Source organism: Phymastichus coffea, unplaced genomic scaffold (genome assembly GCF_024137745.1).
Source record: "Phymastichus coffea isolate CEN01 unplaced genomic scaffold, Cenicafe_Pcof_1.1 PCOF00001, whole genome shotgun sequence".
Taxonomy (NCBI): Eukaryota; Metazoa; Arthropoda; class Insecta; order Hymenoptera; family Eulophidae; genus Phymastichus; species Phymastichus coffea.
This window is the reverse complement of record NW_026706812.1, coordinates 13,170,909-14,324,341: the sequence shown is the minus strand read 5'-3', so window position 1 is coordinate 14,324,341 and position 1,153,433 is coordinate 13,170,909. Positions and strand designations below refer to the sequence as shown.

At 38.1% G+C, this 1,153,433-nt stretch overlaps 5 protein-coding genes across 15 annotated transcripts; 2 read left to right on the top strand and 3 right to left on the bottom strand.

Annotated features, from left to right (window-relative positions):
• Positions 1-48,083: 48,083 nt before the first annotated feature.
• On the bottom strand, positions 48,084-49,645 carry LOC131665879 (piggyBac transposable element-derived protein 4-like). The gene is made up of 2 exons (XM_058938138.1): positions 49,399-49,645; positions 48,084-49,069 (listed from the first exon to the last, which is right to left on the bottom strand). The coding sequence occupies exons 1-2, from the start codon at positions 49,643-49,645 to the stop codon at positions 48,084-48,086; spliced, it is 1,233 nt and encodes a 410-aa protein (XP_058794121.1).
• Positions 49,646-76,176: 26,531 nt separating this feature from the next.
• On the bottom strand, positions 76,177-146,342 carry LOC131671095 (armadillo repeat-containing protein 8-like). Of its 5 annotated transcripts, none has more exons than XM_058947636.1 (9): positions 145,326-146,342; positions 144,599-144,684; positions 144,327-144,385; positions 143,938-144,257; positions 142,150-142,644; positions 141,780-142,071; positions 141,199-141,722; positions 131,642-131,808; positions 76,177-76,339 (listed from the first exon to the last, which is right to left on the bottom strand). In XM_058947636.1, exons 1-9 carry the CDS (start codon positions 145,350-145,352, stop codon positions 76,303-76,305), a joined length of 2,007 nt encoding a protein of 668 aa, XP_058803619.1. In that variant the 5' UTR covers positions 145,353-146,342; the 3' UTR covers positions 76,177-76,302. The 5 variants fall into 5 exon arrangements, with proteins under 5 accessions (XP_058803619.1, XP_058803380.1, XP_058803535.1 ...); XM_058947397.1 differs by having other exon boundaries at positions 143,938-144,385; positions 145,326-145,463; positions 145,631-146,342; XM_058947552.1 differs by having other exon boundaries at positions 143,938-144,385; positions 144,599-144,672; positions 145,326-145,383; positions 145,631-146,342.
• Positions 146,343-316,135: 169,793 nt separating this feature from the next.
• On the top strand, positions 316,136-609,341 carry LOC131669473 (dynactin subunit 2). 2 transcript variants are annotated; one of them, XM_058944483.1, is made up of 9 exons: positions 316,136-316,228; positions 316,437-316,505; positions 316,919-317,058; positions 385,860-385,968; positions 405,572-405,723; positions 405,807-406,053; positions 406,133-406,309; positions 510,184-510,286; positions 609,029-609,341. In XM_058944483.1, the coding sequence occupies exons 1-9, from the start codon at positions 316,193-316,195 to the stop codon at positions 609,205-609,207; spliced, it is 1,212 nt and encodes a 403-aa protein (XP_058800466.1). In that variant the 5' UTR covers positions 316,136-316,192; the 3' UTR covers positions 609,208-609,341. The 2 variants fall into 2 exon arrangements, with proteins under 2 accessions (XP_058800466.1, XP_058800385.1); XM_058944402.1 differs by having other exon boundaries at positions 385,857-385,968.
• Positions 609,322-1,102,345, bottom strand: LOC131669299 (serine/threonine-protein kinase grp). Of its 3 annotated transcripts, XM_058944204.1 has the most exons (8): positions 1,043,716-1,044,053; positions 996,457-996,703; positions 985,147-985,370; positions 844,881-845,201; positions 810,786-810,989; positions 767,038-767,261; positions 766,836-766,967; positions 609,322-609,572 (listed from the first exon to the last, which is right to left on the bottom strand). In XM_058944204.1, the coding sequence occupies exons 3-8, from the start codon at positions 985,325-985,327 to the stop codon at positions 609,387-609,389; spliced, it is 1,248 nt and encodes a 415-aa protein (XP_058800187.1). In that variant the 5' UTR covers positions 985,328-985,370; positions 996,457-996,703; positions 1,043,716-1,044,053; the 3' UTR covers positions 609,322-609,386. The 3 variants fall into 3 exon arrangements, with proteins under 3 accessions (XP_058800187.1, XP_058800263.1, XP_058800107.1); XM_058944280.1 differs by lacking the exons at positions 996,457-996,703; positions 1,043,716-1,044,053 and adding an exon at positions 1,102,229-1,102,345; XM_058944124.1 differs by lacking the exon at positions 996,457-996,703.
• Positions 646,193-651,662, top strand: LOC131669113 (uncharacterized). 4 transcript variants are annotated; one of them, XM_058943881.1, is made up of 6 exons: positions 646,193-646,347; positions 646,632-646,816; positions 646,928-647,638; positions 647,837-649,834; positions 650,143-651,065; positions 651,153-651,662. In XM_058943881.1, exons 2-5 carry the CDS (start codon positions 646,657-646,659, stop codon positions 650,181-650,183), a joined length of 2,910 nt encoding a protein of 969 aa, XP_058799864.1. In that variant the 5' UTR covers positions 646,193-646,347; positions 646,632-646,656; the 3' UTR covers positions 650,184-651,065; positions 651,153-651,662. The 4 variants fall into 4 exon arrangements, with proteins under 4 accessions (XP_058799864.1, XP_058799994.1, XP_058799930.1 ...); XM_058944011.1 differs by having other exon boundaries at positions 649,931-651,065; XM_058943947.1 differs by lacking the exon at positions 651,153-651,662 and having other exon boundaries at positions 650,143-650,223; positions 650,886-650,948.
• Positions 1,102,346-1,153,433: the final 51,088 nt, after the last annotated feature.

Here is a 1,153,433-nt window from a genome sequence, read left to right as displayed (position 1 = left end):
GAACGCACCAAATAATAGAGCAGGTAGTACGTTCCTCTATGCCGATTTAAGTAGATCGGCGAGCACGAAATATCACGCGCCTAGAGTAAGTTCGTGAGTTGAAGACTGGGAGCACGAGGTACGGGCAGCTACTAGAGAGGAAGCGCAAATACCAGCTCCATTAGGTGATGATTCGATTATTAGCGAGAAAAGCGTAATTAGTATAAGGCGACCTAAACAAAAGCAGGCGAGACAGGTAGAAAATATTAGTGGAAGCGACACAAGCTCGAGTTTATCGGACACTGATAGTTGCAACACTAATAAAGTTAAATCGCCGAGGAAAATTAGGCAAGTTAAAGCAGAAAAACAAAGCAAAGAGTGCTCTTCTAAGAATCAAGTATAATATATAAATGGTATAACTGCGGATGGAGTAAGCGCACTTAATGCCTGGTCTCTCCATTTTTCCGGTAAGGATAGTACAAATGCACTAAGTTTTCTATCAGGTTTGAGTGATTGCCAGCGCTATTATGGCATCTCGGATGGAGAAATGCTGATAGCAATAGACACTGCATTCCGCGATAAGACACGTCCGTGGTACGAGGTTAATCGCGGTATGTGGAAAACACTGAAAGACTTTAAAAAGAGTTTTTCTAGCAAATTCTGTCGGCAATTGAATAGAGAACAACTTTACGGTGAATTGCGTCAAAAGACACAGGACGAGAACGAGAAAATTACGGACTATGTCGCGGCTTTTCAGACGATTTGGAGCCGTTTTGATCCGCCGGTTTCGGTGAGACGTTAGTTAGATTATAGAGGGTCTACATTCAAGATATAAGCGATATCTTGAAACCTTCTCGGATCTAAATAGTTTTAAAGAAGCGGGTATGGCGCTCGAAGATCGCATAGCCAGTTAGAAAAGGTGGCAAAAGCCGCCGGCGGCTGATGTAACGCTAATTCCGGAATCCGCGTACGCAGAGACGAAGAAGTCACCCGGTAAGCAAAAATCGGTCGAAACTCTTGACGGTTTACACGATGCGATTGACGAGGTCTTAACAGTCGAACCTCCTAAAAAGAAAGCGCAGCAGAAAACAAAAAACTAGTTAAAAAGGGCAAGAACCAGAACGGTGAAGTTGCCGTGGCTACTGCCGATAGGCAACAGCCACAGGCAATAAACCAGCCTGCGAACGAAGCCGCGCCTGCTCGTCAGAGCGCGCAGGCTTCGTTGGCCCTGGCTGCAGGTGTAGCCCCTAGTCTGGTCCCGCAGCAGCGTAATCAAGGAGGTAGCAACTCAAATAGGCCATTTACGGGGGCTTGTTTCAATTGTAACGCGGTGGGACATAGGAGGGCGTAATGCCCGATAGCTCAGGTTAATCCGCGGATAGTTTATTATAAGTACCGACAACCTGGGCATTATGCTAATAACTGACCAACGCGAAATTCAGAGCCGACATTATATTGCCAGGTTTGTGGGACAATCGGTTACGTGTTTAGAGAATGCCCTACTTGTAACCAAGTAAAGCAGGGAAACCTCAGCGCGGGAGCCGTCGACCGTTCGACGATTCCTGCCTGAAATGGATTGAGCGGGCCATTGAGGTAGAGAGGCACTTCAGGTAGAGGAAATAGTGTTGAGGTAAAAGAAGAAGGCGAAAACAATGCAAAAACTGCCAGTTTTGCGCCTCCTTTTTTAGATGAAGTAATAAGAGAATATCTGAAAGCAAAAACTAAAGTCAAGCGTGCAGTATTTGTAGAATACGAAGATCCGGAAAAATGCAGCAAGGAAACAGTAGAATTTAGAAATACGTTTAAGGGCGAGTTTAGTAGCTCGACAATGAAAGATTTTCGGATGCAGAGTGACGAGAGTACGAGTTTCCCTAGTAAGATCAGTAAAGGATCTGAACAGGTAAATAAATGCGCCTCGTTACAGACTCGGTACGGAAACTTTTCAGAAAAGTCGAGAAGTTAATTCATGCAAAATTCTGTCAGATAGGGATGTGCGAGATGCAAATAGGCTTAATAGATTTTGTGCGATGTGTAGCTCGCCCGAAAAATGCTTAACGAGGCAAAAAGAATTACCATCGTTACGCATAAACGAGAGGGAGTTAGACCCGGTTATTTCGCCCACGGAGGGGCAGGCTTCGGATAAAGCCGTCGCCTTAGGAAATTGTAAGGATTTGGTAATCAGTTATGATAATAAAGCGAGCTCAGGCGCTACGCTCCCGTCGGAGCAGGCAAAGGTCGCGGTCGCGCGAAATAAAGGTGAACTCGCTGATCATGTGCTGAGTTGTCGTTCGGTCGTCGGTTTCGACGTACCTTTCGTTTTGGTGAGGGGAGAGTCTGAGTGTAACTCAGAAAAACCTAATCAAGCGGTAAATGAATCAGATGCAGCGTTAGTCGCGATAGTAGAGAATAGGTTCTTTATTAAGGTCGATATAGGCGGGGAGGTCTATACAGTGCTGCTAGATTCAGGTGCTCAGGTATCAGTTATGGGACCGAATCTTGGCTTACGTTTCAAGGACCGGTTAAAGCCGCCAACGATTTTTGTACAGGGTATCTCAGGCGAGAAGCCGCAAACCTGGGGCGACTTAAAGTTAAGTATTGAAATTGACGGTAGGACGGATTGGCTAATTGTAACGGTAGTGTCTACACTTAAGCATGACTTGATTTTAGGAGCCGACTTTATTACGTGGGATATAAACATTAGTTACGGTAATCACACTTGGCGGGCAGGCGACCAAGGCTATTGGTATTAGTTAGCAGAAAAACGAAATAAATCGGTAGACGTTTTTCCGGAATGCGTAGGTTTAAGCATCTACGAGGAGGCACAACGAGAGACAATTTTGGCGCTCGTTCGCCGGATTGTCCCGGAGCCTGGTGAATCTCCGACAGTTACAAAAGTTATCGAGCACGTCATAGATGTAGGTGATGCGCGCCCGATAAAAACACCGTTGCGCCGAATGTCGCCTCCTATATTAGCATTCACGCAGGAAGAAACCATGCGGCTATGGAAGGCGAAAATAATTAGGCCATCGAATAGTCAGTGGAGTAGCGCGCCAGTAATAGTACTTAAACAAGACGGCGGCTATAGGTTCTGCCTTGATTTTAGGGCGGTAAATAAGGTTACGAAAGTGGACGTGTATCTAATGCCTAGCATTGATGCTATTTTGGACAGATTACGTGGAGCAGTTTACCTGTTAAAAATAGATCTGCGAGCGGCGTTTTGAAAAATTCCGCTTTCAGAGAATAGCAAACAATATACGGCGTTCGCGGTTCCAGGTCTTGGTTTATGGGAGTTTGAGCGAATGCCGTTCGGTTTGGTAAATGCGCCGGCTACTTTCACGTGCCTTATGGACGCACTCTTCGGTCTAGAGTATAAGCCGCACGTTTTCTGGTATCTTGACGATTTGCTGGTAGTTAGCGCAGATTTTAATAGCCACGTGATTTGGCTAGTGAAAGTTTTGAAGCGTTTAGTAAGCGTTGGCTTAGAAATCAACTTAAAGAAGTCCGATTTCTTCTGTACCGAGGTAACTTACTTAGGGTACAGATTAGATAGTGAGGGTCTGCGTTCGGATGATGACAAGGTGAAGCCGATAGTAGATTATCCTGCGCCGAATAACGTAGCTCAATTACGCCGATTCCTAGGTATGGTAGGGTGGTATGCGCGTTTTATCGAACACGAGAGTGAGATAAAGGTCCCGTTGACTAAACTCATCCGAAAGGACCAGCCATGGGAATGGAAGGAAGAACAGCAAGTTGCATTTGAGAGGCTAAAGCGCGCATTAACGGAGGCGCCGGTACTCGCGCGCCCTGATTTTACGCGCCCCTTTTACTTGCACTGCGACGGCTCTTCTTTCGCGGTTGGCGCGTGTTTGGTACAGGTATTCGACGATGGCGAACATCCTATATGTTACGCCAGTCGAATGCTAAAGTCGCACGAACGAAATTATGCGGTTAGTGAAATCGAGTTTCTGGCGGTATTATTCGCGGTTAAAAAGTTTAGGCCGAATATAGAAGGTTCACACTTTGTCATCGTTACTGATCACAGTGCGCTCACTAGGATTCTTGATAAACGTGAGCTCACAGGTCGTTTGGAGATATTGGTATTAGAATATCAGCAGTTAGATTTCGAAATAGTACATAGAAAGGGAGCGCTGCACCACGTGCCGGACGGACTTTCGCGAGAATTTGAGAACGAGCTCGAGGTTTGCACATTTGATAAGATAGAGGATGCTTGGTATCTACAACGCGCAAAAGACGTTCTCCAAAGACCGAAGAAATTCGAAAATTGGAGGGTAGAAAATAACATCCTGTATAGGTTCATGCGCGATCACCTGTTCGACCGGGTAACTAATCGCGAGGAATGCTGGCGCATGGTGGTGCCGCTCGAGTACCGGGAAAGGGTGTTGAGAGACGCTCATTGCGAACCATTCTCCGCATATTTCGGCAGTGAAAAGACTTATGATCGAATTGCTCGTGAGTATTACTGGCCATGAGTGTGGTATGATGTGAGGACGTTCGTAGATGAGTGTTCTCAATGTCAGAAGTACAAGGTAGTCTAGCAGGCGCCTCAAGGCCTAATGGGTAAACGCGTAGTAGAAAGACCATGGGCCGTGGTAGCGACTTACGTGGTAGAGCTGCCCCGTAGCAAAAATAGGTTTAAGCACCTGGTGGTTTTTCAAGACTTATTTACAAAGTGGGTCGAGTTGAAACCGCTACGTTCAGCAGACGGTCCTGCTCTTGTTGCCGCTCTTGAGGAGTTAATCTTGTTTAGGTGGGAAACTCCGGAATATATCATTAGTGATAATGCGAAGGCATATAGGAGCAAAGTGTTTCAAGATAGGTTGCAAGAATACGATATCGAACACGTATTTTTCCCTGCGTATCATCAGCAAAGTGACCCGGTCGAGCATGTAAATCGAACGCTAAAAACGATGATAGCGATGTTTGTAGATGCCGATCACAGGAGCTGGAATAGGTACTTGCATGAACTTCGTCATGCTATCAATACGGCGACTTAGGCATCTACAAAGGTATCGCCGACGTTTCTAAACTTTGGTATGGATCCGCGTCCGGTAAAGAGTTTAAGGCGCGAGATCGAGGTAAAAGCCTCTAATTTTAAGATAGATACGAAGGCGTGGGAAGATAGACTATCACGTTTAAATGCGTTACGCGACTTGGTAGCTAGGCATGTTGATAAAGCTCAGGAAAAGCAAAAGAAACACTACGATAAGGGTAGGCGTCAGGTACTTTTTCAGGTAGGTGATTTGATTTTGCGCAAAGTGCATACGCTTTCGAGCGTAGCGGATGGTAGAAACGCGAAATTCGATCCGAAATCCGACGGACCGTTTGAAATTATTTCAATAATTTCGCCCGAGATCTACGAGTTAGCGACAAACAGTAAGCATCGTACGGCTAGGGTACAAGTCTCGGAAATTAAGCGATATATACCATCGCGTAAGGTAAATAGTTTGCGAAATAGGACAGGTGTAATAACTGAATTGTTTTATTTTTTTTAAGGCACAAGAAGTTCATCGACATCAAGTGATGACGGCTGAAAGTCGGGCCGCATCACTCAAGTCGCCGAGGCCCAAACACCTACAGGCGTTGTTACCATACCGGTGGACTTGACGGGAGCTGCTGAGGCTATGGATGTAGACTGGGCGTCGGAGTCTGCCGTCCTGCTTTCGGGCTTAGGGCAGGCGGCCTCTTTTGACGCCGAGGTTGCCTCCTGTTTTTCATAGTTGGCACAGGCGTCGGTTGGCGGGGGAAAAGACGGACAGGCAAAGGGGTTCCCTTTACCGCCGCCTTTGCCTTCACCCCCGACGTCGTTAGTGAGCGACCAGCGAGGGGTCCGTCTGCTAACGGGAAATCGACGAGCGGGTTCGATAATTCGTCTGGCTGCGCCCACGCGTATATGGGATGAGGCGGTACATCGTAGCGCAGCGTTTCGGCTCATGACGCTTTGCATACGCGAAGCGTCGGAGAAGTTGAGAGTTATCGCCTCGAGGGGGGGAATTGTCTTCCTGCAGGCGGACACGAGTAGCCAAGGCGAGAGATCGCCGGGTTCTCGAGCTGCCGCGGGAGGATATCTCGCGGGTAGGGCGGCAAATCGGAGCCGTACCGCGAGGGTTTCTATAGGAAGGGAGAGCTGGAGTCCCACGATGCGAGGCGCCACCAACGGTATACTGGAGGTGCTGCTGAGCTCGAGTGATTCCGAGGATGAGGCGATGCCGGTTCAGGAGCTGTCTCAAGTGGCTCCACAGCCACACGTCCACCCTACTCTCCCTTTCAAGACGCTCGCGCAACAGAGACTAGACCCCGCGTACCAATTCGTCCGCAGGGGTGGGCCCGCGCAATTTCTCCCACCGGGGTATTCGGTAGACGAGAGGAGGAAGGAGGCTGAGGCTCGTCAAAACGCGGGTAGGAGGAAGTAATCAATGCGTTTCAACCTATCCGTGTGTAATTTTGAGAGGCCATCCTTTAGTCAGGCACCAACACTACCCAGGATGACTGAGGGAGCCGTTGTTGAGGCAACAGGTGCCCTCTAGCCACCGGTTTCGTTGGCTGCTGACAAGGGGAGAGCCTCGGGAATTAGTACGGGTACAATTGCCGAGAAGACGGGAGAGGCAGTCACGAGGATGGAAGTTGTGGTACCACCAACCCCACGAAGAGTGGAGTCGGATATGCCGGAGCGGCCAACCTTTAGGCCGGTATGACCTATCCCAACTCCCCAGGCAGCAAGCTCAGTCTCGTCCTCCGCGTCGCCATGTTAGGTTGACGAAACCGGGTTTCGGCTGGTAAGAGGTAGCTTCCTGCAAAACCTGGCTTCGGTCCCTTGGAATGAGGAACTGTACGTGCCCTCGTTCCGCTGTTTCACTTGCAGAACGGGGTTACATCCCAGGTCGGCCTGCAGGAACCTGCCTCTCTTGCGTCTGGTTTGTAGAAACTGTGGGCGACTAGACATCCGCGTACAAGACTGCCCGCGTTGCCACGATACCTTCATGGCAGACCAGGCGTGCGGACAGTCGGTGGAAGAGGTAAAGGTTCGGGTTCATCCTGGTGAGCCAGTAGAGCTCCTGGTAACGCAGGCAGAGACTCTAAAGCCGGAGCCCCAGGTTTCTAGACCGGTGCCCGAGGTAGCCAGCCCTGAATCCTCCGTCGGAGAGTCCAAGGCGAAAAAGCCCAGGCACCGATATGGCAAGCGCTTTCGCGCAAAGCTCGCGCGTAGATCAAATGCACTTGTTGCAGAGGGAGCCGGGGCTGAAGCTGGTCCGGAGCAGGCACCGGTCCCCGCGAGTGAGCCGAGCGGTCGGAGCGCCGAGGTGATTGGGTCCGAGGCGACTGAGGATGCCGGCCAAAGACTCTCCGGGGCAAGTGCCTTGTTTCCTTCGGCGGAGGAGCTTCGAGCGCTCAGGCTCCGGTATTTGGAGTCGTTAGAGCGGCAGTAAATGGTAAGATTCTTTAGTTTGATTGGATACTGAGTTAGTCGCGATCTTGACGCAGCGGATCAGTCGGTTCGCTACGACGAAAGGTTAGGTATATCAATCTGATTAGACTACTGGGTTCGTTAGACTTTGTCCTTAGTTGATTTAGTTGTTACCAACTTAGATTAATTATAATATAAGCTAATTTTAAGGAAATTATTTTATAGTTTAGCGTCTATCGTTGGTTGTCATTGCCGGTCGACAGAGGAAGAGAGGGAGAGAGGGAGTCAGGCCGTTCGCAAGTGCGAACTTTGGCCTTTGGAAGGGGGTGTGACGAGAGTAGGCCGTGCGCCGACTTCTCGTCTGCGTTTCTCCCTCCTTCTACACTCAGCAAGGCTTGGTGGCCAACGTTGGGCGCATTAAAGTATGCGCCTAACACTCGGCCATTTTGTTTTAGTGCCAAGGATGGGCCAGCGGAGCTGAGCGCAAGAAAAAGTTGAGGAGCGCGGAGAGAGAGAGAGAGAGAGAGAGTGAGTGAGCATTAGGCCTATGCAGGGTAGACAGGCGCATGACGCGTGACCGATAAGCGGCGCGTCGCGTGCCGCCTAACTAATAGGTCAGGAAGAGATGGGAGCGAGCGCCGCTGAGCAGCCGCGAGATGGTCAGCGTGAGAAAAAAATGCGTGCGCAAGTCCAGTCTAATTTGAGCAGAGAGTACAGTTTTGGATAACTTGAAGGAAGGCCAACTCTACCGGCGATCGCTTTGTCTACGACTACAGCCAGCCCCACCTGCAAGGAGAACCAATATCGCCTGCAGATACTGGGCCTATGACAACGACCAATGTCGCCTGCAGATATTTGGCTAGCAACAACAGCCAGCATCGTTAGCAACAATCTGACCAGCAGCGATGACCGGTACTTCCTGCAGCAGCACTTCGCTTGAGATTCTCGACGTTGCGAGGAGTATTAAAAAAAGGTCAAGCCTTTTTTCTTTTTCTCTCTACACTCTCTCTCCGGTAATGCGATGACCGGTGCGCATTGATTAAGATAGCCAGGCATTCACGTGCCGGCTATCTAGAAGTTCGCGCTTAGTTTTAATTTGTATTAGTGTTAGTTGAGACTGGCGAATCGTCGAGGCGCTCACGTGCCGGGCAATTCATCCCGTACAGGTTTCTGCGTAATTTTTAAGTAAGTTTGTGAAAAGGATAAGTGCGTGATTAATTGTTTAGTTAGGAAAGACCGCTATACATTTATTCGCGATGATGCTAAGTCGTTTCTTTGTTTTATTTCTTAGTCATCGATTGGTAATTTTGTATTATCTCGCGCCCGTACATATTTGATTTGAATAATTGTTATTAATAATAGGTTGTAAGTTTCATTTGATTTCTGTCTTTGTGTAATTTATTTTAAGACCTTCCCTCTTTTTTCTCCCTCAATTACCGTGAGCGAAAGTGCCTCATTTATCCCGCAAAAAGAATTGGTGACAGCGAGAGAATTTTGTCACAGACTAATTCGAGGACTTTTTAGAGGATTTTATTGAGGATTTTTCCGCGGACTTTATTGAGGACTTCTCGGTGGATTTTGTTGGTGAATTTTTTTAGAATATTACTAGGACTAATTAGAGGATTAATAAATTATCCAAACGCTGTAGAGTTTTTCTTATAATAAAACAAGAACATAAATTTACTAACTTAATTATGAAATAATTTAAATTTTAACGATATCGCAAGTTATTGTAAAATTTAGTGAGCAGGATCCTGTATCTATTTCTTGCAATTCTCTGTTCCTCTTCGACTACGTCATTCACAAACTCTAGAAAAATATAACATTTTCAGATTTCATTTCAGATTTCATTTAATTGAATACAATAAATTATTATAAGTCGTATCACTGCCTACCAAGAACTCCTTCGAATATCGACGTTGGGATTGGTTCACTATATCCTTTGCCAGTTGACGCTATCTTGATAAAATATTCTCGTTTTATCACGGAATTCTTTAGTTTGCTAATCATACGATGGCTTTTTTTCATAAACTTTTACTTAATTTCTTCAATTTCCACCTTCGAAAGGTAAATTTCTAGGCTTTGCGTTAATCGTATCTGAATATAGTAATAGAAATAATTTTCAGTGTAATAGGACTATAATCGTATGCATAATTTGGTGAGTTTTTGTTTAAGTGTATGCGTATGTGCTTATATATGTATGTTCATATATACGTTGCCAGCCTTTGATTTGCAACTCGCAAACTTTCGTCTTAAAATACGATTCAAACCTTCATTTTCATCACAATATTCTGATCCTTTCATATTCTTTCTTTCTTTCACGTCTTCATTTCTTGTTTTTTCTCCTTTTTTCCCTTTCATTCTACCCTTCCTTCTCTTTTTTCTACACTATCTTCTTCCACGTCTTTTTCCTTTTTTCGTTCTTCCATAGATTCTCTTTTCTTAATTTCATCTCCCATTACTTCTTCTTCCCCTCCATTTCCTTTAATTTCTCCTCCTTCCATGTCTTCTCTTTATTCTTCGATTCCTTCTCCATCTACTTTTTCTACTTTCATCTATTCTTCCAGTTCTTCTCCTTCGCTCTTCTTGTTTATCTTTTCTTTCTTTCCTTTTCTTTCTCCTTCTTTATACCAAAAATCGAATTATTCAATTATATAAATTTAACTACATGTTTACGAACCTTGGTAACTGAATTGTGTAGTCTCATCTGTAAATAACTCGAGACTCTCCAGATATTTCTTATTACCTCTGTAAAAATTATAACGTTAACATTGATTTAATCAAATAATATTAATGTACTGAAGTGGTACTTTCGAAATAACAACTGCATTTTCTTAGGCGTCATTAATACATAAAAATATGTACTCCGCCCCCGAACTAGCAGGTTCAGTTATTAGTGTACAAGAAATAATATTCACTTAGTAACGGGAAAAGTCGCTTTAGAGCGCTTTTTATCGTTTCACCATTGCTTAGCACGGGAAGGCTAGACATTGATACGATTTATATTTTCCTTTCAACTCGTACGAACATTTTTCAAATAGCTTTCAGGACGAATTTTATAATACAAACATTCAAATCGATTTCAAAAATTAATTGCCGAGTATAAGATTTAATAGTAGAGAGGATACACATTTACAAACATTTTACTATAGACAATTGAAACAAACATAATTTCCTAAGGCCGGCATGGACGTTATAAGAAAAGAATATAACTATAATCAGGCAACTCCCTATATCAGTCAGAAGAAGCTTAGTCCTTATCGACTGCAATAATTCAAATAATCTAATAAAGTCAATGATAAATTTAGACAATTTGTTTACAGAAAGAATAAGAAACTATGAATTCGGGCAAGATAGACGTGAATATAATAAGCAAGAAAATATTCAATTTAGCCAGTTTATCATTAAAAATGCATTATAATTCGAATTATAGAGGTAGACAAAATTATAACAGACTTTGGACACGTGGTAGGCCACGTAATTCATACAATCGAAACTTTTCTCATCAAAATTTGTCGAATGAAAACGCTTTTAATCAGATACCCCTAAGCCATAACTATCCGACTCAAACGTACACAAGCCAGCAAGATCCGTCAGTTCAATTAACGCACAGCTATTATCTTCACCAATACCCAGCACTCGTTTTCCGCCTCCATTACATAACAATACAAATCATCACACAGCCAGTAATGTCCAAACACAACAAAATAATTTAAACGCAAAATAGGCGCGTTGAGGTACGGTCGGTCAGCGCGTCAATTTCATAATGATGTTGTTTCTGAAATACATAAGGGAATAAACGATAAGGACCCCTGTGATAGAACGCTGAAAAAAATAATACTACCTTCAACGCACTTATTGTGCAAAGTAAATTAAATATCGGTATGGTCGCTTATCGATACAGGGAGTCAAATCAGCGCTATTTCTGAAAAATTTTATATCACCTCCGTGATCATAGGGATGTCTCCGAGTCTAATTTTAATGATAACTACTTATTCTATTCATCCATCCCAAGATTGCTAAGATCTTGGAATCTATTATCGCATGAGTTGAGATCCCTGCCTTCGATTAGCTTGTTTAAGTCTGAGGCTAAGCGTCAATTATTACAGTATACCGACTAAGGTTTTTTGTTCTTTACTATTTCGATATTAGAGACCGTACTCTCTTGTAATATATTATTGTCTAATTATATAAATTGCTTTACATTGTAATAACAGCATTGAATTCATACTATATATTTGTTATGCACGTACCTGTGCCCTTACTATAATAATTTTTGTATGCAACTAAGTTGTATTCTTTATTTGCATATGAGCCTTGGCTCGTCTGAACTTTAATAAATAAATAAATAAATAAATAAGGAAATTAGTAAAATAGGAAAATGTTTAGAGCTTCCAGTAACAGGCATATAAGTTTCAGTGGCTTTAGGAAAGAAATAAACTACAATAAAAAAGCAAACTCAACTGAAAATCCAATTCATCCATTTATGAATTTATCTTTTTGGTTGTTGCATTCTTAGCAAGTTCAATCATATTAGGAAATAATATTCACACATCGATAGACTTGCTCATCAATTGCTGGCATATGTCAATACACATAAAAATAAAACATTACCAAATTCGTCGATTTTGTTTGAACCGGGCGTATCAGAGAGACTATGCATAATAAAGGAAAAAGATAAAACACGCATATACATAATTATTTGCGATAGAGAAATCATTGAAAATGAAAAAATATTAGAAAAAGAAAGAAGTGAAAAGGATAAATCTTTGCAACTAAATGATATAAATAATGAGGAGCATAATGGTGAAATACTCGTATATTATCATGGAATAAGTAATATTTACGTGATTGAATAAATAAACGAATAAATTATCCAAGGAAATAAAGCAATTGAACTTGATGAATATATAAATGGAATAGACAGGATAATGAATACAAATAAAGTTGGAATAAATGCATGCACGCGGAAAAATGATGAGCGAACCAGCCTTTCTAAACAACTTGATTAAGTCGCGAAAAATCTCTCAAATATTAACGAAAGACAAAAACAGATTTTTTTCACTATGTTAAGACAATTTGAGTATTTGTTTTCCGACAAACCTGGATGCCTAAATAATTACACACAAAGTAAGATTAAAAAATCAAAATCCTACAGTAAAATAAAAGTATCCTGTGTTGTATGTGCTCTGCGTGACAAAGTCGAGGCGTACCTAAACAAAATGATGGAAGCTAAAATTATCGAACCAGCAGTAAGTCCGTATTGCAATCCGCTCCGAATCGTTTGCAAGGATGGCATAGTGCGAATCCGTCTTGACACTTGAAATCTGAACAAATACTTATTGTTAGAAGCTGATCATGAGGCCCAACCTATCATAGATGACAAAATGCAATTTTTTTACAAATGTAAATTTTTCTTGAAGGTAGATATGATAATGGGCTATAGGCAGATTTTGCTTGACGAACAATCACGTCCCATTACAGCGTTCGTTTTCAAAGATAGAATGTACTAGTTCATTCACGTCCTTTTTGGAATTAGTACTGCGGGCAGCGCTTGTTTTCTCCTTTCTACTTGGCGCTACTTAAAGAAGTAAAAATAACACAGGCCGACAGAATTTGACAAAAATATTTTACCAAGAACCCGAGTATAGTTTTCCGAAGGTTTTTTGCGCGCTGAATCCGAATCCGAGGTCAGAATTACTCTGGTGGCTCTGGTTTTCGAGATATCCTAACCTTAAAGTGCAAAAAACGCGATTTTTGCCTATATTTGAGGTTATGTAGCAAAGAAAAGAAATTTTTTTTCAAAAAACTGTATACATCAAATTAAAGTATGAGTTTTCTTCTTTCAAATGCCGTTGAGTATGCTCGGATATCTTTTTTTTTCACGAAGTTACACAAATTTGAAAATTTCAAATTTTATGAATTTAAAAAGCACCACACCATTCAGCCCAAGCTATCTAACAAGTAACCATATTAAAGAGCCACTCACCAATTTAAACCAAACTTGGAAATATGACAAAACACTAAAAAATATTGTGAGCATCGTGCTTCTATTTACAAAATGCTCTCTTACGGGTAGAAACCACCCCTGCCAACCCCTAAACAGGCTCACCCATATAACCCTGGGTAGAGCAAGTTTAATTAACTGCTTTTCGATAAAAAAAACTCATTTTCCAATCACAGGTATGCGTACTAATCTCGACCTAGATAAGCCTCATCCCCAAATACCTGCTGAACCCTTTAAAACCACCCCTACCAACTCCTAAGCAGGCACACCCACATGACCCTGGGTAAAGCAAGATTAATCAACTGCTTTTCGGTAAAAAAAACTCATTCTCGGGGGTTTTGGAAACCCTTCAAGTTACTATTTTTCGAGCGAAATATTGATTTCAAAAAAATATCCTCCACCATTTTGAATTCGCTATCTGGCGTTCGCCATCTTGGATTTGAAAAAACGAAATTTTGGTAGTATATTCGAACTCAGCGACCTCGAAAACCCCCGAGTACTAATTTCCAACCAAAAATATGCTAATTCTATGATTTTCATCCACCATCTTGAATCTGCCATCTTTTTTAGTGTTTTGTCATATTTCCAAGTTTGGTTTAAATTGGTGAGTGGCTCTTTAATATGGTTACTTGTTAGATAGCTTGGGCTGAATGGTGTGGTGCTTTTTAAATTCATAAAATTTGAAATTTTCAAATTTGTGTAACTTCGTGAAAAAAAAAGATATCCGAGCATACTCAACGGCATTTGAAAGAAGAAAACTCATACTTTAATTTGATGTATACAGTTTTTTGAAAAAAAAATTTCTTTTCTTTGCTACATAACCTCAAATATAGGCAAAAATCGCGTTTTTTGCACTTTAAGGTTAGGATATCTCGAAAACCGGAGCCACCAGAGTAATTCTGACCTCGGATTCGGATTCAGCGCGCAAAAAAACCTTCGGAAAACTATACTCGGGTTCTTGGTAAAATTTTTTGTCGGCCTGTGTAATCGATATCTTTGAAATACATCCAGAGTTAAAAAGTTATGTTAATAAAGACCAGAAAGACATTGCTTGCCCCAAGGATATAAATATTCACCGAGAATCAGCCACATACGTTGATGACTGTACGATTGGAACGCAAACTTTCAAACATCAAATATTGGTCCTGTAAGCGATTTTCTCGAAACTAATGGTAAGCGGATTTACTATTAATTTAAAAAAATGTCAATTCTTATTAAGCAAAATCCTTTTTCTCAGTTTCGTTTTATGATTTCACGGGATCAAAGCTAACCCGGATCATATTCAGGTAATAGTAAATTTTTTAGTTCTAAGAAACAAACAACGGCTGCAACGTATTTTTGGCGTATGCAACTACTACAGACGTTTTGCGATAAAATATAACGACTATATTACCCCTTTTCGTGATCTATTGAAGAATGAGCCACTAGGCTGGTTTTGTACAAAAGAGCATATCAACGCATTTAACGTTTTCAAGCAAAACTTTATAAGGCCGTTTGTTTGAGTCATGTCATGCCGAATGTGTAGTTAGAAGTCTTTTTTTAGATTGACGAAAACGGGAATAAATGCATAGTTTCCCTCGCGAGCAGATGTTTGACAGATATAAAAACAAGATATATGACTACAGAGCTGGAACTTTTAGCAATCATTTACAGTATATCAAAATTTAGTATGGATCTGATCGGACAGAACTTTGAAATTGTGACAGATCATAAATCATTGGTATTTTTGAATTCGACGATTTTTCACAATTCTCGTTTGATCAGGTAATCGCTTTGCCTTGAACAATTTACATACACAATTGTATATTCCCAGGGAAAGAACAACACAATAGTTAATTTTTTTAGTAGAAACCCCAACATAAAATTACATGAACACAACAAGGAAACAATTGGGGGTACACTTTGAGGGTAGACTTGATCCTTTAAATGTGTTTTTAGAATATTTTTATCATAATAATATCTATAAAGCAGTAAAAATTAGAAAATTCACTTTTAAATAATTTTAATATCGAAAGTTCTAATTTTCATTAATAGGGGTGGCTTTACCCTCTAAAAATATTTTTTATTAAAAATGCAAGAAAACAAACACTTATTCTTTCTATTTTCTTTATAAATATAAAAATTTGGTTATAATTACACGATTTTTAAAGTATTTACTGCAGAAAATGATGTCAAGTTTTCAATTTATCGTGTATTAAAAATAGAAATTGTGTGACGAGAACAAGCGCAACGCTTACTCTCGTCGAAATTTTTTCCCCATTCCCCCTCTTTCTCGGCATTCTTAAATGCGCCTAATGCATGGTCTTTGTTTCAGCCGACGGAGATTGCCGAGCGAGGCCAAACCGGCCCGAAGCTGTTACGCTGACGACAGTATAGAGGTGTTAGAAAGAGAGAGAGTGTTGGGGGCGTACATGCCCTACACAAGATTGGGCAGGCGCGCGTCACGAACCAATTAGCGCATTGGTCGCGCGCCGCCTAATAAGTAGGTCAAGTGGGGAGAGAAAAAGAACGACGAAGAAGCTGTAGATCGCGGAAAAGAAAAACGAGCGACGAAGACGGTAGTAAGTCAAGCGGCCAGTCAGAAGGTTTTTCAGCCGATCGGAAAATAGACGGTAGTGAGTCGAGCAGTGAGTGAGACGGTAGACGGCCAGTCATAAAAAGTCGAATTGCAGCTGAGGACAAAGGGGCCAACCGAACGCACACACCGCTAAGGGCCGAAGAGAACCGAGAGGACAAAGGACGACTGCCTTGTTCCGGCATCTACTTGGGACGCTACTGGGAGAAGCCAGCAGGAGTTGCCCAGCGACGACCAGCAACATCGTGCGTAAGGCGCAGCCAGGCCTTCTGTTCCAGTATCAAGATCAAGTTTCACAAATTAATTTCTCTCTTTCTTCCTCTCTCTCTTTGACGATAGCACAGAGCGTAATTGTAAATGTTAGGTAGGTAGCAAGGCGCACACACGCCGGCTACCTGCCCTAATTACGGTCGGCGTCATAAATCGCTCAAATAGAAATCGTCCAGGCGACTTTCTCTGTTAGCTAAGTAGCCTAAGTCGGTTTGTCGTCAAGGCGGTCATCTGCCGGGCGACGCGCGTTATGTTTCGTATAGATTTTTAAGCGTGATTAGTTAGTTATCTTGTTCTTTGTTCTCTTTTGTAATAGGTGTTAATAACATCGTTGTGTTTATTAGGTTAAGAGTTTGCAAAACTGATTATAAGAGTTCATTTTACAATGCGGTTTATTATTATGCTGTTATTCATGTACAGTTTTGAAATATAAGTGTAAATTGATTTTGATTTAATTTAATTAGATTTGTTTAAGTGCGAATTTGTGTTTTGTATATAATTCCCTAACCACTTTCATTTCTTTGCTTTCTCTCGCTTCCCGCCTCAATTGCTATGAGCGAGTGCGCTTCACTTGTCCACCTAAAAAAAAAATGGTTAACGAACGAGCTTTCGTTACAATTGCAACCCCCAAAAATCAAACACACCAGAGTTTGTTTTACTTTTTATAAGGATTATTATCCACTTTGTTTTACTAACAAATATTGACTAGAAGAAAAGTTATTTGAAAAAAATGTTTTTGGGGGGTGAACTTTGAGGGTGGATTTCACCCTTAAATGTTTTTCTGCCGATAAAAAAATACCAATTTTTTCTTTTTTAATGTACTACAACATATACAAGAATTATCAAAATCGGTGAGTTCGGGTTGGAATACCTACCTTGTTAGTAAAACTTGATTTGGAATCGTTGGATTAACGTTTGAAATAACGACACGTTTGTTTATTTTAAAGAGATAACGAATAATTAATTTGTGATTTTTTAGTTGAATGAACTTTTTTTCTAGGCTATCAACTATAAATTGACCTGTGAGAAATAAGCAAACGCGCCTATCAGAGATTTTTAAAATAAATTTGATTTCGCTGAACTGATTAACTTTTCAAGACTGTCTATTTAATCATCGACAGAGTGACTTTCAATAGCTTCGATAACGATAGCATGTTCACTTTTCGGTAGGTTAGTAGCTTGAGCGTTGTTGGGATGGAGACGTTGTATTAACTTGATTTCTGCTAAGGTTCTTCGGTGGTAGAGCCTTTGCTAGGCCGTAGGGCAGTTAAAGAAACTGTAAACTTAGCACAAAATATCATAGAAATGCTGCAATATGGCACGTATAATACTGAATACACAATGCCTATACGTTACACTACACTGAACGTAAATGCAACCACGGCGAACTCTCAATCACACGTCTGCTCACTACGATAGTTCATCGAGCAATGGTATCTAGAATTTCGTATCGAATCCATGACAACTACCATGCCAATACTCTTAGTAGGATATTTATTGAAAATTGTTTCTTACCCCTTTTTAAATCACGCTTTTTGTGTGACATTCAAAAGAGAATTTTTTTATTTTGACTTCTACATTATCATCGCGGGCTGGAATGAATGTATGAAATGATTGTGCAGTTTTCATATTCTTACAATCCTTCATCTAAGGGTACATTCAACTGAAATCATATTGCTAAAAAAATAATGTTACATTTTCTACTATATTTTCATTTACGTCGTTTGTCTGTTAGCGACCACTGATATAATACGATGAAAGTCTTTTGTTTGCATAGAATTTATTAGCAGCTAAAGCGGTATAAAAAGGATTTTTTTTGAGTTTTACGTATACTCTATGATAATCCAAGGAATGTTAAAATGTGAATTTTTTCGGACTGTCAAGTAACCCTAGCCAAAAAGTGCTCGTAGAGCAGTTGTAGCGAGCAGACGTGTATCGATGTCTCTGTGTATAGTCGCTTTGTTTACGTTTGTGCGTATAACATAGTGATATGTAAGCATCACGCGTTCATCGCGAGTTGAGGCATATCACAGCTTACTACGATTTGTCGTTAATTTCTCACAGTTTTATAACTGCAAAATCAACCAGTTATGGTTCTCCTAAAACCCAAGTTCAACAAAGTTTTCCAATCTCTCAAGTTTCATCTACCTATTCTCAAGCTACGTACCAGCCTAAAAGTGAACATGCTATTGTCATCGAAGCTGTAGAAGGTTTGACATTAGTTGATTATATCGACAGGCTAGAAAAATTGATCAATGTTAACGAAATCAAGTTCATCTCCGAAATCTCCGGAGGGCGTGTTTGTATCTTTCTCTCAAATCAAACTATCGTACAAGATCTTGAAAATAAAAATATTCAAGTGCTTGACCATCAACTCAATATACGATCACTCATCGAAAGAAACAAACGTGCAGTGATCTCCAATGTTAACCCCGTAATTCCAAATCAAGTCTTGGTCAGTGCTTTGAGTGAACATGAAGTCCATTTAGTTTCTAATATTCATCATATTCGTGCTAGCACCAGTAAACCCGGTCGCTCACACATTCTTTCGTTCCGACGCCAAGTCTACATCAAAGAAGGTGATAAGTCATTACTGCCCGAATCGTTACAAATCAATCACAACAACAAAAGTTATTGGATATTCTTCAGTACCGACTCTACTTGCTGTTTCACGTGTCATAAAGCTGGGTACATTTCTAGGCATTAATAACAACACTCCTTCGACTGTTACGCCTTCGCTCGAAACCATTGATAATAATGAAATAAACAAAACATCGTCACCTCTAATTCAAGAAGCTATTCCAATGAACGCTGTTAATGAAGTACCCGTTTTGGATGGTACACTCACTAACGAAAACTCTTCTTCATCTGATAGCCTCCTACCAACCAACCCTCAACAAAAAAGAGCTTTGTCTACGCCTAGCACCTCTTCAACCCCCAGTTTTTCTCATACCAAAGGAAGAATTACTCGTAACACTAAGTTACCTCAACCAGCCTTGAAACCTCCTCTAAAGAAAAAATCCAAAAAGAATGCTGATGAGCAGTCAGACAATGCTTCTGATACAAACGACTTCGACGATATGGACGATATTCTAGCATCGGTCAAAAGTGAAATCGAGATCAACAGCTCTTCACATGTACTAAACTACAAAAATTTCAAGCAGTTTCTTATAAAAACGTACGGCAAAAGCAACGCCTGTGAAATCGCCCTTGAATTCACAAACGATCTTAGTGGGCTCTTCAATATGATTAGAGAGATGAAAAGTCTCATTTTTGAATCGAAACTAAAGGCTAGATGTACGAGGCTGGTAACAAAATAACAAAACCATGATAAATCCGGATCTGAAGCTGGTACAGAAGGCGATTCACCTGACGGATAGAAATGGGTAACTATAATAAGTATAACAAATCTGAAGTTCTTCCAGCTGAACTAAAAGTTATTTTCTGGAATTGTCGAAATACGTATCAAAACTAGAATTGAAGAATTACCAAAGATACTCAAGAAAGTTAACATCTTATTATGTGTTGAATCCTGGCTTCATCCTGATCCAGATCGCAGTGTGCATTTCTTAGGCTTCAAAACTCTGCAGAAAGATCGTCTCCACAAGCAAGGTGGAGGTATAGTTGCTTTTATTAAAAATAATATAGCCTATGTTGAGATTACGGACTTGCTCTCACTTAATATTGAATTTGAGGTTTTAGCGTTTAAAATTACTAATGTCACTCCGAACATCATATGTCAAGCTCATTACTGAGCCCCAGGTCTTGATCATTCGCAATCTGATTGGAAATCTGTTTTTGATAATATTCAGGAAAATAGTCCCATTTTTATCATGGGCGATTTTAATGCCCACCACACGACTTGGAACTGTCGTGATTTCGACGACAACGGCGAAAGACTCCTCCTAGCCCATAATAGCTCTAATACATATTTGCACAGCCCTGACTCATTGACTGTTTATTGTGAAAGATAAAATTACTACTCTAACCTCGACTTAGTGTTCTCTACTAACAATATTGCTGATAAAATAAATGTATTAGTGAATGATGAAACCTGGGGATCGGATCACTTTCCAATTTTTTTTTGATAATAAATCTTTATATCGAATGTTAATAAATCTTTATATCGAAAAAAAAATTCAATCTCAAATCTACAAGAACTAACTGGCACGATGTTAACCAAAACCTCGTTGATAGTTTTAACATTTTCTTGACTGCTGATTTTGATCGCGCATCGCCTTGTGATAAATACGCTATATTCACTGACACCATTGCCAGTGCTTTTAAGGCAAATTAGTCTCTATCAATGCAGTTGGTGTATTTTTATCTCCAAACTGTGTAAATATTTCAGTAAAAATATGATTATTTCAAGAAATGTGATTATTTCAGTAGAAATGTGTCAAAATAATTCATTTTCAGTTAATTGGAATTATTTTAAATTTATTAATTAAAAATTGAAAATGAAGTTTCAGAATTTTTTAAATAATTGCATCGTACAGATGCAATTATTGTCTTCACAATTCCAATTTCTAAGTTTATAAATTCCGAACTCACGATAAATTTAATCAAAAATAACGATATTTATATTGAGACTTATAATACGAGTACATTATGTTTCAATGATGAAAGCGCAATTACCGAAGAAGATGTAAATCTAGAAGATGACAAGGATGATAAATTTGAGGAGATATTACAAGAGGATGTTAAATTATATGAAAATATTGATATAGAATATAAAAAAGCTGCAGTTGATTTTTCCATCAACAAAAAATGAGTGTAACAGTATTGAATCAGTCAAACATCGATACAAAAAAGTTACCAGTGTAAGACAATTATATAGGTAAGAAGATCAAATTACTAAAAAAGGTGCAGCAGGAGAGAAATTATATTATGTTTCTAATCATGTATTTAAAGAATTTAAAAATGCCTTTCATAAATGCTTACCTGTTCACGAAGTAGATATAAAAAGATAGGCCTTAAAAGATGCAAAGAAAGTGAAGCTATCTTCGAAACAATTTCATGCTTCCCTAAATAGATCCACAATTTCAAGAGAATAATATTTCAAGGAAAATAAATAAATTTATCAGGAAGGCACAAATTTCAGGCAAACAAGAATTATTCCATGAGACATCTACCTTTGTTTATAAGGTTACATCAGTAATTTCTCGTTTAAGTTCAGATCATGTTTACAATACAGAACAATCTCGATTTAATCTTGAATCTCATGCTCGGAGAACTTTATTATATAACAATATTCGCTGTTTCGGGTGGTGGGAAAAGTACTCGGTTCCAATTTCACGGTTTCATTCTCAGCAAGTTCTCAGCCGATGGCGTGCACAGTCGTCAGCTTTTAAATAAAAACAACACCAACATTTCGTCGATACTACGTCGAAAGGCAAAAAAAAACTAAGTTGCATTAATTATTACAAACGCTATTAAATGCATGTGTAATATTCGTAAGATACGACAATGTTTATCGATTAACATCCATGTTAAAGACCATTAAAGGTTATGTTTGAGAATTCACTGTAATTTTTTATTTTTTTAAATTGATTATTGTGCAACAGATGAATGTATTAAATAAATTTGCTATAAAGTTAATGAGCGGTACATTCATTGCAAAATGTTCATTTGTATACTTTTTTGACTGGCTGCTATGACATTTTGGAAATGAATATTTGGATTTTGTCAATCAGTCTGGCTCCATGCTCTGAGTTTGTCTGTTATCAGCTACAAGCTTTTTATTCTACGTTTTTTTCAGGTAGACGTGAACGAAGTGTTTGTTTCGCCAAATTTATATTCTAGAGATTACCAATGAGCAGCTAAAAAAGAGCAGTCGTTCAATAAAATAGATTCGTCATGTTGCATCAATAATAGAGTTTGCTGTATCGCTGTAACTAAAGTAAAGCACATCTCTTGATGTTCAACTTCTGTTCCAACTACTGTTTTGATACAAGTTTTCAAACAATATATGTTTCAGGCATCAGTAATAAACGGAATTCTGTCGTGGCTGATTATTGTACACTCATATGTTCTCTTGTCTTCGATAGGTACTGGCAATGTGATCATTGCGTACATCCATAGGTTCTCTGGTCTTCGATAGATACTGGCAATGTGATCATTAATCAAAAGCTTCATCACAGGGTGACACTGTTAATAATTCCAATAAGTCCAAAAAATCAGTCATTGGTACATAGTCATAAAGTTTAATTTCTGCTATAGGTTTCTGATGATATTGGCTGGCTCAAAAAACAAAAGCGTCCAAGTCTCTTTCTAGCTTACCTCTACCGTTACTTTAAAAGATCAGCAAATTGAACTATTACTGAGATCTATGAGCTAACGTTGCAGTAATTATAAATAAGCGAGCCAAATATTGTCGTTTACTTAAGATGCCGATCACATCAGATGGTCGAAACTGGAAGAGATTCTGTTATCCATAGCGTGAGGCACACTGTCTATGATTTTCTAGCCTGCCGTCACAATTCACACAAGTTCTAGTAATAATTCACCTTAATAAATAATCTTTTTAATGAAGCTGCCAGAAACATCTATCGATACAGATCTATAGTTTAATTTGTAAGCTGTTCTCCATACTAAAAGTTGGTCCGCCCTGAAAATCAACCCCTAAAATCAGTTTTTTTAATATTTCTCAGCATCAAATGAATATTTTTCAGTAAACTCAACGTTAAAAAATTTCTTATAAAAAGGCGCTTTTAAGGACAAAACATTTATACCGAAGGGTTGCAACCCCCTTTTTAATAGGGATAAATACACTATTTTTTGTACTATTTTACGACATGTAATATAGTAAATCAGCTGGAGTGATTTAAAAATGGCACTGATAATGAGAAAATACCAAAGTTAAATTAACGTGTTTCCGGATTAAAAAAAAATGTATTTAAGGGGTGTTTCACCCCCTAGAAACCACCCCCGTCAAACTATCAGCAGGTTAATCCACCTAACCCTGGGAAAAACAAGTTTAGTCGTTTGTTATTTCTTGAAATAATTTAATCCTATGCATGAGCGAGCTACCTCAACTAACCAACCTGCCTCTAACCCACCAAACCCCCATAAACCACCCTTACCGAACCACATGCAGGCTAACCCACCTAATCCTGTGAAAAGCAACTTTAGTCGTTTGTTATTTCTTGAAATAATTGAATTTTACACCATAAGCGAGTTATCCCAGCTGTATAACATACACTACCGTCCATAAAGATTTGCCATCCCCTTGCTGAAATCATCAAAACTTTAGAGTTTTATGGCTCAATTTCTATAAGAGCTAGAAAATCCTGCGGGGTCTCATTTGAAAGGTCTTGGCAAAACCTTTCAAATGTTGTACAACATAATTGATTTTATTTGTTTTTTGTACAATTTGTGACGTCATAAACAAATTGTTTTTCTTTAATTTTTTCACATCAACTTCGACCCCGATTTATTTATATAACGGATTCTACGATGGAAAAACTGTATAAGCCATTCGATAGAGCTTTCAAAAAGCTACAAAATCCATATCCGGAAAACTTTTTAACCTTTATTTTTTATGAGCTATATGGTGTTTTATACAAAAACAAAGATTTTCAAAAAATGGGCTGTATTTTTTTTATTTTCAACTCTAAAGAAAAAACTCTCAGAAGAAAAAATGTAGTATTTTGCAAGAGCTATCAAATGCGCCACTCAGAATTAAAAAAAAAATTTGTTTTTTCACATTTTTTAGAATTGAAATTTTTCTCGAAAAAAAACTGAAATTACATATATTTAATAAAATTAGTAAGTAACTAGTATTTATAAATGAATGGGCTTACAAACAATGATAACAAGATACATTTATTGTATTCGACGTTTGTTACAGAGGAATTTGCATTGTTTTCATTTAATGACTTTCTACAGTATTGTGCTCACCGATAATCACTGTTATAATCACTAAGTGTTTACGTGGTTTGATTTACTTGACTTTCATGAATGTTTACATATAGCAGAGAATACGTATGGAAATTCAGTCTCTTATCAGCTTTAATGAGTGAAATGTCAATGTGTCCAATCTAGTCAGTAAATTATGCATGTATTTTTTGTTCATTAAAAATGACGAAAAAAAGAAACTTAAGCATTGAAGAGCGATCTGAGATAGTAGCCTTGCATAAAGTGAATAAAAGTAATCATGAAATTTCCAAAATTTTGAATATTCCAAGAAGAACAGTTGATTATAACATTAAAAAATTCATAACTCAAGGAAATATCAAAAACAAAAAAATTTCAGGAAGGCCTAGGAACACTACGAGCGCTACTGATAAACACATTTGTAGTACAAGTACACATAATCCAAGATTCACGGCACCCGAACTTCCTGTTGAAACTCAAAAAGCGTATGATATTAAACTTAGTGTTACTACGATAAAGAGACGACTTCATGAAGATGGACTATACGGTCGAATAGCAATTAAAAAGCCGATTAATAAAAAGAAACGATTGGCTTGAGCCAGAAAACATAAAATTTGGACCATTAATGATTGGAAAAAAGTTTTGTGGTCTGATGAGAGCAAATTCGAGGTTTTTGGTAGTAAACGCAGATGTTTTGTGCGGAGAAAAAATAAGCAAAAAGATTTAGAGAAAAATATGTGTGCTTCGGTTAAACATGGTGGCGGCTCAGTAATGGTATGGGGTTGTTTTGGTGGTTCTAAGTCTGAAAAAAGAAGGTTACAAAAAAATTCTTGAAAAAAATGTTGTATCTTCCGGAACAAGAATAATTGGTCGCAAATTTACGTTCCAACAAGATAACGACCCAAAGTATACTTCAAAGTTATGTAAAAGTTATCTTGCTTAATTGGAGAAGAAAAAAAATTAGTTGTGATGGAATGGCCACCGTACTCGCCTGATCTTAACCCTATCGAACTGTTGTGGAATGATCTAGATAGAGCTGTAAGGAAGGTAGGACCTACTTCCCAGAAGGATCTTTGGAATATCTTAGAAAATGAGTGGAAAAAAATAAGTGCAGAAACTTTAGAGAAACTTGCAGCACGAATGCCTCGAATTTGTAAAGTAGTTATAGCAAACAAAGGTGGACATTTCGATGAAAAAAACCTTTAAATAATTAGTATTGTTTCGTTTTTGTTTACAACTGAAATTTATATTCAGATTGTGATAATATATTAATTACAAGTGTTATTAGTATTATAAAAAATGAAATTATTATTGTTATGTTATTATTGAAACATTGTAATAAATAAATTTTGTAGAAAAATTGTAACCAAATTATGTTAATCTATTCTGAGTAAGTAATAAATTATGGTTCAATAAATGTATCTTGTTATCATTGTTTGTAAGCCCATTCATTTATAAATACTAGTTACTTACTAATTTTATTAAATATATGTAACTTTAGTTTTTTTTCGAGAAAAATTTCAATTCTAAAAAACGTGAAAAAACAAATTTTTTTTTTTAATTCTGAGTGGCGCATTTGATAGCTCTTGCAAAATACTACATTTTTTCTTCTGAGAGTTTTTACTTTAGAGTTGAAAATAAAAAAAATACAGCCCATTTTTTGAAAATCTTTGTTTTTGTATAAAACACCATATAGCTCATAAAAAATAAAGGTAAAAAAATTTTCCGGATATGGATTTTGTAGCTTTTTGAAAGCTCTATCGAATGGCTTATACAGTTTTTCCATCGTAGAATCCGTTATATAAATAAATCGGGGTCGAAGTTGATGTGAAAAAATTAAAGAAAAACAATTTGTTTATGACGTCACAAATTGTACAAAAAACAAATAAAATCAATTATGTTGTACAACATTTGAAAGGTTTTGCCAAGACCTTTCAAATGAGACCCCGCAGGATTTTCTAGCTCTTATAGAAATTGAGCCATAAAACTCTAAAGTTTTGATGATTTCAGCAAGGGGATGGCAAATCTTTATGGACGGTAGTGTACCTCTTATCCACCTACCCCTAACTTATCTAACCCCCACCCTTATAAACCACCCTTACTGAAACACAAGCAGGCTGAACCTCCTAACCCTGGGAAACACGAGTTAAGTCGTTTGTTATTTCCTCAAATAATTTAATCCTACGCCTAAGCAAGCTACCTCAACTAACTAACCTGCCTCTAACCCACCAAACCCCCATAAACCATCCTTACCCAATCAAATGTAAGCTAATAGACCTAACTTTGGGAGAATTGAGTTTATCAGTTGCTTTTTCTTAAAATACTTGATTTCTACACCGTACGTGGGGTATCCCATTTTTTTTTTGATAAAATATATTTGTAGCTCAAACATAATTTATGACAAATAAAAATATGTTTAATACATTTTATTTTAATAGTACCAAAATGGCGAGAAATAGCTCTTAAAAATAAACACGAGAATAACACGAGGTCTAATTATCATTTATAGATCTATACATATATATTTATATTCGTATGTAGATATATAAATATATTTACGTAAGAGCCATTGTACGCGATACTACATATATTTTGATTTTTCATAATAATTTTCATCTTTATCTTTTTTTTATTTTTTGGTAAATTAAAATATATCATTCAACGAATTCCTTACAGAAATGATAATCATCGAAAAAGTGTTTGAAACATAATGATCTTTTACACCAACCATATCGTATTATAGCAACATTTTTACATGCTTTTACTTCGCAATGTATATTGCAAGAATCTCCAAAACTAAAATCAACAGGGTTATCTGTTTTAGCTGATATTTCAGTAATATAGCCGCTTTTATACCAAGCGTATTTAAAAATATTTGTATATCTTGGTGAAGAAAGCTGGTATGGACGAGAGACTGCATTTTTATGATGTTATTTCTTAAATGTAGATTCATTTCAGAGTCCATCAAAATTACTTGATCTGATAATCGTCGAATGAAGTTTTTCCAGATACGAAATCCATGAACATCGAGTGGTTGGATGTTCCCTGTCGTTCCTGTGGGAATTTTTTTTATATGAACAATTTTGTTTGTCGGCATCGTTTCCCTTACAGTTTTATCGCAATGTCCACTCCAAGAGTCAAGTAAAAGTACAGTTCTGGGTAACTTTAAGAGTAATAAAAATATGAGATGCAAGGAGACTCACGGTAATCGAGCACCCCGAACATGAGAGGTGCAAGAGGACTCATCGTAATTATTTCAAAAAAAATTTTCCTATCAAACTAGCTATTCTAGGGTTAGATAGATTAGCCTGCTTGTGGTTTGGTAGGAGTGGTTTTTAGAGACTAGGTGGGTTAGAGAGTAGCTGGTTAGGTTGTTTAGATGGCTTCTGGTCTAAAATTCAATTATTTTACGAAAATGAACGAATGAAGTCACTGTTACCAGGGCTAGGTGGGTTAGTCTGCTTGTGGTTTAGTAGAGGTAGTTTTTAAGGTTTAGATGGGTTAAAGCGGTTAAAACGTATGTGGTAAAGTTGGCCAGTTGGCTTGTAATCTGAAATTCAATTATTTTAAGAAAATAAATGAATAAACTCGCTGTTACCAGGGCTGGATGGGATAGCCTGCTTGTGGTTTGATAGGGGTGGTTGTTACCCCTAAAAATGAGTTAGGGACAATATAAAAAAACACATGTCTAATATTTTCTAATATTCTGTCACTCTGCCAGGTTTCATTGAAATTAATGAGTGATAGTTGGGTAGGGATGGGTTGGATTCGGGTTACTTGTGAGTTGAAGCTTCTTCGATAACGTTAGAATCTATTACAGTGATATCTTTATTTTCAAACATCTGATCATGATTTTCATATCTCCTTATTAGTGTAATATTTAAATAATCAACCAGAACATGAATTTTCTCTTTAACTATACGAGAATTTCTGAGATCAATCGAACTTATTATATATTAGTAAGTTTAGCTTATTATGTAATTCATTTAATACTTCTAGTACATAATTACGATGATTATTTATTTTAAACTTCCATTAAATTATCTCTATTAAACTTGTACTGCTTGTAACAGATTATTTCTGTTTTTATATACTTTATGGTCATTTTTACGAACTGTGCTGATATCCCGTGTGAATGAATCTTTATTTACATCATGATACAATCATGCCAATTGTTTTCAAGATCTTCTTCAATAATGCCTAATATATGATATTCATCTGATCTTTGCACACTACATTCAAAGCTCCAATTAGCTTCCACTTTATAACATTTTCTTTTACAAATTAGTTACAAAACTTCTCCTTTTTTAAGATGAGTGGAAAGATATATATATACTGTTTGGAGATGGCTTAAAACAATCTTTACAGCTGTTAAGAATTTAACAAAATGTTTTTAACACAGAATGCTCAAAACTCATAGTTAAACAGTAGCATTGCACAACACTTGAGATCATAAATAACTTTATTATCACAGTTTTTTAAAGTGTAGCTTCTCACAGATCTAATGTTATGTGGTACAGGCAACTGCGAAATGCATAGCCTCATACTGTTAGAGGAATCTAATATTCGCAGTTTTAGGTCAATATCGACAGACTTTAGAGTTTTATATAGATTTCAAATTAATATTATTAGTACTGAAATTTTTCAAATCGTAGTTTTTACAGAGTACCGTATATCTATCGCGGTGACTTCGGACTATCCATTTACTGTGATTCAGCTAGTTGAGCAAGTTAATTGAATGTAAGCCTTACATGTAGCATAATTGTTTTTCTCTTAAAAAAATATTTAAAATTACAGAAATTACAGAAACCTTTGAAAATTTATATTTTGAAAATCTAGTATAATAATTTTTTTTTCAATTGGCCGCTTTATAAACATATGTTGATTTTAAGGCCGATCAAACGCAGAGAATAAGTGTTTTATTTGATCTTATTTGAAATCATACAAAAAATTTATTTATATTACTTATTCAATATGTTTAATTATTAATTATTTAAAGAAATATTTAGAGTGTAATAAAATATATAATTATTCTATGGCTTCTGGGTTGACTTATTATTTCACTAAACTTCTCTTATCGGTTTCTGAGCTTGCTTATTAATCCACTGAACTTCTTTCAAATTCCTTTTGAATAGGCCTCGCGCAAGGCTTCTTATAGGCAGGGCGTGGTTAGGAAGAAATTCTCTTCTTCAGACTCACAGGATGGAGACAATACATTTTTCTCACAACGTAATTTGTTGGCAGGAGTAAATTTTCCGAGAACAAGAGGGCGAATCTCTCCGAACTTGGGAGATGGCGGGGTATCATTTTCGACAGAAAGAGCGATGCTATTGTTTAAAATCATTTTACATCAGATAATGCTTAAACTAATTAAATTTAGTGATACATGTCGATTGGCGGTTGCAATCACGACGCTCTCAGGAAGCTCGATTATAATCCGCTTAGCAAAAACATGGATGATGCACATAGTGTACCATATGGCCAGCCGCGAGGCTGGCCAGGTCACTTTGTGCAAAAATCTTTTGTCAAAGCGGCGGACAGTAATTGTCTTCCTTAGCAGAGAACGGAGACTCCTTAAATAAACAACTCGTTGTTTTAGGAGAGGACGTCGAAACTTCTCTCTTTTGTGTACGGGCATATACAAATGCTGAAGTACAAAATGCGTCACCGATTGCCCTCGACAAGCAACTAATGCTAGTCGACTCGAAGTGAATGCAATGTGTATTTGAACGAAGACTTGCAATCACATGTGCGGATGTGTGTACCTTCACGTGGTGGGGCTGAAAACGCTGTTTCTGTAAAGAAACAGTAGGCAAAACACACAACGCTTGTCCCCAGGGCAATAGGCCAACTGGCCGAACAAAACAAACAACACGGACCATGACAATACGTGGTGAGGTGCGGCCTGTAAACGCCCAAACATTCAACGCGGAGTCTACCACACCCCAAGAGCTCAACTCGAGCCCAGAAAAGCCAAAATCCGGGAGTCACTTGAGGGGAAATCTCTTAGGATTGTGGTACCGCGCGCCCTCTTAGAGGACGGGAGACCGCTCCGGGAGCTAGTTGCAGAGGACCAATGGTCCCGGCAATCCGAATTTAATTCGGGTAGATAATAAATTACACCCTATCGACTGGCAATCGGTAGGTGCCACTACTGTGGGTAAAGAGTCGCGGCCGTGGTCATAGCAGCCACCCAAAGTTCTTTGCCTCGAGCTCCCGGAGTAAGGCCCGACACCAATTGTGCGAGAGAACAGTCCATTGGGCCGAGTAACTCTCGATGACTAGAACGCACTACGGATGCCAAAACCCTTAGGAAAAATATTTCCACAGAAGGGCAGCATCCTTCCTGCTAAGGAATTGTTTAGGCCCTAATAGCTAAAGCAATTTTGCAATTGAAAGCGAAATTAGTGGCTGTCAGCTCCCTTTGAAAGCGAAAACCATGCACTAAATGTCCATCAGATCCAGTGCTGCTAATGGCGAACACAGGCTAAGATGATAGTAAAGGCGGAAACCCGACAACTGCTCACTCAAATGCTAGTTTGGTTGCAATTCGTCTAACACCTGACCCGGACTTGACCAAACGAGGTTTGATTAAAATCAAACCCAGCGTGAAATAAAAACACGCTGGTACACTCGTAATTAGTTTTAAGTTATATTATAATAAGTTTAGTTCTAAACAGTTAACAGTAATTTAAGCAATAGCATAAGCAATAGTACAGTAAATAGAAAATAGTTAAATAGTATTAAGTTGCGTTAAATAGAAATAAGAAAGTTACCTATTAAAGATTAAAAATCAAAATCAAAATGAAAGTTTAATTAAAAATTAAAAACAAGAAAATCTTTAAATCAAATTAAATCAAAATCAAAACCAAAATCAAAATCAAAACAGATTAAAAGCTAGAAAAATAACTAGCTAATCAATCAAATGTAAATAATAGAGCCATGGGAAACCATGGAGAAACCCGAAAAGGTAACAAAGCTCAAGTCAACACGCACAGGCACAAGTACTCACTGCTCGCACTCGAACGCCACTTGCTTTATTGAACGCGCACGTTAACGCCAGGACTAAAATCGAAAGCCACCCTCCAGAATCGCCAGTAGCGATCCCAAAGGAGGAAAAATATAACTAGACATTGCGTTGTACCTTGAAAGTGATATGGTCAACCACTCTAGGTATAACAAGGCGAGGAAACGTAAGCAGGAGACGACCGTTGAGAAACCAGAGCACTGCTCTAACACTCCGGTGTCAACTCAGTTTCCCTCGCAACCAAACAATGACGAAAGCAAAGACGATTGCCCACCAGTTAAAAGGTTTAAATTGAACGCACAACAAAACCCCGAACTGGGCCCGAAATTGAGGATCATACAATTGAACCTTAACAAAAGGCAAGTAGCCAACGATGAGCTGGGAGAAATCATGACAGACAGAAATCTTGACATACAGGTGGCACTGGTGCAAGAACCATATCACTGGTATGGGCAGCATCGCAGCTATTCATGGAACCAAAAAGGGCGAAAAGACTCAAGCTGCGATACTTTACAATCCGCACAAAGTCACCGCTACCAAAATTTCTAATCTGTGTGACTCCCACTGTGTTAGCGCACAAGTGGTCGGAGCCTTTGGCGAAATTTACTTCGTAAGCATCTACTACCAGTTCAGCCACAGCAGGAAGACCTATCTTGACAAACTAGCTGAGACTCTAAAGCAATTGAAAGGCAAAAGAGTCTTAGTTGGAATGGATGCAAATGCCAAGTCAAAGATCTGGTCTAACACACAGGACAAGAATGGAAAAGTCATTGAAGAATTCATAGACCAATTCGGGCTAATAGTGGCCAATAGAAGGGACCAACTTCCAACGTGCCGTAGCACGAGGGGCGAGACGGATATCGATGTAACTTTACACACGTCGAACCTGTCAAACCTCTTGGCTAGCTGGGCGGTGAAAGAATGGACCACCAGTGACCACAGGCCCATAGTGATCGAACTGGATTTTGCCTCACAACCAGCCAGACTCATACGAACCGGAGAAACATTAGAACCAAGGTTTAATGTGAGAAAAGCTGATTGGGAGAAATTCGGGAGACTTTGTAAATTCGATAAAGAGAACCTAGCTAAACTCCCTTTAAGAACCTCTGAAAACATTGAAACATATGTTTCTAAATTCGAAGAGGCTCTAAAAAGGGCAGCAAAGGACTCTATTCCATCAAAAATGAGAAGAAGGCGCTCTCAACCCTGGTGGAATCCTGACTTGCGAAGTAAGAAGCGGGCGATACAAGGACATCGAAAAATCATCGCTCTGAAAGACAAGGAAGGACCGAATAGAAAACAAAGGAAAACCCTCCAGAGATTACTTGGAAAATTAAGACAAATGAATCCTGACTATGCAAGGGCTATTAAAAGAGCCAAAAACAACAGCTGGCGATATTTCTGCACCATTGAAAGCGAAAAGAATGCTTGGGCGTACCCATACAAACGAGCATCCAAAAAAGTCAGAATCTCAAAAGCGATGTGCTCTACTAGAAGAACTAATGCCTAATGACGACCCAAGCTGCGAAAACGTTGTACACATAAAGATTCGCAGAGATATGCGGGAGGTTCCAGTAACCGGCGACGCAACGCCTTTCCTAATAAGGGAAGTTGAAATGGCCCTTAAAGCGAACAAGGCAGGGAAATCACCAGGCAAAGATAAAATAGAGTCAGAAATGCTTGTTAACGCAAAACCATTACACCAGGAACTGACGCGACTTTTCAACGCCTGCTTAGAATGCGGAGTGTTCCTCAGAAGATGGAAAAGTGGAATGCTAATCACGTTGCTCAAAGGGGTTGAAAAACCCGAGAACGAGATTAAATCATATAGACCCGTATGTCTGCTCCCCATAGCTGGGAAGACACTCGAGAGGCTTGTGATTCAGAGAATATCCAACATTCTTAACAGCTCGGACTGGTCTTCGGAGGATCAATTTGGCTTTAAGGCAAACAGATCCACAGAGGATGCCATCAGAAGACTATATGAAATAGTAGAAAAGGCAGAATCTGATCCGTCGACGTTCTACTGGACGTCTCAGGAGCATTCGATGCCTTATGGTGGCCAAGCCTGCTCTCCCAATTGAAAGAAAGAAACTGCCCGAGGAAAATCTACAAACTCCTCTAGAGTTACTTCAGTGATCGAGAAGTAGGCATATATACTCACTTCGAAGAAACACTGAAAACAGTAACGAAGGGATGCCCTCAGGGTTCAGTATTTGGACCGGTAGGCTGGAACGTCATCTTTGACAAACCACTCCGGGCAATCAGGGACGCAGGATACGAGGTACCAGCCTACGCAGACGATGTACTTCCTATCATTAAGGCAAAGACACGCATTGATTTTGAAAGACAAGCCCAAGAAATCATTAATATAATGACGGACTGGTGCAAGTCTGACAAAACGAAATTAGCAGTAGAAAAGTCAGCACTAATATGGCTAAAAGGCCAACTAAGCGAGAATAGGAACCCCACAGTCAAGTACCTAGGAATCACAATCTCGAAGGGCTTCCAATTGGAGGAACATATTAGAAATGTGGTTCAAGACTGTAATAACACCTATTTCGAGCTAAGTAAAGTTGCAAAAGCGAACTGGTGCGTAAAATTCAACTCCATGAAAAAGATATATAATGGCTTCCTACTATTGAAAATTACATATGCCGCTGCGGGCTGGTGGCAAAGGACCAACAGCAAACATCAATCTACGTTAGAAAGATTGCAGCGATCCGTTCTTTGCAAGACACTCAAAGCCTACAAATCGATCTCTCATGAAGCGGCGCATGTGCTAGCAGCCGTCCGACCAATAGCTCTAGAGCTCAACGCGAGAGTTGCAAAGTACTGCGTCAGGAAAGGGAAATCGATTAAAATGCACGGCATCCGAATTAAATCGGAAGAACTTCGATCGGGCAGACTAAAAATCTCGAAAGCCATACAACTCATCAACGATGAAATCGAAAGGGTATGGCAGGAGAGATGGCAGTCAGCCACAAATGGCAGGAGAACGTACTGCTACTTCCCAGTAATCAAGGACAGATTAAAGAAGAGGTGGCTAAATCCCAACCACTACACAGTCCAGATTATGACTGGACATGGCGCTATTAAGTCATACCTCCACAAAAGAGGACTATGCGAAGATCAACTGTGTAGTTGTGGTGAAATAGAAAGCGAAAGTCATATTCTCTTTAACTGCGAAGATATAAGGGAACTAAGGAAGCCATTAATAAAGGCCGTCGAAGAAGAGGGTCATACATGGCCTTGCCCGGAAACGGCCCTAGTATCTAGCAGGAAAATCTACAAAGTCTTTGAAGACTTTGCTAGAAAAGTCATAGAGCTCAGAGAGGGAGCACCTATAACAAAGAGAAAGTGCAGAAAAATAGTCACGAACTATGGTAGAAAGACGCGCCTCTTACAAGGTCCCTAACCAAAAGACAAAATCTCCCACATTAAAATAATTTTTGAATTTTGAACCCAGACAAGCTTACAAAGCTTGAAATTTTTGAACGATAATTTTTGAATATCAACTTCAGAACTAAACTCTGAAGTTTGAACACTTGAACGCAAACTACCCCATTTAACCCAATCGACGGAGTTTTGAACCGAATGCGTAGCATGACCGGCAAGAATACTGAAAACTGCCTGGGGAATTGCCTTGTCGGCTAGACGAGACCCCGCCCTGACATAACAGTCAAAAACCAAATCGAAAGAGCAAATATCAGAATCAGCCAAGTCATAAAACCATTCTTTAGAAAGCGAGATCTGACTTTGGGACAAAACGGGGTAATAACAACCTTTCGAATGACGGATACCCACTAGCGTGAGCGGGGATGACCGAAACGCAATGGGAAGACGTACCTCGGTACGTCGAAGCGATGGACCTGTGAGTCGTGGGAGAAATCCCTTAATACAGGTACGCAGGGTAGGATGTTTTTCGAACGCGAGCCCAGGAGGGGAGGTTTAGTTGGTTGATCGTCTTAGGAATCTTCCTCTGGCTGTCCTGGCTCAGTCTCTCTTCTGACATCCCAATTTGGGTTGGCCTCTGCGGGGTAGTGGTACCAGGTCAAGCAAATCTCATAAGATTTGTATGCTGCGTTCTTCCGACGCAGTAGACGTTGGGGCAACTAGAGTCCCGTCGCGCCCAAACCGAGGGTCAAGCCTTTAGTTCCGATCTCCTTGAGCGTCGAACCATGAAAAGATCGGTACTCCTTTCGAGGAGGTCGCCGCCTTAGATTAAGACAGGTTCCGACTCGCTGAGTGCATCAGGGATGTCGCAGCAAACTTGACTTCCGGATCTCCAATAATGTTTGAAAGCGAAGGAGTGAAAGACAGTGGGCTATACCAACCTATTGGCGCCCAGAGAGAGAGGGGTGGTAATGTTTGATTACGCTGCGCCACCCTCAAAGCGGAAAAGTGTGAACGACACACATACACTAACTGATACATGTCGATTATAAAATACTAAAAACGAATGTACATAGTAAATTAACAATGTCCATTATTTTTTTTGTAACACGTACGTTAGTAATTTAAGCCCGAACAACGTTGCGTCACAAATTATTTAAGGGGAAAGGCTCGGAAGGCGCATTCGCTTCGTCGCGAAAATTTAACGAGGGCTATGTCCTCTGGTAATATAGATAATCGCAATTTAATCAATTACAAGAGAGACAGGTTTAAACAGAATAAACTCATTAATTCAACTATTTTACTCTTTATTGCAACAATAATGTACATTCGGCGTTTGACGTGTGCGTCGGCCGAGTCCGGGCTAAGTTCGTTCCGTGCGAATTAACGCACAGGAAACAGAACGTCACCTTACAACGTGTCTCACGAATTCCGCGAGGGCGATGCGAGTTCACGCATGCAACCGCTCGTCCGCGTCCGGCCTATACGATGCTAGGAGAGAGAGAAATCGAGGCACGCACCGAGAAACAAAAAGGGTACCTGACCTTGGGAGGGAGCGCTGCTGCGGAAGTCTGCGTCCTCTGAGCAAACGATGTCGTCCTCGAAAGGCGGGATTCTGGATGCAGCCGGTCTTCCTTCTTACTGATGGTCGTTTGATGGCAATCAACTACCCGAACACTCACTGATTCTAGTCACAAGGCTTGAATAGCTGGCAATTAGTCGCCGGTCAAAACCCTACTGATTGCCATCTCGCGCCTTCCGCGATTTCGTACGCGCCCCTCCCTATAAGTACTCAAAACGCCCGAGCGCCGCCGGCTACGCACACGTGTGCGACTCATGCCGGTGACACTATTTCTCTCTCTCCTCCTCTGCTCCCTGCTCATGCCTATCCCTCCAACGCCAGGCATCTCCGCCGATCAGGATTCAGACCTGCAACAAAGCCACATCGTGCGTCGATACTCGGTTTTACTCAACCAGGACCGATGTGGCAGCGGCTCAGGGGAAGGCACGCGGAAGAGAGAGAGAGAGGCGAACAGGGCGATCGAATTCTACGATCGATTCGCCCGTCACATTTTCTTCGTTGATTTTAAAGCAATTAAATATTCATTAAGTAATATTGTAAAAATATACTCTTTAGAAAAATGCAAATTTTAATTTTTATCTGTTTTGTCCAAAAATAGTATACAAATAATTGTTTATTACAGAAATATTGGATAAAATTTGCATGTTTCCAAAGGTTTTTAAATTAATTTGTTGGTACTTTATTATTGTTTTAATATAATATTTAAGTTGAAAATTTTTCTGATTTGATAACAAATTTGTTATCATATAAGATTATTATTATATTAGATTTATATAAGAAAAATATTTCTGATATGCGTACTATTTTACATAAATTAATAAACCATTATAACTTAGTTTTTTATAATTTTGTGGGTTGGGTTGGTATTAACCCACAACATTTTTTGAGGATTTTCTTCTTTTTGTGACTAAACTAAGCTTCAAAATGAAAATCGGTAAGAAGATTTAGGGAGCCATAATTATTTGCAATCTTATACGAAAAGTTATATTTCGTGATTCTGACATTTTTGTTTTATTCTTTTCGAATGATAAATTTTAAGACTTTGTTCACTATCATGACTGTCTGATATGACGTTGTTATTATTAGATTTAGTCTTGGTGAAAATAAAAGATAAAACAAACAGATCTTGAATGGTTAAATCGAGAAAACGCTGACTTAAAGACAGGATTGAGAATACTGCCACTGATCACTTAGTTATTTCACTGGAAAAGCCTTTGGGAAATCCACTGGAAAAGCCTCAGGCAAGGCTACTGGAAACTATCTCGCCTTAATAGCAGGCCCTGGTAGCCACAAGCGATTTTCCCGGAAAATCCGCAGAAAAAGTCTCTGGAAAGTCCACTGGAAAGACCTTTGGAAAGATCTCTGGAAATGCCTTTGGAAACTCTCTTAGTTTGGCAGCAGGCACTGATAGTTGTAGTTCTATCCCTAATAGAAAGCTGGAAGGCTTCAGAGAGATCCGAAGCTGGTTGATCCGCTCGAAATAGTGACCTGAATGAGCCGGTGCACTGATCTTTATACCTTTGCTCAGAATGCTTAGAGCGCTCACTCTCATTATGTCACATTTTGGAAGAAGGGACAAAATAATCCATAAGGAGTCGCCCTCTGGTAATTTCTGAAATCAGTTCTAGGTGAATTTGTGACGTCAGAAAAAATTTGATTCCAGTTGCTACTTGTAATCCAAAATATGTGATAGAGCGAACAGCAAACTCCACTCGCGTAGCCACTGATTAACTCCACGAAGAATCTCCAATCGTTTCGATGAAGAAAAATTTATTTCTAATCTGTAATATGGATTTTGAAGGATATGAGTACTACTTTATGGTGTATGGTCCGTTTGTGGAAATAAAATTTAATCACGATGTCACATGACTTTGAATACAGGTAAAAATCTAGCTTAAAGGCTGTAACATACACTTTAGCGAACTTGGCAACACAAACATAGGATTAAGAGAGCAACGACGTAGTTCGCAGATTCATAATACGCTTAGGGAAAAATGTAAATAACAATCGCACGCGATGATAGGATATATAAGAGCGGACGAGCTTGGTGGGGCACTATTACTTTGGCCATCCCAGCGAATTGACGCGACGATCTCTGCTAAACTGCGATTGAACTTCGTCTTTAAACGAGAAGAATCACGTTTAAATAATCATAAAAAATCCTATCCTATTAGGTCAAAGTGAAGGCATTTAGAATATTGTGCTTCGATGTATTACTCTAACCGGTAATACGTACGAGCACAATAATAAAAAAACACATAAATTTCCTTAAATCTAGTTACTTGGAAATTCCCAACGCAAACGACAAGGCTGTTCGTAGGCTTGACGAAAATCCATTTAATTGTCCTGGTCCATTATATTGAATCCGCGAGAACTTCGGGTCTCAAACAACCCTGACTTACCAATAATAAGTCACAAGGCTTTAGCACGTTTACATTAGAATATCTCGAAAGCGTGATGTGATGGCTCAATTCTGAGGATAAATTCAAATTTTACGCATAAAAATGCTTCAGAAATTAGTACCAGTCTTACTAGAATATCCACAATTCCGTTTTTTACTGTTCATGTAGTTCTAACTGCAAAACTTGTTTTGTTCACTCAAAATACGTATGTTATTGTATTCTGTCGGCCTATTTTACTGAATAGCAAGAAACTGTTATGATAGAAGTTCAATCTTGGTTTGCCTCGTTAACCGTAATCAAACCGAATTTTAATGTTTGTTCACCACGTTAACCGCAATGATATGCGGCATATATATATATGCCGTATATATATATATATATATATATATACTAGTGGGGCTTCGCCCCCCTACTCGCTCCGCTCGTCAACCCCCCAAAGAAGAGTTGAGTAAGATTGAGTTACATATTGCAATTTAAAAAATAGGAACTGATAATATTATATTCAATGAATGATATTATTTCCACACCACCATGGAGGTAAATATCATGGCGCGTTTATTTTTATAGTGGTATCCCCCGTAGGCCTAATCCACTGAAAATATTTTTCAATATATAAACTGTTCTATATTGAATACCTCGATTTATAAAACCTTTTTTTAAGTCGATAACTCACTATATTTGCTTATTGCGTATACATAATATGATAATATAATTTTTTTATTTGTCATATAATGTCAATATTTTGACATATTTTCTTTTATCATATAGTATCGATACAGTACTACTTGTGGATTAATTAATTAATTATATTAACATTTCATCATTTGATAATTTCAAATATCAAAAAATATTTCTTCCCATACAACGTTTTGAATACAGTTATCATCATTTGAATTATTTTGAATATGAATTTTTTCACGGTTTCGACATCTACTTAATGCAACATATAATTGACCATGTGAAAACAATGGTTTATCAATATACAATCCTACTGAGTCAAAACTTTGTCCTTGTGCCTTATTAATTGTCATACAAAATGCTAAAACGATAGGGAACTGTTTACGGTATAAAATAAATGGTAACGTAGAATTTTCTCCAGTGTTCAATGTTATTTTTGATATAAAAACTTTCTTCCCCATATTTTCAACTGTTAATATTTGAACTTCAATATTATACTTATATAACTGTATAATTTTTAATCTAGTCCCATTACATAATCCTTCATGTATATTTAAATTTCTAATCAACATTACTGTTGCATTTATTTTCAAATCTAATTTATGTGGTGGGAGACCTTCTCTTACTTTATTTAATGTTTCTATAGGATATTTGAGATATATATTATGATCTGTTTGATCAACCCCTTTATGTGTAGCATAATCAATACTATAATAACTTTCCATTTTACCATTCAAATATTTTAAAATTTTAGTATTCAACTTATTGATATCATCATTATGAGCCGCTAAAATCACTCGGTCATACCAATGAGAAATATTAGAATTTCTATATATTTTTGAACAAACATTATCAGTTTTCATTTGTTTAGGTATTATAAAATTTTTAATTTTTCCTTCCCCAATATCCAATAGAAACTTAGCAAATTTTTCATTACTGCAACGCATATTTTTGTGTAATTTTAATATGGTAAACAAAGGCCATAAAGAAGAATGTTTTATAGTATTAATTATTATGGTGTTTTTGAATGAATATTTCATAACTGGTAAAATTTGTCTGAAATCTCCGCCTAACAAAACTAATTTTCCTCCAAATGGTTCTTCATTATCACATACATCACACAAAGTCTTATTAACGATTTCTAAAGCATTTTTTGGTATCATAGAAGCTTCATCCCAAATTATTAATTCAGCTTCTCGTAATTTTCTTTTATCACTATCATATTTCAAAAATACTGATTTTATGTCAGTTAAATCAAAAGGTAATCGAAACATTCTATGTATATATACTAATAAAAAAAAATGCAACTGCTTAATAAAATCCCAGTCAGTTTACATTCGATTGAACGGTTCGGTCGATCAAGCTGAGCATATCGGGAGGCAAAGCCATTTTTATATAAAACTTTACTTCTTGAAAATTTTTAGATTAAGTTTTAGTTTACTCATCCTTTCTGTATGCATGGCGAGGTTTCAATACGTGAGCTAAAGCTTTCTTTGAACTTCTACTATTGATATGCTATCAATATTAGAAGTAAATACATGGCATTCATTAAAAAAAATACAAACATAAATATATTTTGTTAAAATTCGCATAAAAACATGTAAATGAACAAATGGGGAGGGGGGGAGGGGCCAAAATTGTGGGGCGGGGGGAGGGGTCAGATTCCGAGGCCCCCTTACGACTATATATATATATATATATATATATATATAATAAGGGTAGGGTTATTTATAGCACTAACAGAAATATGTACTGTATATATATGTACTATATATATATATATATATATATATAGTAGCGTTAGATCGCTAAACACCGTGTTGTTAAGTGCCAGTTATGACATAAGTACATTATTAGCATTTTAGCGCAAGTGATATCTAAATCCGTCAGCAGTGTCAAAAGCGAGGTGTAAGAGTGGATCAGAAAAGAAGTCAAAAAATTATATAGCTAGGTTCAACGCCGGTAGTAGGCTCTATAGTCACACCTTCATAGTAATTTAGAACAAGTATTGTTATGATATAAATTCGGATTTCACAGAAAGGTTGCCCCCATTGTCCCAAACAACTGTTGTCTGAACAATTTTTTTGTACAACGCCAACCATCGAAAATTTCAGTGTGGTTCCTTTAAAATGGGACACCCTGTATAACATCGCGAAATGATAATAGTTATACAAAATCATTAACAAACTGCGAAACTTACGCTGGAGTAGTCAGAAATCAAGTAAAAATTTGTAACAATTTAGACAGATTTGCGAGAAGAGTTCCCAATAATAAAGAAAGTGATGAAGAATCAAAGATAGATCTTGAGCCAGATAAAAACTATGTCAAGAACATTAGACAGAGCGGTTACAAAGACAATCGTTCAAATAAAATTGGAGTAAAATTGCGAAAATTCGAAGTTTGTAAATAGCCACACAAAAAATCTGAGATTTGTATTTCTGAAATTGGACTGGAAAAAGCTAGCGAAGTTAAAATTAGTGAACCTGAAATCTGTACATTTGAAATTAGAAATTCGAATGTTGAAAATTGTAAAAAATCAGAAATTAAAAAAAAACCAAAGTACGTACTTTGTAATTTAGCATTAGCCAACAAAGAATGCGGAAGTGCACGCCCAAATTCCGCGAAAGCTAATTCATTATTTATTCAGAACAACATAATAAGTAAAGCTGAGCAAAGCCATAATGAAAGCACTCTCCATAAAAATTTTGTAGATGATAAAATTCACCCTACGATATTCTGAATAACAGAAAATAAATTGAGTATACAGCCATATTATAAATCGAAAAAATTAGAGAAAGTAGTAGCAACGATCGCAAAAATGTAGATTGTTACGATAATGCTGACGAAACTACCCTATTGGAAAGGGTTAATAAAGGTATTAACGTATTAAATAATACGAATTTATATGCAAGTAATAAAGCATATTCCGTGAGCAACTTTTTATCAGTAATTAATTCTGCAACCACCCTGCTTGAAACATTGGACGAAATCAGAGATAAAGAATACATTAAAGAATTATTAGAGGTTGTGGCACAAATAGTCGAAAAATATAAAGCTATAAGCCACCTTCAAAGGACCAATAAACAACGAATGGTTTTACAACTTTTGGTCTCCGTAAAGTTTTTATTGAAGGGGAAGACACGAATGCCTTCTACTGTCAACGAACACGTGCGGATAGCCAAAATAAGTATGAATCAGAATACGGAAGATAGGGTATCAAGAATAATCGGCATGTCACAACTAGATCATTTGAATTTAAATGAAAAGGAACAAATAGTTGATATAATAAATAAATTTAACGACAGATATCACTTACCTGGAGATAAAATAGGATATACTAATCTACTCCAACACGAAATTCCATTAACGTCGAAAGTACCTATTCGCATGAAACTATTCAGACAACCCCCGGAGTTCAGAAAAGAAATTGATGCTCAAGTTTTAAATATGCTCGACCAAGGTATAATTGAAAGGTTTTTTAGTCCTTACTCGTCTCCAATTTTTTGCGTAGACAAGAAAAGGAATGCTGAAGGCGTAATCAAGAAAAGACCAGTAATAGACTTCCGCACAGTAAATACACTGATTCCGGATCACAATTTTTCAGTACTGAATGTAGACTATCAATTAGATGCGTTAGGAAGATCCACAATATACTCGGTCTTTGACCTTTATTCAAGATATCATCAATGCCTAGTTAAAAAGGAGGACAGGCAGGTGACAGCATTTCAATGCGACCAAGGCCTTTTCCAGTTTACAAGGTCGCTTTTCGGATTGAAAACAAGCGCACCGGTCTTTCTATCATTAATTCACCTTCTTCGATGATATTTGCGTAAATAGTAAGACTATCGAGGAACATTGTGAGAGTATTATTGAATTAATGGAACGTCTAAGAAAAGCGAATTTAGTATTAAATCCGGAAAAATACGAGTATTTTAAATCAGAGGTAGTATACCTAGGTTATGTAATCTCGAAAGACGGTTTACTACCTGACATTGCGCAACCTTCAAACATACTGTTAAGAAAAGATCAGCAGTTCATATGGGAAGAACTATTCCAAAAGAAATATTCTATCACGTAGTACAACCTTCTCGATGGTTACTGTCGAGATTTTAGCCGGATCGGAGTTGTCGTCTATTTTTGAGAGCGTGTGAAAGCAAGTGTGTCCGTTGATTTTTGAAAAATGGAAAAAGAGCAATATCGGTCGGTGATTCTATTCTTGTTTTTGGAAGGGAAATCGCGCAGCGAAATCAAAAAGCGCTTGGATACTGTGTACGGTGACTCTTCTCCTTCGATGGCGATCGTCAAAAATTGCTTTAACGAGTTTCAACATGGTCGCACGTCGATTTTTGAAGAGCCACGTCCAGGTGCTCCGAAAACGGCTACCACGGAGGATAACGTGACAAAAATTCACGATCTCGTATTGGCAGATCGACGATTGAAGGTACGCGAGATAGCTAAGATCGTAGGCATCTCAAAAAACCGCGTGGGTCTGAATGACTTTTTTTTTTGTCCTGCATGAAATTTTGGGCATGAGAAAGCTGTCGGCGCGATGGGTGCTGCGTTTGCTCACTCCGGACAACAAGCACAACCGTGAGACAACTTCAGAGCAATGTCTGACGCTGTTTAAGCGCAATCCGAAGGAGTTTCTGCGTCGTTTTGTGACAGTCGACGAAACGTGGATCCACTGGTATACACCAAAGACCAAGGAACAGTCGAAACAGTGGACTTTACCCGGCGAAAGTGCTCCGAAGAAGGTGAAGACTGACCCATCGACCGGAAAGGTGATGGCCACCGTTTTCTGGGATTCACAAGGTGTGATCTACATCGACTACCTGGAGAGGGGCAAAACGGTTACAGAGCTGTACTATGCCGAATTATTGGGCCGATTCGATGTCGAATTGCAGAAAAAACGGCCCCATTTGACGAAGAAAAAAGTGCTCTTCCACCATGACAACAAATTGGTCGAATTAGGCTACGAACTGCTGCCCCATCCACCGTAGTCCCCAGATTTAGCTCCGTGCGAGTTCTTTTTGTTTCCAAACTTGAAAAAGTCACTCGCCGGGCAGAAATTTGAGTTGAATGAGGAGGTAATCGCTGCCACGGAAGCTTACTTTTCAGACCTCGAGGAAACGTATTTTTCAGACGGGTCAAAGAAGTTGGAGCATCGCTGGGCCAAGTGTATCGAACTAAAAGGAGACTATGTTGAAAAATAAAACGCCACTTGTACAAAATTTTCGTTTTTCTTTTGTAGGCTAAGTACTTGTCGGACCACCCTCGTAAATAACATCTTCATACAGGATAATGCATCCAACATAGAAGCAAGTTCGATTATACAGCATGTTATGGATCATTTGAGAGATATTAAACGTGTCAACGATTCTCTGAATCCTCTTGTCAACACTTTGCATGTTGACAAAATTAAGGGGGGAGGAAAAGCTTTATCTTTTCAAAACAGTTACGCATTGAGTAACACAAAAAAAGTTATATAAATTCATAACATTTTAACATGCGTATAAACGATCTATCTTATATTGTGGGCGATGAACCGAACACTTATTACTTTGACAATGGCCTGCATCAACAAATTAAATCAGTAAATTCGAAAACTGACGTTATAAAAAGATGTGTGCAACTGTTAAAACAGAACCCGAACGTAACAGACAAAAATCAGGCCGCTAATTTCCACAACACAATTTCACTCATTAAAGAACTACAACATGAAAGCAAAGAAATTATGTTATTAATGATTGTTTAAATATAACAAATATTTATTAGCTATGCACACTTTACAAGCAGTAATATATGAAATTGCAAAGATATCACTTTTAAAATTCATTGTTAAACCTAATAGTAATAATACAGCAAATATTGCTGACATGGCACAGTTACATTTTATGATGTATATAAAAATACTAATAGTAGAAATAGTACTACCGTTCATAGATGCCGAACAGTTTGTCGTGTACAAAATGATGTCATTTCCAGTTTTTCAACATTCTGAGACAAACAAGTCAATCGCTGCATACATTGAACCGCGGAATGATTACATTGTTGTATCAGAAACTAATAATTCATATTTCTTTATGAGTGAAACGGCCTTTGTAACATGGTAAAATATTATAGAATACGTAGTGTCGAATTAATAGAAAATACTAAAGCATCTTGTGAGTTCAACATGCTAATAAAGCCAAAAATCAAAACTTTATATGAATGTAATGTTAAATTATATCAAGATGAAGATTATTTCCTAATCAAAGCTGCTAGCAGTCATCTCTGGTTATTTTCCACGAGAGAATATGATTTATTAAAAATTAAATGAACTAACAAATTGATATCTATTTCGAAGCTTTCTTCTGGCATAATTGAACTCCCTAGGTCTTGTAATATATGGGCCGACGGAAAAATATATAGAGGAGCGATCGGCAATAAAGTAATAAAAAATCTAATTATTCCGCCTTTTCTACTAACTCTTTTAAATATAGACCAGCGGTTAGACAGTACAACTAAAATTGAGATAAAACCGATCAATACCCTAACAACAAAAGTAGAATCAATAACAATGAACTTGTCAACTTGGAACTTTATTTGTATTAGCATTGCAATTTTATGTTTAATTATAAGTTCTCTAATTATGTTAATTGTATATCGCTATGTCAACAAAAAACAAAATAGAAGAGGCATTACAGTAAGCGAAACATATATACCAATGTCGAAATTAGATACCGGATTTAGATACGATTTTACGGGGCCACCGTTTTACGAGATACCCCGTATACCAACTAAAAAGGTTCATGACTATGAAAATATGTTACCAACTCTATTAGAATCAACCCAGGATGAAGAACTAAAGGAAGACTCGTCAGAACAAATAGGAATTGAAAGCTCAGAATCAATAAATATCAAAGAATAAATAAGTATACCTGTTATTGAGGGAATCAGCCGGCTAGTTGCAGTTTTAGCATTCATATGAAACACTTAGCTTTGCGGGGAAACGTTATCCGTAGTATTAGGCCAAGTGTGTGTAATAAAGCTTTCCTAGTGTGACTAGAGTAGGTCATGGATTGTAAAATGGTAATCATCCAGGAACATAAAAGTAGAAAGAGAGAAGTAGGGAATAAGAAAAAATCACTATTAAAACGAATAGAGTAAGAGGAAATTAGTTAGTCTATAGAAAAGAACAGAGCAAGCAATTAATATAATCCAGTGAAAAATATACGTTCAGTGTGTTTCCATCAAACTCATAAGTGAAAGAGGATTTTGCCACGGTTTTCTCTTTAACGAAGTAGGTGTTATGCACCGAGATCCTCTAGGACTGTTTGAAACTAGTGAAAACTACTGTAGAACACCCGAACCATTCTATATTTATCGCTGGGGAGCTTGCCGCTGGTTGAACAAAACAGCAAGTCAATACGGATACAAAGTGCGGACTTTCCAGCCAACCAACACGTATGAATTAATCGGGGAAATACTATATAATAACTCATCAGAATTTCAAGAAATATGCAAGGAAAGTATAACGAAGATGGGATATTCACTGCTAGGCCCAGTAATACCAGGACTCACAGTAGCACAACAACAAGCCAGAGGCAAACGTTTTACATTAAAAAACAATAATGAGATATTTCAATATCCTGAATATCCTACAGTAACAAAAGATAATTTATTCAGGAGCCAAAATTTGCTTTTTGAAACCGTGAGTGAAAGTACTGATATCTTCATTCAGCATCTGTTTAACCCTTTGAAGCACAGTGTCCATCCTGATGGACACATTGATTTATTGCTTCTTTTGCCATTTTAGAACAACATTATGGATTTCAACAGGGTCTTTTGCATTCTTTCAGTTCATTAATAGTTCAAAAACATAATTTTGCAGTTGAAATCAATATATTGGGTTATTTTTTAATATTTTTAAATGAACAAAGAAGAAAAAAATTGAATTTTTGGGGAGAAATTCATTATTGACGCGAATAATGAGAGTATCCCTTTCAAATTTGTTATACAAAGGTTTTTGGGATCGCTGAATAATAATTTGACATCAGATTTCAAAAATTGTGTATCCAAAATGGCGGATCTAAAATGGCGGGCAAGAAGATTTTCTATATTGATACCAATACTCTAAAATTCATATCTAAAGGGTTTTAGGGGTCGCAGATAACGATTTTGATATCAGATTTCCGAAATAAAGCTTTCAAAATGGCGGATGTGTATATTTTTATATTGGCTTGAATATTCTCAAACTCATATCTAAAGTGCCTCAATCTCAGTGATAATCAATATCATACTAGTTTTCTGAAATTCTGCAGCCAAGATGGCCAAAGGATATGATTGATGCACATGCTTATTTGCATGACTTGAAAGTATAATATCTCAGAATAGTGGATACTTCTTTCACTCATTCTCGGCATTACCCGGAGCTTACAACGAGGACGTGATGAGTTCAAGCTCCATTTACGTTTTTTTTTGTATTTTTCATATTTTATATTTTTTTGTATTTTTTATATTTTATATATTTTTTTTATTTTTTATATTTTATATTATTTCTTATTTTTTATATATTATTTTCTGCATTTTTTATGTTTCATTTTCAGGGTTTTTATTTCCTCTTTTCCTCCATTCTTCCTGTAGGAGGATCCCCTTTGCATTATCAATAAATTTGTACTGTAATATTGTTACTGAGTATTCTTTGAAATTAGACATAAAAACATGTTCTTCATACAACCAGAGCAACAAAACTCATTACTGTCTATATGTGATGTTTTTGAAAACAATTTCTTTCCGGTAAAAGACACAGAGGAACATTACAAGTACTACAAATCCATCTCGTCTTCTGTGGCTTATCTCTTGTAGAACAGTGGTTACATCTTTTTTATGTATCTGAGACTTGTGGCATGTGAGCAGCATTAGAAAGTCTCTTTTCATCAGGTACTTTGATTTTTGCATGGCTTGGAGTATTTGGTGCCGTTCTTTTCCTACCTTTTGGAGTTGGGATCTTATGTACCACCAATTGTTCTACCAATCTCATTCGGAATTTTTTCAATGACAAAAGTGGTTTGATTTTTTTTTCCTTGTACAAAATGAATCCGTTACATATGCAGAGATCGATGAAGTGCCAAAAAATTCTAAACCACCATTTTTTGGACTTACGATCAATCTGGTAAGTAGATATTGCACGATCCGCATAGTCGACATATCCCATGTGTGTGTTATAGTCTGAACACAAGACAGGACTGTTGACAGGAGTTAGAGTACCATCTTTTTGCCTCCGATTCATAACAGTTACTTCGGTAGGGTCGTGAAAATTGGATAAAAAGTATACTGGTTTTTTATCCATCCACTTTATCCATGTGAGTCCTGATGTCGAGGTCTTGTATTCGTACTCTCCAATAACCATTTTTTTATCAGACTTATCACTTTTGGGGAGATTCGCGCGATTAGATCGTACTGTGCCACATGCAAGGATATTATCCTGTTTTAGAGATATTAGAAGCTCTACTCCTGTGAAAAAATTATCAAAATACACCTGGTGATTATGACCAACAAGGTCACGTGTAAGATCACAAACCACACGTGCTCCTAATTGTTTTTCAGGACTATCTGTTTTGCCTGTGTAGATCTGAAATTGACAAACAAATTCCGATTCATCTGCTCGGGTCCAAACTTTGTAACCACGTTTAGTTGGCTTGGCTGGCATATATTGTTTCATGCTACTCCTCCCCTTGAACTTGATCATTGATTCATCAATAGCTTGGTGATGGCTTGATTTCCAGCATTCTCTGAATGTTTCAGAAAGAGTGTCGAGAAGAGGTCTTAGTTTATACAATTTATCGTATCCTGGATCTCCTTTTGCTGGTTCTTTTGAATTATCATTGATATGCAAATGAGACAAAAAAATCCAAAGCGATTCACAGTCATCAGTGAAGAAATATATGAATCATGGAATTGAGGGCTATTAGACCAATAATCCCGATACGAAGGTAACTTCTTGTAACCCATATGGATATTGATCGCTATGAAAATTTTCAACTCATCTTTGGTGATAAGATCTCCTTTTGACTTCTTTTGAGAAATAAACAAATTTGTTTGCTCTACAATAACATCTAATAGAGACTCAGGGAACAAACAAAGAAATATATCCTTTGGAGAAGACGCGGAGTCAGGGATGATGGGTCCGTGACTCCTACTGAAAGGTAAATCAGTCTTTGGAATACTCGTCGATCTCCAAATTTCACTTTTATTTAAATCTGTAGTGGTTGTTTCGTCGTCAATTTCTTCTTCGTGTGCCTCATCTTCGAGAAGATTGTTGATTGAAGGGGCAACATGATCTACTCTGCGATCCAATACCTCATCTTCATCATTAGAATCGCATAACCCATCAACAGACTCTGAATCACTAGGAATTTCATTCACAATTCGCCTTCTTCTCCCCATAGTTACAAAATAAATCTCTTCTAAATTTGTTGATATAAAAAATATGAAAATTGAAGAGTACTACGTAAAAATTGATTCCTAATTGGCGGGAAAAAATGCCCGCAAAACAAGAATATTATGAACACAAATATACAAAACGCCTATTTGCTCTTCAACTAATATAGTGAATCCACTCCGGTCTTTTAGTCAATGAGTGTCAACAAATATATGGATGACTCCAGAAGCAAAGAGCCGATCTTTATTTATTTTTCGTAGGTCGGGGGTTGAGGGCCTTTTGGCGATTTGTATGAGCACCAAACACTTTGTATTGAATGTACTCTCCATGGGTCTGAGGGCCATATATATATATATATATTTTTTTTTTTGTTTGAGAGATTCATTCACCTAATCAGAAAACAAAATACTAGAATATTTGACACAGAATACTAAATTATATTATCAGATTTGTTATCAGCACGACCGAAAACCCTTAGAAATTACGTTTCATGAAAATGAAGTCCCTAAAAATGAAATTTGATATCCGAATTTTTGGATCTATTATTTCGGAAATCTGATATCAGATTCGTTATCAGCGAGCCCTAAAAGCCTTTACATTGAATTTTGAAGTATTCAGGCCAATATAGAAAATAAATGCCTGTCCGCCATTTTGAATTCGCCATTTTGGATACATCATTTAGGAAACCTGATATCAGATTCGTTATCAGTCACCCCTAAAACTCATTAGTTATGAATTTTAAAGTTTTCAAACGAATATAGAAAAAAATCTATGTCCGCCATTCTGAATCCGCCATCTTAGATGCAAAATTCGAACAATCTAATGTCAGATTCATGATCAGCGACCTCAAAAACCCCTATATATAAATTTTCATCTAAATATCCTGGAGAGAAAAATGTATGCTTCAAAGGGTTAAGATAGATTATGGTAGTCTTAATACAGATAACCGCCTTACGTTTGGATATTGTGCAGTGTGTCAAGTACCGTTATTAGGAGTACGTAATTGTCGTTACTATACGGTGTTACATTTAAGCAAACAGTGTAAAGACGTGTTGGTGCAAATTTTGGAGTGCCCCTTTGCAGAACATCGGAAGTCATTAGAAAATGATGATGAAAGTTGCCGGTTCCATCAAGGAGGTAGTGAATTAATTCAGGCGTGGAGTAGGCAAGTAGACCAGTTATATTCAGAAAACAGTAGCTATTGGCTAAATCTTAGTGAATAAATTTTTTTGGGGGCTATTTTTATATGAAAATAGAAATAAATAAATAAATTATTATTAGAGTGAATTTATACTGCAATTTTCCGGCAAGGCTCCTCCAAAAACAGTTGACATATAATATACTAAATTCGACACCTGGTGTTCGAATAAATTAAGTAGTATCTAGCAGTAGGAAAGAAATAAAATTAGAGTTTTATAGCTAGATTAGTGATTAAGCTCTCGGTTCGAAAGGTAGAGTAAAATAAATGGGACTTAGTTGCCAGTAAGAGAGCATCGTGTCAACTAGTTTTGTGTCTGTGCCTCTATAAGTATAACATGTTTGTGAGTAAGGTCTTGCAAAAGTTGGAAGAGGCTTATGGAGAAAATCACGGATTTGTGAACACCGAAGAAGGAGTGATAAGTGATCCCTTAAACTTAAATGTATCGACGAGGAATCATCTTGTGGTTAAACAGTGTAGCAGTGAAAATGGGGTGACCATCCAGAGCGGGTAACCCTACAAATCAAGTCCAAGTCTTACGGTAGATTTATTATGAGAGCTGCGAGGACTACCAAAAAGCATCGGAGGATTGCGCTTGTATGATGGGATACGACCTAATCTTACCAATACTACTGTGGGCAAAAAGTAAGGTGAATTTGTTTGTAAAATGAAAAATCTTTATTTATTCTTCTACATCAATGTCATCCCCTTCGAAGTAATTCCCTCCCGATAAAATACACTTATGCCAACGTTTTTTCCAATCCTCGAAACATGCCAAATAGTCCCTTTCCGGTATAGCCATCAGCGCCTTCTTCGATTCAGCTCTTATCTCCTCAATCGACTCGAAACGCGTTCCCCGGAGTGGTCTCTTGAGTTTTGAGAATAGCCAAAAGTCACACGGAGCCAAATCAGGCGAATACGGTGGTTGCGGAACGATATGCGTCGAATTTTTGGCGAAATGGTCACGAAGAACGAGTGCAGTGTGAGATGGTGCATTATCGTGATGCAAAAACCAAGAGTTGTTGGCCCATAATTCTGGTCTTTTTAGACGAATTGCTTCACGCAAACGACGCATAACGCTCAAATAATATTCCTTATTAACAGTTTGGCCGGGTGGAAGGAATTCATAGTGCATCACACCACGAAAATCGAAGAAAACTGTCATCATGACCTTGATTTTTGAACGACTTTGACGTGCTCTTTTCGGTCTGGCCTCGCCTTTAGCACGATATTCGCTTGATTGGTCGGTTGTTTCAGGGTCGTAAGCATAAATCCAAGTCTAATCTCCCGTAATCATGCATTTGAGCTTGTCCTGATAGTCAGAAAGCATTGTTTCACACACATCAACGCGGCGACTTTTTTGCAAGAAATTGAGCGTTTTCGGTACCAAACGAGATTTGACTTTTCGTAGGCCCAAATGGTCTTTCAAAATTGTTTTCACAGATCCTTCTGATATTCCGATCATATCAGTAAGGTCTCTAACAGTCAACCGACGATTTTCGAGCACTAATTCCTTCACTTTATTGACGTGTTGGTCATCTGTTGACGTCGATGGTCGTCCGGAGCGCTCCAAGTCATCAACACGTTCTCGACCCTCTTTGAAGTCTTTGTACCACTTATAAATATTTTTCTGCGACATGGTAGAATCACCAAAGGCCTTCCGCAACATCCTCAACGTTTCCGCAGCCGAAATTTCATTCCGCAAACAAAATTTGATGGCACTTCTTTGCTCAATTAAATCAGACATTGTAAAAATCGAAACATGCACTCTTGGTCGTTTGGTAAACACAAGCGTAAATATATTACTGATGATGACATTGACATGAAATTTGTCCCAGATGTCATTCGCAGTCCTACCAACTCAAGAAAAAAAGAACTAGCCCGAAATGTTAAGCCCGCGAAGTTTAAATTGAAAATTCACCTTACTTTTTGCCCACAGTAGTAGTACCCGGACCAGATGTAACCAACGAGCAGCTACAAACTATCATGAAAAGGTGGCAGTTAAGGTATGAGAATGATCAATTACAGTATGTAGAGTATGTTCCTCGACCATCTGATGAATGTACCAGAGAACATATGCAAGTATGGATAGACTATTTAGGAGAAGAACATACACCGAATTTGTGCATTTGCCTTATGGAGGTAGAGGTTTTGCGAACCTATTAACCTTTGATAACTGTGTTCAATGCTCTCGGCCTCTACCTGTGTGGCGTTTTTGTAAGCTATGCATTTAAAATACTTAAGCCACGGACCAAAAAATATTTCCCTCATCTGTTGGGAGTGCCGGTAACTCCTCATCAGAATGTCCTTCAACCTGGAGAAAAGTGCCGTATATGTAAACCTGGCACCATAGGAGAAGAAATCTTTTTAAGAAGATTAAATGTAGTGTGGAGTGGTGGTTTCTTGCCTTTTGAAAATTAGAGACTTTATATTAAGTAGTGCTTAGAAGTGTTTCTCTTTCAAACATATATATATGTAAAATTACTTTGTGTTTAGTACGTAGTGTTTATTGTAACTTCGTTATGTGCAAGGTATAAGTACGAGTATAAGTATAATATTTTGATGTACGAAATTTCAAATAGACAGGTGCAATTTGCGAGCGCGCTGCGTCGCTAGTCTTCAGGGGCGGACGTGTTACATCGAGAACGAGTCAGACTATTTTATAGCGGTAAGGCCTAGGAACACTACGAGCGCTACTGATAAACACATTTGTAGTACAAGTACACATAATCCAAGATTCACGGCACCCGAACTTCCTGTTGAAACTCAAAAAGCGTATGATATTAAACTTAGTGTTACTACGATAAAGAGACGACTTCATGAAGATGGACTATACGGTCGAATAGCAATTAAAAAGCCGATTAATAAAAAGAAACGATTGGCTTGAGCCAGAAAACATAAAATTTGGACCATTAATGATTGGAAAAAAGTTTTGTGGTCTGATGAGAGCAAATTCGAGGTTTTTGGTAGTAAACGCAGATGTTTTGTGCGGAGAAAAAATAAGCAAAAAGATTTAGAGAAAAATATGTGTGCTTCGGTTAAACATGGTGGCGGCTCAGTAATGGTATGGGATTGTTTTGGTGGTTCTAAGTCTGAAAAAAGAAGGTTACAAAAAAATTCTTGAAAAAAATGTTGTATCTTCCGGAACAAGAATAATTGGTCGCAAATTTACGTTCCAACAAGATAACGACCCAAAGTATACTTCAAAGTTATGTAAAAGTTATCTTGCTTAATTGGAGAAGAAAAAAAATTAGTTGTGATGGAATGGCCACCGTACTCGCCTGATCTTAACCCTATCGAACTGTTGTGGAATGATCTAGATAGAGCTGTAAGGAAGGTAGGACCTACTTCCCAGAAGGATCTTTGGAATATCTTAGAAAATGAGTGGAAAAAAATAAGTGCAGAAACTTTAGAGAAACTTGCAGCACGAATGCCTCGAATTTGTAAAGTAGTTATAGCAAACAAAGGTGGACATTTCGATGAAAAAAACCTTTAAATAATTAGTATTGTTTCGTTTTTGTTTACAACTGAAATTTATATTCAGATTGTGATAATATATTAATTACAAGTGTTATTAGTATTATAAAAAATGAAATTATTATTGTTATGTTATTATTGAAACATTGTAATAAATAAATTTTGTAGAAAAATTGTAACCAAATTATGTTAATCTATTCTGAGTAAGTAATAAATTATGGTTCAATAAATGTATCTTGTTATCATTGTTTGTAAGCCCATTCATTTATAAATACTAGTTACTTACTAATTTTATTAAATATATGTAACTTTAGTTTTTTTTCGAGAAAAATTTCAATTCTAAAAAACGTGAAAAAACAAATTTTTTTTTTTAATTCTGAGTGGCGCATTTGATAGCTCTTGCAAAATACTACATTTTTTCTTCTGAGAGTTTTTTCTTTAGAGTTGAAAATAAAAAAAATACAGCCCATTTTTTGAAAATCTTTGTTTTTGTATAAAACACCATATAGCTCATAAAAAATAAAGGTAAAAAAATTTTCCGGATATGGATTTTGTAGCTTTTTGAAAGCTCTATCGAATGGCTTATATAGTTTTTCCATCGTAGAATCCGTTATATAAATAAATCGGGGTCGAAGTTGATGTGAAAAAATTAAAAAAAAACAAGGCAAGACCTTTCAAATGAGACCCCGCAGGATTTTTTAGCTCTTATAGAAACTGAGCCATAAAACTCTAAAGTTTTGATGATTTCAGCAAGGGGATGGCAAATCTTTATGGACGGTAGTGTACCTCTTATCCACCTACCCCTAACTTATCTAACCCCCACCCTTATAAACCACCCTTACTGAAACACAAGCAGGCTGAACCTCCTAACCCTGGGAAACACGAGTTAAGTCGTTTGTTATTTCCTCAAATAATTTAATCCTACGCCTAAGCAAGCTACCTCAACTAACTAACCTGCCTCTAACCCACCAAACCCCCATAAACCATCCTTACCCAATCAAATGTAAGCTAATAGACCTAACTTTGGGAGAATTGAGTTTATCAGTTGCTTTTTCTTAAAATACTTGATTTCTACACCGTACGTGGGGTATCCCATTTTTTTTTTGATAAAATATATCTGTAGCTCAAACATAATTTATGACAAATAAAAATATGTTTAATACATTTTATTTTAATAGTACCAAAATGGCGAGAAATATCTCTTAAAAATAAACACGAGAATAACACGAGGTCTAATTATCATTTATAGATCTATACAGATATATTTATTTTCATATGTAGATACATAAATATATTTACGTAAAAGCTATCGTACGCGATACTACATATATTTTGATTTTTCATAATAATTTTCATCTTTTTCTTTTTTTTATTTATTGGTAAATTAAAATGTATCATTCAACGAATTCCTTACAAAAATGATAATCATCGAAAAAGTATTTGAAACATAATGATCTTTTACACCAACTACACCGTATTATAGCAACGTCTTTACATGCTTCTACTTCGCAATGTATATTGCAAGAATCTCCAAAACTAAAATTAACAGGGTTATCTGTTTTAGCTGGTTTTTCAGCAATGTAGCCGCTTTTATACCAAGCGTATTCAAAAATATTTGTATATCTTGGTGAAGAAAGCTGGTTATGGACAAGAGACTGCATTTTTATGATGTTATTTCTTAAATGTAGATTCATTTCGCAGTCCATCAAACTTACTTGATCTGATAAACGTCGAACGAAGTTTTTCCAGATACGAAATCCATAAACATCGAGTCGTTGGATATTCCTCGTCGTTCCTGTGGGAATTTATTTTATATTAACAATTTTGTTTGTCGGCATCGCTTCCCTTACAGCTTTACCGCAATGTCCACTCCAAGAATCGAGTAAAAGTACAGATTGAGGTCCAACATTTGGGTAAAAAACTTCTTTCAACCAAATTTTAAAATGATCTAAAATAAAAAAATTTCAAAATTTTTTTATGTCATTGCATTATAATAAACAAAAATATACTAACTTGTCGTTAATTTTCCAGATTTAGATGCTTCCATATGCACATTTTCTGGTCTAAATAATGAAGATTCCACTATGGGACCGAATTGACCACTTTTTTCTTTATATACTATACTATAAAAAGTGGTGATAAATGTTTCCCTGTTACTGATATAGTTGGCTGAATTGTATAACTGTGCGTTATCGATGAAACCGACTGTACCAGACATTGCACCTGCTTTTCTCCTTCAACTGCTAATGTTCTTCGCGAGTGCATTTCTAATTGGAAACCACTCTGATCTGAATTATAAAAATTTGCAATGCCGATTTCTGGTATACATAATTTAACATCAGCTACAAAAGCATCAGAGTTAGTTTGTAGTTCTTTTTTACTTTCTAATGTTTTTTTGGTGATAAATTTATTCATTTTTCTAGATACTATTCTATGAGCTTTTTTAAATTTTAGTAACCAATTTTGAGAAGCCTTAGATCTTATATCTTCATGGACAACAATTTTTTGAACTTGCAATGCCCATTTCCGTATATCTCGATCATGCACTATCGTACCAGCTGCAATAGCGGCTTTTAAATTATCAAACGTGTATTGGCAAATTTGCGCAATTTTTTCTCGGCAAGTTCCATTTTTATTCGTTGTTTTCGCCCAACGTTTAAGTTGACTTATATATGAAACTTTTTTGAATCTATGTTGTACAGTATCCAGTTTTAAGATTTTGTTTTTATCGCTCCTCCAAAATTCTACGGCTCTTTGTTTATAATCAAATGTGATTTCTTCATCATCATTTTTGCACTGATTTGTTGGTGCAAAATCAGGATCAGGAAAGTGATGTTGAACTTCATTTTCGATTATTATTTTAGCATCAGTATCTTTATAATCTTCATGAAAATCTAACGTCTCTTCAACAATCATATCAATATCATTAAACTCATACACGGCATCTATTAATATTTCTCTCAACTTTTCTGACAATTTAATTTCTTTGAATCTAATCTCGCTATCTGATATTTGTAAACTTTGAAAATATGCTAATAATAAATTGACTACGTTCAAAGGATTGATCTTCATGTTTTAATCTAAAACAAAATCAAGATATAAATACTCTTTTTTGCAGTTGAATAATTTTACAAAAGACAAAAGAAAACCTAGTCTACAGATAGAATTCGATCATGCGTTTTCAACAGTTATATTTCTCATGTATACAAATCAAAATATTTGAATAAAATTATATATGATAAGTGACATAAATACTTACGTAGTAGACAAAAACTTTTCTTCTTGTTATGTACTATATTTTCGTGTTCGGGAAATTTGAATGTAAATATGGAAATAAGTTTATTTATAAATCTAGCACTATAAAAAAACTTTAACTTTTTAAATACTTGACTCCTCTTCAACTACTATAAATAATGAAATATGTATTGGATGTCTTATTATCGTAAGGGGCGTAGATTTGATATAACTTATCTTCTTCGAGCCATTGATAACAAAAAGTAAACTAAACCACAAGTGAAAATTGAAAAAAGTAAACAGTTTATAAGTATAGGAATTGAGACTATAATATCTATTTATAACTATTAATATAATCAATTATTTGTTATAATTTCTTTTCTTATTGACAAATTGTAAATGATTAAAAAAGAAATAATAACTATATTAAACTTCCACTTTTGAAATTAATAATTTTTAACTGTTATTACTTGTTATTTTTCTTTATTAGGAATTAACTTTACGTTTAAAAAATAATAACTATTATTATTACTCTTTTATACACAGCTATATGTAATACAATGCAAATAATATTTTTAAAAAAACTGATACTATAACTGTTATTATTAATTTCGAAAAAACAATATAGTTAATAATTATTTATAATTTATTTTAGTCTCAAATCTTATATTTATAAGCCCTTATTAATTTTTTTTATCTTTTTTTTATTTATAATGAAAAGAAAATAATAATTATTACATAAAATTTGTAATACTTGGGACATATTGTTATGCAACATGAAAGTTATTCAGGAAATACATTTATTTTTCGCTATTTATATAAGGTTAGCTCGCATGTGGTTCGGTAAGGGTGGTATATAAGGGTGGGGGTTAGATAGGTTAGGGGTAGGTGAATAAGAGGTATGTGATTCAGCTGGGATAACTCGCTTATGGTATCAAATTCAATTATTTCAAGAAACAACAAACGACTAAAGTTGCTTTTCCTAGGATTAGGTGGGTTAGCCTGCATGTGGTTCGGTAAGGGTGGTTTATTGGGGTTTGGTGGGTTAGATACAAGTTGGTTAGTTGAGGTAGCTCTCTCATGCATAGAATTAAATTATTTCAAGAAATAACAAACAACTAAACTTGTTTATCCCAGGGTTAGGTAGATTAACCTGCTGATAGTTTGACAGGGGTGGTTTCTAGGGGGTAAAACACCCCTTAAACGTATTTTTTTTTAAATCCGGAAACACGTTAATTTAATTTTGGTATTTTCTCATTATGAGTGCGATTTTTAAATCACTCGAGCTGATTTACTATATTACATGTCGTAAAACAGTACAAAAAATAGTGTATTTACCCCTATTAAAAAGGGGGTTGCAACCCTTCGGTATAAGTGTTATGTCCTTAAAAGCGCCTTTTTATAAGAAATTTTTTAACGTTGAGTTTACTGAAAAATATTCATTTGATGCTGAGAAATATTACAAAAACTGATTTTAGGGGTTGATTTTCAGGGTGGATTTCACCCCTTAAAAGCCCTTATGGGCCGATAAAGAAAAACGTATCTAATTTTTTTTCAAGTACTACAACAGATCCCAAAATCATTTAAATCGGTGAGGTCGGATTGGGATGGTTCCCTTGTTAGTCAGGAGTTAAGCGGAGGTTGGTTAAAGAGAGAGCGCCTTTATTATATGTAGTGTGTTTAGGTAGATAACTTAGTTTCTTACCTTGTTAGGACTGGGTTTTAGAAGAGACTTTACTAAACAGTCTCAGGTGTTTGCACTTGATTAAGATTTATTGTTGAAAGACAAGTTTATAATGCTTAGCAGAGTTTGAGTTTTCTGAGTAGCAGGGTAGCGAAACTTAGAAATAACTAAGTCAGTATAAGTACGAGTATGAGTATTAGCTTGAATATTAGCTACCGCGGATCCTGATCCAATCTTTTTATACCATAGGCTGATGTGTCCCTCCCCTTGTTTTTGCCAAATTAATATACGGTGAGTAATATTCGCGGAAATATTCTGGAGAACGTGCTTAGCCTAATCTATCTCGCAAGATAGATTTACAAATGTTCCCGGGAGGTTTGATACGATAGGAAGTTAAATTACCGATACCCGATTAGTTACCATAACGTAGTTACTATGACGTTAGGTGCTCCAAAGGTACATATTAGTTTTTTAATAAGGTTATGAGCTACAGTAGTAGCTGTTTGGTCTGGCATGGGTGCCGCTATGGCATATTTGGTAAACGTGCACATGCAGGTAAGTAAGTAAGCGTTTGCCGTTTTAGTAGGTTCGAGTGAGCCTACTACGTCTATGCTGACCTTAAAAAAGGGAACCGGTGGAGTATCGGTTATGACCATTTTTTGTATGACATTATGTCTATTTAATTTTCTCTGCAACTGGCATGGTAAGCATTTTTGAATGAATTCTTGCACATCTTCCTATAAATGTACCCAGTAGTATTTATTCTTCATACGTTTGTATGTTCTATTGCAATCGTTATGACCGCCGATCGCTGAACAGTGGGCTTCTTCGATTATTTGCTGATGATACTCGATGAGGGCGAAAACAATATGTCCCTGACATACTATAATCTTGACTTCAGAAGGACCCAGTACATTTTTTATCATTCGTAAAATTTCAAAGAATTCGACAAGTTCAATTTTTTTACTTTAAGCTATACTGACGGTTTTCATTTTATTTTCAGTTAAATTTATTACCAATTGCTCAAGTGCCAGGAATATATAATTTCTAATGTTTTCCGTAGTCTTACTATTTTTATGACAGATTGGGATAATAAAATGCATCTTGTTCCCTATTTTAATTAAAGTGAGAACGGCTAACTGTAATATGTTCATTTGTGGTAGTTTATCATGCTTAAATAAGCTGAGTGCACCTTCATCCAGGGGGGTACCAAAGGTGTCAGTGAAGTATAAGTATTTGTCTCGTCTCATAAATAGTGCATCCCGACAATAGATAATGTTTTCATTAAGTAACGTCACGAGTTCGGTAGGGGAATTGACTGAGTCTTCAAGCATCATGTTTTTTAAAAAGGTCATATCCTGTTTTGGTTGTGTATCCTGTTTATTTTTAGAGTCTTCATCATACGTATTATATTGTGTGCCAATTTTATTGCCTTCGGAGCAGTACGTGTTTTCGGCAACTGTCGGATAATTAGTATGCGTGTCTGGTTCTGTTACTGGCGTGTCTATTTCCTGCGGAGGCGGATTCTTTTTCTGACGCGGTAGGAGGGACTTGACGGCTTCCAGGTATTCCGTACTTAATTGTTGGCTCCTCGCGCGTTGCGTGGTCATGGCGTGTGTATTTCCTGGCCTTTTGGTGTCATCATCTAGTTGAGCTGACAAGACCAGAGTCTGAACCGGATCTTGCCTAGCTGCTTGCAAATGCTTATTGAGCTGTTCGATTTCCTGTATAGGATTTCGAGAGACTGCACCTACATTGACATTCGACGCGCCTTTTTTATATCTGTCTTCGAAATTAAAGTTTTGTAACAATAATCGCTGATGAGTTGCTTATGAATTTGGGTCGCTTATCGAGTATAAATGTATCAATGGTTTATGGTTAGTAATGATGATGAATTTTCGGCCGTACAGATATGGTCTGAATTGTGAAATACTCCATATTATTGCTAATAGTTCGAGTCGAATAGCAGGGTAATTACTTTCAGTAGGTGTGAGGGTACGTGAGATGTACTCGTATGCTACAGCGTGTTCTCGCTCTTCCTCATCAAATTGAGAAAGCGACCCTGCGATTCCGATTTTGGATGCATTAGTGATAAGAAAAAATGGCCTGTCGAAGTCCGGGTGTCTGAGTACCGAAGGTTTACATCATTTATCATGGAGTGTCTCGAAAGCTCTTTGCTGCTCTTCCGCCCAAGCGAACGGCTGGCGTTTCTTTAATAGAATAGTAAGTGGTTTAGCGATTTTAGCAAAATTTTCTATGAATCGTCTATATTATCCTGCCAGACCGAGCCATTGTTTAACATTCTTTGGCGTGCGCAGGACCGGGAATTCTTTTACTGCGCGCACTTTGTCGTTGCACGGGTGTAGTCCGTCTTTCGAGATTATATGTCCGAGATATTCAATTTCCGGACGTAGAATTTTGCATTTCTTCGGATGAAAGACCAGATTAGTTTCACGAAGGCGTTTCATTAATTCGATGATGCTCTCGCAGTGTTCGTCGAATGTATTAGAATATATGCAAATATCATCGAAAAATGCTACTACATTTTTTAAGTCTGATACTAGTATAGTTATTAGTGACAGAAAAACTGGTGCGATAGTTTTCAGTCGAAAGGGCGAGCGACAAAACTGATATAGGCCTGACTAGCATTGGAATGCCGTTTTATGCCTGTGTTCCTTTTTAATGCTTATCTGATGATATGATGAATACATATCGAATGATGAGAATAGCTGCGCACCGGCCATTCGTTCAAAAAAGTCGACAGGTAGAGGGACTGGGAAATTATAATCCGGAATTATTTTATTTAGCGCGCGATAGTTAAATACGATGCGCGGCGGTTGCGGTTCGCCATCTTCCGTATTCTTTTTGAGCACGCAAAAGACTGGTGCGCAGTGTGCGCTAGTTGATTTTTCAATAATCCCTCTTTCTAATAATTCCTGCATTTGTTTTTACTGATCTGCGGGGGGTGCCTAAACTGTCGGAGTCTGATTGGTACTTCGGAGGTAGTATAGATCTCGTGCTCGATAATACTCGTGGCTCCGAGCTTGTCACTCTAACAAAAAATCTGTCGCTGTAATTTTCAACGATTTCTTCAACCTTTGTCCGCTGATCTTGTTTGATATGGTCCAATTTAATCAATTGAAGTAACTGTTTGACTCTTTCGTCACGATTATTAATTTCTGGGTTAACAAGTAGTACTGAGCGATGCGCTCTAGGTACTTTTCCTCGAATAATCGAGCGGGCTGTTAATAATGCATTTAATGCATTACTAACTACATTTGGTTTTTGTAAGTTACTTTGTGATTTAAGAATTGGATCGAGGTATCTATTTATTATTTTGAGCAAGTATACGTGATCGCTATTAATTTCAAGTTCTTTATTATTTAAACAACTAATAATACTGTTAGTTAATTCTTGTATTAGCGGATAATCTGACTCTGATTTTTTAATCATTTCTGATGCTTTGTTTAAAGCGTAGAGTAAATCGAATTTTTTTTGAGTTGTCGGAAAGGTCGTTAACAGACAAGTTGTACAGATTGTCGGACTCTGATTTTTTTGTGTTTCTCGGATTTTGTTTTCAGACAGCTGATGTATATACTCTTTAGGAGTCAGTGTGTCATTCTGTTTTATGGCATCGTGACCATTTTTTTACATGGATTTCGTAAATAGGCGCGTTCGTCCTCCAAGTTTTGACCGCTAGGTCCGTCAGTTTCCCGCTAGGGCCGTCGACCGAATACGGCGAGTTATCGCCAGGCTGTGCCTACCTTTCGTTTGTGAGAGGTATCTTGCTGCGCGCCTGGTTAATTTTTTTTTTGCTACGGGAATAGCTCCAATGTAACAGGATTTATTTTCGGAGAGAATTGGGAAAAACAAGTGGTTAATTTTTAAGAGATTCCTGTCGTAATCAACATGCGCTCTGAACTTTCTTAATGACTCGCTTCCTATTACACCGTCTTCTAATATAGGAAAATTTTCCGGCACTAGGTGAAAATCTAGTACAAAGTTATAAAAGGTTAATGAAACCTTTCCTAGTATCGCGATACTTTCTTGCGAGATCCCTCGTAATTCGTATCTGTTTATAGTATCTATGTGGACTCCGTCTGGTTTGCTCGAAATTTTTAGTAGCGAGACTGCTGCCCCGGTATCTACGATGAAGCTGAGTTTTGTTTTGTTGTATTTATTTCAAGCTATATTGTGGGTTAAGACTGACTGTTAAGATGTAAAAGGATGATTTTTTGTACATGCGAAGTTTGAGACGCTATACTTACAGGGGTTCCCGGGTAGCGCCATATGTCTGGGAACCCTTGTCTTTTTCCGCTTGTTGCAACTTTTGATTTTTAGGTTTTCGTTTTTTGCAATCACTTTTCCAGTGACCCGCTTCCTTACAGTAGATGTAAATCGAGGGATTTGCTTGTTGCGATTTTTCTTGCGAATTTAAATTAGCTGGTACGCTTATTTTCACTTGATTTTGGGCGGCTTATTGTGGCTGTTGGTTAGAGCGGGGACTGGTACTATTGTTAACTGCCGCGCGAGGCTCCGCCCACGGGTGTTGTTTGGGCTGCTGCTGTTGCTGTTGCATAGTTGCCTGAGTTCAATTTTGATTCTGCGGTATTCGATACCAACAGTCTTTAGCTGTGTATTTTAGCTTATTTATTGCAAATTTGGCAGTGCTACTATCCTTCGCTTACATAAATCGAACCAGTTCCACTTTAGGCTGCGATAGCGCTTTTACTGTTTCGGTTATTTCTTCAGGTTCCTATACGTTGAATTCTCATTCAATTTCTATTACTTTAATTGTGGCTAATTCTAAATTTTCAGCTTCCCCTATACACACCTTGATGACCCAATATAAACCGCGGATGAAGAATTTTACTTGATCTTTTTCAAGATGGTTTTTAAATCCGGCATGGTTTCGATTTTCCCTTACCGCTGCTTCAAAAAGTGCGTCAGCCACTGTTTTTACTCTATTTCAAAATGTGACTACATTTTCACCCCGCTTTTGCTTTAAGGTCGTTAATTCGCCTGTTAATTGATTACATGTTTTTGCTGATCCGAATAGCAAGTCTAAAAATTTAATGATTTGTTCTACATTATCAAACGTTTTTCGTTGTACGCCTTTGAATGCCTCACCGTTTAGTTTGATTTTAATTAACTTTGCGATATCATTTTCATTAACTGTTGGGACTATGCTGCGTGCCTCCCAACAACCGTCGATAAATAAGTGTAATGGTATATTGAATCCATCGAATTTTCGTAAAAAATTAACAGTATCTTTTAAGCTAAAATTTTTTATTGGTGATACTACGTTTTGTGTGGAATTTATTAGTTCTGTTCTGAAAGTTCCCGGCGTATAATACGTGTTAAATGGGCTACTTGAAAAATTAATTTATAGCAAAATGTCGTGTTGGAGTGATCAACTTTTTCCGATTTATTATGAGTCATCTTTGGTGATTTGAAAGCGGATGGTATATCAGTTATAGACACGTTTGTAGTGGGCGCGTTGTACGTGTCTGAATTTTCAGTTGCCGTTTCGTAAGCCGTTTGGTTTTCAATGAGTTCAAGTACAAGAATCTCAGTTTTATCTAATTTTAATTTTTCGAAGTATATATCCGTAATAGCGTTAAGGAGAAATGCTGGATTTTAATTTTTGCTAGTCATTTCAATGAGGATGTCGAATATTAGGTCATCTTTGCATAGAAAGTCCAATGGGTTTGTATCAATGTTGTCTTATAAATTATATTTCAATCTTTGTAATTCCTCGACTCGGTAATTTGATTTGTTTCGGCGGGTGGATGTTTTTGATGCAGGAATACAAGACGTTCTGTAAACGAAGGGCCCCTGTTTGCCGCAAAGTTTGATTCTATTTCGCTAATTTTTTTAGTTAGTATTTTGAGTGTAATTAGTTTTCGCTCGTAGGGTGTTTCGACTAATATTATTTTTATTCTGCGATAAGATCCTAATTACCAAGAATGAGGCGCCCCCAATCGTTATGTCTAGACGAGATGGCGTTATGGCTAGACATGATGATGTTTAAAATACTGTCGTGTAGGTAAAGGTTGAATCTTAGTCAAGAGGTAAGCAGAGATTGGTTAAAGGGATAACGCCTTTTCGGTTTGAGCGTGTAGGTAGATAATTAAGTTTCTTACCTTGCGTGGACCAGACTCAAAAAAGATTTTATGAAAGAGTCCCAGGTGTTTGCACTTGATTAAGATTTATTGTTTGAAAAGACAAGTTTATAATGCTTCGCATGCTTACTACTGTCTGCCTTGAGGATCCTGATCTAATCTTTTTATACCATAGGCTGACGTGCCCCTTCTCTTTCTTTTTGCTAAATTAATACGGGGTGCGTAATATTCGCGGAATTGATATGGAGAACGTGCTTAGCGTAATCCATCTCGCTAGATAGATTTACAAATCTTCCCGTGAAGGTCGACAATTGGCATGATAGGAAGTTAAATTACCGATGCATGATCAGTTACCATAACCCGTCACGTGCGTTCTTTTTAGTATCGACGTGGCAGTGCAAACGAACTTCTATTAGGAACCTCGTTAATTCAAAACTACTTATTAGCTTTTATTCCACGTTACAGAAAAATAAGGAAAGGCGTGATCAGAGGAGTACCACTAAATGTCTATTTCTGAAGAGAGAATCAATGAAGCAATCATATCTCCAGCCGATGTAATTGAGGTTAGAAGAAAATCAAAGAGAAACAAGAATTCTACAAGTGAAGAGGATAAATGGCTAAAAAGTGGTACAGTTGTTTTGATTTTCTCAGGTCAAATCATAGTGAAAGAGATCTATTTATTCTTTGTTAAAACCCCTGTCGAACCTTTCGCATAAAGACCAATACAATGTTTTAATTGTTTCAAATTCAAAGACATAGCAAAGTCATGTAAAAGAAAGAAACGCTACATAATGTGCGGTTTTGAGGCACATGATGATGTCGGTGACGGCGAATATCCGAGAATTACATCAGCTTGCGCTAACTGCAACGGTGCGCACAAAAGCATTGATTCTAATTGCCCATTTTATCAAAAATTTTTCAAGATTAATGTGATTATGACACACGATAATATTTCATACTCAAAGGTTACAAATATTATATTTACAGAGAATAGGGCACCCTCCAGATTCAAGGAACATTTCCCTGATATAGAGCAGCAACAAAAATTGAGCTATGCTAACGTGACCAGTCAAGCAAATGAATCTAACAGTAGAATATTTGATGATAATGTTGGAAGCACTTCATTGAAGTCGGATCTTTTAAAATTCGAATTTGAAATTAAATCATCCTCATCTGTAGACGTGCTAAATATTCTCTGCCGTTATTATTCCTTCTACATTTAATTATCCATTAATTAAATTGTTTTCTGAATCTTTCGAACCTGATGTGTATTCGTCTGATACCTGCATTTTGTCATCATAACTGTAGCTTAAATCTGCCGTTTCATCCAAGTCGTCATGGCTGTTGTCTCTTGCAATAATTTCTTTGAAAATGGCACACATTTTTAAAGTATGAAACAGGAACGAAATCAATGAAAATTATGTTCACGATAAGTTTAATATGACAATATACTAATGCAACAATTACAATTGTACGACGTAACAAGAAAAATAAATTACACAGGCCGACTGCTAAAAAACCCAGATACGTGACTAGGTGTACCCGAAGGCTTTTGATGCGCTTAATCCAAATACGGCATCAGAATTCATCCATCACCGTTGGTTCTCGAGATATCCTAACCTAAAAGTACCAAAAATACTGTTTTTTTTTGAAGTTACGTTAAACCTTGAATAAATTTTCTTTCCAAAACCGAATATAAAACTTTAAAGTGTAACTTTTACTCTTTAATATCCTCTTTCCAGACCTCGAAAATCTTTTTTTTTCACTGAAATATCGTTATTTGAAGTTTTGTATTTTAGCGATTGTGAGAATGACTTTAATTGCCAGGAATTCTTACTCAATTTTTTTTTAAGATAAAAAACTGAACTTGAATGCAAGTGATCCATATATATTCCACTGGCAGTAACACTGGACCCTTTATTCAAAACCCGATTTCCTTCACCCACGAGCCTAGTAATTTGCACGGCAATAACCCTGAATTCATATAACCCACTTTCCTCTATCCACAAGCTCTATAACCTGCATGTCTATAACCCCGCACCCCTACAGCCTAATTTTCTTAATCCACAGATCCTCTAACCTGTACGGCAATAACCCTTGACCCTCAATTTTCTCGAAATTACTAAAATACAAAACTTCAAACAACGATATCTCGGTAATAAAAAAGATTTTCCAAATCTAGAAAAAGTATTTAAAATGATAAAAGTTATACTTTAAAGTGTTATTTCCGGTTTTAGAAAAAAAATTTATTCAACGTAACCTCAAAATTAGCGAAAAACAGTATTTTTTGCTTTTTTAGGTTAGGATATCTCGAGAATCAGAGGTGATGGACGAATTATGACGCTAGATTTAGATTCAGCGCATCAAAAGCCTTCGGATATATCTAGTCACGTATCTGGATTTTTCCCAATTTGAAATGTTGTTGGCCTGTGTTATCAGAAACTAAATGACGTACCGTCTAAAACAAAATTTTGTTTTTCATCATTACTAAGCAAAAAATTATGCGAGCGTTATACAGTACACTATCACTTTTACCAGTCACATATTTGCGGCCATAGCCAATACTGATAACATCCGCTGAGCACGTATTTGCGTCCATACTCTATACTGATACATCTGCTAAGCGCCTATTTATGTTCACAGCCTATTATCGTTTTCACCAGACACATATATGCACCCATAGCACTCAAAGGGTTAAATAATACATAGAGCCCCACCATCAGTAGAGCGCTAAAGCACACAGCGTGGACAGTTTTGGGATTGAGTAAACAAATAGTTATACATAGTTGTATTCTTTGTGTGTGTGTGTGTGTGTGTGTGTGTGTGTGTGTGTGTGTGTGTGTGTGTGTGTGTGTGTGTGTGTGTGTGTGTGTGTGTGTGTGTGTGTGTGTGTGTGTGTGTGTGTGCGTGCGCGTGTGTATATACAGATCAGTACACCGGGATTTTATAACTGACTCAAACTGATATTTTTGAATTTTTTTTTAATTTATTGGTTTAAAAATACAAAGTTCATGGATTATTCCACGTACATTTGTAATTGCCTAAAGAGGTAAACAACTTATCTGTACATAGGCTAGATACGTAAAAAAACTTACATACTACGTCCAACAAACTATATTAGAATTATACATGGAATACATATATTTCAATTTTTAATAGTTTTATAATATTCTTCTTTACTAATCAGGTATTATCTCGCTTACTTATATTCAATAGTATTGCACTGCTGTTATAAGCAAACTTACATTATAAATCTATATATCAATTATTATATATAATTAATAGTCGACAAATAAACAAAGAAAAAAAAGAAATAAGGCGGTTCTTCTTCTTTTTATCTTCAAATTAAATTAGTCCCACATGTGTAAGGTTTGGTTGATTTAAACTGAATAGTCAAATAATACCGTAAACATGGTTCAGGAAGATATGACGAGTTATGGGATTCGCTCGTTGTTAAAAAGACGCTTGCTTAACGACAAAGTGTCACATAGTATATTGTCAATTGTTTTTTAAATGTGAGTAGTGATGAAGTCACTGTAAAACGTGAAAACAATAATATTGTAACTAATTGATTTCGAAAAATCACCTATCATCTATCGTCGCAGAAAACAGCAATTCTTTATAATCTAGTCGATAGAGCCATTGAACTTTCATATACCAATATCATAATGACAATTTAAAAATTGTAAAAATAGTATGTAAGTTTTGTTTATGTATTCAGCTTATGTACAGGTAACTTATTTACCTGTTTAAGCAATTAAAAATGTATATGGAACAATCCATAAACTTTGTATTTTTTGAATCAGTAAATTCAAATAAATTATTAATTGATAGTGGTTAGTCACCAAATTTATTGATAAACATATTCAAAGTAAATTGAATATTATTAACAATATGAACAATAATAAATAGTATCATTCAAATCAACAATAACATCAATATAAAAAAAAACAATATTATTATTAGGTATCAAAGATTTTAATTTTAAACTGAAATCTATATTGTGAAGACATAAATACAAAGTTATTGAAAATCCATTAATTAATTCAATGAGTTCATAAAATTGAATAAAGACAATGTTAACAAACTAGACAAGAATGGTGTTGTGTAACGAGCAGGCTCGTTAAGGGGTAGATGAGCGAGATTCGAAATAGCGCACCATGCGCAAAAGACCTGCGCAGCAAGAAAGAGAGAGAGAGATAGCTACGACACGCGGGCTCGAGAGAGTACACGTGAGACCGGCAAGCGGACAAGGCACGCTCGAAGTCCTTTTGTTTTCTCGGTGTGTGGAAAAATTGAATACAGGAGAATCGGTCCTGTGCGGTGACCAACGAAAACGGTGCGAAACGAATATTGTCAGTGCACGGAGAGAACAACTACGAGCGAGGATCAACGGGGGCCGATTCAAGATCACCGTACGACCCGAGGGCCTCGATACGTCGCCCACCACCCATAAGGACAGGTCGACAGAACACTCACCCTCGGCGACTCTGGGCGACGTCGATCGAGTATTTAGGTTCGAAACCCAAGGCGTAGGTGTCTGCAGCAGCATTCGCCCGCGTAAGTTTCTTCCGTTGTAACAATATTGCATGCGAGAGTTCCGGGAAGCGAGCGTATATAAACTGCGTCGGCTGCGTGCCATTCGTAATCTTATTGTCTGTCTCTCTCTCTCTCACGCGTACATATAATTAGGCTGTGCGCTGCGAATCTCTCGGTCAATATGGAATGTGCGCTAACGTGTAAATAAGTAACGAATAAAATCCGCTGTAAATATACTGAGTAAGTCGGCGAATTCATTCGATAGCACCGAATCTTCTCTACGTTCCCTTCTCCCTCGCGACGTTTTCTAAGAACCTACAACCACCGCTCTTTCTTATTGTTCCGTGCTTTCGCGCTCGTTTTCAGGCTGCGCGTCCAGCCAAAAGAGGAAAACGGCGGTGACATAGATATTTTGTTAACGGACGGCGATTTACTTCCGAAGAAATCAACAACCGTTACAGTTGTTTACAAAATAGATTATAGTGATTGTAATGTTTTACATCGGTCAAACAGTGATAACTTTGCGTGAAAGGCTACAAAAACACAAATGAAATATAAAAAATAATACTAAGTGTTTCTTCGCGAAACATGCTTTAATCAATAACAACAATATTAATTTTTGCAATATTTTGCAATAAATTTTAGAAATAAATGACTTATCAAAAATGATGTCCATATGTAAAACTAACAATAGTATGAATAGAAAAAGTTGTTACAAAAATAGGAAAAATACAGTATGTAATACTACAGTTCATAAAGCTGAATCTACCATTCGTTATAACTTGCGGTTATCTCAAAGAAGACACTAATAGGTGAACATATACTCGTATGCGTAAATTGTTGGCTATTTTATACGAAAACTGAACGTTAATTACCTCTCACTAGCCAGCATGCATGATGGCCAGGTTTTTTATTAACTGGCATGTGTTGATCTGTTTTTTCCCCTCTTTGTATATATTTATTATATTTCGTTTCCCTCATTTTTTAAATCATGTAAATACCCATTTTTCTAGCCACTACTTTCATTGTTCGTCTTAATAACGAGAGTTTTTCAATTATGGAAGATATTTCATACTAGTTGTTACTTGTGGACATGTAATGGCTTTGCAATTTACAAACACGATGTTCAGTGTTAGAATCATTGGATTGGACATTGATTATTACCGAACGACCTGTCTTTGGCAGTGCGATATAAATTTATTTAATTTATAAAGTTAGATAAATATTGTCATTATAAGAATTGTTAAAACGATTGCTATTGTTCTTCAAATTTGTTGACTTATTTCATATGTAAGACATTTTTCAGATTTAATAAATCTTTTGAAACTATATATATTCATAATTTTGTGAACAGCTGGAAATAGCAAAATTTGGATTCTGTTATTTTTTCTGTACTTTCACTCTCTTTTTAAATTTATCAAATGCATTAAAATTGAAACCTCCAAGATGCATAAAATATGAGCTATATAATTATTGGTACATTTGATTTTTATTTTATTAAATACATATAAATTAATTTATAATTTCAGTCTACGTTTGATACTCAAGGAAGATGGATGTGTTGTTTGGGCTCTGTTCTCTTGGAAGCTAATCTACTAATCCAATCAACTAAACAGTTTGTAAATCAAGTGAAGTGTTCTTAGCTCAAGCCTCATAATAAAGGGTCTTATTTAAAATAAAAGTCCAAAAATGGCCACACAATCAGGGGATGATACGTCTGTCCCAACAACATACAGCAATGAAAAGTGGAAACGTGCAAATTACAAAAGGCTGTGTACTAGCTCAGGATATCAAACTCCTAGTAAAAAACAAGCGCTAGTAACGGAATACTGGCTAACTCAATCTGTTAATAGATTTGCCGTATTATAACAAGATGACAACGAAACTCAAAGCCATGAACCAAAACAGTAAAATTCAAGGAAGCAAGTCATACAAAACAAAGCACCTCTGTTATTTGTTTATTACGCCCAGAATATACGCCTACTGAAAAATGTTCTAAACACAGTAGCCAAAAACAGTTACACTTTGAAAGTGCTTATAACAATAGTTTATAACAAAGTAGAAATCCAATCGACAACGTCTGAAAAATACCTACCGATCGTAAACGTACTAAAAGAGAAAAACACTGTATTCTATACGTATCAGCGCAAAGAGGATAAAAGTTTCAAAGTCATCTTGCGAAATATTCATCCATCAGTCAACATTGAAAGTTGTGACGGTAAACGTCTTATTAGCGCTAACAGCCCAACCATGTGGCTGCCGGTGAGGGCAGCACCTGCCGGTTAGGGCGAAATATAATGAGGGAATTCGGCACGAGACGAGACGGAACGCGCGCGTATGAAAACGAGCCAGTGGAAGATTAGAACCCGCACACTCAGCTGCTGCTAAGAAAGATCGGAGTTTTTCTTGAGTTTTCTGAGAGTGCTAAGAGGATTAGCTATCGACACCGCCTGAGAGAGTCAACTGATAAGGACCGAGAGGAGCTGTGCCATCGCCTGACGGAGCTGAGTGCGTGCTAGTGTGCGTGAGTGAGCAGTTTCGCCATCGAGGGCGAAACTGAAAACGCGAGATACCTCGCAACAAAGACTGACTTTTCCGCAACTAGGGTGCGAACGTTTTTACTCTCGTGCTACCGTACAACTGCTAATAAGGTAAGCTGGCTAGCTTAATTCCGCGATTACTATAATTGTTATTAACTAATCTCGCGTAATCAATAAGAATCGTGCATGTAATAACTCGGCGAACAAAGAGCGGCGAGCGATCCGACACTGCATGTTATTGTCGCGCGCGCGTCTTGTAAACATAAACACGCGGGCCAAATACAGTCCAGAATTAAGAGGCAATAAATAATCTCGCTCGTGATACTGATCGTAATTCTGATGTAGTTATTTCTCACTGGTAAATAGTTGGTTGACTGACACCCATTCCCTCCTGCTCCGATTTTTAAATTTGAACGTGTAGATAATCCCGTGCGCTCTTCGATGCGATCGCGTGCATAATTAAATAAACGGATAGCTAACCCGTTACAAAATATAAAAAAAGCTATAGAAGAATACGGATATATGATAATAAGTATTCCTAAAATGTTACACCATGTCACAATACTTCCGATCCCAAAAAGAGACATCCCTCAATGTAAAAATTGCTAAGAATTCGGACACACTAAAAACTACTGCTATAAAAGAGCAGTATGTATAAAATATTCACAAAACCAAAAAACTAAGGAAAGTCCAATTTAAGAAAAAATTAAAGAAATAACATATGCAAATTGTAAAAGTAACCATACCGTAAGCTATAAAGGATGTCTATTTCGTAAGAAGTTGCAACAAAAATTATTTCGGAGATTAAGAGTAAAATCAGTCACTCCAAACAACAACCAAGTTCAGCCTAATTTAAATACAAATGTAAACACAGCATAAATACAAGTAAACATATATAGACCAAACACATCATATGCCCAAGCAACGGCTATTCAAAACGAACAGAGTATGACAGAAGAATCAAAACAAACAACCAACCAGAAATAGTTAAACACATAATAGAAGCAAGTACAAACAAACTCGAACATATGATGGAAAAACTAATGCAAAGATGGGACACTATGTTAAATTTGCTAACGGTATTAGTCAACAAAAAAGCATAGTGAATACCGTGAATACATTGTAAATAAGTATTTGTAATGCAAATGAAATAATGCAGAGACTCATAGAATTGAAAGCATTTTGAATTTATAAAAATATTAACATCATGTAATTATCAAAAAATCACTTTACGAATATAAACTACCTACATATTCTAAATTATACTGTTCATAATATAAAACATACACTTAATAAAGCTCATGGAGGAACAGCAATTATAATTCAAACGGAAATTAATCACTTTGTTCACGTACACTCAAGTGAAATTTACCTATAAGCACTCTCTAGAGTCATCATAAATGATAACAACCGCTCTCTAACATCAGCTGTTTATTATTCTCCTAATAAAACAATAACAAAAGAAAACTGGACAGTCTTCTTTAAGATGTTAGGAAATCACTTTATAGCTGGTGGCGACTATCCGTAATCTAAATTTTTGGCAAAGTATCCGTGGTGGGGATCCAGATCATCAACTCCAACTTATAGAGGCAGAGTACTTTATGATATTATACAAAAAAATAACTGTTTTCCAATATCCACTAATGAACCATCATACTAGCCAACTGACAAAAATAAGTTACCGGACTTGATTGACTTTGCAACATGTAAAAGGAAAAACCTTTTATGTAAAAGGTAAAAATAGAAAAAATTTTGAAAAATCTTCATGTTTAGATTTAATATCTAATCAATCGCCAGTATTAATTATTCTACATTCACAAGTACTCAAAAATATAAACAACATCACAATAAATGACTGGAAAAAATACGCTCTCTTCATTGAGGAACGTATAACATACAATATTCCACTACAATCAGTTACTGATATTGAAAACAGTATTAAAAATCTAAATTCATTCCTAACTGAAGCCATTTATAAGCATTCTACTACTGTAAATAGTAAAAAAGTTTAGCAAATCATACCTAAAAATATTACTGAAAAACTAAAAGAAAAGAGATCACTCGGAAAATGATATCAAGTAATAAGATCGACTCAAGATAAAAAGAAATTAAACAAAGCAACTAAAGTTTTAAAGAAAATGTACGAAGAAAAAAACATATAAATGCAAAAAAGCCTAAGAATGCTCAGTCCAACAGAAATAACTGATTACTCGCTATGGAAAGTTACTAAACGTTTTGAGAGACCAACCTCAGTTATACCACCTATCAAGAAAAACTACGGTAATTGACCCAGATCACACGAGAAAAAACAGAAATATTCGCAAATCGTTTCTTCAAGCCTCATCAAAGAATAATCACTGTACTAGATGAAGAAACCCTAATAGAAAACCCTGATAGTTAAGAAGATTCACCAATAAAGACAGTGAATTTAAAGGAAGTATTACAAATAATTAATAATATTAATTACAAGAAAACTCCCGGTTGTGACAAAATTATAGGAAAAATGATCAGAAAGCTACCTCCAATAGCAACAAGATATAAAACAATAATATTAACTCAATGTTTCCACCTTTGCTATTTTCCCTCTCAATGGAAAGTAGCAAAGATTATATTAATAACTAACCTCGGTAAAGAAACTGCACTTCCGTAACCTCATATAGACTAATCAATCTTTTACCGATACTTGCAAAAGTCTACGAAAAATTAATCCTAACCAGAATTAACCTAATTATTGTCAATAAAAAACTTATTCCAGACCACCGGTTTGGTTTTAGGCCACACATCCAAAAAGTGAGGAAAAACGCTATCAAAACTAAGGTGCTACTTCATACACGCTGGAATGTGATAGGGTAGTTGATCAAAATCAAGGCCATATAAGGAGCATGACGTCACAGGCATGGAATATTTATTATTTACAATGCAAAACCAATAATTGCAAGCTTTTCAAATAAACAAAAGCACTTATTTAATCAACTTCAATGAGCTAATCTCGAATTTCAAATCATTATGATCATTTATTACGTACTAGTTAACTTAATTTAATTTAAGTTAACTAGTTGCACTGTTTACATGGAAATAAAGACTCAGCCATTTCCTGAAATCGGTTTTCATTATTCAGTGGTTAACCTTGCTATTATCCTTTCCTAAATTATAGTCTAAGAGCTCAACTCATAAGACCTTTCCTCTTATGAGAAAAAAGCAGCCTTAAACTATCTTCTTTTCTAATTATATTATTACAGTCTAAAAATTTGGCTAAGTATTTGTTACGGCTCTGTATAGCATTTCTCAGATAGATGCAACGATGCTTGGCAGCATTTCAAACGTCGATGTAGCGAACCGTGTAAATTCATACTAGGTTCGCTGTTCGATGATTGACTTCACTTACTATTCTTGAAATACAGACAACTATTATTTTTATCATTTCAAGTATCTAGTATTGTTTGTCAACTTCTTGCTTGCTCTCGGAAACATAATTTGCAAATATATTTTAGAGTTCGAACTTAATAAATTATAACGTAGTAAAGTCGAAATGTTACAGTACTATTGTTTACTCGATCACAACGAAAATTATTTATGTATATATGAGCGTAAAAATGGTGTAAAACTCAGAGCATATTTTAAATCAACATAACATTGAAATATATATAAGGTATTACTAAAAGAGCATGTAATGATAGTATATTTGGAAATCTATAATTAGTTTGGTTTATAAATGTTATATTGTTTATTAAATGAATAATAAAAATGATCACATAAATAAATTTATTTTAAAATTCTTAAATGAGTTTTCTATATTATAAGAAATGTTGAGTTTTCTAAAATCTTAAAAGTTATTATCTACGAAAATCTTATTCTTGCGTCAATTTTAAGCATCAAAAAACTGTGCTAAAGCAGTTTTCACCCTGAAAATAGAATACAAATTATTAAAATCTTTATAAAATACATCCTTATATAATGCATTGATATGATATAGTACGTTTTGTGGAATGAAAATAAATGAGCTAATATATAGTAATGAGCTAATATATAGCTAATATATACTATGTTTTAAAAAAACTCGTATTCTCCTGCTGGAATTAAAAATACTGAATTATATTAAAAATAATACCAATGAAAGTTGTTATGGTCTCTGAGAGACGCATGTTATGTTGATATTTCGTGATCATTTTAAGGCCATTTCAAGGTCAACTTTGTTTTCTTCAAATTGAAATCTTTATTTTTAGCCCCGAATGCGGAAGGAGAGGAAAATTCTACGATCAGGTGAAGTAACATAGTCGACGTTCGATTCCTACGGTTGGGTTCGAAATCTTTATATTTAAATAATTGGGGAAGTTGCAACATGATAATTTTCAAGGGCGATAAAGTAAAAGTAAGATATTCATTGAAATTAAAAGTAAAATTAAATTCATTGAAATTAAAAGTATGATATTCATTGAAATTAAAAGTATGATATTCATTGAAATTAAAAGTATGATATTCATTGATATTCATTGATATTTTTGCGGTTTCCAATTTTTATTATTAGATTTTTTATTACCTTAATTTCTAAATTATGTCGTGAGAAATGGATTAGGATTTATAAATGTGAAGTTTAACCCATTGTAACGGCGGCTCGACATAAAAAGGGACCAGGAAAAAACAGGCCACACACTTAGCTCATAAATTAGGATTATAAATCGCATACAGCTGAGAAAAGAAGATTTTCTTCGTGAACGACAGTTTTCGTCTCGCGCATCTGACAATTTTCGGATGTTTGGAAGTGTACCATAATAATCAGAGTGAGTATACGAGGTCTGTCCGGAAAGTATCGGGTCTACGTTTATATTTTCGCGCCATAGTATTCGAGCGACCTCTACTGGACAGAAAAGTCAACAGTAAAGCCTCACGAATCTATTGATTACTTATTGACACCTGCCGGACGTATAGTTCATGCGCAGCGTGTCTTTGTTTACAGTGCCTTTTTCACGTTCGTCGGATTTTGATATTGTCAAAAATGACTGAAAAACAAGATCAACGAATTTGCATCAAATTTTGCTTTCAACTCAGAAAAACGAGTTCAGAAACTATTGAAATGATGCAAAAGGCCTTCGGAAGCGAGTGTATGAGCAAAACACGAATAAAAGAGTGGTATAAACGGTTCAAGGATGGCCGCACTTCTGTCGATAATGATTCTCGTTCCGTCCGACAAAAACCTTCGATGACAAAAACCGCAGATAATATTGAGCGGGTGCGACTTGCAATCGAACAAGATCGTCGTATGACTGTACGAGAACTAGAAGAAAACCTTGGGATACCAAAAACTATCATTTCAGAAATTTTAATCGAAAATTTAGGAATGAAACGCGTGTGTACGAAATTCATCCCAAAATTACTCACAGCTGAGCAGAAGAACATTCGCTTAGAAATCGCTCTGGACAATCTGGAAATGGTCAATAATGATGATAATGTGCTTAGAAAAGTTATTACAGGTGATGAATCATGGATTTATGGTTATGATCCTGAAACAAAACAATAATATTCACAGTGGAAGCATTCTGAATCGCCAAGAACAAAAAAACCACGTCAAAGTCGGAGCAATGTTAAGTCAATGTTGATTGTTTTTTTCGATTGTGAAGGTGTTGTACATCACGAATATGCACCAACAGGTCAGACAATCAATAAAGAATACTACTTTCAAATTTTGAAACGTTTGCGTGATGCAGCAAGAAGAAAATGGCCGCACTTTTGGTAAAGTGGTGACTGGCTTCCCCATCACGATAATGCGCCAGCGCATTCATTCAATCTTGTGCGGTAGTTTTTGAGCAAACACAATATCGCGTTGCTTCGACAACCTCCATACAGTCCCGACATAGCCCCTTGTGACTTTTGGCTGTTTTCAAAACTAAAAAAACCACTCAAAGGACACCGATTCGATGACAAAACAACGGTTGAAAACGATGCGACAAGTGTACTTAAGGCTATCCCTAATAGTGAGTTCCAGGACTGTTTTGAAAAGTGGAAACATCGATGAGACCGTGTTATTCAATCAAGTGGGGATTACTTTGAAGGATGCCACCCACCAGATGATAAAGAATAACACTAGTACGAAAATATAAAGGTAGGCCCGATACTTTCCGGACAGATCTCGTAATACAACCGCGACATCCATAATAGCCAGATTGCGAACATCTCAGGAAAATGGAGAGCTGCAGCGCACATGTGCATCCTATCCATAATACAATTATTTTATTTTAATTAATTGCTTTTCAATTTTATTAATTTCTTTTAAATTAAAGGAAACATATTTACTTGCAGATCTCTCAAAAATATGCAAGACTTGTCTGTTTCAAGTAGTATTCAAGTAATTAACAAAGACTATTTTGATTAATAGTTTTTGTTTATTGCTCGATTTATATATTAGTTTTATATATAAATATAAATATAGAAATATATAATAATTCATTATATCTTTCCGTATTAATCAAGATTTGTATTGTGAATTTTGTGTGTTTAATCGAGGAATATACTCAACTTTGCGTTAAGAACATTTTAGAATGTCTTGAACGAAAGTTGATGATTATATTCATAATAATAAACTCCGATTTTCCAGTATTTCTTATGGGTTGTTGGTAATTAATTAATGGTTCAAACTATTAAAATCTTTTTGTTTTCAGATAAATATAATCCTTAACTTTTGTTCTGTACTTTAGTTTTATTATAGATTCAATAATATTTTTGTATTAGTAAAATTAGAGTACCACACACACAATTGCATTTAGATAAAATTAATTTAAATAATTAAAGATGAAAATAGTACATATAGGGCCATCTGTGTGAAGAGGGCCCAAAACACTTGAATGAGTACTCCTGCATACTCCGCCCCCGACCAATTAGGGTTCGTATTCCGCTTACGCTTGAGACACTCCCAAAATTTTCCAACCAATTATCAGGAAAATTTGAGTTCTTCCTGCCCAAAAATGACAAGGAATTTAGAGTGGGACTCTCTTGCGAAAAGCATAAAAGGAAGCTCTTGAAGAAAAATAGGCAGTTTTTATCCCAGTTGGTTCCAGTTCGGTATTTTATAAAAAGGACCTTCGTGTGTATGGGAAATAAGTACAAAAAAGTAAGTAAACGAATTTAATAAAAAAAACCAAAACCCTAATTCGGTTCATTTCTTTCCTCATTCTTTTCTTTCTTAGTTTCGCGTACGGTTTTTTTATTTTAGATAGTTACACTCAATTGCCAAGCGTGTGGTCGAGTGCATACTATATAGGCTCCCTGTTACGCTATTTTATTGCCAAGAGTGTGGTAAAATAACGCGAAGCACAACTATATTGCCAAGCGTGTGGTATACGTAGTAAAGCTTCAATTCTCCGTCGCCGAAAAGAGAATTTCCCACGACAGTGGCAACGCACGTCCCGGTTATTGTCCAAAAAGATAGACCAAAAAGTGCGCTGAGAAATATGTCTCGTCAACCGACGTCACACCACCACGTTCCCTAATGCCAAGGATGAGAAGAGAGAAACCAATTGAATGATGATTAGGTCACCATGCAACTTCTCTGGCTATGCTGTTTGCTGGCTCCTCGATCACTTTGTTGCGTCCAAATAACCTCCCCTGACAACCTAAAAGCTCATAAGCCTAGCTAAATATCAGGCGAATTTCTTGGCAAATTGTTGATGCTCTCTTCTCTTCGCATGCAAGCGGGTAAAAAATTAGTTTCCTTCTTATTTTTCTTCTTGATTGATTCTCTTGATCACCAAATGATTACTGCCTTAATCTATTTTTCAGTTTACATGACCCTCCTTTTCTCAGCAGCAGCCGCGACCACCGAAACCAATCGCGTGATCTCTTTCTTTTTCCCGTGCCCTCAATCTCTTCTCTCTCTTTTCTTCTTTCTACTCACTCAGTAATTGCTTCTCACCCTCTGGAACTGCAGCGGTTGAAACATTGAAACAAATAATATTCCGAGGTGAACGCACATGTAAACACACACACGACTTAACTTGGTGGCTGGGTTTCTATCGGGAAACCAATCAAATGAGGTATACCTAGACTCTCTATAATGCCATGTCATATCCCTTGAAAAAATCACTGATATCATAGACCTTGTGATGGTCACATACTCTCCATCCCGGTCGTAATTAAATGAATAGAAGAGATTATACAAACAAATAAAATCATTAATAGTTAGAACCAACACAAAAAACAATAGAAGAAATTCAAAGAAGTATGAATTTTTAAACCTGATGCAGTTATAGCGAAGGTTTATATCGAACGATTTGAGCTTGAGACCGCTGCAAATACCTTCGCAAATAACAGCGCTCATTTGAAAGTCACCCACTATCCCTCCAACTTCAACGCAAACTGAAAAAATGCGGTTGTGACGGGATCTGGATGGAGGATAGAGCATTCCACAATATCGATCGTCGGTTTCAACGAGGCGGCAACTCCAGCAGATGTTCTTGGCACCTCTTCAGCGGGAACAGCCTTCGCTGTATACTCCGCAGCTATCTGCTTTACTTGTTTTTCCGAGCGTGAAGCAGCGAGTGGGTCTCAACGGAAAATAAGTACTCTCTTCTCGTCGCTGTTCATATGCTTACCAGAACTACGCCACTCCGCTCGTGATTAAAAATTCCCCGCCACCAGCTCAGCTAAAGATTCTTCACCTTGCGGAGTTGTGTAAAGCATCGACCTGAGGTCATTGGTGGAATCGGCAGCGTCTTGGACTACACTATCTCCACAGTTTGAGTCTTTCTCGCCATTGGAACCGGCAACTGTTTGAGTCGCATAGGTTCCTTAGCGATGACTAAGCCGAGGTGAATCATCTTCTCCTTTCTAAGAAGACCATGTACCTCGGCTTTACGATGATAATCATACGCACTTTTAGAGCCCGCGAAATTCGTCATGTTGGCTCCGTAACGATGGCTGAACATGAAAACGATTCCTACTCTGCTCCATGATCTAGAAAGAGTCCGTTTCTCCATCTTTTCTCCTTCTAATACTCCAGAAAGCATCTCGGGCAAGTCTTGATAGCCTCGCTAAGATAACCACAGTTGACATAAATGTTCTGATCGAATCATATCGGTTGTGAGCTCATAAAGAGGTGTAATCTTCGATATCAGTTCTGGCAGACTCCAGCACGGTCAAAGCAAACTAGGTCTTAATCGCCTAGCTTCTACGGGTCCTTGCATAAATTGCTCGCGTCGTCTATCCATCGTTTAACCTAAATACGGGTCAACTTGCAGCCGCAACTCATTAGTCTCACGGCTGCTAATTGATTTGAATCGTACACTATCATTAGCAGTGACGATTGGGTCAGTCAGATCAGAAGTTAACTGGATCGTCGAACTGCTCGTACTACTATAGTGACCCAACGCCACGGAGCAAGATTTTCCTGGGCTTGGAGCATCGAAAGATCAAATCTCAGCGGTTATAATGGCGCTACGTTCTTCGGCTGAGTCAATTTAGTCACTATTCTTGTAAAACTATATTTATCCCATAGCTCCTGGCGCCACTTCGGATTGTGCGCACCCGCCTTCATCACTGCAGTGATAAGCGAGATCAATACTGTAGTACCAAAAGCCGATGACGCATCCATGTTCCATTCCTAGGGTTTCTGCGGCGCCGATGACCCAACCAGGAGAATCGCCGCCGAGGTTGGCCTCAACATTTGGTCTAGGCCAAACTCAAATGTGAGCGTTGGTCTAGTAGCACCTAACGGGCTAGTTTCTGGTCAGATAGCAACAACCGCTGCACAATAGCGAAAATTGTACAAAAATCTATCTAACGCACAACTGTCGAAGACCTCAATAATTCTTTTTAATCATTTAACAGTCAGCGTTTTGTCACGTGCGCTAATCTGTTAAATTCAAAATTTAATTTAATAAACTTAAAAAAGAAAAAAGATAACAACGGCCGAAATGACTACTCAGTCAGAAGATGATGAGACTACTCCTAATAAAAACAACGATAACTAGAAAATAGTAAGTATCAACGATAACTAGAAAATAGTAAGTATCAACAAACAAAGGAACAGCCCAGAAAACGAAACCCAGAAAATCAAACTTAAAACAGAAAACAAGCCTAATTATCGGACTATTGGCTGAGTAACACAAGTAATAAGTACGAAATACTACAAGAAAATATAGAAAATGGAGAAAATCTTAGTGAAGAAAAAAGCAATGAATGCAAATAAGTTGAAAAATAAGTATTCACCTCCTATTTTTGTTTACAATAGAGAAAATATTAAGCTGTTAGAAAATCTACTGAATACAATAGCCAAAGAAAATTACGTTTTAATAGGAGCATAACAAAATTAAAATTCAGCCGACAGCTCCGGAAAAGTATTTGTCAATTATTACTGCATTGAAATAAAAAAAACATGCAATTTTATAGTTATCAGCTCAAACAAGAAAAAGATTTCAAAGTTATATGAAGAAGCATTCACCCATCGGTTGATACAGATAAATTAAGAACAGCCATAAAAAAACATGGACATAAAATAACAAGTATTCAGAATATGAGATATCACATCACAAAACTACCATTGCCGCTTTTCTCAGTTGAAATTGAACATGATTATAAAAGCCAGAAAATTTATAAATTAAGCCGACTCTTAATTACGGTAATCAAATTTGAGCCACCGAACGCTAAAAGAGAAATTCCTCAATCTCAAAACTGCCAAGAATATGGCTATACAAAAAACTATTGTTAGAAAAGTGCTGTATATGTGAAATGTACTGAACATCACCAAACTATAGAATGTCCAATTAAACGAAAAATAAAACATTTAAATGTGTATATTGCAAAGGAAATCATATCCCAAATTATAAAGGGTGTCCAGTTCATAAGCAATTACAGCAGAAACTATTTTCTAGACTATGATGAAAAATATGAAATCAAAACAGTATTCAAGTCCATCGAAATCCAAATTAAAATAAAAATTCCGACGTCAATAGAGTTAGACCAAACATAAAATATGCACAGATAATATCAAAATAAAATGATCAGAGTGCGATAGAAATATCACAACAGGCAGTTGTTCAAGCAGAGCTAAGTAAATATACTAATGAAGTAAATACAAATAATAAACTCGAGCATATAATGGAGTAGCTAATGCAAAGAATGGATACAATGCTAAATTTATTAACCGTTTTTGTTAATAAAATGATACAATGAAAGATCTCAAAATTACTATCTGGAATGGAAATGGTCTTATGCAGAGACATCTTGAATTAAGAGCATTTCTAATTCATGAAAATATTGACATCATGCTATTATCATAAACACACTTTACAAGCAAAAACTTTCTATATATTTGAAAGTACACGGTACACCATACAAATCATCCACTCGATAATGCACACAGAACCGCTATAAATCTTATTAAAACAAATATAAATCATTACGTATACACTAGTGAAATATACATACAAGCAACCAGTGTAATTATAAATGATAAACAAAGGCCCGATAACAGTATCAATTGTATTCTGTCCTCCAAACAAAACAATAACAAAGGAAAATTGGTCAGATTTTTATCATTCACTAGGAAATCGCTTTATAGTAGGAGGCAATTATAATGCGAAGCACCCACGGTGGGGATTAAGATCACAAACCGCAAATTCTAGCGGTAAAGTATATGAAACACTACGTAAAAATAACTGTATCCCATTTATACTGACAAATTAGACTCCGACAAAAAAAATGTTACATAAGTTATTGTCATGATTTTTCCCGTAGAATCGAGTATTGAATTCAGTTTTTCATTATGAATTTTTTAGTAATTTGTTTAAATAAATTTTTCTAAACAATTGAAAATGATGAAAGAAAAAACACGTATATTTTATTTTTTAATTATGCAAAGGATGGCGTAGTTACTTTGTTATTATCGGATCCAGATTTTGCATGTGCCTTAATGGATTAATTTCTAAACCCAGTAAAGTAACTAAATTAGTGACGTCATATAGGCTAATTAATTTTCTGTATTATTAAAAATTTTTTGAAAAATAATTTTAACTAGGATTAACCGAGTAATAACAAATAGAAAACTTATCCTAGATCATTAACTTGATTTTAGATGGAACCACTTCACAATAGAACGAGTAAACGGAATAGTATCAGCTGCAAGGATATCTATACAAAAAAAATATATTATAGCTGCATATTCCTTGACGTTGCATAGATTTTTAATAAAGTATTACATAGAGGTATACATAAGGTATACATATACTTTTACATAAATTAAAAAGATTGTAACGGGGGCGGTAATCTAAAAAATGAGAAATTTATCTGAGAACTAACTCCCACGATGCAGAGCTAACCGCTGCTCCGTTAAACACGTATGATAGTACGTGTATTCGCCTTTACGTCAGATGATTATGCTTAATTGTCTTCTATCGAACAGAGTTGAACTCATCTTAAGTCATGTGCCTTGTGACACTCGATGAATCTTAGGTGTGGGCGACTTTACGCCTAATCCGCTTAATCCCCTAGATGTAATCGGATTAAAACCTAAGCCTTTTATAATTACTTAAGCTAATGGGAAAATTAAATGACGTAATTGGCGAATAAATTTGACTGACTTTAATTAATAAAAAATAACTACAGTCTTTGTTGGGCCGAAAGACTAACGCACGCGAATAGGATTTTACAATGAATAATGTTCGGTGAGAGAGAGAGAGAAAGAGAAGATTCGAATTTTAACCGCGAACTAACGCTCGGCGCGAATACAAAAAAAAAATCGCTATTACGATTGACAAAATACTAAATGTATTTTGTCACGCGATAATGAAGGGAGGTGCACCGACCCTGCGGTGCAATGACGGTGATCAGCCATAATTGTTGATGATGATGAATCAACTGCCGCTGCCCCCCCTAATTATCAGCTGCGCTGTCTCGATCTGCCTCAATATAACTTTCATACTGCTTCTGTACTGCTGCTATTAACTGTCACGGAAATGCCGTTGCACTCACACACGTAATTGTCTCAAGGAAAACTTTATATTGGTGAAACAAAGTGCAAAACACAAATCGGCGATAAACTCGCGTGAACAGCTGAGGCGTAACTGCTTATTCAAAAGATTGCGCGCCCCCTCTCTCTCTCTTAATTGTTCGAACTAACGCGCGAGAAGCAGAATCGCGAACGGATCGATTAATTGAATCGACTACCGTTGCAGCCCCTCCAAGTCCTGACTACCCGGGCAAGACGAATACCCGCGATTCGCCGCCATCAGGAACCTGAAAAGTAAAGAAGGAAAGGAACCAAATAAACCCAAACTTTCCTTCTTCAATGGCTAATTTATTTGCCCTCCAGGGCCTACATCATCGCTTGGCTACACCTGGCGCTCGATGTTTCGGGTAGCGCCAGTGTGTAGCCTTCTTCGGGCACCGCTGGGAGTTGGTCACCCCAGGCTCCCCACATATATAGCAGCCCCTCAGCTGTGATCGGGATTGAGCAGCCTCCTGATCTTGTATAGGCTGCTCAGCAGACAGAGGGGGCTGCTAGACGTTGGCTTCTTGGGAGGCGGTGATTGTAACGCCTCCCACTGTGGCGGTCGCACGACCATCTTGCGACCTGATCACGATTGTGGTATCTGGAGCCATACGCCCGTACACATGGACCGTGAGCATTAGTCTAGCGCCAGTAGCTCCCGGGGCTCTCTTCTCCTGAGCCGGCGCCGGCAGCGCTGCGGGGAACTCCTGTCCTTTGTTCACCTGCAGCAGGGCCTCTTCGTAAGCCCTCTGGCGCTGAGCCATTTCTGCCCACTCCCCGAGCAGTTCTTCTGCGCCTTGGCGCTTCATGAAGCTTCATGCTCCTGCACCTGAGACTGGAGATTTTATGCGAACCACCAGGCACTCTCCACCTCGTTGATCCCCAGACGTACGTGTCTGAAGTCGAGGAGGAGAGTAGGCTACTCCGGGATATCGAGGTGGTTGCAGACCCAGTGTGATGCCCCACAGATTTCCCTGGGTCCTGGGCACTGGCTCGCACTGTCCGAAGGGCATTCTCTCGAATTGAAAGTGCCCTAATCCAGGTACTGTAAACGCTGATATCGGACGCGATTCTTCCTTTAGGAGAATTTGATGGTACGCACTGCTCAAGTCCAGAGTAGATATGAACTTTGCATCCCTTATCCGTCTTAGGATGTCGTTCATATATGGTAAAGGGTAGGCATCAGGTTTGGTAATCGCATTTACCTTTTGGTAATTCACGCAAAACCTATATTTTCCATCAGCCTTCTTTACCATTACTATTGGACTTGGCCATCCGCTGGTCACTGGTTCAATTACATCTTTTTCCAGCATATCTTTGACCAGCGCGTACATTTCCTCTCGCACTCTATCAGAGACTAGGTAGTATTTCTGTTTGATGGATCGAGCATTTCCAACATCTATTTCGTGCTCAACCGCCAGGGCACAGCCTAAAGCCTGACCTTCGTCAGGAATCAATCTATTAACGAGGTCTTCTATTTCCTCCAGCTGTGTCTCCGTGGCCTCCCACAGTCCTACCGGTGCGAGAAATGCCGTACCATCAATTCCAGCCACTTCCATTGGTACTTTCACCTGGGCGTCGTTAAGCCATAATTCATCCTCGTCGGAATCCAAAACTACGCGGAACTCTCTTATAAAGTTCGCGCATACGTAGCAGTCATCCGTAAGCAGTGGCGTAATGGCGACTCTGATTTCGTTCGTGATTCCTCCTACTTTGAAGGGGAACATCATGTGACCAATTATAGGGCATGGGCGCCTATCAGCGAGCCTTGCATTGCCCGCTCTGTTCACATTCAATCCGAGTCCCATCTCCGATGCCAATCTCAGCCCTAATCGACCCATGACCGTGGATGAGGCGCCGGTATCATAGAGTGCTCTAATTTTAAAGTCACCTATGTCTACCCGCAACCACCACCTGGTTTCATCCTCAGGGTCATATCCACGAGTCGCATCTTTGCCTCCTTTCGTCGTGCTTTTCAGCGGCTTTTTCCCTTCCGCTGCTGCGACGACGATAGGCTTGCTTCTACTCGTGGATTCCTTTGGCAGAGGAACTTTTTGTGTGGAGAGGCTTTCCCTGGAGTCTTCCCCCTCCTCCACAACTTGTATGTGGCCATCTGGTCCTTCCAGAATGACCACCCCTCTATTCTGCCGAGGGCTGGCATCGGGTTCGATCGCCTTCTGCTCCAATGTACCGCTAGGCCCTGGGCTGTCGTGATGCCCTTCCTGGACCTGTTTGGATCCCGGGGTCGCCGACAACTTGCTGTTTCCCATCAGGGACCCGCAGCGAGAGGTCGAATCTACTGGAGACGCGAAGATGACCTCTTCTCTTCGCTCTCCTTGCCATTTCCCTTGTTGCAATCTGGGCAGAATTTACGACTAAATCCCAGTTTGCCACAAGCGGAACACTGAAGAGGCTTGGTGAAGTCAATCTTCTGCCTCTATCCTTCTCGCCGCTCGCCAGGAGACCTGGGAGAAGGAGAATTTTTCCTTCCCCCACGTCATCGGCTCATACGCTGTTCTGGAGGGCTGTCTTGCTTTTCATTGGCCAATTTGCGTAATATCCGCTCGATGCCCTCCAGACGTTCCTCCATCTTCTTGCAGAAGCAGAAGCTTGCGATACCGCTGCTTGTTTGGTAGGCCTCCTGGCAGGGTTCTCCACGCCCTGTCCGCGCTGCGGATCTCCCTCCTTCTTCGCATGCGCCTTCCCTTCGCTGGCCATTGTAGAGGTTTGGGATTTACTACCAGCCGTTTACCCTAGTTTCTTATGGTTTCGACTTCTTTCAACTTTACCTTAGTTTCTTATGGTGCGAAGTGTCCCATAAGCAGAGCATAAGTCTCTCTTGAAAAAGATGTGATTCTGTCCAATTTTCTCATAGCGTGAAAAGTTCTATGAGTCGAACGTAAATCACAATAGGAAAGAAAAAAATTGCTTAATTAATCACGAGAGAGAAATAACTTACGTAGGTATAAGCCAAGTTTATTCACTCTCGAGCGCTCACTTTGCAAGGCTAAGAGAGAATACCAGCCTGTGCAAAATTCAGCGTATTTATACTGTAACGGTCCTGTCTGATTTGCCTTTTCCTTCATCTTCCACTGCAAAATAGCAACCCGTCATACGCAAGAAAACTAAAGAAAAGCGGTACTTGAGCGAAAGCGCTCTTCTCATATACGCGTAAATGTGTTTGGGCAATTCGGCGAAAACAAGACCATATAAGGAGCGTGACGTCACGAGCGTGGGAAAATTATTGTTTACAATGCAAAATCGACAATTGCAAAGATTTTTTTAACGAACAAAAGCATTTTTCAGTCAATTTTCATGCGCTGATATCGAATCTCAAATTATTATAGTAATTTAATATGTATTTGTTAGTTTAATTTAATTTACAAGTAAATATCGCTAGTTACTTTGCAACAAATAAATATGATGCAAATTCGAATATACAACAGCGATCCTAACACCTTAAGACAGAGAAGTAAGAATTTGACACTTTAATAACTGATTATTGACTGAGTTATCAATAAATATAAAACTTATAATTTATTTAAACAATTAAAATTGCATTGCGAGATAGCGATTCGACTGTACATACCTATAAAATTAATGATAACAATTGTTACCCGTTTGTTGAATTTATAATGGCTAAAAGAGGAATTTACGAATTCGTTATTTAATTATCAATTTAAAAATTGTTATGTAAAAATTTTCTATAAATTTATTGCGAATTCCGTGTTATTTAAATATCTGACTGATATCACTTATAATTTAAAAATGCGATTTATCCTTGAAAAACGAGTATTATAAAAAAATTCGTTATCCTCTACTGGATTTTTTAAGTCACTAATTTTCAATTTCGATCGAGCCATTTTGTGATAAAACCTGTACAAACTTTATACTAATATTAAAAAGAGCGTTGTAGAGGCTACCAAGCGTAGAATGAAGCCGTTTTCGCAAGTATAAATTCGCTCATCGCTGCGGGAAGAGGATTCATAATCCTATCTTGCATAGTAGCGCGAGCATTGAACGAAATATAGACTCAGCTATTTCCTGAGATTAATTTCATTATTCAGTGTATGATAAGGCATTATCACAATAAAACCGCATGCCCACCTAAGCCCATGTAAAATAGATCCTCTTAGGATAAGAGGCGGCCGTCCGATCAGCTGATTCCTCCCCTAGCACACGCGCATCGCATTGAAACGGCCTCGAGACCTCACGGAAAATAATATTCAGGTTCTGCCAATGTGATTCACGTGACACTTACGCCCGTGCACAGCCACCCACGCACTCATGACCCGAACCGGCGACTCCGAAGGAGATAAAACCGACGAAAAAGGTCGCAGCCAACGGCAGCTGATCCGGAACGCCGGCAGCAGACACCACTGAAACACTACACGCACACACACACTGAAAAATCGCACCGGCCCCAACATCTACTGAAGTCGACTCTTACATATACGCGCATTCGACTTGCCTCGCACGCCCCGGGAGGCGGTAGGAACAGAAACAACGCGACGCGATCGCCTGAGCTGAGCAGCGGCCATGTTGCGAAGAATGTGAGCAAGCGTGAGCGGGAAGGAGAGAGCGCGTGAGTGCGAGTAAGACTTTTGGTCAGTAAGTAAGAATTTTGGTCCGCACGTTGGATAGGTTTTCGCACTCCCATATTATACTTATAGATCGCCAGCGAAGCCAGCGTGCGGAGGAAACAGCGAAGCACCCGACTCTTCAGCGACCAGAACCAGCCAATCTGCAGCGCTACCCGCCCTCCTAAAGCGAGGACGGTAGCTGGCGTCCAATTACGAAATCAAAAGCTGCAACGATTGGCTGACTGCGCCGCTGGTAGCAGCTGAGGCCGCGAACAATTCAATAAATTGTTTTTCCCCTGCCCTCTCCCGTCACACGTGGTTAGCCTGCTATTCCTTTCCCTCGCGATAAGATAAGTGCTCAACTCATAAGACTCTCTCTCTTATGAGAAAGAAGTAGCCTTAGATTATCTCCTCTCTAAAATCAATATTGCCTAGAAATTAAACTGGGTATTCGTTGCGACGCTGTCGGGCTTTCCCTCGATAAATGTAACAATACTCAATTGTATTTCAAACGGCTCATAGAAGCGGTGAACACTGTGTTCGCTATTCGTTAATTGTAGAAATATCAAAACTTATAGAGCTTTCATGTATCAACTTCTTGCTTACTCTCGGAAACGTGATTATGATATATCTTAGAGTCCGAACTATTTATTTGATAACGTAGAAATAGTTTCAAACTTTACAATACACAAATTTTCCCACCTATTTTCCCAGGGCAGCCCTTTTCATGCTGTTTACGCAAGTGTGCAAAATCATTTTCTCTTGTTTACAATAGAATAGACAGACATACGAAAATCTAAATCATGTAAAAAATACAGAAATTGATATAGATAATTTAAACATAATTTACACTTATCGCAAAAAGTGGAGTTAAAAGGTATTAACTAATGAAGTTAGTTAATACAATAGCGCAATATTTACAATAAAATAATAAGATAATTTTACATATAAAAATAGTTTAACGCTTATAGAAGTAATTCTCAAGAAGAACTACTTAAATTAGTCAATAACATTTAAATTATAATCAATTTTCGTATTTTTGCAAAATATTTTAATGTAAATATAAAATCGGTGAATTAAGATTAATAAATAAATATCTAAGATGCTAAAGTTATAACGTTTTACAATTTAAGATTTTCTAATTTTAAAGTTAATTTTGCGAATTATAATTCCGAGTAATTAATTTCTTACTAAATTCTGATTGCTTCCTTGTAACGGTGCCGGTTGGTTTTGACCTGCACCGTGCGTCCCTTATCTCTCTGCCATCGGCAAGGGCTCATGGCGGACATCTGGCGCACACGTTTTACGTGCCTGATGCTAGCCTTTATTTTCCAGCATTGCTTTACCGTAGCAAGAAAGAAGAGGAAAGAGAGAGAGGCAGCGGTATTAGTCAACAAGAGCGCGCAGTAATATGCGCTCTTGTAAGAGAGAAAGAGAGAGAGAGAAAAGAGAGAGAGAGAAAAGAATGCGGCTACAGGGCGGGTAGGCGCGTGACACTGGCCGCGCTTGGCGGTGCCGCGTGCCGCCGATTAGGCAAGTGAGTGAGGAGAGCGTGAGAAGCAGTCTCCCACGCACTCGGAAGTATACTCGCGAGGCAGTAAAAAGGTGCTCACAGCAGTGAAAGGTATATAGACCACCCTGCAGCAAACAAAAAAAAAGGCAAGGAAACCAAGACGGCAATAGTAACCTGCCCGGGTCCAGCCTAATACGTCCAGCGAGCCCTTCCAGCCACGGATTTGCCTACGGGACACCGTATCACCATCACCGGCAAGGCGCTGTATCTCAAGGAATCTGCATACATCAGGTCGTTCTCTAATCTCTCTCTCTCTTAAATTTTCATCTAACGGCTACTCGCGGCTTGTGCGCTGTGCCAGGCTCTCACGGGCCAGCACAGCTAGTTTAAGTATATAAAGTGATTTTGATTTATATCGAGTTGGTAGTGAGATGGCAAGGCGCTAACGTGCCGGCCATCTCCTTCAGCGATTAGTAATTACTTGTATAGTAAAATAAGGCGCGCGATAGAGTGATCGAACTGTTAACGCTCAAGGTAGCGTATTGTAATAAATGGATTTGCTGAGATAAAGAGAATAATCTTTGTGTTTACCCTTTCTCTTTATCTTGTTAGGATCGACACGCCGCCTCCCTTACCTTCCCCCTTTTAAAAATTGGTAATAATAGTGGATTTATCGGCATTGAAGGCCGACCCTATTACATCCTAATCTTTTTTATTTGTTCCTTTAGGGCCGTATTTGTTTTAATAAGGTTAGCGCAAAGGTGACTTAAACTAGCTATCTGGTTAATGCTATTTCTATTTTCTGATTAAAGTTCAGCAACACGCACACTCAAACTACGACTGATTTGATAAATTTTTGTAATAGCGGTAGCGTGATTATTCACTCGATCTATTGCGGAATCTTGACTTTCTCTTAATGATAGATTATCTTTTACTACTTTATTAAACGTATCGATTACGTCAAATGAAATACTATTAAATTCAACAAAAGGAAAGATAACAAAAGAGTAAAATCAGTGTTAGGGACAGCTACGAATAAGGCAAGCTTGTTCGGTCTCGCCCGCACGTGGTCGGCGCTTCAATAAAATAGTTTTAAAGTCATAGTTTGTGTGCACTGCGAGAGGCGGCTCAAAATCCCGCAAGCATGGAAAGGGAGAAAACTTAATGTACGCAAAATAAAATATATATAATTATATATACATTTGTAAGTCCGTGAGCGTGTGGGTGTGGCCTTGTATTTGTGGACGTATGCATGTGTGAGTGTGCATGCGCAAGTATGCGTGCCCATATTTGTGCGTCAATAAGTGAACATTTATTGTGTAGATCATGAGCGCACGAAGTATGAGTGTATATATATGTATTATATACGGGTAAAGGAGTTAAGGAATGCTTGTATGCCGGGGATGTCTTCAAGGGGAGTGCGCCAAGCAATGACTCGTCAAGGCGTCACTTCTTTTACCCATAAAACAACTCTCGCTCGCTATTACTCTCTCTCTATTACTCGCTCTCTATTACTCGCTCTCTTAGTTGAATTTGGCAACTCGGAACACTTGTGTTCCTCTAGTTGATTTTGGCAACTCGGGATGAGAGCGAGTTCACAGTTGAATTTTGCAACTCGGAACGCGCGCGTTCCTCTAGTTGAACTTGGTAACTTGGGGGAGTAGAGAGTAATTAAAAATATGAAAAGTTGACAAGCAAGAGTGCGGGCGAAAATCACAAGTGTGAAATTTTGAAAGAGCGAAGAGAGTGAGAATGGGCGGAAGATGTATGCAAAAACAGCGGAACCATGAAAATTTCGTGCATTAAAAAACAAATTAGTACCATGCATATATGTGCATTTGTTAAAAAAAATCGATAACGTAAACGCGCGTCAAGTTGTTTATGACAACGACCGTATTTCCATGGTGACAAACTTATATAAAAGCGAACCGCAGCGCACCTGAGCTCTCTCTCCCTCTTGCAATCGTTACTTAAGCTATGTTGTGTTCCACTTAAGTTACACTTAAAAAAAAAGTTTGTAATTAAAAAAAATTTAATCAATTAAAATTCGTGATTAATTTCACTCATCCCCACCTCTTACAATCAGAAAAATCAAATTTCTAATGGAACGGCAAGTTTTGGATAAAAAAATGAGCAATTATGCGTTATGTTATATTTATAAAAATTTCAGAATTTCCTATCTATTTTTAACTCTTTTAATTATTTTACTTCCTTTATTAATTATTGTAACGGTCTGGAAAATAATCAAATTATTCTCGCGGCCCGTTAAGAGTTTTGTTTTCACTGGTCGGTGCGGGGCTCACCGCCGCCCCGATCAGCTAGCCGCTTCCTGGCATTCCGCCGAATACGGGCAGACACGCGCTGCCCTGAAAAGGGATCGCGAAAGTGCGGCCAAGCACGAGAGCGTGCGTGGGTTTTAATCACGGGCGAGGGAAGGGACAGAGGTGCCTTCCTGGGTACGCCCAACACAATGTCAACGCTTGAACAGGTTAAATCGGGCTTTATTCCTTTAGACAAATTTTATACACAATACTGCATGCCGAGATTTCACTTCGCGTACTAATTTAGAGAGAGAGACGCTCGCTCGCGCAACTAACGCACGCAAAGTTGTCGCTTACAATCAGAGAGAAACTCACCGGGAAGTAGCTGCTGCAGACAGACTACTCTTCGCTAATCGCCCTCGTTATCGCCCTTGCTCGGGCGGGCAAGTTCTGCCCCTGGTAATCGCCCACTCGAGATGACGATCCACAGGTTTCGGCGATCGTCGGGGATGATCTTCAACTTCCTTGCGCACTTTCACTCTTATTTTCCTCTTCTTTCTCTTTTTCTTTCGTTCGCGCGCGCACGTGACGACCACTCGAGCTCGCCGGTCTCAGTCCAAGTGTCCGAAAATCGTCTCTTCTCCCCACTCTACCGCCGTGGCACGCGCCTCATCGAGTTTCGCTCTCTCTCTCTCTCTGCTTCGCTTCGCGCTCGCTTGCCCGCTTGGCCGTGCTCGGCTTCGCGCGCGGGCATCTTTCCGCGAAAATGGCCCCGGCCGTTATAGCCCCCTCCTAGTCGGATGATACCCGAGGTAATCTCCGACGATCATAGCGCGGAATGATTGTGCGAGGGTGAGGACTGGTGAGGTGAGAGGGGTGGAGTGCAATAAATGTGACGGTGACATGAAATGTAAATCTTTTATTTAGTTGCCCCAGTGGGCAACTGTCAGCGACGCCGATGGCTGCAGCCGCGACGGAATTCACCGTGGCGAGCGAGGTTCGGGCAGCGCGATGACTTGGAGACGCCGGGATGTCCGCAGATGTAGCATCCCTCGGCGTCTCGGCGCGATTGGCTCTCTCGGCGACCCTCCGGGTCGACGACGTTGGGGTTGGGAGTCCGGATCGCACTCCTCACGCGGCTCTGCTCTCTTCGCCCCAGGGAATGGGCGCTCTGTTGGCGATGATGCTCTGACCAGCGCCCGTGACGTTGGCTGATATTGATCGTCACCGTGCTTCCCCCCGAGGAGCTGGCGTCCACGTTCACGCGGCCGTGATGGACTGACTCGGGGGTAGCCGCGTCCTCGACGTCCTGGTTGGGCGTTGCCTGGGCTGTGGGCCTAGCAGCCCTGGGCCCTTGGGGGCGCTGGTCTTCGATGCTGGGCGCCCGGCGGAATTCCGGGTAGGGCAATACCGGAGGGGGCGCCGTAAATACGGGCGACTGCCCTTGCTGTATTGCCCGGACTGCCAACTCGAAGCGCTGCCACCGCTCGAGTTTCTCGAGCCACGGGTCAAGGAGGGTTACTGCACCGGGTAGCTCTAGGAACTGCGCCGACTTGGTTAGGACTCGGCGTTGGAAGCTCATGACGAACTTCCAAGCGTTCCCGAGTTCAGTCAGCGCTCGCCCGATGCTTGGCCAGCCCTCTCCACTCGATCGGCTCACCCGCTCGCTCAACGGGGAGGTGGGCCAATCCGCACTCTCGTACGGCCGATCGATGTGCGGGTATACGCGGGCAGGCCTCGGAATGTGTTCCGGGTTGCTGCCCACGTCCCGTGCCCTCCGGCCGCACTCGGAGGGCGCGCCTCTTCGGCTCGGGGCCTCTTCTCGGCCCGTCGCGGCTCCTGGCGCGCCCGTGGATGGCCAGGTCTGCGAGGCCATCTCCTGCTGGTCAGGGTAGGCCTGGGTTGATCGGTCTAGCGGAACGGCCTGACCTGGACTCCGCGGTGCACCGTTAAGCGAGGGGTCTGGTTGGTCGCGTCTCTTTTCTCGCCGGTGGTCTGCGAGGAGGCATCCTGGGCTTTGGGCGTGGGGCGATCCGGACTTGAGGCGGGTCGTCCAGTGGGTACGTCTTTGGGCGCATATCGCCCGTATACCCATGCGTGCACTGACGTCTTCGGCGGCGCACAGTGTACTATTTTGATAAAATGAGGGACAAAATCAGTTATCTTACGATTGATATTAAATTTGAATTAGAAAAAAAAAGGAAATGAAAGATTGAGTAATTTCAAATCAGGGAAAAATAGTCCGGGAGCGAAAAAATGCAAATTTGACCTTCAAATTCAAGGTCAAACTTACGATTTTTTGAAAAAAATGTATATTTTCATCTCGCATTTTTCTGAAAAAAATTTTTTTATCATACAAACTATCCTATTTTGTAGATTTTACAACAAGGAATTCGAATCGCAGGTACTAAAGTGAAAAAACAATTTTAAACTTTCCAAATTTGAACTTAAAAGTTTCTGCCTAATTTTCATGAGTTTTTTTAATAATAACATTTATTTTTATTAAGTATTTGATATTCATTTGACATAGGAATCATGACTGTCGGATTCGTATTCGTTTTCTGCAGTGGATCTGTAAATTATTTTCATTTGCATATTTTATTCTAGTTGAAGTATGATTAATAAGCATTTCTTTACTTTACTTACGGATTTGCAAGAAATTCTGTCACATCGGAGGAATCATTTGTGAATGTAGTTTTCAATCGACGATCTATAAGAATCAGCGATATCTTAGGATCCGAAGCATACAGAGCTCGATTGAATGTATCCTTTATCCGATTTGCTCTACTATCCTGTCGAGCATGACGAATCATGTTTTGTCTATAATACTTATGCCAGGATTCATTGGCATCTTCTGCATAGAATGCTACTGGCAGAGGTAGTTGTCGACAAATATCACAGCCATGCTTCAGAAGCTTATGTAAGGTGGGACTCATACGTGCCCAGGGGTAGAGTTTATAGTATGACTGATAAGTTTTCCAGCAAAATTTTTCCAGTTCATCTAGTTTCAGCTCTTTCTTACACTTAAAAGCTGATATTATTTTAGCAATATCAGTTATCAATTGTAAATCAATTCCCAATGATTCTGCAAAATCCTTGGGACGAGCAAAACATCGCCTTGCAAGGTTGCCAGTATTTGTGGTGCCATGACCCTGTAAAATTTGATCTACTCGCACACCTATTTTATCATAAATTTGCTTTTGTACATTTTTCTTTCGTTCCTCAAATTCCTCTAAAAAAATCCCAAGAGGGTAATAGACGTTTTTATATTCAATAGTTTGAGCATTTTTTAAAATTAAATTTAATATTCTAAGCTTGAGACAAGTGAAATCACTAGAATTTAATAAATGTAGTTTTATGTGCAATTATATTATGTTATCAAGGGCCACAGTCGAGGCCCCTGCAAGTATAACAACCTACTTGCAGGAGCTACCCGTGTCCTTTATACGTACGTTAAAATTCGTTTGTTTTGTTTTTAAATTTGATATATTATAATAGTAAAATATTGTATATTATAAGCAAGCAATTAGTTAAATGCTTGACAGCATTATCATTTGATTTTATTACTTTCATTGAAATTACACCCAATGCTACAAATAAAAAAGAACTTCAATTTAAAAAATATATGGTAACTTCGAGAGTGAAGAAGCATAAGCTATACTTTGCAATAATATTTTTTTTAACAGGTTTAATATACCCCTAAGAAACTCTTATAGGACTATTTTAATTAGTATTCGTTGTTTGTTACAATTTAATTCTTAACGTTCCAGATATCTCCCTTAGCAAAATTTTTTTGTAAAAACGCAAAAATAGATCAAACTTACCTTTATTTGGTTTCCGTACATCCCATGATTTTATTCTAATTCGATAAGAAATGTGCAACATATGTTCAAACGATTTTATCTCGCAATGCAACAGTCCCAATCCATATTTAAGAGATGCTGCTGTTGGAGTGAAGTCGTCTTTTAAATTAGAAAATTTATGTGACGTACGCAAACATATAGGACATCGACTCGAAAAATCATTCTGTACAATAGTATTTAAGCATTTTCCGTCAAATAATGTTTGATAAACATTATACTGAATCCTGACTGATTTGCCATTGCACATTTTGAAACGATATGGAATAAGATTTTTTATTTCTTCATTTAAGCGAACATGTTCATGTAGTGTTGCATCTTTGTCCTCTTTTTCTAGGGCTATTCGTAGAGGTCGACAAAATCGAATACTCTGTGGTGTGGGATTCAGCCAAAAGGGTTCATCTGAATTCATACTTCTTAAATTAATTATGATGAAACTGCTCACGAAAAGCGACTGAAGAGCGTTAGAGCTTTCATTTCCAGAGTTTTTGCATTGTTGTTGAGGATTAACATGTCCCGATGAGCTGTCGAAGCCTAAAGTCACGATTAATTCTAATTTACGTAGATCTTGCTCACTCCAGTCCGAAGCCACACTTTCACACAACCGTTCGGCAGATTTATCTAACATGTTCTGAAGGGATACCATGACTTCTACCTCAGTCTCCACACTATAATTTTGTGGTCTACATTCGACCATTGCATTATGGACAAATTCATAAGCAGGATACAAGGGGCACTTTTTTTCAAAAGCATCACTAACTAAAGCCTTATAACTCTTAACAGAATAATCGTACTCCAAGAAAAATGCTAAAGCTGACTCTTTAGAGTGTCGACGAATTTCCTTCTCCTTATGATTATTAATAAGGCTGTCATCACTATCACTAACATTAGTAAACTTGGATTCACCGATTCTTGCAGCTACAGCTACGTTGATTACGTCCAAATTATACTCTTCAGATTGTAACAACTCTTGAGCTCGCCTACGAATTGTTTTTTTCGAAGCATTTTCTATTGACATGCGTTTTCTGCCCGCATTCAACCTCTTCCCACCTTTTTTACTCGGCCTGCCTCGTTTTTTACCCTTATTTTTACTCTTGGATCGCACCTTCCGTTTCATACTAGTATATCACATACACATAGATTAGTAGAATGAAGAGTTTTATAACAGTGATAATAAATAACTAAAGTATATTTATGGCTTTAAGGACGTTCTCTTAATTTTCACTTTTCTTGTTTTTTTCGTGAAATTTGAAATATATGTTCTTAATTAAGTATTTTATCTATACCGGACCTAACTTATGAGTTATTGTAATATAAAGTTGCTTTTATTTAACACACGATCTTATGGAAGCAGTGGTTCCCAGTAGCATTTTTAAAGAGTTTTTGTCGTTTAAGACACGAGTTTTCTTGATTTTTTTAAAATAAATTAGTATGTTATAATTGACAAAACACTGATTACGACGATTTTTTACTAAATAGGGCAAGCGGCATTAAATTCCAAGATACAGCTGTTAAAAGAAAAACTGACGTGTTATTTATATATCTATATAGTGGTATCGTAAAAGGTTACGAATTTCAAATATCGTATTTATACTTTCTTTTTTATGTTAACATTTTTTCATTATTTTGTCATGTATATGTACATTGTCATGTATACCGACTAAATCAGGCTTTTGACGACAATTGAACACTCTTAATTATATTTTTAATAATATTGTGCAAGTTGAGCACCACTGCAGCGAGAGAACGTCCTTAAACCATGCAATATTGCGCTAAGAAGATAAAATATAATGAAATTAATCACATTAAGTCTATGCATTATAACACGAATCATCTATAAAAGAATACAAATATTTACACAGAATGTGTAATAAATAGATCACATTAATAAATAAATTATTGAATAATAAGTCACAAAAGAATTCTGTAATTACAATGAATATGAACAGTTAAATTATAAAAATAATAAAATAGATCAAACAATATAAACGAATACTTACTTCCTGAAGCTGATGAGCGATAAATGTAAATTATGCAAAGTTCAATCAAAGTAAGAGTAACACAAAAACTACACTAGTATTATTCAAATATGATATGTTCTTCTGCATGAGTTAACAAGTAAGACATACTTATACTGAAAATAGTTCACCTTCAATACACTTTACGTAAACATTCGTTCTATTTCCTTCAAAACAGCGGGACAGCGATGGAAAATATTTCGAATATAAAAGTTTCACATGAATACGGTAAAAAACAAAACGAAAGCTCGTCTGATTCATTGGCCGATGCATGTTTATATATTTAACACGAGAATATTTTTTACATTTAAAAATCAATTAGAAGAAATATAATTACGATTGATTCATTTTATTTATCAAAACACTCATGTAAATAAATTTAGTTATCTACGAGATTGCCTTCAAATTAGTTTGTTATGGAATGAATTACTTATACTACTGATATTTTAAGATTCATGTCAAGAAATATTGAATGATTAATAATGTCATGAACGATGAACATTGAAAAAGTACGTTATCATTTAATAAATTTACAAAAATTAGAAAGGTACTTTTAGGTTCAAATTTGGGAAGTTTAAAATTTTTTTTGTCAGTTTAGCACCTGCGATTCGAATTCCTTGTTGTAAAATCTACAAAATAGCATAGTTGGTATGATAAAAAAATTTTTTTCAGAAAAATGCGAGATGAAAATATACATTTTTTTCAAAAAATCGTAAGTTTGACCTTGAATTTGAAGGTCAAATTTGCATTTTTTCGCTCCCGGACTATTTTTCCCTGATTTGAAATTACTCAATCTTTCATTTCCTTTTTTTTTAATTCAAATTTAATATCAATCGTAAGATAATTGATTTTGTCCCTCATTTTATCAAAATAGTACACTGTGCGGCGGGGCGGGGTGGCTTATGTGTCCGCCGCGGATCGGCCAGCCCTCCGGGGCCTCACAGACCTCTTCCAGGGTGAACCTTGGGTTCGGCCCTCGGTGTGGCGGCGCGATGACGCCCTCTTCCTGCAGCTGTGGCACCCGCAGGATAAGTCGAGCTCGGGCGTCGTCTAGCCGGCGGAGCACGGTGTCCTGTGCGATGCCCTCCCGGATCTGGTTCGCAATCTGGTCAAAGATGCGGGCGAAATCCGCATCCCTCTTCTCTTCGTCCTCCAACTCGAGGGCCTCGAAGCGCATCCGCTCGAAGGTCTTGCGAGCGGCGAAGAGGGTCCTTTTCTCCGACCGCTCGAGGGCCTCGTGTCGGGCGTGGCTGAAGAACCAGGCGGCGACTTCGACGACTGCGTCTTCCATCTGTAATGGGGTGACAATGGATGGTATGAGGTGAATGAATGATCATGGCTGATGGGGGTAATGATTGCGAATGGCGCGGATGTGACCGCTAAGCCCTTCTCGGTCTTCCAGGCTTTCGCTTGTTTGTTTCGACGGCTCGGCTCGGATTCGGTATAGCCCGCGTCGCTGTGCGAAGTACCAGGCGTGCCGTTTTTCTAGGCCGGCCCCGTGGCTTTCTCGCGACAGTGGGCTGTGGGCTTGCCGCTTGGACCTTGCGCGGCCGCCCTGGTCCCCGCTTCGCTGGCGCCGGCGCGGGTGTCGGATCCGCCGACTCGCCCGGTTCTTCGGACTCGCGCTCGCTCGCTTGGTCGCACGCTTCGGGCGGGTCGCCTTTCGCCCTTGTTTCCCTCGGCGGTCGAACCGTGTCTTTCCCATCTTCCGGCTGGGTTTGGTCCTTGCACTCGGCCGAGTCGTAAAACTGGCGGAGGTCTTTGGCGTGGACGAGGGTGTCTAACTCTTCTTGGTGGTTAGCCAGTTTGAACGCGTTGTTGCCACAAACTTTTGTGATGACGTATGGCCCGGTATATTTCGGTGCTAGTTTTGCCGCCACGCCTTGGGCCGCCGAGAAGAGGATCCGATTGCTCTTCCACACCCAGTCTCCGACCTTGAACTTATGCGGTTGATGTTTTTTGTCATAATGGGGCGCCTGGCGCTCTTGTTCGTCCTTCGTGCGTGCTGCGGCTTCATCATACCAGTCACTCAGTAGCCCCAAGTGTTCGGCCCATTCTGCCCTGGCTTGTTCTTCTTCGTTCTCAGCGCTTGCGGAATCCTGTTGGCGGCGCTGAGTGCCGGGCGGAACTGGTTGTCGACCATAATTCAAAAGGGCCGGGCTGACCTTGGTGGTGCTGTGTATGGCCGTGTTCAGGGCGAAGGACAGTTCAACGAGCTTTTCGTCCCAATTTTTATGATGGTCTTCCAGATAGGTGACGATCATTGTCTTGAGAGTTCGGTTGTATCTTTGTCGGGTTGGCATGAGGGCTATACGCGAGGGTTAGCCCGGACTTTATGCCTTGCTTAGCCAAGTAGTCTTCGACGAGTTAGTTTTTAAACTCTGTCCCGTTGTCCGAGAGGAATTGTTCCGGCGCTCCGAATCTCATTACAATTTTGTCGTAAACTCTTTAACGATGGTCTTGGCGTTGGCTCGGCGGATTGGTACGCACTCCACCCAACGCGTGAACAAGTCGACAAAAACTAGGAGATATTCGTGGCCGCGGGGGCTGCGCGGGAACGAACCTGTAATGTCGCCGGCCACTACCTGCCATGGGCGCTCAACCTTGTGTCGCCCCATAAGCCCATAAGCGCGTCGCTGCTCTACTTTGCACTGCTGGCAAATTTGGCAGCCGCGGACGTATTCTTCTACGTCGCGCTTAAGCGCCGGCCAAAAGTAAAGGCGGCGCACGCGGGCGAGTGTTTTGTCTCGCCCCAAGTGCCCTGCTGTCACTGCATCGTGACACTCGGCTAAAACTTTCCCCTTCTGCTCTTGGGGCACTACTAGCTTCCACGCCTCATCGTCCTCAAGCAGTTCGGAGAAAGCTCGATCGGGGCGGTAAGTGTACAAGTTACCGCCCGTGATTTTCCAAATCGGATGGGCACCGGGCTCATTTTTCACCTCTTCGATTTTGGACAGGTACCACTCGTCTTTAGTTTCTTTGGCCCACGTGAGGACACTTATCGTGGACCCATCTTCGTCGTCGTCCTCGAACGCGCGTGACAGTGCGTCGGGGACCGCATGCAGGGCTCCTTTCGGTGCTCGACTTCAAATTGATATCCTTGAAGTCGTAGAGACCACCTCGCTAAACGGTTCGTCGGATTTCTCATGCGTCTTAGCCAGCGCAGAGAGCTGTGGTCCGTTACCTCTTTGAACTTGTAGCCCTCTATGTAGTGTCGGAATTTTTCAATTCCGTACAGCACTGCTAGGCACTCACGCTCCGAGACCGAATAATTGCGTTCTGCTTTCGACAAGGTATGGCTCGCAAATTCAATCACGCGCTCTTTACTGCCAACCGACTGGACCAGGACGACTCCGAGTCCTGAGTCACTGGCGTCCGTGTGTAGCGCGTAGTCTCCCTTGGGGTCTGGTGGCTGTAGGATTGGGGCTGACATCATCAAGTTCTTGATGGTTTCGAACGCCTCTTGCTGTGCGGTTCCCCACACGAATGGTTCGGCCTTTCTGGTCAGCTTGACGAGGGGCTCAGAGATCGTGGCAAAGTCTTCGATGAATCGCCGGTACCACGAGGCCATGCCCATGAAGCGCCTGAGCTTCCGAACATTGCTGGGCCTCGGGTATTCTGCAATCGGCCGGACTTTTTCTGGATCCGGCCTGATTCCGTCGCGATTAACGAGTAGTCCGAGGTATCGGACCTCAGACTTGCAAAACACGCTCTTGTCAGAGCTTACTGTGAGCCTGCCTCTATCAAGCGGTTCAGAACTTTCGCCAAGTGGAGCTTGTGCTCTTCAAATGACGAAGAGACGATGATGATGTCGTCTAGGTACGCGAACGCAAAAGGGTCCACGTCTGGACCGATGACGCCGTCTATCAGGCGTTGGAATGTCGCCCCCGCATATGCGAGGCCGAAGGGCATTCTCACGTATTGAAAATGCCCCAAGCCCGGTACGGTGAAGGCTGTATACGGGCGACATTCCTTTTTCAACGGGATTTGGTGGTAGGCGAGGCTCAAATCCACTGTTGATATATACTTGGCGTTGCGCAGCCGCCTCAGTATATCTTGCATAAAGGGAATTGGGTAAGCATCTGGCTCTGTAATCGCGTTCACCTTGCGGAAGTCGATGCACATCCGGTATTCTCCTTTATTACCTCGCGGTACCATCACGATTGGACTTGACCAACCGCTTTTCGATCTTTCTATCACGCCGGCCTCAAGCAACTTTGCGACCTGCTTGGGCATGTCCTGCTCGATCTTGGGTGAGACCGGGTAATATCTCTGCTTAATCGGTCTGGTGGACGTCAGCTTGATGTCATGCTCGACGTCTCTCGCTGCCCTTAGAAGTTTGCTGGGCGGTGGCAACATACTTTTCACCAAACTTTCTATCTCCGCACGCTGCTCTTCTGTCGTGTCAGCGATACCGATCGAGGCCATTTCGGCGGCTCCCTTTAAGCCAGCCATCTCCATTGGTACCGTCACGTTATCGTCTCGCAGCAAAATGGTATTATCAGTGTGGTCAGTCACTGCCTTGAACTTCTTCATGAAGTTGACCCCCATATAACATTGATCTGCGAGCTCTGGGATGATAGAGACGCGTACATCTTTGTTCACGCCTCCGGTTGTGAAAGACATCTCTAGATGGCCTATCACGGGCACTGATCGGCCGTCCGGCAACTTGCACGACCCAGCCTTGGTTACTTCCAATTTAAGTCCGAGTTCAGCGGCAATCAGCAGACCTAACGCTCCCATCGACGTGCAGGAGGCTCCTGAATCATATAGGGCACGAATTCGGAAAGTCCCGATCTGCACGGTGAGCCACCACCTTGTCTCGTCCTCCGGCGCGTATTCTTTTTCACGGCTTACGGTATGGCGTTCCTTTGCGACCGCGGCAGTCGCCGAAGACTCGCCGCCCAAATCACAAGCTCCATTAGCTACAGTGAGCCCTTCGCTCGCTGCCTACTCCGTCTGGGCTTGCGTAGATGCGCGGGATCCTGAGATCTCCGGGTTCTCTGGTGCCGAGGCCGATACCTTGCCATTGCTGTGGAAAGAATATCCGTCGCGCTCATCTGTGAGGACTCAGTCGGCGCTGCTGGGTCCGCTGACTCTCTTTTCCTGTGTTGTAGCCGAATCTTCGCTACTTGCCTCGGTCCCACAGCCGATGTTACCGTCGTCACCGCTTCCTCACCCTTGTGTCGGCTGGGCGCTCTCTGGCTTCAGCGAGTCGTCGTTGCCCGCCGATTGCGAGTTTATTCTGGTGACCGGCATCGGGGGCATCGGGCGCTCCTTATCGCCCGGGGTTTGCCCTGCCTGTGGGATCTGGGGTTTGGGGAGAGCGGTAGAGACCCCTTCTAACCGCTTCCCGTCCCGTTTCCCGCCGGCTCTGACGGGTTACAATCTGGGCAATACCTAACGCTGAAACCGAGTCTGCCGCACTTGGAGCAGCTCAACGGTTTCGAATAGTCTATGGCCCTTCGCTGACCTCTTGGCCTGGGTGTCGTCTCGCCCTGGGCCTGCGGCTTGGGCGGTGCTCTTGTTGCGGAAGGAATCTGGGCGAGTTTTTCACTGAGCTTATCCATTATGGATTTTTCCAGCTTCTCCAGCCAATGGCTCGGCGCCCCCTTCTGAGCGACCGCCGCGATCTCTGCCTCGGCCGGTTCCTCTTCTTCCTCTGGCTGTTCTGCACTCAGTGCTGACACTTTTGCCTTTTTTCCCCCGCCCCCGGTGGGGTATAAGTCCATTCCGGAAACAGGGCGGCTTTCAGCTCCAGCATCACTCTTTTCTGGCTCGCGTGAATTAGGTCGTTCAAAAAATGTAAATAATCCATATGCAAAATGAATATTTATAAAACATGAGTAAGAATTGGTTTCATTAATAACAGCTGAATAATAACTGTTATTAGTAAATAAACAATTAATAACTTATTTAAACAATATGCTGTATATAAAACGAAAGTATTAATTTTATACTTGATAATGATAGCTTTATGATTTAGGAATCTTAGATAACACAGGCCAACAAAATTTGACAAAGGTTCAGAACCAGAGACCAGACATAATATATTCGAAAGATTTTGATGCACTGAATCCAAATCCGAGCTCAGAATTGCGCCAGCACGTCAGGATTTTGAGATATCCTAACCTAAAAGTGCGAAAAACACGTATTTTGGCTATATTCGGTACTTTATAACATTGCGAATAAATTTTTTCATGCAAAACTCACAACGGCATCTAAAAAGCAATTCTTATCGTACAAAAGCACTAACAATCTTTGGTTATATATCTTTTATTTTGTCTTCTTTTATCGTCAATTGAAATGTACTACTTATCAATTGTTTTATACGGCAACGCAATGAATTTCGACTATTATAACTGAAATCCCTGATCTTGGAGCATTGTAACCTGCGGGGCAATAAACCTTGCCCACTTAACCCTAAATCCCTTAACCCCCGAGCCCTGTGACCTTAGATGCAATAATCCCCGTCCCCTTAACCCCAAATATTTTAACCCAAGAAGGTTATAACAAGCGCGGCAATAAAACCTGCCAACTTAACCCTGACTTTCTTCACCTCGGAATCCTGTAACCTGCGATACAATAGCCCTAGATTCCTTGTGGTGCAAATTACTGGGCTCAGGCATTAAGGGATTTGCGTAACGGCATCGAGGGTTATAACATCACAGGTTTCAGGGCTACAGGGTTAACGGATTTAAGGTTAAGGGGACAGTTAAAGGTTAAGGGGTTGGGGGTTTTTGGGTTAACGGATTTAGGGTTATGGCCACGCAGATTATAGCCTTCTAGAATATCTCGGAATACTGACGTGCTGGCGCAATTCTAAGCTGGGATTTGGATTTAGCGCATCGAAATTCTTCGGGTGCATTATGTATAGTTTTTGGTTCTGAAGTTTGTCGGTCTGTGACAGACAGACAAATATTAGAATTAAAAATTTAAATAGTTTGTTTAAATAAATTTAAATGTACAAATCTGACATCAAACTCGTGACTAATAACCCCCAAAACCATGGAAATGTAGCTTGCAAAAATATTCTATTATACAGGAATTTATTTAAAGAAAATTTTTAAATAAAATACATTTTGCAAATATGATATCAGATTCATAACCAGAGACCTCAAAAATCAGCAAAAGTACGTATAACTTGCAAAAACATTGAGTCTTGCAACATTTGTTTAAATAAATTGTTTAAATAAATCTGAATTCACAAATCTGACATCAAACTCGTAATCAGTGATCCCTAAAACCATGGAAATGAGGTGCAACTTGCAAAAATATTCAATTGTGCAAAAATTTGTTAGAACAAATTGCTTGAATAAAATAAGTTTTGAAAATCTGATATCCGATACGATCAGCGGAATCAAAATCCGTGAAATCTTTCATTTGTTTTTGAAATTCTGTAGATAGATGATGTAGAATATTACGTAACTTGAAATGTATGATTGTATGCTGAAACTGAGATAGGTGAAAGCTGAGATAACTGATTTTGTGACATGCTAATCCTTCCGTATTAGAGATCACGTTTGAGTGGCGGGCTAACGGTTGAATTTCCTGTAAATGCTATTATCTTATTTTCTTCTACTTTATTTATTATCAGAATATTTATCATAAGAACATTTTTTATCCTCTTTGTTATTTATTATAAGAAAAATGAGTTCCAGAAGCCCTTGTGCAAGAAAAATTGATACATTTTGTTATGATTAATGATTCAGAGAAAACTCTATATATGAAATGTTATAAGGTTAAGATCGACAATTTAGATAAGACATGGGTACCATCTTCAATTTGTAATTCTTGCAGACTTGCTATGTTGAAGTGGGATGATAATAGCAGCAATATGACTGTTATTGAACCGACCATCTGGCGTGAGCCCAAGGATCATGAAACTGATTGTTACTTCTGCTTATGTAATACAACGGGTTTCAATAAACAAAATTCAAATAAAATCATCTACCCTGCGGTAGCGAGTGTAACACCAGCCAAAGTACGAAAAGTAAGTAAACCCAGAAAAGAAGTTGGTTCGGCAAAAGTTGAACCGATGGATATTGATACAACTGAAGATGTCTCTTTTGAAGATAGTTCTGATGACGAGAGTCCTAAGCTTTTTGACCAAAGTTCGTTAGATGATTTTATTCGAGACCTCAATCTTCCAAAGGATAAAGCTGAACTCTGTGCTTCAAGACTCCAAGAAAGGAAACTATTATTACCTACAAAAAAGTGTCAATTTACAGAAACCGAGAAGAGGCGTTTATAAAGTACTTTACAATGGAGGATGTGATGATGTACTGTAATAACATCGAAGAATTGGTTAACTTGTATATCCAAGATTTGTACAAGCCAAAAAACTGGCGTCTCTTCATTGATTCTTCCACGCAAAGTCTGATAGCTGTGTTACTACACAACGGAAATGAGTATGCGGCACTTCCTGTAGGTCACTCAACTGCTCATACAATAGAATCATACAATAGTTTTCAATTTCTACTGGAAAAAATAAATTACAAGACTCACAATTGGCTTGTTTGTGGTGACTTTAAGATGATAAATCTTATAGTTGGCTTGCAGTTGGGAAATACCAAATTTCCGTGTTTCCTCTGCCTTTGGGACAGCCGTGCAAGAGATAAGCATTGGGTAACAAAAAATGGCCCACAAGATCAGAATGGAAAATAGGTTCTCATAATGTCGCCTGCGTAGGTCTTGTTGATAGAGAGAGAGTATTACTGCCACCACTTCACATCAAATTAGGTTTAATGAAACAGTTTGTGAAAGCTTTGAATAAAGAAGGTAAATGTTTCAATCATTTGAAAGCCACATGTCCGAAATTGAGTGATGCAAAAATTAAGGAAGGCATTTTCGTTCGGCCTGATATACGAAAACCATGAAAGATGATACATTTATCGAAACCATGACTCTCGTTGAAAAGAATGCTTGGTTGAGCTTCAAAGATGTCACAGAAAAATTTTTAGGCAATAATCGAGACCCGCAGTTTGAAACTATTGTGTCCAACATGTTACAGAATTTCCGAAAAATGGGTTGTCTAATGAGCTTTAAAATACACTTCCTCCATTCTCATTTGGACTATTTCCCAGAAAATCTTGGAGCATATAGTAAGGAGATGGGTGAACGATTTCACCAAGACTTTAAACAAAAGGAACAACACTACCAAGGAAGGCAGGACGAAAAAATGATGGCCGACTACTGCTGGTCATTGAAAAGGGATGATTATAACCCTACTAGTCACAAACGTAAATCTCTTCAACGATCGTTTGAAATGAAGCGCCAACGTTTTCACAAAAAGAAAGCATAACATCACAGAATTGGCGGTTATAGGTTTAAGAATATACATTCTAAAGATTGTCAGCTTCTTAGTGTAACCTCTCTAACTACATTGGAGCTTAGGTTGAAATGCTATGGATTACAGTCTACTTAAATTAATTTGTCCTGTGCTTGACCCTCACTGTTCATTGCATTTAGTTTAACCTGTTGTGAGTTTAGCGCTCGCAGATCATAGCGAACGTAAGTTCACCTGTAGTGGTCTAGAGCTCGAAGGTTACTGCGCATATAGGTTATACTGTCGTGGATTCTAGTTTGCAAGTTATATCGTACTCAATATACCTGTTGCGGATTATAGCGCACTTAAATTAACCTGTAGCAGGTTATAGCGAATTTAGGTTAACTTGCCGTGATTTTGAGCTTGCAGGTTATAGCGCACTTGAGTCAACCAGCCGCGTATTATAACGCACTTAGCTTAACCACTCGCGGGTCATAGAGCAGTTAGGTTAACTTGTCGTGGTTTTAAGCTGAGTGTAGGTTATAGCGCACTTAGGCAATCCTATCATGGTTTTGAGCTTGCAGGTTATAGCGCAATTAAGTTAATCTCTCGCTGGTTCTAGAGTTATAGGATTTTCAGTGCATTTAGGTCACAACCATCTGCCTTAGCCTGCCCTAAATTTATAGCTGCCATTTTAGAGTGCATCTAATAAATTCAGCTAGATTCGCCGTAAATTAGTACAATGGTAGACCTTTATATGCCAGTGTAAGTTTTTCCTACTACTGAAGATTGCAAAAAAAATCAAGATTTTTCATACTCCAGCATAAATCATATGATAAATGGCACATTTCAATTGACGGTATCTCTGCTGGAAAAAGACATAAAAAAATCGGTAATGCATTTAGTAGACCAAGAGTTGCTCTTTCAGATGCCGTTGTCAGTTTTGCATGAAAAAATTTATTCACAATGTTATAAGGTACCGAATATAGCCAAAAAACGTTTCGCACATTTAGGTTAGGATATCTCAAAATCCTGACGTGCTAGCGCAATTCTGAGCTCGGATTTGGATTCAGCGCACCAAAATCCTTTGGGTGTACTATGTCTGGTCTCTGGTTTTGAAACCTTGTTGGCCTGTGTAATTAATCTAATAATTGCATTATAAGATTAGGAAAAATCGTTACAAATATGAAAAATTAATTATAATTCAAATTTTATTTAAATATGCATTTTTAGAAAATACTTCCATATTTAATCAACTATAAAGTTATATAAAAATTTAATAATTATCTATTGTAAATATTGTAATATCACGTTAATTAACTATATTAGTTAATAACTTTTGACGACACTATTTGCGATAATTGTATATTATATGAAATCAACAAATAACAAATTTTGTAAAGTTTACATGTGTTAAAAGCTTAATATTAATGGTTATTAACTTGTAAATTAAGAAAACTCATTTCTGAAAATTCGCGAATGTCTCTCGAATGTTCGATGACATCTCTCCTGCAGAAATAAGCGGGAAAATCTGTGTATAAATAGGCCCACCTTTGCACAGGCTAGCATTCACTTCTAGCCTTGCAAGGTGAGCGCATGAGTCTGAATAAACTTGGCTAATACCTAAGTTCTTTCTCTCATTGTAATTAACTGAGCAAGACTGTTCCTTCCTTATAATTCGAGCCCGACTTATAGAACATCTCGCGCTACTTGGGCCGAATTATATCCTATCCAAGAAAGACTTTAGCTCTGCTTATGGGACAATTCGCACCATAAGAAACTAGGGCATTGTCTGACTTTCCTTGAATCATTGTACTTATTTATATATATTTGATTTATTTATTATTATGAGAATACATTTGATTTATCTATTTATTGTATTGACAAGTAGATTAAAATTATTGGAAACAAATTCTTACTCATTAGCTAGATACGAGAGTTCGAATTATTATTATTTATAAGTGATACGAATATCACACTCTTATTCACACCTCACTCTACTGCCTTCCACGTTCCCCCGTCGATAAATTAATGCGAAGACTAACTGTATGATTTGCCAACAAGTAAAAGTAAAGCAAAAATCCCCTGCTGGACTCATGGGTAAACACATAGTTACCCGTCCCTGGGAAGTGGTCTGCGGCGACACCATGGGGCCTTTGCCTCATTCGCCCCCAAGGCCATGAGCACCTGCTTATCTTTATGGATGTGTTCACTCGTTGGATTGAATGCATTCCAATCCGCAAAGCTAACGGTAAAACCATTAAGAAGGAACCAATCAACGGGGTTTCCTTCGTTTCGGAACGCCTGACCGTTTTCTTTCGGATAATGGTATGCCTTTCAAAAACAAGTTAGTCGATGAGTTCCTGAAGTCACACGGAGTGGTCCATGGAACATGCGCCCCGTATAATCCGTAGTCGAACCCCACAGAGCGAGTAAATCGGACTATTAAAACTATGATTGCCACTTTCATTGAGGATAAGCATACGAAATGGGATGAGCACATAGCTGAATTTGCTTTCGCCTATAACTCAGCTATTCATGAAGCTACTCGCTCAAGCCCAGCTTTCCTCAACTACGGGCGACATCCAGTGCCCCCTTGCACGGTTCGACGCGAAGAGGAGCGTGCGGCGATTCTACAATTGGAAGTTACAGCCCGTGACGAATGGCGCGACCGTATGGAAAAGCTCGACGAAGTACGAGCTAGTGCTCTGGAAAATAACAGAACTGCCCAGACGCGACAGGAAAAGTACTTTAACGATTACCATCGCGAGGTCATCTATAATGTTGGTGACAAAGTCTGGGCGAAAAATCATGTTCTCTCTTCGGCGGCTAAGGCCATTGCCGCCAAACTTTGTCCAAAATTCTGTGGTCCGTTCGTCGTGACTAAACGTTTGGGAATGAATTCCTATCTGCTCTAATCAGAAAGTGGAGTAAATATAGGAAAGGTAGCTGTAAATCACCTTAAAATATGCAACGACAAGGAACGCGCCCTTCACGACGCCCCCTCAGAAATAGTAGACGATACAGAAGGGCAAAATAACTCAGCTATCCACGAGGAAAGCCCGGAGGCAGCGGATCGTTCGGCGACTCAGGACTCTACTACAGTGGCTACGCCTTTTCTTGCAGCTAACCTGACATCCCAGCCAAGCTCAAGTCAAACTCTACCCGCCCTGGAGGCGATAGCTCCTCGTAAGAGAGGCAGGCCCCGTAAGTCCCAAAGCCAACCTCCTGCTTGGCCACTAGTTGTGCTTTCACCTCGCCGACTACGTTTGCGAAATAATCCCACATTGTAGTTATCAATTGGTATACGTTGCCTTGTCACTAACTTTTCTTACCGCTCTAACGCTTCTTATATAATAAGCTATGTTTTTGCTTTTTTTTTCCTTTCTTCCATGAATACATTATGTTATTTCTCGTGCACATGCAATAAACGTCGGTCTTCCTTACAGATCATGTTACCTGCACGACAGATTACCGATCAACAAGAGACCGTTAGGGTAGAGGTTCCCCGTTTCGTGGCAACCCGGCTCTTGGAACTGGCCAACGAAATGGCCACGCGAACAGCTACTCTTCCTTGCGAGCTGATTCCTCAGCTCTCCTCAATTAAAGAGCTGCTCCGGACCTGGGCCGATACGAGCCGGCGGTCACCAGTCCATTCGTGAGGCTCTAGCCCAGCCTTGGCTACCGGCTCTCCCGGCCCCCACTGCCTCGTCCTGTCAAGGAGGAGATATGGCCGATGTCGTCTCCTCCGAGGACCAATGGTTGGCCATTAAACGGAAGATAAAAGATCTCCGAGCAGCTCGCCGTAAGGCCGATCAAGCCAAAGGTCAGGCCTACGCGGAGGCCCTAGTACTGGCAAATCACCCTGACCATCAAATCTGGGCCCTCGTCCCAGAGGATCTGCTTACAAAGATCCAGGACGAAGTGGAGCGCCGCGCATTTCTGGCTGATGCAGCGGCTCGTTGGGATACGGCGAAGAAAATCCAGAAGGAGCGAGCCCTCTTGTTGAAACTCCAGGAGCAAAAGCGACGAAAGGGAGAAGAGATACAACGTTGGTTGGCCCAGTTAAATCTGCTGGAAGCGGAGGTTCAACCGCTCCCCGCGTCTGCAGGGGTACCGCAGGTCCCATCCTTTCCCCCTGCTGAAGCTGAAGACCAGGCGTCGAGAGAAATCCAATTCTCTCTCGAACAGCGCCGGGAGCTGGCTCATAGGGCTCAAGCCGCTCACTACTGTGAAGGTAACCAGAACCTAATCCCTCAGCACCATGAGTTAAAGCACATGTGTGCTACCACATCGTGTGGCAAATGGGATGGTCCTAATGTGCTTTGGCGTCGTTGAGAGGCGTCCGGTACTGCTTCGTTTGCAATCTTACCGGTGTGAGCAGGACGGAAAACTGCCCGAACTTTTTCCAGCATTGGAAATTTAAGCTGGGATTAGCCGACAGGTACGACTACATCGAGGACTACGACCCTAGGGCTTTCAATTGAAGGACCGTTCCGTAATCGGCCCTGCTGTTTTGATTATAATCGCAGTACCTCCGAGTGCTTAATTACTCGCGTGATTGGTTTTATATACTGTGTAGTTTGGTATATTAAGATAGTTTTTACTTTTAAAATTTGTTTCTGATATCAATATGATTTTTATATTTTCATAAATTAAAAATGCTTTAGATTCAACATGTCTCTGTATAAGACCGTTTACGTTTTGAGATAGCGAGTTTTACACTGCTCATTATGCCATTTTGTTTACTAATACAGTTAAAAGATTTAACATAGTATCCATTCTTTGCATCAGCTACTCCATCATGTGTTTATTATTTGTATTTACTTTACAGGTATGTCTACTTATCTGTGCTTGAACAACTATTTATTTTGATACTTCTATCTCACTCTGAATGTTTTGTTTTGATATTACCTGTGCATATTTTGTGTTTGATCTGACTCTATTGACGTTGGAATTTAAATTTAAATTTAGATTTTGATGAACTTGAATACTGTTCTGATTTATTGTTTTTTCTCGTAGTCTAAGAAATAATTTTTGCTGTAATTGCTTACGAACTAGGCATCCTTTAAAATTTGCGGTAAGATTTCCTATATAATTTACACATGTTACGTCTTTTATTTTTGGTTTAATTGGACATTCTTTAGTTTGATGTTATGTGGTACATTTCACATATGGTACACAGCACATTTGTAACAATAGTTTTTTTATGCCCGTATTCTTCGCAGTTTCGATATTGAGGAACTTCTCTTTTAACGTTTGAGTGCTCGAATTTGATTACCGTGTTTAATAGTCGGTTTACTTTATAAATTTCCTGGCTTTTATAATCATGTTCAATTTCAACTGTATAGCGGTAATGGTAGTTTTGTGATACGATGCCCTGTATTATGAATATTTAATATTTTATATCCATATTCGAGTTTCGTTTTTTTTGGTCGCGTAAGCGTAATCAGAGTCTTCGCATCTGAAACCGGGTGCGTCCTTTTTCCGTTCCCAAATTTCATGATTAGTTGACGGAATAGCATTGGCAACGTGATCCTTTGCTTACAAATATTTGAAAATCGAAACGAGGCTTAGGAAAATTCCCTTGGGGTATTATTTATGAACGATCGTTTAAAATTTTGACGTGCGTGTTTGCGAAATATTTTATTTCTTTTTTTATTCTGTTGTAATAGGGGACTGACACTTGGCATTATCCGTACCATTCAGTTATTAAAATTTTCCTTAATTATTTTTACTTTTACTTATACTACTAAACGATAGATATACATTGGTTAATGGAATATATATTTTATTGGTTAATAAATTAATTTATTGATTAATGGAATAATATAAATTAATTATTAAAATAAAAACTTATAAATAAATATATATATATATATATACAGGGTGGCCCATTTTAAGTGATCCACTCAGATATCTAGATTGGAGTGAGTTTTATCGAAAAAAGTTTCAGACAAAAGTTACTCAACTTTGAGGGGGCCATGTTTCTATGACCTTGGATTTGACCTTGGAGGTCATGTTCAAGGTCATTTCAAGGTCAACTTTGTTTTTTTTAAATAGGAACCCCCCATTTTTGACCCCGGATTCGGAAAGAGCGGGAAATTTTACGTCCAAAACGGTATTTTTAAATTTTTTTTCATGGCCTTGAGAAGGTCGATTTAAGGTCAAATGCTTGAAAAACTGCATAAAAGCGTTTTTTTAATTTTTAAGATATCGAAAAATGACCTCTACAAAATTTGTTCAGAACAGAGTGGGCCACCCAATGCACCAAAAACCTTTGACCTTTAACCTCATTTTGAAGGTCATTTCAAGGTCGAAGTGTTTTTTGTAATGAAAATCCCTCTTTTTAACCCCGGATACGCACGTAGCGCGAAATCCGACGTTTGGATAAGGTATTGTGTTGAGTTTCGCGCTATGTGCGAATCCGGGGTCAAAAAGAGGGGTTTCCATTACAAAAAACACTTCGACCTTTATATATAGTATACTGACGCATTACTGAGACTGAAGATGCCGTCGGGAGTGAAGATGGTCGCCTATGCCGGTGACATCGCAGCAGTGATAACAGTACGCACCACGGAGTTGGCATAAATGTTACCGAACCGTACGATGCTACGAATTAACAGATAAATGTCTAGATATGGGCTGAGGCTGGCCCTGGCTAAGAGGCAACTGATCCTTCTAATGGGAAATAGAATTAACACACTATACCTTTATATGCCCGGTAGGAGGACCTGTTTTAGATGTTAATCTAAATAGCAAATGCGAACTAGGACTGCTATTACAACCATCCGAGCATGAACTATACCATTGTGACATAGTTCTGAGAATACGACGAATTACCAGTTGGAATTATATATCAACGGATGGATCGTGGATATACTCAGCAAACCAACAAGATACAGTCCGAATTGCCTGGCCGGATGCCTGAAGAACGATCCAAGAAATAAACTCAAATTGAAACCCTTCACATTCAACCCTCGAAGAAACCGAAACCCTCCGCGACTATATCTAATCCGTTGGCAAAATCTGAAAATTCTTCGGGTTTACAAATCCGGACAGCGGAGTCTGTATGAATTTTTTTAATCAATAAATTATTGATCATTTGTTTCAGTACCCAATATCGCCATGAGTAACATGTCCGACCACTTCACGATAGACCCGACCTGCAACAAGATACGGTACTTAAAGCATAAGGCGCTAAGCGAACTACTGACACTATTAGAGAGTATCGGACCCATAGAGGTGTTTCATTCACTACAAAATCTCACGAACAACAGTACAAGAATTATTTTCTGTAAATTTACTAGAATTAAACATGCAGTCGAAGCAAGAAAAATAAAAAACTGGAACATAAGCGAGATAAGTCGTGCCCGTATTGGAAAACCGAAACCGTTACGAACAAATGATTCCAGGTCTACGAAAAAAACCCAAAAACCCGACTATTTTGTCAACTTCCTGGACAATTGAAGAGAGTTATAGAGAAGTCTCATTTTTCCAACACTTCGTACAGTTCGGACCCTTAGTGTATCATAAAGTGGTACGAGATAACAAGGGAGCCCTTGCTATAGGCTACGTCCAGTATTACAAAGCTGCTGATGCCGCAACAGCCTTAAAAGAATGCGACTCTATTTACGGCGCTAGATATGCTGATATAAGGAAAAGAAGATGAGACCACAGTGATGAAACTAGGCACTACTGGCTTTGCAACAAATGGATAGACGCATCAATCTATGAGGAACACGATACCACTTGCAAATGGCAGCACCAAAATAAACTCAGGGAAGAAAAAAAAATAAAAAAAAAAGCGATACCCCAAATGAGAAGTGAGAAAAATATATAAGGTGAATTCTACCAACAGGACACCTTAACTCGCACGAGCTCAAGAGTATTAAACAGCTATTGAAGAAATATTGAAGAAATTTATATCGGAACAAATAAAAAAACGCTTAAGGGAAGGAATAATCGAAGAATCTAACTCACCTTATAACTCGCAGCTCTGGATTGTTCCTAAAAGCCCGGCAAGTGATGGCACACCAAGGTGGAGGATGGTCATCGACTTTAGAGAACTAAATAAAAAGACTATTGGTGATGCCTATCCTTTATCCAATATTGCTGATATTCTAGATCAGTTGGGAGGTTCGATGTATTTCTCGACGTTTGACTTAATCAGTGGATTTCAACAAATTCCCTTAAGAGTTGAGGACAGGGAGAAGACGGCATTTTCAACTTTTGATGGACATTTTTAATATATCAGAATGCCGGAAGGACTAATGAACGCGCCAGCGACGTTTCAACGAATGATGAATGCATTGCTGCGAGGACTGCTGAATGTAAAAATGTTAGTGTATTTGGATGACGTGATAGGTTACGCTAAGAATTTACACGAACATGAAGTTAAGATAGGGAAGTTGTTTGAGAGACTTACCGACGCAGGATTAGTCTTACAACCGGACAAGGTAAATTTCCTACGTCAAGAAGTAAAATTCTTGGGACACATTGTTAGTGCGCAAGGAGTTCAGCCGGACCCTAAATTGATTGAAGCCGTAAAGAAATTTCCAACGCCCAATGGAGTGAAAAGTGTCAGATCTTTTCTTGGACTCTCCGGATATTACCGTCGATTTATCCAGGAATACTGATAGCCAAGCCTCTCAGTGATTTAACGAAAAAAGACCAAGCATATAACTGGGGACCGCCACAGGAAGAGGCTTTCGAAAAGCTGAAGCGGATGCTTTGTGAGGCTCCTATCCTAGCTTTTCCTGATTTTGAGAAGACCTTTACCTTAACCACAGATGCTTTGGATTACGCAATAGGAGCGGTTTTATCACAAGAAGTGGATGGTCATGAAAGGCCTGTAGCATATCTTTCAAGGTTGTTGAATAAAGCGGAAAGAAACTCTACTAGCACGGAAAAGGAGTGTGTCGCAGTTTTATACGCAATGAATCAGTTTAGACCTTATCTCTTATGCAAGAAATTTACCCTGATTGCTGATCATGAACCTTTAAACTTTATGCATAATCGCAAGGACCCAGGACAAATGCTAATGAGGTGGATGTTTAAATTCACAGACTACCAATATACATTCAAATATAAACCTGGAAAATTAAACTGCAATGCAGACGCACTTTCAAGGAATCCGATTAACTTACAGGAGTATTTGGACGAGAAGGCTTGGAAAGAAAAAGAGCTGAATGAAAATATTCGGAAGATTCGGGTAATGATGTTAAAACGTAAGACCGGAGGAAAAGAAATTGACGACCAAAAGACACTATGGAGGCTTGACCCATATGATGAAATAAATGATTCTGATGAGGTAATGGCGAATAGGATAACGAAGCTAGTGGAAGATTCGCAAAAATTAATGGAAACTCATCTAGAACATGACAGTGGCTCGGACACAGATCGCCCGGATGAAGGTGAAAATCAACGTCTCTCGGATAGGACTAAGGAAGAAAGTCCCGAGAGAATTAAGAAAGCTGAAGAAACCTTAAGGCAGCCACGATATCGAGAGATATCAGTAACCCCGACTATTAAGACAGGAATACCGGGAGCTAGAAGTACTCCTATGGTTAAAGGACCTCGACTCATGGAAAGATTCGAAGGGCTTGAGGGTATACCTGAAGAGTCAGACCCTAGAAACAAGAGCCCTGTGGAGTTACACTTCTCGAAAACACCCGTAGATGATGAATTATTCTTCCCGTTGCCGCCGACAGGACCAATTAACCAATATCGAAGACCGGAAGACTATAAGAACCCGAGTTCAAGCAGTGAAACCGGGAGCGGAAATTCTTCAATAGGACCTGCAAAATATATCTTACAAAATAATGTAAGCACGAGCCAACAATGTCTAACTTATCGACGAGATAACATTGTACATTTTATGTCACGAGACTGTAATAACCAAACTGCTATCTCGAAATTATTAAGTGAAATTGGAGCCATAGACCTACGCAATATGAAATCCTTGAAACCTAAGGTCGGACAAATATTAACGACCAAATATAAAAACCATAATATTTTCTCTGTAGTTATAAAAGACAGATATAATGACTCCATTACTATAGAGGCTATGAAAGTTGGACTTACAAATTTGAAGAAGGTACTGATTAAAAGAAATATAGTAAGTTTCCGGATTGCTAGACGAGGGGACTATACTGATGACCTTGGACCTGGATTACTAACGGAAATATTAATAAGAATTTTTGAAAAGAGTCCTATAAAAGTAATTGTTTGCTATGGGAACATGGTTCTCCCACCGACAAACCAGCGGATGGAAATAATTAAAACACTACATGACAGCCTAGTGGGTGGCCATAAGGGCATTAACCAGACATACCAAAAAAATTCGAGCAAGATATTATTGGCCAGGACTACGAAAGGACATATTAAATTATGTACGGAAATGTCCAAGTTGTCTTGAGAAGAAAATTGATCGCCACAAGACTAAGCAACCGATGCTGATTACGGACACACCAATCGAGGCGTTCGACAAGGTATCAATAGACACCGTAGGAAAACTACGAACCACTCCTGGTGGAAACTCTCACCTGCTGACCATGCAATGCAATCTGACCAAATATTTAATTGTAGTGCCGATAAAGGACCTTAGAGCAACCACTATCGCTGATGCGTTAGCCAGACACTTAATATGCCAATTCGGTGCCCCTAGAGCAATATTGTCGGATCGCGGGACAAGCTTTCTTGCAGAAATTGTAGAATCATTATTACACTTATTCAAAATCCATCATTTAACAACTTCCGGATATAGACCTCAGACCAATGGGTCTCTTGAAAGAAGCCATGCACCATTAATCGATTTCTTACGAATATACTCGGAGCGTTTTGACGATTGGGATCGATTAACCCCCTTCACGGTTTTTACGTATAATACAAGTATACATTATGGAACTGGTTACACCCCCTTTGAACTAGTTTACGGACGAATCGTTCGTTTCCCCATGAAGATACCTAGGAAGGAAAAATTAGGGACCTATAACCAATACCTACGCGATCTAGTCTTACGTTTGACAGAACTAAAGATAGCGGCGGGTGATAATCAAATTCGTGAAAAGGAAAAATCTAACTAAAGACCAGTATGATAAATACGCTAGACCCTTTAAAGGGAAAGTCGGTGATTACGCCTGAATACTAAACGAACCTCGGGTAGGAAAAGCCGATAGTTATTATAAAAAGCCTCTAAAAATCGTTGAAATTTTGAATCATAAGAACGTTTTATTAGAATTACCCAATGGGAAAACGATACGGAAGCATATGGATAAACTTAAACTTCAGGCGTAGCTATATAAGTACAATTACTCACTTATCTTATCTGTTCTATATCCTTCGTCTATACTATTTATTTTGTTCTGTTTTTTCAGGTACTATTTCTTTTAATATATTTCCTTTCATTTAATATGTATCTAATCTTACTTTCCTTTCTCTCCGTATTCGAATTATCTGTTATGGACCCCCAAGCTTATTCTATAGAGAAGTTAAACGACAACCCAGGAATTTACTACGAAAGAATAGATCCAATGAGAATAAAGAGGGTGGATTGGAAAATATACATATCTATCAACTTCAATTTGTTCTTGGCGAAGACCACTGCTATAATTGACCTACAGTCACTACTGCAAAATTGTACTGGGCATCTCAATGAGGAAACTTGCGGTAATATAATCGGCATGGATCACGTTGATCTGAAGACAATCGCTCTTGAACAAATACGAATGAAGATTCAAGGAGCTATTGAAAACATGGGACATATTCAGCCACCCGATGTCCAAGGACCTAAAAATATCAGGCAGAAAAGACTGGTACCTTTTGGAGGCATAGGAAGACTGAGTCATAGTTTATTTGGATTAGTGACCATTGACGAAACTGATAAAGTAGACGCAAACGTCGATCAATTACACCGAAACCTAACCCCCAAAAGCGACACGACAATTCTCTTGCACTACAAACCCAAATCGCAGAATTAACTTAATGACTACTAGCATACTTATGTGACCAACTCACGATCTGTTTCAGAAAAAAAAAGAGAAGAAAACACGACATGAGTGAAATAACCAGTAATACGGTACAGGATCCTAAAAGTATAAAAATTCTTTACCCTGACCACAGATTGGAACGGATCGGACCAGTTCAGGAGTTTTATGCACTGAAAAAAATGGCCAATAGCAGCGTAAAAATTGTGTTATGTAAATTCGATCAAATCAAACATGCTAGAATAGCTAGGAGGACTAAATCATGGACCCCTGACCCTATAACTAAACATTCATCGCGTATAGAAAGGACCAGAGTCTTTAGGAAATCTTCACCAAGACCAACTGATAACACACGCTTATTCTGCAGACTACCGTGGATTATCGAAGAAAATCATAGAGAAGTGGCCTTTTTCGAGCATTTCGTAGAATTCGGACGCTTGCTATATCACAAAGTATTGAAAGATTCGAGAGGATCATTGGCCTTGGGATACGTCCAATACTACGATGCAGCTGACGCTAACAGGGCAGTAGAAAGGTGTGATCCGATATATGGCGCAGAATTCGCACAGGTACGGAAACGACGTTGGAATCGGGATCATAAAACCAAACACCACTGGTTATGTGATGAACAAATAGAGCTTACGATTTACGAAGACCATGATAGGACTTGCATGTGGCAGCATCAGAAAAGGATAAGGGAGAAAAAGGCTAACGAACGTTATCCAAAATCAGAAGTTAGAAGACCACCGTCACACGTTATAGTCGTAAGCACAACTAAAACCACAATTGACCCGGAACCCAAGGTAAATACACAATCGATGGATTCAACCGGGACCAAACAATTAACCACCTTGATTCAGCAGCCCGCGAAAAACGCGAAGTCTATGGACCAAGCTGATACTCCACCTGAAGATGAAATAAGCACAAACATCGACCAAGAGCGAGAATATTTAGAAACTTATGTATAAAAAGGGGCAAAAGGGAGAAAGTTGATTACACTAAAACGTTATGTAAAAATAAATATTTTATAGCTTAAAGGGAATTCTTTCAAACTAAGTATGATCATCTTTGTCACTTTTGTTAATCTTAGTTATATACACGCGCCGACGATTAGATAATACCTTGAATAACTGCATGATTGTAGATACTACCCGTGAAATAATTGTAATACCCCGTCTAACGCTTCTCGTGGTACATTTCGCTTCCGATTTATCTATATTTTATCATTCATCTTTCTAAAGGACCATATTTAAAATTTACAGAAGATCTTTAACATGGACCCACGGATCAGATATAACGTTGAGCCGTCTTAATGAGAACTATGGGCTTACAATGATATACATGGACCCAAACAGGAAAGCGGAAGCAATGTGGCTCGCTTGCCAATATGGACCTCTAGAGAAGATGATCGACGTGGCGATTCCCGAGAAATTCAGGGTAAGCCTAGGATGCACGGTCTTCTACTTTGTGAACCCCATTCATGCCCTGGAGGAAATCGAGCAGTTATTCAACGATCGAAAACCGTTTTCCAAGGAAGTTCTAGGACTGGAAGAGGAATTGCCGACTTATTATCAGCTTGAGAAGGCAATATTTGACGACTACGACCTCTCGAAAACCGCCAATGTACCGGACTCATCTGATGACGAGGCTGGGCAAAACACCGGCCTGAGTAGTGCCGCTCTGGTCCCCCAAATGAAAAACCTTGGTCCTAAACACGATCGCTTAAATAGGATTAACTTCCTACTACCCTATAATTGGACCGAAGTAATGGCAAATAAGGCCTTACTAAAATTTGGCCCTATGGACTACATAAGCTACCTACCAATGCGGAATGGGAAAGGTTCAATGGGGTTCGCCGCATTTATTTATACCTCCGACGCAGAAAGGGTGGTCGCGAATGAGCTTGGCCAGTATTTAAAAGCCAGACTTATTCGCCCCAGGATCGTAAGGTACGGCGAAAACGCGTTGGACCTCTACGAAAAACACGATCTCTGCGGCCACTGGATCACCTCTAATGAACGTAGCAAGCACGTGTTATTCTGCGATATGCAGATCGGAGGTAATTTAAGAAAGCATTACTTCTGCGGCAGGTCCATAGAATTAAGAGAATGGAACCAGCACCTGGAGGGCTGTAGTATTAGGAATTTTGATTATGTTAGTAAAGTAAAACCAGAACAAACATTAATCGACCTTGCTGGACCTACAGAATCAGCGGCAAGGACCAACAACACGGCGCAGGCCATCACGGATGATTTAGCGCGGATAGCGATCTAGGACCGGGTTATTCCCTTATTAAATATATGTACACACCCCCTTCTTTATACGCTATCATCAATTATAATAAGGGACTAGGAATAAAGGACGTATATATTTACTAATTTAGTCACTAACTTATTCCTTACCGACCCATTGCAGACCCTGTGGGTCTTGATACATTGCCGAGGACGGCAACGATTCTAAGGGGGGAGGGATGTTACGTGACGTCTTATTATGTTACAATTATATACTATCGAATAATATTTTGCTCTCGGGATTTCCGTTCGGACATAGTATAGCTAGCAGTATTCGTGTGCGCGACTCGGTGGGAATGAGCGGCAGAGGCTGATTCACGCTGAGTCAGCATGCTGGGACAGCATGCTGCAGTCAGCGTGCTTAGCTAGGTAAGACGAGCCGCTACGAGAAGCGTAAACGCCTAAAGCATATGCGCGAGAGAGAGATGGTATGCAAGGGACAAAGGCTATATAATAAACCGGCGAAAACAACGCGATAGAGAATTAGTCAGTTAGGAGCAAGCGCTCAATTAAGAAGGCCGCATATTTTTCCAACTGAAGTTAAAACCATAATAAGAGTTTGAGAATATAATTGTTTGAGTTGCGATTAAATATTAGAAGTGTTGAGTACAATTGTTTTAATAATTTTGTGTAAACGAAAATCACAGGAATTATCATTGTCTTGCGTGTTGCTACAGTATTGTATAAAAAATATATTGGACCAGTTGATCTGATCAGATTTAAAGAAAAAGTGATTGGCCACATCACGAAGCGAATAATATTTCGGACCAATTTATATTTACAATATTAATACAGAGTGAGTAATACTTTTTATGTAACCAAAAAAAATAATAGACATCGCGAGGCGAAATCTCTATTCTGCTCAACTTATTTATGTTGTGAAAGAGACTAGAATAAATATTATAATTATAAACACCTATAAGTGTATCCATATGCTTCCCCACTATATTAAAGAGAATCGTTATTACATTTTTGCTTTTAATAAATAAGCGAAGAACGTTATAAACGTTCAATTATTTATTTTACAAAAACGATATCGAGTACCGAATTATAATTAACAGAGATTTCATTATTGACGCACGAACGGGCCGGGGTGCCCGAAAGCCTGACCCGAGAGCCTTCGTACGGGACAAACTCGACTCGCGCGAGTTGTCACCTATCATAACGTCTCGTCTTTTATTCTCTTACGCTATGTAAGATTCGATGTATTATAAGCTATTTTTTCGAGAGGTTCAATCATAAGTTTTAAAGTTTCTTTAACGATTTTTTCAGTTTCGTATTTTTTAAACTTTAACGATTGATATTTACGAACTGATCTGACGAAAGACTTCGCTGTATTAGTCGAACTATTCATGTTGACGGTTTATTAGCTATTTGCAAACTATCGATCTTGTTTCAAATGGTTTGTATTTATAATGAACTTATCGAACACCATTTTATATCTGCCAGCATCAATCTTTCGATTTTTTTCTATCACCAGAAAACTATAGTCACCTTTCTAACAAGTTGAACAAATGTCTTTGAAACTTTGGTATAACATATCAGTATTCATATAATCATTATAAACATGCCTTAAATTCATATGATCTTGATGAAAAATTATTAAAAAGTTAAAGTTATCACGAACTAAGTATTTGAATACTTGTGCATACGACTGATACAAGTAAAAGCAATTAACACTTTTATGTCTACTCATGCAGAAAAAGCTTTTACATTATCTTGCTTCTCATATGCAAAATCATCAAACATCATAATTGAATTTTCTCTGACTTTATCTGGCGTTAGAGCATCTTCGTGTTCGGTGAAAAGTAAGTATTGCACTCCTCTGCAAACATATAAATGTTTTCAAATTTCAATCCATTAGAAAGAATTAGGAGGGGTAATAACGCATTTGTCTTCCTATAGTTGGATGAACCGCAACATACAAGACGGATACTATTTGGCAGTAAGTCTCCATGTCGATTGACTTTTTTCCTTTTACTCTCTGTCAGAGTATCGAAATTTATTACTAGGAGCTCCAAAAATTGTTCCCGAATATCCATATCGTGCTAATTTATTATAAAATCTGAAGTACAAAACTATAAAAGCTTATTTATGAAAATTGTAGCTCATTCATTCAAGAACACTTAAACAAAGATAATTATTCACAGGAAGTAAAACAAGAAAAAAGGTAGGGGATTCGTGAACAATCTAATAAATAAGTTGTCTTTTAAAGCTCATATACCTAGATATCAATACTGCAGACCGGGTACGAAGCTACAAAAGCGGTGATCCTGGCAATAATCCTCTGGACCGTACACTTAAACAACACAATATTGCTTATTTACAGAATCAAGATAATCAAGCACGAAACATTGCGACTAAAGTGTTGGCTGAAAAGCTTGGCAAGTTAACTGCTGCGGAAAGAAGATTATAAATTTACCAAGAATTCTTCCAATATCCAAAACTGGAGGATTTTTTCCAGCACTCATACCTGTTTTTGCTAGACTTAGCGCACTCGGATATTTAGTAGGCAGTGCTGCTGGAGTAGCACAGTTTATAAACCAAGCAACTGTAGACAAAAAACAATTGGAAAAACAGACAAGACATAATAAACGAGTTGAAGCTCTAACACTTAGTAAAAGTTTGCGTTGGAAACCTCATCAAAATAGTTTTAGCTTTGTCCTTAATAAAACCGGTAGAATAATGAAGACTAAGAAAAAAATTGTTGGCAAAAAATAAAAGTTATAAGTAGGCAAAAAAAAACTTGAAAGTATGAGTACCATATCATCCTTTAACAGATTATGATATAAAAAGTATGCTAGCGAATTAAAGATTCCGAATTTCTGTGGTGTTTATATGAGAAACTCTTTACCAAAACAAGGACCACTAGAAGAATGTGCTATTGTGAATCTTGATGATAGTTCAGGGCCAGGCACGCACTAAGTTGCAAATCGAAAAAGTGGTAAAAATTTATTTTACTTTAACAGCTTTAGCGACTTAAGATCACTTTTATATCTCATTCAATATTTTAAAATTTATCCAATTAAGTACGATTATAAAAACTAAAAATTATAATACTTATGTATGCGGTCATTTAACTTTAAAATTTGTATGTGGTTTACTCGAACATAGTAATAATTACAACTTGTATAAATAGCTAGTTTGACAAATAAAAATTTCATTTTAATATAATCACTCATCATGGTTAAATCATTAACCCCAACCTTATCTGGTATATCAGCAATATTGGAAAAATATTGCTTTCCACCCATTGAATTAAAAAAAGATAAAACTTATGTTTTTGGTTTAGTAGAATTCCTTACATTCAATTCAATACCAAACATTGATGTTGGTCATAAGTTCAAAGTTGGTTCGCAAGAGATTGAACTACCCACTGGCAGTTATAAAATTTATAATATTGATCAATATTTACAAAAAAAACTGAATCCACTAGGAATATAAATCAACATCAAGCATAACAATAATACTTTGCATAGCGAACTAATATGCAATTAATTTTCAATCATCTAACTCAATTGAACGCTTACTTGGCTTCATACAATGATTGCTAAAAACCAATATAAACCATATATCCGACATGTCTGTAGCCATTCTCAAAGTAAATGATCTACGTGTCGAGTGTAACAGAACATCGGAAGCTTATATAGGGCACATTCCAGACTAAGACGATCAACTTTTCAAGGATAAGTTTCGGATTTTCTTGAAACTTGGTCTACATGTTGTCTATATAGTAGTGTATTTAAGTATGGATTATTAGATCATTATAATAATTATATGAAAAGTTACAAACAATTGAAAAGTTTTGACGAAAAATTTTCAAAAATTTATATCTACGCAACCATTTAAGTTGTCGTAGCCAATTTTTCTTTTAATTACGCATAAAAGGGTGTACTTTGAAGATATTAAGCGAACAATACTTTAATATCAATTTTTCAAAAAGTTATTAACATTTTTTTAAGCAATTGATCATATATCAAAATGTGTTATTTTTATTTAAAAAATTCTTTTTTTATTGAATTCCTTGACATTTTTCCTTTAAGAATCCGTTTGAAAATTCATTGAGCTCACAGGCCCTGCGACGCTCGCTCGGCCGCGCGTCGACGCTGCTACCAAACTTATCGACTTATCGGCGTCGTAGAATCGTCGGATCAGCGTCCACTATTATCGCTCACTGTGTCACATCTAATGATCGCTCGATGAATTTTTTAAACGGCGTCTTAAAGATAAAATGTCAAGGAATTCATTAAAAAAAGAATTTTTTAAATGAAAATAACACTTTTTGATATATGATCAATTGTTTAAAAAAATGTTAATAACTTTTTGAAAAATTGATATTAAAGTATTGTTCGCTTAATATCTTCAAAGTACACCCTTTTATGCGTAATTAAAAGAAAAATTGGCTACGACAACTTAAATGGTTGCGGAGATATAAATTTTTGAAAATTTTTCGTCAAAACTTTTCAATTGTTTGTAACTTTTCATATAATTATTTTAATGATCTAATAATCCATACTTAAATACACTACTATATAGACAACATGTAGACCAAGTTTCAAGAAAATCCATAACTTACCCTTGAAAAGTTGATCGTCATAGTCTGGAATGTGCCATAAATCGCAATAAAGGTCACAGTATTCATGAGTTCTTTCCAGCCGTACTACCTGGTCATGAGATCATTGAAATTCCTAAACAGATCATATATTTGCCTTTAACTGTCAATATAATTAATCATTTACAGTTACGTTTAGTCGATTAAGACGGTGATTAATTAATTTTCAAGGTAAAATATAACAATTCGTCATAATAATTATAACAATTCGTTATACACAACAATTCGTTTACATATAAAAAGAGTTTCATGATGAAAATAGTTTATCATTCTTAAGCAGGTAATGGCTATATAAATGTCCCATCATGAACTCATAAAACCAGTTAAAAGTTTAACACATCACAAGATTCAGTTTCTGAAGAGTCTCAATTTCAATATCATCGGAAAGACCGCTCAAGGAAAAAGAAGAAAATACTTCAAAGTCTAGAAAAATCGAAGTGTCTATTCATTTCTTACTATAACGTGAAAGATGTAGGAAATACTTAGTGTACAAACACCAGTCACTTTTGACGAGTCTGTCACTGATTATAAAATTCATGCATATCAACCATACACCTCGTAAAACTTTAATAATAGTGATGAAATTCGTATTGCAGTTCAATATAAAAATTTATATCATTTAGAATCAAGAAGTTCTCTACATGTAGTTGGAAAACTAATGAGAAATGATGGTATTGTAGTTATTGGTAAGAAGTTCGTAAACAATGCTATTTGTCACCTATTTGAAGATATTCGTTATGAAATTAATTCTGTAGAGATAAATAAATGTAAAACGTTGGATTGACCAGCACTATGAAAGGTTTAGTTTCACTCAATCGAAACCAGAGCAGATTTTTTGAAAATACAGGATAGCTTCATGTAGAAGAAACTCGAAATACATTAGATGTTAATGGTAACTTTGATATATCATTACCACTTTTAATAATCTTAGGATTTGCAGAAGATTATCAAAAGATTATTGTGAATGTAAAACATGAACTTATTTTAACTCAATTGAGAGATAATCAGAATACAATCGTGCAAAATTGTGTGAAGATTGGCGCTGATGATGTGTATGAAACTCTCAAACTAGAAACAACTCGTATTGAATAGTTGATGCCTTATGTTATCATGTTAGATAAGCATAAAATATAGCTTTTTTATTTGATTTAAAAAGATGTTCTAATTCTATAAGTTTTCGATCATGGAAACTTTATCAGTATTCATCACTTCCGCAAATATCTAAACATATTTGGACTGTCAAATCGTCCAATTAATTAGAAAAACTAAGATTTATCATACTCATTTTTCAAGCTAAGCGCAAAACTGACAAGAAGAGAAATGCTAGCAATTTTGATTATTGTAGCATAACTGATGTGAAACTCTTTCTTAACTCCGAGCAATATCCTTATGGCAATTTGAATTTTGACCTCGACAAGAACCAATGCTTTATCTTATATGGCGCGTGTGCGTGTATGTGTGTGTGTATGTGTGTGTGTATACACAATTTCAACTAAGCTACTACAATAGAGATTATATGTATAATCCACTTTTAGACAGAAAATAATTTATTACGAATGCATCATTCATAATGATAAATTATTCAAAACAAAACGACTCACTGAAACAAGCTGCTATCGATGTACGTTTAAAGTTTAAGGCTAAAAATAATATTCCTGATGGTATAGCGGCATACTGTTTAATTTTACATGATCGCATAATTAAGTATAATCCTATAAGTGGATATGTTAAAAAACTTGTATAAATATGATGATATTTATAATGACAATTTGTAATACAGTTTTTTACTGAAAAAAATAAATACAAATGAAAATCCAAGTACTGCTCTTTTTACTTACCTCTACTGCAATTATTATTTAATTCAAAACACCAAGTTCCTTTCAATCATTTCAAAAATAAGTATCGACGTGTTTGGACGCAAACTAAGAGATATTGATAGTAAACGTGGTTTGACTACATTACAACACTTTCTCTTGATAGAAATCCAAAATATACAAAAATCTATAACTAAATTGAAATGTGAGATACAACAGAAAAGAACTCAATATGAAGTTCATTAACGTTTACTGACATTCGTAACCTAAAAAAGAAAGCGACATTTAAAAGCTTGGGTACAGAGCAAAGACGAGACTCATTCTAATTTTTTTCCAGCAAGACCTCTGGATTTATAAGCAAATAGTTTCTAGTCCAAACCATGCTCATTAGAATACATTTGCATTCATCAACGTGGACTAAAATATCAGTGCACAATACGCTCATCTCCTAGAGACCAACGGGAGTTCGAAAAATAAAAAAAAAAGACAAATAGTCTATATGAAAATCAGTTGAAAAAAATTATTTATTTATTCATCTCTAAAATTATTTGTAAAAATTATTTATTCATCTCTAAATTAAAGCCAAAGTTAGAAGATTTTAAAAAACTTTGAAACATGATATGTTCAGAACAATTTATTGTCTATGTCTCTTATGAATGAATAAAAATACATTTTTATCAAATAGTATTTTTTTTTGCTTTTCACCCATTACTCATTACTTGTACGCATGGGGGAATGGAGCATGGGGACGATCGCTAAAGTAGTATGGAGACTCTCATCGGACTGCGACACACGCCGATAAAGAAAACGGCGGTACTACCGGGACCGATAAAAAAGTGTCGGTACATCAGGGTGACTTCTTTATTGACTTCTGGTAAGAAAGAAAGTAGTTGCTCGGATGATAAATGTAGGTCAGGATTCCTATAACTCCTACAACTTATGCTCCTACAAGTAAAAATCAATAAAGAATTTTATCGTGATGTTCTGAAACGATTGCGTGATGCAATAAGAAGAAAACAGCCTCAATTTTGGTCAAGCGGTGACTGGCTCTTTCACGACCACAATGCGCCAGCGATTCATCGAAACTTATACAACAATATTTGATAAAGTACCAAATAGTACGGCTTTGCCAGCCTTCTTACAGTCCTGACACAGCTCCCCGTGACTTTTGGCTATTGCCAAAATTAAAAATGTCATTTAAAGAAAATCGGTTTGACGACGTAGAGACAATTCATACAAATGCAACGAGTACACCAATGGCTATTCCAAAAATTGACTTCCAGGGTTGCTTCAGGAAGTGGAAAAGACACTGAAAGTGCGTTATTCAATCAAATGGGGTCTACTTTGAAGGATGTCATTCGTCCGACGACGAAGATTAACCCAGCCTGAAGATATGAAGGTATTCCGAATACTTTTCGGACACACCTGGTATACACATTGTTATGCTACATGTGATAGAAGATTTTAACATGTGTTACTTAGCTACATCTGTGATTTCAATTCTTTTAAAGTTAAATTCATTTTTTATTGCTATTTAGAAATGTTAGTTTGACTTTTATAGTGGAGTAGTAAAGCATAATTATTTCTATTGGTTAACGAGGGATGAAGGTTAAAACGCGAAGAATACATTTATAACGGAACAAAACTCCGCTTATAAGTATTCACATATATGCATCTGCATGTTATATGTGTAAATAAGCTCAAAATATAACTTTATTATTTCTAGTACGACAACGCCTGCGAAAAGACGTCTGTGCATTCGGTTGTGACAAAACAAAGACTGTAATTTAATATTGAATTGTTACTTACATTTTATGAAAATTATTAATTCAAGTAATTATTTTCATAAAGTGACTTAGTACTGATCATATAAGAACTATAAACCATAGTTCAGCTTTAAATATCAATTTTAGATTGGTAAATTTGATAAAACTAGGGTAAAGGAAAAAATACAACATAGATAACCTGTAACGTTCTTGTTTAAAAAGTGCAAAGAAAAATATTTTCATAAAAAATCATACTTATCAAAAAGCTGCGTATCTTTCGTATGTCGTAGCTGTAGTAAGATTCGATACAATCCTAATTCCTTTAACCGTGATTGACGTTGTGCAGCGCCAGGTTCTTCTCGCCATACCAAATTACAAACACAAAAAATAGCAGCTACTTGCAGTTTGACATTACTGTGCATCTGTAATGATAAATCTATAGAATTTCAATTTTTTAATATACTGATATTTAATATACGAGGTGTGTTCAAAAAGTAAGATGACTTTGTATTTTTAAGAAAAAATATTTATTTATTTATCAATATTTATGTTGTCCCCTTCAAGTAATCCCCCTCAGATACAATACACTTATGCCAACGGTTTTTCCAATCCTCAAAGCACTTCTCATAAGCACTTTTCGGTATAGCCTTCAGCTCTTCCAGCGATGCAGTCTTTATCTCTTCAATCGTTGCAAATCTCCGTCCTTTCATATGTCTCTTTAGTTTTGGGAACAAGAAAAAGTCACATGGGGCCAAATCCGGTGAATATGGTGGCTGACGCATGATTGTGGTGTTGTTTTTGGCCAAAAAATCTCTCACAAGCAAAGATGAGTGAGCAGGGGCATTATCGTGATGCAAAAGCCATGAATTGTTTTTCCGTAATTCTGGGCGTTTTCTTTGTATTGCTTCTCGCAAACGGCGCATAACTTCAAGATAATACTGTTTATTGACCGTACGTCCATATGGTAAGAACTCCTGATGCACCACGCCATGGTAATCGAAGAAAACAGTGAGCAAAACTTTGATATTTGATCGAACTTGGCGTGCTTTTTTCGGTCTTGGCTCATCTGAGCTCTTCCATTGGGACGATTGGACTTTGGTTTCGATATCATAACCATATACCCATGATTCGTCACCAGTTATGACCCTTTTGAGTAAATCTGGGTCGCCGTTGACGTCATTCAACAGTTCTTGAGCGATGCTCATGCGACGGTTCTTTTGGTCAAAATTTAGCAATTTCGGAACAAACTTTGCTGACATACGTCTCATGCCCAAAACGTTAGAAAAAATTTCATGGCATGAGCCAAGCGATATACCAACATCCTCAGCAACTTCTCTGATAATGATTCGACGATTTTTCAGAACAATTTTCTTCACTGCTTGAACGTTTTCATCAGTTGTTGACGTGCTTGGGCGTCCAGAGCGAGGCTCGTCATTGGCATCTTCTCGGCCATCTTGGAAGAGTTTGTACCACTTGTAAACATTTTTTTTACTCAGAACAGTTTCACCGTATGCCACCGTCAACATTTCAAGTGTTTCGGAGCACTTTATTTTATTTTTTACACAAAATTTGATGCAAATCCTTTGATCCATATTTTTCGATAGCAAGAAATCGCCGAGCACGCAAAACACTTATAACCTTTACGCCTCTCACAACCAAACAAACAATGCTATACACTTGAAACTTGGTACAGATGTTCGGAAAGAGTGTAGCAACATAACAAAATAAAAAAATCGATAATCGAAAGTACGTTGCCCGTGAAATTTGAAAAGTCACCTTACTTTTTGAACACACCTCGTATATATACTGTATATACAGTATATATAGTAATATACATATATATATATATATATATATATATATATATATATATATATATATATATATATATAAGGGTAGGGTTATTTATAGCACTAACAGAAATATGTACTGTATATATATGTACTATATATATATAGTAGCGTTAGATCGCTAAACACCGTGTCGTTAAGTGCCAGTTATGACATAAGTACATTATTAGCATTTTAACGCAAGTGACATCTAAATCCGTCAGCAGTATTAAAAGCGAGGGGTAAGAGTGGATCAGAAAAGAAGTCAAAAAATTATATAGCTAGGGTCGACGCTGGTAGTAGGCTCTATAGTCACACCTACATAGTAATTTAGAACAAGTATTGTTATGATATAAATTTAATACGTACAGTGCCCGTCAATTGCTTTTGCCCACCCAAACAAAGATTTCTCAAAACTTTAAAGTTTAATATCTCAGTGAAAAATTGATATACAGAGACCAGCCAGAACGCGTTTGAAAGGTCTTTTGAAAATCTTTTATATAGTATGTATAGCAAATATGATTAGTTCATTCTCTAATTGTTTCTAACGATAATTCGTCGTTGAAAATTCGATTTTTTTTACTCACCTTTAACTCCTACCTGTACCGGAAGCAAAAGCCATAAAAAAATTTGAAGTAGACCATTTTTTAGCTCTTTCCTAAGGCTATACAAGAAGTTTATTAGAAATTTGAATTCTCCAAGTATATTGCGTGCAATTGAGTTTTTACCAAAAAATGATCATTCTTGTCAATCCAAAAAATCTCGATAAATATAAGAGATACAAAAATATTTATTGGAAAGAAAATGTTTATTACTTAGAGTAGAATATATGACAGAGTTTTTTCAAATTTTTTTTCAAATTTTTTTTTGAAAAAAAATTTTTCACTATACTTTTATTTGCTCTAATTAAAAAAAAAATATTACATATATTTTTCACGAAGTAAAACAAAAGTATTCGCATTCTATTTGTTATAAAAATAGTTTGGCTCACTGATATCATTTTGAATTTTAGATATAATGGTGTTACAATTTTTTTAAGAGTTTACAGTTGGCGTTATATTATCGTAAGTATTAGTATTATATTTAAAAATTATTATTTATCAAAATATTGTCAAACAGCGGTTATATTTAGCGGTTGGTGATTGATAAGAATTTACGCTAGTTTTCACTGTATTTTATTCCATAACTGGATATTAGTATGAAATTATTATTTTCAGATATAATTGCTTTGACTATGGCAAAGAAGAAAAATCTATCTGTTGAAAAACGTTCAATGATTGTGGGCCTCCATAAAGCTAGGAAAATCAATCGCCAAATTGCAAGTGACCTGAAAATTCCTAGACTTACTGTAGATTACAATGTTAATAAATTTCTTAAGAACGGCACTATAGCTAATAGATATAGAGGAAACAAACCAAAAGTGACAACTAAACAACATGACAAATATATATCACTAACCAGTTTACGTAATAGGCAATTAACTATAGCTGAAATCAAGTCTGACATTCAAAAAAATTTCAAAGAATTGATAAGCGAATCAACTATCAGAAGAAGACTTCGAGGTCAAGGCCTTTTTGGTCGAATAGCTGTAAAGAAACCTTTACTCAAAGAGGTGAACAGAAAAAAACGTTTGTTTTGGGCTAGAAAGTACAAGAATTGGACTACAACTGATTGAGAAAAAGTTCTATGGAGTGATGAATCGAAATTTGAAATCTTTGGAACCAAGAGAAAAATTTATGTACGTTGAAGAGTGAATGAAAAATTTTCAGAAAATTGTGCCAACAGTTAAATATGGTGGCGGATCGATAATGGTATGGGGATGTTCTGCGGATTCCCGTGTTGGCAACCTTGTAAAGATAGAAAGGATTTTGAAAAAAGAAGGGTATCATAACATCATTCAAAGGCATGTAGTTCCATCAGGAAGTAAAATAATTTGTGCTAATTTTATATTCCAATAAGATAATCCAAAATACACTTCCAACCTTTGTAAGAATTATTTAAAAAATCTTGAAGAAAAGAAATAACTTAAAATAATGGTTTAGCCTCCTCAATCTTCCGATTTAAATCCGATTGAAATGTTATGGGAAGAGTTCGATCGTGCTGTCCGGAAGGTATGCCCTACATCAAAAACAGATTTATAGAATATATTGCATCAAGAATGGAAGAAAGTTTCTGAAGCTATTTTTAAGAAACTAGCAAACAGGATGCCTAGAGTTTGCCATGCAGTAATAAAAAGTAAAGGCAGACACTTTGATGAAAGTAATGTTTGGTTTCTTTTAAAGTTTTATGTTACTTATTATTAATATTTATTTATTATTATATTATGACGATTTATTATATAAGTTTAAATGATTGCTACCTATTCGTATGTCAATTTATGATTTCAGTTGAAAAAAAAAATTGTTTCATGAAATAATGCTTATTTTTTTCTATTGGAAAACTAAGAATAACAGTTGTAAGAGAAATACATTGTTGTATGTGTAATGAATGTGATAATCTATTAATCTTGTTTGAATAATAAATTTATATGAATATTAAATATTTGTACATCAATACAACACCTCCAATACTATATTTATGGAGTAAGTATACATATAACTGAATTTCATATACATTAAAAAAATATGTAATGTGGAAAAAAATTTTTTTTCGAAAAAAAATTTGAAAAAATTCTATCATATTCTACTCTAAATAACAAACATTTTTTTTTCCAATAAATATTTTTGTATCTATCATATTTATCGAGATATTTTGAATTGACAAAGTGGTCCTTTTTTGATAAAAACTCGATTGCACGCAATATACTTGGGGAATTCAAATTTTTAATGAGCTTCTTGTTCGAGGTTTGTCCAGAAAGTATCGGGCCTACGTTTATATCTTCGCGCCATAGTGTTCGAGCGACCTCTACCGGACAGAAACATAAACAGTAAAGCCTCACGAACCTATTGGTTACTTACTGACACCTGCCGGACGTATAGTTCATGCGCAGCGTGTCTTTGTTTACAGTGCCTTTTTTGCGTTCGTCGGATTTTGATATTGTCAAAAATGACTGAAAAACAAGATCAACGAATTTGCATCAAATTTTGCTTTTAACTCGGGAAAACGAGTTCGGAAACTATTAAAATGATGCAAAAGGCCTTCGGAAGCGAGTGTATGAGCAAAACACGAATAAAAGAGTGGTATAAACGGTTCAAGGATGGTCGCACTTCTGTCGATAGTGATTCTCGTTCCGTCCGACAAAAACCTTCGACGACAAAAACCGCAGATAATATTGAGCGGGTGCGACTTGCAATCGAACAAGATCGTCGTATGGCTGTGCGAGAACTAGAAGAAGACCTTGGGATACCAAAAACTATCATTTCAGAAATTTTAATTGAAAATTTAGGAATGAAACGCGTGTGTGCGAAATTCATCCCAAAATTGCTCACAGCAGAGCAGAAGAACATTTGCTTAGAAATCGCTCTGGACAATCTGGAAATGGTCAATAATGATGATAATGTACCTAGAAAAATTATTACAGGTGATGAATCATGGGTTTATGGTTATCATCCTTCAAACAACAATCTTCACAGTGGAAGCATTCTGAATCGCCAAGACCAAAAAAAGCACGTCAAAGTCGGAGCAATGTTAAGTCAATGTTGATTGTTTTTTTCGATTGTGAAGGTGTTGTACATCACGAATATGCACCAACAGGTCAGACAATCAATAAAGAATACTTCAAATTTTGAAACGTTTGCGTGATGCAGTAAGAAGAAAACGGCCGCACTTTTGGGAAAGTGGTGACTGGCTTCTCCATCACGATAATGCGCATTCATCCAATCTTGTGCAGCAGTTTTTGAGCAAACACAATATCGCATTGCCTCGACAACCTCCATACAGTCCCGACATAGCCTCTTGTGACTTTTGGCTGTTTCCAAAACTAAAAAAAACCACTCAAAGGACACCGATTCGATGACAAAACAACGGTTGAAAACATTACGACGAGTATACTTAAGGCTATCCCTAAAAGTGAGTTCCAGGACTGTTTTGAAAAGTGGAAACATCGATGGAACCGTGTTATTCAATCAAGTAGGGATTACTTTGAAGGATGCCAGCCACCAGATGATAAAAAATAACGCTAGCACAAAAATATAAAGGTAGGCCCGATACTTTCCGGACAGACCTCGTATATCCTTGGAAAGAGCTAAAAAATGGTATACTTAAAATTTTTTTACGCCTTTTCCTTCCGGTACAGGCAGGAGTGAAAGGTGAGTAAAAAAATCAAATTTTCAACAATGAATTATCGTTAAAAACATTTAGAGAATGAACTATCATATTTGCTATACATACCATATAAAAAGTCTTGGAAAGAACTTTCAAACGCGTCCTGGCTGGTCTCTGTACATCAATTTTCCATTGAGATATTAAACTTTAAAATTTTGAGAAATCTCTGTTTGAGTAGGCAACAGCAATTGACGGGCACTGTAACAGATGGTAAAATCTCCACAATCTAAATAGCAACAATTTTTATTATTACGCAATAAACAGATAAATATAATAACAATAATAGAATAAATAATAATAGAAAACTCACTAATGCAAAATGTTTCCAACTCATAGTAACATTATTATAAAAATAATAAAATGACACAATACTGCACACAATATCACAAAGGTACGTCGACGATAGGAGTAAGAGAAAAGGTCATCGAAGAGGTCTAGAGTAGGCGAAGAACTAGTCATGGATCTAGTTCCACGTTTCTTCCTACTTGACAAGAGTAATGAGGTATTATCTGAGACGTATGAAACTATAAAAAAACAAGTAACCTAACTGAACTTATGGAATATGCTTTACGATGACTTGTCGAGACAGAAGGCGCCTGAGGGCACATCTCTCGTCGCCTATGTAAACGACGTCGCAGTAATAATCGTCGTATGTTTCTCGGAATTGACACTGTAGACGCTAAACATGATCACGGTGCGAAAAGATAAATAAATGAGACAATATAGACTGAAAATTATGTTTAACAAGATAGATTTCAAGTCCATAAACTCCTAAACCCACAAACCTCGAACTAAAACTTCAAAAAACCCGATTTCTGAACTTAATGTTCCATTCAATTTCAGTTTGAAATTTGTGGGTTTAGGGCTTGTGAGTTTTGAATTTGTTGGTTTAAGATTTGTGGATTTGGAGTTTAAAGGTTTCAGGTTTCAGGTTTGTATATTATAATGTGTATAAGTTTTTTTAAGGTTCATGCTTGTTAGAGTATAGGATAGAATCAAAAATTGATCACGCTCTGCTTTCCACTAAAATTATTGAAAGGTTTTTGGCATGAATTACTACATTATAGTTAAAAGTTAGAAACTTTTTGACGCTACTAGAGAACTAAAAGCTTTAATTACGAAATTTGAAGTTGGCGTGGTGACTATGAAAAATGAAAATAATACTTTGCAATTACTTGTGAATGATTTGTAACTAAAATATACTAACATCACTAGATTTCGAAAAAATCATGTGCTAGGCAACGTTTGGGTTAAATATGATGATTTATCACATGGTTTTTCATTGAATAATCACGTGATGGATCATGTTGAATCGTGCTATTAATCATATAATAAATCATGTAAAGAACCACGTGATAAATTTTATAATTACAATGGATTTGGTCTAAAGAAAGTGTATCGATTGAAAAATCGTTTGATATAGGTCACGTAATGGATCATATAATATTTAAAAATATGGTTTACAACAATTTTTAGTCGACATTGTGACAATGAACCAAATGCGTCCAATCGCCAATTCCCAATCGTCCAGCTAATGTGTTACTATTAGAAGTAAAAACATATAAATAATGCTAATTGTGAATTAATTTGAAATTTATGTTTTCCGTAATTATTTCATAACGAGTATTTTCAGTTAAAAAAAGGTTTCTAATACTAGCGATGTCGAGTACGTACAACATGTATATAAATCACGCTATTTTTCTCGAATTTAATTTGAAAGTATAACAAACTATTAAAATGTTAATAAAAAAACTTTCTTTATAAGTTAGTTTATACCTTTTTACCAAACATTTTTTTAATAAAATGACCACATTTATTTAAATCATATAAAGAATTATTTAATAGAATGAAAGAACTCAATGCGAAAACAACGAAAACTGACCTGAAAAAATTATAGAAAAACTACGAGTGAATGGCGAGGATAGCAAAACTTATTAATATTCCACATAATTAAAATTTTCTTAATAAAAACATTTCAAAAGTTGAATACTCCCAGATCAATATTAGGTAGTTTTAATGTAGTTATCAATTTTTTGTCCAATCCAAATATTATTATAACCCTACATTATAAAGAAATAAATATTATTTCTTATTACAACGATACATGTATCTGAAAGATTAAAAGATAACAAGTACTATGATATAAAAAGGACTGTACCTATAAATATGGGTTATTTTTCAAATATCCAGCAATGTCAACTACTTTAACGTAGACAATATCTTCTCAAAAATGCTAGTCTAAGAGTTGTTCTGAAAGAAATGGGTTATTTTTTTTCAATAACCTAATAATTTTAAGTACTCCATGACTCGTCTAGGTTAAAAATCCACTTTTAACAAATATTTAACATAGACGATTATTCTAGAAAATAATCCATGCTTATTAATACATCTTATATACGCATAATTCTTAAAGAAGAATCCAACATAAATGTAGATCTATGTTACCGACTGATCTTTCTGATGCATGTATCACTGACGTAAAAAACATTATTTGCTCTTTAACTACTCGTTATATTTTCATTGGATAGAATAACTGCGTGTGATTTTTGCGTTCTAAAAATTCTAAGAACATAATTTCAAAAAACATTATAGTATTCTATAATTACATCCCTTCATGATGTAATAACATATTTCGATAGACGTTTACAGTTGTAATTAGTGCATTTTCAAAAAAATTTTCCAATAATTTATGTAACAAAATAAACCCGAAATCACTGTTTAATATTTTTATCATGATAATCTATTGATTTACATCCTTTGTTGTCTACTTTGTTCGAAGAGAGGACCTTTTACATAGAGATCAGTCAGTTTTTATTTTGAGATTAGTATGATTAAATCAATCAATTCAAGTTAAATTCATGCGAACTATACTGATACGCATTTCCAACTTATAAACATCCATTAAAATCTGCATTAATCTTTCATGAGTGTATTCAAAATACACACACATACATACATACATACACACACAAACTATGTACACTAGGCGTGGGTTAATTCGCGACCCGGGAAATTAAAAATTGAAAATAAGCTAGGACATTTGAGCACCACTGTGACCGACCTAGGTTAAGATTACAGATTTTATTTATTAAGATGTAAGGTTATGCTTTAAGCCGAAATGGCTTTGTCTAGAAATTATTGTCTAGAAATGATTACAGTGGTGTTCAAACGACCTAGTTTATTTTCAATTTTTAATTTCCCGGGTCGCCAGATCATTCACGCCTAGTGTACAAGTAACTATCTTTTAATCAATCGGATCATGAGTGAAGGAGATTTACTGTGTCGTTAGATTTTTTTTAGAAGAAGACGATGAGGCTGAAGGATGAAGATCATATTTTCAGACCAAATCTACTATAATCTTATGCTCAACACATAATTCTTCACATGATTTATTGTGTGACATATTTTTAAACTGTTGATATAGATTATTATTATATCATTTATCACAGGGTTATTCATATGATTCATGATATGATTATTAGTAGAAAAAATCATGTGATGCATCATATATTATGGTATGTTATATAATAAATCATGTGATATTTTGAGATGGTTCTACTCGCACCGAATCAGGCGCCGTTCTTGACAGTACTAGCGGAATTATATCACGAGTGCTATAAAGTAATAAACGTAACTTATGTCATTAAATGTTACTTATGTCACCAGTATCGTTATGTATTATTAAAATTTTTTTAATGTCCAATCACACAGCTATTTTACCATGTAATCCATTAATTTTTTAAGAACATCTTCATTAGCCATAATATGATCTCTAGCTCGATCGCCATCTGCTACATTTGCTAAAATGCAAAGAGCTTGTTCTTTAACATCGGCTGGATGTACAGGATCCTCAAGAACTAGAATAACTGCTTGCATTACATGCGCGGCATGGTCAGCCATTATTCTATCTATATGAGTTTTAGTTGACAAAAGATTTCTCAGCAAGCCCAATGTTTTCATCAGTACTGATAATTCTGGATCAGCAAGAAGACGAAATATTTGATCTGTACCAAGGCATGTTAATATTTGAGACTTAACCCGTTGCTCGGCTTGAAAAGCTACATTCATAAGAGCCCAAATTCCATTTAATCGCAGTGCTGGATCTGATCTCTTTGTTAATGAACATAGTAATTCAACTCCTCCTGATTCTAAAATAGGCTCTTTGCTAGGACTGAATTCTAACAAAAGATTACATAATGTACCTGAAGCTACTGTTAATAAGTCATCTTCTCCTTCATTTTTTCCTGAAAGAAATCAGTGATGAGATGACTCAAAAATTTAATTAAGTTGGAATAACCCACCATCAGAACCTTTATCTGCACCATGAAGTAACTGCATTAATGGCCTCCATACAGCATGATCTTGGAATGTCGTCCTAAGTTGTTGGACACTTCGAGATAATGAATGAAGGCATCGTACAGCTGCTAAACGAACTTTTGAACCACCAGGGTCTTGAAGACCAGCTACCACTTGTTCCATTAAATTTTCAGTTTCTATTATTCTTTTACGAATATCTTCATCGTTAGCTCCTAATGAAGCAAATGCTCTGAAAGCTGCTTGTCTCATGTCTTGCAATAAAGCTGCATCTAAAGTCTTTTAATAGTTAACATTTCATTAAAATTATAAGCTATGTATACAAAATAAATTTTTGTTATTAAAAAAATTTATTACCTGAGAATTTGGTTTAAGAAATTCTGCCAATGTAGGAATAAGATGATTGCTAATAGATGCAAGTCTCTGTAAATCAGTATCAACTTCCGTTAAATATGCTAAAGTTTCAGCAGCTGCTACTCTTTCTCTTGCAGGTCTTTCTTTATGACAAAGGCGTATTAAACAAGGCAGGGCTTTGTAAACAACTCTAGAATCTGTAGCTGGCAGGGCTTGAGCTCTATACATGTAAGATATACAACGTGCAGCCTCAAGCTGTATTAGAGAATTTTTATCTCTTCCTGTGAGACGACTTAGTACATCCGGAATATATTTTCCTTTTTGATTGTCTGAAGTTTTAGTAGATATTATCAATGATGCAACTTCTTGATTTTGATAGCACATGTTAGCAAGGCATGCCAATGCTGGTAATTGAACATCAGCAAGTGTACTTTCTAATTGTTTTGCAAGAGTATTGATTGCTCCACTTTTTAGTAAAATATTTTGTTCTTCATTGATCTGGAATTTACAATAGAAAATTAAATATTATTCATTAATGAAAGTTATTGTGATTGAATCGATACTTTAACAGCTTATTTCATTTAAACCTTACTTAAAATTATAAATATTGCACATTAAATTATAATTTATACTCAACAATAAAAAAAGCATTAACTTTTTATTCTGTTTCTAAATGGAAAAAATTGTTTTTTCTATTGATAAGCTAAAGATTTTACACACTCCACAGGAAGTGAAGTGCTATGCCCATAGCATATTGTAACAGTAATTTCAGAAGATGTGGGAGCAAACTGTAATAATCTACTTGAATAATATTATGACTTCCAATTATTAACTTTCAAAATTAAATGACAATATAATGGCAGAAAGTGATGAAAAATATTAGTAAAGGTGAGCAGCAAATTGTTATTGATATTTTGGTTTGTAATTTTTTTAATAGTACTCACGTGCATAAAATAAATTTTTAATGATGTATTCATCAAATTCAGTATTCAAAGAATCCATGACGGATCAACTTTAATGAAAAATGTAATCGTTAAGTATATCAATTTGCAGGGCTAAATTGTCTACTTGGCAGAACACATTAACTTATGACTCATAACAATAATGCAAGAAGTTAATGAAGTTCATGACACAGAAACTTAAAATTCTTACATTAAGAAAAATACTTGAATTTTCCCAGAAGTAAGTTAAAGTCCACGTGATATTGAAAAAAAGGCTCAATTTTATATTTTTTTGCTAATTATTTATGGATAATTGAAATTAATATTCAATTCTTTTGCAACGGAAAAATGCCCTCCTACTGACTAAAGTTTTTTTGATGTATTGTATCCCAGGTAAAAAGAATTGCAAGGTATATACAATGTTTCAAAATTTTTGTTTTTTTTAACAAAAATTATGAATACATATTAATTTTTGTAATGATTTATTTAAATGTTTTCTTGCAACTTATATGGTTATTTTAACAAAGAATTTCAAACATATACAACTAAAATGATGATGTGTCAAAAAATATTCTCAAAGCTAATACTAGTTAACTTTTTCTGATATTAAATGGTTGTCATCATAAAAATGATTACATATCTTTCCCAAACCTAGTTAAAATATATGCAATGTAATAAATATTCGAGATATACAGTTTTACTCCATGCTTACAGTGCTTAGCTTTGCCCTAATTAGATACTTTTATGTGTCATGTTTAGGCTCCATCTTCCTTTTTAATTTACCATTAATTTACCATTACTTTACCATCCCCAGTACTTATTATACAATTCCAAATTTTTGTTCCTTTACCTTACAAGCAGTTGTCAGTATCATGGCAACATAAACTTGACAATTTATTGATATGTTTGACAACTGTAGAAGACATGGAATTAGTTCTTGATCTTGAAATATTAATGAGACTGGTGCTGATGAATGTTGAAAAATTGTTCTTAAACACCTCAAACAAGCTTCAACCAGCAAATGATGTAATTTAATATCTTCAATATTTGATGAAGATTCGATAGATTTTGACATAACTTGTAATAGTGAATTAACTACACCCAAATCAATTAAGGCTAAAACATGTTGATCAGTTCCTTTTGCTAATGATCCTAGAGTAACTGCAGCTTCTAAACGAATGTTATCATTTGTAACATGATCAGAATCACATAAAAGTTGTAAAAGCCTGGGGACAACACCTTGAGCAATGACTGAACCTTTTTGACGATTGCTCCCAATCACAGAATTTTTCAAACATCTGAAAATAAGTACATTAAAAAAATACTTTTCTATCAACGTACTTTAAGAATAAGGTAATAAATATTAGCTTATTTTTATATTTAATAAATTTAAATATAATTAGTAATAATTAGTATTATATTTTAATTGTAAATGGTAGTATTTCTTATAAAGTACTATTAATATTTTTTATTAAATAGAACTTGCAAAATTAGTATTTTTGTTTACTTACATAATTGCATCTAAACATTTCTGATGATCTGTTGCATATAGCTCATCTATATAACTTCGTGAACTTTCAATATCCTGTAGATTAAACTAATATTCATAAACTAAAAATCATTTTGCATAGAATAACATATATGGATGAATGTATAAAAATGCACTAGCATAGTAAAGACAAGTCAAATAACACTTTAGCAACATCTTGAATTTCTTTTATATTTTTACATTATTTCTACAAAGTACAGTTGATTCTTATTTGATAGATCTCTCAGAAATATTTTATGTATAAGATTTCTCAGTCTATGATAACACCATTTTTAATTTTGAACACTATTGAAGTAATGATTAAAAAAATTAAAAAGATCCAAATAGGCTTAAAATATAAATTAAAATATAATTAAAGTTACTAAAATTAATAAATAATGTTAATAAAATCTAAATTAGCAAATGTTTGATAAATAAAAAATTATCTAACACATATGTTTTTAATACTTACAACAACATTAAATTTCAATTTTATTCAAATAAGGTAAAGGTATTTCATTATAAACTTTATTTAGTTAGATCTGAAAAGTTTTGCTACTTTTAGCTACTAATAAATTAGAATAGTGGAATATATATAATAACTTTTAAAGATTTGGAATCTTAATATTTTGATTATAATTTTTTGATTAAGCTTTATTTACAATCACCCATATATTGAATATTTAAATTTTCATTAACTGATTTCTTACCATGAAAGCTTGCATCACAGACACCATGATATATTTAGCTTAGACGTGATAAAATTTACTTGAAAAACGTATAATAATTTATGCAATGGAATAATAGCAACAATTAATTACAAACAGCTTTATGAAGCTCAAGTCAAACTAAATAAATACAATAATATAACAAAATGATTAAGAATGTATACAATTCAATTAAGAAAATGACTTGTCCAATAAATTATTTCCAAAGAATTATAAACAATTCAAGTTTATTATAAGATATTCTTAATTTCTAAAATTTTAACATCCGATTTTTATTATTATCATACCCATTGCAAGACTGGCAATGCCTGTTTTTATTTTTGTACTATTCATTGGCACTGGCTATACCATACAGATAAAATAGTTAGCAAGCACTTATAATAAATATTAATTTGCAGTACATCTAGAAATTACTCCTTAAATGCTCTCTAAGAAAATGAAATTGCTTCCTATATAAAAATTATTTTTGAAAATTTATTAGTAATTATTTATTTTTCAATAAAATAATAATAAATTAAATATTAGACACATGTGAGTAATCAAATTATTCGCCACAGACCATATTATGCTTCTAGTTGCGTCCTAAATTGTTTTTTAAAATAGTAAAGTCAGAGATTAGAAATCTAAATAATTAAAACACATCAGCTTTATTTAGAAAATTGATAAATAAATTATATCATTAGATAGTTCGTCGAAAATAAAGCAACTTTTGTAGCAGTCATTCGTTCGTTAGTTCGTCCACAATTACTCGTTTAAAATAATTAAAATGAGTTTTAGGTGGTAGGCCTAGCAGCCAAGACTCATTCAGGCTATATAATTATAAAAACCGGATCTAGAAAATTTAGTTATAAATCAATCTTTAGTTCATCCTATACATCAATGGCATCTAGTAGAAAATCGTCGGTAGAACGATTATTTAACGATATATAAATGAAAAACCGTTTTATCCCCCTCAACTCTTACGGCACTGCCTGGAGCAGAGCGCGCATGTCCGTTGGATATTACCATGCCCTAGCACCATGAAGACTGTATACAGGAGGCGAGGCAGCGACGTTTTATCAGGGAGTAAGAGAGAAGGAGACCCCACTCATACGGTCGGCCAACAGAAATCTGGGACGTTTTCACCGGCAAAGATCGCCAGGCTCGCTCATCGGAATAGCTGACACTAGCTAGCGTCAGACCCCTCTAGCGAGTGCCATTCGTACTGCGTAGTAGGTTGATTTTATCTACCGTTCCCTGTCAACTGACATGCAACAACGTATATAAAATTATGCTTCAAAACTGTGCTTAATGATGATGACGATATGATTTGAGTTGACATAAATGATAAGTTAGCTATTGTTAAAATCAGCTTGCTCGGCATTTCATATGTATGCGCATGCGCGCGCTTTGTGGGAGCGTGTGTGTGCTGTGTCTTCAAGTTAAGGCCTGCGAGCCGCCGATTCTATATACAAGCAAGGAGCTCATTCCTTCTGCAATCGCTTGGCAGTGCGCAGCAATAAACACTTTTTCCTATTGCAACTCGTGTGTACTTTTAATATCCTCCGCCTATATTACAACAGGTTACGGGCCCCAGCACGCTTCCGCTGCGCGAAGATTGACAAATAATCAAGTAAGTGGAAGTGAGTGATTTAGATGAAAAGTGTAGATGAAAATTGACGAAATCGCGAGTTTTACAGAAGTGTGAGTTTTTTTAAAAAGGTTGCGATTTAGAAGTATGAGTGTTATTAGAGGATTGGTGAAAAATAAACTAGTTAAAGAAAGTAGCATCGCGAGCTCTCTTTTAGAGGCTGTCGTAATAAAATTTTGGAAGTTCGTTTGAAAGCAAGCGTTGCATGTCTCGACCGGCAAAGCAAATGCGCGACGTCATGACGCCGAGCCGAGCACGTGTAAAAGGCATAAAGAACCGAGCAACAGGTCGGCGCGTGTCTGAAATTCCAGAAATAGAAAAATTAAAAGAAAGAATGTGAAACGAAAACAAAAGTATTTGGGATATAATTTCAAATCATCAAATGAAGAGATATAATAAAATAGATGTATTTCGAAAGTAAAAATTGATGTGATTATGAAATTAAATAGAATTAACTAGAAGAATAAATTAGAATGATTGTTCTTAAAAATTAGAAGTATTCGAAGAATAAACTAGACGTATTCTATTGATGAAAAATTAGAAAGTTGTTGAAATTATAAAATGTTATAATGTACTAAATTAAAGTGAAACTAATCATAACATAAAGTTAAATTGTAAAGTCGAGAAATTTCGGGCGATGTTCGAACGTTTTTCTCTCAATAGACTAGCATAAGCTTGGAACACATTCCTGATGCTTTGTATGTGTGCGATCGCCCCCTGCTTAAAGGACTTTGTCGTACGACCCTTTAGTGGGGTGCACGTGTTGAGTATTAGTGTGTGCTAAGAGCAAACGTCGTTTCCAATCCGAACTATCAAACGTTTTGACGGGAAGGAAAAGAAACTGCTATATATCCATGAGAAACTAATTGAAATGTTTGGTATTTATCTAGAGGTCTACTACTCATCGAAATGGGAGACATCTCAAAATATGGTGATGCCGAAAGTGGCACTCCTCCGGGAACGCCACCCACCTTAAGACAGGGTCATGTTTCTCATGGTAAGTATAACAAAATGATAACAATCAAAATAAAATTATATGCATATAAATTACATGAAAAAAAAACTTAATTAGAAGCCATATTAGAAGTAGATGTGCGGATCCGCCACTAGAAGTTCATTGTAGAAGTTATAAACAAAATCCAAACATTAATTAAATTTTCGTTTCATCTAAATGACGCAAACAGCAACAACTCTGTTGAGGAGGCTCTAAGAAGCTCCGGTTCTATTGAGGAAAATGTTGTAGCTCAGGAAGGTGTTGATGACTTCCCAGCACAACCTTTGATGAACCCTGCTCCAGATGTTCAAACAACATCTAGAGGAAGTGTGGACTCTGCCAGAATAGCTGATGCCGTTCTTGACAGAGTCACTTTAGAAGTGATCAACAGACTAAATCAAAGGTTCCCTGGTTTGCTTGAACCAAGCATACCAGCTTCTTTTCTTTTGCCGTCGGACAGAGGAGCAAACAGCATGCTCAGACAGAGACTAGAACAAGTGGAAGAGATGCTGAAATCTAATGAAACAGCGACTGCAACTCTGAAGTCAGCTATGGCAGCAGCAGAAGGGGTGCTTCAAAAGAACTTAGATTTAGAAAATGCTACTATTAGACGTTTAGAGGTAAATCAGTCACAGCCCAACAATTCATTAACTCCGAATAGCTCGACTCCTTTAAATAATATTAATTTACCAACCCGAATACCAAATAATTCTGATATATTAGATGACACAGACATTAATTTTCAAAATGTAGTACAATCAGTTTCAATTAACACTGTGAGAGAATCCGTCACTAAAAATTCTTTTGACGTTAATAAAGAATTATCTGAATCTATAGGCGCGTTAGCACACTCTATTGCGAAAAACAATAATGTAGCGAAAGATAATTTTAAACGTGAATACAAATTGACTAGAAGCATGAACCTAAACATTTGGTTTGACTATTTGAATTCTGAATTAGAAGCCAGAGATCTTTTAGATGTAATAGATCCTTCAATATCTTGTACTAAGCCATATGATACATTGGAAAAGTCTAGAAGAAACAAAATAGTAAGAGACATAATAATTAATCATTTAGAAGAAGATTATCATAAGAAAATTTTAGATGTTAAAGATCCTATTACTATTTTGTCAATAATAAAAGATGCAAAGAAACTTGAGAATAACGTCTCTGAAGTAACAGTAAGATATTCCATGAAAATAGGTAGAAGCGAAAAGGTCGATAAATTTTGTGACAGGTTTAATGCTATAATAAAAAAGTCAGAACTTTGTGGAAGGGAATTACCTCTTACCGAGGTTGAAAAGAGATGTGCATTTTATCAAGCTGTAAAAGACGAATTCCCAGGACTTAGCATTGCATATTCGATCAAAAAGGCTAATCCAGAAAACAGCAACATGACTTTAGATGAAATAAAATCTATCGTGTTGCAGTTAGAAGCAGATGCCCATAGAAGACAACTAGAAGCTAGAGGTCAGGCAAGCGTAGCAGACGCAACTCAAACTGCCTTTGGTCACCGTGGTGGCACTGATGCCTGTTGGCGTTGTAATAAGCATGGGCATGCAAAAGATGACTGCCCACTCATTGCAACGAATGAGTGGTTCTGTTATGTTTGCCGCAGGATAGCTTCTCACAACGGAAGAAACTGTCCTAACAATGGACGAGGCAATTATGGATCTAGAGGGTACGTAAATAATATTTATAGAGGTCAAAAGGTTACAAAAGGGGTCAAAATTTAGAGGGAGTCGGCTACAACGGAGGTTTTAGAGGAAGAGGCAATAATAATTATAATAATAGAGGTAGAAGTAATAATAATCGAGGTAAAAATAATAAAGGAAACAGAGGCGGGAGTATATTTAGAGGTAAAAGTCGATCTTTTAAATCCAACGCTAGACCATATACCCCACACAATCAGCATCAGAATAACGCTAAAACTGCAGCAGCACATGCAGCGGTTCAAGGTAAGAGTAATACTCATACCTCAATTCATAATATAAGTTTCCTGGCTGATTCCGGTGCAACAGAACATATAATAAATAAGGGCTTTATTCTATCCAACTTTAAAGAATGTCCTGGGGCGGTTATTAGAAGTGCGAATAAAAATAGTACTGCTGATATTAAAATAGATGGAAAAGGGGACCTTGTTCTAGAAAAACTTGATAGTCAGGGTAAAATTATTGTACTGCCAAACGTTCTAGCTGCGGAAAATATTAGTGAAAATCTAATGTCGCTTAGAAAGTTTGTTGATGCAGGTTTTAGTATATATTTAGATGATCGAATTTTGAAAGTTTTAGACAAAGAAACAAATCATGTGTATTTATCAGGCGTTTATAATAAACCAAATTGGATTATTTCGCTGAGTATTAAGAGTCCTGTTGATGTTCTAGAGGAAAAATATCATAGTTATAGATGCAACGCGAGAATGATCACTCTTGGTGAAGCCCCTGATGAAACTCCTATTAAATCATCTAACGAGTTAGACGAAAATAACCAAAATAAAAATATAGATGCTGAACTTGAGAGGGAGTGCATTGTGGAAGAAATCAATTTTAGTTCAATACTTAACAATAATCCCTCACTCAAACATTTAAATTATAAATTGGTAGACATAGATAGTTTAGAAGATGCAGATAAAATAGAAGACCTGTTCACGTCATTTGAATTAGAAAAATACCCACTGAAAAATTAAACAAAGGTATGTTATGGCATGCTAGATTAGGTCACCCTTCGTTAGCTTATCTCAAAGAATTACAGAAATTAGATGTAAATTTGAAAGGAATAAAATTCGACGAAAATATAATGAACTATGAGACCTGTATCCTTGCAAAATTGACGAAACTACCATTTAAAGAAACAAGAACCAGAGCTATCAAGCCACTTTATATGATTCATGCAGATACCATTGGTCCAATTAAACCAACTTCATTCCCAGATCAATGTCGATATATAATAGTTTTTGTGGATGACTACACCAAATTTGCATTGGCCTATTCGGTAAAACACAAGTCTGAATCAGGTGATTGTTTAGAGGTTTTCCTGATTAGTGCACGAAATCTACTAGGTAGAAATGAAACGGTCAGTTTTATCCGACCTGATAATGGTACTGAATTCACAGGAGGAAAGTTTTTGGAAGTAATGAAAAGGGAGGGCATAGAACCAAATTTTTCTAGCCCGCACACTCCACCACATAATGGTACCGCAGAAAGATTTAATAGAACCCTTATTGAGAAAACTAGGTCACTAATGATTGATTCCGATTTGCCCAAGAGTATGTGGCCGTTTGCTGTGGATGTATCTATAAACTTATATAATAGAACTCCTAATAAATCAATTGATTTCAAGATTCCTTTGAAGTTAATAAATCCTGAAGGCAAATGCCACATAGATAAAATTAGAAGGTTTGGAAGTATTGCTTATGCTGCGAAACACGTCCTTGAAACAAAATTCTCAGCCAAGGCTATTAAAGGTGTGCTGGTAGGTCAGACATCTAATGGTTATATACTTTGGCACCCCAGCTCGGGCAAATTTGTTCACTCAAAGCTTACATACAAAAATATTGAGAACAAAAGAATTTTTGGAAAAGATAGTGAAAGAAATCAAGATAGTGAACTAGAAGATGGAAAAGAAAAGACAGTGCATTTATATGGAGATAATTTAGAAGTATTAGAAGTCGAAGAAAACAATTTTAAAAACATACAACAGACATCAAACCAAAACATGGGAGTTGATAGTTCAGTCATACCTAAATCTAAAGAGAGTAAGAAGACCCGATCTAAGGAACAAACTATAGATGTAGAGCCCGTTAGAAAGCAACCGAAAAGAAATGTAAAAACTGCCAAAGACTATAAGGCCATGGATAAAGGAATCTCTGATGCTCGAATGATAGTAGATACCAATTTTGCGTTTTTGAGTAAAATAATAGGCATTGGCTTAGAAGATAAAGATGTGTCAGTATTTGCTCTTTTGGCTGTCATAAATCATGATCCCATTAGTTTTAAAGAAGCAATGAGTATGGAAGACAAAGGTAAATGGCTTATAGCAGTTAAAGAAGAGTTGAAATCAATGGAAATAAACAAAGTTTGGAGTCTGGTGGACAGGCCAACAGTCTTGAAGAATGGTAAACGAGCGAATGTTATTGACTCTAGATGGGTATTTAAGAAGAAATTAGATAAATTACATATACTGAACAGAAAAGGTAGGCTCGTTATTAGAGGATTTATGGATAAAAATAATTATGAGCTCAGAGAAACATATGCACCAGTTTCTAGACTGCCGGTTATAAGAGCAGCTCTAGCTATTATAAACAAGATGGATTTAGAAGTCCGCCAGTTAGATGTATAAATAGCTTTCTTAAACGGTACTTTAGATGAAGATGAAGAAATCTATATGGAAATACCAGAGGGTTTAGAAGTAGATGAATTCACCAGAAAGACTAAAGTTTGTAGATTACATAAGGCACTGTATGGTTTAAAAATAAGTCCCAAGAAGTGGAATGAACGTTTCACAGAAGAAGTACTAAAACTGGGTTTGCAAAAAGATATTAATGAGCCCTGCTTGTTTACTTATAGATATCAAGGGATTGTTGTTTTTCTAGTGTTGTATGTGGATGACATTATTGCGGCGAGCAATTGTTCTAAGAAATTAAAAGAAATAATAGATCATTTGAGCGGCGTCTTCCAAATGAAAAACTTGGGCGAACCAAAACAGTTTTTAGGCATGACTGTAAAGAGAGATAGAAGTAGCAAAATATTGACAATCAATCAAACAGAATATGTTTACAAGGTGTTAGAAAGGTTTGGAATGACTGATTGTAATCCACACGAAACACCTATGATTACTCGACAAGCTAGAAGCAAGAAAATCAATCAAGATCAAGATAAGACTAGAAGAAAATTAGATGTTCCATATAGAGAGGTCATTGGATGTATTTCTTACCTGGCAAATGCCTCACGACCGGATATTTCCTTCGCGGTAAATTTCCTCTCGCGTAAGCAATCTAATCCCACCGAAGAAGATTGGTTAGATGTCAAAAGAGTACTTAGGTATTTAAAGGGAACAGCTGAGTTAGGACTTACATTTAGAGGTGATGGTGATACTTTAGAAGCCTACTCTGATTCAAGTTTTAAAGATTGGCCAGATTCCACTTCCACTAGTGGCATGGTCATTTCATTATATAAAGACACTGTTGCATGGAGAAGTCATAAGCAAACTTTGGTGACTTCTTCAACTTGTGGGTCAGAGTATTTGGCGATGAGTGAGGCATGCAAAGATATCGTTTCGTTAGATAAGGCATTAAGAGATATATTAGGCTACACCATGTATCCAGTTACTCTTTACTGTGATAATCAGTCTGCCAGAGATTGTACCCAAAAGGAGGGTACCCATAAACTTAAAGATTTTGATGATACTTTAGAAGAGATTAAGAAACGTCTGGTTGAAAGAAAAAGAATAGGTGTTAAAAGAAAATTGTCCGATACTCATGGAGATTATGTGAAACAGTGTGCTTTAGAAGGTAAAGTCAGTATTAGAGGGGTATCTACTCATGATAATATTGCTGATATATTTACTAGGCCGCTTCCTCTTCAACCCTTTAGAAAATACAGAAATATATTGCTGAACTATCGTGACTGATATATATGTATATAAAAAAATTCCTTTTCAATTTTTCAGAGGCGGCTGTTATTAATAATGCTGATTGAAAGACGTTGATGATCGAGGTAGATGAATTTAGAAGTATTTAATTTAGAAGAAAAAGTTAAGTTAATTATAAGGAAAAGCTAGTTCCTATTTTTATTTTTGTATTTAGATTTTTGTATTTAGAAGTTTTTCGTTTGTATTTAAAAGTTCTTCTTTGTATTTGGAAGTTTTTGTATTTGGACATATGGAATGCAAAGCAAGAGAGGGAGTGTTAAAATCAGCTTGCTCGGCATTTCATATGTATGCGCATGCGCGCGCTTTGTGGGAGCGTGTGTGTGCTGTGTCTTCAAGTTAAGGCCTGCGAGCCGCCGATTCTATATACAAGCAGGGAGCTCATTCCTTCTGCAATCGCTTGGCAGTGCGCAGCAATAAACACTTTTTCCTATTGCAACTCGTGTGTACTTTTAATATCCTCCGCCTATATTACAACAGCTATCAAGAGACTCAAACCCCAAATACTATAACCATAAACTTAATTACAAGTCCCTCTCGGCAACTCAAATATAACTTTTGACATTTATGCAGTGATATGAGCACGTTAGCCGAGAGGCTAAGGTTTCTGCTTTGAATTGTTAGGATTGCCGGTTTGAATCCTAGAGATGAATTTTTTTTTTATCATTATGGAGAATTGTGGAATCATATAAATACGTAAAACTAAATTAAAAATGCAAATAACATATAATTATTGATTCTGTGTTTAAATGATAAAGCACATACAAATGAAATTTTTTGAAGATGATATTTAAAAAAAATTAGCATAGACTTTCACCATTTTTTCCTGTACTTATTCAAAATATAAAATGATAGAAAACGTCCATGAACATTTGAAGAGTTTACTGGGGCATTTTTATCAACAATTCGATATATTTATCCTTAACTGAAATGCGTGCCACAAAAACTAAGCTTTAGCGCTTTTAACATGAATGCTGAAAAGAATAATAACACTATGGTATTATAAGAAAAAATGAAAAATATCGCCGGTTAGAAACATATAACACATTCTTCAAAATATAAGTTCATTGCGCTTGAAATTCAAATAAGTAAAACTAACGTATCAACAGACTGTGCTGTCAGTCCGTTTAATCGATACAAAAAATCACTTTATTTTCTATATTTTTCAAGAGCTACTGAAAATTATTTTCAATAATGCGACGTTTATTTGAGATCTACTTTTTTGTTATACGATATGATGATATTTTTCGTATATGTATAGATAAACGAATGTTGCAGTGATGTTGTATAAGAAAAATACATTTAAAACAATAGAAATGTTATATGAACATGTGTGTGTGTGTGTGTAAAGAGGAACATCTGAAAGCTTGTATGAGCGAAAAACTTTCGCCTATTTAAAATGGTAAAAATTATCATCTAAAATAATGTCGAATGAAAGGGTTGAAAAAGATATTAATGGTAATTTGTCAAATATTCTTTATCATTTTCTATCACTATATATACCTCAAATAACAATCGAGAAAACGTCCGAGGACGAAGTGAAATTTATTTTTAGCTATTGTAGGCTTAAAAAATTATACTATATCATATTATTGTCATTCATTTCATATCATTGAGCTTCCATTAATAATTTATTATTGTATTTATACAATTTTTTTTGTTTGATAGGTACACGATAAACAATCAAGTCAGAATTCTATATTAAATATAAATATACAATAGTATTATATATTTGCGATTTAACAACTTATTTACAATTCATTCGAAATTAAAAAAAGTCATATTCTGAGATATTCGTAGAAAGATATATATCTCACTGTTAACGCATTTTTCCGTGAATTTTCGATCGGCAACGCGAGTTCGTAGACCGCTGTCTTTTGTCTACGAACAACTGACTGTTAGTTTGTAGTTGATTTGTTCGTGCGTGCACGTGTATACATGCTTATTGCAATTTTTTTGGTTGGAATATGTTGTGTAGATATGTAATTTGATCAATTATGTCTCAAAAAGTAAAGTGTCGTGTGAACGGCTGTTCATCGGTGAGAAACAATGCAGCTAAACCAGAAGAAAGAATATCATTTTTTAGAGCTACCAAAGTAAGTAGGAACGTGTTGTCATCTTCGTAACAGAAAATTTTGACGGTCCTCACTATTTCGAGTGATCATATTATCAATATCATAAGTAACTTTATGTGAATGTATTTAGCAAATTTTACATAAATAAATATTCAGCAGATCGGTAAAAAGCATTCTGTATTTCTTTATTAACAGAACGAAACACTTGAGAAATGGCGGGAAGTCATTTTCGATTTAATGAAGCATCACAATGTTTGCGAATTGCATTTTAAAGAAAATAAAATAGAAAAGACCTTCAATCAAAAGTTGAAAGATGGTTCAATATTCACGATGATCAAAGAAAAACCCTCATTGAAATAAGGCTCCCTTCCTATCATATTTCCTAATGTGGTCGAGTTCGACGAAGGCTTGCCTAAATCAAAGGCTACAGGCAGTCTACAAGAATGTATGATATATTTTATATTTAATTTAATAATTGAAATAACAATATATACAATTTTTGGTTGAGATTTCCAAATAAATTACAAGTGATTTTTCTGCGCCGCGAGTGTATCGTCACCACGCCACACTTTGTACCATCAAGCAGAGTTTAATTGTGTTTTTTCCGAAAATTTGGTTGGAATTAGAAACAATCTTTATTTATCCACTTTGTAACATCATTTTTTTTTTTTTGTAATGGAAATGGTAAAATTTTTATTACTTTTAAGATTGATTAATGATTAGTAGTACTTATAATATAAATATTTATTGGCTTACTTTTACATCGTCACAGTTAATAATCAATGTTTTCGAAAATTACAGAGGGAAATCGAAAAATTCATCACTTTTATGTGAATTTGGTTATATTTGAAATGCATTAGAATGTCTTTATTTTTCATGAAGCGCTAAACAAAATAGGCTTAAAGTTAAAAACAAAAGTTATTTGCAGTTTATTGATGAATGTTATAATTCAAATCTATACGAGGATACCACATAAACTAGATTTGTTTAAAATTATTAGAAATTTTGGATTTGAAAAATAATATTTCAATCAATAATATATGGCAATTTCTGATTACATGCTTCTACATATACTGTCTTCGGTTTCACAGATGTTTCAACTAATGCTAGTGCAAAAGCTTTAGAAGCGTCGAATGCAAACAGCTCAACAGATTCGAATGTATCAAATACACATGAGTGTATTGTGAGCGCAAATATTTTAAATAATCATGTTGATTCTGTACAGTGTTCTGTAAATAACATTGAAACAATGGACATGCTTGTTGTTCATAAAAATGTCGACTCAACTACAGATGTACATTCAGCAAATATTACAGACGATAAGGCTATTACAAGCAAGACTATTTCCAATGTTACAGTCGTAAATGTGATGGGAAATGTTAATTGCTCTATTATTAACTGAGATTACGAAAATGAAAAAAGCTTGAGCTTGCATTTCAATAATTTAAATAATTCTGCCGTAAATCTCGATTCTTCTGAAAAAGAACTTGAAGTACTGGACTTGACAATTATTTCTAATAATGATCACTCAATTGAAAGTACGACTAATCAGGAAAAATTTATTAATATATGCAATGAATTCAATAACAACCCTCGCTGTATCGCAATACCTGCTCAATGGATCCCTCAAGTTATTACAAACCAAATTCCATGTATTATGTTTTCTGAGTGGAAAGAGATTTATGTGAGCTATGAAAAGCGTATTGTACTTTTTTCAGACATGAAAGTTCACGTAAGTTTCAATCCCGTAATGAAATTCAATTTTTACGAATAAATGGACATTTCTTAATAAAAATGTTTCCCAAACGTATATTTTTAATGCGTCTAGCGTTACACACATTTAAAGTAGTTAGTTTATTTATTTACAACTTATATGTTACATTTGGTTTACATTTCTTAAATTTCTATTTGTGTCTCGTATCCAGTTTGTGTAGTTGATTATGTATGTGTTTTGTGTGTGTGCGTGTGTATGTGTTGTGTAAATATGTGCCTTTGTAGGTGTGTCTGCAACTCTTGTGTCCCTGTCTTCTGCATCTGCCTGTTCCTCTTTTCTTCTCATTTTTCTTCTGATTAATCTTCTCTTCCTCTTTCTCTCTCCAAGATCTGCCTTTTCCGCTCTTCTGTTTTCTTTTCAGCTTTTCCTTTATTACTTTCTTTTGCCTTTTCACCTTTGCCTTTCCTTTGTTTTTGCTCTCCTTCTTGCTAATCATTTCATCTATCTTTCTTCTTGTTAAGGCTTTGACACCTTTTTCTTGTTTCCTATTGCTCCCTCTGCCTTTCCTTTCCTCAACCTCACTTATTTTTCCTTAGTATCTTATGATTTGCCTTCTAGTTTACCTTTTTCTTTCTCTTCTTCGATTCTTCTTCTTTTCCATTTTGCTCCATCCTCCAATACCTGCTTTCTCTCGCTTGTGTAGTTGCTTTTACTTGTGTCTTGTGTGTGTGTGTGTGCATGTGTATGTTTATGTTTGCGCGTATGTTTGTGTTTTGTGTGTATGTGTGTGTATGTATGTGTGTGTAGATATGTCTGCGAGTCTTGCTTCTCTGTCTTCTGTTTCCGTCTCTCCTCAGGGTCTTGTAGCTTCGTCTTCTTACTTTTCTTTTTCTTTCTTCTCTTCATTTCTTCTTCTTTTCCATTTTATCTCCATCATCCACGCTATTTTTTCTTTGCTTCCTATTATTATTTTTTCCCATTCTTCCCCTTCCTTTCTGCTTTTTTCACATTTTTCTACCATGTGCTTCCAATTTTCTTCCACTTTCATACACATTCTGCATCTCTTATTTTCTTCTTTCTCCCAATACCTGCTTCCTCTCGTTTCATTACCTAACCTAAAACTTTCCCTTATTTGCAGGCCTTTTATTCTTCCCTCTCCTTGAATTTCCTTTAACCTATACCTTTTCATTTCTTCTTTCAGCTCTTTCCACTCGTATATGTATCTTGATTTTTCTAGCTTTTCTTCTAATTCTTTTTCATCTTTTTTCTTCAGCTCATCTCTTATTTCTTCCCAAAACTCTTCCCTCATTTCATCTCCCTCTTCTCTCTCTCTGTATATTTTACTTTTTTCTAGCCTTTCCTATCTCTCCTCCTTCTTACTCTTTCTATCTTTTTCATTTCTTTCCCTTTTCTTTAATTCTCTCCATGCTTCTTTTCTTATTAAGCCATCTCTTTCTTCTCTTATTTTGTTTTCATAGTTCATTGGTCTTTCTAATGCTGTTTCTTTCATTTCTTGTCTTCCTGTTTCCCATCCTATTAAGTAACTTGGCGTGTTTCTATCTAATCCTAATACCCACTTTATGTATTTTAGTTGTAGTCTCTCTATTTCCTCATATCTCTTCCATCCCCAGATTTCTGCTCCATACATAATGACGCTTTTCGCCAGAGCATCGAACAGGTTCATCCTTAGCTCCCAATTTTCTCTAAATAGCTTTTCTCCTAGCCCCCATAGTCTTCCGAGTCCCATATTTATTTTCCTTTCTACCTTCTTTATCTGCTTGTTATTTCCGTTATTTCTGCTTATCACATATCCCAAGTAGTTATACTCTTTAACCATCTCTATCTTCTCACCTTCCCATTCGAATTCTTCTTCCTTTCCCCTTCCTCCTCCTCTCCTGCACTTCATCATCTTTAATTTTCTTAGATTAACTCTAATCCCCTTTCTTCCTCTTTATTTTATCAAAAGCGGCCTTCATGTCTGCAAAGAATACGAACAGTTTTCCTCCTTTTTCCCTTATTTCCTTTCCTATTATTATTTTTAATATAAATATCGCGTCCATTGTTCCTCTTTTCTTCCTAAATCCCATCTGCGTATCACTTAGCGTTTCTTTAGCTTCTAGTTCTCTTTCCAGCTTTTTTCTCAGTATTTCCGCATATATTTTATATCCCGTATCCATCAGCGTTATTCCTCTATAGTTTCCTACTTCTTCTTTCCCCCCTTTCTTATATATTGTTACTATTATTCCCTTCCTCCATTCTTCCGGATATCCTTCTCCGTTCCATATTCCATTTAAGCATTTTGTCATATCTTTTATCAAGCCTTCCGTGCCTTCCACCCACGCTTCATTTGCTATACCATCTTCTCCTGTCGCCTTTTTCTTTTTCATTTTTCTTATTACCTCTTTTACTTCTCTTTCTTTAATTTCTTCACCTTCCTCTCCTTCGCTGTCTTCGGTTTCTTCCCCTTTAATTTCTTCCTGTTCTTTTTCTCCCAATTGTTCCTTGAAGTGCTTTATCCATTCTTCTTTTCCTATATTTTCGTCTAATCCAATTCTTTTCTTCCTATTGCCATTCACTTTATCCCAGAATTTTCTTCTCGTCTTATCTGTTCTTATTTCTTCTGCCACTCTTTTCCCTTCATCTTCTTTTGCTTTTCTTATTTCCTCTCTGTATTCTCTCTTTGCTTCTAGGTATTTGCCTCTGTCTCCTTCCCCTTTTCTTACCTTATTTAACTCTGCCATCACCCTATCCCTTTTTGTCTTACATTCTTTTCTCCACCAGCTTTTATTTGATCCTTTTTTTCTTTATCTTCTTTTTTACAACTGCGTTCTTCACTCTATTTTTTATATCTTTCCATTTATCTGTTCCCTCTATTGCGTCTATCCATCTCTGATACTCCCTTATACCTTCTTCACTCCAGTCGTTTATCATTCTTTCTTCCTCTTCTTTTCTTTCTTCCGTTATTTTGTCTCCCAGTTCCACCTCTATTGGTAAGTGGTCCGACTTTACCCTTTCCTTTATTTAAACCTTTTTTATCGCCTCATCACCTTCCTTGTTACCTACTACATAGTCTATCGTTGACATTCCTGTCGCTCCTATATATGTTATTTCTCCCTCTTCATCTCCTTCTTTTCTCCCATTCGTTATCACTAAGCCCCTTTCTCCTAGCTATTTTATCATTTCTTCTCCCTCTGCGTTTAACACTTTATCCTTGGCCTTTATTTCTTTTAGGTTTTCTTCTGTCTCCCATTCCCTTCCTTCGTTTCCTGTTCTTGCGTTGAAGTCTCCTCCTATAATTATTGTTTTTCCTCTATTCTCCTCTATCTCTTCACTTAGGTATTCATAGTTTTCCTTCTTCTCATGTTGCATATACACCGATGCTATCATGTATTCCCTCCCTCCGATCTTTATTTCTCCTACTATTACCTCACTTGTCCTTTCTTTCTTCCATTCTACCTTATTCATCCCTTTCCTCTCTCTTACCGCCATTATTCCTCCCCTATTTCTCTCCTCCTTCTTCCTTCTCTTCTTGAGTTCCTCCACTCTATGCTGTACCCTTTCAGTTCTTGCCCCTTGCCTCTTTACCCAGGTTTCCGTTAGCCCTATTATGTCGAATTCCCTAACATATTCCCAGTCGTCTTCCTCCATGCTCCTCACCCCTGCCACGTTCCAGAATAGTATTTTTACTGCCTTTCTCCCCCCTCTCTCCCTTCTCTTCTCTCTCTCTCTCTCTCTTTTATCCCTATTGTTTTCAAAACCCTTCCACCCCCTTTCCTACTATTTTTCCCTCTCTCTCGTTCCACCACCATTCTTCTTCCTCTGATTTCACCCCGTTATGCCACATCTTTACCTCTTTACCTTTACTTCTTATTTCTTTCGCTTTCCTTCTTACTTCCTCTCTTATCTTTCTGTGCTTCCACGTCCAGTCCTGATCTATAAATATCTTTTTCTGTGCCAGATTCTTTTTCTTCTTCATAATTCCTTCTTTTTGTTCCTATGACGCGCATCTAATTTGCCACATGTTTTTTCTTCTTTCTCTCCAATCATCTCTCTCCGCTGTTCCTCCTATTCTTCTCAGATTCACTATCTCTCCTTTCATTTCTAGTACCTCCCTTAACCAGACCTCTGCCTCTCCCTTCTTTTCCCATCTTAACTCACCCTCTAAGTCTGTTACTATTATATTGTTTATCCTACTTTCTCTATCCATTTTTTCTCTCATATGCTCTAATTCTTCCTTATTGCCTACTTCTATTCCTCTTTGCTTCTTGTTTCCTCCTTCTATGCTTTCTTTTAGTTTCACGCACTCCTCTTCCAACTGGTCCATCCTCTCGCCCCATTTTTCCTGCAGTTTCTTTTCTCTACGTTCTGCTTATTCCCTTTTTTCTTTCGTCTCTTTCTTTCTTTCTTCTCTCTCTCTCTCTTGTTCTATCCTAACTTTTCCTATTTCCTTCTCCCACCTTTCTTCTCTTATTTTCCCCTCTGCCTCCATTCTTTCCATTTTTCCCAATATTTCTTTAAACATTTCTGCCCATTCTTTCCTTTCCTCCTCCCATACCTCTCTTAATTCCCTTATGTCTGTCGTATCTTTTCCATTATTTCTTCTGCACCACTACTTTTTCCCACTTCTCTTAACGTGTTGTCCAATCCTTCTCCCCCCTCCCCATCCATCTCGCTTCCCTCGCTCTCACTCTTGCATCTCTTTGCCTCTCTCATTTCTCCTCTATTATTCTCCCTCAGCCCCTCCCCGCTCTCTCTCTCCCTCACCACCTTTACTCTTTTCTTCTTTTCCTCCTCTGGGTCTTTCTTATCCAACCTTCCACCTTTATCTCTTAATTTTTCTGTTGTCATAATTCTTTCCATCCTATCCCGTACGCCTTAATTCGACTCTTTATAACTACCCGTGATCCCACCTTTATTCCCTGTCTTACCTTTTCTGTCTCTGCCTTTACTTCTTACCGCCCCTCCTCTCTGCCTGCCTTTCCCGCTTTCTGATTTTCTCTCTTAACCTCAACTTTTATTTTTTTCGTTATTCCTTTCTCTCTGCTTTTTCCTGCTCTTCTCCAGGCCTCTCTCTCTCTTCTCCACTCCTCCTCCACCTCCACGCTCTTTTCACCTCTATTTCTCTCCTCAAACACTTTTCCTCTTTGACTTTATCACCAAAACTCGCGCTCACATCCAAGACACGTCCACACTCCCCTCGAGTGAAATCTAACCCCCACATTTAAAGTATTCATAACAATCTTTTATTGTAGATTTACATTGAAGAAAATCGTGTAAATATTGATGATAAACAAAGAGTTGATAATTGCAAGGACATCGAACAACTTATAAAGTTTGTTAATCATTTGGTGATACCATGTCTCAAAATGGACAGCATAAAAAAGTACCATATTCTTCGTCATATTAACATACAATTATTTTAATTTATAGAATTAAGAACGTTTTATGTAAATGTTATTTCGAAATCAGGTCGGAAAAATGTTATGGATTTATTCTCAAGAAGGTTAGTTCACCAGGTCCGCCAGTAATGCAATGCAAAGAATGCTCCGCTGCTCGGTTGAGGTTGAGAAAGAAAGTAAATGCGAAAGAAATAAAGCTTAAGGAGAAAAGATAAAGGAAACAATTAGTTATGTCTTTGAAAAATGTGAGGTGCAAATATGGGAGACAACAGGAATAAGTAATGTGAAAAGATAATATATATTATATATCGTATCTATAGAAAAGTAAATCTTGTTTCTCGTATTGTTCTTATTTTTATTGACCGTGAAATGTGGTAAAAAAAGAGAGATTTATACGATAATGTTTGGACATAACTGAAATCTTTAAGATTATCAATTATATGATTATCTTCATCATGCTAATTATTTAATCGCAAGTTTAATTTATCATTATAAATATCATGTTAGATTGTTAGGTTGATAAGGAAAATTATGCAAATTAAAAATGAATGTGCCAAGACGTCAGAGGAGGCGGCTATAAAAATTAGCGAGAAGTTTCCGGAAAATCAACGATTAAATATACAAGCATGCGTGGGTGCATCGAAGTAAAATGTAGTAAAAGCATAAGATATTCGACACAGTAGATCTATAAGTATTTGATGTTTCGAATAAAAAGCAAGAAAACTTACCATCACGCGATCACGTCAGATACTTGCCCTACCATCATTAACAATACTTAGTCGATACATGAAGCGAATGAAAGGAGCATACGGTTTGGACCAAAGCACTTTCGACATTTTAAAAACGAAAACTGAAAGCATGAATTTCAATGATGTCCGAGGTTAACAATTATAAATTGTTAAGCTTCTTGTGCGCATGTGCGCGCACGCATACCACGCCACCTTCGCTGAGTTCAACTGCCGCGGAAACTAGCGCGGCATTCCAACAGTGAGCGCCTTTGGTGTTAGAGCTCTCGCAATAATTAGAGGATTACTATTATTATTAGAACATCATTAGAGTATACCTATTGTAATAGAATTTTAAAATAAAATAACTTTGTATTTTCTATTTTAACCTAAAGCTAGTGTTTAATTAATTCACTTCGATCCAAAAATTCCAACAGGTTATCGGCCCTGCAACGCTTCCACTGCGCAACAAATAAAACTTATAGAGGTATGTCAATTGAATTATTAAAGTGTTACAAAATAATGAAAATCATTCGCTTAAGCTACATGAGCTCGCGACAAAGAACAACGAAACATTCTCCTTTGTATAGTAGCTGGAAGCTCTACAAACAAAACAAAGTAGAGAAACAATATTAAAACAGAATTAACACTGCAACGAAAAAGAGAATATAAGTTGCCGGAATCGCGATAGAAATAGAGATAGTAACAGTGAGTCAGCGTTACAGGTCAAATAAAAATAATTAGAGAATAAACAGAAAAGTGCGGTTTTTCTGTCGCGTTCGTTTTAAGAAATAAAGTGATAGAGAAAGTGAATAAAATTATACATCAATTAATTAAGATTAGAAAAATGAAAATTAGATGCATTCCGTGAGTGACACAACATATTTCGCGAATTATAGGTGAATCAAATGTCGATGTCATGTGTGACAGTTGAACAAAGGATTCGACGCCATGACACCCGGCTAAACGTGAGCGAACAAGAAAGCACGCGACAAATATACCATTCCGCGCACGCGCCAAATAGAAAGAGAGAGAGAGAGTGCGCCCGCAACAAAACGTTAGAGAAAGGGAAGGAGAAAATATAGAGAGCGCGCACTACTAAGGTGTGTTCACAACGGTAATTGTGACACAACCTAAGACTTACAATTCTGGAGCGACTTGTCAGACACCAAGTAGTGACCCGGTATGGGACTGCCTGCACGTATGACATACATGCATTACAATTAAAATAAAAGGGATACTAAATAATGAAATATATATAAACTCAATATCTATACTTCTAAACATAACATTAATATATATAATAATAATATAAACATATATGTACATATAATTATAATTATGAATCTAGTTAAATCTTTTAGCAAAACGATATATTTTTTAGAGATACCTAGAGTCTAAACTAAAAATTATATATATATATATATATATATATGTTATAACGGGGGATCGTGCGAGTTGATCCCCGCGGTTATTTATCAAAGGGTTGGCGACGAGACGAATTGGGAACGACACGGTGCGGGCCTCGTCGAGAGCTACTCGAAGTTCTGTCCGGTATCAGCAGCCTCGTCGTCCGTTGATCAGCGTGCTCGTCGCCGGGGTTCAGTGTGTGGAAAGCCCTTTTGGCTTTGTTGAGTCGGCGTGTTATTCGCGAGGGAAACGCGCAGGGAAAGGTAGAGGGCTGGGCGTGTGAGAAATAAGGCGTGAATTAGAGAAAAGCAAAGTTTATATAAGCTGAGGTTTGAGATAACAAAGAAGCAGCGTAAGCGCGAGAGAGAATGCGGTGGCAAAAGCTGGGTGAGAGAGAGAGAATACGGGCTAGCACTTACAGGTAGGTCGCAGGCCCTGGAACCGCTCTCGGAGAAGCTGCGCTCGTCGCTCTAGGTCACGGTAGCCGGAGATCGCGGGATCGCACAAACTCACACAGTCCACGTTGGCACGAAGGTGACCGACGCGAGTGAAAAGCAGGAAGCAGGACGGAGTCGGTTGCGGAAAAGTCGAGTCGTCGCGGAGGGCTAACGGCCTAACGAAGCACGCAGTACGGCTGTCCGGCAGCAATTAATATTCGACGTCGGCGGCGGCTTTCTCTCTCTCTCCACGAATCTCGGCAAAAGTCAAGCACGCGGTGCGTAGCTAGTCTCTCTCTCTCTTTGTATATGTGCGACTCTCTGTCGCGCTTACCGCTATAGGAAGAAATACATAGTAATAAATATATATATATGTGTATGTGGTTATAATAGTTTGTAATGAAGGGAGAGAGAGACATAACGTTGGCTGTGCACACGTTATAATATATATATATATATATATACTTAATAATATCTCCTGATAAAGTCGAGGTTGTTGCGCTAAGTATAGTCAACACCTCTCGCGACTTTGATAGTTGGTTGGATGATTGGTTTGATGTTGCAAACGTGAGCGATCGCCTCTCCCCAGTAATTTGCGTCATGTATGGCCACTAGAAAAGGAGGGATCACGGGAGTAGTATCAGCCGATCAGATAACTAATTGTCGGCTTTCGGACTGTATCTGTTGGATGTACCTGACAGATATAAGGAAGAAACCTATTGATAGCCAGCTTTTTACAAACAATTAGACGAAACATTCGGTCATTTTATTTTAGATGAACAGCGAGGCTAATCGGGAGATGGGGGCGGCAATGAAGGGGGGCCGTGTTGTCGATCAAGAATCAGGGGCGGATGTTACAGGTATATAAAATTTAACAAATACTATATGTTTAGAGTTTTAGAACAGCTATCGAACAATCATGGAGAAATAGAGTGCGGATCCGCGATTAATCAGAGTTTTTCTTTAACAAATCAGAGTTAAGCACCGAATTTTTATATGGAGATATTGTTTCTTAGAACCTTCAACTATGGCCAGCGACACCACTATATCAAGTGTCGCGTCGTCCGTACCCGATACTGCTACGGACGACCGGGGCGCCGAATTCGTCGTGCCTTTAGGCCCCAATCGATACACGGCTTCCAACAATGCGAGGGCAAGAAACCCTCGCATGATAGTGCCCCTCAGGCCTCCCCAGAGAACTGGTGCAGTGAACGCACCACCCAGGGAAGACCTGAACACCGCTTACACCACCCGCCTCGAACACATCATGGAGTCTGCGGAGAAAGTGGCGGAGCTTCAGGCCAAAGCGTGGCCCCAAATAAATGAGGCAATCAGACAAGCCAGGATAATCCTGGATGCTTCTCTCGAACCAAAGCGACTCGAGATAAGAAGACTCGATGTAGGGTCGAACTATAAAAATGCAAACACTAACACTAGCGCGATAACCTCTTCGCCACTTTAAAACGGTGGGAATCATACATTCTCCATCGACAGTATTTTAGACCTTGAAAACAACACAACCTCCAATAACACTAGAGCCCCTGATATAACTGCTAGAGAAAACGAAATTAACCCTGATATTACATATACTGAGGTTAACCAAAATAATCTTACCAGCGACATTAGCAGTCAATTAAATCAAACCTTTGGTGCACTAGCTAAAACAATAGAGAGCACTAATCTACGTCTAAAGCATCCTTCAAAAGGGACTATACCCTCACGTCAAAAGCTAATGTCAATGTATGGTTAGATCGGTTAAACTCAGAACTATCAGCAAAAGAATTATTAGATGTGATAGATTCAAACACTAGACCTAAAAGAATTTTTGATATTGATGAAATTGATAAAAGAAATAGACTGGTTAGAGATATTATAATCAATCATCTAGATGAGAACTATCACAAGATAATTCTCAATATTAATGACCCCAAAGAAATATTAGCAAAGATTAGAGAATACAGAAGAATAGAGGCAAACACAGATGATGCTAAAGTGAGGGAAGAGCTGTACAGCATTAAGATCAATAAGAAAGATAAAGTCTCAGTATTCTTGGATAAATTTGACTCCATTATTAGAGAGTATGAACTCTGTGATACAGCCATTCCTCTCACTGACGCAGAGAAAACGTCTGCCTTTATGAAATCTGTGAAAGACACGTACCCCCGAATTAGAGAAATGGAAATAATCACTAAACAAACAAAAGGCAGAGGAATGAATATAGAAGAGATGAAAAATTTCATTCGACAGCTGGAAGCTGACTTAAGGAGCTCTGGCGTCTCGGAGGGAGCCTCTGCTAATGTCGCAAGAACTGGCGCAGTGGCCGCAGCCGGTACTGGTCCCAGCGGTGGGGGCAAGTGCTTCAGATGTGATCGACACAATGTTGATCACATCTCGGACTCTTTCCCGCTGATCCAGTATAGGTTGTGGTTCTGCTATATTTGCAGAGACTTCGCGCACCACACGGGCAGAACCTGCCCTCGTGGAGATGGATCCCACCGAGGTGGAGGGTACGTTGCCAATAAAAATAATAATAGAGAGCTGAAAGAATCTAAAGAAAAAGGTACATATAGAGGTAACAGAGGAAATTTCAATAGAGGTAATGGTAATAACAAAAGAGGCGAAGGTTATTGCGAAAACAATAAAGATAACAAAAATCGAATCTCTAGAGATCGTAACAATGGTAGAGTAGGTAAACGGGGCGCAAGCAGAACTTATTACCCAAGCGGAGACAAAACGAAACAGAAACTGGCGAACGCTGCAGTCGCACATACTGAAGGTAAGAATAACATTGATAAAGTAAACAATAAGATAACCTTCTTATTAGATTCCGGAGCGACGGAACATATTACAAATAAAGCGTTCATCTTGCGAAATTTTATGAGAAGCTTAGGAACTTATATTAAGAGTGCGAACAAAAATAAATCGGCTAATATCGAGATAGATGGAAAAGGAGATCTGTACTTTAAAAGTTTAAATAAAGAAGGTCATACCATTAGACTATCTAACGTTCTAGCTGCCCCTGATATATCCGAAAACCTAATGTCCTTTAGGAAATTTATCGACGCCGGATTTATTATATACTTAGATGACAAAAACTTAAAAATATTTGATAAAAATGATGGATCTATATTTCTAACCGGGTACTATGAGAAACCAAATTGGCTAATACAATTAGAAGTAAAGAACAGAATCGAGAACCCGGACAAACAAACATACAATAAATATTCTTGTAGAGCACGATTAATAACATTAGAAGATTTTTCGAAAGACTCACAAAATATAGAGATAGAAAACAGTAAAAATATAGACTCAGAGATTGGGAGGGAGATTATTACGAATGAATCTATACCTATACTTAGCCAATACTAAGACTTTGAAAACTACTCACTAGATGACCTTAAAAACGAAAAACCAATGGATGATTTATTTACATCATTCGAACTCGAGAAAAGATACTCAGAGGAGTTAGATGAAGGGATGCTGTGGCATGTAAGATTGGGACACCCATCATATGACTATTTAATAAAGTTACAAAAGACAAATAAGGAACTTAGCAATGTCAAATTCAATGAAAACATTAAAAACTGCGAAGTTTGTATAATGTCCAAAATGAGCAAACACCCATTTAAAGAAGTTAGAACTAGAGCCGATCATTCACTTCAACTAACTCATACTGATATAATAGGTCCCTTCAAAACAATTACTTATCCTGGTAGGAAAAGATACATAATAGTCTTTGTGGATGACTTCTCAAAATTTGCCAAAACATATGCTATTGTCAACAAATACAGGAGGAAGCAGGAGATCGTTTAGAAAACTATTTAAACACAATGAGAAACTTAGTTGGGAAGAATCTTAGAGCTTGCTATGTAAGAGCAGATAACGCCAGAGAATTTACAGAAGGAGAATTTTTAGAAGTTATGAAACGAGAAAATTTAAAGTCAAATTTCTCTAATCCATACACACCACCTCATAATGGTACAGCTGAAAGATTCAACAGAACAATATTAGAAAAACTAAGATCTCTAATGATAGATTCTGGATTACCAAAATCGTTATGGAACTTAGCCCTGGAAGTAGCTGTAGATGTGTATAACAGAACTCCAAATTCGTCCATAGAGTACAAAACTCCTTTAAATATAATATCCCCTAACAAGAAAAGCCATTTAGAAAAGATCAGACGCTTTGGATGCATAGCTTATGCAAAGAAACCATTGTCAGAAACCAAATTATCGGAAAAGGCCATAAAGGGAATCTTAGTAGGACAAACCAGCAATGGATATATACTATGGCACCCTCAATCCGGAAAATTAATTCTGACTAAACACGTAAAATTTAGAGAAAAGCTAACTTACAAAAACATTGATAAAAATGACGAAATAACTAAAGAATATAATAAATATTCGAGTTCTACTTCCGAAGAATACCATAATGATACACTAGAGACAACTATAGATGTATTCGATAAAGATAGTTCTGAAAAACCAGATAAATTAACTGAATCAGAGCCTACAGAAAACAATACAAAGAAAATTAAAATTAGTAAATCAGAAAATAATAAAGAAACAGAGAACCAATCTAGAGTACAACCTAAGCGCGTTAGTAAAATAAAACGAGATTATAAAGCGATGGCTGAAGGAAAGGCTAACTTGGTAGATAATAGTTTCGCGTTCTTGACCTGATGTATCGAAATTGAAGTTTCGGGAGAAAATGAAAAAGGTTTTTGTTTAATAGCTACCCTAAACTCAGACCCAACCAATTATAGAGAAGCTATGGAAACAGAAGATAAAATGAGCTAGACTAAAGCAATAAACGATGAATTAGAGTCCATGCACGAAAACAACGTATGGAGTATAGTAGATAGACCTACGGTAACTCAGAAAGGCAATAAAGCCAACACATAATAGATAGAAGGTGGGTACTCAAAAGAAAAATTGATTCAGATGGAAAAATAACCTTCAAAGCTAGATTAGTAGTTAGAGGATTTAAAGATACTAATGAGTACGAATGTTAAGTCGTAACAATTGTAAGGGCTAGAGCCCCTAAATCTCACGCGGTGGCAGTACTTGACGGTGCTGGCGCGGCAATCGTGGAGAGAACGCTCTCCTCTTCCGGCTTGCCCGGCAGTCGTCGACGACATCGTCTAGCGTGCGGAGCTCCCTCGTGAACCTCTTCTGTTCAACGGAACAGCGTGTATATTCTACACATTATCGTATCGTTATCTCATCATCTATCATACTATCATCGCATCTCTTCATTGTAAGAAGAAAAAACTGTGTGTGAATGTGCGAATGTGCTTCGAATAATTCAGCCGGTTGTATGTTGTACAACACGTGGGTGCATGCGTGCGCGCGGCCATTGTTCTCCCGTGGCGTCAGTTACTCTTTTTTCTATACTCTATCCAATTTCCTTCTCATTAAAAATTCTCTATGTAAGTGTCAATTAATAAAAGGATTTTTGTGCCGTTATAGGCTTTTCCCTTAAAAAAGTGTTTAATTTATTTCATTCTCCTAACCAATCTAGAAAATATCAACAAATTCAAAGCATAAATCGTTCGTATAAAACAACAATAAAAAAATCAAACGAGTGAACTAGACTTTTTGTGTCGCCCACAAAAAGTCACAACCAATCAACGAACTTAGAGAAACTTATGCACCTGTATCTAGACTTTCTATAATCAGAGCTGCATTTGCTATAATCAATAAATTAGATCTTGAAGTCTGTCAGTTGGATGTGAAAACTGCATTCCTAAACGGCGAACTAGAGGAAGAAATATATATAGAAATACCTGATGGAGTAATAGTAAATAAACACGCGAAAGAAAATAAAGTTTGTAAACTACATAAGGCTATATATGGATTGAAGATAAGTCCTAAGAAATGGAATCAGAGGTTCTCGACAGAAGTAGAAAAATTAGGCTTACAAAGAGATATAAATGAACCCTGTTTATTTACATACAGAAAGAATGACATAATGATCTTGCTTATTCTATATGTAGATGATATACTTCTAGCTGGAAATAACTCTGATAAGATTAATGAAATCAAAAGACACTTAAGCTCAGTGTTTAAAATGAAAGAATTAGGAGAACCTAAAGAATATTTAAGTATTCAAATCACTAGAGATAGAAAAGCTAAAGAAATAATGCTGAGCCAAAGCAAATATACAGAAAAGATACTAGAGAAATTTAAAATGGATGAAAGTAAACCACAAAATACACCTATGATAACTAGACAAGTCAAAGTCAGAAATTATAAGAATATAGAGAAAGCGGAAAATCTTGGAAAACCAGAGGTTCCTTATAGAGAAGTTATAGGTAGCTTAATGTATCTTGCTAATGTCACAAGACCAGATATTGCATTTGCTGTAAATTTATTACTCAGAAAACAATCGAACCCCCTATAGAAGATTAGATCGATGTAAAAAGGATCATGAGATATCTTAGAGGAAGCTCTGATCTGGGACTAACATATAGAGGTGTTACTGAAAACTTAGAAATATTTACAGATGCAAGCTTTAGAGACAATGCAGACTCATCCTCGACAAGTGGAATGGTTGCTCGATTATTCGGAGACTCTATTATGTGGAGAAGTCACAAACAAAGTGTAATCAACCTCTCGACCTATCATGCGGAATATTACACAATGAGCGAAGCTTGTCAGGAAATCATTTCATTAGATAAAGCTCTTAGAGACATGTTAGGAATAACTATGTATCCTATAATTATAAGATGCGATAATAAATCCTCAATCAGCTGAACACAAAAGGAAGGAAATCATAAATTAAAGAACTTTGATGATTCTATTGATGAAATTATTATTAACTTAGAGAATAGAGGGAAAACAGGAATTAAAAATAAGTTATCTAAAGTACATGGAGATTATATTAAGCAGTGCGTAACTGAAAGAAAAGTTAAATTGATTTGGGTACCATCTAAAGAAAACTTAGCAGATATATTTACAAAGCCTCTTCCTTTCGATTCTTTTAGAGCTCTTAGAGATAATATATTTAACCATTGAATATGCTCGAGATAATTTTTTTAATTATTTACAGACGCGGAAACCAACGGGTCTAACTAAACTGCTCGTGATTGCGCGCATATGCACACAAGGGAAGGAATGTTAAGCTTCTTGTGCGCATGTGCGCGCACGCATACCACGCCACCTTCGCTGAGTTCAACTGCCGCGGAAACTAGCGCGGCATTCCAACAGTGAGCGCCTTTGGTGTTAGAGCTCTCGCAATAATTAGAGGATTACTATTATTATTAGAACATCATTAGAGTATAACTATTGTAATCGAATTTTAAAATAAAATAACTTTGTATTTTCTATTTTAACCTAAAGCTAGTGTTTAATTAATTCACTTCGATCCAAAAATTCCAACATAAATTCATTATTCTCATAATCACGTAACTCTATGTAAATAGTACGAAAATGTCTTTTGGTATGTCGTTTATCGATAGCTAAATTATCGAGCATTTAGATGATATTTTCCTTCTTTTCACGACGAAATCGTCAATTAGCACTAGTGCAATAAACCACTAACGTTTCTTTCCAATGAAGTATTTAACGTGAAAAATATTGTAACAATATTACAAATTTTTTTTATTAACCAACTAATTAAAGCAATATATTAAATAAAAGAGTCTTTTATTTGAATCGTCAATAAATTACTATCCAAATTTGAAATACACACCTTTTTTATTCTTTGAGACAGAATAACCGAAGTTAGTGTTCGTTTGTTATTAATAACATGAATGTAAACCCGTCAAACATTTTCGAATACCAAATTGCTTTTTATCAATAATTGCGCATGACTAATTCGACTCTCTACATTTATTTTGTAATATAACCTGACATCGTATATAAAATCAAGTAGCGCAACAGAGTTTTGGGGCAACGGGTTTACCGTGTCTGTCTGGTGAAACTTGTTAAGGTGATTTCTTTAATAAGGCAATGGTCTGCTATTTTTACAACTGTTGTCTGTATAAACGAATAAATTTCACGACACTGTTACTAGAATATTTTATACTTGTAATATGGTAGATAATAATTTATTTATTAACTATATTTCGTTTGCAGGAGTTATTCTTGAAGATGAGATGAAGCTTGCAAAATCACTATCGTTTAATAGGCAAAATTTACAATTCGAAGGCTTCACTAATCTTGGCAAGTATACTCCCAAACACCAACAAGAAGTTACAGGTGATCACGCGTTGGTGATGATGTTTCAACCTTTCAAAGGGAAATTGGTACAAGCATTAGGATGTTTCTTAAGCAAAGGTAGCGCAACTGGAACAGTTTTGCATCACATATTACTGGAATGTATAATCTTGGCTGAAAAAGCTGGACTAAAAGTTGATGCACGAATGACGGTGCATCGTGGAATCGAAATATGTGGGAACAGTTTGGTGTAAATGAGGAGAATATAAGTATTCCTCGCGTAGCTGAGACTGATCCTGATTCTATGCGGTGATTATGGTTTTTATCGAATTTTTCAGATTTGATAAAATGTTTGTGCAACTTTTTTTCAAAGCAGGGACGCTACGATAACATTTGGGTAAGACATTTTGTGTATTAATATACGCTTTACTTTTGCTACATTTGAGGCTTATTTCAAAATCTCGTTTGAAAGCTTCGACTGCAGTAGAAGCTTGCCAGATCACCATTTAATTACATGTGACTAATCGAGCTTTTGAGTTATGAATATAATTTATCTTATTAATTTACGGTACAATAAAAGATTCCCATGATTATCACCATGAGCTGTCGTGCAAATATCAATTTATATTTCGTTATTAGGAAAGTTTGCTCATTGAAACTTCGTTTACACCTATTGTCTTCTTAAATATTATTTCATTATAATTTAATTTACTTAGCTCAAATTCGCTCGAATCCTTACGCTATGTTTTATTGAAACTTATAATAAAATATTGTGTCAGAAAATGATTTGTTACTTTTTAAATTTAATGGAGACACCTGATGGGCTAGTAACCTTAAATTATTGGTATTTGTTGCTTGAAGTGGAAAATCCGAAAAGTTACAATATGAAAGTTAATTACAAAATCAAAGAAGAGTATATCAGACCACAGTACTATCAAAAAATGAACGTGGCGATGGCATTTCAAGTAATGTATAACTTCAGTGAATAGTATGCGCTTTGTAACTCTAATTTTTTTAATTGAATTTTGCAATCTTGAGCGGAGAAAATTATTGTTGCTTATATAGTTTTTTGGAGCTGGCAATGCAATGACCGTTTTGAAAGATAATCATCCTGGTTTGAGTGATTGCGATGGGACTATTAAATTCTGTAATAGGGTGAAAAGTGTAATAAAAGCTATGAATTGCCGAACTCCAATCGATAATATGAAAATAGGGAATGCTTTGTATAAGGTAAATTATATTATTATTTGATTGATTATTACGAAATAAATTTATATTACATTGCATTTTTTATTAATATTATAATTTTAGATTGTTGAAGATTTCATTGTTTATCTTGAAAAGTGGGAACAAAAAGCTAAAGATGAGAATATGGAGTTCATGCCTCCAAGTACATGCTATGATATCTTTGAAAGCAACTTTAAAAATATGTAATTTCTTTGTCAACACCTGTGGTTTCAAATACTTGATGACAGCTCGTTTAAATCAAGACAGTGTGGAAGTACGTTAAGTCTAAATATTTTAGATATAATATTCTTCACGAATGTCTAACATTTATTTCGATTGTCTGCATTATTTATATACTGCACTATTTTTAATCCATGCTTGGCTCAGATCGTGTATTATCATTATTACAATTTTACTGAAATAATATTCTTTTACAAATTTTATCTAATGAATCAAATACATCATGTAATTAAAAAAAAGATCTTTGAATGTTTTGATATTGATTAATTGCTAAATCTGTTGCGTTTGCAATATTTTCTAATTCATTTAGATAGTTACTAATTTGTTCAGCGTGCGCAATTTTCTGCTGTAATGAACTATAAAATTTGTATTGACCCATATATCTTTTTATGCCTTTGTTTAGGTATTCAACAAAACACATCATTGCTAATTGTTCTCTTTCTTCCATAGTGTCTGTTACTTCATCTAACTGTAACTAAGCTAAATGGCCTGCAATCTTGTATGATTTTAATAAGTTTATGGCTATTTTGTCCAAATTTATGAGTTGATTCGTTATTTCTTTGAGCCATACATATTAATTTTGTCTTTATACAAATTAAATTTTCTAATACTTCGATTTTTTCTAAATCATTCATGATGACAAATCTAATTTTAATACCAATTTTTTATTTACTCGTCCTTATCTGAACGAGTCCGTTTTTTCCTTGGAGGAATTGATCGAATGCAAGGCTCTTGTAATACGGGATAGAGTTTAGTATCTATTAATCTGTTTTCTACCTGCTGTGTGTTGGGTTTAAAGGTACACTCGATTACTTTCGCTTTTAATGCTGGTGCGTCCGGAGAACTTGGAGCAGATGGAGAATTTGGAGGGCCGTTTCTATAACTCTTGTTGGCCACTGATCTCCGCTCGATATTATTTTGATTCTTATCTCGTTCCCGTTCTTCCGTAGGAGTCCTAGTTAATGGACAAGTAAATTTGTAAGTGAATTCCACACTGCACCTATTATTTTGATAGACCATCCGAAAAGCGAATAGAGTGCGTATCCATGAATGATTGTATCAAGTATAAATTTAGTCACGCGAAGAAGCATAATTACGGAAATAATGCCTGCGCTTACCTAACTAAAACTCATAAATCTTCCCCATAATTTCAACCATGTGGATTCGGCTAATTTTTCTAGCGCTGTTTCATCAAGCATATGATAAAATGATAATTCTGCTCCGGGACGTCCGTTCCATGATACTCTTTTTGCTACTTTATTCAAAATCGCGGCTTGTTCATTTGGTAACATGATTTAGCTTTTTAATTTTTCAATATCTGACAAACTATAAATTCCGCTGTTAGTTATGTCAATGAGTGCTGGATATTTCAATGTTTGTTTTGTCTGAGGCTTTAAAACTCCTGGTCCGTCGCCAAAATAGGTCAGTCGTGGTAACATCTTAAACCATCCACTTCCCACCTTAACCCATTTCTTCCCAATCGACTATGAGACTACCGATTGGTTTATCGTCTTGTAAAATGGGTAGAATCGCTTGAAATCGACATGCAAAATACCATTTCCGAAGCAAAAAGACTTGCTCTTTCCGAATCTGCAAACAGATTTTCAAAATTTTGCGATCCAAAAACAATATGGCGGCTGAAACTTAGTGAAAATTTCATTTTTTATTTTAACTGAATTTCCTTTTTTTCGAGTAAAGTATGTAACGTATATCTAATAAACAATTTTATTTCACTATCAGTATGGTTGTAGAACTTCTCTTATCAATTATTGATATTTTTGAAAATCCAAAATTTAAAATAGCGGACGAAAAATTGAAAAATTCTGAAAAATGAAGGAAAATGAGAAAATATATATTTCTTGTGTTTTTGAGGGTACTAATTTGATATCTGGTGTTGATTTTTGAAAATTCTTGCACCGAAAATAAATATGGCGCATTCAAAATGGCTGCCAAATTGAATTTTTTCGAAAAATCAAAGTTTTTCGCCAAAATACATTCTCTTTACGTTTTTGAGGATGCTGATTTGATATTTTATATTACTTTTTGAATCGAAAATCAATATCGAGCATTCGAAATGGCTGATAAACTTAACTTTTTTTTTACTTGAGTTTTTTTTTACTTGAGTTTTTTTTTATAAAGTACACATTTTTATATACTTTTGAAGCTAATAAATTAATATTTCATTATATATAGTTATAAATCATTTTCAGTGTAAAAATTATGTTGAGTGAATAGTAGTAGTAAATAATTGAGTTACTGATATGTTGAAAAAGTATGATCATAACTGTCAAAACATTTACAACATATGTATTTATCGCATTTCTCGTAAAAGTTGTTAGTACGTTGGTTATCACACTTTTCTCCTGATTTACATGTTTGTTGTGTATATCTTTGAGAAATTTGATGCAAACCATGGTAGGATCTGAAACATTGAACACAATAATATTCTTTACAATCATAACAATAATAAGTAGTTCGATCTTTACATACCTTACATACTTTGCGTGCCTTAGGAATCATGACGAGTGAATGTTGAGATAGTGATTCTTCGCTTTGTTTCAAGTATACTTTTATGACATTCGAGACAAACTCTTTAGCTGATATTTTCTTACTATGCACTAAATTATATAAGACCATACCATTAGTGATTATTGTATAAACCTACAAAACATAGGCCATGTCCACTTTTTACCATGAATAGTTGGTCGAAAATCACTGCAATGTTGATCATGAAGATGAACACCTCCCATAAACATATTATAAATTATAAAAACCAAAGGAAACTCTAGTGGAATTTTTTTTATACTTTTATCAGTTCCTTCCACTTCAGATCGTGGTGTAACACAGCTTGCAGTTGAAATGATAGAAACATTTTTAGAATCCTTTACTGTAACATAGTTAATTCCACTATTTACCTCGTGAGTTACTACATAAGTACCACGCTCAGATTTTTTATCGATGGTATGTTTTTTTTTTAAAGTATCAAGTTCGGAAACTACTTCTTGTTTGTTAGCTTTCTGTTTTGTTTGCTTGCCCGCTTTCAAAGTTGATTTTTTCTTTGTTAGATTATTTATTTTGTTTTTTACATTTTTTGCATTATTTTTTTTTTCGTTGCTTTCGTATATTTTTCTTTTACTTTTTTAGCTGGTTGTTTTTAGCTGTTTGTTTGTTAGTCAGTCTGTTAACAGTTTTAACATTATTTGAAATTAGAGACTTTGTTTTTCTTTTATTTTACTCTTGATTAGAAGCTAATAATTCTTTGAACATATCTTTAGTAAAAACTCGCTCATCTCTTACTGTCCCAGTTGCTCTGAGACCATGTTTTTTCAATCGTACGAGTGAATCAGGTGAACTAAAATAATTGTCAAAACTGACGTGGTATTTCAAAATTTCATCTGCCGACTTTCTCTGAAAAAATTCTTTTAACATTTTTATCACTACTCTAGACCCCAAAGCACATTTTTCTTCGCTACTTGAATCGTGACCACAGTAAACATCAAAATCTAATAAATATCCCTAAATTGTACAAAGCGCCCAAAGCTTTATTCCAAATCGTACAGATTTATTTCTTATAAATTGTTTGAGTATGGTACGACCAAAAAATTTAACCATCATCTCATCGATCGAAAGGGCAGAACAAAAAAAATCAAATTGCTGAATATTTTTTCGAAAAATGTTTATTATTTTTCTGACTCTCCATACTCTATCTGCATCATTTCTATCTTCTTTTTTATTCATTTTAAATTGATTTTTTATATTTTCAAATTTATTACGCGACATGGTTTCAGAAACTGTATCGGAATGGTACAAAGAATCGTTAGACCAATAATCCCTATAACATTTACGACTGTTGATAATAGAAAACATAACTATCCCAATGAATTTATTCAAATCATCAGTATCAATATCTAAATCATCTTCAACACTTGCTTCAATTATATAATCTTTTATTTCATCTGAAAAAAATAACTCAAACAACTCATCGCATGTTTCTTCACGCAAATTATTTTTTATCTCCTCATCCAAAAATATTTCTGATTTTGGTATCGAATCATAAAATTTTTCTCCATCTTTCCATACATACTCATGTGAAGGTTCTAGTTTTTTATTTGAAGAAATGAGGGATTCGTCAACTATTTGATACCCTTCTGTTCCATAACTTTTTCTACGTATCTGGTGTAAATTTCTGTGAACTTATTTTCTTGGCAATCGTGCATGGGAATTGGGTCCCAGAAAGCGTAACCGAGAACGTTATCTACGCATTTATCGTCACTGAATTTACAAACTGTACCCGTTGATAATGTGATTTTATTATTATCTAATGATACTGTTTCCCAGTGTTCTTGCAACGATTTTAACATATCCTTTTACAAAAACGTCTTGAAATTCGCCATATGGGTCATTATAGTAGCCTGCATTACTGCATCGACCCGTGCTACCAGCTGATCCTGCGAAAATTGTAGCGTGTACTACTGAATTAATCACTAGTAAGGATTGAAAGAGGCGGTCCCCTATAGATATTGATCTGTATACGTGCATTCTTTCGCATTCATCTTTTGATGTTTCGCGGAAAAATTTTATTCTTCCTAATCCAACTTCCATATTATGATTATTATAGCCGCATCTCTTAGCGTCCCTATTTATTTCTATTTTGCAATAGCGCACTCGCACCGACGAATATTCATTGAGTTGCAATAGTGATACTTCGATCCGCGTAGAATTGACGATTGGTGGTGGCAATTCGCAGTCTGCAATATCTACCAAAGAAAAAGATGTAATATTTGCGAACTTCTGCGCACAATCATAAGCAATATAGGCTGTCGCCTTGGTGATAAGTTCCAAGAACAGTAGGCAAATCAGAAGACTCATCACCTGTAAACAATAAATTTAAGTTATTCCTTAATAGATCTTAATCAGAACATACAATCAGCGCGATTGTCTATTAAATTTTGCGAAACGATTATTCAGTTGGCCTTATATGTGATATGCGTAAACGGTTTTTATGTACAATTGTGCTGCGGTTTTTGCCGATCTCAATTCGTACATTTCCGTTGGGCCATACTTCCGATACCAGATATGGACCAGAATATTGGTCATCAAATTTTTTTGGTTCTGGGCCACTTAAAAGCCAAACATAATCGTTTACCTTAATTTCTGTCGGATTGATTTTTTTGTCGTAATAATGTTTTGACTTAATTTTGCAAGTGTAATTTTTTCACGAGCAATTTGGTGCAAAGCATTCAAACGGTTAATTAGTTGTGACATATAATCGGCATAAGTAGGCACAAGATCTTCCGGTTCTGATAGAGTTGCTGATGGTACTCTTGCAACTCTTGCAAACATGAGTTCATATGGAGTATAATGTGTAGCCTCATGTCTGCTAGTATTATAATTGAACATTGCCATTTCTACAAATTCATCCCAATCTTCCAACTTATTAGTAAAATCTTTTAAATATTTGTTTAATGAGGAGTGTTGACTTTCTTTTACTCCATTGGATTCAGGATGAAAAGCGCTTGTGCTAAATTGTTTAATACGAAATCTTTTTGCAACTCTTTTCATTAATTTTGATAAAAAAATTTGCCCGCAATCGGTAAGCAAGCCGTTTGGTGCTCCGTATATACAGACCACACGTTTAATAAAAGCATCTGCTATAGTAATAGCCGTTTGATCAGGTATTGAAATACTTATAGCGAAACGTGTAAACATGCACTGAAATGTTAAACAGTAACGATTATTTAGTTTGGTCGTTGGCATCGGTCCCACAATATCCATTGCTGTTTTGAAAAATGGTACTGGCGGAGAATCTGTGACGACCATCTTCTGTTTAGTTTTTTTACGTACTAATTTTTTTGTTTGACAATCAACACATTGTTGTATGAAACTAAGTACGTCTTCTTTAAGATGTTCCTAATTTGATTTATGTCGAATACGATTAAATGTTTTATTAACTCCCGCGTGTCCTCCGACTTCTGAACAATGTGCTTGTTGTATAATCTCCGCTTTCTCATTAGGTAGGGGATGTTTTAGCTGTCCAGTGCATACTATGACCTAGACATCTAGTTTTCCAAGCATATCTTGTATACAGTTAATAATTTTACTGAATAACGCGTTCTCTATGCTTTCACTTTTGGCTAAGCTAAAACTGACTATCTTGTTTTCAACAATGATGTTTCTTAAATACATGAGTAATGCTTATAGCATAATAATTATATCCTCGGTGCTTTCTCGGTGATCGCACCTTAGCGGAATCACTAAATGATATCTTTTTCCAACTTAAATTAGTTTAGGGTATCCTACTTTTAAATTTTCTAATCTTGGTAATTTATTTACTTCTTTTAATAAACGAGCTCCTTTATTGAAAGGTTCTCCTTTATCATTGACAAAATAAAAATAATTATCTTTTCTCATAAACAATTTTTCGCGACATTAAATGAAGTTGCTTTGAGGTAATTTATTTTCAATTTCGTTCTCATTATTTACGATCTTTTCTGTTGCGTCTATCTTAGTTTCGTTTGATTCGTGTTCATTCTCTTCTTTGATAGATTCTAAACTGGTTTTTAATGGCACACCTGTCCCCTTGCTTTGCACGTCTGTTGCTTGGTTCTCGATTTGTTGCGTACACGGTATGTTGCCATTGGTGTTCTCAGAGGTTTCTTACCTCTTGTTTTCCCCGCTTTGTTGTGTTATTACCCCACTGGCACTTTGGTCTCGTCTCTTTTTCTGTTTACTAGGTTTCAGTGCGCTTATAGCTTCTTCGTATTTAGCGCTAGATTTTCGTCCAGTGCGCGATCGTGTGATCATCCCTTCCGGTTCCGGTACTTTATCATCATTTGCTTCTAATCCTTTTACTATATTGATTGGTTCTTGAATTAATTGCTGATCTAATGTATGTAATTCTATTGGGTTACGAGACAAAACATTTGCGTTTATATTGGTAGCTCCGGCTTTATATTTAATTTCATATTGAAAATCTGCCACCTTCAGTCTTCTTCTAGTTACTCGTGAGTTGGTATGTTTGTGGGATCTTACTCCAACTAGAGGTTTATAATCAGTAATGACGGTAAATTTTTTTGCATATAAGTACGGTCGAAATTTAAGAATTCCGAAAACAATTGCTAACATTTCTTTCTCGAAAGTGCTGTAACGTCTTTCTGCGTCAATTAACGCTCGTGATGCATAAGCTACTGGCTTATCAAAGTCGTCCTCATCTTGTTTTTGAGATGAAACGCATCCTACACAGTATCCACTAGCATCTGTTGTTAAAATAAATGGTTTTTCGAAGTTCGGGTGAACCAATATAGGTGGCTCACGCAATTTGCGTTTTAACAGTTCGAAGGCTTTTTGCTGCTCTTCTTCCCATATGAACTGCTGATCTTTTCTTAACAGTATGTTTGAAGGTTGCGCAATGTCAGGTAGTAAACCGTCTTTCGAGATTACATAACCTAGGTATACTACCTCTGATTTAAAATACTCGTATTTTTCCGGATTTAATACTAAATTCGCTTTTCTTAGACGTTCGCGGAACTTGGGCGTGCACTCCCTCATTCTTTGTTGGCTAATGCTAAATTACAAACTGAGTACGTACTGTGGTTTTTTCTAATTTCTGATTTTTTACAATTTTCAACATTCGAATTTCTAATTTCGGATGTACAGATTTCAGGTTCACTAATTTTAACTTCGCTAGCTTTTTCCAGTCCAATTTCAGAATTACAAATCTCAGATTTTTTATGTGGCAATTTACAAATTTCGAATTTTCGCAATTTTACTCCAATTTTATTTGAACGATTGTCTTTGTAATCGCTCTGTCTAATGTTCTTGACATAGTTTTTATCTGGCTCAAGGTCTATCTTTGATTCTTCATTGCTTTCTTTATTAATGGGAACTCTTCACGCAAATATGTCTAAATTATTACGAATTTTTACTTGATTTCTGACTACTCCAGCGTAAGTTTTGCAGTTTGTTATTGATTTTGAATAACTTTTATCATCTTACGATGTTATATATTAATTATAAGCAGTTGTATTGTTTGTGCATAAAGAAAATACTTTATCAGCGATATTTAAAATATTGTTTTTATAATCTATTTTAGCGTTGAATTTACGCAAACATTCACTGTCGATTAGTCCGTCTTCTTCAATATGTAAGTCATCGGGTACCATATGAAATTCGAATTCTAAATTTTTTATTGTAATATTTATTTTTCCTAATGTTACTACACTGTTATGTGTATTAACTCTAAAATATTCAATTTATTCAGATATGCTTCGTTTGGTTTCTTAGACTATTTCAGTAGAGATGGTCCAGCACCAGTATCTAGCATGATAGAAAGACTGATATTTTGATTTTTATCTTCTAAAATGAAATTTGGTGACTTACTATTCAACTTTAACAATACCAGTCTTTTCTTTACTTCTAATTTCTTTGTATTTTTACTCAAGCTCGGCGCTCCGTCTGGCTGGTCGTTTCCCCGGTCGCGCCCTTCACCTGGAAACCATCGGCGTTTCCCTGTTGTTGTTTCTTTTGTTCAGTAAAAATTTTTTTGTTACACAAACATTAAATGTTTGCTAATTCTTTTTTTTCTTCTGCAAGTATTTTTACTGTCTGGTTGAGATCGTTGGGTTCCTGTGTTGCGAAATTGCGTTCAATCTCTACCGCTTTTGCTGTTGCTTCTTCGAGATTTTTTGCCTGCCCCATTCGCGCTTTAATCACCCAGTGTAAGCCGCGGATGAAAAACTTGACTTTATCTTTTCCTAATTAATTTAAGAATCCAACATTATATCTTTTTTCGCGCACTGCTGCGCTTACTAATTCTCGCGCTACCGTTTTAACTCTGTTTGAGAATTTTACTACATTTTCCGAGGCTTTTTGCTTGAGCATAACCAACTTACCTGGTTGAAAGTTTTGTCTGATCCGAAAAGGTGATCTAAATACATTTCAATCTCGCTAATTGTCTCAAAATGTTTTCCACGCATACTTTTTAATGCATCCCGGTATAATCTCATTTTATATAATCTTGCTAGATCCGTTTCATTTCCGGGTGGAATAACATTATAAGCTTCCCAATAACCGTCTAGAAAATCATATAGCAGAATGCAGTATCCATCTTATTTAGGAATGAAATCTACGATATCTTTTAAACCTACATTTCTCAAAGGGCTAATTGTAGAATTTTGTACTGTACGGTACAATTTGTATGTTCTTGTGGAGTTGAATGATAAATCGGTCTTGTGCTGGCAAATGATCTGCATGTTGACTTTGGTGTAAAATATTCGGAATTGCTACTTTTCTCGTTTTGACTTTTTTCAGTAAATTTTGGTATTAAAAATTTAACGTTTTTATGATTTATAACAGGAATTTCGTTTCTTGTTTTATTTATTTCGTCTTCGTTATCATTGTCATTTGTCGAGTTTGTCAAAGCTTGGAAATATTCCCTTGACGCGTCTTCCGTTATTTCCGCGTTTGATTCAATTATTGGTTCAAATTTATTTTCTAATTGTAGTACTTTCTCAGTACGATTCACTGCTTCTAAAATTTCTTTCGGACTTATATTACGTTTTGTTAATTCTTCTACAATGAGTAGTAAAAGTGGATCTTGACATGAATTCCTTATTAATTGTTCATTTATATATTGTTCTAAAATTTTTATTAATTTTTCTAGTTGTTGTTTTTTGCCTTCTATTTCGAAATCAAAATCCTGACGAGCGTGCAGAAATTTTATACATTCTTCTAATGTTGGTTCTCTACTAGTTATAGAATTCGGATCTACTTTTCCTATGCAGTTTCTTAAAACTAATAGTGCTTCCTCATTTCGTTTGCCTCTCAAATCAGCTCCCGTAGCCATATTTGTAAAAAAAATTTATTTTTGCCTAGTCCTGCTTTTCGTTAAAAAAATTATACCCGGAGGGGTCTCCAATTGTTACGTCTCACGTAACGGTCGCGAATTGTCAAGAGTTACTCAAACGCGACTGTCTCTTTTCGGTCAACGCGTAAGCGCTTTACCACGGGTGTGAGACTCAAACGAAAGCAGGCCGGCAACGTATCTAAAGTACCGAGTGAAAAAGTAATAATTTAATAATTTACCTGCAATTTAACTGGTCCAGAAACTCGTACCTCAGAGACCAGAAATGTAACGTAGATAAGAATTAGGTATAACTCTTAAATAAATTATTATAGGAATAGAGTTAAAATATTTATTGATCAAATTACAGAAGGTCCGTAGTCATACAGAGTCGAATACAGAGTGTGTTACAATTGCTTTGCGTCCTCTTTTATAGTACAAAATACATAAAAACTAATCAATAAAAGGTTAAACCCAGAAGGGCTAAGTGCGTTACTGAGAATAACGTCAGCTATTAAATAACTATTACATTAATTACGGGAACTTCTCTTTCATAAAAAAAAATTCAAAATATTACCGCCATAAAATAGTCTGACTCGTCCTTAACGTAACAGGCCGGGTACGCAAGCTTGGGCCACTCTATCAAGTTTTATATAAATACCTTATTCCAGATGTGTTTTCATCATAGGAAATCTTAGCTACGACTCTCAATTCTGCTCTTTCTATATATCCTGAAAATTTTCATTCTATTCTTAATATTAATTATATTATTTAATTAGGATTAAGAGGCCTGCAATGGCTCGGTCGGTAGGGCGACGGATTCGCATCCGGTAGGCCCGGGTTCGATTCCCAGTTCCTGCTGATTGATACAAACACCACTGAAAAAAGTTTCATGTGCTTTGTTCTCAAACACATTGCAAGCCTCCGTCGCTGATTAGCACTGATGAAGCATAAATAGAGCGACGTTAAATAACAAAAAAAAAAAAAAACAAATTAGGATTAAAAAAAACTTAATTATGGCCTGCCGTCACACAGTCAGTTATATTGATTTGATTTAACTGACTACTTGTCGCTTATGAGTACGCCTATGGAATTATAGCGGTCGCGTAAATGTATTTCTAATTTTACCTCTATGTTACACGTAATAAGTCGCATCCTTATTATCGCTAGGTATTTTGCAATATACATTTCATTTCGCAAATTTCCATAATAGTCATAGGTCAATTTTCATTTTCGTAGCGCCCTCATCATCGAATTTTCGTTCGAATTAGTATTTGTATTTAAATTCTAGTTCGTTCGTCCTCATATGGTATATTTCGCTTACTCTTGTTTAGTCTATCTCGCTTGCTCTCGTTCAATCTGTATCGGCGCTTCAAAATGGCCGCCTTCGCTCCCTCGTGTGAACCTTGTGCTTCGCTGCCGGTCTCTGGAACCCCCTCGGTCGTACGTGTCGCGTGTGTACATCCGGATGTTCGCCAGTGGTCAGTAGCAGTATGTGTGGCGCTCAGGGTGCTGTTGATGGTGCGTAGCAGCCTCACACAGCTGATTACCGGCTGCCGCTTCATCTACGATTTCCTGATCATACCAGGTGTGACAGCTTCCCCAGAATATATGTGATTGTGCCCATGTATGTAACATGTCCGTAGATTTCGTTCGCGTGGATTTTCCCGTCGGGTTTTCCGTCTGCTTTCCTCCAGCCGGTAATACGTGGTCAGGAGTGTGTGTGTGTGTGTGTGTGCGCTCTCTTTTTTCGTCTTACGCTCCATTTTTCTCTCATTCGTCTGATCGCGATGTTTTACTTGATAGCATCGTTTTCTCGAGCGTGGGTGGACAAATTTGAAAATAACGTAGGGTTTCTAATAGGGCGTGAGTAGGGTAATTTTATTCAGCTGGTTACAGGGCGGCAAGGGACGGAGATGGCTTTTCTGAGGTGTTGCAAGCAGTGCAACACTCTCAGGCAAAGCCTCATCCTAAATAATGTATAAATGTTTATTTCTCTAATAACTGTACCAGACGATTTTATAAAAAATTTCTGATAAATTTTACAAATTTTATTAGAAGTGTTTCATGAAATCATAAAAAAAATTTAACAAACATTATCAAAAATATATATTCCGATATTTACAAATACGTGTTAAAATATTTCAGAAATATTTCTTGAAATCTTTCAGAATGGTTTTTATCTGAGAGATTCATCTATTTCAGAAATTTTTTATGCTCTGTGGATGACTAGTTGTTATATAATTTCATTTCCAATTTGATTGATACAGAAATTTTTTATTAGTAAAAGTAAACCAAATTAACGCCTATATGATAGCATCTTATCTAGCCTTCATCTAGATCAGACGTATTTGCTTTTCGTCTCACTCGCGAGTGTTTACTACAGTGTATGGCGAATCAATTTAGTAATCCGCAAGTGCGATCATGTCTATAAGTAAATGTGTGTATTGTGACGAGATAGTGCTTTCGCACTGTCTTGACTATACACTCTTTTTAAGACAAAATGACCTCTAATATCAACGTCATCAACTCACAAATAAATGAAAGCATAGTTCAAGCCAAATCTAATGAAACTCGAACTCAATCCAAATTAACCTACGCTAGAATAGCCCAACAAATACAGTTTCCTAAAAAAATCAAGCAATTGTCACAAAAGTTATAGATAATTTAACAATAAAAGACTTACATCCTTGCTATTGGAAAAATTGTAAAACCAATCAACATCTTATTCGTCTCAAGAATTTCTAACGAAAGTATTTGCATATATCTAAGCAGTCAAGAGCTAGTCAAAGAACTCTCGGATGCTAATAGGAAAATAAATATAGACCAATACACACTCACACTGAGACCTCTCCCGAATAGCACAAAACGTTTACAAAACGTTTTTCAAACGTTTTCAAAACGTAAAATATGTCCGCAGAATTTTTATATTTAGGATATATCGTTCGTTTGTCAAACGTTTTGATAACGTTTCGAAAATGTTTCATGGGCAACAATTCATTATCGCGGATACACTTAACAATAAATAAGTAGAATACAGACAAAAATGAAACAACTAAACGGATAACAAACTAGTTATCGCTTAAGTCTATCCGACACTATAAATTGAATGGCCATTCAATTGAAAATCGCTGACTTGCCAGGACGCTCAAATTACCAACTAAGAATAGAGAGGGAAGTGTTTTCAGGTAAGAGGAGAACGGCGCTCCAACAGGAACAAGCCTCGTGACCGATCTCGCCGGAGCATGCACAATGATAAGGGCACAATGCCGCAAAGTCCAGAAACACACCAGTGGAAGTAGCGCCTCCTCTGCTAAGGACGCAGTCCTTACCCCTTTGATCAGACGACGCTATCCCAATTGAACTAAGAAACGGTGCACTCTCATATACACCCACACAATGATCGCACGGAACTGTAATGCGTGTCGTAAGACTCAAAATTCTGCACGAAAGTTATGTTTGAATTTGCTTCTTGAGAACCCGAACAAAAACTGACTACTCGGAAGAAAACTTGGATCTTATTAGTTTAAGTAAGGGAGAGTTTTCTAAAGGCCCCCCCCCCTCCAGCTCCTTGCTCTCTAAATACAGGCCCAATTACGTTGAGCTAGGCATGCTTACCACATGGGTGAGAGGACGCTTGGATATCTGAGTGTCGCATGACCCTTTGTTTTATCTCGCGAGTTGGGTTTCCATGGATATCTGTTGACTGGATTTACAAGAGAGCGTAAACAAGAAAAAATATATACCAATAATGTCCATCATGTGTCCATCTATTGAACACGATTTTTATGATAGCGCGTAGAAAAGAAGGAAAGGTACTAGTAGCGCTGACCTGTTAAACACGTTTTTTTCAACAGAACAACATACCATGGCACCTTTCTCTTTCTCTCTCTGGAGCGCAACCGGCACGAACAATACATAAATGCAACCGAAATTCACCAACATAAAATTCTCAGGTTTCGTCAACTACAGATTAGATAGAGAATACGCAACCGAAGGTGGAATTATATTTTCGATTCGCTCGAAATGAGCCTATCGGAAAATTAAAAATTTTAACGTACCACACGAAACGTTTGAAATTTGCGGATTACAAATTACTATTATCAACCCTATCTTTAGTCTCATCACCTATTATAGAGCCTCAGGAAACGTCTTTACACTTGAACATTGGGAAAGACTTTTCGTCAATTTCAAAAAAGAAAATAATTGCATTCTCGTGGGCGACATCAACTTTCATCATACTCGTATAAGCTGAAATTGTTACAAAACAGATACGAATGAAAAAAACCTTCTTGAATGTATAGAGAAAAACAATATGTTTATTCATAACTCAGATAATTACTCTCATACTGACACTATATCTACTTCAAACATAGACTTAATTCTCTCTAGTAATAATATCACGGATAATATAGATATCCAAGTTAACGATAACATTACCTATATGTCAATGTAAGCGTAGATAGACATATCTATCACAAAAAAGTCATAAAATAATATCTACTCAAACTAACTAGAATAACGTTACGCAAGAATTAGATAGCTAATACGAAAAATTTTCATCAAGCAATTATGACAGCTTAAGCACTAGTCATAAATATGAGTCCTTTGTCAGTCATATAACCGAAATTATCATTAGCATACGCCAAAAACAAACTTGTAGACATCAAGATACACCTAGATCCTATCTCATGGTGGGATAAAGAATGTTCAAAAATCAAAAGGCAAAGAAATATCGCGTTCAAAACGTAGGAAAAATCCAAAAACCTCTCTGACTTTAAATTTTATAGAATATAAAAGGCTAATATCTCTAGCACGAAAAACCTTTAACAGAAAAAAGAGTTTTTTAAAATTCGTGAGCTCTATTGATTATTTAAATGACGGTCGTTATGTATGAAACACCAGTAAGATACTGAAAAATAAATGGATCAAAGTCAATGTTTGACATATCCCAGAAAATTTACAACTCGATAAAAAACTAGAAGTACTTAACAAAATATGTCCACCAAAAAAATACCACCCACTACTAATCACTTGCCGAATTGCCAGCATAACGAATTTCTCAAAAGGTCTTTTATCTTTGTTGAATTTAATCATGCATTAGACTTTCGGAACGCCGACTCTTCACCAGGTTTAGATGAAATAGACAACTTCACGCTAAAAATTACCTTAAAAATATAAGCTGGTTCTGTTAGATATCATTAATGAAATGTATAGTACTAACGATTTTCCAAAAGATTGGATAAAATCTTATGTGTATCGGATTCCGAAAGCCAAGAATAAAGGTTACAGGCCTATTGCTGTTACCTCGTCCCTTTGTAAATTGTTCAAAACGATAATTAAAAACAAATTTCAATGGTGGATAGAAACTCAAAATATACTGCCTAATAGTCAAAGTGGTTTCCGCAAAGGCCAATCGTATCAAGATAATTTACTAAATTTAAATATCAACGTTCAATCAACTTTTCGACAAAATAAAAATATGTACGTAGCTTTTCTTGATGTCAGAGGCACTTTTGATAATATTAATATCAGATTACTACGCAATAAATTTGCAAAAAAAGGATGTTCTCGAATATTAGTAAAATTCATCAATTTCATAACAATAAAAAAAAATATCTACGCAGATGAGCTTAGCAATGTTAAAATACAAAAACATCCAAAAGATTTCCGTAGGGAGGAGTGTTAAATCCACTTTTATATATTATTTATACAGCTGACATCATCAAAAATATCGGATTTCAATTTTACAATTTGCAGATGACATTGCTTTGTGTTCAAGTAATCCAAAGTAGTAACAAAAAGCTATAAATACAGTAAAAAATAACCTCGCCGAAATCCACTTATTATAAGTCTCACAAAATCCAGCGAAACTACCAGATCCTTAGGAATAATATCTGATTATCAGCTCTCATTTTTTCTGTAAATCAATAAATTTAAATCACAGTGTGACAGATACTAATATGATCAGGTATCTACAAGGAGTTTGGTGGGGAGTGGACCTATCTACTCTACTTAACCTTTATAAAAATTATGTGAGATTCATCCTCGAATTTAGTATTATTGTTTACTACCTTACGCGAAAAGACCAACAACAAAAATTAGAGAGTATTCAATACAATGCCATAAATCTAGCACTGTTATGACGTACTCTTCACTTCTATACCTCTCACGAGATAAGATAAACAACAAAAATTAAGTAAGATATGTGATGAACTGAACTCTTCATCAAAAATGTACTTTACACAGACGGAAGTAAAAGCCCTACCTTCTGGTCGACTGGGTTGACGTGTATAAAAAAAAAGAAAAATATTATAATCAAAAGAAGCTTAACAAAAAAAACGTCGATTTTCACTGCAAAATGTATCGCAGGAAGAAACGCTCTAGATCTAGCGCTTAACAATACTAACGTCTGCAATATCATTTTGTGTGATTCGCTGAATGTATTTGAAAGTCTACAAAAACCTCTTAACAATATCTAAGCCTATTAATACTTATATGAAATTAAACGCAAATACCTTTAATTCCAAAAAATAAAAATTGAAACTGACGATATCCAACTCTACTGAATTTCCTCTTACTCAGCAATTACAGGAATAATAATATCGCTGACACACAAGCTAAACTTGCGGCAAACTGCAGGCCCACAGATTTAGATAAACTTACATTTACTGACATAGCGGAATAGTTCAGAAGTTGTATGTTTAATAACATAAATGACGTACTCCTCAACGTAAATCCCGACAAAGGAAAAAATTTATGTTGACGAATTCTATACTGTTTCCACGAAAACATGGTTTTATAATAAAAGCGTAGCCAGAAACTTAGTTGTTACGATCAACAGACTTCATGCGAATCACTATTATCTTAATGCTTCTCTTGCAAGAGTTTCAATCATAAGTGATCCTAGCTGCCCTTATTCTCATAACTCACAAAACATTAATCAAATTTTATGGTATTGTTCCTTGTACATATATCAGAGAATTGAACTAAACAAAAAATAACTATTAGAATTCAAATTACACCCTCCGCTCAATATAAACTTTCTAATAAAAGAACCCATAACAGCATGCTCCTACATTCTTAACTTCCTGAAAAATGCTCTCGGCACATCTAGTACAACACACATCGTAATCATAGATTTTTACCTCAAAGTTCTAAGTCACACATCTATGTATATTATTTATTAATGTATATTTCCTCATCAATGTATTTTTTCTTTATGGTATAGGGAATAAATCGATATTTTACTTGAAAGTTTAATAAAAAAAAAAACGCCTACATGTTTGAAGATAAATTATACAAAATTATTACAAAAAATATCATTCAATTATTAACCTACATTGGCGATGGTGACGATTCCGATAATGGCAAATTATTATTTTTACTATTGTTATTGACTAATGAAAGCCAAAATCTGCCTGCCAGTTTTCACTTAAGTGCAATTGGCTTGACAACGGTGCTATTCCTGTGGTCGTCGAGTCTACCGTACTCGTTGCTATCCAAAATTCACCGTTAATATTGTCAATGATTATCTGTGATAGTGAATCATAACTGCGGAATATTTTGTAAATTATACTTATTAAGAGAGAATACAGTAAGTCACATAATCGATTGAACGAAAAATGGAGAAACTTTTATTTATTTACCTGCTACGATGATCAATCTTCCGTCGTGGACTATATTAAAGTTATCGTCGTTGTTATCATTGTCGCTTCGCATATGTAAAATAAGCTTAACGATGAAACAGAAAGCAACTTGCTTGGCAACGAACTAAGTAAACTAAACACAGTCCCATTGGTAGGAATTTTCTGAAAGTTCTTGGATCTGAAGGAACTGTTATCCAACTGTCCAAAAATCGAGCGATGATTAATTGTTGGCAGTGGGAGCGGTTGTTGCGTCATCGTAGATGGTACGTTGCTATTTCTTATGGAATGTAGGCCTGTGGGTGATTGCTTCTGTAAATGTTGAGTCATCGACGAATTCATTCTGCTGGACTATTCCATTGATTTTTTGGTTGCATATATTTTCATTTTGTAGCTTGAAGGTTGAAGCCAATTCTATTATGCAGCCAAATAAATGTCTGACCCTTGTTACAATACCCGAAATATGTATAATTAAGATACAAATTTTGGAGTTTGTATTTCTTGATAATATCAAGAAAATAATTATTGACCTGAAAGAAACAATTATAAAAAGCAGCAATACTGACCTGCGGTTATTAACTAAAATTACTGAATTAATATCAGAAGTTCTTACTACTTCATTGCAGATAAACTATATCCGGGAAATTGGGATTGCGAATATCTATCTTATGCGCTCTATAGCGAGCGCGATTAGCCTTCGTTATGTCACTCTCTCCCCATGACAAGTCATGAATATATATTATTATATAATACATTTAGCTACTAGCGTAGCTGATAATAGCGGGAGAGGATAGGCAGCCGATCGCGGTAAGTCACGTGAGAAGAAAGGAGAAAGAGACAACTAACAAGTCACGATGCGCGTAAAGGCCACGTACTGCTGATTTTCCGCGGCTCGCATAGGCGTCACCGCGAGAGAGAGGTATAATAGATTTGACTACGCGCTCACACATACACATTTTTGAGTAAGTCGTGTAATCCTTCATGCATGATCATCGCTTTGTTGCGTTTACGCCTTCCGAGCGGCATCAACAAAGAAAAAGCCATTCGTCGCCTCAGCGTAGCTATTCGTCGCCTCCTCTTCTTTCGCAACTTTAAACTGTGCAGTGGCTGGGACTGTGGCTACCTTTGTATGCGTGTGTTGGTGTTAGTGTACAACGAGTGTGAAATTTTGTTGTTGTGTTGTGCGCATCGAGCTCATCTGCAACGCGGGCTGCTGCCGAAGCGTGCCTTTTCCATAACGTATATGCGAAGGCCAGGAAGCTACGGCCAACAACTGTAAGTACCTACGATTTCTTTTTCCTTTCCCGGCTTGCTGCTTTCTCTCTCTCTCTCCCGGGTTGCGACGCTATAGTTTGTGCTTCTGCAAAGCGCCGCTTTATTTTCATTATATGCATTCGCGTGATATTGTACGATTTTCGCATTTTGTAGATATTTCGCATTTTCAGTGCAGGTGAGCTGCATGACGCTCTCTGAGGGCCTAGGAGCTGAAGCGCTCCCACGATGGCATAACTGTACTGCCTAAACATCGCTTCTTAATCCATCAACCTATAATTCTTCTCATTATTTTCTAATGACGACTGCTGCAGCGCGTGTCATATATGCAGCCCCGTTATAGAAATTTGACGCCCAACATTGTTCAAGAGAACAAAACTTGCGTTATTCGGTATACTCAAAAACATATTCGCATTCTAAAGAGAAATTGCGAAAAATAAGGCAAGAACGCATATTACGAAGTGAAATTTGAATGTCAGTCGGTCGCATAGGCGTTAGACGGCAACAATAACGAAATAAATGATTAAATAGCAGATAGAATAATAACAAAGCACCAATCTAAGTATGTAGCTGATCGTGATTAAAGTATACAGCGTAGAACATAAGCTACTTCGTAGCGTTTTGAATCTGCAAACGAAACGAATATTACTTGCAATTGCGATCAAACACATAGCGATCTTATGAGCGAAGAATTTACAAAACTCTGCGTGTAAAAAAGGCGGGCATCCTCGAATATTCAAGCGGAACAAATATTACAATCGAATTAATTCGCGCATTTTCTTAATTCATTTTGTCAAGTAAATTAGTATCTTTTTTTTCCTCTTTGACAAAATAATTTTCTTTTAATTGTTACGAACCGAATTTAATTTAATCGTTTTCTTTTACTTTTATTGATATCTTCCTTTTTTTTATTTATTTTTTTATAACTACCGTTGACAATAATTACAATGGCGAATTTACAGAATTCGAGAAATATTAGCGAATTATCGATTTTTAAGAAAAATGTAGACAAAAGAGTGACAGAGTGGATTAAGAATCTGCCTAGTGATGAGCTCAACGATGTTATGACGCGTTTAGAATTAGTTACGAACGGTTCTATATACGAGATAGCGAATCGATTATACAAGTGCTTAAGCGGCGACTACACAGCACATATCGGAATTCATTTCAACGCAGGATTTGGACGACAAGCGCACAAGATTACGACGCGACCAGTTATGTGTTACGCTTCTACGATCGAACGTATTATCAGCGGATATACGTGACGATCTTCTCACAGCGTTAGATTCACAGTCGATAATCGAAAAGGAAAGCATCATACTTGGCGACAAAGCGACTTTATCGACGAGTTCCCCCAACCACGCGCAATTCGTGAATACGTGCGCAAAGTCGGAAACGCTCGACACGCGAAGCTTTGTCGATTCTAACCAGTCCGTCACCACACAAAACGAAATAATAACAACGAGCCAACTTGAATTTCCGACGTAAAACGTATCAATGAGCGTATGCTTTACAATCACACAAACCGTTTCAAAGTCAAACGCAATTACATCTACGACCACATCGTCACAATCAACAAGCACATTCGCGCGGCCGAGATCATCAATTGCGGAAGCCACGGACAAAATAATACGTTGTATTCTTCCAGACGGTACCGTTCAATACATGCTAGAGCCGACAGCGGTTGAACTTAGAATACCAGTGCATTACGAGAAAAATCTGTTACAAGTTAACGCAGAATTCAAAGGAGCATTAGCTAATATCTCGTGGGTAAACGAACGCTTATCGCGAGAGAACGTAAATCCCAACTGTGTCGTGGACGACCTACATAAACAAATACAAAGAGTCGCATCAAGCGTTCAAACCGAAATCACAGAATGACAGCAAAAGTCAAACGCAAATCAAGGGCATAAGACGGTACAATTTCAGAGTACATACGATTTAATCGATGACGAAGATAACGAATTCGGCTTATCACGCGATAACCAGCATCAACCTAGGAACAATACCTTTTTTCATTCAACAGCATGGCCTTTGCCGTCTATATCTAGTACACAGTCCACGACCACAGCGTACCCGTCACAACCTCCACCTGCAAGCTCGGGCTAGGGGAAAGTGTAGCTATGACAAAGTCGCAAGGGCCCTCGAATTCTCATCCCATAACTAGTTTCTATCCCAGGACAGCTATTTCAACAACGCACACTTCGCCCTCGCAAGCTGCACAATGAGAGATAGGGCCAAGCATGATTTATATCATAGTTGGTGGAACTCGCAAACAAATCACGGAAATTCTGATGTACCGTGCACCAGCTATGCTGCTAAGCACTTAGGCAAGACTGTGAAAGAGTGGAAAATTCAGTTTTCCGGCGATTCTGGCTCTAGCTTAGAGCAGTTCTTAGAGCGAGTCGACGAACACGGGCGCTTAGACCGCGTTGGTGAGGAAGAGCTTCTAGATATTCTACGAGGGTCGTTTGAAAATTCTGTGCAAAGTCAGAGAGATAGCGCTACTAGTGCGTATCAAGGTTATTTTCAGTTAGTGGCATATCTTGGAAGATCACACACCAAGTTTCAGCCAGATCGGCCAATTACTTTGCGTTTTACATTCGTTTCAATCAAAGAAATCGAGTGGTTGTAAAAAAATGGACGAAAAAGAATTTCGTGTATTGATTAAACATTACTTTTTCAAAGGTAAAACGCCTCAGGAGATTAAACAGAAGTTTGATAAACATTATGGTGATTGTGCACCTTCGATTAGAATGGTTTATAAGTGGTTTCAAAATTTTCGGAGTGGCCATATGAGCACAAAAGACGCTGAACGTTCTGGACGCCCTGTCGAGGTTACCACTTCAGAAATCATTGATAAAATCCATAATATGGTGATGACTGACAGAAGAGTGAAGGTGCATGAGATTGCTAGTACTGTAGGCATCTCGAGCGAATGGGTACATAATATTTTGCACCAACATTTGGACATGAAAAAGCTATTCGCTAGATGGGTGCCGCGATTGTTCACAATTGACCAAAAACGAGATCGTGTGAAGTGTTGCAAGAATGGTTTGCAGCTGTTCCAGCAAAATTCGCAAGACTTTAAGCGTCGTTTCATCACTGTAGATGAAACATGGATACATCACTACACTCCTGAGACCAAAGAACAGTCTAAACAATGGATTACCAAGGGCGAATCTGCTCCGAAAAAGGCAAAGAAAGGGAAGGTTATGGCAACTGTCTTTTGGGATTCGCAAGGAATAATCTTCATCGACTATCTGGAAAAGGGTAAAACCATTACAGGCGAATATTATTCATCGTTATTGGATCGTTTGAAAACTGATTTGCTAGAGAAACGTCCACGACTGGCCCACAAAAAAGTCCTCTTCCACCACGACAATACGCCAGCTCACGCATCAGCAGTTGTGGCTGCAAAACTGATGGAGATAGGGTTCCTACTCGTTTCACATCCCCCCTATTCTCCAGACTTGGCTCCGTCGGACTACTATTTGTTCCCTAATATGAAAAAATGGCTGGCGGGGAAAAGATTTTATTCAAACGAGGAGGTGATTGCAGAAACGAATGCCTATTTTACAGACTTGGACAAATCCTATTATTTGGAAGGGATTAACAAACTAGAGCAGCGTTGGATGAAGTGTATAAGCCTAAAAGGAGACTATGTTGAAAAATAAAACAGATTTATTAAAAAAAATCAAGCTGTTTTTATTTTTGCACGGACTTTTCAAACGACCCTCGTATGCTCATTATTCAATGTACCAGCGCTTTTATAGTACCGCATTGCAAGCTCCACGTAGAGAACGTACGAGGAGTTTAAAGAGGACGTGCTAGAAGCGTATAGCAAATAGCGTAAGTTCAAACGTAATCTCTCTGTGGAGGCACTCTTTCGCACCCAAGACCCAGACGAGCCTGTTAAGAATTATTTATTGGCTCTTCACACTATTTTCAGCCGATTCGAAACCCTGTGGTTTTCTCGCAAACAGGTTACATTAGCAATAGACAACATGGTCCCAAGGCTAAGGAAGAAGCTGAACAAGGACCAATTGACGTTCGGTGACTTACCCTAGTTGTAGGGCCTAGGAAGAAGAGGAATTGAAGTTTTATCGATAAATGTTGTGTTTTCAGTGCAGGTGAGCTGCACGACGCTCTCCACGGGCCTAGGAGCTGAACGGCTCCCATAACGGCATAACTGTGATGCGTGGATATGGCTTCTTAATCCGTCAACCTATAATTTTCCTCATTATTTTCTAATGATGGCGGCTGCAGCGCGCGTCACATGCGCAGCCTCGTTATAACTTAAATTCCTTATTTTGCTGGTGCGTACATTTCATCTGCTTTCCGGTGCTAGTTAGGTAATCTAGTATTACATATATGCTATATTACTTGATAGAAGAAGATGAGATGCCTATTTCGAGGAAAGAACTAATATCATAGGTTGCAGTGATGGGGAATAGATTGTTTATTGAGTAGAAAATAATAACGAAAAAAAAAAAAAATTATCGAAGAGAAAAAGCTTGGCTTTTGTCAAACTAATACGGTGAAAAAAATATATTTAAATATTGTAGAAAAGTTATTTTTAACATTTAGAAAACTTTCATGGTTAATTAAAATCCACAGAAATTACTTATTTGTCAAATGAATATTTCAAAATTATGCAAATGTAAAATAAAAATATAGAAACTCCGAAGTCATTATGTATATAATATGGCATTCATCTTGCAGGTCGCTTTCACATGCCTTACTGATACTTACAGTGTTGTATTTGTCAACTTGCTCTTCAACAGCCTAGCATAATAATATATAAATTACGTCATGTGAACGCAAAATATTGGAGCGAATATAAGCGTCTCCGTAAGTCGCATGAATACACAAATAGCTATTATAAATTTATTGTCCGAAAAAGAAAACTTGTCCTCGAGAATATCATTTAATACATGGTAATCGATACGTACAATAAATAATAATGCTTAGCCGGCTGGTCGCCGCCTAGCCGGACAGTTGCTCAGCTGCCCAATCAACTGACTAACTTATACTAAAGAGCGAAGATAAGAGGAAGTGTGTTGCCTCGGCTAGTTATTATTATTGTTTATTACCGAAAAAACGTTACATCGGCAGGTTTTCTTGGGTGTTGTTGAACTAACGATTGACTTATTTCTAACGGTGAAATCAGCTATTCCCGCTAGGGTAACTTACGGCCGTCCGTACGAATTATTTAAAGAGGGGGGGGGGGATTCAGGAAGGGCGAACGTTTCCATGACTAAATGGTCCTCCGAGCAAATGGACTAAATGCACAGAGAATTTGGAATGAGGAGTGGCTAAAGCGATGATTAAAGATGATAGTGATTTCACATAAAAGTCTTCATACGATAATTAACAACAATACAAAATGGCAATCTCGATGCCGATTCTCCTACTCGCTCTACAACAAACTCCCGCACTTGCGAAAGCGAATCAGTGGTAGGGCTGCCACCCGATTCATCTATACTACCCTTACAGCTAACGTGAAACCAACAAAACAAAATTACGCCCGTACAAATTAAATTGACGATCGTGGCCGACGGTATAGCTGGCAGATTTGCCACGCTACCCGCGAGATGTTGATGCCCGGAACATGTGAGAGAAAGAGAGAGAAGAACGTGGCACCGACCTTATCCGCTGGTCTCTGGCTCCGTCACTGTCGTTGATGTCATTACCTCGATCGTTGTTGTCAGTTGCTGACGCTGTTGCCTGCTGTTATCCATTGTCTTTCTTCACCGCTACTCGCATCTTGTTGCTGCGCACTAAGCTACTCGGCAATAGCCGTTCACGTACGCTTCCGTGTCACCTCGCCGGAACCACACATGCACCGATGCCGATAAAGCCAGTTCGAATTGTGACTGGGCACGACCCAGCCAATATTACAAAACTTCGCGCATCGGGCATGTCTCCGAATAACCTCGTCGGTGAGGGCGCGGGAAAAATGTCAAAACTGTCGGAGGAAAAAAGCATGCGTGACGGCTCTTACTGAACTCAGCAAATACTGCCGATATAATCGGAGCGAAGGTGCGCGCGTACCTTACAATTTCGTCTCTCTATCTTTCTTCTGTTTCTCTCTCTCTCGCTCCTCTACCGCCTGCTCTCTTTGACCGCTCGTCTTTGTGTCATACTTCGACAAAAAAGCCAAGAATGAGTGTGTACTTTGCACGCACATAAGCAGCTTAGCACTGTGCGCAGACTTAGCGAGAGCTCGACTGCAGGATGACGTCCATACTGCGATTCTCCGTTATATATTAATAAAGTTTTTAATACATTTTTCATAATTATTGAACTCGACTCATTTGTCGGCACTATAGTCTAGTATCCAATGGACATGCGTGCGCTGCTTCAGCCAGTGCCGTAAAATTTGAGCTACGAGATTTGTTCAAAAAGTATCGTGAAATTTTAATTTCCGTGGGCTACGTAAATTTGATTTTTGTTTTTTTTTGTAGCGTTATGTTGGTACTCATGTCCCTTACTTATGCTGACAAGGTCGGCCATTTTGAATGTTTAGTTAATTTTTGACAGCTGTTTTGCTTAGACGTGTTTTGGCTCGTTTTCGATTTTGGCCTATTCTAAAAAATGGATCAAAGAATCTGTAACAAATTTTGTGCGAATAAAAAAATAAATTACGCGGACGCATTTCAAATGTTGACTGCGGTATCTGGTAAAGCTACCTTGGATCAAAGCAACGTTCATCGCTGGTACAAAATGTTCTCAGAGGGCCGAAAAGATGTGAACGACGAACAACGTGCCGGACGCCCGAGCACGTCAACAACAGACGAAAGTGAAGAAAACAGTATTGGCCAATCGTCGAATGACCGTTAGAGAAGTTTCTGAGGATCTAAACATATGGATTGTCTCATGCCATTCGATTTTAACCAATGATTTGGGCATGAGTCGATTTCGACTTAATTTCGACCGAAAACAGCATCGCGTTAACATTGCTTAAGAAATGTTGGACTCGGTCCTTGACGATCCAAATGCGCTCCACAGAAACTGGTCATAAATCATGGGTTTATGGTTATGATGTGGAAACCAAAGCTCAATCATCCCCATCGAAGCTGTCGCATGAGTTAAGACCGAAAAAAGCGCGCCACGTTTGGTCGAACGTTTTGCTCACAGTTTTCTTCGATTACAGGGTCGTGGTATATCATACGTTCTTGTCACAGGGTGTATGCTCAATAAGGGATATTACCGGCAAGTTATGCGCAATTTGTGCGAAGCTATCCGCCAGAAACATCCGGATTTGTGGAAGAACAAAAACTGACTTTTGCACCATGATAACACCCCTGCTCACACATCGTTACCTGTGCGCGAATATTTGGCCAAAAATAACACAGTAATGGTGCGGCAGCCACCGTATTCCCCAGACCTGACCCCTTGTGACTTTTTCCTGTTTCCGAAACTGAAGAGGCCCATGAAAGGACGACGCTACGCCACGATTAAAGAGATAAAGATGGCATCGACAGAGTAGCTGAACAAGATCATAAAATTGATTTTTTTAAGTGCTTCGAGGATTGGAAAAAACGTTGGCATAAGTGCATTATATCCGACAAGGATTACTTTGAAGGAAATAAAATAGATATTCATGAATAAATAAATAATTTTCGAAAACATACAAAATTCGCGATACTTTTTGAACAGATCTCGTATAAGATAAAACAGTTTTTCATTTATAATGCGTGAAATAACACAGTCCCGCAAAAAAAAATTTAATACGAAAACCAAACCAAGGTACCTATTTATTTTTGAGATTGCTGATTCCAAATCCAGAATCAGCTTAAACCTACAAGGTCATATTCACGGTCGTTTCATGATCAAATTTGCAAAATTCATCAAAACTAACTTGAATCAGTGGGTATGTTGGGTTTTCAGGGTTCTGAGTCTAGATCCGAGATCAGCTATACCTTATTAAGTGACTTGAACGTCATTTCATGGTCAAATATACAGAATTCGTTAAATATAACTTGACATAACGGATCTGTAAGTTTTTTGAATAGCTGATTTCTTATTTGGGGTCAGTTTGACTATATGTCAGTTTTAAGTTCATTTTAGCGTTTCCGACATAAATAGATAAACATAGCTGGACATGTACACACATAAACTATGACAAGGGACGAAGTAATTTTCATACGTTAATATAGACATGTACAGACAAAGTAAAAACACAAAATCCAAAGAGTGAGAACATCCAAAAGAACCTAAATATTACATATTCAAAATATATCATAGTCAGTTGTATTTCAAAAGGATTTTTACCTTTAAGAATTCTAGAAAATACTTACTATAGAAAATCGCTTCAAGTTTATTACTCTTTATAATGATATCGAAAAACTTTGTTGTCAAATGATTTATTAAGTGAATTTCTCTTCTGTTTTTTGGTTTAGGTGACATATCTCTGTTCAAGGATCAGTAGTAATATGGTAATATATTGATATCTCATCTTTCTTGATACCTGCGCTTCATTTCCTTGATATCATGGTGAAATCTCTCTCCTTGTTCATCGCTGTCATAATTTTCAGGAAAAATGTTCATGTGTGAATATAAAAAGCGTAGCTTCATGGAATAAGAGGAAACGCATACAATCTCATTAATAGTTACCTAGAAAATAGAAAACAAAGCATCACAGTTAATAATAATACAAGCCTAAAAACGTTAGACGCAGAGGTATGGTGACGGATCCAATCAAAAAGACTGAATTTTTCAACGAATAAAAACTTTTTCCTTGGCACTAGTTGCTCTTTGCTAAGCATATGAACTAATAGTGCCACGCAGGACACAAATGCACAAACTCGCTCACGCCAGCGCATGCGCACACGATACGTTTCATGTATATGCAAGCTACTTCAAGACTGCCTCCCTTGCATATACATACACACTCTACCAACTCTAATAATTACAATATCTCTAAAATCAATCTTTTTACATACAAATAATACAAATATTTTAATGAAATTCGAATTAAATTGTATATTTTAGTTGTAATCTATTTGATATTTATCCTTTTCTTAAAACACATTGTTTTATATAATCGTTATGTATTTTAGATATTTTTTTTTGATAGCCGTCTTTTCTCTATTCTCTAATTCAATTCGAATACTTTCAATTATTATGAAAATTTTTCAGTTTATGATTCCCTTTTTTCTGCGTGCAGTTTATTGACGATTTGTTGTCACATCTAAGCGTTATAAAGCTTTGCCTAATATATCTCTAATGGCCTTGTCAAGTGATATCATTTCTTGACAAGCCTCGCTGAAGCATAGTATTCTGTACGATATATTGATAAATTGACTATTTTTTGTTTGTGACTTTTCCAAATTACGGTGTCACCAAACAATCTAGCTATCATTCCACTCATTCAAGATGAGTCTGAATGATCTCTAAAACTGAAATCAGAATATTTTTCTAAGTTCTCTAATTTCCCTCTATAAATAAAACCTAAATTATAAGATATACCTCTAAGATATCTAAAGAATTGATTAATATCTACGCAGTCTTCTAATGTAGGATTTTATTGTTTTCTGGCTAAATAATTTACTGAAAATAAAATGGTCGATTTACATTGGCAAAAGTACATAAGATATCCAATTTCTTTTCTATGTGGAAATTCTAACTTCTTTTGGCTTCCTGAATTTTCTAACTTTTTAATGTTACAAAATTTGACTTGTCTAATTACTATAGATGTGTTTTGAGATTTACATTCACACACGTAAAATCTCTCTAATACTCTCTCAATATACACTCCTCGCAAAAATTAAGGGAACAAAAAAATTTGTCAAATTTTTGGCTGATTTTTAACAGGCGGTATTTCAGTGAGAAATGGTCGTACAGGAAATAAAAAAATAAAGCTGTTGAAGCTTGAAGACTCTAGTTTTTAGTTTTTTTGGTTAAAAATTTTTTGGAGCTCCGTATTTCATGGAATCCTTATACAAAGCGCAAAAAAAATTTTATCCAATTTTTTACATTTTGTTTCTTACTCTACGGGCATGGAAAAATTTGTTCGAGCTACGCCAATACATAGGTCTTTTAGCCTGTTTATTCAGCTTCACGTTGCTTTTCGCGGAGCTCAATTACGATCATTTGTCTCCGAGATATCGAACTTTGAATGCAAAAGGATCCTTTTGCATACAAAATTCGATATCTCTGGAACTACTGGTCGCACAGCTAGCGGACACCGAATTTCATCATCTACATAAAATTTCCGATGAAATACAGTCAAACGTTAGTAAATAGAAAAATTTTTTTCCATCTCTAACATTGAATTGAAAAAAGTGAAAAAAAGTGACAGTTTCCCTTTTTTTGGTTACTTGACTGTATCTTCAGTAATATGGGCGGAAAAGGTACGGTTAAAGAGAAATTTTACAGTCTAATGTCCCCCAAAGAACCCTCTAAATTTTTGGAGCGATCGGTTCAGCGGTTTTTCCGGACCAATTGATCAAAATTTAGAAAAAATTAAAGGAACAAGGTTTTTGTTCCTTAACTTGAAGCAAACTTTTTATAAATCAAAAAATTCCATTTTTTTTCGTCTGTTTACACAATTTTGTGTCTGTTTACGATTAATTTTGAAAAAAATTGAAAGAAAACATTTTTTTTCAAAAATCAAAAAAAGATTTTTCAAAAATAAAAAAAAAATTTTTTCCACTAATTATAAAATATTGTTCTCTAGCGATTGATGACCGATTTACCGCCGGCATTAGCGTTATCCAAAGCATACCACGTGGAGGTTTCTCGGTCGGATTTATGCTTCTTTTGTGCTTACGTACGTGTGTGAATGATTTTTGGAAAGAAGAGACCCCGTGGCTCGTCAGCTCCATAGTATTTTACGACTCCAAACTCACTTTCCAAAGTGTATGTGTGTGTGTATGTGTGTGTATTTAGTATCGAGTATTTCCGCCTCTATTCTGAATCACAGCTTGCAATCGCTGCCGCATATTGGAAATGCAATTGCGGATCATCCGCTGAGGAATCGAACGCCAAACTCCTATCAAAGCAATCTCTAATTTAGCTAAATTTCGAAGGTTTAGGTAACTCTGACGCAATCGGCGGCCCAAAATGTCCCAGACATGCTCAATTGGATTGAGATCAGGACTCATTGCAGGATGCCTTAACAACTGAATGTCGTTTCTCTCGAAGAATCGACGAGTGATGTTCGCCGTATGAGGCCTTGCGTTATCCTGCATAAGAATGAATCTTCTCGCGTTTCTCCATATTGGTAACACATGAGGTCTCAGAATCTGGTCGATATAACGTCTGGCATTGAGGTTATATCGAACAATAACCATAGGAGTTCGAGATCCTCGTGAAAATCCCGCCCAAACCATTACTGATCCTCCATTGTAAGCGGCTACTGAACGCATCAAGCGTTGTGCATAATGTTCTCCTGTACGGCGCCAAACTCGAGGTCTTCTGTCGTTACCATACAGATAAAATCGAGATTCATCTGAGAAAAGAACACTGTTCCAGTTTCTCATGGGCCAGTTCACATGGTTACGAGCATACTGCAAACGAGCTCAACGATGTGCAGCGGTCAACATCGGCCTACGAGTAGCATTTCGAGCACGCAGTCCAGCTTCGTGAAGGCGATTCCTTACTGTTGTTCGAGAAATGTTTCGAGGCGGTCTTTGGTGTTGTCGTTGTCGTTGTTGTTGTTGTTGTTGTCGTTGATGTTGTTGTCGTTGATGTTGACGGTTGGGGAAGTTTTGGGCGATGATGTTTGCTGGAGCAAAAGGTTCTTGAAGGGCGTGTCGAATGATTGCTCGATCGTCTCGGCGAGTCGTCTCTCGATGTCGGCCTTGTCCAGGGCGTCGCTCGAATCGATTTGTTTCCAGGTATCGATTGTAGAAACGAGACACTACCGAGGGACTGACACCAAGTCGTTCACTCACCTGCCGATACCTATACCCCTCCTAAACAAGAGTTACTAGCTGAGCGACTTCTGGGGCAGATAAATGCAGCTTCGGAGGCATTATGAAAAAAATTAATGTTTACGAGAATCAAGCAGCCGTCAAAAAGTTCTTTAGAATTTACGAAAAGAAAAGTTTAGTTTTGAAAAAAACTGTCGTGATTTTTTTTCAAGGGTAAATCAGTCATCAATCATGATGGCTAAAGAACCATATTTTATAGTCATTGGAAAAATTGAAAAAAATTTTTTTTTTTGATTTTTGAAACATTTTTTTAGATTTTTGAAAAATTTTTTTTTATTTTTGAAAAAAAATGTTTTTGTTTTCCATTTTTTTCAAAATTAATCGTAAACAGACAAAAAAAATGGAATTTTTTGATTTTTAAAAAGTTTGTTTCAAGTTAAGGAACAAAAACCTTGTTCCTTTAATTTTTTATAAATTTTGATCAATTGGTCCGGAAAAACCGCTGAACCGATTGCTCCAAAAATTTAGGGCGTTCTTTAGGGGACATTAGGCTGTAAAATTTTTCTTTAACCGTACCTTTTCCGCCCATATTACTGAAGATACAGTCAAGTAACCAAAAATAGGGAAACTGTCACTTTTTTTCACTTTTTTCAATTCAATGTTAGAGATGGAAAAAAATTTTTCTATTTACTAACGTTTGACTGTATTTCATCGGAAATTTTATGTAGATGATGAAATTCGGTGTCCGCTAGCTGTGCGACCAGTAGTTCCAGAGATATCGAATTTTGTATGCAAAAGGATCCTTTTGCATTCAAAGTTCGATATCTCGGAGACAAATGATCGTAATTGAGCTCCGCGAAAAGCAACGTGAAGCTGAATAAACAGGCTAAAAGACCTATGTATTGGCGTAGCTCGAACAAATTTTTCCATGCCCGTAGAGTAAGAAACAAAATGTAAAAAAATTGGATAAAATTATTTTTGCGCTTTGTATAAGGATTGCATGAAATACGGAGCTCCAAAAAATTTTTAACCAAAAAAAACTAAAAACTAGAGTCTTCAAGCTTCAACAGCTTTATTTTTTTATTTCCTGTACGACCATTTCTCACTGAAATACCGCCTGTTAAAAATCAGCCAAAAATTTGACAAATTTTTTTGTTCCCTTAATTTTTGCGAGGAGTGTATTTGTTATGCCTAATTTCAATTATTTTGCTTTCTCTATGTCTAGTGATTTGAATATTTAAATACTATCTAGGTTCACATAAGTCTTTCATCTTGAACACTAAACTTAAATGTTTCTTAATTTTATCAATTTTTTATCAGTTATTTCCTGCTAACAATATATCATCTACATTTAAAATAAAAATAATTACAGTGCCCGACTTTCTATTTGTGAATGAACATGGTTCATTTATGTTTTTCTGTAATCCTAGCTTTTCCGCTTCTACTAAGAATCGTTGATTCGTATCTACAACTTCTCTATAGCTTCGAATGTTTATCTTTGTTTTTATATATCAGCTTCTCTCTAAATTTCACATGTTTAAATAAGATCAATTTCGTGGTTTGTGGATACTACGATACGTACCTGTTTAGGATTTGCCCTAATAATATTGTTTTTATGGCTTCACACGACAACTTCGTCTCGTTAATGGGTTTTCTAGCATATGTAATACGTCAAAATCATCTGATTTTCTTTAAATAATCCTTTTTGTTTGATGCAATTAAATTTAGTGGAGTTTGATAATTTATAAATGAGTTTGATATCCTACTGAATACATCCGCGGTTACTTCCAAAGCGAGATTCCACAATTTCCTCGGCAATCCTAAATCTATGATAAGAGATCTAAATTTTCCAGAATTGTTTTATTGAATCTTTTGGCAGTTCCATTGTATGGTGGGGTATATGGTTTTCAAAAGTTAGACACTATTCCTTCCTGTTTCATACCTTCTACGAATTAACCTTTAGTAAATTCTGTAGAGTTATCTACTCTAATGTAAAATACTCTAAGATTCTTTCCAACCAAGTTGCTCATGGTTTTCAAATAACTTTCCAGAATATTCCTTGTTTCAGACTTATTGACTATTGCGTAGCATTTGGCCAGTTTGAAGTAATCGTTGATGAAGACAATAATAAATCTCTTATAACCTGTGACAGTCTGTATTTTAAAGGGACCTATTATGTTAGTTAAGTTAATTGTAAAGGGTGATCGACTCTAATAAACGTTTCTTTATATGGATGCCTACTCATTTTATACAGAATACAAACCTATAAATTCCTAATATTTTCATTAAAATTCAACTTCCTCTCTGAATCATTGTTATCTAAAATACTATAAGGGTTTTGAAAAATATGTCACCGTAATTATTGAAGATTTGAGTGCTGTTAAAGTTATATTTATGCAGAAATAAATGTAGATATTTAAGAACCGATTTTGGAAAAAATACGTATTACGTCATTTCCGAAGCCTGTCATCTCCGAAGCCCTTTTTCTCAAGCTATGATAAATATTTTTTACGGCATTTTATACTTAACTTTAATTCTTATATTACAGTGTAGTGTAACGGTAAACGTCAAATTAGCGCTAATTACCTAACCTGGTAGTTGCCTGCGGGTGCAACACCTACCGGGAGACGAAAAATGTAATGAGGGAATTCGGCACGCGACGAGTCGGAACGCGCGTGATTGAAAACGAATCAGTGGAGAACCAGCTATCGGTGTGGAAGCCAGAAAAGTCGAGGTTCGCGAACCAATTGCCGATACGTGTATCAGAGTCCAGGACAATTGTCACCGAGCTACACGGCGTGCAGACCTAAGCCAGTCGAAAAAGCAGCATTGTTACCTGCGGCATCAAGAGCGTATGTGTGAGGTTTCGCCATCGAAGGCGAAACCACGTGCGCGCGAATTCGCGATCCGCGACAAAAAGAACAAGCAGACTTTCCCGCAGTGCGAATTGTTCCCTTCGTCTTCGTACGTCTGCAAAGTAAAGGTAAGCTGGCCAGCTTAATTTCGCGACCGCGATTGCATGCATGTTAATTAATCTTCCGTATTCGATGCGAAGCGTGCATGTAATAGCTCTACGGACAAAGAGCAGCAAGTGTCCCGACACTGCATGTTGTTGTCGAGCGAGCGCCGATGTAAACATAAACACGCGGGCCGACTCTAATGTAGCATTTAAAAGATAATAAAGAGTTTTCGTACACGATATTAACAAGTACTTTCGACGTGTTTATTCCGTATTGATTCCACTCTTGTAGATCTGTAGATTTGTTGGTTGACTGACACCCGTTCCCTCTTGCTCTCCGACTTTCTTATTTGATATAGGTGATTGCGAGCGTATTTACGCGATCGTTTTAATAAAAATAATTAAACGGTAAGCAACCCCGTTACAGTAGAAAAATATGAGAATGTAAAAAAATATAACAAAAAATACCTTGAAAGCAAATGTTATTTGTTATGTAGTAATGTAAGTAATTAAAATTAATTTTATATGATTTTTAACAAAGGCTTCGGTGATGGCACTTACCGATATTGCATTATTGGGTTTAATAAATAAAATATATCGAGTTTGGAGCACCGGTGTTAGAGCGCGACATGATGTTGTTACGCGGCATAGGGATCGAGGTAAACAAAACGCTTGGCAAATATTGTGCGAAATTTGTAGTCGATGATCACGAATATGACACTGTTATAAAAGTCGTCGTGAACGAGGTTTTAAGGCACGATTTGTTGATTGGCGCCGATTTTCTAGATCGAGTGGAGCTTGTTTCGAGGTGAAACGTAATAACAATTAAGCCTTTGTTAGACGAAAATAGCTGCGACGAGGAACACGTGCCTGAGATTTATCGGATGGAAGCGGTTTATACAAATGATACGAATGCGATTGATGTACAGCAAATACCCGAAGTAAAATATCGAGAAGAAATCGCGAGCATGGTTACAAATTATAAGCCCGCGAAAACGCACGAGATGAATATAAAAATGTCGATTGTACTGGAAGATGATGAACCCGTTTGTCAGCGTGCGCGACGGCTGAGTGCGTTTCAAAGAGACGTGGTAAACGCTCAAGTCGAAGAATGGTTAAAGGACGGTGTTATCCAAGAGTCGCATTCCGATTACGCCAGTCCGATCGTGCTTGTTAAAAAGAAAGACGGATCGAGCAGACTCTGCATAGAATTTAGACTTTTATATAAAAAAATTATAAAAGATAGATACCCTTTACCATTGATCGAGGATCAGCTCGACTTGCTGCAGGGTTGCAGATCTTTACGACGCATGATCTTAAGAACGGATTTTTTCATGTTCCGATAGATGAACCGAGTCGAAAATATACGGCGTTTGTAGTTCCCGGTGGTCTCTATGAATTTTTCAGAGTCCCATTCGGTCTCCGCAGTTCGCTGACAGTTTTTCAAAAATATGAACGCTGTCTTTAAGAAATTAGTACGCGAATAGGTTGTATTATTATACATAGATGACTTAATCGTACCGTCGGAAGATAGTCTAAGAGCGATGGATAAACTGAAACGGGTATTTGAAACGGCTAGTAGAGCTGGTGTACTGTTTAATTGGAAGAAGTATAGCTTCTTACAGCGCAAGGTTGATTTCTTGGGTTTTGTAATTGAAGGTGGAACTGTTTGACCGTCCGAGCGAAAGTCGGAAGCAGTTTGTAAGTTTAGATGGCCAACGAACGTGAAGCAGCTACAGGGATTTTTGGGCCTGACGGGTTATTTTCGTAAATTCATCTCAGCCTATTCGACTATTGCACGATCATTAACCAACTTGCTGAAGGCAAATGTAAAGTTTAAATTCGAAAACGCTGAAATCGATGCGTTTATGCAATGAAAATTTTATTGAGTAGCGAACCTGCATTGAGATTGTATAGAATGGGCGTTGAAACCGATCTGTATACCGATGCGTCTATGTTGGGTTATGGAGCGATACTACTGCAACGTAGTCGCGATGACAGTGCATGGAACCCGGTATATCATGCGAGCGGAAAAACAACGCCAGTAGATAAGCAATGTATGTTCTGGAACACAAAGGAGCCGACAAAGGATGCCGCCAATGTATAAGGATACGTGTATGTTCTGGGACACAAAGGAGCCGCCCGATGAAGGTGTCACAGTAGTGACACTTTTTAATTTATGGTCAGACCCCATGCTGAGTGTCTAAAAGGCATTTGATGTACCTTTGACACCTTCCGCGTGCCAGTGGGCCCCATGCTGAGTGTTTAAAGGGCATTTGATGTTCGTTTGACACCTCGCGCCCGCCGCCAATGTATAAGGGATATGTGTATGTTCTAGGACACGAAGAGGCCGCCCGATGAAGGTGTCGCGGTAGTAATACCTTTTAATTTAAGGTGAGACCCCATGCTGAATGTTTAAAGGGCATTTGATGTTCGTTTGACACCTCCCGCGTGCCAGTGGGCCCCTTCGACAGTGCCCCCCCCACCCATCACCCAACTACCCACCCACCCACCCAAAGAGGTTGTTAAGGTAGGATGCTGTAGAAGTCGGTAGGGTGTTTGGTAAACTATATGATGGTCTCTCTCTCTCTCTCTCTCTCTCTCTCTCTCTCTCTCTATCCCTCTCTCTCGCTCTCCTTCGATAGTAGGACGCTTATGCTGGCTGAGTGTGAACCCTCGGAGAGGGGGTAGCGTCTCTAGCTTACTAGGCGCGTACGCCGTATAGTGTGGATGCTGTTCTCTCTCTCTCTCTCTCTCTCACTCTCCTTAGTAAGCTTATGCTGGCTGAGTGTGGGCCCTCGGAGAGGGGGTAGCGTCTCTAGCTTGCTAGGCGCAGCCACCACCCACCCACCCACCTCCTACCTTTCGTCTGACTACTCCCTCTTCAACCTACAGCGCCGAAACCGCTGCTTTCAGCGCCACCATAGTGCTTAAAAGCCGTGCTCTATTGGAAAAGAGCGCAGTCTTTCGAGACAGCCCGCTTCACTAGCTTTCTTAGCAGTGACAAGCAGTAATAGTAGTAGTAGTAGTAGTAATAGTAGTACTAGTAGTAGTAGTAGTAGTACTAGTAGTAGTAGTAGTAGTAGTACTAGTAGTAGTAGTAGTAGTAGTAGTAGTAGTAGTACTAGTAGTAGTAGTAGTAGTAGTAGTAGTACTAGTAGTAGTAGTTTTTTATTTTTTTTATTTATCCGAAGAGGGGGGAAATGCGCAACCGCACCGTCAGTGGCCATGCGAGACTCACTGGTGTGTGGGGCTGTACCTTACTTGTACGACCCACTAAAACCCTTCCTCTTTTTACCAGTTCTCATCGAACATGAGAACACCACCCTAGACCCGCTTTCGCATTACAAAGGGTGGCCTTTTCTTCGCTGGTATGGCGTTTACTCCTTTCTTTTCCTCTTCTTCCGGAGATCGCTCACGGGGTTACTCATCGGTGTCCCACGCCCGCCTCCAGGCTTGCGTGGTCTCTTCTTTCTTCTTTCTTCTTCGCCTATGGCACGTCGAAAAAATACTGTTCTGCGCCTCAAAAGACGCAGGGGTGGTGCTAGGTCGTCATCTCATGTGTGCCGTGTATTGTCGACCAAGCATTCTCACGTCTTCGTACTGTCATACCTTAATCGTCGACCAGTCCACGTCCTTTCTTCAACCTTAGAACCGTTTCCACGAACTTGGCTACGGCGTTCCAGTTTTTTTCTTTCTTGAGCATCAACTCCACGATATTTTCAGGAGTGAATTGTCCAATCTTATTCTCTAATAGTCGTCGTTCTGCCTGCCACAGATCACACGTGAAGAAAGTGTGTTCTGCACTGTCGACGTCGTGTCCGCAGCCGAGGCAGTTAGGGCTTGCTACCTTTCCCTGCTTGTATAGGTAAGATCGAAAGTACCCGTGTCCAGACATCAGTTGGGTAAGGTAATAGTTTACCTCCCCGTGGCCCCTTTCTATGCACTCTTTAAGTTTTGGTAAGAGGCGTGCGGTCCACCTGCCTTGGTGGTCCCCTTCGTACCTCTGTTGCCACTGGTCGACAGTTGCAGTCCTCTCTTCTGCCGCTATCTTTACTCTGTCCAAGGCTTGGCCAGTTCCTTCTGCGTCGCGTCTTCTTTCGTAAAGCGTCTTCCGCTCCATCGCCAGCAAGTCTACTGGGATAACTCCCGCAATAGCTAATACCGCAGGCTCTGATACCGTGCGGTATGCACTACTAATTCTGAGAGCAGCCCTACGCTGGACTCGAGCTATTTTTATGCGGTAAACTTCCTTTTGCAGTGTCTCTCCCTATATCTCCGATCCATAGAGTAGGATGGAGTCTGTGACTGACATTAGAAGTTTCCTCTTGCTGGCCTTGGAGCCGCCGACGTTTCTCATTAGTCGACTGAGCGATTGTGTAACCGCCGATGCCTTATCCGCTGTTTTTCTGATGTGTTCACCGAAACTCATCTTCGAGTCTAGGGTGAAACCCAGATATTTAATGTGCTCCTTCGTCTTGATATCGAGGCCCTCAACATGCATCTCTTGGATGATATCGAAGGTAGCCTTATGCCTCCTTGTGAGGAAGATGAGCTCGGTCTTTTCAGCCGCAAGATCCAGGCCGTGGTCATCCAGCCATCTCCTGAGTATCCGCATTACACTGGATAATTTCCACTGGATTTCCCCCTTGTTTCTTCCTGTGATGACGATTGCTATATCGTCTGCGTAGCCTATCAAGTAACACCCATCGGGCAGTTTCAGTCTCAGGATATCATCATACGATATGTTCCATAGCTCTGGTCCCAGGATTGACCCTTGTGCGGCTCCAGCGGTTACTTTCTTAACTCTCATACCGTCTCTGGTTTCATATAGGAGCTGTCTGTCGTTGAGATAATCGTCCACCATGCGAAATAGATAGGGGGGGACGTTATATTTATCTCTCAGAGGACTCACCATGTTTTCCCATGCGACCGAGTTGAACGCGTTCTTGATGTCGATAGTTGCAAGCAGTACAACCTTCTTCGAATGTTGGTTATTATGTTGTTCTTTCTAAAACGTTTCTCTTACTACTGCAACTGCGAAATCCAAATTGTCTTTCGGAGAGGCCTCCTCCAGCCAATACAGCTGCCTGAAGTCTAGGTCTGATGAGCTTTTCTAGCACTTTGCCCGCTGTGTCCAGCATGCACAAAGGACGATTGCCCGATGCACTATTTGGGTCACCTTTCCCTTTGCCTATGAGCACTAGTTTCTGCCTTTTCCACCTTTTTGGAAAACACCCTGTTTTCAGGCATGCGTTGTACATGCGCAACAAGGTGTAGGGCGCTATTTCTCTGACCAGCTTCAGAATTTCAGAAGGGATTCCGTCGGGCCCTGGGGCTTTCTGGTTCTTCATGGATCTCACTGCTGTTTCCAGTTCTCTTTCGGTGAAGGAGGGGATCTCGTCAGCCTGGACTTCTACTTGATGGATCTGCCTCTCTTCGTGTTCTGGAAATAGTGTTGCGACTATTTCGTCCATCACTTCGGTGTCGCGTGGTGGTGGTTTTGCGTACTTTCCGAGTTTCTTTAGTACGATTTTGTATCCCAGATCCCACGGATCATTATCCACTTCGGCACAGAGAGCTCTCTAGTGCGATGATTTACTCTTCTTGATGGCTAGGCCGAGTAGCTTTCTTGCTTTTCTCTCGTCCACCTTACGCGCTTCTATCTCATTCCGATCATTTCCTCTTCTTGCTCGTTGAGTTCTTCTTCTCAGGCGCTGGCACTCTCTTCGTAGATCCGCGATCTCATTATTCCACCAGTAGACTGGGGGTCTTCCTTTTTTGTCGTCCTTCCTTGGCATTGACGCCGCGCAAGTACGCTTGAAGAGTTCCATTGTTGCTTCCACGAGGTGTTCCGCATCTTCTGTACTTTCCGCCGGCATTTCCGCTAGTGTTTTTTCTCCTTGCTGTATCACTGATCTGAACTTTACTTCGTTCAGCTTCGCTAGATTCCATCTAGGGGCACGCTGTTGTTTTCTTCTCTGCTGAAATTGGCCAGTGGAGAAGGTGATGTATAGATGATCGCTATTGTTAAATTCATCTAGTACCCCCCCCAGTCATTTATAGATCCTGCTATATCTTCTGATGCAAAGGAGATATCAGGCACAGTCTCTCTTTGGTTGTCTCTTCTGAATGTTGTTGTACCGTCGTTCAGCACCTCCAGTCCGAGTCTGGCTGCCATATCCAAGACCTTTTGTCCTCTCGAGTTGGTCTCCGCCGATCCCCATTCCAGGGCCCTGGAGTTGAAGTCTCCTCCGAGAATAATGCTGCCTTGCATGTTTCGTAGCACGTCCTCCATTCCGTCGAGGTATTCGTCGATACTGTCTGGTTTGCCGGGGGTGATAGGTCTGAAGTAGCAGCTCACGTAGGTGATCGTGCCGCTTCTTATCCAAGGGAATCCGTTCCCATTGCCTCTATCGTCTATAGTCAGGTGGTCTGGCTCTGGAATCCAAACCGCAGCCTTGTGCAGCTTATCCGCGATCCAGTTCGATCCGTCTATTTGTGCAGTGCCGATTTCGCTTATCAGTGCGATGTCCACCTTTTTTTCTTTGACCATTACCTGTAGTAGAGCGAAAGTCGCAAGGCAGCGACGGATGTTTCCTTGTAGTACCCTTGTCATCTTCTTGCTGTCTTAAAGTTAGGCTTCCCCCATGCCTCGCGGTAGGTCTTACATTTTCCTGTTCCCAGACAGTGCTTCGTGTCCTCTTCTGGTACTCCCGCGTCTATGCAGGCAATACATTTTTCTTCCTTTGTGCAAGCTCCTGCCTTATGCCCTATTTCAGCGCATTTGTAGCAGTAATCTGTTCTGTCTGGGCCTTTACACGTGTACGACGTATGCCCGAACCCAAGGCATTTGTAGCACCGTTTTACGGGATTGTACTGCCTGATCCTGCAGCTAAAGGGGCCTACGAGTAAGACTTTCATTTTCATGAAAGTAACCGCATTCCTAGCTGGTAAGTTAACAAAAGCTATCACCTGTTCCCTCTGATTTGGGTTTGAGAGTTTCACTACAGGATCCTCAGCCAACCCCGGGATGGCCTTTTTTACTGCTGTTTGGACCTGCTCTACTGTATTTCCGCTGTTTAAGTCGAAGACCCTGACAGTGGTCGTAGCCGGTACGCTTTCTAATTGGCCGGTGGCTTTAACAGCTGTTGTCAGGGCGTTAGTAGCAGCGGTGGTACTCCCAGTCTTACCTTTAAACTTTATCAGCAAAGCTCCACTCCGTGTTTTGCTGTACTTATCAATCTTTGGTCCCTCCTCAGGTATCGTAACCTCGTTAATACTTTTGAGTATATCCGCGAACGATTTTCCTGGTGCGGGTTTGATGATTACCGCATCTTGTGGGGGTCTCGGCTTTCTCCTTCTGTTCTTCTTCTTTTTCTTCTTTTTCTTTTGCTGGCGTTCTGATACGGGTGTTCCCTGTGCCGCTTGCCTACCTAGGTTAGCGCTATTCCTTTGTGCGCGTTGCAAGAGCTGATGTTGCTTGCGGCGGTCTCTTGGGTTGAGTTCCCAACCGCTATCCTCTGAATCCCCGAATATCGAGGATGCTGACGATGGAGGTTTGTTTCCATCTTGGGACCAAACATCGCATGTCGTAAAGGACGCTGCACTTTCGGTCCCAATTCTGGGCACGTTTGCTTGCAGTTGGAGGCCCTTTGCAGGCCTACTCTTCTTGTCCTGCTGTGAGCTCCCACCCGGTGGGCTAGAAGGCTTCCTCTTTGGTCGTTGTGCTTTGGCCTGTTCTCCGCTTTTCAGAATTTCTTCCGCAGAAGTTTTTGGCCATCTGCTTCTCGCCTTTTGTAGACGTACTGTAGCTCTTGCACGGCTTGCTGCAGCTGAGGTGTGCCTTCTTTGATGGGTTGTGCCATGTTCTTCTGCCTTTCCATTGCTTTTTGGAACCCTTCAAGTATCTCCAGCATCTTTATGAGGCTCGCCTGTATGAGCTGGTCTGACTCTTGTACTGTCTCTTGGTGCCTGGTCAATAGCTCGACGATCCTGTTTTGGGATATTGTATGCGGGGTCCCACCCCCTAGCGTTTGGGATTTTTTATACGGGGTTCCCTCCCCTAGCGTTTGTACAAACTTCGTTGACAGATTTATTGTGGCGCCACCAGAAACCGTTGGGCCACTGCCGTTGCTCACCCGGGCTCTCACCGGATCGGAAGCATCGGACGGATTGGGTACCGCCTGGTTTACCTCGTTATTTAATAAACCTGTCATATTTGCTTTTTTTTTTTTTTTTTTGTCCAATTTCTAGCGACGATTGCTTATTCGTCATCTTCGTGCCGAAGGTGCTTATATCGCAACTAGCCAGAATAACTATTGGCCGTTACCCGGTGCGCTACGCCGGGAGACGTGCTCAGATGTGGTGGGACTTCCTGATCTGAGGTTCTCTTGATCTCTTGAGTCTGAAGTTATGTTTGTGTCTGTGTGTTGTGTTGTGCCTATGTGCGCGTCTGTGTGTTTATGTGTGTGTGTGTGTGTGTGTGAGTGTGTGTGTGTGAGTGTGTGTGTGTATGTGTGTGCGTGTGTAAGTGGTAGTTGGTCCACGGGAGGTATTTTATTTCCCTCCAACCCTCTCCCCGCTGACAAGTCAGTGGTGAGCGGGCTTCCCCCATCGGCCATTAGGGTTCGCTCCACATACGCGGTTACCACATCCGCGCGCGGCTAGTAGTAGTAGTAGTAGTACTAGTAGTAGTAGTAGTAGTACTAGTAGTAGTAGTAGTACTAGTAGTAGTAGTAGTACTAGTAGTAGTAGTAGTAGTAGTACTAGTAGTAGTAGTAGTAGTACTAGTAGTAGTAGTAGTAGTACTAGTAGTAGTAGTAGTAGTACTAGTAGTAGTAGTAGTAGTACTAGTAGTAGTAGTAGTAGTACTAGTAGTAGTAGTAGTAGTACTAGTAGTAGTAGTAGTAGTACTAGTAGTAGTAGTAGTAGTACTAGTAGTAGTAGTAGTAGTAGTACTAGTAGTAGTAGTAGTAGTACTAGTAGTAGTAGTAGTAGTACTAGTAGTAGTAGTAGTAGTACTAGTAGTAGTAGTAGTAGTAGTACTAGTAGTAGTAGTAGTAGTACTAGTAGTAGTAGTAGTAGTACTAGTAGTAGTAGTAGTAGTACTAGTAGTAGTAGTAGTAGTAGTACTAGTAGTAGTAGTAGTAGTACTAGTAGTAGTAGTAGTAGTACTAGTAGTAGTAGTAGTAGTACTAGTAGTAGTAGTAGTAGTACTAGTAGTAGTAGTAGTAGTACTAGTAGTAGTAGTAGTATTACTAGTTATCCTACGTGCATTTTCATTACAATGGCTTCTATTTCTTATTTTGAAAATACAGTACGCGATTTATGGAAAGCCTATTACAACTCAGACGCTAAGAAGGATGATTTTATTAGATAAAAAAATATAATAATTACCGCTTTGCATTCTCTTGAAGAATATATGTTACGGCCTAACTTAAGTAGAGCAATACGACAGAGATGTCAAACATGCGCTACTCATTTAAATTCAATCGAAATTAATTTAAATAATTCCATAAAAGTCGGAGGAAATGTTAATTCATTACGAGTCATTCTAAACCAAATTGAAGCGGACGGAGTTATTTGGCGTGAAATAAATTCAGCATTTGAAAAACGTATCATTACTGCATTCATAGCCAATCAAGAACATACAGATATAAAGTCATTCTTAAAAGCAGCAAATAAACTATTACAACTACAAATACCAAAATATCTTTCAATTCATAATGCTCTAAAAATAAATATAGAAATGTCAGCTTAATTTACCGTAATAAAAGATAATGTAGAGGACATTCAAGTAAAGTATTTCAACACCGAAAATGTTTCTATTTATAGAACGACAGATCTTAAATTATGGTTTACAGAAAATATTGAAGATGTTATACTTAAAAATTTAGAAGAATTTCAAGAAAAAGATTCCGGTTGGACATTAAAAACTATCATCGGTATTACTGTTAATATAAATAAATTTAATCCTTTCAAACCTGGCTCATATATTCAACTACCAAAACAAATAGCAGACAAAAAAGCAATTATCAACGTTCAAAATACAGATAATGAATGTTTTAAATGGGCTGTGCTTGCCTGTCTTCATCCAACTAGATTTCATAGCGAAAGAGTTCAAAGTTATATGCCCTTTACGAATGAATTGAAATTCGATGATATAAACTTTCCTGTTGAGATAAAGAATATTTCTAAATTTGAAAAATTAAATAGTATTTCAATAAATCTATACATACTAAAAAAATACGGTTTTAAATTCGATGTCTCACCATATTATATATCAACTTTGAAACAAGATAAGCATGTAAATCTTTTGTTACTACAAAGCGATTATATTGATGAGAATGAAACAGAAAAATCTAATAGATCAAATAACAATGATAATTTCAAATTAAAATTCCACTATGTATGGATTAAAAACTTATCTGCTCTTGTTAGAAGTCAAGTAACGAAACATACTGCACAAATTTATCTCTGTGAACGCTGTCTCCACTATTTTAATAATAAAGAAAAATTGAATATTCATGAGACAGATTGTTCAAAATTAAATAAATATAGAGTTAATCTACCTAATTTTCCTCTTCTGAAATTTAATCATTATGATCGAAAAAAAATGGTTCCGTTTATTATCTATGCTGATTTAGAGTGCTTATTGAAACCAGTAAATAATGGACGATCCTTCCAAGATCATGAAGCCTTTAGTGTGGGGCTTTATATAAAATATATTTATGATGATTCCAAATCAGTCTGTAAGATGTATAAAAAAAACTGAATGAAGAACAATCACCCGCACAATGGATTATCAAACAATTTCAGATTTTGTTAGATGAAATGAATCAAATATATAAGAATGCAATAGAAATGAATCTTTCATGGCGTAATCAAATGGATTTCAAGATAAGCAAAGTGTGTCATATTTGTAGAAAATATTTTCAACCTGATGAAACAAGAGTTAGAGATCATTGTCATTTGACGGGCCGATTTAGAGGTGCTGCTCACGCATCCTGTAATTTAAATTATAAGAATCCTTATTTTATACCAGTCGTCTTCCATAACCTTACTGGATATGATTCTTATTTTATAATAAAAGAAATAGTTACTAGCTCTGATCTTGAAAGAAATGTGACTGTTTTAGCTGAAAACAAGGAAAGATATATTCTTTCACAAAACACGTGGACGGTAGTACTATAAATTTTCGATTTATTGATTCGTTTCGTTTTATGCCATCATCTCTCGAAAACTGTCTTCATACTTAACCAAACTAAATATCGTAGAGCATGAATTCAAGATAGATAAATATACAAAAACACAAATAGAATTATTGAAGAGAAAAGGCGTTTTTCCATATGAGTATGTTAACAGTTTTGAAAGATTAAAACAGACTCAATTACCACCTATCGAAGATTTTCATAGTCAATTGATAGATAGCAACATCTCTGAAGCTGACTATGAGCATGCTCAAAAAGTGTGGAATGCATTTGACATCATTGATTTAGGACAGTATTCTGATTTATATTTAAAAACTGACGTATTACTCGTGGCCGATATTTTTGACAATTTTCGTAAAATTTGTATGGATGCGTATCAACTCGACCCAGCACACTATAGTACTACTCCTGGATTAACATGGGATGTTATGTTAAAGTGTACAAAAATTGAGCTAGAACTTTTAACCGGTATAGACATGGTTTTATTCATCCAAAAAGGTATTCGAGGAGGTATTAGTCAATGCTGTAATAGATACTCGAAAGCTAATAATCGATATATGGACTCAGAATATAATGAAAAAGAACCTAGCAAGACTTTGATGTACTTTGACGTTAACAATTTATATGGATGGGCGATGACGCAATCATTACCATATAAAAATTTTAAGTGGGTCTCTAACATCGATGAGCCTCATTTTTTCAATGTTTCCGATAATAATGAGGTTGGGTACATTTTAGAAGTTGATCTAGAGTATCCAAAAGAACTACACGATGAACATAAGGACCTTCCACTTTGTTCTGAACATAACACACCACCTGGATCAAGATTAAAACTTTTAACAACACTGTATAATAAAGAACGGTATGTCATTCATTATAGAGCGCTAAAGCAGGCTATTAAATACGGACTCAAAATAAAACAAATACACAGAGCACTTCAGTTTAATCAAAAGCCGTGGCTTAAAACTTATGTAGATTTGAATACAGAAAAAAGAAAACAAGCTAAAAATGAATTTGAAAAGTTATTCTATAAACTCATGATTAATGCAGTATACGGAAAGACTATGGAGGATGAAAGGAAACGAAAAGACGTTAAATTAATTAGTGCATGGAGTGGCAGATATGGAGCAGAAGCACGGATCGCACAACCCAACTTTCATAGTAGTTCAATCTCTGATGAAAATTTAGTGGTAATACAGTTATCATGGACGTCTATTAGTATTAAAAAACCAATATATATTGGACTTTGTGTGCTAGATCTCTCAAAAATATTAGTATATGACTTCCACTATGGCTACATAAAAGAAAGACTACCTCATAAAGCAAAATTACTTTATACTGATACAGATAGCCTCGTATATGAATTTCAAAATGTTGATATATATGAAATAATGAAAGAAGATATCAATAAATTTAATACATCAGATTACTCAGAAAATAATCAGTTTTATGCCGTTAGTTAATAAAAAGGTTCTCGGTATTATGAAAGATGAGTGCAATGGTAATATTATGAGAAAATTCATTGGACTTCGAAGCAAAATGTATAGTATACTAATAGAAAACCATCAAGCAATAAAGAAAGCAAAAGGCGTAAAAACACATGCTGTCATAAAAACAATAGATCATGAAGATTTTCGAAACTGTTTATTGGATTTAGAAATTATTAGGCGTGAGCAATGTAATATACGAAGTGTATTGCACCAAGTAAGAACAGAAAGAGTGCAGAAAGTAACACTAAGTCCATATGATGTTAAACGATGTATATTCGATAAAAATCCTGATACACTTCCATGGGGTCATTACAAAACTATTGAAACGTCCAAGCTTAAAATCAAGAGTGTGGAACAAGGAAGGAAAAGAAAGATCATAGAAATGGAAGAAAATCTTCAAGAAAGTTGTAAGCTTCCTCCAACCTCCGATAGAAGTCGCTCAGAATAGAGTAGTAATAGTGGGGAGGAAGAAGGCTTAGTTAGGAAAAGACTAAGGATAGAATAGTGAGAGAGTGAAGATAACGGTAGATTGGGGGACAACGGCAGACATGGCGACTGAAGTCTGAGGAGTATGGGCAATGGAATCATATGAGAAATTACTCAAGTGGGGATAAGGCGAAAAGAGAGGGAAATTACGGCGGCTCGAGTTCTCAGAGAGGGGACGCATGGTACAAAACGGAGAACACACCTCAGTCCGTCGCAGTTATTCAGCAGTAGGTTGAAGCAACAGCAGTAGTCTCTCTTCCTAGTTCTTCTATTCGACTTCTAGATTTTCTCTTAAAAGTAAGTTTCTTGTATACGAGTAGCTCTCTAACTATATCCTAGTAGTATTAATTATTGATTGATTTTTTTATTGTAGAATGGATTTTTCATCAATTAACAAAATAGCCAAATCGGCATTCTTACCAAAAAAAACAATGTCGTGTTACGTCTCGTGCATCAACTACGAATAGCTAATGAATGAGACGTTCCAATATGTTGACTAGTGGCTGATTGAGGCTCACAAGTAATGAATAATATACGATGTATGAATAAGAATGAATGTATTTATTTATTATGTTGTACTTACAGTTTTTAGAGTACTTTCAGTATCGTAGATCTTGGTATTTGGATAGGTTCAATAATGAATTTGCACGTTCTCACTTTTAATAGATCGCGTATTTATTGAGATCAAATAATGTAGTTTGACAGGTAATAGTTGAATAATTAGCCAAATTGTCGAACAGGCTTGCACGCGACTGTATCGTCGATATGTAGAGTTTATTCGTCAATTGTCGAACTGACGTGTACGGAGTAACGATAATTGCTCCTCACCTTTCGGGTGGTTCATCTTATATACATAAATTTGTGCTCAATAAATCGCTGATGTTTCTTGTGTAGTTGAGTAATTTTCTTTTTGAGTTCATTGTGTGTTGTGTAATGCTGAGTATGGTCTTTGTGTTTTGCTGCCGTATCGTTTTCTGGTGGACGTGTATATAATTTTGATTTTACGAAATTCGGGATTGCACTTTTAAAGAATGTAAATGAGTAAAGATACGTCTTGAGACGTAACACCTCGGGGCATAAGATATTGCAATTAATATGTATTGATTGCAATGGTTGGTTTTCGGTGGAAAAGATTATTTCGTTATGTGCATTTCCGAGTTTCGGAAGTGTTGGAATTTGATTGCGTCGGTGGGATCATTTTTCTGCAAGGTGTACAAATTATTTGGTATATAAAGGCTGCGTCGTTTCAATAGTTTACAAAGTGTTCTCTGCGCTTGTGACGAAAATACAGAATTCAACATGTATGGCTTCTCGAGAAAACGCCAATTGATGGTTTGCGTAAGTATTTTACAATTTGATTTCTTATTCATTGTTATTATTATCATTATATTTCTTTATTCTAGTTTGCGGATTGGCAGTATTCCCGTGCGGTAAAGAAGGCCAGACGGGAGGGCTTGCCTTTACCGGTCGCACCTAAGCCCGGGACCCGAAAATATGTGAGAATAGATGTAAGTGTTTTATAATGTATGTTTGTATATTGGTATATTGATATGTCTAATTTGTTTCCTATTTGTTTGTTAGTTTCAGAAATGGCAGTTAGTGCGTACTCTGAGGCATTGTGATCGAGTGACACAGACAGCTTTCTTCTTGGGGGAGTATGGTCCAGATGAAGATACTTGGAATCTGCGCGAACTATTTTTTTATGACTTATTAGTGTATTGTAATGGTTTTCGTCGAGTATGCGTGGAGGTTTTTAGTCAGTTTTACAATGTAATCATAGGTCCAAGTGTAGATCATCGATACAATTGTAATTGTATATAAGTGTAATTGTATTTGTAAACATAATTGTAATTTGGTAAAAATATATTTTTCTTTTGTTTTTTAGATAAGGAATTTGTTTTTAATTTAGATTCCTAAAGCGAACATCTCGCTTCCCTCCCCGCTTAAAATGTAGCAACATTTGAGGAGTGTCATGTTTGTATTAGTTTAATTCTAGTGAAAACAAATGTTTATGTGTAGTTGAAAGAGCGGTTTGATTGTTGAAGGTAAAAGGTGGTCTGTTTGGTAGAGGAGGTGGTGTTATGCATCTAGGTGTTGAGATAGGTATTGTGGGGATAATCTTGATTTCTTGCAGTTCTATGTGTTTTTCTTTGTCGTTGTCTGTTCTGTTTTTGCTGGGTTTCTCGAGTTTGATGAGGAGGTGTGTAATAGAGCTGAAGATGGCTCCGAGTAGGTGGAGTGACCAGCCGTAGATTGCGTGTAGTGCATATCCTCTAATTATTGTATCTATTATTAATTTCATTGTGTTTATTAAGATCAATGTCATAATTATAACTGAAGAGATTGATCCGCAAGTGATCATTTTGTTTATGATCATATTCCAGGTGCTGACTGCAATGTTTTTTATGGTATTTTCTGAGAAGATGCTCTCACTCGTTGTCACGTCTCCCGTTATTTCTCTTGCTATGTCATTGAGTATTGATGTTCTCTCCATAGGGAACATTATTTGTTGTTGTAGTTCGTCTAGTTCGTCTTGAGAGTATACTCCGCTTGTTGCTAATGAATTTATTGATTTGAAATTCCATCCTATTTTTGTGTTAGGTCTGAGTGTGTTTGGTGCTACGCATGGTTGAGGTTTGGGTGTGAGTCTTACCCATTCTTCTTCGAGTTTGTAGTATGTTGGGACGAGTGCGTTACAGTTTATCTGTTCCCCTTTCTTTTTGAGGATGTGTGTTTTTGGTGTCAGGAACCATGTTTCATTTCCAGAGGTTACTGGGAGTTCGTTGTAGCATTCTTCTAATTTAATTATTTTTACTGTCTTTGGTACACATTTTATTAAGTGTACTGCTTCTCCTGCAACTCTTGCGATGTATCCTGGTTTTTTCATGATGTCGTATGCGAATTCGTCAGGGGAGAGGGTGGCAATGGATAGGGCATTTTGTATTACCTTTCTTTCAACTTCGTATCTTTCTGTTATTAAATTCAAGTATAGTTTGTTCAATTGACTCCTTAAATGTTTTTCTACGTATACAAATTTTGAATTGACATATGTAAATAGATCTAGGTTTATGGTGCTTCTTGTGCTTACTAAATCATTTTCTAGTTGGTATGTGTTTATGTAATTGTCTTTTTCTACGATGAATAGTTTCGGGTGTTCCGTTCTTACAAGTTCTCTGTTGCAGCGTTGTATTTTGTTTCTGGCACTTAGAGCAAATGTTATTTCACTATGATTTAATGCGTAGATTATTTCATGGTCATAGTCACTAGAATATTTCGTTGCTATGCCTTTAAATAGTACATCGAATTCGTTTTTGAAGCATTCTTCTCCTGGTAAAATATCCCAGAAGGTATAGCCTGCTTCCATGTCTATACATGTTTTGTCAGAGAACTTGCAAACGGTCCCTGTGTTTAATCTTAATTTATCGTTATCTAAGTTTACTTTAGCTCTACTTTGTATTAATGTTATTTTGATAAAGCCATGAACAAATACCTTATTCCATGATCCGAAGCTATCAGCGTAGGCTGCTCCATAGCAGGAGTTTCCTTCTGCGCTACCCGCGAAATCGATACTTTTTGAAGTAGTTGCGTTTATTTTTAGATTAACAATTTTATGAATATTGTCATATACGATAGTTCCCGTTTCATGGATAAATTTACATTGTTCATGACTTATTTCGTAAATGTACTCCTGTTCTCCAGTTGGTGTGGGTATTAAGTGCCCGAATATTCCACATGTGGAGACAGTTCTATGTATCTCTATTTTACATTGTAGTACGGAAATTTCGCGGAATTCCGCGGTTTGTATTAATTCTATATATACATTTGATTTATTTACGGGAGTGTTGTGGAAGTCGCATTCTCCCGTGTCTACTAAGGAGTACGTCATGATGTTTGGCGTTGTTGTCCCGCAGTCGTATCCGATGATGGCTGATGTTGTTTTGATAATTGTAATTATTATTAAGAATTGTTGATACATATTGGAGTGGTCCTAGAACATAAATTATTGTTAGATTTTTTTCTTGTGCATAATTAATTTATTTGCATGGACTGTATTTGCTTTTCCACCTTTATTTATGATAACATTATTTTTGTCTGTAACCTTTAAGATTTCAAATGGTCCCAGGTTTTGATTCTTTTCAAGTTTGCCTGATTTAGGTTCTTTTATGAGCCAGACCTGGTCTCCAATTTTGAAATCTGTTGGGTTTATGAAGCGATCGTAATATTTTTTTGATCTTTCTTTAGCTATTATGAGGTTTTCCCGCGCTAAACATGCAATATCCTGCATGTTTTGTATAAGTGTGGATAGATAATTATTAAATGTTGGCAATTGTTCTGAAGTTTTTAACGGTTCACTAGATGGTAATCGTGGCGGATAAGCGAAGACCAGTTCATGTGGAGTAAATCTATGTGCGTTGTGAATGCTTGTATTGTAATGAAATTGGGCTAATTCTAATAAATTGTCCCATTCAATTTTTTTACTAGAAAAATTTTTTAAATATTTACAAAGGGGGTGATGTGCTCTTTCTAGGGAGCCGTTTGATTGTGGTGAAAATGCGGTGGTTTCTATTTTTGCAAATTTAAATCTACGAGCAATGGCTTTTAAAATTTTACTTGTAAAGTTTGCTCATCTGTCGGTGAGGACTACTTTTGGTGAACTGAAAATACATATAAATCTTTTAATTAGGGCATCTGCAATTGTTTCTGCCGTTTGATCACTGAGTGGAACAACTATTATGAATTTTGAGAGGAGGTCTTGGATAGAAAGAATGTATTTGTTTTGATTATTAGTAACGTTTAGAGGTCCTACTATGTCCATTGCGATTTTGTCGAATGTTTTCATGGGAGTATCCGTTATTATCATTGGTTGTCTAGTTTTTATTCTTTTTAGTTTGTTTCTTTGACAAATTTCACAATTTTTAATACGGTTCTCTATATCAGTATTCAGATTTTCCCAATAGTATTTGTTCTTTATTCTGTTCCATGTTCTGTTTCTCCACATTTCCAGCATTTTATGTAGTCGGCAATGTAGGGGCATTGACCTACCTCATGTCTTAATTCTTGACAGTATTGGCAATGGATATTTCTTCGTTTATTCAGTGGGCAAGCGCTTATTGAGTGTCCTTTTTGGCTGCAGTATTTACATATCAAATTGATTTTGTCTAATGAATTTTTACAATTATTAGAAAAGTGATCTGATCCTTTACAATAGACGCATGCTGCAGAATGGCAAAATAGTGCTTCGTGTTGGGGGTCATGGCAAATTTGATATATCATGATTTTTTTTGGTAATTCAGGTCTATAATAATCGTTGTATTCGGCATATGTGTTATTAATTGTTACATTGTCTGTTGTTTTTCTAATATTTATGTCATTTTCAATTTCTATGGCTTTTTTGGACATTTCTTGTAATGTTGTCTCATTGCCCAGTTCGTATTTTATTTCCGTTCGCATTCCTTTTTTAAAACATTTTGCTGCGTCCGCATTTAATTCTTCGTAGAAATTTTTCCTGGCTATTTCATTTGTTTCTTGTATTCTATATATTTCTTTTATTTCTAAGACTAATTGACATAATCTATTTGTGTATTGGATAACTGATTCTGTAGTTCCTTGTGTTATTTTGCGTATCCTAGCACGCAGTTCGTGTATGTCTTCTTGAATTGGGTATAGACTTCGTATTGCTGTAATTAATTCGTCTATTGTTTCTACACAGCTGTTTCCTAAAGCTTCTTCTGCCTCTCCCTTCATTCTCACTTTCAATAATTCTACTACATTATGTTCATCTTGGTCTTCTACTAAATTTTTTACTCGTCGTAATCTTCTGATGTACTTTGCGGGTGGCATATTTTTGCCATCGAAGTCCGGAACATAATTTACCAATTCTTTGAGTGATAATTTGATTGGGTGTGAATTTGCCATGTTTATTGGGTTTGTTGCTGGACTTGTGATACGTTGGTTTTCTTGAATTTGTCTTTGAATTTGCTGAGTGTTTCTTTCACTCTCCTTTTCGTTTATGTATTGTGTTTTGTTTATTTTTCTAATGTCTTTTTTTGAATCTTCGATGTTCTGTTGTTGGTTAATAGGTTCGTCAGAGTTTTTTGGTAATGCGTATTTTGTGTAGACAGATTCTTCGTTTGTGTTTATGCTGAATAATATATCTTTTGGTGTCCCTAATATTAGGCTTTGTTCACCTAAAAATCCTCCAATGTCTGAATATCTATCGTGTTTTTCTGAGTCAAATGTGTCAAACGTCTGGTTTAATAGTGAATATTTGTCTGAATCAGTGTAGTCGGTTTTATTTGTTTGTTTTTCTGTTAAATCAACTAATTGGTCAACTGTTGGTATGATTTTCTTTATTGCTCCTGTGTTTTTCTCTTTTCTTACGATTTCTTCTTGGGTCTTGGTCTTAATAGGCGATCTTTGTAGCTTGTTACTCTTTTTGAAAGCTATCTCATCCAGTCCTTTTTCTAAAAGGTCTTCTAATTTTGGATTCTTGTCGATTTGTGATCGCGTAAGTTTCCTAATTATGGATGATGTGTCCTTCGTTGTGCTGGACTTCTTGCTCATTTATTGCACTTTCGTAATAAACGGAATAAACAAAGGGAATTCGACAAAATCAAAATAGATGAAGTAGGCAAAATATATAAAATAAGATAAATTATTGTTAGCAAAAAATTATGGTAGAAGTATATGGAAACACAATTGCTTATTGAGATGACAAAAATAAAAGGGGAAAAAGAAAAGAAAAAAGGAAATTCTATCTACGTATGGTATTTGACGTACTGGCTGAAAATTATTTCTCGGTCATTTATTTCTGCTGTTGTCTTAGTTTCATAATTTTGCAAGATTGCAATTTTGAAATTCGGTCACTATGAAAGAAAGTGACGTGTGCTGTTTACTTCTGTAATACAACGCCTACTCGTATATCCGCGGTTTTCGAACTCTTTCTTTTATGTTTGATGCGTTAATTCATTAATAAGAACTAAGTTTTAATATGTATAAAAATAATTTCCTTTATCTCAATCGAATGTATTTTTCGTACCGGAACCAATTGTTACGTCTCGTGCATCAACTACGAATAGCTAATGAATGAGACGTTCCAATATGTTGACTAGTGGCTGATTGAGGCTCACAAGTAATGAATAATATACGATGTATGAATAAGAATGAATGTATTTATTTATTATGTTGTACTTACAGTTTTTAGAGTACTTTCAGTATCGTAGATCTTGGTATTTGGATAGGTTCAATAATGAATTTGCACGTTCTCACTTTTAATAGATCGCGTATTTATTGAGATCAAATAATGTAGTTTGACAGGTAATAGTTGAATAATTAGCCAAATTGTCGAACAGGCTTGCACGCGACTGTATCGTCGATATGTAGAGTTTATTCGTCAATTGTCGAACTGACGTGTATGGAGTAACGATAATTGCTCCTCACCTTTCGGGTGGTTCATCTTATATACATAAATTTGTGCTCAATAAATCGCTGATGTTTCTTGTGTAGTTGAGTAATTTTCTTTTTGAGTTCATTGTGTGTTGTGTAATGCTGAGTATGGTCTTTGTGTTTTGCTGCCGTATCGTTTTCTGGTGGACGTGTATATAATTTTGATTTTACGAAATTCGGGATTGCACTTTTAAAGAATGTAAATGAGTAAAGATACGTCTTGAGACGTAACAGTCGCAATTAGAAAATAACTGCACCTATATGATAACGAAATTAAGATGGCTGAATACTCGTTATGGATTCAGTGTTATAATAACCGTAGACTACGAATTTGAAATTTTTCTACCTAAGCGAGTAAGCTTAGCGTTAGAAAAAGATGAAGATATGTTGAAGAAATTATTCGAGACTATGGAAAAAAAGGAGTTGTTGATTTACCATCGAGAAGGCTCGAATTTTGAATTTAAAAATTAATCTAGCATAGTGTGTAAATGTATACATAGTAAATAAATTTATATTTAAAATTTTAATTATGTCTTTAATAATAATTTAATTATTCCTTCAAATCCTTTTTTTTTTTGGAGAGGTTGAAATAATTACTTATGCGTTCTTTCTGCCGAGTTTCGACTTAGTGTAAAGGTCTCACAAGCAATGTTAGTAGTGGAAGCACCTCACAGATGAGAGCGATGGTTGGGCCTCTCATCATTCCCTAACAAAAAAAAATAAGAAAGAGCGAAGGGGGGGGGGGGCGATTTCGGCAGCTCGAAAAGCGAAGTAGTGGGGTTATATTCTAAAATAGCGATAAGATGTTAATAGAAATACCATTCTTTTCGAAGCATTGGTAAGAAGAAGAAGTAGTAGTAGAAGCTTAGCCATGCCAGCTATAAGAGACAATAGGAGATCTCACTCCTCGTCTAAGCATGTATGGTTTGCGAAAAAAGTTAAAATACATCATCTTCCATACGAAGAAAAAGACTCTAGAAAAGGTGTTTGGGAGCAAATAGCACGAGATCACGAACGTTTCCAAAGACGTATTACTAAATTGAATAAAGTTATATCACGAATATTACTCAAGAAACGTATATTGATGATGAATAGAATGCTTGGTCCTATATTAGAAAATCATCACACTATATATATGTTAAATAAAATGGAAATCTAATTTAAAGTAGAGGGTGGCGGTTGTGGCGGCTCGAAATCCAAAGTAGTGGGGAAAGGTTTTAAAAGAGCTGTGAGCCTCGAAGAGCTTCATTCTGCCTGAAGAATCGAGTAGTAGTAGCAGTAGTAGCAGTAGCAGCAGCAGCAGCAGCAGCAGCAGCAGCAGCAGCAGCATCAGTACAAACAGCAGTGGGAGCATTAGTAAAAGTAGTAGTAGAAGTAGTATTAGAAAAAGAATACGTAACATTCTAGATTCTCTTTACCTACAGCAAGATAAATTTTAAAATGTTGAATAACATTGGAATGAAGCTTTTCGATATACTTCCTGAAAAAAGTCATTATGAATTGCATGAAGATGAGAATTATCTAATAACATTCATGAAACAAGATGAATCTCTAATTATTCTTGAACTCGATTGTGGGTTAGAAATTGTTTCATTTTATTACTGAGGAATATTTAGGATTCTCTTAATATATATAGCCAGCTTCACGTAATTCTTCAATGATTGAATGAATTTCATTAATATGACTGGGATTACCAGCGGTTTGTTCGGCGATAAGCAATCTCAATCGATCAACGAGCTCGTTTGGATCATCCCAATATACATAATCAAATAATGTTCCTTTTTTTGCTATTTTATAGTTAGGAAAAAGACCTTTTTCATCAATAGTCAATTTTCGCTTCTTAGCACTACCACTTAAAGATAAATTTGGACCAATATACTTTTTGAATTTATTTACACGCTTATTGCGATATTCTCCATTTGTTTCATATCTCTTACGATGAGCGTTAGTGATTTCAAGAATTTTTATATAATTTTCAATATCCGATGAACTGATTAATTTAGAATTAGCTTCTTTACGAAAGAGAAGTGCCATTAATCCAGGCGTCTTGCTGAATGCTTTATCATTCACAGTCATATTATCGTTTTGGAAAGAAATTGGAGAATTGCCTATAACATATGTATTTTCATGCAAGCGAACGCCAAATGTCTTGTCTAAATTACTTTTCTGTTGCAGTTCATGCAATAGTCGAATATAGTTTCCTGCAATCGAGTCATCCAATAACTGTTTTTGTTGTTTTGTAGTTACATTTGAACTAACCATTGTCTAAATTTATTGCAGTTCTATCAAGTGTTGATTCACTAGTCTTACTAAATTCGTCTTCATCACCATCATCAGTAGCATCAGCAATAGACATAGCGGATTCAAATGTAGAATCAAGCGGATGTAATGTAGAATTTAAGTCATTAACAGTACTATTGAAATATCGAGATTTATAGGGAGTGTCAGCTGTTGTTTTTGACTTGAAAACTTTATCGAACGTAATTTTCTTCTCCTTGTTCGTCTCCTGTTCAGTATTCTCGTTAGTTTTATCAATAGCTACTTCCACATGTTTCTTCAATGGATCAACCATAGGTTTAAAAGTTTCATTCAATGTATTTTCTAAATCAGCTTTGTCACGTTTTATTAGTTGATACTTACGTCTGATGGTAACACTGGCCTCAGATAATTGCTCTAGCATCTTCTTTTCTTTTTCAAAATTAGCCATGTTGACGCTTGTAATTTCTAAAGTTAAATAATCTTCATTTGTTCACTACGCTATATTTATAGCAAAAGAATCGAATCCTTTTCTATACCGTCCATGATTGATTGGTCTATCTCTATCAATAACTATAAATCCATGATTATCGTCTCTCCAACATTTTGAACAAATTGCTTTAAACTTCTCAAAAGTCAGATCTGAGTTAACATGATCGTTGTAAATATGTTTAATATTCACGTCATCTTGTCGAAACAAAACTAGTAAATTCACATTATCGCGAATGAGATGCTTCGGTATGCGAGCGTATGATTGACAGAGATAGAAACTATCAACTTTTTTATGTTTTCCCATACAGAAGAATGCTCTCACGTTGTCCTGCTTTTCAGTGGCTATATCGTCAAAAATCATGATGGAATTTGGATTAGCTTTATCCGGTGAAACAACTGCCTCATGCTCGCTGAATGCATAAAACTGTATAATAATAATAAAAATAATGTTTTAATATAATAATAATAATAATAATATAATATTAATATAATAATGCATAATTTATTAATAATAAATAAATAATATAATAATAATATAATAATAATATAATAATACATAATCAATCGGTTCCAATAAATTTTTTAAAAACTTATACTTTGGTTGATTGAGGGACTTTGAATAAACATAAATGTTTTCAAATCTAAGTCCATTAGGATGTGTGATTAGTGTTAGCAAACAGTTAGTTTTCCCATAGTTACTAGGACCACAGAAAACTGCTCGTATACTGTCAGGCAGTAGTTCACCATGTCTTTTTTCTCGTTTTTCCGTCTGAACCACATATCAAAATTTATGATTTGCAACTTAAGTGGTTGCTCTTTGAAGTCCATATTGTTTTCTAATCACCGATCGAACGATGAATGAGACTACTAACTATAAAAAGACTGTTTATATATTTTTTAGTTTCATTAAGACTTTGTCTTCTGATGAGGTATGATCATTTGTTACAACAGAAAGACTGGTGGTGCTGGCTTAGTGAATAAGATCATTAATAACTTACCATTCGAAGTTCATTTGCCTGGTTATCAGTATTGCGGGTCGGGAACTAAATTGAAAAAACGACTTACTTGTGATGATCCTGGAAAAAATCCGCTAGACGCTGCTGTAAAGATCACGATATTGCTTATTCTCAGAATCGAGAGGACATTGAGGCGAGAAACGAAGCCGACAAAATTCTAGCTAAACAAGCCTGGGATAGAGTGCAAGCGAAAGATAGTAGTTTTGGTGAGAAAGTTGCTGCGATTGCTGTAGCCAACATAATCAAAGTTAAAAGTAAACTTGTTATGGGTGTTAAAATTTTAAAACGAGGAAAGAAACGAGGTAAGGGATTAAAATATCGCCAACAACAACGACAGCGACGAAAGACACATGTATAAAGTAAAAATCTATCAATTGCATTGAAAAAAATTATTAACGCTACCTCAAGATGTGTTGTACCTAGTAATAAATCACTCTTTGTCATTCCTTCGGCTATAAAAGGCGCTAAAGAAGCTGTGAAGAAGGCTGGAGGAAGAAGAAAAATAAATATTCCTCGTGTTCTACCAATTCCTAGTAAAGTGGGTTGAGCTCTTCCTTTTTTAATTCCATTATTTGCCGCTTTGAGCACCACTGGAGGTTTAGCTGGAGGAACTGCTTCAATAGCAAAAGCCGTTAATAGTGCTAAGGCCGCTCAAAATTAATTGAAAGAAGCTCATAGACACAATAAAACTATGGAAGTTATTGCTATTGATAAAGGACTTTATTTGAAACCACATCGTAAAGGTTATGGTCTTCATCTGAAGCCATATTCAAGTAGAAAAGGTTTAAAAAAAAAAGCTCGAAGTAACTTTACCTAATCGAGCACTGACAGATCATGATATAAGAAAATATGCTAAAATACTAAAAATTGCAAATTTTTGAGGTGTTTTTATGCGTGATGCTCTACCGACCGATGGACCTCGATATCAAGAGACAGCTATTGTAAATTTGGATAATAAATGGGGGCCAGGTACTCTTTGGGTAGCATATAAAAAGGAAGGCGATGAGGTTATGTATTTTGGTAATCTACAGCCGCCTATAGATCTATTGCTTTATCTCAAAGTTAATAGAATCATGTATAATTATATTAGATATCAAGATTTTAATACATATAATTGCGGCTATCTTTGTCTCAAATTTCTTTCAAACCAACTATAAAAAAGACAACTAGTATAAAAAATACTCATTCAACAAATGACTATCATTTGATATGAATCTGTCATGGAGAATACACTAATATTGAGTCTCTCGGGAATATCATCCGTTCTCGAATCATATTATTTTCCTCCGATCGAATTGATAGCAAATAAAAAATACGTTCTTGGTCTAGTTAAGCTATTGACATTTAATTCAATACCAAACATTGACGTTGGTTGTAATAAATTTTACATTGAAGGTCAAGAAGCTATCACTTTACCGACTGGTAGCTACGAAATAGACGATATTGAAAGCTTTTTCATAGACGAATTAGCACCTAAAGGTATATCATTTAGCCTAAAACCAAATAATAATACTTTACGTAGTGTTATTCGGTGCAGTCAAAAAATACATTTTGAACCAGAAGATTCTATTGGATCAATTTTAAGCTTCACTAAACGCACGCTCGTTGAAAACGAAACACATAGTTCTGACTTACCCGTCACTATACTCAAAGTCAATGCTTTACGTGTAGAGTGTAATATTACTACAGGCTCTTACATAAACGATCGCAAAGTACATACTATACATGAATTTTTTCCAGCAGTCCCACCTGGATATAAGATTATAGAAGTTTCCTCTCACGTCATTTACCTTCCAGTCACTATGAGGAGCATTGATCATTTTCAAATTCGTATAGTTGATCAAGACGGAAACCTAGTTAACTTTCAAGGAGAAGTCATCACAGTGCGAGTGTATATAAAGACTATATCTTAGTAATGGGTATCATTTACAATATAAAGAGCAGCCGAGGCTATATTAAAAGACAAAAATGTCGAACAGCAATCAGTCAACAGCGAGCTATCAGACCGCTCACACCTCAGAACATTCAATTCCTGAAAAGCTTAAGAATAGAAGTCGTCGAAAATCGTGGAAGAAAATATTGTGCATATTAGTGTGTTGTCTAAAACAACAACAACAATATGGAGGGAATTCTAGACATTCATTCAGCTGTCGCTTTCGATGAGTCTATAGCTCATTATGAAGTTCATGCGCATCAGCCTTATTCATTATCATATTTGAATAATAGCGATGAAATTCATATAGCAATTCAACATCAAGATTTATTTCTGCTTCCATCGCGCAGTATGATTCATATTTGTGATAGGTTAACCAAGCCGGACGGTACTACGCCAGTGGAGAACACTTTATTAGTCAACAACGCCCTCTGTCATTTGTTCGAGGAAATACGATATGAAATAAATGCTATTGAAATTGATAAAGTGAAAAATGTAGGCTTAACAACTCTCATGAAAAATTGGCTTTCACTCAATCCATGTCAGAGCTCTATCGCTGAAAATGCCGGACGGAATGGTGATAACAATGAAGTTTTAATATATAATGCTCTAGGTTTTTTTGATGTTACTATACCTCTTAGTATGTTGATGGGCTTTGCTGAAGATTATCGGAAAATTGTAATCAATGTCAAGCGTGAACTTATTCTCACAAGATCAAGAGATGATTTGAATGCTATTTTGTGTGCTCCAATAGGGAATCCTGCTGCTTCAGAAAAAACAAAAATTACTTTAACTAAGGTTGAATGGTTGATGCCATATATGATGGTTGCAGATAAAGAAAAAATCAAATTACTCAATCAGATCGGACGAGATCGTGCAATTACAATGAGTTATCGTATTTGGGAAATGTATGAGTATCCAAAATTACCACGTACATCAAAACATGTTTGGAGTGTTAAGACTTCCAATCAATTGGAAAAGCCTCGCTTTGTTATTTTAGCTTTTCAAACTAAACGTAAAAGTTCGGTGAGTGTTAATTCTAGTAATTTTGATTATTGTAATATTAGTAATGTGAAGCTATTCCTCATTCACAATGCTATCCGTATGGAAATCTCAATTTGAATATCAATCAAAATTAGTATGCTGTTCTCTACGATGTGTATACTAATTTTCAAAACGCTTATTATGGTAAAGAAAACGAGCCGTTATTCAATAAAAAAGATTTCATTAATAAAGTGCCGCTAATAGTTATAGACTGCTCCAAACAAAATGAAACATTAAAAAGTGCGCCAGTCGATGTTCGTCTAGAATTTGAAACTCGGACTGATTTTCCTGAAGATACTGCAGCCTACTGCTTAATATTACACTATCGTATTGTACAATATAACCCAATTAGTGGTGATGTTAAAAAATTAGTTTGAAATTAACAATACATTATGTAATCAATGTATACAATGCTTTTCAATAAAAAAGAAAATAAATTATATATATTGTTGGTATTTAATAAAAACTACCTATAACCATACTATATAGTGACTATGACGCCCTATACTTTCGATTGGTGAGGTATGGTGACTATGGCGCCCTCTACTTTCGAATAGTGAGGTATAGGCTTAATATAGAACAAACACGTGTCTCTACTCTCATAGCGGTTTTGGGAACTAGTAGAGTTCACTTAACTTCAGCATCTTTTCAAATGAATTTCGTAATAGATTTTCAAGGCTTTCAAAGTTTAAACGAGACTTTTGTTTGTAAAGAACTCGTATATCTACCATTAGATGTAGATACTGTTCCAATTGTGTTTTCTTCGAACCACCATATCATTGGTTTCAACTTCCTTTCAAGTGTCGAAAAGTGGATCATTTCTTAGAAATGTGTCATCATTGTTTATTATGGAGATCCGGTCTTATTCCATATAAAAATTTAGCAGGTGTACTAAACAATCATTTAAATAATTCTAGAAATATTTATGTAAAAGAATTAAAAAAGAAACAATGGTTACAAAAAATTTTACCTGAAAAGTAAGTATTTCTATTTATTTATTTTTTTTGTTAGAAATTAAAACCATTATTAATTAAAAATTTTTTTCCTTTTTTAGAAAAATTTTAGAACTTGAAAGCGAGATGAGATGTCCACCAATCAGCGCATTACCTTACCCATTAGAAACAATATGTACATATCATTACAATAAACCAGCTAACTTTGTATGTGCCGTTACAAATGCACAAAGATTGTTTTTATGGATAAAAGCTAGACTGAAGCAATCTGAAATGGAAGGTATTGATGAAGTTGATAATATTACATATAAAAATTCAACTCAATATTTCAATATAGCGATGTCAACTACTGAAAATAAAGATTATAGACAGACTGTATTATATTCAATGTATAGTTGAATGAACAATAAATTAATAATTAAACGAAAATTCTATAAGTTTTATTAAATAATATTCGAATAAAATCAACTGTGAGGTTGAAAGGTTCCCGAAATCTAATGAAAATACTATAGCGCTTGCTTAGAGAAAGAAAGAGAGAGAAGCATATAGCTTGCCAAGCTATATGCTACCCTCTCTCCAAGGGCCCAAATACCCTACTATTAAAGGAGAGCGAGAGAGAGAGAGAGAGAGAGAGAGAGAGAGAGAGAGAGAGAAAGGTTCTACTTTATAAAATTTCTCTAAATGATTAGTATTTCTAGCTTTTACTTGTCTCGTTATCATAGGTGTATTTTGTGATTTACATCTGTGATTTCATGTTAGACCTCTTTAATATTTTCTTTGTATATTTGTTTTGGCTCAATTTAATTTCTTTCTTATTTCTTGTTAGAAAATAGGTACAATTATATTGTATGTGCGTGAGAGTGACTGCATGAGAGGGACACACATGTATGCATGCTCCCCATCACTATCGAGTTTTGTAGGCATAATGTTAATGCTTAGTGCATAACTTAATGATAGTGTCGCTAACCGGAAGTGAAGTTAGAAGTAGACTTTGAGCAAGAAAACTCTGAACACGAAGGAAAGTTCGAAAATTTAGAATTGGAGAAGAAAGATATATCAATACCGGTGTTTGATAAAGAGGATTATGCAATGTGAAAAACAAGAATCAAAATGTTTATGAAAATGAAGAAGTGTGATTCTGTAATAACAAGAGAAAAACTGGCTACAGATAGAGCTCAGTAGAATGAGCAAGATATAAAAGCGATAAATATAATTTATAGTTCAATTTAAAATAAGCAATTAGAGTTTGTGCATGAAGAAGAGATAGCTCACAGTATATTAAAGAAATTAGACAGTTTGTATCTGAAAGATTCTACTGCGTTGCAAATAGTCTGCAGAAATAAAATTGAAAAAATGAGACTTGAAAAATATAATGATTCCGCAACCTTTTTCAGTGACTTTGAGATAAATATTATTGAATTGAAAAGCGCTGATACAAAAATCAAAGAAAAAGAAAAATGGAATTATATGTTAAATACGTTGCCAAATCAGTATAGCTATATTGATGATTTGATTGATTCATTGAAAACTTAAGATCAAACAGTAGACTATGTAAAGAGTAAAATTCAAATTGCTGAAATGAGAACCAGCGACAGCAGTGAAGGAGCAAGGTCAAATGCATTTGCAGCGAAGAGAGGAGGCTGATTGAAATGCTAGAAAAACGGACACTTTGCAAGGGATTGTCATGGCGGCAGTCAAACCGGACAAAACGGAGCGACGTGGCAAGGTATGTCACGTGATCGCGGCCGAGGCAGAGGCCGAGGAGGAAGAGGAAATTTCAACAGGAGGCGAGGCAATTTCCGCGCACAGCAGCAAGGAGGCAACACCACGCAGACCGGCAGTGAGATGAGCGAAAGATAGTAACGCAAAAGAGATAAATTGGTTATTAGATAGTGGCTGTTCTGACCATATTATTAACAATGAAACGTATTTTGATAGTTCAATTATTCTTGAAAAACTTGTAAATATTTATTTAGGAGATAATCGATCAATATTAGCAACAAAAATTGAAAACGTAGTTAGTTATTTTAATGTTTTTAGAAGAATAAATACAGTAAAATGAGAAATGTTTATTATGCAAAATAGATGAATATGAATTTAATTAGTTTTGGAAAATTGACTGAAAATAATACTATTATCTCAAAAGGAGATACTATAAAAATGATTGATCATGAAAGTAAACTTATAGCTGTGGCATATAAAGAAGAGCGAACATATAAAATATTCAATAAATTGCCAAACAATGAAATGATAGTAAATACTGCCAAAAACAATGATAACATGAGTAAGAAAGAGAAATGGCATAGAATGTTAGGACACGTAAATTTTGGATATTTGAATAAATTAAGTAAGAATCAGTTGTTAACAGGTATACCAAATTATCTTGAATCAGAATACATGAAATGTAAAATTTGTATTGAGAATAAGATGCATAACCTGTGATTTAATTATAATAGAGTTAAAGCCAAAAATGTTTTGGACATAATACATACTGATGTCTGTGGTCCATTTAATACAACTGGATTTAATGGTGGAAAATATTTTGTTTCTTTTTTGATGATTATAGTAAAATATACAAAGTTTATTGTATAAAAACAAGAGATGAGGTACTTGATTATACAGGGTGATTCAAAAACATATGTAAGTATGGATACCGTTGGATTCGTCTTGAAAAGTTATTCAAGACGCTATTATTAATTTTTTTCCCGATAATTAGTTAATTAGATAATTAACTTGAAAGATCGACCAATCAGCGCGAGGCTTTAAAAGCCAGGGCGAGCGCGGAGCGGCAAGGGGGGCTAGCCAGCGCGCGCCGCGGCTATATGGAAGCGGTACTCAACCTTGATGAGCGACATGAGCTCCCAAGCCGATAGATTCATATTCATTTTATAGATCGAGTCCTATCGATTAATCGACAATAATATAAAATTATGAGGACGCACGATTAATTGACAAAATCAATAATCCAATTATAATTATTTCATAGACCATGTAAATAATGTAGCATCACATACGCTTTAATCCATGCGAAAACCAGCGCCCAAAAGCCAGATTTTTAAATGATAAATTCGTCAACGTAATTATTCACACCAAGATTATGGTAATTACAAGACTGCAATCATGTAATTACGTCACTTGTAGAGTGATGTTCTTGGGGTTGGGTTGTGAGTATCAGATTAATTTTTCGACTAGCCTGGAGTTGCGTAAATTTTCCTGAGAAAATTTCTCCCCGAAATATTGGAAAATTTCTATTTTCGTTTTACGGCCGTTAAGATGAGTCTATTAATATAATGTGAAATGAATAAAATAATATTCATTTTAAGCTCCGAATCAAATCATAGTATTTAAATCTAAACAAATATTGTAATTAATATTATAAAAAAAAACTAAATAGTGTTTTAGCAGTCATAGTAGTTTCATAATAAATCAGATGAGTTCACAAATAATTAATCATAAGATTTCTGTATTTTTGCGTCATATAAATTTATTATTGATTCCCTAGTCGTCCTCATAATTTTATATTATTGTCGATCAATCGATAGGACTCGATCTATAAAATGAATATGAGTCTATCGGCTTAGGAACTCATGTCGCTCATCAAGGTTGAGCACCGCTTCCATATAGCCGCAACGCGCGCTGACTAGCCCCCCTAGCCTCTCCGCGCTCGCCCTGGCTTTTAAAGCCGCGCGCTGATTGGTCGATGTTTCAAGTTAATTATCTAATTAACTATTTATCGGGAAAAAAATTACTAATGGCGTCTTGAATAACTTTTCAAGACGAATTCAACGGTATCCATACTTACATATGTTTTTGAATCACCCTATATAATTCAATGTATAAATGAATCATAAAATATAACAGGAAAAAGAGTAAAAGTAATTAGATGAGACAATGATAAAGAGTATATGAACAATAGATTTTTTAAATTTGCAAAAAAAGAGAAATATATATAAATAATTGCCCAGCCTATGTACATGAATTGAATGGTACAGCTGAACGTTTTAATAGAATGATTATGAATATGGTACGGTGCTTTTTAGATGAAGCAAAGTTACATAAAAGATTTTGGGCTGAGATTGTAAGTGTAGAAACTTACTTGAAAAATCGCACATTAGCAAATACAATTGAATGTAAAACTCCGTACGAGATATTTTTTTAGAGAAAAGCCAAATGTTGAAAACATGCGTTCATATGGTAGTAAAGTATTTGTAAGAAAGCTAAAACAAAAGAGATTATTCAAATGGGATAAAAAATCATACATTTTGTTAGGTAATAGCGATATTGGTTATAGAGTATTGATAAATAATAAAGTAATAGTTACAAGAAATGTTGAATTTACAAGGTCTGTCCGGAAAGTATTGGGCCTACGTTTATATCTTTGCGCCATAGTGTTCGAGCGACGTCTACCAGACAGAAACGTCAACAGTAAAGCCTCACGAATCTATTGGTTACTTACTATCACCTGCCGGACGTATAGTTCATGTGCAGCGTGTCTTTGTTTACAGTGCCTTTTTCGTGTTCGTCGGATTTTGATATTGTCAAAAATGACTAAAAAATAAGATCAACGAATTTGCATCAAATTTTGCTTTCAACTCGGAAAAACGAGTTCGGAAACTATTGAAATAATGCAAAAGGCCTTTGGAAACGAGTGTATGAGCAAAACACGAATAAAAGAGTGGTATAAACGGTTCAAGGATGGTCGCACTTGTGTCGATAGTGATTCTCATTCCGGCCGACCTTCGACGACAAAAACCGCAGATAATAATGAGCGGGTGCGACTTGCAATCGAACAAGATCGTCGTATGACTATGCGAGAACTAGAACAAGACCTTGGGATACCAAAAACTATTTAATAATAATAATAATTTCAGAAATTTTAATCGAAAATTTAGGAATGAAACGCGTGTGTGCGAAATTCATCCCAAAATTGCTCACAGCAGAGCAGAAGAACATTCGCTTAGAAATCGCTCTGGACAATCTGGAAATGATCAATAATGATGATAATGTGCTTAGAAAAGTTATTACAGGTGATGAATCATGGGTTTATGGTTATGATCCTGAAACAAAACAACAATCTTCACAGTGGAAGCATTCTGAATCGCCAAGACCAAAAAAAACACGTCAAAGTCGGAGCAACGATAAGTCAATGTTGATTGTTTTTTTTCGATTGTGAAGGTGTTGTACATCACGAATATGCACCAACAGGTCAGACAATCAATAAAGAATACTACGTTCAAATTTTGAAACGTTTGCGTGATGCAGTAAGAAGAAAACGACCGCACTTTTCGTTAAGTGGTGACTGGCTTCTCCATCATGATAATGCGCCAGCGCATTCATCCAATCTTGTGCAGCAGTTTTTGAGCAAACACAATATCGCATTGCTTCGACAACCTCCATACAGTCCCGACATAGCCCCTTGTGACTTTTGGCTTTTTCCAAAACTAAAAAAACCACTCAAAAGACACCGATTCGATGACAAAACAACGGTTGAAAACAATGCGACGAGTGTACTTAAGGCTATCCCTAAAAGTGAGTTCCAGGACTGTTTTGAAAAGTGGAAACATCGATAGAACCGTGTTATTCAATTAAGTGGGGATTACTTTGAAGGATGCCACCCACCAGATGATAAAGAATAACGCTAGCACGAAAATATAAAGGTAGGCCCGATACTTTCCGGACAGACCTCGTATAGAAGAAAATGTTAAATGTCTTGATAATTCTGAAACAGATTCAAATGTAAAAGAAAGATTTGATAATGAGAATGAAACGGATAATGATAATGATAAAAAGGATGATGGTGTATTTGGTAGCAATAATGAAAATGATGAATTAAATGAGACGATAAAAGAAGTCGAAAATGTTAGTTTAAAACCGGAAAGTCTTCGTAGGTCGATACGTGGAAAAAAAAGGTCCGATAAGATTTCCGAGTGTAAATAATGTTCATGCATATTTTTGTAGAGTAGATACACCTCATGCAAAGTTGGAAAAATGCGATGAATAATGAGATTAAAAGTCTGGACGAAAATAAAACGTGGAAACTAATTGAAAAAGTAAAAAATAAAAAGGTATTAGATGTGAAATGGGCTTACAATAAGAAATATGAAAAAATATATAAAGCGAGATTAGTTGTAAGAGGATTCCAACAAACAGAGGTGATTGATGATATATATGCACCTGTAGCTAAAACCCAAGCGCTAAAAATTATGTTTTCTTTTTGTTCTCAATTTGGACTTTTTGTTGAACAAATGGATGTAGTGACAACCTTTTTCAATGGGAAAGTAAGCTCAGAGGTGTATGTTTATCAACCCAAAGGATTTGAAGATGGTACAAACAGAGTATGTAAACTATTAAAAGCGTTATACGGACTGCGAGAAAGTCCAAGAACATGGTATGAATGTTTACATAATTATTTGATAAAGCTAGGATTTACAAGGAATGACATTGATTATTGCCTATATATATATATATATATATATATATATATAGAAAAGGAAATGATATTATATACTAATTAATTTACATAGATGATCTGTTAATTTGTGGTAAATAAAAATTTGATTAATATTATAAAGAAAGCTTTGATGAATAGATTCAAAATGAAAGATTTGGGTGAAATAAAGGAATATTTAGGAATATAAATAAATTATGACTATAAAGAGAATGAAATGAAATGGTGTCAAACTAAATATATTGAGACATTAGCAGAAAAGTATAAAATAAAAAATAGCATGCTATATAGCACACCTATGGAAACGAAATTAAATTTAAAAAAGTCTGAAAATTATATGTCTGATATTATGTATAGAAATTTAATTGGTGCACTGTTGTATATAAGCTCAAATACTAGGCCAGATGTTAGCTATAGTGTACATTATCTGAGCAGATAATAAAACAGCTATGATAAGACACATTGGAAATATGCATTAAGAGTGCTAAAATATTTATATTTAATGAAAGAAATGAGTCTAGGTTATAAAAAAATAAAGAATGTGACATTTTAGAGTGTTATGTGGATGCACATCATGCAGGCGATAGAGTTGACAGAAAATCAACATCAGGTTACGTTATAAAGTTTGTAGCGGGGAACTTCGGAGGGTCTCAGCCGCACATTCGGAGCACTTCCGTCACAAGGCCTGATTGGCCCTTTTTCCCCGACTAATTATAAGGGCGTCAGACCGCCGTTCCTAAAATAGGGCGATCATCGGAGGTAGGGCCTGAATATCGCGGCGTAGCTCTGTTCGTCCACGGTGTGACTACGCAGAGTGGATAGGTTGACGTCGTCACAGCGATTTTCCTGGTACCAGGCCGATGGTGCACAACAATTGTCGATTTATTCGCCCTCTCGCGTCCTTGAAGTGCCGGCAGCTCAGGACATGACTCCTCGTCTCGGATCGGAGATTCGTTCGATTTCGCGCGTAAGTTACCTAATTTCGGAACCAGAAATTGCAAACAAGGACTTCTCGTTATCAACCGTCCACGGCTGAAAATAATATTAGCATGCAGGGAAAGGAGGGTTGACGAGACGTAAAATTAAGAAAATCGGTCACACTTGACTTTCCTTTATTTTAAAATACAAGTACAGTTACGGTCGGAATGGCGGATGGTCAGCGCGACTTGACGCGACTCAATGCGCGGCAGAACAGATCCACACGTTCCGGCGAATAAAATCTGCGACGGTCTGACACTCTTAATCCCTGAATTTATAACTGTAATTTACTATTTCACTATCTAAATTCCTTTTCTTTTTGATCCTATCACTAACGACCATTTGGAAAATGGCGGATGGTCAGTGCGACTCGATCTGAGCACTAAATTCCCGGCGTCGACGGATCCACACGTCGTACCGGTATTATTTGCATGAGAAAAATCACGCATCGCACTTCACAATTAATATTAGTGAGTGGCACTTTGCCTACTTACAGATTTCTGCTGAAGAACTTAACAACGGAACTATGGTAGCGAATTGTAAAATTTGCTTCCTTCCAATCTAGCGATCAGCGGCAAAATGGACGAGAAACAGCTTTTCGCGGTCAAAGATCATCTTTCCTCTCCTCTTCCCGAGAAGAAATCCTATTATTGGCCGATGTGCTAATGCGGATATCGGTAGCGCCCTCCGAATATTTCATCATTGGTCAATATGTAAATTAGAAAAGTACAGCGCCCTCATTTTATCTTTTACTTTCGTCGCTATTTACCCTATCTCACCCTCCACAAAGTCGGCTAGCATTGATTGATAAGAAAGATCTACCCCTACTCTTATTTATTTTTCGATGCAGACGGAAATCAAATTTTATTCTAATTCGCTTATTGGTCATGACGTCACCAGCGAGTTTCGTCAGAGTTTCGAATTTTATCAATCAATTTATCAATTTAATTCTTCAGATTGCTTGTCGCTTATTAATACATTTAAGAGATTATAGGTGCCGCATACAAGTATTTCTAATTTTATATCTTAATATGTTCCATGTATAAGTCGCATCGTTAAATTATTTGTAGTGATAAAATAATTGTAAGTCAAATTTGCATTTGAATCTGTATAATATTTATTTTAGTTCGCTCGCTTCATATGATTTGTCTTGCTCGTTCTCGCTTAATCTGTCTCGCTCGCTCTTGTTTAGTCTGTATCGCTCTTCAAGATGGTCACCTTCGCTACCGCGTGTCAACCTCGTGCTCTGCTGCCGGTCTCCGAAGCGCCTCCTGGAGCGCTCCCCTTTGGCTATACACGTGTGTGTCCGGGTGTTGTGTGTGTGTGTCTCCGGGTGTTGTCAATGATCAGCAGCAGTGTCAGTGTGTGTGGCACTCAGGATGTCGCCGATGGTGCGCAGCAGCCTGACACAGCTGATTACCGGCTGCAGCTTCATCGACGATTTTCTGTTCGCCCCAGGTGTGCCAACATCTCCAGAGTGTTTGTGTCAGTGTTGGGAAGTGTAACGGATCTGCATATACCGCTATCATGCATTTCCGCTGCACTTCCCAGTCAAGTTTTGGTGTTTTTCTTTCCAGCCGGCAACACGTGGTCGAGAGTGTATATGTGCGTGAGCTCTCTTTTTCCTCCTCGTGCTCTCCATTTTTTAGTCATCCGTCGGATCGCGTTTTTCAAATTGTTACGTCGTTTTCTCGAGTTTGGGTAGACGGATATGAAAAAGAATTAGTGTACGAATTAGGGCGCGCATAGGTTATGATTATCCGGCTGGTTACGGGGCAGCAAGGGATGGGGATGGCTTTCCTGAGATGTTGCAAATAATGCAACACTCTCAGGCAAAGCCTTGTAATGTACCGCATTAAAAGTTATTTGGGAATACTGTTGATTGGAAATCGCGGAAACAAAAATGTATAACAAAGGCGTCTATCTATGCGGAATATGTCGTTATCAGAGGCAGTTCGTGAGGTGAAATTTATGCGTGAGATATTGAATGTATTCCCTATTGCAAAAATCCAGCTGGAAATCCAGGATATATTTCCAGCTGGAAATCTAGCGTGGATTTCCAGCTGGATCATATGGATTCCATATGGATTCTACCTGCATGTCCAGGTGGATTTCTAGCTGGAAATCTATCCTGGATTTCTAGCTGGATTTTTTAAATTGAGGTGGATTTCCAGGTGGATTTTTTAAAAATCCAGGTGAATTTCCAGGTGGATTTCCAGTGAATTTTTTATAAACCAGGATGGATTTCCCGTTGGATCACATGGATTCCAAATGGATTTGTGTGTGGATTTATAAGTGAATTTCTAGGTGGATTTCTATGTGATTATCTCTAAAGTCCAAGTAAGTTTCCAGGTGAATTTTTTTAAATTCAGGTAAATTCGTACATATATTTTCTATACATGTACATTTATTTATGTATAATTAATATACCGATAAATAAAAAATAAAATGAATATATGGTATTAAATTTTATTAAAATAATATGATTATTTTATATATTTAGATGCAATATTATTAATACATGAAATGTTATTTTTAATACATGAAATGTTATTTCAATTGCTCCTTTTGTTTCTTGATTTTTTTATGCACGAATTAATGTCCTCAGTTATGTAATTATTTTTCTTGTTTATTATCCTCTTTGTATCACTTTTGTTTTTTTTAAACTTTCTGGCAATAATAACTTAAACATCCTAAAAGTATAATAAATGTATAAATGAGATGTGTAATAAAAAAATTATATATATACTTTCTATAGTAATGTGCTCGAATTTGGTGATTGGTATTCTTCGATGTACACCACCAGGCGTATAGTCAGATTTATCGGTTACACATCTTTTGCTTAATTTTTCTTCATATGAACTATTTTCAGTCATGCATAGCTCGTAATATATATTTCGTAAATTTACTTTCATCTTTTGATTTAAGAAATATCTTCCAGTCTGAATAAAGGATTTTTAAATCCTTGTTCAGCCATAGATATGTGGTCTGTAAAAAAGTATATATTTCATAATTATTTCTAAAATAAAGTAGAATTCTAAAAATTAACATACTGACCATTACACTTTCCTCATTTGTAATAGTTTCTTTGTGTCCAAAATTTGAATGATAGTTCGATAGCTCAGTCGAATTTTCTGACTGAATACTTTCATGATCCGTTACAGATAGCATTTTATCTTTATCTGATTCAGTATTTCTGCCACGACAATCTTTTTTTGCTTGCTTTACAGATTTATGTTTTAAACAATTATACGATAATAATTTAACTTCCTCTGTTTGCAGAGTATCTTTAGGAATTTCAACTGGTTTTGAAGAAATTGACTCCATGTCATGATTTGCATTGTCATCAATTTCTGAATTTTGAATGGATTCCTCATTATGTAAGTGTAACGGTTTTGGTTTCTTCCTAAGCAAAGTCGGAGTGAAATACTCATATTCTAATCTCCCTACAAAAGATTATTTTAGAACATTATTATAAAGTAATTTTAAATAAAATAATTAATGTAATTCCCATATTTAGTTATTTCATTACTTTTATTGAACGACGTCGGTGTGTTGTTTATTGGTAATTCGATATCTGTATTAATATTACCCAGCGTATTGAAATCAGGTGATAATATTGTACTAACATTACTCCTTTGCCAGTTTTTGTTCGGGGTACTTGTGTTACCAATGACAGCAATTTCAGTCTTAAAAGATAAATATACATATGAATTATACATTGTGGTTATACTAAATCTGCTAAATAATTTATGTTAAATTAAGTAATATATGACATTTCCCTGCTATTGAGTTTGTTGTTACAAGTTTACTAATTGTTTTTTTTCTTAAAAAAACAGGAAAGACTGAGAGTGAAGCTTTTATTGATTGTGATTGACTATACGACAAGAGATTATAAGTTTAATATTTATACGATTATTTATTAAAATATTAAAATCTATCAGTGGTAAAAATCAATATTCTTTTGCTTTCAGAAAAAGGCAATACACAGTCTAATTATCATTTACTATGACCTTTAATAAATAAAATTTCTGAAGGAAAACTTTTCAATAAAGTTGTGATTGATGTGTGCACCGTGTTAAAAACGTCCGATTAAAAATTACTAAAACAAAAGCAATCATTTTCAATTGTGATTCTAAATCCTCTGATGTCTATTAAAATCTATTAATATCATACTTCGAAAGCAAGGTAATTGAAAATGATTAAATTCGATAGGAATAATTATCATTAGATTCGATTTAAATCAGAAACTGAAGTTTTTGAATAATACATAAAAAATATTCAATAGCAAACATCACATTTAAATGAATTGTTTTAATGAATATTATTAAGAATATAAATTATATTTTTGTTAAGTACAGGATAGGTTAAGCGATTTATTTAAACGTAAAACTCCGTCGAGTGATAGCGCTTTATTAAAAGAAAAGAGATCGTGAACTCGTTGAGGTGACTCGAGACGCAGGTAGTGTGTGAGCCGCTGTAGCGGCCGGAGAGGACTGAGCCCCGCCGCCGGCTTGCTTGGCGTGGGGCGCTGTAGAGAGGAGAGAGGAGAAAGGCTGGGTAAGAGTCTCGCGCCGAGAAAGAATGCGCCACCTTACTGCTAACAATTTTATATATCTGTAATATTTATAATTATATATATTTACAATATATTTATAGTATATTTATAATAAATTATATTCTCAATTATAAATTGTAAGTTACTCTTGTACCTTAATTATTTTTCGGATTCATTCGGTATATGATGTGTGTAATATGATTTAAAGATAAGTATTGCGTTTAGTATTTCTCATAAATCTACTGCAAAAAATAATTTTTAACTGTTAATGTATTTTTTAACAAGTACGAATATAAGAGAATTATTGATGAATTCATTGTTTTAATATTTAATATCGATACTTAATACTAAATACTTATATTTATGATGAATTCATCAACATTTCTTTCATAAATAATTATTTTTGTTTGAAAAAAAGAATACATTAAACATAAAAAATAATTTTGTTTTGAGTATTTATAATACAAATTAAAAGTGATTAAGATTAGTTGATATCTACACAGCATATGTTACATAATTAATTACGCTATAATTTTTCTTTAGTGGGTCGAGTGAAATTGTTATTAGAATCTATGGGAATTATAACAAATATATTCAAAACATTTTTTTAATAATATAAATACATAGAACCATGTATCAAAACGAATGCTCTACTGTAAACTATAAGTAGTAGTATTTTTTATTGCACGTGTATAGCTTTCACAGCCTTCTACAAAATTTCCTTTTACATTATTTCTTATATTCAAACACTATCTTCGCATAATCGCTTCGCTACAATAAAAATTCACAAGGAACAAAAATTCGCATTAACAATATAAATATTTGCACATGTATATCTTGTCTTTCTCTTATTTGCTCTGTTACGGCGTAACTTACACTCGTGGCGCTTGTTCAACCTTGACGGTGAGTAGTTCTGCACCCGTTAGATGGCGACATGTGGGGCTTCTGGCTATCTCGATGATAAGCGGAGCACATGCATGCAATCGCCAAAAACTGGCAGTCTACTTCCTGCTTGAGATCCGGGTACAACTAAGTTCCGCCTTTCTAGTCTTATCTTAGAATCACGGTATCGCGAGTGAATACAAAGACGCAAATAAACGAATTGCGCACCCTATTTAACAAGTGAGTGTCAAGGTTAAGCCATCGAAGGCATAATAATAAAATCATAAATTTGCCCCCCTGCCGATCGTTAAATAATTACAAAGTTCGTTGTTCCGCCATTTTAAATTGCACCACGTGCATACTAAACCAAAAAATTAATCGAATACTTTAAAAATTTCCAGTGATTTAAATCATCTTAAACCTAAATAAAATTAAACTATTTTACATTCATTATGTGAGATAGTACAAGCTTCTCAATAGCTTATTTATCTTTTTCTTTTTTTGTGCTCATTGCTCGCGTAGCCGCAAAATCTGCTCACTGCAGTACCGACACACTCTCTCCTTTTCACCCGTAGGTTTGCATCCTGCAATACCAACCGTGTTCAAACAATTTTACTTTTCTTTTACTACTTCTTCTTATTAAGTGATAATTACCGTTTGCGTCCGATGGATAAATTGTTATCTTGCGAGCGTCGAAAATAAAAGTGCGTGCGTATGAACTAGCAATCACACTTCTCTTTATTATTATTTCCTACAACTATGTCATTATTCATTTGTGATGTTCGTATCACTTATAAATAAAATAATTCGAACTCTCGTAATCTAGCTAATGAGTAAGAATTTGTTTCCAATGATTTTACTCTAATTGTCAAGATAATAGATAAATAAATCAAATGTAATAAATAAGTTAATCAAATATACATAAGTAAGTGCAATATTTCGAGGAAAGTCAGACAATGCCCTAGTTTCTTATGGTGCGAATTGTCCCATAAGCAGAGCTAAAGTCTTTCTTTGATAGGATATAATTCGGCCCAAGTTTCTTATAGCGCGAGATGTTCTATAAGTCGAGCTCAAATTATAAGGAAAGGATAGTCTTGCTTAGTTAATCACAATGAGAGAAAGAACTTAGGTATTAATCCAAGTTTATTCAGACTCATGCGCTCACCTTGCAAGGCTAGAAGTGAATGCTAGCCTGTGCAAAGGTGGGCCTATTTATACATAGATTTTCCCGCTTATTTTTGCAGGAGAGATTTCATCGAAAATTCGAGAGACATTCGCGAATTTTGAGAAATGAGTTTTATTAATTTACAAGTAAATAACCATTAATATTAAGTTTTTAACACATGTAAACTTTACAGAATTTGTTATTTGTTGATTTTATACAATATACAATTATCGCCAATAGTGTCGTCAAAAGTTATTAATTAATAAAGTTAATTAACGTGATATTACATTATTTACAATAGAAAATTATTAAATTTTCATATAACTTGCAACGGTAGTCGATTCAATTAATCGAACCGTTCGCGATTCTGATTTTCGCGCATTAGTTCTAAGTATTGAGAGAGAGAAAGAGGGCGCGCGATCTTTTGAATTAGCAGTTACATCTCAGCTGTTACGTGTGTAGTACCGCCAAAATAGTTTAGCACAGTGTTTCACCGATTTGCCAATAAATAGTTTATTTGGATTTTGGATACGTGTGCAAGGGTGAGCGAGGAAGCAGCAACAGTAACAGCATCACGGAAGCAGCAGCATAAGCAACAGCTAATATACTGCAGATTTGCGATCGAGGCAGCACAGCTGATTCGGATCTGAGGAGCACCTTTAATTTGATTCAACAATTACGGCTGATCACCGTAATTGCACCGCAGGGTAGGTGCACCTCCCTTAATTATCGCGTGACATAATATATTTGATATTTTGTCCATCGGTGTTAGCGTTAATTTTTTGTATTCGCGCCGAGCGTTAGATCGCGCCAATATTCGTATCTTCTCTCTCTCTCTCTCTTTCTCACCGAAAGTTATTTAATTGTAAATCCTATTCGCGTGCGTCAGCCTTTCGGCCCGACAAAGACTGTAGAGATTTTTATTAATAAAATCTATTAAACTTATTCGCCGATTTCGTCATATGATTTTTCCTAGTAGTTTCAACAATTGAAAAAAGGCTTAGGTTTTAATCCTATTATAGCTAAGGGATTAAGTGGATTAGGAGTAAAGTCGCTTACACTTAAAACTCATCGTGTGTCACAAGGCACGTGACTTAAGGTGAGTTCAACTCTGCTTGATCGAAGACAACTAAGTTAAGTCAGCTGACGTTAAGGCGAATACACGTATTAACATACGTGTTAACGGAGCGGCGGTTTGCTCTGCATCGTGGGAGTTTGCTCTTAAATAAATTTCTCATTTTGCAGATTATTCCCCCCCGTTATAAACTTTATAGTTGACTAATTTTGGAAGTTTTCTCCAAAATTAATTATTTAAATTAATTAATAACATTTGAATTATGACTAATTTTTCATATTTGTAACGGTTTTTTTCTAATCTTAATATGCAATTATTAGATTAATTATATAAGATTTCTAAATTATAAAGTTATCATTATCAAGTATAAACTTAATATTTTCGTTCTATAAATAGCTTATTGTTTAAATAATTTATTAATTGTTTATTTACTAATAACAGTTATTATTTAGCTGTTATTAATGAAACCAATTCTTACTCATGTTCTATGTTTGTTCACTTTGCATATGAATTATTTATATTTTTCTAATATTTCATATGTTAATAAATAAATCAACTTTGCATAGTGATATTCATTATTATTTCATAGTTGAATGAGATTTTTGTTATAATATTATTAATCTACATGCTAAAATCTATATAATCGATACTTTGTTATATTAAAATTATCTATAATTAACATATTTTTCTTAATATCATGAATCATTATATCTATGTCTATTACTTTGTGACGCCACGCTGTTTATTTTGATTCGACTCATATTTGTATACAGTCGCGTAAACAGTGAGGTAGTGCCGCTTAATGTATTGTTTTGAATAAACAGATAGATACGTTAGACTAGTTGCAGTCGTTCAGTGATTTAATAAATAGCTCATAAATAGGACCGTTACACATTATTTATTCTTATTTCTTTTGATTATCTCATTAATTTCATTTATTCAATAAAAAGGGTTTTTGTGCGTACTGAGCTTTTCCCTTTACACAGGCGTTGTTTATTTCTTCCCTTTTCCTTAAATTAATATACATATAAAGAAAGAATATTTTTTTTTATATAAAATTTCTTTCTTTTACTACGCTTAAATTTCACCAGGCATCCCACTTAAGGCATAGTAATTCTCTGACAACAAAACATGCTCTATGCCCTACTCTCTATGCTCTTATTCGGGGTGCTCACTATCCCTCCTCGATTTGGCCAATTTTTCGAAAATGAATATATAATTACAGATTACTCTAATGAGACTCCCTTTTAACATTTCAATCAATTTATTGCTTTTTATCATTTCCTTTCCAGTAATTTCCTGTTCCTCAAGCTTCCTTACCCATTTACCCCCTATAACCTTTTTTGCACTCCTACATTCAAGCATATGTTCCAAACTCTCTTCTATCCTTCCACAGAATCTGCACTCACTTTCTTGAAACCCTTTCGCCCGTTCTTTGCTTATGTTTCCACATCTTATTCTCCACTATTGTTCTTTTATCCATCCCGGAGTCGTCCTGTCCCTCCAATAAGCCTCTTCCCCCACTGTCTCTTTTATTTTTTTATAAAGTCCATTATACGTTGACGCGTCTATTTTGCCCCACAAGCTTTGTAATTTTTGTTCCGCTTTTCTTCCTAACCCACTCTAATTTACCCTTTATTTTTTCTACTTCTTTTTGGTCCCATATCATTTTTAAGGTTTCCCCATCCCCTACCCCTTCCAGTAGTGTTAGCACCCTCTTTCTCCATTTTGTCGGGTTCTTATTTAATATTTTCCTTACTTCCTCTCTTTAACAGATTTTTGGCCATCTCCCTTCTTCCATTTTTTCTATCTCAACTAAATACTCCATTGCCCTCCTAGCTGTGTAACTCCATCGACTCCCTACCTGCTTCCATGGCAACTATATAATTTGGCGTGTTAATATTTAATCCCATGGCCATTTTTATAAACTTTCTTTGCACCTTCTCCAGATTTTTCCATTTCTGCCACCCCCAAAACTCTACCCCATATAAACATCCCGCATTTATTATACTGTCCATCAGATACAGCCTTTTCCTTAAGTTTTCTATTTTTGCCCTTTTTAAAATACCCCACGCCGCATTAATTGCCATACTTGCTTTCTCTGTTATTTTATTTATCTGTGTCGTGTTTACATTTTTTTGAGTAAACCAGTACCCCAAGTATTTAAATTCCCTAACTACCTCCACCTTTCGGCCTTTGTATAAAAAGATTTTCTCTTTACCATTTTTCCTTCACAACAAATCATTATCTTAGTTTTCTCTATATTAACTTCCATTCCTATTCTCTCATTGTAAATTTCCGTTTCTTTTAACATTTCTCTCATTCCTTCCTCGTTATCCGCCACGATTACAATGTCGTCCGCGAACTTTAAGCAATAGAATTTTTTCCCTCCCACTACCGCCCCTCCTATTTCTTTCTTTTCCCAAATTTCATCCATATCATTCATGAACAAACAAAATAAGTTAGGACTTAATGGGCACCCCTGTTTTACTCTCTTATTTGTCTCGAAACTTTCTGTTAATCCCTCACTAGTTATTACTTCATTCCTTGTTGTTTTGTAAATTGTTTTTATCATTTGCAACATTTTCCCCTTTATCCCCTTCTTTTTGAGTTTTTCCAACATTTTATCTCTGTCTATTCTATCGAATGCGTTTTTGAAATCAATGAACCCTAAGTACAATTTCCCTCTTTTCCTTTTTAGTTTATTGCCTATAATCGAGTTCAATACAAAAATGTGCTCCCTCGTCCCTCTTTTTCCTCTAAATCCTGCTTGACTTTCCCTAAATACCTTATTGTTCTCTGCCCAATCACTAACTCTTTTGGCCATTATTTTCGCCATTAGTTTATAGCTCACCTCTAGTAGTGATACCCCCCTACATTTTCTAGCCTCCTCCTCCTCACCGTTTTTAAATATTAGGTAAATTCTTGCTATTTCCCATCCCTCCAAAATCTCGCTCCTGTCCCATAATTCATTAAAAATTTCTATTATTGTTTCTATCCAATTATCCGGTAGTCCCTTTATGAATTCAATGGGGAGTCCGTCCTGACCCGCTGCTTTTCCGTTTTTCATTTGTTTCAAGGCATCCCTAAGTTCTTTCTCGCTTATCCTCTTGTTTAATCTGTCCTCCTCCCCCTCCTCTTCTATTCCCTCTTTACTTTCTCCCTCCTGGTTCGCGCTTCCTCTCTCAATCTCGCTTCCCCTACCGTTCATGTTTCCCTCCTTGTTGGGTATCCTCCTCCCTTCCTCTGTTGCTCCTAGTAAATTCTTAAAATGTTCCGCCCATTCCTCTTTTTTAATTGTTTCCCCTTTCCTGCTTTTCCTCGGCCTTTTTTTTATTTACTATCCTCCAAAATTCCCCCATGTCTCTGCTCGCTGCCATGATTTCGATCTTTTTTTCGTTTTCCTTTCTTATTTTTCTCGCTATCATCTCTTTTAGTTTATTTTTCCCTCTTTTCCATAACTCTCTCTTTTCTACCGTTCTGTCTGCTCTCCATGCATTCAACTCTTCCCATACTTTCTTTTTTTGCATCCTTATTTCCCCATCCTTGTTTCTACTCAATCTCCCTCCCACCCATCCGCTACCTTTCATTTTCAATTTATCAGCTGATACTTTTATATTCATTACCAAATTATTCCATTTCTCCTGCGGTGATTTGCCCCTCATTTCTTCTATCCTCCATTTTTTCCCCATTGCAACCTCATATTCCTCTGCCTTATCTTTCTTCCATATAAGTCTTTCTCTAGCCTAGCCTCTTCCCCTTCCTCCTCCCTTTTTTCATTTTTCCCCAACTCGAAAATTACTGGTAGGTGGTCAGATTCTATCCTTGTTATTATTTCTATCCCCGTCACTATCTTTGTTATCCCAATTCCTCCTTCTATTATCAAATCTAGGACCGATGCGCCCGTATCCCCATTAAAAGTAATTCTCCCCTTTTCGTCTTCTTTGCTACATCCGTTTTTTATTTCCGCGTTACAATATTTCAAACTTTCTATTAATTTTAATCCCTCTCGCGTCGTTTTTTTATCCTCCGAATTCCTCCTACTGTCCCTGTTTATCTGTTCGCTTTCCACCCTTACATTGAAGTCTCCTTCTATAATAAATGTCTTCCCTTCAACTAAGCTTATCTCTATTACCTCTTTCAGTTTGCTGATCATTCTGCTCGTTTTCGCGTTGTTGTAAATCGTTATAATATCAATTTTTTCTTTCCCCATCCAGATATTCCTTACTATTATTCCGTATTCCCATTCTTCTATCTCTGCGTTTTTACCTATCTCTCTCCTAATCCCTATCATAACCCCCCCACTAGCTCTCCCCCTCGTTTTCTCTTTGATTGCTGCCTTCATTTCCCATCTATATTTTTTGTGCAGTTTTTTAATTAAATTTGTTTCTTTATTTTTTTCTACCCATGTCTCCTGTAATAAAATAATGTCAAACTTATTTAAGAAATCTTTTCATTTTAATATATTTTTACTCCCTGCTACATTCCATGATACGCATTTATAACCTGTCCTTCTATGTTCGCCGGTCCCTCTGCTCGTCGTTGTTTCTCTTCTTATCCCTTCTGTTGATGTGTCCTGGATCTCCCAATTATCACTTTCTTCTTCTTCAACTGTTGCTTCTTCACTAGTTCCGAAACCTATCGTAGAAATGTTCCGTGTTTGCCCGCCGTGGTGCCCCTCTCCATTCTCGCTGCTCCTCTTCTTGTCTTCTGCCCTGAAAAAAAAATTCTCTCCTTTGCCTCTACGAGACGTCCTTTTCTCTCGTCCCATAATCTCAATTTTCCGTTAATTTTTATTTTTAAGTAGCCCACTTGCACTTGTTTTTGTTTTTTCCTTTCTTGCTCCAGCCCAATCCATTTTTGCACTTCTATTTCTCTGCATGTTCTATCTTCTTCCAAGCTTATTCCTATTTTTTCAAAAATCTCCTCTTGTTCTATAAACGCCATTTTTTCTCTAAAATTTTCAAATGTCAAAAGTATTCCTCCTCTCATTAGCCGGATCCTTCTTATTCCGAACTGTTTTCTTGTCAATTCCATTATTATTTCTTCTGCTTCTTCCTTCCATCTTCTTCCCTACGTCCTCACTCCTCTGACTTATTACACATTATTCTTCCTATCTCTCCTCTCTCTCATATCGAACTCGTATTCTGAGTTTTTCATCGCATCTGGCTTATTTCTTTCCAGTTCTTTCTCTCCCTCTACGTCGTTCTTGTCCACGCTCGCTTGTTGGTCTTCGTCTGCTCGCTGTACCGCTTCCTTTTCTTGACTTTCGCTGCTTTTGTCTTCTGCTCTTTTGTTTATCTGCTCTCCTTCCTCCCTCCTACACTTGTCACATCTAACCATTTTTTCTATTTCCTTTTCTACTCTCTCTTTTTGTTTTCTCTCTTTTTCTCCTACTTGTTTTATCAATTTTCTATCTAACTTCTCTACTGCTACTCTTATCGCTTCTTTCGTCATTTATACTGTTTGCGCATCGATTCTTCTTTGCTCTTCCATCTCCTCCATTCTAACCTGTAATTTCTCCAATAACTCTCCTATTCTATTTCTCTCTTTTTCTCTTGAGTCCGTGCTCTTATCTGTGTTTATGTCCGTCCCTCGTTCTTCTGTTCTCCTTGCCTCCATTTCTTCCTTATCGGCCTCCCCTTCTTTACCGTTCAGTTCCTGTGCGCCTTTTACATCTTGTTCCTTCCGTATTTTCTCACCTTTATCTTTCTTCGGGTTCTCTTTTTGTTTTTCTTCAATATCCTTCACATTCCTCGTTTCATCTTGATTAATTTCCTTTGTTACCACGTCGTCGACGTCTTTTGTTTCCTCCATCTGCTCAATTATTTTGCTGCGATTTTTCTCAACTTTACCGCACGTCCCCTCATCTGATTTCCTCGGTGGTGTGTGTACTAATTTTACACTTTTTGCGAATCCTATTTCCTTGTTATCTTCTTTCTTTTGCATGAACTTTCTTATATCTTTTTCTCCACCATTTTCCTTCATCTCATTTTCTCCTTTCTTCTGCCCCGTCCCTTCTTTGTCCACTCTTGTTCTCCGCTCTTCGTATCTTCCTTCCTGCTCATTGCCGTCATAACCGCACTTTTGCTGCTCTTCTTACTTTCACTCATTTTCTTCTTACACGCCCTTACCTTTCACTTCTTTATCCCTTCTTCGTAGCCTACCTTTATACTCGATCTGTTAGTCCACTTTTCAATTGATTATTTTCTCTTTTATTTTGATATCACTAACTTTATTGCTGTTCTACACCGCACACGTCTTTCCCGTCTGAGCTCTTGACCGGAAGTCAACTATAAGTATAATAAAATATATTTTGAGATAATTTTTTTAAATTCCATCTCTTTTTCAAGCAAATAATAACCATGATAAGATTTATAAAAAATATTCAAAAATATTGGATAAAAAGTGACTGAAAATTACATTTATAAGTATCTATTCGAAAATATTTAAAGTTGTTACATTAGATGTAGAGTCCCATTAAATATTATTAATGTACTACTGTGGGCAAAAAGTAAGGTGAATTTGTTTGTAAAATGAAAAATCTTTATTTATTCTTCTACATCAATGTCATCCCCTTCGAAGTAATCCCCTCCCGATAAAATACACTTATGCCAACGTTTTTTCCAATCCTCGAAACATGCCAAATAGTCCCTTTCCGGTGTAGCCATCAGCGCCTTCTTCGATTCAGCTCTTATCTCCTCAATCGACTCGAAACGCGTTCCCCGGAGTGGTCTCTTGAGTTTTGGGAATAGCCAGAAGTCACACGGAGCCAAATCAGGCGAATACGGTGGTTGCGGAACGATATGCGTCGAATTTTTGGCGAAATGGTCACGAAGAACGAGTGCAGTGTGAGATGGTGCATTATCGTGATGCAAAAACCAAGAGTTGTTGGCCCATAATTCTGGTCTTTTTAGACGAATTGCTTCACGCAAACGACGCATAACGCTCAAATAATATTCCTTATTAATAGTTTGGCCGGGTGGAAGGAATTCATAGTGCACCACACCACGAAAATCGAAGAAAACTGTTATCATGACCTTGATTTTTGAACGACTTTGACGTGCTCTTTTCGGTCTGGCCTCGCCTTTAGCACGATATTCGCTTGATTGGTCGGTTGTTTCAGGGTCGTAAGCATAAATCCAAGTCTCATCTCCCGTAATCATGCATTTGAGCTTGTCCTGATAGTCAGAAAGCATTGTTTCACACACATCAACGCGGCGACTTTTTTGCAAGAAATTGAGCGTTTTCGGTACCAAACGAGATTTGACTTTTCGTAGGCCCAAATGGTCTTTCAAAATTGTTTTCACAGATCCTTCTGATATTCCGATCATATCAGTAAGGTCTCTAACAGTCAACCGACGATTTTCGAGCACTAATTCCTTCACTTTATTGACGTGTTGGTCATCTGTTGACGTCGATGGTCGTCCGGAGCGCTCCAAGTCATCAACACGTTCTCGACCCTCTTTGAAGTCTTTGTACCACTTATAAACATTTTTCTGCGACATGGTAGAATCACCAAAGGCCTTCCGCAACATCCTCAACGTTTCCGCAGCCGAAATTTCATTCCGCAAACAAAATTTGATGGCACTTCTTTGCTCAATTAAATCAGACATTGTAAAAATCGAAACATGCACTCTTGGTCGTTTGGTAAACACAAGCGTAAATATATTACTGATGATGACATTGACATGAAATTTGTCCCAGATGTCATTCGCAGTCCTACCAACTCAAGAAAAAAAGAACTAGCCCGAAATGTTAAGCCCGCGAAGTTTAAAATGAAAATTCACCTTACTAAAAAGCAAAAGCCCACAGTAGTACATAAAGAAATATTAAATAAAAAGTAATTAAGTTTTTCATTATTGGAAATATTATTAAAAATAATTAAATAGTATTGAAATCAATAGTAAATTTTAATATTGATTGTGATTTCGATTAAAGATAATTAAAACTGATTTAATTTTAATTAACTTGCCAATTGAAACTGAACCATTACATTAAAACTGATTAAAATTCATTAAAGTTTCATAAACTTTAATAATAACCGATGGATCATTTTTACAAGGCAAAGACGTTTCTAGCTATGGTGAATTATATGTAACATATCATAATGTTAGATTACGGATTCTATAAATAGCATTATTTATCAAAATAAAATTCTGGACTATAGTTTGAATGATAAAATAGATAAAAGCTCTAGGACAAAGAGAGAGACAAAAATGAGAACGTACTGTATAATTTTTTAATTAATTTTTTAAAAATTATTACCTTTTTTCTAGATCTTGAATCTTCCTGTGCTACTCCTTCATTATCTTTAAGCTTTTGTTCATAGTTATAAATTTGAAATTGCAATTTCTCATTAATTAGATGGTATATTTCTAATCGAGATTGTAATGTTTCTATCCTGTTTTTGAATTTCGTATTTTCATGTTGTAAAGCTAAATTGTCATTCTCTAATTTTTCAATCTACTTCTTCAAGCGAGTTTCAATTAAGTCTTTATTGTCATCTGAATTTTGAACCTTCAATAGCTCAATACTCTCATGTGAATTATTACTATCAACTTTTCCATCGTTATCCAATGATAAGCTTTGTGATTCAACAATTTATCCATTTTGTCTTTTAATAATTGCTTTTATATATCACTGTCATGTTGCTGTAATATAAAATTATCAAATCATTTTAACTCATAGTTTATTATACTCGTATTATACACTATAAGATACAGTATAAAATAGTGAAACTCACCAATTTGCGCAATTTTATTTCTCTATCTTTCTTTGACAAAGCTGCATGTTAGCTGGCTTTCAATTGAGGAATATCATTATAGTCAACTATATCTTCAGCATTGTAATAATTTTCTACGGTTGAATTGTTCAAAATACTAAAAATTCCTCTTTTTAATTTAAACTGTTCCAACTCATCTTCAGTTTTGATAACTACATAAATAAATTTTGGTAAAATAAATTCACATAATTTAACAGTACATACATGTTTATGTAATATGTAGAAACTTTGATTTAATCTTATATATTAATATACATTTATATCAAGTTGATGAATAAATATCCGTGGCAAAGAAACAATGATTATTCAAATAATAATAAGAACATGCAAATCTGATACATATGATGTATACTACAAGTGAGAGCCATGTATATATATACATATACAATGGACAGTTTTCATTTATATTAGATTTACATTTTATCTCAGCTATTTGAATTCCAACTTCAATTGGTTCCAGATTTTTGTCATCATTCCACATAACTATGTAAATAGAATATTTATCGAATTTCTTCAAACATTCATCTGAGTTCATTTGAAATTCTATAACTTCCTGTAATGGTATCGTAGTTCGTATGTTATCATCTATAAATTTAATTTTACAATAATAACCAGGCTCCATATTGTCATGCAAAATATTGCCATAAATATTCTATGGCAAATATAAATCTGATAAAATAACTAAAAATATCAATCGAAATGTTAGACTGGTGGTATAGAATTCACTGCAAACAACAATTACTACAAAAGGTTAGGTAAGTAATCTAAAAAAGAATAAAAGAGTTAAAGAAAACCAGAGATTTTGGTAAAGACTAGATGGACTACTGAAAAGAGACAAATAAAAAAAAAGATATAGCGACACCGTATGAGAGAGAGGGCGAGTTTAGGTATAATACAGTATAGATGTAGTCCGGAATAGAGATCGAGAGATCGCCAGTGATGAGCATTCGGTCACCCATCCGAAACTTCTTTTTTTCCTATTCGTAACGCATCTAGGACTGTTGTATACTTGTGACTGTTCTATCATCATACCGTGTCCGAATTCCGCGTTTCAAGTTCGTTTTGCTTAAAAGAGAGAAAATAAGAAAATTCTCAATTGTACAATATGTAGCTATTGTTTGATATAAATTGATGTCAGCCTATGGAAGTACTGATTATTTATTTTCAAGTACAATTCGATGTATAGCCTAGTAGTAAGAGCAAAGTCCAAAGAAAGAGGTATTTTAACAAATATAGTTTTTATTCTCATACTATTTTTTAAAGAATTAAGAAAAATGTAGACATGTCATAAATTGTCAAATCCTAATTAGTTTATTCTTATTTGAGCTCTGTAAGACCATAGGTTATATGGTAAATTTAGTAAATTATAATTTTTGTTTGAAACATTATTAAATTCTTTATTATTGCTAGACAATGTCTGAAGCGTAATGCTGAATTAAAATTTCTAGAGCAAATTGAACAGAATATAAAGAGTTGACTTTGTTACTGTTATCATCAGCAGTATGTTTTGACACTTCAGCATTTGGTTCAAAACTGTAATATCTAAATTAAAAAAGAATTAAAAACAATAAATATCAATCTTGTGGCGGAGGATTTCAGGGGCCTTAACCGCGCTACCGAAACTCTTCCGCCACAAGGCCTGGTTGACTCCTTATCCCCGATTATTTAGGGCGCCAGACCGCCGTTTGACTAGGGTGATCGTCGGGGATAGGGCCTAATGGAATCGCGTATTCCGATCTGCTTTTACAGCGACTGCGCAGGGTGGGCAAACGGGCAAGTACTCGCGATCTCCTCTTCTCCAGGCCTCGGTGTCCAACAAGTCGTTTCCTATTTGTCTCCTCGCTTATGATATGCCGACAGCTCAGATGATAACTCTTTATTTCAGGTCGAAAGTCCGTTCGAATTCGCGCGTATGTTACTTATCGTGGAGTCCGAAAATATAACGAATCAGCGTTACCCGATTATAACCGCTCGCGGCTGAAAATCATTAGCATGCAAATGAGGCAGGGTAACAAAAGTAAATTTTATATAAAGAACAATTAATCACTTTTATTGACTTATTTATTAAATCATAAGCAAGTGGTCGGATTGATTAGGATCAATATGACTCTGCATAATTATGAAATAGCAAGGATACGAAATAATCGAAATACTAATATTCTTCCGGTCGGTCTTTGATTGACAAAAATGGTGGAATGGTCAGCGCAAATAATTAAATCACGAATTTTAATTCAGCTACTTCTAATATTCGCAATAAATTACTATACGGGCGAAAGGTCAGAGCGAATATGTAAATCGCGAGTCTTAATTCGTCTACTTTCAATATTCGCAATAGATTGTTAATGTTCGGGCCGGAATGCACGTCGCAAGGTCAGTTTTGCCCAAATTTATTTTGGGCTACTGCATAACAGGAGGTCGTGACGTCACTCGGAGAGAATTTGCACCGGTTTCACCTAAGGGTCAACGATTGTCCATAAACTTGTTTTCTGTTTTGCTTCCTGTTTTTTAATGATTTAATAACACTTTTGTTTTCTTCTTTTGTATTCCTATTTTTGCTACTTGTTCCAACTCGCTTGGTGACGTCAGCAAACAGGCTACTACGTCCTCTGCAGACTTCAAGAGGGCAGCACTTCTCAGCGAGCATGATGGTTTTCGTCAGCGATCGCAGAGGTGGGAGTAATTTTGGTACCCCTTCCATAGACCCATTCACTGGAGTAGGAGACGGCGTCGAGGCGCTCACCGGAGTTGATGCCTGAGAGACGGACGAGCTGACCAACCAGTTCTGTTCCTGATCACCAACGGATCGGTCATCTCTACTTCCGGCTCTCGACACGGCAGTGATAGTGAGTTCTCGGTGTGTCTATCACTGGGGTGTGCAGCGCTCGCCCCCTCTTCTCCCCTGAGATCTGGTCGAACAACCAGCGAACGCTCCAGCATCTGCTTCACAACGATTCCTCCGGCAACTGTCCCTGCTCATCTTCGTGACGGCCCTGGCGCCTGATCACCTGATGTGACAGTGATTTGTCTGGTTGCTCGTGTCAGGCAGCGCTGTCGTCCCCAGGTTGGAAGCCTCTCAATCTGGCGAGGAGATCGGGGTTGGCATTCGCATCTGGGTGATTCTCACGGGAGAACCTTTCTATCATCTCCGTGCGGTCTCGCGAATTCGGGGAAGTGTTTTTCATTTATTTAATTATACTCTCTTCATTTCATAAATTAAAGGTGAATAAATCTGGATATTCTGTACGACGGTGACATCTCTCATATCAGCGATCCTATCACTCCTCGATCAAATCGGCATTTCCTAGCGAGCGTGATTTCTTTAGAAGAAACCGATCGACTAAAAATAACCTCGCGAACAGTTAATTTGGCGGAAGGTCAGCGCGAATATCTTAAATCACAAGTTTTCTTTGTCTGATCCTAACATTCACGTTCGATTCTGGCGGACAGGTCAGCGCGATTAATAGGATCAATGATTTTATTCGTCTAATTCTACATTCACAATAACTACTATATCGGCAAAAGGTCAGCGCGAATAAATTAATCACTGCTTTTAATCCGTATGATCCTAACATTCACGTTCGATTCTACGAAATGGCGGAAAGGTCAGCGCAATTCAATAGGCACCGGCATCGACGGATCTACGCGTCACGACGACCTACTGCACCGAAAAATCTACTCCCGCACTCCGCGATTAATACTAATGAGTGGCACTTTGCCTACTTACAGTTTTCCTTGCTGAGATTCGGTGAACGAAGTGAACGTGAAAAGAAGGTGTCTAACGCAATTAATCCTGCGTGACGAGAATATCTGGCGCAAACACTCCTTCTGGCTAGAAGAACAGCGGCAAAAAGGACGAGAATCGGCTTTTCGCGGTCAAAGATCGCTTTTCTTCTCCTCTTTCCGAGAAGAAATCTTATTATTGGCCGATGTGCTAATGCGAATATCGGTAGCGGTCTCGGAACATTTTATCATTGGTCCGTATGTAAATTAGAAGGATACAGCGCCCTCCTTAACTCTCCTACTTTTGTCGTTATTTACCCTCTCTCACCCCACTAAGATAACTATCATTAATTGATGGGAAAGATCTACCCCTACTCTTGTCTATTTTTCTATCCGGACGGAAATCAAATTTTATTCTAATTCGCTTATTGGTCGTGACGTCACCAGCGAATTTCGTCAGAGGTTCGAATTCTGTCGGTTAATTTATTGATTAAATTTAACGGGGTATTTGTCGCTCGCTATTATAATAGGGAGTGAGTCGGTCGCATGCGAATTTTTATAAATTCGGTATTTCTTTCATGTTCATTTTCTAATTATAATTTTAATTTTAATTCGTTGTGAATACATATATAATGTACGTCGTTGCAATTGTAGCGCCCCCATCTTAGCATTTATATATAATTCTATTCATCATTTCATATAATCTGTCTCGCTCGCTCTGTTTAGTCTATTTCGTTCTCTCTGTCTCGCTCGCTCTGTCTCAGTGTGTCTCGCTCGCTCTCAGTGGATCTCGCTCGCTCATGCTCAGTTCATCTCGGCGCTTCAAAATGGCCGCTCGGTCTTTCGCGTGTACACCTCGTGTTCCCGTAACGGTCATTGGAGCGTTTCCTGGGGCGCTCCCGTGTCGGTTAAGTGTTCCCGGGTGTTTGTGTGTGGTCACCGTTGTGATTATGAGTGGCGCTCAGGATGTCGCCGATGGTGTTCGGCAACCCGACCCAGCTGATTGCCGGCTGCCACTTCATCGGCGATTTTCTGCTCGCCCCAGGGGTGTAAGTGTTCCGTGAGTGTTGGTGTTGGTGCCTGGGAGTGTAACGGATCTTCATGTGTCATCAACATGCATTTCCGCTGCATTACTCAGTGAAGTTTCCCGTTTTTCTTTTGCCGGTCGGCAACACGTGGTCGTGAGTGAGTGTGTGCGTGCGCTCTCTTATTTCGTGGTGCGCTCCTTTTTTTCTCTTTTGAGTGTTCGTCGGATCGCGCTCGTCGCTTATTTCGTCAATATCTCCGGTTGTGGTATTCGGGTATGAAAAGGGTTAATTATTTATTTTAGTGCGCGTTTATTTACATTTTACGCAACTGGTTACGGGGTGGCAAGGGACGAGAATGGCTTTCCTGAGGTGTTGCAAATAATGTAACGCTCAGGAAAGGCCTTGTAATGTACCGCATTACAGAACCCCCCACTAAGCCGGTACACTACCACGTGTACCGCTAGTTTGTTTTGTTCCTTTTTATCTGCCGTCGCGTTCTCAGTTCTCGTCAGTTATACAGAAATCTTACCTGGTGGGGTTTTCCCCCTTTGATTCCGTGATCGGTCCTGGTCAGAGTCCGGTATCTGCTTGGTCTACTTGGCTGCATCCTTCCTTCTCCTTTGGTTCCTTAAGTTCATTTGCTGGGTCGGTAAGGATTGGTCAGAGGAGGTTAGTAATTCAATTAAGACGCAGGTAAGTCAGTTTAAGCCAGGGCTTGGCCCTGGCGTTTATTGTGGTCAACAACAAAAAAAAAGAAAAACAAGAGGAAAGGAAATAAAAAAAATTAAAAAAATTAAAAACAACCAAACAAGAAAAGAAAGAAGAAAAAAAAATATTCATTAAAAATTGAATAGAATTTTGAATTGAATTGAATTGAATTCATTAAAATTATATTCAAATTCAAATTATATCACTATAGTTATACCATTACAAGCAATTTTTTTTCAAATTTCAGTTTTATCAATAAGTAAATAAACTATCTCTAGGAACAAAATTCTGTCTTAATACTGTAATAATTTATGATCTTAAAACATTGCAAAAAAATCTTATTGGACTCTATTCATTTTTATGAAGTATTTTTTATATATTTTAATTGCTGGCAATTGTAAAAAGTTATGTACAATATTTACATGAAAATTTTCAAATATATTTAACTTGTTTACTTGAATGGAATTTAATTGTATTTCATATAACTTTTATCATGTTTAATTAATTGTTTATTGCATTTTTCTACGTATTACATATTTGAAGGAATATATTACATTCTATTCCAATATTAAATATGCTTGATATTGTATGAAAAAATATTATAAGTGGTTTTCTGAATACAATCAACCAATATAGTAAATAAAATTATTTCGTTTACCAAAAAATTCATGATAAGCTATTTATATTTACATTTTATTAAACATAATTGTAATATTCTTTTACATTTCATTAGGTGTCTCAAGTAATTAAGAATTATTATGCATGATCTAAACAAACTATAATTAAATACATATTTATTGATTATAATAAGATATTTTTTATCTCAAAATTTGTGAAATACACAGAAAAATAAAATTTTATGGTTTTACGTGGCCATCAACCACGACTATATCATAATACTTTTGTTGAGCATCTAATGAAGATGTTGAGTTAATGAATGTTTGTTTACTTTGTATACCTCTATCGAAATACAGTAGATCTTTATTTGTACCTAGATAGTTAATGCCCATCCTAATACAGTTTGGGTAGGTACTTTGCACCATGTAGGTTTCCCTGGGGCTGACATTGGTTTTTCACGAGCCTCTCGAAATTATTTTCTTTTGCTATTTTATCTACTTCATCAAAAATTTTTTCAATTGATGTTTTATTTGTTAATTGTAGCTTAAAATCAGGGAGCATGGCTTTTATAAGCTAAATACGTTTGGTATTCTTGTTATGGGGTTCCATATTTAAATCTTTAATAAAATCGTTTGGTAAATTGATTATTGTGATTTTGTCCTCTGCCGTTATTTTTTAACATTTTTGTTATAATTAAATTGAATCAATCTAGTGTGAGATCTTTTGTAATACAAATTCAAATTTTTATTTGTACGGATATATTTTCTAATATCTTATAGTAACTTCGTATGGTTATTCGCATTCTCATGGATAGGAAGCGAATTCCCATAGAAATTATTTAATTGTTGTATAATATCTTTACATTTGATTTTATTGTCGATAATTTGTGGATTTTTATGTGTTTTTTATCCATTTTTTGAGTTTAGTTTTCCTATTATTTAAACTATCAGTAGTCTTTAGTTCATTTGGTAGATTGTTGAAGAACATTACAGCTCTTACATAGCTATTTTTTTATATTATTTTTGCTCTTTTCGACTGCTATAATTTATTAAATCTAATTTTTTTGTCTTTTAATGTACTTCAGGTGTAATTCTTCGTAGTGAAAAAATAGATTCAAATGATAAAGTCTAGTCCAAGTCGACTGGATAATTTTCTACTTTGAATTTGTTTTTATATATTATTCTAAGTAGTATATTTTGTAGATTTTTGATCCCTTTAATTTCACCTCTATACGCTCCTCCCCGAGCAATAATTCCGTAGGACAATGCTATGAAAAAATGCGTAGTAAAGCATCAATATTTCAGCATTCATTATTTTTGATAAATTGTAGAAAATATATGTCAAAAATTTGTTTTCTTTTATATATATTTTGTACGTATATATTTTAATACATACGTACAGATCCCATTTCATATTAATGCCGAAAGTTGCATCATCTTGCTGAAACCATATTCTTCGTCTTATTTCTATATCAAAATCTTCTAACAATTCTGGCAAATTATATCTTAGAATTGTTAATTGTACCTTGCGCAGTAGAACAGATTTTCAATTTGGATTTCACTTCACTTGGTTAGTCTACAACTATGTTTAACCTTTCGAGTTGAAACACTGTAAACACGTCTAGTCTCCCTGAAGACTAAACGCAAACTGATGGAAACATATGATATTTACATTTTATTAATAATAAAAATATTATTTATGATAGAATTAACGTATCGTTTCACTTAAAGAACAATCATCTAGTATCACAAAATATAGAATATGATCTTTTGGAAAGTAGTGATGAGGAAGACAATTTTAATAATTTGTCAATGAATGACATTGAGACCATTGGTAGTAGATTTAAAAAATTAGATGAAATTTTATGCGATGAAGAATATAATGAAGTTCAGGAATTACAGATAAGTGTTAGCAAAATAGAAATTATGTTAGCTATAATGAAATTTTGTAAAAAGTATCATGTACCAACCACAGGAATTGTAGATTTATTGAAAATGCAAAATATGTTCCTTAATAAGGTAGTTTTCCCAGAGAATCGCTATCATCTTGATAAATTATTCAATCCAGAAGGAGGTAAGGAATATCACGCTGTATGTTCGGTATGTAAAGTATATCTGGGAACATTTGGTAAAGAACAACGTACAATGTTTTGTAAAGTGTGCGACGATGACATCGATTTGAAAGATCCCTCTTACAGCGATTATTTCGTTATTTTTAATGTTGCAAGCGAAATTGAAAATCTTGTCGAAGCCAATGCCGACTTTTATATAGATGTCGTTTTTAGACGCAATAATGAGCTTAATGTCGATTTTCGAGATATTTACGATGGTCAAAAATATAAGCAATTTGTAGCATCCTTACCGGCTGATCGTAAAGAGTCTTATCTTAGCGTTACGTTTAACAGTGATGGATCGCCAACATTTAAAAGTTCAAAATATTTAATATGGCCGATTCAACTGAATGTAAATGAAATTCCTCAAAATATTCGTTCTCAGAAAACTATTACTTGTGCATTGTGGTTTGGGCGTGACAAACCAAACATGACATATTTTTGACGTCCCTTTGTCGAATATATTAATGAACTCTCAAAAAATGGAATAAAATTTAAATTGCAAAATGAAATAAGAAATTTACATTTATATGCATTATGCTGTTGCGTGGATACTATTGCGCGAGCACCTATGCAAGGCCATATTTAATGGTTATTATGGGTGTAATTGGTGCTTGCATGCAGGTGTACGTGTTCGCCATGATACTGGATATTCTATGAAGAATCCTATATTGGACGAATATCCTGAAAAAAGAACAGCTAATTCTACATTTCAGTCGATGCAAAGAGCAGTTGAATCTGGTGCTCCTGTTTTCGGTATAAAAAACGCCACACCTTTGTTACTTTTGAAAAATTTTAATATAATTGATAGTTTTATCCCATGCTCAATGCACTGTGTTGATCTGGGTGTAGGCAAACAATTTTGCAACTATTGGTTTACGAGGTGTGTTCAAAAAGTAAGGTGATTTTTCAAATTTCACGGGCAACATATTTTCGATTATCGATTTTTTTGTTTTGTTATCTTGGTACACTCTTCCCGAACATCTGTACCAAGTTTCAAGTGTATAGCATTTTTGTTTGGTTGTGAGAGGCGTAAAGGTTATAAGTGTTTTGCGTGCTTGGCGATTTCTTGCTATCGAAAAATATAGATCAAAGGATTTGCATTAAATTTTGTGTAAAAAATAAAATAAAGTGCTCCGAAACACTTGAAATGTTGACGGAGACATACGGTGAAGCTGTTCTGAGTAAAAAAAATATTTACAAGTGGTACAAACTCTTCCAAGATGGCCGGGAAGATGCCAATGACGAGCCTCGCTCTGGACGCCCAAGCACGTCAACAACTGATGAAAACATTCAAGCAGTGAAGAAAATTGTTCTGGAAAATCGTCGAATCACTATCAGAGAAGTTGCTGAGGATGTTGGTATATCGCTTGGCTCGTGCCATGAAATTTTTTCTAACGTTTTGGGCATGAGACGTGTGTCACCGAAGTTTGTTCCGAAATTGCTAAATTTTAACCAAAAGAACCGTCGCATGAGCATCGCTCAAGAACTGTTGAATGACGTCAACGACGACCCAGATTTACTCAAAAGGGTCATAAGTGGTGACGAATCATGGGTATATGGTTATGATATCGAAACCAAAGTCCAATCGTCCCAATGGAAGAGCCCAGATGAGCCAAGACCGAAAAAATCACGCCAAGTTCGATCAAATGTCAAAGTTTTGCTCACTGTTTTCTTCGATTACCATGACGTGGTGCATCAGGAGTTCTTACCATATGGACGTACGGTCAATAAACAGTATTCACTTGAAGTTATGCGCCGTTTGCGAGAAGCAATACGAAGAAAACGCCCAGAATTGTGGAAAAACAATTCATGGCTTTTGCATCACGATAATGCCCCTGCTCACTCATATTTGCTTGTGAGAGATATTTTGGCCAAAAACAACACCACAATCATGCCTCAGCCACCATATTTACCGGATTTGGCCCCATGTGATTTTTTCTTGTTCCCAAAACTAAAGATACCTATGAAAGGACGGAGATTTGCAACGATTAAAGAGATAAAGACTGCATCGCTGGAAGAGCTCAAGGCTATACCAAAAAGTGCTTATGAGAAGTGCTTTGAGGATTGGAAAAACCGTTGGCATAAGTGTATTGTATCTGAGGGGGATTACTTTGAAGGGGACAACATAAATATTGATAAATAAATAAATATTTTTTCTTAAAAATACAAAGTCACCTTACTTTTTGAACACACCTTGTAATTCATCTAATAAACCTTACTCAGTTCCTAAAAGAAAAGTGAACACCATTAATCAATATTTAAAAAACTTCAAAGTGCTGACGCAGTTGGTACGATTGTCACGTTCTTCAGATGATCGAGCATATTGGAAAGCGGCAGAGTGGTCTAATTGGATTCTTTTTTACAGTATTCCGATATTGAAATTAATATCACAAGAAATTCCAAATTTTGAAGAGTATATGAATCATTGGGCCTTATTAGTAGAAGCATATTATACATTATTGCAAAATGAAATAACTGTAAGAGAATTACGAAGAGCAGATTGTCTTTTAAAAAAATTTGTATTCCAAACTGAACTTCTTTATTCAGATGATGCGATGACATATAATAATGTACATCAATTATTACACTTAACACAGAGTGTTGCTGATTGGGGTCCATTGTACGTGCATAGTGGCTATGTCTTTGAATCAGGCAATTAAACAAGCTATTTACGCTGCTAAAGGTGTCTTAAGCCAAGTATGTCGTCAACTGAGTTTTGAAGAGAGTATCAGGATATTACAAAAACATATAGAAATATGAGAAGATTCACCGTCTTTAGAATATGTTGTAACGGGGTAAAACCGTTTAATTATATTTTATTCGCGCTATTAAATAAAAGGGGCGAATGTAATTATCAATGCTCGAAATGTAGTCCGGAGAACATGTGAAGACAGGCGCCAGTCAACCAATAATTCTTAATAACCTATAATCAATTGAGTGGAAGCTGTAAGGTGTGAGCGAGTCGGAAAAACACTTGTTAGTAATGCGGACTAAACCTTTTATTATTCCTCAAATACTACACAAAGTCGGCCCGCGCGTCTGTTTACATCGACGCTCGCTCATCGACAACGTACAATGTCGGGACGCTCGCTGCGCTTTGTCAATATCGCTATTACATGCACGCTTCGGAAACGATACTTTATTTGTTAACCATGCAACCGCGATCGCGAGATTAAGCTGGCCAGCTTACCTTGTTATTGCAGACGTACGGAGAAAACGACAATTACACACTGCGCGGAATTGTTTTTGTCCGTTTATCGCAGGTCGCGAATGCGCGCACACACGGTCTCGCCCTCGATGGCGAAGCCACACACACTCTCCTTCAGCGACTCGTGCTCCTTCTCTCTGCGGGTGTGTAGCACCACGTCAACTGCAGTTGCTATCCTGGCACTTCTCTGGACCACTGGCACGAGCTTTTGTAGACTTTCGGTATCGGCGGCACGTAAATCGGCGTTAGCGAAACAAAGGCGAGCGAACGTAATGATGGCCAGTGCTTCGGTTCAATCTAGTTCGGTTTCAATCGCGCGCGTTCCGCCTGCTCGCGTGCCGAATTCCTTCGTTACATATTTCGTCCCCCCGGTAGGTGCTGCCCTCAGATGCAGCAATTAAGTTAGATTATCAGCGCTAATTTGACGTTTACCGTCACAATGTTAAATATTTAGATAATGGATTTGTTGAAAAGACTATTAAATTTACATACAGATATTTTAGAAGAATAGTTGTTGATGAAAATCTTTTTGAACAGTTTCAACTCCCATTAGGAAAAATAAGGACTTATGCAAAACTAATTAAAGATGGATGTTTATTTAAGTCATCTGAAAAATTATTATATAGATCAGACAATTCATATGCAGTTTTGAAAAATGGTGACTATGTACAGATTCAGCAATTTCTTGTAAATATTGAAGATGTAAAGGAGTATACCACGTATAAAAAGATCAATGTTAATAATGATAATTTAATAAATGATGAATTACATAACCTCAAAAAAGTTATTGAAGTAAGACAGAATGTTGATGTAACAGAAACTACAAATGTTTATAAATTATGTGTCTATTTAAATATTGATGGCGATGATTATGTTTCCTCTATACCTAATATGTGTTGGAAATAACATACATTTATATTATATTGTGTAGTAAGACAATTGTTAAGGAAACAAGAAATTGTATCCTTTTTATTTTCCGTCTATTCACGTTTCTCATTTAATATTTATTATTATTATGCATTGATTATTTTGTAAGAACTAATGTAAATATTAATTAAGAATTATCTGTATTATTTTTCATTATATTTTTATACAAAATAATAAAAATCATATAAATAATTTTATTTGGCATTTACGAATTGTATCTATTTTTAAATGATGGCATTTTAGTACATACTGGAACAATCAGATTAATGTTATTCCATTGAATTTTGATTATTATGTAAGTGATATTTTACATATTGTAACAGGGGGATAAAACTGCAAAATGAGAAATTTATTTAAGAGCAAACTCCCACGATGCAGAACAAAAAACGCCGCTCCGTTAACACGTATGTTAATACGTGTATTCGCCTTAACGTCAGCTGACTTAACTTAGTTGTCTTCGATCAAGCGGAGTTGAACTCACCTTAAGTCACGTGCCTTGTGACACTCGATAAGTTTTAAGTGTAATCGACTTTACTCCTAATCCACTTAATCCCCTAGCTGTAATCGGATTAAACCTAAGCCTTTTTCAATTGCTTAAACTACTAAGAAAATTATATGACGAAATCGGCGAATAAATTTAACAGATTTTATTAATAAAAAAAATCTCTACAGTCTTTGTCGGGCCGAAAGACTGACGCACGCAAATAGGATTTACAATTAAATTTCGGTGAGAAAGAGAGAGAGAGAAGATTCGAATATTGGCGCGATCTAACGCTCGGCGCGAATACAAAAAAAAAATCAACGCTAACTCTGTTGGACAAAATACCAAATGTATTTTGTCACGCGATAATTAAGGGAGGTGCACCTACCCTGCGGTGCAATTACGGTGATCAGCCGTAATTGTTGAAGCAAATTAAAGGTGCTCCTCAGATCAGAATCAGCTGTGCTGCCTCGATCGCGAGTCTGCTTTAATAGCTGTTTCTGTGATGCTGCTACTGTCGTTGCTTCCTCGCTCAGCCTTTCACACGTATCCAAAATCCAGGTAACTTTTTATTGGCAAATCGGTGAAACAATGTGCTAAACTATTTTGGCGGTACTACACAAGTAACAGCTGAGACGTAACTGCTAATTCAAAAGATCGCGCGCCCCCTCTCTCTCTCAATACTTAGAACTAACGCGCGAAAATCAGAATCGCGAACGGTTCGATTAATTGAATCGACTACCGTTGCAATATTTAGCCGTCAATATCCTTACAATGAATAAAAATGTAATCATAAAAAAGTTACACTACAATTCAACAATGCAACAAGTACTTTTACGTAATATATAATTATTCATTTAATACTTTTCTTGCGCTCTGAAATAAATATATTTTTCTATCCCGTGACTTTTATCTTATGAACTTTAAAAAAAATTGATTAGAAATCGTAAGACTTCGAAGTAGCGAAGATTCTTAGAAGTAACGGAAATTCATCCAGAAATCAATAATTAAATAAAAAAAAATATTTTTGAATTCCAAGTAAAAGCAACATAGAACTCGACTTAGAAATCCAACTGGGTTTAAAAAATCCATGTTGGATTCCACCTAGAAATCCACCTTGGATTCCACCTAGAAATTCACATGGAGTCCATGTGGAAACCATATGATCCACCTGAAAATCCATCTAGAAATCCATATGGGATCCATGTAAAATCAATATGATTCAGTTAGATATCCATCCTGGATTATAAAAAAATATACTGGAAATCCTCCTAAAAGTCACCTAAAAATTCACCTAGATTAAAATAAACCCTCCTAGAGATCCACCTAACAATCCACCTGGATTTAATATAAATCCATCTGGAAATCCACCTAGAAATTCACCTGGATTATAATAAATCCACCAAGAAATCCACCTGGATTTAATATAAATTCACCTGGAAATCCATCCAGAAATCCATATGGAATCCATATGATCCAGCTGGAAATCCAGCTGGATTTTTTCAATAGGGTTTAATATTAAGATATGTGTACCGACTAAAATTTATGAGGATAATAGTGGTGTGATGTTCGTATCACTTTTAAATAATAATAATTCGAACTCTCGTATCTAGTTTATGAGTAAGAATTTGTTTCTAATAATGTTACTATACTTGTCAATAAAATAAATAGATAAATCAAATGTACTCTAATAATAATAAATAAATCAAATATATATAAATAAGTACAATGTTTCAGGGAAAGCCAGACGATGCCCTAGTTTCTTATGGTGCGAATTGTCCCATAAGCAGAGCTAAAGTTTTTCTTGGATAGGATATAATTCGGCCCAAGTTTTTTTAACGCGAGATGTTCTATAAGTCGAGCTCGAATTATAAGGAAGGAACAGTCTTGCTCAGTTAATTACAATGAGTGAAAGAACTTAGGTATTAGCCAAGTTTATTCAGACTCATGCGCTCACCTTGCAAGGCTAGAAGTGAATGCTAGCCTGTGCAAAGGTGGGCCTATTTAAACACAGAGTTTCCCGCTTATTTTTGCAGGAGAGATGTCATCAAACATTCGAGAGACATTCGCGAATTTTGAGAAATGAGTTTTCTTAATTTACAAGTAAATAATCATTAATAGTAAGCTTTTAACACATGTAACCTTTAAAGAATTTGTTATTTGTTGATTTTATACAATATACAATTATCGCAAATAGTGTCGTTAAAAGTTATTAACTAATAAAGTTAATTAACGTGATATTACAATATTTAAAATAGAAAATTATTAAATTTTTATATAACTTGTGACGGTAAACTTCAAATTAGCGCTGATTATTTAGCTTAATTGCTGCCTGTGAGGGCAGCACCTGCCGGGGGGACGAAATAGGTAACGAAGGAATTCGGCACGCGAGCAGACGGAACGCGCGCAATAGAATTTGAACCAGTGAAGCATAGACCATTGTCGTGTCCGCCCGCTTTCGCTACCGCATCTGCCGATTCACGTGCCCTTGATAGCTACGCACATCAAAACAGCAGCAGCCAGTGATCCAGGATTGCAGCCGTCAAGGTGTTATCCATCCGACAGCTCGAGACCAGGACGAGAGAGTGTGTGAGATTTCGCCATCGAGGGCGAAACCAGTGTGTGCGCGCATTCGCGACCCGCGAGCAAAACAATATAAAAACTGTTACGTGTTGTGCGAGTTGTCGCCGTTTTCTCCGATCGTCTGCAAAAATAAGGTAAGCTGGCCAGCTTAATCTCGCGAGCGCGTTTACCCGATTAACAAATAAATTATTAGTTTCGATGCGTGCATGTTAATAGCGTTTCTATTAACAAAGAACAGCGAGCGTACCGGCAAAGCGTGTTGCCGACGAGCGAGCGTTCATGTAAACAAACGCGCGGGCCGACCTTCTGTAGAGTATAAGGAATAATAAAAGATCTAGTTCATTTTACTAACGAGTGTTTTCTTTTGATTCGCTTATATCTCGTAGCTTCCACTCACTCCCGATTGATTATAGGTTATTTACACTTTCCTTAGATTAGACAATTTACTGGTTGACTGACGCCCGTCCTCACATACTCTCCGTTTCGTATACTGAGCATAATTAATTACGCCCGTCCTTTTAGTGTAATTGCGCGAATAATATAATTAAACGGTTTTACCCCGTTACAAACTTTATAGTTGATTAATTTCGGAAATATTTTCTAAAAATAAATATTTAAATTAGTTAATAACATTTGAATTATAACTAATTTTTCATATTTGTAATGGTTTTTTCTAATCTTATAATGCAATTATTAGATTAATTATTTAAGATTCCTAAATCATAAAGCTATCATTATTAAGTATAAAATTAATACTTTCGTTTTATATACAGCTTATTGTTTAAATAAATTATTAATTATTTACTAATAACAGTTATTATTCAGCTGTTATTAATGAAACCAATTCTTACTCATATTCTATACTTATTCATTTTGCATATGGATTATTTACATTTTTCTAATAATTCATATTGTTAGCGTAATAAATAAATCAGCTTTGCATATTGAAATTCTTTATTATTTAATAATTAAATGCAATTTGTGTTATTATATTCTGAATCCACGTACTAAAATCTATATAATAAATGCTTTGTTATATTAAAATTATCTCTAATTAACATATTTTTCTTAATATCAAAAATCATTATATCTATATCTATTACTTTGTGATGTCACGCTATTTATTTTGATTTGACTCTTATATGAATACAATCGAGTAAACAGTGAGATAGTGCCGCTTACTGTATTGATTTGAATAAACGGATAGATGTGTTAGACTGGTTACAGTGATTCAGTGATATAATAAACTAGCTCATAGATAGGACCGTTACAGGTGATGAATATTGCGAATTTCGGAAAATGACAAAGAACTCGAAATACATTGAAATACATTATCACTATAATCATGAGAGTGTTAAGGCGAATTTGATTGAAATATGTAAGATTGATTCAAATGAAAACATTGCGCATATATTTACTAAAGTATTGTGTAAAGAAAAGTTTGAGAAGTTTAGAAACTTATTGAATTTGATGTGGTAATTAAAGGAGAATACAACATAAATGTAAGGAGGCGTGTTAGAAAATAGATACAATTATATTGTATGTGCGTGAAAGTGACTGCATGAGAGGGACACATATGTATGCGTGCTCCCCACCACTATATAATACTTATGGCAAGACGAAGCAGAGACTTCTCTCTCTCTCTCTCTCTCTCTCACGTTTGTACATGCATGTTTGACATATAGATTATAGTTGTTAAATAAACTGAGATAATTTACACATTGAAATCCACAAGGTCTCTATTTATTTCAACAATTCTCTCTCTAGTTATTTGTATCCTCAAATATTCTTAAGGTTCACCTAAATCTTTCATCTTAAGTACAGAATTTAAGTGATATTTGACTTCATTAATTTTCTCTAAATTATTTCCAGTTAATAATACGTCATCTACATATAAAATGAATATGATTACTATACCATTTTTCCTGTAAGTGAATAAACAAGGTTCATTTATATCTTTTTGGAGGCCTAGTTTTTCAACCTATAAGGAAAATCTCTGATTCCATTTCTTAGTGCTGATTTTTAAACTGTATATAACTCTATGTAATTTGCAGATTTTACTTTTTCTGATGTATTCATCTACTTGTACTCCCTCTGGTATTTTATTATATGTATTACTTTTCTTATCTATTTTCACATCTAACTAGGACACTTCGAGGTCTAACTTATTAATTATTGCAATCGCGGTTCTAATGATGGCAAGTCTCTCTAAGTTCATATTCATTAGTATCTTTAAATCCTCTAACCACTAGTCTAGCTTTGTATGTGATTTTCCCATCAGAATCAATTTTTCTTTTTAATACCCATTTACTGTTTATTATATTAGCTCTATTACCCTTTGATGTCATTGTCGGCCTATTTACAATACTCCAAATTCTATTTTCTCTCATGAAATCTAGTTCATTATTTATTGCTACCAGTTTAATTTATCTTCTATTTCTATGGCTTCTCTAAAATTAGTAGGGTCTGAATTTACAGTGGCCATTAAACAGAACTATTTTTCATCGTTACCTAACACTTCGATTTCACTGCACCGAGTTAGAAATGCAAAACTGTTTTCTACTAAATTCGCCTTTCCCTTCGACTTTGCTTAATAATCTCTCTTCACCTTGCTACCTCTCTTAGATTGCACTCTAATCTGACTCTCTATTTCTTTTGCAGTTTCTATTTTTCTCTTATTAACTCTATTTTTCTCTATAGTAATTTCTCCGGGATTTAAGTCAATGGTTGTCTCTAGTATTTCATTCTCATTTTCTTCTGAATTAGAACTTAATTTCTTGTATTCTATAGTTCATTAATTGTTTTTATCTATGTTTTTAAAGGTTAATTTTTCTAAACTTAACGGACTTTGTTGGAATTAATTTGCCAGTTATGGGTGCCATAAAATATATCCGTTACTAGTTTGTCCTATCAGTATTGCCTTTATAGCTTTTTATCTGATAATTTAGTTTCCGATATAGGCTTCATTGCATAAGCTATGCATCCAAAACGTCTAATCTTTTCTAAATGATTTTTCTTATTCGGGCAAATCAAATTTAACAGGATTTTGAAATCTATGGATGAATTAGGGGTTCTATTATAAACGTCTACGGCTACTTTTAATGCAATATTCCATAATGATTTGGGTAATCCTGAGTCTATCATTAATGATCTCAGTTTTTCTAATATGGCTCTATTGAACCGTTCGGCAGTACCATTATGAGAGAGTGTATAGGTATTTGAAAAGTTTAACTCTAGTTTCTCTTGCTTCATAACTTTTAGAAATTTATTTCCAGTAAATTCTCTGGCATTATCGGCTTTAATATAATAAGCTCTAAGATTCCTTCCTACTAAGTTTCTCATGGCTATTAAATAGTTTTCTAAACAGTCTCCTGCTTCTGATTTGTTTACAATGACAGAAGCTTTGGCAAACTTTGAAAATCATCTACAAAGACTATAATATCTTTTCCTGCTTGGATAAGTAGCGTTTTTTAATGGTCCTATTATATCAGTATGAGTCGCTTGATGTGAACGATATGCTCCAGTTTTAACTTCTTTGAAAGATTGTTTACTCATCTTGGACATTATACATACTTCACAGTTTTTAATATTCTCATTGAATTTGATATTATTAAGTTCTTTGTTTAATTTTTGTAGTTTCAATAAATAGTCGTAAGAAAGATAGCCTAATTTTACATGCCATAACATCCCTTCATCTAATTCCTCTGACAAGGGAAGGAGGTGTCCGTCACCGATTTTCTTTAAACTTTGCATACGATTAGAGTATCGAAAAATATTGGACACGTATTTTTTTGTAGCGGCCCATACGGTAATTTAGGTGGTAAAAACAGGGTTGCCAATTATAATTATCTTCATACGCTTGAAGTGCATAAGTTGGCGAGACGCTAAATTCAAATTATCATATCTCGGTGAAAGAAAAAGATATCTGAACGATTCAAAATTCATTTTGAAGGGAAAGACTCATACTTTAAGATATATTAATTAGTTTGACCGAAAAAAATTATCTTATGATCTTACATAACCTCAAATATGTGTAAAAGTCGTGTTCTTTGCACTTGAAAAGATTTATAGTGTTTCTTTTGTAATGTTTTTCGTTCTTTCAAATGGGAAACTCAGTTTTTTGGGTCCAATTCCAAAAATTGGCCCAAATCTGGCTCAACTTGAAAATTTCAAATGGAAACTACTGTTGCTTATGGTAGATTCGAATTATGGGGGAAATTACACGTTCAAACGTGATATCAAATTTTACCGAAAAAATTTGTATTTTGAGTCCCAAAGTGGCAATAAAAAAACATTTTATTATATATTTTATTTATTATAAATATTATTTTTTTATTTTTTTTAATAATTACATTCATATACATATTAACATATATGAAATGCAACTTTCTATTTATCCCGTACATATGTTTGATATTTTTGAGAATTATTTTATATAATTATAGTATATAATTCTTACAATAATGATACTCTGTAAAAAAATGATTGAAGCATAACTTTTTTTTACACCAACTACAAATTATAATTGCAATGTTATCTTCGTAGGTACATACAGGTTCTTCTTTTATGGCAAAGCAAAATTCAACAGGATTATCAAATTTTGGAGGTCTATCAATATAACCACTTTTGAACCATGCATACTTAAAAGTATTATAATACCTCGGAGAAGATCTGATTATGTACGAGGGATTGTATTTTTATGATAAAATTTCTTACGTGTAAATTGATATTGTATTGCATTAAAATAATAAAATCAGATAGCATCTTACAAAATTCTTCCAGAATCGAAAACCATAAACATTCAATGGCTGAATTTTACCTGTAGTGCCAGGCGGTATTGTCATTACCATTAAACTTACTTGTTCCGGTACAACTTCTTGTACGGTATTATTACATTGCCCACTCCAAGAGTCTAAAAGTAAGACCGATGAATTCCCAGTATTTTTTTAAAAATACTTCTTGCATCCACGTCTAAAGCAGTTGCTTAGAAAACTTTCCAGATGTAGAAGCTCGTATTAATACATTTTCTGGTGTAAATAATGTCTGTCTAACTCGAGGCCCAAAGTCTCCACTTGCTTCTTTCAATACTAAAAATAAAGGTGAAAGCAAATTACCCTCTGCTGATATAACAGGTTAAATAGTGTAGCTGTGTGTTAAGGAAGACAGTGATTGTGCTATGCTTTGAATTTCTTTCAGTCCTCTATAATTTAATGTTCTACTACTGTGAATCTCCAAATTAAATCCGCTCAGATCAGAATTATATACATTGCTTGCACCGTATCTTGTAAGCAATTGTTTAATTTCAACTCTAAAAGTTTCACATTGATTTTCAATTTCATCAATATTTTTCAATGAATCTGTTGTAACAAATCTAGTGATTTTTCGAGATTATATATTATGTTTTTTTTAAATTGCCAGATCCACCAATTCGATGCTTTGAACAAAGGCATAGCTATTTCAGCTTTTCTTTGTAAAGCCCATCTTTTCAAATCAATATCATGTACAGTCATCTTCGATATCATAGCATCATTAAAATTATTAAAAACATATTCTGATATCTTGAATAATTTATCATATCTACTGCCTCCTGCTTCAACTTCCTGTTTCCATCGTCATAATTGTCGCTCGCTAGTTACTTGTTTGTATTTGTGCTTTACAGTATTAAATGAATAAGGCTTACCTTTTCCGCTTAACCAAAACTTTACTGCTTGTTCTTTATATTTAAAGTCAATTTTGTCTTGCTCACATGGATTATTTAATTCTTCTAGAAAATCCTCAGATTCTTCGTTTTCCATGTACTCAATAGCTTCTGGATAAATTTCATTTTCATCGCAAAAATACAATGTCGTTTCTTCTTGAACATCAACATCAGAATTTTCTGCATGCTATCTTATTATTTTCTCCAGTATGTTGTGCAATTGCATTTATTCGTCACTGATTAAAAACTTTAGTTCGCCATTATTGCTCCGATCAAATGTCATTGAAAGTAAGGTTGTTACAACTTTTGCATCAACAGGCATTTTTTAAATATATATAGTATCCAATATGTACGAATAGTGAATATTCTGATTTGAAAAGTCACGCAATCAAATTCTGAGCACAGAATTTTCAATGATAGTAAAACTAATTATTTTCAAGTAGTCTTAACAATTTTATGAACAATCTTTTATATAAATTATACATCTAAATGCATTGGCACTTACTGAATATATACAGGTGTTATGTGATACAAGTACAATTTTAAACTGAACTCGACCTTTCATAAAACGTGTTTTTATATTTTTCCTTATGAGCAATATAAAATAATATTATAAAGATAACAAAAACCGAACAACATTGTCAAAAATATCCAGTGGTTAACTATTGCGGCACTGCTTCCGCATATTAGTATCAATATTATTAATCAATTGCGGTTTCCGCATTTGCAGTGGTCAATAAAAGAATAACAACAAAGTGTCTGCAATATTTTTATTACTATTATTGTTATATATATAACACAGGCCAACAAAATTTGACAAAGGTTCAGAACCAGAGACCAGACATAATACATTCGAAGGATTTTGATGCGCTGAATGCAAATCCGAGCTCAGAATTGCGCCAGCACGTCAGGATTTTGAGATATCCTAACCTAAAAGTGCGAAAATCATTTTGGCTATATTCGGTACTTTATAACATTGCGAATAAATTTTTTCATGCAAAATTGACAACGGCATCTGAAAGAGCAACTCTTGGCATACATATTGCACTATCGATTTTTGTTTTTATGTCTTTTGGTAATGGAGATATCGTCGTTTGAAATTTAACACTTATGAATTTGTTTATACTGCGACACTACAGAACGAGTGACCAGACATAGTACACCTGAAGGATTTTAGTGCGCTGAATAGAAATCCGAGCTCAGAATTGCGCTAGTACGTCAGGATTTTGAGATATCCTAATCTAAAAGTGCGAAAATCAAGTTGTTTTGGCTTGTAACTGGTCGCTCGATTAACAGCCTTTTAAATAACTGCAGAATGGTCCAAAAAGCCAACGACAGCTCTCCGTACTCCGAATTGCACTAGCGCAGCGAATTGTAAAATAATTTACAACTAACAACTATTTATTTTAATTTTTTTCATATGCTGTTACGCGATGAGCACCAGCGTTACAAATTTACTAACTACTAATACCTGCTATTCTTCCACCGACTACTCCGAAAAGTCAATATATGAATTCAAGTACAGGAAAATAATCAACGCTGCTAAAGAAGGAAAAACCATCCTATGTACGCCTACATGATGCAAGAAAAATGAGGAGTCATCAAATGCTGGACGTACACGATATGGAACTCCAAGATCTACGACCGAAAATGCACATACCATGCCTCAAATAATTATTTTAATCTTGCGTAAGCGTATCGGATATTTTCTTCATGTTGCCTACATACAGAAAATATTTTGTAATTTTGCCTATGGAAAGCAGCGATAACTTTCCTAATTTAATTAATATGCGCAATAATACTCAAAAATTTCGATAATAAAAATATGTAAAGATCGTCTCGATATTTATCTCGAATTTATATACCGAGAGATACAAATTAACCTCTCGCTATTATTTAATAAAATCCATTTTAATATTCGTCTCAATTTAAATGCTGCTCGATATGCATATTCATATTCTACGCTAGCCACGCCCACTTACGTCTAAGCCTATGCGAAAAGAACGAGATAGCTTAATAGATAGAAAAGGACGGCGTATCACACTCGGCTTGCCTAGTAGATAGAGACAGAATAATATCTTGATCGATGCGATAGGGAAAGATAACGTCATGAGTGAAAATCATCGAAATCAAATTGTATTGCGACTATGAATATTCATGACTAGGAGAAAGTGGAGAGGGAAGAATTAGCAAGAGTTTGCCGATGGCTTTAGTCAAGTACAGACGTATAATTCTGTCTCTTTGAATCATTTTGTAGATCTTTTCCTCGTGACTTTTCAAAGTTCAAGTGCCTGTGCACCATAGCTTGCTCGTGCTCACCGTGCCTAAATTTTGAGATTAATTGTCACATTACTGAATGGAATAGGCATTACTGGCGATAAGAGATTATTTTGAGCGAATACCAGCTTTACATAAAATTAGAGTGAATACCGCACGACTTATCGTTACCCAGACTTTTGCTAATTCCATTTCATTATTCATCTCGGTCCGCATAAATGTGCCGTATACCAGCGAAATAACTGTCTTAATGAATAGTGCGAGGAGGAGTACGTAATAGCGCATTCGCGTTCGAAAACTCGTCGTGCCTATCTTTATATTGCGAAATTCCGTCTATCTTGTTTTAATAGTTTTAAGCTAAGAGCCTATATACTTAGACTAACATTTACGCAAAACGCTATCGTCATTGTATGTTATTTACTCTTCACATTCACACAATTTCTTTGTTTAATAAATCGGCTCAATTAATTTTAAACCTAATTGTATGTTAGATTCTAAACCTCCCGCCTTGTCCTCTATCCATCCGAGCTTGGATTTCGCTCCAGCTTCGATAGAGAACCAGCGGAGTTAGTAAACATAAAACCGATTTCGATCCGACTACTTGCTATCAAGGTAAGCCACGACCAAGCATCGATTAAGCTAAGCCGCGGATAAATATAGCGGATAAACAAATCTGTACACCTATTGATTCGTGAATAATATTTTGTCAGCTTCATAGTTCAAGGGGATTAGCCTGACGAAATGCTAATTTGCTCTCTATAAAATTATTTACCGTGCGGGTTGAAAATTCCTGACGCCCGCCCTTACTACTCAGAGTGGCACTCCTCTGAAGAATTAATCCTGCTTAATTAGTAGTGCCTGGCGCCCAATAATCTAATAAATTAATTATCGCAATTTGTGCTTAACAATCCGCCAAGTAGCATGGTAATCATTTAGTCGGTGAAAGCACCATGTTACAAACTGGCTTCAACAACTTAATTAGTAGTGCCTGGCGCCCAATAATCTAATAAATTAATTATCGCAATTTGTGCTTAACATTCCGCCAAGTAGCATGGTAATCATTTAGTCGGTGAAAGCACCATGTTACAAACTGGCTTCAACAACTTAATTAGTAGTGCCTGGCGCCCAATAATCTAATAAATTAATTATCGCAATTTGTACTTAACATTCCGCCAAGTAGCATGGTAATCATTTAGTCGGTGAAAGCACCATGTTACAAACTGGCGCCCTACGTTGCACCATACATCAGCGAGTAAAAAAAATAAAGCAAAATAAATGAAAAAAAATGTAATAACAAAAAAAAATGTTTGTGAAAGATATGAGCGAATGAAGAGCACTATGCGTGGTAAACCCGGTATTACGATGAATCAGAGCGTTTTAATACCGATTTGGAAGTAGGTATAAGGACGGGGTAAGTAACAAAATAGAAGAGAACTGGGGTAGTTAGGCACTTTATTTTGTAATATATAATGATTAATATTAAGGTTTAAGTTCGACGGTTAAAAATGTGGTTTTGGTATGTGGCCCGGCGTCTTTCGTCTGCTAGGGTGCAGGGATCTTGGGGGCCGCCGCCACCGTGAGTGGCTATGTAGTTCCGGCTGCAATCCGGGCAGGACTGGAGGGAGAAATGAAATCTCCCGTAACGGCGACAGAAGCGGGTGCGGGGATTGGGGCAGTTGGGGTACTGATGGGACAAGTCCCAACAGTTCCAGCAGGAATGTGCTGGGGGTCTACTGCCCGAGAGTCGGCCCCTGGATTGTTCCGGCATGGTTTTCGCCACTGGCTTGGAAGATGCTGGTTGTGGCGTTGCTAGTGGTGGTGAGTGTGGTTGAAGCACCCACTTATCCCCCACCAGGAGATACACCACTGTGCGGCTCGATGATGAGAGAGGATTCGTCATTGTGGCCGCGGGGATTGGTGGCAACTGCTGCGTTAGTTGCCGTGGTGGCACTGTTTGTGTGGATGGCACCGGTGTCGTTACTCGGGGGCTCCATCTATGGCATAGTGTATGGTTTAAGGTCATTAATGTTAACCTCAAGGTGTTTTCTACCCGAGGCATCTGTGACAATATATACGGTTGGTGACAGTATTTTATGTATCCACCAGTCCGCGTCGAACTTAGGTTCCAGTTTTGCGTTAATATTATTTATCGCCGAAGATAGTATGCGTTGTTTGCGCCAAACGCGATCACCTAATTTGTACGAGATCTGTCGTCGTGATTTATTGAAGTATTTAGCTTGTCGTTCTGCGGCATTGTCTAAATTACGTGCGACAGAGTCGTGTAGGTTATTTAATTTGTTTAGACGCAATATCCAATTTTAGATAGGTTTAGGCACTGTAGTTGCTTCGGGGTTGCATATTATGGAATTGTCCGGTAGGCGAAGATCACGACCAAAATTTAGTAGGGCGGGTGAGACGCGGGTAAAACTATGTACGGCTGTGTTGAGTGCTAGACGAAATTGGGGTAGAAAACGGTCCCAGTCTTTTTGAGTGTCCTCTATGAAAGCCGTTATCATAGTTTTTACTACTCTATTAGTTCGCTCTACCAAATTGACTTGGGGATGGTAGATCGGGTTAGTTGTATGTTTTATGCCATAGTTAGCAAGTAGGTTGGAGACCTCTTTATTAATGTATTCTTTTCCGTTATCTGTATGTAAAACCTGAGGGGTACCAAAACGGCATATGATGTTATCTTCTAAGGCTTTAGTAACAGTTTGGGCATTGGCTTTACGTGCGGGTATCAGTTCGACCCATTTCGTGTACCAATCCTGGAATACTAGTAGGTAGCAGTGACCAGCCTTGGATCGCGGCAAGGGACCGACAGTATCGGCTGCCACAACAGTCCACGGCTGTTCTACTATACGATGACCCATTAGACCTACGGGGGATTTCTGTTCGACTTTACAGGCTTTACATGTTAGGCACTGTTTTACGAAACGGACTGTATCCTCATAATACCCGGGCCAATAGTAATTGGAAGTGACGCGACGGAAACTTTTTTCGGCACCTAAGTGACCTGCCGACGGAGCATTATGAGCGTCCTCAAGTGCTCTTCGTCGTAAGTTTTGTGGCAGTACTAATTTCCATGCCTGCAAATCGTCGATAACGTCTGAATAAGTGGGGTCAGGGTTATGTTTAAAGAGTTTGCCGTCTTCGACTTTCCAATTTGGAAATTTGTCGGGACGAGCAATGACCTCAGTGGAGCGTTTAGTATACCATCGGTCGGTGTTATCCGAGAGAGCGGCAAATTCCGAGTCATCGGAGAACATACGTGACAACGCGTCCGGCACGTGATGGAGAGCACCTTTACGGTGTATTATTTCCATATCATGCTGGGCTAGTTCCATGGCCCATCTAGCAAGGCGACCTTTAGGGTCTTTAATGTTTTGCAGCCATTTTAGAGAGCTATGATCTGTGATAACACGAAATCGGGTGCCTTCTACATAGTGGCGAAACTTTCCGACACTCCATAAAATTGCAGGGCACTCTCTTTCGGTCACGGAATAGTAGCCCTGGATCCTTAGGACTCTTATTTAAATTTCACAAGAATTGGTGATCCATTGGTAACGATGTTCGCGGGAGACACCGACCCAATCAGCCTCATGAGCTGGGTAGAATCCCTGAATTCGGCAGAAGTGTCAATAGCGCTTCGCTCAATACACCTGCAACCCACAGGCTCACTTGAAGAGCAACGTTATAGGCTACTGCGCGCTACCCTCTTAGGAACTCCACCTAGATCCCTGGGTCAACCCCAAACTACTATGCCATAAACCACACCCTCTCCACTTTCGTACTCGTCGACACCTCCAAGTCGCCCAAATGTCTCGTCGGTCCCCAGCCACATAGTTTGCAGACACTCGTCAACTATGAGCACCACGAGTGTGATCTTTTCGACGGGTTTTGCACAATCACATGAGACCTTCCCACTAATGGGCCCCTCCAACCCAGCTGCCGACTCGTCCATGAGACAACCAGAGTACACTACAGCATAACTTTTTATGACATAACTACGGATTTTATAAACTTGAAAAAGTTGATTTTACGGAAACAGCCGACGCGGCCCGACGGCAGCCGATGTGCCGTTCACATATGCCCCTCGGCCATTTCAGTTTCACTATCAGTGCCTACTACCTCGTGCCTCACAATATCAATTTAGTAGTGAATTGGCAATTAACAAAAAGAAGATAAAAACAACAATTAAAAACACAAAAAGAAAATCAGAAATGTTCCGGAAAAGAGGCACATCTCGCATGGAAATGCTAGCCAGAGGCCCCTTATCACAAACCATCTCATCGGCTCGATGGAATCAACTAACTGCTTTGTAAATATTTATTACTCTATTATTGCTAATCATAACTTTATTGTTGTGCTAGCTTCGATTTTTTTTTGTCTCTTTCTTGTCAATTTTGATTCACCGCGGTACAACTACGAGGCATCAGTGACAATGGTCGGTCTGCTAAATAGTGCATAGATAATTGCCCAACTTCAAAAAATTTTTCAAGCCGTAAATAAAAAATTACATACTTAAAAATTAGTGCATAATTAAGTAGTCCGTGACTACTTTATACAAAAATTAGAAATTCAAATATAGATCATATTTACTAATTTTCATTGGTGTGACAAGTCCAGCTGTTCCCCCATATAGTTAATACAGGCTGCTTATGACAGCAACAAAAAATTATTAATTTTCTAGTCCCTGCTAATTTATAATTATCTAAAATACCTCAACATATCTATAAAAATTAAGTTCTTATCTCACACCTACCTGCTGTCATAAATTTCATCAAATTAAGCTATTTTAACTAATTACAGCTTTGCTCGACCAAGCTTGTAGTGACTCCCTGTACGTCAAACTTAGCTTATATTATAAAATATCAGGCTATAAAACAAAAAAGTGCCCATAACAACAAATAATAAACTATATAATAATATAAACAATTCCATATATTTACTTATTAATAAATATAGGACCTATTAAATTGTTTTTTTTTTTTCGTTTCAACTCTCTTCAAGCTAAATAACAGCCTAGACTGTGCCTCAATTTAAAATTGATAATAATCTAGTACAGCATTACTTAAATAATACGTTATATAAGCTTCTATTAACAAACAAAATTATTATATATATTTAAATACAAAACTTTTGTCACTCCTAAATAAATTTTAAAAACTTTTTAATAAAACTACTTTTTATCACTAAGGCACACCTGAACAAATATGCTGTATAATTCCCTGTAACAAATAATTTTTTTTTGTTATGTGGATAATTCCCTGAACTATAGCTGTGGCTTAACCTGATACGTAGACAGATATAAGTATGTATAAGTATATATAAACATACATATATGTTTGCGTAAAACTTGGGCCTACACTTGACAGAAGCTGACCTCAGCTTCATTACCCAATTATATTATAATTTTTTAAGAACGGTTGAAAGTGTACAGGTGGTTGCCCTTTTGCACCATACTATTTACTTAACTATTTCAACTTACTTAACCTTTTTTTTGTGTTCTCATACAACTTCTGGTATTACTAGAAGTGATACTAATACTTGCCTTTAATTGTATAATTGTGTATGCAGGGCAGCAAAAACCACAGATGCAACTGGCTGACCATCTGCATTTATAATAATGGGCAGTGCTAAATTTATTAAAGTCATACTCTAATAAATTAATTAAAATTTTTTTACTCTTTCCTTTTTTTTTGCTTTTGCTCGTGAAACCAACAGTCCTTTGGAAAGCCCGTTTTTGTTTTCTCTTATAATACGGTATTAATTACAAGAGATAAGCTGCCTAATCGCGCTCCTAATAGAGACACTTTAATTTATCGGTGGTCAATTTAAGAGGATAAAGCTTCGATACCGATAGCTTTAAACTCCCGTTATATAAACACCGCAATTTTGCTTGATTACCGGTTCTTTATTTACACTATATATTCTGAAATAAAATAGCACGAATTAAATTGAAATATATAACGGGTAAACCACGCGAATAGTAGCCCTGGATCCTTAGGACTCTTATTTAAATTTCACAAGAATTGGTGATCCGTTGGTAACGATGTTCGCGGGAGACCCCGACCCTATCAGCCTCATGAGCTGGATAGAATCCCTAAATTCGGCAGAAGTGTCAATAGCGCTTCGCTCAATACACCTGCAACCCACAGGCTCACTTGAAGAGCAACGTTATAGGCTACTGCGCGCTACCCTCTTAGGAACTCCACCAAGATCCCTGGGTCAACCCCAAACTACTGTGCCACAAACCACACCCTCTCCACTTTCGTACTCGTCGACACCTCCAAGTCGCCCAAATGTCTCGTCGGTCCCCAGCCACATAGTATGCAGACACTCGTCAACTATGAGCACCACGAGTGTGACCTTTTCGACGGGTTTTGCAAAATCACATGGGACCTTCCCACTAATGGGCCCCTCCAACCCAGCTGCCGACTCGTCCATGAGACAACCAGAGTACACTACAGCAGAAATATCGACCTTACGAGGTAACGTCGCGAGAAGTCCTCCTTTTCAAGATGTAGAAAATCACGAGTCTATACTACCAAATTCCTCTCTTCTAGATTCAGTAGCAGCTCCAATACAAGCTCCTACAATAGCAATTACCGCTCCAAATACAGCAGCGTTATCTTCCACGCTCCAGTATAATAACGCGCCCCTTCCCCCCGTACCTAACTATTCTTTTCCACGCAGTAACGAAATCAGGTCGGCAAATGTGTCACATTTACCCCATGATTTCATTCCACACGCATCGGTCAGAGAAACCAATTTATCAGGCAAACACTCTAACAATCCAGGGGATATAGTAAGAAAATGGAATTTAAAATTCGGTGGCTTACGCGATCATAGCGTCGAAGAATTCTTGTGTCGCGTAGAAGAATGCCGCATTGGTACACAATTATCACATTTTAACATTCTTCAAGCTATGCCGGTAATGCTAACGGGCATCGCGTTGCAATGGTTTCGGCTACATCGACCAGAATGGGACACATGGGATGACTTCCAACTAGCCTTTCGACGACGCTTTAGCGGTCCAAACTTTCAGCTACGAGTACGCGATGAAGTACGCCGTCGAACCCAAGCACCCGGTGAACCGAGTGCCGATTTCCTCGTAAGTTTGACACATATTCTGCGTTACGCCGTACCTCCGTATTCTCCGGAAGAACAACTGGACCTGGCATACGCCAACTTACACCCGGACTACAGAAGGCGTATCGATAAACGACACGTGCACTCATTAGATGATTTAGAAATAGCGGGCGAAGAATTCGAACTATCGGCTCTTCTAAATCGGTCCTATCAACCGCCTCCGCCTAAATCCGCGTGCCTTTTCCCAGAACATGCCTACTCAGACACAAGCTCCGGCAAGACAGCACTCGCGGCATCACAGGAAACCTCTCCGGTAAAAGCTTCTGCAGGAATTCCGGGAAAACGCGGGCGTAACAATAAGCCCAAACAAACAGAGGAAACGGCCCCCATCCAGCCTTCCTCTAACACTTTGTCGCCTCCAGACAAAACTGCTGTCCCGTCCACTGGTATAACAGCGAATAACGCTGTTACTCAAGATGGCACCGCAACCTCCCCTGCACCCAAATCAAAACACTGCTATTGGTGCAAAGCAGCTGACGTTACGGTACGCACTTGCAAGAATCAATCTTGCATTGAGCGTCTAAAGAAAAAAAACGAACGACGGGGACTTCCCTCCGGGTCGAAGTCGTCCCCCTCGTCTCAGACCCAATAACCCTGTCCGATATGGCATGCATATGTATCTACTGCGCGTCCCTTGCAGCCAGACCTACGGATAACCGTCTTTACCTCCCAATCGTAATAAATGGCAACTCGTTTGCAGCCCTAATCGATAGTGGATCAATGCATACTTATCTGGGCGAGAAAACATTCGCAACCTTGAGGCTGTCACCAAGGGCGAAATAGCTTTCGACCATACTGTCGCAGATAGATGCCACACAATCCAAGCCCGTCTCTTGCCGTGCCTCACATACGATTGTATATTAGGTATAGACTTTCTACACAAATTCGAATTTCGTATAGACTTCGCTGCCACAACCTGGTCTCTACCAGGTGGCCCAACCGGCGAGTTCTGCCGCCCTACTTCGTATACAGAACTAGGAAATGAACCCATTGCCGCGTTATCTGAAGCCACTCCAATACAACAGGAACAAATTAAACTACTGGTTGAGAAATACATAACACCTCCCAGTGGCCATCCTGCTGTCACTAATCTGGTAGAGCACACCATAGACGTCCAAGGCCATGCACCCATTAAACAACGTTATCACATAGTCTCTAAACCAGTTGAGGAGTGCATGAACTAACAGCTCGACGAACTTATCGATAAAGGTTATGTAGTCAAATCATCCAGTCCTTGGTCAAGTCCCGTAGTAATGGTACGTAAGCCCAACAACAAATGGCGTTTTTGCATCGATTTCCGTAAAATCAACGCCATTACTAAGAAAGATGCCTACCCTCTTACCTTTATGGAAAGCATCCTTCGTAAACTTCAGTCAGCCCGCTATATAAGCACTATTGACCTACGTAACGCATACCATCAGGTGCCTCTTGCTAAAGATAGTCAGGAAATCACAGCCTTTACTGTGCCTGGCCGAGGCTTACACCATTATGTGGTCATGCCGTATGGTCTCACAAACGCGCCAGCTGCTTTCCATCGTCTCATGGATACTCTAATAACCGCAAACTTGGAACCCTACGTTTTTCCATACCTAGATGACCTCATCATAGTCACAACTACCTTCGAGAAACACCTAGAGATCCTAGAAACATAACTAGTCAAAATCTCTGAAGCAAATCTCGAAGTTATTCTGGAAAAATGTGAATTTTGTCGTCCTTCGGTCCGTTATTTGGGCTACCAACTAACTCAAGACGGTCTAACCCCAGATAAGGAAAAAGTAATGCCTATTTTAAACTTTCCTGCACCTCGTAATCTAAAAGAGTTACGCAGAATAATAGGCATGACTTCATGGTACCGTCGTTTCATCGACAACTTTTCAGACAAAATCGAACCGCTACTTAGGCTAACGAAGGGCAAAACCAAATTTACTTGGGGTCCTGACCAAAAAGCGGCCCTCGAACTGATCAAAAAGTTACTGACATCGCCTCCTATACTTGCCTTCCCAAACCTCGATGTTCCCTTTTGCATTCAATGCGATGCCTCTAATACCGGTCTCGGGGCAGTATTAACTCAAACTATTGATGGCACTGAAAAAGTAATTGCCTTCACCTCACGAGCCCTTACTGCCCCAGAACGTAACTATTCCGTAACCGAAAGAGAGTGCCCTGCAATTTTATGGAGTGTCGGAAAGTTTCGCCACTATGTAGAAGGCACCTGATTTCGTGTTATCACGGATCATAGCTCTCTAAAATGGCTGCAAAACATTAAAGACCCTAAAGGTCGCCTTGCTAGATGGGCCATGGAACTAGCCCAGCATGATATGGAAATAATACACCGTAAAGGTGCTCTCCATCACGTGCCGGACGCGTTGTCACGTATGTTCTCCGATGACTCGGAACTTGCCGCTCTCTCGGATAACACCGACCGATGGTATACTAAACGCTCCACTGAGGTCATTGCTCGTCCCGACAAATTTCCAAATTGGAAAGTCGAAGACGGCAAACTCTTTAAACATAACCCTGACCCCACTTATTCAGACGTTATCGACGATTTGCAGGCATGGAAATTAGTACTGCCGCAAAACTTACGACGAAGAGCACTTGAGGACGCTCATAATGCTCCGTCAGCAGGTCACTTAGGTGCCGAAAAAAGTTTCCGTCGCGTCGCTTCCAATTACTATTGGCCCGGGTATTATGAGGATACAGTTCGTTTCCTAAAACAGTGCCTAACATGTAAAGCCTGTAAAGTCGAACAGAAATCCCCCGTAGGTCTAATGGGTCATCGTATAGTAGAACAGCCGTGGACTGTTGTGGCAGCCGATACTGTCGGTCCCTTGCCGCGATCCAAGGCTGGTCACTGCTACCTACTAGTATTCCAGGACTGGTACACGAAATGGGTCGAACTGATACCCGCACGTAAAGCCAATGCCCAAACTGTTACTAAAGCCTTAGAAGATAACATCATATGCCGTTTTGGTACCCTTCAGGTTTTACATACAGATAACGGAAAAGAATACATTAATAAAGAGGTCTCTAACCTACTTGCTAAATATGGCATAAAACATACAACTGACCCGATCTACCATCCCCAAGCCAATTTGGTAGAGCGAACTAATAGAGTAGTATAAACTATGATAACGGCTTTCATAGAGGACACTCAAAAAGACTGGGACCGTTTTCTACCCCAATTTCGTCTAGCACTCAACACAGCTTTACATAGTTCTACCCGCGTCTCATCCGCCCTACTAAATTTTGGTCGTGATCTTCGCCTACCGGACAATTCCATAATATGCAACCCCGAAGCAACTACGGTGCCTAACCCTATCCAAAATTGGATATTGCGTCTAAACAAACTAAATAACCTACACGACTCTGTCGCACGTAATTTAGACAATGCCGCAGAACGACAAGCTAAATACTTCAATAAATCACGACGACAGATCTCGTACAAATTAGGTGATCGCGTTTGGCGCAAACAACGCATACTATCTTCGGCGATAAATAATATTAACGCAAAACTGGAACCTAAGTTCGACGCGGACTGGTGGATACATAAAATACTGTCACCAACCGTATATATTGTCACAGATGCCTCGGGTAGAAAACACCTTGAGGTTAACATTAATGACCTTAAACCATACACTATGCCATAGATGGAGCCCCCGAGTAACGACACCGGTGCCATCCACACAAACAGTGCCACCACGGCAACTAACGCAGCAGTTGCCACCAATCCCCGCGGCCACAATGACGAATCCTCTCTCATCATCGAGCCGCACAGTGGTGTATCTCCTGGTGGGGGATAAGTGGGTGCTTCAACCACACTCACCACCACTAGCAACGCCACAACCAGCATCTTCCAAGCCAGTGGCGAAAACCATGCCGGAACAATCCAGGGGCCGACTCTCGGGCAGTAGACCCCCAGCACATTCCTGCTGGAACTGTTGGGACTTGTCCCATCAGTACCCCAACTGCCCCAATCCCCGCACCCGCTTCTGTCGCCGTTACGGGAGATTTCATTTCTCCCTCCAGTCCTGCCCGGATTGCAGCCGGAACTACATAGCCACTCACGGTGGCGGCGGCCCCCAAGATCCCTGCACCCTAGCAGACGAAAGACGCCGGGCCACATACCAAAACCACATTTTTAACCGTCGAACTTAAACCTTAATATTAATCATTATATATTACAAAATAAAGTGCCTAACTACCCCAGTTCTCTTCTATTTTGTTACTTACCCCGTCCTTATACCTACTTCCAAATCGGTATTAAAACGCTCTGATTCATCGTAATACCGGGTTTACCACGCATAGTGCTCTTCATTCGCTCATATCTTTCACAAACATTTTATTTTGTTATTACATTTTTTTTCATTTATTTTGCTTTATTTTTTTTACTCGCTGATGTATGGTGCAATGCGGTCTGCGGAGGTGCCGTAATTTTCTTCTTGCTGTCTGGTTGACGAGTCTTGCGGTTCCTCACACCCTAAGCCTCGGCTTGGCGGGGGGGAGTGTAACTGGTCGCTCGATTAACAGCCTTTTAAATAACTGCAGAATGGTCCAAAAAGCCAACGACAGCTCTCCGTACTCCGAATTGCACTAGCGCAGCGAATTGTAAAATAATTTACAACTAACAACTATTTATTTTAATTTTTTTCATATGCTGTTACGCGATGAGCACCAGCGTTACAAATTTACTAACTACTAATACCTGCTATTCTTCCACCGACTACTCCGAAAAGTCAATATATGAATTCAAGTACAGGAAAATAATCAACGCTGCTAAAGAAGGAAAAACCATCCTATGTACGCCTACATGATGCAAGAAAAATAAGGAGTCATCAAATGCTGGACGTACACGATATGGAACTCCAAGATCTACGACCGAAAATGCACATACCATGCCTCAAATAATTATTTTAATCTTGCGTAAGCGTATCGGATATTTTCTTCATGTTGCCTACATACAGAAAATATTTTGTAATTTTGCCTATGGAAAGCAGCGATAACTTTCCTAATTTAATTAATATGCGCAATAATACTCAAAAATTTCGATAATAAAAATATGTAAAGATCGTCTCGATATTTATCTCGAATTTATATACCGAGAGATACAAATTAACCTCTCGCTATTATTTAATAAAATCCATTTTAATATTCGTCTCAATTTAAATGCTGCTCGATATGCATATTCATATTCTACGCTAGCCACGCCCACTTACGTCTAAGCCTATGCGAAAAGAACGAGATAGCTTAATAGATAGAAAAGGACGGCGTATCACACTCGGCTTGCCTAGTAGATAGAGACAGAATAATATCTTGATCGATGCGATAGGGAAAGATAACGTCATGAGTGAAAATCATCGAAATCAAATTGTATTGCGACTATGAATATTCATGACTAGGAGAAAGTGGAGAGGGAAGAATTAGCAAGAGTTTGCCGATGGCTTTAGTCAAGTACAGACGTATAATTCTGTCTCTTTGAATCATTTTGTAGATCTTTTCCTCGTGACTTTTCAAAGTTCAAGTGCCTGTGCACCATAGCTTGCTCGTGCTCACCGTGCCTAAATTTTGAGATTCATTGTCACATTACTGAATGGAATAGGCATTACTGGCGATAAGAGATTATTTTGAGCGAATACCAGCTTTACATAAAATTAGAGTGAATACCGCACGACTTATTGTTACCCAGACTTTTGCTAATTCTATTTCATTATTCATCTCGGTCCGCAGAAATGTGCCGTATACCAGCGAAATAACTGGCTTAATGAATAGTGCGAGGAGGAGTACGTAATAGCGCATTCGCGTTCGAAAACTCGTCGTGCCTATCTTTATATTGCGAAATTCCGTCTATCTTGTTTTAATAGTTTTAAGCTAAGAGCCTATATACTTAGACTAACATTTACGCAAAACGCTATCGTCATTGTACGTTATCTACTCTTCACATTTACACAATCTCTTTGTTTAATAAATCGGCTTAATTAATTGTGAATCTAACTGTATGATATATTCTAAACCTCCCGCCTTGTCCTCTATCCATCCGACCTTGGATTTCGCTCCAGCTTCGATAGAGAACCAGCGGAGTTAGTAAACATATAACCGATTTCGATCCGACTACTTGCTATCAAGGTAAGCCACGACCAAGAATCGATTGAGCTAAGCCGCAGATAAATATCGCGGATAAACAAATCTGTACACCTATTGATTCGTGAATAATATTTTGTCAGCTTCATAGTTCAAGGGGATTAGCCTGACGAAATGCTAAATTGCTCTCTATAATATTATTTACCGTGCGGGTTGAAAATTCCTAACGCCCGCCCTTACTACTCAGAGTGGCACTCCTCTGAAGAATTAATCCTGCTTAATTAGTAGTGCCTGGCGCCCAATAATCTAATAAATTAATTATCGCAATTTGTGCTTAACATTCCGCCAAGTAGCATGGTAATCATTTAGTCGGTGAAATCACCATGTTACAGGCTATATACGGTACCTTATAACATTGCGAATAATTTATTTCGTGCAAAATTGACAACAGCATCTAAAAAGCAATTCTTATCGTACAAAAGTACTAACAATCTTTAGTTTATGTCTTCTTTTATCGTCAATTGAAATGTACTACTTATCAATTGGTTTATACGGCAACGCAATGAATTTCGACTATTATAACTCAAATACCTGGTCTTGGAGCATGGTAACCTGCGGGGCAATAAATCTTGCCCACTTAACCCTAAATCCATTAACCCTCGAGCCCTGTGACCTTCGATGCAATAATCCCCGTCCCCTTAACCCCAAATATTTTAACTCAAGAAGGTTATAACAAGCGCGGCAATAAAACCTGCCAACTTAACCCCGAATTTCTTCACCTCGGAATCCTGTAACCTGCGATACAATAGCCCTAGATTCCTTGTGGCGCAAATTATTGGGCTCAGGCATTAAGGGATTTGCGTAACGGCATCGAGGTCAACGGATCAGGGTTAACGGATTTAAGGTTAAGGGGGCAGTTAAAGGTTAAGGGGTCGGGGGTTTTTGGGTTTACGGATTTAGGGTTATGGCCACGAAGAAATGGTCCACAAGATCAGAATGGAAAATAGGTTCTCATAATGTCGTCTACGTAGGTCTTGTTGATAGAGAGAGAGTATTACTGCCACCACTTCACATCAAATTAGGTTTAATGAAACAGTTTGTGAAAGCCTTGAATACAGAAGGTAAATATTTCAATCATTTGAAAGCAACATTTCCGAAATTGAGTGATGCAAAAATTAAGGAAGGCATTTTCGTTCGGCCTGATATACGAAACCCCATGAAAGATGATACATTTATCGAAACCATGACTCTCGTTGAAAAGAATGCTTGGTTCAGCTTCAAAGATGTTACAGAAAAATTTTTAGGCAATAATCGAGACCCGCAGTTTGAAACTATTGTGTCCAACATGTTACAGAATTTCCGAAAAATGGGTTGTCTAATGAGCCTTAAAATACACTTCCTCCATTCTCATTTGGACTATTTCCCAGAAAATCTTGGAGCATATAGTGAGGAGATGGGTGAACGATTTCACCAAGACTTTAAACAAAAGGAACAACACTACCAAGGAAGGTGGGATGAAAAAATGATGGCCGACTACTGCTGGTCATTGAAAAGGGATGATAATAACCTTAATAGTCACAAACGTAAATCTCTTCAACGATCGTTTGAAATGAAGCGCCAACGTTTTCACAAAAAGAAAGCATAACATCACAGAATTGGCGGTTATAGGTTTAAGAATATACATTCTAAAGATTGTCAGCTTCTTAGTGTAACCACTCTAACTACATTGGAGCTTAGGTTGAAATGCTATGGATTACAGTCCACTTAAATTAATTTGTCCTGTGCTTGACCCTCACTGTTCACTGCATTTAGTTTAACCTGTTGTGAGTTTAGCACTCGCAGATCATAGCGAACGTAAGTTCACCTGTAGTGGTCTAGAGCTCGAAGGTTACTGCGCATATAGGTTATACTGTCGTGGATTCTAGTTTGCAAGTTATATCGTACTCAATATACCTGTTGCGGATTATAGCGCGCTTAAATTAACTTGTAGCAGGTTATAGCGAATTTAGATTGACTTGCCGTGATTTTGAGCTTGCAAGTTATATCGCACTTGAGTCAACCAGCCCCGTATTATAACGCACTTAGCTTAACCTCTCGTGGGTCGTAGAGCGCTTAGGTTAACTTGTCGTGGTTTTAAACTGAGTGTAGGTTATAGCGCACTTAGGCAATCCTGTCATGGTTTTGAGCTTGCAGGTTATAGCGCACTTAAGTTAATCTGTCGCTGGTTCTAGAGTTATAGGATTTTCAGTGCATTTAGGTCATAACCATCTGCCTTAGCCTGCCCTAAATTTATAGCTGACATTTTAGAGTGCATCTAATAAATTCAGCTAGATTCGCCGTAAATTAGTACAATGGTAGACCTTTATATGCCAGTGTAAGTTTTTCCTACTACTGAAGATTACAAAAAAAATCAAGATTTTTCATACTCCAGTATAAATCATATGATAAATGGGACATTTCAATTGACGGTATCTCTGCTGGAAAAAGACATAAAAAAATCGGTAATGCATTTTGTCGGCCAAGAGTTGCTCTTTCAGATGCTGTTGTCAATTTTGCACGAAATAAATTATTCGTAATGTTATAAGGTACCGTATATAGCCAAAACAACTTTATTTTCGCAATTTTAGATTAGGATATCTCAAAATCCTGACGTACTAGCGCAATTCTGAGCTCGGATTTGGATTCAGCGCACTAAAATCCTTCAGGTGTACTATGTCTGGTCACTCGTTCTGTAGTGTCGCAGTATAAACAAATTCATAGGTGTTAAATTTCAAACGACGATATCTCCATTACCAAAAGACATAAAAACAAAAATCGATAGTGCAATATGTACTTTATGAAATATAGTATGCCAAGAGTTGCTCTTTCAGATGCCGTTGTCAATTTTGCATGAAAAAATTTATTCGCAATGTTATAAAGTACCGAATATAGCCAAAATGATTTTCGCACTTTTAGGTTAGGATATCTCAAAATCCTGATGTACTGGCGCAATTCTGAGCCCGGATTTGGAATCAGCGCACCAAAATCCTTCGGGTGTACTATGTCTGTGATCTGGTTCTGAAACCTTGCTGGCCTGTGTAATTAATGCTGTCAAAATATAAAATTATTTATTTGGTGATAAGATTTTATATTCATATGCACATCAATGTAATACATGGATTATAGGTATAGAATACGATGAGGAACATAAGAAAATGAATAACAATTCATAATAATATATCTCCTAATAATAACAATATAATAATAATAATAATAACAGAAATCATAATAAACTGTTAACTGGTTGATAATAGTTTTTTCAGAAAAATTTTTAACTAAAATAAAATTATTTTTTGAGCCAGCAAAACTGCGTAAAAATCATTTTTCAAAAAAATTTGCATAATATTTATAATAAACAATAGAAAAAAATTAAGAAACAAAAACAAGCGAAGTTTGTGAAATTCAAAAAGTCCCAAAAACCACAGGTTTTTATTTTTGGTGCCTGTTACGTGACGTCTTATTATGTTATAAATATATACTATCGAATAAAACCTTGCTCTCGGAACTTCCGTTCGGACATAGCATAGCTAGCAGTATTCGTATGCGCGACTCGGTGGGAATGAGCGGCAGAGGCTGATTCACGCTGAGTCAGCATGCTGGGACTGCATGCTGCAGTCAGCGTGCTTAGCTAGGTAAGACGACCCGCTACGAGAAGCGTAAACATCCGAAGCATATACGCGAGAGAGAGACGGTATGCTAGGGACAAAGGCTATATAATAAGCCAGCGAAAGCAGAGCAGAAGAATTAGTCAGTTACAAGCGAGCGCTCAATTAAGAAGGTCGCATATTCTTTTCCTACTGAAACTAAAACTATAATAAAAGTCTGAGTTGTTTTAATTGTTTTGAGTTATAATCAAAAATTAGAAATATCGAGTGCGATTGCTTCAATAATTTTACATAAACAGAAAATCACAGGAATTATCGTTTTTATCTTGCGAGTTACTACGTTATTAGATAAAGAAGATTTTAGACGAATAAAATCATAGCAAGTATCATTGTCTTGCGCATTACTACAGCATTGTAAAAACATATTGGACCGATTGAATCTGACCAGATTGAAAGGAAAGGTGATTGGCCATATCACGAACCGAATAATAATTTGGACCAAATTATATTTACTGTAATAATACGAAGTGAATAATACTATTATATTTTTTTATGTAACGCTTTTATTTACGCGTCTGAGGATATATATATATCTCTATTCTGCTTAATTCATTTATGTTATAAAAGAGACTAGAATAAATATTATAATTGTAAACATCTATAAGTGTATTCATATGCTTCCCCGCTATATTAAAGAGAGTCGCTATTACAATTTTGCTTCTAATAAATAACCGAAGAACGTTATAAGCGTTCAATTATCTATTTTACAAAAACGATATCGAGTGTCAAATTATAATTAACACGGATTTCATTATCGACGCGGGAACGGGCCGGGGTGCCCGAAAGCCTGACTACCGCCCGAGTCTAAGGCCGCTCGGCTGTTAAAAGAGCCTTCGTACGGGACAAACTCGACTCGCGCGAGTTGTCACCTATCAGTGCCACTTTGGGACTCAAAATACAAATTTTTTCGGTAAAATTTGATATCACGTTTGAACGTGTAATTTCCCCCATAATTCGAATCTGCCATAAGCAACAGTAGGTTCCATTTGAAATTTTCAAGTTGAGCCAGATTTGGGCCAGTTTTTGGAATTGGACCAAAAAAACTGAGTTTCCCATTTGAAAGAACGAAAAACATTACAAAAGAAACACTGTAAATCTTTTCAAGTGCAAAAAAACACGACTTTTACACATATATGAGGTTATGTACGATCATAAGATAATTTTTTTCGGTCAAACTAATTAATATATCTTAAAGTATGAGTCTTTCCCTTCAAAATGAATTTTGAATCGTTCAGATATCTTTTTCTTTCACCGAGATATGATAATTTGAATTTAGCGTCTAGCCAACTTATACACTTCAAGCGTATGTAGATAATTATAATTGGCAACCCTGTTTTTACCACCTAAATTACCGTCCGGGCCGCTAAAAAAAAATACGTGTCTAATATTTTTTGATACTCTAATCGTATGCAAAGTTTAAAGAAAATCCGTGACGGACACCTCCTTGCCTTCCCTTGTGAGTACTTTTTCTCTAGTTCAGATGAAGTAAATAAATCATCAATGTGTTTGTTCTCTTTAGAATCATCTAATTCATAATTTTCAAAGTCTTTATATTGGCTAAATTTAGGGATTAGTTCGCTGGACTCTATCTCCCTCCTAATTTCTAAATCTATGTTTTTAGTATTATTCTCTATTTCTGTGTCGATTGGATAATTCTTCTAATATAATCATTCGCGTTCGTATATACGTATATATATTATAGATTTGATTTTCCATATTACCAGCTGTATTCTTAACTTCTAATTGAATCAGCCAGTTCAGTTTTTCATAATATCCAGTTCAAAAATACAGGGCCATCATGTTTATCAGAAACTTTCAAAGTCTTATCATCTAAGTATATACCGAATCTTGCATCCGTAAATTTTCTAAGAGACATTAAATGGTTTGATAATTCAGGTATGGCTATTACGTCGGTTTAGTTTAATAGGATTACCATCTTTATTTAAATTTTTAAGATACAGATCACCTTTGCCATCTATCTTTATATCAACCGACCTATTTTTATTCGCGCATGTAACATATGTTCCTGAGTTTCTTTTGAAATTTTGCAATAAAAATACTATATTTATAATGTGTTCCGTTGCTCAAGAGTCTAACCAGAAGGTTATTTTATCATAATGTTTATTAATTGTGTTCTTACCTTCTATTTGAGCAATCGCTGCGTTTGTTCGTTTTGGTTGGTTTTTGTTTCCGCTTTGATGGGATGAGCGGTTAACTTCACGTTTTCCTACTCTACCTTTATTTTGTTCTCTAAAGCTTTGACTGTTACTTCCTTTAAAATTAGTGTGATTATCTCTACCTCTTTTGTTTATACTTCTATTAAAATTTTCTCTAAACCTCTATTATTATGATGATTTAACTCTCTTCCTTTCGAGCCTCTATTGTCAGTGTTATCATCTCTATTTTGCACATACCCGCCTTCTTCATTAAGATCAGCATGATTTGGGCACGTCTTGTCCTTGTGGTGCTTGAAGTCCTGGCAAATGTACCGGAACCATAAGCCGTACTAGACCAGTGGTCAAGGTTCTGAGATGTGATCGATATTGTATCGGTCACATCTATAAACATCTATAACACTTGTTGGTCTCACCGGTACCAACACCGGCTAATCCGGCTGTTGCTACATTCGCCGAGGCTCCGCCTAGAATTCCCGATCTTCTCTAGTCAACCTCTAACTGTCGAACAAAATTTTTTATTTTCTCTAATGCCATTTTTCTATGTTTAGTTTGTTTTATCATTATTTCCATCTCTCTATTTCGGAGATATGCATCTTTTACAGCCTTCATAAAGACATTTTCTCAGCATCTGTGAGAAGAATAGCTATGTCACTTTGTTTATACTCTCTGATAATACGAGGTCTGTCCAGAAAGTATCGGGCCTACCTTTATATTTTCGTACTAGCGTTATTCTTTATCATCTGGTGATTGGCATCCTTCAAAGTAATCTCCACTTGATTGAATAACACGGTTCTATCGATGTTTCCACTTTTCAAAACAGTCCTGGAACTCACTTTTAGGGATAGCCTTCAGTACACTCGTCGCATTGTTTTCAACCGTTGTTTTGTCATCGAATCGGTGTCCTTTGAGTGGTATTTTAGTTTTGGAAAAAGCCAAAAGTCACAAGGGGCTATGTCGGGACTGTATGGAGGTTGTCGAAGCAATGCGATATTGTGTTTGCTCAAAAACTGCTGCACAAGATTGGATGAATGCGCTGGCGCATTATCATGATGGAGAAGCCAGTCACCACTTAACGAAAAGTGCGGCCGTTTTCTTCTTACTGTATCACGCAAACGTTTCAAAATTTGAACGTAGTATTCTTTATTGATTGTCTGACCTGTTGATGCATATTCGTGATATATAAATTTTCGGTTGAAATTTCTGAAATGATAGTTTTTGATATCCCAAGGTCTTCTTCTAGTTTTCGCACAGTCATACGACGATCTCGTTCGATTGCAAGTCGCACCCGCTCAATATTATCTGCGGTTTTTGTTGTCGAAGGTCGGCCGGAACGAGAATCACTATCAACAGAAGTGCGACCATCCTTGAACCGTTTATACCACTCTTTTATTCGTGTTTTGCTCATACACTCGCTTCCGAAGGCCTTTTGCATCATTTCAATAGTTTCCGAACTCGTTTTTCCGAGTTGAAAGCAAAATTTGATGCAAATTCGTTGATCTTGTTTTTCAGTCATTTTTGACAATATCAAAATCCGACGAACGCGAAAAAGGCACTGTAAACAGACACGCTGCGCATGAACTACACGTCCGGCAGGTGTAAGTAAGTAACCAATGATTCGTGAGGCTTTTCTGTTGACGTTTCTGTCTGGTAGACGTCGCTCGAACACTATGGCGCGAAGATATAAACGTAGACCCGATACTTTCCGGACAGACCTCGTAAAATCGAACCTATCTAAAAATTCTAAAACTTTTTTCTTTTTATTTAACTTTATGCTATACAGCTCTTCCTTCACTTTTGCATCATCAGTATTAACCTCTATTCTTCTGTGCTCTCTAATCTTAGTTATTATTTGTCTGGAGTCATTGATATTTAGAATTATTTTATGGTAATTTTCATCTATGTGATTATTAATGATATCTCTAACTAATCTCTTTCTTTTCTCTGTTTCATCTATCGTAAAAATTCTTTTAGCTCTAGTATCAGGGTCTAATACATCTAATAATTCTTTAGCAGACAGTTCTGAGTTCAGTCTAACCAATCACACATTGATATTAGCTTTTGGCGTTAACGTGTAGCCCCTTTTAAAGGATGCCTTAGAAGTTGAATTTGAGCTCTCTAATGTTTTGGCTAATGCTCCAAAAGTTTGATGTAATTGATTGCTAATATCGGTAGTAATGTTGTTTCGACTGTTCTCGGGATTTGTTGTCTCTACAGTAACTCTAGGTTCATTAACCGGGTTTTCTCTAGATCTTTCATTTTCTATATTTCTAGTATTTTCCACTAATATGTTACGAATAGAAAAAGGGTGGTCCCTAAAATTTTCAAATGGGGAAGAGGTTGTCACGCTCGAATTTGTATTTGTATTTTTGTTTTTTGAGACTACTTCTAAAAGTTGAATCTCTAGTGCTTTTCCCACTAATGTTCCTTCTATTATAATGTTTGCCTCCTTGAGCGCTTCGCTTATTTGAGGCCAGGAGCGGGTTTGAATCTCCTCCACCTTCTCTATAGTGGCAAGGATCTTATCCATTCTAGCTATCTGAGTCTCTCTGCGTACCTTCTTTCAGGTCTCTCAGATGTTGTTGAAGGACCTCGAGGAATAGAACTCGAACGCTTGAGCTTGTCTGCCTATAGATGTGCTGCTGCTGACTGTAGCGGACTTGGTGGTGGAGTTCGGGTCCAGCGCACCATGAGCAGATGACACAGAGGAGCCACTTGGCTTGGGCGTAGGCTCCGATGAGACTGAGTCGGTGAAGGTGGAAGCACTAGATATTGTTAGCACTATATAACAATTCTCTAAGTCAACATTCGGTTCTTTAATAGGTCGTCTATATGATTACTGATCCGTACTCTATTTCTCTAATACTGTTGTATAGTTTCTCCAAACTCGAAATAATATTTGTTTAATGTACGAGGGGGGACCAATAAGTCCTTACAAAAAGAAGCAAAAGTAAGTTTTGCGTATGTAATTTTTTTTTATTTTTCAATATAATCTCCTTCAAGGTCGATACATTTTATTAAACAGCCTTCCAGTTTTTTTAAACCATCAGAAAAATATGATTTCTGAAAACCCTCAAAATAGGCATTTGTTTGGGCGATGACTTCTTCATTCGACGTGAATCGTTGTCCGGCAAGCCATTTTTTGAGGTTAGGAAATAAGAAAATGTCACTGGGAGCCAAATCAGGCGAATATGGTGGATGGTTCATTAATTCGAACTTTAAATCGTTAATTTTTGCCATCGAAACTGCACACGTGTGAACTCGAGCATTGTCTTCAAGAAAGAGGCATTTTTTTTTGTTCAAATGAGGACGTTTTTCTCTGATTTTTTCTTTCAGCTAACCTAATAATAACGCATAATATTGTCCAGTGATCGTTTGGCCCTTTTCCAAGTAGTCGATGTAGATGATTCCATACGCATCCCAGAAAACCGTGGCCATAATCTTGCCAGCTGACTATATTGTCTTTGCCTTCTTTAGGGCTGGTTCTCCTGCGGTAATCCATTGTTTGGACTATTCTTTGGTTTCAGGAGTATAGAGGTGTACCTATGTTTCGTCTACAGTTACGAGTCGATCCAAAAATTTTCCGGATTACGACGTGTGCGTGCCAAAAGAACCTCAGAGGTGACCACGCGGGTTTGTTTGTTTTTAACAGTGAGCAAACGCGGTACCCATCTTGCTCATATTTTTTTCATCTCCAATTTTTCATACAAAATTGAAATGATTGTACCCTTTGATACCCCTGTAGCCTCAACTAATTCTCGCAATTTTAATCTTCTGTCACTCAACAACATAACGTGGATTTTATTGACCATTCCGGGCTCACTTCTACGGAGCGTCCTGAACGAGGTTCATCTTTTGTTGTTGTACGGCCACGTTTAAATTTATTTACCCAGTTATAAACAGTTTTAAACACAGGGGCAAACTTGCCATGAACGGCGTTCAACTCAACTGTGATTTCTTTTGGTGTAAGGCCTTTCAAATGAAAATGTTTTATCACTGCTCGTTTTTTCCATTTTTCAAGTAAACCAATAACTCTTTGTTCAATCAACGCTCACAAAAAACGACTTAATGAATCGAGCTGAAACTTTATACGATATCTAGTTAGTAGTATTGCTTGCCAAAAACATCATAATTTAAGCGTGACGAGAGCCATTCCTTGGATTTTGTAAAGACTTATTGACCCCCCCTCGTATTTATACCCATCTCATCGGCGGCCCTCGTGCCCTGACCGATATTTTGGTCAGTGTCCATGACCACTTCCATCTCCTCTACAATCTCATTAATCTTGATCATCATAATAGTTACGTTTACCGAATGTTTCATTTATTTTGATAAGCTGTAATGAGGTTTCTTTCTAATATTAGTTAGATACGTCCGCATAATACAATCCGAAACTGACAAACAATCTTCAAATCAATCGTCACAGCTCTCCTGTTCTCTCCTTTTCCGATGACCATACGAAGCACAAATTACTCGGGAGGGGCGATCGCTCACGTTAGCAATAACAAGTTAATCACCGAATTGAATGTCGGAGTCATACATATAAGGTGTTAACCATACATAGCGCAACAACCTCAACTTTATAGGAAATGGTACTAATTTTTTATTTTTCATTAAGGTTTTATATATGCTCTAAATAATAAAACTGCTTAAATAATTTTGTAAATATATATATTCATATTAAATTGTTATATATATTGATAAAAGTTATTGTTATTATATATAAAATATTTCATTTAAATTATTCTCTAGTCATGTATATACAGGGTGAAGAAAAAGTATGGAAACCCTAGAATACCGCATGAGATTAGTCATGAAACAAAGGTCATACCCTATGTAATTTTCAACAAGGAACCCAACGGTGACCTATGATTTGACCTTGAACCTCATTTTCAAGGTTATTTCAAGGTCAACCTCATTTTTTCATATAGGAACCCCTATTTCTTATACTGGAATCAAAAAGAGCGATAAATTTTACGGGTGGAAACGATTCAAGTCCAATGATATCGTAATTCCTAATCCTCCTTTTAGCGCAATCCAGGAACAACGACGTGAACGTAGAAGGAATGTGTTCCCTTCGGGGTGCATTTTATAGTAAGTTCTCCTTGCCTTTCACTTCGGGGTGCTTTTTAATAGTGAGTTACCCTTGCCTCTCACTTCAGGGTGCTTTTTTATTAGTGAATTCCCCTTGTCTCTCACTTCGGGGTGCTTTTTAATAGTGAGTTCCCTTACCTTTCACATAAATGAATTTACAACAGATGTTCAAATTGTTCTCTATTCGCTTCTTGACAGTAACCATTCCTATTATAGAATAATTGAGTTTTATTTTGGATCATCTGCCATGGAATGGCATTAATTTCTTAAACTATTCTACGTCTTAATTTTTCAAGATTTTATGGATTACTTCTGTATATCCGATCTTTTAAATACCCCCACAAAAAATAGTCGAAAGAGCTTAAATCCGCAGATCTTGGAGCCCATTCTACTGTACCTCTTCTACCTATCCATCTATCAAAAAATGTTTCATTGAGGTATTATCTGACATTTATACCGTAATGAGCTGGAGCACCATCTTGCTAAAACCATATATTTTCAAAATCACCTCTTACGGCCTGGACAGCTGAAAAAATTTGATTTCGCAAAGTTGTTCATAACGTGCAGCGTTCAAATTTCCTTCGATAAAAAAAGGACCTATTATTGTATCGCCTGCTATTCCTGCCCACACGTTTAATTTTTTAGGATATTGAGTGTGACTTTCTCTCATCCAATGAGGATTTGTATTGGACCAATATCTAAAGTTATGATGATTGACTTCACCATTTAATTGAAATGTCGCTTCGTCTGAAAAAACAATATTTTGTAAAAATATTGGATTTTCAGTAATCATTTGCATCATTGTCTCACGAAATTCTGCTCGACGATCAAGATCATCCTCATTCAATTCTTGCACAAGTTTCATTTTATAAGGATAAAACTTGTTTACCTTTAAAATTTTAAGAACAGATTTTTGATCGATCTCCTGTTGTAAAGCTACTGATCGAGATGATTCATGTGGATTTTCCACAAAAGACAGTAAAACATCTAAAGATTTTTCTTCATTTGCTGCTATTCGTGGTCTTCCAGTAACAGAATGATTTTTAAAAGATCCCGTTTTTTAAAAACGTCTTAAGGTTTTTAAAACTGTGGATTTAGACAAAGGAGTTTCGCCATCGCCGTTTCGAAATGTTCTATTGAAAAGATTAATAACATTAGTATACGACCTTTGTTAATCATTCCAACCCCTCATCATTAGAAGAGATATTCTTTCTCCTTCGGACAAACAAAACATTTTAAAAGTTTGAAAAAAACAAAAATTTAATATTGTTATTGTAACTAAAAGAAAAACTATGAAATATTTGACGAATTTATCGAATTTATTGTTTTTTTATTGGTCAAGTATTTTTTTTTCTAGAGCCTATTTACTATGAAAACAACAAAATATGGTTTCAACTTTCAATTAGTAGAAGTCTAGAACAAATAAGATTTTAAAATCTAAATGATAACAATATTTTAATTATTATTTGTAAAAGCACTTCTATTTTATTTTTAAATTTTCACTTCTTTCAAATACCTTCAAAATAATTTTGTATTTCTAATAAGCACTTAGCTTTACAGCTCATGAAAGAGGAGAAAATGTTTCTTTTAACGAAAAAAACGTGACTTTCCAGTTTTTGACAATTTTAATGATATTTTATGCTTAAAGTAGTGACTTTCTATTTTCTAAAATGAAAGATGAAGACTGCGAAAAAAATGAGACCCAAATGAACTCTGCAGTGTGAAAAAAGAGTTGTCTTCTTTTTTGAAAATTCTAAAAAATACGAGAAAGACAGATCTTTAAATTGCTTTTTATTCGTTTTCTAGCAAGAATCAACCCTGTTTTTGTATTTAAAAAAAATATTGTTTTCTCAGACGAAGCTACATGTCAATTAAATGGCGAAGTCAATCGCCATAACCTTAGATATTGGTACGACAAAATCCTCATTGGATGAGAGAAAGTCACACTCAATATTCTCAAAAATTAAACGTGTGGGCATAAATGGTAGTCGATACAATAATAAGTCCCTTTTTTATCACAGGAAAGTTGAACGCTATAACATTTGTGAAATCAGATTGTTTCAGTTATCCAGGCGTTAAGATGTGATGATTTTGAAAATACATGGTTTCAAGAAAGATTAGGGATTACGCTATCTTTAAATCGTTCTCGCCCTTAAAATTTATCAGTCTTTTTGATTCTAGTATAAAAAATAGGGGTTCCATATGAAAAATGATATTGACCTTGAAATAATCTTGAAAATGATGTTCAAGATCAAATCAGAGGTCACCGTTGGGTTCCTTATTGAAAATTACATAGGGTATGACCTTTGTTTCATGACTAACCTCATGCGGTTTTCCAAATTTTCCGGTGTTTCCATACTTTTTCCTCACCCTGTATAAATTCACTACAGTAAGTATACACTCAAACGTACATGCAGTCTTATACCGAGTTTCCGTTTTGATTCTAATCAATCACTGTATCTATTTTGTGTAGCTTATCACATCTTCCGTTGTGAATGCGTCTCGATTTTCGTAAGTTTACTCAATGCACGACCTTTTTGTAACGTGTCGTAACTTTCATTGTGAATGCACCTTAGTAGCGGTCACTCTCTGTCTCACGCTCTCTCTCTATCACTAATAATGTATTGTTGGCGCATGTGCATCACGTGTTCTTTGTTGCGCGAAATCTTGTCGGCACGTGCTTCTAGTCGGGTGTCATGGCGTCGAACCCTTTTTCGACTGTCACTCATGATACCAACTCTAAAAAATGGCGTTGCAATGCAACTACTCTAGGACATTCTCGAGTCACTCGCGTTTATGCCGTTCTCTAATGTCTCGGTTATATTTTTTACTTTATCTCACTCGCAGTCGCATGCCTTCATTTTAATTTCGCAACAGAAAATCCGCACTTTTCTGTTCCGCTATTTCAACATTGATGTTTTCCGTCGTCTCTAAAAAGTAATCTGTTTCTCTAATTTTCTTTTTTTTTCGCGTCACTCTAAGTTTGATATTTTTAATATAATATATGTGTATATATTATAAAATATAAAGTAAATCACTATAAGTTTCACTCTCTTGCACGAACAATCATTGAACCGGGAATTCACTGCACCTCTTTTACGCGGGCACTCTAAATTTCACTTTTTCAATAAATACCTTTTATTTTTCTTTGTGCTGTGAGAGCGTGTCTTGGTGCTGGTAACCTGTTGTACTGGTAATAAAATGAATGACACACGATTGTCAATAAAAAAAAATACTACGAGTAGGGTCGCAATCAAGATCCTGAGAACGCGAGTCCAACGATTTTCCTCAAGGCTATCGCTACAATAAAATTATTTTACGCTGGCAGTTGTTTATATTAATAAAATGAAGGCTCAAAGCTTGGGTTAAAGTATTTGGGTTAATCTATTAGGTATTTGTGGCTTATGTATAAGTAAATCGTTGGCCGTAACGGACTCCGCAGCTAAAGCGGTACGACGGAACGAGATTACAATGATAACAACACGACCGTACAACTTGGCTATTTCGGAGCGGCGGTATGATGCACGCGACTTACTTGACGAAGACCAAAAACTCTTTCATAGGCTACAAGGATCGTCGGTGGCTAGAACGTCGTTCTCAAGGGTGAGTATTCTGGCCATAAAGAAGACAATGATGCAAAACAGCTGGGAGTTCGCCTCTCGATATCTCTGCTAATGGTCTTTTCAATTCGTTGCGTTCGTTGTTGATCGTGCATCTCAGTTGTTCTTGTTAAGGACGATCCTGCTTGCCCTTTCTCTCTAGTCGAATAACAACGAACGAATGAATGCCGGTTTTTGCCTGCTCGTGCATCTCTCTTTCCTTTGTGGATGTGCGCACAACGCCATCTCTATAATTTCGAGTTCATAAATTATGATGTCACATTCATTATGAAAGTATCACGAAACTTATCATTGAGCTCGAAGTTATAGAGATGGCGTGTGCATATAAAATCTCGGACGGGGACGGCTCCAGGGTCAGGAAGGAACAGGGATACCGTGTGGACACACCCTCATAGGCATGCCTACTCTATCTAGCTGTAATACGAGTATCTAGCTGTAATATGTAATAATAATAATAATATGTGCTTGCGACGCTGGCGAAGGACAATAACAAGCGATTCTCCTTACAGTATATATATATATTGTTTAAATTTCTTTAAAAAAGGAATGTACTTTTTAAATATATTATCACAGGACAAATTTTTTATAATAGCGAGTAATTTTTGAAGATCTTAGGATTGAACATATATTGATATTTTGGTAAGATGTTGTCACATCGATACTAATAGAACGCACGTGACGGGCTATATTAACTGATCAGGTATCGGTAATTTAATTTCCTATCATACCAATTGTCAACTTTCCCGGGAAGATTTGTAAATCTATCTAGCGAAATAGATTAGGCTAAGCACGTTCTCCATAGCATTACTCATCACATCCTAATTTGGCAAAAATAAAGGGAAGGAGGACGTCAGCATGTGGTATATCGCAAAAAAGGCTGGATCAGGATCCGCAAGTAAGCAGTAGTAGTTCAGTAATTCTGTAGTATAGTACTATTTTATTATTTCTAAGTTTCGCTACCTGGTTACTCAGAACCGGAATTGTACTCTAAAATTGTTCTTTCAAATAATAAATCTAAATCAAGTACAAACACCTGAGACTCATTCATAAAATCTCCTCTAAGCCCTGTCCTGACAAGGTAAGAAACTTAGTTATGTACCTAAACACACCGGATATAATAAAAGCGTTATTCCTTTAACCAACCTCTGCTTACCTCCTGACTAAGACCCAACGTTTTCCTACGCGACAGTATTTTAAACATTATTGCGTCTAGCCATAACACCACCTCGTCTAGACATAACAATATTATCGTTTAAAATTTGCGTAAAAAGAAACACTTTCATATTTTTTGTGTGGAAAATGTAATGCGAGCAAATTACTTGACCAACATAGATGAACCGAGCAAATTCGACTCTATGAAAATTATTTTATTTATTTTGAGTATTTTGCAGGGCTGATTTGAGAGTTCATGACATTTTGGAAAGGTTAGAAACGTACTGTAATCACCCTTAGGGTATTCACAGAACGATTCTGACACTTAAAAAAAGCGCGTCGCAACCACCGCACTCGGCCCACCACACAAGGGCAAACAGATCCTGGACACCGGACGATATTCAGAAGATCCGGACGTCAACAACCACTATGGACCGGCTGATGCAGCGATGGGAGAACCAGAAAGCGCAGATGACCATGGAGCATCCCGAGCTCCCACAATTCGACGAAGAGGGAGGCTGGAGCTACCACCAGCTGACCGAGCATATGTTTAGAGAAGCCCACCACGGTCACTTACACCTACGGTTTCTATTCAAAGAAACCTACGGTGGTAAGGGATTCGGGCGATCTCCATTCCATCCGTGCCGCCTCTGCCAGCAGGACACCGCACACTGGCAAGGCTGTTTTTACTGCTGAGCACGTGTGGCAGCTGCACCGATGTACCAACAACTGGCCATGGAGGCAGAATGCGTCAGCCCAGAACACTTTATGCTTCCCAACGCTCCTTGCGCCAGGTGTATCGGCAAGTAGGTTTTGTTTAGATTTCAGAGAAGCTTGCAGGTTCACCGTTTAGAGCTGCTATAATCCTCTCCCAAATCCTTCCTATTTCTAAATAAATAAATAAATATTAAAAAAAACACAAACAAACAAAAAATACACTAAAAATATATATATAGAATAATAAGACAAAAAAAGATAATAATACACACACACACACACACACACACACACACACACACACACACACACACACACACACACATACGACAAAAAAGAGACATCACACAAACAAAAATATATATATGTATAGAATAATTACAACAGCGCTCGGAGAGTGCTAGTCCCTTGCTTTATCAGCAAAGGACTCCGAGGGGTGGGCATGTCACGTCGATACTAAGAAAACGTATGTGACGAACCATGATAAGTAATTAAGTATCACGAGAACACACATGACGGGTTATGGTAACTAATTGGGTATCGATAATTTAATTTTCTGTCGTATCAATCCTCCCGGGAACATTTGTAAATCTATCTAGCGAGATAGATTAGGCTAAGCACGTTCTCCATAATATTTCCGCGAATATTACTCACCGCATATTAATTTAGCAAAATCAAGGGAAGGGGCACATCAGCCTATGGTCTAAAAAGGCTGGATCATGATCCGCGATAGCTCATACTCAAGCTAATACTCATACTCGTACTTATACTGATTCTCACTCACTCAGTAAAAGAGTAGTAACTCAGTAATTTAGTTATTGTATTATTTCTCTTTCGCTACCCGGATATTTAGAACGAGAATTATACTCTGCTAAGCATTATAAGCTTGTCTTTCAACAATCAATCTTAATTAAGTGTAAACACCTAAGACGGTTTCGTAAAATCTCTTCTGAAGCCCAGTCCTAACCAGGTAAGAAACTAACTTATCTACCTAAACATCCTACATATGTAATAAAGGCACTATTCCTTTAACTAACTTCCGCTTAATTCCTGACTAAGATCCAACTTTTACCAACGCGACAATATTTTAAACATTACTACGTCGAGCCATAACATCTCCTCGTCTAGGCATAACATAGCAAAGACTCCTTTTCTACTTATTTTGATTTTCTATTACTAAATCAATGCTTTAACTATGATGGCAAGTGGTTAATTAAAACTTCAGCATTTAATCTTTAGAGCTTTATAAACCATAAATTAGAGAAATGCAAATTATATATGTATGTATAACGTTATATTTTTTCAAAGAAGCTTCTGAAAATATGTAAAAAGATAATTTGAAAAGAATACCCTGAAATGAAATGTAGAATAAAGTTTGTTTTTATATAACTGGATTTATTGTAACAATTATATTATAAAATTAGCTCTATATAGAATGTTTCACAATGTAATGAAAAATATTATTTACAATGTATTATTTGCAATTTAGATACTAGTATCAAATATGCATACTACGGCTAATGTTATAAAAATACGAAAATAAATTTTTCAGATAACATTATCTTTAATAGTATTAGATTTTACATGATAGTAAAGTTTCACAGTTATATAAAACTATGCATAGTATAATAGGAATAAATTCTGTTGAGCGATCCATATTAAATTGAAATGTTAAAATTTAAAATTTGTATGTGAAAAATGTCAATTTTTTATTATTAATAAAATGTGCTAGCCAAAGAAGTCAATTTATAAAAATTTATCGTTTGTTTTTGGGTAATATGTATTGTAATGTTTTTGTTTGTTTTCATTTTTATCACTTCGTATTAAAAATACGTGCCACTTAAAAAACCCTAGAAATCACCTGCGCATGGCTTGCTACGCAGTGGCTCATAACATATTCTTCAACCTGTCATGGTGTCAGAAATCATGTCATTTTTTAAGTGTCAGAATCGTTCTGTCAACACCCTTATATGTTATGCTCTCTGAGCTTATTCTCTCTCTCTCTCTCTCCTCTTGTATAAATATAATATATAAATCTCCACAAACATATATAAAATATAAAATACTTCACTAAATTTTTTTAAATTGCATAAAAATAACCTTGTTTCTTTCTAATTTTCTTATCATTGTTGTATACGAGTAAAACAAAAAATTACTCGTTCATTCGAAGTTATTGATTCTAATTATTTATTAGTTTAGAATTGATAATTATTTATATGTATATATATAAATATATATATATATATATATATAAATAAATAAATATATTTTTCATCATTCAACCATATTAAAAAGGAATTTATTCTGTGAACATGATTGATCCAAAATATGCGGATTTACCAGGAATTGTGAGCGTTTCAATGATAGTAGTTTCTTAATCATCTAGATACTTTTTTTTATTAATTTTGACATTAAAAATGCATTTCTTTCAGATTTTAATCATTAATGTCATTATTTATTGGATTTATTTTTTCAAAATTTGGAGTCAAAATATTAAATATTTGAAATAAAATTTCTTTAGATATTTACAAATATTGAAGTTTATTTGTATTCCAGGCCTATGATCAACCTGATGTTTATGAGACTGAAGATCTTGCAACTGATACTTTTCAAGACTGTACAGAGGTAGTATTACTGATATCAAATCAATGCTTTTTATTAATTAATAGTGATTACAAGTATATATTGATAAGTGTTAATTTTTCAATACAACTTTTTTCAATAAATACAATGATTTACAATTGCAATCTGTTTCAAAATGATTAACCTATATGAAATAAAATTTGAAGAAATTATTGTGCTATATAGAAAGCAATAAATTTATAATAAAATTTATAATAAAATAAAGTTATTATATATAGTTATATTATACTACAAATATTACTGTAGTTTCTTTTTAAAAAAAGTTTTATAAGACTATTTAAAAAATTAAATAATTACAATTCTAATAAATGTAGTAAATATATTGACTCAACAAAATTATTCAATCAAAATATGGAAACTATTGAAATATTATTTTAATTTTTTTATTATTACAGGAAGATAATGATTCAATAGAAAAAATATATGTCAATACTATAGATGCTTTTCATAAATTCAAAGATAAACATTTGAGTTCAGTCAATGCTGATTTTTCTAATTCAATATCAACTAAAAAGAAAACTGGGTACAATGTATCGTAAGTAGATTATCAAACTAATTTATCATTAAAATTATAATGTCTATCTTAGACATACATTTCAAGTGATTGTTTACTAAGACAAAATATAAATTTCTTATTAAGCTATCAGCTTTTATAACTGTATGCTAAAAAAATGTTTACTATAAAAAACTTCTCATTCACTTATATTTTGTAAACCTCCATCCTTTCAGAAAAATATTAGATAATATTAGATATAAAAAAAATTCTTATGTAAGTAGTAAGCAAAGAAGGTAAAATTCAGTTGGGATAGTGCTATATTATATTTAAAATAATGACTAGAGCCAGGAAATCAAGGTAAAATCACACAATATACAATATGAGTATATTTTCATTAATCAATAACATTAACATAGCAAGCATGAGCTCATGACATGTTTATAAGCACACGTATATACAGAGGTTTAGAAGTGCATAAAATATGTTCAAGATGAAAATTTTAAGTTGTAATTTTTGACAAACTAAGAAAATATAATATATAGACACTTCTAAACTGTTTTAAAAATAAAGTGTCATAGGCTATGTACTCGGTTAAACTTTGCTTTTTTTAGTTATTGTTGGTCAAAGTGATCTGCTAAGTGTACCCTCCTAATAAGGTATATGATTGGCATTCAGCCATAGAAAAATAGAATATTGTCAATGATAGAGGTAAAAATTAATTAATCAATGGAGAAAAGTTTATATAGATACAAATTCTATTTGATTTTGATTCAAAATAAAATTTCAAATTTTTTTTTAATCAGCATAAGATTTTTTTATTGAAAATGACAATAGAATACACTAATTTTTTATAATCAAATTTAATTATTTTTTTAATGTATTATTTGACATTTGTACTTTCTATAGAGAAATTTATTGAAAATCCATTATATTGAACATGCAAGCATTTATACTTGCCTTTAAAACCATCTGGACTATAAATGGTTTTTGCGACTATCTGAGGACCTATGACAAAATTTCTTACAACTAAAACAAGCTGCTTGATGCGTTTTCATGTAAAAACTTTATTCTGCTCCTCTTTTACCGGTTTTTTTAGCAAAGCTTAGGATTTTCCGTAGAGGTAAATGACCTAGTTTTTGACTAGGTAATTGACCACTGTAGAAAAATCTATTGTTTAAATATAAAAAAGAATGTATGACCATTAAAAATTTTTTGAATTATTCTTAGTAATCTTTAATAACCACCGCTAATTAGATTGATGTAATAATTTGCTTGAAAAAAAATATTCTAGATGCTGCTTATTGGAATTTATCTATATTTTACGTAACGAAGTGGAAAAAAGTTCATGTCACAAAGTACGTAAAATGGAATCACATTTTTGATAAAATATTCGATACTGGACAAAAAAAATATAATTTCTTTTGTAAACTAATGTCTCTTAAGCATTAAAATGATCGGAAAATTGAAATATTCGAGAAAATATACGGTCATTTAATTAGATCTATTTTAGAAGCTCCATTACAATTTTGGACCGTTCCATGCAGGCTGGTCAATTACTGGCAACTGTGTATCCAGTTTTTGACCAGGCGTTACATTACTAATAAGTAGATTTGGATTACTGTAGTATTTAGGTTTACTTTATATAAGGAATGGTTAAAGTTGAACGTAAAACTAATAAAAAAATACCTCACAGTCAAGTTTGTAATAAAAGATGTAAATATAACACTGAAAAGTACACACAAGATGTTCTTGAGGAAGCTTTAGATAAAGTACAGTCTCGTGCTTTGAGTATAAACAAAGCTTGCTCTGAGTATAGAATACTCAAAAGCACCTTAATAAATAAGTTACATAAAGATTCTAGTGCAATGCAGAAAAGAGGGCCTCCATCAGTGTTGACTAGTGATGAAAAGTTAAGGATCAAGCGGTGGATCATCGACAATGCCTCCATAGGTTATGCTATGCATCCAAGTGACGTTAAACTAGTAGTCAAAATAGTATTAGATAAAGTTCCAAGAGCCAATCTATTCAAGGACAATTTACCAGGGTCAAATTTAAGTTATTTTTAAGTGCCATTCGGAAATTGACTTGAAACACACTCAAATTCTGTCAAAAAGTAGAGTCTTCGAGACGGAGCATAATCTTCGACAGTGGATCGTTGATGTTAAATATTATTTAAGTAAGCAAAATGTAGTAGACATATTAGAAGATCCTATTCGTATCTTCAACTTAGATGAAACGGGAGTGCAATTGTGTCCAAAGACTTATAGATTACTTATATTAGTAAAGGAAAAAAATGTGTATTATATATCTTCAGGACAAGAGAAAGAGATTGTAACGGTATTAGGCCGCTATTTGATAATGAATGAATTTTATAAAATGTTCGTTGAAAGGAATGTTAAATTTTCAGTTGTACTATTGTTTCATGGACACAGTTCACGTATAAGTTTGGAGTTGCACGACTTTGTGTAGAAAAGGGAATACTTATTGTGCCCTAATGTTACTCATATCATACAATCATATAATGTTGGTATATTTAGGCCATGGAAAATCCAATGGAAGAAAGAAGTTACATCACATTCACAAGTCATCAAAACTTGTAACCAAAATCAACCTTGCTCCAATATTTCACGAGGACTATAAAAAGCTTGCACACCCCAAGTAATTAAAAAGGAATTCGAAAATTGTGGTTTGTACCCTTTTAATCCAGATAAGATTGACTACACTAAGTGCATGTCAAACAAACAACAAAACATTAGAAACAATAGATCAACTGATGATGTTATGTCTACTGAAAGCTTGAGCATAGAGAGTAGAAATGTACAAAATGACTTGCTATTAAGAGATATAGAAAATAGTATTCCCACAGATGTTTTGAATCAATTTAAACCAGCTTATGCAAGTGATACGTCTTCATCCAGTGAAATAATTTTGTTCAACATGTAGAAAAAATATAAGGATTCATCAATTGCTAGCAATATTTCAGATATTTATTGTGATTAAAATATGCTTAGTGACGTAGAAATGACAGTCAGTAATGATAATTTAAATTTAGATGTGTCTATTAGTGAAACTTGTGATCTAGTCCAGTCAATGTAGCTCTGAAAATGAAATTTCACCCACGCAGCACCTTTTTTGATATTTTGTTCCTTCCGATATAAGGAAGCTATACCTTAAAAAGTAGCCGTGGAAACCTCTGGGAAATATGAAAAAATTTTAAGTTTTTTGCAAATAATTCGTTAATAATTGTGAATACTAGAGAAAAGTTCAAACAAAAGTTGTAGAGCGTAAAATTCTCCATTGAAAAATATCGTCGTTTGTTACTTTTGATGTAGTATTTACGATTCTACAGCGAATGTTCCGAACACGACGGTATTTCTGCTAGTTCTGCATTATCGACGGAACAAAATTGATGTCTAAACACGCTGTCTACTGTGCAATCCTATTGCATCTCCTGGCTCAATTGTAATTTGAGTATATAGTTTGCTGCTCATACCTACTGTGTCTCTAAATTCCAGTTCGCGATGATAAGTTGCGATGCTGTTAACCCATTGAACCATAGAATCATACAATATATATTGTACGGTTTTATCTGTTCAATTTGCATAGCAGTTTCAATTTATATTGTAATTTTATGGTCATATTATTAAAAATCGTATTAGTATAAATAATAAATAGATAAGAAATTTAAAACAATTTTTGGATTAATTTTTTCCTAACTGTGCATTTATTATAATAATACGTTTTATTATAAATACTTTTGATATAAATTTTTTTTATAAATATGTTCTTTCTAGAATAGATATTTTCCTTAAATCTCTTGAGAGTATGGGGAACTCACGTTTTATACGCAAGTTCACGGGTTTAGCGCACCCGGGGTCCCTGAGCTGGGAGTGGGTTAACGACGCCTACTTCCTAATTACCGGAACTCCCTTTGATCACTTCAGCAACTCTCACCGGACGTAGTGACGGTACGTTGTGATCATAGGAACTGGGGGCTTGGCTTTATTGTCTGACCACGAGGATGGTAAGGCACCATACTCGCCTTACCGGGTATGGTGCGCTGCCCCGCGGACCAGTTAGTTCATCCCTATATGTTGCTCTTTCTGAAACGGTTGGAAGGTGTCCTAAATCCTTTCATTTATATTGATACACGTACAACGGTCCAAAAAACATACTCATGTACTCATATATACACACACACACTTATACTAACACTAACACAATATACAAGGAGCATACACTTTTATAACTACACGGGTTACATACCCTTCAGAGGAATTGGTTGGTTGGTTGGAGGACGTCCTGCCAGCCTTAATAGGAAAGGGGTAAGAACCAGATGGCAGACTAAACAAAAAACTTTTTTAAAATAAACCGCTACTCACAGCTTAGTGAGACCACTAACACCTCGCACTCTGGGCCCGAACGCTCTCGTTCCAACTCTAGATCTCGATCCCCTATCGAATCATCTGATAGGAATGGAAACGAGAGGGGTATGATGTCTACACTAACGATACCCTCCACTTCTCATCCTCCTAAAAATAAAAAAAAGATTAAGAAGGAAAAAAGGATGGAGAAGGTAGAAGAAGAAAGGATGAAGCAAAAGAAACTTATGAAGATGAATGAAGGGAAGACAGAGAAAAGAAAGAGATAAAATATGATGATGGATACAACCAAAAGGGGCGGTAAGGAATTGTATGTGGTATGTGAAAAAATAGGAAAAGGGCCAAAGGTGATCAAGGTTGAAGAACTAAACAAGTAGAACGAAGAAGAAGACGATGTAGATAAAGAAGGAGAGAGAAGAAGTAAACGCTTGAGACGAGCGGAAGAGAAGAAGGCAACCGAAGCCTCAAAAATCTCCTCTAGAGATGCGCTGGATGAGGCGAAATCGATCACTCGTGACCTTAGACACGTCGTACTTAGCGACACAAACAAGGTTACTAAATGGGTGGCCGATGCAATCTTCCAGCAGTCGGACCGTTACGAGGAGATTATTCAGCGACTGGTTGCTGAAAATTCGAGACTAAAAGGACAAGTAGAGGCCTTCAATAGTATGGAACGCGGTATGGGTAATTTACGTGCTGGTGTTCGTGGTGTAGTAAATGAAATGACTAAAAGAATAAATGTAAGTGTAAATAGTATGAATGAAGTGAGCAAACAGATATTGAATGCGGTTGAAACTATGAAAATGAATGGACTGAACGATAGAAATGGAAGTAAAAATGTTGGTGTGCCTGAAAAGAAAAGCTATGTGGTGGTTTTGAGTGGGGTGAATGGAAATTTCACAAATGGAGAAGTGGAACAGAGAGTCAATGAAGTGATAAGACCGAATGTGAATGTAAGAGTAAACTCGGCAGAGTACATTCGGCAAAAGGTGGGGGCATTGTAGTTTAAACAGCCAGCAGAGAGGACAGATATAGACTGATGAGACATGCTGGACTAGCGATAGCTGGCTTAACAGCTGGGGAACCAAAGAAATTGAATTCCCGTATTATACTGTATGATGTACCGTGTGGTATGCGTGAAGATGTGATATTGAGGGGTGTGTATGAAAAAAATGTGATGGATATAACAAGTGTGGATGAATTTAGAGCAAGTGTAAGGACAGTGAGAAGAATAGAGAAGATGGGTAAGAATGTAGGCCATGTAATCATCGAATGCCTTGCCAAATGTAGGGATAAGATGACCAACCATGGGCGTGTGTATGTGGAAAAGATGAGTTTTAAATGTGTGAAGTATGGGAGTGTACTTAGGTGTTTTAAGTGTATGATGTATAACAAAACGAGAGTGTGTACATGAAGTGTGGTAGACCCGGTCACAAGGCCGGGGCCTGCGGCGGTGCGGAGGACTGCCGTAACTGTCGAGAACGGGGACGGCCCTTCGGGCATACAGTGGCGTCCCGCCTGTGCCCGGAGTATGAAAGAAGAGTAAGAATGATGGAGAACAGATTAGGTGGATAGTGTGAGTATTACAAGTAATAATGCGGATGTGAATGCAAAAGAAAATGTGAATGGTACTATGAGGATTCTGCAGGTGAATTGCCAGCACTCCTACACGGTGATGTGTGACCTCAGCAAAACTGTGATCGATGAGGGCATACAGATCCTGCTATTGCAGGAACCTTACGTCTTCCGGGGGGGTGTTCACGGTTTACCTGCGGGATCCAGAGTGTTTCTAAGTGTAAGTGAAAGAGCGGCAGTATGTGTTATGGACACTAGTATTGTGTGCATGCCGATGGAAGAATGCAAGTGTGGTGTGTGCGTGTGGGTAAAGGGTGGTTTTGGGGAAATACGTATAGTTCACCGCCCCTGGGAGATAGTCTCTGGAGATACAATGGGGCCGTTTCCCAAATCGCTACAGGGCCACGAATATCTACTCGTGTTTGTAGACCTTTTCACTCGATGGATCGAGTGCATCCCGATTAGGAAGGCCAACGCGAAGACTATTAAACGGGAGCTCAATGAGCGCATATTTCTTCGGTATGGTGTTCCTGTCGGATAATGGGACACCGCTTAAGAATAAGCTTATGGATAGTTTCCTCGAGTCCAAGGGGATGATTCATGCACACCCTATTCCCAAAAATCTAATATCACGGAAACAGCCAACAGGACTATCAAGACCATGATTTCTGCATTAATCGAAGAACGTCCCAATACTTGGGATAAGCACATGGCTGAGTTCGCTTTTGCATATAACACCGCTGTATAAGAAGCTACTCGCTCTAGCCTGGCATTCCTGAATTATGGAAGGAATCCTGAATTGCCTAACTCCATGAAGAGGGACGAGGAAAGAAAGCGGAGGACGAACTTCAATGAGAAGCCCTGGAAGACTGGCGCTCACGCATGGAAAAGCTCAAGGAATACAGAGCAAAGGTGTCCGAGAATTCGAGAGCCGCACAAGATCGCCAAGAGATCTATTATAACAGGAAACACCGCGATATGACTTTCAACGTGGGTGACAAAGTGTGAGCGCAGAATCACTTAATGTCGTCGTCAATCAAGGCCATCACAGCCAAGTTAGGTCCGAAATACTGCAGTCCCTTTGTGATAGGGCGTCGGAACGGTCCAAGTTCCTATCAGCTCAGGGATGAGGATGATGCAGACTCCGGTAAAGTTGCCTTGGAGGGCCTGAAGCCCTACTTCTACCAAGCGCAACTCCTTGGTGACGAGGAAAGTACCGATGACGAGCTCAGCGACGAGCCGGACGAAGCACAACCTGAGTTAGGCCGGATGGTAGCGGTTACGCGGAATGATACAGCAGACGTAGGACGAGAGGAGACGGCCGAACCGGAACCTGCACCAACTGTGGCGTCCAAGAGGAGAGGACGCCCCAGGGGATCGAAGAAACCTCCGTTGATCCCAGTGGCCGCCTCCCCTCGACGTCTATACCTGAGGAACCCCGGAGGGGAATCGACTTCTTAACTCCTCCTTTTCCTTTTCTATTAGCGCCTGAACTTTTGCCTGACTGTATTTGATTTAATTACAGATGATGTCAACGGACCGACAGTTATGGGTGACCCAGGAGCTAATCGAGGGAATTGCGCGGTTGACGCATGAGCTGTTGGCAGCGGGGGCCTCGCCTATTCTGGTAGACTTGGATACCCCAGTCACTGCCGACCTAGCACGGTTGCCAAGTACTCTCAATCTACCAGCCATTGGCCCATCTCCGGATGTATCGTCGTATACTCCCGCGGTCGTCGCTTCGGTTATGGCACCGGAAGGATCTGCTTGCCGAACAGCGTCTACGCATGATGGAGCCCTTTCAGGGGGCATCAAAGCCGCCTCCGAGGACAGGCTAGCAGCAATTCCGCTGCCAGGCCCAATGGACCCACCTGCGTCAACGCATGATAAGGCCTTTCCAACAGCTACCGGGGCAATCTTTGAGGACGAGGTGGCCACGACTCCATTATTTGAACCGACGGTAGCCCAAGGCGGCAAAGATCTGTCCGCGGAGTGGGACAGAATCTTGACTCGAGCCAAAGCTGCCAGGAGGGCCCGGATCGATGCTGTTAAGTAGGAGCAGGAGACTTATCAGGCCGTCTTCTATTTTACGGATCACTCTGATACCCAAGCCGCGGAGCTAGCCAAAGAGTGGCTTCCCAAGGTGCAGGAGGCCATCGATTTGGCTGCTTACCTTGAGGAGGCACGTTCGGCCTGTCTAATGGAGAAGAGGCGACTGGAGGCAGAGCAGGAGAGGGAGTGCATCATAGCGGAGCAGGCCAGGAAGCTCCAGGAACTCCATGCCCTGTGGACCCAGTTTGCAACCTTAGAAGATGAAAATGCCAGTCGACTTCCTCTTATTTCCCATCTGCACACATCTAGCAGGTTGAGGAACGGCCAGGTCACCATGCGAGGCAGGGAGAGGCTGCTATCTGCCCGTGTGGCAAATGAGAAGGCCCCCATCTGTCTTCGGGTAATCCGAAGCTGTCCACACTGCGGTTTGACTGGAGTGTCCAGGGGAAGGGACTGCCCCAACTACACCCAGCACTGGAAGTGGGCCCAGGGATTCTTGGCCCCATACTCATACAACGATTAGGAGGATTCGCCGTATTCTCCTGCGTTAACGTATCCGTATCGCGGGAAGATTGTTCGCCAAATACCGGTTATACAACATGTTTGTATAGGAAGGGAGGCGCCTATACTATGCTCATTGTTTATCTTTATATAGTAATTTTTTAATTTTTTAATTTTTTGAAGGAGAGAGAGAGAGAGAGAGAGAGAGAGAGACATCCTTTCGAGCTGGTACATTCGTACTCAGCGTTTGGGCCGGAGGGATATAACGAGTGAAAATGCTGACTCGTTATGTCTCTCTCGCCCTAGTAGCGATAAGTAAATGTAACCTGTTTCTCCGAACCTATCCTATATATTCATGAATTTATTGTATTTATATTTATTTATGGAGTGTAACTACATATTTACATATGTAGTTACACTCCTGTTCTGATATAAGGTAAGTGAGGTGAGAGAGAGATGCGAATACGCAGGGACACTTCCGTGCACGACAGCAAGCCACGGTGAGAGAGAGACAAATATAGTCGCGCCTTAACGAGTGACCGCGCGCACTGATTGACTTATTAAGACGGAATCGCGTAGTTGAGCCCGCAGCGCGAGGAGTAGCGGTTTTGACACGCGAGTGAGCGGACGGAGTTCTATCGACTACTCTCTTCTACCGAATCTCAGCTTTGCCGTTCTGCTCTTTCTTTCGCCTCTGAAGTTATGTGGGAGACGTTTGGTGCCTGATCGAGCACGAGCTCTGTCTTTGTGAGCGTCTCTACGAGGGAGCGGGTTGCGACGTCGCCTGACTCCTCGGACTGACTGGATACGTGAGCTACGTTTGGTGGTAATAGGTAATTTGGTGAAAATAGGACTGCCGGTGCACGAGGGACTGCTTCTCCCGAGAGAACTAGAGCTATGTGGTGCACGGGACGACCCATCTGTTGTGTGCATTTGTCGAAACCGTCGACGAACATAGGGTTTAGGCATCTGTTTTGTAAGTACCGGCTTGATGGTTTGCTCTCTCTCTTTACTCGTTCGCTCAGCGTGCTCTCTCTTAATATACGAGGGGTGTTCCAAAAGTAAGGTGACTTTTCAATTTTCGATAGCTACGTACAATCAAGTTTTGAATTTTATTGTTGTTATGTTGGTACTCTCACCACAATCATATATTCATAGTTTTTACTATATATAGTACGTGTTGTTTTTCTGTCAGAGGCGTCAGAGGTTAGAAGTATTTGATGTGCTCGGCGATTTTCTTCTATCGAGAAGAGTGGAGCAAAGAGTTTGCGTGAAATTTTGTGTGAAGAATGGAGGAATCCAGTGCTCTAAAGTTCTTGAAATGTTGACAATTGCATACAGAGAGTCTACTCTGAGTAAGAAAAATGTGTATAAGTGGTATAAGCTATTCTAAGAAGGCCGAGAGAATGTCGAAGACGAACCTCGTCCTGGACGTTGGACGTCCCAGCATATCAACAACAGATGAAAACGTTGAAGGTGTGGAAGAAATTGTGTTAAAACATCGTCGAATCACCATCAGAGATGTTGTAGAAGATGTTGGCTGATGGGTTGGCTCATGCCATATTCTTTCGGATATTTTAGACATGAGACGTGTGTCAGCGGAATTCGTTCTAAAATTGCTTGATTTTGATCAAAAGAACCGTAGCATGACCATCGCTAAGGAGATGTTGAATGAAGTCAATGAAGATCCTGATTTTCTCAAAAGGGTTGGGTTATAACTGGTGATGAATCGTGGGTATATGGTTATGATGTCGAAGCTAAAGTCCAATCGTCCCAATGGAAGACCTTAGAAGAGCCAACACCTAAAAAGTACGCCAAGTTCGATCAAATTTCAAGGTTTTGCTCACTGTCTTTGATTATCGTGGCGTAGTTCATCAGGAATTCTTACAATAAGGTCGTACGGTCAATAAGAAGAATTACCTTGAAGTTATGTGTCGTTTGCGAGAGGCAATACGCAAAAAACCTCCGGAACTTTGAAAAAACAATTCGTGTATTTTACGTCACGATAATGCACCTGCTCATTCATCGTTGCTTGTGAGATTTTTTGGTCACAACCAACACCACAGTCATGCCTCAGCCTAAATATTCACCGGATTTGGCTCCTAGTGACTTTTTTATTTTCCTAAAACTTAAGAAACCCATGAAAGGACATTAATTTCCAATGATTGAGGAGATAAAAACTGCATCGCCGAAAGAATTAAAGGTTCTACCTCAAAATGATTATCAAAAGTGCTTCGATAATTGGAAAAATCGTCGGTACAAGTGTATTATATCTAACGGGGATTACTTTAAAGGGAGCAACATAAATATTGATCAATAAATAAATATTTTTTGAGAAAACCATAAAGTCACCTTACTTTTTGAACACCTCTCGTAAATACACGGAAAAAAAAGTAAGCATAGAGCAAATGCGTAATTTCGCATCCAACGGCAAGCACAGAAGCCTAGACCTCAGATAGGTAAAGGTTCGACTAATTGCTAGTCGGCACCCACTGTACTGTCGTTAGCTGCAGAACTATAGTATGGGCAGGTCACTATGCGGACGCAGGCCAACTCGAGCGCGCTAGACTTAAATTTGCTCCAGTACGGACTTGGCAAGACCCATGGCTGATACGCTTAGTATGGTCTAAAGTAGCCCGATTTTTACGATTCGAAAACGGAAATGTTTATTTTTTTATATAGAAGCTAACGCTTTATATTTAAATAAGAATAAATGATTCATTGAAGTAGTCAATTATTTCGATATTTCTTGATTGACCTTTTTGGAGAGCAGGTCAAAAACGCCCGACCGCTGGCCGGGTCCTACACAGCAGGGAGCCCGGCCGAGTGGCCGCTATCATTTGATCTTGAAATAATTGACTACTTCAATGAATCATTTATTCTTAATTAAATATAAAACGTTAGCTTCTATATAAAAAAATAAACATTTCCGTTTTCGAATCGTAAAAATCGGGCTACTTTAGACCATACTAAGCGTATCAGCCATGGGTCTTGCCAAGTCCGTACTGGAGCAAATTTAAGTCTAGCGCGCTCGAGTTGGCCTGCGTCCGCATAGTGACCTGCCCATACTATAGTTCTGCAGCTAACGACAGTACAGTGGGTGCCGACTAGCAATTAGTCGAACCTTTACCTATCTGAGGTCTAGGCTTCTGTGCTTGCCGTTGGATGCGAAATTACGCACTTGCTCTATGCTTACTTTTTTTTCCGTGTAGCCACCGATTGGTTCTTGCGTTTGTTATCTGCTGCATTTCGGTGTTTATAATGAAAGTAAACTGGATAACGTTCAATTGGTTTTCGATGCAGATGCCAATTTGTACTGTGAGTCCTTTAACGATTTAACTCTTTCCGGACCTGCCTTATTGAATTTTATAGGCGCGATCATGCATTTTCGTCAGAGACCAATAGACAACAAAGTAGACATGCGGGATATGTAAATATGTCCGCGACGTAGGCCATACCTTTCGTGCAGCACGATCAAGTTCTTCCCATAACAATTCAATAGGATTTAAATCAGGAGATTGGGGAGACCAAATCATACGAGGTCTTTTCAAAGAGTATCGCGAATTTTGTATGTATTCAAAAATTATTTATTTATTCATGAATATCTATTTTATCTCCTTCAAAGTAATCCCCCTCAGATATAATGCACTTGTACCAACGTTTTTTCCAATCCTCGAAACACTTAAAAAAATAATTTTTTGTGATCATGTTCAGCTCCTCCTTCGATCTTTATCTCCTCAATCGTGGTGTAGCATCGTCCTTTCATAGGCCGCTTCAGTTTTAGGAACAGAAAAAAGTCACAGGGAAAGGTCTGGGGAATGCGGTGGCTGTGGCACCATTACTGTGTTGTTTTTAGCCAAATATTCGCGCACAAGTAACGATGCGTGAGCAGGGGCGTTATCATGGTGCAAAAGTCAGTTTTTGTTCTTCCACAAATCCGGACGATTCTGGCGGATTGCCTGGCGCAAATTGTGCATAGCTTGCCGGTAATATTCCTTATTGACCGTACTACCCTGTGGCAATAACTTATGATACACGACGCCCCTGTAATAGAAGAAAACTGGGAGCAAAGCCTTCACGTTCTATCGAATTTGGCGCGCTTTTTTCGGTCTTGGCTCATGCGGCAACTTCCATTGGGATGATTTTGCTTTGGTTTCACCCTCATAACCATAAATCCATGATTCATCATCAGTTATGGTCCTCTGGAGCACATTTGGGTCGTCACGGACCGAGTCCAACATCTCCTGAACAATGTTAACGCGATGCTGTTTTTGGTCGAAATTGAGTAGTTTTAGCACGAATTTCGCGGCGACCCGATTCATGCCCAAATCATTGGTTAAAATCGAATGGCGTGAGCCAATCGATATATTTAAATCCTCAGAAATTTCTCTAACGGTGATTTGACGATTGACCAATACTATTTTCTTCACTTTATCAATGTTTTCTTCTGTTGTCGGGCGTCCGGCACGTTGTTCGTCGTTCACGTCTTCTCGGCCCTCTGAGAACATTTTGTACCACCGATAAACGTTGCTTTGGTCCAAGATAGCTTCACTATATGCCACAGTTAACATTCGAAATGCGTCCGCGCAATTTACTTTGTTTTTCACACAAAATTTGATACAGATTCTTTGGTCCATTTTTTATAATAGGGAAAAATCGAAGACGAGCCATAACACGTCCAAGCAAAACGGCTGTCAAAAATTAAATAAACATTCAAAATGGCCTACCTTGTCAACATAAGTAAGGGACATGAGTACCAATATAACGCTAGAAAAAAATCAAATTAACGTAGCCCGCGGAAATTCAAAATTCGCAATACAGTTTGAACAGACCTCGTACATTTAAGTTTTTCTCTTTCTTCAAGACTTTTTAGATAATTTTTCAAAAGTTAGATGTATGTTTTGAATCATTGTCTTGTTAAAATATAAAATTAGAGTCAATTATTCTAGTTCTTGAAGGAACGACATGCCTCTGAATAATATTGTAACAGCTTCCTTTCTTTAAAACTCCATCTATTTTTACAAGGTCACCAACATGGGGACCCCTAAGATATCCCTAAACCATTACTAATACCATGCTTAACTATGGTTACAACACAATTTTCTGAAAATATTTCATTCATTTTTCGACGTGTATAAATTTTCTGTTTGTTTCTAAATATTTCGAATTTAGATTCGTCACTCCATAGAACTTTTCACAATCAGGTATAGTCCAATGTCTATGTTTTTTGGTCTAAAATAAACGTTTTTTTCTGTTAACTTCTCGAAGTAAAGGTTTTTTCACAGCAACTCGACCAAAAAGACTACGTTCTCGAAGTCTTATTTTGATATTTGTTTCACTTATTTTCATTTTCAAATTAGTTTGAACTTGAGATTTGATTTGAGCAGCAGTTGTAGCGGGAAATTTCGGGGGGTCAAAGCCGCGTACACGAAATACTTCCGCCACAATACCTGTTCGGACCGTTTCCTCTGACTAATGATAAGAGCGTCAGACTGCCATTCCTTGGCTACGGCGATCCTCGAGGATAAAGTCGGAAATTGGCGCGTAGGTTTATCAGCCTACGGTGAGACTGCGCAGAGCGGGTAATTGGTGGTCTCACGTCGATAACTTTTTCTTCAGGCCGCTCGAACAACCAATGGTTTTTTCAAGTACTGCAACATATCCCAATCATTCAAATCGGTGAGGTCGTGTTGGGTTGATTCCCTTGTTAATAAGGGGGGGAGGTGAGCCGATAGTGCCGAAGCATGTAAGAGGAGTGGAGGTGAGTTGACAATGCTGAGCTGAAGATGCACGGGCAATAGCTTAGGGAATCAGCTCAGTGAGCTGATATCCCATGAACTACGGCCTCTCTTGTTTACCTACTAAACCGATGTACGACTATTAGATTGTATTACAAAATACTTAACGATGCGACTTAATATGTGTAATAAACAAAGGAAAAATTGGAAATGCATGTACCTGACCGCTACAATTCCCTAGGCGTACCGATAAGCGACAAGTAGTCTGTTAAATTAAATCAACATAATTTCCGTCCGCACCAAAAAATAAATAAGAGTAAGGGTAGATTTTTTTCATCAATCAATACTTACCGACTTACTACGGAACCACCCCAACCCTCCGCCTCCGATTTTTCTAAAATTGAGATATGTTATAGTTCGTAAAAAAATAAAAGACCCGTATTTTTTTTATTGGCGGAAAAAGCTATCTAAGGGATGAAACCCACCCCGAAAAAGCAGCCCCAAAAGCAGTTCTATAGCAATATCTTTAGTTGTAATAAATATTTTTTTATGAAACAAATAAACACAAGATACTTATAAAAAAAGTAACAGACACACATCAATTTGGTCCCCGGGGGTTGCAACTCCTACGCTGTATAGAGGAAAAACTGTATTTTTAAGTGTATTTTTACCTTATAAAATCGAAAAATTATGTTAAAAAAATTAAAAAAACGATATATTAGTAGAAAATGATAAAATAAAATTGACGTGTTTCGGGGGTTTCCTATTATCTATTATTTCAAGTGTGAACTACCCCTTCATCTTATTAATACAATATAAGCAGTTGTTAATTGCAGATTATGCTGGTTATTTCATGTTCTATGACGCTCAAAAAAGCCAAACACATGTATACTTTTGTTCTGCCGAATAAACTATTTAAAGGGTGAAAGCTCAACTTCTCAAGGGGCAGGGCCGTACACTGCCCCTTGCGTACCAGGGGGTCTCTCTTTCTCTTACGGCCTTATTGGAAGGCTTATTCTTCCCTCTTTATTATTTCAATAGATTTCCGAATATGTATGGATAATCCGACTTCAAACTTTTAGTTTTATGGATACAAATACATAATCCGACTTTAAACTTTTAGTTTTATGGATGCAGATAATCCGATTTCAAACTTATAAACCCCTTTCTTTCTCTTACGGCCTCACCGGCAGGCCTCACCTGCCCTCTCTTACTTCTAGAACTAAGATGTGATAATGATCTCGAGATAACCCTCGGCTATCCGCGAATCGCAGCCGAAACTGGTAGAGGCTGAGACAGCCTTGCGTAAAACGCGGCACTCATTTCACCCAAGCTGTTGCGTGCGGCCCTGGCTAATCGCCACACCGCCAGACGAGCGAAACATTGAGGAGGCATGCCGCATCTAATATGTTGTCATAAAACAACAGGCAGACGCTTGCCACGTCGAATCAACCAGCTTACACTTAATGTTTTCCGAGATATTAATATAATTACTTAATAATTACCCGAGACCTGTCGGTACCTGCTATGGAAAACATTGGGATTGTCCAGAAGTTTTCCCGGCGCGTCCGACATCTATCGGTCAGATGTATTTTAATTATTCGCGCTTAGCTCTATCTAACCGTCTGCTACATCAGTCTATTTTGACTTTCGAATCTATCCAGTCGTAGGTTTGTTTGTGTCATAGAAAATTTTGTCTCGAAGCATTGCTTAGTTTCCTGTTGATTATATTTACATAGTCAGTTAGTTTGTTGTATACAGTTGTATACACTATATATATATACATATATACGTATATATTTATAGATTTGTACACGTTGATTGACGTTTTTGAAGTGACTTTTTTGCAGTGAATATTTGAACGGTAAGTGTATAACGTTTTAATAATTTTATAATTTTCCTCCACAAAATAACGCAAGAATGTATTTTTAATTTGATATTTATATTGTATTAACCCGTAAAGTACATATTTTATATATCTGCTAATTAATTTGTTTATCAAAACAAAGTTATAAGTAAATTTTAATTAACAATTTAAAATAAATCAAAATTTAAGAATCTTTCTACACTTATTAAAAAACTTGTAAAAACAAGTATTTGATAGTTTTATAATTTTTATCCAGTTTATTTGCAGTAGAAAAATTCAATTATAAATTGTTTATACATATGTATATATCCTTTAAGGCCCATGCAGTAAATGGATGATGTAGCGACAAATTAATTACGATTTTCATCGTATAATTAAAAATAAATCATATGTATTTTTTCTACTGTGACGGCTAGCCGTAACTTAGTTTTTTTTATTTAATTATTAAATATGACGAACGGAGTGGGAACCTTTCTGATTTCCCACGATGAAAACGCGTTCGAGATAAAGTGTTTACAGTGGCCCGAGCCTGCGTACTCGGCCTTACAATCAACGCTCTATCCTACTTTGTCCCACGCGCATGTGTTGACAGGAGCCTACGATCATCGCGTATACATCGTGAAGTGCTATCACGCTGATAATGGAAGGGGACCATAAAAATGCAATCTATCTTTTTTTCCTACCGAATTTTAAGAAAATATCCGTAATATTAAATAGATTTTCATCAATTTTGTAAGTTATTATAATGCGCGTCTTTTTGTTACCGAATAACCAATAAATAGAACAATAATGTATTTTATAATAAATCGTAAAAGGTTTGGATTTTTCTGAAGGTTTATAATAATCACTATGTATCGTTAAAATTAATTAAGGTTAGTACGATTTTGTATAAGTAATTATAAACTTTAGCGTTACTTTTGCTCTTAAAAGTGGCACTCCGAGAGCCATCTCTGGAGAAAAGGGCCCAAGTTAAAAGGGGACCGCCCTTTCTCTCTCTGAAAATTCACGCCCACAGACCAATAAAGAAATCCTAGATATGATTAGAAAATTTTCCACCAATACAAAATTTGGCCGTTATCGCTTCATGGGCCTGAGGAAAGGGATTTCCACCCAACCACCCACTGCTTTAAAAAGCTCTGTACAAGACTGGAGGGCAGTGTGGAGTGGGCACCAGGAAGTGATTATTACCTAACAAGAAGTGATTACCAGTGAGTGAGTGCTGGAGGAAACATCAAAAAAGAAAAAGTCAGCCAAAATTCAATTAAGAAGCCACCCAAGTATATTCAGAATATACAGAGAGAGAAAGAGGCCAAAGAGCAGAGAGAGCGCAGCCTTAATAATAAGTAATTAGAAAAAATAAAAGTAAGTAAAATCTTATATCTGGCTATCCTTTTCTTTCTTTAAGCAAGCCACCCTTTTTTTTGGAAATTCATTAAGCGTGAGTCTGGTGTGTTCGTAATAACATTTGGTTATTACATTCCGCGCTAGCATACAGTTTTCTTAACGCAACAATATTGCTCGTCCCGGCTAATGTGTTACACGATAGCCAAATCAGAGCAACCCTGAGTTTACGCTTACTCCAAGCGTACCTGAGAGTGACCCCGACGTCACACTACTTTGGAACTTTCAATTGTTTGAAAAAAATTATTTAAAATGAAAATTTTCATTCGTGAAAAATTGAAACCACCAATCGATTCTATTCAAAATCCAAGACGAAAATCACTATGACGTTTTTTTGTCAGTGTACAATATTTATAAGCAATTGAAATTTATTAAAATTATTGTGATTTTCGACAATTAATTATGCCAATCGATTCTATGGAAAAAAATTATGACGATAAATCAAAATCTGACGTAAAAACATCATAGATATTTTCGCCTTGATTTTTTTCGTAGCTTCGATTGATGCTTTTATTTTTTGAAAATCAAAAATTGCCCACTAAATTCTTTAAATAATTTTTTTATAAACCATTGAAAACTACAAAAGAAAAAATACGTGTATTTTATTTTTTTATTATATGTACAATAAATGACGAATTATGTTTCATTTATATATACTATTGTTTACTGTATTATTTATTTACAAAACTTTCTTTTTCAGATTGCCATGTCTAAGTCTTTAACAGCAGCGCAAATCTCCGACATCAAACAGAAACTGTTTGAAAAGCAGTTGATGGCCAGTCTTGCTAAGGAATATAATGTATCATCCAGGACAATCGGGAGAGTGAGGGACATGGACGGCCAGCAGTAGACAGGCCTAGAATCCCCAATCATCAGGAAGCACCAGGTGAACTTGTCGATTAAAGACAAACTGGACATCATCGCCAAGCTTGAGAAAGGACAATCGACGGATGATTTGGCAAAGTTCTATAACGTCGATTCTTCAACTATCAGAAATACCAGATCTTCAAAATCAGATATATTGAAGCGTAGCTTGGCGCTGGAGCAGTCAAAGCAACCATTAGATAGTAAAAGAATTCGTACAGAAGAAAACATCCGTGACACAGCGCTATATTCTTGGTTCGAGGACGAACGTGCTGCTGGAACACCAATCTCGGGTAGTTATCTCCAAGAAAAGGCTTTGGAGCTCCACAAAGCGAAAGGACTCGAAGGCAAATTCAAGGCGAGCAGCGGTTGGCTCGACAATTTCAAGAAGCGCTATGGTATCAGAGAATTATCCATGCAAGGAGAAAAATTGTCTGCTGATAGTATTGGAGCAGAAGACTTCAAAAGTGAAATGAAGAATTGCATCGTAGAAGTAGGCTACTCTTTGGACCAAATGTACAACGCAGATGTAAAGGCCTTATACTTCAGATCGCTGCCACGGAAAACTTTAGCTGCAGGCCACGAAAGACAAGCAGCGGGATTTAAAGAGCCAAAGGAATGAGTCACGGTCATGTGCTGCGCCAATGCGACGGGATCGCATAAAATTACGCCTTTAGTCGTCGGAAAATTTGCAAAACCAAGATGTTTCGCTAAGTGTAAAGGAGAAAATATTTTGTTACCAGTGAAGTATACTAGCAGCAAATCAGCCTGGATGAACAAAAAATTGTTTGTGGACTGGTTCGAGAACGTCTTTATTCATGAAGTAAAAGAAAAACATCCAGTGCATAGGAAAGTGCTTCTTTTACTTGACAATGCGCCATCTCACCCTTCTGCTGATGAGCTGAACCAAATCGACGAGACGTTCCAAGTGAAGTTTTTACCGCCGAATGTGACGGCTTTGGTTCAACCTATGGATCAAGGAGTGATGGAAAAAATGAAAAATATGTACCGAAAAAAGCTGTTGAAAGAGCTTTTCCTGCAGCAACGTGGAGGCAGTACGAAAGGCAGCATTCACAAATTAGCGCAAAAACAAGATATGAAAGATTGCTGCTATAGAGTTTGGAACTCTTGGAATGACATCAACGACCGAGATATTTCCCATGCCTGGAATCGGCTTTTTGATGTCGCTGATTTTCCACGAGAGCAACGAGTTTCTGCAGAAGAAGTCAATCAGTTACTTGCCCTTCTCAGAGATGCTCCAGAGTACGCTGATTGTACTTTTGACATGGCAGCAGCTTGGATTGCAGCTGATTTTCAAGAAAACGCCTGGGAGCGTTCAAATGTTATTGAAATTTATGAGAGGTATGTAAAGATGTTTTCAAAAAATATATTTATATATATATTGTAACGGAGTAACACCGTTTAATTATATTTTTAATCGCGCGATTTTCTTGAAAGGGCGAATGTAATCATTTATGCTCGAAATACAACCCGGAGAGCATGGGGAGACAGGCGTCAGTCAACCAGTAATTCTAATTAACCTATAAGAAAGTGAGTGGAAGCAAAAAAGAGTGAGCGAGTCGAAAACACTTGTTAGTAATACGAACAGAACCTTTTATTATCACTCAAATACTACATAAGGTCGGCCCGCGCGTTTGTTTACATCGACGCTCGCTCATCGACAACTTGTATTGTCGGGACGCTCGCTGCTCTTTGTGATTGGAGCCGTTACATGCACGCTTCGGATTTCAGAAATTAATTATTAGACATGCAACCGCGATCGCGAAATTAAGCTGGCCAGCTTACCTTAATACTCGCAGGCGTACGAAGGTGACACAGACGAGTCGCACAGCGAGAAAATTGTCCTATTGTTTATGTCGCGGATCGCGAGTTCGCGCACACGTGGTTTCGCCCTCGATGGCGAAACCTCACACACACTCTCTCGATCTCTTCGCGGGCGACGTTTCTCCGTCAGCTCGGGTCTCTCCCCTTGGTGGTTGAATGGCACCTTGGCGACAGCGAACACTGCTAGCTGGTACTGATCTGGGCGATCTTCTCTCAATAATTAACTTTAACGGCACACGGATCGATGTTAACAAAACAAAAGCGGGCGAGCGGGACGGTGGTCAAAGCTTCACTCTATGACTCGATCTCTAGCTCACGTATCAGTAATCGGCGTCGTAGTTGCGGGTGAGCGTGACGATGACCAGTGCTTCACTCTATGACTCGATCTCTAGCTCACGTATCAGTAAACGGCGTCGTAGTTGCGGGTGAGCGTGACGATGACCAGTGCTTCACTGGTTCAATTTAAATCGCGCGCGTTCCGTCTCCTCGCGCGCCGAATTCCTTCGTTACGTTTTTCGTCTCCCCGGTAGGTGCTGCCCCCGTAGCAGCAATTAGGTCATATTATTAGCGCTAATTTGACGTTTACCGTCACAATATATATATATATATATATATATATAATTTCATGATACGTTGTATTAAAGCATGCTATAATTTTTTTTTAGGATGACAGCATTTAGTAATCGCTCGGAAGAAGGAGAAGAAGAAGAAGAAGAGGAAGAAGGTGAAATTGAAGAAAGCGATCGTGCATGCCAACCAGAAGAAGAGGTTTCACGCGAAGATGCGTATAAGGCTGCACTGACACTCTTGAAGTTTCTTGAGAATGATTGGGATTCTACGCCAGGCCAAATCAAAAATATCCAAAATCTTGCAGATCATGATATTACTAACTATAAGCCAATTTGAGTTTTTCATAATTTAATTTTGATATTTATGTGATTTCTCAGTTCCTATATGTGATAAAAAAATATCTAGTTTGTACAATGAAAATAAAATAGATTTTTATTGATTTTTTACCAAACGCGTTGTGTATTGTGATTATTATTGAAAACAAGACATGATGAAAAAAAATACCAGTATGTAATTTGCAATTGCTTATAAAAATTATTTAAACGAATTAATAGATCTTTTATTTATAAAAACTAAAAAAACCATTGGTGTTATTAGTTTTTCAAAATCGGTACTTTTTAAGAAATTTTGAATTGTTTATAATGATTTTACACTAACAAATTAGAATCTGACAAAAAAAACGCGATAGACAATGTCTTAGATTTTCTCGTCAAACCAATTGATGCTTTTAATTTTTTTAAAGAAAAAAAAATTTTCCGATTTATTTTTATAATAAAAAAGTAACAAAAATATAAAAAAATATGGTATTAAAAAAAAGAAGTATTTCGTTCGTTCATGTTTTACAAAGAAATTAAATAACTAATTATTGCCTATACATATGTAGAAATCATAAATAAAATTTATTTGCGTTCAATTTTTTAAATTATCAAAAAAAAGTTGACTATCATATTAATTATACTTTGTTGTTAACGTATGAATTTTGTTTAATATAAGGCGCAGCTGCTTATTTTCAACTAACTATTTTTGAGTGCCCCAAAGGGCCCACGCGGCAAGCTACAGTGTGCTCATACCTGGCCGTACGCTCTGATTAGCTGCCGCTCACCGAGAAGTGCCGGGGCGAGCTACTCCTGAGAGCGAGAAGTGCCGGGGGTTCGACTGTACCGGTCTTTTATTTTTTTACGAACTATAACATATCTTAATTGCAGAAAAATCGGAGGCGGAGGGTTGGGGTGGTTCCGTAGTAATTCGGTAAGCATTGATTGATGAAAAAGATCTACACTTACTCTGATTTATTTTTTGGTGCGGACGGAAATTATATTGATTTAATTGAATAGACTACTTGTCGCTTATCGGTATGCATAGGGAATTAATAACCCAATAACCCAACCCGACCTCACCGATTTAAATGATTTTGGGATATGTTGTAGTACTTGAAAAAAAATTAGATACGTGTTTTTTTTTTTATCGGCCCATAAGGGCTTTTAAGTGGTGAAATCCACCCTGAAAATCAACCCCTAAAATCAGTTTTTTTAATATTTCTCAGCATCAAATGAATATTTTTCAGTAAACTCAACGTTAAAAAATTTCTTATAAAAAGGCGCTTTTAAGGACATAACATTTATACCGAAGGATTGCAGCCCCCTTTTTAATAGTGGTAAATACACTATTTTTTGTACTGTTTTACGACACGTAATATAGTAAATCAGCTCGAGTGATTAAAAAATCGCACTCATCATGAGAAAATACCAAAATTAAATTCACGTGTTTCCGGATTTAAAAAAAATATATTTAGGGGTGTTTCACCCCCTAGAAACCACCCCCGTCAAACTATCAGCAGGTTCATCCATCTAACCCTGGGATAAACAAGTTTAGTCGTTTGTTATTTCTTGAAATAATTTAATCCTATGCATGCGTGAGCTACCTCAACTACCAACCTGCCTCTAACCCACCAAACCCCCATAAACCACCCTTACCGTACCACATGCAGGCTAACCCACCTAATCCTGTGAATAGCAACTTTAGTCGTTTGTTATTTCTTGAAATAATTGAATTTTACACCATAAGCGAGTTATCCCTGCTGAATCACATACCTCTTATCCACCTACCCCTAACCTATCTAACCCCCACCTTTATAAACCACCTTTACCGAACCACATGCGGGCTAACCTTATATAAATAGCGAAAAATAAATGTAATTCTTGAATAACATTCATGTTGCATAAAAATATGTCCTAAGTATTACAAATATTATGTAATAATTATTTTCTTTTCATTATAAATACAAAAAAGATAAAAATAATTAATAACGGCTTATAAATATAAGATTTGAAACTAAAATAAATTATAAATAATTATTAACTATTTTGTTTTTTCGAAATTAATAATAACAGCCATAGTATCAGTTTTTTTAAAAATATTATTTGCATTGTATTACATATAGCGGTGTATAAAAGAGTAATAATAATAGTTATTATTTTTTAAACGTAAAGTTAATTCGTAATAAAGAAAAATAACAAGTAATAACAGTTAATAATTATTAATTTCAAAAGTGGAAGTTTAATATAGTTATTATTTCTTTTTTAATCACTTACAATTTGTCAATGAGAAAAGAAATTATAACAAATAATTGATTATATTATTAGTTATAAATAGTTATTATAGTCTCAATTCCTATACTTATAAACTGTTTACTTTTTTCAATTTTCACTGGTTTAGTTTACTTTTTGTTGGTACTTGACTTTTCTGTACACTTTATTTTATTTACAATTTTGTCTTATCAATTTCTCGAAGAACTTATATCAAATCTACGCCCCTTACCATAATAAGACATCCGATACATATTTCATTATTTATAGTAGTTGAAGAAAAGTTAAGTATTTAAAAAGTTAAAGTTTTTTTATAGTGCTGGATTTATAAATAAACTTATTTCTATATTTACATACAAATTTCCCGATTACGAAAATATAGTACATAACAAGAAAAAAAGTTTTTGTCTACTACGTAAGTATTTATGTCACTTATCATATATAATTTTATTCTAATATTTTGATTTGTAAACATGTGAAATATAACTGTTGAAAACGTATGATCTAATTCTATCTATAGACTAGGTTTTCTTTTGTCTTTTGTCAAATTATTCAACTGCAAAAAAGAGTATTTATATCTTGTTTTTGTTTTAGATTAAAACATGAAGATCAATTCCTTGAACGTAGTCAATTTATTATTAGCATATTTTCAAAGTTTACAAATACCAGATAGCGAGATTAATTTTAAAGAAATTAAATTGTCAGAAAAGTTGAAAGAAATATTAATAGATGCCGTGTATGAGTTTAATGATATTGATATGATTGTTGAAGAGACGTTAGATTTTCATGAAGATTATAAAAATACTGATGCTAAAATAATCGAAAATGAAGTTCAACATCACTTTCCTGATCCTGATTTTGCACCAACAAATTAGTGCACAAATGATGATGAAGAAATCACATTTGATTATAAAAAAGAGCCGTAGAATTTTGGAGAAGCGGAAAAAACAAAAACTTAAAACTGGATACTGTACAACATTAATTCAAACAAGTTCCATCTATAAGTCAACTTAAACGTTGGGCGAAAACAATTAATAAAAATGGAACTTACCGAGAGAAAATTGCGCAAATTTGCCAATACACGTTTGATAATTTAAAAGCCGCTATTGCAGCTGGTACGATAGTGCATGATCGAGATATACGGAAATTGACATTGCAAGCTCAAAAAATTGTTGGCCATGAAGATATAAGATTTAAGGCTTCTCAAAATTGGTTACTAAAATTTAAAAAAGCTCATAAAATAGTATCTAGAAAATTAAATAAATTTATCACCAAAAAAACATTAGAAAGTAAAGAAGAACTACAAACTAATGCTGATGCTTTTGTAGCTGATGTTAAATCATGTATACCAGAAATCGGCATTGCAAACTTTTATTATTCAGATCAGAGTGGTTTCCAATTAGAAATGCACTCAGGAAGAACATTAGTAGTTGAAGGAGAAAAGCAGGTGCAATGTCTGGTACAGTCGGTTTCATCGACAAAGCACAGTTATACAATTCAGCCAACTATATCAGCAACCGGGAAACATTTATCACCACTTTTTATAGTATAGTATAAAAAGAAAAAAGTGGTCAATTCGGTCCCATAGTGGAATCTTCATTATTTAGACCAGAAAATGTGCATATGGAAGCATCTAAATCTGGAAAATTAACGACAAGTTAGTATATTTTTGTTTATTATATTGCAATGACATAAAAAAATTTTGAAATTTTTTTATTTTAGATCATTTTAAAATTTGGTTGAAAGAAGTTTTTTACCCAAATGTTGGACCTTAATCTGTACTTTTACTCGACTCTTGGAGCGGACATTGCGATAAAGCTGTAAGTGAAACGATGCCGACAAACAAAATTGTTAATATAAAAAAAATTCCCACAGGAACGACAGGGAACATCCAACCACTCGATGTTTATGGATTTCGTATCTGGAAAAACTTCGTCCGACGTTTATCAGATCAATTAATTTTGATGGACTATGAAATGAATCTATATTTAAGAAATAACATCATAAAAATGCAGTCTCTTGTCCATAACCAGCTTTCTTCACCAAGATATACAAAATACGCTTGGTATAAAAGCAGCTACATTGCTGAAAGATCAGTTAAAACAGATAACCCTGTTTATTTTAGTTTTGGAGATTCTTGCAATATACATTGCGAAGTAGAAGCATGCAAAAATGTTGCTATAATACAGTGTGGTTGGTGTAAAAGATCATTATGTTTCAACCACTTTTTCGATGATTATCATTTTTGTAAGGAATTCGTTGAATGATACATTTTAATTTACCAATAAATAAAAAAAAGAAAAAGATGAAAATTATTATGAAAAATCAAAATATATGTAGTATCGCGTACGATAGCTTTTACGTAAATATATTTATGTATCTACATATGAAAATAAATATATCTGTATAGATCTATAAATGATAATTAGACCTCGTGTTATTCTCGTGTTTATTTTTAAGAGATATTTCTCGCCATTTTGGTACTATTAAAATAAAATGTATTAAACATATTTTTATTTGTCATAAATTATATTTGAGCTATAGATATATTTTTTCAAAAAAAAAATGGGATACCCCACGACGGTGTAGAAATCAATTATTTTAAGAAATAGCAACTGATAAACTCAATTCTCCCAAAGTTAGGTCTATTAGCCTACATTTGGTTGGGTAAGGGTCGTTTATGGGGGTTTGGTGGGTTAGAGGCAGGTTGGTTAGTTGAGGTAGCTCGCTCAGGCGTAGGACTAAATTCTTTCAGGAAATAACAAACGATTTAACTCGTGTTTCCCAGGGTTAGGAGGTTTAGCCTGCTTGTGTTTTAGTAAGCATGGTTTATAAGGGGGGGGGTTAGATAGGTTAGGGGTAGATGGATAAGAGGTATGTTATACAGCTGGGATAACTCGCTTATGGTGTAAAATTCATTTATTTCAAGAAATAACAAACGACTAAAGTTGCTTTTCATAGGATTAGGTGGGTTAGCCTGCATGTGGTTCGCTAAGTGTAGTTTATGGGGGTATGGTGGGTTAGAAGCAGGTTGGTTAGTTGAGGTAGCTCGCTCATGCATAGGATTAAATTATTTCAAGAAATAACAAACGACTGAACTTGTTTATCCCAGGGTTATGTGGATTAACCTGCTGATAGTTTGACGGGGGGTGGTTTCTAGGGGGTGAAACACCCCTTAAATATATTTTTTTTTAATCCGGAAACATGTGAATTTAATTTTGGTATTTTCTCATGATGAGTGCGATTTTTTAATCACTCGCGCTGATTTACTATATTACGTGTTGTAAAACTGTACAAAAAATAGTGTATTTACCCCTATTAAAAAGGGGGTTGCAATCCTTCGGTATAAATGTTATGTCCTTAAAAGCGCCTTTTTATAAGTAATTTTTTTACGTTGAGTTTACTGAAAAATATTCATTTGATGCTGAGAAATATTAAAAAAACTGATTTTAGGAGTTGATTTTCAGGGTGTATGTCACTCCTTAAAAGCTTTTATAGGCCGATAAAAAAACAGGTATCTAATTTTTTTTCAAGTACTACAACATATCCCAAAATTATTTAAATCGGTGAGGTCGGGTTGGGGTCGTTCCCTTGTAAGCTGATGCCCGTGCATTCTATGTTCCACACTTTCGGTTCATTGTGCCCCCTCCCCAACTGAGCTGATGTGCTCTCTGAGCCGATGCCCGTGCGTTCGCATGCTTTCCGTTCATCGTGTGTGTGTGTGTGTGTGTGGTAGGGTGTTTTTTTTTTTTTTTTTTTTTTTTTTATAGAGGTTGAAGGTAAAATCCATAAGTTAAATGCGAACCGATGGACCTTAGCCGGTTGGCTATGAGGTGGATCTAGGACGTGACCGCGTGAGCGTTCACCTCCCCGATCCCCCCACGTCCACCACCGCCGTGTGCTCTGTAGGCTAAAACCCTCTTTGTTCTACGGCCTCTCCGTTCCAATTGACGGTGGGACCGTAGTCCAAAGTCCTCTGTCGACTGATCCTTTTTTTTTTTAATCCCCTGCGGAACCGCCGCTAGGCATTACTTCACGGGGAAGGCATTAGCTGATTAGTTCTTCCTTCTTGTTGTCCTTCCCTACGTCTTTCAATCGCTGTTAGTTGCTTGGAGGTTCAGGATAGGCTGCTGTTCCTTCCTCTATTATCATCTTCTTACTGCATCCGATCGTCTTCTTCTTTCGGCATCGTCCGGTCGTCTTCTTCTTGCTGCATCGTCCAGTCATCCTCTGGACAGGCTCACCCTCGACACCCTACGTTCCTCTGCGTCGGAAAAGTGAGCCTGAGCTCAACCCGATTGCCTTCGCTGACCTGCTAGGGCAGGGGAGCATTTCTGGTGCCTTGTTATCCTATAGATAGTCTCGACTCCAGAGCCTACGTTCCTCTGCATCGGATGGATGATTCTGGGCTCGACCCAATCACCTACGTTCTTCTCTATCAATGAGGGAAGCTAACTGTTCTACAGTCTGGCGGCCTACACTCCTACTATTTCTCCTCTCTTTCTCTTCTTTCCGAAGTTGCGTTATCACCTCTTTAGCAAGGTCTGTTGTGGCGTTCCAAGCCTCCTACGATGCAAGCATCTTCTGTGCGAGGTTGCATGGCATGATCGCCGCGTCTATTGTGCTCTCAAGCTGTCGTCGTTGGTTTCCAAATCTAGGGCACGTGAAGAACACGTACCGTGCGTCCTCCTCTATTCCATGACATTTTGGACATTCTGGTGAGTCCTCGTGCTTGTACTTGTACAAGTATTTGCGGAAGCATCCGTGTCCAGTGAGCATCTGTGTCAGGTAGTAGTTGAGATCCCCATGTTGGCGATTCACCCATTCCGCCAGATTTGGGATGAGCTCATGGGTCCACCTGCCCTTGCCCGAGCTATCCCACTGCGCTTGCCAGCACTGGAGGCTTTTCTGCCTTTCTCTCTTTCTGCAGTCATCTATATCTGCTACTCTATTGTTCCGGTGGCGGTATATCCTTCTTTGTTCCTCGGCCAAGATCTCGATAGGAAGCAGACCGGATATCACGTGCGCGGCGTCTCTGGAGACGGTCCTGAATCCACTCGCGACCCTCAGTGCCATTTACCGACATACCGGGTATATTCGTCTCTGGCACTCTTGAAGCTGTAGTGCACTACCTCATATGACAATTCCGTATGTCAGTATTGACATGACCACTGACGAAAGAAGAGTCCTTCGTCTCGGTTTTGGCCCACCGAGGTTCGGCATGAGTCTGCTCAGTGCTCCTCCAACTGCTGATGCCTTTTTGCTAGTGTGTTAGACCTGATCCTTGAAGCAGAGTCGGGCGTCTATCATTACCCCAAGGTATCAGACGGATGGTTGCGATTTTATTTCGCAGTCACCTACTTGTAGCTTCAGCGTTTCGCGTTTTTTCCTACTGCTTATAAGTACAGCCTCTGTCTTGTGTTTTGCTATCTTCAGTCCTGAGTCGTCCATCCAGGGAGTGTATATGCTGAAAGTCTTCTTGAATAGGTTCTGGATGTCTTCTATGTACTTGCCTATGATCACGAGAGCAATATCGTCTGCAAATGCCGCAGTTGTTACCATTCTTGGTATTTTCAGGTTGAGGAGGCCATTGTACATAATGATCCATAACAGTGGTCCCAGAACTAAGCCTTGGGGCACTCCTCCGCTGATCTTGTATTCCCTGGGCCCATTCTCCGTGTCATACTACAGAATTCTGTCAGTGAAGTAGCTGACTATCAGTTTCTGAAAATATAGAGGGACTTTCATCCGTTCCAAGGCTTCCAGGATTTTGTCCCACTTTGCAGAATTGAAGGCATTCTTCATGTCCAGCGTCACTACTGCGCAGTAGTTTTTGTCGCCGTTCTTCCATCGTTCTCCAGAAATTGCATTTCTGGCAGTGTCAACTACTAATTTGATAGCGTCGACAGTTGACCTTCCTTTCCGGAATCCGAATTACCTGTCGGAGAGGTGTGTTTCAGTTATCACCTCGATTCTCCTGTAGATGATCGTTTCAAGGATCTTTCCCATCGAGTCAAGCATGCAGAGAAGACGGTAAGCTGTTGGTTCGTCCGGTGGCTTTTTCCCTTTCAGAAGGAGGACAAGTCTCTGCAGCTTCCATTGAGCCGGAAAGTAGCTCTCTTGGATACACCTGTTGTACATGTTGAGGAACATGTCTGGCGCTATTTTTATCGCCTTTTTTAGGGCGATGTTCGGTATACCGTCTGGTCCGGGAGCCTTCTTGTTGCCTAGTCTGCCTCTGGCCGATTTCAACTCCTGCAGGGTTATCGGTGGTGTGGGCTCTTCTGGGTTAGCGATATCAGTCTCTAAAGGCGGTTGCTGCGGGAAGAGATTTGTCACGATCTTCTCCAGCAGCACCGGGCACATGGGTGAGGACAAGGGTTGTGGTTTCACCCTTTTCATCACAACCTTGTAGGGTCTCCCCCATGGGTCGTTTTCTACTTCCTCGCGCAGCTCTATCCAGGAGCGGGTCTTGCTGGCTCTGATTACCTTAGTCAGTAGTTGCCGTGCTTCCTTATGAGCTTCTTTGAGGTCTCTGTATTTTGGATTCTTTCTGGCTCGCGTGGCTTTTCTTCTTGCTCGGATGCTGTCCTGTCGTCTTGTGGCCACCTCGTCATTCCACCAGTACATGGGTGGGTGGTTATTATTATTGGGCTGCTTTCGTCTCATCGTAACGTTGCATGCTGATACAACTCTGCAAATCACTTCTTCCGCTTCTTCATGTGCACAGCTGGCTTTAAAAGGTCTGATATCTAGTGCTACTTCAAATAGCTTGGCGTCAAACTTGTCGGCGTTCCACCCTCTTATATGTGTCCTTCTGCTTGGACATCCCATTTTGTCTCTGCCAGGCATGACCGTCCAGCTTATGAGCCGATGATCGCTCAAGTTAAAGATGTCATGCACTGTCCATTCGTTCCCTTCTTTTGCTAGGTTGGAGCTCACCCAGGTCAGGTCAACGATCGAGCTGCCGTTGTCTGTCTCAAACGTCGGAGTGGTTCCGGTGTTCAGTAGGACCATATCTATGCAGGACATTGCTAACAGTAGCTCATTTCCTCTCGGATCTGTTTTCTTGCTGCTCCATTCGGTTTCCCAGGAGTTGAAATCTCCCGCGATAACTGTTGGAGAATGCTCTTTCACATTCTTGACGAGTCTGTCAAGCAATTCTGTGAATTCGCCAATGTTGAGGCTGGGAGGAGCATACACGCTGTAGAAATGCACGTTTCCAAGCCTAGCCCTGACGATTCCTTTGTGCGTGTCGTCTGCGTGGTCTTCAAATGTTCGGTTTCTGCAGAACCATATAGCAGCCTTGCCTGTGGCGTCGGTAATCCAGGCCTCCGAGTTGGGTTTTCTATATGGGTCGGCGATGATAGCCAAGTCTGTTCCCATATCCCTGACTGCTTGGGTCAGGAGGTCGTGCGTCGCCTCACAATGGTTCATATTGTGCTGTATAATTCTCATTTTCGCTTTCTATTGTCCGATACTTTTGCTTTCTTTTTGTGGAACACGGTGCATTTGTAGCTCCCGGCTATGTGTTGATGGTCCTTATCCTTTTCAGCACATAGGGGGCAGTGCGGATCTTTTGTGCACTGAGCTATTTTGTGTCCTTCCAGTCGACATTTGAGACAGAGTTTTGATCTGTCGATTTGGCTCTGACATTCACCAGCAATGTGTCCCGAGTTTCAATACTTAAAACACTTTTTTGGTCTTATTACTTCCCTGATAGGGCAGTTAACTAAGCCGACTCTTATTTTGCTTCGTTCGCCCATGTCTTTTTTGGCCACCTCGTCTGGTAGTTTGATCGAGGCAGCTTGAGTGCCCTTGTATAGCGGCCGCAGGCCTAGTATGGCATTTTCCGTTACCGTGAATTCATCGCCCGCTGCCTTCTGGAGCGCTTCTCTAATATCCTCTTTCGTGGTATTCTCTTCGAGTTCTCTGATTGAGAGTTCCACCTCGTGAGACTTTCCGGTTACCACCGCCTCTGCGCCGAGTAAGCCGGCCACCTTGTTTTGGAGGGCTACCATCTTGTCGCCGTCTCGTCTATTCATGACCAGAAGGAGCTGGTTGTTGGTTGTTCTTCTAACTTTGTCAATGGTGTCTTGCAGCTCGTCTTCGTTTAGACCGTTTTTGACCTTCTTCAAAATGTCAGCGTAAGATTTGTTTTCGCCGGCACTGATAAGGAGAGCCTTTGAAAGCGGTTTCTTCTTCCGATGTTTGGGTGGGTCCTTTCTCCTCTGTTCTTCCTGGTTAAGCATCCTTTCCTTAGCTTTGGCTTTCTTCCCTGTAACCTGCTTCCAGGCGGTTTTCTCTTGTGCCTGCGTAGGCTTTTCTCGGTGTTGTTGATTCGGCTCTCTTGCTGTTTTTGGAACCTTCAGGGTTTTCTTCACTGTTGATGGGCTCTTTGTTAGCCGACCTCTACCGGGGTTGGTTGTTGGCTACTTCCTCCACCGTTGCTGGGTATTAGACTTGAGGATGTCTGGGTCTCCTTGCCCACTGTCCCTGCTCTCGGAAATTGCAGTACGTTGTCATCAGCTGTGCACAGAGTCTTGTACAGTATTTTTATGCTCCTCACTTTGTCCTTGATGACCTTGTGGACATTATTCCTTTCTTTGACGAAGTCATGCAGCTCTTCGATCTTTTCACTCAGACGGTCTAGGTGCGCTTGTCTCTTAACTTCGCTTTCTCTCCTCTGTTCGTCCATGGGGTCATCTACCTCCATGTTCTCATGACGACTCTTTGCTAGGGTATTTTTTGGGGTTCCAGCATCCCCGTCCCTACCCTTGTCACTTGTAGCACTTGATACCGACGCAGCCAAGTATGCCGCGGCGTCGATATAGTTCTGGTAGCCGTTTGACGGCGACTGGAGGCCCGAACTATTACCCCCAGTGCCCTTAATGGTCGATTGGCCTCCCCCATATCCAGTATGGAGGCCTGCAGTGGCCATCGGGTCTAGGTCTTGATTACTACCCCGATCGGAACCACTAGGAGGATCTCCGCTGAGCGGATTACCTCCATGGGTATTCTTTTCCGTGGCTTGATCTCCCATTTTCGAGTTTTTTATCGGGGTTAATATCCCCTATCTGGTTTTGGTTCGCCCTGGATATTTGATTTTTCCAGTACCTTCTATATCTAGAGGGCTGTCCCCTATCCACTACCTGGGGAGGCGCCCAGTAGGGGTCCAGCAACCCCCTTGGGTGTGTGTGTGTGTGTATATGTGTGTGTTACCTATCGAAGATGGTTGAGTAAAAAAAGTGCAAGTACCTGTGAAAACCAAAATGATAAAAAATGCAACATAAAATCCTGCTTATTTTCTTTTATTTATAGCCTTCTTGGTTAAAAGCTACTATAAATAGTACAACGTAAAAATTATCGAATCATTCATCAACCAGTATTCCAATAAAATTGATTGCTACCCTAAAGTAAAGTACTCTCGTCTTCCATAAGAGGATCCGGATAAAAAGAAGAACAAACAATCATCGACATGGAAATCAACAATTTCCAAATTTTCGAGCAATACTAATAATTTTCCTGGCGAAAAAGGTTATCAGCAGTTCAATAACGAAAAGAAGGACTAAGAATCATATGTACATCTGTCATCATTTTACACCACCTCAACTACAATAAATAAACAGTTTTTTTTCTCTAAATTCTCTGTTGTATAAATGTTTTTTATTGATAAAAATACAAAATTTTTTATAAAAAGATGAACTGCTGCTGCTGCTGCTGCTGCTGCTGCTACTGCTACTGCTGCTGCTGTCGTCGTCAGAGTCAGCGAAGAATTTTGCTTTTTTTGGATGGCTTAATAAAAAATAAAAGAATATTTTTTTTTGTATCAATTGAAAAAAATTATTTATTGTTAAAAATATATCTAATTCTACATATTCTTAAAAAAATACATGTTATTCTACAAATTATCTACTTAAAAAAAATTATTATAGTAATCCATCAACGACTACATCGCTGTCTTCTCAATCCATACAATAACCATCGATGTAAAACTTTTTCATTAATTTAACGTTTTGATGTGCACATACGAGGTGTGATCAAAAAGTAAGGTGAATTTTGAAATTTAGCGGGCTACGTCCGTTCGATCTTCGACTTTTTTATTTGGTTATGTCGGTACACTCGTCTAGAACATACGTTCCAAATTTCAGCTTTGTAGTATGTTTGGTTTGTTTGTGAGAGGCATCAAGGTTAGAAGTGTTTTGCGTGCTCCACGATTTGCTGCTGTCTAAAAACATGGATCAAAGAGTTTGCATTAAATTTTGTGTGAAAAATGGAATCAAATGTTCCAAAACACTTGAAATGCTGAAAGTGGCATACGGTGAGTCTACTTTAAGCCAAAAAAATGTTTATAAGTGGTATAAACTCTTCCAAGAAGGCCGAGAAGACACCGACGACGAACCTCGTTCTGGACGCCCCAGCACATCAACAACTGATGAGAATGTTGAAGAAGTGAAGAAAATAGTGTTGGGAAATCGTCGAAATACCATTAGAGAAATTGCTGATGATATTGGCATCTCATTTGGTTCGTGCCAATCAATTTTGACGAGTGTTTTAGACATGAGACGTGTGTCAGCGAAGTTTGTTCCGAAATTGCTCAATTTCGACCAAAAGAAACGTCGCATGAGCATCGCCCAAGAGCTACTGAATGACGTCAACGATGATCCAGATTTACTCAACAGGGTTATAACAGGTGACGAAACATGGGTATACGGTTATGACGTCGAGACTAAGACTCAATCGTCCCAGTGGAGGCATTCTGGATCACCAAGACCAAAAAAAGCACGCCAAGTTCGATCAAATGTAAAGGTTTTGCTTACAGTTTTCTTTGACTGCAGGGGCGTGGTGCATCATGAGTTCTTGCCACAGGGTAGAACAGTAAATAAGGAATATTACCTGCAAGTTATGCGCAATTTGCGCGAAGCAATCCGCCAGAAACGTCAGAATTTGTGGAAAAATAAAAATTGGCTTTTGCACCATGATAACGCCCCTGCTCACACATCGTTGCTTGTGCGCGAATTTTTGGCTAAAACCAACACAGTAACGATGCCACAGACACCGTATTCCCCAAATCTGGCCCCCTGTGACTTCTTCTTGTTCCCAAAACTGAAGAGGCCCATGAAAGGACGGCGTTTTGCCACGATTGAGGAGATAAAGACGGCATCGAAGGATGAACTAAACAAGATCACAAAAAATGATTTTTTGAAATGCTTTGAGGATTGGAAAAAGCGTTGGCACAAGTGCATTATATCCGAGGGGGATTACTTTGAAGGAGATAAAATAAAAATTGATGAATAAATAAATATTTTTTGAGAAAAATAAAAATTCACCTTACTTTTTGATCACACCTCGTATCGTTACGTATTTGCCGTTATGATTAGGGCACACGGTAACTGATTTTAATTTTTCGAAAGGTGAATGGCCCCCATTATTCAAATAGAAAACTTTGAGGTCATATCGTTTTAACCACTCTTTTTTCAGATTTCCGGAAACGAAAATTTTTGTGGCATCCTTGAATGTATCTGTGATGATGAATTTATGCTTTTCATATTTAAAATCACCAGAGTTCTACGTTAATCCATGAAAGTAGAGTTCTAATCAGAGATTTTGTCGCTTATATTTCTCCGTTAGTCTTCGCCATGAAAGAGAGATTTGAAGAAGCGTACAAGTGGTTTTTCATTGTAGTTAACTGGAAGTATCGCTAACTCTTTCACAGCATAAGTTTTGTCAGGCATCAAAAAGCCTTGCATATCCACTACGTACTCCATTGCGATAGAAAGCTATTACTGAGCTGCTTAAGGAAAGAGCCAATTCTTTAATACCCCCCCCCCCTCAAATAAGTTTCTTCACATCTCCATTGATCGGATTATACTGTATTATGCGATCGTGTAGAATGAGACAATACACTGTAGTTCTTTCGGAAATATTTTCTCTAGAAGCGCACATCTACTGGAGCAGTCTTTAATGAATCGTTTTGTTTCCCACAGTCAATCACTACGAGTGACATGTAATTTTTATATTCGAGTTTTTTAAGCATCGGTTCGGCATCTTTGCCGTAGTATACGTTTTGAAAATTGGCATACATATCGTACAACACTGCGTACTGGGTTTTACTGAAATCAATGTGGAGATTGTCATATGGATAGCACTGAGAGTTGAGGTACAGTTTTACATTTCTGATGTTACAATGATCAAATATACTAGCATTAAAGGTTGGTTCATTTTTTTGATTAGTTTGAAAGGCTAAGATGACGTAACGTAATTTCTCCAACTGATTTGTCGTTTTAACCGTTCAGACGTGATTTGTGTTTGCAGGCATTGCTGAATATTCGTACAGTTCCAAACTACAAAAATTCATTGAAATATTTCATTCGCTTTTTAGAAAGTTGAGTAGACGTATTGTCTTTGTATTCGATACAGTCACATACGGCATAAGCCATTCGAGACGTGTTACATATATCTTGAAGTCTTCGTAAGCTTCAACGTAGTTGATAGTCTTCTTCGTTTGACAAACTGTATTTACATCGGTACTCGATCTTATGAGAATTAATTCATGTTTCATATTCACTAGCACTTTGTGATAGTCCTCAGCGAACCAAGTATGAAGCTCAGAGGAATCAAAATATCAAAGTCGCCATTCCCATTAGATATTTTATAGTCCTCTTGTTTCTATATTTATTTATCCGGCATTTTTGACAATCAAAGTTTGACTTGGAGTGAGAGATAACCAGTTCTTCCTAACTATTGTGAGACCACCGTTTTTACATTTATCTATTTTTATAGCGTTCAGCTCGTACCTAATTTTTTCAAACATGTGATAAATGGCATTATTAACAAAATTAGTATTCTTTAACAGTGTTATTGTTGCTACATAATCGTCCACAAATGTGTAACGAGCTGCGAGATGGCAAAAGATACAAGTCTTGATCTTGAATCGATATACTAATCTCGTCATTATTTTTGAACGATGAATGGTGTAGATCTCGTAATAGACCAAAGATTCATCGAAGATGATAGGTGACTGTATTTTTAGAATGTTCTTCATTGTTTCGTTGAAAGTAGCAAAAAAAATTAGGCCATTTATTTTCCACCAGGAACTACTCTTAACCCAAGACTTTTTAGGAATTTTATGCTTTGATGTGTTAAAGCTTTCGCTTTTCGATGACGATTAATTACTGGAGTTGACCGTGTTGACGTCTTCAATTTTAGTCGAAGACTGATGATGGGTTTGCATTTTTCAGTGCTTATATAACCCCTACCACTCTTTGAATCGTAAACAATTCCCACCATACACTTTTGAAGTGTAATCTGATGGTTATGACTTCACCACGAAAATTAATTAAATTTCCGTCTTGATCGACGATGCATAATTGTAAATAATCTTTTTCCGTAACTGGAAGGTAAATCACGTGAGAGGGAATTGCAAGAATTTTATATCCAGGCGATACTACTGGAAAAAATTTGTGAATATCGTGAACAGTGTTTCCGTTCAAGTAAGCACCAGCGGTTATGTTGCACTGGACTCTTACATCGTTCATCTTGAGAATACTGACTGGAAGATCAGAGTTGTGTGAAACGTTTACCTCTAATATACGTTGTTAAAAACCCAACAATCGTCCAATAGAATTCTGCGAACGAAAATCGATAGGTTCAGAACACTTGACTGTACAATGCAAGGTGTTGTTGTTTGGTTTCAAACTTAATGTTATATTATTATTATCAGTGCGGAGACGCTGCACAGCTCTGCGAAGAAAGTTATCAATGTCGTCAATCTCGTAGGTCCCGACAGGTATGTCGATAATTTGATTTGCGACGTAAAATTTATTATTATGTACGTCAATATTAGGTATCGAGTTGAACGTCACGAACTTGACTAAGCCCAACTTGTAATGGTTATGCTGTGATAGTTCAATTGGTGGGAAATAGTGCACTTCCAACAGTGGAGAGTTACCCGAGAGAGTCAGAGTTAACGAATCCTCTATGACTGTCCGAGCATGACTACCAATATTTTCACATTGCCTTTACTTTTATACCCTTGCACAAAAACTGTAAATAAAGATGACCGCATACGTGAGGATTGAAATATTGATATTATATTTAATCTCCATATTACCAAGATACATCGTTAAATCAATAGGTGGCATAAGATTTCCAGAGCCATCAAAATTTGTGACGTTTATTCCGATTTTCCAATAAACCACCCAATGCGTCCCTGTTCCTTCGACGTCATCAAGATTGATTATAGCTGATTCGTGATAATATGGTCCAGAACATACTCGGTAAGTCATTTCTCATGAAGACTCCGCGAAAATTTCGTATATTCAAAATTTTTGCATACTTCATCAAGTTAGTGTTTGTGAGGGCTCTATCCGGTATATTTATTTCGAACTTTTTTTCAAACCTGATCCTAGATAAGTTTTGAGATAAAGTCCATAGCCTTTTTTTAAGGTTTGAGATACAAGTCTTTTCCCAGAGTAATGGTCTCCATCGTTTTCTTGTGTCTCTTGTTCTCTTCCAATTGCTGTTTTGCAGACTTTACATCATTCACAGCTTTTGCGATTCCCCAGAGCACCAGCACTTTTTACTGATTGATAAATTTACAGTGATTTTTGACAAAAATAGCGTAGTCGTCAATGTTTTCAAGTATCTAAAAAGACAGGGTTTAATGAAGTTACTGGTAGTAAAGCTACAAAGAAATCTTGGAGATATCTAATATTCATAGGAAAAAAAATAATCCAAACAAGGCTATACGAGCGCATAATAGTAACAAATTCAAGAACATAATCGGTCCGTTGTTCAGTTTGACTAAAACGAGAAAAGGAGGCAAGGAGCTACAGACTGGTACGTCTTTGTCTATCTACAAGGTTGCATGAAACAATACTAATATGGATTACGTATACTGGGATGATCCGAATGAGCTGGTTGATCGTCTTCAGTTGTTAGTGGCTGAACAATCAGCTGGTAACAATAATCATATCAATGAAATTCATTCAATAATCGAAGAATTACACAAAGGTATATATATATATACTTATCATTTGATAAGAAGCCCACTTATCATTTGAGCATTATCAAAATAAACCTCGACATACTCGGACGTAAATTTAATGAGCAAAGAGTCAACGGTCTTTGCGGTCCGCCCGGTATTGGGTTCAAGCTCACGAGTGAGTACCATTACGATCTAGAGAATAAAAGATTGGAAAATTTTGCTCCTCCGCGATAGCTTACAGACGCTATAAATTAGGAAATTGTGGAAAAGATCGTTCAGATGGAAATTAAATCTACGAGAGACATGATCATACGAGTGAGGAGTGATCATGAGGATTTGGATATAATTATGGAAGAAGAATTACCACGAATAAAGTCAAGTATTCAAAATTTACAAAAAAGTCGATTAGATGGAAGCGGTGGTGGTGGAGGAGTTGTACAAACCAACGAGACGTAATTATCCAAGATAAAAGTACGACGTTTGAGGTATAGTTGAAACGTGGCAAGCCGATCTCGTCGATATGCAAGCCTACTATAGGCAAAATTGGGGCTACAATTGGTTTCTCACGATAATTGATCATTTTTCCTAGTACGCGTGGACTGTCCCAGTGAAAAAGAAAACCGGTAGCGATGTGATAGCCGCTATGATATATGTTTTAGCAAAAAGTAGACTGCCAAGGAATCTCCATACTGATAGAGGCAAGGAATCCTACAATGCAGATTTTAAAACTCTCGTGGAAAAATATAATATCAATCTATACTCTACCTATAGTTCACTCAAAGCTTCGATATGCGAACGATTTAATGTTGAAGATGTTGGAGAACGCTATGTGGAAAAAGTTTAGTCTCCGAGGGAACTATAAATGGTTGGACATATTACCAGAGCTCACAGCTGCTTACAATAATTGCAAACACAGAACTATTGAAATGAAACCTATCCAAGTTACAGCGGCGAATCAACCTCAAGTATTAAAAAATTTTGTACAAGACGTTGAAAGAAAAAGAAGAAGAAAAAGAAAGTCAAAGTTCAAAGTTGGTGTCAAAGTCAGAGTGAACAAAGTTAAGCAAATATTTGAAAAAGGATATACACCAAATCGGTCAACGGAAATATTTACAATTGTGGGCGTGGCACCAACAAATCCAACAACTTATCATTTGAAAGATTATTAAAATCAGCCTATCCAAGGTGGCTTCTACGAGCAGGAACTCCAGAAAACTAACTTGGAAACCCCCCCAACCCGACCTCACCGATTTCAATAATCTTTTGATATGTTATAGTTAATCAAAAAATAAGACATACGTATTTTTTTTTTATCGGCGGAAAAACACTTTGAGGGGGTGAAAACAACCCTTAAAGTTCACCCCCAAAAATAGATTTTCCAATGTATCTCAGCATCTAATTGATATTTTACGACCAAACAAATTTCATATCACTTCTCATGTGAAAAGCAAACTAGCACATGCAATTCCGACCACAAGGGATGCAACCCTTATTTTTTTTATTTAAAATACTATCTATTTCATGGCTATTTTTATGAAAAAAATTAAAATAACCCGAAAAAAATTGGAAAAAATATTACCCTACATAAAATACAAAAATAAAGTTAATCTATTCAAGCTTTTTTTCAAACTACTCCCTTAAAGTTGAAAAACCACCCCTAAAAAATTGTTTTCAATACATTACAGGTGGTGTTGATAATTTAGTGTATAATACGTTAAGCATCATTTATACTGTACAAACACAACTATCTCGTGCAGTTTCGACCACAAAGGTTGCAACCCCTAATTTCTGTCATCGAAATTTTTACCTTCTTTGTACCTATTTTTGAAGAAAAGTTCATAATGAGCTTAAAAAAATTAGAAAAAATATTACCATGGATAGAATAAGAAAAAAAAATTTACTTCTCATTTTTAAAACCACCCCTAATTTTGAAAAACCACCCCCAAAAAATTGTTTCCAATACATTACAGGTCCTGTTGATAATTTACTGTAAAATACGTTGCTCATCACTTATAATGCACAAACACATTTATCTCGTGCAGTTTCGACCACGAGGGTTGCAACCCCTAATTTATGTCATCGAAATTTTTACCTTCTCCATTCCTATTTTTGAAAAAAAGTTCATAATGAGCTTAAAAAATTGGAAAAATTATTATCGTGGATAGAATACGAAAAATATGTACCAATTCAAGATTATATCACCCAACAAGACCCAGAACTGGGTCAACGTTTTTCCAAAGTATTTTGTTGCGCCGATTCCGAATCTGTCCGGAAAAATGATCCATCACCCAGTAGCAATTTCTAAAACTCCCCTTATATCCCAATGGCAATTTCCCGCACTAACCCGCACTATCAGAATGCTTACAACCCCCCCTAATAACCCCCTAAAAACCTCCAATGAAAATGCCCTTAGCCCCCCACTAATAGCCCGAAGACATAGCTGAGCCTTGCAACCTTATGGCAATGCTTGCAACCCACCGAGTAACATAATGGCAACGTTATCAACCCTGCTAACTACTGGGGTTATTAGGGGGTTATTAGGGGGAGGGTCTTATTAGGGGGGGGAGTTATTAGGAGGTTAATGGGGGGTTGTAAGCAATGCCATTGGAGGATATTAGGAGGGTTATTAGGGGGAGGTTTATTACCATCGCCATTCGGTGATTAGGAGGGTTGATAGCATTGCCATTGTTTTTGTTGGTTGAGTTTTTCTCCTTTCTTGTGACTAAAATTGTAAACTGCCAAGTAATATATATTTAATTGATTTTTATATGCGTTACTATAATTCATTCAGTTACCAATTAAAAACAATCAAAAAAATTAGGACGGATTTATTGTTCATACTTCTTACAATAATGATATTCTTCATAGAAGTGCTCGAAACATAATGATTTTTTGCACCAACCGCAACGTATAATAGCCACATTTTTGCATCCTTCTATGTCACAATGTGTATTGCAGGAATCTCCAAAACTGTAAGCAACAGGATTGTCAAAATTTTCTGGTTTTTTAGTGAGGTAACCACTCTTGAACCAGGAATATTTAAAAAGATTAGTATATCTTCGTGAAGATAATTGATTGTGGACTAACGACTGAAGTTTAATGATGTTGTTTCTTTTATGTAAATCCAAATCATAATTCATCAAAATTACGATATCTGAAAATTGGCGAACAAAGTTCTTCCATATGCGAAATCCAAAAACATCAAGTGGCTGAATTTTTCCCGTTGTGCCAGTCGGTATTTTTTTAAAATTTATAATTTTATCACGTGGAGTTACAGTTTCTATGGCACTGTCACAATGACCGCTCCAGGAGTCAAGCAACAGCATCGTATTGGAACCTACATTAGGGAAATATACTTTTTGCAGCCATATTTTAAAGAGATCTAAAATCAAAAATCTTATTTGTAAAATCATTTATTATGACATTAATTGTAACTAGATGGGATTATGTATACCTGTAGTCAACTTTCCAGATTTAGATGCTTCTACGTAAACATTTTCGGGTCTAAATAAAGTGGTTTCAACAATGGGTCCAAACTCACCGCTAGATTCCTTCAAAACTAAAAAGAGTGGTGACAGTAATTCTCCTGCGGCTGATATGAGTGGCTGTATAGTATAACTGTGGGTTGTTGAAGAAACTGACTGTACTAAACACTGTACCTGCTTTTCTCCTTCAACCGCTAGCGTTCTTCCGGAGTGCATTTCCAGTTGGAATCCGCTCTGATCAGAATTAAACACATTATGAATTCCAATTATTCTTATGCCTGCTTTAACATCAGCAATAAAAGTATTTGCTTTAATCGTTAGTTCTGAATTACTTTCTAGTGTTTTCTTGGTTATAAACTTATTTATTTTCCGGGATACTATTCTATGAGCTTTCTTGAATTTACAAAGCCAGTTATCCGAAGCTTTGAATCTTACATCTTCTGATCCTATAATCTTTTGAGCTTGCAATGCCCATCGACGTATGTCACGATCATGAATGATGTAACCAGCGTCTACCTCTGCTTTAAAATTATCAAAAGTGTACTGACAAATTCTTGCAATTTTTTCTCTATAAGTACCACCTTTGTTGACTGTATGAGCCCAACGTTTCAACTGACTCACTGATGAAACTTTCTTAAATTTTTGACGTACACTTTCAACACTTAAATTTTTTTTTTGCCACTTCTCCAGTATTCTACGGCTCTTTGCTTATATTCAAAACTGACATCTTCATTGTCTTTGGTACAATGGTCGGTGGGTGCTTCGAAATCGTCAGGAAAATGGTGTTGAACTTCATCTTCTACTATTTTTGCAGCATGATCTTTGTAATCTTCTTGAAAATCTAATGTATCTTCAACGATCATATCTACTTCATTGAAATCATTCACGGAATCTATTAAAATGCTTTTAATTCTTTCCGACAATTGAATCTCTTTATAATTTGTTTCACTTTCAGGTATTTGTAGAGTTTGAAAGTAAGCTAATAATAAATTTAAAACGTTCAGAGCGTTAATTTTCATTTTTTAATCTGAAATAAAAAAAAATATATATATATATGGGTAATTCTAGGCTATTTCGATTGACTTGTAACCCTTAGGTTACGGATTTTTTTTTAATTTGGCACAATTGTTGTACACATAAAACTGAGATTTTTCCCAAATTTTGGAGACGATACATTAATTATATCAAAAGTTATTAACAATTAAAGAAAAATGATAAAAAATTTTCAAACAGCTATATTTTAAAAACTAATAAAGATACCGAATCGGATTTTTTCCAAATTACTTATAATACCTTGAACTTTCGAAATAATTACAACAATAAACAATAAAAATTTTTTTTCGAAAGTTATTAACTTTTTGTTTAAACAATTGCTAATATCTCAAAAAGTATATTTTTTTTTTAAAAATTCTTGCTCCTACGTATTCCTGAGGATTTTTGCTATCGAAATCAATCATAAAATTCAAGGGCCCGACATATCGGAAAGCGTAGCCCTAATCAAAAGAAGACGCCTCAGCGTAAGGCTGCGGTAGCGCTCCAGCGGACTCACGGTCGAAAGGTACTTTAGCTTTAATCTAAAAAACTAATAAAGATACCGAATCGGATTTTTTCCAAATTACTTATAATACCTTGAACTTTCGAAATAATTACAACAATAAACAATAAAAATTTTTTTTCGAAAGTTATTAACTTTTTGTTTAAACAATTGCTAATATCTCAAAAAGTATATTTTTTTTTTGAAAAATTCTTGCTCCTACGTTATAACGGGGTTTTAGCTAACTCGTCGTTATAATCGAGAAGATAAGGTAATCGACAGCTCGGCTTAACCAGTTACTAATGCCACGAGGCGGGTGCGTTGCAGCACGTGTGGCCAGGCCCTTCAATTAGCCACAATATCCGGCAGCCTCGTGGCCCGCGTAGAGCGTCGCAGGTAGCAGTGGCTGAAAAGCGCGAAAGGTAACGACGGGCGCAGAGAATTCGCCAAGGATAGGGAGGAAGAGCCGGACGCAAAATTAGAGAAACACAGAGAATAAGGATAAAATAATAATTTATACAAAGCGTCCAAGGGAAAGTACACAGAGCAGTAAGTCGGCAAAGAGAGAGAGAAGCGGCAAGCCAGCAAGAGAGAGCCAAACGAGTAGGTACTCTCAATACAATGGCAATGGCCAGGCCCTCTGTGCAGAGAGTATCCGCTCGCCGGACGGCGTTCCCGGGCGCCGGTTGCAGTGGTGAAGAAGCGCGGGTCCGTCTAGAGCTAGGTCCCAGCACGCGCACACCACTCTATCAAACCGCCGCACTACGGTACGCGCTCGCCAAACACTTCTAGGCAATGAAGGTCCAAACTCTCCAGTAAAGAGGACAAGTTGACGAACGCTAAATCGCGGCGATTGCAAAAAAAGAAAGGAAAAGCCCTTGCGCGTCCAGACACGTGTCGCCCGCGTTACGTCTGCCAGTCAATTGCCGCGAGAGGCGTCCCCACTCTTTTATCGCACTTTTCGGCAGCGCGACCACACGCATACACGCATACATGCGAGCGCGACTCTCTCTGCTTGTACGCACATGAGTAGACATGCCAGGCTCTCTCTCTCTTACCTTACACTTCGGCGTTGTCGGTTGCTGCAGGCTGCTGTACATTATAATGTAAATTCAAGTATAGTACAAGTATATAAATTGTGTACATGCATGCGTGGGAAGAGAGAGACATAACGAATGAATTAAATTCGTTATAACGTATTCCTGAGGATTTTTGCTATCGAAATCAATCATAAAATTCAAGGGCCCGACATATCGGAAAGCGTAGCCCTAATTAAAAGAAGACGCGACCGGACACCGAGGCATCTTCTTTTAATTAGGGCTACGCTTTCCGATATGTCGGGCCCTTGAATTTTATGATTGATTTCGATAGCAAAAATCCTCAGGAATACGTAGGAGCAAGAATTTTTCAAAAAAAAAATATACTTTTTGAGATATTAGCAATTGTTTAAACAAAAAGTTAATAACTTTCGAAAAAAAATTTTTATTGTTTATTGTTGTAATTATTTCGAAAGTTCAAGGTATTATAAGTAATTTGGGAAAACTCCGATTCGGTATCTTTATTAGTTTTTTAGATTAAAGCTAAAGTACCTTTCGACCGTGAGTCCGCTGGAGCGCTACCGCAGCCTTACGCCGAGGCGTCTTCTTTTGATTAGGGCTACGCTTTCCGATATGTCGGGCCCTTGAATTTTATGATTGATTTCGATAGCAAAAATCCTCAGGAATACGTAGGAGCAAGAATTTTTCAAAAAAAAATATACTTTTTGAGATATTAGCAATTGTTTAAACAAAGTTAATAACTTTCGAAAAAAAATTTTTATTGTTTTTGTTGTAATTATTTCGAAATTTTAAGGCATTATAAGTATTTTGAAAAAAATCCGACTTCGATATCTTTATTAGTTTTTAAAATATAGCTGTTTGAAAATTTTTTATCATTTTTCTTTAATTGTTAATAACTTTTGATATAATTAATGTATCGTCTCCAAAATTTGGGAAAAATCTCAGTTTTATGTGTACAACAATTGTGCCAAATTAAAAAAAAATCCGTATCCTAAGGGTTACAAGTCAATCGAAATAGCCTAGAATTACCCATATATATCTTATATATCTTCTATTATATTAAACAGAAGGCGCGAAATTCTCCGTGCGTCCGTCCTTCCATCCGTCCCCTTTTTTTCCTTATTTTTCCTCTGTATAGGTCTCTCCTGATATCGCTGGGGAATAAGAAATAAACTGAATAACAAATAAACAAATTAGGATAAAAACAAATAAATAAACAAATTGATAAGTAAACAATAATTATAAACATCATTAATTAATAAATCCTCATAATCAGTGTAATTTCAATTTTTTTAATAACAAATATTAAAAAGCCGTAAAATTATTTGCATATAAAATATAATTTTATAGTTATCCTTACGTAGCAGGTACTACGAAATACGAATTAACGAAATAGTATCTTATTATTATTTGTACTTATAATCTTATATTCTTATTACTATTTATTATGCTGTTAGTTCAATAGTCGATACAATACGTCCAACAACAAGAAAGTTGTGTTGGCTACTGATGAAGAATTACTTACTCATATTTATCAATCATGAAAATAACAGACAATCGTCAGAGACGCTGATAGTAGGACGTAAATAAAATTCTGATAATACTATCATTCATATACCAAAATTTTTGCGCATCCGAGAAACTATACTTATCTTCTAGATATACTTATAATATTATATTATTCTTGACTTGTTTTTTTATATAATAAAAGTTATTTATTTTTTGATAGAATTAATAAACGATAGAACGTAAAAAATTTAAAAGAGAGCAACAAAATAGCTATGGAATCATAGCTTATTTGATTTAGAAGAGATTGCAACGATACGTCAGAAACTTTTTTTAGGATGGTTTTTCAACATTGAGGGTGGTTTTGAAAATAAGTTTGAACAGGTAAATTTTCTATTCTTATTCTATCCACGGTAATATTTTTTCCAATTTTTTTAAGCTCATTATGAACTTTTTTTCAAAAATAGGAATGGAGAAGGTAAAAATTTCGATGACATAAATTAGGGGTTGCAACCCTCGTGGTCGAAACTGCACGAGATAAATGTGTTTGTACATTATAAGTGATGAGCAACGTATTTTACTGTAAATTATCAACAGGACCTGTAATGTATTGGAAACAATTTTTTGGGGGTGGTTTTTCAACATTAGGGGTGGTTTTAAACATTAGAAGTAAATTTTTTTTCTTATTCTATCCATGGTAATATTTTTTCTAATTTTTTTAAGCTCATTATGAACTTTTCTTAAAAAATATGTACAAAGAAGGTAAAAATTTCGATGACAAAAATTAGGGGTTGCAATCCTTGTGGTCGAAACTGCACGAGATAGTTGTGTTTGTACAGTATAAATGATGCTTAACGTATTTTACACTAAATTATCAACACCACCTGTAATACATTGAAAACAATTTTTTAGGGGTGGTTTTTCAACTTTAAGGGGGTAGTTTGAAAAAAAGCTTGACTAGATTAACTTTATTTTTGTATTTTATGTAGGGTAATATTTTTTCCAATTTTTTTCGGGTTATTTTAATTTTTTTCATAAAAATAGCCATGAAATAGATAGTATTTTAAATAAAAAAAATAAGGGTTGCATCCCTTGTGGTCGGAATTGCATGTGCTAGTTTGCTTTTCACATGAGAAGTGATATGAAATTTGTTTGGTCGTAAAATATCAATTAGATGCTGAGATACATTCGAAAATCTATTTTTGGGGGTGAACTTTGAGGGTTGTTTTCACCCCCTCAAAGTGTTTTTCCGCCGATAAAAAAAAATACGTATGTCTTATTTTTTGATGAACTATAACATATCAAAAGATTATTGAAATCGGTGAGGTCGGGTTGGGGGGGTTTCCTTGTAAGTGTCCCGATATCTATCTAGTGGAAAAAGTTATTAAAAGGCGTGGTAATCAAGTTTTGATAAAGTGGTTAGGGTTTGATGATTCGCATAATATTTAGATAAATAGAATCGAATTGTAAAAAAAGGGAAACTCTGTAGATTGAAGAATTAATAAATAAATACACACACACATACACACATTTGATTTGTGAAAATATAAAATAAATGTATTTTATTTTTCTTCTTCTTAAACGTACACTGATACATATTTATGCAGTTGTAAATTCTATACAGCTGTTACCCTTATAGATGAGAAATAATTTACGTTTATTAGCAGAATCTGCCATATCGGTTAGCAGCTTTTTATTTACGATCAATGCAGTCGATACCTTGTTTGGTAGAAACAGCTGGAACTTATCGTTCACTTCAACTACGATTTTTGCATCGAATCGTGTTTCAACTTGTTTTAGTCCGGTGATCGTATACTTGGATTCTGTCTCCAATTCACGAACTTCTTAGTGGGTTTGAATTGATGACAAGCTATATTATTCAGCTGTGCAAGATGCATCTATGGAGAAAATGATATTTAAACTCAGTTGACTTAAAGCAAAAAAAAAAATTCACCAAAATCATAATTACCTCGAGTAATTTCAATCATGGAACTTTTTCTCTTAATTTTTTTTTATCGACAAAACGAGATTCCAGTAACTTTCTTTTTCTTGGAGCAAGTTGACTTCAAATGAAATTAGAAGACTGCTGTTGCTGCTGCTGCCGCTCACTACTACTACTATTACTACTACTCGTGATTGCAGGTAACTTTTTCTCGGTGAGAATGAGCTCGGTAGCCTCGGATGCTGATTGATATAACCCGTTCCCCACTCCAGTCTTTTTCGGCGGTTCGACGGCGGCGACGGCGGTTGGCAGCTTGACTGCGATCATTCCTAACGCTTCTATCCCCTCCATTTCTACCAATGGAATGCCGTAATGACCTCTAGGAAGAGTATCGATGGTTCCAGGTTGCTTATTTTAGAAGCATTTATCGTCATGCGCGCTGAGTGCGATCTTTGTTTGTCTCTCGCTGTACAAGTAATGATGACATGATCTGATAAACTTTTGCTGTCGGCTCAGAATCACATTTTCTCGGAGAGATTTGACGTAGTTCACGAATGTATTCGTAGCATTCAACACCGAATTCTTTACACTTTTTGCCTTCTTTATTGGATTTTTATTTTGAACTCTCACGCTGAATATTATGCTTCTGAGTCCAACGAACTCGAGCATGAGCATTCCAGCGTTCTCTTCTTTTATCTTACCAACCATTTTCTTATTGGCTCTGGGAATATTGAACCGATTTAGTACTGGAAAATTCGACGTATCGAATTCGCGAATATCTCGATGCATGACGTCGTACATGTCTACATTGGTGATCTCATACTGTCCGTGTCGGTGAACAGAAGCTTGCAACGTTTACCAACAGCACTGGTCATGTAGTCGTAGTGGAATCGATACACGAGAGTCTTGATCAAGTCGAAAACAGCAAGACCTATGTAAATGGGTTTTTTCACTGTGATTTCCGTCCGCAATAGTTGAATCACCACCAGTTCGTCATCGTAAATGTCACTACTGTGGAAATTTGGTCGAGCTATCAGAGCTTCGGCACTGTATCGCCCCTCCCACTTATTCATCAACTTAACATGGATGCGTTTCTTTTCGATTTCCATAGTCTTGCCATACACGGCATTGTTGAGCAGTTTGTATAGCATTTTTTAAATTCGTTTTTCGCTTGTTAACGCATCTCACTATTCAAATCAATGTATGTCTTGAGCCATGGGCTCTGATTAAACTTGAAAACCCGATGTATCTTCGCGAGGTGCAAGCCATGCCTTATTGCTTGTTTTAGAGCTCTATAATGGATTACGTAACGCTCCTTATCGTCAAGAGTTGTCATGAGCTTTTTCTGTTTGGATTCCGGAGCAGCTTTATGCTCCGGACAAAATGGCATATCTTTGTGCGTATCGTGAATTTCTTTCGGATACTCTAAATCTACCTCGAGTATGTGACCAAAGGGTTAATCGTCGGGAATATCGAAAGAAAAGTTTGAGTCAATGTCGCACCATTCAAAACCACCGAGTGGAAGAAGCTCAGTCATACTCCATCCGTAAAGGTTATTGACGTCGAAATACATCAAATATTTATGATCTTTCTGTGGATCATAGTCGTTCCCCGTGTATGGATTGTTCGCGGCAGCGTAACTGTTGCAACACTGGCTGATTCCATCGCAAATGCCGCGCTCGATAAACATGAGCATGTCGATATCCTTCAAAAGCTCCGACCTTATACCCGTATATTTCAACATGGCATTCCAAATCAATCCGGGCATTGTATAGTAGTGGGCTGGATCCAAACGATACGCCGTTCGACATTTGGCCCTGAAGTTTTCAAAAACTTCGGCCAACAAGAGAACGTCCGTCTTGAGATACAGATCCGAATAGTTGCCCAAATCGGTGATATCGAACTTTCTTTATTTAAACATTTCTTTAACATTTTCCACCTGACTGTACTCCTCGTCACTGATATCTGAGTCATACAGACTGCTGTAAAAATCTTGCTTTCGTGGAAGAGTTATCTCCTTGATTTTTGTAAACGACGATACGGAAATACACCTTTTCTTTTCAGTAAGGTGATCTGTGGCAGTATGTATCCATCAACTTGCTTAAAATTTCGCTCTAGGATGTCGTGTTTTTCCAAGGACGACGATAATTTGTGGAGAGAAGACGCTATAAATCGAAACGAATCGAAGAAACGCAGATTTATATCGGTCCCTTTCACGTACTTGGTAAAATATATGTATTTTTCCTTGGTTTGAGGAATAAGGCTCACTCGAGCGGAAAATTCGTTCGCGATTTCTCTGATAAATAGATGCGCATTCTATCCACTGAGATTATGAAAAATCACCCCTACGGTTCTCGATTCTTGATAAGCTATGTTACACGTGCTGTGAGTAACTCCACGATACTTTCCAGTAAAATTACAATGATCACGAACTTTTGTGTTCCTTTTTTTGTTAAAAGGCTTTTTATATGTATGACATATCGTAGCATGAAAAAAGCTAAATGTCTCTTGGAAGGTTAAATTTTCCATAGGTTGTGGGCTTTTGTACAACTCGTGCAGATACTTGGCTAAATCATGTAGATTGTGAACAAACCACTTGGCTAGACCAACATCATCGACGGTATTCTATCTGTAGCTTTAATAATACGAAAGAGAGTCATTATAGCTACACTTGAAGAAAAAATCAACACTGTATGGTCTGTGACGTTGATAGATCCGTTCATCGTTAGACATCGCTTCCAAGAGACTCTCAAAATCAGCGTACATAACAAACGATACTGCGCACTCATTTTTAACGTTTTCAAATTGTAAAAATTTATCTTTCTCGCTGCTTTCTCAACCAAAAAGCGTGAGACACCTTACTCGCAGATAAACAATTAAAGAAACTAGCGTGCGCTGTGCAGGTGTTTTCTACCTCGCTTGTTGCTTGTGCGACCGTTAATAAGGTAAGCTGACCAGCTTAATATCGCGATTGCTGTATGATTGCTAATAGCTAATTTCCCGTGCACAGTAAGAAGCGTGCATGTACGTATTAACTCGGCGAACAAAGAGCGGCGAGCGATCCGACACTGCATGTTATTGTCGCGCGCGCGCTTTGTAAACATAAACACGCGGGCCGAATGTATTGTAGAGATAAGAGAAAATAAACGATCTCGCATGTGATAATGACTCTAATTTTGAAGTTGTTTCTCGCTGGTAGAAGATTGGTTGACTGACGCCCGTTCCCTCCTGCTCCCCGGTTGACGAGTTTGAACGTTTAGACAATCCCGCACGTTCTTCGACGCGATCGCGGGCATAAATAAAAAGACGGAACACCCACCCCGTTACATGGCGCCCAACGTAAAAGAATCTATAGCGTTTATGATTGTTCAAAACGCCGGTTCTAAACATTGACCTTGCGCTCAGTCAACCAGCGACTCATGTGGCAATCAAAGTGTTGTTGTGCACACTTTGAATTAAAAGCCACATAGTAAACATCGCGTCTCTATAAGTTAGCTTGCGAAGGCCCGCCGAGACGATAATTTGTAAACAGTTGTTGTAAGCGCGTGCGAGTGCGACCGAACGACTCTTAGCCATAGTGTTGCCATACCAATAAGTTTTGAAAGTTGCCGCAAATCAATAATATTGTATCCGTTGGCCCGGGGAAAACTAACACCAGCAACATTCAAACAAAAGAAACTCAAATCAATAGTTTTCTTTGGTAACGTGTTGTCTTAACGTAAATGTATTTTTTTTAAATATTGCTAGCTACGGTTATTGGTGACTACGCATATAGACGCTCGTTATAATATTCTAGATACTAACCAACACAGCCGCGTTAACAAACAGTTAGTGCGCCTGATAGGCAGGATCATTATATTGCGCAATAGCGAGCAAAGAGTCTTTCGGCAAACACGACATTAAATGCCCTTTGTTGAGCCTATTGTCGACTAGTAAAGTCTAAATTTTTGCTTGTTTGCTTACAAAGATTAAATATATCACTCGCACTCGCATCATCCGTCAAACAAGCGTGTAAATCTGTATAAAAAAAAATAGTCGCGACATAACTAACAGATGACAATGGACTGCACTCAGAAAGAAGTCGAAGACTGGGTTTCGACGCTCCAAGACGAGGAAATAAACGAATACCTCGAACACTTGGAGCTCAAGAAAAGCGGGAATAAGCTCTCGAGAGCTGGGCGACTGCAAAATTAGTTGTTAGGCGACTAATCTGCGGCGGATTTCGTAGAAGTCGACAATCAACACAGCAATCCAGCAAGAAGGGCAGCCCTACGCTCGGAGCTGATCGTATCCATCTGTGCGGAACACACAGCATCCGAAGAAGAAGGAGAACACCCGTAGCCCAGCTAATGCAAAGTGCAGAGGTGATATCGCGGATTCAGGAGACAGCGATAAACATTACAAACGTACTGGACGACGGCGAGAGTACTAGCAGTAATAAAAATATTACTATAACGGCTAATGATGGTAGCCAATTCCAACTCCCGCCTGCATTCGCTGTGATGATCCAAGACTCTCAGAGAAAATGAGAAGAAGTTCGAGCTGCTAGACTCGTTAAGAGTAAATGTGTAAAGTTTAACGAAAGTATTAGACCAGATATACAACAATTGCAGCAACGTCAAGAGCCAACTGGACGACTTATCTACCAGAATGAGCGCATTTGAAAATGCCGATAACAGAAATGTACAGCAAGATAATGCAAATAATTCTAGTGAAATCCGACAACAAGAAAACACGCGTAGGAGCGTCGCATTCCAAGATACCTTCACTTACCATTACGACACCAGGTTACCTCAAAGTACTCCAGATGGACCCGGATAGAGGCCCACGGGGGCCACCGGCAGGACCCTCGCCGAACGCTCCCTTTCGAAGAGGGTGGACAGCATCAACTCAGCGGAGTTAATGCTGAAGCGAATAACCAGCCGCCGAGCACCTGGTCATCTCAGCAGACAACAAACCCTTGGTCAACTATAAGGGATGTTGGTCGCATTATCCGTGGATAGAAACTGAAGTTTTCAGGAGAGAGCAATGCGAGTATTGACACCTTCCTGTCTAGGCTGGACAATTTGAGGAATAGCGCGGGACTCACGGAAGACGAGGTGCTCCTAACGGTATCGGAGCTACACGTCGGTCCCGCCCTCACCTGGTACGAGGCGATGAAGGAGGAATGGCTCTCCTACGCCCAATTCGAGATGGACGCAAGAGAATGGTTCGGGACCAGCGTGCTGCAGCAACAGCGTCTGATGAGGGAAGTTCAGAGCCGATATCAGGGCCCTGATGAACCCGTTAATGTTTACGTCGCCAACATGATGGGCCTGATGTGTGTGAAGCGGCTAAACCCCCCAGATAACGCCTGATTGATAATTGGACCTGCTGCACGCCAATCTTCTGCCGGATATTCAGGGCCAAGTGCGGAGATCCGAAGTGAGCTCCATACGAACCCTGAATGCGCTGGCCACGGCGGCACAGAACAGCTTGCACCAGAGAAAGGCAGACCGGGTGGTACCTGATCCACAATCAACTCTGTACCCGGAGTTAGCGTACCACCCTCGCACCAATGGAAGCAAGGGCCGCAAGGGCAAAGTGGCATCGATGTCCAGCGATAAGCCGGAGGTCAGCGACAAGTTGGACCGTATGGAGAAAGTGCTGGAGAAGGTAACGCACCAGGTCGTCTACACACCGACGCCCTCGAGGGCGGCGCCTAGTCCGAGTCTAGAGGTAGTTGATACCGAGAAGAAGGCTCCACCCGCCGATATGCTGAGCCAAGTGTGCAGTTATCCCTTAAGGAGATATCTAAAGGGATGAAGCACAACTTCCTTGGGAAAAACCTGACCTCGGAGGTCCGCATTAAGAAGCCGGAGGCTCCTCGAAGACGGGAGAGAGACTTCTCCAAGCCACTCAAGTGCATCGAGTGCGGGTTACTGGGGTACAGCAAAAAGTACTGTCCCCAATGTAACAAGGGAAACGAGGAAAGGAGTGGTTAGATGGGGTTGACCCCACTCCTTCATCCCCTAATACAAACCCCGTAAATAAGATCTCGCGGCCTTCGCCAACACAGTCAGCACCGATAGTAGCGAGCGTATGGAGCGGCGAGAGCGAGAATTACCCTGGTGGCGCCAATGGTGAACGCGGCGGTAAAGTGAATGCAGAGAGAGGGGGTATTGACGTTAGTAAAGCCCAAGACCCTAGACCGGCCGAGGTGGTGGCGAATGGATCGCACACGCCCTCGGGGGCGCGGGTAACGGCAGATAAACCATCGAAGGGTAACCCTATGGAAACTCCGATCGTCCGAACCGAGGTGGTTCGAACGACAAGTGACGTCACTTTACCACATGAGCGCTATGGTGTGCAAGGAGCAGAGCTGTGGAGTCGCCGAATCTGTTTTGCTATATTCCCCGGAACAGGAAACGCGCTGGTGGCTACCGGTGAAAATAGGAGACTTCCAGATACGGGCTCTCTATGATCCGGGAGCTTCCACCACAGCAATGGGTCATAATCCTCTGCAGATAGCGTCTGTGCTATGCATCAGGTTAGATACCACCCACGCGGTTATGACAGGACTACCAGATGGTCGTAAGTTAACGATCGTTGGTCACGCTATATGTTGCTATTTACCGTGGGGGATATGACGATGTCGACGAGAGTAGCTATTCTCCCAACTCTCGTCGATGAATGTATCCTAGGAGTGAATTTCGTTAGGTTATTTAGAGCGGTACTTGACCCTGACGATGATACGTTACTGCTCAAGAAATCACGAACCAAGATGAAGCTAGAGGTAGCTAGCTTAGAGGCTGGTCCGAGATTAGCTACAATCGGACTAGCCGAGGTGACAGCCTCTCAACAGGCGATATTGCAGAGGACCATCGGCGAGGCCTTATTGCATGCCCCCGTGGGACTGAGATGTGCGGCAGGCATTGAACTCGAGATTTGGGTCGGTGATACGAAGCCGATCAAGCAGCGCTACTATCCAGTGTCACACAAGGTCGAGCAAGAAATGCATAGGTTGGTAAGGGAGATGTTAGATCAAGGGGTGATCGAGCGAGCGGACAGACGTTGGTCGAGCCCAGTGGTTATGATACGCAAGAAGGATGGCTCGTATCGATTTTGCATAGACTTCAGAAGGATCAACAAAGTCACCGAGCCAAACGCGTATCCCCTACCGTTTATGCAAGATATATTGAGGCGCTTACGAAACGCACGCTATATTTCCACACTCGACGTCAGTAGTGCGTATTATCAAATACCACTCAAACCTGAATCTCGACCTATCACTGTCTTTACCGTGCCAGGATTGGGACATTTCCAGTTCGTACGAATGCCATTCGGTCTCTCGTACGCCGACGCCACCTTCTAACGGTTAATAGATAGCGTGATCGGACCTGAGCTTAGCGATTTCGCCTTCGCCTATTTGGATGATATCATCGTAGTATCATCCAAATTCGAAGATCACCTGCAACATCTTAAAACCGTATTGGATAGGTTATGCCGAGCCGGACTCTCGATTAATCGAGAGAAGAGCGTCTTCTGCAAACCTGAGGCCAAATATGTGGGTTTGTTGATTAACCGCGAGGGTATCAGGCCCTACCCATAAAAAGGTGCGCTCTATCGTGGAGTATCCACGACCAGGAAACGTGCGACAGCTCGCACCTTCCCGGGGGTTGCTTCGTGGTACCGCCGATTATTGAGTAACTTCGCCACACACGCTCAACCGTTAACGAAATTGACGGGGATATAAATGTGAGTATGTGTGGGGATCAGACCAAGAACAAGCCTTCACCAAACTTAAGGCACTCATGATATCCGCACCGTGCCTCGGGTTACCGGAACCCCACGGACAGTACGTGTTGGAAACAGATGCTAGCGCTACGGGAATCGGCGCCGTCCGGATTCAAAGAGTACGAGACGGAGACTGAATCATCGAGTACGCTAGCAGAGTCCTAATCCGGCGGAGCAAAATTACTCCGCCACGGAGCGCGAGTGCTTGGCGGTCGTATGGACTATACAGAAGTTCCGCCCATACATAGAGGCGTACCGATTCAAGGTGGTAACGGACCATAACAGTCTGAAATGGCTATACAATCTGAAGAACCTAATAGGACGTCTAGCCCGATGGGCCTTGCAATTCCAAGGCCATGCCTTCGAGATCGAGTATCGAAAGGGGGCCGACAACGTATTGCCCGATGCGTTATCACACGCTTTTGAGCCCACGAAGGCTGTGGTTAGTGCAATGGACCAACCGAAGCCAGGGGACAAAGCCTGGTATAAGGAACAGTTCTGGTGCGTCAAGGATAACCCAGAAGACTACTTGGACTGGAAAATAGTTGGCAAAGTGATGTACTATATCAGCAAAAGCCAAGCTGTGACTACCAAGGCGAATATGGGTACGAGGACACTTGGAAGCTTGTCGTACCGCCGGAAGACCGAAAGGCGGTCCTGTTCGAGAACCACGACCTTGAGACCGTGGGACATTTGGGACGCGAGAAGATCTTCGCCCGCGTCGCCTAATCTTACTATTGGTCAGGGATGTACGCGGACGTTAAAGGTTACGTCCAAAAGTGTCAGGTTTGTCAGCAGTGTAAGGTCGAACAGCGACTGCCGCGCGGACTCATGAGGGATCGTATGTTGTCCACACCTTGGCAAGTGGTAGCGGGCGACATCGCCGGACCCTTTCCAAGAAGCCCTCGAGGGCACAAATACGTATTAGTGTTCATCGACTTATTCACGCGATGGGTCGAGTGCATACCTATACGTAGTGCCAATGGTAAGGAACTCCGAGAATGAGTAATCCTGCGCTTCGGTGCGCCTAAGGTCTTCCTGTCCGATAACACAGTCCGACAAGATTTTTGTACAAGCAAACCATACATGGTTCCCCAAAGAATTTTTGGCGCTGAAACCGAATCCGGCCTCAGAATTTCTCCAACACGTCAGGATTTTGAGATATCCTAACCTAAAAGTGCGAAGATAGCGATTTTTGCCTATATTTGAGGTTATGTAGCACTACGACATTCTCTATACATAAAAAACTATAAACGACATCTTAAAGTAGCAGCCTAGTCCTTTCAAATGCCGTTGAATTTGCTCAAATAGCTTATTTTTTCTTTGAGATATTGTATTTTAAAGTTTTTCGATTTCATAAATATTGTACCTGTCAGAACATACTGCTTTGAAAGTTACGACGTCGAATTTTATGTCAAACGACTTCAATCAACTACTGTTCTGCAAGAAAATTAAGATATATACCATAGACAGGCTAAACTACCTTTAACCTAAATTATATCATTGCCACAAATCCTTACAACCCTTAAAAACCACCCCTGCCAACCCTCAAACAGACTAACCTACCTACGATAAATCTGGGTAGAGCGAGTTTAATCGACTGCTTTTCTATGAGGAACCTAAGATCTCAACCACAGATAGGCTAATCTATTTTCTCCTTGACGTACTCTATCTCTAGATACCCTTACAACCCTCATAAACCATTCTACCAACCCCCAAGCAGGCTAACCTACCTAACGCTGGTTAGAACGAGTTTAATCAATTGCTTTTCTATGAGGAACATAAAATCTCAACCAGATAGACTTACCTGTTGTTTCCTTGATGTACTCTATCCTCAGAAAACCCTACAACCCTCAGAAACTTCCCTCTACCAACCCCCAAGCAAACTAACCCACCTAACCCTTGGTAGAGCGAGTTTAATCAACTGCTTTTCTGTAAAAAAATGAATATCTCATTGACATTGTCTCTGATATACCCCTCCTCAGGTAGGGGTGGTTTATAAGGGCTGTAAGGGTTCGTGGGTTGACGTAATTTAGGTTGAAGTTGGGTTAGCCTGTCCATGGTATATATCTTAATTTTGTTGTAGAACAGTAATTCATTGAAGACGCTTGACACAAAATTCGACGTCGAAACGTTCAAAGCTATATGTTCTGAAAGATACAATATTCATGAAATGAAAAAATTTGAAATTTAATATCTCAAAGAAAAAATAAGCTAACTGAACAAAGTCAACGGCATTTAAAAGGAGTAGATTGCTTCTTTAATATGTCGTTTGTAGTTTTTTACGTGTAGATAATATCGTCGTGCTACATAACGTCAAATATAGGCAAAAATCGCTATTTTCGCACTTTTAGGTTAGGATATCTCAAAATCCTGACGTGTTGGAGAAATTCTGAGGCCGGATTCGGTTTCAGCGCCAAAAATTCTTTGGAAAAACATATATGGTTTGCTTGTACAAAAAATTAAGGTATTTTTGTAGGACTGTGTAATCAGTAATTTCTTGTTGAGCAATTTGTCGCCTTCTACGTTGATGACCCATAATGGTATTACTTGGTAAAATATTAATGGTAAGTGGAAAAAATTTTACGTTTTTAACAGGATAATTGTTCAAATTCAGAATTTCTTTAATATTTCAAGTTTTTAAGTCTCTGTTCGCTTGAAACAATTATTAATGAAATACGTCAGATTTAAGTGAACGGAAAAAAAGATTTATATATTATTATATGTAAAATAATAATACAAAAAATTCTGTATTAGTCGGTTTCTCTCTTTCTAATTATATTTTATTAAACAGCAATTAAAAATAGTACACCTAACTGTTGCAACTAAAAAATATTAAAATTTAATGACTTCGTTTCAATTTTTAGTTTATATTTTTGCTTTAGTTTAGTATAAATGGTATTGTTATTTTGCTTTTCAGCTTGGGATTTTTGCTTTAGGCTTGATTTGATTCTGCTTGATTTGGTTTGGCTTGGTTTGGTTTGGTTTAGCTCGCTTTAGTAATAAAATATACACATATATATGTAAATCATACAAAAGTTTATTTACAGTTACATAAAATAACGTAGATTTCAAGTAAATATATTATGAACAGAAATTCTTATTTTGAATCTGTACAAGTAGAAAATCTGAAACAAAAAATATAATTATGCAAATGCATGTTATGCTGTCCTCCGGGATACGAGGGTGGGGGTTGTTGCAGACCCAGTGCAATATCCCACAGATTTCCCTGGATCCTGGGCACTGGCTCGCACTGTCCGACGTCTCGGATACGCCGGACTTGAGGGTCTTTACCCCCTGGTCCACGGTGCACTTGGGACGCTTGACCTCTTCCTGGTCCTCCGTCTGGGTACAAGCGTCCCTGGAAGCTTTCTTCGGGGTGACCCATGATGGGTCCCGGGGAACGTCCGCCACCGATGTATTGTGGCGCTCCCTTCGGGTGGTCCCCTTCAACTGGACCCTGGCGAAACTCCGCAGATCTTCTATTAACTACGTCGCGTCAGGGCCCAGCTGCAGATCCAACAACATCTACGTGACCATCTCGAAGGTCTCTTCCTCCACGACGATTCTCCGGTCCATCTGTAACATCCAAAACAAAAAATCTCGGATGAAACTCCCTCTGCGAAGAAAAACCCTATAAAATGCCGCATCCCGCCGAGTTATGCGTTCCCTCGCTATTCATTGCGGGAACGCCCTGGCCCTCGTCGGTTACCGTTCGGGTTTAGCGGCCCAACCGTCCTTTGCACGACGAGCATGGTCTTTCGAGGCCTATCTCTCCCTCTAGATTCTTTTAAGGGAGAGTTGTTGCCTCTTGCTTGACCGGTGACCGTCTCTGGGACCTTTCGAGGTCTACCCCGACCTCTCTTGTTTGGGGCAGATACCGGCAAATTCGACGTCTCGGTGGGATCGTTACCTACGGACGTGGGGCGAACTACTGATTCGATCCGCTCGCTCGATAAAAACCCCCTCGGATCTTCGTACACGTTCGCGGATTCGTTCGCCTTCAACGGCTGTTCCTTTTGCGGCTCGCGAGGATCGATGAATTTCTCGCTTTCCTCCTCATCCCCCGGACCGTAGTACGGCTTAAGGTCTTTGGCATGGAAGAGCTCGGGCAGGATCTCCAGCAGATTGCCCAGTCTATACGTGTTGGAACCGCAAACCTCTTCAATCACGTACGGACCGGCGTATTTTGGCGCCAATTTGGCTGAAATGCCTAGAGCAGCTGAAGAGAGAATTCTGTTCTTCTTCTAAACCCAATCTCCGACTTTAAAATTGGTCAAAAATCGGTTTAACGAGTTTCAACGTGGTCGCACGTCGATTTTTGAAGAGCCATGTCCAGGTGCTCCGAAAACGGCTACCACGGAGGATAACGTGACAAAAATTCACAATCTCGTATTGGCAGATCGATGATTGAAGGTGCGCGAGATAGCTAAGATCGTAGGCATCTCAAAAGACCGCGTGGGTCATGTCCTGCATGAAATTTTGGGCATAGGAAAGCTGTCGGCGCGATGGTTGCCGCGTTTGCTCACTTCGGACAACAAGCGCAACCGTGAGACAACTTCAGAGCAATGTCTGACGCTGTTTAAGCGCAATCCGAAGGAGTTTCTGCGTCGTTTCATGACAGTCGATGAAACATGGATCCACTGGTATACACCAGAGACTAAGGAACAGTCAAAACAGTGGACTTTACCCGGCGAAAGTGCTCCGAATAAGGCGAAGACTGCCCCATCGGCCGGAAAGGTGATGGCCACCGTTTTCTGGGATTCACAAGGTGTAATCTACATCGACTACCTGGAGAGGGGCAAAACGGTTACAGGTCTGTACTATGCCGAATTATTGGGTCGATTCGACGTCGAATCGCAGAAAAAACGGCCCCATTTGGCGAAAAAAAAAGTGCTCTTCCACCATGACAAAGCATCAGCTCACACCTCCACCGTCGCCAGAGATTAGTAGGGAGATTGCTGACGGCAATGCTTTCGAGCGTGCCCGACAAATGTTACTGGTTCGAGCGCCCCGTAGTGGCCAAAGCACCGAAGCTGACGCACATTTTCGTTCGGCGCGAGAGGGGAATACCAAACGTGCGTCTAATATACAGAGGAGAAAAAGAGAATGTGCGTCTGACCAATCACGTTAGCCGATGGGCGGGGCGAAGCAAGAGTGCGAGTCTGAGCACTCGAAGATTAATTTCGTCTCGGCAAATCTTTTTTCTTCGACCAGAATACAGGCTTCGATTCCCACTCGATGCAATTTTTTTTTATTGTGCATAATTAAATATCTCGAAATATCTTAATTATTACAGCAAATATCTACAACTTAAGCCCCTTTTTTAATCACAAACCCTCGTACATTTCTATGAACATATGTAACTTTCGTACCACACGATCTTAGTGCGCTGATAGCCGAGATGGCTGACGCGTACTGCGGGGTTTCATTTTTGTCGTCCCGGGTTCCAGTCTACATAGATACCATAGATAAAAAATTTTTTTTCTCACAATTAACTCACAATTAATTTGGATGATGACGAGATTAATAAAAAGTACAATCATAAGTTTTCATATTATTTGCCATTTATCCCGTTCTTGCCATTGCAATAAGTGAATGAATATATAACTTTAATAAAAGTTAATTCAACTTTAATAATCTAATATATTATGATATACATCGTAATTTTTATATTTATAATTTTAATATAAATTCTAACTTCATTAAGTATGAAGTTAGACCGACGTCTCGAGTTGGGTACAATTCCTACTCAATGTTATGTTTTTCCTTTGGTTTTAACTTTTTTTTAGATATAATTTATAAAGGTTCTTTCAGAAAATAACTCATGTCTATTTATACAGCTCTTATTAATTATCTGGATATAAGGATGTAGTTCCTTTTGACAGGGTATAATCACACAAAAGTGTAAATTTATACTACCGACTGATCTTTTTCAGGTATATAATTGTAATGAGAAATAATATTTATTTCTTGAACGGTTATAATATTTTGATTGGATAGAAAAGTCCGCGGGATTTTTCTAACTATTAAGCCCATTTATATCTATAAAAATTGAATCAACATGCTACATAGATTCAGTTTCTACTGATCTCGGAATGTTCAATTATAAAAATTTTTTTTATGAACAAAAACTAAAATGCGCGTAATTGTTAATAAGTTTTATTGGTCTTTCACAACCATGTGCAGTTTTTAAATAATTTTTCTACGTCAATTTTCATCAATTTTCCGCTCAGTTCCTTCATCCACACTTAGAATTTTCTTTCTTTTTTAAATATACATGACTTTGACATTTATATATTTTCACGATAAAAATAGAATTTTATTTGCCAAAATAATGATAGAGTGCATTGCATTGCCTAATTTATTTCTTCACAAGTGGCTTGATAAAAGGCAACGTTTAAAAAAAGACTACTAATAAGTATTTGTGTATATATATCATTTAGAAAATGTTTCCTAATACAAATCGAACGTTTGCTCGTCCTCAAATAATCGACAAAAACTTGTAATTATTATTCTTAAAAATACGAGCTCTCTAAGTATATATTCGTATATGTTTGTTTTTTCAAGTTGGAGCCGTGATTCACTAAAGTTTCGTATTCTCGTTGAGTTAAGTGTAATATAACCGTCTAATAACTATTCTAATTTCGGGAAGAAAATCATGTTAAATATATTAACGTTTATAAAAGACTATTATTATTTAGTCTTCTTTTACATGAATGTATTTTCATCAGAACTTATTTAGTCAGGAATGCTTTTAGAAAAGATTTTCTTATCACTTTAGAGCAATCAATAAATCATACTTAAACTTCAGAGTTAATTTTATGTCCAGGGAACACATTTGTACACGTGTTTTGACTTCAAATTTCGAACGTAGAAAGCGTCTGACATTGACGTTAATATTTTAAAGATCACACGTCTTTTTATAGTCAATAGCGTTTCGATAATTACTAGAATTGATACTTTGCAAATCGTGCATTCTTCTGTTAATCTGCGTGCTTTAACATAATACACACGCTAATATTAATGATAGTGTTATTTAGTTTTCTATATAAACAAAAGTTTATTGATATATCTACGGTACCCATTTATATTATTTGGATGTAACATCTGTATATGTATACTATAAAAGCTATAATATATGAAGTTGCTTATTAAATTGATTTGTTTATTAAATCATTAATATTAACGTGTGTTTTATGTTAAAGCACGCATATTAACAGAAGAATGCTCGATTTGCAAAGATCAATTCTAGTAATTATCGAAACGCTATTGACTATATATATATATATATATATATATATATATATATATATATATATATATATATTGTGACGGTAAACGTCAAGTTAGCGCTAACTACTTAACCTTATCGTTGTCCGTGAGGGCAGCACCTTCCGGGGGGACAAAAATATGTAATAAAGGAATTCGGCACGTGAGCAGACGGAACGCGCGCGAACGAATTTGAACCAGTGAAGCATCGGCTGTAGTTGAGCCCGCCCGCTTCTGTTGTTACCGCCGCCGATTTACGTGCCCTAGCCATCTGTACGCTTCGTGAAATAGCAGCCAGTAATCCAGGACCATAACCACCGAGGAGTTGTCCAGCTTCGAGCCAGCGGCCAGACCCAGGGGGAGTGTGTGAGGTTTCGCCATCGAGGGCGAAACCAGTGCGTGCGGGCGTTCGCGACTCGCGAATATCAAAAACAATAAGCGACTGTTTCGTGCTGTGCGAGTTGCTGTGACTGTCTCCGATCGCTCACGATTATAAGGTAAGCTGGCCAGCTTAATTACGCGATCGGAATTGCATGTCGGATAAATAACTTTCGGTATTCGATGCGTGCATGTAAGGCTCTAATAACAGAGAGCAGCGAGCGTACCGGCAAAGCGTGTTGCCGATGAGCGAGCGTGCGTGTAAACAAACGCGCGGGCCGACCTTTGTGAGTTAGAAAGATAATAAAACATCCGATTTATAATACTAACAAGTGTTTTTGTTGATTCCCTCCTCACATAGCTTCCACTCAATTTAGTTTAGGTTATAAATGATAATCTGTTGACCGGCGTATGCTTCCTCGTGCTCTCCCGTATTAATAGTGAGCATTAACGAATCGCGCGTGTCCCCTTAGTGTAATCACGCGACATATTTATTAAACGGTCATACCCCGTTACAATATATATATATATATATATTGTGACGGTAAACGTCAAATTAGCGCTGATTATTTAACTTAATTGCTGCCTGTGAGGGCAGCACCTACCGGGGGGACAAAATACGTAACGAAGGAATTCGGCACGCGAGCAGACGGAACGCGCGCGATTGAAATCGAACTAGTGAAGCTTAGACCATCGTTGTGTCTGCCCGCTTTCGCTATCGTTATCGCCGATTCACGAGCCATCAACGTCAACGCATCAAAACAGCAGCAGCCAGTTACCCGAGATTGTAGCCGCCAAGGTGCCATCCAGCTACCAGTTTGAGACCAGGACGAGTGCGTGTGTGTGAGGTTTCGCCATCGAGGGTGAAACCATAACGTGCGCGAACTCGCGACTCGCGAAATAGACAACAGAAACTGTCCCGCTCTGTGCGAGTTATTTGTGCTTCTTCCGATCGCCTGCAATAATAAGGTAAGCTGGCCAGCTTAATTTCGCGATCGTGGTTGCGTGATTAATAATCAATTTCTAATATTCGATGCGTGCATGTAACGGCTCTAACAACAAAGAGCAGCGAGCGTCCCAGCAATACGTGTTGCCGACGAGCGAGCGTCAATGTAAACAAACGCGCGGGCCGACCTTCTGTAGATTATGAGGGATAATAAAAGATCTAATTCATATTACTAACAAGTGCTTTTCGATTCACTTATACCTCATAGCTTCCACTCACTTTCTTTAGATAAGAGGACATACTGGTTGACTGACGCACGTTTCCACATGCTCCCCGATTTATGTACTGAACATAATTAACTACGCGCGTCCTTTTAGTGTAATTGCGCGAATATAATAATTAAACGGTTTTACCCCGTTACAATATATATATATATAAAATATATATAAGTATATATATATATAAAAAGACGTGTGATCTTTAAAATATTAACGTCAATGTCAGACGCTTTCTACGTTCGAAATTTGAAGTCAAAACACGTGTACAAATGTGTTCCCTGGACATAAAATTAACTCTGAAGTTTAAGTATGATTTATTGATTGCTCTAAAGTGATAAGAAAATCTTTTCTAAAAGCATTCCTGACTAAATAAGTTCTGATGAAAATACATTCATGTAAAAGAAGACTAAAAGTTTATTTTATAAACGTTAATATATTTAACATGATTTTCTTCCCGAAATTAGAATAGTTATTAGACGGTTATATTACACTTAACTCAACGAGAATACGAAACTTTAGTGAATCACGGCTCCAACTTGAAAAAACAAACATATACGAATATATACTTAGAGAGCTCGTATTTTTAAGAATAATAATTACAAGTTTTTGTCGATTATTTGAGGACGAGCAAACGTTCGATTTGTATTAGGAAACATTTTCTAAATGATATATATACACAAATACTTATTAGTAGTCTTTTTTTAAACGTTGCCTTTTATCAAGCCACTTGTGAAGAAATAAATTAGGCAAGGCAATGCACTCTATCATTATTTTGGCAAATAAAATTCTATTTTTATCGTGAAAATATATAAATGTCAAAGTCATGTATATTTAAAAAAGAAAGAAAATTCTAAGTGTGGATGAAGGAACTGAGCGGAAAATTGATGAAAATTGACGTAGAAAAATTATTTAAAAACTGCACATGGTTGTGAAAGACCAATAAAACTTATTAACAATTACGCGCATTTTAGTTTTTGTTCATAAAAAAAATTTTTATAATTGAACATTCCGAGATCAGTAGAAACTGAATCTATGTAGCATGTTGATTCAATTTTTATAGATATAAATGGGCTTAATAGTTAGCAAAATCCCGCGCACTTTTCTATCCAATCAAAATATTATAACCGTTCAAGAAATAAATATTATTTCTCATTACAATTATATACCTGAGAAAGATCAGTCGGTAGTATAAATTTACACTTTTGTGTGATTATACCCTGTCAAAAGGAACTACATCCTTATATCCAGATAATTAATAAGAGCTGTATAAATAGACATGTGTTATTTTCTGAAAGAACCTTTATAAATTATATCTAAAAAAAAGTTAAAACCAAAGGAAAAACATAACATTGAGTAGGAATTGTACCCAACTCGAGACGTCGGTCTAACTTCATACTTAATGAAGTTAGAATTTATATTAAAATTATAAATATAAAAATTACGATGTATATCATAATATATTAGATTATTAAAGTTGAATTAACTTTTATTAAAGTTATATATTCATTCACTTAATGCAATGGCAAGAACGGGATAAATGGCAAATAATATGAAAACTTATGATTGTACTTTTTATTAATCTCGTCATCATCCAAATTAATTGTGAGTTAATTGTGAGAAAAAAAATTTTTTATCTATGGTATCTATGTAGACTGGAACCCGGGACGACAAAAATGAAACCCCGCAGTACGCGTCAGCCATCTCGGCTATCAGCGCACTAAGATCGTGTGGTACGAAAGTTACATATGTTCATAGAAATGTACGAGGGTTTGTGATTAAAAAAGGGGCTTAAGTTGTAGATATTTGCTGTAATAATTAAGATATTTCGAGATATTTAATTATGCACAATAAAAAAAAATTGCATCGAGTGGGAATCGAAGCCTCTATTCTGGTCGAAGAAAAAAGATTTGCCGAGACGAAATTAATCTTCGAGTGCTCAGACTCGCACTCTTGCTTCGCCTCGCCCATCGGCTAACGTGATTGGTCAGACCCACATTCTCTTTTTCTCCTCTGTATATTAGACGCACGTTTGGTATTCCCCTCTCGCGTCGAACGAAAATGTGCGTCAGCTTCGGTGCTTTGGCCACTACGGGGCGCTCGAACCAGTAACATTTGTCGGGCACGCTCGAAAGCATTGCCGTCAGCAATCTCCCTACTAATCTCTGCCGTCGCCATGGTCAAATTGGTCCAATTAGGCTACGAACTGCTGCCCCATCCACCGTATTCTCCAGATTTATCCCCTTGCGACTTCTTTTTGTTTTCAAACTTGAAAAAGTCACTCGCCGGGCAGAAATTTGAGTCGAATGAGGAGGTAATCGCTGCCACGGAAGCCTACTTTTCAGATCTCGAGGAAACGTATTTTTCAGACGGGTTAAAGAAGTTGGAGCATCGCTGGGCCTAGTATATCGAACTAAAAGGAGACTATGTTGAAAAATAAAACGCCACTTTTCCAAAATTTTCGTTTTTCTTTTGTAGGCTAAGTACTTATCGGACCACCCTCGTATAGTTAGAAAAGAGTTTAATATTAATAAGACCATTCCATAATTATAATAAATTTTGCTTCAATAATTAAACAAATACAAAGAATAGCTCCCTGTATAATGAAAAAAAAAATAAATTGGAACACTTTTAACGAAATACTAAACAATAAACTAACCTGTAATATACCGCTTAAATTTCAACAAAACATAGATGATACCATAGAAATCTTTACCAACAACATCTCCATAGCCGTCAACATTGCAACTCCTAAATACTCGGTCAATCAAAAACTAAAATATTCATCCCAAAAACAGTCTCAGACAAAATAATACATAAAAGAAAGTTAAGGAAAACATGACAACGTATTATATTACAATCACATAAAACGAAATACAATTGATCAATAAAATAACTTAAAAACATTGTATACGAAGAAAATAACGCGGTTACAAATAACTACCTAGAAAACTTAACTACTATCAAGGCATCCGATTATTCATTTTGAAAAGCAATTAAAGCAATTAATCAACCCAAAAGTCTTCTCCTATTTTAAAAAATGACATGAGATGGACAAGAAAAAATATCGATAAAGCTACCCACTTTTGCTAAGCATTTTTAAAGTATATTTAATCCTCTACAACGAAATATAACAAAAGAAGAAGTTACGCTGTTAAAAATTACATAATCAAACATTGGTAATAATGGTAATAATTATTCATAAAAAAATGTAAAAGTAAAAAAAATAAATAACACAATCGCTAACCTTGAAAATAGAAAGAGTCCAGGCATGATAACATTAACGGAAAATTTCTAAAATAACTACCTCTAAAAGCTAAAAGATACATTACTATAGTGATAAATTGAATGTTTCGAATATCTTATTTTCCTGCTGAATATCAACAATTTCGTTTTTCGAATAATCCGGAATATTCCCTCCTTTTAAGTCGACTAAGAAAATTACACTTCAACTATCCTGAGTAGGACTGTTCGCGAATCACTATTGTCATAAACAATACTAAAGAAGTGTTATTAAACAATTTAGTTGAAACTTTGTAGGCTTGTCCGAATTCCCACTAGAAAAAAGAATGGAAATAACATGTTATCCCACAAAATGGAAAATGACACTTCTCATGAAGGCTTTGAATACATGAAGTCGACTTTGAAAATCAACCTGAAGTTTAAGCTCAAGGTCACTGTTGTTTGACCCTATAATTTTTTTGGGATATTGGGGTTATTGAATTATTGGAGTTATCGGGTTATTGAATTATTGGAGTTATCGGGTTATTGAATTATTGGAGTTATCGGGTTATTGAATTATTGTGTTATATTTGGGTTATCGAGTTATTGGGTTATTACAATTAACCTTACTCTTGCCCGATCGTCCCTGTGCATAGATGAAGAACATCATATATTTGACTCCTACATAACCGCACCCCACACATAATACGTTATCTGAACGTAGAATTTTCCGCTCTCTCCGAATCCTGGATCAAAAATATAGGTTCCTATTCAAAAAATGACTTTGACCTTTAAGTGACCTTGAAAATGAATCTCAAGGTCAAATCGGATTTCACAGAAAGGTTGCCCCCATTGTCCCAAACAACTGTTGTCTGAACAATTTTTTTGTACAACGCCAACCGTCGAAAATTTCGGGATGGTTCCTTTAAAATGGGACACCCTGTATAATATATACACATACTTAGACTTTTTCCAATGATATAATTTCATTTACAAATGATCTAAATTACAAAAAATTCAATTTTTCTCTATTAAATGATTTTTGTAAATTTAAACCATGATAACTTTTTACAGCAGTGGCGAATGGGAGCATTCATACTACAATGAAAATGAAACTCCTTTACAAAAGTTTACAAGAATCAAATTGGAGATACAGGAGCTATTTGACCAAATCAAGGCAATGAATGTAATTAATACATTTTTTTTTCTTATTATTGCTATGAAATCTTATATATTTTCTACTGCAACGGTAGTCGATTTAATTAATCGATCCGTTCGCGATTTTGCTTCTCGCGCGTTAGTTCTAACAATTAAGAGAGAGAGGGGGCGCGCGATCTTTTAAATAAGCAGTTTCGCCTCAACTGCTCACGCGAGATTACCGCTGATTTGTGTTTCGCACTTAGTTTCGCCAAAATAAAGTTTCCTTGGGACAATTACGTGCGTGTGTGCAACGACAGTATTGCAGCAGCAAGCAGCGGTGTAGAAGTAGCAGATTGCAGCAGATAAAGACAGATCGAGGTAGCGCAGCTGATTAATCGAGGGGCAGCGGCAGTCGATATTTTGCATCAACAATTACGGCTGATCACCGTAATTGCACCGCATGGTAGGTGCACCTTCCGTCATTATATGCGATACAAAATAACATTCGGTATTTTGTTTAATCGTGTTAGTGTTTTTTGTATTCGCATCGAGCGTTAGTTCTTATCTTCTCTCTCTCTCTTTCTCTCTCTCTCACCGAACATTATTCATTGTAAAATCCTATTCGCGTGCGTTAGTCTTTGGGCCCTACAAAGACTGTAGTGATTTTTATTAATTAAAGTCCGTTAAATTTATTCGCCGTTTTCGTCATTTAATTTTCCTAGTAGCTTAAGTAATTGAAAAAGGCTTAGGTTTTAATCCGATTATATCTAGGGGATTAAGAAGATTAGGAGTAAAGTCGCTCACACTTAAAACTCATCGAGTGTCACAAGACACGTGACTTAAGGTGAGTTCAACTCCGTTTGATAGAAGACAACTAGGATAAATCATCTGACGTTAAGGCGAATACACGTACTATCATACGTGTTTAACAGAGCGGCAGTTTGCTCTGCATCGTGGGAGTTTGTTCTTAAATAAATTTCCCATTTTTCAGATAACCTCCCCCGTTACACTACATTAAAATTTTTATTCGCAAATAATTTTTAAACACGCATTATGAGTGTAAGCTTTATGGGAATTAATTCTAATAAAACATTTCGAGAAAATTCCTTTACAAAAAATCGTTCGAGTTTTCGAGTTTTACTGAAGAAGCCTTCTCTCTCTCTCTCGACTATTCTCTCTATCTCTCATATATATGCCGTAATATCTCTACTAGCTTAGTCTATATTTCAGCTCTTATAACTATTATTTTTTATTTTTTTATTTTTCCTTATAGAACTATTTAGTTTTTTTCAACTCCTGTTAGTTGAATTTATTTTCAAGCAAGGCCATCGAGCTTGGTTCTTTGTTTTATGCGAAATTTTTCGTTATTTTTACAAGAAACCTCTCGATCAGATCATTTACCAGAACATTTGGATTGTATTCAACTTTTTCATAGGATGACTCGGGCTTCGTAAACAAAGAGAATTTTATTTAAATAAAATTACTTTCGTTCAGGTGTGTTTTATCAAAATTTTACTTATCTAAATCCGCTGAGAGTTCGCGAAAGTTCAGTATAAAGAAGGAAGTAGGATTAGTGCAATAAATTGACAAGGGTATTTCAAATTCCATTATATTTAGAATTTTTATTAACGGATTATAAATGGACCACGCTGACGCTCGTCAAGGGCGTAAAAAACCCTAGTCGTAAGCAGGGAAAAAGCCCAAGACGAACGTTAATACAATCTATATATATATGAACAAACTATAATATAATTAAATCGCAAATTTTCATTCAATTACACACAACGTAACAAACTTGCACACATACATTGACGGAACGCAGAGAGCTCTCGGATGATGTGCGCAGATACAATGATGCCGCAGCGAATGTGGAAGAGCGCACCACTATGGTGACCACCTAAGGCGACCTCGACGTCTCGAGGACGGGGACAGCCCTCGGCGCCACGTGGAATTTGGGCACAGCGGCCGCGTGGAGGTAACGCTCTCGGAGACGCGCTAGGGCGTGACCCACTACAGCCGCGTAGGGCTGAGTCCAACGCTTCACGGGCTTGCACTACACGCACTCGTTTAACACACACACGCAGTATTAACGCACTGCCCTAATCAAATGAACGTAGCTATGATGGAACAAGAGAAGAGACTGAGTTAACACTTCACCAAGCAGGATTATGAAGCGACTCTCTCGCTGGTTATCGACAGACTAACTCGCTGCGCCCTATCAAAAAACGATGACGAGTTCTCTCCTTTGTCGCCAAGAAAATTAAGGGAAAGTTTCGGGTGTTTGGGTCAGTCGTGCCGCGCCAGACGTTATCAGCTTGCCATCGCAGAGTGTTGCATCTGCTCGACACGTGTGGGCACCACACTGACAATATGTGCCACCCCTGTACCTTTTTTTTGCCGAGGTTGTCTCGTGGTTAGATTTCAGAGATTAGTGCTCGTCGACCACATAGCACTTTCTCCTTTACTAATTACTAATACAATAGGGTAAAAGAGAAACGCTGCATCTCTGAACAAGGTGCTTGTTCAAAATAGACGTGTACTGAAGTGCTCTTTGGAAACTGAATCTAAACCGCGTTAGAAATCTTATATATAAGCCTCATACTTAATGTAAAATTAAAGAGAAACTATTAATAAATCGAGTTAAAAACATTTGAAACCAGCCGTTATGACTGAAAATAATCAAAAAGTGTCAAAGTTACAAGACAGAATGGAATACTGTGTATAATAAAAGAACAAGAGATAACCCAGAAATAAAAAGAATAAACAAAAAAAAGACAATCAGACATGAAGGACTCCTGGCTAGAAACTTCTAGCAATACACTTGTAGAAGTAAGCAACAAATTTAAAGCATTGGAAGTAAAGTAAACAAATGAAACAAGCATCGAAAACATAGTGTCAGTAACACCGATATCCGTAAAACCACCAAATTCTCCACCAATATTCGTAAGTGGTGTTCAAAATATTATCTCTCTAAATGATCTTCTTAATAAAGTCCCGAAAACTCAGTACACGATTAAAATTTTGTACAAAAATGAAATTGAAATTCTAATAAAGAACTCGAAAGTATTCGCTGATAGAGTAGCTGAATTGGAAAATAAAAAAATGGACTTTTACACTTTTTAAAATAAAGAAAACAAACCTTTCAGGCCTTCCTTAAAAACATGCACCCATCAATTAACGTAAATAATCTAAAAAATGAAATAGAATCTTACAACCATAATGTAATAAGAATTTTTAACATTAAACATAGAATAAAAAAACAACCACTATCAATTTTTTTCGTAGAAATGAAAGCAATTAACAATAACAATAAAGAAATATATAAAATTAACAAATTAATGAATCAAATAACATTTTTGAAAGAACCATATAAAAAAAGAGAAATCCCACAATACCTGCGTTGTCAGGAATATACCCATTTCAATTTTTTTACGTATGTTCAGTTAGATATAACGTTCCGAAATTCGGTGTGTTGAGAGTGACATTCTTGGTCGAAACGGGTTGAGGAAAAATAATTTCATATAATTAAGACTAGATATAATACATAGGATAATATGTATTATGGAATAGTAATAACTATATTTATATTGCAACGGTAGTTGATTCGATCAATCGATACGTTTGCTATTCGGTAGCACTCGCGATGCTAGAGCGAATGATTAAGAGAGAGAGGGGGCGCGCGCGAGTTTAATTTTCAGTTAAGCCTCAGCTGTTGTGCAGGAAAACCGCCTAAATTTTCTTTTGTGTTTTGCCGTTTACCGAAGAAAGTTTATTAAAAATTTATTGGTATTGGTACGTGCGTGAGCGACAATAAAGAGCGAGGTAAAAGCCATTTTAAGCCAGAAGCAGCGAGGAATTGGACGCGCAGTAACCGATCCGGTAGCAAGGCAGAATCGTCGAAGCATTCCCCGAGGAGAATAAATCGCTTGCCGACATTAATTACAGCTGATCGTCGTAATTGCACCACAGGGTAGGTGCAGCTCCCTTTTTCCATGCGACAAAATACTTCCGAAAGTATTTTGTAATACACGACCGTTATCGCATTCGCGTCGAGCGTTAAATTTCGCGGCAGAATTTCGAATTCTTTCTCTCTCTCTCTCTCTCTTCCCATATAATTGTAAATCGTATACGCGTGGGCAAGTCTTTCAGCCCAACAAAGACTGTAGCTTCTTTTGTTATAAACGTTTTGACTTTATTCGCCGCATTACGTTATTTCGTTTCCCTTTGGTTTAACGAATCCGTCACCGGATATTTTTTTAAACCGTTTTCATCTAGGGAATAGTGGAAAGAAACATTAGCCTTCGTACACCCGTAAGAGAAAGCAAGTGTCACAAGTCAGGTGAGTTCAACTCTGTTGGAAAGGAAACATTGAAGCGAAAGTATCAAACGTACAGGCGAATACACGTATGCTCATACGTGATTAACGGAGCGGCGGTTAGCTCTGCATCGTGGGAGATTGTTCTTAGATAAACCCAAGTTGCATCAGTTAATCCACCCCATTACAATATACATATATATAGTAATAACAGCTTGATAAATAATACACTGAATAAATAATAACTCTAAATAATAACAGCAGTTTTAGGTTTAACCCATTGAGGCCCATGCCAAAACAGCATGAAACAGCGCTAAACTAATAATGCCATTCATAGCATAAGTTAAAAAAAAGTACCCATGTTTTTTCTTTTGCCATTTGCAATTGTTTATAAAAAATTATTTAAACTAATTACCAAAAAAGTTAATATTTTTACAAACTGATTGCGGCAATCGATTATACGGGAAAAAATATGAAAAAAACGTATATAACGTTTTCTTGTCAAACTTCAAATTGTTAGTGTTAAACTGCAATAAACAATTGCAGGCTGGACAGGCTCACCTGTATACGCCCAATCTCAAGCAAAATCCATGGCCTATACCGTCAAACTATCTATGCCGTTTATTTTCTAATGTAGCTTCGACTATATAATTTTTCATGGAATTAGAAAAATATTGATCAAACAAATCTAAAGAATTTTTATAGAACAAAGAAGAAATCGGTTCAATGTTGAAATGATAGTCATCATTTACAGTGGTGTCATGAGTCAGAGCTTTTTCTTGCTAATCGAAAACGTGATTAGGTTCTAGTAATTTTTGAGTACTGGTTTACATGCTTTTGACATGTTCATAAGAACCAGTAGGAATAAGTTGAGATGATACATCTTCATCCAGATTTTCATCAGAATCTCTATCGGAGCTTTCGTAGTCTCCGGGAATAAATGCTATGTTGACAGATCGAGAATTAGCTAGAGAATCGAACTCGACATCATCAACCTCGACTAAATCTGTTATACGAGCAATTCTGCGCCTTGATATTGTTCGCCTGGACATTTTTGAAGAATAAAAAATGGTGAAAATTAGGAAATAATATAGAATGCACTTCGTAAGTTAGATAGACGCTTCGAAGTGAAAGTAAATGATATCTATAAATTTTGATCCAACCGTTAGCCCGCCAATCAAACGTGATCTTTAACACGGTCTTTACACCTTTATAATAAAATAAAAATGTTTTCAAATCATCCACCCAACCATTAGGTTGTAGTATAATCATAACCACCGGTATCAAACTATCGGATGGATAGAATTTATAGTCATTTCCTAGCGTCAAATTTAAGTCTGACAAGAAAATGTTATATACGTTTTTGTCATATTTTTTGGTAATTTGTTTAAATAATTTTTTATAAACAATTACAAATGACAAAAGAAAAAACACGGGTACTTTTTTTTTCACTTATGCTATGAATGGCATAGTTAGTTTAGCGCTGTCTCATGCTGTTTTGGCATGGGCCTTAATGGGTTAAAGACACACTGAATTGATTGCTTGAGGCTAAACATTTAATAATTTATGTATGATTGCTTTATGGCAGTTATTTTGTGTGTCCGTATTTCTGACAACACAGACATTGTGGGATTTCTCTTTTTTTATGTAGTTCTTCGAAAAATTTTATTTGATTTTTCCTTCTTTTTGTAAAGACTTATTGACCCCCCCTCGTATTAGTGAGCGATGATACGGTGCACCGTCTTGTTGAAGCCATAATCGTCGTCTTGTTTCCAAGTCCACATCTTCCAATAATTCTGGTAATTCATTCTGCAGGAAATTAAGATATGCTGTGCCGTTGACATTCCCATCGAAAAAATAAGGTTCTATCAGATAACCGTTTATTATATCGCACCAATCTACGAGGCTCCATCTATGCTGATTATCAACATGACGTACCCAAAGAGGGTTCTGGATAGACTAATAATCACTATTATGGCGATTGAGTTGCCCATTACTATTAAATGTAGCTTCGTCCGAAAACAATTACGTATCTGAAAAATTCAGAATCTTCGCGAATCCTTGCTCGTGCTCAATTACAGAATTCGAGTCTGCGGCGGAGATCATCTGGCATCAAAGTTTGAGTCAAAGTTATGTGATACGAATGAAATCTATGAAGCCGAAAAATTCTACCAGCTGTTGTTGTTGGGATTCCAGTACGTCTCTGAATTTCACGCAACGAGATATGATGATCCAAATCAACCATTACCAAAACAATGAGACTTCGTAGATCATTGTTGTTCTGTCTCATAATGCTACGAAGATTTATGTGTATTCGTGGTCGGCGTCTCTCTCTTTGTTCAATGATTCGGATTCTCACGTGATTTGGGTACCGAAGCCTCCCTGGGTAATTTTGACCGTCAAGGCCGATATCGTGCTGCAGCAAGATATTACCGTCCAGTTATTGGGTTGGGGGGCAAGATATTACCAGCAAGTTATTGGGTTATTATAATTAATAAATTATTATAATTAATAAAACACCAACCGTAGAAAATTTCGGGGTGGTTCCTTTAATATGGGACACCCTGTATTTAGTAATCTTCACAACAAGGTCACCAATGTGGAGAACATATATGCCGCCGTAATCGTGCAGCGTATATATGATTAAAACCGCAACGCGTTAACGTTGTAACGGGACTTTTATTCGATATATTTCGAACAGAAGCCAAAACAAAAATTAGTTATTATTTGCTGACGAAAATTATATGTAGTGGGCGTTGTCAGTATCCTGTACAATCCTATGCTCCTGCATAGGCGAGTCCAAGGTTCAGCTGCTTCAGGTTGCCTTCTTCGGCGGGGCGCGAAACAATAATGCGACTGACCATTATAAGAAGAACGGGAGTCGTTAGGTTAATAACTCGGCACGAATTTCAGGTAAATAGCAGTTTATATTGGCAAGAGGGAAGTTAATACAAATTTTAGAATTGTAGAACGCAAACTCGGCGCAAATCAGGTGACGCGCCTGCATCACATAGACTAGTGCAATACAAATACTCGTAGACATGCACCCGAAAGAAAAAAATATTGCGCACACGCCACGTGAGTGAACTGAATGCGGGTTCACGCCACGTTATGAGCTGCCGTTGATAGAAAGCGAACCGGCGCGATGTATACGAATGTGTAAGTTGATTCACTCAGTCGCACTCACAGGCGATCGACAGTCGACGTGACAAAGTGTCAATACACGGCGCAAAGAAATGATATCATGCGCCCGATGCACTAGACGCAGTAGCAAGCGGATCAAACCAAAAGTTATACAAGGCGAGCGGTACTTACAGTGCTGATCGCTCACTTAATCCATCAGGATTCAGTTGTAACACGTACGTTAATAATTTAAGCCCGAACAACGTTGCGTCACAAATTATTTAAGGGGAAAGGCTCGGAAGGCGCATTCGCTTCGTCGCGAAAATTTAACGAGGGCTATGTCGTCCGGTAATATAGATAATCGCAATTTAATCAATTACAAGAGAGACAGGTTCGAACAGAATAAACTCATCAATTCGAATATTTTACTCTTTATTGCAACAATACTATACATTCGGCTTTTGACGTGTGCGTCGGCCGAGTCCGGGCTAAGTTCGTTCCGTGCGAATTAACGCACAGGAAACAGAACGTCACCTTACAATTTGTCCCGCGAATTCCGCGAGGGCGATGCGAATTCACGCATCTAACCACTCGTCCGCGTCCGGCCTATATGATGCTCAGAGAGAGAGAAATCGAGGCGCGCACCGATAAACTAAAAAGGGTACCTGACCTTGAAAGGGAGCGCTGCTGCGGAAGTCCACGTCCTGTGAGCAACGATGTTGTCTTCGAAAGGCGGGATTGGATGCAGCCGGTCTTCCTTCTTGCTGATGGTCGCTATATGTCAATTAACCGCACAAGCACTGGTTTTTGGTCGCGAAGCTTGACTAGCTGGCAATTAATTACCGGTCAAAACTCTACTGCCCGCGATCTCGCGCCTTCCGCGCTTTCTTACGCGCCCCTCCCTACAGGTACTCAAAACGGCCGAGCGCCGTCGGCTACGCACACATGTGCGGCTCATGCCGGCGACACTATTTCTCTCTCTCCTCCTCTGCTCCCCGCTCACGCCTATCCCTCTAACGCCAGGCATCTCCGCCGATCAGGAATCAGACCTGCAACAAAGCCGTCATCGTGCGTCGATACTCGGTTTTACTCAACCAAGACCGATGTGGCAGCGGCTCAGGGGAAGGCACGCGGAAGAGAGAGAGAGGCGAACAGGGCGATCGAATCCAACGATCGATTCGCCCGTCACACAATAGCGCACTCGCTTCGCGGACCTAGCTTGCGTATCCGCTTCTCCACTGGTAGGCGATCGTCTTAATGTTCTCCTGGGTTATCGCTGTTGATACTGCTAGTCGTGCACGTGGCTTCCTTACTTCTCTTTTTGCTACAATTCTCTGAATCATACTCCTATCGTTTGTCCCTCTCACGAGGTGTGCACTTGTCATCTGTTCGAAGCCAATTGTTCTAATCGCGCCTATTCTCTCTCTCTCCTCTCGATAATAATCGTATCTCCGCGAGGTCCACGTCACGTGCTTATTATCAACTATCGAAGGATTGACGCGATACTTACCGGTTTGCTGACATCTGCGCTGCAAATATCACTTATAAATAGATACATAGCAATATTACAAATATTTTTATTACTGGCTTCATGGAGGGAGAGATACATAACGAACTACAAGCCGTTCGTTATAACGTGCAATATCTGCCTCGATGCAGAAATTGCTTCCACATTTTTATCGTGGGTATATGCCGTTGCTTGTTTTAGTTGTGCTCGAAATTTATTTCTATGTCCAATTTGTCGAAAAAAAATTCTCTTTCGTATTCGTACTTTCTTCTCATAATGTAATTTTTATAATCATTTTTCAAATAAAAATATAATAATCATTTTTTATATAAAAATATGTATTTATTACAAATAAAAATACAACAATAAATCATCTTTAATCCTCCCACCCTGAAAAATAATCGCTTTTCAGCTTTTTCCGCCACAAATTTACCTCTCTCATACTTTATCATAACGGTTTTCCTCCCACCACATTCGTTTTCCCCTACCATCATGTGACTATAAGCTCAATATAAGATAGTTAAAGGGCTTGATCTATGTAGTCGATCGCTTACGTTCACTATGAATCTATAGTTATTGCTCAACATTTTAAATAAACCACTTCATGGCTTTTGCATTCGTATCACATTACGAGTCCTGAAAATATGGTAATTAGGTTCTACGGCTTTGCTCAATGCAAATGAACTTTCTCTGTCAATAATAGTTTACTTGGCTGATAAGTAGGAACTTCAGGTAGCTATATGTCGTATCAGTACTATATTATATTTTCTGAAGGTTTATGCCCCACGAGAGATCGTAATTGGTGCTGGTCTCGAACAAACCAACATCTCAAGTTTTCTCACCACTGCCTCATATGAAGGCATGATCACAGACTCGACAGTTCGCTGGAGTGATATCAACAGCGCCTTTAAAAATAGAATCAAGTCTGGTGTAATAAGAAATCTTAAACATTTAAATTTGACTATGTTTTTGAAACATACAAAACCATTTTTTATGTTCAAATTAATAAATCGCTAAAGGTACAGACTGTTTTAAAAGTCAATGTTGTATTGGAAGATGAGTATAAAATCGCAAAGAATAATAAATAGAAGCTTGAAGTGAAACATTTTAATACCAAAATGGTGCCAATATACTTGAATACTAACTGGGAAGGATGGTTCGATGAAAATGTCGTCGAACCTTTCCAAACGAACACGAAAGAATTCGAGGAGCAGGATTCAAATCAATATCAACAAGTATAATCCTTTGTAAGCTGGTTCTTATATTGAGTTGCCTGAATGTATCAGACGAAAGAGAGCTTATAAAAATCTGCAGAATAATGACAATTACTATTTTATATGGGCTATTCTTTCAGCACTACATCCAACCTCAAAAAATGTGAATCGCATCAGTTGGTATATTAAACATTAAGACAAGTATAATTTTGAAAATTAACGTTCCCCCTAAATCCAAGCCAAGTTGCTAATTTTGAGAAACAAAATGACGTATCGATTAATGTATACTTCATAAATTTGCGTAATTGTATTTATGAAGTCTTACCGCGACATTTGACTGCTGAGAAAAAGGATAAGCATGTCAACCTTCTTTTAGTTGAGAATTATTAGATTGATGGCAATGCTGATGTGAAAGAAGATCAAGTGCCTTGTCCTGATTCCCGCATAAAATGCACTACATATTGATAAAACACTTATCTTGTCTAGTATGTAGACAACTATCATTATCAATGCAAGTCACATGTATGGGACCGTTCCCTGCATTATTTTAGAAGTGAAATAAAATTTAAAGTTCATGAGGTTAATTGTTAAAACATACGAGGTGTGTTCAAAAAGTAACGAGAATTTTTCAATTTCGCGGGTTTGGAGAGTCCGCTTGTATAAAATTTTTTTTTATTATGATGGTACACATGCCCCTGAAGTACGATAAAATTTTCAGCAATATTCATTGCTTACTTTTTAAGTGGCAGCCGCTAACGTTAGACGTGTTTTTCGAGCTCGGCGATTTTCGTTTGTGAAAAAAAATGGATCAAAGAATTTGTATTAAATTTTGCGTAAAAAATGAAATAAAGTGTAGTAAAGTTTGTCAAATGTTAACAAAGGCATATAGTGAGTCTGCTATGAGTAAAGCAAGGATTTATGAGTGGTATAAGCGTTTCCAAGATGGCCACGAAAACGTTGAAGATGACGAACGACCCGGACGCCCAAGCACATCAACAACCGATGAAAACGTGAAAAAAGTGAAAGAAATGGTTATGAACGATCGCCGAATCACAATCAGAGAAGTCGCTGATGATGTTGGCATATCAGTTGGCTCATGCCATCAAATTTTTTCGAATGTTTTGGGTATGAAACGTGTGGCAGCAAAATTCGTTCCAAAATTGTTGAATTTCGAACAAAAACAGCGGCGAATGGAAGTTGCTCAGGAGTCGCTAAATGAAGTCAATAACGATGCAGAACTACTAAAACGTGTTATAACAGGTGACGAAACATGGGTTTACGGATATGATGGCGAAACTAAGGCTCAATCGTCCCAGTGGAGGCATTCTGGATCGCCAAGACAGAAAAAGGCTCGACAAGTGCGGTCGAATGTGAAGGTTATGCTCACTGTGTTCTTCGATTTTAATGGCATAGTGCATTATGAATTCTTGCCACAAGGTCAAACAATCAATAAGCAGTACTACCTACAAGTTCAACGTCGTTTGCGTGAAGCAATCCGAAAAAAACGCCCGGATTTGTGGCAAAACAATTCATGGCTTTTGCACCACGATAATGCGCCTGCTCACACTTCATTACTTGTTCGTGAATTTTTGGCCAAAAACGAAACTGTAACGATGCCTCAGCCTCCATATTCGCCAGATATGGCTCCATGTGACTTTTTTCTATTTCCAAAAATAAAGAGAACATTAAAAGGCCGTCGTTTTACAAGCATAGATGACATTAAAAGCGAATCGCTGAAAGAGCTAAAAGCTATTACAAAGATCGAGTTTCAAAAGTGTTTCGAGGATTGGAAAAAGCGTTGGCATAAGTGTATTGTATCCGAAGGGGACTACTTTGAAGGCGACAACATTAATGTAGATGAATAAATAAATATTTTTTTCATAAAACGAAAATTCTCGTTATTTTTTGAACACACCTCGTAAATATGTGCAAAATCCTAATTCCTAGCGATAAAAAAAATTTTTAGAATTCAACCATTTCAAGACTGAATGTCCAGTGCCATCTGTCATGTATGCTGATTTTGAAAGTTTACTGAAACCAATGTTTAACCATGAACGTGGATATCAACATCATAAGCCATATAGCGTTAGGTTTTTTGTAAAGTGCAGCTATAATGAATCTCTTTCATTCTATTAAAGTTACAGACGAAAAAATATTGAAGATGTTGAGCCAGCCACATGGTGTGTACATCATCTCCACGATTTGGCCAAGCAATTATAACAATTATATGATAATCCTCAATTAATGACGAATATGACATTGGATGACAAACTTCACCATCTGTATGCCTATGTATGTCATATATGTAAAAAGACAATTAACGATATTGAAGTACGAGGTCATTGTCATTCTACTGGAAAGTATCTAGGAGCTGCTCATAGTACCTACAACATTACTTATTAAGAATCAAGAATGATACCTGTGTATTTTCTAAATCTGAGCGAATACGACGCACATCTTTTTGTCAAAGAGATTGCTAATGAATTCCCTGGTAGAGTTATCCTAATTGCTAAACCAAGGAAAAATATATATCTTTTATCAAGTACATTGAAGGTACTGACATAAATCTACGATTTGTTGATTTATTTCGATTTATACCATCTTCGCTCGACCAACTACCTTTGTATTTAGAAAGTTATAATATCATGGAACAGCAATTTGAATAAGATGGTAAATACACAACGGAGCAAATTGCTTTGTTGAAGAGAAAAAATGTGTTTCCTTACGACTACATATCATCACTGCTAAAACTCAAAGATGATACTTCCTAGAAAATAAGGCTTTTACAGCAATCTATATGATTGTGAGATCGATGAGAAGGATTATACTCACGCGGTAAACGTTTGGAGATCATTTAACATCACTGATCTTGGTAGCTATTCAGATCTATAAAATGAAAATTGCAGAGTCAATTGTCGTAAAGCATTTTCTTTAGATCAAACTTATTAGTATACAACGTCTGAGTTAAGTTGGGATGCTTTGTTGAAGTATACAAAGATGAAGTTAGAGCTTTTAAGGAATAATGACATGGTTATGTTCGCGGTATTCTCGGAGATATTAGCCAATGTTGCAATCGGTATGCTGCAGCTAACAATCCCTATACGAAGAAAGGTTATGATTCCCATAAAGATGAAAAGTATTTGATATATTACGACATCAATAATTTGTATGGATGGAACAGGACAGAGCCTCTTCCACAGGGTGGTTTCGAATGGTGCGCTATTGATGGAAACTTTCATTTCGATATTCCCGATGATTCATCATTTGGATATATACTCGAAGTAGATTTAGAATACCCGGAAGAAATTCATGATGAGCACAAAGATCTGTCATTTCGTTCAGAGCACAAGTCGGCTCCAGGCAATAAACAGAAGAAACTCATGATTACTCTTGACAACAAAGAACGTTACGTAATTCATTATCGAGTGCTCAAACAAGCCGTGAAACATGGTTTACTCTTGAAAAATATACATCATGTTGTAATGTTCGTATCACTTATAAATAATAATAATTCGAACTCTCGTATCTAGCTAATGAGTAAGAATTTGTTTCTAATAATTTTACTCTACTTGTCGATAAAATAAATAGATAAATCAAATGTACTCTAATAATAATAAATAAATCAAAATATATAAATAAGTATAATGTTTCAGGGAAAGTCAGACGATACCCTAGTTTCTTATGGTGTGAATTGTCCCATAAGTAGAGCTAAAGTCTTTCTTGGATAGGATATAATTCGGCCCAAGTTTCTTGTAGCGCGAAATGTTCTATAAAGTCGAGCTCGAATTATAAGGAAGGAACAGTCTTGCTCAGTTAATCACAATAAGAGAAAGAACTTAGGTATTAGCCGAGTTTATTCAGACTCATGCGCTCATGCAAGCAGTGAATTGCTAGCCTGTGCAAAGGTGGGCGTATTTATACACAGATTTTCACGCTTATTTTTGCAGGAGAGATGTCAGAATATTCGAGAGACATTCGCGAATTTTGAGAAATGAGGTTTCTTAATTTACAAGTAAATAAACATTAATAATGAGTTTTCAACACATGTGAACTTTACAGAATTCGTTATTTGTTGATTTAGTGTAATTTACAATTATCGAAAATAGTGTCATTAAAAGTTATCAACTAATAAAGTTAATTCATGTAATATTACCATATTTACAATGGAAAATTATTAAATTTTTACATAACATTATAGTTTATTAATTTTAGAAGTATTTTTTAAAAAGAAATATTCAAATTAGTTAATAAGATTCGAATTATAATAAATTTTCATATTTTTAACGGTTTTTTCTATAATCTTATAACGCAATTATTGGGTTAATTATCTAAGATTTATAAATTATAAAATTGTCATTATTAAGTATGAAATTAACGTTTTCGTTCTATATACCACTTATTATTTAAATAAATTATTAATTGTTTATTTATTAAAAACAGTTATTATTAAGCTGTTATCAATGAAACCAATCTTCTCTTATCTTATGTTCCTTACTCATGTTCATTTTACTCATGTTCATTTGATGATCTTGATCAAATTTTTGATCAAGATCATCAGATCTTTGATCTGATCTTACTCATGTTCATTTCATATTCATTTTGCATTTGGACTATTTACATTTTTCTAATAATTCATATTTTTAGTGTAATAAATAAATTAACTTTGCATATTGAAATTCATTATTATTCAATAATTAAATACAATTTGTGTTATTATATTTTGAATCTACATACTAAAATCTATATAATAAATGTTTTTTGTTATATTAAAATTATCTCTAATTAACATATTTTTTTTAATAACAAAAATCATTATATTTATATCTATTACTTTGTAACGTCACGCTATTTATTTTGATTATGAAATTCGACTCTTATATGAATACAATCGAGTAAACGGTGAGGTAGCGCCGCTTAATGTATTGATTTGAATAAACAGATAGATGCGTTAGACTGGCTCAGTGATATAATAAATTAGCTCATAGATAGGACCGTTACAATGTTTTAAAGTTTGATCAAAGTCGATGACTCAAAGCATACATCGATTTGAATAGCGAGATGCATAAAAATGATAAAAATGAGTTTGAGAAGATGCTTTTTAAGCTATTAAATAATGCGGTATATGGAAAAACTATGGAGAATGAGAAAAAACGCACTGAAAAAACGCAAATCAACTATTAAGTTGATAAATAAGTAGAATGGGCAATATGGTACCGAATTTCTTATTGTTAGGACAAATAACCATAGTAGTAATATTTTCGATGAGAATTTAATAACAGTACAACTCTTGCAAGCAGAAATTTCGGTAAAAAAACTCATCTACATTGGTTTTGCTATTCTTGACTTATCAAAGACTCATGTCTATCGCTTTTATTACGACATATCATAATGCTGTGAATAGCAAGTACTGCAAGTTACTGTATACCAACAGTCTGGTGTACGAGGTAAAAAATGTTAACATTTATGAAATTATACAACGAGATACCCATGAGTTTGATACCTCAGACTTTGCTGATCCAAATCCATTCAACATCCTAAGAGCTAATAAAAAAGTATTAGGAAGGATAAAAGAAAAGAACATTGGAAACGTGATGCTTGTTTATCTCAGAAGTAAAATGTACAGTGTCAGAATGAAGAATAAGAATCCAATAAAAAAGATCAAGGGTATCAAAAGTTCTGTGCTCAAGGCAACAATCACATTTGACAATTACGTCAAATGTCTACATGAAAATAAGATTTTGACACGATTATAAAAGAACATCAGATCTCGACATCATCAGCTCTACAGTGAGAAAGAGACAAAGATTGCACTCAGCGCGTATGACCATATTTTGTTACCAGGAACAACTGATAAGCTTCCTTGGGGTCATTACGATATCCCATTGATCGAGCGAGAAAGGATAAAAGCACTAGGATTGGACGCCGATGAGCCGTCCAAGCCGCTGCAGGAGGAGATTCGAGTGGGGAAAGGTTCATATAAGCTAGTCCTACAGTCCCCCCAGTACAATCTAGCTTAAGCTAATGATCAACAACACTCACAATCTAATTTCATTCTGAGTCAGAAAAAAAGGGAATTATTGGAAGCTAGATTTAGCTTTGAAATATTCAAGCCGAATGATTGAAAAACTATTTTTTTTATATTCAAAGTCTATACACTGATGATTTTTAATTATTTTTTCTAATCAGTATTGATTTTCGATTTATTACAGATGAACCTCACACGCCTTAATATCATTGCTAAAGGAGAATTCAAACCTACGAAGAAGATATCGGAGTTAAAAAAAATCACAGAAGCTTAAGCGCATGGTGGTCCAAGCATCAATCCCCTTGACGCTGCTTGCAAAAAAACATAATATAGCGTACTCGATAAATCGCGATAATATTGAAGCGAGAAATATTTCAGTTAAAGTTTTACAGAAAAAGCTTGGTGAGGTGTTTTAGCTGACGATTTTAGTATTGGTGAAAAAGAAACTGCTTATGCTATCGACAAAATCATGAAATTAAAATCAAAATTTGGTATGGAACTCAAGTATAAGAGAAAAAAAACGCTAAAAGAAGACAAAAAGTAAAAGTTGTTGCAAAAAGTCGATCAATTTGAAAAACATAATTAAAGCTGACACTTTTAAATGGTTAAAAAATAAGTCTACTAAAACTGTCATTAAATCAGCTTTAAACAAAGCTCGTGCAGCAACTAAAAAAGCTGACGATAAATCCAACATCATCATTCGTTGATTTCTATTGATTTCTCCAAAAATTAGGGGAACTTTATCCTTTCTTATACAACTTTTCGCTAGTTTAAGTACTACTGAAGCTTTAGCTGGTAGAGCTGTAGGGATTGCTAAAGCTATAAACGATGCAAAACAGTAAAACGAGAATTAAAACAGAACAAAAATCACAACAAAACTATGGAAGCAATTGCCATAGGAAAAGGATTATACTCGTATCTAAGACGTTACAAAGCAGGTTATGGACTTTATCTTAGACCGTATTCAGGATCAGGATTAAAAAAAAAGATCGAAGTAATCTTGCCTGTTATAGTTTTCACAATTAATGACTTGATTAAGTATGCTAAAGTTATAAACATATAAAATTTCTGCGGCGTATTTATGAGAAACGACTTGCCAATTTCTGGACCACACTATTATGAATTAGCCATAATAAATTTTGATAACGTTAATGAACTTGGAAGACACTGGGTTGCTTATCGGAAAATTGGAAATGATGTCACATACTTTGATAGTTTTGACAATCTTAAACCTCCTCTCGCCTTAATGATATATCTTTGAATTGGCGGTATCAAGTACAATACTAAGAGATATCAACATTTTGATATTTATGACTGTGGTTATCTTTGTCTGCAATTTCTATGTGGAAGTGAATAAGTAAAAACACTACAATATAATTACCATTCGTATTCGAAGTCATGAAAGGTTCTTTCACTTTGACTCTTAGTCAGTTTTATAAGCGCATTATTTTCCGCCAGTTAAACTTTCATTGCATAAAAATTACGTTTTAGGTTTAGTTGAATTTTTAACATTAAACTCAATATCTAATATTGACGAAAACTACAATAAATTTTATATTATTACGAGGGTGGTCCTAGAAGTACCTAGCTTAACCTAGAGATGGGGGTAGTTTGAAAAATATCACTGTATTAGAAAGTAAGCAATCTATAAAGCATATGTTTCAAGTTTGAAAACGCCATGCTGTTTAGTCGTTGTTTGGCAGCTATCAATTGTGAACGTTGACAGTGAATTTGTGAAAATGGAGAAAATTGATCTTCGTTATGTAATATAATACTTTTATTTGAAAGGTCTCAGAACAACCAATATAAAAGATGAACTAGATTCTACTTTAAATGAGTCTGCTCCTTCGTTTAGAACAGTGAAATATTAGGTAGCAGAGTTTAAACGAGACTGTACGAGTTGTCCAGATAAATATTGCAGTGGACGATCAACTGAAGTGACGACTCCAAAAACGGTGCAGAAAATCCACAAACTGGTACTGGATGACCGTCCACTGAAAGTGCGCGAGCTAGCAGACATAGTAGGCATTTCAAAAAGTGCGATACATCATATATTATCTAAAAATTTGGACAAAAAAAAAGCTGTGTGCAAGATGTGTTTCATCAAGACAATGCACCATTTCACAGATCCGTTATTGCGATGGCAAACATTAATGAATTAAAGTTTGAATTCCTATCTCATATTTAATATTCGCCAGGTTTAGCTCCCTCGGATTATTTTCTGTTTCTAAACTTAAAAAAATGACTGTGGTCAAAGATTTTTCAATGATGAAGAAGTGATGTCAGTAGTTAGTGGCTATTTCGAGAAGTAAGATAGTTCTTATTATAAAACAGTATCAAACTTTTTTTTTTTTTTTTAAGCTTCAAATCTTAATACAGATTTATTTGCTGAGTATATTAATATTAGAAAAGTACAATGATTAATTACAGATCGGAAAAAAACTTGATGGTGAATTACATTTTCAATCAGTTTACAGTTTAATGTTACAGTTATTAAGGTATTCGAGGATGATCTCTAATGCTTGTACATTGGGTTTGGCAAGAATTATTGACATTTTCATAGGAAGTTGGTATCCAATTTTTGGTAGATTAGAGATAAGCGGTATACGGTGGCTATTTAACAAAGAGACTGTAGACGAAATATAGATGCACCACTACATTCTCGAGACTAAGAAAGAGTCAAAACAGTGGATTGTACAAGATCAACCAAACCCCAAGAAGGCAAAGACAGGGAAATCGACCGGCAAGATTATGGCCACTGTTTTTAGGATGCATGTGATTTTATCTTCGTTGATTATTTAGAAAAAAAAACAAACGAACATTGAAAAATTTTATGCGTCATTATTGAACCGGTTAAGCGAAAAAATCAAGGAAGAACTTCCTGAGTTGAACAAAAAAAATTATATTTCATCAAGACAATGCACGAGTAAAAACTTAGCAGTTTCAATCGCCAAAATTGAGACATTGAAGTTCGAATTAGTGGACTATCCATCGTATTCACCAGATTTGGCTCCTAGTGAATTTTTCCCAAACCTAAAAAAGTGGTTTGTCGGACAACGATTCATCTCGAACGAGGAGATCATAGCACAAACAAATGCCTATTTTGAGGAACTTCCAAAATCATATTTTCTGGTGGCTAAAGAAAACTCGAAGGACGCGTAGAAAAGTGTATCAAGCTAAAAGGATATTATGCTGGAAAATAAAAAATTTCTACCCAAAAAATGTTTTTCTATATATTCCTAAGAACTTACTGACCCACCTTCGTATTATAAGATAGCGTGATGTTGCGTTTATCACATATAATTTTTAGAAAAATCAGTATATGGACTTACCATGGCTTTACACCCGTTCTGTATATCTTTATTTATATTAATCAGTAAATTTTATTTATATTAAAGTAAATTATTAATAAGTATATTAATAATTTTAAATTCTAGAAAATATATTTTCTTCTTTTTCTTATAGAACCATCTCAAAGAAAAAGAGGAACCTCAGTCTTTGACCGATTTAATGTATGAAATAGATGCAATGGGTAGAGAGTTAGATGCTTTAAGTATTGATAAATTACTGAATGACAATGAATCGTCTCTATCAAATTACGAAGAAATAAGATTCAGGTACGAAGACTTTTTGTAACATCTTATCAAATATGCTATTATTATAACTTACTTTAATTCTCATATAGTTATAATATTTTTAGAGAATTATTGTCTCAAATTGAACTGTTTAAGCAAAAGAATAAATTTCAAATGACTTTGCCCAAGAGTGAAACAGCTGCATCGATTACAGAAAAAACGAAAGAAGGTATCCTCAAGTATCAAATGATTTATTTTCCCGATAAATCTAAAATTCAAGACTTAGCTCGAATAAGTCATTTAGAAAGAAGGCTCGGTTACTTAGAAACTATAGTAGGTGTCTCTAATGACAACTCGTCAAAATGTTCCCAGGTATGACATGTAATACTTTTTGCTATTTGGTTCATATTATATAATCATTATTTCTGATAATTTCATACTTCTGTAATAGATAGTAAAATCACAAGGAATTACAAAATCAATAGAAAAATTAATGGCCAATGCTTGTTTACTCAATAGCACACAGTTGGATGTATTGGAGAATAAAGTTACATCCTTAATTTATAAAACGGATACTTTAGCACAAAAAAAAATATCAGTAGTACCTGATCCGAAGAAGGAAAAAATGGTAACTGTTATGCAACTTTTATTCTGAAGCATACATACTATTATTCTTATATATTTTTAATTATAATACTATAAAGTTTCACCTAAGTTGCTACAACTTATACATTTTCTTTAATAGTTCATACTCGATATTAATTGATCGTAGTGTTAAGTGAGAATTTGAGTTTTCGCGCTTCATCATATTTACTTTTGTATAATGAATAATAACATAAAAAAAGAATATTTTCATCAAGTGTATCTTATGATATTTGATACTGTCTATAGTTAATAAACCAAGTTTAGCTAATAAGTGCCCGCGTTAAGATAAACGTGAGAAACTCTTAGCAATGGTAAGACGTATGTCCCAGAGACAATGTTAACACTCGTAGGAAAAGAAGCCTACGTAGTACCGTAACATTGATCCGGGGTCACTCTCTACCTTATTTATTTGATTTGACGAGAGAAATCTCGGGTTTAAGCAAACAAAGTATACTCTCGTAACGTTTTAAAAGAATCCGCACAAAGCCCGGCCTAACGTCAGGCGAGGCACCTGGACATTTGCCGAGAATTCTTATGCAGATTCTCTAGACTATCAAATTATTAAATATATTTCGTAAGGAAACACCCAAAGGATCTATCTCGTACAGAAGTATATTTCCCCATGAGTTGTCCTTGTGATGCTTTTAGGAAAGGATGATCGCTAGACGAAGTAGTGGCAAATGATTAAATTTTAGATCAGAGCATGCTCCAATCATTTATTGAATCACCAGTCACCGTTCGCGTCGTGCGCAAGGAGAGGATCGAGTCTCGTTGCGGCGAAAACAGGCGTATTTATACACGAGCGAGGGTTCGCCGGTACGCCCCACCAAATTTCTACAAAATTTCCACGGTTCGTACGAGAACTTTCTAGAATTGCTGATATTGCCTTGCTTATTCTTAGTTCTGATATATAGTTTATTAATTTGCTATTAATCTCTACTATTTTAATATTTCTTATGGTTGGTAAGCCAATGTAATTGTTTATTTTATTGAAATTGGTTATCCTTTGAAATTTCATTGTTCTTACGCTACATTTTAGATATAATTTTATAATTATTTTTCTTTTTCGCTTTAATTTTATATATTTGCACGTATCCTGCAATCAATACAGTTAATAGCATGGTTAACATTTATAGACTATCTTGCTAGTTCGAGATACATTTTATTAATAAAATATTAGTGGCGTTGATAATTTTATTTAAATGATTATCAATTACTCAAATTCTTACTTCGTACTATAAGTTATGTTTACGTTATTTCGTCGCATCATATCATATACAAAACAAATTTAAAAGACGAAAATCAAAACACGGATGTGTTAGCATGAGTCATTAGGCTACACAATCTACACAACGCTTCATATTTCGAACCCGATTCCGCCATGAAGGGTGGAGAAATTCAGTTTTTCAAGTAAGGGTCATTGACGGTGCGCTAAAGTTCTTTCTGGTCTACAAACGAAATGCTTTTTTTGTTGCTATTGCAATTATTACGTCTTAACCCATTAGTGCCGACACGGACATTTTTGGACAGTCGATACTTCCTGGCAGATTAAAATAAAAACGTGATTAAAACATATTTTTATAAGTAATTATGACTGCTCTATCGGTTTCTGTGGTCAGTTTGAACCTACAACTCTTTGAAATGAAGCCTTAGCAGTTTTAAAAGGGTAGTTTTTACCCTTGAATATTCCAAGTATTTGTAGAATGAATTTGTTGCTGCAAACACGATAATCTTTATGCATATAACTGTAGAAATTATTTCTCATCAATATTTTAATGCCATCTATTCGAGAAAACTATGTAAATTTTTTGCAGGGGTAGAAAGTAAGAGTTGAGAGTGTAATTTTATCAAATATCGGATAAATAATATTTTTTCGCACAGAAAAATTCAAACATGCAAAAAGTATTATATCAAACAATTATTCTTTATAAAAAGAAGGAAAAAAAGTTTTGCGTATGTAATTTTTCTTTATTTTTCAACATAATCTCCTTGAAGGTCGATAAATTTTACTAAACGGCCTTCCAGTTTTTTTAAGCCATCAGAAAAATATGATTTCTGAAAACCCTCAAGATAGGCATTTGTTTTGGTGATGACTTCTTCATTTGACGTGAATCGTCGTCCGGCAAGCCATTTTTTGAGGTTAGGAAATAAGAAAAAGTCACTGGGAGCCAAATCAGGCGAATATGGTGGATGGTCAATTAATTCGAACTTTAAATGGTTAATTTTTGCCATCGAAACTGCACACGTGTGAACTCGAGCATTGTCTTGAAGAAAGAGGCATTTCTTTTTGTTCAAGTGAGGACGTTTTTCTCTGATTTTTTCTTTCAGCTAACCTATTAATGACGCATAATATTATCCAGTGATCGTCTGGCCCTTTTCCAAGTAGTCGATGTAGATGATTCCATACGCATCCCAGAAAACCATGGCCATAATCTTGCCAGCTGACTTTACTGTCTTTGCCTTCTTTGGGGCTGGTTCTCTTGCAGTAATTCGTTGTTGGAACTGTTCTTTGGTTCAGGAGTGTAATGGTGTACCCATGATTCGTCTACAGTTACGAGTTGACGCCAAAAGTCTTCCGGATTACGACATATGCGTGCCAAAAGAGCCTCAGAGGTGACCACGCGGTTTCGTTTGTTTTCAACAGTGAGCAAACGCGGCACCCATTTTGCTGATATTTTTTTCATCCCCAATTTTTCATGCAAAATTGAAATGATTGTACCGTATGATATCCCTGTGGCCTCAACTAATTCTCACATATTTAATCTTCTATCATTCAACACCATATCGTGGATTTTGTTGACTATTTCGGGCGTACTCACTTCTACGGGGCGTCCTGAACGAGGTTCATCTTTTGTTGTTGTACGGCCGCGTTTAAATTAATTTATCTAGTTAGAAACAATCTTAAACACAGGGGCAGACTTGCCATGAACGGCGTTCAACTCAATTGTGATTTCTTTTGGTGTAAGGCCGTTCAAATGAAAATGTTTTATCACTGCTCGAAACTCTGTTTTTTCTATTTTTTTATAAACCAATAACTTTTTGTTCAACCAACGCTCACAAAAAGATGACTTAATGAATCGAGTTGAAACTTTGTACGATATCTAGTTAGTAGTATTGTTTGCCAAAAACATCATAATTTAAGCGTGATGAGCGCCATCTCTTGGATTTTGTGTAGACCAATTGACCCCCCCTCGTAATTTCTCTGTTTCTTTTTTATCTTCCACACTAATTCCACACTTATTACTTTTCACACTATATGTAAACATATATCAAGGGTCGCGACTCATGAAAACGACTTGTGTCATGAATGCCGAATGCGCAACTTTACGCGTCACTATACAGTCGCAATAGCTTTCACAAAATGAATTCAATTAATTTTTTTCACACAAAAAATCCATTGACTAAAAATAGTTAGTTTATTTATTTACAACTTATATGTTACATTTGGTTTTCATTTCTTACATTACTATTTGTGTCTCGTATCCAGTTTGTGTAGTTGATAATGTATGTGTTGTGCATATATGTACATATGTAGGTGTGTCTGCAACTTTTGCGTCTCTGTCTTCTGCGCCTGTCCTTTCAGTTTTTTCTTCCCATGTTTTCTATTGATTAATTTTCTCTTCCTCTCTCTCTCTCTCCAAAATCTGCCTTTTCCGCTCTTCTATTTTTCTCTTTCTTGCATATTTTCTTTTCAACGTTTTCCTTTGTTACTTTCTTTTGCCTTTTCACCTTTGCCTTTCCTTTGCTTTTGCTGTCATTCTTGCTAATCATTTCATCTATCTTTCTCCTTATTAGGGCTTTGATACCTTTTTTTTATTTCCTATTGCTCCCTCTGCCTTTCCTTTCCTCAACCTCACTTATTTTTCCTTAGTATCTTATAATTTGTTTTCCAATTTACCTTTTTCTTTCTCTTCTTCGATTCTTCTTCTTTTCCATTTTGCTCCATCCTCCAGACTAAAAATAGTTTTCTGCATTTATTTATTATCATATACTTATATCTGCTTACATTCATTAAATTTTATTGCCTCGTTGCTGATAATATTTTTTTATCATTTCTAATCACGATATGGCTTAATCTTTTTTTTTCAGTCATGAAAATTTGTTTAAGGAGGATGGGGTTAGTCATTGGGGGGGCTGAGGTAAGGGGATAGGGTCCTATGTTTTAATATAGGATGAAATCAGTGCTACTAACTTTAGATAACTGAATTTTAATTTCTTGTATAATATTTATATGTACACTTACAAGCGTATAAATAGTTAAAAATGGAATATTATGCAATAAGATATACTTAGAATAGTTTTTAGTCGTTATATTTTCACTTATGTATAAAATTTATGAATCTAAAAATGAAACGAAGGTGTGGCAACATTGCATGATTTCAAAGTTGGTTTTCCTATGTAATCTGACTTTGCGTATGTATGTGTTATAACGAGTGAAATTGCAAACTTGTTATATATCTCTCTCCCTAGTAATGATATGTCAATGTAACCTATTCTTCCGAACTTATTCTATGTATTTATGAATTTATTATGTTTATATTCACTTATTATTTTATAACGAGTCGCATTCTCGTTATGTCTCTCTCTCCCTGCAGCCAGTTTGTTTATTAATCATATTTATACTTTACCATGCATTATAATAATTTGTAATTTGTAGCGCAGTTGAAATGTCAGCGAACAAGGTAAGAGTCGAGTCCTACGATCTATACTATCGATAGTCCCTAGCGCGGATGTCGCAGAGAGACCGCGATCGCGAAGAAGAGAGAGAAGGAGAGCGCGTAATGAGTTAGTTGGTATGCGAGCAGAGACAAGTACGGACGCTAGCATAGTTTGACAGTAACACCCTTTTCTTCTGCGTTACGAGATATCTCGAGGGAGTAAGCGAGTACGCAGTGGCGATTATACGAGTCCAAGGATCGCCAGCGATAAGCGAAGGCACATAGCTGGTGCGGACAGGAATTCCGTAGGAAGCGAGAACGCCCACGCGAGTGTAGGGCAAGAGTAAGCGTGGTCGCGATCTATTGTTCGTGCGTTGCTGCCGTTCTAATAACCGACGACAATTACTGTAAGTACCTACTCGATTCCCTCTCTCTCTTAGGCTCTCTCTCTCCTATTGCTTGCTAACTGCATTTGTCGCTTTAGTTTTTCGCCCGGCTTACGCACTCTGTCATTCTGCTCGGCATTGCGTCCTGCCTCGAGCCGTTTTAAGCGAATTCGTTGTCCAATCTTGCTCGGTTGCTGACAAGATCGGCGCGCTGCGTTGCGTCGTCGCCTTGTTCGCTGCCGCTCACATTTCGCCACCACACGCGCTTGTATGTATTCGTAAGTGCCTGAAATACAAGATTTGTTTCTACCAAAATTCGCAGCAACTTATTCCGATACACCTGCCCTGTTGTATAACTACTTCGCCACGAGACTCTTTAGGTTACTCACCAAGTAACCTGTGGCTCACGACACTCTCCGCCTCTTCGACGTAAGGAAGGAGGCAAGCTGATGCGGCTGGACCCAAGCACTGTTCGCACTGGCGCACAGGGATGCCTTGGATAGCGCACTTTGCTTTGTTAAAATATTAATCCGCGACAACTATTTATTATATAACTGATTTAGCCCGGAAAGAGCACGAGCTAAAACCCCGTTATATTATGGCGCCCAACGTGCATGTCGAATTCTCAGAAAACTTGATGCAAGGATAACCTTCGCGGAATAAGAAAAAGAGACTCACCAAGCCAGCGAATGTAAACACAAGTAAGGAAACAAGCAAGACACTTTTGCTTGAGATACGAACACTCGTGCAGGAAAACATAGAGTGTTTACGTCGCACAGACATACTCTATCGGAATAGCGTGGGCTAAGCGGACGACTCTAACTCACGTGTATTTACTGCGATAAGAAACAGCCTAAACACTAGCAATACAAGCGTTTACGTATATACATCTCACGCATAAGCGAAAATCACAAAACGACTAATTGTGTATGAATATCAATTCCCGATAAATTGATTTCGATAATAGCATAACCTATCTATATATTTATACATTTTACGAAACGCCCTATTATTTAATATCATTTTCTTCTATCATATATTAGTATATACTCAAACCGTCGTACAACGCCAAACTAAAATATAATAGTAATATATTAAGATAAATAAAATAATATTCCTAAAAGAAGAAAGCAAATAAAAGAAAATTATCAAGTACAAATAGAAGAATATAAAACTGAATATAAATAATAATAAGTAGAAAAAAGATGTCTGACATAACTAATTTAACTATTTTTAAAACAGAAGTAAATATTAGGATAAAAGAATGGATTAAAACACTACCTAGTGATACATTAAATTCAATCTTAAACGACCTTGAGCTCAACAACGATGGCTCAATGTACGAACGTGCTAATAAATTATATAGACGGTTACAAGGCGATTATACCGCGCAAGATTTTGTTGAGACAATCGATAATTTGTCGCTTCAAGCGAAAGAAAGACGCGATAATTTATGTATGACATTAATACAATCAAACGTCATTCCAAAATCGATACGCGACGATTTTATAGAGATAATACAGCAAGAAATCAACGAAGAATTGGACAAAACAGAAGAAACAAACAACGAACAAGATACACAACAACAAGACATGTCGTTAACACCAGCTTCGAATACGTCAGAAATAATAATAAAAGAATCTGCGACGAATGTAACAATTCCAACGACAACAAATATGGCTCAAACTATGACAACGACTAGTTTCATCAATACGCAGCCCAAGATGTCGACAACAGAGAATAAGACGAATGCTATGTCACATATGCTGCAGACGCCAGAGAAAATGATTTGGTGTAAGCTACCCTCAGGGAAGGCACAACACATACCAGAATCAACGGCAAAAGAGCTGAAAGGAGCTTTAATTGCAACAAAAACGTTAAAAGAGAAGGTCGACGAACTAGAGGACAATTTATCAAGACTCAAAAGCGAAAACGCTAAACTGCAAAACACAGTTTACAGTCTAAATAATCAAATAAAAATGATAACAGACATCAATAGTGATTTAAAAGTTACTAAACAAGATAAAAATGTTATCTTTAGAGACACATATAGTCTCATCGACCCTGATTTTGATTTAACAACAATCGAAGAACAACCACAGCTGAACGCAAGAACAGCATTCTTGTCATCAACGGCAAAAACTCAAACACCAGCCACAACGACTAGTATTTTGAGAAACCCACCGCCGATCGCGAGTACAGGTGCAACACAGGTAACAACACTCGGCACACCAGGCTTCCAGCCCGGTGGAGCGACGTCTACCCCCGCAAGCTCAAGCTGGGGGAGGGGGGATCACAGACAAGAAGCGTATTCGCTTTCGCATGCGGCAGGAGTGCAACCGACAAATGCGACTCAACAGCAAGCTACTTTGATCCACGGACTTCCAAGTTGGAGGACTAGTGGAAACCATTTGGACAGTACTAGAGTTCAAACAAGGAACTTAGGAAAAATGGTGCGAGATTGGAAGGTACATTTCTCGGGCGACACAAGCACGAGTATTGAGGAATTTCCTGCACGAGTAGAAGAAAATTGCTGTTTGGACCGCATTACGGAAGACGAGATTCTTGATTCACTGTCTACACTTTTTAGAGGTGAAGCGCTACAATGGTACCGATTCTTGAAACCAACGTGGAACACGTACAAGGAGTTTCGGGAGGCAGCATTGACAGCTTACAGTAAGGTGCATCGCTATCATCGTAACATATCAGTGGAAGCCCACCTGAGGACGCAAGGACCTGACGAAACAGTTAGGGATTATTTATCTGCAATGAACACCATATTTAGCCGCTTTGAGCGACCGTGGAGCATTCCAGATCAGATCAATTTGGCTATTGATAACATGATCCCCAAGCTAAAGAAAGAAATGAAGAAGGACCAGCAAAGCATCACGTCATTGCCACAGCTTCTTAACCGAGCCCAAGAAGTGGAAATGGCCGAGTCAGACGAACATTGGAAGCATCCGCCGTCTCCAGACCAGAGCTTGTTACCAGAAGCGGCATACAAGCCTAAAACGAAAGCGATAGCGCGTTCAAAAGTGAATATCGCTTCCATTAACGAGAACAACGCCATCTCGGAGGCTGACTTAGAAAAATCCTTTCAAAACTTCTCTAATAAGAAATGCTTAGAGTTTGCTACTACTACGCCCCAAAGTTTACCCGTCGCGAGTATTGACGCTACCCCTATCTCTACGAAGAGCGCTACGTCAACCAATCACTCGGGAAGAGGCCAGAACTACCGAGGTCGAGGAGGCCGCGGTAAAGGACGATGGAGCCCGAGAGGCGGACGAGGAGGCGAGCGACGATCGGAGAGCCAAGCAAAGGTAATAACCCCGCGCTCGGATCGAAACAAAGACAAACCACCTGGCCCAGACGCAGATAAACTGCTCTGTTGGGAGTGTAGTTGGCCCGGCTACACAAAAGCTACCTGCCCGGATTGCTCTAAAACAGAACAACCAAAAAACGCCGACAGGAGCGAGTAGACGAGGTCCCTATCGCTCCACTTATTCCGAGGGCCTCATCAGCTAACGCCGACTCAGGAGACCGTCAGACTCAGTGCTCCGCAACAGCTATCCACGCGCCGGCGCGGAATGTTGAAGCGATTACGTTGCAGCCAGACCAAAGTACTGTGACGTGCGCTTTAGTCGAAGAATACCCTCGATGGTGGCTAACTTTACAGATAGGTCACTTTGCTTTCAAAGCGTTATATGATACTGGTGCTTCAAGAACCGTGTTAAGTCCTATTGGCCTTCAAATAGCCGCGGCCCTTAACAGTCACATAGCCATGTACAACGTCCCGGGAGCTCGCGCTATAGATGGACATTACGTGCCCATCATTGGCAGCGTACAGGTACCATTCTCGGTCGGAGGGGTCTCCCATATGATAGACGCCCTAATTCTTAGTGAAGCCAAAACGGAATGTACTCTAGGAGGAGATTTCATTCGAGCGTTTTCCGCTTGCCTTGACCCAGAGACTAATACCTTACGGGTAAAAGGATGTACCCGACGGGTACCACTCATTCTCTCGTCTCTGAGGGTAGATCAGTCGCTTGCCCCGTCCTCTTTAGGCATAGAGGAGATTAATCAGAGCAGAAATCGACCGAATTGTAGAAGAAGTTTTACCTGAAACCCTTCATAGCCACATTGGATGTACGTCATGGATCAAACACGACATAGATGTCGGAGAAGCCCAGCCTATCAAACAAAAATATTATCCAGTTTCTCACATTATCGAGATGGAGATGCATGCGCAAGTATACAAGATGCTAGAAGCAAACATAATACGACGCTCGAAAAGCGAATGGTCGAGTCCGGTCGTCATGGTTCGAAAACCCGACGGATCGTATCGCTTTTGCGTTGATTATCGAAAGGTCAATGCAGTATCAAAGGTGAGCGCTTATCCGCTTCCCTATATGGACGTAATCTTGAGAAAGTTACAGCACGCTAAGTACATTAGCGCACTGGACTGCTCAGGAGCTTTCCATCAGATCCCTCTTACGGAGCGATCGATACCGATTACCGCTTTTACAGTCCCTGGCCTAGGGTTATACGAATTCGTAAGAATGCCCTATGGAGTTGCAGGAGGACCAGCAACCTTTCAAATGTTAGCGGATATGCTAATTACATCCGAGATGGAGCCTTATGCCTTTGCCTATATCGATGACCTGATTATAGCGACCGAAACCTATGCAGATCATTTGAAATGGCTAACGTATATCCTTGAGAGGATTAAAGAAGCAGGGCTAACCATCAACCGAAAGAAATCACGCATCTGTATGACTGAAGTCCGGTATTTAGGTGTCTTAGTCAACAGGGACGGGACTCGTCCTGATCCTGAAAGGGTCCGGCCCATTATTGACTATCCGCCGCCGAAGAATCTCAAGCAACTGCGTCGGTTTTTAGGAATGGCGTCGTGGTATCGGAAGTTCCTGCCCGACTTTGCGAGCATAGCGGACCCGCTTACCACTTTAACTAGGAAAGACACTAAATACGAATGGACAGAGACGCAGCAAGACGCTTTCGAGCGCATAAAAGGCCTGATCGCTACTGCCCCCGTCTTGGCTAGGCCAGACTTTACGGCTCCATTTATTATAGAATGTGACGCCAGCGATACCGGATTAGGCAGTGTACTCTTGCAGCACGTCGGAGGCGAAAACAGAGTACTTTGCTACGCCAGTCGAGCACTCAGTGCCACCGAGCGAAGGCTTTCGGTCACAGAAAGGGAGTGCCTCGCTGTAATATGGGCAGTCGAAAAGTTCAGACCGTATATAGAAGGCTATCACTTTACAGTGATAACTGATCATCACAGTCTAAAATGGTTGCGGAACCTAAAACATCCGAACGGCAAGCTAGGGCGATGGTCGCTGAGCCTACAATCCTACAGCTTCGACATCATACATAGAAGAGGAAAATACAACGTAGTTCCAGACGCCTTGTCGCGAATGTACGAAGAGGATGAAGAAACTACTATCGCTTGTTTAGCTTCGCTTAAAGCGCCTCCGCGAGTCAAGGACCCGTGGTACTTGAAATGGGTGCAAAAACTTCGAGAAAACCTCACTAAACACCCATATTGGAAGTATATACGAGACAAGTTATATATTTATAAACCAGACGTTATCGTGGACGATTTGATGGGTACAGATGAAGAGGCTTGGAAGCTAGTGCTTCCACGAGAACAGAGAGCTCAAGTCTTATCAGAGTGTCATGATAGTCTTACCGCAGGACATCTAGGGCGCTATAAGACGCAAAAGCGAGCCGCGCTTAAATACTATTGGCCTGGCATACACAGAGATGTAGCACACTACGTTCGTAACTGCCTCGTTTGCCAACAGACTAAAGTGGAGCAAGTTGCTCCAGCAGGACTGATGGGACGGCACCTAGTCACACGGCCATGGGAAATCGTGGCGGGCGACACTATGGGCCCTTTTCCTAAGTTTTTTTTTTTTTCGCAAGGCTATGAACATCTATTAATCTTCATCGACCTCTTCACTCGCTGGATTGAGTGTATCCCGCTACGCAAAGCCAACGGGAGAGCGATTAGACGCGAGCTGAAGGAGCGAGTATTTCTACGATTTGGAGTGCCCGATAAGTTTTTATCGGACAATGGGACTCCGTTCAAAAACAAATTGGTAGATGAGTTCTTGAACTCGTACGGCGTTATCCACGGCACGTGTGCGCCGTACTCGCCGAAGAGCAACCCAATCGAGAGAGTGAACCGCACGATAAAAACCATGATCAGCGCGTTCATCCAAGAAAATCATGCTACTTGGGATGCTCACATCACGGAATTCGCCTTTGCGTATAACACGGCTATTCACGAAGCGACGCGCGCTAGCCCAGCTTTTCTCAATTACGGACGGCATCCCAACCCTCCTCACTCTAAGAAGAGAGCGGAAGATAGAGACATGATCCGAAACCTCGAAGCCACTGCCATTGAGAATTGGCACGCGAGGATGGAAAAACTAGGAGACGTTCGCGCAGTAGCACTTGAAAATGCGCGAATGGCGCAAGACCGCCAAGAAAAATATTACAACGTCAAGCGAAGGGATGTAGAATATCGCGTCGGAGACAAAGTATGGGCCAAAAACCGCCTGCTTTCCTCGGCCGCAATGAAAATCGCTGCAAAACTAAGCCCGAAATTCGCAGGACCTTTTGTCATTACGGCTCGCGTAGGAATGAACTCTTACCAGCTTAGCACCGAAGAAGGTACTGACATAGGCAAGGTAGCCGTTTGCGAATTACGCCCTTGTCACAACGACGAGCAATGTCCAAAAACTGACGAGACGGAGGAATGCGAGTCTAACGTGGAAGGCTTGGACCTCGATAATTTGTTCGCACGAATCCCTAAAAACGACGAGAGCAACGAGCAAAATGAAAAGGAGTTGGCCGATAGCGAACTAACCTTCGGCTCAGAACCCTTAACAAAAAGAAGGCGTGGCCGACCAAAGGGGAAAAAGAAACTTTCTCCACCGACGGTCCCACCGTCGCCAAGGCGGCTTCGCTCAAGACAACACTAACCTTTGCATTGCTACCCCCTCTCTGCTTCTACGCTTTTAGCTGTCTCCTAACTAATCTACTGCTAACCCTTCTACGCTTATGTACTATCCCTGGACTGAATGCCAGCAAATAAGAAAAAAAAAACCATCTTCTTACTCATATTGACTCCTACAGATGGACACTACATCGGACGCTTCAGCGGTGAAAAGCCAAGAGGAGTTCCAGGAGCTCCAAGCGCTTACCGTCGCTTCGATGGAAGACGAGGCGGTCCCAGCAGATACTCAGCCCGAGGAACCGGAAGCGGCCAGCGTTGAAGAACCACGTCAAGCGACAGCCCCACTGGACGTGGAGACTCCCGATACCGAGGAACCAGAGCAGGAAGCGGAGGAGCCCTCCGCTACTCCACAGGAAGGGACGGAGCCGACCATCAGCGACAGTGCTTCAGCGACGTCACCCGGCGACTCCAGAGATCACGACGAGCCACCCTCAGGCGAGGTTTATGGGCCATTAGCGCTGGGAGACGCCTGGAAGGAAATGCTGCAGCGTGTCAAGGCCGCTCGCACGGCCCGGATGGTGGCAAACGCCGAAGAGACAGCGACCTTCGGCGAGGCCATGAAATTCATCCAGGCCGCAGGCGCCGAAAAGAAACGCTTGGCAGGGGACTACGCCGATAAAATTCAGCGTGAGCTAGACCTAAAGGCGTACCTCGCTTGCCAACGAACCGATTGACTAAGGTGCCGCCTCGTCGAGGAGGAGAAACGCGTGCTGGCGGAGGCGGTTGACGCTAGACTGCGAGAGGTAGAGAACCTGAGGGCTCAGATGAGGATGCTGGAACGCTCGGCCGACGACCCCTACCACTGGGTACCCCGACTCCAAGGGACCGGTCACCAGTGGGATGAAGAGTCCACTGCTTCCACGTCACCGCCTCGACCACGCTCGCCTTCTCCGATGGTGATCGCTCCGCACCCATCCAGACCAAGGTCTAGACCAAGCGATTTCGCTGAGGGGCCGAGACGGCCACCCGGATACCTTGCTCTACAGCACACCAACCGCACGGAGCCGTGTGGAAAGTGGGACGGGCCACGACGAGACCTGGTGGGCACGCGTTTCTGCAACCTGTGCCACCTCACCGGTGTCTCAAGGTCTACCGACTGCCCCAATTTTCAGATCCATCCGAGATGGTTATCGGGACAGCTTGAGGCTTATGCCTACACGAACGCCGAGCTCCGCGCCCGTAAAGGATCGCGATAAGTGAACACGCTTAAGCGACAACGCGTTTGTGTGATTTCGCTCTTCCTATTCCCATTCACCTATCTAGTTACCGTTACCAAGATTGTTACGCGAGCGTGCGTAATCCCTAGTAAGGAGGCAACGCCTCCAATCAAAAAAAAAATATTGTAATTTTTTTGTTACTGTATAAGGAATATAATTGTAAGGGGAGAAAGAGAGTTCTTTGTCATTCCACACATCTTCCCATTACGCATCCTTATTATAACGACAAATTGCCTTACTTTTCTTTTGAAGATGCATTACTTTTCCCTGGAAAAAGGAAACGCCCAAAGAGAGAGACCAGGTTTCGAGCTGGTACCCCCCTGGCAACCAGCGTCTGGGGGAGGGGCATATAACGAGTCGCATTCTCGTTATGTCTCTCTCTCCCTGCAGCCAGTTTGTTTATTAATCATATTTATACTTTACCATGCATTATAATAATTTTAATTTGTAGCGCAGTTGAAATGTAAGCGAACAAGGTAAGAGTCGAGTCCTACGATCTATACTATCGATAGTCTCTAGCGCGGATGTCGCGGAGAGACCGCGATCGCGAAGGAGAGATAGATAGATAAATAGATAGATAAGAATTTATTCACCGTGATGGCAAAACATAAAATACAATAATATATAACATATATACAGTAATTGTCACAGCTTTCAGTCAATTTACATTATACCGTACAGGCATCACATTTCATCACAGTTCGATTACAATTGTAGTTCCTCAGTCAATAAATAAGATTATGATTGTAGTCATTACGTTAAAATAAATAGACTAGGATTTGACTAGTTCACAGTTCGATATTCCAGAGGAAACAATAATTCTTATCACTACAGTCTAGCTTGCTTATCTTAAAACTAGTAATGCAGTCAAAAGTTTAGACAAGTTTTCGTCATACAGACACAAAACAGCACAATAAATAAATAAATAAATATAATACACTACAAACACGTAAATAAATAACTGTATAAACAATTATACAGTAAACAATAGAAATAAATATACTCCAGTGGTACCACCCTACGCATTCAATGACGCAAAGTATCCGCGCGCCCCCCTCTTAAAGCAGCTAAGCGACGGCGCATGCCGCAGGTCAGATGAAAGAGTGTTCCAGAGATGGGCACCCATCACCTGGAAAGACCTGCGAGCCGTCTCCGTTCTAACCTTAGCAACTCTAAGGTCAGCCTGCCCCGCCCTACCCGGATACCTTGACTTGTGCCCTATGAAGAGCTCAGCCAGGTAGCCAGGCTCACGCATGGTCAAGCACCTGTACATTAGCAGGGACATAAAATATTCCCTGTGCACGTCCACGCGAAGCCAACCCAACCGCGACCTATATGGAGAGACCGAGACATCGCGCGGGATACCATAGATGTATCTTACGCACGCGTTGCTCAGTCTCTGTAGCCGCTCCCTCTGCTCCGCCGAGGCCCCCAAACACACCACGGTGCAGTAGTCAAGGTGAGGCTGGACCATCGACTCCACCAGTCTGCGCCGGAGCAGCTCCGTAGTACACGGCCTAACAAAACGCAGACCGTACAGAGCTCTCCAAACTTTCGCCGCGACCCGGTCAATGTGCGATCTCCACGACAGCTTGCTATCGAGAACGACCCCGAGATTGGTCACTTCATCACTAAAGGGAACAAATACTCCCTCTTGCACCTTAACACCAGGCAAGACCTCCGCGTATATGTCATTGACATGTTTGTTAGTTCCAAATATGATAGCTTTGATCTTGCCCGCGTTCAGGCGCAGATCCGAGATCCCGGGCCCAGTTCGCCACCAATCTCGCAGCCTCCGTCAGCATTCGGATGCCCTTCGTCAATTCATTTTTATGTATATGCAGATAAATCTGCAAGTCATCCGCATAGAAGAGGTATGAAACCTCATGTCCACGGAGCACATCTTTCAGATCGCCGACATACAGACAAAACAAGAGCGGTCCCAGCACCGAGCCCTGTGGAACCCCCAGATTCGTCTCCCGCCACTCCGAGCCCCCACCCCCAGCAGTAACCCTTTGCGAGCGACCACCGAGGTAGGACCTCAGCCATTGGAGAGCAGAACCAGAAAAACCAAGAGCACGGAGCTTGCGCAAAAGTCTCGAAGGTGATATAGTGTCGAACGCCTTGTTGAAATCGAATAACAGCAAGAGCGTCACCATCTTTTTGTCAACGCCCATTCGGATGTCATCCGTCAACTTTAATAATGCTGTCTGAGTACTGTGGCCCCGCCTAAAGCCGGCCTGGAGGGGATCAAAAAGATTTTCTCTATTCAGATACTCCGTGATCTGGTCATGGGCAAGCTTCTCGAGAACCTTTGAAAGAAAGCAAAGTAAAGCTATCGGGCGAAAGTCCGAGGCCGAGGAAGGGGTGTTGTTCTTCCTCAAGGCAATCAGCTGTGCCCGCTTCCAGGCTCCCGGGAACTCCCCCTTAGCAAATGAGGAATTAAATATTGACCTCAGGTGTTTACCTATGACTGGAAGAGCCTTCACCACCACCCCACGGGGAATCCCGTCCACGCCGCTCGCTTGTGATGTAAAATGGGAGACAGCTAGGATGACGTCATTAATGCCAACAGGTTTGAAGGTAAAACCTCGCTCATCCGCGACATCAACTCCAATCATCCCACTATCTATATCCTCAAGCGGCGAGGCCAAAACCCCAGCGAAGTGGTCATTCAGCTCGTCCAAGGTAAACCCATGAAGGCCATCCCCACCCGCCCCTGGCAAGAGACCGAGGTTCCACATTTCCTTCCAAATATTTTTACCTTCATCAAGAGCGCTAGACAGATGATTTTGAAGGAAATGAACGCGCTCCAGTTCCAAACGAACCTCGACCTCCCTACTAAGCCTAAGAGACTCCTCTAAGACATCCGCCCGCCCAGTACGCTTATAGCGTCTTCGCGAGGGATCACGTCTGTCGACAAGCCTCCTCAGCTCTGGACCAAACCAAGGAGCATACTTTTTCCTAAGGCATATTGTCTTCTCAGGTGCAAATTTATTTATGGCCTCAGTTAAATTGTAGTTGAGGCATTCCAGCGCTCCCTCCAAATCCGACTCAGCAGCGCCAACAAATGCCCAGTCGCAGCGTGTCAAGAAGTCTAAAAGCATATCCGGGCGATGCCACGAAAGCTGCGATAGGTAAAGCTACCCGTCGAAGGAGAAGGCACACGGATGTCAATCATGACCTCTATAACCGCGTGCTTACCGAGAGAGAGAGAGAAGGAGAGCGCGCAATGAGTTAGTTGGTATGCGAGCAGAGACAAGTACGGACGCTAGCATAGTTTGACAGTAACACCCTTTTCTTCTGCGTTACGAGATATCTCGAGGGAGTAAGCGAGTAGGCAGTGGCAATTATACGAGTCCAAGGATCGCCAGCGATAAGCGAAGGCACATAGCTGGTGCGGACAGGAATTCCGTAGGAAGCGAGAACGCCCACGCGAGTGTAGGGCAAGAGTAAGCGTGGTCGCGATCTATTGTTCGTGCGTTGCTGCCGTTCTAATAACCGACGACAACTACTGTAAGTACCTACTCGATTCCCTCTCTCTCTTAGGCTCTCTCTCTCCTATTGCTTGCTAACTGCGTTTGTCGCTTTAGTTTTTCGCCCGGCTTACGCACTCTGTCATTCTGCTCGGCATTGCGTCCTGCCTCGAGCCGCTTTAAGCGAATTCGTTGTCCGATCTTGCTCGGTTGCTGACAAGATCGGCGCGCTGCGTTGCGTCGTCGCCTTGTTCGCTGCCGCTCACATTTCGCCACCACACGCGCTTGTATGTATTCGTAAGTGCCTGAAATACAAGATTTGTTTCTACCAAAATTCGCAGCAACTTATTCCGATACACCTGCCCTGTTATATAACTACTTCGCCGCGAGACTCTTTAGGTTGTCTCTCACCAAGTAACCTGTGGCTCACGACACTCTCCGCGGGCCGAATTTCTACGTAAGGAAGGAGGCAAGCTGATGCGGCTGGACCCAAGCACTGTTCGCACTGGCGCACAGGGATGCCTTGGATAGCGCACTTCGCTTTGTTAAAATATTAATCCGCGACAACTATTTATTATATAACTGATTTAGCCCGGAAAGAGCACGAGCTAAAACCCCGTTATAATTTATATCTGCCTATGTAATTATCCCTTTTCTTCGTATATAAGGTAAGTGAGGTAAGGAAGAGATTCGAGTACGTAGGGATACTTCCGTGCGCGACCGCGAGACGCGGAGAAAGAGAGAGATTAGATTTAGATTAGTTCGTTTATTACGCCAATGAGGTGGCACCCCGTCTGGCAGTTTGGAAAATGTACATAACAAAATAATAACAAAATTTAAACATGACAAAAGAGGAGATGCAAGGATGAATAGTGACGCATTTAACTGTTTGAAGGAGATGAATTAAGTGAAACTGTGTGAGTAGTATTACGGTGAGCAGCGAGTTTCCAATGACATTAACAGTAATCACTAAGAGTATATATGTAAAAATAAAAATAGAATAAAATATGAAAATATAGTAAAATAAAATATATAAAGAACAATATAAATGAGTTATCAGATAAAACGACAAAATTAACAATAATAAAAGATGAAAAATAATACTAAAATAATAAAGACAATAAAGGTAACAGAGAATAATAAAAATAATAAGAACAACAAAATACTAAAAGTAGTAAAAAATAATAAAAGTAGCAAGAGTAGTAAAGACGCGAATGGCACCTGTTTTACAGAAGTAAGGTCTGAAAAGAGGAAAGGTATAAAGGTGGATCGACGTGCGTTCGGCTAGAAAATAACCATTCAATTAGCTATTTCATGAACCATAGGTCGATAGAGGGGTAAGTGTGGGACGATGGATAATTTTGGGAGAACGCGGCTGGATTGACCCTGTTTGGTATGCGAGTATAATCGGACAGTGCCGGTACTGGCATTAACTTCTCGTGAGTCGCCCTCTCAATCCATGCTCTAGCCTCGTAGTTTAAGAATAGATCACGGGTCCCTGAAGTTAGGGATCCGATCGGTGGAGAACAGGGTCACGCTCAGTGAGTTGAGTATTCTCTGAGCAAGGATGGCAAAGGAATGGTTCCATGCCTCAGTTCGAGGGGTCTTGTATTCAAACGCCGACGGCGGGTGGCGACCCGAGCGCCGGATAATGACACCATCGAGCAGGACAGACAGGTTTTTAGCCAGGTAGTGCGGTGATTTCCTGGACACTACAGAGTAGGCCAGAACGGCAAGGGCTCTATACCTATTTGGGGTAAGGGATAGCCAGCCCAGGGCTAGCCTATGGTGCGTGATGTGGCTGTTTAAGGATAGAGAAGGTATAAAAGGGATCCATCCTATTACGAAGCGTACGCAGGCGTTTTGTGCAACTTGAAGCTTAGACGAGCGCTCTCCATCAAGCTGAATACAAACCACTGAGAGGTAATCGAAATGTGGAAAAACGAGTTGCTCGACAAGAACTTTTCTGAGGATAGTCGAGAGAGATTTTCTGTGGAAACGAAGTGAAGCCAGACAGCTGTATGCCCTCCTCGTCACGCTTCTCACATGTTCGGACCAGTTTAACATGGGAGTAAGTGTCACACCCAGATTACGAGCACTGGTAACATAGTCGAGTGGAACCTCGTTGATGGTGATCTTCACGATGTCATTCAAGTTGATAGCCCTAACGTACTGTTCGCTGCCCAGTATCATGACCTTGGTCTTGGTGAGGTTCAGGGAGATACCGTTTCCTAGGGCCTAATCCGCTATAGCCTGCACATCAAGCTGCACCCTCCCCAAAGCCTCCGCAAGGCTGCCGGCATGACAGTGAAGATAGACCTGCGTGTCTTCGGCATAAAGCATGTAGTTCATGAAGGAGAGAACATAGGGCAGGTCCGAGATAAAGATTGCAAATAGCAATGGTCCTAGAATACTACCATGCGGTACTCCAGTAGCAACCCTGAGCCAATCCGACACCCTGCCATCCTCCCCCATAACCGCCTGAAACCTGTTAGTCAGATAACTGAAGAACCATCCCAAGATAGTGTCAGACAGACATAGGTCCCTGAGCTTGACCATCAGACGACCATGGGGGATAACGTCGAAAGCCCTGGAGAAATCCAGCAGGACGAGGATTGTAATTTTACGTTCCTCAATAGCCCTGCGGACGTCATCCAGGACACCCAGGAGAGCAGTCTGGGTGCTGTGAAACCGCACGAAACCCGCCTGCCGTGGATCACGCAGCTTGCGGCGGTCCAGGTAAGACGAGAGTTGTAAATGAACGAGCCTCTCAAGCACCTTTGATACCTCAGATAACCTTGCTATCGGTCTGATGTCCGATAAAAGAGCGGGCGAAGGTACTTTGGCAAGAGGGGTGATGAGAGACCGTTTCCAGGAGGTAGGGATGACGCCGCACAGTAATGGTTTGTTGACAAGATGCGTGAGAGATGAGAGACAAGAAGAGGAAACGAGTTTAAGCATCTTGACAGACAAACCATCAGGACCGAATGTTCTGGATGTGGACGAGTTTAGTGCATCCATGACCTCCTGGCAAGTGACCTGACGAAAATTGAATGGGGAGTGGACGTGAGGAGCGTTTGGGGGACTCGTTAAAAGGGCGTCCAAAAAGTCACGTGTCAATGGAGGAGACGAGTTGACTATGTTGGCAAAGTGGGTGTTTAGTACGGATGGAGAAAAAAATTGAAACGGGGATGGAAGAGCGCGCCTTGTGACTCCCAAGTTTCGTAACTCTCTCCATCTGGCCTTGCTGGTGGCTGCGGAAGACAGTCTGTCTGAAATGCAAGAATTTTTTGCAGAGTCGAGGGCATTTGAGACATCGTTGCGTAGTCTTCGATACCCAGCGACGTTACTGCCCGAGCGGGAGGAGGATGCAAGTTTATAGGCAGCGTCACGCTTTTTCATAAGCGCAAGAATGCTCGGAGTTACCCAGGGTTTACGCCTAGAAGACAACCTGATGCACCTAAGAGGGGCTACCTCGTCAAAGAATTTTTTGCAGAGTTAAGGGCATTTGAGACATCGTTGCGTAGTCTTCGATACCCAGCGACGTTACTGCCCGAGCGGGAGGAGGATGCAAGTTTATAGGCAGCGTCACGCTTTTTCATAAGCCCAAGAATGCTCGGAGTCACCCAGGGTTTACGCCTAGAAGACAACCTGATGCACCTAAGAGGGGCTACCTCGTCAAAGGATTTTATGAGGACTTCAGTGAGAGAGTGCACCAAGTTGTCAAGGGGATGCACGTCGGCTTCGATCGACGGGTCGAAAGAGTGCTGCAGTCGTGTTAAAGAAATGTCGACCAGACACGAGAGAAGGCCCCTGAGGATCCCATTTAAGGCCGCTTCGTCCACCCGATTTATACTGCGGGACCTAATGACTCTGGTGATATGCTTGTTAGTAGCAAAGCGATAGGTGAGCGAGATGAAATCATGACCAGCAATAAAAGGAGTATCAGACTTTCCAAATGTCTGGATAGCATTTAGGTCTTTCACTATGAAAAGGTTAAGAGTAGTATGGGAAGGGGGATTTGTATCAAGACAGTGATGAGTGGGAGCAGTGGATACGAAGTGGAGGTTGTGCAAGTCAACAAGAGATCTCAAAGCTCGAGCATCCGGCAGAGAGCTGGAACCTAGGTCTGCGTTAAAATCACCGGTAATGATGACATTTCCGTACAGAGGGAGGTAAGTGGCCAAGCAGTTGAAAAAGTTTGTGGGAGAGCAAGCAGAGGGACGTCTGTATACCACCGCCATCAAAAGCTTGGTGTTGTCGGACTTTATTTCACCTAGGATGAATTCAGGTGTGTTATCGAAAACTGGATCTGAAGTAGCTAGGAAACTGAATTTAAGGTGAAATCTGACGTACAGGCCAACACCGCCACCCTGCTTTCCAATTCGGTCAAGCCTGAAAAAATTGAAGTCGGGGAGAGAGAGGTGTGAGTCAGAGATATCAGATGAGAGGAAAGTTTCAGTAATGGCTATGACATCAAAATGTGTAGAAATGGCTTGTGCTTCGAGAAGAGCAAAGTGACAGGGGGAGTTTAGTCTGTTTATATTGATGTGGCCGACAACGAAGGAAGCAGAGGGCGGGGTATGGTCCCGGGTTAGTTGGCATCATGGACCAGAAACTGGAGGAGATGAAGATGGGATGGCTTGAGATAGCTGGGCCGGAAAGACAGACACTGTCGGGCTAAAACAACCGTCCGTTTTGCTAAATTGTGGAGCCGGGTTTTTTGGGATGGAGGCAGTAGGTCGCGATTTGACCACCTGGGGCGCGAAGTTAAGGTTGAGTGGAGCATGTCTGCGAGTGCCGATCGGAGTGGCAGCCACTGCCATGGCACTAAAACGCAGAGCGGCCTGGGCAGGAGGCTGACCGGGAGGCAAAGGCGTGCAGGTGTCAAGGTCACTTTCCGACGTGATTGGGATCGGGGTGGAACGTGTATTCTCCCGCATATGGAAGACCATACCCGAGACGAAAGGGCGCGCGAAACCCAACTCACGACTGCGCGCGAGCGCCTTTACAAAGAGATTGTGGATCGGCTGCGGTAACAGCTGGCGGATGAAGACGGGGTTTCCGTTACCGCACTTGAAAATGTCCCTCGCCGTCTTCCCAGCGAGCCTGCCCGAGCGCTCCAGTATGACATCACGCACCACCGTTGAGTCGATACGCACGACGAAAGTGGACGTAGTATCGGTCGGATTTGGACGAGAACGAGTGGCAGTCTATCTTCTCGTGGCCACTATGCGACCACCAGCGTTTGGGCAGCCAATCGCCTCAAAAAGCATCCGGGCGGCATTCTCCAGTGAACCCTGGAACCCCTGCGATAGGCCTAGAATAAGGAGCTCGGAACGATCCTTGAGACCCACCACGGACTTGAGGCTCTTCACCTCGTCGGCAACACGATTGACTTTGGTCAGAATGGAAGTCTGGGTGGCTCTGATCTCGTTCCGAAATTCAGTGAATTCATTATTCACGAAGCCAGAAAACCATGCTGGTGGTTTGTCGCCCGTGGTAGATGCCATGCTATCCAGCAAGTGGGTTTGGTCCGTGCTGGAGGAAGAAACAGTGGGAAGGGCGGCCGATTGGTCAGCACCATAGAAGTCGCTCCGGGATTCCACTCTCGACGTCTTCGATGGGAAAAGCTCGTAAGGTGATGCTTGTCTCTTACGGCCTGAGATTTCGATAAAAGGCAAAGTACCAGCAGAAGCAGAGTCAATTTGAGTGGAAGGAGGGGATTCCAAAAAAAACGTCACCGGACTGATGAGAGTTGGCCAAAACCGAAGACTGAAAAGAGCAGGCACGACAGGTAAAGGTCGCAAAGTCAGGGTTTGAGGTTATATGGAAACAGTGTCGATGGAAAGATCTATCACAGGACTCGCACTGCAGGATATTAGCATCCAGATAACTCAGCGTTTCACCACACTCGGCGCATGAAGACAAGACCATTTGATAAAATGAAAGGTTTGAAAATTTAAAAACTAGTTAAGACAAAAAATAAAAATTCACAAAATGTGTCAAAAAGTTTCCCATATCTCCTCCCCGGATCTCAAAACTTCGCAAGAAACTGTAACAAGTGAGATAATTTAAAGGACCGATTGGTACGACTAATTGAACATAGTTTGAATTTCGCGCGAAAATTTGAGTCACTGACCAGTCATAAACGGTAGTTGTGAAAAGTCTGGATTTAAGAGATTTGAAAATTGGCGCCTCAGTGGCACCAACTCAGTTAGTTAAGGATCAAAAATTGGCGGGAGATACAGGAGTAAAATGATGCCATTTACAAGAGACGGTAAGAGAATTCGCAAATTAACCTAGAGATGATTAAAACGCAAATATAAAGAAGTAACTTATCCGCAAAAATGAAATGAGAAAAAATGATTGGTGAAGCGAACGCAGAAAAATTACATTGCAAAATTCATGAAAAAGTAAGAAAGTAAACGCGATTTGACACAGTCGATAGAATAAAATTAAAATTAAGATTAAAAATAAAATTGTCTAGCGTGTATATAGCGCTAGATGAAAATACAACAGTATAAACTAAGTAAAACAAAACAAGATAAAGTAAAATAAATATAAATCAAAATAAGCTTAAAATTAAAATAGCCATCGCGATGACCAAGCGCATGAACAAATTAAGTTAAAAGTAGTGATGCGGCGAAGAAATAGCACCGGCTATGAGGAGTCTCTCCGAGAAGATTCAAATATGTGGATAACGGTAAAAATAATTGACACTGGTACTTAGCAGCAAAAGTGTTAGAAGTGTTGCATTCGGTGAGATGTGTGATGTGTAGTGTGTAGAGTGTAGCGGTCCTGGTGTGGAGGCTGTGTTGTTGTTAGTGTTGTTTGCAGAAGTGTGTAGATCAAAACTCGTTAAAATTGGAGATTTGATGAAGGTTATGTTGTAACCAGGCAGGCGGTTTATTCATTGACTAAAAGCCAAGAATTTTTAGCAGGAAGCGCAGTGGCCAGCTGGACGAACTCGCCTGCAAAAAAAATGCCGCTCGAGGAAGTGGCAAAATTGAGAAAATGTATATTAAGGAAGAGAGCCTCAAAGACCAGTGTGTCGTTACTCACCGAGAGAGAGAGAGAGGGAGAGAGAGAGAGAGAGAGACATAGTCGCGCCTTAGCGAGTGACCTCGCGCACTGATATTCATTAACAGTTACTCAATTTAAATAATATTATTACGCATTTTTCATAGGCGTTATGTATATACGTAATATTACTTGTCGGTTAATTTACTACCTGTATAATTCTCGAGCTCTCAATTTTATAAAAGATTGCTAACTAAATAACGATTAGCTCCCACATATAAATTAACATAATGTCAAGTACATGGGACAACAAACTCGAAATTTTTAAAGCAGATGTTGATAGACTTATGTACGTCTGGATACGCAGCTTACCGAGCAATAAGCTAGATGCTGTATTAGACCAGCTCGAATTACATACCGAAGGGTTTTTATTTGCGCGTGTGACACGACTATATAATAGGCCAATCGGAGACTACACGGCAGAAGATTTTATAGAAACAAGAAAACCAGATGATATAGCCCATAGTAAAAGAGACGACCTGTGTTTAACATTGATTCGCGGAGACGCAATACCTGTTGTCCTTAAAAACGATTTTATCAATTCGATTATGGAAACAGTTGGAGAAGGAAATAACAACGATAATATGCCAGACACTGAAGAATTACTGGCCAGCTCTACGCGCAATACAGAACAATCTGATATGTCGCTTACAAGAATAGCTGAAACAAACCCGGCAATATCGAACAATACGCATTCAGCTAATACCGCAGACAACTTAAATATAAACGAATTTGATATACGTCAAACAGATGCGCCAACGCAAGTAACAACGAAAAACGTAGTAACGACTACAACCATGACCGCCGCGTACGCAACCAACAACGATAGCCTCTACGACGTCGGATTTCTTCTCTACAATGTATGACACAGGAACGCTACCCAAATGGTCAAGCTATGTAGCTCCGAGAGCATCCACGCAACGATGTGACCCCCTTATTAAAATGCGTCTGCCGAACGGTATCGTCCAATCCATTCCCAAACCCGTTGCAGATGAATTACGACGTGCTTTAAAAGCAGAAATAAATTTAATATTATCCTGCGATAAATTAACAGATGAAATTAAAAGGTTAGGAATGGAAATAGCAAATAAAATTTGGAAATAAACGCACTAAAAAACACGAACCGGGACTTGCATAAGCAAATGCAAATAGTTGTGGCGAGTGCGCAAACGTTACCGTCAGAAACACAATACCATCCAAGACGAACTGGACCAAATAGAAGACCTATCACTACTACAACCAGACTCAAGGTTGAACCCGAATGCGCAATTTTTTCACTCGACGACGAAACTGCCCGTATCACGAGCCCTACAGCCGTCGCATTCAGCACATCACCCTTCGTTTTCGTCTATGACCTCTGCAACTCACTCGCTGGCTGACGTCCCCGCATGCTCGAGCTAGGGGAGGGGATCTTGGCTCCAAAGCCACAGTCCTCGCTCTCGCAAGCGCGCGGTATACGGGCGGGCGCGGCGGATAATACAACGAGCCCTACGATGAACATGCATAGTTATTCGGACACAATACGGACAGGCTTCGGAGGTAGACACCTAGGAAAAACGATACGAGAATGGAAACTTAAGTTCTCAGGTGAATCCGGCATAAGTATCGAGGAATTCTTGGAACAGGTCGAAGAGAACCGACGTGTAGATCATGTGCCAGATGAGGAGTTGTTGGACTCACTGACTCCGTTGTTTGCAAAACCAGCTTTATTTTGGTACCGGATGCTCAGGCCGACTTAGTGTACGTATCAAGACTTCAGGAAAGCGGCAATGGAGACGTATAGTAAGTCGCGTAGAAATAAAAGTAACTTGGTTGTGGAGGCGCGCCGACGCACTCAAGGGCTCGGGGAGCCCGTGCGAGACTATATCTCCTTCCTCTATACCATTTTAAACCGGTTTGAGCGCCCCTGGCAAATAACAGACCAAATAGAGCTCATCGTCGAAAACATGCTTCCGAAGCTGCGCTGGAGAGTACGCAGATATCGCAAGGAAATCTCTGATCTCCAGCAGTTAGCGCTTAAGGCCCAGGAGGCGGGGGACGAAGAGTCCGAAGAAAATTACACGCCGCTTCCACCTGCGGAGAAATGCTTGCTACTGTGATGTTCGTATCGTTTATAAATAATAATAATTCGAACTTTCGTATCTAGCTAATGAGTAAGAATTTGTTTCCAATAATTTTACTCTACTTGTCAATAAAATAAATAGATAAATCAAATGTAATCTAATAAATAACTCAAATATATATAAATAAGTACAATGTTTCAAGGAAAGTCAGACAATGCCCTAGTTTCTTATGGTGCGAATTGTCCCATAAGCAGAGCTAAAGTCTTTCTTGGATAGGATATAATTCGGCCCAAGTTTCTTATAACGCGAGATGTTCTATAAGTCGAGCTCGAATTATAAGGAAGGAACAGTCTTGCTCAGTTAATTACAATGAGAGAAAGAACTTAGGTATTAGCCAAGTTTATTCAGACTCATGTGCTCACCTTGCAAGGCTAGAAGTGAATGCTAGCCTATGCAAAGGTGGGCCTATTTATACACAGATTTTCCCGCTTATTTTTGGCAGGAGAGATGTCATCGAACATTCGAGAGACATTCGCGAATTTTCAGAAATGAGTTTTCTTAATTTACAAGTAAATAACCATTAATATTAAGCTTTTAACACATGTAAACTTTACAAAATTTGTTATTTGTTGATTTCATATAATATACAATTATCGCAAATAGTGTCGTCAAAAGTTATTAACTAATATAGTTAATTAACGTGATATAATATTTACAATAGAAAATTATTAAATTTTTATATAACTTTAAATTTGGAAGTATTTTCTAAAAATAAATATTTAAATTAGTTAATAACATTTGAATTATAACTAATTTTTCATATTTATAACGGTTTTTCCTAATCTTATAATGCAATTATTAGATTAATTATCGAAGATTCCTAAATCATAAAGCTATCATTATCAAGTACAAAATTAATACTTTCGTTTTATATACAGTTTATTGTTTAAATAAATTATTAATTGTTTATTTACTAATAACAGTTATTATTCAGCTGTTATTAATGAAACCAATTGTTACTCATGTTTTATACTTATTCATTTTGCATATAGATTATTTACATTTTTTTAATATTTCATAATGTTAGCGTAATAAATAAATCAACTTTGCATATTAAAATTCATTATTATTTCATAATTAAATGCAATTTGTGTTATTATATTCTGCATCTACGTACTTAAATTTATATAATAAATACTTTGTTATATTAAAGTTATCTCTAAGTAACATATTTTTCTTAATATCCAAAATCATTATATCTATATCTATTACTTTGTGACGTCACGCTATTTATTTTGATTTGACTCTTATATGAATACAATCGAGTAAATGGTAAGGTAGCGCCGATTAATGTATTGATTTGAATAAACAGATAGATACGTTAGACTATTTGCAGTAATTCAGTGATTTAATAAATAGCTCATAAATAGGACCGTTACACTATCAGAGACCGCCTGGTAGCCCAAAGCGAAGACGTAGAAGAGTAAGCCAGCCTTGGCATTTCTCGCCGAGGAGCCGAACAAGGGGCCCAAAGCAGTTTGGGAGAAGCTGTTTCAGCAGTTTTTCGAGAAGAATATGAAGAAAATGGACCCTAATTTTGGCAAAGGTTCTCCACCAAGAATAAAGGAACAACCGACGGGCCGCGCGTCACAACGAGATTCCGGAAGAAGGGCAGTAGTGTCATCGCACGGAACTTTAGCGGACACACCAAAGGGTGGCCGAAGTGGTGGATGGCAGCGGGGCCTATCTAATAAGGCGCGCACCCCCAAGAGTAGCAAGAATAAGGACCAGGTACCCGGTCCTACAGAGAAGCTCTTCTGCTGGGGATGTAGTTGTCCAGGGTACACTAAGCGCGACTGCCCGAAATATTCGAAGATAAAAAACGAGGAGGGGGACAAGTAGATGAGGTCCCTACTGCCCCATTAGATACCCGGACTTTGGAAGCTGATGGCGCCACAAGAGTAGCGTAAGCTCTGCGTATCGATGTAGCTGACTCAACGCTAGCCACGAGCAGTTCAAAGGATGCGCAGACGCAGGGCGATGGAGGTACTGTGGCAAGCGCCTCGGTTGAAAAGTACCCCAGGTGGTGGCTGACGGTACGCATCGGATCTTTCACCTTCCAAGCCTTATATGACACTGGCGCTTCGCGCACGGTCCTTAACTCTTTAGGTTTACAGATAGCAGCAGCGCTGAACTGCCGAGTAAACTATAGTGCGGGCCAGGTCGCGTGAGCTGTCGACAGTCATAGTGTACCCATATTAGGCCACGTAGAATTACCCTTCACAGTCGCGGAGATGACACACCTTATCGATACTCTTATCTCAAAGGAGGCTGATGCGGAGTGTACTCTAGGGGGCGACTTTATTCGAGCTTTCGCAGCAGTATTAAACCCCGAGACGAATATATTTCGAATGGGGAGGGAAGGCAAGGAGATTCCTGCCATCCTTTCTTCGTTACATACGGAGAAGTCCCTGTCGTTGGCTTCTCTAGAAATAGAAGATGTTTCGGAGAGCCAGCGCGAAGAGGTACGGAAGATGATTGAAGAATTGCTGCCAGAGTCTTCGTGCGAGCGAGTAGGCTGTACTAGTTGGATCCAGCACGACGTTGACGTCGGGGAAACGATCCCTATAAAGCAACGCCACTACCCTGTTTTTTCAAAGATAGAGAAAGAGATGCACGTACAGGTGAGCAAGATTCTGGAGGCCGGCATAATTCGTAAATCGACCAGTGAGTGGTCCAGCCCGGTAGTCATGGTACGTAAGCCTGATGGTTCGTACAGGTTCTGTATTGACTACCGGAAGGTGAATGCAGTGTCACGCGTTAGTGCATACCCTACATGGACGTGATTTTGCGCAAGCTGCAGCACGCGAGGTACATCACGGCCCTGGACTGTTCAGGTGCATTCTTGCAAATTCCCTTGACCCAGCGGTCGATCCCGATCACAGCGTTTACTGTTCCGGGCATGGGATTATTCAAGTTTGTCAGGATGCCGTATGGACTTGCCGGTGGACCAGCGACCTTTCAATCGTTGGCAGATAAGGTGATTACTCCAGAGATGGAACCCTATGCGTTTGTATACTTAGACGATCTGATTATCGCTACTGAAACGTTCACGGACCATGTCAAATGGCTTAAGATGATCCTGCATCGGATTAAAGAAGCCGGTCTAACGATAAATCGCAAGAAGTCGCGGATATGTATGACTGAGGTACGTTACTAGTCAATCACGAAGGTTGTCGCCCTGATCCTGAGAGGACTCGCCCCATCCTTGAATACCCCGCGCCAAGAAATCTCAAGCAGCTACGTAGGTTCCTTAGGATGGTCGCGTGGTATAAGAAGTTTTTAGGCGATTACGCAATGATCTGTGAACCCTTCACGGCGTTAACGCGTAAAGACCCCAAGTTTGAATGGGAAGACGAGCAAGAAGCGGCTTTCGAGAGGGTTAATCGCTAGTTGCTACAGCGCCTGTACTAGCCCATCCGGACTATCGAGCTCCGTTCATCATCGAGTGTGATGCGAACGATAATGGTTTAGACAGTGTTTTGCTTCAGTACATCGATGGGGAAGATAAGGTCCTATGCTTCGCGAGCCCCACTTTTTCTGCCTCAGAACGAAAGCTATCAGTCACGGAGCGGGAATGCCTAAGCGTGATATGGTCGATAGAAAAAATATAGGCCATATATCGAAGGCTACCACTTTACCATCGTGACTGATCATCATAGCTTGGTCTGGCTGCGCAACTTGAAGAACCCGAACGGTAAGCTAGGTCGCTGGTCATTGCGCCTACAATCGTACGATTTTGATATCGTACACCGGAAAGGGAAAGATAACGTTATGCCAGACGCCTTGTCTCGTATGTATGAGACTGAGAAGGATGTGATAGCCGCGGCTGCTTCGTTAAAAGTTGATGAGAACATCAAGGACCCATGGTACAGGAAGATGGTACTAAAAGTCCTTGAAAGTCCGAGTGAGTACCCGCACTGGAAGGTCACCAGGGGTAAACTATTCGCTTATAGGCCGAATCCTGCCGTCGATGATGTGCTGGGTCAAGATTACGACGCGTGGAAACTTGTGATCCCTCGAGAGCTGCGAGAACGCATCCTCGCGAAATGCCACGATGAACCAACGGCCGGACACTTAGGGCGTTTTAAAACTCATCAATGAGCGATCACACAGTATTTTTGGCCCAAGATTTATAAGGATATGGCTCGTTACGTCAGAAACTGCACCACATGTCAGCAAGTAAAGGTCGAGCAAAGGGCTCCTGCGGGACTCATGGATCAGCATATAATTCACCGCCCTTGGAAGATAGTCTCAGGAGATACGATGGGGCCTGTGATTCATGCGACATGGGCACCTTATTCTCCGAAGTCCAATCCCACGGAAAGAGCTAACAGGACTATTAAGACCATGACTTCGGCATTCATCGAAGAGCGTCATAATACCTGGGATAAGCACGTGGCAGAGTTTGCCTTCGCATATAACACTGCTGGGCAGGAAGCTACGCGCTCTAGCCCCGTATTCCTGAATTATGGAAGGAACAGGAAACACTGCGATGTGACTTTCAACGTAGGCGACAAAGTGTGGGCGAAGAACCACCTACTGTCGTCGTCAGCCAAGGCCATCGTAGCCAAGTTAGGTCCGAAATACTGCGGCCCCTTTGTAATAGCACGTCAGAACGGTCCAAGTTCCTACTAACTCAGGGATGAGAATGGTATAGATTTCGGTAAGGCTGCCTTGGAAGACCTGAAGCCCTGCTTCGATCAAGCGCAGCTCCCCGATGACGAGGAGAGTGATGGTGACAAGTTCAACGACGAACCCGATGAAGCTCAGCCTCAGTTAGGCCGGTCGGTAGCGATTACGTGAGATAATGCGGCGGAAGTAGGTCTAGAGGAAATCACCAAAAACGGAACCTACGCCGACCGTAGTGCCCAAAAGGAGAGGACGCCCTCGAGGATCGAAGAAACCTCCGTTAATCCTTGTGGCCGCATCCCCTTGACGTCTGCGTCCTAGGGACCACTGACGGGAACAGGCTTCTTTTTTTTACCCCTCTCCCTTCCTTCCTATTAGCTCCTGAAATCTTGTCTGATTGTATCTGACTTAATTACAGATAATGTCGGTGGACCGTCAGCTGTGGATGTCCAGATCCACATGCCATGATGTGAATTGCTGGCAGTAGGAGCCTCACCTACCCTGGTGGGCTTGGTTACCCCAGCTACGGCCGACCTGGCACGGCTGCCAAGCACCCCCAGCCTACCGGCTATTGGCGCGCCATCAAAGGCGTCATCGTACATCCCCGAGGCAATCGCTTCGGTCGTGGTGCCGGAAGTACCAGCTCACCGAACAGCGTTCACGCAGAACGAAGCCTTTCCAGGGGCCATTGAAGTCACCTCTGAGGGTAAGCAGGCACCGATCCCGCTGCCCGATCCAAAGGACCCACCTGCGTCAATGCATACTCAGACAGCTAGTGTATGTGTTGTTTCACACTTTTCCGTTTTGAGGGTGGTATAGCGTAATCGATACATTTCCACCCCTCTCTCTGGGCGCCAATAGGTTGGCATAGCCCACTGTTTTTCACCCTTTCGCTTTCAAATACATTGGGGATCTGGAAGTCAAGTTTGCTACGACATCCCTGACGCACTCAGCGAGTCGGAACCTTATTGATCTAAGGCGGTGACCTCCTCGAGAGGAGTACCGATCTTTTCACGGTTCGACGCTTAAGGAGAGCGGAACTAAAGGTTTGACCCTCGGTTTGGGCACGACGGGACTCTAGTTGCCCCAACGTCTACTGCGTCGGAAGCACGCAGCGTACAAATCTTACGAGATTTGCTTGACCTGGTACCACTACCCCGCAGAGGCTAACCAAAATTGGGATGTCAGAAGAGAGACTCAGCCAGGACAGCCAGAGGAAGATTCCTAAGACGATCAACCAACTAAGCCTCCCCTCCTAGGCTCGCGTTCGAAATACATCCCACCCTGCGTGCCTGTATTAAGGGATTTCTCCCACGACTCACAAGTCCATCGCTTCGACGTGCCGGGGCATGTCTCCCCATTGCGTTTCGGTCATCCCCGCTCACGCTGGTGGGTATCCGTCATTCGAAAGGTTGTGTTCTGATTTTGCCCGAGTCTCGGATTTCGCTTTCCATGGAAGGCTTTTATGACTCGCTGATATTGATCTCTGCTCTTTCGATTAATTTTCTGACTTGGGTCAGGGGCGGGGTCTCGCCTAGCCGACAAGGCGACTCCCCAGGCAGTTTTCAATATTCGTGCCAGTCATGCCACTCATTCAAATCAATTTCCGAGATCCAGGCTCAAATCAGGTGTTTCAGCGTTCGAGATTAGCGTTCAAATTGTGTTTTCTCACACAAAGGTGTCGGGCCTTACTCCCGGAGCTCGAGGCAAAGAACTTTGGGTGGCTGCTATGACCACGGCCACGACTCTTTACGCACAATAGTGGCACCTACCGATTTCCAGTCGATAGGGAGTAATTTCTTATCTATCCGAATTAGATTCGGATTGCCGGGACCATTGGTCCTCTGCAACTAGCTCCCGGAGCGGTCTCCCGTCCTCTAAGAGGGCGCGTAGTACCACAATCCCAAGAGATTTCCCCTCAAGTGATTCCCGGATTTTGGCTTTTCTGGGCTTGAGTTGAGCTCTTGGGGTGCGGTAGACTCCACGTTGAATGTTTGGGTGTTTACGGGCCGCACCTCACCACGTGCTGTCATGGTCCGTGTTGTTTATTGTCGTTTAGCCTATTGGCCATTTGCCCTAGGGGCGAGCGTTGTGTGTTTTGCCTACTGTTTCTTTACAGAAACAGCGTTTTCAGCCCCACCACGTGAAGGTACACACATCCGCACATGTGATTGCAAGTCTTCGTTCAAATACGCATTGCATTCACTTCGGATCGACTAGCATTAGTTGCTTGTCGAGGGCAATCGGTGACGCATTTTGTACTTCAGCATTTGCATTTGCTCATGCCCGTACAGGTAAGAGAAGCTTACGACATCCTCTTCCAAAACAACAAGGTGTTTGTTTGAGAAGTCTCCACTCTCTGTTGAGGAAGACAATTACTGTCCGCCGCTTTGACAAAAGATTTTTGCACAAGGTGACCTGGCCAGCCGCGAGGCTGGCCATATGGTGCACTGTGTGCATCATCCATGTTTTTGCTAAGCGGACTATAATCGAGCTTCCTGAGAGCGTCGTGATCGCAACCGCCGCATACTCAGACATCTCCAACGGCTACCGGGGCAGTCTTTGAAGATGAGGTAGTCCCGAGTCCATTACTCGGACCAACAGTAGCCAAAGATTTGCCCGCCGAGTAGGGCGAGATCCTGGCTTGGGTCAAGGCAGCCAGGAAGGCCCGTATTAAAGCCACCAAGCTAGAGCAAGAGTCCTACCAGGCTGTCCTCGACTTCACCAATCGTCCATGTCCTCTAGGGGCTAGCAAAAGAATGGCTCCCCAAGGTACAGGAGGCCATCGATCTAGCTGCCTATCTCGAGGAGACACGCTCGGCCTGGCTCACGGAGAGGAAGAGGAGACTGGAAGCAGAGCAGGAAAGAGAGCGTATCATAGCAGAGCAGGCTAAGAAGCTCCAAGAACTGCACGGTCTGCAGGCCCAGCTGGCGGCTTTGGAAGAGGAGAACGCCAGCCGTCCTCTCCTTGTTCCCAACCGGCACACGTCCAACAGGGTGAGGAACGAACCAGGCCACCATGCGAGGCACGGAGCTACTGCTACTCGCCCGTGTGGCAAGTGGGATGGCCCCCGTCTAGACCTTCGATTGATCCGGAGCTGCCCACACTGTGGTCTGACAGGAGTGTCCAGGGGAAGGGACTGCCCCAACTACACTCAGCACTGGAAATGGACCCAGGGATTCTTGGCCCCATACTCCTACGACGAGTAGGAGGATTTACAGTGCTCACCTGCGTCCACGCATCCTCATCGCAGGTAAATGGTCCGCTGAACCTTACTTTGTACGGGGAGAGAGGCGCTTATATATGATATTCTTTATCTAACTCTTTTTGTGTAACGATTTTTCTCTTTTTTGACATCGATAATAATAAATTCTTATAAGTTTCGGCTTTCCTTTATTACTGAGAGAGAGAGAGAGTCATCCTTTCGAGCTGGTACCTACGTACTCAGTGCCTGGGCCGGGGGGATATAACGAGTGAAATTGCAAACTCGTTATATATATCTCTCCCTAGTAACGATATGTAAATGTAACCTATTCTTCCGAACTTATCCTATGTATTTATGAATTTATTATGTTTATATTCACTTATTATTTATATCTGCATATGTAACCCCTTTTGTTCGGATATAAGGTAAGTGATGTGAGGGAGAGATGCGAGTACGCAGGGATACTTCCGTGCGCGACTGCGAGGCGCGGAGAAAGAGAGAGAGAGACATAGTCGCGCCTTAGCGAGTGACCGCGCGCACTGATTCACTTAAGAGAGAACAAAATCGAGAGTCGAACAGGCGACACGCTAGAGAGTTGTTGTTGTATGGACTCGCGAGCGAGAGGACAGAGTTCTTTGTCAGACGATTTTCCTGGCTCGGACATTTGTAGTGACCTGACACTTCCCTTTTTCTTCGACCTTGGAGCGTGTACCTTATCCAGAGATGAATTGCGACGTTGCCTGGTCCTGTAGAAGATCTACGCACGTGGGTCGTAGCTGGTAGAGCAGGACTTCATTGCGCGAGGAACTTTCGATAGAAGAGAGAGTGCACGTGGTGCCCTACAATTTGTGCGTGCGCGTTAACGCAAATCGTGTGACTCGTTTGTGTGCCTAGAGCACGACCACTGTCATTGTAAGTACCGGCTTGTTGGTACCTCTCTCTCTCCATTCTCTCAGCGTGCTCTCTCCCTCCTTCCGACCGGTTTTGTTAACTGTTGTTGATTAAAAATACTGTTCACCGTAAGTTTCTTTTATTTAATCGTATCCCGCCGCCTTCTTCAAACGTTCCGCTTTTTTGCGCCTACGCCCACTTTTGAATCTTCGACTTTTGCGTTCTTTGGCCAACACTACAAATCTGCGCGAATCCTGCTGTCCTATCACCGGCGTGACGAGCACCATACCTGAGAAGATGGACAGTCCAGGAGGTTCCAGACTTCGCTCGGACATTCCTCATTCATTTATCATTTATTCTTTCTCTTTTTTTATATTTACGGGGTAAACCGGGCTAAATCCCCGTTATAGTGTGTATGTATCGAAGCACGATAGCTCCGACTGAGGCGGCTTTATAACCTATTAGCGTTACTATTTTGATGTTGTTGTAGATATTAACATTTATAAAATATCTGAACCCGCGTATAAACTATTATTTATTGTGCATTATTTTTTACGATTATAAATAAAAAATGTATCAGCTATATACACATTTAAATGTGCATTATTGACATTTATTAATGTTATTGAAATAAAAAAATTTTAATTTCGAGTACTAATACTACTACTCAAGTTGATATTTTAATAATCTTAAAAATTGCACGTTTAAAAGCGAGAGTTAAAATCGTATGTGTGTACGAGTATATCTATAGCGTGTTATGCGGTGTTGCCGCATTTCATTCAGCTGTACCGTGAGCCTTGAATAAGCTACGAAAATGTCATTTTCCATCATCACTTTTTCGCTAAATGGCCTGGTAATAGGTGATTTTTGAAACAGAAAAATAATCATTACTATGTTTTTTTTTAGAAACTGTGCATTTTTTTGTTTTTTTTTTTCGATATGAAGCCCTTCGTGAACGTCTCTCCTATAAGACCCGTGAATAAGAGCTAAACTTTCATATCGATTTTCTTCGGAATTATCGCGGTAAAAAATATTGAAAAAATTCACAGATATTTCAGATGCTCTCATGTAGCACCTGTGTCAATTTTAGCTCATTCTGTGCATTTTTGTTTTCCTCCCTATCCTTAACACTTCGATTATGCATGAGCAACTTTATTTTATACATGTGCATTGTGCCGTAGCCAGCAATGCTAATTGATCAACTCGAGTGTTTCCATCGGCGTCCATTTATATTTATTTCGAGGGCTGTTTAACTGATAATTTGGATATATAATAAATATATCCATATAGTCGCAAAAATAACTAGTTAGTTTTCGAGTGTGTTAAATAGGTAAGTGTATAAAAACTTTTATTTATTTAGTGATTTTAGTCTGGTTTAAAGAATCACATTTTCTGTATGTTGTTCTAATTTAATAATAGAAAAAAATTGAAAAAAAGACGTGTCGCTCAAAGAGAAAAACTTCCTTTTTGTTTCGAAAATTTTTATTTCTATCTTATCATTTTACTTAGAAATTTAAAATCATTTCGTAAGTGTAAGAAAATGAGAAAATATCAGCTTTTCAAAAGCTAACCTAAATTTTGTTTAAGCTTGTTGTTTTTTGTTTGCTTTTTGCTAATAGTTATAAGTTGTAATCAATAAATTTTTACTTATTGAAATAGAAAAATGTATTTTTGATTAAAACAAATTCTTGTAAATATTATTATAATATTGAATTTGTACCCAAGTTAAATAGGTAAATAAATGTCTGATCCAACCAGTAAATATTATTTCAAAATAATTTATACGTTTTCCAATAATGAGTGGAGCAAAAATAACGTAAGTATGAAAAAATTAAGTTTTAAAATAAATTTTTACAATAACTCAAGGCAAAATTAAATATGATAAATTTTTATTTGATTTGGATTGAATTAGAAACTAGACGAAGAATGTCGTTTCAACAAGATGGTGCAGCACCACACTTTGCACTAATTGTCCGAAAATTTTTGAATCAGACTTACCATGAAAGGTGGATCGGTAGAGAAGGACCAGTTTACATCCATGTCGTTGATCTCGGGTAACGATAAAGATAGAATAAGGATATTATGTTACTTGATCTTGATTTAACCTTCTCTTGTAGATCCATTCAAGACAAAACAAACTCGAAATGTCATTTTAGCATAACTTTTTCTGATTACAGGGTCAAAAATAAAGGTTTCCATTAAAAAAACAATGACCTTCAAATAACCTTGATGGTCAAGTTAAAGGTCGAAGTAATCAATGAATCAAAGTACTTAATACCCCTCCTGATCACAGTACAAAAAAGTCAATTATTCTATCAGAATACGCAATCGCCTAAATAGCAACCACAAGATTTTTTAATATTTGACCATGAAGTGACCTTCCGAAAGTCATGAAAAAAAATGTTAAAATACCGTTTCGGACGAGAAATTTTCCGATCTTTCCGAATCCGTGGTCAAAATAGGTGTTCCCATTAAAAACCACTTTGACCTTGAAATAACCTTGAAGGTCAAGTCCAAGGTAAAAACGTTAGTGCTATTGTGTGGCCCCCTTTTTGTCCCATTGTGCCCCATACAATTTTTGTCTGAACTGTTTTTCCCTATTTCGCTTAGGTTCCAAGAAACTTGGGTGCGTAGATTTAAATGGCCTACCCTGTATAATAATTAAAAGAGTCATAAACATTATTTATAAATATTGAAACAAAGGAGGAAGGGTATCAGTGCAAAAGGAGCGCATATGTGCACAAAGTTATTTTATTGACCATCCACCATACTCGCTTGATTTGGCTCCCAGTGACTTTTTCTTATTTCCTAACCTCAAAAAATGGCTTGTCGGACAACGATTCACGTCGAATGAAAAAGTCATCACCGAAACAAATGCCTATTTTGAGGGTTTTCAGAAATCATATTTTTCTGATGGCTTAAAAAAAATGAGTATGAAGTTCCGAACGTTCGAGTTGAACGAAAATTTTAAATTTCGAAATCAGCGTTCAACTCGATATTTATTGAATCAATATGGTACAATAACGATATATTAACTAGAAAAATTGTCCAAACTTAATTACAACCCTTTAAAACTACCCTTAATTATTATGCCACTGTCTCTCCCATACCTACCTATACAGCAAGTCATTACACAATTATTAATGAGCAAGCGATTAGGTACGTCATCTATTATAGTGTTGCGAAAAACTACAAATAGTTTGAGTGTTCCGAAACTACCCTCAGTCACCCCTATGAGATAAAGTAGCCTCTCAGGCGAAAAATTGAGTATTTCGCCCACAATTTCTTTTTACACGAATATTATACTCAAAAACATGATTGGCATTAATTATTATATCCTATAAGTATAAAATATAATAAGTATAAGTATAAGTATAAAAAAGACGAGCGTGCGGAACTACCCCCAGCCACCCCTACGTCCATTTGAACATAGCCGCGCGAGTGAAATTTTCAGTTATACGTGCATAATTGGTTATTAAACACTTCTATTTTTACAATTGATTTTTCTCGTTGCATATTGTGTCACTGGCAATCAGTGGATGCAATGCGCGCTTGCGGAATCATCCCCAGCCACCCCTACGTTCAGTTGAACATAGCCGCGCGAGCGAAATTTCCAGTTATACGTGCATAATTTGTGATTAAACACTTTTATTTTTGCAATTGATTTTTCTCGTTGCCTATTGTGTTACTGGCAATCAGTGGATGCAATGCGCGCTTGCGGAATCATCCCCAGCCACCCCTACGTTCATTTGAACATAGCCGCGCGAGCGAAATTTCCAGTTATACGTGCATAATTTGTTATTAAACACTTTTATTTTCACAATTGATTTTTCTCGTTGCCTATTGTGTTACTGGCAATCAGTGGATGCAATGCGCGCTTGCGGAATCATCCCCAGCCACCCCTACGTTCATTTGAACATAGCCGCGCGAGCGAAATTTCCAGTTATACGTGCATAATTTGTTATTAAACACTTTTATTTTTACAATTGATTTTTCTCGTTGCGTATTGTGTCACTGGCATTCTGTGGATGCAATGCGCGCTTGCGGAACTACCCCTAGCCACCCCTACGTCCATTTGAACATAGCCGCGCGAGTGAAATTTTCAGTTATACGTGCATAATTTGTTATTAAACACTTTTATTTTTACAATTGATTTTTCTCGTTGCGTATTGTTTCACTGGCAATCAGTGGATGCAATGCGCGCTTGCGGAACTACCCCTAGCCACCCCTACGCCCATTTGAACATAGCCGCGCGAGTGAAATTTCCAGTTATACGTGCATAATTTGTTATTAAACACTTTTATTTTTACAATTGATTTTTCTCGTTGCCTATTGTGTCACTGGCAATCAGTGGATGCAATGCGCGCTTGCGGAACTACCCCTAGCCACCCCTACGTTCATTTGAACATAGCCGCGCGAGCGAAATTTCCAGTTATACGTGCATAATTTGTTATTAAACACTTTTATTTTTACAATTGATTTTTCTCTTTGCGTATTGTGTCACTGGCAATCAGTGGATGCAATGCGCGCTTGCGGAACTACCCCCAGCCACCCCTACGTCCATTTGAACATAGCTGCGCGAGTGAAATTTTCAGTTATACGTGCATAATTGGTTATTAAACACTTCTATTTTTACAATTGATTTTTCTTGTTGCATATTGTGTCACTGGCAATCAGTGGATGCAATGCGCGCTTGCGGAATCATCCCCAGCCACCCCTACGTTCAGTTGAACATAGCCGCGCGAGCGAAATTTCCAGTTATACGTGCAGAATTTGTTATTAAACACTTTTATTTTCACAATTGATTTTTCTCGTTGCGCATTGTGTCACTGGCAATCAGTGGATGCAATGCGCGCTTGCGGAATCATCCCCAGCCACCCCTACGTTCATTTGAACATAGCCGCGCGAGCGAAATTTCCAGTTATACGTGCATAATTTGTTATTAAACACTTTTATTTTTACAATTGATTTTTCTCGTTGCGTATTGTGTCACTGGCATTCTGTGGATGCAATGCGCGCTTGCGGAATTACCCCTAGCCACCCCTACGTCCATTCGAACATAGCCGCGCGAGCGAAATTTCCAGTTATACGTGCATAATTTGTTATTAAACACTTTTATTTTCACAATTGATTTTTCTCGTTGCGTATTGTGTCACTGGCAATCAGTGGATGCAATGCGCGCTTGCGGAATCATCCCCAGCCACCCCTACGTTCATTTGAACATAGCCGCGCGAGCGAAATTTCCAGTTATACGTGCATAATTTGTTATTAAACACTTTTATTTTTACAATTGATTTTTCTCGTTGCGTATTGTGTCACTGGCATTCTGTGGATGCAATGCGCGCTTGCGGAACTACCCCTAGCCACCCCTACGTCCATTCGAACATAGCCGCGCGAGCGAAATTTCCAGTTATACGTGCATAATTTGTTATTAAACACTTTTATTTTCACAATTGATTTTTCTCGTTGCGTATTGTGTCACTGGCAATCAGTGGATGCAATGCGCGCTTGCGGAATCATCCCCAGCCACCCCTACGTTCATTTGAACATAGCCGCGCGAGCGAAATTTCCAGTTATACGTGCATAATTTGTTATTAAACACTTTTATTTTTACAATTGATTTTTCTCGTTGCGTATTGTGTCACTGGCATTCTGTGGATGCAATGCGCGCTTGCGGAACTACCCCTAGCCACCCCTACGTCCATTTGAACATAGCCGCGCGAGTGAAATTTTCAGTTATACGTGCATAATTTGTTATTAAACACTTTTATTTTTACAATTGATTTTTCTCGTTGCGTATTGTGTCACTGGCAATCAGTGGATGCAATGCGCGCTTGCGGAACTACCCCTAGCCACCCCTACGCCCATTTGAACATAGCCGCGCGAGTGAAATTTCCAGTTATACGTGCATAATTTGTTATTAACCTTTCCAGTCCCTTATGGATTAATTAGATTTAGCGTTGCGCCAGATCATCCAGAAGTGAAAAACGTTATCAATACTTTTGCAAAAATCGCTTTTATTAAAAAATCTTACAGTATCTTTATTACAAAATTATTCAATATCATTTTCGACGACTGTCTTCAAGAACCTGAAAAACGGTAATATTTAATTTAATATATTTCTTTTTATTTTACAATTCCTTACGTTTAAATTACTTACTTCTTTTACCACGTAATAGCGATCCCGCCACATTTTGACTTGATCCATAAAGTACTTCTTACGTCGCTTGACGACCGCTAACTTCTACAAAAACGAAGAATAATAATTGATATTAAATGTAGTTAATTTAATTAAATTTATAATAAACCACATTAATTTGCTAATGTAGTTTTTTCTAGTTATGAATAAGGTACGTTGAATATTAATTGTAACTAATAAAAAATATTTGAGAACTTATACGGTTGTCTGTGTATCAGTGGAGATGGTCTTGCAATACAATTGCTTTCAAGCTGCACTCTTGCAAAATGTAATGGTAAGAATATCAAGAAAGCTTAAAACTGCCATGGGATACTAATAGAAAAATGAATTGCTATAATAACTGAGACAGTGATTACAGAATAGCTACAATTATTGGATTGAGTATTGACATGGGCATCTCTAACAGCTTTTTAAAATATCCAGCTATACTCTTGTTGATAAATATAATGAAAAATATATTTATCCAACAACTATTTAAAAAATTAATATATAATAATTTTTATAATGGCACTGGTACTGACCACCGATTCTGCTGCGCGCCAACTGTGTTCCATCGTTGCGGAGGCGGACGCCGAAAATGGTTTCGGAGTTGCCGCTGAGGAGGATGTTGAGGCGGCTGCCGTTGTTGAGATGGTTGCTGCTGAGGCAAAAATTGCTGTTGGGGATGTTGTTGAGGCTGTTGCTGTTGTTGAGGCTGTTGTTGAGGCTGTTGTTGTTGAGGCTGCTGTTGTTGAGGCTGTTGTTGAGGCTGTTGTTGTTGAGGCTGCTGTTGTTGAGACTGTTGTTGTTGTTGAGGCTGTTGCTCGTCAATTTGGTGGTAAGTTGGTGGGTGCAATGAATGTGCGTCCCAAGGCCTATGGAAGTCATGGGCTGGCAATATGACTGGACGGTATGGATGGTATTGCGGTGTGTAAGGCGGATAAAACATCGGCGGCCAATAATATTGTGCCGATGTCGCTTCCTAGTTGTCTGCCTATTAAAATAAAAATAAAAATTAGAAAATTTTACTCCAGTCACTAGTAAAATTGTTATTTAATGTATAAAACATACCATTCTGATGAAAGAAGCGAAGTAGGCTGATCCGACCGGCTCGAGTGCTCAACTGAAAATGAGTCTTGCAAGCACAGTACGTTGAACACTTTCTTTGCACTATACCTATGAGAGCGACAAAGACAGAACGAAAACAAACGAACGAAGCCAACAGACGTTCGCGCATTTTTTTGCCATCTACTAAGAAATCGACACCTGTATGTTTAGTCTAGCAGTGGAATTTGAAGTGGCAACATCTAATTTTTGCTACACAACACTTTCAAGTTATATTTTACATATTATAAAATATTACAGAGTGATTGTATACAGTGATACCGTTAAAATATTAGACAGATTATTATATACAGATTATTGATACCTTTTAATAATTAACGAAATGGATAAAAAGGTTGCAAAATTAATTGCGGAAAATGTAAATACTTGTGAGGAAGTTAATCTTTACAAGTATAGCGACAATTCTTTATTAAAAAAGGTAAATTATTTTATTAATTATTAAAATTTGAATAATCTTAAATTGGAATTTTGCGAACTCTTTCTATTTCTCTCACTCTCTTTCTATATCTCTCTCTCTCTCTCTCTCTCTCTCGCTGATTAACATTAACGTTCGGCAGGGTGATAAGCGTCGCGCGATTTTGTCTTAGCTTGCCCGATTTACGGGCATCTTTTAATTATTTTTTTGCTCGGCGAGAAATCAACAGGGAATATTGAGTTCATTGTATAATTTTATCGTGATTTTCATACATTTGACCAACATTTTATACCATTTGCGGGGCGTCGGCACTGTTTTCATTGAAGGGGGCATCGTGGCGGTTCTTAAATGGTTTTCTATCGCATTTTCGCGTATTAAAAATACGTTACTTGTGTTCGACTCGCTTTAAGTGTGATAATTATTATTTTATAGAACTAATTAAAAATTGGCGATATACTTCGTACTTCATAGTTACTTACAGTTTATGTCAAAAGTAAATATGTTTGTTTGGTTATTTATAAAAAATTATAAACTAAAAATTCATGAAATGAGAAACTTCAGTATACAAAAGATCTTATGAATTTTTAAAAATCGAAATTTTTTTTATGTAACATTGTTTTTTAATATCCCAAGAATGTGTATATCAATTTTTGTATTATAATATCCATTAGAAAATAATTAGAGAAGCAATTTAGTGTATCTGTGCCGCACCGTAATATCGATTTTTAAGTATTTTAGTAACATTTTCGTTAATAACTTGAAAAAACCCAGGGCTATCCATACTTTACAATATACCATCTGAAAGTTTAAGTTTTTATCTATAAAATGTTAGTTTGTCTGCTGGGGAACTTGTCCATGAAGTACTTGTAAACTATCGATTTCCAAAAAATTTTCTCCTTGCGCCATAACAGCCCATGTAAAATGACCTACAACTTGCGAACTTTAACGTTAATTATCTCAAAATTTTCCACGGTTATGAATACAAACAAGGATACCGTTGGATTCACGTTATTTTAATTTATCCAAATTATTATAGCTGACGTATAAACTGTCTGCGCTGGAGTCCTCTTAACTGTTCGAACGTATATCGTTTTCGCTCCGTGTGTCCTTGTTTCGTCGTTTTTTTTGCATTTTTTCCTCTTGATACGCACATTTTTTTCCTTGTTTTACACACCCAAGGCTTCCATTATTTATAAGATACACAACGAAATTGTGCGTTTCATATGCTTTCTTTAATTTTCAACATATCAACCTAATTATCTTTAAAATAAATTAATTTTGTATTTGAGAATAAGATGTACTGCTGGCGCCGTCGCTGCAGCTGGCTTATCGAACACACCGATTAAACGCTCGCGCGCGCAGTCAAGCTTTTTCATTATTAACATTTTGAGCCAGCAGGGTAGTCCGGGAGCTGGTATGGTTTCGAATGCAATGTGTATGTCAAGAGTGAAAACCTATCATTCTTATGTATTTTGATACCTTGAATCCGAAACCGCAAGTAGATTTTTCAAAAAATAGGGGAAAAAGTGCAATTGTTTAAACAAACTATGAAAAAATGGTTTTTTCGCATTGGACAATTTTTTTTAGAAAATATGGCCTATTTTAAGACAAAAATATCCTTTGCAATTTTTTCATAAAATTTACCGTTTTTCATTAACTTTGATAGTTAATAACTTTTGATCTATTATAATGCGTATATATACGCATTGCAACGGTAGTCGATTCAATTTATCGAACCGTTCGCGATTCTGATTTTCGCGCGTTAGTTCTAAGTATTGAGAGAGAGAGGGGGCGCGCGATATTTTGAATTAGCAGTTAAGCCTCAGCTGTTACTTGTGTAGTACCGCCAAAATAGTTTAGCACAGTGTTTCACCGATTTGCCAATAAAAAATTTACTTGGATTTTGGATACGTGTGCAAGGGTGAGCGAGGAAGCAGCGACAGTAGCAGCATCACGGAAGCAGCAGCAAAAGCAACAGCTATTATACAGCAGATTTGCGACCGAGGCAGCACAGCTGATTCTGATATGAGGAGCACCTTTAATTTGCTTCAACAATTACGGCTGATCACCGTAATTGCACCGCAGGGTAGGTGCACCTCCCTTAATTATCGCGTGACAAAATACATTTGGTATTTTGTCCAACCGTGTTAGCGTTAATTTTTTGTATTTGCGTCGAGCGTTAGATCGCGCCAATATTCGTATCTTCTCTCTCTCTCTTTCTCACCGAAAAATATTTAATTGTAAATCCTATTCGCGTGCGTCAGTCTTTCGGCCCCACAAAGACTGTAGAGATTTTTTATTAATAAAATCTATTAAACTTATTCGCCGATTTCGTCATATAATTTTTCCTAATAGTTTAAGCAATTGAAAAAGGCTTAGGTTTTAATCCGATTATAGCTAGGGGATTAAGTGGATTAGGAGCAAAGTCGATTACACTTAAAACTCATCGAGTATCACAAGGCACGTGACTTAAGGTGAGTTCAACTCTGCTTGATCGAAGACAACTAAGTTAAGTCAGCTGACGTTAAGGCGAATACACGTATTAACATACGTGTTAACGGAGCGGCGGTTTGCTCTGCATCGTGGGAGTTTGTTCTTAAATAAATTTCTCATTTTTGCAGATTCACCCCCCCGTTACAGCATCTATATATATAGATAAATCCTATTACACATACTAAAATCTTTTGCGTTACTTATTGATTCATTTGCTAATAATACCTATAATTAAAAAAATATAAAATAATTATTATAATTATACAAAATACCTTACATTGTCATACATTTTTAAAAACAACCTAAAAATTAAAACATTTTGATGCAGTGGAATCCAGCGATCTCAAACGTTTATTGCCAAAAATACGTCTGTGAATAAGCTACGACAATTTTGAATTATATCGATTTGTAGAGGAAGAATTGTAGAATATATCGGTTTTTTCAATTTTAAAAAATACTCAATAGATCAAAAGTTATTAACTATCAAAGTTAGTGAAAAACGGTAAATTTTAGCCATTCAAAAATTTATAACTTTTGAAATATGCATTTTATGAAAAAATTGCAAGGGATATTTTTGTCTTAAAATAGGCCATATTTTTCTTTCCTATAGATATCACCCGTATGTCTACCACGAAGTAAAAAATTTTTTTTTCCGATCAGTAGAACTATGTTTATATAATATGTTAATTTTTACTTTTTACATGTATAAAAAGAAAAATTATTATTTCAATTCCACTCTATAAAACGTATTTATACAATCAGAGTTTATACATTCAGTTGATCTTTAACTAATGTGGCCATTTATTAATAGCGACCTAAAAATTACCTATCAATTTTAACTAGAATTTCCATTTTTACGATTATTATGAATTTTATAGCCCACAAATAGTTGCTGTAATTCGCCATGGATACAATAGTAATACGATGAAAGTTGATATTTATGGATGTTCCTAAAATAAATTAATTTTAATTAATACAACTCATTCATCACCTCGTAGTTAGCTAATAAAAATATTTCGGCCACTAATTAAGAGTATAAGGTACCATTTTTGTAGGATTACAAAAGCTTTGTTTCAATATATCAATTCTCGAGTTTTTTGCAATTTTTACAATAACTAATGAACGAAAATAATCACGTCATGGATAGAATTATAGCTTTCTTAATTTTCTACAACTTTTATTTTAAAGATTTTCATGTAAAATGCATACCATGACTGACGGAATTAAAAAACCTGTTTTTTCTAACTAACTTAGAGCCCTTATAAATAATAAGTGATGGTCTTTCTTGAGTCACATTTTATATAGAGCTTTTTTTTACATTGCCCTGAAGAAGCCTGTGTAGGTTTCATCCATTATGTAATTTTTGTACGAAAATTTTTCTATTGATTGACCTATTTTAGTATGATTATAATCATACTAAAATAATTATTTTATTTTCTTTCATGGCTAGTTACAATATTAATTCAATACTTATGTTTTGTTTTTATTTAAAATATAGATTTGTAAAGCTTTCAAAAAGAAACCAGACAAAAGATTTCTACAAAAAGTAAGATATCTTTGGTACAAGGAAAATTCGGAATTGGTTGCTTCGGTAAAAGTATGTATGAAAGAGAAAAATAATATTAGTAATGGTAATGTTAATATTAATGATAAAAATAAGACTGAAAATTATAGCAATTCAGACGCAAAAGTAAGAGGTGACCATAAAAAAGAGTTTGACGAATCTGTCAGCGTGATAGGCAATGAACAACATAATAATTGTATAAATAGTTTTGAGAATACAATTGAAAATGTTGTAAATAAAATAGACGAACATAAAAAATTATATGCAAAGGTAACAGTTGAAAATAATGGAAGTAAAATTCATGAATTTAATAACTCAGATGCGAACGTTGATTATCACGATAAGTTTAACGCGAATGTCGATACGACAGATAATAATAAAAAAAACAATAGGTCATATAATTCGTGTGAAAATGAACCAACATCGTATCATGAGGATAATTTGCAACAGCGACTTACTGAAAAGATTGTCATAGAAAACCCAAAAGCAGTCGATGATGAAACCGCCGTTGAATGTGAACAAGAAATAACAAAATCTCTTGTTAAAGACTTTGACAATAGTATTAGTTTGAATTTATCAGACGATAAAATTGAATTTGACGGTAAAAGTTATTATAAACAAATGGATATAATTGGGGATGGAAACTGTTTATTTAGGTGTTTTTCTTTTATTTTATATGGAGACCAAACTGAACATAAGACAATAAGACAACGTCTGATTAACTACACAACGGAAAACTGGAAAAGTGAATTATCGTCAGTGATGTTTTCTAATCCTAGCGTTGAAAAATATCGAGACCCCATACACTACAAAAACCTTATAGGAAAGTTAGGAGAGTATGGAACTTTATATGAAGTAGGAGTTTTTGTTAAATTGTATAGCGTAAATATTAAAGTATTTATTAAAAGAGAAGGCGAAATTCAAATGTCAAAAGTAGATGAACATGATAGTAACCCAGATGATCAATCTTGTTTTTATATTCTACTACTTGGAAGTTTTGTCGAAGGTCATTGGGTTGTAATAGAAAAAATACTGAAAGACACAATCAGTATTACAGAAAATATAAACGATTCAAAAGAAATTGGTACAAACGGAAAATACCGAATAGAAAAACAGAATCAGAAACATCCTTGTTATGCAACCAATAACGATATGAAAGAAGTAGATGATCCATATTCCTTCGTATATAATAATGACAAGACTAATACTGTAAGTGTTCTTGAATACCCTGTTGTTAATATGCAGACAAGACAATCATACAAGAAAATAGAACCAAGATCATGTTAAAAGTTCTTTTGTGCTCCAGAGAGTGTAAGTGACAACGATTCTGTTTCGCCTGAAGTCAATGAACATATAAGCGATAACGAAGAATCTGAAGAGATGAGTGATGATATTAATAAGAAAAATAGGAAGAAATCAAAGTCTAAAGAAAAGAAAAAGAAATCCAAATATAATCACCAAATTGGTTTATTTTATTTGTCAGTGACTGAATTAAAAGATAATTTAGGATCTTTTAATAATAATAAAATAAGAAGAGTCTTGGAAAATTATCTGTTGCTTCATTTCAATTGTACTTGCCTTTTGAGTTTTCATGGAGGGGTTAAATATAATCTAAGAGATATAGTGGCATATGCTGAATGTATACATCCTAATCACAAAGTAAGCTTTAAATTCAAGATTCATCACTTGTACGATTCGTTAACTTATCTGCAAGTATTGTCAACAGACGAGATAAAAGTCGTTCACGAAAATTCTCCGATGGAAATTCGCTATAGAGTCTTGAAAAATGAAGAACGTGTAACATGGGCAAAACAAGCCAGAAGCAAAGGCGTTCAAAATTTTTTGAATGAAGTGATAGTGAAATCTGACCCAGGTCTCGTAAGCGATGGTCATATGCAAAATATAAGAAGAGCCTCAACAGTTTATAAAGCTGTATCAGAATTAAAAACTAGTAAGCGTTGTAAATTAGAATCTATGGACTTATCCGATCTTTTCCAATTATGGGTGGAATATCAAAACCAGAAAGATCCTTTTTTGAGGAGAGTAGAACTTCCGCTAACTGCTATCATGCATGCAGAACAAGAATTATATATATTATCAGCACAAAGAAATGCAGTTCTTCACATAGATGCAACGGGTTCAATAGCACGTCAGCCGCAATATCTCCGTTGTAACAGGATCTACTATTATACTATATTATTCAAGCACAAAACTGATATAGTCAAAATAACGCATATGATCACTTCCGAACATGGTGTTTCATCTGTTAGTAAATGGCTTAAAGAATACAAATATTTTGTCATGGAAAAAGTAAAAAGATGGCCAGTTTTAAAATGTATAGTTACTGATTGGTCATGGGTATTCATACATTCAATACTGTTGGAATGGAATAATATTGTATTATCAAATTATATTGACATCTTATATGCCTTTTGTACAAAAGATATTTTACCACCTAAAGGTTTTATAATTGTTAAAATATGCTGTGGTCATTTTACACACGCGGTATCAAGATCATTGAAAAAAAAATTTTCTGAATTTGTGCATAATCAAATCTCTAATAGAAATGAAAAAAAATGTACACAGTTTCTTACTTGACTGTTTTCGTTTGTTAATCTTGTACAGAAACCTTATTGAAATAGATAAGTTATTTGAGCATATTTGTAATGTGTTATTCAGTATGGAACAAGAAAATGCAATTGATAGTATTAGAGCATTAGAATCATTGTTGAAGAAGAAAGTTAATGTCTTACCGAAACACGACAACATCGACAATGATGAAAGTAACCATGACACGGCTGACAAAATAGATGATTTCGAGATAATTGCTAGTGACGATTTATCTAACTGCGCCATGTATAAAAAATCCCCATTTTATCAGCGTTATCATCATATATATATGTCAGTTTATGGACGGAAAATGAAATGCAAGGAAGAAATACCAAAGATCGTTTCGAATAAATACTTTGCTCCAGAATTTCTTCAGTACGCTATCAGACAATGGATTCCTTACATAGTTATGTGGAGCGGATTAGATTTGGATTTAGTGGATAAAAATATATCAAGAATAAGTAATGCATATATTGAAAGTTCTATGAAAGTTATGAAAAACAAAGTTTTATATGGAAACACAAAATCATGTATTGGTGACGTAGTACGCGCACTTGACAATGATAGACAAGAAACAGCAGCTTTAGTGGCAATAGATGCACTTGTAAAAGGAACTAAATTATCTTACAAAAAGGCCAAATATCCAGAAACTGTTGCTAATCCAGATCTAAAAGAAACATGGGAAAAGAAATCGTCAGCAGATGTAAAAGTAAGAAGTAAAACGAAAGATAAAAAGAGCCATTTTAAGGCATCAACAATTTCTACTGAAGCAAAGAAATTACATAAAGTAGTAGTATCTAAAGAATCAACAGATGAATTAGAAAAAAAACAGTTGAAAAAAACTCATCGACAAATATTAAAAACTTATAACAATCTGAAAGAAAGTTCGGAGAATCGACAAAAACCGAAAGAAAATGATTGTACTGTAGCTTCTATTGGGGTAACCAAGAAAATAATGGATGCAGGTATAAGAAAAGACAGCGTGGCTAATAAAATGAAATTTGAAGATAATCAACCAAATGAAAAAGCATATATTGCTGATAGCAACAACGAATTAACATCGCAAGAAAGTATAAGAGAGTATGATGATGTACAAGAAATTGATGTTAATCGTGATATTGATCGTGGCCAAAAACTAGAAATGGAAGTCTATGTAGAAAAAGAAAATACAGAATGCATGAGAGGAGATGAAAACGATAATAACAGATTTCCAAAAATGTTTGCAAATAAAGTTATACAAGATTTGAATTACTACTTCAACTCTCGTTCTTGTAATATAGCTGTAAGTAAATACAGAAGCGACAATTTAGTTATAATAAATACATATGAACTAAGAGCTAAAGAATTTAATACACTAAGAAAGAAAATATGGATCAATGGAACAGTTATCGATTCCTACATAGCTACATGCATAGATGAATGGAAAGTTGTAACATATATATCTACAGACAATACATCGATAATACTAGGAGAATACAGCGGAAGAAGAACATGTACAGATAGACGAATGTGTCGAATTAAATTTCCTATAAAAAATTTATTGTTGATGCCTTATTTACTCAATAGTCACTGGCAATTGTTTGTTGCAAATATAAACGAAGAAACAGCATGTGTCTTGGATCCATATGGACAAGGTAATGATGAAGTGAGAGCAATAAAAGCATTTGAACATTTTATTCAAAATTCGAACTCATCATTCACCCAGTTACAAAAGATAAAATGGAAAAAATTGAACATTGACAATCGTCCATATCAAGATTGCAATGACGGTCACAGCTGTGGATCATATGTGATATATTACCTCGAATGTTTGGGTTATAAGACAGATTTTCAAAGAATATTTAATCCTGACGAATTTAGATTAAAGGTCGCAAATAGACTTCTGTTATCGTCTGAAAGTATGGAGAACATCTGTATGTATTGCTTTGCATGTATTAGATCTGACTCACAATCAGTAAAATGCAGAAGCTGTAACCGCACATGTGAAAAACGATGCATACGACATTCGGATGTTACTACTGATGAAGAAGAGAATGCTTCAGCTATGAAGCAGTTAAAAAAAATAAAAACTAAAAGAAAATAGAACAATACGAATCATTTATATGTCGATTATGCAAAAAATATTTCAAAAATATTTAAGATTTAAAAACACAATTCATGATTATAAAACTTAAGGTCACCTCATTATACTATGCGCTGAAGTCGTTAAGATGTAGAAGCATCATCTTATATAGAAGATAACTTCTTTTTAATGCAATAGAGATTAAAAATCTTATACATTGAAATATATCGAAACTGCAGAGTTCAAATATTCAGAATACTGCATTTTATAAAAAATATCTGTATTATATCACATATAAAGAAATTCAAAAAAGAAATAATAAAATACTTGGTGGTTTGTATAATGAAATGCTACACAGGTGAGTTATATAATACGTAAAAAAACTGTAACATGAATAATCAGTCCGAAGACTGAAATATATTAATCAAAGTATTACGCCTAAGCGTAAATTAAGTAATCAGTATCAATACTGAGGTATATCAACAGCTTCTAATGCAGCCATAATATTATAGTAATTATTAAATATTATTATGATGGTCTCAAGCCCAAAGTAATGCAGAGAGGAAGCTGATGGATATGGAAAACCCCTATATAAATGTATATATATATTAATCACATAACACATAGAAATGATATATTTATATTGAATGTCAACAATTTTAAAAATAACATACTTTTTACTTTATACATACTATGGAATTTCACTCGCGCGGCTATATTCAAATGGACGTAGGGATGGCTAGGGGTAGTTCCGCAAGCGCGCATGGTATCCACTGATTGCCAGTGACACAATAGGCAACGAGAAAAATCAATTGTAAAAATAAAAGTGTTTAATAACAAATTATGCACGTATAACTGGAAATTTCGCTCGCGCGGCTATGTTCAAATGAACGTAGGGGTGGCTGGGGATGATTCCGCAAGCGCGCATTGCATCCACTGATTGCCAGTGACACAATACGCAACGAGAAAAATCAATTGTAAAAATAAAAGTGTTTAATAACAAATTATGCACGTATAACTGGAAATTTCGCTCGCGCGGCTATGTTCAAATGAACGTAGGGGTGGCTGGGGATGATTCCGCAAGCGCGCATTGCATCCACTGATTGCCAGTGACACAATACGCAACGAGAAAAATCAATTGTAAAAATAAAAGTGTTTAATAACAAATTATGCACGTATAACTGAAAATTTCACTCTCGCGGCTATGTTCAAATGGACGTAGGGGTGGCTGGGGGGTAGTTCCGCACGCTCGTCTTTTTTATACTTATACTATAGGATATAATAATTAATGCCAATCATGTTTTTGAGTATAATATTCGTGTAAAAAGAAATTGTGGGCGAAATACTCAATTTTTCGCCTGAGAGGCTACTTTACGTCATAGGGGTGACTGAGGGTAGTTTCCGAACACTCAAACTATTTGTAGTTTTTCGCAACACTATAATAGATGACGTACCTAATCGCTTGCTCATTAATATTTGTGTAATGACTTGCTGTATAGGTAGGTATGGGAGAGACAGTGGCATAATAATTAAGGGTAGTTTTAAAGGGTTGTAATTAAGTTTGGACAATTTTTCTAGTTAATATATCGTTATTGTACCATATTGATCCAATAAATATCGAGTTGAACGCTGATTTCGAAATTTAAAATTTTCGTTCAACTCGAACGTTCGGAACTTCATACTCATTAAAAAAACTGGAAGGCCGTTTAATAAAATGTATCGACCTTCAAGGAGATTATTTTGAAAAATAAAAAAAAATTACATACGCAAAACTTTTTTTTCCTTCTTTTTGTAAAGACTTATTGACCCCCCCTCGTATTATATCTCTGCAGAGACAAAACTTGTTTTCGCTATCAGAATCCGGGGGTAAGATTAAGCATGATTTTTTATTTCCATATTCTTTATTTAATTTAAAAATAAAGTTTTACAAATATAATTTTTATTATTTTAGTATTTTAACCAACAATTTGTTCCTAAGCTTGAGCTGAACTACTCTGCGGTTACCTCAATATCAAATTTTACGAGAGCGCATATGGAAAAATTGACAAACAGAGGGTTCTTATCGCAAGCAGCTCTATAATTGCAAAGGCTTCGGGTTATTAACTTTGAAACTTTTCAATAGCCAATATTCGATCAAAGAACTTGTACTTCAGATTTTAAAAGATACATAAATTATCGTCTTTTGACTTTTCAAGACATTATAAAACACACATAAGTTACCATATCATTAAGTGACAAATATATTATTATTTAGAAATATTTCTATGAATCAAGATTATTTATATTCAAAAGATTCATTTTACTGGTCTCTTTTTATTAACATGAAGATGGCGTGAGCCGCGTCGCTTGCAACCGAGCGCTAGCCCCCTTCCCTCCTGCTAATCACTTAGCTGACTCTCGCGTCAAGCCGCGGAGTCACTTCTCAAAGCGACGGCATACCGAGTGCGCGTGTTCAACTTTTGCATCAACGACCTTTGTCTCAATAAAGCTTTTACTTCCTTTTCACAATAAATCGTGTAATTCATTGGCGCTACCCAAGTACCTCCAACAGGTTATGGGCACAGACTGCTTCCGCTGCGCGTGTGAAAAGTGAAATTGTGAAAGAAAAAAAAAAAAAAAAAAAAACGAGTGGTGATCAAGAAGGAGGGCACGAAAGAGTACGAGAGTACGAAAGAGAAAAGAAGCTAAGCAGCCATGGCAGAAAGACAAGAAGAATTGTCTACGTCATCGATACGTAAGTAACAAACCATTGTTTTACCACGGTCGCGAGTGTCGAATTAGGGAGTGCTTAGGCAAACCAGACGCGCGAACGAATTTATATACGACACGATTGCCGTTTTCGTTTCATATGCAAAACACGTGGCAAATCGATACAAAAGAAAGGCGAAAACGCGCGGCAATTTTTTTTGAGTGCCGTTTGTGTGGAAGGATGCGGCGCGGCATTGTGGCCTTTAGTATATACCAATTCCGGGAATTTTGGCGCCAACGCTAATTGACAAGATGGCCGCCACACGCGCAGCAATCTGTTACCGAAAATAAAAAAAAATGGCTACCATTCCGGCACGCGCGTCGCGCGCACACACACCACCTTTTTGAGAACTAACAAAGAAGAAGTGCGCGCGCAGGTTGTCGAGTCGAAACGAGCCGAGCGAGTACGAGAGAGAGAGAGAGAGCGAGTGTTCGTCATAAAGTAAAACAGTCGAACGCAGCGAGCGGAAATATAAGAGAGAGAGAGAGAGAGATAGAAGCATACACGCTCGAGAGATAAAAGTATACATAATAATTAAATATGTATATATGTATGTGTACGTACGAATACACATATGAAATGTATGACGATTAAGAAGAGTGCGCGCAAGAGAGATCGCGCGTAATATACGAAGATATTTTAACAAAATTATTTTATAGTAATGCTGGATTCCGTAAAAGCAAAACTCGCTGACGCTATCAAGTTGTGGGAACAACATCCATATGAGGGAGCTTACATAATGAATAACCCTATGAATACCACAGGACTGATAGTGGCATATACCAACCGAGAGATCACGAAAATAGGTAAGCTTTTCATTTTATATACGAGTGCAACGAAGGGTCAATTTATAATGTAAATTGATGATTTTTCTCGTTATATTGAAAAACACGAGAGTGACCGGTCTCAGAGTAAGCGTCTCTGCAACGAAGAGAGCTTACCCGTGTGGAGGGTTCTGGGTGCTCTGGCTCACAGCTGTGCGTGGGTTGGGTATAAAGACACCCAGTCCTAGGGTGATCGAGAACACGACTAAGCCGTGCTAGTCGTACGATCAATCGCCTGTTACAGACAGTGCAAGTTGTACTGCACTAGTCTAGTAACACTGATTCCTCTACTTACGAGTGTCGACTTCTTTATAGGTGATGATGTACTCTCGGCGATGGAACACGGATGGCTGCTAGGATGCCTGGAGAACATGAAGGAGCCTCAACGTCTGGAAATTAGAAAGAAGACGAAGGCGACGACAACGACGGGCGAAGGGCTGACAGCCGCCGTCTCTGAACAGCTCAGGCTGTTGTACGATCAGAGCCAGGAAAACAACAAGGCCATTAAAGAAAATACGATGGCAGTAAACAGCCTCTGCAGCAAATTGGAAACACTGCTCGCTGCCATAGTTGGATCACCAGCCACACCTAGCCAACCGACGGAAAACACACAGGCTGAGACGACCGAAGCCACTGCCTTGAAGACTGTCGCCGCAGCTCAAAAACAGCCGGAGCCTTCACGAGAGATTCCGATGTTCGGACAGAGAGGCTTCGGTACTAGTCCAGGTATCCACAGCAGCAGGCCCCGCGTAATTGACGACAGGAGAGTCAGGGCGGGAGAAAATAGCGGCAACAGGAGGAGCTACGAAGCTCTGACACCTCTGGCCAACAGCACCGAAAGAGAGACGGCAGAAGGTGACGACAGCCAGGTAACAGAGTCTAATCTCAATAATAATGACCAAGACGAGAGAAACACGAGAGGTATAGTGGAATTCAAAAATATCAATGACTTGACTAAAGCGATTACAGAAAAAATTAGCAATGACCTATTAGAGAAAATAAATTTAACTAATAGACAAAACAACGCGACAGACTTCAGTAGAGTTAGCGTAGAATTCTCAAATACAGATAGTAACACAAATCGGAAATACTCATTAACAAAAGATATGAGATACGACGTTTTTGAAAAATTGCTCTTCACAGAATTAAAAACGCGCAAAATGTTCTACATAATTGATAAAAACGACGAGACGCGAAACAACACCGATCCGGTTAAATTCAAAAACGATGAAACTCGTGTGTTAGATACCATTATGAACCACTTGAGCGGAGACTATCTTGACATAACAACAAAACATAACGACCCTAAACTACTTCTCGATGAAATTAAACAGATTAAAATTTCAGAATCAGGAATGACAGAGCATGACACTTACCGTAAACTGATCAATATTAAATTTAACCCGATGAAAGAGAATATTATACAATTCTGCTCGCGTTTCGAAGACTTTGTAAAACAATACGAAAATCAATCAGGCGCGGACGAATTTTCGGACAAAAACAAAAAGAATCTGTTGTACCACGCAGTAAAGAAATTTATTCCATCAGTAGCAACAGCCGATTGCGTTAACGAATTGGCTAAAGGAGAGAAATTGAAATACAATGAACTAAAAAGAGTCTTATTACAGATAGGACCAACTGATCGAGTGCAAAGCTCACCAAAAGTCAACTTGGTGCAACCACAACGAACAACGACTGAACGAGAGAGATGTTTCGGATGTGGAGACGAAGGCCACCGTCAAGATAAATGCCCAAACCCTGGAAAATACAAATGCTATAATTGCGGCAAAATCTGCAACCATAAAGCTGACGAGTGTCGAGCCAAGGGTTTAGGAGCACCAGCTAGCAATGACAGGAAGAGGCGATTCGAGACAGATCGCAAAACTATAGACAATAAACGGACAAAGATAGACCTGCGAGGAAATCACGAGAGAACGAGAGACAGAGAAACGTCGTCTACAAACCAAAGAAACGACAGAAGCAGACAACGTTATCTCGGTAAGAAAAAGAAATATAACAAAACAAGTGCAAAAGCGAATATAGCAAACAAAGTATCGACCGATAGCCAGAGTGACGAGTCAAACGAGAGCGAGCCCGATAGTAGCGAAATTGAAGAAAGTAGTGCGAACATTGATAACTTTATAGCAGACACGGGCGCGTCAGATCATATATCCAATAGCTGACTAATTTTCTCTACTATTGATAAAACGAAAAATGGTTATATACAATGCGCGAATAAATCACCAACAGCTAAACTAAAATACGAAGGCAAAGGTACAATCAAAGGACAAAATCCCGAAGGTAAAACCGTCTACTTAAACAACGTGATCTACGCAAAAGATTTAACTCAAAACTTGATTTCGTTACGTAAATTTGTAGACCGCGGATTAAGTGTATATTTAGACAATAAAATCATCAACGTATTCGATCCCAAAACCGAACAAATTTTTCTATCCGGAAAATACAAACGACCGTTTTGGATAATCTCGATTAAAACTAACGACCGTAATCACAAAGAAAATACGAATAAAATCCACACGAAAGTAAGATCAAAATGCGCGTATGTAACAACTAGAAGCAACTTAAAAAACAACGCGAATCAGCTCGAATTTCAATCAATTAAAGAAAAATCAACAAAACAAACTAAAGCGATAGGAATAAACAAAGTCAAGGACTTGTTGAGTACAATTCGTGACAGACAAATCGAAAATCTGGATAAGGACGGAGATCCAACAAATATATATACCGAACTTGACGAATTCGTAAAACTCGATAAAATTAGTACCGCCAAAATCTGGCACATACGAATGGGCCATGCGTCGGTTGATTACATTCGAAAATTAAGCATAGAATACCCCGAAATTAAAAACCTAAAACTAAGCGAAATTGACGAGAGTATTAAAGAGTGCGAGACCTGTATTCAATCTAAATTAAAGAAACTCCCTTTTAGCAAAGCCAGACATCGTGAAAATAAACCATTACTGCGATTGCACGCGGATTTAATGGGACCCATCACACCGGCATCACATCCAAAAGGGTACAGGTATATTGCGTCGTTTATTGATAGTAATTCGCGATATGCAGGAACCTACCCAATAAAACACAAAAACGAAGTACCTAAATGCTTAAAAGACTTTATAATCTCCGCGAGAAATCTCCGAAGAGAAGACTCAAAATTTTGTTACCTAGAATGCGATCAAGGAACAGAATATACGGGTAAACAAACTACAGACGTACTAAAAGAATTCGGAGCCGAATTATTGGTTGTATGTCCGGGCACTCCGCAACACAATGGAGTTGCTGAGAGATTCAATCAAACAATTAAAAGAAAAATATGCTCAGCATTACTAGACTCCGGATTACCGACTGTTATGTGGGATGTAGCGTTGGGTGCAATGACGTACGTGTACAACTTAACCCCACATAGAACTTTAAATTTCAAACCTCCTCTAAAATTATTTGCTCCAGAATATAACGTAGATATTAATCAGATCAAAAGATTTGGGTGTGTAGCCTATATAGCGAAAGATCCCTCGAGAAAATTTGATAAAATAACAATTAAAACCATACACGTGGGTTATATGCGCACAGGCTATATCCTGTATGACCCTGTAAATAAGAAAATGTACGAAAGCCGAAATATTAGATTCGCCGAGAGACTTACTTACGGTAAACTCTATAAAGGAAAAGACGAAGTATACGAAGAATTAAGATTCAATCAAGCAGAGAGCTTAGAAACGGAGGGAGAAAAACACAAATCTGATGACGAACGAGAGTTGTGTAGACCGGAGGGAGTAGAATCGGAAAAGACAGAAAAACGAAAACGAGGCAGACCCAAAAAGAACAAAACCGTGTTATTCACGATGACTGAAACGATTGACGATGACGAGTGCGACAAAGAATATCACGCGTTACTTGCAGAAATTAACAAGGACCCGAAAACGTATAGAGAAGCGATGAGTAGACCTGATAAGCTTGAATGGAAACGAGCGATAGATGACGAACTTGAATCCTTCAATAACCAAAAGGTATATGAAGTCGTAACTAGACCAAAAACTAATCAAAACGGGCAAAAACCTAACATTCTAGACGCTAGGTGGGTACTCAAAACCAAATCGGATAATTCCAAAAGAGCCCGACTTGTAATACGCGGTTTCAAAGACACTAATTCATATAATCTTAGGGAAACTTACGCGCCGGTTTCAAGATTACCTTTAATAAGAGCTATTTTAGCCTTCTCCATAAAACATAATCTTACGATGATCCAATTAGACGTAAAAACGGCCTTTCTAAATAGTAAAATGCACGACGAAATTTACATGGAAATACCGGACGGGATGTCTTATTCTAACGAAGATAAACGCGAATATGTCCTTAAACTAGATAAAGTTATGTACGGTCTCAAAACTGGCCCAAAACGATGGTACGAAACATTCACTGATTACTTACTAAAACTCAATTTTAAAATTGATAAAACAGATCCTTGCTTGTTTACCTACGAGCTAAATAATATACTTGTAATAATTATCTTATACGTTGACGACATAATAATGACCGGAAATAACGAGAGAAAAATGAACGAATTTAAGGCATTACTTGAAAAGGAATTTAAAATAAAAGATATGGGAGAGCCCAAAGAATATCTAGGAATAACGATCGAGCGAAACAAATTTAAAAACGAGCTGAAACTGCACCAAACGAAGTTTATCAACAATATGCTACGGAAGTTTGGATACGCAGAAGCGCATCCTCAGCGAACACCGATGGTATCGAACCAAGTGTTAAATAGAGAAAGGCGCGATCGAGAAGAAGAATCACGAACAGATAAAGCAGTTGACCCTAGAAAATATCGTGAAATGATAGGATCGCTTTTGTACTTAGCTAACGCAACGCGACCCGATATATCATATGCGGTTAATATTCTGAGTCGTCATCAACTAAATCCTACGGAACACGAATGGAAATTAGTAGAACGCGTATTTAGATATTTAATCAAAACCAAAGATTATGCCTTAACATATACAAATAAAACGAACGAAATGGACGCCTTTTCGGACGCTAGTCTAGCTGACGGGAGAGGATCAAAAACAACCTGCGGGTATCTCATAAGGTTATACGGAAATACTATAGCGTGGCGGACACGAAAACAAACTTATGTCTCACTGTCCACCTGCCAAGCTGAATATATATCGCTAAGTGAAACGTGTATCGAACTTATAGCTCTCGCTAAGTCCTTAGAAACAATCACAAACTCGATTAAATATCCGATTTCGTTGTATTGCGATAATAATGCAGCGATAGCCAGCGCGCAAATTGAAGGAGGAGTTAGATTGAGACATCTTACTGAGATAAGAGAGCACTATGTGAAGGAGTGTGTAGAACGAGAGATAATTGAATTAAAGTGGATAGCGTCTAAATTTCAACTGGCTGACATTTTCACAAAACCATTAACCTTCATAACACACGAGAGACTGACTAAAGAAATCCTAAACCTATAAACAACTTACACGATTGTGTTTAGGAGCTGGACACGAATACGGCTACGAGAAGCACCTAGCACGAGGAACGCTTGCTCAAAAGACGAACCGTTTTGGACACAGAGATTTCCACGAAAATCCCTACCCAACGAGCGAATTCCTAGAGTATTTTAGACCTCACAGGAGTCTAGCTCCACATTGGTCAGAGTTGAGGGTCACGGAAACTGTGACTGAGGAAGTGCTGACCACCAACACCGAAGAACAGCGGAAGGAAGAATCCTGGGACTGAAGGAGGACCACGCCAGGAGGGAGTATTAACATGAAGATGGCGTGAGCCGCGTCGCTTGCAACCGAGCGCTAGCCCCCTTCCCTCCTGCTAATCACTTAGCTGACTCTCGCATCAAGCCGCGGAGTCACTTCTCAAAGCGACGGCATACCGAGTGCGCGTGTTCAACTTTTGCATCAACGACCTTTGTCTCAATAAAGCTTTTACTTCCTTTCCACAATAAATCGTGTAATTCATTGGCGCTACCCAAGTACCTCCAACACTTTTAATTATTATTGCGTTGAAAGAAAATGATTCACTAAGTATTATAATATAACTCTTACAGAATGTTTAAATCACTAAGTATTACAACTCTAATCGATGGATTAAAAATGACTAGCTTTATAATTGCTAACTAAAAAATTAGAAGTGAACATTTTTCGTATTGAAGTTTCAGAAATTAGAAAGCATACAAATGCAATATTAGTTTATATAAATGGACGAAACCTCTCATTATTCTGTTTACATCAAATTTTTTTTAGTCTTGTTATTGTTGAGAAAGAGGATGTATATTTAGCAACTATTCTATAAATGTATATGCTTTTATGTACAAAATCTTTTTTATGTGTTGTAACGGGGTGTTAATCTGTTTTAATTTCTTTGTCTCGCCCGATGCGCAGTAGTACCGGAATGCGCGCGGCGAGATCGAAATAATCAATTTTTGTTAACTAACCGAGGAGTGGGGAAGGACAGATATCAGTCAACCAACTTACTAATAGCAAAACTTATGCGATCAGTCACGTTGTCAAGGGGAAATAGTTCAATGTCGTCTTTTAACACGTGGCTCAGGTTGACACTTTTCCAAATTGAAGACGAGGCCTCTTTAATCGCCTTGCTGCTTTCGTCGAACGAATTCAGCGATCTCGTGGCTGGCCTCCGATGGCGTCTCGGCTAACCACTCGAACTCGCAGCAACAACAAAAACTATCGGCAGTCTAATAGTCACGCTCCTTGCGACGTTCACACGCACGCACGCCGTTGCCGATGCTAAAGGCACTCCTGGGTTCGGACACACTATTCGCGATTTTCGGGTAACTGCCCAACTCTAGCGTTAGTGCTCTTGGACTCCTACACGTTGTTACCGGTGTCAAAGGCGCTCTCCTACTGGTCCTTTTTTCTTCGCCCGCGCTTCTTCCCATTTCGGACCGAATTCCCGTTTTTGACTTTCACGAGCCGATAGGTGCTGCCCTCGCAGACAGCCACACGATCGAGACGGTAGCGCAAACCGGACGTTTACCGTCACAGTGCATATGGTTTTTCTTGATGGTATAATCATGTAATAATATATTCCGCAAATTAATGTTGACATAAAATCTTTTTATTTTAGATTATCATACTTCAAATTAATTAAGATGATATTTGGTATATTCAATAAAAGATACAAATGTGAACATTCCTTTCACATTCATTTTGTATATATTTATATATAATCATTTTTGTGACAAAAACAGAAAATATAATTTTCCATTTTCTCATTAGACAAGGAAATGATTATCAGTAGCTTGATAAGCATTACTACACATTATTACAATTTTATTTATTACTTATTTTAATTAAACATTATAATTAATCACTGGCCAAAACGTCGAATTAATAGGTCATCTGTCGTATAAACCTGGCACCTAATGACTTCTTTTTATTCCCGCACGTCAAAAATAAATCGCGAGGTCAACGTTTTTCGGCGCCTGAAGAAGCCGTTGATATATTCAAAAATCATGTTTTGAAGGTACCTTCATCGGAGTGGAAAAAGTGTTACGAAAATTGGTTCCAGTGCATGCAAAAGTATAATGACATTATCGAGAATAATTCGAAAAACAGTAAAGCCATTTTCAATAATAAATTACTGTCTTTTTATTATTAGGCTCAAAATATAAATAGCAACCCTCGTAACAGTAGCTTGTTTTCGATTGACAGCTCCAATTTTCCTCCCATGAGCCCAGTATATAATCCTTCATTTCAGACCCAATTTTTTACGTTTAGTGAAGGTGTGTTCTTTCCATGTGACTCTTCGGTTTAGGTAAATAGCTAAGTATTTTGCTTGGATACTTTTTGGGATGTATTTGTTATTTAGTTTAATAGGTAGATATATATCTTTTCGAAGTGTAAACGTTATATGTATTGATTTACTTTCATTTACTGATATTATCCAGGAGTTTAACTATCTGTGAAGATGGTTATTTGTGTGTTTTTGTAATGTTGTTTATGCAAATGTTGGTTCGAAGTGTGCTGTTAATATTGCTGTCATCTGCATATGTTGCTGTTTGAATGTTTATAGATTTTGGTAGCTCTGAGGTGTATAGCAATTAGTGTTAGGTCAAGAAAACTGCCCTGCGCTACTCTTGCTTTTATAAGCTGGCGTCTTGATTTATTTTTATCTAAAAGATTCTGTTTTGTAGATATGACTGCAATATGTCGTAGTGGTGCTTAAGAAAAAAACTCTTGAGCTTATGCTGTAGACCTTTATGCCAAAATTTATCACAAGTCTGGGCAACATCAAGAAATATTTCAGTGCAATACTGTTTCTTTTCAATAGCATTCCTCGCAACGGATGCTATTCTGTTTACTTGTTCTATAGTGGCATGATTACACCTGAATCCGAATTAATGATCTGGGATAAGTTTTCTCTTTACTGTATTAAATAAATTATATTAATTTTTCAAAGATTTTGGAAAATATTGGTAGTGGGCTAATCGGACTATATGAGGTCACAAACTTCTGGTTCTTTACCAGGTTTAGGAATCAAGATAATCTCTGCTATTTTCCACTGTGTGGGAAAATAGCGCAGACGTAAACATGCATTAAAAATAATTGTTATGAACCTCTTTGCTATTATGGTTAACATTTTAATCATTTTGCTGGTAATATTATCATATTCGGGGGCTTTCTTATTTTTAATATCATTAATTATTTGTAATACTTTTTTAATTTAAATCGATTTGATACTTGTACTATCTTGAACCTCTGGAGTTTTCAGTAGGATTTCTTCTTCTTGTTAAGTGATTAATCTTTGGAGAGGTGAATACTGTACAAAGATGGTCTGAGAACGTTTCAGATTTTTCCTGGATTTTGCCCATTTTCCTGAAGGCCTTCTGATAGGTGGCATAAATGTGTAACTGGTCTTTTGATTCGTTTGGTAGCTTTCCATAGTGAATGATCTGTTACTTCTGTCAAACTCAGAGTCTTGAGATATCCCTGCATTTGCATGTTTTTTTCTTCATATAACGCGTTCTTCAGTTCTTTGGATACTTTGTTTACTTTGGTCTTATCTTGAATTGATCTGGTTTCCTCATACCTTTTTCTTAGTGATTACTTTTCTTGGATTTCTTAGACTATTACATTGGAATTGGTTTGCTGTGTTTTATTGTTATTTATATTAGTAGAACATTTGTGAATAGCTTCAGACAGAATTAAGTTGAGTGACTCGATATTGCTTTCTATGTTATTGGCTGATTTAAGAGGAACATTACACGAGCGTTCCTTGATGTAGCGAATATATTTTTTCCAGTCGACTTTAGTGTGGTTGTTTACAGTATGAGTTACCTAAGAGGTTAGAGTAATTAATATCGGTGAGTGATCTGAAGTTAAGTCTAAACATGATGACACTTCAAAGTAATATTTATTTATTCCTTTTACTATTGTAAAGTCAATCAAATTCAGAAGCTTGTTTAAGTCTGTTGTCTAGTATGTTGGTTCTCCAGTGGATATTGGAATATAGTTGTTTGTTTGTAATATTTCGTATAGTACTTTGTCTCTGTATGTTGAAGTTGGTGACCTTGAACCCCACCACAGATGTTTGGCACTATAATCGCTTCCTGCTATAAAGTGATTTCCTAATGTATTGAAAACGTCTGTCCAATTATTTTTTGTAACTGTTTTGTTTAGAGGACAGTAAACAGTTGGTATTGTTATTGGTCCATCTTTATCCTTGTCGATTACACTGGTTGCTTGTAAGTAGATTTCACTAGTGTAAGTGAGGATATAATGGTTTATTTTTGTTTTAATTATAACCATAGTACCTCCGTGTACTTTATTAAGCGGATGATTGGTTTTATATACAGTGTAGTTTGGAATATTAAGATAGTTATTACTTGTAAAGTGTGTTTCTGATATCAGCATGATATTTTATAATATCATATAATTTTAAAATCTAAAGTATCATATAATTTAAAAATAATATATATAATTTTAAAATCTATATTTTCGTAGATTAAAAATGCTTTTAATTCGAGATGCCTCTGTATAAGACCGTTTGCGTTCCAGACAGCGAGTCTTAGACTGTTCATTATGCCATTTTATTTACTAGCATAGTTAAAAGATTTAACATAGTATCCATTCTCTACATCAGCTGCTCCGTCATATGTTCAAGTTTGTTATTTGTGTTTATTTGTTGGTATATCTACTTAGCTCTGCTTGAGCAGCTGTTTGTTTTATTATTTCTATCTCAGTCTGATCATTTTGTTTTGATGTTACCTGTGCATATGTTATGTTTGGTCTAACTCTATTCTCGTTGGTATTTAAATTTAAATTTGAATTTTGGTAGGTTTGAATATTATTTTGATTTAACGTTTTTTCTTGTAGGCTAGGAAATAGTTTTTGCTGTAATTGCTTACGAACTGGGCATCCTTTATAGTTTGCGGTGTGATTTCCTTTCCAGTTTGCGCATGTTACGTTTGGTATTTTTTGTTTAATAGAACATTCTTTAGTTTGATGATGTTCAGTACATTTCACACACACAGCACTCTTATAACAATAGTTTTTTGTATGCCCATATTTTAGACAGTTTTTACATTGAGGAATTTCTCTTTTAACGTTCGGTGGCTTGAATTTGATTACCGTATTTATTAGTTATAGTATATTTTTATTTATAGTATTTATTAGTTTACTTTATAAATTACCTGGCTTTTATAATCATGTTCCATTACAACTGTTTAAAGCAGTAATGATAGTTCAGTAATGCGATGTCTTATATTATAATTACTTATTACTTTATGCCCATGTTCTTCTATGGGTATTTTTAATTCATTTATATCAACTAACGGATTGTGATGATGCGTCATCACAGAAAAATTATACTACCTTATGCTAGACCCGCTCCTGATAGAAATGTGCGGCCGAACAGCTGTTGCCGCACAAGCCCACCCACGCATGTCCGGGATCTCGCGACCTATGGTCCCCTGAAGTTTTCCCAACCGATGCGCACGACCCTTACGCCCGCATACAACTCCTCGCGCACTCACGACCCGGTCCGACACTCCTCCAGAAAGCTGGACGCCCGTAAAGATTCCAGCTGGGACCAGCTGATTGCAAGCCTCCATTAACTAAGGCAAACCTGGCTAGACCGAAGTAGGGGCAACCGAGTGCGTAAGAGCGAGCGAGATAACCGATACGAGACCGATCGAACGCGAGCGAGGGGAATCGGTAAGACTAACGAGCGGCTGATAGACAAGGATAGGCGAACGACGCTAACGGATTAGCCAATCGGCATCAGCTTAGGGGTAGCTAGACGAATGAAGTAAAACGGACACTATCTTTGCAACCAGTAGGGAAATTAGGCGCCAAGACTCGACCAATGACGAAATTACGCGGGCAATAAATAACGATATAGACGGCGCTGACATCCGGCTTAGCAACAAGCCGACCGATCGCATATCCGTTTAGGAGAGGTAAGTAAGGAGAAGTGGCGCGTCGCCGAAAAACGCTGCGCCAGTACTCGCTGAGCCCTGGTGCCGATCAGAGGACCTTTACCCGAGTATCCGCCGAGTACTGGGGCCGATCAGCCACCTAAGTCCGCAAGTGAACAAAGTAAGCAGCGAGTAGCAGTAGCAGCAGACAGCAGCCCAGCAAGCAGCAAGTAGCAGCCTCAGCAACAGTAGTAGCCAGCAACAGCAGCAACGGCAGGATCAGTGGCAGCAACAGTAACGGTAGCTACGGCAGCATTAGCGGCGGTAGCCGCAGTCACGATTGTGGCAAAAAGGCGCCCGAGTAAGTACGCTTACCTTTTATTAAATCGCGTGATTGCTGAACGTCCGCGTTCACGGGAGTTCCGTATGACCTTCGCGCGTCCAACCGATTTACTTGTGCGCGCATATTCGTCGCTGACCTTCCGGGCGAATTCCGTTGTTGCGCCGGTGTTCCGTTTAATATCAGAGGGCGAATTCTTCACGCGCGCGTCTATATGCCGTAAACTCTTCGCTCAACCTTATTGATTTGCCCATCGACAACGAGCTTTCCCCCTTTTTTGTGAATAAGCAAATTGTCCGTGTGCGCGTAGCTAATGCCGATTTCTTGGAACAGTTTTTACGTAAGTTGCAATTAGACAAAGCCTGACCTTCGCGTGACCGGCCGAATCACCCGTGTACGCTAGTTCTTGTAGATTCTTTGAGTAATTGTCCGTTGATTGCCGAACGACCTTCGCGCGAGCGACGAGTCGCATACGCGCGTTGACGAAGTTATTTCTAAAGCCGATCGGATATACAGGGTGATTCAGAAACATACGAGGTGTGTTCAAAAAGTAAGGTGACTTTTCAAATTTCACGGGCAACGTACTTTCGATTATCGATTTTTTTTGTTATGTTGGTACACTCTTCCCGAACGTCTGTACTAAGTTTCAAGTGTATAGCATTTTTTGTTGGGTTGTGAGAGGCGTAAAGGTTATAAGTGTTTTGCGTGCTCGGCGATTTCTTGCTATCGAAAAATATGGATCAAAGGATTTGCATCAAATTTTGTGTAAAAAATAAAATAAAGTGCTCCGAAACACTTGAAATTTTGACGGTGGCATACGGTGAAACTGTTCTGAGTAAAAAAAATGTTTACAAGTGGTACAAACTCTTCCAAGATGGCCGAGAAGATGCCAATGACGAGCCTCGCTCTGGACACCCAAGCACGTCAACAACTGATGAAAACGTTCAAGCATGAAGAAACTTGTTCTGGAAAATCGTCGAATCACTATCAGAGAAGTTGCTGAGGATGTTGGTATATCGCTTGGCTCGTGCCATGAAATTTTTTCTAACGTTTTGGGCATGAGACGTGGGTCAGCGAAGTTTGTTCCGAAATTGCTAAATTTTGACCAAAAGAACCGTCGCATGAGTATCGCTCAAGGACTGTTGAATGACGTCAACGACGACCCAGATTTACGTAAAAGGGTCATAACTGGTGACGAATCGTGGGTATATGGTTATGATATCGAAACCAAAGTCCAATCGTCTCAATGGAAGAGCCCAGCTGAGCCAAGACCGAAAAAAGCACGCCAAGCTCAATCAAATGTCAAAGTTTTGCTCATTGTTTTCTTCGATTACCATGACGTGGTGCATCAGGAGTTCTTACCATATGGACGTACGGTCAATAAGCAGTAATATCTTGAAGTTATGCGCCGTTTGTGAGAAGCAATACGAAGAAAACACCCAGAATTGTGGAAAATCAATTCATGGCTTTTGCATCACGATAATGCCCCTGCTCACTCATCTTTGCTTGTGAGAGATTTTTTGGCCAAAAACAACATCACAATCATGCCTCAGCCACTATATTCACCGGATTTGGCCCCATGTGACATTTTCTTGTTCCCAAAACTGAAGAGACCTATGAAAGGACGGAGATTTGCAACGATTGAAGAGATAAAGACTGCATCGCTGGAAGAGTTCAAGGCTATACCGAAAAGTGCTTATGAGAAGTGCTTTGAGGATTGAAAAAACCGTTGGCATAAGTGTATTGTATCTTAGGGGGATTACTTTGAAGGGGACAACATAAACATTGATAAATAAATAAATATTTTTTCTTAAAAATACAAAGTCACCTTACTTTTTGAATACACCTCGTATGTAAGTATGGATACCGTTGGATTCGTCTTGAAAAGTTATTCAAGACGCCATTATTAGTTTTTTTTTTCGATAATTAGGTAATTCGATAATTAACTTGAAAGATCGACCAATCAGCGCGCGGATTTAAAAGTCAGGGCGAGCGCGGAGCGGCTAGGAGGGCTAGCCAGCGCTCGGCGCGGCTATATGGAAGCGGTGCTCAACCTTGATGCGCGACATGAACTCCCCAAGCCGATAGACTCATATTCATTTTATAGATCGAGTCCTATCGATTGATCGACAATAATATAAAATTATGAGGACGCACGATTAATTGACAAAATCAATAATCCAATTATAATTATTTCATAGACCATGTAAATAATATAGCATCACATACGCTTTAATCCATGCGAAAAGCAGCGCCCAAAAGCCAGATTTTTAAATGATAAATTCGTCAACGTGATTATTCACACCAAGATTATGGTAATTACAAGACTGCAATCATGTAATTACGTCACTTGTAGAGTGATGTTCTTGGGATTGGGTTCTGAGTGTCAGATTAATTTTTCGACGAGCCTGGAGCTGCGTAAATTTTCCTGAGAAAATTTCTCTCCCAAATACTGGAAAATTTCTATTTTCGTTTTACGGCCGTTAAGATGAGTCTATTAAAATAATTTAAATGAATCAAATAATATTCATTTTAAGCTCCGAATCAAATCGTAGTATTTACAACTAAACAAATATTGTAATTAATATTATAAATAAAAACTAAATAGTGTTTTAGCAGCCATATTAGTTTCATAATAAATCAGACGAGTTCACAAATAACACAGGCCTGCAAGGTTTTGTTCTTTTGCAACTGAGGGTCATTTCCGAAGTAATTTTTGGCGTAAAATTAGAATCCGTCGTCAGAATTGCTTCATCACGTCAGGTTTTTGAGTAATCGTCCCCTAAAGGTCGAAAAAACACGTTTTTTGGCCATATTCAAGGCTTGATTACATCGTGAGTTTATATTCTTTTCAAAAACGGTTGACGGCATCTTAAAAAAGCACTCTTACCCTTCAAAACCCATTTTTCAAATTTAAGATATCATTTTTTTTCATCAAGATATCATCAATTGAAGTTTGCCATTTTTGAGGTTTCACCATGAGCTTAAAAGATCGGCCAATTTTCCTGGAAGAATACGATATATTTCTTAGTTTTTTTTTTTTTATAATGATTCTAGAATCATTATCCAAAAAATAAAATAGAAAAGTGAAACCTCAAAAATGGCAAACTTCAATTGATGATATCTTGATGAAAAAAAATGATATCTTAAATTTGAAAAATGGGGTTTGAAGGGTAAGAGTGCTTCTTTAAGATGCCGTCAACCGTTTTTGAAAAGAATATAAACTCACGATGTAATCAAGCCTTGAATATGGCCAAAAAAACGTGTTTTTTTCGACCTTTAGGGGACGATTACTCAAAAACCTGACGTGATGAAGCAATTCTGACGACGGATTCTAATTTTACGCCAAAAATTACTTCGGAAATGACCGTAAGTTGTAAAATAACAGTGACGACTCTCTATTTTGCAGGCCTGTGTAATTAATCATAAGATTTCTGTATTTTTGCGTCATATAAATTTATTATTGATTCCCTAGTTTTAAGTAACAATGTTAAATTGCAATTAAGTACTGCGACAAACACCTATTTGCTGAAATTAATTAATAATTATTGATAATGAGAGGACTTTTTCCAGAACTTTTTCGACGATTTTTTTGAGGACTTTTTCGAGGACTTTTTTGAGGACTTTTCCGAGGACTTCATCGAGGATTTTTTTATTTTTTCCCATGATGAAAACACATCAGGAATAAGGTGTTTATGTAAATCTGGATTGTTGCCCAAGCCTGCGTATAGTTTTTCATGTGCGCATCATTAGCCCCTTTTTTCCGTGATACTATTATTGCTTGAGATGCTAATAACGTCGATCGAGGAGCGACTGACCTTCGCGCGACCGACCAATTCCGTGCGTGTGTGTTGACTTGAATAAATTCCTTAGCTTTAGTGCGCGAAGTAAGAAATCTGGATGTTGCATAATCGCGCCTTCACAATCCATAGAGACCGACGCATCAACTATTGTCCGCCCAAGTCGACGTCGCTCGCGCCCCTACTGGATTAGATCAGGTAGACCATCGTAGATGGTAGATTTCTTGAATTGTTTTAATAAACTCGACTCCATATTAACTTATCGTTATTATTGACTTCGCACGTTTTACCACCTCATCCCTCGTAGCTTTCGTGATCGGTCCGAGATTAACGAGCGCGCGCGTTCGCATGATTTGATTGCCATTCCGATAGTAATCGTTGTCGCGCGAACCACGCCACCAGTCGACGACGAATCGGAGGAAACCTCTCCTATGTACGAGGGTGGTCCGATAAGTACTTAGCCTACAAAAGAAAAACGAAAATTTTGGAAAAGTAACGTTTTATTTTTCATCATAGTCTCCTTTTAGTTCGATACACTTGGCCCAGCGATGCTCCAACTTCTTTAACCCGTCTGAAAAATACGTTTCCTCGAGGTCTGAAAAGTAGGCTTCCGTGGAGGCGATTACCTCCTCATTCGGCTCAAATTTCTGCCCGGCGAGTGACTTTTTCAAGTTTGGAAACAAAAAGAAGTCGCACGGGGCTAAATCTGGAGAATACGGTAGATGAGGCCGCAGTTCGTAGCCTAATTCGACCAATTTGGCCATGGCGACGGCGGAGGTGTGAGCCGGTGCGTTGTCATGGTGGAAGAGCACTTTTTTCTTCGACAAATAGGGCCGTTTTTTCTGCAATTCGACGTCGAATCGGGAATAATTCGGCATAGTACAGCCTTGTGACCGTTTTGCCCCTCTCCAGATAGTCGATGTAGATAGCACCTTGTGAATCCCAGAAAACGGTGGCCATCACCTTTCCAGCCGATGGGGCAGTCTGCACCTTCTTCGGAGCACTTTCGCCGGGTAAAGTCCACTGTTTCGACTGTTCCTTGATCTCTGGTGTATATCAGTGGATTCATGTTTCGTCGACTGTCATGAAACGACGTAGAAACTTCTTCGGATTGCGCTTAAACAGCGTCAGACATTGCTCTGAAGTTGTCTCACGGTTGCGCTTGTTGTCCGGAGTGAGCAAACGCAGCACCCATCGCTCCGACAGCTTTCTCATGCCCAAAATTTCATGCAGGACATGACCCACGCGGTCTTTTGAGATGCCTACGATCTTAGCTATCTCGCGCACCTTCAATCGTCGATCTGCCAATACGAGATCGTGAATTTTTGTCACGTTATCCTCCGTGGTAGCCGTTTTCGGAGCACCTGGACGTGGCTCTTCAAAAATCGACGTGCTACCACGTTGAAACTCGTTAAACCAATTTTTGACGGTCGCCATCGAAGGAGAAGAATCACCGTACACAGCATCCAAACGCTTTTTGATTTCGCTGCGCGATTTCCCTTCCAAAAACAAGAATCGAATCACCGACCGATACTGCTCTTTTTCCATTTTTCAAAAATCAACGGACACACTTGCCTTCACACGCTCTCAAAAATAAACTACAACTCCGATCAGGCTGAAATCTTGACAGTAACCATCGAGAAGGTTGTACTACGTGATAGAATATTTCTTTTGCGAGAGTGGCGCCATTAGGCGGTGAAGCTAAGTACTTATCGAACCACCCTCGTATACACAGATTTTTTCGCCTATTTTCGTAGGGCAGCCCTCTTCGAGCTGTTAACGCAATTATGCGAAATCATTTTTTCGAATTTACAAGAGTATAGACAGTAATAATGAAATTCTAAAACATGTAAAATTTACAGAAGTAAATATGGATTATTTAAGTAAACTTTACAATTATCGCAAAAAATACAGTCAATAGTTATTAACCAATAAAGTTAGTTAATTTAATTACGCAATATTTACAATAAAAAAATGATAAAATTTGACATACAGCAATAGTTTATTACTTGTAGAAGTAATTTCGAAAAAGAACTACTTAAATTAGTTAATAACATTTGAATTATAATTAATTTTTGTATTTGTAACGATTTTTAGTAAAATCTTATACTGCAAATAATAAATCAATTAATTAAGATTCATAAATTACAAAAATGTCATTGTTATGTACAAAATTAATGCTTTTGATCTATATATAATTATTTGTTTAAATAAATTATTAATTGTTTATTTATTGATAACAGTAATAACTAAGCTGTTTTCAATGATACGAATTCTTACTCATGTTTCTTAGATATTCATCTTGGATTTAGAGTATTCGCTCTATTACAATAATTAATATTTACAATGTAATAAACAAATTAAATTTGCACGTTAAAATTTAAGATAATTTAATAGTTAAAAGCAATGAAAATTATTATAATCTAAATCTATGCCCTAAAATCTGGATAAAAAAGGCTTTGTTTCATCGAAATTACTCTTAATTAAGGTATTTTAATCAAACAACAAAAACTATTATATCTATATCTATAAGTAGGTGACGCCACACTCTTTATATGATCATGAAATTCGACTCTGGTACTAACAAGGAAGGTATCCCAACTCGAACTCATTTATTTTGATAATTCCTGTATATGTTATAGTACATTAAAAAAGCAGGGATTGGTTTTTTTTTTATTGGCAGAAAAACATTTAAAGGGTGAAATCCACCCTCAAAGTTCACCCTAAAACCATTTTTTTCAAATAACTTTTTTTCTAGTCAATATTTTTTAGTAAAGTAACGAAGTTGGTAATAATCTTTATAAAAAGTAAAACAAACTCTGGTGTGTTAGACTTTCGTGGGTTGCAACCCCTATTTTTAATACACGAAAAATTGAAAAATTGACATCATTTTCTGCAGTAAAAACTTTTTAAATAGTGTCATTATAATCAAATTTTTATATTTATTAAGAAAATAGAAAAAATAAGTTTATGTTTTCCAGCATTTTTAATAAAAAATATTTTTAGAGGGTAAAGCCACCCTTATTAATGAAAATTAAAACTTTCGATAGTAAAATTATTTAAATGTGAATTTTTCTAATTTTTACTGCGTTATAGATATTATTATAATAAAAATATTCTAAAAACACATTTAAAGGTCAAAATCTACCCTCAAAGTTCACCCCAAAAACAGGTTTTTATAAATAGCTTTTTTTTTAATCAATATTTTTTAGTAAAATCGACTGGGTAATAATCTTTATCGCAAGTATAACAAATTCTGGTGATATTGACTTTTGGGGGTTGCAACCCCTCTTTTTAATAGGTAAAAAATTGAAAAATTGACATGAATTTTCGCAGCGGGAAAATAGTTTAGTTTTAAAGGAAAAGAGAGATAAACAGTATTTTTGTTTTTAATTAAATTGTAGATATTGCAAGTCTCCTTTCTAATGAAAATAAACTGGAAAAATTTATATGAATTCCTATTATAACACTTTATGGTGAAAAATCTTATTTTTTACAGAATCGATAAAAAGAGAAAATTATATTTAATCTATATATATTACAACGGTAGTCGATTCAATTAATCGATCCGTTCGCGATTCTGTTACTCGCGTGTTAGTTCGAACGATCAAGAGAGAGAGAGAGTTCGCGAGCATTTGAAATAGGCAGTTAAGCCTCAGCTGTTTTCGCGATAATACCGCCAAAATTGTTTTGCACTGTGTTTCGCCGTTTCACAAAGTTTTCTGGGACTATCTTTTACGTGCGTGAGTGCAATAGCATTGCAGCAGAAAAGACTTTAGTTTTTTATTAATTAAAGTCAGTTAATTTGATTCGCCGATTTCGTCATTTCATTTCCTATTAGCTTAAGCGATTTATGAAGGCTTAGGTTTTAATCCGATTCCATCTAGGGGATTAAGCGTATTAGGCATAAAGCCACAAAAGAAATAAAAGCTGCACGCATTAGCGGCTGACTGCATCGCTGGCGATAGGTCGAGGACGGAGAAAGAATTGTCTCTGTTTAACACACATTTATTTTTCCTCTCCCTTTGTCCCGTCGCAGAGTGGATGCTTTTTATTATAACTTTGAAGCTTTTTTCTTCTTTGCGCTGGTAAGTGTAAAATTGCGCGTTTTTTTCTTCTTCAATGCAGTAATAATTGGCAAATATTTTTCTGAAGTTGTCTGCTGAATTTTGATTTTGTTTAATCCCATTATCTTTAGTGTGTAGTTTTTGCTATTTCAATTAGTAGATTTTCTAGTAGACGAATATTTTCTACGTTGTAGACGAAAATTCCCGGGAACATGATTTTTATCGTATTTAAATCATTTACTGTGTTTTCGTCCTCATTTTGATTTTCTTTATTATCTTGTAGTGACTTGTATTTATTTCTTGTGTTACTTAGCCAGTAATCCGATAATTAGGCTTGTCGCTTTTTGTTTTGAATTTAGTTGTCTAGGCTGCCTTATTAGTCCAATCTACAGAGAAATTTCCAGACAAAAATTCCGGGATCGGTTTTCTCGACGAAAATCGCTTCAGTACAATGTAAATAGGAACTCTTGATAAAATGCAACTACTAATTTATTGTCAGATTTTTTTCATGAGCGCTCAAAGTTGGCGAAATATGGTTTTTTCAATCTGCAAGCCACGGTATGCATTTTAGCTGAAAAAGTTTGGTATAAAAGTTGTAGGCAATAGCAAAAGCTACAATTTGAGCTGTCGTGCAATTTTTTTCGTTTGTTAGTTATTGAAAAAAGCCCCAAAAACCCTTAAAAATGGCCAATTTTACTATATCGAATATTTATTGCAAAAAGAACTTTTTTTAATGTTTATGACTCTTGAAAGAAAGCTCTTGTGATTCTAAAAAAAATGAATCGTCGCACGACTATTAATTTTTATTAGTTACTGATATATTCTAATTAGTTAATTAAGAGACGTCCAAAGTACGGGGCTGTAAATTTTTTTTGGCCGAAGATATCGAGTTGTAAAACAACTCAATCTTTGTCAAAACGTCAATTTTAATAAATGATTGGGAACGAATCAAAAAATTAATTTGCAACCCCTAAATTTTGACTTTAAAAAAGTGCGCCTTTTTTCTTTTATAAACAATTAGAATTGCGGCTTCCCTATGCATTATAGAGATTTCTTTTTTAGAAATTCACATATCTGAGATCAAGGTGCATATTTTGAAAAAAAAAATTGTTTTTCGACCAATAGGAGCCGAGATAATTTTTTTTTTGTTTAAATCGCCATTGTTGTAATAATGAAAATTAACAAATCGGTCCAAGGGCATTCGATCGTTATTAAGTTATATTTTCTCATTACGATACAAGGCTTTACGTATTTTGGCTTTTTAACAATTAAAATGACATTTCATTTCCAGCACGAGAAAAGCCAAAGGCCGGAGGCGGTGGTGGGGGGCCTCCCTCGCGCGCTTGGAAATACTGAAAGTCCGCGTTCAAATCGACGCGCTTCGCAAAAATCAGGCTTATCTCGCGAACTATTGCATCAAATTTGATCATTTTTTTTTTAATTTGGGGTAGCTTCAAAATTTATTGAGATTGGTGTAGTTGTAATTACTATATTTAGTGCCAATCGTTTATTATTAACTTAATTGAATTCATACATATCAGTGTATGTATAAATTCCAATTAATTATTACTTGCTATCCGTAAATATGGATAAGGATAAATAATAATCCATATATTTTCAATTATTAGTAACAATATTTTAATTTATATGCATACGTAGGCTATAGTTTACATGATTTCTTATTTTCTAATCGTGCCTAGTTCTTTTCGGCGCAGACTCATTTATTTCGTTTTCATTGCAATCTTCATTCAACATTACTTCTACAAGACTACTTAAATTATACTCTTCGTTATCAATATGATCATATTCATGTATTTCTTCTACGTTCGTACAATTATCCCCGTAGCAAAATCCGCACAAGCGAGAACATTTGAGGCCATGTTTGCGGCAGCTGCACGCAGCTTTACAGCCTTTTTGGCATCTACAAGATATTTTTTCTGATACTTCGGGAGGTATCATTGGCTCTGAAGAATGAGTGGGTTCCAAAGTATTTTCGACTTTATGCCACCCATACTTCAAAGGATTCAAATCATTACCAAGCCACGATTGTATTTGCAAATAAGCCCGTTTGCAGTGTTCGGCAGCTGCTGCTTCAGTTGGCGGCAAACTTTCTAGTTTTATTGCAAATTTGCTGGTTTTTCTATCGAAATGTACAAAACGTAACTCACTTAATGTTAATTCGTGCCCTTGCTTTGTCTCTACAATTTTCAAATTTCCGAAATGGAAAAAAATCATCTCCTTCTTATATATTTTTACGGGCTGTGATACTACATCTGCATTTTTTAATCTTGGAAAAAATTGTATTTTACAAAAAGTCGATCACAATTCTTTAATACATTTAGCGTCAATTTTTTATAATTCATCTGCTGATGATATAATACTCATTAATAGTGGTATAAATATTATTAAAAGCATGTATTCCAGTAATGCCGATAAAATTGTAGAAACAAAGCAAGGGCACGAATTAACATTAAGTGAGTTACGTTTTGTACATTTCGATAGAAAAACCAGCAAATCTGCAATGAAACTAGAAAGTTTGCCGTCAACTGAAGCAGCAGCTGCCGAACATTGCAAACGGGCTTATTTACAAATACAATCGTGGCTTGGTAATGATTTGAATCCTTTGAAGTATGGGTGGCATAAAGTCGAAAATACTTTGGAACCCACTCATTCTTCAGAGCAAATGATACCTCCCGAAGTATCAGAAAAAATATCTTGTAGATGCCAAAAAGGCTGTAAAGCTGCGTGCAGCTGCCGCAAACATGGCCTCAAATGTTCTCGCTTGTGTGGATTTTGCTACGGGGATAATTATACGAACGTAGAAGAAATACATGAATATGATCATATTGATAACGAAGAGTATAATTTAAGTAGTCTTGTAGAAGTAATGTTGAATGAAGAATGCAATGAAAACGAAATAAATGAGTCTGCGCCGAAAAGAACTAGGCACGATTAGAAAATAAGAAATCATGTAAACTATAGCCTACGTATGCATATAAATTAAAATAATGTTATTAATAATTGAAAATATATTGATTATTATTTATCCTTATCCATATTTACGGATAGCAAGTAATAATTAATTGGAATTTATACATACACTGATATGTATGAATTCAATTAAGTTAATAATAAACGATTGGCACTAAATATAGTAATTACAACTAGACCAATCTCAATAAATTTTGAAGCTACCCCAAATTAACCCATTAAGTGGCAAACGTCCATGGCTGCAATGCTTCGATTTGACATTATGCCATTCGTACAATTCTCAATAGATTTTGATGAAATTTGGTTTCCTTATGTTTTAGTGTATGCTCTTTCGAAAAATCACCAAGTTTTTTTGAAAATCTTCACAGAAAAAAAAATATGGCCGATATTTTCGAAAAAATTCCAAATTTTTTTCAATTTTTCTCCAAATTTCGCTCTGCTAAAAAGAAATGGACCGTAAAATAGGCTCCCTAAATAATTTTTTTCGCGACATGGGACAATTATCTTTCAAGCGCATTCGACTTTATTAAAAAATGTGTATTAGAAAAAAAAATATGGCGGTTTTTGTATCGTAGTGTAATTTAGAAATTCATGATTTTTTTACTCAAAAAATGTCAACTTTTGGAAAAATTGTTGTAGAACAAAAAGTGCTTAGAAGTGGTCGAGGAACACGTGTGAATTTTTACTAAATAATTTGGAAAATTTTTGGAAATTTGAAAATTTGAATTTCCCGAAAATCCAAAAATATATATACTTTTTTTTGGAAGTGCTTATTTTTGCCAATTTTAAGTAGATGTATGTGTTATAACATTTTTTAATAAGTATTTTTCATTATTTTGAGCAGAAGAGTTCTGTAATAGTTCATTTTTAGAAATATTTGTTTACTTCAAATTACTAATTTTACATATGTTATGAATAAAGGCCTTGGCCGTAACACATTACTAAGCAAGTTTTAAAAAATAATAATAATAAACTTCAGTTTTAATTTATAAAAATCAATTACAAAAATATCATAATCTTATAGCTATTGTCGATATTTTTTGTAGCATTTGCTATTTTGAAAAATGTAATTCGAGTTACCCCTACAATTTTATTACAGCGATATTTTGAAAGCCTTTTAGAAGGGATTTATTTCAAACAAAATTTCTTTTTGTGTGAAAGTATATTTTCAAAAAATTTAGGATTTTATTATTGTCGTATGCCGTGTAGGTTATTAACTTAACATTTTTAGTTTGAGGTGGTGAGATATCCAACCATTTCATTCAAATATTTTGTAAACCTTAAAAGGCAATTACTTGTAATTAAGTTTTGATTTTTAATTTTGGTTTTCTCAAATAATTGCTGGTATTATGTCTGGATAAAAACGCATTTTACCTGAAAGAAGGTGTAATAAAAATAAAAAACAAATTGTATTTTCAAGTGAATCTTGTGAAGTGTCTGAAAATGATGACACGGTAGATGTTGCTATGCTACCACATCCTGAGAGTTCCGATTCAGAATCTGAAAACGAATCTAACAATTCTGAAGATGTTAGTGATGAAGATAATGATGACGAAAATGAAGATAATGCTGATGAAAATGACGACGCTGATGATGAAAACAATGTTCAAGAAATTGTTGAAAAATTGTTATCGTACCATGAAGTTAAAAAAAGTTACTCTTACACTCAGAAACGTTTGCAAGAAGATCATGTATACGATTGGACAGATGGAGAGAAAAAGTATGATGAAATACCATCTAATAAATATTTGTTAAAAGATAAAGATCGTAAAATGATTGCTAATAGTACCCCTGTTGAATTATTTGAAATGTTCTTTTGTAAAAATATAAAAGAATATATCATTGAAGCTTCCAAATTTAACGGTTTAGATATAACAATAGAAGAACTAAATAAATTTGTTGCCATTATTATTCTTTCTGCGTTCAACAAAAGAATATCTGAAAAAGATTATTGGTCTAAAAATGAGTTACTCGAGTCCCCAGTAGTTAGATCATTGATGTCGTTGAAAAAGTTTTTGAAAATCAAATAAAAATCAAATGCTCCAAACCTACAGATAAAAATAAAAAAAAGATCGTGCTTGGAGAGTTAGAGCTATATTAGAAATTTTTAGAAAAAATATAAAACAGTTTGGTTTTTTTTAGACAGGATTATCCATAGACGAAATGATGATTAAATTTTTTGGTAGACTGTTGATCAAACAATTTATAAAAAATAAACCAACTCGATGGGGGTAAAAGAGTTTGGAATTTGTGGTGCTGATGGATACCTCTTTGACTGTGACATATACTGTGGCAAAGGCACTCATAATGATGAATTGTCAAGTATTGCTCTAGGAAGCCAATCTGTTTTATCTATGATCGAAGCTTTACTTTCATCAATTTCTAGAAAGAAAATTGAAGAATACCATCTTTGGTTTGATAATTACTACACAAATCCAGACTTACTTCTTCATTTAAAAAAGCTTGGCTTACGAGCTACTGGTGTAATTAGGAAAGATCGTATACCAGTAAAAAATGAAATTGATAAAAAAGCTCCTCGTGGAACTTTTAAAGTTCAATATGAAAAAAGTAGCGGAATGAACTTCGTAACCGTGGTAGATTCTAAACAAGTTTCGATTATTTCAACTACAACTGGTGTTACACCAACAAAAGAAGTGAAACGCTACTCCAAAGAAAAAAAAAATGAGAACTGACATTTCTATGCCACTTGTGTTTTCACTTTACAACTTATTTATGGGAGGTGTTGACCTACAAGATCAATACTGTAGTGCTTTATTACCTATTATTAGAAGTAAGAGATGGACTTGGCCAATATTGATGAGAATTATCCAGTCTTCTATTGCAAATGCAGTAATACTCTATAATCCTTGTTCAGAGTATTGTAGATAGTTATGTCAAAAACGCTAAATTAGGTGATTTGAAAAACCACAATTTGAGCCTAACTATCAGAAGAAGAGCTTGCAATGGACAAGGATGTGCTACTCGTACGTTTTACATGTGCAAAGAGTGTAAAAAGTATTATTGTAGTCAATGCTTTGCTAATTTACACAAGTAAATAATTGGTAACAAATGATTGTCAAAAAGAAATATTTCTAAAAACATAAAAATTGAATACAAAAAAACAAAAATTACAAAATACAAATATACAAACAAAAATACAAACAAAAAAACTATTAAAGTGGAGATTTTTAATTTAAAAAATTTTATTTAGCTGCATAAATTCGCAAAACTTGGATTGTATTTCCGTTACATTTTCGGTTGAATTCAAATACATACCAGCCATAAAATCACTAAGAATTGTCAAAAAAACATGTTTAGAGAGAAACTTAATTATTATAAAATTTTTCAAAAATCCTCATATGTTTCTTGACTACTTCTAAGTACTTTTTGTTCTATAATATTTTTTTCAAAAGTTGATAATTTTCGAGTAAAAAAATCATGAATTTCTAAATTACACTACGATACAAAAACCGCCATATTTTTTTTTCTAATCAACATTTTTTAATAAAGTCGAATGCGCTTGAAAGATAATTGTCTCATGTCGCGAAAAAAATTATTTAGGGAGCCTATTTTACGGTCCATTTCTTTTCAGCAGAGCGAAATTTGGAGAAAAATTGAAAAAAATTTGGAATTTGTTCGAAAAAATCGGCCATATTTTTTTTTCTGTTAAGATTTTCAAAAAGACTTGGTGATTTTTCGGAAGAGCATACACTAAAACATAAGGAAACCAAATTTCATCCAAATCTATTGAGAATTATACGAATGGCATAATGTCAAATCGAAGCATTGCAGCCATGGACGTTTGCCACTTAATGGGTTAAAAAAAATAATCGAATTTGATGAAATAGTTCGCGAGATAAGCCTGATTTTTGCGAAGCGCGTCGATTTGAACGCGGACTTTCAGTATTTCCAAGCGCGAGAGGGAGGCCCCCCACCACCGCCTCCGGCCTTTGGCTTTTCTCGTGCTGGAAATGAAATGTCATTTTAATTGTTAAAAAGCCAAAATACGTAAAGCCTTGTATCGTAATGAGAAAATATAACTTAATAACGATCGAATGCCCTTGGACCGATTTGTTAATTTTCATTATTACAACAATGGCGATTTAAATAAAAAAAAAATTATCTCGGCTCCTATTGGTCGAAAAACAATTTTTTTTTTTCAAAATACGCACCTTGATCTCAGATATGTGAATTTCTAAAAAAGAAATCTCTATAATGCATAGGGAAGCCGCAATTCTAATTGTTTATAAAAGAAAAAAGGCGCACTTTTTTAAAGTCAAAATTTAGGGGTTGCAAATTAATTTTTTGATTCGTTCCCAATCATTTATTAAAATTGACGTTTTGGCAAAGAGATTGAGTTGTTTTACTACTCGATATCTTCGGCCAAAAAAATTTTACAGCCCCGTACTTTGGACGTCTCTTAATTAACTAATTAGAATATATCAGTAACTAATAAAAATAAATAGTCGTGCGACGATTCATTTTTTTTAGAATCACAAGAGCTTTCTTTTAATCCATTTGCATCAATGCGCGGAATATTCCGAGAACTGCGACTGTCTTTTATCACCAAGCGCGGAATATTCCACATACCTGCGACTGTGCGACAGTCGTCTGTCGTTCGGCTCTGATGTTCTGCGCGGCGGCCTAAGTAGAGCGATGATGCAAATGGGTTAAGAGTCATAAACACTAAAAAAAGTTCTTTTTGCAATAAATATTCGATATAGTAAAATTGGCCATTTTTAAGGGTTTTTGGGGCTTTTTTCAATAACTTGTGACAGGGCTATAGCGATGCTCGCTGGCCCTGTGTGCGGCACTCTCCTCGCGTGAACGCAGCGACTAAGTGTACGCTATATAGCGACTGCATACTTGTGTCGTTGCAGGATCTGGAGAGAGGAGCGCGACGATCGGCGAGGTGTCGCCGTGAGTGCGAGTGAGAGCGAGAAGAGCGAGAGAGAGAGAGACCGATTTTGATTGATTTTTGACGGCGAGAGTAGTGGGAGCGCAGCGGCGCAAGGCTGAGAAATTAAGAGAGAAGAAGGGCAGTTAGGCGCGAGCTCTCGAGTAATTAGGGCCGCCTAAAGAGAGACTGGAGGAGACGATATTTCGGCCAGAGAGGAACTACTGCCAGGAGTGCGACTGCCACTTGCCGGGAGAGCCAGGAGTTCAAAGCTGAGCCCGGACAAACAGCGACGATTCGCCGTCCACGGAGCAAAGGCCGTGTTGCGGCCCTTCCTGCAGCAACCTCGGTCATCGCCAGGGCGCCGTTTCCAGCGGGCCTACACTTTCGCCGGCGTCGCCTCTCTGTCGACGGACCGTCGGCATCCGGTGGGTCCAAAGCCAGTTATCTCTCTCGCGCCAGCTCTCGCTCGATTACGGACATTAGCGTATTTCGATTTTATCGCGCACGCTGAGCGATCTCGCTCGCGTGATCCCGCGAACTCTGGTCGCGGAAAGGCTGAGCGAGCGCGCTCGCCGCGGCGAAGTTAATCTTGCAGCGATATTTGTGAAAAGGCGTCAATAAATGAGATCGCCATATGTAATATCATTGAATTAAAGTGTCCGATTCTTTGTATCAACCTTCCCCAACCAGCGCGAACTTCGGCCTGTGAAAGTCAGCGCCGGCTTTCTTTATCGAGAAAGAACCTAGAAAAATTAGCAGAGACCAGCCCAAGGCGCACGGAGGCTGATCACTCATGCAAACTAACAAACGAAAAAAATTGCACGACAGCTCAAATTGTAGCTTTTGCTATTGCCTACAACTTTTATACGAAACTTTTTCAGCTAAAATGCATACCATGGCTTGCAGATTGAAAAAACCATATTTCGCCAACTTTGAGCGCTCATAAAAAAAATCTGACAATAAATTAGGAGTTGCATTTTATCAAGAGTTCCTATTTACATTGTACTGAAGCGATTTTCGTCGAGAAAACCCATCCCGGAATTTTCGTCTGTAACGGGCCTTTTTTGTCTCTGTTGATTGGACTATTTGCCGCTCATGATTTTCCAGTTTTCGTTGTTTTTATTAAGGGTAGGCATGTTATCTTCTGACTGGGTCGCCATTTCGGCTATTATTTTATTTTATGAAGTAGTTTGAGTAGATGAATTTAAATTTAGAATTTACCTGTCACTTCACATGATACGCTAATATTTTAGCTTTTCGGATTAAGCAGAGTGTTGACACGTATACATACCTCGGTAATCAAACGCTGACTATTCACACAAATAAGAGTCCGTTTTTAAAATAAGCTATTCTTTTTTTCTTCCTTATGCACAGCCTTATTGTACCACTTTACTAATACAATATGTACCTGTCTATACCATTTTTTTAATTTTAATTGTACTCTATATATACTTAATGTACTATATACCTATGTTTATATACTGTAACGATTAAAAAAGTTATTAATAACACAAGTTAATATATAGGTAAATAATGATTACTTGGTGAGAGGTTTATCCCTTTATTTATTATTAAGATCGTGACGCAATATTAATTAGTTTGACGGTTAGCGAGAATTCTAAACATTCGGATTCGGAGTTGGACGCTCAATAATCGAAATAACCCGAAAAGATTTATATTAATCCAATAATGCGTGTCGGAGCCCGAAGCCCGTTTATCGGTACTTATCCTCCAGACGCAGGGAAGGTGTGCGTTAGCTCCTCGCTGGGGGCTTCCTTGTTTTGGCTCCCCTTGAGCCAAGGCGTGGGGCGTACTGACCCACAATCACCTTTGCAGGTCGTCAGGACGAGGAAGTACTTGTTACTTCACCTGGCGGCGCGGGAAATTGAAGTTAAGCTGCTCGTGGCGAAGCGGAGAGCACGGCGATCTCCGGCAAGGCGAGGTCTTGCGCCGGTGGTGAACCCCAAGCGAAAGCTAGAGCGCTCGCCGCGCTGTTCGCCAAGACCGCTCTTGATTATCGCGATTCGGCGCAGTATCAGGCCATTTAGTTGTCACTACTACCCAGCAGGAGCTCCACATCATTGGAACAGTCGGGAGCGTCAGTATTTCGCGCGTCGCTTGAATGCGTAATTTTAACGCGTTACAATCTCCCCTTCTTTCGACTGTGACCAAGAAACCACGATAAGGTTCGGCTGCATTTACTCTGTCATTTACTTTCTAAAGATCAAACATGAATAGGAAATCTCGAATATCTTGACGTTAAACTCCGAAACCCTTCATACCAAAGCCTAACCCATACTCTTTGCATCGCTCAATACATTCACGTCAATCGGTTCGTTCACACTAACAAACAGCCTAAATCCGGCTAGTCCATCAAGCATAGCCTATACGCATCGCATCGCTTAACACACTCATACTCATCGGTTCATTATCACAGTTTTATTATCAAACTACGCATAATTGACTTTTTCGAAACCTGTTAACAGATAGTCGTCAATAAATAACACCCACACTCCTGCATAAACAGGATCCTATCGTAAAACGCCACTATTCCATCCCTGTTAACGTTTATACATCTCTTAAAATTATATACAGGCTTATTCTTAATCGCTATATGGGTCCCACTATTCACATACATGCTAGGTCGACCTATACACACTCATTCTTACAAGTCTTAAAGCTATTACCTATCATTTTTTTTTTTTTTTTTTTATATAAATAAATGCGTCACGACAAGTCAATTATCGCTGAATCTATTAGAATCATTCCTAAAAATAATTGCATTTTGACCGTGTTTTACATTGATTACTCCTCGATATACTTACGAAGGTTCAAGCGATTATAAGTTGTAACGGTCCTCTTTATGAGCTGTTTATTAAATGACTGCATCTAGTCTAACGTATTTATCGGTTAGTCAAAACAACACATTAAGCGGCGCTACCTCACTGTTTACGCGACTGTATACAAATAAGAGTCGAGTCAAAACAAATAGCGTGACGTCACAAATAATAGACATAGATATAATGATCCATGATATTGAGAAAAATATGTTAATTATAGATAATTTTAATATAACAAAGTATCGATTATATAGATTTTAACATATAGATTCATAATATCTCACTCAATTATAAATTAATAATGAATATTAATATATAAAGTTAATTTATTTATTAACATATGAAATATTAAAAATTTATATGTAAAATAAACAAACAAAGAACATGAGTAAGAATTCGTTTCATTAATAACAGCTGAATAACAACTGTTATTAATAAATAAACATTTAATAATTTATTTAAACAATAAGCTATATATAGAACGAAAATATTAAGTTAATACTTGATAATGACAATTTTATAATTTAGAAATCATGAATAATTAATCTAATAATCGTATATTAAGATTAGAAGAAAACCGTTACGAATATGAAAATTTAGTCATAATTCAAATGTTATTAATTAATTAAAATAATTAATTTTGGAAAATACTTCCAAAATTAATCAACTACATAGTTATGTGAAATTCTAATAATTTTCTATTGTAAATAATGTAATATCACGTTAATTAACTTTATTAGTTAATAACTTTTGACGACACTATTTGCGATAATTGTATATTGTATAAAATCAACAAACAACAAATTCTGTAAAGTTTACATGTGTTAAAAACTTACTATTAATAGTCATTTACTTATAAATTAAGAAAAATCATTTCTCAAAATTCGCGAATGTCTCTCGAATTTTCGATGAAATCTCTCCTGCAATAATAAGCGGGAAAATCTGTGTATAAATAGGCTTACCTTTGCACAGGCTAGATTCATTCACTTCTAGCCTTGCAAGGTGAGCGCATGAGTCTGAATAAACTTGGCTTATACCTAAGTTCTTTCTCTCATTGTGATTAACCGAGCAAAACTGTCCTTTCCTTATAATTTGAGCTCGACTTATAGAACATTTCGCGCTATAAGAAACTTGGGCCGAATTATATCCTATTTGATTTTCCTCATTATATTACAATTACTTATATATATTACATTTACCTATATTTATAACTTACATTTGATTTACTTATTTGATCAGAAATTAGAGTAAAATCATTAGAAACAAATTCTTACACATTAGCCGTATTACAAGAGTTCGAATTATTTTATAAGTGATACGAACATCACATTTGGCGACCGTGACAGGACTCTTGTTACGTTAGTTAGAGCTAAGTATTTGTTATTTGTTTCATATTAGTTTGTAATTTATTTGTAAATTCATTATGCCGAAAAGAAATAGGCATATGAAAGCTATATTATGTAAAAATGCGTCACTAGAAAAAGAAATTAGTGAACTGCGAACTTTGTATTTAGAACTTGCTGAATCATTTGTCAATTTAGGCAATAATTATAAAAAGAACATGAAATTGTTTGATACTAGTTTGAGAAATATGAGTTCTGATTTAAATCATTTGGCTGATACCGTAGAACATATGTTAGTATCTAGGCCTGCTCCAGGCGCATAAATTGCATTATTATTTATAATAAATTTGATTCCTACGATATATAATTTGAATTTGTTCAATTATTTGTTAAATCCCATATATTATTGTGAGTTGATTGATTAGTATCACCTATATATATCATTTATTATTGATATAAGATTGATTGTTTGTTTTGAATTCTTTTTGTTGATATTACAATGTCAAACGAAAAACGTTCAATGTATAATTCTACGGAATGTACTCCCGAAACAATTCTTAACGAACTTAGTGAATCACTAATTGGTGAAGAATTGACCGTGCAACAAAAAAGAACGCACGAATGGGAAAAAGCCGTAGTAGATGAATTAAAGACATTTCATACTGATCAATTTAAATTACAAAATGATTTTAAGACAATTTGTGAAACTATTAACAATTTAAGTAATAAAGTTGATAGATTAACGAATAAAATGGTTGAACAAGATCAAATAATTAAAAGTTTAGAATCAAATTTAGAAAAGTCAAATGAAATTATTGCTATTTTAAAAGATAGATGTGAAGATAATTTTAATGATATTGTTCGAGCGAAAAATAATGTTACTATGGAAATGAATGAAACATTTTCAGTACTTCGTGAGAATATTGATAAAATTAAAAATAATGAACAAAATAGATCAATTGTTAATGAAACTATTATTGAAACTATTAAGCAACCTGCTTTAACGTGTCCAGTTTTTGACGATAGTTATAAATATCGACCAGTAAAGTATTTAAATGATCTCAAACGTTATTTGCAAGCCAGTAATTATAATACTGCTCAATTGTTATGTTTGTTGTCTCAATCTATGACGGGAGTAAATTCATCATGGTATGACTTAGTACAGCGTGAAATTAGAAATTTTGAAGATTTTGAAATGTTATTTAAAGAGAAATTTTGGAACGCTGAAATACGTCGAAATATTACTCGCGAAATAGAATTTGGAAAATATTTTGGTGGAAAATTATCACGTTATAATTATGCAATACGTAAGATCAATTTAGCTTTTGATATAAATGAAAATTTAGATGAAGAAGAATTAATAGATAAATTATCTCGACATTTTGATAGAGATGTACGTTTATTAGTTCAAGCTAGACATATAAAAAAGATATCAGAGTTTATTAAAGTTTTATCTTCTTTGGATAATGATGATTACATCAGTTCACGTCATGCTCAAAAAGATAGCGGCGGAGAACAACAAATTAATAGCATAACAATTGAAAATAGTAAGTCGAATAATAAGAATAATAAAGTAAATAAAAATAAGAATATTGCAAAACCGATTTTACAAGATGTACCTAGTACTTCCTCGGGAAACGAGTAAATGTTGCTTCTCGGAAATCGGATAAATGCAAAAGCTTGCAACGAGTTGCAACAATAAAATCAAGTAACAATTTATTATCTAAAGAATTATTAACTATTTTTGAAAATCCTAGACATGAAATTAACGGTGAATTATCAAATAACGATAATAGTAGTGGGGGCAGAATTTGTCCTGAAATATTTCTCTTATTAGAAAACATTCCAGTAAAAGCTCTACTTGATTCGGGTAGTGAAGTTTCTGCTATTTCAGAAGAATTTTACAATCAAAACTTAAGCAATTTTAAAGATAAACCTACTTTGCCGATTAGTGGACACGTTATTAAGGTAGCTACAGGCCAAAAATCGGTGAGATTGAAAAAACAAATTTATTTGAATGTAAAATGGGGTAGTCAATACATTGATATTATCTTCATAATTATTCCTAGATTAATAAAAGATTGTATTATCGGTTATGATACTATGAAAAATATAAAGCTCAAACTTGACACATTTAAAGTGCAAATATATTTTGAAATTAATGATACTTTGGAAAACATGAAATATAACGATGCATTTATGGATGAAAGTACATATCAAAGCTTAACTATTCAGTATGATACTGTCTCGGATTTTGGGGATGACATACCATCACTCATTGATCTAACTCGTAATGAAATAGATGCAGGCATTACAAATGATGATTCTGATAATCTAACTCGAGGGGAAATTAATGAGAAAGTTGATGAAAGCTCTAACCTTACCGATGCTCAAAAAAATGAGATAGCTTCGCTTGTGTACGAATTTAAAGATGTATTTCGTAAAAAATTAGGTTTATTGAAAGTATATACTCATAAATTGATTTTGAAAGATAAAGAGCCATATTTCTCAAAACAGTATCCTATACCGTTAAATTATCGAGAAAATGTTCGAATTGCAATCAAAGAAATGCTAAAAGATGGCGTTATTCGTCGATCAATTAGTAATTATATTAATCCAATTGTTATAAGCATTAAAAAAGACGGATCAGTGCGATTTTGTTTAGATGCTCGAAAATTGAATAAAAAATTAGTTAAAGATTATGAAGCCCCACTACACATAGATGATATCTTTCAACATTGTTTTGGAATAAAGTTTATTTCTAGTTTTGATTTAACAAGTAGTTTTTGGCAGATTCCTCTCGAAGAAGAAAGTAAAAAATATACAGCATTTATTATCGAGGGCAATACCTACGAATTTAATGTAGTTCCTTTCGGTACATGTACTAGTACAGCAGCTTTAGTGAGAGCTTTAAATTTGTCAATTGGCGATTTAAAACAATTTATTATACCATTTGTGGATGATATACTATGTATTTCTAAAACCTTCAATGAACATATTTATCATTTAAGAACATTATTTACATGTTGTCGAAGAGATAATTATACATTGAAATTTTCAAAATCAAAATTAGTTCAAGAAGAAATTGAATTTTTGGGACATATTATAACTCCACAAGGTATAAAAGCTCAAAAAAGTAAATTAGAAATAATTCAAAATTATAAAGCTCCAAAAAATTTGAAAAGCTTGCAAAGCTTTCTTGGTTTTGTTAATTTCTATACAAAATTTGCAAAAAATTATGCTGAAATATGTAGACCTTTAATGAATTTATTGCAACAAAGTAAAGGCTATCAATGGTTACCTGAGCATGAAACAGCTTTTAATAATGTGAAAAAAATATTTATTGAAACAATCACTTTAAAATTTCCTGATCCTAATAAACCTTACATATTAACTACTGATGCCAGTTATCATACCATAGCCGCTGCTTTGTCACAATTAAATAATGAAGGTGATGAAGAAGTTATAACATTTATATCGAGAACTCTAAAAGGAGCAGAATTAAATTATTTTACAACTGAAAAAGAATTATTAGCTGTAGCTTGGTCATGTTTAAAATTAGAAACGTATCTAAGAGGTGCGAAAGAAATAATTATTCGTACTGATCACGAAGCGTTGAAATTCTTAACAACTTGTAAATTTACAAATGCGAGATTAGTGAGGTGGTGCTTGTTTCTTCAAGACTACAACATTACGTATGAGTATCTACCAGGAAATAAGAATAAGGCCGCCGATTTTCTATCTAGACATATCACAGATTGCAGTAATAATTATACAGATGAAATTGAAATTGCTATGTTGATGAAAGAACCTTCACGAAATTTAATGAAATACTTCAAGAATATGGAGTCATTACAACAAAATGATGATTTCATACAAAATTTAAGAAGTAAAGAAAATTTCAACCATAGATATATAATTTACAACAATTTAGTCTATAAAAAAGATAAAATTAACAATAAATTATTACTACCAGAAATAATTATTAAAGAATTGATCCAAGAGATACATGAAATATATGGTCATATTGGATCCAGAAAAATTACGAAAATGTTACAAGAAAATTTCTATATTTACAAGCTTCGCAAAAAAGTAGCTAAAACTATAAATCGCTGCGATCTCTGTCAACGTACAAAATATTATACGAAGAAGGTATCATCCATAATGCAGCCTATATTAGTTGAAAAACCAAATGATTTATTATCTATAGATTTTTATGGACCATTGCCAACTTCACGAGGAGGGGTTAAATATATTTTAACCACAATAGATTGTTTTAGTAAATTTGTAGTTATGTATCCTATAAAAAGATCAACTACATATACTACTATTAAAAAAATATTCGAACATTATATACCAAATTATGGTAAACCATCAGCAATCATATGTGACCATGGAACACAGTTTACAGCTAAAGCATGGAAAGAAAAGCTTCTAGCCAATAACATAAAATTAGTATTTTCCAGTATTCGACATCCACAAAGCAATATTGTAGAAAGAATACATAGAGAACTGGGAAGATTTTTAAGAGCATATGCTAACGACAATCATAAAGGTTGGGCTCCACTAATTCCCAAAATACAACAAATAATGAATTGTGTATATCATGAAACAATTGAAACAACTCCTATAGAAGCTCATCTACATATAACACCAGATAGATTTTGGCATCGGTGGATACCTAACACCAAAACAAAGGTACCTACAAATTATAATCAAGTAGAAGATATTAAGAAAAAAATGCACAATAAACTTATAAAACGTGCAAATAATTTTAATAAAAATATATATCATTATCAATATAAAGTGAATGATTATGTATTATTACGGAGTCAAAATATAAGTAATAAAGAAGAAGAAATTATTAAAAAATTCTTAAACTTATACGAAGGCCCGTATACAATTAAATCCATAATCGGTTTAGACACATATTTATTGAAATACAAGAATGGTAAAGATAGAGGTGTATTTCATACTTCTCTACTAAAACCGTACCAAATTTAGCCACTAGGGGATATATTCTCTCTCCAATCAAATTTGCATATTGATCTGATATATGTAAACACTGGAGAGAGTACACTATCAACTTCAAGATGGTGGGAAAGAGTCAAAGTACTCAGACCAATACGTCTGATCTAAGACATTATATCCCATTCCCATCAGCCAAAATTTTTGTACCATCTCAAAATATGGTGCCTTGGTCTGTATGCAAAAGCACACAGACACCATCCAAGCCTGCTTGGGTGGCAAAGGCGAAAAACGAAAATCAATGTAGGAACAAGGCTAAAATTACGTTCCTGCCTTCGAATGTGCCACGTCCTTCTGCTCCTGTGCCCTCTACAGCTTTACCTACAATTTCAAGAAAGAAAAAGCGCAGAATCCAGAAGAAGATAAAGAAACTGGCCGAAAAAATTACAAAAACCAAGGAAAAAATTGAGGAAATAAGAAAGCAAATGAAAACAAATAAACCAGAACGACATCAAACACCTGGAAACTTTTTATAAATTGTATTAATAAAGAAATAAAGAAAAAATATATATATATAAAAAAAAAAAATAAAAAACCAATAAAAAGCTCATAAGAAACTCATTCATGAGACTTCTTATCAAAAATCATTCAGTCTCAAGAGGGGGCTATGTAACGGTCCTCTTTATGAGCTGTTTATTAAATGACTGCATCTAGTCTAACGTATTTATCGGTTAGTCAAAACAACACATTAAGCGGCGCTACCTCACTGTTTACGCGACTGTATACAAATAAGAGTCGAGTCAAAACAAATAGCGTGACGTCACAAATAATAGACATAGATATAATGATCCATGATATTGAGAAAAATATGTTAATTATAGATAATTTTAATATAACAAAGTATCGATTATATAGATTTTAACATATAGATTCATAATATCTCACTCAATTATAAATTAATAATGAATATTAATATATAAAGTTAATTTATTTATTAACATATGAAATATTAAAAATTTATATGTAAAATAAACAAACAAAGAACATGAGTAAGAATTCGTTTCATTAATAACAGCTGAATAACAACTGTTATTAATAAATAAACATTTAATAATTTATTTAAACAATAAGCTATATATAGAACGAAAATATTAAGTTAATACTTGATAATGACAATTTTATAATTTAGAAATCATGAATAATTAATCTAATAATCGTATATTAAGATTAGAAGAAAACCGTTACGAATATGAAAATTTAGTCATAATTCAAATGTTATTAATTAATTAAAATAATTAATTTTGGAAAATACTTCCAAAATTAATCAACTACATAGTTATGTGAAATTCTAATAATTTTCTATTGTAAATAATGTAATATCACGTTAATTAACTTTATTAGTTAATAACTTTTGACGACACTATTTGCGATAATTGTATATTGTATAAAATCAACAAACAACAAATTCTGTAAAGTTTACATGTGTTAAAAACTTACTATTAATAGTCATTTACTTATAAATTAAGAAAAATCATTTCTCAAAATTCGCGAATGTCTCTCGAATTTTCGATGAAATCTCTCCTGCAATAATAAGCGGGAAAATCTGTGTATAAATAGGCTTACCTTTGCACAGGCTAGATTCATTCACTTCTAGCCTTGCAAGGTGAGCGCATGAGTCTGAATAAACTTGGCTTATACCTAAGTTCTTTCTCTCATTGTGATTAACCGAGCAAAACTGTCCTTTCCTTATAATTTGAGCTCGACTTATAGAACATTTCGCGCTATAAGAAACTTGGGCCGAATTATATCCTATTTGATTTTCCTCATTATATTACAATTACTTATATATATTACATTTACCTATATTTATAACTTACATTTGATTTACTTATTTGATCAGAAATTAGAGTAAAATCATTAGAAACAAATTCTTACACATTAGCCGTATTACAAGAGTTCGAATTATTTTATAAGTGATACGAACATCACAAAGTGCCAATACTATTTTCAATATTGTTTATATCACTTAAAACGAAAGCATTTTGACCAACTCTTCTCGTTATAACGTATGGACCTTCATATAAATCAAAGAATTTCTTAGTTACTTTGTCGAGAGCATTAGACAAATGCCTAGCTCGCACTAATACTTTGTCTCCTATGTCGAGCACAACTGTGAACGGTTTTTTACCTTTTTTGCGACTATTAAAACTCTTCAACAGATTTTCTTTTGCTAATCGAATCATGAGTGGTCGCTCGATATATGTTCTATCGGGGAATTTGACTAGTTTTTCAATCTCGTCCTTAACTGGAGTTCCGAAATGTAATTCATGAAGGGTAAATTTAGTGCTAAAATGTGTAGTGATATTAAGCAGTGTCTGAATATTAGTAACTTGATTAGCCCAAGCTGCATGCTTCATTCGACAGTATGTCCGAAAAAGTCTACCAATTTCGCGCATAACCCGTTCAGTAGGATTACTTTGCGGGTGTCGAATCGAACTATACAAAACCTGGATGCCCTCAGTCTCGAATTTATTTTTCCACGCATGTGAGGTGTACTGAGTACCATTATCTGTTAAAATACGTTTAAATTTTCCACATTCAGGAATGTAGTCCAAAAAAATACGTTTGAGCGATGCAGCTGTTGTTGCAGCTTTCATAGGGTACATGCACACATGCTTCGAGAAAGCGTCAACCAATACGAGCAAAAGTACATCACCCCCTCGCGAGCGCGTGTAAGGGGACCAAAAAAATCCGCAGTGACCAAGTCATTCGGCTCCTCCGCGGAAACAAATTCAAAGTCCCCTTCCATCGCTCTCGAGAGATATTTTACTCGCTGACACAAATCGCAGGAAATCACGTATTTTTTTACGTCGCGGTGTAATGATCTCCAATAATAATAGATAATAGATTAGATACATTTCTGTTTTGAAAACTCCAGGATGGCCCAATTTTTCATGGGTAACAATAATTAAAGACCTTTGGATTGAGTCAGGAATCATTAATCTCCAATTCATGCTCTTTTTACTTTTGTTAAACAATACATATTCAAATATTTGATAATCTAATAACTCTTTATTTTTCTCATTAATTAGAACCATTATTTTAGAAATTTTTTGATCGTCTCTTTTTTGTTTTTTACTCAAGTTCTCAAAAATTGATTTCAATTCAGGAGTATTCTCGTTTAATGCGAAAATTATCAATGAGTCACGAGCGAAGTCATTATTAATTGGAGTTAGATTATGGAGTGATGCAATCTTTAATGATTCATCTCCACCGTCCCGAAATCTACTCTCCGCGTGTCTACTGAAAAAATCGGCGACAATATTGTCTTTTCCTTTACAGTGTTGAATAGTAAAGTTAAATTGTTGTAATAATAAACTCCAACGAATCAGCCTGCTATTATGAAATTTAGTGTCGGCTAAAAATATTAAACTTTTATGGCCAGTAATGATTTGAAATTTGACTCCAATCAAATAATAACGGCATTTGTATATCGTATACACTATTGCCAATAGCTCGCGCTCAGTCGCCATAAATCGAGATTCGGCTTCAGATAAGCAACGACTGACGAGAGAAACTATTCTGTGATTACCGTCATCATCGATTTGAAACAGAACACCCGAAATCTCTTTCTCAGAGGCGTCACATTGGATAACAAAATCTCCCCGCGGGAGGACATGACTCAAACATACCGCCCGCATGAAGTTCTGCTTCAATTCAACAAACGCCCGTGAATGTACCTCAGACCACATCCATGGAGCGTCTTTTCTAAGTAAATCTCTGAACGGATCAATGAAATTCGTGTATTGTACGCAGAATCGTCTATAAAAATTACAAATCCCCAAAAATGCTTGCAAATGATTAAGGCAACGTGGTTGTTCGACATCATAAATTCTTGATAATTTATCAGGGTCAGGAGTAACGCCCCTTATAGAGATCTGACAACCAAGAAAAGTTATAGTCGATCTAAAAAATTCACATTTTTTTAAATTTATAGTAAAATTGTACTCTATTAATGTATCGAATAACTCTTCCAAAATCTACATATAGTCACCGAAATTCGAACTTCCAATTAGCAAATCGTCAACGTATTTGCGGATAGATTTTTGTAATTCATCCGAATACCTTTGGATTGCCAATTGCAAAGCTCGAATCAATGCGCTTCCCGCAGTTTTTAGGCCGTATGGTACGCGGACCCATTGATACACGATACATTCGAAGATAAACGCAGTTAGGGGACGAGAATCCGGATGCAACAAAATCTGCCAGAAAGAGTGATTTAAATCAAGTTTTGAATAAATGGAGACGTTTTCGAAATCTTGCAACAGTTCACTAATCGTCGGGGGTGCCTCGCAATCGTCCTCTACATTTTCGTTTAGTCTCCGAGCGTCAAGACACAATCGAATATCTTTATTAGTTTTCATGACCACTCTCAGTGGATTGTAGTACGGGCTTATAGCGCGTTCAATAACCCCGGTATCGAGCATATTATTTATAGTCTCACGAACTCTATCGCGCAACTTTAACGGTACTGGGTAATGCATCTTGATCGTTGGATTCTGCTTAATCAATTTAATTTGGTGCTGATAGCCTTTTGCCCAACCCGGTTTATCTGAGAATAATTGTTTCTTATTATTTAATAACCGAAAAAATTTTTCTTTCTGTGCTTCCTCCAGTTCTGTGCGATTATACGCGACTGAGCGAAGCTCGTCAATAAGACTCTCATCATTCTTATGACTTGATTTAGATTTCCATTCATTAATCGTAATTTGATTTTTATTTGCAGTATTCGCTTGTTTCTCAATTTGAAAATGTTTACATACATAATTTCGACATATATTTTCATAATTAATTTCATCCTCAGTTTCATCATTCTTATATCTTTCTGGCATATTTATTTGACATTTTTTACATTCATTTTTTCTCTTATTATAACTAAGTTCATTACTAATCGTGTCCATTTTATCAATTTTTACCAAATAAATAATCATTTCATCATTATTTGTTGATGATATAAGTCTATTCGACAAACTATGCTTAAACAGAACTAGATTTTTCGGAATTTTTGCACTTTTTATACTAATTTCTTTTATGTTATAATCAATAATAATTCGATTACTAATATTCCAATCGTTTCCCAAAATAATATCATTCGTTAAATGTGGAATAACAAGAAATACATGAGAATTTGTATAGTTGCCAATTGAAAATTGAAGCAAAATCTGTTTTTTTACAGTAGTGCTTTTCTTTCCAATTGCAGTTATAACTGTAATATTAGATACAGGTAATTCATGAATATTTTTATTATTTTTCACTTTTCCATAAAAAACTTCAGAAACAGCCGTTACTTGACTTCCCGAATCTATCAAAGCCCAAGAATTTTGATTAAAAATATTAAGAGAAAGGTGAGGGGCTTGTGGAAATTTGCTACTTTGAATATTTTGAGATTGGTCCGATTCATTTTTGAGTATGTCTCTTTCTATCTCTGAAATAAAATCAGTGGATAATTGGCATGCCGACAGACCTGTACTCAACATGCCATCTACGAGTTTAAATTATTTTCTGAATCCCGAGAATTGTTTATTTGAGTATTGTAATTATAATTAGGAGGCGGTCTTGTGTCAGGTAAATTTGCGCTCGGATTTACGTTTTGAAACTGACTAATTCTCGAAGAGAAATTTTGATTATTACTATTACTTGTACTATTGATCGGACGTTGGTACCTATTATTTCTATTATAATTTATATAGTGTGTTCGTCCACGAGCTCGGCCACGACCTCCATTCATGTTTACATTTGACGGATTTTCCGACAATTGATTTACCTCGATAATTGGACTATTATTGTTGTGGAAATTTTGACGACGACTAGCGTTAGTAATTTCTCAGCATGTACAGAGTCTAATCCCGCCAAGGTACGAACGATTGTTTTTGTGTCTGATGGATTAATCGATACGAGAGCTTATCTCACCGAATATGGGAGCTGTTGAATTATTATATAATTTCGCTCGTATTCTATCAATACGGGACGAATGTAGCCTGCAGCCTTAAGCTTCCTGTAAAAATATGTTTGCAGATTGCTATCGTTAGCGGAGAATCTATCGACCGACCACTCATTTTTCATTTCTACCTGAATAGGGCCAGAATAAAATTCAGCTGTAAAAGCTGTCTTAAACGTTTTGGAACGGAGGACTATATAAACCGTACCAAAGTCTCGCTCGACCTTCAAGAGCTGTCTGTATTAATGTTATTCTTCTATCATTCGAAATATTTCGCAAAGTGAAAAATTGGTTAAGCTGCTCTAAAAATTCTAGCGGATTAACCGACGTGCGATCCGAAAATTTAGGCAATTTACACTCTACATTAGAATTTTGCAGGCCACTTACAACGCGTAAAGCTTCGAGCATACCCTGAGTTTCTCTTATTTCGTCCTGGCGTTGTTGCGCTTGTTGTTGTACCAAGTTATTTCCCTGTTGAATTTGTGCATTGAGCTGCGCGTTATTCTGCATCTGTGCTGCCAACTGTGTTCGTAGTTGGTCCAGATCGGCATTTTAATTGTTAACGTTCTGGGCTTCTCTTTCGGCCAAGGCATTGCGTAATTGTTGAATCTCGAGTTGTTGTGCGCGGATCTGCTCTTGCGCTTCTCGGTCGGCCATCTCGATTCTCTTGCGTTGATTCCTACTGTACGGATTATAATGACTACTTGCGCAATATATTTTCCTACCTACTCGCGTAACGTAGGCTACTTTTTTCCCCATAAACTACGGTTAGCACGACAATTACAATTTGAAAATTTACGTGAATGACAAATACGTTTTAAGTTTAATAAAAGGTTCGAAACTAACATTTAAGCAAAACCCGGTTGGGCGCCATTTGTAACGATTAAAAAAGTTATTAATAACATAAGTTAATATATAGGCAAATAATGATTACTTGGTGAGAGATTTATCCCTTTATTTATTATTAAGATCGTGACGCAATATTAATTAGTTTGACGGTAAGCGAGAATTCTAAACATTCGGATTCGGAGTTGGACGCTCAATAATCGAAATAACCCGAAAAGATTTATATTAATTCAATAATGCGTGTCGCAGCCCGAAGCCCGTTTATCGGTACTTATCCTCCAGACGCAGGGAAGGTGTGCGTTAGCTCCTCGCTGGGGGCTTCCTCGTTTTGGCTTCCCTTGAGCTAAGGCGTGGGGCGTACTGACCCACAATCACCTTTGCAGGTCGTCAGAACGAGGAAGTACTTGTTACTTCATCTGGCGGCGCGGGAAGTTGAAGTTAAGCTGCTCGTTGCGAAGCGGAGAGCACGGCGATCTCCGGCAAGGCGAGGTCTTGCGCCGGTGGTGAACCCCAAGCGAAAGCTAGAGCGCTCGCCGCGCTGTTTGCGAAGACCGCTCTTGATTATCGCGATTCGGCGCAGTATCAGGCCATTTACTTGTCACTACTAGCCAGCAGTAGCTCCACATCATTGGAACAGTCGGGAGCGTCAGTATTTCGCGCGTCGCTTGAATGCGTAATTTTAACGCGTTACAATACCTATAAACCTGAAATGTACCTTGAATACACCGATACTGTACCACTTTACTAATACAATCTGTACCTGCTTGTATCATTTTTTAAACTTAATTGTACCATATATTATATCATATATACCTATAAAAAAATCATTATTCAAACAATGTAATGCATGGAATATTTTTAATTGGTTTTATTGATAATCTTATTGTTCTTTCATTGATTGAACGTTACTACACTTCTCGCATAAATTAAAGGAACAAAAAAAATTTCTAATGTTTTTGACAATTTTTCAACAGGCTGTATTTTAGTGAGAAATTATCGTACAGGGAATAAAAAATATAGCTTTTGAAGCTTGTAGACTCTAGATTTCGAATTTCTGGTTCCAAATTTTTCGGAACACCTGTAGCCATGCAATTCTTGCATAAAGCACCAAAAAAAAATTTTCCAAAATTTTTACCTTATTACTTTACATTACGGGCATGACAAAATTTTTTCGAGCTAGACCAATGCATAGATCGCATAGCCTATTTATTCAGCTTCAATTTGCTTTTTATGGGAGTCAGATACGACCATTTTTCTTCGAGATATCGAATTTCGAATGCAAAAGGATCCTCTTTCACTCAACTGCCGATACCTCTGAAACTACCGGTCGCCCAGCGAACGGACAGGGGGTTTCGTTTTTTGCAGAAGATTTCCTACAAAAATCTGTCATGGTTGATTGTTGTCAAGACAAACAAGGTTTCTGATTAATTACTGATTTACCGCCGGCATAAACGTTATCCAAAGCATACCATGTGGAAGTTGCACGGTCGGATTTACGCTTCTTTTGTGCTTATATACGCGTGTTAGATTGTTCAAAAAAAAAGAGACCCTGTGGTTTGTCAGTTTCACAGTATTTAACGACTCCAAACTCATTTTCCGAAGGGTGTGTGTGTTAGTGTCGTGTAAGCAATTTTTAGAAGAAATGAGACCCCGTGGTTTGTCAGCTCCACAGTATTTTACGACTCCAAACTCATTTTCTAAAGTGTGTAATGTGTATGTGTTCAGTATCGACTGTTCCCGCCTCTACTCCTAATTACAGCTTGCAACCTTTGTCGCATATTCGAAATGCAATTTCGGATCATACGTTGATGGATTTGACGCCAAACTCTTATCAGAGCGCTCTCTAATTCTGCTAAATTATTCAGATTGGGATAATTTTGACGCAATCAGCGGCCCAATATGTCCCATACGTGCTCTATGGGATTCAGTTCAGGACTCATTGCAGGATGCCTCAACAATCTGATGTTGTTCCTCTGAAAGAATTGATGGCTGATAGTCGCTGTGTGAGGCCAAGCATTATCTTGCATAAAAATAAATCCTCTCCTATTTCGTGCTAACGGTAACACGTAAGATTGCAAGATTCGGTCAATGTAACGCCTAACATTGAGAGTGTCTCAGACAATCACTAAAGGAGTACGAGAATCCCATGAAATCGCAGCCCAAACCATCACTGATCCTCCACCGTATGTAGCTATGGGACGAATAAAACGCTGTTGATAACGTTGACCTGTACGACGCCAAACTCGAGGTCTTCGGTCGTTACCATGCAGGCAAAACCGAGACTCGTCAGAAAAAAATGCTGTTCCAATTTCTCATTGACCAGTTCACATGGTTGTGAGCGTACTGCAGACGAGCTCTACGATGTGCAACGGTCAACATCGGTCCACGGGCAGGGGTCCAGATTCGCGAAGACGATTTCTTACCATCGATCGAGAAATGTTTCGCGCGATGACGTTTGCTGGAGCAAAAGGGTTTTGGATAGCCTGAATGATTGCGCGATCATCTCGATGAGTCGTTGCTCGATGTTGTCCTTGTACAGTACGTCGTTGGTATCTATTTGTTTCCCGGAATCGGTTGTACGCACGAGACACAACCGAAGAACTTACACCGAGTTCTCCATCAACCTGTCGATATCTGTACCCCTCTTAAATAAAGGTCACTAGCCGATCGACTTCTAGGGCAGATAAATGTTGCCTGGGAGGCATTATGGGATAAATTGAAATTTAAAAGCTACTGTCAATAATTTCTTTAAAAATAATGAAAAAAACTGTTGGTTGGTGTTTATTACCACAAATCGAAAAGTTTTGAAAAAAACTGTTTCGTGTAACATAATTGCTCTGTAGAAAACGTAAAACATTTATCGCTCAGAATTGCGCGCAATGAGTACCATGAGCACCTTCGGAATATCGACTTTAATTCTATTCAATAAAATTTTTTTATGAAAAAAAAAGGTTTGAATGTGCTCATAACTTCAACGAGGTAAGTCAGAAATGGCTTCTTGGTTTTTCTTTAATTTAAAAAATTTTTTAAATTTAATTTTCCAAAAAATAAATTAGTGGGAACTTGTAGGGATAGCCTTTAGGGTGAGCCGTTTTCCACATTTGTTGTTGTTGATTTTTTCGATATTTTTTTAAGAAAATTTTACGGAATTTTTTTTTAAGCGTGAGAAAAAATGTTTTTTCAAATTTTTTTTCATTTTTCAAAAAAAATGTTTCAAAAAATTTTCGAAATTTTTAAAAAATTTTTTTGGATTTTTTTTTTTGTTAATCAATCTTCAGAAAACTCAAAATTGAGTAAAAAGTCGAAAAAAATAAAATTATTGAAGTTTAAAAAGATTAAGTCAAGTTTAAGGAACAAATATCTTGTTCCCTTAAATTTTTCAAAATTTCCATCAATCGGTCCAGGAAAGCCGCTGAACCGATCGATCTAAAAATTTAGGGGGATCTTTTGAATACATAGCAAACACTGCAAAATATCATGATCAATGAATTACCTTTTGATCATAAAACCTACTTAATTCAAGATAGTAATATTTATGAACACTCATATCTTTATTCTCTGTACTGATTTAAAATTTTGAAACAAATATTTATCGAAAATTTGGATATAATGATACAAGGATTGCTGTATATATTTTGAGGATAATAATGAAAACAGTAATTCATTATCTAAAATAGATTTATTGTTTATCAAAATATTCTTTATAATGATAAATACACTTTTGTATAAGCTCAAACCAATTTTCGTAACGCGTTTTCCACTCTGATTAAGGTATCTCCAAAACATAGTTTTCAAATGCATCAACGGCTTCTTTAGGCGCCGAAAAACATTGACTACGCAATAAATTGCATGGTATTTCTTGATATATGAGAATAAAAAGAAGTCATTTGGTGTTAAATCAGTGCTGTAAAGAAGATGACCCATCAATTTGGCATTCAGTCAAATAAGCAGTTGTTTAAGCCGAAGTGTTTGCATTATAATGATGAAGAATAACCCGTCGTTGGCGCTTATCTTTTCTTATTTTACGTAATATGCCTGGTAAACAAATGGTTATATACCATCTAGAATTAACTATTTTATAATGTTTTGATGGTATAGTTGCCACTATTCAGTTATTCCGAAAAAACAGGTGATTAGTTGCTTCATGCACGAATTACTTATGCCGAATTTTTCTCGTCTTGAAAGATCCATATAGTGGATTACTGTTTTGTTTCCGGCTCATATGCATAGATCCAAGATTCATCACCTGTGCAGACATTAGTCACAGTCTTTGAGGTACCGGGATTATATTTTTTACAAATGTTTTTTATTACTAAATGTTCATGTAACATCTTATTCATACTAATGCCCAAAGATGCTCTCGGAATTAGTCACATGATGATCTTGTAATATCAGTTCGCGCACACCATCGATATTTTCTGGTAAAACAATTGATTATGGACGACCTTCACTTTCGTCGTTGACCAAACGGCAGGCACGATGGAACTCATCAGCGTTTACAGTGGCAAAGAATGGGGCTTCATCGCCAAAAGTAGAAGTAAGTCGATCCATACACTTCTGTCCAGATAATTCACATTGAAAGTCGCAGAAAATTACCATACGATAATGTTGACAAGTTAATTCCATTTTTCATTGAGACAAGATTTTCAAGCCAGTGTATACAACAGAAGTTGTAATGCAACGACAAAACGTTCTGAAGAATATTCATTTAAAAATATTTAAATGATATGGTGAGATGGTGCCTAACAACACTAGGTTTTCCAAGGTTCAAATATAAATGGCGACTCTCGTACGACAAAATTTGATAAACTTTATTTAAACTTTCGCTGAAGGAGAAGCCACGCCCATGCATTGTCTTTCACGTTGTCCCGGCAAGTTTGGTACGCGACCTCGCTGATGTTTTTCACTGGGGATATACGTCCAATACATGGAGTGTGTTTACGAAATCGTTGCAATTTTTGTTTAGAGCTGCGTTGTACCAAGCTAGTGATCCTTCTCGGCACCGATGCATGTGGGTATCGTCAACGGCATACATAGTTATTTTGGTGGCAACTGATCGGCAGCGACAACGAACAGTAATGGTAAGTTGCAATACATAAGAGCAAAGTGACCATAAGCAGCAGCCAGACAACCAGCAGTAGAGACTCTCTCTCTCTCTCTCTCTCTCTCTCTCTCTCTCTCTCTCTCTCTCTCTCTCTCTCAAAAATGAAGTTTGGTAGGCAGAATTTCCGCCAAAATTCTCTACACGTATGTAATTATTTATTTTGTGTTTATATTTAATTACATTTGTATTTATTCGTTTAAGGCGCGAGAGTGCCCTTTTGTATCATTTTCGTCTTTTGCGAGTGAAAACGTCAACGTTAAACTTGTATCATAGTTTGTTGAACCTAATTACGATCCATGTTCTTAATACCGACTCTCATGTAGTTAGTGTATACATCCGGTGAACTTATATCGGTATCGGTCGATTACTCCGTTATATATTTAATAGAAATTACAAACATTTAAAATAAATAACAGTTTACGTTTTCATTTTGTGGTATTTTTGTGTATTTAAAACATTAAATAAGTAATAAGTTGTTGATGAATACATTGTTTTCAGGTTTGGGAATTATATCACTTAGTAAAACAATCAGAGTATCATTCACAAATTTTACCACAGATAATTGATCGATTGTTATCTTTGAGTAATCTCCACAAAAAAGGTAATATTAATATTTTACGTAAAATGTTAATGTACATTTTTTAAATAATAAATTTTTTTAATGTTTTCTAAATTATGATAAATCATAATGCTGTCACGGTGATAGGTAATGGTATCATATAAGCTTATTTTTAAATCAGCTTATGATTCGTAATGATTTAGTTGTTAATATTAAAAATACAGTAAGTGACATTAATATCAATCGTAAAACCTACGAAAAAATCATGATAATTAAATGGAAAATGTTTTTACTGATCATTGTTTTAAAATAAACGCATTATATTTACTACTATTAACATAAGTAGTTGTTCAGTCGTATTTACATGCCTATTTATAGAAACGCGTGGGCACGCGCACGTCGTTCTATGAATTGGCGCTGTGAGGTTGCTGTGTTCACTGCACTCATTCACCACCGCTCGTATCAACTCAATATATTATCTTGAAGTATCATTAAAACTTTTTTTACCTTAGCTTTGTGATGACTGTTCCTTTTATTTACTAATCTAACAGGTAATGTACATTCTATTTTCTACTTGTGGCAGTTTAAAAGTATAAGGTAAAAATTTATGAAGTATATTGCAGATTAATTGATCTAAACAAGATTTAGTCTGGTTTGCTTTGATTTCTCGATAATGTCTTTATCACTACCGAAAACCATGGTGAGCTATAGCTAATCACCAGTAAACGGGCAGAGTCGTCGACTATAGTAGTCAAATTACAATATCGAGTAAATAATATTTATTGAGCTGCGGATGAGAGTATTTGTTTATTTATAGAATGATATAAACATCACATCGTAATTTTTGACGGAGCGAAATGTAAGTCGTATCTTCAAAAAGATCAAATTTCATTGTCGAGCTATGATAAAGAAATTATGTAAAGATTATAACTTGTTGCAAGCATGAGCAGGAGCGAAAAATATAGCTGACTTTCATAAAGAAGGTGAAAACAGGCAAGTCAAAAATGTCCGCACAATAAGAAACGAGATATTCACTGAGAATACGTATTCAAATTTTTCCTAGCTATCAATCTATGCATATGGAAGTACTCCTTTTAAACTAATTAATGTACGCGTATCATCCGAAGTCAAGCGCAAGATTGATTGATTGATTTTATTGAGACCGTAGGGTTTAACCCTGTATGGTTCTGTCACGAAATCATAAGAATTATAATTATTATTTTTAGGTCGGCACTTACGTGCCTCAATCGGGCAAGCTTATGAATTTTTTTTCTGATGAAAAGGAAAGTATCACAAATCAGCCTCGTAGGGTGATAGATTGATCAGCAAAATAGTCAATTTCCGTAAATGTATAACAAATTTGCGGGATGATATGCAGTTTACAATAAATCTAAGAGTCATAAACCAGCCTCGCGGGATGATAAGTTGACTCGGAATCAGAACTGTGAAACGAATAGATTTCTAAAGAATAGTTGATTTGTGTTTATATTACAAAACTTACTTTTAGCTTAAACTGCAGCCAAGAAACATAACTATAAGTTTACGCAATCTTTGCATATTAAGTGTTCGGTAAAGTCTCGAAATGACTGATTCTGACGATGATAGTGGAAAAACGAGAAGCGTAATCTCGGAGCAATGCGAGGCTCTTTTATAGATTTGGAATGCTTAAGTAAAAATCCCTTCTCTGGGTGGTTGGTATAATATTTATCTATCTCGAATGAGCCATTGATGATTCGGTTATCTCATTAGAAGTAAGTTTACTTATTCGCTCGAGGGTGGGAATTTTCGGTAGTATGAGAAGAACTCCCCTGACATTCTATCATGTCCAGCTGCTTGCTAGTTTTTCAGTTTACCAATCACTTCCTAAATCTCTCTTCTGATTATAACCTTATTTATTACACTCTACTCACTCCAATTTTTTGTGATCTCTTCTTTCTCCTCTGCATCTATCTCTTGTCTGATCTTTTTCCCTGTTTCCTCTGTCTATTCGAGTGCCCTATCTCTTTTTTCTTCTTTGGGCTTGAAGTGTTCTAGCCATTCCTTCTTCAAGATTTCTTTTCCTTTTCTCTCTTTTTTCATCCTGAAATTTTTCAATGCCTTTTAGAACTCGTCTCTTTCCTTGCTTTTGCTGTTCTTGTCTACGTTTCTTCTGCGATTTCTCTCTTTGTCACCTTTTCTAGTTATTTCGTTATTTTTTTCTCTTCTCTGTATCTGTCTCTTTCTTTCTCTCTCTTCGTTATCAAATGACTATTTAATATCTTCCATACTAGTTTACTTTGCTCTTCACCATTTTTTTTATTACTATTTTCATTTCAACTTCTACCAGTGTCTTTCTCATTCTTTCCCATCTGTACTCCAAACTCTTCTTGCTTAGTTCTTTCAGTCTTTTCTTAAATTTTTCCCTGAAAACTTCTCTTTTCTTGATCCTATACTATTCTATAACCACCTCCAGTTCTTGTTTGCCAGCCTCTTATCTTGCTTGTTTTAACTTCCGTCCTGTTTTTATCTTAAAATGTACCGGCAGGTGATCCGATACCATTTTATTCTCTACCTTCATCTTATTTCCTATTTCTCCTTTTTCGTCTTGTCTCTCGATTATGATATCTAGTGACGAGCTGCATCTCTCTCCTGCGTACGTTATTTCTCTTTTTCAGTTTTCATCCGATCTTCAGTTTTTTTTATCCTCACTTCTCTCTCCATACATAACACTATAAGTTTCTCCCCTTCTTTGATCTTTTTTTTTATTTTTCAATCTTTTTGAGTATCCGAATTCTTCTCCCTCGTTGTTTTTTCCAATCTTGATGTTGAAGTTCCCTATTATTGAAAGTCCATTTCCCTTCTTATTGTTCTCCTCAATTAGATTTTTTAAGTCACTTTTCACCCTTCTTATTCCCACATTATTGTAAATGTTGATTATATCACATCTTTCTTTTTCAATATTCACGTCGTCTAAGACTACTCCATGTTGCCACCCTGCCACCTTAGCCCAATCGTCCTCTTCTTCCTGATACCTACTATCACTTACCTACTCACTTTTCCTGTCCGCTTCGTTTTCATTATCGCTTTATTTTTCTAGATATACTCTCCTCCCATCTTCTTTAGGATACTTTCCATTTTTTTTCTCTGACAACCATGTTTAATATTATAATGATATAATAATATTACCGTGTAATATTATTATGTCATGCCTTGTCAAATAATCTATTTCCTTTCATACGTTGTTCATTCCTGCCACATTCCAGCTCATTCCTGTTGTCCTTTTTACTTTCTGAATCTTTCTCCCTAGCTCATGTTAACCCCTCCACTTCTTTCTGCCTTTACAATATCACCTTTACTCTCTCTACTCAAACCATACTCCTTCAGTATTTATTTTTTGGTGTACCACTGTAGCTGATGTTTCTCTGTCCCTCTTTTCTCTCTCCATCTTGACTAGCCTCTCCTGGCTTTCTTTCTCTCTAGCTGTCAAGTCATCCTCCACCTATACTGCCTTCCCCCTTAGTTTATTCTTAAATCTCAAAATCTCCATCATGTTCTGTAAGGTGCACATAGTCAGAACTGTTTCCTCTCTTGTTATCTCTGTTTTATAAATTTTTAACGACACAAATAATGTCACAAACTAAAGAGCATGTAAGTAATAGAAACCATAAGATATTTAGTCAAACTAGCGCATTATTAATTCTTATTAATAAACTTAAAACTAATGCAATCGATGACAGAAAATAAGAGAAGGAGCACAACAGCGGAAGGCTGAGTGGGATTAAACTAGCGATTTTAGGGTCATACCTGGGGGTTACCTAATTGCTATAAGAAAGATCACACTTTAAATAGTTCGAGAAGTAGAGGGCTGTATTGATGAAAGCACAGACATGAAAGGAAGGGAGAGAGAATGATCGAATACACGACGCGAGTCAAACATAGACGAGCTTTGCCAAGGTCAAAATTGAATTTTGATAAAGTTCCTTCGAAGCATACATACAGTTATTTGAAAAAATATATTTTTCGGGGTGAACTATGAGGATGGATGTCACCTTTTAAATATGTTTTTCCACCATTAAAAAAAAAGAATCTCTTGTTTTTTTAATATACTACAAGATATACAAGAATTATCAAAATCGATTAGTTCGGGTTGGGTTACCTTCCTTGTCAGTGAAATGGTTAGAATTCATTGAATCACATAACAGTTATATTCATAAAGATGATATATAAAATATGAAAATACATAATAAATACAAATTTTTATAGTCTTTAATGTGTTACTCATTTGTTTCTGAATTTCATACATTTCTTTACAAAAAATGATGTAATAATTTCATTTAAACGTTTGATTCTTATTTTGAAACATTCTAAATCACGAGTCATCTGCATCCATTCTCCACAGTGAGCTGTTTGATATGCATATACCCATGCGATCATATGAAGTACTTGAACTTTCTCTTGAAAGCATACACGTTTTGATGGATATTTATTCCAACCTAAAATTTTGAATAGCTAACTTAATGGAAATGAATAACTATAAATAATGATAATATTATTCGATAAATGGATAAATAATATTTGTTTACTTGATTTCGAAGTGTCCATGAGCAAGTCTATCAGTACTGTCAGAGATTAAGTATCTTTTGTCATTATAAGGACTCAGAGCAATTTTTCTATATCGAATAGTTTCGACATTGTGCATCTTGGATCTTATTGTACATCGCTTTCTTATATGAATATGTAGTTTTCTCAAACAATCCGAATAGTGATTAAAGTCAATTCTTGACAACAGAAGTCATTATACTTTTAATTTTTCTCATAGCATCAAAGCCATACACACAAGTACAGTACATTTTACTCCTCAAACCAATGAATTCTGTTAATATACTATCATTGCATTCATTCTTTATTAAACAGACAATCTTTTTGTTTACACATGGCAAATCGAATACATACTAGGATACATACTACAGAGCCCGTAGGATACTCTGAAGCGTCCAAATAATTAATATTAGCTTTCATATCAGCATAGATTTTTTTTACACTTTAAAGCATTAATAAAATTGTCTGTATTGGTGTAGAGAAGCTTGCAGTTGTGATTATACATTTTTCGCAAGTAACACAGTCCTACAAAAATACCTTCATTTTTTGCACAAGCAAACCATATATGTTTTCCCAAAGAATTTTTGGTGCTGAAACCAAATCCGGCCTCAGAATTGATCCAGCACGTCAGGATTTTGAGATATCTTAATCTAAAAGTGTTAAAATAGCGATTTTTACCTATATTTGAGGTTATGTAGCACCACGACATTATCTACACGTAAAAAACTACAAACGACATATTAATTGATAATTCTTGAACTCAGTTCCATCATTGTTGACTTTCGGCGTTTGTGCACGACACTGCTTGCAATTTTTTTTGTGGTCAACAAGCTTATTCAATATAGTGAAGTAGTGTACACATCCATCGTAAATCGTAAAAGCTGCTATCTGCTGATTTTGCAAGATGCTTTATATAAATACAGTGATAATTATTAACAGAACGTTAAATTGGTGAAAAATTATCACCCGTCAATAATAGATTTACATGATTTTATCTTTTATTGTTTGTATGACTTATGGAAACTATTTTTTTCTCTTCTAAGCCAAACACATTGACTGATATTATGCTGTTCAATTTTTCAAACCAAGGTATTTGATTTAAAGACACTAAAATTTTAATACCATCCAAAATCAATTTGTTTTGCTGTATTGTGTAATGACTTTACCTTTGAGGATGATTTGAGGATGTATATGATGCTGACAATATAGTCCAGACAAAATACTTATTATTATCATTTTCCAGATGGATACAGGTATGTCTGTCGTAAAAATCTGGGCTATGGTATATAAGACTTCTAAAACGCATCGGATTAAATTTATTAATGTTGAATTAAGTGAACATTTATAAAAAACTCCAAAGACCATCCAGATTCATTACCCTCAAATTCTTTTACATCTCTTAGTAATGGAGTCGTAATATTATCATCAAACCATTGTTTAGTAGGACTCGAACGATACATTTCAATACTTCGTGTAATGAAGTGTTTCATGTCAGAAACTTTTTCTAACCCATTTTCCGCATTTAAATACTTCAAAAACTTGCTAACAAGTTTATTTTGCAAATATTTTTTTTTTCAAAATATTCCTAATATCTCGTGTGAATAAAATATGAGTATCTTTCAAGAAAAATGGATATCAATGTGTTGAATGTTTGCTATTGTACTCGTTCTCATTCGATTTTCAAGCGTACTATCTAAATCAATCCACTACACTCGATTTTTGAAACGGTTACGGACACCTTTACCACAATCTTTGAAATTTCCTAATCGCAAATGAATACATTCAACATGTGCAATATTTTTAATCAAAGAAATATTACACAAAATTGTTTTTGTGGCACAAAAAGCTGAGACTGTCGCAAAATTTTTTTCAACGAAGATAAAATATATCCTCGAAGATAAAATACAATGTTTTTTCTAACGCTCTGTAACAGTTCCATCGTGAATGCCTTTAGAAGTAATAATCTTTTGAAATTCTTCCAATGTACGAACCTGCGTATAATACTCATTTAAAAATTCCATTTTCTAGCTCATACACGTACAGTCTTTATACAAGGCGATTGAAGAATGAATTGATACACGACACGAACAGCTTTATATAAACCGAAATTATCGCTCGACGAAATTACATTGGTAACCAATGGATTCTTCTTCCAATTCTATCAATGGTCGTTCATTCGGGAGTTCATAAAAATTAATATATTTCATATGATAACATAATAAATGTACTATTTGTCGTACAAAAATCGTTTAGTGTTTTCATACTTTTTTATAATAAATAACTTTACACACAAAGTTTTTGTATCAATACTATGAAAATAAAGCACATAACTAGATATAAGAAGGGAGCTATCGGAGCCGGAATGGTTGTGTTTCAGGGGGAATCTGGATCTATTAGTGCTAGAGTCCGTCGAACTAATGACAGATAGTTGTCATTTATGTCTTTGTCAATGGTACTGTTTGCTTACCTTGTTTACGTTTGTGAAATTGTTTAATATCTATGTTTGTTTCTTCTGTCTTAATTATTTTTTGTTTTTGTACGACCGTCTCGTTAGTCTTGTTATTTGTCAATGTTTGTTTGTACATTTTCCTGCTGTCTACTCTGTGCTTTGATGTGTCCTTATTTCTTATATCATCTATTTTCGTCGAATTTTTTTTTGACTTTTTTATTACGTTTTCTATATTTTTTAAAACCGATGATAGCCCTAAATATTTGCAATAGATTATGAGGAAATCATCATCATCTTCACACATCGGTATTAACGATCGTTGGACTCGTGGAGTCGGTGGATTAAACTGAAATAAAATTTTTTCTTGGTTCTGAAAAAAATGTTCATTCAATTATATTTTTGTTCATAATTAGTTTTACCTGCTGGTTGATAGATAACTTTTCAAGCGCGACAACCGGTTGCATATTTTCTAGATCGGTGTTTAACACGTCCAGTTGCACAACTGGTAGTGCGATGTCCAAAGGCTGAAAATATTGTAGAATATAGATTTCATCGTTTTTCTCAACATTGTTTAGTTAGTTACCAAGGACAATGCCTAGTAACATGTTGTTATTATTTTTAGTTAGTCTCGCAAATTGATTGAGTAAACTGATTTGATCAATAAAATTATTTTATATGTTGATTTGTTCTATTAAAGTTCTTTTATAGTTTAGTTAGTTTATTTATTTACAACTTATATGTTACATTTGGTTTACATTTCTTAAATTTCTATTTGTGTCTCGTATCCAGTTTGTGTAGTTGATTATGTATGTGTTTTGTGTGTGTGTGTGTGTGAGTGCGCGCGTGCATGTGTGTGTGTATGTGTTGTGTAAATATGTGCCTTTGTAGGTGTGTCTGCAACTCTTGTGTCCCTGTCTTCTGCGCCTGCCTGTTCCTCTTTTCTTCTCATTTTTCTTCTGATTAATCTTCTCTTCCTCTTTCTCTCTCCAAGATCTGCCTTTTCCGCTCTTCTGTTTTCTTTTCAGCTTTTCCTTTATTACTTTCTTTTGCCTTTTCACCTTTGCCTTTCCTTTGCTTTTGCTCTCCTTCTTGCTAATCATTTCATCTATCTTTCTTCTTGTTAAGGCTTTGACACCTTTTTCTTGTTTCCTATTGCTCCTTCTGCCTTTCCTTTCCTCAACCTCACTTATTTTTCCTTAGTATCTTATGATTTGCCTTCTAGTTTACCTTTTTCTTTCTCTTCTTCGATTCTTCTTCTTTTCCATTTTGCTTCATCCTCCAATACCTGCTTCCTCTCGCTTGTGTAGTTGCTTTTACTTGTGTCTTGTGTGTGTGTGTGCATGTGTATGTTTATGTTTGCGCGTATGTTTGTGTTTTGTGTGTATGTGTGTGTATGTATGTGTGTGTAGATGTGTCTGCGAGTCTTGCTTCTCTGTCTTCTGTTTCCGTCTCTCCTTAGGGTCTTGTAGCTTCGTCTTCTTGCTTTTCTTTTTCTTTCTTCTCTTCATTTCTTCTTCTTTTCCATTTTATCTCCATCATTCACGCTTTCTTTTCTTTGCTTCCTATTATTATTTTTTCCCATTCTTCCTCTTCCTTTCTGCTTTTTTCACATTTTTCTACCATGTGCTTCCAATTTTCTTTCTCTTTCATACACATTCGGCATCTCTTATTTTCTTCTTTTTCCCAATACCTGCTTCCTCTCGTTTCATTACCTAACCTAAACCTTTCCCTTATTTGCAGGCCTTTTATTCTTCCCTCTCCTTGAATTTCCTTTAACCTATACCTTTTCATTTCTTCTTTCAGCTCTTTCCACTCGTTTATGTATCTTGATTTTTCTAGCTTTTCTTCTAATTCTTTTTCATCTTTTTTCTTCAGCTCATCTCTTATTTCTTCCCAAAACTCTTCCCTCATTTCATCTCCCTCTTCTCTCTCTCTCTGTATATTTTACTTTTTTCCAGCCTTGCCTCTCTCTCCTCCTTCTTACCCTTTTTATCTTTTTCATTTCTTTCCCTTTTCTGTAATTCTCTCCATGCTTCTTTTCTTATTAAGCCATCTCTTTCTTCTCTTATTTTGTTTTCATACTTCATTGCTCTTTCTAATCCTGTTTCTTTCATTTCTTGTCTTCTTGTTTCCCATCGTATTAGGTAACTTGGCGTGTTTCTATCTAATCCTAATACCCACTTTATGTATTTTAGTTGTAGTCTCTCTATTTCCTCATATCTCTTCCATCCCCAGATTTCTGCTCCATACATAATCACGCTTTTCGCCAGAGCATCGAACAGGTTCATCCTTAGCTCCCAGTTTTCTCTAAATAGCTTTTCTCCTAGCTCCCAGTTTTCTCTAAATAGCTTTTCTCCTAGCCCCCATAACTTTCCGAGTCCCATATTTATTTTCCCTTCTACCTTCTTTAGCTGCTTTTTATTTCCGTTATTTCTGCTTATCACATATCCTAAGTAGTTGTACTCTTTTACCATCTCTATCTTCTCATCTTCCCATTCGAATTCTTCTTCCTTCCCCCTTCCTCCTCCTTTCCTGCATTTCATCATCTTTGATTTTCCTACATTTAACTCTAACCCCCTTTCTTCCAAGTATCTTTTTAATTTTTTCAGCATTGCTTTCATTCCACTTTCACTCTTTGCCATCATCACTATATCATCTGCGTATCCTACTGTCCATATTTTCTTCCTTCCTATCACTACCCCTCCTTCCTGCACCTACTTGATCTTCACTTCCAGGTCGGCGAAGGCAAGATTAAATAGCGTGGTGCTCAAAGGGCACCCTTGCCTTACGCCTTTGTAAGTCTCAAACTCCCCAATTATTTCTCCTCCAACTTTTACCTTACTCCCTGTTTTCTTGTATATTTCTTCTATTCTTTTCCTAATTTTTCTATTTATCCCTTTCTCTTTCATTGTTTCCCATATTTTCTTCCTCTTTATTTTATCAAAAGCGGCCTTCATGTCTGCAAAGAATACGAACAGTTTTCCTCCTTTTTCCCTTATTTCCTTTCCTATTATAGTTTTTAATATAAATATCGCGTCCATTGTTCCTCTTTTCTTCCTAAATCCCATCTGCGTATCACTTAGCGTTTCTTTAGCTTCTAGTTCTCTTTCCAGCTTTTTTCTCAGTATTTCCGCATATATTTTATATCCCGTATCCATCAGCGTTATTCCTCTATAGTTTCTACTTCTTCCTATTGCCATTCACTTTATCCCAGAATTTTCTTCTCGTCTTATCTGTTCTTATTTCTTCTGCCACTCTTTTCCCTTCATCTTCTTTTGCTTTTCTTATTTCCTCTCTATATTCTCTCTTTGCTTCTAGATATTTGCCTCTGTCTTCTTCCCCTTTTCTTACCTTATTTAACTCTGCCATCACCCTATCCCTTTTTGCCTTACATTATTTTCTCCACCAGCTTTTTTTTGATCCTTTTTTTTCCTTATCTTCTTTTTTACAACTGCGTTCTTCACTCTATTTTTTATATCTTTCCATGTATCTGTTCCCTCTATTGCGTCTATCCATCTCTGATACTCCCTTATACCTTCTTCACTCCAGTCGTCTATCATTCTTTCTTCCTCTTCTTTTCTTTCTTCCGCTATTTTCTCTCCCAGTTCCACCTCTATTGGTAAATGGTCCGACTTTACCCTCTCCTTTATTTAAACCTTTTTTATCGCCTCATCACCTTCCTCGTTACCTACTACATAGTCTATCGTTGACATTCCTCTCGATCCTATATATGTTATTTCTCCCTCTTCATCGCCTTCTTTTCTCCCATTCGTTATCACTAAGCCCATTTCTCCTAGCCATTTTATCATTTCTTCTCCCTCTGCGTTTAACACTTTATCCTTGGCCTTAATTTCTTCTAGGTTTTCTTCTGTCTCCCATTCTCTTCCTTCGTTTCCTGTTCTTGCGTTGAAGTCTCCTCCTATAATTATTGTTTTTCCTCTGGTCTCCTCTATCTCTTCACTTTGGTATTCATAGTTTTCCTTCTTCTCATGTTGCATATACACCGATGCTATCATGTATTCCCTCCCTCCGATCTTTATTTCTCCTACTATTACCTCACTTGTCCTTTCTTTCTTCCATTCTACCTTATTCATCCCTTTCCTCTCTCTTACAGCCATTATTCCTCCCCCTATTTCTCTCCCCCTTCTTCCTTCTCTTCTTGAGTCCCTCCACTCTATGCTGTACCCTTTCAGTTGTTTCTCCACACCAGTTCTTGCCCCTTGCCTCTTCACCCAGGTTTCCGTTAGCCCTATTATGTCGAATTCCCTAACATATTCCCAGTCGTCTTCCTCCATGCTCCTCACCCCTGCCACGTTCCAGAATAGTATTTTTACTGCCTTTCTCCCCTCTCTCTCCCTTCTCTTCTCTCTCTCTCTTTTATCCCTATTGTTTTCGAAACCCTTCCACCCCCTTTCCTACCATTTTTCCCTCTCTCTCACTCCACCACCATTCTTCTTCCCGTTTCACAGTTTCTTCCGATTTCACCCCGTTATGCCACATCTTTACCTCTTTACATTTACTTCTTATTTCTTTCGCTTTCCTTCTTACTTCCTCTCTTATCTTTCTCTGCTTCCACGTCCAGTCCTGATCTATGTATATCTTTTTCTGTGCCAGATTCTTTTTCTTCTTCATAATTCCTTCTTTTTGTTCCCATGACGCGCATCTAATTTGCCACATGTTTTTTCTTCTTTCTCTCCGATCATCTCTCTCCGCTGTTTCTCCTCAGCTTCTATCCTTCTCAGATTCACTATCTCTCCTTTCATTTCTAGTACTTCCCTTAACCAGACCTCTGCCTCTCCCTTCTTTTCCCATCTTAACTCACCCTCTAACTCTGTTACTATTATATTATATTGTTTATCCTACTTTCTCTATCCATTTGTTATCTCATATGCTCTAATTCTTCCTTATTGCCTATTTCTGTTCCTCTTTGCTTCTTGTTTCCTCCTTCTATGCTTTCTTTTAGTTTCACGCACTCCTCTTCCAACTGGTCCATCCCCTCTCCCCATTTTTCCTGCAGTTTCTTTTCTCTACGTTCTGCTTTTTCCCTTTCTTCTTTCGTCTCTTTCTTTCTTTCTTCTCTCTCTCTCTCTCTCTCTCTCTCTCTCTCTCTTGTTCTTTCCTAACTTTTCCTATTTCCTTCTCCCACCTTTCTTCTCTTCTTTTCCCCTCTGCCTCCATTCTTTCCATTTTTCCCATTATTTCTTTAAACATTTCTGTCCATTCTTTCCTTTCCTCCTCCCATACCTCTCTTAATTCCCTTATGTCTGTCCGTATCTTTTCCATTATTTCTTCTGCACCACTACTTTTTCTCACTTCTCTTAACGTGTTGTCCAATCCTTCTCCCCTCTCCCCAACCATCTCGCTTCCCTCGCTCTCACTCTTGCATCTCTTTGCCTCTCTCATTTCTCCTCTATTATTCTCCCTCAGCCCCTCCCCACTCTCTCTCCCCCTCACCGCCTTTACTCTTCTCTTCTTTTCCTCCTCTGGGCCTTTCTTATCCAACCTTCCACCTTTATCTCTTAATTTTTCTGTTGTCACAAATCTTTCCATCCTATCCCGTACGCCTTAATTCGACTCTCTATAACTACCCGTGATCCCACCTTTATTCCCTGTCTTACCTTTTTCTGTCTCTGCCTTTACTTCTTACCGCCCCCCCTCTCTACCTGCCTTTCCCGCTTTCTTATTTTCTCTCTTAACCTCAACTTTTATTTTTTTTCTTTATTCCTTTCTCTCTGCTTTTTCCTGCTCTTCTCCAGGCCTCTCTCTCTCTCTTCTTCAGTCCTCCTCCACTTCCACGCTATTTTCACCTCTATTTCTCTCCTCAAACACTTTTCCTCTTTGACTTTATCACCAAAACTCGCGCTCACATCCACGACACGTCCACACTACCCTCGAGTGAAATCTAACCCTATTAAAGTTCTTTTATATAATTTGTGTTTATTATTTACGTAAGTTTATTACCTTTTGGGGGCTCGTCCTAAACTTTGTGTGAAATATTATTTACACAAGATGTCTGGTAAAACACCCCGCACGTCTTCTCGCGTGCCGTTTTAAACAACGACACGGTCACAAACTGCGGCCGCTTCTACCACCGTTCCTGCTATCACAACTGAAATGGATTTTTTAACACATCTCTCACAAAATACCGAATCCATAAACAATCCAGGTATTAGTGACTCGACTACCTCTCATCCGATTCTTGTCATTTTAGATTCATCTGTCGGTTCAGCGACATTACGTTACAACTCAACTGCGACCGTTGATGAGTATCAAGTAGATGTTCACGACATATTTGCGATACGTTATGTCGTACCGATACTACCTGACTCGCCAGAAACGTCGTTTCAAGCAGCTTCTGTACCCCAATTTGTACTACGTGAAACGTTATTATTACTGAACGAAGCCAGAAACGAATTGGAAGTTCCTCGAGCTACATGCGCAACCGAACGAAGATATCGAGGTCATTTGGAAGCCACACTATAACATTATAACTCTGCGGCCATTGAAAGCCAACGTATCATCGAAGATCTACTATACATTCACAACACATTCTTCAACAGAAACTGGATCATCTTCAACAATAAATATTATAGATGAATTCGATTTCTATTTCTCAACCACCCATAATACCAATAATATATACACATACCTTCAATACAAACCAAATTCGAAATAATAATAATTTAAGAGAGAATACCACACCAACTGCTGTATCTACCGAGGTCACTCGTAGATTAGGGGATAGGTTATAACTTAAAATCTGATACTTATGATTGTGAAACTCCTTTTACAGAATATTTAGATCAATTTAATTTGATCGCAAAAGCAAATGCTTGGTCAGATAATAAGAAAATGATACATTAGCTGCTTCATTGAGAGGTACGGCAAAAAGTGTGTTAAACAGTTTTACCGACACAGAAACTTTGGATCTTAGAGCATTATTGGATAAACTTGAATCACGTTTCAGTATACATTTTAAATCTAATAGCTGCTCATTATTTCAAACTAGACGACAACGTCCAGGTGAAGATCTCCTAACTTTAGCAGATGCAATAGAACAATTAGCAGCTTTAGCTTACCCTAAATGCTCAACAGAAATTCGGAATAAGATAGCATGCGCCCAATTCATCTTGGGTATTTATCATTCAGGAATTAGGAAAATTCTTCAATCAGAAAGAATTACTTCTTTAAAAATAGCTTTAGCTCATGCTTTGGAAGAAAAATCTTGAATGTTGGAAATGCCACAAGAAAGTTCACACTCGTGACCGATGTCTAGAACAGGGAAACTAGGTTATTTTAAACCTTCAGAAGCGGGTTTAACATCAAATAAACAGGCTCCTTGTGTTAACCTTTTAAGGACGGGACTGGTCGATATATCGACCACCAATTTTGTCAGGCACTCCACGTGACATATTCTTTCATTTTATGCACAAATATTGTGCAAAAAAAAGTCAAATTTTAACGTAAAATTCCCGTTCTTAAAAGGTTAATGATTCTTCACAACCGCATATCTGTAGGATTCTTAGTAATTTGAAATCTTTTCTATTTGAAGGACTTGTTAATGGGATTTCTTGTATTTTTAAAATTGATTCAGGCTTCGATGTGACTATTTTGAATTCAAGGTTTATGGATTAACTTATTAATTTACTACCTCTAAATGGGGATACATTGAAATATTCTACTGAAAAAAATTGTTCCGATTAAATCTAAAGCTGAAGTTTGGATAAATTTAGGTCAACATTCAGCCAAAATAATTGTTTTCATAGCTGATAATATTGATGATTGTATATTAAGTTGTGATTTCTTAAACAAAACAGGCATTTCCGACTTAATAACACAATTTTTATGAATACTCCATATATAATCACCAGTAACTTCGATGAACAACGATGTTATAGAATTTTAGAATATACTTAAGAAATATCTAATTTATTAACAGATGTTTTTAATAACAACTCCCACATTTAAGACTTTTCACAAAAACATTAATTTTTAAAACTCTTAATAGATTCCGAAGAAATTTTTCATGACAATAACGTTTCAGAAAGTTGTAATTTAGTTGGACACAAGATTGAGTTACATGATCCCCGTCCCCTGTCTTTTCATTTGCAAGAAGAGGTTAATTAAATGATTAAGAATATGCACAATCAGGGTCTAATAGAAAAATCTTTTAGTTCATGGTGTTCTCCAAAAGTGTTGAACTAGAAGACGGATGGTACTCTAAGATTCTACGTCGATTTCCATAAACTATAACGAGTGGCTAGACCCTCGTCATGTCTCTCTCTATACATAATTATAATTATCCTCATATGTATATGTTGTAACGGGGTAAAACCGTTTAATTATTTTATGCGCGCAAATACACTAAAAGGACGCGCGCAGTTAATTATGCTCGGTACGTTAATCGGAGAGCATGTAAAGATAGGCGCCAGTCAACCAGTAAGTTCTCTTATCGAAGGAAAGTGAGTGGAAGCTATGAGGTATAAGTGAATCGAAAAGCACTTGTCAGTAATACGAATTAGATCTTTTATTATCCCTCATACTCTACAGAAGGTCGGCCCGCGCGTTTGTTTACGTTGACGCTCGCTCATCGACAACACGCTTTGCCGGTACGCTCGCTGCTCTTTGTTATTAGAGCCGTTACATGCACGCATCGAATATTAGAAATTGATTATTAATCACGCAGTCGCGATCGCGAAATTAAGCTGGCCAGCTTACCTTATTTTTGCAGGCGATCGGAGAACACAGCGACAAATCGCACAGCACGGAACAGTTTTTAATGTTTAATTCGCGGGTCGCGAATGCGTGCACGGAATGGTTTCGCCCTCGATGGCGAAACCTCACACACACACACTCGGCTTGGCCTCAAACTGGTAGCTGGATGGCTCTTTGGCGGCTACAGTCCTGGATAACTGGCTCTTAGCTGGATATCACTGTCTCAGCGTATGGTGGTCAAGGGCACGTGAATCGGCGGCGGTAATAGCGAAAGCGGGCGGACACAACAATGGTCAATGCTTCACTAGTTCGGTTTCAATCGCGCGCGTTCCGTCTGCTCGCGTGCCGAATTCCTTCGTTACATATTTCGTCCCCCCGGTAGGTGCTGCCCTCAGATGCAGCAATTAAGTTAGATTATCAGCGCTAATTTGACGTTTACCGTCACAATGTATACTTATCATGTATTTATTTCACATGTATGGCAGCCAATGGTAAGTCAGAGAGAGGCTGATAGAGAGCGAGCTAGAGAGAGAGAATTCGGAAACCCGGCGCGACGCGCGCGAGAAGGAGAGTGGGGCAGGAGAAAGCCCCGCGATAAGAACTCTCTCTTGTACCGGCGACTTCGAAGCACGTGGACGTGTGACAAGCGGCTATACACGTGCTTGCGATCTTTTGCTGTCCGACTTTTCGTGACTAACTTATTGTGACTGACATTTCGGTTGCCTGCGAATACGCGAGTATCCACTCGGTGTGAGGTTTCGGTGCCGAGATTGCCCCTAGTGCCTTTGGTGGGCTAGTTCCTGCGACCACGCGTGCGAGCCTTTAAGGCCGCCCGCCTCTTGACTACACCCGAGCTGCACACTGCGCGTCCTCGCGAGCCACGTGCGAGGCTGAGGAGATCGCCTGCAGGGCTAACGCCGAGACATTATTGTAAGTACCATCTCGAATGTGTGTCTCTCTCGCTAGCTTTTCGCCGCTCTCTCTCCCGCTTACGCTGCGTCCTAATTCTGTATCTTTCTCTGTAGTAAACTCTATGCTTTTGTATATCTGCTCTCTTTTTCTGTGCCTTCTTTACCTATCGTAATCAATCCCGCTCCGTCCGGCTCTCGCCCCTTAATTTCGTGATCGCTCAAAAGCGCCCATAGGACCACACGACGCTCTCTGCGGGCTAAAGCGACAGACGCTGTACCACGCCGTTCCTGTTGCTGCCGGTTTAGGCTTTGCGCAGCCTATTACGAGGCCCACTCCGAGCTGTTTCTAATTCCCTCGTAAATTATATAACGAGTGACCCGCGCTGGGTCAAAACCCCGTTATAAAACTTAATGATAAAACTATTAAAAATTCTAATCCATTACGTAAAATTGATCAGACTAGATAAATTAGCTAATAAATCCTAGTTCTCAACTTTAGATCTTAAAAGTGGGTATTGGCAAATAAAAATTCGTTCAGAAGATCGAGGATAAACCGCTTTTTCTGTTGGAAACGGATCATGGTAATTCATTGTCATGGTTTTTGGACTATACAACGCCCCAGCCATTTTTGAACGTCTTATGGAAAAATTGCTTTGTGATCTCTTAGACGATATTCGTTTAATTTATCATGACGATGTTATGACTATGGCTAAATCATTTGATGAAATGCTGACTGTAATACCTAATTGATAATATTTGACACTGTTATATTATTTGGAGAATTTGAATTATCATCAACCAACGGATCCTTTAGCTATTTGCAAAGGATGACTCCGCTTGGTGTACTACTTTCTTTAATTTTGTTATTTTTCTTTTTTTTTTCTTCAGATTGTCGGAACGACATTCTAAATGAGGAGGGAATAATGTAGAATATAGATTTCGTCATTCTTCTTAACATTATTTAGTTAGTTACCAAGGACATATATACAACGCCTAGTAACATGTTGTTGTTATTATTTTTAAACAGTCTCGCAAAATGATTGAGTAAACTGATTTAACAAATAAAATTATTTTATATGTTGATTTGTTCTATTAAAATTTTTTTATATAATTTGTCTTATATTTACATGAGTTTATTACAATATATTTTCTTCTGTAGTAAATAGCTCTTAACACTTCAATTATAAAACGGAATTCGTCCCTGATGATGAACGGCGCTGTTTCGGAGCTGTCGTGTATTCCATCGAGTATACTTGGTAGTATGCTCATACGAGGGTGGTCCGATAAGTACTTAGCCTACAAAAAAAAAACGAAAATTTTGGAAAAGTGGCGTTTTATTTTTCAACATAGTCTCCTTTTAGTTCGATACACTTGGCCCAGAGATGCTCCAACTTCTTTAACCCGTCTGAAAAATACGTTTCCTCAAGGTCTGAAAAGTAGGTTTCCGTGGCAGCGATTACCTCCTCATTCGATTCAAATTTCTGCCCGGCGAGTGACTTTTTTAAGTTTGGAAACAAAAAGAAGTCGCACGGGGCTAGATCTGGAGAATACGGTAGATGGGGCAGCAGTTTGTAACCTAATTCGACCAATTTGGCCGTGGCGACGGCAGAGGTGTGAGCCGGTGCGTTATCATGGTGGAAGAGCACTTTTTTCTTCGCCAAATGGGGCCATTTTTTCTGCAATTCGACGTCGAATCGGGAATAATTCAGCATAGTACAGCCCTGTGACCGTTTTGCCCCTCTCCAGGTAGTCGATGTAGATCACACTTTGTGAATCCCAGAAAACGGTGGCCATCACCTTTCCGGCCGATGGGGCAGTCTTCGCCTTCTTCGGAGCACTTTCGCCGGGTAAAATCCACTGTTTCGACTGTTCCTTGGTCTCTGGTGTATACCAGTGGATCCATGTTTCGTCGACTGTCACGAAACGATGCAGAAACTCCTTGGGATCGCGCTTAAACAGCGTCAGAAATTGCTTTGAAGTTGTCTCACGGTTGCGCTTGTTGTCCGGAGTGAACAAACGCGGCACCCATCGCGCCAACAGCTTTCTCATGTCCAAAATTTCATGCAGGACATGACCCACGCGGTCTTTTGAGATGCCTACGATCTTAGCTATCTCGCGCACCTTCAATCGTCGATTTGCCAATACGAGATCGTGAATTTTTGTCACGTTATCCTCCGTGGTAGCCGTTTTCGGAGCACCTGGACGTGGCTCTTCAAAAATCGACGTGCGACCACGTTGAAACTCGTTAAACCAATTTTTGACGGTCGCCATCGAAGGAGAAGAGTCACCGTACACAGCATCCAAGCGCTTTTTGATTTCGCTGCGCGATTTCCCTTCCAAAAACAAGAATCGAATCACCGACCGATACTGCTCTTTTTCCATTTTTCAAAAATCAACGGACACACTTGCTTTCACACGCTCTCAAAAATAAACTACAACTCCGATCCAGCTGATATCTTGACAGTAATCATCGAGAAGGTTGTACTACGTGATAGAATATTTCTTTTGCGAGAGTGGCGCCATCGGGCGGTGAGGCTAAGTACTTATCGGACCACCCTCGTACAGTATCTGGAAAAATGAAATGATTCAATTACTATTAAATCATCCAATAACTATAACTAAGCAAAATTATGTAACGTACCTGTAGAAGAGGAACCGAACAAGAAAAATACATCAAACGTTAATTCTTGCTATTATCCAACAGCTTCAGATCCCAAATTTTATTAAAATCATTCTACAACATAACAAAATTGTTTGGTTAGTTTATTTATTGATGTACTTGAATAAAATTTACGTATCGTTCCATAATCGTACACATTTTTCGAGATACATGTTATTCACTATCAATTCATTCTGAAGAGAAAAAATGATTAATACGTGTTGCATCATTATGATTTGGCATTCAATTAATATGTACGCCGAGAGAAAAAGGGAGTAGAGAGCTGTAGAGAGAAAGAGCGATATAGACTTAGCGCTGTATCAGTCTGCATTGAGAGAAAAAAGAATTGATTATAAGGCTCACAATATTGAATTTTTTTAAATCAAATTTTTAAAAACACTTACATCAATAAGGTTAGATAGATCCAGTAAATTTACAATCTAAGACATTTTATTAGTCTGACATTATACAAAGTCAGCTGCAGCACTCATATCAGTCTGTGTAAATCGCATCGTATCGCATCGCTGTATAAATAAGAGAAAACTATACTTAGTTTTTCAATACGCTCGCAATATGTCGGATGAAAAAAAGAGATAGAATCAGAATGTGAATGATCGAAGATGAAAACTCATCCAACTTCATTTGAGAACTGTAATATTCTTCAGTGATTTAAGATCGAATCTCTAAATTTTCTGCATTCTTGGATTTGCACAAATTAATGGATTGTTATTAATGATTCGAATGTTTCCGTACCTACCAAACTTCCACGGTATGAAAGCATGTATATTACTTTTTGGAAAGACATAGATTATCTCTTATAGTAACTGATAATAAAATTCAAATAAGTTCAGATAAAAATAACATTAACAATTTGTCTTCCTCTGTAAAAGATAAATTCCAATGTAATACTACCAAACATTGCAGAACGAGGAAAAGCAAATTGATTGAATTGAAAGATAATAGCACATCAGATGTTGCTGTATCATCAATCAACCTTTATGGATACGAAAAATCCAAATATTTTCACGAAGAACTTTAAAGTAATATAAATGTTTTATATGTTAATATTGATACCAATGGCGTTGTGGAACAATATGATGAGGCCAAACATCATATTTTCTTTTACGATTATCCTATAAGTAATACCGCTCCTGCTATGTTATTCTAATCTGATTCTATCATCAAGGAAATTTCAGACTTCAACTATCAGATTGATCAATCAATTGCATGTGGGATTTCACTAGATAGTAAATTTAATGTTCATAATAAGGCAAATGAAACCGAAATCGATTAATCTCACAATTGTATAATTATTAGTAAGAAAAGTAATAGCACTCTGACGACGAGTCACGGATCAACTCTCGTAGCGAGCAGACGTGTTTAAAAGGAACTTCGCACTGTTTACACTAGACGAAGCGAACTCGTATCAACGTCATCACGCCGTATCTGTACAGTGAAAATAGTGGTGCATGGTGACAGTGTAAAGTGTATTTTGTTATACATCTCTCTACACTTACAAGGAAGGTAAGGGAAGTGTGTAGAGCCGATTCCAATGAAACTGTGATATGTTGTGACGAGAGCAGGCCGTGTGCCGGTCTCTCGTCTGCGTTCTCCCTCCTCCACTCGGCAAGGCATGTTGGCCAACGTTAGGCGCATTAAAGTATGGGCCTAACACTTGGTCTTTTTGTTTCAGCGCCAAGGACGGGCCAGCGCAGTTGAGCGCAAGAAAAAGTTGAGGAGCGCGGAGAGAGAGTGAGAAAAAGAGAGAGAGAGAGAGAAAGAGAGAGTACTAGGCCCAAGCAGGGATTGGCAGGCGCGCAACGTGTGACCGATAAGCGGCGCGTCGCGTGCCGCCTAACTAATAGGTCAAGGTAGGGAGAGGAGCGAGCGCCGCTGAGCGGCTGCAAGACGAGCGCAAGAATTAGTGCGTGTAGGAGTCGAAGCCTAGTCCTACTAGAGTGCAGTAGTCCAAGCCCAGTCCGGCTAGGGTGTAGAGAGTGCAGTTTGGGATAGCTGGAAGAAAGGTCAACCCTACCGGCAACAGATTTGTCTGCGACCGCAGCCAGCCCACCCCTGCAAGGAGAGTCAACGTCGCCTGTGGATACCTGGTCAGCGATAGCAGCCAGCAGCTAACAACGATCTGACCAGCGATGACGACCGGTACTTCCTGCGGCAGCACATCGCCCGGGATCCACGACGTTGCCAGGAGCGGTGAACAAAGGTCAAGCCTTCTTTTCTTCTTTCTCTCTACACTCTCTCTCTCTCTCTGGTGATGCGACGACCGGTGCGCGTTGAATAGGATAGCCAGGCATCCACGTGCCGGCTATCTAAAGGTTCGCGCTTAAGCTTAATTTGTAGTAACGTAAGTTGCGACCGGCGAATTGTCCAGGCGCCCACGTGCCAGGCATTTCATCCGGTATAGGTTCGCGTAATTTAAGTAAGTTTATAATAGGTTAAGTGCGCGATTGGATATTAAAACGAAATGCGAAATATTCATTTGTGAATACTATGAGTAATTTACTATTCTATTATGTAGTTGGTTAGTTAGTAATTAGACTATGTTATGCGCGCGTATGTTTAGTTTGAATAATGATTAATAATAATAGGTTGTAAGTGAGATTTGATTTCTGTCTTTATATAATTCATTTATCAACCTCTCCTCGTTCTTCTCCCTCAATTGCCTTGAGCGAAAGTGCCTCACTTACCCCGCAAAGAATTGGTAACAAAGGAGAGAGTTTTGTTAATATGTTGTAGAGGATTAAAAAACAAGTGATATATATTTTTTTCATGTGCTAATAAACGAGTTAAAGGGGCGAAAACTACCCCCAAAGTTCGACCCCAAAAACCGTTTATTCAGTATATCTCCTTTCCTATACATGATTTCTTTCTGAAAACGACTAGTATATGTTTGTTACTAAATAAAAATATCATATAGTACACCAAGGTCCGTAAGGGTGGCATCCCTCATATTTCAAGAGTGCGAAAGTTATTTTTTTCTTGAATTTTTGTCTCGGCAAAATACAAATTTAATTCAAGATGAACGAAACTTATATTGCCCTAAAGGACATTGAGAACTAAAGTTGACGTGTTTTGCCTTTTTTTGTTTTTATACGGTATAGGGGGTAAGCTACCCTTAGATAATTTTCATTCTTATTCAAATAGAGCGCCGTAGATTTCAATGGAATTTCGGTCGACTATAAATTTTCAGAAAAACAAGAGATGAACATTATTTTATATAGTGATAAATGTTTTAAAGGGGTGAAAACAGCCTCTGAAGTTTGTCTTTAAAGTATATTTTTCAGGATATCTCTACTTCCGCGTAACAAATTTTCAATTTCAACTGGAAATTGATTGTTACTAGACAACAAAATTATGTGCCGTACCAATCTTCAAGGAGTTCGTCCGCTAACTATAGTAGGGGTGGTTATGAGTAAAATAACTTTTTTTTTTAAACTGAAAATTCAATAATACTGGTACTGTTTTATTAGAAGTTACGTTGTATGCTAAAAAAGACTGGTATGTATAAGCTACCCTCAATTTTTATTGAAACGAAATGCCGCAGATATCTGATTTATGTGATATTGTAACGGTCCAGTCTGATTTGTCTCTTTTCCTACTGCAAAATAGCAACCCGTGCACGAGAAAACTAAAGAAAAGCGGTAATTGAGCGAAGGCGTTCTTCTCACATACATGTAAATGTGTTAGGATAATTCGGCGAAAACAAGACCATATAAGGAGCGTGATGTCACGAGCGTGGGAAATTTATTGTTTACAATACAAAATCGACAATTGCAAAGTTTTTTCAAATGAACAAAAGCATTTTTTAGTCAATTTTCATGCGCTAATCTTGAATTTCATGTTATTCTAGTCATCAAATATGTATTTGTTAGTTTAATTTAATTTACAAGTAAATAGTGTTAGTTATTTTACAACAAATAAGTATATTGTAAATTCGAATATACAATTGCATTCATAACGTATTAAAACAGAGAAGCAAGAATTTGACACTTTGATAACTAATTTTTCACTGAGTTATCAATAAATAAAAAATTTTAAATTTATTTAAACAATTAAAATTGCGTTGTTAGATAGCGATTCGACTATATATATCTATAAAATTAATGATAATGATTGTCACGAATTTGCTGATTTTTAAATGGCTAAAGAAGAAATTTGCAAATTCGTTTTTTATTTATTATTCAAAATTGGATAGTTAAATTAATCGTTTTTATTTTGAATAATGTTCCACTAATCAGAAGCGATTTTTTTATGTAAAAATTTTCCGTAAATTTATTGTAAATTATGTGTTATTTGATTATCAAAATTATATCACTTATATCTTTAAAGGTCGATTTTTCCTCGAGAAACGATTAATGTTAAAAAATTCGTTATTTCACACTTTATTTTTTCAATCATCAAATTTCAAATTTGATCGAGCCATTTTGCAACAAAACATGTACAAAGTTTATGTTAATTTCAAAAATAGCGTTACAGGGGCTACCAAGCGTAGAAAGGAGCCAATTTCGCAAGTATAAATTCGCTCGTCGCTGTGGCAAGAGGATTCACTATCCTACCTTACTTAGCAGCGCGAACACTGAATCGAAATAAAGACTCAGCAATTTCCAGAGACTAATTTCATTATTCAGTGGTTAGCCTGCTAATTCCTTTCCTTACCATATCTAAACGCTCCACTCATAAGACTATCTCTCTTATAAGAAAAAGTAGCCTTAGAATATCTCCTCTCTATAAAATCATTAATTGCCTAGAAATAGAATCGAGTGTTTGTTGCGGCGCTGTCGGGCTTCTCCCCGATAGATGCAACTATACTCGATTATATTTCAAAACGGCTCATCGAAATAGCGAATATTGTGTTTGTTATTCGATGAACATTGATATTTCAGTTCTTATAGAATATATGCATGTCAACTTCTTGTTACTTTCGGAAATGCGATTACAAATATAATAGAAAGAATCCGAACTATTTAATTGATAATGCGAGATATAATAGTATATATAATAAAAAGTACTGACGTGTTTTATATGTAATGATCAGTTTTCTAGAAGAATAAAATCTAGTCGTAAAGTTTATTGGTAAAAAACGTATATTATCGATTGGTATAATTTATTATTTTTCAATCTGATCGACTTTTTGAAGGGATTTATAAGTATGTTTTGAAATGGAAAACTCTTGTTATGGAGGAATTGAACAAACACTTTGGAAGACGATTAAATAAAAATGTATTCCACGTGAATTAATTTTTTTTTAAACTCTATGTAAAGACATGCTAAAGACCAACTTTCAATTATCTAAATGAATCTCTACGAGATGAATACATTCGCAGTTATAATTAGCTGAAATAATTATTCTTGAATTTAAATTTTTCAACCCGAAATCTTTTAATGTGAAATTCCTGAAAAATCACAAGTACTATTGTTAATTGTAAATACTATTTTAGAGCTATCATATTTTTATATAAAAAATTATATGTTATATAAGAAATAAACATGTACATGATAAAATAAGTACACTATCAAAAAATATTGTATATAAATAATTTTCTTGATAAACATTCTCCTTTTTTCAATGCTGTACCATAATTAGAATCATATCTGCACTGAGAGAAGTGACCTTATAAAATTTATTAGAATTCTATCAAAGATTACTAAAAAATATTGTAAAAGAGTGACATGCTTGCAGTCTGACGAATTTTGATATAATTATATCAAACATTACCATTACTTGCAACGGTAGTCGATTCAATTAATCGAACCGTTCGCGATTCTGAATTTCGCGCGTTAGTTCTAAGTTTTGAGAGAGAGAGGGGGCGCGCGATCTTTCAAATTAGCAGTTACGTCTCAGCTGTTGATACGAGAGGATATCGCCGGAATTTTGTTTGCACTGTTTTCTCGCCGAGTGATAGTTTTACCAAGAGTAATTATACGCGCGAGTGCAACAACGTGATCGGCAGATTACAGTATCACGGGAGCAGCATATTTGCAGCTGATAGGCGGTACGAGACAGCGCAGCTGATATAACAGTTCCGGAGGCAGTTGATACATTTTACTGACATCAACAATTACGGCTGATCACCGTAATTGCACCGCAGGGTAGGTGCACCTCCCTTTATTATCGCGTGTCAAAATATATTTATTATTTTATTTAGCCGCGTTAGCGTTGATAATTTTGTATTCGCGCCGAGCGTTAGATCGCGCCAATTTTCGTATCTTCTCTCTCTCTCTCTCTTTCTCACCGAAAGTTAATTAAATGTAAATCCTGTTCGCGTGCGTCAGTCTTTCGGCCCGACAAAGACTGTAGTAATTTTTATTAATAAAATCTACTAAAATTATTCGCCGATTTCGTCATATGATTTCTCCTGGTAGATTAAACAATTGAAATAGGTTTAAGTTTTAATCCGATCATAGCTAGGGGATTAAGTGTATTAGGAGCAAAGTCGATTACACTTGAAACTCATCGTGTGTCACAAGGCACGTGACTTAAGGTGAGTTCAACTCTGCTTGATCGAAGACAACCAAGTTAAGTCGGCTGACGTTAAGGCGAATACACGTATTAACATACGTGTTAACGGAGCGGCGGTTTGCTCTGCATCGTGGGAGTTTGCTCTTAAATAAATTTCTCATTTTGCAGGTTTACCCCCCCGTTACATACTATAATAAATTTTATTATAAGTTGACTATAATAATTATTATAATACGTAGTGAAAATTACTGTAATTCCTAACAAAATTTCAACACATCAAAACATAAGTAATATTGCTTCTCAAATAAAATCTTTAGCTGCATTGTTTTATAAAAATTGCTATATTTTAAAGTGAAATTGCTAAAACTTATAATAAAATTTTATAAAAAAACGTCATTGCAAAATTGGCTACATAACATAGTAAAAAAAGCAACATATTGTGGCTCATTTTACTATGGCATATAGTAAATTTTGTATATGCGCAAGATTCCCAGAGCGCGTCGCTAATGTCGCGTAAGTTAGGTTGGGTAGACAGCCTGGCGTGAAAACGTGCAATGTGTTTCTGTGTTGATGTGATTGCCGGTTGTAATGCAGAATAGCTGTGACAGTCGTAAGTATAACGTAATTTTGATTTTATTTAAAGTAAAATAGTGGTTGGCTTCAAGAATTTCAGCGTGCATTCATTGTTGAAAAACATTATCATTCATAATAACTGTATTTTGCATGTATATTTTTATAACCTCCTTACCATCCTTTTCATACACTAGCCTTCATCAGTTATTAACAAATCTTTGACGTGACACTTTTGGATTGCTTATTTCTTGGAGTGGGTTTTGTTTATTAATTAGTTATGGCAGGTAGAAGTATTGAGGTATCTGGCAGTTCTAGTTGATATTTATTTATAAAACGAATGTTGAGTGCTTTGATTTTATACACTAAAGTCATACATCAATTCACAGCAGGGAGGGCATGATGGACTCATTGATGTAGAAACTGTAGAGCAGATCGCAGAGAATCATCAACAAGGTGCTGATGTAGGAGGAGATCAAGCCATAATACAACATCCAGGTGGTAACGGGAGAGTCCTGCGAGACGTGACCATCGAATTCCCTGTGGTTCAGCCAGGCGGTTTAAATTACATCAGCACAGTAAGATACTTTAAGGGTCTTTCCAGGTAAGAGGTTTGTGCATGTGGAAAAAAAAATTTTTTATGTGAATTTCATCAGCCAAGACCAGCAATTAGACTTGTCATTGACTTGGATCACGACTTCCAGCAGCCAATCGAAGCATTAAGAGGGTTGTAATTTAAATTTCATGCTTTCAGGGTCTTTTGGCGTATTTAAAAAAAAAGTCTGAAGGTAAGGCTATCTTGAAGCAGTACGAGACGGCTAAGGAGAAGAATCTGCCACTGAAAAAAACGATCAGGAATAGACTTAGTCGGCTAGTGATTGGTAGAGAAAAGGAGCATTTATTAAAAGATGTCAATGAAAATAGTCAGTTAGATAGCTTTGTGTGAATCGAGTTTTTTTATAAAATAGATGTATAATTATCTGAAAATTTCGAAAATTTTGATATATGTTTCTGTCTGTTAGTATTACAAAAGCTAGATTTGAGTTGCTAGCGAGTGAGATTGCGGAAATTTTCAAAGGTGAATCAACAGCAACCTATTTTAAGGCATACGAGCGTACCAAAAATGGTCCAAACAAATTCAGCATCTTTGCATCTGGTAAATTATGGAATCACTACAATTATACGAAGAAGAAACTACGAGAAGACTTATTGCTTCGTGGATATTTAATAAATAGGCCAAACTATGAAATGAATGCTGATGAACTTGCTGACCCAATTGATGGTGCGTAAAATAATTATTCAAGTTGTCAAAAAAAAATGACCTATTGAATTTTTTCAGAGAACGAATATATCAAGTGTTTAAAATGTCACTTGGAGCCAAGAGATGAGTTGGTAGAAAAATGGATTTTTACTTATCCAACGAGAAGGCGTATGCTAATTGGATCTCATCTGTCGATTTATGACTACATGGAAACTTTCCCGTGTCTAAAAAATCAAGAAGCTAAAGAATTGGTATGATTATATCTTTGTTATTCTACTATATGTTATTTACGTAATTTTCATTGAATTCATTATTTCAGTTTCACCTTAATTTTGAGCAACTGTATCGTGATCGCTATTTTGTTAATGACAATAAGTGGGAAATAATAATAAAAGCAGCACTAATTTCATCACTCAATCAGCCCGAATGTAAAGTTACGAATGCTGAAGACTCTATATTGCTTGGTCTTTTAGCTTCTGGTGATCTATCAAGTAGTGAGTTTATTTGATTTGAATAAATGTATGATGTACTTGTAAATTTAGTCTAAATTCTTACATTTTTTCAGAAAAAGAAAATTTTATAATATTTTATCTATTGTGCTATTTGATCAAGCCAAAGAGAAGTGGAAAATGGAAGCGAGACGAGAATAATGCTCGAGATGCACCAGCAAAGCTGTCCATTCAAGAACGTCGAGAATCCTTTATACTCCGCGTTGAGGTAAAATATCATACCGTACAAAAATACGTGTTAAAAATATCTCATATCTTAAAGTAATATTTTTACTATAGTCTGCAGACAATATTGAGCTCAGAGTTCGAGAATCGAAAGAGAGATATCAGCAAGATAACGAAACCTTCCAACCATGTATCATAGCAGTAGGCTCCGCAAATCGGATCCAAGGGTATCATGTGATCGTCAATGAGCAGCTGTTTGATGTTAATACGATACTTGAAGCTGTTGAACTGGCATTGAAGATTTTTTTTACTCTGGATTGCCATTACCCTAAGTACACTAAAACAATTTGGACTTTTTTGCACAAAATTTTACTGGATATCGATCTTCTCGAAGACGAAGTCACCGTGGATGGCAGTGCGTTGATAGGGCACATCAAGCATATTAGGCAAATGGAAGTGGACGTGGAGTAGCTTTAAATTTTATATCGTTATTTTTAAGTAAGCTTGTTTGTATTATTAATTTGTTGTGATTTTGCGTCAACGATTGCAATGGATACCATAGCTTGTTCAATTTGCGAACTTTCGCTCGATAGTTATAAGGCTTTATTTAAACACGTCACTCAAGACCATACCGATTTGAGTAACTTTCGTTGTTTTGTGCAAGATTGTCAAAGGTCGTACTCATCGATTGAATGTTTTAAGAGACATGTTTACAATAAGCACAAAGAAGTTACTACTAGTATTGTAGTTCCACTAACTCTTGAAATTGATGAACCTTACATTAATGATACTGGTAAACAAAGTTCTTACATCGATATACAAGAGAGTGATTCAGACGAATCAGTTTTATATGATTCCTGTGAAGAATCAAACACTAATCATAAGGACGAATCTCCGCCTCAATACGTTAAACCTCTCAATAACATAGCTGTTAAATTTAGTGCTAATCTCGCATCTTTCAAAAAACTACCAAGAAAACATGTCAATATAACCTAATAAGACGATACTCATGACGAAAAAATTTTTATGCGATGTAACTGAGCTTTTAAAGTTAGAAATTACAAATGAGTTAATTAGCAAAAATGCAAACACAGTTGAAAATATTAATAAAATAATAGGTGACTTTTCTAATTGTTTAGATATCGTAGACACTGAACATAAGCGGCTTTCACATTACAAAAAATTGGGTACATACATTGCGCCAATCAGCGTTCGAATAGGCGAAAGGGATGAATACAAAAAAAAAACAAACGCACAAATGATGGTTCATATTCCAGTAAACGTACAATTCATTCCATTGAGATTTGTATTGAAGCTTTTTTTTGAATTACCATTAGTATTTCAAGAAACTATGGAGTATTTACAGCACATGCGATGTAACGATAAAATAATAACGAATTTTGTTCAAGGAGACTTTTGGAAAATACGTGAGCAAACCTTTGGTGATATGTAACGGTCCTGTCTGATTTGCCTCCGATTTTCCTCTGCAAAACGGCAACCCGTCATACTCGAGACAATTAGAGAAAATCGGTAATTGAGCGTAGGCGCTTTTCACACGTATATGCAAATGTGTTAGGGCAACTCTGCGAAAACATTACCATATAAGGAGCGTGACGTCACGACCGTGGGAAAATTTATTGTTTACAACCGAAAATCGTTAATTATAAAGTTTTTTAAACGAACAAAAGAATTTCTTAGTTAAATTTGATGCGCTGATCCTGAATTCCATGTTAATTTAACTCTCAAATCGATATTTGTTAGTCAAATCTAATTTACAAGTTAACATTGTTAGTTATTTTGCAATAAACAACGATATTGTTATTTCAAGTACGCGATTACAATCTCGACATATTAAAACAGAAAAGCAAGAATTTGACACTTTGATAACCCATTATTAACTGAGTTATCAATAAATAAACAATTTATAATTTTTTTAAACAATTAAAATGCCACGGTTAGATAGAAAATCGATCATAAGTATCTGTAAAATTGATGATTGTGATTGTTACTAATTTGCTGATTTTTAAACCGCTAAAAAAGAAAATTGCAAATCTGTTTTTTAATTATCATTCAAAATTGGAGAGCAACATTAATCATCTTTTATATGGATAATAATCTTCTAACCACAAGCGATTTTTCCATGTAAAAATTTTCCATAATCTTATTGTAAAAATGGCGTAAATTGATTATTAAATTGTATAGCTTATAACTTTAAGATGCGATTTTTCCTAGAGATGCAATTTATACTAAAAAATTCATCTTTTCCAGATTAATTTTTTAAATCGCATAATTGTAAATTCGTTCGAGCCATTTTGCGATAAAACGAGTATAAAATTTGCGTCAAGAACAAAAATAGCGTTGTAGGGGCTACCAAGCGTAGAAAGGAGCCCATTTCGCATGTATAAATTCGCTCGTCGCTGCGGCAAAAGGACTCACTTTCCTACCTTGCTTAGCAGCGCGAGCACTGTTATTGAAATAAAGCCTCAGCTATTTCCTGAGACGAATTTCTTTTCAGTGGTTAGCCTGTTAAACTCCTTCCTTAACGATCTCTAAGAGCTCAACTCATGAGACTATTTCTCTCATGAGAAAAAAGCAGCCTTAGAGATCTTCCCTTCCGAAATACACTTGCTGTTAAGAGATCGGATTGAGCAGTAATTGCGGCGCTGTCGGGCCTTTCCCCGATAGATGCAATTGCTCTCAATCGTATCTCGAAAACTACTCATCAAGTTGGAAAGCCTCGTGGTTTTCCACTCGAAAGATTTCTTTTTTTGATCATTTAGATTGCGCGCGTGTCAAATTCTTGCTTTTTTCGGAAACGTTATTGCGAATTTACTGTAAAGAGTCCGAACTTTTATTAACGCGAGAAATACTCAAACGTTACAGATAAAATTGTTTTTCCGTTGATAATGTTTTTTGATGATTACGAAAACAATAATCCACTAGGAACGCATAAAGGATTGTCGAAATCTGGTGCTGTGTACATAAGCATGCCGGGTTTACCTGTAAAGTACCAAGCTAAAGTACGCAATATTTTTTTATTTTTAGTATTCAATACACTCGACAGGAAAGTTTTTAAAAATCCGTTAATTTTGAGTAAAGCAATAGACGAATTGAATTTTTTAAACGAGTGGGGAGTCAAAATTGAATTGCCAGAGGGGTGTGAAACTATTTTTTTTGAGCTGGTGTTATTTATTGAAGATAATCTTGGGCTTCATTCTCTTCTCGGATTAACCGAAAGTTTCAATGCTACTGTTTTTTGTCATCATTGTCTGATAAAAAAGGAAGAAATAGATAAAATTTTCTTGGAAAAACAATGTTCTCTCCGAACGGTCAGTAATTATGATTATTTATTAAGTTTGAAAGATCCAAAACAGTCTGGTATAGTAGAAGAGTGTGTATTACACATAATCCGTCACTTCCATTTATAACGGGGTAGATATTTGCCCGCGTTATTTCGCGAGAGATCAATAAATATTTTATACAGCTCGATGCGGGCGTACGATAACCGCATAAGACTATGCCCGGATACTTAGTTACGCCTTAAGGCCCGCGGGAGCGTCGTGGGTTCAGCAGCTAGTCTTCAAGTTAATTCACCGACAGGAAAAGCGTGGAAAGTTATAGAGTCAGGTGTAAATAAGAAAATGGGTTGCATAAAATAAATGATATTTATACAGCTTGTAAGTTTACATAGAAAGCAGCACGGCGATAAAGAGAGAGAGAATAACTAGCTAGCGAGAGAGAGACAAGGTACACAAGTAGGTACTTACAAATGCGCACGAGGCCACGGATGAGCCTTATCAAATGCTTGAATACAGGGGGACGATTGGCTAGCTTACACCGGAATAGTCCCACACACTAACTTGTAACACTGTGCACTATTTACGGTGGGAAGTCTCTCCTTTCTACTGCCGCTGGGCCAAACCTGAACGTCTCAATGAAGATGAGTAATATCTCGACTTCTTTTTGAAAGCCGGCCGGCAGGAGCACGTGTGTATTTGGCCGCGATTCTCAAGCTAATGTCGCGGGAGCGTTCCCCCACGCTCTTTCCCCTGCTCTGTCGAACCTAAGTCGGTTCCTGTCGCGCGGCCGTCTCTCTCTCGCACGTTAGCGCGCCTTCGGTGTGGATCTCCACGAGCTTATCCTTTCTCTCGCTAGTTCGCGTTGCGAATTAAGTATTCTCTCTCTCTCTTACCTCGAACTCTATTGTCTGCTGCGGCTGCTACTTCTAAGCTTTGTACATGAGGTTACATAAATTAATATAAATATAAGTATATAAGTATGGATATATATAAGAGTGGTTGTTAGAGAGAGAGAGACATAACGAGTGGCTTAACACACGTTATACATTCGACTACAAATATTGCGGCTGATATTATGCACGACTTGCTGGAGGGTATTTGCCGATATGACATTGCGCTACTACTCAATTATTTTATTTTCGAAAAAGGTTTACTGACGCTCGCTGATTTTAATTCTAAGGTGCGTGGCTTCGATTATGGCCCAGGGTACAATGTTAATAAACCTACAGAATTAACAGAAAAATCTATCAAGAGTGGATGTATTATTTTATCATCGGCTGAGATGTTGAACTTGGTTTTAATTATAAATTTGATCATAGGACCATTAGTACCTGCTGATTGCGAAAAATGGCAAATGTACTTGAGTCTTCAAGAATTAATAGTGATTGTGTTCAGTAGTAAGTTACATCCAGTAACATACCAATACTTAGAAACAACCATTTTTGAGTATTTATCACTTCTTGCGACGCATTTCCCGCATGCATTTAAACCAAAACATCACTTTTTAGTACATTACCCTCGCCTTATGAGAAGTTTGGTCCTTTATGTAAAATATCTTGTTTAAGATTTGAATCAAAAAATCAAGAAGGGAAGATCGTAGCAACAAGTACCACTAGTCGAGTAAATGTAAATAGAACCATTGCTATTAAACACCAACTAGATTTGAACTACCGGTTTATGTCAAAAGAAACTTGTGAACCAATCATTCAATCGAAAAATTACAAGCTGGTATTATCAAAATTCTTATTAGATTATAAAAATTATGCATCGCTAATTAATAATGATACAATAGTTCGTGTTAAATCTGTTTCATTTTATGATAAAATCATAAAGAAAAATTCAATTCTTGTATCGGCTTCCCCTTCAGGCCCTATTTTTAGAATGGTTCACGAGATAATGTTCGAAGAACAGCACATTTTTATAACTAAAAATCTAAGTGATTGTTATTTTGATGAGCATTTAAACGCATATAAAACATATGATTTGGAATGTTTTTCTTGGGAAAAAGTTGAAGAAGACGACGTTCACGATTGTTTTATAACAAATATGAATTTATTATCCGATGGATTTTATTATGTAAGAAAAAATTGGATTTGATTAAATAAACACTTATTAGTTAATACATGCATGCTTTTATTCATTTCTCATTCCTTTAATCGTAGTACCAAAGCATAGGTAGATGGCGTTTGGAAACTCGCGAGCGGCTGGAAAATAGCCGATTACTGTATAAGAACGTGACTCCCCAGCATATGTACATGTGTAAAATGCGTGCGTGCGATGCAATTATAAGGTTGTATAGGTTAGATAGCGTGTGATATGAAAAAATAAGCGTTCTTCTATACTCATGCGATCTACGAAATAAAACTCCGTACTTAAAACTATACAGCATCTCAACTTATCCGGAAGTCTACATAGGAATAATTCACCGGTGTTTTTTTTCTCGAAATTCGTACCAATAAAAAATATAACATGTGTGAAGAAAATTTACAAAATCGATATAGTAAAATTTGCTATCTGGATAGGAAATTTTACTATAATTCTTTAGCAAAATTTGTATGTGGATAGATAGTAAAATCTGTTATGTCGATAAGAAATTTAACTATATTTTTTAGTAAAATTTGTTATTTTGAAATTTTACTATAAAATATAGTAATTTTACCTACATAGCGAGGATGTCACTCTTTTATAATATTTTTTTGTAATTTTTGCAAGAATTGTAATAATTTTTGTTAGGTCATTTCTCTTAGTGTGTGGTTGTATCGAATAAGTGACTTATTTGTGATTTTACAATTCTTTTTTCTATCTTTAAAGTTAGAAAAATATATTAGATAGCCTGACTTATTCAGTGTTTATCGTGATTTTGGTAGGTCTAGATTGGCTTTTGATTTTTTATGTAAATTATCGATTTTGATAATAGTAACACTCAAATATGAAGAATCCGATGTTAACTTAATTTCCATACAATTGTCGCGTATCCGGTTCTGCCGAGCAGCCATATGTATATACATACATATATTTATAAAATATTTTTGGCTGTGTATATTGTAACGAGTAGGCTCGTTAAGGGATAGATGAGCGGAATTTGAAATAGCGCGCCATGCGCAAAAGACCCGCGCAGCGAGAAAGAGAGAGAGAGATAGATACGACACGCGGATTCGAGAGAGTACACGTGAGACCGGTAAGGGGATAACACGCGTTCGAGGGTCCATTGTCTTCTATCTTTTCTGTCGTTTCTGGTGTGTGAAGAAATCGAGTGAGGTGGAACAATTATCGCGAAGAGGAAGTGCGGTGATTGAGGTTGGCGTCCAGCGGCGGCTATCGTGTCAGAGTGACCGGATTGGAAGACACCAACCGAGCAAGGGGATCCGGCTCGTCGAAGCTCGTCGCCCACAGTAAATAAGGAGTAAATCATAGTTCGCCCGACTTCGACAATCCTGGGCGACGACCTTCGCGAAATTAGGCTTGGATTGTAAGGCGAAGCTGTCTGCAGCAGCGTTCGCACGCGTAAGTCCACCCAGATATAGTAATATTTGCGTGCGGAAGACCGCGCAGGCTACGCGCCACCCGAAATCGTATCACCTGTCTCTCTCTCGCGCGTACGTTTAAGGAGACCATGCGCCGCGAATCTCTCGGTCAATGCGGAATGCGCGCTAGTATGTAAACAAATAACGAATAAAATCCGCTCTGATTGTACTGAGTAAGACGGCGAATTTATTCGACAATACCAGATTTTCTCTACGTTCTCTTCTCCTTCGCAACGTTTTCTGAGAACCTACAACCATCGCTCTTCTTTGTTTCGTGCTTTCGCGCTCGTTTTCAGGCTGAGCGTCCAGCACAGAGCTAGCCAAAAGAGGGAAATAGCGGTGACAGAAATTTTGTTAACGGACGGCGATTCATCTACGAAGAAATCAACTACCGTTACAATATTTAGATATTTATAAACAATGCCTATTTTCATTCATTGTAGTCAATGCCACAATTTCTCGCGGGCGAATTGCACATTTCGTTGTGAGTTAGTTGCCCATTTTTTTCAAAACATTATTTTGACTATTATTCTGAATACTGCTTAAATAGTTATTCTAGTATTCAAACAGTTCATTTCTTGCGAGAATCATGTTTAGATGTTGAGAAGAAAGAAAGGTTGAGTAGAAAAATTTGCATGAAAGTTTTGGAACAAATAAGTTAGTTTTGTGTATAATTTTGTATCTATACTTATACAATATATAGATTTTCGCGCATCATATTATGGTTCTATATGAGTAAATATAACAGGCTTATTTCTTTGTGTGCTTACGAAAAATTTTTGCCTAAAAGTATACAAATAGAGATAAATTTTGACTATTTAAAATTCTCAAAGAGCATAACACATGCATCTAAAATTTTTCACAAATCAATTACGATCATTTATTTGTTAAATCTAAAGGATTCTATCAATATGTATCCACTGTAATGGAGTGGTTATCCTACAAAATGAGAAATTTATTAACGCACAAACTCCCACGATGCAGAGCTAACCGCCGCTCCGTTAAACACGTATAGTTATACGTATATTCGCCTTTACGTTTGATACTTTCGTTTCAGTATCTTCTTTTCAACCGAGTTGAACTCACCTTAAGTCACCTAACTTGTGACACTCGATCTATCTTCAGTGTGAGTGACCTAATGCTTAATCCGCATAATCCCCTAGGCAAAATCGGATTGAAACTTAAGCCTTTATAGATCTATTAACTATTAGGAAACGAAATGACGTAAACGGCAAATAAAATTAATAAAGTTTAATTAATAAAAACTACAGTCTTTTATGGGCCGAAAGACTAACGCACGCGAAATAGGATTTAAAATTGTTGTTAATAATTCATAAAAGAGAGAGAGAGAGAAAGTATTCGAAAGTTGCCGCGAACTCTAACGCTCAGCGCGAATACAAAAAATTACGCTCGCGATAGACAAAATACTGTCGGAAGTATTTTGTCGCGCAATAATAGGGAGGTGCATCTACCCTGCGGTGCAATTACGGCGATCAGCCGTAATTGTTGAAAAAAATCAACGGTCGATGCTCCTCAAATATCAGCTGCGCTGCCTCTCTTAAAAATCTGCTGCTGCTGTAATGCTGTTGCTGCTGCATCGGATGCTGCTATTGAGATGTTTCCTCGCTACACTCACGCACTTATCAAAATTCCAGAAACTTTATAACTAATAACGACGAAACATAGTGCAAACTAAATCCCGCGGTACTTTCTTAAAAGCAGCTGAGGCTTAACTGCCTATTTTCAAACTCTCGCGCGCCCTCTCTCTCTTTTAGTCATTCGAACTAACATCGCGAGTAAACGAATCGTGAACGGATCGATTAATCGAATCGACTACCGTTGCATCACACTTTCATGAATACCTTATAAATTAATTTTTAGTATTGAAAATGAAAGTTAATCCGTTAAATGTAATAAATATACTTTTGGCTTATTTTCAAACTGTCTCTATTCAAGGAAGTCCTTACAATCTCAAGGAAATTGAAATCAAAGATCATTTCCAGATGATACTATTAGATTTGCTAGAAGCAGATGATAACATCGATATGATTATGGAATAATCTTTAGATTTTTAAGAGAAGTTCAAAGACTTTAACGCATATATTGTCGAGGAACAAAATTTTCATACACTACCTGAGGATCCTGAGTTTCCTACAGATAAATGCACTAGCTATAATGAGCCATTAAGTTTTAAATATAAGAAAAGAGCTGTCGACTTTTGGAGAAGCGGAAAAAGAAAAAATCTGTTCAAACGGCACAAAATTATTTCGGCAAGGTCACATCTGAAACATAACTACGTCGCTGGACACACCAAATTAATCAAGGTGGTACATATCGAGAGAAAATTGCAAGAATTTGCGAATATACTTTAGAAAATTTTAACGCGGCTCTTGAATCTGGTTTTATAATTCATGACAATGATTTGAGAAGATGGGCTTTAAATGAAAACATAAGATTTACAGCTTCTAAATGGCGGGTTGCAAAAACTAAGAAAACTCACAGAATTATGTCTAGAAAAATAAATAAATTTATAACAAAAAAAAGTATAGAAAATAGAAAAGAATTACAAATAAAAGAGACAGAATTTTTGTCAAATGTCAACCAATTAATTAATCAAGTAGATATTGAGTATACCTTTAATTCAGATCAGAGCGGTTTTCAATTAGAAATGCACTCTGACCGTACCTTAGCAGTTGAAGGGGAGAAAAAAGTACAATGTGTTGTACAATCTGCATCGTCCACTACCCATAGTTATACCGTGCAACCAACATCAGCAGACGAAGTCTATTATCACTTTTATTTTTGGTACTGCAAGAACGTGTCGGGGATTTTGGACAAACCGTATCACAAAAAATATTCACACCTACAAACGCGCATGTTGCTGCTTCAAAATATGGACAACTGAATTCAGGTAAAATAATTTTTCATGTATTGTAAATATGAAATATTAAAAGAAAATTTACAGGTCTCTTTAAAATATGTTTGAAAGAAGTATATTTGCCCAATATGGGACCTACAATAATGCTATTAATTGATTCGTGGAGCGGTCACTGTCTAGTAGCTGTAGAGGAAGCTTCGCCACATGATAAAACGGTACATCTGAAACAAATACTCACCGGAACTACTGGAAATATTCAGCCATTAGATGTTTTTGGATTCCGTATTTGGAAAAATTTTATTAAGCAATTTTCAGATAGTGTTAACTATATCGTCGATGAATTAGAGTTGCATAAGAGGAATAATATTATAAAATTTAAATTATTTGTCCATAATCAGTTTTCATCCCCACGTTATGAAAATCTATTCAGGTATACATGGTACAAAAGTGGATACCTTATAAATAAACCGAATGAATTTGATAGTCCCGTAGATTTTAGTTTTGGAGATTCATGTGCAACGAATTGTGAAATTCATGGTTGCAATAACGTTACTATTATTCGATGCGGATGGTATAAAAAATCTTTGTACTTGAAGCATTCTTTTGAAGAATATCATTACTGTTCTATTGATAATCCATAAGATTCTGATAAATTTTGCAAATTCATTATTTGCGACAAAATTTGCAACGATTACCGAAAATCGTAAGACTCGCGCGAGGTTAACGAGCGGCTAAGCGAGAGGAGCCGCGTTCGGTTCGCGAGAGAGAGAGAGCGCGTAAGGGGCAATGACCGAGAGAGGAGGCTCCGACCGGCAGTATGACTGTGCTACTCAGTCCGTTCATATCGTGCGCCTAACCTATCACCGAGCCCTTCGAAGTTTTCGCGTGTTTTGCCATTGACATTGCGAACCTGAGTGCGTGGGTGGGTGTGCTAGCAGCAGTAGCAGAAGTAGCAGTAGCAGCGACTGCAGTAGCAGCAACAGCAGCAGCAGCAATAGCAGCAACATCAGTGGCAACAACAACAACAGCAGCAACAGCAATTGAAGCGGTGCAGCAAGCAGCGGATCGGTCTATTAACGGCGTGTTAGTCGGATACGGTTGGCCACCGTATCCTCATCGATATTGCGGTAGGTGCACCTTCTCCCCCTTTTCAATTGTTAATATAATTTGCGTGCGAATCCGCGCAGCGAGCGCGAAGTATTCATTTGTTGCGTGCGAGCAGGTAGTTCGCGGTAATCGCGGTTTTTTTTCTCTCTCTCTCAATTTGCGTGTGTTGTCATTCACGCATGCGTGCGTTAGACTCTCGGCAGATTCCCCGTGTCATTGATTTAATTGAATAAATCAATCATTATTTTCATTTAAACGAGTTTCCGTTATTGTGTTTTTTCCTTTGTCCGGAGGTCGCGTCAGTGTTTACGTTCGATTCGAATTCGCCGGTTGCGTAGCACGAACCGTGCGAATTCTGATAGACGCGAGTCGACTACTTAGGTTCCGGCGGCGGCCGCACGAGCGCTACTAGCAAGGGGCGACAGCGCCGCCAAACGGTGAGTTGGGGGAACCCAACTCGTAACAGTGAAGAGACTCTGCGCAGGCGCACTCCGAGGCAAGGTAGGTTACTGTGCTTTGAGCACATAGATAACAAGGCTTCGTCTAGTTATAATAAGGGCAATTTTAGAGATTATCGACTGAACGACAGCCTGTTACAAATTATAATATGTTATGATAATAAAATTATAATGTAGTATCAACATATAAAACTTCTCATAAATAGAAACACTGTAAACCAATAAACATACATTTGAATAATCGAAAAAAAAAGATATCTTTAATTTATCAAAATAATAATAATTCTCTACAGGCATCATTTGTAACCATGGCTCGAATTCAACTGGACTATATACCGAATTTTGTTAAATTTTAAAGTCGATAGAATACTATTTAGATAAAACGAGAGTAAAAATTCAAAAAATATCATGCAAGGATATAAAAAATCAGATTCCATGTTTGTACTATAACTATGTACAAACATTAACATTAGGGTAGTTTTTAGTCTAATAAATGGTTTATTAATTAAAAATAGATAAGTGTTAGTCAAAAATTTTGACATTCTATAATATAAATGATATTTTGATATTCTATAATCTACTATATCACATAAATCAGATATCTATGGCATTTCTTTTCAATGAAAATTAAGGGTAGCTTCTACATACCAGTCTACTTTAGCATTCAACGTTACTTCTAATAAAACAGTACCATTATTGTTGAATTTTGTTTTCAGTTTAAAAAACAAAATTTTTTTTAATCACAAACACCCCTATCATAGTTAGGAGATGCAATCCCTTGAAGATTGGTACGGCGCATAATTTTGTTGTCTAGTAACAATCAATTTCCAGTTGAAATTGAAAATTTGTTACGCGGAAGTAGAGATATCCTGAAAAATATACTTTAAAGACAAACTTCAGAGGCTGTTTTCACCCCTTTAAAACATTTATCACTATATAAAATAATGTTCATCTCTTGTTTTTCTGAAAATTTATAGTCGACCGAAATTCCATTGAAATCTACGGCGCTCTATTTGAATAAGAATGAAAATTATCTAAGGGTAGCTTACCCCCTATACCGTATAAAAACAAAAAAAGGCAAAACACGTCAACTTTAGTTCTTAATGTCCTTTAGGGCAATATAAGTTTCGTTCATCTTGAATTAAATTTCTATTTTTCCGAGACAAAAATTAAAGAAAAAAATCACTTTCGCCTTCTTGAAAAATAAGGGATACCACCCCTGCGGACCTTGGTGTGCTGTATGATATTGTTATTCAGTAACAAACATTTAATAGTTGTTTTCAGAAAGAAATCTTGTATAGGAAAGGAGATATACTGAAAAAGCGGTTTTGGGGATCGAACTTTGGGGGTAGTTTTCGCCCCTTTAAACCGTTTATTAGCACATAAAAAAAATACGCATAGCTTATTTTTTAGTCTTCTACAACATATCACAGTTTCATTGGAATCGGTTCCACACACTTCCTTGTCAGTGCAACACAGCCGCTTGAGTGGCTGTCCGGGGGGGAGGATGATCACGGCAATGGAAGGACCTAGTTTCTCAGATCTCAAAACTATACCAACTCAAAGTATTCAGCAAACTAATAGTTCTAATGATAAAATCACAGAAAACGGAATAAATGTAGAAGGCATACTGTAACGTTTGATTATATCTCGCATTATCAATTAAATAGTTCGGATTCTTTCTGTTATATTTGTAATCGCGTTTCCGAAAGTAACAAGAAGTTGACACGCATATATTCTATGAGAAATGAAATTTCAAAATTCATCGAATAGCAAAACACAATATTCGCTGTTTCCATGAGTCGTTTTGAAATACAATTGAGTATAGTTGCATCTATCGGGGAGAAGCCCGAGAGCGCCGCAACAAACACTCGATTCTATTTCTAGGCAATTAATGATTTTATAGAGAGGAGATATTCTAAGGCTACTTTTTCTTATAAGAGAGATAGTCTTATGAGTGGAGCGTTTAGGTATGGTAAGGAAAGGAATTAGCAGGCTAACCACTGAATAATGAAATTAGTCTCAGGAAATTGCTGAGTCTTTATTTCGATTCAGTGTTCGCGCTGCTAAGCAAGGTAGGATAGTGAATCCTCTTGCCACAGCGACGAGCGAATTTATACTTGCGAAATTGGCTCCTTTCTACGCTTGGTAGCCCCTGTAACGCTATTTTTGAAATTAACATAAACTTTGTACATGTTTTGTCGCAAAATGGCTCGATCGAAATTGAAATTTGATCATTTAAAAATTAAGTGTGAAATAACGAATTTTTTTAACATTAATTGTTTCTCGAGGAAAAATCGACTTTTAAAGATATAAGTGATATAATTTTGATAATCATATAACACAAAATTTACAATAAATTTACGAAAAATTTTTACATAAAAAAATCGCTTGTGATTAGTGGAACATTATTCAAAATAAAAATGATTAATTTAACTATCCAATTTTGAATAATAATTAAAAAACGAATTTGCAAATTTCTTCTTTAGCCATTTAAAAATCAGCAAATTGGTCACAATCATTATCATTAATTTTACATATATATACAATCGAATCGCTATCTAACAAGGCAATTTTAATTGTTTAAATAAATTATAAATTTTTAATTTATTGATAACTCAGTGAAAAATTAGTTACCAAATTGTCAAATTCTTGCTTCTCTGTTTCAATACGTCCAAACGCAATTGCATATTCGAATTAGCAATATAATTATTTGTTTTGCAAAATAACTAACACTATTAACTTGTAAATTAAATTAAACTAACAAATACATATTTGATGACTACAATAACGTGAAATTCAAGATCAGCGCATGAAAATTGACTAAAAAATGCATTTGTTCATTTGAAAAAACTTTGCAATTGTCGATTTTGTATTGTAAATAATAAATTTCCCACGCTTGTGACGTCACGCTCCTTATATGGTCTTGTTTTCGCCGAATTGCCCTAACACATTTACATATATGTGAGAAGAGCGCCTTTGCTCAATTACCGCTTTTCTTTGGTTTTCTCGTGCACGACGGGTTGCTATTTTGGAATAGGAAAAGGAACAAATCAGACTGGACCGTTACAATAAAGTATTCATAAGTAGTAGCCCAAGGCAAAAAGAGAAAACAATATCATCATCGACTCTGCAGACGGTTTAGTAATCGACAACTACGTAGATGAATTAGAGAGGCTCTTAGACCTAAATAATATCAGATATATATCGAAAATTTCTGGCGGCAGAGTCTGTATATACCTAGCAGACAGCACACATGTAAATAAACTCAAGAATAAAACTATGCGAATCAACGAAAATCTATTAAAGATCTGGCTACTCACATATAACAACAAAAAAATCGTCGTTTCAAATGTACAGTCAATAATTCCAAACGATTTGATAATAGAATTGCTCCTGTAGCTTCAACTATTTCACGCAATTTTATTTTTCGGTCACTCAACAGCATGTCGTGGATTTTATTAGTCATTTCCGGAGTGCTCATGTCTGCAGGACGGTCTTAACGATGTTCATCTGCAGTCGATGTATGACCACGTTTAAATTCATTTATCCAATTGTCAACAGTTGCAAGAACAAAGCGCAGATACACCATGAACTGTATCTAACTGATCAGCTTTGATTTCTTTTGGTGTAAGGTCTTTTACACAGAAATGTGTTATAATCGCTCGGAACTCACTTTTTTCCATTGTTAACAAAAATTGAAACATATCGAAAATACTAAAAAATAATAAGTGGATAAAAATCAATTCCTCTCATATATCTAAAAATTTACAAAACGACAGAAACGGAACAACTTTAAATAAAATCTGTCCTGTTTAGGCACCTTGCGGTAAAGACTGGATGCCACCCTGTAATGTAAATAAATTTCTAGAATCCAAGTTCACCTTCGCTGATATGTATACAGAAATTTATCAGAAAAAGTTAAACGCACCTATAAAGGTGTGTTTATAACCTCAGCGAGGTGTTCTCAGTCTACAACTGTATATAATATATGTATCTGATATTCTTAAAAAGATCCCCAGAACTGTGTGCATCTCACAATTCGCTGATGATAATGCGCTCTATTCTAAAAACAAAAACTCCTTCCAAAACATAATCAAAACTCTTGACAATGAGTTAACGGTATTAGATCTTGAACTTGTTACACACGAAACAGTTTATGTCAAATTCAATAATCAAAATTTTGTTCCCAGAAAAACAAAAATTAAAAATAATAATACATGTAAAATAAAATTCTCAGAAACTGTCCGATTCTTAGGCATAATATTTGATAATAAACTAACATTCAAACACCAAGTTAATAATGTCATAAGTAAATGTAACAAAGAGCTATATATCCTGAAATATCTTTGCGGAACTTGGTGAGGAGCTGACCCCAAATACTTATAACCGTTTCTAAAAGCTATGTACGAGTGATTATAGAATATGGCTGCTTTGTATATTATCCTATGTGGAAAAGTCTTTACAAACAACTTGAACAAATACAAAATACAGCTATTCGAATAACCTACAGCTATTGCAAATCCTCTCCCATAAGTGTAGTACTAGGCGAATCAATACTACCATCAATCAAAAAAAGGGCGATATTTCTATTTTCCATGCACCTATCCAAAATAACTAGTAATCAAAGTCTTCTCTCTTGTCAAAATATCAATAATTATTACAGAACAATCCTTCATAAATTTAAGAGAAAAAGAAAAACATTATTTGAATCATGTTTGAATATACTAAAAAACAACTCCCCTGCTTTTCCAAAGACAAATGCCTACAAAATATACGAATACAACTACAAAATAATTACTACTAGTATCTCATATGACAAAAGTATTTGAGCAGAAATTATAAAAGCTAAGGATCCTGTTGCAGAATTTCACAAGCTCACAAGTAAAGAACATTTTATAGAACTTTTTACAGTCGAAAGTAAACATAGAAGTAAAGAATATGTAGGTTCGGCGTGTATCTGTCCAAAATTAAATTACGTACTACAAAGGAAAATGAATTTTCACACTTCGATTTTTAGAGCAGAATGCGTAGCTATAAGTGACACTCTAGATGTTGCTTTCAACAATACTAGCAAAACTACACTGATATTCAGATTTCTTAAGTGTACTGAAAAGCCTCCATAGTTGTAAAATAGATATATGTTTTAACCCACATATTCCTGAAATTAAAAACAAATACTACAAACATTTTGTCACAAAAAACGACACGTTACACATTCGACTCCTTTGGATTCCAACACACACTAAAATTCCGGGAAATGAACAAGCTGATACAGCAGCTAAAAGCGCTACCGATGAAAATTTAAGCAGCGATGAAAAAAATTTATCGTTCAATTGCCTAAAAGAATACTTTAAAAATAATATGAATAACAACAGGAGAAAACTAGTACATAAAATGGGCATTGACAAAGGCCAGCTGTATTTTAAAAATTTTTACAAAGAATCTTCCAGGCTATGGTTTTACGGTAAAAAATTAACACGTGAACTAATTGTCACTATGAATCGTTGTGGAGCAAACCATTATAACCTAGCAGCTTCACTACACAGAATCAATATTATAGAAAGCCCCAAATGTCAATGTCAAAACTTTGATCAGGACTTGGATCACCTTAAGTGGCAGTGCCCACTTTATAACGAACAACGTAACAAATTGATTAAAAAATTGTACAGAATAAAAGTGATAATTATATTACTCAGCAAACCTAATGTATACGTCTGTACATATATACTAGAATTTCTCAAATAATGTAACCTCAATACATAAAAGAAACTTATTAGCAGGAATATTTATATATAGCGAATAAATCTCATGTAAGATTTGAAGCTTAATAAAAAAAAGAAAAAATAGCACTGACGTTAATCGGTAGTAAAAAATTTTAAACATTAAAAATTTAAATTCAAAAATTTTTGGCAAGACGATTTAGAAAATATGATGAATCTCATCGATAAACGATTTCGGAAAAATGTAAAATTGAATGCAAATCTTCAAAACTTATTTATAATGATGGAAGTCCAACAAAAAGAAAAACGGCCAATAAGAAATTTTACGAAAAATGAAATTCAATTTCTGAGGGCGTTGTAACACAAATAGATGACAAAGGAAATAAGTATGAAGCAAAGATTATATTACACAATTAATAAAAATTCTATTATCAAAAGACCAGCAATGTTTAGGCTTCTAATCTCTATTAAAAAGAAATATAAAGCAATTTCTTTCAATGTCATATAGGCGTGATTCACATCTAAAGTTCAAACTTATGTAAGTAACATATAATCTCTCTAATAATGAACAAATTGGACAATTATGTTAGTAGAAATTCCAAGTTAAATATAATCAACACAGAAATTCAAATCACCTTTAAGAAAGAATTTATAAATCTAATGTATATCAAGTTCTATGAAATTTAATACGGATATGGTGCGTGAATATTGAATAAATAAAGAACATGGATTTATTTTTATTAGATTTTTATCAAGTATAATTAGGCTCGTATTTATCCGGCATAAAAACCCTAGTTGTAAGTAGGGAAAAGCGATCTAAATATGAGCAAATACAATCGACAAATGTACAAACAGTTACGCTACTTATTTACAATTAATAAATTTTGGCAGGCTCGCTTTGCCTGTGAATGACCATTCAATTTAAAAACTACTCGCTTACCACACGACGTTGATTGCACCTTGTGCGAGAAGGAAGGTCGTCTCCTAGAGCAGCACAGTACCAACGTCTTGGTCACGGGCACGGCCCACACTATGCTGCCCCTAAAAGTAGGGCCAAGTTTCTGCTGTTTGAGTTCCTCAGGGTCGGAGACGCCTCAGAGGATATCACGCATATCCTCAGCTAGGCCAACAGGTGCCGGTAGCCCTTGTTGCGATCGTGGATTCGCCAAGTCACAGAATAAAAACACGATACTGTGCTCGCACGCAACTGTTGTCCACAGAACATGATGTAAGGCCAGGAACTCGCACTCGCATTGAGCGCACACGTCACCAGTGAAGGCTATTACTATAAGCTATCACAACTATGTAACGAATTGAAGGCAGCAAGTTGACTGAGAGAGCAACTAGGTAATTGAAAGAGAGAGCAACGAGGTGCTGAGAGAGAGCAACGAGGTGCAAGGATCGAGTTCTCGAGAACTACTGACTGCTTACTCCTTCCTGATAAAGGATCAGAGAGTTTTCTCCAGCATTGGGTCTTTTAGTGGGGGAATTAGAGCTGCAAGGGTTATAGAACCGAATTTCCTCCAAACGTTTACCTACGCAACAATTGCTGGACGACCATACCTTTTTATTTGCATCGCGCGTGCACCGTTGGAACTGCCGCACATGTTCATATTATGGGTTTTCCCCATCCGCAAAAAAACCCATTAAACGACAAAGGACCGCATCTCCAAATGAATTTTCACTTTTACAGCAACCAAAAAAAAGGTTATAAATTATTGCTCTCTACTTTCGTATTACGCACATGGAGCGCAGATGCCGCGAACAAATAATATGAGTTAAGTTAACACGTTGAGCGCCACGTCAGCCATCGGTGGCTGACACTAGACTTTCCGTTTAGGCCGCGTCAATCATCGGTGGCTGACACTAGACTTTTAATATCAAAATTATAATTTGTTTGTTTTTTATAGCCAAATAACTTACTATCATAACATTTTTCAATATCGCATTATTTATTTATTTTTCAAATAAATATTCATCAAATTCTAACGTCCCCTGGCTGTAATTTTTTTTTCCATAATTTTAAAGGTGCTGTACATACGGTTGTATTAACCTTGAATCAATATACACATGGCACAAGTTTGTAGTTAGTATGTGAGTATTCTATCAAAAATTTGGTAGACGGATCAATTGTATTTGGAGCTTGTTACAGGGGTTTATGTACTTTCGACATTTTTTCGTAAAATTAAGGATTTTTTAAAATTATATTAAAGTTAATGTTATTCTGATTACAATTAATTGCTATTTCTTGGAAGTTATTTATTTTGGTTGTTATTATGATGTAAAATTGAAATATTAGCGATAACATTATTAAATATGATAGTTAAATCAAATATAATAAGAGTATGGCCGCGTATACTTTTTATTGTAATTTCCCTGGCAGGCTATTTCTTCTAAAGCAATAGCTACTGCTTATTAAATTATATGCAGTAATTTTACACTCATTAATAGTTTATTACATAATTATTCCAAATTGTCTATTTTATAGTAAAAGTCTGGAAATATAAAAAAATTGTCATGTCATTCCCCTGGCATGTGAAATTCTCCTGGCATCCATGTAATTCTCCTGGCTATCAATTTTTGTTAAATTGTTTAATTCTTTGAATCCTGCATGCCCATGCTATATACTTCTTCTATAGCTTAGTACAAACATATTACATGTGATAGAAATGAAAAATTAAACTATTTAAAAAAATCTTAATTGACTGTCGAAATTTGAACTTTAGATGAGAATCACCCATATACAAGAGATATAGCAATTGTCTGAGTAAGAAGTTTAATCAAATCTTGCCAAAATAAAGTTGAAATTTTTATAGTTCGTTTAGGCAAAGAAACAATTAGTGACAACGAGATGCTTGCTGCTACCGCTTCCTATGGATTACCAAAGCATAGTCGGAAAGCAGATGCCTACTTTTCTAATACAACATATAATTTCCAACTGTATTTAAAACTGTACAAAATATTATTGTCAATGCAGAAGGCCAGGCGACAAAAATTCTTCTATTACAATCACATGGTGCGATATTAGCTCAATATAAAATTATTATAATTAAAATAAATAAAAAAAAATTTTTTGCATTCTTTAGCATTCATTGTATATGTGTAAAATATTTTATAAAGTAAAACAACAAAATAAGCGAATAAAAAATATTGTAATGAGTGTCAAATTTAGCTACTTATTAGTATACAAGTACATTAATAGAAAGCATGTAATTTGGTGCATTGCAAGACTTTGCCTGAGAGTATTGCACTTCTTGCAACACCTCGGATAAGCAATCCCCGTCTTTTGCCGCTACGTAACAAGCTGAATAATATTGCCCTATTCCCACCCACCCCCGGAAAAACGATGCAACAAGTAAAACAGCGCAATCCGATGGATGAGAGAAAAATGGAGCGCACGATGAAAAAAAAGAAAGCACACGATGAAAAAAAAGAGAGCGCACGCATTGTAACAGTGTATGATTTCCGTATATTATTACCTTTGTCTTACCTAGTGCGCAGTCGTGCCGGAATGCGCGCGATGAGAACGAAATAAACAATTTTGATCTAATCGAAGAGTGGAGAAGGATGGGTATCAGTCAACGAACTAACTAATGAAAGGGACAAAACTAGATTATCGTTTTGGTAACACAGAGTCATTTATTTTAACTATTCTTACAAAAGATTTGGCCCGCGTGAGAGCATTCATTCTAACTGTGCGATAGCGTCGTGTGCCGCCATTTAGTCGACACCGCGCATTCAATTCGCTCGCACGCTCGCTCGCTACCGATTTCTTTATGTTCGCAGACGTGAGGGAAGTTAGGATATTACGCGCGGTCATTTAATAAAAATCTTGACGCGAAGCTGGCAAGCTTACCTTATATGACTAGTCGCGCTATCAGGGGGAGCGATTCGTCGTCATTTCTCGACACGTAGCTCAGGTTGCCGCTTTTCCACGCTGAACACGAGGCCTTCTCAATCGCCCTGCTGCTTCCGTCGGACCAATCCCTCGGTTTCTGTAGTCAGCCTACGATGGCGTATGAGCTACCGTACCGTGATAGCAGCAACAACAGATTATTAACAATCCACGAGTTCGTATAACTGCACTCTTTTATCTCTACATACAGCTCTCGCACACACTCACGCTGTTGCCGATGTTAGAGGTACTCTCTTACTGGTCCTTCTTTCTTCGCACACGTTCCACCCCATTTCGGACCGAGTTCCCTTTTTACTTCCCCCAGCCGGTAGGTGCTCCTCTCGCAAGCAGCGACGCGATCGAGACGGTAGCGCAAACCGAACGTTTACCGTCACAGCTCCCTTCCAGTCTGAAGCCTCGAGGTCCGTGACGAGAGAATCGTTTGCGCTACTCACGTAGAGTTAAGGTAAATAAAGAGCAACGCGGAATTGTGTTCACTGATACGCCATTTATTGAGCGGGTATGACCCGGGATAGGTCCTGCCCACAGAGGCAGGTACCTTTACAAAGGTGGTCGAGAGTATCCAAGGGCTGCTTCTTCATACCCTTCCTAGATTAGATTGGGGCGTCCACGCGCCTCCCAATCCAACCGCTCGGCCACGATCTCCGGATGTTGCCGAGCGCGAGGGCACCGATCTGCACGGGTCACGCCGGGGTAGTGGCAAATATTGCAGCTTTCCCACTATGCCCGCGACATGGTGCCTTGTGGAAGTTCTCACCCTCGACGGGTTAACGGCAGCCCATCCCAACGATTGGGTGCGGACCACAGCGGTAGCTCTACCGAAGGCGCTTCGTCCGTGGACCCCACCACCAGATTTATATGAATAGGTGCCGTGCCTTGGTCCACGCTACCGCTGTTGAGGTTAATCACCAGGTTTACCCTGCACGTCCGTTAGTTTTGGTTGCCGGTTGCCGTGGGGGTAGATACTGGCGTCTTGGTTACCGGAGGTCGATTCGTAGCCGAAGGTCGGTCAATGGCCGGGCCCTCGAGGGCCTGGCGGTGTCAGCGTTGCACCTCCTTCAACGCTGCGGCGAACTGACGACGACGAGACACCACCTTGCTCCAGTGATCTAGATTGCTGGGGCGGTGTCCCTTGGCCGTGAATGCGTTGAATTCGACATACACGGCTCGTTGAAGTGCATTGAGGGTAGTTCAACTTTGCTCCACCTCCCTCAAGCCCTTTACTATATCGTCCCATGATCGGTGACCACCCGGCGCTGTTGGCTGGTGGTGGAAATCCGGACGCCATTCAGTATCGACGGGTGCACTATCAGTCTGGGTGCTCGTCGATACCTTCGGCGCTGCTGCCGAAATGACTGCAGCTGGTGGTCCTGGCAGCAACGGAATCTCTTCATACACGACGCCCGGTGCGGATGATGGAGTCTGGGGCTCGTCTTCGCCCAGCTCCTCAATCAGCACGGATGACGAGCCCTCGCGGGCTCGCGCTTGTGCCTGTTCCTCCGCGTTCCTTGACTCTTTAATGATGTGGAGGGCAGCATGCACTACTCCGTTGACGGCGGGGCCCAAATCAAATTTTATGAGGGCGGCCGCCGCTTGCTCGAACTGCTCCTGCGAGATTTTCATCTTAATATTTTCATCATAATATTTCTATATGTCAATAAAAATAATCTTTTCCTTTCATATCGAAGGTGGGCGCCTGTTCGGCTGCCCAGGACCTTCGTCGGTGGGATTGAAGGTGGGGTCCTTTGCATCGGTCGCCCAGGTCTTTCGTTCGCAGGGCCTCATTCATCAATGGTCGGTGTTCTCGGGGGTCTCCCTCTCTTCCTTTTTACGACGACGGGAGGGGAGACAAGTGGACTTTGTTGGCATGACGAGGCCTGAATAGTCAGCGCGTTCTTACGAGGTCGTCCGCGCGGTCGCTTTACCGTGTCATTCGATGGGGCTGTTATCGGGGTCTTATCGGGGTGATCAGAAGGGGTGCGACGAGGGTGGCTCAAACTCGTCACGTTCTCGCAGTAGGGCATATTATTCGCAGTAATGGCGCGTTCGCTCTCGTGGGGTGTTGCATTGCTCGCTATAGGCGGGTAGTTCGCCGCCTCAGCTCCCTCGGTTGTCGAAGTATCGTCGTCATCTCGCCTTCGGATTTCGCTATCCGACAGGATGTCCGCCTGTCCGTAATAGGGTTTGAGATCTTTGGCGTGGACCAATTCTTTGACCTCTTCCTGTTGGTTGGCAAAACGATACGAATTAACTCCGAGTATCTTGATGATCACGTAAGGACCCACGAATTTCGGCGCTAGCTTCGCAGATATACCTTGGGTCGCACTAGATAGTATGCGGTTCCTTTTCCACACCCAGTACCCTACCTTCAATCCCGAAGCCCTATGCTTAGCGTTGTAATATTTCGCCTGTCTAAGAGATTCGTTAGAGGCGATCTCCCGGGCCTCCTGAATGATGAACTCGTTATTCTCCATATGCTCGTTCCATGTCTCTATTCGGAGCAAGCCTCCCTCCTGGGCCGTAAGCTCGTCCCTTTGCCTAAGGAGAGTGTTCGGGTCTTACGGTTGCCTCTCGTCATTGAGCATAGCAGGGCTGATTCCTGTAGAGCTGTGTATAGCAGTATTCAGTGCGAACGCGAGTTCAGGCAAGACTCGGTCCCACTCCTTATGATTCCCGTGTAGGTATGAGGTAATCATTGTCTTTAGAGTCCTATTAACCCTTTCGGTAGGGTTCCCCTGGGGAGTATAAGTTGACGTAAAGTTCCGGTTCATCCCCTTTTCCCTCAGTATCCATCTACAAGCTGGTTGCGAAATTCGGTGCCATTATCAGACAGAAATATCGTAGGTGTGCGAAGCGCAGAATCACTCGCTCCCGGAGTTTTTTTATGATCGTCTTACGATTGGCACTACGTATAGATATACATTCGACCCATCGCGTGAATCAGTCAATGAATACCAATACGTATTCGTGCCCTCGAGGTCCAGCAATGTCGCCCGCCACAACTTGCCAAGGCGTGGATAACATCCAATCTTTCATAAGTCCGCGCGGCAGTCGCTGTTCAACCTTACACTGCTGATAGATTTGACATTTCCGGACGTACCTTCCGACATCAGCGTACATGCCTGGCCACTAGTATGACTGTGCGACGCGGGCAAAGGTTTTCTCTCGCTCCAAGTGTCCGACAATCTCAATGTCATGATTCTCAAACAGGGCAGCTTCTCGATCTTCCGGTAGCACGACTAGCTTCCAGGCATCCTCGTACCCGTACTTATCTCGGTAGTCATTGTTGAGCGGTTGGTGATACATCACCCTGCCCACTACTTTCCAACCGGGGTATTCTTCTGGATTGGCTTCGACGCATTGGAATTGTTCCAAGTACCAGGCCTCGTCCCTTTCTTTAGGCTAGTCAATCGCGCCGACCTTCGCCTTCGCGGGCTCGAACGCGCGTGATAACGCATTGGATAATACGTTGTTAGCACCCTTTCGATATTCTATCGCGAAAGTATAGCCTTGGAGTTGTAGTGCCCATTGAGCCAGACGTCCTATTGGGTTTTTCAAATTATACAGCCATTTCAGACTGTTGTGATCCGTCACGACTTTAAATCGGTAGGCTTCTATATATGGGTGGAACTTCTTTATAGCCCATACGACCGCCAAGCATTCGCGCTCCGTGGCAGAGTAGATTTGCTCCACCGCGTTAAGGACTCTGCTAGCGTACTCGATGATTCGGTCTTCGTCCCGTACCCTCTGAATCAGGACGGCGCGGATTCCCGTAGCGCTAGCGTCTGTCTCCAACACATACAGTCCATCGGGTTCTGGCAATCTGAGACATGGTGCGGATATCATGAGTGCCTTAAGTTTGGCGAAGGCTTGTTCTTGATCTGTTCTCCACACATATTCGCACTTTTTCCCAGTTAATTTAGTTAAAGGTTGAGCGTGTGTGGCGAAATCACTCAAGAATCGGCGATACCAAAAGGCAATCCCTTGGAAAGTACGCAACTGTCGTATGTTTCCCGCTCGGGGGTACTCCATGATAGAGCGTACCTTTTCAGGGTCCGATCTGATTCCTTCTCGGTTGATCAGTAAACCTAAATAATTCATCTCCATCTTGCAGAAAACACTCTTTTCTCGATTAACCTATCTAACACGGTTCTAAGATGTCGTAGGTGGTCTTCAAATATGGACGACACTACGATGATATCGTCCAAATAGGCGAAGGCAAAATCGCCAAGCTCTGGACCGATTACGTTGTCTATTAACTGTTGAAAGGTGGCGCCGGCATATGAGAGACCGAACGGCATTCGCACGAACTGGAAGTGCCCCAATCCGGGCACGGTAAAGGCAGTGATGGGTCGAGATTCGGGTTTGAGTGGTATTTGGTGATACGCACTACTAAGATCAAGCGTGGAGATGTAGCGTGCATTTCGCAAGCGTCTGAATATATCCTACATGAATGGTAAGGGGTATGCGTTTGGCTCGGTGAACTTGTTGAACTTCCTAAAGTCTATACAGAATCGATACGAGCCATGCTTTTTGTGTATCATCACCACCGAGCTCAACCAGCCGCTATTCGCCGGATCAATCACCCCTTGGGCCAACGTTTCTCTTACCAATTTATGCATTTCTTGTTCGACCTTATGTGATACTGGGTAGTAGCGTTGTTTGATCAGTTTCGTATCACTGACTCGAATCTGGTGTTCAATTCCTGCCGCACATCCCAGACCCGAGGGAACCTGCAATAAAGCCTCGTTGATGGTCTTCTACAATACTGCCTGTTGTGAGGCTGTTACCTCGGCCAGTCCGATAGTAGCTAATCTCGGACCAGTCTCTAAACTAGCTACTTCTAGTTTCATCTTGGTTTGAGATTTCTTGAGCAACAACGTATCATCGTCAGGATCAAGAACCGCTCTAAATAATCTGATAAAATTTACTCCTAGAATACATTTATTAACGAGGATTGGGAGTATGGCTACCCTCGTTGGTATCGTCATATTACCCACGGTGAACGGCAACATCACATGACCGACGATTGTCAACTTTCGTCCATCTGGCAGTCCTGCCGTACTCGCGGGTGTCGTATCTAACCTGATGCCCAGTGGTAACGCTATCTGAAGATTTCCATTGCTGTAGTGAAAGCTCTCTGATCACAGAGAGCCCTTATTTGAAAGTCTCCTATTCTCAACGGTAGCCACCAACGTCTTTCCTGTTCCGGGGAATATATCGAAACCGATTCAGCGGCTTCATGGGCTCGCTCTTGGCATACTGTAGCGTTGGCTACTGTGCTCTCGTGCGGTAAGGTGATGACAACCTCCTTGGTTCGGACTATCGGAGGTCCTTCGGGAGTATAACCTGACGGTTTATCTGCCGTTATCAGCGCCTCCGAGAGCATGGGCAAATTCCTCTCCACCACCTTGGTCGGTCTATGGTCCTGGGCTTTACTATCGTCAACACTCCCCTTCTCCGCGTTCTTTTTACTGACGTTCTCTTCGTTAGCACAATCGAGGCAATCCCCGCTCTCATTACTCAACGCACTCGTTACTAGCAATACCGATTGTACAGGCGAGGATGACGAGGTTCCATTTACGGGGTACGTTTCAGGGGATGAAGGAGTGGGGTCAACCCATCCTAACCACTTCTTTCCTCGTTTCTCTTATTACATTGGAGACAGTATCTTTTACTGTACCCTGTGACGAGAGCAGGCCGTGTGCCGGTCTCTCGTCCGCGTTTCTCCCGCCCCCACGCGGCTAGGCGTGGTGGCCAACGTTGGGCGCATTTAAGTATGCGTCTCACACTTGGCCTTTTGTTTCAGCGCCAAGGACGAGCCAGCGCAGTTGAGCGCAAGAAAAATTGAAGAGCGCGGAGAGAGAGTGAGAAAAAGAGAGAGAGAGAGAGAGAGAGTATTAGGCCCATGCAGGGATTGGCAGGCGCGCAACGCGTGACCGATAAGCGACGCGTCGCGTGCCGCCTAACTAATAGGTCAAGGTAGGGAGAGGAGCGAGCGCCGCTGAGCGGCTGCAAGACGCGCGCAAGAATTAGTGCGTGAGAGAGTCGCAGCCGAGTCCTACTAGAATGAGGGAGTCGAAGCCTAGTCCTACTAGAGTACGGAAGTCCGAGCCCAGCAGAGAGAGCAGTTTGGGATAGCCGGAAGGAAGGAAGATCAACCCTACCGGCAACGGCTTTGTCAGCAACTGCAGCCAGCCCACCTGCTAGGAGAGTCAACGTCGCCTACGGATACCTGGTCAGCGACAGCGGTTAGCGACGATCTGACCAGCGACGACACCCGGTACTTCCTGCGGCAGCGCGTCGCTCAGGATTCTCGACGTTGCGAGGAACAGGAGATAAAAGGTCAAGCCTTCCTTTTCTTCTTTCTCTCTATACTCTCTCTCTCTCTCTCTTGATGCGACGACCGGTGCGCGTTGAAAGAGATAGCCTGGCACTCACGTGCCGGCTATCTGAAGGTTCGCGCTAGGTTTAATTTATAGTGATGTAAGTTGCGACCGGTAAATTGTCCAGGCGCCTACGTGCCGGGCAATTTACCCGGTATTAGTTCGCGTAGTTTTAAGTAAGTTTGTAATAGGTTAAGTACGCGATTAGGTATTAGTGAAATGCGAAATGTTCATTTGTGATTATCTTAAGTAGTTTATTGTTCTATTTGTAGTTTGTTGGTCGGTAATTTAGATTATGTTATGCGCGCGTATGTTGGGTGTGAATAATTATTAATAATAATAGGTTGTAAGTGAGATTTGATTCCTGTCTTTGTATAATTTATTTATCAACCTCCCCTCGTTCTTCTCCCTCAATTGTCATGAACGAAAGTGCCTCACTTACCCTGCAAAAGAATTGGTAACAAGGAACGAGTTTTGTTACATGGCATCCCTTGTGAGTCTGGCAATTGGGAGATAAATGAGAGAAATGGTTTGATAATGAATTTTAGAAATAACGGTTAACTGATTTTCTTTGTGAACTAAGAGCAAAGAGTGCGCGTAAAAGAATTTCGAGTTTTCGGTATTTTGAATTCCTTGTTAGTGCTTGCCAGTGACCTTTCTTAGTAGCGGTGTCGGATGACAACAGTGCGTCATTGAGTCGCTTTGACGTTAGACGACTGCGTTCTTTCCTCGCTTTAGTTTTTCTTCGTTTTAAGAATTTTACTAAACTGCCTATTCAAAAATTACGGTAAGTAAATTTTGATAAATTATAATTTCTTTCTATAGGCGTAAGCAAGGCGATTTCTTGCCGGCTTATAGCTTGGAAAGAAATTAGTCAGTAAGGTATCAGGTTACACGGACCGGTCGAGACTTGCTTAGTCCCATAGGCTCGCGTCGTAGTCAAGTTACGGATTTTCACTTTTAGAAATAACAATGTCGCTAGCGTGTAGAGATAAAATAGTCTTGCGCAGAATATTACGCGAAAAAAATTAAAACGCAAAATTGATTCCACAGAACCGGCTGTTCTGTTGGAATTAATGCGCTATCGCGAGCTTAGTCTACACGGTGATCTTGAGGAATTACAAACCCGGTATTTTCGATATATGCTGTTAAGAGAGCGGCCAGATTTGCAGCCACCGTTGCGCTCGAGCGATTTTGCGTCAGGCCGAATCCCGGAAAAACTGTATGACGAACAGCAAGAAACGACGGTAAGCAGTGCGCGGAACGCGAACCTGGACGATGAGTTCGCGGTAGCTGCAGCACCTTTGGCGGCCGAATTATCATGTGAGCAAGAGCAGGCGACACAGGCAAGAGCAAGTGTTGCCGCTCCTTGCGAACAAGTTCGACCGCCGGGCGAAAATGCAGTCGCGCTCGGTGATAACGACATGTTACCGATGGCGACTCGCTCGCCGTCGGACAACAAGATCGAACGCGCACGCGAACAAATCGCGGAAAACCAAGGCGAGCGTAGCACTAGCGCGATAAGCCAAATCTGGGGAGCTTTAACTGCTGTTCCGCGTTGGATTTATAGGCGCGAGGTTAGACAGGGCATCACGGATGGTGCGAATGCAGTTTTTAGAGTTGAAAGAGAGGCGATGCACAGTAGAGCGGCTCAGGCCGAACAGCAGGCTTCATTGCCGCCTCAGGCCAAGCCGCTCGGCGATCGCGAGACGCTAAACGCGCCAGCGGTTGCGACTGAGCCATCGGCCCACGCGAACGCACCAAACAATAGAGCAAGTAGTACATTCCTCTATGCCGATTCAAATAGATCGGCGAGCACGAAATATCACGCGCCTAGAGTAAGTTCATGGGTTGAAGATTGGGAAGGCGAGGTACGGGTAGCTACTAGAGAGGAAATGGAAATACCAGCTCCATTAGGTGAAGGTTAAATTATTAGTGAGAAAAGCGTAATGAGCATAAGGCGACCTAAACAAAAGCAGGTAAGACAGGTAGAAAATATCAGTAGAAGCGACACTAGCTCGAGTCTATCGGATACTGATAGCTGCAACACCTATAAAGTTAAATCGCCGCGGAAAACTGAGCAAGTAAGAGCGGAAAGACCGAGCAAAAAGAGTGCTCCTCCAAGAATCAAGTATATAATCGGTATACCTGCGGATGGAGCAAGCGCGCTCAATGCCTGATCTCTCCGTTTTTCCGGTAAGGATAGTACAAACGCACTAAGTTTTCTATCAGGTTTGAGTGATTGCCAGCGCTATTATGGCATCTCGGACGAAGAGATGCTGATAGCAATAGGCACTGCATTCCGCGATAAGGCGCGTCCGTGGTACGAGGTTAATCGCGGTATGTGGAGGACGCTGAAAGACTTTAAAAAGAGTTTTTCTAGCGAATTCTGTCGATGATTGAACAGAGAACAACTTTACGGCGAATTGCGTCAAAGAACACAGGGCGAGAATGAGAACATTACGGACTATGTCGCGGCCTTTCAGACGATTTTACGCCGTTTTGATCCGCCCGTTTCGGTGAGACGCCAGTTAGCTATGATCATAGAGGGTCTACATCCAAGATATAAGCGATATCGTGAAACTAAGACCTTCTCGGATCTAAATAATTTTAAAGAAGCGGGTATGGCGCTCGAAGATCGCATGGCTGGTTGGAAAAGGTGGCAAAAGCCGCCCACGGCTGACGTAACGCTAATTCCGGAATCCGCGTACACAGAGACGAAGAAGTCACCCGGTAAGCAAAAATCGGTCGAAACCATTGACGGTTTAAACGACGCGATTGACGAGGTCTTAATAGTCGAATCTCCTAAAAAGAAAGCGCAGCAGCAGAACAAAAAACTAGGTAAAAAGGGCAAGAAGCAGAACGGTGAAATTGCCGTGGCTATTGCCGATAGGCAACAGCCACAGGCAAGAAACCAGCCTGTGAACGAAGCCGCGCCTGCTCGTCAGAGCGCGCAGGCTTCGTTGGCCCCGGCTGCAGGTGTAGCCCCTAGTCTGGTCCCGCAGTAGCGCAATCAGGGAGGTAGCAACTTAAATAGGCCATTTACGGGGGCTTGCTTCAATTGTAACGCGGTGGGACATAGGAGGGCGCAATGCCCGATAGCTCAGGTTAATCTGCGAGTAGTTTGTTATAAATGCCGACAACCGGGGCATTACGCTAATAACTGTCCAACGCGAACTTCAGAGTCGACATTATATTGTCAGGTTTGTGGGACAATCGGTTACGTGTTTAGAGAATGCCCTACTTGTAATCAGGTGAAGCAGGGAAACCTCAGCGCGGGAGCCGTCGACCGCTCGACGACTCCTGCCTAAGATGGATTGAGCGGGCTATTGAAGTAGAGAAAGTGCTTCGCGCAAGGAGCGAAAGCACCGTAGAAGAAGGAAATAGAGTTGAGGTCAAAAGGGAAGGCGAGAACAAGGCAGAAACCGCTAGTTCTCCGCCTCCTTTTATGAATTTAGTAAAAAGGGAAGGCGAGAACAAGGCGGGAACTGCCAGTTCTGCGCCACCTGTCTTAGACGAGGTAATAGGAGAATATTTGAAAGTCAAGGCTAAGGTCAAGCGTGCAGTATTTGTAGAATATGAGGATCCGGAAAAAGGAAGTAAGGAAATCGTTGAGTTTAAAAACGTGTTTAAAGGCGAGTTTAGTCGTTCGACATTGAAAGAAGTTCAGGCGCAGAGTGACGAGGGCGTAAGTTTCCCTAGTAGGATCAGCAATGAACCCGAAGAAGCAAATAAACGTGATTCGTTACAGCAGGACGCGGAAAGTCTTCAAAAAGATCGACACACTATCGCGCGAAAAACTTTGCCCGATAAGGATATGCATGATCCGATAGGGTTGAATAAATTTTGCGCGATAGCTAGCTCGCCTGAGAAGTGCCCAGTGAGGCAAAACGAGTTGCCATCATCGCGCACGAACACGAATGAGGCAGGTTCAAGTATTTCGCCCACGGTTGGGCAGGCTTCGGAAAAGGCCGTTGCTTTAGGAAATCAGGGTGAACCTGTGAAAGAATCACTTTGTAAGGAAGCGAGCTCAGGCGCTGCGTTCCCGTCGGAGCGGGGCTGCGACAAAGGTCATGGTCACGCGCGATAGAAGTGAGCTTGTTGATACTAGGGTTTTGTTGTTTGGACGTTCGGTCGTCGGTGCCGACGTACCTTCCGTTTTAGTGAGGGGAGGATCTGAGTGGAACTCAGAAATCCCGAAGAAAACGGCAGATGAATCAGATGCAGCGTTAGTCGCAGTAGTAGAGAATAGGTTCTTTATTAAGGTCGACATAGGCGGGCAAGTCTATACAGCGCTACTAGATTCAGGTGCTCAGGTATCGGTAGTAGGGCCGAATCTTGGTTTACGGTTTAAGGACCGGTTAAGGCCGCCTACGATTTTTGTACAGGGCATCTCAGGCGAGAAGCCGCAAACGTGGGGGCGACTTGAGGTTAAGTATTGAAATTGGCGGTAGGACGAATTGGTTAATTGCGACGGTAGTATCTACGCTTAAGCACGACTTGATTTTAGGAGCCGACTTTTGGATAGCGTGGAATATAAATATTAGCTACGGTAATCGCGCTTGGCGGGCAGGTGACCAAGGCGATTGGTATCCGTTAGCAGAGCAGAATAGTAACGAGATAGTTGTTTTTGCGGAATGCGCAGGTTTAAGCAGCTACGAGGAGGCTCAACGAGAGACAATCTTGACGCTCGTTCGCCGGATTGTCCCGGGGCCTGGTGAATCTCCGGCGGTTACAAAAGTTATCGAGCACGTCATAGATGTAGGCGATGCGCGCCCGATAAAGACGCCGATGCGCCGAATGTTGCCCTATATTAGCATTCACGCAGGAAGAAACCATGCGGCTATGGAAGGCGAAAATAATTAGGCCATCGAACAGTCAGTGAAGTAGTGCGCCGGTAATCGTACGTAAACAGGATGGCGGCTATAGGTTCTGTCTCGATTTTAGACCAGTAAATAAGGTGACGAAAGTAGACGCGTATCCAATGCCTAGCATTGACGCTATTTTAGATAGGTTGCGCGGAGCAGTCTACCTGTCGAAAATAGATCTGCGGGCGGCGTTTTGGCAAATTCCGCTTTCAGAGATAGCAAACAATATACGGCGTTCGCGGTCCCAGGTCTTGGTTTATGGAAGTTTGAGCGAATGCCGTTTGGTTTGGTAAATGCGCCGGCTACTTTCACGCGCCTCATGGACGCACTTTTCGGTCCAGAGTATGAGCCGCACGTTTTCTGGTATCTTGACGATTTGCTAGTAGTTAGCGCAGATTTTAACAGCCACGTAATCTGGCTAGAGAAAGTTTTGAAGCGTTTAGTAAGCGTTGGCTTAGAAATTAACTTAGAGAAGTCCGATTTCTTCTGTACCGAGGTAACTTACTTGGGGTACAGGTTAGATAGTGAGGGTCTGCGTCCGGACGACGACAAGGTGAAACCGATAGTAGATTACCCTACGCCGAATAACGTAGCTCAATTACGCCGATTCCTAGGTATGGTAGGATGGTATGCGCGTTTTATCGAACACGAGAGTGAGATAAAGGTCCCGTTGACCAAGCTCATCCGAAAGGACCAGCCATGGGAATGGAAGGAAGAACAGCAAGTCGCATTTGAGAGGCTAAAGCGCGCATTAACGGAGGCGCCGGTACTCGCGCGCCCTGATTTTACGCGCCCCTTTTACTTGCACTGCGATGGCTCTTCCTTCGCGGTTGGCGCGTGTTTGGTCCAGGTATTCGACGACGGCGAGCATCCCATATGCTACGCCAGTCGGATGCTGAATGCGCACGAGCGAAATTACACGGTTATTGGAGTGAGCGAAATCGAGTTTTTGGCAGTACTTTTTGCGGTAAAAAAGTTTAGGCCTTATATAGAAGGCTCACACTTTGTCATCGTTACGGATCATAGTGCGCTCACTAGGATTCTTAATAAACGCGAACTTACAGGTCGATTGGAAAGATGGGTATTAGAATTTCAGCAGTTGGATTGTGAAATAGTACATAGAAAGGGAGCGCTACACCATGTGCTGGACGCACTTTCGCGAGAATTTGAAGACAAACTCGAGATTTGCGCATTTGATAAGATACAGGATGCTTGGTATCTACAACGCGTGAAAGACGTTCTTCAAAGACCGAAGAAATTCGAGAATTGGAGAGTAGAGAATAACGTCCTGTATCGGTTCATGCGCGATCACCTGCTCGATCCGATAACTAATCGCGAGGAATTTGGCGCATGGTGGTGCCGCTGGAGTACCGAGAAAGGGTGTTGAGAGACGCTCATTGCGAGCCATTCGCTGGACATTTCGGCCGTGAAAAGACTTACGATCGAATTGCTCGTGAGTATTACTGGCCAGGAGTATGGTATGATGTGAGGACGTTCGTAAGTGAGTGCTCTCAAGTAGTCAGAAGTACAAGGTAGTCCAGCAGGCACCCCAAGGTCTAATGGGTAAGCGCGTGGTAGAAAGACCATGGGCCGTAGTATCGACTGACGTCGTAGAGCTGCCCCGTAGCAAAAATAGGTTTAAATACCTGGTGGTTTTTCAAGACTTATTTACTAAGTGGGTCGAGCTGAAACCACTGCGATCGGCGGACGGCCCTGCTCTTGTTGCCGCGCTTGAGGAGTTAATCCTGTTCAGGTGGGAAACTCCGGAATATATCGTTAGTGATAATGCGAAGGCATATAGGAGCAAAGTATTTCAAGACAGGTTGCGAGAATATGGTATCGAACATATATTTTGTCCTGCGTATCATCAGCAAAGTGACCCGGTTGAGCGCGTAAATCGTACGCTAAAGACGATGATAGCGATGTTTGTAGATGCCGATCACAGGAGCTGGGATAGGTATTTGCATGAATTTCGTCATGTTATCAATACGGCGACTCAGGCGTCTACAAAGGTATCGCCGGCGTTTCTAAACTTTGGTAGGGTTCCGCGTCCGGTAAAGAGTTTAAGGCGCGAGATCGAGGCAAAGGCCCCTATTGTTAAGATAGATACGAAGGCGTGGGAAGATAGGCTGTCACGTTTAAATGCATTACGCGACTTAGTAGCTAGGCACATTGATGAAACTCAGGAAAAGCAAAAAAAACACTACGATAAGTGTAGGCGTCAGGTACTTTTTCAGGTAGGTGATTTGGTTTTGCGCAAAGTGCATACGCTTTCGAGCGCAGCGCATGGTAAAAACGCGAAACTTGATCCAAAATTTGACAGACCGTTTGAAATTATTTCAGTAATTTCGCCCGAGATCTACGAGCTAACGACGAACAGTAAGCATCGTACAGCTAGGGTACATGTCTCGGAAATTAAGCAATATATACCACCGCGTAAGGTAAATAAATAGTTTGCGAAATAGGACAGGTGTAATAACTGAATTGTTCTGTTTTAAAGGTACAAGAGGTTCATCGACGTCAGGTGATGATGGCTGAAGCCGAGGAGTCGGGCCGCATCACTCAAGTCGCCGAGGCTCAAACACCTACAGGCGACGTGACCGCATCGGTGAACTCGGCGGGAATTGCTGAGGCTATGGAGGTAGACCGAGCGTCGGAGTCTGCCGCCCGGTTTTCAGGCCTTGGGCAGGCGGCTTCCTTTGACGTCGAGGTTGCCTTCACCCCCGACGCCGTTCGTGAGCGACCGGCGAGGGGTCCGTTTGCTAACGGGAAATCGCCGTGCGGGTTCGATAATTCGTCTGGCTGCGCCCATGCGTACCTGGGACGAGGCAGTGCGTCGCAGCGCAGCGTTTCGGCTCACGACGCTTTGCATACGCGAAGCATCCGAGAAGTCGAGAGTTATCGCCGCAAGAAAGGGAATTGTCTTCTCGCAGGCGGGCACGAGTAGCCAGGGCGAGAAATCGCCGGGCTCTCGAGCTGCCGCGGGAGGATATCTCGCGGGTAGGGCGGCAAATCGGAGCCGTACCGCGAGGGCTTGTATTGTAAGGGGAAACTGGAGTCCCACAAAGCGAGGCGCCACCAACGGTATACTGGAGGTGGTGCTAAGCTCGAGTGACTCCGAGGATGAGGCGATGCCGGTGCAGGAGCTGCCTCGAGTGGCTCCACAACCACACGTCCATCCTAATCTCCCTTTCAAACCGCTCGCGTTACAGAGGCTAGACCCCGCGTACCAATTCGTCCGCAGGGGTGGGCCCGCGCAATTCTACCCAGCGGGGTATATGGAGGACGAGAGAAGGAAGGAGGCTGAGGTTCGCCAGAATTTGGGTAGGAGGAAGCGCACGATGCGTTTCAACCTATCCGCGTGTAATTTTGAGAGGCCATTCTCCGGTTCGACGCCAACTCTACCCGAGATGGCGGAGGGAGCCGTTGCTGAAGCAACAGGCGCCCTCCAGCCACCGGTTTCATTGGCTGTTGGCAAAGGGAGAGCCTCGGGAGTTAGTGCGAGCATAGTCACCGAGAAGACGGGAGAGGCAGGCACAAGGATGGAAGTGGTGGTGCCGCCGACCCCACGAAGAGTGGAGCCGGTTGTGCCGGAGCGACCAACCCTTAGGCCGGTACGACCTGTCCCGACTCCTCAGGTGGCGAGCCCGGCCTCGTCCTCTGCGTCGCCATGTTAAGTCGACGAAACAGAGTTTCGGTTGGTAAGAGGTATCTTCCTGCAAAACCTGGCTCCGGTCCTCTGGGATGAGGAATTGGACGTGCCCTCGTTCCGCTGCTTTAATTGCAGAACGGGGTCACATCCCAGGTCGGCCTGCAGGAACCCGTCTCTCTCGCGTCCGGTTTGTAGAAACTGTGGGCGACTCGATGTCCGCGTGCAAGATTGTCCGCGTTGCCGCGATGCCTTTATGGCAGACCAGGCGCGCGCACGATCGGTGGAGGAGGTAAGGGTTCGGGCTCGCCCGGGCGAACCAGTAGAGCTCCCGGCGACGGAGCCAAAGACTGTGGAGCCGGAGCTCGAAGTTTCTAGGTCAATGCCCGAGGTAGCCTGCCCTGAATCCTCCGTCGGGGAGCCCAAGGCGAAAAAGCCCAGGCACCGATGTGGCAAGCGTTTTCGCGCTAAGCTCGCGCGTAGGTCACAGGCGCTTGCTGCAGAGGGAGCCGGGACTGAAGCCGGTTCGACTGAAATTACGGGGATGGGAGACGCGCCGCGGACGGAGCAGGCGTCGGTCCCCGCGGGTGAGCCGAGCGATCGGAGTGCCGAGGTGATTGGGTCCGAGGCGACTGATGATGCCGGCCAAAGACTATCCGGGGCAAGTACCTCGTTTCCTTCGGCGGAGGAGCTTCGAACGCTCAGGCTCCGGTATTTGGAGTCGTTGGAGCGGCAGTAAATGGTAAGATTCTTGGTTTAATTGGATACTGAGTTAGTCGCGATCTTGGCGCAGTGGATTAGTCGGCTTGCTATGACGAAAGGTTAGGCATATCACTCGGATTAGACTATTGGGTTTGTTATATTTTGCTCTTAGTTGATGTGGTTGTTACCAACTTAGAATTAATTATGATTTAATCTAAGTCTAAGACATTATGATATAATTTAGCGTCTATCGTTGGTTGCCACTGCCGGTTGACAGGGAGAGAGAGAGAGGGAGAAACGGAGTCAGGCCGTTCGCGGGTGCGAACTTTGGCCTTGGAAGGGGGTGTGACGAGAGCAGGCCGTGTGCCGGTCTCTCGTCCGCGTTTCTACCTCCCCCACTCGGCTAGGCGTGGTGGCCAACGTTGGGCGCATTTAAGTATGCGTCTAACACTTGGCCTTTTGTTTCAGCGCCAAGGACGAGCCAGCGCAGTTGAGCGCAAGAATAATTGAAGAGCGTGGAGAGAGAGTGAGAAAAGAGAGAGAGAGAGAGAGAGAGAGAGAGAGAGAGAGAGAGAGAGAGAGTATTAGGCCCATGCAGGGATTGGCAGGCGCGCAACGCGTGACCGATAAGCGTCGCGTCGCGTGCCGCCTAACTAATAGGTCAAGGTAGGGAGAGGAGCGAGCGCCGCTGAGCGGCTGCAAGACGCGCGCAAGAATTAGTGCGTGAGAGAGTCGCAGCCGAGTCCTACTAGAATGAGGGAGTCGAAGCCTAGTCCTACTAGAGTACGGAAGTCCGAGCCCAGCAGAGAGAGCAGTTTGGGATAGCCGGAAGGAAGGAAGATCAACCCTACCGGCAACGGCTTTGTCAGCAACTGCAGCCAGCCCACCTGCTAGGAGAGTCAACGTCGCCTACGGATACCTGGTCAGCGACAGCGGTTAGCGACGATCTGACCAGCGACGACACCCGGTACTTCCTGCGGCAGCGCGTCGCTCAGGATTCTCGACGTTGCGAGGAACAGGAGATAAAAGGTCAAGCCTTCCTTTTCTTCTTTCTCTCTATACTCTCTCTCTCTCTCTCTCTCTCTTGATGCGACGACCGGTGCGCGTTGAAAGAGATAGCCTGGCACTCACGTGCCGGCTATCTGAAGGTTCGCGCTAGGTTTAATTTATAGTGATGTAAGTTGCGACCGGTGAATTGTCCAGGCGCCCACGTGCCGGGCAATTTACCCGGTATTAGTTCGCGTAGTTTTAAGTAAGTTTGTAATAGGTTAAGTACGCGATTAGGTATTAGTGAAATGCGAAATATTCATTTGTGATTATCTTAAGTAGTTTATTGTTCTATTTGCAGTTTGTTGGTCGGTAATTTAAATTATGTTATGCGCGCGTATGTTCAATGTGAATAATTATTAATAATAATAGGTTGTAAGTGAGATTTGATTCCTGTCTTTGTATAATTTATTTATCAACCTCCCCTCGTTCTTCTCCCTCAATTGTCATGAGCGAAAGTGCCTCACTTACCCCGCAAAAGAATTGGTAACAAGGAACGAGTTTTGTTACAACCCCAGCAATCCACACTCGATACATTTGAGTAGTTTGGAGAAATCTCTTTCCCGCTTTCGAGGATCTTCTTGTTTCTTAGCGCGGTCCTCCGGGGTCGAGTTTCGCCTAGCAATGTTATGTTTTATCCCTTCGGATATTTCTTTGAGGGACAATTGATAGCACTTGGTTCATTAAATCAACTTGCTGAGCTTTCTTATCACTATCAACCGCTTCAATACTCGGACTAAACGTCGCCTCCGATGGCGTCGATGTATAGACATAACTGGTGCGTTATCTTTTCAAGCACCTTTTCCATACGATCTAACCGATCACTAACCTCTAGCTTATCGTTGGATATTGCTGCTACCTTACTCTTGCGGCTCTTGCTTCTGCTGAGGGTGGTATGCTAACTCCGGAGACAGGGTCGACTGGGGGTCAGGTATCACGCGTTCCACCTTTCTTTGGTTCAAGGTATTCTGCGCCGCCGTAGCTAAGGTATTCAGAACGCGTATGGAATTTATTTCTGCCCTACGCACCTAGCTCTGAATATCAATGAGGAGGTTAGCGTGTAGTAGATCCAATTGGCGTTCATATGCCATAGGTGGATTCAGTCGTCTCACATTAGGCCCATCATGTTGGTGATGTATACGTTAACCGGTTCATCTGGGCCTTGATATCGACTTTGCACTTCCCTCATCAGTCGCTGTTGCTGTTGCAAGCTCGTTCCGAACCATTCCCTTGCGTCTGCTTCGAACTCGGCGTAGGTGAGCCATTCTTCCTTCATTACCTCGTACCATGTAAGGGTGGGACCGACTAGCAGCTCCGATACGGATAATAGCATTTCTTCCTCCGTGAGCCCGGCACCGTTCCTCAAATTGTCTAGCCTGGATATGAAGGTGTCCACACTCGCATTACCCTCGCCGGAAAACTTGAGCTTCCATCCTCGGACAATACGACCTACGTCCCTTGTAGTTGACCAAAAGTTTGTTGTCTGCTGGGGTGACCACGTGCTCGGCGTGTAGTTATCCATTTCAGCATGAACTCCATTAGGTTGATGCTGACCAACCTCTCTGAAAGGGAGCGTCCGGTGGGGGTTCCTGCCGGGCCTCTGCCCGGGTACAGCTGGAGTACTTTGAGGCAATCACGTGTTGTAATGGTAGGTGACGGTGTCTTGAAACGCTACGCTCCTGTGCGTGTTTTCTTGCTGCTTTAATTCGCTTGAATAGCTCGCATCGTCTTGCTGTGCATTCCTATTTTCGGCATTTTCTAATATGCTTATTCTCGTAGATAAATCTTCTAGTTGGCTCTTAACGTTGCTGATATTACTATATATCTTGTCTAACACCTTCATTAGACTTGATACATTGTCGCTTACTGAGTCTAGCAGCTCAAGCTTTCTTTTATTCTCTCGAGAGCGTAAGATGAGGTCCTGAATCATTACAGCGAATGCGGGCAGAAGTTGAAACTGGCTGCCATCATTAGCTGTTATTGTAATATTTTTATTGCTATTACCGTTTCTGCCATTTTCTAATACATCTGAAACGTTTATCGCTGTCTCTTGTAGCCATGATAAAACTTCTGCGTTTTGCATCAATCGAGTTAACGGGTTTTCTCCTTCTTCTTCAGATACTGTGTGCTCAGCGCAGATGAACGATATTAGCTCTAAGCGTAGGGCTACCTTTCTTGCCGGGTTGCTGTTTTTCTTGCTAACTTCGACGAAATCTGTTGCTAAATAGTCGCCTAGCAACCAATTTTGCAATCGCTCTGCTGCTTCCGTTAGACCAATCCCTTGGTTTCCGTAGTCAGCCTACGATGGCGTATGAGCTATCCTACCGTGATAGCAGCAACAACAGATTATTAACAATCCACGAGTTCGTATATCTGCACTCTTTTATCTCTAGATATAGCTCTCGCGCACACTCACGCTGTTGCCGATGTTACAGGTGCTCTCTTACTAGTCCTTCTTTCTTCGCGCGCGTTCCACCCCATTTCGGACCGAGTTTCGTTTTTACTTCTTCCAGCCGATAGGTGCTGCCCTCGCAGGTAGCCACGCGATCGTGACGGTAGCGCAAACCGGACGTTTACCGTCACAGCACATACACATTCTCGACCATATGTTGCCGGCTGGAGGAAAGCACACGGAAAACCAATGGAAAAATGTAACAAAAATGCATGCTAACGAAATTCACGGACACGTTACGTACTCGGACATGATCACAGACACTCTGGGGAAGCTGTCATACCAGGGATGACCAGAAAATCGCAGATAAAGCAACAACCGGTAATCAGCTGTGCCAAGCTGCTGCGCACCATCGACGACACCCTGAGCGCCACACAGTCTGCTGCTGATCACTGGCGAACATCTAGATGTGCATACATGACATAAGACCAAGGGGGAAAGCTTTCGGAGGCGCTCCAGAGATCAGCAGCGAAGCACATGGTTTATATATGAGAGCGAGTGAGATGGACTGAGCGGGAGCGAGCGAGACAGACCACACGAGAGCGATTGAACTAGGATTGAAATGCAAATATTAATTCGAACACAAACTCGTTAATGAGGGTGCTACGAAAATGAAAATTGACCTATGACTATGAAAATTAGCGACAATGAAATGTATATTGCAAAATACCTAGCGATAATAAGGATGCGACTTATTACGTGTAACGTACAAAGAGAAAATTTGAAATACATATACGTGACCACTACAATTCCATAGGCATACTCATAAGCGACAAGTAGTCAATTAAATTATATCGACCTAATTAACTGATGAAATTTGAACTTTTGACGAAACTCGCCGGTGACGTCACGACCAAAAACCGAATTAGAAAAAATTTGATTTCTATCCGCACCGAAAAATAAATAGGAGTAGGGGTAGATCTTTCTCATCAATCAATGCCGACCGGTATAGTGGAGGGTGAGAGAGGATAACTAGCGATGAGGTAGGAAATAAAATGAGGGCGCTATTACTTTTCTAATTTGCAGATTAACCAATGACGGAAATATTCTGAGGACGCTACCGATATCTGAATTAGCATATCGGCCAATAAAATAATTTCTTCTCGGAAGGAGCGTAAATAAAAGATCTTTGACCATGAAGAGTCGTTGCTCGTCCATTTTGCCACTGATAGTGAACTCGGCTGCACGTAGATAGTTTCTATGAGCTAGAAAACTGAGCGATTTTGAGCGAGAGAAACTCATCAGTCTTGTAAGAAGTAAATAGGTAAAGCACCGCTCGTTTAGTGAAAATTAAGTTGCCAAGAGTAATTCGTCGCGTTATTAATTCCGCTGTGATATGTGGACCCATCGCCACACGAACGAAGTAATTCCGACTGAATCACCGCCATTTTCCGACTATTTCGAGCGTAAGAAAATTCAGGTTGGATAGCTCGGTGGAGTTCCGCTCGCCATCGAGTGTTAGGTGACCGTGCGCGTAATTCGGCGTAGAGGTGATTCGCTGGGACGTGTGGATCCGTTGCCGCCGCGCATCAACTGTCGTAGCGAACTGCGCTGACCATCCGTCATTTCAACCGACATGTATTCTAAAAAATGAATAAAGGAAAGTGAAATGTAACCGATATCCGTTATTGATGCCTCGTTGACTTATCCCTCCTTGCATGCTGATTTTATTTTAAGCCGCGCACGGTTTGTAGCGAGGATTTCTTTGAATAGTTCCGAACGTTAGATGACTGTACGCGTTAATTCTATCGAACCTTCAACCGGAGACGAGAAGTTGCTTCCTGAGCTACTGGTATTTCCAGGACGTTGAGAGGACAGGGGATAATCATTGATTACTGGAGCGGCCTAGAAAAGTTATCAGTGTAAGAACAGTCCCTTGCCCGCACAGCGCAGTAGCACAGCGGGCAACTAGACTTACGTGCCGATTTCTTACTCTATTCCCGACGATCGCCGTAACTAAAAAACGGCGGTCTGGCGCCCTTATCATCTAGTCAGGGAAACGAGTCACCAGGCATTGTTGCAATAAATAAATTGAAATGAAAAATGAAAATATTAATATTTGTTCGAATGAAAATAGCTGCTTATAATGTTAACGGTCTTATAATTCATAATACTTTACAATTACCTGTTAATTGAGATGGAACCACAATATATCAAGAACTTCTTGCTGCTGCAAAAAAAAACATACGATAAAGTCTTGAAGATGTAGATTTAATAATCATTAAAGAAATATTGATGGTGTCTGACGTTATGTTTATGTACCAGGGTTGTTTAATAAGTCCGTAACTTTAAATAAAAAACATTATTTATTAAAATAATTCCAATTTATTTTTTATCATAGTTTCTTTTTAATTGGATCCATTTATTAATGGTGTTCAAGTTTTTTATGCCCTCTAAAAAGTAATTTTTATTAAATTCTACAAAATACTTATATGTCGCAGCAATTACCTCTTCGTTGGATGAAAATCTTTTAGCCGCAAGCCAAATTTTTATGTCAGGAAACAAAAGATAATCGAAAGGGGCCGCATCTGAAAAATAAGGTGAATATAGAAGTATTTCGTAGCGCAAATAAAATAATTTGGCAGTTGTAATGGAACTCACGTGAGCTGGTGCATTGTCGTTGTGGAAAAGAATTTTTTTTTCGCCAGATAAGGCCACTTATCCTTCAATATAGCATCAAATCAGTCTAATAATGATGCATAATATTCTCCTGTAATAGTTTTTTCACTCTGTAGATAATTGATTAATATTATACCACTTGAGTCATAAAAAATTTGTAGCCATGACTTTTCCGGCTGATCGTACGGGTTTTCACTTATTTTCAGCGTAGATTCACCTGGCGCAATTCACATTTTCGACTAATTTTTTGTTTCTGGCGTATAATAATAAATCCATGATTCATCAACAGTAACGTAGCGTCGCAAAAACTCCTGTGGATTATGATCGACAAAGTCGCCGTATTCGATTAAAAATCTTGTCTTATCGAAGAGTAATTCTTCGATGAAATATTAAGTGAAGAGTTCATCAAGAAAAATGGTAGCAATGAATCGACATAATAAGAACAAGGTTTTTTGCTCATGAATCTAAGTGATAATGCTGATGCGTCCGTCATAGCAGACGAAATACTTAACCCGCGATTGTGATGTCTAGAAAGCGAGGTCAGCCACACGGCTCTAAAAAGGTTGTTCCAATTTCGTCTAAAGTTTCGCCTCGACGTTTGCGCTCTAAAGGTAACGGCTTTGCATTTTTAAAATGAACTGGATGAATGGCTGAATTTCGTGGTAGAACTACAAGAATGGAACAAAAGTCTATAAGGTGTATTTTCACGTACTATGTTAGTCACAGTCCCCATCGGCCGGAAAGGTGATGGCCACCGTTTTCTGGGATTCACAAGGTGTGGTCTACATTGACTACCTGGAGAGGGGCAAAACGGTCACAGGGCTGTACTATGCCGAATTATTCCCGATTCGACGTCGAATTGCAGAAAAAATGGCCCCATTTGGCGAAGAAAAAAGTGGTCTTCCACCATGACAACGCACCGGCTCACACCTCTGCCGTCGTCATGGCCAAATTGGTCGAATTAGGCTACGAACTGCTGCCTCATCTACCGTATTCTCCAGATTTAGCCCCGTGTGACTTCTTTTTGTTTCCAAACTTGAAAAAGTCACTCGCCGGGCAGAAATTTGAGTCGAATAAGGAGGTAATCGCCTCCACGGAAGCCTACTTTTCAGACCTCGAGGAAACGTATTTTTCAGACGGGTTAAAGAAGTTGGAGCATCTCTGGGCCAAGTGTATCAAACTAAAAGGTTTTCGCCACTTTTCCAAAATTTTCGTTTTTCTTTTGTAGGCTAAGTGTTATCGGACCACCCTCATAATTTTGTAATATAATTAATAAAAAAAAAGTTAAAAAATTGAAGTCTACATAAAAATTGTTGAGAAAGTAAAGAAAATACATTACCAAAACATCGAAAAAGCAATGAAATAATGATATGAATAAAACCCAATGACCCAATATCCTTGATAATTCAATGACCCCAACCTCCTCAAAAAAGTACACGAAAAAATCCTCAGAAGTTTCCTTAAAAGTCTTCGAAAAAGTCCTTACATTTTTAGAAATTTTTCGTATATTTTTTTTAGATCTTTTTATTATGTTTTCCATATATTTTCTCCGATTTTTATGTTTTCTTTTTCTACAACAATTTCAGTACACTATTTTAATAGCATATTGACAGTTTTTTATTTTATTTTTAAAAGTGTAGAAGTATTTCTGGTTTTAAATTTTAAATATTTATTTTTTAAAACATATAATTCAAGAACAAATAAATTTTATTTAGAACAATCAGTCAGCGTTTGTTAACAAAGTATTAGCCAATAAGTAAAATGACAGTTAAATCCAAATTTTAAATTAATGATCTCCAAAAAAAAAAAACGGCCGAAATAACAACTTAATCAAGAGATGACAAAACCACTCCTAATAAAATAAATGAAAACTAGAAAATCGTAAGCTATAAAAAACAAAAAACAGCCCAGAAAACTAAACCCAAAACGAAAACGTCAAGCACAATTACCAGATTACTGGCTAAGTAACACAAATAATAGGTACGAAATACTTCAAGAAAATAAAGAAAATGAAAATCGTAGTGAAGAAGAAAACAACTAAGCAAATAAGTTGAATAAAATCCCCTCCGATCTTCGTTTACAATGTAGAGAATATAAGACCGTAAAAAATATACTGAACACAATAGTCAAAGAAAATTACATCTTAAAAGAAACACAATAGTCAAAGAAAATTACATCTTAAAAGTCATAGGACTAAGCATAATTAAAATTCAGTCAACAACTTCCGAAAAAATATTTGCCAATTATTACTGCATTGAAAGAAAAAAAGACGCAATTTCACACTTACCAGTGCAAAGAAGACAAAGATTTCAAAATTATATTAAGAAGTATTCACCCGTCAATTGATATAATGAATTAAAAACAGCCATAGAAGAAGATGGATATGAAGTATTCATAATAAAAGGCATCGAATCACAAAACTATCATTGCCGCTATTCAAAGTTGAAATTAAATATGATTATAAAAGCCAGGAAATTTATAATGTAAACTGACTATTAAACATTGTTATCAAATTCGAGCCAGCGAACGTTACAAGAGAAATTCCTTAATATCAAAACTGCCAAGAATACGGGCATACAAAAAACTATTGTTACAAAAGTGCTGTGTATGTGAAATATTCTGAACAACACCAAATTAAAGAATGTCTAATTAAACAAAAAATAAAAGAAGTAATATGTGCCAATTGCAAAGGAAATCACACAACAAATTATAAAGGATGCCCAGTTCATAAGCAATTATAATAAAAACTATTTCCTAGACTAAGAAATCAAACACTAAATCAAAACATTATTCAAGTTCATCAAAATTTAAATTCAAATTTAAATGCCAACGTCAATAGAGTTAGACCAAATATAACATATATACAGGTAATATCAAAATAAAACGAACAGAGTGAGATAGAAATAACAAAACAAATAATTGTTCTTGCAGAGCTAAGAAGACATACTAACGAACTAAACACAAATAATAAACTTGATTATATGATGGAGCAGTTGATGATGATGATAATGAGCAGTCTAAAATTAACTATCTGGAACACAAACTGTCTCAACCAGAGTTACCTTGAATTAAAAACATTTTTAATCTATGAAATTACAAACATCATGTTGATATGAGAAACACACTTTACAAATGAAAATTATCCTAATGTACTAAACTATACTGTAGTATATAAAACCAATCACCCGCTTAATAAAGCACACGGAGGTACTGCGTTTATAATCAAAACACAAATAAACCACTACGTTCACACTTACACTAATGAAATCTATTTACAAACAACCAGTGTAATTATCAAGTATAAAGACGGACCGATAAAATATCAGTTGTTTACTGTCCTCAAAACAAAACAATTACAAAAGAAAACTATACTGACTTTTTCAATACACTTGGAAATCGGTTTATAGTAGGAAGCAATTATAATAAGAAGTATCTGTAGTAAAGATCAAGATCATCAACTCCAACATATAGAGGTAGAGAACTCTATGAAATACTACAAAAAAATTCCTATTCACATTCCTATATAAATATAAACAAGATTTCGGATTTAATTGTCTTTGCTATAGTAAAAGGTATAAACAAAAATTATTTTGAAGTTTCATCATACTTAGATTTATTATCGGATCATTCGCCGGTAATAATTACTTTACACCACCAAGTATTTATTAAAGTAAATAATAACGTAAAAGTCAATTGGAAAAAATATGCTCTATACATAGAGGAACGCATAATGTGCAACTGTAACGTTTGAGTATTTCTCACGTTAATAAAAGTTCGGACTCTTTACAGAAAATTCGCAATAACGTTTCCGAAAAAAGCAAGAATTTGACACGCGCGCAGTCTGAAAAATTAAAAGAAAATCTTTCGAGTGGCAAACCACGACGTTTGCCAACTCGATGAATCGTTTTCGAGATGTAATTGAGAGCAATTGCATCTATCGGGGAAAGGCCCGACAGCGCCGCAATTACTGCTCAATCTGATCTCTCAATAGCAAGTGTATTTAGAAGGGAAGATCTCTAAGGCTGCTTTTTTCTCATGAGAGATATGGTCTCATGAGTTGAGCTCTTAGAGATCTATAGGATGGGAAGTTAACAGGCTAACCACTGATTAAGAAATTCGTCTCAGGAGATAGCTGAGGCTTTATTTCCAACAGTGCTCGCGCTGCTAAGCAAGGTAGGAGAATGAGTCCTTTTGCCGCAGCGACGAGCGAATTTATACATGCGAAATAGGCTCCTTTCTACGCTTGGTAGCCCCTACAACGCTATTTTTGTCTTTGGCGCAAATTTTATACATATTTTATCGCAAAATGGCTCGAACGAATTTACAATTATGTGATTTAAAAAATGAAACTGGAAAAGATGAATTTTTTAATATAAATTGCATCTCTAGGAAAAATCGCCTTTTAAAGTTATAAGCTATACAATTTAACAATCAAATTACGCCATTTCTACAATAAAATTATGGAAAATTTTTACATGGAAAAATCGCTTGTGGTTAGAAGATTGTTATCCATATAAAAGATGATTAATTTTGCTCTTTAATTTTGAATAATAATTAAAAAACAAATTTGCAATTTTCTTTTTTAGCGGTTTAAAAATCAGCAAATGAGTAACAATCTTAATCATCAATTTTACAGATACTTATGATCGATTTTCTATTTAACCGTGTCATTTTAATTGTTTAAAAAAATTATAAATTGTTTATTTATTGATAACTCAGTTAATAATGGGTTATCAAAGTGTCAAATTCTTGCTTTTCTGTTTTAACACGTCGAGATTGTAATCGCATACTTGAAATAACAATATCGTTGTTTATTGCAAAATAACTAACAATGTTAACTTGTAAATTAGATTCGACTAATAAATATCTATTTGAGAGTTAAATTAACATGAAATTCAGGATCAGCGCATCAAATTTGACTAAGAAATACTTTTGTTCGTTTAAAAAACTTTATAATTAACGATTTTCGATTGTAAACAATAAATTTTCCCACGGTCGTGACGTCACGCCCCTTATATGGTAATGTTTTCGCAGAGTTGCCCTAACACATTTGCATATACGTGTGAAAAGCGCCTACGCTCAATTACCGATTTTCTCTGATTGTTTCGTGTATGACGGGTTGCCGTTTTGCAGACGAAAATAGGAGACAAATCAGACAGGACCGTTACACAACGTTGCTCTTAACCCTTTACGGCATACATTTTTCAGAGAAACCAGTTTTCGTATAAATTGATATACAAGGGTTTTTGGGATCGCTGATCACGATTCTGAACTCAGAATTTCAAAATTTAAAATGGCGGATCCAAGATGGCGGCAAAAATTTGATGTATATATTTTATTTTATTGAAAGTTGGTATAAAAGGGTTTTTGGGATCGCTGATCACGATTCTGAACTCAGAATTCCGAAATTCAAAATGGCAGTCAAAATGACGGATCCAAGATGGCGGCGTAAATTCAATGTATATTTTTTATTTGATTGAAAATTTGTATACAAGGGCTTTTGGAATCGCTGATCACGGTTCTGAACTCAGAATTTTGAAATTTAAAATGGCGGATCCAAGATGGCGACAAAAATTTGGTGTATATTTTTTATTTTATTGAAAGTTGGTATACAAGGGTTTTTGCGGTCGCTAATTATGAATCTAAACTCAAATTTCCGAAATTCGTAATAACGAATCCAAGACGACAGCAAATATTGATATTTCAGAATTTCTTCTGAAAATGTGCATGTAGAGGTTTTCGGGATGGGTGATCATATTTCTTCGAAAATTTCCTTTCTTTCTGCGGAATGTTCTGAAATTCCATATGTTTAAAAGTCAACTCCTTCCATCAATAGAGGCTGTAACAAACCGTCATCTGTTCAAATGTAAATTTCTGTATGCTGGTACTCCATTAGATCCAATGCCAATTCAGTAAATCAGAGGATAAATCATTACCAAACTTACTTGACTCCAATAATCGTGAAATTATATACGTATACATAAGAGTAAAAATATAGCGAGTGTTAAAAATTCTTTCAGTTATATAGCACATCGAACATTTCAAGTCATCTATTGGAGACCGATGGAAAAACAATTTTAGAGCGATAAAATAGATTCGTACGGATCATTGTAGTATAATACATTAAAATCTGTTGTGAGTTGCAATTTTCGTAAGAGCTTGTACCGATCCTGTAGCATTAAAATTTTTTTTTATCAAGTAGTCGAGTTTTTTTATAATTACAAATATTAACGTATCTCATACAAAATGGAAATCGCTGATATTCCTAGCGACACGGAGTCAGTAGATGGACTTGTTGATTCAGACCAAGAGGAGGATGATATAAATGTAGAAACCGAAGATCAGCTTGAAGAGAATGAAGGTGACAGCGATTCAGATGAAGATCAAGAAGAACGCTCTGGCAATGATGTATGGAAGAAAAAAGGAAAAAATAGAGATGATGATCAATTCACTGCTGATTTCGGACCAAATATCCCCGAAAACGTAAAATCTCCACTAGATATTTTTTTGTGTCTTTTTCCTGACGACATGCTGGATTTACTAGTTCAGCAAACAAATAAATATACACAGGAGAAAACTCAGGAAAAGCAATTGATCAAAAAAGAAGAGTTACTGATTTTTCTAGGAATTAATATTCTGATGGGAATAAAAAAACTGCCTTCTTATCACGACTATTGGTCGAGTGACCCAAAGTTGAAGGATTCATATATAAGCTCGCTAATGCCGGTTGTTCGTTTAGGATTCATATTAGGTAATTTGCATATATCCGACAACAGCAGAGAACCTAAAAAAGGTGAGCCTAATTATGATAAATTGTATAAATTGAGACCATTGCTGGATAGACTTCAAGAAACATTCAAAACTTGCTGGAAACCAAGCAAATATCAATCTATCGATGAATCCATGATAAAATTCAAAGGTCGAAGTAGCCGGAAGCAATAGGATGAGTCCAGTTACGTATGTGAATTTCAAGTTTATACTGGCAAAACCAAAAGTTCTGAGAAACAGTTAGGAGTACGAGTTGTCAAAGATTTGATGTGTGAACTTGTTGGTAAAAATCACCATGTGTACTTTGACAATTTCTTCACTGGTGTCGATCTATTAATTTCGCTGAAAGAAGACAAAATATTTGCTTGCGGAACTGTACGTTCCAATCGTACTGGGTTACCTAAATCTGTAATGCTTGACAAACAAATGAAACATGGACAATTCGATTTTCGAACGTCTGATACTGGTATTACTTGGATAAAATGGATGGATAAGAAAGGTGTTTGTTTCCTGTCAAATTACCATGATCCATCCGAAGTGACAACAGTAAATCGAACACAGAAAGATGGCACACGAGTGCAGGTAGATTGTCCAGTCATGTGCTCTGATTACAACAAATACATGGGATTTGTCGATAACGCTGATCGTTTGTTATCTACATATAAAATAGATCGAAAGTCCAAAAAGTGGTGAAACAGATTATTCTGGCATTTCATTGATCTAACTATTACAAATTCATTCATCATATTTTCAAAAATAAACGCTGATAATCCTATAACATTGAAGAAGTTCAGACTACTTTTAGTGGATCGATTGGTTTCTCACAAAATTCCAACTAAAAAAGGAAGAAAGCGACAACCTACACAAACCAATCTTCACAAACCACAAGTTTCTGTTGAAAAAAGACGCTCTCTATCTGCTCATATGCCAACACCCATTGATAATTATAGGAGATGCGCTCACTGCAGTACAAAAACAAAAGATGTGCGAACTAAATGGTCATGTAGTATGTGCAACGTACCATTATGTTTACAAGTAGACAGAAATTGCTTTTTGAAGTATCATTCATGAAAGATTGAAATGAACTAGAAAGCTAAGATAATTAAAAAATTGAAGGTGAGAAGATAAAAATATAAAAGTGAAAAAAAAACAAAAAAAAACAAAAATACAAAAAAAAATCAATCTGATCTTGGATTCACCATTTTGAATTTCGAAATTCTGGATTCAGAATCGAGATTAGCGATCCCAAAAACCCTTGTATACTAATTTTCAATAAATTAAAAAATATACACCAAATTTTTACCGCCATCTTGGATCTGCCATTTTAAATTTCAAAATTCTGAGTTCAGATTCGTGATTAGCGATCCCAAAAACTCCTTTGTATAAATTTTTGTAAAATTATAACTGTAAGTTTCTTCAATAATGAATTTTGTTTATAAATAGGGCTGTTTTTTCGTCTTTGTTTAACAATATTAACAAATTAATAAAAGTTGTGGCACCTATTGACGTAAATTTCAATTGTATATCATCCTATAATCGTAAAACAACAAAAAACTCAGGGTAAATTCATCAAAAACTATTCTAAATTTGCAAAAAATGCTATGAAAAAAGGTGGGAATACGTATTCCCACTGTGCCGCAAAGGGTTAAAACAGCTAATAATGTAGAAAGCAGCATCAACTCACTCAACGTAATTCTAGCTGAAACTATTAACAAATTCTTTACTATAATAAATAGAAATAAAACATAGCAAATCACGTCCACTAAAATAACCCAAAAAAATCAAAGAAAAGAGATTATTAAGAAAAAGGTGTCATATAACTAGATCGAGTCAAGACAAAACTAAAGTAACCAACGATCTAAAGAAATTGTTACATGAAGAAAAAAACATACAAACGTAGAATTATCTCAGATAACTGAATCTTACAGAAGCAACAGACTGCTCATTATGGAAAGCTACTAAACGACTTAAAAGATCAACTGCATTTATACCACCTATCAGAAAATCCGTACGAGAAAAAAGCTGAAACGTTCGCAAATCATCGTAGTACGGTATTCAAACCTCACCAAAGAATAGTCATCGAAGAAGAAGAAATCGTACGAGAAAACTCTGACGTCCAAGGCAGTATATCAATCAAATCGATTAAAATAAAGGAAATATTATAAATTATTAATAATATTGAGAATATAATAACTCTCGGTTCTCATAATATTGCAGAAAAAATGATCAAAATATTAACCTCCGTCAGTTGCAATAAGATACCTAATAATTGCTTTCAATGCATGCTTATGTTTCTGCTATTATCTTTCCCAGTGTAAAGTGGCAGAAATTGTTTTAATACCTAAACCCGGTTAAGAACCAGAACTGGTAACATTATATAGACCGATTAGCCTTGTATCAGCACTTTTTAAAATCTTTTAAAAACTGACTATAGCTAGAAATACAAAATACAAAATATACACATAATAGTGACTAATTTGTATCAAAATTTGATTTTTCATCGCACCAAAATATATTTAAAATAAAAAAAAAATGTTACAGTATTTGAACTTTTTTATATACGAGATCTTTTCCCAAAAGTATCCGACCTACCTTGATTTCTCGGCGCTTGATTTAATCTTCGTCATCCGGGGATGGCATCCTTCAAAGTTGTCTCTATTTTATTGAATAAGACGCTCATCTCGAATTTCATTAATTGAAGCACTCTTAAAGTGAGACTTCGGGATCGCCTTTAGTGAATTCGTTGCATTAGTTTCAACAGTCTGTTTATCGTCGAATCGATGTTCTTTAAGTGGCATTTTCAATCGACGAAACGGATAAAAGTCGCAGAGAGCTATATTGAAACTGTATGGAGGTTGGCGGAGCTGCGCAACACTATGTTTCAATAAATACTGTTCCACAAGATTTGATGCGTACGCTGGAACATTGTCTTGATGAAAAGATCAGTCACCGTTTTCCCAAAGCTTCGATCGTTTTCTCCTAATTACAACACGCAATCTTTTCCACACTTCAACGTAGTACTTTTTGTAGATTGTCTGGCTTGTAGGAGCATATTCGTGGTATACAATGCTCTTACAATAAAACAAAAACAGACAAGAACGAGGATTCCTGTCAATAGATGTGCGGCCACTTTTGAACCGCCTTTACCACTTTTTTATTTGTGTTTTGTCTAGACACTCATCTTTGAAGAACTTTTGCAAAATTTTAATAGTTTCCGCACAATAGTAAAGGCTATAAGGGTTCTAAGCCACTTACCATGCGAGATTAATTCCTTCATTATCAACAGACAGTAACGTTATCAATCCCATGTTATCGACCTATGGGCTGTTGCAATAAGCACAAAGCTAAGTTTTATCTTTCTCTATTATCGACATTTAGTCTCTACAGCATGCAAAACAGAAAAGAACTTACGCGAATTGTGCGCCTACGAAGTGTCATCGCTCCATTAGCTCTATGTTGCACGCTGAGAAAGATAAGTTTTCGAATCATATCAGAACTTAGATGTGTGAACGTAATACGGTCTTAATCGCGGAGCAGTGCGATGCGACACACTCCCCACCCTCCCCCCACACACACAAGTTAGCCATGTAGCGCGTGGCTATGAGCTGTGTGCGCTCTCTCTTTCTCTCTCTCTCTCATGCACACATACACACACAAATATTTTCTTCATTCATTAATTGATATATTGTGTGATCATAATGCACGTGCGTTAATCGATGATGAAACAGCGTCATGACTGCACCTTATCGTTACGAGGTCTGTTCAAAAAGTATCGCGACTTTTATGTTTTCAAAAATTATTTATTTATTCATAAATATTTATTTTAGCTCCTTCAAAGTAATCCCCCTTGGATATAATGCACTTGTGCCAACATTTTTTCCAATCCTTGAAGCACTTAAAAAAATCATTTTTTGTGATATTAATCAGCTCCTCCTTCGATGACATCTTTATCTCTTCAATCGTGGCGTAGCGTCGTCCTTTCATGGGCCTCTTCAGTTTTGGAAACAGGAAAAAGTCACAGAGGGCTAGATATGGGGAATACGGTGGCTGCGGTACCATTACTGTGTTGTTTTTAGCCAAATATTCGCGCACAAGCAAAGATGTGTGAACAGGGGCGTTGTCATGGTGCAAAAGTCAGTTTTTGTTCTTCCATAAATCCGGACGTTTCTGGCGGATCGCTTCGTGCTAATTGGGCATAACTTGCAGGTAATATTTCTTATTGACCGTACTACCCTGTAGTAAGAACTAATGATACACCACGCCCCTGTAATCGAAGAAAACTGTGAGCAAAATCTTCATGTACGACCAAATTTGGCGCGCTTTTTTCGGTCTTGGCTCATGTGGCAGCTTCCATTGGGATGATTGAGCTTTGGTTTCCACGTTATAACCATAAACCCATGATTCATCACCAGTTCCGGAGTTCAGTCATAATCTTCCGGAGCACATTTGGGTCGTCGCGGACCGAGACCAACATCTCCTGAGCAATGTTAACGCGATGCCGTTTTTGGTCAAAATTGATCAGTTTTGATACGAATTTCACGGCGATCCGACTTATGCCCAAATCATTTATTAAAATCGAATGGCATGAGTCAATCGATATGTTTAGATCCTCAGAAACTTCTCTAACGATGATTTAACAATTGGTCAATACGATTTTCTTCACATTATCAATGTTTTCGTCTGTTGTTCATGTACTCGGGAGTCCGGCACGTTGTTCATCGTTCACATCTTCTCAGCCTTCTGAGAATATTTTGTACCACCGTTAAACGTTGCTGTGATCCAAGGTAGCTTCACCATATGCCACAGTCAACATTCGGATTGCGTCGGCGCACTTTATTTTGTTTTTCATACAAAATTTGATACAGATTTTTTGATCCTTTTTTTAGAATAGGCAAAAATCGAAGACGAGCTAAAACACATCCAAACAAAACAGCTGTCGAAAATTAATTAAACATTCAAAATTGCCGACCTTGTCAGCATAAGTAAGGGATATAAGTACCAACAACGCTAAAAAAAAATGAAAAATCTAATTTACGGAAATTCAAAATTCGCGATACTTTTTGAACAGACCTCATGCATATCTAATGTTCAAAATACGATTGTGTGCACTTTCTTAGAAAATCCTCAGAAAAAACGCATCAACGCGCTCATTTTAACATTGAAAAATATTAAAGCATTCATGAGCATTGGAACTTATAAATTTGCAGTCGGATTATACCTTGCTGATTATAAGTATCAATGCACTAAATGCACTAAAATTTCAAAATAATTACATCAATAAACAATAAAAAATTTTTTTCGAAAGTTATTAACTTTTTGTTTAAATAATTGCTAATATCTCAAAAAGTATATATTTTTTTTGAAAAATTCTTGCTCTTGCGTGTTCCTGAGGATTTTTGCTATCGAAATCGGTCATAAAATTCAAGGGCCCGACATATCGGAAGGTGTAGCCCTAATTAAAAAAAATGCCTCGGCGTAAGGCTGCGGTAGCGCTCCAGCGGACTCACGGTCGAAAGCCTTTGTCTTTCTATGCATTGATTGATCTGTAGGAACTTAGTCACACGCGACTTAGTTACATGCAAGCATATTCGAGACTTATGATAAATTACAAGTGTCAATGCCTTCACTTGACTGACAATTTTTTGAAAATGAAAATTTTTCACATTTGTTTCAACATTTTTGCAATCATTTTTTTCTTAGAACTAAAATACTATTGAACGTTGAAACTTAAGAAGAATTGAAAAAAATCAATGCCATACATGTGTGTAGTAACCAATGCTCGCGTTTGAAATTACAAGTGTCAATACCCTCACTTGACTTTGACAATTTTTTAAAAATTAAAATTTTTCACATTTGTTTCAAAATATTTTTCAATGCTAAACATGTGTAAAGTAACCAATGCTTATATTTGCGTTTAGCTGATCCGTAGTCGTAAAAATTTGAAACTCGCCCCGTAACTCGTGTTATAATACAAATTTCCAAAACAAAATCACACCTATTTTATCTCATTTTTAATGCATAGTTCGATTTAAAAGAAAGAAAAATCTGAGTCAGTGTAAAGCAGTAGTGTTCCTCAAATGTCTGTGAATTTTTGAAAGTGAAAAAATGTCGCGTTATTCGAGGTGTTATTTCATTCACGAAATTTGTCCAAACGAAAATTGTGATCGTGTAAGTGAACATTTGATTTATCAACAACTTCAACAATTAGAATTATTACCGTTCCATATGTGTGTTGTATTGTTTGTTAGCTTTCATGCATTGATATATGTGTTTTTCAAAAGTAGTTTTAACAGTGTATTGATTGCTTTATTTATTTAGCCACTTCATTTTTATAAACGGAAAAGAAAAAAAATTGGAACGCAAACAGTTGTAAAAGATTGTGAAAAGTCTGTGACTTCAAAAGAAAGCGTCACTATAAAAAAATTTAAACGTCGCAAAGAAAACAGAAATTTTCAAGTTAAATAAATTTTTTTCTAATGATTTATTAATCTGATTACAGGAGAATTTTCAGAAACTATTAAATTAACACGGGTTACCGTGTTTAGGTTTTTTTATGTAGTGGTAAAAACAGATGAATTATCATTGCACTTAATGGCAAGCCAGTCAGCGGACTGCCGAAGCTACTTTCTCATACAGTTTGCTCATCCGCAAAGACTTGGGACTTGCCGCCACATCAGGTAGGACCGTCATAAATAATAGCAACACCATCGGAGGCTACACCTATCCCTCAAACCTTCTCCTCCCGAGCCCAACAACGAATTACCGGGACAGAGCGAAGATAATATCCACCTTCTGTCCGTTATCTTATCTGAAACCCTGTTCTCTACTTTACTATTCGCAGAATACAAGTAGCATCTAAAGTACCCATAGCCCGTAAGCATCTGCGTAAGATAGAAATTCACTTCTCCAAAGTTCATCTCCATCAACTCCCCAATGTCGCGAATTGAACTTCTCGTCCATGCGCCTTTACCATCTCTCGCCCAGCGTCCTCGCCATGCTCCTATTGCTATATATCTCTCCTCCTTGGCTACTTCTGATCTATTCTCGTTTAAGCTTCTGTTATAGATCCTCTTGCGCTCCCTAGCAAAAAGATCTATGGGGATTACGCCAGCGACAACCAGAATAACCTTCCTCGATACCGTCCGGTATGCGATAGCTATCTTCGAGGCTCCTCGCCTCTGTATGCTATAAGCCTTTCGCGATATAGATCAAAGTTCATCGCATCAGGGTATTATCATGTATCAAGATACATGATAATATACGCACGATAGAAGCCCTTAGAACGTCTAAAAAATAAGTTCATATGAATCAAAAGCAAATTTGGTCTATTTGTCATCTGTTTGAACTCCAGGTGCTCTTCAAAAGTCAGGTTGGAAAAAACCAATATTTATTTGAACATAAAATTTCCCGCTCTTTCCGAATCTCTAGTCAAATTTGAAATTCCGTTGTATTAAACACATTTGACTTTCAAATAACTTTGAAACTGACGTGATGGAGATCAACGGACCTCAGATTCGTGTTCAGCGCATCGAAATATATAAAAGCTATATGGTCTGGTCAAATAGGTATCAACTTTTTTTATTTTTTATACTTGTGTTATAGAACGATGAAAAAACGATGTCTTATTTTTGCGAACTTTGAAAAAAGTTTTGAGGCAGTCATCATCGCTTAGTGTGCCACAAAAACAATTATTGCTCAGTACCATTGGTAAACTTGAATGTATTCAATTCAGACTAGAAAATTGTAGAGTTCATGGAAGAGGTTTAGGTGATAGTATAAAAAATCGTGTACAATGGGTGGACTTGGAAAGCGCATTCAAAAACCGTTTGAAAATTAGTATTATAGCCAATATTCAACATATTGATATTGAATCATTGTTAAAAGATGCTTGCAATTTGTTTGCAAGACATACCGAAAGTATTTTAACAGTGAATTTTAAGAGTGAATGCTTGTAAAAATTAATGCTGTACTATCATGCAAATTTTGGAAATATTCAAGTAACCAAAATAAATTGGAAAAGTCTTTTAACACAAAACATTTTACTACACGAAACATTAAAGTATATCCCTCAAACCCCCTCAAAAAATAGTTTGATGATAAAATTAAAAGTCCATTATTAAACGAGGTGGAGGAATTTGGAAGTAACGAGTCAGGATGGTCTTTAGATTCTATTATTAATCTTCAAATTAATAGCAATAAATTGAATCCAATGCGAAGTGGAAGTTCTTATATACTGTGACGGTAAACGTTGAATTAGCGCTAACAATATAACCTAATTGCTGTTCGCGGGGGCATCACCTACTGGGGAGATTAGGAACGTAACGAAGGAATTCGGCACGCGAGCAGACGGAACGCGCGCGCTTGAAATTGAACCAGTGAAGCATTGTCCATCAACGAGTTCGCCCGAGTTACAAGATCAGCTGTCGCTACCCGAGTTACCGGAGCCGAATTCTTTCGCAAATCATCCGGAGGAGAAGTCCAGAGACCGTTGCAACCGAGGTGCCGTGTAGCTCCTGAGGGCGAAGGCTTGAACCAGCAGACAAAAACACCGTGCGCTGTGATAACGCTAGTGCGTGCGTGAGGTTTCGCCATCGAGGGCGAAGCCACGTGCTTTTAAGTTCGCGACTCGCGACACAAACAAACTATAGACCTTTTCCGAGTGCGACTTATTGGTGTCATCTTCGAGCGTCCGCAAAACAAAGGTAAGCTGGCCAGCTTAATTTCGCGATCGTGGTTGCGTGTATAACAATTAATTTCTCGTGTTCGAAGCATGCATGCAATAGCTCTGTTAACAAAGAGCAGCGAGCGTTCCGACACTGTGTGTCCTCGATGAGCGAGCGCCGATGTCAACATAAACACGCGGGCCGATCCAGTGTAATATTTGATAGACAATAAAAGATTCTGTTCGTGTTATTAACAAGTGCTTTCGACTCGTTTATTCCATATTGCTTCCACTCATTTTCGTAGATTTGTAGATCTATTGGTTGACTGACACCTGTTTCCCCATGCTCTCCGGATTATGTATTGAGCATAGATGATTACATTCGCCCTTCAATAAACTCGCATTGAGAATAAACTCCATTTGAATGGTATATCATATCCAGTCTCTTTGAATCAAATTTCAAAATTTGAAAAATAAAACAGCATATCAATCAATGTGTTTGGTTTAGAGGGTGAAAAAATCGTTCGTCTTTATCATACAGGTGATAAAAAATTAAATTATGTCAATCTTTTATTGATTAATGATGAAATATCAAATAGATATCATTATATTTTTATAAAAGACCTTAAAAAATTAGTAGGAAGCAGTTTATTGCGCTGCAAAACTAAAAAATTTATTTGGGATCAGTGTTTGCATTATTTCAATACCTTGGAGAAACTCATTGCACATGAAAGGAACTGTAAACAAATAAATAAGTGTAGTGTACAGATGCCAAGACAAGGTTAAGATATTATTGAATTAAAGAACTACGGACTCAAATTAAAATCACCATTTATTATTTATGGAGGCTGTGAATGCCTGTTGAAAAAACCAAAAGTTGATAAGCAACATGTTCATAAAAATACCATTCAACACCAAGAAATGTTTAGCATAGGCTACTACTTGAAATATAGTTATGATGACAGATTATCGAGATGTAATTTTTATCGCGGGCCTGAGCCATCGAAATGGTTCGCAGAAGAGTTAAAAAATATTTCTTCTTACATAAAAAATATTTATGACGATCCAAAATCTATGAATGATCTTACGCCAGAGAAAATCACTCAATTCGAGGCAATAAATGTATGTCATATTTGTGAAAAATTAATCAATGAATCAATGAAAGTTCATGACAATTGTTACTTGACAAAAATATATCGAGGTGCAGCCCATCAAAGTTGCAATCTGAACTATCAAGATTCTCGTATAGTACCTGTAGTTTTTCACAATCTTAGTGGTTACAATGCTCATTTTATTATTCGTGATATATCCAATCACTTTTCTGAAAATATTGAAATTTTACCTTTGACGAAAGAAAAGTATATTGCATTCACAAAGACTGTTGCAAACACTAGAATCAAATTACGATTCATTGATTCATTCAAGTTTATGTAGTTATGAAATTATGAATTCAGAATTTCAAGATACTGAAGAAGAAGAAATAAATTTGTTAACGTGGAAATGAGAGCTTCCATATGAATACATCGATTGCTGGAAAAAACTTAAAAAAATCAGATTGCCTGAAAAAAATTATTTTACAGTAGTCTCACTGAGTCAGAAGTATAGGATGCTGATTACAAGCATGCCCTCCAAGTTTGGAAAGCATTCAACATAAAACATTTAGGTGAATATTACGATTTGTACATAAAAATCGATATTCTATTACTCGCAGACGTTTCTGAACGATTTCGTGAGCAATGTCTAACAGCGTATGGTCTAGATCTAGTCCACTATTACATAACTCCAAGTTTTTCATGGGATGCAATGCTCAAGTTTACAAAGATATCATTAAGACTTTTAACGGATATAGATATGCATTTACTTATAGAATTAGGTATTCGTGGTAGTTTGAGTTAATGCTCAGGTCATTACCGTGCAGCTAATAACAGATATATGAAAGAAAAATTTGATAGTAGCGTGGAAAAGGAGTACCTTGCTTATCTAGACACTAATAACTTGTATGGATATGCGATTACACAATATTTGCCACGAGATAAAATTGAGTGAGAAGAAAATTTTGATAAAATTGACTTTCTACAGGTTGCAGATAATGCTCCAACAGGTTATATTTTAGAAGTTGATTTAAATTATCCGCAATCGATTGACGATGAGCATAATGATTTTGCCCAGAGCACATGGTTTTAAGCATGAAAAATTATGTGCTACTCTCATGAATAAAAGAAATTATGTGATACATTATCGAGCTCTTAAACAAGCTGTTGAACATGGACTCAAGCTTGTAAAAATTCATAGAGTATTGAAATTCGATCTGCATGGCTAAAACATCGACCAGAATAGTTCGATGAGAGCGAAAGCTAAAAATGAGATTCAAAAAAAAACTTTTCAAACTCATGAATAATAGTATATATTCATTTTGCATTTGGACTATTTACATTTTTCGAATAATTCATATTTTTAGTGTAATAAATAAATTAACTATGCATATTAAAATTCATTATTATTTGACTATTAAACGCAATTCGTATGACTATAATCTAAATCTACGTACTAAAATCTATCTAAGAAATACTTTGTTATATCAAAATTATCTCTAATTAACATATTTTTCTTAAATAATAAAAATCATTATATCTATATCTATTACTTTGTGACGTCACGTTCCTTATTTTGGTTATGAAATTAGACTCTTGTACTAATACAATCAAATAGTCGGTGAGGTGGCGCCGTTTAATGTGCTGATTTGAGTAAACAGATAGATGCGTTTGACGGGTTGCGGTGATTCAATGATATAATAAACTAACTCATAGATAGGACCATTACAGTATTAATATTTTTTAAATATAATCATGGAACAAATACGTAGTTAGTCTTAATCAGTGCCGTTTAATTTTAGATTGAACCAGAAAAAGAAACCACCCAAGTCTGTACGTTTCAAAAAAAAATTCAAATACGTGAGATGATTCTATGGGCATATGCGCATTAAACTGCTCCTTATGGAGAATGGATGCAGATAACTCGTAATAGAGAACGGTTTTGAAATGAGAATTAATCGTTTAAGTGAAATTATTACACCTGTACTCATAAAAAAATGTATAGAAATAAAAAAAATTAAAAAACAGAATATATTTTATCATTTTATTTATTTAATACCGTTTACATATCATCTTTATGAACATAACTATTATGTGATTCGTCAAATTCTAACCATTTTACATAATAATGATCACCATATTTTTTTACAACTTTTTCTATCAAATAAATATCCGAATATTTTGTCTTGAGTAATTCTTCTTCGTAAAAGCCACCAGCGATAGGTTTGTCTTAATAATCTTTCAAACGAAATAAATAAATAAAGTAAATGGAACTGTTTTTATAACTTTATAAACTGTGAAAATTTCTGTTGATCTATTCGGTGTATAGCCTTTCTCAAAAATCTGTTTACTTTTGCTTGCTCGTACTTTGTCACCAACTTTGAATTTTGTACTTTTCGTTAGAGGTAGATTTTTTTCACAGACAGTCGTTTTGATATTTCTAAAACTTTAACAGCAATTACTTCGATAGATTTCATTCTAATTGTTCGATGTTTGCAGTTATTGTATTGTGAAACTAGATAAGATAATATATCCAACTATTTACGATTACCATTCAGTGAAAACTTTTTCCACATCTTATTTTTCAAAGTTCTATTAAATCGTTTAAAAATCGATGCTTTTAATTTACTATATGTAGAATAGATATGAATTTTATATTTTGTCATTAAACTTCCAAATTCTTTATTATAAAATTCACGACCTCTGTCAAGACATATCATTTTTGGCACACGTTCTTTCTCAAGTATAGTTTTCATAGCCTTTGCAACATCTTTACCAGTTTTTTGTTTGACTGCCTTACACCAAGCGTACTCGAAAAGGCAGTCAATAGCGCACAAGATATACTTGTAATTTTTACTTTCTCGTTGATATGGTATCATTTGAACAAGATCGATTTGCCACGTCTCGTCAATATCACGAATTTCAAATGATTTGCGTAAATAATTACGACGAGCTGACTTATGAAGCTCATCTACAACTGTTTTATACTTGTTCTTCATTTTTTTCAAACGTAAAAATTTTTCTTCAATAGCATCTAATTTAAAATTCAGTGATGAAATATTCTTGTTAATAGTTAACAATTTTTGTTTGATATCAGTGTATAACAACTGATTATTTGAACTTATTTCATCCACTTGTCGCTTCTGAGCATTAATAATGATGAAAATTTTTTTCAACTCGTCATGAATAACTTTTGGCAAAATTTTAAGATTGACAGCGTCTTGAACGTCTGCAGTATCAGTAACTATACAGAGTCTCTTATTTTCTATATCAAACTGACCATCATCGGTTAATTTGTATCCTAAGCCAGGTGGATTCTGAGTGGAAAGTGGTTTTAATTGACGTTCAAAGAGATCAATGCTCGTGATCATAATGAATTTAAAAGTTAACTAATAGTCTTAATATATTATTTCAGCTTCTCTTAATTCTTCGATTATAGACTGAATTTCATTCGTATGATTTTGATTGCCTGCTGATGTCTCTGCAATTAATAACCTAAGACGTTCTACAAGCTCATTGGGATCATCCTAATATACATAATCAGTAAGATTATTAGGTCATGCAATTTCATAAGGTGACTTGAAAATCCTCTGCCATTTAGTGAATTATAAGGTGTAACTCTGATCAACTGAGATATAATATCTCAAAATTTTTCTCTTGATTGATAGCGTGTTTTCTCGTCAAGTAAAGTTTGCAATGCTTTTTATATGCATTCATTTTATTTATAATACGACCGCAGGTACCCAAATCGTTTTGAGTTACAATGGAGCTATCAGGCTTTTTTTGAATAACAGTTCAATCAATCCAGGGCTTTTTTCATAAATATCTCTACCTATAATAATTTTATTATTCTCAAAATTCAATGACCTATCACCAATCTTACGAGTATCATCTCTAAATTAACGTACTCTATAGATAGTATCTAATGTTGTTACTTGATTTTTCCGCAACATTGATAAATACTTATTAAGTGAATCACTTTCAGGAGTATGAAGTATATCATTATTATTTTTCAGCTGTTCATTAGCATTCAATCAATGCTTTTTCCGATCCACTATCATATAATTTTTCAAATGGTTTTTCCTCTGTTTTAGATACTTTTTGTATGTCATAGCTATCTTTTTCTTCTTTTTTAGGTTGTAATAATTTTTTATGTTTGGTTTTTTTCTGCTGACGAAGTGTTGTTTCATCAACCAACTTTTCAAGTGGTTGAATCACAGGCTTGAAAGTCTCTTTAACAAAATTTTCAGTTGCTAATTTGTCAGACTTTAACAAATTATATTTATGTTATATTGCTTCGCGAGCTTTTTCTACTTGACGAAGAATACCAATCTGTTAACCTAACTCAGTCATGTTGTTAATCTGCAATCTTGTTGCATACTGTTGGTTTTATGTTGAATAATTTGCATTTATAATGAACTTATCAAAACCTTTTCTGAATCTGACAGCATCTATTTTACAAGAAAGCTATAATCTTCTTTCCAACACGAAGAAAAAATTTCTTTAAAACATTGGTATGACATATCAGTATTCACATGATCATTATATATATGTTTTAAATTCATATCATATTGGCGGAAAATGATTAAAAAATTCACATTATCTCTCACTAAGTGTTTGGGTACTTGAGCATCTGATTGACATAGTAAAAGCAATCAACATTTCTATGTCTTCCCATACAATAAAAAGCTTTCACATTATCTTGCTTCTCACATGCAATGTCATAAAAAATAATAATAGAGTTTGGACATGCTTCGTCTGGTGATATAACGAGATCGTGCTCGCCAAAAAGTAAGTAGTCAACACCTTTGATGGATTGAAGAAGTTGCTCAAGAAATTTGTATTTTGGTTGATTAAGTGACTTAGAATATACGTAAATATTTTCAAACTTTAAACAATTAGGATGGGTTAAAAGAGCTAAGAGCGCATTCATCTCACCACAATTAGATGCACCACAGCATACTGCATGTATGCTGTTTTGGCAATAGATCTCCCTGTCTTTTACTTTTCTTTTTACTTTTGTCTGTCAACGTATCAAAATTTACATGGGAAGCTCATGGGGAAGTAATCACGATTTGTTTACATATAAAAAGAGTATAGCGGTAATAGTTTATAATGCTAATGTGAAAAGTGGCTATATAATAACACCATCATGCGCTCAAAAAGTCAGTCATTGAGGGATAGTCAAAGGTTTAACACATCGAAACATTCAGTTCCTGAAAAGTCTCGGGCTAAAAATCGTTTGAGATATCGCAATGAAAAGAGGAAAGAGAAATGTCAAAAGTTTGAAAAATTAACGTGTATATTTGTATGTTGTTGTCATTTCAAAGATAGAAGAAATACTTAGTGTGCAAGACCCTATCATCTTTGATGAATCTATAGCTCACTATGACGTTCATGTACATTAACCTTACAATTCACAAACATTTAATAATAGCGATGAAATTCGTATATTAATACAACATCAAGATCTATGTCTTTTATCATCGAAAAGTTCTCTATACATTGTAGGAAAAACAAGAAGACGAGATGGTAATGCTGTACATGGGATAAAGTTTGTAAATAATGCTACTATATATGCCATCTATTCGAAGATATCCGCTATGAAATTAATGCCATTGAGATAGACAGATGTAAAAATGTACTATGAAAGGTTTGATTTCATTGAATCAAAATAAAAATGCTGGAACGAGGTGATTACTCCGTTTTTATTCCGTTAATTCGCTCGACACGTAATCATACCGAAATGCGCGCGGTGATATCAAAATATTCGCATTTATTAATCGGAGAGCAGGAGGGGACGGGAGACAGTCAACCAACTTACTATTAGCTAATAATGACACCAGTGAAATTATCGTTTGAACCATATATGAGTTAGTTTATTTTCCTATACGCTACAAAATGCTTGGCCCGCGTGTTTATGTTTACGCAGCGTGCACGACAAGAACATGCATCGCCGGATCATCCGCAGCTCTTTGTTCGCAAAGTTAGCTTACATGCATGCCACCAATTCTTACAGAGTACGAAGGAATAGCAATTAATTAAGCGCAGTCATACGTGTAAAATCGCGGTACTAAGCTGGCCAGCTTACCTTAGTATCGGTCGCACTATCAGGGGGAAAAACAAGTTCGTATGCCGCTTCCGGTATCTTAGTCTTTTGAAGGAGAGGATTTGCGTCCTCGGTATCGCCTACGATGGTGAAACTCCTCATTCACTCACACACACTCGTAACTGTAGCAACAAAAGTATATGTCTCGGTAACTCAGCTGGATCACTTCAGCACTCTCGGAAAACTCGTTATTCTGTAATAGGCAGCTGTATGCTTGGATTGCTAATCCTCGACTGGTTCTTTCAAATTCGCGCGCGTTCTGTCCGGTCTCGTACCGAGTTCCCTTTCTCTGTTTTCCCCAACCGGTAGGTGCTGCCCTCACAGGTAGCCGCGTGATTAAGACGGTAGCGCAAACAAGACGTTTACTGTCACAGTGCATTCTTCAAAAATGCTAGATGGCTTGATATTGAAGAAACTAAGACAATGATTGACAACAATGGTTACTTTGATATATTGATACCACTTTCCATGATTTTAGGATTCGCTGAAGACTATCACAAAAATTGTTGTAAATGTAAAGCATGAACTTATTCTCACCCGATTAAGAGATAATTTAAACGCAAGTCATACAAAACTTGGTGAGAATTGATGAGAATGAACAGTTTGAACCTTTTAAAATAGAACTTATATGAATCGAATGGTCGATGCCTTATGTAATTACGTCAGATAAGTGTAAAATATAGTTATACAGTTTCATTCAAAAAGATGTTCCTATTTCTATGAGTTTTCGATCGTGGAAATTTTATGAGTATTCAGCATTACCACAAACATCAAAACATCTTTGAATAGTAAAAATATCCAATCAATTAGAAAAACCAAGACATATTATATAGATTTTTAAACAAAACGCAAGTCTGATCAAACTAAAAATCCCAGCAGATTTGATAATTACAGTGTAACCAATGTTTAACTTTTTCCCAGTTTTCAGCAATATCCGTTTATAAATTTAAATCTTGATATAAGCAATAATCAATATCTCATATTATATGACATGTATGCTAATTTTCAAATGAACTATTACAACGGAAATTGTATGTTAAATCCACTTTTGGATCTAAAACAATTTCTTACGCATGCACTACTAATAGTAATGGAATGTTTTAAGCAAAATGAATCATTGAAACAAGTTCCTGTACGTCTACAGTTTGAAACAAATAATGATATACCTGCGGAAACAGCTGCATATTACTTAATTTTACACGATCTTATAGTTAAGTATAATCCAATAAGCAGTCACGTTATGAAACTTGTATAAGTATTATAATATAATAGCCATGTATACTTTTTTATAAAATAAATGTGTTTAAAATTTTAAACGTATTCAAAATTTGGTGATTTTGTTGATTTTCCAATAAACCTTATCCCACGAGGCATGCGCACGGGACCTGCGCACGAGTACGCTAGTAACTCCGGAACTTTCTACGAGATATATCGACTAGACATGCCAGTACGCCGTCGATAGCATTAATCGTATATTTTTTCAATCTGATTCATCGATCGGGAGCATGGGGACGGGGACATCCACATCGATACAAGAATCGGTAACTGCAGGTGGGGCCTGCATATCGGTATACACAACAGTTGGCTACAATGACGGTCAAACAGGTCGATCGTCGATTAAAAATCTGCCGATAAAACAGCCCATAGGTCGGTAACATGGGATTGATAACGTTATCGTCTGTTGGTAATGAAGGAATGAAATCTCGCATGGTAACTGGCTAAGAACCCTCATAACCCTTGCTACTCCGCACAACTTTTACTGAGATGAAAACAAAATTTTATGCAAATTCGTTGTTCGGTTTGTTTTGCCATTTTTAGCAATAAACGAATTGCAACGCAAAAAAAGTCGTTGTATCGTAAACAAATACACGTTGCGCGGAAACTAAGGCGTTTCATCAGTATCTTGGATTACTGACGTTCATACTCAGTAAAAGTCGTCTCTCCGCGCGAAGTTTTGAACTTATGTCGGATACTTTTCGGACAGACCTCGTATTATGTGTAGTTTTCATTGTATTTATTAATATTGTAGATTTGTAAAAAAGTGTTTCATCAATAATGTGTTTTTCCGTGCTAGAATAAATTGAATAAAAATAGTAAAAAGTATTATCTAAAATATATTTTACGTCTATTATTTCGAAGATTTCATGGTTCTGAATATCATATATACGAGGGTCGTTTGAAAAATCCGTGCAAAATCAGAGAGATGGCGCTACTAGTGCGTATCAAGCTTACTTTCAGTTAGTGGCATATCTTGGAAGAGTACACACGAAGTTTCAGCCAGATCGGCCAATTACTTTGTGTTTTACATTTGTTTCAATCAAAGAAATCGAGTGGTTGTAAAAAAATGGACGAAAAAGAATTTCGTGTATTGATTAAACATTACTTTTTCAAAGGCAAAACGCCTCAGGAGATTAAACAGAAGCTTGATAAACATTATGCTGATTGTGCACCTTCGATTAGAATGGTTTATAAGTGGTTTCAAAATTTTCGGAGTGGCCATATGAGCACAAAAGACGCTGAACATTCTGGACGCCCTGTTGAGGTTACCACTTCAGAAATCATTGATAAAATCCATGATATGATGATGGCTCACAGAAGAGTGAAGGTGTGTGAGATTGCTAGTACTTTAGGCATCTCGAGCGAACGGGTACATTATATTTTGCATTAACATTTGGACATAAAAAAGCTATTCGCTAGATGGGTTCCGCGATTGCTCACGATTGATCAAAAACGAGATCGTGTGAAGTGTTGCAAGAATGGTTTGCAGCTGTTCCAGCAAAATCCACAAGACTTTATACGTCGTTTCATCACTGTAGATGAAACATGGATAAATCACTACACTCCTGAGACCAAAGAACAGTCTAAACAATGGGTTGCCAAGGGGGAATCTGTTCCGAAAAAGGCGAAGATAATTCCTTCAGCCGGGAAGGTTATGGCAACTGTCTTTTGGGATTCGCAAGGAATAATCTTCATCGACTATCTGGAAAAGGGTAAAACCATTACAGGCGAATATTATTCATCGTTATTGGATCGTTTGAAAACCGAGTTGCTAGAGAAACGTCCACGATTGGCCCACAAAAAAGTCCTCTTCCACTACGACAATGCGCCAGCTCATGCCTCAGCAGTTGTGGCCGCAAAACTGATGGAGATAGGGTTCCAACTCGTTTCACATCCCCCCTACTCTCCAAACTTGGCTCCGTCGGACTACTATTTATTCTCTAATATGAAAAAATGGCTGGCGGGAAAAAGATTTTATTCAAACGAAGAGGTGATTGCAGAAACGAATGCCTATTTTACAGACTTGGACAAATCCTATTATTTGGAAGGGATTAACAAACTAGAGCAGCGATGAATGCAGTATATAAGCCTAAAAGGAGACTATGTTGAAAAATAAAAAAGATTTATTAAAAAAAATCAAGCAGTTTTTATTTTTGCACGGACTTTTCAAACGATCCTCGTATCTGTCCATACTATAAGATAATTTTATTGCCGCTGTTGCGACCACTATGCAGTATAAGTTTTTTCGATTTCTAGCCGTTATTTCGAAAGACCATTTAATAAGGGTACTCTTATTAAAGGGTCATTATTTCGGTGGCCCTTTATTTTGGTACTCGATGATTCCCTTTAGTAAAAATGATAGTTATGTCCTTATTAGAGATATCGATTGGTTTTTACTACAAATACTCTTATTAGAGGCGTTCTTTTAGTATTCTTTATTTTAATGGATCTTTTAACAATGGAATACCTTCATTCTTTCGTAAAAATTATTCTACCGTGCTTTTAAAATCATATTATTGAAGATGCATTTTGATTATGACTCTTATAAACTAGTTGTTGAGGCTTTCAATTACATTATGTAAAATTAAAATGTTATGGATTGATAGAAAGTCATTAATCCTTTCGTACAGAACTGTAAGACCCACTTTGTTCAAGTTGTTGTAGAAAACTGAAATTGAATAATTTCTTAAATCAATTTAGTCGTGTTATTTATCTAAGAAGAAGCCTTCTGGTCATTAAAATTAAATTTTTCTGTTTTTTTCCGTTTCGTTTAGTACGTTCAAAAAGCGGTCGGTGATAAAAATTGGGATTGAAAGGATTTGAAAATTATTTCCGCCATTCTGGATCCATCATTTTGAATTTTGAAAATCGGTCTTCAGATTCGTAATCAGCGACCCCGAAAACCTTTATATACATTTTTGGGTTCAGGATAAGTGCAGCAGAAAAAAGTGCCCCTGAAAGGGTCAAACTTCCTTTTTATGGTAGGTTTTTACACGATTTTCACCGGTTTTTTACGGGTTTTCGCTATTTAACAAACCATGTTCTGACACTTAATTTACACCTCGGATTCGGTTTCAGCGTGTCAAAATACATGGAAAATGGTATGTCTGGTCTCTAGAACCAATCATACATTTTATTTCGTATGTCGGTGTATTAACGCATTATCAGGGGTAGTTTGTTTACCACTTTTTAAGTTATTGGCCGCTACTGCTCTGTAATCTTTCCGATTTGTATTGATCCCTAGATCAATACGCAATATTATCTTAAAATCTGCGAATAGCACCTTTATGCTCATGTTTATTTTATTTCATACAAATTAAACGACAAGTTGAATATTTCTGAACAACCTTGAAAAGAAATTACTCTGTTATTCTTTTATCACAGGCGATCAAAATAATGTTCGCTTATGCTTCTTACATACATACACGTACTTACTTATTTTCCCACATCCCATGTTCTATTATTTTTATTTGGTTGTAGTCTTTAAATAAATAAGGTTTTGTTGATGTTTCTTTGACTCCTGAATCTTGTATTTTTAAAATTTTATATTTTATTCTGTGATCTACGTTATCAAAAACAGAATTTCGCCACCCTAAATCTATCTTATCATTTAACCAGTTGTTTATATAGTAATTTTGATATGATGTTTTATCATTGTTGATATTTGACTAGTGAAAATTGTGCATAGGAGAGAGACAATACCTTTTCCCATGCGATTCCTAAACATCAGTGTCTGGCGTCCTTTAAATGATCATTACTGGTAAAATTTATTTTAATCGCGTGAATTGTTATATTTAAGGCCCTGCATATTTTCTTTGACTTATGACACAAATCTTTGACTTATTTTTATGTGCTGAACAATTTTATATTAGCATCGACGTGTATCGGTAGAATATACTTTAAAATAAATCGACTATGAAATAAACATTTCATAATTAATATTTCATTTACAGCTGTTGATTTTATAAATCAACTTAAGGAATTGGAAAAATTGCAGGAGCACATCAGTACATCCTTAGAACATCAGAAAATATTATTAGAAGGAATGCAAAGTAATTTTTCTAAAAATTTAGAAATAGTTGCAAATGACATTGGTGCAATGAGTGAACGTATCAAAAGACTGCAGAACTAATAATAATTTACCTTAGTAATGCAACAAATATGGACACAATTAGAAATATAGCATATTTTGTATGTACAAAAATAAATCAAGGCAGATATTATCCATATTCTAGAAATTGAGTGAATAAATTATGAATATATTTCATACTGGATTTTTATATATCATAATTTTTTTTCATAATAATTACATTATTTATTTTTTATTTTTAAAATTACATCATCAACTAAAACTTTAACCTTTATGAATTCTTTTTTGAACTCGATTCCGCATCCTTTTGAAAGTCGAAAATCTACTAGTGTTTTGTTATCCATATCAAAGATATTAATTTTAAATACTAGTGGCATTTTCCTTTTATCTATACCAGTGATGGTTATCTGGAATTATTTTAAACAGATTAGTTTTAATTCATGTATATTATCATATTTTTTCTATTAGTAGAAACATACAGATACATATTAAAGTGAGGAGATGCCGCATAAAACGTACATTTTCTTGTTTATATATTTATAATGAAATGTAGCGAAAAGCAGTAAGAAATTATCAGTAACTTGCTCGCGCAAGTTAATTTATTTATTGATAAGTAGATTTGTCACACTTAATAATGAATAATATAGTACTGATGCTACAGAAACAGTTTTGACTTTCTGAAATTAGTTTTTGACATGCAAATAAATTATTTCGAATGTATATTAGTTAAAAATCAAAAAAATTATAAATATTATGTTGGAGTAAAAGATCGTTTATAACGAATTCCATTCCTAACTACTAAGTCTAAATTCAACATTATATAACTACTAGTCAGGGCTGTGACTAATAAGAAAAATATCTTCGATTTCCCTCTAAGATTTTAGTTTTTTTTATGTTATAGAACATTGAAAAATAAGACACACGTATTTATTTTTATCTGCAGATAAACGTTTTTAACGGATGAAATAACCCCTCAATGTTACGGAAATAAAGGAATAATTTAATGATTTTAAATAATAAATTATATCTTTTTACTTGTGGCGGGGGATTTCAGGAGGTGTAAGTCGTGCTCGCAAAACACCTCCGGCACAATGCTTGAGGACCCGTTTACTTGACTAGTGATAAGGGCGACAGACCGCCGTTCCTTGGACACGGCGATCGTCGAAGATAGAGTCAGAAGTCGGCGCGCGAAGGACTGGTTGCCCGCTGTCCGACTGCGCAGTGCAGTGCGCAGTGCCACTGCATGATTTCTGTTCCCTTTCCTCTCACGTCCTGGGAATGCTGGCAGCTCAGGAAGCAACTCAGAATGGTCAATGGTCAGCGCAGCTCGTTGTGATATTTAATGCGCGGCGGCAACAGATCCACACGTCCGGCGAATTAAACACGCGACGAATTATGTACACGATCCTCAATTCTCGACGGCGAGCAGCTCTTCACCTAACTATCGGAATTCTACACTTCTCTTACGCTCGAGTTAGTTAACAAAAATGGCGATTGGTCAGCGCGATTTGGTCAGAAGTACTTTGTTCTCAACGGCGATGCATCCACGCGTCACGGCGGATTCAAAAACACTACAAATTATATGTGGCAACACCTAATGTTAAGTTATACAAGCGGCACTTTACCTACTTAAGTCTGACGATTCGCTCGACTGCTCTAAAATCATTCGATTTCTCGGCTCGTAGCAGGATCTGCGTACAGCAGAGCTCACGATCAGCAGTAAAATGGACGAGCAACGGCTCTTCACGATCAAAGATCCTTTTCTTCTCCTATTTCTGAGAAGAAATCATTTTATTGGCCGATATGCTAATTCGGATATCGGTGGCGCCCTCCGAATAATCCAGTCATTGGTTTAATGATTTAATATACAAATTAGCATAGCATCACTTATACTACGTAAAAAAATATCACCGGTAACTCATATTGTTCCAATATTGAACCAAATTGAAAGCATATGGTGTTTGAAATATTTGTTTTTTTATTAAAATATAAATATTTAATTATAACTCCATTAATGTTTCGACGGAAGCTCATGTCCAGCTAAAGAAAAAAATTCGATTTTCTTCACATAATTTTTTTTAATTTTTAATGGAAAATCAACTGATCACATGACAACTTGTACTAATATATTAACATATTTACAGATATTAAAAATATATGTCCAATATTATTTCAAATACAAAATGTAACAAAAAAAGATAAAATTATTTATCTACGAATTAGTCGTCATCACTATCTTATTTTATGACTATCATCACTTTGTTTTCGGCGAAAATACTAGTAATTATTTCTGCAGGTCTCTGACAATCTTGAAAAGGTATCACGCATGTGAGAGGTGGTTGCTGCAGTATGGAAGCAACATCGATTAGTCTATTCTAACAATCCAAGAGCACAATCATAACAACATCGCAATATACTACTATATCCAATACCATTTAGTTCACCGTATGTAGCATTTATAAATTTTGCTTGAAATATGATGAGACTAAAGTATCTAGAATAATTAACCTCAAGTTTCATTATATCATTTTTTATTTTCAAATATTGTACATTTAATTTGTCGTTTTTCATAATTTTGAGCAAGATACAAAACTGTTTGTTTCATGCCATATGTTTCCGGGAAAAAAATTAGCACATCATGCTTCGTAAACTCAGTAAAATCAATAAAATCATTTAACGTTAATTTTGCAAATAATGTTTTCCTTCAAGCCTATCGTTCAGGTTTTTATCCTCTGCCAAAGTTTTTTCTAGCTTTTTGTAGCACAGATAAACTTGGCCTAGTCTACACTTTTAACCTATTTTTCATTTCTGGCGTATAATAACGAATCCATGTTTCATAAACAACAACGTAGCGTCACAAAAATTCCTTTGGATTACGTTGAAACATGCTCAAACATTGCTCAGACGCAAACGTATGAGTTCCCTTGTTATCAGCTGTGAGCAAGCACGGTACCCATCTTGCAGGCAACTTTCTTATACATGAAATGTTAAGAGTCTCACTAGTCTCATGCTCTTTCAATCGATAACAGTGTCATGAACTTCATCAATCATGTCTTGAGTAGTCACCTCTTTTGAACGGTCAAGATGCTCAGCATACCTTGTGCTCTTACGGCCACAACGAAATTCAATAAACCATTTTTAAACCATGCTATGCTATGGGGTAGAGTCTTTATAATATTTCCTGAACTTTTTCTTCGTTTCTTTGATTGATTTTCCCCGTAGGAAATAATGTTTAATAAGCACACGAACATTTCTTTCCATGACTTTGTAAACACAATGAAAGACTAATTTAAAATGACTAACAAATTTCCAAACCAACGTACTAACTTAAAACTTTGTATATGCACTTATACTAGATAAAACTCTCTTACAATTAAAAATACGTTACGATAATACCACCATCTTTCGAGAAGTCACGGACTTATTGAACCACCCTCGTATATTAAAAACTATAAAGCTGTGACTAAACTAGTTTGATAAAAGGTATTGTAACGGGGTTGCTTACCGTTTAATTATTTTTATTACGATGATCGCGTAAACGTACTCGCAATCACCTATGTCAAATAAGAAAGTCGGAGAGCAAGAGGAAAGGGGTGTCAGTCAACCAACTATCTACGGGAGTGAAGAGAACGCTCTGAAAGTACTTATTAATATCGTGTACGAAAACTCTTTATTATCTCTTGAAACGCTACACTAGAATTAGCCCGCGTGTGTATGTTTACATCGGCGCTCGCTCGACAACAACATGCAGTGTCGGGACGCTCGCTGCTTTTTGTCCGTAGAGCTATTACATGCACGCTTCGCATCGAATGCGGAAAATCGGTTATCACGCATGCAATAGCGGTCGTGAGATCAAGCTGGCCAGCTTACCTTTATTTTGCAGACGCACGAAGACGAAGGGATCAATTCGCACTGCGGGAAAGTCTGATTGTTCTTTTTGTCGCGGATCGCGAATTCGCGCGTACGTGGTTTCGCCTTCGATGGCGAAACCTCACACACACACTCTTGATGCCGCAGGTAACAATGCTGCTTTTTCAGCTGGCTCGGGTCTGCACGCCATGTAGCTCGATGACAATTACTCAGGACTCTGGGGCACGTACGGGCAATTAGGTCGCGAACCTTAACTTTCGTGGCTTCCGTACCGGTAGCTGGATCTCCACTCGTTCGTTTTCAATCGCGCGCGTTCCGTCTGCTCGCGTGCCGAATTCCGTCGTTACATTTTTCGTCTACCGGTAAGTGCTGCCCCCGCAGGCAGCCACTAGGTTAGGCAATTAGCGCTAATTTGACGTTTACCGTCACAGCCCCCTTCCAGTCTGGACCTAGGGGGTCCTCGACGATAATCATATTAGCGCTTTCCCTTCCGAGGTAGAGAGGAGAAAGGACAATAAAGAACCGTAGTCCATGTGGTATTTTGAACAGTTTTTATTTGGTGAAATTGGGTGCGTGCGGCCCTGCCCCCGGGGGCAGGGAACGATCGCCTGGCTGGTCTTGCTGGTTTCTTCCGACCTTCATCGTCTAACGGAGGACGGCCGTGTGCCTCCCATTCCAGCCTCTCTTGGACCAGGTCGACGTGTTGCCGCACACGTGGGCAGCGGTCTGCGCGAGTCACCCCGGGGTAATGGCAGACGTTGCACCCTTCCCACTGAGCGCGGGAGAGGGTGCCACGCGGGAGGCCTCGTTCTCTGGGGGTCAGTGGCAACCCGTTCCGCCAGTTCGGGGCGGACCACAACAGCCTTTCTACCGTGGGGTCCTCACCCGTGGACCCTACCACAAGATTAATGTGGATGGGCCCCGTTGCTTGACCTCCATCGCTGCCGTCTACATTAACCACCAGGTTTACCCCGCACGTCCGTGGACCCTGGTGTGTCGCGGCCTCCGACCTGTCCTCTGGAGTCGTAGGTCTGGCCCCGACGATTGGAGGCTGGGAGAGGCCCATGGGTGCGTCACTCGCCGGCAACTCGAAAGCCTGGCGGTGACGGCGCTGGACCTCCTTTAGTGCCTGCGCGAACTGGCGCCGGCGGGACACCACCTTGCTCCAATAGTCCATATCATCGGGGCGGTGTCCCGCAGCCGTGTACGTATCATACTCTTCGTACACGGCTCGTTGGAGGGCGTTGAGGGTCGTCCAGCCTTGCTCGACCTCCCTCAACCCCTTTACTATCTCCTCCCTGGTTCGTTTGTCAGACGAGGACGCCTGGCTTGTGAACCTGGGGCGCTAGGTCGCGTCGGCGAAGGTCTTCTCCGTCCGCAATCCTACGGAGGTCGGAGGGGCCTTTCGGGGAATGGCCCCCGCGGGTGGTCCGGGTAGTGGTATCGATTCGGCGCGTACGACGCCCTGTACGGTCGAGGGATGCGGAGACTCTTCGTCGCCGATCTCCTCGAAGACCACGGATGCTCCTCCTCTTCCTTTTTCTCGCCGAGGAGATGCAGGGCGGCGTGGACTACTCCCTCGACGGCTGGACCTAGGCCCAGCCTAATGAGAGCGGCCGCTGCCTCTTCGATTTGTTCGAAGGTGATCTTCATCCTGTAACAGTCGCATGTGTCATTATTCATGACCCTTTCCTCGAGTGTCGAAGGTGGGCGCCTGTTCGGCTGCCCAGGACCTTCATTGCCGGGATTGAAGGTGGGGTCCTTTGCGTTGGTCTCCCAGGTCCTTCGCTCGCAGGGCCTCATGCGTCAATAGTCGGTATTCTCGGCGGTCTACCTCTCCTCCTTTTCCCGACGATAGAAGGGGGAATCCGCGGATTCTGTCGATGTAGTGTAGTGTGCGTGGTTAATACGCACTTGCGAGGTCTCCCTCGCGGGCGCTTCACCGCCTTAGTTGAAGAGGTGGTTATTGGGATCTCGACGAGGGGATCGGAAGGGACGTAGCGACGGGGGCTTGAAGTTGGCGCGTTGTCATTCCGGAGTGTGTCACCTGTAGTATCGGCGCATCCGTTTCCGCGTATCGTCGCATCGCTCGCATTGGGCGGGACGCTCGTCGCTTCAGTTCCCTCGGTGGTCGAGATCTCGTCGTCATCTCATCGTCGGGTCCCGTCGTGAATAATCAACAAACCAAGGTATGTGGCCTCAGGCTTGTAGAAGACACTCTTCTCTCGATTAATCGAGAGGCCAGCCCTACACAACCTATCCAACTCGGTTCTAAGACGTTACGTGTGATCTCCGAATTTGGACGATACTATGATGATATCGTCCAAACAGGCGAAGGCGAAACCGCCAAGCTCGGGTCCGATCACGCTATCTATCAACCGTTGGAAGGTGGCGTCGGCGTACGAGGGACCGAAGGGTATTCGTGCGAACCGAAGATGTCCTAGTCCGGGCACTGTAGAGGCAGTGACATGTCGAGATTCGGTCTTGAATGGTATCGTATCACTGACCCGAACCTCGTGTTCGATGCCTGTTGCACGTCCCAGTCCCACGGGGGCCTGCGATAAGGCCTCGCCGATGGTCTTCTGTAATATCGCCCGTTGAGAAGCTGTTTTCGGCTAGTCCGATAGTAGCTAATCTCGGACCAGCCTCCAAACTAGCTACCTCTAGTTTCATCTTGGTTTGTGATTTCTTGAGCAGTAACGTATCATCGTCCGGATCAAGTACTGCTTTAAATAACCTAATAAAGTTCACTCCTAGGATACATTCATCGACGAGGGTAGGGAGGATAGCTACTCTCGTCGGCATCGTCGTCTCCCCCACGGTAAACGGCAACATGGCGTGACCAACGATCGTTAACTTACGACCGTCTGGTAGTCCTGCTGTACCCGCGTGAGTGGTGTCCAATCTGACGCCTAGCACAGACGCTATCTGCAGAGCATTCCTACCTATGGCTGTGGTGGAAGCTCCCGGATCATAGAGGGCCCTATCTGGAAGTCCCCTATTTTCACCGGCAGCCACCAACGCGTCTCCTGTTCCGGGGAATATCGGGAAACAGTTTCGACGGATCCACAGCTTTGCTCCTTGTACATCATAGCGCTAGCCACTGTGCTCTCGCGTGGTAGAGTGACGTCACTTGTCGTCCGAACCACCTTGGTTCGGACGATCGGAGTTTCCATGGGATTACGTTTCGACGGTTTATCTGCCGCTACCCGTGCCCCCGATGGCGTGTGCGATCCATTCGCCACCACCTCGGCCGGTCCAGGGTCTTGGGCTTTACTAACGTCGATACCCTTTGAAGGTTTATCTGCCTTTACCCGCGCCCCCGAGGACGTGTGTGATCCATACGCCACCACCTCGGCCGGTCCAGGGTCTTGGGCTTTACTAACGTCATTACCCTTCCTTTCCGCGTTCACTCTACCGCCACGTTCATCATTGGCGTCACCAGGAGATTTTTCGCTCTCGTCGCTCAACACGCTCGCTACTAACGGTGCGGGCTGTGCTGACGAAGGCCGCGAGATCTCGTTAACGGGATTTGGGTTAAGGGATGAAGGAGTGCGGTCAACCCCACCTAACCACTCCTTTGCTCGTTTCCCTTATTACATTGGGGACAGTACTTCCTGCTGTACCCCAATAGGCCACACTCGACGCATTTGATTGGCTTGGAGAAATCCCTTTCTCGTCTACGAGGGGTCTCCGGCTTCTTAGCTCGGTCGTCGGAGGTCAGGTTTTTGTCGGCGTGATTCTTCTTTATCCCCTCCGATATCTCCTTGAGAGACAGCAGCACACATTCGGTTCAATGTATCGGTGGGTAGGACTTTTTTCTCGCCATCGACCGACTCCCGGCTTGGATTAGGTGTCGCCCCCGAGGGCGTCGGCGTGTAGATGACCTGGTGCGTCACCTTCTCGAGTACCTTCTCCATGCGGTCCAATCTGTCGCTGACCTCCGGCTTGTCGCCGGACATGGCTGCCACCTTGCCCTTACGGCCCTTGTTCGCATCGGCGCGAGGGTGGTACGCTAACTCTGGGTACAGAGTCGACTGAGGGTCTGGTACCACCCGTTCTACCCTTCGCTGATGCCAGTAATTCTGGGCCGCCGTGACCAGGGCATTCAGGGTCTGTATGGAGTCCACTTCGGACCTCCGTATTTGACCCTGAATATTTGGGATAAGGTTGGCGTGCAGCAGGTCCAGTTGACTATCGTGCGTCATCTTGGGATTCAGCCGATTTATTAGGCCCATCATATTGGCGAGATAGACGTTCAGCGGCTCATCTGGGCCCTGATATCGGCTCTGAACCTCTTTCATTAAACGTTGCTGTTGCTGCACGCTGGTCCCAAACCATGCTCTCGCGTCTGCCTCGAAGTCCGCGTAGGAGAGCCATTCATCCCTCATTGTCTCGTACCATGTGAGGGCAGGTCCGACGAGCAGGTCGGATACGGCTAGGAGCATCTCGTCTCCTGTGAGTCCTGCGCTACTCCTCGAGTTGTCCAGCCTTGACAAGAAGGTGTCGATGCTCGCATTGCCCTCTCCAGAGAACCTGAGTTTCCATCCTCGGACAATGCGACCGACGTCCCTTGTTGATGACCACGGGTTTGACGTCTGTTGGGATGACCACGTGCTCGGCGGGTGGTTGTCCACTTCAGCATTAACTTCATTGAGTTGATGCTGTCCACCCTCTCCCAAAGGGATCGTCCGGCGGGGGGTCCTGCCGGTGGCCCCCGTGGGCCTCTGTCCGGGTCTAGCTGGGGTGCTCTGGGGTAGCCTAGTGTCGTAATGGCATGCGAAGGTGTCCTGGAATGCTACGCTCCTACGCGTGTTCTCCTGTTACCGCGCTTCGTTGGAACTATTCGCATCGTCTTGCCGTATATTTCTGTTTTCGATGTTTTCTAATGCGCTGATCCTGGCGGATTGATTGTCCAGTTGGTCCTTCACATTGCTTCTGTTGCTAAGGATTTGGTCTAATACTTTTGTTAGACTCGACATATTCAATCCCATTGAGTCTAGTAGCTCCAGTTTCTTCTCATTTTCTCTGGACCGGAAAATGAGGTCTTGGATCATCACCGCGAATGCCGGCGGGAGTTGGAACTGGCTACCATCATCAGCCGTTATAGTAATACAGTTATTACTGTTCATGTTCTCGCCGCTGTCCATGACATTCGCGATGTTTATGTTTCTGTACTCGTGATATTACCTCCGCACTCTGCATCAGCTGGGCTAGCGGGTGTTCTCGGTCTTGCTCGGATGCTGTGTGTTCCGCGCATAGGGATACAATCAGTTCCGAGCGTAGGGCAGCTCTTTTTGCTGGATTGCTGTGCTGGTTGTCGACTTCCGCGAAATCTGCTGCGGAGTAGTCGCCATGCAATCAGTTATGCAGTCGTGCAGCTCTCGAGAGCTTGTTCCCGCTTGTTTTGAGCTCCAGGTGTTCGAGGTACTCCTTGATTTCCTCCTCCTGGAGCGTCAACACCCAATTTTCTATTTCTGTTTGAGTGCGGTCCATTTTCCTCTGTTAGTTAACTTGCGGCTAATTTTACGCAAAAATTACAAGCTTGTTACGCGTGGTGCGAGTGCGAGTGCTGTTTTAAAAAATTGTACGCAAGTAAAAAAATTTTATTAGCCGACAGTAGGCTCAATTAAGGACGTTTAACAATGTATTTGCCGAACGACTCTTCGCTCGTTATTACGTAATATAATGATCCTGCCTATCAGACGCACTAACTGTTTGTTAGCGCGGCTGTTTTGGTTAGTATCTAAAATATTTTAACGAACGTTGCGCGTAGTCACCAATAGTCGTAGCTAATAATATTAAAAACATTTACTCTGAGACAACGCGATATCAGATAAAATTCTCAATTTGAGTTAATTTTGTCTGAAAGTTGCCGGTGTTAGTATACCCGGGCCAACGGGTACAATATTATTGATTTGCGGCAACTTTCAAAATTTATTGGTGTTTACGCTTCTAAGAGTCATTCGGTCGCACTCGCACGCGCTTACAGCTAATGTTCACACTTTTACGCCGCGGCGGGCCTTCGCAAGCTAACTAACAGGCTATGTTTACTGTTGTGGCTTTCGATATCAAGTATGCACAACAACACTTGATTACCACCTACGTCGCTGGTTGACTGAGCGCAAGGTCACTATTGAGAACAGGTGTTTTGAACGATCAGAAACACCGTAGGTTCTTTTGCGTTGGGCGCCATGTAACGGGGTTGCTTACGGTTTAATTATTTTTATTAAGACGATCGCGTAAATACGCTCGCGATCACCTATGTCAAATAAGAAAGTCGGAGAGCAAGAGGGAGACGGGTGTCAGTCAACCAATAAGTCTACGAATATACAAGGAGTGGAGTTACTACGGAATAAACACGCTGAGAGCACTTGCTAATATCACGAACGAAAACTCTTTATTATCCTTCAAATGCTACAATAGAATTGGCCCGCGTGTGTATGTTTACATCGGCGCTCGCTTGACAACAACATGCAATGTCGGGACGCTCGCTGCTCTTTGTCCGTAGAGCTATTACATGCACGCTTCGCATCGAATGCGGAAAATCGGTTATCACGCATGCAATCGCGGTCGCGAGATCAAGCTAGCCAGCTTACCTTTATTTTGCAAACGCACGAAGACGAAGGGAACAATTCGCACTGCGGGAAAGTCTGATTGTTTTTTTTTGTCACGGATCGCGAATTCTCGCGCACGTGGTTTCGCCTTCGATGGCGAAACCTCACACACACACACTCTTGATGCCGCAGGTAACGATGCTGCTTTTTCGGCTGGCTCGGGTCTGCACGCCGCATTTGTTTCGGTGATGGCTTCTTCATTCGACGTGAATCGTTGTCCGGTAAGCCATTTTTTGAGGTTAGGATATAAGAAAAAGTCACTGGGAATATGGTGGATGGTCAATTAATTCGAACTTTACATCGTTAATTTTTGCCATCGAAACTGCACACGTGTGAACTCGAGCATTGTCTTCAAGAAAGAGGCATTTTTTTTGTTCAAATGAGGACGTTTTTCTCTGATTTTTTCTTTCAGCTAACCTAATAATGACGCATAATATTGTCCAGTGATCGTCTGGTCCTTTTCCAAGTAGTCGATATACATGATTCCATACGCATCCCAGAAAACCGTTGCCATAATCTTGCCAGCTGAGTTTACTGTCTTTGCCTTCTTTAGGGCTGGTTCTCCTGCGGCAATCCATTGTTTGGACTGTTCTTTGCTTTCAGGAGTGTAGTGGCGTATCCATGTTTCGTCAACGGTTACGAGTCGACGCCAAAAGTCTGCCGGATTACGACGTATGCGTGCCAAAAGAGCCTCAGAGGTGGCCATTCGGGTTCATTTGTTTTCAACAATAAGCAAACGCGACACCCATCTTGCTGATATTTTTTTCATCCCCAATTTTTCATGCAAAATTGAAATGATTGTACCTTTTGATACCCCTGTGGCCTCAACTAATGCTCGCAATTTTAATCTTCTATTACTTGACACCATATCGTGGATTTTGTTGACCATTTCGGGCGTACTCACTTCTACGGGGCGTCCTGAACGAGGTTCATGTTTTGTTGTTGTACGGCCGCCTTTAAATTCATTTACCCAGTTATAAACAGTCTTAAATACAGGGGCTGACTTGCCATGAACAGCGTTCAACTCAACTATGATTTCTTTTGGATCAAGGCCTTTCAAATGAAAATGTTTTATCACCGCTCGAAACTGTTTTTTCCATTTTTCAAATAAACCAATAACTTTTTGTTCAACCAACGCTCACAAAAAAACGACTTAATGAATCGACCTGAAACTTTGTACGATATCTAGTTAATAGTATTGCTTGCCAAAAATATTATAATTTAAACGTGACGAGCGCCATCTCTTGGATTTTGTAAAGACTTATTGAACCCCCCGTATTAACAATATAGGAATTTTAGATAAAGTTTAGTAATAATAAAAGACTAATTTCCGAAATGATATTTATTAATACATACACTAATACTATTAAAAAACAAGAGGATACTCAGTATGTTCAGTAAACAATAAAATAGTGATAGTATTTGAGGACAGGGTAGCAAAGGCACGGACAAAAAAATATGTAGATTAATCGAACAAAAAAACCTTTATTAGAATGCTTTAGCGAAGTCACGTCTTAGCTGCACGAGAGTCGGCAAGCGAGAGACGACGCAGCGCCGCCGACTTGAGTAGGTGCGCACGCAGGCTCACGCATACGCAACACATACACAAGTCGAACTCACACGCACTTATAGCCTATACTTGTCACTCCCTCACGAGAGTGTATGTTTGCATCAAATATATAAATAAATATATATATTTTATATAAATAAAAATAAAATAAAATCTTACTCCTACAATCTTTTAAATAAAGCAGTCTTCTTTTCTCTGATTCAGTTTTCTTAGGTACTAGAGGTAGTAGGCACGTGCAAATTTAATATCTATTTATAGATCAATCTTTCCTTTCGTTATACCAAGCTGGTGCATAATTATTTCGCTGATTACTTTCATAGACGGTCTCCTCCGTATATTCTACTCTTTCCATTACTTCCAACAAGTCACGTTCATGTGTTCCTGTAATCATTCAAAAATCAACATTAAGTATTCAGCTTGCAAGTTTCTTATGGACTAAGAACGACAAAGGCTTGGTAAATATGTCCGCTAGCTGATCCTTTGATTAGACCCATTTAATATTTATCAATCCCTCTCTCACACATTGCTTTACGTAATTTTCTCTAATCGTACGCAGATGCCTCAACTTTATTCCCCCTTGCACTTCAGCACTAAACCTAGCAGCATTATTATCGCAATACAATGCAACGGAACTTATTGACCTTTGAGTCAAGCTTTCTATTGAGTCTGACAATGCCGATATTTCTAAGCACGCTTCACTCATTGCTACATACTCTGCTTCACATGTCGAGAGTAAAACACTTTTCTGCTTTTTCGTTCTCCACGCTATTGGATCTCCATACAGCCTGAGTACATATCCGCAAGTGGTTAACGAGTCTCTGCTGTCACTCCAACTTGCGCCAGAATATGCATCAAACTTCTCACCCTTTCCTCTATAGGTGAGCGCGATGTCTTTAGTCGCAGCAAGGTATCTGAAAACTCTTTCAACTCTTTTCCAATCACTTTGCATCGGATTTGACTGATGCCTACTCAAAATATTGACCGCATAAGTTATATCCGGTCTCGTGGCATTTGATAAATATAATAAAGAACCCACAGTTTCGCGGTATCTAGTTGTATCTATCGTTTCATCGCTTTCTTTATCATTTTCTCTTTCGCGTCTTTCTCTATTCTGCACTTGGTTAGTTGACATGGGAATTCTTTGTCCCTTTATGTCTTCATAACCAAAGCGTTTCAACATTTTACCGATAAACTTAGTTTGGTTCAATCGTAGAACTTTCTCCGTTATGTTTCTAATCAATTGAATTCCCAAATATTCGTCCGGCTCACCGAGATCTTTCATTTTAAAACTTTTTAGCAATTTCTCCTTTATATTGTCAAGTAAGTTTTTATCGTTACCGGCTAAAATTATGTCGTCGACATATAGAACGGCGATAACAATACTCTGTTCAATAACGAGTACGAATAAACACGGGTCATTATCATTTGTCACAAAACCGAGATCTTTCATTCTTTTCGCGAACGTCTCGTACCAATTTCTAGGACTCGTTTTCAAGCCATACAATGACTTCCACAAACGCAGAATTTTCTTTCTCTTATCATTAATCAGATCATCCATACCGTCAGGTATTTCCATGTATATTTCTTCTTTCACAGGGCTATTTAAGAACGCAGTTTTAACATCGAATTGATACATTATCAAGTTATGCTTGTTTGCATAGGCGAGTACTGTTCTTATCAATGGGAGTCTTGTCACAGGCGCATACGTTTCTCTTAATTTATAGTAATTTTTATCTTGAAAACCCCTCACTACTATGCGCGCCTTTTTAAGCTCAGTTCCATCGGAGTTTAACTTTGTTTTTAATACCCATCACGAGGTTAAGATGTTTGGTTTATTACCTTTGGTATCTTTAATCGGTCTTTCTACAATTTCGTATACTTCATTTAATCTCAACGCATCCAATTCGATATCGATAGCTTCTTTCCATTTTTTCCAATCTCCCCTCGTCATAGCTTCGCGATACGATATTGGATCGCCATTCACTGTCGCAATCAGTGTGTATACTTCTTCATCGCTCATGTCACTGATGTTTGTATTTTCCCCTGTCGCACAAAATGCGCACCGCATTTCCCTTCTAGGTTTATTTTTCAGTGGTCTGCCCCTTTTTCTTTTGGGTGGACTTTTCACTTCACTTTCCCTTTCTCCCTCATATTCGGTTATCTCCTTTTCGATTGTTAATTCGCTCTCTGCACCATTTTCAAAATTTATCTCTGATACTCCCTCATTCGTGAATACATCTTTATACGCTAATCTTTCAACGAACTTTACCTCTCTACTTTCTGTGAACTTTTTACTTACTGGATCATACAGTTTATAGCCGTCTCTTGTATAGCCAGCTAACACGCATTTGTTCGCAACCGTATCGAATTTAGTATTTGCATCCTTTAGTTCATAGGCCACGCAGCCAAAACGCCTCAGTTGATTTATGTCATATCTATAATTTGGTGCTAAAATGCCTAACGGCGCTTTCATGTTTAACGTCGCATGCGGGCTTACGTTGTACGTATACACGGCTACTTCCAACGCGATATTCCACATACTTCCAGGTAAACCTGAGTCTAACAAAAGTGATTTTATCTTTCTTTGCAATGTTTGATTTATTCTTTCCGCCACACCATTGTGAGGTGGTGTGTTGGGACAAACAGTCAGCAATTCCGCATTGAATTCATGTAGAATTTCTATCGTTCTTTTACCAGTAAACTCGGTTCCTTTATCACTCGACAAGTATCCTATCTTAACGTCTTTGCCTATTATGTTCCTAGTCGATATTATATACTCTCTTAGTTTTTCGGGCACTTCAGTTTTGTGTTTTAGCGCGTAAGCGTTTGCGTAACGCGAAAAGCTATCCGTGAAGACTACAATAAAACTGTGTCCTCCTGGAAATGTTCTAGGTTTAATTGGACCCATTACGTCAGCATGTATACGCAATAATGGTGACTCCGCTATTTCTCTAACCTTACTAAATGGTTTTCTTTTCAACTTTGCCATTATACAAACTTCACATTCATTCAAGCTCTCGTCAAAATCGTTTCTGTCAAAGTTTTTAATGTCCGGATATAATTTTTTCAGTTCGTTCATGTATTTAGCCGACATATGTCCCAAACGCACATGCCATAGTTTAATTGTATTTAATCTACCTAGATTCTTTTCATTTAAAATTCCACTACCTGGTGTGTTTAGAGCGTTACTTTCGGTCTTATTACTTTCAACTTTACCGGTCTTATCTGATTCGCTCTGTTTCTTATCTTTCTTGTTATTTTGCACAGTATCCAGACGTTTAATGATTTTTCCACTTCTCGTCGCTAGATTCAACATAATTGAATTTTTCTTAATTTTGTTATCGCGCGCGTTTGTGTCTTTACGACTAACCTCGATTTCCCAAAATGGCCTTTTGTATAAGCCCGTTAGTACTGATTCTCTAGAGATAGGGTCATATATATTTATACGTTTATTATCTAAATAGATTTTCATTCCTTTATCCGCGAACTTTCTTAATGACAACAAGTTTCTTGACAGATCTTTTGCGTAAATTACATCATCTAACGTTATCAATTTACCGTTTTGTGACTTTAACTCTACAGTACCGCTTCCCTCGTATGATAGATTTGCCTTTTTGTTTTTATTCGCGCAATTTATTGAACCTATAGCCTTTGGATCTAGCGATTTGAATACAAGTCATGAATTAGCAACATGATGAGTTGCTCCCGAATCACTCAAGAACTTGTCTACTTGCGTTTCGTTCTCATCATTTTCGGAATAGTCTTCCTCGTTATCTAAGGAATCCCCCTCTAATAAATAACATTTCTTTCCTTTAACAAATTTCTTTCTCTTACCTCCTTGAAAATTAGACGCGTTACGTCCCGTTCCCCTTCTTTCCTGGTTTTGGTCGTTGCGACCGCGAGCGTAGTTTCTACCGCCATTCCCTTGTTTGTTGTTTCTTTGAGCATTTGTAAATCTTAGTCTCTTGCCTGAATCACCGTGGTCGTCTTCCTCGTCACGTTGCCTTTTTTGTCCAACTTGATTGTGATAAGAGGACATGTGACTCGGTGACTTACATACGTAGCACAACTTCTTATCTTTCAGAGGGCAGTCACCTTTCCAATGTCCACTCTTGTGACAATGATGACATTGTTCCCTTGTGGCAGCAGGCATGCCTTCAAAGAAGGTTGATTTTTGTGCCATCATAGCCTTTGGCGTCTGTTGTACTGAGCGTGGTCCTGCCTGCAAAACAACAACAATCAGCATAGTACATTATATGGCATCCTATTCCCGGTAGCGTTTTTCCCAACAACGTCAGTCGAAACAACTTCCGGTACAGCTTTCTCTGCAGCATTAAAAAAATGGTTTCTTTTCAGTTCTTCAGGGCAATTGCCTGTTAACGAAAAGGCATCATATTGTCTTACTGTTGCCTCAAATCTTTCAACGAAGTCAAAAGCTGATTCTTTGCTTTTATCATACCTTAAATTAACTAATTTTTTAAACGCGATATGCTCGTCTATTCCCATTTGGGCTTGTTTCACTTTCTTGATATCTTTCAATATTTCAACGGGACTTTCTAAATGAGCAAATTTATTGTTATATGACGCGCTTAAGTGATTTAATAATATGTCTGTAACTTTATTCTCATCGAGTTTGAGTTTCTCTTCATCAACAAAGTCGCGCTTGTCACTTTCAAAAATATAATACAATCTTCTCGATTTTAGTTCAGTGAAGAACAAGTTTTGAAAGGTTTCAAACCTAATGTCTTTATCTAGTACGTATCGTCTATTCACATTACTTTCAACTTGCGATACTTCAATGTTTACTTTACTTCCGTTATTCGATGCAGTAAGATTGCTAATTGAGCTATCCTTCGAAACTAACCTTTTAAATTCATTAAAAATCGCGCGAGATATATTATTCACTTCATTTTTCTGTCTATAACCTACGCGTCGAGAGGGACTATGTATTAGACCAGAATTGTTTACCTGTTCTGTCGGAGTCGACGAAGCCCAGGTCTGAGGTCCTTGTTGCCTAGTTTTTCTAGGGTTCTCACTTGCTCTTTTTTGCAGATTTGTGACTGTGTGATGAGTGTTTACTTGCACCGTCTCCATCACCTCACTCTCTTGTCTCTTACTCCAATTGTCAGACATGTCGATATCAAGGTCATCCAGCGTCATGCTTCCCAAGTCCCAACGTCCAGGGACGCCAAGATCAGGGACGATGGAAAACTCATAATTCCTTCCAGTGTTTCTCTTTGGTGGACAAACAGTTGGTCCAGAGAAACCTTTAGTCATCGTCAAATTTCGCGATTGACGCGTTCTTTTCATAGAGTCCTCGTAGATTTGAGACTCAGCTGTTCTATCGACTGTTACAAAAGCATCGTTGCTCTCATTGACTCAAAAGCTGTTGAGTCTCATCTCTCAACTCATCTTGCGGGTCTTGGTCATTGCGTGGGCTGGTCTGCGTTGACATTGACCTGTTAGTGTTTCTCGGTGGAGTTGTCTGAGTTGTTGAATTTAGCGAATCTTTTTCGTTGTTGCTTGCACTTGAACTCAAACCCTTCAAAGCATCCAGTACTTGTGTATGATTGAAGTCGAACTTGGCACTGATTGCACTGAAACGGCTGTCAGTTTCCCTCTTATTATCTGCAACCTGCTTCTTAAGCTCCTCCACTACCTTTTCCAACTGTTTAGGTTGCTGCATAGTGGTGGTGGTCTTAGCCCTGATGCAGATGCCCTTTTTCTTATGAGGGGCACTGACAGTCATTCCGTAGAATCTTCCCTGCAACCAGCCCAACTGCCCATCCGTTAGCACGTTACTTTCTGAAAAGAACACAATAACCGTTTAAGTTAGTCATAATCTTTCTTTGGTGTTGAGTTGATCAGGCTCAACACCAATGACTTTCATTCAAGACTTAACAACTTTACCAGCAAAAATTGCTGACTTGCTCTTATCGTCAACTTTCACACACTTTCATTTGTGTTTTACACACACACTTTCCTTCTGCGTGTGTTGGCCAGACACAGCATAACAAGTGCGCATAGGAATAACGCTTCAGTGATAAATAAATCACTCTGATACAGTGTAAACACGGTGTATAACTTCAGCAATTAATTCTTCTGTGCACTTTAACCTCTTTCACTGATCACATTTTATAAATGAATAAAAGCTTACCTATATCAATATGATAGCCATTTGTAAAGGCTAGGCAAAAACCGATGTCATTTGACGTTCTTTCCACCAGATAGATTCCTTCTTGCGGGTTAGATTCGTCGAGCTTATACTTTCTCCAAAGCGTGTCTTTAATTTCTTTCATTGTTCCTGTTGAAGAAAAAGAATTAAATTCATGTATAGCCACTTCCATTGGGTGTCATACGTGTATCTCCACTGAACCTCGTAGCGGTTCGTGTGTGTGCGCGCAAGTCTCCCTCAAGCAAGTTACAGCTTGCCGCGCGACACTTTCTCTCTCTCTCTCTCTCTGTTCGTAGTCGGTGTGTGCGCGCGCAAGTCTTCCTCGAACAAGTCGCTGCTTGCCGCACGACTCTTTCTCTCTCTCTCTCACTTCACCGGAATCTCGCCATGCTCACTTCGCGCAACACGTGGTTGCACGTTTGGCAGCCATTTTTGCCGCGCTTTCCTCTCTTTCTCAATTTTTTTTTTTTATTTTAAAAGGGAAAAACGTTGAATTCTATACGATTTGCGTGACATAGAATCGTCTCACTTCCGCACATGAAAAAAGAGAATAGCTTAACACTCGCGTACGCGTTTTTATTTTAATATACGTAAAAAACCTTACCTGTGTATACACAGCCTCCTCTTTCAGCGCTTTCAACCAGACCAGCACCCTCTCCGGTGCTTTGCATATGAGGTGATGTTCCTTTCATCTTTTTCTTTTGTTTCACAAAAAAAAAAAAAAAACAACCAAAACTTTCACTTTTCCTTAGCTTTTCTTATCACTTATTGCGCAGTGGAAGGGTGCTGGGCCCATAACCTGATAGTATTTGAGGACAGGGTAGCAAAGGCACGGACAAAAAAATATGTAGACTAATCGAACAAAGAAACCTTTATTATAATGCTTTAGCGAAGTCACGTCTTAGCAGAGTCGAACTCACACGCACTTATAGCCTATACTTGTCAAATAGTATTCTTAAACTTCTTAAATATATTTATTGTTTTTGGTTATCCAATATCATATTATTTTATAAGCTATTGTTTCATGTAATATTTCGTATCCTCGTTTTATTAAAAAATGGGTTTTACTAATAATTTTATATATTAATAAGATTAATTTCGTTTAGTACTGGCGTTTTTCTTATTGTTTCTCAGTTTGACTTGTGACGTGTAACTTCTCGCTTGCGATTTGTAGAAGATGTTCTGGCTGCTATGTATTATATTATGAATATTAGTTTGATTATATTGTAAATTTTATTAAACTAAATTTACAATATATTTTTTGTGGAATCATAGCAACCGACATATTTAAAAATTCTTCATCAATTCGCCAGTTGCGTTGTTATATTCGTTGTTGTTGATTTGATACCATTTTATTGCAACATTATTATCATGTTTGTACAACGGATTTTATTTTGAATAAAAGATCTGATGAGGCTGGAAGACAAACCAGCAAAACGTTGTCAATAATAAACTGAGTGGAGATAAAATTTTATTTATAGTATTTGGATGTCACTCTCTTGTTTTTTTGCTCTATAATTTTGCAAGATAGAATAAATTATATTATTCCACTATTGACTCATTTATATGTGCGAAATAAACAGATACCAGAAACTATAATCATACTTAGTACACGAACTATCCGAAACATTATCTATTTTTAAATTATTCTAAAATTATGAATTGTGAGCCCTTATTTTGAAGAACAAACCAGGTAAAGGTGGTGAGGGGGAGAGAGAGTGGAGAGGGGCTGAGGGAGAATATTAGAGGTGAAATGAGAGAGGTAAAAAGATGAAAGAGTGAAAGTGAGGGGAGCGAGATGGAAGGGGAGGGGGGAGAAGAATTGGACAACACGATAAGAGAAGTGGGACAAAGTAGTGGTGCAGAAGATATAATGGAAAAGATACGGACACATATAAGGGATTTAAGAGAGGTATGGGAGGAAGAAAGGAGAGAATGGACAGAAATATTTAAAGAAATGACGAAAAAAACGGAATGAATGGAGGCAGAGGGAAAAAGAAGAGAAGAAAGATGGGAGAAAGAAATAGAAAAAGTTAGGAGAGAACAAGACAGTGAGAGAGAAGAAAGAAGAAGAGAGACGAAAGAAGAAAGGGAAAAAGCAGAACTTAGAGAAAATGAAACTGCAGGAAAAATGGGGAGAGAGGATGAACTAGTTGGAAGAAAAGTGCGTGAAGTTAAAAGAATGTATAGAAGGAAGAAACGAGAAGTAAAGGGGAACGAAAGTAGGTAGTAAAGAAGAAATAGAATATATGAGAGAAAAAATGGATAGAGAAAGTAGGTTAAACAATATAATAGTGACAGACTTAGAGGATGAATTAAGATGGGAAAAGAAGAGATAGGTAGAGGACTGGTTAAGGAAGGAACTAGAAATGAAAGGGGAGATAGTGAGTCTGAGAAAAATAGGAGGAACAGTGGGGAGGGATGATAAAAGAGAAAGAGGAAAAAAGATATGGAAAATTAGATGCGCTTCATGGGAACAAAAAGAAGGAATTATGAAGAAGAAAAAGAATCTGGCACAGAAAAAGATATACATAGATCAGGACTGGACGTGGAAGTAGAGAAGGATAAGAGAGGAAGTAAGAAGGAAAGCGAAAGAAATAAGAAGTAAAGGTAAAGAGGTAAAGATGTGGCACAACGGGGTGAAATCAGAAGAAGAAGAATGGTGATGGAGCGACAAAGAGGGAAAAATGGTAGAAAAAAGGGCGGAAGGGTTTCGAAAACAATAGGGATAAGAGAGAGAGAGAGAGAAGAGAATGGAGAGAGAGGGGAGAAAGGCAGTAAAAATACTATTCTGGAACGTGGCAGGGGTGAGGAGCATGAAGAAAGACGACTGGGAATATGTTAGGGAATTCGACATAATAGGGCTAACAGAAACCTGGGTGAAGAGGCAAGGGGCAAGAACTGGTGTGGAGAAACAACTGAAAGGGTACAGCATAGAGTGGAGAGACTCAAGAAGAAAAGGAAGATGAGGGAGAGAAATAGGTGGAGGAATAATGGCGGTAAGAGAGAGGAAAGGGATGAGTAAGGATAAATGGAAGAAAGAAAGGACAAGTAAGGTAATAGCAGGAGCAATAAAGATCGAAGGGAGGAAATACATGATAGCAACGGTGTTTATGCAACATGAGAAAAAGGAAAACTATGAATACCTAAGCAAAGAGATAGAGGAGAATAGAGGCAAAGCAATAATTATAGGAGGAGACTTAGAGATAAAAAATAGAGTGAGGAACGCAGTCGTAAAAAAGAAGATAAGGAAAAAAACGGATCAAAAAAAAGCTGGTGGAGAGAAGAAAGTAAAATAAAAAGGTGATGGCAGAGTTAAATAAGGTAAAAAAAGGGGAAGGAGACAGAGGCAAATATCTTGAAACAAAGAGAGAATTCAGAGAGGAAATAAGAAAAGCGAAAGAAACTGAGGGGAAAAGAGTGGCAGAAGAAATAAGAAAAGATAAGACGAGAAGAAAATTCTGGGATAAAGTGGATTGCAATGGGAAGAATAGAATCGGATTTGATGAAAACATAGGAAAAGAAAAATGGGTAAAGCACTTTAAGGAACAATTGGGAAAGAAAGATAAGGAAGAAAGCAAAAAAAAAGAAACTGAAGACAGCGACGGAGAGGAAGGTGAAGAAATTAAAATAAGAGAAGTAAAAGAGGTAATAAGAAAAATGAAAAAGAAAAAGGCGATAGGATAAGATGGTATAGCAAATGAAGCGTGGATGGAAGGCGCGGAAGTCTTGTTAAAAGATATGACAAAATGCTTAAACGGTATATGGAACGGAGAAGGATATCCGGAAGAATGGAGGAAGGGAATAATAGTACTAATATATAAGAAAGGGAGGAAAGAAGAAGTAAAAAACTATAGAGGAATAACGCTGATGTACACGGGATATAAAATATATGCGGAAATACTGAGGAATAAGCTGGAAAGAGAACTAGATGCAAATGAAGTACTAAGCGATACGCAGGTGGGATTCAGAAAGAAAAGAGGAACAATGGACGCAATATATATATATATATATATGTATATATATATATATATACGAGGTGTGATCAAAAAGCAAGGTGAATTTTTATTTTTCTCAAAAAATATTTATTTATTCATCAATTTTTATTTTATCTCCTTCAAAGTAATCCCCCTCGGATATAATGCACTTGTGCCAACGCTTTTTCCAATCCTCAAAGCATTTCAAAAAATCATTTTTTGTGATCTTGTTTAGTTCATCCTTCGATGCCGTCTTTATCTCCTCAATCGTGGCAAAACGCCGTCCTTTCATGGGCCTCTTCAGTTTTGGGAACAAGAAGAAGTCACAGGGGGCCAGATCTGGGGAATACGGTGCCTGTGGCATCGTTACTGTGTTGGTTTTAGCCAAAAATTCGCGCACAAGCAACGATGTGTGAGCAAAGGCGTTATCATGGTGCAAAAGCCAATTTTTATTTTTCCACAAATTCGGACGTTTCTAGCGGATTGCTTCGCGCAAATTGCGCATAACTTGCAGGTAATATTCCTTATTTACTGTTCTACCCTGTGGCAAGAACTCATGATGCACCACGCCCCTGCAGTCAAAGAAAACTGTAAGCAAAACCTTTACATTTGATCGAACTTGGCGTGCTTTTTTTGGTCTTGGTGATCCAGAATGCCTCCACTGGGACGATTGAGTCTTAGTCTCGACGTCATAACCGTATACCCATGTTTCGTCACCTGTTATAACCCTGTTGAGTAAATCTGGATCATCGTTGACGTCATTCAGTAGCTCTTGGGCGATGCTCATGCGACGTTTCTTTTGGTCGAAATTGAGCAATTTCGGAACAAACTTCGCTGACACACGTCTCATGTCTAAAACACTCGTCAAAATTGATTGGCACGAACCAAATGAGATGCCAATATCATCAGCAATTTCTCTAATGGTAATTCGACGATTTCCCAACACTATTTTCTTCACTTCTTCAACATTCTCATCAGTTGTTGATGTGCTGGGGCGTCCAGAACGAGGTTCGTCGTCGGTGTCTTCTCGGCCTTCTTGGAAGAGTTTATACCACTTGTAAACATTTTTTTGGCTTAAAGTAGACTCACCGTATGCCACTTTCAGTATTTCAAGTGTTTTGGAACATTTGATTCCATTTTTCACACAAAATTTAATGCAAACTCTTTGATCCATGTTTTTAGACAGCAGCAAATCGTGGAGCACGCAAAACACTTCTAACCTTGATGCCTCTCACAAACAAACCAAACATACTACAAAGCTGAAATTCGGAACGTATGTTCTAGACGAGTGTACCGACATAACCAAATAAAAAAGTCGAAGATCGAACGGACGTAGCCCGCTAAATTTCAAAATTCACCTTACTTTTTGATCACACCTCGTACACACACACACACAGCAGAGCTTGTCCGGTGAGTGCTAACCCCCTCGCTGGGCAAATGCCAACTTCTTACGTCCTCGTCGTGCTCTGCGGAAACGTGTCCATCGCGTCAATGCTCCTAGCAGCAACGCTATAACGGACACGGCTAAAAGGAAGCACTGGCTCACATATGACACAAGGATAATGGTGACTTGCGGGTGTGATCAACCACTCATCACGACACACATACACAAATACACACACACATACTCCGCCACTGCCGGTCCCTAGCCCGGAGCCCCGCTACGTAAGAAGCAGGGTAGGAGGAGGGGGAGGAGTATCAACCTCGTTAAAAAATCAAGGCTCACCTGGCCCGGATGATAGCACCTTGTTAAAGGGCCCCGTCCAGGGTAACGGGCCTCCCAAGCTGAAGTTGTGAAGTGACCCGTGCCGATGTAGCCTGGTTGGCTCTGGGGGGTAACAGAGAGTCACTAACGGAGCCTTGGGAGCACCTGGCGAAACGCCCTAGCATCTAGCCTTACTCCGTCAATCGAGGCTCTGCCGGAGCGGACCGATAGTTCCCTAGGTACTCGTGGGAACAACAATGAGCGAAAATAATTTTTTAAACATGGAAGTAGAAGAAGGAGTTACAGCTCAAGAAGCCGACAAAAGCTTCAAGAGCTTGGAAAAAAAGGTCAGGGATCTGGTGGGGATCGCCCGTTTTTAGGAGGGAAAGGAACGGTAAAAATAAGAGAGATCCACTGTCACCGAAGATACCGCCAGTAAGGAAGAAGGCAAAAAACGACCAGAAAACCCCGGTTACAAGGGAAAAGGGACGCGAAGAGGAGACTGCCGAAACAAGAGCCTCCGAATGGAAGGAGGTTAAAAAGAAGGTCCTCCTAGCAGCAACGCTATAACGGACACGGCTAAAAGGAAGCACTGGCTCACATATGACACCTTACTTTTTAATCACACCTCGTATATGGGTGATTCCAGCAGTTTTTTAAAATTGGCTGCGCAGGGGGGTCAGCCGATCTTCTCGGCGATTTTTTCTATGATAGAGTATGTCAAAAGAAGCCTTTTGGCTATCTCAGATTTTCGTTAAAATATATACAGGGTGTCAATTAAGTCCCGGGACGCCTGAATATTTTCTGAAGTACTTCAGTTCTGAAAAAGGTCAAGGTCATTCCTTTAGTAACTTTCAACGCGGAATCCGATGGTGACCTTGGATTTGACCTTGAGATTGACCTTCAAGGTTATTTCAAGGTCAACTTTGTTTTTTCAAATAGGAACCCCCATTTTTGACCCCAGATTCGGAAAGAGCGGGAAATTTTACATCCAAAACGATATTTTTAAATTTTTTTTCATGGCCTTGAGAAGGTCGATTTAAGATCAAATGTTTGAAAAACTGCCTAAAAGCGTTTTTTTAATTTTCAAGATATCGAAAAATGACCTCTACAAAATTTGTTCAGAACAGAGTGGGCCACCCAATGCACAAAAAACCTTTGACCTTTAACCTCATTTTGAAGGTCATTTCAAGGTCGAAGTGTTTTTTGTAATGGAAACCCCTCTTTTTGACCCCGGATACGCACATAGCGCGAAATCCGACGTTTGGATAAGGTATTGTGTTGAGTTTCGCGCTATGTGCGAATCCGGGGTCAAAAAGAGGGGTTTCCATTACAAAAAACACTTCGACCTTGAAATGTCCTTCAAAATGAGGTTAAAGGTCAAAGGTTTTTGGTGCATTGGGTGGCCCACTCTGTTCTGAACAAATTTTGTAGAGGTCATTTTTCGATATCTTGAAAATTAAAAAAACGCTTTTAGGCAGTTTTTCAAGCATTTGACCTTAAATCGACCTTCTCAAGGCCATGAAAAAAAATTTTAAAATACCGTTTTGGACGTAAAATTTTCCGCTCTTTCGATTGCCGTTATCAAAAATAGGGGTTCCCATTTAAAAAAACAAAGTTGACCTTGAAATAACCTTGAAGGTCAATCTTAAGGTCAAATCCAAGGTCACCATCGGATTCCGCGTTGAAAGTTACTAAAGGAATGACCTTGACCTTTTTCAGAACTGAAGTACTTCAGAAAATATTCAGGCGTCCCGGGACTTAATTGACACCCTGTATATGTCCATATATATTTTTTCAAAGTCTGAAAATCTGCCTGTTTTTGGCTATTTTTGAAAAATCGTAGCTCCGCGAGTTTTCGATATTTTTCAACGTGCGACGTCTCATTTGATTCGTCTACTTTTATACTTTCAAGAAAAAATTGTTCATTTATAAAAAGTGAGAGCTACCAGGTGTACTCTAACGATATTCGTAAGTCAATTTGATACTCATATTCCGAGTACTGTAACTTGGACAATTTTTAATATTTTTGAACCAACCGCGTGTCATTTTTTTTGTCTTTTTAAGACCTTTCATTTAAAATCCAGCGCATGTCAATGAACGCATTAAAACTAGAGATATAGCCGTTTGAAAATGACCATTTTTTGAAAAAATCGAAATCGCCAATTTTTGAAATCGTTTTATTTAAAAATGAAAAAGGGTCATATCGTGAAAATTTCAGAAAATGTCTATTTTTGAAAAAACGGCCAACTTTTATCGGCTATATCTCTGGTTTTAGTGCATCGATTGAGATGCGCTGGATCTTAAATGAAAGGTCTTAAAAAGACAAAAAAAATGACAAGCGGTTCGTTCAAAAATATTGAAACTTGGCCATGTTACAGTGCTCGGAATATGAGCATCAAATTGACCCTAAAAGCGTACCAATATCGTCAGAGTACACCCGGTAGCTGTCACTTTTGATAAATGAACAATTTTTTTCTTGAAAGTATAAAAGTAGACGAATCAAATGATACGTCGCACGTTGAAAAATATTGAAAACTCGCGGAGCAACGATTTTTCAAAAATAGCCAAAAACAGGCAGATTTTCAGACTTTGAAAAAATATATATGGACATATATATATTTTAACGAAAATCTGAGATAGCCAAAAGGCTTCTTTTGACATACTCTATCATAGAAAAAATCGCCGAGAAGATCGGCTGACCCCCATGCGCAGCCAATTTGAAAAAACTGCTGGAATCACCTATATATATATATATATATATTGTAACAGGCTGTCGTTTAGTCGATAATCTCCTAAAAGTGCCCGTATTTCAACTATACGAAGCCTTGTTATCTATGCGCTTGATGCGCATTAACCTACCTTACCTCGGAGTGCGCCTGCGCAGAGTCTCTTCAAAGTTCCGAGTTGGGTTCCCCCAACTCGCCACTTGGCGGCGCTGTCGCTCTTGCTAGTAGCGCTCGTGCGGCCGCTATCGGAACCTAGATTGAGGATTCCCGCCTAACGTCTCACACACTTCGTGCTGCGTTACCGGCGAATTCGAATACAATGTAAACAAAGCTGGGCGCGACCTCCGGACAAAGGATTAAACACAATAACGGAAACTCGTTTAAATGGAAAACCACGAATGATTTATTTAATAAAATAAATTACACGGAGGGAATGCCAAGAGTCTCACGCACGCACGCGTGAATGACAATACACGCTATTCGAGAGAGAGAGAAAAGAAAACCGCGATTATCGCGAACTACCTACTCGCTCGCAACAACAAATTCTTCGCGCTCGCTGCGCGGATTCGCACGCCAAATTGTTACAACAATTAGAAAGGGGAAGGTGCACCTACCGCAACGACGGCGTGGATACGGTGGCCAACCGTATCCGAATAACACGCTGTTACTCGCTGTTCCGCTGCTTGCTGCACCACTCGATTACTGTCGCTGCTGTTGTTGTTGTCGCTATTGTCGTTGCCGTTGTTGATGCTGCTGCTGTTGCTGCTATCGCAGTCACTGCTACTGCTATTGCTGCTGCAGCTGCACTCTCACCCACTCACGCAATGTCACCAGGAAAAGTCAACGGCAAATACGAAAAACTTCGAAACGGGTGGAGGTTAGGCGCGCTAGCTGACTGAGTGTCACAGTCGTACTGCCGGTTGCTACCTCCCCTCCCGGTCAATGCCCCTTACGCGCTCTCTCTCTCGCGAACCGAGCGCGGCTACTTACATTTAGCCGCTCGTTAACCTCGCGCGAGTCACACGATTTTCGGCAATCGTTGCAGCCCCCTCCTAGCTTCGAACTACCGGATCGAACTACCCAATTGACTCGCGACCCCAAGGATAGGATTGGAAAAGGAGAGAAACCAACACATCCTATTCTCAGTATATACATTTTATTGGCCCACCCCGGGCCACCAATGCCCTCCCGTCACCGGCCGGAGCCCCCTGGCGCCTTGTGCCTGGGGTAGCGCCAGTGCTCCGCCTTGTTGGGGCACTTTGATGTGGTGGTGATGCCGGGGTGGCCGCAGATGTAGCAGCCTCTTCCCGGTCGCCTGACGAGGCTGGGCTCCGCTCCCTGGCCCTGGCTCCCTGCGGGCTGCTGGGGCGGCGTGGCTGCTGACGCCGGGGCGGCGATAAAAGTAACGCCGCCCACCGTGGCGGATGTGCGTCCCCCTACGGTTCGCACCACCACGGTAGGGTCGGAAACCGACCCGTCCACGCGGACCACGAATTCCTGCCCGGCGCCGGGGGGCCCCGACGCTCTCTTGTGTTGAGCCTTGGTCGGGGGCCTGGCTGGAGCCCTGGCCGCATCCCTGCTCGTCGGGGCCGCCGGTGGCAACACTGCCGGCGGGCCCGCGGCCCCTGGGGACTCCAGCCCCCGGTCAACGCGCTGGAGGGCCTCTCCGTAGGCCCTCTGCCGCCGGACTACAGGAGCCCACTCCCCCAGCATTTCCTGGGCGCCTCGGAAATCGAGGAACTCCCCCAGGTGGGCGTGCACCTGGCGCTGGAGTTCCCCGACAAACTCCCAGGCGTTCTCGAGTTCCTGGAGGCCTAACCTCACGTGCCTCCAGGTATTCTCGAGACCCACCTGCTGGGGGACTCGTGGGTGGGTGCAGACCCAGTGCTGGCTGCCGCAGGCCTCCCTTGGCCCGGGGCACTGGGTCGAGCTCTCCACCGTGGACGCGCTCGACCCTTGGGTCTGCGTACCCTGGTCTCGCGTGGACTGAGACCGACGGCCCTCTTCGGATGGACCGTCGGTCTGGGTGGATACTTCCCGGGTTTGGGGCCTAGAGGTTTGGGCCCTCATGCCTTCCCGGAGGAAGTCATCCACCCGCTGACGTGAGCGGCCCTCTCGAGCGGTCGCCTCGACCTGGGCCCGGACAAATCTTCGTAAGTCGCCGATCAGCCGATCGGCGCCCGGGCCCAACCCCAGGTCGAGTAGCAGCTGGGTGGCCGTCTCGAGGGCCTCCTCACTGATGACCAGCTTCCTCTCCATCTGTAAAAGAGAAGAAGTGGGGTCAAGGGATTTCTCAGGTTTAGCCCTTAACCTAACCTACGCAGCGTCACGCCCGACACTATCGCCTACGAGGACGTCCCGGTCCCCGGCGCACTCCTCGCGAACATGGCCCATTTGCGGGGGTAGCTGGCAGTACCACCTTCCGCACGTGCTGAGCGGTTTTACGTGGTCTGCCCCTTCCCCTTACCGCATTGCCATCCAGGTCGTCTCCACCTGGCTCTCGAGGTTCGCCCGCGGGGTTTTTGCGCGACCTTTCTCGGCCCCGCTTAACCGGCGCCTCGATCGGTACTTCAGGAGCCTCCGCGGGCTTCTCACGCTCGTTCGAGGGGGCTGCATTCGCGACGCGCTCGCATATCGGATCCTCGCTGGATTCCTCGATCTTCGCTGGCGGGTCGCCTACGCCCTCCTCTTCGTCCAACGGTGCTGAGTCCCCGCCTCCTGGCTCCTCGTTGTCCTCATCCGAAAAGGGGCCGAGATAGGGCTTGAGGTCCTTGGCGTGGATTAGCTCGGGCAACTCTTCCTGCTGGTTACCTAGGCGGTAGGTATTCGTGCCACATACCTCCTGAACTACATAGGGACCAGCATACTTCGGCGCCAACTTCGCCGAAACGCCCTGAGCTGCGGAAGACAGGATGCGGTTCCGCCTCCACACCCAGTCCCCAACCCTAAAGTCGGCCTGACGTCTCTTCCGGTTGTAATAGACCGCCTGACGGTCCGCCTCCTCCCTAGACTTAGAGCCAGCGCGTTCCCATAAGTTGGGCAACCGGCGCATGTGCTCACCCCATTCGATCTGTTCTTGGCCCTCGGAAGCTTCCCGAGCCAACTGATCCTGGGCCCTCTTGAAGGTCGAGGGGGGAGTGGGCTGTCTACCGAAGACCAGCATGGCCGGGCTGTATCCTGTCGCGCTGTGAGTTGCCGAGTTCAACGCGAAGTTGAACTCTGGCAGGTGCTCATCCCAGCTCTTATGGTCACGCTCCACGTACGACATGAGCATGACCTTGAGGGTTCTGTTCACTCGCTCGGTTGGGTTCGCCTGCGGGTGGTAAACTGGGGTCAGGGCGCGTCGGATGCCATTTTTCATCAAATAGGCATCGACCTCTTGATTTTTAAATTCGGTCCCGTTGTCCGAAAGAAAAATCTCGGGCGCGCCGAACCTGGTTACCACCCTCTCGTGCAATTCCCGTACGATGGTCCTTCCGTTGGCCTTGCGTACGGGTACACATTCCACCCACCGAGTGAACAGGTCTATGAATACCAAGATATATTCAAACCCTCTCGAGCTCTTTGGGAAAGGGCCAGTAATGTCACTGGCCACTACCTGCCAGGGTCGCGAGACCTCTCGACGACCCATCAGCCCGCAAGGCGGCCTTTGCTCTGCCTTGCATTGCTGACATACCGGGCAACTCCGCACGTACTCTCTGACCTGATCGTACATCTTTGGCCAGAAATACAGGTGCCTAGCCCTGGAGAACGTTCGTTCTCTCCCCTGGTGTCCCGCTGCCGGCGCATCATGTACCTCCTCAAGTACTTGATGCCTCTTCTCGGCAGGAACCACAAGCTTCCAGGCTTCTTCGTTGTCGATGGATCCTTCGCTCTCCTCAGCCGGATGGTAATGGTACAGTCTCCCACCCACTACCTTCCAGGTAGGCTGAGAATGTGGGTCCTGGCATACCTCTCTGTACCTTTGAAGGTACCAGGCATCGGCGGTTTCCGGCTGATGCGTCATGGCACCCACTTCTACCACCCCCTCCTCATAGGCCCTAGATAAAGCGTCTGGCACCACGTTGAGGTCTCCTTTTCGATACTCGATATCGAAAACCTGTCCTTGTAGCGCTAGCGCCCAACGCGCTAGCCTTCCTGTAGGATTCCTCATACTGTGGAGCCACCTAAGGCAACTATGATCGGTGATGACTTTGAAGTGGTGCCCCTCGACATATGGCCGGAACTTTCCGATAGCCCATACTACTGCCAAGCATTCTCTTTCGGAGACTGTATAGTTCCTTTCCGCGCTGTTTAAGGAGCGACTGGCGTACTCTATTACGCGCTCCTGTCCATCGACTTCTTGCGTCAATACCGCGCCTATCCCACTATCGCTCGCGTCAGTTTGTAACACGAACTGCGCGTTGGGATCTGGCGACTGCAAGATCGGTGCCGAGACCATTGCGTCTCGCAACCGTTCGAAAGCCTGCTCCTGTTCCTGCTGCCAAGCAAACGGGACGCTCTTCTTCGTCAGGTGGTTTATCGGTTCAGCGATGGTTGCGAAGTCGGGTATGAAGCGACGATACCACGACATCATCCCCATGAATCGCTTCACCTGTCTGATCGTCCGTGGTACTGGGTACTCCATTATGGGCCTGATCTTTTCTGGGTCTGGCCTTACCCCTTCACGGTTCACTAGGACCCCCAGGTACTTGACTTCCGACTTACAGAAGTGGCTTTTGGTCTTATTCACAGTGAGGCCCGCACTCAGGATTCGTTGTAAAACCAACCCCAAGTGTCGCTTATGCTCCTCAAATGACGGCGAGATGATGATCACGTCGTCGAGGTACGCAAAAGCGAAAGGATCTAAATCCGGGCCAATCACTCTGTCCATCAACCTCTGGAAAGTCGCGCCGGCGTATGACAGTCCGAAGGGCATTCTCTTGAACTGAAAATGCCCCAGGCCGGGGACTGTGAACGCCGTAATGGGGCGCGACTCCTTTTTGAGAGGTATCTGGTGGTACGCGCTACTCAAGTCCAGCGTCGAGATGAACTTAGCATCCCTGATCCTTCGCAGGATGTCGCTCATGAAGGGTAATGGGTAGGCGTCCGGCTTGGTTACTGCGTTTACCTTCTGGTAATTCACGCAGAACCGGTATTTGCCGTCCGCCTTCTTGACCATCACCACTGGACTTGACCACCCGCTGGTTGCTGGTTCAATGACGGCATTGTCCAGCATGGCCTTAACCAGCGCGTGCATTTCATCTCGCACCCTGTCAGAGACCGGGTAGTATTTTTGTTTACAGGGTCGAGCGTCTCCGATGTCAATCTCATGCTCGACCCCCACAGCACAGCCTAAACATTCGCCTCCGTCGGGAATTAATCTGTCGACGAGGCTAGCCACTTCTTGGCGCTGTGCTTCCGTGGCTTCTACTAGGCCCACGGGTGCGAGGTATGACGTACCAGTGACGCTTGCCACTTCTAACGGTACCGCCACTTTGGCTTTTGCCAAGTACAGCTGGTCCGTGTCAGGGTTCAGGTTGGCGCTGAATTCCCTTACGAAATTCGCGCCGACGTAGCAGTCATCAGACAGCAGTGGCGTTATAGCGACCCTTACATCTTTGGTGATTCCCCCTACTGTGAAGGGGAAAATCACATGACCCAGGATGGGACACGGACGGCCGTCAGCGAGCTTCGCCTCTCCCGCTCGAGTGACGTCCAGGCCCAGTCCCATATCAGATGCCAACCTTAGCCCGAGTTGACCCATCACCGTTGATGAGGCCCCGGTGTCGTAGAGTGCCCTTAATTTATAGGCACCTATTCCCACCTGAAGCCACCACCTGGTCTCATCCTCGGGTCTGTACCTGCGGGGAGCTTTCGCCGTCCCTCTCCCCTCTGTGGACGGGGGGCTTTCACGGCTCTTCTTGCCTTGGGCAGCCGCTACTTGCGTCGACGTGCTCTCTCCCGCAGGTGTCTGGGTCGCGGGCGTATCCTCCGGAGCGTCAGGTGGTCTCCTGGAGCTTTTGGGTCCAGTGGTCTCCTCTCCGGCCCACTCAAACCCCTGCTCCACCACCTGAATCCGGCCTCCGTACCCTTCGAGGATACAAAATGCCCGGTCACCCAGATCAGGCATCTGTTCGGTCGCTGTCGCTTCTAATGCCGCTGTCCTGCTGGGTCTCGTGGGGTCCGATATCCCGGACGAGACCTTCCTGAACCCTGGGGTCGCTGGCGGGCCCCTGCCCCGCTCCAGCGACCCGCGACGAGAGGTCACCTTTACTGGGGACGCGGAGGGGACCTCCGTCCTCCGCTTCCCTGCCCGTTTCCCTTGTTGCAATCCGGGCAGTACCTCCTGGTAAAGCCCAGTTTGCCACAAGACGAGCACTTGATCGGTTGGGAGTAGTCTATCTTCCTCCGCTGACCCTCTCGTCGCTGGCCAGGAGACCCTGGGGGGGTTTTAGTCCTCCCCTTTTCTTGCGGCCGACCCCTCGGCCGCCTGGGAGAGTTAGCCTTCCTCTCCTTAAAGTACCGGTCCATATCGCGCCGCAGGGTCGCAATCTGCGACGACAGATCCTCAATGGGGTCTGTTGCCTGCGCTGCAGCGATTGTCGGCCGGTCCTCGGGTCTCTTGGCCGGGGTTTTAACCGGCGACTCGGGTTGCCTCTGCTCCCTACCCCGAGACTTGCTGGACATGGCCGCCGTTCGGGGTCCTGCCCGGGGCGGTGGTGCCTTCGCTGACACCCCCATGTGCTCGGGGTATAACGTGGACGTTGGCTCCAGCCTAGTCCTCGGGCGCTCGTCGTCCCGCAAAGCGGTTTCGATTTCGGTCGCCCGGGCGTGAAATTCGTCCACGTTGGAAAACGCATTCCTTCGCAGCTGCATCCGGATGGCGGGTAGGAGATTTGCATATAGCAAATCCAACTGCCTCTGCTCTGGTAACGGCGGACGCAGCTGGGCTAACATGAAGAGAAGGTGGCAGGCATATTCTCGTACCAGCTCTCCTTTCTCCTGGTACCGAGCTTGGGCCTCTTGCAGCAACCTTTGTTGCTGAAGCTCACTCGACCCAAACCAACGTCGAGCGCCTGCCACGAAGTCGGCGTAACTTCTCCATTTAAGCTTGTTAAGCTCGTACCAGGTCCTCGTTACGCCTTCGAGGAGCTCTGATACCGAACACAAGATTTCGCCATCTGTTAGCCCAGAACCTGCGCGTAGATCTTCTAGCCTCGACAAGAAGGTGTCCACGCACTCTGAGGCCGTGCCAGAGTATCGCAGCTTCCACCCTCTCACAATCCTACCCGCGTCCCGAGTCGCGTAGTACCCTGACGCCGCATTGGCGTCGTACCAGGCGGATCCTTCGGGGGTTGCCTGCCCTTCATCCATGTCGGCGTCTCTAGGTCCTCTTCTCGGTGGCTGCTCCATCCTTGAAGGCACCTGCCTTTGGGGAGCCTCTCGAGGTTCGCCAGGGGTCGGTCGCTGGGGTTCCGGGGTACTACCTGGTACCCTTGGGTCGTAGTGGCACGTATACGTGGATTGGAAATCCACGGTTCTCCTGGGCCGCTCTGGTACGACCGTTCGTCGACCGGTGGGGTCCCTGTTTCTCAACTGCTGGACCTCCACCTGCAGAGCGGTGACCTGGTCACTCCACCGTGCGCATACTTGGTCGTGCCTTTCCAGCATCTCAAGTATGCGGTTGATCCCGACACGGTTGCGCTCGATTTCCTCTTTCAATCGTTCAGTTACGCACCGTTCCTCTTCTTCTTCCTGAGGCTGTAACTCCTCATTCTCGAAGCGTCGGGCTCTTCGCCTATCTGGCGATCCGGTGGAGCCCTTGTGCTCACCTTCGACCCCCTCCGTGGGCCCCTTAACCTCGCCGGTCCCCCCTTCCTCTGCGGGCTCTCGCTCCCCCATCTCGCTCTGGCTCTCCTCTTTGAGGTTCTCGTAGACGGCGAGAGTCCGCGTTAGGTTCGCCTCCACCGCCTCATCTCTATATAGCAGCATGAGTGGGTGGGCGACAAGATCCTCGGCGTCGGCTGCTTCCAACTCGCGTCGCTTGGTCTCCAGCCACCTCTCGCGGCTCCGTCGCCTGCGTTGTGTGGCCTCCCTATCCAACGCCGCTCCTTGGAAGTCTAGGTCGATGTACTCGCCTAGCAACCAATATGCTAATCGGACTGCCTGCATCAGCCTAGGACCATCTGTGCGCAACTCCAGTTGCGTCAGGTATCTGTCCAGCTGTGTCGAAGGCAGTTCCGAAGCCCACCGGGTTATCGCGTCGGCGGTATCCTCCATGACGCTTATGCTGGGGCGTAGGTGACGGTTGAGGTTAATTTACCCTAGTCGACCACTACCGCCTCCTATCGCCCAAGGCGCGAGCGGGGTGTTGCGATTATTATCGCCAACCACCCAATTATGCCTTTATTCACAAGGCAACAATACGCGTGGCTTGTGGGTGTGTGCAGGTATCGCGCACTCTAAGGAAGTTCGAACTTCCGCTTCGCAACTACCTGCCTATAGGTGGAGGCTAACTGTTTGTTAGCTCCACCGGGTTAGTTAATCTAACCCTACACACACCCCTATTCCGCGCTCTGCTGGTACTGTCGCTCGGTGACTCACCCCCACTTAATTACCTTAATGTGTAATTAAAACACTTAAAAAAGTAAAAAGTTAACCTATATACCCTTAGTCACCTTTTATTTTCTCGTTAGAGCGACTACGGACGTCTCTTCGACCCTTGGGGTTAGTGTGCTCTCGGCTCACAAAAGCAGGTATTATTGGGTCGGAGAGGCGTCTTTCCCCTACCGCAGAGCACGTACCGAACGAGCCACGCGCTATTTTACCCGCTCGCACCTTATTACGCGCGCGCGCAAACGTCTCTCTCTCGCGCGCGTTGCTCTCTTTATTTGTGCACTTTCCCTCGTGTGTGAGTCCTAAATTAGTTGGGCGCCATGTAACAGGCTGTCGTTTAGTCGATAATCTCCTAAAAGTGCCCGTATTTCAACTATACGAAGCCTTGTTATCTATGCGCTTGATGCGCATTAACCTACCTTACCTCGGAGTGCGCCTGCGCAGAGTCTCTTCAAAGTTCCGAGTTGGGTTCCCCCAACTCGCCACTTGGCGGCGCTGTCGCTCTTGCTAGTAGCGCTCGTGCGGCCGCTATCGGAACCTAGATTGAGGATTCCCGCCTAACGTCTCACACACTTCGTGCTGCGTTACCGGCGAATTCGAATACAATGTAAACAAAGCTGGGCGCGACCTCCGGACAAAGGATTAAACACAATAACGGAAACTCGTTTAAATGGAAAACCACGAATGATTTATTTAATAAAATAAATTACACGGAGGGAATGCCAAGAGTCTCACGCACGCACGCGTGAATGACAATACACGCTATTCGAGAGAGAGAGAAAAGAAAACCGCGATTATCGCGAACTACCTACTCGCTCGCAACAACAAATTCTTCGCGCTCGCTGCGCGGATTCGCACGCCAAATTGTTACAACAATTAGAAAGGGGAAGGTGCACCTACCGCAACGACGGCGTGGATACGGTGGCCAACCGTATCCGAATAACACGCTGTTACTCGCTGTTCCGCTGCTTGCTGCACCACTCGATTACTGTCGCTGCTGTTGTTGTTGTCGCTATTGTCGTTGCCGTTGTTGATGCTGCTGCTGTTGCTGCTATCGCAGTCACTGCTACTGCTATTGCTGCTGCAGCTGCACTCTCACCCACTCACGCAATGTCACCAGGAAAAGTCAACGGCAAATACGAAAAACTTCGAAACGGGTGGAGGTTAGGCGCGCTAGCTGACTGAGTGTCACAGTCGTACTGCCGGTTGCTACCTCCCCTCCCGGTCAATGCCCCTTACGCGCTCTCTCTCTCGCGAACCGAGCGCGGCTACTTACATTTAGCCGCTCGTTAACCTCGCGCGAGTCACACGATTTTCGGCAATCGTTGCAATATATATATATATATATATATATATATATATATATATATATATATATATATATATATATATATATGTTAATAGGCACTTATGTTAACAAATGCAATTTTGATCGGTACTTATGCTTACATTTTGTCACTTAAGACGACGACTACATAAGTTTTACGTTATTCACTTCATAATTAGGCACTTATGAAGACAGTCCGAATAAGTATCAAGAAACGTGGATCGATACCTATGATTACATGTCTGAATAAGTGTTGGAACGAGAATTTTTATAGAAATTCATAAATTAATTATACAAAATGTATAATCAAGAATATATATATACGAGTATTTTTACGATTGTATTTTCTATTTAACATAGTGCGCAATCACTTAAATTCTTTTATATAAATACATGTTTCTTATATTATTTTATTTGCTAATGCCTTAATTTGTATGGCAATCTAGATTAATCTATCACGTTGGCGTCTTTTGCTTTTTTATATTTAATAAGAAATAAGATAATGTAGTGGAAGAGCATCGTAAATTTGGGCTAAAAAATTATTTTATAGTTCTGTGAATAAAACTTTATCTATAAACGTTATATTTTGAATTTTAAGTATTCTGAATATTAAGGTAAGTATCACAGATATGATAATCTCCATAATATTATCTATATTTATGCCGTATTTATATATTATATTATATTATCCGATTCCATCATTGTATAAGCCTAATTATAGGCTCAATTATTATCAAAAATATAGTGCTACTATTTACATTATTTTAAATCACACATCTTTTATTTATTAAAAGCATTTTATTGGGGCATAATCACACACATAACCTTTTATTCAAATTTAATATTTAATTCTTTATCTTATGATATCTTTATATTATTTTTTTTATCATTTTTACAGAACAGTTATTTTGGAATTGGATTTAATGAAAATGAGTTCAACGAAAGCTGCTCTTATAAAGCTGAAAAGTGGACGCTTCTTTGCTATAGCAGCAAAGTTTGTAAAGATCAAGCGGCCTGGCTGGGGATCATTTAAATTGAAGAATGCAAAACGTCCTACTGACTGCGAGATCATTGGATTTAATGGTATAATTGAATATTTCTATCGTCCTTATTTTGCACTGTTTATACCTACTTTTATATATTTGTTAAGCATTCTTAAATATATTTAATTCGTTTATAAATGTCTTGTTGCAGAAAATAAATCTATTTTTTCTAGTATAGCAGAAAACTTAAATGCTAATTTACCACAAGTTGAGATAGAATTAAATGCTTCTCTGAAAAGCACTATGCTCTCTACTTCTATTATTAGCCTCAATAAAGAAAATATAATTCATAAGGAATTAAACGATAGCCAAAATAAGAATTTACAATTAAGTGATAAAAGATATGTTGAAGAAGACGAAAATTCTTCAATTTTGTCCTCAAAAAATGATGACATTTTTAGAAAATTGAATATCACACACTCATCAAATAGAACAATTAATAGTAGTTCTCCTACTTCATGTAAAAGTCAAATAGATCAAGGTATACTTTTGCCTCACATGGAAGCTACTTCTATTGAATGTGAAGATGTTTTTAAACACTTTGAAGTGTTTACTGATTTTAATGCCGAAGAGATTTCATACAGTGAAAATATGTTAGATTGGAGACCAGGTGAGAATGGAAAATCACAAAATGATATAATGGATAGAAGTGAAGATTTAAATTTTGATACGAATGAAATCTTGAATTTTAATAATCAACATTCAGTTGAATTGATAACAGGAGAAATAGATCTTGCAAAGAAAAATACCACTCAAATAGAAGAGGATCTTATTAATCAAAAACGAGATTGTAATCAAAACTTAACAAATAAAACTGAGAATGAACAAAAATCAACATCTACTGGAAAATCAAAAACCAAATGCAAGTATTTTCTTAATTGAAATTGTTTATTTTAGACAATGTACAAATTTTTTTGGGATTTTCATTATAATAACAACTCATAATTTTTATCAACTTAAAAAAATATAATAACATTCTACTGGAAAATTTTTGTGCAATACTTTAGTTTGTATGTAATATAAAGTGTCAAATTATAATTATAGATATTTTTCTTTACAGCCAAGCAAATAGTTATTTTATCAAGTGAGGATATAATTCATATAAAAAAGACTGTTTCTGATCTAAACAAACCTGGAACTCCACAAGCTCAGAATAAAATTTTTTTTGTCAATAGACCTACCATTGATAAAAAACGTACAGGAAAATTTCATTATTGTATTTTTTGCAAAAAGAAAATTGTTGATCAAATACATCGACATATGACCAAAGTTCATGCAGGAGAAGAAGTGTTTAAAGAAGCTAAAGCTAGGGGAAAGACAGTCTTTAAGTGTACTGTCGAATATCATATTAATTATGGAAATTATTACTATAATTATTACATGAAAACAGATGATGAAGAAATGATTGTGGGGCGAAGACCTAATAAATATAGAATTATTAAATGTAAGCAATTAGAGTCAGGTGAATTAAAGTGGCCTGAAGACATAACTGATTGTAAAATGGGTATGGATGAAAAAACTAAATTACCAGTAGCATATAAAACAAATTTGCCAAATTTAACTGGCGAAAATTTTGTACCATGCAAAGATTGTTTCAAAGTAATAAGGCGAAATTTAATGAAAAGGCACAAATGCAACTTACAAAATGTGGTAAGAGCTCCTAATGCAAAAGATTTACTACCGATGTGCCAACGATTGATTCCTGATGTGCACCCTCTTGCAACGAAAAGAGCACGTGACCTTATATTTTCAAATATGATTTTGGGCGAAGTACGAGATGTAGCAGTCTCTGATGCATTAATTGTGCAATATGTTAACGACTGCGTTGATCATTACAGCCATGATCAAAATTACAGTATGATAAGTCATCATGCTCGTGTATTAGCAACTCTATTTCAGACAGTTCAATCCAATACTAACCCAGTGCATAAGGAAATAGTCAAAAATATTACAGAATTCAAAGATATTATTCATCCCACTGTAGTTCCAGTACTACAAGAAAGTATATATCAATTATCCGAAATGAATGAAGAATCTGGTATGATCCAAAAATTTAACAAACCTAAAGATATTAGTAATATTATCAACAAATTCTTAGAATTTTATTTGCCTTTTTGTATTGAAAACGCTTGGGAGACACGAAGAGAAAATGCCATAAAATTTGAAAAATTAATCAAAAGTAAGAGTAAAAGATTAAACAAGAAAAGTCGAGATATGCAATTAAAAATAGAAAAAAAAGCTCCACCCAAAAAAATGCCGAACGTAAAAAATATAAAAGAATTTTGCGAGTTTGTGGAACAGTCATGGCTAAATGCTTTTAATAATATGAAAAACGGTTTTGATATAACTGTATGGAAAGAACTTAATAACACAACAGCCTTGCTATTAATGCTTTTTAATAGGAAACGCCAAGGAGAGCTGTCAAGATTAGAATTAGATGACATAAATGGAGCTTTTAAAATCCTTGATGATTGCAACGATCCACGTTATCTTGAATTATCTGATGATTGTAAAGTAGCTCTTAAAGACTACTATAGGCTAAAAATAACAAATAAAAAAGCGTTACGTACTGTTGGTCTTATAGTTCATAAAAATTTAATGGACAGCATAAATTTATTACTGCAGTATAGAACTAAAGCTGGTATAGATGAGAAGAATATCTACGTTTTTGCTAAAAGGCGTAATAATACCATGAGACATGGCTATATAATTTTATCAGATGTTTTGAGGCATTATGCTAATATTTCTGGTGTGGAGGATTGTGAAACAATTCGTGGAACTGCTTTACGTAAGCATATTGCCACAATGATGCATGGACTTAGACTAGAAGAAGGAAAATTAATGCAGTTGGCCAATTTTTTGGGCCATAGTTATGATATCCATAAATCTATATACCGTCAAGAAGTTCATTTGAGTGAACTGTTAACGTTACCTATCATGTTAAACAAAGCCCAAGGTAAAGAATTAAAATCTATTGAGAACGTTAGAAGTCCATCTACCTCAAATAACAAAACAGACAATAGTGATGTATCATATGATCCATGTCAGGACACAGAAGGTATGGACATAAAATTTATTTATATATTTATGTGTGTATATTTACATTGATAATTATCTGTTATCACAGTGTTAAGTTTGATTTCATGTTTTACAGAATAATCAAATTTGATTCTTCTTCATTATTTTAAAAATATATATGCATTTAACAATGATATTTTAACTGTAAAAATTATGTACTAACAATATATAGTTCTCCTTAATTAATTTCCTTGAAACCTTGAACCTGACTGTACAACATGCTTCTAAATGCTTAAATGCTTTATGTGATTGTCTTAAGCTTTATATTTTTGACAATACTGTTACTAGCCTCCTGCAGCAGATATCAAATAAGAAGATATTGTTCTTGATGAAATATTGGTGTTGAGTCTTAGTTACCACCTCAGATAGGTATGAATTTAAAGATATTTTAAGAGTGACATTTAAGGTAATGGATAAATTTTTCCCTTGAATATAATTATGACAGGTTGCTAATTATAATAAGTTTAGTTAAACTGATATATTCATGATGAACTTTTGAAAATAAATCATATTGTCATTGCAATATATTTATTAATAGTTAAATCACGCCATTTTACAATAAATTAATTTTCAATAAAATATTCAGAGAAATCTTCTTAATATTAAATTTTATTTCTTATGTTTTTATAGAAGTCACTGTTCAGATAACTATTGATTTTTAAATTGATTAATTAAGTACACAAAATTATTGAATTTCAAGATTTATGTAAATATTATTTGAAAAATAACTCATTCTCTTTTTAACTAATATACAAGCCAAATTTTAGTAATAAAAAAAAGTTACAATGTATATTATTTGTTAATATTTTAGTATATTTCTTATATTTGTATATTTCTTGAATAAGCAGTTCCTTGGATTTCTATTTCTTCTTGTTGCGTTTGATAATTTGCCCTTACATGTGAACTTTATGTTGCTTTTGTAACTAACATGCTAAAAGATTACGTAACAACTTTAAATTACTTCATTCAATAATTTTAATTAAATTGGTATTTATCTAATTTTCAAATATGTACTTGTAAATATATTCCAGATTCTATAAACTCACAATTGAGTGAAAATGAAGAAAACATTGAAAAAGTTTTACCTAGAAAAAGTTTCCTTTCAATAAAAGTAGCTGAGAAAGCAAAAAAAAAAGCTGAAAAGAAAGCCATAGGAATAAAACGACCATATCCAGAAATGTCTGATGATGCCCCAAAGAACAAGAAAAGAGGTAACATTACTATAAATTACTATACAATTTATTAGCAGTAGTATTTTTAAAAATATCACAGAAAATAATCATATACATTCCTTTTAGTTATTCGCTGTTGGTCTAAAACAGAAAAAAATACAATTTCAGATCATATTAAGGTAAATGGATTGCCACTAACAATTAGTACTGCTTATATACAGGATATTGTGAAAAAATGCAAAAGTTTGGAAGAGAGAACTATTGTACAAATAAGGGCCTATATCAACAACAACTATGGCAACAAGCAAGAGCGGCTTGGAAAAAATGAAGAGATTCTTATAGAAGAGGAGACAGATTCCAGTGATAATCTTAGTGATTCATATTATTGTGATGATGATCCTACACATTAGTTTGTAATTTGTGTTAAAAAATTATTTATTTATTATTTATTTATTTATTAAAAATTATTTATTCATTTTTAAATTTATAATTGATCACTGTTTAACTTATTATCTTTGTAACTTATTCACATGCTTAATTTAGTATTTATGTAACTTATTCACATGTTTAAATTTAGTTTAACTTAAAATTTTTTTATCAACATGAAATTTAATTTAATAGTCAGTCATTCAATAAATACATAAAAATACCATAAAAACACTTTCTTTATTTCATAAGTCTATATAACAATTTCTAGATTTCAAACAAAACAAAATTATGTAATAAAATAATCATAAAATATATTATTAACAATATTTCAAACAAACACAAAATGACAAAAACAAAATAATTGATTTTATTTTTTACAATAGCTGAATTGAATAATTTCTTTTTTGCGAAAATGGTACTTTTAGTTAAAAATTCATGAATAAAGCACAAATACAATGAAAATATATATTTAAGTTTATTTATGACACTTATGAAAAATTAACATGTACACAATTGTTATACACAATGTACACAATTTCATAAAAGAATGGATAAAAAAATATTTAGCTTCCATGTTTTTAACCGGTTTAAGGATGCTCACAGAATGTTTCTGACACATTAAAGTCTTACTATGTCTGATAGTTTCAAAATTAAGGTCTCGTTGTCTTTACTTATTTATTAGCAAAACATAAAAAATTGCTCCACAAATGCTCCTTACGGATATAAAATGGTTCTTTAATCAAACTTTTTTATTTAAATAGTAATTAATTATTATGTATTTATTATCCACATTAAATTTATGAGCCGTCAATGATTAGTTCTCATAGTAATAACTACTAACACGAGGGCAGCGGGTATAGGGAAAGTAAAGAAAACAAATGTTAATTAATTAATTTTTAATTGCTCATTCATTTGTCAGATCAATTTCATTTGTTCAATATTAGCTTGTCTATAAATAATGAATAATAATCATTGATATTGCAGGCGATTTGAAGTATCTGCTTTTTTTTTATTTATTGGTATATTAAAATCAACAAGTTGCAAACAATTAATCAAGAACCAATCTAACTATTCAGGTGAACTATAGTTAAAATACTTGAATGAAAATTGCAGTTAAAATACTTGAAGGAACTGATTTGATTACAGTTACTATAATTAGATCATTGGCAGTTCAAGTCGAGTACTATTCATGGTATTTTTAACAGTTCAGAAATTAGAAGTAAAGCAATAACCCAAAACCAAATTAGGGATAAGTTAGCAACAAATCGTCCAAAATTCAGGACTAACCAAATGTAGCAAAGAACCAACCAATCATCAGCCTTGATAGTGTTTCCGTACAAAAATATCTTCTCGGATACTTAGAAATTATTCCCTAAATTACTGCAGTTTAATCGGCGTTCCTTGACCTCCCCCGATCCAGCCTGCAAATTAATGCAAAAAAAAATATTTAAACGTGTAAACCCTTAGTTTTTTAATTGCCAAATTCAACTGCATTATTTATTTTATTTTCCCACTTTCACTGTACTTACAAAAATTAATAATTATATCCGATATCACTGCAAACTTCAAGCGTCAATATCTCGATAATTAAGTAATACTTCTTAATTCCTGAAAATGCAAAACATTGCCTTTAAGATGATTTAATTTGCTCAATCGATTGCAATGACAATTCATCAATTTAATGTGACAATTATTAAATAGCTATAGCATTTATACGATTCTCGTATTGCGCATGCGCAATTAAATCAAGTCTGTATCGTATCGGAAATATTTGACAACGCCGCTATTTTTCATATCATATTGGATGGTATTTTTTATCAGAGAAACCAATGTCAAAATATGTAGCGATTAAATTATAATTGTTCTAATTCTATAAAATAAGAACATTAATTAACCTCATAAGTCAGTGTCCAATGAAACTCTTATGTAATAATTTTCAAATAAAATAAGATGACCTTTATTGTAATGGAAAAAATAGTTAAAAATCGTTTACATATAATAAAGAAAAATATTTGATGATTAGTTACTTTCTATTATAGGTAATGATAGTGGCATTATCAAACCCGATGAGATATCCTTAACTTGATTGCGCATGCGCAACTATAGTTTTTTAATATTATTCATATGAAAAATTTATTAATTGTCATTGCAATTGACTGGGTAATTCAAATCAACTCAAGGGCAATTTTTGCATTTTCAGGAATTAAGAAGTATTACTTAATTATCGAGATATTTGAACATGAAGTTTACAATGATTCCGGATATAATTACACAGATCTGCAAAAAAAAAGTTTTGAGTTATCGCAAGAACGCTATTCGCGTATTCCGAAGGTTTTTGATGCGCTGAACAGGAATCTGGCATCAGAAATGCCCTATCGCGTTACGTTTTCGAGATATTCTAACCCAAAAGTGAGAAAAACACGTATTTTCGCTGTTTTAGAGGCTATATTACACCGCATTTTTTTTGCTGAAAACGAATCTGATCATCTTAAAGTACCGCTTCTGTCCTTTGCAACGCATTTTCCAAATTTGACAAATCTTTTTTTTTCGCGGAGATATCATCGAATGAAGTTCACCACTTTAGGGATTTTATAACAACAGTACCAACAATATAAATATCACAGCCCCACGAAAAAAGTCATATGTGCAAAAGATAATACCATGACATTTATGTTTGTGGGGTTGCTGAATCCGAATCCACGAATCATAGCTCAGGGGTCAATGTCAGATCAAGGTCAAATCAAGATTATTATTTGACCTGATCGGCTCAGAGTCAAAGTTAGGTCAAGGTCAAATCCAAAAAATGCATTAAATGAATCCGAATTTAAGGTTTATCAGACCAATAGCCTCCTAATATTTCTATGGCAATGTTAGCAACCCCCTAATAACCTCCTAATAACCCCCGTAATATAAACTATGCTATGAACCCCCTAATCACACAATAACAATGCTATAAACCCCCCAATAACGTAATAACAGTGCTATCAACTCATAACAACCCCCTAATATAAACTATGTTATGCACACCCTAGAACCCTAATGGCAATGCTACGGCCCCCTAGAACCCAATGGCAATCCTATCAACTCCCTAATAACTCACCCCCTAATAACTCACCCCCCCCCTAATAACCCCCTAATATGAACTATAATAATAACCCCCTGATGACGCAATGGCAGTGATATCACCCCCGTAGTAACCCCCTAATATAAACGGTTCTATGATCCCCTTAATAGCGCAATGGCAATGCTATAACGCACCTAATGAGTCAATGGCAAGCCTATCAACCTCCTAATAAGCCCCTCTATAAAGTTCCCCAAGGATCCCACAAGGGTTTTTTGAGAACATTGTGTGATTCAAAAAAAAAATTTTACCTCCCCTTCACATAAAATTAGGATTAATTAAGCAATTCGTTAAAGCCCTTGATCAGAATGGAAAATGCTTCCACTACTTATTGAATAAATTCCGAGAATTATCTAATGCAAAAATCAAGAAAGGTATTTTCATAGGTCCAAATATAAGAAAGATGATGAAATCGGCTGATTTTCAAGAAACAATGACAAGAAAAGAGAAGGCTGCATGGGTGAATTTTACAGCGGTTGTAGAAGGATTTTTGGGAAATAGAAAAGTCGAAAATTATCACATAGTCGTTCAAAATATGCTTACCAGTTTCAAAGAGTTTGGTTCTAACTTGTGTTAAAAAGTACACTTCCTGAATTCTCATTTAAATTCTTTTCTTGAGAATCTTGAAGATCTAAGTTAGGAGCAAGGAGAAAGATTCCATCAAGAATTCCAAGAGATGGAAAGAAGGTATCAAGGTAGATGGAATGTTAATATGTTAGCTAACTACTAATGGGCTCTGAAACGTAAAGATGATGGACTACAGCATAAGAGAAAGTCAGGAACCAGAAGCATAGACGAAAAAAGGAAACGATTCCACAATTGAATAAATTGATAACATTGAAGCATCTGACATAATGTGGTTGATAGCATTGCTATTGGTTAATTAGGGGGTTTCTAGCAATGTTAATGCGTTATTATGGGTTTATTTGCTTAGTTTATATTAGAGGGTTATTAGGGGAAAATTTATAGGGGGCTTATTAGGGGGCTGATAGGATTGCCATGGATTCATTAGGGGCGTTTTAGCATTTCCATTGCGCCATTAAGGGGGTTATTAGCATAGTTCATATTAGGGAGTTATTAGGGGGGGTGAGTTATTAGGGGGTTCGGGTTGATAGGATTGCCATTTGTTTCAAGGGGCCATAGCATTGCCATTGGGGTTTTAGGGGGTTCATAACATAGTTCATATTAGGGCGTGATTAGGGGTTTATTCGGGGGTTGATAGCACTGTTATTACGTTATTGGGGGTTTATAGCATCGTCATTGGGTGATTAAGGGGTTCATAGCACAGTTCATATTACGGGGTTTATTAGAGGGTTATTAGGGGGTTGAAAACGTTGCCATAAAAATATTAGGGGGTTATTGATCAGATAAACCTTAAATTCGGATTCATTCAATGCATTTTTTGGATTTGACCATGACCTAACCTTGACTCTGAGTCGAGCAAGGTCAAACATACTCCAGATTAGAATTCAGCGACCTCAAAAACATAAATTTCATGGCATTCGTTTCCCTAAGGACAAAATCTAATTATTGTCCTACAGAAAAGCAATTCTACGAACGAATACCCTCTGTTAGTCATAGTTAATGCCGTGTTGTAGAAATCCGGACAAGTGACGAATAGCTTCAGATTATCATGCATTGATTCATTAACGTGAAAATAGTCAACGTCGTGTCGTGGAAATCCGGTTTGCTCACCATTAGCTTTAGATGATTTTATATGTAGTCCATACGAAGAAAATATTATTTTGTTAGTATAAGAAGGTACACAGACAATACGTAGGTCTCCGCTAGACAAGAGAAGCGTAGTATGCAAATCCGGTCTACGATTACTTGGCCCCGAGTAGAGCTAAAACGGGGGGGTAGATTGATCTGATATACGACAAATGAAACCCAAATCTTCCTCAGAAGGTCTACAATCTCATGTATGCCAATAACCCATTATAACCCAGAATTCGACTAAAGATGCATGTGTCGTGAAAATCCGGTCTACGATAACTTTGACCATGAGTAAAGCTAAAACGGACAGGTACATTGACCTGATATACTTAAAATAAAGTAGAAATCTTCCTCAGAAGATCTACACGCTCATGTATGCCAATTATCCATTATAACCCAGAATTCGACGAAAGAAGCATGTGTCCTGGTAATCCGGTCTACGATTACTTGGCCAACGAGAAGAGCTAAAATGACGAGGTAGATTGATCTGATATACCTGTAATGAAGCTGGAATCTTCCTGAGAAGGTCTACACGCTCATGTATGCCAATTATCCATTATAACCCAAAATTCGAGGAAAGATGCATGTGTCGTGAAAATTCGGTCTAAGATTACATTGCCAAGGGGTTGAGCTAAAACGAAGAGATATATTGATCTGATATACCTAAAATGATGCCGCAATCTTCCTCAGAAGGTCTACACGCTCATATATGCCAATTATCCATTATAACCCAGAATTCGACTATAGAGGCATGTGTCGTGAAAATCCGGTCTACGATTACTTGGACCATGAGTAAAGTTAAAACGGACAGGTACATTGACCTGATATACTTAAAATAAAGTAGAAATCTTCCTCAGAAGATCTACACGCTCATGTATGCCAATTATCCATTGTAACCCAGAATTAGACGTAAGACGCATGTGTCCTGGTAATCCGGTCTACGATTACTTGGCCAACGAGTAGAGCTAAAATGACGAGGTAGATTGATCTGATATACCTAAAATGATGCCGCAATCTTGCTCAGAAGGTCTACACGCTCATATATGCCAATTATCCATTATAACCCAGAATTAGACGTAAGACGCATATGTCCTGGTAATCCGGTCAACGATTACTTGGCCAACGAGAAGAGCTAAAACGAAGAGATATATTGATCTGATATACCTAAAATGATGCCGCAATCTTCCTCAGAAGGTCTACACGCTCATATATGCCAATTATCCATTATAACTCAGAATTCGACTATAGAGGCATGTGTCGTGAAAATCCGGTCTACGATTACTTGGACCATGAGTAAACTTAAAACGGACAGGTACATTGACTTTATATACTTAAAATAAAGTAGAAATCTTCCTCAGAAGATCTACACGCTCATGTATGCCAATTATCCATTATAACCCAGAATTCGACGAAAGAAGCATGTGTCCTGGTAATCCTGTCTACGATTACTTGGCCAACGAGTAGAGCTAAAACGACGAGGTAGATTGATCTGATATACCTAAAATGATGCCGCAATCTTGCTCAGAAGGTCTACACGCTCATATATGCCAATTATCCATTATAACCCAGAATTAGACGTAAGACGCATATGTCCTGGTAATCCGGTCAACGATTACTTGGCCAACGAGAAGAGCTAAAACGAAGAGATATATTGATCTGATATACCTAAAATGATGCCGCAATCTTCCTCAGAAGGTCTACACGCTCATATATGCCAATTATCCATTATAACTCAGAATTCGACTATAGAGGCATGTGTCGTGAAAATCCGGTCTACGATTACTTGGACCATGAGTAAACTTAAAACGGACAGGTACATTGACTTTATATACTTAAAATAAAGTAGAAATCTTCCTCAGAAGATCTACACGCTCATGTATGCCAATTATCCATTATAACCCAGAATTCGACGAAAGAAGCATGTGTCCTGGTAATCCTGTCTACGATTACTTGGCCAACGAGTAGAGCTAAAACGACGAGGTAGATTGATCTGATATACCTAAAATGATGCCGCAATCTTCCTCAGAAGATCTACACGCTCATGTATGCCAATTATCCATTATAACCCAGAATTCGACGAAAGAAGCATGTGTCCTGGTAATCCGGTCTACGCTTACTTGGCCAACGTGTAGAGCTAAAACGAACAGGAAGATTGATTTGATATACCTAAAATGAAGTCGCAATCTTCCTCAGAAGTTCTATACTCTCATGTATGCCAATTATCAGTTATAACCCAGAATTAGACGTAAGACGCATGTGTCCTGGTAATCCGGTCGACGCTTACTTGGCCAACGTGTAGAGCTAAAACGAACAGGTAGATTGATTTGATATACCTAAAATGAAGTCGCAATCTTCCTCAGAAGTTCTATACTCTCATGTATGCCAATTATCAGTTATAACCCATAATTAGACGTAAGACGCATATGTCCTGGTAATCCGGTCTACGATTACTTGGCCAACGAGAAGAGCTAAAACGAAGAGATATATTGATCTGATATACCTAAAATGATGCCGCAATCTTCCTCAGAAGGTCTACACGCTCATATATGCCAATTATCCATTATAACCCAGAATTCGACTATAGAGGCATGTGTCGTGAAAATCCGGTCTACGATTACTTGGACCATGAGTAAAGTTAAAACGGACAGGTACATTGACCTGATATACTTAAAATAAAGTAGAAATCTTCCTCAGAAGATCTACACGCTCATGTATGCCAATTATCCATTATAACCTAGAATTAGACGTAAGACGCATGTGTCCTGGTAATCCGGTCTACGATTACTTGGCCAACGAGTAGAGCTAAAACGACGAGGGAGATTGATCTGATATACCTAAAATGATGCCGCAATCTTCCTCAGAAGATCTACACGCTCATGTATGCCAATTATCCATTATAACCCAGAATTCGACGAAAGAAGCATGTGTCCTGGTAATCTGGTCTACGATTACTTGGCCAACGAGTAGAGCTAAAACGACGAGGTAGATTTATCTGATATACCTAAAATGATGCCGCAATCTTGCTCAGAAGGTCTACACGCTCATATATGCCAATTATCCATTATAACCCAGAATTAGACGTAAGACGCATATGTCCTGGTAATCCGGTCTACGATTACTTGGCCAACGAGTAGAGCTAAAACGACGAGGTAGATGGATCTGATATACCTAAAATGAAGTCGGAATCTTCACGAGAAGGTCTACAATCTCATGTATGCCAATTGTCAATTATAACCCAGAATTAGACGTAAGACGCATATGTCCTGGTAATCGGGTCTACGATTACTTGGCCAACGAGGAGAGCTAAAACGACGAGGTAGATTGATCTGATATACCTGTAATGAAGCCGGAATCTTCCTGAGAAGGTCTACACGCTCATGTATGCCAATTATCCATTATAACCCAAAATTCGACGAAAGATGCATGTGTCGTGAAAATTCGGTCTAAGATTACATTGCCAAGGGGTTGAGCTAAAACGAAGAGATATATTGATCTGATATACCTAAAATGATGCCGCAATCTTGCTCAGAAGGTCTACACGCTCATATATGCCAATTATCCATTATAACCCAGAATTCGACTATAGAGGCATGTGTCGTGAAAATCCGGTCTACGATTACTTGGACCATGAGTAAAGTTAAAACGGACAGGTACATTGACCTGATATACTTAAAATAAAGTAGAAATCTTCCTCAGAAGATCTACACGCTCATGTATGCCAATTATCCATTATAACCCAGAATTCGACTATAGAGGCATGTGTCGTGAAAATCCGGTCTACGATTACTTGGCCCCGAGTAGAGCTAAAACGGGGGGGTAGATTGATCTGATATACGACAAATGAAACCCAAATCTTCCTCAGAAGGTCTACAATCTCATGTATGCCAATAACCCATTATAACCCAGAATTCGACTAAAGATGCATGTGTCGTGAAAATCCGGTCTACGATTACTTTGACCATGAGTAAAGCTAAAACGGACAGGTACATTGACCTGATATACTTAAAATAAAGTAGAAATCTTCCTCAGAAGGTCTACACTCTCATGTATGACAATTATCAGTTATAACCCATAATTAGACGTAAGACGCATGTGTCCTGGTAATCCGGTCTACGATTACTTGGCCAACGAGTAGAGCTAAAACGACGAGGGAGATTGATCTGATATACCTAAAATGATGCCGCAATCTTCCTCAGAAGATCTACACGCTCATGTATGCCAATTATCCATTATAAACCAGAATTCGACGAAAGAAGCATGTGTCCTGGTAATCCGGTCTACGATTACTTGGCCAACGAGTAGAGCTAAAACGACGAGGTAGATTGATCTGATATACCTAAAATGATGCCGCAATCTTGCTCAGAAGGTCTACACGCTCATATATGCCAATTATCCATTATAACCCAGAATTAGACGTAAGACGCATATGTCCTGGTAATCCGGTCTACGATTACTTGGCCAACGAGTAGAGCTAAAACGACGAAGTAGATGGATCTGATATACCTAAAATGAAGTCGGAATCTTCACGAGAAGGTCTACAATCTCATGTATGCCAATTGTCAATTATAACCCAGAATTAGACGTAAGACGCATATGTCCTGGTAATTCGGTCTACGATTACTTGGCCATCGAGAAGAGCTAAAACGACGAGGTAGATTGATCTGATATACCTGTAATGAAGCCGGAATCTTCCTGAGAAGGTCTACACGCTCATGTATGCCAATTATCCATTATAACCCAAAATTCGACGAAAGATGCATGTGTCGTGAAAATTCGGTCTAAGAATACATTGCCAAGGGGTTGAGCTAAAACGAAGAGATATATTGATCTGATATACCTAAAATGATGCCGCAATCTTGCTCAGAAGGTCTACACGCTCATATATGCCAATTATCCATTATAACCCAGAATTCGACTATAGAGGCATGTGTCGTGAAAATCCGGTCTACGATTACTTGGACCATGAGTAAAGTTAAAACGGACAGGTACATTGACCTGATATACTTAAAATAAAGTAGAAATCTTCCTCAGAAGATCTACACGCTCATGTATGCCAATTATCCATTATAACCCAGAATTCGACGAAAGAAGCATGTGTCCTGGTAATCCGGTCTACGATTACTTGGCCAACGAGTAGAGCTAAAACGACGAGGTAGATTGATCTGATATACCTAAAATGATGCCGCAATCTTGCTCAGAAGGTCTACACGCTCATATATGCCAATTATCCATTATAACCCAGAATTAGACGTAAGACGCATATGTCCTGGTAATCCGGTCTACGATTACTTGGCCAACGAGAAGAGCTAAAACGAAGATATATATTGATCTGATATACCTAAAATGATGCCGCAATCTTCCTCAGAAGGTCTACACGCTCATATATGCCAATTATCCATTATAACCCAGAATTCGACTATAGAGGCATGTGTCGTGAAAATCCGGTCTACGATTACTTGGACCATGAGTAAAGTTAAAACGGACAGGTATATTGACCTGATATACTTAAAATAAAGTAGAAATCTTCCTCAGAAGATCTACACGCTCATGTATGCCAATTATCCATTATAACCCAGAATTCGACGAAAGAAGCATGTGTCCTGGTAATCCGGTCTACGCTTACTTGGCCAACGTGTAGAGCTAAAACGAACAGGAAGATTGATTTGATATACCTAAAATGAAGTCGCAATCTTCCTCAGAAGTTCTATACTCTCATGTATGCCAATTATCAGTTATAACCCAGAATTAGACGTAAGACGCATGTGTCCTGGTAATCCGGTCGACGCTTACTTGGCCAACGTGTAGAGCTAAAACGAACAGGTAGATTGATTTGATATACCTAAAATGAAGTCGCAATCTTCCTCAGAAGTTCTATACTCTCATGTATGCCAATTATCAGTTATAACCCAGAATTAGACGTAAGACGCATGTGTCCTGGTAATCCGGTCTACGATTACTTGGCCAACGAGAAGAGCTAAAATGACGAGGTAGATTGATCTGATATACCTGTAATGATGCTGGAATCTTCCTGAGAAGGTCTACACGCTCATGTATGCCAATTATCCATTATAACCCAAAATTCGAGGAAAGATGCATGTGTCGTGAAAATTCGGTCTAAGATTACATTGCCAAGGGGTTGAGCTAAAACGAAGAGATATATTGATCTGATATACCTAAAATGATGCCGCAATCTTCCTCAGAAGGTCTACACGCTCATATATGCCAATTATCCATTATAACCCAGAATTCGACTATAGAGGCATGTGTCGTGAAAATCCGGTCTACGATTACTTGGACCATGAGTAAAGTTAAAACGGACAGGTACATTGACCTGATATACTTAAAATAAAGTAGAAATCTTCCTCAGAAGATCTACACGCTCATGTATGCCAATTATCCATTGTAACCCAGAATTAGACGTAAGACGCATGTGTCCTGGTAATCCGGTCTACGTTTACTTGGCCAACGAGAAGAGCTAAAACGAAGAGATATATTGATCTGATATACCTAAAATGATGCCGCAATCTTGCTCAGAAGGTCTACACGCTCATATATGCCAATTATCCATTATAACCCAGAATTCGACTATAGAGGCATGTGTCGTGAAAATCCGGTCTACGATTACTTGGACCATGAGTAAAGTTAAAACGGACAGGTACATTGACCTGATATACTTAAAATAAAGTAGAAATCTTCCTCAGAAGATCTACACGCTCATGTATGCCAATTATCCATTATAACCCAGAATTCGACTATAGAGGCATGTGTCGTGAAAATCCGGTCTACGATTACTTGGACCATGAGTAAAGTTAAAACGGACAGGTACATTGACCTGATATACTTAAAATAAAGTAGAAATCTTCCTCAGAAGATCTACACGCTCATGTATGCCAATTATCCATTATAACCTAGAATTAGACGTAAGACGCATGTGTCCTGGTAATCCGGTCTACGATTACTTGGCCAACGAGTAGAGCTAAAACGACGAGGGAGATTGATCTGATATACCTAAAATGATGCCGCAATCTTCCTCAGAAGATCTACACGCTCATGTATGCCAATTATCCATTATAACCCAGAATTCGACGAAAGAAGCATGTGTCCTGGTAATCCGGTCTACGATTACTTGGCCAACGAGTAGAGCTAAAACGACGAGGTAGATTGATCTGATATACCTAAAATGATGCCGCAATCTTGCTCAGAAGGTCTACACGCTCATATATGCCAATTATCCATTATAACCCAGAATTCGACTATAGAGGCATGTGTCGTGAAAATCCGGTCTACGATTACTTGGACCATGAGTAAAGTTAAAACGGACAGGTACATTGACCTGATATACTTAAAATTAAGTAGAAATCTTCCTCAGAAGATCTACACGCTCATATATGCCAATTATCCATTATAACCCAGAATTAGACGTAAGACGCATATGTCCTGGTAATCCGGTCTACGATTACTTGGCCAACGAGAAGAGCTAAAACGAAGAGATATATTGATCTGATATACCTAAAATGAAGCCGGAATTTTCCTCAGAAGGTCTACACGCTCATATATGCCAATTATCCATTATAACCCAGAATTCGACTATAGAGGCATGTGTCGTGAAAATCCGGTCTACGATTACTTGGACCATGAGTAAAGTTAAAACGGACAGGTACATTGACCTGATATACTTAAAATAAAGTAGAAATCTTCCTCAGAAGATCTACACGCTCATGTATGCCAATTATCCATTATAACCCAGAATTCGACTATAGAGGCATGTGTCGTGAAAATCCGGTCTACGATTACTTGGCCCCGAGTAGAGCTAAAACGGGGGGGTAGATTGATCTGATATACGACAAATGAAACCCAAATCTTCCTCAGAAGGTCTACAATCTCATGTATGCCAATAACCCATTATAACCCAGAATTCGACTAAAGATGCATGTGTCGTGAAAATCCGGTCTACGATTACTTTGACCATGAGTAAAGCTAAAACGGACAGGTACATTGACCTGATATACTTAAAATAAAGTAGAAATCTTCCTCAGAAGGTCTACACTCTCATGTATGACAATTATCAGTTATAACCCATAATTAGACGTAAGACGCATGTGTCCTGGTAATCCGGTCTACGATTACTTGGCCAACGAGTAGAGCTAAAACGACGAGGGAGATTGATCTGATATACCTAAAATGATGCCGCAATCTTCCTCAGAAGATCTACACGCTCATGTATGCCAATTATCCATTATAAACCAGAATTCGACGAAAGAAGCATGTGTCCTGGTAATCCGGTCTACGATTACTTGGCCAACGAGTAGAGCTAAAACGACGAGGTAGATTGATCTGATATACCTAAAATGATGCCGCAATCTTGCTCAGAAGGTCTACACGCTCATATATGCCAATTATCCATTATAACCCAGAATTAGACGTAAGACGCATATGTCCTGGTAATCCGGTCTACGATTACTTGGCCAACGAGTAGAGCTAAAACGACGAAGTAGATGGATCTGATATACCTAAAATGAAGTCGGAATCTTCACGAGAAGGTCTACAATCTAATGTATGCCAATTGTCAATTATAACCCAGAATTAGACGTAAGACGCATATGTCCTGGTAATTCGGTCTACGATTACTTGGCCATCGAGAAGAGCTAAAACGACGAGGTAGATTGATCTGATATACCTGTAATGAAGCCGGAATCTTCCTGAGAAGGTCTACACGCTCATGTATGCCAATTATCCATTATAACCCAAAATTCGACGAAAGATGCATGTGTCGTGAAAATTCGGTCTAAGAATACATTGCCAAGGGGTTGAGCTAAAACGAAGAGATATATTGATCTGATATACCTAAAATGATGCCGCAATCTTGCTCAGAAGGTCTACACGCTCATATATGCCAATTATCCATTATAACCCAGAATTCGACTATAGAGGCATGTGTCGTGAAAATCCGGTCTACGATTACTTGGACCATGAGTAAAGTTAAAACGGACAGGTACATTGACCTGATATACTTAAAATAAAGTAGAAATCTTCCTCAGAAGATCTACACGCTCATGTATGCCAATTATCCATTATAACCCAGAATTCGACGAAAGAAGCATGTGTCCTGGTAATCCGGTCTACGATTACTTGGCCAACGAGTAGAGCTAAAACGACGAGGTAGATTGATCTGATATACCTAAAATGATGCCGCAATCTTGCTCAGAAGGTCTACACGCTCATATATGCCAATTATCCATTATAACCCAGAATTAGACGTAAGACGCATATGTCCTGGTAATCCGGTCTACGATTACTTGGCCAACGAGAAGAGCTAAAACGAAGATATATATTGATCTGATATACCTAAAATGATGCCGCAATCTTCCTCAGAAGGTCTACACGCTCATATATGCCAATTATCCATTATAACCCAGAATTCGACTATAGAGGCATGTGTCGTGAAAATCCGGTCTACGATTACTTGGACCATGAGTAAAGTTAAAACGGACAGGTATATTGACCTGATATACTTAAAATAAAGTAGAAATCTTCCTCAGAAGATCTACACGCTCATGTATGCCAATTATCCATTATAACCCAGAATTCGACGAAAGAAGCATGTGTCCTGGTAATCCGGTCTACGCTTACTTGGCCAACGTGTAGAGCTAAAACGAACAGGAAGATTGATTTGATATACCTAAAATGAAGTCGCAATCTTCCTCAGAAGTTCTATACTCTCATGTATGCCAATTATCAGTTATAACCCAGAATTAGACGTAAGACGCATGTGTCCTGGTAATCCGGTCGACGCTTACTTGGCCAACGTGTAGAGCTAAAACGAACAGGTAGATTGATTTGATATACCTAAAATGAAGTCGCAATCTTCCTCAGAAGTTCTATACTCTCATGTATGCCAATTATCAGTTATAACCCAGAATTAGACGTAAGACGCATGTGTCCTGGTAATCCGGTCTACGATTACTTGGCCAACGAGAAGAGCTAAAATGACGAGGTAGATTGATCTGATATACCTGTAATGATGCTGGAATCTTCCTGAGAAGGTCTACACGCTCATGTATGCCAATTATCCATTATAACCCAAAATTCGAGGAAAGATGCATGTGTCGTGAAAATTCGGTCTAAGATTACATTGCCAAGGGGTTGAGCTAAAACGAAGAGATATATTGATCTGATATACCTAAAATGATGCCGCAATCTTCCTCAGAAGGTCTACACGCTCATATATGCCAATTATCCATTATAACCCAGAATTCGACTATAGAGGCATGTGTCGTGAAAATCCGGTCTACGATTACTTGGACCATGAGTAAAGTTAAAACGGACAGGTACATTGACCTGATATACTTAAAATAAAGTAGAAATCTTCCTCAGAAGATCTACACGCTCATGTATGCCAATTATCCATTGTAACCCAGAATTAGACGTAAGACGCATGTGTCCTGGTAATCCGGTCTACGTTTACTTGGCCAACGAGTAGAGCTAAAACGACGAGGTAGATTGATCTGATATACCTAAAATGATGCCGCAATCTTGCTCAGAAGGTCTACACGCTCATATATGCCAATTATCCATTATAACCCAGAATTAGACGTAAGACGCATATGTCCTGGTAATCCGGTCAACGATTACTTGGCCAACGAGAAGAGCTAAAACGAAGAGATATATTGATCTGATATACCTAAAATGATGCCGCAATCTTCCTCAGAAGGTCTACACGCTCATATATGCCAATTATCCATTATAACTCAGAATTCGACTATAGAGGCATGTGTCGTGAAAATCCGGTCTACGATTACTTGGACCATGAGTAAACTTAAAACGGACAGGTACATTGACCTTATATACTTAAAATAAAGTAGAAATCTTCCTCAGAAGATCTACACGCTCATGTATGCCAATTATCCATTATAACCCAGAATTCGACGAAAGAAGCATGTGTCCTGGTAATCCTGTCTACGATTACTTGGCCAACGAGTAGAGCTAAAACGACGAGGTAGATTGATCTGATATACCTAAAATGATGCCGCAATCTTGCTCAGAAGGTCTACACGCTCATATATGCCAATTATCCATTATAACCCAGAATTAGACGTAAGACGCATATGTCCTGGTAATCCGGTCTACGATTACTTGGCCAACGAGAAGAGCTAAAACGAAGATATATATTGATCTGATATACCTAAAATGATGCCGCAATCTTCCTCAGAAGATCTACACGCTCATGTATGCCAATTATCCATTATAACCCAGAATTCGACGAAAGAAGCATGTGTCCTGGTAATCCGGTCTACGCTTACTTGGCCAACGTGTAGAGCTAAAACGAACAGGAAGATTGATTTGATATACCTAAAATGAAGTCGCAATCTTCCTCAGAAGTTCTATACTCTCATGTATGCCAATTATCAGTTATAACCCAGAATTAGACGTAAGACGCATGTGTCCTGGTAATCCGGTCGACGCTTACTTGGCCAACGTGTAGAGCTAAAACGAACAGGTAGATTGATTTGATATACCTAAAATGAAGTCGCAATCTTCCTCAGAAGTTCTATACTCTCATGTATGCCAATTATCAGTTATAACCCATAATTAGACGTAAGACGCATATGTCCTGGTAATCCGGTCTACGATTACTTGGCCAACGAGAAGAGCTAAAACGAAGAGATATATTGATCTGATATACCTAAAATGATGCCGCAATCTTCCTCAGAAGGTCTACACGCTCATATATGCCAATTATCCATTATAACCCAGAATTCGACTATAGAGGCATGTGTCGTGAAAATCCGGTCTACGATTACTTGGACCATGAGTAAAGTTAAAACGGACAGGTACATTGACCTGATATACTTAAAATAAAGTAGAAATCTTCCTCAGAAGATCTACACGCTCATGTATGCCAATTATCCATTGTAACCTAGAATTAGACGTAAGACGCATGTGTCCTGGTAATCCGGTCTACGATTACTTGGCCAACGAGTAGAGCTAAAACGACGAGGGAGATTGATCTGATATACCTAAAATGATGCCGCAATCTTCCTCAGAAGATCTACACGCTCATGTATGCCAATTATCCATTATAACCCAGAATTCGACGAAAGAAGCATGTGTCCTGGTAATCCGGTCTACGATTACTTGGCCAACGAGTAGAGCTAAAACGACGAGGTAGATTGATCTGATATACCTAAAATGATGCCGCAATCTTGCTCAGAAGGTCTACACGCTCATATATGCCAATTATCCATTATAACCCAGAATTCGACTATAGAGGCATGTGTCGTGAAAATCCGGTCTACGATTACTTGGCCAACGAGAAGAGCTAAAACGAAGAGATATATTGATCTGATATACCTAAAATGAAGCCGGAATTTTCCTCAGAAGGTCTACACGCTCATATATGCCAATTATCCATTATAACCCAGAATTCGACTATAGAGGCATGTGTCGTGAAAATCCGGTCTACGATTACTTGGACCATGAGTAAAGTTAAAACGGACAGGTACATTGACCTGATATACTTAAAATAAAGTAGAAATCTTCCTCAGAAGATCTACACGCTCATGTATGCCAATTATCCATTAAAACCTAGAATTAGACGTAAGACGCATGTGTCCTGGTAATCCGGTCTACGATTACTTGGCCAACGAGTAGAGCTAAAACGACGAGGGAGATTGATCTGATATACCTAAAATGATGCCGCAATCTTCCTCAGAAGATCTACACGCTCATGTATGCCAATTATCCATTATAACCCAGAATTCGACGAAAGAAGCATGTGTCCTGGTAATCCGGTCTACGATTACTTGGCCAACGAGTAGAGCTAAAACGACGAGGTAGATTGATCTGATATACCTAAAATGATGCCGCAATCTTGCTCAGAAGGTCTACACGCTCATATATGCCAATTATCCATTATAACCCAGAATTCGACTATAGAGGCATGTGTCGTGAAAATCCGGTCTACGATTACTTGGACCATGAGTAAAGTTAAAACGGACAGGTACATTGACCTGATATACTTAAAATAAAGTAGAAATCTTCCTCAGAAGATCTACACGCTCATGTATGCCAATTATCCATTATAACCCAGAATTCGACGAAAGAAGCATGTGTCCTGGTAATCCGGTCTACGATTACTTGGCCAACGAGTAGAGCTAAAACGACGAGGTAGATTGATCTGATATACCTAAAATGATGCCGCAATCTTGCTCAGAAGGTCTACACGCTCATATATGCCAATTATCCATTATAACCCAGAATTCGACTATAGAGGCATGTGTCGTGAAAATCCGGTCTACGATTACTTGGACCATGAGTAAAGTTAAAACGGACAGGTACATTGACCTGATATACTTAAAATAAAGTAGAAATCTTCCTCAGAAGATCTACACGCTCATGTATGCCAATTATCCATTATAACCCAGAATTCGACTATAGAGGCATGTGTCGTGAAAATCCGGTCTACGATTACTTGGACCATGAGTAAAGTTAAAACGGACAGGTACATTGACCTGATATACTTAAAATAAAGTAGAAATCTTCCTCAGAAGATCTACACGCTCATGTATGCCAATTATCCATTATAACCTAGAATTAGACGTAAGACGCATGTGTCCTGGTAATCCGGTCTACGATTACTTGGCCAACGAGTAGAGCTAAAACGACGAGGGAGATTGATCTGATATACCTAAAATGATGCCGCAATCTTCCTCAGAAGATCTACACGCTCATGTATGCCAATTATCCATTATAACCCAGAATTCGACGAAAGAAGCATGTGTCCTGGTAATCCGGTCTACGATTACTTGGCCAACGAGTAGAGCTAAAACGACGAGGTAGATTGATCTGATATACCTAAAATGATGCCGCAATCTTGCTCAGAAGGTCTACACGCTCATATATGCCAATTATCCATTATAACCCAGAATTCGACTATAGAGGCATGTGTCGTGAAAATCCGGTCTACGATTACTTGGACCATGAGTAAAGTTAAAACGGACAGGTACATTGACCTGATATACTTAAAATTAAGTAGAAATCTTCCTCAGAAGATCTACACGCTCATGTATGCCAATTATCCATTATAACCCAGAATTCGACGAAAGAAGCATGTGTCCTGGTAATCCGGTCTACGATTACTTGGCCAACGAGTAGAGCTAAAACGACGAGGTAGATTGATCTGATATACCTAAAATGATGCCGCAATCTTGCTCAGAAGGTCTACACGCTCATATATGCCAATTATCCATTATAACCCAGAATTAGACGTAAGACGCATATGTCCTGGTAATCCGGTCTACGATTACTTGGCCAACGAGAAGAGCTAAAACGAAGAGATATATTGATCTGATATACCTAAAATGAAGCCGGAATTTTCCTCAGAAGGTCTACACGCTCATATATGCCAATTATCCATTATAACCCAGAATTCGACTATAGAGGCATGTGTCGTGAAAATCCGGTCTACGATTACTTGGACCATGAGTAAAGTTAAAACGGACAGGTACATTGACCTGATATACTTAAAATAAAGTAGAAATCTTCCTCAGAAGATCTACACGCTCATGTATGCCAATTATCCATTATAACCTAGAATTAGACGTAAGACGCATGTGTCCTGGTAATCCGGTCTACGATTACTTGGCCAACGAGTAGAGCTAAAACGACGAGGGAGATTGATCTGATATACCTAAAATGATGCCGCAATCTTGCTCAGAAGGTCTACACGCTCATATATGCCAATTATCCATTATAACCCAGAATTAGACGTAAGACGCATATGTCCTGGTAATCCGGTCTACGATTACTTGGCCAACGAGAAGAGCTAAAACGAAGAGATATATTGATCTGATATACCTAAAATGAAGCCGGAATTTTCCTCAGAAGGTCTACACGCTCATATATGCCAATTATCCATTATAACCCAGAATTCGACTATAGAGGCATGTGTCGTGAAAATCCGGTCTACGATTACTTGGACCATGAGTAAAGTTAAAACGGACAGGTACATTGACCTGATATACTTAAAATAAAGTAGAAATCTTCCTCAGAAGATCTACACGCTCATGTATGCCAATTATCCATTATAACCTAGAATTAGACGTAAGACGCATGTGTCCTGGTAATCCGGTCTACGATTACTTGGCCAACGAGTAGAGCTAAAACGACGAGGGAGATTGATCTGATATACCTAAAATGATGCCGCAATCTTCCTCAGAAGATCTACACGCTCATGTATGCCAATTATCCATTATAACCCAGAATTCGACGAAAGAAGCATGTGTCCTGGTAATCCGGTCTACGATTACTTGGCCTCCGAGTAGAGCTAAAACGACGAGGTAGATTGATCTGATATACCTAAAATGATGCCGCAATCTTGCTCAGAAGGTCTACACGCTCATATATGCCAATTATCCATTATAACCCAGAATTAGACGTAAGACGCATATGTCCTGGTAATCCGGTCTACGATTACTTGGCCAACGAGTAGAGCTAAAACGACGAGGTAGATGGATCTGATATACCTAAAATGAAGTCGGAATCTTCACGAGAAGGTCTACAATCTCATGTATGCCAATTGTCAATTATAACCCAGAATTAGACGTAAGACGCATATGTCCTGGTAATCCGGTCTACGATTACTTGGCCAACGAGAAGAGCTAAAACGACGAGGTAGATTGATCTGATATACCTGTAATGAAGCCGGAATCTTCCTGAGAAGGTCTACACGCTCATGTATGCCAATTATCCATTATAACCCAAAATTCGACGAAAGATGCATGTATCGTGAAAATTCGGTCTAAGATTACATTGCCAAGGGGTTGAGCTAAAACGAAGAGATATATTGATCTGATATACCTAAAATGATGCCGCAATCTTCCTCAGAAGGTCTACACGCTCATATATGCCAATTATCCATTATAACCCAGAATTAGACGTAAGACGCATATGTCCTGGTAATCCGGTCTACGATTACTTGGCCAACGAGAAGAGCTAAAACGAAGAGATATATTGATCTGATATACCTAAAATGAAGCCGGAATTTTCCTGAGAAGGTCTACACGCTCATGTATGCCAATTATCCATTATAACCCAGAATTCGACGAAGGATGCATGTGTCGTGAAAATTCCGTCTAAGATTACATTGCCAAGGGGTTGAGCTAAAACGAAGAGATATATTGCTCTGATATACCTAAAATTTGAGAAGTTCCCCAAACTATCCAATACAATAGTGTCAGTTTGAGGAGTTCCTTGAATTGCCTGAAAACTACTCAAAGTACACAATCGTCTCAAAAAATCTTCTCGAACTGAACAATTCCAATATATATATGTATATGTCAATAACGATATATTTCGTGCTATAGAACCTTCATTGGGTGGAGTATGAGCATACGCATGCGCATTTGAACAGTTCACTTATCCAATATTCGTAATACTATTATTGAAATTGTATCTAATAAATAATGAAATTATTATGACATGATACAGTGCGCGAATTAAATCAGTAATTCGGCAATTTTTTGTATCTTCGATAATCGAAAAATATAGCTTAGTTATCAAGTTATTGGTCTTGGAAGTTGCTGGAAAGAAAGCACAAAATCATTAATTTCTTATGAACAATTGAGAGATTGAGAAATTAATTTAATAATAGAAGATAAGTAGACAATGAAACAGCTATCGATTCATATTTTTTCTTTTCAGTTTAAAATGTTTATGTAGGCTAGATCGGTAGTGGTAGTATATGTTAATCATGTTTTTTAGCTCGGCCCCACGAAGGTTTCAAAAGTTTTTCAAAGATAATCAATAAACTAATTATTCTGTTGGATAGTTCGTGAAAAAGGCAACAACTTTTTTTGCTACTTGTTAGTTAGTTCTCGGGAAGTTCTTGGAAAAATGAAATAACTGTTGGTCTGTTTTAGCATCTAGATGAAGTTTATAGTAAAATCATACAATATGTATTTGTAAATAAAATTACTTATTGATCAATCGTAAGTTCGTAAGACGAATTGTCAGTAGCCATGAAAAATTATTAATATATTGAGCAATAATAAAAAAGCTTTCGACCTGTGGCTGTTGATTCAAAACCAAACACCAAAAGATTTAATTATATTTTATTTTAATATCGTTATTTTAACAGTTTTTGAGCAAAGTATCATTTTAGATCTTGAGTAAAAATTTAATTTTCTATCTAATATTATAAATAAAATGTTGTCTGCATACATTCATAATCTCTTCACAAGTCACACATAGTGTCTTCATAAGTCACTTTACTTGTGCAAAATGTCAGCATAAGTGAGGGACTTATGCTGACAAAAATTTTGGACTTAAGCGGACATGTCAGCTTAAGTCTCTATTCATGTAGGAATCATAAAATTGCTTATAATTTTATTAATTAGAAATTTCTAGGACTTTTTTTTGTATACATTGAATAAGTAACACTTATTCTATCGATGTATAGTGTTTTCAACCCACCTTTATTTGAGTCAGCATAAGTGCCTATATATATATATATATATATATATATATATATATATATATATATATATATATATATTAAAAACAATAATAGGGAGAGAAATAAGGGAAAATGAGGAAAACGGTATATATTCTTTGCCGACATGAAGGCCGCTTTTGACAAAATAAAGAGGAATAAAATATGGGAAATCATGAAAGAGAAAGGGTTAAATGGGAAAATCAGAAAAAGGATAGAAGAAATATAGAGGAAAACAGGGAGTAAGGTAAAAGTTGAAGGAGAAATAATTAGGGAGTTTGAGACTAACAACGGCGTAAGGCAAGGGTGCCCTTTGAGCACCACGCTATTTAATCTTGCCTTCGCCGACCTGGAAGTTAAGATCAAACAGGTGCAAAAAGGAGTGGTAGTGATAGGAAGGAAGAAAATATGGACATTAGGATATGCAGATGATATAGTGATGATGGCAAAGATTGAAAGTGGAATGAAAGCGATGCTGAAAAAATTAAAAAGATACCTGGAAGAAAGGGGATTGGAGCTAAATGTAGGAAAATTAAAGATGATGAAATGTAGGAGAGGAGGAGGAAGAGGGAAGGAAGAAGAATTCGAATGGGAAGGTGAGAAGATAGAGATGGTTAAAGAGTACAACTACATGGGATATGTAATAAGCTGAAATAACGGAAATAAAAAGTAGATATAGAAGTTAGAAGGAAAAATACATATGGGACTCGGAAGACTATGGGGGCTAGGAGAAAAGCTATTTAGAGAAAATTGGGAGTTAAGGATGAACCTGTTCGACGCACTGGTGAAAAGCGTGATTATTTATGGAGAGAAATCTGGGAATGGAAGAGATATGAAGAAATAGAGAGATTACAACTAAAATATACAGGGTGGACAATTTTAGCGAAGCACCCAGAAATCTTTTTCCAGGTAAGGATGCGTGAAACATGTTTCAGATAAAAGTTGCTGGACTCCGAGGAGGATATAATCGGGTGACCTTGACTCTGACCTTGAGGGTCATATTCAAGGTCATCCGAAGGTCAACTTTATTTTTTTAAATAGAAACCCCCATTTTTGACCTCGAATTCAGAAAGAGCGGGAAATTCTATGTTCAGATGACTTATTATACGTGGGGTCTGGGTGACCACCAAGGTCGCCCCCAACATCACGTAAAGTTCAATGTTATTTTTTTCTTAATCTTTCCACCTAACTAACCTAAGATCGATATGGTTTAGAGAAAAATGATGTAGACAAAAGTTATTGCATTTTGAGAGGGGCATCTTGTGATGACCTTAACTTCGACCTTGAGGGTCATTTTCAAGGTCGATTATATCCTTCTCGGAGTACAGCAACTTTTATCTGAAACATGTTTCACGCATCCTTACCTGGAAAAAGATTTCTGGGTGCTTCGCTAAAATGGTCCACCCTGTATAAAGTGGGTATTGGGATTAGATAGAAACACGCTAATTTACTTAATACGATAGGAAACAGGAAGACAAGAAATGAAAGAAACAACATTAGAAACAGCAATGAGGTATGAAAACAAAATAAGAGAAGAAAGAGATGGCTCAATAAAAAAAGAAGCATGGAGAGAACTAATAAAAAGGGAAAGAAATGAAAAAGATTAAAAGGGTAAGAAGGAGGAGAGAGAGAGGAAAGGCTAGAAAAAAGTAAAATATACAGGGAGAGGGAAGAGGGAGACGATATGAGAGAAGAGTTTTGAGAAGAAATAAGAGAAGAGGTAAAGAAAAAAGAAGAAAAAGAACTAGAAGAAAAGCTAGAAAAGTTAAGATATATAAACGAGTGGAAAGAACTGAAAGAAGAAATGAAAAAGTATAGATTAAAGGAAATTCAAGGAAAGGGAAGAATAAAAGGTCTACAAATAAGAGAAAGGTTTAGGTTAGGTAATGAAACGAGAGGAAGCAATTATTGGGAAAATGAAGAAATTAAGAGATGCAGAATGTGAGTGAAAGAGGAAGAAAATTAGAAGCATAGTAAAAAAATGTGAACAAAGCAAAAAGGAATGGAAAGAATGGGAAAAAATATTAATAGGAAGCAAAGAAAAGATAGCGTGGATGATGGAGCTAAAATGGAAAAGAAGAAGAAATGAAGAGAAGAAAGAAAAAGAAAAACAAGAAGTCGAAATTACAAGACCATAAGGATAAACGGAAACAGAAGACAGAGACACAAGTCTCGCAAACACATCTACATACGCACACAAAACACGCACACACATGCAAACATACACAACTACACAAGCGAGAGGAAGCAGGTATTCGATGACGGAGCAAGAATCGAAAAGAAGAAGAATCGAAGAAGAGAACGAAAAAGGAAAACAAGAAGATAAAATTATAATACACTAAGAAAATTAAGAGAGTTCCGCTACGTCGGCGACAGTCCACCCCCGCAGAAGGTTTCAACTGCGCAGGTGGACGTTGTAAGTCGACGTGTGGCGTACCCGGACAGGTCCGATCCCATGGAGGTGGAGAGTCCCGAGCCAGTAACGCCCCCGAAGCCTGTGTTGGCCGGAGATGAACCTGCGGTCGGGGAGGAGGCTTCGGGCCAGACGCGCTTGTGGGCCCATTTTATTTTTTTTTATTTCAATTTTATTCATCCATTTCGACGATACCGGGATGATCTGGAAGGTTTATCCAGATGGTCGTCGTCGCCGAAGACACATGCTGGAGCTAAGCGCATTCCGGCGAAGAGGAGGGCCCTTCTCGTCGCCAGCTCAGGTGCGTCGGCCGCACCTCTTCCTGCGCTGACTCAGGAACCCGTCATCCATCGGCCAGAGCTCGAGTCGGAGGCCGTGGTAGCGGTGGAGGCTGAACCGGCGCCAGGCCGACAGGCCGGAACCGGACCAGACCGGACACTGCTCCCAATCTCCCGACACTATAAACGCTGGAGTGCTACGCCGAGAGGATGGCGGGAGCCGCTTCCTCCACAGTGTCGTCGTCGACGCCATCACCACCCTCTCCCCGGTCGATCACCCCATTCATATCTTGCCGGGTTATCGATCAGGGATTGTCTGCGCTTCGTCGCTGAGGCGAGCGAGCTCTCGCAGCCTCCACCCTGTCAGGAAGATCAGTAAGATGGGGAAGCGACGAGGTAAGTCATGTTTGGCTTTGTTCGTTTTATTTTCGTTCTATTTGCGTTCAATGTGGTTTCCTTTTATTTGTTTTAAGTTCGATTCTTTTCTTTTGTTGTTATTTTCTTTCGAGGTGATGAGATTTTTCTGGTGACGGTTCGGGATGTAGTTTTTATGTTGATCATTGATTTCCGACCGTTTATTTCTTTATTTTTATTTTCTGATGTCTTTTTTTATTATTATTATAATTTTAGCATTATTTAATTTTATTTTCTTCATTTTGGCGTCTTTCCAGCTGGCGTAAGATGCCCGGACAGTGAGAGCGGAGAAACGCCCCCGATCCTGGTGAAAGGATCGGTTGCTTCGGGAGGGCTGTAACGGAGAATCACGGTTTGGCCGTTGCTCTCCGTCGAACTCTCACCAATGCCCGTGCGCCTTGCTAAGCTGAGAATGTACGCTGGTTGAGCACACTCTCATCAGCTATTTCTTTTGTTTCCTTTCTTAACGTGCGACGGCGGCGACGGCGATTGGAGGGAGTTAACGAGCACATGACTGTGAGAGGGAGAGAGACAGAAGATCATAGAGAGCGAGCGAGTCGCCGGCAGACCTGCGCGCTCATCTTGCTAGTGAAGAGAGAGAGAGAAAAATCGGCTGTTGCAGCAACACAGTGAAGCAGACCGCCCCGCGCACAAGTTTTTCTTGGATTCTGTTCGTTTTTTCTATTGGTTGAGTTCCCGCGCCCTCGCTGTAATTTAATAAAGGATACGTGCCCGGTGCGCGGTACAGTGAGTGACATTTGTGGTGACAACAGTGATACCGCGAGAGCAGCGAGGCCGGCACCGATGCACGTGGGCAACCGGCGTGGTGACGCGGGTTTTGTGTGCGCGTGCAACATTTTTTGTGGTCTGAACAGGGAGCACGACACAACCTAATAAATTACGAATAGTTGCACTCACAATATCAAAATGCTTTCTAAACATCATCGAAATGAATTTTTTTTCAGTAAAACTGAAATTGTCAACTGTGAAAATTATAGTCAATTATGTGTGTTACGATGCATGATTTAGAAAGGACTGAAATATAAGTAGTAATGTCGTCAGAATTTCAAGTTAATACGATTATGAACAAGTTTGGACAGGCATTTTAATATAATACATGCTAATTCAAAAATTCTATTCCATAAAATTATAGAAATAACCAAATTTTTTTCAAACACATATTTTCAATTGAATAACATTAATTTGATATATAAACCGATTTTTGGCACACCCATGGGATCTCCAATTTCCCCGCTTTTTGCGTATTTGGTAATGAATGACTTGGAGACTGAATGTTTGAATATTCTTGCGAAAAAATTTAATTGTATTCCGATATTTTATCGTCGTTATGTAGACGATAATATACAGGGTGTCCTATTTTAAAGGAATAACCCTGAAATTTTCTACGGTTGGCAATTTACAAAAAAATTGTTGAGACAAAAGTTGTTTGGAACAATGAGGGACACCTTTCCTAGAAATCAGATTTGACCTTTGAGATTTATTTTCAAGGTCATTTGAAAATCAAAGTTATTTTTTGAATAGAAACCTATAATTTTTATCCCGGATTCGGAAAGAGCGGGAAATTCTACGTTCAGATAAGGTATTATGTGTGGGGTCGGTCAACCCCCCCCCCCCTATCCCACAGAGGCAAGGGTGAGGTTAATAATAATAACAATAATAATAATTATTATTATTATTATAATTAGAATAATTATAATAATAACCCATTATCCAAGATAAATAAAAGTTCGATTATCAAGGTCGTTTTTGATTTAATCATTACGTGTGTTCGTGCCACATTTAGTAACGTGAACCAATCTAACCAATGTATGCAAAGAGGGAGTGTCCAGTCTATCTAGGTAAGGTGGGAATGCCCAGCCATTTAAAGCAAGGTGGGAATGCTCAGCTAATGAAGACAAGACGATGACTACAGATAGAGTTATGGTCAAGGTTGTAACACAAACATTTATCTCATAAAATGTTCAAAAATACCGCCGTTCAAATTTATGCAGTATTGAATTCTACGTTTGAAGTTTTCAACTGTGGATAACAAAATGTGGTGCGGAATAACTCTACAAGCTTGTATGATGCGTTGCATTATATCTTGCCGTGATGTTGGTTGCTGTGCATAAACAACACTTTTCAAATAGCCTCATAAAAAGAAATCTGGACTTGTTTGATCTGGTGATCTTGGACTTCGCTCAGTAATGTCACTACCAATGCCTATCCATTGTCAAATCCATTGGTTCAAGAAGTGACGAACTATTAGTCAGCGATGACACAGTGCACCGTCCTGTTGAGGCCGTAATCGTCGTCTTGTTTCCAAGTCCACATCTTCCAATAATTCTTGTAATTCATTCTGCAGGAAATTAAAATATGCTGCGCCGTTGATATTCCCATCGAAAAAATAAGATCCTATCAGATAACCATTTATTACACTGCACGAAACTACGAGACTCCATCTATGCTGATTATCAACATGACGTACCCAATGAGGGTTCTGGATAGACCAATAATGACTATTATGGCGATTGAGTTGCTCAATACTATGAAATGTAGCTTCGTCCGAAAACATTACGTATTTGAAAAATTCAGGATCTTCATGAATCCTTGCTTGTGCCCAATTCCAGAATTCGAGTCTGCGGCGGAGATCATCTGGCATCAAAGCTTGAGTCAAAGTTATGTGTTACGGATGAAATCTATGAAGCCGCAAAATTCTACCGGCTGTTGTTCTTGGGATTCCAGTACGTCTCTGAATTTCACGCAAAGAAATATGATGATCCAAACAACTATTACCAAAACAACGAGAATTTGTGGTCGACGTCTTTCTCTTCGTTCAATGATTCGGATTTTCACGTGGTTTGGGTACCGAAGCCTCCCTGGGTAGTTTTGACGGTCAAAGCCGATATCGTGTTGCAGCAAGATATTACCGTCCAGTTATTGGGTTGGGGGGGCAAGATATTACCAGTAAGTTATTGGGTTATTACAATTAATCTTACCCTTGCCCGATCACCCCTGTGCATAGATGAAGAAAATAATAAATTTGACCCCTACATGACCTTACGCGGAGAGGGGGTTAACCACACCCCATACATAATACCTCATCTGAACGTACCATTTCTTGTTCTTTCCGAATCCGGGATCTAAATTATAGGTTCCTATTCAAAAAATGACTATGATCTTCAAATGACTTTGAAAATAAATCTTAAGGTAAAATACGATTTCTGGGAAAGGTGTCCCTCATTGTCCCAAACAACTTTTGTCTAAACAATTTTTTTGTAGATCGCCAACCGTAGAAAATTTCGAGGTGGTTCCTTTAAAATGGGACACCCTGTATTATGTATCAAAAATGATCATATTCAAATAGTTTTAGATACATTTAATAGTTATAATGAACATTTAAACTTTACACACGAAATAGAATGTAATGGTATTATAAAATTTTTAGATGTGATGCTTCATAATAGTAATAATCGGAACATCACAAATAGGTACCAAATACCTTTAACTTTTAATCGATTATTAAATTAATATTCCAATCATACGATTCAACAAAAGATAAATATAATTTCCAATTTAGTTGACAAGGCAATTTATTTATCTGATGAGTCCTTTCATAATACTAATTTTAAATTGATCACGGACATACTAAAAGAAAACAATTACCCGGAATACTTTATATCTGCACAGATTGATAATAGACTCAGACAACATAGATATAAACAGAGAAATACTATGACACCTAATTGTTTCAATAAGAATGAATGTGGTCGTAATATAATTTTACCGATTCCTTTTATTCATGACTTTTTTTACAAATGTATTAATAGTTTTAAAAAATTTAATATTAAATGTATATCTACGGGTAGTCACAAATTAAATAATATCATAAAATTAGGCAAAGATAATAGTTCTAAATGGGATGAAACTGGTGTGGCATACAAATTTAACTGTAAATCATGTCCTGCTATATACATAGGTGAAACAGATTTCCGGTCGAGAGCTCGGACGGGAAAGACGTGTGTGGTGTAAGATAGCAATTTCGGTGGTGATATTAAGATAAAGGAAAGAATAAACTATCGAAAAGTGGACTAGCAGGACAAGTGAGAGGGTAGGTTGCGAAGGAGTGATAAAGAAGTGAAAAATAAAGGCGAGTAAGAAGAAAATGAGTGAAAGTACGAAGATCAGTAAAAGTGTGGTTATGGCGGCAATGAGCAGGAAGGAGGAAACGAATAGTGAAGAGCAAGAGTAGACAAAGCGGGGCCGGGACAGACCAAAGAAAGTAGGAAACGAGAAGAAGGAAAGCAGTGGGAAAAAGGACATAAGAAAGTTCATGCAAAGGGAGAAAGATAGTAAGAAAATAGGGTTTGTAAAAAGTGTCAAATTAGTGCATACGAGTACACTACCGAGGAAGCCAGATGAAAGGTCATACGGTGGCGTAGGGAAAATCACAGTAAAATAATTAAGCAGGAAGAGGAAATAGAGGCCGACGATGACGAGGTAGCAGAGGAAAACGAACAAGATGAGGGGGGGGGGAGAAGGAGTGTAAGGGAAAGCGAGAAAAAAATTCGACGAAAGACAAAAGTGAGGAAATACGGAAGGAGCACGAGATAAAAGACGCACAGGAGCTGAATGGTACAGAAGGTGAAGCCGATAAGGAAGAAAATGAAGCAAGGAGAATAGAAGATCGAGGGACGAATGTAAACACATATAAGAGCACAGAAACAAGCGAGGATGAGAGAAGCAGAGTAGGAGAGAAATTGAAGAAACTACAGGATAGAATGGGGGAGATGGAAGAGCAAAGAAGAATTGATGCACAAGCAGTAGAAATGGTGAAAGAAACGATAAGAATGGCAGTGGAGAAGTTGGATAGAAAAATGTCAGAATTGATAAAACAAATAGGAAAAAAAGAGAGAAAACAAAAAGAGAGGCTGGAAGAGGAAATAGGAAAAATGGTTAGATGTGGCAAGTGTAGGAGAAAGGAAGGAAAGCAGGCAAACGAGAGCGCAGAAAACAAGAGCAGCGAAAGGCAAGAAGAGGATGCGGCACAACGATCAGACGAAGAGCAACAAGTAAACGTAGATAAGAATGGCGTGGAGGGAGAGAGAGAGCTGGAAGTGAATAAGCCGAATGCGATGAAAAAATCAGAATATGAGTTTGAAATGAAAGAGAGGAGAGATAGGAAGAATAATGTGTTTATCAGAGAAGTGAAGACATCGGGAAGAAGATGGAAGGAAGAAGCAGAAGAAATAATAATGAGAACTACAAGAAGGTAGTTTGGAATAAAAAGGATCCGACCGTTGAGAGGAGGACTACTTTAGATATTTGAACATATTTGAGAAAAAATGGCGTTTATAGAACAGGCGGAAATTTTTTAAAAAATAGGAATAAGTGTAGAGGAAGATAGAACATGCAGAGAATGAGAAGTGCAAAAATGGATTGAGATGGTAGCAGATCAAGAAAGAAAAAAACAAAAACAAGTGCAGGTGGGCTACCTAAAAATAAGAATCCACGGAAAAATGAGCTTATGGGACGAAAGAAGAAGGGGTCTCGTAGAGGCAAAAGAGAGAATGTTTTTTCAGAGCAGAAGATAAGAAGAGGAGCAGCGGGGACGGAGAGGCATACCGCGGCAGGTAATCACGTAATAGTTCTACGAGAGGTTTCAGAACGAGTGAAGAAGCAGCAACCGAGGAAGAGGAAAACGGCAGCTTGGAGATCCAGAAAAATAACAAAACGACGGAGGGGACAATGAAAGAAGCAACGACGAGCGGAGAGATCGGTGAACAACGAGCGGTAGGTTATAAATGTGTATCATGTAATGTAGCGGGAAGTAAAAATATATTAAAATACAAAGATTTTTTAAACAAGTTTGACATTATTTTATTATAGGAGACGTGGATAGAAAAAAGTAAAGAACTAAATTTAATTGAAAAAATGAATAAAAAATATAGGTGGGAGATGGAGGCGGCGATCAAAGTGAAAACGAGAGGGCGAGCTAGTGGGGGGAGGGGGGGGGGGTTATGGTAAGGATTAAGAGAGAAATAGGTAAAAACGCGGAGATAGAAGAATGGGAATATGGAATATTAATGAGGAATATTTGGATGGAGAAAGAAAAAATTGATGTTATAACGATTTATAACAACGCGAAAACGAGCAGAATGACCAGTAAATTGAAAGGGATAATAGGGGAGAGTTTAGGTGAAGGGAAGAAATATATTATAGCAGGGGATTTCAATGTAAGGGTGGGAAGTGAACAGATAAGTAAGGGCAGAAAGAGGAATTCGGAGGACAAAAAAATGACGCGGGAGGCAATAAAACTGATAGATAACCTGAATTACTGTAACGCGGAAATAAAAAACGGATGTATCAACGAAGACGAAAGGGGGAGAATTACTTTTGCTGGGGATGCTGGCTCATCGATCCTCGATTTGGTAATAGAAGGAGGAATTGGGCTGATAAAAATAGTGACGGGGATAGAAATAGTAACACGGATAGAATCTGACCTCATACCGGTAATTTACGAGTTGGGGAAATGTGAAAAAAGGGAGGAGGAAAGGGAAGGACAGGCTAGAGAAAGACTTACATGGAGGAAAGAAAAGGCAGAGGAATATGAAGTTTTGATGGAGGAAAAATGGAGGATAGAGGAACTGAGAGGCAAATCACTGCAGGATAAGTGGAATAATTAGGTAATGAAAATAAAAGTAACAGCTGAAGAATTCAAAATGAAATATAGTGGTAGGGGGAGGTAGAGGGGGGAGGTCGAGTAAAAACAAAGATAGAAAGATAAGGATGCAAAAAAAGAGTATGGGAAGAATTGAATATATGGAGAGCAGACAGAACAGTGGAGAAAAGAGAGTTTTGGAAAAGAGAGAAAAACAAATTAAAAGAGATGATAGCGAGAAAAGTAAGAAAGGAAAACGAAAAAAAAATCGAAGTCATGGCAACGAGGAGGGACATGGGGGAATTCTGGAGGATAGTAAACAAAGAAAGGCCGAAGAGAAACAGAAAACGGGGAAAAAATTAAGAGAGGAGTGGGCCGAACACTTTAAGAAGTTACTAGGAACAACAGGGGAAGGGAGAAGGAATTCGAACAAGGAGGGAAACATGAACGAAAGGGGGAATGAGAATGAGAGTGGAAGCGCGAACTAGGTGAGAGAAGCGAACGAGGAGATAGAAGAGGGGGAGTTTCAGCACATGTTAAATAGGAGTATAAATGAGAAAGCATTTAAAGATGCCTTAAAACAAGTGAAAAACGGACAAGCAACGGGTCAGGATGGACTCTCTATTGAATTCATAAAGGAACTTCTGGAAATTTAGATAAAAACAATAGTAGAAATTTTTAATGAATTATGGGATAGGAGCGAGATTTTAGAGGGATGTGAAATAGCACGAATTTACCTAATATTTAAAAGAAGTAAGGAGGGGGAGGCTAGAAATTATAGGAGGGTATCACTACTAGAGATACGAGGGAAAATGCTGCAGATGATAAAAACAATATACAAATCAACAAGGAAACAGGTAATAACTAGTGAGGGGTTATCAGAGAGTTTCGAGACGTACCAGGGGGTAAAGCAGGGGTGTCCATTAAGCCCTAACCTATTCTGTTAGTTCATGGACGATATGGATGATATTTGGGAAAAGAAAGAAATTGGAGGAGCGGTAGTGGGAGGGAAAAAATTCTATTGTTTAAAGTTCGCGGATGATATTGTAAATGTGGCGAATAATAAGGAAGGAATGAGGGAAATGTTGAAAGAAACAGAGATTTCCAGTGATGGGATAGCAATGGAAGATAATACAGAGAAAACTAAGATAATGATTTGCTGTGAAGGAAAAATAAGTAAAGAGAGATACATCTCATACAAAGGTAGAAAATTGGAGGTAGTTAGGGAATTCAAATACTTGGCGTACTGGTTTACTCAAAAAAATGTGAATACGACACATATAAATAAAATAGCAGAGAAAGCAAGTAGAGCAATTAATGCGGTGTGGGGTATTTTAAAAAGAGCAAAAATAGAAAATCTAAGAAAAAGGCTATATCTGATGGACAGTACAATAAAAGCGGGATGTTTAAATGAGATAAAAATGGCCAAGGGATTAAATAGTAACACGCCAAATTATATAGTTCTCATGGAAGCAGGTAGGACGTCGATGGAGTTGCAGACAGCTCGGAGGGCAATGGAGTATTTCGTTGAGATAGAAAAAATGGAAGAAGGGAGATGACTAAAAATTTGTTTGAGGGAGAAAGTGAGTAGCACACTAAATAAGAATTCGACGAAATGGGGAAAGAAGGTACTAATGCTATTGGAAGGGGTAGGGGATGGGGAAATTTTAAAAATGATATACGACAAAAAAGAAGTAAAAAAATAAAGGGCAAAATAGAGAGAGGGATAGAAAGAAAAGCAGAACAAGAACTACAAAGCCTGTGGGGCAAAATAGACGGGTTAACATATAGCGAACTTTATAAAAAACTGAAAGAGTCGGTGGGGGAAGAGGCTTATTGGAGGAACAGAAAGATTCCGAGATGGATAAAAGAACAATGGGCGAGAATGAGATGTGAGAACGTAGACAGAGAACGGGCGAAAGGGTATAAAGAAAGTAAGTGCAGATTCTGTGGAAGGAAAGAAGAGAGCTTGGAACATATGCTAAAATGTAGAAGGGCAAAAGAGGAAATAGTGGGTAGATGAGTAAGGGAGCTTGAGGAATAGGAAATTACTGATAGGGGAAGGGAAAACAACAATAAATTGATTGAAATATTAAAAGGAAGTCCTAATAGAGCAATTAGTAACTATGTAAGGGAGATGTAATTCGAGAAGTTGGCCAAATAGAGGAGAGATAGTGAGCATCCTGAATAAGAGCAGAGGTAGTAGGGTAAAGAGCAAATAAGGGAGAGAGAAGATATACATGTGCAAATATTTATATTGTTAAAGCGAATTATAAGCGGATTATATTGTAGCGAAGCGGTTGCGCGAAGGTAGTTTCTAAGCGTTTTAGAATGTAAGATTTATTGTAAAAGAAAAATTTTGTAAAAGACCGTGAAGGCTATACATGAGCAATAAATACTACTACTACTGCTACATAGGTGAAACAAAACGTAGTTTAAAAATTAGAATAAATGAAAATAAAAAATCAATAGGAACTATCATTCTACCAGTTCCATTACATATTTCTAAAAATCCGGATCACAGTTTTGAGTGGAATAATACAACAATCCTAGACAGAGAAAGTAATTATAAAAAAAGATTAATATCTGAAACCTTACATACTCGTAATAATAGTCACAGTGACACAATCAACAGGAAAGAAGATACATATTTTTTCAGTAAGCAGTATTCGAGAATTACGAGGGTGGCCCGATGAGTACTTAGCCTCACCGCCCGATGGCACCACTCTCGCAAAAGAAATATTTTATCACGTAGTACAACCTTCTCGATGGTTACTGTCAAAATTTCAGCCGGATCGGAGTTGTAGTTTATTTTTGAGAGAATGTGAAAGCAAGTGTGTCCGTTGATTTTTGAAAAATGGAAAAAGAGCAGTATCGATCGGTGATTCGATTCTTGTTTTTGGAAGGGAAATCGCGCAGCGAAATCAAAAAGCGCTTGGATGCTGTGTACGGTGACTCTTCTCCTTCGATGGTGACCATCAAAAATTGGTTTAACGAGATTCAACGTGGTCGCAAGTCGATTTTTGAAGAGCCACGTCCAGGTGCTCCAAAAACGGCTACCACGGAGGATAACGTGACAAAAATTCACGATCTCGTATTGGTAGATCGACGATTGAAGGTGCGGGAGATAGCTAAGATTGTAGGCATCTCAAAAGACCGCATGGGTCATGTCCTGCATGAAATTTTGGGCATGAAAAAGCTGTCGGCGCGATGGTTGCCGCGTTTGCTCACTCCGGACAACAAGCGCAACCGTGAGACAACTTCAGAGCAATGTCTGACACTGTTTAAGCGCAATCCGAAGGAGTTTCTGCGTCGTTTCGTGACAGTTGACGAAACATGAATCTACTGGTATACACCAGAGACCAAGGAACAGTCGAAACAGTGGACTTTACCCGGCGAAAGTGCTCCGAAGAAGGCGAGGACTGCCCCATCGGCCGGAAAGGTGATGGCCACCGTTTTCTGGGATTCACAAGGTGTGATCTACATCGACTACCTGGAGAGGGGCAAAACGGTCACAGGGCTGTACTATACCGAATTATTGGGCCGATTCGACGTCGAATTGCAGAAAAAACGGCCCCATTTGATGAAGAAAAAAGTGCTCTTCCACCATGACAACGCACCGGCTCACACCTCCGCCGTCGCCATGGCCAAATTGGTCGAATTAGGTTACGAACTGCTGCCCCATCCACCGTATTCTCCAGATTTAGCCCCATGCGACTTCTTTTTGTTTCGAAACTTGAAAAAGTCACTCGCCGGGCATAAATTTGAGTCGAATGAGGAGGTAATCGCTGCCACGGAAGCCTACTTTTCAGACCTCGAGGAAACGTATTTTTTCAGACGGGTTAAAGAAGGTGGAGCATTGCTGGGCCAAGTGTATCGAACTAAAAGGAGACTATGTTGAACAATAAACCGTCACTTTTCCAAAATTTTCGTATTTCTTTTGTAGGCTAAGTACTTATCGGACCACCCTCGTAATACAATTTTAAATAGTCTAACTGATAAAATTCATTAAGAAAAATTTGGTCATTTATATAATTTCTTCGGGTACATCTGGTAAATAGTAGCCTTGTTCATAATCGTATTAACTTGAAATTTTGACGGCATTACTACTTATATTACAATCCTTTCTAAATCATGCATCGTAATACACGTAATTGACAATAATTTTCACAGTTGATAATTTCAGTTTCACTGAAAGAAAATTCATTTTGACAGTGTTTAAAAAGCATTTTGAAATTGTGAGTGCAACTATTCGTAATTTATTGTTTGATATTTCATAATTTGAATGTATTAATTAATTTTGTATAATTTTTTAATATTAAATTGAAAACGGTTAATTTTTTTAAGTTTTTTTTATTTATTGAATTATTGTTACTTAAATAAGTTCTAATAAACTGCTGGTAAGGTACCTAAGCTTAACAATTCGTTTTTCAAGTTGACTGATCAGAATGTTGTACGATCCTAGGTTCACAATAAAGTGTTCGTTTAGTTAGTTCGGAAGGAAAAGTAAAAGGAAAAATAAGAAAAACGTCAAACGTAGCCCTCAGTTCGATGACAACTCTTCAACTAAGTCCTTTTTATATACTATACGAACTATAATTCCGAGCGAATATAGTTCAGTCCCATTAAACTAGCTTGTGTGGCACACGGCTATTGATAGTTTCATTAAATTCACAAAATTATATTCAGCAAAATCAACTACTTCAAAAGAAGCAATTACATGTCTAAAAATATATTTCTCATATTATAGTAAACCTCAAAACATAATTTTAGATAGAGCGACTTGTTTCACATCTAATGAATTTATTGATTTTGCAAATGAATATGATATAAAACTTATTAAAATACCTACATGGTCACCTCAAGCGAACGGTCAAGTGGAACGTTTGAACCATACTTTGGGTCCTATATTAGGTAAATTATCTGATCATGAATTAGGTAAAAAATGGCCTAACGTTTTGTCAGAAATTGAATTCGCTATAAATAATAATATTCAAAAAACTATTGGTGGAAGCCCTAGCATAATATTGTTTGGTATAAGACAAACAGGTAAACTTCATGATTACATAAAATAATTTTTAGATTTAAACGTCAACCATAATGAAAAAAACTTCGATAAAATCAGAGAAAAAGCATAAAATGAAACTATGTTATCACAAAAATACGAAGATAAAAAGCGAGAAGGCGCTTATGATTATTCAGAAGGAGATTATGTTATGATCAAAAACTGATTCAACCCCTGGTTATTCACCTACATTAATATCACGTTTTAAATGTTCTTACGAAATTGCAAAAGTAATAAGAAATAATTGATATGTTGTAAAAGATATTGACAATTTTCAAGTAACTTAAAGAAAATATGAAGGAGTTTGGGAATTTGCAAACTTAAAACTTTGGCGTTGTAATAGAAAATAAATTTTAAGCGCTTGTCCGAAGACGGACGATGGTCAGAATAGGACGAAACTGTAAGATTTTAATGTTACTAAGTTACTGTTAATGTTAGTTACGGCTGTCTGTGACTTTCATAACCATATTCACAAAAATTTGTTTCTGTTAATTTATCAATAAACTTTGTCGAATGAACACCCTGTCTTGTGAATTTTTTATATACCATAAGCAACCGCGTTTATCCGTTAACAGAAATCCCGCCTTTTGTAGATATATCAGACCAGGTGAGCCTGAGCTGGTAAGTTCATAGAATTGCCAAACTACTATTAGAAAGGAAAGCATTACTGCGAGCCAGATAATTGAGTGTTTTCGCCTTACTGTAGATGCATTTCTGCTGAGTCTCAGGGTATTGACCCTCTGACTTCCCCCTTAAGCGTGACCACTGACGTGACGGCTTGATCGGCGGGTTAGAGTCTTAGCTGTATCGCACCATCTCCCTTCCTCTTCTTTTAAGGAGAAGGGGAGTCTGTGCCGATCAACCGTCACGAATCGTTACCGACAGTCGATACCAAGCGCCCGTCCCTCAGTGTGGTAACTCTCGCGTATTTAGATGCGCTTTATTTATTACCCGTTGTGTGACAGCCGGAAGTTTTTGTTTGTTACAGACACGCTCCTGATGTCTGAACCATTTACACAACATCTATTGTAAATATTCTTTTAATAATAAGTACTGAACCTTTAAAGTAGTCATTGTCTTGGTCATTCTTTCAGCCCAAATTATCCTCTCAGGAATTCAGGGCTGTGGAGATTACCGCGCGTGGAAATATATTACATTAATGCATGCCTATCTCTAACGTTACAAGACTATTCAATGAGTTGTTGTTTGATTTCAAATCTACTATTATTTCAGATTCTAAGACCTTACAAAAGAAGAGTTCAATGTCTTCGATTTAATTACGAAATCATACTTAAATAATATTATAATTATGATAGGAAGATCATACTTGAATGATAAATCAAAAGATGATTTACCAAAATAGCACCATAAATTACAGAAAATATCGAAAAGCTTTGATTGCTTTGCTATAAATATATCACAGTAATAATGCGGTAACGATGTAGGCTGGTCATGGCCTACACCGTGCGTCCCTTCTCTCTCCGACATTGGCAAGGGCTCATGGCAGGCAACTGACATACGAATATTTTTCGTGCCTGATACCAGCCTTTTGTTTCAGCATCAGTCTTTCTTCCACAAGAAAGAAAGAGAGAGCAGCAGCAGTATTAGTGAGCAGGAGCACCCAAAAATATGCACCCTCGTCAGTCACCGAAAGTGAGAGAGAGAGAGAGAGAGAGTGCGGCTAGGCGCGCGGCACTGGCCACACTTGGCGGTGCGGCGTGCCGCCGATTAGGTAAGAGAATGGTGGGGAGGGCGTGAGAAGCAGTCTTTCACGCACTATTGAGTCGTTCCTCGCGAGCATTAAGGAAGTGACCTCGCGAGTGAGAGTACAGTAGTCTAACGCAGTGGCACAGTATTTTTCGAGCGTAGCAGCCTTTGTCTATCTGTTACGTCATACCTCATGGAGTCACCAGTCGGCAGAAAAGAAAGATCAACGTGCCAGCCCAGCGGACTTCGCCAATTATACAGGTCATCCTCTCTCTTCTCGTTTCTCTTTCTTAATCGGTTTAACCCTTTTGGCTATTCGCGACTTGTGCGCTGTGCCAGGCTCTCGTGGGCCAGCACAGCTGCGCTAGTGGTTAAGTTTTCTTTTTATTATTGTGTATCGAGTCGATAATGAGATGGCAAGGCGCTCACGTGCCGGCTATCTCATTTAATTGATAAGAATTTATTGTATATTAGGTTAAGGTTTTGATAAAGTATTTTAATCGTCATCGCTCGAGGTAGCGATTTTATAATCAATATAATTTATTGGTAAAAAGGGAGAGTAGTTATTGCGATCGCCTTTCCTCTTCTGCCTTGCCGGGAGCGATATGCCATCTCTCTTACCTCCTCCTTAAATAATTAGGTGATAGCAGGAAAGAATTGCCGGCCAAGGACGGCCAACGCTATTACAATGCAGCATATAGTTTATCGACAATTGTTAAAGCTATTACGTTCTGAGACATATCTTTTTTCTTCTCTTACATAAGCAGTGCAATTAATCGAAGTCAGCAAATTTAGTAGGTCGATAAATTAAGGCACTTGACGACATTTCAATTTTTCGGCAGTTGATTCGCGATTTACGACAGTTGAACAGCTAATTACATTCTTCGCAAATACACGTGTTGTGATTTGACGCTGCTAACCGTAACCCTTATATAGCTGCTCGAAAATATGAATCCGTTATCCGAATCGGTCACATCCTAACTATTGAACCATAACTGCTACTGAGCGTTATTGCGCGAAACTAGCATAGACAGTTAGAAATCACAATGATGGTCGACTGCGGCACGTGCGTGATGACATTTGCGATCGTGTCATTAGAATTTTACTAACGATCCGATCAATAGCTTGTAAAATCTACATCTAAATCTCTTCTTGAGAAATCAACGATAGACGGATCGTGTGGTGTATACGTACATCACAATACAACGCATCATCATCATCATCATCATCATCATCATCATCACCACCACCACCACCACCATCATCATCATCATCATCATCATCATTAACACCCATATCATTACCAGAAGGTTCAACATCTACGTAAGTGAAATTACTTATGTTTAATATTTTAAAATATCAAACTAAGAGATTTGCACTAATATCATTAGTAGTATGTTTTTTAGAAGAACACCATAATTTTCATGTCGAAAAAAATTTGAAATAATAAAAAAAAATAATAAGCTCAGCCAGCCTGTATAAATAGTTGCTTGTTAGTTTCTATGGTAACGATTTAGTAACATAACTTTTAGTATTCGTGCGGTAAACAATCAATCAAAATGGGCGACTAAATTAGAGCGAATGTTTTTTCACATACTATATCAACATTTACATTGATGTTCTGTTTAGACTTTACCAAACAATCAAATTGCAAAGAAAAAGACTTTTCTTATGTTTCTTACAAAAGTACTGTGAGTAAATCAGATAATGTTGATTTGGAAAGTAGTTTCACGTCACTCAAACAATATCTTTGATACTTTGGTTAATCTTTTCGTGGAATAATTTCTCGACATCCAAATAAAGACATAACAAATGTATTCACGCTTGCAATTAAAAAAAATACAAATTAACAATCGTTAATTATTTCCACGGAATAAAATTTAGTTCTTCGTGTAGTTTCTCTCATCCAAGAAACTGTGCTTTTCTGTGTCACGAAAAAGAGAAACCTGCAAATTCATCGAGAAAATACAGAATTACTCCCAGCATCATAATCTAAGTATACGATATCTTGTAGCCTTCAACGTAAGGAGTTCAATAGTGAGTTTCGTAACCTATGAATCGTAAATTTCGATTTTCATACAGGAAATATACCATAACCTGTAAGCCCTATACCGCAGAAGAAATAAAAACAAGTTTTATTACTTGATTCCTTAATACACTATAACCTTTTATAGTAAGCCGGTAAATCGCGAGTTTTACGGCGTAAGAATATCATTCCAAGCTCTACACTGCACATAAGATAATAAGGAGTTTCTCAACCTAAGTGCACGATAACCTGAAAGCTCAACATCACGGATAGGGTAATAATAAGTTTTATTGTTCAAATGCCTGATAACCTTCAAAGCCTATACCGTAGACAAGATAGTAATGAGTTTTATAACTTCAGTTCATAAAAATCTACTATCTCTTCACCACTTATTCCATAATCTAAGCACATGATAACTTACAAAATTTGCATAGAGAACAGATAGAATATCAACGAGTTTCATAAGCTGAGTACACAAAAACCTGCAAGTTCAATCCCTAGTATGATAAAAGTTGAGTTTTACAAACGTCCTCGATAATCTTCAATCTTTACACCGCATATAGGATAACAATAAGTTTCATTATCTAATAGTACGATAATCCACAAATTCAACATAGCAAATACGATAACAATGAGTTTAACAACTCAAATTTATAATGATCTGCAAGCTCTAAACTGCAGGCAAGATACTAAATTTCTAAACCTATTTGTATGATAACCTGCAAATTCAAGACTTCATGAAGGATAACCCTGGCTTCATTATCCAGCTAGGAAATAACCTATAAGCCATAAATAGCAGAATAGCGACGAGTTTTACACAATTTAAGTATAGAATGGCTTGCAAATTTAAACCATAGACATCCTTTTTAATTATTGTGACGGGGTGGGTGCACTGTCTTTTTATTTATGCGCGCGGTCGTATCAAAGAGCGCGCGGGATTGTCGAAACGTTCAAACTCGTCAACCGGATAGCAGGTGGGAACGAGAGTCAGTCAACCAACCTTCTACCGGCGGGAAATAATAACACCAAAATTACAATCAGTATCAGATACGAGATCGTTTATTTTCCCTTTTCTCTACAATATACCCGGCCCGCGTGTTTATGTTTACAAAGCGCGCGCGCGTCAATGACATGCAGTGTCGGAGCGTTCGCGGCTCTTTGTTCGTCGAGTTAATACATGCACGCTTATTACTGAGTACAAGAAGTTAATTACACAGGCCCACAAAAAAAACAAAAGTGTCTGTGCATTTGACCAGACCTATATATTCTTATGTATTTTTCGACGCTGAATCCGAATTTGCAATAAAAAAGTAGGGTCCAGCTGCTTTTTTATGGGGTTTTGCTCGAAAAACCTCATTTTTTATGGTTTTTTCAAGGTTTTTTTTAAATAAAAAAGAAATAAAAAAAAATTTTATATTTTGACTTCAGAATCAAATTCTACAGGAAAAAAGACATCGAAAACTATGTTTTGAATTTTTTTTTACAGAAATTTCAACCCACCATACGGCGATGAAAAGGCAGAAAATCACGAAAAGTGAAAATTTGCTTCAAATTTAATGAAAATGACACTAAAATCAAGTTTTACGATTGTAAACCGATTTATAAACATTGAAAATACTCTACTGGAGGTTTTTGAGGTCGCTGATCACGAATTTCAAGTCATTTTTTTCAAAAAATAACTCCTAGTCGGCGTAAGTGGACAATAAACGTGATAAATTGATCGTTTTTAAAAAAAATCGATGTTTCGGATACTGTTCTGGAGGTTTTCCACTACATGAATCATAAAACTAGAACTTTTTTCGACTCTTGATCATAAAGTAAGACTTAGAACTTATGTATAGCGATATTCATGAACTGCATTATAATATTTTTAGCTTCTTTTAAGAAGTGCCTTAGAGTTTTAATGGGTTAATCAATTGAGTTTGTACAATTTTCGCTAATACTTCGCAACTTCGATAGTGAGATGTTGGATACTAGAAATTGGCAATATCTATTTTTATTTTTGTCTTTCAAAAAAATATTTTAAATAAAGTTTTAAAGTGTTTCACACTTACGCACACGTTTCTCGTCAAATGACCGGCGTAAAGGATTTCTGACACGCTTTTGATCTCTTTTTGAAGATTTTTCTCTCTTCATCATCCAGTAGTAATCTCCAACATATTTATACCCCATCGTCCTTGAAATCTACGTTCAAATTCCTTCAAGTCTTGATGAAACCTTTCTCCTTGCTCTTCACTAAAGTCCCCGTTGTTCTCAGGAAATTGATCAATATGTGATTCGAGGAAATGAAGCTTCAAGTTCATAAGGCAACCCAGTTTTTCAAAGTTGCGTACCATTTTTTTACAATAGTTTTGTAATTTACGTCTTTAGTGCTACCCAAAAATTTTGTTGATACATCTTTAAAACTAGACCATGCTGCTTTCTCATCATCTTTCATAGTTCTTTCAAAGTTTTCATCTCTAAATAGAATACGAATTTCAGGTCCATCAAAAATACCTGCGCTTAGTTTACCATCTGTTTTGCGGTGAAATACTTGGCTCAAATATTCGTAGCATTTTCCATCTTGGTCTAATGCCTTGACAAATTGTTTAATTAAACCAAGCTTTATGTTAAGAGGTGATATCAAAATTTTGGACGAATTCACAAGTGGCTCTTTTACAATATTTTGTTTTTCAGGTTCAAATGACTCTCTTTGTGGCAAAATTTTCTTTTTGTAGTGGTTTTCCCTATCTCTACTATCAAACATACACAAATAACAAGGATATTTTGTAAATCCAGATTGTTGTCCTAGTATTATTGATAAAATTTTTAAGTCACCACATATTTGCCATTTGTGTTGCTCGTGTTTTATTTTTGACAAAACAAATTCAATGTTTGAATACTCTTCTTTAAGCACAGTTGAATGCGCTAATGGTATAGGAGCGTACTTATTTGTGTTATGAAGAAGGACTGCTTTAAGGCTCCGCTTCGACGAATCAATGAACAGGCGCCAATCCTCAGGTTTGTATATACCTGGTTTTAATTCGTCAATAAGTCCTTTTACGTCCATGCAGTAAACTAGCTCTGAATCTTCTTTAAAATATTTTCGAAAGGTTTTCTCTCGGTCACGATATTCACTTACTTTAGTTCCCTTTGTCAGCATATTTCGCTTTTTAAAGTCCGAAGCCATCAATTCAGATTGCTCTTTAGATAGGCCAGCCTTTCTAAATAAATCATTCATATTTTTTCACAGAATTCTCCACACCTTTAGGTACATATTCTTCATCATCATCCGAAGAGAGATTTTCTCCACTTTCGTCCGATTCGCTTAGATCTTCGGAGGATGGGTTATCGCTTGGTTCAATTTCTTTCACATTAATCTGATTTGTCGAATGATCGTCCACATGCAGAGAATCTAAACCTGTTGTAAAACTATCTCGTGATTCTTCATTTTCTAAACTTTCAATAAGGATTTTTTCTGGAAACTCAACAGTTGTAGGACTAGAATAATGTACTTCTTTTTTCTTTATATAAGCTGTACCCCCTACTTTTGCTGTACAAAAGTAGCAATCGTTTTCATTTTCTGGTTCTTTCCATTTTGTTGGTGCAATGAATTTGAGGGACGTCTTGTCCTGATTTTTAGTAACTCGACTCATCATTATATGACACGAGTTACAGACAAATTGTGGTACCCAGATTTTCTCTTGCTATGAAATCTCAATGTCAAAACATACTTTATACAAATCATTTATTGTTTTTGTTATTTTTCTTTTGTTTTTCGACCCAACAAATTTTGCACATACATAACACAAGTTATCAGGATTACCAGTGCATTCATGATTGCATCTGCTACCAGAAGTTCCAGCGGAGTTAAATGAAGATGAGGAATTGTGATGTGCCATAAATTATATCTAAAACCCACACGCTAACAATCCTGTCCCGATCGCAGGTGAGTCAGCCGTCCTCGGGGTGATAACTCTCATACCTTCCCAGGCCTAAGTATGAGAGCTTTCCGACTTTGACGGGGACAATGTCAACTCGTCGTCAGACACACTACGACATCATTCTCACATCTTAGCGCTCCCCTGCAAGACAGCGCGCCTTCGCTGGTTTCGTTACTACGAAGAGTTGGACCGACGAATCATTCTACACATCCCATTTTCAGGGCAGTTGTCATCGTGGCCAACGTCTTCGTAGCAGCAGGTTTTTGATAGTACTGCTATTGAGTAGCAATATAAGTTATAAACTTTAGATAGTTTCATTCAAATATCCAAATTGCAGAGAGTATGTAATGATTGCAAAGTTCAAGTTCATCACGCTAACAAAAGCTAAAAACGATTGATCGGCGACCTTAAAAACCCCAGTAGAGTATTTTTAATGTTTATAAATCGGTTTACAATCATAAAACTTGATTTTAGTGTCTTTTTAATTAAATTTGAAGCAAATTTTCACTTTTCGTGATTTTCTGCCTTTTCATCGCCGTATGGTGGGTTGAAATTTCTGTAAAAAAAAATTCAAAACATGGTTTTCGATGTATTTTTTCCTGTAGAATTCGATTCTGAAGTCAAAAAAATAAAATTTTCCTTTATTTCTTTTTTATTTAAAAAAAAACCATGAAAAAACCATAAAAAATTAGGTTTTTCGAGCAAAACCCCATAAAAAAGCTGCTGGACCCTATTTTTTTATTGCAAATTCGGATTCAGCGTCGAAAAATACATAAGAATATATAGGTCTGGTCAATTGCACAGACACTTTTGTTTTTTTTGTGGGCTTGTGTTATCATCAATCTTACAAGAAATCGCGATACTAAGCTGGCCAGCTTACCTTATCGACGGTCGCACAGTCAATAATAGAGGTAGAAAGCACCCGCAAGCGCACGCTAGTCACGGAAATTGTTTGTCTGCGGGCGAGGTATCTCGCGCTTTTTGGTTTCGCCCTCGATGGCGAAACCCTCCACTCACGCATGTCCCCACACAATCGCTCTCGTCGGACCAATGCGCAGCTCCTCTCGATGAATCCGTCAACTCTTCTCGGTACTCGTCAAAACTCGGAAAACTTCCTTTTATCGCTCACTACAGCCAGACACTCGGATTGCTGATCCTCCACTGGTTTATTTATATTCGCCCCGTTCCGTCCCGTCTCGTGCCGAATTCTGTCATTACACATTTTCCCCAACCGGTAGGTGCTGCTCTCGCAGGCTGCCGCATGGTTGGGCTACTAGCGCTAATAGGACGTTTACCGTCACATTATATCACTTCATGATTTGGTGGACCTATGTAAGTACCACTTTTTTACGTGAAATCGTGGGCAAATTTTTAAGCAATGATTTACAAAAATGGTATTCTAGTTTTGGTAGTCCGCAGTTTTATAGAAAAAAATCTTAGAAAAAACTTTGATAGATTATGTTATAGTTTTTCTTGCGTTGGATTTATTGAACTAATTTTTTTATTGATGCAATTTTAATCCTGTATAAATATTATTATTTTGTTATAGTTATATAAGTAATAATACAGAAAATTGATACATTGTACATTATTAAATGGATAATTTACAATCAGTTAGGAAATTACAAATCGATTAAGCGATTCTAACATTAATATTAGCTGAAAGAGCGATGCTAAAAGAAGAAAGTAACATTTTAGCATGTCTGATATTTGCAACAAAACTAATTTGTTGTTTATTGTACTATGGGCATTGCCAAAGGATGTGATCATCATCGTGATATTCATAAATACATTTACAAATAGTGTCTTTTGTCACGTAGCGTATTGTTGTTCCAAGACCTTTGGCTGAGATAATTCTACGTACAACAGAGACTATCTTCAGGACGATTGGCAAAGTTGTAATATGAGAGTTCTTTTGGGAGTTGCAGCGGGATAAAACTGCCAAAAAAAAACTCACCGGGATATTTCTAACCAATAAAGTGGGGTATTAATAACTGTAAACTCTTGACTCCTAATTTAATTAACTTACGACTTACTACTGTGGGCAAAAAGTAAGGTGAATTTGTTTGTAAAATGAAAAATCTTTATTTATTCTTCTACATCAATGTCATCCCCTTCGAAGTAATCCCCTCCCGATAAAATACACTTATGCCAACGTTTTTTCCAATCCTCGAAACATGCCAAATAGTCCCTTTCCGGTATAGCCATCAGCGCCTTCTTCGATTCAGCTCTTATCTCCTCAATCGACTCGAAACGCGTTCCCCGGAGTGGTCTCTTGAGTTTTGGGAATAGCCAGAAGTCACACGGAGCCAAATCAGGCGAATACGGTGGTTGCGGAACGATATGCGTCGAATTTTTGGCGAAATGGTCACGAAGAACGAGTGCAGTGTGAGATGGTGCATTATCGTGATGCAAAAACCAAGAGTTGTTGGCCCATAATTCTGGTCTTTTTAGACGAATTGCTTCACGCAAACGACGCATAACGCTCAAATAATATTCCTTATTAACAGTTTAGCCGGGTGGAAGGAATTCATAGTGCACCACACCACGAAAATCGAAGAAAACTGTCATCATGACCTTGATTTTTGAATGACTTTGACGTGCTCTTTTTGGTCTGGCCTCGCCTTTAGCACGATATTCGCTTGATTGGTCGGTTGTTTCAGGGTCGTAAGCATAAATCCAAGTCTCATCTCCCGTAATCATGCATTTGAGCTTGTCCTGATAGTCAGAAAGCATTGTTTCACACACATCAACGCGGCGACTTTTTTGCAAGAAATTGAGCGTTTTCGGTACCAAACGAGATTTGACTTTTCGTAGGCTCAAATGGTCTTTCAAAATTGTTTTCACAGATCCTTCTGATATTCCGATCATATCAGTAAGGTCTCTAACAGTCAACCGACGATTTTCGAGCACTAATTCCTTCACTTTATTGACGTGTTGGTCATCTGTTGACGTCGATGGTCGTCCGGAGCGCTCCAAGTCATCAACACGTTCTCGACCCTCTTTGAAGTCTTTGTACCACTTATAAACATTTTTCTGCGACATGGTAGAATCACCAAAGGCCGTCCACAACATCCTCAACGTTTCCGCAGCCGAAATTTCATTCCGCAAACAAAATTTGATGGCACTTCTTTGCTCAATTAAATCAGACATTGTAAAAATCGAAACATGCACTCTTGGTCGTTTGGTAAACACAAGCGTAAATATATTACTGATGATGACATTGACATGAAATTTGTCCCAGATGTCATTGGCAGTCCTACCAACTCAAGAAAAAAAGAACTAGCCCGAAATGTTAAGCCCGCGAAGTTTAAATTGAAAATTCACCTTACTTTTTGCCCACAGTAGTATATAATGTAAAATGTTATATTTTCAATCTCGAATTTGCTTAACCTAGAAACCCTGTAAACGGGTGACTGTAATTAGTTATTATATTTGTAATTGACTGCTTAGAAATATAACTTTTTGAAGATACTGAAAATTTTAAGTCATAGAAAATATTTAAAATAATAATAATAATTTGTTATTAAATTCTTGATGTAGATATTATTGTTTGTTTGTGATGTTACTTGATCTGCTATTTGATAAGAAATTTTTTCAAAGTTTTGCTTATTTTTTATGAAGTTAATGTTACTTATATTAACCGTTTTCTCTGAAATTTTTTTCTCTCTTCTAGAAATTTTTTTTTAATTGACTGTACCTTTGTCTTTGAAGTTTAGAATATATCTATGTTTTATCAACAGTTAGGTATCTATGTAAAATCTTTTCAAGATGGAAAACAGCCCAAACAGCCTCAAAGACGACTATGCGATTACGTTTATTCTCCACTGTCAGTAAACATAGCACCCACTTTGCCGAAATTTTTTGCATTCCCGATTTTTCAAGCAAAATTGATGCAATTATACCTTTTAATATGTCTGTGTCCCCCTTTAATTCGTCGATCACGTAAAATCATATCGTGGATTTTGTCAATTATTTCGGGAATAGTCACTTCTACAGGGCGCTCTAAATGATGTTTATCTTTTGTGGATGTACCGAGTTGTAACGAGTGACCAAAGCCTATAATTGAAATATTTATACTTATTCATGTAGATTAATTTATAATTTCTTTATAGTACAGAGCAGGCATCAGCGTTCTGGTAAATGACGAGCTCTTTGATGGATTATTGACTGCGAATACGCACTGCGGACTTCACTAAGAAGCGATTATCGCGAGGAGTGAGAATAGACGCAATTAGTAAGTAAGCAGCTTACTGGTAACAAGTCGACACGCGCACGTATCTACGTCCTTAGTTTTAACTAAAAAAAAAGTTTGCGATTACTCATAAAAAACAATTTATGAATAGTTCTGTATCGACGAGGTTTTTATTTAAAAAGGCGATCACGCTGCATCATTGCAAAAGCGTTGATGCTATGACTAAAAAAGTAAATTATTGTATTAAGCGAGCGCGCTACCGAAATTCGACGAATGATGAAGTACTCTAAGTACTAGTTCGTAGCTAGGCTTTCTCTTTTCTTTTCTCTCCTCTGGCTTAGAGTATACGAGGTTACTACACAGAAGAACATCAGACCTAGCAATCAGCAGAAATCGTTTGTACGCCGACACAGAACGTTGAAGCGATTTTGCTACAGCCAAACTAAACTAACGTACTACGACGTGCGTTATGGTTGAAGTCTACCCTCGATGGTTGCTGACCTTACATGTAGGCCACTTTGCTTCAGAGCACTTTATGATACCGGAGCGTCTAGAATTGTATTGAACCCAATTGATCTTCAAATAGCTATGACTCTGAACTGTCCAATCACTACATACAACGGGCCAAAAGCTCGCGTAATTGATGGACATTACGTGCTCATCACTGTCAGTGTACAATTAGAATTTTCTGTCGGAGGAGTCTCTTATATGATAGATGCCCTCATATTAAGCGAAGTAGAATCCGAATGCACTCTAGGTGAAGACTTCATTCGTGCGTTTTCTGCTTGTCTCGACCTAGAGCAAATACCTTACGGGTAGAAAGATATGACCAACAGGTGCCACTCATTCTCTCATCACTGAGTTTAAATAAGTCTTAGGTATAGAAGAGATTACTTCGGAGTAGCGTGAAGGGATCGACCAAATTATTGAAGAAACCCTGCATGCAATAAAGGATGGCTATATCGATGACCGACGTAGATCAGCCGCAGCATTGATATTGAAGACGCCTGGTCAATTAAACACTATTGGCTATATCAAACTTCGCGGCTCCGTTCATTGTTGAATGCATATCAAAATGGAAAATTTATTTAAGCACAAACTTCCACGATGTAGAGCTAACTGCCGCTTCGTTAAACACGTATAGTCGTACGTGTATTCGCCTTTACGCCAGATGATTTCGTTTAAGTGTCTTGTTTCCAATGGAGTTGAACTCACCTTAAGTCACTAGACTTGTGACTTAAGGTCACAGTCGATGTATCTTAGGTGTGAGTGGCTTTATGCCTAATATGCTTAATCCCCTAGATGGAATCGGATTAAAACCTAAGCCTTTATAAATCGCTTAAGCTAATAGGAAATGAAATGACGAAATCGGCGAATCAAATTAACTGACTTTAATTAATAAAAAACTACAGTCTTTTCTGCTGCAATGCTATTGCACTCACGCACGTTTTTACTTATATAGTTTTTTCTTTTGATAGTCCCAGAAAACTTTGTGAAACGGCGAAACACAGTGTAAAACAATTTTGGCGGTATTATCGCGAAAACAGCTGAGGCTTAACTGCCTATTTCAAATGCTCGCGCACCCTCTCTCTCTCTCTTGATCGTTCGAACTAACACGCGAGTAACAGAATCGCGAACGGATCGATTAATTGAATCGACTAGCGTTGCAATATATAGATTAAATATAATTTTCTCTTTTTATCGATTTTGTAAAAAAATAAGATTTTTCACCATAAAGTGTTATAATAGGAATTCATATCAATTTTTCCAGTTTATTTTCATTAGAAAAGGGACTTGCAATACCTATAATTTAATTAAAAACAAAAATACTGTTTATCTCTCTTTTCCTTTAAAACTAAACTATTTTCCCGCTGCGAAAATTCATGTCAATTTTTCAATTTTTTACCTATTAAAAAGAGGGGTTGCAACCCCCAAAAGTCAATGTCACCAGAATTTGTTATACTTGCGATAAGGATTATTACCCAGTCGATTTTACTAAAAAATATTGATCAAAAAAAAAGCTATTTATAAAAACCTGTTTTTGGGGTGAACTTTGAGGGTAGATTTTGCCCTTTAAATGTGTTTTTAGAATATTTTTATTATAATAATATCTATAACGCAGTAAAAATTAGAAAAATTCACATTTAAATAATTTTACTATCGGAAGTTTTAATTTTCATTAATAAGGGTGGCTTTACCCTCTAAAAATATTTTTTATTAAAAATGCTGGAAAACAAACTTATTTTTTCTATTTTCTTTATAAATATAAAAATTTGATTATAATGACACTATTTTAAAAGTTATTACTGCAGAAAATGATGTCAATTTTTCAATTTTTCGTGTATTAAAAATAGGGGTTGCAACCCACGAAAGTCAAACACACCAGAGTTTGTTTTACTTTTTATAAGGATTATTACCCACTTCGTTACTTTACTAAAAAATATTAACTAGAAAAAAAGTTATTTGAAAAAAATGTTTTTAGGGTGAACTTTGAGGGTGGATTTCACCCTTTAAATGTTTTTCCGTCAATAAAAAAAATACCAATCCCTGCTTTTATAATATATTATAACATATACAATAATTATCAAAATCAATGAGTTCGAGTTGGGATACCTTCCTTGTTAGTACCAGAGTCAAATTTCATGATCATATAAAGAGTGTGGCGTCACCTACTTATAGATATAGATATAATAGTTTGCAACGATTATCGAAAATCGTTTAGATCCGCGTACCGGATTAAGAGCGAGCGCGTTCGGTTAGCGAGAGAGAGAGCGCGTAGGGGCAATGACCGGGAGGGGAGGCTCCGACCGGCAGTATGACTGTGCCACTCAGTCTGTCAGCGTCGCGCTAACCTCCGATTTTCCCCGAGTTTCTCGTTCTGCCAGTGACATTGCGAACTTGAGTGCGTGGGTGGGTGAGCAGCAGCAATAGCAGCAGCAATAGCAGCAGCAGCAGCGGTAGCAGCAGCTATACCGGCGGCAGCCCTAGCAGCAACAACAGTAGCTGCGATAGCGGCAACAACAACAGTAGCAACAGCAAACGAGGCGGTGCAGCAGGCAGCGGATCAGCTTATTAACAACGTGTTAGTTGGATACGGTTGGCCACCGTATCCTCGTCGTTCTTGCGGTAGATGCACCTTTTCCCCCTTTCTATTGTTATTACAATTTGCGTGCGAATCCGCGCAGCGAGCGCGAAGAATTTGTTTGTTACGCGCGAGCGGTTAGTTCGCGGTAATCGCGGTTTTTTCTCTCTCTCAATCTGCGTGTCTTGTCATTCACGCGAGCGTGCGTAAGTCTCTCGGCCAAACCCTCGTGTAAATAAGTCGCATGAATAAAGTGCATATTGATCGTTACATTTAAATCAAATAGTCGTTATTTAGTCTTTCCTTTGTCCGGAGGTCGCGTCAGTGTTTATTTACAGTGGATTAGAATTCGCCGGTTGCGTAGCACGAATCGTGCGAATACCGATAGACGCGAATCGACAACTTAGGTTCCAGCGGCGGTCGCACGAGCGCTACTAGCAAGGGGCGACAGCGCCGCCAAGCGGTGAGTTGGGGGAATCCAACTTGGAATCGTAAGGAGACTCTGCGCAGGCGCACTCCGAGGCAAGGTAGTTTACTGTGCTTCGAGCACAGAGATAACAATGCTTCGTCTAGTCGTAATACGGGCACTTTCAAGAGATTATCGACTAGGCGGCAGCCTGTTACAAGTTTTTGTTGTTTAATTAAAATACCTTAATTAAGAGTAATTTCGATGAAACAAAGCATTTTTTATCCAGATTTTAGGGCATAGATTTAGATTATAATAATTTTCATTGCTTTTAACTATTAAATTATCTTAAATTTTAACGTGCAAATTTAATTTGTTTATTAAATTGCAAATATTAATTATTGTAATAGAGCGAATACTCTAAATCCAAGATGAATATCTAAGAAACACGAGTAAGAATTTGTATCATCGAGAACAGCTTAGTTATTACTGTTATCAATAAATAAACAATTAATAATTTATTTAAACAAATAATTATATATAGATCGAAAGCGTTAATTTTGTACATAACAACGACATTTTTATAATTTATGAATCTTAATTAACTGATTTATTATTTGCAGTATAAGATTTTACTAAAAATCGTTACAAATACGAAAATTAATTATAATTCAAATGTTATTAACTAATTTAAGTAGTTCTTTTTCAAAATTACTTCTACAAGTAATAAACTATTGCTGTATGTCAAATTTTATCATTATTTTATTGTAAATATTGCGTAATTATATTAACTAACTTTATTGGTTAATAACTTTTGACTGTATTTTTTGCGATAATTGTAAAGTTTACTTAAATAATCCATATCTACTTCTGTAAATTTTACATGTTTTAGAATTTCATTATTACTGTCTATACTCTTGTAAATTAGAAAAAATGATTTCGCACAATTGCGTAAACAGCTCAAAGAGGGCTGTCCTACGAAAATAGGCGGAAAAATCTGTGTATACGAGGGTGGTCCGATAAGTACTTAGCTTCACCGCCCGATGGCGCCACTCTTGCAAAAGAAATATTCTATCACGTAGTACAACCTTCTCGATGGTTTCAGTCAAGATTTCAGCTGGATCGGAGTTGTAGTTTATTTTTGAGAGCATGTGAAAGCAAGTGTGTCCGTTGATTTTTGAAAAATGGAAAAAGAGCAGTATCGGTCGGTGATTCGATTCTTGTTTTTGGAAGGGAAATCGCGCAGCGAAATCAAAAAGCGTTTGGATGCTGTGTACGGTGATTCTTCTCCTTCGATGGCGACCGTCAAAAATTGGTTTAAGGAGTTTCAACGTGGTCGCACGTCGATTTTTGAAGAGCCACGTCCAGGTGCTCCGAAAACGGCTACCACGGAGGATAACGTGACAAAAATTCACGATCTCGTATTGGCAGATCGACGATTGAAGGTGCGCGAGATAGCTAAGATCGTTGGCATCTCAAAAGACCGCGTGGATCATGTCCTGCATGAAATTTTGGGCATGAGAAAGCTGTCGGCACGATGGGTGCCGCGTTTGCTCACTCCGGACAACAAGCGCAACCGTGAGACAACTTCAGAGCAATGTCTGACGCTGTTTAAGCACAATCCGAAGGAGTTTCTGCGTCGTTTCGTGACAGTCGACGAAACATGGGTCCACTGGTATACACCAGAGACCAAGGAACAGTCGAAACAGTGGACTTTACCCGACGAAAGTGCTCCGAAGAAGGCGAAGACTGCTCCATCGGCCGGAAAGGTGATGGCCACCGTTTTCTGGGATTCACAAGGTGTGATCTACATCGACTACCTGGGGAGAGGTAAAACAGTCACAGGGCTGTACTATGCCGAATTATTGGGCCGATTCGACGTCGAATTGCAGAAAAAACGGCCCCATTTGGCGAAGAAAAAAGTGCTCTTCCACCATGACAACGCACCGGCTCACACCTCCGCCGTCGCCATGGCCAAATTGGTCGAATTAGGCTATGAACTGCTGCCCCATCCACCGTATTCTCCAGATTTAGCCCCGTGCGACTTCTTTTTGTTTCCAAACTTAAAAAAGTCACTCGCCGGGCAGAAATTTGAGTCGAATGAGGAGGTAATCGCTGCCACGGAAGCCTACTTTTCAGACCTCGAGGAAACGTATTTTTCAGACGGGTTGAAAAAGTTGGAGCATTGCTGGGCCAAGTGTATTAAACTAAAAGGAGACTATGTTGTAAAATAAAACGCCACTTTTCCAAAATTTTCGTTTTTCTTTTGCAGGCTAAGTACTTATCGGACCACCCTCGTAAATACGCTGATTTTTGCACAGACTAGCATTCTCTCCTAGCCTTGCAAAGTGAGCGCTCGAGATTGAGTAAACTTGGCTTATACCTGAGTTCTTTCTCTCCCGTGATTAACTAAACAATTTCTTCCTTTCCTATTGTAATTTACGCTCGACTCATAGACCTTTTCGTGCTATGAGAAACTTGGGTTTAATTACATCCTTTTCACAAGAGAGACTTAATCTCTACTTATGGGACACTTCGCACCATAAGAAACTAGAGTAAAGTCTATCTTTCCTTAAGCCCAATTCAAATAATCATAGATATTCATTTATAATTTTATTTCAAACTTAATATTCATAAGCATTTTCAAAGTTAAAATGAATTCTTACTCATTAACGTGATAGAACACGAGAATACGAACAATATTATGAATAATAAGTGATATTAACATCACAGGGCTATACCCCGTGATCAAAGAAAGAGATATTTATTTATTTATTTTTGTACTGCAAATAAACGATAAAATGACCTTGTGAAGGATAGAGAGTGATCATATTTCTTATTGCTCAGCACTTTCCCTTATTATTATTTTTATTCTGTAGTTACCTTAATCTTTTGAATTCTAGTATCATTTGTTGATAATTACCCTTCATGCTTGTAGAGAGAGACCAGATTTCGAGATGGTACCCGCTAGAAATCAACGACTGGGGAAGGAGCATTTAACGAGTGGCTTCAGGTTTGTTACGTCTCTCTCTTTCCCTGAAGTCAGTTATTGAAATATTTATTCATGTATATTAATTTATAATTTGATTATAGCATAGAGCAGGTGTCAACGAACTGATAAGTAACGAACCCTTTGGTCGATTATCGACTACGAATGCGCGACGCAGACCTCATGAAGAAGCGATTATCGCGAGAAGAAAAAGAGAGAGAGAGAAAGAAAATAGGCACAATTCGTAAGTAAGTAGTTGACTGGGAAAAAGGCGACACATGCACGTGTATACATCCTTAGCTTTAACTAAAAGAAAGAGTGTTTGCGATTTCACATAAAAAGCAATTAGTGAGTAGTTTTGTATCGACAAGGCTCGTATCGAATTAAAAAAGCGATAAGATTTACCGTTGGAAAGACAAATTATTATATTAAATGAACGAGCACCGCAATCCCACGAACGACAAAACATTGTAAGTACTAGTTCGTAACTTCTCTCTGGTATGCCCTTTATTTACGCTTTGCTTGTTACTGTAATTTTCCTTCTTCATGTTGTGTACTAGCACAAAGGTTTAATTTCCGCTGCGTTGCATTTCGCGATAGCAATTAGGTTACGTGCGTCCACTTGCTCGTTTGTATTCCACGAGCCGGTTCGCTTTCCGCCATTGTTCGCTGCAGCTCATAACGCTCTCCGCGGGTTGATTTCCTCTATCTAAGAAGGAGGCAACCTGACATAACTGGAACCCCTCCGCTGAATGAGCCGTCATCTAAATTTGCTTGCACATTAAATTTTTCGCATGAATCGTATCATGCTCATTACCTAGATAAAGAAAAATTTTTTCCGAAATCGCCGACCATACTATTTTTGAATACACGCGAAATATGAAATTTTTATAGATAAAATTATTTTAAATCAGAAAAATGTGTGTGTGTGTGTGTTGGTTATTCTTGTTTTATTTATGGTTTGTCATTATAATAGTGTGCTCGTATGTCAAGGATCTATAACTGAATAAATACGGAAACACAAAATCTTTTTGAAAAATCAAAGTGTGTTGACTCCATTGCTTGTTCACCAAAGTAACCTAATCTCTTGTTGGTGTGACTACAAAATAGTTTAACATGGTGAAATACCGCATGAACTGTCGGTGTCACAGAAATGTCACAGTTGAAATAACTTTTATTTGAAAGTTTCAATCGCACTTTCGTATGACTTCTTCAATTCAACTTCAAAGCAACTTTTTTGAAAGACTGTAGTGTATCAATATACTTACAACGCCCAACGGGGCAATTTTTTTGGAGATAATCTACTTTATTTAAAAATCCATTGCAAGCATTGTCATTAAAACCAATTCATGATCGAGTTACTTGTTTTTCGATATTACATTCTTTTATCCAATTTATAGTACAGTCGGACCTCTGCTACTGCACGCTTTCGGGAGTTGGTGCCCTCCGCCACTGCCCGCTACGGGCTCTCTGGCGTTAGCCAATAAGAGCGCTCCGTCAGGTACGGGCATTGAGTGGCGTGCCGCGCTGGTCTCGAGGGGGGCCCGGAGAAAATGTTACAAATTTAGGTACATATCCCCTCCCACAAATTACAAGAGTCATAAATTACAAGGAGTGTAAATCATAAGTCACAAATTTCAAGGAGTCATCTTGTACTTGAAGATATGCAAGATATAAGAGCGACGCGTCGGCGCCAGACCCATAAAAGTACGCCGCCGGCAGGTGCCAGGTAAGCGACCGAGAGCGTACGACACTGCGCTCGAGTCATAAATCGGGCAGTTAGAGAGGCTAGGTAACGGGCAGTGGCAGAGATCGGGCAGTTGCGGAGGGTGCAGTAGCAGAGGTTCGACTGTACATTGCTCAAAAGCATTTTTCATGTACGTAACAATAGTATTTACAACACCCAATAATAAATGTAACACGAGAGGTAATATGATATCTAAAATTTTAGTATCTCTATGAAATAATCGGTGGATTGATACAGTTCTTATATTTCTAAGCATCTTTTTTAATAGATCCTTTTTCGTACCAAACATTATAGTAATCTAAATTTCTTCCTAGAGTCCTATACTCATTGACATTCTCAAGTACGTTTTTATGGATGTAACGCCATGTACAAGAATAGTAACTTGAATGTAGTCCAATGCTTATCAATATGTTTGCGAGTTTCAAATCAGTAGCTATATTATCAATAAATACATCTAGGACATGTACTTGTATTTTCTCTTGCGACAATGCCTGCTACCCTACCAATCATTCAGCGTACATGACTGTCGCACATGGTGGCAGGTACATCGTCACCTCCTTTCATAAGCATGGACTCTAATCTCATGTCCCGATTGGACAGGCCGGTGATAATCGCTTTCAAGCGAGATACGATTTGCATCATGCTGCCAAAACGTGCAGACAACCATGGCAATAGAGCGAGAAGCGGGACCTCCGACTACGACTATTTTTAGTATTGAAACAAGCAAGTGGAGACTTTGGATTTGAGTAAAACAGTTATTTACACTAGAAAATTATATTAATTGCAACGGTAGTCTATTCGATTAATCAATCCGTTCGCGATTCGGTAGTACTCGCGATGCCAGAGCGAACGATTAAGAGAGAGAGGGGGTGCGAGAGAGTTCAAAGTTTTCAGTTAAGCCTCAGCTGTTACTTGTAGAGTACCGCCAATTAATTTTGCACAGTGTTTTGCCGTTTTACATCAAAAGTTTTCGTGATTTTTTGTATACGTGTATGAGTGATAGCAGTATCACGGTAGCAGCAAAACACAGCAGCAAGCGAGCAGCAGTTTTTGTTAGAGCAACAGCAGATTTGTGAACGAGGCAGCACAGCAAGTTCCAGAGAAGCACCTATATTTGATTTGCTATAATAATTACGGCTGATCACCGTAATTGCACCGTAGGGTAGGTGCACCTCCCTTTTTATGCGCGACAAAATACTAGCGAGGGTATTTTGTCTATCGCGACTATTTTTGTATTCGTGCCGAGCGTTAGTTTTCGCGGCAGAGTTTTGAATTCTCTCTCTCTCTCTCCCCGTATTATTGTTAATCATTGTAAATCCTATTTGCGTGCATTAGTCTTTCGGCCCATCAAAAACTGTAATTTTCTAGTCATAAACGATATTAATTTTATTCACCGCATTACGTCATTTCGTTTCCTATTAGTTTAACGGATCTATTACCGATTACATTTTGAACCGATTTCATCTAGGGGATTAGTTGGAATGAGCATTAGGTCACTTACACCTAAGATAGATCGAGTGTCACAAGTCAGGTGATTTAAGGTGAGTTTAACTCTGTTGGAAAGAAGACATTGAAACGAAAGTATTAAGCGTAAAGGCGAATACACGTATACTCATACATGTTTAGCGGAACGGCGGATAGCTTTGCATCGTGGGAGTTTATGCTTTAATAAATTCCTTTTGTACTAGCTGATCCACCCCGTTACATAATACGATATTCTAAATCTGGAAAGCTTTCTAAGGATCTATTTCTGATATGGATGCAAGAAGTATTTAAAAAAAACACTAGGAATTCATCGGTCTTACTTTTAGATAAAAAGACAGGTAAAATTCGTCCTTTAAATGTTTATAATTTTTGCTTCTAGAAGAATTTTGTAAGAAAGCTATAATATCATATTATTATTTTAATGGAATACAATACTCATTTATACGAAAGAAAATTTATTATAACAATTCAATCCCTCGAAGATAATCAGTTTATCTTCTGCTAGGTATCAGAATAACTTTAAGTATAAATAGTATAATTTAATTTGTAATTTAAGTATAATTTAACTTTATTATAAATTCTGCAACGATTAGCGAAAATTGTTCGACTCGCGCGAGGTTAATGAGCGGCTGATCGAGAAAAGCCGCGATCGGTTCGCGAGAGAGAGAGGGCGCGTAGGGGCAATGACCGGGAGGGGAGCGTTCAACAGGCAGTATGACTGTGTCACTCAGTCCGCCTGTATCGTGCAGCTAACCTGTTCCCGAGCCCTTTTAAGTTTTCGTGTGGTGGTGCGAGGTCAAAGGTGCGAACTTTGGTGCGGTGTGCTGGGTGCAGCAGCAGCAGCAATAGTAGCAGTAGCAATAGCAGCAACAGCAGTAGTACCGACAGCAGCAACAACAATAGCAGCAACAGCAGTAGCAGCGACAGCAGCAACAACAACAGCAGCAACAGTAATCGCGGCGGTGCGGCGAGCAGCGAAGCGGCGTTTCAGCAGTTTGTTGTTCGGATACGGTTGGCCACCGTATCCTCATCGTTCTCGCGGTAGGTGCACCTTCCCCTATTATTGTTAACAGCGTGCGATCCCGCGCAGCGTGCGCAAAGAAATTGTTTGTTGCGCGCGAGCGGCTAGTTCGCGACGAACGGGTTTTCTCTCTCTCTCTCTCATACTGCGTGTATTGTCATTCGCGCAAGCGTGCGCAAGTCTCTCGGCAAAACCCCCGTGTAATTAAATCTCCTTAATAAAGTGAACGATAGTCTGTACTTAACCGAGTCATCGTTATTTAGTCTTTCCTTTGTCCGGAGGTCGCGTCTATATTTGTTTACAGTCGATTCGAATTCGCCGGTAGCGTAGCACGGGTCACGCGGATACCGGTAGACAGGAATCGTCAACAGAGTTTCCAGCAGCGGCCGCGCGAGCGCCACTAAGCAAGGGCGACAGCGCCGCCAAGCGGCGAGTTGGGGGAACCCAACTTGGAGTATCGAAGAGACTCTGCGCAGGCGCACTCCAAGACAAGATAGGTTGATGTGCTTTGAGCACACAGATAACTAGGCGTCGTTTAGTCGTTATATAGGTACGTTTAAGAGCTATTTTAGACTAAACGGCAGCCTGTTACAATTCATAGTTAAAATTTGATAATTCTGTTCAATTTGGCTTTTCCATACAAGAAGAATCTCTGTATAACTACAAAGACAACATTGCAATTATAATTTGTAGTTCATATAAAAACAGATATGCATAAATCATGTCTTTACAGAATATCATTATTGTAAGAATTATATACCATAATTATATAAAACAATTCTTAATAAATTTTTTCATTAATACAAATGTTTTCATTGATACTTTTCAATGTGCAATTTGTCTCAAAATTCGATGATGCGATAAATAACAATAGTTAACATTTGAAATTAATAAGTTGGCTTACATTTGGACCTATTTTAAAAATCGAACCCAATACCTGATTTTCAATTTGTTCGCGCTTATCGCAGGTAAGTATACAGTTCTCCCAAGAATTAATGGAACAAAAATATTTTCGAAATTTTTTGGTGATTTTCAACACGCTGTATTTTAGTGAAAAGTGGTCCTACAGGAAATAAAAAAACAAAGCTTTTAAAGCTTGAAGATTCTAGTTTTTAAATTTTTCGGTTTAAAATTGTTTCTCAGGTCCGGTCAATAAAGCGATCAATAAAGCACGAATAAAAATGTTTCAAAATGTTCACATTTTTTTTTGCTCTACAAGCATAGAAAAATTTTTCCGAGCTAAATCATTGCATAGGTCGCATAGCCTGTTTATTTATTGCTTTTTTCGGGACTCGGATACGACCATTTGTCTTCGAGATATCGAATTTTAAATACAAAAATATCCTTTCTCACTTAACTGCCGATATCTCTGGAACTACTCGTCACCCAGCAAGCAGACCGGAGATTTCTTTTTCTGCAGAAAATTTCCTACAAAAATCTGTCATGGCTAATTAAAAAAAATTTTTTTTTCACCTGTAACATTAACATAAAATAGAGCAAATAAATGCCATTTTGCATTTTTTGGTTAATAGACTGTATCTTCATCAATATTGGAGAAAAGCTTAGGTTAGAAGAAAATTGTACAGCCTAATGTACCCGAAAGGCCCCCCTAAATAGGTAGATTGATCGGTTCAGCGGTTTTTCTGGACCGGTTGATTGAAATTTTCAAAAAATTAATGGAATAAGGTTTTTGTTTTTTAAACACAATCTAATTTTTTATAAAAATCAATAATTTCATTTTTTTTATTTTAACTTAATTTTGTATTTTTTAAAGATTAGTTATAAAAAAAATCAAAAAATGTTTTTTTCAAAAATTTTCGAAAATTTTCCAAAAAATGTTGTATGGAACTTACAAAAATTTTCATATAAAAAAAACAGGAGGCCATTCCTGACTCACCTCCACTAAAGCTATGGACACATTTAAATCTTTTTTTTCCTTAACCTTTAGAGGACGAAGATTTGGAATTTGTAACTGCTCAGTATTTTTTATAGAAAACACATAATATACGAGATGTGTTCAAAAAGTAAGGTGACTTTGTATTTTTAAGTAAAAATATTTATTTATTTATCAATATTTATGTTGTCCCCTTCAAAGTAATCCTCCTTAGAGACAATACACTTATGCCAACGGTTTTTCCAATCCTCAAAGCACTTCTCATAAGCACTTTTCGGTATAGTCTTAAGCTCTTCCAGCGATGCAGTCTTTATCTCTTCAATCGTTGCAAATCTCCGTCCTTTCATAGGTCTCTTTAGTTTTGGGAACAAGAAAAAGTCACATGGGGCCAAATCCGGTGAATATGATTGTGGTGTTGTTTTTGGTCAAAAAATCTCTCACAAGCAAAGATGAGTGAGCAGGGGGCATTATCGTGATGCAGAAGCCATGAATTGTTTTTCCACAATTCTGGGCGTTTTCTTCGTATTGCTTCTCGCAAACGGCGCATAACTTCAAGATAATACTGTTTATTGACCGTACGTCCATATGGTAAGAACTCCTGATGCACCACGCCATGGTAATCGAAGAAAACAGTGAGCAAAACTTTGACATTTGATCGAATTTGGCGTGCTTTTTTCGGTCTTGGCTCATCTGGGCTCTTCCATTGGGACGATTGGACTTTGGTTTCGATATCATAACCATATACCCATGATTCGTCACCAGTTATGACCCTTTTGAGTAAATCTGGGTCGTCGTTGACGTCATTCAACAGTTCTTGAACGATGCTCATGCAACGGTTCTTTTGGTCAAAATTTAGCAATTTCGGAACAAACTTCGCTGACACGTCTCATGCCCAAAACGTTAGAAAAAATTTCATGGCACGAGCCAAGCGATATACCAACATCGTCAGCAACTTCTCTGATAGTGATTCGACGATTTTCCAGAACAATTTTCTTCACTGCTTGAACGTTTTCATCAGTTGTTGACGTGCTTGGGCGTCCAGAGCGAGGCTCGTCATTGTCATCTTCCCGGCCATCTTGGAAGAGTTTGTACCACTTGTAAACATTTTTTTTACTTAGAACAGTTACACCGTATGTCACCGTCAACATTTCAAGTGTTTCGGAGCACTTTATTTTATTTTTTACACAAAATTTGATGCAAATCCTTTGATCCATATTTTTCGATAGCAAGAAATCGCCGAGCACGCAAAAAACTTATAACCTTTACGGCTCTCACAACCAAACAAAAAATACTATACACTTGAAACTTGGTACAGATGTTCGGGAAGAGTGTACCAACATAACAAAACAAAAAAATCGATAATCGAAAGTACGTTTCCCGTGAAATTTGAAAAGTCACCTTACTTTTTGAACATACCTCGTATATGTCTAATATCGGAGAATAGTCATATGTGAAGTGGCAATCAATGGTCGAGCCACTATAGTGGTTTTTCCGTCCTCAGGGGTGATGTTAATTTTGACACTTTGAAAATTGTTTTATTTGGTACAGGCAATTAGTATCTTTGCTCGCCGGTAGGCGGTGATTTACTATCCACAAGCGGAATTGCGTAGTCTGGTTATATAGGGTCGGCGGTTTTTCCAGGCTCATCAGAAAAAGGTATCACATCTCCGGTGATTCAAAGGCACCAGGTGGAATCAAAAGCTAGCAAGTTCGTTGCGAATTCCTTAAGGTCACTACCAGGGCTCGACTGAAAAAATAGTGTCACTTTTTCACTCTTGGAAAAATATTTTTTCCAATCATATTATATATACTTTTTTTGTGAAAATGAGAAACTAAAATTTAGTTTGGAGTAGTGGAGAATATACGAGGTCTATTCAAAAACTATCGCAAATCTGACAAGGTCGGCCATTTTATACATTTAGTTAATTTTTGACACCTGTTTTGCTTGGATGTGTTTTAACTCGTTTTAAATTTTTACCTTTTCTAAAAAAAGGATCAAAGAATCCGTATCAAATTTTGTGTGAAAAACAAAATAAAGGGCGCAGACGTATTCCGAATGTTGACTGTGGTATATGGTGAACCTATCTTGGATTCAAGCAACGTTTATCGGTGGTACAAAATGTTTTCAGAGAGCTGAGAAGATGTGAACGACGAACAACGTGCCGGAAGCCCGAGCACGTCCACAACAGACGAAAATATTGATAAAGTGAAGAAAATAGTATTGGCTAATCTAGAGAAGTTTCTGAGAATCTAAATATATTGATTGACTCATGCCATTCGATTTTAACCAATGATTTGGGCATGAGTCGGGTCGCCGCAAAATTTGTGCCAAAACTGCTCAATATCGACCAAAAGAGCATCGCGTTAACATTGCTCAGAAGATGTTGACTCGGTCCGTGACGATCTAAATGTGCTCCAGAGGATCATAACTGGTGCTGAATCATGAGTTTATTGTTATGATGTGGAAATTAAAACTCAGTCATCCCAAGGGAAGCTGCTGCATGAGCCAAGACCAAAAAAAGCGCGCCAAGTTCGGTCGAACGTGAAGGTTTTGCTCACAGTTTTCTTCGATTACAGGGGCGTGGTGTATCATGAGTTCTTGCCACAGAATAGTACGGCCAATAAGGAATATTACCTGCAAATTATGCGCAATTTACGCGAAGCAATTCGCCAGAAATGTCCGGATTTGTGGAAGAACAAAAACTGACTTTTGCATCATGATAACGCCCCTGCTCATACATCGTTGCTTGTGCGCGAATATTTGGCCAAAAACAACACATTAATGGTGCCGCAGCCACCGTATTCCCCAGACCTGGCTTCTTGTGACTTTTTCCTGTTCCCAAAACTGAAGATGCCCATGAAAGGACAACGCTACGCCACAATTGAGAAGATAAAGATGGCATTGAAGGTGGTGCTGAACAAGATCACAAAAAATAATTTTTTTAAGAGCTTCAAGGATTGGAAAAAAACGTTGGCACAAGTGCATTATATCCAAGGGGGATTACTTTGAAGGAGCTAAAATAGATATTCATGAATAAATAAATAATTTTTGAAAACATATAAAATTCGCGATACTTTTTGAACAGACCTCATAAATCTGATGAAAATAAAGACAACGACATGACTCATACTATAATCGCAGATATTGAAGACGAAGAATCCTTAGAATCATCTCGTGATCCATTGATTTATAATAATTATTTCTTTCCCTCTATTAAAACTTTTTCCGGCCAATTATCTTTTCTCGAAAAATTTTCTGTCAATAGTAATAACCTGATGGATTATTTTGAGTACTTTTCTGACCAATTTTTTATAAATATTATAGTTACTGAAACTATTTGGTATCGCGAACAAAACGCTTTACGAGAATATGTAAAGATGAAATCTTGAGAGCCTATTACTGAAAGTGAACTTCGAAAATTTATGGAACTCTCTATAAATATAGAACATGTCCGAAAAGGCAATATAAAAAATTATTGGTCAACTGATTTTACATTATCAATTCCGATATTCAACTATGTTATGACCAGAGATAGATATAATCAGATATTGCGATCTCTTCACTTTCATAATAATGAGAAAATAGCTACTGATCCTTTAGAAAATTCAAACCTGTAATCAATAATTTACAAAGTAAGTTCGCCAACATTATATCTCCTGAAAAAAATGTCTGCATTGATGAGAGTTTATAACTATGGAAAGGAAGACTCAAATTTAAGCAGTACTTACCATGGAAACGTAATCATTTTGGCATAAAACTTTTCGAGTTAGTTGATTGCGAAAGCGGATTTATTCTTGGATTTATTATATACACAGGTGCTGAGAGAGATTATGAAAAGTATTTCTTAGGAGTTTCAGGAGATGTTGTTGCGCATTATATAAAACCTTATTTTTATAAAAGTCATGTTGTATATATAGATAACTGATACTCATCTCCGGTTCTTGCTGAATTCTTAAATGATCGTGATACTGGAATGTACGGTACTCTAAAGAAAACAGGTAAAGGTATGTCAGAACTGAAGAATAAACTTGATCGAGAAGGAAATTCAAGTAGCTCATACCTTATCTTGGCTTGCAATGAAAGGGATGGATATAAAAGAGGTTTTCATGATAACGACAGTCTATGAAGTTGAGTACGAGTCATTGTGCTACTGTTAAAAAAACATTTCCGAATAAATGAAGATATGAGGATGGGTCAATAAATCCTTAGAAAATCCAAGAGATGGCGTACAAAGCATCCTAACTTATGTTGCACTAGCAAGCGTCGCTATTAAATAGAGTGCTGCCGAAGTTTCAGCCAGATCCATCGAGTAGTTCCGTTTTTATCGTCGATCAAAGTAAACAACTTTTGTTTCTTGTTAACAATGAAAAAAAGTGAGTTTCAAACGATGATAACACATTTCTATGTAAAAGGCCTTACACCGAAAAAAACAAAGCTGATCAGTTAGATGTAATTCATGGTGAGTCTGCCCCTGTGCTTGTAACTGTTGACAATTGAATAAATGAATTTAAACGTGGCCATATATCGACTGCAGATGAACATCGTTCAGACCGTCTTGTATACGTTAGCACTCCGGAAATAATCAATAAAATCCATGACATGGTGTTCAGTGACCAAAGAATAAAAATGCGCGAAATATTTGAGGCCACAGGGGGTTGCAAAAGGTACAGTCATTTAGATTTTGCATGAGAAATTGGACATGAGAAAAATTTCACGGGTGCAGCGTCGAGAACATACACAGTCGAATGGTGGCTGCTGTGACCCTTTTGGCGCACATTCACCGTAATCCGGACGATTCATAACTGTAGACGAAACGTAGATACACTACTACACTCCTGAGACTCAAAGAAGGCGAAGACAGTAAAATCGGCCAGCAATGTTATGGCCAGTGTTTTTTAGGATGCACGGGGAATCATCTGCGTCTACTATTTAGAAAAAGGACTAACAATCACCGGAGAGTATTATGCATCATTTTTAGACCGGTTAATCGAGAAAATAAAGGAAAAACGTCCTCATTTGAACAAACAGAAATTCTGTTTCATCAAGACAATGCAGGAGTGCATATTTGCTTAGTTTTAATGGATAAAATTAACGAATTAATGTTCGAATTAGTACTATAGACCATCCACCGTATTCACTAGATTTGGCCCCTAGTGACTTTTTTGTTTCCAAACCTGAAAAAGTAGCTTGCCGAACAACGACTCGTCTCGAACGAAGTCATAAGAAAAACAAATGGCTATTCTAAGGAACTTCCAAAATTATTCTAAAGGCTAAAAAGAACTTAATGAACGCCTAGAAAAAGGTATCGAGCTAAAAGGAGATTGTGTTGAAAAATAAGAAAATCTACCAAAAAAATTATTTTTCAATATTTTTCGGAGGATTTCTTGATCCACCCTTGTACCATAAAATCGTTTTGCATCCATGGTTACAACAAAAACATGAGGGCTATCGATAGCATCGATAGGCAATTATCCCTAACTAAATTTAACAGAAAATCCATGAAATAGTACATAAAGAAATTATTCTTTCATTTTATTGACTTAATGCTGAGTAATTCTCATGTTCTATTTCAAATGAAAACAGGAGAAAAAATAACAAAGGGCAACAAAATTTGAAAAGTGAACTGACCTAGAACCGGGACTAGATATTTCCGAAGGTTTTTGAGTCGCTGAATCCAAATCCAACGGCAGATTTGGTCCATCACGTCAGGTTCCCGAAATATTTTAACCTAAAAGTGCAAAAAACACTGGTTTTGGACAACTTTGAGGTTATATAAAACAGAAAACACCATAAAACACTTTGGAAACTCATAGGGAAGCATGGAGAACCAAATAGCTATTAAGATACATGAAACATCATTGAGCACTATTAAACGCTATAAAATACTATGCAATTTCATGAGGAACCATGGAGAATCAGGAATTCATCGAGATCTGTGGAACACCATCGAACACCATTAACATCATAGACATCTGTGGAGTACATGAAGAACCATGAAGAACCATGATGTTATGGAGTTCCGCGAATAACCATACGAGTAAAATGCTATAAAACACATAAACCAGTATAAAATATCATATAATACCGTGGAAGCCCACGGAGTACCATAAGGAACAATGGGGAATTATGAATCCATCAAGATGCATCGAATACCATAAAACACCATAAAACACTATGGAAATCCATGGAGCCATAAAGTACTATGTACATCCGCTGTTCGTACGTCCCCTTGATCATAATTTAATTTTTCCACAACGATTTCCACATATTATGTATTTTTTCATTACAAGTATATTATAAAACAATGAGGATTTTTCTACCATCAGGTGGCTCTACTACGCCAAGGGTAAAAGTGTGAGATATTTTAAAATCATAGTTATGTAAAGCAATAAAGATTTTTTTAAACAAACAATAGAAAATGAGAAAAAATAAGTTTCTCAATGATCAGCACAGCCTAAAAATTTTGTAATAATTTATGAAAGAAATTTATTGCGCAGAACATTAATTACATTTCCATTATTTCACCGTATATAGCGTTACTCTAATGATCTGTACCCTCCATTGCCCATCATAATCTGTAAAAAAAATAAACACAGATGTGATATGAGAGAAGTAAGAATGAAGTTGTTGCTATATATTTGTAAAATGAAATATTGTAGTGTTCCTCATTGTTATAATGATGCAACGAGAGGTCACTATTTCCCAAAGAATCATGTGCCAAATGGTTGAAAGCAACGCGATTGAAAAATTGTAGTCCACAACCTTGGAGCAAAATTTGTTCACCTTACTTCAAAATTTCATATTTTGTAATAATAAACAAACTTGGTAAACAATTTTTTATTCAAAACATATCTTTCAATATAAGACCCAATAGAGTATATTATAATTATGACAACTATAAAATATTTATAGGTTTGCTAAGTGAACGTAAATTCTTAAAAAATGGTACAATACCTTCCATATTTCTATGGAATTGGCACAAAAAGTTCAAAAGGCAAAAATTAAGTGTTGTCCAAAAAGGAGAAAATCTTAATATTAATTAATGCAAGAAACCGTCGTCGGTGCTTGAAGATAGTTACAATTCTTTTATTGAAACTGAACATTGAACGCAAAGTTGACAAACATTGCTCAGAAAAATAACCACTATAACAAGGATTTATTATTTCCTCCTGAATTTCTTGTCAATGAAGTTGAAATACAAACAACTCAAGTTTCTAATTTACAAATCGATACACAAAAGCATGAAAAAATACGTATATTCTGTTCAACAAATCTGACTTTTCTCCATTTTGCTGTATAGAGTGTTACGGCCGGTCAGCAGTCGTTGTGGTCACTTCGGCCTACTCGCCTATGGCTCTCGACCGCTACTCTTGATTTGTAAATTAAGCGATGTCATTGCATTATATGTTCAAGTGAGTAGAAATACTTTTTATATCATTAATTGTAATGCACGTTATGCGATTTTTAATATTTTACTATTTTTCGCAAGCGCTTTTATGCTAAAAGTAGCTTCTAATAGCTAGATCTAATATACAGCGTCTGACAAGCATTTGACAAACATTATTTTTGAATATTTAGCTCTGCGGTTTAAAAAATAATAATTTTATTATTAAATTTTATTATTTTTTAAACTGCAGAACTGAATATGAAAAAAAGATTGCTGAAATACTACACTACAAACCATCTCAGTAGCTATTCCCTAGGAGGAATAGTCTACTTCGTTGTAAGAAGTCATTCCAACCTCATCATGTAGGCATGTCATTGTAGTGTGTTTGTAATAGCCAATACGTATTGCACTAGAGCCTAAAGGAAATGTCCCTTCCTTTCTACCTGAATACTAGAATTCAAAGCATCTGTATAATAGACATTGGTATCTACCTATCGTCAACATATTCAAAATATGGAGAGGATAGTGCTACGAAATATGCAGGTAAAAAAGGGAGATGTATTTACTCTACACTTTGATGTAATATATGCTAGCGACTACATGCAGTCTTCCGGCAATTAACATACATGCTTATTAATAAGGTTACACAATCTTCGCACAACGAAATGAACGATTCCCGCAAGTATAAAGATTGTCGCTTAAGCAAAGCGGTTGGGCCGTAACATTTCCATCTTTTTTTTTATACTTAAGTCTGATTTGTAAAATAATTTTATTGAAAAAAGTTTCAAATAAAAATTGCTCTTTACTCTAAATATATAAATTAAGAAAACACATGTCATCTTCAAAATTATATCATGTTTTATTTGATTTACATCTGATGGAGATCTATCGATTCTGATTCATGCTTGTCTCGCCTGTCCGTCCGTCTATTTAACACTCACATGCGGTTTTTTTATAATTGAGATGTCGGAACTCATTCTGGTCCTTTCTGGTGATCTGGCGAGCAAGCGAAGAGGACTAGAACAATGGACTTCAAAGGTGCGGGGATAAAAGAGAGAAAGAGAGAGAGAGAGAGAGAGAGAGAGGGATAGCGTTAAATCAGAAAGTGATTGGGAAAGGTGCACGTGCGAGTGTACGCCCGGTGGAGAACAATAGGCAGCCGCTCGACGACTAGTAGTAAAAATTTGATACTTGAGGAGAGTGCTCTTTTTTTCTTGCTGAACCCGTTCCACCAAGTCATCACGTGACGCAACCGTTCAGACCATCGTAGTAGCAACACCACCAGTAAATTCATCAGCGGAACAAATCTTGGCCGTCGTAACAAACGACGGTTGGGCAATAGCATCGTCCTCTCTCTCTCTCTCTCTCTCTCTCTCGGTGAGTAGCGACACACTGGTCTTTGAGGCTCTCTTCCTTAATAATCATTTTCTCAATTTTGCCAGTTCCTCGAGCGGCATATTTTTGCAGGCGAGTTCGTCCAGCTGGCCACTGCGCTTCCTGCTAAAAATTCTTGGCTCTCAGTCAATTTTTTGGCCAGTGGATGAATAAACCGCCTGCCTGGTTACAACATAACCTTCATCAATTCTCCAATTTTGACGAGTTTTGATCTATACAATTCTGCAAACAACACAAACAACAACACAGCCTCCACTCCAGGACCGCTACACTCTACACACTACACACTACACATCTCACCGAATGCAACACTTCCAACATTTTTGCTGCTAAGTACCAGTGTCAACTATTTTTATCATTATCCACATATTTGAATCTTCTCGGAGAGACTCCTCATAGCCGGTGCTATTTCTTCGCCGCATCACTACTCTTCACTTAATTTGTTCTTGCGCTCAGTCATCGCGATGGCTATTTTAATTTTAAGCTTATTTTAATTTATATTTATTTTACAACATCTTGTTTTGTTTTATTTAGTTTAATATTGTTGTATTTTCATCTAGCGCTATCTACACGCTAGACAATTTTATTTTTAATCTTAATTTTAATTTTATTCTATCGACTGTGTCAAATCGCGTTTACTTTCTTGCTTTTTCACGTAATTTGTAATGTAATCTTTCTGCGTTCGCGTCATCAATCATTTTCTCTCATTTCATTCTTGCGTCTAAGTTACTCATTTATTTTTGCGTTTTAATCATCTCTAGGTTAATTTGCGAATTCCCTTACCGTCTCTTGTAAATGGCATCATTTTACTCCCGTGTCTCCCGCCAATTTTGATCCTTAACTTACTGAGTTGGTGTCACTGAGGCGCCAATTTTCAAATCTTTTAAATCCAGACTTTTCACAACTACCGTTTATGACTGGTCAGTGACTCAAATTTTCGCGCGAAATTCAAACTGCTCAATTTGTCGTATCGATCGGTCCTTTAAACTATCTCACTTGTTACAGTTTCTTGCGTAGTTTTGAGATCCGGGGAGGAGATATGGGAAACTTTTTGACACAATCTTTGAATTTTTATTTTTTGTTTTAACTAGTTTTAAATTTTCAAACCTTTCACTTTTATCAAATGGTCTTGTCTTCATGCACCGAGTGTGGTGAAGCGCTAAGTGATCTGGGTGCTGATATCTTGCGGTGCGAGTCCTGTGTCAGATCTTTCCATCGTCACTGTTTCCATTTAACCTCAAATCCTGATCTTGCGACCTTTACTTGTCGTGCCTGCTCTTTTCAGTCCGCGGTTTTAGCCAACTCTCGTCAGTCCGGTGGCGTTTTTTTGGAATCCCCTTCTTCTACCCAATTTGACTCTGCTTCTGCTGGTACTTTGCCTTTTATCGAAACCTCAGGCCGTAAGAGACAGGCATCTCCTTACGAGCTTTTCCCATCGAAGACGTCGAGAGTGGAATCCCGGAGTGACTTCCATAGTGCTGACCGATAGGCCGTCCTTCCCACTGTTTCTCCCTCCAGTGAGGACCAAACCCACTTGCTGGATAGTATGGCATCTACCACGGGCGACAAACCACCAGCATGGTTTTCTGGCTTCGTGAATAATGAATTCACTGAATTTCGGAACGAGATCAGAGCCACCCAGACCTCCATTCTGACTAAAGTCAATCGTGTTGCCGACGAGGTGAAGAGCCTCAAGTCCGTGGTGGGTCTCAAGGATCGTTCCGAGCTCCTTATTATGGGCCTACCGCAGGGTTTCCAGGGTTCGCTGGAGGATGCCGCCGGGATGCTTTTTGAGGCGATTGGCTGCCCAAACGCTGGTGGTCGCATAGTGGCCACCAGAAGATGGACTGCCACTCGCTCTCGTCCATATCCGACCGATACTACGTCCACTTTCGTCGTGCGTATCGACTCAACGGTCGTGCGAGGAAAGCGAGGCGGAACACACTAATGCCAGTTGGAGAAAACGACTGGCTTCGGCTTCTGCACCCGACTTGGACAAATACTTCTTCTTCGGCATCGGAGCCGACGGCAATGCGAACAACTCGCGAGAACTCAATAGTTTGTCCGAGAGCTCGTCTGTCTTTTCCGAGGGGCTGGATTCGCTGACTCGCGAGGAAACGGCTCAGAATGCTAATCAAGAGAAGAGCAGCGGAGAGAGGTCAGAAAAGTACTATTTCTCAGAGTTCCTTGGGTTGGATCAAGACAGAAGAGACTCGGATGGTTCTGTTGGCAGTGATTCTGAAGGCCGACCTAGTCCCGAAGCTCAGAGGAGAAAACGTTTGGTCAGGGCTAGAGGCACTAGAAGATCGCACAGTTCATCGTTAGATAATTTGCTGGCTTTACAAAATTTTGGATCACATCAAAACTCCCTGCAAGACACGAATTCAGCAACAGATGCACAAGAATCTCAGTCCGAAGGATCGTCCACGGAGACCGATGTCGCAGACGAAAATCCTAATCCCGGATTTGGCAGCGACGGTCAATTTGACACGGTGAAGAGGAAGAAAAAGAAGCTACGGAATCCCGGAGCTACGAGTCCGCGTGTCAGCGAAGATCGCAACAAAACACCCGAACCTAGTTGTGCGTTATCGAACGAGCTCCCGGAAGACGAATCGAACGAGGCAGCTGCGAATTCTGAGGAAGATGAAGCGAAAACTCCGCAGCCAGAAAACATTCTCGCAGTTACGCAGCCAGGTGAGAATGAACAAGACGATGCCCGAGCTAAACAACAATCGAGGGAATCGGGCTTCGTTGGAAGCTGTGATGACCTGCTACAGAGGAACAACGGTAACGAGGCCCAAGAAGGCGCTAAGGCTGGGTAAGACGTAACGGAGACCAAAGACTATCAACAGCAACCGGCGCCGAAGAACATACACGAGAGGATCAGACTGAACAGACTTACTGCTACTACTTTGACGAGGAAGGATAGTTTCAATAATTGGTCAAGTGATGAAGAGACGAATTTGATGATGTCCAAGATGCGGCAATTCTTCAAGACCATGGTGGCGAACAATCAGAATCAATCTGGAAGCACTGCCTCAAGTGCTGCCTCGCCAGCACCGAGTCCGAGTCCAAGATTCTCCACCAAAGTAAGGAATTTGTGACGGGCGAATCGATCGTTAAATTCGATCGCCCTGTTCGGCTCTCTCTCTCTTCCGCGTGCCTTCCCCTGAGCCGCTGCCACATCGGTCTTGGTTGAGTAAAACCGAGTATCGACGCACGATGTGGCTTTGTTGCAGGTCTGATTCCTGATCGGCGGAGATGCCTGGCTTTAGGGGGACAGGCGTGAGCGGGGAGCAGAGGAGGAGAGAGAGAAATAGTGCCGCCGGCATGAGCCGCACATGTGTGCGTAGCCGGCGGCGCTCGGCCGTTTTTGAGTGCCTGTAGGAAGGGGCGCGTAAGAAATCGCGGAAGGCGCGAGATCGCAGTCAGTAGAGTTTTGACCGGCAATTAATTGCCAGCTAGTCAAGCTTCCGACCAGAACGAGTGTTTGTGCGGTTAATTGCCATATAGCGACCATCAGCAAGAAGGAAGACCGGCTGCATCGAGAATCCCGCCTTTGAAAGACAACATCGTTTGCTCAGAGGACGTGGACTTCAGCAGCAGCGCTCCCTCTCAAGGTCAGGTACCCTTTTTGGTTTCTCGGTGCGCACCTCGATTTCTCTCTCTCCTAGCATCGAATAGGCCGGACGCGGACGAGCGGTTGCATGCGTGAACTCGCATCACCCTCGCGGAATTCGCGAGATACGTTGTAAGGTGACGTTCTGTTTCCTGTGCGTTAATTCGCACGGAACGAACTTAGCCCGGACTCGGCCGACGCGCACGTTAACGCCGAATGTATATTATTGTAGCAATAAAGAGTAAAATAGTTGAATTGATGAGTTTATTCTGTTTAAACCTGTCTTTCTTGTAATTGATTAAATTGCGATTATCGATATTACCGGACGACATAGCCCTCGTTAAATTTTCGCGACGAAGCGAATGCGCCTTCCGAGCCTTTCCCCTTAAATAATTTGTGACGCAACGTTGTTCGGGCTTAAATTATTAACGTACGTGTTACATGGCATCCCTTGTGGGGAACTCGCGGAAATCGGGATTGAGATGATCGCGAGAAAGAGAGACAGGACGCGAAATTATAAAATAGAAAAGTAATTCGCGTAGACAAAAGAATTTGAAAAAGTCGGTTGAGACCGAGAGGGGAGGTGATCGAACGATCGGCCGAGCTGCGTAGAGTCGCGGCTTGACCGGTGTTTGTTTACATTCCTCATCTCGGGTTCACAGAGAGCGCCGATCGAGAGAAAGATACGAGGCCGAAATTGTAGCATGGTTGTGTTGCCGTCGCTATACTCAAGCACGGGCGAGTGAGTCATCGACCTAACGTGTCGAAGGCCACTATTCAATATACCCATGGTATACGGCCAGTAAAAGGACGGCTAGACGAGTCCATTTGAGAAGCGGGTGTTGTCAGTGTAGTTAGTTAAATACTTAAACGGTATGGCCATTGGGAACTAATCTGTTTTGATCAGCGGATTATAAAGGTGCGCCCTTGCCTGGGAGCCGCGACGAGAGAGAGAGTAGTTAGTATTTGTGTTTTATTTTGAGATTAAGGACGCAGAGCAGTGCGTATAATTCGCACTGCCTGAAAGTTTATTTTATATTATTGATTAAGTAACGGACAAACGAAAGAAAGCGAATGCGTAGAAGTCGCATCCGCTGTTGATGAGAATTGGCCGGACAATAATTTAGGGCAAGTTAGTGTTGGTCGTTAGTGTTTTTTTTTAGTTTGTTTAATTTCGTTTTATAATTGGACGGTTGCGCGACGCGGTCGGCGGTTGTGCCCACATGGCGAGCGTGATAGTAGATCGAGCGTTCGGGCGGTGTGAGAAGCAGGGGGCTTGTCAGGATGCCGCCAAGCGGGACGGCGGGCGCGATTATGCGCGAAATATTAAAGGATAGGTCGGTGCGGGCTCTTAAGCGGCGAATCAACGAAACGCCGCCCGCGGAGTTGCTGGGTCTCCTTAAGAGCTATGGCCTTAGCGTGACGGGTAGCTTCGGGGAACTTCAGGAGCGCATGCTGCGCTACATGATCTCGCGTGAACGGCCGGAGCTTAATCCGCCCCTGAGTCCGGGTGACTTTGAGTCGGGCGTTATGCCGGGCCCGCCGGAGGCCATTCTGCGGGAGGAATCGCGTGAGGTCAACATGGACCTGCAGCCCGATAGAGGCGAGGGGAGTAATGGACGTCTGGAAGGCCGGATCGAAACTGCGTTAATTCGCAGGCGAGAGAGCTTGGCATCCTCGGACGAGCGGCCGCCGCCGGTAGCGGTGCGGAGAAGTGGGCCGGAGCATAGGAGCGAGGACGGGCAGGATAGCGCCCGAATTGCGTCACAGGATGGGGCGACGGCTCCCGCCGATGCGAGGAGAGAGTTGGCATCTCACGGAGAGGTGGCGTTCCGGGGTGCCGCGGGGGGGCCGAGCGTTTTCGGACAGGCGTGGAACATCGTCGGAAGCCTGCCTGGCTTAGTTATGCGGAGGGAAGTACGTGCAGCATTATCGGAAAGCGCGAATAATTTATATCGCGTAGAAGAGGCCGCGTTGGGGATGCAGGCGGGTAGGCGGGATGCGCCGCGCGCCGGGGACGTGACGACGACTCGGACGCCACGTAGACGGGCGCGAGAGGGGCGACGATCTCGCTCTGCGTCGCGCCGGCGGAGAGAAAGTAGCTCGCGTGAGCCGGTTTCGGAGGACGAATTTTTCTCCGAAGTGGAAAGCGACGCCACCGAGGAGAGAGAATTGGGGTCGTTCGACTGGAGAACGAGCACCCCGGCACTGCCGCGCGAAGTTGGAGAGGCCATGAAGAATTGGGAAGATTTAGTAAGTAAACTGTTGAAGGGCGGCGCGCGAGAGAATTACGCTGTGAAAACCGAGGGAACATCGCCGCGGGCCAGGCCACGGTTTGCCGACCCGGGGGAATTTAGGGACAAGTACAGGTCGAGGTGCCCATCGGCAAGCGACTGGGAGGATAGTTGGAGCGAGTCCCCGAGTTCGGATGAGGACGGGCCGGATGAGGCGGGGTTGGTCAGTCGCAGACCAAAGAGCCGGAGTACTTGCAGGCGCTCAGGTCTGCGTCAGCCCCGACGTTATAAGCCGGTGGACGCGGTGAAGGCCTTTCGCTCTTGGTCGCTGAAGTTTTCGGGCGACGGGGGAGCGGATGTGGACGGTTTCGTAAGTGATATTAGGAAATGCCAGGATTTTTACAGGTTGAGGGATGAGGAAGTACTCCGGGCGGTAGGCATAATATTAACGGGGAAGGCGGCGCTCTGGTACCGTAATAATGAAAATACGTGGCGAACTCTTGGGGAGTTTCTCACCGATTTAAAGGAGGAATTCGGAAGGCATTATAAGCGGGAGGATTTATACCAGGAGTTACGGTTAAGGACACAGGCAGAGGGGGAGACGCTGGGTGATTACCTGACCGCCTTCCAATGTATCGTTCGCCGTTTTGATAGGCCTCCGTCGGAGAGAAGGCAGGTGGCGAATTGCAAAGAAGGCTTGCATCCCACCTTCGCGAGGTACCTGTACGGGAAGTCGTTTGTTACGCTCAAGGAGCTGAAGAGGGTGGGCTGCGAATTTGAGCGTCAGCGGGCAAGGGAGAAGAGGTGGCGGCCACCTCCGGCGGCCGACAGCATGCTGGTTCAGGACGCGGCGTATCGAAGCTCAGCGGGACCAGCAAGAAAGGTGGCAAGGACCGCGGTGTTAGAGGCGGAAAAGGGCGCCGAGGTGACGCCGGAGGACGGATCGGGTGCGCGACGTTCTAAGAGGCGGTCAAAAGGAAAGAGTAGTGACGCTTCCAAGAGCGAGGTACTCACGGCTGCAGCGCAGCCCGGCGAGGGTGGCGGGCCGACCTTGGGTTCCGGAGCCGGCGGGGGAATCAGTGCGAATAAGTCCGCACCCTCGGCCGTTCCGGCGGACCCAGGTGCGGCGCGGACACAGACCTCGGTTCCACCAAGTTTAGTTCCCCAGCAGAGGGGCGCGCAGCGAGGCGGTGATGGCGCTGGCGTGAGTTCGCGCGCGTTCGGAGGTAATTGTTTCACGTGTGGAGGCAGGTGACATAGGAGCTCGCAGTGTCCGAATCGCGTTAATCGCGAGGGAAGTAGGCCGCCCCCCACCTGTTATCGGTGTAGGCAGGCCGGACACTTTGCTAATGCGTGTCCGGGGGCCGCGGTTAGCTGCCAGGTTTGCGGGACCGCGGGGGTGGTCTTCCAGAACTGCCCCACGTGTGCGGATGGTCTGGCGCAACAGGGAAACTCGCAGGCGGGGACCGAAACTCGCTCGTCGACCCCTGCTTGAGTCTGCTCGGGCGAGCGCGGTTGGTGCTTGAGTTGCACCGGAACAGGGTGGCTCGCTCAACGAGAACCGGTAACGGGAAAATCAATGGGAGTGAGGAGGTCGGGCCCGGGGAGGCTGCGTTGTTATTCGCAGCCGAGGCGCCGGACCAGAATAAGAATGGCGCGATTGAGGGAACGGCGCGCTGAGTTGGAGGCGCATACCCGGAAATAGCTAAGAGTAGGTCAGAGGAATTTTGGAATAGTCTGTCACGCCGTTATGAGCGGTTGAACGTGTCGGATCTCGGGGATGTCCAGTTCGGGAAGGCGATAGGAAGCGAAAGAAGGGAAGATCGCACTGCCGAAAAAGGGGAGTTCGGAGTAGTGGGAGAGCGATCCGAGCGACCGCGGGTTGAGCGCGTGGCCGACGAGTCGCCGCGACGCTCCCTGGGGCCCTCGGGTGCGCCTCAGGTAAGAGAGGGGTCCGATGGAGCACGAGTTGGGCGCGGGGAAATGGAACCACCGCGAGCCTCACCAAGGCTCTCGGACACCGGTGAGCGGTACAGTGGAGTGATGCGACAGGGATCGGTGGGCGAGGATCCGGCGAGCCGTGCGAGGGTGGCGGAGACGCCTTCCGTGGTAGCGGAGGGAAGAGCCGAGCCAGGCTCGGATGATCGGTTAGCGAGCCCGCGTGAAGATGATGACGTGGCCCAGGTGGCCGTAGTAGAGAATAGATTTTTTCTATCTATCAAAATAAATGGGAAAAATTATCTTGCGTTGTTGGATTCAGGTGCGCAGGTTACGGTGGTGAGCCCAGGATTGGCGAATAGGTTTAGGTCACGGTTGAGGCCGCCAACGATATTTGTAAGAGGAGTATCGGGTGAGGAACCGGACCCGTTGGGCGATCTGAAATAGTACCTCGAGATAGGGGGAAAGAGCGGGACGCTGATCGCGTGTGCCGTGGCGCAGTGTGCGCATGACCTGATCTTAGGCGCGGATTTTTGGAATGCGTGGATGCAGGATATCAGCATCGAGAGACGGGAATGGCGACCGAGAGGCTCGCGAGAATGGATTCCCTTCGCGAATAATGAGGACGGGACGGCGCATGTATTCGCTGAGTGTGCGGGACTAGTGGGCTACGTGAGCGCGCAACGTGAGCGGGTGTTGGCGTTGGTGCACCGCATCGTACCGGAACCCGGAATTGCTCCGGCTGTGACGAATTTGATTAAACACGTAATAGATGTGGGGGATGCGAGACCGATCAAAACGCCTATACGCCGGATGTCGCCGCCGATCTTAAAGTTTATCCAGGAAGAGACGACAAGAATGTGGCATGCAGGGATAATCCGGCCGTCAGATAGTCAGTGGAGTAGCGCACCGGTCGTGGTGAAAAAGGCAGACGGGACGTATCGATTTTGTCTGGACTTCCGTCCGGTGAATAAAGTGACAAAGATCGATGCGTACCCGATGCCCAGTCTCGACTCGATTCTGGATCGGTTGCGTGGCGCCGTATTTTTGTCGAAGGTTGATCTTAGGTCGGCGTTTTGGCAGATCCCTTTGGACGAAAACAGTAAACAATTTACGGCATTTGCGGTTCCCGGGTTGGGGTTGTGGCAGTTCGAAAGAATGCCCTTCGGCCTGGTAAACGCGCCCGCGACGTTCATGCGCTTCATGGACGCTCTATTCGGACCGGAGTTCGCGCATAACGTGTTCTGGTATATGGATGACTTATTGGTGGTGAGCGCGAATTTCGAGGACCACATGCAGTGGTTAGAAAGAGTACTGCGGCGTTTAGTTGAGGTAGGGTTGGAGATCAACCTCGAGAAGTCGGACTTCTTTTGTACGCAGGTGACCTATCTTGGCTATAGGTTGGACGGTGAGGGCCTGCGCCCGGACCCGGATCGGATTCAGCCGATTATGGACTACCCGGCGCCTCGTTTGATAGAGCAGCTTCGTAGATTCCTGGGTATGGTGGGTTGGTACGCGCGATTTATCAAAAATGAGAGCGATATAAAGGTACCGCTCACGAAGTTATTGAGGAAAGACCAGTCGTGGGTTTGGGCCGAGGAGCAACAGGAAGCCTTTGAGCGACTGAAAAGAGCGCTCACTGAGGCTCCTGTGCTGGCGAGACCGGACTTCGAGCGGACGTTTTATCTGCATTGCGATGGTTCATCATACGCGGTGGGAGCGTGTTTAGTGCAGATTTTTGAGGACGGGGAACACCCGATTTGCTATGCGAGTCGTATGTTAAACGCGCATGAGAAACGATATACGGTGAGCGAGATTGAATTTTTGGCGGTTCGATTCGCAGTTCAGAAGTTTAGGCCGTATATCGAGGGATTTCACTTCGTAGTAGTGACGGATCATAGCGCGTTGACGAGGCTTTTAAGCAAGCGAGATTTGACCGGCCGACTCGAGCGTTGGGTGCTGGATTTTCAACAGCTCGATTGCGAGATAGTGCATAGGAAGGGTGCTTTGCACCATGTCCCGGATGCACTCTCGCGCGAGTTTGAGGACGAAGCAGAGGTCGGCGAATTTACGACAATCAAGGACTCTTCGTACCAGCGAAGATGCCAAGAAGTCCAGGAGCGGCCGGAGAAATATAAGAATTGGAAGGTAGAGGACGGCCTGTTGTATCGCTATATGACGGACAATCTGCTTGATCCAGTTACCAATCGTGAGGAGTGCTGGCGAATGGTTGTTCCACTCGAGTATCGGGAAAGGGTTTTGCAGGACGCCCATTGTGCGCCTTCGGCTGGACATTTTGGACAGGACAAATCAGTGTCAGGTTTGCCAAAAATATAAGGTCGAGCAGAAAGTACCGAAGGGGTTGATGGGAAGGCGGATGATTGAGCGCCCGTGGGTGGTGGTTGCGACGGACGTGATAGAGTTGCCACGAAGTAAAAATCGATTTCGGTACATGGTAGTATTCCAGGACCTCTTTACTAAATGGGTCGAGCTCAAACCGTTGAGCTCCGCGGACGGAAAGTCGCTCTCGCACGCGTTTGAGGAAATGACCCTGTTCCGATGGGAAACGCCCGAGTATTTGGTTAGTGATAACGCGAAAGCTTATCAGAGCAAGGCGTTTCAGGATACGCTCCGAGAATACAGCGTTGAGCATGTGTTCTGTCCCCCTTACCATCAGCAGAGTGACCCAGTAGAGAGAGTTAACCGGACGCTGAAGACGATGATAGCTATGTTCGTGGACAACGATCACCGGACTTGGGACCGCTACCTACACGAATTCAGGCACGCGATTAACACCGCGACCCAGTCTTCTACGAGGGTTACGCCGGCGTTCCTGAACTTCGGGCGGAATCCTCGGCCGGTGAAAAGTTTAAGGAGGGAAATAGAGCGGCGTTCTCCCGTGATCAGGATCAAACCCGAAATTTGGCAGGACCGATTAGAAAGGCTCAATGCTTTGCGAAACTTGGTGGGACGTCATATCGAGAAAGCGCAGAAAATACAGAAGAGAGAGTATGACAAGAGGCGAAGGGACGTAGTATTTAGCGTAGGCGATTTAGTTTGGCGGAGGAATTACTCGTTGTCGTGTGCTGCGACGGGCAGGAACGCGAAACTGGACCCCGAATACACCGGACCGTATAAAATAGTAAAGAAAGTCTCGAACGTGATATACGAGTTGGAGACTGACAATAACTATCGGATCCCGACGGTCCACGTGAAGGACTTGAAGCGTTACGTTCCGCCGCGCGGTGTGGGCAACGAACGGCGGCCGACCGCCGTTGGGTAATGAAGCGGACGGGCTAGATTGTATTTTCGTTTTTCTTCTTTTAATTGTTTTTTTTTATTACTGATTTTGACGGAAGGACCAAATAACTAATAAGCCTTAAATTTACAGATGGAGGATGAAATTACGACGTTGGCTGCTCTGACAGCCGAAATAGGCGTCAGGAGCGAGCCTTCTCCAGGACGAAACAGGACGGCGGACCCAGAACCCGAGAAAACGGAGGCAAGCGTGGCCGAGCCCTCGTCACCTTTGGCTCGGCCCGAGCAGTCGCTTGCCGGCTCCACGGAGGGTGATGGAGAAGAAGTGCTCCCGGATCCGTGCGGCTTGGAGTGCACGACCGGAGAGGCGGCTCCCGGGACTCCGGAAACCCGGGGTACGCGAGTGCTGAGTCGAGCCGTGGCCATGGTCGCTGAGCTTTCGGCCTATCGCGTCCTGAGCGTCGGCCCGGGGTTTCCTGAAGAGAAACCGGACACCGAGGGAGGAAAAGCGACTGGCCTGATTGTGGACAGCAACGCAGCAGAAATGGAGCTGGAGGAGCTCCTGCTAAGGAGTCCTCCGGCGCAGCCGCAGGAGCTGGGGGCGAGACGCCTGTGCGTGAATTCGCACGTCCGTCGAACCCCGGGGGCTCTGCGGACCTGCCCGGCCTACCATCGGCAGCAGCAGCGGACCGGCCCCAGGACTTGGGCTTTACCAACGGGCGGCTGCAGTTGGCGGGGGAGCCGGTTCCGGGAATTGCGGCGAGCTCGGCAGCGGCGACGGCGGTGGTGCGGCCGGAGAGGCACATCCACGAGCCTATGGAGTGGGTGCCTATGCACCAGCAGCAGCTGGACCCGAGATTCAGTTTCCGTCGGCAGGGACCGCCGTCGAGCATCCCGCCTGCCGGATACCTGGAGGACGAGCGGAGGAGGACCGCGGAGGAGCAGCGGGGCGGCGGCAAGAAGAAAAAGAAGAAGAACAAGGGCCCGGATTTCTCGGCGAGCAATTGGGTCTCGCCTCTGACTGAGGCCAGCGCGGAGGAACCGGAGCGGCCGTTAACCAGCAGCCTGGAGGCTCGAATCGGCCACCGTCGCACCGAGGATGCTGGACCGGGAAATGAGTGCGTAAATTCGCATCGTTTCCATGGCGAGGCGTCCGCGGAGGCGATAGCATTGGGGAGGCGTACACGCAGACTGGAGATAGGACGAGCCCGTGGGCTGCACTGCCCCCGTCGCTCCAGGGAGGCGCGTGTTTCACCTCCGCGTTCCGTTGGGACGCCGATGGCGGGTGGCCGCGGTGACCGTGATGAAGGGGTCTCCGCGAGGCCTGCCCTGGAGCCTTGCGAATCGGCCGGTCGGGTGTCGGTGGCCGAGCCGCCGCGTCTGGTGTTCCGGGCTGGGCGGTGGATCCGGGAGACGGACGGGGCCCAGCCGGTTTTGGGTTTCTTCCCCCATCACCGCCAACTGATGTGGGAGATTCCTGAAGGGAGGTCGTCTCCGCCGGGGACTCCGTGCTTGCCTGCTGCTGTCCGACCCGAGCCGCGGCGAGGCGAGGAGGACGGGCCGATTGCGTCGAGTGAGGGCTCGCGGCCTCCGTTGCGGGACGCCTTTCCCGTCGAGACTTCAGCTGTAGGAGCCGGGGAACAGGACGTAGTGATGGGCCGATTGACGGGCACCTTTCTGGCCGGCCTGAACTCGGTGCCGTTCGACCGGGAATTGGACGTGCGGCCGTTCACCTGCTTCAATTGCAGGACTGGGGAACATCGCTGCTCGAGATGCCCGGAGCCGCCGAACCCGCGAGAGTGTTGCAGGAATTGTGAGCGCCTGGACACGACGGTTGCCCATTGCGTGCGATGCGCGGCCGCTTACGCAAAGTATTTGCGGACTCGAGCGGGGGCCGACGGTGCGGCGAGGGCGTCTGGGGAGCAGCAGCCCAAGGAGGCGGATGGACCTCAACCGCCGAGTGAAAAGAGTGGAGGGGCCCGTGGCGAGGAGGCCGGAGAAGAGACTACAACCGAGCCGCGCAAGAAAAAGCAGCGGCGTGGTGGCCGTCTCCGAAGAGAAAGGATCGAGAGGAAACGAGCTCTCGAAGCTGAGCGGGCCGGTCCGGACGATGCAGTCTTGAGGCTGCGAGAGGACGCGCGGCTAGAACACCAGGCTGCGAGTTCTCTTCAGCGAGACGCCGAGGTTGCCCTGCGACGCCTGCCCCTGGTCCCTCTGAGGAGCCTCTTCGGCCCCGAGCGGAGGTGGTAGGGTCGACGCATGAGGAGCCGTGGACGGACGAACAGGCCGAAGAGTTGGGTAGATTGGCTGGGGCGGTTAATCCTAGCCACCCCACCACGGCCGAATACATCAGGATGGTGCGGCTGCGACGCTTTGCGTTACAAGCCAGCACACCTGATGCCCGGAGTACCAACTAAGGCAAATGGGTGAGTAGTGGTGAAGGTTATATTTAATTGGAGTGAATGTTGAGTCTGATTGTTGGCGTGTGCGAATGTTGCCCTTATGTTATATTTCCGTTTGTGTCCCTCTGAGTTCCCGAGGCCGGTGGCGGCGGTGCTGGGGAGGTCAAGGTGGTCGTCCACCGATGATCTGGGGGTATCGTTGGACTTGGGAGGGGGTGTGACGGGCCAATCGATCGTTGAATTCGATCGCCCTGTTCGCCTCTCTCTTTTCCGCGTGCCTTCCCCTGAGCCGCTGCCACATCGGTCTTGGTTGAGTAAAACCGAGTATCGACGCACGATGTGGCTTTGTTGCAGGTCTGATTCCTGATCGGCGGAGATGCCTGGCGTTAGGGGGACAGGCGTGAGCGGGGAGCAGAGGAGGAGAGAGAGAAATAGTGCCGCCGGCATGAGCCGCACATGTGTGCGTAGCCGGCGGCTCTCGGCCGTTTTTGAGTGCCTGTAGGGAGGGGCGCGTATGAAATCGCGGAAGGCGCGAGATCGCAGTCAGTAGAGTTTTGACCGGCAATTAATTGCCAGCTAGTCAAGCTTCGCGACCAGAACGAGTGTTTAACTTAGCCCGGACTCGGCCGACGCGCACGTCAACGCCGAATGTATATTATTGTAGCAATAAAGAGTTGAATAATAATAGTTGAATTGATGAGTTTATTCTGTTTAAACCTGTCTCTCTTGTAATTGATTAAATTGCGATTATCGATATTACCGGACGACATAGCCCTCGTTATATTTTCGCGATGAAGCGAACGCGCCTTCCGAGCCTTTCCCCTTAAATAATTTGTGACGCAACGTTGTTCGGGCTTAAATTATTAACGTACGTGTTACAAATTATGTGCAGAATCAAAACAATAGAACGAAACCACCGCAACTCGTATACTTCGAGAATGAACTGACGAGACTAATGAAGACTGTACCTGGTATTCGAGACGATCAGGTGCGTGAGATCGTAGAATATTTGAGCTCCGAGGATACCTGGTCAGATTCCTATGATTCGTTCGACTACACGAGTTCAGATCTCGAAGGTGCAACTGCAGGTGGACGAAGATCAGCACTGCAAGAGTAAATATCGCAAAGTTGTCAGCAGATAATCAGCAAATTCGATACGAATAACGAGGAACCAAGACGAGATGCTCCACCGGTGCAACAACCCGGCCTTGACAGAGACACTGCCTTTGTTTATCAAAAGCTGGTGCAAAGTTTCACGAAAATGGCAGGTGACAATACGAGTAGCGACGCAAACTCGACTCCTCACAGCAGCCCACCGCTCATCGCCAAAGTGATGCATCACATAGGCAGCCGACTCATCGCTCTCATGCACGAAGTTTCTGAGAGCAATTCCACAGCCGCCGCGCATACTCACAATACCAATGCTGGCTGGCGAAGATATCCACATCACAGAACACCGTCATCCGCGTCCACTACCGAAGACGACGACTCCACTTCCGATTCGGCCGGCGCAACAACGGTTAGTTGTGCCCATATGCTCGAATATTTGATAAATAAGACTTAATAATTTTACAATTTAAGTAGCTTGACTTTTCACATGTAATGAAATGTGATTTCCGTTTTTATATTAAGTTGATTCTTGAAATAATTACCTGGCGCCACGAGACTTTTCAAACTCGTCGGCGTATGAAAAGTTAACTAGATCATAACTGCTTTGCAACTCTTCGATCCGATTAAAGTGAAAAGTCGTGTTTTTTATAATGCTCATCGGACAGGTAGAACATTTTTTATTAAAATTCAGGCCATCGCTTATATCTTTTTTTAAATGAGACGATGCTCTCAATAATTACTTTCTTCGTTTTGATAAAAAAAGCGTGGGTTTTTTTTCACTATGCTGCTCTTATTTAAGCGAGCTTTTATCGATTGTTCGAGAAGACTGTGTAAACCTACTATTCATTAACTAGTAAAAGTACTAATTACTTAATTGCGAATGAATCAGCAGAATAGGGAAAGAATGACGATCTCATGAGAGCTATAGAGTCAACTAAAGCAAATTAAAATTACGTTTACTAAAAATACTGAATGCTCCTCGAGTAACAAATTCAATCATATATTTATTTTCCTTCTCAGCAGCACTTGCCCCGTTCGAAATCACACGATCCACTACTCCTGATAAACGGTCATACGACATCGATAAGCAGCATGCCACCAGAAACCGAAGAGCGCGAAGCGAGCGATTACGAACGTTTTTCATGGCGCGGAAGTTTCGAATCTGCATTAATGGCTGCGGATTCGCGTACGAAGTTGAGTTTACTGGCTTGCTCCAGTGATGTGAGCGTAACCGCAATGGCAGCTAAACGAAGATCAGCCGGGGACCTGCTCTTCAATCCGAAAAGTTTCTCCAGAGAGCAATTAGACAGGGTAAGAAGTTGTGGTTCCATTGGAGATGAAACTATCAGTGGCGCTGGCACTACTACCGTTAACGGTGGTTCTATCGAGGAGAAAATCTGGAGCAATAGGAGATCTTCGGTACCGGATGCTAATACCAGGGGAGAGTCTGGTGAGTTATTTTCTTCTTTATTAGTGGTTATGAAAATTAGTTTGTATTAATGTGGAAATTTACTTTCTTTTATTGTCTCTGTTAAATAGATAATAATTTCTAAAAAACGCGTACGTACTCAGGGATTTGGATCGGTGCGGTAATGATTTCTATGAATAAAATTGATAGAAAAGTAGTTGCCGCTAGATATTTATCATTCAATAGAGTTGACTGTCACCGCAAATCAATTTATTAATATAAAAAATATCAACGTGAAGCATTTCGTGGCATTCACCCATTCAATTTGTTCAGGCGCATCGGCCGGCGACGATGACAGCGAAGACGATGACGACGAGGATCTCGACTACGGCGATTCGCGCGCGACCACGTTACCGCGCGGTATGCAACCGGCGAACATGATCGCGACCTCGACGACGAACTTGCTGCCGCGGCAGAGTGGCTCGTCGGTGCAGAGCATGCACAAAGCCCACAGCGTCAATATATCATACCCCACCACTTCCTACCTCAGCACAGTGCCGTCAAGTCGGCGCGCTACCGCCCGCCAGGCTTCACGCGCAACAGTCCGTTGCAAAGTGGAGCGGCTGCTTCTGGGGTGGCCGGGCCGAAGAGGGCACTCAGCGCCCCTGGTCTGCAGCTGCAGTCGAGAACCAGGAGGCAACAGCACGTGAGCAACAGCGCCAACGCCAGCAGTACCAATGTCTCCGCCTCGAGCTCGGCAGGTGAGCTTCGATTCTCTTTCTCCAAGTTGACCTAGTTCCGCTCGAGTTTGCGTTCGTGCCTCGAACCACAGCTCCGCTGCTAGACAATTAATTTGGTCGATCGAGATCTTTCGGAAATCCAAATGCTCGAATAGTCGTAATTGAAGGTACGCTAGACGCGGCCACGCGTTTCGAGAATCTTATCGTGAAATTGGCGTAGCTGTGGAAACTAAACGTCGCCGAACAAAGCGGATCGTGATAAATCGCTTCCACTCGGGAATAATCGCGTGTCAATGAAGCCGTAAGAAAAACGGAGAGTCCCTTTCCCTTCTCGAAACACGCACGAAGAACCGACTTCTGACGCGCGGCACGAGGAATTTTCGCCGCGCCGTAGAAAGGAGGAAGTTCCCAAGCGCGCGCGCGCGAGTGTGAGACTTTCACGCAAGTATGTCCTTGATTAGACGCTAGGAGTTGCCGTGCGGCACACTTGATAGCTCATCCGATGAAATTTTCAAAGCTCTGAGATTCGATTTTCCTCCAAACCGTTCTCGCGCGGAATGGACGACGACGCTGTCGCGAGACGAGAATTGCGCAATAGTCGCTCATTGCGTGCGACTTTCCCAAGAGAGGCAAAGGCGTTGCGCTAATGGTTGCCGCCGACTACACCACGTCCTTATTGCTCTTTTTTGGCGATACGCAGCGCGACCAGGTACGTCTTAGGAGTCGGCTCTAGGTCGTTTTTTTCCTTATCATTCTTCGCAAAGAGAGAATTTGTCCTGTAATGCGCGCGAGGCATGTATGTTATTCGTGTCACGCCCGTGTGTATGTATGATGCGTGATTTCACTGCTTGAGAATGCATTTAGATGATATCGAACCGCGTGCTAGATATTTTTATGGAAAAACGAAAGGCAGCAATGCTCACGATGGATCAGGGATTATTAATTAATTAGTTGTAATTAAGGTAACGGTGGATGTGAGTTGTACCCACTGCGAGAAATCTTCGATTTGGCAACTCTATCGTTATGCAATATCCAGATTGAAACATGTAAAACAGCACAAGCACACTATAGGGAGAACAAAACGATTCCTCATTCCGTTCGACACACGCAACACAGTTGCGTCCATATTTACGCCACTTGGCTCGCTACAAATTAGCAAACAATCGCAATCACGCAATCGAACTTTGACAGACGAAGCGAGCAGTCTGTCGGAAGCATGCAGCACGCCGATCATCGGAGCAAGCTCTCGCGCGACGTCCAGCCGGAGCGCCAGCATCGACCTGGACGACATCGAACGTGGATTCAACTCCTCGCATCATCTCACCACGCGTGCCTCGCTGTCGAGCTTGGGCGTAAGTCCCATCAATTTACTACACTTTTTTTGTGCGCGCGATTATAATGATCCCATTATAATAATTATATAAAAGTTTTTTTGTTCCCTCCTTTTGTTTTTGGCTTGGACTACGACACGAGATCAAAACTCCTCGTGTCGTGCAAATTTTGTGATATCCCGTACGCTTTATGTCAGCTAGTTTTCGTTATTTGCAGCTGGAAAGTCAACGCGTGCATCGCTTTGACTTTCGACAGAAGCTGCTGCGAGTAAAAATTTTTTGTTCGTTACGTAACGGATTTGAAATTCCTGTCTACAGTTAAATGATTGAATTACACCTCGCGAAAAAGAAAACTGCTAATTACACGCGCACGCTGCGTGTAAGCTTGAAAAGTAGATCCGCGGCAGCATAAAATCTGCATAAATCGGATCGAATTTCGAGATACAACGGCATAATAACAGTGCATCACGGATTGCGAAGCGCGATTATAAGAGAAAATTGTTGTGGCGCAGGCGCGTTCGGATTCAATGGCGTCGGTGTACAGCGGCGCAGGCGAAGGCAGATGGTGCGGCTCAGTGGCCGTGCGCGGTGAGGTTGAATTCTCCCTGCAGTACGATTACAAGCAGCTTACCTTCGAGGTCCACGTGACGCAGTGCAGAGACCTGGCTCCTGTGGACGTCAAGCGCAACCGATCCGATCCGTGAGTTATACACTTTTCTTTGTTTTTTCGGCAATTGTCTAAGAATAATAAAGTATATCAAAATCCAATTACAATGGAAAATAATCATTAGCGCGGTAATTGGATGGTGTTTACACGAATGAAGTGATTCGACGCACAGCAGCGAGTTCCTTCGAATAACGACAAGAATTCGCAGGAGCTTTCATTCTAATTTACGATGTATCTGTATCGCGTTAATTGACTGCGCTCATGTAGTAAAAGTTTATATTCTAGTAGAGCGGAAACGTCTGCCGTTCGTTACGCAATCGGCAATTAACCATGCCGCGCGTGTGTGTTGCAGGTATGTTAAAGTATACTTGTTACCCGACAAATCCAAGAGCGGAAAACGAAAGACGAAAGTGAAGAAGCATACTCTGAACCCTGTTTTTGATGAGACTCTCAAGGTAAACAACAATTCATCAACAGCACATGAATATTGTTAATAAACGTCGAATCATTAACAATTAAATATTGTTTATAGTTCCATATCGGGCAAGCTCGCTGGGAAGACGGCGAGGGACATTTTTAAGTGCGGTCACGGAAATCCCGTCTTCATCCGCCAGCTGTTACCGCAGCCGATCCACAATCTCTTTGTGAAGGCGCTCGCGCGCAGTCGTGAGCTGGGTTTCGCGCGCCCTTTCGTCTCGGGCATGGTCGTCCATATGCGGGAGAACACACGTTCCACCCCGATACCAATCACGTCGGAGAGTGACCTTGACACTTGCACGCCTTTGCCTCCTGGTCAGCCTCCTGCCCAGGCCGCTCCGCGCTCTGGTGCAATGTCAGTGGCTGCCACTCCGATCGGCACTCGCAGACATACTCCACACAACCTTAACTTCGCGCCCCAGGTTGTCAAATCACGACCTACTGCCTGCATCCCAAAAAATCCGGCTCCGCAACTTAGCAAAACAGACGGTTGTTTCAGCCCGACAGTGTCTGTCTTTCCGGCCCAGCTATCTCAAGCCATCCCAACTTCATCTCCTCCAGTTTCTGGTCCATGATGCCAACTAATCCAGGACCATACCCCGCCCTCTGCTTCCTTCGTTGTCGGCCACATCAATATTAACAGACTAAATTCCCCCTGTCACTTTGCTCTTCTCGAAGCACAAGCCCTTTCTACACATTTTGATGTCATAGCCATTACTGAAACTTTCCTCTCACCTGATATCTCTGACTCCCACCTCTCTCTCTCCGATTTCAATTTTTTCAGGCTTGACCGAATTGGAAAGCAGGGTGGCGGCGTTGGTCTGTACGTCAGATCTCACCTTAAATTCAGCTTCCTAGCCACTTCAGATTCAGTTTTTGATAACACGCCTGAATTCATCCTAGGTGAAATAAAGTCCGACAACACCAAGCTTTTGATGGCGGTGGTTTACAGACGTCCCTCTGCTTGCTCTCCCACACATTTTTTCAACTGCTTGGCCACTTACCTCCCTCTGTACGGAAATGTCATCATCACCGGTGACTTTAACGCAGACCTAGGTTCCAGCTCTCTGCCGGATGCTCGAGCTTTGAGATCTCTCGTCGACCTGCACAACCTTTACTTCGTATCCACTACTCCCACACATCACTGTCTTGATACAAATCCCCTTGATACAAACAAAAGTTCTTGTCGAGCAACTCGTTTTCCCACATTTCGATTACCTCTCAGTGGTTTGTATCCAGCTTGATGGAGAGCGCTCGTCGAAGCTTCAAGTTGCACAAAACGCCTGCGTACGCTTCGTAATAGGATGGATCCCTTTTATACCTTCTCTATCCTTAAACAGCCACATCACGCACCATAGACTAGCCCTGGGCTGGCTATCCCTCACCCCAAATAGGTATAGAGCCCTTGCCGTTTTGGCCTACTCTGTCGTGTCCAGAAAATCGCCGCACTACCTGGCTAAAAACCTGTCTGTCCTCCTCGATGGTGTCATTATCCGGCGCTCGGGTCGCTGCCCGCCGTCGGCGTTTGAATACAAGGCCCCTCGAACTGAGGCATGGAACCATTCCTTTGCTATTCTTGCTCAGAGAATACTCAACTCACTGAGCGTGACCCTGTTCTCCACCGATCGGATCCCTAACTTCAGAGTTTGGACCCGTGATCTATTCTTAAACTACGAGACTAGAGCATGGATTGAGAGGGCGACTCGCGAGAGGTTAATGCCGGTACCGGCACTGTCCGATTACACTCGCATACCAAACAGAGTCAATCCAGTCGCGTTCTCCCAAAATTACCCATCGTCCCACACTTACCCCGCTATCGACCTATGGTTCATGAAATAGCTAATTGAACGATTATTTTCTGGCCAAACACACGTCGATCCACCTTTATACCTCTCCTCTTTTCAGACCGCCCTTCTGTAAAACAAGTGCCATTCGCGTCTTCACCACTTTTGCTACTTTTATTATTTTTTACTACTTTTAGTATTTTGTTGTTCTTATTACTTTTATTATGCTCTATTACCTTTATTGCCTTTATTATTTTAATAATATTTTTCATCTTTTATTACTGTTAATTTTGTTGTTTTATCTGATAACTCATTTACTTTGTTCTTTATATATTTTATTTTACTATATTTTCACATATTTTATTCTACTTTTATTTTTACATATATACTCTTAGTGATTACTGTTAATGTCATTGGAAACTCGCTGCTCACCGTAATACTACTCACACAGTTTCACTTAATTCATCTCCTTCAAACAGTTAAATGCGTCACTATTTATCTTTGCATCTCCTTTTTTGTCATGTTTAAATTTTGTTATTATTTTGTTATGTACATTTCCAAACTGCCAGACGGGGTTCCACCTCATTGGTGCAATAAACGAACTAATCTAATCTAATCTAATCTCTCTCTCTCTCTCTAGGTGATCTCATTGCGGACATGATCTCTCGCTCAAACGATACATGCACGATTGAGTGCTTAGAGATAAACTGTCTCTGAAGCTTGTACAACATGACGCGATTCATCACGTGGACGATTTACATAAATGGATTGACGTAATCATGACACATGACTGTGACGTTATTAGGGGCCACAAGGGACTGAATTAATGTCTAGTTTTGGTAAGCGTGTCATCATTGACGTCACGATAGAGATTTATGCGTCGTATCCTGTGCAGAAAAACTTCACCTGTCGGCATATTTGAGATATTTCATGAAAATATAGATAGTGAATTAGTCGACCTAAAGCCTTTGAGTGAGTGTGAATTTAATTTTAAACCCATCACTATCAATGATGTCATCCTGGCTGTATCGCATTTTTCATCGCAGGCCAGCGGGGTGGATCGGATTCTTATGAAGATGGTGTCGAAGGCTTTCCTGTAATAGGTGGTTTAAATCTCCTCTTTTGCCAGAGGAGTCTTTCCGAGTGCTTGGAAGCAGCTTAGCTCTAAAAAAGAGCAACACTCTATCATCAGCCTCATACTTTTGTCCAATAACATTGTTTTGCTTCATATCTAAGTTACTTGAGAAGCTCGCTCATGACCAGATCACGGAGTATTTAAACAAGGTAAATCTTCTGAATCCCTTCCAAGCTGGTTTTAGGTGACATCACAGCACACAGAAAGCGCTCATTAAAATACCTGATAACATACGTATGGCCATTGATGAAAGGAGGATGACATTATTAATATTATTTGATTTTAGCAAGGTTTTCGATACAATATCACCTTCCAAGCTTCTCAGAAAACTTCGTGGCCTTGGATTTTCTGGATCAACTCTTGCGTGAAATCCTATCTGAGAGAACGTAATCAAAAGGTTATATCTGGAGGAAAGAATTCGTATTAGACTCCAAGTTTAGCTGGAGACAAAATATAGATCGGGTCTCGGGTAAGGTCAGGAGAGCTCCATCATTATATCTAGCTATATAATATAAATTATATCTACGTATATTTAACAATTTATCAAACCATACACAATGGAGCTACTCAGGCGTAGACTAGTGAAGTCGTTGGTGCAGCCGCACATCGACTATTGTATAGTGTTGTGTCTGGAGGCTTTTGCGGAGTGGAGCGTAAGATTACAGAGACTGAGTAATGCATGTGTGATGTACATTTTCGATATCCCGCGCGATGAAACTGTCTCTCCATTGACGAAAAGTTTGGGTTGGCTACGTACGGACATACGCAGGAATTATTTTACATCCCTACTTATATAAAAATGTATAAAAATGGAGAAGCCAGGGTACCTAGCTGTGTTCTTGAAAGAACATAAGTCAAAGTATCCGGATAAGGTGGACCAGGCGGATCTGAGGGTTGCAGAGATGAAGACAGAGGTGACTAAGAGGTTCTTCTAAATTATAAGTACCCGCCTCTGGAACACTCTGCCTCAGTCTCTGGGACATATACCGAATTTAACAGGAGGGCGACCGAAGTACAAAACACCTTATCTTACGGTCGTCGTCTACGGGTATTCGCAGACCTCAACTCGACGATCTTCCCTCTGCACGCCTACCAGCCGAGCAAAAGAACAGCTGGTAGTAAATCCCAAACCGCTGCAATGGCCAGAGAAGGGAAGGCGCGTACGAAGAAGGAGGGAGACCTGCAGTGCGGACAGGGCGTGGAGAACCCTGCCAGGAGGCCTACAGAACAAGCGACGGTATCGGCTACGTAAGCTTCCACTTCTGATAAGAAGATGGAGGAGCGTCTGGAGGGCATTGAGCGGATTTTACGCAAATTGGCCAAAAAAAGGCAAGACAGCCCTCCAGAACAGCGTAAAAGCCGATAGCATGGGGGAAGGAAAAATTCTCCTTCTCTCAGGTCTCTTGGCGAGCGGCGAGAAGGACAGAGGCGAAAGAGCGACTTCACCAAGCTTCTCCAGTGTTCCGCTTGTGACAAACTGGGATTTAGTCGTAAATTCTGCCCAGACTGCAACAAGGGAAACGGCAAGGAGAGCGAAGAGAAGAGGTCATCTTCGCGCCTCCTGTAGATTCGACCTCTCGCTGCGGGTCGTCGATGGGAAACAACAAGTTGTCGGCGACCCAGGGATCCAAACAGGTCCTGGTAGGGCATCAAGAGAGCCAAGGACCTAGCGGTACGTTGGAGCAGAAGGCGATCGAGCCCGATGCCAGCCCTCGGCAGAATAGGGGAGTGGTCATCCTGGAAGGACCAAGTGGCCATATACAGGTTGTAGAGGAGGGGGAAGACTCGATTGATGTGAGGATCGAACAACCCGAAGACCTGAAAGGTTTGTGATATTCGTATCACTTATAAATAATAATTCGAACTCTCGTATTTAGCTAATGAGTAAGAATTTGTTTCCAATAAAGTTACTCTACTTGTTGAAAAAATAAATAGATAGATCAAATAGACTCCACTAATAATCACAAATTGATAAATCAAATATATAATAAATATGTATAATGTTTGAAGGAAAATCAGACTATGCCCTAGTTTCTTAAGGTGCGAATTGTCCCATAAGCATAGCTAAAGTCTTTCTTGGATAGAATATAATTCGGCCCAAGTTTCTTATAGCGCGATATGTTCTATAAGTTGAGCTCGAATTATAGGAAAGGAAATGTCTTGCACAGTTAATCACAATGAGAGAAAGAATTTAGGTATCAGCCAAGTTTATTCAGACTCATGCGCTCACTTTGCAAGGCTAGAAGTGAATGCCAGCCTGTGCAATAGTGGGCGTATTTATACACAAATCTTCCCGCCTATTTTCGCAGGAGCATTTTCTTCGAGAAGTTTTCGAATATTCGAGAAACATTCGCGAATTTTGAGAAATGAATTATTTTAATTTACAAGTAAATAAACATTAATAATGAGCTTTTAATACATGTGATCTTTACTAAATTCGTTATTTGTTGATTTAATACAATATATAATTATCGCTATTAGTGTCGTCAAAAGTTATTAACTAATAAAGTTAGTTAATGTAATATTACAATTTTTACAATAGAAAATTGTTAACTTTTTATATAACTTTATAGTTGATTAATTTTAAAAGTATTTTCTAAAAAGAAATATTTAAATTAGTTAATAACATTTGAATTATAATAATTTTCATATCTGTGACAGTTTTTTCTGTAATCTTATAACACAATTATTAGATTAATTATCTAAGATTCATAAACTATATAGCTATAATTATTTAGTATAAAATTAATGCTTTCGTTCTATATACAACTTATTGTTTAAATAAATTATTAATTATTTATTAATAACAGTTATTATCCAGCTGTTATTAATGAAACCAATTCTTACTCATGTTCTTTACTTATTCATTTTGCATATGAATTATTTACATCTTTCTAATAAATTATATTTTTAGAGTAATAAATTAATTAATTTTGCATATTGAAATTTATTATTATTCAATAATTAAACACAATTTTTATTATTATATTCTGAATCTATGTACTAAAATCTATATAAGAAATACTTTGTTATATTAAAATTACCTCTAATTAACATATTTTTCTTAAATAACAAAAATCATTATATCTATATCTATTACTTTGTGACGTCACGTTTCTTATTTTGGTTATGAAATTAGACTCTTGTACTAATACAATCAAATAATCGGTGAGGTGGCGCCGTTTAATGTGCTGATTTGAGTAAACAGATAGATGCGTTTGACGGGTTGCGGTGATTCAATGATATAATAAACTAGCTCATAGATAGAACCGTTACAGGTTCGGGCCTCTGCACACAAAAAGCTCCTCTGCCGAAGGAATCCACGAGTAGAAACAAGCCCATCGTCGTCGCAGCAACGGAAGGAAAAAAGCCGCTGAAAAGCACGACGAAGAGAGAAAAAGATGCGACTCATGTATATGACCCAGAGGATGAGACCAGGTGGTGGTTGCGGATAGACATAGATGACTTTAAAATTAGAGCACACTATGATACCGGCGCCTCATCCACGGTCATGGGTTAATTAGGGCTAAGATTGGCATCGGAGATGGGACTTGGATTGAATGTGACCAGGGCGGGCGATGCAAGGCTCGTTGATGGACGCCCATGCCCTATAAGTGGTCACGTGATGTTTCCGTTTAAAGTAGGAGGAATCACGAAAGAAATCAGAGTCGCCATTACGCCACTGCTCACGGATGACTACTACGTAGGCGCGAACTTTATAAGAGAGTTCCGCGCAGTTTTGGATCCCAATGAAAATGAATTATGGCTTAAGGACGCCCAAGTTAAAGTACCAATGGAAGTGGCTGGAATTAATGGTACGGCATTTCTCGCACCGGTAGGACTGTGGGAGGCCACGGAGACACAGCTGGAGGAAATAGAAGACCTCGTTAGAAGATTGATTCTTCATAGAGGTGAGGCTTTAGGCTGTTCCGTGGGGGTTGAGCACGAAATAGATGTTGGAGGTGCTCGACCCATCAAAGAGAAGTACTACCCAGTTTTTGATAGAGTGCGAGAGGATATGCATGCGCTGGTTAAGGATATGCTGGAAAAAGATGTAATTGAACCAGCGACCAACGGATGGTCAAGTCCAGTGGTAATGGTAAAGAAGGCTGATGGAAAATATAGGTTTTGCATGAATTATCAAAAGGTAAATGCAATTACCAAACTTGATGCCTATCCTTTGCCATATATGAATTACATCCTAAGACGAATACGGGATGCAAAGTTCATATCTACGCTGGGCTTGAGCAGTGCGTACCATAAGATTCCCCTAAAGGAAGAATCGCGTCCGATATCAGCGTTTACAGTACCTGGATTAGGGCACTTTCAATTCAAGAGAATGCCCTTCGGACTGTCATACGCAGGAGTGACCTTCCAGAGGTTGATGGACAAGGTGATAAGCCCGGATATGAATTATTCGCTTTTTCTTATCTCGACGACGTAATTGTGGTTTCGTCGTCCTTTGAGGAGCATAAGCGGCACCTAGAAATGGTATCAAAGAGAATTCTGGGTGCGGGCCTAACTATTAACACAGCCAAAAGTCACTTCTACAAAACGGAAGTCAGGTACTTGGGAGTTCTTGTGAACCAGGACGTAGTAAGACCAGATTCCGAGAAGATACGACTGATATTGGAATATCCGACACCCCGGACTGTCAAACAGATGAAGCGATTCATGGGAATGACCTCGTGGTATAGACATTTTATACCCGACTTTGCCATGATCGCTGAACCTATAAACCGCCTGACAAAGAAGAATGTACGTTTCTCTTGGGAGGAGAAGCAAGAGCGAGCTTTCACAAGGTGCAGGACGCGATAACTTCCGCCCCAATACTGCAATCGCCCGATCCTAACGGTCAGTTTATACTGCAAACTGATGCCAGTGACAGTGGGATCGGGGCAGTCCTCACGCAGGATGTCGATGGAGAGGAGCGTGTAATAGAATACGCCAGCCGATCACTCAACAACGCTCAGAGGAATTATACGGTCTCCGAGAAAGAGTGCTTGGCAGTGGTATGGGCTATTGGAAAGTTCCGGCCGTACATTGAAGGGCATCACTTCAGGGTCATCACTGATCATAATTGCCTGAAATGGCTCCACAATATGACAAATCCCATGGGAAGACTAGCGCGATGGGCGTTAGCATTGCAAGGCAATGTCTTCGATATTGAATATCGAAGGGGGGATCTCAATGTCTACGACCTATGAGGAAGACGGGATTGAAGTGAGTGCCATAAATAGTAGGCCGGAGACCACTGACGCCTGGTATTTGCAACAATACCAGGAAGTATGTCAAGATCCACACTCTCACCCCACTTGGAAGGTAGAGGGAAGGAGGCTGTATAACTATCAGCCTGATAAGGGCGGTGAAGGGTCCATCGACAATGATGAAGCGTGGAAGCTTGCGGTGCCTAGGAAGAAAAGGCACCAGGTGCTCCAGGAAGTTCATGATGCTCCTACGGTAGGACATCAAGGACGAGAGCGTACGTTCTCCAGGGCTAGGCACTTGTACTACTAGCCTAAGATGTATGATCAGGTCAGAGAGTACGTAAAGAGTTGCCCGATATGTCAGCAGTGCAAGGTGGAACAAAGAGCACCTTGCGGGCTGATGGGTCATAGACAAGTGTCACGACCCTGGCAGATGATGGCCGGTGATATCACTGGTCCATTTCCCAAAAGCTCTCGAGGTTTTGAGTACATCTTAGTCTTTGTAGACTTGTTTACTCGCTGGGTAGAGTGTGTTGCAATACGCAAAGCCAATGGGAAGACAATCGCAAGGGAATTACACGAGAGAATTGTCACTAGGTTTGGCGCGCCCGAGGTATTCTTGTCGGATAATGGAACCGAATTCAAGAATCAGGAAGTCGATTCATACCTCCAGACGAACGGCATCCAGCGCGCCTTGACTCCCGTGTATCGTCGCCAAGCGAATCGAAAGCCAAGCGAGTAAACAGGACACTCAAAACCATGATCACGTCTTACGTAAGCCGTGATCATAAGAGCTGGGACGAACACCTGTCAGAGTTCAACTTCGCGTTGAACTCGGCAACTCATAGCGCCACTGGATATAGTCCTGCGATGCTCATGTTTGAGCGTCAGCAAGTACCTCCTTTGACGTTCAGAAGAACCCAAGATCAGCAGGCCCTTGAGTGTTCGGAGGGTCAAGCTGTGGTAGATTGGGCTGAACATATGGAAAAGCTCCCTAATTTATGGGAGAGGGCCAACTCCAAGTCAAAGGAGGAAGCTGCGCGTCAGGCGGCTTATTATAACCGGAAGAGACGGCAACCCGAGTTCAAGGTTGGAGATTGGGATTGGAAGAGGAACAACTGCCCAAGGCATTTCAGCCAAATTGGCACCGAAATATGCCGGTCCGTACGTGATTGAAGAGGTTTGTGGTTCCAACACGTACAGACTAGGCAATCAGCTGGAGATCCTGCCCGAGCTCTTCCATGCCAAAGACCTTAAACCGCACTACGGTCCGGGTGATGATGAGGAAAGCGAGGAAGTCATCGATTCTCGCCAGCCGCAAAGGGAACAATCGTTGGAGGCGAACGAATTCGCGAACGCGTGTGAAGATCCGGGGAGGGATTTATCGAGCTAGCGGATCGAATTAGCAGCCCCCACAGTCGTAGATAATGATCCCACCGAGACGTTAGATTTGCCGGTATTTGCCCCAAGTAAGAGAGGTCGAAGTCGATCTCGAAAGGTCCCAGAGACGGTCACCGGTCAAGTAAGAAGCAACAACTCTCCCTTAAAGGAATCTAGAGGGAGAGGTAGGCCTCGAAAGACCGTGCCGTCGTGCAAAGGACGGTTGGGCCGATAAACCCGAACGGTAACCGACGAGGGCCAGGACGTTTCCGCAAGGAATCGCGAGGGAATGCATAACTCGGTGGGATGCGGCGTTTAGTAGGGGTTTTTTTCCCGCAGGGAGTTTCATCCGAGATTTTTTGTTTTGGATGTTTCAGATGGACCGGAGAATCGTCGTTGAAGAAGAAACCTTCGAGGTGATCACGCAGATGTTATTAGATCTGCAGCTGGACCCTGATGCGACGCAGTTGATAGAAAATCTGCGGAGCTTCACCAGGGTCCAGTTGGAAGGAACCACCCGAAGGGAGTGCCACAACGCTTCGGTGGCGGACGTTCTCAGGGACGCATCGTGGGTCGCCCCGAAGAAGGCTTGTAGGGACGCTAGTACCCAAACGGAGGACCAGGAAGAGGTCAAGCGTCTCAAGTCCACCGTGGACCAGGAGGTGCAGACCCTCAAGTCCGGCGTACCCCAGACGTCGGACAGTGCGAGCCAGTGCCCAGGACCCAGGGACACCTGTGGGGCATCGCACGGGGTCTGCAACCACCCCCATATCCCGGAGCAGCCCACTCTCCTCCTCGACTTCAGACATGTACGTCTGGAGATCAACGAGGTGGAGAGTGCCTGGCGGTTTGCCAAGGATCTCCAGTCTCAGGTGCAGGAGCAATGGACAGGAGTCCCCGCAGCGCTCCCGACGCCGGCTCAGGAGAAGAGAGCCCTGGGAGCTACTGGTGCTGGACCGATGCTCACGGTCCATGTGGACGGGCGTGTGGCTCCTGATACCACAATCGTGGTCAGGTCGAAAGATGGAAGTGCGACCGCCACGGTGGGAGTCGTCACCATAACCGCCTCCCAGGTAGTCAGCGTCCAGCATTCCCCTCGGTCTGCTGCGCAGGCCACACAAGATTGGGAGGCTGCTCAGTCCCGATCGCAATTGAGGGTCTGCTACATATGCGGGTGACCAACTTCCAGCGGTGTCCGAAGAAGGCTACACACTGGCGCTACCCGAAACATCGAGCGCCAGGTGTAGCCAAAAGATTATGTAGGCCCTGGAGGGCTAATAAAATAACTATATTAAAGAAGAGAGTTTGGATTAATTTGGTTCCTTTCCTTCTTATCTTTCAGGTTCCCGATGGCGGCGAATCGCGGGTATTCGTCCTGCCCGGGTAGTCAGGACTTGGAGGGGGCTGCGACAGTAGTCGATTCAATTAATCGATCCGTTCGCGATTCTGTAACTCGTGCGTTAGTTTGAACAATTAAGAGAGAGAGAGAAGCGCGCGAGCATTTGAATTAAGCAGTTACGCCTTAGCTGTTTACGCGACAATGCCGCCGAGTTTAGTTTGCACTGTGTTTCGTCGCATAATAAGTTTTCTTAGACAATTTTGCGTGCGTGAGTGCAACAGAGTTATTGCATCAAGCAGCAGCAGATTAGTAGCAGAAAATTGTAGCTGATAGGAGAGCGAGGCAGCGCAGCTGATTAAGAGGAGGATCAGCGGCAGTTGATTTTCCTCATCAACAATTACGGCTGATCACCGTAGTGCACCTCCCGTTATTATTGCATGACAAAATCCATTCGGTATTTTGTCAACCGCGATATCGATTTTTTTTGTATTCGCGCCGAGCGTTAGTTTCACAGTAATTTTCGAATCTTCTCTCTCTCTCTCTCTCTCTCTCAATATTAATAATTCATTGTAAATTCTGTTCGCGTGCGTTAGTTTTTCGGCCTATAAGAGACTGTCGTTTTTTATTAATTAAAGTCAGTTAATTTCATTCGCCGATTTCGTCATTTCATTTCTTATTAGCTTAAGCGATTTATAAAGGCTTAGGTTTTAATCCGATTCCATCTAGGGGATTAATCGGATTAGGCATAAAGCCACTCTCACCTAAGATACATCGAGTGTCACAACTCAAGTGACTTAAGATGAGTTCAACTTCGTTGGAAAGAAGACACTTAAACGAAGTCATTTGACGTAAAGGCGAATACACGTACAACTATACGTGTTTAACAGAGCGGCAGTTAGCTCTACATCGTGGAAGTTTGTGCTTAAATAAATTTTCCATTTTGATAGATAACCTCCCTCTTACAATATAATACAAAAGAAAATTAACAACGAAAATAACACAATTTCTATATTAATTTGTCAACTCCTTTTCATTTTCTAACGTCAAATATATTTTGTTAATAACATGAATTAATTTTTTAACATATAAATTATATATTTTTTAACATATAGCTACACTTTTTAATACTAATCATCAACGACTGACTACTTTTTTAACACTAGTAACAAACTATAACAAAACAAATACAGTTGCATGCAAAAGCAACTGTTGGAGCTGGACTGTTAAGGACAGGGGAAAAAAGTGTTGTTTACGGATGAAACTAAAATCAATTTATTTGGAAACGATGGGAGAAGATATGTTCGAGGACCTAAAGGTACCAGAAATGATCCACGATATCAAACACCATCTGTGAAACACGCTGGCGGAAACATCATGCTGTGGGGAGCTTTCTCTTGGAAAGGCGTTAGTCCAATTTTCAAAATTGACGTCATTATAGACTCTACCAAGTATAGGAACATTATATTAGATATAATGCTGCCTTATGTACGTAAAAATATGCCAAGAGCATGGATCTTTCAACAGGATAATGATCCAAAACATCGATCACAGCAACTTCAACAAGTTTTTACTCAGAAAAAAGTCCGAGTTTTAGAGTGACCAAGTCAATCTCCGGATTTAAATCCTATAGAACACTTATGGCAAGAATGAAAATTAAGAATAGCGACTGAAACTTGTGCAAATAAAGCTGATTTGTGGGAAAAAGTTCAAGAAGAGTAGCAAAATATCTCTCAAGAACGAATTATAAAATTAATTGAATCGATGCCTCACCGATGTGCTGCCGTGATAGCTGCAAAGGGTATGGCTACTAAATATTGATGAACAACGTGAATCCTTTTATTTATTATTAAGTTTTTTGTACATATACTGAGTAATTTCTCTTTGACCGGATATTTATGAAGTATAAAAAATTTTCGTGTTTGTTATAAAAAATTATTGATTGTTATATTTAATTATCTAACTAATATTGTAGTACAATAAATGTGTTTTATAATGGTATATGGAAGTTATTATTTTATACTATTTCAACCACAGTTAATTATAAAATTATGATTGGCCGGATAATTTTGCATGCAACTGTACATAAATTAAATGTTTTTGTTAATTATCACGGAAAGCTCGTAACGCTTCGCTAAAAAATGTTTGTTTTTATATTTCAAGTTAATAGACAGTTAGTCCTTGAAAAACGTAACATTTTTTTCTAATAAAGTTTGTTTTTATAATCACAACATTCAGAAATACAACGAATTTTATAAAAAGGTCAGTTTTTTGTAAAACGATATATATCTTGTGATAAATAGGTTTAAGAAATTTTCTCACACATGGATTTTGTATCTTTTCTAAAGAATTTTTGAAGGTTATATGTAGTTTTCTTGTCCGATATCTTCGCGCAAAAGTACATCACTTTAAAATTCGAGTGAAAAAACGGAAAAAATTGATTTTATTTATGACGTTACACAACCTATAAAAAAAGAAAAATTATGTACGTATTCCAAAATTTTTCGAAAGCTCTACAAATGACCTTTAAAATCATAGCCCGACGGTTGTTGTGGCATTTTTTGGAGCCAAGATATAAAACTTTGAAGTTTTGCTAATTTTGGTGTAGGGTGGGCAAAAGTCGTTCGATGGCAGTGTATGTGACAACATTGTGATTGTGTTCATACGTGATATAAATTTATAATTTATTTATTTATATTTTAATTGTGATGCCTTTACCAAATCGAAAATATTGAAGAAAATGTGATATTTACAAATCATAATATTTTATGTATTATAATATTTTACTTAATAGTAAATAATATTAAAGAGGCATCAAATAAAAAAAATCCCTCTCCCGGGTTCGTCTCTTTTTCGCCTTCATAATGTATCTTTCTTACTGCTGCATTGTGATTATCTTCTGTATGTGTTACGATCTGCTTCTTGCATTAAACAACAATTTTAACTACATGCTTTCCATTATGTTAAGTGCTTGATTTTTTTTATTTCTCACGATTTCCCTCACGTAACCGTATTATTTTCGAGTTTTTCAGCCGCGTATTAAGCTGTACATTGTTCTTCGTAGACCCATAGACGTAGATATTTTGTCAGCAGTATTGTTGATCGATCGGACAGGGCTTCGTATAGCACACGTCTGGCCCACAACAAGTTGCTAAACTTCTTATCGATAAATGCACGTGGGAAATTCTTTATTATATGGAACAAAGTTCTATCCAAAATTCATATGCATGGATTTTGGCGATCAGGAGCAGAAATTGTTCCTTATTAACGCTCCTTCATGATCTCATATGGCCTTTTTGAAAATGTTAATATGATGGCTCAATATAGCGGTTACAAAATAATTTTTTGATATGTTGTAATACTCGACAAAATAAAATAATAAAGTACTTCTATTTTTGCTATATTAAATATGATTTTAATGTTTTTCAGGATTATTTAAGTAGTCATCCTTGAGCATCATTAATCACCCTTACAGATGGTATAACTTATGTTAGTGATAAAAAATTAATTTTTTATTTTAAATACTTATGCCTATTTAATGAATTAATAAATTATAATGTATTTGAGGTTCTATTAGAAACTTCTATAATTATTATTATTATCTACGTTACGATCATTTGTATAACAATAATTATTATTTCTAATTATCACAGGGCTATAAAAACTTTTACGGAGTCTACTCGGGCTTCCCTGAATCTACTGTACGTTTTTCGAGTCGCTGATTCTGAATATTTATTCAAAATTACTTCAGCACATCAGGATTCCATCATTATTATTGTTTTATATAAAAATCGTAATGCGAAAGAACAATTCCTCTCCAACTATGAGGAATAAATTATCATTATTGTAGTTATATTTTCAAAAATAACGATAACGTGACAAAATAATAAATATTAAAATTTTAATTAAACTATTGTACATTACAAAAATTAAAATATTAATATACACTGCTGGTCACTTACTTTGGGCCTCCGCCGCAAAATTAGTCAAAACTTTAAAGTCTAATGTCTCTGATAAAAATTAACGTAGAGTCGTCCAGGAACGCTTTTGAAAGGTCTTTTCAAGAGCTTTTAAATGGTGTGACTCATAGATGCCATCGACTGTTTTTAAATTTTTTACAATTAATAATTTAACATGCGAAAAAGTTGGAGAGGAAACGATGCCAAAAAATAAAATTGGTAATGTACAAAAAATACCAACAGGAATAACAGGAAAGATTCGACCACTTGGTGTGTATAAATTTCGCATCTGGAAAAACTTCGTACGATATTTTCAACGATGTTCTTACTAATATTCTGTTAGCTTTATTAAGCGAAAATGGTTTCTCGAATAAAGTCTTAAAATTCATCTAATTCCTAACCTAATATAGACTATTCTACTTTGAATTAAACCCTGACACACCGAAACATTTGTACAAAGGTTTGCCGCAAGGTGAAGTGCTTAGCCCGTTGCTGTACATATTATACGTTGCCGGTTTGTTGACTGATCTGAATCCTAATATCTCTGACATACAATTCGCTGACGATCTCGTAGTCTATTTAATATCAGACGATCTTGAAAAAGCCAAAGATATCTTAGAAAAATCACTCAAGACTATTATAGAAAGGTTGAGATTACTAGGTCTCGATGTCGTACCAAGAAAAACTAGCTTAGTTCACTTTAATAAACTAGATTATAATCCAGGTGACATTGAAATTTCCTTGCTAGACACTGCGTTACCTTCTGTTGAATCTGTTAAGTTCTTAAGTCTACACTTTGACTATGGATTAATATTTGACAGGCACTTAAGACATGTACTCGAAAAAACCGTAATTTAAATTGTAACGAAGAATATGCGACCGTTTCCGTCTGGGTAGCTCACGGTTGTCAGCACAAATTATTTATTTGGGGATTCAAGAAGCAAAAGACATTCCCACGACTGCATAACGCATCGAGCACAACCACGTTAAACGCATATATTCCAAATAGCGATGAGGAGTGATACAGTGGCGAATAAATATACTAATCCTTTCATCGTCAACAATCGACTACAAGACGGCGATCTTACGCCTATACACTACGAGCGGTACAATAACAAACGCCAACGAGAAGATGAATTGGTGGCTAGTCAGCCTGCCGATTTCCTGTCTAAAACTAAATATTACAACAAGTGCCCAACAAAACACTTTCCGTCGTTATTCTATCAACGGGGTAGCCAGCAGATCTGCCGCGCTACCACCCATTAGTTGGCGCCCAAACATGCAAGAGGGAGAAACAAGAGAAAACACGGTACCGACCTCGACCTTCAACCACTCTGACGGATAGAACGCTCTGCAGTGTGACGTCACTGGTGCGCTCCTTCTCGCTGACCGCCTCGCTGGTATTTATTGTGGTCACTGTTTGTCCTCTTGCTCGTCCTCTCGTTCGCTCTATCAATCTTGCTGTCTTACTCTGTTGTTCCGCTCGTTGATTGCTGTTGTTGTTGCTTCCATTGTTCTTCTGTTGTCCACTATCCTTCTGTTCAACCGCGCACCTCGACGGTTATCGACACGCACCGGTACCGGGTATCCTTCAGGACACGGCGTGCGATTTTCTCTGCCCAAAGCCTAGCAGAGACTCTCTAAATTTTCCATGATGATCCTCAACTAGAGCGCTCTCTCTCTCACTCTCTCTCTTTCTCTTTCTCTTTCTCTCTCTCTCTTTTTCTGCGCCATCTCGATCGCTCGAGCCGTCAGCTCAGTCCGCATACAACACCTCGTAAACAAAAATCAAGCATGAGTGTGCGTACCACACGCACATACTCTCAGCTTGGCGCGGTTTACGGACATTTGCGAGAGCCAAACGGACGAAATCGACCTAGCCGAGATTCTCCGTTACAAAATATTGTCAGATTCATCATGCCACCCTTTTAACTTTTTATAAAAGCTACGTCCGGCCGATAATTGACTACGGTAACTTCATCTACGAGGGGGGTCAATAAGTCTTTAAAAAATCCAAGAGATGGCACTCGTCACGCTTAAATTATGATGTTTTTGGCAAGCAATACTACTAACTAGATATCGTACAAAGTTTCAGCTCGATTCATTAAGTCGTTTTTTTGTGAGCGTTGGTTGAACAATAACTTATTGGTTTATTTGAAAAATGGAAAAACAGGGTTTTGAGCGGTGATAAAACATTTTCATTTGAAAGGCCATACACCAGAAGAAATCACAGTTGAGTTGGACGCCGTTTATGGCAAGTCTGCCGCTGTGTTTAAGACTGTTTATAACTGGGTAAATGAATTTATAAGCGGCCGTACAACAACAAAAGATGAACCTCGTTCAGGACGCGCCGTAGAAGTGAGTACCCCCAAAATGGTCAACAAATGGTGTTGAGTGATATAAGATTAAAATTACAAGAATTAGTTGAGGCCACAGGGGTATCAAAGGGTACAATCATTTCAATTTTGCATGAAAAATTGGGGGTAAAAAAAATATCAGCAAGATGGGTGCTGCGTTTGCTCACTGTTGAAAATAAACGAATCCGCGTGGTCACCTCTGAGGTTCTTTCGGCACGCATACGTCGTAATCCGGAAGACTTTTGGCGTCGGCTCGTAACTGCAGACGAAACATGGGTACACCACTACACTCCTGAAACCAAAGAACAGTCCAACCAATGGATTACCGCAGGATAACCAGCCCCAAAGAAGGTAAAGACAGTAAAGTCAGCTGGGAAGATTATGGCCATGGTTTTCTGGGATGAGTATGGAATCATCTACATCGACTACTTGGAAAAGGGCCAGACGGTCACTGGACAATATTATGCGTCATTATTAGGTTAGCTGAAAGAAAAAATCAGAGAAAAACATGCTTGAACAACTTGAACAAAAAAAATGCTTCTTTCTTCAAAACAATGTTCGAGTTGACACGTGTGCAGTTTCGATGGCAAAAATTAACGATTTAAAGTTCGAATTAATTGACCATCCACCATATTCGCCTGATTTGGCTTCCAGTGACTTTTTCTTATTTCCTAACCTCAAAAAATGGTTTGTCGTACAACGATTCACGTCGAATGAAGAAGTCATCGCCGAAACAAATGCCTATTTTGAGGGTTTTCAGAAATCATATTTTTCTGATGGCTTAAAAAAACTGGAAAGCCGTTTAATAAAATGTATTGACCTTCAAGGAGATTATGTTGAAAAATAAAAAAAATTACATACGGAAAACTTTTTTTTTCTTCTTTTTGTAAAGACTTATTGACCCCCCCCCTCGTACTTATCCTATACATATATAAATAAAATCAATTTGTAATTGATATTACAAGGCTAAGGTGTTCACGCTTGAAGTTGAGGGAAAGGAAAATGCTAGAGTGATCTCGTTACAAGTGAAAAAAAGACTAGAATTTTATAAAACCAGAGATGTCATTGAACAATGTCGTAAAAATAAAAAAAGATCAATAGTTGACACTCCGAAGCTAGTCTTGCCTTATATAAAGAATCTCACAGAAAAACAGAAAAAAATTGTTAAAAAACACAATGTACAAATTATCAACAAAACTTGTCATAAACTAGACTCAATTATCACATTAGGCAAAGACTGTTTAGATCATAAAGAAAAAAGCAATCTAGTTTACCAAATTAATTGCAAACAGTGCAATAGTAATTATATTGGAATGACAGAGAGGAAATTAAAACTGCGAATATCTGAACATAAAAATGACGTAAAAAACACATCAGAGAGATCCGCTCTCTATATGCATGTCAAAAAAACTGGTCACGAAATAGATTTCAATAAACTAAATGTTTTAGATATTGAACGTAATAGTGTTGAAAAAACTCGCATATCAGAAATGTTGCAAATCTATTCACATTCTCATACATTAAACCGCATAGATGATACGTTGTATTTAAAATCGAGTTACAAGAGGTTCATTAAAAGTATGTAGCGGTTTTGTCAGTGAGTGTCATGTTTGTGTGTCCTTCACATACATATACACACTCATCACTCCCCACCGCTGCTCTGTTTTGACTGGCTTTCTTTGGTTTTAACACTTGCTTTTACGAACTACAAGTGGAACAATTTTACTCGCTACACACAAATAATTCTTTTTAAGAAAAATGTTGCAATACTTTTATACGTTTATAAATTTCGCCTGTGACAAGCAGAGTAGCATTGCTCTGTACTGTAATTTGACTGTGATAGAATAGTGTTCTATTTATTTATCTAGGTATGTTTTTTGTACTTCTTGCGCTTGTAAACAATTTTTTTTTGTATACTACCTTTTAAACACTTGTAATTTTTTCAGCCCTTGAAAATGGAAAATTAATTTTTCCGAAACGTTGGGAATTTTTAAATAAATTAGTTCACCGAGATCACTCTAGCATTTTCCTTTCCCTTATCCTATACATAAAATGAAAAAAGAAAAGCTTGAAAAATTGCTATACTCTGCCATCAGAATGACTGTCCGTGCGAGAATGAACACTCCGACCAACATTTTACTTTACGAATCGAAACTGACAGTGCTAGAGTATAGAGCTGAAAGGTCATGCAAAAACTTTTTACTCAAAAAATTTAGTGCGTTTAACTCAATAGTTAGAGAAACTTTTAATAAACACATACCGAAAATAATTACGGATCGTAAGAAGAAAACTAACGTACTCAAACAAAGCATTAAAAGTATTATTTGTACAAAACATATGATTCACGCTAAGGAGCTTCCTTACCTATACAGTTGTGATCATTCAATTATTAAAACACACATACGCATGAATGTTGAACAGAAATATACACTAAAAAATAGTACGAACCCTAATCAATTATTTCAACAACTATTCGACCACTTTAATTCTATGAAACTATTCACTGATGGCAGTAAAAGCGAGGGGAGCCCTTTAGTGAATAGTGCATGTGTATGCTCAGAGAGAAATTTGATTGTAACTAAAAGTAGTATAAACAAAGCCTCTGTATATACGACAGAGCTGATGACCATGTCTGACGCCATAGATGTTGCTCTGTTGCACACTGATTATAATGTAGAAATATTCACAGACTCGCTTAGCTCTGTCCTATCCTGGAGCCAACCTAAAAACATGATCGATATGAACTATCATCTCCTCGAAATACTCAAAAAGAATATAACTTTCAATAATAACTGTTGCCAAGACGCTACGGTCACAATATACTGGATTCCTGCTCATGTATATTTATACGGTAATGAGCTTGCAGACACTTTCGCGAAAGAAGCAGCAGAGCAGCAGCCAATTGCTCTATTTTCATTTCATTTTCCGATCTTAAATAACTGTTCAAAAATATATGTACAAACCATACATTGAAATTTATTAAAAATAGAGGCCTAAGTATACGAGTAGGTTTTGACTATTTTCTAAACTACCATGTATTCTGTCCGCCAAACCATTGTTTGTTTCACACTTCCACAGTCAAAAATATTTTGTAGCGATTTGTCGAAGCCTCAGTAATCATAATAGCTTAAAAGCATCACTGGCCAAGATCAAAGTTATTGACGATCCTAGTTGCGAATGCGGTCACGAGATCCAGGACTTCAACCATGTTTTTTGGCAATGCCCAACTTATGACAATGAAAAAAAAGGCATGGTTGTGGTCCTAAAGAAAATCAAACAATTTCTTCCGATGGATATTAAGGGCCTAGACTGACAGCCTAATAGTGAAATTGTTAGCATAGTTTATATATTCATGAGAAATATAACATAAAAGTATAATTCATCGATATGGTAATCTAATGTGTATCTTTGTTCATATGCATTTGTATCTTCTCATAATTCAATTATACAATTTAGTTAGCTAAATAACCTGTATAAAAAGTTAATAAAGCTTAAATTATAAAAAAAATGATTTAAATTTACATTGAGGAAAGAACATGATAAAAATGCTATTGTTATAATAGTATGTCATAATAGCATAATAAGTTCATAATAAGCTTTCTTCACCGAGATCTAAAAATATGTTTAAATATTTCTGGTACGAAAACAGTTATATTATTGAAAAACGGAATAAATTTGAAAATCTTGTTGAGTTTAGTCTTGGAGATTCTTGCAATATAAAGTGCGAAATAAAAGAATGTAACAATATTGTTATTATACGATGTGATTGGTGTAAAAAATCATTATGTTTTAAACATTTTTTTGAAGATTATCATTATTGTCAACAGTTTATGGAGAAAGATACTGTAACTTAACTATGAAAATAAAATAATAATATAAATCTTATAAGAAATAATTTTTAATCAGTTTCATTGAAAAATATTCATCACAAATATCGAATATTTGGTAATCCACGTGTAGGGCTGATCGTTTAATACTACAATTGCAATAAATTGTAACGGGGTGGGTATTCCGTTTAATTAATTTATTCGCGTGATCATACTGATGGGCGTGCGTCATTACTTACATCAAACACAAAAATCGGAGAGCAGGAGGGAACGGGTGTCAGTCAACCAACTAACTACAAATACGAGAAGAACACTTCGAAGATACTGTTAACATCACATACGAGAACTTTTATTACCTCGTAACATTACATCATATTCGGCCCGCGTGTTTATGTTTACATGCCGCGCGCACAACACCAACATGCAGTGTCGGATCGCTCGCCGCTCTTTGTTTGCCAAGATGTTACATGCACGCTTTTTGTCGAGTCGAGGGATTAGTCGTGTAGCAATTATATCGCGACCGCGAAATTAAGCTGGCCAGCTTACCTTTTTAGCAGTCGCACGAAGACCAGGAGCACAAATTCACACTCCGGTTACGGCAAAGTCTGTCTTTATCGCTTCGAGGTAACTCGCGTGTTTTGGTTTCGCCTTCGATGGCGAAACTCCTCACTCGCACACTCTCGCACGCTCGCACGCACTCAATTCCTTCAGGATACAGCACGACTCCTGCAGGTCCGGGTCAGCTCGTGTTGACACTCAGGATGGCTCGGGAACAACGACAATCTCTTTCGCACAGCTTAGCGATCGGGTGCTGATCCTCGACTCTCCGGCTAACGTATCGGTAGCTGATTTTGCATTTTCGGCTAAGCGTTTCGATGGCTAATCGTTCACTGGTTCGTTTTCAATGGCGCGCGTTCCGCCTCGTCACGTGCCGAATTCCCTCATTACATTTTTCGTCTACCGGTAAGTGCTGCCTCCGCAGGCAGCCAGTAGGTTAGGCTATTAGCGCTAATTCGACGTTTACCATCACAAAATATACAATATACTTAATTTTGGTATAAATTATATTCTGTTCCAAATAAATCTTAAGGAAAAAGTTAACGTTTAATCACTAAATACGGTCTACTACTTGAAGGGGTTATTAACAGTGTTTGGCAGCGTCTATATTTAAGAAATCCTGTAAAACGTTAGCATGAATATTTGATATAGTAAACAGAAATATTTTTCTAAATTTTTTCGAGTTCGTACCGTGGTTTTCAAGGCACAAATGAATAAAAATCTAGTCTAAAAGTATATAAAATGAAAGTTACAACCTCCTAGACCATAAATATGCTTAATATCTTAGACTTCTGACAGCAAATATTCTCCACTTGGTTATTAAAAAATATTCATTAGATACTAAGATGTAATAAAAAAACGATTTTGAGGATAAAATTTTGGGAATGCCGCATACACCCGCCGACGCATGTCCAGATCTCGCGACCTATGATCCCCAGAAGTCTTCCTGACCGATGCGCACGACCCTTACGCTCGCGTACAACCCCTTGCACACTCACGGCCCGGTCCGACACTCCCCTAGGAAGCTGGAAGCCCTTAAAGATTCCAGCTGGGATCAGCTGATCGTAAGCCTCCGTTAACTAAGGCAAACCTGGCTAGACCAAAGTAGGGGCAAACGAGCGCGTGAGAGCGAGCGAGACAACCGATATGAGACCGATCGGACGCGAGTGAGAAGAATCGGTAAGACCAACGAGCGGTAGATAGACAAGGATAGGCAAGCGACGCTAACGGATTAGCCAATCGTTATCAGCTTAAGGGTAGCTAGACAAATAGAATGAAACCGACGCTATCTTCGCAACCAGTAGGGAAATTAAGCGCCAAGACGCGACCAATGATAAAATTACGCGGGCTAAAAATACCGATATAGACGGCGCTGACATCCGGCTTAGCAACAAGCCGACCAATTGTTAAGGGGAGATGAGCTAAGAGAAGCGGCGCGTCGCCAAAAAACGCCGCCCCAGTACCCGTTGAACTTTGGTGCCGACCAGAATACTCACTGAGCCCTGGTGCCGACCAGAGGACCTTTACCCGAGTACCCGCCGAGTGCTGGGGCCGACCAGCCACATAAATCCACGAGTGAGCAAAGTGAGCAGCGAAGCCGAGTAAACAGCGAAGCAGAGGAAGCAGCGAAGCAGACAGAGTAAGCAGCGAAGCAGACAGAGTAAGCAGCGAAGCAGATAGAGTAAGTAGCGAAGCAGAGTGAGCAGTGAGTAGCAGTAGCAGCAAACAGCAGCCCAGCAAGCAGCGGTAACCAGCAACAGCAGCGACGGCAGCAGCAGCGGCAGCTACAGTAGCGGTAGCTACGGCGGCATTAGCGGCGGTGGCCGTAGTCGCGTTTGTGTCACAAAGGCGCCCGAGTAAGTACGCTTATTTTTTTGTTAGATCGCGTGATTGCTGAACGTCCGCGTTTACGGGAGTGCCGTATGACCTTCGCGCGTCCGACCGATTCACTTGTGCGCGCATTTTCTTCGCTGACCTTCCGGGCGAATTTCTTTGTTGCGCCGTTGTTCCGTTTAGTGTCCGAAGGCGGATTCTTCACGCGCGCGTTTATGTGCCGTAAAATTTTCGCCTAACCTTACCGATTTGCTAATTGATAATGAGCTTTTCCCCCGTTTTACGAGTAACGTAAGATTGTCCGCGTACACGTAGTTATTGCCGATTTCTTGGAACGACTTTCCCGTAGGTTGCGATTAGACAAAGCCTGACCTTCGCGTGACCGCCGATTCACCCGTGTACGCTAGTTGTTCTAGATTCGTTGCGTAGTTGTCCGTTGATTGCCGAATAACCTTCGCAACCTTCGCGCGGGCGACGAATCGCATACGCGCGTTAACGAAGTTATTTGTGAAGCCGATCGGATATATTACGCGAGTCGCGTCTGACCTTCGTTCGACTAACCGATTCCGCGCGTGTGTGTTTACTTGAATAAATTCCTGAGCTTTAGTGCGCGAAGTAGATAATTTGGATATTGCATAACTGCGCGTTCGCAATCCATCGAGACCGTTCGCATCAACTATCGTTCGCCCAAGTCGACGTCGCGTCGCGGTGCGCCACTCCTACCTCTACTGGATTAGATAAGGTAGACCATCGCGAGCGATTGACCTTGGATTGACCCGGGGATTTCTTGAATTGGTTTAATAAACTCGAGTCCATATTAATTTATTGTTCTTATTGACTTTGCCCGCTTAACCACCTCATCCCCTGTAGCTTTCACGGTCGGTCCTGAGATTATCGAGCGTGCGCGCACGCACGTATGATTTATTGCCATTCCGATGATGACCGTTGTCGTGCGAACTACGCCACCAGTCGACGATAAACCGGAGGGGACCTCTCCTATCTATTGGCCTGTCAACGAGGCGTCCAGAAGACGCCATCCGATGTACCCGCTCCCGAGGCGAGAGCCTCGTGCCCCGAGTAACACCGACTAACCGACGAACCGCAGCCGTGGGTGGCTAAAAACCACCCGTTGTCCGCTCTTCTTCCGTTCGGTATTCTCTCGAACGATCCCGTATAGGATTTGGCGCTCCCTCTTTCATCTCCCATAGGTGCTTGCGCGCGAGATCGGCGCACGACGGTGACTACGAGGAAGGAGACAACGGAGAAACCATCCGACAAACCCCAGTGACCAGGAAGGGAACGCTGATCGACCATCACCGCATCGTCAATCCGTTCCCCCGCGACAGCCGATGTTGCAGCGCTACCTGCTCTACTAACTCGGGAGCACGGTAGCTAGCGCCCAACTCAAACAAATAAAAGCTGCACATATTATCGGCTGACTGCGCCGCTGGCGACCGGTTGAGGCCGGAGAAAGAATTGTCTTGTCTTTAGCACACATTTATTTTTCCCCTCCCTTTGTCCCGTCGCAAACGGCTTTCTACTGTTAAAAGTTACTGTCGATACAAAAAGAAATGGTACAAAATACATGTTTCTTAGTTTTTTGATTACTCAACATATCAAAAAATTATTAAAATCGGTGAGGTCGAGTTGGGATGGTTTCCTTGTCAGTGATATCAAAAACTGTTATACGTTTATTGACAATACGATTATAATCGATTGTATACTTAGCTGGGTTTCAAGATGCTTGTCATATTGGATACGCTGTTGTGAATTGTGAAAGTCGAAATCCAGATTTTTATTTAGTTACCATGAAAGCAGTTATGTGTTCATCAACAAGACGATTATGCTTAATTATTTTTAATTTAGCTGGGTTTGAGGATGTGTTAACGCCATATTGAATCCGCTATTTTGAATTTAGCAAAACTTACCACGGATTCTTATTTAGCGACTTAGAAAACTTCCGCAGGTTCAATTTGGTATCTATCTGACAATGTTTTTTTTAATATCGACAATTTTTTTTATTTTAGCCGCCATCTTGGATCAGCCATTTGGAATTTCATCATTTTACCTTGTTAACCCTATAGGAATGCCAAATATCACAATTTGAAGCATTAATCAATTGAATAGAACGTTAAAAATTTTTTATACAAGTTTATATATTTGAGGTTTCCATTTTTATGATCGCCATATTGAGCCATCATATTAACATTTTCGAAAAGGCCATGTGAGTTCATGAAGGGGCGTTGATAAGGTTCAATTTGAGCCCTTGATAGCTAAAAACCATCCATGTGAATCTTAGACAGAACTTTGTTCCATTTGACAAAGAATTTCTCATGTATATAAAAGAAATTTGAGCTAAATATCTATAAAAATATAAATTTTTTAAAGTACGTTACTTCTTACCGTTCCAATATCATTAATCCGATAATTGTAGTTTTCTCTTACTAAACATTCTGTTATTATTTTTACAGTTTTTTGACAATTTGTTGTCACGAAAAATCGTGTCATTCGTCGAACTAAATTTTGAAAAGAACCCTGGAAATGATAAGATTCATATGAAATATTTTGAATATAAATACATTTATACGAAAGCATGTTAATTTACCTGACTAGCTTGAGTATTGATCGGTTGGAGTTGACTGGAAACTAATAAATCTTCTACGTATATAGGTTGTGAAAATGATAAACCCGTTCGCTCATTCAATTTCATACATGTTAGATTATTAATTCCTACTGGCGGAAGTTCAGGTTGAGAATAACATAATGTCTGTTTCTGCATTTTGTACAACTTATTATCATTCCTTAATTGATCCGAATATTTATTGTTTTCTGAAAATTGAAAACATACACAAACATTCAATATTTTTATTCGTTAAAAAATTTGAAAAATTGACGGTAAGGATACAAAATTTGAGAATAATAAATTTCAGATAAAACATCGTTAGAAGGCACATACATCTTTTTGTTACAGCTCTGTTTTTGTTAAATATTTTTATCGTAAACTATATCAAATAACTTTGTATATTCTGTAATAGCGTGGGCCTTCAATGCCAACAATTTCGCTACTATTACCGAATTATTTAAGGGGAGGGTAAGGGAGGCGGTGTGTCGCTCCTAGCAAAGCAGGAAGGAGAAGTGCATGCAAATAACTTTCACAATATTCCAGAAACTCATCCTTTATTACAACCACACTATCATAAGTGCTAACGAACTAAACAATTTCACTTATGCCAATACAACAGATCGTCGCTTAATCTAAATAAGACGGCCGGCACGTGAGCGCCTTGCCGTCTCATTAACCGGCTCAAACGACAACTTATACTCTAAAATAAAACTAAAGCACTGCCGGAAATTACGCCGGCTTGGGGAAGCCTGGCGCAGCAACACGAACCGTGAAATCGCCGAGGAAAAGAGAGATGCAAAGAGGGAGAAGAGCAAATAACCTGACCGATGCTGGCGGATGTTGCTGTCGCTGGCAGTCTTGCAGATGCACCACCGGCGGCTTGGTAGGAAGACTGTTGGTTGCTGCGTTGCTGGCGGTTTTGGCAGGAGAACCTGTTGCCGCTGTTGATGGCAGAGAAACCGGCCCGGCTAATCTGCAGGAAGACTACTGGCTGCTTGGCTGAACAAAAGGGCAGGCTTCACGGCGACGAACACTCAAGTTAATGCGGCCGATTGTACTCGCATGCGTCGCGTCACTCACTGTCGCGAGTGCGTGAGAGCCGGCTTCTCACGCCTTCTCCCACCACTCGCCTCCTAATCGGCGGCACGCGGCAATGCCAGTCGCGACAAGTGCCGCGCGCCAAGCCCAACCACTAGACTCATATATTGCTTCTCTCTCTCTCTCTCTCTCGCTCTCGCACTCCCAATGCTCGATCGCGTCGTCGCGCCTATGGCTTCGCCTTCTGTTCTCGTGCGTTGCTGAAAATAAAGAGGCAGGCATCAGGCACGTTAAAATAACGTGCGTTTGATGCCAGCCGTGTGCCTTCGCCTGGGAGAGAGAATGCAGGCATACACGGTGCAGGCTATGACCAGCCTACACCGTCACAATTCAAGAAATTAATTAATATATAGTTGAAGATGTGATTAAATAATAAGATTTAAGTGATAAATGTCGTTAAGTAGCAAGAAACGCGAAAGTGTGGGATATTAGTCGGACATACGAGGTTTGTCCCAAAAGTATTCGATCTACATTCATATCTTCGTACGGAAAGACTCAAGCGACCTCTGGAAGGGTATGAACATCATCAGCAACTCCTAAATTTCTCGTCAATAGCCCGAGATACCGATAAAACACCTTAGTTCCCGCGAAACGTGTATTAGTTTACAATGACTTTTTTGCGTTCATCTTAATTCGTTTGTGCTATAAATGGCAGAATGAATTGAACAGTGAATTTACATAACATTTTGCTTTAATCTCAGTAAAAGTTACACAGAAACTATTGAAATATTGCAAACAAAATAAGAATCTTCGCAGTGGGAATTTCCATCTGAGTCTTGGCCAAAAAAAGCTCGTTTAAGTCGACTAAACATCAAGTCAATGTTGATTGTTTTTTTCGATTATAAGAGTTTTGTATACCACGAATATATTCCAATAGGCCAGACAATCAACAATTAGTACTACGTTGAAGTTTTGAAAAGATTGTGTGATGCAATCAGGAGAAAACAACGCCAAGTTTGGGAAACCGGTGAATGGCTTTTTCATTACAACAATGCTCCAGCGAACACATCAAACCTTGTGCAGCAGTATTTATTGAAATACAGTGTTGCGCAGCTTCGTGAGCCTCATACAGGCTCGATATAGCTCCATGCAAATTTTGGCTATTTCCTCGGTTTCTTCAATTAAAATACCGCTTGAAGGACATAAATTAGATGATAAAGAGACTGTTGAAATTAATGCGACAAATGCACTAAAGGCGATTCCGAAGTCTGTTTTTCAAGAGTGCTTTAATAAGTGGAAACATTGATATGAGCATTTTTTTTTAATCAGATAAGAACTGAACTACTATGAAGGATGCCACCCCTCGGTTAACAAAGATTAAATCAAACGCCAAGAAATCAAAGTAGATCGGATACTTTTGGGACAGATTTCGTAAGTTAGAGTGGAAATTTTATCATAAACTGAGGTTTGGAGGTAACGGAAGCACGGTCGGAGGACCAGTCAGTAACAGTAAACATTGATCCAGATTTTATTACATGTGAATTCATAAAGATATAGCGTTTTAAAATGTGTCATGTTTTTGGATATCACAATAGTTTAATGGAAATTTGTGACGGGGTAGGCGGTTGGCCTGGTTTTGGTCAGTTTTTCTCCCTCTTTTCTCTGCTTTTGGCAAGATATATTGCCCAGCGTTAAATACGGAATAAGTCTACGTCTAATTATTGGTCTCTTTGTTTCAGCGTCGATGATTGCCGAGGAGCGGCCGAAGACATTCGAACGGCTCTAGCGGTGGGAGCGAGCGATGGAGAGATAGAGATAGAGAGAGAAAGAGAGAAATAGACAGACAGACAGAAAGCGGAGTATGTGCAAGTTAGGGCAAGCGTGCGATATGAGCTGCATCGCACGCCGCTTAAAAAATAGGCGAAGCGGAGAAGCAGAACGAGCGAGTCAGTAACCGAGAGCTGGTCAATTAGACGTTGAGCTTCCGCGAAGTGAAGTCTTGATAAGACCCCCGACAGTGCACCCAAAAAGCCGACACGAAAGGCCGAGATCGCATGTATCGAAAGTCTTTGCCCAGCTGCCCGTTCATACCTGTGAGGTAATCCATTGCTACGACGTCCGGCGACACCCTCCTCAATTCATCCGCGATAAAGAAAGGAGAGGCACCACCAGCGCATTTTACACCCGACCGCCTACTTCACTCGTTAACCCGTTGAAAGAAAGCCTCTTTTTTAATTAAACTTGACTAACCTTACCGACGCTTCCCAAAGACCTCCGAATGAGATGAAGAAGGGATGAAGCGCCATTCTATTCCATCAGAAGCTGGAAGATGCGCAATTTCTTGACTTTGTTTTCCTACCTCATTCAAAAGCTCTTGAAGCTCATGGTCGGCTCTTATAAAATTTGTTCTACAACCATTTGAGATAGTTGCACAAATATCTCGGCGCGAAACAAAGCGTCGGTAAACGTTGAGAAAATCTTCGGTTGAATATCCTGAAGCAGCTTCAAGATGCACGGCTCAAGTAGCCATATATACGAAATCAGCAATGTGACCTTGTACGATCGTATACCGCAACCTTTAGAATATTTCAGGTTGATAGGTCCAGTGTAGTCAACAATCGTATGAAGAAATGGTTGAATGTACTCTTGAACATGGCGAGAAGAAAGCTCCGTTTTGGGAGAAACAGATTGAGGCAAACACGTGATACACCTGACAGTTATATATTTTACATATTGTGGACCATTTAGAATCAAAAATTTTTGCCTGACATGGTATAAAGTGAGTTGAGTTCCTTCATATAACGTCTTTTTGTGAGAATTTCGAACAATTAAAAGTGAAAGATGAGAACAAGGAGACCTTTTGACTGCTAACATGCATATACCCTCAAATCCATCAATTTATACAAAAAGCGTATATATAAGCCCTTTATTATTAATTTTTTTGCCATTATTTTTTAAACGTTAAGAATGGCAATAAATTTCAGGTTACTGTATCAGTCACTGTCAGTGTCCACTAACCGCAGCAACTGACAAGCGAAAAACGCGCCACCCATATAGATGGATTTGTCCGAGGACATGCCGTAGTAAAATCATCGGATGTTTTTCATCTGGATAAAGTAATGAATGTTGTACTCTTCCATTCACACGAAGAAAACCTTCGATCAAGAAAAGAATTGAGATGAATCATAGTTATTGTTAGAAATTAGAATTCCTTGCATTAGCAACTTTATTTCACTTGTAGAAAGTCTAGATTGGAAAAATCTAATATAAAACTTGAGAATTGAATGCAATTCAGTCGCTGTAAGCTCGTTGATTTTTCCTCGAAAAAACTTAGCTTGCGATTTATTAGCTATGCGCCAGCTAATGTTTGCAATAAATTTCAAACATATTCTGAAAATTCGTAAGAAATAATTGAGAGATGGATATTGAATCAACAATTCACCTTCATTTGGAGATTGAGCAAACAAACAAGAAATCAGTAGATAAGCAATGTATGTTCTGGAACACAAAGGATGCCACCAATGTATAAGGGATATGTGTATGTCCTGGGACACAAAGGATGTCGCTAATGTATAAGGGATATGTGTACGTTCTGGGACACAAAGATGCCGCCCAGATGCCGCCACAAAGATGAAGGTGTTGTGTATTTAGGATAGTTTGACACGTGTTTGACACCTGTTTGTCTACCAGTGGGCCCTTCGACAGACTGCTCCCCCCACCCACCCACTCACCCACAGAGGTTATTAAGGTAGAACGCTGTAGAAGTTGGTCGGGTGTTTGGTAAGCTATATGATGCTCTCCCTTTCGCTCTCCTTCGATAGTAGGGCGCTTAGTAAGCTTATGCTGGTTGAGTGTGGGCCCTCGAAGAGGGGGTAGCGTCTCTAGCTTGCTAGGCGCGTACGCCGTATAGTGTGGATGCTGCTCTCTCTCTTTCTCTATCCGTCTCTCTCGCTCTCCTTTGATAGTAGGGCACTTATTAAGCTTATGCTGGCTAAATGTGGGTAGCGTCTCTAGCTTGGTAAGCTATATACTACTCTCTCTCTCTTTCACTCTCCTTCGACAATCCTGGGACACAAAGAGGCCGCCCGATGAAGGTATCGCGGTATCGCGATATCGCGATACCTGTAAGTTCCTATGCTGAGCGGCTAAAACGTAATTGATGTACATTTGACACCCCCGATAAGTGTCTAAATTTTGAGACCACCGGCTAAGCGTCTAAAAAGTAATCGATGTACCTTTAAGGTGTTGTGTTTTCGCGATATTTTGACATCTGTTTGTCTGCTAGTGGGCCCTTCGACAGAGTGCACTGTTTACTCAGAGATAATGTTTTTAAGTTAGCCTCTTGTTCAGTTGTACTAACAATCTCCCACATACTAACCATCTAAAACGAAATAGATGTTCCTCTTCCTTTAAAGATTTTATCGCAGTATGACTACAGTTTCATTTAGAGATTGGGAATCATCTCGATTTTACAGGAAAACCTTTTCCAGAGTCAATCGTTCGCCAGTTGTCGACGAAAATAAACAGCGTTCTTTCTTTAGAAGTTTCTTTTTTTTTTAGAAGAAGTGCATATTTATTGTGTTCTTTTTGTGATTATTGAAAAAAGAAAATAAATGGATAATCTTTAAATTATAGCAACAGTCAATGCCATGATTCTATTCAAGGTAAACGTAAGTATATTGTAACGTTTGAGTGTATCTCGCGTTATTAAAATAATAGTTCGGACTCTTTACATTAAATTCGCAATAACGTCTCCGAGAAAAGCAAGAAGTTGACACGCGCGCAATCTAAATAATCAAAAGAAAATCTTTCGAGTGGCAAACCACGAGGCTTGCCAACTCGATGAGCTGCTTCGAAGTGCAATTGATAGCAATCGCATCTATCGGGGAGAGGCCCGACAGCGCCGCGATTACTACTCAATTTGACTTCTTAACAATTGAGATGTTTCAGGAGGGAAGATCTCTAAGGCTGCTTTTTTCTCATGAGAGAAATAGTCTCATGAGTTGAGCTCTTAGAGATCGTTAGGAAAGGAGTTCAACAGGCTAACCACTGAAAAGAAATTCGTCTCAGGAAATAGCTGAGGCTTTATTTCTACACAGTGCCTGCGCTGCTAAGCAAGGTAGGAAAGTGAGTCCTCTTGCCGCAACGACGAGCGAATTTATACATGCGAAATGGGCTTCTTTCTACGCTTGGTAGCCCCTACAACGCTATTTTTGTCTTTGACGCAAATTTTGTACATGTTTTATTGCAAAATGGCTCGATCGAAATTGCAATTATGCGATTTAAAAAATTAAGCTAGAAAAGATGAATTTTTTAATATAAATTTCATCTCGAGGAAAAATCGCCTCTTAGACTTATAAGCTATACAATTTAATAATCAAATTACGCCATTTTTACAATAAAATTATGGAAAATTTTTACATGGAAAAATCGCTTGTGGTTAGAAGATTGTTATCCATATAAAAGATGATTAATGTTGCTCTCTAATTTTGAATAATAATTAAAAAACAGATTTGCAAATTTCTTTTTTAGCGGTTTAAAAATCAGCAAATTAGTAACAATCATAATCATCAATTTTACAGATACTTATAATCGATTCTCTATCTAACCGTGTTATTTTAATTGTTTAAAAAAATTATAAATTGTTTATTTATTGATAACTTAATGGGTAATTAGTTATCAAAGTGTCAAATTCTTGCTTTTCTGTTTCAATACGTCGAGATTGTAATCGTATGCTCGAAATAACAATATCATTGTTTATTGCAAAATAACTAACAATGTTAACTTGTAGATTAGATTTGACTAACAAATATCGGTTTGAGAGTCATATCAACATGAAATTCAGAATCAGCGCATCAAATTTAACTAAGAAGTACTTTTGTTCGTTTAAAAAACTTTATAATTGACGATTTTCTGTTGTAAATAATAAATTTTCCCACGGTCGTGACGTCACGCTCCTTATATGGTAATGTTTTCGCAGAGTTGCCCTAACACGTTTGCATATACGTGTAAAAAGCGCCTACGCTCAATTACCGATTTTCTCTAATTGTCTCGTGTGTGACGGGTTGCCGTTTTGAAGAGGAAAATAGGAGACAAATCAGACCGGACCGTTACAATATATATATTTTACTAATTATTTAAGCTCGCGTTTTTATAATAAATTTTCATAAATTTTATAATTTTTTAGACTCCACCGGTCCTGTTGGCAAGTTTGCCAACAAGTATATTTTATTATTTATTGATTTCTATTTTAAGAGTGGTAAGTATAACAAGCATTTTTATTTAATATAAATATAAAAATATATTAATTTTTAATCATTTTATTTTTTCTTTTTAATTTAATATAATCGTGCTGGATCCATTGCATAGGCGATATATTAAGCATGTACTAGAAATATTTGCCGAGGTATGTTTATATATATATATATATTGTAACGGGGTGAATACCTTTTAATTAATTTATCCGCGTAATCGTATCGAAAAGCGCACGTAATTACCTATGTCAAATACGAAAATCGGAGAGCAGGAGGGAACGGGTGTCATGCAACCAACTATCTACAAATACGAAAAGAACACTTCGAAAGTACTGTTAATATCACATACGAGAACTTTTATTGCCTCTTAACATTACATCGTATTCGGCCCGCATGTTTATGTTTACATGCCGCGCGCACGACAACAACCTGCTGTGTCGAATAGCTCGTCGCTCTTTGTTTGCCGAGATGTTACATGTACGCTTTTTGTCGAATCGAGGGATTAGTCGTGTAGCAATTATATCGCGACCGCGAAATTAAGCTGGCCAGCTTACCTTTTTTTTGCAGTCGTACGAAGAACGAAAGAAACGGTTCGCACTCTCGTTGCGGGAAAGTCTGTCTTTAATACGAGGAAGCTCGCGTTTTCGGTTTCGCCCTCGCTGGCGAAACTCCTCACACGCGCACTCTCGCACACGCTTTTCAGGAAGGCGGAGGCATCGCTGTCGCAGCTCCGACTCGGCTCGTATCGGCACTCCGGAAAAGCTCGGGAAACGTCAAAAGTCTTGGTAGCGTAGCTCGGCGATCGGGTTCTAATCGTCGATTTTTGGCTCGTGTATCGGTAGCTGATTCTGCACTTTCGGCTAAGCGTGTCGATGGCTGATCTTTCACTGGTTAGTTTTCAATCGCACGCGTTCCGTCTCGTCGTGCCCCGAATTCCCTCATTACATATATATATATATATATATATATAATTATATTTAAATATGTATATATTTTTTTGTTCTTAGTTACAGCGCGATGTCGAGAGATTCGAAAGGTTAATGTAGCAACCACCAACGCAGGAAAGGGCTGCGGCCGAAAGAGCTGCGGCCGATAGAGCTGTAGCCGAGAGGACCGCGACCGAGAGGGTCGCTGCGCTCGAAAGGGCCGCGGCCGAAAGGACCACAAAGGCCACAAAATATATGGCTGAAAAGGCTGAAAGGGCTGTTACAGCTGCGACCGAGAAGACGGCGAGGGCTGCAAAGTCTGCACAGTCGAAAAGGTTGCGAGGACTGTGGTCGAAACGACAGGCGTAAAAGCAGCAAAAAAAAGATGTGTAAACACTGTATCGTTAGCAGTGTCTACAACTCTTCCACCAAAAAAGAATTTCTTAAGGTAAGATTATTTATTATTTATAGATAAATAAATTTTTTATTTTATAACTAAATTAAAAAAAAATGAATATTACGAGGGTGGTCCCATAAGTATTTAGCCTACAAAAGAAAAACGAAAATTTTGGAAAAGTGGCATTTTATTTTTCAACATAGTCTCCTTTTAGATCGATACACTTGGCCCAGCGATGCTCCAACTTCTTTAACCAGTCTGAAAAATACGTTTCCTCGAGGTCTGAAAAGTAGGCTTCCGTGGCAGCGATTACCTCTTCATTCGAATCAAATTTTCAGCGAGTGACTTTTTCATGTTTGGAAACAAAAAGAAGTCGCACGGGGCTAAATCTGGAGAATACGGTGGATGGGGCAGCAGTTCGTAGCCTAATTCGACCAATTTGTCTATGGCGACGGCGGAGGTGTGAGCCGGTGCGTTGTCATAGTGGAAGAGCACTTTTTTCTTCGCCAAATGGGGCCGTTTTTTCTGCAATTCGACGTCGAATCGGCCCAATAATTCGGCATAGTACAGCCCTGTGACCATTTCGCCCCTCTCCAGGTAGTCGATGTAGATCACACCTTGTGAATCCCAGAAAACAGTGGCCATCACCTTTCCGGCCGATGGGGTAGTCTTCGCCTTCTTCGGAGCACTTTCGCCGGGTAAAGTCCACTGTTTCGACTGTTCCTTGGTCTCTGGTGTATACCAGTTGACCCATGATTCGTCGACTGTCACGAAACGACGCAGAAACTCCTTCGGATTGCGCTTATACAGCGTCAGACATTGCTCTGAAGTTGTCTCACGGTTGCGCTTGTTGTCCGGAGTGAGCAAACGCGGCACCCATCGCGCCGACAGCTTTCTTATGCCCAAAATTTCATGCAGGACATGACCCACGCGGTCTTTTGAGATGCCTACGATCTTAGCTATCACGCGCACCTTCAATCGTCGATCTGCCAATAGAGATCGTGAATTTTTGTCACGTTATCCTCCGTGGTAGCCGTTTTCGGAGCACCTGGACGTGGCTCTTCAAAAATCGACGGACTCACTTGCTTTCACACTCTGTCAAAAATAAACTACAACTCCGATCCGGCTGAAATCTTGACAGTAACTATCTAGAAGGTTTTATTACGTGATAGAATATTTCTTTTGCGAGAGTGGCGCCATCGGGCGGTGAGGCTGAGTACTTATCGGACCACCCTCGTATTTTTTAGATGAACGATGCTACTGCTGCTGTCGATAGGTATCCAATGAGTAGCATTGAAAATGCCTTTCCAAGGGCAAACACCGCTACCACCAGCAGCAGCAGCAGCAGCAGCAGCAGCACCAGCAGCAGCAGCAGCAGCAGCAGCAGCACCAGCAGCAGCAGCAGCATGATTTTTACCACCACTGCTACCACCAGCACTCAGAAAGTGGTACCGAAGGTTAAATTGATACAAAGCATCACGGACCTGAGCGTATTTTCCTGTTTCATTAGGAAACCCATACCTTCTACCAAACCATGCGGGAGGAAAAACAATTGAAAAAAAAATTTTTTGTATTTAATAAAATGTATTTAATAAAATGTATTAATATTAATTAAATAAATTGGATTAAATTAATATCTCTCTCTCTCTCCCTCCCTCTCTCTCTCTCTCTCTCTCACTATCCTTCGACAGTTAGTGTTTGTGTGTTTCACACTTTTCCGTTTGGGGGAACGTGCAGCGTAATCAAACATTACCACCCCTTGCCCTGGGCGCCGAAGGTTGGCATAGCCCACTGTCTTTCACTCCTTGATTTCGCTTTCGAAGATACCTTGGAGATCCAGAAGTCAACATTCCGGACACTCACAGGGAGTCGGAGCCTTGTTAATCTAAGACGGCGACCTCCTTGAGAGGAGCACCGATCTTTTCAAGGTTCAACGCTCAAGGAGAGCGGAACTAAAGGCTTGACCCTGAGTTTAGGCGTGACAGGACTTTAGTTGTCCCGACATCTTCCGCGTCGGAAGCGCGCGGCATACAAATCTTACGAGATTTGCTTGACCAGGTACCATTGCCCCGCAGAGGCCAAACCAAATTGGGACGTCGAAAGAAAGATCCAGCTAGGACAGTCAGAAGAATTTCCTAGGACGATCAACCAGTCAAATCTCTCCTCCTGGGCTCTTTCAAAATCGTCCCACACCGCGTACCTATATTTTAAGAGATTGCTCCCACGACTCACAGGTCCCTCGTTTGGGCGTACCAGGGCACGTCTTCCCATTGCGTTTCGGTCATCCCCGTTCACGCTGGTGGGTGTCCGTCATTCGAAGAGATGTGTTCCCGACTTTTGCTCCAGTTTCAGACCTCGCATTCAATGTCTCGTCCCGTCGCTTGTCTGAGCGCGTCCATCATGTCTTTCCGAGTCGCAACGCAGTTCAGATCCATGATCTCCAATTGGACCTTAGAGGTCATGGCCCTGACACTGCCCGCTTCCCCGATCGTATCTTGGATCTGTCGTCCAAACATCTCACGTCCGTCGGGCTTGTCTGCGTCTACCTGTAGCTTCAGAAGCCATAAACCGTTCTTCGTCTTCCACAGGGTTGTCACCTGCACGTGGCTCTCCTTCTGGTTGATCGTCGTCCGTATTTTCCGTACTATATCGGAGTAGGTCGTGTCCGTGCCCGGTATGATCAGGACAGCCAGACCCCTTTTCCGGTGGGCCAGTCCGCTTCTGTCAGACCGATTCTTCACGTTCGTTTTCTTTGTTGTCTTGTCTGATCGTTTTCGTGTTACCGTCTGCCAGTCCTTGGTCGGTTCCGTCTTCGGTGGCCTCTTTTGTGAGGGCTTCGGCGTGGTTCCGACCGGCGAACGTTTTCGTTTCTTCCGTGGTGTTTCTTCGATATTCCTCGCTGTCATGTCTGTATTGTTTTTGTCTTGGGAAAGTCTTCCCGAAACTGTGTCCGATCGCTTGTGCAACGCGATGTCCACAGTCTTGAGAATTGTCTTAATTCCCGCCTTCACTGTCATGTTCATGTTCTTTTGTACGTTTGCTGCTTTCGTCATTTTCGTCGCCGTCTCTTGTATGAGCCACAGCAGTTCCGTCACGTCTCGAGTGTCGTTTGTTATTGTGGGTGTATTATTATTATTATTATTATATTACTATGATAATATTTGTTATTGGTAAAAACACATAAAAGAATATTAATACTCGAACTTCATTTGCAATTAAAGAACACGTTGTTATTGAAAGGGAATTGTATATACATTATAACGAGTCGCATTCTCGTTATGTCTCTCTCTCCCTGCAGCCAGTTTGTTTATTAATCATATTTATACTTTACCATGCATTATAATAATTTGTAATTTGTAGCGCAGTTGAAATGTCAGCGAACAAGGTAAGAGTCGAGTCCTACGATCTATACTATCGATAGTCCCTAGCGCGGATGTCGCGGAGAGACCGCGATCGCGAAGGAGAGAGAGAAGGAGAGCGTGTAATGAGTTAGTTGGCATGCGAGCAGAGACAAGTACGGACGCTAGCATAGTTTGACAGTCACACCCTTTTCTTTTGCGTTACGAGAGATCTCGAGGGAGTAAGCGAGTACGCAGTGGCGATTATACGAATCCAAAGATCGCCAGCGATAAGCAAAGGCACATAGCTGATGTTGACAGGAATTCCGTCAGCTATAAGGCTAGGAAGCGAGAACGCCCGCGCGAGTGTAGGACAGGAGTAAGCGTGGTCGCGATCTATTGTTCGTGCGTTGCTGCCGTTCTAATAACCGACGACAACTACTGTAAGTACCTACTCGATTCTCTCTCTCTCTTAGGCTCTCTCTCTCCTATTGCTTGCTAACTGCATTTGTCGCTTTAGTTTTTCGCCCGGCTTACGCACTCTGTCATTCTGCTCGGCATTGCGTCTTGCCTCGAGCCGCTTTAAGCGAATTCGTTGTCCGATCTTGCTCGGTTGCTGACAAGATCGGCGCGCTGCGTTGCGTCGTCGCCTTGTTCGCTGCCGCTCACATTTCGCCACCACGCGCGCTTGTATGTATTCATAAGTGCCTGAAATACAAGATTCCTTTCTACCAAAATCCGCAGCAACTTATTCCGATACACCTGCCCTGGTGTATAACTACTTCGCCGCGAGACTTTTTAGGTTGTCCCTCACCAAGTAACCTGTGGCTCACGACACTCTCCGCGGGCCGAATTCCTACGTAAGGAAGGAGGCAAGCTGATTCGGCTGGACCCAAGCACTATTCGCACTGGCGCACAGGGTTGCCTTGGATAGCGCACTTCGCTTTGTTAAAATATTAATCCGCGAGAAATATTTATTATATAACTGATTTAGCCCCGAAAGAGCACGAGCTAAAACCCCGTTATAACATTCATTAGTTTAATGAATATTATCATACATTCAATGATGATTCCACAGATAAATGTCTTTCACTAATAAAAGTTGTTGACAATATGTGCGAATGAGTATATTCTTTTTTTAGATTGTTTTCATCGAGTGTTTACCTCAGCTGCCTGTGTTATTTTTTCGGCAGTTAGTGAGTTTTGTAGGTATTCTAGTTCGATGCCGGAAAGTACGAATAGTACGTCTTTTTGATTGTCAGTGGTATCGTACAGTTGTAGAAAATTTTCTTTAGTGATTATATATAGATTGACATTATTCAATTTCAAAGTGAATAAAAGTTTCTATAAATTTTAAAAGTAAAAAATAATTAGTTTAAAAGTGATTATTTTTAAAATACGTAAGTATTTTATTCACTTTTTGAACATCTTTTCAGTAATTATTACGTTTCATATAAAAAGAATAAATAAACTTTTGTATTTTTGCTTCTTCAATAAACTCGATGCCGCTCAAGGGACTCGTTTAGAAAAGATACTGCTTTGTTTCGTCTTGTTTCGAAAATTTATTGTAACGAAAAAAATTTATAATTTTTTTTTTTTTTTCAAAATTCCTTTAGAAATAAAAATGTTTAGACCAGTACAGTTTCTTGTTTAGCGACTTTGAGTGTAAGAATACTATCGTAATAGTTACTTATCATTCACTTTGGGCACGACTCCTACAAAATAAGCCTTATATTTTTGCCAGAACAAAAAGTGTAACCAATTAAAAAATGATTATTTAAAGTGTGAAAAAAATTTTGAACCAATATGAGTTCGCTGAAGGTGTCATGTCTGTTTTCAAAGCGACAAAACACGCGATTTTCGGTGATTTTTTCAAAAGAAGTTAAAAACTGTATTTTGTCACAGAAAATTGTTGGTTCAAAAGGGTTTTTCGTAAAATTATTTTAAAGAAAATGGCGGCTATTTTATGAAATAACGTGGTTTTTTGAAAACTCAATTTTTCATTATGCTTCCTCCCAGAGAAAGCTTTATAATAGTAAAATTTTCAGTTAAAACTTCATAGAAGTAAGTTTGAAGGTGTTTGGAGGTCGAATCACGTATTTTTAGAAAATGTTTAGGCCTAGTCGGATTTAGTTTAAAAGATATAACGTTTTAAAAAAAACCATTTTTGTGAATAACAAAGTTATGGTTATAGCTAATTGTAAGTAAATTTTCTTTTAGTGAAAATATAAGTATTTTGTATTCTTTCAAAAACAATTTATACGATTTAAATAGCTTAATTTTTTTATCTGAAGTATGGAAAAACCGTTTTTCAAAAATCGAAAATTCACAATAAATCAAAAACGTGTTGATAAAATAAAAATGGATTCTTTTCACGCATTCGGGATAGAAAAACAAAAGTGGATACCAAATTTTATCGATATCCGATGAATAGTTCAAAATAGGTATACGTACGTACACATACACACATCCATACGGACATTTTCTAAAAACAAGTTTTTTGAACTTCAAACGAAGTTGTTTTATGAAGCTGATAATTTTACTATTACAAAGCTTCTTCTAGGAGAAAGCAAAATTTTAACCCATTAAGGCCCAGGCCAAAACTGGAAGAGACAGCGTCAAACTACGAGGATGGTCCGATAAGTACTTAGCCTCTCCGCCCGATGGCGCCACTCTCGTAAAAGAAATATTCTATCAACTAGTACAATCTTCTCGATGGTTACTGTCAAGATTTCAGCCGGATCTGAGTTGTAGTTTATTTTTGAGAGCGTGTGAAAGCAAGTGTGTACGTTGATTTTTGAAAAATGGAAAAAGAGCAGTATCGGTCGGTGATTCGATTCTTGTTTTTGGAAGGGAAATCGCGCAGCGAAATCAAAAAGCGCTTGGATGCTGTGTACGATGACTCTTCTCCTTCGATGGCGACCGTCAAAAATTGGTTTAACGAGTTTCAACGTGGTCGTACGTCGATTTTTTAAGAGCCACGTCCAGGTGCTCCAAAAACGGCTACCACGGAGGATAACGTGATAAAAATTCACGATCTCGTATTGGCAGATTGACGATTAAAGGTGCGCGAGATAGCTAAGATCGTAGGCATCTCAAAAGACCACGTGGGTCATGTCCTGCATGAAATTTTGGGTATGAGAAAGCTGTCGGCGCGATAGGTACCGCGTTTGCTCACTCGGGACAACAAGCGCAACCGTGAGACAAATTCAGAGCAATGTCTGACGCTGTTTAAGCGCAATCCGAAGGAGTTTCTGCGTCGTTTCGTGACAGTCGACGAAACATGGATCCACTGGTATACACCAGAGACCAAGGAACAGTCGAAACAGTGGACTTTACCCAGTGAAATTGCTCCAAAGAAGGCGAAGACTGGCCCATCGGCCGCAAAGGTGATGGCCATCGTTTTCTGGGATTCACAAGGTGTGATCTACACCGACTACCTGGAGAGGGGCAAAACGGTCACAGGACTGTACTATTCCGAATTATTGGGCCGATCCGTCGTCGAATTGCAGAAAAAACGGCCACATTTGGAGAAGAAAAAAGTGCTCTTCCACCATGACAACGCACCGGCTCACACCTCCGCCGTCGCCATGGCCAAATTGGTCGAATTACGAGGTGTGTTCAAAAAGTAAGGTGACTTTGTATTTTTAAGAAAAAATATTTATTTATTTATCAATATTTATGTTGTCCCCTTCAAAGTAATCCCCCTCAGATACAATACACTTATGCCAACGGTTTTGCCAATCCTCAAAGTACTTCTCATAAGCACTTTTCGGTATAGCATTGAGCTCTTCCAGCGATGCAGTCTTTATTTCTTCAATCGTTGCAAATCTCCGTCCTTTCATAGGTCTCTTTAGTTTTGGGAACAAGAAAAAGTCACATGGGGCCAAATCCGGTGAATATGGTGGCTGAGGCATGATTGTGGTTCTGTTTTTGGCCAATAAATCTCTCATAAGCAAAGATGAGTGAGCAGGGGCATTATCGTGATGCAAAAGCCATGAATTGTTTTTCCACAATTCTGCGCGTTTTCTTCATATTGCTTCTCGCAAACGGCGCATAACTTCAAGATAATACTGTTTATTGACCGTACGTCCATGTGGTAAGAACTCCTGATGCACCACGCCATGGTAATCGAAGAAAACAGTGAGCAAAACTTTGACATTTGATCAAACTTGGCGTGCTTTTTTCGATCTTGGCTCATCTGGGCTCTTCCATTGGGACGATTGGACTTTGGTTTCGATATCATAACCATATACCCATGATTCGTCACCAGTTATGACCCTTTTGAGTAAATCTGTGTCGTCGTTGACGTCATTCAACAGTTCTTGAGCGATGCTCATGCGACGGTTCTTTTGGTCAAAATTTAGCAATTTCGGAACAAACTTCGCTGACACACGTCTCATGCCCAAAACGTTAGAAAAAATTTCATAGCACGAGCCAAGCGATATACCAACATCCTCAGCAACATCTCTGATAATGATTTGATGATTTTCCAGAACAATTTTCTTCACTGCTTGAACGTTTTCATCAGTTGTTGACGTGCTTGGGTGTCCAGAGCGAGGCTCGTCATTGGCATCTTCCCGGCTATCTTGGAAGAGTTTGTACCACTTGTAAACATTTTTTTTACTCAGAACAGTTTCACCGTATGCCACCGTCAACATTTCAAGTGTTTCGGAGCACTTTATTTTATTTTTTACACAAAATTTGATGCAAACCCTTTGATCCATATTTTTCGATAGCAAGAAATCGCCGAGCACGCAAAACACTTATAACCTTTAGGCCTCTCACAACCAAACAAAAAATGCTATACACTTGAAACTTGGTACAGATGTTCGGGAAGAGTGTACCAACATGAAAAAATGAAAAAATCAATAATCGAAAGTACGTTGCCCGTAAAATTTGAAAAGTCACCTTACTTTTTGAACACGCCTCGTAGGCTACGAACTGCTGCCCCATCCACCGTATTCTCCAGATTTAGCCCCGTGCGACTTCTTTTTGTTTCCAAACTTGAAAAAGTCACTCGTCGGGCAGAAATTTGAGTCAAATGAGGAGGTAATCGCTGCCACGGAAGCTTACTTTTCAGACCTCGAGGAAACGTATTTTTCAGACAGGTTAAAGAAGTTCGAGGATCGCTAAGCCAAGTGTATCGAACTAAAAGGAGACTATGTTGAAAAATAAAACGCTACTTTTCCAAAATTTTCGTTTTTCTTTTGCAGGCTAAGTACTTATCGGACCACCCTCTGTATTGGACAGTGTAGGTTGAAGAGGGGGTAGTCATACGAAAGGTTTTATCCTTTATGCATCCTTTGTGTCCCAGAACATACATTGTTTATCTACTGAAATAAGAAACAGGTTGTTAAGGCCCTGCAAAAATCGGCTGGTCCGGAGTGGAAGGTCACCACTGACACGGTGATAAATCTGCGACAATACTACGCAGGTATGCAGATGGCATCGATCCGGCTTCCTGCGGAACTCGCGGAGAAATTTATCAGTGATGGATCTAGGATCCTGGTAGGCCCTATAAGCTGTCTCATTAAGATTGTGAATAAGTCTACCTACTGCTATAAATGTTGGCACGTAGGACATACCGCGGCCCAGTGTAAGAGTGAAATTGACCGCTCAAAGTTGTGCATAAAATGTGGCAAGGGCGATCACAAAGTGGCTCAATGCAAAAATAACGCACACTGTGCGCTCTGTGTAGAAAGAGAAGGGGCAAAATTTGACCATGTTGCCGGAAGCCGCGGATGTGCAGTGAGGTAGGAGGAACTCCGGAAACAAACTCGGGGATAATGGAAGTAATCCAGCATAATCTTAATCATGCTAAGGCAGCTCACGACCTACTCACGCAGACAGTGTGTGAATGGAAAGTGGATGTGGCCATACTAGCTGACCCGTATAAGCATCTAGAAGCAAAAACGTGGGTGGTAGATGTAACTGGGAAGGCAGTAATATGGGCTTGTGAAGATTTGCCTTTCCAAGAAGCAGCAGGTGGTATGCACAGAGGATTTGTAAGGGCAAAACTAGGAAACATCCATTTCTACAGTTGCTATGCACCGCCCAGCCTAAATGAGGGACAGTTCCTAAGTCTCCTGTATGAACTGGTTGAAGATGCAAGACGACATTTTCCAGTGATTGTTGCAGGCGACTTCAATGCCTGGGCTGTAGACTGGGGTAGTAAGCTCACCAACAGTAGAGGACATTTATTCCTGGAGGCGATGACCAATTTGGAGGTGGACCTGGTCAATGTCGGCAACATACCGACATTCGAAAGAGACGGAGGAACATCTGTCATAGATCTCACGGTTGCTAGCCCCAGCCTTCTACGACTCGGACAAAACTGGAGAGTAAATGATCGATTTAACATGAGTGACCACAGACTGATCTCCTGGACGGTAGCAGAGAAGAAACCTCCGCCGAAGAAGACAAATTACCGAGGATGGAAAACAAACAGCTTCCAGCCCGACAAATTTATCGAAGCTCTGGATAAGACACCAGTAATAGCGGAAAATGTGACGGAGAAAGCGAAACTGGTGATGGAAAGAGTAGTGAAAGCCTGTGATGCAAAAATGCCACGTAAACGGTCAGCCAAAGGACGGCTGCCAATGTACTGGTGGAATGTCAGCATCGAGTCCATCCGAAGGAAGTGCATCACAGCAAGGAGAGCTGCAACGAGAGCTAGAAAAAAGAACATCTTTCAAGAGCTAAAATCCAAGCACAAGCAGTTGAGGCGGGAGCTCGTCAAAGCCATAAAGGACAGTAAGAGATAGGGGTGGAAAGAACTGCTACAAGAAGTCAATAAAAACTTGTGGGGAAGACCCTACAAGGCAGTTATGGCGCACTTGAAGAGGGACACAAGGCCAACACCATCTTGCCCACAGTTCCTGGAGAGAATAGTTCTCACGCTCTTTCCACAGCGTCCTAACTGCGAGTTTAATATAGAGCACGCAAATGACCCAGTGATACCGCCAGTTACAACGGAGGAGCTATTTAAAGCTACGATGAAAGTGGGCAACCTGAAGGCTCCAGGCCCAGACGGTATCCCTAATATCGCACTTAAGGAAGCTATCTATGCAGCACCGGAAATGTTTCGCCAGATGTATGATAGATGCCTAACGGAAGGGATTGTCCCCATAGAGTGGGAGAAACAGAGATTGGTCCTCGTCCCCAAAGGAGACAAACCGCCGGATGAACCATCATCCTAGCTCCCACTCTGCATGCTGGATACGGCAGGAAGGATAGAGGAGGTAACAGAGACCAGCATATCAGACAATCAGTTTGGATTTCGGAAGGGCCGCTCAACTCTCGATGCCATTGACCTGGTCACAAGTATTGCCAGAAAAGCCATCTCTGGCCAGAGGTGGAAAGGTGGAGAAAAAAAGTACTGCCTGGTAGTTGCGCTAGACATTAAGAATGCCTTTAACTCAGCAAGATGGGATCGTATCATGGAAGCCTTGATGAAGATGAATGTCCCAGGCTATTTTCTCAAAATAGTAGCCAGTTACTTCACCAATAGAGTGCTGATGTATGACACTAAAGATGGGTCCAAGGAGTACAAAGTAACTGGAGGGATCCCACAAAGCTCCGTACTCGGTCCGCTATTATGGAATATTATCGAGGACTTGCAAAATCTCTTCAACGTCTCGTACAAGAGATACCAGGTATATCTCCAACACCTAGGACAGGAGCTGGCAGAGCACAAAACAGAAGCTGTGCTAATAATCAGCAGAAAGACAGTTGAGACAGTCACACTACATGTTGGACAGCACATTATCACCTCCCAGCCATCAATACGATACCTGGGGGTTATAATCAATGCTCGTCTCAACTTTAAAGTCGCAAGTAGGGCATGCTGCTGCCAAGGCATCATCAGTCAGGGCAGCACTCTGTAGGCTCATGCCAAACGTTGGTGGGCCCAAGCAAAGTAGGAGAGCACTGCTGACGTCAGTGATCACCTCAGTGATTGACGTATGGCATCGCTATCTGGGCTGAAGCATTAAGGCAATTTATCGGCTCAGTGCCCTTCGAGTTGCAAGTGCATTTCGCACGGTCTCGAAGGAAGCTGCCGAGGTTGTAGCAGGACTGATGCCAATCGAGGCTACAGAAAGAAGACACATATACCGTCGTCCACGAGACCCTAATGCAGATCGTGAACAGATTAAGGCTGAAGAGAGGCAGGCAAGTAAGCTCCGATGGCAGAAAACGAGGGATCATTCCTCCAAGGGTAGATGGACACATCGCCTGATCCCTAATGTGAGTGAGTGGACCGACCGGGCACATGGTAGCATGAACTACTATCTAACGCAGATTATCTCCGGACACGGGTGCTACCGGGCTTACCTGTACAAACACAAGTACGAGGACTCCCCGGAATGCCCTGTCTGCAGTGGATTCGACGAGGATGCCGAACATGTGATTTTTGCATGCCCCAGGCCAGGTACGAAACACAACGACGTTACCTAGAAGCGGTCTTGAACGAAAGCATTATGACCGAAACTTTGGTTAAGGCAATGCTATCATCAGAAGAAGCTTGGGAAGCAACGACAATCTTTGCGACGGAGATCCTCAAAGACTTACAAAGCGAAGATCAAGAACGAAGAAAGAAGAGGACGACTTAGATCAAGATAACGAAGAGGGAAGACAGGTTGACGGAAGAGAAACAACGAAGAAGAAGACGAGTGGGATTACCCGTTGCAGAAGAGGTAGTGAAACCAATAAATACTAGAAGGAAGAGCTATAAAAGCTGACGCCTCCCTCACGAAGTAATGCCTCGCGGCGGTTACGTAAGGGGTAAAAAAGACCAGGATGAAGAGGGTTGTTTTTTACTTGGTATGGGTTGCTAGTTGTTTATCTAGCAGGATCGTTGTCACCATCCTGGCGATCCGTGGTCCTGCACCACCTTTGTACGGTGGTGACCTAGTGCGGCCAGACCGAGTCCTATGTCCTACTTATTTCGTGTGTGGGATGAGTACGTGCGTAAAGAGCATTTTATTTTTCCCTCATTTAAAACACACACACATACGAGGTGTGATCAAAAAGTAAGGTGAATTTTTATTTTTCTCAAAAAATATTTATTTATTCATCAATTTTTATTTTATCTCCTTCAAAGTAATCCCCCTCGGATATAATGCACTTGTGCCAACGCTTTTTCCAATCCTCAAAGCATTTCAAAAAATCATTTTTTGTGATCTTGTTTAGTTCATCCTTCGATGCCGTCTTTATCTCCTCAATCGTGGCAAAACGCCGTCCTTTCATGGGCCTCTTCAGTTTTGGGAACAAAAAGAAGTCACAGGGGGCCAGATCTGGGGAATACGGTGCCTGTGGCATCGTTACTGTGTTGGTTTTAGCCAAAAATTCGCGCACAAGCAACGATGTCTGAGCAGGGGCGTTATCATGGTGCAAAAGCCAATTTTTATTTTTCCACAAATTCGGACGTTTCTGGCGGATTGCTTCGCGCAAATTGCGCATAACTTGCAGGTAATATTCCTTATTTACTGTTCTACCCTGTGGCAAGAACTCATGATGCACCACGCCCCTGCAGTCAAAGAAAACTGTAAGCAAAACCTTTACATTTAATCGAACTTGGCGTGCTTTTTTTGGTCTTGGTGATCCAGAATGCCTCCACTGGGACGATTGAGTCTTAGTCTCGACGTCATAACCGTATACCCATGTTTCGTCACCTGTTATAACCCTGTTGAGTAAATCTGGATCATCGTTGACGTCATTCAGTAGCTCTTGGGCGATGCTCATGCGACGTTTCTTTTGGTCGAAATTGAGCAATTTCGGAACAAACTTCGCTGACACACGTCTCATGTCTAAAACACTCATCAAAATTGATTGGCACGAACCAAATGAGATGCCAATATCATCAGCAATTTCTCTAATGGTAATTCGACGATTTCCCAACACTATTTTCTTCACTTCTTCAACATTCTCATCAGTTGTTGATGTGCTGGGGCGTCCAGAACGAGGTTCGTCGTCGGTGTCTTCTCGGCCTTCTTGGAAGAGTTTATACCACTTGTAACATTTTTTTGGCTTAAAGTAGACTCACCGTATGCCACTTTCAGCATTTCAAGTGTTTTGGAACATTTGATTCCATTTTTCACACAAAATTTAATGCAAACTCTTTGATCCATGTTTTTAGACAGCAGCAAATCGTGGAGCACGCAAAACACTTCTAACCTTGATGCCTCTCACAAACAAACCAAACATACTACAAAGCTGAAATTCGGAACGTATGTTCTAGACGAGTGTACCGACATAACCAAATAAAAAAGTCGAAGATCGAACGGACGTAGCCCGCTAAATTTCAAAATTCACCTTACTTTTTGATCACACCTCGTACACACACACACACAGCAGAGCTTGTCCGGTGAGTGCTAACCCCCTCGCTGGGCAAATGCCAACTTCTTACGTCCTCGTCGTGCTCTGCGGAAACGTGTCCGTCGCGTCAATGCTCCTAGCAGCAACGCTATAACGGACACGGCTAAAAGGAAGCACTGGCTCACATATGACACAAGGATAATGGTGACTTGCGGGTGTGATCAACCACTCATCACGACACACATACACAAATACACACACACATACTCCGCCACTGCCGGTCCCTAGCCCGGAGCCCCGCTACGTAAGAAGCAGGGTAGGAGGAGGGGGAGGAGTGTCAACCTCGTTAAAAAATCAAGGCTCACCTGGCCCGGATGATAGCACCTTGTTAAAGGGCCCCGTCCAGGGTAACGGGCCCCCCAAGCTGAAGTTGTGAAGTGACCCGTGCCGATGTAGCCTGGTTGGCTCTGGGGGGTAACAGAGAGTCACTAACGGAGCCTTGGGAGCACCTGGCGAAACGCCATAGCATCTAGCCTTACTCCGGCAATCGAGGCTCTGCCGGAGCGGACCGATAGTTCCCTAGGTACTCGTGGGAACAACAATGAGCGAAAATAATTTTTTAAACATGAAAGTAGAAGAAGGAGTTACAGCTCAAGAAGCCGACAAAAGCTTCAAGAGCTTGGAAAAAAAGGTCAGGGATCTGGTGGGGATCGCCCGTTTTTAGGAGGGAAAGGAACGGTAAAAATAAGAGAGATCCACTGTCACCGAAGATACCGCCAGTAAGGAAGAAGGCAAAAAACGACCAGAAAACCCCGGTTACAAGGGAAAAGGGACGCGAAGAGGAGACTGCCGAAACAAGAGCCTCCGAATGGAAGGAGGTTAAAAAGAAGGGCAAAGCCAAAAAAACGGAAGAGGCCATGAAGGAGGGCAACAAGAAGATGATGAGCAGAGAGGACAAAAGCAACAAAACCGCGAGCAGAAAACCTCGCCCAGAAGCCATTAAGATTAAGGCACTGAGTGAGACGTCGTATGCCGACATCTTGAGAAAAGTTAAAGCAGCACCCAATATGAAGGAGATAGGGGAACGAGTTACCCGAATACGGAGCACAAGAGCGGGAGAATTACTCCTTGAACTAGGAAAACTAGGGACGGGATCCCCAAACATAGAAGAGACGGTCCTGGCCACACTACAGAAGTCTGCAGAAGTCCACCTGCTAACTGACAAGGAAGCCCTCAGGATCAAAGATATGGATGAGATCACCACATCTGAGGAAGTGATGAAAGCTGTGGCAGCAGTCATATGGCCGGAGATAGCTGCAAGTGCAACATCAAAATCAGAGGGCTCTACAACGACACCCAAGTGGCACATATTCAGCTCCCGGTAGCAGCGGCCAAAAAGATGCTTGAAAACGGGAAGCTGAGAATAGGATGGGTGAACTGTAGAGTTCAGCCCTATACACCGACGCAAAGATGCTACCGGTGCTTCGAGAGTGGTCATATCGCAAAGGACTGCAAAAGCGACGTCGACCGCTCCAGGCAGTGTTTCCGGTGTGGTCAGGAGGGGCAGAAGGCAGTAAACTGCACAGCTACAAAGGATGACTAAAATGCTACAAATCAATCTCAAACACTGTGCAGTGGCCCAAGACCTGCTGCACCAGTTGATAAGGGAAGAAAAGACCGATATCGTCATCATCAGTGAGAAGTACCGTGACTTCGATAAGCCGAACTGGGTGAAGAATTTTACGGGCAGAGCGGTTGTTTGGGTATGAAGTTATCTGCAAGGATGACCGACCCGACCCAATATTACACATGGATAGAAGTGTCTGGCATGCGAATATACAGCTGCTATCTCCCACCCAGCGAAGAGATGAGCACGTTTAAGAGATCTCTGGATGACATTGTTACCAGCGCCAGGTCATCACACATACCAGTGGTCATTGGAAGCGACTTTAATGCATGGGCAGTGGACTGGGGAAGTGCCAAGACAAATGCCCGAGGACACGCGCTGCTCGAGGCCTTTGGAGTATTGGAGCTTGAGATGGCTAACATAGGAACGACCCCCACCTATGCTAAGGCTTGAAAATCGTCCATAGTGGATCTTACGTTTGTGGACGCGAGACTACTGGCAGAGGGGCTCAACTGGAGAGTGAGCGATCGGTACACTGGCAGTGACCACCAAGCCATAACGTACCTGCTCCAGTTGACCAAAAAAGCGGTACCCACTAGGACAACGGAAAACAAGAGGAGATGGGCACCAAATACCTTCGACAGAGAGTCATTCCTCTACTCCCTAGAAGGAATATCATTAGCCGGAACCGCTGAGGAAAAGGCGCAGAGCCTCACGCGAGCTCTGAAAACTGCATGTGATGCATTCATGGCCGCAAAAAACAACGCAAGGGGCCGACTACCGGTATATTGGTGGAACCAAGACATTGCAAGCCTGAGACATAAATGTCTCGCAGCCAGAAGACGCCACCAAAGAGGACGGAATAAGCCCGACTTCCGGGCCCTGACTAAAAAATATGAGGAGCTGCGTTCACTACTAAAAGTCACCATCAAAGCAGCTAAGAGACAGTGCTGGCGAGACTTCTGCGAGGAAGTAGATAATGACCCCTGGGGCCGGCCAGATAAAACGGTCATGCACAAGATCAAGCCCAGGAGTGGTGCACCACCATCTTACCCATTATTCCTCGACAGAGTAGTGCGACATCTGTTCCCAAGTCATCGGGAGAGACCAGAACAAACAGGCCTAACGGAGATCGACGATGAAACCGAGTTTACAGAAGTAACCCAAGCAGAACTGATAGTAGCCGCGAAGAAAATTCGAACCCGTAAAGCGCCAGGGCCGGATGGAATACCGGGAATGGCTATCAAGACGGCAGCACTGAATGCCCCTGAAATAATTCGCGATACACTTAGTGCATGCGTGCGAGAAGGACATTTTCCAAACTCGTGGAAGGTGCAAAGGCTGGTGCTGCTACCCAAGGAAAATAAGCCCCCCGAGCAACCTTCGTCTTACCGACCACTGTGCATGCTGGACATATAGGAAAATTGCTGGAAAGAGTAATCCATGCCAGATTGGAGGCAGCCATAGCTGAAGCAGGGGACCTCTCTGGAAACCAGTTTGGCTTCAGAAAAGGTCGCTCAACCTTAGGCGCTATTGATCGAGTTGTGGACCTGGCCAAAGATGCCATTAGCGGAGGACGTAACACAAGACGCATATGCGCTGTGATCGCATTAGACATCCGAAATGCGTTCAACTCAGCAAGATGGGACATCATTATGACAGCCCTGGAAGGAATGAAGGTGCTGCTGTATTTGCGTAGAGTCCTATCGAGCTACCTAAGCAACCGAACCCTGCACTATAACACCGACGATAGCACACACTCATACAACATCACGGGAGGAGTGCTGCAGGGATCGGTGCTTGGCCCCTTGCTATGGAATGTCCTATACGATGGACTGGTGAGACAGCAGTTCCCAGGGGGAGTAGAGATAGTAGCATTCGCCGATGATGTGGCATTAGTGATCACTGCCAAGAGCATTGAAGAGACAGAGTACCTGGGAGACATCTCAATCAAGGTGATTGCTCGATGGCTAAGAGAGCACGGGTTGAGTTTGGCGGCGGAAAAGACGGAATCGGTGCTCATCTCCCGCACAAAAGCCCGAAAGTACGCCACCTTCACGGTGGAAAATAAACGAGTGCAGACGGTGGACATGGTGAAGTACCTTGGAGTCATCTTAGATGCGCGACTATCCTTCAAGGACCACCTATCAAAAATAGGTGTCAAAGCTGCAAACGTTGCTAGGGCGTTGGCAGGTATTATGCCAAACGTCGGGGGGCCAAAGCAATCGCGCAGAACCCTCCTATCGTCGGTGGTAAGCTCGGCAATCCTCTACGGAGCTTCTATATGAGCGGATGCATTAAGGAATAATGCAAGCTACGGAGGGCCGTGTCGAAGAGTCTGCAGAACAGCAGCGCTACGAGTTGCCCGTGCATACCGAACGGTATCGGACATAGCAGTCTCGGTAATCGTCGGGATAGCGCCTATCGACCTATTAGCATGCGACAGAGCAGAAAAATACCGTGAAGGAGGGCGTACCGAGGAGAATCATGCTGATAGATATGTCCAAAGCAAAAGATGGACGCAAAATCTAATGCGAGAATGGTAGAGAAGATGGGACAATGCAGTAAAAGGTCGCTGGACTCATCGCATTATCCCGGACATTGACAAGTGGACAGGCAGGAGCCACGGACACCTCACTTACCAACTGACACAGGTGCTCACCGGTCATGGCTGCTTCCGCAGTTATCTCCACCGCATCAGTGTCTATGCAAGTGCCGAATGCCCAGCCTGTCCAGGCATGGACGAGAACGTAGAACATGTCTTATTTGTGTGTCCCCGCTTCACTGAAGAGCGAATGCATTTCCACACGGAGAGGAATGATTCAATGAGTCCCGAAGGGCTCGGAACTTGCTTGCTTGGCTCACCAAAAGGGTGGAAAACGGTAGTGACCTTCGTCACGTCAGTCGTAAACCGGCTGACTGACACAAGAAAAGATGAAGAGTGAAGAGAGAAGACGCGACAGGTCTATCATACATAGATAGAGCGAAGTGCCAGACTATGGGACTAGAAAGCGCTCCTAAACTGCTAAAGAGTAGTTGGTAGAGCGCAGGTACCCCATCCGATGCAGAGGAATGTAGGCTCTGGGGTCACCTGTGTCCATAGGATAACAAGGCGCCAGCCTATCGTAAGTGCTCCCCTGCCTTTGCGGGAGAGTAAGGGACACTGGGTCGAACCCAGACTCCCTCACCCGATGCAGAGGAACGTAGGTGTCGAGGTAGAGTCTGTCCAGAGGATGATCGGACGATGCCGAAAGAAGTAGACGAAATTAACGACGCCGAAAGAAGATGACGAGGCTGCTCTAGCCGAAGACGATGAAGACAGAAGAAATTGACAAATACGACGAATAACCATGAAGACAAGTCTGACACAGCAGAAGCCCCCCCGCGAAGTAATGCCAAGCGGCGGTTTCCGCGGGGGATACAGGCTGGATACAGAGAGATGGGAGTTTAGTGGGTATACCATGCTTAGGAGACTCCCACACAGGACGAGCCTGACGGTCGCTATCGTACATAAAGCATTCTCCAACTCTCTTACAAAAAAAAAAAAAAAAAAACACAAACACACGTGTATAATTTTTCAAATTCAATACGACAACAAATTTTTACTCATTAATGGGACAGACCACAAGAGTACGAACAAAATATAAATAATAGGTGATATTAACATCACATTTGGCGACCGTGACAGGACTCTTGTAATTTTAGTTTGCGTTAATTTGTACAATATTATTAATTGTTATTAATGGATAATTTAACATGCCTAAGCGAAATAAGCACATACGTGCTATTAGTCGTAGAAATGCGTCTTTAGAGAAAGAAGTACGTGAATTACGTGACATATATTCTGAACTTACTAATGCATTTGTTAACTTAGGGAAAAATTATAAACATAATATGCGATTGTTTGATACGAGTTTGAGAAATATGAATTCTGATTTAAATCATTTAGCCGACACCGTGCAACATACGAGTATAATGGCATCAAGGCCTGCACCCAGTGCATAATATATGTTAATAAATATTTGTTTACTTATCAAAATTATTTATTTAAATAAAATTACAATATTATGAATTATAGAGATATTTTTATTATAAAATTTTTATTAACAATGAGATTGAGAAAATAATCAATTTAATTTGCTTATCTAACTATTTGTCAAAAATTTTCTATTATCAAAATTAACCGAGTTAAAGAAAAAATATCATTTATTGGGTTTAAATAAGTAGTTTTTTGGATTGTTTTTTATTTTTTGCATTTTTCTGATTGTATTAATAAAATGTCGAATTAAAAACGTCCAATCTATAACTCTACAGAGTGCACTCCCGAAACAATTCTAAACGAACTTAGTGAATCACTAATTGGCGAGAAATTGACTGTGCAACAAAAAAAATGCACGAATGGCCGTGGTAGATGAATTAAAAACATTTCATACTGATCAATTCAAATTGCAAAACGATTTTAAAACAATTTCGGAAACAATAAATAATCTCAGTAATAAAGTGGATAGATTGACAAATAGGATAATTGAGCAGGATGAAATAATTAAAACTTTAGAATAAAATTTGGAAAAATCAAATGAAATTATTGCTATCTTGAAAGAAAGATACAATGATAATTTCAATGATATTATTCGCGTAAGAATTAATGTTACTATGGACATGAATTAAACATTTTCAGTGCTTGGCTAAAATATTGATAAACTTAAAAATAATGATCAAAATAGATTTATCATAAATGAAAGAATAATTGAAACGATTAAGCAACCAGCTTTAACGTGTCCATTTTTCGATGAAAGTTATAAATATCATTCGATGAAATATTTAAATGATCTTAAACGTTACTTACAAGCGAGTAATTATAATATCGATCAGCTATTATGTCTACTATCTCAATCTATGACGCGAGTAAACTCTTCGTGGTATGACTTAGTACAGCGCGAAATAAAAAATTTTTGAGATTTTGAGACATTATTCAAAAAGAAATTTTGGAACGCGGAAATTCGACGAAATATTACTTGTGAAATAGAGTTTGGTAAATATTTTGGAAACGGAAAATGAACTCGCTATAATTATGCGTTACACAAAATAATTTAGCCTTTAATATGAATTAAAATTTAGATGAGGAAGAATTAATAAATAAAATCTCTCGGCATTTTGATAGAGACGTACATTGAACTACAAAAGATATCGGAATTTATTAAAATCTTATCTTCTCTAGATAATGACCATTATATTAGTTCACGCCATGCTCCAAAAGATAGCGACGTAGAACAACAAATAAATAGTATAACTGTTGAAAATAGCAAATCAATTAATAAAAATAATAACAATAAAGTAAATGAAAATAAATATAATAATGATACAAAAACTATTCCACTAGACTTATGCGTACCTTACTTCGTCGGGAAACGCGTAAGTGTTGCTTTTCGGAAATCGGAAAAATGTGAAAGCTTACAACGAGTAGTAACACTAAAATCAGATGATACATTAAAATCAAAAGAATTAATAACCATTTTTGAAGATCCTAGATAAGGAATTTTACTAGATAATATTCCAGTTAAAGCTTTACTAGATTCAGATAGCGAAATTTCTGTTGTTACAGAGGAATTTTATAATCAAAATCTAAACATTTTTAAGAATAAATCAATTCTTCCGATTAGCGGGCATGTCATGAAGGGTGGCTACAGGACAGAAATCGATGAGATTGAAGAAACAAATTTATTTTAATGTAAAATGAAGTAATCAACATATTAATATTATCTTCTTAATCATTCCTAAATTAATAAAAGATTGCATTATCGGTTATGATACGGTGGAAAATATAAAGCTTAAACTCGATACATATAATGAACAAATCAATTTAGAAATTGATAATAATTTAGAAAGCTTCAAATATAACGATATATTGATAGATGAAAGTACTTTTCAAAGCTTAACTATTCAGTATGACACTGTATCGGAATGCCGTCGCTCATAAATCTAACTCGAAATGAAATAGACGCTGGGATCGCAAAATATGATTCTGCGGAGCTAACTTGACGGAAAATCAATGAGAAAATAGGTGAAAGCTCAAGCCTTATCGATGCTCAAAAAAATAAGATAGCTTCATTCGTGTACGAATTTAAAGGTGTATTTCGTAAAAAATTAGGTATATTAAAAGTATATACTCCTAAATTGATTTTAAAAGATGAAGAGCCTTATTTTTCAAAACAGTTTCCTATACCGTTAAATTATCGGGAAAATGTTCGAGTTGCAATCAAAGAAATGCTAAGAGATGGCGTCATTCGTCGATTAGTAAGTAATTATATTAATCCTATTGTTATAAGTATAAAAAAAGACGGGTCAGTACGATTTTGTCTAGATGCCCGAAAATTAAATAAAAAATTAGTACAAGATTATGAAGCCCCACTACGTATGAATGATATTTTTCAACATTGTTTTGGAATAAAATTTATATCTAGTTTTGATTTGACAAGTAGTTTTTAGTAAATTCCTCCCGAAGAAAAAAGTAAGAAATACACGGCATTTATTATTGAAGGTAATACCTACGAATTTAATGTAGTTCCTTTTGGTACATGCACTAGTACAGCAGCATTATAAAGAGCATTAAATTTATCAATCGGCGATTTGAAACAATTTATAATTCCGTTTTATGATGATATATTATTTATTTCTAAAACATTTAATGAATATATACATCATTTACGTACGCTATTTACATGTTGTCGTAGGAATAATTATACCTTGAAATTTTCTAAATCTAAATTAGTTCAAGAAGAAATTGAATTTTTAGAACATATTATTACTCCATACGGTATAAAAGCTCAGAAAAGTAAATTAGACGTAGTTCAAAACTATAAAGCTTCAAACAATTTAAAAAGCTTACAAAGTTTTCTCGATTTTGTTAATTTTTATACAAAGTTTGCGAAAAACCATGCTGAAATATATAGACTTTTGATGAACTTATTGCAACAAAGCAAAGGCTATCAGTGGTTACCTGAGCATGAATTAGCTTTTGAAAATGTAAAAAAGATTTTTATTGACACTATTACTTTAAGATTTCCCGATCCTAGTAAACCTTATATATTAACGACTGATGCTAGTTATCATACTATAACCCCTGCTTTGTCTCAATTAAATAGCGAAGGTGAAGAAGCAGTTATAACATTTATATCTAGAACTTTGAAAAACGCTGAATTGAATTATTTCACTACAGAAATAGAATTTTTAGTAGTAGCTTGGTTGTGTCTAAAATAGGAAACATATCTGAGAGGTGCGAAAGAAATGATTATACGTACGGATCATGAAGCGTTGAAATTTTTAACTACTTGTAAATTTACAAATGCGAGATTAGTGAGGTGGTGCTTGTTTTTACAAGACTACAACATCACGTACGAGTATTCACCAGGCAACAAAAATAAAAGCGTTGATTTTCTATCATGATACATTACGGACTGCAGCAATAACTACACCGATGAAATCCAAGTTGCTACGTTGATGAAGGATTCTTCTTGTGATTTAATTATGGATTTCAAAAATCTTGATTTGTTATAAAAAAATTATGACTACAATCAAAAATTAAAAAAAAAGAAGATAATTTCGATCATAGATATGCAATCAAGAACAATTTAGTATATAAACAAGATAAATTTAACAATAAAATATTGTTACCTGAAGTAATGGTTCCAGGATTCATCCAAGAATTACACGAATCTATAGTCACATTGGATCACCAAAAATTACTAAGATGTTACAAAAAAATTGTTATATTCATAAACTTCGTAAAAAAGTGGCTGAAACTATAAATCGATGTGATTTATGTCAGAACACGAAGTATCATACTGAAAAGATATCATCTATAATGTAGCCAATACTCGTAGAAAAACCAAACGATTTACTATCAATAGATTTCTATGGTTCTTTGCCTACTTCATGTGGCAGAGTTAAATATATTTTAACAACCAGATTATTTCAGTAAATTTGTTGTTATGTATCCTATAAAGAGATCAACAACATATACTACCATAAGAAAGATTTTCGAACATTATATTCCTAATTATGGTAAACCACTAGCAATATTGTGATCACGGTACTCAGTTCAAAATCACTGCAAAAGCATGGAACGAAGAACTTTCTTCATTAATATAAAATTAATATATTCTGATATCCGTCACCCGCAGAGCAATATCGTGGAGTGGATACACAGAGAATTGGGAAGATTTTTAAGGATTTCCGCCCCGAAAATCACAAAAGCTGGGCTTCGTTAATCCTCTAAAAAACCGGATAGATTTTGACATCGATGGATACCAGATACCAAAACCAACGTACAAACACAACATAATAAAATAGAGGGAATAAGAAAGAAAATGCATTTGAAACTCATAAAACGTACTGGAAACCACGCATCATCAGCAAACTTATCCATTCTTACTCCAAAAGTTTAGCATACGCCATTTTTTTAAAATTAGATAAGAATAATAGACGTATTAAAAAATTAAACCAAAAGAAAAATTTATCAGTTGAAATTTATTCGTTAAAAGAAAACGAATTGTTCCAAAAGGAATGTATAGATAAAATAAATTTTGAGTACTTAAATACCTACGAATTTATAATACCAATTTAAACTCTAGAAGTTATTTTGTTCGAAAGCCATTAGTCGGAATTACCATTCAGGAACAACGAAAAAGATTTAATAAATTATGTTTTTTTTAAATGTTTAAATAACAAGAGACCTTGAATACAACAACCCCTAACTCATAAACTGTTGTAACGGCGGCTCGACATAAAAAGAGACCAGGAAAAAAACAGGCCACAAACTTAGCTCGTAAATTAGGATTATAAATTGCGTATAGCTGAGAAAAGAAAATTTTCTTCGTGAACGACAGGTTTCATCTCGCGCATCTGGCAATTTTCGGATGTTTGGAAATGTACCATAATAATCAGAGCGAGTTTACAACTGCGCCATCCGGAGTAGCCAGATTGCGAACATCTTTGGAAAATAGAGAGCTGCAGTGCACATGTGCATCCTATCCATAATACCATTACTTAATTTTAATTAATTTATTCTCAGTTTTATTAATTTATTTTAAATTAATGGAAGCACATTTGCTTGCAGATCTCTCAAAAATATGCGAGTCTCATCTATTTCAAGTAGTATTCAAGTAATTAATAAGGACTACTTTGATTAATAGTTTTTGTTTATTGCTCGAATAGCTTTAGTTTTATATATTGTCATGGTAAACGTCTTGTTAGCGCTATCGCCTCAACCATGCGACTGCCTGCGAGGGCAGCACCTATTGGTTGGGGAAAATATAGAAAAAAGGGACTCGGTATGAGACGGGACGGAACGCGCGCGAATATAAAAGAACCAGTCGAGGATTAGTTATCCGAGCATCCGGCCGCAATTATCAAGCCATCAATTATCTAGAGTTTTCCCGAGTGCTGAAACGAGCCGGCTAAATTGAACCAATATCGACAAAAACTGTACTTTTGTCGTCACCGTTGTGAGAGTGCGAGACACCTCGTTCAAAGACTGACATCCCAGAGCTAATACACGAACTTTCTCCCTCCCTTGTTAATAGTACGACCGCTAATAAGGTAAGCTGGCCAGCTTAGTATCGCGACTTTTCATATGATGACTGTGCGGAACGAATTATTAATTCCTCGTACTCTGTAAAAATCGACAGCGTTCATGTATTAACTCTGTGGGCAAAGAGCTACGGACGCTCCGGCTCTGCATGTTATTGACGCGCGCGCGCTTCGTAAACATAAACACGCGAGCCAAGTATATTCTAGAGAATAGGCAAATAAACAAACTCGCATGTGATTCAAATTATAATCTCACTGTTGTTATTTCTAACTAGTAGCAAGTTGGTTGACTGACTCCCGTCCCCTCCTGCTCTCCAACTATTAAATTTAAACATTTCGATATTACCGCGCGCATCTCCACACGATTGCGCGTCGAACGAATAATCGGAATGAAACGGAACATTCACCCCGTTACAATATAAATATAAATATAGAAATATATAAATAATTCATTATATGTTTCCGTATTAATTAAGATTTTTATTGTGGATTTTGTCTGTTTAATCGTTGAATACACTGAACTTTGCGTTAGAAAATTTAAGAATGGCTTGAACGAAAGTTAATGACTATATTCATAATAATTAACTCCGATATTTTAGTATTTCTTATGGGTTTTTGGTAATTAATTAATAGTTAAAACTATTAAAATCTTGTTTTCAGATAAATATAATCCTTAACTTTTGTTCTGTACTTTAGTTTTATTATAGATTAAATAATATTTTTATATTAGTAAAATTAGAGTACCACACACACATTTACATAAAATTAATTTAAATAATTAAAGATGAAAATAGTACATAGAGGGCCATCTGTGTGAAGAGGGCCCAAAAAACTTGAATGAGGCCAATCCCACACACTCCACCCCCGGCCAATTAGGGTTCGAATTTCGCTTACGCTTGAGACACTCCAAATTTTCCAACCAATTAAATCAGAAAAATTTGAGTTCTTCCTACCCAAAAATGACAAGGAATTTAGAGTGGGAGTCTCTTGCGAAAAGCATAAAAGGAAGCTCTTGAAGAAAATTAGGCAGTTTTTTTCCAGTTCTTCCAGTTCATTCAGTTCGTTCAGTTTTTTCAGTTCAATATTTTATAAAAAGAACCTCCATGTGTGTGGGAAAATAAGTACAAAAAGTGAGAAAAAGAATTTAAATAAAAAACTTAAACTCTAATTTTTTTCGTTTAATTTTTCTCTAATTTTCGGTTCATCTCTTTCCTCATTCTTTTCTTTCCTAGTTTCGTGTACGGTTTTTTTTTAACTTTAGATAGTTACACTCGATTGCCAAGCGTGTGGTCGGATGCATATTAGATAGGCTCCCTGTTACGTTATTTTATTGCCAAGAGTGTGGTAAAATAATGCGAAGCATAACTATATTGCCAAGCGTGTGGTATAATGAAGCTTCAATCTTCCGTCGCCGAAAAGAGAATTTCCCGCGATAGTGGCAACGCACGTCCCGGTTATTGTCCGAAAGGATAGACCAAAAAGTGCGCCTGAGAAATGTCTCGTCAACCGACGTCACACTGTAATAAGAAATTCCTGACATCAATCTTTGCATATACTTATTTACAAATTTGAAATGAGTTTGAAAATAATTTAAACAAACTTTTATTTTATCTAACAATAATTTTTTTTTACAAATATTCCTTTTAACTGACTACTATTCTAGGGTTTTTTAAGTCGCTGAGTTCGAATCTACTACCAAAATTTTGATTTTTCTAAATCCAAGATAGCATTGCCAATAAACTTATAAGCTTTGGGTGAGAGACAAATGAACTCACTGATCAAGCACTCCAATCGTGAGAGGCAAAGGGACTCACGTTAATCAAGCATCCCAAAGGAAACAGATCTTACTATGTCCACGTTGTTGATTCTGGGTAACGCTAAAAGTAAGAATAAGAACCACAGTCAGGTCATGATTTTTAAAAATACTATCAGAATGTAAGGTTTTCCGCTCTAGCGATTTTCGATTAAAAAACCATATGATCTTGAAATGACCTTGAAAGTCAAGTGGAGGTTGAGTTGGAGGTCAAGTTGAAGGTAGCCACCAGATTCCTCGTTAAAAATTTGTGACGGAGAATCATGGTACAGTCGTTGTTTTTGCCGTCGGGCTCTCATGGGGGTCCGTGCACCATGTCAAGCTGCGAATGCGTGTGTTGCGAGCACAACATCATGCAACCTTTTTCTTTTTTTTTCTGAGGTGCGGCGCTAGGGTGGTGATAGAGGAGAGCACGGGCGGTAGTTAGAAAAAAGGGAAGAGAGAAAGAGAGAAGGAGAGAGACAGAAGAACAAAGAGAAGAAGACAGAGAGAGAGTGAAGAAAAAGAAGAACTGTGGGCGCATCCTCGCGCCAATTTTTTCGGCAGGTTGTACTAAGCTATAGTACGGACCGTCAGACGCGAGCACTTTGTTGATTTTCTTGGATTTTCCGTTGAGTTTTTCCATGTCCTCGCTGACGGTTAATAGAAAGGATACGCGCTCGATGTGCAGGAGTGTGGTTGTCGTCGTAAGGAGTTGGCTGGGTCGCGCCCAGCCACATATTGTTTGGATTCCGTACCAATGCGCATGAGTTCTCCGGCGAGGTGTCGCGGGCGTACATGCGTAGGCGGTTGCCGCTAACAATAGTCTAAGCGGTGCTGAGCGAAGGATTTTGGAAGGCATGAGCGTAGATAGGCGTATCAGTATAATAGTACAGGAGCAATAACAACGATAACAACAAAACAACAACAACAATAACAACAACGACAATAACAACAATAACAGCAACAATAGGAACAGTAATAATAGGAATAGTAACAAAAGCACCGGCAGCAGCATCAGGAATACATATACACACCCATACACATACAGCAGATATTTTGCAGACGAGAGGAGCAGCCAGGAAGACAAAAGTGAACGTATGAGGTCCGTACCGAGCTTTCTCTCTCTCTCTCTCTCTCTCTCTCTCTCTCTCTCTTTCTCTCTCTCTCGGTGAGTAGCGACACACTGGTCTTTGAGGCTCTCTTCCTTAATAATCATTTTCTCAATTTTGCCACTTCCTCGAGCGGCATATTTTTGCAGGCGAGTTCGTCCAGCTGGCCACTGCGCTTCCTGCTAAAAATTCTTGGCTCTCAGTCAATTTTTTGGCCAGTGGATGAATAAACCGCCTGCCTGGTTACAACATAACCTTCATCAATTCTCCAAATTTGAACGAGTTTTGATTTATACACTTCTGCATACAACACAAACAACAACACAGCCTCCACTCCAGGACCGCTACTCTCTACACACTACACATTATACATCTCACCGAATGCAACACTTTCAACATTTTTGCTGCTAAGTACCAGTGTCAACTATTTTTACCGTTATCCACATATTTGAATCTTCTCGGAGGAGAGACTCCTCATAGCCGGTGCTATTTCTTCGCCGCATCACTTCTCTTCATTTAATTTGTTCTTGCGCTCAATCATCGCGATGGCTGTTTTAATTTTAAGCTTATTTTAATTTATATTTATTTCACAACATCTTGTTTTGTTTTATTTAGTTTAATACTGTTGTATTTTCATCTAGCGCTATCTACACGCTAGACAATTTTATTTTTAATCTTAATTTTAATTTTATTCTATCGACTGTGTCAAATCGCGTTTACTTTCTTGCTTTTTCACGTAATTTGTAATGTAATTTTTCTGCGTTCGCGTCCTCAATCATTTTCTCTCATTTCATTCTTGCGTCTAAGTTACTCATTTATTTTTGCGTTTCAATCATCTCTAGGTTAATTTGCGAATTCCCTTACCGTCTCTTGTAAATGGCATCATTTTACTCGCGTGTCTCCCGCCAATTTTGATCCTTAACTAACTGAGTTGGTGCCACTGAGGCGCCAATTTTCAAATCTTTTAAATCTAGACTTTTCACAACTACCATTTATGACTGGTCAGTGACTCAAATTTTCGCGCGAAATTCAAACTGCTTAATTTGTCGTGTCGATCGGTCCTTTAAACTATCTCACTTGTTACAGTTTCATGCGTAGTTTTGAGATCCGGAGAGGAGATATGGGAAACTTTTTGACACAATCTATGAATTTTTATTTTTTATTTTAACTAGTTTTAAATTTTCAAACCTTTCACTTTTATCAAATGGTCTTGTCTTCATGCACCGAGTGTGGTGAAGCGCTAAGTGATCTGGGTGCTGATATCTTGCGGTGCGAGTCCTGTGTCAGATCTTTCCATCGTCACTGTTTCCATTTAACCTCAAATCCTGATCTTGCGACCTTTACTTGTCGTGCCTGCTCTTTTCAGTCCGCGGTTTTAGCCAACTCTCGTCAGTCCGGTGGCGTTTTTTTGGAATCCCCTTCTTCTACCCAATTTGACTCTGCTTCTGCTGGTACTTTGCCTTTTATCGAAACCTCAGGCCGTAAGAGACAGGCATCTCCTTACGAGCTTTTCCCATCGAAGACGTCGAGAGTGGAATCCCGGAGTGACTTCCGTAGTGCTGACCGATCGGCCGTCCTTCCCACTGTTTCTCCCTCCAGTGAGGACCAAACCCACTTGCTGGATAGTATGGCATCTACCACGGGCGACAAACCACCAGCATGGTTTTCTGGCTTCGTGAATAATGAAATCACTGAATTTCGGAACGAGATCAGAGCCACCCAGACTTCCATTCTGACTAAAGTCAATCGTGTTGCCGACGAGGTGAAGAGCCTCAAGTCCGTGGTGGGTCTCAAGGATCGTTCCGAGCTCCTTATTATGGGCCTACCGCAGGAGTTCCAGGGTTCACTGGAGGATGCCGCCGGGATGCTTTTTGAGGCGATTGGCTGTCCAAACGCTGGTGGTCGCATAGTGGCCACCAGAAGATGGACTGCCACTCGCTCTCGTCCAAATCCGACCGATACTACGTCCACTTTCGTCGTGCGTATCGACTCAACGGTGGTGCGTGATGTCATACTGGAGCGCACGGGCAAGCCGCTGGGAAGACGGCGAGGAACATTTTTAAGTGCGGTCACGGAAATCCCGTCTTCATCCGCCAGCTGTTACCGCAGCCCATCCACAATCTCTTTGTAAAGGCACTCGCGCGCAGTCGCGAGCTGGGTTTCGCGCGCCCTTTCGTCTCGGGCATGGTCGTCCATATGCGGGAGAACACACGTTCCACCCCTATCCCAATCACGTCGGAGAGTGACCTTGATACCTGCGCGCCTGTGCCTCCTAGTCAGCCTCCTGCCCAGGCCGCTCCGCGCTCTGGTGCCATGTCAGTGGCTGCCACTCCGATCGGCACTCGCAGACATGCTCCACTCAACCTTAACTTCGCGCCCCAGGTTGTCAAATCGCGACCTACTGCCTCCATCCCAAAAAATCCGGCAAAACAGACGGTTGTTTCAGCCCGACTGTGTCTGTCTTTCCGGCCCAGCTATCTCAAGCCATCCCAACTTCATCTCCTCCAGTTTCTGGCCCATGATACCAACTAATCCGGGACCATACCCCGCCCTCAGCTTCCTTCGTTGTCGGCCACATCAATATAAACAGACTTAATTCCCCCCGTCACTTTGCTCTTCTCGAAGCACAAGCCATTTCTACACATTTTGATGTTATAGCCATTACCGAAACTTTCCTCTCACCTGATATCTCTGACTCACACCTCGCTCTGCCCGATTTCAATTTTTTCAGGCTTGACCGAATTGGAAAGCAGGGTGGCGGTGTTGGTCTGTCAGATCTCACTTTAAATTCAGTTTCCTAGCTACTTCAGATCCAGTTTTCGATAACACGCCTGAATTCATCCTGGGTGAAATAAAGTCCGACAACACCAAGCTTTTGATGGCGGTGGTTTACAGACGTCCCTCTGCTTGCTCTCCCACACACTTTTTCAACTGCTTGGCCACTTACCTCCCTCTGTACGGAAATGTCATCATTACCGGCGATTTTAACGCAGACCTAGGTTCCAGCTCTCTGCCAGATGCTCGAGCTTTGAGATCTCTCGTTGACCTGCACAACCTCCACTTCGTATCCACTGCTCCCACTCATCACTGTCTCGATACAAATCCCCCTTCCCACACCACTCTTGACCTCTTCATAGTGAAAGACCTAAATGCTATCCAGACATTTGGAAAGTCTGATACTCCTTTTATTGCTAGTCATGATTTCATCTCGCTCACCTATCGTTTCGCTACGAACACACATATCACCAGAGTCATTAGGTCCCGCAGTTTGAATCGGGTGGACGAAGCGGCCTTAAATGGGACCCTCAGGGGCCTTCTCTCGAATCTGGTCGACATTTCTTCAACACGACTGCAGCACTCTTTTGACCCGTCGATCGAAGCCGACATGCATCCCCTTGACAACTTGGTGCACTCTCTCACTGAAGTCCTCATAAAATCCTTTAACGAGGTAGCCCCTCTTAGGTGCATCAGGTTGTCTTCTAGGCGTAAACCCTGGGTGACTCCGAGCATTCTTGCGCTTATGAAAAAGCGTGACGCTGCCTATAAACTGGCATCCTCCACCCGCTCGGGCAGTGACGTCGCTGGGTATCGAAGACTACGCAACGATGTCTCAAATCCCCAAGACTCTGCAAAAAATTCCTGCATTTCAGGCAGACTGTCTTCCGCAGCCACCAGCAAGGCCAGATGGAGAGAGTTACGAAACTTGGGAGTCACAAGGCGCGCTTTTCCATCCCCGTTTCAATTTTTTTCTCCAGCCGTACGAAACATCCACTTTGCCAACATAGTCAACTCGTCCCCTCCATTGACACTTGACTTTTTGGACGCCCTTTTAGCGAGTCCTCCAAACGTTCCTCACGTCCACTCCCCATTCAATTTTCGTGAGGTCACTTGCCAGGAGGTCATGGATGCACTAAACTCGTCCACATCCAGAACATTCGGTCTTGATGGTTTGTCTGTCAAGATGCTTAAACTCGTCTCCTCTTCTTGTCTCTCATCTCTCACGCATCTTGTCAACAAATCATTACTGTGCGGCGTCTTCCCTACCTCCTGGAAACGGTCTCTCATCACCCCTCTTGCCAAAGTACCTTCGCCCGCTCTTTTACCGGACATCAGACCGATAGCAAGGTTATCTGAGGTATCAAAGGTGCTTGAGAGGCTCGTTCATGTACAACTCTCGTCTTACCTGGACCGCCACAAGCTGCGTGATCCACGACAGGCGGGTTTCGTGCGGTTTCACAGCACCCAGACAGCTCTCCTGGGTGTCCTGGATGACGTCCGCAGGGCTATTGAGGAGCGTAAAATTACAATCCTCGTCCTGCTGGATTTCTCCAGGGCTTTCGACGTTATCCCCCATGGTCGTCTGATGGTCAAGCTCAGGGACCTATGCCTGTCTGACACTGTCCTGAGATGGTTTTTTAGCTATCAGACTGACAGGTTTCAGGCTGTTATGGGGGAGGATGGCAGGGTGTCGGATTGGCTCAGGGTTGCTACTGGAGTACCGCAGGGTAGTATTCTGGGACCATTGCTATTTGCAATCTTTATCTCGGACCTGCCCTCTGTTCTCTCCTTCATGAACTATATGCTATATGCCGACGACACGCAGGTCTATCTTCACTGTCATCCCAGCAGCCTTGCGGAGGCTTTGGGGAGGGTGCAGCTTGATGTGCAGGCTATAGCGGATTGGGCACTAGGAAACGGTATCTCCCTGAACCTCACCAAGACCAAGGTCATGATACTAGGCAGCGAACAGTACGTTAGGGCTATTAACTTGAATGACATCGTGAAGATCACCATCAACGAGGTTCCACTCGACTATGTTACCAGTGCTCGAAATCTGGGCGTGACACTTACTCCCACATTAAACTGGTCCGAACATGTGAGAAGCGTGACGAGGAGGGCATACAGCTGTCTGGCTTCACTTCGTTTCCACAGGAAATCTCTCTCGACTACCCTCAGAAAAGTTCTTGTCGAGCAACTCGTTTTCCCACATTTTGATTACCTCTCAGTGGTTTGTATTCAGCTTGATGGAGAGCGCTCGTCTAAGCTTCAAGTTGCACAAAACGCCTGCGTACGCTTCGTAATAGGATGGATCCCTTTTATACCCTCTCTATCCTTAAACAGCCACATCACGCACCATAGACTAGCCCTGGGCTGGCTATCCCTCACCCCAAATAGGTATAGAGCCCTTGCCGTTCTGGCCTACTTCGTTGTGTCCAGAAAATTGCCGCATTACCTGGCTAAAAACCTGTCTGTCCTGCTCGATGGTGTCATTATCTGGCGCTCGGGTCGCCACCCGCCGTCGGCGTTTGAATACAAGGCCCCTCGAACTGAGGCATGGAACCATTCCTTTGCTATCCTTGTTCAGAGAATACTCAACTCACTGAGCGTGACCCTGTTCTCCACCGATCGGATCCCTAACTTCAGGGATTGGACCCGTGATCTATTCTTGAACTACGAGGCTAGAGCATGGATTGAGAGGGCGACTCGCGAGAAGTTAATGCCGGTACCGGCACTGTCCGATTATACTCGCATACCAAACAGGGTCAATCCAGCCGCGTTTCTCCCAAAATTATCCATCGTCCCATACTTACCCCTCTATCGACCTATGGTTCATGAAATAGCTAATTGAATGGTTATTTTCTAGCCGAACGCACGTCGATCCACCTTTATACCTTTCCTTTTTTCAGACCTTCCTTCTGTAAAACAGAGGTGCCATTCGCGTCTTTACTACTCTTGCTATTTTTATTATTTTTTACTACTTTTAGTATTTTGTTGTTGTTACTATTTTTATTGTTTTCTATTACCTTTATTGTCTTTATTATCTTAGTATTATTTTTCATCTTTTATTATTGTTAACTTTGTCGTTTTATCTGATAACTCATTTATATTGTTCTTTATATATTTTATTTTACTATATTTTCATATTTAATTCTATTTTTATTTTTACATATATACTCTTAGTGTTTACTGTTAATGCCATTGGAAACACGCTGCTCACCGTATATACTACTCACACAGTTTCACGTAATTCATCTCCTTCAAATAGTCAAATGCGTCACTTTTCATCCTTGCATCTCCTCTTTTGTCATGTTTAAATTTTGTTATTATTTTATTATGTACATTTTCCAAACTGCCAGACAGGGTTCCACCTCATTGGCGCAATAAACGAACTAATCTAATCTAATCTCTCTCTCTCTCTCTCTCTCTCTCTCTCTCTCTCTCTCTCTCTCTCTCTCTCTCTCTCTTTCGTATGCACCAGGTGTTTTCGTCAGACGAATAGCGCGGAAGACCTACCAGCTACCTGGCCGTCTGTAATCGCGTCGAATTTTCTTTGTTTCGGGCGCCATTTGATTTCTGATTATTAAGCGCGTAAAGAATAGTGTGAAGGCGGATCAGGCAGCAGACCTGCCACCGATGCGTACTTCTTCACGGCCGCGGAAGAAATTTGTCGATCGTGGTACGACCGGGCGCTTTGTTATGTTATTCCATTAGATTTGTTATGATTCCATTAGACTTTATTTGTTAAATGCTATTATTGAGTTTTTGTTATTGAAAGAATCGTTATTGAGAAAGCCGAGTGTTGTTGTTTTTTTTCCGCTGTGTCACTCCTCATTCTGGAAAATTCATTTACGCGTATTTTAATCCGTTTAGTTCGACGGATCATTCGATCGTGGGAACGTTCACGATTCCGAATCCCCACCTTTAAAAACAACTTTGTATGGACGGCCGCGAGCTACCTAAATTGGGAATGGCTACGACTTCGATTTCGCCGTTATAAACTACAAAAATAAAAACTTTACCGATAGAAAAAATATTCAAAGGTATACTATAAATATATATTTTATAAAGGTATAAAAAAATACTCAATACCTTATCGGGGGTAAAAGACCTTGGAGTAACCCTCAAAGACAAATTTTTTCTGCGATATAAGCACATATCTGAACGTTTATCGATTACCAGTGTCAAAAATAGGGGTTCCCATTTAAAAAAATGAGGTTGTCCTCGAAATAACCTTGAAAATGAGGTTCAAAGTCAACTCCAAGATCACCATCGAATTCTTTGTTGACAGTTACTAAAGGAATGACTTTGACCTTTTTCAGAAATGAAGTACTTTAGAAAATATTCAGTCGTCCCGGGACTTAATTGACACCCTGTATATTAAACTAACAATCCTGAGTATCAATATTTTAGAAACTCTTCATCATACGAGTACAAACTTTGATGTAGGTACGTTTTTTTTACTGACTTATAACATGAATTAGATATTATTTTGGCTCATATTCAATAAAGCAGATGTTTATATGATATTTTTAATTAATACAAGTTCAATATATTTACCTGGATTAAATTCAAAACTAAACCAAGGATTTCGTTTGACATCATTAATTGATAATCTTTCTGATGGAATGTGCTTCAGTATCATTTGAACAAATAGTAAATCTGAATCCTGAAATTTTTTCCATGGTGTCAAACACTTAATGTGTCCAATTCTCCATGCAGCATATTCAGGGCATATTATAGAGGCTTGATCCCATGGTAATTCTAATATAAATAAAAATAATGGTAATTCTAATGTAAATAAAAATTAGATAGAAAAAATTAACATAGAAAATAACAATAATAATGTCGAAAGAACTTAAAATTCAATACACATATAATTATTGGAAAAAAAATATTTTAAATTGAAAAGTCTTTTAAACTTTTACTTGTTGTTATGAATAATTTTGCAAATGCAATGATAGTATATAATAATAATAATAATAATAATAATAATAATTTATTCCAGAATAGTATACATAGATGCTTACTTTAACACAACATTATTTAATAACTTTTTATATTTGTTTTATTTTCGTACATAGATTCCGCGAGCTAATATTATTTACAATCTTTGGTCCAGTATGCTTCGTTCTAATAGTCTTCCTTTCTCTTTTTCTCTTTCATTTCTTCTCCTCCCAGATTTCTTGTTCCTGTCTTATCCGAAGACTAATAGTCTCTAAATATCGCCCTCTTATCCTTCGTCAATTTCTTATACTTTCCTACTATCCTCTCAAAGGCCCTTGCATATTGACTCGTGCGGGGATCGATCCGTCCCCTAGTACTTCTCCTAATTTCCTTACTAATTCATCTCCTTCCCTCTCCCCTCTTCAGTCGTCCACCGCCTTTACCCATTCCTTTCTTATCATCTTCTTCGCTTTCTCACATGTCCAGATGTGTTGTAGATCTTCTTCTTCTTTCTCACATATTCTGCATAATTGACTGGTAAAGCCTTTGTTTACTTCTTTTCCTATGCTCCCGCATCTTATCCTTGTTCTGTTCTTATTCTTAGGGTTCTCTCCGATGTTTCCATAAGTTTTTCCTTTTCCAACCCTTGGTTTATTAATCTTTTTAGCTCGCCATTTCCTGTCTTTGTGGCCGATTCTACCCATTCCCTTCCCCATATTGTAGGATTGTTATTCTTTATCCCTCTCATTTCCTCCCTTAAGCTTATTTTTGGTAGTCTTTTATCATCTATTTCAGTAATCTTTTCTATATAGTTTGTCGCCCTCTTAATTGTTTCCAAATATAATCCTTCTATCCCTGCCTCCATTTTCCATATGTAATCTGGTGTGTTCGTGTTGATACCTAGTGCCAGTTTGACTATTTTTGCTTGTATTTTTTTCATTCCTTCTTGCTGTGTCCATCCCCATATCTCCGATCCGTGAAGACAATCTGCTTTCCCCATTGAATTCATTATCAGCAGCCTTCTCTTTAGTGTGTCCAGCTTTACTCTCTTCATTAAACCCAATGTACTGTTCACTGCCCTCTGCGTTTTTTGTGTCATTTCCTTTACATGTGTTCCGTATCCTTTTTTAGCATTGAACCAAAATCCTAAATATTTGTAGTCGTTTACCACTTCCAGTCTTTCATCTTTGTAATACGACTTTGTATTTCTTCCTAACCTCCCTCCCTTTCTTATCACCATTACTTTGATCTTGTTTACGTTTAGCTCCATTCTATTCTCTCGTTATATCCTTGCATGCTGTTGAGCATTTCTTGTAAACCTTCTTTGTTGTCAGCAATCAATACTATGTCGTCCGCGAACATAATCCATAGACTTTTTAGTTACCAAACACTGATCCCCCTTCCTTTTTATCCGTCCACATTTTATCTAGATCATTTAAGTAGATATTAAAGAGTGTTGGGCTTAATGGGCAGCCTTGTTTGACTCCTCTCATTGTTTTAAATTTCCTTGATATTCCTTTGTTCAATATCACTTCACATGTTGTTTCTCTATAGATCTCGTTTAGTATCTTAAGCATTCTTCCAGATACTCCTTCCTCTTTCAGCTTCTTCATTAGAATTTTCCTATGTCAAAGGCTCTCTTATAGTCGATGAATGCTAAATGAATACTTCCTCTTTCCCTCTTAATTTTATTCTTTATTATACTGTTTAAGGTAAAGATGTGATCTCTCGTTCCTCTTTCTGTTTTAAACCTTGCTTGGTACTTCCCTGATATATCATTCTCTTCAATTCAGGATCTAAGTCTGTCATTTAAAATTCCAGCAAAAATCTTATATCCCACATCTAACAGTGAAACCCCCCTGTAATTCTCTGCTTTATTTTCCTCACCAGTTTTGTAAATTAGATAGATGCATGCTTTTTTTCATTCCTCTGGTATTGGCCCAGTGATCCACATCTCGTTCAATGTCTTGCAATGATACTAATATAAGAGAATTAAATTGAGTCAAGTTACTTTTATCTCGCCATGGAGTGGAACCTTGACTGGTGTGTTCTATATTATTTATTAGTAATCTATATTATTTACAACTTTTTTTTCTTTTCGCACGACATAAGATTTAGTTGCATGTATCATATATAATAAAAATAAATAATTAAGTATAAATAAAACTGGGATAAGAATAGGTGAACTTGTAGATAATAACATTAAACAATGAATAGACTATAAATAATAAAGGAAATAAAATAATACAATAAAGCTAAATTAAAGGATTTTAACTAAAAGTTAAATAGTTTTTCATGTTATTAATTTACAATTTGATTGTTGGATAAAACGATATAAGGCTAGGATGTAATAAGTCATAATTAAGATAACGACTAGTTACTAAAAGATAACACAGGCCAACACATTTTAAGCTTAGAGACGAGATCTTACGTCTCCGAAGAATTTTTATGCTCTGAATTCGAATCTATGTTCAAATTTTTCCCTATAGGTCAATTTTCCAAGATATCAAACCTAAAATGAAAAAAAAACATGGTTTTTGGTTATATTTGAGATTAAATTAGATCGTGAATAAATCTTTTTTTATTTTTAAACTGATAATGCCGTCTGAAAGGAACATTCTTATCCGTTAAAGCACATTTTACAAATTGAATAAATCTCTTTTCTTCTCTGAGCTCTAGATATTTGATGTTTGTAATTTTAGTTTTCCTTCTATAAACTTGAAAAAATACCGAATTATTTTAGAAAGCAACCATACAGTATTTTCAAGGTTTTGGATCGCTTAACGCGAATTCAACAACAGAATTGAGCTCTAACATCAAATACGTGAAGTCTTCTAACCTAAAATTAAAAAAAATAATATTATAGGCTTCGCTAAAGGTTTTTTCATACTGGAACATCATTGAACGGATAAATATATAAAATTTGATTTTCGACAAATTAAATCAGCACAATCAGCGTGTTTCAAATTAAAGACAACTTAATCTTCATGCTCAAAATTCAATGACACTAGAACTAGAGCGTTTCAAACCTACGATAGGTGAACCAAGGAGTTCAAAGCCCTCAGACATTATAACCAACGAGTTTCAAATTTAAGACAGTACTACCAAAACACTATGACTTACGCATTTCAAATTTACGACAGGGTTCTAGTCTACCTTTAGGCTTAGACCTAACAGGTAATGCTAGGTGCATAAGAACCTACAATAACCTTCGAGTGCTAAACTCCAGTGGTTAACCCTCACACAAATTTTTCAGTGTTAGAAATCACGTTATAGTGGTGGACTAATGGTTGGGCGGATAGGTGATAACATTTTTATTATTTTTAATATTATTTATACTACTTTTATACTATTTATACTATTTGTGACGAGAGCAGGCCGTGTGCCGGTCTCTCGTCCGCGTTTCTCCCTCCCCCACTCAGCTAGGCGTGGTGGCCAACGTTGGGCGCATTTAAGTATGCGTCTAACACTTGGCCTTTTGTTTCAGCGCCAAGACGAGTCAGCGCAGTTGAGCGCAAGAAAAGTTGAAGAGCGCGGAGAGAGAGTGAGAAAGAGAGAGAGAGAGTATTAGGCCCATGCAGGGATTGGCAGGCGCGCAACGTGTGACCAATAAGCGACGCGTCGCGTACCGCCTAACTAATAGGTCAAGGTAGGGAGAGGAGCGAGCGCCGCTGAGCGGCTGCAAGATGCGCGCAAGAATTAGTGCGTGAGGAGAGTCGCAGCCGAGTCCTACTAGAGTGAGGGAGTCGAAGCCTAGTCCTACTAGAGTGCGGAAGTCCGAGCCCAGCAGAGAGAGCAGTTTGGGATAACCGGAAGGAAGGAAGATCAACCCTACCGGCAACGGCTTTGCCAGCAACTGCAGCCAGCCCACCTGCTAGGAGAGTCAACGTCGCTTACGGATACCTGGTCAGCGACAGCGGTTAGCGACGATCTGACCAGCGACGACACCCGGTACTTCCTGCGGCAGCGTATCGCTCAGGATTCTCGACGTTGCGAGGAACAGGAGATAAAAGGTCAAGCCTTCCTTTTCTTCTTTCTCTCTACACTCTCTCTCTCTGTTGATGCGACGACAGGTGCGTATTAAAAGAGATAGCCTGGCACTCACGTGCCGGCTATCTGAAGGTTCGCGCTAAGTTTAATTTATAGTGATGTAAGTTGCGACCGGTGAATTGTCCAGGCGCCCACGTGCCGGGCAATTTACCCGGTATTAGTTCGCGTAGTTTTAAAAAAGTTTGTAATAGGTTAAGTACGCGATTAGGTATTAGTGAAATGCGAAATGTTCATTTGTGATTATCTTAAGTAGTTTATTGTTCTATTTGCAGTTTGTTGGTCGGTAATTTAGATTATGTTATGCGCGCGTATGTTCAGTGTGAATAATCATTAATAATAATAGGTTGTAAGTGAGATTTGATTTCTGTCTTTCTATATTTCATTTATCATCCTCTCCTCGTTCTCTTCCCTCAATTGCCTTGAGCGAAAGTGCCTCACTTACTCCGCAAAAGAATTGGTAACAAAGGAACGAGTTTTGTTACATATTTTTGTTATTTTAGTGATATTACATATCACGGTTATTCTTAAGTACGGAAAATTAGACCCAAAATGAACGGATCTTCTGAGACCATCCGGGATAAGGCATTCGGTACATGGTATAGGATCATTTTACGATGTATGATATCCATGTCATATTGGACTAAGCGCATGGTCCAACGTTCAAGACGTCCCTTAGGGTCCTTTAGTGACTGCAACCATCTCAGCAAACTGTGATCCGTGATAACCGTAAGTTGAGTACCCTCTAGATAGTGTTGCTATTTTTATACTCCTCACAAAATGGCGAGGCACTCATGATCCGTTATGCTATATGTAGTTGCCCTCAGCGGAAGTTAGGGTACGAAACACATATGCGAGTATCCCATCAATGCCACCTGCTTCTGGGTCAAATCCGTGCTCAGATCATCATTGGAAGCATCTGTCTAGAGATAAAACGACAACTCCATTTTTAGAAAAGCAAGTGATTGTTGTGAGGATGTGATTTTGTTCAGTAACCTAATTGAAACGATTGAATTTTACTTCATAAATTAGCCACGGTTCAATAACGTCGGAGAAACTGTCGATGAAGCAACGATATCAAGAGACCATACCTATTAGTCGTCATAGCTTTTTAACATTTTTAGGAGCTGGGTATTCTAATATAGGTGCAATCTTGTTGCCGTCCGGGGACAAACCATCGATGGTAAGTTTGTAGACTAAGTATTTAACGGAAGGTCGGCAGAATTCGCATTTGCCTCAATTAATCCTCAAGTTGGCAGCATTTATTCAGATTAATAGCTTTTCTAAGACAACCAAGTGTTTGTCGAAATTGCCAGTGATGATCACCTAGTCATCTAAGTAGGCAAAAACGAGTTGCTCTAGATCGTGAGTCACTAAGTCCATGAGTCGTTGAGAAGCAAACGGAGCATTAACTAGCTCATAAGGCATTAGTACGTAATAATGCAGGCCACGACCTGGTACGGTAAACGTGGTAACTTCCTGACTTACTTTGGACAGCGGGATCTGATGATAGGAATTTTTCCAATTTATCGTGTTGATATACGTGCACTGATTTTTCACAAAATATCCTCCATATACGGCAGAGAATAAGCATCTTTTTTAGTGATTGTGTTGACTTTATGGAGCGTTCTACAAGGTTTGTTATACCAAATGACGCTGTCGATGGTCTCTTCATACGATGGAGGAACTTGTTAATTTAAGTCTTCTCCGCTAATAAGATCTCTATTAGAGCAGCGATGGCGGAAGCAGAACCTTGCTCTACTGAGGTCACGCCGGTATCAAATTAATCGAGGAGGAATCAGGCAGCAACCAAACTTTTGTGCTGAAATCGACCCTAAGCTCAAGATCTTCCAGAAAATCGATTCCAAGCACACAGACATAGGCTAAACAAGGGAGCAGACGAGTTTTTGGAGAATGGCAAATTTTTCCAAAAGCGAGGTCCAATGAAATGTCGTCTTCGGTAGTTGTCGTCGAACTGTCCACTAGTCGTATTAAAGAGATAACCGCGTTACGTTGTTTAGCTTGCAGCTTGGAGATTTTAACGAGAATAAATATGCATCGAACCTGAGTCTATCAAGGCAATTTATTTACGAGAGTTAATACACAGTGATAAATAAAAACGCGAATCCCTTGCACGACCGCTATTTGAAGCACAAAAGGAACATGTGCACATAATCTTAAAGGGTTTCACACATCCTTCATTTTGCATCAAAAACAATGACGCTCAAGCGTGCAGAAGCAGGTATACGTGGGGTAATTGATACTGTAGGATGCCACAGGTTTGCTGCGGCACTATTTTAAGAGAAGCAGAAACTATTTCCAGAGGGGACGCGTTTTTCGTTCCCTTCCGTGGATTATGCTCAGTTGTTGAAGGTTACGCTGCTGCGTCACGCACAACTTTAACCTCGGTGGTTGTGACAATGGGGGACTTAGTAACTTCGCCCTCGAAAGCGTGTTCCAGGAATAGAAAGAGGTAGGAGTGCCAAGTCTTGTTCAGGATGAGAACAACTCATACTCTTCACCGCAACGTTACAGACCTATCAGAAACCGGATTTTCATCTTATCAATCCTACAGCGGTAGTTCGAATGCATATTGGCATAGGCAAGGTCGACTTCCTCATTTCGCGTGTATAAGGGGTTGGCGTAGCGCATAATGTCTACCAAGTTGACCGCGTAGTCTGCAATGGACTCCGTGGCATCCTGTGAAACCTTGTGATAGAAGTGTAAAGATGAGAGTGAAAGGGATGTATTAGGCGGAGAGAGACTAGACACAACACTATAGAAGAAAATATCAAAAGCGAATGAAGTATTTGACAAAAACTAAGGGGGAAGTAACGGGGGAAATACAGGAAACAATAGAAAACAGAAAAAAGATAAATCAGAGAAATAAAGGAAAAATTTTTAACGGAGGAGAAGTGAAGAGAAGAAAGGTAGGAAAAAGAAGCAATAAAATTCAGCGGAGAACGGAAAAAGGCAATGGAAGAGCTGAAAAAGGGACAAAGAGAAGAAAAAATAAAAAATGAAGATAAAGAAAGAAACTTTCAAGAAAAATGGAAAAAGAAAATGAAAGAAATGGAGGAAGAGATGGAGAAAATAAAAGAAAATACGAAAGGAAGAAGAAAGAAGGTAAAAAAAGAAGGACCAGAACATAAAGATGAAATGGAACAGCTAATGAAAAGAATGGACAGGGAAAGCAGAAAGATCAATATAATAGTAACGGATCTGGAATAAGAGCTAAAATTGGAAAAGAATTAGGAGAAAGAGTCAATTAGGACAAAAAAAAAGATATATATATATATACAAACCAAGATTTAACGTGGAGATAGAGGAGGATAAAGGAAGAAGTAAGAACAAAAATATGGGAAATGAGAAACAATGGAAAAGAGGTAAAGATTAGTCATAACAGAGTAAAACCAGGGAAGAAGAATGATGATGGAGCGAAAAAGAAGGAAGAATGGTTAGAAGGGAGAGTGAATCGTATCGGAAGAGAGAATCGGGAAGAGAAATGAAAAATGAGGAGAAAAGAGGAAAAAGGGAAATATTCAAGATGCTATATTGAAATGAAGCAGGACTGAAAAATATGGAGGAGGAAGATTGGAAATATATAAGAAAATTCAAAATTGTAGGACTAATCGAAACATGGACAAGAAGAAAATGGGTGAAAAGAGTGAAACAATGAGAGAAACACATGAAGATATACAACATCGAATAGAGAGACTTGAGAAGAGAGTGAAAGAGAGGGAGAGAGATAAGAGAAGGCTTAATAGCAGTGAGAAGGAAGGAGAAAAAAAAATGAGATTTGAATGGTAAAAAGAAAAAACCAAAGAAGTCGTAATAGGGGAAATAAAAGTATGGGAGGAAAAATATATAGTAGCATCAGTATATATAAAAAGAAAAAAAATTATGTAAACCTTAATCAAGAGATAGAGGAAAATAAGGATAAAGCAATAATCATAGAAGGAGAGTTTAATGCAAGAATAGAGAAAGAAGGAAGAGAATAGGAACTGGAGGGCAGGGAAGAAGAAATAATATTACAGGACAAAGTCATGAATGCAGAAGAAGAAGAAATGATAAGATGGTTAAGAGAAACAGGGCTAGCAATAATGAATGGGGAAAAGGAGGGAGATAAAAAAGGGAAACTAACATATGTAGGCGTCAGAGGTATGTCAATAATAGATTACATAATAGGCAACGAAGATGGAGAGAGAGATAAGAAAATTACAGATAAGAGAAGGACATAAATTGGACTATCTATTAATGAAGGTGTAGTTAGAGGAGAGTAATGAAAAGAAAAAAGATAAACAAGAAAAAAGACATAGATGATTGGAGCGAAGTAAGTCTAGAAGAATATAAGAGATAGATTATAGTAATAGAAGAATTGAAAAGATGGAAAAAATTGAAAATAAGAATAGCAAATAAGATAGTAAAAAAAAGATAAAGAACAAAAAGGGAAGAAGAAAAAGCTAATGAAGGAGGAACGCAAAAAAAGAGAAACCATCTGATGAATGCACTAAAAGAGAAATAATAAAAGAGACAGGAGACAGAGAAAAATACATAGAAGCAAAGAAAAAATATAGGAAAATGATAAGAAAAGCGAAAAAAATAAAGGAAACAAGAAATAATGGTAGACAAATTGAGGAGAATTTTCAGGGAAAAGGTAAAAAGAAGGAAAAAAAAGAAAAAAGAGTGACAGACATAAGTAAGGAAAATGGAATAAAACACTTATATAGGCAACTGGGAGAAAATAAGAATGAAAGCGGAAAAAAACGAACACTAAAAGGAAAATTAGAGAAGAAGAAGGAGATAGAAAAGTAAGAAAAGTAGAGGAAATAATAAAACAAAATGAAAAACAGAAAAGCAACAGACTCCAAAGACAGGAACCCAAATAAGGTATGGAAAGGAGGAAAAGAAAAACGAAAATAGGACATAATAACGTACGTGAACAAAATTTAGACCGGGGAAGGATTCCCAGAAGAATGAAGAAATATAATTAAAGTGCTAATACATAATAAAGAGGATGAAAAGGAACTAAGCAACTACAGAGGAATAACATTAATAAACATAGATTACAAAATCTATGCAGAGATATGAAAGAAAAGACTCCAGTCCAGTGGATAAAGAGATGGGAGAAAAAAGAATACTAAACGACACATTGATAGGATTTAGAACAAAAAGAGGAACAGTAGGTGCAAATAATGTGTTCAAAACGGCACTTGATAAAGAAATAAGGGAAAAAGAAAGAAAGTATACGTATATTTAGCGGATATGAAAGTAGCATTTGATAAAGCCAAAAGAAAGAAGATATGAAAGAAAGAAGAATTAATGGAAAAACAAGAAAGGTAAAAGACGGGATGCAAAGTAAGAATAGAAAAAATAATTAGGTCATTTAACACATACAAAGGGATAAGGCAAGCGTGCCCGCTGAGCTCTTTAACCTTGCATTCGCAGACCTGAAAGATAGGATAGATAGCAAGTACGGGAAGGAAGAGTGGTGATAAGAAGAAACAAAATTTGGACAATCGGATATGTGGATGACATAGGTATGATGGCAAAAGGTGAAAAAAGAATAGAAAAAATGCTGAGAAAATTAAGTAAATACTTAGAAGTAAGGAAAGTAGAATTAAATGTAGGAAAACCAAATATGATGAAATCTAAAAAAGGAGGAGGAAGAAGAAAGAAATAACTTTTAATTGGAATGAAGGAAAAATAGAGATGGTCAAAGAATACAACTATTTAGGAGACATAGTCAGCAGGAATAATAGAAATAGTCTCAGAGTTAGCTACATAAAACAGGGTCGATAAGATGCGCGCTGTTTCAGCTAGTAAACCGGAAGCCCAAACTTAGAACATCACCAAACCCCAGTACTTGAGGTCAGCCCAGGTCGCACATGAAAATGCCAGCCAGTTTTCCCGGACGAAAAATACATCTGAAAAACTAATACGGTGCGCGCGTGTAACCTTTTGTAACGTAAGGTTTAAACCTCAAACTCTACAGGAAAAAGTATGAGAAAAATATACATAACGTTTTCTACAGATGAGGTAATATATGTAAGGTTTAAGTGGTACCTTAAAGTCATGTAGAAAACAGTTTTATATTATTTTCTTAATCTTCCTAGTTAAATGACGGAGCAAGGGTACAGTTCCGCGAAAAATCTTTTAGATAAGCCTTGCTCAACTTCCAAGTGGCCATATTCTCATGACTTTTGTCTTCCATCAAGTTATATACAATCTCATTTTAAGATTATAGTAACAAGGGAAGGTCCCCAGGTGTTCAGCGCAAAAGGGTTCGCTATTAGATAGAAAATGTTTCTTATGGTACCCATAACAAGGATTGACTTGTCCTAGCCCTACCTTTTGGATATTTCTGAATACCACTTTCTCAAAGCTTGAATTTTGAAAACTTACAAACATGTTGAAATGACTCTCCTTAAGTATTGCGCAAAGCCAATGATGGGGATGTATAAGGACAAAGTGGCTCTTATTTTTTTCATTTTTTTAATTAAAAAATTTTTTTTTCTAAAACTTTTTTTCTATTATTTCTAAAAAGTATAAAATTAAACAAAAAACCAAAAAGTAAGAAAACAAACAAAAATAAGCAAATCGCACTCTAGTCTAGAGACGGGAAATTTTTTGAAGAGTCTCCTTATAACAAGAATGTGGTAACGAAAGAATTGTTTACAGCTTGTAGTTGTTGAGGGTTTGTTGAAATACTGATTTCTTTTTGCAAGTAAATTTTCACAAATAACATGAAATATTCTTTTTTTTTAAACGATTTTTATTTTTTTGTAAATGATGGAGGCCAGCCCTCATAACGTTTTCTGTCTTTTTAAATCAAACTTTGAACATGTTTATGGATGTCTCAATACATCTAATTTAAAAAATCCAAATAGTGCTGATTCTAATATCACCATTCAACTATTTGATTGTTTAAAACATTATATCATCAATCACTTGAATTAGAAATAGAAGAATCCTTGGAAATGACTGAATTTGCTTCCGAATTTTTAGAAAGCGAAGATTTAAAAGAGGATAAAGAATCAGAAGTTTCTTTATCAGAAGAATTAAATTCTCAAATGAGCCTAACAGAATCTTCAGAATTTTCATCTACATCGGAACCTACGATGAAGAAAAGAGAAATAGAAGCCGATGGATATGATTTTTCACTTGAAATAAGTACTCCTTATAAAAGTCAAACATTTTCATTTGAAACAATGAAAAAAATTATTAAGATGAAAGATATAAAAAAATTGAAATTTTCTTCTATCCTAACATTGTATCCTCGCTTACAACCTGTGCATATACGAGTTGTGATAATTACGTAATGAGACTGATTCTATAAAAATCGTATATTTAAAAATTATTCTACAACTTTGCTATCCCCTTCAAAGTAGCCCCCTTGGGCAGCTATACAACGATTCCAGCGCGTTTTCCATGCTTCGTAACATTTCTGGAACGCTTCGATTGGGATGTACGCGAGTACTCCGTCACGGCCGCCTGGATATCCGTAATCGACTCAAATTTGGTTCGTTTCACTACCGATTTTGTTATAGGGAACAAAAAAAAGTCACAGGGTGACATATCGGACGAATAAGGCGGCTGTTGCAACACGGCGATCCCTTTAGAGGCCAAATATTGGGATACTTTGAGGTTAGTGTGGCACGGCGCGTTGTCGTGATGAAGGATCCAATTACGAGCAATGTTTGGGTGCACTCTGTTGATTCGTTTTCGCAATCTTTCGAGTACTTGGCAATAGTAGTCTTGATTTACGGTTTGCCCTGATGGAACAAAATCTTTGTGGACGATTCCACGGCTATCAAAAAAAGGCAGTAATCATCGTTTTCACCTTCGACTTGCTCATGCGAGCTTTTGTCGGACGGGGGGCATGCAGAGACAACCATTGTGAGCTTTGACGTTTGGTTTCCGTGTCGTAGTGGAAAAACCAGCTCTCATCGCCTGTAATAACTCGATCAAGCAGCGTGGGATCATTTTCCACTAGTTCCAAACAGTCTTCTGCAGCGGTCATTCGATGCTGCTTTTGCTCCTCAGAAAGGATCTTTGGAACCATCTTCGCGCACAATTTTTACATCCCAAAATTGTCGATTAAAATTTGACTGACTGTTTCACGGTTCATACCCAATTCCGAGACCAACATTCGAACTGTTACACGCCGATCTTCACGGATTAAAGTGCGCACACGCTGCGCATTCGCGTCAGTCCGCACCTCGACTGGTCTCCCGCTCCGCGCCTCGTCTTTCACGTTTTTACGCCCCTCCTTAAACTCTTTATGCCATCGAAAAATCTGGGCACGACTAAGAGCACTATCACTATGCACTTTTACAATTTTAGCGTACGTTTCCGAAGCTGTTTCGCCTAATCTGGCGTAAAATTTTATCGCGATGCGTTGCTCTTGATTTCGTTTCTCCATTTTCGTGACGAGCACCAATAACACACATCTACTCAACACGACACAGCAGGCGAACTAAACAAGCTAGAGTGATGGTAAATATATCAATGGAGAGGGGACGGATGCTGGGGAAGTAAGAGGGAATTTCAAGGTCGCAGGCTTACCACAAGCGCGGCAATAAAATCAGTCTCATTACTTAATTGTCACACCTCGTAAGTAGGTTTAGAAAATACGTAGAAAACGAGCGAAATTTTGCATTATTTTATTTTTGGAATTTGTCGGCTTAAAGTTTGTGGGTTTGGGATTTATGGACTTGGCGTTTGCGGGTAAAAATATATTTTAAAAATATAGTTTAACCCCCCATAAAATATAAGGTGGGCAACCCTCTATATTGGAAACCAATACTCGTATATTAAGAGTCGATTTACTGAAGCAAAACAAAAATTCTTACCAGTTCGTGATATTGATCTTCGACGCAGAGCTATTAAAGAAGCAAGAAGAGTTAGATTAGACAAATTTACAGCAAGCCCTCATTTTATTAAGATTCTGAAACTTCGACTTCATATTTCTTCAAGAAAAATAACTAAACTCGTAACAGTAAGCATATGTTTTTCAAAAGAATATTTTTCGACAAAAAATAGTATTCGTGGTGAAAATGACACTTCGCAATTAGTAAAAAGTGTTTTCAATACTAGTCATTCATATACAATTCAGCCAATAATCACAGTATCTGGTAAACTTTTGTCACCTATGTTAATATGCTTATAGGAAACTACTGGTAATGAATTTGGGCCCCGTATTCGTATGGAAGTGATTCAAAATACACCAAGCAATTTAATCGTAGTTTGTAGTAAATTTGGTAAACTGAACATCTTACACGTCAAGAAATGGATTGCAGAGTGTTTAATACTTCACCTACAAGAAAACACTTTATTTTTGACTGATAGTTGGACCGGACAATCTACAAATTTTTTGATGAGTTGAGCTTACCGTTCGATAAAAAAAATTACTCGCATGTTGAACCATTAACAATACCTACAGGTAAAAAAGGAATTTGACAGCCATTGGACGTATATTTTTTTAGGCAATATAACATTTTTGTACGTGCAATTTATATTCAAATAATGTTAGAATTGAAAGAAGAACAAGGGCATGATAGACTATTTTTTATAAAGATGCATTTACTTATTCACAATGAGCTCATAGCAGGAATTTTTCGTCCAATGCTGCAATACGCTTAGTACAAAAGTGGATACGCCGTTCTCGATCTAGGAACATTTCAAAATGTAAATGAAGTTTGTTTCAACAAAAAAGAAATATTTAGTTATTGCGTTGAATGTGATAGTCTAGCATTCATAAAATGTGCACATTATTACAAACTTTTATGTTTAAACCAATTTCTAGAAAAATTATGTTGGCACTGAATGTATGTGAAATTGAAGACTGAATATATATTTAATTTTATACTTTTTAGAAATAACAGAAAAAAAATTTTTTTAATTAAAAAAATTAAAAAAATAAGAGCCACTTATACATCCCCATTATTGGCTTATGGGCAATACTGAAGAAGAGTTATTTCAAGATGTTTGTAAGTTTTCAAAATTCAAGCTTTGAGGAAGTGGTACTCAAAAATACCCAAAAGGCTGGGCTTAGGACAAGTCAATCCTTGATGTGAATACCATAAAGAACATTTTCCACCTAATAGCGAGCTCTTTGGCGCTGAACACATGGGGATCTTCCCTTGTAAGAATAACTTTCTTCATAGAAACCTAAATTTAATAACAGTAAACTCAGGAACAGCTTGAAATGTTTAAGGAGATCATTTGTTAATTTTTCAAATTTTATGTTTAAGAGCAATTCAGCTTCCTAGAGCCATTTAAATTGTCAAAAAAATCTTAGATTCTTTGATTTAAAATGGTTTCATATTTTGATAGAAAAAATAAGTGTCGCGGTTCATTTTAGAGAAGGTTAACTTTTATTACAATATCATATGCAAAGTTTTATAAAAAAATTTTAAAAATTAATATAAAAAATTATAAAAAAATTAAACGGATAAAGAGAGCAAAAATTAAGGAGAAGAAACATCGGAAGAAAGAATTGGAGAAAAACAGAGGAAACGGACGGAGGAACAAGAAATTGAAAGAACGCAAGCAGACAATGGAAAAGGAGACAAGAGAAGCAACCAATAAAAAGAAGATGATAGAGTTTCAAAAATACAGACACGAACAAAGATGAGATAAACAAAATAAAAACAGAACTAGAAGAAATGCAAAAAAAAATAGAAAAACGGAAGAGCATAGAAAAAAGATGCGGACAGAATGGAAAAAATGGAAGAAATGATAAGATTAACGGTAGAAAGAAATGACAAAAAGTTGAGTGAGATACAAATAAAGATGCAGGTCAAGTTGAGGAAGTAAAGAGTATAAATTGAGGAGGGGATGAGCAAAGTGAAGTGCAACAAATACATTGTGGAAGAGAAAAAAATTATATACGAGAGCACGGAAAATAAGAATGTAAAACAAGAGGATCGAAAAGTGGCAGTAGACATTGGCTAAAAAGAGCGTACAAAAGCAAAAAGGAGGAACTAGTATTGGAGGCAAGAAAACTAGATGCGATGAAAGAAGGAGAATATAAATTCGAAATAAAGGAGAGAATAAGCAGAAAAAAAATGTATTCATAAGAGGAGTGAAGACGGCAGGAAAAAAATTGAAAAAATAAATAGAAGAAATAATTATAGGAACTACTAAACAGCATTTGAATATAGGAAAGATAGGTCCGCTCAGAGGAAGGTCACTTTTGACGTTCGACAGATTCAAAGACAAAATAACATTCATAGAACAAGTAGAGAAGTTCGAGAGAATGAAAATTAGTGTAGAAGACGACAGAACGTATAGAGAACAACAAGTGCACGTGGAATATCTAAAAATAAAAATAAATATAAAGATGAACTTAGGGGGGGGGGGTAAAAGAAAAGGTGAGTTCGCACAGACAGCAGAGAGGATATTTTTTCAAACAAGAGAGTGGGAGCAGAGTAAAAAGAAAGGCAACAGCAGGGGGAAGAGGACCATGTTAAAATTGGGAAATGAAAGGAAAAGAGAAGTGACGAGTGCAGAAGAAGACATCGGATATTTGGTGGCGCAATGGTCACTGCGTTTCGGTCATCCACGCTCACGCTAGTGAGTATCCGTCATTCGAAAAGTTGTTTCCCGATTTTTGCCCCTATTTCGGATTTCGCTTTATATGGAAAAGCTTTTATGACTCGCTGATACTGATCTCTGCTCTTTCGTTCAATATTTGTTGACTTTTGGTCAGGGACGGGGTCTCACTTAGCCGACAAGGCGACTCCCCAGGCAGTTTTCAGTTTTCGTGCCAGTCATGCCACTCATTTAGTCCCGAAATTTAGGCTTAAATCAGGCGCTTAATTAACGTTCGAAATTAGCGTTCAAATTATTATGTTGGCCATATGGCCTGCGTTCTCATAAGAGAGCGTTCTGTGTTTTGCCTCTTATCTCCTTGCGGAGATAGTGTTTTCATCCCACCACGTGAAGGTACACACATCCGCACTTGTGACTGCAAGTCTTCTTTCAAATATACATTGCATTCACTTCGGGTCGACTTGCATTTACTACTTGTCGAGGGCAATCGGTGACGCAATTTGTACATCAGGATTTGCATTTGCATATGCCCGTACAGAAAAGAGAAATTTATGAAATTCTCTCCCAAAAACAACGAATTGTTTGTTTGAGAAGTCTCCATTCTCTGTTGAGGAAGACAATCATAATCCGCCGCTTTAATAAAAAAAGATTTTTACACAGTGACCTGGCCAGCCGCGAGGCTGGCCATATGGGTGCACTATGTGCATCATCTATGTTTTTGCTAAGCGGATCGTAATCGAACTTCCTGAGAGCGTTGTGATTGCAACCGCTTACCGGTACTGACATGTAGAAATATTACAGGATGAAGATCACGCAGGAACAGTTCGAGCAAGCAGCAGCCGCCCTTATAGGATTGGATTTGGGCCCCGCCGTCAACGGTGTAGTACACGCCGCCCCTCCACCTCATTAAAGAAACAAGAAAAGAGGAGGAACAGGCACGAGCAGGAGCTCACGAGAGCTCGTTATCCGTGATGATTGAGAAAGTGGGCGAAGATGAACCCCAGACTCCATCATCTGCTCCGGGCATCATATACGAGGAGACCCCGTCGTTGCCAGGACCACCAGCTGGAGCCATTCCGGCAGTAACGTCAAAGGTATCGACGAGCACTCAAACTGATAGTGCACCCGTCGATACCGACTGGTGCCCAGATTTCCTCCACCAGCCAACAGCACTGGGTAGCCAGCGCTCGTGGGAGAAAATCGTCAAGGGCTTGAGGGAGGTTGAGCAAGGCTGGATCGCCCTCAACGCACTTCAACGAGCCATATACACTGAATTTTACGCACTTACGGCTAAGGGACTCCACCCCAGCGATATAGATCACTGAAGCAAGGTGGTGTCTCGTCGTCGCCAGTTCACAGCAGCGTTAAAGGAGGTGCAGCGTCAACACCACCAGGCCCTCGAGGGCCCGGCTGTCGACCGATCTTCGGCTACCAACCAACCTCCGGTGACCAAGGCACCAGTATCTATCCCCACGGTGACCATCAACCAAAATCAACGGACATGCGGGGTAAACCTGGTAGTCAACCTCAACAGCGATAGCGTGGACTAAGGCACGGGACTTATTCACATTAATTGGGTGGTGGGGTCCACGGACTTAGCACTTCCGGCGGAGCTACCGCTGTAGCCCGCACCCAATCGGCGAGATGGGCTGCCGTTAACCCCTCGAGATCGAGGACTTCTACGAGGCACCATGTCACGGGCACAGTGAGAAGGCTGCAATATTTGCCACTATCCCGGTGTGACCCGTGCAGATCGGTGCCCTCGCGTTTGGCAACTTACCGAGATCGTGGCCGAGCGATTGGATTGGAAGGCACGCGGATGCCCCAATCTAAACGAGGAAGGGTATGAAGAAGCAGCCCTTGGATACTCTCGACCACCTTTGTAAAGATACCTGCCCCTGTGAGCAAGACCTACCCGGGGTCATACCCGGTCAATAAAGAGTATAGCAATGAATACAATTCCGCGTTGCTTTTTGTTTACCTTACCTCGACGTGAGTAGTGCAAATGATTCTCTCGTCAAGGACCCCGTGGGTCCAGACTGGAAGGGGGCTATGACGGTAAACGTCCGGTTTGCGCTATCGTCTCGATCACGTGGCTACCTGTATTACTAAACTACCAATAGTTTTTGTTGTTGCTGCGGTCTCGAGTGGTTAGCTGTAACGCCATCGTAGGTCAGCCACGAAGTCGCTGAATCTGCCTGGTGGAAGTAGTAGGGCGATTAAAGAGGCCTCGTTTTCGTTGTGGGAGAACGGCAACCTGAGTCACGTATTGAGAGGCGACGCTGAATTGCTCCCCCTAATAGCAGGACTAAGTGTGTATAAGGTAAGCTGGCCAGTTTCGCGTTATGATTTTTGCTAAACGACCGCGCGTAATATCTTAACTCTCCCCTCACGTCTGCGAACGTAAAGAAATCGGTAACGAGCGAGCGCGCGAGCAAGTAATTCGAAGGAGCGTCTGTAAAAAAAATGGCGGCGCGTAAGATTGTCGCGCACACCAAATAAACGTTAATGTGTGGGCCAAATGCGTTGTAGATATTATAGTAAATAAACTATAAATCGATGAAGTACGAGTATAATTATCTAATATAAGATAATAAGCAAGCTTTCTACAAACATTGATATATCAACTGAAAATTCGTCCATTCGATTTAATATTTATACTTTTACACTGCCATTTGTGAGTTTTTTTTTGATAATCAATATATAGTTTTTTGTTATCGATACTGGAAACTCAAAATATATGCTTTTTCTAGAAAATAAAATTATACTATTCAAAATCATCATTCGAAAGTTATGTAATTTGCTACACTTAATAATATTTAAGATCTGAGTGTTTCAATGGAGCAGGAGGATTATTTAATTAAATAATTATTTTCATCATAATAAATATTATATAAAAATATAACATTTCTCGATACGAGGTTAGTTGTCGTCGAAATCCCAACAAGTCAATTCCTACTGGTATCAATTTCTGTTACTAGTACCGTTACGTAAAAACGAATACGAAATTATGGAGAAATGCGTTATAGAGCTTGTGAATTTGGTATTATGGGTAAAATATAATCGGGTTTTCTTGGCATTCTTTCAAGTAGCAATGACATCTATGACAGATATTGCCTACTTCATTTCCATGCAGCATAATATAAGTAATAAAGCTAAGATAGAATAAAGTATTATAAGGACGAAGTTCACTGCTTCAATCTCACATTATTTTACGCTATAAACATTCTTCTCATGTATATTCACTTTATATTTAGTCATGTTACATAGATAACTATTATTGCAAAGAGCTAGACTGGATCAGTAGATAAAGAGTAGGACTCATGTCCTGGGTTCAATTTCCGATGGATATCAATGGTTTTTTTTTTTTTAAGAAAAGTATATAACTCAAAATTAGTATCCAACTATCGTAGTTCATAACTTACCTTAATCTCTATTTTAAACTGTCTATAGATGCCATCGATTGTTTTCTAATTTTTTGCAAGCAATAATTCAACAATGTGCAACAGTAGTCGATTCGATCAATCGATACGTTCGCGATTCGGTAGCACTCGCGATGCTAGAGCGAACGTCTAAAAGAGAGAGGGGGCGCGCGAGAGTTCAATTTTTCAGTTAAGCCTCAACTGTTACTTGTGAAAGTACCGCCAAATAATTTTCCACTGTGTTTTGCCGTTTGATAATCCAAATGTTGATTTCCTGGGTTTTTTGGATACGTGCGTGAGTGAACGCAGACTATAAAAGTAGCAGCAAAACACAGCAGCAGCGAACAGCATCATAGATTGAGTACAGCAGTCACCGATCTTCGTGACCGAGCTGGTTCCAGAGAAGCACCAACAAAAATTCGATTTTCTTCAACAATTACGGCTGATCACTGTAATTGCACCGCAGGGTAGGTATACCTCCTTTTTTCTGCGCGACAAAATACTTACGGTAGTATTTTGTCTATCGCGACCGTTTGTCCATTCGCGCCGAGCGTTAGTTTTCGCGGTCGAATTTTGAATTCTCTCTCTCTCTCTCTCTCTCTCTCTCTCTCTCTCTCTCCGTATTATTGAAAATTGTAAATCCTATTGGCGTACTTACGCATCGCCCATCTTGCGACCCATCGAAGATTGTAGTTTATTAGTTGTGACGAGAGCAGGCCGTGTGCCGGTTTCTCGTCTGCGTTTCTCCCTCCTTCTCCACTCAGCAAGACGTGGTGGCCAACGTTGGGCGCATTAAAGTATGCGCCTAACACTTGGCCTTTTTGTTTCAGCGTCAAGGACGGGCCAGCGCAATTGACCGCAGAAAAATTGAAGAGCGCGGAGAGAGTGAGAAAGAGAGAGAGAGAGCGAGCATCAGGCCTATGCAGGGATAGGCAGGCGCGCGACGCGTGACCGATAAGCGGCACGTCGCGTGCCGCCTAACTAATAGGTCAGGAAGGGAGATGAGCGAGCGCCGCTGAGCGGCCGCGAGACAAGCACGAGAGAAAAAAAATGCGTGAGAGAGTCTAGTTAGAGTGCAGAGAGTGCAGGTTTTGGGATAGTCGGAAGGAAGGGCAGCTCTACCAGCAACAGCTTTATCCTCGATTACGGCCAGTCCCGCTTGCAAGGAGAACCGACGTCGTCCGCAGATTTTGGGTCTACAACCTCGACCGATGTGTCCTGCAGATCTTAGCCAGCAGCTACATCCAGTATCGTTCGGCAGCAGTCTGACCAGCAGCGACGACCGACACTCCCTGCAGCAGTGCTTCGTTAGAGGTTCTCTACGTTGCGAGGAACATTAACAGGAAAGGTCAAACCTTCTTTTCTTCTTTCTCTCTACACTCTCTCTCTGGTGATGCGACGACCGGTACGCGTTGAATAAGATAGCCAGGCGCCCACGTGCCGGGCAATTTATCCGGTGTAGGTTCGAGTAATTTTTAAGTAAATTTATAATAGGTTAAGTGCGCGATTAGGTATTAGTTAGGATGAAATGCGAGATATTCATTTGTGATTATCGTAAGTAGTTTATCGTTCTATTTTGTAGTTAGTTGGTCAATAATTTAGATTATGTTATGCGCGCGTATGTTTATGTAAATAGGTATTAGTAATAATAGATTGTAAGTGTGATTTGATTTTTGTCTTAGCATAATTTATTTATTGACCTCCCCTCTCTTTTCTCCCTCAATTACCTTGAGCAAAAGTGCCTCACTTACCCCACAAAAGAATTGGTGACAAGGAGAGAGTTTTGTCACATAGTCATAAACGATTTTGATTTTATTCGCCGCATTATGTTATTTCGTTCCCTTTTAGTTTAGCGGATCCGTCAACGGTTAATTTTTAAACCGATTTCATCTAGAGATAGTTGGAGTAAACATTAGATCATTATCACACCTATGATAGATCGAGTGTCACAATTTAGTTGACTTAAGGTGAGTTCAACTCTGTTGGAAAGGGGACATCCAAACAAAATTATCAAACGTAAAGGCGAATACACGTATACTCATACGTGCTTAATGGAGCGGCGGTTAGCTCTGCATCGTGGGAGTTTGTTCTTTAATAAACCCATTTTGTACCAGCTAATCCACCCCGTTACATTATGTAAATTTAAAATACCTAGTTCATATGAAGTAAACAAGTTTATATTCTGAAGTATGTGTTTCTATTTAAATACTGATATTATTATTATTTTTATTGACAAAAAAAACTTTTAACAAGGAAAGTACTCCAGGTGTCCCTCCCCGATTTCAATAATACTGAGATATGTTATAGTACATCAAAAAATAAAGGACACGTATTTTTTTATCGGCGGCTATGCACTTTAAGGGGGTGAAACCCACTCCCGACAGTCACCCTCAAAATCACATTTTTTTCAATATCTTTATTTCTGTTCAATATTTTTTAATAAAACAAGATAGAAAAGAATTGCCATGACAAATGCAACAACAGCATATAGGTTTCGATAATAGGGGTTGCAAACCTTAGATTTAATAGGGGTAAAACTGTATTTTCCTAGTATTTTTTTCGTGTAAAATTTTACAGAACTGTTACAAAAATATAAGAAAATATTTTTTAAATACAAAATGACTAAAAAAGGTGACCTGTTTCGGCGTTTCCGCATAATCTTTTGTTACGGGGGTAAACCACCCCTAAACTCTATTATAAAGGAATATAGATAAATAACACAATAAATGAATCCTTGGTTTTTATAAAATTGTGGTATGATATGGTGTATTGAAAAATAGGTGATACGTATTTTTTCGGTTAATTTTCACTTCTAGTGGACAAAAACCACCCGCGTAAGTTACCTTCAATATGACATTTTTTTGAGTATCTTCGGTTTTATTTGAAATTTTTAATAAAATAATATAGAAAAAATTTTTCATAAAACAAACAACAAAACTATACGAGGTGTGTTCAAAAAGTACCCGGAATTATCGTTTTTTCCAAAAAAATATTTATTTATTCGTTTACATCAATGTGATCCCCTTCAAAGTAGTCCCCCCCAGATATAATACACTTATGCCAGCGTTTTTTCCAATCTTCGAAGCACTCTTGATATTCACTTTTTGGTATGTCCTTGAGCACTCTCAGCGATTCGGCCTTTATTTCTTCAATCGAGGAAAAACGCCGTCCTTTCATGGGTCTCTTCAACTTTGGGAATAGGTAAAAGTCACACGGAGCCATATCTGGTGAATATGGAGGTGAATATGGGCACGACTACGGTATTGTTTTTGGCCAAAAAATTACGAACAAGCAACGACGAGTGAGCAGGTGCGTTATCGTGATGCAAAAGCCATGAATTGTTTTACCATAAATCGGAGCGGTTTTTTCGGATTGCTTCACGCAAACGTCGCATAACTTCAAGGTAATACTCCTTATTAACCGTAAGACCTTGTGATAAGAACTTATGATGCACCACGCCCCTGCAGTCAAAAAAAATTGGAAGCAAAATCTTCACATTTGATCGAACTTGACGTGCTTTTTTCGCTCTTGGTGACATTGAATGCTTCCAGGTGGACGATTGTGCTTTGGTTTCGGCGGCACGCGGCACCGTCAAGTGCGGCTAGTGTCACGCGCCTGCCTGCACTAGTCGCGTTCTTTTCTTTCTCTCTTTTCTCTCTCTTTCTCTCACTCTCTCTCTTTCTCTCTTACAAGAGCGCATGTTACTACGCGCTCTTGTCGACCAATGCCGCTGCCTCTTTCTATCTTTCTTCTTCTTACTCGTTGCGGTAGCGATGCTGAAAACATAAAGGCTGGCATCAGGCACGTGAACTATGCGCCATAGGTCTGCCATGAGTCCATGCCGATGGTAGGGAGAGATAGGAGACACACGGTGCAGGTCAAATCCACCGGCACCGTTACACTTTAAAAAACGAAATATGCTGAAAAAGGGAACTAAAGTAAGTGAATATCGTGACCGAGAGAAAATCTTTCGAAAATATTTTAAAGAAGATTCAGAGCTAGTTTACTGCATTGACGTAAAAGGACTTATTGACGAATTAAAACAAGGTATATACAAACCTGAGGATTGGCGCCTGTTCATTGATTCGTCGAAGCGAAGCCTTAAAGCAGTCCTTCTTCATAACACAAATAAGTACGCTCCTATACCATTAGCGCATTCAACTGTGCTTAAAGAAGAGTATTCAAACATTAAATTGGTTTTGTCAAAAATAAAATACGAGAAACACAAATGGCAAATATGTGGTGACTTAAAAATTTTATCAATGATACTAGGACAACAATCTGGATTTACAAAATATCCTTGTTATTTGTGTATGTTTGATAGTAGAGATAAGGAAAACCACTACTAAAAGAAAATTTGGCCACCAAGAGAGTCATTTGAACCTGGAAAACAAAATATTGTAAAAGAGCCACTTGTGAATTCGTCGAAAATTTTGATACCACCTCTTCACATAAAGCTTGGTTTAATTAAACAATTTGTCAAGGCATTAGACCAAGATGGGAAATGCTACGAATATTAGAGCCAAGTATTTCACCGCAAAACAAATGGTAAACTAAGCGCAGGTATTTTTGATGGACCTGAAATTCGTACTCTATTTAGAGATGAAAACTTTGAAAGAACTATCAAAGATGATGAGAAAGCAGCATGGTCTAGTTTTACAGATGTATCAACAAAATTTTTGGGGAACACTAAAGACGTAAATTACAAAACTATTGTAAAAAAAATGGTACGCAACTTTGAAAAACTGGGTTGCCTTATGAACTTGAAGCTTCATTTCCTCGATTCACATATTGATCAATTTCCTGAGAACAACGGGGACTTTAGTGAAGAGCAAGGAGAAAGGTTTCACCAAGACTTGAAGGAATTTGAACGCAGATTTTAAGGACGATGGGGTATAAATATGTTGGCAGATTACTGCTGGATGATGAAGAGAGAAAAATCTTCAAAAAGAGGTCAAAAGCGTGTCAGAAATCCTTTACACCGGTCATTTGACGAGAAATATGTGCGTAAGCGTAAAACACGTTAAAACTTTATTTAAAATATTTTTTTGGAAGACAAAAATAAAAATAGATATTGCCAATATCTAATATCCAACATCTCACTATCGAAGTTGCGAAGTATTAGCGAAAATTGTACAAACTCAATTGATTAACCCATTAAAACTCTAAGGCACTTCTTAAAAGAAGCTAAAAATATTATAATGCAGTTCATGAATATCGCTATACATAAGTTCTAAGTCTTACTTTATGATCAAGAGTCGAAAAAAGTTCTAGTTTTGTGATTCATGTAGTGGAAAACCTCCAGAACAGTATCCGAAACATTGATTTTTTTAAAAAACGATCAATTTATCACGTTTATTGTCCACTTACACCGACTAGGAGTTATTTTTTGAAAAAAATGACTTGAAATTCGTGATCATGCGACCTTAAAAACCCCCAGTAAAGTATTTTCAATGTTTATAAATCGGTTTACAATCGTAAAACTTGATTTTAGTATCATTTTAATTAAATTTGAAGCAAATTTTCACTTTTGGTGATTTTCTGCCTTTTCATCGCCGTATGGTGGGTTGAAATTTCTGTAAAAAAAAATTCAAAACATGGTTTTCAATGTATTTTTTCCCGTAGAATTCGATTCTGAAGTCAAAAAAATAAAATTTTTCTTTATTTCTTTTTTATTTAAAAAAAACCATGAACAAACCATAAAAAATGAGGTTTTTCGAGCAAAACCCCATAAAAAAGCAGCTAGACCCTATTTTTTATTGCAAATTCGGATTCAGCGTCGAAAAATACATAAGAATATATAGGTCTGGTCAATTGCACAGACACTTTTGTTTTTTTTGTGGGCCTGTGTAATATATATATAAAGTTAAATAATGTAGTAGTAGTAGTAGTAGTAGTAGTAGCAGTAGTAGTAGTAGTAATAGTAGTAGCAGTAGTAGTAGTATTTTAATAATAATGATAATAATGATAATAATTATAATAATAATTATAATAATAATAATGATGATGATTATGATGATAATGATAATGATAATAATAAATTTAGTAATTTATAATAATTATGTACATATAGTAATAGCAATAATGTGTGTGTGTGTCAGCTTACGTTAATAATATAATATATGAAGCAGTATAGTTTTAAAAATGTTTACTGTGCAAAATAACCATAATATATTGGTTTAGACTATTTTTACCATCGTATCTTATCTTGAGAATTGATAATGTAGTCAGTATGTACATAAAGTTTATCTTATCATTCTCTTCGTTTTATTTTTAATATTTTATACGTCTTAAAAACGTTCATTCTACTTTTCGTGCTTGGTAGATTTAAATGTTTTAATCATTTTTAATATTTCTTTTAAATATATTTTTTGAAAAATTTATTTCGTGTTGTTATTAGAAGATAATTGTCGTATATAAATTTAAACTGATGATTTCATTTTTATTATTACTATAAAGGTAAGTCTAATAAATATACATATAAATTTAATAATTTAAATACAAATTTTTTTTTTTTTTAGATGTAATTCTTATTTGATTATACAGGGTGTCCCATTTTAATTTACCACCCCCTAAAACAGGTTAATAATTTGCTCTGAGAAAAAAATGTTTCAAATAAAATTTGTTGGGTTCGAAGGGGGGCATCTTTTGGCTATTTCAGCTGCGACCTTGAACATGACCTTCAAGGTCATTTGAAAGTCAAGACCAAATTTTCATATGAAATGTGCATATTTTATGGCGGATTCGGATTCTACTAAAAAAGAAAAACACTTTTTGTATGAATCATTTTTTGATCATCAAGAGGTAGGTAGCTCTCCCTTTAACTGAAAAGAGAATTTGTTCTAGAAATAAGATGTTTTAGATGAATGTTACTAGCTTCAAACAAAGACAGAGGTATCCTTTGGATCACTTAAGGCAAGACCTTCACGTCCAACCACTTAAGGCAAGACCCCTTCGTTCAGCTAGTCACGGAAATTTCAATGTCTCAAGTGCTCTATCAATTGCCCATTTTGTTGAATGCACATTTGTATTCTCTGCCGAAAACTTTTTTGGACATCTATTAATGTTTGTGGGGTTAACGCCTGGAATGCTGCAACAATTCTCTCCATCATATTTTGTGCCGTCGTCGGGGCTTCCGCGTAAACTCTCTGCTTCACGGCCCCCCACAGAAAGAAGTCTAATGGGGTCAAATCTGGCGATCGCGCAGGGAATTCACAGATTGGACTACCAATTCTAATCCAACTATTTGGGTATGTCGCGTTCAGAAATCTCCTGACAAGTAGTCGACGATGAGCGGGAGCACCATCTTGCTGGAACCACATATCTCGCCTTATTTCTAGCGGAATGTTTTCTAGAAGAGGTGGAATTTGGTTCTCGAGAATATCTAAATAAAGCTCGCCGTTTAAATTACGGTCATAAAAAATTGGACCCACAACGTATTCCCCAACTATGCCCGCTCAAACATTAATTGAACACCGTCTTTGTGTACGGTGATCTCGCTGCCAATGTTTATTTTCTTCTGCATAATAATGCACGTTATGAAGATTAACTCCTCCCATATTGTCGAACTTTGCCTCGTCTGTAAAGAGAGTCCGATCAAAGAAAAATGGATCTATGCGCATTCGTGTTTCCGCCCATTGATAGAATCTAAGTCACCTGGCAGGATCACCAGGCTCAATGGCATGTGTAAGGTTCAAGTGATATGGATGAAATCTAAAATGACGCAATACACGGGAAACTGTTGATCTGGGTACTCTATGCATTCGCTGAATTTGTCGCGTCGAAATATGAGGATCCTCGGCAATTACAGCACGAACCCCAAGCGCAATATGCTCTCTTGGGCCCGTCCGTCGCCTCTTCCTTCTTAAGTTACCTCCTTAAGCTGTTATCGTTAGAAGTTTAATATTCCTCCTAGTAGGATGACGAGCGTCCGGATACCTTTCAGCGTACAGCCTCGCTGCAGCCTTGTAATTGTCGTGACATTCTCCCAGAATCTTGATCATGTTAACTATCTCTACTGGCGTGTAGTCAGCCATTATCTGTTGTAGGTAGATTTTTTAGGGAATATTTAATCTTAAATTAATAATTTAATTTTTATTTAATCTGAAATTCAGAAAGTCAATGAAAACCTAATGATGAGAAGCTTTGAGGAGCTGTAAGAATTTACAAGCCTTACCAATAGAACGATAACGAAGCAAAAAAATGTCTTTTAGCGAGAAATAAAGCATTTACGAGAAAAATATTCTAATTCTAATATTCTAATTCCTCGGATAAAATGTAATGGTTACCTGTAAATAAACATTTGACCTTCAAAAAATCTTGATGACCTTCAAATGACATTGATGGCTCTTAAGCAAGTTCGTGGTGAAGGTCACTACAGTATGTCTCTCATTGAATCTAGTAACATTCATCAAAATCATTCTTAACTGTGGGAAAAATTCTAACCTCAGTTTAAGGTAGAGATATCTAGTGATTTTTTATACTTTCTTAAAGCCGTTTACAACAAAAATTTGGGATTTTTTCAAAAAATGATTCATACAAAAAGTGTTTTTCTTTTTTAGTAAAATCCGAATCCGCCATAAAATATGCACATTTCATATGAAAATTTGGTCTTGACTTTCAAATGACCTTGAAGGTCATGTTCAAGATCGCAGCTGAAATAGCCAAAAGATGCCCCCCTTCGAACCCAAAAAATTTTATTTGAAACATTTTGTTCTCAGAGCAAATTATTAACCTGTTTTAGGGGGTGGTAAATTAAAATGGGACACCCTGTATATATTATATTTGAAGACATATAGTTACTTATTTAAAAATTGTAATGTGGTACATTACAAGGCCTTTCCTGAGCGCTGCATTATTTGCAACATCTCGGAAAAGCCATTCCCTTCCTTGCCGCCCCGTAACCGGTTGAATAAAATAAAGACAAACGCGCCCTATATAAAACAATTACCCCTTTTCATGTCCGAACAACCACACCGGAGATATTGGCAAAACAAACTTGACAAACGCGATCCGACGGACACTCAAAGATAAGAGAGAAAAAAAAAAGGAGCGCACCACGGAAAAAGAGAGCGCACGCACACATTCACTCCCGACCACGTGGCCGACCGGCAAAAGAAAACGGAAAAACTTGACTGGGAAATGCAACGGAAATGCATGTTGATGACACATGCAGATCCGTTACACTCCCAGACATCAACACCAACACTCGCAAAGCACTGACACTCCTGGGGCGAGCAGAAAATCGCCGATGAAGTAGCAGCCGGCAATCAGCTGTGTCGGGCTACCGAACACCATCGGCGACATCCTGAGCGCCACACACAAGCACAACAGCGACCACACAAACACCCGGGAACACGTCACTCAACCGACACGGGAGCGCCCCAGGAGGCGCTCCAACAACCGATACAGGAACACGAGGCGTACGCGCGAGAGACCGAGCGGCCATTTTGAAACGCCGAGACAGACTGAGAGCGAGCGAGCGAGACAGAGCGAGCGAAATAGACTAAACAAGAGCGAGCAAGACAGATGATATGAAATGATAAATAGAATAATATGCAAATGCGAGGATGAGGGCGCTACAAATGAAACGACGTATATTATATATGTATTCATGACAAATTAAAATTATAATTGAAAAAGAATGAATATAGAATAGATACCGAATTGTAAAATTCGCATGCAACCAACACCCCTATTATGATAGCGAGCGACAACTACCCCGTTAGGTTTAAGCAATAAATTAACCGACAGAATTCGAACCTCTGACGAAATTCGCTAGTGACGTCACGACTAATCAGCGAATTAGAATAAAATTTGATTTCCGTCCGGATAGAAAAATAGATAAGAGTAGGGGTAGAACTTTTCCGACAATTAATGATAGCTACCTTAGTGGGGGGTGAGAGAGGGTAAATAATGACGAAAGTAGGAGAGTTAAGGAGGACGCTATGTCCTTCTAATTTACATACGGACCAATGATAAAATATTCGGAGGGCGCTACCGATATCCGAATTAGCATACCGACCAATAATAACATTTCTTCTCGGAAAGAGGAGAAGAAAAGCGATCTTTGACCGCGAAAAGCCGATTCTCGTCCATTTTGCCACCGGTCTTCTAGCTAGAAGGAGTGATTGAGCCAGATAATTTCGTCACAGGACTAATTACGCAGGCATTCTGTGATCTGAACGCAGCATTCCGAAATTAGCTAATTTTGTTCGCCGAAACAGTAACGAAGAATCGTAAGTAGGCAAAGTGCCACTCACTTATATTAATCGTGGAGTGCGGGAATAAATTATCAGTGCCGTAGGTCGTCGCGACGCGTGGATCCGTCGATGCCGGTGCCTATCGAATCGCGCTGACCTTTCCGCCATTTCCTAGATCTAAAGTGAGTGTTAGGTTTATATGAATTAGAGGTCGTGATTAATTATCCGCCCTGACCTTTTGCCGTATAGAATTTTATTGCGTACGCAGAAGTAGGCGAATAACATTATTGAATTAATTTATTCGCGCTGACCTGCTCGCCATTTAGCCGAATAGAATTGTCGTGCTTATTTATTTGTGCTGATCTTACCGCCATTTCGCAAACCGAACGTGAGCTTTAAGATCAACCAAAGAAAATTCGTGATTTAGGAGATTCGCGCTGACCTCTCGCTAATAATTTATTGCGAACACAGAATTAGCCGAATAAACTTACCGCGCTTATTTAATTGAACTGATTTTCCCGCCATTTCGCAAACCGAACATGAGCGTTAAGATCAACCAAAGAAAATTCGTGATTTAGGATATTTGCGCTGACCTTTCGCTAACGATTTATTGTGAACGCAGAATTAGCCAAATAAGCTTACCGTGCTTATTTAATTGTGCTGACCTTCCCGCCATTTCGCAAACCGAACATGAACGTTAAGATCAGACAAAGAAAATTCGTGATTTAGTTATTTGCGCTGACCATTCCACCATTTTTGTTAATCGATGACCAACCGGAAAATTATTCAATTTCGATTAATTTGTACCCTTGCTATTTCATAATTATTCAGAGTTGTACTGTCCCTAATCACTCCGACTTCTTGCTTATAAATTTATAAATACGTCAATAAAGTGATTAATTGTTTACCTACAATTTACTTCCGTTAGCCTGCCTTAATTACATGCTGGTGATTTTCAGCCGCGGGCGGTTATAATCGGGTAACGCTGATTCGCTATATTTTCGGGTCCCACGATAGGTAACATACGCGCGAATTCGAACGGACTTACGACCTGAATTAAGGAGCCATCATCTGAGCTGCCAGCTTACTATAATTGAGCAGGAAAAATTGGAATCGAGTAGTTGGACACCGAGGCCTGAACTGAGGAAATCGCGAGTACTCACCCGCTTGCCTACCCTGCGCAGTCGCCGTGAAGGCAAGCCGGGATACCCGCGACGAAACTCCATTTTGGCCCTACCCCCGACGATCACCCTAATTAGCCGGCGATCTGGCGCCTTAAATAATCGGGGGTAGTGAGTCTAACAGGCCTTGTGGCGGAAGAAATTCGTAGCGCAGTTAAAACCCCCGAAATTCCCCGCCACAAAATAGACTTTAATTTTAACTTTATTAGAAGTAATTAATTAATTTTATGGGATTCAATATGAAAATAAATCCAATAAACGTGGTCAATGTTGTTCTTACGCCTTTTCAATCTTTAAATATTCCCGAAAGTTAAGTTAATTTTAAAGAAATTGAGATCGCAAATAAAATTGAAACGATTTTATTAGATGTAATGAATGATTTTAATGAAGTAGAAATAATAACAGATGAAACGTTTGATTTCCAAGAACCATTTAAAGATATGGAAGCTGAAATTGTTGAAGATGAAATCTTGCGCCACTTTCCAGATCGTCCTTTTTCACCAAAAAATGAATGTACTAAAGATGAAGAAGATATATCATATGATTATAAATTAAAAGCAGTGGAATACTGGAGAAGCAGTAAACAAACAAAAATTTGAGTCTTGAATCAGTGAAATAAAAGTTTAAGAAACTAAGTTCTATAAGTCAGTTGCAACGTTGGGTTCATGCTTTAAATAAAGGAGGGACATATAGAGAGAAAATGGCTAGAATATGTCAATTTACATAGGAAAATTTTAAAGCTGCAATTGAAGTGGGATTGGTCGTTCATGATTCAGACTTCCGTAAATGGGCATTACAAGCTTCGAATCACAGGCTTAATCGTTTCAAGAAAACACACAGAATGGTATCAAGAAAAATTAATAAATTCGTAACCAGAAAAACTGTAGAAAGTGCCGCAGAGTTAGAAAAACATGCAAATGAATTTGTAACTGATGTTAAATAATGTGCAGAAGAGGTAGGAATGGAAAATGTATTCAACTTTGATCAAAGTGGATTCCAGTTAGAGATACATTCTGGTAAAACATTAGCTGTTGAAGGAGAAAAACAGGTGCAGTGTGTTGTACAATCAGTATCGTCTACAGCACATAGTTATACAATACAGCCTCTAATATCAAGTGATGGAGAATTACTTTCACCACTTTTCCTAGTTTTTAAAAGAAAAAAGCGGTCAGTCTGGACCACTTGTTGGATCTAATTTATTTCGACCTAAAAATGTACATGTTCAAGCATCAAAATCTGAAAAACTGACTTCAGGTATTTATCAATATTTATTTACCGAAAGTAAAATTTTTACGGGAATACCCGCAAACCATGCAAAAACATTAAAAAACATAATTTTTTTCTGATCATTTTAAAATTTGGTTACAAAAACTATATTTTCCGAAAGTTAGTCCTAAAAGTATATTACTATTAGATTCTTGGAGTGGGCATTGTCGTAAAATAGTAGAAGAAGTTACACCTGTTAATAAAGAAGTAAATATAAGAAAAATTCCTACAGGAACTACAGGAAAAATTCAACCTTTGGACGTATTTGACTTTCGCATTTGGAAAAATTATGTTAGACATTTTTCAGACAAAGTAATTTTAATGGATTATGAGATGCAATTGTATAAACGTAATAATATTATTAAACTGCAATCTCTAGTCCACAACCAATTTTCATCCCCAAGATATAAAAATCTTATTAAATATTCTTGGTACAAAAGTGGTTACCTTGATGCAAACCCTGGAAAATTTGAGAACCCTGTCGACTTCAACTTTGGAGATTCTTGCAAACGCATTGCGAGATTGAAGGCTGCAGTAATATTGCAATAGTTCGCTGTGCTTAGTGTAAAAAATCTTTATGCTTCAAACACTTTTTTAAAGACTATCATTATTGTGATAGTTCATAAAAGTTATTGAAAATTAATTAAATATTAGCTGATTAAAGATACGTATTCCCTACTTTTCAGTGCTCTATAACATATCACAATTTTATAAAAACCGAGGACTCATTTATTGTGTTATTTATCTATATTGCTTTATAATAGGGTTTAGGGGTGGATTACCACCGTAACAAAAGATTATGCGGAAACACCGAAACAGGTCACCTTTTTTAGTCATTTTGTATTTGAAAAACATTTTTTTATATTTTTTTATCAGTTCTGTAAAATTTTACACGAAAAATAATACTAGGAAAATACAGTTTTACCCCTATTAAATCTAAGGGTTGCAACCATTATTATCGAAACCTATATGCTGTTGTTGCGTTTTTCATGGCAATTCTTTTCCATTTTGTTTTATAGATAAATGTTGAATAGAACCGAAGACATTGAAAAAAATGTGATTGTATTTTATTGATACGTGTCTTTTATTTTTTGATGCACTATAACATATCTCAGTCTTATTGAAATCGGAGAGGGACACCTAGGGTACTTTCCTTGTAAGACCAAAAAAAAAGAGAAAATTCATTTTTTTGCAAAATTTATAATATTTATTGAATAATATTGAATGAGTGAAAAAAAATATTTGATGTAGTGTTTTATCTTTTTGGCGTACCAGCTGTGAAAAAAAATTTTTTTTAAATTGAATTTTTGTTCTGAAAAATTAAAAAAAAATTAGTACAGAATATCACTTGTAAAAACAAACATTTTTTTTTATACATTTCTTTGAATTTTTAGAATTTACGGAAATAAATAATGTTTAAAAAAACTCACATCCCGGAAAAAATGCCCGTGAGCACGTCGGTTTAGACGAAAATAATTTTTTGACCAGTGATTTAGATAGAGCTTGATAAAAGCTAAAAAATGCTTTGACTCAAATTTTGTAAGATTTTTTCCAGATTTGGGAAATTTTGAAAGTTAGCAAAACATTTTCTGAATTTTCAATGTTAAACTATTGTTTGCAAAAAATTAAAAAACAATCGATGGCATCCATGAGTCATATCATTTGAAAGCTCTTGGAAAGACTTACGCGCTCTTGGGCGACTCTATACGTTAATTTTTACCAGAGACATTAAACTTTAAAGTTGAACTAATTTTGGCAACGGGGGCCCAATGTAGGTGACCGGCAATGTACATATAGACACAAGAAAGAAAAAAAGGGAGGAATACCTCCTATCCTATGATAGTGAGCAAGGTTTTTTAGAAGCTCGAGAAGTGTGTAGGAATTCCAAAAAAAGAAATATAATAGAAAACTAATATTGCATAAGAATTTAGACTGGAAAGTTACTGTTGAAAATGGCATTTTGTTTAAGTCTTTATTATTTGATTTAAAAATGTTTTATCTTAAAATTACAAATATTTTATATTTCCTTACCTCCAGCTAATAAGGCAACTAAGATAATACCACAAGACCAAATATCAGCTGGTTCTGCGTGATAGGGACGTTCGAGTACTTCAGGAGCAACGTAAGGTAAAGTACCACATTTTTTATGTAAACAACGTTCTTTGCCTTGTAATCGATACACAGTTGCCATGCCAAAATCTGATACTTTCAAATTATCAAAAGCATCTAATAATAAATTTTCTGGTTTCAGATCTCTGTGTGCAACGCCTCTACTGTGAAGATATTCAACGGCTAAAATCAATTGCCTAAAATATTTTCGAGCTTCAGGTGTTGGCATTCCTACATCTGGCTCTGTAAGAAATAGAAACATTTTAAGTACACCTAAAAAATAGTAAACACAAAATATTTTATGTTTTGATTACTGTCTTTATTTTTCACTACATCGACGTATAATCGTTGTTATCTTTTTGAACAATATATTTTTTTCCCTAAAATAATACAACTATAATCATTTTAATTTATAGAATGTGAGTTACATAAATATTTTTATTTGCAATAGTATATTATACTGTAAAGATATGAAGTATGATTTTACACACGAGCAGTGACGACCATATGTGAGCGCTCAATGAAACAAAGTATGAATAACACATGGTCACGCAAGTGAATAAAACATAAACCTGACTTGTATACGATACTTTTCAGTACTCTGTATGGAAAATTTAGATGTAAGTCACGTAAAAATTGTTAACTTAGGCTATAACAGAATCCATAGAATGCAGAAACTGAGTAAAGAGGAGCAGATGCATCGAGTCCGAGAGGCTAAGTAGCTTTTATTATCAATTAAAAGAGTGTAAAATTATAGTGGCAACGTATTAAATATTGTATTCTCTTATGCATACAATCAATCATTTTACAGGATGTCTCATTATAACTTAGATAGTAAAATAACTAGATACTTTGCGAAGTCTTAAGAAATGTAAATAAAAATTATATGGTTCAGAGACAAATTATCTAATAATAATGTCAAACTTGACCTTGAACTTGATTTTCAAGGTAATTTCAAGGGTAACTATGTTTTTTTAAGTAGCAACCTCTATTTCTGAGCTCAGATTTAGAAAAAGCGGGAAGTTCTAGGGAGTTCAGATGAGGTACTTGATATCTGGATCATTCCAAGACGATACTCGTATGATATTCAAATTTAGATTTGTATTCCGGATTTGGAAAAAGCGGGAAATTCTACAGATAAACTTTCATATTGTAATCAAAATCATTTTTTCTACATCATCTTAAAGCGTGTAGACCTGTTTGTTCATTTGTACAGATTTAAGCATCAAGAAGCTACTGTCACAACTGTTATCTACCGCCGCGATATTGACAGAACATATCGCTCACATAGTATGAAATCCCTGGCTCCCGACTAATTGAGTTCAGCGTTTAAGTGTTCCCGCCAGCTAAAAGGTCTTGAAACCCCTAAACCCTTCAGAAAGATATTTCTGAGTGTTTGCGCACTCGCGTGAAAGTTAATCTAAGATTATGTTGAAATCTAGTCAGTTTAGATAAAATCATGTAGAGATTCAGCTTATTTAGGCAACATCGTATGGAGGTCCAGGCACTTTTTACTTAGGAGCGAAGTATTTTAGTGTATCATAAGAAAGCCTCAATTAGTTTTATTCACTATAAGCCCTAAGCTTCAGGTGACTAATAAAAAAATAACGAACAGGGATATCGGGAAGCGATGATGTTCGGCTGACTCAACAAAAAGAACCTTCTCGTAGTCTCAAATCCAAGTTGTGTATGTTAGAAATAAAAGTAAAAGAAAATCCAGGAAGGACACAATTACTACAACACGACAATTAATTTTAATATATACACTCCCGGTCACCTACTTTTAACCCCCCCCCCCTTGGACAAAATTATTAAAACTTTGAAATTGTCCTTTTTTTGTGCAAATTAACGTACAGAGTCGGGCCGTGACGCATATGAAAGCTCTTGAAAAGTGCTTTCAAATGGTGTAAATTATGAATATAATAAAATTTTTTTTCTATTGTTCATCTTTGATTTTCCGCCAAATTTCGAAAAAAAATAACATAAAGTGTGGAGCACGGCATTTTGTGGCTCTTTCCAAACCCTATCTAAATCACTCGTTAAACAATTATTTTCATCGTATATGATGCCGGTGTCAGCTGTTTTCCCAAAATTTTACACTTTACTTCAACTTTTCATATCTCCGTGCATTCAACGGATAGAAAAAAAATTATAAAAAAAAAATGTTTCGTTTTTTACGTAGAATAACGTAAAATTTTATTTTTGATTTATTTTAAAAAAAAGTTATTTCAAATTTTTTGGCTCTGGGAAAGATTTTTCCTCTCTTTTTTTTAAATTTCCCATAAATCAGATAAAATGTAAAATATGTTCCCTGAGTCATAAAAATGTTCTTTTTCACTCTTAAAGCAATTTGCGTAAAAAAATTTCAATATGTGCAAAAAAATTTTTGTCTTTTTTCAGTGACAAAAATTAATTGGTTAATAAAATAATAATATTGTTAGAATAATTTTCGGTGACAAAAATTATAGTATCAGTATAACGAATCGTTTGTATATTCGTTATGTCTCTCTCTCCCCAAGAAGCCAGTAACTAATATATTTAATAAACATTATAAATTATCATATCGTTTGAATAGTTACAGCATTACGGACGTCAGCGAACTGGTAAGCGACGCGACTTGCGTACGATAATCGATGTCGACTCGCGGCGCGGACCTCGCGGAGAGACGCTTCCTTGCGAGGAGAGAGAGAGAGTTTCGAAAATTGATATAGTCCGTTTTCGACGATCGACGGGTTAACGTTCCTCGCGCGAGTCGTCAGGAGTGTTTTCGACTTCCTTCTGGCGAGCCGAGGCCTACCGCGAACATCCAGCCTTACACGCGCCTACGTACGCTGCATACACCAGAAGAGAGGCGTTATTGCGAACCAGCCGACCAGCGGAAGCGAATACGCAGCAGAAACGAGCCCGCTATCGTGTGCCCTCGGTTTGCGGGTTAGAATAGGTGTACAAGCGGCTATACTGTAAGTACCAGATCTAGTACCTGGCTTCTCTCTCTATACCGCTCTCTCCCTTTTTGCGTTAACTAAGCCGCGCGTTTACGCTCGCCTTTTCTTTTGTACACGTTGCGCCGCGGCCACGGTTGGTACCGGCAATTCCTCTCTCTCCGCGAACGTGCTGTCGCTTTTATATATTCGTCGTATCTGAGACGAATAAGTGCGGTTTGCCGTTCGCGAACACCCGGCTCCTACGAGGCGATTTCGCTGTTACTGGCTTCGACGAGGTTAAGCGCTGTCGCTTCCACGTTCGAACGGTGCGCGCCGGTTCGCTGTCGCCAGTGTGCACAGCTCACAACAGAGCGAGTACTTGCGCGACCTTAACCGCGTAGCGCGTGCGCAGTTCCGTTCGCTTCACTGTCAAACTATTGCGAGTTTGTTGCGTTGCGATTAACATTGTTTATATCGACGCGTTTCGATACTATGTATTCCTTTGTTGCTGATTAAAATTTACACGCCTCTACTTTTAATCCTATTCGAGTGCTTATTGTCCGCCGACTCCCCGTTCCTTGAATTGCGATTGTGTATGCGACTGTACACGCGCGAATCTCTCTCTTTGGCCGTCGCGCATCTTCACGCGTAGCCTACGACACTCTCCGCGGGCCAAGCTTTCTGACTGAAAAGGAGGCAACTGAGCTGCTGGACCCAGGACACCCGGTGCAGGAGCACCGTGCCGCTCTGGAGAGCAACCTAATTTATTTCCCGCGATTTAGATATTATATAACTGTTCCTGTCCAGGCGAAGCTGAGCAGAAACCCCGTTATATCAGGATTTAAATAAAAACACTTGTTTAATTGGGTAACTCATTTAATTTGCATGGATAAGTAAGTAGGTATCATAATTCAAATGAGATATTCATGTGAAATACTCCAATTACTACCTTAGGTAGACTGTTCATCAACATTAAAATAAAAGCATAAACTAAATAATTTTTTCACAAAATATTCTTCAAACTAAACAGTTTTAAAATAAGTAGATGCACCAAGTGATGTATCAATAATAAGTAACGAAAGTTAATGAAAAACATATGTTGCATAACAAAACTATACTTGTATGAAAAAATTAAACTTTTTTCTCATCAAAATGTCCTCCTTTGTGTTTGATTACAAATTGACGTATCCTTGGCATTCTTGTAATCAGTTTATCCAATGTTGAGTGGAAAAGATTTTTCCACTCTTTTTGTAAAATTTTCCATAAATCAGATGCAGATTTTGGACAACACTTTCTCACAGATCGATCAAGTTCTTCCCAAAGTAACTTGATAGGGTTTAAATCAGGCGATTGTAGTGGCCACTGCATGACTTTCAGCTTTTTCTGTCTTTCTAAATTCAACAAATAATTTTTACATAATATGGAAGTGTGTTTGGGATCATTATCATGTTGAAATTCAAACTATCGACCAACTAATCATAACCGTGGCATCACTGCATGCTTTGTAAAATGTTTTTGTAACTTTTTTTTTTCAAAATTTCATCAATTTTAACCAGATCGCCTACTTTTAACCCAGCAAAACAACCTTATACCATGACTAAACCACTCACCACCATGCTTCACACTGGGAACTAAACAATCATCGATATATTTTTCATCAACTCTTTCTCTTACATACACTTTTGGTAAACTCATTTGGTAAACGTATTTGTCTTCTTTGGCTGTAGTTTTTCTTTTTGGCTTTCGGCGCTTATTTTTTACACTACCTGTTGCCTTGTACTTTTTAACATTATAAACGACCATGTGCCTGTCCATTTTCAATTTTTTTGCAGTGGCATGATAACTCATTTGGAGTTCACAAAGGGCAATAATCTTATTACGCTCATGGATACTTAAATTTCTCGATTTCCCCATGATCGCTACACAGTATGGAATTCGTTATCCATGCATAAAATTTTCACTACAGAATGATACGCTTATAGCCAGAAATATAGAACTATTTGAAAAGGTATACCTGATTTGATCAGAGTAGGGGTTTTGTAAACACTGTAATTGTAAACACGTTCAGTATTCTTGAGCGTGTTATATATTAAGTAGGCAATTATTTTAAAATAAATTTCTTATATATATTTATGATGACTAGTTATGTTTTGTCAACTAAACCATCCTGACAATATTATTATTTTATTAACCAATTAATATTTGTCACCGAAAAGACAAAAATTTTTTTGCACATATTGAAATTTTTTTACGCAAATTGCTTTAAGAGTGAAAAAGAACATTTTTATGACTCAGGGAATATATTTTATATTTTATCTGATTTATGGGAAATTTAAAAAAAAGAGAGGAAAAATCTTTCCCAGAGCCAAAAAATTTGAAATAACTTTTTTTTAAAATAAATCAAAAATAAAATTTTACGTTATTCTACGTAAAAAACGAAACATTTTTTTTTTATAATTTTTTTTCTATCCGTTGAATGCACGGAGATATGAAAAGTTGAAGTAAAGTGTAAAATTTTGGGAAAACAGCTGACACCGGCATCATATACGATGAAAATAATTGTTTAACGAGTGATTTAGATAGGGTTTGGAAAGAGCCACAAAATGCCGTGCTCCACACTTTATGTTATTTTTTTTCGAAATTTGGCGGAAAATCAAAGATGAACAAGAATTTTTAGAATTTTCAGTCTTCAATTATCGATTGAAAGAAATAGAAAAAAAATTTTATTATATGCATAATTTATACCATTTGAAAGCACTTTTCAAGAGCTTTCATATGCGCCACGACCCGACTCTGTACGTTAATTTGAACAAAAAATGGACAATTTCAAAGTTTTAATAATTTTGTCTGAGGAGGGGGGGTGTAAAAGTAGGTGATCGGGAGTATATATATATATTTATTTAATAATTTATTTACAACTTATGTTACATTTGGTTTATATTTCTTACTTCACTATTACTGTCACGTGTCCAGTTTCTGTAGTTGGTAATGTATGTGTTTTGTGTGTATGTGCGTGTGCGGGTGTGTTTTGTGTACATGTGTACGTATGTAGATGTGTCTGCAAATCTTGTGTCTCTGTCTTCTGCGCCTGTCTGTTCAGGTTTTCTTCCCATTTTTCTGTTGCTTAATCTTCTCTTCCTCTCTCTCTTCGAGATCTGCTTTTTCCGCTCTTTTGATTTTCTTGCTTATTTTCTTTTCGACTTCTTCCTTTGCTACTTTCTTTTGCCTTTTCACCTTTGCCATTCCTTTGATTTTGCTCTCTTTCTTGCAAATCATTTCATCTGTCTTTCTCCTTATTAGGGCTTTGACACCTTTTTCTCATTTCCTATTGCTCCCTCTGCCTTTCATTTCCTCAGCCTCACTTATTTTCCTTAGTATATTATAATTTGTCTTCTTGTTTTTCTTTTTCTTTCTCCTCTTCGTTTCTTCTTCTTTTCCATTTTAATTTCATCATTCACGCTATCTTTTCTTTGCTTCCTATTATTATTTTGTCCAATTCTTCCCCTTCATTTTTGCTTTTTTCACATTTTTCTACTATGTGCTTCCAATTTTCTTCCTCTTTTACACACATTCTGTATCTCTTATTTTCTTCTTTTTTCCAATACCTGCTTCCTCTCGTTTCATTACCTAACCTAAACATTTCCCTTATTTGTAGGTCTTTTATTCTTCTCTCTCCGTGAATTTCCTTTCACCTATACTTTTCCATTTCTTCTTTCAGTTCTTTTCACTCGTTTATGTATCTTGACCTTTCTAGCTTTTCTTCTAGTTCTTTTTCTTCTTTTTACTTTAGCTCTTCTCTTATTTCTTCCCAAAACTCTTCTCTCATTTCATCTCCCTTTTTCCACTCTCTGTATATTTTACTTTTTTCTAGCCTTTCCTCTCTCTCCTCCTTCTTATCCTTTTTATCTTTTTCATTTTTTTCCCTTTTCTTTAGTTCTCCCCATGCTTCTTTTTTTATTGAGCCATATCTTTCTTCTCTTATTTTGTTTTCATACCTCATTGCTCTTTCTAATGCTGTTTCTTTCATTTCTTGTCTTCCTGTTTCCCATCGTATTAAGTAACTTGGCGTGGTTCTATCTAATCCCAATACCCACTTTATGTATTTTAGTTGTAATCTCTCTATTTCTTCATATCTCTTCCATCCCCAGATTTCTGCTCCATACATAATCACGCTTTCCGCCAGTGTCGAACAGGTTCATCCTTAGCTCCCAATTTTCTCTAAATAGCTTTTCTCCTAGCCCCATAGTCTTCCGAGTCCTATATTTATTTTCCCTTCTACCTTCTTTATCTGCTTTTTATTTCCGTTATTTCTGCTTATCACATACCCCTAGTAGTTGTACTCTTTAATCATCTCTATCTTCTCATCTTCCCATTTGAATTATTCTTCCTTCCCCCTTCCTCCTCCTCTCCGGCATTTCATCATCTTTGATTTTCCTACATTTAGCACTAATTCCCTTTCTTCCAGGTATCTTTTTATTTATTCAGCATCGCTTTCATTCCACTTTCACTCTTTGCCATCATCACTATATTGTCTGCATATCCTAATATCCATATTTTCTTTCTTTCTATCACTACCCCTCCTTCTTGCATCTGTTTGATCTTCACATCCAGGTCGGCGAAGGTAAGATTAAATAGCGTGTTGCTCAAAGGGCAGTCTTGCCTTACGTCTTTTTAAGTCTCAAACTTCCCAATTATTTCTTCTCCAACTTTTACCTTACTCCCTCTTTTTATATATTTCTTCTATTCTTTTCCTAATTTTCCTATTTATCCCTTTCTCTTTCATGTTTTCCCATATTTTCTTCCTCTTTATCTTGTCAAAAGCGGCCTTTATGTCGGCAAAGAATACATACAGTTTTCCTCCTTTTCCTCTTATTTCTTTCCGTATTATTGTTTTTAATATATATATTGCGTCCATTGTTCCTCATTTCTTCCTGAATCCCATCTGCGTATCGCTTAGCATTTCTTTTGCATCTAGTTCTCTTTCCAGCTTTTTCCTCAGTATTTCCGCATATATTTTATATCCCCCGTCCATCACCGTTATTCCTCTATAGTTTTCTACACCAACATTATTCTTCCTCTGATTTCACTTCGTTACGCCACATCTTCACCTCTTTACCTTTACTTTTTATTTCTCTCGCTTTCTTTCTTACTTCCTCTCGTATCTTCCTCTGATTCCACGTCCAGTCCTGATCTATATATACATATCTTTTTCTGTCTCAGCTTCTTTTTCCTCTTCATAATTCCTTGTTTTTGTTCCCATGAAGCGCATCTAATTTGCCACATCTTTTTTCCTCTCTCTCTCCGATCATCTCTCCCCGCTGTCCCTCGTATTCTTCTCAGATTCACTATCTCCCCTTTCATTTCTAGTTCCTTCCTTAACCAGTCCTCTACCTGTCCCTTCTTTTCCCATCTTAACCCACCCTCTAAGTCTGTCACTATTATATTGTTTATCCTACTTTCTCTATCCATTTTTTCTCTCATATACTCTATTTCTTCCTTGTTGCCTACTTCTGTTCCTCTTTGCTTCTCGTTTCCTCTTTCTATTCGCTTCATGCATGCTGGTAGCGCCATCTGAACATGTCATTTTTTCAGGACACTTCATATACGATTGTTATAGGCTTTTACGAAAAAGTAATTATAATAAATATTTAACAAAATAATCGAATGAAAAACATAGTATTATATAAAGACAAAACAATAACTTATTGAGTTACTCCTTTTGGTTGGCTTGATATGCCTATAAATTTGAATTTTTTTGATTTGAAAGTTGATGCCAGGCTTCGTTAACCATTTGTTATCTGCTACACGATTATATTTACTAATACTAATATTCACGATACTAGAATGTCAAGATATATTTATTTGTTGCTGTTACTGAACTTGTTAGATATACGTGGATAAGATAAAAGTAAGTAATTGTTTATAAGTAAGCGGCGTAAAATAAAAGTAAATAAATATGTAATAGAGGTTAATAATATTTATATTAATTTGAAGGTTAAGGTTAACTATTGACATAGATATAATTGTTATAAGGACTGATCTTGAGAGCGTTTTACATAGAATTAAATTTCAACCCTGTACTGAAGAAAAAGGAAGAAAATTAGTTGAAAGTGAACACGTACGTCAAGTTGAGGAATATAGAAGGAATGACCATAGTTATCTTATAAAATGTATTGATTTAAGACAAACATGTGTTACTCTTGAACCGTATAAAGTTCAGTTGCATGTAAGTTCAATATCAGCGAAAATATAGTGTATATATATATACAGGGTGGCCCATTTTAAGTGATCCACTCAGATATCTAGATTGGAGTGAGTTTTATCGAAAAAAGTTTCAGACAAAAGTTACTCAACTTTGAGGGGGCCATGTTTCTATGACCTTGGATTTGACCTTGGAGGTCATGTTCAAGGTCATTTCAAGGTCAACTTTGTTTTTTTAAATAGGAACCCCCATTTTTGACCCCGGATTCGGAAAGAGCGGGAAATTTTACGTCCAAAACGGTATTTTTAATTTTTTTTTCATGGCCTTGAGAAGGTCGATTTAAGGTCAAATGCTTGAAAAACTGCATAAAAGCGTTTTTTTAATTTTTAAGATATCGAAAAATGACCTCTACAAAATTTGTTCAGAATAGAGTGGGCCACTCAATGCACCAAAAACCTTTGACCTTTAACCTCATTTTGAAGGTCATTTCAAGGTCGAAGTGTTTTTTGTAATGGAAATCCCTCTTTTTAACCCCGGATACGCACATAGCGCGAAATCCGACGTTTGGATAAGGTATTGTGTTGAGTTTCGCGCTATGTGCGAATCCGGGGTCAAAAAGAGGGGTTTCCATTACAAAAAACACTTCGACCTTGAAATGACCTTCAAAATGAGGTTAAAGGTCAAAGGTTTTTGGTGCATTGGGTGGCCCACTCTATTCTGAACAAATTTTGTAGAGGTCATTTTTCGATATCTTAAAAATTAAAAAAACGCTTTTAGGCAGTTTTTCAAGCATTTGTCCTTAAATCGACCTTCTCTAGGCCATGAAAAAAAATTTAAAAATACCGTTTTGGACGTAACATTTCCCGCTCTTTCCGAATCCGGGGTCAAAAATGGGGGTTCCTATTTAAAAAAACAAAGTTGACCTTGAAATGACCTTGAACATGACCTCCAAGGTCAAATCCAAGGTCATAGAAACATGGCCCCCTCAAAGTTGAGTAACTTTTGTCTGAAACTTTTTTCGATAAAACTCACTCCAATCTAGATATCTGAGTGGATCACTTAAAATGGGCCACCCTGTATATATATATATATATACAGTCCCGGTCAGCCACTTTTACCCCCCCTAGGGCAAAATCAGTCTAACTTCAAAGTTTTATATGTCTGGTAGAAATTAACGTACAGAGACGCGTCTGGGTGCGTTTGAAAGGTCTTTCGGAGAGCTTTCAAATGATATGACTCACGGTTGCCATCGATTGTTTTTTTAAATTTTGCAACAATTATGCAAAATTGAAAATTCTGAAATTTTTTTATTATTTTTGACAGTTAGCCAATTTTGGAAAAAAAATCGTACGAAAATTTGAAGTACACCATTTTTTAGCTATTACCAAGCCCTATCTGAATCACTCATCAAAAATTTATTTTCGTCAAATATGACGCGCGCACGGGCATTTTTTCCTGGAAGTGACAGTTTTTTTCAACATTTTTTATCTCCGTCAAATTGTAACAATCGAAAAAAATTTATAGGAGAAAAAATGTTTGTTTTTTCACGTAGAATACTGTAATAATTTTTTTTTCGGTTTTTCGAAAAATTTTTTTTTTCGGTTTAAATTACACAGGCCGACAAAAAATTTTACCAAGAACCCGAGTATAGTTTTCCGAAGGTTTTTTGCGCGCTGAATCCGAATCCGAGGTCGGAATTACTCTGGTGGCTCCGGTTTTCGAGATATCCTAACCTTAAAGTGCAAAAAACGCGATTTTTGCCTATATTTGAGGTTATGTAGCAAAGAAAAGAAATTTTTTTTCAAAAAACTGTATACATCAAATTAAAGTGTGAGTTGTCTTCTTTCAAATGCCGTTGAGTATGCTCGGATATCTTTTTTTTTCACGAAGTTACACAAATTTGAAAATTTCAAATTTTATGAATTTAAAAAGCACCACACCATTCAGCCCAAGCTATCTAACAAGTAACCATATTAAAGAGCCACTCACCAATTTAAACCAAACTTGGAAATATGACAAAACACTAAAAAAGATGGCAGATTCAAGATGGTGGATGAAAATCATAGAATTAGCATATTTTTGGTTGGAAATTAGTACTCGGGGGTTTTCGAGGTCGCTGAGTTCGAATATACTACCAAAATTTCGTTTTTTCAAATCCAAGATGGCGAACGCCAGATAGCGAATTCAAAATGGTGGAGGATATTTTTTTGAAATCAATATTTCGCTCGAAAAATAGTAACTTGAAGGGTTTCCAAAACCCCCGAGAATGAGTTTTTTTTACCGAAAAGCAGTTGATTAATCTTGCTTTGCCCAGGGTCATGTGGGTGTGCCTGCTTAGGAGTTGGTAGGGGTGGTTTTAAAGGGTTCAGCAGGTATTTGGGGATGAGGCTTATCTAGGTCGAGATTAGTACGCATACCTGTGATTGGAAAATGAGTTTTTTTTATCGAAAAGCAGTTAATTAAACTTGCTCTACCCAGGGTTATATGGGTGAGCCTGTTTAGGGGTTGGCAGGAGTGGTTTCTACCCGTAAGAGATCATTTTGTAAATAGAAGCACGATGCTCACAATATTTTTTAGTGTTTTGTCATATTTCCAAGTTTGGTTTAAATTGGTGAGTGGCTCTTTAATATGGTTACTTGTTAGATAGCTTGGGCTGAATGGTGTGGTGCTTTTTAAATTCATAAAATTTGAAATTTTCAAATTTGTGTAACTTCGTGAAAAAAAAAGATATCCGAGCATACTCAACGGCATTTGAAAGAAGAAAACTCATAGTTTAATTTGATGTATACAGTTTTTTGAAAAAAAATTTCTTTTCTTTGCTACATAACCTCAAATATAGGCAAAAATCGCGTTTTTTGCACTTTAAGGTTAGGATATCTCGAAAACCGGAGCCACCAGAGTAATTCTAACCTCGGATTCGGATTCAGCACGCAAAAAACCTTCGGAAAACTATACTCGGGTTCTTGGTAAAATATTTTTGTCAAATTCTGTCGGCCTGTGTTATTTTTCAAGGTCGAAAAAAAAAAGATTTTTTTTTTATATAATTTACGATACTTGTTATGTAGTATTATTGAATGGGTGGAAAAAAATTTTTTTTTGTGGTTTCTCATCTTTTTAGCGTACCGACTGTGAGAAAAAAAAATTGAAAAAAACCGAAAAAAAAAATTTTTCGAAAAACCGAAAAAAAAATTATTGCAGTATTCTACGTGAAAAAACAAACATTTTTTTCTCCTATAAAATTTTTTTCGATTGTTACAATTTGACGGAGATAAAAAATGTTGAAACAAACTGTCACTTCCAAGAAAAAATGCCCGTGCGCGCGTCATATTTGACGAAAATAAATTTTTGATGAGTGATTCAGATAGGGCTTGGTAATAGCTAAAAAATGGTGTACTTCAAATTTTCGTACGATTTTTTTTCCAAAATTGGCTAATTGTCAAAAATAATAAAAAAATTTCAGAATTTTCAATTTTGCATAATCGTTGCAAAATTTAAAAAAACAATCGATGGCAACCGTGAGTCATATCATTTGAAAGCTCTCCAAAAGACCTTTCAAACGCACCCACGCGCGTCTCTGTACGTTAATTTCTACCAGAGATATAAAACTTTGAAGTTAGACTGATTTTGCCCTAGGGGGGTAAAAGTGGCTGACCGGGACTGTATATATATATATATATATTTGTCATGATTCTCAATTAAAAATGACATTGATATTATAATGCTCAGATAAATGACTTACGTATAATATTAAAAGCATCGTGCACCTGCGTGTACAATCAAAGTGGTAAATGTAAGCCCATAGCTGCTTTGATATATTATATTAATCATGAGGAGAGTTTGACGAAAACTAGTCATGAGCAGCAATGGGATAAACCCACTGCTCGCAAATTTGTTCAAGAGAAATATTCAAAAGGAAAATATTTTTCTGATATGTTTTCGCGGAAATGTGATAAAGAAATAAATTATCCATATGTAGATTTGAAGAAAATTGAAACTGATATTTGTAATTTAAGTAGTAATTCAGCATTGAAATTCAGTGTAGTAGAAGCCCAGAAAAATAAAAAAGAATATGAAAAACAGAATTTGATGCAGGCGAAGAAAAATGAAGTTTAAGAAAATTTATTGAAGGAAGATTGCAAGGAGTGTGTCAATAATTTTCAAATTTTCCAAAAAGAATATCCATGTTACAGCAAGCAGTATAAGCTACCTTCATATTTATTCAAATTTTATTGTGAAAAAATTGTTGTAAGTAATAATAAAGCAATAGAATTATGCTGCAAGACTCTTAAACAATCACAATGCAACGAATGGTATTCAATAAGAAAAGTAAGAATATCAGCAAGTAAAGATGCTCATAGTATTAATGTTCGTATTATTAAACCAAAACTATTGATAAGCTCACATCAGATATGGTTGATCCAATAACCCAAAACCAGTTGAAAATGCTGCTATGAAATATAGTATTAGACATGAAAAGTATGCTCGAAAACTGTACCAACAATTAAATAATTGTGATGTAAAACAAGTAGGTGTTCTTATCAATCAAAAACAGCCATGGCTTTGCGCTAGCATTGATGGTGTTGTAGTAGACGATGGGTGTATAACAAAAATAGTTGAGTTTAAGTGCCCTATTACTTGTGAAAAAGTACCAGTGATCGATGTAAAAATAGCAAGTGTAATGTTCCTTATCTAACATTTGAAAATAATGAGATTGTTTTAAACCGTAATAACATATACTAGATACAAATACAAATGCAAATGTACGTTAGTGGTATGAGTGTATGTGATTTATTTATATATTCAAAAGTACCAAATGGTACCTGTACGGTACAAGTATTTCGTAGAGAATCATATATAGAAAAAGTTATTTTACATTGTGAAGAATTTTATTTTAATCATTACTTGCCTGTAATATACACCAAAGTCTCTACGGTACCAAAAGAAAAAAGAATTATAGAAGACAAGTTATAAAGATGTTTTAGTGGAAAAGATATTTCAAATATTTTGTCTTAAAAATATTTTATTATGAAAGACTTAAAAATTTACAATTATTATTAATTGTTAAAAATAATTGAAAAGATTATTTTTATGTACAATTTTTGATATTAAAGACTGTTCGTATACAAACATATGTCAGATAAAAAAATTATTGAATTTTCCTTGAAAAGATTATTTTCTTCATTTATGAACCTTTTTCATCATGCTTATCTGAAATAATTAAAGGTTGTAGATTTACCAGCACGCATGCCACATGAACAATGTCATCGATGACTGGAAATAATTCAGTTGGAATCTTATTCAGAATTTGATAAATTCGTAACCTCTGTATGACTCGTTTAACATGGATGCGTACTCTAGCAATACTGTACGTCTCTTCAGTTTCTGATTCAGAAAATGCTTCTTTTTGTTCTAAGAAAGGTAGCATGACAAGTAGAACTCGTTTACCACTTTTATCTATAGACGCACTGAAATGTGGAAAACCTTTATCTGCAAGTACAACATCGCCATCTTCTAGTAGATCAATTAATCCTGATTCAATTGTCAGTTGCGAGTCACTTTTCCTTCCACCTGCCACTTTTGATTTTAAACAAATTCATCTAGCAGGAGTTATTTCTAAAAATAATTTTGCTGTGAAGCCTTTTTTATAATTGGAGTAACAAAACACTCGATTTTCAACTGATGATGGTATAGCTATCTTGAATTCAGTGGAGTCTATAATCACTTGAGTTTTGGAATAATGAGGGTAAAAACATTGTGGCATTATTCGTTGAACAACTTCTCTTCGGGGCCAGTATACTAAACTTGTCGTAGCATGCCTTAATTATTCCAGAACAGAATAAAAAATTCTTGAAATAATTGTGCGATGAACGCAAAAGAATACACTCATACCAGCAAACGTTAAACCTGTGTTCATTTTTGTTAAGAATATAAAAAGCCTGTTTTCTTTAGAAATTTTACAAGATTCTGTTGAATCTCGAAGCCATCGCAATAGAAAAACAAAATTTTCAAACGACACTCCAGCTAAGTTTTTTAACTCTTCATTGCAAGTAATTGATTTGAATCCTTGGAAATTTGTCTCTGGTAAATCACTTTTTAAATATAAGGTCTGTTCGGAAAGTATCGGGCCTACCTTTATATTTTCGTGCTAGCGTTATTCTTTATCATCTGGTGGGTGGCATCCTTCAAAAAGTAATCCCCACTTGATTGAATAACATGGTTCCGTAGATGTTTCCACTTTTCAAAACAGTCCTAGAACTCACTTTTAGGGATAGCCTTAAGTACACTCGTCGCATTGTTTTCAATCGTTGTTTTGTCATCCAATCGGTATCCTTTGAGTGGTTTTTTTAGTTTTGGAAACAGCCAAAAGTCACAAGAGGCTATGTCGGGACTGTATGGAGGTTGTCGAAGCAATGCGATATTGTGTTTGCTCAAAGACTGCTGCACAAGATTGGATGAATGCGCTGGGGCATTATCGTGATGGAGAAGCCAGTCACCACTTTCCCAAAAGTGCGGCCGTTTTCTTCTTACTGCATCACGCAAACGTTTCAAAATTTGAACGAAGTATTCTTTATTGATTGTTTAACCTGTTGGTGCATATTCGTAATGTACAATCAAAAAAACAATCAACATTGACTTAATATTGCTCCGACTTTGACGTGTTTTTTTTGGTCTTGGCAATTCGGAATGCTTCCACTGTGAGGATTGTTGTTTTGTTTCAGGATCATAACCATAAACCCATGATTCATCACCTGTAATAACTTTTCTAAGCACATTATCATGATTATTGACCATTTCCAGATAGTCCAGAGCGATTTCTAAGCGAATGTTCTTCTGCTCTGCTGTGAGCAATTTTGGGATGAATTTCACGCACACGCGTTTCATTCCTAAATTTTCGGTTGAAATTTCTGAAATGATAGTTTTTGGTATCCCAAGGTCTTCTTCTAGTTCTGGCACAGTCATACGACGATCTTGTTCGATTGCAAGTCGCACCCGCTCAATATTATCTGCGGTTTTTATCGTCGAAGGTCGACCGGAACGAGAATCACTATCGACAGAAGTGCGACCATCCTTGAATCGTTTATACCACTCTTTTATTCGTGTTTTGCTCATACACTCGCTGCCGAAGGCCTTTTGCATTATTTCAATAGTTTCCGAACTCGTTTTTCCGAGTTGAAAGCAAAATTTGATGAAAATTCGTCGATCTTGTTTTTCAGTCATTTTTGACAATATCAAAATCCGATGAACGCGAAAAAGACACTGTAAACAAAGACACGCTGCGCATGAACTACACGTCCGGCAGGTATCAGTAAATAACCAATAGATTCGTGAGGCTTTACTGTTGACGTTTCTATCTGGTAGAGGTCGCTCGAACGCTATGGCGCGAAGATATAAACGTAGGCCCGATACTTTCCGGACAGACCTCGTATGTTTGAACTGAATTATCTACGTAAGTTGATACGGATGTGTTGCATTCTTTATTCTTCATTAATTTGTGATTGGGAATCTTAATTAAGCCTTGACATTCAACAATATCTGTTTGAATTTCAACTTCACAAGAATTCGTATATATGTACCTGTTGCATGTAAACGTTTTATGTGGTTCACATTCACTGCTTAAAGAATCTATGCATACTTGGCATGCGTGGTCAATATGCGTGCTTTCATTATTTTCTATCGGATCAGCAATTAATACATTACTCACATCTACACTATTGTCATGTAAAACAGCATTACATGATTCAGACCTAATGACATCATTTCTGGATTTTTATCTGTTAATGTATCGTCTATGCCTGTAAAAAGTAAATATTAAGCACTACACTCATACAACAAGAATTTCCAACTGATAAAATGCAAATGTAGACGTCTTACCTATCGGACATTTCTGTAGAATTAATTGATTTATTTTGATAAACGTCAGGAAAACTCTGTGGTACATAACTTGGACTCAGTTCATCATCCGACTTTTTCCCATCAACAAAATGTTCGCTGCATATATGATCCCATGGTTTTGAATTCCAACGTGATCTGTCCGAGCTACAACAATTTTAATTTTAATGAAATATATATATATAAATATTAATATAGTCACCAACATTAATTCATAATCACATGATTGTATACATGTCAATAAACATACTAAATAATAAACTAAAACATACTAACAAAGTTTGGTTATGTTACATACTTGATTCTTCTGACTGCTGCTCTCCATTGCATTCTTTGCTCTACTTTCCAGCTACTGTTTGGAAACGCGAAAAAATTACATTTACTATTTTTACCATTATTCTTACAGTTAACGACACAACAACTTGCATCTCCCATATTAAACAATTTCAACAGTTACTTTCGTATTGATATTGTCCTGAGAAACTGATTAATTTCGCCACCCCGTGCGCTGTCATAGATTCCTCTATCCCCTCTCGCCGCATGCACGAAGCGAATACTTTTTTTTAGTATCACGCACATTTCTTCCAACTAGTTCACCCTCTCTCCCCATTTTTCGTGCAGTTTCTTTTCTCTACGTTCTGCTTTTTCTCTTTCTTCTTTCGTCTCTTTCTTTCTTTCTTTCTTCTCTCTCTCTCTTGTTCTCTCCTAACTTTTCCTATTTCTTTCTCCTATCTTTCTTCTCTTCTTTTCCCCTCTGCCTCCATTCTTTCCATTTTTTCCATTATTTTTTAAAATATTTCTGTCCATTCTTTCCTTTCATCCTCCCATGTCTCTCTTAAATTCCTTATATCTACCCGTATCTTTTTCCATTACATCTTCTGCACCATTACTTTTTCCCACTTCTCTTATTGTGTTGTTCAATCCCTCTCCCCCATCCCCTTCCGTCACGCTCCCCTCACTTTCACTCTTGCATCTTTTTGCCTCTCTCATTTCTCCTCTAATGTTCTCCCTCAGCCCCTCTTCGCTCTCTCTCCTCCTCACCACCATTACTCTTTTCTTCTTTTTCTCCTCTGAGCCTTTCTTATCCATCCTTCCACCTTTATCTCTTAATTTTTCTGTTGTCACAAATTTTTCCATCACTATCCCGTACGTCTTAATTCGTCTCTCTAATTCTGCTCATGATCCCACCTTTATTCCCTGTCTTACCTTTTCTGTCTCTGCCTTTACATCTTATCGCCCCTCCTCTCTACCTGCCTTTCCCGCTTCTTGATTTTCTCTCTTAACCTCAACTTTTCTTTTTTCTTTATTTCTCTCTCTTTGCTTTGTCCTGCTCTTTTCCAAGCCTCTCTCTCTCTCTTCACTCCACTTCTCTTCCGCCTCCATGCTCTTTTCACCTCTATCTCTCTCCTCAAACACTTTTCCTCCCTAACTTTCTCACCAAAACTCGCACTCACAGCCAAGACACGTCCACTCCCTTCAACGAGTCGAAACCCACGGGAGTGTATATATATAAATTTATAATTAAATAAGTATATATTTTTATACGCGCGCACGCGCACACATACACACATACGCACGCGCCCACATATATAAAAATTAATTGTCATGTTGTATATATTGTAACGGGGTATGAATTCCGTGTTAATACCTTTGTCTCACCTAGTGCGCAGTCGTGCTGGAATGCGCGCGATGAGAACGAAATAAGCATTCTTTAACTAATAAAGGAGCAGGGAAGGACGGGTAACAGTCAACCAACTAAATAATAACAAGGGACGAAAGTAAATTATTGTTTCGATCACACACAGACTAGTTTATTTACGATAATTGTTTACAACGCATTTGGCCCGCGCATAAACGTTTATCCAATGTGCGCGATAACTTTACGTACCGCCATTTTATTCGCAATAACTCGTTTGAAATACTCGCTCGCTCGCTACCGGTTTATTAACACTCACGCACTGCTTTGCTAAAGAAAGGTTAACGGATTGCGCGCGGCTGTCCGGTAATATCGTGATACGAAGCTAACCAGCTTACCTTGATACGCTCGTCGCTTTATCAAGGGGGATAATTCAACGTCGCCTTTCAACACGTAGCTCAGGTTGCCGGTTTTATACTCCCAACACGAGGCCTTCTCTATCGCCCTGACGTATCCGTCGGACCAATTCGTTGGATTTCGTAGTTAGCCTACGATGGCGTTTCGGCTATTCTCGCAAGACAACAGCAACAAGAAATTATTGGCAATCCACGAGCTTGTATATCTGCGTTCCCTGATTTCTGGACATAGCTCTCGCACGCACTCATGATGTTACCGATGTTAGAGGTACTCTTTGACTGGTCCTTCTTTCTTCGCGCGCGTTCCGCTCCATTTCGGACCGAGTTCCCGTTTTTACTTCCCCCGGCCGGTAGGTGCTGCCCTCGCAGGCAGCCACGCGATCGAGACGGTAGCACAAACCGAACGTTTACCGTCACAATATATATATTTTTTTTATAAACAATCAAAGAAAAAAAATATAGCAAATTATTGCGCGGCAGTTTCCATGAAAACTAAACGCACAAAGAAGCGCTAAAACAAAGAAACATGCTATGCTATCTCTTTCTCTCTCTCTCTTTCTCGCACTCCGTGCCTTCACTTATCGGCTAAGCATTGTTTTGCGGCTTTTCTATTGAAGGCGCACCCTACCAAATCTCTTTCACTTCTTCTTTACTCTCTTCGCCGGGATCTCACCTCCACAACATGTTGCTATCTAGAGATTTTCCATTTGTGAAACTCAAAACGTATCATCGAGCATAACCGTTAATCATTAATAAAAATGCCCGAAGCTGGCGTTGGATCGAGCAAAGACCAGTAAAAGAGAGAGTGAGATAGATACAGGCATTTCAGAAGCTTATATCTCTGTTATAGCCCTCTCTCCATCCTGATCAACGATCTCTCCCGAGACGATCGGTATCTGATTTATGTAGTCCACCGAACATCAACATCAACTGAGCTTCAACTGGCTCAGACATGGAACGGCCACATGGATAAATATATATTTTATATTATTCCAAGTTAATTTATAATCTGTTTTTTTAATTTTGATAAAATTCAATATGATTACTATGATAATAAATTAGTATGATATGCAGCAGGATGCTCTAGTGAGTATTCTGATTTGTTTTTAGATTATTTGTATATCATATAGATGTTAGTTTATGTATATTTTCAACAATTTATGTTTGTTAAGTTTGGTAATTGTGATTGTTGTCTTGATCAGTCTGCTGATGAATTTATTTGGATCGTTTTGTAGTCTCGTGTTATATTTTTCATAAAATGCTTTGATTTCCTTTTTTTACTGGTCGTATCTGCAGATGGTTTCGGATAATGTCGTTTGATACGAACCATGGAACTAGTATGATATTTCATAGGTCTTTCGATTGAAATCTTTCCAAGATTTCAATATTTGAGTTTGAAGCGGCATCCCGTAGTTGAATACGATAAGTCCAGATCGGTTAAATTATAGCTTTATAAAGTAGTATTTTATTATTGATTGTAAGCTCTGATTTATTTCTATAAATCATATATTTTCTATAAATAAGCCAGTATTTTTTCTTCCATTTCAGTACTAGTTGTTCACGTTATTTGAATATATATTCCTTTCGTGCCAGCCTCTGTTTGGAGAGTACTCTCAGATACTTGGCATACGTAATTACTTAGTGGTATGTGTTTATCGTTAAGTTTAGTAAGTGAACAGGTGTCACCTCGAAGTGAACGTTGAAGGTATTGATTTGTTTTCATTTACTGTAATTTTCCCTGAATTGAAGCTATTTTGAAGATAAATATTTATGTAATTTTGTAGTAAATCCGATGCTCTTTTTATGATAAATGTTATAATATAATATAATTGACCATAGTATTAATCTCAATCCCACTAAATCTAAATAAAAGTTACATCAAAAGGATTGACATTTGGATCACCGTAAGTCAAATGCTTCTGCAACTTTGTTTTTGGATCATAGTACTGATAGTCAGAAATATGAAGCTCGAATGGGAGGTTATAAACAGTTTTATTAATCCTCGTTCCGTCCTCTTTTTTTTATTTACTTATGAGTGATCATGATTTTCCGAAGGTAATTATAAGGCTGACATTTAGAAATATAAAAAAATGTATATATAGAATGTGAATCAGTAACAATCAGAACATTCACTTGTAATCATGGATACTGAAAGGGAAGCTATGAAACTACCCGTAGATAGAATAGGATTAGATCTACTTTTGTAATCCGCTAAATTGCGGTAAAACCAACAGAAGTTGGTACTAATTGTACACTCCAATGGCATCAGATTTGAAAACATTTATGTTTACTCAAAATCTCTCAATCAACAAAACTATCAATCATTAGATAAGATATTGAAACCAATAGAGAGAAAGAGGGTGCAATATCTTATATTCCAACAACACAATGCAGTAATTATCTCAAAATAACATTGCCTACCTTGATTATATTTTTCAGATCACTAATTTGAAGCAGGATAACGTATGTACCTTTTTTTGCATGGGTATATATCACAATGTTGATTTTTTCTATCTCTAACAAACAATCGCTCGTATTCTTAAACATCTCGTGAAAGATATATTCAATTTTCTAGCTATTTTTCGATAAGATGAAGCAAATATGAAACACATCTACGACGATTATGTGAACTTGGATATAACTTAGAATCAGTTTAAGGAGTTGCGCACAAAGTGTTGGAATGACGATATACACGGTTGTTTTAGTATTTGATAAGGATTTATCTATCCTTATCAAATACTTAATAGCGGCAGATATCGAACATTTTGATAACTCTGTAATTAATACACACGGTACAGTAATATTGCACACGGTCCATCACTAGTCGTTGAAGTCTCAACATGGACGATCATCAATGCAACAAACCTAGCTTTTCTAGTTCATAAAAGCATAAGATGCAATCAGACAGAAGTATACTTTATTGAAGCATGGTCAAGTACATACCGAAAAAGTCTTGAATGAAATCTTCAAACCTTCTGTAAATCCGTTATAAATCTTAGTGAATAACATTAAATCGCTAAAAAGTTTAATGAGCGTCAAGCAGGTGGACAAAAAGCCAAAAGTTTTGGAAAACAAGCTTATGAAAAGTTAGAATAGTTTAATGAGGATGAAATTGTTATGTATGATATGACGGCGCTTTATAACAGTTTTTTCCGAGCAGAGTGTTGGATACTAGACTGATATCTATGTAACACCATTATGACAAAGGAAATCTAGTGAACTGAAAAGACTACCATGTAGTCAAATATACCTGAACTATACCGGTAAAAAAGAAAATCGTCGGTGGTGTAACAGCCGCTATGAAATTTGTTTCGGTGAAAGGTCGTGTACCCAAGAATCGACGCATTGTATTTTTCTGGGAAATATCTTTCTAAATTATGTAGAAGACATTTATAATATATTTTGTCAAATGCTTGTAAGACGTCAAGGAATATGCAGGTGCAATATATATATTTTTTTCTATAGATTTCCTTGCTGCTGATACTATTCTGTTTGCATGTGAGAGTTGAGTGTTTGTATCTGAAACCAAACTGATGGTCTGGCATAACGTTTTTATTTTTTATTATTATTGGGTTAGATCTAGCTAAAATTATTTTTTCAAAAGTTTTTGATAATACAGACAAAAGACTAATTAATCTACATGACGTCACTTTACCAGGCTTAGGAGTTAAAATTATCTCTGCTATTTTCCATTGAATGAGAAAATCATACACACGGAGACATGCATTGAAAATAATTGTTAAATATTTTATTGCTATACAAGATAGCTTTTCAATTATTTTTCCTGTAATATTATCAAAACCGGATGCTTTTTTGTTCTTTATATTTATGATAATAAATAATACTTCCTTTATTATGATTGCTGCAATAGCTCTACTGTCTTGGACGTTCAGGTTTTCTAATAAGATGTCCGCTTCTTATACCGTGATTATCCTTTATTGAGGTTTGAATACTGTGTATAAAAGATTGGCAAACGTATCAGTTTTTGTCTCGTCTGATTTAGCCCATTCGCCACAAGGTTTTCTGATAGAAAGGAATAAATTATGTTAGTCTATAAATTCTGTTGGTAGCATTTCATAATGAGTAATACTTGTATGTTGCTTCTGTTCGACTTAGTTCTTTAAGTATCTTTTGCGTTTGTGAGTTTTTTTTTCTTGATACAGTGATATCTTTAATCTGTAACAAAACTCTCTCCTTTGTTACCAATTCTTGGCGGGGTAAGTGAGGCACTTTCGCTCATGACAATTGAGGGAGAAGAACGAGGAGAGGTTAATAAATAAATTATATAAAGACATAAATCAAATCTCACTTACAACCTATTATTATTAATCATTGTTCAAACTAAACATACGCGCGCATAACATAGTCTAATTACTAACTAACCAACTACATAATAGAATAGTAAACTACTCATAGTATTCACAAATGAATATTTCGCATTTCGTCTTAATACCTAATCGCGCACTTAACCTATTACAAACTTACTTAAATTACGCGAATCTATACCGGATGAACTGCCCGGCACGTGGGCGCCTGGACAATTCGCCGGTCGCAACTTACACTACTACAAATTAAACTTAAACGCGAATTTTAGATGGCCGGCACGTGGATGCCTGGCTATCCTATTCAACGCGCACCGGTCGTCGCATCACCAGAGAGAGAGAGTGTAGAGAGAAAGAAGAAAAGAAGGCTTGACCTTTATTCACCGCTCCTCGCAACGTCGTGAATCCTGAGCGATGTGCTGCCGCAGGAAGTACCGGTCGTCGTCGCTGGTCAGATCGTTGCTAGCTGCTGGCTGCTATCGCCGACCAGGTGTCCGCAGGCGACGTTGACTCTCCTTGCAGGTAGGGCTGGCTGCGGTCGCAGACAAAGCCGTTGCCGGTAGGGTTGACCTTCCTTCCAGCTATCCCAAACTGCACTCTCTACACTCTAGCAGGACTAGGCTTGAACTCCTGCACTCTAGTAGGACTAGGCTTCGACTCATACACGCACTTATTCTTGCGCTCGTCTTGCAGTCGCTCAGCGACGCTCTCTCCTCTCCCTACCTTGACCTATTAGTTAGGCGGCACGCGACGCGCCGCTTATCGGTCACGCGTTGCGCGCCTGCCTATCCCTGCATAGGCCTAGTACTCTCTCTCTCTCTCTCTCTCTTTTTCTCACTCTCTCTCCGCGCTCCTCAAATTTTTCTTGCGCTCAACTGCGTTGGCCCGTCCTTGACGCTGAAACAAAATGACCAAGTGTTAGGCGCATACTTTAATGTGCCTAACGTTGGCCAACACGCCTTGCCGAGTGGAGGAGGGAGAACGTAGACGAGAGACCGGCACACGGCCTGCTCTCGTCACAAATTCTTTGACTGCTTTATTTTATCTTGGCTCGATCTTGTTCTGTTGTATCTTTTTCTCAATAATCTTTTTCTTTATCTTTTACTTAATGTTCTTTAATTTTTAAAGATATTTTATTTAAAGTGAATTGTTGAGATTTTTTAATATGTACAATTAATATTATGTAATATAATTAATATCTTAATATTACAAGTCAACCTCTTACCTAGAACTTCTGTTAAGAGTAGGTTAAACATTTTAATACCGTTTTCTATTTCAGTATCTGATTTGAGAGGTATTTTACATGTAAGACTTTCGTCATTCGGGCCTTTATGGTATGTGTAACGGTCCTATTTATGAGCTCTTTTCTTATTTTTACTGGATTACTGCAACCCGCTAAACTCGTAAATCTACTTAACCCATTAACGTCCAAAATGTCAAAATTTCTTGCACGTTTTCAAAGTGATTTTTTCCTATGTAATTGGCCTTGAAAAAATTCTTGAACCACATATTCTGATGTAAAATTGCATGCTCTTTCAGAATCCGTTGCCAGAATCATGATAAAACTCACAGGAAAAGAGATATGCTCGATTGAAACATAAAAAACACCTAAATTTTCGAAAAAAAAAATTTTTAGGATTTTTTTTCGAAGTGTTACGGTGAAGATATCACCTTGCGACCGTGATCAAAGGTGATCATGGGATTTGAAGTTTAACAGGGAATTTTTTTGTTTACCTTGAACCATCGCTTCTTTACAAAATGGCGGAAAAAACGAATTTTTTTTTTTTCAACTTTATCAATTTTTTTCTCGAAATCTATGGACTTTAGAAAAAAATTCATAAGAACAAAAATGTCTTAGAAGCACTCGAGAAACATCCTAAAATTTTTTCAGAATTTTTGGAGACATTTTTGAAAATTCCATTTCCCAAGTTTCCCGGAAAATCAAAAATTGTCTCAAAAAATTCTGAAAAAATTTGAGAATGTTCCTCGAGCGATTCTAAGACATTTTTGTTTTTATGAATTTTTTTCTAAAGACCATAGATTTTGAGAAAAAAGTTGATGAAGATTGAAAAAAAAAAAATTCGTTTTTTCCGCCATTTTGTAAAGAAGCGATGGTTCAAGGTAAACAAAAAAATTCCCTGTTAAACTTCAAATCCCATGATCACCTTTGATCACGGTCGCAAGGTGATATCTTCACCGTAACACTTCGAAAAAAAATCCTAAAAATTTTTTTTTTCGAAAATTTAGGTGTTTTTTATGTTTCAATCGAGCATATCTCTTTTCCTGTGAGTTTTATCATGATTCTGGCAACGGATTCTGAAAGAGCATGCAATTTTACATCAGAATATGTGGTTCAAGAATTTTTTCAAGGCCAATTACATAGGAAAAAATCACTTTGAAAACGTGCAAGAAATTTTGACATTTTGGACGTTAATGGGTTAAATCAATTAGTATATTAAACGGCGCGACTTATATATTATATGATTGTATTAGTACTAGAGTCAAATTTCATGACCACATAAGGAGCGTGACGTCACTCTACTTATAAATATAGATTGTGACGGTAAACGTCTTATTAGCGCTAACGGCCCAACCATGCGGCTGCCCGTGAGGGCAGCACCTACCGGTCGGGGAAAATGTGACGAGGGAATTCGGCACGCGACGGGACGGAACGCACGCGTATGCAAATGAACCAGTCGAGGATCAGCTATCGATATCGTCTGAGAGGAGTCGAGGATTGGAATCCGATCGCCGAGCCGTGCAGAAAATACCTTTGACGTTTTCCCGAGTTTTCCCGAGTGTAAAGACGATAAGAGAGAAGCTGTGCCATAGCCTGACGGAGTGTAGTGCGTGCAAGTGTGCGTGAGCGGAGAGTTTCATAAATATTTTACCGAAAGACTAGCGTGTGCTGTACGAGCCCCCTTCATCTCATTTGTTTCGTTACCCGTGCGATAGTTAATATATATAGGTAAGCTGGCCAGCTTAATCGCGCGATCGCGATAGAACTGTCTATAACTAATCTCTCGTCCTCGACAAAAAGCGTGCATGTAATAACTCTGCGAACTATGAGCGGCGAGCGATCCGTCACTGCATGTTGTTGTCGTGCGCGCGGCATGTAAACATAAACACGCGGGCCGAACAGTGTAACATTAAGAGGTAATAAAAGTTCTCGCTTGTGATACTAACAATATTTCCGACGCATTTATTTCATAATAGTAGATAGTTGGTTGACTGGCACCCGTTCCCTCCTGCTCTCCGGTTTTCATGTTTGAACGTATAGGTAATCACGCGCACTCTTCGATACGATCGTGCACATTCAAATAAATAAACGGTATTAACCCCGTTACAAGATATAATAGTTTTTATTGTTCAATTAAAATGCGTTAATTAAGAGTAATTTCAATGTGACAAAGTATTTTTTACATAAATTTTAGGGCATAGATTAAAATTATAATATTTTTAATTACTTTTAACTACTAAATCATATTAAATTTTAATGTGCAAATTTAATTTGTTTATTACCTTGTAAATAATGTTAATTATTATAATAAAGCGGATATTCTGAACTCAAGATGACTATCTGAGAAATATGAGAAAGAACTCGTTTCATTAATAATAGCTTAATTATTACTGTTATCAATAAATAAACAATTAATAATTTATTTACACAAATAATTGTATATGAATCGAAGGCGTTAATTCTGTATATAAGAAGAATATTGTGATAATTTATTAATTTTAATTAACCGATTAACATTATAAGATTTTGTAAAAATACGAAAATTAATTATTATTCAAATATTATTAACTAATTTAAGAAGTTTTGTTTTGGAATTATATCTAGAAGCGATAAACTCTTTCTATATCTGAAAATTCCTTATTTTTTTGTTGTAAATTTTGGGCTATTATATTAACTAACTTCATTAGTTAATAACTTTTGACTTTAATTTTTGCTATAAGTGTAAATTATACTTAAATAATCCATATCTACTTCTATAAATTTTACATGCTGTCGATTTTATTGTAAACAAGAGAAAATGATTGTGCTCACTTGCCTAAACAGCTCAAAGAGGGATGTCCTGCGAAAATGGGCCGGAAAATCTGTGAATACGAGGGTGGTCCGATAAGTACTTAGCCTACAAAAGAAAAACGAAAATTTTGGAAAAGAGGCGTTTTATTTTTCAACATAGTCTCCTTTTAGTTCGATACACTTGGCCTAGCGATGCTCCAACTTCTTTAATCCGTCTGAAAAATACGTTTCCTCGATATCTGAAAAGTAGGCTTCCGTGGCAGCGATTATCTCCTCATTCGACTCAAATTTCTGCCCGGCGAGTGACTTTTTCAAGTTTGAAAACAAAAAGAAGTCGCACGGGGCTAAATCTGGAGAATACGGTGGATGGGGCAGCAGTTCGTAGCCTAATTCGACCTATTTGGCCATGGCGACGGTGGAGGTGTGAGCCGGTGCGTTGTCATGGTGGAAGAGCACTTTTTTCTTCGCCCAATGGGGCCGTTTTTTCTGCAATTCGACGTCGAATCGGCCCAATAATTCGGCATAGTACAGCCCTGTGAGCGTTTTGCCCCTCTCCAGGTAGTCGATGTAGATCACACCTTGTGAATCCCAGAAAACGGTGGCTATCACCTTTCCGACCGATGGGGCAGTCTTCGCCTTCTTCGGAGCACTTTCGCCGGGTAAAGTCCACTGTTTCGACTGTTCCTTGGTCTCTGGTGTATACCAGTGGATCCATGTTTCGTCGACTGTCACGAAACGATGCAGAAACTCCTTCGGATTGCGCTTAAACAGCGTCAGACATTGCTCTGAAGTTGTCTCACGGTTGCGCTTGTTGTCCGGAGTGAGCAAACGCGGCACTCATCGCACCGACAGCTTTCTCATGCCCAAAATTTCATGCAGGACATGACCCACGCGGGCTTTTGAGATGCCTACGATCTTAGCTATCTCGCGCACCTTCAATCGTCGATCTGCCAATACGAGATCGTGAATTTTTGTCACGTTATCGTCCGTGGTAGCCGTTTTCGGAGCACCTGGACGTGACTCTTAAAAAATCGATGTGCGACCACGTTGAAACTCGTTAAACCAATTTTTGACGGTCACCATCGAAGGAGAAGAGTCACCGTACACAGCATCCAAGCGCTTTTTGATTTCGCTGCGCGATTTCCCTTCCAAAAACAAGAATTGAATCACCGACCTATACTGCTGTTTTTCCATTTTTCAAAAATCAACGGACACACTTGCTTTCACACGCTCTCAAAAATAAACTACAACTCCGATCCGGCTGAAATCTTGACAGTAACCATCGAGAAGGTTGTACTACGTGATAGAATATTTCTTTTGCGAGAGTGGCGCCATCGGGCGGTGAGGTTAAGTACTTATCGTACCACCCTCGTAAATACGCTGATTTTTGCATAGGCTAGCATGTTCTCTTAGCCTTACAAAGTGAGCGCTCGAGATTGAGTAAACTTGGCTTATACTTAAGTTCTTTCTCTCAAGTGATTAACTAAACAATTCTTTCCTTTCGCCTCAAAAGTCCGATATTTAGAAATTAATGAAGGATGATGACTTCGAAAAAAACTATGACAACTGTCAAAAAGAAAAGCTTGGACAAGTTTTAAAAGCTTAGTAGAGAACTTTTTGGGGAATTATAGAAATTGAAATTATAAAGCAATTATAAGTTGAAGTATTAAAGTATCTTATGAGTTTGAAACTCCACTTCCTATTTTCTCATTTTAAATTCTACCCCGAAAACGTTGGAGTATTCAGTGAGAAAATGGGTGAACGTTTCCGTCAGTATTTCAAACAGAAAGAAAGATATTATGAAGGTAGGTGGGATTAGATTGATGACTAATTATTGCTGGTTTTTACAGAGAAATGACCTGTCGACAACACAAATGATGATCGCTGAAGCGGTCATTTAACAAGAAACGAGAATGTACTCACAAGAAGATGAAGTGAAATATTCGGTTATTCAATGTATCGATTAAAAAACCGCAGGCACATGAATATTCAAACGTAATCAAGATGACCGCACACTTAAGGACTTGCTCAAGGCTTTCCCTAATATAGCTTAAACCAAAAAAATAATTGCAAAAAGTTGAAGCTTAAACGGCAGACCAAAGAGCAGAATAATCAGTAAGCCTTAAACTCTAGAAAAGTAAACTCGAGAACGCAATAACCTGCAAATCTGAAGCCCCAGGATGGTAATACCAAGAATGCAATAACCGGCGAGCCTTGAAGTACAGGAAGGTAAAACCAACAACGCAATATAGCTTGTAGGTTATTGTGTTCTTGGGTTTACTTTTATGCAATTTGAGGTTCGCAGTTTATTGCGTTCTTGAGCTTACCTTCCTAGGATTGGAGACTCGCAATGAATAAATACTCGTTATATATTTTTTTCCATTGTAACGGTCGCATTGAATCTTAAATTTTCTAAATTTCGACAAATGGTATCTCTCCTTAAACAGGTCCGAATCATACAAATAATCATGTTTTTTTAAAGCTGGAAAGTAGCTCTTTCAGGTGGATTTTTAAGATTTGTTGTCGAATAATTTTCCTCAAAGTTATAGATCCTTAAAGATGGCCAAAAACTGTGGTTTTTGCACTTTTAGGTTAGGATATCTCCGAACGCTTAGATAATGGCTCAATTCTGAGGTCAGATTCGAATTCAGCGCGTTAAAGTACTTGGAATAAGTGGTGTCATACCTCTAGATCATTTTCTTTATTGGACTGTGTTATCTACGGAAAAAATTCAACTCACATCTAATTGTTCTTGCATTAGCATCTGTCTTTGACGACATGTCTGCAATTCGATTTCCCGTTCTAATCTTATTACTGAAATCACTACATACTCAGGGCACCAAAGAGATCAACGTCTTCCTGCAAGATCGTCTTTAGTGACCAGTAGATCACATGAGCTGGTATTGGATGTGAGCAACTCTACTTGATGCTGCAGAAAAGAAACTCAGGGGTATCTGGTTCTTCAGGTTTCGTTGTTATTGATACTGCGAGTTTCTTAATCTTGTATTCTTTGCGCACGGCCAGGGACAACAAGCGGAACCCTTCAATGTGAGCTTTAATAGAGTGCACATTGAGAAAATTCGCACGAAGGAATCCCCTCATCCGCCTATTTATACATTCATTAAGCGAGAGAGGTAGTCGTCTCAGCATTTTTTAGTCTCGCTATTCTCTACCCTCGATTCCGTACTGAAACCAGCTGTGAGTGCAGCCGATATCTTTTTCGTATTAGCGGATTCTTTCGAAGATGAACGGGTATGCCTCTTTAATGGCCTAAGGTCCACAGCAGACGCAAAGACGTGCGCTCGCTCACCAGATCGTCGCCTTACTAGGAATTAACCGCCACTATGCCAAACATATTTGAAGCCAAGACCCTTGCAATGGGCTGCAAATTTTTATAGCTTTGAAATTGTGCAAGGAGTAGTAACTTCATTAATTGATATTTTCCGTTGTGGCATAAAGGCTGCCATCTTCAGCATCAGCAGATCCTTGTTTAAATCACTCGATGTTAAATAATTGTTGGTAAGCTGCTACTTTACCTATATTACGTCAGCCACAGGTCTCCGAGCATCGAGTGGTACCACACAGGAAAGCAACGCACCTCCCGCCCTCGATCTATTGTTAAAATCGCCATCAGTCCACCGAGTCGATGTCGCGACCACAATACTCGTACTCCAACGACACTACTCTTATTTAGTGAGAAGAACTATGTTCAGGGTAGCAATGGCAATGCCACTCAAAACTTCCGATTATAAAGAACAATTATCCTTTAAGATATGTAGTACTACCTCACCAGCCCACAAACCCCCATCGTCAAAACTCGAATTCAGACCCCTAGCATTAGCTGATAGAGAGAAAGAGAGAGAGAGAGAGAGAGAGAGAGAGAGAGAGAGAGAGAGATTGATTGATTGATTGATACCTTTTTATTCGCTATAGCAGCAAAATATTAAATATAATTTATATAAAGTAAATGTGAATATATGTTTGCGGTGTTTGCGCTTGGACGTCGGAAGCGTCCGTGGTCCTCGCGTAGTGCGGCTGCATTCACATGCGACCTTTGAGATCCCGCGATAAGCCGGCGGGTTTTCCTGGCTGCCTGTGCCGTGTCTGGGTCATGGTCAGCTGTAGCGCACGTGGAGACGGGCCGGCGCATTTTTATGAGCCACATGGCCGTCCCCGACGATCACCTGCTGTGTGGCCCGTACGTGGTCCGACCGTGCGACGCACTCGCATTTCAAGTAGTACTCTCTTTCTTTCTACCGCGTCGCGGGCCCTCAGCACACAGGGGAGTGGTGCCTCACGCAACTGAACCGAGCATCGTTTTTCCTCCAGTTAGTAGAGGGTTGGGTTAGATTGTGTGTCTTGCTGGTCAGATCAGAACTTGTCTGACGCTCTCAGACAAGTCATTTCTTCTGTGTGCTGCGGTGACAGTTTTAAACGAGTGAAGCGTTTGAAGGGGTATCGGTCAGAACGCCAACCGTTACCATGACTAGCGACTCGTTGCAAATGGGCCACGAACAGGGCGACCTGCTGACGTAGGTGAGGGTGCGATCAGCCCTCAATGCCTCCAACTACGCGGCTCTGCGCCCACCAATCTACTCAAGCGGCGCCGTAGCGAGAGCTGTCCTCGTTCCCGAGACGTCGGGATTACGCCGTACCTTATACACCGGAGGCACTTTCTCTCTCGCTCTCTCTCTCTCACGAGTCCTGAGGCGGCTGGTAAGTCCTCATTGTAACTGCATGTCCATCGAACTGCGCGCGTGCGTTAACATTGTAAGTGGAAAAATTGTAAGGGAGAACGCTGACTCCGCGTCCGGCTAGAATTAGCTGATATGTTGTTGCTCTCTATTTTTTTATAATCTGAATTAATAAAGTTGCCACATCTAAAAGGCTTTTCCCCACTTGTGACTGGGGTTTTTATACCGACTAGGTGCAGCCTACTCCCGAATACGTGGGATTATTAAAAAAATCTTGGTTGTTTTGAATTTTTATAACGATTCAGTTGAGGATCACCGTACTTCATTGATAGTTAGAGTTTGGAAATAATATTATACTGGTTTTGTAGTCAGAATGTGAAGTAGAGCGTATCAGATTTGAAAATACTACGAAGTTTTGAAAGGAAGTTTCAGACTCTGAAATAATGTAATCTAAATATTTTAGCCAGATTCTGAAAATAATATAATCTGAAAATTTTTAATTTAAAAATAAAATACTTGAATATTTTGTTAAAAATTTGAAATTAATATTTTTTGAAAATTGTTATTAAATTCTAGAAATGTTTAAAACACGTTTAGTATTATATATACGAGGTCTGTCCGGAAAGTATCGGGCCTACGTTTATATCTTCGCGCCATAGTGTTCGAGCGACCTCTACCAGATAGAAACGTCAACAGTAAAGCCTCACGAATCTATTGGTTACTTACTGATACCTGCCGGACGTGTAGTTCATGCGCAGCGTGTCTTTGTTTACAGTGCCTTTTTCGCGTTCATCGGATTTTGATATTGTCAAAAATGACTGAAAAACAAGATCGACGAATTTTCATCAAATTTTGCTTTCAACTCGGAAAAACGAGTTCGGAAACTATTGAAATAATGCAAAAGGCCTTCGGCAGCGAGTGTATGAGCAAAACACGAATAAAAGAGTGGTATAAACGATTCAAGGATGGTCGCACTTCTGTCGATAGTGATTCTCGTTCCGGTCGACCTTCGACGATAAAAACCGCAGATAATATTGAGCGGGTGCGACTTGCAATCGAACAAGATCGTCGTATGACTGTGCCAGAACTAGAAGAAGACCTTGGGATACCAAAAACTATCATTTCAGAAATTTCAACCGAAAATTTAGGAATGAAACGCGTGTGCGTAAAATTCATCCCAAAATTACTCACAGCAGAGCAGAAGAACATTCGCTTAGAAATCGCTCTGGGCAATCTGGAAATGGTCAATAATGATGATAATGTGCTTAAAAAAGTTATTACAGGTAATGAATCATGGGTTTATGGTTATGATCCTGAAACAAAACAACAATCCTCACAGTGGAAGCATTCTGAATCGCCAAGACCAAAAAAAGCACGTCAAAGTCGGAGTAATGTTGTCAGAATTGCGCAGAAAAAATCCTTTGTCATGTGGTCAAATATAGCAAAAAAAACCTATTTTTGACGCTCTTAGGTTAAGATATCTGAAAAGCCAAGGGTGATAGAGCAATTCTGAGCCCAAATTCGGAATCAACGCATTAATATCTATTAAATATACTATAACTGGTTTCAGGTTCTTGACCTTTGTAAAATTTTGTTGACCTGTCTTATGATTGGAGAATACAAACGTTATTAGATTCAAAAATAAATCAGCCTCAGCGCGACCACCAAACTATTAATCTTTAGCATCATTTCACTAGCTCACCCATGCCTAATACTATCCTGCGCACGATCGAATATACTGCTTGGCACCACGATTTCGCGGCGCCCTTTTTGTGAGCCAAAACGGACCTTCCCTTATACAGAGCAACAGATGCTGGCACTGTCGAACGCAATCAATGGGAATTCCGTAAGAGGAAGTCTGCACCATTATCATCAAGATAAGAACACGGCACGGAACTCGCGTCGTGATGTTACGCATGGTTTCCCGAGAAGGTAACCCACATGTGGTGTGCTAAATTATATACAACAGCATTGAATCGTGCGCGTTATATAAATGAAAGCGCGTGACCATACTCAGCGCCTGTATGTGTCTGCGCGCAAAATCAATACCCTGTTATATAGCGTCCAACGTAAAATAAAGTATTTAAGGCATTCATGATAATATATGGCGCCTAATATAAAATAAGGTATTTAAAGCGTTCATTATAATGCATGATGCTCCAATCTAAAATGTTCGTGTCACAGTTAGCCAGTGAACTACGTGTTAGGTTAAAATTTTGTTTTTGTTGATTATAGATGGTAGTAAAAGGTAAACTCGTGATTTAATCAATAACATCCTAATGCCTATGTAAACATTACTTGCAAGTGAACAGAGTTGAAATATAAGCGCGTGCGAGTGCGGATAAAAAATTCTTGGAAATTTAATGCGCAATCACTAATACGTTTTGAATGTTGTCGGATACCAATCAAGATTATACCCGTTGGTCTGGGGAGAAATACAAACACCGATAACATTTAAAATAAAGCCAACTAACACGGCACAAGTCCATACAAACCACGTATGCCAATTGAATCAAATGTTTTTCGATTTCGTAGCATCGGCGACGTGGGTCAGCTACGTGCGCCAACAACTGCTTCCGTGAGCAGCTGAGCTTTTGTCTTCAATTAATAAGGCATCGCCTTACATTGTTAACAGTTGTCCTTGATAAAACTAAACACAAAAACTGCAATGATAATAACTTGGTTTGTTCCTTATTATTTACAGAAAATAAGTTAGGTCGTTGAGTAAATAAACACATGTACACACATCTTATCAGTAAAAAATAACGAATTTATTGAAGTTAAATAATTACAAGAAATAGCGATAGTTGTCGCAATGCTATAAATTTTAATTGAAATCACGCCAATTGTTGAACCGGAATTCACGTATTGACTGACTTTTCGTTTGCTTCGTAGCGCTAAACTTCATATTTCGCACTAAATAATAGCGGTGCACTTTTAATTTTTGTGTTAAACGTAACATCTCGGGAGCTAAGATATTGCAATTAATATACATTAGGTGTAATACGTAAATTTATAGGAGGGGACGGAGGGAAAACACGGTTGCTATCAATTTGCAATAATCGATACATTTCTGATGTTCAATTTCTTAGAATTCATGGTTCAGCGGTGTCAAGTTCTTTATATTTTTCATTTTGTTTTATTAAGTTTTCCTTAGTTTTGTTTTATAGATATATTTTTCAGTATATTAGAAGTGTTTCAGTTCAGTTTTACGTAGTTTTACTCCCGTTGCCTACAGGTGCTCATTCTAAAATGTTCGATTTCCCTAAAAAAAGCTATTCAATGATTTGTGTATAAAAATATTTGCTGTCTGTTACATATTTAATTTTATATAAGTTTTACCGACTTTTTTAACGTATTTATTCTTGAACTTATTTTATTTGTAAATGATATAATATTTTTCATCCTTTTCCTTTGTTAGTTTCAGGATTGGGCTACTTTACGAACTCTTGAGAAAATGTAACCGCTTGACCTGCAGTTCGTACTATCTTTAGTAATATGGACCTGATAAAGACACTTGGGATCTTCGATTTATTTTTTATGAATTGTGTGTCTATTGTAACGGGTCTCTTAGGGTGTACATGAAGGTATTTAGTGATTATTATAATGTATTTGTAGGTCTGAGATAGTTCATCGGTATAACTGTAATTGTATTTAATGGTATATGTATTTAGTTAATTGAATAAACAAATATAATACAGGAATAATACACAAGTGTTTTCTATTGATGGTGCAAAAAAGAAAATATTTCGCTTTAACCTATTGAGGCCCATGAAAAATCAGGATAAGATAGAAACAAAGTAACTACGCCATCCTTTGAATAATCAAAAAATAAAATATACGTGTTTTTTCTTTTGCCATTTGCAAATTGCCATTGTTTATAAAAAATTATTTAAACAAATTACTGAAAAATTCCTAATTTTGGAAAACTGAATGCAGCAATTGATTCTACGGGAAAAATCATGACAAAAATCTATGTATCATTTTTCTGTCAGAGTCCAATTTGCAGTGTGAAATTAGGATAAACAATTGCATCTGTGGGAATGAAAGTAACCACATCTAGTCTTTTCATACTTTTCACTTTCCTTCTTTTAGAAAGAAAAGCCGATCGAAATATAAAATCTCCTTTAGTAAAATCGATCGAAATAATAAAAGTTCGTTTTATTCGCGTTTTTTTGTAACGGCTTAGCATTGATATGCACGAGTTGGTAATAATTTTACCTCAAAGTACATTAAAAAAAGCTGAAAAATGAAAAAAGAATCATCTTGATATCTTCTTTCAATCGCGACATTTTTTATTTTGAAACTTTTGTTTTACAAATTATATATAGTGGATCGTGGGAATTATCTTAATTTCTTGTACTCGTAATTCCAGCTCTTCGTATACTTTCTGCATTTTTTGTATGTATGTCTAGGTATTTCATTATTGTTTAATCTTTCTAAAGTCATGAATAGATGTGTTACAGAGCTGAAAATTGCTCCAAATAGGCGTAATAACTAATCATAATATGCATATAGAACATAATTAATATATTATAGTTAATAATATAGTGATATAGTGCTATAATTAATTTCCCTATTTGTAGGAGTATTAGTACTATGATGATTACGAACGAGATTATCCCACACGTTATAAGCTTGTTGATGATCAAACTCCACGTACTTTTGGCAATGAAAAAAGAATCATCTTGATATCTTCTTTCAATCGCGACATTTTTTATTTTGAAACTTTTGTTTTACAAATTATATATAGTGGATCGTGGGAATTATCTTAATTTCTTATACTCGTAATTCCAGCTCTTCGTATACTTTCTGCATTTTTTGTATGTATGTCTAGGTATTTCATTATTGTTTGATCTTTCTAAAGTCATGAATAGATGTGTTACAGAGCTGAAAATTACTCCAAATAGGCGTAATAACTAATCATAATATGCATATAGTGCATAATTAATATATTATAGTTAATAATATAGTGATATAGTGCTATAATTAATTTCCCTATTTGTAGGAGTATTAGTACTATGATGATTACGAACGAGATTATCCCACACGTTATAAGCTTGTTGATGATCAAACTCCACGTACTTTTGGCAATTTTTTTCAGTGAATTTTTAGTGAAGATATTTTCAGGTGTTCGTTCACCAGATATTTTTCAAGTAATGACGTTTAAACTCAACACAATACCTTATCCACGCGTCGAATTTCGCGCTATGTGCGAATCCGGGGTCAAAAAGAGGGATTTCCATTACAAAAAACACTTCGACCTTGAAATGACCTTCAAAATGAGGTTAAAGGTCAAAGGTTTTTGGTGCATTGGGTGGCCCACTCTGTTCTGAACAAATTTTGTAGAGGTCATTTTTCGATATCTTAAAAATTAAAAAAATGCTTTTAGGCAGTTTTTCAAGCATTTGACCTTAAATCGACCTTCTCAAGGCCATGAAAAAAAATTTTAAAATACCGTTTTGGACGTAAAATTTCCCGCTCTTTCCGAATCCGGGATCAAAAATGGGGGTTGCTATTTAAAAAAACAAAGTTGACCTTGAAATGACCTTGAATATGACCTCCAAGGTCAAAGCCAAGGTCGTACGGATATGTCCCCCTCGAAGCCCAGCAACTTTTGTCTGAAGCAGTTTTTGATTAATCCATTATTTTGGATTCTAGAAGGGGTGTACGGGTGGTCTGGAACACCCTGTATATATATATATATATATATATACACTCCCGCCCAATAATCTTTGCCCACCTAAGAACAAAACGACTATAACTTTGAAACTCCATATCTCGGCTGAAAATACACCTACAGAGCTCTGCGGGGGCTCATTTGAAAGGGTTTTTTGAGAACTTTTCAATAGTGTATATTAAAATCATGCTTAGATATTTTCCTTGCAGATAGGACGGCGAATATCAAAATAAAAATTACGAAATTTTTGCTTTTTCTTTAACCGCTTGCCATTTCGAGAAAAAAAATCGTAGAAAAATTCTAAACACAGAATTTTTTAGCTCTTTTTCTGCACTATCCAAAACACTCATTCAAAAATAATTTTCGTCTAAATTCAGCGATTATATGAGCATTTCATTCAAAAACAGCATCTATATTCATTGCTCTGTATCTCGGAAAATTCGAATTGTAGAAAAAAATTTTCTTGGAAGAAAATGCTCTATTTTGTAAGTAGAATACGTGAACGAAATTTCATAATCATATGAAAACATTTTTTTTTCAGTCGTAATATCAAGTAGTCTAATTTTTTCAATATTTCACTTTGGAATAATAAAACAGATCATTTATACTCGAAGCTATTCTATTAATTGTAGACAAATTTTAATTGTATGCAATTTTCGATCAACGAAAAATCTAAGTAGAAAAATTAATCGAATCTACCAAAACTGACATAACTAATGATTAGTGAAAACAATTTTTTTTTAATGTTGTTCTAATCTTCTAAAAAATTGTTTACCATAGTAACATATTATTGAAGTATGGCACCGAGAGATTTTAGTAAACGTTATCAAGTTATTGGATTTCACATAAATGGTAAAAGCAATCGTCAGATTGCTAGTATTCTCAATATTCCTCGTCGAATCGTAGACTACAATGTAAATAAATTTAAAAGTAGCGGCAGTGTTGAAGACAAGAAGCGCTCTGGTAGACCGCGGAAACGATTGCTTTTACCATTTATGTGAAATCCAATAACTTGATAACGTTTACTAAAATCTCTCGGTGCCATACTTCAATAATATGTTACTATGGTAAACAATTTTTTAGAAGATTAGAACAACATTAAAAAAAATTTTTTTCACTAATCATTAGTTATGTCAGTTTTGGTAGATTAAATTAATTTTTCTACTTAGATTTTTCGTTGATCGAGATTTGCATATAATTAAAATTTGTCTACAATTAATAGAATAGCTTCGAGTATAAATGATCTGTTTTATTATTCCAAAGTGAAATATTGAAAAAATTAGACTACTTGATATTACGACTGAAAAAAAAATGTTTTCATATGATTATGAATTTCGTTCACGTATCTACTTACAAAATAGAACATTTTCTTCCAAGAAAATTTTTTTTACAATTCGAATTTTCCGAGATACAGAGCAATGAATATAGATGTTGTTTTTGAATGAAATGCTCATATAATCGCTGAATTTAGACGAAAATTATTTTTGAATGAGTGTTTTGGATAGTGCAGAAAAAGAGCTAAAAAATTCTATGTTTAGAATTTTTCTACGATTTTTTTTTCTCGAAATGGCAAGCGGTTAAAGAAAAAGCAAAAATTTCGTAATTTTTATTTTGATATTCGCCGTCCTATCTGCAAGGGAAATATCTAAGCATGATTTTAATATACACCATTGAAAAGTGCTCGAAAAAACCTTTCAAATGAGCCCCCGCAGAGCTCTGTAGGTGTATTTTCAGCCGAGATATGGAGTTTCAAAGTTATAGTCGTTTTGTTCTTAGGTGGGCAAAGATTATTGGGCGGGAGTGTATATATATATATATATATCTGATGTATATCGATTTTACATTAGACTTTCCGAAACTCGGATTCTTATACGAGCTCTATATTTACTGTCGTTGAATTGCCAGATGTGTCATGAAAATCGCACGCCCCCGAATCCAGTAGGAACACAGTGGTTATGTTTAGTATTGTTGAGCCACAATGGTATCCAATGAGTGCATCACTCAGGCTAAGGATTGTAATTATTAACAAAAGTTTGAAAATCATGATTTGAATGGTTGAAAACCTCCTAAAACAGAACAAAAAACGTTAGGTATTCTTTTTATACAAAATTAATTTGTTTGCAAGAACTATATTCGGTTTTCCACCTTGATTTATTATGACATTATTGTATTCCGTGACGTCTACGATTTCAAATAGATCTATATTATGATATTTCTGAAACTTTCTCGGGTTTGCCTCTTTTACTAGCCACAGTTGACCTACTTTATTAAAAGCGTTTTAATTTAATTCATTTTAATTTATTTCTTCGATAATCTTCGTAGTCCTTTATCTATTTTTCAATATCAATTCTCAGATTTTCCAACTAGTACCTTTTTTTAATGCGATTTCAAGTTTTATTTATTTCTAAATATCCAATTACAACGGAACAACCCAAACTCGACCTTACCGATTTAAATGATTTTGGGATATGTTGTAGTACTTGAAAAAAAGGTTCCATTTCCATCCTGAAAATCAACCCCTCAAATCAGTTTTTTTAATATTACTCAGCATCAAATGAATATTTTTCAGTAAACTCAACGTTAAAAAATTTCTTATAAAACAGCGCTTTTAAGGACATAACATTTATACCGAAGGGTTGCAACCCCCTTTTTAATAAGGGTAAATACATTATTTTTTGTACTGTTTTACGACATGTAATATAGTAAATCAGCTCGAGTGATTTAAAAATCGCAATGATAATAAGAAGATACCAAAATTAAATTGACGTGTTTCCGGATTTAAAAAAAAATATATTTAAGGGGTGTTTCACCCCCTAGAAACCACCCCCGCCAAACTATCAGCAGGTTAATCCACCTAACCCTGGGATAAACAAGTTTAGTCGTTTGTTATTTCTTGAAATAATTTAATCCTATGCATGAGCGAGGTACCTCAACTAATCAACCTGCCTCTAACCCACCAAACCCCCATAAACCACCCTTACCCAGCAAAATGTAGGCTAATAGACCTAACTTTGGGAGAATTGAGTTTATCAGTTGCTTTTTCTTAAAATAATTTATTTCTACACCGTACGTGGGGTATTCCATTTTCTTTGATAAAATACATCTGTAGCTCAAACATAATTTCTGACAAATAAAAATATTTTTAATACATTTTATTTTAATAGTACCAAAATGGCGAGAAATATCTCTTAAAAATAAACACGAGAATAACACGAGGTCTAATTATCATTTATACAGGGTGTACCATTTTAAAGGAACCACCCCGAAATTTTCGACGGTTGGCGTTGTACAAAAAAAAAATGTTCAGACAACAGTTGTTTGGGACAATGGGGGCAACCTTTCTGTGAAATCCGATTTGACCTTGAGATTTATTTTCAAGGCATTTGAAATTTCAGATAACGTATTATGTGTGGGGTGCGGTTAACCCCCCCCCCCTCGCCTAAGGTCATGTAGAGGTCAAATTAATGATTTTCTTCATCTATGCCGAGAGATATTTTGAATAAGGACCCCCATTTTTTATCCGGGATCGAAAAGAGCGGGAAATTCCACATTTAGATAAAGTATTATGTTGAGGGAGCGGTCCACCCCCATCCCAGCGGGGCAAAGGTGAGGTTAATAAGGTATTGATTACCTAGCCAGTGAAGGTAAGGTATTGATTACCCAGCCAATGAAGGTAAGGTATCGATTACCCAGCCAATGAAGGCAAGGTATTGATTACCCAGCTAATGAAGGCAAGGTGGGAATGCTCAACCGATCAAGACAAGACGTTGACTACAGATAGAGTTATGGTCAAGATTCATTTTCGAGGTCATTTGAAGATCAAAGTCATTTTTTGAATAGGAAACATATTTTTGATCCCGGATTCGGAAAGAGCGGAAATCCTACGTTCAGATAACGTATTATGTGTGGGGTGCGGTTACCCCCCCCCCCCTCGACTATGGTCATGTAGGGGGCAAATTTATGATTTTCTTCATCTATGCACAGGGATGATCGGGCAAGAGTAAGGTTAATTGTAATAACCCATTAATCCAATAACCCGATAACCCCAATATATAATTCAATAACCCCAATATCCCAAAAAAATTATAGGGTCAAACAACAGTGACCTTGAGCTTAAACTTCAGGTTGATTTTCAAAGTCGACTTCATGTATTCAAAGACTTCATGAGAAGTTTCATTTTCCATTTTTGTGGGATAACATGTTATTTCCATTCTTTTTTCTGGTGTGATTCCGTACAAGCCTACAAAGTTTCAACTAAATTGTTTAATAACACTTTTTTAGTATTCGTTTATGACAATAGGGATTCGCGAACAGTCCTTCTCAGGATAGTTTAAGTGTAATTTTCTTAGTCGACTTAAAAGGAGGGAATATGCCGGATTATTCGAGAAACGAAATTGTTGATATTCTTCACTACCCGAACCACGTGAGAATCCGAATCATCGAGTAAAGAGAGAGACGTCGACCCCGAATACGCAGAAATCGTCGTCGCATTATGATGTCGAACAACGATGATCTACAAATTCTTGTCGTTTTGGCAATGGTTGATTTGGATCATCATATCTCGTTGCGTGAAATTCAGAGACATATTGGAATCCCAAGATCAACAGCCGCTAGATTTTTGTGGCTGTACAGATTTCATCCGTATCACATAACTTTGATTCAAGCTTTGATGCCAGATGATCTCCGCCGCAGACTCGAATTCTGCAATTGGGCACAAGCAAGGGTTCGTGAAGATCCTGAATTTTTCAGATACGTCATGTTTTCGGACGAAGCAACATTTCATGGTAATGGGCAACTCAATCGCCATAATAGTCATTATTAGTCTATCCAGAACCCTCATTGGGTACGTCATGTTGATAATCAGCATAGATGGAGCCTCGTAGTTTGGTGCGGTATAATAAATGGTTCTCTGATAGGACCTTATTTTTTCGATGGGAATGTCAACGGCGCAGCATATCTTGATTTCCTGCAGAATGAATTACCAGAATTATTGGAAGATGTGGACTTGGAAACCAGAAGACGATTATGGCTTCAACAGGATGGTGCACCGTGTCATCGCTCACTAATGGTTCGTCACTTCTTGAACCAACGATACCGAAGACGATAGATAGGCATTGGTAGTGACATTACTGAGTGGTGTCCAAGATCACCAGATCTGACAAGTCCAGATTTCTTTTTATGGGGCTATTTGAAAAATGTTATTTGTGCACAGCAACCAACAACACGGCAAGATATGATGCAACGCATCATACAAGCTTGCAGAGCTATTCCGCGTCACGTTTTGATGTCGAAAGTTGAAAATTTTGAACGTAGAATTCAACACTGCATAAATTTGAACGGGGGTATTTTTGAACACCTTATGAGATAAATGTTTGTGTTACAATCTTGACCATAACTCTATCTGTAGTCAACGTCTTGTCTTGATCGGCTGAGCATTCCCACCTTGCCTTCATTGGCTGGGTAATCAATACCTTGCCTTCATTGGCTGGGTAATCGATACCTTACCTTCATTGGCTGGGTAATCAATACCTTGCCTTCACTGGCTGGGTAATCAATACCTTATTAACCTCACCTTTGCCCCGGTGGGATGGGGGGTGAACCGCTCCCTCAACATAATACTTTATCTAAACGTAGAATTTCCCGCTCTTTTTGATCCGCGATAAAAAATGGGGGTCCTTATTCAAAATATCTCTTGGCATAGATGAAGAAAATCATAAATTTGACCTCTACATGACCTAAGGCGAGGGGGGGGAGGGTAACCGCACCCCACACATAATACGTTATCTGAAATTTCAAATGCCTTGAAAATAAATCTGAAGGTCAAATCGGATGTCACAGAAAGGTTGCTCCCATTGTCCCAAACAACTGTTGTCTGAACAATTTTTTTGTACAACGCCAACCGTCGAAAATTTCGGGGTGGTTCCTTTAAAATGGTACACCCTGTAGATCTATACACATATATTGATATTCGTATGTAGATACATAAATATATTTACGTAAGAGCCATCGTACGCGAAACTAAATATATTTTGATTTTTCATAATAATTTTCATCTTTTTCTTTTTTTTATTTATTGGTAAATTAAAATGTATCATTCAACGGATTCCTTACAGAAATGATAATCATCGAAAAAGTGTTTGAAACATAATGATCTTTTACACCAACCACACCGTATTATAGCAACATTTTTGCATGCTTCTACTTCGCAATGTATATTGCAAGAATCTCCAAAACTAAAATCAACAGGGTTATCTGTTTTAGCTGGTTTTTCAGCAATGTAGCCGCTTTTATACCAAGCGTATTTAAAAATATTTGTATATCTTGGTGAAGAAAGCTGGTTATGGACAAGAGACTGCATTTTTATGATGTTATTTCTTAAATGTAAATTCATTTCATAGTCCATCAAAATTATTTGATTTGATAAACGTCGAACGAAGTTTTTCCAGATACGAAATCCATAAACATCGAGTGGTTGGATGTTCCCTGTCGTTTTTTTATATTAACAATTTTGTTTCACGGTATCGTTTCCCTTAAAGCTTTATCGCAATGTCCACTCCAAGAGTCGAGTAAAAGTACAGATTGAGGTCCAACATTTGGGTAAAAAACTTCTTTCAACCAAATTTTAAAATGATCTAAAATAAAAAAATGTTAAAATTTTCTTATGTCATTGCATTATAATAAACAAAAATATATTAACTTGTCGTTAATTTTCCAGATTTAGATGCTTTCACATGCACATTTTCTGGTTTAAATAATGAAGATTCCACTATGGGACCGAATTGACCACTTTTTTCTTTTAATACTATAAAAAGTGGTGATAAAAGTTTCCCAGTTGCTGATATAGTTGGCTGAATTGTATAACTGTGCGTTGTCGATGAAACCGACTGTACCAGACATTGCACATGCTTTTCTCCTTCAATTGCTAAAGTTCTTCCCGAGTGCATTTCTAATTGGAAACCACTCTGATCTGAATTATAAAAATTTGCAACGCCAATTTCTGGTATACATGATTTAACATCAGCTACAAAAACATCAGCATTAGTTTGTAGTTCTTCTTTACTTTCTAATGTTTTTTTGGTGATAAATTTATTTCTTTTTCTAGATACTATTCTATGAGCTTTTTTAAATTTTAGTAACCAATTTTGAGAAGCCATAAATCTTATATCTTGATAGCCAACAATTTTTTGAGCTTGCAATGCCCATTTCCGTATATCTCGATCATGCACTATCGTACCAGCTGCAATAGGGGCATTTAAATTATCAAACGTGTATTGGCAAATTTGCGCAATTTTTTCTCGGTAAGTTCCATTTTTATTAATTGTTTTCGCCTAATGTTTAAGTTGACTAATAGATGGAACTTTTTTGAATCTATGTTGTACAGTACCGAGTTTAAAGTTTTGGTTTTTTCCGCTCCTCCAAAATTCTACGGTTCTTTGTTTATAATCAAATGTGATTTCTTCATCATCATTTGTGCACTGATTTGTTGGTGCAAAATCAGGATCAGGAAAGTGATGTTGAACTTAGTCTTCGATTATTTTAGCATCAGTATCTTTATAATCTTCAAGAAAATCTAACGTTTCTTCAACAATCATATCAATATCATTAAACTCATACACGGCATCTATTAATATTTCTTTCAACTTTTCTGACAATTTAATTTCTTTGAAATTAATCTCGCTATCTGGTATTTGTAAACTTTGAATATATGCTAATAATAAATTGACTACGTTCAAAGGATTGAACTTCATGTTTTAATCTTAAACAAAATCAAGATATAAATACTCTTTTTTGCGTTGAATAATTTTACAAAAGACAAAAGAAAACCTAGTCTATAAAAAGAATTCGATTATACGTTTTTAACAGTTATATTTCACATGTTTACAAATCAAAATATTTGAATAAAATTATATATGTTAAGTGACATAAATACTTACGTAGTAGACAAAAACTTTTCTTCTTGTTGTGTACTATATTTTCGTGTTCGGGAAATTTGTATGTAAATATAGAAATAAGTTTATTTATAAACCCAGCACTATAAAAAAACTTTAACTTTTTAAATACTTGACTTTTCTTCAACTACTATGAATAATGAAATATGTATCGGATGTCTTATTATCGTAAGGGGCGTAGATTTGATATAACTTATCTTCTTCGAGCCATTGATAAGACAAAATTGTAAATAAGATAAAATGTACAGCAAAGTAAAGTACCAACAAAAAGTAAACAGTTCATAAGTATAGGAATTGAGACTATAATAACTATTTATAATTATTAATATAATCAATTATTTGTTATAATTTCTTTTCTCATTGACAAATTGTAAATGATTAAAAAAGAAATAATATCTATACAGGGTGGACCATTTTAATCTAAGCACCCAGAAATCTTTTTCCAGGTAAGGATGCGTGAAACATGTTTCAGATAAAAGTTGCTGGACTCCGAGGGGGACCTAATCGGGTGATCTTGACTCTGTCCTTGAGGGTCATTTTCAAGGTCATCCGAAGGTCAACTTTGTTTTTTTAAATAGAAAACCCCATTTTTAACCTCGGATTCAGAAAGAGCGGGAAATTCTACGTTCAGATGACCTATTATACGTGGGGTCTGGGTGACTACCAAGGTCGCCCCCAACATCACGTAAAGTTAAATATTATTTTTTTCTTGATCTTTCCACCTAACTAACCTAAGATCGGTATGGTTTAGAGAAAAATGATGTAGACAAAAGTTATTGCATTTTGAGAGGGGCATCTTGTGGTGACCTTATCTTCGACCTTGATGATCAATTTCAAGGTCATTTGAAGGTCAAATTTGTTTCTACTTTTCTATTAGTAGTATCAGTAGTAGTAATTTCTACAATAATTGTTTTGGGAGTGTCTTGGATAGGGTAAATAAATCACACCAAAGTGTACAGTACACAAATTGATCTTATTTATCATGAAAAAATTATCATATTTATTATCTATTTTATTAATAATTAATCAGGAATCACAAAGCATTGTGAAGAAATCTTAATAATTACAAAAAATGTTTCGAAATAATGTTACTCAAGTTAAAATTACGAACGGGTTTATGAAAAAGCTTACAACAAAAAAATCCTTCCAGGAAGGGTGATAAAAAAGTAGGCTATACCGACAAACAGAAAATTGACCTTCAAATGACCGTGAAAATGACCCTCAAGGTCGAAGTTAAGGTCACCATAAGATGCCCCTCTCAAAATGCAGTAACTTTTGTCTACATCATTTTTCTCTAAACCATACCGATCTTAGGTTAGTTAGGTGGAAAGATTAAGAAAAAAATAACATTGAACTTTACGTGATGTTGGGGGCGACCTTGGTGGTCACCCAGACCCCACGTATAATAGGTCATCAGAACGTAGAATTTCCCTCTCTTTCTGAATCCGAGGTCCAAAATGGGGGTTTCTATTTAAAAAAACAAAGTTGACCTTCGGATGACCTTGAAAATGACCCTCAAGATCAGAGTCAAGGTCACCCGATTATGTCCCTCTCGGAGTCCAGCAACTTTTGTCTGAAACATGTTTCACGCATACTTACCTGGAAAAAGATTTCTAGGTGCTTCGATTAAAATGGTCCACCCTGTATTAAACTTCCACTTTTGAAATAAATAATTTTTAACTGTAATTACTTGTTATTTTTCTTTATTACGAATTAACTTTACATTAAAAAAATAATAACTATTATTATTACTCTTTTATCCACAGCTATATGTAATACAATGCAAATAATATTTGAAAAAAAACTGATGCTATAACTGTTATTATTAATTTCGAAAAAAAAAAAATAGTTAATAATTATTTATAATTTAATTTACTCTCAAATCTTATATTTATAAGCCGTTATTAATTATTTTTATCTTTTTTGTATTTATAATGAAAAGAAAATAATAATTATTACATAAAATTTGTAATACTTGGGACATATTGTTATGCAACATGAATGTTATTCAAGAAATACATTTATTTTTCGTTATTTATATAAGGTTAGCCCGCATGTGGTTCGGTAAGGGTGGTTTATAAGGGTGGGGGTTAGATAGGTTAGGGGTAGGTGGATAAGAGGTATGTGATTCAGCTGAGATAACTCGCTTATGGTGTAAAATTCAATTATTTCAAGAAATAACAAACGACTAAAGTTGCTTTTCTCAGGATTAAGTGGGTTAGCCTGCATGTGGTTTGGTAAGGGTGGTTTATGGGGGTTTGGTGGGTTAGAGGCAGGTTGGTTAGTTGAGGTAGCTCGCTCATGCATAGGATTAAATTGGTATCTCCCCATAATGTCCAAACTAAAATGTCCAAGCCAAAATGTCCACAGTTATTTATTGTCCAAAATAAAAATATGTATTTCATTAGTTTTTTGCTTTCGATTGTTTTCCCGATAGCGTTTTTTTCATTCACCATAACCTTTCATATCTTACATGTATTAACATTTGTGTACACTCTCACTCATGATTTTTCAAAATTTTCGTTGAACCTCGACAATGGCATATCGTACATTAGAAATAATTAAGAAAGGGTCTTCTACTTATGGACACATTGACGGTTTCTTATACTCTGCATCGACTTCCAAAGGTGATGTAAAATATTGGAAGTGTCGATATCGAGGTCAATGCGCCGCGCGTTTGACTACCGTCAGCACGGGTCGCAGTGTTTTGATTCGGAGAGGTGGGTCGGCAAACTCTCACACTCATGAACCTAATCCCGAAGAAGTCGAATCTGTGCGCATTATGGGAAATATTAAGGTACCACTCTATATTTTTCTACATTGAATAGAAATAATTTTAGCTGATATAACAGCGTTCGGCTATAAGTGACCGTGCTCGTCCTCCTTCTGCTATAACGCGAGAAGCACAGGATTGTAATGAAGCTGTGCAAGCTCGTTTACCTGACATTGGCAACATTAAAAAAACTATACAGCGCGAACGTTTACTGCATCTACCGTCTAATCCCACTACCATAGAAGACATAAAAGGTATAAGAGTCAACATATCTTTTTACATACCATCTCCTGCAGCTATACATTTATTATAAAGTATAACATTTAAGATATACCTGAAACTTTTACAAAAACGCTCGTTGGAGATACTTTCCTGATGTATGACTCTCATACAGACGAGGATTACAATTCGGACAGAATATTAGTGTTCGCAACGCGCCAAAATTTACGATTGCTGTTCAGCTCAACAATTTGGTTCCTAGATGGTACGTTCGACACTGTACCATCGATTTTCTTCCAGCTTTTTACTATAATGGGTTCAGTTACCCAAACTTACAAAGGCACTGAACGTAAAATCGCTATACCATTAGTCTACGCACTCTTGGAAAATAAAAAAGAAATAGCATACTCCAAAGTCATAGAAGTTACTCTCTCCGCTGCTGAAGAGGCCGGTATACGAATACGTCATCCTCAGATTGTAATGACTGATTTCGAGCTGGCGATAATTAACGCTGTGAAAAATCATTTCGGTGAAAATATAATTCGACTGTGCTTCTTTCATCTTCGTCAAAGCATATACCGGAAAATACAATCTGAAGGTCTACAGCAACAGTACGGCGATCCGAATGACAATAGTATTCGAGAAGCTGCGCATTCCATGTGTGCCTTAGCCTACGTGCCCCCAGACAATGTGCCAGAGATATTCGACCTCTTTCAAAATGAAATGCCAGAAGAGTTTATTCCAATAGCTACATACTTTGAAATTAATTACGTCCGAGGTATTCGAGCAATTGGCCGGAGAAAAGCAGTAAGAGTTCGGTACGCGCCAGCCCTATGGAATCAGTACAACTCTGTTCTTCAAGGAGTTGCGCGGACAAATAATGCTTCCGAGGGCTGGCATAACCGCTTCCAAATATTAGTTGGTCGCCGTCATCCGAGCCTCTACAGTTTTCTTACGGAGATCCAGAAAGAACAGGCTGACGTTGAGTATATGTCGCGGGAAATAAGTTTGGGTAAAAAAGTGAAAAAATTGCCTAAAAGCAGCCAACTTCGAGCCGAAGAACGTATTGCCGCCGTCGTTGCCGCATATCAAAGTTATGTCGACGAAGAAAATGAATTGGAATATCTCAAAATAATTGGTCACCATCTTAATACGTGAATAAAATTTGGACATATTTGACATATCAATTGTGGACATTTGACTTGTGGACATTATTTTCTGTGGGCATTTTCCTTTGCACATTTTGGGTTGGACATTTCATTTTGGACATTTTGGGGTATAATCGATTAAATTATTTCAAGAAATAACAAACGACTAAACTTGTTTATCCCAGGGTTAGTTAGATTAACCTGCTGATAGTTTGACGGGGATGGTTTCTAGGAGGTGAAACACCCCTTAAATATATTTTTTTTTAAATCCGGAAATACGTCAATTTAATTTTGGTATTTTCTCATTATCAATGCGATTTTTAAATCACTCGAGCTGATTTACTATATTACATGTCGTAAAACAGTACAAAAAATAGTGTATTTACCCCTATTAAAAAGGGGGTTGCAACCCTTCGGTATAAATGTTATGTCCTTAAAAGCCCCTTTTTATAAGAAATTTTTTAACGTTGAGTTTTGTTGCATCGCAACATAAATTAACACGAACAATTTCGTCTGTTGCGCCTGCGCGCGCAAATCATGCATGTGTGTGTGTGTGAAAGAGGCTAAGGCCCGCGCGGCAGCACCTACAGGGGTCTTCGCCGCCATCTTGGGCGGCTTCCGCTCGCCGGTCAACCCGGCAGTAGTCGACTACATTATACAGCGTGCGGAGCTCCCTCGCGACTTGCCGAATTAAACGTTCGGATTGCCCACGTGCAAACATCTATCAATTAAACAACATCAATCATTGCGTAACATCTACACTTATCAAATCGTTGTAAATGCTCCCACGTAGCATTTACATTTATAACGCTCCCACGTAGCGTCTACATTTGTGTGTATCTTGTGTGCAAAGTGTGAAATCGGAAACAGAGAGCGAATACGGGCGTGCGTCATTGTTCCCCGCGCGGCGCTAATTCGCGATCAAATCTTTCAGTGTAAAATTTTCAATAAAAGGGTTTTTTATGCCGTAACTGGCTTTTTCCCTCAAAAAAAGGGTGTTATTAATTTATTTACAACGAAAGTAGAATCAGTGCAATTATCCTCAATCCTTTTTTTTGTTTCCTTTATTTAACTAGGCTTCTATGCCTTCAGCATAAAGCCGAGTTTTCGACGAACTTTCATGGTGCCTCCTGTGAGGTAAAAAACTTTACCTCAACTTCAAAAAAAGGCCAATTCTTTGTTGTGTTGGATTCGTGGAATTTGGCGACGCGCGAGTGCAGTGCGCGTGTGTATGAGTGTGTGAGCGAAAAGGCGGGAAGTGCGGCGCGCATGGACTTGTTGCTACGCAGCACGTGTTTCGTCGTTTTCTCTCTCTTGCGACCTCCCGCCAATTCTTCAACAACAACAGACGTTGCAGCCACAGCAGCGAGACCGCGTGCATTGCCATCGTCACAAACCAAGGGAACACGCACCCAGTGGACCATCGTTCTCACTTCCACGAAAAGGAATAAAAAAAAAGATAAGTTTGTTCTTCATCTCCTCTCCTTTTTAAAAAAAAAAATTTTTTTTTGCATATATATATATATACCTATTTCTACCATCTCTACTTATATGCTCGAAAACGTAGTGTCATTCGTGCTTTACAGTTTAACAGACGATCCGCGATAAATTATCGAATTAAATTAAAATTTAAATTAAAGTAAATTCAATTTTCTTTATATTGCGAGTTAGCTTAAAATTTAAAGGATCTCTTGTTTTTATTTACGACAAAATTCAAGTCGAATCTCTACGCGGTCTGGTAATTATTTTTGATAAGTCACGTAATACCACGCGCGAAGTGCAAAATGTCGACCGAATCCGAGAAACGCATTTCGCGAATCGAACAAAAAAGCAATGCTTTCGAGCGGTCGATCGTCAATCTCGAAACGTACCTGTTAAACGATCAGGTAGATCTTTTCATCGCCGAAGCGCGGTTGAAGGCGCTCCAATCATCGTTCACCGATTATTCGAACAATCACGAGGAGCTGGTTCAATTGAAAGCCGATCATCCTCGCGTTGATGTTTTTAGCTCACTCGAAACGAGATATTACGCGGCTGCAGCCAAGGTTTATCAGATGAAACCAGTCGCGCCCGTTGCGAGTTCCACTCTAAACGCCGCGAATATCACGTTTACAGAAAGACACGACTTCCCAAAATTGCCAACGATTCAAATCCCCAAATTCGACGGCCAACCCGAAGAATGGGTTCGTTGGAAGGCGGCCTTCATGGCTCTCGTTCACGATCGCGAAGACATAAACGCGTACACTAAACACACTCAACTTCAGAGCGCTGTGGGCAGGTTAGCGGCGATCGTGATAAAGGAGTATGCGGCCAGTGAAGCGAATTATCCGCTCGCTTGGGATGCTCTGTGCAAAGCATACGATCAGCGACGCACAGTCGTCTCCGAACATTTAGACAAGCTTTTTAATATCTCAAAGCTTTCAGAAGCAAAGCCGGAAACCCTCGCGGAGATCATGTATACAGTTCGTCAACATGTTAGTTTACTGCGAGCGATGAAGGTAAACATTTGCGATGAGGTGGTTATCCGCATTCTCGAACGCGCTTTACCGTCCAGCGCTTACACTCGATGGATGGATAAGCTGTCTGGCAATACCATTTCAAAGTTAGATGATCTATATAATTTCATCCAAGACTGCATTTTTAAATTACGCGAAATTCAAAATTTGCCGCGTTCTTCAAAAAAGAGGTCAGGGGAGAGTATGGCATCAATACCTACGAAAACCCAAAAGATAGGTGGGCGTTCTCTCGTGACCGCCTCTTCTAATGGCGCGTCCGCGAGTTACTCTTGTCTGAAATGTAGTCAGTCTCACAGGCTCTATAGATGCCCACAATTCGAGAGTCTCAAGCTTGGCGAACGATGGAATTTTGTTGACTCTCACAAGCTTTGCCGTAATTGTTTGTACGCGCATCCTCAGCCGTGTACGAGTACTAAAAGGTGTAAGCAATGTCAGCTTAGTCATCACACCTTACTCCACAATGAGAAAAAGAAGGGCGCCAAGGGAAAGAGCGCGCCTTCGGATAAATCATCAATTTGACTAGATTCAGGTTTAGTGTGCTCGTCTATTGCCTATTCCATCGATTCTCCACTCATGACCACAACGGTCTTAAAATTTGAAAATGCTCAAAAGGAAAGTTGCATGGCCCGAGCCCTTCTAGATTCTTGTTCAAATGTAAATTTAATGACTCAAAGTTTTCTTACTCGCCTAGGATTAAAAACTAAACAATGTTCCATTAATATCGCAGCAGTTAATGAATACGGTATTATTGCAAATAAATTTGTTTATGCGACCTTTTATTCAACTTGTAACAATTCTAAATACCAATTCAATTTCTTGATTGTTCCTAAAATTGCTGACCGGGTGCCTAATGTGACTTTCCCTCGAGCGAATTTTCAAATACCCAAAAACATCAAGCTAGCTGATCCACAGTTTCACATGCCAAGACCCGTCGACGTTTTGTTAGCGTCGGGTCCTACTCTCTCCGCATTTGCGGTGGGTCAGATCAGGCTGACTCATGAGAACTCGGAAATAGTTCTTCAAAGAACTGCATTTGGCTGGGTTGTGGCCGGGGGTTCGAGTCCAAGAGAATCCCATAGCGTGATTTCGTGTCATGTAACCAGGCTGGATCAACTTTTGGAAAGGTTCATCAACATAGAGGATCCCGACTATGAACCCACCAAGGCTCCTGACGAGGTACGTTGCGAAGACCATTATGTCGCAAATACCACTCGAGATGGTTCAGGTCGATACACAGTTCGTCTTCTGTTCCGCTCAGACAAATTTGATCTTGGTTCGTCAAGGAGGCAAGCGCTCCAACGATTTCACTCACTGGAGAAGAAGTTTGCTGTCAATCCTACTCTCAAGGTCGCATACGAAAGGGAAATGGCCAGTTATCTAGAACTGGGCCATATGACGTTGCTGGAGGACGACGACGAAGATGGATACTACTTGCCTCATCACGCAGTACTGAAGGAATCCAGCGAAACAACCAAATGTCGAGTCGTGTTTGATGCTTCAGCAAAAACATCCACCGGTCTTTCTCTCAATTCCGTCTTGCTGACTGGTCCCACCGTTCAGAAGACTCTTTTGTCTCATTTATTATGGTTTCGCATCTTCCGTTTCGTGATAACGGCTGACATTGAAAAAATGTATCGCCAAATATGGGTTCATTCCGATGATCGAAAATTCCAAAAAATTTTTTGGTATCACAAGGGCAAGGTTCGTACGTTCGTCTTGAACGTAGTTACGTTCGGAGTTACTTGTGCACCTTTTTTGGCAATTCGCACTTTGATTCAGCTTGCGAACGACGAAGAAGTTAACTTCCCACGAGCGGCAGAATATCTTCGCCGAGATTTTTACGTCGACGACTTCCTTTCGGGCGCCGACACGGTAGAAGGCATTCAAGCAATTCGGGACGAGATGATCGATCTTTTGAGCCGTGGAGGGTTCATCATCCGCAAATGGGCGTCGAATCATCCGTCCGCTCTGGCTAATCTTGATAAGAGAATCTTTGATCTGGACTGCGGCATTCAAGGTAGTCCAATGAAGAAAACTCTAGGAGTAGTGTGGGATTCCGATCGCGATGTGTTCACATTCACAGTGAACTCAGGAAATGCTTCATCAGTTTCCACCAAACGAAAACTCGTGTCAGAAGTTGTGAAGATCTTCGATCCACTAGGCTTATTGGGCCCGGTGATCTTCTATTCCAAAAATCTTATTCAAGATTGTTGGAAGGCTAAGGTTTCGTGAGACGAGTCATTACCTCAAGACGTCCACATGAGATGGAACGCGTTAGCCGACCAACTCCCAGAGATCCAAAAGTTTGCTATCTCGAGACATCTACGTTGTATGAATCCTGTCACCACGGAGATACATGGATTCTGCGACGCTTCTTTGCGCGGATACGGCGCTTGCGTGTATATTCGTTGTTCCGATTCAGTGGGAAACACTACTGTAACATTAGTAGCTAGCAAATCTAGGGTAGTGACTCCAAATCTTCATACTATCCCTCGTTTAGAATTAGCAGCAGCTACTCTTTTGAAAAAATTTTACGTAGACTGTAAGTCTCAATTGAACTTTGAAGTCACACAATCAATTCTTTGGACAGACTCCGAAATCGTTCTTCATTGGTTGAGAAAGGCTCCTCATTTGTTGAAGACTTTCGAAGCCAATCGAGTCGCTGAAATTCAGAAACTAAGTGGTGTCGAGTGGAGACATGTTCGATCCAAGGATAATCCCGCGGACGCATTATCACGAGGGCAATTGCCCCAGGAATTCCTGGCTAACGTGTTGTGGAAGGCTGGACCTTCATGGTTAATTCTTCGCGAGGACAACTGGCCTCCACCATGGAACTTGTCTCCGTCTGATTCACAAGGCGTGGCAGAGGGCGTAGTTTTGTTCACTGCTCTCTCTGGAAGCTGCATATACTCGCGGTTTTCAGACTACGGTCGCCTTCTCAGGTCCTTCGCATACATACTGCGTTGGTGTCGTAGAGATCCATTACCGGATCAAACACCGAACCAAGGCAAATCGCAATTTGGGGTGCGCTATTTGTCTCCCAGTGAGATAACAGATGCTGAACGCCGTATTCTTCTCATGATACAGCAGGATGCTTTTACTCCTGAGATCAAGCTCCTCAAATCTACCAAGGACAAAGGCATCGAGAATCCCAAAGGGAGCTCCAAGAGCAAAACGAAGTTCGACGAGCTTAACCCCTTTCTCGATGACCTCGGGCTGATTCGAGTGGGAGGGCGTTTAAAGAATTCTGATCTTCTTTTTAACCAACGCCATCCAATATTACTTCCAAGCAACCACCCAGTATCTGATCTCATAATTCGCAACATTCATCACAACAACTTTCACGGTGGAATTCAATCCACACTCTATTCACTGCGTCAGAAATTTTGGATCCTTAACGCCCGAAATCAGATCAGGCACGTCATACATCGATGCGTGCCTTGCATTCGTCAAAGGCCAAAATTTCCTCATGCTAAGATGGCCGACTTGCCTAATTGTCGAATTGTCGCTCCAGATTATGCGTTTAAGGAAACCGGGGTGGATCTCTTCGGTCCCATCTTAATCAAAGAGAAAAAAGATCGGAATCGTAATTTCATCAAGGCTTACGGTTGCGTCTTCGTTTGCATGGCTTCCAAGGCCGTATGGATTGAGGTAGCCTCAGATCTTTCCACCGAGGCTTTCCTCGCGTGTCTGCGTCGATTCATGAGCGCGCAAGGCAAGCCACAAGTCGTTAAGTCCGACAACGGTACGAATTTCGTTGGAGCTAACACCGAGCTCAAGAAGCTATATGAACTCCATGCTACTCCGGAATTTCATGATGCCATTCAAGGTTTTCTCGTACCACAAGGTATCGAGTGGCAATTTAACCCCCCTCTTTCCCCGCACTTCGGCGGGTTGTGGGAAGCCGCGGTTAAAAGTTTTAAACACCACTTGAATCGAGTCACGAAGACTCACCAGCTCACGTACGAGCAGCTGGAAACTTTTCTTAAAGAAATCGCGGCGATTCTCAATTCTCGGCCGTTATATGCAACTTCCGCGGATCCTAACGGGACGCTAGCTATTACTCCAGCGCATGTTCTTATTGGACGCCCGTTTGATTTCGTACCCGAACCTGATCTTGTTTCAGTTCCTGACAACCGCCTAAAACCATATCAATTCATCTCTAAGGCCAGACAGGATTTTTGGGCAAAGTGGTACAAGGAGTACTTACACGAACTCCAAATCCGCCAAAAATGGATAAACTCAAACGCCACTCTAGAACCTGGTATGGTGGTGGTGTCGATGGAAGACGCTTCTACGTGCGCAAAATGGCCACTGGGTGTGGTCGTCGCTGTTCACCCTGGAGACGATGGCATTGCGAGAGTCGCATCAGTGAAGATGGCGTTGGGGACCTACAAAAGGAACATCACTCGACTATGTATTCTACCGGTAAAGCCAGGCGAGAAATCCTCGAGCGTGGAGGCTCCGGCGGAATCTCAACTTTCTCTAGAGGAATCATCGTAATGGCGCCCCAGATGTGTGCAATTTTGTTTGCCCTAAAAGAGTCGAACTTTATTGTATTCTGGATGAGCGGTTCATGAAGCCTGGTCCGAGAATGGTGGAACCCGGAAGTTCTACAGCCAGAGGCTCAAAGGCATCGCCGAGAGACGGTCCTTTGCGACGCGATACCTAACCGCGTATTAGGTCTTCTATCTGATTGTGGGATTCCGTCCGGCGAATCGGGTTCGAGGTGCGCTTGCGAAACCTCTTCACTGATCGGCGTCGTTAATTTTTCTGTTTTCTTGATAATTTATAGAGTTAACATGTATACAATTTAGTCGATAAATCAATTGTGATAATGATACTAATCATTGGAGCAGTCACTCCAAAGGAAACTGACTTCATTGCCAATATGCCAAAGATTCGGTTAGTTGAATACTCAATTCAATTTGACTTGGTAGATTTAAGCTCGTTGTTGTTATTTTGTTTTTGTGTGAATTTTATTATTTATTAGAATAATGATGTTGATCTTTAGAGCAGTCCCTCCAATGGAAACTGACTTTGTTGTAAATAAGTTCGAGATTGAGTTAATTTATCAAAGCGCTTCCTTTATTTATTACTGTAATTATTATGTTAAATATAACCTCGTTCCACTAGTAAACTAAACTAGTCTCGCAGCTGTGGCCGGCAGTATGTTGCATCGCAACATAAATTAACACGAACAATTTCGTCTGTTGCGCCTGCGCGCGCAAATCATGCATGTGTGTGTGTGTGAAAGAGGCTAAGGCCCGCGCGGCAGCACCTACAGGGGTCTTCGCCGCCATCTTGGGCGGCTTCCGCTCGCCGGTCAACCCGGCAGTAGTCGACTACATTATACAGCGTGCGGAGCTCCCTCGCGACTTGCCGAATTAAACGTTCGGATTGCCCACGTGCAAACATCTATCAATTAAACAACATCAATCATTGCGTAACATCTACACTTATCAAATCGTTGTAAATGCTCCCACGTAGCATTTACATTTATAACGTTCCCACGTAGCGTCTACATTTGTGTGTATCTTGTGTGCAAAGTGTGAAATCGGAAACAGAGAGCGAATACGGGCGTGCGTCATTGTTCCCGCGCGGCGCTAATTCGCGATCAAATCTTTCAGTGTAAAATTTTCAATAAAAGGGTTTTTTATGCCGTAACTGGCTTTTTCCCTCAAAAAAAGGGTGTCCTTAATTTATTTACAACGAAAGTAGAATCAGTGCAATTATCCTCAATCCTTTTTTTGTTTCCTTTATTTAACTAGGCTTCTATGCCTTCAGCATAAAGCCGAGCTTTCGACGAACTTTCAAGTTTACTGAAAAATATTCATTTCATGCTGAGAAATATTAAAAAACTGATTTTAGGGGTTGATTTTCAGGGTGGATTTCACCCCTTAAAAGCCCTTATGGGCCGATAAAAAAAAACACGTATCTAATTTTTTTTCAAGTACTACAACGTATCCCAAAGTCATTTAAATCGATAAGGTTGGATTCCCTTGTTAGAGCCCTTGAATGATTTAGGTTAAATATTTTATCTCTTTCACGATTTCTAAGTACTTGACATAATTGAAACAAATGATAATATTAATGACAGAATTTCCAAACACTGACATTACAGTTTTTTTAATATTTTTCTAATTTAAATTGTTCAGTTGTATACACTGCCCGTCAATCACTTTTGCCATGCTTACCTCAAAATTAGGCAAACTTGAAAGTTTTGTATCTCGGTCGGAAATCATCGTATCACAAAAAACAGCAGGGCATTTTAAAGGTAATTGCAAAAGCTTCCATTTAAGACGTGCAGAGACTTAAAAATGAAAATATGTGTTTTTTACAGTAAAAAAACTGATTAAAAAAATTTTTTTAACCTCGACTTAAATCAATGCCAATTTAGAACCAGGCGGTGGAGGGCAAATCGACTAGAGGGGTTCGGAGGGTAATGTCTTTCCTTTAAAATTAGCCCCCGCGGGGTTCTATTCGATGTTTTTTAACCGAGTTACGGCGTTTTTGTAAAAAAATAACCTTTTTTTTCAATCCTCAATTACTTCGACTTGCGTACGTTTTGGAAAAAAATGCCAAGAAGTAAAAAGTTTCATTTTATGCCCAAGAATACAAAAATAAAGTCAAAATAAAGAAATAGAGAAAAAATTTTTTTTCGGTTTTTTAGCGCATTAAAAAAATAAAGGAATTTAATTTTTTTTTTACGCTTAGTTTTAGTTTTTTTGTGATTTACTACGTCCCTAGACATTTCAAAACGAAGCGTAAAAAAAAAGTTAAATTCCTTTATTTTTTTAATGCGCTAAAAAACCGAAAAAAATTTTGTTCTCTATTTCTTTATTTTGACTTTATTTTCGTATTCTTGGGCACAAAATGAAACTTTTTTCTCCTTGGCATTTTTTTCCAAAACGTACGCAAGTCGAAGTAATTGAGGATTGAAAAAAAAGGTTATTTTTTTACAAAAAACACCGTAACTCGTTTAAAAAACATCGGATAGAACCCCGCGGGGGCTAATTTTAAAGGGAAAAACATTACCCTCCGAACCCCTCTGGTCGATTTGCCCTCCACCGCCTGGTTCTAAATTGGCATTGATTTAAGTCGAGGTTAAAAAAATTTTTTTAATCAGTTTTTTTACTGTAAAAAACACATATTTTCATTTTTAAGTCTCTGCACGTCTTAAATGGAAGCTTTTGCAATTACCTTTAAAATGCCCTGCTGTTTTTTGTGATACGATGATTTCCGACCGAGATACAAAACTTTCAAGTTTGCCTAATTTTGAGGTAAGCATGGCAAAAGTGATTGACGGGCAGTGTATCTTTAGAAATACTTAGTCTTTTTATTTTCTTATTTGTTACTAAATATTTTAACAGGCTAAAAGTATAACAATAAAATATACGATGTAGTCATTTCTTGATTCTATATGTTTTCTTGTAAATAGAATATTTTCAGTGTTATCACGTAATCTACTTGCAACGGAGTTATTTACGAGTTATACCTATCATAGTGTTACACATATCTGTTCATGAAGCCATTAAATAATCTTCTTCCAGACACACTTGATTTTCATCAATAGCTATTACTTGATCAAATAAGACGCTTATAATTATAAAATATAATGCTGCACTTCATCTAATGCTGTATATTCGCCATCTACTCGATATATAGAAATTAGATCCATAGTACATTTCGTATCGTGTATGAGTAATGATCGTTAAATCTGATGAGCAAGCAGTTGTGTTTGTTCCCGTGGATTCATGAAATAGAATCGTAAATTTTGTTTTTGACAGAGTTTCGGCTAAGTTTATTTTATTTACAGGAGCTATCCTTTATCTTTTGCTAAATCCCACCTTGTAAAATATACTTCTCGTAAGCAGCCTGGGTCGCGAGCAAATCTTTTGATTAAAAAGGAAGAAGTATGTTAATTTTAAAGTACGGAATACTCTCGGAAGCAAAATAAGTTGCAATTAATATTTTTTTCCTGGCAACTTCATCACTGAATTGATTTCAAGTAAAATGTAAGTCAAACTCTTCGTCGATTAGTACATTTATATTTTCCATAAATTTATTGTGCTTATGGGTCTGGATAGTGTATACGAGGGTCGTTCAATAAGTCCATGACTCTAAATAAAAATACACTATTTATTTAAATAATTTATTTATTTAAGTAATAATTTAAATTTATTTTTCAATATAGTCTTCTTTTAACTTTATACATTTATTATAGCGGAGCTAAATTTTTTTATGGCTTCTAAAAAGTAATTTTTATCAAATTCCTCAAAATGCTCATTAGTCGCAGCAATTACCTCTTCGTTGGATGCAAATCTTTTACCTACAAGCCAAATTTTCATATTAGGAAACAAAAAATAATCGGAAACGGCCAAATCTGGAGAATAAGATGAATGAGCAAGTATGTCGTATAGTAAATCGAACAAATTTGGCCTTTGCAATGGAACTCATGTGAGCTAATGCATGGTCGAGGTGGAAAAGACCATTTTTTCGTTAGATAGAGCCGCTTTTCCTTCAGTATGGTATAAAATAAGTCTAATAATGAGGCATTATATTTGGCTATAATAGTTCCTCTACTCTGCAGGTAATCAATTAATATTATATCACTTGTTTCATAAAAAATTTTAATCATGACCTTCCCGGTTAATCGTACCATCTTTAATTTTTTCAGCGTAGATTCAGTGCACATTTTCGACTGATTTTCCGTTTCTGGAGTATAATAATGAATTCATGTTTCATCAACAGTAACGTAGTGTTGCAAAAACTTCTTTGGATTACGTTGAAACATCCTCAAATATTGCTCAGATGTAACCTCACGAGCTCGCTTGAATTCTGCTGTGAGGAAGCGCGGAACACATCTTGCAGTCAACTTTCCTATGCAAAAACATTCATATAAAATGTTCCAAGTGCATCCTACTGAAATGTGAAGAGCCTCACTAATCTCACGCAATTTCAATCGACCATGTCAATATCGATCATATCTTGAGTAGTCACCTCTTTTGGACGGCCAGGATGCTCAGCATCACTTGTACTCTTACGGCCACAACGAAATTCTGTAAACCATTTTTGAACCATGCTATGCTATGAAGTAGAGTCTATATAATATTTCCTGAGCTTTTCTTCAGTTTCTTTGATCGATTTTCCACGTAGGAAATAATATTTAATAAGCACACGAACACATTTCTTTCCATGATTTTGTTGACACAATGAAAGACTGAATTCAAATGACTGTAAAAAATTTCCAAACCAACGTACTAATTTGAAATTTTGTATACGCACTTATATTAGATGAGACTCTCTTGCACGTAAAATATGTTATGATGACATTACCATTTTCCGAGAAGTCACGGACGATTTAAACGACCCTCGCATACTAACGCCGATCATTCTCTGGGATACTATACATTTTGCTGGGCTGAACTTTTCACACCAGCTATAGCCATATCCACCGATTTTCGATTTCCCAATGGAGTTCATAATACTGAGAATATGCCCCAGAGACAAGTATATAATTTTGTTGATTACGAGTCTATGGCTTATATTTATTCGCCCCATGTCTTTAATTGGTGCATCCGATGACCACGAGGGGAATGATTATTATCCGTCGGTGGTCTATCCATATATGTAAATAATATTCATAATAAAAAAGTATAATTTCAAACATAATGTCGCAAAAGAAAAATTAGTTTGAATACAATGAGGTTATAATAATAATAATATTATGTTAAGATATTCGTTAAGAATAAACAAATATAAAATTTAAAAATTTGAATAGTATTTTACAATGCATATACGCATTCAAATTATATTTTCCTAAAAAGACTCCAATGACTGCAATGTAATATATAATAAAAATAGTATTCAACCAATTTCAAATACGATAAATGATATGATGGTTTTCCGAATGCGTGGAAGGAACAAACGTATTTGGAAATGACATTTATCAATAAACCAAATGATTATTATTGGCCTATAGCCAAATGAAATAAGAACATAATATTTTTAAAAGACAAAATGATCTGCTGGAATTTAGAAATACTAAACTTAAGACTAGTGTAATGATACATATTTCCTTTATTTCGGAATATACAATTTATTACACCTTAGAAATGTTTTTATACTTTAATATAGTCTAAGTGTGTGAAAACAGTCGTAGATATTTAGACAGTTTTGTGAATTATATATAAGTTAAACAACATAGACGATACAAGTTTTTATAAGTAATTTAATATATATAAGTATTGTATTGGTTCTTATAAAATTCCTTTAATTACTTAACGCTAACTATCATTATTCTTAATTACAATAATTGTTTTCACTTTATTCAATTAATATTCTCAAAGGCTATTCTAACGTATTTTTAATTTATGTAATTGAACTGATGAAAATACATATACAATACTACAAATATTTCTTGTTAAGAATAATTATGAAAATTTCATAATTAAGATTAATTATGAAAAGTTTCATTTGGTACTGGCAATTCTGTCAAACTTATTTATCTTGTTTTTACAAAGATATAACAAACAAACTATTGTCATCATTAGAATACATAAATAAAATATTTTTTGAAGATTCAGTAAGAATTTGTCAACTATTGAATTATTGCATTACCTAAATACTATACATTTTTAAAACTTCATGTTTGTGCTAACAAAAATAGATATAATCGTAGTGTTATCACTGCAATATTCTAATTGTCAAATGCATTTAGTCCTTATCTTTGTTTGTGTTGCATGAATTGAACCTCAAGTAGGGTCAGTGTTATCTTAATACTTTATTGGAAATATATAGTCTTATTTTTCTGACAACCTTCTGTGTTCACGTACAACACTAGAGTTTACAAACAGGTTCACAGTACCTGAAAACAAAAAATACAAATACATAAATATCTCTCGAGCGATAATACTTTTGCTATTGTATTAAACTAATTTTTTTTATTTCTATTCACACTGAAATACTTCACAGCTTATGAATGTCTTCGCTTTCACGTCCCAACTGCCATTACATAACTACTTTGTATTAAATCAAATTAAACTGACATAATTTGAATGAATTTGAACGAAGAAACTTGATATGGTTGATAAAATATTTGAGATTTTGCTCAAGAATATATTGCAAACATCCGGATGTAGAGTCATAAAAAGGCGTTCATTAATTAAGATTTGGTAATGACAATCAACGTTTGAAAAGAAAATGTGTAATACACACTGTATAAAACTATATCAACTTCATTATAGGAATAATTTCAGTATTTACTGTCGTTATTGTCTCTCCAGATAATTTTTAATATAATCTTACTTATCAATTAAAGCAGTTTTGATTCATCTTTATTTAGCATTGATATTTCAAACGCTGAATGTAAACGGTCTTTCTTTGAACTGCTGTTCTATACTTTGAAACATCCAATCCAGTATTTACAAACTACACTAACTAACTAAAAACTAACTAATACTGATGGTAAAAACCATATCTTGACAAATTATTGCTACGTAAACTGAAACACATGACAAAATTGTCAGCTATGGTTAGTAAATATGGCATAATTAAATGATTATAAACAAGTACACGGTACTCGTCTTTTTACAAGTTGTAAACAAAATATACTCAACGATAAATAAGAATTAAGAATACCAAAACCAAATCTTTCACAAACACGTTATGTAAATAAATAATTAGATAATTTACGTATTGACTGCTATTATACAGGATGTTTCAAAAACGTTGAATGAAGCTTATATCCCTGGATTCTCGAAAGTTCTCGAAATGTTACTAAAGTTAAAATTAAAAAAAATAATTTTTTGTTAATTATAAAATTAGGAAATAAATGTTGAAGATCAATCAATCAACGAGCAGCTTTAGAACGTAAAGTACATCGCGGCGAACAGGAAGCAGCGAGAGGGCTGGCATGCGCGCGCCACAGTCAACTGTAAGCTCAACTTCATTATACGTGTCATGAATAATGTTCTCAAATTTAAACTCTCAGCAACTCAATAACTTAATAAATAATATTACTTAAATAAATTAAATAATTAGCTATGCATCTAATGAATATTTATTAAAACGCGCGAATAAATTAGGAAGTGACCACGACGGAGAATAGCAAGCGCGAATGAGGGAGAGACCGACCAAAATTCGTAAATACGAGGAATAGAGATAAACGGGCGAGATAGGAGGGGGAGAGACATACGAGAAGATGAAAAATTAGTGTTGCTTTTATCAGCAAGTGGACGTGAGAGCCAAGAAGGGAGAGACAAAGATAGAGATAAATAAGGGAATCAGGAATAAAGAGAGGATTCGCCCTCGTCGTTCGTCCCCAGTGACCCAAGTATGTTGGTGCTTGTCCTTACTGGCGTACATTGATATCAAAGTCTGGTGTCCAGCGTCCATCGAGAGCTTGACACTCGGCAACAGCGGAGTAAGGACCCACAAAACATGTTATTTTTATTGTTTGGAATAAAAGGTAGTGATATCTAGGATATGCTTAGAAAGTTTGACATGTTGGAAATAATATTAATCCATCCCCACGAGCCCTTAACCGTTGCGCGTGCGTGAATATTTGTATCCACGCGCTACGTATAATGGTTCGTTGGGGTAGTTCTTATTAATAATAAAATGGCAAACTTGGCCCACGTGTTTTTTATGTGTCAATTAACGATATAATTAATTATTTGTTAGGTATTTTTAAATCATAGGCATACAACTTTTTTCAATTGTAACATAATGTATTATTTGTAACAATTTGAATAGCTAAAATCATTTATTTATATATGTTGTATATTATAACATCAATCTCCATCATGTCGTGCTGATATTACCGCGATATCTTTGATTGATCTTTTGAAAGTATGTAGTGTAACGGGGTGGGACCGTTTAATAAATTTATATCGCGCAATTACGTTAAGGGACGCGCGTAAATCGTCAATGCTCGCTACTATTCCGGGAGAGCACGAGAAAGTATGCGTCAGTCAACCGATAATCGTTAATAACCTATACTAAACTGAGTGGAAGCTATGCGAAATGAGAGAATCAATGAAAACACTTGTTAGTAATGTAGATCGGATCTTTTATTGTCCCTCAAAACTCACAAAAGGTCGGCCCGCGCGTTTGTTTACATGCACGCTCGCTCGTCGACGACACACTTCGCCGGTACGCTCGCTGCTCTTTGTTAATAGAGCCGACGCTACATGCACGCATCGAATATCGAGAATCATTTATCAGTCATGCAATTCCGATCGCGTAATTAAGCTGGCCAGCTTACCTTTTACTCGCAGGCGATCGGAGAAAAACTACGGCAGGTCACACAGCACGGAACAGTGGTTTATCGTTTTATTGTTCGCGAGTCGCGAATGCGCGCACACACTGGTTTCGCCCTCGATGGCGAAACCTCACACACTCTCTCTCACTCTCGTTCTGGCCTCTGGCTCGTACTTGATGGCTCCTTGGAGGCTGCGATCCCGGATCACTGACTGCTGCTGCTCTGTCGCGTTATATTCGTCGAGGATGCGTGATTTGGCGGTGATAATAGCGATAGCGGGCGGACACTACGATGGTCTATGCTTCACTGGTTCGAATTCTACCGCGTACGTTCCGTCTGCTCGCGTGCCGAATTCCTTCGTTACGTATTTTGTCCCCCCGGGAGGTGCTGCCCTCACAGACAGCAATGAAGTTAAATGGTTAGCGCTAACTTGACGTTTACCGTCACAGTAGAAACTGACCTAAATAGCCGCAGCGCCAGAAAATGTTCACACTGAATGTTTGGAACTTCATATTTATTTAAATGTTTCATCATTGATATCAATAAAGTCTTTCAAATAATGCTTGATTTTTTACACTTTAATTTAAAAAAATATTAATTAATAAGCCCCAAGGAATTTAAAAAAAACTGATAGTTTTTTTGTAAATTAAGCCTGCCACAAAACGAAAGATAAACTTTTTACATATTTGAGTATGGTAATTGAAAGTTACTCGGGAAAATGAAACAGCTAAAATAAAAATTATTGTTTTATTTAAAAGATTACTAAATATGACATTTTAAAGTCCAAATTATAATATTATAGGTAGGAAAAATTTGTTGTTACAGATGGCCAGTATTTGACAGAGTCTAATAAGTAGCTAAGAACAAGAGTGGGAGGAGAGCATCGACGTCTATGATGTAGACCAAAAATTTACCACACGTCTTCGAATTCAACAAGAGCTTAATTTCTTTGAATTAACTCAGAATCATAATTTTTTTTAAATTCAACATGTTGCAATGAGAAAATAGCAATTTACTTAGTATTACTTTGTTAATCAATAATTTCCACGTAATAAATGATACATCGGTATAATTATCACAGCATACATAAAAAAAAATCATGAAATATTTCCACATAACACTTAAAAGTTTTATTACATTAGAAAAAACATACTATAACTTAACGATAAATTTTTACAATTACTTATAATATTTTGTTTTTTTACATGAGGTTTGGGCTTTCAATGTTGCTTTCATCTTTGCTTTTATAAATGTCGCTATCATATTCTAACGATAATATTAGATTCTAAACGATCACATCATTCATCTAAGAAGCTATCGTGATTAACATTAAGTTCAAAATGTAGGAAAAATCAAGGGCAAAATTGTACTTTGTATTTTAGCAATTGTATTTAAAAAAACCTAATTTTTTTACATTCCCCGAGTATTATATTTCTTTTTTTTTTTATTACTCCAAGTTTATTTATTATCTGTCTTGCGTATTTATTGAGACAATAAGCAAATATTCTTACTATTAGACATATATATTGCAACGGTAGTCGATTTGATCAATCGATATGTTTGCGATTCGATAGCACTCGCCATGCTAGAGCGAACGAATAAGAGAGAAAGTGGGCACACGAGAGTTCAATTTTCAATTAAGCCTCAGCTGTTGTTCGAGAAACCGCCAAAATTTTCATCTTGTGTTTTGCTGTTTGCTGAAAGCCAGATGTATAGTTTGAACAAGTTGCGATAAATAAGCAACTGAGCCAGCAGCAGAGAGGACTTGAACGCGCAGCAACCGATTTGGTAGCAAGGAAAAACAACGAAACTTTTTCAGGGTGAAGAATTCGTTTGCCAACAACAATTACGACTGATCACCGTAATTTCACCGCAGAGTAGATGCACTTCCCTTTTTCTGCGCGACAAAATACTTGTGAAAGTATTTTCTCATACGCGACCGTTATCATATTCGCGCCTAGCATTAAATTTCGCAGTAGAATTTCAAATTCTCTCTCTCTCTCTCTCTTTCTCCCCCCCCCCGTATATTTGTAAATCTTATACGCATGCGCAAGTCTTTCTGTAGCTTCTATTATTATAAACGTCTCAATTTTATTCGCCGCATTACGTTATTTCGTTTCTCTTTAGTTTAACGAATCCGTCACCGGATATTTTTTAAACCGATTTCATCTAGGGAATAGTGGAAAGAAACATTAAAGGTGAGCTCAACTTTATTAGAAAGGCGACATTGGAGCGAAAGTATCAAACGTAAAGGCGAATACACGTATACTCATACGTGATTAACGGAGCGGCGGTTAGATCTACATCGTGGAAGATTGTTCTTCATTAAACCCAAGTTGCATCAGTTAACCCACCCCGTTACAATATATATATATATATATATATATATATATATATATATACACCGGGTTTTCCAGACCATCCGTACACCATTTTAAAATCGAAAATTCGTGTTTTTGTGAAAAATGTTTCAGATGAAAGTTGTTTACGACAAAGGGGGCCATCTATCTGTATGACCTTGTTTTGACCTTGAACATCGTTTTCAAGGTCACTTGAAGGTCGAATTGTTTTTTTTAAATGGGAACCCCTATTTGGACATCGGATTCGAAAAGAGCGGGAAATTTTACGTCCACAAAGTTATTTTAAAATTTTTTTTCATGGCCTTGAGAAGGTCGATTTAAGGTCAAATGCTTGAAAAACTGCCTAAAAGCGTTTTTTTAATTTTTAAGATATCGAAAAATGACCTCTACAAAATTTGTTCAGAACAGAGTGGGCTACCCAATGCACCAAAAACCTTTGACCTTTAACCTCATTTTGAAGGTCATTTCAAGGTCGAAGTGTTTTTTGTAATGGAAACCCCTCTTTTTGACCCCGGATTCGCACATAGCGCGAAATTCGACGTGTGGATAAGGTATTACGTTGAGTTTCGGTTGATCCACGACGTTCATCGCTAAGGTCATGTGAAATTTAGATCCAATATTATTCGCGGAACATTTACAAAATGTTTTTGACTTCCAAGATCATTTCAAGGTTGCAAAAAGTAGTACACAAATTTTAGTGATTAAACATTTATTTTCTTTTTATTAAATTACAATGACGTTACCTTTTTTGTCAACATGAACAAGAATAACAGAAAAGTAACCATAAATGAAAAATTTAAACGACAATGTTTAATCTGATCCCTAGCTAGATGTAGTGCTAAAATTTGTGTACTACTTTTTGCAACCTTGAAATGATCTTGGAAGTCAAAAACATTTTGTAAATGTTTCGCGAATAATATTGGATCTAAATTTCACATGACCTTAGCGATAAACGTCGTAGATCAATCGAAACTCAACGTAATACCTTATCCAAACGTCGGATTTCGCGCTATGTGCGAATCCGGGGTCAAAAAGACATTTCCGTTACAAAAAACACTTCGACCTTGAAATGACCTTCAAAATGAGGTTAAAGGTCAAAGGTTTTTGGTGCATTGGGTGGCCCACTCTGTTCTGAACAAATTTTGTAGAGGTCATTTTTCGATATCTTAAAAATTAAAAAAACGTTTTAGGCAGTTTTTCAAGCATTTGACCTTAAATCGACCTTCTCAAGGCCATGAAAAAAAATTTTAAAATATCTTTGTGGACGTAAAATTTCCCGCTCTTTTCGAATCCGATGTCAAAAATAAGGGTTCCCATTTAAAAAAAACAATTCGACCTTCAAATGACCTTGAAAACGATGTTCAAGATCAAAACTAATTATACAGATAGATGGCCCCCTTTGTCGTAAACAACTTTCATCTGAAACATTTTTCACAAAAACACGAATTTTCGATTTTAAAATGGCTGTACGGATGGTCTAGAACACCCGGAGTATATATATACATATTCGAGGCGTGTTCAAAAAGTAAGGTGAATTTTTAAATTGGACGGGTTACGTAGATTCGATCATTGATATTTTTGTATTATGTTGGTATACATGTCCTCCACATATGCTCACATTTTCAGCCAGTTTGTATGTTTTATTTTTTGGCGAAACAGAAAAGTTAGACTTGTTTTTTGTGCTCGGCGATTTTCCGCTGTCAAAAACAATGGATCAAAGAGTTTGCATAAAGTTTTATGTAAAAAATAGAACTAAGTGCTCCAAAACACTTGAAATGTTGACAGTGGCATACGGTGAGTCTACTTTAAGTCAAAAAAATGTTTACAAGTGGTATAAGCTCTTTCAAGATGGCCGAGAAGACACCGACGACGAACCTCGCTCTGGACGCCTCAGGACTTCAATAACTAATGAAAGTGTTGAAGAACTGAAATAAATTGTGTTGAAAAATCGTTGAATCACTATTAGAGAAGTGGCATGCAATTTTTTCCGAAATTTTGGGCATGAAACGTATAGCAGCAAAATTTGTTCCGAAATTGCTTAATTTTGAACAAAAGGACCGTCAAAGGAGCATAGCTCAAGAGCTGTTAAACAACGTCAATAGTGATTCTGATATGCTCAAAAGAGTCATAACTGGTGACGAATCATAAGTTTATGGTTATGACGTCAAAACTAAAGCCCAATCGTCCCAATGTAAGTCTCTAGAAGAGCCAAGATCGAAAAAAGCACGTTAATTTCGATCAAATGTCAATGTTTTGCTCACTGTTTTTTTATTATCGTGGCATATTATATCTAGAGTTCTTACCAAAAAGTCGTACGGTCAATAAAGAGTGTAACCTTGAAGTTATGCGCTGTTTGCGAGAAGCAATACGAAAAAAACGTCCGATATTGTGGGAAAACAATTCATGGATTTTTGATCACGATAATGCACCTGTTCACTCATCGTTGCTTGTGTCGAATTTTTTGGCCAAAAACAAAACCTCAATCATGCTTCAGGTACTATATCAACCGGATATGGCCCCCTGCGACTTTTTCCTGTTCCCGAAACCCATGAAAGGACGGAGGTTTGGAACGATTGAGGAGATAAAGAATAAACCGCTGGAAGAACTCAAAGCTATAACAAAAAGTGCTTACCAGAAGTGCTTCGAGAATTGGAAAAAACATTAGCACAAGTGTATAATATCTGAGAGTGATTACTTTGAAGGGGACTACATAAATATTGATGAATAAATAAATATTTTTTCATAAAAAGAAAAATTCACCTTACTTTTTGAACACACCTTGTATATATATATAATAAAAAAGCAGTATAATCCAGTGAGTATACTGTATTTTTTTTACAGTATGATTAAAATAATTTCATTAATTTATTTGCATATTCATTAGTTTAAGTTTTTTTAATCTGGTGTTGGGAATGATGACTTGAGTAGTTTGTTGACAAGTTTATTTGAATGATTTTAAAGTCTGATTTATATTTTGTGTAGAATTTTTAAATTTTTTCTTTGATTATACATAAAATATCAGTATCTCAAGTTATGTTGCAGAAATTTCAACAAGCTTGAGTAATAAATACTCGGTACTTGAACAATCGTATTCTACAGAGCCCGATGACGCAGTTGATACCTCAGTGAACAAGACAACTGATGATTAACAGCCTCCTCTTTTACATTCTGATAACACTGGGCTCAACGTTATTCAAAGAGTTAAAGTACATATCATTGAAAATTTGTATTAATAACAAGGTAGATGAATTCAGAATTTTAAATATAAATATTCTTAAATTTTTATAACATGAATTATCGAAAAATATTTTGCGAATGCGAAGAATAAAATATCATAAACATAACTTTAATTTTTTCAGTATTCTTCTCTCACTAAAAATAATACAGCTGCAGAGACTTTATTTGATTTTTTAAAGAAAAGTCTTGTAATAAAAAATCTGATTTCTATAACAAAAATAATAGAAATCCTCTTGAGATTTTGGAAATTCAGATTTGTACTAATGTAAGAAGCTTCAACAGTCATATTACAGTCGTTTAGGAAAAGCTTGACCAGTACGATGAAAATGAGAGGTCGCCCGTCTACGAAAATATTTGTACCAGAAAACATTGTTGAGGCAAAATATGATTTTACGGCGTTCTTCCTGGAAAAATTGAGCGGGTTGACTTACAAATGCTATAAAAGGACATGCTACCCTTTTGAATGCAAAAATTATTCTCAATTATTCATGTAAGCGTTTGATAAAGAAACATGTAAAGAGTCAAGTTCGAGGAAGTCAAGCATACTAAAAAGTAAAAGAAATTACTGATCAAATAAATATTACTGAATATTCATAGTAGACTATATTACAATTTACTATCATGTGATAAAAATCATAACCTTTTTGTTCGCCTTGATAAAAATTATAAGATCTTATACAGAACACTTCATACAGAAATTTTAATAGAACTTGACCCTATCTTCATCTGCTTCATCTGCTCTCTAGGATTGGTCATCTGCTCGTGCGAATTTGGGTAGATAACCTACTGGTTATCTGTCCTCCAAAAAACTCGCCCTCCGCTTGTCAGTCCCTCAAGAGGACTCGCTCTCGAATGTCATGAGTGTTTGTTTGAGAAGAAATATACAGTATGTGTATCCATAAGTATGAACGCGCGCGCGCACTTGTGTGTGTGTGTGTGTGTGTTATCTGAAATGAACGAAATTTTACCTGATCTAGGTGATTTCGAATATTCACAGTAAAATGTACTGGTGCTCTGTCATGCATAAATATCAGGTTGTACTGCTGCTCCTGCGTCAAATGGTTATTTAGAAAATTCGGGAAATCGTTTAGGAAAAAATTCAAATAATTTTCGTCATATAGAGACTGAAGAAGTTTGAACGAACCAATTACATGGTCACAGCCTGCCCAAATATTAACGGAGAAGAGAAGTTGAAAGCTACCTGAAACATTCCATTGAAAGAAGTGCTTTGCTGAGGTTGGATTAGATGTTACTGAAGAAAGTGAACCCTTTCAAAATAATTTTCAGGCTTTTAACGCTCAAAATCTAGCATTGCGTGAGGATTTTCTTTTTATTTTTGGGACTCATCATCTTTTGAAGAGAGAGAGAGAGAGAGAGAGAGAGAGAGAGAGAGAGAGAGAGAGAGAGAGAGAGAGAGAGAGAGAGAGAGAGAGAGAGAGAGAGAGAGAGAGAGAGAGAGAGAGAGAGAGAGAGAGAGAGAGAGAGAGAGAGAGAGCAAGGTGTCGTGTGTGGACGAGAGTAGAGTTTTGAGTTTGATACAATTAGAGCGAAGTCTTACGGAAAATTTTCTTTGTGTAAACGGAAAGGTGGGCGTTAGAAGTTGGGCAATACGTGCGTGCAAATACTACCGGCACTTCTAGTTATGGCACCGACTAAACAAATCACACACACGAAACAGGATGTAAAAAGTAGGTAATTAGGTCTGGAAAGTAGTCAATAATAAGTCCCATCGATGCCTCACCTGAAAAATGTAAAAAAAATAAGTTACAAGTAAAAATGTGAAAAAATACCAAATATTAGAGGAATTAGGTAAAGATTTGACTGATAATGATTTGTTTGTTATAAAATTTCTTATAAACTACAAGTTATCCAATGTTCAAAATTGCAAAATGAACCTTCTTTATACTAACAAGGAAACCCCCCCAACCCGACCTCACCGATTTCAATAATCTTTTGATATGTTATAGTTCATCAAAAAATAAGACATACGTATTTTTTTTTATCGGCGGAAAAACACTTTGAGGGGGTGAAAACAACCCTCAAAGTTCACCCCAAAAATAGATTTTCCAATGTCTCTCAGCATCTAATTGATATTTTACGACCAAACAAATTTCATATCACTTCTCATGTGAAAAGCAAACTAGCACATGCAATTCCGACCACAAGGAATGCAACCCTTATTTTTTTTATTTAAAATACTATCTATTTCATGGCTATTTTTATGAAAAAAATTAAAATAACCCGAAAAAAATTAGAAAAAATATTACCCTACATAAAATACAAAAATAAAGTTAATCTAGTCAAGGTTTTTTTTGAAACTACCCCCTTAAAGTTGAAAAACCACCCCTAAAAAATTGTTTTCAATACATTACAGGTGGTGTTGATAATTTAGTGTAAAATACGTTAAGCATCATTTATACTGTACAAACACAACTATCTCGTGCAGTTTCGACCACAAGGGTTGCAACCCCTAATTTCTGTCATCGAAATTTTTACCTTCTTTGTACCTATTTTTGAAAAAAAGTTCATAATGAGCTTGAAAAAATTAGTAAAAATATTACCGTGGATAGAATAAGAAAAAAAATTTACCTTTTATTTTTAAAACCACCCCTTATGTTGAAAAACCACCCCCAAAAAATTGTTTCCAATACATTACAGGTGGTGTTGATAATTTACTGTAAAATACGTTGCTCATCACTTATAATGTACAAACACATTTATCTCGTGCAGTTTCGACCACGAGGGTTGCAACCCCTAATTTATGTCATCGAAATTTTTACCTTCTCCATTCCTATTTTTGAAAAAAAGTTCATAATGAGCTTAAAAAATTGGAAAAATTATTATCGTGGATAGAATACGAAAAATATGTACCAATTCAAGATTATATCACCCAACAAGACCCAGAACTAGGACAACGTTTTTCCAAAGTATTTTGTTGCGCCGATTCCGAATCTGTCCGGAAAAATGATCCATCACCCAGTAGCAATTTCTAAAACTCCCCTTATATCCCAATGGCAATTTCCCGCACTAACCCGCACTATCAGAATGCTTACAACCCCCCCTAATAACCCCCTAAAAACCTCCAATGAAAATGCCGTTAGCCCCCCACTAATAGCCCGAAGACATAGCTGAGCCCCCTTGCAACCTTATGGCAATGCTTGCAACCCACCGAATAACATAATGGCAACGTTATCAACCCTGCTAACTACTGGGGTTATTAGGGGGAGGGTCTTATTGGGGGGGGGGGGAGTTATTAGGAGGTTAATGGGGGGTTGTAAGCAATGCCATTGGGGGATATTAGGAGGGTTATTAGGGGGAGGTTTATTACCATCGCCATTCGGTGATTAGGAGGGTTGATAGCATTGCCATTATTTTTGTTGGTTGAGTTTTTCTCCTTTCTTGTGACTAAAATTGTAAACTGCCAAGTAATATATATTTAATTGATTTTTATATGCGTTACTATAATTCATTAAGTTACCAATTAAAAACAATCAAAAAAATTAGGACGGATTTATTGTTCATACTTCTTACAATAATGATATTCTTCATAGAAGTGCTCGAAACATAATGATTTTTTGCACCAACCGCAACGTATAATAGCCACATTTTTGCATCCTTCTATGTCACAATGTGTATTGCAGGAATCTCCAAAACTGTAAGCAACAGGATTGTCAAAATTTTCTGGTTTTTTAGTGAGGTAACCACTCTTGAACCAGGAATATTTAAAAAGATTAGTATATCTTGGTGAAGATAATTGATTGTGGACTAACGACTGAAGTTTAATGATGTTGTTTCTTTTATGTAAATCCAAATCATAATTCATCAAAATTACGGTATCTGAAAATTGGCGGATAAAGTTCTTCCATATGCGAAATCCAAAAACATCAAGTGGCTGAATTTTTCCCGTTGTGCCAGTCGGTATTTTTTTTAAATTTATAATTTTATCACGTGGAGTTACAGTTTCTATGGCACTGTCACAATGACCGCTCCAGGAGTGAAGCAACAGCATCGTATTGGAACCTACATTAGGGAAATATACTTTTTGCAGCCATATTTTAAAGAGATCTAAAATCAAAAATCTTATTTGTAAAATCATTTATAATGACATTAATTGTAACTAGATGGGATTATGTATACCTGTAGTCAACTTTCCAGATTTAGATGCTTCTACGTAAACATTTTCGGGTCTAAATAAAGTGGTTTCAACAATGGGTCCAAACTCACCGCTAGATTCCTTCAAAACTAAAAAGAGTGGTGACAGTGATTCTCCTGTGGCTGATATGAGTGGCTGTATAGTATAACTGTGGGTTGTTGAAGAAACTGACTGTACTAAACACTGTACCTGCTTTTCTCCTTCAACCGCTAGCGTTCTTCCGGAGTTCATTTCCAGTTGGAATCCGCTCTGATCAGAATTAAACACATTATGAATTCCAATTATTCTTATGCCTGCTTTAACATCAGCAATAAAAGTATTTGCTTTAATCGTTAGTTCTGAATTACTTTCTAGTGTTTTCTTGGTTATAAACTTATTTATTTTCCGGGATACTATTCTATGAGCTTTCTTGAATTTACAAAGCCAGTTATCCGAAGCTTTGAATCTTACATCTTCTGATCCTATAATCTTTTGAGCTTGCAATGCCCATCGACGTATGTCACGATCATGAATGATGTAACCAGCGTCTACTGCTGCTTTAAAATTATCAAAAGTGTACTGACAAATTCTTGCAATTTTTTCTCTATAAGTACCACCTTTGTTGACTGTATGAGCCCAACGTTTCAACTGACTCACAGATGAAACTTTCTTAAATTTTTGACGTACACTTTCAACACTTAAATTTTTTTTTTTGCCACTTCTCCAGTATTCTACGGCTCTTTGCTTATATTCAAAACTGACATCTTCATTGTCTTTGGTACAATGGTCGGTGGGTGCTTCGAAATCGTCAGGAAAATGGTGTTGAACTTCATCTTCTACTATTTTTGCAGCATGATCTTTGTAATCTTCTTGAAAATCTAATGTATCTTCAACGATCATATCTACTTCATTGAAATCATTCACGGAATCTATTAAAATGCTTTTAATTCTTTCCGACAATTGAACCTCTTTATAATTTGTCTCACTTTCAGGTATTTGTAGAGTTTGAAAGTAAGCTAATAATAAATTTAAAACGTTCAGAGCGTTAATTTTCATTTTTTCATCTGAAATAAAAAAAAATATATATATATATCTTATATATCTTCTATTATATTAAACAGAAGGCGCGAAATTCTCCGTGCGTCCGTCCATCCATCCGTCCCCTTTTTTTCCTTATTTTTCCTCTATATAGGTCTCTCCTGATATCGCTGGGGAATAAGAAATAAACTGAATAACAAATAAACAAATTAGGATAAAAACAAATAAATAAACAAATTGATAAGTAAACAATAATGATAAACAAACTTATAGAAAACATTCATGAAAAAAATTAATTAATAAATTAAAAAGTAAACATATTAATTAATGAACAATAATAATAAACAAATCAATAAGTAAACAATAATTATAAACATCATTAATTAATAAATCCTCATAATCAGTGTAATTTCAATTTTTTTAATAACAAATATTAAAAAGCCGTAAAATTATTTGCATATAAAAAATAATTTTATAGTTATACTTACGTAGCAGGTACTACGAAATACGAATTAACGGAATAGTATCTTATTATTATTTGTACTTATAATCTTATATTCTTATTACTATTTATTATGCTGTTAGTTCAATAGTCGATACAATACGTCCAACAACAAGAAAGTTGTGTTGGCTACTGATGAAGAATTACTTACTCATATTTATCAATCATGAAAATAACAGACAATCGTCAGAGACGCTGATAGTAGGACGTAAATAAAATTCTGATAATACTATCATTCATATACCAAAATTTTTGCGCATCCGAGAAACTATACTTATCTTCTAGGTATACTTATAATATTATATTATTCTTGACTTGTTTTTTTATATAATAAAAGTTATTTATTTTTTGATAGAATTAATAAACGATAGAACGTAAAAAATTTAAAAGAGAGCAACAAAATAGCTATGGAATCATAGCTTATTTGATTTAGAAGAGATTGCAACGATATGTCAGAAACTTTTTTTAGGATGGTTTTTCAACATTGAGGGTGGTTTTGAAAATAAGTTTGAACAGGTAAATTTTTTATTCTTATTCTATCCACGGTAATATTTTTTTCCAATTTTTTTAAGCTCATTATGAACTTTTTTTCAAAAATAGGAATAAAGAAGGTACAAATTTCGATGACATAAATTAGGGGTTGCAACCCTTGTGGTTGAAACTGCACGAGATAGTTGTGTTTGTACATTATAAATGATACGCAACGCATTTTACAGTAAATTATCAACACCACCTGTAATGTATTGGAAACAATTTTTTGGGGGTGGTTTTTCAACATAAGGGGTGGTTTTAAAAATAAAAGGTAAATTTTTTTTCTTATTCTATCCACGGTAATATTTTTACTAATTTTTTCAAGCTCATTATGAACTTTTTTTCAAAAATAGGTACAAAGAAGGTAAAAATTTCGATGACAGAAATTAGGGGTTGCAACCCTTGTGGTCGAAACTGCACGAGATAGTTGTTTTTGTACAGTATAAATGATACTTAACAAATTTTACACTAAATTATCAACACCACCTGTAATGTATTGAAAACAATTTTTTAGGGGTGGTTTTTCAACTTTAAGGGGGTAGTTTGAAAAAAAGCTTGACTAGATTAACTTTATTTTTGTATTTTATGTAGGGTAATATTTTTTCCAATTTTTTTCGGGTTATTTTAATTTTTTTCATAAAAATAGCCATGAAATAGATAGTATTTTAAATAAAAAAAATAAGGGTTGCATCCCTTGTGGTCGGAATTGCATGTGCTAGTTTGCTTTTCACATGAGAAGTGATATGAAATTTGTTTGGTCGTAAAATATCAATTAGATGCTGAGATACATTGGAAAATCTATTTTTGGGGGTGAACTTTGAGGGTTGTTTTCACCCCCTCAAAGTGTTTTTCCGCCGAAAAAAAAAATACGTATGTCTTATTTTTTGATGAACTATAACATATCAAAAGATTATTGAAATCGGTGAGGTCGGGTTGGGGGGGGTTTCCTTGTAAGTGTCTTGTCGGAAAAAGGTATTTTTTTCGTTTAATTTTTATCATTAGTTAATTTTTAGCAATCTACATTATAATTTCGAGAATGAAGGTCAACTCATTATAAATAATTAAGTCTAATTTTATTTCATTAGATTAAATTTAAATAGTCCGAGCATGCATCATCGTAGGACCTAGTGTCTTTAGTGAAATACCAACACCGGTCTTTCTGTTTGATGTGCTGCAGATTAAGGAGGGGGGAGTGACGCTACTTTTGGTGGGATCACAAAGAAAACTCGTGAGGGAAGAGAGATATAGAGATTAAGGGAGAACAGGACAGGTGATGTTGGAACGAGCACGAAAGTGAGCACTCCTTAGATCTGACACCCCTGATAGCCGAGCTACGCTCCTACTCGCAGGTGATCGTGCAGGGCCCAGCACGGCTTTGAGCGGGCGCTAACTCTCGTCCCAGCAACAGCGTTGATAGCAGAAAAAGGATCAGCAATGACAAACAGCCAGAGCAGCAGTAATCCAAGGTCTCAACCAGCTTAGTGCACGGCATTTTGGTAGGGTGATCAAAAAATCTCACCTCTGTATGGCAAGCAATTTTTGTTAGTTTGTAGTCGGAGAAATTTTCTCCGAAAACGTTCCCTTACGGACTCGTCGTAACGGGCGAGGTGGTTCTGGCCGAGCAGTATTTTTTTTGTTTACATACCATTCTATTTTTAATATTTTTTTACATTTGTTTCTTTATGAATGTATCACTGCATAAACTTCGTACTTTATTTAAATATGCCTGCTTAATTTAACTGAGTATTTCCTTTTTCCTTCCCGTTTTCAAGCTCTCTCGTACGTGAATGTCGCAACCTGCAAGCTAGGCAGGTTGTTTAGTAGTTGGAACGCTTTGACTTCCAAATCCCTCTGTTAAATAAATAATAGTAAACCTAGTCACGGGCCGCGGAAATAAATTAAATCTGCAATAATTCAACTTTCTCGTTTACAGCTTTTACAAAATTAAAATGTTAACATTAATGTTAATCACATTTTGAAAGTTTCCTCATTAATATTAGAAAATTATGTTTTTCAAAATTATGTCTGATCTTTTAATACAAAATAGAAAGTTTGAATGGCATAATCCCAGTTTAATTAAAAAATCAATTAATAATACCCGACAGTCAGCTTTTGTTCAGTGAGGTGTGCAGTCGAGTCAACACTGCGCTCTACACAAAAAGCTAAAGTATTAGCCAATTAGTGAAGTGACAGTTGAATTAAAAAATTAATTCAATAAACTCCAAAAAAAGAAAATAACGGCCGATATACTAATGTACCTCAAAATTCAAAATTAAAGAATCTTAAAAAAGATAGATAATTGACTGAAAAAATGAGGCATAATTACGTGCATGTGTTCATATTATGAATTATTTATACTTTATATCTTTTTCTGCAGATGCTCTTTAAGGTGGGCTCATTTCCATAGATGTTTGTATAACTTCGTCATTCGATGATTCTTCTGTATTTACTTTTAATTCTGACCTTACAGTTTCGTCAAGAGAAACGAGTAAATGTGTTCTGATCAGTTCTACGTCAGTATAAATGTAGCATCATGACGCCATGAGAATTTTCTAAAAGCATAAGCGCCTCGTGGTTAACGCGCGTTCTTTTTAACCAGTTACGTAGTACGAGAACTCTGGCATTCTCAAACGACATTTCGTAGCCATAAATTTTTTAAAAAATCCACAATATTTGTTGGGCACTAATAACTTGCGTATCTTGATTTTGATTATGTTCACAATACAGCCTAACAAGAAATAATTCAATGAAATTACTCTCTAATCACGTTTTCTGACTATTTTTAATTAAAGTAGGGTTAGTCAATATAGTAGTAGGAAAGCTACAGAAATGCGAGGAGTCAGGGTCATTATACACCCTCGAATTTACGATAACGGACCTGTTATAGTTAGTCTTGACGCAGGAAATGCTGAATGATGACTCAGCCAACCCTTATTTGTGATTACGTGCAACTAGCATTAAGGCTTAGGATATATTTAACGTTATAAATAATAACTTGTTTAGTTTACGTTACTCTTTCAATTGATTACGAATCCACATTACCCTGTTACTATAATCCCATGTATTGAGGGCTTGTCTAGAATGAAAAGTCAATAGAACAGAGTAACTTCTTCTTCAGCGAAAGTATAAAAATTTTTAGTGTTAAATTGCGTTTTACGCGTAGTAAGAGACATCAATCTTCTTTTCATTATTACCTCACTACTATAAATTCCATAATGTTCCGGAAGTTCGTTAGCAAACAAGAAAATGATGAAAGGTTCGTAGGAGCGTACTCAAGCGGTAACATGTATGGTCCTCATGTTCAGTTTGTATACGTGTGAAACGAAAATAAGGACAACACGAAAACGGAAGTGTCATTCGATCTACAGTCACTGACTTGCGACCAAGATCTTATCGCTCGATCGCATGGTTGGGGTCAACACCTTCGAAAACTGAGGCGCACGTGAGCCTTGCAATTTTACTTTCGTCTGCCACTTCGATAGCGATCAAACACGGTCTGCACTCGACGGATGAAATAAAAAATGTGTAAACCCTTCGTAGCCGTGATTAGTTATTAACCCCGTTAATGCGTCAACAGCGTGCAACAAGCTAAATTAAGGTGCGAATATAAATAATCGTTGTGGTAGGGTATAAGATCAAGAGCGAAAGTACAGAGAAAAATGTCCAGTGACTGGCACGTGAATGCGGACGCCCTGGGTGCATCTCTCGGGATGATTCGCGGGACGGTAGGTGGTCGAAACTCTCTTTGCGTCGCCTAGTGAGTTGAAAAAGCTGTACACAAAAGCGCATTGCAAAGTCCCTATCACCGCCCTCAAACTAATAAGTTAGTTAATAAAGCAATACCGCATGTAATCGAGAGCTCTTGATAACTCGAAACAAACAGGTTCCTTGAGTTAAAAAGAAACAGAGGAAGGATTGAAATTCCTACTTCCTTCCAGAGAATAAAGTAGGCAGTGGGCAGCCACCGATGTCGAGTCATGACTCTCAAGAGGAGCGGGGTTGGGTAGGGGAAATGCGCGACTATGTATAGGGCAGGAAAAGCTGCTTCCCAGACTTTTGGGCTGCGAGTGGGGAGAAAAGCCGCAAGAGAGAAGGAAATCTCTACTATGGCGGCCGACATCTCTTTGCTGGCTATTCAAGAGTGACGTCTATGGTGCCGTTGCATAAAATAATTTGTTGTCCGGGCAGATAATAAGTGTCGATTCTTGTTTCATGTATTATGTTATTAGCATTAAGTCTGCGTTTCATTTATTTGTGTAGTAAAAATTAAGTTACCTAAACCTGTTAACAAACTTTAAGCGTGAGTATTGATGTGTTTGTGTTAAAAATTAAATACTTGAAATTATTAACAAACTTTTTGGCATATTCCGACTTTCCTTATCCCGAACATATATTAACAACAAATTTTTTCAATGCACTTACCTTTATACTAATAGATGCGCTGCAACACTAACGTTTAATGCACATTGCCTTCTCCAGAAACTTCCATCATTGTGTCGTTCACTAACACATGAGAGTTTGTGATGGCCTTGCAAAAGGGTAGTTAGCTGGTTAATGTTCGTTAAATCCATTGTTGCACATGCGTCAAAATGCTCAATAGATTCATAGTTCCACTAATTGGTCTGAATGTCTGTGAAAATATCCCGCAGATAACCTTCCTTCGTTTTTCATGCCTTGAAACATATGGAACACATTTTCACTAGTAACACATTTTTTCACAACCAATTCTCAGAGATTAATGTTCTAAGAGATTTATAAATTTAAAATGCGTTGCTAATGTACAATAGTTTATACCTGTTGCATTAGCAATGCACTCATATTTTTCAAGGCATGTTCAAGAATAAAGAAAGGTTTTCTATCGAATATATTCATGCGCATCTGGACCAACTAGTCAAACTTCGAATCTTTTTGTTTAATAAATATTTTCATATTCATTGTTCGTCGAGCTGTTCTATCGTTATCTCAACTCTCAATTGCCGTCGGTTGCCAAGCTGTGAGTGTGTATGTTATTACATATTTACGTTTGGTTTTGTTTGTTACGAAAGAGTTGTAAAAATAACTAAAAATAAATATTATTATTTCTACTATTCTCGTCCTACAATTAGTTTGGCGCACAATAATACACATCTAGTGTATTATTCAGCCATCGGAGTGCCCGCGTCTTCCGAACTAATACCTTTGAAATACTTTATGTGGATGGAATTTCCGGTCGAGAGCTCGGACGGGATAGACGTATGCGGTGTAGGATCGCAATATAGGTAGTGATATTAAGATAAAAGAGAGAATAAACAATTGAAAAGTGGACTAGCAGGTCGAATGTAAGGGTAGGTTATGAAGGAGTGTTAAAGAAGTGAAAGATAAGGGCGAGTGAGAAAAAAATGAGTGAAAGTACGAAGATCACCAAAAGTGTGGTTATGGCGGTAGCGAGCAGGAAGAAAGAGACAAAGAGCGGAGAGCAAGAGTGGACAAAGAAGGGCCGGGGAAGACCAAAGAAAGTAGGAAACGAGAAGAAGGAAAACAGTGGAGAAAAGGATATAAGAAAGTTCATGCAAAAGGAGGAAGATAACAAGGAATAGGGATCGTAAAAAGTATCAAATTAGTGCATACACCACCGAGGAAGCCAGATGAAAGGTCATACGATAAAGTCGGGAAAAATCACAGTGGAATAATTGAGCAGATAGAGAAAATAGAGGACGACGACGACGAGGTAACAAAGGAAATCGAACAAGATGAGTTGGGGAAGGAAAAGGATGATGAGGAAAAGCGAGAAGAGAACCCGGAGAAAGACAAAGGTGAGAAAATGCGAAAGGAGCAAGAGGTAAAAGACGCACAGGAGCTGAATGGTAAAGAAGATGAGACCGATAAGAAAGAAAAGAAAGTATGGAGAATAGAAGACCGAGGGACGGACATAAACACAGACAAGAGCACGGACACAAGCGAAAATGAGAGAAACAGAGTAGGAGAGATATTGGAAAAATTACAGGTTAGAATAGAGGAGATGAAAGAGCAAAGAAGAATTGATGCGCAAGCAGTAGAGAATTTGGATAGAAAAATGGCAGAATTGATAAAACAAATAGGAGAAAAAGAGAGAAAACAAAAAGAGAGGGTAGAGGAGGAAATAGGAAAAATGGTTAGATGTGGCAAGTGTTGGAGGGAGGAACCAGGCAAACGAGAGAGCAGAAGACAAGAGCAGCGAAACACAAGAAGAGTAGGCGGCACAACGAGCACATGAAGAGCAACAAGCGAACGTGGACAAGAACGGCGCGGAGGGAGAGAAAGAGCTGGAAATGAATAAGCCGGACGCGATGAAAAATTTGGAATACGAGTTTGAAATGAAAGAGAGAAGAGATAGGAAGAATAATGTGTTTATCAGAGGAGTGAGGACGTCGGGAAGAAGATGGAAGGAAGAAGCAGAAGAAATAATAATGGGAATGACAAGAAGACAGTTCAGAATAAGTAGGATCCGGCCAATGAGAGGACTACTTTTGACATTTGAAAATTTAGAGAATGATGTTTATAGAACAAGAGGAGATTTTTGAAAAAATAGGAATAAGTATAGAGGAAGGTGGAACATGCAGAGAAATCGAAGTGCAAAAATAGATTGAGATCGTAGCAGAACAAGAAAGGAAAAAACAAAAACCAGTGCAAGTGGGCTACCTAAAAATAAGAATCAACGGAAAAATGAGCTTATAGGACGAAAGAAAAGGGGGTCTCGTAGAGGCAAAAGAGAGAATGTTTTTTCAGGACAGAAGACAAGAAGAGGAGCAGCGGAAACGGAGAAGGACATTACGGCGGGCAACTACGGAACATTCCTACGACAGGTTTCGGAACGAGTGAAGAAGCAACAATCGAGGAAGAGGAAAGCGATAGCTTGGAGATTCAGGACAAATCTACGAAGGGGACAATAAGAGAAGCAACGACGAACGGACAGATCGGCGAACATCGAGAGGTAGGTAATAAATGCGTATCATGATAGCGGGGAATAAAAATATATTAAAATGCAAAGATTTATTAAACAAGTTTGACATTATTTTATTACAGGAGACGTGGGTAGAAAAAAATAAAGAAATAAATTTAATTAAAAAATTGAACAAAAAATATAGGTGGGAAATGAAGGCGGCGATCAAAGTTAAAATGAGGGGGTGAGCTAGTGGGGGGGGGGGTATGGTAGGGATTAGGAGAGAGATAGGTAAAAACGCGAAGATAGAAGAATGGTAATACGGAATAATAGTAAGGAATATTTGGATGGGGAAAGAAAAAATTGATGTTATAACGATTTACAACAACGCGAAAACGAGTAGAAGGATCAGCTGACTGAAAGAAGTAATAGAGGTAATAGAGTTTAGTTGAAAGGAAGAAATTTATTCCAGCAGCAGATTTCAAAGTAAGGATGGGAAGCGAATAGATAAGTAAGGGCAGTAAGAGGAATTCGGAGGACAAAAAAACGACGCAGGAAGGATTAAAATTAATAGAAAGCCTGAAATATTATAATGCGGAAATAAAAAACGGATGGAGCAAAGGAGACGAAAAGAGGAGAATTACTTATATTGGGGATGCGGGCTCATCGGTCCTCGATTTGGTAATAGGAGGAATTGGGCTGACAAAGATAGTGACGGGGATAGAAAAAGTAACACGGATAGAATCTGACCACCTACTAGTAATTTTCGAGTTGGAGAAAAATGAAAAAAGAGTGGAGGAAGGGGAAGGAAAGGCTAGAGAAAGACTTATATGGAAGAAAGAAAAGACAGAGGAATATGAGGTTTCGATGGGGAAAAAATAGAGTATAGAAGAACTGAGGGGCAAATCACTGTACGAAAAGTGGAATAATTTGGTAATAAAAATAAAAGTAACAGCTGATGAATTGAAAATGAAATGTAGTGGAAAGGGGAGAAGGTCGAGTAGAAACAATGATAGAGAAATAAGGATGCAAAAAAAGAGAGTATGGGAAGAGTTGAATGCATGGAGAGAAGACAGAACGGTGGAGAAGAGAGAGTTATGGAAGAGAGAAAAACAAATCAAAAGAGATGATAGCGATAAAAGTAAGAAAGGAAAATGAAAAAAAGATCGAAGTCATGGCATCGAGCAGGGACATAGGGGAATTTTGGAGGATAGTAAATAAAGAAAGGCCGAGGAGAAGTAGAAAGGGGGAAACAATTAAAAAAGAGGAATGGGCTAAACACTTTAAGAATTTACTATGAGCAACAGGGGACGGGAGGAGGAACCCGAACAAGGAGGGAAGCATGAACGGAAGGGGTAGCGAGAATGAGAGAGGAAGCGTGAACCAGGAGGGAGAAGTGAACGAGGGGATAGAAGAGGGGGAGGTGGAGGACAGGTTAAATAGTAGGATAAGTGAGAAAGAATTTAGAGATGTCTTGAAACAAATGAAAAACGGAAAAACAGCGTTGGATAAAAACAATAGTAGATATTTTTAATGAATTATGAAACAGGAGCGAGATTTTAGAGGGATGGAAAATAGCAAGAATTTATCCAATATTTAAAAGCGACGAGGAGGAGGAGGCTAGCAATTATAGGGGCGTATCACTGCTAGACGTGAGCTATAAACTAATGGCGAAAATAATGACAGAAAGAATCAGTGATTGGGCAGAGAGCAATAAGGTATTTAGGGAAAGTCAAGCAGTATTTAGAGAAAAAAGAGGGACGAGAGAGCACATTTTTGTAGTGAACTCGATTGTAGGCAATAAACTAAAAAGGAAAGGAGGGAAATTGTATTTAGGATTCATTGATTTCAAAAATGCGTTTGACAGAATAGAAAGGGATAAAATGTTGGAAAAACTACAAAAGAAAGGGATAAGGGGAAAAATGCTGCAGATGATAAACACAATTTCCAAATCAACAAGGAATGAAGTAATAACTAATGAGGGTCTATCAGAGAGTTTCGAGACACATCAGGGAGTAATGCAAGAGTGCCCAGTAAGTCCTAACCTATTTTGTCTGTGGATGATATGAATGATATGGATGACATTTGGGAAAAGAAAGAAATAGGAGGAGCGGTAGTGGGAGGGAAAAAATTCTATTGTTTAAAGTTCGCGAACGACATTGTAATTGTGATTGATAATGAGGAAGGAATGAGGGAAATGTTGATGTTGAAGGAATGAGGGAAAGAAACAGAGATTTACAGTGATGGAATAGGAATAGAAGTTAATACAGAGAAAACTAAGATAATGATTTGTTGTAAAGGAAAAATAGGTAAAGAGAAAATCTGTTCATACAAAGGCAGAAAGGTGGAAGTAGTTAGGGAAGTCAAATACTTGGGGTACTGGTTTATTCAAAAAAATGTGAATACGACACATAAATAAAATAGTAGAGAAACCAAGTAGGGCAATCAATGTGGTGTGGGGTATTTTAAAAAGGGCAAAAATAGAAAATCTAAGCAAAAGGCTATATCTGATGGACGGTATAATAAAAGCGGGATGTTTATATGAGGTAGAGATTTGGGGATGGCAGAAATGGGAAAATCTAATGTACAAAGGAAGTTTATAAAAATGGCCATGGGATTAAATATCAACACGCCAAATTATATAATTGCCATGGAAGCAGGTAGGGCGTCGATGGAGTTGCAGACAGCTAAGAGGGCAATGGAGTATTTAGTTGAGATAGAAAAAATGGAAGAAGGGAGATGGCCAAAAATTTGTTTGAGGGAGGAAGTAAGGAACATATTAAATAAGAACCCGACGAAATGGGGAAAGAGGGTGCTAATACTATTGGAAGGGGTAGGGGATGGGGAAATTTTAAAAATGATATGGGACAAAAAAGAAGTAGATAAAATAAAGGGTAAATTAGAGAGTGGGTTAGAAAGAAAAATAGAACAAGAACTACAAAGTTTGTGGGGCAAAATAGACGGGTCAACATATAACGAACTTTATAAAAAAACTAAAAGAGACGGTGGGAGAAGAGGTTTATTGGAGGGACACGAAGACTCCGGAATGGATAAAAGAACAATAGGCGAGAATAAGATGTGGAAACATACGTAGGCAGAGAATGGGCGAATGGGAGAAAGTGAGTGCATATTCTGTGGAAGGAGAGAAGAGAGCATGGAACATATGATAGAATGTAGGAGTGCAAAAGAGGAAATAGAGGGAAAATGGGTAAGGGAGCTTGAGGAACAGGAAATTACTGATGGGGGAAGAGAAAAAAACAATAAATTGATTGAAGTATTAAAAATATTAAGAGTCCGACTAGAGAAATTTGTAACTATGTATTCATTTATGAAAAATTGGCTAAATCGAGAAGGGATAGTGAGCATCCTGAATAAGAGCAGAGGTAGTAGGGCAAAGAGCAAATAAGGGAGAGGCAAGATATATACGAGGTCTGATCAAAAAGTAAGGTGAATTTTTATTTTTCTCAAAAAATATTTATTTATTCATCAATTTTTATTTTATCTCCTTCAAAGTAATCCCCCTCGGATATAATGCACTTGTGCCAACGCTTTTTCCAATCCTCAAAGCATTTCAAAAAATCATTTTTTGTGATCTTGTTTAGTTCATCCTTCGATGCCGTCTTTATCTCCGCAATCGTGGCAAAACGCCGTCCTTTCATGGGCCTCTTCAGTTTTGGGAAGAAGAAGAAGTCACAGGGGGACAGATCTGGGGAATACGGTACCTGTGGCATCGTTACTGTGTTGGTTTTAGCCAAAAATTCGCGCACAAGCAACGATGTGTGAGCAGGGGCGTTATCATGGTGCAAAAGCCAATTTTTATTTTTCCACAAATTCGGACGTTTCTGGCGGATTGCTTCGCGCAAATTGCGCATAACTTGCAGGTAATATTCCTTATTTACTGTTCTACCCTGTGGCAAGAACTCATGATGCACCACGCCCCTGCAGTCAAAGAAAACTGTAAGCAAAACTTTTACATTTGATCGAACTTGGCGTGCTTTTTTTGGTCTTGGTGATCCAGAATGCCTCCACTGGGACGATTGAGTCTTAGTCTCGACGTCATAACCGTATACCCATGTTTCGTCACCTGTTATAACCCTGTTGAGTAAATCTGGATCATCGTTGACGTCATTCAGTAGCTCTTGTGCGATGCTCATGCGACGTTTTTTTTGGTCGAAATTGAGCAATTTCGGAACAAACTTCGCTGACACACGTCTCACGTCGAAAACACTCGTCAAAATTGATTGTCACGAACCAAATGAGATGCCAATATCATCAGCAATTTCTCTAATGGTAAATCGACGATTTCCCAACACTATTTTCTTCACTTCTTCAACATTCTCATCAGTTGTTGATGTGCTGGGGCGTCCAGAACGAGGTTCGTCGTCGGTGTCTTCTCGGCCTTCTTGGAAGAGTTTATACCACTTGTAAACATTTTTTTGGCTTAAAGTAGACTCACCGTATACCACTTTCAGCATTTCAAGTGTTTTGAAACATTTGATTCCATTTTTCACACAAAATTTAATGCAAACTCTTTGATCCATGTTTTTAGACAGCAGCAAATCGTGGAGCACGCAAAACACTTCTAACCTTGATGCCTCTCACAAACAAACCAAACATACTACAAAGCTGAAATTTGGAACGTATGTTCTAGACGAGTGTACCGACATAACCAAATAAAAAAGTCGAAGATTGAACGGACGTAGCCCGGTAAATTTCAAAATTCACCTTACTTTTTGATCACACCTCGTATGTGCAAATATTTATATTGTTAAAGCAAATTTTATTCGGATTTTATTGTAGCGAACCGGTTATACGAAGATAATTTTTTGTAAACGTTTTTAGATTGTAAGAAATATTGTAAAAGGAAATTTTTGTAAAAGGCCGTGAAGGCCATACATGAGCAATAAAATACTATACTATACTATATTATAGTTTATGTGGATGCCCGAGGATTGGGTAAAATTATATTTCGTTGTCGATCAAAATACTCTCTGCGGATATCCTCAAAAAAAATTATTATTTCTATAAAATTTAATACTATCAATACATACTGTATTTTAGTTTAATATTAGCTAATTATTTTATTTAATAATAATAAATATTTTAATACTTAAATAATATAAATACTTAGGTAATACTTGAATTCATTTCGTTAACTTGTGTTTCGTAATCTAATACTTTAAATTATTTTGTATTGAAAAACTGGTAAAATAAATCATATTAAATTTTACATCTCGTAAAATTTTATTCTTTAATAAATGACAATCTATCAATTAAGGTCTATAAAAAACTGTGCTAGATATCGTTATAAACGAACTATGCCATTTATAGCAAAATCGACAAATATCCATTTTTTTTTAATTTGAAGAAAATATAAAACCGTCATGGAAAAATTTCTACATAAGTAGTGATTTTAAAACAATGAATGTTTACATTTTACACAAACCGAATGATGTCTGGTGAATAAATGCCAAATATGTTTACGTAATATGTACAATTATGTTTACGTGTCTTTTTTTGTACATTGGATTAGCGTAATTAGTTTCACAAAGTTATTAAATTTTAAATGATTTATAATGAGTTCACATTATCAAAATTAAGCTTTAAAAGAAATCATAGATATTTTGACTTTTAATTTCATCGTGAAACTGATTGATACTTTTAGTTTATCAAAATACAACATTATTCAAAAATTTATTTGAAATTGTAAGAATCATAGCTTTGTCGATTCATTCGTTAGCTCTCAATGTTTTCCGTTCATCTCATTCTGGCTGAGAGTAGGTGTGTATAACTCATGACGATCTCCTTTGTTCGAGTTATGTTAAACGAATTAATTGACGGAGCTAGGAGCGGTAGACGACCATGACTGAAGACAAACGGTGAACGCGAGGTATAAAGAGAGAGTTAACGAAAGTAAACGAGACATAGAGAGAATTTTCGGATCGGGCGCATCGCTGATTTAATAGTGTCACTATATTTTGCCAATCACTGACCCTTATCATAGTTTTATGAGTGATTATGTACGCGAACGGCCACAGGTAAAACTATTAAGTTATAAACCGAACCCTGTAACAAAATATCTTTTATAAACGATTGCATATGACAAAAAAAATACAGGTATTTTTTTCGACTTTTCTATAGATGGCATAGTTTTTTAACTAAACCTAACTCCATCTAGTACAATTTCTGAATGTGCTTGCTTTTCCATCAGGAGCTTAAAATCGTATCAGCACGAAGAAAACTAAAAAATTATATCCGGAAAATATTAAGCACGAATTCAATTGTTAGGCTTGTAAAAACATACTTAGTTTGTTGATCGATATCGATCAAATAAGTTCTATTCATAAGTAAATTATTTATTATGTTGTTGAGTTGCTAAAAGTTTTAATTTGACAGTAAGATTCAAGATGCGTATAAATGTAGTTGAGCATCGCTTTCGGTCGACGGTGGCGCACACATGCCAGCCTCCTCGTCGCCCCCGCTCGTCGCGGTGCGCTCTACGTTCTAAAGCCGCCTGATGATTGATTGCTCTTTAACATTAATATCCTCATTGTCTAATTAACAAAATAATTTTTGAAAAATTTTATCTTAATTAACTTTTCGAGACGAATCTAGGGATATAAATTTTATTCAATGTTTTTGAAATACACTGTATATTGAAGGCTTATTTTTAAGTAGTTTAAAAAGAATATTTGTAGTCATTTTAATACCTGGAATGTAAGATTTTATTTAAATTTAACGAGAAACCTTAACCTTACTTATGAATGAAAATACAAAAACTATTTTTTAGTTAAATATCAATGTAATCAATGATAAAATATTAATAAGTTAAGGTAAATTAAAAAATGACAATTCTCTAAGAAATATACGGAATTAAATCGTTAACTTTTATTTGGAAAGTGTAAACATAAGCAGGAACATGAAGTTAGAACAGCTGCTGTGCTAATTGTGGTTATGGTTATAAAATATACCAAGATGTGGTACAGATAAGAGAAAATATTTTTTTGAAAAAGTAATCCGATTCTCATAGCTGGTTGATGTTTAATATAGTTAAATGTTTGTATCTCTACTAGATCGAGCACATAGTTTTTTTCGGTGTTAGTTCAATCGGTGAAAAATCATTTGTTTCCTGTGATACATAATGTAAGTGTATTCTCCATAATGGTCACATGTCAAATAACATGTATTTTTTTATTATGTTTTATATATCAATCCATAGAATCAATATAGTTTATTGAAAAGTAATTAAAAACATAGATTGTAATGCGGTACATTACAAGGCCTTTCCTGAGCGTTGCATTATTTGCAACACCTCAGGAAAGCCATTCCCGTCCCTTGCCGCCCCATAACCAGTTGCATAAAATGTAAATAAACACGCACTAAAATAAGCAATAAACCCTTTTCATGCCCGAATACCACAACCGGAGATATTGATGAAATAAGCGACGAACGCGATCCGACGGACACTCAAAAGAGGAAAAAAAGGAGCGCACCACGAAATAAGAGAGCGAAAAACGGGAAACTTCACTGGGAAATGCAGCGGAAATGCATATTGATGACACATGCAGATCCGTTATACTCCCAGGCACCAACACCAACACTCACGGAACACTGACACCCCTGGGGCGAGCAGAAAATCGCCGATGAAGTGGCAGCCGGCAATCAGCTGGGTCGGGCTGCCGAACACCATCGGCGACATCCTGAGCGCCACACACAATCACAACGGTGACCACACACAAACACCTGGGAACACGTCACTTAACCGACACGGGAGCGCCCCAGGAGGCGCTCCAACGACCGTTATGGGAACACAAGGTGTACACGCCAGAGACCGAGCAGCTATTTTGAAGCACCGAGATGAACTGAGCATGAGCAAGAGAGATCCACTGAGAGAGAGCGAGACAGACTGAGACAGAGCGAGCGAGACAGAGAGAGAGCGAAATAGACTAAACAAAGCGAGCGAGATAGACTGAGAGCGAGCGAGACAGAGCGAGCGAAATAGACCTAACAAGAGCGAGCGAGACAGATTATATGAAATGATGAATAGAATTATATGTAAATGCGAAGATGGGGGCGCTACAATTGAAATGACGTACATTATATATGTATTCACAACGAATTCAAATTAAAATTATAATTAGAAAATGAACATGAAAGAAATACCGAATTTATAAAAATTCGCATGCGACCGACACACCCCCTATTATAATAGCGAGCGACAAATACCCCGTTAAATTTAATCAATAAATTAACCGACAGAATTCGAACCTTTGACGAAATTCGCTGGTGACGTCACGACCAATAAGCGAATTAGAATAAAATTTGATTTCCGTCCGGATAGAAAAATAGATAAGAGTAGGGGTAGATTTTTCCCATCAATTAATGATAGCTATCTTAGTGGGGGTGAGAGAGGGTAAATAACGACAAAAGTAGGAGAGTTAAGGAGGGCGCTGTATCCTTCTAATTTACATACGGACCAATGATAACATTTCTTCTCGGAAAGAGGGGAAGAAAAGCGATCTTTGACCGCGAAAAGCCGATTTTCGTCCATTTTGCCGCTGTTCTTCTAGCCAGAAGGAGTACTTGCGTCAGATACTCTCATCACGCAGGATTAATTGCGTTAGACATTCTTTTCACGCTAATTTCGTTCGCCGAATCTCAGCAAGGAAAACCGTAAGTAGACAGAGTGCCACTCATTAGTATTAATCGCGGAGTGCGGGAGTGGATTTTTCGGTGCAGTAGGTCGTCGCGACGCGTGGATCCGTCGATGCCGGTGCCTATTGAATCACGCTGACCTTTCCGCCATTTCGTAGAATTGAACGTGAGTGTTAGGATCATACGGATTAAAAGCAGTGATTAATTTATTCGCGCTGACCTTTCGCCAACAGTAGTTATTGCGAATGTAGAATTAGACGAATAAAGTCATTGATCCTATTAATCGCGCTGACCTGTCCGCCATTTAGTAGAATCGAACGCGCGTGAGTGTTAGCATCAGACAAAGAAAACTCGTGATTTAAGATATTCGCGCTGACCTTTCGCCAAATTATTAATCTATTGCGAATATTGAATGTAGACAAATTAAAACTCGTGATTTATTCATTCATGCTGACCTTTCACCCGTATAGTAATTTACTGCGAATATTGGAAGTAAATGAATTAAAATTCGTGATTTAATTATTTGCGCTGACCATTCCACCATTTTTGTCAATCAAAGACCGACCGGAAAAATATTTGTATTTCGATTATTCGTGACCTTGCTACTTCATAATTATGTAGAGTCATATTGACTCTAATCAATCCGACCACTTGCTTATGATTTAGTAAATAAGTCAATAACAGTGATTAATTGTTCTTTATATAAAATTTACTTTTGTTACCCTGCCTTATTTGCATGCTTATGATTTTCAGCCGCGAGCGGTTAGAATCGGGTAACGCTGATTCGCTATATTTTCGGACTCCACGATAGGTAACATACGCGCGAATTCGAAAGGACTTTCGACTTGAAATAAGGAGTCATCATCTGAGCTGCCGGCATATCATAAGCGAAGAGACAAATAGGAAACGACTTGTTAGACACTAAGGCCTGGAGAAGAGGAGATCGCGAGTACTCACCTGTTTGCCCACCCTGCGCAGTCGCTGTAAAAGCAGATCGGAATACGCGATCCCATTAGGCCCTATCCCCGACGATCGCCCTAGTCAAACGGCGATCTGGCGCCCTAAATAATCGGGGATAAGGAGTCAATCAGGCCTTGTGACGGAAGAGCTTTGGTAGCGCGGTTAAGGCCCCCGAAATCCCCCGCCACAAGATAACTATAATAAGTATTGAATTATTATTGATATCTAACGTAATTGTACTTGACTCTATCGACTTTAAGATAAAGTAATAAATCTATAAGTGGTTGAAGATCACTAAAGCTGTCAAAGTACATAATCTCATCATCTTTTTTTCTATAAGCTACCTACTTAGTATCTAGATCATTTCTACGACAAATTCATAAAATCTGATTCATAGTAGCGAGGACCATTAACCGGCAAGGTATTACGCATGAATACTTCTCGAATTTCACTATCTGAGCCAATTTTTCAATATTCAGATCTATCAGCACACTTTTAAGTAAAGTTACTTTGAATTTGTTTGTATTCCTTTCTCATTAAAATATGGTTTGAGGTATAAACTACAACCTTTATTATGCGGCTTTAAGTAAAGATCTTTACCTACAGGAATGCTTCCTTAATCTTATTATATCTATAAGCCTCTTTCAGTTCATTTTGAGAAGCTTTAGTACTATTGACGGCTTTTGCTATTGAAGCAGCGCTTCCAGCGGGAGGCTGGAGTAACGCTAAAAACTGCAAATAATGGAATTAAAAGTGAAAGAGCCCTACTTATTTCACTGGAAATTGGTAAAATACGTAGCACATTCATTTTTCTTCTAACTCCAGCCTTCTTCAAAGCTTCCTTGGCACTTTTTATTGCCAACCGAATAACTAAAAGTGATTTGTTATTAGGTTACTTTGACATCTTTATTGCGTTTATTTCTACAACGCTGCTACTTTTTGGACATTTTAGTTCCCACATCAATATAACTTTTCATTTTCATAGTGTTTGCTACAGCAAAAACAGCTGCTTTCTCATCAAAATTACTATTCTTAAAACTCACTCTACCCTGAGCTTTCTTAGCTAGAATATCGTCAGCTTCATTTCTTTCTGGTGGATTTTTACCAGGATCATTCAAAGTTATTTATTTTTCCAATTTAGTTCCAGTACTGATAACTAAGCAAATGAGTTTTGGAAAGTAAGTTATCAAGAATTTTGTTCCGTAAATTGTCACCAGTCTTTTGTTGATTACGACGATTAGTAATCATATTTCTTTGAAAGACAACAGGTGAATGGATGAAAAAATATATAAGCAGCCTTTTTATTGTCTGTGAGATCATTTGTTTTTGAATTTATAACATGCAAAGAATATCTATTTTAAAGAGCAGCCTCTCAAACTTCTGATTACACAGTTCTAAGGAACAAGTGGACAAGAATAAACGAGAAAAAAGAAATGGCTACCTACTGCCGATAGCATACGAGTAGTTTTTGCGGACCCAGTAACTGTGAGAAAACTAACTGTTTGCTGACGTTAATCACTCATTCAAATGCTCTTAGATTTGAAAATGTGTATGTCTACTCAAAGTTGCTTAGTCAACCCAAGTATAAGTTTCCAAAAGATTTATTAGATCCGATAGATGGAGTGTAGTATTATGCATTTAGTGAGCATGAGTCAGATGTATTACTTGATAAAGTATAACCAAATTCCATTATGTTTATCGACGATATAGCCATTGAGAAACAAAATAAGGTAAGAGCATTTTTCTATATAGTTTTTATATTATCAATCGTATCAATGCATTCCAAACAAAGCCTGTTTCTCTCAAAATGTATCACTACTCTCAGAAAAACTTTGTTATTGATTATACAGTGGTGTATTATTAAAAAACTTTATTGTGTGTGAGTGTGTGTGTGCGTGTGTGTGTGAACGCATGATACACTTCCGTACGTCTGTCTAGCACGAGCGCCGAAAATCGATCGTTTCGTGGTTGTTCCATTTACCACGTCGAACGCTTTATGCGACGTCAAAATTACACGGATCTGACATTTCCAGCATTTTTCAGCTTAGCTACTTTCACGAGCTCACTTTCCATCTTGCGTTTTAACATTTTTACACTGAGGTTTTCCAAATCACTTCTACTTAAAAAGAAAATCTTAGTTCGTTGGTGATCTCGGCCCTTAACCTGTTATTGATTACACAGTGGGTATTATAAAAAAATTCTTTATATATATATATATATATATATATATAGGTAGTCCGATGCTTCTCAGTTAAAGTTTACTCAAGTATCGTTTCTCAAGGAGGTTTTCGATTATCGCCAAATATCGCATATCGCCTATCGCGCCTATATGTATATATATATATGAAAGGAAAGAACACTTGCGTACGTCTGTCTAACATAAACGCCGAAAACCAATTAATTCTTCTGCAGTTTTATACACCGTGGACGATTGACGCATGTGCTGCGCGACCGAGAGATGTTTCTCATTTGATTTCGCTAAGCGACTTCATATAATATATATAAGAAACTTAATAGATACATCTCACTTTTGTAAACGAAGTCTTAATGACTCAAGAGGATATAATTAGAAAAATTATTTATGATCTACCTTCAACTTCCTCTTTAAAAGAAATAATAAAAGGTTTCTTCTTAAAAGACTTATCAGATACAACATTAGGTGATACCTAGTGGTTTAGAATACCTTAGGATACATTAGGATATCTCTTTAAGAAAAAAAGGATTAGTTATCTCTGGATGCAAAAGCATACGAGGTTTACTAGAAACCACCTCCATATACATCAATATCTTTTCGAGTTCCTCCAATGACGTACATAACCATACAAAGTTTAATAGTAAACCTTATACTATCATTAGAAAGTTATAACGGGGTTTTAGCTAACTCGTCGTTATAATCGAGAGGATAAATTGATTGACAGCTCGGCTTTATCAGTTACTAATGCCACGGGGCTAGTACGCTGGTGCATGTGTGACCAAACCTTTCAACCAGCCGCAATATCAAGCAGCCTCGTGGCCCGCGTAGAGCGTCGCAGGTAGCGGTGGCTGGAAAGCGCGAAAAGTAGTGACGAGCGCGGAGAATTCGCCAAGGATTGGGAAAGGGAGTCGGGCGCAAAGTCAAAGAAACGCAGAGGATACGAAGGATAAAGGTAATTTATATAAATTATTTAGGAGAAAGCGTACAGTAGTCAATCGGTAAAGAGAGAGAGAGAGAAGCGAGCAGGCAAGCGAGAGAGAGCTAATCGAGTCGGTACTTACAATGAGGCGTCAATGGCCAGGCCCTCCGCGCGGTAAACGCTCGCTCGCTGGACAGCGTTCCCGGACGCCGGTTGCAGTGGTGACGAAATGAGGGCTACCTAGCACTACGTCCTTGCACGAACACACCGTCGTGTCGAGGTGTCGCACCACTGCACGCACTCGCGAATAATCTGAGGCAATGCCGGGTCGGAAGTCCGAATCCGCAAAAAAAAGGCAAATCCTTTAGCGCGCGGTCAAGCACGTGTCGCCCGTGTTACGCCCGCCAGTCAATTGCCGCGGGAGGCGTCCTCACTCTTTCATCGCGCTTTTCGGCAGCGCGACCACACACATACACGCATACACGCGAACGCGACTCTCCCTGCTTATAGGCTCGTTAATAGACATGCCGGGCTCTCTCTCTTACCTTACACTTCGACGTTGTCGGCTGCTGCAGGCTGCTGTATAATATAATGTGAATTCAAATATAGTATAGGTATATAAATTGTGTACATGCATGCGTGGGAAGAGAGAGACATAACGAATGAATTAAATTCGTTATAAAGTTTCAGTAATAACCATTGACTCCCACTCCTACTATAATAAAAATGTTAATTAATTTAAATGATTATGCGAGTGATTAAAAGAACTATTGAGTTTGATATAGTACATAATTAATATAGCAATAATAATTAACTATAGTTTATATACATCGATCCATATAATTATCAAAGAAAACAAATCACTTATATTAATAATTAATCTCATTCATACTCTAATACACACGCACACACACGCGACTATCATTGATTAGAAAGTTTCTGTCACATATGTCCTTTATAATAAAAACTATTTGTAAATTTATATAGTATGTAGCTACAATTATAATTGCATTTTTATATTAAAATTCATTCATTGATATGTATATTATAACACCGGGTGGCTTCCTTATTATTATAAAATTGTAGACTACTTGACCTTTACTTTATTTAGCATCTACAATTTTAAATTAACGAGCATAATCATTTTTTCATGTGAGTCAGTTGAACGTGCACTTCAAATAGATATACAGTATTATGATACGTAGAAAAATTAAACATCTAAATTAGTACATAAATTACTTTTCTGTCATTGTATATCACTCAAATTTAAGCATTAGATTATTAAACAAGAATTATGAATAGAGCTTTCAAAGTAAATCATGTTAGTATGAAAATCATTAGGTAAAATTTTAAACTTAAAAAAGGCATGCAATACTAACAAAATTATATAAGCATGTGATGTTCGTATCACTTATAATTTATTTTATAGTTCGTACTCTCGTAGTCTTGTCGCGTTAATGAGTAAGAATTCGTTTCTTTCAATCTGACTCTAATTATTGATATGAAATAAATCAATAAATAATATACAGGGTGGGCCATTTTAAATGACCCAGTCGATTTTCTCGGAAACTATGGGGGTTAGGGAAAAATAGTTCAGATGAAAGTTGCCCAACTTTGAGGGGGACATATCCCTGTGACCATGCCTTTGACCTCTAAGGTCATGTTCAAGGTCATTTGAAGGTCAACTTTGTTTTTTTAAATAGGAACCCCTATTTTTGACCCCGGATTCGAAAAGAGCGGAAAATTCTACATTCAGATGAGGTAATATGAGTGGGGTCAGGGTTCGAAATTAGAACAAAGTAAAATTGTAATGTTTATTTTATTGTACTGGAGGATTACAAGGTCAGATACAATTTATGTCTGCTATTTACGAAGTCATTTATTAAGCATATTCTAAATATCATTCATTTAACCTCGAAACAAATGTTCGAAGTTACCTCCATTTGCTTGGAGGCATAAATCGAACCGCCTCTGGAAATGGCGCACAGTGCCAAGCAAAGTTTCTCTTGGTATTGCAGCGCATGCTCGACGAATGCGATCCCGCATGTCTTCTCTAGTTGTCGAGTGCTGTTCAAAAACAACATTTTTCAAATAGCCCTATAAATAAAAGTCTAGGGATGTGAGATCAGGTGAACTTGCAGGCCAGTTAACTGGACCTCCTCGTCCGATCCATCTACCGTTATAGTCTTCATCCGAAAAAGCCCGTACAATTCGAGCGAAATATGGTGCTGCTCTTATTAGCTGTAAATAACTATTCCCGTTAACGTTTTCTTCAAAAAAATAAGGACCGATCAAATAACCATTGATTCCACACCAAACCATCAGGCTCCAACGCCTCTGGTGATTCACAGTTCTGTGCCAATGAGGATTTTCATTCGTCCAATAGTGGCAATTATGCCTATTAAGTTCCCCGTCACTTTGGAATTTAGCCTCATCAGAAAAAAGGACATAGTTGAAAAAAAATTGATCATTCTGTATCATCTGTAAGGTCCATTGGCAAAACGCAATTCGCTGTTGGAAATGTGCAGGATGTAACTCCTGGACTAAAGTAATATGATAAGCATGATATTTTAGGACTCTGAGAATTCTTAAAACTATTCTTCTTGCTATACCATGCCCTCTTTTAATTCGGCGACTTCTGATATGAGGATCAAGGTGAATGATTACAAGAACAACCAGAACACGTACATCATTTACGTCATACACGTGACGCCTGCGTTACCTAACTAAACGTCCACGACGAGCTCTCTGAGTTATGCGACTTATTTGTCTATGATCTGGGTGTTGTCGGTGAGGAAAGCGTTCAGCGTAATGTCTAGCTGCAGTACGATAATTATTATCACTAGTCCCTAAAACCAATAACATATCCATAATCTCATTCGGCTGATAGTCAGGCATTTTTAGAGGTTTCAATCACTCAAACAAAATTAAGATCACGTAATTTCAATCGGAACTTCCAAGACTGATGGAAATAGAAAATTTGAAAAATTACTTAAATTTCATGATTAATTTTTTTTTGATGGTTTTCCAAAATTTGGAACGTAAAGGAATTGAAGTTATTTTGTTTTTGTTAAGTTGAAGAATTTTTCATACATTTGTAGTATGATGTTGCATTAGTAATTTTTTGCAATGAATATTTAATTTACATGTAACATCATTCTGATTTTATGTAATTACAAAATATAAATAATAACTTTAAGATAATCATCTGAATTTTGGAATGGTGATGTCAGAATATGACAATAAATATCTACATAATTCTTTAATGAGAAAAACATACAAACGAAAGCTTAGTCTGTAACCGAAGATGAAGGCGGAATGACCTTGAACATAACCTGAAAGTTCAAAGGCAAGGTTATACAGATATGTACCCTTGAAAGTTGAAGAAACTTGTTTGAAGAGTTTACGCTTAACCTTAGGCGTCCCAGATTATTCGGGCCGGAAAAATGACCTGTACATGGCCTTGGGGTTCATGTGGATCCCACACATATTACCTTATCTAAACGTAGAATTTCCCGCTCTTTCCGAATCCGGGGTCAAAAATAGGGGTTCCTATTTAAAAAAACAAAATTGACCTTCAAATGACCTTGAACATGACCTTAGAGGTTAAAGGCATGGTCACAGGGATATGTCCCCCTCAAAGTTCTGCAACTTTCATCTAAACTATTTTTCGCTAACCCCCATAGTTTCCGAGAAAATCGACTGGGTCATTTAAAATGGCCCTACCTGTATATAAGTATATAAGTGAAATTTCAAGGAAAAGACAGACTTTGCTCTAGTTTCTTATGGTGCGAATTGTCCCATAAGCAGAGCTAAAGTCTTTCTTATAAAGGATATAATTCAGCCCAAGTTTCTCATAGCGCGAAGTGTTCTATGAGTTAATTACAATGAGGGAAAGAACTTAGGTATTTGCCAAATTTATTCAATCTCATGCGCTTACTTTGCAAGGCTAGGTGTGAATGCTAGCCTGTGCAAAAATCAGCGTATTTATACACAGATTTTCCTAACTATTTTCGCAGGACAGCTCTCTTCAAGTTGTTTGCGCAATTTTGAGAAATGAATGTTCTAAATTTATAAGCGAATAAATAGTAATACTGAAATTTTAAAACATGTAAACTTCACAAAAGTAGTTATTGATCGTTTTATTATGATTTACAATTATCGCAAATAGTATCGCCAAAAGTTATTAACTAATAAAATTAATTAATGTAATAGCGCAATATTTACAATAAAACAATAATAAAATTTTACATAAATGAATAGTTTATCAATTGTAGAAGTAATTTCTAAAAAGAAATACTCAAATTAGTTAATAATATTTGAATTATAATAAATTTTTATATCTGTAACGGTTTTTTCTAAAATCTTATAATGTAATTACTAGATTAATTAATTAAGATTTATAAATTATAAAGCTGTCATTATTATGTACAAAATTAACGCTTTCGATCTATATACAACTTTATGTTTAAATAAATTATTAATTATTTATTTATTGATAACAGTAATAATTAAACTGTAATCAATGAAACCAATTCTTACTCATGTTTCTAAGATATTCATTATGAATTTAGAGAATCCGCATTATTCTGATAATTAATATTTACAATGTAATAAACAAATTAACTTTGCAAATTAAAATTCAATATAAGTTAATAATTAAACGCAATTAAATTATTATAATCTAAATCTATGTTCTAAAATCTATATAAAAAATGCTTTGTTTCATCAAAATTACTCTTAATTAACATATTTTAATCAAATAACAAAAACTATTATATCTATATCTCTAAGTATGTGACGTCACGCTCCTTGTATGGTCATGAAATTTGACTCTTGTACTAAGACAATCAAATAATATGTGAGGTGGCGCCATTTAATATGCTAATTGATGTAAACAGATTGATGAGTTTAGCGGGTTGCAGTGATTCAGTGAAATAAGAAAATAGCTCATAGATAGGACCGTTACAAGCAACAAATAGATTATGAGGATCAAGTATCTTACTATAAAAAAAAAAGAGTTTTGAACAATGAAGTCTATTGATTAGAATTAAACTTTATGGAGATAGTTCTACGCTTAATTGCTGAAATTACGTAAAAATTGGTAACGAGAATTGGAAATGGTTTTTTTATTCTGATTATATTGACAGATACACAAATTAAATGGAACTGTCATTTAATTGAATTAGTATATTTAAAATAAATTTACTACGTGTAATTATATTTTTGCTCATATTTTACTACTAACACTAATTTCAAAGATATCTCCAATTGTCGTCAATGCTGAATTACTATTTTGTTAGATAATAACAAATTTTACTAAATGGATAATATGATATCTAATTTTCTATGACTTAATGACTTTAATTTCAACTCATTATGTTTCTCTCTTTCCCTCTATTCATACTTATATATTGAAGTTATGTTCTATTTCTATCCTTATTTATACAACTATTTAGCAGCAGCAGCAGATGCGACGATACAAGGTAAGAAGGAAAGACATGTACAACGCTAGAGATATACAGAGAGATATCATCGAGGGCCCATTGGCAGAAAAAATCGTGTGCGCGAAAATCAATGCGAGCGCATACACGTATGTGTGCGTATCACGCCATTCGTCCTGATAGGACGAAACCCGTATCACCTTTGCGAGGGAAAAGAATAGGGACGCTCCACACGGCAATTAGTTTGCTGACCGCGTATTGTCTACACCTATTCTTTTTCTATTGCGTGCCTTAAGGCTTTTTTTGGAAGTTAACATCCTGAACATCAACATCAGCACATTCTCTAGTGTCGTGTATGAGAGAGTCGATTTTGCACCGAAAAGCTAGCTTGGGGCCACCATGACGGATTATTTGTATGCTATCCCAAGGCGACGTTGAAGCATAGTCACTGTTATACAATGTTTTTAGCGTATGAACAGGGCCTCGCCATTAATATAAGTATCAACTCGATCCCTGATATCTCTCTACTTGACTTTACTTCTATTTCTTCTACCGCTACACCGCTACTCTATGTAAGTTTACCGATCTATTATATAAACTTTCATTTGTATTTTTCCGTTTTATTTACTCATGCCTGGGCTCGTGATCTTCTCCCTCACAATCCTCTTGTGCTTAATTTACTCGTTCGCGAATAAAGTTATTCACCATCGGCGCTCTACGCGAGCCGCAAGGTCTAGCAGGGTGTTTAATCGCTGAGTACTGGGCTTGACCTTAAGCCATTGTACTCGCTTAGCGCTGCACAAATTGTCTTCCTCTGATTATTAAAATATATGTACGGAAATTTGCATCGTTATAAACTTAGGAAATTATAATTACATATACGTAACATATGGTTTTGATTCCCTTATAATTTTCTTAAATAATAAATTTTGTAATAATGGAAAGAAGGGAAATAGTGATTGTAACGTAACCGGCTACGAGCTATTCGTTTTAGTCTATAATAATTTGACTACGAGAGAAATCAGCCTGAAGAGGTCAGCAAATGTGCTTACGAAACGTTGCTGAATATAATTAAAATTAAGTGAATTTCCATTTCTCACTATTTCCTTTCTTTCCATTATTACTACATTTATTATTTAAGTATAATTACATATACTCTTTTAATTACAATTAGTTTGCTGACCGCGTATTGTCTACACCTGTTTTTTTTCTATTGCGGGCCTTAAGGCTTTTTTTTTGGAAGTTAACATCATGAACATCAACATCGGCACATTCTCTAATGTTGTGTATGAGAGAGTCGATTTTGCACCGAAAAGCTAGCTTGGGGCCACCACAATGGATTATTTGTATGCTATTCCAAGGCGACGTTGAAGCATAGTCACTGTTATACGATGTTTTTAGCGTATTAACAGGGCCTCGCCATTAATATAAGTGCCAACTCGATCCCTGATGTCTCTCTACTTGACTTTACTTCTATTTCTTCTACCGCTACACCTATAATCACTCCCGATAACCGTTAATATTAAATAAATAGAGGTGAGTGAGTTGCACTCTACCCCCGCCCGGACCGAAAAGTCCAGGGACGCCCTTTTCTGAGCCTTTCTCCTTCCCTTTTATTTTTGCCGTGGGACCGTATTTTATCACGGTTTTATTTGTTTCGATGCATATGAGTTCTCTTACTCACAAGCGCTTATGTACAATTTCTGAGAGCAGTGATAGCGGTTTTGCAAAATTACTTTCACCCTCTCTATTTCGTTTTAATCGCTCGCAGTTCATACATTGTCACTCGCAAAGTACGTAATTTATCGCCTTTAAAAATATCAAATCCGCTAAGCACTCATATTTTGGCGAGCCTTTTTTGTTTTTAAATTCCGAGGAGGCAACGAAAGTGAAAGCGGTGGATACACTTGGGGTCACGTGTCAGCGCCTTTCCCTTCTCGGTCAGTTCGAGTTGTAAATTTCCTCTGTCATGCCATCAACTAATGACCACGCGAGCACATTCGAGTCTTATTTAGGTTTTTCTGTCATTGTTATCGTTGAAAACTAAATGTTAGGTATCATAGCCACAGACTTTGGGAGAACGTGGTTTTATGAGCGCGTACCAGAAATGATTTCATTCTTGAGTCGTCTAATCAGAACACAAACCACAAAACTAATTTCATTAATAGTATGTTTTACAAATGTGACACTAATGATTAAAATTTAACGCGTTTCGGGGAAAGGTAATTCCCACGAGCCATGCAAGGGCCCGTGCCCAAGCGCCGTATCACAAATTATTTAAAAAGGGGAAAGGTAAGGGAGGCTCTTTCGCTCCTATGAACGGTGACGATGAACGTCGTTACTAAATTGGCGTTTTGGGTTTCGGATTGAGTGGAAAAGAATGACGGGCGTACACAATAATAACTCCCGATAACCGTTAACAATATTTATTCCTCTAAGCTTAACAACAAAAGAGCGACGACGCGAGTTCACGCGTCGTTCTCGATGACCGCGTGCCTGCACTCGTGCGGACAATCGCACGGGGGCACGGTACAATAATTTGAGAGGATTACAAAGGAGGGACTCGTTCCGTCATTAATCTCGCCGTGCTCGCGGAAGATCGCGAGAACTTTGCCGACGCATCGCGCACTCGCGAATAGAGAGAGAAAGAGAGAGAGAGAGAGAGAGAGAGAGAGAAACGACCTGACCTGGTGAAGGCTGCCGGTAGGAATCGCTGCTAGTGCTGCTGGCAGGAAATGCTGATAATTCCGCTGCAGGCAGGTAATACTGCAGGAACTGCTAGCAGGCTTGTGGCAGCCTCGTATGGATTCTACGATGCAAGGGACGTTGGAAATCCTTTCTGTGCTGTAATCTGCTTGTCGTCCTTTGATCTCTTTGTCTTGACCTGACTGCTTAGCTTTCTCTCACGTGCGCACGCTCGACCGTCTAAAACGATCCGTCTAACTCAAGATCTCGGCTCGAACTCTATCCCCTAACCGTTCGCGCGCGGCTCGAGCAACGCCGGCGGCTTCACTCTCGCGAGCGGATCGCCGCGGGTCACTCGCGCTCGCTTACTCTCTACTCGCGATACGTCAATCTCTCTTTCTTCTTCTTTCCGCAGCTGCTCTCGCTCCCAATTGGCTCCCAATGACAATGCCCGGCTCTAGTATTGGTCCTGAAATAAAACAGTGCGAGCGTCGGTATCGGTTCGTAATTTTCAAACGCTCGCCAGGGCAACAGCGAAGGAGCGAGGCTGCGAGAGAAAGAGAGAGAGAGAGAGAGAGAGCCAGACAGGGCCGGCTGGTTATTCTATCCAGGGCCCCGTCACACAAATGATAAAATAAAATTATAATATTAGTATTAGTAATTTCTATTACTTTTTATTGAATTTATTATTGTAAAATAAGTATATGTACTGTGACGGTAAACGTCAAATTAGCGCTAATTGCCTAACCTAGTGGTTTCCTGCGGGGGGGGGGGGGGCAGCACTTGCCGGGAGACGAAATATGTAACGACGGAATTCGGCACGCGAGCAGACGGAACGCGCGCGATTGAAAACGAACCAGTGGAGAACCAACTACCGGTGCGGAAGCCACAAAAGTCGAGACTCTCGAATTAATTGCTTATACGTGTTCCAGAGTCCAGGATAATTGCTATCGAGCTACACGGCGTGCAGACCGGATCCAGCGGAAGAGCGGCGTTCCCTGCGTCATCCAGAGTGTGTGTGTGTGAGGTTTCGCCATCGAGGGCGAAACCACGTGCGCGCGAATTCGCGATCCCCGACTCAAAACAGACAGACTTTCCCGTAGTGCGAATCGAGCCCTTCGTCTTCGTACGTCTGCAGAATAAAGGTAAGCTAGCCAGCTTAATCTCACGATCGCGATTGTATGCGCGATAACTAATTTTCCGTACTCGAAGCGAAGCGTGCATGTAATAGCTCTGCTAACAAAGAGCGGCGAGCGATCCGACGCTGTATGTTGTCGTCGTGCGAGCATCTCGGTAAACATAAACACGCGGGCCAATGCTAGTGTAACATTCAGAGAGGACAATAAAGAGTTTTCGTCCGCGATATTAACCAGTACTTTTGGCGTGTTTCTTCCGTATTGATTCCACTCCTGTAGATTTGTTGGTTGACTGACACCCGTTCCCTCTTGCTCTCCGACTTTCTTATTTGATGTAGGTGATTACGAGCGTATTTACGCGATCGTCTTAATAAAAATAATTAAACGGTAAGCAACCCCGTTACAGTACATAGTTGAAAAATATTCAGTAAACAAATCTTGCGCGTCTTGATAAATGCACCTGGTTAAACGAATATTAACATGAAGTTGCAAATTTTTACCACATCCATATTCTACATGTTTTTTTGGAAAATTAATGAATTTATTTAGGTATTATGCTATTTGCAGTATATTTTTAACACTTCTATTATTGTTCGTATTGCTTAGTTTCTGAATTTTATTGTACATTGCAGTAGCAAAAGATGTTCTTGCTATCATACTATTATCACGGGTTATATATTCCCATTCAACCGCGTCATCACTTTCTTTAGTTCGCTATCAAATAAGTCACACATGGTGGCGCACCACGTGCATCGTGCTGACTCGAAAATACCGCCTGGCAATAGTGTTCGCGCTTTATTTATTTTTCCCAAATTCCCAGATTCTCAAACGTAGCCTGGCAACATCGATTCTAACGAATGCATTCGCGACAACCACGTTAGTAGCCTCCACTTGAAACGCTGCTTCACAAAGCTTTTCTCCATACATCATACACCACGCCATTGTCTCGGTCTCAATCATTCAAGGTGTAATATCAGCACAGTACTTCCGCAAAGACAAGGAATCCGATGCTTTCTCAGCCGCATTAACGTTGAATCGCAAGCCACGTGTGGACGATACGATGAGCGAGGGTACGTATACCACCGTGTGCGCCGTGAGCGGACACTCAAGAGTTATCCAGCGATCTATTCAAATTTAGCACGCACGGTATCGCGAGACCTTATTATTTCGCCTTTTACCGCGAATATTAGCCAGAGGTTATTCGTCTGTAAAAGTGACGCGAGACCTCTCTCTCATCAGCTATTAAATAAATATAATTCTTTTATTAATTACATTTTTATCTTTATCCTACCTTCACGATAACTTCGATAGTTCTCGGACGACCGAGCGAATTCAGCAACAGGAGCTTTCCACATGTGACATAATTTTTCTGATGTTAAATATGAGGTTGCTTTAGTGGAGGAATTGGGCAACCACAACAGTACGAGTTACGGTTTGAAAATTTTTTCTTCGCGTGCGCGGTTTCTTGCACATCAGTGTTCAACAACAGAACGAGAGAATAGAAGAATATTCGAGCTCGCTATTATCTTCCTCGCCATAGTCACCATTGAGTGAGTACCTCTCTTTCACTATATCAACGCGAGTGGAGATTTCGAGTGACTTTTTATTTTTTCGTATAAGTGCGCGTCATCTGGTCGCAATCCTTGTTACTGAAGACCTATACTCAATTTACGGTTGCTTACATACCTCCGCGAAGATTATGCGCCCGATCCGGATAGTGCCTACACAAATCAACGAAGTGATCCCGCGTACATTACTATCTAATTGTGAGTGCTTTGCTTATATTATTAATTATCGTATATTAACACCATAGGAATCACACACATACACACCCACACACACACAATAATATTTACTTTGTGTATGAACGTAACTAAATTCGGAAAGAATCGAACTAAATTGAAAAACGATCATTCAGGGGGTAAAATTTTGTAACCGAAATAAATATCTGATTTATAGTTTTGGTATATACACTTTTTGATATCATTTTAAATACGATGTTGCCATTGTTACAACATAACAATCATCAAATAGACCTTGAAAAAAATAAAGTATTTATTAGGATCAATTTTTTTAATAATCAAATACAATTTCAACTTCATGGAAAGATTTTATTGATTGTGCAAATGATGCATCAAGTCTGCTTAAAAAATCCAAAAACTTGATACTCAAAAATAGACGTATCAGAATTCAGTCCAGACTGAACTGTTCTATTCATTTTAATACAGCTATAGTATCTAGCTAAATTTTTGCCGATGTATTTTCATTGATAGAATGAATAATGTGTGTTTATAATTTTTATAAAAGCACATCTATTGAGGTTATATAAAAGAACTTTGAAATTAGTCACATTATCGACTTCAACCGAATTTTTCTGTATGTCGGCTGGTACTAAATGAATTTTCGATAATAGATTTGGCTTTTCCGGATGACAAATGAAAAGAATATGTATGTAAGTACGTATAAAGAATGGTATGCAGCCGGTATACACAGAAAAACACTGCAAATCGTGAAACTATCGAGTTTAAACGCATTTTTCTGAACTTTGCATAAACTTCGATTAGTTTTTGACAGTAGTTTCGAAATTCTCTTTTTAAAAGCTATGAAAAACTGTATTCTGTTATTTGAAAATCGATTTTGTTCAAGAAGGAAAATCCCAAAATAGGTAAAATTTTGTAAAAATGTTAACTTTGACCTTAATTACCATGGTGATACAGTATAATTATCGATACAGGACTATTTTTCCTTTATTCTACACTAATTTACCTTCAAAATCTTGTTAGATTCATTTCGCTATTTGTTTCCGTTCACGAAATACATGATTTTGTCAAAAAAAAATCGAAATTGTACGTAGCGTGCCATATTTCCCTCTCAAGAAGTGATAAATATTGAAAAAATATCATAAAATTTACTGCATCGCCAAAGATGAAAGAATAGACTCCGAAATAATAACAGTCCAAGGTTACTTACAATTCAAACGTTGGTGCATTGAAATCCACATGTTAGTACACGTCAGATTGACAGGCAAATAGAAATTCCTAGAACTACAGTTCGTAGATTATTAAGATCTATAGGATATCATTCTTATCACATTAATCTGGTACAGGAATTAAGCCTAAAAGAACATGTACTCAGGGTAGAATTTTTTAGGTCGGCTCTAAATATATTGAATGAAAATCCCGATTTTGTTTATAATGTTTGTTTCAGTAATGAAGCTACATGCAACAGTAACGAGGGTCTGAATAGGCATAACAGCCATTATTAGATACCAGTAAATCCACGTTGATAGCGTGAGTTACTCAACATCGTTGCAACTTACATGTATGGGTTGGCATATGCAATAGTCAAGTGATTGGGCTTTACTGAACGGACTTTAATGGTTTAATATATTTAGCATTCCTCCAGAATAATTTGCTAGGATACCTTAAGAATATTCCACTTGCATTTATAGCTTCAACAAGATGGTTCTGTCCTGTATGCTCGTATTATACGAGCGTTCTTAAATCAGTAATTTTCAGATGGATAGAGAGGACGGGATGGGCCAATTGAGTGGCCTCCTAGAACACCATACTTGAGTCTACTTGATTTCTTTTTGTGGGGATATGTGATAAATGTTTTTAATTAACCTCAACAATATCATTGTAAATGATGGATAGAATTAGAAGAGCTTGTGGAACAATAACTGAAATATTTATAAATGTGCTGTAAAACTTTGGGTGACAATTACAGTTATGTTCAGAAAATAATGGTGGTCACTTTGAAGATTTAATTCATAATTAAATATATGTATCTCTACAAGATCTTGCTTTCACTGGCTGGTCCACTACAAGATTTTACGTTGTCTCTTTGAATCGCTACATGATCTTACAGTGATTGATTACATCTCTGCACGATCTTGCCTTAACCCATTAATACCCAAGCCGAATCTGGTAGAGATAGCCTTGAAATAACTATTGAGTTCATGTTATAGCTCAAAAATAATTTACACGTGTTTTTTCTTTTTGCATTTCCAATTGTTTATCAAAAGTTATTTAAACAAATTGACAAAAGTTTTAGTTTTTTGAAAAACTATTTACGGCAATCGGTTCTACGGGAAAAACCAAGGCGAAAACCTCTGTAGCGTTTTTTTGTCAGACTCGATTTTGTTGGTGTAATTTCGTTATAAACAATTTAAAACTGAGAAGTGATGCTGACCTCGTTGTATCCCAAGCCGAATCTAGTCGAGATAGCCTTGAAATAACTATTGGGTTCATGTTATAACTCAAAAATAATTTACACGTGTTTTTTCTTTTTGCATTTCCAATTGTTTATAAAAAGTTATTTAAACAAATTGACAAAAGTTTCAGTTTTTTGAAAAACTATTTATGGCAATCGATTCTACGGGAAAAACCAAGGCGAAAACCTCTGTAAGATTTTCTTGTCAGACTCGATTTTGTTGGTGTATTGTGACGAATCGATAAGTTGAATGCAATGATCTCACTAAAAGTGCGATCGATGGCTCGCTCGACAATGTCTCGCGAACAACTTCATGCCGAGGCTCGCTAGTGAGTTGCTCGGACCGCGGAGCGCGGACGACTCTGTTTCCTGCCGCCGAAGTGACAACACCTGAGAGGGCACCATACTGTCTGCCTAGCGGATGAAGATGGGTAGTCCTGAGATGGTGTTTACTATTATAATTGGATCAGCGAAAACAATTGGACTGTGAGGCCTTTTGCTGCTTGGGAAGAAGACTTCTCCGCTATCATCGTTTATGGGGATTTGACGAGTTTAGCCACCAAAACTAGCCTAATATAGCGTGAGTCGCCTCAAATGTACAAACCGTTGAAATTCCGAACAATTTGAATTTAAATTATCGAACGAGAAACGAAAGGGCCGTTCGTGCGGAAGTAAAATAATCTAAAATAGAAATAGAGTGAACGATCTTATTTTATAACGTATGAATAGCGGAACGAGTGATCGAATTTTATATAGTGTAAATCGCGTGTTTGACTTAGTTTTATAAAATGTAACAGAGTAAGTGAGATGAAGTTAGAATGTATGAATTTGTGAAAATGATTTAATATTGTAAGTGAGAACGGAAACGAATGTATGGAAAAATGAATAGCATGACTGATGTAACTTGTTAACGTATGCAAGGCATAATTGATTGGATTAAGTTGCGAGATCACGAGAGTAGAGATAGGGGATTATAATAATAATTGTATGGAAAATGAAGTAGCTTAATGTCTCTGTGCTCTCAAGTAAATAAACACCGCATTGTTTATTTGCGGGGCTTTGATATTGGCTTTCTTGTTTTGTTGCATTCCTAAGGTTTAAGTTATGCGATCATTTGAATAAATACCATAATATTTAAATTTAATATTTACAGTATATTCGTTATAAACAATTTGAAACTGAGAAGTGATGCTGACAAAAACCTCTCTAACATTATTTTTTTCGACCCAACTGTTTTTGTTAATCATTATGAGTAAAAGAACTACTTTCTTCAAAACAGATCCTTAAAAACAATTACGAATGATTTTCTCTGTGAGTTTTGCAAAAATAAATATCACATTTTGAACAACAATATTCAGTCAATACTGAACAATTTTAGTATTGAGATAGTATTGAGATGAGTATTTTCGAGTTTTTGAATATAATATTCACAAACTTCATCCACAATATCTTTTGAACCTTTCTTCTCATCTAGATGGAGTTTATTGTAAATAACAGTAGCATTAGCTAATAAAGCGTGAAAGTCTCATGAAGAGACACCACGTCCATTTTTTGCTTCGGATTGTAGGCATAAGTGCATTACAATGCTGGTCGTGTAAGTCTACTCCACCCATGTGTCTATTGTACATTGAGAAAGCTTGAGGAAAGAGAATTTTTTATTTAGTTTTATTATGCCATCTTTTCATTTCAACTTTCGGTTCATCTCCGTATTTAGTTGAGAGAACTGATACGGGTTTTGAGTCCATCACCCTTATATAATTTAGTTTTGAATTGGCTTCATAAACTGAGATAGTGGTTCCTCTATCAGCTTTCTTTGACATATCGATTTTTGCTTTGACGCGATTTTGACGAACAGTTCCTGTAGCCGATAATCCAATATTTCTTAAGTGAATCATGAGATCTGGAGATGAAAAGAAATTATTAAAAAACAAATGATATTTTGCCAGATTTTCATTTTTAACCGTCTCCAGGAATCTTTGAAGTAATTTGATAACCACTCTCGATCCCAAACAAACAGAAGCTAAAGGATTTTCAGATTCAGTACCAAACTTGCCCGTATATATATCTAAATCATATATATATCCATCTGATCCCAAATCTTATAGGTTTGTTCCCAATGCATTGCTTGATACTGAATCTTCCAAAATATTTGACCATAACTTCGTCAATTGACAAATTATAATCAAAAAATCCATATCTCATACAATTTTCCCTAAATAATTCAAATAAATATCTGCTTTCCAGACTTTATCTTTTTCATCTTTGTCTTGAAGTTTATAAAACCTAATGTTTTTTTTTATTTTTACAAATTTTGCCCTTGGCATAAGTTCTTTTATTATTGGACACTGCAAAAGTCGTTTGTTGGACCAATAGTCAAACTGCTTTTTCCTAGAATTGACTATAGTAATCATAATGATCACGATGAATCGGTCTAAATCATCATTGGTTAATTCAAAGTGGTTTTCGGAAGTAGCTTCTATAATAAAGTTTTTCATTGATTGAGAAAAAAAGAGTTCAAACAATTCCAAAGAATTTTTTGAGTAAAATGATGAAATAGATGAAAAATCATAGTCACCATCTGGAAGATCGTCATAATTCAAAGTATTATAACGCCAATCATACTTATGATTCGGTTCTAGTAACTTCTGGTCACTGGTATAAGAACTCCTTATATGTTCATACGATCCTGTAGGAAGCGGCCGAAGTGAAGTATATTCTTCTTCTTCATTATTTGAACCTTCATCTGAGCTCTCATGCTCTGTTGGAAGAAATGCAATATCAACATAATGGTCACCATCTATATCATCACCATCAACCATCTCATTCAAATCAGCAATTCTTCGCCTCGTCATGGTATTACAGTTTTATATTGAAGTATATAAAAAGAACAAAATCAGTAATTTATTCAATATAATAGAATGGTCTTCTATTTCACTGAGTGACAAGCTATCGTCGAAATAGTATATGACACCGAACTACTTAGTCGATTTACATTTGAAATGAAGATAGGAATGAAAATTAGAAAGAATTATAAAATTATGAGGAATTTCTACTGATGGTGTGATTATTTCAGTACAACTGTAGAAAAACTTTTTCAAGTTATTTTTAGTTCACATTCGGTTCGTAAAATTCAAATGATGGAAACTGCTTTATGATTTCTAATTACAATTGTATGATAAAAGGCTAAAGAGGTTTTCGCCTTGGTTTTTCCCGTAGAATCGATTGCCGTAAATAGTTTTTCAAAAAACTAAAACCTTTGTCAATTTCTTTAAATAACTTTTTATAAACAATTGAAATGCAAAAAGAAAAAACACGTGTAAATTATTTTTGAGCTATAACATGAACTCAATAGTTATTTCAAGTCTATCTCGACCAGATTCGGCTTGGGTATTAATGGGTTAATTAGTTGAATCATATATCGATGGATGCACGCATACACGCGCGCTCGTACGCTCTGACCTTCTCTAAGGGCTGTAAGACTTCGTAGCTAGTGGTAAGGCTTAAGCGCTGAATTTAAGCAGCCAGCAAGGTATTTTAAGCTATGTGAGCTACTCATTACTGAAGTAAGAAGTCAGTTATGATTCAGGCCCTTATGGCTGCTTAGATCAAAGCGAACCAATAGTCTAACACATGTTTGGATGTTATAGAGGAAAATGGCTTATACTACAGCATGCAAGCTCAAAAAAAAGTGGTCCTTGAAATGACCTTACATGATTTTCCGGACTTCAAATGTAATACTACTGTGGGCAAAAAGTAAGGTGAATTTTCAATTTAAACTTCGCGGGCTTAACATTTCGGGCTAGTTCTTTTTTTCTTGAGTTGGTAGGACTGCGAATGACATCTGGGACAAATTTTATGTCAATGTCATCATCAGTAATATATTTACGCTTGTGTTTACCAAACGACCAAGAGTGCATGTTTCGATTTTTACAATGTCTGATTTAATTGAGCAAAGAAGTGCCATCAAATTTTGTTTGCGGAATGAAATTTCGGCTGCGGAAACGTTGAGGATGTTGCGGAAGGCCTTTGGTGATTCTACCATGTCGCAGAAAAATGTTTATAAGTGGTACAAAGACTTCAAAGAGGGTCGAGAACGTGTTGATGACTTGGAGCGCTCCGGACGACCATCAACGTCAACAGATGACCAACACGTCAATAAAGTGAAGGAATTAGTGCTCGAAAATCGTCGGTTGACTGTTAGAGACCTTACTGATATGATCGGAATATCAGAAGGATCTGTGAAAACAATTTTGAAAGACCATTTGGGCCTACGAAAAGTCAAATCTCGTTTGGTACCGAAAACGCTCAATTTCTTGCAAAAAATTCGCCAAAAATTCGACGCATATCGTTCCGCAACCACCGTATTCGCCTGATTTGGCTCCGTGTGACTTCTGGCTATTCCCAAAACTCAAGAGACCACTCCGGGGAACGCGTTTCGAGTCGATTGAGGAGATAAGAGCTGAATCGAAGAAGGCGCTGATGGCTATACCGGAAAGGGACTATTTGGCATGTTTCGAGGATTGGAAAAAACGTTGGCATAAGTTTATTTTATCGGGAGGGGATTACTTCGAAGGGGATGACATTGATGTAGAAGAATAAATAAAGATTTTTCATTTTACAAACAAATTCACCTTACTTTTTGCCCACAGTAGTATATCATCTAAACGTAGAAGAATCTTTAGTTCTATTTAAATCCGGGATCAAAAATAGAGATTCCTATAAAAAAAACAAAGTTGACGTTGCAATATCCTTGAAGGATTTTTCGGACTTCATGTACCATATAATAGATCATCTGAGGGTAACGTTTCCCGCTCTAACCGAAATAACATAAATTTTTACTTTTAAATCTTCAATGTAACTGGGCACTTGTATTACTTTCTGCTTCTCATTATTAAAAATCCTGCACGGATCAATAAACTTGCATTCTTTATACTCTAAAAATTTTTTATAAGTATTTTGTATTTTGATTTTTTTAACTTTGCATCCAATGCTTTTTTCTGCTCAGCAACATGCTCATTATCGTATGGCGACAACAGACAAATTAACATACAAGTCACAGTGTTTTCAAAGTCGTCTGAAGTCTTGACAAATCTCATGTAAATGATGCACTGAAGATAAAATTTTGGAACTAAAGATAACAGATTATTAAAAAATTCAGATTCATCGATTCTCAATAAAATACTTATCATATCAATATTCAGTAGTACAGCAGGTAATGACTCACACTGCTTTTTAATAAATTTTAAACATTGTTTCGTGTAATCATTAAATATTGAGAGCAAGAAAAACATTATTTATAAGACCATCATGATATGCAATATGAAATTGTAAAGATAGATCCATAATCTCATCCTTTAAAAAATTTTAAAAAAAGTATTTGATGTTAAAATATTTCAATTTTTCACAGATGATTTGAGGAAGGTATACTGGATGATTTTCTATCTTTGAAACTATTAAAATGATGTAATTTCTACTGCTTTTATAATTTTTCAACTTAATGAGCGGTGCATTGACTCCACAGTTGTTAGACCGATACTGTAATCGTACGAACTAACAGTTTCAATGTATCTTTATGCTCTGTACATTTTAGTTTAACAGAAAATGGTCGCAAGCATACATCTTTAATTGTATAGTTATACAGTACATTATATTTCATGCGTAACAAGTTGTCGTATTCATCTGGCATCGAATTTTTGTTTCAATAGTAATATTATTGTAATTATCTTGCACAGATTGATCGCAATGATCATTTGCTTCAGAAGTATCAGATTGACGCTCTTCTACCTGTACAGGTTCGCCTACAAACAATGATAACGTTGGAGATCAAGTTTTGGTGATTTTTTATGCTTGATCACGGTCATATAAATGGCTCCTTCACGACGAGTAGCCAAAACTCATTCCAGATTGAACGTCGATGCAGTCGTCATCAGCTCCTGTAAGTAGTATCACTGAAATTAACGATTATTTCCGAAAACGAGGTTTCATCTTTTACATTCTTTCTTGAGATTCGCAGGCTTTTTTTATTACAACTACATAATTTAAGGCGATTATCAAGATATCAAAGTGAAACTGCTCGCGCCGTTCTCTAAATGCAGTGTAATGGATCGAATGACAAACGATAACATTGAAAGTTCTAAGAACACGCGCCCAAAACTAAGACCATACCTGTGCGCTTAAATAACAAACTAGCGCATCACACACGCAAGTTAGCACGAGCTTTTTAAAATGAATTTTTTTTATTCTTCATCGTTTTGGCAAAAACAAGTTTTGTTTGCAACTGATGTTATTAAAAATTTTGCATTGTCAATTTTCCACTTAAAGAAGATAATCCAGAAATTCTTGTTAATAAAAAACATGGCTAATATTATATCACTGTGTGATATTCAAATATACTTATATTTTGACATAAGGGACGTACGTCATGAAAAATAGAAAATTAACATTTTTAAGTATCTTTCCAAGTTAAACTAAAAAAAAGAATACTTGGGCCAGATTTTTATTCGCTACACAAAAGTATTATCATATGAATGCAACTGGGCTTTAAATTGAACTTGATACCGTTTTCTGTTTTCAAAAGCGTGATTGAAACTACTGTTAATGAACTTGAGACTCAGAAAGTGTGGGTAAGGACCTGCAGTCGCCGTACCGGAGATTTCGTGGTTTTCTGAGGCTAGTTATCGTATTCACAAAATTGCACTGTTTGTTTTCTACTAGGCAAAAATCCTCGTAGTTTGCAGCTGCTCAACGGACTACTTGTATTTGATCACTAGTTTCTATAAGATGAAATAAAAAATATTCTTAATAAAGAAAATCTAATTTCTAAGCTAGAAAAAAATTGATTGCCACCTACCAACTCGATTATCATTAGACAACTCTCAAGCATATATCTACTACAGACTTCTATTAGGGTTGCTGTCTAAGAGGATTTTTGTAATTTGAATCATGATATGGTATCCATCCTAACAGGCATTCTGCACGCCATTGCTGGCCATAATGTATGCCTAATAGATGAGCTTTTTGTAGCCTACCGCAACATACCTGAAATGTATTGAATATACGCTTTATTCGTTCAGAGCTTATTGCTGAAACAATAAACGGAATATAAACCTCAATGAGCACTCTCTTTTCTAATCTTGCATTGTCTTCTCTATCCCAATCATGTAGTAGTTTGCCTTCTCTAATTGAAACGCTGTCTGTAAAATTTTCTATCAAAGGTACTATGTCTGCCCTGTCAAGAGTTTTCTTCTCTAGCGAATCCCTAGGCAGGGTACTTTGCAAAAGAAAGATTCTTCTAGGCATATTTATTGCAAGTAATCGTACACTTATTCACAATTCTAATGAAATGTACTACTGTTTTTCAAATCTTGGAATATTAATACTCCAATAGGTCTCATAAGAGACTGTAAAAGTGCACTTTGCTAAATATTAGTATGAATTTATCATAATAACTGTGCTATACAGTAGTTAGCAGTGCCACTGTTGAATAATTCCTTGCGTACTTGATTAATTAATAAATATTAATATGAATTTATCACAATAGCTACTTTTTTAGGTTAAAAAAGTGTTCAAACGAAAACCGGTGTGCTCGTGTGCTATTTAGTTAGCAGTGGCACTATTGCATAATTCCTTACGTACTTGATTAATTAATACGCTAAGCGTAACTTTTTTAAATTCCATCTGCCCATTGATTAGATAATAGGTACTCGTTACTAATGTTACTATAAGGTTTGATCTGATGCATTAAAGTTAAACAGCTGTAGTAAACAATAAGGGCGAGGGTATCTGGAGTAATTCGGGAAGCATGCGCACCGCTTTGGCGTTTGGACGAGAGCCAGTAGTCATAGGTCAAAACAGTTTTTTATTTTTAGTTGCTTAAATAATCAAATTATTCATGATTTTATTATGGGTGCTGTTAGTTCGTCTTACGAAATAACGATTGGTTTACGTATAAAGTTTTTTTAAACAACTTTTTCTAGGTTTTACCGCAACTTTGGTTTGGGTGCTAAGGCCAGCACTCAAGACTTATTTTATTAATTTCAAAGGATTTCCAGTGGACGAACCAACAAACGGTAAAGAGAAAAGTACTTGCTATCTTGACAAAATATCTAACGGTATGATTAGTTTATCGATTATCTTAAAAAAATTGATTTTGGGTGCTAAATTTTGAGACCTTAGTTGAGGAGGATCGTAAAACTATTAAAGCAGAGAGAGATGAAAAGCAGCAACGAGCGCGACTAGTGGCATCGACAGCGACAATCGAGGATCCTAGCCTGCACAAAAAGACGATCACCTACAAAAGAAGAAGCGTATACGCGGGCTAGTTTCGTGAAGCGAGTGCACTATCGGATCCGTACGAATTTAGCAAGCGACTAGCACTGTAAGTATTAGCTTGTCATTTAGCTGGAGCTTATTGCCTGGCTTTCTCTCTCTCTTACGCTGTCTCTCCTCACGCTTGCTTTGTATATCTTTTTGTTTGATTCGCTTGCTTCTACGCCTAGTGCATCGCGCGCATCTTATTGTTTCATTGCGCTGTGTATCAACATTTTGTTACGTCGATAGACAATCGCCTTCTTGAGTGCAACAGAGTAAGCTCGTTCGCTTACCCGTTTGTATACGGCGCGCCGGTTTGCTTTCTATCACCGACGGTTCACAACGCGGCGTGAGCTTGTATTATGTCAGCTTGCGCGGCGCATGAGCAACACGTATTCATCTTGAGTGCGCGTCGCTCGATTCGCGCCGAATTGTGTACTGTAACGTTTGATTCTATCTCGCGTTAGTCAAATAAATAGTTCAGACTCTTTCTTGAATTTCAGTAGCATGATTGCGAGATAATACACAGGAAAGGGGTATTACATCATGTGCCAGACGCGCTATCTAGAGAATTTGAGGATGAGTGCGAGGTATGCGCGTTCGAGGATACAAGCGATAAATGGTATTTGCAACGGATTCAAGACGTATTATTTAGGCCGAAAAAGTATAGAACTTGGAGAGCAGAAGGTAGCACGCTCTATAAGTTTATGCAGAATTAGTTGCGCGATTCGATCACAAACAGAGAAGAGTGTTGGCACATGGTAGTACCGGTTGAGCATAGGGAACGTGTGTTGCGCGACGCTCATTGCGAGCCTTCTTCTGGACATTTGGGTCGGGAAAAGACTTATGATAGAATAGCACGTGAATACTACTGGCCGGGCGTTTGGTACGACGTTAGTGGACTTCATTTCCGAGTGTAAAAAGTGCCAGGAGAACAAAACTGTACAACAGGCGCCGCTCGGTTTAATGGGAAAACGTATAGTAGAGCGCCCATGGACCGTAGTAGCCACGGATGTAGTCGAGCTACCGCGTAGCAAGAATAGGTTTTGGTATATGGTCGTGTTTCAAGATCTATTCACCAAGTGGGTAGAATTGAAACCGCTTAGGTCGGCAGACGGGCCTGCTCTGGCCACTGACTTGGAAGAATTACTTTTATATAGATGGGAGATGCCAGAGTATTTAATTAGTGACAATGCGAAAGTATATAAGAATGTGATCTTCCACGGCATGTTGCGGGAGTATGGCATCGAGCACGTGCTGTGCCCTGCCTATCACCAGCAGAACGATTCGGTTGAGCGTGTTAATAGGACACTGAAAACTATGATCGCAATATTTGTTGACAAAGACCATAGAAGCTGGGACCGTTACTTGCACGAGTTTAGGCACACATTCAATACCGCGACACAGTCGTCTACGAAAGTGTCGCCGGCGTTTTTAAACTTTGGTAGGGATCCTCGGCCGATTAAAAGTCTTAGGAGAGAGTTAGAAAAGAAAATGCCTATTACGAAAATTGATACGCAAGCGTGGACGGACCGTTTAATCCGACTCAATGCGCTTAGAAATCTAGTAGCGAAGCATATTGAGGAAATTCAGGAAAAACAGAAGCGGCAATATGACTAAGGCAGGAAGCAAGTACTTTTCCAAGTAGGAGACTTAGTCTGGCGGAAAGTTCATACACTCTCTAACGCTGCCACGGGTCAAAACGCGAAACTAGACCCTAAATATAACGGTCCGTTCAAAATTGTTAGAGTATTATCACCGGAAGTATACGATTTGCAGAAGGACAGCAAACATCGTGGTGCGCGAGTGCATGTGTCGGAATTAAAGCGATACCTTGCACCTCGAAAGGTTAAGGGATATTAGTTGAAGGCAAGGAGGCATGTAGTCTATAGGTATGATAACTTGGATGTCTGTTATTTTATTTTTAAGGTGTTGGTAACGACGATGGATAATAGAGCGACAGAGTTGGGAACCGCCGCACCCTTTGAACCCGACCGTTCCGCGCAATCGTCTCCCGCGATCGGGATGAGTGTTCCCAACGTGTTGCAACAGCCGATGGCGCCGGAAGCTGCGGCCACTCTGGTCGAGGCTCCACCACAGCTTCCTGGCGCCTCGAACGAGACGTTTAATGGTGCCAGACTCAGGTCGCGAGAAGTGCCGACTCCTCCACCGTTACCGGGAGGTCCGGTCCCTTTTCAAACGTCGGGTTTGGTGAGCCTTAAAAAAAGCAGGACTCCATCCACGACGTTACATTTGGCCGCTACAGTACGGTACTGGGCAGAAGCCGTACGCAAGTGTGCGTCCTACCGCCTCTCGCAATACGCGAAGCGGCGGAGAGATCGTGTGTGGCTTCTGCCGTGAAGGGCCTGTATCGGCCCACGGTTGATACAAATACCTGTTTAGGATCATCACCGGATCGGCGACGTATCTCGATCGGTCGCTCCCCAAGGCCGAATTTCGGGAGAGTCACAAGGACGCGTGCAAATTCGCGAGGACGAGGAGTCGATCGCGAAAGCACAGTACTGTGTTCCACGGGTACCAACAGAGTGTTGGAGATCCTCGACGAAGACGGCGATTCGGCGGAGGAGAGTTCACGAGCTCCTGAATTGCCTCGACTGGCGCCTCAAAGGCACGTGCATGAACCTTTGCCGTAGAAGCCTCTTCGGCTCCAGAGGCTCGATCCCGCTTATCAGTTCAGATATTCTGGTAAGAGAATTTCTTCCATTTCATTACTTTTACAGTTTTCTGTGCTGTCTATGCCAGTGTATATGTGTTCAGTATTTTCGTCATTGTAATTTGTAGCGACTTTAACATTGAGTAACAATAATCTTAAATGAATTAATTCTATTTGCGTTGGATTAACTGAATATATTCGACCTTTACAATTAAAGTGTTTTTTTCTAGTTGTCCATGAAGAAATAAATTCCTCGTTAACTTTTGTTTTCTTGTACGTAAAATATTTTGGTATTTCATTAAAATAATACTGTCTTGCTGTTTCTTTGTTTACATTCAATGTAAAATAATCAAGGAACATACTACTGAAATTATTTAAACTTGTTAACAATGAAGCTTCATCATCGTACTGCATAATTATTACTGCTTGTTAATTAGGCAGATGTACTGGTCTGGTAATGTTATAACGGTGTGACTTTTATCTTGCATTGTTTTACTGAAAATTCTGTAGCATGCCTCCACAGGACCAACGAAACACGTTTCAATAAAATTACGACATTCATCATGTTCAATAATGCTACCATTTTCTGATTTCCAATCACAACTGTAGCAGCGTCGTGGCCTTTATATACATATTGTAACGGGGTTCATACCGTTTATTTATTTTAATGCGCGCGATCGTATCGAAGAGCGCGCGTGATTACCTACACGTTCAAACACGAAAACCGGAGAGCATGAGGGAACGGGTGTCAGTCAACCAACTATCTACTAATGCGAAAAAAATACGTCGGAAATATCGTTAGTATCACAAGCGAGAACTTTTATTACCTCTTAATATTACATTTCATTCGGCCCGCGTGTTTATGTTTACATGCCGCAGAGTTATTACACGCACGCTTTTTGTCGAGTACGAGAGATTAGTTATAGACAATTCTATCGCGATCGCGAAATTAAGCTGGCCAGCTTACCTTATTAATTCTCGCACGGGTAACAAGTAAGATGAAGGAGGCTCGTACGGCACACGCTGTCTTTCGGTAATGTTTATTTGCCGGCGATGTTGTCTCTCGCTTACGGTTTCGCCCTCGATGGCGAAACTTTCCGCTCACGCACACTTGCACGCACTACACTCCGTCAGGCTATGGCACAGCTTCTCTTTTATCGTCTCTGCACTCGGAAAAACTCGGGAAAACGTCAAAGGTATTTTCTGCACGGCTCGGCGATCGGATTCCAATCCTCGACTCCTCTCAGACGATATCGATAGCTGATTCTCGACTGGTTCATTTGCATACGCGTGCGTTCCGTCCCGTCGCGTGCCGAATTCCCTCATCACACATTTTCCCCAACCGGTAGGTACTGCGCTCGCGGGCAGCTGCATGGTTGGGCCGTTAGCGCTAATAAGACGTTTACCGTCACAATATATTTATATAAATATTCAACAGATGTATTACTTGAAATAATTTCCACGTTAATATGGCAATCGAAAATATGTAACAATTCAGCGCAATATTACCGGTATCTGTTCGACGATAATGTGGGTAACCATTTTCATTCATAGTAGTAAATTGCTAAAACTTTTTTGAAAATTTTTTTGAACGTTTACCTCCTTTAATACACCAATCACCGCAGGGTCCATGAATCATATTTCTCATAACGATATCGAACAAACGTGGATTTCTTATTTTAATTGGTATTTCAGCTGATATAAATTTATCAACTATATTAGCTGTAGTAATTTTGTACCATTATTCTAATGTAATCAATAAATGAATATATGGCAATCCTCTTTTCTGGAATTCGATGACATAGACGTAGGACGCAACTTTCTCAATGAAATGTTTCTTTAGAACAATATCTAGTAAGCGTTCTTTTTTCAAATGAAAAACTCTGGCTACTAAATCTGGTCTGTCAGTTGCTTGTTAACCTGGTAACAAATTTTCTAATAATTCTATCCAATTTGGATTAAATGTCATGGTAAGAAAAATATCTGACTTACCTGTCTCATTAATAATAGCCATAGCATCTTGATAACATTGTTACATGTATCGAGGTGAGACAGTAAACGATGAAGGAAGAATAATATTCATACCTACATGACCATTAACATCATTTGCACCATTTCTCATATGATTATGTAAACTTTTATAAGTATCAGCTCGTAATTCTTTTTGATGATTCTTACACTACTAGTACTGAATTCTATCTTTTTCAATGTTTTCGTAATTATCGACCACCCATTGTTGAAATAGCCTACGCCCTCTTATAATAGGATTAAATTCATTTTTTCTAATACCTATTCGATATTTAGTATAATCTAAACGTGTGATCCGACGATTATGATCATTATTTACAAGAAACATATTTTGATGCTAACCATGCGTACCATACGGGTAAAATATAGGATAAATCCATGGTTCTACATTAGGATCCATAGAACTAATAAATTCTAACGTTTTTTTATTTTTATTACGAATGGTAATGTATGATTCAGGTATTTCTCCATCAACAGTTCAAAATATTGCAGCGACTTCATTAACTTTTCGAAAATTGTATCTTCGACTGTCTTGACCAAGTTTTAATGAAAATAATAAATGCAATTCTGAAGGCTATGAATCACTTTTCATTTATGTTATTATTTGTTGTATGCGTATTTCATCTTTCATCATTTCATAAGATTTAACATAAATGTTTTTATTCCGAATTATGCTGTCTAAAATTGACATTAATTCATAATCTACAACAGGATTTTGTTGTATTCGACAATTCAAAGCTTCGTTTTGATCGATTATAAAAAGTTGTTCATACAAAGAGTTTCCGTTTTCGCTAGGCTATAAAGCTGTATTAATTTGATAATATATTTGGCCTTGAATTTTAAAACAATATGGGCCTGATCTATGCGTTTGAAAATTAATTAAATTAGCATTAAATGAAGCGAAAGATAGAGAAATATTATAACTGCGTATACGTTCAAAACAAATAGGTGATTTATCGTGTTCTCCATTGAATAAAGTTGTGAGTTCAGGTGGAAAATCTGTCAGGGGATCCAGTTTTACCATTCCATGGCCACAACAGTCATTGAAAGATAATCCTTTATGTGAAATTTTTTTATCTATAAAATGTTTGGCTTGACAATGTTGACATAAAATATTCATTAATCCTAAGTAGTCTTTCTCAACTACATTCACTTCTAATATACGATTATTATCGGTAATACGTTATCAAGCGGTTTGACGCCTACGACGTTGATTTTCTAATTCTCGAATACGTCTATTTTGTTTAGCAATCACTGCTTCATTGTCTGTAATTTTTCGTCGACCCATAGTTTCAAATTTATGAGGTGAATAGTTATTTTAAAAATTGATAATTATTGAATATTGAATCAATAACCACTATCTGATGTTATAACTTTATTTGAATTTTTTTAACGGTTTTAAAATATGTTTCGTTTTTTAAAAATAGATCTAATAAATTTTCAATTCAATCTACCTAAAATCTAACTAAAAGTTAAATATCCAAATATAAATTACTAAATGATAATAATACAAAAATGTCTAACATATATTAAGAACTATGAAGGATACACAGTGATAAACAAATTTTTTCTGGCAATATCTTAAATAATAAAACGTAATTACGCTTTAACGTAATGCATCAATTTATTTTGATAAATTAGGTTTTAGTTTATTTTAATTTTCGTTAAATTTTGGTTTGGTTTGGTTTGCTTTGGTTTGATTATGTATGTAGATAATTTATAAGTATAAAAATATATATTTCTCAATTACTTCAAGTGCTGCAACGGTAGTCGATTCAATTAATCGCACCGTTCGCGATTCTGAATTTCGCGCGTTAGTTCTAAGTATTGAGAGAGAGAGGGGGCGCGCGATCTTTCAAATTAGCAGTTACGTCTCAGCTGTTGTGACAAGTAGATATCGCCGAAGTTATTTGCACTGTTTTTTCTCGCCGACTAATAATTACTGGTCCATAATAATTACGTGCGTGAGTGCAACAACGAGACCTACAGATTGCAGCGTTTTGGTAGCAGCAGATTTGCAGCTGATAGGTGGTACGAGGCAGCACAGCTGATAACCTAGGACCGGAGGCAGTTGATATTTTGCTGACATCAACAATTACGGCTGATCACCGTAATTGCACCGCAGGGTAGGTACACCTCCCTTTATTATCGCATGTCAAAATATATTTATTATTTTGCTCAGCCGCGTTAGCGTTGATAATTCTGTATTCGCGCCGAGCGTTAGATCGCGCCAATATTCGAATCTTCTCTCTCTCTCTTTCTCACCGGAAAATTATTTAATTGTAAATCCTATTCGCGTGCGTCAGTCTTTCGGCCCGACAAAGACTGTATAGATTTTTTATGAATAAACTTTATTAACTTATTCGCCGATTTCGTCATATGATTTTCCTAATAGTTTAAGAAATTGAAATAGGCTTAGGTGTTAATCCTATTACGCCTAGGGGATTAAGCGGAGAAGGAGTAAAGTCGCTCACACTTCAAACTCATCGAGTGTCACGATACATGTGACTTAAGGTGAGTTCAACTCCGTTTGATAGAAGACAACAAAGAGAAATCATCTGACGTTAAAGCGAATACACGTACTTACATACGTGATTAACGGAGCGGCGGTTTGCTCTGCATCGTGGGAGTTTGCTTATAAATAAATTTCCCATTTTTGCAAGGATTCCCCCCCCGTTACATCGCATACATGGAATTATGTTAATTTATATTTTTATTTATAATAAATAATATATAAACTGGTCAATAACTTTCAAATTACACACAATAAAATCACTTAATCATTTTTAATCTGTACAAATTGAAAACCTGAAATAAAAAATATAATGATTAACAATAAATTCCATGAAACAACCATATCATTTTCTGAAAAAATGTACTAACCAAAACTTTATTTGTTATATCATGAAGCCTGGATGGAACTATAATATTTGAATCAAATATCTTTTTCCAAACTGCTTGACAGCTATGATAGTTTATTTATTTTTGTGAGATAATGTGATATATAATCTGAAACAAATGAAAATAAAAAGAATAAAATACAGTAACCGTTACAAATTCATGAATACATTTTTTTCTTAATATTATATTATATTATAATTTTAATGTATCAAAAAATCAATTTAAATTCAATAATTTATACTTGACAATTATATATTTAGCCGTTTGATTTATGTTGCATTTAATAATCATATAATTTCTTTTATTTGACATGGCCTACTTCCATTGTATTAATGTAATCATCATAGCACTATTTCAGTAGTTTAATACAAACTTGGTCACTTCACTTTGATTCATGAATATTTACTTACACTTTTATACAATAGATTATAAAGCATAAGTACCTTCGTACACATTCATTTTGCTTTTACTGGTCTACAATAAGTCACTAAGTTTATTTTGAGCTCTAAAAATATAATTGTGATAATAAAAATTGGAAATTGATTAATTCCTTATATATAATAGCCTTTTTATTTGTTCGTTTAGTCAATCATTATATTTTGTAGTAATATGGTCTTTCTTTGGATTGCTTCAATTTTAAATAATCTATCAATGTACTCATCATAACACTATATAAAGAGCTCAGTATAAATGTAGTTACTTCACTTTAATTCACTCACACTTTTGTACAATATCTTATAAAACACAAGACCCCCATTCAAATTCACTTTGCTTTTGGTGGTCTACACCAAGTTACCAATTTTATATTGATTTCTGGAAATAAAAGTATGATGATTACACAGTTACAGTATTTAGAATTTAAAACTTTTTTATCTGATGTGATTGACTTAATAGCTTGTACTCATTCATATTTGTACTGTGTCATGTATACTTGAAATTGTAACGCATTCCAAGAAAAAATTTACGGTACGATTACGGTGATCAGTCGTAACCGTTTATTAGTTAAGTTAAGCTCCTGGAGAATCTGCTGCGCTGCCTCGGTCACAGAGATCAGTTGCTGCTGCCTCGTTGCTGTTGTAAGCTACTCCTATCAGCTAGTGCCAAAGTAGCTGTTACTGCTCGCACACTTCCAACACCCACACTCGTACCAAAAAATCCAAAACTTCCACTCGGTAAACGGCAAGGAAAACGCACGGAAAATACGGGGAAAAATTTGACGGTATTCTAACCAACAGCTGAGGCTATACTGAACTTTAAACTCTCGCGCGTCCCCTTTCTCTCTTAATCGTTCGCTCTAGCATCGCGAGTGCTACCGAATCGCAAACGTATCGATTGATCGAATTGACTACCGTTGCAATGACCATAAAAGCTTTCACTCATTTATATATTTTATACATAATCAATTTAACTTTTCAAATTGTACACGTGTTTACCTAAGCTTAATCATAATAGTTATATGAAATTATATCTAGAATTATGTTTCAAATAAAATTTATTAAATTAAAAGTTATCATTTTAACACGTGTCTAACCTTAAATTTTTCATATCTTGTTACTTTAAATACCATTAATATTAAAATAATAATACTTACTTTTTTTACTCATACAATGAGAAAGAAACTGTTAATTCAGGTGAAGTACTTTTATTAAATTCTCATTGATTGATATAACAATTCTAATGCCAAGTGTAATTTTATGCAAGATAATCGAAATAACCATTAACCATGACATTGATAATTCATCCAATAGAATCTATGTCTGCAATACTAACAAATTAAATAAATAAAAATTTTTAAATAATTATTGCTCTGTAAATGAAAATTTTTACCAACACTTTATTAATATTATTGATGTGTCTATATTGTATTGCAACTTAATTGAATTTTATTTTTTTTAAATTATTAAAAAGAATACGAATCAACAGTATACGAATTTAAAAACAGAAATGTATTAGTAATAATTTTCTATGTAAATAGTGTGACGGTAAACGTCTTATTAGCGCTAACGGCCCAACCATGCCGCTGCCCGCGAGGGCAGCACCTACCGGTTGGGGAAAATGTGACAAGGGAATTCGGCGCGCGACGGGACGGAACGCGTGCGTATAAAAATAAGGCAGTCGAGGATCAGCTATCGATATCGCCTGAGAAGAGTAGAGGATTAGCTACCGGCACGTTTAGCCAAGAGTCGAGGATTAGAATTCGATCGCCGAGCCGTGCAGCGAATATCGAGAATATTTTCCCGAGTTTTCCGAGTGCCGAGACGAGCTGATCCAAGCCTGAAGGAGCTGTGCCTGATACAGAACACTAGGAGTGTGCGTGCTAGCGTGCGTGAGTGAGTAGTTTCGCCATCGAGGGCGAAACTGAAAACGCATATAAACGTTCGCCGAAAGACTAGCGTGTGCCGCAAGAGCCTCCTTCTCCGTATCACTTGTTTCCCGTGCGAGAATTAATAAGGTAAGCTGGCCAGCTTAATTTCGCGATCGCGACAGAATTCCCAAATAACTTATCTCTCGTACTCGTTAGAAAACGTGCATGCACTATCTCGGCAAACAAAGAGCAGCGAGTGATCCGACTCCACATGTTATTGTCGCGCGAGCGTACTGTAAACATAAGCACGCGGGCCGAATACAGTGTACAGCTTAGAGGAAATAAACGATCTCGCATGTAATATTGATTAGAATTTCATCGCATTTATTTCAATAGTAGATAGTTGGTTGACTGATACCCGCTCTTCGATACGATCGCGCGCATTAAAATAAATAAGCGGTATCAACCCCGTTACAATAGATATATTAAATGATATTTTTAAATCAGTCTCAGCATATTAAGTAAAAGTCTTCCTTGAGTATTCCAAATTTTTATAATAATATTTTTAATGCTATTTCACCTTGTTATTATTATTGAAAAATAAATCATTTTTCAATATTCCTTTTCTTTATTACGAAATTAAATATGCAATATTAGAATTAAAAAAAAACGTTTATTTATAGAATTTTATACATTGTAACGAGGTGAGAATCCGTTTTATTTCTTTGGTTCGCTCAACGCGCAATCGTACCGGAATGCGCGCGGCGAAATCGAAATATTCACGTTTGCTAACCGGAGAGCAGGAGGGAACGGGGATCAGACAACGAACTTATTACTCATGATAACAATAAATTTCCGTTTCAATTAAACATGAGTTAGTTTATTTTCTGTGAACTCTAAGACGCTTGGCCCGCGTGTTTATGTTTATACGGCGTTCGCGACAATAACATGCATCGCTAGATCGCTTATGGTTCTTTATTCGCAATATTAATTCACATGCACGCTACCGATGTTTACAGAATCGCCGGTACGAGGAGAAAGCTGGCCAGCTTAGCTTAGATATATGGTCGCACTATCAAGGGGGAACAAATCAGTATTGCCGCTTCCGGTACCTCAGGTTATTGATGCGATTTTCTCTGTCGTCCTCGTGGTCGCCCCCAATGGTGACGTTTCACGCACACTCCAAATGGCAACAACCAAGGAAGTTTCGATGTAAACTATCAGCTGGTTTGTTTCCGCACTCTTTTGCTATTTGTGTTCGTATTTCACTCTTCTGCGCTGCTAGATGCTCGGATGGCTAATGCTCGACTGGTTCTTTCCCCTTCGCGCGCGTTCCGTCCTATCTCGTACCGAGTTCCCGTTTTCCGCTTTCTCCGGCCGGTAGTTGCTGCCCTGGTAGGCAGCCGCATGATTGAGACGATAGCGCAAACAAGACGTTTACCGTTACAACATAATACACGTAATATATGTTAAACCACATGTAACATATAAAACGTATGCACGACTTATATTTATCAAGGCACTATGAATCACATCTCATATAGTATGACAGTTATTTATCAGATAGATTGATCAGTCACAATTATTATAGAATAAAATCACATAATTTATGCTATAAAATCCATCACAGTTAATAATAATAGAATAATACATTAAGATCTACCTTTTCATAGATAACCTAATGTAACATTATGTATAGTGTAATTAAATCTAATAGTAGTAAATAACTCTCTGGCTTATGTATTTATATACTATGAGAATTTGTCATGAGATGCAATTAATTTTCCATTCGAAAAATATGAATAACACGAACATTTTTCAATAAATACTAATAAATAAGTTAAATAAGTTGAAAAGGATGAATTTTTGAATAGAAATAATGAAAATATAAATAAAAAAAAGTCTGGATCAGTAGTAAAAAATATGAATTATAAATCAGAAAGATATCGATTGTTCATGTCCTCTTTTTTGATTTTTTACTCCACATGCCAAATCAGCAGCTGACATCGGTCTAATACCAGGAATTGGTATAATCGCATTTTCGTCTCAGCAGACTACAGTAACTGGACCATCTGAAAAATAATACATGATACAATAAGCGTGAAATATTTGAATATAATTATTTAATTAAAAGCTTTTCGATAAGTAAATGTGAAACAACTTTAATAATTAAGTATTATGTACCAGATTTTACTACTTCACCAACAACTTTTACACGAACTCCCTTTTCCCAATTGCATTCAGTAAAGTTGGAAATATGAATAGTAATTTTAAATGTCCTATCAGTAATGGATTCATATCCATAAAATTCAGCTTTGAATTTATTTTCAGTTTGCACAAATTTTATCATTGTGGATCCTTCGATACCTGTAAAAAAGTATAGATAATCAAAATATACAATTAATAAAATATTAACAGCCGTAGTATATAAAACCAAGTAAAATAATTTATACTTACATACTAATCCTTCGACTTTCTCAATATCTTCAAAAGTTACTTGTAGCCTATTGTCTTCATTGTATTGTTTACTTGTTAAGTGCTCCCCAAGATATTTTATAGTCGTATTTTCTTTTATAAGTAATTCGAACGAAACATAATTATTAGACTCCTTGAAGAAATTCATTGCAACGGCTTTAGTTACAGCAGCTTCAACGTGTAATATTTGCAAAAAATTTGATGCTAGAACTAATAAGATATATATTTAAAAAAATAAATTAATATATCAATAAAAGTTAACTTACTCTGTCAATTATAATTTAACTTACATACTTTTGAATCAAATTATTGTCAACGTAATTAATTTGTTGCTGGCATACTTTCAAACATTGGAATTACCGATTAATAACCTAACTAATTTATCAAGAAAATCAGTTAGCGGAAAACATAAAAAATATTTTAATAGATTTTATGGACGCATTTCACGATGTAGAAATAATTTCAGAAGAAACGTTAGATTTTCAGGAGGAATACAAGGATCCTGATGCACAAATTATCGAGGATCATATATTGCATCATTTTCTTCCTCCTGTAGAATTTCCAATAAATTAGTGTAAAGAAGATAGAGAAGATTTATCTTTTGATTGTAAAGAAAGAGCAGTGAATTATTGGCGAAGTGTGAAAAAAAAATTTTCCGTTTTGAGAGTGTGAAAAGTAAATTCAAAAATGTATCTTCTATCAGTTAGCTTCGGCGTTGGACTTACACAGTCAACCAAGGTGGTACATACAGAGAAAAAATTGCCCGCATTTGTGATTATGTATTACAAAATTTTAAATCTGCTGTTGACGCTGGTTTTATTGTGCATGATCAAGATTTGTGTCGTTGGGCATTACACGCAGAAAAGGAACTAGAGTTTGAAGATTGTAGGTTCAAAGCTTCAAAACACTGGTTATCAAGATTTAAAATTGCTCACAGAATTGTACCAAGAAAAATTAACAAATTCGTTACCCGAAAAACTTTCGAAAGTAGTGCAGAACTAGAGAAACGAACTCTTACATTTGTTACCAATGTGAAGAAAGCTATTCAAGAAATTGGAATTCATAATACTTATAATACAGATCAAAGTGGATTCCAATTGGAAATTCACTCCGGAAGGACACTTACGGTGGAAGGCGGAAGTCAGATTCAATGTCTAGTACAATCAGTATCATCAACGATACACAGCTATACTATACAACCCTTAATATCAGGTGAAAGAAAACTTTTGTCACCTCTCTTTTTAGTTTCAAAGGAACAATCTGGCCAGTTTGGACCAATTGTAGAATCCAAATTGTTCAAACCTCAAAATGTATACGATATATATAAGATCATATAGATTAAATGTATTTTCTCTTTTTATCGATTCTGTATAAAAATAAGATTTTTCACTATAAAGGATTATAATAGGAATTCATATAAATTTTTCCAGTTTATTTTTATTAGAAATGGGACTTGAAATGCCTATAATTTAATTGAAAACAAAGAAACTGTTTACCTATATTTTCTTTCAACATAAACATCTGCTCAAAACTAAACTATTTTCCTACTACGAAAATTCATGTCAATTTTTCAATTTTTCGTGTATTAAAAGTAGGGATTGCAACCCCCAAAAGTCAAACAAACCAGAGTTTGTTTTACTTTTTATAAGGGTTATTACCCACTTTTTTTTACTGAAAAATATTGACTAGAAAAAAAGTTATTTTAAAAAAATGTTTTCAGGGGTGAACTTTGAGGGTGGATTTCACCCCTTAAATACGTTTCTCCGCCGATAAAAAAAAACCAATCTCTTGCTTTTTTAATGTACTATAACATATATAAGAATTATCAAAATCGGTGAGTTCGGGTTGCGGTACCTTCCTTGTTAACTACATTTCAAACGACCCGTCAAAGTAACGAACTGCGTTTGCTATTCAATAATTGATTCAATAGCGATTTTGAAATATTCCGACAACTGTTATTTTGGTCATATCAGGCATCTATTACTGTGTGTTAACTTCTTGCTTACTCTCGGAATCGCGATTTGCAAATATATCTTAAACTCCGAACTTTATAACATAATATCAGACAAAACGTTACACCTAATAAGTATTAAATTGACCCTTTTTCCGATTTTGGCTTAATGAAGATCGATTTATTTAGAACTGACTTTTCAACTTTTAAGTAACCTTGGGTCCCCTTATTAGTTGAATAAGGAGGAGGGTCATTTTGACCGGCTTTTGGCCCCCTACTTTCTTGACCATAGAACAATTTACATAGAGAACCTCCCCCTCTCTCTTCTAGTGATAATCAAGGTCAATTCAATGTCAAATGTAGAAAAAGCCGCGATAAATTATTTGGTTGGTCAGCTTAACTGGATGTCAGCCTTATTTTCATGTTATTTTATAAGGGGATAATTCGCGTGAATAAGGAAGGTTTATGGAACAATACGAACTTGATAGTAGGGATTAATATAGCATTCAATAGCGTGGAAAAAATGAGTTAGCAGAAATGCTCATATAGTATATTATGATACAAGCGCGGGAAAGTAGATTCTTGTTTCGCGTAGCGTTTACGTCCGAGCGAAGCGAGGGTGAAAAGGTATACGAGACGAGAAACTCTTTCTCGAACATGTGCCGTACCGTATTTTTTGATACGACGTGTGGAAAGGGCGATTTTCAAGGTACGTTTTCTGCCGAGCATGCGGGAAAGACGCACTTTGCGCACAAAGTATTAAAAATTAAATAAATTAATAATGAAAATGTAACCTCAGATAATGGAGATGTCAACTTTCATTACGTACACCTATCGATGTGTTGAAAAAGTGTAACGGTCCAGTCTGATTTGTCCCTTTTTCCCTCTGCAAAATAGCAACCCGTCGTGCACGTGACAATCAAAGAAAAGCGGTAATTGAGCGAAGGCGCTTTTCTCATACATATGTAAATGTGTTAGGGCAACTCTGCGAAAACATTACCATATAAGGAGCGTGACGTCACGACCGTGGGAAATATATTGTTTACAATGCAAAATCGACAATTATAAAGTTTTTCGAATGAACCAAAGGACTTTTTTTAGTCAATTTTGATGCGCTGATCCTGAATTTCATGTCATTATAATTCTCAAGTCGGTATTTATTAGTTTATTTTAATTTGCAAGTTAATATTGTTAGTTATTTTGCAATAAATAATCATATTGTTAATTCGAATATGCGATTACGTCCGCGACGTACTGAAACGGAGAAGCAAGAATTTGACACTTTGGTAACTAATTATTCACTAAGTTATCAATAAATAGAAAATTTATAATTTTTTTAAACAATTAAAATTGCATTATTAGATAGCGAGTCGATTGTACATATCTGTAAAATTAATGATTATGATTGTCACTAATTTGCTGATTTTTAAATGATTAAAAAAGAAATTTGCAAATTCGTTTTTTAATTATTATTCAAAATTAGATAGCTATATTAATCGTTTTTAATTTGAATAACGTTCCACTAATTACAAGCGATTATTTTATGTAAAAATTTTCCGTAAATTTATTGTAAAATTGGCGTTATTTGATTATTGAATTGTATTACTTATAACTCTAAAAGGCGATTTTTCCTCGAGAAGCGATTTATGTTAAAAAATTCGTTATTTCATATTTAATTTTTTAAATCATAAAATTTCAATCTCGATCGAGCCATTTTGCAACAAAATATATGCAAAGTTTATATCAATTTCAAAAATAGCGTTGATGGGGCTATCAAGCGTAGAAAGGAGCCCATTTCGCAAGTATAAATTCGCTCGTCGCTGCGGCAAGAGGATTCACTATCCTACCTTGCTTAGCAGCGTGAGCACTGTTTGGAAATAAAGCCTCAGCATTTTTCTGAGATAAATTTCTTTATTCAGTGGTTAGCCTGCTAATTCCTCTCCTTTCGATATCTAAGTGCTCAACTCATAAGACTATCTCTGTTATGAGAAAAAAGTAGCCTTAGATATCTCCCTACCTCTAATATAATAATTGTTGAGAGATTAAGTTGAGTATTGGTTGCGGTGCTGTCGGGCCTCTCCCCGATAGATGCAATGACGCTCAATTGCATTTCAAGACAATTCATCGAGTTAGAAAACTGGGTTTACTACTCGAAAAATTTTCATATTTCATTTAGAATATACACGTGTCAACTTCTTGCTACTCTCGGAAACGCGATTACAAATACAGCAGAAAGAGTCCGAACTATTGTTTTCATAACGTGGGATAGATTCAAACGTTACAAAAGTCTCTTAATTGGATTTATTATTTTTCTTTTTTTTTTTGTTCTACTGGCACTGATATTCACTTTATATCATGGATTGTGTATTCTCAGCCAAACATACTTAGCACAAATTTGTAGAGGGATTGGCGGAATAAACGGCAATTATAAAATGAAAATACGTGTAATTGTTGGTTGTGTGGTTAGAGATATTTATTTCTCGAAAAACAGAATGACAGAAAAATAAACTTTGAACTAAGCGGTATTTCTATATTTCATATTCAACACTTATCGATAGAAAGTTGTACAATTTAGACGTGATGCTGGAACTAGACTATCATGGACAAAAAATGCATCGCAAAAGTACTAATTTCTCCACCTTGGCTCATCACGAATTAGGGAAATTAGGTATTTTGCTGACGTTTATAAAGGTAGATTCATTTTATATCTAGCACGCGGTTGCGAATCAGTTGTGATTTTTACAGTATTAACTAATTTCGCCTGCCTTTGCCGCTCAACTTCGTGAGAATTCGTGACATTTCCTAAGAATTCTCCCACACAACCAGCAACAAAGATAGGAATTTCCGGTGACCTTGTGTCGACCCTGCTTATGTAAACTTTATTGAAACGTAATACCTCATTCCAATGGAAAAGAAACAGCCGGAGAAAGAGACTTCCACTTCTTGGATCTGTTCACTTGGCGAGATCGGTTAGAGGTTAGAATGCTCTGGCGAGACTTTATTTTGGTTCCAGGAAAAATGGACGAAAGGATGAAGGTTCTAAATTATATTTAGAAATTATATAGGTCTAGGTTTACTCAATGTGGTGGTGGGTAATTTAGCTGAGCTCAAGAAAGTCATCGTCTGACGTGCTGTCTCAAGTATCAGTCACTATTCGGGATGGCTTTCAGGGCTCGAGGAGTATGTGGACGCTTCAGCTGTAGATACGGTAAAAGGTATAACCGTGTATAATGACATCCATTATTGCTTCAACGGATTGTATAATCATGAATATTGCGATGAGGCCCGACGATATAGTGCCCAATTTCATTCAAATTTTGTCGTTGATGAGTCTTTAGAGATTATGGTAGCGCCAAGTGAGTTTTGTCATCGGCTGGATAATTGCTGGAGTGATTAACGGTGGGGCTTTTAATGGTGTGTACCTCATACCTTTAAACTTGTATGCTGACGGAAGGATGCGATTGTAGTCTCAAACCATGTTATTTTTTTGTTAAATTGTTAAAATGTGTGTTTTTGATTTGAGGAAAAATGGTTTGTTGTTGCAAATCACAGGCAACTCTTGATAGCAACTTGGAATGCTTCGGAGACGGCAAGATACTACCTGGCATTGAATAATGTGTACGACCTAACCAACAGTCTCGGTGGTGTAGCCGGGCAGATTTGTGATGATGAGGATAATATATATTCGTTAATATATATTCGTTTGATGCGCTAGTAGCTAGAGATAGAGAGTACTTTATAACTTGTTTTTCTAACTCCATTCCAAATTCCGTTTCGACGATGAAGAGCGGTTCAGTCGCGATGAAGCGATATCCGCATAGCCCGAAAGCTTCTCCGGTTGATAACCCAAACTTTATGTCGCCAGTTAAGTTGGCAAAATATACATCGGAAATGTTGGTGACGTTATTATGTACCTTAACACCTTATCCTTGGCTTAGGACTTCGTATTTGTTATAATTGCACGTTGACACTGGGGTTATTATCCAGAATGCGTAAGCTTCCTCGTTGATAAAGCAATGTCCGTTCGAGTAGACACACTGTGTATTGGTTAGTAAGTATATTGTATTCTTTTTCCTGATACGCTTGCGTAGAACTCTTGCACAGTTATCGTGAGTTCCACATAGACATACAAGCTATCTGAAGTAACTACCTCCGGAAAATTTTCCTTCATCTGAAATGGAACCTAACATATTGCATGTTTCCCATGTAGTAGTGTTAATCTTGATTCCTAAGACAAGGGTCTCTCCGTATTTTAGCTCTTTATACCGAGCTAAGTCAAAACATTCATCGGAAGATAATATTTTGATGGATTTTCGACTCTGTTTACGTCAGAGTTATGATGAAACATACCGCATAGGCGGACTCGACTCGACTATCTGTAGGATTTACATATAAACAGGAGTTTGAACAGGTTTTAAGTCTTGAAGGTCACAGGACTCAATGTGTACGAGGGAGATCGTAGTTACGTTCAGTTGACCAAGGCCACATCGGAAAGCTTGTAGTGCATCGGTGGTTAAGATTAGAAAAGTGAGGGCTGCCAGTGATATCAGCATTCTCCGGTTAGTTATATACAGAAAACGACATAGATACGGTTACCGAGTATAATTTTAATTTTAATTTTAATTGTATTTTCGTTAAGAATTGTACATGTTTCCTGAGGTTTATTTTTGTTTTTTGCATGGTAGTTTTTACAATGTTTCGTTAAGATTTTTATTACTATAAATTGTTTAGCTTGTGTCGTCCAGGTAACTTGCTTCCTGACTTACGCTGACATTTGCATCGCTTATTTTTATTTGGTCTTTTTTTTGAAGGGACAAACTATGTCCAAGGCTAAATGTTCAAAACTAGTATCTAGTGTGTCAGTCAGTACCATTGGTTGTCGTATATTTTGCCGGCAAAACTTATAGATCTCGCAGTATTTACAAGTGTTAATGAGTTTCTGTATATCAGATTTTATGTTTGGCCAGAAGTAGTCCTCGCGAATTCGTATGTACGTTTTCGAAACGCCCTTGTGACCGTTAACTGCAATCAAACCAAATTTTAATTTTTGTTCACCACGTTAACCGCAATGATATGCGGTACGTATATATATATATATATATATATATATATATATATATATATATACGGCAACTCAAGATTAATCAATTGCTTTTTATGTGGTCCAAACTTCAAAACATGTTTTGTTAACTCAAAACATATATAAACGAGACTGGTCCGATGAGTACTTAGCCTACAAAAGAAAAACAAAAATTAAAAAAAAGTGGCGTTTTATTTTTCAACATAGCCTCCTTTTAGTTCGATACACCTGACCCAGCGATACTCCAACTTCTTTAACCCATCTGAAAAATACGTTTCCTCGAGGTCTGCAAAGTAGGCCTCCGTGGTTATCTCCTCATTCGACTCAAATTTCTGCACGGCGAGCGACTTTTTCCAGTTTGAAAACAAAATGAAGTCGCATGGGGTCTAATCTGGAGAATACGGTGGACGGGGCAGCAGATCGTAGCCTAATTCGACCAATTTGGCCGTGGCGACGTCGGAGGTGTGAGCCGGTGCATTGTCATGGTGGAAGATCACTTTTTTCTTCGCCAAATAGGATCATTTTTTCTGCAATTCGGCCCAATAATTCGGCATAATACAGCCCTGTGACCGTTTTGTCCATCTCCAGGTAGTCGATGTAGATCACACTTTGTGAATCCTAGAAAACGGTGGCCATCACCTTTCTGGCCGATGGGCAGTCTTCGCATTCTTCGGAGCACTTTCGCCGGGTAAAGTCCACTGTTTCGACTGTTCCTTTGGTCTTTGGTGTATACCAGTGAATTCATGTTTCGTCGACGGTCACGAACGATGCAGAAACTCCTTCGGACTGCGCTTAAACAGCGTCAAACACTGCTCTGAAGTTGTCTCACGGTTGCCTTTGTTGTCCAGAGTGAGCAAACGCAGCACCCATCGCGCCGACAGTGTTCTCATGCTCAAAATTTTATGCAGGACATGACCCACGCAGTTTTTTGAAATGCCTATGATCTCAGCTATCTCACTCACCTTCAGTCGTCGATCTGCCAATACGAAATCGTGAATTTTTGTCACTTTATCCTCCGTTTTCGGAGCACCTGGGCGTGGTTCATCAAAAACCGACGTGCGACCACGTTAAAACTCGTTAAACCAATTTTTGACGGTCGCCATCGAAGCAGGAGAGTCACCGTACACAGCATCCGAGCGCTTTTTGATTTCGCTGTGCGATTTCTCTTCCAAAAACAAGAATCAAGTCACTGACCGATACTGCTCTTTTTCCATTTTTCTAATACGCCCGCTTCCACGCGCGGTCACGACAAAGCTATGAGTCCGATTTGGCTGAAATTTTGACAGTAACCATCGACAAGGTTGTACTACATGGTAGTATATTTCTCTTGCGAGAGTGGCACCATCGGGCGGTAAGGCTGAGTACTTATCGGACCATCCTCGTATTTTTTAGATGAACGATGCTACTGCTGCTGTCGATAGGCATCCAATGAGTAACATTGAAAATGCCTTTCCAAGGGCAAACACTGCTTGGTAGTATATTTCTCTTGCGAGAGTGGCACCATCGGGCGGTAAGGCTGAGTACTTATCGGACCGCCTTCATACACACACACACACACACACACACACACACACACACACACACACACACACACACACACACACACACACACACACACACACACACAATTTATTGAAATATATAATTTTTGAAGAAAATAAGAAATTTCCACCACCTTTTTATTAATTATTAGGTATTTTGGAAGTTTTTCTGGGTGTAGACAAAAGTGATGATAATGGCAATGATATTTATCGATAAGTATGGCAAATCTGGATATATACGTTTATAAGAAGCAAAATCATTTTTTCAACTCTAACTATATTCTACAACTACTCAATGATGTATTTTGAACAAATGCGTGCATGGGTCATATTCGTGTACAAAAATTTTACCTATGCGATCAAAAAGTTCTCCACCCGATGCATATTCTAAAAATATATACTCTATGTTGGCTTCACTGCGTTGCCCAAAGTATTGAATAATGTATGGATTAGATAACATCCGATGAATCGTTGTTTCCTTTTTTACAGTTTCTCGTGCATCTGGATGTTTGCCAATATTAACCATTTTCATAGCTACAGCATCTCCACTTGATTTATTGACAACTAGGCGAACTCTAAACATAAGAAGTTAGAATATGAAATAATAAAAAATTGAAATTTTCATATTATTAGGAAGTTAATATAATTCATGATTCAATTATAATTGTAAAATGTTATATGTTGGCAATTTTCATTAACATCTTTAGTTTTTAAAAAAATATATTGTCTCTCAGTTTTAAGCTATAACATCTTGTAACACGTTTCGTTCTTTTAACTCGGAGTGCAATTATCTATCCGAGTTAATCGCCCAAATAACGTCACGCTACTAATTATTTAGAAAAAGGGGAAGTACGGAAGGCACTTTCGCTTCGTCACGGAAGGCGCCGATGGACTTTCGCCGCTCAGTAGTCCGAATGCTGCAATAAAGAAACAGGGAAATGCAAGAATGACTCAACCCTTTATTGTTAACATTCGTTTATTTATCCATAACGCTATGCAATTTATATTACAAGAAAGGCCGTGCGAGCTCGTCTCCCTGCGATTAAACACAGTGAAGACGAAGCTTCGCCTCACACTTGCTTATCTCGTCGTCCAGCAGATGCGGTGCGGGTTAACGCACGCATCCACCTATCCGCGTCCCGATGATGATTCGAGAGAGAGAGAGAGAGAGAGAGAGAGAGAGAGGAGACTGAAGGGCGCACCGATAATGTGAGAAGTACCTCACCCAGAAAGGGGCGTAGTCGAGAATCCGGTGATCTGCTTCTGCTGGCGTCGCTCCGCCGCTCCTCGACGTCCTTCTTGCCGAGATGATTTGTTCCTGAACTTCCAGGCAAGGGAGAGTTATCTATAGTAGCCTTGATCACTGCTTCTAGTTGTCCACTGAGCTGATGATCACTTATTAACTCTCACTCGATTTTAATAAGACCATCGTCTCTAATGCCTCGCGGCATTCTCGCCCTCTTCCGTCAATACTCAAAATCGGCCGAGCGCCGCCGGCTACGCACACATGTGCGAGTCACGCTGGCGACACTATCTCTATATATATGTGTATATATATATCCTTTCCTCGCACGGATCCAACCACCATCGCCGATCAGGAACTAAACCTGAAACAAAGCCACATCGAGCATCGACACTTAGTCCGAATTACCAAGATACCGATGTGGCAGAGGCGAAGGGAAGGGCACGTGGAAGAGAGAGAGAGAGAGAGGCAAACAGGACGAGCAAGCTCAACGATTGCCTCACCCGTTACAATCTTATATGCTTTTATAATCTTAATTAATATATTTATCTTGTATATATGATGATGCATACTTAGGATAATAATAGCTGATGTATTTTCAGATCTCTTTACACAAACATTACGTATAATGTTAATTTCGTATAATAATGATCTAATTAAAAATGTTAGAAGGATTCGCAATTAAAAATTCGGTATAAAATTTTCATTTGTTGAAAAATTGAAACAGATGATGCACTGGGGAAAAAAATAATTGAAATATGGAACCTGATACCAACGCGCTCGTCATGAATATCATTAACTTGATATTAGAAAAAAACGATCAAAAAGTTACCGCCAATAACGATAAAATACATAATGCTTAATTTCAATACATTTTTTTGTCTATACTATTTTCCAACTCACAAGGGAACCACCCCAACCCTCCGCCTCCGATTTTTCTGCAATTAAGATATGTTATAGTTCGTAAAAAAATAAAAGACCCGTATTTTTTTTATCGGCGGAAAAAGCTATTTAAGGGATGATACCAACCCCCAAAAAACAGCCCCAAAAGCAGTTCTATAGCAATTTCTTTAGTTGTAATGAATATTTTTTTATGAAATAAAAAAACACAAGATACTTATAAAAAAAGTAATTGACACACATCAATTTGGTCCACGGGGGTTGCAACCCGTACGTTGTATAGAGGAAAAACTGTATTTTAAGTGTATTTTTACGATACAAAATCAAAAAATTATATATAAAAATTTTTAAAATGATATTTTAGTAGAAAATTATAAAACAAAATTGACGTTTTTCGGGGTTTTCCTATTATCTATTATTTCAAGGGTGAACTACCCCTTAATGTTATTAATACAATATAAGCAGTTGTTAATCGCAGATTATGCTGGTTATTTCATGTTCTATGACGCTCAAAAAAGCCAAACACATGTATACTTTTGTTCTGCCGAATAAACTATTTAGAGGGTGAAAGCTACCCCCGCAAGTTACCCCTCAACACCATTTTATAGCGAAATTTTTGTATTTTATGTACAGTTTTCGACGAAACAAACTCTAAAAAATTCTTTTAAAAAATTGCAGCTAAATATATGGATTTTATCTACAGGGGTTGCAACCCCATAAGTCGCCTGAAAGAAAAGCTATGTTTTCAAATATTTTCTTGCAAAATTTTTTCAGAAGAAATGAAGTTTATGAAATTCCGTTTAAAATCTAACACAAAAGTATACAGTATCAGTCATCAGGGGCTGCTACCCCTTCATTGGAGAGTGAACAGAGCATTCATTTGTTACCCTAATCGCCTACCACCCCGAACCCAATTTCCTTAAACCTCGAGCTGGTTACCCTGCCACGCTGTAACCCTAAACTCCTACACCCGAATATCATCAACCCTCGAGCTGGTTACCGTGCACTTTCCAATTTTCTAGTCCGAAACCCGGTTCTCTGTTATTCATAATCCCGATTTCGAAATATTTATAGTATCTTCAAATAAAAGGACAAAGGCACATTATTTGTAGAAGATAACGTTTAATTAATTACGTTTATTTATGTATAGGTGGGAAATAGCAAATGCAACTACGAAATCATGCAAATTTTTGAAGTTGGAAATAGCTACGGGGAATTTCATTTTTAAATCATTATGTTCAACAAATATTACTACGGTCCCTGAGGAAATTCGATTATTATGTTATTACGACAAAATTCATTAGACAAACTGATTTTACCATACTAATAGGTATATGTACGTATTTCGTGAGGCCAATATAAAAATACTGACATGAGATAATGTTACTCTTATTTTCTACCTTAAACACTCTCGAGTATGTGCGTGGCAAAACAAACTCAAACTGTGGCATGACGTGGAAACCACTACCAACGAATGCGGTTCATGTGGTTTAAATAGTAAGATTGGAACTGCAACTGTTTTTTTCTTGATAGAAATCGTAATCGTTGACGTATGTAATAAGCCAAGATCTAACAGTGGAGGAACCTCGGGCACCTTGATTTGATATCGGTTTGTGTGGTGCCAACTTCAAAACATGTTTTATTCACTTACAGTATATATAAGCATATTCGATCAGCATACTTCAGTAAATTAGTAATAGAACTTTGCTTTACATCTACGTTTTCGAATATCAAAATTGTGTTAGAATGGCAATTGAAATTCACAACGTCAGTCAAACATTACTGAAAACATTCCACATAAGTGCGGTTGTAGAAAGCATACCTATATTAAACGATACAGAGAAGCAGCTACACGATTATGTTGAAGATATATTGAGAAAAAGCACTGAAACGAATTCAGGTATTGAATGTGAGACAAGTGAGAACTTATGTTTCCTGAATGATGATTTTGATATTAATCCAGAAGTAATTGACGATCAATTTGAAGAAATACATGGTGTAGACTATGCCGAGGTACCTACTTGTACGGTAACAAATACGGTACTCGACGATGGATATAAAAGAAAAGCTGTTCAATACTGGGAAAATGGTAAGAAAAAGAAACTGTCTTTAAGTTCCGTCCACAGAAAATATAAACAAGTTTCGTCAGAACGTTAGTTGAGAACATGGAAACAGCAAATTTTGACAGGCGGGACCAAAAGAGAGAATCTTTTTAAAGTTTCAGAATATACTTTACAACAACTCAAAGATGCTTTAGATCGGAAGTTAACAGTACATGATTTAGATCTTAAAAGATGGGCTTTACAAAAAAGTATGAGTCAGATATGCTTTGATTTAAAGCTTTACCCAAGTGGATATTACTATTCAAAAAAAAGCATAAAATTGTATAGCGTAAAATAACTAAATATGTGACTAAAGTATCTGTTGAAAATGAGGCTAGTTTAAAGTTAGATTGTCAAAATTTTATCAACCTCATAAAAACAGAATTATCAACCAAAAGTGCAAGTAACATATATAATACTGATCAAAGTGGAGTCAATTTAGAAATGCATACTGGTAGAACATTGAGCGAAAAAGGTAAGAAGGCAGTCGAATCAGTAGTACAATCAGTATCATCGACTACGTATAGTTATACGATTCAACCGACAATATCTGCAGAAAGTACATTGCTATCACCCCTTTTTATGGTATTAAAAGAAACAAACGGAGAGTTGGGACCCCATGTTTCAAAAAAACTATTCAATGCACCTAATATATTTTTGCGATAAAGTGCATCAGGGAAGCTGTCGAGTGAATTACTTCAAACATGGTTGCAACATGTATTTTTTTCTAACTGTGGGAAAACAGCAGTTTTATTACTAGACTCATGGAGTAGACAGTGTGAACGAACTGTAAGAGAAGTGACACCAGCAGATACAAATTTTCGATTGATGACAATTCCTAAGTGTACGACAGGCAAAATTCAACCACTGGATGTATTCGGTTTTCGATTTTGGAAAAACTTTGTAAGAAAAATATCTGATGCCATTATTTAATTCGGATAACACATCAGCTTACATGAGAGGAATAATATTATAAAATTACAGTCTATCACACATAATCAATTATCTTCACCTGGATTCAAAAGCGTATTTAAATATGCTTGGTACAAAAATGGGTACTTGGATAAAAAACCTGATTCGTTCGACAATCCTGTTGAATATTGCTTCGAAATTTCAGAACAGCCTATCTGCGAGATTTGTGAGAAAATAGCAATTATAAAATGTGCATGGTGCAAGAAACTAATATGTCTACAGCATTTATTTATAGAGTATCATTACACAGGTCTGCAAAAAAAAAGTTTTGAGTTATCGCAAGAACGCTATTCATGTATTCCGAAGGTCTTTGATGCGCTGAACACGAATTAGGCATCAGAAATGCTCTATCACGTCACATTTTCAAGATATTCTAACCTAAAAGTGCGAAAAACATGTATTTTCGCTGTTTTAGAAGCTATATTACACCGCAAAACATTTCTATTTGCTAAAAACGAATCTAACCATCTCAAAGTACCGCTTCTGCCCTTTCCAACGCATTTTTCAAATTTAACAAATCTTTTTTTTTCGCGGAGATATCATCGAATGCAGTTCACCGCTTTAGCGATTTCATAACAACAGTACCAACAATACAAATATGACAGCCCCACGAAAAAAGTAATATGTGAACAAAAGTTCAAAAGGTAATACCATTACATTGATGTTTTTGGGGTCGCTGAATCCGAATCCACGATTCATTTGACCCGATTAGTTCAGGGGTCAAAGTTAGATCAAGGTCAGATCAAGATTATCCCAATCTTGGTCCAGGTACTGTTTCTATAGGTTTTTGAGGTTGCTGAATTCGAATCTGGGGTGCGTTTGACCTGGTCGGCTCAGAGTCAAGGTTAGGTCAAGGTAAAATCCAAAAAATGCATTCAATGAACCCGAATTTATGGTTTATCTGACCAATAACCCTCTAATATTTCTATGGCAATTTTAGTAGCCCCCTAATAACTCTCTAATACCCCCCCTAATATAAACTATGCTATCAACCCAATTGCAGTCCTATCAACCTCCAATAATGCAATGGCAGTGCCATCAACCCCTAATAACCTCCTAATAACCGCATTAATAAGAACTGTGCTATGAACCCCTTAATAACCGCATTAATAAGAACTATGCTATGAACCCCCTAATAGCGCGATGGCAATCCTATCAACCCCTTAATAGTGCAAAGGCAAACGTTACTCCTTTCGATCAAGCGGGATTTTCACAACAGGATAGTTGTGAGTCAGGTTTCCGTTGATCATACGCACTTCTTTTCAACAGTCCTTTTCAGGATATAAATTATTGTTAATTTTTTCCACTCCTGATGTTTGATAATTATATTAGTAATCTTGATCTTAGGAGTCGTCCCTATAAATAAACTAAACACTTATTTTATTATAAACGTTTCGCAATTTTATTCATTGCCACCTCAGTACATCTGTTGAATATATATATTATTATAAATAAATGAATTCTTTCAATATTAATATTGTATTATAATATAAACATACGTTTTGTAATGTAGATAAAATTGAATAAATTAAGAGTTCTTCCGCACATACATGGTCTGTTATAAACATTACACTTTTAATTAAATAAATATTAATTTTTCTGTCTAATAATAAATATAAAAATAGAATAACAATCTTTTGTCAGTTAGGTAAAAATATAGTTTGTCAATTGGGTAAAAACACATCATGATCAGCAAATTAAAAGCTAAGTAACTGTTATGTATATAATGACATATCGTACTGTATATGAAATAAAAGAGAAAGACAGCGAGAGACACAACAAGAGAAAAAGTGTACTTGACGAGTGGGGGAAACACTGGAAGGAAAGGGAATTAGTGATGTATTGTAATAACTATGTTTATCCCTCGTACTGAAACTAAGTAGATTTTATGATGTTGAGTATTCTTGAGTATTGATTGTTTAAATATTTTGTGTCTTCCTGTGAATTGATGGTATTATCCGTAATTTTAATATACACCGACTCTGCGATGCATCTCTTTCTGTAATCAGCTTCTAAATGCATGATTTTTGCATTCTCCCAATCAAATTCATGTTCTGGATTATTCACGATATGGGCCGGTATAGGTAAAAGTTTAAATCTAGAGTTGATTGGATCTTCAATAGTTTTTTTCACAGAATATTTATGTTCACTAATTCTATTTTTGAGAGCTCTTTTGCTTTCACCGATGTAATTCGATGGACATTGTTTACACTGAATATTATAAATTGTGCCTGTTTTTTCCCATTTCTTTAATTTATCTTTGCCTAGACCAATAATATTAGATAGCTTGCTTGTCATTTTTGGTACACATACAATGTTACTCTTCTTTAATGATGATTTGCATTTATAGAAAAATTCTTCTTTAAATGGAATTGGAAAGTAAATTGTCGGTTTATCGTTATTGTTTTTATTACGTGTATTGTTATGACTATATGTATATTTTCTAATGCGATCTCTGATGCACACATCAACAAATTCCTCCGGATAGTCATTGTTATATAACATGTTTCTTATAATAGATATATTATTGTCATGGTGACTTTCATCAGACAACAATATCGATCTATCTATCAAGTTATTAACAATATTCTTTTTTTGTTTTAGTGTGTGATTTGAGTTGTAATTTAAAATACGTCCCGACATAGTTGGTTTTTGGTACCAGTTAGTAATAATCCCATTATTTTTTCTAGTAATTGATAAGTCTAGAAAATTAATAGAACCATTAACCTCTGTCTCATAAGTAAATTTCAAATGTGAATTATAATCATTAAATACTTCGAAAACACGATCAAAGTCAATGTTTCTGATGCACATTAATGTGTCATCCACATATCGGTAATAAAAAATTGGATTAATATTATATTCTTCTTTCAGAAAAACCAAGCATTGTGTCTCCAAATCATCCATGACCAGGTCTGCAAATAATGCTGATAGTGGGTCTCCCATCGAAGTTCCAAATATCTGCTTATAATTTGTATTATTGAAACAAAAATATTCATTGTTGAAAAGAAAATTGATAGTTGTTATGATTTCGTCAAACATCATCAACGATTTTCTATGTAATTTTTGGAACCTCTTGTATATGCTATTAAGAATTAAATATCTAGGTATACTTGTAAATAATGAAACTACGTCGAAAGACACCAGTATGTGGTCCGATGGGATGTGAATGTTTTTGATACGTTCTTTCAATTCATAACTATTTTTAATGTGTGATCTAGGCAAGTCTATGGATTCTTTAAGAACTTTACTAATTAATTTTGATAGGAAATGCGTGGGAGTGTTAACTGTAGATACTACGGGCCTGAGTGGAAAACCATTTTTGTGGATTTTTGGAAGTCCATATGCTCTAGCTAGATTTGTATGTGATTGCGTTAGAAAAAATTGGTTAATATGTATGTTTGGAAAATATTTTTTAATATAGCCTTTGTCATTAAAATTTGTAAGAAAATATTGGACATCTTTTTGCATTTTGGTTAATGTATTATTTTTTTCCCAGATTATGTATGTACTATTGTCTGACAACATCAAATTCATTTTTTCAATGTATTCGTTCTTGTATAAGCATACCGTTATGTTGCCTTTGTCAGCTCTAGTGAAAAAAAGGTTGTTATTATTTTTTAAAAAAATATTAGTGGCTTTGAGCTTTTTTTTGAAGTCTTTTTCAAATCTTTTTATATGTCTTTTGTTGTTAAGACTGGACTTTATATTATTAATCAAATTATTCCTAATATCATTAAAGGAGTTTTCCATGTCCTTATTATGTTTATCTTGTTTTCCACTCAGAATAAATTCTAAATTAGTAATACTGTCTATTATATCCGTTCTACTAAGATCATTATGTATGTTATGATTAGGGCCTAAAGATATTACCTCAATTACCTCATTCGAGATGTATGTGTCCGTAGTGTTTTTGACCCAATTTTCCTTATTATGATTATTTATCTGACGTTTATTCAATAATCTTTTTTCTTTTTCCAATAGTCTGTCATATCTAATACTCAATTTCCTATCCAATTTCCAATAAATTTTGTTTGCTTTATTTTCCGTAAATACTCTAAACATTTCTATGGTGTCAAGGTTTATATTAAAAGAATAGAGAAGGTTAGCAAGGACATTTAAACGTTTCTGGCAATATTTTATATGTATATGTAGATCTGAAATTTCAGTGTTGAGTAATTTTTTTTGAAAATACGACTTTAATTTAGTATATTTTCTATTGTTTGAATTACTATGAAAATTAAAAGTTCTATTAAAAATGTCCGTAATGTGAATAGGAGTAACGTCATTTTTTCTACAGTAAGTAAGGAAACGTAGCCTTGCTTTACAACGAGCCAAATCGTGTCTAAAGGTTGTCCATCTTCTCAAACAATTATGTTGTGCGTTTCCATATATTCTTAAAATGTATTTAAAAAAATTACCCATAATTCCCCAATGGAATCCGATCTTAATTTTCAATCACAGATCGTATGATATAAATTATTGTTAATTTTTTCCACTCCTGATGTTTGATAATTATATTAGTAATCTTGATCTTAGGAGTCGTCCCTATAAATAAACTAAACACTTATTTTATTATAAACGTTTCGCAATTTTATTTATTGCCACCTCAGTACATCTGTTGAATATATATATTATTATAAATAAATGAATTCTTTCAATATTAATATTGTATTATAATATAAACATACGTTTTGTAATGTAGATAAAATTGAATAAATTAAGAGTTCTTCCGCACATACATGGTCTGTTATAAACATTACACTTTTAATTAAATAAATATTAATTTTTCTGTCTAATAATAAATATAAAAATAGAATAACAATCTTTTGTCAGTTAGGTAAAAATATTCAGGATTCTTTTCAGGATAGTTGAAAGATTCGGCGTACTTGTTGCGATCGAGCGGTATTTTCTCGACAGTCCCTTTCAGAATAGTTGAGAATCCCAGTTGAAGTTTCTAGTAATCTTCATCGTCCTCGTGTTCCTGAGATCTATTTTATAATGTCTCCCCGGAGTTGCGTGAACAATCCTAACAAGTTCTGCAACGTATGTGGACTTTATGCTACTAAAAACCAAAGGAGAAACATTACGCCTTCAATCGAAACTGCTTACAAAAACTATTTCGGCTATTTTATCGTGAATGTCGACAAATCGTGGGTGCCAAACACAATTTGTGTAAGTTGCCATACAATATTAAGTCGTTGGAATAAAGACGGCTCTTCGCAAAAATTGCCTTTCAGTTCTCCGATGATCTGGTGTGAGCCACGTGATCATAATGACTGTTACTTTTGTTCTATTGACCTGAAAGGTTTCAACAGTAAAAATAAATCTACAATTTTGTATCTTAATGTCTCATCTGTTACTTAACTAGTTTTACGGGGGACTCTTGTCTGTGAGAAATCATCACCCATAAAGAAAGCAGAATGTTTACCTACTACTTCCAGGAGCCCAGACGAAATAAATGATATCGAGGTGGACGACGAAGATCCACAGTCAGATGATAGTGCACATTTCGATACAACCGAAAGTCCTCAATTGTTTACACAAGCTCTTCTAAATAATTTGGTTAAAGATTTAAACCTGCCAAAAAATAAATCAGAATTGTTAGGTTCTAGGTTGAAAGAAATGAATCTGTTGGCTCCAAAAACAACTTTTTCTTGGTACAGAAACAGAGAGCAAGAATATATCAGATATTTCGCAGAGAAAGATGGATTGACTTACTGTCATGACGCGACTGGCTTAATGACAAAATTAGGCTTGATATACGTCGCTACTGAATGGCGTCTCTTCATCGATTCTTCAAAAAGAAGTTTGAAGGCTGTCCTCCTTCACAATGGAAATAAATATGCTTCGATTCCACTCACCCATTCAGTGTATCTAAAAGAATCTTACGAGAATATGCAGATAGTTCTTGAGAAAATTAAATATGAAGATTATAAATGGCTCATACGTGGTGATTTAAAAGGAATAACTATACTTCTTGAACAGCAGTCGGGGTATACCAAATACCCATGTTACATTTGTTTGTGGGATAGTAGAGCTACTACACGTCATCGGGAAGAATCTAAGTGGGCACTTCGCACGTCTCTGAAGCCAGGATCACACAATATTCTCAAAAAACCCTTGTGTGATCCAAAAAAAAATACTTTTACCTCCCGTCCACATAAAATTAGGATTAATTAAGCAATTCATCAAAGCCCTTGATCAGAATGGAAAATGCTTCTACTACTTATTGGATAAATTCCCAGGATTATCTGATGCAAAAATAAAGGAAGGTATTTTCACAGGTCTGGATATAAGAAAGATGATGAAATCGGCTGATTTTCAACAAACGATGATAAGAAAAGAGAAGGCTGCATGGGTGAATTTTGCAGCGGTTGTAGAAGGATTTTTGGGAAATAGAAAAGTAGAAAATTATCACGTAGTCATTCAAAATATACTTACCAGTTTCAAAGAATTGGGTTGTAACATGAGTTTAAAAGTACACTTCCTGAATTCTCATTTAGATTCTTTTCCTGAGAATCTTGGAGCCTTAAGTGAGGAGCAAGGAGAAAGATTCCACCAAGACATCCAAGAGATGGAAAGAAGGTATCAAGGCAGATGGAATGTTAATATGTAAGCTGACTACTACTGGGCTCTCAAACGTGAAGATGATGGTCTCCAGCATAAGAGAAAGTCAGGAACCAGAAGCCTAGACGAAAGAAGGAAACGATTCCACAAATCAGAAAATTGATAACATTGAAGCATCTGACATAATGTGGTTAATAGCATTGCTATTGGGTAATTAGAGGGTTGCTAGCATTCTCATTGCGTTATTAGGGGCTTATTAGCTTAGTTCATATTCGAGGGTTATTAGGGAGGAAGTATATAGGGGGGGGGGGGCTATTAGGGGGTTGATAGGATTGCCATTGAGTCATTACGCTATTAAGGGGTTCATAGAACCGTTTATATTAGGGGGGTTCTTAGGGGGTTACTAGGGGGGTGATAGCACTGTCATTGCGTCATCAGGGGGTTATTAGCATAGTTCTTATTAGGAGGTTATTAGGAGGGGGAGATATTAAGGGGTTGATAGGATTATCATTGGGTTTTTAGGGGATTCATAGCATAGTTTATATTAGGGGGTTATTAGAGGTTTATTAGGGGGTTGATAGCACTGTCATTACCTTATTGGGGGTTGATAGCATAGTTTATATTAGGGGAGTTATTAGAGAGTTAATAGGGGTTACTAACATTGCCATAGAAATATTAGGGGGTTATTGGTCAGATAAACCATAAATTCGGATTCATTGAATGCATTTTTTGGATTTTACCTTGACCTAACCTTGACTCTGAGCCGACCAGGTCAAACGCACCCCAGATTCGAATTCAGCGACCGCAAAAACCTATAGAAACAGTACCTGTACCAAGATTAATGGGATAATCTTGATTTGACCTTGATCTGAATTTGACCCCTCAGCTAATAGGGTCAAATGAATCGTGGATTCGGATTCAGTGACCCCAAAAACATAAATGTAATGGTATTGCCTTTTGCACTTTTGTTCACATATGACTTTTTCGTGGGGCTGTCATATTTGTATTGTTGGTACTGTTGTTATGAAATCGCTAAAGTGGTGAACTTCATTCGATGATATCTCCGCGAAAAAAAAGAATTGTTAAATTTGAAAAATGCGTTAGAAAGGGCAGAAGCGGTACTTTGAGATGGTTAGATTCGTTTTGAGCAAAAAAAAATGTTTTGCAGTGTAATATAGCTTCTAAAACAGCGGAAATACGTGTTTTTCGCACTTTTAGGTTAGAATATCTCGAAAACGTGACGTGATAGAGCATTTCTGATGCCAGGTTCGTATTCAGCGCATCAGAAACCTTCGGAATATGTTGCTCATGTTCGTGCGATATAAATCATGTTGACCTGTGTTATTGTTCACAATATGTACAGGGATAATAAGCGCGGATTGTCTTTTTATATTCAAAAAATGTAATCTCAATATCAGATGAAATGACGATTTAATGAAACGTAAATATAACAGAAAAATAAAATAAATTTAACGTTATCTTCTACAAATAATGTGCCTTTGTCCTTTCATTTGAAGATACTATAAATTTCTCTCTCTTTCGGACTAGAAAATTGGAAAGGGAACGGTAACCAGCTCGAGGGTTGATGAAATTCGGGTGTAGGAGTTTGGGGCCACAGCGTGGCAGGGTAACCAGCTCGAGGATTGATGATATTCGGGTGTCGGAGTTTAGGGTTACAGCGTGGCAGGGTAACCAGCTCGAGGTTTAAGGAAATTGGGTTCGGGGTGGTAGGCGATTAGGGTAACAAATGAATGCTCTGTTCACTCTCCAATGAAGGGGTAGCAGCCCCTGATGACTGATACTGTATACTTTTGTGTTAGATTTTAAACGGAATTTCATAAACTTCATTTCTTCTGAAAAAATTTTGCAAGAAAATATTTGAAAACATAGCTTTTCTTTCAGGCGACTTATGGGGTTGCAACCCCTGTAGATAAAATCCATATATTTAGCTGCAATTTTTTAAAAGAATTTTTTAGAGTTTGTTTCGTCGAAAACTGTACATAAAATACAAAAATTTCGCTATAAAATGGTGTTGAGGGGTAACTTGCGGGGGTAGCTTTCACCCTCTAAATAGTTTATTCGGCAGAACAAAAGTATACATGTGTTTGGCTTTTTTGAGCGTCATAGAACATGAAATAACCAGCATAATCTGCGATTAACAACTGCTTATATTGTATTAATAACATTAAGGGGTAGTTCACCCTCGAAATAATAGATAAAAGAAAAACCCCGAAAAACGTCAATTTTGTTTTATCATTTTCTACTAGAATATCATTTTTTTAAATTTTTTAACATAATTTTTTGATTTTGTATGGTAAAAATACACTTAAAATACAGTTGTTCCTCTATACAACGTAGGGGTTGCAACCCCCGATGACCAAATTGATGTGTGTCTATTACATTTTTTATAAGTATCTTGTCTTTTTTTGTTTCATAAAGAAATATTCATTACAACTAAAGAAATTGCTATAGAACTGCTTTTGGGGCTGTTTTTTGGGGGTGGGTTTCATCCCTTAGATAGCTTTTTCCGCCGATAAAAAAAATACGGGTCTTTTATTTTTTTACGAACTATAACATATCTCAATTGCAGAAAAATCGAAGCCGGAGGGTTGGGGTGGTTCCCTTGTGAGTTGGAAAATAACAGAAATTATTTAATATCCAAACTTGGTACAAAATTTAAATTGGTAACGTTATTTAGATAGGTTAGTTTTTTATTAGTACTTTCAAAAATATATGGAAAAATTAATCATAACTAGAACAAAACTAATAAAACTCAATAGAAAAAATTATCTTAGACTGTCAACTCGCTTTCAGGTGAAATCACTCCACGACTAACTAAGTAAAAACAGAATATCGTCAGCAGCAAGGAAATCCATTGAGAATAAACAGTATTACTCTGACATATTCCTTGATGTCGCATAGACGTTTAACATGGTTTAGTTGAAAGGCATCTGCATCAACTTTAGAGATGTTTTCTTAAACGTCACAATATTCTACTCCAGTTCTATTTACGAAATGTAACTTATCAAGTTAAAATAAAAATAAAACGTATCAAATCGACAGCTTATAAAAGCAGGAGTACCACAGAGTAGTGTGCTAGGCTCAACACTATACTTGTTATTCACTTCGAACCTATCAGGGTCTCCTGATATCACAACCGCAACATACGCAGATAATACAAGGGTCGTTTGAAAAGTCCGTGCAAAAATGAAAATTACTTAATTTTTTTAATAAATCTTTTTTTATTTTTCATCATAAATTCTTTTAGGCTTGTAACATACACATAACCGAACTCGGTAATACAAATAAAACATAGGATTAAGAGAGCAACGAACCGGCGTAGTTCGCAGATTTATAATAGGCTTAGGGAAAAATATAAATAAGAATCGCATGTGAATTCATCGATAATCAGCAACTTATTTCCTTATTAATTTATTATTTTATTATTTTATTTTAATATTATTATTATTATTTTATTTTTATTATTTTATTTTCTTTATTATTTTTTTATTCCTTCTGCCACCGTTTACCGTTTTTTTTCTCTCTCTCTATGCTTAGCCGCACTTATATTCTTTTCTTTATTGTTTAATGTAACTTCCGTGTTATCGCCAATAAATACTGCGTCTATTGTTCACGCGCGTCTATTGTTCCTATCTTGTCGATTGCTCAAATTTCGCATTTAGGCGTGCGGGTCTAGCGCCCCGACTTGGCATTGGAGCCACCACGGCTCGACAACACCTGGTGGGCGGAAGTCCCGGGTAAGAGACAAGCTGACTTAACACAATTTAGCATTGCGACGAAATAATTTAATAGACGCGACGCTATTTACTTTTGCTGATTTATTTCTTCATTAAACGCTGAAGACGCACGAAGGTACGTATATGTATATACACATATTAATATATACATATAATTATACCGCTCTATGCGTATAGATAAGCGCAGAGAGTTTCCTTTGCTGTCGGTATGTTTAGGGCTACTTCTCGCTAACGTCGATTGGTAAGCAAAACAACTGCTGCTACAAACCCAAAAAGTTTTTCATTGTATGCGTTCCATATAAACGATATTAAGCGTCTGTTCCCGTGCGCATAACAGTGTTACTGTTTCTTTTCTCTTTTCTCACATGCTCGAATTAAAAACGCATTCGTATTATTTATTATATATATGTTATATAATTCTACGCAATTCTTTTGTTTGTTTTTGTTATTATTTTTTTCTATATAATGTGATAAAATGCGATAATTCGTCATATACCTAAGTAATCTTATTTATTCTTTTTGTTTATTTTGAATTATACTCAGCATCTAATACTTAATTTCACGCATAAAGCTTTATTATTATTATTAAAATAATTTTATTTGAGTATTGAGATGGCGACTAGTGTAGGCAATTTTGACGAATTATCGATTTTTAAGGAAAGCATAGAAAAACGAATTGCGGACTGAATTAAAGATCTACCGAGCGACGAACTCGATACAGTTTTACGAAAATTAGAACTACTCGATGAAGGTTCAATGTATGAGCGCGCGAATAGATTATATAAGCGACTTCAAGGCGATTACACCGCGGCGGACTTTGTAGCAACCGCGAACCCAGAAAGCGACGAAACAATACCAGGTGTGTAAACATGAAACCGGAATTTTTCAATAGATGGCGTTACTAGTCAATTAAGGCATCGACACAACTCGTCATGGCGTTATTTACTTGTGTTGACATCTCGCAAACCTTTTGCCGCTACAGAAGTCACCAGTTGCATACAACTGCATGGTTATATTAGCGTCCAAGATGTCGAGTTTTGTGCCGCGAAGCTACGATTTGCGGACAGCGTTGGTTTTCTGTTTCCATTTAAAGAAAACTACTGCGGAGTCACATCGAATGCTTGTAGAAGCTTACGGTGAGCATGCTCTTGGTAAATCATAGTACTTTGAGTGGTTTAAAAAGTTTAAAAATGGCGATTTTGATGTGAAAAATGAAGAACGTGGAAGACCACCGAAGAAATTTGAAAACAACGATTTGCAAGTATTGTTGGACGAAGATGACTCTCAAACGCAACAGCAACTTGCAGATCAACTAAATGTCACACGGGAAGCGATCTCCATACGTTTGAAAGCCATGGGAAAGATTCAAAAGGTAGGAAAATGGGTCCCACATCAACTGAACGAAAGACAGCAGGAAAACCGAAGAACATCTTGCGAAATATTGCTTGACAGGTTCAAAAGAAAGTCATTTCTCCATCGAATTGTGACTGGGGATGAAAAGTGGATATATTTCGAGAATCCTAAGCGTAAAAAATCATGGATAACTCCAGGCGAACCATCGATATCCACTGCAAAGCCAAATCACTTTGGACGGAAGACAATGCTCTGTGTTTGGTGGGATCAGAAGGGTGTGATCTCCTTCGAGCTGCTAAAACCAGGGGAAACAGTTAATACTGCACGCTACCGACAACAAATGATCAATTTAAACCAAGCTGTACTTGAAAAACGTCCAGAATATAAATCAAGACAACACAAAGTGATTTTACTTCATGACAATGCACCATCACACACGGCGAAAGCGGTCAAGGAAACGATTGGGGCGTTTCGTTGAGAAATTCTTTCGCATGCGGCTTATTCCCCAGACCTAGCTCCATCCGATTTTTACTTGTTCGCATCCATGGGACACGCACTAGCTGAGCAGCGGTTTACTTCTTAGGAAGATGTACGAAAATGGCTTGATGATTGGTTTGCTTCAATAAACGAACAATTTTTTTGGCGAGGAATCCACAAATTGCCAGAGAGATGGGAAAAATGTGTAGCTAGCCAAGGAAAGTACTTCGAATAAAATATTTATGTACCATTTTCGCACAATAAATGTTTCTTTTCTATTGAAAAATTCCGGTTTCATATTTACACACCTGGTAAATAGACGGAATGAAATCTACGAGGTGTGTTCAAAAAGTACCCGGAATTATCGTTTTTCCAAAAAAATATTTATTTATTCGTTTACATCAATGCGGTCCCCTTCAAAGTAATCCCCCCTGATATAATACACTTATACCAGCGTTTTTTCCAATCTTCGAAGCACTCTTGATATTCACTTTTTGGTATGCCCTTGAGCACTCTCAGCGATTCGGCCTTTATTTCTTCAATCGAGGAAAAACGTCGTCCTTTCATGGGTATCTTCCACTTTGGGAACAGGAAAAATTCACACGGAGCTATATCTGGTGAAATGGAGGTTAGGGCACGACTACGGTATTGTTTTTGACCAAAAAATTACGAACAAGCAACGACGAGTGAGCAGGTGCGTTATCGTGATGCAAAAGCCATGAATTGTTTTTTCATAAATCGGGGCGTTTTTTTCGGATTGCTTCATGCAAACGTCGCATACCTTCAAGGTAATACTCCTTATTAACCGTACGATCTTGTGATAAGAACTCATGATACACCACGGCCCTGCAGTCAAAGAAAACTGTAAGCAAAACCTTCACATTTGATCGAACTTGACGTGCTTTTTTCGCTCTTGGTGACGTTGAATGCTTCCAGGTGGACGATTGTGCTTTGGTCGACATCATAACCGTACACCCATGTTTCATCACCAGATATGACCCTTTCAAGCAAACTTGGATCGTCGTTGACGTCGTTTAACAGCTACTGAACGATGTTCATGCGATTGTTTTTTTGGTCAAATTTTAGCAGTTTTGGAATGAATTTTGCTGCCACCCGTTTCATGCTCAAATCATTTGAAAAAATGTTATGACATGAGCCAATAGATATGCCAACTTCATCAGCAACTTCTCTAATTGTGATTCGGCGATCATTCAGAACCATTTTTTCCACTTTTTTCACATTTTCATCAATTGTTGACGTGCTGGGTTGACCGGAGCGTTCGTCATCTTCAACGTCTTCGCGGCCATCTTGAAAACGCTTATACCACTCGTAAACACTTGTTTTTTTCATAGCAGACTCACCATAGGCTTTTTGTAACATTTCACACACTTTGTTACACTTTATTTCATTTTTTACGCAAAATTTAATACAAATTCTTTGATCCATTTCTTTTAAAAAACGAAAATCGCCGAGCTCATAAAAGCACGTCAAACCTTAGCGACTACCGCAGACAAAGTAAACAGTGAATATAGCTGAAAATTTTATCATACTTCAGGGGCATGTATACCAACACAATAAAAAAAAATTTTGACAATCGGACTCTCCAGACCCGCGAAATTTTAAAATTCCGGGTATTTTATGAACACACCTCGTATGCTAAACGCTAATTCGTTCGAATATTTTACCGGCGGAGCTGCGTGATGACTTTATCTTTGCGTTAACAGCAGATATCACGAATGATGCAGGAATTAGCGCAGAAGACGACACTTCAAGATTTTTAGCTAGTTCACCTAGCTTTGCGCAAAATGCAGCAGATATTTCGCTTACAACGCTTGCAGACACGTCACTGATTGCAACGCAATACGAAACACCACATACGCAACTAGCACAATAAAGCGACCCTTCAACGTTAACGACCGCTACGACACATGTATTTAATAGTTTTTTCATTCCTAGTTTTACACCCGCGCACCGTTACAACGTAAACATAACGCATACAAGCGCAACCTTACTCACCTCTGCCGCTCCGACATATACGGCAACAACGTTGCGCACAAGCGTTCGACAGTCTACAGGAAACAAGATTATCGACAGACAATTCAACGAATAAGTTAAAACGATGCGTGCTATCGAATGGCACAATACAGCTCGAACCAGAACCATTTTGAATGTACCATTCTATGAAAAGAACACTAATTCTCTGGTAATGATTCATCAAATAAGAAATCATATCGACAGAGTTTCTTTATAAAAAAAGTGACTTATAATAATATACCCGATTCTATTGATAAAAAATGGTCTTATCTGTCATCGATGACTTGCGCTATCTTCATTGTAGAAAAGTAAATTTTATCGTTAATTTTAGATGTAGCAAATTACAGTTTTATACTCCTGAGGAGCAATATATGAAATATATTGTAAATAGAACACTTTGTCTAATTAATGAGAAGGATTTAAAAGTTTTGTTAGAAAAAATTCATTAAGATGCTTATTTTGAAAAATATTTTAATCATAAATTTAACGATGAAAAAATTTTAATGAATTTTACAATGTATAATAAATATAATAGTAGCGTTTTATATGAATGAACTTTTTCTCCAGTTGAATAAATATTGTATTTAACCATACATCCACTGTTTTCATTTACTTATATTTTTTTTTCATCATGAAAAATAAAGAAAAAATGTTGTCACTTAAACATGTACGTGATAAAAATGCAATAAGAATAAATCGCAAAGAATTGAGTACACAAAGTTGTTATGTTACATGGCATTTTCAGAAATCACTATTGACTGTCGACATGACATATCTTTCACGAGGTCAAGGGAACATATTTTGATGGCCTATAGTAATACTTAACCACTAATGCGTAACTTGTTACGACATATTTTCTTATAATTTAGTGAAAACAATACGTCTTTTATTTTAAACTCGTATAGTTTTTACACGACATATAATAACACAAGCCAACATCCTAAAAAAACCCTGAAATGCGATAGCACATCTCCGAAGATATTCGATACGTTAAATCCGAATCTGGCTTCAGAATTTATCCATCACCTTAGGTTCTCGAAATATCCTAACTTAAAAATGCAAAAATCATGATTATCTACTATGTTCGAGGTTATATGTCGCTGTGAATAATTTTTTTCCAGAACCAGTAAAACCATTACAAAGCAGCACTTTTGCCCTGGCAATTGCCCAGAGAATTATGGTTTAGGGGTTTGGAATTATATGATGACAGGTCACAAGAGTGGGGGGTTGGCTTCAAGGGTCTGGGGTTGAATTACATGATCACAGGTTTCAGGAGTCGGGGGTTGAGGAAATCGGAACTTAAGTGTTTGGAGTATGCTAGTTACATACATTTGACGATTGGGCTGTTTTAATGTTGTCGCAAAATTATTAAAGTACTTCACTTCAATCAGAGATATCTCGATGAAAAAACATAACTCTAATTAAAAAAATGGTCTTTAATAGGTAAGACTGCTGTATTATGATGACTCTACTATTTTTGGAAAAAATAATTATTTACAGTTTTATATAACCTCAATCATAGTAAAATATCGTAATTTTCGAATATCGTAATTTTCGAACTTTAATGTAGGTTAGGATATTTCAAAAACCTTACGCGATGGATGTATTCCAAAGCCAGATTCGGATTCAGCGCTTCCAAAATTTACGAAAACATACTATTGCATTTCTAGATTTTTCCATTCTGAAACTTCGTCGGTTTGCTTAATCATTATAATTGTAACAAAATTTGCTTAAGAATAAAATTTACTATACGATGCCTGTGTAAAGTGCAAGAATTCGCATGATCTACTTGTAATTAACTCGAGTCACCTTACGATAATTTCTACGTAAAAGCAACATAAAAAAAGATTACTTATATACTCACGAAATCAATTGTACATCCCTATATAGAACGCGTCTTTGTTTCAATCTGATTACGCATCTATATCATGAACCAACATAGTTTGTTGATAATATAAGGTGACCAGAACATAGTAAGGTAACTCCATGGGGGTAAGACGAATATGCGACGCTTGCTAGGAAATCAGTTCTCTATCGATGCCCACACGCTACACACTTTATTCTTTCTACAATAAATCATACGTATTTCATAATTTTTGCACACAATTATTCGAATTCGCCAATTAACTTTTGATACTCGTAATTCGATATCTACTCATATACGTTTTGAAAATAAATATTCTCGTGAAAGTAAAATTAGCGCGAAAATGCCTACATGGTAAAAAACAAAATTCATCTGTGTTACCGCGCTTTGTCACCGATTTTTACAAAGGGGAATAAGAGAGGCACTTTCGCTCTCAATGATCGAAGGGAGAAAAAGGGAAGGTCAATAAAAAAAAGTTATACAAATTATACTATCACTATATTTTACCAATCGAACAAACACATTCATAGAGATCAAAAACGGACTAACATTTAAAAAACAAACTCGCAATGAACGCACAAATTATTAAGAAACAAACTTTGCCCGGCGATGCGATCGCCTTAGCAAACCTTTCTTTTACGCGAGTTTTTGTTCGAAAAACAACGTAGAGAGATCTAAGAAAACCTTGAACATGTTTGCTGGGTGTCCGCTCAGTGACCAGGTGGAGATGCGCAGCCACTAGCGATGTTAACCCAGGCGATGCGTTGCCGATGGCAATGTAGACCTTGGCAGTGTGTTACCGCTGGCGATGTTGACTTCGGGCGATGTCGCCTGCTCCCGGTAATCCTCTCGGACTTCTGCCCTTTTCCGGCAACTCTCCTGGCTAACTGGTCATAACTAATTGTCTTCTCTACTCTGTCTTCTTCCACTCACTGCCTTAAACTAACTGACTGCAGATCACAACCTCGCATGCATGAGCTGGCCGTTTACTCTCCTCCCTTACTGGCCTACTTTTTCGGTGGCTTGCGACGCACGCTTATCGGTCAAGCTGTGCGTCACATGCTTACCTAAATCTGCATTGTGCGTAATGCACTATTTCTGTTTCTCTCTTTCTCTTTTACCTTCTTCGGGCCATCTCGGCTACTCTCGCCAATTTTCGGTGGCTAAAACAAAGGGATCTCTCGTTAGTCGCATGACTATAGTGCATCCAACGTCGGACACCATGATTTGTCGAAACTAGAGAAGAAAGAGAAAGAAATAAACGAAATGCAAGCAAACCACTTACTCTCGTCACATACTGACAATGTTAAAACATATTCAATTATCACTTTTGCTCAAACACATTTCTTATAATATACGATTATAATAAAAAAAATTCACTTTAAAAGTGAAAAAAATTCAATGTGCTTGAGGTAAAGTGACAATAGAACATTTTATATGAAACAATAAAGTCTCTTTTATATTTGAAAACTATAGAAATTAAAAAAATATACTTTTATTTTATTATAGTTGAAAATATATGCTCAATTATAAAAATGTAGAGGTATAAAAAATGGTAATTAAAATCTGTTAACATCAAATAAAAAGATTTTACAAAAAAATAATTTTGTGATCTTCTCTCTTCTCTCCTGTCCCTTTTTTCCTTTCCCTCTCCTTACCTGCCACTATCTCTCTCTCTCTCCCTCTCTCTCTCTTTCTTTCTCTCTCTTATTCGTATCCTCTCCTGTTCACGTTTTCAATAGTACCTTTGCTTATTTACAGTTATCTCATGTCATAATTACAGGAGATTTCATCGCTGACCATTCCACAATCACGCTGCATTAAATGAACATACTCTGCAATTTGATTGATTATAATATACTATTTAATATATCTTTTGATCCTACCCAACACTGTCCTGACAAATATCCTCCATCTCATGCAACCCTTGACCTATTTATTATAACGAATCTCAACTCAGTTAAGAATTTCTCAAAATCATACATCCCATTTATTGCTGGTCACGACTTCATCAATATTCCGTTTAAAAGTTTTTTACTAGACTCCACACAAGATCTTTTGCCACTTGTCGACTAAATTCCATCAACACTCTCTAGTTTTTTCCACTCTTCAATAGAAGTTTCTTTCTCTTTCTTCTCTACATATTTTTCACGACGATCCTTCTTTAGTAAATTCTACTAATTACATTTGCAATAATGGCTTTGTATAACACTGTTCGACCACTGAGAAAATGGTGCTGTCATCTAGGTATAAATCTTGGGTTACACCTCAGATTCGTAACCTTATGGGGTCTCGTGGGAATATAAATAAGGCAGATCAAATGATGACACTGTTGACCTTACCAAGTATAAAAATCTATGCTCTGAAATTAATAATAAGCTCTCCACTCTAAAAAATAAGTTTACAAACAGCAAAATTAACACTGCAAATTATACTGGAGTGAAACGGTCCTGTCTGATTTGTCTCCTATTTTCCTCTGCAAAACGGCAACCCGTCACACACGAGACAATTAAAGTAAATCGGTAATTGAGCGTAGGCGCTTTTCACACGTATATGCAAATGTGTTAGGGCAACTCTGCGAAAACATTACCATATAAGGAGCGTGACGTCACGACCGTGGGAAAATTTATTGTTTACAACAGAAAATCGTTAATTATAAAGTTTTTTAAACGAACAAAAGTATTTCTTAGTTAAATTTGATGCGCTGATTCTGAATTTCATGTTGATATAACTCTCAAATCGACATTTGTTAGTCAAATCTAATCTACAAGTTAACATTGTTACTTATTTTGCAATAAACAATGATATTGTTATTTCGAGCATACGATTACAATCTCGACGTATTGAAACAGAAAAGCAAGAATTTGACACTTTGATAACTAATTACCCATTAAGTTATCAATAAATAAACAATTTATAATTTTTTTTAACAATTAAAATGACACGGTTAGATAGAAAATCGATCATAAGTATCTGTAAAATTGATGATTATGATTGTTACTAATTTGCTGATTTCTAAACCGCTAAAAAAGAAAATTGCAAATCTGTTTTTTAATTGTTATTCAAAACTAGAGAGTAACATTAATCATCTTTTATATGGATAACAATCTTCTAACCACAAGCGATTTTTCCATGTAAAAATTTTTCATAATTTTATTGTAAAAATGGCGTAATTTGATTATTAAATTGTATAGCTTAGAACTTTAAGAGGCGATTTTTCCTAGAGATGCAATTTATGTTAAAAAATTCATCTTTTCCAGTTTAATTTTTTAAATCGCGTAATTGTAATTTCGATCGAGCCATTTTGCGATAAAACGTGTACAAAATTTGCGTCAAAGACAAAAATAGCGTTGTAGGGACTACCAAGCGTAGAAAGGAGCCCATTTCGCATGTATAAATTCGCTCGTCGCTGCGGCAAAAGGACTCATTTTCCTACCTTGCTTAGCAGCGCGAGCACTGTGTAGAAATAAAGCCTCAGCTATTTCCTGAGACGAATTTCTTTTCAGTGGTTAGCCTGTTGAACTCCTTTCCTAACGATCTCTAAGAGCTCAACTCATGAGACTATTTCTCTCATGAGAAAAAAGCAGCCTTAGAGATCTTCCCTCCTGAAACATCTCGATTGTTAAGAAGTCAAATTGAGTAGTAATCGCGGCGCTATCGGGCCTCTCCCCGATAGATGCGATTGCTATCAATTGCACTTCGAAGCAGCTCATCGAGTTGGCAAGCCTCGTGGTTTGCCACTCGAAAGATTTTCTTTTGATTATTTAGATTGCGCGCGTGTCAACTTCTTGCTTTTCTCGGAGACGTTATTGCGAATTTAATGTAAAGAGTCCGAACTAGTATTTTAATAACGCGAGATATATTCAAACGTTACAGGAGCTAGCTGAAGACCACTTAACTCATGAGAATCACTAAAACAACTTTTAGCTCTCCATTTTTGTTTTTTAGTTAGTGTTTGGTCTTCGAGTGAAGCTGACGTGTTTTGTGCTGCGCTCTACTCGGAAATCAAGAATTTGAACCAACCAAGGGAAGAAACATTTTTATTTAAATTAATTACTGAAGTAATAATAATCAACAGAATAAAGGCCACACAGGAAAGAGACACGATGTCTACACCTGTACAAAACATGGACAATCGCAACCGAGAAAAAGCAAAAAAGAGAAGAGAGAGAAGATGAAAGTAATAGCCCAGATATAAATACACCTCAAAATAAATGGCAAGCCAAGCTAACAGATTACTGGCCGAATCAATCCGTCAATAGATTCGAAGTTCTTAAGGACAGTGAAAATGTAGAAATGAACATAAAAAATAATGATACCAACACATCGGAAAATAAATCGCCTCCTATCTTTGTCTACAATGTAGAAAATAATAGACCGCTGGAAAAACTTCTTAACGACATTTTCGACCATTTTTCGATTCAACTGCTAGTAAAAAAGATATTACGCGAAAACATGAAAATAGATCAAATTTTTTTTTCAAACTGCTGGTTAACAATGTTCTGCACCGAGTTCAGATTTTGGATGAAGATATGTTATTACACTCATTGTCAGCTATCCACAGTAAAAATTTCATGCTTTCCGGAAAAAAGTACGCGAAACGCTCTTTTTCGGGCTCTATTGCCTGAACTATACTCAGGCATACCATTTGGACAGAAGGCTGACATAGAAAGAACATATATTCACCAAGAGGAAACAACTAGGATTAAAATGGAGGAAAATTTACTGGCTTATTGAAGGAAAATCGGAGCTAACAATTGAAAATAAACTTCTGGTATACAAAGCAGTACTCAAGCCAGTCTGGACCTACGGCATTCAACTATGGGGAGCCGCTTCGAACTCGAACATCGAAATTCTAGAAAGATTTCAATCGAAAATCCTTCGCAGTATAACACATGCGTCGTGGTCCCTCCAAACGAAATTATTAGAAATGATTTACAGATTGCAACAGTGAAAGAAGAAATTCAAACTTTCTTCGCAAAATACTATACGAGTACAAGAAACCATACAAACAAATTTATTGGCAATCGATTACCAACACTAGACTTAAGAAACATAAAATAATGAAAACATAATCTAACTCAAGACAAATAGTTGCACCTTCTAATTACATTAAGATAGAATACTTACTGGAGTACTCTGCTGATAACACGTAAAATTCTCTGTTTAGTAAAATAACTTACTTATTGTCTTTTTCTAATATTGACAGATTGTAATTATGCTTTGGAAATAAATTTAAAAAAAAATTTTGTTTTTTAACAATGTCAAATTAAACAGACGTTATGCTTTTACTATCTTTTACTATCAAGTTAGCTCTTAATATCAACTGGCCAAAGTCTTGATGGAATATCGTCAAGAATGTTAAAACTGATTTCCCATGAATTTACCCCTCCTTTACTAATCAGTTCAATATCTCGATTGTTCAGGTACTTTTCCTTAGGTTTTGTATAGGTTAGAAAATCTTCCTTAATATTAAGTGACAACTTTTAAATTCACTTAATCCTGATATATGTAATAATGTATATGTATTAGTATTATGTATAATTGCGCCGCGCGTATTAGTCGTACGCATTTAGCGCGCGTGGGCGGTTCGGCGGCCGCGTAGTAATGCAGTGACTGCGTAGTAACACTCTCGCGCTGCATTACTGTATCGCCCACGCCTAATAAAGGAGTCTCGTGCCAGAATTAATCACGTCCAGTCGTGCCACAGTTCAATTCTCTTCAGAATTACGTACAGTTTTTATTTAGTTCTTTTGAAATTTTTGTCCTTCTTGTTTACAATCAGTTTTCATCTCAGTTTCTTGTCAACCAGTTTTTATTATTATTTCCTAAAATCAGTATATTTATATTCTTTTTATCAGTGATTAACGTATACGCGTGACGAAATCACGAATGCGTTAATAAACGTATTATCATATATATATATATATATATATATATATATATCATATATATATATATATATTGTAGTATATTCGATACGTTCCAATTTGTTGGTTACTAAGTGATTGTTTGGTTGCTAAGTAATCTGTATTATTATTAGTTAGTTGTGTTCATGAGCTAATATTATATACACACGCTATTTTCAACGATTCTAATACAAGTTTTAGTTTCTTTTACATATCGTTGTATTTTATTTCACTAATTAGTAGTGGTTATAACATTTTGGGGGCTCGTCCGGGATCCGACATTTGTTTCTTCTATTAAGTTTGAATCTCAACTATGTCTACACACCGGACACCACCGAGGACAAGAGCGCAGGCAGCGGCAAGCGCTAATACAATTACGACGAATATTGCTGATGCCGCTTCGGTTGCTGCTGCAATAGCTGCTGCCTCTGATATCGCCACTAATACACAAGGACATTTCGAACAACAATCGGATATCACAGACATAACCCAACATACAGGTACTAATTTATTTTTTCCGAATTTAAGTGGCCCTTCAGATACTCCTGCACTGCACCCTGTACTTCCTGCTGTTGCATCGACTGCTAATTCGGCTCTGCAAGAGGCATTGCTGTCGTTGAGCGAGTCGCGAGCAATGTCCGATGATCTTCTTCAAGAAGTGACAACATTGCGCGCTCAGCTGGATGCTGAAAAAGCTCAACGCTGTGAACTTGAAAAGGCGCTACAGCTACAGGCCAGCTAAGAGCAGAGTCTTGTAACAGAGCTGCGCGCGCGTAATACAGACTTCTCTGAGCTTCGTCGAGAGTTCAACCGACTTCGTCAGGAAGTCAACCAGCTAAGTCGCTATCCTTCTAACCTCACAAACACACGTATTTTGTCATATGCTCAACCCAACCTCGCGCAAGCATATCCAGCAACGAATACACCGATTCCACTCACAGATATAGGGATAGGTTACACTCTAAAAGTCGATACATACGATGGTTCAGCACCACTTTGCGAATTTTTGTGTCAGTTTGAGCTTATTTCAAAAGCTAATCGTTGGACAGATGATAAAAAGATGGTAGTTTTAGGTTCGTGCTTACGTGGTGATGCTCGATCTATTCTTAGAAGTTATCCGACATCTGAAACAATAACTTTTCATTCACTGATACAGAAATTAGAAGAAAGATTCGGGGACAAACATTTAGAATCTATTAGTTATTCACTCTTTCACACCAGATGTCAAAAACTAGGAGAAGATTTTCCAACTTTGGCTGCTGATATTGAAAGATTAGCTACTTTAGCTTATTCGGAATGTTCTAGTGAAGTTCAGGATAAAATAGCTTGTTCTCAATTCATCACTGGTATTTTTAATAAAGGGATTAAAGAAATACTTCAGTTAGAAAAAATTACGTCATTAAAGATTGCCTTATCTCGAGCACAAGAAATTAAAACTATCAGGGAACAGAATAGGACTTCATTTTCACAAAAGAATGAGATTAAAACATCTCAAACTTCACCGCAAAATATATCAGACAAACAAACTGACTTCAAAGCTCCGAATGGAAAAGCTAAGGATTTCAACGTTAAGGATTGGCTTAAAAACGTTGAATGTTTTGCTTGTAAACAAAAAGGCCACGTTCGTACACACTGCCCGAACTCTCAACAGGAAAACTGAATATTGTTAGACTTTCGGGAGCGAGTTTAACTACTGATGTAAGAGCTCCTCAATTTACTCCTTTTCCTCGGGTATGTAGAGTTCTTAGAAATTTTAAAACTTTTGAATTCGAAGGCACGGTAGATAATAAGACTTGCATACTCAAAATTGATTCAGGTTCAGATGTTTCTATTTTGAATTCAAAATTTGTTGACAAAAATTGCCTTTGCATTCCTCTCATTCAGGATTCTTTGAAATACCCTACAGGTGAAAGTGTTCCTATTAAATTTAAGACTATTGTTCAGATTTGTTTAGGTAAATATTCTGTTCGTATGATAGTTTTTGTTGCCGATATAATCGATGATTGTATACTTGGCTGCGATTTTTTGAATAACTCCGGAATTGCAGATTCTATTAATGACATTTTTTCTGATGTTCCAAACTCTGTTAGGACTAACGTTAACCAAAAAATTTGTTCTAGAATTATACAATTAAGTACTGAATTTCCTGCTGAACTACAAGATTTACTTGAGAAAAATTCAAAAGAGTTGAATTTTTCTCAAAAGAATAAATTTTCACAACTTCTCACTGATTTTCAAGATATTTTTGAAGATAACGATGTAACAGATAAATGTAACCTTATTGAGCATACAATTCAATTAACAGATTCAGTTCCTATTAAACAATCGGTTCGTCCTATACCATTTCATCTGAAAGCTGAAGTGAATAAAATGATTTCAGACATGCGAGACCAAGGTGTTATTGAAGAATCTTCCAGTTCTTGGTGTTCTCCGATAGTGTTAAAAAAGAAAAAAGATGGTGCGTGGAGATTTTGCGTTGATTTTCGTAAATTAAATTCAAAAACAGTTAAAGATTCTTATCCTTTACCTAGAATAGATCACACTCTAGACAAACTGGCTGGAAATTCTTGGTTTTCCACTTTAGACTTAAAAAGCGGTTATTGGCAGGTAAAAATCCGTGAAGAAGATAGAGAAAAAACTGCTTTTTCAATTGGTAACGGTTTATGGCAATTTATTGTTATGGCTTTCGGGTTGTGCAATGCTCCCGCTACTTTCGAGCGACTAATGGAGAAAATTCTTCGAGATATTCTTGATGATATTTGCTTAATCTATCTAGATGATGTCATGGTTATGGCTAAATCATTTGATGACATGATAGACAACCTTAGGACTGTTTTTTCAAGGATTCGACAAGCAAATTTGAGATTAAATAAAAAGAAATGTAATTTTTTCCAACGTGAAGTAGAATATCTTGGTCATATAGTGTCTGAATTCGGCAAGAAAACAGATCCTAAGAAAATTGAAACGATAACTCAATGGCCGATTCCAGTAAATAAAGATCAAATTAAAAGTTTTACTGGATTGTGTTCTTATTATAGGCGTTTCATTAAAGGTTTCTCTTCTATAGCTAAACCTTTGTACAATTTGGCAGATCGAAAAGATATTTTTGTTTGGACGGATGAATGTCAAACTGGATTTTTAAATCTGAAAAAGGCTCTGTCTTCGCCACCTATCTTAGCTTTTCCTCGGTTAAATTCACCTTTTCTGTTGGATACTGATGCTTCTAATCATGGTTTAGGTTCTGTCCTTTCTCAAAATCAGGATAATAGAGAAGTCGTTATAGGTTATTATAGTCGCGTCTTGTCTAAGGCAGAAAGAAATTATTGTGTAACTCGTCGCGAATTACTAGCAGTTATAGATTCTGTAAAAAACTTTCATCATTATTTATGCGGTCGACCTTTCTTCATCAGAACTGATCATTCTGCTTTAACATGGCTACTTTCGTTTAAGGACTTAGATGGTCAATTAGCAAGATGGATAGGAAAACTTGATCAATATGACTTTCAAGTTTTACATCGTAAAGGTATTTCGCATGGTAATGCAGATGGACTCTCGAAAAGACCCTGTAACAGTTCATCTTGTACTTATTGTTCGAAATTAGAATTTAAATTCTTAAATAACAGTTGTACTGTAGGTTGTATTTGTTTTGAAGAGTCTTCATTAACTGATTGGCAAAAACGTCAACATCAGGACAATGTCATTAAGACCATTTTAAATTGTAAAAAGAATAACATCAAACTTTTATGGCAAGATGTTTCTTCGGAGGATGAATCTATAAAATTATACTTGTCTCAATGGGATTCGTTGTTAGTTGTAGATGATATCTTATATAAAGAATGGATTAGCCCAAATTTGAAGTTCAAAATTCTTCAATTGATTGTACCGAAAGACTTTACCAATATCGTTTTGAAAGAAGCTCACGATTCTCCGTCAGGAGGTCATTTTGGTGTAAATAAAACCTTAGATAAGATTCGTAAAAGATTTTATTGGGTTTCTTATAAAAGAGATGTTGAAAATTGGTGTAAGTCTTGTTCCACTTGTGTTGCTAGAAAAGGTCCATCTGATAAAGGTCATAATCAGATGAAGATTTATAATGTAGGATTACCATTTGAAAGACTTCAAATGGATATTTTAGGCCGTTTTCCAATTTCTTCTTTAGGAAATAAGTATCTGTTAGTTATAACTGATTGTTTTACGAAATGGGTAGAAGCTTTTCCTCTTCCTAATATGCGAACAAAAACTATTGCTGAAGTGCTTGTTCGAGAAATTGTATGTCGATATGGAGTTCCTTTAGAAATCCATACTGATCAAGGCACTAATTTTGATGCTATTTTAATAAAAGAGTTATCTGATCTGTTAGGTATTAAGAAAACACGAACAACACCCCTACACCCGCAATCAAATGGACAAGTAGAAAGACAGAACAAAACAATTTTAGACTATTTATCTAAATACATCGCAGACAATCAAAAAGATTGGGATCGGTGGGTTGCCTTATATCTTTTGGCTTACAGATCCTCGACTCATGCTACCACCGGCGTTACACCAGCTGAAATGTACACTGGTGCCGATCTACGACTTCCGTTGGATTTATTACGAGGATCACCTCCCAACCGAGAAGAATTGTTAACTACTGATTACGTACAACAGTTAAAATCAACACTTAACACTATACACAATTCGGCACGACAAAACATCGCTATTGCTTCTCAAAGAACAAAGAAAACTTATGATAAGACAGCTAGACATGTTCATTTTCCAGTAAACCAAAAAGTATGGTTCTTTAACAAAGTATTATTATTATTATTTTTTATTATTTTTATTATTTTTATTATTATTATTATTATTTATTTAACAAAGTATTATTTATTCTCGCAAAGTCAAAGGAAAAACACCAAAACTTCAGAGTACTTGGGTAGTACCATACAGAATCGTCAAAAAGATTAACGACCTGGTTTTCTGCATCCAGCAATCACCAAAACACAAAAAGAAGATTGTACATATTGATAGGTTAGCTACATACCACGATAGGTAACACACTTACCTTTCTCACGGTTATTTTGAGCTGTGGTTTTTCCCGTGAGATATAAGACGAATGTCAAGGTAATATACAAGGTGAGGTCCACAGCATGATAATCCCCCACCCTTGTAAAAATCCAACACGTTATACACTACAACATTACACAACAGACTCAAGATTTAAGATTGAAGATTCAAGGTTTAAGATTGAAGATTCAAGGTTTAAGATTGAAGCTTTTCAAGACACGGGCTTCTGTTCTTTAACGGAAGAATAAACTCGCTTGACAAAGTTGACATCTTGGTTCAAGGTTTACGATTCAAGGCTCAAGGTTTAAGAGTCAAGATTTCTGAGTATTTTGTTTTATTTAGATTGTCGGGGCGACAATTTGAATGAAGGAGGAGCAATGTAGTATATTCGATACGTTCCAATTTGTTGGTTACTAAGTGATTGTTTGGTTGCTAAGTAATCTGTATTATTATTAGTTAGTTAGTTGTGTTCATGAGCTAATATTATATACACACGCTATTTTCAACGATTCTAATACAAGTTTTAGTTTCTTTTACATATCGTTGTATTTTATTTCACTAATTAGTAGTGGTTATAATAATATATATATATATATATATATATATATATATATATATATATATATATATATATATATATATATATACACGTATACAGCGTACGATCAGGCAAATTCCAGCACAATTACTTATTGCAAGGACAACAGTTATTATAAGGACCAGCTATAATAAAAGATTATATTTCTTGGACAAATATTCATAAATATACATTTATATATATATTGTAACGGTAGCTATTTCTTCGTTATTGTAAATTGCTGTCCGTTAACAAACTATTTATGCCGCCGTTGTTTCTCTCTTCCGGCTAGCCCCGTGCTGAAAGCGCGATCTGAAAATGGGCGCGAAAGCACGGGAGAACGCAAAGGAGCGACGGTTGCAGGTTCTCCGAAAACGTTGCGAAGGAGGAGAGGACGCAGAGAATATTAGGTGTCGCCGAATAAATTCGCCGCCTTATTCAAAATAATCAGGGTGGACTTTATTCGTTGTTCGTCATACACTCGCGCACATTCCGCATCGACCGAGAGATTCGAGCCGCACGGTCCGCTTAGACATACGCGTGAGAGAGAGACGGGGGATACGGTTTCGATCGGCGCGCAGGCCGCGCAATTTTCCGCACGCTGGTATTACAATATTGGGGAGGACTTACGCGAGCGAATGCTGCTGCAGACAGCTTCGCCTAGTTATTCTAACTCAGTCCCGCGAAGGTCGTCGCCCAAAATCGCTGAAGCCAGGTGGATTATGGTTGTGCTCTTCCTTATCGTGGGCGACGATTCGCGACGAGTCGGATTTCCCCGCTCGGATGGTGTTCTTCGATTCTGTCGCCGTCACACACTTCTGCTGCACAGGCCACCAGCCTCAATTTCGACACTCTCTCTCTCGATAACCGATTCACCTCACTTAATTATCTCTCGCACCAAAGAAAAGAATCAACAGAAGAAGCTCAAGCCGGAACAAAGGATCGCTATCCGTGTCTTCCCTACTTGCCGGTCTCACGTGTACTGCTGCTCGGCGTGTCGCGACTATCTCTCTCTCTTTCTCGCTGCGCGGGCCCATTGCGCATGGCGCGCCATTTTAAATCTCGCTCATCTACCCCTTTAACGAGTTCGCTCGTTACAATATATATAAATTCAAGGACAAGTCTATTAATAATAATAACAAATAAACATTTAACAAGTAAGTAACTCAAGGTTCATTATTATAAAACTGTTTTCTTCTTACTTATTTTTCTATAATAATAATAATTCTTGGAGTAATTACCATTTGGCAAATTCCACGTATTCATTTTGTGTGTAACTACATATATATATATATGTGAATACACACACATATATATGTGTGATTAATAAATTCTTAATTATTTTGGCTTTGGCATTTTATTCTCGCGATTCTTTTTATTTATTGTTATAAATACCGCACGCGCCGACCAGTCGGACTAGCGTCATACGACCTCTACGAAAACGTCGTATGATAGCCTACGCTGACGAAGTGTTTAAAAATTAAGCGCGTTGTCAGATAATATGATACGCATGTGTATAAGATAAATAGTACGTCTGCGATATTTTGATTATATTTAAAAGAACTTAATTTCAAATTACTCGTCAAACGTAGCCGCGAATATTACATGGAAAATAATTTTATTTTTTTTTTAGAGTTATGTAAACGTATTGATATTGAGTAATCACACGCTGTAATTTGTTTTACGGATATATACTATATCGCCAAATTCACCATAATACCCTGTGAAGTAATCTTTACTAATTTACTTAATTACCATTTATGTCCCATAAATATACTTATGTATAAATTATATTTATCAAATAACTTGCGAGCGTTAAGTGAGCAGGGCCTCATACATGCAGCAATTCACCACATCAAGTTGTAGTGTCACTCGTTTGCTAAAAGTACACTAACGACGTGTGTGTCTACCCGAAACCACGTCACACTTACTATCTAACACTCACTCAATAGCTAAACTTTGCACTGTATAAAATACATTAGAACCTATAATACATACTAACTTTTCTCAAGACCATTAATATTAGGAACAATGAGCTTGTAGAACGTCTTAGATTATTAATTGCAGAGACATCGGCAGACAATCAAAATCATGTGAATGAAATTCAGTCTATAATCGAAGAATTAAGAGAAGCTGAAATTATATATTAATAGTACTAGTTAGCTTTCAAGTTCATTATCATCACGAGCATTGATCTCTTTGGACGTCAATTAAAATCACCTTCCACAGTTACCGCTCAGGGTCCACCTGGCTTGGGATTCAAATTGACCGATGATGCTCAGTTTGACATAGATAATAAGAGACTCTGCATAGTTACTGATGCTGCAGACATTAATGACGCTGTCAATCTTAAAGTTTTGCGAAAAGTTATCAGTGACCAGTTGGAAAAAATTTTCCTTATTATTAATGCTCAGAAGCGAGAAGTGGATGAAATAAGTTCAAATAATCAGTTAATATACACTGACATGGAACAAAAATTGTTAACTATTAATAAGAATATTTCATCACTGAATTTAAAATTAGATGCTATTGAAGAAAAACTTTTGCGTTTGAAAAAACATGAACAACAAGTATAAAACAGTTGTAGATGAGCTTCATAAGCCAGCTCGTCGTAATTATTTAAGAAGATCATTTGACATTTGTGATATTGACGAGACATGGCAAATCGATATTGTTAAAATGATACCATATCAACGAAAAAATAAACATTACAAGTATATCTTGTGTGCTATTGATTGCCTTTCCAAGTACGCTTGGTGTGAGACAGTCAAACAAAAAACTGGTAAAGATGTTGCATAGGCTATAAAAACCATACTTGAAAAAGGACGTGTGCCAAAAAAGATATGTCTTGACAGAGGTCGTGAATTTTATAATAAAGATTTGGAAAGTTTAATGACCAAATATAAAATTCATATGTACTCTACATATAGTAAATTGAAAGCATCGATTTGTGAACGATTTAATAGAACTTTGAAAAATAAGATGTGGAAAAGGTTCTCGCTGAATGTTAATCGTAAATGGTTGGATATACTACATGATCTAGTTTCACAATACATAAATCCAAACATCGAACAATTGGACTGAAACCTATTGAAGTAACTGCTGTTAAAGTTTTAGAAATATTGAAACGACTGTCTGCGAAAAAAACTCTATCTCTAACGAAACGTGCAAAATTCGAAGTTGGTGACAAACTACGAGTAAGCAAAAGTAAACAGATTTTTGAGAAAGGCTATACATCGAATTGGTTAACAGAAATTTTTACAGTTTACAAAGTTATGAAAACAGTTCCATTTACTTATCGTTTGAAAGATTATCAACACAAACCTATCGCTGGTGGCTTTTACGAAGAATTACTCAAGACAAAATATCCGGATATTTATTTGATAGAAAAAGTTGTAAAAAACATGGTGGTTATTATTATGTAAAATGGTTAGGATTTGACAAATCACATAATAGTTATGTTCATAAAGATGATATGTAAAGGATATTAAATAAATAAATAAAATGATAAAATATATTCTGTTTTTTTATTTTTTCATTTCTATACATTTTTTTACGAGTACAGGTGTAATAATTTCACTCAAACGATTGATTCTCATTTTAAACCGTTCTCTATCACGAGCCATCTGCGTCCATTCTCCATAACGAGCAGTTCGATGTGCGTATGCCCATGTAATCATCTCATGTATTTAAATTTTTTCTTGAAAACGTACAGACTTGGATGGTTTCTTTTTCTGGTTCAATCTGAAATTAATCAACACTGATTAAAACTAATTACGCATCTGTTCCATGATTATATTTAAAAAAATATTAATATGTTTTTTGACTTACCTAATTTTGTAATGTCCATGTGCTAGAGTGTCAGTACTGTTAGGTAATAGATATCTCTTGTCATCATAAGGATTCAATGCAATTTTTCTTAGTTGAATAGTTTCAACATTGTGCAATTTAGATCTGATCGTACATTGCTGTCTTTTATGGATATGTAAATTTTTTAAACAGTCCAAATAATGATCAAATTCAATAGTTTTCTCGACAACGGAAGCCTTTACACCTTTAATTTTTTTCATAGCATCAATACCATTTACACGAGTACAGTACATTTTACTCCTCAAACCAATAAATTCTGTTAGTATATTTCCATTGCACTCGTCCTTCATTAAACCAACTACCTTCTTATTTACCCTTGGCATATCGAATACGTTGTCAGCAGGATAGCCAGAAGTGTTAAAATAATTTATGTTAGCTTTCATATCAGCATAAATGTCTTGACACTTTATAGAGTATATGAAACTATCAGTATCCATATAGAAAAGCTTACAGTTTTTTCCATACATTCTTTTTATGTAATCATAATGAAAGCTATACATTAATGTTTTGGATTCGTTTAATACTGTAAGATCAACATAAATAGGTTTATTCAAATATACCTGAATTTTACGCAACTGAGCAGCGACCAAGTTTTCATCAAAAACAGCTCTACTATAAAAGTTAGGTTTTGAAACGAAAGCTTCCACACCATATCGTCCATCCCACTTTGTTAAAAGTTTAACATCAACATGTTTGCAAATGTTTTCCATAGTTTTACCATATATACTATTATTCATGAGTTTGAAAAGATTTTTTTGAAACTCATTTTTAGCTTTCGCTCTTATCGAACTGTTCAGGTCGATGTATGGTTTTAGCCATGCAGATTGCTCGAATTTCAATACTCTATGAATTTTTACAATCTTGAGTCCATGTTCAACAGCTTGTTTAAGAGCTCAATAATGTATCATATAATTTCTCTTATTCATGAGAGTAGCACATAATTTTTCATGCTTAGAACCATGAAGTTTGATGTGCTCTGGGCAAAATGGAAAATCATTATGCTCATCGTGGATCGATTGCGGATAATCTGAATCAACTTCTAAAATATAACCCGTTGGAGCATCATCTGCAACTTGTAGAAAGTCAATTTTATCAAAATGTTCTTCCCGCTCAATTTTATCTCGTGGCAAATATTGTGTCATCGCATATCCATACAAGTTATTAGCGTCTAGATAAACAAGGTACTCCTCTTCTACGCTACTATCAAATTTTTCTTTCATATATCTGTTGTTGGCTGCACCGTATCGACCTGAGCATTGACTCAAACCACCACGAATACCTGATTCTATAAATAAATACATATCTATATCCGTCAAAAGTCTTAATGATATCTTTGTAAACTTGAGCATTGCATCCCATGAAAAACCTGGAGTTGTGTAATAGTGGGTTGGATCTAGACCATACGCTGTTAGACATTGCTCGCGTAATTGTTCAAAAATTTCTGCGAGTAACAGAATATCGATTTTCATGTATAAACCGTAATATTCACCTACATTTTTTATGTTGAATGCTTTCCAAACTTGTTCGTTATCAGCATCCGATACTTCTGAATCAGTGAGACAACTGTAAAAGTATTTTTTTTCAGGCAAGCTGATTTCTTCAAGTTTTTCCAGAAATCGATGTATTCATATGGAAGCACTCTTTTCCGCGTCAACAAATTTATTTTTTCTTCTTCAGTATCTTGAAATTCTGAATTCACAATTTCATAACTATCCAAATAAGAAGCCAATTTGTCAAGTGATGAAGCCATAAACTTAAATGAATCAATGAATCGTAATTTGATTCCAGTGTCTGCAACAGTCTTTGTGAATGCAATATACTTTTCTCTTGTCAAAGGAAAAATTTCAATATTTTCAGAAAAGTGATTGGTTATATCACGAATAATAAAATGAGAATCACCATTAAGGTTGTGAAAAACTACAGGTACTATACGAGAATCTTGATAGTTCAGATTGCAACTTTGATTGGCTGCACCTCGATATATTTTTGTCAAGTGACAATGGTCATGAACTTTCATTGATTAGTTAATTAATTTTTCACAAATATGACATACATTTGTTGCCTCGAATTAAGTGATTACCTCTGGCGTAAGATCATTCATAGGTTTTGGATCATCATAAATATTTTTTATGTAATAAGAAATATTTTTTCACTCTTCTGCGAACTATTTCGATGGCTCAGGCCAGTGATAAGTATTATATCTCGATAAACTGTCATCATAACTACATTTCAAGTAGTAGCCTATGCTAAACATTTCGTGGTGTTGAATAGTAATCGTATTTTTATGAACATCTTGCTCATCAACTTTTGGTTTTTTCAATAAGCATTCACAGTCTCCACAGATAATGAATGGTGATTTTAATTTGAATCCATAGTTCTTGAATTCAATCATATCTTGACCTTTTCTTGGCATCTGTACACTACACTTATTTATTTGTTTACAGTTCCTTTCATGTGCAATGAGTTTCTCTGAGGTATTGAAATAATGCAAACACTGATCCCAAATAAATTTTTTAGTTTTGCAGCGCGATAAACTGCTTCCTACTAATCTTGCAAGGTCTTTTATATAAATATAATGATAATTATTTGATATTTCATAATTTATCGATAAAACATTGATATGATTTAATTTTTTATCATCTGTATGATAAAGAGGAACGATTTTTTTACCCTCTAAACCAAACACATTGATTGATATGCTGTTTTGTTTTTCAAATTTTTAAATTTGATTCAAAGAGACTGGATATGATATACCAATCAAATGTTTATTCTCGTGTGATATGTAATGACTTACTCTTTGAGGATGATTTGTATATTCAATTTTACATAAAGCTGCTAAGATTGCCCATATAAGGCGTTTCTTATCATTATTTTCTACACTGATACAAGCTTGCTTGTTTTTTAAAAATGTTGGTAGAGGTATATAAGAACTTCCACTTCACATTAGATTCAATTTATTTATATTAATTTGAAGATTAATAATAGAATCCAAAGATCAACCTGACTCGTTACTTTCAAATTCCTCCGCCTCGTTTACTAATGGACTTTTAATATTATCATCAAACCATTTCTTGAGAGGGTTTGAAGGATATACTTCAATATTTCGTGTAGTAAAATGCTTTGTATCGAAAGACTTTTTCAATTTATCTTGATTACTTGAATATTTCCAAAATTTGCATGATAGTACAGCATTAATTTTACAAGCATTATTCACTCTTAAAATAGTTTTGGCATGTCTTGCAAATAAATCACAAGCATCTTTTAAGAATGATTTAATATCAATGTGTTGAATATTGGCTATAATACTAATTTTCAAACGGTTTTTGAATGCGCTTTCCAAGTCCACCCATTGTACACGATTTTTTATACTATCATCCAAGCCTCTTCTATAAACTCTACAATTTTCTAGTCTTAAATAAATACATTCAAGTTTATCAATGGTACTGAGCAATGATTGTTTTTGTGGCACACTAAGCGATGATGACTGTCTCAAAACTTTTTTCAAAGTTCGCAAAGATAAGACACATTGTTTTTTCCATCGTTCTATAATTATTTCATCACGTAGGTTTTTAGAAATAATAAAATTTACAGCTTCTTTAATCAGATGGAAGTGTTCCAAACAGTTTAGTAAAATTTCCATTTTTGTTTTTTAGCATAGACGTTGACTGTTGCAGGTATCGATCACGAATGAATTGAGATCGACTTCTACTATTTTATATATAATGTTATTAATCTTCTTCACCACATGTACTACAGGTATCTGAAGTTCCTATTTCAAACTCTTCATTTTAAATATAATCGAGTTGTCTGTTTGTTTTACATTTTTTTTAAAGATTGTGTTGTGGAATGGGAAAAAATTTCTGTTTTTTGTCTGTTTTTGTCGCTTCAGTCTTATTTTTATGTTTGTTTGGTATAACGCGCGTCTTAACGTCACTTAATGTTTTTGGTAATTCTTTTTTTGTAATTTTTTTGTCATCAGTCTTCTGTTTTTGTCCGTCTATTTTCGTTATCATCACGTGTGTATGTGTTTTTTTTGAGAGTTTTTGAGAGTTTTTACATGCTACATACTTATATGAGTTATCCTTTAATTTCTCATCCTTCTTTTTAGATACGCGTGGCAAGGACTCGATTTTATTATTTGAACGGTAAATATCCAAATGGTCCACCACGTCCGACTGCTGTTTCTGAAAAATAGTATTTTTTCATTATATATTTATTTAAATTACGTTAATAAAAGAGAATATACGTGGGTAAAAATTAGTACCTCTGCACTTTGATCTGCAAGTTTATTAGATTTTTTCCAGATTTTTTCCATTTTACCTTTTCTATTCTACGTACTATTTCTTCTGATTATACTATAAAAAATAAATAAGTAAAAATGATCAACGTTAGAAATTAAAAAAAATATTAATATTAGAAATCAAAAAAATATTTTACCTTTGAAAAGAAAACATATTTCTCGTATGCCTGCATATTATCTTGATTTTTCGTTAAACTGTGGCTGTTTGATGGATTCTGAAAAATTTATGATAATAAGTGGGTGTGCAAAAAATTTTTTTATAAAATATAATTTTGAAAATAACAACTTACGATTGGTACTGGATAATATTCAGTTACAGCAACATTACTTTTTTTTCGATATACATTTTCTCAAAATCCTCCTACAATCAGAATAACAAGTCGTTATGCAAATAATTTTTTTATAAATATAAAATAGTGTTTCAACATATCTTTACACCAATACACGATTTCTGTAAATTCTGCAATCAGAATAATAAATCATTAGAAAAAAATTAATTTGAAAATTTCCATTTCCATTGCGATGTTAAAATTTTTTTATACTGTAACGGGGTAAAACCGTTTAATTATATTATTTTCGCGCAATTACACTAAAAGGACGCGCGTAGTTAATTATACTCAGTACATGAATCGGAGAGCATGTAAAGATAGGCGCCAGTCAACCAGTAAGTTCTCTTATCGAAGGAAAGTGAGTGGAAGCTATGAGGTATAAGTGAATCGAAAAGCACTTGTTAGTAATACGAATTAGATCTTTTATTATCCCTCATCTCCTCTCTACAGAAGGTCGGCCCGCGCGTTTGTTTACGTTGACGCTCGCTCATCGACAACACGCTTTGCCGGTACGCTCGCTGCTCTTTGTTATTAGAGCCGTTACATGCACGCATCAAATATTAGAATTAAATTATTATTCATACGATCGCGATCGCGAAATTAAGCTGGCCAGCTTACCTTATATTTGCAGGCGATCGGAGAACACAGCGACAAATCGCACAGCACGGAACAGTTTTTAAATGTTTAGTTTGCGGGTCGCGAATGCGCGCACGGAATGGTTTCACCCTCGATGGCGAAACCTCACACACACACACACTCGGCTTGGCCTCAAACTGGTAGCTGGATGGCTCCTTGGCGGCTACAATCACGGCTATCTGGCACTCTCGAATATCGCTGATCTGGCGTGTAGTTGTCAAGGGCACGTGAATCGGCAGTTGTAATAGCGAAAGCGGGCGGACACAACAACGGTCAATGCTTCACTAGTTCGGTTTCAATCGCGCGCGTTCCGTCTGCTCGCGTGCCGAATTCCTTAGTTACGAATTTCGTCCCCCCGGCAGGTGCTGCCCTCACAGGCAGCAATTAAGTTAAATAATCAGCGCTAATTTGACGTTTACCGTCACAATACTTACAACATCAGGAACAATGACTTCTATAGTGACATTTTCTTTCGAAGTCACAGATTTTGAATCTTCTATATCGGTTTGCGTTCCAACCTCTCTACTTTCTCGTTTATAAAAATTAAGTGGCTAAAATAATAAAACAATCACTACACTGTAAAAACTACTTTTGAAAAACACATATATCAATGTATGAAAACTAACAAACTTACAACACACATATGTAACGGTGATATCTCTAACTGCCGAAGTCGTGGATCCATTAAATGTTCATGTGCAAGATCACAATTTTCACTTTTACATATTTCATAAATGAAATAATGCCTCGTATAACGCGACAATTTTCACTTTCAAAATTCAGACGTTTGAACAGCACCACAGCTTTACACTGACTGAGATTTCTTCTTTCTTTCAAATCGAACAATGCACTAAAAATGAGATAAAGTAGGTGTATTTTTGTTTTGGGAATTTGTATTATAACATGACCTACGGGGCGACGTTTCAAATTTTTACGACTATAGATCAGCTAATGTAACCGAGAGCATTGGTTACTCTACACATGTATAGCAATGAACTAACTGTATTAGACGTATGAATTCTAAGAAAAATGATAGAAAAAATTTTAATTTTCAAAAATTGTCAAAGTCAAGTGAGGGTATTGACACTTGTAATATATCGTCAGTCTCGAATATACTTGTATATAACTAAGTTCCTAAATATCAATCAATGCATAGCAAAATAAAAAATGATTGAAAAAATTTTAATTTTCAAAAAAATGTCAAAGTCAAGTAAGGGTATTGATACTTGTAATATTTCATAAGTCTCGAATATGTTTGCATGTAACTAACAAGTAACCCTACCCAAGTGTCACTCGCCGATTTTAACCAAACTTGGCACATCGTTAGAGCACTAAAAAATATTGAACCCGTGTTTTTTTTTTGGCCGAATCCACTGTTAAGGGGTAGAAACCACCCCTAATAACCCCTAACCAGGCTAACCCACCTAACTCTGGGTAGAGCGAGTTTGATTAATTATTTTTTCACAAGAAAGTTAACTTCTCAACCCGGATAGGCTAACCCATTTATAATGAGTTTGAAGTTTGGAACGTTCAACTTGAACGAAAAAAACGAAATTTAGAAAAATACCTTCTTATCAAAATTAATCGCTGAAATTCAATATAATAATGATAAAAAGCCAAAACAAAACTATTGGAATCACCTACCACCCTCTAAAAAATACCCTTAAAAATTAAGACATTGTCGAATATTGTTCTATGTTATTTAGTACAAAATAATTAATTATTTTCAACAATAATTATTTATTCATATGTAAAATCATGAGTGAAAATTTTGAGCGCTTGGAACTACCCCGAACCACCCCTCATTTCATTTAAACAGGTGAGAAAGCAAAATTGATATCTTTTAGCTCTAATTTGTTATTAGCCACTAAATTGTTTTATATTTTCGCATATAATTATTTATTGTTATATAAGGAATTGGTGTACAAAGTTTGAGCGAGCGGATGGATACGCAACTACCCCTAAGTTAATTTAACAACTAATCACATATAGGGAATACGCAGTTTTCGGGCTGCCATTTGTTATTAGACACTCGATATTTAAATTTTTTTGTATATTATTGTTGAATGTCATGTAGAGAACTGGTATAAAAAGTTTGAGCGATCGGAACGATACGCAACTACCCCTAAGTTAATTTAACAACTAATCACATATAGGGAATAGGCAGTTTTTGGGCTGCCATTTGTTATTAGCCACTCGATATTTAAATTTTTTTGCTTGACATTGTTGAATGTCATGTAAAGAACTGGTGTACAAAGTTTGAGCGATCGGAACGATACGCTACTACCCCTAAGTTAATTTAACAACTAAACACATATAGGGAATACGCAGTTTTTGGGCTGCCATTTGTTATTAGCCACTCGATATTAAAATTTTTTTGTATATTATTGTTGAATGTCATGTAGAGAACTGGTGTACAAAGTTTGAGCAATCGGAACGATACGCAACTACCCCTAAGTTTAATTAACAATTTACGCGATCAAGGAAATTCGCTGTATTTACGCCCCCATTTGTTATTAGCCACTCCTTTTTTTAGTTTTTTTGCTTGACATTGTTGAAAGTCATGTAAAGAACTGGTGTACAAAGTTTGAGCGATCGGAACGATACGCAACTACCCCTAAGTTTAATTAACAATTTACGCGATCAAGGAAATTCGCTGTATTTACGCCCCCATTTGTTATTAGCCACTCCTTTTTTTAGTTTTTTTGCTTGACATTGTTGAATGTCATGTAAAGAACTGGTGTACAAAGTTTGAGCGATCGGAACGATACGCTACTACCCCTAAGTTAATTTAACAACTAAACACATATAGGGCATACGCAGTTTTCGGGCTGCCATTTGTTATTAGCCACTCCTTTTTATAGTTTTTTTGGATAAACTTGTTGAATGTCATGTAAAGACCTTGTGTACAAAGTTTGAGCGATCGGAACGATACGCAACTACCCCTAAGTTAATTTAACAACTAATCACATATAGGGAATAGGCAGTTTTTGGGCTGCCATTTGTTATTAGCCACTCGATATTTAAATTTTTTTGTATATTATTGTTGAATGTCATGTAGAGAACTGGTGTACAAAGTTTGAGCGATCGGAACGATACGCAACTACCCCTAAGTTTAATTAACAATTTACGCGATCGAGGAAATTCGCTGTATTTACGCCCCCATTTGTTATTAGCCACTCCTTTTCTTTAGTTTTTTTGCTTGACATTGTTGAATGTCATGTAGAGAACTGGTGTACAAAGTTTGAGCGATCGGAACGATACGCAACTACCCCTAAGTTAACAATATAATTTAATAATATACACGATCAAAGAAATGTGGAGTTTCAATTCTCCCATTTGTTATTAGCCACTTAATTTTTCACTCTTATTGTTTATAAATGTTGAATGTATGTAAAGAAATGGTGTATAGAAATTTGTTACATATAATAGTTGACTATCCTGCAAATAAGAAATGAGCAGTTTTATACTGGGAAAAAACATGAAATTGTCCTCAAATCCATTCAAGAAGATAAATGTTTTTAATTTACACTAGTTCTGCTTCAATTTATTATGTGTATATATATATATATATAATACATAGTAGTTGATGGTGTAATATGTGGTTATATATATGTATATATGTACATTTAACTATTTATTTAATTATTGCGAACTTTTTATTAGATTTATTAATTATAATTTGTAATTAACATTTGTAATTTAATATATTGTTAATAATTCTTAGTTATGATTTTATTGTAAAAGACCAATTTCCTCTCTGCATTTATAAGGGCTTGAGACCTTCATGTTAATAATGTTTTGGTTTATATTAACATGGCTGCATTAGAATCGGTTTATTTACTTCAGTTTTTTCACTGTTCTTAGTCTATCGACTTGCGTAACACTATTGTGTAGGTTTCCTGCATTGTTCTTATTAACTTTTACATCGATCATGCAGTAAATATATTTTAGTTAATTGTAGAACAAAATGCGGATTGTTTTACAATATAAATCTATAAATAATCAATCAATTCTTTATTGTCATGATTAATATTTTCAATAATTATTATATTCAATAAATGTTAAAAACAATAATTTGAATTAACTGAATTTTTTAGATTTATGTCAATCTTAGTCCAGCGACTTACTGTTTTTACAACTTATAATTCTCAGATATAAATCTGATTTTGTAGCTGAAACTGAATAGACCATGAGTTTGATGATTATATAAGTACTTTGGAAGTTTTATTTGATTTTAAAATATTTCCTACAAAGTTTACAAATAAATAATTCGTTTTCTCCTGGTTCATTTTCAATTTTTCTTTTTTTAAACCGCCTGTAAACTGTAACATTCTCTTCTTCATCCGTATCAATACTTGTGTACTGCAAACATCTTTTTTCACATTTTCGTCTACAATATTTGCATTGGATTGATTCTAATTTTATATTAGAAAAGCAACACATACATATATTTTCCATATTATCTGATAGTAACAGAAGATTATGTGCTACTTTTAACCTGTACTTATCAGGATCAAATGTGAGGTTGAAATCTTTTGCATAACCTAAACACTCAAGATAATACATTACGTATGATCCACAACTGTGACCATCGTTACAATTTTGGTATGGACGATTATCAATCTTCCATTTTTTCCATTGGATCTTTTGTAACTGATTGAATGATGAGTTTGTATGTTTTATAAAGTTTTCAAATGCCTTTGTAGCTCGATCTTCATCGTCACCTTTACCGTAAGGATCTAAAACACATACTTTTTCTTCACTTATGTTTGCAACAAATAATTGCCAATGACTATTTAGTAAATAAGGCATTAGTAATAGGTTTTCAATAGGAAATGTAATTGTATTTATTCTTCGATCTGTGCATTTCCTCCTTCCGCTGTATTCTCCCAATATTATCGATGTATTATCTGTAGATATGTAAGTTACACCTTTCCATTCATCTATACAGGTAGCTACATAAGAATCTATAACTATACCATTTATCCATATTTTATTTTTTAGTGTATGAAATTCTGGGGCTCTTAATTCATATGTATTCATTATTACTAATTTCTGGCTTTTATATTTAGTTACAGCAACATTATAAGAACGAGAATTAAAGTAATAATTTGCATCTTTGACAACTTTATTTGAATACTTTTCTACAACTCTTCTTTCATCATTTTCATCGTGTTCCACGAATTTAGTACTGTTTTTTTGTATATCTTCTTTCATCTGTTCTTCTGCATGATTATCAATATTCATATTATTAATTTTTACATCCTGTGTTGGGATTGTCTCACACGTAATTTCTTTGTCTTTATTAGTAAGATCTATTATGTCAAAATTTTGACGATCATCTCCTTCGAATTTTCTTTTGTTCGTTGATTTATCTAATTTCTTCTTTTTATCGGTGGCCGTAAGAGCACGTATTTGCAAATAATTTTCTGATATTTTCTGTGGCATCAACTCTATTTTCGCCGCAGTTATACTACTTTTACTTATTTTTCTTTCATTAATCTGCACTTTCTGTAACTCTTTTGTTTCCAAATCATTCTTTAAGTTTTCTTCTACTTTACGTAATTTTTTTGCTTCATGAATAATAGTTGATGCATTAAGATGGTTCTTTTTACCATGCTTTTTGATATTTATCTTAGTGTCTGCTGATGACTTTCTATCCCACGTCTCTTTTAAGTACGGGTTAGCAATAGTTGCTGGATATTTAGCTTTCTTATTCGATAATCTGGTTCCTTTTATACATGGGTTGAGTTTAATGAAAGATGCCGTTTCTTGTCTGCTTTTATCTAGTACGCGTATTACATCACCAATACAAGACCTAGTATTTCCATTTAGAACTTTATTTTTCATAACTTTTGTGGAGCTTTCGATGTAAGCATTGCTTACTCTTGAGATAGTATTATCTACTAAATCCAAATCTAATTCACTCCACATCACTATATACGGAATCCATTTTTTTATAGCGTATTCAACAAATTCTGGAGCAAAGTATTTATTCGAAACTGTTTTTAGAATTTCCTCTTCGCATTGTATTTTACTACCATAGATTGCAATATATTTCTGGTAATAACGTTGATAAAATGGTGATTGTTTGTAGGTGGCACGGTTAAATAAATCTTCACTAGCCACTATCTCAAAATCTTCATTTGTGTTGCCAAAATCCCGTTCACTTTCTTTATAGTCGTCATCTTCATGTTTCGAGATTAAATCTGATTTTTTAATCAATAATGACTGCAATGCATAGATACTATCATTCGCATTTTTTTCTTCTGTAGTCAGTAAAACGTTACAAATGTGTTGAAATATTTCGTCAATTTCAACAAGATTTCTGCACAATATTAATAAACAAATGCAATCTAACAAGAAACTACGTTCTTTTGTTCTTTTTGGTCGTGCATTTTATTATGTACAAAACGTGAAAAATTGACTTTCAAGGATCGTGAAACTGCGTGTGCAAAGTGGGCACAGCATATTTTTACAATAATAAATCCTTTAGGTGGTAATACACCTTCTGCACAGAAAGTATACAAAATGTCTATATACTTCGGTAATAGAATATTGTTCCATTCTAACAGCAATGAGTGAATGAATACCCATGACCAATCAGTAACTATACATCGTAAAATTGGCCATCTTTTTAACTTTTCCATTGCAAAATTTCTGTATTCTTTTAGCCATTTACTAATTGATGAAACGCCATGTTCAGATGTGATCATATGCGTTATTTCGACTATTGCTGCATCATGTCTTATTAATATATTATAGTAATAGATCTTCTTACAATTCAGGTCCTGTGGATTACGTACTACAGATCCCGTCGCATCTATATGAAGTATTGCATTTTTTATTTCTGCTAATACATTCAACTCTTGTTCTGCATGCATGATAGCAGTTAATGGCAGTTGTACTATTCGCAAAAAAGGATCTTTTAGTTTTGCATGTTCCATCCACAATTGAAAAAGATCGGATAAGTCCATTGACTCCAATTTACACCGATTTTTTGTTTTTAAGTCAGATACGGCCTTATAGACTGTTGCCGTTTTTCTTAATTCTTGCGAGTGGCCGTCTTCGTACAGACCTGTGTCAATTTTGGTAATTATTTTATTCATATGATCTGAAATGCCTCCTCTTCCACATATTTCAGCCCATTCTTTGCGCAGTTGTTTTCTCAATTATTTAAAACATCGTGTCATTGGACTATCTTGATGAACTACTTTCAGTTCTTCTGTACACGATACTTCTAAGACAGCTACGAGATCATCCGTGTGATGAAACCTGAATTTATACTGTGCACTGTGTTGAGCTTGACCACACTTAGCATATGCAACTATGTCTCTTTGATTATAACGCACACCTCCATAAAATTGTAATCTACATGTACATCTCATATCTTCGACTAGACATTGTTCAATGGCTACTCTGATTTTGTCATCGTCAAAAATCCCTATATCATCTTTTAATGCTGCTGACGGCATTTGGACTGAACCTATATCAACATAATACAACCCAATGACCTTCCACCAGATTACCAAGCAATAAAATATAGAAGCAAGGTTGATCTTCCGAGTCAGCTGTATTTTCATCTACTTTAGTTATATACAAGTCACCTGGTTTTTTAATAAAAACCTTCATATTAACTCCATATATCTTGATAAAAACTCCTATTTCATACAAAGTCCCGTATTCTCCTAATTTTCCCATTACGTTTTTATAATGAGTAGCATGTTATATTGAACGATACTAGGATTAGAATATATCACTGACGATAATTCTGATTCCCAGTTTTTCGTTGTGTAATCAACTATACATTGTCTCACTTTTTCATGATAAGATTGATCATCATACAAAAAGTCAGATAAACATCTAAATAAACAATTTCCATCACCAATAATATTTTTTTGTCTGTAATGGTGCAAGCCATCAGACTCAACGATATCTTCTAATTTATTTTCTATTTCATCACTTGAAACTTCACTATTTTTCATCACTTCACTTCTATCTTCAGCAAGTTGTTGCTCCTTATTAATATTATTAAATGAGTTAAGCTCATTATTAGATGAATACTGTAATTTACAGTCATAATCAAACTCTTTTCTATGGTCTTCAGTTACTCTACCGTTTTTTCTTTTGTTTAAACAAACCGATTCTTTATTATTAACTATATTACATTTACCTACCATAAGATGTTCGACCTCAGCACGTAGTTCTGAGTTTGGTTTTGTCCATAGATACTTAATTTTTTTCACAAACTCGCTGTCACCTTTCTTCTTTATACTCTTACAAATCTACAGAGAAACGAAATTAAATTTTCCTATACTTCGAAATATATATCAAAGAGTGTAAGATTTCTATTTTAGCGATAAATTCAATTTATGAATAATTAACATGGATAATAAACTGCAAGAATAGAAATATGTACACCAGTTCTTTACATGATATTCAACAATAATATACAAAAAAATTTAAATATCGAGTGGCTAATAACAAATGGCAGCCCAAAAACTGCCTATTTCCTATATGTGATTAGTTGTTAAATTAACTTAGGGGTAATTGCGTATCGTTCCGATCGCTCAAACTTTGTACACCAGTTCTCTACATGACATTCAACAATAATATACAAAAAAATTTAAATATCGAGTGGCTAATAACAAATGGCAGCCCAAAAACTGCGTATTCCCTATATGTGATTAGTTGTTAAATTAACTTAGGGGTAGTTGCGTATCGTTCCGCTCGCTCAAACTTTGTACACCAATTCCTTACATAACAATAAATAATTATATGCGAAAATATAAAACAATTTAGTGGCTAATAACAAATTAGAGCTAAAAGATATCAATTTTGCTTTCTTACCTGTTTAAATGAAATTAGGGGTGGTTCGGGGTAGTTCCAAGGGCTCAAAATTTTCACTTATGATTTTACATAAGAATAAATAATTGTTGTTGAAAATAATTAATTATTTTGTACTAAATAACATATAACAATATTCGACAATGTCTTAATTTTTAAGGGTATTTTTTAGAGGGTGGTAGGTGATTCCAATAGTTTTGTTTTGGCTTTTTATCATTATTATATTGAATTTCAGCGATTAATTTTGATAAGAAGGCATTTTTCTAAATTTCGTTCTTTTCGTTCAAGTTGAACGTTCCAAACTTCAAACTCATCATTTATAACCTGATATAACCGATCCCCACAAATCACTATATCCCTTATAAACCATCCCTATCAACCCCTAAGCAGGCTAACTCACCTAGCCCTGGGTAGAGCAAGTTTCATTAGCTGCTTTTCTGTAAGAAAATTAAGATCATAACTACTGATAGGCCAACACAACCTTAACCTTGATATATCTTATCCTAAAAAACCCGTTAAATACTCATAAATCACCCCTATCAACCCCTAAGCAGGCTAACCTACCTAGCCCTGGGTAGAGCGAGTTTCATCAGCTGCTTTTCTGTAAAAAAATTAAGATCATAACCACTGATAGGCCAACACAACCTGAACCTTGATGTACCTCATCCGCACAAATCCGCACAATCCTCATAAACCGCCCCTATCAATTTCCAAGTATTAAAATGCTTCTATCTTTCAATACATAAAAAATATAAAAAACTTAATTTAAATTAATCTTTAAGGTGTACTATCCTAAAGCTTCAGTTTGGTACACTGTGGATGTATTTACGGTCTCTTTTACAATTCGTATCTTGATTTAATTTTCTATTTTATTAAATTTAAATATATTTTATATTTTATTAAATATAATATTTTTTAACAAAAGTAAATTTTTCTGGAAATATGACAAACATTTTTTTATTAAAGTATAAATATTATATTTAGAGATTTACAAGATCAAAAGTGAATTTTTCACACATTTTTCAATTTTACATCCGGGTATTTTAGTCCTGTATGTACCTTCAGGGTTAAGTTTACGCGCAATCAGATGATATTAATTGATTCTAAGGAATAATATCGAAACGTCAACCTTAAGCATCATTTAAAATACCTATACCAACTAAAAACAGAACATAATTTAAATTTATCTACTATCATTTTTTATATCAACTTATAAGAAATAAATTCAAAGAGAAACAGAAGAACCGTGTGGAATAAATAATTTGATAACTTACGAGTATCTTTTTCTTTCTTTTTATTCAATAATAATTCAAATAGCCCACCATGCTGATGAACCGAAAAAATTTTTTGAATTTATTGTATTCTGCATTTAATGACCCAGCATATAATATCCAAAGTCAATTAACAGATGAAGAACGATCTTTTGCTTCGTATTTAACAGACCTAATAAAAGTTTCATCGAATACTAAAATTTTTGTTGAAAATTACGAAACTTTATGTTACTATGATGATAGCGTAGAAGCTAATGCTATAAGCGTGGAAGATGAAGTAGAAGAAGATTTCGATGACTATGAAGAAAAAGAAATTTCTGACCAATCAGAGGATGTTGATTTGGATTATAAACAACGAGCAGTTACTTTTTGGCGTAAAAGTAGTACTAAAAAAAGGAGAAGTTTGGATTCAGTAAAGAAAAATTTTAAGATGGTAAAACATGAGAGAATGCTGTACAGATGGGAAAAAGAAATAGAAGAAGGAGGATCCAGATTAGAAAAGTTACGCAATATTTCAAAATACGTTTTACAGCAATTCAATAATGCTACTGAAAATCGTTTACCTGTACATGATATCGATTTAAAAAGATGGGGGTTATTGGCAAAAGAAAGTGTACAATTAGCTTCAAAATATTTTAAAGCGTCGCCAAAATGGGTGCATAATTTTAAAGTGAAACATGGAATAGTTTCGAGAAAAATTATTAAGTTTGTTACTACTGCACAGTTGACAAATCAATACGAATTGAAACAAGCAGCTTCTGAATTTGTAGACGAGGTATGGTCAGAAGTGGAAGCAAGAGGTAAAAAAAATATTTATAATTCTGACCAATCAGGGTTTAATCTAGAGGTTCACGATGGCCGTACTTTATCAATCATAGGCACCCAAAAAGTAGAATGTCTAGCACAGTCGATAAATTCTTTAACACATAGTTATACAATTCAGCCAATCGTTTCAGCAGATGGAAAACTACACTCACCTTTGTTAATAGTTTTAAAAGAACCTGATGGTAAATTTGGACCATTGGTACAATCTACTATTTATAAAGCAGATAATATTTATGTTTTACCTTCAAAATCAGGAAAACTAACATCTGATATTGTAACTGAATGGTTTAAAAACGTTTTTTTACTTGCAGCTGATACGGATAGTTTGTTAATTTTAGATTCTTGGACTGGACAAAATGAAAAAGTGTTTAAAAATTGGATACAGTATGAAAAATATTCAAATTAAAACTATACCTGCTGGAACGACGGGAATGATACAGCCTTTAGATGTCTATGGATTTAGACCTTGGAAAAATTTTTTAAAAAACTTTTCAGATATAGTTATGTTATACAATTTTAGCATTAACTTACATTTACGTAATAACATTTTAAAATTACAATTTCTTACGCATAACCAGTTTTCTTCACCACGATTTACAAACATGTTCAAATGTGGATGGTACAAAAGTGGTTACGTACTTGAAAAACCAAATAGTTGGCAAACCCCTGTTCAGTATTGTTTTCAACATACTGATGTTAAATGCCACTTTTGTATGCTATTTGGGATTGTCACATGTGCATGGTGCACCAAATGTCTTTGTATAAACCACTTTTTTGCTCTTGACAATGTCGATAAACCACACTATTGTAAGCAATACGTTAATTTCACATAAATATTAAAATAATAATAGTAATTTCATTATGAATATTTTATATTTTAAATAATAGTACATTTTTTATTGTTTCGTGTTACTTTTGTCTTCACTAATTTTATGATATTTAAACGAACTCCACTTACTATAAAAAATCTTTTAAAATTCCAAACGGCCCTTTTCATGGCCAAATGATGTGCAAAATCCGATCGATAACCTCCACGCGGTGCACATTGGGTCACGCTAATGTCGACGGTTCTTCAAAAAGTAATTTCATATCACAGTTACTGTTATTCTCAAAATATTTGAGATCAAAAGATTTTTTTCAACTTTTTAAACCTTAAAAAAATACAAAGATAATACAAGAAAAGTATAGTCGTTGTTACAAAAAAAAGCTTGCGAAGGAACATTTTATTTGAAGAAGCTTACTTCCAACGAGTTGGCTGCGGTTTTATTTATTTCTATGAAATTTACAGGTTTTAACTCATTTTTTATACAAAAGTTTTATTACAAAGTAAAATTTTGTTGACCTTTCGCTGGTTATGATCTTTATTTTCCTATAGAAAAGCAGCTGATGAAACTCGCTCTACCCAGGGCTAGATGAGTTAGCCTGCTTAGGGGTTGATAGGGATGGTGTATAAGGGATATAGTGATTTGTGGGGATCGGTTATATCAGGTTATAAATGGGTTAGCCTATCCGGGTTGAGAAGTTAACTTTCTTGTGAAAAAATAATTAATCAAACTCGCTCTACCCAGAGTTAGGTGGGTTAGCCTGGTTAGGGGTTATTAGGGGTGGTTTCTACCCCTTAACAGTGGATTCGGCCAAAATAAAAAAACACGGGTTCAATATTTTTTAGTGCTCTAACGATGTGCCAAGTTTGGTTAAAATCGGTGAGTGACACTTGGGTAGGGTTACTTGTAAGTCCTAATATGTTCGCGCGCGACTAAGTCCCTACATATCAATCAATGCATAGGAAGTCAAAGACTACTCCAGAACGGGGAGCTCCACGCAGAGTCATTTAACTCTAAGCTCTCGCAGCAAGAGGATGAGGTTGTTCGGTTGTGGATTTAGAAAATTTTCGTAAAAGGTGTTTATGCTCTCTCGCGCAACTAAGACCACTTATACTCGCGCGCGTGTCTATGTCCTTTCATGCGTGCACGCTTCTATAACACTACTTTTTTCATTAACTTCAAAAAAATTTTCAAGACCAAATACATCACATTTAGTGCAATGAATTCTTAAACATTTTTTCAAAGTTAAAATGAGCGCGTTGGTTTATAATTCATAAGGTGCAGTCGTGATGCTGTTCAATCATCAATTAACGCGTGTGCATTATGATCGTCCTTTATATCAATTCATGAATGAGAGAGAGAGCGCACACACAGCTCATAGCCACGCGCTACATGGCTAACTTTTGGGAGAGGGGAGAGTATGTCGCATCGCACTGCTCCACGGCTAAGACCATATTTCGTTCACACGTGTAAGTTCTCATATGACCGAAAACTTATCTTTCTCAGCGTGCGATATAGCTAATGGAGCTATGTCACTTCGCAGGCGCACAATTTTAAGTTTTTTTCTATTTTGTATGCTGTAGAGACTAAGTGTCGATAGCAGAGAGAGAGATGAAACTTAGCCGTGTGCGCATTGGAAAGAAAAGCTATAGTATAAGTCATCTAGCGTCAGCTCGTTTAAAGGGACTTAACTATTTCGCTCGGAGCTAGAGTTCTTGTAGCATATAAAAAGAACTTAGCCGCATTCATAAAGACTCTTGATTGGACATAGACATGTAAGCGAATTTTGATTATCGCGCTGTTACTAATATATTAAAAAGGGGAAAGCGGTAAATGTATAAAATTCAATCAAGCACTCATCGGTTCGAGCGATCATGGCACGTTGCAATCCTTTAACAAGGTATTGAAAAAATCAATGAACTAAAATATGATTTAAACTATATTTCTGTCTAATATATTTTTTTTCATTGTAGATTTGCCATAGAAATCATCGTTGATATACAAGCTGTTAAGAACGATGATCAACCAGTTTTTAAAGAACTTGCAATGACAAATCTCAATGACGATATTGAACCCACACATTGGATTTTTAAGCCACCATGTCCTTGGAAAGAACTTCCCAGCCATTCAAAACGTGAAAATTCATAGCTTACAAATAACTTCCATGGGCTTGATTAGAATACAGGAAACTTACCATACGATTGCCATCCGCTTATTATACAAGACCTATGTCGCTTAGCAGCTGACACTGACAAAGTTATTATTTATGTAAAGGGACGTCAAAAAGTGCAGTGGCTCACTAGATTTAATGATCATGTCTTCGATCTCGAAGGTCTGGGTTGCCCTTCCTTACATCAGCCAAAATTTTGCGAACCTATAGTTTGCAATGATCATCCTCCAGACTGGACAGAAAACTGCGCGCTTCAAAATGTCGTGGCTCTTAAAAATTGGTTGAAAAACCGTTATAGTTGAAAATTAAGTCAGAGTTGCGACCTCCCTGACAGCGATTCTTCAACGTCAGAGTCGAATAATGATGATGATGATGATTATGATTATGATGTGATCAGCAAACTAAAATTGTTAGATTTAGAGGATGAGGAAGATGGAGTAAAGGTGGGGAATTGGTACAACGCCTTCAATTAAAATGATCGATTTAACCCTATATATGCAATAGCATCAAGGTATTCATTCGCTCGTCTATGCTCACAGTAGACACTTCATATAGCTTGAATACTCTTTTTAATAAAAAATTGTGTGTCAACTGTTACTCATAGAATTTTTTCATATTTTATATTTGAAATTTTACATGTCGCAGGTATCAATCTTCATTATGGAAGCTATTAACGCTGTAGCTCGTACCCCATCCTCCTTGCCAACGAAAAAATTAAAAGAATTGAATCCTTCAATCCTTTGCACAGTCACTAGCATGAAAAAAGTTCAAACAAAATTCGGAACAAGAGTCGTCGTCGAACTGGATGCTGAGTTTGACATTTTCCTTCCGAACAAACTAAGCGAACATTTCACTGTGAACCCGGAATCGTACAATACTCTGCTCAGTCAACTTGAAAAAAGAATTGTTAAGCTTAAGTATCTTGGCGGCAGCTTATTAGAATTTATATAAGTTACAATAATTCAATAAATATAAAAAAACTTAAAGAAATTAACCATTTTCAATTTACTATTTATCATCCATTCATTTCCTTTATTTGGAAAACAGTAACATTGATTTTTGATATATTGATAAAATTAATTAATTTTTATTATGAATCTTTTAGTTCAAATTCGCTAGTCGAAGAGCGCGTAGGCGCATGCACGGCAACAGCCAATAAGCGTCGACTAGAAAGAAACAGAAGTTTCCCACTATTTGTTGCTATCTCTCTCACTCTCGCGGACAATTCCATAACCTAGTATCAGCAGTCTATCTTTTATATATATGTCTATGCCTGGACCTAACCAAATTTTTTCCTAGCCTCTACCTTGTACATACATCCACTTTTGGGTCAATTTTGGGCTAATTCTACTGAACTATATCGTCGGTGCATAGCTAAATGTGCTAATCTCTGTGGATATTTACGCAGTTATACGTTTAATAAAAATCAGATGGAATTTTTGAAGCACATAATCTATATTCAATTATAAACATAATATGACTCATATGATAGCTTGAAACAATAAGAATGACACTTCACTTCATAAACATTTTCAGTCGATAAAAAGTATCTCATCATTCTATGCTAACATTTTAATTTCAAAAATTTATCATTCTAATAAAGACTTACCAAGACAGAATATACATAAATATAAAGTCACAGGGGATACTCTTTATTGTTGAAATATATTTGTTTTATAACAAAACATAGAGTTCTTTAACGTATTTTTATTGTCATGGAAATAAAATTTATTTGATAATTACTAGCCATGTAGTCGAATCAATAAAATTTACACTTTTTAAAAATAACTTTTCTGAGATCAGAATTTAAGACTTGATTGAATAATAATAAATTTTTATTATTAGTTATATTAAAGATATAGGTATAGTATATAAATAATTAAATGATACTCTTTGCATGACTAAATAAAAAAATTTTTGTATAAGATTAATATGTGTTTCACAATCTTTTGAAACTTTCAATTTTGATTTCTTTTTAACATCTTTTATGTCTCTTGTGAAATACCATATAATTTTTTTGAGCTGCGTTATTGATATTTATTAAGGATTTAAAATTGTAACTAGTTTTGGTAAATATCATAATATAGTATTGTATTATGTAACATCAAATAAAATAGACAAATTTTCTCTCATTTTTTTATTTAGAAAAAATTCATACTAGATTTATGTTTAAATCAATTTTAATTCACAACTATAAAATTAGGAAGAATAAAAGAAAATTATCTGAATATATCAAAAAAAAATTAAAAGAAACTTTTATCATTGTAACTCTATATAAATTGTTATAAAAATCGAATGTGATATTTTCATTATGTAATTTTTAATCTACTATAACCATGACTTCCTATTGAACATGATTAATTAAAAAGTAAAAGTTTCTGTATGATGAAGCTTATTGCCTATTAAAAAAAATTACAAGGAGTGTATTTTATTTATTAACATTATTTTGATATCACAAAATATAATTTTTTAAACACTTATAAATTTGTATTAGATAATTTTCATAGCATGTATATGCTACATAATAAGGAACAGATTTTTTATTATTACATACATTATATTAATATTAAACTATTTTTTCATCTTTACAAGTTCAAACTACTTCAGAATTCACAGCAAACAAAGGAACATTTGTTATTAAAAAAATACAATTAAATTAATCTTTGTAAAGGTGTAAAGTAAATGTTTTAACATATATTTATAAATGCTTACTATGTAGTAGTTAAAGTAATTGGTGAATAAAGGCTTAAAACTGTCTATAAAAATATGTTTACTGGTTAAAATTATGAAATACTTTATAAACTACTTTTATCAAACAAATTATACTTTCGAACATTCCTTCAATCCATAGGAAGTGAACAATAATCAATTCTTGATGGACATAGTTTTCTCAAAGTCATTAAAAACTAAAAAATGAAAATAATTTTCAAACCATTTTTATTTTTCAACGTAGGGTATCTTTTTCTTATAATATAAAATACAGTATGTAATGAATTGCAAAACTATGTTGCTTTATAACATTTCAATTGCAAATACTTACTCTCCATAAGCACCCTCTCCTAATATGTCTCCTAAACTCCATCCTTCAACAAAATCTGTCATATTTATAGAGAGATGCTTTCATTTCTTTTTAAAGGACAAAACTTTGTATATACATACTAACAAAGCGATTTAACAATATCAGAATTAAATTTTAATTTCTCTAATTATACTGTTACTATGAAATGTATTACTATAAATTGTTAACAATTAAACTTCGTTACTATCATTTTATATGTAAAATTTATTTACAATTCCAATTGTAAAATAATAACACAATATTTTGTATTTAATATTTGAACGAAACATTTTTTAGGCGCAAGCCGCGAAAGCAAACAATTTGACCGATGCGAAAACAGCCCGACACAAATAACATTTTATAAAAAAAAATGATCACATCTCACGTACGTCTAATTGTACTTCTCGAAAAAATAATTATTTGTTATTGAACCATTATATTTCTCATAAAAAATAAAAAATATCGTTATCAATAATTCACCTCCTATTTATTCACATAAAGACATAATTAAGCAAAAATAAATTCACAGAAAAATTGTACCTTCTGTAGTCTAAATTGTACCATCAGTACAATTCTATAAATTTGTTTCTAAAAGAAATAATAGGACAATTACAAATTACCACTAATTGTTACAACTTGCAAGGATGTCATCCGGAAATACACTTTGCGCAGGCGTAGAGCTTTGTACATTACTAACTCTGTATAAAAGTTTTATTCGCGCTATTATCGATTATGGATGTCTTGTATACTATCCCACGCAGGCAAAACTCACCAATGTTTTAGAAAAAATACAGTACTCAGCTATCAGACTATCACTCGGCTACAGAATCAGTACCCCAACAAACATCTTACTCTCTGAATCTAAATTAGTCACAATCGAAAATAGGACCAAGTATCTTTGCCTCAACTACCTCTATAAGATCATGTCAAATAAAAATTTGTTAGTTCACGACAAAATTAAATACATACACAAACATATAAACAATCCGAGAAATAAGCGCAAATTTCGTGACCGTCTCCTAATCAAATGTATTCAAGACCTTAATTTAAATGACAGCAAAGTCTTTTCAAGCTTCCACTTCGGCTTGTATGAATATGATTATTATACCCTTATCGATGATCTCGATATTAACATTGAATTTGGAAAAACTCTGGATAAATCCAAAGATCCCAACTCTGAGCTTGAGAAGCTGAAAAACGAACGAAATCCATTCTTCACATTTACAGATGGAAGTAAGTCAGACAATTCAAACTCGGTAGGATGTGCCTGTATTAGCGAAGATCTAAACATTGAAATAGTCAAAAGTGTCGACAAAAGAGCATCCATATTTACGGCCGAGTCCATCGCTCTACTAGAAGCAACGAAACTTGGCCGTCGATATCCTACGAGAGATGTATACATCTTTACTGATTCCCTCAGCGCCCTGCTAGCACTTAAAAATGTCAAATTCGACATCAAAACTAATCCATATATTTTAGAAACACGCAAAATAGCTCTTGACTTCAAGCTAAAGAGCCCAACCAATTCTGCACTCAAATTTTTCTGGATTCGTTCGCACACCGGATTCAATGGCAACGAAAACGCTGACCTAGCGGCCAAAAATGTCTCTATGTCTGCTCCCTCCGACTTTGTGAAAATCCCTTATACTGATCTGCGCCAATTGTTCAAGAAAGAAGCAATAGTCAATACTCGGGAATTTTTATGCACTGAAGGAAACAATAAAGGAATCAACTTTTTCCAAAACTTCCATAATGAAAAAGACAAACCATGGTTTGCACATGTTAATCTCCCTCGAGCAATTATCACAACCATCAACTGCTGCAGATCAGGACACTACAATCTAGCATATTCTTTAGGGAGAATTGGTCTAAAAAGCTCTACCGATTGCGAATGTGGTCATCCGATACAAGATTTAGACCATATACTTTGGCAATGTCCAGTATATGATCAACAACGCTCACAATTCATAAAAGATCTGCGAAAACAAAAAATGTTTCTTCCCATGAATAGCGTAACTTTGTTAGTCAATCCGACTGCCGATCTGTGTACTAGCGTTTACAATTTCGTCTCTAACTGTAAGCTCCAATTTTAAAATACAATTCAATAATGTAATCCAACGTAATACTAAGCGCATACACTATCGATATACTCTACTGTACCTTAATTATTTCTATATGTATATTTACGTTTATAGCATAATAATCTCGCAATGAGGTAATAAATTGCTTACCAATAAAAAAAAAAAAAAAAAAAAAAATAGATTATAATCTATTTTATTTTCCTTCGAAATATTACTAATCTCATATATAAACATATTAAGGGATTTTCCTTAACCATTGTTTATATATGAGATTAGTAAAAAAAAATAGAATTGTACTGATGGTACAATTTAGACTACAGAATGTACAATTTTTCTGTGAATTTATTTTTGCTTAATTATGTCTTTTATGTGAATAAATAGGAGGTGAATGATCGATAACGATATTTTTTATTTTTTATGAGAAATATAATGGTACAATGACAAATAATTATTTTTTCGAGAAGTACAATTAGACGTACGTGAGATGTGATCATTTTTTTTTATAAAATGTTATTTGTGTCGGGCTGTTTTCGCATCGGTACAATTTGCTGTTCAAAAACGTAACGAAGATTGTCTTTAGGATGATTGCAGAACAATTATAACACTTTTTAAAAGGGTGTTTATAGAACTATTTTGACATTTCTAAAATGACACATGACTAGACTTCTGCACAGCCATCCATACGCAGGTTAGTTTTATACGGATTTCTAAGAGACGCGTATTTGAAAAACGAAAATGAATAATTATGAGAAACGCTTAAATTAATTAGTACTGTTATGTTTTATTAAAAATATAATAAAAAAGAAAATGATTTTTTAAGTACATTTATAAAATTTAGAGAATGTTAGTGTAAGTGGACTTAGGAGTTATAGATTACACCGATATCTGTCATAAAGAAAAGAGTGAGTCAGACTGTAATGCGGTACATTACAAGGCCTTTCCTGAGCGCTGCATTATTTGCAAAACCTCAGAAAAGCCATTCCCTCCCCTTGCCGCCCCGTAACCGGTTGAATAAAATAAAAACAAACGCGGCCTATATAAAAACGATTACTTTTTTCATGCCCGAACAACCACACCGGAGATATCGGCGAAACAAACCCGACAAACGCGATCCGACGGACACGCAAAAGAAAAAAAAAAAAGGACCGCACCACGAAATAAGAGAGCGCACGCACACACTCACTCCCGACCACGTGTTGCCGACCGGCAAAAGAAAAATAGGAAACTTCACTGGGAAATGCAACGGAAATGCATGTTGATGACACATGCAGATCAGTTACACTCCCAGGCACCAACACCAACATTCACAAGACTCTGACACTCCTGGGGCAAGCAGAAAATCGCCGATGAAGTGGCAGCCGGCAATCAGCTGGGTCGGGCTGCCGAACACCATCGGCGACATCCTGAGCGCCACACATAACGACAATGATAACCACACACACAAACACCCGGGAGAACGTCACTTAACCGACACAGGAGCGCCCCAGGAGGCGTTCCAACAACCGATATGAGAACACGAAGCGTACACGCGATAGATCGAGCGGCCATTTTGAAACGCCGAGACAGACTGAGAGCGAGCGAGCGAGACAGAGCGAGCGAAATAGACTAAACAAGAGCGAGCGAGACAGATGATATGAAATGATGAATAGAATAATATGTAAATGCGAGGATGGGGGCGCTACAATTGAAACGACGTATATTATATATGCATTAAAATTAAAGTTATAATGAACATGGAATAAATACCGAATTATAAAATTCGCATGCGACCGACACACCCCCTATTATAATAGCGAGCGACAACTACCCCGTTAAATTAAATTAATAAATTAACCGACAGAATTCGAACCTCTGACGAAATTCGCTAGTGACGTCACGACCAATAAGCGAATTAGAATAAAATTTGATTTCTGTCCGGATAGAAAAATAGATAAGAGTAGGGGTAGATCTTTTCCGACAATTAATGATAGCTACCTTAGTGAGGGGTGAGAGAGGGTAAATAACGACGAAAGTAGGAGAGTTAAGGAGGACGCTGTATCCTTCTAATGTACATACGGACCAATGATAAAATATTCGGAGGGCGCTACCGATATCTGAATTAGCATACCGACCAATAATAACATTTCTTCTCGGAAAGAGGAGAAGAAAAGCGATCTTTGACCGCGAAAAGCCGATTCTCGTCCATTTTGCCACTGGTCTTCTAGCGAGAAGGAGTAATCCCTAGATAATCTTGTCGCAGGACCAATTGCGCTAGACGCCTTTTGTGCTCGCTAACTTTGTTCGCTGAAACAGCAAGGAAAATCGTAAGTAGGCAAAGTGCCACTCACTTATATTAATCGCGGAGTACGGGAGTGAAATTTTCAGTGCCGTAGATCATCGCGACGCGTGGATCCGTCGATGCCGGTGCCTATCGAATCGCGCTGACCTTTCCGCCATTTCGTAGATCGAACGTGAGTGTTAGGTTTATACGAATTAAAGGTAGTGGTTGAGTTATTTGCGCTGACCTTTCACCGTATACTAAATCGTTGCGTACGCAGAAGTAGCCAAATAAAATTACCGTGCTTATTTAATTGTGCTGACCTTTCCGCCATTTCGTAAACCGAACGTGAGCGTTAAGATCAGACAAAGAAAATTCGTGATTTAGTTATTTGCGCTGACCATTCCATCATCTTTGTTAATCGAAAACCGACGGGAAAATTATTAATATTTCGATTAATTTGTACCCTTGCTATTTCATAATTATTCAGAGTTATACTGACCCTAATCACTCCGACTTCTTGCTTATGAATTAATAAATACGTCAATAAAGTGATTAATTGTTTTTTTTTACATACAATTTACTTCTGTTACCCTGCCTCAATTGCATGCTGGTGATTTTCAGCCGCGGGCGGTTATAATCGGGTAACGCTGATTCGCTATATTTTCGGGTCACACGATAGGTAACATACGCGCGAATTCGAAGGGACTTACGAACTGAATTAAGGAGCCATCATCTGAGTTGCCGGCATACCATAATTGAGGAGGATAAATAGGAATCGAGTAGTTGGACACCGAGGCCTGAAACTGAGGAGATCGCGAGTACTCACCCGCTTGCCTACTCTGCGCAGTCGCCGTGAAGGCAAACTGGGATACACGCGACAAAACCCCATTTTGGCCCTACCCCCGACGATCGCCTTAATTAGCCGCCGTTCAGGCTCCCTAAATAATCGGGGGCAAAGAGTCATACAAGCCTTGTGGCGGAAGAAATTCGTAGCGCGGTTAAAACCCCTGAAATTCCCCGCCACAAGACTCATGGAGACATGTATACCCAATGTGAATTGAATCGCGACCCCCCCAGTTAGGTTGGTATGAGAATTCCGTCGTTGCATCGGAACGAAGAAACCGCGGGAAAATTCAAAAATGAAAATTCGTTTTAAGATACGATAAAAAGCTAAAACGTTACTAATTTGTTTTTAGGTTTAAAATTAATTGTTTGCCGAACAATGAATTTAGATGAATGATTATTTGATTTTAGGTTTTAATTATATAATTTAAGAACGAGCGTTATACTATGGCCGATCTGAAAACCACCGTTACGGACTGAAAGTAGCAGTCAAAATTAAAGCTCGAATAGCAGACCTGAAAAAGTGTTTACACGTGTATATGTCTATTTTAAATGTTTCTTCCGAGTTTCTTGTACTTTTACCTGCTTTTGCTTCAGCAAGGATTTATCGTTATGCTGGCATTTAGATAAGTTATTATTTATTTATTTATTTACTATCTACAATAGAAAATAAAAACATGTTACTTTGTGAATGTTTTTTTTTTTTGCAGGAGTTTTTATTTCAGCAGGATGAAGTGAAATAGAAATGTTGGTGACGATGATGGCGATGAAGATCAATTGCAATAAATATGTGCAAATTAAAGGACTGATAATCAGGCGAATGAGAATGTGCTTTTTTTAAGATTTTTTTCCAATAAGTAAAAAATAAAACTAAAACTGTGTTAATTGGTGAATGTAAGGATTGTAAAGTGCGTGTGTGATTAAACCAAGAAGGTGTCCCAAGTGCAAAGTTATCATGGCTTACAAATTTACAATGTGTGGAGTGAAATGAGCAAAGATCATTTATCTCAGACAGTTATTCACAGGCATATCAAGAATCAATGTCAACCAAAGAATCGATTGTTCTTCTACAATGATTGTCAGTATAAGGGTATACGTCAACGATAACCATTAGTTCACTTGACCAGTTGTCATATATCAAACCTTCTATTTATTGAGTACAAGTGTGGTTGTACTTGATAAGTGAGGAAAGGATTTTGTCAATCATCTTAGTCTCGAGCAGCTTAAAACCAGTTGTGGAAAACTTTATTGTTACTGTGAACTCTGTCCATATCGCCAAGACTAATGCCTAGTCTTAAAAGGCATTTACAAGCCGTCTACAAAGTTCCTACGATTAAAAGTGTCTCATTAATATTTGGATTCTATCCTATTCACATTTTTTGAAAAAAAAAAAAAATATATATATATATATAAATATATATTAGACACATGGTTCAATGTCTTATCATAATAAACTTTTTTAAGTGGTATACATTATTAAGGTAAAAGTAAGTCAATTTATTGCAAGAAATAAATTTATTTTTATTTTGAAGATAAAATGTCTATAATAAATGTATACCTTGAATACATGTAACCTTGTGTTACATTTCCTAACATAAACTTAAAAGGCTTATATTTTTCTAAAGCTTGTAAGTCTATTCGTGAGGTTCTCTTCCATGGTATAAGTATTAGGAGACGTAGGCAACATATTATCCTTGAAATAAGATAATGTAAGCGATACAAGTGTTTGATTCACTATTGCAATTTGACGAATGAAATTTGCAGGAAGTATTTTTCTTATTATTTGTAGTATTTTCAATATCTCTAACATCTTTTACACAAATTTGGAGAACAGAAGTATTTTCTTCAATATTGTTAATATTAAACTGTAAATTTTCTGGTTATTTTTATTTTATCTTTGTAGAAAAATCAATATTTTTCTCATTTTTGTCCTTTGAAATACCATTAATACTAGAAATATCAGTCCAATAATTATCTAAATTTGAACATGTTTTTGTTAATGCTACTATATCTGCAACATTTGATTGTTCGATGGCGAAACACCTCGCACGCCGACGTTCGGCCTCACAGGTAAAGCACCGCTTCTACTGGCTCAGGTCAGCACTCCGGACAACTCGGTAACAGCGGTCACTGGTATTCGGCTCTGGTTCGGACACTTTTCTCGTAGATTTTGGTTTTGGCGGCTTGCGTATCGGTAGCTGGCGTCGTCAACACGGACGAACGTGATGATAGTTAGTCCCTCACTGGTTCATTTTCAATCGTGCGCGTTCTGTCTGCTCGTGCGCCGAATTCCGTCGTTATATTTTTCGGTACCCGGCAAGTGCTGCCCCCCGCAGACAACAATTAGGTTAGAAAATTCGCGCTAATTTGACGTTTACCGTCACATTATATATATTGTAACAGGCTGTCGTTCAGTCGATAATCTCTAAAATTGCCCTTATTATAACTAGACGAAGCCTTGTTATCTATGTGCTCAAAGCACAGTAACCTACCTTGCCTCGGAGTGCGCCTGCGCAGAGTCTCTTCACTGTTCCGAGTTGGGTTCCCCCAACTCACCGCTTGGCGGCGCTGTCGCCCCTTGCTAGTAGCGCTCGTGCGGCCGCCGCCGGAACCTAAGTAGTCGACTCACGTCTATCGGAATTCGCACGGTTCGTGCTACGCAACCGGCGAATTCGAATCGACCGTAAACACTGACGCGACCTCCGGACAAAGGAAAAAACACAATAACGGAAACTCGTTTAAATGAAAATAATGATTGATTTATTCAATTAAATCAATGACACGGGGAATCTGCCGAGAGTCTAACGCACGCACGCGTGAATGACAACACACGCAAATTGAGAGAGAGAGAAAAAAACCGCGATTACCGCGAACTACCTGCTCGCACGCAACAAATGAATACTTCGCGCTCGCTGCGCGGATTCGCACGCAAATTATATTAACAACTGAAAAGGGGGAGAAGGTGCACCTACCGCAATATCGATGAGGATACGGTGGCCAACCGTATCCGACTAACACGCCGTTAATAGACCGATCCGCTGCTTGCTGCACCGCTTCAATTGCTGTTGCTGCTGTTGTTGTTGTTGCCACTGATGTTGCTGCTATTGCTGCAGCTGCTGTTGCTGCTACTGCAGTCGCTGCTACTGCTACTTCTGCTACTGCTGCTAGCACACCCACCCACGCACTCAGGTTCGCAATGTCAATGGCAAAACACGCGAAAACTTCGAAGGGCTCGGTGATAGGTTAGGCGCACGATATGAACGGACTGAGTAGCACAGTCATACTGCCGGTCGGAGCCTCCCCTCCCGGTCATTGCCCCTTACGTGCTCTCCCTCTCTCGCGAACCGAACGCGGCTCCTCTCGCTAAGCCGCTCGTTAACCTCGCGCGAGTCTTACGATTTTCGGTAATCGTTGCAGCCCCCTCCTAGCTTCGAACTACCGGATCGAACTACCCCATTGACTCGCGACCCTAAGGACAGGATTGGGAAAGGAGAGAAATCAGCACAATCCATCCTCTTTCACATATGGCTTTATTTGCCCATCCCGGGCCACCACTCCCCCACGTCACCTGCCGGAGCCCCCTGGCGCCTTGTGCCTGGGGTAGCGCCAGTGCTCCGACTTGTTGGGGCACTTGGACGTGGTCGTAATCCCGGGATGGCCGCAGATATAGCAGCCCTTGCCCGGTCTTCTGATGAGGCTGGGCTCCGCCCCATGGCCCTGGCTCCCTGCTGGTGTTTGGGGCGGCGTGGCTGCTGTTGCCGGGGCGGCGATAAACGTAACGCCGCCCACCGTGGCGGATGTGCGTCCTCCCATGGTACGCACCACCACGGTAGGGTCGGAAACCGACCCGTCCACGCGGACCGTGAACTCCTGTCCGGCGCCGGGGGCCCCCGAGACTCTCTTGGGCTGAGTCTTGGTCGGGGGCTTGGCCGGAGTCCTGGCCGCGTCCCTACTTGTCGAGGCCGCCGGTGGTAACACCGCCAGCGGGCCCGCGGCCTCTGGGGACTCCAGCCCCCGGTCAACGCGCAGGAGGGCCTCACCGTAGGCCCTCTGCCGCCGGACTACCGGAGCCCACTCCCCCAGCATCTCTTGGGCGCCGCGGAAGTCGAGGAACTCCCCCAGGTGTGCGTGCACCTGGCGCTGGAGTTCCCCGACAAACTCCCAAGCATTTTCTAGCTCCTGGAGGCCCAACCTCACGTGCCTCCAGGAGTTTACAAGCCCATCTTGCTGGAGGACCCGTGGGTGGTTGCAGACCCACTGTTGCTGGCCGCAGGCCTCCCTTGGCCCGGGGCACTGGGTCGAGCTCTCCGTAGTTGCCGCGCTCGACCCTTGGGTCTGCACCCCCTGGTCCTGCGTGGACTGAGACCGACGGCCCTCTTCGGACGGGCCGTCGGTCTGGGTGGACGCTTCCCGGGTCGAGGGCTTGGACGATTGGGCCCTCATTCCTTCCCGGAGGAAGTCGTCCTCCCGCTGGCGCGAGCGGCCCTCGCTAGCGGCCACCCCGACCTGGGCCCGGACAAACCTACGAAGATCGCCGATCAGCCGATCGGCGCCCGGACCCAGTCCCATGTCGAGCAGCAGTTGGGTGGCCGTCTCGAAGGCCTCTTCACTGATGACCAGCTTCCTCTCCATCTGAAAAGAGAAGAAGTGGGGTTAAGGGATTTCTCAGGTTCAGCCCTCAACCTACCCGTCGCTGTGTCACGCTCGACGCTATTGCTTACGAGGACGTCCCGGTCCCCTGCGCTTTCCCCGCGAACATGGCCCATTTGCGGGGGTAGCTGGCAGGACCACCTTCCGCACGTGCTGAGCGGTTCTACGTGGCCTGCCTCTTCCCCTTACCGCATTGCCATCCAGGTCGTCCCCATCTGGTGCCTGAGATTCGCACGCAGGGTTTTTGCGCGGCCTACCCCGGCCTCGCTTAACCGGCGCCTCGATCAGTACCTTTGGAGCCGCCGCGGGTTTCTCACACTCGTTCGCGGGGGCTGCAATCGCGACGCGCTCGCATATCGGATCCTCGCTGGATTCCTCGACCTTCGCTGGCGGGTCGCCTACGCCCTCCTCTTCCTCCAACGGTGTTGAGTCCCCGCCTCCTGGTTCCTCGTTGTCCTGATCCGAGAATGGGCCGAAATAGGGCTTGAGGTCCTTGGCGTGGATCAGCTCGGGCAACTCTTCCTGCTGGTTACCTAGGCGGTAGGTATTAGTCCCACATACCTCTTGAATTACGTAGGGACCAGCATATTTCGGCGCCAACTTCGCCGAAACGCCCTGAGCCGCGGAAGACAAGATGCGGTTCCGCTTCCACACCCAGTCCCCAACCCTAAAGTCGGCCTGACGTCTCTTCCGGTTGTAGTAGACCGCCTGACGGTCCGCCTCCTCCCTGGACTTAGAGCCAGCGCGTTCCCACAAATTGGGTAACTGGCGCATGTGCTCGCCCCATTCGGTCAGTTCTTGGCCCTCGGAGGCTTCCCGAGCCAACTGATCCTGGGCCCTCCTAAAGGTCGAGGGAGGAGTGGGCTGTCTACCGAAGACCAGCATTGCCGGGCTGTAACCTGTCGCGCTGTGAGTTGCCGAGTTCAACGCAAAGTTGAACTCTGGCAGGTGCTCATCCCAGCTCTTATGGTCCCGCTCCACGTACGATATGAGCATGGCCTTGAGGGTTTTGTTCACTCGCTCCGTGGGGTTTGCTTGTGGGTGGTAAACTGGGGTAAGGGCGCGCCGGATGCCGTTCTTCGACAGGTAGGCATCGACCTCTTGATTCTTAAATTCGGTCCCATTGTCCGAAAGAAATATCTCTGGCGCCCCAAACCTGGTTACCACCCTCTCGTGCAATTCCCGTACAATGGTCCTTCCATTGGCCTTACGTACGGGTACACACTCCACCCACCGAGTGAACAGGTCTAAAAAGACCAAAATATATTCGAACCCTCTCGAGCTCTTTGGGAAAGGGCCAGTAATGTCACTGGCCACCACCTGCCAGGGTCGCGAGACCTCTCGACGACCCATCAGCCCGCAAGGCGGCCTTTGTTCCGCCTTGCATTGCTGACATACCGGGCAACTCCTCACGTACTCTCTGACCTGATCGTACATCTTTGGCCAGAAATACAGGTGCCTAGCCCGAGAGAACGTTCGTTCTCTCCCCTGGTGTCCCGCTGCTGGCGCATCGTGCACCTCCTCGAGTACTTGATGCCTCTTCTCGGCAGGAACCACTAGCTTCCAGGCTTCCTCGTTGTCGATGGACCCTTCGCTCTCCTCAGCCGGATTGTAGTGATACAATCTCCCTCCGACCACCTTCCAGGTGGGTTGAGAATGTGGATCCTGGCATACTTCTCTATACTTCTGAAGGTACCAGGCATCGGCAGTTTCCGGTTGATGAGTCATGGCACCCACTTCTACCACCCCCTCCTCATAGGCCCTAGATAAAGCGTCTGGCACCACGTTGAGGTCTCCTTTTCGATACTCGATATCGAACACATGGCCTTGTAGTGCTAACGCCCAACGCGCTAGCCTTCCTGTAGGATTCCTCATACTGTGGAGCCACTTAAGGCAACTATGATCGGTGATGACTTTGAAGTGGTGCCCCTCAACATAAGGCCGGAACTTCCCGATAGCCCATACTACTGCCAGGCACTCTCGTTCGGAGACTGTATAGTTTCTTTCCGCACTGTTTAAGGAGCGACTGGCGTACTCAATTACGCGCTCCTGTCCATCGACTTCTTGCGTCAATACCGCGCCTATCCCACTATCGCTCGCGTCCGTTTGTAACACGAACTGCGCGCTGGGATCTGGCGACTGCAAGATCGGTGCCGAGACCATTGCGTCTCGTAACCGTTCGAAAGCCTGCTCCTGTTCCTGCTGCCACGCAAACGGGATGCTCTTCTTCGTCAGGCGGTTTATCGGCTCAGCGATGGTTGCGAAGTCGGGTATGAAGCGACGATACCACGACATCATCCCCATGAATCACTTCACCTGTCTGATCGTCCGTGGTACTGGGTACTCCATGATGGGCTTGATCTTCTCTGGATCTGGCCTTACCCCTTCACGGTTCACTAGGACCCCCAGGTACTTGACTTCCGACTTACAGAAGTGGCTTTTGGTCTTATTCACAGTGAGGCCCGCACCCAGGATTCGTTGTAAAACCAATCTCACGTGTCGCTTATGCTCCTCAAAAGACGGCGAGATAATAATCACGTCGTCGAGGTACGCAAAAGCGAAAGGATCTAAATCCGGGCCAATCACTCTGTCCATCAACCTCTGGAAGGTCGCACCGGCGTAAGACAATCCGAAGGGCATTCTCTTGAACTGAAAATGCCCCAGGCCGGGGACTGTGAACGCCGTAATGGGGCGCGACTCCTTTTTAAGAGGTATCTGGTGGTACGCGCTACTCAAGTCCAGTGTCGAGATGAACTTAGCATCCCTGATCCTTCGCAGGATGTCGCTCATGAAGGGTAATGGATAGGCGTCCGGCTTGGTTACTGCGTTTACCTTCTGGTAATTTACGCAGAACCGATATTTGCCATCTGCCTTCTTAACCATCACCACTGGACTTGACCACCCGCTGGTTGCTGGTTCAATGACGTCGTTGTCCAGCATGGCCTTGACCAGCGCGTGGATTTCGTCTCGCACCCTGTCGGAGACCGGGTAGTATTTCTGTTTACAGGGTCGAGCGTCTCCGATATCTATCTCATGCTCGACCCCCACAGCACAGCCTAAACACTCGCCTCCGTCTGGAATCAATCCGTCGACGAGGCTAGCCACTTCTTGACGCTGTGCTTCCGTGGCTTCTACCAGGCCCACGGGTGCGAGGCACGACGTACCAGTGACGCTTGCCACTTCTAACGGTACCGCCACTTTGGCTTTCGCCAAGTACAGCTGGTCCGGGTCAGGGTTCAGGTTGGCGCTGAATTCCCTTACGAAATTCGCGCCGACGTAGCAGTCATCAGACAGCAGTGGCGTTATAGCGACCCTTACATCTTTTGTGATTCCCCCTACCGTGAAGGGGAAAATCACATGACCCAAGATGGGACATCGGCGACCGTTGGCGAGCTTCGCTTCTCCCGCTCGCGTGACGTCCAGGCCCAGCCCCATGTCTGATGCCAACCTAAGCCCGAGTTGACCCATTACCGTCGATGAGGCCCCGGTGTCGTAGAGTGCCCTTAACTTGTAGGCACCTATCCCCACCTGGAGCCACCATCGGGTCTCATCCTCGGGTCTATACCTGCGGGGAGCTTTCGCCGTCTCTCTCCCCTCTGTGGACGGGAGGCTTTCACGGCTCTTCTTGCCTTGGGCAGCCGCTACTCGCATCGACGTGCTCTCACCCGCAGGTGTCTGGGTCGCCGGCGTATCCTCCGGAGCGTCAGGTGGTTTCCTGGAGCTTTTGGGTCTAATGGTCTCCTCTCCGACCCATTCAAACCCCTGCTCCACCACCTGAATCCGGCCTCCGTATCCTTCGAGGATACAAAATGCCCGGTTACCCAGATCAGGCATCTGTTCGGTCGCTGTCGCCTCCAACGCCACCGAACTGCCAGGTCTCGTAGGGTCCGATATCCCTGGCGAGACCTTCCTGAACCCTGGGGTCGCTGGCGGGCCCCTGCCCCGTTCCAGCGACCCGCGACGAGAGGTCACCTTTACTGGGGACGCGGAGGGGACCTCCTCCCTCCGCTTCCCTGCTCGTTTCCCTTGTTGCAATCCGGGCAGTACCTCCTCGTAAAGCCCAGTTTGCCACAGGCCGAGCATTTGATCGGTTGGGAGTAGTCTATTTTCCTCCGCTGACCCTCTCGTCGCTGGCCAGGAGACCCTGTGGGGGTTTTATTTCTCCCCTTCTCTTGCGGTCGACCCCTCGGCCGCCTGGGAGAGCTAGCCTTCCTCTCCTTAAAGTACCGGTCCATATCTCGTCGCAGGGTCGCAATTTGCGACGACAGATCCTCAAAGTGGCCTGTCGCCTGCGTTGCGGCGATTGTGGGCCGGTCCTCGGGTTTCCTGGCCGGGGCTTTAACCGGCGACTCGGGTTGCAGCTGTTCCCTACCCCGAGGCTTGTTAGACATGGCCGCCGTTCGGGGTCATGCCCGGGGCGGTGGTGCCTTAGCTGACACCCCCATGTGCTCGGGGTACAATGTGGACGTTAGCTCCAGCCTGGTCCTCGGGCGCTCGTCGTCCCGCAAAGCGGTCTCGATCTCAGTCGCCCGGGCGTGGAATTCGTCCACGTTGGAGAACGCATTCCTCCGCAGCTGCATCCGGATGGCGGGTAGGAGATTTGCATACAGCAAATCTAACTGCCGCTGCTCTGGTAACGGCGGGCGTAGCTGGGCTAACATGAAGAGGAGGTGGCAGGCATATTCTCGCACCAGCTCTCCTTTCTCCTGGTATCGGGCTTGGGCCTCTTGCAGCAACCTTTGTTGCTGCAGCTCACTCGACCCAAACCAGCGTCGAGCGCCTGCCACGAAGTCGGCGTAACTCCTCCACTTGAACTTGTTAAGCTCGTACCAGGTCCTCGCAACGCCTTCGAGGAGCTCTGATACCGAGCACAAGATTTCGCCGTCTATTAGCCCTGAGCCCGCGCGTAGATCCTCCAGTCTTGATAGGAAGGTGTCTACGCACTCCGAAGCCGTGCCAGAGTATCGCAGCTTCCATCCTCGGACAATCCTACCCGCGTCCCGAGTCGGGTAGTACCCCGACGCCGCGTTGGCGTCGTACCAGGCGGATCCTTCCGGGATCGCCTGCCCTTCATCCATGTCGGCGCCTCTTGGTCCTCTTCTTGGTGGCTGTTCCGTCCTTGAAGGCACCTGCCTTTGGGGAGCCTCTCGAGGTTCGCCAGGGGTCGGTCGCTGGGGTTCCGGGGTACTACCTGGTACCCTTGGGTCGTAGTGGCACGTATACGTGGACTGGAAGTCCACGGTCCTCCGGGGCCGCTCTGGTATGACCGTTCGTCGATTGGTGGGGTCCCTGTTCCTTAACTGCTGGACCTCCACCTGTAGAGCGGTCACCTGGTCGCTCCACCGCGCGCATACCTGATCGTGCCTTTCCAGCATCTCAAGTATGCGGTTGATCCCGACACGGTTGCGCTCGATCTCTTCTTTTAATCGTTCTGTCACGCACCGTTCCTCTTCTTCTTCTTAAGGTTGTAGCTCCTCATTTTCGAAGCGTCGAGCTCTTCGCCTATCCGGCGATCCGGTGGAGCCCTTGTGCTCACTACTGACCCCCTCCGTGGGCCTCTTGACCTCGCCGATCCCCCCTTCCTCTGCGGGCTCTCGCTCCCCCGTCTCGCTCTGACTCTCCTCTTCTAGGTTGTCGTAAACCGCGAGAGTCCGCGTCAGGTTCGCCTCCACCACCTCATCCCTGTATAGCAGCATGAGTGGGTGGGCGACAAGATCCTCAGCATCAGCTGCTTCTAACTCCTGTCGCCTGTACTCCAGCCACCTCTCTCGGCTCCTTCGCCTGCGTTGTGTGGCCTCCCTATCCAACGCCGCTCCTTGGAAGTCTAGGTTGATATATTCGCCTAGCAACGAATACGCTAATCGAACTGCCTGCATCAGCTTGGGACCATCTGTGCGCAACTCCAGTTGCGTCAGGTATCTGTCCAGCTGTGTCGAAGGCAGTTCCGAAGCCCACCGGGTTATCGCATCGGCGGTATCCTCCATATCGCTTATGCTGGGGCGTAGGTCACGGTTGAGGTTAATTTTCCTTAGTCGACCACTACCGCCTCCTATCGCCCAAGGCGCGAGCGGGGTGTTGCGATTTTTATCGCCAACTACCCAATTACGCCTTCATTTACAAGGCAACAATACGCGTGGCTTGTGGGTGTGTGCAGGTATCGCGTACTCTAAGGAAGTACGAACTTCCACTTCGCAACTACCTGCCTATAGGTGGAGGCTAACTGTTTGTTAGCTCCACCGGGTTAGTTAATCTAACCCTACACACACCCCAATTGCGCGCTCTGCTGGTACTGTCGCTCGGTGACTAACCCCCCACTAAAATACTTTAATGTGTAATAAAACACTTAAAAGCAAAAAGTTAATCAAAATATGATTTGTCACCTTTTTATTCAAGTTAGAGCGATTCCGGATGTCTCTTCGACCCCTGGGGTTAGTGTGCTCTCGGCTCACAAAAGCAGGTGTTATTGGGTCGGAGAGGCATCTTTCCCCTACCGCAGAGCACGTACCGAACGAGCCACGCGTTATTTTACCCGCTCGCACCTTATTACGCACGCGCGCAAACGTCTCTCTCTCGCGCGCGTTGCTCTCTCTTTTCGAGCAATTCCCTCGTGTGTGAGTCCTAATTCTAGTTGGGCGCCATGTAACAGGCTGTCGTTCAGTCGATAATCTCTAAAATTGCCCTTATTATAACTAGACGAAGCCTTGTTATCTATGTGCTCAAAGCACAGTAACCTACCTTGCCTCGGAGTGCGCCTGCGCAGAGTCTCTTCACTGTTCCGAGTTGGGTTCCCCCAACTCACCGCTTGGCGGCGCTGTCGCCCCTTGCTAGTAGCGCTCGTGCGGCCGCCGCCGGAACCTAAGTAGTCGACTCGCGTCTATCGGAATTCGCACGGTTCGTGCTACGCAACCGGCGAATTCGAATCGAACGTAAACACTGACGCGACCTCCGGACAAAGGAAAAAACACAATAACGGAAACTCGTTTAAATGAAAATAATGATTGATTTATTCAATTAAATCAATGACACGGGGAATCTGCCGAGAGTCTAACGCACGCACGCGTGAATGACAACACACGCAAATTGAGAGAGAGAGAAAAAAACCGCGATTACCGCGAACTACCTGCTCGCACGCAACAAATGAATACTTCGCGCTCGCTGCGCGGATTCGCACGCAAATTATATTAACAACTAACGGTGGCCAACCGTATCCGACTAACACGCCGTTAATAGACCGATCCGCTGCTTGCTGCACCGCTTCAATTGCTGTTGCTGCTGTTGTTGTTGTTGCCACTGATGTTGCTGCTATTGCTGCTGCTGCTGTTACTGCTACTGCAGTCGCTGCTACTGCTACTTCTGCTACTGCTGCTAGCACACCCACCCACGCACTCAGGTTCGCAATGTCAATGGCAAAACACGCGAATACTTCGAAGGGCTCGGTGATAGGTTAGGCGAACGATATGAACGGACTGAGTAGCACAGTCATACTGCCGGTCGGAGCCTCCCCTCCCGGTCATTGCCCCTTACGCGCTCTCCCTCTCTCGCGAACCGAACGCGGCTCCTCTCGCTTAGCCGCTCGTTAACCTCGCACGAGTCTTACGATTTTCGGTAATCGTTGTAATATATATTTTTTTTTCAAAAAATGTGAATAGGATAGAATCCAAATATTAATGAAACACTTTTAATCGTAGGAACTTTGTAGACAGCTTGCAAATGTCTTTTAAGACTAGGCATTAGTCTTGGCGATATGGACAGCGTTGACAGTAACAATAAAGTTTTCCACAACTGGTTTTAAGCTGCTCGAGACTAAGATGATTGACAAAATCCTTTCCTCACTTATCAAGTACAACCACACTTGTACTCAATAAATAGAAGGTTTGATATATGACAAATGGTCAAGTGAACTAATGGTTATCGTTGACGTATACCCTTATACTGACAATCATTGTAGAAGAACAATCGATTCTTTGGTTGACATTGATTCTTGATATGCCTGTGAATAACTGTCTGAGATAAATGATCTTTGCTCATTTCACTCCACACATTGTAAATTTGTAAGCCATGATAACTTTGCACTTGGGACACCTTCTTGGTTTAATCACACACGCACTTTACAATCCTTACATTCACCAATTAACACAGTTTTAGTTTTATTTTTTACTTATTGGAAAAAAATCTTAAAAAAAGCACATTCTCATTCGCCTGATTATCAGTCCTTTAATTTGCACATATTTATTGCAATTGATCTTCATCGCCATCATCATCACCAACATTTCTATTTCACTTCATCCTGCTAAAATAAAAACTCTTGCAAAAAAAAGAACATTCACAAAGTAACATGTTTTTATTTTCTCTTGTAGATAGTAAATAAATAAATAAATAATAATTTATCTAAATGCCAGCATAACGATAAATCCTTGCTGAAGCAAAAGCAGGTAAAAGCACAAGAAACTCGGAAGAAACATTTAAAATAGACTTATACACGTGTAAACAGACTTTTTCAGGTCTGCTATTCGAGCTTTGATTTTGACTGCTACTTTCAGTCCGTAACGGTGGTTTTCAGATCGGCCATAGTATAACGCTCGTTCTTAAATTATGTAATTAAAACCAACAATCAAATAATCATGCATCTAAATTCATTGTTCAGCAAACAATTAATTTTAAACCTAAAAACATATTAGTAACGTTTTAGCTTTTTATCGTATCTTAAAACGAATTTTCATTTTTGAATTTTCCCGCGGTTTCTTCGTTCCGATGCAACGACGGAATTCTCATACCAACCTAACTGGGGGGGTCGCCATTCAATTCACGTTGGGTGTAGTCTCCATGGCAGAGTGGAGTTTCGATAGTTTACTTTGGAAAAAAAGGGCTCTGAGCTTCGAGTGTGCAGCGGACTTCATTGCGTACACCCAAAAAGCTCTTTCCTATTCCGCTCGTTCCACCATCCCAGTCTTTTGTATTCTATATTCATTACTCACGTCAAATGCAAGTTTTTGCATTTCAATTTTTGTTAAATAAAAAATAAAAATAAAAGATAACAGGGTAGACTATATTTAAATATTAACTGTATTTTTAATATAAAATGACAGAACCAATAAGAAAAATCCTATACCACTTTTTCAATTCAAAATTTTACATTTGTTTTTACAGAGTAATATTGAAATGCTAATTTTTCATTATTATAACTATAAAATGTAATGTTTTGATTACATTTAAAACTTTAAAAGTAGTTTTCAGCTACAATATAACAATAAAATTTTTACTTTAATATATTTCAGACTAAAAAAAATATATACGAGTGGAAAATAATATTATTAATGGGAATATTAATACTATGAATAAAAAGTCATTATATATTGTAACGGGGTTGGGTTGGGTTGCTACCCTTTAATTAATTTATTCGGACGATCGTGTAGATGGGCGCGCGTAATTACCTATGTCAAATACGAAAGTCGGGGAGCAAGAGGGAATGGGTGTCAGTCAACTAACAAATCTACTAATACGGAATAAACACGTCAAAAGTACTGGTTAATATCACATACGAGAACTCTTTATTACTTCTGAATGTTACATTAGATTCGATCCGCGTGCTTATGTTTACGTACCGCGCCCGCACGGCAACAACATACAGTGTCGGATCGCTCGCCGCTCTTTGTCAGCAGAGCTATTACATGCACGCTTTATTTCGAGTACAGAAAATTGGTTATCAGGCATGCAATCGCGGTCGCGAGATTAAAAGCTGGCCAGCTTACCTTAATGACGAGTGTTCGGCAGCGAACAAAACTTAGCACACACAGCGCTTTCGGATAAAGTCTTTTGTTCTCTCTTTCTTTTGGGTCGCGAACTTGCGCGCGCACGGTTTTGCCTTCGATGGCGAAACACTTCTCACACACTCGTGGTGGCAGGGGAGGACACCGTGTTTGAAGGCTCTGGTCAGCACTCTCCGGATAACTTGGCGACAACAATCACTCGATCTCTGCGGTGCGTTCAGGCGATTAGGTTACGAGCCTCGATTTTTGCGGCCTCCGTATCGGTAGCTAGTCCCGTACTTTTGGCTAGGCGTGTCGATGGCCGATCCTTCACTTGCGGCTCTCCGTATCGGTAGTTAGTCCTGCACTGGTTCGTTTTCAATCGCGCGCGTTCCGTCTCCTCGCGTGCCGAATTCCTTCGTCGCATTTTTCGGCCACCGGTAAGTGCTGCCCCCGCAGGCAGCCACTAGGTTAGGCTATTAGCGCTAATTCGACGTTTACCGTCACGATATATATATATGTGTGTGTGTGTTAAAAATAACAATATAATTTTATTGTATGTTCTTTCCAAATAGATTATTGGGTTATTGGGTAATTTGGGTAATTTATTGGGTATTTCTTACCTCGTAAGAGCAGCTCTTAACCGAGTCGTCGCTCGGACTAACCTCGATTAGTCTCTTGGTCTCGCTGAAGAAGGTGCCTGTATGGAGTTGGGCGTCCACCGAATTGCTTGCGCACGATTTCTCAGGATGCCCTCTTCTTTCAGCTGATATCCTTAACACACTTCGCAGTACTCTCCTTTTTAAACGCCAGGAATAATCGCGCTCTGTAAGGGCTATGTCCGTACTCCGCGAGAAGCTATTCTAAAGTCCTTGTTCTCTTCATTTATCTCTCTCTATTCGCGCAGTGCGCGCCCTCAACTCATGTCCGGCAGGTGCTACCCGTCGCGGGCAATTGTCCTGACGAAGTGAGAGCGCGGATGAAACGTTGATCGTCCAGTAGAGATTCAAAACGATCCGGCCATTTGCGCTCTTATATCGAGACAGGATTGGTAAAAACACAATGAAATGCCGGTTGCATTTAGGTATAGATTTTATTGTCCTGTTTTGGTAAATTGAAAGCTCTACCGTCGAGGGCAGAAGCCCTCAAGGCCGCTAATCAGCGTGGTAGCCGGTCGCTTCCTCTTCGTCCTCTTTGACAAGACTGGAACGGCCTCTGGCCTCCCACCCCAGCCTCTCAGCTACTAGTTGTGGATATTGCAAGACACGAGGACATCTCGTTGTGCGGGTTACGCCAGGATAGTGACAAATGTTGCATCCTTCCCATTGTAGCCGTACATGGTCGCTCGTGGTAATCCCCTCTCTCGTGGCGTCAGTGTTAGCCCGTCCCTACGGTTGAACCCGTCCCTCTGATCACAAGGGGGCTCGGGCGGTGGCTCAGCTGACGGGCCCATCACAACGTTAATCTAGATAGGGCCCGTGTCTTGATTCCGGTTGGCGCCGCTGAGATTTACCACGAGGTTTACTCCTCCACAGCTTTGGTTCTACGACACCGCTATAGCTAGTCTTGGCTCCCGTGTCGCCGATTGTCGGGGCTCCTCATGGGTCGGGTCTTCAAGGGCCCGACGTTGTTGTTGCTACAGGCTGTTCAGCGCTGCAGCATAGCGTCGCCAACGGAGGACCACTTCGAACCCGTATTTAAAGTCGTCCGGGTGGTGTCCTTGGGACTCAAATGAGTCAAACGCCTGATGCACGGCGTGTTGGAGATGGTTAAGGGTAGTCCAGTCAATCTTCACTTCCTGTAGGCCTCGGGTGATCTCCAGCCACAATCGATGTCCGTCTTGAACGCATCGATCGCGGAGGAACTCCGGACGCCAGATCGCGTCAATGACGCCATCCGTATGAGTGGACATCGATCGGGTCGGTGCTCTAGCTGAAATCGCCCCGTGGGCGGTCATGATAGTATTCTTTCCCCCTCACGGGATATCCCCACCGATGCAGATGAAGCATGAGCTTCCTCGTCTCCAACTTCGTCAATTTGTACTGTCGACGAGCCCTCGTGGGCTCACGCCTATACCTGCTCCTCCTCCTTTTGAGCTTCGCTCACGAGGTGTAGGGCTGCCCTGACTACCTCGTCAACGGCGGGACACAGATCTAGATCAATCAGGGTAGTTGTTGCTTGCTCGAATCGCTCGATTGGAGTCTTCATCCTGTAGTCGTCCTGGACTTTAATAAAGAAACTTTGATTTTAACTATCGAAAGTGGGCGCCTTCTCGGCTGCCCAGGGTCTTCGTTGCTAGGAATGGAGACGGAGTCCTTTTCGTCGGATCGCAGGGCATCATACCGTGGTGACTGATATGTTCGAGGGTTGTCCCCTTCTTTTAATTAGAACGGATGGTAGCAAACACGGCGGATGTTGCGGATATGCTCCTCCTCGGACGGTTTGTACATTCTTGTGGGATGGATGCCTCGCAACTTCAATCGCCGGAGTCGGACTTGTTACCTTGTTTCGGCGGTTGCAATCACGACGCTCTCAGGAAGCTCGATTAAAATCCGCTTAGCAAAAACATGGATGATGCATATAGTGCACCATATGGCCAGCCGCGAGGCTGGCCAGGTCACTTTGTGCAAAAATCTTTCGTCAAAGCGGCGGACGACAATTGTCTTCCTTAGCAGAGAATGGAGACTCCCCAAACAAACAACTCGTTGTTTCGAGCGAGGATGTCGAAACTTCTCTCTTTTGTGTACGGGCATATACAAATGTTGAAGTACAAAATGCGTCACCGATTGCCCTCGACAAGCAACCAATGCTAGTCGACCCGAAGTGAATGCAATGTATATTTGAACGAAGACTTGCAATCACAAGTGCGGATGTGTGTACCTTCACGTGGTGGGGCTGAAAACGCTGTCTCTGCAAAGAAACAGTAGGCAAAACACACAACGCTTGCCCTCAGGACTACAGGCCAACCGGCCAAACAAAATATAACAACACGGACCATAACAATACGTGGTGAGGTGCGGCCTGTAAACGCCCAAACATTCATCGCGGAGTCTACCACACCTCAAGAGCTCAACTCGAGCCCAGAAAAGCCAAAATCCGGGAGTCACTTGAGGGGAAATCTCTTGGGATTGTGGTACCGCGCGCTCTCTTAGAGGACGGGAGACCGCTCCGGGAACTAGTTGCAGAGGGCCAATGGTCCCGGCAATCCGAATATAATTCGGGTAGATAACAAATTTCCCCCTATCGACTAGCAATCGGTAGGTGCCACTACTGTGGGTAAAGAGTCGCGGCCGTGGTCATAGCAGCCACCCAAAGTTCTTTGCCTCGAGTTCCCGGAGTAAGGCCCGACACCAAATTGTGCGAGAGAACAGTCCATTGGGCCGAGTAACTCTCGATGACTAGAACGCACTACGGATGCCAAAACCCTTAGGAAAAATGCTTCCACAGAAGGGCAGCATCCTTCCTGCTAAGGAATTGTTTTTGAGCCCTAATAACTAAAGCAATTTTGCAATTGAAAGCGAAATTAGTGGCTGTCAGCTCCTTTTGAAAGCGAAAACCATGCACTGAAAGTCCATCAGATCCAGTGCTGCTAATGGCGAACACAGGCCAAGATGAAAGTAAAGGCGGAAACCCGACACGCTCAGTCAAATGCTACTTTGGTTGCAACTCGTCTAACACCTAACCCGGACTTGACCAAACGAGGTTTGATTGAAAATCAAACCCAGCGTGAAATAAAAACACGCTGGTACACTCGTAATTAGCTTTAAGTTATATTATAATAAGATTAGTCCTAAGCAATTAACTAAAATTTAAGCAATAGCATAAGCAGTAGTACAGTAAGTAGAAAATTAGTATTAAGATGCGTTAAAGAAAGTTACCGATTAAAAATTAAAAATTAAGAATCATAAATCAAAAATCAAAATCAAAAATCAATCAAAAATCAAAAATCAAATAAAAGAAAATCAAAACAAAAATCAAAATCAAAATCAAAACTAAAAACAAATCAAAAGCTAGAAAAATAACTAGCTAATAAATCAAAATGTAAATAAAAGAGCCATGGGACCCCGAACCCATGGAGAAACCCGATAAGGTAACCAAGCTCAAGCCCAAGTAAACACGCACACGCACAAGTACTCACTGCTCGCACTTGAACGCCACTCGAACGCCACTTGCTTAGTTGAACGCGAAAGTTAACGCCAGGACTAAAGTTGAAAGCTACCCTCCAGATCGCCAGCAGCGATCCCAAAGGAGGAAAAATATAACTAGAAATTGCGTTGTACCTTGAAAGCGACATGGTCAACCACTCTAGGTATAACAAGGCGAGGAAACGTAAGCAGGAGATGACCGTTGAGAAACCAGAGCACTGCTCTAACACTCCGGTATCAACTCAGTTTCCTTCGCAACCAATCAAAACAGAAGAAAGCAAAGACGATTGCCCACCAGTCAAGAGGGTTTGTTTGAACGCACACCAAAACCCCGAACTGGGCCAGAAGTTGAGGATCATACAATTGAACCTCAACAAAAGGCAAGTAGCCAACGATGAGCTGGGAGACATCATGACGGACAGAAATCTTGACATACAGGTGGCACTGGTGCAAGAACCATATCACTGGAATAACGCGATTTCAGGTATGGGCAGCATCGCAGCTATTCATGGATCCAAAAAGGGTGAAAAGATTCAAGCTGCGATACTTTACAATCCACACAAGGTCACCGCTGTCAAGATCTCTAATCTGTGCGACTCCCATTGTGTTTGCGCACAAGTGGTCGGAGCCTTTGGCGAAATATACCTCGTAAGCATCTACTGCCAGTTCAGCCACAGCAGGAAGACCTATCTTGACAAACTAGCTGAGACTCTGAAGCAATTGAAAGGCAAAAGAGTCTTAGTTGGAATGGATGCAAATGCCAAGTCAAAGATCTGGTCTAACACACAGGACAAGAATGGGACAGTCATTGAAGAATTCATAGACCAATTTGGGCTAATAGTGGCCAATAGAAGGGACCAACTTCCAACGTGCCGTAGCACGAGGGGCGAGACGGATATCGATGTAACCTTACATACGTCAAACCTGTCAAACCTCTTGGCTAGCTGGGCGGTGAAAGAGTGGACCACCAGTGACCACAGGCCCATAGTGATCGAACTGGATTTTGCCTCACATCCAGCCAGACTCGTACGAACCGGAGAAACATTAGAACCAAGGTTCAACACGAGAAAAGCTGATTGGGAGAAATTCGGGAGACTTTGTAAATTCGAGAAAGAGAACCTAGCTAAACTCCCTTTAAAAACCGTTGAAGACATTGAAACTTATGTTTCAAAATTCGAAAAGGTTCTGATAAGGGCAGCAAAGGACTCTATTCCATCAAAAACGAGAAGAACGCGCTCTCAACCCTGGTGGAATCCTGACTTGCGAAGAAAGAAGCGGGCGATACAAAAAGAACGCAAAATCGTCGCTCTGAAAGACAAGGAAGGATCGAATAGGAAACAAAGAAAAGCCCTCCAGAGATCACTTGAGAAATTGAGTCAAATGAAATCTGAATATGCAGCGGCTGTCAAAAAAGCCAAACGTAACAGCTGGAGAGACTTCTGCACTATCGAAAGCGAAAAGAATGCTTGGGCGTATCCATACAAACGAGCATCCAACAAAGTCAGAATCTCAAAAGCAATGTGCACGGTTAACTGTAATGGTTCTGTTACAAAAGATTGGAAAGAAACAAGCATGGCTATACTAGAAGAATTAATGCCTGATGACGACCCAAGCTGCGAAAATGACACACATGCAAAGATCCGTAGAGATATGCAGGAGGTTCCAGCAACCGGCAACGCAGAGCCTTTCCTAATAAGGGAAGTTGAAATAGCCCTTAAAGCGAACAAGGCAGGGAAATCACCAGGCAAAGATAGAATAGAGTCGGAAATGCTTGTTAATGCAAAACCATTACACCAGGAACTGACACGACTTTTCAATGCCTGCCTAAAATGCGGAGTGTTCCCCAGAAGATGGAAAAGTGGAATGCTAATCACGTTGCTCAAAGGGGTTGAAAAACCCGAGAACGAGATTAAATCATATAGACCCGTATGTCTACTCCCCATAGCCGGGAAGACACTCGAGAGGCTTGTGATTCAAAGAATTTCCAACATTCTAAACAGCTCGGACTGGTCTTCGGAGGATCAATTTGGCTTTAAGGCAAACAGATCCACAGAGGACGCCATCAGAAGACTATATGAAATAGTAGAAGAGGCAGAATCTGATCCGTCGATCAAGTACGTAGCCGCTATTCCACTGGACGTCTCAGGAGCATTCGATGCCTTATGGTGGCCAAGCCTGCTTTCCCATTTGAAAGAAAGAAACTGCCCGAGAAACATCTATAAGCTCCTCCAGAGTTACTTCAGTGATCGAGAGGTGGGCATATATGCCCACTTCGAAGAAACACTGAAAACAGTGACGAAGGGGTGCCCCCAGGGCTCAGTTTTCGGACCGGTAGGCTGGAACGTCATATTTGACAAGCCACTCCGGTCAATCAGGGACGCAGGATACGAAGTACTAGCCTACGCAGACGATGTGCTTCCTATCATTAAGGCAAAAACACGCATTGACTTTGAAAGACAAGCCCAAGAAATCATTAATATAATGACGGATTGGTGCAAGTCTGACAAGATGAACTTGGCGGTACAAAAGTCAGCACTAATATGGCTAAAAGGCCAATTAAGCGAGAATAGGAACCCTACAGTCAAAATTGGGAAAGACAACATTAGAACGCACAAAACAGTCAAGTACCTAGGAATCACAATCTCGAAGGGCTTCCGATTAGAAGAACACATTCGAAACGTGATTCAAGACTGCAACAGCACCTACTTCGAGCTAAGCAAAATAGCAAGAGTAAATTGGGGCCTAAAATTCAATTCTTTGAAAGAGATATATAATGGCTTCTTAGTATCGAAAGTTACATATGCCGCTGCAGGCTGGTGGCAAAGGACCAACATCAAACAGCAATCTGCTTTAGAAGGATTGCAACGATCGGTCCTCTGCAAAACACTCAAAGCTTACAGATCGATCTCTCATGAAGCAGCACACGTACTTGCAGCCTCCCGACCGATAGCTCTGCGTCAGGAAAGGGAGATCGGTTAAAATGCACGGCATCCGAATTACATCGGAAGAACTTCGATCGGGCAGACTAAAAATCTCAAAAGCCATACAACTCATCAACGATGAAATCGAAAGGGTATGGCAAGAGAGATGGCAGTCAGCCACAAATGGCAGGAGAACGTACTGCTACTTCCCAGTAATCAAGGACAGATTAAAAAAGAGGTGGCTAAATCCCAATCACTACACAGTCCAGTTTATGACTGGACATGGTGCTTTTAAGTCATACCTCCACAAGAGAGGATTATGCGAAGACCAACTGTGTAGCTGCGGAGAAATAGAAAGCGAAAGCCACATTCTCTTTAACTGCGAAGAATTAAGGGAACTAAGAAAGCCATTAATAGAGGCTGTTGAAGAAGAAGGTCACATATGGCCTTGCCCAGAATCAGCCCTAGTATCCAGCAGGAAAATCTACAAAGCCTTCGGAGACTTTGCTAGAAAAGTCATAGAGCCCAGGGAAGGAGCACCCATGAAGAGGAGGAAGCGAAGAAATGTAGTTACAAACTACGGCAGAAAGATACCACCTCTTACAAGGTCCCTAACCAAAGGACATAAACTCGCGCAATAATCTAATTTTTGAACTCAGACAAGCTCACAAAGCTTAAAATTTTTGAACGATAATTTTTGAATATCAACTTCAGAAATAAATTCTGAAGTCTGAAAACTTGAACGCGACGAACCCCGTTGTGACCCAAAGACAGAATTTTGAACCAAATGCATGGCTTAAAAGGCAAGAATACTGAAAACTGCCTGGGGAGTCGCCTTGTCGGCTAGACGAGACCCCGCCCTGACATAATAGTCAAAAACCAAATCGAAAGAGCAATCATCAGTATCAGCCAAGCCATAAAATCACTCTCTAGAAAGCGAGATCTGACTTTGGGACAAACGGGGTAATAACAACCTTTCGAATGACGGATACCCACCAGCGTGAGCGGGGACGACCGAAACGCAATGGGGAGACGTACCTCGGTATGTCGAAGCGATGGACCTGTGAGTCGTGGGAGAAATCCCTTAATACAGGTACGCAGGGTGGGATGTTTTTCGAACGCGAGCCCAAGAGGGGGGACTTAGTTGGTTGATCGTCTCAGGAATCTCCTCTGGCTGTCCTGGCTGAGTCTCCCTTCTGACATCCCAATTTGGGTTGGCCTCTGCGGGGCAGTGGTACCAGGTCAAGCAAATCTCGTAAGATTTGTATGCTGCGTGCTTCCGACGCAGTAGACGTTGGGGCAACTAGAGTCCCGTCGCGCCCAAACCGAGGGTCAAACCTTTAGTTCCGCTCTCCTTGAGCGTCGAACCGTGAAAAGATCGGTACTCCTTCCGAGGAGGTCGCCGCCTTAGATTAAAAAGGTTCAGACTCGCTGAGTCGCGCCAGGGATGTCGTAGCAAATTTGACTTCCGGATCCCCAGTATATTTGAAAGCGAAGGGGTGAAAGACAGTGGGCTATGCCAACTTATTGGCGCCCAGAGAGATGGGTGGCAATGTCTTGATTACGCTATACCACCCTCAAATCGGAAAAGTGTGAACAACGCATACACTAGCTGTTACCTTGTTTCATGTTTTTGGGGTTTCGTCCGGTTCGTTGGATGGAATTTAGTCGGACGAATCGGTGCGGGAGCAGCGCAGTTGATTTGAGTTCCTCGCGGGACCTTCTAGAGACGCGTCCTTTTCGTTCTCGGCGCGATTACCCTAGTTGGGTGACGATTTAATCGCTAGAGATGGGTCGCTCGTCACCTCTGCTCCATCGGTGGTAGAGATGGTGTCGTTATGTGGTACTCGGGTCACGTCGATGTCTTTCGTCGTTGTGTCATAAGGACCGTAATATGGTTTGAGATCTTTGGCATTTACCAATTCCTCAATTTCCTCCTGTTGGTTGGCGAGACAGTAGGAGTTAGCTCCGAGGACCTTCACCAGAGCCGAATATAACTTTTAAGGGCCCGGTACTAACATACGTCTGGGCCCACTTATGGAATTCAAAAATCTAGTTTGACTGATGTGATAGTTAATTTTTTTTTTTCGTTTAATTATTTTTTTCGTCATTTTATTTAGAAATAAACAAAAACAATATATCTGAAAAAAACTAATTTTTTTACAATGACATTCATAAAACTTTACAAAATAAATAAATAAATTAACAAAATTATACGTTTTATTAAATAATTAAGATATTAAATCATAACATTTTTTATCTTCATTTTTGACCCACACAGCATGAATTAATTCTAAAATAATTCAAAATTAATTCATAAAATAATATAATTATTTTAAAATTAATTCAATGAATTAATTCTGTATTAATTTTATGTCCGTTTTTTTTCCTTCAGAAATATAACGAATGTTATTACTACATTAATTGACTAAAATAATTTTCAAATATTACATGCATTTTAGAAGAATTATTTTATGAAATATTAACGTAATAGTTTTGAAATTATTACAGTTAGAATATTTTGAATTGTTTCAAAATTAATGTTTAAAATTAATATTGAAGAAATAAATAGCGGACATAAAATTAATACAGAATTGATTCAATGAAATAATTTTCAAATATTACATGCATTTTAGAAAAATTATTTTATGAAATATTATCGTAATAATTTTGAAATCATTACAATAAGAATGTTTTGAATTGTTTCTTACCGTTTAATTATTTTTATTCGCGCGAGTTTATTGAAGGGCGAATGTAATCATCTATGCTCAATACATAATCCGGAGAGCATGGGGAAACAGGTGTCAGTCAACCAATAGATCTACTAATCTACGAAAATGAGTGGAAGCAATGTGGAATAAGCGAGTCGAAAGCACTTGTTAATAACACGAACAGAATCTTTTATTGTCTATCAAATATTACACTGGATCGGCCCGCGTGTTTATGTTGACATCAGCGCTCGCTCATCGAGGACACACAGTGTCGGGACGCTCGCTGCTCTTTGTTAACAGAGCTATTGCATGCACGCTTCGAACACGAGAAATTAATTGTTATACATGCAACCATGATCGCGAGATTAAGCTGGCCAGCTTACCTTTGTTTTGCGGACGCTCGAAGATGACACCAATAAGTCGCACTCGGAAAAGGTCTATTGTTTGTTTGTGTCGCGAGTCGCGAATTAAAAGCACGTGGCTTCGCCCTCGATGGCGAAATCTCACGCACGCACTAGCGTTATCACCGCGCACGGCGCCTTTGTCTGCTAGCTCAAGCCTTCGCCCTTGTGAGCTGCACGGCACCTCGGCTGCGACGATCTCTGGAACTCAGGTCTTGGTGCTCTGCGAACGGAATTCTGCTCCGGTAACTCGGGTAGTGACAGCTGGTCTCGTACACACCGGCGAACTCGTTGATGGTCAAAGCTTCACTGGTTCAATTTCAATCGCGCGCGATCCGTCTGCTTGTGTGCCGAATTCTTTCGTTACGTTTTTCGTCTCCCCGGTAGGTGCTGCCCCCGCAGGCAGCAATTAAGTTATATTATTAGCGCTAATTTGACGTTTACCGTCACAATGGATATATATTAGATATACATTATAAATATTACATAAAGCAGATTTCTTATCGAATTTTCACATTGAATTTCTTTCAATTTTACCGAATAATAATAAAAAATGGAAGTGCTTAACGCAATGCTAGGGGTTTAAATAATCCTGAATTCAAATTCCCTTAAGGAGATATGAAACGCCCCTGATAACACCTCGAAGAAATTAAGATTTGGTGCTGCTTGACCAAATTTTGAAAGAACCACTCGATAGAATTGTGTGAAATTTGAACTGAGTAATTCTTGGACATATATCTACACCCTAAAAAAGCGTTTTTATTTTTAATCTAACTTTGATTCTACAATATTTCAAGTTCTGTAAATGCCGGTAAGGTAGGTGCTTTCATGAACGTTTCATATGCTCAGTAATGCGTACAAAAGCTTTTTTACGAGATTAAAACCTATAATATTTCTTTGATTATTGGTACGTTAATTTGTAAATTAATTAGTGCATTTTTACATAAATCATATCAAGAATTAATTCAGAAATAATTTTGAATTATTTTCTGAAATAATTCGGGTGAATCGAAATTTTGCATTTTCATTTAATTCAAAAATTAATTCAGAATTAATTCAGAATCATTCCTTCCGTTAATTTCGAAATTAAAACCTATAATATTTCTTTGATTATCGGTACGTTAATTCGTAAATTAATTAGTGCATTTTTACAAAAATCATATCACGAATTAATTCAGAAATAATTTTATATTAATTTCTGAAATAATTCAGGTAAATCAAAATTTTCCATTTTAATATAATGCAAGAATTAATGTATTGTTACGTTGTAACGGAATTATTTAAGCCGACTATTCGTTGGAGAATACTTGCTCGCGGCCGTCCGCACAATATTTATCAAAGGAGGGCTCGGGAGGCACGAATGCTCCCACGACTGAATGGCACACCGAGCGTGTGTGCCAATCGCGCACGAATTAAAGGAAAATCGGAAAACGAACGGGTTGACGCAGTAACGTATGACATATATATATATATAACAAACTTTATTAATACGAACACAATAAATGAAAAATAAAAGAAAGGCACACAAATTAATAATTAGACGGAGCACGCACACTCCATCTCGCAAATCGGCCTAATACAAGAAAAACGCTAATCCGCTTAATTGGATTATCGGCAATCACTGCCCGATAATCCGCTTAAGCCTAAACGCCCGCGAACTCAAAACCCGGCAACGGGGGCCGGCATCACTGCCCGACCTGCACCGTTGCACCCGCGAACGCCCCGGACATGCAAGAGAGTGAGAGAAGGAGAGAGAGAGAGAGAAAACCGGCACCGACCTCGCCAACGTCCACCTCAAGCGAAGATGGCCGCTCTCGTCCAACGGCTGTGGCCCGCTGCCGCTGCTGATGTTGTTGCTGTTGCTGTTGCTGCTGCAGCTGTTGCCGGACTCGCTCGCCGAACGCGCGCGCGCCGGCGGTACGGGCTTCGCTCTCACCCGCGCACACCGGTGCTGGGCGGCAAGGCTTGGCTGGGCGCGACCCAGCCACTCACTCCCACTCACACCAAACAAACCCACCGATGCACGCTCACACACCGGGTGCGCATCCACAACAAAAAACACGACGTGGCGAAGCACCGCACCGCTTCCAGAACCCAACGAGAAATCCAAATCGGCGACGAACGAAAACAAAACGCGCGCACGCGATCGGCCAGCCCAAACGAAACACTGCCGATTCTTCCCCCCGGCTGCGCACGCATCGGATCCGTGCGCAGCTCGCGCTCTCCCCATCTCGCTCGCTCTCCCGCATGACGATCCTGGCAACGGATCGCCATCTCGTCGGCCGCCTCCAGCTCCGCCAATGCCCGTTCGCCGCACCTCAAACAAAGAAAAACCAGGTATGAGAGTGTATATCAACACACTCTCAGCCCGGGTGTAGCGAACGGACGAGAGAGAGACAAAGGAGAAGTCGGCGAGCCGAAATTCTCCGTCACAACGTTTAAACTTAAAGACTTAGACTTTACTTTATTAATTTTAAAAAGTGTTTACAAACAGATAACCAAGTGTTAACTAACTATTCTGTGTTTTCTATCACAAACATAAACAAACAACATATACAAATTAATGTTGCAGCGGATACATATTCGAATAAGAACTATTCGAAAGATGCACTCGTAACAAAATAATTAATTTATAATTATATCTTGCGTTAATTTGTAACTTTAAACCTATAATTTTTCTTGGACTAATTCAACATTAATCCGTGAATTAATGTGTATATTTGTACAAAAATCATATCACGAATTAATTCAGAAATAATTTTGAATTATTTTCTGAAATAATTCGGGTGAATCGAAATTTGGCATTTTTATATAATTTAAGAATTAATTTTAAATGAATTCAGAATCATTCGTTGCGTTAGTTTCGAGATTAAAACCTATAATATTTCTTGGATTAATTCAACATTAATGAATGATTTAATTTATGTATTTTTACAAAAATCATATCACGAAATAATTTTGAAATAGTTTTAAATTATTTCAAGATATAATTTTAGTTTTATGTTGTAAATTAATTCATGGTTCCTTTCAAAATCCTTTCTAAATTAATTCATGTATTAATTTGTTTATTTTTACAGGAATCATTACCTGAATTATTTTTAATAGAATTTTAGAATATTTCTTTGTAATATTTCATGTATTAATTAAGAAATAATTTTCTTTTCTTAGAAAATTATTTTTATATTAATTCTTTGCGTTAATTCAAGAATTAATTCAGTGAATTAATTCATGCTCTGTGGGGAGAAGCAAACATTTGAATGAGTTCATAAAAGTCAATTTTTTTTAGTAACTCACTTTCAATTGACAATCTTGCCAAGGCTGACAATCTATTATCTGACATTTTCGAACGCAATACATTTTTAATTCTCTTCAATCTAGAAAAAGAACATTCTGCTTCACAATTAGCAATTGGTATAGTTACAAAATTACGGTAAGCTATGTAAACATTGGAAAACTCGTCAATCAATTCAAATTCAACAATAAAATTCAGAACTTTCAGAGGATTTAGTTTTTTAGTGTTCTGTGTGTCGTTATCATTATAAAAATACTTGCTATTTATTGTTTGAATTCATTTAAAATATCATCATTTAAATCTTTTGAATATATTTTCGCTAAGTTTTTACATTTAATCTCCAATAGATCATCTTTGATCTCGTGCAATTTCATTAGAAAATCGAAAATGCTTACTATATCTGAATATGCTTTGATCCTTGATTCTATCTTACAATAATTTTATCAATTATTACATTAAAAGTGTCAACTTGAAATTTACGGGCTCCTGACAATTGATCTATGGTAGTAGATTCATCAGGTAATTTTTTGATTATTTTTTTTTAATATGTGAGTATTAAATATAATATAGTAAAAAAATTCACATAGTACGCGTACACTAAGGTTTTCTGCTTCTTTTTCAAATCTGGAAAAATCTTCTCGCCAATTTTTTACAAATTTAAGCAGCGGCAGAAGCATATCATTATTCGTGCTCAAGTCCAATGCTACTTTTTGAATGTACTTATTTACACTGTCAAATCTGGTTAAAATAGCATACCAAAATACGGTCATGAATGCATTTTCAAGTAAAGTTAATTTTTCAACCAGACAACTAGCTTCATGCCGTACATTGGCTTTCTCTGGTGTGTCATTACTAATCCTAATCAGTGCTTGATAAATGTCATCGCAATGGTGCCTTAAATCTCTGACTGCATCGCATCGTTGTGACCAAGGAGTAGATGATGAACTATGTAAGTGAGCTTTACATATGCTTCGCAAAACTTCCCACCGATGAGTAGAGCATGTAAAAAAATTGTAAAGCGATTGTACAAAAAGGAAAAAGTTTATCGCACACAAACATTCTTTGGTACTGGATTCCCCGACTAGATTAATCGAATGTCCAATACATGGCACATAAAAAGCTAGCTTATACTCTCTCTTTATATGAGCTTGTAAGCCCTCATATTTCCCAGACATATTTGCCGCGTTATCATACGATTGAGATCTACAGTCAGTTATTGATAAGTTATGCTCCTTGAATAAATTGAATAATTGATTTTTTAAAGATTCACGCTTATGACTATGTATAGGAATGAAACAGAAAAATCTTTCATAAACGTGATAATTCGAATAATATCGAAATACAACTGACAGTTGAGCTGTGTAGGAAACACCAGGTATGGAATCGACAATGAGCCCTCAATACTTCGCATCTTTCATTTCATTTTTGATCCGCTTTAATAGAACATTACCCATCAAAATAATAAATTCTTCACAAATATTTTTGGACAAGTATGAAACATTTCCTTATCCTTTATTTCCATAGTTTTAAATGAGTTGTTTCAAAAAAGGGTCGAATGGCGCCACTAGCTCTAAAACGTCTAAATAATTTCCATTGTGAGGCGTATAGAAATGTTCATTCGAACCACGAAAAGCGAGGTCTCTTTCACCAAGAAAACGAATCATAGCTACAACGCACCTTAGAACTTCAACCCAATACTTCATTTCTCACTCTAATACATTCGCTAAGCCTTTTTAAATGAGTCTATTTTTCTATACATATTCTAAAAAATCATGTTTGTATTTTCCATGATCTTTACTATTTTTGTGACTTTCTATAGATTCTTTAATTTTTTTCCAATTTGAAAATCCACATTTTACAAAGGCGTTATTGCAATTTGACTCATTGGCAAAAAGTTTACAAAAAAAACAATACATGTTTCCAGTAGATTCGGAATACATAATCCACCTTCTCTGGACCTTTTCACCATTTTTGAAAACTTTTGTGAAATATTTAACTGAAAAGTAGCGGTTTTGTTGATTATATTCACGCTTGGACAATTGAAAATTTGAGTCTTGATTTTGAAAAAATGCATCTCCTTTATTTGTGTACTCCCGACGTTCGTTTCCAGTTAATTTCAATGGCCATAAAGTAGGATCCTTCTGTACGGTTACTACATCTAAAATAACAATGAAGTGAGTTAAAAAAATACGATTTTTTTGAACTATAAACGATCGAATATTATTTCAATTATTGCAGATAAAACTCGTATTATAGTATTATTATCGAAAAAAAAATTTTAAATGACGTTTGACATTCCTAATTATGTCGAAATTGAATCACTCACCGAAAGACAACTTATTTGTAGTGCTTAATACTCTATCCTCATTTTCACCGGCATCGATAGAAACAGTATTTCTACATCGCTCTTCACTGTCATGATATTCAGAATTGTCTTTTTGCTGATTCGCTTCACTTCTTTGAATGGTTGTGAAAAATTCAGTCACTTTTGGTAACGATTTGAATAACGCATCTTTTTCCTTCGCTTCTCTTCTTTTTTGACCACCACTTTTACTTTTACTAAACATTTTTACGTAATGAAAAATATAAAAGTCAAAGAAACCATGCAGAATGCAGTGTTCCGTGTGTACGCTTACAAAAGCAAAGGGCTACTGACTGATGCATCGATTACTGGTTAAAAAGTCAAACGAATATTACAAGCGTGTCGTAGCAAGCTTTTGTTTTTCCGCGAAACTATCAACACGGCTCTCGAGACTCCGCCGCCGATGCCGTCGAAACTGCGAGAACGATCCATTTCCGCGAATTTAACTGGAAACATTTTCACCTAAAAAAAGGCTTATTTACGTTAGTTACTTTTCTTCGTGCATACTTAGTAAAGATAAAGTCAACTGTCATTACAATTTTCTTATTTCATTTTTAGGCATAGGATAAATAAGTAAGTGAATGCAATTTTTTGATAAAACATATAGATGCTTTCGTATAGATGATAGCTTTGTTTTAAATCGTGAAATCATGACCTATTACCCGACAAGAATGGGCCCCTATCAGACACTGGGCCCGGGGCTATAGATCACCCAAGCCCCTAGCTAAATCCAGCTTTGCGCTTTGCCACCTCTTTTATAAGACAAAACACATAAAAGTAGATTATAAAAGGTTAAACCCATAAGGGGAACGTTCGTCACCAAGAACAAAGTCAAACTTTAATTAGCCATTACTCTAATTGAGGGAATTCTCTTTTCATAAAAATTCCAATTTTGCCGCTATTATATGGCCTGACTTGTTCTCAACGTTACAGTAGGAAAGTAAAAACTTACATACTTTCATACGTCAGTCCGGCAAACAAGAAAAGAAAATCAATCATTGGAGAAGGTATACTACCTTGAAATAAAGTCACTAGAGTAGACACGTCAATGGAGTATGTTTATTGGAATGATCCTAATGAATTGATCGATCGGTTCAGATTACTATCGCAGAACAATCAGCCGATAATCCGAGTCATATAATCGAAATTCATTCAATCATTGAGGAGCTATATGAGGAAGGGTATATATACTATGACTTCATAGCATTCTAATCATTATCATCATGAGCATTGATGTGTTTGGAGGTCAGTTGGAACGAAAGAAAGGTTTTCGGAGTCCTCCAGCTATTGGATTCAAAGTTACTACGAATGGTCAGTATAACGTAAACGACAAGAGACTCTGCAATACAGCTAATCCTAAAGAACTAAAAGATGCAGCAAACTTGAATACTGTTCAACGAATGGTTAAGATAGTGGTCGACGAAATCACTCTTATTACAACAATATTATAAGAAAAATTGAACGAATTTAATACTCAAGTAGAGTAGCACAGAAACGAGATTAATCAACAGATATTAACGATCCATAGCGATATTTCATCTATAAAAGAAACAAGCTCGTCACATCAATAGTAATACTTATGCTCGTAATATTGATAGTGGTGATGAAGTATTAAACAATGAAACATCAAATAGTAGTTAAAGAGTTATACAAGCCGGCTCGTCGTAACTATCCGTGTCGAAAATTTGATATCCAAGGAATAGATGAGACTTGGCAAGCAAATCTCATTACTCTCGAGAAAATAATGGATTCAAATATCTATTGACAATTGTCAATGTTTTTTCTAAGTATGCATGGGTAATTCCTGTGAAAAAAAATAGATCAAGACGTGTCGAAAGCCTTTGAATCAGTACTTACGAAATGCCGTAAATCAAAGAATCTACATACCGAACGAGGAAAAGAGTTTTACAATAAACATTTCCAAGAATTGATGAAAAGGTATAACATTATTTTATATTCGACATTTAGCAACTTCAAGGCAGTTATCTGTGAAAGATTTAATCGCATCCTCAAAAACAATATGTGGGAAAAGTTCAGTCTCCGCGGCAATTACAAGTGGTTGGATATACTACCTGACATGATAGTAGCTCACAACAATAGAAAGCATCGAACTATAGGGATGAAACCAGTAGGTGTCACTGCAAATAACGAAAATGAAGTGAAAAGAAAATTTGTAAGCGATAGACGCTTGTTTAGTGAAGTTAAATTCAAAACTGGCGACAAGATTCACGTGAGAAAGTCAAAACATATATGTGAAAAAGGCTACAGATCTAATTGGTCTACCGAGATCTTCACTATTGATCAAGTCAACAAAACCAAGCCGATAACTTATCATCTGCGAGATTATCAAGATACCCCCATCGCTGGTGGATTTTACGAACAGGAACTTCAAAAAGCCATGTATCCGAATAATATACCTCGTTGAAAAAGTTCTTAAGAGATGTGTAAAAAAACTCTATGTGAAATGGCTTCAATTTGACAACTCTTACAATAGCTGGATCGCTAAAGAATGGAATCGCTGAAAAATTTTTTTTTTGGGGAAGTCCCAATCTTTGCTCTCAACAGTGAGGTACTGCCATTCTAAATAAAGTCCCTTATATTTTTTTACAAATAATAATAAGGAGATACATGGAACTAATACTTTTCCTCAGGGAGTTTTTTTCTTTATTAATAAAAAACTTAGTCTATACAGACGTCTACCATTTCTTGTTGACATTGAGTTACACGGTTGAGAGGTTTGTACTTTCCGACCCACTCTCAAAATTGAAAAAAAGAGCTAAAATTAATTGAGCTGACATTTAATATAATGAACGAGAGAGAAAGAGAGAGACGTCTACATTACGATGTCTGTGATGAAGTTGTTTGTCCAAGGTACTTTTGAAATTGATTATAAGATGATTTTGTCTCTGTATCTTTGCTTTTTCGATCCCACTCCCCTTTTTCCTACGTATCTTTGATCTTTTAATCAAGGCATTTGTGACTGCTGAAGCTGTTCGAGCAGTACAGTCCTTATTTCTGCATCTTCGCTTCAGCTGTAACAATCTCTTTGCATTCAGTCTTCTTTCCATCAATTGTCGGATAATCTTCTTGATCAATATCCTCAAATTGATTACATTTAGTTTCATATTCATGTCTGGACGAAACGTTTTGATTAGTTTGGAAGCACTTTGATAAAAACATATTGGAGCCATAATGTAGAAACTGCTGCTGCTGCTGCTGTTGCTGTTGAAAGAATGATGTTTAATTGAATTGAAATTCGCTTATGTAGTCTGGTCTCCAGATTTTTTTCTTTTTAACATCACCGAAATAGCTGCATAGATGTAGTCTCCGCTCTTGAAACATCACCTAAGCCGCTCACAGTAATTGCTATTTTTCTTAAATGTTAATACGAAGAAATATTTCTTTTTTTGAGGTGATGAGAACCCCAATTCGCTCTCATCTGTGAAGCACTCCATTTATCATTACTCCTCCAATCATTTATTTACAAGCTTACAAAACTATTGTACAGAGAATTTAAATTTATCTTCTTCGATGTAATTAATAAAGAGCTTGTAGTACTGCATTTTGTCGAGCAGTTCATAGTAGAGATTGTTGTTCTCCACCAATGCTCTGGAAATACATTTTGGGAGAAAGACTTGAAACTTCGCTTTGAGCTCCGCCACAACATTAGTTCCAAATCGGTAGCGACATGTCTTAGCATAGTTACGATATAGAAAGTAGTATTCTCATAGTCATTAAGGTCCTTTTTGAGGAAAAACTTACCCATAGCAACTTTATTCAGGCTTTCGAAATCCACTCTATAACGAGAGAAATTTATCAGAGCTCTGCTTATTGCTCTGAAAGTGTTCTCGAAGCTGACGTTGCCCTTATTCTGATTCAAAGTTAATATTCACTTCTTTAATCTGTGACGAGAGCAAGCGATGCGCTCACAAAGCCATTAAGTTGACGACGAAAGTATAGATGTTAGAAAGAGAGAGAGAGAGAGAGAGAGAGTTAGGGGCGTGCGTGCCTCACGTAGGATTAGGCAGACGCGCGTCGCGAACCAATTAACGCATTGGTCATGCGCCGTCTAATAAGTAGGTCAAGTGGGAAGAGAAAGAACGAAGAGGAAGCTGTCGATCGTGGAAGAAAACGAACGACACAGAAGGTTTCGAGTCGATCGGAAGTACAGACGGTAGCAAGTTGATCTGCAGTCAAGACGGTTTAGTCGGTCAGCGGTACAGAGTCAAAAGTGCAGTTGAGAACAAAGGGGTCAGCCGAATGTACACGCCGCCAAGGAGCCGAGAAGAACCGACAGGAAAAGAGGACGAGTGCCTAATTCCAGTATCTGCTTGGGACGCTACCCGGAGGAGCCGGCAGGAGTTGCCCAACGACAGCCATGCCTCCCGTTCCTGCATCGAAGGTCAAGGCTCGTAATCTAATATCTTTCTCTCTCTCTCTCTCACTCTATCTTCAGCGGTATGGCACAGCATGTAATTGTAAAAGTCAGGTAGGTAGCAGGGCACGCACGCGCCGGCTACCTGCCCTAATTATGGTCGGTGTCATAAATTGTTCAGGTAGAGTACCATCAAGGCGATCCCTAGCCGGGCGGCTTTCTCTTCTAGTTTAAGTAGGTTAAGTCGGTTCGTCATCATGGCGGTCATCTGCCGGGCGACGCATGCTGTATATATGTTAGATTAGTAAGCGCAATAAGTTAGTTAATTCGTTTATTGTATTGGTATTGTATTAGGTGTTAAGAACACCGTTGTGTTCGTTAGTGTTAAGACGTGTTTGCAACACTGTTGTGTTCATTAGGTTAAGAGTTTGTAAAAGCTGGTTATAGCTATAATTTTGCGGTTTGTTCATGTACGGTTTTTGAAGTTTAAATGTAATTTCAATTTGATTTTGGGTTTGATTAGATTTTGATTTGAATGCGAATTTTGTTGTGTGTATAATTTCTTAATTACTTTCATTTCTTTACCTCCCCCCTCCCCTCTCCCGCCTCGATTGCTATGAGCGAGTACGTCTCACTTGTCCACCTTAAAAATTGATAACGAACGAGCTTTTAGTACAAATCTGTTGTATGGAGGTTCTTTGCTATGCTGATGCTGCTACTGAAACTCATTCTCACTGCTGGAACCGGAGATAATGATGCTCTGACCAGCTGCGCGTCGCTTTTCTAGCCAACCCCCCACTCTTAAATACCGAGCCGCCAATTTCGTTACTCCCTCTCTATTATTCTATTCTATCTTATCTTGAAAGTGGACGACAACTTTCTTTTTGAGCTTAGCTGACAGAACGACTGCTATAGTGCCCCAGGGAATTGTATCTGAAGAACCGAGCATTCAACAACGCTTGCCATCGTGCGGATATAGCGCCCTTTTTTTCCCACTCCGTTCGAACCCGATGAAGTTTACTGCGGATAGTAAATTGCTCAATTCTGATTATTTCTTCTTCCTCAAAATAGCGTCGGTATGTTAATGCTGATCTTTACGGTGTGCGACTTAATCCCCTTGACCTTCTTAATGGAATCCTGACCTTCCTGACCTTCTATGCTGATAGCATACATTTTGCTGCGGAGGCCGATAAATTCGAGCCTAAGTTTACCGGCACACTCGTCCTTCATTACTCCAAGAACTTTCTTATTGACCAATGGAAGACCATATAGATTTTCTTTAGAATAGTCTGACGTGTCGAACTTGTCTAGATTATATTTCATCACCTCGTAAACGTTCATTTTCTTCAATTTGTAGATGAGACTGTCGGAATCGGTATAGAGTAATTTACATTCATCGTCGAATGTCTCTTTTATGAAGTTGTAATGAAAATCGTAGACTAGAATTTTGGACAAGTCTAACACGCAGAGTCCGACGTATATAGGTTTGCTAATGAAGATGCTTGTCCATTACAGCTGAATCGTCACAAAGTTCTCACCAAAGATCGAGCTGCTGTGGAAGTTAGGTGCAGCGATACGAGCCTCAGTACCATATCGCCCCTTCTAATTGCTGACGAGTATAACGTCAATTCTTTTTCTCTCACACTCCATCGTCGCCGTAGACTGCGTTAATCATTAATTTGTAGAAGAGTTTTTCGACCTCGTTCCAAGATTGATTTTTTTCTCCGTATTAAGATCAACTTAAGCCTTGAGCCAGGGACTTAGCTTGAAGCAGATCGCTCGATATACTTTACGCAGCTTAAGTTTCTAGGTAAGATCTTGCATTAGCGCCAGGCATTGGATAATTAACCTTCTTTATGATAGAGAGTAGTGAGAAACTTCTCCTGTATAGATGCTGGAGTTCGATGTTCTGGACAGAGTGGAAGATCCTTGTGTGCATCGTGTAGTTTCTGGGGATATATCAAATAAACTTCCAGAATGTAACCGATGGGACTATCGTCTGCCACATAGAAGTTGAGTGTCTCCGGATGCTTAATCTACTGAAAATTCTTATAGGATGGTGTGATGTTAATAGCACCTATTATTTTATATTGTTTGAACTCTCGTGGTTGTCGCGTTAATGAGTAATTCGTTTGCATTTTAAAGTATTAAATTTGAAAAATTATGCAATGCAACGATTACCGAAAATCGTTCGACTCGCGTAGGTTAACAGGCGGCTGAGCGAAATAGCCGCGATCGGTTCGAGAGAGAGAGAGAGGGCGCGTAGGGGCAATGACCGGGAGGGGAGAGTTCGGTAGCCAGTATGACTGTGTCACTCAGTCCGTCTACGTCGAGCTAACCCTTTCGAGTCGGCAACGCGTTTCTTTTGGTGGTGCGAGATCCAGGGAGACGAGAACTTTGGTGTAGTGAGCGGAGTGCGGAGTGGCCGTGCGAGTGAACGTGCACTCTCACAGCAGCAACAGCAGCGACAACCATAGCAGCAACAACTACAGCAGCAACAACTATAACAGCAATAACAGAGGCAGTGCAGCGAGCGGCGTAGCAGCTTATCTGCGGTTTACATATCGGATACGGTTGGCCACCGTATCCTCAACTATCTCGCGGTAGGTGCACCTCCCCTTTTTGTTGTTAGCGTGCGATCCCGCGCAGCGTGCGCGAAGAAATTGTTTATTGCGCGCGAGCGGTTAGTTCGCGTCGGTCGCGATTTTCTCTCTCTCTCCCACCCAGCGTATTGTCAGTTGTATTTGCGTGCGCAAGTCTCTCGGCAAATCCCCCGTGTATCAGATTTATCCAATAAAGCGATCAGTAGTTATTGTTAAACCGAATCATTATTTTGTCTTTCCTTTGTCCGGAGTTCGCGTTTGTTTACGTTCGATTCGAATAAGCCGGTAGCGTAGCACGGATCACGCGGAGATCGGTAGAAGCGAATCGCCAACCAAGTTTCCAGCAGCGGCCGTAGGAGCGCTGCTAGGCAAGAGCAACAGCGCCGCCAAGTGGCGAGTTTAGGAACCCAACTCAGATTGGCAAGGAGACTCTGCGCAGGCGCACTCCCTGGCAAGGTAGGTTGACGTTCTTTCGGCACGTAGATAACAAGGCGTCGTTTAACCGAAATAATAAATACAGTTAATAGGTCACTGGTTAAACGGCAGCCTGTTACAGCAATAAAAAAAAATATATATATATGATGACTTGAAATATAATCAAAAATGGACTTTACTCTAGTTTCTTATGGCGCGAAGTGTTCCATAAGTAGAGCTTAAGTCTTTTTGTTGAGAGGATATGATACAGCTCAAGTTTCTTATAGCGCGAAATATTCTATGAGTTGAGTCTAAATCACAATAGGAAAGTGAAGTATTGCTTAGATAATCACTAGAGAGAAACGACTTAGGTATAAGCCAAGTTTATTCAATCTTGAGCGCTCACTTTGCAAGGCTAGAAGAGAATACGAACCTGTGCAAAATTTATCTTATTTTCCCGCCTATTTTGGCAGGATGGCCCTCTTCATGCTGTTTATGCAAGTGTGCAAAATTATTTTCTCTTGTTTACAATAAAATAGACAGCGCTAAACAAAATCTAAATCGTGTAAAAATTACAGAAGGTGATATAGATAATTTTAGTATAATTCACACTTATCGTAAAAATCGGAGTAAAAAGTTATTAACTAATAAAGTTAGTTAATACAATAGCGCAAAATTTACAACAAAATAATAAGGAATTTTCACATATAGAAACAGTTTATCGCTTCTAGATATAATTCAAAAACAAAACTACTTAAATTAGTTAATATTTGAATAATAATTAATTTTCGAATTTTTGTAAAATCTTATAATGTAAATATAAAATCGGTTAATTAAAATTAATAAATTATCACAATACTGTTATTATATACAGAATTAACACTTTTGATTCATATACTCTTATTTGTTTAAATAAATTATTAATTGTTTATTTATTTGTGACGAGAGCCACGGTTCGCACTGTTGGTTCCGCCAACGTCTCTCCCTTCCTGGTGACAGAGAGAGAGAGAGAGAGAGAGAGAGAAAGAACAAAGAATATGATTTGGACGCCGGTAGGGTTGGCACGCGTGAGACTCCGTCGATTGCCCATACTCAGGGGTTTTCGGTGGGAGGCGCTCGATGTCCGACAGTAGACTGCGACAGCGAGTAACACGCTTTGTCCGCGCCGTCTGATTGCGTAGTTGTGACGTGGCCTTTGTGAAAGCGTGAGCGAGGATTTATTCTGTGACGCGTGTGCAGCGGAGTGTAGGTGTTTGCCACGAGACCTGTTGTTTCAAGAGAGAGGCTGGGAGGTTCCTTGAACTAACCATCAGTATCTGCACAATCCAGGGACATCGAGCAGTTTTCCTCCAGGTTGGTCGAGTTTTTTTTCTCTCTCTCGTAAGATCGCGTTGCCGGCAACCCGCGGAGGATAGGGAGGCTTAGCGATTATTTCGCTCGAGGGCCTATGGAAAAATATAGAGTATAACTCGTAATCGTCGCGTCGACCGGGTTCCATGCGATTTTTCGCAGAAACTCGCGGGTGCGGTAGTGCGAGAGTGCTATTGTTGTCACGTCGAATCACCGATCAGAATTGTTGAACTCTACAGACAAATATATGTATTAAAATGCGCGATCGAACATCCGTGGACTGTAGTCGCGATCGACGTTGTAGTTGCCTCGGAGCAAGAATCGGTTTCGGTACATGGTGGTTTTTCAGGATTTGTTTACGAAATGGGTCGAGTTGAAATCCTTACGGCCGGCAGATGGAAAGGCCTTGCTTGCGCTTTTGAGGAGCTTGTTCTTTTTAGATGGGAGATGCCGGAATACCTCATTAGCGATACTGCACAGGCTTATAAGAGCAAAATTTTTCAGGAAACATTGCAGGCGTATGGTATGGAGCATATGCTCTGTCCCACCTATCACCAGCAAAGTGACCCGATGAAACGCGTAAATCAAACGTTGAAAACTATGATCGCTATTGTTGTCGAGATTGATCATCGTACGTGGGTCAACACCTCCACGAGTTTAGTCACGCGATCAATACCCCGATACAATCGACGACGAGGGTTTCGCTTGCGTTTTTAAACTTCGGTCGCCATCCGAGGCCCGTGAAAAGCTTGCGCCGAGAGGTGGAAGAGCGTTCACCCATCCTGAAGATGAATTCAGAAGTCTGGAAGGATCGTCTGCTACGATTGAACGCATTGCGCGATTTGGTCGCGAAACATTATTGAAGCGGCTCAAGAAAAGCAGAAGCGTCACTACGACAAAAGTCGAAGGAGCGCGACGTTCCAAATTGGCAACTTGGTGCTGCGGAAGTTATATTCGCTTTCGAACGCGGCCGCGGGAAGGAATGCGAGGCTCGAACCCAAATTCGTTGGCCCATACCGGATACTGAAAGTCGTCTCCCCCGAGATTTATGAGTTGGAAACCGATAATAAGCGCCAGACCATGATGTTGCATGTGTCTGAGTTGAAGAAATACACCTCGCAGCGCTGCAGTGTTAGAGTAAATAAGTAGGTGTGATCGTAATGGCGTAAATGTAGTATGGATGTGTATTTAGAGATGTTTAATCATGCATGATGGTGAGTGGGTGTAGGGGAAAATTGTATGTGTTTGTTACAGGTTGGAAATAAATGACGAGGTAGCTCAGTTTGTCGTCCTCACGGTGGGCATCGTCGTGAGTGACGGTGAGTTGCCGGACCTGACTGACGAGGAGCCGTCGGGTCCGCTTCGGGAGCTGGTCGGCGACGACGGGACTGAGAGCGATACATCCGCTTCCGTCTCGTCCACGTCGATTACACCATCGTTCATTCTCAAGAAGTCGATGAAGATAGAGATTGTGGGGATTCTCGGGCTCAGGGTAGAGGCCCGCAGAGCAACTCCGGGCCTTCCTGAAAAGCTCGAGACCTCTCGAGAGACCCGGCGGAGAGAGTACGGAGGTAGCCTAGCTTTGAGTGAACTCCGAGCAGAGAAGCCGGAGATACCAACACCTCCGCCCCGGCCCGAGGGCCGCAAGGTATACGACGATGTCAATCGAGGCGTTAGGTTACGTTTGCGCGAATAGTCTCGTCCCACCTTGTTGAGGCTGAGGGCACCGACGGCGACCTGGACGCAGGCCATTCAGAAGTGTCCCTCGTTCAGGCTCGCCACTCTCCACATTCGCTCGTTGACAAGCATTCAGCCGCTGGACCGGCGGACACCCGCTGCAACACCATCAGCAGCGAGTGAATCCACGACTGGGGTAACGGCCAAACCGTTGCCTCGGGGATGTGATGGTTTTACCAACGGTCTTCTCGAGGTAATAGAGGAGGACACAACGGCGAGTGGCCCTGTTCGACAGGAGCCACCCCGGGTAGCACCGCAAAAACATGTCCACGCGAGGCTCTCATGGAAACCGTTGGCCCTCCAAATGGCCGATCCGTTGTACCAGTGCCACCGAGAAGAGCCAGGTACTGGTATTTCCCCGGCAGATTACGTCGTGGAGAGGCGTCGTTAGGAACAGGAGGAGCGTGACGGCATAGGCCGGCGTCGGAGGAGGCGGAGACGTAGGATGAACCTGTCCTCACATAATATCGAGTCACCGCTGCACTCGAGGAGGCCGGTGAGTCCCACCCGCGTTTCTTCTGCAGTGAATCCCCCCTAGAGTTTTGGGAGATGATAGAGGAGATGAAGGTTCTGCTCGACGAAGAAGCAGGCCTTCGGAGACGACAGTGCCGTTACCGTTGCTGGTGCTCTCGCCGAGCATTTCGTCACTGGCGGGGCCCGGGACAGTCTCGGCGTCATCGCCGCGTTCGTTTTCGCGATCGTTGGCGTCGCCGCCACGTTCGCTTTCGCGATCGTTGGCGTCGCCGCCACGTTCGCCTTCACGATCATCGGTGCAGCCGCGGCGATCGCTTCCGCGATCACTGGCGCCACCGGCTTAACTGGCGCGCATGGAATGACTCGACAGAGCGGGCAATCGCACGATTAGCACGTACCTTCGCCGACAACTCTCTCTTAAAGGAATCTAGAGCGAGAGGTAGGTCTCGAAAGACCATGCCCGTCGTGCAAAGGACGGTTGGGCCGATAATCCCGAAGAGGGTCAGGGCGTTCACGCGAGAAATAGCGAGAGAACGCTTAACTCGATGGGTTGCGGCATTTGATAGGATTTTGCTTCACACAGGGAGTTTCACCCAACATTTTTTATTTTTGGAATTTACAGATGGACCGGAGAATTGTCGTGGAAGAAGAGACCTTCGAGGTGGTCATGCAGATGCTACTAGATCTGTCGTCGGTCGCGCTCGATTCGGAGCTGGACGTGCTACTCCATCGGTGCTTCAACTGCCGAACGGGTGTGTACCCTCGCTCCGCCTGCCCGCGCCCGTCTAGCGGAAAAACCCTGTGCCACAACTGTGGTCGCCTAGGCGTGAGTGTTTGGAGCTGCTCGCGTTGTCAGGAAGCACATATCGCCGAGAAGGCGAGGAAGTTTGAAGAGGGAGTGATTCGGGCCGCTGGGGCCGATTCCGGCCGGGGCACGCCCGTTGAGAACGCGCCAGTTACCATCTGGGGAGGCAGAGGCTACTGCATTACCTCGATAGAAGCATTGTCGGGCCGGGAAGAAGAAGCGTGCCCAATACCAGCTGTACTTGCAGAAACAGCAACAGAAAATTACTTATGCCGGTGACTCCGCCATGCGAATCCGTGAGGGAGAGCCGTTTGGCCAGCCAATTGGAGCGCCACGAGGAGCATGACCGTCGTCGCACGTACCCTCACCAGGGTGATGCGGGTGTCATTGCTCCCGTGACTATGGAGGTTGATCCTGTAGTGCCCGTCATGCGACAAATCCCGCAGACGGTGCCGCCAGAGAGGCGCACTGGTTAGCCGATCGAGGTCGAGCTCCGAAGACTTCGACTTCGGTTTTTTAAGCGGCGGGCGGATGCGCTCCGAAGGAGCGTGCGGAAGGGAGATTGTCGGGAGCGACGGAGGTTGGGTGACCGTAATTGTTTGTTAGTTCTTTGTCATGTTCAATTGTCGTCGTGGGCTTGGCACGGTGAAGCCGGTCGAGACGTGGGTCAGGCTTTGTTTGACTGCGATTGTTAGCCTTGGGAGGGGAGATGTACTGAGACCAACGGCTCGCGCCGTTGGCTCCGTCAACGTCTCTCCATTCCCGGTGACAGAGAGAGAGAGTGAGAGAGAGAGAAAGAGAGAGAACAAAGAATATGATTTGGACGCCGGCAGGGTTGGCACGCGTGAGACTCCGTCGATTGTACACTACTCAAGGGTTTTCGGTGGGAGGCGCTCGGTGCCCGACAGTAGACTGCGACATCGAATCGGTGTAACACGCTTTTTCCGCGCCGTCTGATTGCGTAGTTTTGTCGTGGCCTTTGCGAAGGCGTGAGCGAGGATTTATTTTGCGACGCGTGTGCAGCGGAGTGTAGGTGTTTGCCACGAGACCTGTTGTTTCAAGAGAGAGGCTAGAAGGTTCCTTGAACTAGCCATCAGTATCTGCACAACCCAGGGACATCGAGCAGTTTTCCTCCAGGTTGGTCGAGTTTTTTTTCTCTCTCTCGTAAGACCGCGTTGCCGGCAACCCGCGGAGGATAGGGAGGGCTCAGCGGTTATTTCGCTTGAGGGCCTATGGAGAAATATAGAGAATAACTCGTAATCGTCGTGTCGACCGGGTTCCATGCGATTTTTCGCAGAAACTCGAGGGTGCGGTAGTGCGAGAGTGCTATTGTTGTCACGTCGAATCACCGATCAGAATTGTTGAACTCTACAGACAAATATATGTATTAAACGGAATTTGTGAGTGATAATTGTGTTGACCATTCCTGCCTGTTCCTTCCTGCGCGCGTCGAAACGTTGCCTTTCGCATCCCCGGCGAAGCAGCTTGGCCTTTCGGGCCCTGATTTCTAAAGAATTCGTCATGTTCTCCGGCTACAGGAGAAAAACCATGACATATTGATAACAGTAATAACTAAGTTGTTATTAATGAAACGAATTCTCACTCATCTTTCTAAGATACCTGCACAGCACTAAAACATTTCATTGAAATATTCAATGAAATATTTCACAAAAACATTGTAGGAATATTTCAGGAAAGTTTCCGAAATAATTTTGGAATGTTTCAATGAAATATTTTTAACAATATTTCTGGAATGTTTTGACAATGTTTCATTGCAATATTCCTTGTAGACTTTGGAAATATTCTATTGAAACTTTTCTGAAACCCTGCAGAAACATTGCTAGATTCATTTCATAAAATGTTGTTGAAATGTTGAGTTAACTTTGCTTGATATATTGCAAGAAAGTTTCCGAAATAATTTTGGAATGTTTCAATGAAATATTTTTAGCAATATTTCTGGAATGTTTTGACAATGTTTCATTGCAATATTCCTTGATCGTCTGGAACTCTACCAGACTTGTGTAAATGAAAATACGAATCAGTTTTGCATAACGAATGAAAGACAAAGAGAAACCAAAACGTCCATATTGTTTGAAGGACTCGTGAAAAATGTTGACGTACTCTACATTTTGTCAAAGTACTTGTTTTCTTTGGATTTTATAAACTTTTATGAAGCATCCAACAAATGAGGACAATTTATCTTGGAGCAAATTAATTTCCCGTTGCAATTTAACCCGTCTTGGATTGTATATAAGCGCCAAGATGGTGTAAAACTAATGCTTATGCATTCTAAAACACTAAAATTCTCATGTATGTGTATCGGTGTCTTATCAAATTCAGGGCCACACATTATAATGGCACTTTTGAAAAATCAAATGGTGGTCTCAAAATCAAAAGGTAATGAATGAAAAACTTCTTTACATACCATTGATCTATCGGGAGTCGACGTAACAAAAGTAATATTAACAATTTTGAATGATTCATTCTTGGTAAACACTTGTCATATTGCCGAGGTTCGAGATAATTTTGAAAACGATTTCAAAATGTTTAATTTAAAAGATTTGTAATTGCAAAACGACAATACGAGACTTCGATCTTTGAAGAAACCGTATGCTAAAAGTCTCCAGACGTTATCTCTTATATATAGCAAATCTATTCTTGTGAAATATTTATTAGAGTTCCTATCTGACGAAGGAAACGAAGAAAATGATGGTTGCCACCTGAAAGCTCTTCATTTGCAAGATACATATTGTATGGATGACGAGTACTTATTAAGTGATTTGTTATCACTAATTTTTTCAGCAAATAACAAAATAGAAACATTTTGTATGAAATTGACTAATAAGACACAAGACTGGATTGTCTTTAAGGGGTTGCTTTTGTTATCATTCCATTTGCTGATGGTACTAGTCAATGCGGTCCATCTTATTTAATGCGATGGTAAATTTTTTTACGTAATGTTCAATTCTATTTCTATTTCGCTGTCAGACATAAAAGATCGTTGTTTTGAGAAAAAAGTAGAATATTCGATTAATATTCAACTTACACGTGATGAGTCCTGAATATTTTCCTGGTTGTTCATACACCCGTGACATATACATATACCATTCATGTATTTTTACTTTAATGAGATAAAAAAATATCGAATGATATTACTCTAAATTTTCTTGACGGTCCTTGTTTTTCGTGCTTAATGAAGATGTTTCGTGAAGCAATGGAAATTGTACAGTAGGCGCTTTTTTTAACACTTGAATTGTTCCAAAACACTTTTTTTAATAATCTGACCGTTTTCATTTAAATATTTACGGAAAAAATTTCGAGAAATAGTCAATAACAGTATTGTACAATGGTTAAGCGAATACAACTATAGGAATATCTGATAGTGATGAAATCGAAAATACACATCACATAGTTTTTCATATTGCATTGTTCATTACTATATACAATCAATAACAATATAGAATTTAACAGCAATGATAAAACCAATAAAAACATTTTACAACGTAATGTGCCGTCAATTAAACGCAAGATAATCATGGAAAACAATTTTTTATAAATGCGAGGCATTGCAAACAATTGTAGCTCTCATGACATTGTCGAAATATTTGAAATTACCATTGGACTCTTTATAATTATTCCAAGTTGTTTTTAAATCGCAATGAACAGCTTCCATTGCTTATTCGAAAAAATAACCAAGATCAGTAATGTTAACATTGACAACGATAACAATATTAAATATAACTGTCTGATCGTGACCTTTTGTGGGCGACACAAAGAAGCTTAGTTCACTCGTTTGATTTTTTTTGTATTGTTGTTTTATACGAACGATTTATGCCTTGAATTTGTTGGTATTTTCTAGATTGGTTAGGAGAATGAAATAACTTAAACACTTTTTAAGGGAAAAGCCTATAACGGCACAAAAACTCTTTTATTAATTGACACTTACACAGAGAATTTTTAATGAGAAGGAAATTGGATAGAGTATAGAAAAAAAAAGAGTAACTGACGCCGCGGGAGAACAATGGCCGCGCGCACGCAAGGAAGCCACGTGTTGAACAACACACAACCGGCTGAATCATTCGAAGTACATTCGCACATTCACACACAGTTTTCCTTTTACAATGAAGAAATGCGATGATGGTATGATAAATGATGAGATAACGATACGATAATGTGTAGAATATACACGCTGTTCCGTTGAACAGAGGAGGTTCGCGAGGGAGCTCCGCACGCTAGACGATGTCGTCGACGACTGCCGGGCAAGCCGGAAGAGGAGAGCGTTCTCTCCACAATTGCCGCGCCAGCACCGTTAAGTGCTGCCACCGCGTGAGATTTAGGGGCTCTAGCCCTTGCAAATTGTTACGACTTAACAACAACTAATAATGATTAACATGTATTATAATGAGTACCTTGTTGACTGACTTTGCCAAGAAACAAAATAAAATGATACGACAAGAAATTAGAATATTATAAATAGAATAAAATGGAATAAGATTAGAAAATGACTATAGAATAATACTGATAAAAATCTATGAAAAAAGTGATACAAAATAAATTCATGAAAAAAATGATATAAAATAAAATTTATAAATAAACTATGGATTGAAAAAACAAATCTATGAAAAAAATAATTAGAAATTGTATTTGTTGACGGGGAAGTTAACTGCTAATAATCGAGTTGACAGCGTCTTTTACTTAGCAACCCAAAATCAAACTGTATGTAGTTTAAAGAATGTTATTCATTGCCAATTAATCTAAAAGTAAGAACATTTATATAAATGTATATGTGCAGTGGTTTATATAAGTCATTGAGAATCTGTACGTCTTCTTTCTTATTTAAGTTGTTATATGATAAACCAATATGTAGCATTTTTTTAATTTGGCGTTTCTAAAATTACAATTCACTATTGAAGTTGAAACGAAGAATAGCATCTCATTTCTAGATTTAAAATTGATTAAAAATAATAATAAAGTAGAGTTTAATTGGATTCGAAAAGTAACTGAAACTGATAGAATTTAAAAATTCAATTTGAATCTTAAAAAAAAACCAAAAATTTTTAATTATTTTCAACTTGGTTAAAAAGTGTTTGTACTATCCCATAATAAGTTTACACAGAAAATTTACTATTAGTCAATGATATTTTAAGAAATAACGATTACCCCATTCTTTTATAAACAAATACATAAAAGCACATGTTTAAATAGAAGAAAAAGGATGAAAATTCAAATAATTCTAATCGTTTGAAAGTAATTTATTGTTATACCACACAAAAATAGCATTTTCCAAAAATGTACAGCATTTCAAAAGGGCCATATTCCTCAAATTCCATTATTGAATAAACCGCTAGAAAAATATATATATTTAGGAAAAGATAAATCTATGTTATTAGATAGAACTCATATTGTGTATAAGTTTCAATGTAAAGAATGTCCAGCGGTCTATTTTGGTAAAAGTAAAAGATCATTAGAGACGATATTGAAGGAACATTAAAATAATATTAAGGGTAAAAATATTATCATGGTGCATAAGAATACCGTATCTTATGACTTTCATTGGAATAATACTAGGGTATGAAATCACGAAAGTAATTATAAGAAACGCAAAATTTTAGAAATGCATCATATTAATTTATTGAATAACAGCGTAACTAAGAAAGAAGATATACAATTTCTCAATCATTTATATAAACCATCGTTTAGTTTTCTTGAACGAGATTAGAGTTTGGAATTTTATACGATTTTGTCGTAATTGCAATTCGATGTTGACAATATATAAAAGCATAGCTATGTCACGTCGATACTAAAAAAACGCACGTGATGGGCTATGATAACTGATCATGTATCGATAATTTAACTTCCTATCATACCAGTTGTCAACCTTCCCGGAAAGATTTGTAAATTTATCTAGCGAGGTAGATTGGGCTAAGCGTGTTCTGCATATTAATACCGCGAATATTATGTATCGCATATTAATTTTGCAAAAGAAAGAGAGGGACAAGTCAGCCTATGGTATAAAAAGGCTTGATTAGGATCCACAACCGTTCAGTAATTCAGTAGTATATTTCTATAGTAGTATAGATCAGTAATATAGTACCATTACTATATTGCATTGTATTATTTTGAAGCTTCGCTACTCGGTTACTCAGAGCTGGAATTGTACTCTGCTAAGCATTGTAACTTGTTTTTTTTTCAAATAATAAATCATAATCAAGTGCAAACACTTGAGCCTCTTTCACAAGATCTCCTATAAGTCTGATCCTCTCAAGATAAGAAATTTAGTTATCTACTTGCACGCTCAACCGAAAGGTCGTTATCCCTTTAACCAATCTTTGTTTATCTCCCGACTAAGATACAACCTTTACCTACACGACAGTATTTTAAACGCCGTCTCGTCTAGCTATAACAATTGGGGGCCCCTCATTCTCGGTAATGAGGATCTTATCGCGGAATAATAAAAATAATAATGGTCGAAATACCCTACGAACGAAAACAAATAACACTCAAAATACTAATTAAAAAAATTAGCGAAATAGAACCAAATTTTGCGGCAAACAGGGAACTTACGTTTACGGAATGACTCGTATTCCTACATCAAAGATATCCACCCGTCGAAACCAAGCAAATTACCTGAGTTAAAGAATTACAAAGATTAAAATTTAATTTACAAGATTATATTGACACAAGCCCATTGGACATTTGCTGCAAAGATGACTTAATATTTGACATCCTCATTGAAATGACTAGCAAAAATTTAAATCCAGCATTTCCCATTAAAGCTATTACGGATATACGAGGTGTATTCAAAAAATACCCGGAATTTTTAAATTTCGCGGGTCTGGAGAGTCCGATTGTCAAAATTTTTTTTTATTGTATTGGTATACATGCCCCTGAAGTATAATAAAATTTTCAGCTATATTCACTATTTACTTTGTCTGCGGTAGTCGCTAAGGTTTGACGTGTTTTTATGAGCTCGGCGATTTTCGTTTTTTAAAAGAAATGGATCAAAGAATTTGTATTAAATTTTGCGTAAAAAATGAAATAAAGTGTAACAAAGTGTGTGAAATGTTACAAAAAGCCTATGGTGAGTCTGCTATAAAAAAAAACAAGTGTTTACGAGTGGTATAAGCGTTTCTAAGATGGCCGCGAAGACGTTGAAGATGACGAACGCTCCAGTCGACCCAGCACGTCAACAATCGATGAAAATGTGAAAAAAGTGGAAAAAATGGTTCTGAATGATCGCCGAATCACAATTAGAGAAGTTGCTGATGAAGTTGGCATATCAATTGGCTCATGTCATAACATTTTTTCAAATGTTTTGGGCATGAAACGGGTGGCAGCAAAATTCATTCCAAAACTGCTGAACTTTGACCAAACAAACAATCGCATGAACATCGCTCAGGAGCTGTTAAACGACGTCAACGAAGATCCAAGTTTGCTTGAAAGGGTCATAACTGGTGAAGAAACATGGGTGTACAGTTATGATGTCGAAACCAAAGCACAATCGTCCACCTGGAAGCATTCAACGTCACCAAGAGCGAAAAAAGCACGTCAAGTTCGATCAAATGTGAAGGTTTTGCTTACAGTTTTCTTTGACTGCAGGGGCGTGGTGCATCATGAGTTCTTATCACAAGGTCGTACGGTTAATAAGGAGTATTACCTTGAAGTTATGCGACGTTTGCGTGAAGCAATCCGAAAAAAACGCCCCAATTTATGGAAAACCAATTCATGACTTTTGCATCACGATAACGCACCTGCTCACTCGTCGTTGCTTGTTCATAATTTTTTGGTCAAAAACAATACCGCAGTCGTGCTCCAACCTCCATATTCACCAGATATAGCTCCTTGTGACTTTTTCCTGTTCCCAAAGTTGAAGAGATCCATGAAAGGACGGCGTTTTTCCTCGATTGAAGAAATAAAGGCCGAATCGCTGAGAGTGCTCAAGGACATACCAAAAAGTGAATATCAAGAGTGCTTCGAAGATTGGAAAAAACGCTGGCATAAATGTATTATATCTGGGGGGATTCCTTTGAAGGGGACCACATTGATGTAAACGAATAAATAAATATTTTTTTTGAAAAACGATAATTCCGGGTACTTTTTGAACACACCTCGTACACTTCAAAAAATCAAAATTAGATATAACCAAAATTCCCGAACTTGAACTAGTTGAAAACCGAATAGCTTACGAAACTGCAACTGAAAATTCAGGCATGTACAATGCGCCCACTCAACTGGCAGCGACTACAGCCGTGTCTATGACTAATACGTCGTCCGCTTTCAAATCATCAGAGATGACTCATAATAAATCGGAAAAAGTTGACTTCACTCCAACACGACATATTACCGTAGTTAATCGAATTAATTTTTTAAGTAGCCCAATTACCACGTATTATACTCCTGGAGCTTTCATAACAGGACTTATGAATTCCACACAGAACATAGTATCACCAATAAAAAATTTTAGCTTAAAAGACTCTGTTAATTTTGTACAAAAATTAGACGGATTTAATATAGCATTATTTATCGACGGTTGTCGCAAGGCACGCAGCATAGTTCTAACAATTAATAAAAGTGAACTGGCAAAATTAATTAAAATCAAATTAAGCGATGAGGCACTCAAAAGCGTACAAGGAAAAACGTTTGATAATGTAGAACAAATCATTACATTTCTAGACCTGCTATTCGGATCAGCAAAAACGTGCAATCAATTAACAGGTAAATTAGTGACCTTAAAACAAAAGCGTGGTGAATATGTAGTCACATTTTCAAATAGAGTAAAAAGAATGGCTGACGAACTCTTTGAAGCAGTAGTAAGGGAAAATCGAAACCATGCCGGATTTAGAAATCAACTTGAAAAAGATCCCCTTATAAAAAAGTGATGGAAGTCATATTGAAGCATTTTATTCGTGACCTGATTGGCCCAAATAAAAAAAACGCGAGAATTCAAATTGATTTTTGTTGTTTTATTATTTCAGATTTAATTTAATTTGTTTTTAGCAAAAAAATAAAATATAAAAAATATAATCTTTCATTCATCATTTATAATCATAATGTAGTTCATGTTTATCAGTTTTATCCCTTATAAAAAAGTGATGGATGCCACGTTGAAGTATATAGTGATCTGATGGCTGAGATATAATTGCGTGATATACTTACGTGGCGGAAAATAAGCATATAGATGTGGTTTTGAGTTGAGATTTTACTAATAAAAATTCAAATCATCATAATTTATCATACGGATAATTTTGAAGATAAGGAAGTAAAAAAAGTAGACTGTAATATTGTTTATACACTTATAATATGAAACAACGAAGAAATCGTTTCATAAAAATAATATAGGTTGAAATTGTTCTAAATATTTTCTATTAATAATCGAAAATTTGGTTTTTGAATGTGTGAAATAAAAGTTGTATCTTTATTCAAAAAGTAGAATAAAAGTTTAATAATAAATTAACCCGTTAAGAAAAAAATAGTATAAGATTATATTTATTGCAGTTTTTGATATAATAAATCATAAATTTGAAAACGTGTTTCATCACTAATACACATTTTCCGCTGTGATATGGGTTTTTTAAAAAAATGGAAAAATCTACCTTTGAAAAAAGTAATTTGTTAAATATGTTAATATTAATATAACAATAAGAAATAAAAAAGAAGGTAAAAACGCGTAAAGTTTATCTAAACCTATATATTTTTATTTTCCTATATGAAAAAGTGATGCTGAGTGAAGTAATTTTATTTATGACCTGATTGACTGAATATCGTCACGTGTGTCACAATTATGAGTAAATCGGTCATAATAATAAATCGAAGTACTTTACATCTATCAATACAAATAAGTGTAATAATTTGTAGGCATTAAACTGTAAATGACTTCCACATTCTCTCAATGGTATAACCTTAAAAAAATACGATAAAGTAATCTTAATGCACTTCAATTGCATTTATTTATTGACATATAAATTAATTGAATATATCTTTATTGTAAAGTTTAGCTTCGGATAAATATGATCAATATTGAGAAGAATGGTAAATTGATATTTTATATGAAATTCTGCGAATTTATTTCGGTGCAGTCGGCATCGTTAATTTATTTTAAATAAATTTTGAAATTTAATTTATAAATGTAAACAAACTCTCCAAATGGTTTCAGATGAACAATGGAAAAAACAGTTAAATTAAAATAATATATCTGTTGATATGGAGAAATCCTATGGAAAGCTTGATACCATGAACCAATACGTTAAAAAAGAAAAAAATTATTAGGCGCAGCTGATGGTTCTATCCTATCCTTATCCTTGCCTTATATTTATTTTTATTTTTTATTTCTATACTTTTTACATATTTTATTCCCGTCTTATCTTTAAAAAAAGATCAGTCGCTGACATCCAGCGTTGTGATTTGTTGATGCAAAAATAGAACGCGAAATTTTGAATTTTCCTATACTTTGAAATATTATTATTATTATATATCAAAGAGTGTAAGATTTCTATTTTAGCGATAAATTCAATTTATGAATAATTAACATGGATAATAAACTGCAAGAATGGAAATATGTTAGTAAATTGGTTTAAGAACATTATACGTCGTTTTGAAATTATTTGTACAAATTGTTAATTTTATAACCATCTCCGATACTACAATCAATATCGTTATGTTAAAATTTTATAGAAAGAAAAAGAGAATGAAAAAAATAAAATAGAGACTACATATTTATCTTTCATATATTTTAAATTAAAACGTATGCGAACAAAGGAAATTAATTATCAAAATATTAAACCCGTTAAATTAGAAGAATATTCACGGGTGTTTTCATAGTGGCAGCAAAAAGTACACGATGTTAAATGTATTACTCATACTAATATAAGATTGGAGCCATAATCACTACTATTGAATATGTAAGTTTAGTGTTGTATAATAGTATAATAGTATAATAGTATTATTGATCTTAGGTTGAATTAATCTTTTGAATAATTTTTCCGATATATCTTGAAATGAGTAAAAGTTCATCGATTTTTGAGAAAAAATGGGTGCATGTTCTATTTTTATTCATCAATAAATATTGACGTATGTAGTCTATTTTAAACAGCATGACTTATTCGTGTCCATTGAAATCTTGAAGTTGACATGTAAAAGGTTCAAATAATGTAATAAATAATAGTAAAACATTAAAAAAAAGCGCGCGAAGCACGCTAAATAACACTAGTAAAGTAAAATTCTTCATTCGCGGTTTATATTGGGTCATCAAGGCGCGTATGAGGAAAGCTGAAAATTTAGAATTAGCCACAACTAAAGCAATATAAATTGAACGAGAATTCAACGTACAGGAACCTGAAGAAATAACCAAAACAGTAAAAGCGCTGTCCCAACTTAAAGTAGAAACAGTTCGATTAATGAAAGTGGAAGATAGTAGCATCTGCCAAATTTGCAATAAACCAAAACACACAGCTAAAGATTGTTGGTATCGGATACCGTAGAAACAAAATCAGACACAGGCAACTACGCAACAGCAACAGAAGCAGCCCAAACAACAGCCATGGGCGGAGCCTCGCGCGGCAGCTAACGCTAGCACTAGTCCCCGCTCAAACCAACAATCACAATAGACCGCCCAAAATCAAGTTAAAACAAGCATACCAGTGTAACGGTCCTATCTATGAGCTCTTCTCTTATTTTCACTGGATTACTGCAATCCTCTAAACTTGTCAATCTACTTACATCAATTAGCATATTAAACGGCGCCACCTTATATATTATATGATTGTCTTTGTACCAGAGTCAAATTTTATGACCATATTAGGAGCGTGACGTCACCTACTTATAGATGGGTAATTCTTGGCTATTTCGATTGACTTGTAACCCTTAGGTTACGGATTTTTTTTTCAGTTGGCACAATTGTTGTACACATAAAACTGAGATTTTTCCCAAATTTTGGAGACGATACATTAATTATATCAAAAGTTATTAACATTTAAAGAAAAATGATAAAAAATTTTCAAACGGCTATATTTTAAAAACTAATAAAGATATCGAAGTCGGATTTTTTTCAAAATACTTATAATGCCTTAAAATTTCGAAATAATTACAACAATAAACAATAAAAAATTTTGTTCGAAAGTTATTAACTTTTTGTTTAAACAATTGCTAATATCTCAAAAAGTATATTTTTTTTTGAAAAATTCTTGCTCCTACGTATTCCTGAGGATTTTTGCTATCGAAATCAATCATAAAATTCAAGGGCCCGACATATCAGAAAGCGTAGCCCTAATCAAAAGAAGACGCCTCGGCGTAAGGCTGCGGTAGCGCTCCAGCGGACTCACGGTCGAAAGCGACCGGACACCGAGGCATCTTATTTGATTAGGGCTACGCTTTCCGATATGTCGGGCCCTTGAATTTTATGATTGATTTCGATAGCAAAAATCCTCAGGAATACGTAGGAGGAAGAATTTTTAAAAAAAAAAATATACTTTTTGAGATATTAGCAATTGTTTAAACAAAAAGTTAATAACTTTCAAAACAAATTTTTTATTGTTTATTGTTGTAATTATTTCGAAAGTTCAAGGTATTATAAGTAATTTGGGAAAAATCCGATTCGATATCTTTATTAGTTTTTTAGATTAAAGCTAAAGTACCTTTCGACCGTGAGTCCGCTGGAGCGCTACCGCAGTCTTACGCCGAGGCGTCTTCTTTTGATTAGGGCTACGCTTTCCGATATGTCGGGCCCTTGAATTTTATGAATGATTTCGATAGCAAAAATCCTCAGGAATACGTAAGACCAAAATTTTTCAAAAAAAAAATATACTTTTTGAGATATTAGCAATTGTTTAAACAAAAAGTTAATAACTTTCGAAAAAAATTTTTTATTGTTTATTGTTGTAATTATTTCGAAATTTTAAGGCATTATAAGTATTTTGAAAAAAATCCGTCTTCGATATCTTTATTAGTTTTTAAAATATAGCCGATTGAAAATTTTTTATCATTTTTCTTTAATTGTTAATAACTTTTGATATAATTAATGTATCGTCTCCAAAATTTGGGAAAAATCTCAGTTTTATGTGTACAACAATTGTGCCAAATGAAAAAAAAATCCGTGACCTAAGGGTTACAAGTCAATCGAAATAGCCAAGAATTACCCAGATATAGATATAATAGTTTTTGTTATTTTATTAAAATATGTTAATTAAGAGTAATTTTGATGAAACAAAACATTTTTTATATAGATTTTAGGTTATAATAATTTTAATCGCGTTTCATTGCTAAATTATATTGAATTTTAATATGCAAAGTTAATTTGTTTATTAAATTGTAAACATTAATTATCAGAATAATGTGGATACTCTAAATTCGTGATGAATATCTCAGAAACATGAGTAAGAATTGGTTTCATTGATCACAGTTTAATAATTACTGTTATCAATAAATGAACAATTAATAATATATTTAAATATATAATTGTATACAGATCGAAAGCGTTAATTTTGTACATAATAATGACAACTTTATAATTTATTGATCTTAGTTAACTGATTTATTATTTGCATTATAAGATTTTACAAAAAACCGTTACAAATACAAAAATTTATTATAATTTAAATGTTATTAACTAATTTAAGTATTTCATTTCAGAAATTACTTCTACTAGTGAGAAACTATAAATCTGTGTAAAATTTTATTATTGTTTTATTGTAAATAATTTGCAATCACATTAATTAACTTTATTAGTTAATAACTTTTGATGATACTTTTTGCGATAATTGTAAATTATACCAAAATGATCAATATTTACTTTTGTAACTTTTGCATGTTTTAAAATTTTGTTATTACACTGAGAAAAAAAGTTCGTCGATTCAATAAAAATAGAATAGATTCAATAAAATTATTTAATCGCCGGCAATCCATTAAATATTTAATCCAATCAATTTGTCTATTGTACACTGATAAAGATAAATGAATTGATAGATGCAGTAAAAAGTATTATTCGTTGTACTAAAAATTTATTTAGTTCCAAGAAATATTTCATTGAGTGAATATAATATGTTGTCACAACCAATATCCAGTTCATGAATCTACTCATAGACGCTTTTCAATAAACTCAATATTTGATTTATTTATCGGATGATTTCAATGAAATGATGAAATCACAAAAATGAAACGATTACTATTTGCTTGAATTCATGAAAAGTTTAATCAGATATACTAAATATTTAATAAAAACAAGTGACAGATTCATGACAATATCAATATATTTATTTATATTGATCTTTCATGTAACTGGCGTGATATAATCTTTAGTAGGAAAGACGAAGTGACGTGTGTGAAGCGATTGTTCAGTGATCGATCTGATGAAATATGTAGTAAACCATATTAATTTATTTGATTAATTCACATGGCTGTTTATGCAGACATGAATTTTTAAATTCGATTAATATCTAACTAAATTGATAGCCTGTATCATTGCAGTAATAGATTCAGATATACAAGGCAATTGTTTTCCTTCAAAATCAATTGATTGTTTTATCAAATACACTGATTATTGAATTGAACCGAATAGTTCATTCAATGAAATAACAGTGTATTGGTTTGGATTGTGTCTATATATCATCGACTGATGGATTCTTTTATTGAAATAATTAAATCACGTATATGATTAATTTTTCTGTTTACAAATATAATACAATTTTTCAGTGAAGTAACAAAGATATTTTATTGAATAGAACTTCCATATAATAAAATAAATTTTGTTTATTAATTGAATGTATCACATTACATTAATTTAATCACAACCAATTTGCATTTTAAATGATTGATATGGTTCAACTGCAGAATAAAGTGGCATTCTTTTTTTCTGAAATTTGTTTTGTTATTATGTTATCTATATTATATTATATTATATTATATATTAATATCAATTAATAATTAATATTTAGTTACCTTAGTTCAATTGTAGAATTAAATCGATGAGACAAGATATTAATTACAAATAATCGCACAATGATCGCAAATACATATTTTCTTACATTCTAAACGTACGCTCATAAACCTAAACTTTTTCAGTCTTATATACTAACCAACATAATAATCAGCCGCTTGCAGTCAAGTACTAAATGCGCCATCTAGTCGTGAGAGCTGAACTACAGAAATGAAAAAATAATTCTATTGAACTTATTAAATTTTTCATTAACAGAACATAATTAAATTGATTGAATCCATAACCCATTTTAGCAAAACTATTTTATATATTTGATTAAATATTCAGTTAAGTTTAATCAATGTAATTTTTATTTATTTGGTAATTATTTGGAATTTCGTATACATAAATGTATAATTCAACAAAAAATTATTTTTTAAAATATTTTTATTGAATAATGCTGTAACTTAACTAAAATACAATAAGTCTTATATATCCTTCTACAATATATCAAATTATTATAAGAGAATGTTAATTTCTTGAAGGAACATAACGTTTACCATCACTCATCAAATGATCGCAAGAAGGTATGACATCGGCAGGATCGTTGTAATAAATGCAGTGCCAATCGTTTCGTTCTACGACTTCGTAAGCATTTATGTGCGTATTATTAGAAACGTTAAGTAGTTTTTTATAGACGAATACTACTTCGTCTCGCGAGGTTACTATTATATGATAAATTTTTCCTAGTTTAATTATTACGTTATCATTGTTTATAAATATGACGGAGCCTTGTTTGTACAGAGTGCCATTAATTCGAGCCCACCCTGCTAAAAAAGTTCCATTCATTCCTATTCGGGTTCATTCATATTCAATGGTAATCAATGAACTGAATGGTTCAATGTTCCGATGAAGATTGAAACTGAATGATTTTCAATAATACTTCATGGTAAGCATAACTAATAGTAAAACTTACCATTAAATTTAATAGAATTCAATCTTTCTGAATAATACTTTGTATAGGAATGGTTTCAATGATAATCTATCCAATTGCATTGAATTAATATCAATCACAGTTCAATAAAATAATTAATCAATGATATTTTATTGTATATCTTTCTATGAATTTTAATAATTTTTCGATACAATAATTGTCCAATCATATTTTATTGAATCATATTATATGGATATTAATTTTTATCCAATTACACGGTTGGTCAATAATATTTTATAGAATGGTTTTCCATATATGCCAATATGAGCAAAAGCAATACTGTAACTTTAGCAATATTTCATTTAATAGTTTTTTTTTTAATCTTAATGATTGGTCAATATAAAAATAACCCAATCGCATTCAATGAGGTATAGTATTCTATAATTTCTTATGAAAGGCAAACAAAAAAATTTCAAATATTTTCAATGGAATATTTTTTAATGAAATCTAATGATTGGTAAATGCAAGTAAAACTCAATCGTATTCTATTGAGAAGTTGTTTGTATAGTTTTGAATAATCCTTCATTCTACAAACTTATCAAATATAATTTTATTCTATAATTTTTCATTAGATGATGAAAGAAAAAATTTCCATAATTGAATGATTTTTTATAAATTTGAATAGTTGTTCGATACTATAATTGAAGAATCGTATCTTATGCTTTGGATATTATAATTTTATATAGGTCATGAATGAAAAAACTCCGTATATGATTTGATTGAATAGACTTTTATCAATTTTAATAGTTTTTAAGTAAAAACATATTCGAATATAATTTTTAATGGGTATTCGATTTTTTTTCAATTGTAAATAAATGGTTTTTTATGTACATCAACAAATTACAAAAATTGACATGAACATTATTATTGGATTTCTAATGAATTGGGCATTTTGCATAAATATCTAGCATTTCTAACGTCTACCAAAATTATTTTGCAATCTGTTTCACCAATGGGTTTGATGAGATCAATCTCGTTTTCGCTTTGAATTTTTCGGATATGAGTCACTCCTTCAAATGGATATTCTGGAAATACGTTGTACGTTTGTACAACAATGTATGAATCGTCGTCATGTTCGAGAATTTTTGTTATTCTAGCGTATTGTCCACTAGTAAGTCTAACGACAGTATCATCAGTTTTCTTCGCTCGATTGTATTCTTCACTGTGATATACAGTGCTTTTATAAATACACTTTTTGTAAACCATGCACCAATCCTTAATTATGCAATAACAAACCATTCATACTTATTCAATGGGATTAATTTCTGCTATTGCATAATATTGGATTAATGTGATTTTCACATTAAAAACTATCGAAAATTATTCAACGTCAGAAAAAAAGTTGATTCTGCGATAACAAACCATTAATCCCCATTCAATTAGATTGATATTTTCTACTGGATATTATTGAGTTGTTACGACTTTCGTATTCAAAACTATTGAAAATTATTCAACGATACGAGACTTGAATGTTGCAATAACAAACCATTGATATCAATTCAATCAAATTGATTATCGCATTCGAATGGTTTCAAATCTTCGATTTGACCACGAATTTTACCATTGAAATCGATTGGGTAACATACATGAGAAATTTCATTGAATCCTATTGAAAACCATTACTTTAATAGTATATTTTTCTATTAATAATGATTAATCTCGATTAGGAATCAATAGTAATCTATATTATTGGAACCAATAGTATTTAATATCTTGACATTTCTTATTGGATGAGGAATCATATTCAATGGTCATTTGGAGTGTTCAGATCGAAGATTGAAAACCATTCAGAAATTCTTCAATGGTTTTCAATGGAACTTTTATAGCAGGGCACTTAACAATTTCATATTCAGAACAATTGAGTAAATTTGACAATGTTGAACAGAATTTTTTACAATCAACTAACATTTCTATTCGAGTTAGCTCTATGGAACCTTTTTCTAATTGCGTTTCAAACCCAGTTTTACATAAAAAACGGTAAGAGACTTGAAGCTGGTGTTTCAGAGCAAGACTGTATTCGGGATTAACCCGTGAAGTAATTGAATTTGCAATATCTTTAAATGTTTTATGTTTGCCTTCGAAACGAATTACTGTAAATTGAATCAAAGGTCCAAGTGACCTCATTAATTCTGGATAATGAAGAAGAACATGAAATTTAAATTTGAGTGTTTTCTTAAATAATTTTATGAAAAGTGAGTGATGCTCGTCAATGACATTTTCAAGCCGTTCCAATAATAGCTACAGGACTTTTAATTAAGTTACACATCTCTCTGAGTACACAGTAAAAATACCAAACCTTGTCCTTTTTAGGTACTAAATCTCCTACTAGTATACCAAAATATTCAATTATAAACGCCATTTCACTTGCCGAACAAATAAAAATTTTTTTACTTAAAACGCTCTCTCGTATTTCGGGTAAAATGTTTTTGTCTTGTAAACAAATTTTGTTCAAACAACTTATTCTACAATTTAACACCTCTAGTGTAAAGTAAGACTTGTTATTAACAAAATAATTAAGAATCTGCCCCAGATCATACCGACAAACTCCTTCATACAAATCATGCATGATGTCCGCACAGGAATTATCCATTACATGAAAAAAAGGTATCTTATGAAATATACAAATTTCCTCAATTCCGTTTCTCTTCGCGCGAGTATCTCTTTCATAGTTTTGGACATTTCTTACAAGCGAAGGATCTGCTTTAGTTTGACTTTGTCTGTTATTTTTATCGGCAGTACACATCCGGCAGCAATTATTCGCTAAAAATGATTTGGTAAATCCTAAAATGGAGTTTATACCTAAATTGTCGCTAACTAGTTGGAAAATAACAAAGCGAATTTTTTTATTTTCGAATAATAGAGTCTCTTTAACTAATTCACTTAATTCTTCGATACATCTCCGAAAAACCGGTTCGTTGCCTAAGTTTTTATGGTTCAAATATTTGTGCAATTGAAGTAAAAAAATATTTTCTAGCTGACTGGAATATTCGCAAGACATACCGAGAATACTAAAGTAGACTGCTCCGATTTTTCGGAGAATTTTACGTGAACCAATAACATTATTTATTTCAAAATCGTCGTTGTAAATCATAAGTGGTATTATAATCTCATCTACGAAAGTCATCTGTATCTTTTGGTACAATCTGCCAGTAAACAAAGAATCAAATGTGTCACTTTTTTTACATTTATTTATATTTGACAATATAGAACTAAATACGCCAGGTAGTTGCAAAAACTGTGTTAATAAAGCTTTGATAGGCACGATTTGTACGTGATCGTGTACACGCTCGTTTTTATAACGGCCTTTCATAACTTTACATTTTAGATAAGTAGTTATCGGCACAGCTTTAGGCATAATTAAAGTTTTTTGATCAATAAAATATTTAATTACAAGGTATTCAGATTTGAACATACTAAAAGCATTGCGAATTAAGGAAAGCTCCACGCTTAGTTCTGGCATTGCTTTATATTTATTTTCTAAATATAATAAGGATATTTTATAAAATTGCGAAAAAGAATTAATTATTTCTAAAATATTTTTGCGGTTCATTGAGGGTTTAGCAAAATATTTTGCTACCAATAAAGAAGATTTTCTAGCGATTGCTCGAGAAAACTCTTCAAGACTCAAAACTGGCTCTGTTACGCTATCTTTAATTGAAGCTACAACTTTTTGTATTAACTCAATCTCGCTTACACTAGTTGGTTCCGCTACATCTTGAAGGTCATCTAATATAAGAGATGTATTAACATCAATGTTATTTTTAGTGTCATTATGTTTTCTAATCGCATGTTTTTTATACGCATATATATGGCAAAATTTTTGCTTACAACTAATGTGTGGACATTGAACTTATAACGAGCGGCCAGACCCTCGTTATGTCTCTCTCTCCCTATACATAATTATAATTATTCTTATGTATATAATTGCCTTATATTTATCCCACATGTATGGCAGCCAAAGGTAAGTCAGAGAGAGCGCTAATAGAGGGCGAGCTAGAGAGAGAGAATTCGGGAGGCCGGCGCGACGCGCGCGAGTAGGAGAGTAGGGCAGAGACGCGCGATAAGGACTCGCTCTTGTACCGGCGACTTCGAAGCACGTGGACGTGTGACGAGCGGCTATACTCGTGCTTACGATCTTTTGTTATCCGACTTTTCGCGACTAACTTTTGTGACTGACATTTCGGTTGTCTGCGAATACGCGAGTGTCTACTTGGTGTAAGATACCGGTGCTGAGATTGCCCCTAGTGCCTTTGGCGGGCTAGTTCCTGCGACTGCGCGTGCGAGCCCTTAAGCCCTTAAGACCCTTAAATTAAAATTAAAAATGGCCGAAAAAGATATAACTGACTTAACAATTATAAAAGAAAAAATCGACAATCACATTAAAGTGTAACGGGGGCAGCGCCTTATTCGGCACTGACGTCACTAATTTATTAAGGGAGAGTAAGAGAGGCACTTTCGCTCTTTAACAATCGGGGAACGAGAGGATAGGTCGAACGAATAAATAATTTTCTTTACTTGGAACATACAACTTAAATCTATTCAGACAAACAAATACAAAATCAGTTACAATAACGTTTACATCACGCGCACATATACAGAACAACTTAAACTAACGCGGGAGGACGAATGGCCTGGCGACTAAATCGCCTTGGCCATTTACCTCCTTACTAAGGAAAGAATACGTTGAAACCTCTCTACCGCATTACGATGAGCGTAGCCGGCAAGTGATCGCCTGGCTACCTATCGTTCCTACGCGGCCGCGCATCACCATGAGAGAGAGAGAAATACCGGGAGAGAGAGATAACCTGACCTTTGTCCTTGGCGATGAGCCGGCAACGGGGAGTTGACCTGGCCGCTGGCTGGACGTCTTCCTCGGCGTAGCCCGTGGTGAACCCACTGGAAGTCATGCAGTGCATGGCGGCGAGGGCGGCACTGAATGCCCTGCTGCAGGTGTTGCCTCCACACGTTGCCTCGGCTCGCCCTGGTCTGGTCACTGCTGCACGTGTGTTTCTTCTTCTCTCATCGCGCTGCTACTTCCAACTTCTCTCCTCAACTTTCTTCCGGGAACTACCTCACGCGACTTGACGCATGATCAGCATTCGTGCTCTCGCCGGGCTCTCCCACCAAGCCTACTCATTAGGCGGCGTGCGACAAAAGCGCTAATTGGTCGCGCGTCACGCGCCGGCCTAAACCTGCATAGTGCGTGCATAGACGCGCACTCTAGCATGCTCGCTAACTTTCTCTCTCTCCCTCTCTCTCTCTCTCTCTGTCTCTCTCTACCTCATAGTCGCTGCGCTCTTGCTTCTTCGGGCGCTCTCAATCTTGCTCGGCAATCTTTGGCGGCTGGAAAAACATAAAGGCCAGTGGTTAGGCGCAATAGATATATGCGCCGAACGCTGACCACGTCGCCATGCCGAGTGATAAGAGGGAGAGAGAGAAGAAGGGCAGACGAGGAGCAAGCGTACTGCTTGCTCTCGTCACAAAAGAATGGATTAAAAGTTTGCCAAGTGATAGAATAGATAACGTTTTGGAAAATCTTGAACTCGTGGTAGACGGCACAATGTACGAACGCGCGAACCGCTTATATAGACGACTGCAAGGTGACTATGAAGAAAAAGACTTCATACAAACCATAGACGCGTGGGACCACGAAACGATAACGCGGCGTAATAACCTTTGTCTCACTTTTATAAAATCAGACGCGCTACCGCGAGAATTGCGTGAAGATCTCGTTAACGCCGTTAATCAAGACATAGAAGAAGACATAATAAATAGCCAAGAAATAGAAGAAACGAATAACGGCGACATGTCACTCACAACAACAGCTAATACACACGAGACACTTATGCGAGACGCGGTACGCACACACACACCGATGTTCGCGGTAATTACGAACGCCCACGTGCCGACATCGCAGTCAACACCGCCGTGCAGAGTATCAGCAGCAAACGTAGGCTCAAGTGAACAACGTCATGCCAACACGAACACAACATGTGCGCACGAGGCATCGATACCTACAATAGGCACCCCAAGTACGATAAATTATCGGGAAGACCTCATATGGGTTAATCTGCCTTGCGGTGAACCTAAACAAATGCCACGTTTAGCAGCCGAGGAGCTAAAACGAGCAGTGATAGCGGAATGTTCACAGGCTCAACAAATTCTCGATCTTCAAAACTGTTTAGAAGCTATGTCAAACGAACACGACAAACTTATAAGACAAAATGAAGATCTGAAGACCACAAACAATAACCTCCTCGCCAGACTACAAGCAACTGAAGCAAGAGTTCAACAACAAAACGAGCGCACACGGTTTAACGCGACGCGCGCAGATAAAGCTGTCAACTTTCGCGATACATACAGCCTCATCGATCCGGACTTCGATCTAACTATAACCAGCCCGAACGTAAATCCCCATGCACGGATCTTCTGCTCGACAACGAAGCAGCAGACAACACAATACCCAACAGGGCCAACAATTTATTCAGACGCACCAGTTAGACCGGCCGACAGGATGCAAGCGGCCACGCGATTAAGGGAAGCTGACTTTCCCAACGCGATCCCTCACATCCCCTCAAGCTCGAGCTGGGGAAGGGGGGTCACATCTTCAAGTCGTCCGCTCTCGCAAGCGACGGGCGCGCAACAAACGGCCGCTGCCCAAGCCCAAATCCCTTCGAGCTTCGGTGTCCCCAATTGGCGATCAAGCCCACTTCTCGCAACCTCCCGTTCGATGAGTTCAACCAGGAATTTAGGGAAAACCATCAGGGAATGGAAGATTTCTTTTGCGGGAGACGGCACCATCAGCATCGAGGAATTTTTGGAGCGTGTTGAAGAAAACTGCTGCCTAGACAGAATAGCGGAAGACGAGCTTTTAGACTCGTTGTCCACCCTGTTTCGCGGATCTGCGCTTCGATGGTATCGCTTGCTACGGCCCACATGGTCGTCGTATGAGCAGTTCAGAGATGCCGCGCTATCCGCCTATAGTAAATCCAGGAAGTACAACCTTAACCTATCGGTTGAAGCACACCTGCGGACACAGGGCCCCGATGAACCGGTCCGCGATTACCTTGCAGCGCTGAATACTATTTTTAGCCGCTTCGAAAGGCCGTGGAGCGTCGCAGACCAGGTCAACTTGGCAATCGATAATATGTTGCCTAAACTGAAGAAAGAGTTGAAAAAGACTCAGAATTACTTCGCGTCGTTACCGCAGTTGTTAGCCAAAGCAATGGAAGTGGAGATCGCGGAGTCCGACGAACACTGGAAAGCCCCCCCCCCTCCGCAGAACAGAGCATGCTGCGCGACGCGGCATACCAGCCTAGAGCCAAAGCGTCGGCGAGGGCCAAAGCGAGCATCGCGTCTGTGGTAGAAAAGTCTCCTTTCTCTGAGGCCGACTTCGAAAAATCTTTCCAAAAGTTTTTCGATAAAAAGTGGCAGCAACTTGCGGCGGCGAAGAAAGGGCTTCCCGTCCCCATTAAGGATGCAGTACCGGAGTCGACCACCGCCGGCTCCCCGAAAGATGGCAAACCTCCGGCCTACTCGCGTCAACGCGAGGGAAGACGGAGCGGGGCAAGCGGCCGTGGCCGCCCGGCAAGACACGGTCGGGCCCAAGTCATCACTCCCAAGTCGGATAAAAACAAGGGCTAGCTTCCCGGCCCCGATGCTGAGAGATTACTCTGTTGGGACTGCAGCTGGCCTGGGTATACCAAAGCCACCTGTCCCGAGTGCTCAAAAATCGAGGCACCAAAAAACGTGGAGAAGAACGCGTAGATGAGGTCCCTACCGTTCCGATGGCGACCCGGACCTTCGCTGCAGATGCCCCCGCGGGAGAAGCGCCAACGCGTTCCGATAGTTTTGCGACGAGCGCGTTGGTAGAGAAGTATCCCAGATGGTGGCTGACGCTTAGCATCGGTCCATTTACCTGCAGGGCTCTGTACGACACTGGAGCCTCGCGCACCGTTCTGAGTCCCATCGCCCTTCAGATTGCTGCCGCGATGAACAAGCGCGTCAACATGTATGTCGGGCCCGGCGCGAAAGCAGTCGATGGTCATTATGTCCCTATCATCGGTAATGTACAGTTACCCTTTACGATAGGTGGTGTTTTACCCACTCGATCGACGTACTCATTTTGAGTGAGGCTGATGCTGATTGCACCCTCGAAAGTGACTTCGTTCGAGCCTTTTCCGCGTGTTTGGATCCCGAGACCAACACGATAAGGATTAAAGGTTGCGATCAGGAAGTCCCAACCACTGTCTCCTCACTTCGTGCGGAGGAGGCGATGTCGCTGGCGGCCTTGGGCATCGAAGAGATCTCGAAGGAGCAGCGACAAGAAATCGATCGAGTGATGGATGACTTCCTGCCCGAACCTTCCTGCGAGCAGCTCGGCTGTACCGGATGGATCGAGCACGACATCGACATCGGCAGCACGCGCCCAATTAAACAGAAATATTATCCGGTGTCGCATAAGATCGAACAGGAAATGCACGTGCAAGTGCATAAACGCTGCAGATGGGAATTATTCGTAAGTCCCGCAGCGAGTGGTCTAGCCCGGTGGTGATGATTCGGAAACCCGACGGCGAATACCGATTTTGTGTGGATTACCGGAAGATGAATAGCGTTACTCGCGTGAGCGCATATCCGCTGCCCTTTATGGACGCGATATTGCGAAAGCTCCAGCACGCCAGATTCGTGAGCGCAATTGACCTCGCGAGCGGATTTTGGCAGGTCCCTCTTTCGGAGAGGGCCATCCCGATAACTGCTTTCACCGTCCCAGGACTCGGGCTATTTGAATTTGTTCGGATGCCCTTCGGATTGGCTGGTGCCCCGGCAACATTTCAGATGTTGGCCGACAGGCTCATCTCGCCCGAGATGGAGCCTTATGCCTTCGCGTATCTTAACGACGTGATCATCGCTACTGAAACGTTCTCAGAGCATGTCCGCTGGCTCACGCATATTCTAAAAAGAATACGTGATGCTGGCCTTACGATCAACCGCAAGAAGTCCAGGATTTGCATGACCGAGGTGCGTTATCTCGGCGGGCTGGTAAATCGCGATGGTACACGCCCCGATCCTGAACGAGTCACACCGATACTCGAGTACCCAGCCCCGAAAAATCTTCGTGCTTTGCGCAGATTCTTGGGCATGACCTCGTGGTATCAAAAATTTCTAAGCGATTACGCCACGATTTGTGAGCCGCTTAACGCGCTCACCCGCAAGGACGCCAAATTTAAATGGCAGGAGGCGCAACGGCAAGCTTTTGAGCAAGTCAAAGCCCTTTTGGCTACGGCCCCTGTCCTAGCCAGGCCCAATTTCACTGCGCCGTTCATCATCGAATGTGACGCGAGTGATACTGGCCTTGGAAGCGTTCTGCTGCAGCGTATCGACGGCGAAGATCGAGTTCTGTGCTTCGCGAGCCGTGGCCTGACGGCTTGCGAACGTCGCTTGTCGGTTACCGAGCGTGAGTGCCTCGCTGTCGTATGGTCGACCGAAAAGTTCCGACCCTACGTGGAGGGGTATCACTTTACAGTTGTAACCGACCACCAGAGCCTTAAATGGCTCACTAATCTGAAACACCCAAACGGTAAGCTTGGTCGCTGGTTCCTCGCGTTGCAATCGTATGATTTCGATATTATACATCGCAGGGGTAAGGACAACGTCGTGCCTGACGCGCTTTCACGCATGTTTGAGGCCGACGAAGACGAGCTCGCGGCTACCGCTTCGTTGACACTCGAAGAGAGCATCAACGCATGTTTGAGGCCGACGAAGACGAGCTCGCGGCTACCGCTTCGTTGACACTCGAAGAGAGCATCAACGACCCGTGGTACCGCAAGAGGATGCAGGAGGTCCTCGAGCGGCCCACGGATAACCCCTATTGGAAGGTTTTAGGCGGCCGGTTATATATTTATAAGCCTGACCTCATCGTCGACGACCTCTTCGGAACCGATGACGACGCTTGGAAGCTCGTTATCCCAAAGGAAGACCGGGCACGAGTCTTATCTGAATGCCACGAGGAGCCGACGGCAGGGCATCTTGACCGCTACAAAACCGTAAAAGCGCGCGAGCCTCCGCTATTATTGGCCAAAAATCCACCACGACGTAGGACACTATGTTAAGAATTGCCAAATCTGCCAGCAGGTCAAGGCCTTACAAGTCACACCAGCAGGATTGATGGAACGACACCTCGTCACGCGACCGTGGGAAATTGTGTCCGGCGATACCATGGGCCCTTTCCCGCGATCCGCGCAGGGCTACGAGCACTTGCTCGTCTTTCTCGATCTCTTCACTCGTTGGATCGAATGTGTCCCTCTCCGTAAGATTACTGGGAAAATCATCCGATGCCAACTGAAAGAACGTGTGTTTCTGCGTTTCGGGATCCCTAAAAAGTTCTTGTCTGACAACGGTACTCCGTTCAAGAATAAAGTTGTCGACGACTTTTTTGATTCGTTCGGCGTGATACACGCGACATGCGCCCCGTACTCGCCTAAGAGCAGCCCGACCGAACGCGTAAATCGCACGCTCAAAACAATGATTCGAGCGTTTATCGAGGAAAAGCACTCGACGTGGGATGCGCACATAGCAGAGTTCGCGTTTGCCTACAACACGGCAATACACGAAGCAGTGCGCACGAGCCCCGCTTTTCTAAATTACGGACGCCATCCCGAGCTGCCAAACTCGAAGAAACGAGAGGAAGAACGCGCCGTGGCTCGGAACCTCGAGACGGCCGCGGTCACCGACTGGCACGCTCGAATTAACAAGCTTGACGACTTCCGAGCCGTTACACTACAACACTCGCGAGAAGCCCAAGACAGACAGGAGATGTACTACAACGCCAAGCATCGCGACGTCAAGTATAACGTCGGTGATAGAGTCTGGGCGAAGAATCGTGTGCTGTCCTCCGCCGCTAACCAGACGACCGTGAAACTCAGCCCGAAATACGCGGGCCCGTTCATCGTTACCGCACGCCTCGGTCCCAACTCATACCAACTCCAGAACGAAGAAGGTTGTGACGTTGGTAAAGTCGCCGTTTGCGACTTGCGCCCGTGTTTCGATGGAGCCCAGTGCCTCAATGATGCAGCTGACAGTTCTCTCCTTGAAGGAAACGAAAACGACGAGACGATGTCGTTGAAAGGAATTTTCTCGCCCGATCGCACGCAAGAAAGCGACGAGCGCGATACCTCGAACAACGACGTTTCGGTCACGAAGGTTATAGGGCCAGAGGCCTCAGCAAGCTCACGACAGGACCTTGCGCAAGGCGAAATACCGACCGCCCCAAGGAGAAGAGGTCGTCCTCGCAAGCAGAAAATGCATGCTCCCGTCGACGTATCCCCTCGGCGCTTGCGTTCCAGGAACTAACACCCTACGACTTTGCTTGTTTCCTCATTTTCTTTCTGCTTATCTCTCCTTCTATGCTAATGAAACTCTGTTACTGCTTCAAAGCTTCTCGCTTCCCTAGCAGACGCTATCGCTCGATACAGCCAATTGAGTTCGTTTTCTTGCCTAACATTACGTATGATTCGCCCTATAGAGGATGCTGACCAACGCCGAAATAGCTCCCCTCGCCAAGTGGATGGAAGAAGTGCTGCATGAAGCACTCACGACGGCCGTAGCTATCGCATCGCGCCGAAGCGCTGCGCCGTCGACGCGAAGGGACGCTTCTCCAGCTCCAGCCCTGGCCTACTCCAATGCGGTAGGAGACGACCCCGCTAACGAGTCGCGGGACTCGTCAGATGATGACAGCGGCGCAAGTTCCGCAGAAACTACCCTAGACTTCCCCCAGAGGATGCTACGCAGGCCGAGACGGCCAGAGGGCAATACAGACCGTAAAGGCGAGGATTCACCGGACCGCAGCCTGAAGCACGCCAACGAGTCTCCTTGTTCCGCCATGGCGGCCGCCGAATGCTTGGAGGCCATCCTGCGGCAGCGCGGCTACGACCCCGAGGAACGCAACGTCGCTACGAGCCTCAAGGCCAAGGTAGACCCAGCCCCTGCGACGAAAGAGTCACCTACCCTCGAAGAGGAGTGGAAGGTCCTCCAGGCTCACTTCACCGCCTGCAGAAAGGCGCGGCTAGCCGTGGAAAAGGAGGAGGAGAAGGCCTACCGAGACGGACTCGTCTTCATCGACCGTCATGGGTCCCGCGGTCTCGCTATCGCGGGAACCTACGCAACCAGGCTGCAGGAGGCAATAGAGCTCAAGGCCTACACCCAGGAGGCGACCGCAGAATGGCGAAAGGAACGCGAGGCTCGCAAGCAACGCGAGGAGACGCGACAACGCTTACGAGAGGAGCAACGTCGAGCCCAAGAGCACCTCGAGACAGTGAAGCGGCAGCTCGCAGCCTTGGGCGACCCACCGACATCACACTCCCGTCGAGCATCCAACCAGGCCATCCCGAACGACCGGACGCGCCGCACGCCAGGCTACTTTGCCCTGCAAGGAGCCGCAGGAGACGAGCCGTGCAACCGCTGGGCTGGTCCCCGTCCCGACCTCTTTGGCAAGCGGGCTTGCTCCACTTGCGGCCTCACAGGAGTACCTCGAACCTCCGACTGCCCGAACTGGTCGAGGCACGAGCTTTGGAGGAGCGGCGGACAGCAGCCGTACTCGTACAGCACGGTCGAAACGCGTCAATGCAGGGAAGCCTTCCTTCGAGATCGAGAAGAGTCGTCGGTCACCCACGCGGACGACGGCGACAGACGAGGTGTATCCGAGCACTAGATCTAGACCTAAGCGCTACGACCATCCTCGCGACCTCGCCCTCGAGGTTTTCCCCCCAAGAATCAGGCATTGACGGCCATGTTTTTTTTTCTCTTCTCGTTTTCTTTTGTCACGCGTTATTAGATTTGCGATCCGCGCGAGTAGAGAGAGTCGTGGTAAGCTACATTCCACCTAGAGCTTCTAGTGTATAGATAAGTAAATAAAACATATTTTTTTACCACTACGATGTCTTGATTTTCCTTTATCAATTAATTTCCCTTGCTTGGTGGAGAGAGACAGGTTTTTCGACCTGGTACGCCCTGCTACCCAGTCTGGGGAAGGGGCATATAACGAGCGGCCAGACCCTCGTTATGTCTCTCTCTCCCTATACATAATTATAATTATTCTTATGTATATAATTGCCTTATATTTATCCCACATGTATGGCAGCCAAAGGTAAGTCAGAGAGAGCGCTAATAGAGGGCGAGCTAGAGAGAGAGAATTCGGAAGGCCGGCGCGACGCGCGCGAGTAGGAGAGTAGGGCAGAGGCGCGCGATAAGGACTCGCTCTTGTACCGGCGACTTCGAAGCACGTGGACGTGTGACGAGCGGCTATACTCGTGCTTACGATCTTTTGTTATCCGACTTTTCGCGACTAACTTTTGTGACTGACATTTCGGTTGTCTGCGAATACGCGAGTGTCTACTTGGTGTAAGATACCGGTGCTGAGATTGCCCCTAGTGCCTTTGGCGGGCTAGTTCCTGCGACCGCGCGTGCGAGCCCTTAAGGCCGCCCGCCTCTTGACTGCACCCGAGCTATACACTGCGCGTCATCGCGATCCACGTGCGAGGCTGAGGACATCGCCTGCAGGGCTAACGCCGAGATATTATTGTAAGTACCTTCTCGAATACATGTCTCTCTCGCTAGCTTTCGCCACTGTCTCTCCCGCTTACGCTGCGTATTAATTTTGTATTATTCTCCGCAGTAAACTCGATGTTATCCGTATGTCTGTTTTCTTCTTTTGCGCTTCTCCTTTACCTATCGTAAGCAATCCCTTTCCGTCCGGCTTTCGCGCCTGAATTTCGTGATCGCTCCAAAGCGCCCATAGGACTACACGACGCTCTCCGCGGGCCAAGGTAACAGACGCTGCACCACGACGTTCCTGTTGCTGCTGGGCTAGGCTTTGCGCAGCCCATTACGAGGCCCACACCGAGCTGTTTTAATCCCCTCGTAATTTATATAACGAGTGACCCGCGCTGGGTCAAAACCCCGTTATAAACTTCACTATTTATTTAGGATTTATGTTTCGTTTTTATATGAGGCAAAAAATCTGATTGCGATTTTTGCTTTTCGCAAAACGGGCAAATGATCATTATTATAGATGATAATGACAAGTACAAAAACAAAAATTACTGCAAAAATTATCAATTTCAAAACAATTTCATTTATTTTAATTTTCAATATCTGGCAAATTGTCATTTTCTGAACTATTACTTTGACGATCTACCTGTTCATTTATTGCAAATAAATCGCTTTTTTGCAACGCATTAATGATATGTTCCGTATGAAAATAAGTTTTGTCCCATTGGGTTCGTATTGCTAAACACTTTTGAATCACAAGATATATATGCTCACTTTCGACAGGGTATTTCAAGTAAAATACATGAAAGCTTTTAAAGCAAACATTAAATGCATCTAGCACAGATTCGAAATTATAAATTACTTTGTCGATACACACGTAACAATGATTGATGTGTTCGATGGTTTCACCAACAGCAATTAAGTACGGCTGTAGTGTCTGCTTGTGATTAGCTGCGAAATCCGTTCTTTCTTTTTTCACGGCTGCTACGTCGCCATCCATCTATATACACACACAAAATAATTATTTAAAAATTTCTAATAAATGATAAAAAAACCGTATTTGATAAGGACATGGCATACTAACGGTTACATGTTGAATCATGCTGTGTTTACAATCGCCAATTGAAACCTTCCAGGTACTTTTGTTTACTTTAACTACAGCAGTAGATGGAATTAAGTGAGCTAGTAACTGTCAGTCGAATGACCATCTAAACATGAACATAATAATTAGTTAAATAGATATAATAAATCAATAATAAAATAAGACAAGTAATTTATTTGATGACATGATTTTTTTCTTATAAAATCATGTTGTTTAAATCAATTGACAATTTGAAATAAAAAAAAAAGGTTAACGAATAATTGCAGATGCCTATAAATTCTATTTATCGAGAACTGGGACAACTAAGGATTTAATTATTTTTAACAATTGTAATGTTTTTCTTATTGAATCATTATGTTATTTAAATCAATTCACAATCTAAAATAAAAAAAGTAAGAATAATTAATAATTGCAGATGCCTATGAATTTTATTTATCAAGAACTGAAATAAATATCAATAAATGCAAAAAATTTACTATAGAATACTTACTACTATTCAAGTTTTCGTCATTGAGCTTCATTTTTAAACATTTTGCAGTACTATCTTTAGACTGAATAAGTTTGAGCTTAGAAATTTGAGTGAACATTTTCTGCCAAGAATTGTCGTTTAAAGTAAGATTGGTTAATTCCATATGATGAAAATCTTGTTCGATTAGCGGATAAGCACCGGCTTGTTTGAGTATGGGATATTCATCAAACAAATTGGTGACAGTTTGATTAGGTTTTTTGTAGATCGAATGTATTCTGTGATTAGCAGTAACCCTCCAGTGCTCCAACATGACATCATTGATTGGTGCACAATCATTGGCAGCTAGCCAATCCAAGCTTTCTTTAACAGCTTCATCTAATAATAAGAAAAAATATATGTTTATATAAATGTTTGTACATTTCATAAATATGAAAAATATAACATACCAGGTTCATCGACATTTTCAAATTGCTCATCCACGTGACATGCTACGTCCTGAACGTCTTCATCGCTGCTATCAATTGAAGCTAGTTTTGATGACTGGGTGTTCCTCCACTTAATAGGCAACTTGCCTTTAGAAGGTATTGATCTGCCCTTCAAGTTGGAATCCTTTTTTCGAATAGGTGGAATGTAATATGTAGAGAGTACTTCGGTCGGAAAACGGTCGACAATGAACTGTCCAATTTTATGGAATAAATCATTTGTAGCGCTAAAAAAAATAGTTAAAAAATTCAAAAATACGCAATTTGAAAATTCAAATGATGAGGATATATAACTTGCGGTACTGTACCTTTTTGTCAGAGTACGTAATTCGTGAATTATGATTTCAACGAGCTTGTTTCTAGCTTGCGAAAATAATTGCTTTTTTTTTTTCTTGTGTTGATGAATAATTAATTGACCCACTTCCGATTTGTTCAAAATGGATTGGATATCACTCATTTTTAATAAAATAATGCTGTGGTCCACCTCCTGTCGCTGTCCAATGCTGTCATCCTTTATGATCTCATTTGACGATTGCTCGCATAAAGGGGGCCTCTTCTGGATACTTGCTTCCACCTCATCATTCTAAAAGATCAAAAAAATATTAATGATAATGAATCATTGAATCACCTATGAATTCTATTTATCAAGAACTGGAATAACTAAGCATTTAATCATTTCATAAAAAATTATGATATCTTTCTTATTAAATAATTTTGTTGTTTAAATCAAATGACAATTTCAAATAAAAAAAAGTAAGGTTAGTGAATTATTGCAGATGCCTATGAATTCTATTTATCAAGAACTGGGACAACTAAGCATTTAATTATTTCAAAAAATTTTATGATATCTCTCTTATTAAATCATTTTGTTGTTTCAATCAATTCACTTGTACAGCCGAATAATGATTTAACCATCTCAATTAAATAGTAAGTCAAGTCAACTTACTAGTTTTCTTTTCCGATTTAACGTCTCATTTGAATTTTCCTTTCTGGCAAAGTGTTGCTCGTAGTTGATTTTGAATTTTAATTGATCTCCGACAAGTGGAATTAATGTTGCTATGCTGACGCTGTCCAATGCATGGATAACATCAATAGTGATCCGGTTTTCTGTTTAACAAAATTTTATTTCAAAAATGAACATTCTTACGAGTCGTCATTCCAAGAATGCGCAACAAAAGAAAATAACGCGGCAACCGATCGTAAACATTTGCGCGGTTAGGATGACATTGATGTTTCTGAGAATGTCTAACAAAGCCAATGGCTTATTTTTTGACACGAATAGAGCAGAGCACCAAAAATATAATGACAATTTATATTTAATATAAATATAATAACTTTTATTTTTCAAGCCCTCTTTCTCTTTTTTATTAAAAATAATTTAATAGGAATTTGCACCTACCTGTAAACACACCGATGTAGTCCTCTAAACCCCAGGATTGTAAGAGATTGTTCACATTCTCATCGCCCATTATTAGTAGATTTTTATTTGAAATCACAAGTAACACAACATTTTGAACAATTCAACATCCTGTTTGCGGAGGTGCTACTCGTTCGAGCTTCCGAGTCCAAAAGAACGACACTTGCGAAATGCATCTAGACGAGAACCACGAAAAAGAGGAGGGGGAACCGGCAGACACTTGCCGTTTAAAGTATATATATTTCAACCATTCAATCAAATATTTCTTTGAATGAAATATTTGATTGAATGGTTGAAATCAGTTTCATGATATATTTGTCAAAGAAATTAGATAAATGTTTTAATTGATTTAGCACTGAATCTATTAAATATTTTTTTCCACAGTATTAAATGGTCATATTGACTTAATTGAATCATTATAATGTAATTTTAAGTAATTTCAATAAAATATTTCATTACAGTAATATGATTATTTCAATAATAATATAATGTGTCTAGTTTGAAAAAATGTTCTGTATCGGTCAGTGTTATTATTATTAGAAACAATGAATCATGTTATCACTTATATAATGTATATCGTAGGTTTCAGAATTTCAATGAAATGATCGAATAATTTTATAAAGTTAATTAAATATTTTGTTAGTTCCATGAGGGATTTAGTTGTTCATATTTCGCATATATTATGAAAGCTATTTTATTAATCATATAATCTTATTGAATAGAAGCGAATGATTATTTACTGACTCAATTAAATATTTAATTCGCAATTTTTTCAATTAAATTGTTGCTTTCGTCTATTAAATGTTGCATGAATCAAAGAAGCGATTTTGTTTTCTCAATTAAGCAATGAAGGATGACACCGATGTTGTAGAATCAGTCAAATCATAATCGATTCAATTAACTTTTGTTCTCAGTGTACTGTCTATTCTCTTGTAAATTAGAAAAAATGATTTCGCACAATTGCGTAAATAACACGAAGAGGACTGTCCTGCGAAAATAGGCGGGTAAATCTGTGTATAAATACGCTAATTTTTGGATAAGCTAGCACTTCTAGCCTTGCAAAGTGAGCGCTCAAGATTGAATAAACATGGCTTATACCTAAGTTCTTTCTCTCAAGTGACTAACTGAGCAAATCCTTTCTTTTCTATTGTAATTTACGCTCGACTCATAGAACATTTCGCGCTATGAGAAACTTGGGCTGAATTGCATCCTTTTATAAGAAAGACTTAAGCTCTGCTTATGAGACACTTCGTACCATAAGAAACAAGGATAAAGTCTATCTTTCCTTAAATCCAATTTATATAATCATAGATATTTATTTATAATTTTAGTTCAAATTTAATATTCATAAACATTTTTCAAAGTTGAAACAAATTCTTACTCATCAACGCGATAGATCACGAGAGTACGAACAATATTATAAATAATAGGTGATATTAACATCATACCAGCTAACTTAAATTTGCAAGAAAAATCGCAACAAGCAAATCCCTCGATTTGCAATTCCTGTAAGAAATCGGGTCACTGGAAGAGTGATTGCTAAAAACAAAAACTTAGAAATCAAAAGTTGCAACAAGCGGAAAAAGATAAGGGTTCCCAGACACATGTCGAGACCCGGGAACCCCTGTAGGTATAGCGTCTCAAATATCGCAAGCACAAAAAATCATCCTTTTACACCTTAACAGTCAGTCACCCACAATACAGCTTGAAATGAATATGATAAAACAAAAATTTAGCTTCACCGGGGCAACAGTCTCGCTACTCAAAATTTCGAGCAAACCGGACGGTGTCCACATACGAGGGTCGTTTGAAAAGTCCGTGCAAAAATAAAAACTGCTTGATTTTTTTAACAAATCTTTTTTATTTTTCTACATAGTCTCCTTTAAGGCTTATACACTTCATCCAACGCTGCTCTAGTTTGTTAATCCCTTCCAAATAATAGGATTTGTCCAAGTCTGTAAAATAGGCATTCGTTTTTGCAATCACCTCCTCGTTTGAATAAAATCTTTTCCCCGCCAGACATTTTTTTCATATTAGGGAACAAATAGTAGTCCGACGGAGCCAAGTCTGGATAATAGGGGGGATCTGAAACGAGTTGGAAACCTATCTCCATCAGTTTTGCGGCTACAAATACTGAGGCGTGAGCTGGCGCATTGTCGTGGTGGAAGAGGACTTTTTTGTGGGCCAATCGTGGACGTTTCTCTAGCAACTCGTTTTTCAAACGATCCAATAACGATGAATAATATTCGCCTGTAATGGTTTTACTCTTTTCCAGATAGTCGATGAAGATTATTCCTTGCGAATCCCAAAAGACAGTCGCCATAACCTTCCCGGCCGAACAATTGTCTTCGCTTTTTTCAGAGCAGATTTCCCCTTGGTAACCCATTGTTTAGACTATTCTTTGGTCTTAGGAGTGTAGTGATGTATCTATCTTTCATCAACAATGATGAAACAACGCTTAAAGTCTTGCGGATTTGGCTGGAACAGCTGCAAACCATTCTTGCAACACTTCACACGATCTCGTTTTTAGTCAATCGTGAGCAATCGCGGCACCCATCTAGCGGATAGCTTTTTCATGTCCAAATGTTGGTGCAAAATATTATGTACCCGTTCGCTCGAGATGCCTACAGTACTAGCAATCTCACGCACCTTGACTCTTCTGTCAACCATCACCATATCATGGATTTTATCAATGATTTCTGAAGTGGTAATCTCAACAGGGCGTCCAGAACGATCAGCGTCTTTTGTGCTCATATGGCTACTCCGAAAATTTTGAAACCACTTATAAACCATTCTAATCGAAGGTGCACAATCACCATAATGTTTCTCAAGCTTCTGTTTAATCTCTTGAGGCGTTTTGCTTTTGAAAAAATAATGTTTAATCAATACACGAAATTCTTTTTCGTCCATTTTTTTACAACCACTCGATTTCTTTGATTGAAACGAATGTAAAACGCAAAGTAATTGGCCGATCTGGCTGAAACTTGGTGTGTGCTCTTCCAAGATATGCCATTAACTAAAAATAACGATTGATACGCACTAGTAGCGCCATCTCTCTGACTTTGCACGGACTTTTCAAACGACTCTTGTAGATATTATAGACTGATACGAATTACGGGGGATCTCGCAAGAAAGTATCGCGACACAGGAAAAGTTTCACTAACTTTTCACAACTTTGCACTGAATTTTTACCTAGTACCGGAAAATTTTCCTATATTAGAAGACAGTGTAATAGGAAGTGAGTCATTAAGTTAATGAAACGCCTTCGCGAAACTAATCTGGTTCTTCATCCGAAGAAATGCAAAATTCCTCGCCCGGAAATTAAGTATCTAGGACATATAATCTCGAAAGACGGACAAGCTGCGTGCAGTAAAAGAATTTCCGGTCCTGCGCTCGCCGAAGAATGTTAAACAATAGTTCAATTTGGCAGGATACTATAGACGATTTATAGAAAATTTTGCTAAAGTCGCTAAATCACTTACAACTCTATTAAAGAAACGCCAGCCGTTCATTTGGGCGGAAGAACAGCAAAAAGTTTTCGAGACACTCCATGACAAATTATGCGAACCTTTGGTGCTCAAACACTCTGATTTCGACAAAACATTTATTCTGACCACTGACGCATTAAAATTTCGGAATCGCAGGGTAGCTTTCTCAATTTAATCACGAAGAGCGAGAACACGCTGTCGCGTACATCTCGCGTACTCTCACATCTGCTGAAAGTAACTATCCGGCTATTCAACTTGAACTGTTAGCAATAGTATGGAGTATTTCACAGTTCTGACCATATCTGTACGGTCGAAAATTCATCATTCTTACTTACCATAAACCCTTGATACACCTATACTTGGTAGGTGACCCAAATTCGCAGGCAACTCATCAGCGACTGCTGTTACAAAATTTTAATTTCGAAGTCAGATATAAAAAAGGCGCGTCGAATGTCAATGTAAACGCACTCTCTTGAAATCTTATACAGGAAATCGAACAGCTAAATAAGCATATACAAGCAACTAGGCAAGATCTGGTTCAAACACTGTTCTTGACAGCTCAGCTAGAAAATGTCGATGATGGCACCGAAAGGCCAGGAAATACGTACGCCATGACCACGTGACGAACAAAAGGTCGACAACTAAATGCAAAATACCCGGAAGCTATCAAGTCTTTCCTGCCGCGTTAGAAAAAGAATCCGCCTTCTGAGGAAGTGGACACGCCAGTGACAGAACCAGACATGCATACTAATTGTTCTACAATATCGTAGCTAAAAACACGTACTTCTCCGAGGGCAATAAAATTGGCGCACAAAATAATATGCATGATGAAGGCCCTGAAAATAAATCGGATATGCAACCAAAACAGGTTGTGACCTCTCTAAAAGACGTGATACTTAAGGATACAGTCAACTCCCCTACCGAACCCGCTACTTTACCTAATGAAAACATTATTTATTGTTGGGACGTACTATTTATGAGGCGAGACAATTACTTATATTTCACTGAAATTATTGGTAACCCCTTGGATGGAGGTGCACTGAGCCTATTTAAACATGATAAACTACCACAAATGAACAAATTACAATTAGCCGTCATCACTGTAATCAAAGTAGGAAATAAGACGCATTTTACAATCCCAATCCGTCACGAAAATAGAGAGACAACGGAAAACATTATAAATTATATATACCTGGAACTTAAGCAATTGGTGATAAATTTATCTGAAAATAAAATTAAAACCATCAATATAGCCTAGAGTAAAAAAATTGAACTCGTCGAATTCTTTGAGATTTTACGAATGATAAAAAATACACTAGATCCATCTGAAGTCAAGATTATAGTATGCCAGGGGCAAATTGTGTTCGCCCTCACCGAGCGTCGCCAACAAATAATCAAAGAAGCCTACTGTTCAGCGATAGGCGGTCATAACGGCTGTAATGGAGCTTACAAACGTATCAAGAATAAATACTATTGGGTACATTTAAAGAAAGAAAAAATGCTTACCTTGACAGTTAAGAAAATTAAATAGACATCATACCGAACAAAAAATGATTATAACCAATACTCCGCCTGTCTCCTTTTTTAAGGTCAGCATAGACATAGTAGGGCCACTCGAACTTACTGAAGCAGCAAACACTTACTTACCTGCATGTGCACGTTTACCAAATACGCCATAGCGGCCCCCATGCCAGATCAAAAACAGCTACTATTGCAGCTGATAACCTCATTAAAAAAAAACTAATATGTACCTTTGGAGCGCCTAACGTTATAGTAAGTGACAGAGACACTAACTTCACTTCAAAACTAATGAAACATGTTGCAGCTCGCTTCAAAATTAAACATATTACTACAACGGCTTATCACCCGCAGGCTAACAATGTTGAGCGAATTCATTTATCATTAATTAAATATCTAAAAATGTTCACCTCCAAGACTAAAAACTGGGATAAATATGTCGAAGTTGCAATATTTAATTATAGTACAAGCTGGCACACCAGCCACCAGTTCTCGCTATGAGAGCTGCTGTTCGCACGTAACCCACGTCTACCAAGCGCAGAGCCCCTACTAGAGTAAGATTTATTACCGACCTACAAAAGCTATGTAGAAAACTTGGTCAAGCAATTACACAATATACACGAAATAGCTAAAGAAAAATTAATAACGTCCAAGGAAAAAGCCAAAATACAGTACGACAAAAAAACAAATCCTGACAAATTCAAAATCAGTCAATGGATTTTTCTAAAAAGTGGCCCGAAGCCACATAAACTCACAGGCAGTCATTTTGCTGGTCCCTACATGATCTTGGAAGTTGGAGAAAAAGAAAACATCAAAATTAAAATAAATGAAAAAGAAACTCAAACAGTTCACGTAAATCGTTTAAAAAAATCATACATTAAAACAAATAGTAATTAAAAATTATGTTTCAGATAAAAGCGGTAATTCTCAGCATTTTCTTCCAATAATACATCAAAATAGTTACTTCCTTCATAGCTTACGATTGTTTTCAACGTTTTACAAACTTTTCTACCTTTTCTCTCGTAGACATTGTTGAATGCGATATTCCTAACCCTATAATCAATTCCACAGTAACTGAAATATCCCTCCTTTAACTTAATGAATTTGCAACTGTCAGAATTCGTTATTGCAAAATAGAGGTTAAACGCTCTGCCAAAACATTCGGCGCATTCTCTTATGAATGGGCCTCACCTTTTCCCGAAATAGAATACATCAAAGAAATAACACGAGAAGAATGTATTAAAATGCACTCTTGTCGAGTAATGACAATCGGAGATAATTTAATACAAAACTTAATGATTAATGAAACAACCGTACACGCGGTAGTTAACTGGATACATTGCCCCTGATGCCACACAGAAAGTTTCTCCGACCCTTACAGTATCTTCAGCAATGTACACGTTACCGGCTACGTTAAAGTATCGCTTGAAGAAAGATTTAACTCATTGTCAGTAACTTTGGAAACAAATAAAATTGAACTCGAGTCTGGAACTTCGTGTCAATTTACCGAAGAACGTTACATTGATAGCCTATTCGGATACGCATTCTGAGACCGAACCGAGTCTCAGGCATGCCAAACTAGCAAGTATACTAATTTATATTCAGGACCCGTCACTAAAATAACAGAAATCGGTAATGAACATAGATCACTTTACGTATTGAATTCTGAGGATATATCTTTTGCTTTCAAAGATCTTGGTAAAATGATACAATGCCGTTTTGAAATTATTAAAACAGAACACCCAAGAATATTCATATTAGAAGATAGGCTCGAGGAGCACTTCATTTCTAACAAAGTTAAAAATATGCATGATCTTGATCTCTTTACTTATGTAAATTCTAAAATATTGTTCGTTGGAAAACATATTAAAACTAACCTACAAAAATTATACCATCATATACTTTTACAGCAATGCGAATTAGAAAGGAAAGTAATTACAAACGCGTTAAATATCGCTACTTTATCACCGGATCGCATACTACTTAATGAGCGTACCCGGATACATGGCAATGATGGCTGGTGAAGTAGTACATATTATTAAATGCGTACCAGTATAAATCAAAGCTAGAAAAGTTGAGACTTGCTACCAAGAACTAGTGGTCACACGCGGCGAGACTGCGATGTTTATCACACCTCGAACGCATATAATAAAGCAATATGGAACCAAAATGGCTTGTGATACTAAAATGTCTGTAATGTATAAATTCGGCGATACATGGTAAAGGTCATACCGGACGTCACTAGCCAAGAAGCTCCACACGTAATCAAATCTCAAGCTAAGCAAAGTTGGGAATATAATAGCCCAATAAATACGGCAATGAGCGGAATCTACATGTATAACGATATCGAAAATCTTCGTACGTTTATTATATTCCCTAGAACGCAACTCCGTCCTTAATAAAATCACGCTCGGTTTCGCCGGAAAATCCAATTTAACCCATTAACGACCAAAATGCTCAATTTTTTTGTCGATTTTCAAAGCGTTTTCTTCGGTAGTCATAGGCCTAAGAAATTTTTGCAAACACGTATTTGGATGGGAAATTTAACGCTCTTTCAGAATCTTTTTTCAAAATTGCGATTGATTGCGTTATAAAAAAGTTATAGCCAATTAAATAATAAAAACCTGAAAAATTTTGCGAAAAATCAAGTTTGCAATTTTTTTTAGCAATGTTACCACTAAAAAATCATCAAACAAATATGATCAGAGGTGATCACGACTATCAAAGTATCTCCAGGAATTTTGGTGGAATTTTTGAACCACTTCTTCCAACAAAATGGTGGCAAAATAAAAAAAAATCCATAAAAAACATTTCTCATTTTTTATCTCGGAAACCATTAAGTTTAGATAAAAAGTTCATTGAACAAAAAAGTCTTAGAATTAAACGAAAAATTCGCCTGAATTTATTCAGAATTTTCCGAGGCGATTTTTGAATTTTCAGAGAATACGGAAAATCCATTTTTCCAAAATCATCTCCAAAAATTCTGGAAAAATTCATGCGTGTTCCTTGATAAATTCTAAGACTTTTTGTTCCATAAACTTTTTCTCCAAACTCAATAGTTTTCGAGATAAAAAACGTTCTACTCTTAGCATGACCCAGAGATAACGACGAGGACGTAGTAGAATTTTGTCTCCTTTTGGGTGCTTGATTTGAGTGAGTCCCCTTGCCTCTCACTTTTCGAGGTGCTTGATTTGAATAAGTCCCCTTGCCTCTCACTGCAATACGAATTTTTCAGTGTTTTTTTTGAAACATTTAACACAAATCGATAAATCACATTTTTCATAGATAATTCTCGTTCTTACGGGACAATAAGAACAAAGTTTGAGTTTTGTTTGTTTGGACATATTGTGTTTCTCTTTTTTGCATTGTCTCTGCGTCATGTAATTTTTAGCTATTGAAAGTGCAAAATCTTTTGTTCCAACCCTTTTTTCTCATCATTAACAGCATTGAATAGTACAGTAGCATTTACAATCGAAGCTTGAATTAGTCTTAAAAAAACTACCCACGTCCACTTTTTTAAACGAATACTCGGAAGTAAATTGTTACAATGTCCGTCGTGGACATCATTGCCACCCATAAAACTGTTATAGACGCTAATAGCCCTCGGAAAAGGTATTTCAACTTTTTTTCCTTTTTGCTTACTGTATCTCTTTGAAAAGGATAATGGAGTTACCCCTGCAGCAATAGAAATAATCGAAACTGGTTTTGAATCCATCACAGTGATGTAATTTATACCTCTGTTCTTATCGTGCTTCACGGCATACTCACCTCTTTAAGCTTTTTTATTTAGAACATTTTTATCTTTGACTCTATCTTCTCTAATAGTACCTGTACATTTTAGCCCAAGCTTCTTCAAATGCACAGCGAGATCTAAGCTTGTGAAATAATTATCAAAATAAAGATGGAACATAGATATTTTGCCCAGAGGTATAACACGAAAAAACTTTTCTAGTAAATTCATGACAACGCGAAAACCTAATGCACACTTACTAAATTTACTTCCCGTTGTAGAATTTTTTCCGCAGTATAAGTCAAGATCTAATACAAAACCATCGGAAGTACAAAGACCCCAGAATTTGAGACCAAATCGTATGGGTTTTCCTCGAATGAATTGTTTTAGAACCGTCCTCACACTAAGACTTAGCCATCATTTCATCGATGGAAAGAGCAGTTCTCCACACACCGAACTTCATAATATTAATTTCAAATAGGTTTAATAGTGAACGGACACGCCAAGCATAGTCAGTTGGATTTTTATCTTTCGTTTGTGAATATTTTAATTTTTATTTGATCTCTTCAAACTTATTACGTGACATAGCAGAAGAAACAACGTTACAAGATAAAAAGGGATCACGTGACTAGTAATCCCTCTGAGATTTCCTTTTGTTGAATGAAGTTAAAATGATTATTCCCACGAATGTATTTAAGTCTTTTAACTTTAAATCAAAATTATTTTCTTTGCAAGCATCTATAATATATTGCTTCATTTCAGTTGAGAAAAATGTTTCAAACAGTTCTTCTGGCTCCAATTCTTGTATTTTATTTTTTACCGAGTTTTTCAATAAAATTTTGTCTTTCAAATTATCATTATACTTTTTTTCTCCTTCCATCCACTGGAGTTCATGCGTTCTTTCTAATTTAGTTTGAGTTTCAGTATATGTTTTATAAGCTTCTGTGTACGTTATATTAGAAATTTCATCATCCGAATCAATATCGAAATCTGATCCATCAGAACCAGAATTGTCAGGATTTGGAAGGGTAACTATATCATCAGGGTAACTATATCACGAAAGTGTTCTTTGAAGTATCAATTTCGTACATTTCATGGGAGCGAGTGGAACGTCTTTTACGTTTTTGCGACATTTTATATAAAATAATAAAAATACCTAATGAAAATAATTACTACAGTTTTCAATGCTTCTTGTCAAACCTAGACTTTAGAAAGCGAAAATAATCTTTTCGATTCGATTTACTGTATGGTTTCAAAATAACAAGAGACTAGTAAGTAATAAAAATGAGCTCACATACAATTTTCTGAATTGCTTTTTTGATATGTGTATATTAGTATACGCTATACAAACTGCACTTCTATACACATAAAAAGGCAAAACATTATTATATTATTGTTGAATGGCTGTTCTTTATTCTGTATCAAAAATATTAACGCTGCTAGGATTATAACCTAACTCATTTTTTATCTCGAAAACTATTGAGTTTGGAGAAAAAGTTTAGGGAACAAAAAGTCTTAGAATGTATCAAGGAACACGCATGAATTTTTTCAGAATTTTTAGAGATGATTTTGGAAAAATGGATTTTCCGTATTCTCTGAAAATTCAAAAATCGCCTCGGAAAATTCTGAACAAATTCAGGCGTATTTCACGTTTAATTCTAAGACTTTTTTGTTCAATGAACTTTTTATCTAAACTTAATGGTTTCCGAGATAAAAAATGAGAAATGTTTTTTATGTATTTTTTTTTATTTTGCCACCATTTTGTTGGAAGAAGTGGTTCAAAAATTCCACCAAAATTCCTGGAGATACTTTGATAGTCGTGATCACCTCTTATCATATTTGTTTGATGATTTTTTAGCGGTAACATTGCTAAAAAAAATTGCAAACTTGATTTTTCGCAAAATTTTTCAGGTTTTTATTATTTAATTGGCTATAACTTTTTTATAACGCAATCAATCGCAATTTTGAAAAAAGATTCTGAAAGAGCGTTAAATTTCCCATCCAAATACGTGTTTGCAAAAATTTCTTAGGCCTATGACTACCGAAAAAAACGCGTTGAAAATCGACAAAAAAATTGAGCATTTTGGTCGTTAATGGGTTAACTCCGGAAAGATACGTCTCTAAATTACTCGACGAGGATACTCTGAACCGTATCGCGAATTTTACGTGGAAGTCGTTATAGAGTCGATTTATTTGGTTCGGATCAGCAAGCGCCGCTACTTTGGTGATCCTCATGATCTTTAGAGCAATTAAAGGGTACCCCCCGTTAACAATGGTGAAATGCCCCCCTTCGAAAAACTCAAAATGAGATGATATGGTGTATGTAGTCTGTGCATTTAATGCTTCGTATGGCGTACGGTGGCTTGTGAGGGCCAATAACTTTGACGTAGACAAGGTTATATGATAACTGGTGTTGTATAGATAGGGTTTTATGACAGTCTGTGCAAGTAGATAAAAAACTATTATTGGCGTAATAAATAACTTCTGCTTCAGTTATGTTTAATTCGTTATGCAATGTATTTTCAGTACGGGGTACTTTCCTGGGGGGTGATTGTTCATTAGTGTTATTTCTGTACATTTTGTGGAAATTTACAGAAGGGAACTGATAACAGGTAAGATTTTCGTTGTTTTGTAGTTGTAGAGTTTTGTTACAAGCCTGTAGCTACTGCGATACCTTGTAGTTACTTGTCGGTATCATAAAAAAAATACAAAACGGTTGTGTTTTTTTTTCTTCTAAGGTTCAGTTTCGTTACTTTCTAAAAGACTCTGATATCGGGCGGATTGAGTCTCTTTTGATACGAGTGATGTCCATCAAATTTTTTTCTATTTGTACGGCATGTATGCGTGCGTCTTGTTATTTGTTGTAGAAGGTAAAAGGGCAAACCTAGCGTCTGATTTCATGTCTGAGACCCTTAATAAAAACGTATATAGCTAATTTTTTTCTCTGAGTTTCGTTTTCCGTGACTTCCAATAAGAACATTTATGCGGCTTTTTCCATGATCATGTATTTTTGTAATGATGTATTTATTCTGTATACAAATTTCAATGCGGTTTCTTCCTGCATTTGTGTTGATATACGTAGTTTTTTTTCTATTATTAAGTCTTCAAGTAACTTTCTTTTGGCTCTGTGATCCATGTTGTTAGACATACAATTAATTGTTGATTTTTATGTTCTGTTAATTAGCGGTGGAATTTCGGGTTCCGATAATACTGGATAGATCTGTCTCTGTATGTAGCTTGGTTTTTCAGGCTTGAGCTGGGTCAGTCGATCGTCACGTCCGATTTTAATGATAGCGGTTCGTTCTTCGAGCTGTATTTCCGGTGGGGCTTCCTCGTTTAGCTTGTATGTGTTTATTTCTCTTTCAAGTTTCCTAGCTAGATAAAGTAACAAGTTAGTTAAAGAGTTCCAAAGTGCGCCAAGCAGGTGTATGCTAAAGCAATAGAGGGAATGAAGGGCATAACCATGTATTATGGTATCAAGGATAAAGGGTACCCCCCGTTAACAATGGTGAAATGCCCCCCTTCGAAAAACTCAAAATGAGCTATGGCTACCTCTTTGGGACTATTTAAGATACAGTTTGGCCATATAAGTAGTCCCCGACCCCTCGTATATATATATAACCTATATATATATATAGGTTATGTATGTATAGGTTGTTATGTATGTATATATAGGTTATGTTATATATATATATACGGGTATATATATATAACCTATATATAGGTTATATATATATACCCGTATATATATATAACCTAAAAACCACTATTTTCAAAAACTATTTTTTGTCTTGGGTACCAATTATGATATCGCTACGAAAATAAATCACGCGTATACTGTTTATTAAGACAAGTATGTGTGAATTTTTTCGATCTATATCAATGAGTTTTTCTAACCCAAACAAATTTTTTAAGTAAAAAAAAATTTTCAAAGTGAGATATCTTTGCTTCAAAAAATGGCTACACAACATTTTTTTTTTAATTACGTAGTTTTTTATGAATAATTCAATGGTATACTTAAAAAGTTGAATTTCGCTGTGGGTCCCTGAAAAAAAAGCGAAAAACCAATTTTTTTCGACATTTTTTGTGGTTTTTGGCCATTAAATCTTCGCACACGATTTCTATGTAAAAACTAATTGTACCATTCGATTCTATACAAAAAATTACATGGAAAACATGTAATAACCTATGAAATATTGTTAGCTTATCGTCATATAAATTCAAAAAGTAAAATAATCAAGCCCTAGAGACGTATGCAATCATAAATTTTACGTTTTATTAGGAAACTAGTCGTAAAATCGAGTAATTACGTTGTATAAGGAAAATAATGAAGACTACTGAGCATTGATTTTTAAATATCTGTAATTTAAAACGTTATAATAACAATATATGACATTTTTTCAAGAATTCTTGCATAAAATATAAAACTTCAATCTTCATCACTATCTTCATCAATGACAGGTACAATATTATCAATATCAAACAAATGAGTTAAGTGTTCTGCTGGCTTCAAGATGCGCGACAAATATCGAGCATGACTCAAGTAATAAATTATGGATGCAACGTGAGAGCAACAGCCTACGGTTCTGTTACCGTTAGCACAATTACAACAGTATCTTTTCACACCCTTTATACCATAGGTATTTGGTAGGTAGTGCACGTAGGACTTGTACGTTTTGCTATTGATATGTCTTGATTTTACTTCAAATCTGATAATTCCAGTTTCTTCTTTGGAAGACTTGAGAGATACAGATCCGTTCTCGTCCATCATTTCCGCTAAATAACACACAGCTTAAGACAATTGATATGTACCAGTGAACAGTATTTGTAATTCATCAATAGTCAGTTCTGGAAAATCAAGTAAATCGTTTGATGAAACTGTACTGAATGGTGTAGTTTTTCTATCCCAGTTATTCTCTTCAACGAATTCAGCCAAAGTATTTTTCAAATTTTTTGTCTCGTTAATTCTTTCGATGATCGAATTTATTTTTCCGACATCTGAATTGAGACGTTTTCCAAATAAATTATTGAGAAAACAGGCAATTCGACAGTACAATTCAGCACTGTGCAATTGAGAATTATGAAATTGGTTGTGAAGAAGTTTATGCTTTTGTCCAACTACACCATGTATAGCTTCAACAACCCATCTAACTTTAATTATCAATCGAGATTCATTTGATTCTTCTACTGTCAATTGATTTCGTTTTCCTTTCAACGCCGGCATAAGTACTCTGTAACCCATACTTGTCAAAAGTGGGACTACATCACGAAATCCCTTATCTAAGATAAAGTAATCTCCTTTTTCTAAAACACTGTTAAGACCTTCAGGTGAATTTAATAGCTCCTCCAAAATTTTAGCATCGTTGAGGTTAGCATTAAATGGTCCACCGACATCAACTGTAAAGCCATTCGTAGTTGCGATTGTGAAAGGCTTACAAAGTGCAGTTTTTTTTTGTCCAGAGTAAGATTTTTTTTGATAAGCATTATTACTGCTTTTTTGGTGACGTAAGTATGTGCCATCACATACTATAGCCAGACTATTTCCTAAATTAAATAATATTTTGGCTACAGGGGAGGTTTGGCTCAATAAGAATTCTCTAGAGTACGCCTGGAATCCAAAATGTTTCGGTAAAACTTCTTCTTTAAAACATTTTAAAACCGCATTGATACATTTTTGAACCATTTTTTCTTTGATTTCAAGTATAGCAGATATACAAAGATCAGAATTTCCCGTTCTCATTTTCATCAAAAATATGACTAGTGCTTGAGTAACATTTCGATGATCTGAACTTCGCATAGTTTTCATCATTTCTCGAAGAGTAATAATATTTTCCCACGTAAAACCCGTCAATGCTTTTACTCTCTCTTCAGAAATTGCATACTCGCTGATTTTATCATGAAATCGAGCATCGCTCAAATCTGATAAGGATTCTAAAAACTTTGTCAATTCCTTTGATTCTATCGAACATTCGTTGTCAGCAGTAGATATGTTCGATAACTCTTGATCATAGAAACGATTTTTAATTAAATGCTTCTTATAAAACCTATTCCTTCTTGGTATGAATATCCTCTTTTTTACAAATACTTGTATACGAGCATCGAATGGTACGTCTTGAAGGTCGTTCGTATCTTTGCACATGAAACAATATTTGTGAGTAACGACGACTCTTGCAAAAGGCATTGATACCATTTCAACTTCCGTGGTTTCAACTGCTATGAATGTTGGATCAGAACCAGAAGAATCTATTTGTTGACTAGAATCTGTGATTGAATCTTGACTGCTTTTAGTGTCTCTAGATTTTCTATCCCAAGAAGGTGTATTCGCTTCTACGCTGCTGTCTTGTGAATTGTCAAGTGATATTTTTGACGTTTGTTCTTCAATTTCAGACGGAATTTTTTCTACTTCATCTGAAACAAGATCTTTTTTCAAAAAGCCTTCTGCACCAGTCGTCTTGGTCTCCGATGGAATTCGGTCTTGAGTCAAATTATTTGTTTTTTGACTTTTTTTTAACCTTTTAAGGACGGGACTGGTCGATATATCGACCACCAATTTTGTCAGGCACTTCACGTGACATATTCTTTCATTTTATGCACAAATATTGTGCAAAAAAAAAGTCAAATTTTAACGTAAAAATCCCCGTCCTTAAAAGTTTAAGCGAATTTTAGTGAAACATTTGGAGCAAATAGCATCATCCTCTTGTACAAATATCTCATACTTTTTATGAAAATCTGAAGCTTGTTCACGACTGCTTATGTTCAAATGAGATCCACTCAAGTTTCGTAAATATTTATTACATGAGATACATTTTGATTCATCCCTTTTCTAGATTTTTTCACCGGAGGCTCATCATCAGACGACATTTTGAATATCTGTAATAAAAAAAAACAAAATTGTAATTTTGGCAGCATTTGTGAAGGCAGTTGTTGTTGAAAAAAACGTTTTATTAATATTCAATTTTTTGCCCGTAAAAACATCGTACAGTTGTCAGCCGGGGCTCATTCTTTTCGATGAGAATTTTAGTCTTACTGAATTGTGGTTGTCTGATAATTTTTTATTTAAAAGATTCGAAAAAAGCTTAATATCAGATATGTTCAAGATTGTTCGATATTAAAAAAATTTCCGATTTGTGTTGTTGAAAACATTTTTTTTTATAATTACCTATGCAGAAGTTAAAATTTTATCGAAGTACCTAAAATTAAAAAAAAAACTGTGAAATCCGGTTCATTAGTCTTGCTACAAATCAATTTTTTCTACTCAAATTGAATTGGAAGCCTGGCGACAAACATTTCCAGAAGGAGTTGACACCGGTCTGGCTTTAAAATCACCATTTTTTTTATTTGGGATAGCTCGACCAATATCAAATTCTGCATAGGTAATTATAAAAAAAAAAAATATTTCCAACAATACAAATCGGAATTTTTATTAATATCGAACAAATATTAGACAATTTTTGTTATTAAGCCTTGTTCAAATGTTTTAAATAAAAAATGATCAGACCTCTGCACTTCAGTTAAACTAGAATTCTCAACGAAAAGAATGAGCGCCAGCTGTTAACTGTATGACGATTCTACGGGCAAAAAATTGCTTATTAACAAAACGAGATTATCAACAACAACTGCTTTTCCAGCAAAACATTTTAAAATTTTCTTTTGAAATTCAATCTATAGTTTTCTCGTGTTAAAGCACTTTTTTTCATTGGTGTTTGAAATAAATATCTTTCAAATTGCACAAGTCATGAATTAATTAACTAACAACTAGCGTATTTCAATTGTTTTTAATTTACAACGCAAAAACTATGCGGCCGATTTTAACGGTATTATTTTTCAAAGATTTGAACCCCGAAAAAGGGTAATAATTACAATATCTTAAAACTTCAACGTCAAAAAGCAAAGAAAAAGATTTCTATATCAGTTTATTATTATTAATATTTTTGTTTATTGCTAATATAATTATTAATATTTTTGTTATTAGTATGTATTATTCAAGCATTAAAAAAACATTAAAATAATTTCTGGATCAAAAATCAGAATGTAACAGTTGATGAATTTCAAGTTTTTCTAAATAGCTTTTATTTTTGAAAAATAAGAGAATAAGAGGTTATAGTCCAAGAGGTTGGATAATCAAAATGAATAAAATTCTCAAATGACTGAGTAATTCAAGTTTTGTACATAAAACTATTAATTTCAAAAAGTAAACTGCCCATGGGGAAAAAATTTGGATAACTATTAAATTTCTATTTAAGAATCTGTAAAGATTAGTGGATACTGATCTCAATTTTATGAAGTACTGGGTTACTAGGACTATATAGTGTTGTAGAAAATGTTCTGAATTTTTGAATGATTTAAAAAATGTGAATCTACGCTAAGAAAATTATTGCTTTCTTACAGAGCTAAGATCATTATATTTTTCAAACTAATTACAATGGTCATTTTTATTAGATAAGCTATCAGGTTATGTTAAAAATTCAGTGAAATTAATATTGCCTTAAAAATTTAACATTACTTTTATCAATGCATATGTACATATCAATAGTTCATTCTGAGTTGCATATGTACAATGATTTTTAAATAGCATGCGTACTAATTTTTTCTTAATTTCAAGTTATAAGGACAACACGTATCTTTTTTTTTTACAATTTTTTACAATATGATTTCGAAAGTTCACTTAATTGATAGCGTGCATATATCTTTGGAATTATAATCAACAAGAAATTGTGAATATAATTTTAAAGTTAATTGGTAGATAACGTTTATGATTGTTTCGTTAGGTTGAAAACTTTGAGAAAAAAAAGAAAATATTCTTTTCAAAAGAGCTCTAATTTTTATATATTTTTTTTTCGAGGTAAGAATTATGATAAAGTACGGGATGGTTGACAAAAAAAATAACTTGTTTTTGTGCAGACGTATAGTATATATGTACCTAGTATGTTCGTATTTCTTAAACGTTAAACTTTACCGTTTATCGACTACAGGTTAAAGCCGACTCCAGTTGTCGGCGTTGTTTTCATATAGTATGCCAGTTGTAATTCTTAGTGCCTAAATATTAGATCAGGATATTTTTCGCTCACACGAATTGGCAGTCAGTCTCGAAACTCAACGTATTTATCAGTATTTATATATGAACTACTATGAACAAAACTCGTAGAAAACGTAAGCAAGTAAAACTATCTTGATTTTGCTCATGGAGATAGTTTCCATGATTTTGGTACAGTATACTGCATACTCCGTCTCGATGCAAATTCCACTCCACGTTCCGTGTCTTAACTGTCACAGATTCGAAACAGCGCTGATCATGATTGGAAGCAGTTCCACCGTTAGAGGCGCTAGTGCCATCAATACTGGAATACAGGGCCGTAGTGTGAAAATATCTACATATAAAGTAGTACGCGCAATCTATGTTTTTAATATCACTAGCACTACCAGCGGCGAATTCGTTCTCACGCTATCGTGAATGTTATTTATGGAAGCGTTTTTGAAAATGTAATAATTTTAACCTTTCAATTTTCTAAAGTTTGTTTATTTATATTCTCTTATATCGGTACAACAAATCGACTTCAAATCCAAGCGGTTGAATCTGTTTTCAAAATATTTTGACTTAATTTTGAAATATTTGACTCTCCTGATTATAAGAAACCAAGGCTAATAACTACGGGTACATGTCTAGTTTACCTCTACTGAGTTCAGAAATCAACGCAGTCATTGAAGTAGCATTAACAGTTAAGAAAAATCTTGAAAAATCCAGTTTTTTATATAATTATATAAATATACATATAATTATATAATGATAAATAAACATATAATCTTATATAATTATATGTATGTTCATGTAGTAAATTTACAGATACGCTCGAACATATGTACGCACATGCACGCAGTCACATGAACACACATGTGCGTGTGTGTGTGTTTACATATATACAACGTAATTACTCGATTTTACGACTAGTTTCCTAATAAAACGTAAAATTTATGATTGCATACGTCTCTAGGGCTTGATTATTTTACTTTTTGAATTTATGTGACGATAAGCTAACAATATTTCATAGGTTATTATACATGTTTTCCATGTAATTTTTTGTGTAGAATCGAATGGTACAATTAGTTTTTACATAGAAATCGTGTGCGAAGATTTAATGGCCAAAAACCACAAAAAATGTCGAAAAAAATTGGTTTTTCGCTTTTTTTTCAGGGACCCACAGCGAAATTCAACTTTTTAAGTATACCATTGAATTATTCATAAAAAACTACGTAATTAAAAAAAAAAATGTTGTGTAGCCATTTTTTGAAGCAAAGATATCTCACTTTGAAAATTTTTTTTTACTTAAAAAATTTGTTTGGGTTAGAAAAACTCATTGATATAGATCGAAAAAATTCACACATACTTGTCTTAATAAACAGTATACGCGTGATTTATTTTCGTAGCGATATCATAATTGGTACCCAAGACAAAAAATAGTTTTTGAAAATAGTGGTTTTTAGGTTATATATATATACGGGTATATATATATAACCTATATATAGGTTATATATATATACCCGTATATATATATAACATAACCTATATATACATACATAACAACCTATACATACATAACCTATATATATATATACATATAGGTTATATATATATATACGAGGGGTCGGGGACTACTTATATGGCCAAACTGTATCTTAAATAGTCCCAAAGAGGTAGCCATAGCTCATTTTGAGTTTTTCGAAGGGGGGCATTTCACCATTGTTAACGGGGGGTACCCTTTATCCTTGATACCATAATACATGGTTATGCCCTTCATTCCCTCTATTGCTTTAGCATACACCTGCTTGGCGCACTTTGGAACTCTTTAACTAACTTGTTACTTTATCTAGCTAGGAAACTTGAAAGAGAAATAAACACATACAAGCTAAACGAGGAAGCCCCACCGGAACTACAGCTCGAAGAACGAACCGCTATCATTAAAATCGGACGTGACGATCGACTGACCCAGCTCAAGCCTGAAAAACCAAGCTACATACAGAGACAGATCTATCCAGTATTATCGGAACCCGAAATTCCACCGCTAATTAACAGAACATAAAAATCAACAATTAATTGTATGTCTAACAACATGGATCACAGAGCCAAAAGAAAGTTACTTGAAGACTTAATAATAGAAAAAAAACTACGTATATCAACACAAATGCAGGAAGAAACCGCATTGAAATTTGTATACAGAATAAATACATCATTACAAAAATACATGATCATGGAAAAAGCCGCATAAATGTTCTTATTGGAAGTCACGGAAAACGAAACTCAGAGAAAAAAATTAGCTATATACGTTTTTATTAAGGGTCTCAGACATGAAATCAGACGCTAGGTTTGCCCTTTTACCTTCTACAACAAATAACAAGACGCACGCATACATGCCGTACAAATAGAAAAAAATTTGATGGACATCACTCGTATCAAAAGAGACTCAATCCGCCCGATATCAGAGTCTTTTAGAAAGTAACGAAACTGAACCTTAGAAGAAAAAAAAACACAACCGTTTTGTATTTTTTTTATGATACCGACAAGTAACTACAAGGCATCGCAGTAGCTACAGGCTTGTAACAAAACTCTACAACTACAAAACAACGAAAATCTTACCTGTTATCAGTTCCCTTCTGTAAATTTCCACAAAATGTACAGAAATAACACTAATGAACAATCACCCCCCAGGAAAGTACCCCGTACTGAAAATACATTGCATAACGAATTAAACATAACTGAAGCAGAAGTTATTTATTACGCCAATAATAGTTTTTTATCTACTTGCACAGACTGTCATAAAACCCTATCTATACAACACCAGTTATCATATAACCTTGTCTACGTCAAAGTTATTGGCCCTCACAAGCCACCGTACGCCATACGATGCATTAAATGCACAGACTACATACACCATATCATCCGATAATATCCCAACCCTGAATTGCGTATAGACGTATCTCCTAAACCACCCGGCATAGGCAGCCTTTTACCTTTCCGAACAAAAAAAATTCGCTCTTTAAAACAATTTCACGAACACTACTCTGACTGCACACAGCGATAAAATATATAGCAGAAATAAGAAGCATTTTTGAGAAATACAGTAACAAAAACACTCCTACACAAACACATTACACTACTGGTCGTTGTGACATAAAGAACACCGACACCCGAGAGCAAAACACAACAAAACTCCTCTAGCTACTTAAACCGAATACTAATAAGCCTACAGACACGTTCCCACGAGTATCACCATTCTTGCTCTGTAAAAATAATAACACCTCCCCAATCATACTAATAAACATTGTTGACCAAATAGAGAATTGGGAATGGATTGAGCTTTTTAACAAAAGTGCTGTCAATTGCAAGACAAAAATTTTAATAATCACAACTCTTTCAGCTCATACTAGCAAAATACTGTTACTCAGAATCCTTTTCACCAGTCTACCAACCACTGTTATATGCCAAAATCAGCCAACTACGAAACAGTATAATAATCAACCTGGAATCGACTTTGAAAAAGGACCTAACATACGAATTATTCAAGAGAAATGGAACATAATCACCGCTGTTGACGTTAACTCAGTACTTATGTCGCATTAGAACTTCACTTAAACACTTGAGAAAATATCCACAGCTTGCAAGACAATCGAGATAAACGACTTCATCAAAAATTCTATGTAAACAGCCTACGAGGAAACGAAAAAACTTGAACATGTCAATGAAGCGATCAGCACCTCTCTCAACGCGTACGCTTTTGACGCACCCAACGGGGGGCGAGATGTCCTAACATCACCAGATAGCCTCTTACTCGAATATTCTAATAAGGCTCTTGAAGATGTTTTGTATATGCGCGAAAGTAATTTAACCGAACACATGGACGAATATGGCTTATTTTATATCACCAAAAATAATTTGCAACCAGCAACAAATCTGTTACTTTTTAGAAAAACTCGCGCAGATTTCATTACAAATGCAATGAGCTCAGTATATAATTCTACACATATTAGTTTTATTTTAGCTGAAATCAACGACATGTTACATAAATTTATATACATATCAAATGAAGTACGTCAACTCTTGCAAAACAAATAATTTTCCTTCAATCCGCGATTTTTGCTGAGTGCACTAAAAATTATCAGGGTGATTACTAATTCAAAATTGCCAATACATATGTCAAAAATTAATACCATAACCCTACAACAAATTACAGAAGTTAACGTAGTTTATTGTCGTAAGAACATAATTGTCAAAGTAATTTTTACCCTTGTCGCAAGCAGCAATATGCATAGTTTCAAAATATATCCACTACCAGTATTTCAATATCTTAACAAAACTAACCAAATCGCTAAATTTCTTAGACCACACGACGATTATCTGACTGTGACAGAGGGAGAAACCTTGCCTTTGTTAGCGAGAATTTCGTTAGAAACGAGTGTAAACATATTTTTTTCCTTTTATTTTTGCCCGTGATCAACTGTACTAAAATCAAACAATAACTCCTGCGAGTTTCATCTATTAACGTCACTGGAAAAATCAAATCTTGTATCTAGTCAACTTGCAGCAAGCACCGACACAGACTACAATTTTATACCAACATTACAAAATAATATTTTATTATACGTTGTCGCGTTCAACATTTCTTTCTACGTAAATTGTAACGGCATAATACAGCCTGTGTTTTTAAGTGGCACCGGGATAATACATATTCCCCAGTTATGCAAACTTAAAACGGACCATCATATTTATTTAGGGGCTAAGAAAAAACTAAAATCAGAAAATTTTGTGATTCCAAAAGTATCACTGTCACCAACAAACAAAATAATAATGATAAACTCAAATGTTACAAAAATAAATAATAGTCAGAACAAATACGAACAACCGGACCGTATGAAACTGTTACACGCGAATTTATTGTTAGGAATAACCATAATAATCGTCATAGCATTCATAATAGCAGTCAGTTGCATACTTTGCACATATAGAGTATGTAGTAACAGCAGTTATAAACTCGAAAATATACCGATGCAAGAGTTGAATCAGTCCTTAAACCCTCAAATAAGAATGATCTGCAAATCTGCACAAACGTTACTTGACGGAAAATATTTCATGCCGCCAACTGACTACAATACTCCACACTTCTAACCCATAGCCGTAAAAATAATCCCACTTGTAGAATCCGAAAGAAAAGAAACTCCACCTCCACTCTCCACTTTCTAAATTTGAAAAATAAAGGTCGAACAAATATACCTCCTGTCAAATATCATCTATCAGCATAATGAAATGCACCGCTGCTACCGCACTCGGCCCACCACACAAACGAGTTAAAAGGACCTGAACGCTGGAAGAAATTCAAGCCGTCCGGACATCAACACCCACCATGGACAGGCTAACGCTGCGATGGGAAAATCGGGAGACATAAATTGCTATGGAGCATCCGGAAATCCTACAGTTCGACGACGAGGAAGGCTGGAGTCACCACCAGCTGATGGATTACATATTCAAGAAAAGCCACCACTGCCACTTGCATCTACGATTTCTGTTCGAAGAAACCTACGGCGGCAAGGGCTTCGGGCGAGCCCTGCACCATCCATACCGCCTTTGCGGACAAGATACAGCGCACTGGTCAGGATGTTTCAACTGTCGGAAACGCATAACAGCGACATCTGTATACCGCCAACTAGCCATGGAGGCCGAGTGCGTAAGGCCCAAACATTATATGCTCTTTGATACTCCTTGCGCCAAATATGTGGACCAGGAGGTTTTAACCAGATTCCAGCGGAATAATAATAACACACAAAGAAAACAAATAACAACAAAAAATAACCAACACAAAAGAAAACAACAAAAAAAAACAAAAAACTATTATACACTTACGGATCAGTAGAGCTCGGAGAGAGTTAGTCCCTTCCTTTACTAGCAAAGGACTCCAAGGGGTGAGCATGTCTCGTCGATACTAAAAAACGTACGTGACGGGCTATGATAACTGATCATGTATCAGTAATTTAACTTCCTATCATGCCAGTTGTCAATCTTCCCAGGAAGATTTGTAAATCTATCTAGCGAGATAGATTAGACTAAGCGTGTTCTGCATATTAATCCCGCGAATATTATGTACCGCATATTAATTTGGCAAAAGAAAGGGAGCGACAAGTCATCCTATGGTATAAAAAGGCTGGATCAGGATCCGCAATCGTTCAGTAATTTAGTAGTATATTTCTATAGTGGTATAGATCAGTAGTATAGTACCATTATTGTATTGCATTGTATTATTTTGAAGCTTCGCTACCCGGTCACTCAGAGCTGGAAGTGTACTCTGCTAAGCATTATAAACTTGTCTTTTCTAAATAATCAATCGCAATCAAGTGCAAACACCTGAGACTTTTTCACAAAATCTTCTATAAGCCTAGTCCGCTCAGGGTATAAAATTTAGTTATCTACCTGCACGCTCAACCGAAAGGTCGTTATCCCTGCTTATCTCCCGACTAAGATCCAACCTTTACCTACGCGACAGTATTTTAAACGCCGTCTCTTCTAGCTATAACAGCTATGTAAAATGTTCTCACTTTTAGTTTAATCACCAAAAAGAAGCAGTCTATAGCCTACATATAGTTTGATCTTAGGTGACTAGGTGAAACAAACATAGCTTTAATTTATTAATGTAATGATTGGTGTATCAATTTGAGTAATTTATGTTGTTCTGGTTGTTATTTTAATAAAACCTAATGAGTGGTAATTTTCATTTACCGACTTTTCTCTTGTTAATCAACATATCAACTAAATCTACCTCGTGAAACAAATGAATATTAGCTTAGATCAATCTTGCAAACAATACGATCCGGTTAGCTAAAATGATTATCATAAGTGCCATTGTCTGCGGAAAAATAATCCACTCGCAAAACGTTATCGCACATTTAGAAAGGTTGTTGCTCCAAGAAGATAGTAAGTAGATCACACCTCGGCTGAATGAGTTGTCACCTAGAAGTGCTTGCACCTTGAATTTTTCACCTGAGTTGTATCATGCTCATCATCCAGATGAAGAAAAAATTTTTTTTGAAATAATCGACCATCCTGTTTTTAAATATGCGCGAAATTTCGAAATTTTAATAGAAAAAATTATTTTTAATCAAAATTTTATATATATATATATATATATATATATATATATATATATATATATATAAAGTTATGTTGGTTATTTGTATTTTATTTATGGTTTGTAATTATAGTAGTGTTTTCGTATGTCAATTAGAATATGTGACGTATGTATCAAAGATCTATAATTGTATAAATACAGAAGTACGCATAGAATTTGAATTTAATCGTAACAGCTAAATTACGGATTATTTACTAATCTGTTAAATAGTATGTGTATTAGTGTGTTTATTTTCATATTAATGACAAAGGAATTTGTTTACGTGAGCGCAAATAAAGTTAGCTATAATATATTGCATATAATATTATTAGTTTTGTTTGAAAATTTGTACTATTAAGTTGAGCTATTATCACGTTATTTTTTCTAATAAAAATATTTATACAGGAGCTTCAGCGTGATCGTTATGGCATGATGAAAAACGCGATAGAATTTGCTTTCTTTATTTTGATAAAATTAAGAATATTTATTATATACGTAATTTATTGCAAAATCATCTAGAATAAAATTTCGAAATGTAATTTGAATCATTATTTAAACGACCATCACTTACCAAAATTTTTGTGTACTTTCTGTAGAAGCAATATTTATCGTAATATAAAAAATAAAAATTTAATATAAAAAATAAAAAATTTGATTTTCAAAGAAACATCAGCAGATCAAATATTAGTGATAAATATAATTGTTTATTGTATAAGTTATCAAGATCTTTTATAAATTCGAAAGTAAAAAAATAAAGACCAGAAAAGAACTAAGAGAAAATTTCAACAAAAAAATGAGCTGAGTATTATGTCTCTTTGGAAAAGGGGAGTTCACACAAATGTATGTCGTCTTCCACAGTAATGACTTTACAAGAGGAGATCATCAATTTGCCGGAAAAGAAACAAAAATAACTTCTTTCAGAATTGATAACTAAATAATTAAAAATTATTAATCTGAAGAAAATAAGGGTGTTATCAATTTAAGCTTGTCGCGACTTTAAAGGTGGTGAGCACATGAAATTGTATGTTAATCCTTCTATAATTGTAAAAAGAAGAATCTATTTCAATAAATCAGTCAGCGTAGATCACCGAGGTGTGTAGACGTGTTAACACTCTGCTCTACCCGAAAAACTAAAGTATTAGCCAATCAAGTAAAGTGACAGTTGAATCTCAAATTTAAATTCATCTACTCAAACTACTCCATAAAAATAAAATAACGGCCACCATAATAAAAGTGGCAACCCAGTTAGGAGATGACATGTCTACTCCTAATAAAAACAACGAAAACTAGAAAATCGTGATCGGCAAAAGACAAAAAACAAAAAAGTCCAGACAACCGAAATCAAAACAAAAAGCGACAAGCCCAATTATCGGGGTACTGGCTAAGTAACACAAGAAATAAATACGAGCCACTACAAGATAATAAAGAAAATTAAAGTAAGGACGAAACACATCTCCGCTAATTTTCGTCTACAACGTAAAAAATATTCGTCCACTAGAAAATCTACTACATGAAATAGCAAAAGACAACTACAAACTAAAGGTAATGGGACAAAATAAAATCAAAATTCAGCAGACAACTTTAGAAAAATATTCGCCAATTATTACTTTGTTGTCATAAATTAAACTACCATTGCCACTTTTCACAGTTGAAATTAAACATGATTATAAAAGCCAGGAAATTTATAAAGTAAACCGACTATTAAATACGGTAATCAAATTCGAGCCACCAAATGATAAAAGAGAAATTCCTCAATATCAAAACTGCCAAGAATACGGGCAAACAAAAAACTATTGTTACAAGAGTGCTGTGTATGTGAAATGTGCTGAATATCACCAAACTAAAGAATGTCCCATTAAACAAAAAATACCAAACGTAACATGCGCAAACTGCAAAGGAAATCATACCGCAAACTATAAAAGATGCCTAGTTCGTAAGCAATTACAGCAGAAACTATTTCCTAGATTACGAGAAAAAATGTTAAATAAAAACAATATTCAAACTTATAAAAATTCAAATTTAAATTTAAATTTCAACGGCAATAGAGTTAGACCAAACATAATATATGCACAAGTAATATAAAAAAAAAATTATCAGAGTGAGATAGAAATAACAAAACAAACAACTATTCAAACAAAGCTAAGCAAACATACCAACAAACTGAACACAAGTAACAAACTCGAACATGTCATGGAGCAGCTGATGCAGAGAATAGATAATATGTTAAATCTTTTAACTATTCTAGTAAACAAAATGGCATAATGAACAGTCTAAAACTCGCTGTCTGGAACGCAAACGGTCTTATGCAGAGGCACCTCGAATTAAAAGCATTTTCGATCTACGAAAATATAGACATCATGTTGATATCAGAAACACACTTTACAAGTAAAAACTATCTTAATATACCAAACTACACTGTACATATAACCAATCACCTGCTTAATAAAGCACATTATAATAGTACTGCGATTATAATCAAAACAAAACAAAAACCATTATATTCACACTTACACTAGTAAAATCTACTTACAAGCAACCAGTGTAATCGTTTAGGATAAAGACGGATCAATAACAATATCAGCTGTTTATTGTCCTCCAAATAAAAAATTACAAAAGAAAATTTGACAGACTTTTTCAACACATTAGGAAATTACTTTATAGCAGAAGACGATATAATGCTAAGGATCCGTGGTGGGGTTCAAGGTCACAAACTCCAACATACAGAGGCCAAGTACTATACGAAATATTACAAATAAATAACTATATTCCAATATCCACTAGAGAACCAACATACTAGCCAACAGACTTAAACAAATTTCCGGATTTGATTGACTTTGTAATAGTAAAGGACTAAATAAAAATTATTTTGAAATGTCAGCATGTTTAGATTTAACTTCAGTTCACTCACCGATATTGATTAATCTAACCTCTCACGTAATTAATCCTGTAAACAACCACACTAAAGTCGACTGGAAAAAATATACTCGCTTCATCGAAGAATGCATATTGTGTAATATTCCTCTAAAATCAGCCAATAACATAGAAAGCAATATCGATTCACTCAACTTAATTCTAATGGAAGCTATTCACAAATGTTCTAATAATATAAATAACAATAAAACACAGCAAATCAATTCCAATGTAATAGTCTAAAAAATCCAAGAAAAGAGATCACTAGGAAAAAGATACCAGAAAATCAGATCGATTCATGATAAGACAAAAATAAACAAAGTATCCAAAGAACTGAAGAAAATGTTATATAAAAAAACATACAAATGTAGGAATATCTCAAAACTCTGAGTCTGACAGAAGCAACAGATTATTCACTATGGAAAGCTACCAAAAGAATCAAAAGATCAGTTACATCTATCAGAAGGCCTTCAGGAAAATGGGCAAAATCCGACAAGGAAAAAGTTGAAACGTTCTCAGCCATCTTTGTACAGTATTCACACCTCCCCAAAAATTAATCACCGAACAAGAAGAAACCCTACTGAAAACACCAGAGGTCCAAGATAGTACAAGTATCAAATCAATTAAAATTAAAGAAATATTATAAATTAATAATATTGTAAAAATAAGAAAGCCCCCAGATATAATAATATTATTGGCAAAATAATTCAAATGTTCCCCATAATAGCAATAAGGTTCATAACAATTATTTTTAATGCATGTTTACGTTTGCGTTATTTTCCTATACAGTAGAAAATAGTAGAGATTATCTTGTTTTTTAAACCTGGTAAAGAACCAGAACTTGTAACCTCATATAGACCGATTAGCCTACTACCAATATTTTTCAAAATTAACCTAATAATAGTACAAAGAAAACTTATCCTAGATCATCAATTCGGATTTAGGTGTAATCATACCACTATCGAACAAGTAAACAAAATAATATCCGTTGCAAGAAATGCTATTGAAGAGAAAAAGTATTGCACTGGCATATTTCTTGATGTTGCCCAGGCCTTTGATAAAGTTTGGCATAAGGTTCTACTGCAAAAGCTCAAAAGTTTTTTTCTAAACAGTACTATGAAATATTGCAGTTATACCTAAAAAACAGAGTCTTTTAGATAAAAATGAATAAAAATAAATCAAGACGCCAGCTTATAAAAGCAGGAGTGCCACAGGGCAGTGTTCTTGGCCTAACACTCTATTTGCTTTACACCTCGGACTTACCAAAATCCATAAACATTCAAACAGCAACATATGCAGATGACACAGCAATTCTAACACCACACTCCGCACCAACAATTACACAAAAACATTACAAAAATACACAAATAACCATCTTTAAAGATGGTTAAGCTCTTGGAGAATATCAATAAATGAAAGTAAATCAATGCATATAACGTTTACACTTCGAAAAAATACCTGTCCATCTATTAGACTAAACGACAAATACAACCCAAAAAGTAACCAAGTAAAATACTTATAGGTATTCTCCTAGACCGAAGACTTACATGGAAAGACCACATCTTCACTAAACGCAAACAATTGGGTCTGAAATGGAAGACAATGTACTGCCTCACGGAAGGAAAATCGGAGCTGTCAATCGAAAACAAGCTACTGTTATATAAAGCTATACTCAAACCAATTTGGACTTATGGTATTCAGCTATGGGGTGCTACGACAAGCTCGAATATAGAAATATTTGAAAGATTTCAGTCGAAAGTGCTACGTAGTATAGAACGGGTCCCTTGGTTCGTTAGAAAAAAAATTATTAGGAATGATTTATAAG

Bases quoted from the DNA above. Each gene is read 5' to 3' on its own strand.
- LOC131665879 (XM_058938138.1), bottom strand. From the start codon at position 49,645: ATGGGGAGAAGAAGGCGAATTGTGAATGAAATTCCTAGTGATTCAGAG. The intron at 49,070-49,398 runs GTAGGAGTCACG...ATAATTCAAAAG, and splicing joins AAAGACTGATTTACCTTTCA to AACCAGCAAAAGGAGATCCA.
- LOC131671095 (XM_058947317.1), bottom strand. From the start codon at position 145,352: ATGGTGTCTGTGATGCAAGCTTTCATG. The intron at 144,386-144,598 runs GTAAGTAAACAA...ACTTATTTTCAG, and splicing joins AAATGTTTAGATGCAATTAT to ATGTTTGAAAAATTCTGTGA. The intron at 142,645-143,937 runs GTAAAGGAACAA...TGTAAATTCCAG, and splicing joins TACTGACAACTGCTTGTAAG to ATCAATGAAGAACAAAATAT.
- LOC131669473 (XM_058944402.1), top strand. From the start codon at position 316,193: ATGATTGATCCAAAATATGCGGATTTACCAGGAATT. The intron at 405,724-405,806 runs GTACGAAGACTT...TAATATTTTTAG, and splicing joins TACGAAGAAATAAGATTCAG to AGAATTATTGTCTCAAATTG. The intron at 406,310-510,183 runs GTAACTGTTATG...CATTGTTTTCAG, and splicing joins ATCCGAAGAAGGAAAAAATG to GTTTGGGAATTATATCACTT.
- LOC131669113 (XM_058943798.1), top strand. From the start codon at position 646,657: ATGAAAATGAGTTCAACGAAAGCTGCTCTTATAAAGCTGAAAAGTGGA. The intron at 646,817-646,927 runs GTATAATTGAAT...GTCTTGTTGCAG, and splicing joins CGAGATCATTGGATTTAATG to AAAATAAATCTATTTTTTCT. The intron at 647,639-647,836 runs GCAAGTATTTTC...TTTTCTTTACAG, and splicing joins TGGAAAATCAAAAACCAAAT to CCAAGCAAATAGTTATTTTA.
- LOC131669299 (XM_058944124.1), bottom strand. From the start codon at position 1,043,777: ATGACAGATTTTGTTGAAGGATGGAGTTTAGGAGACATATTAGGAGAG. The intron at 845,202-985,146 runs GTAAAATTTTTG...TATTTCTTACAG, and splicing joins AGAACTTTTTGATCGCATAG to AGCCAGATGTAGGAATGCCA. The intron at 609,573-766,835 runs GTAAGAAGTAAC...AAATAATTCCAG, and splicing joins GGATTAATGATATTGGAACG to ATAACCATCACTGGTATAGA.